The 1,088,357-nt window shown below is 42.5% G+C and overlaps 6 protein-coding genes and 3 long non-coding RNA genes across 24 annotated transcripts in view; 3 read left to right on the top strand and 6 right to left on the bottom strand.

The window, feature by feature from the left end:
* The window catches only part of SOX21 (SRY-box transcription factor 21), a 3,787-nt gene extending 176 nt beyond the window's left edge, over positions 1–3,611 (bottom strand). The window contains exon 1 of the mRNA XM_005305005.5: positions 1–3,611. This exon is cut by the window's left edge and continues 176 nt beyond it. Within this exon, the coding sequence (XP_005305062.1) occupies positions 1,327–2,157 (831 nt within the window). The 5' untranslated portion in view covers positions 2,158–3,611 and the 3' untranslated portion in view covers positions 1–1,326.
* LOC135980827 (uncharacterized) overlaps positions 1–4,824 on the bottom strand; it is a 34,454-nt gene extending 29,630 nt beyond the window's left edge. Inside the window, exon 1 of the long non-coding RNA XR_010597730.1 lies at positions 4,502–4,824. This is a non-coding gene — a long non-coding RNA (uncharacterized LOC135980827). The remainder of the gene's footprint in view (positions 1–4,501) is intronic.
* A 206,670-nt stretch (positions 4,825–211,494) lies between these two features.
* ABCC4 (ATP binding cassette subfamily C member 4 (PEL blood group)) lies at positions 211,495–437,148 on the bottom strand. Its single transcript, XM_005305004.4, is given in 32 exon segments — positions 211,495–211,805; positions 219,015–219,149; positions 244,502–244,607; positions 249,699–249,871; positions 250,306–250,395; positions 257,873–258,028; positions 266,198–266,389; positions 267,284–267,384; positions 268,776–268,886; positions 270,596–270,617; positions 270,619–270,716; positions 271,373–271,523; positions 286,051–286,130; positions 333,255–333,401; positions 336,586–336,686; positions 337,110–337,147; positions 339,017–339,157; positions 341,819–342,034; positions 343,227–343,323; positions 350,534–350,620; positions 350,747–350,841; positions 353,428–353,619; positions 354,273–354,362; positions 359,397–359,501; positions 366,849–367,098; positions 369,292–369,417; positions 380,063–380,226; positions 382,523–382,612; positions 387,832–388,056; positions 388,859–388,979; positions 394,711–394,821; positions 436,934–437,148. Coding segments are annotated over 32 exon segments (3,993 nt in total). The 5' UTR covers positions 437,008–437,148; the 3' UTR covers positions 211,495–211,697.
* LOC135980826 (uncharacterized) lies at positions 431,089–436,806 on the bottom strand. Its single transcript, XR_010597729.1, has 2 exons — positions 432,722–436,806; positions 431,089–431,662 (listed from the first exon to the last, which is right to left on the bottom strand). It is a non-coding gene; the product is annotated as an uncharacterized LOC135980826 (long non-coding RNA).
* Positions 437,149–483,047: 45,899 nt separating the features above from the next.
* CLDN10 (claudin 10) lies at positions 483,048–579,538 on the top strand. 2 transcript variants are annotated; one of them, XM_005305003.4, is made up of 5 exons: positions 483,048–483,418; positions 561,683–561,844; positions 562,014–562,095; positions 578,050–578,157; positions 579,150–579,538. In XM_005305003.4, exons 1-5 carry the CDS (start codon positions 483,205–483,207, stop codon positions 579,274–579,276), a joined length of 693 nt encoding a protein of 230 aa, XP_005305060.3. In that variant the 5' UTR covers positions 483,048–483,204; the 3' UTR covers positions 579,277–579,538. The 2 variants fall into 2 exon arrangements, with proteins under 2 accessions (XP_005305060.3, XP_005305059.2); XM_005305002.4 differs by lacking the exon at positions 483,048–483,418 and adding an exon at positions 546,348–546,893.
* A 2,930-nt stretch (positions 579,539–582,468) lies between these two features.
* Positions 582,469–659,413, bottom strand: DZIP1 (DAZ interacting zinc finger protein 1). 5 transcript variants are annotated; one of them, XM_042843675.2, is made up of 19 exons: positions 659,201–659,411; positions 651,548–652,163; positions 646,922–647,006; positions 644,518–644,645; positions 629,640–629,801; positions 628,755–628,892; positions 627,878–627,940; positions 624,220–624,360; positions 620,941–620,989; positions 618,905–618,961; positions 604,489–604,548; positions 600,477–600,622; positions 594,551–594,746; positions 594,015–594,144; positions 593,724–593,777; positions 592,553–592,749; positions 591,422–591,552; positions 584,089–584,266; positions 582,469–583,303 (listed from the first exon to the last, which is right to left on the bottom strand). In XM_042843675.2, the coding sequence occupies exons 2-19, from the start codon at positions 652,007–652,009 to the stop codon at positions 583,221–583,223; spliced, it is 2,460 nt and encodes an 819-aa protein (XP_042699609.2). In that variant the 5' UTR covers positions 652,010–652,163; positions 659,201–659,411; the 3' UTR covers positions 582,469–583,220. The 5 variants fall into 5 exon arrangements, with proteins under 5 accessions (XP_042699609.2, XP_042699610.2, XP_042699611.2 ...); XM_042843676.2 differs by having other exon boundaries at positions 644,518–644,642; positions 659,201–659,410; XM_042843677.2 differs by lacking the exon at positions 624,220–624,360 and having other exon boundaries at positions 659,201–659,413.
* Positions 658,855–740,695, top strand: DNAJC3 (DnaJ heat shock protein family (Hsp40) member C3). 7 transcript variants are annotated; one of them, XM_065581054.1, is made up of 14 exons: positions 658,855–659,101; positions 672,152–672,238; positions 675,135–675,224; positions 686,591–686,701; positions 691,119–691,243; positions 694,371–694,445; positions 714,300–714,452; positions 716,744–716,925; positions 719,535–719,654; positions 722,059–722,164; positions 722,252–722,372; positions 733,386–733,518; positions 734,504–734,652; positions 739,821–740,695. In XM_065581054.1, exons 3-14 carry the CDS (start codon positions 675,188–675,190, stop codon positions 739,973–739,975), a joined length of 1,467 nt encoding a protein of 488 aa, XP_065437126.1. In that variant the 5' UTR covers positions 658,855–659,101; positions 672,152–672,238; positions 675,135–675,187; the 3' UTR covers positions 739,976–740,695. The 7 variants fall into 7 exon arrangements, 6 of the variants coding, with proteins under 6 accessions (XP_065437126.1, XP_065437125.1, XP_042699607.1 ...); XR_010597728.1 differs by lacking the exon at positions 658,855–659,101 and adding an exon at positions 738,719–738,807 and having other exon boundaries at positions 672,085–672,238; positions 739,821–739,959; XM_065581053.1 differs by lacking the exon at positions 658,855–659,101 and having other exon boundaries at positions 672,085–672,238.
* A 13,938-nt stretch (positions 740,696–754,633) lies between these two features.
* On the bottom strand, positions 754,634–1,057,546 carry UGGT2 (UDP-glucose glycoprotein glucosyltransferase 2). Of its 5 annotated transcripts, XM_005304998.5 has the most exons (39): positions 1,057,268–1,057,545; positions 1,055,023–1,055,105; positions 1,036,883–1,037,013; positions 1,035,465–1,035,577; positions 1,032,628–1,032,802; positions 1,028,949–1,029,045; positions 1,025,720–1,025,792; positions 999,467–999,567; positions 966,574–966,673; positions 960,540–960,600; positions 951,354–951,445; positions 942,033–942,183; positions 936,289–936,408; positions 932,837–932,922; positions 928,274–928,409; positions 912,104–912,235; positions 910,054–910,218; positions 902,241–902,364; positions 902,062–902,160; positions 900,038–900,132; positions 893,057–893,263; positions 889,594–889,725; positions 867,703–867,830; positions 855,562–855,657; positions 853,062–853,164; positions 847,773–847,852; positions 828,666–828,855; positions 815,664–815,822; positions 811,364–811,449; positions 808,372–808,456; positions 805,752–805,837; positions 791,662–791,757; positions 788,292–788,376; positions 786,646–786,828; positions 785,052–785,212; positions 781,443–781,557; positions 766,559–766,675; positions 763,934–764,078; positions 754,634–756,438 (listed from the first exon to the last, which is right to left on the bottom strand). In XM_005304998.5, exons 1-39 carry the CDS (start codon positions 1,057,399–1,057,401, stop codon positions 756,416–756,418), a joined length of 4,545 nt encoding a protein of 1,514 aa, XP_005305055.1. In that variant the 5' UTR covers positions 1,057,402–1,057,545; the 3' UTR covers positions 754,634–756,415. The 5 variants fall into 5 exon arrangements, 3 of the variants coding, with proteins under 3 accessions (XP_005305055.1, XP_065437123.1, XP_065437122.1); XM_065581051.1 differs by lacking the exon at positions 1,055,023–1,055,105 and having other exon boundaries at positions 1,057,268–1,057,533; XR_010597726.1 differs by lacking the exons at positions 754,634–756,438; positions 763,934–764,078; positions 766,559–766,675 and adding exons at positions 782,523–782,620; positions 783,785–783,843 and having other exon boundaries at positions 1,057,268–1,057,546.
* Positions 917,498–922,687, top strand: LOC135980825 (uncharacterized). Its single transcript, XR_010597725.1, has 2 exons — positions 917,498–919,153; positions 919,564–922,687. It is a non-coding gene; the product is annotated as an uncharacterized LOC135980825 (long non-coding RNA).
* Positions 1,057,547–1,088,357: the final 30,811 nt, after the last annotated feature.

Below are 1,088,357 nucleotides of genomic sequence, written 5' to 3'. Positions count from 1 at the left end.
TAGAGCCAAAACGAAACTAAATACATGTTAGCCAGCTTCATTCACAAACATTAGTCAAAATATACACATTACAAAAGTAAAAAACGAAAACAAACAACAACAAAAAAAACCTCTAACTGATGAAGGTTTTTCTCTAAAATTTATTTTTTGTTTTTAAATCATTATTTGCAATTGAATTGCAGTTGCTCTAAAAATAACCTAAGCAGGTAGGAAGGGTACTCAAAAACACATTTAAACACTTCATGTTTGATAGGGAACGGTTCTTTGAACATGAGAATATTCTTCTGCTGTCAAAACAACCTCTGTTTCAGTTAAGCTAAATAATAAATATATAATTATCACTCAGACAAAAAGTCTGATTTAACCTTAGATAAAATTGCGATCCTTAAACGGTGACGCAATATTTGTATTTATTCTGAAAGGCGTTCATTTTTTTTTTTTTTGAGTCTAAAACTGACTCAAATGTGGGCAAAGGAAGCAACGTATTTTCAACCAAAGACCTAACGTTTCCACAGAAATTTACAAATTTACAGTCTTAAGGTGAGACCTAAGGATCGGGAAAAATAAGAGACACAGGCTGTAAATTAAGAATGAAATTTGTATGAGTGTCCCATAGAAGAGGACTTCAGGAAGTCGTGTGGGATATGTTAAGGGGAGCGGGGGGCTGGGGAGATCAGAGGGACAGTATTTCACTTTACAGTCTATTTCTTTTTGTGTTTCCTGCTCCCCTTCGCATAGGACTTGATATAAAACAAAGGAAACATTTCAGATCCAAACGCCAGATTTGTCCCTCCATTCTGGCAACAATTTGCTCCCTTTTTGGGGGTGGTGGTGGTGTTGCGGTGAGGACGTTTTGGATAAGTTCAAATAGCACAGATTTGGGGGGCGGGAGGGGAGACAGGCCAGGCAAAGGAAGATGCACTTAGGGAGAAATCAGTGAGAGAACAAGCCCTTTCAGCTCAGGTATCTGCAAAGGCTGCATGCAACATACACCAATTCTAAAAAAAAAAGGGGGGGGGGCAGATGGGGTAGCCACCTCTAGCTAGGGAGTTTCTTCTCAATGGTGTCTGTGGGCAACACGCAACAGGTCCGAGGAGGGCCAGCCAGGCACCACCTGCTGCTGGAGCAGCGAGAAGTTTGCAGCAGGAGCGCAGGGCAGAAACGCTCCCGTGTACACAGACACTCGCCCCCGTCCCGCCCTTGCACCTTCCCCGTCGGCGAGTCCGCAGCTGCTGGCGCCCATCCCTCTGCACCTGTCCCCAGGCGGCTCTCCCAGGAGCCGAGGCTGGGAGTCCGCCGCTCGGCTCTGTCCGTACGGCGCGGATGTCATAGCGCCGCCGCGTAGGCTGCCGGGTACGGGTCCAGCTGGGGCTTGCCCATGCCGGGCAGCAGGATGTAGGCGAGGGGCGGCTGGAGGCCCGGGCTGGGCCAGGCGCTGCAGTTGCAGGGGATCATGTAGCCCGGGTTGCCCGGGGACGGGTGCGAGTGAGTGTGCCCCCCGGCGGCGGCAGCGGCAGCGGCAGCTGCGGCGGCGGCCCCGTGGAAGGCGCCGGCTCCCGCGGAGCCTGGGTAGGCCAGGGAGGAGGCGTAGGGCAGCGCCGAGGCGGAGGAGGACGACGAGAGCTCTGCCATTTTGGAGCCCAGGTCCAGCAGCGAGTAGGGGCTGCTGGCGGCCGCGGCGGCAGCTGCGGCGGCGGCGGCGGCCGCCGACTGGGGGAAGAAGACCCGGGCGGCTGCTGCTGCGGCGGCGGCGGCCGCTTTCTCCGGGTTAGCCAGCAGGGAGTCGTGTACCAGGCCCCCGCCGGCCCCGCCGTGCAGCCCGGCCGCCTTCAGCCCGTGCGGGTGGTCGGGATCCGCCAGGCCGTAGGGCACCGGGAAGGCGAACTTGTCCTTCTTGAGCAGGGTCTTGGGCTTCCGGCGGGGCCGGTACTTGTAGTCGGGATGCTCCTTCATGTGCATGGCCCGCAGCCGCTTGGCCTCGTCGATGAAGGGCCGCTTCTCCGCCTCGGTGAGCAGCTTCCACTCGGCCCCCAGGCGCTTGCTGATCTCCGAGTTGTGCATCTTGGGGTTCTCCTGGGCCATCTTCCGGCGCTGCGCCCGGGACCACACCATGAAGGCGTTCATGGGCCTCTTGACATGATCCACCGGCTTGGACATGCTGGCCCCCGGCAAGCCCTGCAGCTGCTGCAGGCTGCAGCCCACCCCGCGCTGGCGGCCGCCTGCCCCGGTCACCTCTCCCCCGCCGCTCGCAGCCCGCAGAAAATCAATCTTTGCTCCGCAGCAGAACGAGTCCGGGAACTGCAGCACCAACTTCGGGCCGCTCCTCCCTCTGGGCCTCCCGGGAGGAAAAGTCCCGCACCTGGGGACTGCTGGGCTCCAGATGGCCCCAACCTCGGGCTCCTCTCCGCACCCTGAAAGCCGATGTCCCAAACGGCAGGTCCCCTGTGCACCGCTTTCCTCTCCGTCCAGAGCTGGCCCCCAGCCAGGAGACTGTCCCGGGCTCGGGTCTCTTCTTTCCGCCGGGAAGTTTCTTTCTTTTCTCAAGCAGGATTTTGAAACTCTCTCCAAATGCCGCTCGGGTTGGATGCTGGTGCCCCCAGAGTTCAAAGGGAACAACGGAAAAGTGCAAACATCCCCCCCTTCCCCTTCCACTAGCTCAACTCTTCTCGGGGACTTGTCATTTGACAGCGGCCGGGGGGAGCAGGGGAGACACGGCGGCTTCCTTCCGTGCAAGGCGAGCCGCGATCCAAGCAATGATCACAGAGTCCTACCCATGGCGAGCCTGCAAACAAACCGCGGGCCGGCGCTCTCCGGACGCAGGGCGTGTGGCAGGGGCAGCGGGAGCTGTCCGCTTTCCTCCCCGGGCCGCTTTAGCGCGAGGCTGGCGATTAGCCGGGTCCCTTCCGCTCACAGCCAGATAACTGCCCCCGGCGAGCCGTTGCGAGCCGCTTTCTCCTCGGACATACTCGCTTCTTCTCCTTCGCCTGCTGGGGGGAGGGGGGGAGCGGAGGATTGTCCCCCACTCTGGTCTGGGCTCCGCGACGCCTCCTGCTGCGGCCCCTAGCGCGCACGCGAGCCGTGCAGGGCAGGAACCAGCGGCCCCGCTCAGCGCCCAGTCCCGGGATCAGGTTCCAACTTGGAGCTCGGCGGCGGCTCCCAGAGCTTCCAACTAACTTCGCCAAGTTTCATGCGGGCTCCCGGGCAGCTCCACTCCGGCTCGCTCGCCCGCTGCCTGGCTCCTCCTCTGTTCGGGGCTCTCTGGGCTTGCCTAGCCAGAGAGTGACTTGGGGGCGGGCAGGGGAGGGAAGATAGGGCGAGGGGGTTTGTAATTAAAATGCTTGGCGATCTCAGCCAGGCAGAAGTGGAGCCGGTTATAAAGTCCCTTGTGTAGCTTGCAGCAGTCTCAGTCGCTCCCGCTTTTTGCCCCTCTGCAGCGGGAGCCAGAGACAGGCAGGTAAAGCTCTCTCTGCGTGTGCATGTGGGCTGGCTATGTGTTGCATGTACAGTGTGTGTGTGTGTATCTGTGTGCAGGGGAACGTGGGGCCCGGCGGGGCTAGTGAGAGGGAGGGACAGCGGGAGCGCCGGCTCCCACCCCCAGCCATTGATTAAACAGCATTCCCCTCCCTTTCACTTCACTGCAGGTTAGGGGGGTGGAGACACCAGAGCCTGCCCTGCCGGGCAGAAGCGGAGTCTGCGCAGCGCTCGCCAGCTAAGTTGGTGTCGAAACATAACCTCGGAGTATTACCCAACTCCGAAGAGCCGCCACGTCCGGCACCCGCAAATCGGCTGCTTCTCACTAGGCGGAGAGAGTTTATTCCGATAAATTGTTCATGATCCCCCTCCTCCCTCCCCCACTTATTGAGTTACACGGCCGGACAGTCCCCCTTTCTCCTTGGCTGATGATCCTGGAGATACTGCCTTCCCCAGACTACCTTTGCCACAGAGGAAATGTCCCAGGAAGGAGACTGACTCCAATTTAGGATCACCCGAGCAACTTGCTGTCCGGTGGCCAGTTGTTTTAAACAGCCCATTTTAAGTCGACAACAGGCACCGCTCGCTTATACGTTTGTGCTGCTTGTTGTTTTCAAAACCTTGTTAAAAGCATACTGCTAGTTTTCTCTTTATATACTAGGCTGGAGATAATTAAGCTTACCGATTGCACTCAGTACCTAGAGCAGCGTCAACATTACGGCTATACAAAGAAAACGGGTCTAAATCGCACTGATCCCAAGATTACGTATTTAAATATTGTTCGTTGTCAAGGTTTTGTTTACTTTTGCCCAATGAAACAAAGAATTCTCTCCCCGTTGAAAAAACCCACAACCCGTGCTTTTGGCAGCGACGTGAGCTCTTCGATTTGCATATTTTCTTTACTTCTTGATATGCTACTTCGCACTCACCCCAACCCGATCTGTCTGAATGTGTTGCTAACAAGTTGGCCTGTCAGTCAGGGTGAACTCGCTCGCCTTGTTTGTACTTCGGCAGATTGGTTTTGACTTACCTTTGTGGTATGTGGAAGTACGAACTCCAATACACCATTAACTCTTTCACACGTTAACATCAGGCCGAGGTGTATACCGACAGATCTCGGCTGTAAGCGCTAAAGTCAAGGCTGGATCTTGGGATGGCAGCCACAATCCCTTCACTCAGCGCGCAAGAGAACACCTCTGGTCATTCCCATGCTCTGTTTCAGTAATCACTGGAGGAAGGCATTTGGGGAAATGTATGGGGGAGATTTCTTTTGTTGCCACAGTAAAAGTAGCTCTGTGAAAAGTTCGTTTCACATCAAGTATGCGCTTGTGTTGGTGAAACGATGTGTTTGAGGGGCTCTCTTTGTAAGCACTTTCTTTCAAAAGTCGGCCAATGGGCGGAGGAACACAAACTTCAGCTATGGTTAATCAGCCGGGTCTATAGACAGAGCGGGCTATGATCATCCATGATCATAATGGATCATCATCTATTATGAAAAACTATAATCCTATCGTTTTTATGCTACTAAGACATTTTCAGAAGCTCTACCGCTGAAGTAAAGATATGAGATATTTTCTCTCCTCTCTCTCTGTATGTGTGGTGTGTTGCATATACATATGTCCAAACTGATAGCCAGCCCGAGCCGGTGAAAATCAGTAAGCTACATTGACTACACTGGACCTGTCTGTCTACACTAGTTGAAGATCTTACCAGTTAAAATGCCCTGAATAATTTACACATAAAATGTACCTACCCTGTCTTCATATTTAATGAATGAATTTAATTTAATCTCTTTACCACTCATTTATACATATTCCTCTCAATCTTCAAATCCACCTTGCCAACTTTTGACCCTCCACAATCCATTTAGCTGTGAAAAAGTTACAATCGGTTGTCAAAAGCAGGGAGATTAAGCTATCTACTCGCATTGACTGCCGTTTAGGCTTAGAATGGAAATCCTATTTCTTGAAGGTTGAAAAAGTGACCAAGAGTGGCTGTAGCCAGCGTAGGTATTACTGCTCTCCAGGTCACTTTTTCAATCCATCGCCAATAATTTCCCGCTCTGAAATGAAAAGTCAATATTTCAAATCATCTCATTTGTATTAACCAAGGAGCAATTTCATATTCCAAGCATTCGATGGCATACTTTATTGCGGAAAAATATTTAATCCCATAGCTCTTTTTTGCCTAGATCAGATGCCGGCACAATCAGTTCCTTCCTGTATTTCAGTGCAAGGGGAGGAAGGGAGAACATTATTTATAAGGCCCCGACCACCGTGAGAACCCATAAAAGCAGTGACAAAGAGTTAAAACAGAGAGAAGAGCCACCCTTTGGCTGCTATTGCCAATCAAATTCCAGACCCTTAGAAGAGTGTGGGATAGGCGCCCGATCCCTTACTCCTTATCCTGCCAAAAATCTCATTAACTCCATTAGAAAATTCGTATAAGGAGTACGGGATCCGCCTTCTGAATGATTAACAAGGATGTTTCATTTTCCTCTCTGCTCTCCTGTTTTAGATATTACTCCAATAGGTGATTATAACAAGGGGAATGGGACGTCCCTCCACGCCCTTAGATCCGAGTACTCTATATAGTGAAATGCAGTAGTCCATGTTATTCTACTGTCGAACAATTCGCCGAGAGCCGAGCTGTATCTGACAATGTGTGGCAGAAAAACGACAGTGGACAGAAGTACAAAGAAGAATGATTCAAAAATAAAAAGCACGCGTCTCTTCTTACGGGTTAGGTGTAGACTGGCCAATTTGATTGACGTGGACAGAGTGGCAACAGTTTTTAGTCCGTCCATGCGTTAATTTGTGGACTGTTGTGATGCTATTTGGAGCTTGTGGTTCACAAGGGACAACAGTGATTCTGTGGAGAAGTAATGAATGTACAAACATTTTAGCTTTTCACAGACACTGCACGTAAAGAAAGGCTCTCGCCGCTGACAGGAATGGCTGATAAACACAGGTTGGGGGGTGGGAAAGGGCTTCAGGAGATTTTCTAAGGTAAATGTTCATCATTGCCTCTAAAATTCCTCAGAGAGATCAGAACAATGAACACGTGCATCTTGATATACTCATGCCTCTGTGAAAGAATAAGAAAAATAAGCGTCTAGGTAATTGACAGCACAAGTATGCCCCATCTCACTGACTCCTCTCTTGAAAAAAAGTCACCATTTGCAAGTGTCTGACTTCACAAATATATGTTTCTGATTATTTGGTAGGATTCCAAAAAGTGAAAAACTAATAAAAATAAAAGATTTTATTGGTCATAAATTATTTGACATTCTTTCTCAGACTGATAAATTGCTATGATTTGGGTTGAGTAGCTTTTTCTAGTTTTAAATGAAACACTATATACAAAGATCTAGTTTCAAAAGTGCTTTTCTTTCCACGTAACGCTTGTGGTAACCACTGGCTGTTATAGAATACACATACGGTCCGTAGTTAAAGGTCTGTATTTCTATGGTAATTTGCTGTCAAGAGGTGTGAACGAGGTGATGTTGACTTCACTGGGAGTAAATTTGGACCTGCAGACTCCGATTAGGAGTGAATGTAGAGTTTAGGCTTTCACTCCATCCTTCACACACCCTATGGTGCCTAAGTATAAGAGGACAATGGGACTGATCCTGTTGGAGCAGGACAGGGCTCATGGTACCTAACATCACACACTATGTTAGAACCTTGACATTCCTAATCAAGAGTGGAAGATTTAACTGAATTTACTTATTTACTTACCTGGATTTATGTTAAACCTGTAACATTACCTTAGGTAGTTATGTATATGTTAATTACTCAGATGATGCAGTAGTATCAATATAATTTCTGAGAATAACAAGAAAATGATCCTGTGTAATGTAATTTACTTGCATTGGACTAGTCAATTCTAATATAATGCAAATTCAGATGCATACTTTTGCTTCCAATATAGCGAAATGAGTAGCTGCTGCATTACCATGCAAAGATAAAATAATAATACACTTTATCTGAAACTTTAATATTTTATTCTAGCAGTTTAAATTTTAGAATGTACAGTATCTTTTCAGTTCCCAGATATTAATTTTGGAAAGTTGAGTATGTTTAAATTAAACAACTACAATCCCCTCAATTCTATTAGCCTGTTTAAGTGATCAGTAATATTCCACTCTTGTGATTTGATAAATTATATTTCATCTTTGCTCTCCCTAAAGTTAGGTATAGTTTCAAGAGGCTGTTTTTATTTTCAAGCACAGCTTAGAGCAGCGATAGAGCAGGTAAACACCATAATTCTTCCTAATTTGTGTTATTTGAATTTAATAATCAGGTGGCAAGTCAGAGAGATAAAAAGTATTAGACTAATAATGGCTAGCCAGATAGCAATCTGCACCTAATCATTCCAAGGAAGTGAAAAGCTGACTCATAAGCTCAATAGACTTATCACTGCACTATATTTATAGAGCCACATTGTGATTTTACTGCTTTGTTTGTGCACTAAAGCTTTTCCATATACAAACTGGGAAGCTGACAGTTTTCTTTGTGCAGGTATCAGCCACCAATTCCACATTTACTTTCAGTTGTCAAAAGTTGGCAGACACTGTAGTATCTTAAACACACTTTTCTATGTGGTATAGTTCTTCAGATTTGTGAGTGTTGCTTATTATCTACCACCTCACCAGTACAAGCACACTAGTAGAAAGAAAACAAATTTTACATATATAGCATATACGCTAGATTCAGTTATATGCTTGCAAAGAGTGCTTCAAAATGTTCTATAGTATTATTTTTCAATAATAGTCAACTTTTTTTTTATTAGAGCACTGGTAGCACAACTTTAGTTAAATGTCTAGTAATGATTCCACCATGAAGCACTATTTTCTAGGTTTATATTTTATAATCTGGCTGTAAAAGTGTGATTCTGGTTGGAATTTGGCATACAAAAACTCAGCTGGAGAATAAACTTTTTATAATAAATATATTCGTTTATTGGGTTTGCTATTTTAAGTTAAAGATTTTACTAGGTTTGGAAGCTTTCAGTGCTTCTAAAATTAAAAAAAATAATAATTAAAAAATAAATCTAATGCTTTTGGTAAGGCTAGATATGTTCTTATAATTTATGTGGGACTGGTCCTAATACTACTCTATACACAGAACTCCTGCTGAAATCAAAGGAAACTCCATGGACAGGGCAGCTGCAGGGTCAAACTCAGAATGGGATCCCCACTAATGTGGACCATAAACAAGGAGTTTAAAATGTAGTCCTACTTTGAAAAGTGAGGCTGTAAAATTGGCATCTTCCTACTCAATTGATCTGCACCCCATTTGAAATCAGAGTCATATTAATTTACTTCAATGATTAAAATAAATTTCTGCTATTTTTTAATCCTGTTGGCCTTGCAGAAATTATAGCTTTGGGCGAGTTGGATTCCATTCTGGCTCATATGTAATCAGCATGATTGGTAACTAAGTTCTGGCTGCAGTATCTTTGCTGCTGGTGGTTCATAAGCCAGAAAGAAGTCACTTTGTTCTTAGATTCCAAGATGAATTTGCATCAGTGGCAATTTGAAAAAAACAAACAGCTTTTTACTTGTAAACTGAATACTGTATAGTTGAGCTGGAAATCACAGGGAGACAATTAACACTGACCCCACAATATCATTTTTAAAGAATCATTTTTCAGAATAGGGTCACAATGATTCCCCTACATTAAGGTCTTACAAACATTTATGTATATGCATAACTTTTTTCACATGAATAGCCTTTTGATTTCAATGGAACTATTCCTATGAGTAAAGTTCTGCCCATGAACAATGAGTCAAATTCTCTGTATTAATCAAGCAAAACTCCCACTAAAGTCAGAATTTGGGCTAATGTATTCACATAATATTATAGAGACTTCTACTCATCTGAGCAGTCTCTGTCTACTGAACCCATCACAACTTTCTTGTCCTAACTGAAGTTAAATTACCTTTCATACCAAGGGCTCAGTTATCTTAGCAACTGAGATCAGGAACATGCCATTCATGCTAAGTGGGGAAAAGGCTTTGAGATCTGAAGGGTTCCCCCAAATGAGTATATTAACAAATAATAAATTAAATGAGACCCTCTCTTCTTAGAATGTATTGTGAGGCTTTTGCCAAAGGGAAGATACTAGAGAGTTTTTTTAGGCATTTAGAGAGCAGTCTTTCATGGTGTTGCTTAAACCAGGCAAGGACCACCTTCTTTCCACTTCACAGTATTGACCAGAAGAGCAGGGAGGTTTTTGCCTGGCTGTGATGGGGTGCACCCACTGCGCACTAGACTGGAAAGGGTTATCTCTGCATTGTGGACTTAGGAAGCCACCCCCACCAAGCCCTACTGGGCATGCTCCAAGTGTAGCAATAGTTTAAAAGTGAGAAGTCCAGATCAGTCTGGGCTGACAGCTGAAGAGGAAGGATGTTTGCTGTAGGCTCCAGCCCAGGAAGTGCCAGAGGCTCCAACAGCAGAAGCCAGGAATGCTGAGACTCAGATGGCGATCCAGACACCAGTGGACATCCAGGAGAACCCAAGATTCACTGGGAGCCATCTGTGCCCACGAGTCTGGAGACCCCAGAGATGCCTGGACCATGACTACAAGGGACACGGTAGGAAGTAGCCCAGAGGCGATCCCACATGCAGGGCCGAGAACAGTCAGCGTGTTGTGATCAGATTACTGCTGACTCAGTGGTGGAGATCCTCGCCACTGACTGAGTCCTGGGCTGGGACTCGTAGAAGCAGGGAGGACCTGGGTCCCCCTACCCTGGCCACACCTAGGTGGCAGCCTGTTATCCTTGACTTTGATCAGTAGGCCTTACCACCCTGCGGATAAGGCCAATCAATTGACTCTGGCCACTAGGCCTTAACACCCTGACGATAAGGGCAACCCAATTGACTGTGGCCATTAGACCTTACCGTCCTGTGGATAAGTGTGATCCTATTGACTCTGGCCATTAGACTTTATAACTCTGGGACCTAGAACAGTGCAGTGAACCTATTTGTGGACTGGAAATTCCCCCTTTGCATGCAAGGAGGATGGGGTACCCCCACCACATCACATTGGCATAAATATATTTTGCTGACCAGTCTGAGTTTGTTCAGGGATGATACACAGCCATAAATCAGATAAAGTTGCTTTGTCTGTCAGGGATGGTAGGCAAGTCCCAAGAGCTATGAGCAGTTCAGTGTTGAGAATGTAAATTAGGCTCCTTTGAAAATCCCAGCCTAAGGGAATAAGGCCCCCCAAATCCCATTGAATTTCAATGGGATTTTGTGCCCTTACTCTTTTAGGCTCCTTTGAAAACCCCAGCTTTAGTAGTTGAATGGAGTGGACCTAAAACATGTTGATACTTTCAGGAAAGGACTAGATTATTAATCACATCAGCCACACCATCAGAGGCTCATTCACCTGCACATCTACCAATGTGATTTATGCCATCATGTGCCAGCAATGCCCCTCTGCCACATACATTGGCCAAACCAGACAGTCTCTATGCAAAAGAATAAATGGACACAAATCAGACGTCAAGAATTATAACATTCAAAAACCAGTTGGAGAATGCTTCAACCTCCCTGGTCACTCAATGACAGTCTTCAAAATCGCAATTCTCCAATAAAAAAACTTCAAAAACAGACTCCAATGAGAAACTGCAGAATTGGAATTAATTTGCAAACAGGACACCATTAAATTAGGCTTGAATAAAGACTGGGAGTGGATGGGTCATTACACAAAGTAAAAACTATTTCCCCATGCTAATTTTTCCCCTACTATTACTCCCACCTTCTTATCAATGGTTGGAAATGGGCCATCCTGATTTATCACTACAAAAGTTTTTTTTTTCTCCTGCTGATAACAGCCCACCTTAATTGATTAGTCATGTTATAGTTGGCATGGCAACACCCATTTTTTCATGTTCTCTGTGTTTATATATCTTCCTACTGTATTCTCCACTGCATGCATCTGATGAAGTGGGTTTTAGCCCACAAAAGCTTATGCCCAAATAAACTTGTTAGTCTCTAAGGTACCAAAAGTACTCCTCATTCTTTTTACTAGATTATAATATTGTTCTCTCGCTCAAAACAGGCTTCTCAATCCTGCCACTTTTCTGCAGCTAGGAAGAGCATTTAGAGCAAAGACTAAATAAAATTCAGTTAGTCTTTATTTGCATTTATCTGGACCTTTGACTTCGCTTTGCTCTCGGTACCTGCTGCTCTCAGTAACTAAGAGGCAAAGCTAAAAATGCAAACTGATTTTTGTCCTCGCCTTGGCACTACTTTAACCATCAGGCCTGCCCTGCAATATTTGAAACATATAGCATGGCAAGACCTGAGGCAAAAATCAGCTGCAAGATATACTCTCCCTACCCATCTACATTTCATTAAAGATGAAGTTTCTCTTTCCTGGCATATCTTAGCCCTTTGTTGGCATAGATAACTGCTCCATTTTTTTAAGAGAATACCTGTCTACCAGTTATAGTTGTACATTTGAGTATTGCAAACACTAGAATTAATGAGTGAACAATTTTCTGTATATCATGCTATAATCCAATTAGAGGAAGAGTGGTGCATGTGTGCATATTAGAAACACTAGTACTGTTGTGTTTAGCAGCAGCAGTAGCTCTAGCTGACAGATACAGTGCTGCATGTCTTCACGCTCAAATTGAAATCCTGGCCCCATTGAAGTCAGTGACAAAGTTCCCACTGACTACAATGAACCCAGGAGTTCACCCACTGTTTCTAATGTGAATATAGGGCCTGATCCAGAACCTACTGAGGTTAATTGAAAGGTTACCATCGACTTCAGTGAGCTTTGGATCAGATCCATAGTGAATTTTTTTCACAGACGGAAACCATTACTAGCAAACAAGAAGGGCCAAAATGTCCAAGAATGCTTTGTGTGAAATGAAATGTTACAATAACATTTGATTTGGCCTGGTATGAGAATATGACAAACACAATCAATGTTATTTGCCAGGTTTATTTTTGATTTCATGATGCATTAAATTGAAAGTTTAATGAAAACATGAAATTGATATAATTTCTCTCAGACACAACAGGGACAGGTGCAATGTGAGCTTCTTCACATAGACTTCAATTTGAGTAATATAAGCTCAAGGTCTCATTGCTGGTACTAAAACATTCTTGGAATTTCTAAATATTGCAGATGACAATTTCCTGATTCAAGAAGTGCTGCATTCAACATGGGGGAAATTCCATATTTAATCAGAAAAATGTGAATGATAATCATTTAAGAACACCTTACCAGATTCCCCCAAAGCCTCAATTGAGGAATTAGGCCATATTGGTTAAAAACACAACCTGATTTAGAGGGGAAATGAAGACAGCTTTAAAGAATGATATATAAAAACAGAATAAAAGGGAAGCTGACAGTAATGAATACAAATCAGAAACTAGGACCTGTATAACATTGATAAGGGAAACAAAAGGACACAAGGAGAAATCTATGGCCAGCAGCGTTAAGGACAAAATAAGTTTTTAAAGTATATTTTGGGAACAAAAAATAATCCCAAGAATAGTATTGGTCCATTACTCAAAGGAAATAGTAGGACTGTCAATCCAGAAAAGGCAGAAGTATACAATAAAAAAATCAGTTCTGTATTTGGGGGTGGGGGGAACAGATGATATCGTCATATCATATGATGATGATACTCTTTCCATTCCACTAGTATCTCAGGAGGATTTTAAACAACCACTACTAAAGTTAGATATTTTAAAGTCAGTAGGTCCAGATATCTTGCAACCAAGATTTAAAGATCTGGCTAGAGTTCAGAAGGGGTCAGTTAGCCTGCTGGCCACGCCTGAGGGGAATAAGGTTTGCTAAGCAACCCCTGATTGATGATGGAGCCCAGCTCTGTGGAGAAGGAACAGGCAGGGCTAGGGTGACCAGATGTTCTGATTTTATAGGGACAGTGCTGATTTTTGGGTCTTTTCATACATAGGCTCCTATTACCTCCTCACCCCCATCTTGGTTTTTCACACTTGCTGTCTGGTCACCCTAGGCAGGGCTAGTACAAAGGCAGGGAGTTGGCAGCAGAAAGGGACTGCAGTCACCCTCTGAGCATTAGAGAGGGAAAGGAGGAAACCCAGGGGGAGAGGAGAAGCCCTGGGATTCATGAGTTTACTAGAAGGGTGGTGGAGCTGAAGCCTGATAGAGGTGGAGTAGGAGAAGGCTCAGAGAAATGGCATCAAGGTTTGGGATGGAGCAGACCTTGGCCACTGATTAGAGGGTCCCCGAGCTGGAACGTGGAGTAAAGGGCAGGCCTGGGTTCCCCTATCAGCCACTGGGAGAAACGGCAGGGCTTTGACTTAGAGGACTGCTGAGAATGATACCCAGACAGGCAGGCTACTGAGACTTTGACATCCTGGAAGGGGAAAACACAGAGCGAACTGGCCGGAGGGCCAAGCCATGAAGAGGGAGCCATCCCCATTTACAGAGACAAAGCACTGCAACTTCTGGACAATGAGAGGGGTCGCAGTGCAAGCAAGAAGTCCAGAAGGGGTGTCAGACCAAGCAGAGCTAATCCCCAGATGAGCCCCCCTCCACCATGGTGAATAAAGAACCCGGTGATAGAGTCTCAGTTTGATATTGATCCTGGGCAAGATAATGGAGCAGCTGATGTATTCAATCAAGAATTAAAGGAGGGTAATATAATGAATGCCAATCAATATGGGTTTATGGAAAATACATCCTGTCAATTAACTTGATACATTTTTTTATGAGTTTACAAATATGGTTGGTAAAGGAGTTATGTAATATACTTAGTCTTGGCATAAAGCATTTGACTTGGTACCACATGACATTTTGATTTTAAAAAATAGAATCAGTACTAGGTTTCCAATGGCACCACGTGCAAACTCAGAAGTGGCCCCGGCGCCCGGACCATGGCTCCTCCCCCGGCTCTGCCCATGTGTCCCGAGGCCCCATCCCTGCTTGGCCTCTTCCCCCCTGAGGCCCTGCGCACGGTTCGCTCCTCTCTGCTCCTCCTTCCCTTGCTCCCAACTTTCTCCTCTGCTCTTTCCCCTCCTGTGCAAGTGGTGGGTGGGGCCTCAGGGGGAAGAGGCTGAGCGGGGGTGAGGCCTTGGGGGCAGAGCCTCATGGTGGAGTTTGAGCGGGGTGTTGCGGGGGAAGAGACTAAGCTCAGACAGAGCCTCTGGGAAGAGTGCAGGGGGCAAGGTCATGGTCTTGGGGCTGTGGCCTACAAAATATTAATGTGGCTTTGAATAGAATAATAAAATATTAACATGGACGTATTACATATGAACGGCCATACTGGGTCAGACCAATGGTCCATCTAGCCCAGTATCCTGTCTTCCAACAGTGGCTAATACCAGGTGCTTCAGAGGGAATGAACAGAACAGGTAATCATCAAGTCAATCCATCTAGCCCCTGTTGCCTATTCCAAGCTTCTGGCAAACAGAGGCTAGGGACACCATCCCTATGTATTAAAAGCTGTCTAACTGGTTGTTCTGTTTACAGTTGCATTGTAAAATCATCAAATGTCATATTGTGGCCAAAAGGGCTAATGTGATCCTTTGATGCATAAACAGATATCTTGAGTAGGAATAGAGAGGTTATTTTATCTATTGGATTACTGTGTCCAATTATGATGTCCACAATACATTGGAGAGGGCTCAGAGAAGAGCCGTGAGAATGGTGAAAGAGTTAGAAAACATGCCTTACAGTGACTGAGCTCCTTGAGTGTATTTCTTTAGCTTAACAAAGAGAAGGTTAAGGGGTGACTTGATTAGTCTTTAAGAACCTAAATGGAAAACAAATGTTTGATAATGGACTCTTCAAACTAGCAGAGAAAGGTATAACATGTTCCAGTAGATGGAAGCTGAAGCTAGACAAATTCAGACTAAAAATAAGGCTTACATTTTTAACAGTGAAGATAATTAACCATTGGAACAATTTACCATGAGTCATGGTATATTCTCCATGACTGGCAATTTTGAATCAAGATTGGATATTTTTCTAAAAGATATGCTCTCAAAATTATTTTTGGGGAAGTTCTGTGGCCTGTGTTTTAGAGGAGGTCATACTGGATGATCACATTGTCCCTTCTGGCTTTATAATCTATGAATTAAATCTCTCAGTGCGATCCTAGATTGTACCATCTTGGATAATCCAACACTGGGTGTTTCTTGAACAGACTCTTCCCTCCCCCCATTTTTGGTGATATGAAGAAGCAGGAGATCAAGGCAACAGGCAATTTAGAATTACCAAAGATAGGCAGACAAAGGATAGACAAGTATGCACTGTGCAGTGATAATGGTCTGATTCAAAACCCATTGACTTTAATGGGCTTTGGATCAGGCTCTAAATTAAAAGTGAAGCCAATTTTCTTATGACCTAGTTCACTCTTGAACTCCGGTCCCTGGAGATAAAAGGCCAGTTTATTAAACCACATTACCAGTCACCTATTTTTTATGATGGCTGTATCTGTTTAGTGGAAAGATAAACATATTGGGAGTCTATAGGCATGCAAGGACTTTAGGTATAGAACTCCTGTTAATGCTAGAGGCAATGAAGTCACATAAATCCTTTTCAGTAGTGGGAGAATGGAGGCCTTTGAGTGTGTCTCCTACATAGGTTAGAACTATCCTGTCACACAATAACATGTTTATAGATGTTTTTATATTTTAGAGACAGAGACAAGTTTTACATGAGATTTTTTTACCTCTCAGTGTCGATGCAGTTAGTTTATTTTGGCTCACAGCACACACAGATTTATGACAAAACAATAAATTAGAGTAGTCAGGTTTCCTTCAGGCACTCAGACTTTTTTTAATCAGAAGAAAGTTGTAACAATTGCAGAATATTAAATAAAAGTAAGCTAACGTGTGTGTATGTGATTACTTATGTAAGCGCTTAGCCATACAAATGCCTAAATACTAATGTCATTATTAAGAGTTACGGAGGTGATTCCAGCCAAATTAGTGAAAGATCATTGCAGTAACTATCTACGCAGGACTGAACATGATGGGGAATCTTGGATATTTCCCTGACAATACAAAGTACATTGAAATTTTATTTTTGTTGTGTCTGTGCAGACATAATTATTCTAACATCACATGAGATATCAGTTCAATAGACACCATATTTATGAAGATATTTGTGGCTAAACTTATCAACTTGTTTGTATTCTCCTAATTTTCTTTTTTCCACTTTAATCAAGTATGATTTGATTGCAGTTTTATATGCACATGGATATGAATATAAAGATTTAAATAGTATTTCATTTTAACTCTGCAGATATTATAGTCACCCATAAATAATTCCAGCAGATAGTGTGTGTTGGTAATAAACCCACTTTTGTACTGGCCAGGTCCCAGATTAATGCTAGTTTTGAATACTTACTTATTTAAAAAGAACAGGAGTACTTGTGGCACCTTAGAGACTAACACATTTATGTAAGGTAGAGTCAATCCATTTTTTCAGCAATCATTTTGTTGAAAAATGCCAATTTGTGAAATTGTAACTGTTCGTGAAGCTGGGTCAAGTTCAACAAGTTTCCTGACTTGACAAGAAAAGTTTAGAAAATGAAATCTTCAAAATGAAAAATTCTGCATTTGTTGTTGCTTAATGACTGTTTCAAAGTATAAGCTAATTAGACTAAAAAAAGTCAATAATCAAAACAAAATGTTTCAGTCGACCTAAAATGAAAAAATATTTTTTCAGATCAGATATTTGCAGGATTGATTTTTTGTTGTTGTTCTGATTTGAGATGAGAAATATTTTCAAACGCTCAGAATAGTTGCTGGATGGGAAAACTGTTGCCTACCCAGCTCTTGCTTAAAGTCCCCTCCTCCGCCCCAAACTCAGACTGTCATCATTCACTCCCATCTATTCTGTCCTTCCCCTCAGGAAAAGCCTTGCAGTATGACCAAAGGGTCAACAGATTTGGACTCTGGCAGTTAACAGAGAAGCAGATGTCAAAGCTGAGGACTTCTCACTGAAAATGCTTGCCTCAAACTACCAAACATTTATTCAAAGGTTTATTGGTTTAGTTACCGCATGATCTTATCTGGTATTGCACAAGGAGAGCAGCTGTCTCTGAGATAATCAGAAACCACCCCATTTAACACATCAGTTAAAATTAGCACCTTAAAACCGGAAACTAAGGCAGATCAAGGCACACAAGCGATCACTGTGAGAGGCACCACTAACAAAAGGGCAGCCATATTCTTCACTGGCTTAAGTTTCTGATCAATCTTAAATTTAGCCCCATGTGAAGCACACTGTAAATGGATGAACACAACGTTGTCTATACATTTCTTCAAAAAGGAAGATTAGAGAAGCTAATCAACAATAAGGGCTTGGCTACACTTGCGAGTTATAGCGCATTAAAGCAGCCCCAGGCACCCTAACTCATGACGCGTCCACACTGGCAAGGCACATAGAGTTGGTAATCCACCTCCACGAGAAGCATAATGCTTGCTGCACCCTGGCTGGAGCATCGCGGCGCCAGTGTGGATGCCCTGGTCTACACTACTCTACAGCCAAAATGCTTCTGAAATAAATGTAGTCAAACTTTACTAATTCTGGGTCACTGAGAACGAAAATGATGCTTAAAATTGTTGATTGGCTCTAGTTTTCAAGATATGCTATTGGGTCAGTATATAAGACCCTTGACTTGGGAATGGCGGAGGATAAGTGAGTTATAAAGGGAAGGGATCTCAATTTAAACCAGAAATGACTAAAATACATCTTTGACTGGATCTATGAATAAATCTATGACTGGGTTTGGACAAAGCAACAGAGGGTCCTGTGGCACCTTTGAGACTAACAGAAGTATTTGGAGCATGCTTGCATCTGAAGAAGTGAGGTTCTTACCCATGAAAGCTTATGCTCCCAATACTTCTGTTAGTCTCAAAGGTGCCACAGGACCCTCTGTTGCTTTTTACAGATTCAGACTAACACGGCTACCCCTCTGATACTTGGGTTTGGACAGTACTTGCTTTTTAGGCAAAACAATGAATGATTCAATCTGAAGCTGGTATTGCATCATACATGATATGAATTGCATCATGTTATTCCTAGAAGTCATGGATGATGCAATCATAACGAAGCTTACATCACTCTGCTGAACAAATTGCCCTATATCAGCTCTAGAAATCATACAGTGTCGTGCTCTCTTATTTGTCAGTGTTTGATTTTGCAAAGGGACACATTTCTGTTTAGCCAAAGTGAGCAGAGATGCCTCGTACTTGTGTGAACAGTGCAGATAACTTCTGCTATGTTTGTGGTGAAGTGACTTTTGCATCACAAAAGCGCAGTATAGCCACTATGGTTAAGAAAGCCTATCACCTTTATTTTGGCTGCAAAATTGGAGATCAGGACAAGAGGTGGGCCCCACACATATGCTGCAACACTTGTGCAACAAATCTTCGCCAGTGGTTGAACAGGAAAAGGAAATCTATGCCTTTTGCAGTGCCAATGATTTGGAGAGAGCCAACAGATCATACCAGCAATTGTTACTTCTGCATGGTGCCTCCAGTTGGGAAAGGTGTGTCAAAGAAGAAAAAGTGGACTGTGCATTATCCAAACATTCCATACACTATACGCCCAGTACCCCACGGAGAAGGACTGCCGGTTCCTGATGCACCAGAATCATTCTCACTTGAGTCAGACGAGGAAGAGGAAGAGGATGGAACTTCTGGTCCTGAACCATCAATGTCACAGGACCCACATTTTCTCCCATCCTCCTCCTCTGAACCACACCTCATAACACAAAGTGAACTGAATGACCTTGTCAGGGATTTGGAACTACCCAAGAGTAAGGCAGAGCTGTTGGGCTCCAGACTACAGCAGTGGAATCTCCTGGCAGGTGATGTTAGGGTTTCCATGTTCCATGACCGTCAAAAGGATCTTATCCCATTCTTCTTCATGGAAGGTGATCTTGTAGCCTGCAACAACATCAATGGTGTGATTGCAGCCCTCAACATCGTTCACGATCCAGATGAGTGGAGACTGTTCATTGATTCATCGAAGAAGAGTCTTAAAGCTGTTTTACTGCATAATGGCAATGTTTTGCCATCAATTCCAGTTGGTCATGCAGTCCATATGAAGGAAACCTATGACAACATGAAACAACTTTTGAGGTACATAAACTATGACCAACATCAGTGGCAGCTTTGTGGCAATTTGAAGGTTGTTGCTCTCTTGCTTAGTCTGCAGACTGGATACACAAAGTACTGCTGTTTTCTCTGCGAATGGGATAGTCATTCAAGAGATTCCCACTACATCAAGAAAGATTGGCCACTCCGACAGTCATTGGAGCCTGGGAGGAAAAGTGTTCAGCATCCACCACTTGTTGAATCAAGGAAGATTTTGTAACCACCCTTACACATCAAGCTGGATCTGATGAAGAACTTTGTCAAGGCCATTGACAAAACACAAGCAGCTTTCAAGGACCTCCGTGGAAAATTTCCAAGGTTAAGTGAAGCTAAGATAAAGGAAGGTGTCTTTGTTGGTCCTCAGATTCGTGAACTTCTTCGAGATGATGCATTTGACCATGCACTGCGTGGCAAGGAAAAGACGGCATGGAAAGCCTTCCAGTTAGTGGCAATAAATTTTCTCGGAAACAACAAGGCACACAACTACAGGTTGTTGGTGGAAAACCTCCTCAAGGCATACAAAAGCCTTGGTTGCAACATGTCACTAAAGATACATTTTTTGCACTCTCATCTAGATTTTTTTCCACCGAACTGCGGAGCAGTGAGCGACGAGCACGGCGAGCGATTTCACCAGGACATTGCAACAATGGAGAAACGCTATCAGGGCAAATGGAGCCCATCAATGCTTGCAGACTATTGCTGGACAGTGACAAGAGATGCTCCATTTAATGAATACAAGAGACAAGCCAAGAAGCGCTGAGTAGACACTGAATAGAACTAAACTATGTACAGAATAGTTTTTTGCCTTTTGTTTCATAATAAATTTTATTTATATAACCCTTTTGCTGATTTTTAAAGTGTTACATAAATAGGACAGGTGAAATATTATCATGTAAAGCAACCATAAACACATGAAAAGACCTAGGTTTACAATTTATGATTAAAACTCTACTATCTGCACAATATACATAGACATAAAATGTAAAAACTTAAATATCTTAGAAACAGTAGCCAATCAGTTGTTTTAATTGTCATATTTGAATTCAGCACATCAAAATACATAATAAATAGCACATTTTATCTCTGAAGCAGACGACGTCTCAAAAATTGTAGACCAATGTATTAATGCGTTCTGATCCGCCTCCAGAAGTGTCCCACAATGCCTGTTCTAGCCACTCTGGTCATCACTTTGAACTCTACTGCCCTGCCCTCAGGTGACCAACCGTCAGACCCACCCTTTAAATTCTCTGGGAATTTTGAAAATCCCCTTCCTGTTCGCTCAGCCAGGCATGGAGTGCTCTCAGCGAATCTTTCCAGGTGACCATGCCGCCACGTGCTAGGCGATCCCCAGGATGGAGCAATGGCGAGGTGCTGGACCTCATCATTGTTTGGGGGAGGAAGCTGTCCAGTCCCAGCTGCGCTCCAACCATAGAAATTACAATCCCTTGATATCAGCCCAAAGGTACATGATGGAAAGGGGCCATGACCAGGACGCACTGCAGTGTAGGGTTAAAGTGAAGGAGCTGTGGAATGCGTATTGCAAAGCGCGTGAGGCAAACCGCCACTCCGGTGCTGCCCCCACGACCTGCTGTTTCTACAAAGAGCTGGATGCAATACTTGGAGGCGACACCACCTCCACTCCAAAGACCACCATGGACACTTCAAAGCCCAGTTCAACAAGACAGGAGGAGGAGGAAAGCGGGAGCGAGGGTTCTGAGGAGGAGGGAGACAGCCCTGCATCCCTAGATGCATGCAGCCAGGAGGAACGTAGCCAGTCACAGCGGCTGTGCTTGGGAAAGGACAAACACCAGAGGAGGTGCCCGGTAAGTGGCTTTTATTTTGGGAAGGAAGTTGTTCGGTGTGGGCTCTTGGGGCGAGGAGGGTTAGGGCTGCATGCATGCCTAGATGCAGAATAGGGCATTGATGTGCTCTCGCACATCACGGTAATCGGCCTCAGTGATCTTTTCAAAGGTTTCATGCAGAAGTTGGGCAATCTGCTTGCGCAGGTTCCTTGGCAGAGCTACTGTGCTCCTTGTCCCAGTAAGGCTTACATGTCCGCGCCACTGTGCCATGAGGGGTGGGTGAACCATTGCTGCATACAGGCAAGCTGCATATGGGCCAGGGCGGAAGCTGCAGTAGAAGACCCTCCATTGCTTCCCAGGTCACCCTCAGCAGCAAGATAACTTCCAGGATTAACTCATCCTGTGGAAAATGTGGGGACAGTGTTCAGTATAGGGGCTCTCTGCAGTTGTTGGCTCTCTCCAAGGCACAGAACCCCAGAGGACAGTACAACCATGAAACAATCAGTCCCCCTTGTCCCTGTGCTTGCTTATCATTTTGGGGTTCCTGTGGGTTATGTGCGCTCGCTTTGGGATGGGCAATTTATGCCTGCATCTGTAACTTTCACTCTATGCATCCGAAGAAGTGAGGTTTTTATCCACGAAAGCTTATGCCCAAATAAATCTGTTAGTCTTTAAGGTGCCACCAGACTCCTTGTTGTTTTTGTATGCTACTGTGCTTGTCGTTAAGTACGGGGAATCATTGCTCTGTCTGCATTTTGGCTTTACAGATGCAACCTTGCGATCCCAACTGTCCTTGTTAGCACCGGCCGAAAGACTCCAAAGAATCAGGAAGCGGCTGCGTAGAAGCAAAGAGGACATGCTGCATGAAGTCATGCAGTAGTCCCTTAATGAAAATCAAAAAGCGCAGGAGTGATGGGAGAGTGAAAGGAGGGTCCGCCAGCAGAACGTGGATTGCCGGCACCAAAGCACAGAGCAGCTGCTAAGCATCCTGGAGCGCCAAGCAGACTTGATACAGGCACTCATAGCAATGCAGGCGAAGCACTTCTGTGTCCGCCCCCCCCCCCCCAGCCCTTGTCCCCAAACTCTTTCCCTTGTGCCCCCATGTCACCACCAACCCACTTTCCCCAACATCTGGGTTCTTATCGCTACCAGCTGCCTCCAACACATGTAGCTTCACCACCCAGCCCTGCAAACTACTACCCTTACCCACTGCACTCAACCCCATCACCATGCATTTTAGCCAGCCTGAAGTGCAGCACTCATTGCATGGCACTCCAGACAGGAAGGCTGAGTATAATAATAGGACATATGCAAATCTGTGATTGTTCTGTTCCCCACCCCACCCCCTTCCCTTGTCCAAAACAGCACAGATGTGTCATGCCCCTTCTGTTTCCCAAGCAGTTGTGTTTCTTTTCAATACATGAATGTTTTGGCTTTGAAAACATTCTTTATTATTGCATTAAGATACCATAGCCCAGAAAAGCAACAGGCACTGCAAGTCAGTGCATCATACGTAGCAAACAGAGATTCCTACTAACACTGGAACCACTGCACTTCACTCCCGTGCAGGGCACCAAACATTACTGGTGGCTTTCACCATCATATTGCTCCCTCAAGGCATCCCTAATCCTTGCAGCCCCGTGCTGGGCCCCTCTAATAGCCCTGCTCTCTGGCTGTTCAAATTCAGCCTTCAGGTGTTGAACCTCCGAGGTCCATGCCTGAGTGAATATTTCACCCTTCCCTTCACAAACGTTATGGAGGGTACAGCACGTGGATATAATCGTGGAGATGTTGTCATCAGCCAGGTCCAGCTTCCCATACGGACAATGCCAGCAGCCCTTTAAACGGCCAAAAGCACACTCCACAGTCATTCTGCACCAACTCAGCCTGTTGTTGAACCGCTCCTTGTTGCTTTCAAGGCTTCCCGGTGTAGGGTTTCATGAGCCACAGCATTAAAGGGCAAGCAGAGTCTCCAAGGATCACAATGGGACTTTCCCTAAGGTGATCTTCTGGTCTGGGAAGAAAGTCCCGGCTTGCAGCTTCCCAAACAGGCCTGTGTTCCGAAAGATGCGTGCGTCACACACCTTTCTGGATCAGCTTGCGTTAATGTCAATGAAACACTCATGGTGATCCACAAGCGCCTGGAGAACCATAGAGAAATACCCCTTCTGATTTATGTACTCTTTTCTGACCAGGGCAAGAGGGTATAGTCTGGGGGTGCAAGGCTGGGGACTTGGGAGAGTTGCTGATGCCTTTTTCTGTGTGATTCATGAGTGTCTCAGGGAGCACTCATGCAATTTAGCTGGATGTGGGGCTCCACATGATGTGCTGAGTGATAACAGCATCTGGAAGGGTTTGCAGCTTGGCACTAGCAAAGCATTGTGTGAGAGCCCAGGATGGAGAGTTAATGGGGCACAGCGGTACCCCAGTTCCAGGTTATATCTGGGGGATCCCATCACACCAATGCACTTTCCAGGGTGCCTTGTTGCATGGAAGGTCCTTTAAAGGGACAATGACTGTCCAAAAATCAGGAAATGAACCACTGACAATATCCTACCAGACCCAGAAAAGATTTCACCTGTTGCTTTGTAGTGGGACTAGGGATTCCACAGGGCCTTTACCTTGTCTATGAGAGGTTCAGTTTTTCCCATTTCCAAGAGTATATCCCAGATATTTTATCTCTGTGCAGCCAATCTGACATTTAGAAAAGCCCAGGAGACCTGCTGCCCTGAGGAATTGGAGCACTCTCTAGAGATGCTCTGACCAGGTAGCAGTGTAAACCACTACATCCTCAAGGTAGGCAGTTACATATGCTTTGGTAGGTAGAAGTGTCTTGTCCATTAGTCATTGAAAGGTCGCTGTGCCTGATGGAGGCTGAACAGAAGGATATGAAATTTGTAGAGACCATAAGGTGTGGCATATGAATTTATCTCCCTGGATTCTGCAGCCAAGGTGATCTGCCTTGGTAAGGTCTCTTATAGTTATGTAAAAGACCATCCCCAGCAATTCCATCATCTCATATATTTGCACATAGGGTATGCATCTAATTTAGACATCACGTTTACTTTACAGAAGTCAGTGCAAAACTGGACACTTCAATCTGGCTTTGGGACCTGCCCAATCGCACAACACCACTTGCTGTGAAATTCCTCAATTACCCCCAGTTGGAGCATGCTTTCAAGTTCTTTCTTAGCGGTTTCCTTTAACCATTCAGGGATCTTGAAGTGGCCCTCCTGGACTGAGCTCCCTGGCTTTAAGATGCATGTGGTGTTCTATCAAATAGTTTATCTCAAGGCACCTTTGTGCATGGCTCTGGGTCTGACATTTTAAGTCCTAAATCCTGTTTCTGCATCCTGAGGTGGACAAAATGAGCCTACAGGGTATTGCAGGATTTTATAGTAAATTGACATAGTATATTTTTGACCCCTGTTGCATCATGGCTACAAACTCTGACAGAGTAGGTCATGCTAGTGGGGGAGTGGCACTATAAATGAAAGAAAACAAAGTAAAATCTTAAATTAATCAAATTGCACCATATAATTTCTATGGATAGAAATTCCATGCTTGAATTACAAGAGTATAGCAGTAGAATTATACTACTGACCACCTGATCAGGATGGAGACAGCGACTGTGAAATGCTCAGGGAGATTAGAGAGGCTACAATAAACAAACAAACAAACAAAAAACCAATAATAATGGGGAATTTCAACTATCCCCATAATGACTGGGTACAAGTCACCTCAGGCAAAGATGCAGAGATAAAGTTTCTAGACACCATTAATGAATGCTTCTTGGAGCAACTAGTCCTGGAATCCACAGCTGGAGAGGTAATTCTTAATTTAGTCCTAAGTGAAGCATAGGATCTGGTCCCAGAGGTGAATCTAACTGAACTGCTCAGTTACAGTAGCCATCATGTAATTAAATTTAACATCCTTGTAAGGAGGAAAATACCAAAGAAACCCACCACAGAAGCATTTAACTTCAAAAAGGGGAATGGCACAAAAGTGAGGAAGCTAGTTAAATGGACATTAAAAGGAACAGTCACAAGCATGAAATGCCTGCAAGCTGCATGTACACTATTTAAAAACACCATAATAGCCATTCAAACTAAATGTATATCCCAAATAAAATAAAAAAGAAACAAACTCCAAAACAGTAAGAGAACCAGAAAAAAAAAAAAGCCACCATGGCCAAGCAACAGAGTAAAAGAGGTGTTTGTTAGAGACAAATAGAGATCCTTTAAAAATTGGAAGTCAAATCCTACTGAGGAAAATAGAAAGGAGCATAAACTCTGGCAAATCAAATGTAAAAGTATAATTAGGCAGGCCAAAGAAGAATGTGAAGAGACACAAAAGACACAAAGACAAAGACACAAAAAAACAACAGCAAAACACTTTTAAATACATCAGAGGCACAGAGCCTGAAAATCAATCAGTGGCATAGGCACGAACTCTGTGCCTGCTGCAGGGCTGGAGTGCCCATGGAAAAAAATTAGCAGGTGCTTAGCACCCACTGGCAGCCAAACTCCCCTCTTCCCCCCCAGCACCTCCTACCTGCCAGTGGCCCCACTGATCAACTCCTCCCCCTCCCCCGCAGGAGGCACTGGGAGGGAGAGGGAGGAGCAGGGTCAGGTGCACTCGGGGGCGGGGGTGTGAAGAGGCAGGGCAGGGGTGGGGCCTTGGGGGAAAGATGTGGAGTGGGGGTGAAGCTGAGGGTGGGAAGAGGCAGGGTGAAGGTGGGAGCTTGAATGAAGCAGTGGAGTGGGGGTGGGCCTGGGGTGGAGTGGCGGGGGGTGGGTCAAGCAGCCCCCAGGTAGAGAGGAAGTCAGTGCCAATGATCAGTGGGGCCACTGGACAATTGAGGTACTAAAAAGGAGCACTCAAGGAAGACAAGGCCATTGAGGAAAAACTAAATTAATTCTTTGCATCAGTCTTTACTGAGAGATGTGAGGGAGATTCCCACATCTGAGCCATTCTTTTTAGGTCATAAATCTAAGGAACTGTCCCAGATTGAGGTGTCATTAGAGAAGGTTTTGAAACAAATTGATAAATTAAACAGTAATAAATCACCAGGACCAGATGGTATTCAATCAAGAGTTCTGAAGGAACTCGGATATGAAAATGCAGAACTACTAACTCTGGTAAGTAATCTATCGCTTAAATCAGCCTCTATACCAGATGACTGGACGATAGCTAATATAATGCCAATTTTTAAAAAAAGGGATCCAAAGGCAATCCTGTCAAAAAACAGGCTGGTAAGCCTAATGCCAGTACCAGGCAAATTGGCTGAAACTATAGTAAAGAAGAGAATTACTAGACACATAGATGAATATTTTGGGAAAGCCAGTGTGTCTTTTGTAAAGGGAAATCATGCCTCACCAATCTATTACAATTCTTTGAGGGTGTCAACAAGCCTGTGGACAAGGGTAATCCAGTGAATATAGTGAACTTGCACTTTCAGAAAGCCTAAGACAAGGTCCCACACCAAAGGCTCTAAAGCAAAGTGGGCAGTCATGGGATAAGAGGGAAGGTCCTCTCATGCATCAGTAACTGGTTATAAGATAAGAAATACAAAGTAGGAGTAAATGGTCAGTTTTCCCAGTGGAGAGAAGTAAATAGTGGAGTCCTCCAAAGATCTATACTGGGACCAGTGCTGTTCAACATATTTATAAGTGATCTGGAAAAAGTGGTAAACAGCGAGGTGGAAAAATTTGCAGGCAATACAAAATTACTCAAAATAGGTAAATTCAAAGCTGATTGCAAAGAGTTACAAAGGGGTGTCACAAAACTGGGTGACTGGACAACAGAATGGCAAATGAAATTTGATGTTGATAAGTGCAAAGTAATGCACAGTGGAAAAAATAATCACAATTATACATATAAAATAATGGCGTCTAAATTAACTGTTACCACTCAAGGAAGAGACCTTGAATTCACTGTGAATAGTTCTCAGAAAACATTTGTGTGCAGCAGCAGTCAAAAAAGCTAACAGAATGTAAGGCACCATTAAGAAAGGGATAGAGAATAAGACAGAAAATATCATAATGCCACCGTATAAATCCATGGTATGCCCACACCTTGAATAATGAATGCAGTTCTGGTTGCCCCATCTCAAATAATAATAACAAAAAATATATAGAACTGGAAAAAGTACAAAGAAGGGCAACAAAAATTATTAGGGGTATGGAACAGCTTCCATATGAGGAGAAATTTAAAAGACTGGGACTGTTCAGCTTAGAAATAAAAGACAACAAAGGGGGATATGACAGAAATCTATACATTCATGTGGAGAAAAAGTATTATTTACCCTATCACATAACACAAGAACCAGGAGTCACCCAATGACAGGCAGCAGGTTTAAAGTAAGCAAAAGGAAGTATTTTTTCACACAACGCACAGTCAACCGGTGGAACTCATTGCCAGGGGATGTTGTGAAAGCCAAAACTATAACTGGGTTCCAAAAAGACAGGCCCATCAGTGGGTATTAGCCAAGATGGTCAGGGATGCAACCCCATGCTCTGGGGGTCCCTAAACCTTGGACTGCCAAAAGCGGGGACTGGATGACAGGGGGATGGATCACTTAATGATTGTTCTGGTCTGTTCATTCCCACTGAAGCAGTTATGTGCTCTATGTGAAGACTCCTCAGTACAGGAGCTCTGGAACCTGTGTGTATGACACCAGAACCATTACCCTGCCCCCTGCTCCTCCTTTTTCCCCTCTGAGGCCTCGCCCCCTGGCCAGGTCAAAAACCAGAGCCAGGCTGTAGTAAGAGCCACCCAGGGAGCCCGGGTCGCTGGTGGGAGCCCCAGAATCTCCACGTGCCCTGGGTGGGGCCAGGATGCCCAAGAGCAGCTTCCAGCTCATGTCCCCAGGGCAGGTGGAGCATCTGGGGTTTTCCACAGAGGCCTGGGCTCTCTGGACAGTTCTTACCATGGCCTGGCTCCAGCTTCCAGCCTGGTCAGGGCATCGGGGGGGGAGGGAGAGGAGAAGCAGGGGGCAGGGCCTGGTGGTGAAGGGGGACTAAGGCCCACATTAGCCCTCCACTGGGAAGAGGCTGGCATTGCTAGCAGGGGCTGTGCTTTGTGGCCGGGGAGGAGATCACCAGCTCCCACACTGTGACGTGCAGGCCTTGACACTGCCACTCTGCCTGCCCACAGCTGCTACGTCCATGTTAAAAAGTGGGGGGACCATGCCTCCCCCCCCCCGGTTCAAGTTGCATTCTTGTAAATGAGAAAAGAAACCACCTTCTTCCAAATTAGGTTGGGTATTAGTCAAGGATGCCTTACTGCCCCAAAATTCTTCAGTTTTGTCATAGACTATGTACTTGACCAGCCACTAAAAAAAAAAAAAAAAAAGCAGTTTAGGCATTCACCTTGATTTTAAGAACTTCACAGATATTGATTTTGCCAATGCCAGCACTGGTGGTTGAGTCAACGGATGACCTAGTTGCTATTCCTGGGAGAGGTGTGCCACCACCAAGTTCTCCTTGGCAAGGGTCCCTACCAGCTCTAATTGTTCCCTCAATTTAAGGAAACGTTGGACTAAGTTCTGGGTATTGGTGCCCTGTTCATATCAAAATTCTTGTAAAAAGAATCTAGTGTCTCTGATATAGTAATTCAAAACGTGAAGCTCATACAGGACTATGGGATTTCTCTAATTGCAAACATGTAAGGTAACATCTTGTTCTAAATCTGGTATTCAATAGCTATGGATTTTTGTAGCATTTCCTTCAGTGTACTATTAAATCGTTCTACCAGACTGTCTGTGGATGGTAAACAGAAGTTCTCATAGAGTGAACTCTCAGAAGATTCCCATACCTCTCCCATTAGCTGGGACATGAAGGCCATGCCCTGATCTGTCAGGATTATCCTCAGAATCCCTACCCTAGAGAACATTTTCATCAGCTCAGTAGTTATAGCCTGTACTGTTGCAGAGCACAAGGCCATGACCTCTGGGTACTGGGTGGCATAGTCTACAATCAATAGAATAAATTGGCACTTGCTTGATCTCAGTTCCAGGGGCCCTGCTAGGTCTACCCCAATCTGCTTAAATGGGATGCCGAGTAGTGGGAGAGGGACTAAGGGGACACTGTGGATAGGCCTGGGGACCACCAGCTGGCACTCTGGTTTGGATGCACAATAATCATTGGCATCAATAGACACCTAGTCAAAAGAATTTGGTTAGTATCTTCTCTTGAGATTACTCCACCTCCAAGTGGCTGGACTACGGTACATCATGGGGTAATTTTAACACTTGGTTCTGGTACAGTTTTGGAATCAGGATGGGCTTCAGTCTGTCTCTCTTGGATTACTTTCACCAAGAGGTCCCCTTCAAGTTCAAAATGGGGGTACTGGGAGTCCTGGGCAGGGTCAGCCAGTACCCCATTCATCCTAGCCAGTTGGCCATATAATGGGCTGAACCTGACGTTAGATACAACTGGGCCTCTGTCTAAGGACATCATGTCTTCAGGAGGCGGGCTAGGGGGACCAGGTTCTGGTGAGCATACCCCAGGGAAATCCAAATGACACTGCACCACAGTGCCTTTCCGTGATCTCTTCCTGGGGATCCCTTGAGACCTGAGCACCTCCCATTTGGCTCAACACCATTCCCAGTACAACTTCAGCCAGGGACCATAAACATCAGGTCAGAAAAGGGCCCCAAACTTGGCCCAGTGCCATCAGGTGCTGGGTTACAGCCACAGTAAATTCAACATAGTCAGTCTAACTTCAGTTGTACAGTAGGGCCAGATATCCCCATGAATGCAGCTCACATACACCCATTCTCTATCCTGTAGAGCCTCAGGATCTAGCAACCGCTCCTGTTTGAATGTCTGCTCTGAACTCAAATCCACTAAACCCAATAACTTGGCTCCATTAATTTTAACTAGGACAACGTATCCCTTCAGGCCAAGGTGCTCCCCTGGAGCTTCTGAGGCACAGGCATGGGCATATTCACACTCCACATGGAGGCAATCTTTGTACTCAGCGCCTTCTTGCCCATATGTAAATCAAATTAGGGAACTTCCTTCTTTTCTGCAGGGGATCCCTACCCTGATGGCCCTTTACTTATCATGCCCAACCCACCTCTAGGGTGTGTCCTGAGTCTTAATCTCTTGGGAGAACACAAATGTATCCCACACCCTAGTGAGACCCTTCCTGGAGGAAGTCTTGTAGACCAGGTCTACCCCCTCATGGATGCAAGGAGATTCTTAAATTCTTCTGTCAGCTCACAGTCTAATTCTGCTTCCTGAATGTTTTCCATGAGTCATAGAATCATAGAATATCAGGGTTGGAAGGGACCTCAGGAGGTCATCTAGTCCAACCCCCTGCTCAAAGCAGGATCAATTCCCAACTAAATCATCCCAGCCAGGGCTTTGTCAAGCTGGGCCTTAAAAACCTCATGCTGCCTCTTCCCAGATGAGTGACCTGGTGTTGACAGACCTACTTCTTGGGTCCCACCAGCAGGATCCAGCAGAATGGCTCGTAAGTTACCAGCTTGATGATTGCCATTGACAAGCATGTCTCAGGTTTTAACCAATGGGAGCAAAAGTTCCAGAGTTGGTGGGCTACTACTACAGGCCAGGAGTCTGGGGTAAATTGCTCCTGTCTGACTTGCATTGATACTCCTCTTTGCTAAGCCCCGGATGATAAAAGATGGCAGCTTTGAATACCTCTATCTTTTTCTGCTATTATGCCCGGAGTGCGGTACATTGGCTGGGATTCCCCAATTAGCGAGGGCCTACACATCCCTGGCCACTGGTAGGCCTGAGCCACCTGTCTGAAGATTTCTAAGAAGGCTTTAGGGTCATCTTCTGGCCCCATCTCCCTCTCCCCAACATAGGTAACTATGGTGCCACTCCAACCTGTGGGTCCTGGCCATCCCAGGTCAGTAGGTAAAGCAGAAATTGCTGCTGGTTTTCCTGGAACTGCTGCTGATGTTGTTGAATCATAGAAGATTAGGGTTGAAAGAGACTTCAGGAGGTCATCTAGTCCAATCCTTCCTCAAAGCAGGACCAATGCCAACTAAATCATCCCAGCCAGGGCTTTGTCAATCTGGGCCTTAAAAACCTCTGAGGATGGAGATTCCACCACGTCCCTAGGTAACCCATTCCAGTGCTTCACCACCCTCCTAGTGAAATAGTGTTTCCTAATATCCAACCTAAACCTCCCCCACTGCAACTTGAGACCATTGCTTCTTGTTCCGTCATCTGCCATCATGGAGAATAGCCTAGCGCCATCCTCCTTGGAACCCCCCGCTTCAGGTAGTTGAAGGCTGCTCTCAAATCCCCCCCGTCACTCTTCTCTTCTGCAGACTAAATAAGCCCAGTTCCCTCAGCCTCCCCTTGTAAGTCATGTACTCCAGCCCACTTATCATTTTCAATGCCCTCCGCTGGACTCTCTCCAATTTGTCCACATCCTTTCTGTAGTGGGTGCCCAAAACTGGACACAGTACTGCAGATGTGGCCTCACCAGTGCCGAATAGAGGGGAATAATCACTTCCCTCAAACTGCTGACAATGCTCCTACTAATGCAGCCCAATATGCCGTTAGCCTTCTTGACAAAAAGGGCACTCTGTTGACTCATATCCAGCTTCTCATCCACTGTAATCCCCAGATCCTTTTCTGCAGAACTGCCACTTAGCCAGTGAGCCCCCAGCCTGTAGTTGTACATGGGATTCTTCCTTCCTAAGTGCAGGACTCTGCACTTGTACTTGTTGAACCTCATCAGATTTCTTTTGGCCCAATCCTCCAATTTGTCTAGGTCAGTCTGGACCCTTTCCCTACCCTCTAACGTATCTACTGCTCCCCTCAGCTTAGTGTCATCTGCAAACTTGCTGAGGGTGCAATTCATCCCATCATCCAGATCATTAGTAAAGATGTTGAACAAATCTGGCCCCAGGACCGACTCCTGGGGCACTCCACTTGATACTGGCTGCCAATTAGACATTGAGGCATTGATCATGAGCCATTGAGCCTGACAATCTAGCCAGCTTTCTATCCACCTTATAGTCCATTCATCCAATCCATATTTGTTTAACTTGCTGCAAGAATACTGTGGGAGACCGTATAAAAAAAACTTTGCTAAAGTGAAGATATATCATGTCCACCACTTTCCCCATATCCACAGAACCAGTTACATCGAAGGCAATCAGGTTGGTCAGGCATGACTTGCCCTTGGTGAATCCATATTAACTGTTCTTGATCACCTTCTTCGCCTCCAAGTGCTTCAAAATGGATTCCTTGAGGACTTGCTCCATGAAATTTCCAGGGACTGAAGTGAGGCTGACCGGTTTGTAGTTCCTTCTTCCCTTTTTTAAAAATGGGCACTATATTTGCCCTTTTCCAATCATCTGGGACCTCCCCTGATTGCCACGAGTTTTCAAAGATAATGGCCAATGGCCATTGAAGCTGCTACTGCAACTTTTGCTGTGCCAGGATCTGCTGCAGCTGCTGGTATTAGTGTTGCTGTTGCTCTCCCGTCCATTTTAATAGTATTTCAGGATCCATGCCAGCCGTGACACTTGCTGCCTGCATTCTCCACCATGTGTAGGCTGGTGGACATGATCACTAGCCAAGGACAATCAATCCACCATGACCAGTTCAGTTTATAGCCCTTGCTTCAGGGCTCAGTTTATTATTCCACATAAAAGAAAGGAACCATGAAACAAGTAATAGTCCTGTTCCCCATCTATTTTGTGTGATCTTCTGGCCTTCAATAGGGGATGGGGGGGGGGGGAGTCTATGAGGCCTGTTTGCCTTCTTGCAGTCCTCTCCTGCAGATGCAGGAAAGCATGTTCACAGTGATCATGGAACTGGGACCCTCCTTTATATCCCCCAGTTAGTAATCATTGACCCCAATCACTTGATACTGTCCAGCTGGGTTGTCTGATTCCCAGTAACTGCCTGCTGAGCTTCTCTTCAGAATAAGTCTGACTGCTTCCTGGGACCCTTGGGCCTTAAAGGGGCAGACCACCTGTTACCATCCCCTAGAGACCGTTTTGTACCCATGGACACCAAAACCTTGGCATGAATCTAAGCAACCTTATCTACAAAGTAAAGTGAAAACTCCTCACAGAAGGAAACACTTAATTCTACTGAATATGGAATAGTTCTACTGCTCAGGATTTCACAGATGCCATGGTGGGAAATCCTTCCTCTACAGCCAGGGCACAGGATTTCAAAAATCAGTCAGATTTGGCATGGGATTTTTAGCCACTGGCATGCTAGCCAAGCTTCATCTGTTGCAGGCCATGTGTATACTAAAGTTACTTATGAGGATTACGTATTGGAGAAAGGTATTTGGGAGCCAATGGATCAATAAGCAGAAATGTAGTATCACTGGCAGAGTGGTCTAAAACATACTTCCTCAAACTAGGGGATCTGGCCTGGGGCATGGATGGTGTGTGAATGGGGCCTGAAACTCTTACCTTTTGGAAATAACAAAAAGATGAACAGGAGTGGGCCTAGCTGTTTGGCTGGCCAGAGCAGAAAATATTTTCAACCCCACCCCGCAGCAGCCAAACCAAGCCAAGCAGCACAGTTTCACCTGGAAGCTGGTGCCCAAGGTAAGTGCCCTGCTTGCTTGACTCTAGAACCAGCCTTGCAGCTGTATGGGGTTGTAACAGTGTGCACTCACCCCTCATGAGCGCCCCCCATGTCTAAGTGCATGTGCCTGCTCTCTCTCAGATTGTCACTGCTCTGGACTAGAGCAGCATCCTAGGGTTCCCTCCCTGGAGACAATGTCTTTGTCCTCTTGGGCTTCCTAGCTACAGCTCTCCAGCTGGGCCATTATAGTTCAGTTCTCCCTTTGGGGTTTCTCAATGTCCAGGCCACTTCCCCTCAGTGGCTAATGGGGACTGGGGAGACCCAGGCCCACCCACTACTCCCAGTCCCAGCCCCAGCCCAGGGACCCTGTAGAGAGCAGCCATTTGCTGTGTCCCTTTAACTATATTGCACAGCTTCTCTAATTCCCTGGGCCACTTCCCCATGGCCCCATGCTGACTTCACCCTTATCTCCAGGCCTTGTCCTACTGGAGTCCCAGCAACCAGCTCAGGGCTCCTTCTTGCTCTCCCCGGCTTCTGGCAGCACTGCCCTGTCCAGGGTTCTGGATCTCCATCGGCCAACCACACTCCTACAGCTCCAGCAAGGAACTGAACTCCCTCTGGCCCTGCAGCTCTACTTATAGTAGGCTGCTGGGTCCTGATTGGCTGTGTACCACACAGCCACTCTAGGCAGCTTGGAGAACCCTCTCCACTGCCCTTTTTTGGGGTGTGGCAGGGCCACGAGGCCTCCAGCAGTGGGCCTCAGAGGGTCTGGTATACCCCGTCACAGGGGTTTTTCTTTTAGATTCCCTATATGCCTGCCCTGGCTCTAACTACATTTCACTCACAGATCCAGCAGATTGCATGGAGCAAGAAAGATTCCTCCTGCAGTAAGTCCTGGCTCCTGGCCACCCAAGGTTGCACATGACACTAAGTGCAAAGATATTGTCTCTCCTCCTCTCCATGGTCCCCTTCTGCCAGCCAGCCAGCGTAGAGCCAGTACTGGTGTGGAGCTACAGGGCTTTTCCAGTTGGGAGATGTGAGGCACAGGAGCTCCAGGGACAGAGCTCAGGGGTGACACACAAGAGGAGACGGCTCTCAGAGTAAGAATGGGTGAGGGTGCTTTGGGATCATCCCCCAAACAATCCACCCATGCTCCACTGGTTCCCAACATCCCTGCACAGTGGGCTCATTCCACTACCTTTCTCCCCCTGGCATCTCTGTCACCCCAGGCTCCTCAAAATCCTGAACTGCTGCAGGCACCCCCAACCCTATTCTGCACCTTTTCAGGGCTGGACAAGTAGTATGCAAAGATACAAACTGATCTGAAATCTGTCAGGGTAAGGCTATTATACCTACATATATGCTATAGGATCCAGTATTTCGTTAACAGCTGGTATATATGAATACTGGGCCAGAGCCCCAGCTGGATGGCATAGTTCTGTAGATGCCGATGGCACTATACTGATTTATACTAGTTGAGGTTCTGGCCCATTGTTTCTAGCATGTGTGAAAGTGGGGGCCTGCGCTCCTCTGCCTTGGTTAAAGTGGGGCACAGTGCTAAACTGTTTGAGAACCACTGGTCTATAGGCTGCACTATAATCTTCCTCAGTGACATCTGAAACTGAACGGGTTCCATTAGCCTTCAAGGATAGACCAATCAAATAGGTTCTCACCCCAACAGAAGCAGTGTGCCCAAACAGCAGGGCTGGCTCCAGGTTTTTTGCCGCCCCAAGCAAAAAAAAAGCCGGAGTGCTGCCGCCGAAGCAAAAAAACAAAACAAAACGGAGTGCCGCCCCTTGAAAAGTGCCACCCCAAAGAGCCAGAATGCCACCCCTTTAGAAGTGCCGCCCCAAGCACATGCTTGGAACACTGGTGCCTAGAGCCGGCCCTGCCAAACAGCAAACCAACTAGGTCATAAGAGGTACTTGTGTGCATGCAAAATGCACTTGGATCCTGAATTTGACTCTTAAAAATAAAATAAAAAGATATGAAAGCTACTTCACTGAGAATGAATCCTTATAATAAATGGAGATATCCTATCTCCTAGAACTGGAAAGGTTATTGAGTTGAGTTGAGTCGAGTCCAGCCCCCTGCCAGCCCCCTGCCTTCACTAGCAGGACCAACTACTGATTTTGCCCCAGATCCCTAAGTGGCCCCTCTCAAGGATTGAGTTCATAACCCTGGGTTTAACAAGCCAATGCTCAAACCACTGAGATATCCCTCCCCCCTAAAGCCTTACTGAGGTTACAGCTATCTTTCCTATCTGGCTGGGTTGGCTCCTTTAGGTGTGACTGTGTGCATTGTCCCAGCTTTTTGTTCTTGCACAGGTGAAGGAGAGGTGAAGGGGAGACACTCCAAGGACATTTTTATGGATGATCTCCAAAACTCTAAGGCCATTCCTGTTAGCAAACCTTACTCTTTATTTACATTTAATATTTTTAGTTCTTCAAACTGGTTGTCATACATTATGTCAATTATGTAAAAATACTAGTTCTGCATCTTTTGCTCTTGAAATTCTCATTTATCTTTCACATCCCAGGCCAAATTCTGCACTTACATTCCAAGCATCCCCATTGACTTGAAATCAATGGAGTTGCACAAGATGTAAGTCAGGGCAGAATTTAACTCCCTGTGTTCAATATTCATTTTCTCCCTTCCTCTCCCCCCACACATAGAAAAAATAAAGGGCTAAGGGTAGCGGGGGAGGGAGAGAACCATTATAAACCTGATCCTTTGTCACATATATTCCATTCAAAATTAGCACTTGCTAATATTTACTTTTTTGATATAGTCTCTTTCTTAAAATTAAATAATAATGATAAATAATAATTCAAGGTTTTTAATTTGACCAAGGCTATAAAGGTCTGTCTATGGATTCTTGCGCTATTCATAAGCCAGTTTAGTTCTGCACTTGTGTTGTAGAAGGATTGAATTATAGCTTTGCAGTAGATTAGGTTTCTTTGTATTATTCTATTTATATATATCGTTGCTCTATTATGCATTTTCTTCATACTATCTTATAAACTGATGGGGACATTTCTCCTTTTCTATTGTATGCATAAGTGCCCACCACAGTATGGATTTAAAAGCAAAATGAAATACCCAATATCCCAGGTTTAGAAAATCATTGGTGCTCAGTTGCTGCATTGTAATTCGGCCTACAGTTCTACATCCCTACATTCATCTTATAAAGGAAATGCAATTAAAGACATGGATTGCTGAGAAATGGGAATTATATTCCACAAATAGTAATGAGTAAACTTTGCCCATTTCTGGCCCCATATGCCATCCTTGAGCTTTACTGAAGAAAGCTCTCAATATAATACACTATGTAATATCTGAGGGGTAGCCGTGTTAGTCTGAATCTGTAAAAAGCAACAGAGGGTCCTGTCACATAGCAGATTCAAGGACTCTTGCGTCTGATGAAGTGGGCATTCACCCACGAAAGCTTATGCTCCAATACTTCTGTTAGTCTTAAAGGTGCCACAGGACCCTCTGTTGCTTTTTATGTAATATCTAAGTATGTTCCCAGCTCAGTTGGCACCTTTGTTTCCTTTTTGGCTCTGTGCCTTTGTGTCCTAAAATTATAGAAACATAATCCTTGAATCTGCTATGTGACTTGAAACAACTAACATGCTATTATTTCCTGTGAGAGACCTAATAGCGAGGGAAAATATTGAGTATTTTACTAAGCAATAAAATGTTATTCAAGTGATAATGCATCTTAGCATAAAGCAGATTCTAATACTATTCTTTTCTTATATTGTATTTGTTGAATTTGATATTCATGGAAGTAGGGACTCATAAAACCAACTAAATCCAAGCATAATGTGGGCAGGTGCTATGCAAGTTTTCCCTCCCAGCTTTCAGTCCACTTTCCTCTCATTTTGCTGCTGTTTCAGTATTGAATATCTGCGGTGGGGCAGAAATGTGGTTCTTTTTGTTATGTAGACAAACATACTAAGATCGAGGATGAAACTGCTCTAGCTCTTTCACTTGACCTAAGCAGGATTTAAAAGGTGAAAGGTTAGTTCATTAATGCACCATATCACCTAATCATCACATATCCAATCCAATAAAGGGCTAGTGGAGATCAGATATAGTACAGAGATGTAACACTTGGTAAGGTTTTAGGATTGAAGAGGGTACAAGTTCCCTCTCCCAATATAACTTTTGGTTTATGGAACCATGTTGACTATAGAGGATGCTATAGGCCCCCCCTTTATGAATGTATGACTGCTGCAAGGAGGGTCGGAAATCCAAAGCTTTATGGGGGGGAAAGTATACCAGAAAGGGGGGTCCCAGCTAGGATGCCGGAAGAGGTGGTTGCCACCAAATATATATATATAAACACAATTATACAATGAGACCTGTGTCTCAAGGAGCTGCCAAAAATCAGTTGCTTACCAATGGTGGTCATCAAACAAAAGTTCAACAGAACTGTACTCAGGTGTGTTTGGTAGGGTTGCCACCTTTCTAATTCCCGGTAACCGGACTCCTGAGACTCTGCCCCCTGCCCTGACTCTTCTCCCCAAGGCCTAGTCCTGTCCCACCTCTTCCCCCAGGCCCCGCCCTGCTCCACCTCTTCCCCTGAGGCCCTGCCCCTGCTTCACCTCTTCCTCCCAAGGCCCAGGTCCCCTCACTTGCTCCTCTCCCCCCCTGCTCTGCCCCCATCACTCGCTGGATCGTCTCAAGGAGCCTGCCTGGAGGTAGGAGGCGCCCTGGCTGAGCAGGGGCTGGTGCATATTAATGACCCAGCACCTTCCCTTGCCCCATGGTAATTGGGCTTTTGGGGTGGGTGCCATTTAGGGTTGCCAGGTCCCCAAAACCTGAGCACTTGGCAACCTTAAATGACACCCAGACACAGAAGCCAAAAACTGGACTGACTAGGTAAAAAACAGATGGGTGGCAACCCTATTTGTTTGGGATATTTTGGGGTAGCCAGTTTAAATAAGGTAATCTCTTGTATAAGTCTAAATAAAAATTCAATGATCTCTAATCTCCTTTATCCCTGCTATGGTCCTCCATATGGGCTTTCAGACCAATTTTGTGTGTTTTGTATTCATTTATATACTTATAATAAAAATGTAAATTAAAGAATCAAAAACTGATGGCATTACTTCATAATACTTCCCTGGAAGCATACATGCACAGAGAAAACATTTGAAAAAAATATTAGAAGCTCTAGGAAGCATGGAGTGTTTAATATCCAGATTAAATATTGGTAGAGCTTGAGTTCTTTTTCTGTCAGTCTATCTCCTGCTGTTGTAAAAGACTCCTGTCACATATCTCCTGACCAATTATGTCTGCTGTAGCTTGGGAAGAATCGTCTGTATGGCTGCTCACTGTGCAATGGGTGATGAACAGTAGACTGCTCTGAATTATTGTCATGGTAAACCCTTTATGGGTTTTAGAAACAATTAACTTATCTATTTTCTACTAGTCCTAAAGCTTTCTGGGTAGCACAAATGTAAATGTATTTTAACCTCAAATCCAATGTATAATTTTTGTGAAACTGAAAGTAGGGAACCAGCGTGATTGGAAGATACATTTCAATTAATTCTTCCACCAACGCTTTATCTGTTCAGCATCAGAACCTTTTATAGTGTTAAAATTAACAATTATGCAGCTGATGGCTGGCTGAATCCACAAGGGGACCTGGAAAGGGCCTCAGATAACACAACATGTATAAATCATTCAGGAGAACAATTCATGAAAGAAAAGTTATCTGTGTTTTGGATGACATTGGAAGAACTAAATAGGAGTCAATTTGAAGAAGGGACATTTCGCTCCATTGTCCAGCATGGCTTTTGTGTGTGTGTGTGTTGTAATATACATTTTCAAAATTAATTAACCATTAACAACAAGATAAATGTCTCTTCTTGGGCTAAGGAAATATTGGACTCAGTGGTGAAAGATTATTTCACATGAGTAGCACTCTTAAAGAAAGCTGTTGCCAGATAAGGTGGCAACAGTACTTTGAAGAGGAACAATGAGAAGTGACAGACAAGCCCATGTTTACCAAACTGAATAGAGGACTTGCAGGTTTCCACTCACTGATCAGTTACATAAGCATAGTGAATCCAGTCTGGAGTGATGTTTCACCAACCCATATCAGTGACAAAGTGGTAACTACTTCAGAATATAATAACATGCCGTGAAATCTTACTCCAGGCACTAATGAATAACATTTTATATTTCAGTTTTATGAAACATTTTAAAATACATCATTGGAACTGGTCTTATGCTTAAACATTTGGCAACTGCAAAGTATTTTTGTTAAGTGGCATCTTCCAATGTTCAGGCTTTTGACTGCAGAGTGGCTGGGGTGGGGTGTGAATCTGCATGGCCCAAGCTTAAAATATTACTCCATTAACAGGGCCAGAAATGTGGCAATTGGAGGAAGATGTTCTTGTTCTACAACTAGCCTGGGGCTTAATCTGACATCTGCTCCCTGGGCGGAACTACATGGAGTTTCTTGTGTTGATTGGCCTCAGAACTGAGCCCCAAAAGAGATTAACATATTAATATAGGGAATATCATACCAGTCTATCTAGTTTAGTATTCACCACTGTAAATCAGATCAGAATCTTGCCAAGAATGTCCAAATACCTTTTCCTGAAATGTTGCCTTATGAAATACAATCAACTAGGAGAGCGAATATTTATACTGTAAGAAGGGTGAGATTGGCCTCACCATAAGAGTTGTGCAAATAATTGATTTTGTAGTTTTCTGGCTGTACGGAAACACTGACAATGTTTTGGGTCTACCTGAGACCAAAAAAATCATATTTTTCAGCAAACCAGAAAAAATTAAAAAATCATTTCAGGTCAAACAGAACGTTTTGTTTAGCTTTAGAAGGTTTTTTTAATCTTTTAAAAAAATAAATTGGAGTAAAAATAAAAATGTAATTTCAGATCACAAATCAAAATGTTTTATTTAAAAAATGTCAAAACAAAACATTTAAAGAAATCAGGAAAAAGTTACCACACTAATTTGGTGAATTAAACACAAGTATATATATACTTACAAGTAAATAGTCAACTAACTATAGGTAGATTAAGAATAGTGAAGAGGAGTTGATGTGTATTCTTGGTTTATTTATATTTTTAAAATTATATATATTATTAAATATATATTTGTTTTAAAATATATTTATATTAAAATATAAATAAACCAAGATTATTCTTATTCTACCCATAATTAGTTGACTATTTAGTTGTATTTTTCAAATGTATTATAATTCTTTGCCTTTCATTTATTTTCCTGTATGGCTATTTAAATGTACTCTTCTGGGTGGCTCTCACTGACTGTACAACATGTAAGATATTTTTATGTGACTTATTTTTATCTTTGATATTCATTAGCAGTAATATTAATTGGTCAAGGAGCCGCCATCTCCTCTAGTTTGCAGTACAAGAATGTTCACGTTTATGAATAAATTTAACGAGGACATATGAGCATCTTGCATATTTTTCCATTCAAATACAAACACTTCTAATTACAAACCTGATGGAACACTGGTGCAGAAAATACCTCGTTCAAATGATAAGTTTTCTTTAACTGTCAGAAAAATGTTTGCTAATGTACAGAAAAATGCTTTGTATTAACTTTGACACACTTTGCAGTACACTTCCTCCTAATGACACTCAACAGGCTTTGCTTTTTGTTGCATCTGCCAAGTAGTGGTGAGACACTAGAGAAGTAATAGAGTCCCCCAACCAATAACTTCTATGCACTCTGTTGGTCCTCCAAAAAAACCAAACCAAACCTAGCCAAGACCTGATCTATACCTTCATGGTGTATATTTAACAGGGATAAAATAATGCCATTCATTGGAAACTATTCACACAAAAAACACACATACCACAGAAAGCCTCTTTCTTTTGGTGGCTTATAATAGTTGAAGGCCCATATTCTGTTGTACCAGAAGGATAGGGGTCTGGGCAGTGGGATGTCTGGATCTCCGATTCACAGGGCAGAGCTGTACCCTGCTAACATCCAGCATGGGTTAGAGCAGCTTGGAAGCTTCTCTAATTTTACACCAGCTGTCTACAGTCCTTGTGGAACAGCACGCCAGCTGAACAGAGTATCCCACCCTGTGCCAGGGATAACAGGAGTGGCTCAGAGGCCAGGTAAGTTGGCTTGCACTAAGAACTCTTTCATGTCTGGGAAATTTTCAGCTGGCTAGGTCCAAGTGCTTTCCAGTTCCTTTGCAACACTCATGTACATGGGTCACTTTCATAGAGGAGATAAGTCAGTGGTCTAGACCAGTGGTTCTCAAAGTCAGTCCGCCACTTTTTCAGGGAAAGCACCCTGGCAGGCCGGGCCGGTTTGTTTACCTGCCGCGTCCGCAGGTTCAGCCGATCACGGCTCCCACTTGCCGCGGTTCGCCGTCCCAGGCCAATGGAGGCTGCGGGAAGCGGCGCGGGCCGAGGGATGAGCTGGCCGCCATTCCCGCAGCCCCCATTGGCCTGGAGTGGCGAACCGCGGCAAGTGGAAACCGCGATCGGCCGAACCTGCGGACACGGCAGGTAAACAAACCGGCCCAGCCTGCTAGGGGCTTTCCCTGCACAAGCGGCGGACTGGCTTTGAGAACCACTAGTCTAGGGTCAGGGTTACATTATAAACATATGTTGCTCAGGGGTGTGAATTTTCTAAACTCTTTTTATGATCTTCGGAGAGGAAGGATAGTCTTGTAGTTAAAGGTACTGGACTAAGACTCTGGGGCTCTCGGATTAATTCCCAGCTCTGCCACAGACTTCCTATGTGACTGTGGGCAAGTCACTTCAATACTCTGAACCTTAGTCACTAAGGCTGGGAATTATTATGGGGAAGTTCTATGGTCTGTGCTATACACAGGGGCAGCTCTATATATTTTGCCGCTCCAAGCATGGCTGTCAGGCAGCCTTTGGCGGCACGTCTGCGGGCGGTCTGCTGGTAACGCCACACGGATTCGGCGGCATGCCTGTGGGAGGTCCGCTGGTAATGCGGATTTGGTGGCATGCCTGCGGGAGGTCCGCCGGTCCCGCGCCTTCGGCGTACCCGCCGCCAAATTGCCGCCGAAGCAGCGGGACTGGCAGACCTCCTGCAGGCATGCCGCCAAAGGCAGCCTGACTGCTGCTCTCATGGCGACCAGCAGGCCGCCCCCTGTGGCTTGCCACCCCAGGCACGCACGTGGTGCACTGGTGCCTGGAGCTGTCCCTGGCTATACAGGAGGTCAGACTAGATGATCACAATGGATCCTTCTGGCCTTTGAATCTATTATATTGATTTCCTATCCAGTGAGTTTTCCAGATTTCAAACTTTTTTTCTCATCCCAAATTCTGACAAAAATGCAAAATCTCAAAAATGTTCACCAACCAATAACCTGAAAGAATTTCACATTGAGTCAATCAAAATGTTTTGGTTCAATAATTTTAAAATGTTTCATTTTTATTTTGGCCTTTAAAAAATTAACCCTTTTTAGTGTAAATAAACTAGCATTTCAATTTCAAACTGGAAAATGAAATTTTTTCATTTTGAAAATGCCAGAAAGGGATGTTGCATCATTTTTTGAACTGAGACATTTGTCAAAACCAACCATTTCAGCATTTTTTGACAAAAAACAATTTTGTTGGAAAATTCCCAACCAGGTCTATCAGTTACTCATCTGTAAAATGGGGTCATAATACTTCCTTTTGCTTCCACTTTGAGTATCTATTTAGACTGTAAGTTCTTCAGGGTACAGACTGTATCTTACTATACATAGTCACAGAGTCCATGTCACATGTGTGTTGTGGTGATCAACCCAATGAAGGAAGAAGAGCAGAAAAATCAGGAGTCTATTAAAATATTAATAATACACTAGTTCAATTTTAAGATCCCATAAGAAGTAATAGTTAAAATTATAACAACCAATTTATAAATTCACCTATAAAGGACCAAAAAAGTTCTAACTGCAACCCTTATCTTCATAAATGATGCATTTCAGTATGGGTATCTGACCTCTGCATATGGTGTCACGTATCATGACTGTATTTTAGTGCTAAGAGACTTTTGTTGACATATATCCTGCATTCTGTTATTTCTCTTTGGCACATCACACATTTCACTCCTCTTTCATCTCTGAAGAGCAGAAACATTCTGAGATCTAGGCTGGTGCCAGTTAAGGATAGAAGCCATCACTAAACTGACATATATTGCAATTGGCAGAGATGCAATTGGCAGAGATACAAATAAAAGTGGTATTTGTGTGTTAGGATGCTGGTGGGTGATTTGTGAGAAAAAATATTCTACTGGATGCTGACCACATCTTTCAGGTATGCCATTTAGTCCTATGGCTCCTCCTTACTCATTGTTTTCATGCTAGTCTTCTTCCTGATATTAAGAATATATGCGGTTGCTTGTGCAGCTATTGTATATACAAATATTTATGGTTAGAAAGAGGGATTCTTGCTATGTTCTTATTTAAAATGACATTGTCAGGGTTACAGTATATGATTTTTAAAATGATCCTTTGCACTCACTATTGACCATCCATTTGTGCAAGAGGTTTCTTCTCTGCAGATCCTACTGTCTGAAACAGCCTTCCAGTAGCTCTGCCCCTCTAGGGAAGTTCTTGACAGTCTCAGTTCCACAGATTTGGAATGTGATCCAATGCTCACTGAAGTCAATAGAAAGGCTCCCTTTTACTTCAGTGGTCATTGCACCAGGCCCTTGGAAAGAGCACGATAGGAAGGATTAGAGGGGATGGCCAAATTATGCTAGTTTCTAGCCTCATAGCCAATGTGCAGCTCAAATCAGTTCATTTTACTGCCGATGGAGTCTGCAGTGATGTAGGCTGCTCCCCCTCAGTGGGTTGAAGCATTCCCTGGAGTGGATTCTGGCGGTGAGGGTGCCCCTGTCAGCACATCTCCTATGGTTGTTAGTGGGAGCTGGTAAGCAGGTCTAAATATGGAGGCAAGGAATCTCACATGGATGTCCTTTGTCTCAAGAGGATCCCACAAGGGGTGGGCAAACTTTGTCAGCCTGATGGGAGAATTTAGAAGAAACTTCCAAGAGTTTCCCTACATATTTATTCTTGTGTGGAGAAGACTGGGGCACATAGGGTTTTTTACATTTATTATTTTATTTTATTACTTACATTAACTCTATAAAACAGTTTAAGATACACTAAACAACATTGTATTATATATGTGCAGTATATAATACTCAGAATCTTAAAGGGGAAATTTGTTGACTTCACTTGAAAGGTAACCATAACATTTTGCCTGTTGCCATTTCCTGCTCTATTCTTATTCTACCTGTACATCTAGAAACTGTATAATACAAGCTGTAAAGGAGAAAAATGAAAACCTGAAATGTTGTTCCATGTCAAAATTGACCTCCTCCGACCCTTAGGATGCCTGCATTAGATTGCAATTTTATTTAAGATGAAGAAAAATGTGAAAGCATCAAATGTGGAAACAATATGACACATGTAAAAATCATATGGACCTGAAAAATTATCACATTAAAAATGCCAGGTCAAACTTTGGTCTAACAACCTTTATGGAATTTCTTTAAATTTTACGGGAAAAACCTATGCTCACCAGAAATTCTCTTGGTCTCTTTTTATGGTTCCTTTTATTTATTGCCTCCATCCTTCAATTCTTGTGTCTGTGAAACTCCCTTTATCTTAATTGAGAATCACATACATAAGAGATGATGATTGGACCCTACAATAGATTATATTATGCAACCCTGAGGTAAGTCGGAAATTTTAACTAGCACCAGTCCAATTAAATAATTAGCTAACACTACAGCAATTTATTCCGCAAAATGCATTATAGTTTTAAATAATTTTACCTCTCAATTAAAATGAGACTTCTGCTTACACTTTGGCCATCATGCTGTGTGTGTGGAGGCCAGTAGTCTATTGACCAGAAATCATCTGTTGCAGTTGAGCACAATTTCAAAGAGGATTTTGATAGGCTGTGCAAATGTATTTATAATACTGTTAAAATCTAAGTTTAACTTTTTACAAGAACTTAAAACCATCCGTAATAGATGAGTAATTACTGTTGAACATCTCTCTAGCAGCTTTTGTTGCCAAAATCTTCTTATGGTTAACTCTCCCCTAATATTTAACCTAGATTTTCCTTGCTGAAGATTACTTTTTGTTCTGCCCTGTCCTGGAGGGGGAAAGTTAAAAACAAACCAATTAATGAAAAACCCAGAATCTTAAACTGACTTATCACTCTGCAGTAATTTTAAAAGAATGTCCTTTTCCTGGAGCAGGGTATTACAGCATCATACAGTGCTGGAACACGACACAGCGAAGAAAACCAGTGGGATGGGGTGCCAAATCCTAAACTTGGAAGAGCTGCTGTCTTTCTGTGTGGTGTGCTGTCTTCACCACCTCTGCAAATCCCTCCGTAAAGCTCACATCTTTCACGTAACCCTCCGTTGCTGAGATTTGCACTGCTTTTAATTGGTCCTGCTGGCGTCCTTGAGCCTTAGCTGCTTGTGTTGCACCTGCTTAGATTTGATGCTAAGAGTACAGTAACAGGGATATTGAGTCAGATTTACATCTTGCCTAACCCAGAGGCTTCAATCTGTAGCATGTAGGATGTAAGTTGAGGCAGAATCTAGCCCCTCGTTTTCCTAGTTGTTTAAATATCTAGCTGCACTTATCAGAAAGACAAGGTGGGTGTCTTTTATTGGACCAACTTCTGTTGGTGAGAGGAGCCATGTCTACACTACAAATGTATATAGACCTAAGTAACGTTGGCATACAGCTGTCGCAGTTATTACATTGTTTGTGTGGTTACACTTGGCTTCTTGTGTTGACGACGTACGTCCTCACTAGTAGTGCTTGTATTGATGCAGAGTGCAGAGCATCATGGGTAGGTATCACACTGTGCATCTGGCCACCATCCAGCGCAGGGTCTTTTGGGAAGTTTTTTGCAATGCCTGATGGGGCTGAAATGAGTCGCACAGGAGTGATTGGGAGCATGGAGTCAACTTCCCATAATGCAGTGTTCTCCATCCCATAATTTCATATGCAACCCATAATTTTCACACCTTTTTTTCAAAATCCCACAAACCTGTGCATGGAGCCTGGACAGCTCTGTCCTATCGTCATGAGCATTGCAAGCACAGGGACACAATCCTGCAATACTTGCAGAAACACAAGACGAGCTATGGGGACATGATGATTCCTTGGATACTAGATTGCTGTGCGCGATTCTAAATGTATAGAGCAATGGAACTGAATAGTGGCACCATTTTCCACAGGTGGTGGTGATTTTAGCTGACACCTCATTCCTGACAAAGGCCGAGGGAGCACAGCCTTTGACACAATGCCATCCGGGCCCATATGCTGCTAGCCTGTGTACTGCAATGGTGACTGCTGAAGTAATCATTGAGTGGCATTGGAAAGTGTCCTACTATAGCAGAAGAAATAAGGCAGCCCTCCCCAGAAACCTTCGGCAGAGGATTGCAGAGTACTTCCATGAAAGTTTCACTGAGATCTCTGTAGAGGATTCATGGGATACGTAAACATGTAGTGCGCGTAAATGAATTGCTCCGTGTGGCCCCCACTGCCTAACTCTTGAGGGGAATGAAAAGCAGATAGCAACTCTGCTTCTCTTGGTTGTTCCACTACCTCTCTAGCACAAGCAAAAATGAGTAAGTTAAAAGAGGTATCCTGCTACTTTGGGGGTGCCATTTCAAAGTAAACTGGGTACTTACCAGAGTTTCCTTCCCCTGAATCAGGCTTGCCTGTGCTCGACTGGCAGGATGGGCTGGACTGCAGTGGAGTCAAAAACAGGTCCTGGCTTGCTGCACAGCTGGATCCCCCAGTCACCTGTCCCCCATACTCCATCCCCTCTCCCTCTTCCACCTCCTCCTCTTCGCTGTTCACAGCAGGGGCCTATGAGTTGGGTTCCTCAGAAGTATCCACGGAGCTAGTGGGAAGGGGGGTCTCCGCCAAGGATGGCATGCAGCAATTGGTAAAAGCTCAGCATTGGATTGATTGTTGGCCTCCTTGGCCTTCTGGTATGCTTGCTTCAGCTCCATGGCTTTCACATGGCACTGCTGCTGGTCCATGTCATAGTCCAGGGGTAGGAAAACTTTGGCCCGCTGACCGCATTTGGCCCACCAGCCATTTTAATCTGGCCCTCAAGCTCCCACTGGGGAGCGGGGTTTGGGGCTTGCCCTGCTCCGGCGCTCCAGCCAGGAAGCAGAGTCGGGGGCCACTCCAGACGGGCTCCCAGAAGCAGCGGCATGTCTTCTCCATCCAACTCCTATGCATTGGAGCAGCCAGAGGGCTCCACACGCTGCCCCTGGCCCAAGTGCCGGAAGGGGGACATGCTGCTTCCGGGAACTGCTTGAGATAAGCACTGCCCGCAGCCTGCACCCCTGCCCGCGCCCAACACCCGTCCCAGCCCTGATCCCCCTCCCACCCTCCGACCCTTCGGTACCATCCCCAAGCCCCCTCCTGTATCCCAAATCCCTGATCCACAGCCCCACCCCAGAGCCTGCACCCCCAGCCAGAGCTCTGACCCCTCCCCCCGCATCCTCTCACGCCCCAGCCCAGAACCCCCTCCCACACCCTGAACTCTTCATTTCTGACCTCACCCCGGAGCCCGCACCCCCAGCTGGAGCCCTGATCCCCCTGTACTCCCTCCTGCCTCAGCCTGAAGCCCCCTCCTGCACCCTGAACTCTTCATTTCTGGCCCCCTCCAGAGCCCACACCCCCAGCCAGAGCCATCACCCCCTCCCGCATCCCAACCCCAATTTCGTGAGCATTCATGGCCCGCCATACAATTTCTATACCCAGATGTGGCCCTCGGGCCAAAAAGTTTCCCCACCCCTGTCATAGCCCTTCTCCTGCATTCCCCAAGCAGCCTGCTCATAGATGTCCAGATATCTATGGCTGGATCGGAGCTTTGCCAGCACAGTGTCTTCTCCCCACAGGCACAGGAGATCCAATGTCTCCTGTTTACTTCAGGCAGGAGTGTGTCTAGAGTGTGCAGATGGCATGGTCAGCTGGGCAGTTACACTCACCAGTGGAAAGCCGACAGGTGTGCTCGCCAAGCTGGACAACCAGGAAAAGGCATTTCAAAAATTTGTGGGGCTTTAAAGGGGAGTGGAGGCTTCCTGTCCACCTGGGCAGCGAAGCTCACGACAGTGACCTAAGTGATCAGAGTGGGGCATTGCGGGACAACTGCTGGAGGCCAGTAATGGTCAACATAAGTAACAGTATCTACACTCTCATAGCTACGTTGACCGCGACTCTACGCCACTCAGGAAGGTGGTGTTATTAAGTCAGTGTAGCAGGGAACTTATGATGGCGGGAGCCAAATTTAAGTGAAGACATATCCACAGCTGGGTCAACGTAAGCTTCCTTGCGTCAACCTAACCCTGTAGTGTAGACCAGGTCAGAGACAAGCTTTCAAGCAACACAGAAGTTGGTCCAGTAAAATATATTACCTCACCCACATTGTTTTGTTAATATCCTGGGACCAACATGGCTACAACACCTCTGCATCTCTACACTTATGACATGTAAATTATAGCAACATTTCAACTAGTTCTTTTAGTAATCTAAGGTGAATTTCACTGGGCTTTGTTTATCTGAATACATTCAAGTTATTGGGGCTGTATTCTTCAGTCTGTTCTTTCCTGATTCTGCCTGTTGACCTTGCCCTTTCCTCATTAATTATTGTATTGTGACCCATTGTTATTTTCCTTTTCAGTGAAGGGAGAAGCAAAATAGCCGTTTGTCAGCATTTGCCTGTTATTTGCTCTCTCACTCTCTCTGTGTTAAGTAACAGGCTTACACATTCCTTTGTCATTCTCTTGCTTCTTAAATAGTGAATAAAACATCCTTTGCTAATCGTCCTTCATTTTGTACCTTTGTCTTCCAACTTTGCCCTTGTATGTATGTATTACAAAGAACTTTCCCGTTTCCTGTAATTTCTCCTGTTTTGTGTGATTCTCTTTGCAGTTGCGGGTCCTTAAAAAGTTCTCTGTGCATCTATATCAGTCTTTTCCCTCTTTGCATTATTTTCTATTTCATGAAGATGAAGAATTGGTTTTTGAGCTGTGCGTTCAGTACCATCCCTTTTTAGAAAGTTCCAGCCATCTTTCAGTTTCCTGACAAAGTTCTTCATCTTTATACTGCTTCTCTCAGCTCTTCCTATTCTTAGCATTGTGAGGCGAGATGGATATGGAGGGAAGGGGATCAAACCAGAGACCTCAAGGTTACCTTTCTTTCCCCAGCTGAGATACACAGCTGAGCTAGTACTCAGTGCAAGTTCCTGCTCTCAAGGAAAAGTAGTGTATTTAGTCTAGGTTTTGTGTACAGTACTTGAAAAATACAAATGGGTATTTGAATTATATATGAGAGAAGATTTCTTGGGGACCAAATCTGGCTCACCTTGCTCATGCAGGGAGTCATGATGACTTGAGTTAGGTAGTTAAATGACATGGACTGTGCCTGCAAATGATCAGAAACACTAAGTAGGATGGTGGGCTAAGGCCAGACTCCCAATAACATCCTATGAACATATTTTTTATGTCATCAATGTGTGGAATGATTACATATTATTTTTCAGATTTGAGACATCGTTTTACTTTTTTTGTAATGTAAAGTGCTGCTGGACTAGATCGCTGTTACCAAATGCAATGGGTCAGATTTTTGACCCTGATTATGGTGCCTTTGGACCAATTGAGTGGCAGGAATCTGGCTGCAGCTGGCCAGCTGAGACCTTCCCTAGGCTGGGGAATGTTTCAGCTGGCATAAAGCTGGCAGAGCCAGTGCCTTTATCATTTGTCCCTCTTGCCCCAATGTAGGGGTGTGCTGGGGAAAGAAAGAGGCATGGAGAGGGCAGGATGGAATTCTGCCAGTTCATAGCTCGAGTTTGGTCCCTTGAGGGATCATAGCCAGCTGTTGGAAGTTAGAGCAGCTCCTGGACTTCTCTAACTAAGGGCTTGTCTATGATACAGATACTACAACAGCACAGCTGCAGATCTGCTCCTGTAGTGTAGACACTTGCTACAATGACAAAAGGGGCTTTTCTATTGCTCTAGTTAAACCACCTTTCCGAGAGGCAGTAGCTAGGTCAACAAAAGAAATCTGTCAGCCTAGCAGTGTCTACACGGGGGCTTAACTATGTCTCTCAGAGGTGTGTGAATTTTTCATACCCCTGAGCAGCATAGTTAGGTCAACTTAAGTTTTAGGTGTAGACCAGACCTTACATTAGGTCAAGGGCCACTTGAGAGTCAGGGAGCCATAGTGACTATTGGTGCAGAGTCTCTGGCCATATATTTAAAATAGTCCAGCCAAACACTAATGTATAAAGATTACAAGATGATGTAACATACTTTACCATCAAACAAATTAATTGAGATCAAATTTGTGAAAAGTTTATGCCATTTGGGAGCTAAAATATTTTGTGGGCCTACAATAATGAAATCTTGAGTGAAGTCTCCACCATCACCACTTCTTTGTATTTCAATGGTTTGAATTAATTTAGGGCTTGTGGAAGTGCCAAACTGACCTCCTTAGAGACCAAAGTCTTCTATTTAGCTCTAGAATATTTGCATTAAAGACAGCAATAGTACAAGCTTCTTGGTGCTACCTCAATACCAATATTCCCCAATAGTGACCTGCAGGCACTACCTCTGGGGGAGAGGATCATTCATTCAAGATCTGGCTTCTCTTCTGAGACAAAATAGTGGAAATTTGGATGGAAATTTTTGTGGAACTGGACTGAGACCATCAATTCATTTCTTGTAGACCACTGAAAAACTCTCAGATGAATTCTTGTCACTAGTTAGCTGAGCTGGATTTGCACTAGTGACAGAAGTGAAAGGCCATGTCTGCCATTACTGATACATCTCCCCCACTTTTACATGAGCAGGTAGTGACTGCCTCATATGGATAACTATAGCCAGCAGGAATATGAGAAACTGCTACTGTATTGCATGGTGCATGTAATGAATGCTCAGACTAAAGAACTGACTAGTGCTGGGTGAATTATTTGCAGTGAACAATTATTCATTAGATGTATGTTTTTTTCTCTATTCATGAATTGTCATCAAACAGATGATAATTTCTAGTATTACTTTGTTTTTCCAAAATTATTTTACAAATATTGTATATTCTCAGAGAGTCAAAGGAAGGTTGTACACCTCTACCCCGGTATAACATGAATTTGGATATAGCGTGGTAAAGCAGCACTCTGAAGGGGCGGGGCTGCACGCTCCGGCAGATCAAAGCAAGTTCGATATAACGCGGTTTCACCTATAATGCGGTAAGATTTTTTGGCTCCCGAGGACAGTGTTATATCGGGGTAGAGGTGTATGTAGCTGAGCTAAGAAGTTATGAAAAAGAGAACATATTTGTGTTTTGACTACTATACATTCAGCAAAATTGAAGAAACCACTGTCTTAACAATATAATACATTAAGAAACCATTGATATAGATTAAAAATAATATATGGGTGAATAAGTATTGCAAACACAATGCCATTTTATATGTTCATTTTTTGATTAATTGTAATTTATCAGGAAAGAATTTGCACATTTTAAATCAGTAGCCTCAGTGCAGCAAAACACATAAGCATGTACTTAACTTTAAACACGTGGTTGAGTCCCATTCTTTAAGCTGTTTCTTTGACCATATTTGCTGCTTCATTGACTGCTGCATGTTTTGCATCGTTTCTTGAAGGAAATTTGTGTTTCCTATCTGGTACCATATAAAGTTGGATGAAATCATAGCCCGTTTCTGCTCTTTGTATAGGATTTGATTAAATAAAAGATATACTTGTCTTTCTTTTCCAAATGTATTAATAAACTGAGAATCATTTCACTTTTCTTTTTTTTTTGTTGAACATGGAAAACTAGTAACTCATAAATGTAATGCTAATTACAAATAAATATCTATTTAGTTAAGTGACTGAGATACACCTATATATCTATTCATTTCTTACCCTAAAAAGGTTGCACTCTGACAGACATACATGTAGGACAATGTGTATACTGGACAATTTGAAGTTGGGGGATGCACTAGAAAACCTAGACTGATTTATTAGTCGGGGTATTGTTTGTATTTTTGCTTTTGCCATTTCTTGGTTTTGCTTTTATTGATAACTTCAGTGATTGTGTGCTTGGCAGGCCACTTGTCATGCTATTTAAATAAGGAGAATGTGCAGATTTTTGTTACAGAGAGGCAGTTTGAAATAACATAATTTTTATATATTTTAATTATTAATACTGTTTAATATTGATAGAGTACAATTGGAGTGCATAGTGCTTTACAGATAGATAGGTACCCTGCCTCCAAATCACTAACAATCTCCATTAAATAAGAAGAATGGACGGGAGTGCCCTATAAAAGATTAGTAGGTTCCTTGCTTCCTTATTGTCCACATTATGTTAATACCAATGATTACGATGGTGAAGAAAGGTGTGTCAGCACCGGAAAGACAGTTAAAAGAAGTGTCATTCAAAGAATGAAAAAAGTAAAAATGTTCATATAGGGATTAATGCTCCTCTGTGGTAGAAGAACCATGGAAGATGAAAGATGCTGAGAAAACTCAGCTAGGTTTATTCCAGGGAGTTACTGATGAAGTCTCCTTTTCGGGGGAGCAGTTCGTGGATGTGACCAGTGGTATGGCCTTCAATCCACACAAAGGCTAAGGCTTTGTGAGAAAATCGGATGGTTTGTCATTCTGTGTCGCTCTAAGCCACCATAGTTCCCTCTCTATGGCTGTGCACCAAGCCCTCCCTGTGCCTTAGAAAAGGAGTTAATAAAGAACAATTAGCAGCACTAACTTCTCAGTGGAATTCTACCTGGAAATCCACTAGGTAGACCAGGAAGTACGCCATAGAGTGCACCTGCTCCCTGGCTTCTTGCTTCTTTCCCATTCCAAAGACCCCCCACCCTCAAAACCTTCAGAGCACCCTCAAGCAGTTGAGCTTCTGCAGTATTGGGAGAATGGAGGCTGTCATGTGGCCACTGGGGGACAGGAAGCCTGACTAAGCATTTTGATCCCATTTTCCCTACTTTGCACTGGGCTGTAAATGGATGTACACAGGCCGTACAATTTTTCTTGGTTCTCAAACATATCACAGTTAAACTTCAAGTGTTGTGTTTATCTCAACAGGCAGGAAATCTTAAGTAATGTTGAATATTCATAATCACAAAGAAGGTTCATGTTTCCCTTTAGTTTTAATTTTCTCCAACTTGACAAATAGGAGACCCAAAGGGAAAGGAAGGAAAGCAATGTACATTAATAATTTCCCTTTGAGCTGTCCTTTGTAGGGTTGGAATTGGAAATAAAAAGCCACAGTGTATAAGCTAAATTTTCTGCTTTTGTGGGATGCTAAAAACTAATCCTTGACAAAGGTGTAGAGCAGAACCTGGAGAATTTGGAGGATGCTCCTGCAAGAAATCAGCATTAAAACAGCACACTGAAATAAAGTGACATTAACTTAAATGCAGCAGGAGAAGGAAGTAGATGGTAAACATGGCTGATGAGCTAAAATTGAAACTTCACCAAGATCCATTGCAAGAGAAGGAAGCAGCTATTCAAGTGGTCTTGGAGAAACATGAAAAAGAAATGGGATGAAATTCCAGGAACATAGAGCCAGGTAGAGAAGCACCTGTGGCAAAGTTGCATGCCTGCAGGAAATAACAAATCTCACAGCATTCAAAGCTACCCTAAAAGCAGAATGAGAGAAGCGCAAAATAGATAGAGCTGGTATTTACTGCTGCTCAAAAAAAAAAAAAAAAAAGGAAAGAAAAGAAAAATCACTTGAAAGGACATGAGAATGCTGAAAAAGCAGCAATAAATGCTGAACAGAAAGAGCTGGAAGAGGTGCATCTCACAAAAGAAATGGAGCAAAAGACAAAAGAATTAGCTATCTTTGTTAGAACTAAATTGACCAAAGCTCATTTGTGTGCCATGCAGCAAGCCCTAGGAAGGGGCAAGGAGCCTGAATTTTGGCTCCAAATCAGCCATAACATAATCCAAATAATGTTAAAGGGAGATAAAATATTTTAATCAGCATAATTACTTTACTGCAGGAGAAATGCTTGTGGAACATATCACCCATTCTGAGACCTTACAAAAGTGTCTGCAGCAAATCTCAAACAGAACCTGGTCCAAGGTAAGGTCTGCAGATGCTAAACACATATGCTTCTCTTCAAACTCCCAAATATCTTATGCAATACTGTGAGAGTCCCATATTTCTCTCTCAGTTACATTGCGTAGTTTGGTGAGGAAAATAGTAGAGTTCCTGATTTCTCTGCATATATTTCCCAGACAAAAGTTATTGTGTAACATCCAAACAGACAAATGCCATGAAGTTGAGTGTAAAGCCTTGCAAATTTAATTAATTTTAATTAATATTTATCCCATAGTATCTCTGTTAGCGTATGATGGATAATTAACAAAAACAACACACTAAAACCTACAGCTGTAATGTGAAGTACCCTAAGATGAAAAATTGTACCCACTTAAAACTTTAAATAATAATGTAATATTTTGGGGGATACTCTTATACACACACATACACATATACATATTCAGTGATGTTTAGATAAACCAAGAAAGTTTTTGTTTCTCATACAATCTAGGGTCCTATTTTCTACAGTTTTGCTGTAGTTGAGCAATGTATTCTATGTACATCTTCCTCATACTAATCATTTCAACCATTGTCAGCACATTCCAGCTCTTTATTTAGCAACCTACAGGTTGCTTTTCAAGGGTTAGATCCAAAATGAAACACTTCACATTCATTCATGTTGAAATGAATGAACTATTTCATAGACCACTCCCTAATGTACTTTAAACTTTTAAAATATGGTTCATGTCACTTGAGGTATTACCAATATTTCCAGTTTTGGTGTTGCCACTCTACAAGTCAGTTGTGGATTAGGTCATTTATCCCATTAGTGACTTCTCATCACTGGAACCCATTGTCATTTATAATGATTTTGGCTTCCTCCCATTAAGCCAATTTGCTATCCAATTTGCATATCTGCATTCCTTGCTTAAGTTGGCCAGTGTAGAATCAAATATTTTTGTGGTTCTTTATCTAAAGTATTACTAAGTAGTCGATATACAACATTGTAAGCATTTTTCTTCTTAACAGTCGCTGACTTCTTCAGAAAAAGAAATTAGGTTGTCAGGCATAACCTATTTTTGTTAAGACCATCTTTATTCCATTAAATTATATGTATAACTGACTCTGGAAATGTATTTGGGACTGATATTAGATTGGCTGGCATACAGTTATCTAGTTTACACCATTTTTTTCTTTAAAAAATGCTGTAACATGAGTATTACTTTCTGTTTATCTAGTACTGTGCCTGATACTAAGGGCAAATTGAACATATGAGCCTTTACAGGGTTGCCAGGTGGTCATAGTGTTCTATGAATGTTCTGAGATGCAAACCATCTTTGCCCATTGATTTACTTGCGTTAGTTTTGTGAGAACAATACTAGTGGTTATACTGTCAGCTTTGTTCCCAGCCACTGTTTCTAGACTTGGTTTATTTGGTTGGATAATTTATCAGTCGTTTAATGTAAATCTATTCTTCACTTTAGCACCTCTCACATCTTCAGTCAAGGTCTTCCTATTTCAGTTTTCATTGGACCTATAGTAACATATCCCCTGCTTCCCTATATATTGTTTGTCAATATATTTTCTGTATTCTGGAAAGAAGTGACTCCAGAAAGGATTTAGGAGTCATAGTGGACCAGCAGCTCGACATGAGCACCCAGTTTGACACCTGACAAAAAGCTATTGTGATCACGGGATGTATGAACAGGAGAGAAATGAGTTGGAGTAGAAAGGGGATTTTACCTGTTAGCAGCATTGATGAGATGGATACTGAGATACTGCCTACAGGTTTTGTGTCCACGTTTTAAAAATATGTTGAAAAATTGGAAAGGGTGCAACAAAGAGCCACAAATGATTTGCGGGATTGAGAAAATGACTTGAAGTGAGAGATTTAAACAGCTCAATCTGTTTAGCTTATCAAAAAGAGGATTGAGACATGACTTGATTACAGTGTTTGAGTACCTTCATGGGGAGAAAATACCAGGTACTAATGGGCTCCATAATCAACCAGAGAAAGGCATAACAAGAACCAATGTCTGGAAATTAAAACCAGACAAATTCAAATTAGAAATTAGGCCCACATTTTAACCAGTGAGGTTGTTTAGCCACTGGAACAAACTACCAAGGGAAGTGATAGATTCCCCATCTCTTGGTGTCTTCAAATCAAGACTGGAAGACATGCTTTAGCCCAACACAAGTTATTGGGTTCAACACTGGAGCAACTGTGTGAAATTGAATGGCCTGTGAGATAAGGTAGCCAGACTAGATGATGTAATGGTCTCTTCTGGCCTTTAACTCTATGAGTCTATGAATCTAGGTGCCTAAATGAGGATTTAAGTGCTTAACTTTAGGAACATATGTTAGACAGGTTTCGGCCAAAGTTTACAATTTCCTTAGAATTAACATTTATTTAGGAACATAGAATTTGCTATGCTAGATCATAGTGTTGGCCCATCAAATCCTTTATCTTGCCTCCAGCAGTGGCCCATACCTAAGGAATGGGTCCTCACACCATACTTATACCAAGTTCACAATATTTAGAATGTTATGCCTTCAGATCACTACAAAAACAGTTATCAAGTACTCCACACAACATCCCTATGAGGTAGATAAGGATTATCCCCATTTTATAGATAGAGAAAGAAACTAAGGCACAGAGATGTTCAGATTTTGAACTACATCAATGGTTTGGATACAGGGTTTTGAATAAGGCCTATGTCTAGCTTCTGTTAGTAGTTTAGATTCTTTTTGCCGGTATGAATTAACTTACATTTACCGAAGCTGAATTTCATCTGCTTAGCTTTCCCTCCCTCGCCCTCCTTATTGAAGACAGAGAGCTTTAAATTATACGATCTAAAATCTGGCAGTTACATATAACTAAAATGCTATACAGTTACATAATTAAGAGAACTGTTTACACCTTATATGGGAAAAAATTTAGCTATTGATTGATAAGCCATATGACAATCTGCAACAAATGCTGGTTCCCAACCAAATTTTCCAATTCAGAAGTACTGATCCACCAAACACTAACTGGGAATCACTTCAAAAGAGGTTTCCTGAATCAGAGAAGTCAAAATTTTTATTTTTGCCAGTTGATGAAACTTTGAAAAGAGACAAGAGTCCCAAACTTATTCATTGGACATGTTCCTGTTGCAGGGGTGCTTAAAGTGGCCTCCAAACGGGCTGCAAACTCCAGCTTCCAGCTGAAAAAGTGGGCTGTGCTCTCAGTCATTCTGAGCAGAGGTGATGATCAGGGAGCAAATTGAACAAGAGAAAAAAGGAAGTCTTAAGCTGAAGACTTGGCCAAAATCCATAGATGTACAAGTAGTCTGCCACTTATTTTTAAATATAAAAGTTTTTTTCAATAAGGGAATATGTGACCCTGGTACAGAGTTTCAGACTGGTCTTGATATACAGAGGAGAAAGGTCTTATATCATTGGTAAAGTAGAGCTATTATACACAACTGAATAGACATATAACTAATGTACTAGTGAACAATAAATAAATGTTGTGTGGTTATTAATTTCTATTAGTTGTGCTTAGAGGCCCCAGCTGAGATCAGGCCTCCCTTTGTACTTGGTACTGTGTAAATACATAACAAGAGACAGTCCTTGACCCAAAGAGTTTACAATCTGAACAGACAAGACACCAGAACATAGGAATTGCCTTACTAGATCACACAGATGGTCCATCTAATCCACTATCTTGTCTGTGACAGCAGTCAGCTGCAGATGTTTCAGAGGAAGGTCCAAGACCCCTGAAATTGGCAGATAAGGGATAATTCCCCTGATGAAATTCCCTCGGGGTACTTAAGAAACTAGCTGAAGCAATCTCGGAATCATTAGTGATTATTTTTGAGATCTCATGGAGGACAGGCGAGGTGCTAGAGGACTGGAGAAGAGCAAACATGTCTTTAAGAAGGGGAACAAAGAGGACCTGGGTAATTATAGACCAGTTAGCCAACTTTGTTACATGGAAAGATACTGGAGCAAATTATTAATCATTCAATTTATAAGCACCTAGAGGATAATAGAGTTATAAGAAATAGGCAGCATGGATTTATCAAGAACAAATCATGCCAAACCAACTTAATTTACTTCTTTGATAGGACTGCTGGCCTAGTAGATGGGGGAAAGCAGTAGACATGGTATAGTTAGATTTTAGTAAAACTTTTGACATACTGCCACATGACATTCTCATAAGCAAAGGAAATGTGATCTAGATGAAATTACTATATGGTGGGTGCATAACTTGTTAAAGACCATGCTCATGGAGTATGTCATAAATATAAAGAGAAGAGTAGCATAAAATCCCTCCTTGGCAGCTGTACTGAATCGCCTTACCTGTCAGGGGTTAATCAGCTCAAATAACTGGTTGGCACCTGACCAGAAGGACCAATGAGGAAAGAAGATACTTTCAGATCTGGGGGGAAGGTTTTGTTTGTGCTCTCTCTCTGTTGTTCCCTCTCCGGACGGAGAGAGAGACCGAGCAGTACAACATCTCCTAAAGATATACCTGGAATGATCCATCTAAAATTACAGAAATTGTAAGTAGGGCGAGGAAATGCATTAGGTTATCTTTTGTTTTGGCTTGTGAATTTTCCTAGGCTACAGAGGTAGTTTTATTCCTGTTTTTGTAACTGTGAAGCTGAGCCAGAAGGGAACCCTCTGTGTTTTAAATCTTTTTATTTACCCTGTAAAGTTACCTTCCATCCTGATTTTTCAGGTGTGATTCTTTTACTTTTTCTTTATAAATAAAGTTCTTCTTTTAAGAACCTGATTGATTTTCAGTGTCCTGAAGACAAAGGGTCTGGTCTGTACTCACATTGCTAACCAATTGGTTGGTATATTATTCTCAAGCCTCCCCAGGAAAGGGGGTGAAGTGACTTGGGGGGATATTTTGAGGGAATAGGGATTCCAAGTGACCCTTCCCTGAATTTTTGAGTAAATCATTGGTGGTGGCAGCAATACCGTCCAAGGACCAGGAAAGGAATTTGGGCCTTGGGGAAGTTTTAACCTAAGCCGGTAAAATATAAGCTTAGGGGGTCTTTCATGCGAGTCCCCACATGTGTACCCCAGAGTGCAGAGTGGGGAGGGAACCCTGACAGAGTAGTTATAAATGGTTCGCTGTCAAACTAGGAGGCCACATCTAGTGGGGTCCTGCAGGAATCAGCCCTGCATCTGGTACTATTCAGTATTTTCTTCAATAACTTGGATAATGGAGTGCAGAATATACTAATAACATTTGGATATGACACCAAGCTGGGAGGGATTTCAAGCACTTTGGAGGACGGATTAGAATTCAAAACTACTTTGACAAATTGGACAATTGGTTTGAATTCAACCAGATGAAATTCAATAAAGACAAGTGGAAAGTAATACATTTAGGAAGGAAAAATCAATCAGGCACAACTACAAAATGGGGAATAACTGGCTAGGTGGTGTACTGCTGGAAGGATCTGGGGGTTATAGTGGATCACAAATTGAATATGAGTCAATGTGATGCAATTGTGAAAAGGCTAATATTATTCTGGGGTGTATTAACAGGATTGTCATACGTAAGACATGGGAAGTAAATGTCCCTCACTTCTCAGCACTGGTGAGGCCTCAGCTGGAATATTATGTCCAGTTCTAGATGACACACTTTAGGAAAGATGTGGATAAATTAAAGAGAGTCCAGACAAGAGCAACAAAAATGATGACTGGTTTAGAAAACCTGATCTGTGAGGAAAGGTTAAAAAACTGGCCATGTTTAGTCTTGAGAAAAGAAGACTGAGGTGGCACCTGATATCAACTATGCTAAGGGCTGTTATAAGAAGGACAGTGATCAATTGTCCTCCATGTCCACTGAAGGTAGGACAAAAAGTAATGGACTTAATCTGCAGCAAGGGAGATTTAAACTAAATATTGGGAAAAAATTTCTAACGAGAAGGGTATGTAAATACTGGACTAGGCTTCCAAGGGAGGTTGTGTAATCCCCATCACTGGAGGTTTTTTAAGAACAGGTTGGACAAACACTTGTCAGGGATGTTCTAGGTTTACTCGGTCCTGCCTCAGCACAGAGGGCTGAACTAAATGACCTGTCAAGGTTTCTTCCAGCCCCACGTTTCTATTATCCTCATTTTACAGATGGGAAACTGAGGCACATAATTATTAAGTGACTTGTTCAAAGTCATACAGAAAGTCTATGGCAGAGGTGGGAATTTGAACCCAGATGTCTTGAGTCCTAGTCCAGGGCCTTAACTATGAGACTAAGGCCTTGTCTACACTGCCACAAAAACACCCCCCAGAGCGATGCAAGTTTTAGCACTGTAAAGTGCCAGTGTAGACAGTGACCCAGCACTGAGAGCCACACTCCCAGTGCTGGTAGCTATTCCCCTCACGGAAGTGGTTTTATTACAGTGCAGGGAGAGCCGCGGCTGCACTTTATCGTCGGCTGTATAGACATACCCTTACTTTCCATTGTGCAGATTACAATCAACCTTTTAATATTTTAAACATTATGAAAACCTCTAAGTCTTGCTCTCCAGCATAGGGCAAGTTTTTTGTAAAGCACTCGAGGCGTCATAAATTCCCATGCTGTTGTGGTTATGTGAATCCATTTCTAGCCATTCACTGATACACCTCTCTGGCTTGTGTTCATGCTGAACTATTTGAACCTTGTGTATTACAGATTCTAAGTGTTAATTGTGGAACTATAGTCATGTTGATTTCAGTTGAAGATATCAGCTCTTGAAAAAACAATAACATTATAGTAATTATTAAAACCAACTAATTTTCTTGGCAAAACACCCTCTCTATTTGAGAATTTCCTTCACAGGGGAATTCATGGCACGATCTCTTCAGCCATCAAACACCAGTCCTAAATTGTTCCTCTATTAGCCCATGCTTACTACTATCCATTAGATGACTTGTGCCTTTCTGACATTGTCTTCAGCTTAATTGGAAATTTGATTAAGTGAACTAATCACAGGTTGTGCAGCTAGAATGAGAATTTTTGTGGGAGAGCTGTTTTTTGTCATTAATCTCTGTCATGCCATTCTGTTTTGATGCACATTTGAATTAATGTCCTTACTGACAATGTCATCTCTGACCATCCTTAGTTATTATTAAGACTTCCACTGAAATCGCTGAGAAAATAATAAGGATCTTAAAGTTTCTTAAGGACAAGATCCACACACCCAGTATCAGCTCTGGGTGATCTCTAACCACATATCACTAGTAAGGATTTAGCCAACTGAATTGTTGTAGCTTAACTAAAATAGCTTCAGTGGAGTTGGAGGGTATATCAGCTTTCAAACAAGATATGAGATATCATTCAGAGATGTGGAGAGCAGCTCTTCTCATTGAGTCCTATCCTATCACTGTAGTGTAGAATCACCAGAAGGTTTTCACTCACATAGAAGAAACCTTTGAATGCAGCCAGTTGTCAAAGCCAATTAGAACAACAGAACAGTAGCTTTGCGTCAACACCCTTCTCTTAATGCTGTGCTGGACAGAAGCTCTTTGGGTTCACATAGTTACATTATTTGGGTTGTTGGCTGTATTCTCACTCTGTGGTTCTGAAACCAGATGCAGCTCTTCAGGCCCCCATAGGTTATTGTGCAGTTCATTTGTATGTGAGTTCGTACCTGTCAGATAACGCTGAACAAACAGACAAGAGACATCAGGACCGGCCCTTGTCTCCTCATGAGCCCAGAAAGTGAGGGAAAAGAGTGAGAGATGAGGGATGAGGGAAATATTCTCTTCCCTATCAGCAGCCAGAAAATAATGAGAAAAGAGTGATCACAACACAACATCAGGGCCCAAAAGTGATTATTGTGTGGCTGGCTGTAATGTCATTCAGTGGGGAAGTGGCTCTCCAATTTGGCAAAGTTCTAGGCAAAGTCATTGAAAAAGATTGTCTGCATTGTAATATGAGTACCTCTTCCTTGAGTGTGCAGCCTATCAGATCTCCAAATATATATAAGTATTTAATGGGAAAATGTTTTGATACTTCACTTCCATCAATTTCAGAGTGATTGTTTTATTAGTGAAGGGGAGAAACTAATCAGATTAAGTCTACTCACTACCAGTTTGCATAAAATGTATGAAGAAATGAAACATTTGGTGGTCTTAATGGCCTAGTTATTCTACATTTTACTATCAGTAGTTTTTCACCACTACTGTTGCTTGAAATACAGCCAAAACATTGAAATACTGTATTTCAGATTACAAAAACTAGTTACTTTTAAAAGGAGTATCCAGAATTTGATAAGATCCAATTTATTGTAACTCTGCTGAGTCAATATATAGAATTGTACTATTGTCTTCAAACTGCAATTGGTAAATGGGAAATCATACCAATAAACAGACTTGTGGTCGCATATGATTATGAACTTGTGTCAAAAGCCTGTTTCTGTCTAAAACCTTGTACTATAAATATAGAGATTTACTGATAGAGATAAGTGGCAGGCAAACTATTCGAGTGAGGGAATGAATGAATGTGAAAATTATACATATTTCTTCCTGCATTTTCCTGGTATATGCCTAGAAATCTGAGGAGTAAAAAGGAGATTGGTAGGGGGGAAAAAGACTGGAAAGTGATGGACTCAGTTTCAATAAGTTGCTGTAAGGAGGTACACAAGGAGATATGCATTTTATGGTTGAGATGCTAGATAATCAAAGAGTAGGAGTAGAAAAAGGGCCCAGACCTATTAATGAAGTCAAAATTCCCATTGAGTTAGGTGGCAAGTAAATCAGGTTCACAATGATGAAAAATTCACTGGTTTGTGCATTTTGGCCATCTGAATTAGAAGATGCTTTGGATTTTAATTTAGTTGTAGAAACCATGGTGGGTTTCTAACTTCAAGTATTTCATATGAAAAAAAAAAGATTGAAGTGGGATTGTTTTCAGTGGCAGGAGATAATTTATTGGTCCAAGAAAAACATGCCGAAGAAGAAAAAGGTATTCAGAATACTGAAGAAAATGTGATCAGCGATAATAGACATGTCATTAATTACACAGTTGTGTTTTCACTTCTAAGTGAAATAAAGTAAATTCTTGTCCCTCAGTCCTCTGTCCAGAATTCAGCTCTCTCATCTTTCTCTTACACCAATTCCCAGCTTCAGTTACAGTGTCCATATACCCCCTGCCTTTATATACAATAAATAAGTAGTTCATTCATGAATGCTGATCAATGATAATAAAGAGGTAGATGAATTAGACAGCTATTTTCTTGTAGGCATTCCAGAAGAAGTGGATCTTCAAGAGAGAGCTTTAAATGAGGATAATGTCGAAGCTTTGCAGATCAGCTCAGGGTAGTGTTCCAAGCATTGGGAGCAGCATGGGAATGAATGCAGAAATGGTTGTTGGTGAAGTGGACAAATGGAGTTATATAAAGTTGACGTCACAGGAAATTGAGGCAGGAGAGCAGGAGGAGTATAAACTGGTTGGCTCTCTCTCACCAGCTCAGGAAAGAACCAGTGTCATGTTCAAGTCTGTTTCAGGCCCTTGCTTCAGGGCACAATTTGTTGTTCAATCACAAGATAAAGCAATTCTTCTGACCAATGTAGGCTGCAGTCTGTAGCAGTTTTTCCTTTGTCTCTCAGCCTTTGAAAAGAGGAGATAGATAGTCCTTTCCCTTAAATCCCCTGTTTGGTCATGTAGACAGTCCTTAACCCTTTCCTGGCTATTTTTCCCTGTTACCGGGAGTCACTGGAGGACTTTCAAGAGAGAATGAGGTGGTCAAACTGACAGGCAAAGAATAAGATCTTTAGTGACTGTGGGTTTGTATGGGCAAGAGTTGGAAGCGTGATGTGCATGTCGGGGAGGCCAGTGAGGAGGAGATTACAGTGATCAAGACTGGAGATGATGGAATCTGAAAGATTTTTAGCGTGTGGAGAAAGGCTCTTAGAAATATGGAATAGGAAGAACTGGCATGATCTGGAGACTACATGAGAGCATGAGATAAGTCAAAGATAATTCCCAGGTTACAAGCCTGAGTGACAGGGAGAATAGTGGTGTGTTTATTAGTCATTATTATTCCAGTCTGTCTTTCTGTCTAAGTTTGTATAAGGTCACTCATCACTGTGGTACAGAGGTGCACTTTACATGGTTTAAAGTGAGAGAAAAGTCCAAATATTGGCCCCATCTTGCTCCCATTGGGCCTGATTCTCATTTATTCTAAGATTACTTTATATCTCTCTGGCACTGCAAAGGGTCCTTAAAGTGGGAGTAAATTATATTTCCCTTACACAAGTAGAGCAGTGTAAAATGGTGTTAGCATAAATAAGAATCAGGCTATTGGGTCAATGGCAAAACTCCATTATTTCAATGGGGGTAGGCACTGGCTGACTAGGATGACCTGAGAGTTCTTTTCCACCACGAACATCTGATTCTATGATATTTATCTATTTCCTTTTGGACCCATATTTTAAATGAAACAAAGCAAATTAGCCTCAACTTAAAGTTGGGGAGATTCATCTTAAATGCCCTCTGGACAATGGTCTATGCTGCAAAACCATGGCAATTAGCCTAGCATATTTAGCATTTTTTAACAAGATATTAAAGTATACACTGAATAGTAATGGCAAAAAGCAAGTAGATGCTTTGAATGCAAACTACCTTTCCTGGGAATTTCCTTACATTTTTAGTTATGAGATTTTCAGCCTATAAACAACTATTCAATTCTATTTAAAATCTATTTCTTATACTGCCCTCATCACTATAGTATGAGAGTGCTTTAGCCAAATTTTCCTTCAGGTCATGTCACTTTGGGCACTGAAGCAGATCAGGTTAAAAATTCTCTCTCTACAATTGGCTAGGAAATGTTTTTGTCAGTTTTCCCTCAACATAGCAATATGAGCAACTTTAGCATTTAAGTCTCCAAAACCCAGGCATTATATAAAATTCCCTTCTCTCATCCTTGGACCAGTGATATCTACCCCATATATCAACAATGATCCTTTATGGAATCTTTCTCTTCCCCAGCAAGGTACTGCCATTGATGCAACATCACACATATACCATGAACAAGCACTTTAAAAAAAAATATAGAGAGATATACTTATCTCATAGAGCTGGAAGGGACCTTGAAAGGTCATTGAGTTGAGTCCAGTTCCCTGCCTCCACAGCAGGACCAAGTACTATCCTTGACAGATTTTTGCCCCCATCCCTAAATAGCTCCCTCAAGGATTGAACTCACAACCCTGGGTTTAGCAGGCCAATGCACAAACCACTGAGCTATCCCTCCCCACCATTAGGTTGATAGACAGTAATCTGAGCAAGGCTGGATGTTAAAGGTCCTAAGGAGAAAAATAAAAATGAACTTTAAAGGAATAGTGTGTGGCTGACTATTCAGCTAAATATGAGGGGAAATTGTCAAAATTCTTTTAAACTCATCTTTAAGTGGCGGTTGTAGCGCTCACTCTCTCTCTCTCCCTTCCTCTCTCTCTCTCTCTCTCTCTCTCTCTCTCTCACACACACACACACACAAATCCAATGTCTCTGACACAAGTCAGAACTCCTAAGTGGAAGGAGTGTATCGGCATTATCCTTTTATTTGTGTTATTAATTGGAGTGGGGCAGTTGAGCTCTAAGGAAATACGCAAACACTACTCGGTCCCACACTAACTGAAAGCTGTAAAGTGTACCACTATTTATAGAAAAAGAACCAGGGTGAAAGTTGCAATAACAAGTTCTTGTTTTTTCCTCTCCTGTATTTTGCTCAGAAGCTGCAAAATGAAATCCTTGGTGAGAAAACAGAATTTTGGTTTACATGCAATGAATTTGTCTTTGGCCTGTCTTTTGCTTTAATCACAGTCTGACTGGGTAGTAACAAATGACATTTGTGTTCTTCTGAGGAAGAACTCAACAAGATATAATTACAAATACTTTAGTTGACCTTTCATAAAATATGATCCCCAACAACATTGTGCAGAATTGTATTAAAAAATGTATGTGCATCTTTTGTGGGTACAAAAAAGATTACAGGATACTTTTATTTTAGAATAATTACACAGTGACCTTCAGAGTTATTTGAAAAGGTCATATTCTCTTCACATACCCTTGATTTCCTTTCAGTTTTTCCTTTTGTCCCACCAGACATAAATTTAGCAAAGGAAGAAGAAAGAGAGAGAGTATTTTTTCTGTGGTTGAAAACTGAAGAAGATAGTTCAAAGTCCCCATAGGCACTCAGAGGACTGTGGGCTGATAGGCTATTTTCTACCATTTAGCTCCTGCATTATCACTACTCCTTTTTCTTCATTATTCTCCACTTATCACATGCAGCATCACTACAGAGCCCAAATAGAGAGTTGTAATTACCCAGCTGCCACCTGATAGTACCCCTTCTATCATCTTTATCTCACTAGGCCTTGCTGTTTCATCATTGGATAAAACTTGCCCATGGCAATGCCTGTGATAGTACATCTCAGAGATACATTTAAAGTTTACTCATTTATCGCAGAAAAATGCTGAACCCATGCAATTATTAGATACACTTGCCAATTTATGTGTTCAGTAAGGCTACTTTAACTCCTTTTTCTAGCAGCTATTTGTTCTGTTCTTGAAAACACTGAGGTCACTGTTGGGCACTGAGATGCAACAGAAAGATTTCAAAATGTCCAGAAACAAGGCTGCCAAGAGACACCTTTGATAAAACCACATATACACATTCACTAAAAGCCTGAAGTGAGGGACTTGCATTTTTGTGACATTCTTGCTTACATTGCTCTGTGATGCTAACATGTGGATCATTCAATTTAAGCATTCCGTGTTTTTCTGACCTAAACTTCATGTGTTGTGCAATAACTCTCAGGCCCAGTGTATCAAAATACCAGACAATCAAGATACACATTTGGGAAATAATTCCCCTGCTGATGAATGTACAAGATGAATGGGAAAAAATGAGTACGCTATATTAAACATATGAATGTGCAAACACTCAGTATCGGCTCTGACCCTTTTGACTGATCCCTTGATGTTTTAAATTGGTTACTTTGCTCTAGGATTGACGTAATTTTCCAGCTTGCGCTCAGAAAAATATTTTTTCAAAAGATAAATAAAAATTATTTATTAAAACTCCTAGGAAAAAAGGAAAATACAGAGTAGATTATAGTAATAAGAGATGCAGTTCTTGGTTTGAAATTAGGGCTTTCAAGTGATTAAAAAAATTAATCGTGATTATCACACATTTAATTGTACTGTTAAACAATAATAGAATACCATTTATTTAAATATTTTTGGATGTTTTCTACATTTTCAAATATATTGATTTCAATTACAACACAGAATACAAAGTGTACTGTACTCACTATATTTATTTTTTATTACAAATATTTGCACTGTAAAAAACAAAAGAAACAGTATTTTCAGTTCACCTTATATAAGTACTGTAGTGCAATCTCTTCATCATGAAAGTTGAACTTACAAATGTTGAATTATGTACAAAAATATAACTGCATTCAAAAATAAAACAATGTAAAACTTTAGAGCCTACAAGTCCACGCAGTCCTACTTCAGCCAATCGCTCAGACAAACAAGTTTGCTTACATTTACAGGAGATAGTGCTGCCCACTTCTTGTTTACAATGTCACCTGCTAGTGAGAACAGGCATTCACATGGCAGTGTTGTAACCGGCGTCACAAGATATTTACGTGCCAGATGCGCTAAAGATTCATATGTCCCTTCATGCTTCAACCACCATTCCAGAGGACATGCATCCATGCTGATGATGGGTTCTGCTCGATAACGATCCAAAGCAGTGCAGACTAACGCATGTTCATTTCATCATCTGAGTCAGATGCCACCAGCAGGTTGATTTTCTTTTCTTTTTTGGTGGTTCGGGTTCTGTAGTTTCCGCATCTGAGTGCTGCTCTTTTAAGACTTCTAAAAGCATTCTCCACACCTTGTCCCTCTCAGATTTTGGACAGCACTTCAGATGCTAAAACCTTGAGTTGAGTGATGTAGCTATTTTTAGAAATCTCACATTATACCTTGTTTGCATTTTGACAAATCTTCGGTGACAGTGTTCATAAATCAAACAACATGTGCTGGAACATCATCTGAGACTGCTATAACATTAAATATATGGCAGAATGCGGGTAAAACGGAACAGGGAACACAATTCTCCCCCAAGGAGTTCAGTCACAGATTTAATTAACGCACTATTTTTTCAATGAACATCATCAGCATGGAAGAATGTCGTCTGGAATGGTGGCTGAAGCATGAAGGGGCATACAAATGTTTAGCATCTCTGGCACGTAAATACTTTGCAACACCCACTACAAAAGTGCCATGTGAATGCCTGTTCTCACTTTCAGGTGACATTATAAATAAGAAACAGGCAGCATTATGTCCCGTAAATGTAAACAAACTTGTTTGTTTTAGTGATTGGCTGAATAAGAAGTAGGCCTGAGTGGACTTGTAGGCGCTAAAGTTTTACGCTGTTTTGTTTTTGAGTGCAGTTAGGGACAAAAAAAATCTACATTTGTAAGTTCAACTTTCACAATAGAGATTTCACTACAGAACTTGTATGAGGTGAATTGAAAAATACTATTTCTTTTCTTTATCAGTTTTACAGTGCAAATATTTGTAATAAAAATAATATAAAGTGAGCACTATACACTTTGTATTCTGAGTTGTAATAGAAATTAATATATTTGAAAATTTAGGAAAACATCCAAAAATATTTAATAAATTTCAATTGGTATTCTATTATTTAACAGTGCGATTAATTGCAATTTTTTTTTAATCGCAGTTAATTTTTTTGAGTTAATCGCATGAGTTAACTATGATTAATCGACAGCCCTATTTGAAATTGTTTGTATTATGGTATGATGTTTACTGGGGGTACCCAGGGTTGAAAGGCACCTCACTACTTCCTGCCCTTCTCATGAGGAAGCCTTTTTTGTACCTGTCATGGATCAGCTCCCGAACTCCACCGGCCACAAGTAACACAAGCACTCCCCTCTAGGCCTACGCAGACCCTGGGGTCACTCTGCAGGTTAGCAATTGACACCCTCCAAGCATCTCAGTGGAGTGTCCAGTCCGTGGTCCACTGGGCACTTGCAGTAGTCACAGATTTGCTGCTTCAAAAGAAGCACTACCCCACAGCTTGCTAGTTCTACCTCAGATCACCTTAATACACCGCACTTAGGCCTGGTCTGCACTGGGGGGAGGGAGGGGATCCATCTAAGTTACGCAACTTCAGCTATGTGAATAACGTAGCTGAAGTCGATGTACTTAGATCGACTTACCGTGGTGTCTTCGCTGCAGTGAGTTGACTGCTGCCACTCCCCCGTTGACTCTGCCTGCGCCTCTTGCAGCGGTGGCATACAGGAGTCGACGGGAGAGCGCTCGGGGATTGATTTATCGCGTCTAGACTAGATGCGATAAATCGACCACCGCTAGATCAATCGCTGCCTGCCGATCTGGCGGGTAGTGTAGACATAACCTTAGGTAGGTTTACAGTAAAATCAAGTATAAGCAGATTTAACAAAGCCTGGCCCTAGCAGTAACAAGTAAAAGTATTGGAAACAAATAGTTACAAATGAAATAAAATCAAACGCTCATTCCAGAGCCTAGACTAAATTAGATACTCTTACACCTTATAAAGTATTGCTCACCCAAAATCCTTGTAGTGCTTTACAGCCAGGTTGGATGTGACCCTCCTTTCATCAGACAGAAACACAGTCTGCTCATGTAACCTTTGGGTGGGCTTACACTTGCCCCATAGGTGAAGGATTCCATATGTGTTTCTTTGCTTCCCTCTCCCCCCCAAGATATACCACCTCCATCCTCTGTCTTTATTCATAAACAGGACATTCCCTGCTGTTTGTTCCATTTTATAGATTTCTTTTGTTGGAGATTTCACACTCTCATTTCACACCTGGCTCGGTATGCAACTAGGCATACAGTGTGAGGCATACAATGCACAATACACAAATGGGAGATAGGTGTCTGATACCTCCTGTCTGAAAGGTACACGTACTGGTGACCTGCTTTAACTCCAAGACCTTAAGAACATAATTTTCAGTATAGATACATATTTCTTTAAATATTATCCATACATATATTTCACAATGATTATGTCAACCAGTGGGCTCCTGGCTCTCAGTAGAGATCTCTCATGCCACATTTCAGTGAACTGTTATGCAGATATCCAACCTAGGGGATCCCGGTAAAACCCTATGCACACCAATTACACCTAGGAGTTCCTCAGTTACATACAGTAGCAGGTAGAGGTCTCTACTGTGCTAAATTCTGTACAAACGCTTATTCTGCCCCAAGGAATTTACAATCTAAGGGGGAGATTTTTAGATACACTCAACTCTCATTGAAAGTCAAAGCCCTACCTGCCCTTTGTAACTCCACCTCCCCCATCATAGGTGAGACACAAATTTTATTCAGATTCTTATGCCATTTCCAACCCTGTGGTATCTGAACAACAAATGATGGGAGAAAGGAAGATGCTTAGGGGGCTAGTTTGATAGGTTGGGATCTGAGGCACAGTGAGATAAAGTGACTTGCCAAAAGTCACACAGGTAGTCTATGGCAGAGCCAGAGATCTCCTGAGTTCCAGCTCAGTGCCTTAGCCACAGTACCACATCTTTCCTTGCCAAAGGTATAAATGCATGGGTGAAAAGATTACATTCTTCTTTGCTAATACATGTTAGCATAATTTATCATGACTGATGTTCTTTATAAGTTTGTCTGAGTGCTATATGAGGCAGTAGTACTTCATTGCTAATTCAGGAGTCAACAGTGAAAGGAAAGCTGACAGAAGCAATGGGATCCTGATAGCGTGGGCCATGTATAGCTTCCTAATTGTCTGCTGAATTAGTTAATGTTTGTAAAGTGCTTTGGAGACAAAATGTTTCAAGTATTAATATTACTACTATTGTAGAGAGATAGGTCCAGAGCTGCCTGCCCACCCCATTATTCATAGAGTGCATTCTGTGGGGGAAATATGTTTGCACACCCCCCATAGCTGCTCTCTGTTGAACTGCTTTTGTTGCTTTACCTGAGAAAGAGGTATTGATTAGGGGAGAAGCCAGGCAGGCCTTGCATTTAAAACTGCTCCAGTAAAGGTGCTATCATTTTTAAAAATCTTTAATACATTCTCCCCATATTCATTTCCTGGGCTTTGAGTCAAAATACTTGGGCTCTCTTCTCAGCTACACCAGAGATTTGCAGTGCAACCTTGGGCAAGTCACTTAGGGTAATATTTATAAGTGTTGCTGCCTAAATTAGTCATCTAAATCTATACTTAAGCACCAGAATAAAAGTATCCTGGTTTTCAGAATTACCCACAATCACTGGCTGAAGCCAATGGAAGCTGCAGATATTCGGCATGTCTGATAATCAGCCCACTTATTTGGGGGCCTGAATAAACATTTGGGTACCTAACTTTAAGAACCCATGTTTGAAATTTTTAGGTTTGACTTTATGCGCCTTAGTTTCCCCATTTGTAAACTGCAAGATTGTAACCCTTTCTTGCTTTTGTAAAGTGCTGAAAGATCTATGGATGCAAAGAGCTACCTGGTAGAAGTGTTAATTGCTTGTTATTATTGTGAACATTTATGTTAGCTTTGGCAACAAATGAGGTTTGAGAAGATTGTCTTGAGGTGATTGCCTGAGATATCCTTTGTGAGACAAATGTGAGAATCCCACTGGGCCTGTTATTCGGTTTCCAAACATTTCATGTTTACCACACCCTTAGGAGAAATTCAGATAGCATGAAAAGTAGAGCGTTCACCAGTTCAGGAGCAGGATGAAAAGGTTTCACAGACCTCCCACCCACTTGAAAAAAAAAAAAAAAGAGTGCCAGATAATTAGTTTGAATTGGCATGGAATATTGGCTCAAAAAGTGCAGTGGGGGTTTTTTTTTTCCCCACCAAAAACCTCTGAATGGTATTACGTGCATCCTGCCACAAAATGACATGCTGTGTCACGCATTTTTAACTAACATTTTACTGAGTCTGAATGGGTGTCATAAATTTTTACTACCTCTTAGCACTTCATATTGAAGTGTAGAGATTATTATGGCAGTTACTAAAAACTGAACCTACTGCTCTTTTAAAAGGAGTGCTTTTAATTAAGAAGTCAAAGCATGGTTGAAATAGTATGCCATGCAGTAAATGGCTGGGTGCAAGGTAGGGTAAATGCCGACGGCAAAGCTGAGCGGTTCGCCAGTACTGAACAGTCATTTACTGCAGGCATAGCACTCTCCTCACCACATGTTATTGCTAATATGCTGGATATAAATTATGTATTATAGTAGAGCAAAGTCCACTTCGAAGAACAACTGATCCAGTTACTGGTTTTCTGAAATGAGCCAAAACCAGCCCCTGAACTTTCCAATCTGGTTAACCACCCCATATTTCTCCCTCCCCCCAAGGAAGAAGAGGCCAGGTGATAGCACTTTTTTCTTCCTTCTCCTATGAGGCTGAACTTTTAGGGGGTTGGGCAGCTGCACATTCTTCTTTTTCTGCTGGTGAGTACTGCAAAGGAAAAACTGGGATGTTGTTAAGGGTGGCCCCGCTGCTACTGCACTTTATTGGTGTAAAGAAATCACAGGAGATAAATTGTCCTTGCCCCTTGTTCCCCTTTCAGTGACTCAGGGCTGTTTCTCCAGTGGAAGGAGGTGCATACCCAATACTCCCCCTTGCATGCAGAGAGATATGGGAGAGTGGACAGAGCTGTGGCTCCACCCTCTACGCACCAGCCACAGCTCTAGGTGCATGGGGAAGAGCAAACTGGTGAATGAAGAGAGATGAAGTAATTTACTGGCCTGCCCCATCCAGAGCAGGGGAGGAATTATCACTCTCTGAGCCACAATTTGTTCCCTGCTCCTGGAGCAGCATGTCCCGATCTTTACTCACAGCGCATTGTGAAGTTACAAACCAACCCAAAACATACATCATTTTCAATTGTAGAACTGCATGGCAAAAATATGACTGCTGTGAATTCTGGCCCTTTGCCACTCATTACAGAGGTCTTCATGTAGAGGAGATTAATATGCTGTGAGCTTTTGAACAGCTGCCCATTTCTACCCCAGAGGTGGTAACACCTCTGAGGAGTGAGTCCTGTTTGTATAGAGCCCTGTGCTCCCTTCCACTTATGCAATCAGAGTGCAGCATGAAACTGCAGATCCCAGCTGCTGGGTGTCGAAGTTGGGATCACCAGCTCCGCAGCACGCTGCCCCTCCCTGCTGTGGATGCCCCACAGGGAGGAGCAGTTGGGGCCTGCTGGGAGTTAGCCATAATCCATCCTATGCTCTGTTTGAAACCCATGGGGCAAACCAGCACAAATAATGCTGACTGAGCCAGCATTAATATGCATGGGGGTTCCCATTATGCAGTGTAAATTTCCATCATACCTCAAGAGTAGTTGAACCATAGGAACTGGAGGAGCCAGCCCTGCTGCCAAGGAGCTAATGGGGGTGTAAGGGCAGGGTCTCAGCCCAGATGACACAAGTCTTCAGTGGCTCCCCAAAAATCTACACAGATCTCATAGGAAGAGCCAGTTTTGGAGGTTCAACCTCCTGTCATTTCTTATCAGGATAATAATGAAAAGTAAATAATATCAAAGTATTATTTATTATTCTTATGTCAGTAACACCACGGGGCCCCAGTCATGGAACATGGCCTCATTAGGCACCATAAACATAAATAGTAATTAAAAGAGAGTGCCTGCCCTGAAGAGTTTACAATCTAAACATTCAGCAAATAACTAAGGCCTGGTCTACACTACAGGGTTAGGTTGAATTTAGCCGCATTAGGTCAATTTAAAAACGACTGCGTCCACACAACCAACCCCGTTCTGTTGACCTAAAGGGCTCTTAAAATTGACTTTTGTACTCCTCCCCGACGAGGAGTCGAGTTTGGGGTAGTGCGGACGCAAATCGACGGTATTGGCCTCCGGAAGCTATCCCAGAGTGCTCCATTGTGACCGCTCTGGACAGCACTTTGAACTCTGATGCACTAGCCAGGTACATAGGAAAAGCCCCGGGAACTTTTGAATTTCATTTCCTGTTTGGTCAGCATGGCGAACTCAGCAGCACAGGTGACCATGCAGTCCCCCCAGAATTGTAGAGCATAGAATGTTTCTATGCTCCCCCATCATCTCCGTCCCTGAGGTTATCGCAGATTAGAAGGTGAAAAAAACACACTCGCGATGACATGTTTTCCGAGCTCATGCAGTCCTCCCGCACTGATAGGGCACAGCTTAATGCATGGAGGCATTCAGTGGCAGAGGTCAGGAAAGAATTAAGTAAGGTGAAGAGCGGAGGCAGGACGCAATGCTGAGGCTAATGGGGGAGCAAAGGGACATGATGAAGCATCTGTTGGAGCTGCAAGAAAGCCAACAAGAGCACAGACCCTCGCTGCATCCACTGTATAACCACCTACCCTCCTCCCCATGTTCCATAGCCTCCTCACCCAGGTGCCCAAGAACATGGGGGGGAGGCTCCAGGCACCCAGCCACTCCACTCCAGAGGATGGCCCAAGCAACAGAAGGTTGTCATTCAAACAGTTTGATTTTTAGTGTGGCTACAATAAGCAATGTGGCCTTGTCCTTCCCTCCTCCCCCACCCCACCTGGGCTACCTTGTCCGTTATCTCATTTTTTTTTTAATTAATAAAGAAAGAATGCATGGTTTCAATACAATAGTTACTTTATTTTGAAGGGGGGAGGATGGCTGGCTTACAAGGAATTAAAATCAACAAAGGGGGGCGGGTTTGCATCAAGAAGAAACACACACAACTGTCACACCGAAGCCTGGCCAGTCATGAAACTGGTTTTCAAAGCCTCTCTGATGCGCAGTGCGCCTTGCTGTGCTCTTCTAATCACCCTGGTGTCTGGCTGCTCAAAATCAGATGCCAGGCGATTTGCCTCAACATCCCACCCCACCATAAACGTCTCCCCCTTACTCTCACAGATATTATGGAGCACACAGCAAGCAGCAATAACAATGGGAATGTTGGTTGCGCTGAGGTCTGACCAACAGCACCAGTGAGCTTTTAAATGTCCAAAGGCACATTCTACCACCACTTGCTCAGCCTGTAGTTGAACTGTCTAGGCTTCATGAACGGAACTGGCCCCCCCCCGACCAGGAGAGCAGAGTTGCAGCTGAAGGTTGCCCTGGAGGTTGCTAGGAGCCAGGCAGGGAAGACATTCCCAAACCCCCCGGCCAAGCTACATGTCCGAGGAGGACAGTTAGCAGTCCTATTGCACCGTCTGCTGCGAAGGCAAGGAGCTGCTGCTGTGTAGCAATGCCAGCTGCTGCAGGTGCTTCTGTGTCGAGTGCTTGGAGGTCCGGGTAGGGCAAGGTACCTCGGCCAAGACAAAAGAGCAAGAGCCCTAGAGCTGTTACCTGTGTCAACCACAGAAGTGCTATGGAGTGTTACAGCGCCGACCGGACTGGAAGGTACGGCTGCAAGACTTCTTCACCAGCAACAAAGGACAGGAATCTGATGCACCTAAAATCTAAAAAGGCCCGCACATTTCCCAGAGTCACTACCCTTGATAACAGAATGTCAATGATTGCATTAGCTACTTGGATCACAGCATCTCCCACAGTAGACTTGCCCACAATAGCAGCGGTGATGGTGAGCTGAGTGGGCTCCATGCTTGCCGTGGTATGGCGTCTGCACGGGTAACCCTGGAAAAAAGGCACGAAATGATTGTCTGCCTTGCTTTCACGGAGGGAAGGGCGACTGATGACATGTAACCAAAACCACCTGTGACAATGTTTTTGCCCCATCAGGCATTGGGAGTTTAACCCAGAATTCCAATGGGCGGCGGAGACTGCGGGAACTGTGGGATAGCTACCCACAGTGCACAGCTCCATAAGTCAATGCTAGCCACAGTAGTGGGGACGCACTCCCCCAACTTAATGCGCTTAGTGTGGACATACGCAATCGACTGTATAAAATCGATTTCTAAAAATCGACTTCTATAAAATCGACCTAATTTCATAGTGTAGACATACTCTAAGAAAAAATAATACACTTATGATGAAGATTTTTTAAACTTTTGGGACTTGCAAGTGTTTCCATGACCATGACCCCATAAATAACAGCAAATTGAGGGTGAATGATTTGGTTCTAAATATATCAGTTCATCCTTGTTCCTTATTTGACCAACTTCGCGTGTTAGAATTTAATCCTGCAAGGTGCTGAGCACTCACATCCCACTTCCACAGAACACTTAAGCATGCACATGTGTAAAGGAGACCAGCATGCACAGCAGCACCTTGTAGGACTGAATCCTAGCTCACTATTCGCAACACTGAAGTAAATGTAGATTTTGTGTTTGGTGGAGAAACCCTCATTCATAACCATGTATTTATATGTTTTTAACTGGGAATGGGGGAGGTATCTGTTACATATTTAACTTTTATCTATAGGTCCATGAAACTATTATATATGGAATATTAAGGCCTTTATTCAGAAAAATACTTAAACACATACTTAAGTCCATCCCTATACAATAAAGCACTTAAGCTCACGCTTAAATTTAAGCACTGGTACTAATTGTAGTTACAGACCTATCTTTCCATGTGACACTGGGACAACATATATCTGCATCTATAGCCATGTGTATATCCATGTGTATATATTCACAAACAAGGTACATATTGATACACGGGAGAATCAGTGGCCTAATTTTAAGTAAGATTATAGGCACACAAAGCAACTGACAACAAAAAAGGAAAATCCTGTGAGAACAGTAGACATAACCAAAGTATAATTCAGTGAGTGCAAGGTCTCAGAAGAAATGGATTAGCATTAGTATGTTCAGGCTGGATCAGGTATAGGTATGAGATGGATCAATAATTTAAGTTTATTAGGGATCTTTGTGATTGTTCCTTTGTTTGGCAGGCTTCAGCTACTGCTCCTAAATATGGTCAGGAAAGGAATCCAGATTGCCTTGAAGTTGCTTCAGAAAGAATAAATCAATCTTTCCATTTCCATCCTGTTCCTTGCATTTTTGAACTTAATCACAGAAAGGTTTCTGTACACATGTTTCCTGAAATACGTTTCCCAGCCAAAATAAAGAAGTTTCTAATCCAGTTACTTACTTATCTCACATTACTCTAATTTATTTATTTTTGTTATGACATTTTGGAACTGGAAGTACAGGTTTAGGGGTAATATGTAGAGATCTGCCTTGCTGTAAAGTTGTCTAATATAGATGCCTATTACTTCCCACCCCGTCCCGATTTTTCACACTTGCTATCTGGTCACCCTACTCAGAGTCTGAAATCAACGAGGAGTCCTTACAAGTGGAGAACCAGTGTTGACAAGAGTAAGGTAACTCTCTTCTCTTCACGTGCCAGTATATCTATGCCTGAATCGGTAACTTTCACTCCGTGCATCTGAAGAAGTGGGTTTTTTACCTACGAAAGCTTATGCACAAATAAATCAGTTAGTCTTTAAGGTGCCAACGGACTCGTTTTTGTGGATAGAGACTACCCCACTGATATTTGGCTGAAATTAGAATGTACACGAGCACACAAGAGGTGGAAGAAAAATAAAAAGCTAGCCAAACTTTTTGGAACTTCAAAAAAGACTCATTTTAGGCACTGGCAAGGTTTCCAGACAGCTAATAATCTGAGCATATTTGCCAGTCTCTTTTGATAAGCCACTCACCTGATTCAGTAGAAATACTACAGGGCCAGAGCCTCAATTTATGTAAATCTGAATAACTAAATTGGTTCAAACAACACTGCACCTAGTTTGCATCCTTGGTGTTCTCCACAACGAACCTTCTTCCCTGCTGAAAATTGGCCATTAAGCCCTATTCTTTGTTTTCTACCTTGAATTCAAAACACACCTTTACTTCTTACTCCATGACAATTTATTTCCTTAATTCCCTCTTGGCAGGGATTCTTTCAAAGACTTTTAGAACTTGCAAAGGATTTATATCAACAAGTTGTCTTTGTCCCCTCTTGTTTGACTCCCTCCAAGAGTCCCATTAGATTGGGGAGGCACAATTTTCCTTTACCAATTCAGTGCTGATTTGTCCCTGCCATAGCATACTAAGCAATATGTTTCATAATTCTGTCATTTCAACTAATTTACTTGGTAGTAATGTTCACTGCTCTGTAAATCCCAGGATCATCCACAGAACCTTTATTAAAGATACTTATAACATTGGATACCTTCCAGCCCTCTGGTATGGTAGCTGATTTTAATGCTAAATTACATATTTTAGTAAGCAGCTCAGTCACTCCATTCTTATGCTTCTTCAGAAACATTAGGTGAACCCCATTTAGTCCTGCTTTTAGACAATAAAAACCATTCTGTCAGGCTATGCCTTCACTAGAGTTTTAGCTGGGTTAGCCAGAATCATATAGTGGGGAAAGGAAAGGATGCTAGACAGAACCAACTGTATTATACAGACTATTTCTTGCTAGTTGAGTTTACCAGAACTATGAATGGGTCTAGTATGGGCCTATTTTATTTATTTGCCCAATTCACACCTATATATTTTAGCCAGGGACTATCACTTTTCAGCACGAACTGTTCCAGCTAGCATGGTTGAACCTGTAACATAGATAGCTGTAGTGACCTTATTCCTTCTCCTCTTCACAAGTCAGACTCTTATGACGGACATAAGTCTAAGATTATGAAATCCCAGTCTCAAGTCCTCCTCCTCATCTGCACATCCCTTTAGCTGTTCCAAATGCAACATTTTAAGGATTTTGTCCCCAAAGCAGAACTTTCAGAATTATTTCTGAAAGCATTTTTGTTTGCCACAGGTCTAAAGATGCCTTCAGTAATCTGGCAAATGGCAAACAGAACTCTTGGGCATACTCCCTTGATATTTCCACTGCTTTGAAAGACAAAGGCAAATTGACTGCCAGATGAGAGTTCTCCAGTACATAAAACCTTGTCGGCAAAGCCACAGAAACTTTGCACAATGCCTTTATCTTTCCTCTCTTTGACTGTGGTGATATAATGGGACACTGCGTTCAAACAGTGTTTTGCTGGAAAAACTGCAAACACTCCAAAAAATTAAACCTAGAACAATTGCATTCAAGCTAATGAAAGCGGGGAATGTTAGAGGTGACGCTCTCCATCTTCAAGAGGAGGGTGTATTATAGAACCTGTCATTCTTCAGTACTCCTTGCTGCCAATCTACTGTATGGAGTAGCACTAACAATACCCACTGCCTTGCAAACCGCAGGGTTTGTGTCACAAAAGGGCAGCAGGCTGACAAATAGGGTGGGGGTGTGTGTGGAGAGAGTGAAAGCACATGATGCCACTTGAACAGGGTCTCTCTGTCTTGGGGAGTTGATAACCACTTTAACAGCATCAGAGGGATAGCCGTGTTAGTCTGTATCCACAAAAACAACGAGGAGTCTGGTGGCACCTTAAAGACTAACAGATTTATTTGGGCATAAGCTTTTGTGGGTAAAAAACCCATCTGAAGAAGTGGGGTTTTTTACCCACGAAATCTTATGCCCAAATAAATCTGTTAGTCTTTAAGGTGCTACTGGACTCCTTGTTGCTTTAACAGTACGTCCTTATACAGGACAGTTGACACTTTGAAGACTGTAGCCCTCGCTAAAAGATAAACTGGCACTGGTGCCTTTGTCTATATATTGTCAAACTATTTTGCAACACTTATACAAACCATTTAACCACCTGGCTCTCTTCATATCGCTAACAGAGATTATCCAGACACATAGATTGTCTCTTTCCAAAATTCCTTCTGTAAGAACTGCATAATTGTATAAGTTGCTGTTTCATTTGTATTTATGTGGAAAAGTGGAGAAAACAAATCCACTTATAAAAGGAACTGTTCTATATAATAGAACTGTAATATTTACAGATATTCTGGGGGCTTCAGCATCTATAAAAAATTCACTTACTTGCTTAACGCTTGATTTTACAGTGTAAAGGTGTCCAGTGTCGGGTGTCAGAGTTCAGGAGGGTATCAGCTACAGCACACTGTTCAACACATCATTAATCTCCCAGAGAAACTCCATCTGCAAAGCACACCCCACACAGAGCACACTCACAGAACAAACAATGGCAAAGCTGTGCTGATATTTGGTGATGTTATATTAGAAAACTCTAGGACCAGATCAAGTAAAATTGAGCAGTCTCATGTTTGTTTAGATAACAATGGTTTAAACAATACTATGTGGTAAGATGCAGCATAATTCAGTTCATATTCAGAAGTATGCTGCAAGTACCTCTGAACTTAGGGAGCTACATTTATTTTTGTTTCATGTATCAGTGTGGCTACTAAGACTTTCTCTGATTTCAAGGGGCATTGGATTTGGTTATTTGGGGCAAAATTTTCAAAAGTGCTAAAGTGACTTAGGATCCAAAGTTCCATTTTCAAAAGTGATTCAGGGACTCTGCTCCTAATTTTTAAAGGTATTTAAGCATTGCTGTGTTCAGCATTGCAACACCTAACTGATTTAGGAGCTGACATCTCATTTTCAAAGGGGATTTAGACACTTGAATCTAACTCTAAATGCCATTAGCAGTCAATGGGCTCTAGACTTCTAGGTGCCTAAATCTCATTTGAAAAGGATACAGTATTTAGATTCCTAAATCAGTTAAGTGTTGCAGCACTGAGCTCAGCTATACCCAGATATCTTGAAAAATCTGGACCTTTGGCCCAAAAACTATCAATGGAAGTTAGGAGCCTAAATACCTTCAAGGATCTGGGCATAAGTGCCAGGTAACTTTTGGAAATAGGACTTGGGTGCTTTTGAAAATTTTACTGTTAATCTAAAATTAAGCCAGATTTAGAAATTAGATGGGTGATAATGCTGGTATGGTGTCTGGCAGGCAGCAACAGTTAGCAGCATGTTAGCTCCCCAAAATGATAGTTTCTAAAGATATACTGAAGTATGCTATAGCAGAGTTCCCATTTGCTGGGCACCTGCAGAAGCAAGAGGTCTTTTCACAGAGTCCTCCATCTGCTCCCTCTCTTCAGGGACCCTGGGGAGCCTTGCATAGTCTCTCTCAGGTCTGTCACCAGCCCTGCCTTGAAACAGGTTCAGCAGCCCAAAGTAATTCAAAATAGTCCTGTGTCACAAACACAAGGTCCACCAAAGTAACCCCAAAATTCAGAGCATCTCCAAAGTTCTTGTCATCCATGAAGACCTTATTCTGCTCAGCAGAAACCTAGCCTTCTGGCTCAGGCTTTCGTCCTCAATCCACATGCTCTCTGTTCTGAGAGGGCAGTGGCATATATACTACCTTATTTCTGAAAGCTTCCCCAGATTGACTGGGAGAGAGGGAAGCCCTGCCCCACCATACACTACAGGGCTCCTGATACCAGCATCTCCCCATCCCACTGCTAATTCCTGGGACTTCGCTTCTGGCTTTGGCTGGTTTGTAAGCCTGTGCTCACATCAACATCCCTGGAAAGGGGTCTTCTGGCCCTTAGGCTTAAAGGGCCAGTACACTCCATTACTTATACCAATGATTTTAGAATGCCCTTCACAGAAACTCAACAGAAAATATAGCCACTATTAGTGCAGATAAAGCACGATAGGTATTTTTTGTTTTTTTAAACTGAAAAAGCACTTTAAGCTCCAAGGGAAATACCATAGGGTACTGCTTTGTTTGCTCTTACCACTGAAAACAGTGGCACCCTGAATGCATAAGTTGGCTAAGGGTACGTCTACACTGCAATAAAACACCTGTGGTTGGCCTAGGTTAGCTGACTTGGTCTCACAGGGCTCAGGCTGGAGCCAAGGCTCTGGGATCCTGCAAGCAGGGAGGGTCCTAGAGCCCAGGCTCCAGCCTGGGCTCAGATGTTCACACTGCAGTTTTACAGCCCCTCAGTCCAAGCTCCACAAGCCCAAGTCAGCTGACCTGGGCCAGCCGTGGGTGTTTTATTGCAGTGTAGACGTACCCTAAGGGTCAGAGTTCCAATTATACATGTGCAACTATTTTATTAAAGCACAGAGCTTTTATTAAAGGCTCTCACAGAAGGGCCAGCTAGCTCAGCATCATGGTGGATTAATGATGAGGCAAGGAATACTTTTCATCTTGCTAGGCCAACAGCAGCCAACACTTGAGCTCCTGTATTTAAGAAGGAGGGTTCTTGATATCTGAATCAGTTTGCGGTACAAAAAGCCAGGGCCATCTAAAGGTGATGAATCTGCATGACAGTCCATGCACATGCACTTAATAAAGGGTTTGAAGGAGTTAAGGTACAGATGGCCTGGTGTTCAGTAATGAGCCTGTGCACATCTGTGTATTCTGCATGAGCAAAAGATCACAGATTTGCATGTGCACACGACTAGACAGGCTTCTCTTTAGCCACGTGCATGTGCAAAATAGGATTTTGTACATGTAGATGCAGTAGTGAGCACATAAAGTAGGTGCACAATTGTATGCCCACAGATGTATTTGCACCGTACCTACCGAAAATCAGTCACCCAGAGTCGCAGAGCAATTGGAATAGTCTCTCATAGGAATCAGGATATACAAAGTGGGTTATTTCCTTGTTGGAAGAGAAGGAGTACACACAGACTCAGGATTATTCTTTCCTAGCCTCTCTCATCTGCTCAGAAGATCATCAGAATGGCCATACTGGGTGAGACCAAACGTCCATCTAGCCTAGTATCCTGTCTTCCGACAGTAGCCAATGCCAGGTGCCCCAGAGGGAATGAACAGAACAGGTAATCATTAAGTGATCCATCCCCTGTCATCCACTCCCAGTTTCTGGCAGAGGCTAGGGATACCATCCCTGCCCATCCTGGCTAATAGCCATTGATGGACCTATCCTCCATGAATTTATCTAGTTCTTTTTTGAATCCTGTTATTGTCTTGGCCTTCACAACATCCTCTGGCAAGGAGTTCCACAGGTTGACTGCGTTGTGTGAAAAAATACTTCCTTTTGTTTGTTTTAAACCTGCTGCCTATTAATTTCATTTAGTGACCCCTAGTTCTTGTGTTATGAGGAGTAAATAACACTTCCTTATTTACTTTCTCCACACCAGTCATGATTTTATAGACCTCTATCATATCCCCCCACAGTCATCTCTTTTCCAAGCTGAAAAGTCCCAGTCTTATTAATCTCTCCTCATATGAAAGCTGTTCCATACCCCTAATCATTTTTGTTTCCCTTTTCTGAACCTTTTCCAATTCCAATATATCTGCGGGGGAAGGATAGCTCAGTGGTTTGAGCATTGGCCTGCTAAACCCAGGGTTGTGAGTTTAATCCTTGAGGGGGGCCACTTGAGGGATCTGGGGCAAAATCAGTACTTGGTCCTGCTAGTGAAGGCAGGGGGCTGGACTCAATGACCTTTCAAGGTCCCTTCCAGCTCTAGGAGATGGGATATCTCCATTTATTATTATTATTTATCTTTTTTGAGATGGGGGCAACCACATCTGCATGTAGTATTCAAGTTGTGGGCGTACCATGGATTTATACAGCAGCAATATGATATATTCTGTCTTATTATCTATCCCTTTCTTAACGATTTCCAACATTCGGTTTGCTTTTTTGACTGCCACTGCACATTGAGTGGATGTTTTCAGAGAACTATCCATAATGACTACAAGATCTCTTTCTTGAATGGTAACAGCTAATGTAGACCCCATCATTTTATATGTATAGTTGGGATTATGTTTTCCAGTGGGCATTACTTTGCATTCATCCCTTCATCTGTCATTTTGTTGCCCCATCACCCAGTTTGTGAGATCCTTTTGTAACTCTTCGCTGTCTGCTTGGGACTTAACTATCTTGAGTAGTTTTGCATAATCTGCAAGTTTTGCCACCTCACCATTTACCCCTTTTTCCAGATCATTTATGAATATGTTGAATAGGACTTGGCCCAGTACAGACTCCTGGGGGGACACCACTATTTACTGCTCTTCATTTTGAAAACTGACCATTTATTCCTACCCTTTGTTTCCTATCTTTAACCAGTTACCAATCCATGAGAGGATCTTCCCTCTTATCCCGTGACAGCTCCTCAGATAGAAGGAAGAGTGGGCTAGCCAGCTGCCTGGGAGAAGTCCCTGAAGACATCCGGAGAAGTCTGAGATGGAGGTCACTCTGATAAGGAGTGAGATTAAGGGCTTTTTGGGAGTAGAGGAAAACTCATCAGTTTTACTATAAAACTCAAGTTTCACTGAGTTGTTTGGAATTTCAGTTTTTGGAAGACCCTGAAAATCCAAGAGAAAATCTGATCAGAAAAGTTAACCCCTGGTTTGGTTTGGTTGAAATCAAGAGAGCTGAAACTGAGGGAAAGGAGTAAGATGGGTTTTACGCACAACTGTACTTGAATGATCCTTTCGAGGCCTCCAGCCTTTGCTTTCATCAGCCTAATTACATCAGCCTAATTCAGGAAATGAAAAGAACAGCAAAAAGTCTGCCACCTAGCCCAAATAAATAAATAACAAAACCTATATTCACCATCATTTCCATAGATACCACAAACATACCAACAATATCCTGAGACAGTGCTGATTCTCAGATAAAGAGAGTCACTAGGTACAGGTAATGGGCAAGAGTCTCTTCTCTGCCAGAACTCTGCTGGGGACAGGAGAGAGGGGAGGGCAGCTGGGACCTGATTATAGTTCCTTGATTGTCAGGACCAGCAGTGGCCCCAATGAAACATAAAGCTGCTGACAGTCATTTCTAAGATCTGCCAATGATACAGGATCCTTAATGGACCCTATGCCAGCAAAGGATAGGTGTGGTGGAACAGGGCTTTGCTACATCCCCTTCCCACATTTGACATGTCCCCTCCCTCCACCAACACATCCCCTGCACTGGGGTTGGAGGCAGGCAGAAGTGAACTGGAGCTGGCACACTTGCACCCAGCAGTGAGTTCCCTTACACTAGGCACATCTGCAGCCAGATTTATGCTATCTCCCTTTCTTAAAGGGAAAGGATATGGGGCACTGCCATCTATCCACCTCTAAACACTTTCCTTTCCCAAAGCCAAATGGACAAAGCCTGCAGCAGCCTAAAATACCATCATTTGGTCTGGACAAAGCCATAAATTGCTATATTCCCCCCAAATCTCCCCAAACAGGCAAACTTCCCCCAGCCTCCATGACTACAAAAGTAGCCAAGCTGAAAAGCAATGACTAGCCTCCCAAAGGCCTATAATGAATCACTAAACATAGCACTTAGGTAGAGGAAATCAGTGGAGGTGCCAAGGCCTCATGCATATGGTAAACAGTTTGGACACTTTTGAATGCAAGATTATGAACTAATGCTAATCAGCAGGTGGAGTATGCCAATTACTGCCCATTCTACTTATTCTTAATAGGCTCAGGACTGTAAATATTCTAGCTACACTCTGGCTACCAATTCAGTTTCTATGCATTTATTTTGATAGGTGTTCAAAATATTCATAACAAAATGCAAAACCATGTGACTATTGTTGGGTTTTGTGTTGTTGTGTCTTTTTTGGTTGGTTTGGGGTTTTTGTTTGTTTATTTGTGTTTTGTTTTTGTTACAAATACAAATGTGATCCCATTTTGGCAAACACACTTGCTTTGACAAATGAATTTTTTAAGCAGTGCAAAGGTAGTTTTGCATTGGACATATGGACATTTGCATAGTTTTTCTTTTTATTAATGTGAAAATAGTCATTTCATTGAAATTTTACAGGAAGCAAAACTTGGGAGTGAAATTGTGTGTAATGAAATGGTAATGTTTTCATGAAAAATTCTTCAGAACAGAAATATTGACTTTCTCACTGCTCTATTTTATGGATATACAGAAATGCAATTTAAAGAAATAAATGAAAGAAAAGATGCATAGTTCCTATCAGATAGTAATATCAAATATGGGGATAATCGTTCCTTGGGATAGAGAACATACTGGAAAGGGCCTATGATCATCCTTTCTTTATTTCCTGAAACAAGAGGTTCTTATTAGGAGTTTCCTTCACCCGCTAGTGTTTTTTGAGCTTACTGGTGATCATCTCATAATGGAATATGTACATATATGAGGGCAGAATTTGGCTCAAAGACTGTTCAGTCCCTCATTTATTGCAGCAATGGTTGGCCTGTAACTAAAACAGTTATATGTTCCTCTGGGTTTCTAAAACTGTTGCTCCACAAATATCTAATATGATGTTAGTCTATCTGAAGAGGTAAATGCCTTGCACATATTTCACAACTCTCTCTTCATTCTTAGACAAATGTTTCACATTTGCTTTTATTTGTCTGATAACCAAGAAGCTTTTCAGCTCTTGTACATCCAGTTAACTGGATAGAACTTTATGAAGAAGAGTGGGTTGTTTGCATACTCTTTTCACTATCCACGTGTAGTATTCTGAAATCTTATCACTCACCTTGCTGGCTCGAGCAAGTTATGTCTCCACTGCCAGAGCAAAAAGAAGAGTGAATAGAAGACAACCTTCATTTGAACGCCAAAGAATCTAGGGCCAGATTCTCATGTGGTGTAGATCAGCCTGGCTGCATTAATATGGTGCTACACCATTTATACCAGCTGAGGAGCCAGCCCACTATATTATTTACTTTCCTTGTTACATCTCAGAATGAAGTAAATACATTAAATGAATCTATCTTTCTGTCTACTGAGAGATTCCCCAAACTATTGAGTATCTATTTAGGTCACATTGACTCCCTGGTAGGAGAAAAATATTATAAACACAAATGTGTTACTTAAAGTAGCAAATGGTGCAGGATAGAAGTTATTCCAAAGGAACAATGATTGTCAGGTCCCCTATGGGGAAATGTCAGATCCACCTATGGACAGTATATACATCACTAAAAGAGCTTCAGCATTTCGCCTAAGTGTGCAGCTACTGCTTTGTCAGAATTATTTTCTACAGTTCTCTCCTGCATTCTTGAAACATAAACCATTAGCCAGAGAAGAAGAAAGCACCTGTGCAATTGCTTCTGTGATTCGTGAACAAAAGCGGCCATTAAGATAAGTGAAATTCCTGCTCTCTTTCTGCCTTATCCTCCTAGACCTCTTTGGTCTCCTGCCCCTCATCTAGATCTTTCCTACAGCAGAGACACAGGCATTTCCTCCTCTCATTTCCTCCTCTCCTGAGCTTATTAGCATGAGACACAGATAGAGCTGCTCCACTCAGTGTGACTGGCCTCAGCTTGATTTGATGTCTTTAATTCCTGCTCCAGGATACTTTGCAACCAAATCAAAAGCAAGAAATGGTGATGTGTAACATTGCTCTCTTCTGATGAGAAATTATGACTATTAGTAGCCATGTGAAAACCTCCAGCTGATGAAACTCACCCCAGTCTGGCTTTAGCTGACTGGTAAAGGTACAATACATTTGTTGCTGTTGGTAAATCTGGACATTCATAGGTTGTTAGCTCTCTTCCCCCATCAAATCAAACAGGGATTGGTAGAGCTTTGATGTAAATTGCAAACCTCCCTGAGTTATTTTCTTATCTTCCAGACAAGTTCAGGATAAGTAGATGTGGAGTGAAGATCACAAGAAAATTAAAATTGAGACTCTTTAAAAATCCTACTTTCTATAGTAGAGTGATTCTGGCTTTACTTCAGTGTCAACTAAATTGGAAGCCAGCCCAGTAGATTTATTAGAAGATTAAATAATAATAAAGTTTAACAGCTACATAACATTCAGTCTTCATAGAGATATACAAATATTATCTAGTGAGATTGTTTAAGGTCAGTAAGTAGCTGTATATTCATTGAACAAATGGAGAAACAGCAGCATTACGATGGGTTGACACTGGCTTTATCCCAGTGCAAATGAGATCAGAATCTGGCTAAATATACATAAGTTCTTTCTATATTTTTAAGATAATAAAACTGATCATCAAATGGCATTTTCAGATTGGCTGTTAATGTTGTGAAAGATATGTCTAGTTAATGTCATGTGGTCCAACAGACAGGGCATGGGACCAGGAGACCTGGGTTCTACATCTGGCTCAGATGCTGGCTGTTATGTAGCTTTGGGAAAGTCACTAAACTGCTTTTGCTTTTCTTTCCCTTCCCATTCGTTGTCTATTTATATTGTAAGGTCTTTGGGGCAGAGACCATCTCTTACTATGTGTACAGTGCCTAGCACAATGGGGCACTCATTCTGATTGGGACCACTAGATGTTACTGCAATACAAATAACTAATACAGAATTCTTTATTGCATTACATTTTTCCTATTTTTAAAAAAGGAAATGTCATTTAATAAGAGCAAGGACACAGTGCATTTCACTACAACTATTGTACATCTCAGGTGGTTAAAACCACTCAAGCATGTGGCCTCACTCCTCGCAATACTACATGAGATTAACCCTGTCTGTCATGTTTTATTGCCTAATTATAATATGGTGCTGGACACCGATTGCCCAAAGCCATATTCAGACTCATCAGTTGGGCAGTTTAAATGATGTCATAGGCATACATATGGAAATCAGCCTCTGTACCAGATGACTGGAGGATAGCTAATGTAACACCAATTTTTTTAAAAAGCTCCAGAGGTGATCCTGGTAATTACCGGTAAGCCTAACTTCATACCAGGCAAACTTGTTGAAACTATAATAAAGAACAGAATTATCAGACACATAGATGAACATGATATGTGGGGAAGAGTCAACACGGCTTTTGTAAAAGGAAAAGGAAATCATGCCCCACCAATCTTTTAGAATTCTTTGAGGATTTCAGCAAATGTGCACAAGGGTGATCTAGTGGATATAATGTACTTGGACTTTCAGAAAGCTTTCACAAGGTTCCTCACCAAAGACTCTGAAGCAAAGTAAGTTGTCATGGAATAAGAGGGAAGGTCCTCTCATGTATCAGTAACTGTCTAAAAGATAGGAAACAAAAGGTAGGAACAAATGGTTAGTTTTCACAATGGAGGGAAGCAAATAGCAGGGTTCCCTAAGGATCTTTACTGGGACCAGTATTGTTCAACATATTCATAAATGATGTGGAAAAAGAGGTAAAGAGTGAGGTGGCAAAATTTGTAGACAATACTTTACTTCCTTAAGTAATTTGTGTAAAATAAATGTAAAGTCCATAGTTGACTCTCAAGAGTTACAAAGGGATCTCACAAAACTGCGTGACTGGACAACAAAATGGCAGATGACATTCAATGTTGATAAATGCAAAGTAATGCACGTTGGAAAACATAATCCCAACTATACATATAAATTGATGGGGTCTAAATTAGCTGAAGAAAGAGATCTTGGAGTCATTGTGGATAGTTCTCTGAAAACATCCACTCAATGTGCAGTGGCAGTCAAAAAAGTGAACAGAATGTTGGGAATCATTAAGAAAGGGATAGATAATAAGACAGAAAATATATTGCCTTTATATAAATCCATGGTATGCCCACATCTTGAATGCTACATGCAGTTCTGGTCACTCAGAAAAAGATATATTCAAACTGGAAAAAGTACATAGTAGGGCTACAAAAATGATTAGGCTTACAGAACAGCTTCCATATGAGGAGACTAAAAAGACTAGGACTGTTCAGCTTAGAAAAGAGACAACTGATGGGGAATATGAGAGAGGTCTATAAAATCATGACTGGTGTGTAAAGCACGAATAGGGAAGTGTTATTTACCCATTAACATAACACTCAAACCAGGACTCACCTAATGAAATTAATAGGCAACAGGTTTTAAATCAACAAAAGCAAGTACTTCTTCACATAATGCACAGTCAACCTGTGGAATTTGTTGGCAGGTGATGTTGTGAAGGCCAAAAGTATAACTGGGTTCAAAAAAAGAATTAGATAAGTGCATGGAGGATAGGTCCATCAATGGCTATTGGCCAAGATGATCAGGAATGCAACCCATGCTCTGGGTGTCCCTAAACATCTGACTGCCAGAAGCTGCGACTGATGACAAAGAATGGATCACTGAATAACTGCCTTGTTCTGTTCATTCCCTCTGAAGCATCTGTCACTGGCCACTATCAGAAGCCAGGATACTGGGCTGGATAGACCATTGGGCTGACCCAGTATGGCCGTTCTTACGTGCTTATGAAATTATTTCATTTACCATCACATCATTTAATTTACACAATGCCGAGCTATACGCACATATGAAATGGAAGAATAAAAATCTTTTCACTTAATCAAATATGTTCACATACACTGCAAGCTTTGGTAATATTTGCAGCTAAATGCTGTAGATTCTTTCCTCTTCCCCGGTTGCTGTCACCTTTGAAATATTAGGGTTTATTCGGAAAAAGCACAACAGCTCCCAATTCGGCTTTTTATAACAGAAAGTCACCAGGGCCGGCGCTTCCATTAGGCGACCCTAGGCGTTCGCCTAGGGCGGCAGGATGTGGGGGGCGGCATTTTGCCGCTCTCTGCAGAATTTCGGCGGCGAGGGGCTTCTTCCGCTCTGGGTCGTTGGTGGAAATTCGGCGGCGGGTCCTTCACTCACTCCAGGACCCGCCGCCAAAGTGCCTCGAAGACCCGGAGCAGAAGGACCCCCGCTGCCGAGAACACAGCTTCAGAGGAGGAGCGCTGCCGCCTAGGGCCCTCGCGCAGTTCCTGAAAGTCACTAATGAAAGTTACCCAGACACCAAAAAGTGCGGCAGTCAGGGGAGAGTTTCAAAAGGGAATGTTAGTTTGCAGTCTTTTGATGTCACATCCCACTGCTATCTCCTTGTAAGCCAAGGCTACATTTTAACTTTTCCTTTCTCTTAGAATAGCTGCTTAAAAGCCATTTTAAAAGACTCCCAGGAAGTCCTAGTGTAGAAGTGGGCAGGAAGAAGTAGCCATTCAAAGGGCCCACTCCTCAGATGGTGTAAACTGGCATAGCTCCATAGACTTTGATGGAGCAATCCCAATTTACATCAGCTATGGATCTGGCTGTTAATCTCCTCTCCACAGATCAGCTCCCTTTTCTGCCATATCCTTTATCCCCCCAAGGCAACTGGGTTGCTTTCATGCGTATTTTGGTGTTAAAAGGGCTAAATCAAGAATATGATAGCTTCTGATTTAACCTTTTAAACAGAAAAGCAATTTTCAAAGCAGCCCAGCTGCCTGTGAGAATCTTCAGTACAATGGGAAGAATCAAACTACAAAGGGGCTGGAGAGAAAATTACTGTTTTGAAAACAGGTAAATTCTAATTTTACTGACACCTCTGGGAGATCTATCGCCTTTGTGCAGCCAGGGTTTTGTAAAAACACTGTTCAGTTGTGGTACACAATTTGTACACGGAACCAGATACAAATTTCAGATAAAATGGAGATTTGAGTATTCTGGGGCCACAAAAGTACCAACATGAAAATGCAGATCACCTACATTAAAGTAGTCATACTCATATTTGATACCCTGCTGTCCATCACCATCAAGTTTTCCATTTTTTTTGTCTTTCCCACAGCCCTGTCACCTTTCTACTTGCCTCTGATAGTTGTATAATTTGCTAATAGAAAATATGGAAGCTAAATTATATTGTAATATAATGCAAGGTGCCAGCTTGTGCTTTTAGGGTGAAATTCACCCTGGTGCAAAGGACCAGCAGAAGAATGATGCAAAATTGAAGTCCCATTGGCTTAAGTGAAATATAAATGGTTCATAAGCCTTGTGCCAGTCCTCTGCACAGGGGTGAATTTCACCCTAAATACACGAGTAAGGTGTAAAGTCTTTGCTGGAAAGCACCTTTTATTTGTATGACACACTTTACGTGTCATATAGGGCTGAACACAGTTACAACACTATGTAAATAAAATGAAAGAATAAAAGCAAATTAAAGCCTTTAAATGACTAAAATGATCCCCATGCACCAGTCAGGTTTTATGAAGTCCAAGATTTAAAAACTCTATCTGTTTAATTGCAATTTAGCAGGATCATGACAGAGATAGAAAAGACATATTAGATCAGCCAGAGTATTCCACAGCAAGAGCAGTAGCTCAATAGGCCATGTAAGATATTACATTGATCCCATCGCAGATCTCAGCCAAAATGCAAATCGATAAGATACAGTATTGCTGTTTGCCTTTATAAGAAAATTGTTGGTTTCTGCTTTATTCAGGCATTCAGTGTCACTGCGGTCATGGTAAAGAAGTTCTTTGGCTTTATTTTACCTGTCATCTGAATCTTGCAAGATTTATCAGAACACAGCATGACCATATTGTTATGGATGTAGTTAACTGCAGCATAAATCCTGGATTCCTGATGCAAATGAACTATGGAAAGTTAATATGGATCAGTCAGATATTTCCCATAGTACATGCAATGGTATTTTGTTCGAAGTTACAGGTTGCAGCTGGTCTATCTCTTACTGTGTGCTGCTAAGTGCTTAGACTGGCACTTTATTATCAGAATAGAACAAATCTAGGCTAATGTGCGTAGTATAAAGAGTCCCAGGGAGCCACAGCTCCTCATTCTCCAGCCATTCTTTCCAGTTTTTCTGCTGTTGCACTCCGGATAATTGCAGTTTAATTGGGTGACATGAAATGAAAACTGTGTCCACATTATCCAGGATTATCTCTTTTTCCTGAAGCCTGCCACCAATTGAAAGGAGCCCATTTATCAGTCCAAAGAGCTGTGCTCAGTTGCTTTTACGAGCTGGGAAGAGTGTGAGAACAGGCTAGAAATGGGAGAAAAGGACCTGACAGCTAAGAAAAATTATTTCAGTTGTTTATCAGGAGGAAAGTTTATCTGATCCTTTACTCTTGGCTCGATACTCTGAACCTCCATATCATTTTGTAATGAACATTGTCCAAGTTTCCTTCCTCAACTTGATGTGCTTCAGCTCTGCCTCCCTTTTGTGTGGGCACAGATCAACTTTAAAAGCTTCTTTCAGGCAGCATGAATGCACTTCATTTTACCAAAAAGAACTTTGTATTGATAGCTAGAAAAAAGGAAGGTTGTTTAAAAAGGAAGGGGAGACAATCAGGACAAAATGAAGAGCTTTCAGTTTCCATTATGAGCATGTCGCTCTATTCTTCTCAGCTGTTTATACATTCCCAGCACAATAATGCCTCTTTGCGGTAATATGTTTCCCCTTTTACACTATTCATATTGAAAAAAGCCCTCACATCATGACCACAGTAATAAATACTATAGAAATGTGGGTATAATGTCAATTTGCATTCTGTGAGAAGATCAAGGTAAACCTAAAGGCCAAAAGAATATTCCACTAATGTTCATTCATCATTGTGTAGTTCCAGGTAAAAGAAGGACCTTGTCACTACACTGCAAACCCTTTCAAATGCTAGCACGTTTGTGTGAATATTTTAGCCTAATGCACTGATTGTTAAATAGAAAGAGCAGCCTTTGAAATTGTCTATTGCACTCAAATCCCTCGCTGCACAAGGTCCAGGCAGCAGTGGTTTCTATTCAGAAAGAAATAGAAGGCTTTAGTTCAATAAGAACAGTGTGTATGAAGGTTACTAAGGATATTGTGTATTATTAAATGAAAGTTTTTCAAAGAAAAAAGCTTATAATCTATATATGCAGGGCCGGCTCCAGGCACCAGCTTGGCAAGCAGGTGCTTGAGGCGGCCACTCTGGAGAGGGGCGGCAGGTCCAGCTATTCGGCCGCAATTCGGCGGACGGTCCCTCACTCCCGCTCGGAGCGAAGGACCTTCCGCTGAATTGCTGACGCAGATCGCGAGCGCGGCTTTTTTTTTTTTTTTTTTTTTTGGCTGCTTGGGGCGGCCAAAACCCCAGAGCCGGCCCTGTATATATGACTACTGTAAATACAGAGAATATGCCTTGCATCCATGCATGATACTGTATGCATTCTCCAGTCTCATTTGGTTATGCATTTAATTGAAGGAAGGATTTTGTAGATGTGCACTTTGGGGAATTTCCCCTTTTCTATCATTTATGCATCCTAAAAAAAAATAATTATCAATTAAGAAATACATATTTTGCCCTCTCTCGCAGTCACACATGCACACAGAGTGTATATGACGGTCGATCTCTCATTTCCATTCTAGACATATCCTTGGCCTGTTCTCTGTATGTACAATGACATACAGCTCGATCCAAAGCCCACTGAAGGCAACAGGGACACTCTTCGATGGGCTTTAGTTGGACATTCATAAAAAGGATATAAAAAATATCCAGAATTATCGTAATTATAACAAAAACCTGGAGACGGTATTAAACCACATGATTACAGACCAGGATGAGACTTAATATGTGAGATAATCTCCCTCCCCGCCAACTGTAGGGTTTTTACACCTTCATCTGATGCTGCCACTATAAGAGACAGGATACACCTCCATAGCTTTTTGAGTCTGATCCAGTCTAGCAATTCCTATGTTTACCCAGGTTTCCTTCATTTCTGAAGGACTGAGGTTATAAGTGATGGTAACATGTAGGACGAGAAGGTTATTAATACCATTATTAATACTATTAGAAGGACAAAGTCAAGGTGTTCTTTATAAAATATTTTAAAATAATCGCTCACTGTTTTTAGTTTTAAGCTTCCAGCAGGTTATTACAATCAGTTGCTTTGCCAATTTTTTATTCTTCATCAGAAGCACATGCAGGTCTGGGAGGTTAGTTTCCCCTCTATGCCTCACAGGCCCTGCCACAGGTTAGTGATAGGCACACTCCAACCCTCGAACCCTCTGAGCATCATCCTGGAATGTCCAGTCCCAAGTCTATGGGGCACTGGCAGTATTCACAGATTCGCTGCTTCCAAAGAAGCAATTCACTCTAGTTTACCAGTTCCATCTCAGATCACCACTCCACTTAACACACAGCTTTTAGATATGTTTGTAGTGAAATCAGGTATAGGTTTATTTAACAAAGCCTATAGATTCAAGTAGTAGCAAGTAGAAGCACTGGAAACAAATGGTTACATAAAAAACAAAATTACACCACACATTCTAGAGCCTAGATTTAGTTAACAAGATACTCTCACGTCCTGTAGAATATTGCTCACCCAAAATTCTTGCAGCATTTTCCTCCTTTCATGAAACAGAGACAGTGTCTGCTTGCCTCCTAGGTGAAGAATTCCATGTGTTTCTTGCCCCCCTCTTCCCCTCCAAGATATACCAATTCCAACCTTTGTCTTTATTCATGAACAGGTCACCCGCTGCTGTTTGTGAAATCTACAAGATGAAAGAATCTTTTCTGTTGCCTTTGGCTCAGTATGCAAAGAGGCGTACAAACACAAGATACACAAATGGTCAGACAGGGAGATAGGTGTCTGTTACCTCCTGCCTGAAAGGAGTATCTCTGAGGAACGTCACCTCCTGGTGTCTGCCTTAACTCCAAGACCTTAAGAACATAATTTTCAGTATAAATACTGAATTCCTTAAATACTATTGGCACACACATTTCACAATGATGATATCAATGAATGGGCTACTGGCTCTTGGTAGAGAGCTTACATTTTACCCTTTGGTGAATTATTATGCAGATATCGGATCCAGGGGATCTCTCTACAACCCTATACACCCCCTGTGCCCTCTGCCATTTGGCATGAAGGGGTCCTCACACATAACGCATCCAATCCTTTTTAAATTTTGAATGTTCAATGTCTATATGGTGTGTTTCCTATTAAGACAGTTAGTTGTACCACTCTTTTTTGCTGAGCTGTTAAAACTTTGTCTTTTATCAGGGTTATTTATCCCTCTCACATTCAACATGCTGCTACTGAGAAGTAGTAAGATGACATACATACAGCATATCCTGGCATATAATAGTGTTCTTTAATGTCTGCTTTGACTGGACCAGATATCCATTTTCTGGCTATAAGTAATCAGTATTTTCAAGTTTACATGAAGGGCTAGCTAGGCCTTTAGCTGGTTACACTGATGTCACTCCATTGACATTTCTGAGCTATGCTGAATTATACCAGATGAAGCGCTGGCCCAATTCTTTTATATTTAATAATCTGAACTCAAAATACAGTGTGAGAAAAAACCTTTATAGTCCATGCAGAATACAGATATTTTCTGACCTTTTAAAGATATTAAATAAGATACTGTCTTTTCTACTGAGTTATTTTTACATCCACAAAGTAACCCAGTGAACTGTAAAAAGCGACAGAGTCCTTTGGCACCTTATAGACTAACCGACGTATTGGAGCATAAGCTTTCGTGTATAAGCTTTTCGTGAACTGTATAGTTTTATAAACATTTGAACAGAACATAGAGTAGACGTGGCTTCTACATTTCAAAATATTTTTCTGCTGCACTAATAGGCTGCCCCTCATTTCAATGGGGCCTGCTGGTTCGTACTGCACCTTCTTTCTACTTATTGTGGGTTCTCCATATGACCTTGGGTAATGGAGGCACAAAGGAGGAAGAAAGGAGACAAAAAGTAAACCACACAAAAAAAAAAAACCCCAAAAAAGCCACAAGGGAGTCATAAAGCCAAATCGTAAAGACTCCAACTTTAGCATAATGCCCCTTTGCACAGGAGTCTGTGACACTACATGTAAAGGGAGCCCTACTACAAAAATTAACCAAATACAAAAACTAACCAAGAAAAACATTTAAAAAACCCTCATACGTTATGCCAACAGGAACAGGGCGGAGTTTGTGTGTGTGCCAGGAACCAATGTCTCCTTTTCTTCCTGTCGGTTCTGAAATTATGGAATCTGATTATGACTGTGTAAACCCCAGCTGCAGTAGGGTTGGAAGGAAGGCCACTAATTCTGTGTAACCGTCCTATTTTAAATTCTCTATTCTTGTTAAAACCTGAAAGTGTCTACTATGCCATCTCAAAAACAGCCCAGTACCGCTCGCTCTGAAGTCAATGGCCTTAGTTCCATTAGGGAATATTGTGTTAGAACACACAGTGGAAATTTTGCCATTGAGTTCAAGAGGGCCAGCCTCTGTGCCACATTCATAAAATGAGGGTAGTGATACTGACCTCTTTTGTAAAGTACTTTGAGATTGACTGATGAAAAGCCTGGTATAGAGCTCAGTATTTTTAATGCTACAGGCTGCACATTTTTTCTGTAATGTCACATTTCCTTCTCCCACCTCTGTTGTGTCCAAGCTACTGACCATGACCCAGAGCTCTGGCAGAGCTATCTTATTAGTTAGGCCAAGAGTTGACAAGTCATTCAGTTAGCTTTTGTTGGAGTAATATTGCTTGCTTTGTTTTGCTCTTCAGGTCGTTCCCCTGGTTTATAATGGCTGTTCAATCAGTGCAGGGCATTGTAGGGACTTCTTTCTTCTGTTGTCTGTGACAGGGAGAAAAGTAGTCAACTCAGGAATTCTGGTGCCTTGTGCTGTTACGTAGTATTAGGGGATGGAAGGCAGTGGGCCACTCAAGAAGGCCCATCTCTGATGCTGAGGCCTCTTTGATATGTGAGGGCAAGTGACTGAACAGTAGTCTGCTATTGGGAGGTATAATCAGTTAGCCTAAATACCCACACAAGAAATGTAGTAATTTCAATTACAACACAGAATATGAAGTGTACAGTGTTCACTTTATATTTATATTTTATTACAAATATTTGCACTGTAACAAACATTATTTTTCAATTCACCTAATATAAGCACTGTAGTGTAATCTCTTTATCATGAAAGTTGAACTTACAAATGTAGAACTATGTAAAAAAACCCCTGCATTCAAAAATAAAACAATATAAAACTTTAGAGCCTACAAGTCCACTCAGCCCTACTTCTTGGTCAGCCAATCACTCTGACCAACAAGGTTGGTTACAATTTGCAAGAGATAATGCTGCCTGCTTCTTGTTTACAATGTCACCTTAAAGTGAGAACAGGCGTTCTCATGGCACTGTTGTAGCTGGCGTTGCAATATATTTACGTGCAAGATGCACTAAAGATTCACATGTCCCTTCATGCTTCAACCACCATTCCAGAGGATATGCATCCATGCTGATGATGGGTTCAGCTTGATAACGATCCAAAGCAGTGCGGACTGATGCATATTCATTTTCATCATCTGAGTCAGATGCCACCAGCAGGAGATTGATTTTCTTTTTTGGTGGTTTGGGTTGTGCAGTTTCCACATTGTAGTGTTGCTCTTTTAAGACTTCTAAAAGCATGCTCCACACCTCATCCCTCTCAGATTTTGGACAGCGCTTCAGATTCTTAAACCTTGGGTCGAGTGCTGTAGCTATTTTTAGAAATCTCATATCGGTACCTTCTTTGTGTTTTGTCAAATCTGCTGTGAAAGTGTTCTTAAAACAAACGTGCTGGGTCATCATCCGAGACTGCTATAACATGAAATATAGGCAGAATGCGGGTAAAACAGAGCAGGGGACTTACAATTCTTCCCCCAGTGAGTACAGTCACAAATTTAATTGACGCTTTTTTTTTTAAACGAGCATCACCAGCATGGAAGCATATCCTCTGGAATGGTGGCCAAAGCACAGAAGGGACATACAAATGTTTTGTACATCTGGTACGTAAATACCTTGCAACGCCAGCTATAAAAGTGCCATGCGAACGCCTGTTCAAACTTTCAGGTGACATTGTAAATAAGAAGCAGGCAGCAGTATCTCCAGTCAATGTAAACAAACTTGTTTGTCTTAGCGATTGGCTGAACAAGAAGGAGGACTGAGTGTACTTGTAGGCTCTAAAGTATTACATTGTTTTGTTTTTGAGTGCAGTTATGTAACCAAAAAAAAAATCTGCATTTGTAAGTTACACTTTCACAATAAAGAGATTGCACTTCAGTCCTTGTCTGAAGTGAATTGAAAAATACTATTTCTTTTATTTATCATTTTTACAGTGCATATGTTTGTAATCAGAAATAATAATATAAAGTGAGCACTGTGCACTTTATATTCGGTGTTGTAATTGAAATCAATATTGAAAATGTAGAAAAACATCCAAAAATATTTAATACATTTCAATTGGTATTCTATTGCTATAAGTGCAATTAATCACGATTGATTTTTAAAATTGTGATTATCTTTTTTTAGTTAACCGCGTGAGTTAACTACGATTAATTGACAGCCCTACTTATAATTATATTAAACTCTGTTATGAATTTCAAAATTTGAAAGACATATAAATTACAATTAATTTTGTATAGCAAAATCATATGAGTTAGAGATAGAAATGCACAACTCAGCCAAAAATCAGCCAGTTTCAATTTGGACTCTAATTTTTTCTGCCAAAATTTTGAATGTGCATTTGTTCCCTCATGCAGTTTACAAATACAATAACTGATCACCTAATTGTTGCATTTATGCATGTAATTGGTCTCCTCTCTTCTCCTTACACCTTAGGCCAGCGATTCTCAGACAGGGGTCCGGGGCTCTCTGGGGGGCCAGGAGCAGGTTTCAGGGGGTCCGCCAAAATAAACTAAAGAGCAGGGCTGGCATGAGACTCCCTGGGGCTCAGGCCAGAAAGCCAAAGCCCAAGTCAAGTGTGGCTGAAGCCAAAGACCAGGGTCCCCTGTGATGTGGGGCCACAGACAATTGCCCTGCTTGCTATCCCTTAATGCCGTCCCCTGGCTTTTAATCTACTGGATATGCAGAAACACAGTTATTGCGGCACAGGTGTGCTGTGCAGATTTTTGTAGTGGGGGGTGAGGGGGCTCAGAAAGAAAAAGGTTGAGATCCCCTACCTTAGACTCTGAGTAACTTGATCCATTACAAGGTGTGAAAGGGTTGACTCACCACAGGAGCACCTCCTCACAAGCTGGCATGGTGTAGCAGCTGTCTTTCACTCTGGTGACCCCTGCTGACTGTCTCACTTTTGCTATGTGGGTCTCGCTTCCATAACTCAGCCCTCCAGGCAGGTGACAATATTGTGTCTGCCCCTTTTGGGGGTAAGAAAGTTCAACAGACAAAAGTCCAACAAATAATTCCAAAGCCCTATGTCTAGTGAGTCCAGTGTCTAGCCCATGCCTCTGGGCTTAGTGGTCATTGCATAACAACAGACTCTGAATTATCCTTATCCCCTTATGTCAGGAGTTTAATGCCACCTTCACAGCTATTCGCGTAGCTGAATTTGCGTATCTTAAATGGAACCCCCCCCATAGTGAAGACCTGCCAGCATTGATATATCATTGTATATGGCTCACCAACAGCTCATAACTAACATGGACAAAACTGTGCTGCTTATTTTTTTACCTAAAACTTTTCCTCCATGACTGTTGAAAATGCCATTATCTCTGCCTTATTGTTCAGGCTCACCACATAAGAATGGCCATACTGGGTCAGACCAAAGGTCCATCAAGCCCAGTACCCTGTCCTTTGACAGTGGCCAATGGTAGGTACCCCAAAGGGAATGAACAGACAGATTATCATCAAGTGATCCATGCCCTGTCACCCAATCCTGGCTTCTGGCAAACAGAGGCTAGGGACACCATCCCTGCCCATCCTGGCTAATAGCCATTGATGGACCTATCTTCCACCATGGAGTCATCCTTGACTTCTCCATCTCCCAACATATCCAGGCTGTCACCAAGTCTTACTGCTTCTTCCTCCACAAAACATTGAAGATTCAATCCTTTTTTCTGGACAAACAACTACAATACTTGTCCACAACTTAACCCCCTCTCAGGCTGATTATGGTAACCTCCTCCTATACACAACAATCCCCCCCTTCCCCCCGGCCATCCAAAATGCAGCTATTACAATAATCTCTCTTACTTGGTGAGCACAACACTTCATTCCATTGTTCAAATCATTTGACAGCCCTACTTTTAAATATTGTAATGGCTTGGGCACTGCACGCCGACTGCTCAACAGGACTTTGGAACCACTAGAGAAATGACTGTTCCCAGACAATCCTTCCAGCATTGATATGTAGCCCAGTGCATTCTGGGACAGGAGTTTGGAAGTTAGTACTGTGTGACTATCCCTATAACACAGACACCAATAAAGCTCAGAGTTTATAAATGTCTGCCTTGGTTTAAGGATCTCCCCAGTAATTTGAAAGCTATCAAATATTAATTCTGTTTCTGTTCAGTCTATAACTACTATTCCCATATCACCCCTGCCTACCTCTTTCAGTCACTGCCCTCAGCAACTACCCTACTGGAGACCCTTAATAATACAAGACAAAAGAAAAAGCTACTCAGTTCTCTGTTTTTGCCTGCTCCTGTTATAATACTGCTGTGAGCTGCTCTCAGTGCTTGGCCGGCCAGCCTACCAGCAGTATCAGGCCTGGATGTTGCTTTGTGTGACACTGTGTTAAATGGTGTGCCTGATGTGCCTGATGGTCTGCACGATGTCTTCTCAGCGTCTGTGCTTATGCTGGTGTGCTTTTGCTGTTGCGCTGCCTGCCTCATAGTTGTAACCCGATGTCCATAGCAGTGTCTGTGTGATGAGGTTGCCAGCACCACACTATGGGTGCCTCGTTTTCTAGGCCTGGGCTGGGGTGTTAGGGAGCTTTTCATCCCCTTTATTGTCTCTCCTGGATCCTGGGGCCAACCAGGGGCTAGTCCAAACCCCAGGGCAACCTAGAGCAGCCTTACGCCTCACCGAGTTGCATCCAACTTCCCACTGCCCCATGATCTTTACCACCAACTGATGATCACCAAAACACTGCAGCACTCCAGCCACAACCCCTTTGCGTGTGCCTCCCCCCCTTACACTAGGGGCTATGAAGAGCGCTGGTACAAAACTGTCTTCACACTATCAAAGTGACACAAAGGGACAGTAGCAAAGGTCAGAATCTGACCCAGAGTATTTCTGTTCTAAAGGATTAACATCAAGCCATGCTGTGCTAAGGGTCTCTTATTTTGTCACCAGGTCATGTGACCTTATGCCTGCCATGATTATCTATGCAGTAGTTTTTGGCATCCAAAACTATCGGCCAGTTAGTAGGGAATGACTAGTGTTAAACTATAGCAAGTGACCCTCTCAGCCGATGGACTTTGACCCCTGAAGAGTGTAATACTTTCATACCCATATATTGCATAGCCTGTATATACATATGCATTCTTATTTTTGTAAAAAGCTCTGGAAATCTGTGACACTTACCAGGGCGCAATCCAGACCAGTGAGGGGCTGTCTCGCCCCTGTCTTGTAACCTTGTGTACCTTACAATTCCTTGCTGAAGTAGCTCCCACCTGGGCTGCTCCCAAGCAGCCTTCCAGCATGCAAGCCACACCCTGAGTGTACCTGCAGCCTGCCAGTTACACCTGGCTCTCACCAGCCTGGGTTATACTGCAGGGTGTCCCCAACACAGCCTAGTCCCAGATTTCCCTCCAGAAATGTATATTCTATACTGCCCAGCCCTCCCCTGCACAGGCCAAACATATTAAGCCTGTTATTCCTTTAAGGGAATAATATGCCAGCTTATTACCTTAATTCAAGTTACACAGACACTTCAGTTTAAACACACTGGATTAGATAAAAAAGGAAAACAAGTTTATTAAAAACAAAAAGAGAGCCTTTAAGTGAGTACAAGTAATGAGGCATCAAAGTTAGAAATGGTTACAAGAAAAACAAGATAAAACACTGACTAGTGCCTAATTTAACAAACTATATTAGATTCAAGCAAAATTTCTCACCACATGCTTCCAACAAGGTTATTGACAAAACTCTTCAGGCCAGGACCCTTTCCCCCAAAGTCCAACAGATGTTTTCCTTTGTCTTCTTAAATGTGATGCCAGAGACAGACAGGGAGAGAGAGGGGGGGTGTCTTCTGGCATTTGCCCGTTCTTTTTATAGTTTCAGTCTCCCTCTTGAAAAAAACATTTCCAGTTGGGAACTAGGGGACAAAGAGTCTGAGTGGAAGGATGCTCCCTGCTGTTTCTTTTTCACCTGTTTGAGCTACCTTCATTTTCCCTTGTTGCTTGATGACTCTGTTTACTGCTTAAATGCAAATCAAGGCAAAGATGTTCTCCTTTGTTCAAGACAGTTCTCTTTGACCAGTGTGGTGCTATGTGAGTTTTGAATATGAACTCAACATCAGACAGGGAAATTTATTAACTTCACAAACAATGTTGCCACGCATATTTTAGTAGATCAATACTAATTATGCATATTTCAAATGCTACCTTACAAGGCATACCTTGCACAAAGATTAGTACAATAGTGTGTAGGGTGTGAACACAGGGGTGTATTCTGTCACAATCTGGATCCAAATTGTCTTAAGTGAGAAGCAAAAATGAATTAGGCAGTGTGGCCTGGATCCACAAAGGGACTTAGGTGTTCAGTGCTCAGTGCTGCAACACACAATTTTTAAGCATCTAGAAAATCAGTGGAATGGGTGGAGGGAGGCAGCTATCTCTGCTTGGGACCTACAACTGGGAATCACTCTCCTAGAGTCAGGTGACTTAGGTGTCTAAACCATTTGTTGTGAACATGCACTAGGCAGCTGCCTGACTCAATAGAAAACAATGACAATGGTGGCAGCAGGAAAAGGCCTGAGATGTGAGGAACCCCTGTTCAAATTCCTCTCCCTCATCAGGTAGAGAGGGGAATTGATCCAGGGTCTCACACATTCTGAATGAGTACCCAAACCACCGGGCAAAAGGGTATAAAGGAGGCTGCCTCCTCCTCCTGCCATTTTGTGCTGAGTTAGGAATGCTCTGAGGTGCCTAATAGATCAGGCCCAGCATGGAAGATAGGCATTCCCCCCAGTTTGTGGATCATGCTGGGGCTTAGGTGTGAAATGGGCATCTGGATACCTAGAGTGAGGCAGCAGCACATACGCTCAGAGGCAGAGGCACTGACTTCCTAAGTTCCTGGGGCCGGGGGGGGGAGGTGCATGACCCCCGCTCTGCCTCAGGCCCCGCCCCTATTCCACCCCTTCCACCAAACCCCACCCACTCTGCCTCTTCCCGCCCCTGCTCCGCCCCTGCTCCGCCCCCCCACCTCTTCCTGCCCCCACTTCTCCCCCTTCTCCGCAGCACCGTCTGCATGCTGCTGAACAGTTGATCTCTGGCGGGTAGGAGACACTGGGAGTGAGGGAGAGGAGCTGATTGGGGGGTCCGCCGGCTGGGGGGGAGGAGCTGATCCATGGGGCTGCCAGTGGGTGTGGAGCTCTCCCTATTTATTTTCTGTGGGTGCTCCAACCCCAGAGCATCCATGGTGTCAGCGCCTATGCTCAGAAGCCATAACTTAGGCATATAGGGAACTTTTACAGTGACTATTTAGGCACTGAGTGAGTTTAGGTGCATACAGGCATAGGCAGCAGCCAAGCAGGGGTTTTAGGGAACACAGCGGTGCCTAAGACTGGGAACCAGATACCTAAGCCCTTTTGTGGATCTGGCCCTGTCAGCCTAGTGTTTTCACAGCAAAGGACTACTAAAAAAACCTACCACTCAACTGGCACCCTCCATTAAGAGAGGCCTACCCATGATGTGAATCATGGGGAATCAATGTTGCTGATGAGAAGACAACTGAAGCTTTTGAGATGTGGTGTTGCTGAAGACTCTCGTGTGTCTCCTGGATGGAAAAGAAGAATGCTTATATTAGAAATACTATTGGAGAGAAGCAGACCCTGCTGTCAGAAATTAACAGGCACAAACTTATGTAATTTGGTCACAACAGGCACAGAGATGGAAATAACCTCAAAAAAGTTATCATGGAAGGAATAGTGGCAGGTCTTCATAGCCGGAGATGATCATGAGGAGATAGAGAGATGGTGTGTGGCAGAGCGCTGGGAGGTGAGCTGCTGAGTGCTCAAAGCTGGCAAGGGATCAAGAAGGCTTCCAAAAACTCTGCTATGGTGTCACCAATATTCCAACATGAATAAATGGATTTTACTTACTTACCCAGGACTGCAATAGCATGGATTTTGTAGGCCAGGACTGAGCAAGCTAAACGTGTAAGTTTTTTTGCCTGTATACTTCACAAAAGTCAGGGCTATCATTCCATCATGTCCATTAGTAGCAGGTTTGCACACAAAAATGTAAGAGAGAAAAAACAAAATAGTGTAATTCACCACCAGCAGAATCCTACACAAAGTTTTGCTATAATCTTGCTGCAAGTGACTAGTGATTTTGTGTGCGTCAGCTTTTCAGGTGCCTGAGCTGAGATGCCTTAACCAGACTTGACTTTCAGAGGGTGGGAACTTAGTACTTTCTGAAAACCATGCCTCTTTTAGGTGTCTCAGTTCATGCAAAAATCGAGGCACCTGAAATTGCTAGTCACTTATGAAAACCTTGGCCTTGATATTTTTTGCTTCCAGTCATGGGTGATGCGTGCACCCCCTGCTCAGGGAGGCTAGCTCCCTGCCCCACCTCCTCCACCCTAGGCCCTGCCCCCTCCTCCCATCATGGCCCCACCCCCACTCTTCCCCTTCCAACCACTCCCACTCTCGCCAGCTGGCACCTGAGGTAGCCCCGAATCCCAGCTTGCCCACTGATGCCCACAGCAGTCTGGAGGAGCCCAGAGTCCTGGCCAGCCACCTGAGCATTAGTGGAGGTTTGGAGAGACTTAGCTTCCCCCAGCCTCCATTGTCCACTGCCCATGCTTCTAGTAGTTAAATTTCATAGAATCATAAAAATTAGAGCTGGAAGGGAACTCGAGAAGTCATTAAGTCCAGCCCTCTGCACTGTGGCAGGACCAAGTAAACCTAGACCATCCCTGACAGGTGTTTGTTCAACTTGTTTTGAAAAGCTTCCAATGATGGGGACTCCATAACCTTCCTTCCAAGCCTATTCCAGTGCTTAACTACTCTTATAGTTAGAAAGTTTTTCCTAATATCTAACCTAAGCCCATTATTTTTTGTCCTACTGTCAGTGGACATGGAGAACAATTGATCCCCGTCCTCTTTATAACAGCCCCTAACATATTGGAAGACTTGTCAGGTCACCCCTCAGTCTTCCTTTCTCAAGGCTAAACATGCCCAGCCCAGTTTTTTTTAGCCTTTCCACATAGGTCAGGTTTTCTAAAGCTTTTATCACGTTTATTGTTCTTCTCTGGACTCTTTCCTGTTTGTTCACATCCTTCCTAAATTGTGGGGCCCAGAACTGAACTGGACACAGTGCCTCTCTAAGTACAAAGTAAACTTCAAGTACTGTGGGTAAAGTAAATACAGTGATACAGTAACATTCAGGGGGGAGGGATAGCTCAGTGGTTTGAGCATTGGCCTGCTAAACCCAGGGTTATGAGCTCAATCCTTGAGAGGGCCACTTAGGGACTTGGGGCAAAAATCAGTACTTGGTCCTACTAGTGAAGGCAGGGGGCTGGACTTGATGACCTTTCAAGGTCCCTTCCAGTTCTAGGAGATAGGATATCTCCATTAAATAAATTAATGATGTTCACTGTACAAATAAATATTCTATTAGAGATATGTTTACACTGTATTACAAAATAGATAGTATTGTACTTGCTATCACTGCATTTCAAACCATTCATAGCTTGTTACACTGTACGTTCATTTCTAAGTGCTGTTGGCTGAAAAAAGGAATTGGGGAATTCAGTAAGAGTGGGAGCATGCCACTAATTTGCAGTGGAGCAGACCATTACTTTTTAACTCAGATCTAGTTTTCACATCAAGATAGTAATGGAGGAGGATGTGTTCTGGGTAAAGCGGTACCCTTTAAAGGACACAATGTTCATAGGCTTTGGAGATCCCAATTATATGTTTGGGTACAAAGTAGGGCCAGTCTTTTTCCTTAGTTAAGTCCCACTTCCAGAAAAATCCTTTCACCCTGAAAGATCCCATCTATACCATCTTCACAAGCCTAAGTTAAAAGAAAGATGCAGCACACCCACAGAATCCACAATTGCAGAATGCCCAGAGACAACCCTGCCTCCAGAACAGAAAAAAAAACAACAACCCTCATCTGGGAAAAATCCACCATGTCAGTCAGACTTTCTAAGCTACAGCAGACAAAAGAAGATTTTGTTTAGAATAAATGTTTATTTAAAACACAGAAAAACTATTGTTCCCAAATAAGAGCCATCCAACCCAAACAGCCAAGTTTAATAACTTCCCAGAGTAAGGGTCTGATTCTGAAGTCCTTTCTCTGGGAAAGATCCCACTGAAATTGGATTCCATTTTGCCTGAGTAAGGTCTTCAAGATCAGGGCCTTTGGAGATTTCTCACCTCCCCCTGCACAATTACATAATTCTCATTGACATTAGTACAAGTCATGTTCACAGATTGAAATTTTCAAAGCTGACCAAGAGATTTAGCCACACAGCACCCGTGGAATTAACTCAGTACTGCACATATATCATGGCAAAGAAATAACTATGGTCAAAATAACAGCCAATTTTACTAAACAAACAAACAAACAAACAAACAAAAAAGAGCATGAAAAGAACTGCAATAAAGGAACCAGCAAAAAGCATGTCTAGGGCCAACCCACCTAAAATTATCCTCAAGAGCCTGCTAGAATTATTTTTATTAAAATCTCCTTGAACTATGAGTACTTTTACTTCATGCAGACCCACATCGCTGTTCTGTGCACTGTAAGAGAAATATAATTGAGCACTGATATTGTTGTCTGGTACTGAAACACAAGTGTAGGGTCATCTTTATATCCAAATACTGGTTTTATTGTGTTACTCTACAGAGCAGCTCTATAAGCTCACCTTTTGCTTTTCAGATGCATTTCTTCTTGCCACTGGACTAGGTTCACAAAGCAATCTGGTACTCCAGTCCTAACTGCAGCACAGAATATATTGCTAAAGGAAACAAAAGAGGCCTTTGTTCACCCATTAGGTAGAAAGCTTTGGGAATCTAGGTGTAATTGTAACACAAATTTGCAGTCACAATCTTCCAGGTGATTTTCTTTTTGTAAAGATTCAAAAGCAAATATCACAGTTTTCTTTTGCAAACATGGCACAGGCAGAACTTGTTTCATTCATGAAGTGTTCGGCTGCATATTTGTTTTCAACCGCCTCTCTCTCAGGCTCTATAATACGGAGCTACCTTTATGAACTAAATGCTCACTACTGGTTCTTTGTATGTCTGCCAGCAGCATCCTCGCACTATCCACATGTAAATGAATTGTTGCCATAAAGCAAAACAATTAGGAGTTTTCTTAGAATGAATTTGTTGTGACATACTCTATAAGCCCTCCAACTGCTCTTGTGGAAAAGATGTGATTTTCCGCTTAAATGCTGTGCTACTTGGCTGTTCATTTAATCTGTTAATAAAACCTAAAAGATGCTCTCTTGGAAGCAACAAAAGGAAGTGCAAGCCTTGTGATTGCAGTGATAAGGCCTGATCCAATGCTTCCTGAAGTCAATGGAAGGATTCCCCCTGACTTCAGTGGGATTTGGTTTGAGCCCATACAGATAATAGACATGGCAGAACAAAATTTGCATCATTTACCACCGTTAACTGCCATCGGGTTGCAGGGATGTAAGTGAAGCCAGAATTCGGCCCACTGGGAGTCCATTCACTGAACAATCACTGCATTGCAAGTTCAAGAAAAACATGTTAAAGTTAAAGGCAATGGTTTTATTGCCCTGCTCTTTTACGACACTGGCTAATTCCAATGGAACTGTCAGTATAACACAAACATCTGCAAATGGAATATGTCAGACAAATCTCCATGTGGACTTTTGGAGGCCAAACCTGCCGTCTGTGCTGCGGCAAAACTCTTCACTAACAACACACTAGGAGTTTTGCCTGAGTGATGAATCAGTTGATCACTGTAACTAACCATTTGGACACATGGCTATTTTACAACAAAAGACTGTATGGAATATTAATATGCAAGGAATTTTGGAAGATACCTTCAAAGGGCATTTGCACTATAATGAGTAGTACATATTTCAAACAGTTTGAAAAATCTGTTCGAAAGACTATCAACCCATGTAGCAGTAACATTTTTCAGACTGTACAGATGCTTAGGAAAATGAGTATTTGAATGAGTGTGTGTGTGTGTGTGCACATGTGCACACAGTCTTTAAAGGGTTACAACTAAAATGTCTGCAGAAAATCAGCTTAAAAATGTTATACAATAAAACATGTTATTGCGGGTATTTGAGTCAGGCTTGATAATGAAGTTCAGGCTAAAATATTTCTTTGATTGTCACAGAAATATGTGGAGAGCCAAGTGTTTGCTTTCAGTGTTCAGAATATATTTGGTTGCATTTCATTACCACAGGCTAATTGTCTGAGAAACTGTTTGCTCGTCCAGAATTCCTGATATGGTGCAAAAAAAATGACTACTGGGAACCTAGAAGCTTTATGTTGCTGATTATTTAATAGTGAAAGGATTAGTAGTGGCAGTGGGTATTTAGGCACTTTTTGAAAGAAACGCAAGTTAGCTCTGTGATTGATGCTGCTGCCCATAAATCATAACTAACACTGAAGGTAAAGCACCACATGTATACTGACTGCTTGTTTATAAATACCTCAATAGCCTTTTTCAGTAAAATATGGAAATTCCTTCGTTCTGTAGCTGTTCTCTGTTAGATCATTAAGCATGTCAATACTGCTGAACAATCAAACAGGGGGGGAATGGTTTAATCTGCTTATGCTGGAGTACTTATTTATTATAATCATTCATCAACAAGACCCAGGGAAAAAGGGGGCTGATTATATCCGCTGGTTAAATACTGCACAGTACACAAATGTGGCAAACATAAGAAAAAGATGGGCACATTGCCTGATAAAGAATTACACTGGAAGTGAAAGGCTGACCTACAGTCAGCAAATGTTAATCATTTTTACACCAAAGTGAGTGTAACGTTTCTATAGGGAAATTACTTCAATCTGGTCAGTGCAAGGAGCAGTTTGTATAATCGGATTGCAAATAAGGTTTGATCACATTCCAGCTTAATCTACTCTCTGAGCACCATTTACAGCACTAAATCAAACACTGGGAAGCTGCAGGTGCTGCTTTACAGTCATTACACCCAAGGGGCAGAGACTTGATAATAAACAGCAAATAAATTGAAGCACTGACTTGCCTGCTACGGGGCATTTCTAATTATCCTCTAGTTTAGCTGGAAATTGTCATGCTCTCATCACAGCCTATTTTAACTGCTGCTGAATAAGTGTGATACTTTTAGACGGAATTAACTGAGAATATGAAGATATGCACATTCTCTTGCTCTCTCTTTTTTTATCAGAACTGGGTATAGACATACAAGTCCCAAGGAGGCCATTCTGTTTTCATATCCCCATGAGAAAAGCAAAAATGTAACAATTCTATGCCTCATTTATTTCAATTATGGGCTGAAGACCTACCAAAATGGACCCCACCTACCATGATAGCTTGCAAACACCACCAAATGGGCTGATAAAGTGTGGCTGCATTCTTCCATGCTGTAGTTAATGCAGGTTGCTGGCGGGGATGTTTACCAATATATACCAATGTAGCAAAGAATGAATTGGCGTCAACAAAAATAGACTATTGCAGTAATAAAGGGAATGAGTAAAGGGAGGCAGGGGAACAAGATTCCAGGTTGGAACTTCTTCACAGATAATCTCAATAATTAAAAACCACAAATATCTCAGCCATTTGTGATCCCCATAGTTCCTCCCACCCTAGTTTTATTCTAGAAACTTGTCAACACAAATAACATTCAGGAGGAATGCTGATAGAAATGGACATCTCTACTGGGAAGTATGGAGCCTTAGCAAGAAAGGGATGGAATATACCTTGGTGAGCAGTGATTTGGGAATCATTTCTAGTACATATGGTGTGATGTGAAAAAAGAGGCGTGATATGCATGTAGCCTAACAACTGCAGTCATGAAGCTGCTGAAGACTTCAAAGACAAGACTGCACTGTTGGTTTTCTTTGCAGGGGAAACTGCCTTTGAAGATAAAATGTATCTACTGCTATTTTTTTTTAACGTGTAATTGCATAACTTTCTAAGACATGTGGAAGTTAAAATTTGTGATCATATTTTCATGGGTGCTTCTATTAATATGTTATGAAATAAGATTTCTAACCTTTAGATGAATTGATCTCCATAATATCCCTAAAATACTGCTTAACAGGTAATAATTATAATGAAGGGATTCATTCGCCTTCACCATTAATGCTCATTTTCCACTTGCTAATACCAGAGACAATAGAATAACCACTGGGTTTGCATCTTTCAGGAATGCAAGCATTTAAAAGTTAAAATTGTTTTTTACAGGAAAAAAATGACTATTTTATAGGACTTGGTGGTTACATTTAGAACACTCACTTTACAGGGAGACTACAGGAGAAAATTCATGCAGAGTGCAATAGAGTTCCTATAGTTCAGCCTGCAAATAACCTCAGCTGGCTGACTTCAACTTCCAGAGACACCTGGCTTCGGTGAGAGATTTTCCTGAGTAAGGACTGTACAAGGACTGTCCCTAGAGTCCACAACATCCATTTTTTGGGAAACTGATCATTTCCACATGATAAACAGTCACAAACCTGAGTGATAGTGAAGCACAGATTACCCTATTGCTCAGTGAGATACTGTTGGTGTTTCCAAATCAAACAGAGGAGTCATGATGGAGCTTTCTAGGGGTGTATGCTTTGAGCTATCTTACACTCAATCCAGCCTGCAGATAAAAAAAAAAAAAAAAAAAAAAAGCTGTCTGTGATCTCCTGGGCTGTTGAGCCTAGTTGTTTTATAGTCACCAATTTGGCTTCAAAACGACATTATTTATTTTTAGATGCTATCACACAGGCATGAAATATTCTCCCATCCTAACCACCCTTCTTCCAAACAACAATAGGTATCCCCAATGACCAGTACCGGGATCATTCAACGTTAACATTACTGGCAACTTTTTTTTCCTTATGGAAATGCAAAGACTGTCCTTTTGTTCAATGTTGATTTGGTATGGTATCTGCATTTAAAGTGTCTCCATGTTGTAGATGAGCTATGCTGTTTCACATTATGTTCTTTCTTTTGGTTTTGAGGCAAATTAATTAACATGATACAGAAAAGGGAGAATACAAATGCTGAAGCCCTCACTTTAAGCCCTCATACTCTTTTGTTCTCCATTATTGCACCAAATTATTTAATTGGGTCTCTCTGATTGTGCACAGACACAGAAAAGAACATAGTCTATTGTGAGAAGCCCTACAACCATAATGCAGTATCAAATTCAATTCCCATCAAAAGTGCTTGCTGCTAAAAGCCTGTACTGTGGCTGCAGATTAATGAAGATCTGCATTGAGCAAAGTGGTGGTCATAGAGACATTATTTTTCTCCAATAGAAGGCCTATTCTTGAAGAACAATAAAAGCATAGAAAAGCGTTAGTCTGCTTATGGATGGAAATAAATCAAAATGAATAAGAGGGTTGATGGAAATAGTCTGAAAGCAGCAGAGTGGAATTCTGAAAATACTGTTTTTGTTTTGTGAGGATTTTTCCCCCTTTTCTTTTTCCTCTCAAAACTGCTGCTCAAGGGAGTCTCAAAAGCCCTGGAGTGAAGGACAAATTTGAAAAAATCAGAAAGACGTTGCCCACAATCACAAATGCATTTTTTTCCTGCAGAAATGTTGCATAGACTCAGTGCTCAAAATGAGAAGAAAATGTCAAATAAATAAATAAATAAATAAATAAAAGAGGAAAATCATGTAATGCTAAAGCACAGGTCTAAGCCAGGGAACAGGGAGCAATGCAGAAACTGCATCCAAACCCATCCTCACATTAACTCTTCTCTTCTTGCATTTTTTTTTGACATTTCTTTATTTTACATTTCAATTTTACGTCAGTTTTTGCAACACTCTTTTTGCTTGTCTGAGTGAAAGAGTGATGTCAATAGGAGGGCTGCCATTGATTTCAATAGGACCGGGATTCTACCATTGGAACAAGCCTATTTTATAAAAGGAGAAGTGCTATACTCATCTCCTGTTGGAAATACGGACCGGGGCTCTGCTCACAGAAGTGCCTTTCAGCGTTGAACAATGAATAGACGACTCAGTCAAGATAAGCACAGTGGGCCTGATTCTTCTCCCATTGAAGTTAATGATGCAGGGTCAAGACCATTGTTAACATAGAAAGAGAGATCTATTTTAAATACCCATGCCAAATCCTGCCCCTCATTACGGTCCAGCAAACCAGATGACAGCAATGGAGTAGCAGGGAGATAGTGGAGGACAGAATTGGGTACCCAGTGTACCTAGTGACTGTTGAATCAGGAAATTAAACCATCTCTACACTGGGGATACACTTTATTAATAACAAGTCAAAAATGGGGTTTGTTCCTTAAAGTATTTTCTATATAGTCACTGACTTGCAATAGGCTACTTTTTCATTTGGTCTTTCAGGCCTAACTAAATAGCTCACAGTACTGTACCTGATATTTAGTTAAGCCCTTCTTTGAGCAGAATGAACAAGTCTCACATGAGTCAGTGCGAAAGTCAGAGCAGTAACACAACCTTTTTACTGCAGTTAGAACAGCTGATGAAGAATTCTGTATATTGTACGGAATCAGCAGTGTACAGTGGCTTGTCCTCTAAGACAAATTACTCCATGTTGAATACTATTGGCCTGCTATTCAGTTAATTAAATAATACAGTATAAAATAGTACTAGTTGTAGCCATTGAATAATACCTTTGTGAATGTTCTTTTTTTTAATTGTATCCAAAAGCATATTCTTCACTTATCTTAGATTTAATTAAAATTCCAGCAATCAGCTAAGATTTTTACTTCTGCTTACTGGAAGTACAGTCAGAGAGGAAACAAAATGGAGATACCCTGGGAGTGGAGTAGGGCTGCCATGGAGTTAGGTTGGGCTTGGGAGCCACAGAGCTGCTGTAGGAATACAGGGATCTGTGGAATTCAGAGGCTGAACTGCTCTTGGATCACTGTGGGAGGCATCCTCCTCCTCCCCCCATTAGACCAGTTTGGGGAACAGTCATAGTTAGAACTGATCAAAAAATGGTAATTATTTGTTATGAAAAAAAATTTTTGGTGGTGGTTGGGGGGAAGTCTTTCTTTTATCCTGAATTGTATGTGAATATTTTTTTTTATTTTTCATCAAAAAAATAAAATCAACTGGCCCACCTCACCCAATGTTTCAGTTTTCAGAAACATTCCCTGGAGATGCTGAGGTATGTGTACATGTTTTTTGTTTTGGAAAGCAGCACCTGAGCAGAACACTTCGATCAATAGCCAAACGAAAAAATGAAAATTTGTACTTAAAAATGGTTTAGGTTTTGGGAGGTTTTTTCATTAAAAAAAGGCAGAAAATTCCCACCAAATGTACACAAAAAATTAATTTTGGTCAAAAAGACTATTTTTAATTAATTTTTTTAATGAGCTCTAATGAGACAGTTTCTTCCCTCTACTATAAATACCTAGATATGACTAGATTGGATTGACAGACAGAAGATCCATACATATTACTTTGGGTTTATTCTGCCCTTGTTTAAGAGATACACTGGGGCTCAAACTACTTATTAAACAATTTCAAAGTCAATTTAAAAATATCTATTATATTTTTAATCCCCTTTTCTTCTTATTTTGGTGAGCTGTGCTTTGTTTCTTTTAAATGGATGTGAAACCCTGGAATTTTATGTCAGAAAATGGTGGTGGCTCAAAATCAATGGAAACTTTCAAGTCACAGCTTTAGGTTCTGGGAGGGGCTGCAGATGGGGGTTGTGGCAAATGGAGCCATGTAGTTCATAAGCCCAATGATCATGGCCCTGCTCTTCCCTCCCAAACCTCCTCTGCAGTGCCATGAAGTGCTCAGTGACTGGCAGCCAGCACCAAGTCCTGCTGTATGGGGCATGGACCCAGTTTCCTGGCCTGGTCTGTGATCCCACTGCTTTGTGAATCTAGTAGAACTATTCAAGAAAAACAGAATTTGCCCCTTTAGCTTGTGTCACCTGACAGCCAGTGGTGCAAGTATGGTCCAGTATGCTGTACCAGTATTTATAGCCGGGTACTCCATACTGGAAAGACACAGGAGGAGCAAAACATGAGGCTGCCAGATGGCCCCACGCTGCCAGCTCCTCTGGCATGGCTGTACGGCCCCCATCCCCATCCCCTGTCCTTCCACACAGCTGCATCTCTTTTCTGGGGTCTGTACAGCAGCCCCACCAGAGGACAGGGCTGGGGGTGGGTCAGAGAGTGGTACAGCCACACCGGAGGAGCTGCCGGTGTGGGACTGCCTGGTGGCCCCACGTTCTGCTCCTTTTGCCGCTGTGGTTCCAGAGAGCCCTGCAGTTCAGAAGTTTTTGGCGCAACAGGAGGAGGACAGAGGCCATCCCGTGCCCCTCCCCCCCCCCCGGTAATGTGGGATGGATCATGGGGAGCGGACAGGGAGAGTTTGGGGGCCCTGGGCTGGGGGTGGGGCGGAGTCAAGTGGGGAGGTCACGTGCCCCCCCTTTAGCTGGTGCTCCCCCTTTGTGTCCCTCCCATGAGTGCAGTGTACCGGTAAGAAACAAATTTTACTTGCCCCACTGCTGACAGCAGACTTGTGTTTCAGGCTTCTTGTCTCCTTCCTCTACCCCTTCCCACCAAAGAAACACTTTTGTGGTGAAGTTCTTCCCTACCACTCCATCCCTTGTTTAGCCCTGATGGCTGTCAATGGGAAAATTCCTGCCTATCATAAGGTGTGCAAAGAGGCTGATTTGAACACATCACTTAGATAAGTTTCAAAAATGATTATGCATTATAGGCATTTTTTAAGTTCTGAGATTAACTGTTACCCAGATCCTCAGCTACTGTAAATTAATGTAGCTCCATTGAATTCAATGGATCTGTTCCATCATATTTATATAGGTGTAACGCTGCCTGCAGTGACTCGAGAGTATGAGTACCAACCTCAGGGCAGACTGTTAGGAACCAGGGCACAAACCTCAAATTGGTTGAGAGTTCTGTACTTAGATTTCACCAACCGGTAATCAGATGTAAGCTCCTCAGGCACTATAACAGCATTAACATGAAGTTACAGACAGTCCCCTTGGGTACTCCAATCCATCTCACCACCCAGGTGAGCATATCTTTGTGACACATGGTCTCTTATACCAAGAATCACAGCAATAGTCAAGTTACTCCCATTCCCAAAGGACCAGTCTCACCCCAGGTCAATTGCATATTAGATCTCACACCAAAGACAATGCTTGTAGCCAAGCCTATAATAAACTATATAAAGACGTATTAAGCAGGAAAAGAAAACAAGAGAGTTATTTACAAGGTTAAAGCAGGTAGACATATGCATAAATAAGTTACAATTCAAGTTTCAAGAAGTAATAGAAGTTTCTATAATATGCTCTATATGACCTTTGGGGCTAATCCAGGGTAAGCACTGGGGATCTCTTGCTTATGCCTAGTAATCCTTTCCTCCCAGAGTCCTAGCAGCATACAGATACAGTTTTTTCTCATTAGGGAGCTTTTATTCTCCTCCCTTGTGCTGTGAGCTGCAAGCTCACTTGCATGGCTCATCTTCACAGAAGGGGCGGGGGAGGACAAAATGACAAACATCTTTTTGTCCTCTTTATCATCCCGCAATAGTCCATCTGGTGTAGATGCACCTTTCCTGTTGGGCAGGACGGTAACACCTTCTGTTGGAGATCAGCACTTCACACTAGTTAATGTCGCGCTCCTGTCTGGTAATTTACACAGTCACAGTGTCTCACACTCCAAGTGCTTAAATATTACTTTACAATGCGAGCTACAGATACTACAAGTGAGATTAATGCATGCAGCTACTCACAAGCATTCCATAAAGTCTAAACCCTGAAGACATTTTTATTACCCATTTTAATAATACTAAAACACAGGTGAGTCAGACTGATTCCAGCTCTGTATTTGTCAGTATTCAATTGAGGCATGGTGACTGTGGCATGAGCTGGCACTTGGTCTGCCAGCATCACAGTCAGATCCTGCCCTGGTCCGTGTAATGAAGGAAAGCAGGGATGCTGTTGCGTGTGCCCTTTGGTGTAGGAATCCTGATAAGTAGGACAGGGCTCAAGAGAGTAGGCTTAGAGGATGCATGGCAAGACACACTTTGCTGCTGCTCAAAAGCACATGTGTTCCAGGCTAGCTCAAGACCACTCATGCAATGTATGGGGTACCTAGCTGTGGATTTGATAATGTCCCCTAACTAGCAGACCATACCCCTTGCATTGAGTCTGATGGAGGGTTTTTGGCTACTAGTGCTGTTGGAAGACATTCTACCTGAATGCTTGTTTTAGGGGAGACAGGGAGAGAGGAATGGAAGGAGGCACCCTGCATCCCCTTCACCATGGCACAGCAAGAAAACAGAGAGCAGGATTGAGTATATAGTATTGGGAGAGATCAAAAGGTATATTACCAAACTAATAATTACTACATAGGATGGTCTTCAAAGCCACTTGATCTGTGTTGCAGAAGACAGTTTGGGTCAAAACTGAACCTAAACCTGAGCTAAACTGAACCTAAGATTATAAATATCAATTATTAAAGAAAAACCCTTAAAAACACTGTAGTTTCCTCAAAGTTAAGGTACTACATAGCAAATAAAAATGCATTAGAAAGTAGAGTAATTAAATATTCAAGAATTGCTCTGTGACCGGGGTACCGGGGCACCAAGAGATCTTGCAAACAGCAGGGATGGATGCTGCTTTTCCTCAGCGTGGCATCACTCCCAGTTGTCTATTAACTATTTTATTGTAACAGTAACGGCCCCAAGTGAGATTAAAGTCCCATTGTGCTAGGTGCTGTACGAACACATAAGAGACAGTCCATGCCCCCTAGAGCTTGCAAGCTAAATTGAAAAGACAGACAAAGGATGGGAGATGGGAAATAAGTGGCATCATAACATTCCTTAGATTGAATCCTCTTCCCCATTGTGCCTTCCCCCCATTTCTAACTTGTCTCATCCTGGAAAGCATGCAGACTAGATTTATTTGGGGAGTACTCTCTAGGTAATTGGTGCCTTTCCTCTAAATAATTTCCTTTCCAAACATGTCTTCCCTACTCCCTGTCTCTCAGGTTGATTCCATACTTCTTCCACATAAGTCCCCGTTTGTTCACATCAGGTCACTGAGTTTATAAACTCCCCAACAGGGCCATCCAAAATGTATAAATACTGTGGAATACATAATGAATCCAGAAACCAGAACCACTTCTATTATCTAAATAATTCTGCTAATCCCCACCCCAAAACAAGCAAAAGACCAACAGACAAAGACTGGCATTCCTTGGTCAAACTAGATATGACAACCTAAAACAAAAAAGTAATAAATATGTTCAAACCTGAGTTATTTGAACCCTAATATATCTTTAAACATCTTCTCCAATTCACCTCAAACTTTCTAGAAAAAATTCTGCCATGACATATGAAGGTTCTTGTGGAAGTGAAGCTTCAACCTTCACTGCAGAGTGACTAGTATCTCTCCCCAACTAAGATGTGAATGTTATATTTCTGCTGTCAGGTTAATTTGCTATGAAATTGGGAATATTTTTCATAAACTATGGAATGTAAGGATTAATGACTATGGTTTCTCATCATGAAATACCTTCCCCAAGCAAAACCTCCATAATTAGATGTTTGGAGCATCTCATGACTGGACCTTCTTCAAACAACCTGGCTCTTTTTTTTGCAACAAAGGCACTTTAGCCACAGAGAGCTTTGTACTGTGTTATAATTTTCATATTACCCTTTGCACAGCCATTCTACTTTGGCTGCATAGTGTATATCATTCATTGCAAGTTTACTTCATTCCTCTGGATTCATAGCTGATGCTCTCTGGACCATAAAATTTCAGCTGCAAAACCAGAACATCTCATTATTTCTGAAATATCAAGCTTGTATCTCTTGATAAATAATTCCTACTAGTATAATGTATCAGACTAAAACATATTTTCTGAGGCCAGTGAGGTTAAAGCGGCAATCTCACCTTTTTTAATTTTTTTGCCCTGAAGACAGTGATTTCCATATATAGAGTGACCCCGGTTTGTGTTGAACATGGGGAATGAGGATGAAGCATGAAACGACACATATTGCTGTCAGAGATTTGAAATGAGGCCTGCTAACCTGTAGGCAGCCTTACAGGACTAATCAGTCCCCCACATTACCAATATATTCAGATTGCTGCATGCTGTAGCCGGCAATGGCCGGGGAAGTTTTCTTTTTTTTTATCACTGCCATTGACAAACATTACATTTTAATGTGATTTTCTCCTTCTATTCCCCTTCTAAAAAAATCTATTGACACCATATCTCTGAGACACTGGTCTCATCTGGTTTCCTTGATGCTTGAAGAGTAGGTGAGACTGTGTTGATTTGCTTTTGCATACACATAAGTCAGCACTGCTTAAATAGATGATAACATTTTTACTCTTGTAGATGACAACACAACTCTTTTGAATCCAACTGCTGCTTAAACTTTGCCTGTGAAGTTTTTAGGTGCCCAAGTCACCTCTGTTGAGTTTATTTTTAGATAGAGGAAGATGCACAGAACAGAAATGAAAACCATAAACTCTCTTTTTCTTATTATACTTTTTAAAAGCCTTCTGTCAATCAAAATATTAAAAAAGGAACCCTTAGAGTCAATGATGCTCCAGTCTTTTCCCATTCAGAACCCCGCACACTGCAGCAAAGACTGGGTTTGCCTTTGTAAAACAGAATTCTAAATTATATTTAAATATGTGTTTAAAGATATGTAAATGACTGATACATTGTGTGCCTATTTGCACTCACCAGTATTTCTCAAGCAGTCAGATCTTTGTGCTTTTATTAACTAAGAGCTCCTTCCCCTCTTCAGCGTTTTATGCAGGGGGAGTAACATAAAAAAGGGTGTGTGGCTGGACACCTCCTTCACCTAGTTGGCCCCTGTGATTCTCCCTCCAGTAATGGGGGTGGTGGGAGCGAGAGGGGGAGGAAACCAGTCCTACTCTGAAGGGGGTTTTATTCCTTGCTCTGGTTTATTTTTCGATATTTACAACGTGGACCTCAGGGTAGGCCCAAGCAGCACTCTTCGGCCAAACAAAAGGAAAACTCATAACACACAAGGGAATATCTTTCCCTGTTTCCTCTCTGGGGTGTTGCCTTGTTATGCTGGCTTCTGGGTGCCAGTCGTTCCTCAAACAGCAATTAGCTTGGTTGCTTCCCCTATAGGGAGGAGAGCAGCCTTCCACCCCGGAGAAGCCTTTTCTCCCTGCCATCATTAACTCTGCTACAGCTTGTCACTCCTCTTTCCTCCCTTCCCCCTCACCATAAAAGGGGGTTTTAAAGGACTCAGGTGTCTCTAGTTAACTTGAGGTAACCTTTCAGCTCATAGGGGAAAGGCCTTTACCATTCTAGGGCTGATCAACCTGCCACCCACCACTCTCTTATAGCTGTCATGTCTGACTTTGCCACAAGTGGAAAGGCCCAATAAAGATCCCAGTGAGCAGCAATGCAAGCAGGGAGGTCCGGTCCAGTATGCCGTACCAGCAAGATATTTATAGCTGGTATGGCATACCGGAAAGACACAGGAGGAGCAGAATGTGGGGCTGCTGGGCAGCCCCATGCCAGCAGCTCCTCCGGTGCAGCTGTACCACCCCCAGCCCTTCCACACAGGGTCTCCTCTATCTGTAAAGCAGCCCTGCTGGAGGACAGGGCTGGGGGCGATACAGCCGCACCAGAGGAGCTGCTGGTGTGGGGCCGCCCAGTGGCCCCATGTTCTGCTCCTTCAGGGCTCTCCTAGGAACCACAGTGGGGAAAGGAGCAGAATGTGGGGCCCACTGGGTGGCCCCACGCCGGTAACTCCAGTGCGGCTGTACCGCCCCCAGCCCTGTCCTCGGCGGGGCTGCTGTACAGATGCAGGAGACCCTGCGTGGAAGGGCTGGGGTGGTACAGTGGCCCCACATTCTGCTCCTTTTCCCGCTGTGGTTCCAAAGTCTCCGGCGCAGCAGGAGGAGGACAGAGCTCTCCCCTCCCCAGGTAAGGGAGATGGATCGTGGGGAAGGGATGGAGAGATTGTGGGGGCTTTGGGTGGGGGGTGGGGTGGGGAGGAGTTATGTGGAGGATCATGTACCCCCCGTTAGCTGCTGCCCATTCCCCTGTACCAGTAAGAAATGGATTCCACTTGCACCACTGTCAGTGAGTGGTGGCTACATGGAATGTGTCCCTATCTCTTTGGCACCCAATTAAGTCTCTCCAATGAACACTACACTGGTGGGGCTTTGTGGTTGCAGAATATCGTGGTGAGCTAGAATGGAGTCATGGGGAGGAGCCAGGGATCATCCTTCTCTGTCACATACTCCACTCAAAAACAAGTTGATTTCCAAGTAAAAACCCATATGGAAATTCATGTTGCTAGCCATAGCATTAACTCTCCCTCTCCATGGCTTCTAGCTCTCTTGCAGAGAGTAGTGCTCTACCGTTGGGGAAGTGCACTAGTACTGTTGGGGAACCAATGGCAGCATGACTCTTCAGCGAGCTGTGCTGCAAGATGCAGAGGGAGTGCAGAGCAACACAGAGGGCTGGCATATTGCATGTATGCCCAGGAGGATCTGTGGCATTGAACCTAATTTCTCAGTCAAGTCTCATACTCCATGAGGCTTTAGGGACAGGATCTTTGCTCCTGTGCAGCCACTAATTCTTGCCCCCGTGAGAACACGTGGGTGACTGTGCAGAGTTCTTCCTAGCACTTCTCCCTTAATTGGGATTTTCAGTAGGAAGAAAATATTTGGTCTTAAATCAAGAGTCTGAGCTTTGTTAAGTTTATTTTGAGGCCCAGTATCCTAGACAAGGGAAAAGAAAACTGAAAGGAGGAAGAAAACAATTTATACACCAAAGGTGCCATCCTGCTGAGCATCTCTGAAAGGTGCTGAGTACCCTCAACTGCCATTGCAGTCAATGGGGATTGTAGGTGCTCAGTACCCTTTTGGAGATACTGAGCATTCTATAGGATCAGGCCCTATCATTAACCACCTGTGAAAGGAAATAAAATAAACTGAAGAACAGGTGACAAAATAGCTCACCAGGGTCTATTTTTCTTTCATTTACTAGCCTCTAGCTGGATTTTGCTGAGGTAATCTGCAGTGCTCTGTGGCCAGCCACACACACAACAACATACAACACATTCATGATATCTTAATGTATCAACGGTTGACACTAATGGAACATAGGAACTGCTGTAATGGATCAGACCAGTAAACCATCTGGTTTGGTAGACTGTCTCTGACAGTGAACAGTATCAGATGATTCAGAGTTATGGTATGTATCGATAGGCGCTATATTCATCATCATCCATAAAATAGGCTGGACAGCTCCAGCAGCATAATAATTGGCAAGATTACTTGATTTAGCTTTACATTGCTAACAAAAATAACATTTTACAGACAAATAAAGGTGAAAGTAAAGGTAAAAGCAAGTCTATGCAGAATTTACGATGATGAGATGATTTCTCAGAATGTGAAGCACTTCCATCATATTTGTATTCCCCATTGTTTGTGATTTACAGCTTGTTTTGCTTTATGAAAGTATGGGCCTCATTCTGGTAAGGTGCTCAGCATCTTTAACTTTACGGATTTCTGTGGGAGTCAAGGACGCTCAGCACCTTAAGGACCTAATCCTGCACTGGGGCTTTTTGACCTGATTCAAAGGCCACTGAAGTCAACAGAAAGACTCCCACTGACTTCCATGAGTTTTGGAACACACGACTGGGCGCTGGTTCAGCAAGGTGCTTGTAAGCATGTGTCTAATTTTAAGCACATGAGACGTCCCTGTGAGTTAGGTGGGACTAGACACATGTTTAAGCACCTTGCTGAACTGAGGCCTAAGGGAGCAAGCATTAAAGGGGCCCAAGGGATAAAACAGTTACTCAGTATTGTCTTCAGATTAGTAGAATGTGTCACACCCAAGCATTTAATTCCTTGTAAAAAGGGTTGAGCTCGGGGTTCATTTTAATACAAAACCTAAATGCAGCTTTGGGGAAATGCCTATTTTTAATACAATAAAGAAGAAATTTTGTTTTTTAACACAGGTGTTTATTTTGCCCCTGTGTAATATATGCAATTGAACTCAAGAATTGTTTTAATCAAAAAAGCTTCAAAGGCAGTTTAAATAAATAATTAAGCCTGATGAAGTGATAGAGTTTTTCTGGAGGAGAGCTCACTGCAAATTCATTTTTTAAAAATCTTAAAACAACAACAACAACAACTGCCTCTGTTTTAAAAAAAAGATGTTTGAAGTCTTTGAATTTTCCCCTTGGTCCCATTGAAATCTAATTTCTAATCCCCTAGCCTCTGCAATCATATATGAAATCTTTATTTTTGTATTATAGTTTTTATTCTTGATTATATGCCACATATATACTGTATCATCATATATTTGCCATAGAGTTGTGATTGAAATGAATGTCCCCCCAAAATAAGTTGATTTCTATTTAAACAATTGGACTCAAGGGATTTCAAGGGTTAGAAAGGCGATAACGGATGTTAAATAGCTACAGTTACTCTTTAAAGTTATGTTTAATTTTAAATACCTGCCACAAATCACAAAATATTGAACCCCCTCCTCTTATGTTTTGTATCAGCAATTTTCACTCTGCTCTGTTCTCTCAGACACAGTGCTGTTAAACAAGTACAAAGAAAACTGCACCTACATGGAGCCCAATCCTGCAATCTTTACTCAGGCATAACTCAATGAAATTAAAGATGGGCATGAACCAAAACCCCTGATCTATCCTCTGGATCTAAATGTGAATCTCTCAGTTCTCTAATAGGCAAAAAATCAAACCCTGCAACTGAATGCTCCTAAACTTCAGGATTCCAACTCAGGCACCAAATAAAATCGTTCCTACTGGTTGAAGTGCTCAGCTTCAGTGTTTGGGTTCATCTTGTTACAAACAGATGTTCAAGGTGTAAACTCAGATTGACACCTGGATATGGGTTTGGTTGTGTGGCACTGATCCAGGCCCAAACAGGGCTAAAGTCAACGGAAGTTTTACTTCAATAAGGACACCAGAACTGGTCCCTGGAGAGTTCTGAAATTTTAAAAGCTGATACAAAATATTGTTAGTGCAGCTCTCACTTGGTTCGTACTGCAAGATGGGTTTTGATATATCTAGAATGTGTCTCTCTAAGCCACAGTAATAAGGCACTTCTTCTAGCTCGTGCCCTCAACAGATGATATATTATTATTACGTATTACAGCAGCATCTATAATGCACTCAATGCTGTTACAGACATACAGGATACATAGTTCCTAGTGTCAAGCGCTAACGATTTAAAAAGACAGACAAACAAAGTCCGTGGAAGGGGGACAGCATGCAAGTGAATGGTGATTGGTCACGTTTGCACATATTAGAAAATTGAACCTTGAGTTTACCCTTAAGGCCACACAGTAGGCCAGGATGAGGCTCCAGGAGAATCAACTGCAGTGCTGCACTTGGTCCACGTCTACCAACTGAATAGCTTTGAACTTGGAAATGAAGTTTTTATCTGACAGCAGTTGGAAAAGCAACAGACCACACCAGAAACACTATTCATAATCCCAGGTGCTGTTTTACAAGGACAACGCTGGAAAATTAGAAAAGGTATGTCGAGAGCAGCAAGGATAAGAAGGGGTCTCAGATGTTACAGCAACATAGAGAGGTTAGGAAAATTAGCTTTGAATTTGTTAGAAAAGAGGCGACTAAGGCCTGGTCTACACTAACCCCCCAATTCGAACTAAGGTATGCAACTTCAGCTATGTGAATAACATAGCTGAAGTCGACGTACCTTAGTTCGAACTTACCGCGGTCCAGACGCGGCAGGCAGGCTCCCCCGTCGACTCCGCGTACTCCTCGCGCCGAGCAGGATTACCGGAGTCGACGGGGAGCACTTCTGGGTTCGATTTATCGCGTCCAGACAAGACGCGATAAATCGAACCCAGAAGTTCGATTGCCTGCCCCCGAACCAGCGCGTAAGAATAGACAAGCCCTAAGAGAGAAAGGTTGTGTGTGCAATATATAACATTCTGAGCAGTATAGAAAAGCTGGATGCTAAGAAACATGTTTGAGGGTGATATGCTTGAGAACAATAAGGCACAAATTGAAGGGCAAGGTTTTTAAGGGCGTTTCTGCAATATTTCTTTATGCAAAGGGTAATTAGCATGACAAACAGAATTATACATTGTAGTCAGTTATAGTAGTTGCAGCCATGAATACGTCTACCAGACAGTGGGGCTGTGAAGGGCTTCTGGAAACCCCTTGTTAAGAGTCTCACACCAAATTGAGGGGAGGCTTGTGTGATTTCCCTGCTTTTGAATGGTACCTTCTGTATGGATGCTACTAAATCAACCCTGCCAGTCTTATACCTGGGGTTCATAGCAGGGGCGGCGAGTTATATGGACCCATGGGGCCCATGCGCCAGCAATATTCAGGGCCCGGAGACCCAGCTCCACCAATGTTCAGGGCCGGCTCTCGGCTCCAGCCCCACCTGCCACCCCCGCGTGCCTCTCCGAGCGTCCCTGCCTGCGCCCTGGGCAGCAGGTGGCTGTCATGCCACTCCGCACTGCGCTCCCTCACCAGCCACTGCTGGCTACAAAAGGGAGTGGTGCCTGCAGCAGGCTGAGGGGGCACACATATGATGGCAGCTCCCCCCCTCCCGCACCCACCACAGGGAAGGTGAGGGGGCTCCTGGACCTGAGAGAGGCCATAGGAGCACATGCAGTGACAGTGGTGCGGGGTGAGTGTGCTACCGGGGGGAGGAGGGGAATGGAGATGGGAGGGGGCCCTTCCCCAGAGCTCCCTGCTGCTGGCGGGAAGAGGCCTGGAGGGAGTCCTCCTCTCTGGCCCTAGTCCTGGGGCAGCCTGCCTGCACCCCAAACTCTTCATCCCTGGCCCCGCCCCACCCCACCACAGAGCCTGCACCTCCCACACCCCAACCCTCTGCCCCTGCCCTGAGCCCCCTCCTGCACCATGAACCCCTCATCCCCAGCCCCACCCCAGAGCCCTCACCCCCAGCCAGAGCCCTCATCCCCCCACGATATAGGGAAACTTTTAAATGCTTACTGTTTCCAGTCCATTTTTACATTATTTTAAAATATATATATTGGCTTACAGGGCAGGTGTGTGTGTGGGGGGGGGTTGGGGGGGTTGGGGGCAGGGGGGGGAGGGGAACAACAGACTTTGACCCATTCTGGGCACCACCAAAAATTATACAAACCTGCCCCCCCGGTTCATAGAAATAGTTCTGAAGAGCATTTTTACGACAGCAACAGATTGTACTTTAGAACAGGGCTGTTGAACATATTACACATATAAATTGGCTTCCTATTGTATTTGCTTTTTCCTTTGATTATGGTTATGAGAAAACATTATTGTTGCTTAAATGTGATACATTTGACTAGACTGATCAGTCTGTCCCAGCCCCTCTGCTACATACACATTTCTGGCACAGAGGGTTTATACGAGACTAAGGATGAACTCTTCTGTGAGCTCCCCTAGATGAAATAGCAGCAGCACATCTTTGTTATAAAAAAGAGCAAGACAAACACTAAGGGTCACAGCCAACCCACTGACTTCAATGAGAGTCTTTCCATTTATTTCAATGGGGGTTTGGATCAGGCCCTGAAAGGGAAAGTACACTCCAGTGCACAAACACTGTATGGATTGACTCAGCTGGCCTCCCTCGATCCTGCAGTGTTGTTGTGTCTCTCAGGGGATTTTACTCTCAACATTTCAAACAAGCTGGCCATTATTATATTTTTATTTTAAAAAGAAAACAAGATCAAACATTCTTTTCAAACATTTACTATTTGATTTTTTCCCCCCAATTCATTCTATAATGTTTAAAATGTAATTAATATAACATCCCTTTGGCTGTGATACACTCTACGTATGTCGTTGTAGGAAGACCCCCAAATAGATTTGAATACTGCTCACTTCCCACAGACTGTTCTTAACAAAGCCAGGGAGTTTCCCCCTGCATGTTCATTTTGGGAGCGCCATTTTCTTTGCCCCGCGTGGCCTCTCGGCATCCAATCTGTCATAGGATACTGCTATGACTAAAGAAGCACCTTTCCAACACCATGGAGCTCAGGGAAATGGCTGCCATAGGGATGCCAGTAGAGCAAAGCACTGAGAGCCATTACCACTCCCTCTGCTTCAGCATTCATCATACACATCACTCCCTGCTGCCCCACGAAGCAAGAGACCCAAAGCCATCCTCCTGTCTCCACACTGAATCTGGGTCTTCCTCATGGCAGCATTTTTCTCTATTCCCCGGCTAGAGGTCTGATCCGAGGCCAGTGGGAGCCTTGACACTGATTTCAAGGAGCTTTGAATGGAGCGCTAGGCCAGCAGGATGGGTTTAGTTTCAAATCACATAATAGTAACTTGTAACAGTGTAAGTGTGCCTTTTTGCTAGACCAACATCCCATGTGGGCTTCTCTTTTTCTGTGATCTTCTTGACCCTAACCATACTTTATCTTGTTTCCCAGATCCGACAGCATATTCTGATTAGATTTTTGGTTACTACTGCCTTAGTTAATTATCTGTCATAAACCACTAATTCCAGCAAATGCACATGTAGGTGGAGACAGTAAAATGTAACAAAATAAACCAGCCGCTCATGATCTCACTGGATGTTTTTGTTTTATTGGTTTTTCTTATAGATGGTTTGGCAACTGTAGACCTGTCAGATTGAGAGGTCACTCACCAACCTTGATCAGAGATTTAAAGGCAGTGCTAGGAAACTCCTCATGTCAATTTGACTCAATTTGCAAACTAATGAGCAAAGCCCTCCCAATGTGTTTAGGGTCAGCTCCGATCTATTTGGAAAATGTTTGACGATTAGCATTTAAAACCTCAGATGTGCCAAGCCCCATTTCCCCCCTCCCATTTCCCAGCCCTTTCCAGGTTGCTCCCTCCTTTAATTTCCCTGCAGGTTTTAGAAAGGATGCATTAAATTAAAATCACTAGCTGTTTTGTGAGCAGTCTTTTGTGACCAATAATGAATGTAATGAGTGAAAAGGGAAAGGGAAAACAGGATGATTAAACCATGCTGGGCTGCTTTTACTCAGCAGTTTGCAATGCAACACAAATGGACAATTGGGGCTTTTCTTCTTCCATTAATTTGTATCTGTGTTTTCATTTATCATATAAAAAGCAGACTATTTACTAAAACATGAGTTAGGTACCAGATGCTACCTTCCTTAAAATGAAGGATCTGAGCTTAATGTACCCTATATCTGATAGTACATTTGTACAACTTCACTTTGGCTATTCTCAGCTTTGGATACAAACCTGACCACTTTTACAGCTTAGATTTTGTTTCAATATTGGTCCATGAGGATAAATATTTTGTTTTGTGCTTGTTATTATTCAGTGGGAAAATATAGTGGTCCTGGCTACATGGTTAAGTTTGGTCTTGGTTGTTTTTTCCCCCACCAGTTATATTTCTGATTTTGAGAATACTGAGCATATATCTTAGACAGTAAGCATGTTTTCAAACTGCATATGCAGCCGGGACCATTTCTTTTTCAAGAGTTGTTTTGGTTTTGCTTGTGATATCCAGTGATCACTAATGAATCAACAGAGAGAGAGAGAAAGAGTATGTGTGTGTGTGTAAGAGAGAGAGAGAGAGAGAGAGAGAGCATACATACTTCTGTAAAAGGGGAGATACTGATGCTTATCTCCTTTGTAAAGTACCTGGAGTTCCACTGGTGAAAAGTACTATTAAGAGCTGGGTATTATTATTATATATTAAGCTATATAATATAGAGAGAAACAAAAATCCTGGCTCCGAAGCGCCCCAAACACTAGAGATGGCCATTGTACTTTTGCATGGTCCTGAAAAACAATTTTGGCTTCCTTCAACTGTAGCAGATTTCTGTTTACTGCGATCACCCTCCTATGCACAAAAGATGAAATGATTTCAATGGGTTTTGAATCCAGTTCATAATGCCTTGCAAGCATAACTAAATCATCATTCAATGATAGTGCATAAAGTTGAGCCTACAGAAATGGAGGCCAGATTTGGACAATGTGTCCCTAAATGTATTTATATGTCAGACATTTGTTACCTTGATGTATATAATGGGAATCTGACTACATCAAGCATTATTTTGGTCTGAAAGAGTCCACATTCAAGGTCAAACTATACAGTAGCTATGCCTCATGATCATTCTCAACAATAGTGCTCAATTCAGAGCTAATATAAATTATGGTGAAGCGGACCAGAGTGCAATGGTTTTGTAAAGTGGACTTGAGTCCAGCTCTTTTTAACTTTGTCCTTTACAGCTGCTGCTCCATATGAAATTATATGCCCTGCAGTTATGAAGGGGTTCTAACCAGAGTCATCACTGGCAAAGGCAAGTGCCAAATGCAGTGAGCCAGTATAGATGTAGCAAGCACAACTTTATCCTATTATTAAGTAAACTCTTCATCCAATTTCCATTTCAATTTTATAGCAAGTGCCGAAACAAGTAATTAAAATGCACACGCTCGCTACACAATTATTCAGTCAAATAACACATATTCTAACAAATACTTAAACTAGTAAAAAGTATTTTCTTCCTCGAACTTACAGTAACTGCAGCTGGTACTCCACAGAAATACTCTTTAAAAAGCACAGAAACAAAAAAGTGGCCTTGACATTCTGATTTTCTCCAGCTTAAATATGTTTTTGTTCACAGGATGAAAATGAACTCTCATGCAATGACAGTAAATACGTTTTGTTTTGTTTTTATTGAATGGGGAAAACAAACTTTAATTTGAATGATAAACCATCCAGAATATCTAGCTCAAAACATGTTTTTATTATTTACATTCTTGGGTTTGGCTTGTTATGCTCTTGGCATATCTATTCATATCTCGCAGTATTTTTTCATTTCATATATTAATATTTAATATTCTTTATACATTGTTCAACCTTAATGGTTGTCTAATTTCTGTTTTTCATCCACAGAGAAGCTATTAATTTATGAGCATATAGGGCAGTAAGTAATAATTTGCATGAATGCCTTGAGCAGATATGCTTCCATAGGCCTCCCATAACATAGACTCTGGAAAGGATGATACCATCTATTGGCCAAGGTTCAATGAACAGTGCTTTACAAGAAGAAGAAGAAAGTTGTTTTAATCCACAAAGAAGTCTACTAAGTGAAAAATCAACACAGATGACAGGAACTGGTTTCTTTCTAGGGATTTTATTTTATTTTAGTGTATTAAATATATCCCTGTGGAGAAAGCTTTATAAAATGGCAAGGAAACTGACGTCTTCTGTATATTCTAAGGATGTACAGTGCAAGTAAAATCACACCTAAAGCCTTGCTGATCTATTAAGGATGTCCTCACTCTTTTCTGCCATTGTTCTAATTGGAGCCTAAGATTAGTTTTCCCAAACTGTGGTAATATCAAGTCCTGGTTTGAGTACATATTTCTTCCTTCCTCCACACACATACACTGGTGTAGACTCCTTATAATTTTGTACCATATATTACTGTTCCTCAAAAATATAGACTGAGGCAATTAGAGCAATTCGTTTTACATCATATTGTGGTTGGGGCTACAATTGCCCACACTTAGGAGAAAGGCCGTTTTGTTCATTAAGTGCATTTTTTTCCATTGTACCATGCAACTCATGTGAAACTGGCTGCGCAACACACCCTTATGCATAGAGCTTGTTGAAAATTTTCTGACCGAACCATGTTCTAAAATGTTTCAATTTAGTTGACCCACCATTTTCTATGGTTTGAAACATTTTGCAATAATATATCAATTTTGTCAACATTTTTGGTGGAAAATTATCAGAAAGTTTCATTATGGTGAAAGTGCTTTCTTTTGACAATTCATTATTATATATAATTATGTAAAATATAATAGTCTAAATGATCAAAATCAAAACAATGCACTTTCACCTTATTGAAACAAAATGTTTCTATAAGATCATTTCAATATTTCCCAAACAATTTTTTTTTAGAAATTTCATTTTACCAAATTTCAAAATTTGGACTTTTCATTCTGATTTGAGACAAAAGGACATTTCAGAATGTTGGAATTTCCAAAGGAATGGAAATTGGAAGTTTTGATGAGCTCTGTATTTAATATCAGAGGGGTAGCCGTGTTAGTCTGGGTCTGTAAAAAGTGACAAAGAGTCCTGTGGCACCTTATAGACTAACAGACGTATTGGAGCATAAGCTTTCGTGGGTGAATACCCAGTGCGTCTGACGCATGTAGTGGAAATTTCCAGAGGCAGGTATAAATATAAATAAAATGTCGTCTGTATTTAATATAGACCAAGACACCAGGCAAGAGAGAGAAGGGGGAAGGAGGAAAATGCCCTTGCTTGTGAAAACCCAAGTCAGGGAGTGCAACTCCTCTGAATGTCACTGGGCCAGATTCAGTGTGGATGTACACAGTGATGCAAATTAATTAATTTACCACTTTTATCTGATGTTTATGGTATGTCACTGTTGAATTTAGTCCATTAGCTTCTGGGACAGCCACACAGTTTAAACACCACACAATTCTTTGAAAATGTACTCCTCCATATTACACACACACATTTTTATTTCAATACTAAAGATTTTCTATCCAATGCATTTCTTATTGTTTTGATTTTTGGGGGGTGGGGGGAAAGAGTACACAGTGGAAAATGTGGGTTGGGAAAAAAATCAAATGAGCATTTATCTTCATAGTTATTTTCTATTCAATTTCCATGGTTGAAGAACTAAAACTCTAATATTAAAGTTCTAAATTAAACTGTGTATATCAGTATACTAATAGTACTTGATAGCATGTATAATAATCTGTTACATTTGCTTTTCCAACTAATCATTAATGAATTAATGAAAGGTTTTCATCATTTTTGTACTGTGTAACATAATGAGATATACAGTATTTAAGGCTTTTAAAGATTTAGGGCTCTATTAATGAAAAATAATTATTATCCTATAGCAGTAATTAACTTTAATTTGCATGAAAGTAACATTTTCTTATCCATAAACATTAGCAATGTCAACAGTTCATCAAAGAGCTGTAGCTTTGGACTGCTAACCATTCTGTCGTGCTTTTACAAGGAAGTTGAATGGGCTAAATGTTGCAGAGGAGCTAGGTGGCTCAGCAAACTGGTGATGGGCTACAGACAGAAGTTCAGGGGCCAGATTTTAAAAGGATATTTAGGTGCCTAAAGATGCTGATAGATATCTAGTGCGATTTCCAAATGCATCTACACACCTTGAACCCCCTTTTGCATATGCATTATGATACACTCTAATTACATGAACATATACGATTGGTAACAAGAAAACATTGTACAAATACATTAAAAGCAAAAGGAAGACCAAGGACTGGGTAGACCTGTTACTCAATGGGGCGGGGGGGAGGGGGAGGGAACAATAACAGAAAACATGAAAATGACAGAAATGCTAAATGTCTTTTTTGTTTCAGTTTTCACCAAAAAGTTTAGTAGCAATTGGACAGCTAACATATTGAATGCCAATGAAAATGAGGTAGGATCTGAGGCTAAAATAGGGAAGGAACAAGTTACAAATTTCTTAGACAAGTTAGATGTCTTCAAGTCACCAGGGCTTGCTGAAATACATGCTAGAATACTTAAGGAACTGACTGAGGAGATATGAGCCATTAACGATTATCTTTGAAAACTCTTGGAAGACAGGAGATATTCCAGAGGACTGAAAGAGGGCAAATATAGTGCCAATCTATAAAAAGGGAAATAAGGACAACCCAGGTAATTAAAGGACACTCAGCTTAACTTCTGTATCCAGAAAGATAATGGAGCAAATAATCAAGCAATCAATTTGCAAACACCTAGAAGATAATAAGGTGATAAGTAACAGTCATCATGGATTTGTTAAGAACAAATTGTGTCAAACTAATCCAGTAGCTTTCTTTGACAAGGTAACAAGCCTTGTGGATGGTGGGAAGTGGCAGATGTGGTATATCTTGACTTTAGTAAGGCTTTTGATTCTGTCTCGCATGACCTTCTCATAAACAAACTATGGAAATACAATCTAGACAGAGCTACTATAAGGTGGGTGCATAACTGGTTGGAAAACTGTTCCCGGAGAGTAGTTATCAGTGGTTCACAGTCAAGCTGGAAGGGCATATCAAGTGGGGTCCTTCAGGGATCAATCCTGGGGCATAAGAACATAAGAATGGCCATAGTGGGTCAGACCAAAGGTCCAGCTAGCCCAGTATCCTGTCTTCTGACAGTGGCCAATGCCAGGTGCCCCAGAGGGAATGAACAGAACAGGTAATCACCAAGTGATCCATCCCCTGTTGCCCATTCTCAGCTTCTGGCAAACAGAGGCTAGGGACACCATCCCTGCCCATCCTGGCTAATAGCCATTGATGGACCTATCCTCTATGAACTTACCTAGTTCTTTTTTTAACCTTAACAGCTTGGCCTTCACAACATCCTCTGGCAAGGAGTTCCACAGGTTGACTCTGCGGTTGTGTTCAATAACTTCATCAATGATTTAGATAATGGCATAGAGCAGGAATCAGCAACCTCTGGCATGCGGCTTGCCAGGGTAAGCACCCTGGCAGGCTGGGCTGGCTTGTTTACCTGCCGTGTCTGCAGGTTTGGCTCCCACTGGTCGCGGTTCATCGCTCCAGGCCAACGGGGGCTGTGGGAAGTGGTGCGGGCCAAGGGATGTGCTGGCCACGGCTTCTCACAGCTCCCATTGGCCTGGAGCGGCGAACCGCGGCCAGTGGGAGCTGCAATCAGCTGAACCTGTGGACGTGGCAGGTAAACAAACTGGCCTGGCCCACCAGGGTGCTTATCCTGGCAGGCCATGTGCCAAAGGGTTGCCGATCTCTGGCATAGAGAGTACACTTATAAAGTGTGCGGATGATACCAAGCTTGGAGGGTTTACAAGTGCTTTGGAGGACAGGATTAAAATTCAAAATGATCTGGACAAACTGGAGAAATGGTTTGAAGTAAATAGGACAAAATTAAATAAGAACAAATGCAAAGTACTCCACTTCACTTAGAAAAGAACGATAAGTTGCATACATACAAAATGGGAAATGAGTACCTAGGAAGGAGTACTGCAGAAAAGCATCTGGGGGTTATAGTGGATCACAAGCTGAATATGAATCAACAGTGTAACACTGTTGCAAAAAAAAGCAAACATTCTGGGATGTATTAGCAGGAGTGTTGTAAGCAAGAGACAAGACATAATTCTTCCACTCCACATTGATAAGGCTTCAGCTGAAGTAGTGTGTCCAGTTCTAGGTACCACATTTCAGGAAAGATGTAGACAAACTGGAGAAAGTTCAGAGGAAAGCTACAAAATTATTAAAGTTCTAGAAAACATTACCTATAAAGAAAGATTGAAAAAAAATGGGCTTGTTTAACCCAGAGAAGAGAAGACCAAGGGGAGACATGATAACAGTTTTATGTATCACTTTACATAAAAGGTTGTCACAAGGAGGAGAGAGAAAAAATGTTTTAGTTAACCTCTGAGGATAGGACAAGAAGCAATGGGCTTACACTGCAGCAAGGGAAGTTTAGATTGGATATTGGGAAAAACCTAACTGTCAGGGTGGTTAAGCACTGGGAGGTAGTGTAATCTCCATCACTGGAGGTTTTTAAGAACAGGTTAGACAAACACTTGTCAGGAATGGTCTAGTTATTACGTAATCCTGCCTTGAATGCAGGAGACTGGACTAGATGACCTCTTGAGGTCCCTTCCGGTCCTACATTCTATGATTCTACAAGACCCCTGCCTCATTCAGTTCATAGGATAGTCAGCAAAGATGACAGATAATTGTAAACAAAAGAGGTTGTTTGTGTTTAAGGCCACAGACCAATAAGCTGGGTTCTATTCCGGGCCAACCCCAGATTTGTTGTTGGGCAAGGCTATATCATGAAGCAAATAAATAATGGAACTGAATTAAGATATCACGGGCAACCTTAACTCTGGCATTTCCTAACTTCTGTGCAGACATGGTAGCCATGTGATAAACTGAAAGAAATACATGCAAAGGTCAAAACAGTAAGTTACATGGAGATCATTGGAGACTGAGCCCTTGAATAAGGAAAGGGATTTTATAAATCTAGTGATATGATAATTTTAGGAGGCAACATTATGTTTGCTTGGTCAGTGATGGAGGGAGGGCCATGCGGCAGTTGGGAATTGGCTGGATCCCTTAACTGTTGATTTCCAGAATTTCTAATTCAAACTGAAGGGTTTGGGTTTTTTTTAAAGGTTTGTAAGGAAAGTGTCATGTTGGTTTTGAGTGTTAGCTGGGCTCCCTTCAAACACATTTTCAACTTCATTTTTTAATTAAGTTTTTGCTTACGAATTTCTCTGATTTCCTTTTAAATGAGCATCAGAGTGGGATGGCAGATAAGGTCTGCAGGAGAAGAGTCCTGCTCCAACAGCATCCAGATGTCAGCAAGTCCACTGGAGGTGTGTTTCGTGGTATGAATTATACTCCTGTGGCATAAGGGGGTAGTGAGTGGTGGAGGGGCATGAAGGAAGAGACAGGGAATATCCACACGGAATCCCTTCAGCACTGTTTTCCCCTCTCCTTTTTGCCTCCCCAGACTCCCTGCAGACAAACCCCAATTGGCTCCCCCAGTTCCTTACCTCCTCTCTTCTGCTCCATTTCATATCATCTACATACCCCACTTCTCTATACTCCTGGGACCCCCTACTTCCTTCACCCACACCCTTCCATGCCCTGCCAGTGTTATGCCCCTTTACCCTCCTCCCCCAGAGTGTCCAACTAGTCTGAGACCAGGAAGCACATCTCCATGCCATGCTCCACACACACTCATAATGCCCTACCTGCAAACCAAGTTCCTTCTGGTCCCCTGCCCATTTTTTTTGTTCCCCTCTAGATCCATTCCTGGACTCCTGCTTTGCCCCATTCCCCCTAGCTCCTACCCAACTTACCTCTGGCTCTGCCCAGAAGAATGTCAATTTATATGTATAAACATTTATACTATATATCTATACAGTTTTAAACAAAGCTTTTTGTAACTTTTCGGCCTATTCTCTCCCCCCACCCCCAGAAATACTAAAAGACACTTCTTCCTTGCAGGGTCAGCAAAACAAAACAAATATGAGCATCTAGGCCAAATCACTTTAGAGATAGGATGAGCCAAAATATCAGAGTATTTTTAAAATAAGATACAACTAAATTTTCAAAACACCATGGATGGGTGAAATTCTGGCTCCACTGAAGTCAATGGGAGTTTTGCCAGTGGTTTCAATGTAGCCAGGACTTCACCCTGTAACATTAAAAGTCTGATTTTTAACCAAACTGCCCAGAAAAATCTTTTTCCTGGATGAGATGCAGCATGCAAAATTTCAGGAAGATCAATTTATTTTAGGGAGATAAGAATTGGGGGTTGAAAACTGGGGTCATAGCAAGGAGCTGATTTCATTTTTAACTATCTACTGCCACCTCATAAGCTACCACTATCATATGACTTCAGACAATGGCTACCTCTGAATTACATAGCCCTTCTTAGAAAACCCACACCATATCAATATATTAGTTACATTAAACATTCTCATGTGGTGAAATCCTTATGTATTTAACTTAACATGACACAGTCAATTCATTTTTGTATTTACCTCTGTAAAATAAGATTCTAGGACTAATAAAAGAGATTGATTTCATCATTTCATTCTTGAGCCAAATTCTGCTTTCTTTTATTCTCATTGATGTACATTCAGAGTACCCGCATTACAGACAATGACGTTATTGTGGATTTATAGTGACGAAGATGACAACAAAATCTGACCACTTATGTTTACATTTTGACTCTCCTGGATGTAGAAACAGTCTGCAAACACATGAACACAGGCTCTGGCCAACGAATAGGATCAGGGATGATATTAATTGCTGCAGTCAGTTAATGCACTCTAATTGTTTCTCTCGAAAGCAGAGTTCAAATTCAATTTAGGTGACAAGTAAAAATGATGGTGGTTTTATTTTTATTCCAAATAGATATTTATCTACCTGCAAATGCCGTGGCATAATTAGCAATGTCTTGTGCAACTCCTTTGCTATTTCTCCTAAGATCAGGACTAAAGTACTTTGGGATTGCTGAATGATGAAGCTTGGCCAATATCTGCTTGTGTTATTCCTTACACTGGACCGTGCTGTTAGGCCCTTAGGAGCAGTACATTCCCGCATAATATCTTTTTTTTGGGGGGGGGGGACATTTGGGGAGGAAAAAGAATCTGCATTGAGGGCTTCCCCCTTAAAGTCAATGCAAATTCAGCCATTTACTTTAATAGAGAGACAAGGTGGGTGAGGTAATATCTTTTATTGAACCAACTTCTGTTGGTGGAAGAGACAAGCTTTTAAGCTTATACCGAGCTCTTCCTCAGGTCTGGAAAAGGTAACCAGAGTGCCACAGATAAATATAAGGTAGGACAGATTGTTAGGCATAAGAGACTTGAAGAGTTCTATGACTTTCAAAAGCTTGCCTCTTCCACCTACAGAAGTTGGTCCAATAAAAGATATTTATTACTTGCCCCATCTTGTCTCGCTCATATCCTGGGACCCGTATAGCTACAACACTGCAAAACAACAATTGACTTTAATATTGTCTGAATATCTATTAAAGTCTGTGGTTAAGCCAACATTTTCAAAAGCGTCACTAATTTTAAGTGCCTCAATGGGGGGATGTCTGATGTGAGGTATCTCTGTGCCTCAAGTTTGATACCCCATACTGAGGCACTGACACTTTTGAAAATGTTCACTTTAATGTCTATGCCCAGGAGTGTTAAAGTAAGCCCCTGTTTTCAGTATGGTCAACAGCTCATTTCCACATGTTGAATATTTTCTAAAACGGGAAGATTACAAGAATAAAAGATGCAGAAATCCAGACTGATCTTGGGCTCCAACAATTTTTGGTTCTTTAGGTAGATAAGAAAATATTCCTTCCTTTTTGACAGTTCCCAGTTATTCAAACTACAGCTAAAACCATTCTGGCAATAACTTTGTTAACACATGGTTTCAACGTTAGGTGGACAGAGCCTAACAGGTAAAGAGAGAAAATAGGTCTAATATAATTTCACATATTGAAGTGTGCCTATTAAAAAAAAAACATTCACTATTCCTAGGTGCAGAGACTTCCTAAGGAACCTTATCCTACATCATCAACAAAATGTAATCTTCAGCATTCAAAACTTCCTCCAAATTATGGACTATGTTATTTTAGAACGTAACAATATTAACAGGTATGAATTCATGGCTATAAATAAAAAGGACGTTTCTTACCTAGATGGTTTCAATATATAAGGGCTGGGCTTATTGATTCAGGAGGACCACCTTGACATTTAAACATATGTCACTCATTCCACAAATGTGTCTAGCCCTCCACTCTCGCCAGCCCCATGGCCGCTATGAAAAGGAAGCTGAGCCTTCTAAGGGCATCTGTCAAATGTCAGGCAGGCATGCATAATCTGCAGTGTGCTCCCAGGGTAACTGTTGTCTAGTTGCTGCTAAACCCCAGAGAAACAAAGGAAAGCACTAGACCTGTTGAAATGAAACACAATATAGGAAGAACTTTCTTAAAATGATTTGCTGCTATGAACGTACAGCTCTCCACTTTGAAGCTGGAGGTTTGTAGTCAGTCAGTCAGCAGCCGCAGCGGACTGCAGCAGCACACAGTCACCACAACGCTTGTTATAATTAATTTCTTGGCAATCATTGCTGGAAAAAGTTACAGAGAATTAAGCAAGCACAAAGTACCCTCCATCAGTACAGAAAACAAAGTTTAGTGATGTCTTTGGGGAGACCCAAATTAAGCTCGGCTCTACTATGCCTTGTAGTTTATTAACCTTAATTCCTTGAGAGAATGAGAATAGAATTTAAATGAAACAATTGCAAGACTTTCCTCTACTAAAAATGAGTGGTATTAATATGTATTATTACAGCAGGAAAATAACGGAGATGTCAAGAAACCCAGTTTTTCAAAGATAATAAAATAAACAGCAGAGGATGTTTTCTGTTGCTCATAATGATTTATAAGCTGAGCTAGGGGCCTTTTTAGCTATTATTCTTGGTAGCAAATCCTTTCCTACCTAAAGATGTGTTTATATATGCAACATATCTAGTAATATCAAGTCAGATCCTGAATGATTTATCTTTCAGTCTGCAAATTACATTAATGATATAATTAATAACGTATATAAAAACTGTGCGTGTCAGAGCAATATGTCATGTAATCAATGGCAACAAATCATTTTCTCTGGTATTTAATGATTCCTCCAAGAGGATGAATCTATAAAAACAGAAGAGTTAATCAATGAGGAGGGTGCATACATTGTCTCTCTTATCTGCAGACTCAAATACTCAGGTTGCCTTTATTGTTTAAATTTTAGCTATTGGAAATCAATTTAGGAACATTAAAAAAAAAGGTAAAAAGTATTAATGGCAAAAGAAGTTGGCATCCGTAGAGTCTAGTCAGAATTGTCCACTTCCAACTATTGCTAAGGGCTGGTCACTTGGAAATGTTTGTGAAAGCCTTACTGCTAGCACAAAACCAAACATGGGTAGTACATTGAAAAATTAACTTTTCAAAGGGTGTGCCATTTCTCCAAACTATAATGTACAGCTTGGAAAGGTTCTGCAAAATCAATGAGCTTTTCTGACAACTCTAGTTCATTTCCATGTCTCCTGGCAAAAGCCCTAGTCAAACCCCACCTTTCTCATGCTTTTGAGCAAAATAAGGCAACAACTTTGTTCAGGGCATGGGCTCTGTTTAATTGACATTGACAAAGTAACATTGCCTAGACGATTGTTTTAGATGAGCTTTTGATCGGCTCGTTTCCCTGTGAACATATTCACAAGGAAAAATCCTTACCTGCCAACTTCCCCAGCTCTTCAGGTTCATCCCCAGTTTTTAAACGAATGCAGTGTTACTTTTCCCACCTCATTCTAATGCAGAATTGACCCTCATTCAGGAGTAGGATCTATATTTCAGAAAATGTTTTTATGTTGCTATAGCAGTCGAGCATTCTTTTATTTTCAGCTCTGAGATTGAAAAGATTGTCTTCAATAATGTAAGCAGACTTTCAAATGTTTTGAAATAAATAATTAGTAAGGACTTTTTGTATGTTATTTTCATGCTGCCCATAGTAAGTGTTGGTGTCTAGGCACAATACCCAAGGAGACAGTAGAAAACATTCTGCTTTAGACAGGCACAGTTCCTTTTAGGGTTCCCCTTTTGTGTTGGCAAGAGAAGTAATTTTGCAATACCCCTTTATGATGCAGAGGACTGAAATATAGGTGCACCTGCTCCCTACCCGACCCTACCCTCCCACTTGCTTCCGGCAGTGGAGAATATTACTGCCTCTGTAGCAACTGAGTAAACATTATGTAAGGGCTTCAGAATTTGGCCCTTTCTTATCAGAACTTTTTCAGTGGCTGGTCTTGATATTGTTCAGGTGATTATCCCCTAAACCACAGTCGTTTGGGGATAAATCGCTTAATAAAAATGCACCAAATTCATTGTGACACATTTCAGTACAAACACATGGCACCACCTATCAATGTAAATCTTGTTCTATCAGATTTGATTCTTTGGATAAGAAACTCCACTCTTCCTAAGGTAAAAATATAAATATTAACTGTGCAGAAAAGTGAAAAAAAAAGATTTTAGATATCTAGTACAGGGAACCTCTGGTTAGACTAGAATAACCCATATTCACCAAAAGCTAGGGGACGACTAAGGATCAATTACACACTGAGTCTCTAATGATCTTCTTACATCAAAAGCCCTTTCAAGACACAGCAACATACCTGCCCTGCAAAGGCTCCTGAACTAAAGGATAATGTAATCATCGGTACAATATCCTCTCTCTTTTGTGAGTACTTTAGGCAAAGAAAAGAAGCAGCTCTCACTACAGTATTAAGTGTCATCTTGAACAATACCTAGAAACAATAATGTGCCCTTAGTTGTCAAAAGGACAGCATTTGCGACTGGAATCAGTACACCTGCGATCTTTGCTTCTAATATATTTTCAGTGATTTTTCATTGTTGGTGTGGTTGATCTGTTTGGAACGTGGGAGTTTTTGAATAATTTGCTAATCAGCTGAATTCATCTTATTTGTTTCATGAGGAGGTATTTAGATGAGCTTTATCTCCCTAAACCTCTTAATATAAAGAGTAAACTAGTTGGCCTGTGAATGTATTGACTGTGTTAAGAATGCTGGATTGTATTGCAAAGGAGTTCAGGCCTGTAATGTTATCACTCAGCAGGAATGGATCCCATCAGAAGGCACATGGTGTGCCATGACGTAGCCAGTCTTAAACCACAAAAGCAGACTTTTCTCTGTGAATTAGACAAACCACACAAAAGGCAACAATAGCTAGCATAAACACTATTTAATACTATTCACAGGCTATTGAAGAAATGGGCGTTGACTAAGAATTGCAGCAAAGCCAGGACATTGTTGTCAGATGAAAGGAAGGCTAATGAACAGGAAGCATCATTTGAGCAGGCTGACAGTAACCATATAACTGCAGGATTGTGGGACTGGCATTTACCCCATGGGTCTTTACAGTCAGAAAAATAAAGAGAAATTAAAGCATAAGGAATCCTTTTTTTGTGGGCACTTAAAGCCCATGAAGCAACACAAGGAAGTATACAATTGTCTTTTCAAGATTTGTCTCTGCTTTAGATAATTATGAAAAGGGAACATTTGGGGAGTGCTAACTATAGGTTCCATGTCATAAGACAGACACTTTAAAAAAATGAGATTTGGGTCTTCGCAAACTTTAATTCTTATTTTTAATATGAAGAACTATTTTTTTCTAATTATCTCAAAGTAGGTTCCTGTAACACATGACATTTTAATACCTGCCTCATAAAACAGACTAATTAAATAAAAGCCCATCGATTTTTCTACTTGATTTTATAATTTGTAAAATACAGAGAATATAATTAAATAGATCCACCTATGATGTACTTATCCAACAGTTCTGCCCTCATCCCAGTAATGGAACATGGAAAATACTGATTTTTTAAATCTTTTAAATTACACATTTATTACTCAATCTTGCCAGGTGCTGGATACTCCGGGGAGGTGCTGAGCGCCATCAACGCCCACTGACTTCACTGAAATTGAAGGTGCTTAGGTTCTCACAGGATAGAGCTCATTTTGGTGAATCTTGTCTATGGGAGTTTGCCTGAGCTGACACTGAGTGGGCCCTCTACACCACTTAGAGGAGGGTGTGACCTTCAGTGGATTGGCCATGCCCAGAGTGCTCTTATCCCCTGTGACTGAGGAGGAGGCTCCATGCTCCAAACAAGCCAGCATGGAAGGTGGAATTGGATATGGACCAGAGGAGGAGCTACTATATCCATGATTTCTCAGATCCAGTTGCCAATAAAGTTCCATGCAGGTGATGCAGACCTTTGTACACGGTATTTTGGCCCATATGCTGCAGAAGTGACGCAAAGGGGAAGGATTTCTTTTCATTTCAACCCTTGCACACTTTATCCATGTAAAGCCACAGACGAACATTCTAGCATTGATGCAATAACTAGGAGACAAGGCAAGTCAGCTGGGAAGTTTCAAGTAAAGGAGAATATCATGTATATTATTTAAATGCTTTCTCCACCAGCCACCTGTGCTATACAGTAAGTCTTCCAGGAAGTGTAGAGATGTCGCACCTCCTGTACACTCTAGAGGCAGTCCTTGGTTTCCTGTGATACTTCCTGTTGGGGCAGAAACAAAGAAGTCCAGGACAGGACAGTCACAGGCTGCAGCTATACAGAATAATAATAAGTTTGTTACCTCATTGCTGTACATAGTTCCTGTTGTGAAAGTAGAATGAATTATATTGTAAAAATAGAATGGATTAAAGAAATGCTGTATGTACCTTTAAGCAGAAATAAGGAATGTTGAAATACAGGTGTCAGGAAAAGGAACATTAAGGCATAAACAATGAGTCCACTTAAGCTAATGGTGGAACATTAGCCGGAGATCTGTAAAAGTTAGTAAGAAAATTGAATATGTATGTCTAGCCTCAGGTAAACTTGTCAGTTCTGCTTTCTTTGTCCTCTTGTTAAGTTCATGCCCTTTTTATCTGTGTAAAATAAGGTAGCGTGGGTCTTGCATGTGCTCACATTATCTGGGTGTATTAGCAGAACGCTGTGCTAATAAACAGAGTGGTCTAACAAATTATGAGTCCTGAATCTGACTTAGACACTGTTCATAGTAAAGAGTTTATCCTTACACTGGTCTGCTTGTCAGTAAGATATTACATGGTATCAGAAGTAAAAGGCAGTGCGCAAAAAGGCTCAGTGAGAGAGGCAACTTGCCACGGCTACCACAGAGCCTGTGCAACTGCAGGTTACTTCATCAGCCTGAGAATCAGGGAAATTTTTGAATATGCCAATGAAAAGGTTCAAACAGCAATATGAGCTGTATATGATAGCCACAGGTCCACATAAACTGGAGGATAAGCAAAAGATTGCTCTGCCCTTAACTCTAGCAGGCACAAAAGCCCTAGGTGTATACAATGCATTCCATAAAGGTGGCAGTGGGGAAAGAGGAAAGATTTGAAAGATAATGAAAATGATTGAGTATCATTGCACCCCTAGAAAAATATTACTTACGAGGGATATATGTTCAGGATCAGAAAAAAGACGGGGCAACAATAGAGGATCTTGTCACAGACAAAGCTAAATAGTCAGTCCTGTGAATACAGAATATTAAACACCAGATTGTTTTGGAGAGTAACAATGAAAGTCCATGAACTGTTACTAAGGAACTAGAAAGGGCAATATATATATGCCAAGCTGCAGAACAAACAGAAACACAAATAAAAAGCCTGGAGAAAGACACAAGGAACATGACAGTACTATAACTAGAACAGAAGTTAAGTTGGCCAAGGACAGAAACATGGGAAGTAGGAACAGTGTCAATGATGTGGCAAGCTGCATGAGTATAGGAAATGTCCAGCATTTGGGCAAATATGTAGAAACTGTAATAAACCTAATTACTGTGCTAAAATGTGTAGAGAAAGTAGGAAAGTACATATATTAAGTGTAGAAAGGGATTTCTCAAGAGAAGAGGAAGCGCTGTTTTTAAGCACAATAGTGGAGGAGGCTGAAAACTCAAAAGATGGCTAATTAAAATGTGCAAAAATGGCACCTATGTGACATACAAGACAGACACTGGGGAACAAATAAATATAATAGAAACTGAAATAGAGAGATGTAAGAAGAACATAAAAGTGGAAGAGTCAAAAGCGTCTTGGAAAGACAACAATGGTAGGCCTACACATGGGTGATGTGCTTGGTGTCGATATACCATACAGAGACAGAAAGACAACATAGAACCAGATATGGAAGTATTAATAGTATCACATGAAAATATATTAATAGGAAATGGGTGTCTTCCAGTAACATATAAGATATGGTTAAGAGAAGATGCAGAACCTATATTACATACTATACAAAATGTTCCACAAAACCTTAAGAAAGAGGCTAGGAGAAGTGCTGCAAAATATGACAGCAACTGGTATAATTTGGAGAACAGAAGAACCAACGGATTGGATTCCTTTGTAAATGCAGAGAAAAAAGGAAGGGGACTATAGCTGAGGTGACTACGAACCCCAAGGAGGTGAACAGAAAAATAAGATGAGAACACTTCCACTTACAAGAAGTGAACTGTTATGTGAAATGGCAGCAGCCAAATTCTTCAGCAAATTAGATGCAATGCCTTGATTTTTGGAGGAGCCTCTTGGACACTGAGAGCTTCAAGATCTGCTCTTGCAACACACTATTTGGAAGATAGAGCTTCCTAAGACTGCCGTTCAGAGTATGATTAGCTTCAGAAGTATTTCACCGTACAATGAGCCAGATGCTAGGAAGGTCCAGCTGGTATGAAAGTACATTGATGACATAATAATTTGGGGCAGTACGACCACTGAACTTCAGGAATGACTAAGGAGCGAACTGGAAATTGAAAGAGCTAATAACCTTAAACTGAATGAGGCCAAATGTCAATTTCAAACAATGGAAATAACATGCTTGGAAGAGAGACTGGCGTCCAAGGGAAATTTTGCCTGATGAATCAAAGATTCAAGCAACACTATTCATGCTGAGACATGAAGATAAAAAGGGAATTCAAAGGCTGCTAGGCACATTGCATTATGTCAGCAAATTCGTATCTAACTATACAGCTTGCACAACTCACCTAAGACCTCTCCTCCACAAGGTGACCAACTGGGCACGGGTGCCAGAGCATGAAAAAGAGTTCAATTATTTAAAGCACATTCTGACATGAGCTCCAGTGCTGCAATATTTTAACCCACTGAAAAATATCAAACCCTCCACAGATGTCTCAAAAAAAAAAAAGAGCTGATCAATTGCCAGTTTCATATGCATCTAGGGCTATGAGAGCAGCAAAGAATGTGTACGCACAAGTTTTAAAAAAAAAAAAGACACTAGGTCTGGTGTATGGATGTACACAATTTCACGACTTTCTCTGAGGTCGCAGCATCAAAGCAGAAACTGATCACAAACCACTGATTGCAATACACAAAAAGGGACTTGGCAAAGCTCTGAGGATACAGCAACTACTTCTGAAATATTACAGCAAAATACAGAAGTATGATGTGACTCCGGAGTTCTAACTTGGATGCCACTTAGTAAAGGCAGACACACACTCAAGAGCACATACTCCATCTGACAATACACAGCCTGATGATCTGGAACAAACAGTAAACATACATGTGAACATGATCAAAGTGTCATGTGCTATATCTCCAATAGTATGGGATGAATTGGATAGACAGAAACAGCAAAAGATGAAACACTGTGAGCAGTAATAAAAACTATAAGTAAAAGGAGGAAAACATCAACACTTCTCACTTGCATATTCCCCCTATAAAAATGAACTTTCAGTGATCTCAGGATTGCTCTTGAAGGGAACATGGACTGTGGTTTCCACAGCAACAAGAAGGAAAATACTGGAATGAACACAGGAAGGAAACCTGGGAATGACCAAAGCAAAAAGGAGAGCCAGGGAAGTTGTGTTCCAGTCACAGATGCATAATGACATCGAAGAAATGGTGAGCAAGTGTGGAGCATGACATAAGCACAGAGATTCACAGCAGAAATAATCAATGATATCACAGGAAAAACTCACTATTCTGTGGGACAAAGTTGGAACTGATATGGGAAGACCAATCACCTGATTATAATGGACAACTTTACCAATTTCCCAGAAGTAGTCACATTTGAAGATACCACAGCAGGACCTGTTGCTAGGCACATTAATCTGTATTTGCACATCATGGCATTGCAAGAACTGTAATAAACTGACAATGGACCACAGTTCAAGAATAGGGAATTCCTGAACTTCCCAGATATCCTCAGTCCAATGGATTAGCTGACTGTGGAGTACATATAGTGAAGAATTTACTCAAACAAAGCAATGAAATAAAGAGAAAATCCATATTTGGCAGTACTCAACTATAGAACTATTCCAATGTAGAAAGTCACCTGCTGTACTACTCTACAACAGACATATGAATATTCAGTTACCAGAGATAGGACAAAAACAAAAGGATGATTAAGGGGTCTGATAGCAAGGACAAGTCTGGGAAAGTATAATCAGACAAAATATTGCCATAAAGAAAGAAGACCTCTTCCACAGTTAAAAAACAAAGACTTGGTGAGAATTTGTCAAGATGGACACTGACCAATCAAAGCTACAGTGATCAACAAAAGTCATCTCGCTCATAATCTGTGATTACAAAGGCCAAATCTGATGACAGAATTGTAAGCATCAGCTCAGGATACCTGACATCTTGGACAAGACAAGTGAAGTGAGAGCAGACATAGAAGTTGAAAACAATTCACACACGTACCTGTTATGGATGATGAAACTAATCTGTCTGTTACAGACAAGGATTTGCCTAAAGAGGGTTTGCAATACAGGAGATTGGGAAGATTGGTGAAACACCCTAAAAGCCTGATTGAGACATGTTAGGGTTGTGTTTCAGCAACCTGAAGAGTTAAGACAGTTATAGTATTTATAATAGCTTAATTTAATAGTGTTTAGATTCAGTCAGCAAATTTAAAAGAGGGATTAAAAGAGGGAAGATGTGCTACAGAGTAAGTCTTCCAGGAAGTGTAGACTTCCTGAACACTCTAGAGGCAGTCCTTGGTTTCTGGTGACATTTCTTGATGGGGTAGAAACAAAGAAGCCAAGGACTGCAGCTACACAGAGTAATAGCACGTTTGTTACCTCACTGCTGTACATAGTTCCGTACTCAAGAGTTTATCTTGACCCCGGTCTTCATGAACAGTGTTCATGTTGACAAAGTGTTTCAATGGAGTGCAACTAAAACTGCCCCAAAATATTACACCAGCTTTACAAAAATTCTACCACATGACCATAATCCACACATTAAAAAGTCTGGGAATTAAGTTAAGGGATCCAGCCAGTTCTTCACTGCCATATAATCCCTCATCACTCACTATTGCTCCTGATTTACTTCACCCACCCAACCTTTTGATTTGTTCTGAATGAGACCATTGAATATATACTGTTTATTAAAAGGTGTAGGAAAGATATCAAAAGGAATATAGTTCCAGCATACAAGTAGTTGTGTCACTAGTCTTCTGTAAAACTTTCCCTAATGTAATGAGTTGAAGATTATTTTAATGATCACAGCTAAAATGAAAGCTCTGTCTGATGTTATGAAATGTGGTGTTTATACTGTGTTGTAAATGTAGACAAGCATATGTAAAGATTGCATGTTTGCATTTTTAACTATAGTATATAGCAATGAACATAGTGGTATGTAGTCTAAAATTAGACATGGATCCCTTGAACAGGAAATGGGATTTTATAACTTAGTAACTTGTTATTCTTACTTTTGCATATCGTATTCTAAATTTATGGGGGCAATGTTCAGAGTGGATGGGCAGTATAAACTGGGTAATATGTGAGTGAAGAAAATCAATCTTATATGATGAGAAGCTAGTTTAAGCCTTAACTAAGAAGTGGCTAGTGCAGTCCATAACAAATCTAAGGCTGGAGGAGCGCAACAACAACAAAAAGAGAAACAGAAAGTTTAATTAAAGCCATGGCTGCAGTAGAATACAAATCTTATAAATAGAGCTTAATTGGTTTAGCAGTGAGATCCAATGCCATAAATAACCATTCATAATCATATACAATTAACATATCAATAGTTCTGTTTGTTGTTATAGTTCATAAGCTAAGTAAGCTCTGTATTAAAGAAGGCTGACAAAACAGAGTTATTCATTAAAATCCTTTTCAGAATTTGGTCTGTTACATCTACCTGTCCTGCCATTTCAGACACCTGAAGTGTGGAACATATTAAAGGTGTCTCTCTTCATCAGAAGCAAAAGAGTGCTCAGATCTGCACAGGGAGGAAAACAGCATTGCCAAGTCTTCCCGAAAAAGATGCTTAAACGAAGTTGCAAATCCTGCAGTGCACTGCTGAGCCAAAGCATTACATTGGAGACTTCTGCTGCAGCAAATGCTCCAGTGATAATCTGAAAAAGTCTGTCTTTAAAGAGATCAGTCTTTGTTTCACAGTTTGTGTAATTTAGGTGATATTAATAAGGATAGCGTAAGTGTTCTGCTTTCCCGCAAATTAAATTCATTTTTCTCTTCCATATATTAACAACAATTCAATTCTGATCTCTAAATGACAAAAAGGGTTTCAGGACAATAAGGAACTTTCCTACTACCTGCAAACACTCAGAGCATTCTGAGTGCAGCACAAATTGAAGGGGAATTAAAAAAGCTTTAATCGCTCTCACAATGGATTCAAATTTTCACCTCAAAATTTCTTCAAATAAGGATGGCATTTGAAGTACCTGGAGTTCCTACTCTGCTTTGAAAAAAGGATACACATGCTGGATACGGTCCAACTTTATTCCCTTGCTGGGGTTTGCTTTTATTATTAACTTAAAAATCAAAACATAAACATCAACTCAAGCTTGACTGACTGTTCTTTGGATTTTTCTGCAGGACCTCCTCTGTCCTAGTTCCCTCTGACTCAGAAAGGCTTCAACCTCTCTTTAGCACCTGATTAACTCATGACTCAGCAAAAATATTTCATCTCTATGCAGGGCTCAAGCGCCTGATAACAGAATGACTAAGCAGAAGATCCTTATGTTGAGACATAGAATCTGCTACCCTGTTACAATTTTTCCCTGTTTCAAACCCCTATAATTTGAGGATGTTTTTAATAGTTTCAGTTTTTAGTGTACTAATGCATTATCTTTAATTAAAACTCCATTGAGGGCTTCAGTAAAACTAATTGTGTCAGTTTGTATTTTAGAACAAAGTTTTTAGCTCCACCATCCTACACTTCCCCCCTTTCCTCCAAATTAGTCAGACAAGGACCATAGAAACAATCTCAACTTTTGGATCCTTAATAATAATATGCAGTTTAATTAGTGAGACTATTTGTCCCAATAAGCTCAAGTCCCTTCCTGAGGATACTGGAACCCATGTCCATTACCCAGTCAAGATTTCTCAACACAAAGATAACAGTAAGGATGCTAAGTCCTTTCTTTGAGAATCCTCTCCCACCTGCGTCACATCAAGATTCAATATCAAGAATACTTCTCACAGAGCTGACTCCTGCTTGTCCATCATACTGTCCTTTATCACCATCATACCAACTTAAATACAAAGGGTCATTTTTTCCTGAACTATAGAAGTATTAATCCAGAGGAACTCCAAGGACAACTTCACCCAAAATGTATACAGTTGAAAAGCCCAGAGAAGTCAGCAGCCACCAGACTGATGGAGAACAAAGAACCCTTCAGAAAGAAATGCAGCAGCGTACAAAAGTCAGTTCCTGCACAATCATACTCACCCTTCCCTCAATTAGAATTTTCCTGATGTTAAAAATTAGTTAGAGCAGAAATCACTAAGATCTATAAAACATTCTTCTGGCCAATGTCTCATTCTAGAGCTCATGTCCGAACCAAAGAGAATAATGAATATTGAAGTGTCATAGTGCACCCTCTTTATTTTTGTTGCTGTAGATAACATCCGTGGGCTTTATTTTCAACATTTTGTTAATCATAGTGTAAAAGGACTAGGCAATTTGATTGATGGGATTACCTTTACAGTAAGCTAGTTGATTATTTCAGATTGGCCATCAAACAAAAAAGGTATCTATTTTACTTAAATCATTAGCTAATTGTAAAGCAGAGGGCATTTAAAATCATTAGATGTGTAGAACAGCTGTGCTAAAACTTGCTAATCTGATTCACTCACCTGAACTTTTGAAACCTAATTTTAAATCAAAACTCCCTAACTCCAACCCAAGATAGGCAAGTGTGGGAGAAATACCTGCTAATTGCCCACCAGAGTCCTCTGCTCAGAGGTCTATGAGAACATCCACTTGCTGTGATTTGCCGTGATTCCTCATTGTTTAATGTGATTTTAACCTTCAGAATTTGTAGTGGGATTCTACTATAAATTAATGGCAATTATGTATATGTAGCAGCTCGTGGCACTACAGGCAGAAAACTATAGGATAAGCAAGCAACCCATATTTTGAAAGGACCCAAATCTAAAGGTGGATAGACTGCGTATCTCTAGTTAAAAATACCTGTATTCATTGATATTAATCACATTATTTAGTACCATAAATATATGCGACACTTTACCAAACAGATAAGATGCATTTACAAAACAGGTCCCTTCCCTCAAAGAGTTTAGAAACTAATTCAAGCAGAAACCAAAATATAGTGTAATAGTTCAGTCATAGGAAGATGCATAGACAACATTGGTGAGGATATAAGTAGGTAGGATTTGTAAATTGGAATTTGGAGGAAAGCACAGAATGTGAGAAGATTGGGAGGTAATAAAAGCAGAAATACAGGGAGAGGTGAGATTATACAGGTTAGGACAAGAAGCTAGAATTTGATGTAGTGTAAAAGGAAGCTATTGGAAGGGTTTGAGATGAATGATATGTTTGGAGCAGTGGAAGTAGAAAATGGCTTTAGCAGTGGTAGGTTGGATGGACTATAGGAGGAAGAATTGCGATGTGGGAAGACTGGTAAGGAGGAGGTTAAGATAGTCTAGGTGAGATATGACTAAGGCATAGATAAAGAGTTTAAATGAGTAGAGATGATGGGGAAAGGTCAGATTTTGTTGAGTCAAAGAAAGAAGTGGCAGGATTTAGTGAAAGGCTGGATATGAGGAGAGAAGGAAAGAGGTGTCAAAGATGACACCAAAGTTGAGTCTGGAAGAGTGGAGGAGAGAAGAGTTATCAGTGATGATAGAGAAGGAAGATGGTAGAGAAGGATCATTAGGACAGATAAGAAGTTCAGTTTTGAACCTCCTGAGTGTGAAACGGTTGTGGATATCTCTGGAGATGTTAAAGTGGAGGTCAGGAGGTAAATTTGGGAGTCTTCAGCATAGAGGTGGCAGCTGAAACCATGGAAGCAGATGAGGACTAAAGAGAAAGCGTAGCAAGGATGATCTACTACCAAAGGGGTTGCCTGTCAGCTGACCAGGGCGAGGGCAGTCTAGCCTGGTGGTAGGGACGGATGTCAGGAATGAAGGACTAGGGTCAGAGCCAGAGTCGGTAATCAGAAGCCAGGGCCAAGGGTCGAACCACAGAGCAGGAACCGGAGGCCAGAGCCAAGGGTCAAGCTGGAGTTAGAAACCAAAGCCATGAGTCAAGCTGGCAGTCAGGAACTGGAGTGAGCAGGGTAGCAGGCAGGGAGGGGTTCAAGGCACGGGAAGAGCAACAAGGTAATGCAAGAGCAGGCACAGCGGTGGGCATGAGCCAGCTGAGCAGTCAGCAAGCTGCTGCTGGCTTAAGAGCCAGCCTGCTGGCCTCTGCAGCCAATCAAGTGGCATGGCCAATCAGGCAGCTTGCTGCAGGCCAGCTGTACTGATGAGACTGTCTGGAGACTAGCTCTGCTGCAGGCCCTGATCCCTGACAATGCTGAAGGAACTTTAGGAGGGAAATCAGGAAAGTTGAGAGTCATGAAAGCCCAGGGAAGAAATGGACTGGTCGATAGTATCAAAAGCATCAGACAGATCAAGAAGAGTAAGAACAATGAAGTGACCCTTCAAATTAGCACATAGCCGTGGTACGGATAGTGTCAGTGGAATGGAGAGGGAAGAAACCAGCTGGAGTTGTTAAGAAAGCAGACAACATACTGAAGAACTGTCAAGGGGAGAGGGAAATACACCTGTTAGGAGGGAAATTGAATGGAAGGAAGGGTCTTCAAGACTGAAGACTCAAGAGCTTGCTGCTAAATGAACCAGAGGTGAAAATGTGATTGAAAATAAGGTAAAGAATGAGGACCAGAGAAGAACCAGAAAGGAGAAGAAGCTGTAAAGGATAGCCCTAGGTGGCAGAAATGATAGGTGCAGAGTGTAAGAGACACTTCTGAGTTAGAGACTAGAGTGAAGGGAAAGAGGTTAGAATTAGAAGAGGGGAGGATAGAGGCAAATGGCGGTGTGAGTGGCACAATTCCTACCAGATAGTGTCAACACACCTTTTAAAATATTGGCAAAGGCTGGAAGAGTGAAGAGGAGGAGGGTGTCATAACATCTGAAAAAACATGACACTTTAAGTGACGTAGCATAAACATTAAAAAAACAACTGAGTGGATTAGTGAATGTCTGCCTCTTTCCAAAATACCTCCAACAAGCTTTTTATTTTGTAGGAACAAGATCTCCTCTAATCTGGTCACAGCTCTGTCTCTACTACATGCTACTCCAATATCCACAACCACTTACATGTCTAACTTGCATCCTTTCCTTGGCATGCACTTTGAATAAGCAATTCAACAGATTCAGTTGCCTGAATATATCCTAGAGAAGATGTAGTGTTGGCTTTGAGGATTTTTGTGTTTCTCCCCTGATTAAAGCAGAAAAGACTCAGCATATCTGTTAAGGGACATATGTACTGCTAGGCACATTTTTACTATGAACTCCAGTTTGTGGATAGGGCAGAGCTGGCAAAACTCAGAGTTTGTACTGGGATATTGTGCTTTCGCTTCTCTCAGTTTGTGGCCACACTGAGGCTTTATTTGCACTGCACCTGGCATGTGGGCAAAATAACAGACTCCTGCTTCTAGTCCCTTCACAATCAAGACTATTCACTGAAAACTCCTCAGCAGTCTAATACTCATTCTGGGATTGGCTATTTTGAAGCATTTCTGTTCAGACCTCTCTTATATGATACACTTTTTTCTTAACTTGTTTCTCTTATTTAGTTTTTCATAGTCTAGAAACTCCCTGCTCCTTGTGTTGCATGTTTGGAATCCTAACAAATAAAACCACAGGATGTAGGCTCAGATTTTGAATACAGACAATTAAACACTTCAACACTTGCTAAAATGAAAAGTCAGATTTACATTGACCTTAAAATCACTCCTTCTGTAAATGCATTTCTAAAAATATAATTACGCCTAAAATCATATTAAAAGTCCCCATTTTTCTGGAATGAAGTTTATCAATCTTCACCTGTACAAGGAATAGAGAGGAGTTTATAAACAGTAACAATTATAAGAGTCAAGTGAGCAAAAGAAACAGTGCCCACAGAAGAAGTCTAGTCACAGAGCTGGTTAGATGGAAAACTGCACTTTAGTATCTATTCAAATTGTCCATGGGAAACAGAAAGCTTTGCAAAGGGGAAGAGGTAACGTCCAGTGTTAGGGCCTCATTCAGAGTCCTGTTGACCTCAGTGGGCTTTGAACCAGGTCCTTAGTACAGTACTGTACTGAAGAGCTTTCAGATGGAGCCATTATAGAGAATCAGTGATCTTTTTACACCAAAAGAAGAGTAAACCTCCTAGATTAAATTTGACCTCACTAGCTCAGCTATATAGAAATTTTGCATTAAAGCTACCTGTTCTCATATGAATAATCTACAATATTCACGCTTCTAATACTGCTATTGTTTTTACCGTCTATAGCTACTGTTTTTCTTCATTTAACATACCCATGTTCACCAGTATTATTCCAGTAGTTCTTTGTTTCAGGTCTGGAAAATAAAAGACTTCTTGGTTATTTATAATCCTCTCAGCTATGAGGATGCTTCTTGCAACATAGGATTTTTGCTCACACCCACTTCATAAAATAAAACAGGAAACAAACAAAAGGAACCTTTTAAAATATCCAAATGGCAAGTTTACCACAGTGAATATGTGAAAAACAGATATAAATAAAATCTACTGATAGGAGAAAAACTGGTTTTATTACACAAGCAGAATCAGCAGTAAGAGACACTACACCAAAATAATCCAAGGTTGAGAATGAGGATGAGGCTCACTTATAAACATTCAGCCCCAGTTGGATATTTTGCAGGAGACTATTACCCACAAGTGGCAGCATTGTGACAACCTTCTCCAAGGGATCAGTTCACTGTAACCCCCCACCCCCCCACCACCCCACCACCACCACCACCTCTCCCCAAAAGCCTTTAAGAACAGGACAGATAACATCTATTCTAATTGTAAAGTGAATTTTTAGCAGCTCTCTTACACTTAAACCACCCGCAAAGCACAGATTCTGATAATTTTTTCCCCTGATCATCAGGGAATTTCATTACAATACTATGAGAACAAAAAAATAATAATTTTTGTTTGAATTTCTAGAGGGGAAAAATGTATTTGTTTTCTATTAAGTGAGAATGTAGTTAAGGATATTTGAGTTGCCAGTCTTTATAATTAGTGTGTTTGTGTTCTCTATTTCTCTGATCATCCCATTCCTCTTCGTTTAATGCAAATTGCTGTTGTGACGTGGGCGAAGGACAAGCAAGAACAGACAAAGCCTGATTCTAAGAAATTAACACACTCAAAAGTGTTACTGATCTTTGCCATCCTCCTTTTTACCCATTTACCCCAAAGGTCTGACTGACAAACATTACCCAGTGCCAACAGCATTGTAGCCCGGAAGCTCACTGCTCATGTTTCATGTGTTGAATTCTAACTAGAAAAACCACAGGACTCCCAGCTCAGCCTTCTCCGAAAAGATGGATAAACAGTACTACAGCATTTAATTTTCCAAGAATTTTTTTTTAACATCTCACTGTTCAGCATTTAAAAAGAAATGCTAGTACATCTTTAAAACCTCCTTTTGCCCCTGAATCTGTTAAAGTTACATCTTTACCCTGGAAATTGGTATGAAATACACATCGTCAGATACAAAGGCATGCAAATGAAGGATACACTGGGGCAGCACTAGGGATAGGGGCTGTTATGAATAGCAGAAAATATTTGAAGATACAATATTAGTACCATATGAGAAAAAGCAGTTTTACTCCACTCTCAAGCTAAGTAATAGAGAGGTAGCTGCTAAAAGGCCTTCTTCTCAGGATATCTGACTTCACTCCTACCTGGAAAATGCTCAAAATAAGAGAGATTTTCATGTCTCAGCTTGTACTAGCAGATGAGTGCTTTGTTGGCAAGATTTACTAAAATTGTCTAATTGATTCCTTCTTTGCTAATATCCACCCAAAGAACTCCGGCATTTTTGGTAAATGATTGACACTTCAGCAGAGCAAAACTAAGATGGTAAAATAACCAGTCACACCAAATGTTCTATTCTGTTTATGTTCTTAGACCGCACCCATCACCATGGTGATATTGGTGCCATCACAGACATTCTTGACACAGAGACAACCTATGTTCATGTCTCCTACGAGGCTGAGCTGTGTTAAGGGTGGGTAACAGCCACAGTGCCTCAGTGTCAGCAGGCATTACTGTATGCCTTAAAGCATAATGCCTCTTAGGTGTTTTGGGAGGGGGACATGTTATAGCACGGTCTCCTAGAGCAGTCGTCCTGGCACACAGAGGAGTGGAGCCTTGTCCACAAGTGGGGCCTTGTCCACAAGTGGGGCCAGAAATATCTCCTCTGGGGTCAGTTCTGTAGGCGGTATGAGCTGACCTGACTCCATTGCACTCCCCAGCAGTAGGGGAGATGGATTGTGCCTCTCCTGCCCCTTGTTCGAATGTGTTAGTCGGAGAAAAAGGGATCCCTGTATCCTCTCCCCACTCTAATGCACTTGGATGGAGAAGACATAATTTAGCGGTATGGTTTTTAGAAGGCAGCAAGTGCTTTTATAAGATTTGTGTGTGTGTGTGTGTACACAATTCCACAACAGTCTCATGAGCTACCTTATTCCTGAAGGTCCCAGTTGTGAGTCTTGCACCAAAACAAGATACAGACACAGGGGAGAAAGTAAAATGGAGCTCTTACCGGTAACAGGGCCAGCTCTGGCCCCCCTGAAAGGGGCGGGGTCTCAAGCAGAAGGGGAGGGGCTGGGGTCAGCCTCCCTCAGCTAGCCCATCTGCGTTGCCTGGCCTGCGCCACCCAGGGCTCCAGCAGCGATTTAAAGGGCCTGGGGCTCCGGCTGCTGCAGCAGCAGTGTCCGGAGTCCCAGGCCCTTTTAAATCATGGCCCCGGGGCAGCTACTTCTTTTGCCTCCCCCGTTGGTGGCCGAGGAGGGGGCAAAAGGGGCAACGACATTAAAGCTCCCTGCCCCTGTGGGGGGGGGAGGGGACACCCTACAGCTCCCCATCACTGCAGGCTGAAGTCATGGAGGTCGCTGAAAGTCACAGCTTCTGTGACCTCTGTGACTAAATTGTAGCCTTAGTTGTACCAGTATAACTAGACCTGTATAATATATACCAGTATAATTGGTAAGACTTTCCAAGACCTGAGTCTGGTAAAAATACACAAACTGCTACTGTGCAGAGGTTCAGAGCACCTACAACTCCTTTTAACTTCCACATTAGGTGTTGGTACTGATCACTTTCCAGGATCAGGACCTATGTCACTACTGCTCAAGATATTCAGTAGCTTAAGTGTTCTACTCTGTGAAAATAATTTTATTTTTAAAGGGGCACTCACCATCAAGATAGAAATTATAGACTTGATTCTGCAAGTAAGTCTTCTACATGCAGAATTCTGCTTCACTTCATTTGGAGCTTGATGCATGAAGAACATACAAGATGGACCCTATGTAAATCCTTTCTTTAATAAAGTTGTGATACAAAGATCTGTAAGAAACTTATCTTTATTTTGTGATCTGACCCCCATTATATGGCATGGTTCATCTTTACAAAAAGGCTATATTCCTCCCATATGATAGAAGTCAGTAACCACCTACTTCAGTTGCTACTGTTACATCTTCCTTTTTTTCTTTTCAAATCTATTTCAAATAAAACATAATATCAAATAAAAATAATGTTGTGGCAGGTGTCACCAGGCATCACTGTTACACACAGTGTTCCAAATTATATTTCTTAGCACTTGAACAAGTGTTTAGTCTTGGAAGAAATGCTTGTCTTGTTGTTAGTTTTTGATTATACAAACTTCTAGGTAGATAGAGCTGTTCAAACAGCTAGAGAGTTTGTTGTCTGCTACAGTCTCTGATTAAGATCAAGTAGAATTGCCTTGGGAACTGGGCATTGGTACTGGGCTGAGATTCTTGAAAGAAGGGTATTGCCTGTATGCTGTTTGACCACCTCTGTTCTAGGACTGGGGTATGTGTGTAAATAAAATAGGTTACAGTTAGGCTTAAGCTACACTTAAAAGTTGTATTGGCACAGTTTATGTCAGGCAAGGGCTTAAAAAAAAACCCACACCCCTGACCAACATAGCTATTTTGACCAAAAAACCCAGTTTAGAAGCAGCTATGTTGATGGAAGAGTGCATCTGTCAACATAGCTAATGTTATTAGGTGAGGTGGTGTTCCTATGCTGACAGAAAAACTCTGCCAGGGTACACTGCATCTACACTAGGGAGCTATGGCAACATAGCTGTGCCAACATATCTATACTGGCATAGGCACCATCATAATGTAGACATAACCCCAGAATATACCCACACTCTACATCACTGATTCCACTTCCACATGGGAGCTGTCCTGAAAGGCCCTGACATCTGCTAGTGCTTGGCAATGGGGCAACAATAACCACCATAGACTATTAATTGGACATCTGTTAGTAACTACTATTGCTAAACTTCATTGACTTTCTGATCACACGGCCACTTCTTGCTCTCACAACAGTTTCTTGCAAATATCTTGTTTGACCACTGAGATAGACACCTGGAGCCTGGATTTGCCTGGTATTTTTCATTTTCAGTGACTCAGCAGGTGTGTGTTACTTCAGACAGCAGCATTCTGGATATCCTCAAGAAACATTGGTTTTGTTTATATGTCTCTGCTTCTTTGCAGGACTGACTCCCAGGAGAGATTAAGGGATTTGACATTTATGCACTGGATATAGTTGTAACACTGCCAGTCATTTATTATTTATTATTATTATTAGATCTAACATTTTCTGCCACTTGCAATGGGGGTAACTGTCTGGCATTCTGGAGCGCTGGACTTGGTTGCTGCAAGTCATTTTTATATCAAGAGTGAAGCCACACAACAATACAGAGGCAGCGGCCCATACGCTTAGCAATACAGGTCACATGATACATCTCCCTGGCGTTCCACTGAACACCTCAGCCTCCCCACTGAATACATAGTCCAGTTTGAGGTATCTATTTCAATATTCAAACCCCTTCCTAGGTAATGTTTTAAAACAAGATATAGTTGTGTTGTGTGTTAATCAGTGCTTTAAAGCATATGCCTCTGAGTGATCATTTGGGACATCTGGGACATAATGCTTTGTATACCTCAGAGGCTGAGAAGAAGTTACTTAAACATGTATCAATTTAAAGGAGAATTGAAGATACAGATGTTTGCTCTTTCTGTAGCAAGTTAGAGCTGACAAGACCCTTGGGTTGAATCCAAAACTGAAAATACTCTTGCATTTTGGAGTGGAGATGTGACCTCAGCTTTTCTCATGGGGAGTATTCATGTTTGGTGGCCTTATTCATATAATTTGGAGCTACACATGTTCTTTAGTTGTTTGGCTTTATTACAGTGACCATTGTGTTGACCTAGTTAGCTGGCAGGGCCGGCTCCAGGGTTTTGGCCGCCCCAAGCAGCCAAAACAAACAGCCGCGTTCACAATCGCGATCTGCGGCGGCAATTCGGCGCAAGGTCTTTCGCTCCGAGCAGGAGTGAGGGACCGTCCGCCGAATTGCCGCCAAACAGCTGGATGTGCCGCCCCTCTCCGGAGTAGCCGCCCCAAGCACCTGCTTGCCAAGCTGGTGCCTGGAGCCAGCCCTGTTAGCTGGTGTTTATATTCACTCAGTAACATTTAATTTAATTTCAGCTTTTGCTTAGTTTCTCAGAGCTAATGAAACTTCATTTATTATAGCATGACCTCAGAGTCATCAACCAAAATCAGGGCCCCCTTGTGTCAAGCACTATACATAGGCTTAGCCCTGAAGCACTTCTGGGGTCTCATACACAAGCCCAAGGCGTCACTGTATTCCAACAATGTGTGTTATAGCAAAAAAACAACAACAATTCAGTGACATTTGTAATGAAAAGACACACCAATGAACAGTAAGTCAATCAGGGGTTGGAGGCTTTACATGAACACCTTCCCCTTCGATGTCTGAAGTGTGGACTTACTAGTCTGCCAGACAGTTGGTGGATTCAACCATGCCAAACGTCCCACATATGTAAGAGATATACAAACGCAATGGATTAGTGGTATTTATAGTTTACCCCTAACCTCCTGTGGGGTTCACACTTTCAGAAGAAGGTGACATCACTGTGAAACTTTACCCTGCTTTACCCTGCTTAAGCTCCGAGCAACATGTCTCCTTATTTAAAGATCAGATTATCCTTCCTCCATTGTTTTCCATTTGATTTTGTTTCTTTTCTCCATTTTGGGGAAGGGCAGCTCACTATTTTAAAAAGGTGATGGAGCATGTCAGGATTTACAGAGTGAAAGGAAAGAGATTGGTTTGGATTTTCTCCCCTTTCTTTATGGGTCCTAAAGCTCAATATACTTAAAGTGCTGACTGTAGGTACACGGGAGAAGAAAGCTTTTGTGTTCTTATAAACCCCAACTATAGAGGTAGTCAGAAGGCTGGAAAGAAGTTCAAACAGTTCTTTAACCACTTTCCATTTCAATGGGTATTTATCAGCAATATTCCAAGGTTTTAAAGATCAGCATTTTAAGTTCTGATAAAAAGTGTGAAGAACTTACAGATAACACAATTCAAGAGTTATAATGAATATAGATTAACCTGTTGTAAAGGATAGAGGGCTGTCTGCAGTTTACATCTGAGTTTATAATTTTTTTGAATGCTGAATAATTTGCAAAATGGCAATAAAATTGTGTGTTTATATGTGACAGTAACTGAAACTGTACTGATCCAACTGATGGATACTCTAGTTAATTTCTTATTTAAACTGTCCCTAACAAGCTTCTGAATTTCAGTAGAATTGTAATCCTCTATAATTGTGGAACATTCTTTTATTTTGATGTCATCTTTATCTAAGGTAATTCACAAAATAGGTAGAGTAGATCAAAATGTCATAAATCAAGGGTGTACCTCATGTCTACTTACGTTAATACTAATTTATTATATTTTATATTATTATTATATTAATGGGTATGAAAAATATAGTAATTTCAAGTGTAAACATTTTCAAAGATCTGACAAACCAAGTGTCTCAGTAGGATATTGGTGAATCTGAGGAGACCCTCATGCAGTCTTGACCACACAGATGTGCATTGTCTGAAGGTTAAATTAGTAAGAAAATCATGGAAAAAACTGACATGAAGAAGATATCTGTATAGTTCTAAAGACTGTACTTTCCATCAACAGAATTTGGTCAAATACAAGATATTACCTTATCTATCTTGTGTCTAAGAAAATTGTGCCATTTTAAAAGCCTGCTGAAAGCACAGGTTATAATTCTGCAGATATTTTGTTGCTGTATTCTTACTAAAGGTGGGTAAATACTGCAAAATCATTTCCTGAAAGTTTGGTCAGATTTTTAACTGGATTTACTTCAGTCATGCTCAAACCCCTTTCGTGTTCACTTTCCAAGCATTTTGGTGCATATGAGTTTGCAGAAACCAAATTTCAAGGCTGCATGCTCAAGTATTCATGGAAATAGTATTTCAAATTAGCATACATGAGTATTCATGTGAGAAATACTTGTACAATGCCTCTGCTTGAGCCAACAACAGATTTGAACCCAGAACCTTCAGTGCTAAAACACTAGTCTCTATTGCTGAGCTAAAAGACCAACTCTTTAGCTGGCAGCTGTATTACTTTAATATCTTCATATGTTGGACTGGCCCTTAAAAGGGAATGAAGACCCTCAGTGTGCTAGTGTAAATTATGACCCCAATCCTGCTCCTATTGAAGTCAATAGCAAAACTCTCATTGACTTTAGTGGTTCAGCATCAGGGCCTATGTTGGCACACTTATCCAGTCAGGGAATTGAACCATAACATGTGACTTACATGACCAACTACAATTAACCAACACAGCTCAAAGAGTGTATAATAAATAAATAAATGTAGAAACCCACTCATGATCAACCAATAGTTAAAACATTGCAATAATAGCTAGTTGAATTCTTTCAAATAACAAATAATTTCAAGTTAATGCAGGCTCACGGATAGTCCACGAGCAGAAAAGGATACTAGATTTATCAGATAAATCATTCATTGCGAATGATTTACTCAACTTTAATTTATACCGTTATATATGAAATTGCCATTGCCTGTTTGAGATGAGGTGCTTGGCTAGTATTATGTTGTAAGCCACCTTGTGCTATATTATAGTCTGTGGGGCCAAATTCTGAAATCCACACTGTCATGACTACTAAGTGAATGGAGATGCTCTGGGCTCACACGAGTGTGTATAACAGAGGGTAGAATTCAGCCCCATATCTGGTTAGGCTTTCTTTTGTTCCCCTTGAAGTTTGTAGCAGTGGGAGCAGACAGTGTACCTCTTTCCTGCTAATGTTTATTGCCACATACGCCCTTTATAAAAAATAAATTCCACTTCATAAACCTCAAAATCATATTGTAAATGTATTTTATACTTACAGATATTCCCTTTTCTTTTCTTGTTTAGACTACCTGTGTATAGGAAATATCTCTGGCCATTCAAGGGTGAAACATTCTTTTCAGCTTTCTTTATGAACCCCCAAAGCCGCTATGTTTGATCACTTGGACACACAGAGGATTGCTGTAGAAAGAGCAGGAGGTTAACTTACTCACCTTTCTGAGTCTTCATTCCTCTATATCAGGAAGTTGTTTGGAGTTGCTTTTGCTTGAGCATTCAAACAAGGTCCTGCTTCAGTGCTCCAGAGAGCAGAGAGGAACATAAAAATCAAGGAGAAAACAAAATATTACACGTTTGAAGAAAATACATCTGTTTCTAGTAGGGAAGCAGAGTGAGAGTCTTCTTAGCTGCTCCTATCAAAGAATGACTGAATAAGGCATAGCTGCACATTGTGTTATTATTCCAACTTGTAGAAATAATTACTGTGGGACAAAGTCCGAGCACAATGAAGATTTTGCTTGAATAAAGACTAAGGGCTGCAGGATTTGGTCCAGTGACTTAATCAGCTATCAGATATGCAGTATTTTTCCTCCTCGTTTTCATATCCATTTGTCAGTGTGTATGGGGAAGAGATTTGGAATTGTTTAAACTATCCAATACCAGAGGTGTACACACAAAATATAGGGCAGCATGCAAGAATGATATTCTGATGAGGCGGAATAGCCATATGAGGAAGGGTAATCTTCTGCTTAAGGCACAGGATTGGATTCAGGGGCTCTGGGTTCTATTCCTGAGTCTGCCATAGACGTCCTTGAGAAGATCACTCATGCCCACATTTTGAGTGCCTCCATTTTCGATACTGTATTTAGGCCCTGATTTTCAGAGGAGTTGGGCACTCACTGCTACTAATGACTTTAAGAGCAGCTGTGGGAGCTCAAGAGCTCTGGTTTTCCTGGTTTACTATAATATACCAGGCTCTGGTATATTATAGTAAAATAGGTAATAATACTTAATATCTCCTAGAGGTGTTGGAAGATTTAATATATTAAATGTTTTGGAAAATATTAAAGGATCCTCCAGTGGGAGGTGCTATAAATGAAAAGTCTAATTATTATTATAATATAAAGTGGAAACAGTATCATTTAGAGATGCTACTTCACTAGAGACAGTTGGTAGATGTCCCCTATAAACAAATTCCCAAGACTTGGCACATTCAGATTCAAACAATACATCCATTGTATAAAGACAGAGAGATAGAGATTATATAGATTACAAAGCTTCGCACATTGTTTTCTTGTAATCCTTACACATGAGAAACCACGCCTATGCTGGTAGGCCGATTGGCAGATTTTGCAGAATCAGGCCCTGATGATGAATTTAACATATAGATGGTTTTACTCTACTCAAGGTTTAACTGGCATATGGAGTGTTTATTTTAAGAAAAACACCGGAGATACTGTATTTATGAGATTTCATGGTATGTGGAATTAAATAACATTACAGTTATGTTTGTCAGGACAAGAACGCATAGTTATTATTCTCTGTGTTCCAGTTTTATTGGCTATGTTAATGTATTGTACTTTTTAAAAGTCGTGTTTTGTCCCCACATCACTCTGTAGTTGAACAATAACGTCTCTATCATTACATTTGCATTTTAAGAGAGTTTGGACAGTATTCTGACAATAGATTGGCTATTATTTACATTTCAGGTTTTCTTATATCTACAGCAACTAGCTTTGCTGGATCTCTGATCCAGTCATACTAGGACTTTCTATTACTCATCTACTTCTGCTATGAAGAACATTCATTTTACTTCCGAACTTTGCTAGACATGCTTATAATAACTCATGTCTTGCTATCACTTGCAAGTTTGTTGGTTCATTAATGTAATGATTACAGAGAGGGTGCACTACATATTGATCTAATAAAATGCTTTTGAATCAGGACAAAAATAATAATAGGATTAATTATTATAATTTGTGCTGCAGAAGTATATACATAAATAGGTAATTCCCCCCACGCTCCCCACCCGTATAGTCAGTAGAAAATGAATTTCAGACATTAGGACCTGAGAGACTGGAGAGCTACAGCTGCTGAGTTAGTGTCCCTCCCATAGTTCTGGCCAGCAGCTCTGACATCCCTGCACAAAGTAATCACAGATCACAGCATTTAATCACTGAAAACAAGCACTCCAGAGGACAGCAGTGTCAATATCCCACTCTCTCATTATCTGTTTGGATTGCACATCCGCACTGTCAGATAAACAGAGTGGAAAATTAAGATTAAAAATATGGTAATTTCATTTCAGGCAGCAGGCACCACTCACTGCCCCTATTATGCTATTGATTACCTCTGAATTCAATTTTTCTTTCAATGCAAACTTTAATCTGTTTGCTACCCAGCAATTCAACTCCCCAAGGGCTATTTGAGAGTAAGTAACCATTTAATCTGATGCTAACTGAAAAATCACCGTCCTTAATGAATTGTGTAAATCATTCAGCTCTAAAGCACCTTTGACTTCTATTTCATTTTTTATTTTCTACTCAATATAGGAAGGGATCGGCGTGTGAATAATTACAAAGTAGCAAGTATTTTTAAATAGAGCAAATATGATAAAAACCCTATTATAGTGGGGCATGTGTAATGAACAGTACTTTTTAATTTCAAAATAGCTATTCATTAAAAAAGAATGGAAGATTAAAAAGAGAGGCTCAAAGCTCAAGGTAAAAGTTGATAGACATTGTAATTACATGGTTAATTTCAAAGATTTATATGCTGTTATGATTTAAAAGGAATTTTTATGACCTGACATTTTCATTTGAGAAGATTTTTTATTTAAAATTAATCTTCTAGCTCCTATTCTTAATTATTTCTTGGCAAGCGATAAATGGGAATACAAAAAATGCCCTATATCAAATTTTAAGAGGAATAAATGCATGTGAATTTGTGAACAGCAATAAAGTGGCCCTACTTACCGTATTCGAATGCCTTTACATTGAACTCCCAGGCAAAATAAATTCGTTGTAGGAGATGGAAATTATTGACAAATTTAAGAAGGTGCTAAGGCTGCAGATTCATACCATTCTTTTTATTCTATTTTTAATAAGGATTTGAGATTTTGGCCATTATTTCAACTTAAATTCTCTTTCAAGTGTGTGATCCAGTTTTCAACAGGCGCTCTCTTCCTAAACTTTGACAGACTTTCCCCCAAAACCCCTTTACAAAAGGGCTTGCGGTGCAAGGAGGACATTGCTTAGCCCATTTTCCTAAAATTCGGCAATGGAAAGGAAATCAAGAGGTGATTCAGGTTAGAAAAATGCTCAAGTGGTTGTTTACAATTAGGGTTTCAAAGGCTGCTTCCCCAAATCACTATGTAGGGCAAGTGAAACAGAAGCAGCCTTGGCTGAGGGATCCTGTCCTGTTACAATGACATGCACGTGGAGGTGTGTGTGTGTGTTTTGTTTTTCTCTGAGAGGGTGCGAGGCTCTGTTATTTAGCCAAGTTTTTCACTTCAGAATGATGACATTGTCTTTTATTATGATTGAACTGAACAAAGAGTAGGCCTATTATTAAAGCAGCCCAGAACCTCTCTAATTATCTTTTAATAGGTACTTGAAGAGCACATACCACCAGCCAGGTCTGCTGCAGCCACCTCCTCCTCCCAAACAGGACTTGGGAGACTTTCTCCCTTGTAGCAGCAGCCACTCCAGCAGCAGCCAGGCGGTGTTTACTCAGCATGATGGAGTGGAGGCGGGAGAAGTACTCATTAGTGGTGGTGGGGCAGGACGAAACAACATGCCAGTGGGTTTCTCTCTCACAAACATGTTGTGTCTCCTTGGAGCCTCAGCAACAACTCCCAGCATGTCAGTATGCCTCTCCTGTTGCAGGTTAAGCCAAAGTTATGTTCCCAACATACAGACTGAGAAGTTAGCTAACTATATTCAATACTCTGGAAGGTTGCAGTGTAACAGTAGTTTATTTCTAAGAATCCAGGACACTAACACACAAGAAACAGAAACAGAGAGAGAAAAAGCAGGCTGCTCTCTAAGGCAGCGAGGCACAACTCACCCCATCTTGTTTTAGGAAGGTTCTTTCCACACCATCTCTGATTGCATGCTTCCCTACAGAGCCCCTTAATCTGCAAGCAGATGCAGGGAACCCCCCCCCCCCCCAAAACTCATACTGTGATAGCTTGCAATTCCAGCACAGTCCTCAATATACCACAGACAAGAATACTACTAGGGAGAAACTTTTCTGTACTAAACCTATTACCAGCTCCCACTGGGCACAAGCAACATGCCCTGGAGTTTCTGCAAACACTGTGGGCCATATCTCAGCAAGTGTAAATCAGCATTGCTGCGCTGACTTCAGCAGAAGTCAAATTGAAGTCAATGGAGCTTTGCCAATTTACACCAAATGAGGATGTGAGCCTGAGTTTTTTGAGACATTTGTTGGGCAAAGAAAAATGGCAGCTCAGGCATCAACTTCCCCCAGCTTAAATAACACAGAATATTGTGTATAGGCAGATTGTGAGCCTATGGGCTAGATTGTGAGCAGCCTTCAGTAGATGTAGAAGAGAGTGGTACAAGAAGCCTCTTCCTTGCTCCCAACCATGACCAACCCATTAGCGAGCACATGCACTGCTCCTTGTAGCACCAACAGCACCAAAGCGGAGGAATGAGTTGTGGCCTAGACCCTCCCTTTGCACAGCCTAGCAAAGATGAGCACCTGTCACAAAGGTGACAGAAGAGCCCAAGAAGAATTTTGTCCCCAGTATGCCTGTGTCTACAAAAGCCAGATCTAGCTATGAAATATATAACACGATATACAAGACACAGTCACTATGGCAATATATACTGTGTGCGCACACATTCTCCACATAGGTACAGCATGTGTGCGCACACATATATCTACATATAGACACATACATATTATGGGTTTTACATGCGCACACACTCATACATGGCATATGTGGGGATAGGCATGTGATAAATTACATTTTTATGCCCGCTAGACATAGTCACCTGCATTCTCAGCCCCACTTATCCTTCGCTGCCCTCATTACTTCTAACATTCCAAGACTCTGAGCAACTTCAAACAGCTGCCATTTATTTTTAAAAATCAACCTGTCAGATAAACATTTCCTTCTTTTCTGCTAGGGCCCTGATTTTACAGACATTTATATATGTGAATAATTTTATGCCCATTAACAGCCCCACATTGACTTCAGTGAGGGTTGCATCAGGCCCACTGAAGTCACGAGAGATACACCCATTTACTTTAATGGGCATTAGGTCAGGAATGGTGTATAAAGTTACTCCTATGCTTATGTGTTTACATGTTTGGGGCCTAAAACCCCAAATTCTCTCACTGCCCCAGAATTCAAGGCCCAAAATAGATTCTGAACTAGTGACAGCTTTAAGGTTTGCTATTACATATTTCATTAGGATTAGAAATGGTAGCTTTATACTGGTCAAGGAGAAAAATCCTGACTTTTCTGTAAAATACATGGTACTTGCTTGTAGCCTTGGAAAATGCAGAGGTTTTCCACCATAAAGTTGTATGATGTATGGAAAAGCTATTTTAGTTAATGTTTGAGAGGTTTTTAATACTGAGGAGTTACACTCTTTCTCTCTCCAAGTTCTGTAGAGTTGAAGTCAATGAGACTATTCACATGATAAAGTTACTCAAATGTGGAAATGTTTACAAGTCCCTAAGTCAACTGGCTTTATAGGCAGAAAGTTATACTGTCAATAACATTGTTAGATGGTCTCTAAAATATTTTCAGAACAGATTTTTCTATAAAATATGGCATATACAGAATACATTATGCTGGAGTATAATATAAAGGTTTCACTGGAACTTGTTTGGATGATAGGCATAACCGGTGATTTTGCCACTCATGAGCAATGCGTGTGATCCATATATATATGATATATATGTTGTGACGATCCCTGACAGATGTTTGTCCAACCCTAGGTTTACTTAATCCTGCCACAGTGCAGGAGGCTGGACTTGATGACTTTTTGAGGTCCCATTTGCTTTATATTTCTATGATTCTATGATTACACCACACCATAAGGTATATAGTATACACAGACACAATGAACATGTTTGTGTGGGTGTGTACTATGTACATATATTTTAATAATAGTTATTCTTTAATAGCCCTTTTTATCCACAGATCTCAAAGCATTTTACAAACTTTAGCAAATATCACAACATATATATCCTATACGAATATCAGAACTAAGCTGAATTTCAGATAATGTATTCATATTGAACCAAATTTGGCAAATTTCACTTATTTCACTCATCAAGTAGATCTAATATTAGTATTTCCACTAAAGACATAATTCAGATATACCAAAAATCCTGGCCAAGAGACAATGGGTAACATTTTAAAAAGTTTTTTAGGCACTTATGACCCATTTTTAAAGGGCATTTAGGGTATGTCTACTCTACAACAAAACAGCTGTGGCTGGCCCATGTCAGCTAACTAGGGTTCACGGGGCTCAGGCTGTGGGGTTATAAAATTGCAGTGTAGATGTCCAGGCTGGGCTGGGTGGCATGTAAGGGCATTGCCCCCCAATCTGTACAAAACTATGGGGCAAGCCAACCTGTTCCTGTAATTTCCAGGAACATCTGATATTTTTAGCCCTGTAGCATGAGCCCTGCGAACCCGAGTCAGTTGACCTGGGCTCTGAGGCTCCCTGCCACAGGATATTTTTACAGTGTTGACATAACCTGAAGCTCACTGACAGTCAGTGGGATTTAGCTTCCTAAGTCACTTTTCAAAATGGGACTTAAGCTACCAAGTCAACTAGGTGCTTTAAAAATTTTATCCAATCTTAATAACTAAAGTGATCCAAAACAAACCTCTGCCTCATTGTTCACACTATACAATATAAAATATGTGATCTCAGTGCTATTACAGAAAGACAAACATACATAGCTATATATAAAATTACAGTCTACATAGAAACACATATGAATGTATCTGCCTGTATATGCCTACACAGATACATTACACATACTGTACACTGGATATGTATCTCTTTACTGTGCCATAGATTTTTCTATCACACCTGTCATTGTGGTACATGACTATACACTAAATACACACATTAAATAGATTTTTACATATATACTGCACATTTATTAAAAACTGGAAGCAAATTCTGTAAATGGAAAATGAAGCTCATTACTTCAGGGGGTTTAATGCTATATGATATATTGAAAGGAGCCCCATTGTGAGGAAGGTTGGGGCTTTAGGGGCTTTAATTGGTTTTTGCTAGCCCACAAGGAGACCCATTTTGCTGGCAGGGGGAAACATGTTGCTGAACAGTCCCTGCAAGTTATTTCTTCTCTTCTGGATTTTGTGTGTGCTAAATGCTGCTTATGAAAAGCAGATCCTCCTTCCAGCAGGGTTTGTTTCTTTGTCACTTTGATTTCATGCCTCCTTCATCACCCCCTTTCTTACCTGTCCTGCTGCTGCTGCTACTTTTCTGAGTGTCCACAAATATTATTAGATCTGTGCTTTTCCTGTGTATCTATTCACCCATCTGACTTGTCAAAGCTTGTCTAGAAAAGAAACAGCCGAGATCCTCTGAGCAAAGCCTTTTGCAAACTGTGATGGCTCAGCAGCAGCAGCTTGCAATTTTGCATATTCTTTTTCTGTGCCCCCCACAGTATTAGCTAGCTGGCAAATTTTCCATAAAACTAAATATAACTAAAGCTCTTGAAGGCCACACATTTATTTCAGATGTATCATCACAGGGATTTTCACAGCAGTCTTTTGTTGTAACTTCCAGCAACTTAACAAAAATTGTGTACCCAACAAGCGCATTATTTTAGAGCCAAATTTTCAAAGTGTCATTTAAATTTTGCACATACAATTGGGATAACTGCAGAAGACACACAATTATGGATTTATGCATATTTAAATGAAATAGCTGCTAGATGTTCCAGGCACAAATTTTGAGGCTAGCTGAAAAATTTGTCCTTTGTACACACAAAACCCAATAAATTAAGGTTGAAATGCCTTCCTTAAACTACCCTCTGTCATGGCACATGATAGTGTTTAAAATCATCTCCTGTTCACAGACCCTGATGGAAGTCTGTCATCTGCAGTACCTGGGCACAAAGGTATGAAATAAGAATAGGTATATATAGGTCACTACTGTTACCATCTTATTCAGTGTAAATCGTATTTGTATAAATTGCAAACAGGAAACCTTTTTAACTCAGAACTTGCACACTGTAATTTATTTGTTAATCCAGAGAAGGTAAAAGGCATCACATTAACTACCATGTCCTTGCCTTATTTCAGTTTGTCAGACCATCACTATAACATGAAGTCATGTGTGTGTGTGTGTGTGTGCGTGTGTGTGTGTGGTTCCTTTTATTTTACCTATGTTTAAATTCTTTTATGGAAGTACAGGAGAGTCCAGATAGCATTTAAAATGGACCTGATATTCATTGAACATTATTAAGATCTCTTGTGTTTGGGGTGGAGGAGAATACATATTTTGACAATTTTCAATTGACTATTATTTACCTTATTGGTTGTGATAGGTGCCACAGAGCTGTTATGATCCATCATGTCAATGAGCACTTAGGGACTTTTAAATCCACAAATTACTCAGTTGCCATGCATATGCACTAGAGAGGATTATGCTCAGCTCGACGCGCTGCGCTTCAGCCACACAAATCCAAGTTCAGACTATACCTCTTAGCTGAAAATCTGTGAGATTGTTTTGTGGGGAGGTGGTTGAAAAAAAAAAAAGAGTGTGCATGTGCATAAAATGCATGTCTAAATGGAAAAGAAACCTAGGGTGCTTTTCATTACTTTCCTCAAAATATCTCAAGACCTTTGTGGACATTATTGTTTAATAGCTGGGACATGTTCAGTTTTAAAATTTGGAATCATAGGAGACCACAAAAAATTAAACAACTTCTAATAACGTAAAAATCCTTGAATGGCGTTTTGCAAAATTTAATTTGGAAAAAAAAACCCATTCCTGAGCAGTGACTTTGTAGTTTAACTTCTGCAGAATGAGCATCTTTTATGGCTGTTATAAGGCTCTAAAATTGTTATTTAAGATGGAAACACAGACCTTTAACAGTAATAGAAAAAACATCATGTTTAATGACTATAAAAACCATATTAAAATGTCTTTTTACAGGAGTTTAAACAAGCAAGTGAATTCAGATTCAAGCCCCCACTCTGTCCTTACTGCAACCAATTGGGTAAGTTTCATATGGTGGATGCTCTAATTGTACATACTGCACACAAGGGATAATGACAGCTTTATCTTCCAAGTTTCTTGCTTTTGTCAGGTTTAGATCGTTAATATTATTATAACCTGTTTTTCTTGTAACAGGAGTGCAATGCTCTTAAGCCGAGCAAATTCATCATGACTATCTAAGAACTATTTATGAGCTGGTGTTCTTCTATCATCACTTTAAAAATCTGTCTAACAATGAGATTAAATAGATGTCACCAAACTTTCCATCATTATCCAAGACTTAAAGGTTGGGAATAGAGGAGAAAAGGAATATTTTATAGTAATAGCTCAACAAAAGTTATTATTTGGGTGAGTTTGTTTCATTTCAGTTGAACGCAAGTCTCAGAGTCCCTCAATGGTAAAGAAGAATCTAAAGTTGGGCTGAAATTCTATCGGATGCAAGGATTAGGAGAGGTTAGGGGTGTGTGTCTGAAGAGTAGGGAAGAATTAGAATGACAAGGGTTCCTATGGGGGGATTTAGAACACATTGGGTAGCACAGCAGCAGGGGAGTGAGTTGCAAATTAGAGGTCCTTATAAAGAGGGAAGGGGAAAGCACGTCAGAAATATATGAAGTGGCAGAAAGAGCATGACACCATCCAGAATCTGTGCACAAAGGTGGGAAATTTCATAAATGGTCTTTGCCAGAGAGTGGGGTGGGAGCGAGGCAGGGGGAATGTTGTATTGGAATTTTCACTAGGGAAAACAAAGGGATTGTGCTCTCTATAGCCTGTACTCTTGAAAATTGGAAAGTAACATTATGTAAAGTTGGAGGTCTCTGCATGGAGGTAGGAGTGGAAAATCACTGGGTGAGGGCTCTGCGGAGGGGAGTGAAAATAGAGTGAAAGTACATCCTTTCCTCATACCCACCTGAAGACAGTACCACCCACAAGTCACTCACTAGTGGTGGGATTATTGGGGATAGTCTTTATATCTTGCATTGCAAAATAAACAAGAAATATACAGTGTGCTGTCAAAAGTTGGTATTTTCAGGACATGGTGAATCGCCAACTCATTGGAAAGCTCTGCTTGATGTGCAGCAACAGTAAAAAAATGTTAGGATGTTTCAAGAAAGGTATAGAAAATAATACTGGAAATGCCATTAAATAAGTCAATGGTAGACTCTCAGATGTAATATGGTGCTCAGCTCTGGTGCCCTTATTTCAAAACAAATATAGAAGAAGTTCTGACAAAAATGAGTAGAGGCATGGGAAAGACTTGTTTGGAGAGAGATTTAAAAATTAGGACTGTTTAATTTCCAGAGGAAACAAATAAGAGGGAATATGATGGAGGTAAAAAAATAATTAATGGTTTTAAGAAGAAAAACTATTTACCCTCTCTCATAATCTGAGAACAAGGGAAAATTGGATTAAATTGAAAACATCACATTTAAACTGTTAAAAGAAAATCTATATGTGACCGAGTACAACAGCAGCTGAGCCAGCACTCTGGTACCAGAACAGTTCTTTCAGGGCCTCTCCGGGAATCTACGAATGTGGTCAGGTGCAGCTGTGCTGTTGTAGTGTTTTAAGTGTAGACAAGCCCTTAGGATGAAAGGGAGGAAAGGAGACTCCCCCAGGAAATTGAGGGCAATGGGATCAGAGTTAAGGAAGGAGGGAGAGGGAAAACAAACAGCCCAAACTCCTTAGTAGAGGTCACGAGAACTGTGGAGTTCCCTGGTTCAGGTGTAAGGCCCTGGAGCTGCATGTGCTCTGTATTCCTGACACCCTAATGAGCCAGCTAGGCTGTTCGATGGACCGCCCTGCCAGATTGGCTGAGGAAGCCAGCAGGCCACTTCTTAACCATAGCAGCAGCTGTAGCTTGCTGGCTGTTCAATTCACACCCCCAACGGACTCTGCCTCCCTGTGCTCATCTCTCTCCAAGCTTTGTCCTGCTTTGCTCCTCTACAGCTCCACCCCAGATCCTGCCCTACATTCAGCCTTGTTCCATTCTGTCCCAGCACTGCTCCTGCCTTCCCAACTTTTCATAACCTGGCGCTAACACTCGGCTCGGATTCCTGACTCAACTGTGTCTTGGCCCTTGGCTCTGGCATTCACTCTGACTTCAGTTCCAACCTTTGGCTCTGATTCATGACGCGAACTCTGTCTCAACTCCTAGGTCTGACATTCAGACTATGACCACTAGTCGGACCGCCTATGACCCAGTCTCCTGACACCCACAATGCAGCCCCAAGGAGAAGAAGCCCAAGCACAATTTGGAGGGTTAGGAGAACCTGAGGCCCTGAGAAATCAGGGGGATAAAGGGAGAGACCTCAACCCACCACCAGATACAAAGGGGGAGAGTAAGGGGATCATGGTATGATGACTTGTGTGCCGTGATAGAGCTGTGGGGATAGCCCCCCCCTTCACCAAGTGAAATTTCTGTGGGTGGAGAATGAGGGCCCCCACAAGGGTGACCCAGATGATCATCTTAGGCCTGGTCCACACTAAGCCCCCAGTTCGAACTAAGATACGCAACTTCAGCTACTTGAATAACGTAGCTGAAGTCGAAGTATCTTAGTTCGAACTTAAAGGTACTTACCGCGGGTCCACAGGTGGCAGACAGGCTCCCCCGTCGACTCTGCCTACTCCTCTCGCAGAGCAGGATTACCGGCGTCGACGGCGAGCACTTCCGGGATCGATTTATCACGTCTAGACAAGATGCGATAAATCGATCCCAGAAGATTGATTGCTGGCCGCCGAACCAGCGGGTAAGTATAGACGTACCCTTAGGGACAGAGAGAGACCTCCACAGGGTGGCACCTTCAGTAAGTGAGGGAGAGAACGGGGAAAGAAAAATCTGGCCTGGTTATGCTATCATCTATAGGTGACCTACAAAGGAATTTACAATATGATTCTAGGGCATGTAAAACATTGGCTCTATAACCAGTCTTCCAAAAACAAACAAAACATTTCAATATGTTATCTTGGCTACCTAGAAATAGAGCACACTCGCCTTGAGTTCATAATAAATTCAGTGGGGAATCTCAGATTGGCACAAAATCATTACTGGAAAGCAGTGTGGACTTCTACATCACAACAAAAATTGGATAAATCCAACCTACTTATAAAACTACTACTAACATTAGTTGATTATACATATCGTTCAACCCATTCTAAATTATCCAGAAGGAAAGTCTGCAGCTCAATTTTCTCCCTGCAAATTCCCCGAATGGCTGATGAGTAGAGCTAGGATAATTACCCTCTTTCATTAATATGAAAAGAATACAATTTCTGGTGGTGCCTGAATCAAAGCAGCACATACTTCTTCCACCACAAAGCACTAGTAGACAAGAAACTAAAGACTAATAAAAAATAATTTTCTCCTACATAAAATTACTCCCAGTTTTCAGACCTCACCTAAAACCAAATGACATTCAAGACACTAGCTCAAGACTTAAAACAATAGGAGTCACTGCAAAAATATTAGAAAGCTGAACACGTTAGATTGCTGAACTTTCACAGAAACAGACTTTTTCACCATTGTGAAACCTAAAGTAGACCCTCAGCAAATAGAGAATCAATGACTGTAAACTAGAAGCGGAAATTGGAAGAGGCAAAGCACAGTGCAGAACCGGAGAGAAATTACTAAGCAACCAATGTGATAGAGAAGAAATTGAAATGGGAAGACACATCCTATTTCAATGCTCAAAATAGGAAATCTCTTTCTCACATTTGCACCCAAAATTTTTCAAAAATGATAAAAGATTTTCCATTAAAAAGTGAGGAAAAAAAATCATGCATGCCCCTAGCAAAGAAAAAGGCTATGATCATACTATGTAGGAACTTGCCACTGAATCAGAAATACTCCACAACGATAAATGGAAAGAGGTTATAACCTCAAATGCTACTTCTACTGTAATCTGGACAGATGTATTGTACCCACCTGTGGCAGAGACCTGAGCATGGTGAGGTCTTTTTTATACTTAATATTTTAGCAAAATTTGTATAGCTCATCATGTTTCTAAGCTATTTTAATGAAATTGAAATGTATCTATGTGGGACCAAATAGAATTTACATGCGGCAAATAAGCAAGTCCTGGCTTTGAAAAGGGAGGTTCAGGACTGAACAGGAGGTTACTGAGGAGGAATGTGAAAGCACATTGAAATTGTAATGTATTTTCTAAACGGTAAAATTTGGAATAAGAGTCAGACTCTTCAACTTCTGGAGATTATCAACCTTGCAGTATTACAGCAGCAACCAAATCCTAGTAGCCATTTTCAAGAAACAGATTCAACACGAACAGTAGTTGCGCTAGCCAATTACACTTATAAGCAGATTCACTATACGGATTAAACATGCTACCTAGTCTCTCCCTTAAAATTATGGGCCAGATCCTCATCAGGTGAAGTAAATAGAGCTCTACCTATTTATATATGGATCTGGCGCTTTATATTCCAAAATATCCCTCTGGGTGGCATTTGGATATTAATTTTAAAAATCTCCACTATGTCCAAAATTACGAAAAATTGGATCAAAATGCAGTTAATATATAAAATTAGAAGCTGTGTTGTCTGTGAGGTATAACAAAAATAAGTGCCCAACTCAGTAAAGACATCATAGGCCTTTGGCTTGTGATGTCATGTATTACAAGGTCAGACGGTGGTTGTAACCACGTCAGTCCCAGGATATTAAAGAGACAAGGTCACCCAGACCTGAAGAAGAGCTCTGGATAAAAGTGTCTCTCTCTCTCACCAAAAGAAGTTGGGCCAATAAAAAATATCAACTCACCATGTCTCTCTAAGGCCAGAAAGGACCATTGTGATAATCTGACCTCTGATATAACACAGGTCATAGAACTGCCCCAAAATAATTCCTTTTGAACTAGAGCAGATCTTTTAAAAAACATTCATTCTTGATTTAGAAATTGCCAGTGATGGAGAATCCACCACAAACCTTCATAAAGCGTATGGAGTTTTGAAACATTATAAAGAAATTCACCAACTTGTGTGGCACTGGTCTCTTCACTCCTATCATATTTACCATGATTTAAGACTGTGTAAAACTCTCAGCCAAATCATTCATTGCTTACATTAAATGTCTATTGCTAGTCATTACTGTGAACTTCTAGAATGCTTCAGAAACAGAGACTTGATGCTATTTTTTAATAGTTCTGAGGCACAAGTTCTGTCAAACAAGAGTAATGGCACCTACCTGCTTCAGGATGTATTTCCAAGTTGTATTTGCTTCCTTTGTACTTTTGGCAAAAATAAGTAATAAATAAAATATATTTCTTGGCAATGTTCTATTCATGTTAACACTGCAGAACCCATACAGCTCTGGGAGAAACATTTGAATTCCATTATGCCTCATGCATTATTAACAGAATTGCTAAGTTCCAATTTCAGAATCTTTATTACTGATGATGCACAAGTATGAAAGAGCCCAGCTTGACTTTCGGATCCCAAGCTGAGTTAGCAGAGCTGACAATTAGAAAAAAATCTTTGTAATCTGAGCAGATCTCACAGTGAGTCAGTGAGCAAAAATAAACCCAGAAGCCAACAATGTCATTTTTACAGTGTCACTTTCCAGAGTACAACCAGACATCAGAGTTTCAGGAGTCTGCTCAATCTTGGTTGATACAAAGAAGTCCTCCAGCCCTTTGGAATAATCATCCACAATTATTAGATATACAGTATAAATCTCGTAAATGAAGCTTCTAAGATCTTATGAGCACATTGCCTGGGAAGTGACAGACAAGGGTGTAGACATGGCTTGTATTAACTGGATAGCTGCTGCATGTTGACATGCTGAGTACCCACTGGAACATGTCTATTTGTTGGTCAACGCCTGGCCAGGCAACAACATTCATTTTCATGCTTAAAAGACCTTCTAGCACCCTAAATTGAAGATTGTTGAGTATTATATAACTCTTTTCACTGATAGATAGTGAGATCATCCTCTTGTGCATAGCACGGACTGAGATTTTTCTGTTTATTTGTTTCCAGCCACTGAGGGTAGCTATTCACTTGTGCTAATAAGGAATCTCTTTTGATTTCCCTCTGTATGACAGCACTTGTTGAAACAAGTCTTCAGATTGGGACTTATTGAACATATACAAGGATCTCGCTCTGTAGCATCTTAATGCCAATGGTCAGAATGAGGTGCCTTTATTGTCATAACTACAGGAAAAACTATGAAGAGAACCCAGATTGCAACTATGCAATGTCAGTATTGGAATAACTTTCTTGGCATTAAAATGGGAGTATTCCCATTTACTTTAATGGCCTTTGGGATCATACCCATATAGCTCAAAATAGCATGACAGGATTATAATTTGAGAAACTGAAGTTAATGGAGTTTGTCAATGACTTCAATAGGAGCAGGAACTGGCCCTCAGAGACTTGGATTCTAGCCATTTAGGAATCTTACCAAGACCCAGCAAACTGAATTACACCCCGATATAAGACCAGGAGAACAAGTTAGTAAACAAAGGCAATAGCTGAAAAAAATCTGGCTATTACAAGCAACGTGTTGAGACACAATACAGATAATGGATGGTAAATATGGAAGGTATAAGGCAATTTTGTTTTCATATAATTAACATGTTTTATCCTTTCTTGTGCATTCAGTATGGTCTGTTATTCCTTGTTCTATTAGGTGACTAATATTCCTGGGGGGCCGGGTTATTATTTTGCCAGTTTCTTTATAGTTGATTTTATGTATAAAAATAAATCTTTTCTCTTACCTTGCATTTGCTACCGGATATATTTTGTAATAAGTAGTCTGCCACCCTACCACCTTTGCTCTCTGCCTCGTTAAACAATACAAAGGAGACATCATTTTTCAACTCTGCCCTGAAAAGTTTCAAAACTAAAAGACTAGGTGTTAGCAGGGTAAATTATTGTGATAACCTGTTTAAGAACCAACCTCCTTGATGTGGACAGAATTTGCAATGGAGGTAATGTCCATTACAACCATAGGTCAGAACATGAGACATGGAAGCTTCTGTGTCATTTGGGGAAGATGCTCTCTTGATGAGTAAGGGAGCAGCACGGTGTGAACCAGAAACTCACGCATTTAGGTGTGTTGATACCCTGTCCTTGAATATTTGAGACACCTGGACAGGCAGCACATTCAGCCCTTGCTCAGTGGCTCTGGTGATGGTCAGTGAGGGGCATGAGGAATCGAATTTCAGCTCAGCTGAATTTTATTGAGCCATTGTGGCCTGAGAATGCCAGGCCTCCCTTCTCAATGACGTTCAGATACACAGAGCTCAGCCCCGCTTTTGCCAACTCCAGGGCTCACTCTCTTTAAGTCTCTAGTCATGTTGGTGTCTGCATCAGTTTGACACTTTATAAAGGATTTTTAATACTCCCAAAGTGAGATGACGGACAGCGCTGATCCTGTATCCAGCTTCATCTTCAGTCTCTCTCCGACTACCCAGGGTGTTAACCAGATTATATTTCTATCAATCTTGTGCAAAGCTGAATATTTCTAAATTGGCTGCCCCACTCTCAATGACTGCATCACTATCTGTATCCACAGCATGCATATTTTTATTTAGTTTCCTGTCCTTCAAGAGTGATTTTTCTTTACCCTTTCCTAAGCAGCAAACTCTTTGGGACGTGCCCATTTCTATTACACCTTCTCAAACACTCACCTTGAAATCTACGTGCAGCAGGGTTACAGAAAGCTCCCCTACAACAGTAACACGTTTCTGCCCGCTTAGAATTCTTCTACTTAACATTCGGTTCTGTGATTATGTTATGCTGCTTGCCTTCTGTCTTAACACGCGGCTGAAACTCGATTGCATCTCTTGCTGCAGTTTCTATAGACACAGCAGTTTCAATGGCATGGTGAAATTTGAGGTCTGCCACAGTCAAAATCCTTGTCTGTGAACTTCCAGGATACATTTCACATCCTAATCTATCTTTCAGTGCTTCATGCAAACCATCATGAAACTGGGAGTTTTCTGACAATTACTTTAATTCTGCTGCAGTGCAAGAAAGAAAAGCGATTTGCCCTCATGTTGATTTCATTTATGAAACCTGAACTTTTATAACTAGTGGTGTGGGTGATAAATGTTCTTGCAGAATATTTATAATTTTGTCATTATTTTAACAGCTGTGCTCTCTGGAACAGGCAAATGGAGCAGTAAACTATATGAGGTTTTTTTGACTCACATTAAATTTCATCAAGCTTGGACTCTTTTCTCTGGCTCTCTCTCATTAATTTAAAATTATTACTCCAGCCTTTCTATGTATGTTGGCCAGTCCCTTATAGAAGTATCAAAGGTATCATTTTTTCCCATGGGCACCTGCCATTCTTCCAGTGCAACCAAACAATGTATAATATTTGTGCTTGAGGCCTAGTTCTGTTGGGCTGGAAAACGAAGCATTTTCTGCTACGCAAAGGCATATTTTTGCCCCTTTCTCTCTGCAAGGTTAAACATTGCTAAGCACCAACCGTAGTGTCTTTATTAAGCAGGGAGTAGACACTGAAGTAAGCAAGAGCCATACAAACCCTGTGTGTGGAGGGGCCAGGGTGGGAAGAGCTTTTCTTTATTAAAGGAACAACTGAAATACAGCAGCAGATTCAAAGCAACCAGCGGCGGAGGTGACCCACATCAGTGATACCTATTACACCTTACAGCAGTGACACCAGCCAAAGTCTTCTCAGCGTTTTGCCAAAAGGTAGGGAGGGTGTGTGGTGGTTTTTATTTAATGGGAGAGTCTTTTGTTTAGATTGAACAGTGGAGGAGTGGCTTTGAGTTGGAGCATTTTGTGAATGAAAATTAAAGAAATACAATCAGATTCACTACTCAGTTTAATTCCGTGTTGGGTTGCTAATTTTGGTTGGACATATTCCTGGAGATTTCATCACATGACATAATCTTTAGGATCTTATTCAAGAGTCTCTACACAGGATCCAGCAGGTGGTAGAATTCTCTGGGCCTGAGCAGCCCATTTTGCAGAAATATCTGTTGGCAGAGTCTGGGATGGTTGGTGGAGAAAAGTTATCTGAAAATCTCCTGTGGAGTTTCCCCAAATTAACCCGTTGCACACTGGTGGAATGAGTTATGGTTTCTCCCTCAAAGTCAGCAGCTCATCAGGATCCCCAGTAAGCTCTGTGCCTCCACACAGGCTCCAGGAACCCTGCCTTCAGCCCAAGCAGCCCTTGGGTCATCTAACAGCAATGAGCTGTCCTTTTAGGGCTCACCCCAAGTGCCCTGGTCCTTAATCCCCCAGAGGAGGTTTCCTAAGCATGGAAGGACCATGGTAGGGTTAGATACATAAACTGTCTGCCTGGTTTTCTACAGAGCTCCAGGGACTTTGTTGCATATCCCTATAGACACCCCCCACCACCCCCACCATGAATTGCCACCCCCACATTGGCATCTCCTACAGAGTCCAGATAAGGAGGATTGATGCCACTGAGGTGACTGACCCACTTCCCACATCATGTGGCTAATGTTGATAAATGATCTGGCCCCTGGAGTCTATACAAGGAGGGGCAGGAGCCCATTGGATGTCTGTGATGGGTGGGAGAGAGAAAGGGAAATCTGTGTGGGGGTTGAGCAGAAACATATATGTATTCTTCCTAGGGGGTGTAGGATGCTGGCATCAGGATTCTCTTGGGATAGTGGGCATTTAGGGGTGCATCAGAGATAATGGACATATTGGGTCACTGTAGGGTATGGTACAAATGCGATTTTCTGCAAGAAGATGAGGGGAGCAAAAAGTCTCCGTGTTTTCCATGGCAAGCTGGGAATACACTATGCGCTATACACACAAGGCATTTAGATCAACAGGACAAAACATGAAGGCAGGATAATTTACTTCTATACGCTAGGAGTGTGAGTCTGATTTTACCTATCCTGATGTGCACCAGGATAACTCTGTTGTCTTCGGTGGGGTTATACTGTTGTGAAATACCTTAGTCCTGTGGGTTGAGTAGTATCACCTTTCAGCAAAAAGTACTCAGGTGAATAGAAGTGCCCAGGTTAATTGAACAGAGATATAAAGGACAGACGGGCATAAGTGGTCACACCTAAAAAGTCTCTTCAGGTTTGAAAGGTTCTATCATTTTAAGAAATATATTCCCTAGATATATCAAGATAGGAGATATCACTGGAGCTGACTCGCTCTCTCAAATTTGCAAGAAACTTTTATTATGGTGGTTGTGATTTTAAAACAAAAACAATTTTCTGTAGTGTTTTGGGGGAAGTGGTGGTGAATAGAAATTAAAAGAAAAGATGGACCAAACTCAAAGAGAAAAACAATGAAAAAACTCCATGTAGGAGCAGGAACGACAGTAACGTATTTTCACTGAAATCCTGTCTTGTGAACACATACAGCTTTGAAAGGCAATGGAATTAGTGTCGTTCTGCTGCAGAGCCCTGCTCTGGAGGACTCCATCCATGGTAGCTTAGGGAAATTTTGTGGAGTAAAGTAGGAAAAGGTGTGAAGGGACATAGATGGACCATCTAACTATACCCTGGCCAGAGGAACCAAAATCCTTTTACCTGTAAAGGGTTAAGAAGCTCAGGTAACCTGGCTGACACCTGACCCAAAGGACCAATAAGGGGACAAGATACTTTCAAATCTTGGGTGGGGGGAAGGCTTTTGTTTGTGCTCTTTGTTTTGGTGGGTGTTCGCTCTTGGGACTAAGAGGGACTGGACAGCAATACATGCTCTCCAAATCTTTCTGAACAAGCCTCTCATATTTCAAACTTGTAAGTAATAGCCAGGTAAGGCGTATTAGTTTATCTTTGTTTTTCTCAACTTGTGAATGTTCCCTTTTGCTAGAGGGAGGTATCCCTGTTTTGCTGTAACTTTGAAACTAAGGCTAGAGGGGGTATCTCTGGGCTCTTTGAATCTGATTACCCTGTTAAGTTATTTTCCATCCTGATTTTACAGAGATGATTTTTACCTTTTCTTTTTAATAAAATCCTTCTTTTAAGAACCTGACTGATTTTTCCATTGTCCAAAGACCCAGGGGTTTGGCTCTTTGATCACTTTGTAACCAATTGGTTAGGATATTACTCTCAAGCCTCCCCAGGAAAGGGGGTGTAAGGGCTTGGGGGGATATTTTGGGGGAAGAGGAACTCCAAGTGGTCCTTTCCCTGTTTCTTGTTAAATCACTTGGTGGTGGCAGCGTACCAGGTTTTAACCTAAGCTGGTAGAAATAATCTTAGGGGGCTTTCATGTGGGTCCCCACATCTGTACCCTAGAGTTCAGAGTGGGGAAAGAACCCTGACAGGCCGTTACACCACCCTCAGAGAGGTTATCACATGCTCTCCTCTCTGCACCCCACCAACTGGTGCAGGGTGGCAGAGTTTGTGGCACCCCACCCAATTCCAAAGGCTAGTGCCAGTGCAGCACTAGCATTGAGAATCGTTGTACACCTTGAAAGAAGGAGTCCCACTATATCCAGTCCCTTAGCTATGTAGGCAGATAGTTTATATATAAATAGTTCCCACAGGGGGTGGGGTGTCAGGAAGGGAGAGAAGCTGACTGGGGAAAGAATAAGAAAAATGCGAAGACAACTAAGTAACTTTTTCTGTTCAGTTTTCTGTTCCTCATCCTGCAATGGAAAAATCTTAAGAGACGTGGATGTAACATGCAATATGGATAAGGAAGAAGGCTTACCTTATAGGAGACTTTCAATTTTTAATCCTCTGCCCCAAGGAAACCACTGTCTAAGCAGCCAAGTCCTATCTGCAGTGCCTAATGGAAGCAGGAGGTGGAGAATAGACCCCATCGCAGCGGTACATATTTAGCTGGTGAATAAGCAGATGCCTTAGCCTTCTCTGCCCAGGAGGCTGAAATTCTGTTCATGAAGGGCCCTCTACCATAAATTGGAGAGACACTACCTGCCTTTTTATAAAACAAATTAATAATTTCCTTAATCCATCATTGGGAAATAAAAAGCTTTGATGCTTTAATTCCCTTTCTGTGACCATGGCAACAAGAAAAGGGGGGGCAAGGGGCTTAACTTTCCCTTCCATAGGAATTTAGATAAATAGAACGTTAACATTCTCTGGTTGTAAGTGAGTATCTCCTGGAGAGGAGTAGAGAGAGTCAGACAAAAGCCAGGTAGCACATTAGTGTGATTAAGGTGGAAACTGGAGTTGGGGATAAACTACACTATTTGGGGTGAGGTAGGGGGGGTTGTAGAGGGGATGGAGAAGGTGAAATACAATGATGGCTAACCTCAGTTCAGCCATCTTTTAGGGAGAAGAATCAGCTCTCAAAAAGTTACACTTTGAGGAAAAGTTGCAGGGAGACTTCCCATAAAAGCTCAGAAAAGGGAGCCCCTTAAAACCCATAGCACTAATCCTACATCTCATTGTGGAACAACATATCTGTTTCCAAAAAAACCCCACCCTTTTCACTACAGCATTATAAAAAAACCCAAAACAAAACAAAAAACCCCACACAGAATAAAAGGATGAAAGGACACAGCTCCTAATATAGTTACGTACAGAGTAATAGAATTAATCAAACCATATGTTGGATAGAAATGAAAGATATACCAACAACAGTAAGGTAAGTGCTCACTACATCAGAGTATTTGGAGCCCTGTCTGACTATTGGGGGTGCTATTCACTTTAGTGGGGCCAGGATTTCATCGCTGGAGTTCATCATTGTTCATGAAGGAAACTATTTATGGGGCTTCAGATATTTAGAGATGAGCTCATCATATTCTTTTTTGCAAGTCCAGAATCTCTAAGGGGCAGGTTCTGATCTCTTTATTCACAATGACTAGCACCTCACTCTACAAGGAGTCCTGTTGACTCAGGGGATTCATATTTCACTTCAGTGGGACTTGTTGAGGAGGAGCTGTCACTCAGCATGAGTAAGGGTCTCAGGCCCGTGTTCTAACCCTTATAAGCCAAAAAGTGGACTAAGCCCAGTATTCCAGCCTTAGCTGGGAGGACACCCATCAAAGATGAAGAATAAAATTGAATTGTAAATGTTCTTAGGGTGGTACTTGTTCACAAATCTGCTAGGTTGGCTGATTTGTTTAATAAGAGACATGCTTAATACCAGTTTAGTTTTTGTTATTTTATGTGTAAATTCTCTTACTTCCTAATTCATAGTGCTGGCACCTTCTCCTTCTTGCATTAAATGACAACTAGAAATACAGTAAATATTGCCCTAATACATTTCCCCATGGCCAGAGATTGCTTCGCAGGAACCCAGCCCCTATTAGCCTCTTCTTGCTGGCCCTTTAAAAATTCCATGCTATCTTTCACTTGGTTAACAGCTCCCCCACCTGGGACTGGCCTAAGAACAGAAATGATTCAAACAATCCTCAGGTTCCCAAAATAAAGTCCATAACCATAACACACCAATTAATACTCAGCCCTGGTTCTTGGGCCACACTCTTCCTTTGTCCTAATCCGCTCCACCTAAAGCCACCAATCCCAGCCCTTTCTGGCAGGAGTCCTGGCCCTGGCTTCCTTTTCTTGTCAACCGCAGCTTCCTGCTGCTCTTTATAAGGAATCCCCATATTCAACCCAGATGTGTCTCTTTAGTAATCAGGGTCAGCCTTAGGGTATGTCTACACTACGAAATTAGGTCGAATTAATAGAGGCCGGTTTTATAGAAATCGGTTGTATACAGCCGATTTTGTGTGTCCCCACATAAAATGCTCTAAGTGCTCTAGTCGGCGGACCGCGTCCACAGTACCGAGGATAGCGTTGACTTCCGGAGCATTGCACTATGGGTAGCTATCCCACAGTTCCCGCAGTCTCCGCTGCCCATTGGAATTCTGGGTTGAGATCCCAATGGCCGGATGATGCAAAACAGTGTCGTGGGAGGTTCTGGGTACATGTCATCAGGCCCCTCCCCCTCCGTCAGAGCAACGGCAGACAATAGATTCGCGCCTTTTTACCTGGGTTACCTGTGCAGACAACATACCACGGCAAGCATGGAGCCCGCTCAGCTCACCGTCACCATATGTCATCTGGGTGCCAGCAGACGTGGGACTGCATTGCTACACAGCAGCAGCTGCTAACTGCCTTTTGGCGGTAGACGGTGTAGCATGACTAATAGCCCTGGGGCTCGCAGCCGTAGGGCTGCATTGCACCAGCCCCTTGCCTTTTGGTAGAAGATGGTATATTATGACTGGTATCCGTCGTCGTCGTACTGCAGTGGCTGTCAATCATGGGCACCTGGGCAGACATGCTACTGTGTCGATGATGATGGCTATCAATCGTAGTATGCTATTTTCTGCCAATTGTCCAGTATTGTCTGCTAAACACCCAGAAGAGGCCGAGGGCGATCTGGGTGCTGGCAGACGTGGGGCTGGCAGACGTGGGGCTGCATTGCTACACAGCAGCAGCCCCTTGCCTTTTGGTAGAAGATGGTATATTATGACTGGTATCCATCGTCATCGTACTGCAGAGGCTATCAGTCATGCTGCACCGTCGGCTGCCAGCTTAAGATGTAAAAAATAGATTTGTTCTGTATTCATTTGCTTCCCCTCCCTCCGTGAAATCAACGGCCTGCTAAACCCAGGGTTTTCAGTTTAATCTTTGGGGGGACCATTCTGTGTGACAGTTGTTTGTGTTTCTCCCTGATGCACAGCCACCTTTCTTGATTTTAATTCCCTGTACCTGTACGCCATGTCGTCACTCGGCCCTCCCTCCCGCCCTCCCTCCTTCTCCTGGTCTGTCAGATACTAGTTTCGCGCCTTTTTTCAGACCAGGCGCCATAGCTAGCACTGGGATCATGGAGCCCGCTCAGATCACCGCGGCAATTATGAGCACTATGAACACCACGCGCATTGTCCTGGAGTATATGCAGAGCCAGGACATGCCAAGGCGAAACCCGGACCAGCCGAGGAGGCGATTGCAGCGCGGCGAAGAGAGTGATGAGGAAATTGACATGGACATAGACCTCTCACAAGGCACAGGCCCCAGCAATGTGGAAATCATGGTGTTACTGGGGCACGTTCATGGCGTGGAACGCCGATTCTGGGCCCGGGAAACAAGCACAGACTGGTGGGACTGCATCGTGCTGCAGGTGTGGGACGATTCCCAGTGGTTGCGAAACTTTCGCATGCGTAAGGGCACTTTCATGGAACTTTGTGACTTGCTTTCCCCTGCCCTGAAGCGCCAGAATACCAGGATGAGAGCAGCCCTCACAGTTGAGAAGCGAGTGGCGATAGCCCTGTGGAAGCTTGCAACGCCAGACAGCTACAGGTCAGTCGGGAATCAATTTGGAGTGGGCATATCTACTGTGGGGGCTGCTGTGATCCAAATTGCCAGGGCAATGAAAGACCTGGTGATATCAAGGGTAGTGACTCTGGGCAACGTGCAGGCAATAGTGGATGGTTTTGCTGAAATGGGATTCCCAAACTGTGGTGGGGCCATAGACGGAACCCATATCCCTATCTTGGCACCGGAGCACCAAGCCACCAAGTACATAAACCGCAAGGGGTACTTTTCAATGCTGCTGCAAGCCCTGGTGGATCACAAGGGACGTTTCACCAACATCAACGTGGGATGGCCGGGAAAGGTACATGATGCTCGCGTCTTCAGGCACTCTGGTCTGTTTCGAAAGCTGGAGGAAGGGACTTTCTTCCCAGACCAGAAAGTAACCATTGGGGATGTTGAAATGCCTATCGTGATCCTTGGGGACCCAGCCTACCCCTTAATGCCATGGCTCATGAAGCCGTACACAGGCAGCCTGGACAGGAGTCAGGACCTGTTCAACTATAGGCTGAGCAAGTGCCGAATGGTGGTGGAATGTGCATTTGGATGTTTAAAAGTGCGCTGGCGCAGCTTACTGACTCGCTCAGACCTCAGCGAAAAGAATATCCCCATTGTTATTGCTGCTTGCTGTGCGCTCCACAATATCTGTGAGAGTAAGGGGGAGACATTTATGGCGGGGTGGGAGGTTGAGGCGACTCGCCTGGCCGCTGATTACGCGCAGCCAGACACCAGGGCGGTTAGAGGAGCACAGCAGGGCGCGGTGCACATCAGAGAAGCTTTGAAAACGAGTTTTGTGACTGGCCAGGCTACGGTGTGAAACTTCTGTTTGTTTCTCCTTGATGAACCCTCCGCCCCTCCCCCCCCGTTCACTCTACTTCCCTGTAAACAAACCACCCCACCCTTCCCTTCCCGCTTCGAGCACCGCTTGCAAAGGCAATAAAGTCATTGTTACTTCTCATTCATGCATTCTTTATTAATTCATCACACAACTAGGGGGATAATTGCCAAGGTAGCACGGGATGGGTGGGGGAGGAGGGAAGAAAAAGGACACACTGCATTTTAAAACTTTAACTCTTATTGAAGGCCAGCCTTCTGATGCTTGGGCAATCATCTGGGGTGGAGTGACTGGGTGGCCGGAGGCCCCCCCACTGTGTTCTTGGGCGTCTGGGTGAGGAGGCTATGGAACTTGGGGAGGAGGGCTGTTGGTTACACAGGGGCTGTAGCGGCGGTCTCTGCTCCTGCTGCCTTTCCTGCAGCTCAACCATACACTGGAGCATATCAGTTTGATGCTCCAGCAGACGGAGCATTGACTCTTGCCTTCTGTCTGCAAGCTGACGCCACCTATCACCTTCAGCCCACCACTTGCTCTTTTCATCCCGCCATTCAGCCCGCCACCTCTCCTCTCGTTCATATTGTGCTTTTCTCATGTCTGACATTGACTGCCTCCACGCATTCTGCTGTGCTCTATCAGCGTGGGAGGACATCTGGAGCTCCGTGAACATATCGTCCCGCGTCCTCCGTTTTCTCTTTCTAATGTTCACTAGCCTCTGCGAAGGAGAAACATTTGCAGCTGGTGGAGGAGAAGGGAGAGGTGGTTAAAAAAGACACATTTTAGAGAACAATGGGTACACTCTTTCGTTACAAGGTCGCATTTTTCCTCTGCCTGCCGGTTTGGTATGAGAGATCACTCACGCAGTGCCAGGCAACAGATTTCGGCTTGCAGGCAGCCCTGGTAATCCACAGTCTTTTGGCTTTTTTAAGCTTCTTAACATGTGGGAATGGTTTCAAACAGCAGCGCATTTCCCATATCAAGGATGAATTGGGTTGGCCATTTAAAATGGGTTTTCAATGTAAAAGGAGGGGCTGTGTTTCCGGGTTAACATGCAGCACAAACCCAAGTAAACCACCCCCCCACACACACACACGATTCTCTGGGATGATCACTTCACCCCTCCCGCCACTGCGTGGTTAACAGCGGGGAACATTTCTGTTCAGAAGAGCAGGAACGGGCACCTCTGAATGTCCTCTTAATAAAATCACCCCATTTCAACCAGGTGACCGTGAATGATATCACTCTCCTGAGGATAACAAAGAGAGATAAGGAATGGATGTTGTCTGCATGCCAGCAAACACCGGGACCATACGCTGCCATGCTTTGTTATGCAATGATTCCAGACTACGTGCTACTGGCCTGGCGTGCTAAAGTGTCCTACCATGGCGGACGGGATAAGGCAGCCCTCCCCAGAAACCTTTTGCAAAGGCTTTGGGAGTACATGAAGGAGAGCTTTCTGGAGATGTCCCTGGAGGATTTCCGCTCCATCCCCATACACGTTAACAGACTTTTCCAGTAGCTGTACTGGCCGCGATTGCCAGGGCAAATTAATCATTAAACACGCTTGCTTTTAAACCATGTGTAATATTTACAAAGGTACACTCACCAGAGGTCTCCTGTGTGTCCTCAGGGGCTTGGGTGAGTTCAGGGATTGCTGTTTCCAGGTCCAGGGTGACAAACATATCCTGGCTATTGGGGAAACCGGTTTCTCCGCTTCCTTGCTGCTGTGAGCTACCTACATTACCTCCATCCTCATCTTCCTCGTTCCCCGAACCCTCTTCCCTGTGTGTTTCTCCATTGACGGAGTCATAGCACACGGTTGGGGTAGTGGTGGCTGCACCCCCTAGAATGGCATGCAGCTCCGCGTAGAAGTGGACCTTCCATTTGCTTCTCTGGCTTTGTGGTAGGCTTGCCGTAGCTCCTTAATTTTCACGCGGCACTGCTGTGTGTCCCTGTTATGGCCTCGGTCCTTCATGGCCTTGGAGACCTTTTCTAATACTTTGCCATTCTTTTACTGCTACGGAGTTCAGCTAGCACTTATTCATCTCCCCATATGGTGAGCAGATCCTGTACCTCCCGTTCGGTCCATGCTGGAGCTCTTTTGCGATCCTGGGACTCCATCATGGTTACCTGTGCTGATGAGCTCTGCGTGGTCACCTGTGCTCTCCACGCTGAGCAAACAGGAAATGAAATTCAAACGTTCGCGGGTCTTTTCCTGTCTACCTGGTCAGTGCATCTGAGTTGAGAGTGCTGTCCAGAGCGGTCACAATGAAGCACTGTGGGATAGCTCCTGGAGGCCAATAACGTCGAATTCCGTCCACACTACCCCAATTCCGACCCACAAAGGCCGATTGTATCGCTAATCCCCTCGTCGAAGGTGGTGTAAAGAAACCGGTTTAAAGGGCCCTTTAAGTCGAAAAAAAGGGCTTCGTCATGTGAACGTGTCCAGGCTTAATTCAATTTAACGCTGCTAAAGTCGACCTAAACCCGTAGTGTAGACCAGGCCTTAGGCCCTCCAGTCTTTAAGAGGTGAGACCCCGTTACAGCTAATAATTTCCATGTAACCAATAACTTTAGCTGCCACCAGGCTGTAATATGATCATAAGAACGGCCATACTGGGTCAGACCAAAGGTCCATCTAGCCCAGTATCCTGTCTTCCGACAGTGGCCAATGCCAGGTGCCCCAGAGGGAATGAATAGAACAGGTAATCATCAAGTGATCCATCCCGTCGCCCAGTCTCAGCTTCTGGCACCGGTAGGACAGATGTTTGCTATGAATGGGAAGAGAGGTATGCACAAGGCTACTCTATATTAAAACATGGCCTACACTCTGAAAAAGTCTGGGAACCTCTGGCTTAGGTAATGGCGAATTTTCTAGAACATGCCTGAGTGTTGTCTCCATTCTGTGGGGAGTAGGTCATGTCTGCTAAGACTTTCAGAGTCCCCATTTTCTCTTTCCCGTGTGTACATCTGAGATGCACAGCCTTCAAATGGAGAGTAGAACTACCACTGATAACAGGAGGCCACTCCAGGTATCACCTCCTGCACCACCTGTTGGCTCACCTAAGTGACTGCTGCCATGCCCTTGTATTTTACCAGAACATGAAAACCCGAGAAGAAGGCTTTGCTAATAGCAACGAGGCTCTAGGAAATAGATGCTGCAACCATATTTTTCCGGGGGCCAAAGAGAGGTTTCTAAAGGGGCTATCTCAGCTATCAAGAACCAAGTGTGTATAACAATGATTTGTACATATTCATCCACTAAAGGAAGAGTTGTACTGAAGGAATTATACCTAGGCCTCACTCCTTATAAATCCAAAACTTCAAAGGAACTAGAGAAGTGTCACAAAATGAAGACATTTGAAACAGATGTATCTGTTAGTGATTGGTTTGATAGCAGCTAACTCTAAGTAGTTCCATTACACCAGCACTGCAACCTGAACATTCCATAATGGAATAACAATTAACACATTTCACTGTCACCACATTGTTACTCTCAATTTCTTTTGCCATACACTATTACTTGTGGGAATATTCATTTACCAACAAGTTCAAAGATGGTTAACACTAGCTGATCTCCCATTAAAATTAGTATCTGTGTCTTTTACACTTCATTCCAGCCCCTAAATCAATATAATCCTTCATTAAAGACAGAAGGGTATTAGTATTTATCCCAAGATGATGTCATGCTCAAGCCCCCTTCATGGCTAAAGACTCTATCTCATAGTTGCTACAAGAATTAGGCGCACCTGTCTTTAGCATCTACAAGAAAAGTCATGGGGTCAGTGGGAAGAGTGGATTTTGAGTAGAGTGTCAAAAATACTCACCCACCTTTGAGTAGCTTTACCTTAATGTCTGTGGATCTATGCACCATAGGTTGACACTTACATCTCAGTGTTGCCTACAGTAGAACCAAGTATCAGTGTTATCTTGTTATGAACATCAGACACAGAATAAGGATGTCTGTAAGAACACATCATTAGAGCACTCTCTCTTTAGCCCAATGAGGCAGCCCATTTGCTCATATGAGTATGGGTGAATGTCTTAGATTTAGACAAAGGGTGTGTTCAAGAAGAATGACAGAAGTAAAGATGATGTGAAACCCAGTATTCTTTGTATATTATTAGGGAGATGAGTGTGTGTGTGTGTACTATTTGCAAAGAAGCCATGATGGAATGTAGGATGGGTCTCTTTTTCTACATCATATTGAAGTAACTCTCTTCTTTGCCAATGAAAATATACCCAAAGGCCAATTGAACTGTAGGAAAAGCCTGATGGGATTGATCCTTATCTTAAATAAACAAATACCATTAACCAGTTTTAAGAGTGTTGTAAATCTAAATGACTCACTGCAATATCCTCTTCCTTTTTGCCCCTCTGCTCAGCATCTCCTTGTGACACTAGGGCTGCGTCTAGCTGCAGATGCCACAGCGCAGTGAATGACAAAAACTGCTTCTTGTTGCAGCTGCTGAATATTAAGGAGGATCTCACCACTCATCTTTCTCCATGGGTCACCATCTCTCGACCTGGGGGTGGCCTGGAATTTTTCTACCAGCTCTCTCACATATCTGCTATCAGGACAGTCTCCTCTCCTTGTAAGTACCTGGATAGGAAGGATTTATATTTCAGTTCCATCATAGAAATGTAGAGCTGGAAGGAACCTTGAGAGGTCACCTAATCCATCCCTGCATGCTGAGACAAGATTAAACATACCTAGACCAAACCCAACAGGTTTTTATTTAACCTGTTCTTAAAAACTACCAATGACAGGGATTCCACAACCTGTGCCAGTGCTTAACTATCCTTATAGTTAGATAGTTTCCCCCTAATATCTAACCTGAATAATTCCTTGCTGTAAACTAAGCCCATTACTTCTTGTCCCATCCTCAGTGGACATGGAGAACAGTTGCTCACCATCCTCTTTATAACAAACTTTTACATAAACCGAAGGCTATCATTTTCCCTCTCAGCTCTCTCTTCTCAAGACTACACATCTTCAAGTCTTTCAACCTTTCCTCATAGGTCATGTTCTCTAAACCTAGTTCCTCTTCTTTGGACTCTCTCCAATTTATCCACACCTTTCCTAAAGTGTGGGGCCCAGAACTGGACACAGTACTCCAGCTGAGGCCTCACCAGTGCCAAGCAGAGCAGGACATTTACCTCCCACAACTTACAAATGACACTTCTGTTAGTACACCCCACCAACAGTAATTTTCATCCTACCCCACATCTTAGAGAGGGAAAGGGGGAAGGCAGACACTGATGGTTCCTCTCTCCCTGAAAGAGGTCACTGATGATGGTGGTACTGTCTCCACTCCCTAAAAGGAGAAATGGCAGTGACTGGAAATTGCTAAAGGAGGAAATGTGATGAAATGTACGGGGCCGAGACATGAGCCCCATTTATCCTGATACTTGCAGGCAATGATAGCTGCTTTAATGACTGGTGGCAATACAGAGGTGTTGGAAGGGATTTGATTCCAGTGGATCCTTCTCAGACTCCTAGGATTGAATCAGATCTGTTGGCAAGAGTGTATTGCTAAAGCAAGGTGGGTTGAGACAATTCCTTTGTTCATCCTTTATGCATCCGAAGAAGTGGGCTGTAGTCCACGAAAGCTTATGCTCTAATAAATGTGTTAGTCTCTAAGGTGCCACAAGTCCTCCTGTTCTTCTTTTTGTTCATCCTGGTTGCCTGATCTCCTTTGATTTACAGCATCTGCAGAATATTTTACCATTTGCTAAGCTTCTCCCTCTACAGCCCTGACAGCTTCTGCCTAAAATAGGAAGAGAAAATAGTAAATTTCAATAGATGGACCTTTTCAAATGGGTTAAATAAAATCTTTATGGGGAAAAATAAAACCAAAACTGATCTTGCATTTAACTTAGCCAGCCAAGGAATAAACGTAAACATTCATTTATGTTAATTCATTAATTAGTTGATTTATAGGCACACTGTCCATAGCAGCTGCAGGATATCCACACTTTAGGAGGTAATGGCCTCTTTTCCCTTGGTCAGGGGCTGAGTACATTTTGCCTGCCCAAATCTCACTGACCACAGCAACTGGGAATTCAGCTGCTTGGGCCTCTGTGTGGTGCTTCATGCAGCATCACAGACTTTTGAGAGTGACTGTTTGGGTTCTACTACATACAGCAAGTAGTAATGCAACTGGGACAACAGAAAGTGGTCTTCATTCCAAAGCCACAGGTGCAAGATGAAGCATTAGCCGACATATGCAAAGCAAGCAAGTAGATATGGGCTTGTCTACACTGGCAAGTTTTTTCGATGAAACTAATGTCGCCAAGGAAAAATCGACAAAAGCAAAGTCGCCAAAGCGTATCTACATTCGGGGCACCTTCGTTGACAGTGAGAGCAATGGATTGTGGGTATGTATCCCACAGTGCCTGGCGACACCATCCATCGCTAGGTGTTGTGGGAATGCAGAAATGGAGCACGGCGTATCCTTGGATGTGCAAAATATACCATCATGCACCACTTTGTGTCCCACCCCTCCAAAGGTCTCTGGTTTCCTTTTGCGCCATTTTCCCAATTGTCATTCTTTGGTAGTGCACACCAGCATCTTCAATGAGAGAGGATGGATCCCGCACTTCTCTCCTATGTGTTGTTAGCTGTCGTGAGGACATCGCGCATGGCAGCACAGTTACTCTCAGAGTTACTCACAAAGTTAGCAGAGGATGAATCACAGGCACCCGAGTGTGATATGGATGGCAGCAACTTATCAGTGCTTTGTGCATTCACAGAGCAGCTGCATACGGTAGACCGTCGCTTTTGGGCTAGGGAAACAAGCACTGATTGGTGGGATCGCATTTTCATGCAGGTGTGGGATGACGACCAGTGGGTACAGAACTTTAGGATGCGTAAAGCAACCTTCATGGAGCTATGTGATGAGCTGGCCCCCGATCTGCAGCACAAGGATGCCAGATTGAGAGCTGCTCTTTTGGTAGAGAAGCGTGTTGCAATCACTGTGTGGAAGCTGGCGAATCCAGACTGCTACCAGTCAGTCTCAAATCTGTTTGGAGTAGGAAAGTCCACTGTTGGGGCTGAATTACTCCAAGTGTGCAGGGCAATAAATTGCATCCTGCTGCACAGAACCATGACTCTGGGAAATGTGCATGAAATAGTGGATGCTTTGCAGAGATGGGTTTCCCTAACTGCGGCGGGGCGATTGATGGCACACACATTCCAATTTTAGCTCCAGACCACCTTGCCTCTGAATACATCAAGAGGAAGGGATACTTCTCCATGGTGTTGCAAGCACTTGTGGATCACCGGGGGTGTTTCACGGGCATCAATGCAGGCTGATCTGGAAAGGTGCATGATGCACACATCTTCAGGAACGGTGGCCTGTACAGAAAGCTGCAGGCAGGGAATTTCTTTCCAGGTCACAAGTTCACAGTGGGGGATGTGGAAATGCCCATAGTAATCCTGGGAGACCCGGCTTACCCCTTACAGTCCTGGCTTACATGGGGCACTTGGACAGCAGCAAAGAGCGTTTTAACAACAGGCTGAGCAGGTGCCGTGTGGTAGTTGAATGGGCCTTTGGCTGTTTGAAAGCTCACTGGAGGTGTTTAAATGGCAGGCTAGACCTTACCAATGATAATATTCCCATGGTCATAGCCATGTGCTGCTCTTTGCATAATCTGTGTGAATCTAAGGGTGAAATGTTTGCTCAGGTGTGGACAGTTTGAACAGCCAGATGCTAGGGCTGTCAGAGGAACCCAGAGGGCTGCTATTAACACCAGAGAGTCTTTGAGGAACCATTTGACAATGAGGGGCAGTAACACGTCTGCTTTGGAGTTGCTTCCCTGGTGCACCCACGTACAATTTTGGGGCCCAAGATCCGTGCAACACAATGCTTTAGAAGCCTGTTCCTGCAAGTGAATTGATTGCTATGCACTTTTGTAGAACACAGAATAAAAACGCTGTACCATTAAACACCTTAGGCTTTATTTATTGTTAAAAAGGTTAAAACCTCACAACTGTGTGTAGCTCCAGCTATCACTGTGCAAGCTGTGAGAGGGGGTGGAGTGATAGGGAAACTCAGGAGTGCTGTGAAGTGAAAAGGAATGTGTGGGCATAGAGGGGGGTGGGATTGACAAGGAATTGTGCATCTGCTGCAGTGGCGCTCGAACTCGGATCGGCTCAGTCTGCAGCTGTATCAGAGACTTGAGCATCTCTGTCTGATCCTCCATAATGTTTATCATCTGCTCTGTCGCTTGCCTAGTAAAAGCAGCACTCTCTTTTCTGTCCTGCCTTTCAGCTTCCCAGCACTCTCTGCCCCCTGGTCTGTCTCTCATCGCGCTGCAGCACCTCGCGGAACATGTCTTCTTTGCTGCACCCAGGTTTTTTTCTTATCTCCCACAGCCAGTCCGCGGGGGTGTGTGATGTGTTCTTCAAGGTCTGTGCTGAACAGAAGAGCGATTGTTACATTCCAGCAAACGACTGAAACATTTTAGTAAAAAGGACATTTTGCTAGTAGAAATCACTTTCTCTGTGAGACTCTAGGCAGGCACACAGCACCCCAATCATGGTGAATTTCGGGAGTGGGGGGAAGGCATTTGTGCATATGGACAAAAAGGTCACAGCTTGCAGGGCAGCTTTGCAGGGATCTCATTCTAAAATTATTCCACACTTTTTCACAGGCGGCCAACCTGCTGGCTGACATCTCGCTGCTGCGGGTGACCAGAGAACCCAGGGCTCAGCTGCTGAATGGTTGCGGCTTCCACCCCGGGCTATATGCAGCTCAGCTATGTGCCGCTTTGGTCCCAGCTCCAGTGATTGCTAAATGGCACAGTACAGTTTCCTACAATGGGGGAAACTAACAAGGCTGCAACCCTTGGAATCTGTGGCAGAAGATTAACAAGTACCTCTTGGAAACCTTCCAGAGCCTCTCTCTGGAGGATTCCCTGCAGGTTTCAATGTCCATTGACACTCTGCTTGGCCATGCAGATTAGCTACATAGGGCAATGTCCAGCTCACAGAAAACACTACCTGTCTCTCACTTTTCGATTCCCTAAACAAGCCACAGCCACTTACACGGAGTCTCATCTGCTTCCTGCTCCCTGTTGAGCACTTCTGGAGTGGAGAAAAGTTCCTGGCTGCCTGAACCACCAGGTGACCCTGCTGGGAGCACCACATCCTCTTCTAGCTTGTCGTCTTCATCCTCAATTTCAGCCTCCGGGTTACCCCCTTTTTCAGCTGCATGTGAAGTATCCACGGGGCAATTGGCAATGGAGGTGGGGTGACCACCGAGGATAGCATTCAGCTCCTTATAGAAGCAGCAGGTCTTAAATGCACCATCGGAGCTATGGTTCGCCTCTCTCAGCTCCTTTATCTTCGCTCTGCACTGCTGCATGATCCGATCATAGCCCTTTTCGCACAAGCCTCAAGAAATTTGCCCATATGTGTCCCGATTCCTACAGATCACTCACAATTGTGACTGATCAATCCTCTCCCCATATACTGATCAGATCCAACAACTCAGCAGTGGTTCAAGCAGGGGCACGTTTGATGCGATAGCCAGCCATGCTCACCTGAGAAGCCACCTGGGAAGCTCCTCTGTGAAGCCAACAATCAGGAAATGAGATTTAAAATTCTCAGGGCTTGCAAGAGGGAGGGGCGGGTTGGCTGCAGGGCAGCGGAGTTCAAACTGCTGACCAGAGCAGCAGCATGGGAATTGTGGGATACTTTCTGGAGGCCAATAAAATAAAAAAAACCAAACTGTGGTTTGTCGACAATAAAGGGAGGGGAAAAGACAAAAGTCTCTCGCAAAGGTGGAAGTTTTTTGTCGCCAAAACTAGGTGTGGGGTTTTTTTTTTTTCGAAAAAAGTGACCTTGCAGTGTGTACGCTATCGCTGTTGTCGTCGCTAAATGCCAGTTTTTGGCGACAAAACTTGCCAGTGTAGACAAGCCCTAAGTCGTCCAAAGCAAACATTTAATATCACTTGAGCAAACCGCTCCTGCTGAGTGTGAAACATTCATTCCAGATCATAAACATTAACAGGCAGGGATAGAAGTTTGCCTCAATAACAGCTCCAGGGAAAGGGTGACTGATACTTTCCCTCTTGGAACAAGAAGCTGGAGGGAAAAGCAACCTTTCCAGTGGATCCTTGGCAGCAGCAGCAGCAATTCCGACCAGTTTCTTATCAGTCATATTGTTGGCAACCCACAGAAGGCCCCTCCCAGGGGCCCACAAGTTTCTCTGTTAAACAATCAGTGGAGTCCAGCCAATAAGCATTCACATTCATTGGGTGTGTGTGGGGGGGGGGGGTGGGGGAATAGCGAAGGTTTCCCTATCAGTCAATTAACTAAACCATTAGGAAGTCTTTTTAACCATTGTCTGTTGTCAAATGTTCCTCACGGGGCACCCTGAAGCTTCACAACAGCTGGTCATTCCATACCCTCTGCTGAAGCGTCCCATCCCTCTCTTCAAATAGGAAAAATTGAACACTTGGTTTATGCCACAGGCGTCCTTGCAGGAGAATCTTCATGCTGTTCCTGCTGTCACACCCCCTATAAACAAGCAAACTCTCCCTGGGGAGGGGTTCTAACCTCTAGAAGGGTCATGAGAATGGGCCCCTCTCCCAAGGCCTTGAAGAAATGATTCTGAGATCTCTCTGCAGGGAGCAGACGGAGCCCTTGCTCTACCCGCAGTTCTCATGAGGATGAGACTGTAATCTTCCGGGAATGTGCTTGAATCCCTTCCCTTCCCTTGGGCTTCAAGAGGATGAACCTGTGATCTCTCTCCAGGGAGCATTTAGTCTTTCATTTTTTTGCTTTCAACAATTGTAACTGGTTCTGCAAAGCCTTAGTCTTTTGTTACAGCTTCTTGCAAACATACAAATACATTTACAATCTGTCCAATGAGAGAAAATGGTGTAGTGTAATCACCCCAAATTGAGTGCATTCAGAATAAATCACCTACCACAAAAGACTGTCCACAACAGACCACTAACAATCCACTCCACTCTAGGTTCATAGAAACTGACATTCAAAGTCACATGCCCAAGTTTTCACAGAAACTAAATTTTAAATTCACGAGTATTCACACCAATCAGGGACCAGAAACAATACCATGTGACTTCTCTGATAGGTCACAAATGACCGTCACAGCTCAAACATCAAGAGTCATTAAGCAAATACTCACAAACAGCTGTTTGCAATCAATACAAAGACGGAGTAATTTAAAGAATGAATGTGAGGAAATCACCGTCTGATTGTGCAAAGGGGAACCAAATTCATTGTTGTTATTAATCATGTTTATTACTGTAGGGCCTGAGGACCAACCAAGAATGGCACCACATTGTGCTCGGTGCTGTACAAACACAGAGTAGCAGACAGTCTCTGCCCCGAAAAACTTACAATCTAAATAGACAAGACAGACACAGGATGGGGGACAAGGTAGAACACACAAGCGGAGTGAGCCATGTGATGGCAGCAAATAGCGTGTTAGTTCTATAATGAGGATGATGATTTGAGGTTGGGGGTTACTTATGAGGGGATCAGCTAAATAGAAAGAAAGAAAAGGGAAGATTGGTGAGGACTGGGCAGCGGAGCAGAGGGTTAGGGGATAGATTGGAGTGTAGCTGGATAAGTGACTCTTTGTGAATTACTAGCTCAGCTCCATTTGCAGAAGTCACTTCTCCAAAAGCTCGCAGATGTTAAATCAACCAAACCACATCAGAGCCCATGTCTTGGGGGGCGGTCTGACCTTTCTGCAATGTGCTGCAAGCACAAAGTGATCATGGAGCTAACACTGCTGTTACTGGTAAGCCAATGTGATAGAATCACCCCATTAAAGGAGGATTCTCCAGGGATGTCAAGCCAGCAATGCCGCACTTATGCCAGTGTCTTCTTGGCTGGTAGTGTATGGAGCATTACCAAGGAAAAAGAGGTGAGACATGAACCTGCTTGAAACTTGCTGATTCTCAGCTACTATAATGGGCCGTTGAGACTCTTGACAGTCGATGTAACTTTAGAGCAAAGTTCAGGCAAATCTACCTCATGACATGGGACCAGCAGAGCCAGCTGTGGATGAGAAGAGCCCAAAGATGTCTTACAACCATGTTTCCGAACAGCCCTCCTGTGGTGCAGTGTGCGCACTCCTTGGCTGCAGCCCAGGATCTGGACCCACATCTCTGCCAGAAGATGCTCCAGGCGATGCCAAATGCAGCACCTTGGCAAAGCAAAGTGCAAGAACAGAACAGAGTTCGCACCAACCCAATCCCTTTGCCTGCACCCAACAATGCAATTCCTTTTCATTCTTTTTTTTTTTTTAAATGTTGTATTATTGGAGAAGATAACACTCTATCCTCACTACTGTTACTTTAAATTAGGGCTGTTGATTAAACGCAGTTAACTCACGCTATTACCTCAAAAAATTAACTGTGATTAAAAAACTTAATTGCGATTAATCGCACTGTTAAACAATAGAATACCAATTGAAATTTATTAAAATATTTTTGGATGTTTTTCTACATTTTCAAATATACTGATTTCTATTACAACACAGAATACAAAGTGTACAGTGCTCACTTTATATTATTTTTTATTACAAATATTTGCACTGTAAAAATGATAAACAAAAAAATAGTATTTTTCAATTCACCTCATACAAGTACTGTAGTGCAATCTCTATTGCAGTGGTTCCCAGTGGTGCAGACCGAGGGACGTACTGGCCGCTGCTTCCTGCAGCTCCCATTGGCCTGGAGCAGTGAACCATGGCCACTGGGAGCCGCGATCGGCCGAACTTGCGGACGCAGCAGGTACACAAACCGGCCCGGCCCACCAGTGGGTTTCCCTGCACAAGCGGCGGAACAAGTTTGGGAACCACTGCTTTATCGTGAAAGTGTAACTTACCAATGTAGATTTTTTTTTGTTACATAACTGCACTTAAAAACAAAACAATGTAAAATGTAAAACTTTAGAAACTACAAGTCCACTCAGTCCTACTTCTTGTTCAGTCAATTGCTAAGACAAACAAGTTTGTTTACATTTATGGAGATACTGCTGCCTGCTTTTTATTTACAATGTCACCTGAAAGTGAGAACAGGCATTCACATGGCACTTTTTTAACCAGCATTGCAAGGTGCCAGATATGCTAAACATTCGTATGCCCCTTCATGCTTCCGCCACCATTTGGGAGGACATGCTTCCATGCTGATGATGTTCGTTTAAAAAATAATGCATTAATTACATTTTTGACTGAACTCCTTGGGGGGAGAATTGTATGTCTCTGTTTTATCTGCATTCTGCCATATATTTCATGTTATAGCAGTCTCAGAGGATGACCCAGCACATGTTGTTTGATTTACGAACACTGTCACTGCAGATGTGACAAAATGCAAAGAAGGTACCAAAGCGAGATTTCTAAAATAACTACAGCACTCAACCCAAGGTTTAAGAATCTGAAGTGCTGTCCAAAATCTGAAAGGGATGAGGTGTGGAACGTGCTTTCAGAAGTCTTAAAAGAGCAACATTCAGATGCGGAAACTACAGAACCCAAACCACCAAAAAAGAAAATCAACCTTCTACTGGTGGCATCTGATTCAGATGATGAAAATGAACAGGCGTCGGTCTGCACTGCTTTGGATCGTTATCGAGCAGAACCCATCATCAGCATGGACACATGTCCTCTGGAATGGTGGTTGAAGCAGGAAGGGACATATGAATCTTTAGCGCATCTGGCACGTAAATATCTTGCAACGCCGGTTACAACAGTGCCATGCGAACACCTGTTCTCACTTTCAGGTGACACTGTAAACAAGAAGTGGGCAGCATTATCTCCTGCAAATGTAAACAAACTTGTTTGTCTGAATGATTGGCTGAAGTGGGACTGAGTGGACTTGTAAGCTCTAAAGTTTTACATTGTTTTATTTTTGAATGCAGTTTTTTTTTTACATAATTCGACATTTTTAAGTTCAACTTTCATGATAAAGAGATTGCACTACAGTACTTGTATTAGGTGAATTGAAAATACTATTTCTTTTGTTTTTTACAGTGCAAATATTTGTAATAAAAAATTAATATAAAGTGAGCACTGTACACTTTGTATTCTGTGTTGTATCTGAAATCAATATATTTGAAAATGTAGAAAACATCAAAAATATTTAAATAAATGGTATTCTATTATAGTTTAACAGTGTGATTAATCGCGACTAATTTTTTTAATCGTGCGATTAATTATTTTAATCACTTGACAGCCCTACTTTAAATCACACAGATCCTGTCTTTGGCCAGATGTAATAATTTGTTGCTTTGCACCATTCTTGATGCTGCTGCTTATTTATTAGTTGTATTACCATAGTCCCTAGGAGCCCTAGTCATAGACCAGGATCCCATTGTACTAGGTGCTGTTGTTAAACCAGTCACACTTGCCCCGCCTAAGTGTTTGCAGACTGGGACCGTAAACATGGTTGTCATAATAAAAATGCCTAACTTTAAAAAATTCAACTTTTACACTCTCTTTATTTTAGCTAATTCTAATTTCAGTGAACAAACCTTTACCATGAGCTAATTCATTCAAGGAGAGGCTGAAGCTCAGTGTTTCATCTCTAGTCCTTTCTTTTGAATCATGTATATTTATCCAATAAATGAATCAATGCCTCTTGGAGTCCTATGCACAGAGACTGCAAAATATAAATGAGGTAAAATAAAAATATATTTTAATTTCAAATAAAGCTCACAAACTTTCTACCTTAGATAATCCAAGAAATTAATGTCTGTTTCATTTATGGTGTGTGAAGCTGAATGCAGTTTAGGTTCAACAAGTGAAATTTCATTATATACCCTGTGCACGGCTCTGTCCATCGGCTGAGTTGCTTCCAGCCTTATTCGCCACATTCCCCTTTCTATTAGTGTCCTACAATAACAGCCCCTTCAGGGAACATTGGCCCTTTGATTCCAGTTCCATGGATCATGATACGTGTTCCCTATTTTACAAATATTAACAACAAATAATTGATGCTCAGCCCCCACACCCCGTGTCCTTTCTGCCAGAGTTTCTAGCACATAGCTGAGTTGGAATCTCATCTTTACCACAAACTCAGCAGGCTACAGACTCTTTGAGATAGCTTGGTCTCCTCAACAGTTAACCAATCCAGGAGTGATCTTTCTCTGTCTCCCTGTTACCTGTCTCCAAGTCTAGTGAGCTATCTTTCTGTGGAGTCTCAGAAAGACAGATGGTTCTCTGTCTTTCAGTTCTGTGATGATCCCTGCAAGCTCTCTGGCTGTTGTGTCTGTCCACTATCATGATACACTGTCCATTGCCATGAGGTGGGAAATCCATATCCACAGAGACAAACACTGAACCTCAGGCTTCTTGATCACGTAACCATAGTATCTGCATTAATTGTAGGGTGTGAACTCAGAGAGAAGAATTATGTAGCCCCATATCCTGTACACTATTCCACACGGGCAAACCTGCACAAAGCCCCAAAGGAGCACCTACCTGAAGCAACTTGCAGGGTTAGGGCCACAGATAGCAAAATTATTTAAGAGACAGTATGAATTATAGATCAAAGACCAAACAATACAGTACAATCCTTGGGCCATCAGCCCAACATTCTGGGTACATCATGGGAAAAGTTCTTGGTTCTTGTTCATCGTTGTTTTCTTTCCCCAACTAGAAACTATGAGGAAGATTTTTTAAATGGGTATGTACGATTAGGTTCCTAAGCCCACATATAGGCACTAGGTAATTGGGCTGACTTTCAACACTGCTCAATATCAACATTTAATTGATGTTCCCTTAGATGTGCAAGATTTACCAGTATTGAAAAGTGTGTGTAGGTGTTTCGGTGCCACATTATACCACTGACCCACTCCTATATTTTGACTATAAATTTTAAATCTTGCTGTTAAGTAGCCACTATTGAAAATCATATGCAGACAACCATGCAGTTTAGAGCTGCATAAAATACTTTCATGCTATTTTGAGACATCTAGGAAAAGGTACATTTCTATAGAAATCTGACCCCAGAGCTTTGGCCACTTACACTAGCTGACTGGGTCAGATCTAGTGTATTTTCTGAGCCTTCAAAATAAGTTGAACTTAACTTTTTTTAGACCACGTATATCCTTGGTGTTAGCTGGCAGAACAAATTACTTCAGTGGGGTTTGTGCCCATTTATGGAGGACTGAATTTGATCCTATATGTCATTGTTTCTCTTTAGCTGATACTGCACTCTTTGATGGTGTGGAAACATGGCTGAGGGCCAATTCCTACCCTCAGTGCAGACCACTAAACTCAAGTATGGCTACAACAAGTAATATCATTAATATAATCATAACAGCAATTTTCAGGCCCAGATCTCAGCAGGTATAAATTGGCATAGATCCACTGAATTCAACGGAGCTAAGCTGATTTATACCAGCAAAGGATCTGGCCTTCAGAGCCTTACAAAGATCTATAATAGTCCAAATTACAGGAAAATTATTCACTATTGTAGATATGTGGTTTTGACAAAGAAACTTTCCCATGTACACTTGAAGTGAGAAGCCCTGATGACAAGATTGCAGTTTGTGGAATACCTAATTGCTAAGAAATATTTTGTATAAATTCTTTGTATGACTATTCTGACTGTAGAGTGCCCAGACCTGAAGAAGAGCTCTGTGTAGCTCAAAAGCTTGTCTCTCTCACCAACAGAAGTTGGCCCAATAAAAGATATTAACTCACCCACCTTGTCTCTCTCATAAGATGTATGGCAGCAAGGACAGACGATCTCATCCCAGAGTCGAGGATTTCAGTCAAAGATGAAACAGAAAATATAAGATAGCAGCCTTTTCTCCTTTTTTCAGAAGCAGCATTAAAAAGTCTTTTTTTCATCTCCAAAATACTGTGTCCTAAAGCAACAATATAAATTTTTCAAATAAGTCAGCACATTTGAAATCCTATTTCTTATTTCCCCTACCTAGATTCCATAAGATCATGAATAAATTGAGAAAACTCAGAAGTCTTTCCATCTTAAACTTAAGCCCGAGTTATATATTATTTTTTTTAAAAAAAGGTGAAAATGCCATTCAGAGAATGGAAGAAAACATGGACTCCAGTTCTTCTAAAACAATAATGTCCCCTGTAAAGTACACTGAACTCCTCATGCAGGTAACTGATACTACAGACTGATAGTGACTACACACACATAAATTGTCCCACTTGTACAAGATGGGGATTGCTCAATTTGTGTGCTATACTAAAAAAATTTGATAAGAGAAAAATGCTGTACTATATATGCAGTGCGTTTCAGTGCAACTGGAAGTTAGACACTGACCTTAAAGAGCTAGCCTCACAACTAAATTTTATAACAAGCCTGCCCTACCTTTTAACAATTTATGTGTGGAATGAAAAAGTGAAAAGATGGAAATCTCTGGCAGAATAAACCCCTACAAGCCAGTATCAGTTACATATTTTGATTTAGAAGATATGTAATGAAAGAACAGTTACCAGTTTTCTAACACGACAGTTGTCCCATTCGAGATAGAGTGTAGATATTGTGGCGTGTAGCTTCACACCAGCTCTGAGTGAGGATGAAGGAGAGAGATTTCCTCCTCCATACCTCTTCTTGGGAATTCATTGGTTCTGCAGCTTTCTCATCCTGCTGGTCTATTCTGGCCTTTGTCTCCTTGGGCTCCTGCACACCCTACAAGAGAACTTGGGCGGTTCCTAGGTCCTGGTCTGGTACCCATTCTGCCCCTGGTTATCTTCACACAGCCAAGACGCCAGCTCTGACTTCTTAAGCTTTTAGATTTTAGCTTCCTTTCTTTGCATAACTCGACTCGCTGACCTTTCTTGAGCTGTTCACTTTTCCTGTCTGTCTCTTTACTCTCTTCCCAACAAAGGACAATATTTCTTTTGCCTTCTACAATAAAGAGTTTTGCTGCTGTACAGCCAGACCTTTTGGGGGATCAATAAGGGATTCTGTCACTGCCTGCCATGTAACTTGGGTGTGTTAGTGCTATGCTGTTCTTCTTCGTGGCTCTGCCCCCAGTAGCCAGCCTGCCAGTGTAAGGTTTCCACCAGCCTAGTTACTTCTTACTGGGTTACCTCAACAATCCTTGCTGGTCCCGAGTCCCCCCAAATCTTTCTCCCTGAGGTTGTAACTACCAGCCACTTGGACTTTTCCCATCCAGTTCATCACCACGAAGGGCATGAAACCTGCCCCCAGTTATCCATTCACTTTGGCGCTTATGCTCCCCACAGTCTGCACAACAGAGGCTTACTTGAGGCAGAAACAAACAAAAAGTTTGTTTAATAGAAAAAAAAACAACAACACATCACAGATTCCAAGCTGTAATAGTAAGGAAAGCCAAAACACATACAAGTCACACAGAACAGAAAGACAAAATCTGAGGCTTTACATTTCTCTCTGAGCTAAATTCCCTTGGTTAATACAACAAGTTACCTATTGCCTCTGAACAGTTTTCCAGCAGGCCCTCTGTCCTAGAGGGATCCAGTGCTTCATGGAAAGCACCCTGCTTAATTGCTGACCCTTCATTTGTGGATAGCCTTCACTTCCCTTGCCTTTTAACAGAGTTTGCAGGGTTTTCTTTCTTTTCCTCAGGACTATGGTAATTCATGATCACAGAACAGGGGTGGGGTTTCCCAGAATGGGGTTTTCTTTTCCGTTTCAAGTTGTTTCAGTGTTTTTCCCATTCATTTTAATGGTCCACCATTGTCTCCTCCTACCTGAACAATGCTAGGTGCTCAGAGTGTGAACACCTGCCTGGGAGGTGCCCTCCCAGCCTGTCTCTATGGGCACAATTACAATTTTCTACACATAAATACATGCATCAATTCAAAACCATAGCCTGTATACATATCTCCTAATGGCCATCAAGTTCAGGACATTACAAGTTTTCACAAAAGACCTTAGTTGGCATATTTTACATACAGAATAACAGTGTCTACAACCAGTTGATTCAATAGCTTATTTTGCAGGGTTCAGACCCCCCCATACTCCCCTTTGGGTGTCTGGACCTTGATTGTCACAACAGCCTTTTTCACAACTGCATCATATTGCTGGCTTATAATCAATTTGTGATCTACTAAACCTCCAGATGCTTTTCAGCAGTATTACTTCCTAGCCAGTTATTTCCCATGGTGTATTTGTGCTTTCAATTTTTTTCCCCCTTCCTAAGTATAGTACTTTGCACTTGTCTTTAATGAATTTCATCTTGCTGGTTTCAGACCAATTCACCAATTTGTCAAGGTCATTTTGAATTCATTCCTTTCTTCCTGCTTGTTTGCTTAAAGCCTGCTATTAAACTAAATCAATATATTAATATAGTAAACATCCCAACAACAAACAGGTGTAATGGTAGGCACTCACAGCTGGAGCAATCTCTGGCAGCCTGTGGCAGAACCAAGGTTGTGTCTCTGCTTTGGTTTCCCTTAGTGTGCTTTCAATAAGTTCAGTGAGGCTGATACATATTGAACCCCTTCAGGGGTCTAGTTTATTCATTCCCAAGGGGAACATGTTGCACAAATGAGCCTTCACACCAGCATCCTCAATGTCAGGAGTAGGGGGCAGCGTTAACCTCAGTCCATCATCCCTTCCATCCAGGCTCCTTATCACCAAGGCCCTCTTGACTCAGAACACTCTTCTGGAGTCAGGGCAGTGACAGATAGTGCAAATATCTGTTTCTCCTCCGACCCTTTGTCCATCTGGTCTGTTTAGGCTGTAAACCCTCTGGGGAAGGGACCGTTTCTTACCATGTGTTTTTATAGCATCGAATACAACTGTAAGGGGCCCTGATCTTGGTTGAGGCCTCTGGATAGTGCCACAATACAAATTATTTCAAGTGCAATACTGCATTTGTGTCTTTACATGATAATATGTGTGATCATTACAACAGGGTTACACATACTTTTGAGGATTTTATCATCCCACTTTTTTCACACAGCAATACGTCATACCATACAGTCAACTAAAAACCCTTCTATGGCCATAACAATCTAACAGTCATTACACAAATTCCAAGAAAAACTAAAGGGTATGTAGAAATCCACATTCTTCTGTTAAAATATCAGAAGTTCACCCTCATCAGAGGAAATATTTAGTCTTTTTAAAAAAAGAAGAGTGAAAACAAATATGAAAAGGTCAGATTTTTGTGGGGGAGAGAGACCAGGCAATCTGAAAAGCAATACTTTTCAGGGAGGTCTCTATACCATTTTTGGGAGTCCTAAGAATCTTCCATTTCCCCACAATTTTATCCATATGCATCATACCACTATTTTTCTAACCATAGGCTGGAAAGTTTACTGGAACCAGTCAACAATCACTCAGACAACCAGAAAAAACTGATCTTGATCAAAGAAAGTGATGGCCTCTTTCAAGGACTGGGCATGCTGGTTTTGCTGCACTTTAGCGTAGATCTACCTTAAGAGTGAGACCTTGGTGCAGGGAATTCAACAGAACATTGCCACAAGGTCCACCGGACCCAGGGACAAACATTATTTAAAAGAATTCTGTGCAATCTTCCTCCTGATGGTGTTTATTCTTCCACAATTTGTCTATTTTGTACAAACAGATGATATCAGATACGCCATGACTGTCATTTGTCAAAATTACAATTATTTAGATCGGAACCAGGGGTTGCTCTTAGTCTCCTTCCCAACAAGTAAACCTATGCACTGGTGACTTTCAGAGTTGTTGTATTTGAAATAGTCTATATTAGAATGAAGATTCTAGAGAATTTTAAGGCAGCTGATGGTGAAGAAGTTGTTTTAAAAGGCTTTAATAACTCAGAAGATGGAATTCATTTCCAAGAGATTCCTATTAAGGAATGTAGATCACAATGACCCAGCTTTGCTGCTTGTAAGTAAATTAAGAATATTTTCAAATGTGGATGTGAGAACTGTTCAGTTGAATTCTACCTGAAATGGATATGTAAAAGGCTTATCTGGAACAATACTATGTACATTTAACAGTCAAGAGACCCAACAAATGGAAGGCCAATTCCCTCCCACGCTTTACTTAAATGCTAAGCCGTAAATTTGATTGTTAACAATAAGGTGCACTGATACATTTTTACTCATCTGAAAATAAATGGACCAGCCAACGTTACCCTACATAATTGTTAAAACAAAACAGCAACAGATGTTAAGAAAAAAATTGAACAATGATTTATTGATTAAATCTAACCTGCATTATTTAGCTGAACTATTTTTTAAAAGAGTACAATGTGGATTTAATGGCAATGAGAGAAGTTACTAGAAATGAACATACCAGTTGTCCTGTTCAACAACTTACACAGGTTTTCAGTTTGATTTCTATGACACTGACATTTGAGACATATAGCCAGTATTGTCCTGTCAAAACACGTTATACAGCATAATCAGCATTCTCATAGATGCCTAACATTTTTGCGTGCATTCAAAAAGCTACAGTATCAAATTAATTCTAAGTAAAGTATACTAGTTGAGAGTCTGATACAGCAAGATCTGTCTAGCTTTCATGCCAGTGAGCCGGCAGAACCTAAAAACTTTGGATTCTTCTCTCAAATATAACATAGAAGTATTTTTGGCTGAAATGACCTAGAGCCACATTATACCCTTGATCCATGCACATGATTCTCCTGAATATTGATGGAAATAATGGGCACAGATTCACAATACAATATGGCCAGATGCCTGCACTTTTGTAGTATGTTTAAAAACTCCAGCATATCACACACAGTACGCATGACTCTCCTCTTATCTTGTTGTAAACCCAAGACATAAATCCATGCAAGGCCATAGAATTGCACCACTGTAAAACAGGGTTACGGGAGATTAGACTCAGCCCAATAAAAGGACCCGAATGTGAGACCCTTATGTTAAATAGCACCCTATCAAATGTCGCCCTATTGAATTTAATGGGAGTAATTGTGGAGGAAGGGTGTCAGAATCTGCTCAAGCAGAAAAGTATTTCACTTTGGAACTTCATGAGAACAATAAAAGAGTGTTACTAGGAGCCAGATGCCACACCTGTGTAGATGGGTAAATGCAAACAAACTGCAGCGGAAATGGATCATTTCTGCTGTGCAGGTGGCCCATACCACAAAGAACCCACATCCAGGGATGCTTGCAGCCCTTTGAATGTCACAGAGCAGAGATCTGTAGCAGCTGGTCTCTATTTTGAACCTTGGCATAAATGGGTGTGGCTGGCAGGACACATCCACAACAGTGTTACACGCTAAGTCCTTTACTGGATCAGGACCTAACTTATGAACACAGAATACAGATCTCTTTCCTTAAATTCTTCTCAATATCAGTAGGGGCACTCAAAATTACAAAAACAACGAGGAGTCCTTGTGGCACCTTAGAGACTAAAAAATTTGGGGGGGGGGATCAGTGCTAACAAGGCCAATTCAATTAAGGTGGAAGCGGCCTATTCTCAACAGTTGACAAGAAGGGGTGAATATCAAGGGAAGGAAAATTACTTACGTAGTGCTAACAAGGCCAATGCAATCAAGGTGGATGTCACCTATTTCCAACAGTTGACAAGAAGGTGTGAGTATCAGCAGAAGGAAAATTACTTTTTGTAGTGACCCATCCACTCCCAGTCTTTATTCAGGCCTAACTTGATGGTGTCCAGTTTCCAGCACTGACCTCCCACTTGGTAAGGCAACTCCCATCTGTTCATGTGTTGTAATATTTATACTGCTTACTGTATTTTTCACTCCATGCATCTGATGAAGTGGGTTTTAGCCCATGAAAGCTTATGCCCAAATACATTTGTTAGTCTCTAAGGTGCCACAAGGATTCCTTGTTGTTTTTGCTGATACAGACGAACACGGCTACCACTCTGAAACCTGTCAAAATTACAAGTGATACTTTTCTATCCATGAGAGCTGAAATGGCAACTTCACGAAGCTTCACTTAAACAGAATTCTTGATGCAAATTTTTTAAATGCATTAATTTAAAACAGTAAAATAAAAAAAGTATATTTAATGAATTTGCTGTGTACCCTGCAGGTGAAGATTTGGCCTGAATTGTATTAAGGCACAATAAATGCAAATAATGTATAAATTTTCACAATGTGTTTTGCAGAAGATAACTTTCCACTACATAGTGTTTACTGATGACAAGTCTTTCAATAAGTATTTCCTCTAGTTATTTTAATACTTTTTTCTTTGATTACCTGGATAAAAAGAGGAATGTATATTAAATTATTTAAATATTGGTGCACTGCAAAATATAAGCAAAATGCGACCATTTTTTTCTAAAATACAGTAGATTGATATTGATTTTCAGCATTTGGATCTCAGCAAAGGAAAACTGAAATTTTTATGTTAATTTCCACAGACCATACCTGTATTACATTTTAATTTAAAAATTTATATTTATAACAATATGTGAACTTATCTCTATAAAAATGTATTTTTGGTTGGTTCAGTTCTTTTTTCTGCCAGTTTGTAAAACTGCTTTAAAAAGATGGAGTATATAATAAGTACTGCATTAGAAAATGGTGTGTTCTATTATCAAAACTGCTGTAAGACAAATTTTAAAGTGACACTAAACAAATTGATTTTACATGCTTTCCAAATGGGAAAATAGAGAAACTCCAGGTTTTCTAATAACCTCTAAAACTGCACCCCAGAATTGTTAGATGCCCTGCATCTGTGATTTAAATATGAAAGTCTCTACCATGTAACTTTCAAAAAACAAAACAAAAAAAACAGGTCTGCCTAATTCCTTTAGCAATGGAAATTTATTTAGATGGAAATGATAAATGTATTGCACTAAAATTAAAGAAAGAGCTAGATGAAATATTTTTTTAATATGAAATATGATTGTTGTCTAGTGCAAAAAGCTCCACTCTAAACACTGTCAGTCATCCAGTTTAAATGATTTCCGGTTTGCATTCTATAGAAAGCTATCATGTCTACGCTGGATCACAGTGCAGTTTCACAAAAGATTAATCCTGAGGCAGCATCTATTGAAGAATGTGTGACAACTTGACCATTCTGAATAACTTCTGGGTAATTTTTACTGAAGTAGACCTAGAAAAAGAAAACATCCATACACTGATTAATTTTACCCATCATTGTTAAACATTTTTTAGTTTCAAAAGACATAGTTCTCCAGATTAATGCAATGTAAGCACAGAAATTAATTTCCTTAAGGAAACTGAACAGGAACTTTAATTTAAGAAAATTCAAGAAATAGCTCCTTACTCATTGAGGAATTAGTAAAATTACTCTCTGATCTTGCTCTCTGATCAGAATAAAGTGTAACTGAATCCTCACATGACCTGTAGATCCACTCAAGTTCTGATAATTCAGATCAATAGATATATTTTATCACTTTGCATTAAACAGATAAGTAAAATTATTTTACTGGCTCAAAACATGGAGATAAATTAAAAACAGGGTGACAAAGAGGCTGGGAAATCTAGAGTCTGCACAAGGGTTTCTCATTTTCACACATAAAATGAACACAATGGATTTGGATGTTAATATCAGGTTGTAATCCTTATATTTTACAAACTATGATTGACAACCATTGAAACTTCACAGTATATGTAAGAAATATCCCAGCGTTTAATTTGTGCTGCAGAGCAGTTATAGGGCCTATAGAAATGTGATCTCTGGATAGTGTACCACAATAATGAAAGGAGAAGCAAAAGCCTTAACAATGACTCAACCAAGCAACTTCTCTAAAATGTAAGATGATACCAAATAATAGGACAGTTCTTTGCCAAGCCTTTGAGTTCTTGAATTCTACCAATTTCTAGCTGAACTAGAAGAGATACAGGTTTCCTGATAAATGTATAATCAGAACATAAAGGAAATGAAATGCTGTCAAGTTTCACTGTTCCACAATCATCAGTTTTTAGAAGCTGTATCATATCTCTGTTCCTTGACAGATGCGCATAACAAAATGAAATAATGTCAAGACTTGTGTGCTCTTATCTGAAAATGTGTTTGGGTGAAAAAGGACTTCAAATGTAATTTTTTCAAAGAAGAATGTGAAAAGTTTTGTTTGAGTCTTTAAAAAACAGAAAATACGCTATCTTTCTGAGGCTGACGTGTCACAAGTTAGGTCTCATATTCAAACTGTCCTGAATATGGCTTGTGAAACATTTCTCCTATTTATATTTTGGGGGCACTGTCAACAAAGTTAGCTTTGCCTGATAATTATGTTCTTTTCATATATGAATAAATGTATAGGACATATGATATAAAAAAGAAATAGCTATATTATACGAACCCTCCTATATGTATGAATGTCTCCCTTTGTGGGCACACACGCTAATGCAGTGTATTTGTACAATTTTCAAAGAATATTAAGGTTATGATTTGAATCAACAAAAGGACTGGAAGTCAAGCGTTCTCCAGTAACCAGCCATAATGGGGTGCACTAGAAGAAAATTATTCTAGTTCCTGGCTTCATCTACATATTCGAGGTTAGAGCCTTAGTAGTGCATTTCCATCTTTTTACTGATTTAAGACATAATTTTAACATACTTTTACTGTAGCTTTTGACAGTGAATTTTCTTAAGGAAAGGTAATAGAAAACCTCAGCACATTACCGGGGGATACAATGAAGTGACAGTAGCTTTTCAACCATGTCACTGTAAGTGTATGGGAATCCTTCCCCTGGGCCTGATACTGCAAGATGCGGAATGCCCACAGTTCAAGTGTGGAAGGTGCATAAGGCCTCACATAAGGCAGGTCTTCCACTAACGTTAACAGGACCATAATGGCATTCAAACTTCTAAAAAGTAATGACTGTGCATGCACAATAGCTGATATTTAAATATATATTTGTAAGCAAAAATCTTACTTTTATCAATATATCCAAGGCTGTTAATACAGTAATTGCCCACTCCTGGTGCCACTGAAGTCAGCAGCAAAACGTCCCTTGACATCAGGATTGGAGTCCAAATGGTAAATTTTATTTATCTGAACAAATCATTGTTGAGTGTGCAGCAGTGGGGTAAACTAAACTAAACTCAATGAACACGTTATTCCGTCTGACAATTATTTCTCTTTTTCTTATGATGATCTCCTAACAGCTCCTTTTAAATTGAACATAGATAACAACAATGTTCACTTAGGGCTCAATCTTGCAGAGAGGCGTGGAGGTGGCTGAGCAGTGTCGCACAGCACTCAGACTGAGCATGCTCAGCAGGGTGGACTTTGAGCTGCATCATACTAAGCCAGGGTTGCTGCCTTTTAGATTTGCAGAAAAATAATAAGGACTGCTAAGTGGCTGAAATGGGCAGAATTGGAGGAGGGAGGTGTTAGAAGCTGACCCAAGATTTTCAAAAGCAACTACTAAACTTGAGTGCCTGCATCCTTGGATATCTAACTTGAAACACCTAAGGGGGGCACTTTCGGAAAATTAGGCCCCTTTAAATTATCTCAAGATGGACAGTCAAAATTAAAGACACTCCATCACTGGTGACTTATGAAAATCTTGGCCCCGATGCTAAAGTGTGCATTCCATGCATTTAAATTAGATGCACAGCTGCTCTATTGCTCCATAAAACTTACTGTAACCTGCAGCAACTTGTTGCCAGTGTATGCTCTGCTGCAGGATTCAAGCAAGGTCAATGCAAAACTCAGAATGCCTATCAGCAACAAAGCCACAGGCTGAACCATTTTGGTAAGGCAAACCATTGTCAAATAAGTATATGATTTGAAAAAGATTACAATCCAATTCTTACCATTATTTAAGGTGCAGCTGGTTTGGGGTATAAGAAAGCCTTAGGAACCACAGTAGGAACTTATGAGAACACAACAACAAACATATCACAACAGAAAGAGGAGCCATTATGATCAGCTCTTCTAACACATCCTGTGTTAGTGTGCAAGAAGCACAGGGGACACTAATAAAGGAATCCCCAAGTTAAGCTTCCTGCTACTTTCACAACTGTGCCATAATCTGTAGTTTTGAGCAGTTGCTGAGATTCTCTTTACTCCCATATTTTGGATGCGGAGCTAACAAGTACCATGCTCTGCTCCCTTAGCAGATACTTAAGCTTGTATCTACCCTCTAGCCCAGTAGTTATCAAACTGCTTCACAGCATGAACCACATAAGAGAGATTGGTTCATGGATCTCTTCCCCTCCTGTATACAATCACATAACACTCCTGTGTCAACAACAGGTGATTACATAGACAAGTACTATTAGGCAATTCTATTACATATTTTGAGCTGTCTTTGAATGCAGTTTTGCAACTGAAAACAAAAGGAGACATCACCATGTGGTCAAACTCTCTGCAGATGACAGTTTCAGAGCCTTGGCTCTAGCCTGTCCATTCTCTGCAGGATTGAGCCCTAATTTCCCATGAAGCTGGTTTTAGCTTTGTAGACACACACTGATTTAGAACTTTTAATTCTGTTTATATACATTTAATTGGTTCCTTTAAACATAATTTCTATAAATTCCAGATATATCAAATTTACTCTCTTTTTGGTTTTCTATATAATGACCATACAGAATATGATGAACCCTTTTCTCTATTAATGTATCAAAATATGATTCACCATGCAACATCCTGGGAAACATAGCACGCTCAGGAATACATTCTGGCTGGGATCATGAACAAAGAATTGTTTCCAGAGTTCTGAAATTGGCGCTACACAGGGGAGTTATAATGTAAGCTCTGCTTTGCTTTTGCCATTCAATAAACCTGTTAATTAGTACACATAATTATAAATAGGGCCTTGTGTACTCTGCAGCTGTAGAAGTCGCTGCAGAATACACCCCTGGCTGCTAAATTGTTTTCCAATTGACTCTCCCCTTTCTTTTTGTAAAAGTTAAAAAAAATTGTTCTAGGCATCACTGCTGTGAAGAAAACCCTGAAAGTGTGAACTTGTGCAGCGGTCTCTTCCTGCATCTACAGAAAGCCAGAAACAATAACCTTGAGGGGCATGATGTGCCCTGTTCATTGAAATCTGTGGACTCTAATGCCATCGCTCCATTTTTCCAAGATGTCAAAGGATTGCCTATTTTTACTACGCAATTCTCCACTTTGCTGCAGCCAGGCACCGGCCATTTTGTTTCCTGAATCTCAGCCATGCTGCCTACCCAGTGCTCTCCAGCCTTCCCCACAAATTGGATTCTAATGCACGCTCCTCATACTGTTCTATGAAGTTAGGCAGCAAGATCCAAGGGAGCCAGAGCTGGAGTTTAGTTTGCTGTCAGGGAATGGGGAAAGCCAGCAGCATAGTTTGGCAAGCCAGGCTGCCTTGATAAGAATGCAGCAACCATTGCGTTGAGTCACTGAAGCAAACTGCAAACTCCTTTCTTCACTGACACACATTTGGGGGGTAGTGGAAAGGAGGAAAGAGGTTCAGCTCTACTGAAGTAATCTAGCACAGGTCAGAAGCCAGGGCAGATGGGCTGCCTGGAGATCATAGCAAAGAGACTGTGAGAAAGATCAAGAGAGAATACTGGGATGTGGCGCTGAAGGGGTGGGGGACTGGGACAAGGACAGGCTGGAGGGGTCGGGGCAGAAGTGTCTGTCACTAAAGCTACTAAAGTCCCCTCAGAATCTGGAATAGAAACCATGATTCCAGAGTCAATATTCCTCTCTACTCAGCAAATAGCTGTATAACCAGCTGGCAAAATTTGTGCTGCATTTATCTCCAGTGGCTGGCCCACACAGAAGATGACAACGTACTACTGAGATGAGCTAAAGGAGTAGCTGAAGTACCAGAGGTCTGAGTGGTGGATCTAAAGATTCAGATTGAGCAGGGGGTCGGACTAGACCAGTGGTCCCCAACCTTTCTGTTGCAATAGCATATTCATGTTCCCAGAAGAGTGTGGTGGGTGTCGGACGACCAGCCGCCGAAATGCCGCCAAGAAGCGGCATCATCGAGAGCGTCACCGCCGAAATACCGCCAATGCTTCTTGGCGTTGCCGCTTCTTGGCGGCATTTTGGCGGCTAGTTGTCTGGCAGCCACGCTCTTTGGCGGCAGGTTGTCCAGCAGAAGCGCTCCCTTGTCAGTAGGCTGGTGCACATAAATGCCCCAGCGGGCGCCATGGCACCCGCGGGCACCGCCTTGGAGACCACTGGACCAGATGACTTCCTGAGGTCTCTTCCAACCCTAATCTTCTATGATTCTGGAACCGTCGGATTACTGTGTAGGAGACCATACAGTTCCATGTGATGGAATTTGATTTTTCAGGTTGCTTTTTTAAAAATCCAGGAAGTTACAGATAAAAAACTACCTTAATGTTAAAATTGCAAAGTCAAACAGTAAGAAATTAGGAAATATCACAATAAAGTTGCCTGTGCAATCTTAATTCTCCCCCTTCGTCATATGCATTATAGTACGCTCTTTAATACTGTTTGTTCATAGGACCCCTGCATCATTCAGTGCACAAGATGGGCCTGTTCTGAGAATAAAGCAGGGTTGTGTACTGAAGGAGGCTGTTGTCTGTAGGACTCCTGCCCTGTTTGTTGCAGAAGTTGGAAGGTGTATAGTGAATGAGGCAGGTACTGCAGAAAAAGAGGAGAGTCTCATGGTTAAGACAGTTGATTAACAATCTGGAGAATGGGATTCTATCTCTGCCTCTGCCACAGAGATCCTATGTCTGGCGTGAGCAAACATCCGGTCCTTCAGACATTTTAATCTGGCGCTCTGGCTGGGGAGCGGGGTCATGGGCTTGCCCTGCTCCATGAGTGTTGTGGCTCCGCGCGGCTCCTGAAAGCAGTGATATGTCCCCCCTCTGGCTCCTTCACGTAGGGGCAGCCAGGGAGCTCCGCACACTGCCCTCGCCCCAAGTGCTGCCTCCGCAGCTCCTATTGGCTGGGAACCATGGCCAATGGGAGCTGCAGGGGTGGCACCGGTAGACAGGGCAGCGCACAGAACTGCCTGGCCACACCTCCGTGTAGAAGCCAGAGGAGGGACCCACCGCTGCTTCCAGGAGCTGCTTGAGGTAAGTGCCACCCGGAGCCTGCACCCCTGATCCCCTCCCGTGCCCCAACACCCTGTCCCAGCCCTGATCCCCCTCACCCTCCAAACCCCTCAGTCCCAGGCCGGAGCACCTCCTGCACCCCCAACCCCTCATCCCCAGCCCCACCCAGAGCCCGCACCCCCAGCTGGAGCCGCACCCTCCTCCCCCTGCACTCCAACCTCCTGCCCCAGCCCAGAGCCTCAGCCCGCACCCTGAACTTCTCATTTCTGGCCCCAGCCCAGAGGCCACACTCCCAGCCAGAGCCCTCACCGCCTTCCACCCCCAACCCCCAATTTCGTGAGTATTCATGGCCTGCCATACAATTTCCATATCAGCTGTGGCCCTTGGGTCAAAAGGTTTGCCCACACCTGTCCTATGTGATGCTGAGCAAGTCACTTAATCAAACTTGTCAGAGGTGGTCATTAACTGTGTGTTCTCATCTCCTAGGTGAACAATTTGAGAGAACTGGAGTTTGATTTGTAGACATGCTATGCATTCACAGCTGCAACAGAAATCAGTGGGAGCTGTATTCAGAACAAAAAGTGCTATACAATGCAAAATTCTTTAAAAAAATCAGACTGCAGGCTTATCAAATTGGGCACCCCAAATTAACACACACTTGATCTTTATGTCTCTGTGTCTCAGCTCCCCATCTGTAAAGTAGGAATAATACTACCCCCTCATCTCAGAGGGGTGTTGTGGAAATAAATCAGTTAATGTTTGTGAAGCACTCAGATGCTGTAATGTTAAGCGTCATAGAAAAACTCACGAGGAAATTAATAATTCTTTATTCAGAGCTGGTTTGAATAGTGTGCAATAAATAAGGCCTGGAACCATACAATGAGCAATGAAGAGAAAGCAAAATATTGAACAGTCACTCATTCAATGAGCATCATTCATCTTGTGCACTGAGCAAGGAAAAGATAATAAGTGATCATATAACTAACAGCTGTGTCACAAGGGGGCCAAATTTAGGTCGCATGGGCAACCTTAATTTTGTCATTGTCTAACTCCTGAGTGCTTGACTTCACAACCTTAATGTTCTTTCAGGGTCACTTTTTTGTGAGTGATGTATGTCTATAACATACTCTGACACACACTATATTATTTATACATGAATATATGCACAAACACATACAGATGTAATAAAGCATAGAATATAAGGGTTTAGAACTGAAAAGCTGATAGACCTTAACTACAGGAGTGGATGGGGCCTGCTCTAATACGGAATGTGCTAACTTGGGAAAAATAAGACTATAGAGACAAACTTAATTACAACTTCTTTTAAAACTACCTGTTTTGCTGTTTCAATCAGAGCAGCAGCTTCAGCCTTGCCCACTTGTTGCACCATCTTGTAGAACAGGCTCTCTTTTTCTTGTAGCAAAATGTATGGCTCATTATATTCTTTTAGTCTTCCTGCATCTAAAACCTGTTAATCAGCAGCAACACACCTATTAACACATGAAATTCTGAAACAACATATTATAGGTAATTCACTACAATAGTAGGGATGGTAGGTGGGTTTTTTAGACTGTATTCTTTGATTTAATGTTATAATGCATTATATGGATTGAAGGTTGGATATTCTAATATCCTTTTAGTGGGAGCATGGTATATTTTCTGTTTCTAGACCAGGGAGTATGTTGGGAAGATACCTACCCTGAATCTATTCTTTACTCATAATAAAGATGAGGTACTATCAGAGACAGAGGTGTCAAAAGAAGAAATGCTAGAAAAAAATTCATAAATTAAAAAGCAACAAGTCGTTAGGCCAACAGTACACGCTCAAGAATTTTGAAAAAAATTAAGAGTAAAGTCGGTGAGCTGCTAGGAAAAATGTGCAGTCTCTCATTACAATCAGCCACTCTGCTAAAGAACTAGAAGGTAGCAAATATTGTACATATATATATATATATATTTAAAAGATACTGAAGGGGTGATCTGGGGAATTACAGACTACTTTCCTTGGTAATTTGATCAAAATGATAATTAAAAATAGAATTATAAAGTACTTAGTAAATCATGATAAATTAAGGATCTAGCCGCCTTGGCTTTTGCAAAGGAAAATTATGCCTCACAAATTTATTAGAATTCTTAAAATGCATCAATAACACAGTAGATAAAGGAGAACCGGTTGACAATTTATTTGGACTTTCAAAAGGCTATTGAAGGAACTAAGTACGCATGGTACTAGAGACAAAGAATGTTCAATGCTCAGGAAGGAAAGCACTAAGAGACAGAACACAAAGAGTAGAAATAAAGGGTCAATTTTTACCATGGCAAAAGCAGGATACCACGAAGTTCCATACAAAGACTGATGTTCAATATATTTATTTGTCGTCTGGAAAAGAGATGAGTAGTGGGGTGGCAAAACTTGCAGATGATACAAAATTATTCAGGTAAGTCTAGACCAGAGAAGACTGTCAACAACTTCAGAGGACCCTAACCAAACTAAATGAATGAGCACCACAATGGCAGATGAAAATCAATTCTGACAAATACAAAGTAATGCATATTGGATGGAACACTTAACGACTCATATACTCTACTGGGCTCTAAATTAATTATATGACTCAGGAAAAAGACTTGGATATCATGGTGTATAAACTATATCCAAGTACAGTAGCAGTCAAGATATCAAACAAAATATTAGGATGCAGAAGGGAATTGAATGGAAAATAATATAGAAAATATTTTTATTATATAAATCAATGATATGCACTCACCTGGAATACTGTACTCAGTTTTCAAAAAGGATACAGCAGGAAGACAGGGACAGATGATGAGAATGATTAGAGAGACAAAAACTCATATGGAGAGATGTTAAAGAAGTTGGGATTATTTACTTTAAAGAAGAGATGAATAAGAGGGAACATGATAAAAGTATTCAAAATAGAAAGTAGTATGGAGAAGGTACCTCAAAGACATGTTCTCCCTGTCTCATAACACAAGACAGCGGACACTCATTGAAATTGAATGGTGGCAAATTCAAAACGATGATGAGGAAACTGCTTCATAGAACGTCTAACCTGCCTATAGTGCTCATTGTGACAAGATATCATTGAGGCCAAGAGGTTAGGATGATTCAAGAATGGATTGGATGTTTATATGGATAACAAGAACATACAGAATTATAATAGTAAATACTAAAAAAAAAGGTAGGAAGCAATATAAACTGTCATATTTCAGATTGTAAGTCAAACTCTTACTCTTAGGGGTTAGGAGGAAATGGCCCATGAAATAGGTAATTCCAGAACTGTTGGGTTTCTCATAGTTTTCTCTAAAGCTGCTAGTACTGGTGACTGTCAGTGACAGAATACAGGACTAATTGGACCAATGGACTGATCCGTGTGGCAGTCCCATGTAAGAATTAGGCATTGTTGATTCTTTCTGCTAATGTGTTTTAAACATCTGGACCTAGCATTGGGAAATTCAAACTCCCAGCTCTAAGCTACCAGTTAAATTATAATATACCAGTTATTATACATTTAGAAGTATAATATGATACATTATATTTGAACATATGATAATCAAGATCATATGTAGCAATTATTACAAAAACAGTTTGCAGAGAAGTAGCCATAGACTTTTTTCCATTTAAAAAAGCTTCTATAGTAAAAAAAATGCAAAGTATATGCAATGAATTCCTCTAGAGAACAATATATATCCAGTACTGTTATGTGTATGGATGTACAAAGTGTTAATGGAAAACTTTTTCAAGCTCAAGTTATATTACACAGCTCATAAATCACTCTTACTCTATAATAAATGCTCAAAGTATGTCACCTAGGCAGGTATTAATTATACATGCAGATATTTCAATATTCTTACACCCATCATTATTAATTTACATATTTAAGGATAAATTAAAAACATAATTTTCATTGCAATCTTTCATTTACTACAGTAAATCATAGTTAAATGCAGCTTTCTTAAGCATTTAAGGATAATTGAATCTATCATATATACAGTACGTACATAATAATTAAGATGACCTATAATTTGGCATTCCAAGTTAGGTGCCTTGAATATGCACTTTATTATGTAACCTCTCCTTATGAAATCAAAGACAAAGCATGTTCTCTAAATATAGGACGCTTTCTCTCTCTCTCTCTCTCTCTCTCTCTCTCGTGAAGAACTATGTAGATAAAATGAAGCTATTTCCTATGTAAAATACTGTTTTATACTATTATGGAATACAGATTGTGCTAAAGCTACAAAGAACTTTGTGAACATTACAAAAAACAAACTACTGGATAAAATTGAAAGCTTTTGACCTATAAATGCCCTAAATGGCCTGGGAGCTACTTACTGCAAGACTGCATCTCTCCTGTGCCATATTATTGCCACAGCTGCATTCAAAGGGGACAGATGAGATGGAGCCCCCAGTATCAGAGGGCAGCAGCTGATGTGGCATTATCCATACACACTCTTCAGCTTTGGAATTCACTCTCTACTTTAGTTTAAAACAGCCTTAGTTTATCAATCTTTGGAGCAGCATGCGAGGCTAGCTGTGAGGAAACAGGAAGGCTGCGGTGGGAGTTCTTAATTTAAAATATGCTTTTCACTGCTGGATTATCATTAGTAGATATGAATACTGATTAATGGTTAAAGGAGAGGGGGGCTATAGGTATGGTCTATTGGGTGCTTATACATTTAAGAATAGTCCATGAATGCCTAGAGTAAAAGATAGGCACACTTCTTTAAGTAGCCAAATATAAAAATCAAAATAAATAAAATACTTTGGCCAAAAGTCACACTCAGAATGAGTAGTACTTTACTCCAAGAGTTAGACCTATTAAAATCAATATCATTATGCGCAAAATAAGCTGCTACTCAGTGTAAGAAATACAGAATCTGGCCCTTAACCACTGACACTTATCTTCTGATCAAATTACATCCAAAGTGTAACTCATATCACCGTGCAATATGGCTAAATTCAGCCCAGAATACTACTTTCCCAGGTAGTTGTACCTGTTGAATTTGGTCCAGAAAAGCCAGACAGACTCTCAGTTAGCAAGATCAGACAAGAGTAAAATAAGCATGGAGGCTCAGGCAGGTGTTGGTGTTAGACTGAAGTCAGATCTTGATTTGAGTGTAAGTGCTGACACAGATTTTATCTGACACCTAAGACAAATCACTTAATTTCTCAGTGCCTCAGTTTCACTATTTGTAGCCTCACAGGGATGTTGTAAGGATTATGAACTGCTTGTAAAGTTATTTGAGATCTTTGGATAAAAAAGCTTTATAAACCCAAAGTGGTGGTATATAAATTAGGGCCTGATTCTCCACTGCCTTGCACCTTGTGCATCATTAATTTATGACTGTGCAAAGTGAGTGTAAAAGCAACCATTTTGATTTGGCAGCATTTTACCCACTTTGCACTCATTCTGCCCCGGTATACATGACTACACAAGGAGCAAAGCTGAGGAAAGTCAGACCCTTATGTCTAATCTTGTCATTTACTTTCATGGGGCTATTCTCCTGAGTAAGAATAACTCACGTGAGTACGAGTTTACAAGATAGGATCTTGGTGATCACCCACAGGACTATATGAAAGGCAATCTTTAAAGTTAATGGAAGACATCGATCCACCTTAATATGCAAAGTGCATGTGATTATAATTTATTTCTGCCCAGAATGCCATTTGTACTCAGGCAGTATTGGCCTTACAGTTTTTACTTTAAAAATGTGTAAATGTGTCTCTTGGTTCTTGAATGGAGCCCCCTAGCCATTTCTGAATCACCGAATGTTTAATCTGAGTTGTGGAGTCTTCTTGGGGTGAATAGTTGTCATCTGCCCCATCACACACAACTTAGTGTGAGAGTTACCAAAAGGGAATAGTACCACATTGGATAGAAGGCACTACTAAAGTTTAGTTTGACAAGGAGAGAGAGATCAACAGAGAAAAGAGTGGGAAAGGATTTAACAAAATTAGAGGAAAGCAGCAATTTTACAGTGACTTGCAAAAGCAAATTTGGAAGTACAGTGTTATCCATACAAAAATATATCCTCCCCATGGCCTCTCTAGCCAGCCTCTGGGGGCTATTTGCTTTTGCCACAAAAATATTTGAGCTACTTTTTATATCAAGATTTTTTTTTTAATGCCACAAGCTTGTTGGCCATTTTTTCTCTGGTATCTATTGCAATAGTATGTTTTCTTCCCTTAACTGGTGCAATTTTTAAGGATTATTTTTTATAATTTCATTTTTATTTATTAACCTGGGCCCACTCTGTGCAATAGTAGATTTTTTCACTATCTGTGATCTCAAAGAATGATGCATTCTGAGTGTCCACAGCAAAGAAAACTGGCCAGCAGACTTCAGGAACATTACTTTTTGCTTAAGATTAGTTTAAATTTATTATGTATTGAACTCCCCTCACAGACTGATTATTTTGCACATTGAGCACATTCTGGTTGCTCGTTCTGTATTCATGCTTACTTTTGCAGCTCACTTAACAAATGTAGAAAAATATAAGCCAAAGTATAAAATACAGGATAAAGAAAAGTTATGTTAAATCTAGAGGTCTTTTTGACAAAGAGTAAAAGGGGTTTAAAAGACTTTGAAGACAAAGAAAGTACATACTATATAAAAACAAGATTGGATTTATGCATCGAAACGTAAGTGACAAAGCATGTGAACTATTTATGTTTCTTTGTATATCCCTGTATCTGTCCCACATTACTGAGTTATGCAGGACTTGGTGAATTCAAATGACATACATTCACCATACTCTATATAAATATTAATTTTGAAAGTGAATAATACTTTTCTTCTTACATGATCTGTGTTACCTGCATTACCTCATCAAGCTAATGTATCATAAGCTACAGATTAAGGTAAAGCATACAGCCTTTGAAAGTGGTCTAACAAATATTGTGTAACTGTGGCTATCCAACAGAGAGACAAAAGATAAACAGTTTTTTTTAAACTTTGTATATATTATTTTCTAACTTTCAACAATGAAAGCAGCCAAACAAATAGAATCACTACAGTTTTATAAAACATTCTGAGAAAAATAGATTACAAGGGAGTGGTGGTCTATTTCAATTATTAAAGAATGAATAATATTCACCATGTAGCCACAGGGAAAACTGGACATTCAAGAGTTGACCATAAATGTTTTTATTTCCTATTAAAAAGGAAACTAATTCAAGCAAATTTTCTCCCGGGGAATATATCTGAATTAATTTGGATTTAGGGAGAACATAACTAAACAAAATCATTATAAAGTTCAAAATCCTACTAGGGAAAAATACTTTAAACAGAGTTATCCTCAGAGGACACATCAAGCTGATCTTCAACAAAATGCTGGCAAGAGAGGAGTACTTAGGAGACACTTTTAATTGCATCATAATTATAAGAAATATATTTTATCCAAGACTCTAGATAATGCATAGCTTTGTGGGAAAGAATTCAGCAGCTTGTGTCCCAATTTGAATAAACTCAGATCTAAGTGTTAAGCCATTTCCTCCTCATCATGGTTTGCCTAGCCAGCTCAGAAACTTATACACATTTCTCATAAAAATCATTTTGTAGATCTCATCCTTCCTGGTACATGGTTGTGACCTGAGGATACAAAGAAGACTGCAAATACAGTTCAGGAATAATTTTCAAAGGTTTTACTCTCCACACATGATATAAATGTTCCTCACACCCTTCCTGAGATTTGGTACAACTACTCCACTGTTAAATAACAGAGGGGTAGCTGTGTTAGTCTGAATCTGTAAAAAGCAACAGAGGGTCCTGTGGCACCTTTAAGACTAACAGAAGTATTGGAGCATAAGCTTTCGTGGGTGAATGCCCACTTCATCAGACGCAAATGCCCACTTCATCAGACGCACACTTGCGTCTGATGAAGTGGGCATTCACCCACGAAAGCTTATGCTCCAATACTTCTGTTAGTCTTAAAGGTGCCACAGGACTCTCCACAGTTAAAGGCAGCTCAAATTTGGCACTGTTTTCACATACGGTACCACTTGCTGTATTTTCCCCCACCCCCGTACAGTGCTGAGCACAATGGCACCTTTAACTTCATTTGATTTGAACAGTTGTCTTTTCATGCTCCTAACCATTTCTCCAATGTCCAGATAGGACTATGGTGTGACAATGCCGCTGACCATTAGGATTCTGAATACTCTCTCTCCCCACTTTCTGGGGGAGAAGTAATGCTAAGTAGTCTTGTTCTAGCATCTGGATGGGTGGGACTGCTTAGTCTTAAATTATAGCTCACTGGAAGTTGACCATGCTACCATCCATTAGCAAATTGCTCTACCCCAACAAATTAAGGTATGAGTCACCTCCACTCTTGTCAACCTTTACTAGTAGGTGCCTAACAGTCTAGTCTTTTACTATTTGCCCATTTGATTGCAGACATCTGTAGCTAGCTATTATGGCATAACAAAAATCATAGCCATGTGCAAACTGCTGAAATCCCTACACTGGTGGCCATCGTCTGATACCAACACCTCATGTATTCTGTGTTGGGCAAAGATGTCTATGTGTACCAGCCACTGTGGAAGTTTTTGCATTCTTCAGTCTCTGCAACTCAAAACAACATCTATAATATACTACTAGATTCACATTGTTTTCACTATACAGTGTGCAAAGGTCAGCTACCACCTCCTGCCACGGGCAAGACAGTATGTTAAGGGATTACATGCTTCCAAGAGTTTCACTTGCAGGTTTCTCACAGCAGCACAAACTTTAGCACGTCTTCTATTTGTCCATTCTTAAGAGACCAAAGAGCAAAGCTTGAGCCATGCACTACTTTATCACAGTGTGTCTTGAAAGAATTATCCATATCCTTTCCAAGCTCAGTGACCATGAAACCACAAATATTTCACCTGGAGGAGTCAGATCATACATAACTACTAGCTACTCATAGAATGTCCAGAACTCCAACAACTGTGACAAACATTTTCTTATGACCAGCCAGCAATGATAGGTTTCTTCAGTGTAGATAAATGGAGACCTAGCTTGGTTGCGACCCTTAGTTCAGCCATTTTCATGCTTGACAATGAACTTGTGGCTCAAATGACTCTTGCAAATTGCCATGTTATGCCAGAAATGATCTGCTTAAGGTTTCAGTAACTGGTATGTCCTTTTCTGGTCGGTGTTTAACAATAATGTTGGGTTTCTGCAGAAGCAAAAAAAATCATTTTTTTTTAGTTTGGTGCTGCTGCTATCTGGGTTTTATTACCTGTGGTTGCCTCCAAAGGATCTGACTCCATTGTCCTTCCGCCCTTCTCCCCAAATTGTATTGATGGAAGTGCTCACAACGAACACAACTGCATGAATTTCTTTTTCAATCTGGACATAGATTATTTCTGTGGAGATGAGAGACTTGAATGCATGAAACAGTCTTCACTTCTTGCAGTAACTCAAATCCAAGTCTTCACTTCGATGCTTCCACATAAAGACACTGCTTTAGCCCAATGTGCTTGCATTAGCAATTAATTGTTTCATTTAGGTGATGGCAGAACCTTGCTGGGCGTCCTATTGAAACTTAGTCTGACTCTTTCTTTAGGAGATCTCTTAGTGATGCCAACTCATCTGAGAGGTGTGGTTTGAACTTGGCAAGGTAAATCAACAATTTTCTTTTCAAGCTCAGCAGGATTCTGACTGTCTCATTTCAGAGATTGCTGCTGAGTTTGCTGGGCCAGGTCTGATGCCTTCAGCTGAGGGAATGTGACTGACATACTTTATTTCAGTTGTTTTGATACATTTGTCCAGATATCTGGTGCATAGCACATGGCTCGGCATCGTTTTCCTCAGCACAAAGCACAAACATCAATATGTCCTCCTCAGCCCCACAAAGCACTGCAGAGCTTTAATCCAGGGTCTTTTGAAACACTTCGTGAGCTGAATGAGTACCAAACAGTAAGCAGGTAAATAAGTCTTTCCCTTGTGGGATAGTAAACATGGTTAGTAAACCTGGCTAAAGAATGGTAATTCCATTTTGTGGAGAATTTTGAGATTTCCAAATTTGGTTTTGTTCTAATTTTCAGCCCAGCTCTACTGGAAGTTCCAGCTCCAGGACAGCCCACCTGGTGGGCTGCCAAGGAGCAGGGAACCCAGAAATCCTGGGCTGCCAAGAACTCATGAGTCTGGTGGGTTGCGAAGTAGCTGGGAGCCTGGAAGCTCAGGCTCCTCAGAAGCATGCCAGGAAGACTGCCGAAGAGACAACCCGGCTGGAATCCTGCCTGGTTTCCAGCAGGATTTTGTCAGAACTGAACAGTTTCTGCAAAATGTTTTGATTTTGATGTATTGGCAAATTCTGATGACAGAACGTTTTGTCAAAATTTTTCCAACCAGCTCTAGCGATAAGTATTGAATTTCTTTTCCAGTTTTTCCAGCCTTGCCTTTCAGACACTGGAAAACTGGGTATCCCAAGAATGTACTTGTCACTTCATCAAACGTATGCCTCTGGTAATGGTCCCATTTGATTCCCTTGTTCAGGTGTCATGGACAGGGCCGGCTCCAGCCTTTTTGCCACCCCAAGCGGCTAAGAAAGAAAAAGAAAAACCCAATTGAAGTGTCGCCAAAGAGGAAGGGAGGGAGTGAAGGACCCGCTGCCAAAGTCTGAAGCGCAGGGATTGAGCTGCCGCCTAAGTGCTGCCGAAGACTGAAGCGGAGCAATAGAGTTGCCGCCGAAGAGGAAGAGAGGGACTGAAGGACCCGCTGCCCCAATAATGGGCGGAGTGCTGCCCCTTTCTATTGGCTTCCCCAGGCACCTGCTTCCTTCGCTGGTGCCTGGAGCCGGCCCTGGTCATGGAACTCAGCACAGCTGTAGCTCTCCTGTGTGCAGCTTCTCCTCTACCACTGCAGAATTCAATCACCTTCTCTGTAGGGTCATCTACTTTGACAATTACCTCTACATGTTCCAGTTTCAATATTTCATTACCTGACTGATTGATTTTTGTGTTGCAGTACAAGTGCGATTTTTCTTGGACCATGGTACATACTCTGAGACCTATTGGAATCTAGACCTTAATCTGGTGTTCTCTGGCCAATATTTTCAAAACTAGAAACCTAACCTTTATAGAAGCTGCTGATGCTTAGTACTTTTGAATAACAGGGTCATTGATTCAGGTGCCTAAATATGGATTTAGGAGCCTGACTTTAGGCTCGGAAGTTTGAAAATTTTGCCCCCAAATAACTGCTGTAACCCTCAAAAACATCTTTGTATTCTTTCAGTAGGTCATCTGTTTTGATTGAAAGTAACAGAGGGTCCTGTTTTGATTGGTGTCAATGGCACTAGAACTGTGATGTTTCCCACTGACCTTACCCAGTTGATCAATTCATGATCCAGGATCACTATAAGATCAGATGCTTCTTGGGTTTCTGTGCTTTTCTATAGAATATTGTATACATTTTATACCCTCATTGCAGTTCTCTCCACTTTTGGATTTCAAGCTGTGCATGCAAATGGAACAACTTCTGCTCCTCAGGATGTTTCATGGTTTCCCAGTTCATGCTGGGGTCCAGCAAACTCTACAGTCTTGGCTAGATGATCTATCTCAGCCAGCTTTTTGCACATGCAGGGCTTCTGTCTCATGGTAATGCTTGCAAGAGTCAGTATATCCTTTAGGCAGTAGCTCTTCACCAAATAAATGATTCTAGACAGCAACATTTGGGCAGAGAGAATCAACTTTCCTGGTGATATGCTCAGCTTCTACAAGAAACTGCATTGCAACTAACTTCACACTTTTCTACAAGATCAAACCGCCTATATGGTCAGCTTAAAAGAACTTGTAAGATTATCTATAATAATGACAGCCAATGATTTCCATTAACACAAAAAGCAAAAGATGAGCCTGTAAACCATTGTATTCAGAGTGGTGCTAACACAGCATTTATCCTATCTACCAGCTTCCCCCATTCAAACTGGTAAACTCATCCATACATGCAAGATACGCACAACAATATATAGGAACCTGGAATAAACTTTACCAAGGGCACAATACATTAAAAACAACAAAAAACATGGGGACAACTAGAATGAAAGAGATTCACTAGAGAGCTTAAGAAATTACTTTTATTGACAGAGAACATAACTCTAGTTTACACGAACAATAGATAAAAAAATCAGTTGTAAATTGGTTGAGTAATGAGAAATTTCAATGGTTTCCTCAATATAAACTGGCAAACGCTTTCAATTTAAAAAACAAAGAACAACTCTACACATGGATCCACCATTTTAAAGAGAATACACCAACACCACAGAATGTGTGTCATTCTTCGTTTCTCCTTCAAGAGTATCATTTCTTGTTTCTCATGCTTCTAAAAACGCCATGGCCTTTGTAGGATAAATGATGTTATATTTTGTTACCTCTGCTTGGTACTTACAGACAGACATAAGGCCAGATTGGTATAACAGCTGCTGATAAAATAGAGTGGATCAGACTGAGTCTAAGCATTTCCCAACAGAACAATGGATATTGGCTTATTGCTGTCTGAACTCTTGCGCTCTGGCTGTGAAGTACATTACAATACTTTCACATTGTCTGCCTGGATATTAGTCATTTCAGGATGTAATCAAAACATGTTTTCTGTACAACAAAGTAACACTCCCCATAAGTTTGAAATTCCCTTTTACCAGAATGGTGAACTACATTTTTTTACATTAGAAGATGAAGTATTGTTTGCACACACAGTTTCCATATCAAAGAAACATTCCACTGATATGAAAGTCTCCAGGAGGGAAACATCACTATAATTCAGAAATTTGGCAAATATTTCTCAGCACTTCAAAGATTCCTCAGAGAAAAGCACCATGATGTAGGGTTCACATCGGACAAAAGCATCAGGACTCGAGTATTTTTAGTTCTGCTGATGGCTCACTGTGACTTTGGGCATGTCCCTTAATCTCTGTGTCCCTCAATTTACCCATCTGTAACATGGGAAGATTATTATTATGGTATTATTATTACAGGAGATGGGTTAGATGATCTGACCTAACAAGTCTTTTCCAATTCTAGTTTCAATAACTCTGAATACTTCCCTACCTCGAGGGGTTGTTGAGGTTTAATTAATTAATGTTTGTACTGAGCTTTGAAATTTCCAGATGAAAGGTTCTGTATAAATGCAAAATGTTATTACTCATTGATGTGATTGTGTTGGAAAAGTATCATCTTACACAATACAACTCTTCTCTCAATGATTTCAAGTGTTTGAAGTTTTGATAAACATATTTGTAATTAAGAAAGATATAGTGGAGATCATCTTAAGGTGTGACCTGGATTATGAAACCAGAAATATGGCTTTAGGGATGGAACAGACTAGAATTAAAACAATTCCTAAGGCCAACTCTGTCTGTAGTTGGGTAAAAGGAATTCTGTTCTTCCTTTTTCTCTTTCAGTTAAGCTTCTTTCCTTTTCAAAAATAGAACAGATTATTATAGTGGGTGTGAATAGAAGATTTACCATTTTTTACACTAACCTAACTTTTATATTTGCTCATGACTTTCTCAAAAATGTCCTTGATCTAAAATTTTCCATGCTTGGACTCAGCCTAAACATGAATATTGTTGAAAGTTTTAGCCAACTCAATCTAGCCATTTAAATATTTGAGCATTAAACAAAAATCAGCAACAACTTGTCCCCCTATTCCAATTAGAAATGTGTTCTGGTTACTTTCACTATCCTTACCAAGTACTATCATTACTTATGAAGGAAATATCAAACTTGTTTTGTTTTGCAGATTGCATTTAGATATGTGGTTTAAGCCAGCTTTGTTTGTTTTAGTTAAGTATGATTTCACTCCAAACTGTAAAAATATCAATTGTAGGGGTCCACATTACCAGTGCCACTGATTTTAATGTCAAATTTGCTAAGGTTGCAAGTGACCATGTTGATACCAAATACCAGCCCACAAACTCATCCTTGGCTCTGACAGTTAGTCTTGCATCGCTATTAAAGTTTCTGCAGGACATATTAAGCCTTCAGCATGCATGCATCCCACTGTCTTCAGATTATGCCCCTTTTTTAGGCTAATGGGGTTGCACAGGTTTTTGCTGAGGGTAGAACTCCACTTTAAAGTCACCAGTTCAGCACTAGGGTCAGAATTTTCTACAATTTCTTTGTGCACAATGGTTTTGTTAGGATAGCTCATTCTCAGTGCATATACTGAATGCAAACGGTTGCACCTTGAAACTTATTAGCAGATTTTCTTTTAATTTAGCTTGGTTTTAGTAGAGCTGGTCAGGAATTTTTCAACAGAACAGTTTTTCATGAGATAATGTTGATTCACTGAAATCCAAACATTTTGCAGAAATGTGCCGGTTTTGATGAAATGTTAACCACAAAAGGTTTCTCAGGTCCAGGATGGAATTTCTGGTCTGACAGACCTCCCCCATTCTGTATAGCCCATTGGTTATGCCACTCACCTGGGGTGGGGGGACCTACATTCAAGACCCTGTTCTGCTGTTCTCCCACCTCTCAGCTGAGTGCCCTAACTACCAGACTGGAGAAGGAGAACAAAGGTAAAACAAAATTATGATGATCAACAGATGGCTCAGGCAGTGGTGGTATAAGGAGGGCTTTGGGATGTTCGACCACTGGGAGGCATTCATGGACAGAGGTTTGTTCTCATGGGATGGACTCCACCTGAGTAGGGAGGGATATAGACTTCTGGGATGGAAGTTGGCACAAGTGATTAAAAGAGCTTTAAACTAGGAACTCAGGTGAGATGGTTGGGAGATGCTCACGTAATGTCCATGCCTAATTCTAACATCGATCTGGAGGAAAATCAAGTAAGAGAGAATACAGCAACGGACAAAGAAATAATAGAGGGTAGGAGAATGGACATCAAGAGAAAAGATAGTGTCAATACCAATGAAGCTACCAGGTAGGCAATACTGGCAGTAGAATGACTGTACCTAATTGAATGAGGGATCTGGGTGAAGCCAAGCAGAAAAAACAGATGTTTATACACCAAAGCAAGGACCCTGGGTAACAAAATGGAGGAACTAGGACTACTGGTGCAGGAAGTGAAACCAGATATTATAGGGATAACAGAAACATGCTGGAATAGTAAAGATTGGAGTACAGGTATTGAAGGGTATGTGCTATTCAGGAAAGACAGAAATAAAGGTAAAAGTGATGGAGTAGTATAGTATATTAATGATGAGGTAGACTGTAAAGAAATTAGAAGTGATGGAATGGATAAAACAGAGTCTGTTTAGGCCCAAAATCACTTTGGGGAAGAAAGCTACCAGAGGGTCCCCTGGGTTAGTGCTTGCTACAGACCCTCAGGATCCAATTTGGAGAAGGATAGAGACTTTAATGTTTTTAATTAAATAAATACTACTGGGAATTGTGTGATTTAGAGAGACTAATTTCTCAGATATAGATTGGAGGACAAGTGATACTAATAATAGTAGGACCCATATTTTCCTAGATGTGATAGCTGACATATTTCTTCACCAGTCACCAAATCTACAAGATGTGATGCCATTTTAGAATTTTTATTGGTGAATAGTGAGGACCTCACAGAAAAACTGGTTGTAGGAGAGAACTTTTGTTCAAGTGATCATGAGCTAATTCATTTTAAACTAAATGGAAAGATAAACAAAAATAGATCTGCAATGAGGACCCTTGATTTCAAAAGGGCAAACTTAAAAAAATTAAGGGAATTAGGGAAGGGAACTGAAGAACTCAAAGACCTGAATGTGGAAGAGGCTTGGAATTACTTCAAGTCAAAGATGCAGAAACTATCTAAAGCCTGCATCCCAAGAAGAGGGAAATATTCATAGAGAAGGATTCTAGACCAAGCTGGTTGAACAAGAATCTCAAACAGGTGATTAAGAGAAAGCAGAAAGCTACAAGGAATGGAAGATGAGATCGATCAGCAAGGTAAGTGACCTTGGAGCTCAGAAAGTGTAGGGGAAAAGTGAGAACTGCCAAAAGCCAAGCAAAATTGGACCTTGCAAAAGAAATTATTAAAACCAATAGTAAAAGGTTCTATAGCCATATAAATAAAAAGAAAAGGAGGAAAGAAGCACTGAAGATGTGGTGGAGATTAAAGATAATCCAGGCATGGCCCAAACCTAAACAAATACCTTGCCTCAGTTTTTAATAAGGGTAATGAGGAATTTGGGAGTAGTGGCAGGGGGGCTAATAGAAATGAGGATATGAAGGAGAAATTACCACATCCGAGGGTGGAGGTCAAACTCAAACGTCTTAATGGGACTAAATCAGGGGGCCCAGATAATCTCCATCCAAGAATATTGAAGGAACTGGCACATGAAATTGCAAGTCCAATAGCAAGGATTTTTAATGAATTTGTAAACTCAGGGGCTGTACCCTATCACTGGAGGATTGCTAATGTAGTTCCTATTTTTAAGAAAGGGAAAAAATGTGACCCAGGAAGCCTGTTAGTTTAACCTCCATTGTATGCAAGGTCTTGGAACAAATTTTGAAAGAGAAAGTACTTAAGGACATAGAGATAAACAGTAATAGGGATAAAATACAACATGTTTTTACAAAAAGTAGATGGTGACAGACCAAATTGATCTTTTTCTTTGAGAAGATAACAGATTTTTTAGACAACGGAAATGCAGTAGATCTAATCTACCTATATTTCAGTGAGGCATTTAATACAGTTCTACATGGAAAATTATTAGTTAAATTGGAGAAGAATGGGATTAATATGAAAATTGAAAGGTGGATAAGGAACTGGATAAAGGGGAGACTACAACGGGTCATACTGACAGGTGATCTCTCAGGCTGGAGGGAGGTTACTAGTGGAGTTCCTCAGGGATTGGGGACCAACCTTATTTAACACGTTTATTAATGACCTTAGCACAAAAAGTGGGAGTGTGCTAATAAAATCTGCAGATGACACAAAGTTGGGAGGTATTGCCAATACGGAAGAGGATCAGAATATCATACAAGAAGATCCGGATGACCTTGAAGCTGGAGTAATACAAAAGAGATGAAATTTATTAGTGCAAGGTCATGCACTTACAGATGAATAACAAGAATTTTTGCTGTAAGCTGGGGACTTATCAGTTGGAAGCAACAGAGGAGAAGAAAGACCTGGGTGTATTGGTTGATCACAGGATGAGCTGCCAATGTGATGCAGCTGTGAAAAAAGCTAATGAAGTCCTAGGATGCATCAGTAGAGATTATACAAGGCACTGGTGAGACCTCATCTGGAACACTATGTGAAATTCTGGTCTCCCATGTTTAAGAAAGATTAATTCAAATTGGAACAGGTGCAGAGAAACCTACCTTAGGAGAGGAAACTCAAAGAGCTTGGCTTGCTTAGTCTAATGAAAAAAAGGCTGAGGGGAGATATGATTTCTCTCTTTAAATATATCAGAGTGATAAATACCAGGGAGAGGGAGGAGTTATTTAAGTTAAGCACCAACATTGACACAAGAGCAACGGGTGGGGCGGGGAGCAGGCAAAAAACCCCACTTGCTTCAAGACTGCGCTTGATAACTTTATGGAGGGGATGGTATGAGAAGACTGCCTACAATAGCATGTAGCCAATCTTCAACTGCTAGTGGCAAATACAGTAACTCCTCACTTAAAGTCGTCCCGGTTAACGTTGTTTCATTGTTACGTTGCTGATAAATTAGGGAACATGCTCGTTTAAAGCTGTGCAATGCTCCCTTCTAACGTCGTTTGGCAGCTGCCTGCTTTGTCCACTGCTTGCAGGAAGAGCAGCCTGTTGCAGCTAGCTGGTGGGGGCTTGGAACCAGGGTGGACCGGCAGTCCCCCATCAGCTCCCCGCTCCCTAAGATCCCTGTGCAGCAGCTGCCCAGCAGGCTAGCAATTGCAGCTGTCCCTCCCCCCACTACCATGTGCTGCTCCTGCTCTCTGCCTTGGAGCTGCTCCCCAAGACTCCTGCTTGATGTGCGGGGGGGGGAGGGGAGGAAGAGGGGGGCTAATGTCAGGGTGTCCCCCTCCCCCCCGCTCCTGCACCCTGCTTACCCCATCTTCCATAGAGCAGGGGGGACCCACGACAGGGCTCAGGACGGAGGGAGCTTGCTGTCAGCAGCTGCGGTTTCAGCAAGCTGATCTAATTAACAAAGCAGTGTACTTAAAGGGGAAATGCGCATCTCTCTTGCTCACACACACGGTGTGTGACTCTGTCTGCAATGTGGTCTCCCCTCCCTCCATTCCTGCTGCCTTGTAGAGTGTGAGAGTTAACCCTTGAGGGCTCAGCCAATTGCTAGTTCATCATTTAGCAGTAAGGTATTCCCTGGGAAATATCCCACCCTCAGACTCCTCCACCTCAACCAAGCTTCACAAGCATCATCACTGTGTATCAGTATTAAATTGTTTGTTTAAAACTTGTGTGTGTGTGTGTATATAATATAGTCTTTTGTCTGACGAAAAAAAATTTCCTGGAACCTAACCCCCTTATGGGGGAGTTGGATTCGCTTAACATCGTTTCGCTTAAAGTTGAATTTTTCAGGAACATAACTACAGCATTAAGTGAGGAGTTACTGTATCCCCAGTGGCCAGTGATGGGACACTAGATGGCAAGGGCTCTGAGTTACCAGAGAAAATTCTTTCCTCGTGTCTGGCTGGTGGATCCTGCCGAAATGCTCAACTGACTGCCATATATAGGGTTGGGAAGGAATTTTTTCCCCTGGTCAGATTGGCAGAGCCCCTGGGAGTTTTTTGCCTTCCTCTGCAGGATGGGGCATGCAGGTCACATGCAGGTTTAAACTAGTGTAAATGGTGGATTCTCTGTAACTTGAAGTCTTTAAATCATGATTTGAGGACTTCAATAACTGAGTCAGAGGTCATGGGTCTATTACAGGAGTGGGTGGGTGAGGTTCTATGGCCTGAAATGTGCAAGAGGTCAGAGCAAATGATCATGATGGTGTCTTCTGGCCTTAAAGTCTATGAGACTATTGGGTATTCTGGGTGATTCTCTCTCAGTGTCTTCTGTCAGAGCAGTTCCACTTTGTATATCTGAAGATGGGATTTGAACCTAGGTCTCCCACATCCTAGAGCAGTGCCCTAACCAGTGGGATATAAAATCAGTCTCTTTCTCTTGCTCTCTGTACTAATGAATATTTAATACAAAGTGGAACACCAATGGACTATTCTGGGTTGGTGTTACTCTCTCTCACCAAAATTTTAAAAAGGTCATGGTTCTATCTGGTATATAATTGGAAAATATTTGAAATTTTCACAGGGCAAGAAAACAGTTTCCTGCCTAGCTCTAGTTATTAGATTTTGGTGAGATTTATAAAACAAGCCCAGCTTGAAGAAAGTGAGTTCAGCAAGTCTAAAGTTATGTTTGAAGTCTGCACTTAAATCCTGATAAGTTATTGAAAGCCTATAATTTGAGACAGCATAAATTTGGGATGGCCTAGAATTGGAGGCAGTTTTCATCAGGAGCAGAAAAATATAAAAGGTGTAGAAAATTACAAGTCCTGGAAGATAAATAGCTCATTTCCATTTTTGTATTTTTACTCTTACCCCCTTCCTCCCCCGCACCCCTGCAATTTGTATCATGTTATTTTCAGGGTTATGACCCCTCAACAACACCGTGTTGGAGTGTTGACAGAGTTGTATGCTTATTCTGTGTCTGGTCACTTAAGTAGGGGCACTCAATAGCACTCCGAAGGGGCACTCAATAGCACTCAGCCCTCCGGCCAAGTTCCTTAGGATGCTTACCCCTTTTGAGATCCCAGGGAACAAACAACTTAGGAGTAGCAACATAAGTGAAGGAAAAGGGACTATATAGACAGTCCCAGACAGGCCATTGGCCTCTCCTCCTTCAGAGGGGCCTTGGATGGCTTACAATCCAGCTCCACGTCCACTGGTTCACCAACAATGGAAGGAATAAGATATAGCCTCCTTTGCCTCATGTGACTTGGGTCTTCTTTTCAGTGAGGGGGTAGGCTCTGCTGTCTGCCAGGCTTTTCCCTGGGAGCTAGGAAGTTGAACATTCAGTTCTCCTCCCAGAGCTCCTCCTCCTCCTCCATTCTTGACATGACTCACAAATGTGGACCACTCCAGCACAGAGCAGCTCCTTAACCCCTTCCTGCCTGGTGTGGGCTTTACATACCTTGTCACAGTTACACATCTGTATTTAAGAAATAACACATTGTAATATTGAGAGCCCATATCTGAAAATATACGCACAAAGGGAATACAGTTAAGGTTAATTATTTAGCCTTAACTTTTGAAATTCTCTGACTTTTAAGTAACACTGGTCTACAATATTTGAGAAGTCGTCTGCTTCAGAGATAAAATGTGCTATTTATTATGTATTTTGATGTGCTGAATTCAAATATGACAATTAAAACAACTGATTGGCTACTGTTTCTAAGATATTTAAGTTTTTACATTTTATGTCTATGTATATTGTGTAGATAGAGTTTTAATCATAAATTGTAAACCTAGGTCTTTTCATGTGTTTATGGTTGCTTTACATGATAATATTTCACCTGTCCTGTTCATGTAACACTTTAAAAATCAGCAAAAGGGTTATATAAATAAAATTTATTATGAAACAAAAGGCAAAAAACTATTCTGAACATAGTTTAGTCCTATTCAGTGTCTACTCGGCGCTTCTTGGCTTGTCTCTTGTATTCATTAAATGGAGCATCTCTTGTCACTGTCCAGCAATAGTCTGCAAGCATTGATGGGCTCCATTTGCCCTGATAGCGTTTCTTCATTGTTGCAATGTCCTGGTGAAATCGCTCGCCGTGCTCGTCGCTCACTGCTCCACAGTTCGGTGGAAAAAAATCTAGATGAGAGCGCAAAAAATGTATCTTTAGTGACATGTTGCAACCAAGGCTTTTGTATGCCTTGAGGAGGTTTTCCACCAACAACCTGTAGTTGTCTGCCTTGTTGTTTCTGAGAAAATGTATTGCCACTAACTGGAAGGCTTTCCATGCCGTCTTTTCCTTGCCACACAGTGCATGGTCAAATGCATCATCTCGAAGAAGTTCATGAATCTGAGGACCAACAAAGACACCTTCCTTTATCTTAGCTTCACTTAACCTTGGAAATTTTCCACGGAGGTACTTGAAAGCTGCTTGTGTTTTGTCAATGGCCTTGACAAAGTTCTTCATCAGACCCAGCTTGATGTGTAAGTGTAGTAACAAAATATTCCTTGATTCAACAAGTGGTGGATGCTGAACACTTTTCCTCCCAGGCTCCAATGACTGTCGGAGTGGCCAATCTTTCTTGATGTAGTGGGAATCTCTTGAACGACTAAAACAGCAGTACTTTGTGTATGCAGTCTGCAGACCAAGCAAGAGAGCAACAACCTTCAAATCGCCACAAAGCTGCCACTGATGTTGGTCATAGTTTATGCACCTCAAAAGTTGTTTCATGTTGTCATAGGTTTCCTTCATGTGGACTGCATGACCAACTGGAATTGATGGCAAAACATTGCCATTATGCAGTAAAACAGCTTTAAGACTCGTCTTCGATGAATCAATGAACAGTCTCCACTCATCTGGATCGTGAACGATGTTGAGGGCTGCCATCACACCATCGATGTTGTTGCAGGCTACAAGATCACCTTCCATGAAGAAGAATGGGATAAGATCCTTTTGACGGTCACGGAACATGGAAACCCTAACATCACCTGCCAGGAGATTCCACTGCTGTAGTCTGGAGCCCAACAGCTCTGCCTTACTCTTGGGTAGTTCCAAATCCCTGACAAGGTCATTCAGTTCACCTTGTGTTATGAGGTGTGGTTCAGAGGAGGAGGATGGGAGAAAATGTGGGTCCTGTGACATTGATGGTTCAAGACCAGAAGTTCCATCCTCTTCCTTGTCTGACTCAAGTGAGAATGATTCTGGTGCATCAGGAACCGGCAGTCCTTCTCCGTGGAGTACTGGGCGTATAGCGTATGGAATGTTTGGATAATGCACAGTCCACTTTTTCTTCTTTGACACACCTTTCCCAACTGGAGGCACCATGCAGAAGTAACAATTGCTGGTATGATCTGTTGGCTCTCTCCAAATCATTGGCACTGCAAAAGGCATAGATTTCCTTTTCCTGTCCAACCACTGGCGAAGATTTGTTGCACAAGTGTTGCAGCATATGTGTGGGGCCCACCTCTTGTCCTGATCTCCAATTTTGCAGCCAAAATAAAGGTGATAGGCTTTCTTAACCATAGTGGTTATACTGCGCTTTTGGGATGCAAAAGTCACTTCACCACAAACATAGCAGAAGTTATCTGCACTGTTCACACAAGTACGAGGCATCTCTGCTCACTTTGGCTAAACAGAAATGTGTCCCTTTGCAAAAATCAAACACTGAAAAATAAGAGCACGACACTGTATGATTTCTAGAGCTGATATAGGGCAATTTGTTCAGCAGAGTGATGTAAGCTTCGTTATGATTGCATCATCCATGACTTCTAGGAATAACATGATGCAATTCATACCATGTATGACGCAATACCAGCTTCAGATTGCATCATTCATTGTTTTGCCTAAAAAGCAAGTACTGTCCAAACCCAGTCATAGATTTATTCATAGATCCAGTCAAAGATGTATTTTAGTCATTTTTGGTTTAAATTGAGATCCCTTCCCTTTATAACTCACTTATCCTCCGCCATTCCCAAGTCAAGGGTCGTATACACTGACCCAATAGCATATCTTGAAAACTAGAGCCAATCAACAATTTTAAGCATCATTTTCATTCTCAGTGACCCAGAATTAGTAAAGTTTGACTACATTTATTTCAGAAGCATTTTGGCTGTAGAGCAGTGTAATTTGTTTATTAATCTGAATCATCCATGAAGGCTAGTTTGCATGCACAGAATATATTTATTTAGATGTGCTACTTCCACAATGAAGAACGGTCTCTTGCTGTTGTAAGAATACGGAACACTATTTTGGTTTTCTTTTGTTTTTTAGAATTCCAGAATCCTTCTAGCCTCTTTAATAGGTCACTTCCCATAAGGTACATGTATATATGAATGCAGATTTTTTTTTTAAGTATACTTTTGTTTAAAAGTATCTCTTCCATAGACACTGCCGTTTAGCCCCTGACTGCCAGAAGCTGGGAGTGGATTACTAGATGATTGCCTGTTCTGCCTCTCTAAAGCACCTGGCATTGGCCACTGTTGGAAGACAGAATTCTGAGCTAGATGCACCATTGGTTTGACCCAGTACAGTCGTTCTTATGTTCTTATTTTCAATGGCGTACAATGCTTCTGATCTTTTGGAGGCAGAGCCAATAGTTTCATGTTGGTGTCTTTCTTGCTGCTAGTGTAGTGAGAGAAGATTAAGTCTCACTCATAGCTACTGGAAACCAGCTGTAAGTGGCTCCAAGCCAGGAAAAGCTCTGTGTAGTGACTTGAAGAAAAGAGGTTTCTTAATGGCTCACAATAGGTATTAAATTTCTCATTCTTTCTGTATTATGTTTCTCCCCTCTGCAAATTCTTGCAGAATTCTCAAGCCAACAATGTGGACTAGTAAAGCTTGCTGAGCCTATGGGACACTCTGTAAATCTTCTCCTTAATACAATCTAGAAAGGACAGCAAAACCATTCCAAGAGAAGTCAGATAGGATTGTATGTGGACATAAAGGGTTTTTAAAGGAAAGGGGTCTGTAATATAAGCTAAAGGGAAACAATCAAACATCAGAAATAGCAAGCTAACTCTAGAGCTACAACAAAGGAACTATCTTTAGTCATAAGAGAGCGAGCAGTAGGGGAAGAAAGACTATTTTTAATTTGTCTACCTTTTAAGTAGCCATCATTATGACTGTACCATGGTTAATAACGTGAAAACATCTTTATATAATAGCATTCTGAATCTAACATGTTAATGGTGCCTAATAATCCAAAACAAGTGGAAATCCCTTTGGATAGCCAACATACAAACAAAGCTATTAATTAGGTTGCAGTTGTTTCTGAACAAGCGTTTTGTTCAACATAGTGGCAGTAAACAAAACCAGAACAGTCTTTGTGGGGAAGTAGTCACCAGTGAAGAAATACTTAATTATTACACCGTAAGCATTTGCAGTTACATGACTTATCAAGACAATATTTATGAAGTGACTACCCAGCAGTGAACTATAATCTGCCAATTCATAGCCTAATGTTTATGATGCTCCAGAACACCAATAGGCACAGATGCTTCATTTTTGTATACACCACACAACCATTACAATCCTTGACTATTGGTTTAAAATGCATTTATGGTGTCCAAGAGGAAAAAATAACTAGTGAGAATAAAAGCACTCCCTATTTCAGCTTTTATGAGAGAAAAAGTTTAATAAAGATGGTTCTATTAATATCACCCTCATCTAGGGGGGAGAGTGTACTTCAGTCTTCAGCTCTGTAAAATCTTGACCCTTCTGTTCAACCATAAGGGTGACCTCTAGTGTCATTTCTATTGTTGCTTTTTGTGATGTACGTGCCCACAAAAGCCCTCATCTTACAAGTAAAAGCACGTGGGTGGATGGCTGTGCCTATGCAGAGTTGCATTAACTTGACTGAGGCTCTGTGCAAGAGTAGCAGTCTGCTGTGAGCTACCAACTGCATAATTGGGACCTAAGAAATGAGATGACAGATCCACATCTAGTAAACCATTTCACAACTGGCAGTTGCTTTCATTGACTACTATCAAGCTCATTTCAAATCAATCAACAAGAGATTATAGGCTCCGTATCTTTTGGCCCAGATCAATCTCAAACCAAGATCTATTGACACAGTGCAGCCAAGAGGACATGAGCACCATCATTGCCAGGAGGTGTGGGAGATGGATTAACCACTTGCTTCAGATGGAAACTGATTCCATCACCAGAGTAGCAATAAGATGGACACCTGAAGGCAAGCGAAAATGAGGCCGCCCCAAAAAAACATGGCAAAAAACTGTGGAAGCCGAGTTGAAAGACCTGGGGCACAGCTGGGGAACCATTGAAAGACTTGCCAGAAACAGACAGGAGTGGAGGAGCTTTGTCACTGCCCTAAACACCAGAGGCGTAAAGGGAACATGCTGACGATGATGATGATGATGATGATGATGAGCCATTCCATTCTCTTAACATGCTGACCTCCATCTTGATGTACTATGTCTATATCCAGTTTTCAAGTTTCTTATAGTAAGACAGCACAGATGACTGAAGAAACTTGGGCAGTAAATAACAAACTGAGATATAATTTACATAGATATTCAATGGGAGGAAATAATCTGGAAAGCAGTACTTCTGATAGAAGGCTAGAAGACACAGAGTGGAACAAGGAATCAAATCAGACACAAGTTTGTAATACAATATGGGAGCAAAATAGGCCAATACAAATTTAGGCTGCTCAGACACAACAATGATGGAGCAGGAAAGCAACAGTCCTTCTCTATACATCTCTGAGACAACTGCACATGAAATGTTGTTTGCAGTTCTGTACACATCAGTGCCAGAAAGATCCTTACAAATTGGAGGAAGTTCAGAGAACAGAAACAACAGTGATTAATAATTAGGAATTTGGAGGGACTTACTTACAAGGAAAGACTTAAATGTCTCACTTGAGTATTCATAATTTGGTTTGGTGACTATAAAAGAGGACATACAAATATTTGAATGCTGCAGAAGACATCAAGGAGGGAAAGTTATATCAGGATGGTACAAGGAAGTATACATACTATAACGTGATGAAATTAAGAAAATATATAAAATATCAATACAACTCTTCTCATATTGCTATTGAATAATCTCTCAAGGGAAGTGGTGGAAACCCCACCACCGCATAGGACATTTATTTGGGGAAACACTAATTCATGTACCGTAGACAGGGCCATGTGTATGCAATGACTGTGGAATTCAATTTTTGTTACAAAATTAATCTCCAGAATCTGTTCCTGTATAAGACACATTATGTTATTAGCCCTTATGTTCGTGAAGATAACCTTGAAGAAGTTAACTGAGCATAAACCAATGCAGTAATACCGGCCTGACAGTGCAGACAACCTAAAACAATAATCCTAAGAGCTGTGAACTGTTTAATTCATCTCAATCAAGGTCCACAATTCTATAGACACGGAATTTGGCATGTTCCAAAATATTCAGCATTTTTGCTGAATAAGTCAGCATTTTACTAAAGCCAGGTGCTGGACATTTTCTTTTCTGTCTCCCTGGCCTACCAAACCCTTCCTGCAACCTTCCCCACTCAGGGTAGTTATTCCTTCAAGCCTGGGAGCCCAAAATGTCCAGTTTGCACCCAGGAAGTAAGATTGTGGGGGCTGGGGGCAGAGATAAAGGTGATGGAGGGAGATCAGGTACCAGAAGTATAGGCTGGGAAGCGGGGCTGTTTGGAGAACAGCAAAGCAACTGAGCACTGGGAAGCTGAAGAGAGGATCTGCTAAAGCTACCTACAAGCTCCCTCTTTCCCCTGGCACACAGGGGAGGAAGAATTTTATGACCCAGGCTAAACAACATTGCAGGAGCCAAGGCCCAGGGACTGCAGCCAGGTTGCCGGGAGACCACAGCAAAAATATCCCCTCCTGAAAAATAATCAACGGATTGCACTTCACTGAGTCTTTGTCAGGTATGAGCTAGGGGGAGCGAGAGATGGCAGTGAAAGATACTTAATACATTTATATGTCTGCAGAGTACATGGGACCCTGACTGTAGAGTACAATGCTGCATCAGCAGAGAGAGTGACTGGGTGATCTAATAGGTCTTTTTCCATCCTTAACTTCTATGAGCTGCTAGTCAAGGTAGTTTTACATAGATTTATAATTGCCAAAACCACCTTCTCTTCCTCCCTGGATCAGAATAAAAAAAAAACCCATGTCTATTCAATCTTATTTGAACCAATGCTGTTAACTTTCTTACCATAATCCTGTCACTGTCGATAATGGTGTTCAACCTGTGTGCAATGGTCAGCACAGTGCACTGGGCAAACTTTTCACGGATTGTCTTTTGAATCAACTCATCCGTTCTGAAACACAGAAAGAGCAGTGCAAATGGAAGTGAGAGAGCTACATGAACAATGATCTGACTGCAGAGAAGTTCTATGATTGTACTGTAAATAACTGTAACATCAGGAAATATTAATTTGCAGAGGTGCTGGAGTATGTCCTTCCTTCAATACGGTTTGGCACGTCATGAAAGAAACCCAAAGGGAGGATTCTGAAGGTTAAGGATGAAAATGTTTCTTTTTCAAAGAATTTCCAATATCATGTGCACCAAAGATCAGCGGTTCAAGCAAGATGGAACTGGGGGAGAGAATGGCTCAGTTTCTTCTCCCTGACTTGAGGAATCAGCACCTGCTCCCACTTTTCCTCAGCTAGTGCAGTAAGAGATCCCACTGCTTTAATCACCAAGCTAAATCACATCCATCCAAAGGTCTCACACTATACGCATCTTCCAAAATGTCAATCTAACTTTTTATTTCGAGTCTGAATCTACAATAAGCAAATATCCCCTATTGAAATTAACCCAGCAATATAAAAGTATCCATATATTACATAAAAGACATCTCTTTAGTAGTTCAGGACCCACAATCTCTCTCCAGCAAAGGGGACAGCCCTGTGAATATGTTTATTACCTAGAGATGCAAGACATAAAGATAGCAGAACATCAGCTCCCTGTGGAACCAGGACTTTGGGGGCACATGGTCCCAGTGTGGGCAGAGCCTTCCTTGGAGTTTCCTGAAGAAACTGCCTTTTAAGAAGGCCCCTGTCTTCTCCCAAAGGAGAAAAGTCAGGAGCAGTAGAACTGCCACTGAGGCAGGGTTACGGGGGACAGCTGAGCTTGCTCCTCACCCATCCCTCATCTCCCCTGGAGCCAGACTTTTCGAGCACTCTTGTTCCAGCAGCCCTGGACCACAGGCAAGCCCTTCTGGCACCTTCAGACCCCAAACCATGGTAGTATTAGAGCACTCAATCCATAACCAATAGGTTTTCTGCCCTCTTCTCAGGGACCAACCCCTGCTATTCTCTCCGCTGCTGTCAAAGGGGGAAAACCAGGGCCCTGACAATCTCTTAGTCACCTGGGAGACAGTAGTCCAGGGAAGAGAGAAGGCCCTACTATCTGAAGCAGTTGTGAGGATAGTTTATATACACCCCTCCTCTCCAATAATTCTAGACAGAGGGGTGGTTGGAGATGGTCTACATAGAAGAAAGGGAGAAACAATTTTTTAAAAAGGTCAGTAAGTTCAGAACCATTTTTACTGATGGGTCATTAGGGGAGCACAAGGAGTTATAGCTTAATAAAAAATCCTGAAAACAATTAAAAATAAAGTTTAAACAAGTTGTGCCCATTGCCAGCCTTTGTAGCCACACGAACTTACTATCATCCTTGTCCTTCCTTTCTTCCTATTGTTTGTTGCACTCTCTTGTTGCATCTTTTAATAGTAAGTTCTTCAGGGCAGATGCCATGTTTGCTTATATTTTGGACAGAATCTAACACAATGGGGCCTTGATCCCTAATAATAAACCAATGGCTGCGTGTATGTGCAGTTTCAAAAAGTTCTGAAAGTGAGACTGCCAAAAGAGTTAACCATATTAATTAGAAAAAAGTGGGGGCCCATACTTAAAACAGCACAGGTTACAAAATAATATAGAACCTATCATTGATAGGTACTGAGATAGATTCACCCCAAGATTTATGCAGATTTTGGAGGAGAGTAGGGAAGGGGAAAAGGGGGTTGTGGTTGTTGAAAGCAACTGCAACTTTACCTTCAACAAGGGAGGGAAGGAAGCAAGCCTCAAAAAAGGCCCCACCCAGATTTAGCTGGAAAATGGGTGTGGGCCAGAGGGCCTGGGCTGACTGAGTGCAAATGCCATTCCCAATGTGAATTACAGCTACCCACCCAGTGGAAAACTGAGGCAAAGTAGCAGTGGCTTTGCCATTCCTCAGGGTGAATTCGCACTGGGATCAGGCACCTCTGTGGACCAGCTTCACTAGAGCCGCGATCCTTCAGGTACGTTTGAAAACAAAAACCTGATCTGAACGTTAACCAAATAATGGTAGCTGACAAGGAAACCCAACCCTATTTTAATTAAACGTCATGCAAACAGATTTATCTGGGGATGAAAAAGGGATGTAAATTCTCCAGAAAGTTTCACAAGTCTCAATTACTGGAGATTTTCCAAGACATAACGCCAGAAATAAAGTGATTCATATCATTTCCAATTGTAATGCCGAGGGTTTCATGTGCAACTTTTAAGAATCATTTAACTACTACAGAATTATTTTATTCATGGAGATAAAATTTCCAACTTCATGTCCATGAAGAAAAGCTAAACTTGTGCTAAATTTCCATCAATCATCATGTGAAATACTTATACATTAAGACTTTACATAAGACCACCAGGCTTATGTAAACTTTCATATTTAGACCATTTTCTATTTGGCAATAGACTGCAGTATTTCCTGACGTGCATCCTATTAGGTTGCACTACTTAAAAATCCACCACCACAGCTACGCCCAAGATTTTAAGAAAAAGGTTTTGCAAACTGCAGTGCAAACCAACTCAAAGAAGAAACTCCAAGTTAAAGTTGATACCTCTTCAATCATTTGTATTGCAATGCTTATGGTTGCTATTAGTAAACATTTACTTTATTGCAGTATATCTGCAGCACATGTCAAGTAAGATAATTTAAATAGATAGTGCAAATAAAAAAAATAAAGATGTCAAAATGGGGAGGATGAATAAGAGGATATGAAATTTCCATTGGTCTGATTAAATCACAGATTATATCACTTTTTAGCCAAAAATAAGCTAGCAGCCCAAAATCTATGGAGAAGGAAAGGCACTTTCTTCTCTAAAGATTTTAGAAATGAAATCCATGCTTCACTGCAAAGCTTCTCTGGTGGCACCACTTCTCTCCCAGGAAGAGGTTACAAAAATGAGTCATGGGCAGATACCTCAGTGGAAGGATGAATTTGTGGTTCTGGACTCCATGGGAATCAGGAAGAAGTCTATTAATTGCTAATGCTAGTGTTTTTGTTTTTTTGTTTTTAATACAAGTGAAAATAAAATAGCCCGTTTCTTCTGTGGAAAGAGGAGTGCCACCTTGGCTATCGTCAGTGTAAGAACTGACAATGATACTTTGCTTCCAGAATTATAGACTTACTATAGGTAAACAAGGTACAGTTAACTGCAGTTGGGAGGGTTTCACTGGACACCGCCCTTAAATTTTTGAAGTTTGGCATTCTGATACAGAAGGGTAATTTCTCCCAGCACTGGACTATTGCACATCTTGCCAGTCTCTCACAAAGTACTAAAACAGTTTGGCAATATACAGCACTGCAGTGGTGGAAGTAACTGTGTATTGTGTACAGAATGACCGACTTCTTTGGGGAAATCAAGAATTTGTACTACCTCCTCAGAAATGGCCACAAAATCTGTAGGTTTTGCATGTGGCAATATGTTCACAACTCTTCAGTCAGCTTTTCTCTCTCTGCTAGCACCCAAATTTAATTTTCCTCAGGGAAACTACAACCAAAGTGACCTACAGTGAGCAAATCAAAAACCAAACAGGCCCCAATCCCGCAAGCTGATCCTCACAAGAGGTCCACCTGCACTGATCATCTTGCATGATTAATGCATTACTCTCCTTTGCCAGGATGCCTACAAAAAGCTTGACAACAGTTAGGCTGCTGGTGTGCAGAGAACTCTGCCTATCCTGCTGACCAAAACTTTCTCATTGTTTCTTTGAGCTCTGCCGTCTGTCTATATCCATCTGTTGTCTAATCTTATACACAGATTGTGAGCCGCTTGGAACAGGGACCGTCTCTGTTCTGTGCTTGTACACTGCTTAGCACAATGGGGTCCTGTTCCATAACCAGACCTCCCACATGCTGTGGTAATTCAAATAAATAATAATATTAAATATAGCACACTGGAATACTACAGGCAAGACTTCTCACTAATGCTGTTCAGATCCTTATTATATCTGGAATTGATTTTTGTAACTCCTTTTATATTTGAATATCAAAGCAACTCCACTGATTGCAGCTAGTGGAAAAAAGTGCACTGAATGACCAGTCATGAACAGAAGGCATAAATTCTTTGACCAGTGAGTGAACTACAATTTGCTTTGATGATAAAAATATTAAATGCATCTATTTGAGGGACTTGCTGTTTTATTGTCCTTGGATTTTCTCAAACCATAGTTTGGTGGAACTATCTGTTCAGCTCAAACTGATGCAGCATATTTGCAGTGTTTTCAAAAAATACGGTCTCTTTTACTTATTCCTACCAGTGTTCAAAGGAGCTTTAAAGACTACTTTATTTTTTAGTTCTATAATATTCGAAGATCTCTTCGGATTTTGAGTTCCTCTATTTAATGGGTTTTATCTGTAACCAACTGTATGTGCTGAAAACCATCCTGAGCATTTGGAAGGAATGAGATCTAATAAATATTATTTGTTATTTGTCACAGTCATTTTTCCTTACAAGGCTTTGTCACTATGTGCACAGGATACCCTTCCTGGATCAACAGACCCCAACGCTGTGTCTAACTTTTTCATCATGAGGTCCCTCATCTTTGTAGGATGGTGGTGGCCTTAGAATCTTTCCATTCTGTGAAGTCTGTCAAGAGATTATCTTTTGTTTGCAGTGTAGCTGTGCCGGTCCTAAGATATTAGAGAGACACCAACAGAAGTTGGTCCAATAAAAGATATTGCCTCATCCATTCTATCTCTCTAAGAGGTTATCTTGACAGTGCTGATCTGCATTTCCAAAAGGAGTCTTTTATCCATGGCTGCTGCAGGGTAAATAGCTTTGAATGTTAATTTACGCACAGAAATCAAGGATATTTTTCTCTTTCCGAGGACAAGCCTGTATCTATCCCCTCTCAGGATGCATTCAGGGGAGTTTTCGTGATCAAACCCCTTAAGACATGTACAGTGTTTGGTTTGCCTGCTCTGATTAGGCATTAGTGATGCCATCAGCGTTTCATGAAAACACAAACCCCAGCACAGGCTGCACAAGATATGAAGCTTTTCAGTTCACCTCTGTGTTACACCAACCGTGTACAAACAGGATAATTCATTTTACTATGGCCTTTGGTGTTTTACCTTGCGTCCACATTTGCTGTTGCTTCGTCAATAATCAGAATTTGATTTTTTTTGAGAATTGCCCTGGCAAGGCACACGAGCTGTCTCTGACCAGCGCTAAAATTAGATCCAGATTCTGCCAACTGTGTCTCCATTTTATCAGGAAGTTCTTCCACAGCCTCCTTCAGTTGCACCTGTAGGTATGCCAATGCACTGTAGGATGAGTAACTCATTTCTTAACAAAATATTGTTGTTGTGATTAGGTTGCCTATTTTTTGTTATGCTTTACACAACAATAAGCATGTAAGATTTACATGTCATACTCATATCCACACACTATATAATTCAATTCTACAGTTAAGTCTAAAACTGTTTAAAAATCTATTTTTAATTAATCAAAATATATCCGGCATGATAAAAAATATTAATGCAAGATCCAGCAGGTCAATGTTATATATAGAGACATTTATATACATTTACACACCCCACAATTGTTTTCCTTTCTTCTGTCAGCCATATCCTCACTGAATCCAACGAAACCAAATCAAACCTAGTATGTATAAACACTATGAATAATGTTATTTTATATGTGAACATTAGATACAAATGATTAGATATTTGGAATTACCTCTTCCAAGACATTCCACAGCTCTTCATCAGTGTATTCATTGAAAGGATCTAAGTTTTTTCTCATAGTTCCAGTGAACAGAACGGGCTCCTACAAACCAATGCAACATTACATTTTACTTTTTATATACTTAGTTTTCATACTGCAACACAGAATTTAAACACAGTAAAGCTGATTTGAAGCATGAATGGCACATATATGTAGTACAACAACAAATGATTCCTAGTACAATGCAAGGAAAAAAACAGTTGTGATTCTTTTTATATCACAGAAGTAATAAAAGAAAAGAAAACTCAGAGGTGTATTAGGGGCATGTTAAAGAAAAAATAAGATAAATGCATAACAAGCCTGCATGAAGATATTTAATAAAACAGATGAAACAAATACAGGTATTTTGACAAAATCAAAATATATGCAACAATTTATTCTGTCTGTACTTGAACTGGCATATCTGTGCTACTTTTGACACCACAACACTTTATAGTATATTTACAAGCGAGGCAATTAAATCCATCCACACTGTTAGCGGAAACAAGCAACAACAAGAAGATCAACTCAACACACTTACATTCCTAGGATACTTGGGTGCTTTTGAAACTCTGCTCCCTACCTATATAAGGCACAGACAGAGGAGAAGACTCAAGTGGCTCAAGAGGTAGAATACAAGGTGTTGGGATTTTTGTTTTATTTCAGTCTGGAGAAACCCTCCAAGTTTAACATTAAAGCATCTGAAAGATAAATAGATTTCACAACTTTTCTGCAACATTTATGTCTACATATGTATCTGTTAATGATGGTTAATACTAATACTTGTACTTCAGTAGCACCAAGAGAGAACTGGGGCACCTTTAGGCAAACACACGGCAAGGCATAATCACTGCCCCTTAGAGTTTACACTCTAATTTCAAACAAGACTTAACACATTGAGTGTGACAAACCGAAGGAGAGAACAGGATGGCAAGACAAGAGTGGCAAAGAAAACAACACACACTTACACAGGCTAGATACATGCCCAAGTTGATGGTTCCAAATCATCTGAATTTTCTTTTTAATCTAGCCATGACTGACTGATTTCTTGTAGGTGTCAGAGCAGAAAAGGAGCAGAAGTATAGATTAGTTCAGGGAGGGAATTCTATATTATGGACAATGTGGAAGAAAGTCTGGAGATATTTGTAGGAGAAGCAGACAAATGGGCATTAAAGGACAACATAATTGGCAGAGCACAGGGTATGGGGGTGACAAGAATGAGCAAATGACTAAGGAGGAAAGAGTTGTAAAGAGTCTTGAGGGGAGATTAAGAAGCTTGAACTTGATATAGTGAAATACAATGAGCCAGTGAAGGGAATCAAAGAGGGAGAAGGAGGAGGATGATTATGGCCTATTCTCCCAGCTGGGGCAGTAGGAATCCCCTCAGACCTGCTGCTGGCATCCTAATGCCCCCGGTGAAGACAGCCAGGATATACTATTAGTCCATTCTATGGAGGGACTAAACATACCCTGGGTTAGGGCTGCTACCACTTCACAGACCTCAGGCAGGAATGTGATGACATCCTTGGTTCCTGAATTTACTAAAATGTTGTAGCTTGTTTTCTAAAACATTTTGCCCATGTAAAAGGGCTCGTATTCCTTCCTTCATTACATAGGGAAAAGGCAGCCTCTGATCTGCAGTCTGAGGACTGATCAACTTTGGGGTTTTCTGCTCTTGGATTTCAGTTGTGGCCACCCCACTTTTCTGCCTATGGAGTTAGTGAGCAAATGGGGTTCAAACCACCCCCTCCCATCTTGTTTTGATTGTCATGTTCTAGCACCCCATACCAGTTAATGAGCTGGAACTGGAATCTGGTGAGGGGGTGCCATACCTGCTAGATTTTCATTCTTCCTTTTTTAGCCTCTGTGTGGGTGTGTAAAATCACTGTTAAGTCACTGGTGGGATAGGTGTGCTCTTTCATGCTCCTTGGGATAGAGACAGCCTTTGCAAAGAAGTTGTCACCCTCTGGATCCTCATCCAAGAGAAGAAATGCCTAGGGTATCCCTCTAAAATTCCCTGGCCTCATCTTGAGAGGAAGGGAAGCTGGAAAGGATGCCTGCCCCTTGCCTAACGAGAAGTGTCCTATTTAAAGACTTGTGGCAGGACTCATCTGGGTTGGACTTCTGCAGCAGGGGTGGGGTGCCTGGACTCCTCCTCCTGTGAGCCGATCAGATTATTCCTTCCTTTCTGTATTCTCTCTCTCAGTGTGGAATATATTGTGGCTTGATGGGAGGCAGACCCTCTCAAACTAGTCCAACTCAGAGCCTCTCCCCTTGGCAGAGCAAGGGTCCACAAACTGTGGACAGGCATGGTCAAGCTCTCCTGAGCTGCTAAACAGAACTGCCTTGTTAGATGAACACTGCTTGGTCTCTGGTTGGTGCCTTCTGGGCAGTTCTGCCATGAAGAGGAGAGGTAGAGGGACCTGTCAGGGAGGCACTACACTGGAAGACCCAGAGGGCAAAGACCTCCATGCTCTGAAGGGAAGAAGAAGTGTGAGAGAATGAAAAGACCAGGAAATAAGTTTGTTCCTACCCAAAGGCCCCGAAGGAAATCAAAAGGTTAAGGCAACAAAAGTGGGAGAGCGCTGAACCACTGAGCTTTAGCCCAATGCCACAAACTGATCTTCAAGTCAACAAAAGCAAGAGGAACATGATTTTACCCCAGAATTCTCTACTAACAGCCCGGAATGATATTCAAGCAGAGATGGCACAATCTGAGAATCATGGACTGGAGGAAATGTTAGGATGTCAGTAATTCTTGGTGTCATACACAAGGTAATCCAAGCCAAAAAAAAACATCATCATGCTGTTGAGGACTGTGAAATATCTGATTTGTTACCAGAGTTTCTTAAATCTACAATTTTTTTTTAAAAAGAGTAAACATTTGTTTATATGATATGATTTTTGTAAAGACATCACACATCTTAAAGGTTAAATCCTACCTGATGAAGACCCCATGTAACCCTACTGGTGTCCATGGACCAGCATGAGGATGAAGAAAATCTGGATAGAATTTGGACCTAAACCTTTTATGATGATGTGTTAATTTTTAAACCATTCCTGGAGTATTATTATGAAGGTATTGATGATGGCAGAATGTGGTACAAAAATGTAATAAGATCATGTGTTTTTTTTTTTTTTCTTGTAATGTGCAAGTACTTGAAAGTATTTGTTGCATCAGGAAACTTAAATAAAAACCTGTTGAATTAGCTAAGGGGTTTAATACAATGGTTGAGGAAACATTTTTCTTTAAAAAAACAACACTGCAAGTAATTTGTTTAACAATACACATTTTAATAAGTTATTTGAGATGTTTTGAAGGTATTATTAAGATAATTTTCCATTCAATCTATTTTTATAGGTTGGCAAAATACGAAATTGAATTTATAAAATGTTCATAACTATTATGTCATCCTAAAAGCAAACATGTATTGCAACAGCAGATAAGGATAATTTTTAATTATCATTTCTGACACAGACTAGTATTTAAAATAGCCTGCTTTATGGGAGGAAGTTAATAAGCCAAACCTGTAAATAATTGTTGTAAAAATGCTTCAGTCAGGGTAACAGATAATATTTACAGACAGACACAACCTTCAAACAGGTCCATCCAAGCAAACAATTAGAAACCTAAGCACATTTTTATTTCTGTGGGTAGATATTTAAATTCACATTTAAGAAAACTTCAGTCTTGTTTCTCACCACTCTCTGGAGAGTGACTCAGTTAGCATGCTACACGATATATTTTACTGAACGCCTACAGCTAGACTACATAGTTTTCCCAGAGAATGCTGAGGATTGCAGCTACAAACTGTTGCTCCATGTTATGTAGCTATTTTTATTACTTATACAAATATTAGTAATATAGTACAAAATGTTTATTATAATATAATTATTCCCCCACCCTTCAAAATGATTAAAGTCATTCCTTGGTCTTAGACCTTTGCATATACTTAGTAGAAAACAAACCTCTCTTTATCTGGAAGAGAAACCCTACCTGCTAATCTTCAGACACTTAAAACCCCTAGGGACTATGACAAAAACCTTCTATATAACTAGCAAGATAAAAATAATAAAATTTTACTTTATTAAAATAATTTTATGGTCAGGTCAGGAAACTTCTGCATGAATAACATATACAATTAATTATGAGTGCTCAAGGTGTGGAGACAGCATTTGATCAGCAGTTTTCCATCTCTAAAGTTATATTTTGTTCACCTGGGATCAGATATCCAAATGTGGAAATCACCTGAAATATTTGTAGTTAAAGTTCTCAAAACCCTGTAGCCCTTGAATGAACTGATCATCATCCATTTTCAGGAGAAAAGAACATTGTGCACAAACAAAAGAGAAAGAATTTAAGTCTATGTAAAGTCCTCTTTAAATAGAAAAAGGTCACTAACTCCACTGAGTAGCACCACTGTGCATTAATGAAGCCTCCAGTATGCAGAAACAAAAGACGGCCCACATTAGGCTGCAATCCAATTGTATTTCTTTGCTAGTAACAGCATACCTACCTCTTTTTGTTTGGCTTCTATTCTCAAGAAAGAAAAAAGAAAGCCAGGTGACGAAGAGAGGCATAAAAGAGCCATTGCTTGTTAACCTTCTTATTACATTCACAGTTATTTTTAAAAAGAGAGATAATAGAATATAAACATATAAAACAGTACATTAAGTGAGTGCTACCTTGATTTCTTCACCCTGCTGATGGACCCACAAACATTCAGACACCAATATGGTAAAAGGCTTCTGGATCCAACGTTATTAAACAAAACAGAATGGAAGCTGGAAATTAACAGTTAAAATGCTACTTGCCAAATAAATCCCACTGGTGTCTAACCAAGTGTTTCCTCCCGTCACCCAAACAAATAGGATGAGCTACCTGCAAAGCACATGCCTCCTAGGTCATGTGTTCATGAAAGGAATAGGGCACTGCAGAGGGAGCACCCTATAGTCATGGCTGCTAGAGCCATGTTCCCCCCTCAAAGGGGAATTATGGCCAGAGGATAGGTCAGAGTCCCCATGGAATCTGGTGACCTGCATAGGCCCAGCTATCCAAAGGCATGTGGGTCATACAAAATTCTTCTGCTGCAACAATGTCCAGCTTGCTCTTTCAGTCAGCTGTAGGGTAAAGGTGTGTGGCTGCTCTGATGAGGAAAAGGGCTACTTCCAGAACCACCACAAGTACTTTTCTTCCAATGCCCCTCATCAGGTCTAGGATGGCAGCTTTATGGCTTTGTAGCTGGTAGCATTATCCTCAGCCAGGACCTAACACATGGCTTGTGCCTCTTCTGTTAATAAATTGAAGGCCTAGAACAACTGCCCTAACTGAACAACATTGGTCACTACTCAGAGGTAGGCATCAGGGTCATCATCCAGTCCAATCTTGGACAGAGGAGGGCTGGTACTCACTGGCTGCTTAACTGGTGTCCTTGGATTACTGAACATAGGGAACATAGCTAGTGGATCACTGCTTGGGCTTGTTTCTCCTTTGTGATTTACAGTAAGAACGGCTGTTGTTGGGCTACAATTGGTTTTGCTGCTATTGTCCATCATCCAGTTTGTGATCTCTTCCATTACTCCCCCTTTTTGTACCTCTTTTGCAGATGTGGTTCAAAAGAAAACTTCCACCCAATACCACATGCAGAATGCTGTAGAGGTCAGCAACAAGACTCATCTTTTTGAGGAGAAGAGGCAAGACATTTTTGGGAGAAGGTTTTCAGCTCTGGAGTTTGATCCCTTCAGTAGTCCAAAGCCAGAATATGGTAATATTTAAGATGCAGTGCAAATAGCACAGGGGTCAGCAACCTTTCAAAAGTGGTGTGCCAAGTCTTCATTTATTCACTCTAATTTAAGGTTTTGCGTGTCAGTAATACATTTAAATGTTTTTAGAAGGTCTCTTTCTATAAGTCTATAATATAGAACTAAACTATTGTTGTATGTAAACTAAATAAGGTTTTTAAAATGTTTAAGAAGCTTGATTTAAAATTAAATTAAAATGCAGAGCCCCCCGGACCGATGGCCAGGACCCAGGCAGTGTGAGTGCCACTGAAAATTAGCTCGCGTGCCGCCTTTGGCATGCGTGCCATAGGTTGCCTATCCCTGAAATAGCACCTCTTCAGACTGGCATTTTAGCTGGTAGGAAATGTATGGTCAGTTCTGGAGGAAGGAGGAAAGTCATTTAGAAATTAGAAAGACTCTGTTGCTGGAGAGAGGAGCTGAGGGGGAAACAGATGTTTAGTTGTGAAGTCTTGTTTGGCCATTGATATTGTTTATTATTAATTTTTGTGCTTACACCCAAATAATATGATGATATGGATATAGCCAGTAAAATAAGAAAACATTACAAACATTCATGTCAATCAAGTGCCTAAAGCACCAATGCAAAAAAAAAAAAAGTGTGTTTAATTTTCACTCAGAATTTAATTCAAATACATGAAAAACCAAAAATCACATACTGACAAACAAATCTGGATTTCAGGAGCATGTATGTGTGTGGGAGAGGACAGCAGGGTTTCTTCCTTTGCTTTTTTTATTTTAAAAAAAGAGAACAATAATAAAACCCTACACACACACATTCTCTGCTGTACCACTTTCCATGTAGTCCAGTTGAGGGGTGAGAGATCAGGGAACCCATTGCAGATCTGTGATTCTCTGCCCAGCTCCTGCCCTGGGGCAGGTTGCACAGCTGGCAACAGCCCCCAAGGGATCATATGCCAGTTGGATGTTGCTGGAGTGCAACACACTCCTGCCATGCCCTCTCTGCATCTTTCTCCTGGTGGGGAAGGTGGCCTACTGCTTGCACTCCCCTACACTCCTGTCAGAGCAGCACGAAGAGGACAGAGAAGAGGAAAGAGTCAGACCCAAAGGGCTGATCCTATATGTTATGGAAGAGGCAGTCTGTAGGAAAGAATGTGATCTTATTCAAATTCTTTCAAATACATCAGTTTACAGAGAAGCACAATCTCAGTTATTGTCTCTTAGCATTTGTTGAAGAATTAGTCCACAAGAATGGACTGATTTAAATGATCAAAACATTTTGCCGTATTTTCAGACTGAATCATTTGGATACTAAATATATAGACTCTTGTTTTCAATTTAGTAATCCTTTGCAGAGATATTATGGAAAACAATAGCCACTCGTATTTTTAGGTTCTAGCAAATGTATTTTATGCTCTGTGTTGGCTCTTCAGCGGTAGTTAGCCAGCAAACTTAATTCAAACTGTTTCTAGAATTGTGCTGATATTGATTATCACTTATGCACACACAAAATAATTGGTTGACGTGACAGAAATCCATAGATAATGAAGTTATTAAAAAAGCCGTGATTATTTCAGCTCCATTCTAAGGTTACAGTGGGAGAACAGGGAAACTTATATTTACAAAATGGACAAGGATGAAATTCAGGGATCTAGGAGTAGTGCAAACAACAGAGAGGGGAAAAAGAAAAAATGATTATAAAAATGATCTTGACAGAGTTCTTTGAAATGTTACAGCCCTAAAATGAAAATGCATGTGGAGGACAAAGTCAGCTTCATACCTGAGGTATGATTGAAATTTTCTTCCGCAAGTCATGAAGTCCCAGTTCTGATGTTAAGTACTTATCAATCCAAATTCGTCCTTTGGGTTCAGCCAAACGAAAGAGGGCTGCTATCAAAGAGCTCTTTCCAGCTCCTGTTCTTCCCACAATTCCAACCTGCAAAACCAACCAAGCCAGTATGATTAACCCTAGTAGCTTCCAACAAAGTATTTGTAATACTCTTCCATTCATGTAAACTGAGATTTATTAAAAGGCAAGGCAACAAGTAAATTCCTTAAAAATGGTTGTTGTTTTTTAAAAGGAAAACTCTAAGAAGAACAACACCCTGGAGTCGGATGGGATTTGAAGCTTCAAGAATTTTCTAAATCATCTCATTTAAAGGTGAAATGAATGTTTTCTTAACAAAAGGCCTCCCTTAATATGAGCTGCTGAATGCCTAAATGAGAGGCAATGTGGCCAAGTGGATAGAGCACCGGACTGGTACTTAGGAGTCCTGCGTTTCATTTTCAGCTCTGCCATTAGCCTGTTGGGTGACCTTGCACTAGTCACGTCACCTCCCTGTGCCTCAATTTCTCCATCTGCAAAAAGGGAACAATGACACTAACACTTCTTTGTAAAGCACTTTGAGCTCCACCATTAATAGTATTAAACAAGCATTACTAACAACACTTGAGACAATTTTGAGTCAGATTCTGATGACCTTACTCAAGTTGAATAGTATCTAATTCAGAGGTCGGCAACCTTTCAGAAGTGGTGTGCCGAGTCTTCATTTATTCACTCTAATTTAAGGTTTCGCATGCCAGTAATACATTTTAATGTTTTTAGAAGGTCTCTTTCTATGTCTATAATATAGAACTAAACTATTGTTGTATGTAAAGTAAATAAGGTTTTTAAAATCTTTAAGAAGCTTAATTTAAAATTAAATTAAAATGCAGAGCCCCCCGGACCGGTGGCCAGGACCCAGGCAGTGTGAGTGCCACTGAAAATCAGCTCGCGTGCTGCCTTTGGCACACGTGCCATAGGTTGCTTACCCCTGATCAAACTCAATGAGGAGCCATAATAGAGTCAACAATAGGGCTACAAAAAGTATCTGAGCAAAGGGCATGGAGAGATGGTCCTAATGTTTGCCATAAGGAGCTGCAGTAAAGAAGAAACTAATATTGGCTGGGGCAGTGGATTCCTTTTATAGCCTAGCTTTGAAAGTTCAGATCCTTGCAGGGGACAGAGATGCTGCTTTTCTCAAAGCTCTGAATACCAGAGCCACATATCTCATAAGCAGGGATCTCGAAGAAGACATTTGAGGGAATTAAGAAATCTAGTTAAGCACAATAAGTGGAAGGAGGCTGACCAATTATAGAATATACTATAATGCACAACACAGTCTAAAAATCCTCTAAGAAAAGAGGAATTCACAAAAAGCAAATCCGCCAATATGGCTTCACAAGGAGCCGCTCAAAGAACAGAGGATTAAAAAACCATACTGGCAACAACAACAAAAATGGACAAGCAACCCAACTAATACATTCACAGAAAATGCAGGGAAAATGTAAAATAAGGAAATGCTAAGAAGCCTAATGGTATGGAATTAAAAAATCTTTTACAAATATATCAAATGAAAAAAAAACACACTTAGGGAGATTGTATGTCTATTAATAAATGAAGAAAGGGGCAAAATTAATGCTGACTAAATATGACTCAGATAGTGAACTCCTTTTTGCAAAAGCCTGTCTTCATCAAGAAGCAGGTAAGGATTACTTAGAAAAATGGAATGTACACCCAATCAACTGTCTCACAGAGTGCAGCTTGGGATAACTCTCTCTATAGATCTGCTCTGGCAGAACCTGTTACAATAGAACCTCAGCGTTATGAACACCAGTTACAAACTGACCAGTCAACACAAACCTCAATTGGAATCAGAAGTACACAATCAGGCAGCAGAGACCAAAAAAAAAAAAACCACGCAAATACAGTACAGTACAGTACTGTGCTAAACTAAATTACTTAAAACTACTTAAAAAAAAAAGGGAAAGTTTAAAAAAAAAGATTTGACAAAGCAAGGAAACTGTTTCTGTGCTTGTTTCATTTAAATTAAGATGTTTAAAAGCACCATTTTTTTCTGCATAGTAAAGTTTCAAAGCTATATTAAGTCAATGTTCAGTTGTAAACTTTTGAAAGAACAACCATAACATTTTCTTCAGAGTTACGAACAAGTCAGAGTTACAAACAACCTCACTTCTCAAAGTGTTCGCAACTCTGAGGTTCTAGGTATATATTACATTCAGTTCTAGGCACCACATTTCCAGAGAGATATTGGCAAACACTGGAGGGATTTCAGAGAGGAGCAAGAAAAATTACCATGGACTGGAGATACTGATTTATGAGGGAAGACAAAAGAGTTAAATTTGCACAGCAGTGGTTCTCAACCAGGGGTAAGGAGATGTCTTCCAGGGGGTAAATCAACTCATCTAGATATCTGCCTAGTTTTACAACAGGCTACATAAAAAGCACTAGCGAAGTCAGTACAAACTAAAATTTCATACAGATAATGGCTTGTTTATACTGCTCTATATACAGGATACACTGAAATGTAATTATAATATTTGTATCCCAATTGATTTATTTTATAATTATATGGTAAAAATGAGAAAGTAAGCAATTTTTCAGTAATAGTGGGCTGTGACACTTTTGTATTTTTATGTCTGATTTTGTAAGCAAGTCGTTTTTAAGTGAGGTGAAACTTGGGGTACACCCAAGACAAATCAGACTTGTAAAAGGGGTACAGTAGTCTGAAAAGGTTGAGAACCACTGATGTACACTATAGCATGGCTAAGTGATTAAGAAGGCACATGACAACAGAAGAATATTTGAAAAGTACAAACACCAAACAAAATTGGGCAATTATGTAGCGTGATACACAGAGATACTGAAATGATATTAAGGAAAGGAAAACTTAAGGTGAATATCAGGAAAAAATTTGTAACACAGAATTTAAGATATGGAATAGGCTCCCAAGCAAAGTGGCAGAACCTGCATTTAAAAAAAAAAAAAAACACCCTAGACTAAGCACAAGAAAATATACTGGAAGAAGCAACTTGGAAGACGGACTGGATAACCTAAAAGGTCTTTTCTACCTCTAACTTTTCCAATTCTACGATTTTACTGAATAACTGATTCACGTAGGTGTGTACAATCACTAAGTACACCTCTACCCCGATATAACACGAATTTGGATATAATGCGGTAAAGCAGTGCTCCGGGGGGGGGGGGGGGGGGCGGGGCTGCGCACTCCGGTGGATCAAAGCAAGTTTCACCTATATCGCGGTAAGATTTTTTGGCTCCCGAGGACAGCGTTATATCGGGGTAGAGGTGTACTATGTAAGTGCTAATAATTATTTTACTGTTACCTAAAATACAGCTTAGTTTTAGCAAATCTGTTTAAAGGAATGGTATAAAAGTAAAAGGAAAAAAATAATTGAAATAATGAGAAATATTTCTGAAGAAACTCTACTAAAGCTCCTCTTCCTTCAAAAAGATAAATCAGAAAGAAAAAGCTATATGGGGAACACACATAAAGTGTTTTAAAAAGAAAGAGTTCAAAAGCATTTCTTTTGAAAACCTTATTGATATACACTACTGTATTAACAACATGAAGAAAAACATTATCAAAAATAAAGTAACTCTTAAAATGAAAATGAAGCTGCTTGTATATTGTCAATATCTCTCTTTCAGGCAGGCATCAAATGAAAGCATTGCATTTTTCAGTGTTTGACCAAAAATACAAATGGATTTCTCTAAATTGACTACATGCTGCTAAAATCAGCATGAATTTGAACTGGCTCTCAGTAAACAGGATTTTATTCCCTGTTATAAATCATGTTATTCAAAAGGCACATTATTTTTCCATATACAGATCATAATCAAATCTATCCTGCAAAGCTGAAACCAGGCAGGCAGGCCCTTGTGCAGCCCTACTGAAGCCAATGGCTACCTCCATACACAAAAGGGTATATCAGCAGGATTGGGTCCCTGATTACTAAACACAACTCAGATTTAGGTCATCCAGACAAAGAAAATAATTTATGTTTAGCAAATGTATGAACCGACATGTGTTAATGTGTTTTTAAACACTACTTACCATCTAGCTTTGACAAAGACAGCTGTGTTGTGTTTAAAATCCACCACTATTTTTGGCCTGGTCTACTTTTAAAACGTATACCATAAAAACATAAAAACTTAAGAACGGCCATACTGGGTCAGACCAATGGTCCATCGAGCCCAGTATCCTGTCTTCTGAAAGTGGCCAATGCCAGGTACTTCAGAGCAATTAACAGAACAGGGCATCCATTCCTTATCATCCGGTCCCAGCTTCTGGAAGTCAAGAGACTTAGGAACATCCAGAGCATGGGGTTGTCTCCCTGACCATCTTGGATAACAGCCACTGATGGGTTTATCCTCTATGACGGGGTGGCCAAAGTTACTGACACTCAGATGCATATGATAATCTTCAGAAGTTCAAGAGCTAGGTGCAGCTGTCAAGGTTCGGGGCATCAGCCCCACAGCAGGGTGGTGGGGCTTGCCTGCCAGGACTCAGGGAACTTGCCAGGGCTTCAGCCCCATGGGAGGCACCTGCCAGGGCTCGGGGCTTCAGCCCCACTCCTGCTGAAGGATCTTGCAGGGATTTCACTTTTGGCACTGTACCTTTTAATTTTTGTTTAACTAACTTCCTCACTTTTGTCTAGTTCCCCTTTCTGAAATTAAATGCTACAATGGTGGACTGCTTTGGTGTTTTCCCCACAGCAGAGATGTTAAATTTTATTATGTTATGGTCAGTATTATTAATCGGTTCAGCTATATTCACCTCTTGGACCAGATCCTGTGCTCCACTTAGGACTAAATCAAGAATTGCCTCTCCTCTGGTGGGTTCCAGGACTAGCTGCGCCACGAAGCTTCCATAGTGTAGACGTAGTCTTCATCTACATTAGTTGCTATGTGTTGTTTGAGGCCTTAGAGGACAGTGAGAAAATACTTTGGCCTATTCTGTATTTAAACCTTAAGCCAGGTAGACTGAAAAATCCTGTGCATCGTAGCTATGTCAACCTAACCCCCATTGTAGAGGCAGCCAGATTGATGTTGATAGAAGAATGCTTTCATTGACCTAGCAACCATCGCTCAGGGAGATGGCATTCCTACAGTGACGGAAAAAACCCTTCCATCACTGTCATCTGCGTCTACACTATGGGATTGCAGTAACATAGCTTTGGTGCCATAGCTGTACCACAGTAACTCCTGTAGCATAGACAAGGCCTGAAATGTTAGCAACTTCTAGGTTTTCAAGAAATGTTTCCCTTTTACTAAAATCCAGGGAACCGGGGCAGATACCTGGAAACCTATTATTTTACACATTATAGTGGTGATGGCCTACTGTCATACCATGTGATACATTATCAAAAACAGTAGCTTCTAAAAAGGAAACCAATCTCTCTCCAGAGCTGCAAGAGTTTCAAACTGGGCAAACTTACTTTAGGATGACAAACCCACAGCACAATCACTCAGATCAAAAAAGCAACAAGCGTTTAGCCACTGTCTGGGTACCTCTCTTATTTCTGTTCTTTTATTTTATTTCTGTTTCTTGCCATGAAATTTAAATCTTCTTATTCACTATTACACTAGAGTGGCTTATTATAACTTCTACAGAGCTGCCCCAAAGGCAAGAAAAGTACAGAGAAGATAAACAGCTTTTTTACTACACTTTGTAAACTCCTTGCCCTCAACTCCCACTTACCTTTCTCCATGAAATTATCTTTGAACAGGATAGAAGGGCTGAATTCTTGTAACATGCTTGTTATTAAAATGATTCACTTGAGGAATGGCATGGTGGTTGGGGCTGAATGGAAGTGTGTGTTACAAATTAAGCCAGGGCAACGATTGTATAGAACTGAGCCAACCTCCCAGGGAAGATTTCTTAATCAAAAAACGTATATCTGCATTTGAAATGTGGCAAAACACGAATTAACACTGCAGGGCTCTAATTTCATTTGGTCTATGGGGGAAACTTGCCCTATCACACTCTTTCAATTGAGATGGTTTCAAAATTGGGATGATGGGGCAAAGGGAGAAGAGTCAAAAGTTTTCAGAGTGAGGGTTTTTATTTCTGTGTTTCTTTTGGCTAACAATCTCATTAATGCTGATAGTTAATTGGATAAGTTGCCAAAAGGAACTGAAGTAAAATCCCCACAATCCTAAAATTATGAAATTGACTTTTTTCCCCCTTATCTCTCCTTCTCCCCCATCCTGGGATTATGTGTGTGTGTGCGTGTGCACCCTCCTTTATTTTTTATTGTCACTGTCCACCTTTTGTGTTACCTCTCCCTGCCCCTTTTGTGTTTCCTTTAGTGGATCCTCAGTGTCCCTTTGTACAACTCTACTTATCTCCCCTCTTTCCCATCCATACTTAGCTTCCTAATAGTTTAGCTTCTCAAGACGAATGCTGATGGAAAAGGTATTAAACTTGTATCTAAACTGGGGGAAAGGTCACATGCAGTTAGCTTTAACTAACAAATTAGTTAAACTCAATCCATCCTTGACCTTTTTTCCCCTAATGGATACAAACTGTTGGAATCATTAGAGCAGCTTTGTCTTCTCAGTGGCAGAGACAGAAAATGCTCTCAAGCAAAGTGTGATGCTCCTATTTCTTTGTAGTTAATAAGAGTATTGCGTTCATAAGGTGGCTAACAGTTTAGCACAGTGGTTCTCAAACTTTTGTACTGGTGACCCCTTTCACATAGCAAGCCTCTGTGTGCGACCCCCCCCTTATAAATTAAAAACACTTTTTTACATATTTAACACCATTATAAATGCTGGAGGCAAAGCGGGGTTTGGGGTGGAGGCTGATAGCTCACGACACGCCATGTAATAACCTCATGATCCCCTGAAGAGTCCCAACCCCGAGTTTGAGAACCCCTGGTTTAGCATGCCCTTAATTATTCATTTCCTTGCTTTTAAATTCTGGGCTTTGTAAACGACGTCTGGCATGCATATTGTTTTCTCTTAGTGACCTTAGTTGCATTTTGAAATAAAAGCCATGATCATGCAATCAGATCTGTGCAAGAGGATCCATTCACCTGGGCTGAGTCCCACTGAAGTCACCAAGCCTCTGCACATGCACAAGGATTCAGATCTGCCCACATGGATCCAATCACAGGACCAAGGTCTGCGTTTGTTTTATTATAACTATTTGTATTCTGTAGCACCTAAAGGCCCGAGCCCTACTGGGATAGGCACTTTACAAACATATAACAAAGAGAAAGTCCCTGCCCTGAAGAGCATACAATCTAAGTGGTGTTTGTTCTTGGAGTTTATGCAATAGGCAATCACAAATTCCCTAGTTTCCCAAGTTCTTAAGTAGGTTATTTACTCGTAACCACGCATATTACCAAACATTACTGCATGACTTATAGTAAGTAAACATGCTTTATCCTTTAGTAAATATGAGTACTATAATTACTTTTTTTTTTTTTTTTTTTTTTAAATACAGGCCTCATTTTCTAAGGATAGTATATTTCAGGGGTGGCCAAACTTACTGACCCTTTGAGCTGCACACGACAATCTTCAGAAGTTCAAGAGCTGGGGCGCGCCTGCTGGAGCTCAGGGCTTCAGCCTGGCAGGGAGTGGGGTCTTGGGGCTTCAGCCCTGCGGGAAGTGCCTGCCAGGGCTCGGGGCCCCCTTCCTGCTGGCAGAAGCCACAGGCGATGCATGGGGGGGGGTCACATGGGGTCACGTGCCTCCCCCCCTGATTTTTGCTAGGGTTATCTGGCCTCCACTCGGTCAGTTCCTGGAGCCAGCAAGCTGGAAGTTGCAGCCATTCGGAGAGGCAGTGGCAAGCAGCAGGGAGCAGCAGGGAGAGCCGCTGCTTTTGCTGCTGCCTCTTCCTGCAGAGCTAACATGGGGGAGCTGCAGGAAGGGGCCACTGAGGGGGCATACCTGGGGGTGAGACTCAAACTGTTTAAACCTTTAAATTGTGCCCCCCACTCTCAGCAGGCACCAGTCGTCTCTGGCAGAAGCCCCTAGCCCTACCACCCCACTGCAGGGCAGACGCCCTGAGCGTTCCACCCCAGTCTGATAGGCAGAGAATGGAGGGGTATAGGGGACTCCACAAGCCGCATTTTAACTATAAAAGAGATGCATGCAGCTCACAAGCCACAGTTTGGCCACCCTGGTATATTTTATAGCACTGTATAGAGTTGAAAAAAAAAAAAAAAAAAGACCATAAGGTATTACCTCCTTAACGAAAATTGTGTCTATTTGAAGTAAGCATGCAATGCATACCTTTTCTTTTGATTTAATTAGAACAGACAAGTGCCTCAACGCCAAGGGTCCATCTAAGCTGTAAGTGAAGTTAACATTTTCAAAGGCTATCACTCCTTGGCTTGGCCATTCAGCTGGTGGACGTTTGTTGGACTCCCAAGGAGCTTCCTTTTCAAGTTCTGTGTATTCCATTACTCTTTCTACTGAGATCATCTAGAAAAAAGTCACACAAGCAATAAACTCAAACTCTTTTATATTTTGGGTAACATTCTGATTATAAAAAAAGCTACAAAATGACACCAGAAATTTTCTTTCAATCATATGGGGGGTGGGGGAGAGGACGAATCATGGTACTGTCCTATTTTTATTAAATAGAAATGCAAGTCTTACCTCCTAACATAAGTCCCGATCCAGCATAACATTTAAGCATGTACTTAATTTTAAAGCATGTTAATTGAGTCAATGTAAGCATTAATTTGAGGACAATGGGATTACTCACATCCTTTGCAGGACTGGAGCCTTATTTTCTACATGATAGGTTGTCTTTCTCCTGGGCATCTATGGGAGTAGTACTAGAGATCAGACTTACATCTGAGCTACAGGAAGACCCAGCCTATTAGTAATATCATTGATAAGTTTATCATTTTTGTGTGTATTGAGCCACCACCATCTCTGGGGTTTCACCAATGAGCTTGTCCCCTGCAGCTCTGGCTAAGGTTATTATGTGCTTGGAATGAATATCTGTAATTCATCAGCAGAGCCAAATCAGTATACTGGTTACTACAGTATTGGCTGGATAGCTAGCAGATTTTTTTTTCATATCCATGGACATACAAATATCAAAGAGACAGCAAGATTTATTGATAACTGAGATTTTACGGGATTCTAAATGGAAAAGACTAACTAACGGAACTAACCCCTCCCCAAATTTGAGACACTTGGGGGCTGCCTCTCTCTTCCTGCAAATATGGGAGGCAGTTCAGTTTTGGCAATGCGGTACAGGGTCTTTAAAATTCCATTAATGCAAAGATAACACTTCAAATGTATTTCATGTCACTTAACAGCAAAGAGATGTGAAAAATATGAAGTTGAGCAAATTAATATTACCAGATTTTCAACTTCAGCACTTTGCCTAACTCCCCACTGGAACATTCCCATGAGTGTGATTGCATAGGACAATGCCAAGCCAACCTGTCCTGCATCCAGAGCTGTAGGGCGAGGAGGAGAAAAATCACATCTATATAATTACACAAAACTCTACTTGTCTTTCAAACTAATATGCCATTGAAGTGGTAGAGCCAGATTGACTCTCAGTCACACCAGTTTAAATAGTAGCTCTGTGGAAAAGGTCTATCTAGTCACATTACTTTTGTAAGCTTTCTAAAACTATATTCGTGTTTGAAAATAAGGTCCTGGTTCTCCACTGCCAGGCACCTTGTCTTTAACAACAACAACAAAAAAGCCCAGAATCAACTAATCTCTTAAGCACAAGTTTAGGGTCATCGCTATTCAGTTAAGCAATTGAGAATCTTTCAATTAATTTCAAAGGGAGTTGGCTCAGGCTACTAAACCTGTGCACGGTGAGCATAAAATGCTACTAAAACACATTGCTAGCATTTACACAAACTATGTACTGGTATAAATGGGTGCAAAGCACTGTAAGAGCAGACAAGAAGTTTTTGAAGGGCAAACTTCTGCTCATGCTACTCACATGGACAGACTCATTACACTCAATGAGTCAGCTCTTGTGAATAAACTAAACAGGATTTGGTCCTAATATGGGACCCAATTCTCCTCTCACTATAGCCATTTTACATCAGCATAACTCCATTGACTTCACAAAAGCTACTCCTTATACTGATTGGAGAGACAAATCAAGCCCAGCGTTTTGATTTGTCTTCAAGTCTAGTAACTTGAAACCTATCTGGAAATCTTCTCTATAATGCAATGTATATAGGTCTATATATATTATCTTAAAGGAAAAATAAAGGAAACCAAGAACAGCAAATTAGCACCCAAATTTCATGTCCAAGATAATTACTTCCTTTGTATTTTAGAAGACTATCTAGTTTTAGAACATCTACCATAATTACGTTTTGGGATGATCATATAAAACAACAGCATGAGAATGACAATGAATATAAAGCTTTTTATAATGCAATCTCCCTTTCTGGGATTGGCCTCTCCCTGAACCCAAGACATTTGAGCTGCATCCCTGAATGTTCAGCCTGCTCTGTTTGGCCGAGTCTGCCGCGACAAGAAGGGAAACAAATGTTGTTGTCCCAAAGACAGCTTTAAAAGCTAGTATTTCAACAGTAAAGGCAAGATTGTAGAATTGCAAGCTTTTCTGCAACACTCGGGGGAGATAATTTGGAGGAAGGATGTTAGGTTCATGGCCAAGCCCTTGAGCCCAGAGAAGTCTGAACTGTCTCCAGTACTTACAGGAATGTCTTGGACTGAGGAACAGACCAGGAACTAGAAAGAAACATTTTACTTAATTGCAATCCTTAAACAATTAGAGAAAGTAAACTCTGAAAAAGAATACGGTGTTGCTATAAATTGTAATTATAGCATTAACATTCCTAGCACCTGTACTTACTGTTTGCGAGAAACAGGGAACCAAAGGCAACCACTATAACAAAGATGGCACAGATGGCATCCAGCCTCACAGCAAACCATCGGGAGGTAGTCAAAAACAGAAACCAAGCCTCTAAAAAGTTTTTTAAAAGTCATAATAAGAACAATAAGTTATTGGGAAAAAATAAGCTCTATATTGACTCCCATAAGACACAAAATCAGCATGGACTAATTCTATAAGCTGCAAAAATATCATTCTCTTGGAGAGAGTTTGCATGTGTTGATGATGCCCTATTTTCCTAGTTAGTGCTGGCCAGCTTTCAGGTTTTCACACTGTTTAACACAGCTGAGACTAGTATATCAAACAGGAGTCGAAACAGAAATAAAAGATGCTAGCCCCTGATTCACAGCCCACTGAAGCCAACAAAAAGAGTCTAATTGACTTCAATGGACTTTGGATCAGATGCCTAGTACGCTACGTAAAATACCGTTGCAATTTTCTTTCATATAACATTTAGATAAAGTATATCCCAATATGCTTCACAGAATTGAGTATTACTGGACAGTGGAGGTTACTTGATATAAATCACAGAAGAAAGCAGCATAGTCTGTATAATGAACATTAAAGTATTCAAATTTAGGGCCAATAACAGAAGTCAAATAGGCATAAGGTAGAATTCTGTTTTGCTTTGTAATCTGGACCTGTTCATATAAAATGTATTTCCATATAGCCAAATTCAAAGTTACATGTCTTGGAAAAAGGAATGCAGGCCATATCTACAGACTGGGGGCCTGTGTTCCGGAAAAACCGTGACTCTGAAAAGGATTTAGGTGTCATAGTGGTCAAGCAATTTAACATGAGCTTTCAGTGCAATGCTGTGGCACAAAGGGCTATGCGCTCCTTGGATGTATAAGCAGAGCAGTAGTAAGTAGAAACAGGGAGGCAATTTTACTTCTGTGTATAAGGCATTGGCAAGACTGATACTGAATACTATGTAAAGTTCAGGAGTCCACATTTTCAAAATATATTAAAAAACTGGAGGTGCAGAAAAAAGTCACAAATTATTTGGAGTTCTGGAGAAAATGCCTTGCAGCAAGAGACTATCAGCTCCCCACATTCCCCCTCTTAGGTTGTGGAAGCGCTCCCGTTGAGATACGCACCACCAACCCAAGGAGAGTAGTGTGGACATGCACCATGGCAGTACTTACTGCAGTGGCTGTACATAGGGCGATTTAATTTTTTAGTGTAGACACATCCTTAGTGTTCCACCTGAATAATATTAAATATTGCTAAATATAACTTGTTTTGCCTTAAATATTATGCAATATGGGAACTTGGTGGAAAATGATACTTTAAATATACTTATTGGGTATACACCTCTACCCCGATATAACGCGACCCGATACAACACGACCCGATATAACACGAATTCGGATATAACATGGTAAAGCAGTGCTCTGGGGGGGGGGGGGGGGGCTGCGCACTCTGATGGATCAAAGCAAGTTCGATATAACGCAGTTTCACCGCGGTAAGAGTTTTTGGCTCCCGAGGACAGCATTATATCAGGATAGAGGTGTACTTTAAAATGTTTATCTTAAATATTGTTATGATGCATGCTTGGATCTCTCAAATTATTCTAGAGTCCAAAGTGTATTCTACAAATCCAGAAAGAAAGAAGAAACATTATGAAATCTACTAATGGGGAGATTTTGCACTAAAGAGAGATGTATTAAAATCAGCATGAGCTGTGCATGTATGCTGATCACGTGTATCTGAGGGGAGAAAATTATTTCCTTTGAAAGAGCTACATACTTAGCTGTCCATGTCTATTCATGACAAACCTGAGTGAAGATCTTGGTGAGCAATCAAATAATTCTTGGAATCTTTGCTCTGCTTTGAAAGCACGAATCGTCCAAAGTCCCTGGAGAGACGTTGACAAGTGGGAGAATACTGGACTTCGTGCTGTAAAGTAAAAAAGACTAATTTATGGTAGCTGAAGGGCAGTGTTGGTAATTTTTTGCACTATGTTAATCTTTAATCCTACTTCTCTGTTTACTGAATCACATCTTTTAGGATAAACCTACTGTCCTGTTACTCAATTACACCCACTTGGATGGCAAAATGGATTAATATAATGAAAACTTTTTTTTGTGTCAAACAGTTATCATCATCCATGGCTTCTTCCTTTGTTTCTTTCACTAATCAGATAATGCACACCAACTTTTTTTTTTAAATTCAAGATGCTCAAGACTCAGACTCCGCTATTTAATACTATAGTCAATTTGAAATACAGAGATAATCATGAAGGTCATACTGGGTCAAAACCTACATTATTATGTGCAATTAGCCCAATAAGGCCAAGATCCAGCAAATCACTTAAATATGTCCATAACTTTAAATATATGAGTAGTCCATTTAATTTCAAAGACATTAATTGTGGGCTTAAGCCTGGGGTTAAGCAAGTGTTGAAGGATTTTGCTGGTTTGAGACCCAAGACAACAAGCAAATAATCTGTAAAACTAGAGCAAAAATTCCCGATTAATTAATTGATTGCAGAATTTTAGCATCTCATATAATTGTTGCTCAGACTTAAAATCAGCTCTATCCAAGCAACATACTTGTGGACTCCAGACGTTTAATATCTCTCGCTGTGTCTAAGAAATACCGTCGAAGAAAAATGAAAAGAATACAAAGTGGAACTAAAGGGATGAGTATCCAAGGAATCACTGCCACAGCCACAGCTACCACGCCAAAAATCTGTAGGAGAGTCTGCAACAACATAGGCAAGAGAAAACATTACTTCCTTACCCAGAAGGATTTCACTTAAAACAAGCTCAAAAACTATTTCACATCATTAAAAGGTTAAATATTCAGACATAAAGACGACACTCCAATTAAAAGGATAAACAACAACTTTCGTATAATAGCTAGATCACTATTATTTTCACATTACATTTATAAGATTTAATGTTTTTAATATTTCAGATTAATTGTAAAATTTACTCTATTTTCTGCATGATTTGTTCTGCCAGTCTAATGGAAGCTGCTACAACCAACTTGACCCAACATGAAACGCTTGCTTTCATGGTGTTGATCCATTTCCTGTGATCCTGCAAATAACTAACAGTGAACCTGATTTACAAAATGGACAAGTTCAAGATATGTGATAGTTAATTGCTCTGAAGCCATTCAGAGAACCATATAGATGTATCTGCTAGCTCAGGTGAAAGGTTGAATTGAGCTTTGACAGAAACTCAGGTGTTGTTCTTTGAACCACCTTACCCAGCATAAACTGAAGATCCAACTGCCTGACAGTATGTTAAAGTTTGAATTTTCTATGCCTATGTAATTAATCTGACAATAGGAAAAGTAACTTCTACAGTGAAGAACAACATGGAACACTGCCAAGAGAGGTTTCCAAAGAAACCAGTGTACCAGGTTAAGAATCCAGGAAGAAACAGGAGACTGAACAGCTGGGCTAAACCTGAAGCTTACCTATAGAAATCTGGAGATACTAGAGTGAGAAGGTTAATTGTCTAGGGTGTGGAAATCCTCAGGGCAGTTAGTGCTCCCATATGTACCCAATGGTAGGTAACATAAGCCTTTATGACATGCAGATAGCTGAAATTCCAGGTTTATGTTAAATTCCTGCACAGTGTTAATTATTACTTCTTGGAAATTACACTGTTAGAAAACTGTTCTCCATACGCCGTACTAGCTCCTAGATGTGTAATCCCTTTGGGTTTATCAACTTTTGTGTGTAACTAAATTCCAGCTGAATTCTACTGCTGCTTGATCTCCAGATGTCAATGGAAATGTGGGACTCCCTTTGGCCTTGAGAAAGCAAGACTTGTTGGCAGGAAAGCGTCAATCCTTATATTTTTAAAGGTATTTGGAAAAGTTTAATGAAATATCAGATATGGATGACCTAATGGATAAACTGAATTACCTGGATTTTCATAATATTTTCCATTAAGTTGCCTATGAAGCAGGAAGCATTCCCATCTTACTTCTAATAAAAGTCCACACATATTGAATAAAGTCAAACTTGCCCCCTCATGGTGGCTGTGTTATTTTTGAGTTACCAATAGAGTCAATCAGCATAAACCTCAGTGGAACCTCTCCCCTTACGCCTATATCTTCTTAGGGTTTCTTACAGGACCTTCCTGTCTGAACATTAATTTCCCCTATACTCATGTAAGGGTCCTACACACACATTTCTGTTGTATCTTGGTGGCACAATGAATCAACAGAATTTACTTATCAGCTTTATGCAAGATTCCAATTCCTCTTAACAGGATGGATCAACAAAAGAACCCTGCATCCCAATGCAAGATCATGCACTTTGCCACCCTGTTACAGTGCCTCATAAAAGACTAGTAAGAAAAATAACTAAAGGGTAAGAGATAAAGTTGTGCTTTGAACTATATACAGGTTCAACAATAGGAAACAGTTATTGTAGCCCACTATTCATCAGAGTTAAAATAAGTTAATAGGGGAATTCTCATTTCATTTTCACTGTGGCTCCTGGGCAAGTGGAAGGACCCATAAAGACTCCAGCTCCTCTAAAACCCCCTTCCAGATCACTGAAAATGAAAATATGAATTTCTCCAGTGTACCATTCCCTCCAGAGTCAGCTGTCCCTATCCTAGCCAGCTCTAAGGGCACCTCCTTGCCTACCTCTGCCCTCAACTGGAACCACAATGCCTAAAAGAAATCCTGTAACCTTGACTGCAAGCTGCCTCGGGGCCAAGTACTGGGAGATGTGGGTCTGTCCCAGGAGCAGGCATGGAGGGCAGAGCGCAGCAGGCAGGGAGGGTCGGGTTGGTCAGTCATCCCCCCCGTGCGAGAGAGTCGTACGGGAGTGTGTGTCACCTCTCCTTATGTGTGTCACTCCTCCCTGTGTAAACCCTAAAGCCTTAAAGATAAGAAGGTAAATAAAAATAATCCAACTACGCAGTATTTCTTTTTAACGGGTTTGTATGTTTTTGAATGTTTGTAGTGCATAGTTCTGATTGACTGCCATTGAACTTGCTTGAATATGAGTAATTTTACCAGGTGTCCCGTATTCAGCATAGGGAAATATGGTCACCCGAGTAGGTTCTAACTTCAATAATGCACAGGGAATCCAACTCCAGAGTGGGGATCTATTACTGTATTCTTGCCTTTGAGAAGTACAGATAATATCTGAATGGGTAATAAAAGAAACTACCTTAACAACACTGCAGATAAACTATCCTTTTAGAGTTTATTTTTGACAAATTGAGGACATATATACACACACACACACACACACACACACACACACACACACACACACACACACACACTTTCCACAGTTGATGGCAGATAACAAAACTGGAACCAAAAACCCAGCCCTCTACCTCTTGAGCTATGGAAAACTCTTTTAGCTATGAGTAAGTTATAGGCAGTTACAGTTATGGAAGCAGACATAAGGAAACAGTTACTAAGCCAGTGTATTTCTTATTGGTAGCCTAACATTTGTTATCAGCAATGAGGACCTAAAATAATCCATTTAACAGGACACAAATGACTTGCAAATAAAGAAAGGTCTATTTGTTTAAAGGACTGTGCTGTATTTCAAAGCCCACTAAAAAATAAAGAGTTGGGGAACAGAGGATGGAAGTGAACACAGTGGTATAGAATATTAGCTGTCCACAATAATGCAGGAATAGCTGTTGTCTAGAAAGTGAAAGTTCTTTTTTCCGCCCCTAATTTTCTCCTATTTTCAGAACTAGAGAAAATAATCCAAGTGAACTAAGTAAAAAGTGCTATTAAATGAATACCAAAAGATAGCCATGCTTCCCAAAGCAAGAAATGTATAACTTGGATAATTTTCTCACATCTTAGCTCATAGAGCTGAGAAGCAAGAAGTCCCTGAAAAGTGCCCTCCTCTTTCAATATACTAGATGACCCAAGCTGCAGCCATTATTTTAGGGCCAACTTAACAAAAACCTATTTCCATAGCCTTGGACAAACTGCACAAAGATGCTGCTATATTGCTGATGTTGTTAAAATGTGGAAAGCATGTCAAGAAACATTGAAGAAAGAAATACCCAACAACAAAGTTAAATTGCAGGCAGTAAAGAAGTAGATGGATCAGGCACTTACTCCACCTCATTTTCTTGCCAATATTCCCAACCCAAAGTACTGGGGTAGGGTAGATGATGTCTAACTGCTGAAGGAGATGATGCCACTATGACATGAGCATCTAATAATCACCCATTAATTATGCTAACTACAATGACTTTCAGGTTTGGAGGTGAACCATTCAAGCAGTACATGTTTACTGATGATCTTTTAAAGAAAGTCACTAGCTAAGCACCTGGAACCAGAGCCTGTTGAAGAGCTACAACTGCTTTTGACAACACTAGCCTCTTCTGCAGGCACAGAAAGAGTATTTTCTTCATTTGGACTAATACATTCAAAGTTGAGAAGTCAATTAGGAGTTGAAAAAGCAGGAAAACTTGTCTTGTCTCCTCCAGTCTATGAATAAAAACAAGGAGGGAGGGGATGAGATTCCCTAGTTTTAAAAGTTTGAAGGACAGTCTAAGTAACATAATAGACTGTCTCATTTTCAAGAGATTTGGGCCAGGTCTACATTATAAACTTACATTGGTATAACTACATCGCTCAGGGGTGTGAAAAATCCCCCCCCCCCCCCCCGAATGACACAGTTATACCGACCTAACCGCCGGTGTAGACATCTCTCTGTCAATGAGAGAATTTCTCCCATCAACATAGGCACCATCTCTGATGGTGGTGGATTAACTATGCCGATGGGAGAAGCTCTGCTGTTGGCATAGTAGCGTCTTCACTGAAGCACTACAGTGGCGCCACTGCAGTGTTTCAAGTGTAGACCCACTCTTAGGCAAGTAGAAACTTAAGCTCCAGTCATTTTCACTTGTACATATTTGAAAAATTTACCAAGTTGGGCTGAAATAATAGTTTTGTTTATTGACTACAGTTAATCCCTCTGTTTAAGAAATCATTTAGTTGTAAATGTGAAACATTTTGATAATTGAAATTTAGGTATCTAAAATATTTAAAGCATTAAAAAAATGGTATATGCTGCTTTAAGTGCTTCAATTCTAGTTCTCACTCTAATGCAGCTTGACACAAATCATGAAAAAAAAATCTTAATTATCTAGCAAATAAGCAATATATCATTCACCATTTTCTAACATAATAAAAAGGTGCAATTAATAATAATCTGAAAATATAAACTATATTAAATGTTAAATATTAAATAAATGTATATAGTTATAGTGGACCCTCCTAGGTAGCAAATCTAGTATAAAGGCTCTATATTTAGTTGTAAATCAACATGTTTTAATGGTTATATCAACCAATAAGAATGTAGTTAGAAAATAACTAAAGTACAAGTGGAAAACTTGATTAGAATTGATTATTTATAGCAAGGATTTCCACTTGGTGATTTAAATCAGCGATTTAAATTGCCTTTCTTTAAATCAATCCATAGATGATGTACTGTTTGTGGAGTCAATGCAACTCCTTAATCTGTTGGAGGATTCGCTGATCAGCAACTATATCAATTTCAGATTTTGTGAAAAGCAGGATAAAAGTTCTTAAGTACGGCATGATATGCACACATAACCCTAGCAGCACATTTCTATGGGATATATAATTTTTTGTTACAGATAATTTCTTGTCCTCATGTTTGTTTTCAGAATAAATATGCATAACGATCCAACACCCACACTAGTAAACATAGCTTAGTAATTCAAATTATGCTCAGTTTTTTTCCACAAATCAAAAGTAAAATCTACAGTCTTTTTGCCAAACAGTGAAATCCTACTTTGTTTGTAAGCACATAAGTCATATCTATAGTATATCAATAGTTTAAGGCAATCTAGAAGATTTGTACTTATCGCCATTTGGAACAGGATTGTTACACTCCATGATTGACAGTAGAATTAAAAGATTTCTAGCTGCTATGAAGTGTTAGAAATGTTAATGACCTTGATATGTCTTTTTTTCCCAATAATCAGGCTGTGCTACAAATGTGGAGGGTTATAAAAATGCTTTACAAATCATGTAAATAAATAATCAAAGGTTCCAACTCTGTGCCAAAAGCAAATTAAGTATTGCAACAAAGATAGATCAAAAATACAAACTGTAGAAAATATATTTGCTTAGCCTTTTGAATACCTCTTTGTGGCCTTTCCATAGTAAAATATACCAAACCCCACTTCTAAAAGACTTGAAGAGTATAGGATCAGCAGGATCTCTTGAAAGACATTTAGGAATTCTGGGTGAACTCAACTCCTCATTTGGCCTCTGGGTGGCCGAATCCTCAGCTGGTGTAAAGGCTGGTACACTTCAATGCAGCTAAGCTGATTTGCACCAGCTAAAGATCTGTCCCAAAGTAAGTTGGGAAGGAAAATCTGAGGGCTGACCTAAATCTTCATCCAAAACTAGAACTGAACCTTTGTTTGGTAGTTTTGTCGAGGAAAAAATGTCATTTAACTGTAAAGTAGTTTTGTGCACCTCAGCACCTTTTGGTTTCATCCAGAGGCACCAAAATACTTTGAGAAAAGCTGTCCTTGCTATATTCCCACTGTTTGCAACCAGTCTAAACCATGAATTACTAGAAATCTTGCCAAAAGACTGCATCACACAAGACTTCTAGGACTCTAGACCAAGAGAATTACAGAGAAAAGAGTTCATATATCACTAAATGAAAGCTAGTTTTATTTTTCAAGGAACTGAGAGGTACTATATTCAAAACGCTGCTTTTCCCCAATTCATTAAGAAAAATCGGAGAAATAACTTAGGTACAGTATGTTGCTGAAAGCTGAGAAGTACACAAAGAAAAAGACAAGAAAGTGAAAAGAAAATGAAGAAGAAAAGAGTTAGGGAAGAGAAACAGAGTCATCAAGGGCAAAAGATAAATGCAAAATAATTAAGAGGAATGTTTGTATACTGTCTTCGTCCACATATGAATAAAGAATTTATTTTATTCAAAAATAGAATGGATATGAAACAAGAACAAAATCCAGAAAATACTGAAATAGTTATGTGCATTATTTGATATTTTATATTAAATTTCTGTTTCACTATAGTAATAAAGCTTATTGCATATATAAGAGAGAGAGAGAGAGAGAGAGAGAGAATGAAACTTTACCTGTCACTAATAATGCTGAAAATAGTTATAGAGTATAAATAAAAACTGGAAACTGGAGACTACTCTGACCTCTGCATGGCTCTGGCCTAAATCTGGATGACCAGCATTTGATTGAAGTGCAAGAAATAATTTTTAAAATCATTGAAGAAAAATGGATGACTGTTACATTGTAAAGACACAGCAATGGCTTTAGCATATATTGGCATATATGCTGGTTATCATCAAGATTACTCCATCTGGCTCCTGAGATTTAATAGTTGGGACATTCAAAAGAGGAATGAGAGACCAAATAAAGGTCTTATCTAACACACCATGTTAACCTCCCACCTACAGCATTTTTGGTCTTCAAAGCAGAAATCCTCCCCTCCTGTTTTTCACATCAGTGTAAACAGTATATTTTTATTCTGAGTTAATCGCAACAATGAAAATGCAAAACCAGCCAAACAAACAAAAATCAAGGGACTTCAGAAAAAGTTATAGAATCACCTCTTTTTTTAAATGAACATTTCCACCTCACCATATTTCTATCTAAATGCCTGTGCCATCTTCTAGTAGCCCTGGTAAAAATCACCTTCTTATTTTCGCCCATCCCCCTGTCCCAATAAGTCTTAATTAGCCTCAAGTTAAATACTAACTGATCCATTGTGGCATGGATGCTGGAAAAGAGAAAGTGGAACAAGTAGATGCAAGCAGAAAAAGGTTCAGAGAGTCCCCCATGATTAACTGTCACCATGCTGCTATTTACTGTTCTCTTTTAGCTAAACTTCCTATAATGGCAAAATCACAGAATCTGTGCATCTAATATCACTAAAAAAATCAGAACGTAATAACACACACACAAAAGACACATGTTTGTACCACCTGCTTCACCAAAGAGAACAGACAGACATTTAACAAAGATCCCAGTCTCATTATTCTGATGTTTAAAAATATCATGAAAATTCAACCAAGTTGCATAATCTTTTAGCAGAGAAAGAACTTTTATTTAATTATCCAATGTACACATATCTTAAAATTATCTCACACATACAAAACCTGACTAAGTTGGGGGGAAAAAAACAAACTATAGGGATCACAAAATGACAAAGTCATTGTAAAGCTAAAAGATGCTGGAATTCCTTCTACACACTTTCCCTGACATTGCCAAACAATAAAATGCAAGGGTCAGTGGTACTGAAACAAGTAAAGGCAGTTCCACTCTTTTGCACCTATGAAAGCAAGTGACCCTAGCTTATTATTCCAGTCTTAGGCACTTTTTGTTCTTAATATCCAGATGCAGCAGCTATTTTTTTAAAGGAATGACTGAGGACACCTTCTTCACATTTTCCTTTTCTTCGGTATTTTCACTTCATAAAGCTGCAGTCAATGTGTTTTGTGTGTGGTGAGAAGGGAATGACACATTCAGCGGTGGTCTTAGCCAAAGCCTACATTGGTGGCTCAAGTAGTCTCAAGATTAGGTCTTTGTATGTGATGAAAGGATATGAAAAGTCAGTTATTTAAGCTCAGTCAAGCTGTTGATTTTGGGAGGAAAAAGGTTTTGCAATTCAGTTTTCCTCAATAAATCACTGCCCTTTACCAAGGGCAGCTGCTGATAGTTCACATGTTCACAATGTTCCACAGAAACAAAACAAATCTTGAATTTTTTAAAATCCAGCACAAGGTGAAATCAAAATGAGTTGGAAATACTGCTTTTAAATTATCTTCTTTAAATATGCTAGAAACTAAACCAGCAATTCATTTATCTAGATATGAATAATGAAATCATAGACGATTTACATTTTGTTATCAAAAAGACAATAAACTAAGACATCTATATTATGCTGACTTTAAATACCAACTAGTGGCTATTGTAGAAGAAAGGGAACATAAAAAGAGAAAGGGCATGAAAAGGTGAAGCTATTGGAAATGGAAGAATCCGTAGAGACCTTTATGAAGATGAGCATACTGGCCAACATTTTCAAGTGGCTACTAATTTTGCGAGCCCAACTTGAGACACTTAAAATGCTGATTTTCAAGGATGCTAAGCACCCACAAGTCCATTTGAACTTAATGAGATATGGACTCTCAGCATCTCTGTAAATAAGCCCCTAAAGTGTCAAGTTGAGCATGCAGAAATCGAGGCATCATAAACAGTGGCCACTTTTGAAAATATGGGCTATTGTATATAAAATGTTATTTAATATAATGTTATACTTACATTTTCTATTAAACTAAGAGTACTATAATATTCCATCACTGGATTTTTTTCTCCAATAAAAAAAAGCCAATATATGAATTTATTATGTTAAGTTGTATACAGATGTAATATTTTAACCACAGTGTATTTAAACAATAAGCCCCAGTCTGTCGATGAGCTCCACAAGGCTGGAACCTTGTGCCCCTGCCGTGCTAGAGATAGAGTCAGGAAATTTTGGCTAGGATAATAAGTGAGCTTAGAAGGGATTTTCAAAAGAGACTGAAAGAACTGAGTGCCCAAGTCCTATTCACTTTTAACAGAAATTGGGCACTGAACATCCTTAAGCCCATTTATTTATTTAAATCTGATCAGTTTTATCGTTCACTAAAGAAAGGATATTTGTTACTATTATTTATATTCTGGTAGCACCTTTAGACCCCACTCAGGACGAAAGTCCCATTGTGCCAGATACAGTACAACATATAAACAGGTATAGAGTAAAATATTCTGAAGCATCTAAGGAGATGTCTTTTGTGCAAAAAAAGGTGTTCGCTAACTCAGAAAAAAATAGTAGTAAAGACATCGCAACCCAGCTTTTAATCAAGTTAGCATTCAAGTGCAACCCCAGGCTCCCTTACAGGCTTTACCCTTGAGCTTCAAGCTCAAGATAATAGTTTTCCTATCCACACTGCTATTTTTAATCTGTTAGCTAACTTGAGAGATAGCGCAGTGGTTTGAGCATTGGCCTGCTAAACCCAAGGTTGTGAGTTCAATCCTTGAGGGACTACTTAGGGATCTGGGGCAAAATCAGTACTTGGTCCTGCTAGCGAAGGCAGGGGGCTGGACTTGATGACCTTCAGGGTCCCTTCCAGTTCTAGGAGATAGGATATCTCCATTTAAAAAAAAAAGAACTAACCCTTTACTGTATTTACAGTGTAGATGTACCCTAAGTAATTTTAGGTGTCTAAATCCCATTGAAAGTCAATGAGAATCAGTCACCTAAGTCATCAATGCACTTTTGAACATTTTATCCATGGTTCCTGCCTTGAAAAGCTTACAACTTAGTTCGGGGTAGACAACCTATGGCACGCGTGCCAAAGGCAGCACGGGAGCTGATTTTCAGTGGCACTCACACTGCGTGGGTCCTGGCCACCGGTCCGGGGGGCTCTGCATTTTAATTTAATTTTAAATCAAGCTTCTTAAACATTTTAAAAACCTTATTTACTTTACATACAACAATAGTTTACTTATATATTATAGACTTATAGAAAGAGACCTTCTAAAAATGTTAAGATATATTACTGGCATGCAAAACCTTAAATTAGAGTGAATAAATGAAGACTTAAAGGTGCCACAGGACTCTCTGTAAGACTGGACTCTCTGTTGCTTTTTACAGATCCAGACTAACACGGCTACCCCTCTGATAAATAAAGACTTGGCACACCACTTCTGAAAGGTTGCCAACCCCTGACTTAGTTGAAAAAAAGATGTCCCAAATGAATGTAACCAACAGCAGGAAAGGAAGGGGAAGGAAGAATGAGGGTAAGTGTTATAAGGTAACTCACTAACAAAGTATATGGGCTTACATCAACCAAACACTGTTACCTTCATTTTGCTTTTCAAGTTATTTCCACTCATGTACTAGTTTAAGTCACTAACTTTCTAAAAATCAGCTTGGACTATAACAAACATAGCAATAAATCTCATAGACTTTAAGGCCAGAAGGGACCAGGATGATCATCTAGTCTGACCACCTGCACTCCTGTAATAGACCCATAACCTCTGGCTGAGTTACTGACATCCTCACATCATGATTTAAAGACTTCAAGTTACAGAGATGCCACCATTTACACTAGTTTCAACCTACAAGTGACTCATGCCCCATGCTACAGAGGATGGTGAAAACCCCCCAGGGTCTCTGCCAATCTGACCCAGGGAAAAATTCCTTCCTGAACCCAAATATGGCACTCAGTTAGATCCTGAAATGTAAATGATCAGTTATGAATTTAATAAATATGACACATATTTTCAAAGAGACGAGCTGGCATGGAAACTTACTCCCACACAGAGTCCATCAGAGGCATAAGGGCCCACACCAAGTGCACCTATTTCTGGATACGGACCTTGAACACTAGCGGCCTGATCCAGAGCCTACTGAAGTTAATGAAAAGATTCTTATTTACTTTTATGAGTTTTGAATCAGGCTGTAAATGTAAAATTCAAAGAAACTCAGTTAAGTATAATAACCTACCCTCTGTCTGCACATACAGCTCCATCTGATATCAGTGTAGCAGCATATATCCTTAAATGTGTTTTCTGACAGATCATTCTAATTTTTATTTATAAAATGATGGAAGCAATTATTCCAACAGACAGTTATCAAGTGAACATGACCTTTCCTGTATGCGGTTAAAGATTTACAAAGTAGCAGGCAAAAAATAATTTCCTCATTCTCTAAGGCCAAAATCTTCTCTTTTGAATACCTTCATTCTCAAGTTGAGCAGACTTTGGGTGCCCTTTCAGATCCACAGTTCTGAAAATCATGGTCAGCAGTGGAACCCAAATATAGTAAGGCTTTATTTAAGCATTTTTGTGCTTGTTGCATGCCCCCCATTTCATTTTTTCTCTAACAACTCTTTATTACATGTCCAGAACATTTCTATTCTCTTTTAAAAATAAACAAACTCTTTCTTTCTGGTTTATTCAATAACAGACAAAATAAATGTAATTATTTCCATTTTAGGAATTATTTTTCATCCAGTATAGCTATCTAGACTAATCATGTTCATTAGAACTGTAGTGCAGTGTGGAAATCTTATTACAGGCTTATGGTAATACTGGGAATTTTTGGTATTCTCTTAAAATCTATATTCTTTTTAACTATGAAAATCTTGAAACTAGTAAAATTTTATTATTTATTTATAGATACGTCTACAGCACTCCTCATTGTAGTATCTGAGCCCAGCCAAGTTAAGTTTATTTGTTCAGAAATGAAATATACACTTGCTAATATAGTAACGGACTGGAAAGCTTCAAAACTACCCTAACGATAACTCACAATAAGGACCACTTCTTCAATGCAAATCCTCACAAGAAAAGCTTCTACACACAAAGTAAGATGAACCAGTTACTGCATTGTTTATTAAATTTCACTTGATTCCTCCTGACAACCATTTAAACAATGAATGTTGGGAAATGTCCCTCAAAGAATCAACAACAATAGTAGGGATCAGAGCTTTTATACTTAGCTAATACTGTTCTTAAAAAGAAGAAAATATTTCTTCCTGAAGGGATTATAGAAAGTCTTATAAAAGACACCTGCAGACAAAACAAGTGACAAAAGATCTTTATCATAATTGATAACAGTTATCCTCTCTAGAAATCTATGCTTCCTTAGAGAAATAAATAATGTAATATAACTTTGCTGTTAAATTCAAGATGTATTAACTAATAGGCACCACTGATGTTCAGCAGTGGCACATTTTAACAAAGAGAGGGAATGTTTTTCCTCTCATGCTCAGAAGTTTAATAGCTAAATGCAACAAACCTATAAGAAGATTTAACTAACTAAGGCTTCTTTTCTTATGCCCAACATAACAGGGAAGCACTGAAATTTATGTACAACAAAAATAATTTAAATAATTTTAGTAAAGATTCTGGACGTTTACAACCAGTGCACTTAAAAAAAATCCTTTTTTTCCCCACTTAAGTATACCATACCACACATCTCTTCCCAAAGCTTGTGTGTTTTCATGTACAGTGCAAACTTTAGAACACCTGTCTTTCAACTATTTAAATGCCCTATTTACAAGAGATGAACTAAGTAGCTAAGCACATGAGATTTCGGAAGGGAAACTTTTGCAAATTGCAGTTTTCACAATATGGATAAGAGGCTTGATAACAGTCAAAAGAACAAGAAATTCAAATTTACAATGAAATACTTTATTCTTTCATCCCAGATCAGTTTAGTTTGGGTGAACATACTATACACTGACTCTGCCCCCATTTGCCTGTAATATCTGAGCACTTACTAACTACAGTGGCAGGCACTTGAAAGATGCATGTAATAATATAAATTACCTGCACCAATTGGAAAGACCTATTTGTACCTCTCTACCTCCAGACACTCCACAATGAGACACAGACCCCCTCCCTATTCTCAAATGAGTGACAACATGGGACATGTTAACCCTAAATTGAGGAATACAATGCGGAACATCATTTCCCCTGCAACTGTCTGTTCACCTCTGTTCCCTTTCCCCTCCTCAATTTCTCAACACCTCCCCTTTCCTTTTGTCCCCTAAATTCTTTCCAGCTCTCTCCAGCTTTGGCAGCAGCCACGAGGCTTTGTGGAGGAGAGGAGTTTCATGCTAATTACAGGGGCAGCCAATCAAGTACCAGAAGTAGCAGCAAAGCCATGTCATTTCACTGTCTGCAGCCTGAATTTACCCAGGCCTGTTCACAGTGGGGAGAGCAGAAGCATACTATATGCAGGAGAGGAGGCTAGCAAATGGGCAGTATGCAGAAGAGTCTGGGCACGCAGCAGGATAGCAGGACACAAATGCATTGCCTAAACCAATTGAAACGAAGCAAGATGTCCTGTCTAATAAAAGATAGTTGATAAGTCTAAAGAAAGACAAAGTTTTGATTCCATATAATTGATAGAAATAAATGGCCAATACACACACACACTAGCGGATTGTTTACCTTCTGTGCATAGGACAGATCTCTTGTATACTTTGGAAACCAGGCAAATTCAAAAGCTTAACATTAAGAGTTAGGAAAACAGCAGCTAATGGTAAAAAGAGTTTACAATTTCTAATGGAGGTCCTACGAGCAGATTAAAAAAAAAAAAGCCATCCCATCTCCCTCCCAAAAGGGTCTACTGCACTGAACAGCTTTGAAAAGCAGGGCAAAAAGCTCTTCAACCATAAGGCCTTGCTTAGGCAAGAAAACAGGTGTTTTCTAAATGTGTTTTAGCAAAAAATGTCCTAAATTAGTTTTTCAGCACACTTCAAGAGTTTAATATTAACAATGTGCTGAAAGTAACTTTTACAAACATTTAATTTCAATATGAAAAAACAGGTGAAACCTCCATGGAGTCATCCATAAACAGACTGGATAAAGCACTAAGTAATAATGTTTTCACCCCTCAGCTCACTGTAGGAAACATTTCTGAATAGGTAACGTGATGAATCTACAGATGGCCTAATCAATCTTTTCCATCTCTAATTTCTGCAATTCTGAATTTTAAGGCTACAGGCATTAAGAATATTTTAGCATACAGCGGTTGGTTTTGTAAACATTTTGCTTTTGAAGTATTCATGAAAAGGACTAATTGGGATGCCAATCAAAATCACTGTAATGCCATAAATTTAATCCTTTCATTGTCACTAAAATCGTTTTTGTTTATAGACATTTTTCTATTTGCAGTAACTTCTTTCTCTTGTTCCCATTAAGACTATTATTTTCACCCTGTTATTACTAATCCTTTCTTTGTAAATAGCCACACCTATTTTAATCCAAAATGGTGCAGTAAGCATTTGCTTCTTTGTGGAAGTACACACATAATTAGGTTAATCTGTGCTATCTTGCCATGTGAATTGATTGCTTCTTTACTGTGGATATATTTCATAACACACTATGCTTGCCAGACTGCTTGGAGGCAAATCCAGAGCAATTTACCAAGCATGTAGCTACTATGAACTGAAATCTTGACATGATAGAAAGCTGTATAGCCACTCCTACCTGCCACTTATTGCTCATGATAGCTTTTCACTTGCACATTAAATTTTGACCACACCCTTCTTTCACAAAGAAGCTCTTTCATTACATTCACTCAACTAAAACTTTGGCAGATAAGTTATTGGGTTTTGTATGTCACCTGAGTATAGAAAACTGGAAATTCATAGTACAAGGTAAAATTCTCAAAACTGTAACATCTACATTACCTGTATGAAGTCCAAAATTGTCAGTGGAAGCAAATCATCCAGATGGCCAATATCTTTGGAGAAACGATTTAAGATTCTCCCTATAAAAACAGGATTCAAAAGAAATTGTGGTTTTTTTCTAAGACGATTTTTAAAAACTCACAAAAAATCAGAATAATATTTAAAAAAATACATTATAGTTTAGTTTTACAGACAATTTAAGAAAAGCAAGACGACAATGGCTGGCATCTGAAAATAAAAAAGATCTTCTGAAAACAAAACACAAAGGGAGATTTTTTACAGCTAGTGCAATATATTTTGCTAAAAAAGAATAAAAATGTTCATTTTGAATGAATGCTTCTTTAATACAGATGTAAATTGTTTATTTAACAGTTATAGTGTGTGGTCACCATCATTTGGGGAGGAATAGCTCAGTGGTTTGAGCATTGGCCTGGTAAACCCAGAGTTGGGAGTTCAATCTTTGAGGGGGTCACTTAGGGATCTGGGGCAAAAATCAATACTTGGTCCTGCTAGTGAAGGCAGGGGGCTGGACTCAATGACCTTTCAGGGTCCCTTCCAGTTCTATGAGATAGGTATATCTCCATATATTATTATTATATTATTTCAAATGTTTCATAACATTCTGAAACTAGTCATTTAGCTAGAACTGAAGACCCCGATCCTGCAAACCCTTACATACATGCATAACATTATCCACATAAGTAAGCAGTTATAGGACTAGATTCTTAATACCTACTTATATACATCAATCAATATGGGCCATAACCTGGCTGACTCTGGTACCTGCTTGCAAGTTCCACTGACATTTACCTGAGTTGTATTCATTTACTGCAAGGCCTAATATGGTCCTTTTGAGTAGTTCTGTGATTTTTAACCAACTTAGATTTCACAAAAGAAAAGAGTAAAGAAATCTTAGCATATTTAAATTTATGTTGCAGATGTTACTGAAATCAAATTTTAGTTAGGTTTGTGTTGATGCAGCATGTTTTTATGTTGATGCAGCATGTTTTTTATATTTATTCAAAACCTTGACAATGCTGATCTTTATTAAAACTAATAACATTTTTAATCTGTTATCACTGAAGCATTTATTCTCTTCTATTTTCCTAAGTTCTACTTGAGTGAAAAAAAATCAGTCATAGCAAGAGAGCTTTAATTATAAACATCACCATTCTGCCACCATTAGGTAGATTAGTACTTTACTCCACCATCTGATGCTTCTACTCAGGAAATAAGGTACCACTTAACCTAGGGATGAGAATCTTGCCTTTCATCAGGGGTTTATGCATGTGGACACATTCAAGTTTCTATCTATCTATCTATCTACCTCTATTATTTTAATGTATTTTGTGATGAGATTTGGTTTTTCTCTCTTTTGGAATTGTGGATCGTAAGGGGAAGGGATCAAGGAATGTCTTTTGTTTGCAGCAAAGTGACAAAAATCAGTGCTTTCCAAATCCTCCTCTGGTAGAGGGGCCAGAGCAGCTCCTCTGCTGAAAATTCTGTTGATCTTAAAAGTTTGGAATAAAGATGAACTGCACATTAAAAAATGAAAACAGAGTTAAACAGAGAATTTTGTGATGAACATCTGTCTCATTAGCCAGGATGAGGTGGGAGAGGATGATTCAGTTCACAAATGTTTCTTTAAACTAGCTTTCTCAACAGTCTCTCCTCTCTCTCTCTCCCTGAGATAGCCTCTTGGTATGTCTAGGTTTACTGAAGATATCTCACAGTGCATTATTCTGTGACATCACAAACACTATGTGACCAGGCTGTGCCCCTAAAATCCTCATGCAGATCTCACCACACAGTGGGAAAGGACAGCTACTTCTACAGAACTATCCCCACTTACCTAGTACCTCACAGAAGACTGTTCACAGGGTCAGGATTGATGCGCTGTGGGCTGGACAGGGACTGAGAAACCCCACATTAGGTGGGAGTGGGGTGAAGTGAGAAACACATAATCCTTCTTTCAACCTTGTAAAGAGTACTCGGGAAAATTAACTGATCCTGGCACAGTAACCTGTTCTGAGGTGCCCCTGAATCATGGGGAATCACATTTTAAGGGTAGTCAGTGGTCACCAGGAGGTGTCCCTGTTCATGCAGAGCAATTGTAGAGGGAGAGGAAGGGCACACTAGGGACATGGAGATAGCTCTGAGACACAGGGCCTCCGTGCAGATGGCGCAGAGATCCTGCAATTTCTGGGTATCTTCCAGATTTGCAAATGAGCCTCACCAGTTGTTTCATGTTGGAACAGAAAGCTCAGGGAAAACTCCACCAAGGGATGCCTCTTGGAGGCTTCTTTTCCCCTTGGTCCCCTCATGGGGGTTTTGACACAGGAGGGGTGACTCTGCCCACGAAATGCATGTGCTGCAGTGAGACTCCTGGTAGCTCTAACATCACATTCTGAGATATCTTCAAGGGAACCAAATAGTACCAAGAGGATTTCACAAGGGAAAAGATCATTTAAGAAAGTGTAAGGCTAATTCTCTTCAGACTGCCCCTGTGGCCTGCTTAGCAGGGACATACAGCACAGAAGCCTGAGCTTCTCTCTGTTTTAAATTTTGCTTTGGCATTCACCTTTAATCTGGTTTATTTGTAATAGTGATAAGAGATTGCAGCAGAATTATCTTGGTTATTCCTCAGAAGAAATTCCATAATACACAGCACTGCACAACAAAGCAAGTTCTTTCATACTGGCTACTTCCACACCAGTAGTACAGTGCAGGTCAGTATTAACAATGTCAGGAAACCTGGGATACCTTCGCCATGTCCCATGATTCAGTGAGTAGAATGCATATGCAAACTCCTTCCAGGAGCAGCATTACAGTTACTCTAACACCGTTGTGAAAACAGTTTAACTTTGTACTTTTTGTAGACGGGGCCCTAACGGGTAAAAGGCTGAAACAAATTAGTAATGAAATGCCCACAAACTATCACAAAGCAGTTTATCACTTTGAAGTTTCAATCCCAACAGTATCTGAAGTTTTGTTGTCCATTTTCTGACAGGTTTTTATTGCAATTTACAAGTGAAAGTTACCCAAGGAGTTTTTAAGAGGTTTGTTACTGGGTTAGTGACTACCCCTTTGCACTACCTCAAAAAGTTTCAAAGCTCTACTATAGCCGCTATAAAGAGATGGAGAAAGTTTTAAGTTGCAACAATAATAAAGTTCTGTTCTGGCTCTTTAAAACAAAATAAAACATATGCAACACAAAAATTGTATAAAATAATACCAAAACTCATTATGACTGCCAAGAACAAGTTCCAGAATATTCTTATTTACTATAACATCTCATTTGACTAAAGTTCTTTGATGCATACAGACCCACGCTAAAACCAAGCTGGGTGAACCATAAGAAAGATTCCTCTGGCATAACTATCTCCTCCTCTTATCCACAGTACAAACAAACTCCTACATAATTCTCATGGGTAATCAAATTGCTAATTAATACCAAAAATGTAATTTTGGTGATTGCCTTATAAAATTGTTATATGTTTTTAGAGAATGTTTTTGATACAGCAGCTAGTAGGAAAGTAGAAATTAATCTGTCATTATCAATAAAATGTGAAAAAATATTTTAATCTGCCTAATCTACATTCAAATGTAAATATAGTAATTCTGTAGAATGACAAGGACTAAAATATGAGTAAGAAAAACAGTTGGTGTATGAACATGACTGAACTTGAAAGCAATGGGCCCTCCTACAATTCACCCTATGAAAAGACAAGAAATGTAAATATCCTGGAGTTGGATCAACCAATTCCTAAATAGGATATTCAGGTCTATCTACAATTGCAAGATGTTAATATTTTGGAACCTTCAATAGTTATTGCACAAAGTTGTTTACTGTCTATTCAGTATTTATGCACAATCCTTTTGGTAAAGCATGACTGTGATCATTAAGCTCATGGCAGTGTTTGCCTCCTAAAGACTCATGTTTCCTTTTCCTATTGCTAATTAGTTATTCTAGTGCCCATTACTGTTGTATCTGGGTGCATCACAAATAAAAACAAAAAATTTCTAGCACAGAAGAAAGAAACAAACCAAGCAATGGGCCTTAATCCTGCTTTCACAATAGCTGATTTTACCCCAGTGTTACTCCACTGACTGTATGAGATCAGAATCAAGCACAGGGGACCCAGTTCACAGAAGGTATAACTGCTCTGAACAGTAGTAAACTCAGGCTATGACAGCTTACCAGAGAGAGCAAATTCCATCATCAGGGACCAGTCACAGAGAATAGTCTGCATCCAAATCTCAGTGCCCCATTCAGGGATTTGCCATTCTGATATTACATACGTAGAGACTGCATATTCACAGTATGGATATGTCTACACTGCAATTAGACATCCGTGGCTGGCCTGTGCAGCTGACTTGGGCTTGTGGGACTTGGGCTAAAGAATTGTTCAATTGCGGTGTAGACATTCAGGCTCGGGCTGGAGCCCGAGAACTGGGATGTCCCACCTTGCAGGGTCGTAGAGTCAGGGTTCCAGCCGGAGCCCTGGGACCTTGATGTTCAGGCTCCGGCTGGAACCCTGACTCTAGGACCCTGCAAGGTGAGAGGGTCCCAGAGGTCAGGCTGCTGCCTGAGCCTGAACACCTACACTGCAACTGAAGAGCCCCTTAGCTCAAGCCCCGCAAGCTTTAGTCAGCTGGCACAAGCCTGCCATGGGTTTCTAATTGCAGTGTAGACATTACCCTAAGTTTCTAATTCAAACTGAAGACTGTTTCACAAGATATGAAGAAACAAAAGTCTACTTCTCCTTTTTAAATAGCACATGGTTTAGTTGCTTAGGTATGCACTATTAACTGTGCAAGAGAAGAGATTCTAGATGTGAATTAGTCATTCTTGCAAAATTAGTCATTCTTGCAAAAATCCTCAAACTTTTCCCAAGAACACGATTACACATTTTCTGCCAGCATTAACACACACAATTTTCCCAGGGCTGCTCCCCAGATTCAAAGGATTGTTGCACCTAATATCTGCGACCTATAAAGCTGGCCTACTGAAAATATTTTCTCTAAATTCTCTGGGGCTCTCATACCCTATCACCATCTCTATGGGCTCCCTTACGCTTCCCCAAGTCCCTTAAATAAGCTGTAAGTGTTCTATGGATTATTTGGACTGGTATTTTCAGGACACTGAACGTGTAGTATGTATGTTCCCTCAAAAATCCTGCATTCGAATTAACCCACATTTTCAGCTTGAAAAATTATCAAACTCAACTACTGCATGCAACCTGAATTATTCAAATAGGAATCACATCTTCTTCACATAGCATTTTAAAAGAAGCAAAATTACTAAAAATATAGACATTGTATAGTAATGAGATGGATAACCTACACTGACCAAAAAAAATCTTCTCATAAATCAATTAATAAATCTTTTAAAGCGTCAGTGTTGCAAGAGTACTTGAATCTGCCAAAAGAACCTGCTATTTTTGGTACTGTGAAACTTCCAAACGCTTTGTGTAATTTCAGTAGCAAGCTGCAGTGGAGAACGTGCTCACTCCAGCAATTCCATGTATGTTATTACATTAAATAACTTAATCAAACCACACTCTGTTCTTAGATTTATTCTGAAGTAATTAAATAACTATTCAATGCCAATTAATCACAGTTAAATAAGGGTCTGTCAGCAAAGTGCTATGTACACATTTGAGACTATTTAACTGTCAAATACTTGGCAGTATCTAAGTTAAACAATGATTCATTAAACCTCCCTTACTACACAATGGTTAGGCTAAACTTGAAGTGAAAGAATCGAAACTCTTTTGTTCTGCATGAAAAGGACATCAAACCTCAGAGTGTGATATTCTTTTCTTACTAACTCTGTAAACTGCTTTAATTTCATGAATCAGAATGTGTTCAGGTGCTCTATATCCACTTTGGTTCTGCAGGTGTTTGTTGGTACTTTGGAGTAGATGTTCAAATCTTTTCATCCAAACAATGAAAATACTTAACAATTTACCACACCTATTTAAAATATTTATTCATACTAAACAATTAAAGGAATATAATCCAAACTGAATCAACATATATGATCTAAACACCAGACAATGAAAGAATTTTCTTCTACTAGTTATACGTTATTATCCTCCACATTAACCTTTACGTGCTACTATTAGCATTTAGCATTACACAATCCAAATTCCCAAAATCAAGCGATTAGTAATCTTTGTTTAATGAATTTTACTATCCTGCTTTACTTTCTGGCCCATGTATTAATCAAAACATTCCTTTACAACAGAATAAAATGGATGGATTGATTTTAAAGTCTTGCAAATAATTTATAAAGCCCTATACTCACTTGGGTCATCATACATTTCAGACCTACTCTGTTGTTGCTGGTCTGCTGACTCATTTATTTCGAACGAGGAAAAGTTTTAGAGTAAGACTGCTGGGGATAGAGCTTTAGAGATGCTTGTTTTTTGCCTAGAACGCTTTCCCTGTAGAGATTAGGCTAATCCTTATTATGGAGCATTTTGAACATACCACACATTTATTCAATGTACACTTTATTAATAAAATGTTGGTTTCCTTCGTAACCTGAACTATTACATGGGAATGGGCCTGAACACCAGGTTTAACGCTCAAGGACATCTGCTTTACTACAAACTACATGAGGGGTCATTACCACCCACTCCACTGCATGGGGAGATGGTAAGAAGCAAAAATGGTGCTCCACTGGCCACAAACAAGCTGAAGGAAGGGTAACAGAGCCAAACAGCATCATCCCTCACTGCCTCCAAGCCCTCATAAACCCCTCGGAAGCAACACAGAGTGCTTGGGGATCTGTACATTTAGGAACTGCCTCAGCAAGGTACTTACATACATACACATAATTTAAGATCAAGTAGTCCCATTTACTTCTTCAGTATGCTTAAAGTTATGCATTTGCTGAAGTACTTAGCTGAGTCAGGACTAGATATGGTCGGGAATTTTTTGACAAAATGAAAAGACAGAGACTGACTATATCTCGGCAGTTGGAGCAGCGAGTCACCTCTTGGAGGTAAATCAGATTTAAATCTGGGTCTCCCACATCCCAGGTTAGTGCCCCAACAGCTGGAAAACAGGCTCATGAGGCGTGTGCGCATGCCCGCCCACACACACACACACACACACACACACACACACACAAAACTGTTCAAAATCTTGCTAATTTTTGCGAAAGGAAAACAGTTTCTCACGTGCTTTCGACAGGACTTGAATGGGGGCAGCTACCACAGTAGAAAGCGTGCGATTGGCAGACATCTATTCTACTCAGCAAGATTAGGTGGAAATTCCCAGTGAAGTGTTATGCTGACATTGTGCTTCAGAAAGCTGTTCGAAGCATGGAAGTAAGGTGCAAGCAGAAAAGAGGAGTTAGTGTTGGTATGCTTCTAAGGGTTTTTCCATAACAGGGTGCATTACAGCTGCATATAAATAACAGATTTATATACATCAGATTGGCTATAAGGAGAGGAAATCACTAATTATACAAAAAGTCACACATGCATTAACCATCCCAAATCATAAATCATTTTAAAATGAGTTTATATATAGTTCAACAATATATACATAATGGGAGTGAAAGAAAATAGCTATGCAGAACTGAACTTTTACACAGAGATGTATATTCTGTACTACAAATATACCCAAATTTACCGATTAAATGTGTTTTTTCTATTCTGCTCTGCTAATGGTATAAATTGGTAACAATATGTGTCTTGGTCTGTTAAACTATGACATACACACGTTTTTTTCACCCACACTGAGTATATACACATAGTTTAATAAAATAAATTTTACTGCAACTATAAGAACTCTTCCAGTTTATCGAAGCAGAAAAAAAAGTGGATTTATCCATATCAAATGCTGGCAGGAAGCACACACTGCATCAACCTAGTAAAATACAACTTAATGCAATCATTCAATCAACAAAATAATTAAAAATGGACAGACTCTGAAAGTTAATGCAAGTTTAACAGATTTCTCCAACGAGAAATCTGAAAATACATCTCCTGTGTAAGTGACAATTACTGATTCATTCTGGCTTTTCTTACATGTTCCCACAAATAAATGTCTATAGGCCTCTTATCTTTTTTATATGGAGTTAGCACCACATGCCCATGTAAACTGCAACACAGCATTGCTGGCTTCCCTACGGGCATCCTATAAATACAAATGAATTCTGCCCCATATTTTTCTCAGAGGCCTGAAACTGACAGGAGTATTATCACTTTCTCAGATTCTTGCAAATGGGCACAGTGGTGCTGGGCAGAAATGTGCTGAGATCATAATATCCATTTATCTGAACTGCCAGCATGTAACAAATTCAGATGTGGTGCTTGCTACCCAAATTAATTTACTACTTGAAAAAGACTTGACTGTCAAAAGACTGTCAAAGAATGTCAAAAAGAAGAGAGGAAAAGAGTTAAGAAATTGCAAGAAAATCTGAACACAGTTTGTGTTTGTCTAATTTTCAAGTATAAGATTAAAAAGAAGAAGAAGAAAATGAGAGAAAATCAGCTACAAAGCGATATAGACTTTACAAACATTGGCTGATAGTTTTTATGCAAGTGTTGTCCTGTTACTACATATGGGCTGTATTTTGATAGTGTTATCACTCTTACTGGATGACAACAGATGAATACACTATCTGCTGCGATTTATTGTTCCCAAATATTACTGCTGTTTTTCCTGAGCTGCTTATTCCAACTAGTATCATTATTTGCATGAACTTTTGATTAAATCCACCTCTGTGCAGAAGACCAGCACAAGGCCCATGCGCCACTCAAGTAGCACTTAAACTCTATTTTGAGGTCTTAAGTGGGACTTAAGTGGTTCATCGAAAGGTCTTTCTACTTGCCTGTTTCAAATGTAGGGTTGCCAGGCATCCAGTTTGGGACCAGAACATCTGGTCGAAAAGGGACCCTGGGCCGGGCCGGTCGGCAGCGCAGCAGAGTTAAGGCAGGCTGCTTTGGGGAGTGGCACTGAGCCAGGGCAGGCAGGAAGCCTGCCTTAACCCCGCTGCACTGCCGACCGGAGCCACCTGAGGTAAGTGCCGCCCAGCCGGAGCTCACACCCCCACTTGCACCCCAACCCCCTGCCCCAGGTCAGAACCCTCTCATGCACCCTAAGTCCCTCCCAGAACCTGCACCACCACCTGCACCCTGACCCTCTGCACCAGTTCAGAACCCCCCTCCATACCCAAACACTCTCCCAGAGCCTGCACCCCTCACCCCCTCTCGCAACCCAACTCCCTGCCCCAGGTCAGAACCCCCTCCCGCACCCAAACTCCCTGCCCCGGGTCAGAACCTCCTCCTGCACTCCAGCCCCCTGCCTCAGCCCTGAGCCCCCTCCCATGCTCCAAACCCTTCGGTCCCAGCCCTGAGACCCCTCCTGCACCCCAAACCACTCTTCCCTGGCCCCACCCCAGAGCCCACCCCCCCAGCCCTCACCCCCTCTTACATCCCAACACCTCATCCCCAGCCCTGAGCCCCATCCCGCACTCCAAACCCCTCAGCCCCAGCCCAGAGTGCCCTCCTGTACCACACCCTCCTCAGCCCTTGCCCCACCACAGAGATTGCACCCCCAGCCAGAGCCCTCATCCCCTCTCGCATCCCAATCCCCTGCCCCAGGCCAGAGCCCCCTCCCACATCTCCAGCTTGAACCCCCCGCTGCACTCCAACCGCCTGCCCCAGCCCAGTGAAAACGAGTGAGGGTGAGGGAGAGTGAGCGACGGAAGGAGGGGAGCTGGAGTGAGGGTGGGGCCTCAGAGAAGGGTGGGCACAGGGGTGGGGCCTCACGGAAGGGGTGGCGCAAAGGTGTTTGGTTTTGTGCGATTAAAAAGTTGGCAACCCTATTCACGTGTATATGGTCAGGAAAACACATATGTTATTAACATTCAATATTTGATCTCCAGAGGTTAAAATTTCAGCACAGAACGTATGCAAATTCTTCATTAACAATAACTACATTTAAAAGTATCTTGATTCCCACTGCTGTACTACTTTTCTGCTCTCAAACTACCTTCACCTTAAGTGTCAGAACACTCAATTATAATACAGCATTACCAGTTAACCACTTTCTCTACAATTTCAGTCTTACCAGGATTCTCCATACAGAATAAGATTTAGTAGCTGCAATAAAATAAGCCCCTAAATAATCTCTTTTACAAAAGATTTTACCTTCTTTCATAGTATGTTCACAAGCAATTTTGAAATTATTGATCATTGAGCTCACTTACTGCCTCTCACTTCATATATCAATATTTTCCTAAATCACTGTGTTCCTTCACAGTACATAAAGAGATCAGAATCATTTAACAATTTTGAATAGCCTCTAGCTAAAAACCATAGCTTTATCCACCAAATACAAAACCACATCTTTTTTTCAGTTTATAATAAGATCTTTACTCATAATAATACAGCTTATTTATTCTCTCCTTTCCTTTTCAGAAATAGCTTTAAATCTTGTCCCTCTTATACTAACATCTAAAGGGGGGGGGGGGGAAGACAACCAAAAACACTGACTGCACTCAAGATTCTTGACTTGTTTTTTTCACTAGCTTTGCTGGGGAGGAGGGTATTTTAAGTATCAAATTTCCCTGCATTTGAGAAAAATTAAGTGCTGGATGTAATGCAATGCAAACAGGATGAATACAAAAGCAAGAAATAAAATATCCCACCTCTTTAAATGCATTGCGAATACATTTCAATATTAATTGTTTTTGTATACTTCTACTTTTATATGAGGAGCAAGAGCATTGTAATTCCAGTAGTCTAACAACCTATAAAATAAGCAGGTTTTTTTTATGACTGAACAGGTCCCAGTAATAAGAGGACATGGCATCATGCATTGCTAACATTGTGTGAAGTAAAAATATATATAAATGGCAACCATTCACACGTATTATGCACAAATGCTTCATCTACTCACATTTTTACAAAGCACCAACATAGCAAAAACTTGGAATAGGCCATATCAAATGTATGACTTGCTGGTTCTTTACCAGTCAGATCATTTACTGGACTCTCACTTGGATTTCTGTGTACCATGAAGACATTAACATCTGAAAGAGCATGTGTGATATAACTGTATGATGATGTATAAATCCTGATAGTATTCAGATTATTTCTCATTTCATTTTGTTCTCTTTTGGATCTCTTTCCAGGAAGTAATTTAAACGATATAGCTCAGAATGTGCTTACTGCTGTTGAATGCAGTGGGTCTTTGTCTGAGCACAAGGAAGAAAAGGGGTTATGGTGGCTTTGAGGGCCCCCACTGAGCAAGAGGTAAGCCATAAGTCCAGCTCAGGTGACAGCATCGACCTATCAGGCGCACGGGAGGGTGGGGGGGTATTTATACCCCATGCCCTCCATGTGGAATCCTCCACTGACCAGCAGCACTCACCCTCCCACTCATAGGATCAGAGTATAACTGGGTCTCTTCTGATCTGCTGTGGACATTGTGCTAGCTGACTTATTCTTTGGGGCTAAAGGAATTTTTCCCTCTGCCAGACTGGCCAAGGCGGGGTGGGTTTTTTCACCCTCCTCATAGCAGATCAGAGATCTGGTAGGGTAGGTAAGGAGGTTAGCTCAAGATGTCATAGCTCAGTAGGTACCAGATGTGGTAGGTCTCCAGTGCAGGTAATCATTCCAAAAGAGTTCCAGTTCCCTGATAAAGAGGAGATGGAAGGGAATTTAGGGAAGTGATCTCTTAAACAAGCTGGAGAAGGGGGCTGGTGCCCCTAACATCTGGCACCCCCTTTCTTTCCGGCCCCTCTTAACCCTCACACGAGGGAAGGGCTTCTCAACAATGGGTTACTTCCAGGTTGGGAAAAGGGAGGGCTGTTAGTCCCAATAGGTGGAGATGATTAAGGGAAGAATGATTACCTGCACAGTATGATTTATTGCCCGATATTCCCAGATAAGTTAATAAAGTTGCAGCCTAATTAAACCACATCCACTGCATATTGTTTTTCTTCCTATGAGGCTAGAACAATGGACTGAAATATCTAGAGACATATTTATGTTTCCTTTCAAAGCCATTTTTAGTTTGTTTATAGGAATCAAAGAAAAATATAGAAATGTGACTTTTTTTTGTAAGGATGCTCTCCAATAATATTAAAAAGCAATTGCTTGCTAATGTGGTATAATGCTAGAAGCTAGAATTTAAAACAGGCTTTGAACACAATGCACCATCAAACATTAACAGTGAACTTCTTAAACAATATAAAAAGAGTGTTGCCAACTCTCAAGATTTTAATTGCAAGTCTCACAATATTTGGTGATTTTCTTAAAGCCCCAGTTCTTGGACTCAGATGATTACCTGAGAATCATAAATTCCATTGTAAAAAAAAAAAAAAGACAATTTTTTAACGTTCATGGTGGCAGTGAAAAGACTGATCCTATTGCAATCTAAAGGCTCAAAAAGCAAAGGGCAAATAAAAAGATAATCTAAAGTTATTTTTAAAATCTTTTGATTTTTAAGAATCTCATGATTTTGCAGATCTGATTCATGTCTTTGTGCCTGGAGTTGGCAATATTATAAAAATATATAATTTATTACAAAACAATATAATCCCCACTAGCATGCATGGATAAAATTTACAATGCAGGATATTTTCCAGAGGCTAGCATGACCAAAAAAAAAAAAAAAAATGGGGTTTATAAAGAGTCAAAGACTGATCAAACAGGGATGTGTGTCCACAACAGAACTAAAAGAATGCTCAGATATGTCCAGAGAAAGACATGAGAACATTTCTAACTTTGCACACACAGAAGTTAGAACCTCCATTTGTACACAGGGATAGTAGCTACCTGACCAGATATCCTTTTGCCACTGTGTTGAGTGACGTGTTAACCACTTGGTGCTCAAACCAGCAAATTTTGATATGCATTCCATCAGGACTGGTGTGGCAAAATCCACAACTTTGGAGAGATTTGAGTCAGAGAGGGTCCAGGTGAATGGCAATGCAGATTCCAATGTTATATCATTCAGAGTCAGATTGGTATGATGACAACATAGAACATCACTGAATACACTAGGGTTACCATTCGTCCGGATTCCCCCGGACATGTCCGGCTTTTTGAGCTAAAAATAGCGTCCGGGGGGAATTTGTAAATGTCCGGACTTCCCCCCCCCCCCCCCCCCCCGCCATGCAGAGCACGCGCGGCTAACAGGGCAGCCGGACGGATGGTGCCACTTACATGGGGCTCCGACAGCCAGAGAGAGCCCTCCTCCGCTTCCCCTGCAGCAGAGATCTCTCCCTCCCTCCCTGCATTCGCAGATCACCTCTGGCAGTCTGGAGCTCCTCCCCTGCTCCTCCTCCCCTGCTGCCCAGCATGCCGTGACGAGCGGCTCCGGCTGTTCCTGAGCAAGTTCACAGAGACATTAGGCGAAGGCCAACAACAAGGGGGCCAGGGGGTCGGAGAAGGGGCGGGGAGGTTTTGGAGGGGGCAGTCAAGAGACGGGGGGGGGTCGGGAGTTCGGGGGGGGTTTGGGGGGGTATGGAGAAGGTTTTGGGCAGTCAATGTACAGGTAGGGGGTAGGGTCCTGGGGGGCAGTTAGGGTGGGGGGGTCTTAGGAGGGGGCAGTTAGGGGACAAGAGGCAGGGAGGCTTAGGTAGGGGGTGGGGTTCTGGAGGACAGTTAGGAGCAGGGGTCCCAGGAGGGGGCAGTCAGGGGACAAGGAGCGGGGGGGGTGTTTGGGAGTTCTGGGGGCGGGGCTGTCAGGGGACAGGAGTGGGGAGAGGGATCGGAGCAGTCAGGGGACAGGGAGCAGAGGGGTTTAGATGGGTCGGGAGTTCTGGGGGGGGCTGTCAGGGGGTGGGGAGTGGTTGGATGGGGTGTGGAAGTCCCAGGGGTCTGTCTGGGGGTGGGGGTGTGCATAAGGGTTGGGACAGTCAGGGTACAGGTAGGGGGTAGGGTCCTAGGAGGCCAGTTAGGATGGGGGGAGGGTCTCAAGAGGGGGCAGTCAGGGGACAAGGAGCGGGGGGAGGGTTGAGGGTTCTGAGGGGGACAGGAAGTGGGAGGGGCAGGGGTGGGGCTAGGGCAGGACAGGGGCGGGGCTAGGACAGGGCTCCTCCCATCCTCTTTTTTGCTTGCTGAAATATGGTAACCCTAGAATACACAACTCTTTCCTTTTGAAATGCTTATTTAGAAGGCCTTCCACCTGCCTGTGTCGTGGCTATGGTCAGAAAAGCACACGTTATTACCATCCTGTATAAGATCTCCAAAACTTTTAGCAGCTTTTATAATATCCTCTCTCATATTGGAGAAGATAATTAGTACTGTGCTGCTTCTAAAAAAATCCAGTAAATGTGACATTTCACACCCTCATCTGATTTTCTCGAGCCTCATCTTCCCTCTGTTATTTTTTGACGCAAGCCTCTATGAAGATTTGTACATCAATGTTTTCGTTGTTAATCTTTATATCTATTTTAGTCTTATCCAAACTGACATCTGTTTTTAACCAGTAAAGTGCCTAGCGAGGAGAGCTACAAAACTGATATTCATAGAAGGCCTATTCTACCATACAATTTAGCAGGCCCACATCTCATATGATTCCTAAGGCGCCTTTTCTTCTCCATTAGCTTGTACTGTCAAAGACGATACCATACTAGTGGTGTTTTTGCTACCCAAAGTTTGGAAAAGTTAGCACTGATTTTCCATGTCTTTTGCCCATCATATATGAAACACATGGAATGGCAGTGAGTAATGCTTTCTACCACCACTGATTGGCTAGGAAACTCCATCCCATCCTAGCTGATGAAGAGTTGACCTCAGTTATTCATGTCTTTGTCATCTCTTGGACGGATTACAGCAACGTGATATACCTGGGTATGAACCCTTCAGCATTTAGGAAACTCCAACTAATAGAAAATGCTGCAAGGCGTCTCCTCAGCAACACAGGCCACCACAGGTGCATCAAATCTATCCTCTGTTCTTTACACTGAATTTTGAATCACGTTCAAGATCTTGGTCCTCATCTTCAAAGAGCTTAATGACTTGGGCCCACTGTACCTAAAAGACCACTTAAAGCTCCAGGATGAACATCATGGTCGACAACTTCACTCCTCTGGCACAACGGAACTTTCAACAATAAGAGTGAAGCTTGTCTGTGTGTGGGAGACAGAACCTTCTCCTGGGCTGGTCCAAGACTGTGAAATGAACTCTCCCAGGAAGTAAAGACCATCACAAGCCTCACCACCTTCCATTCCAAGTGAAAGGCACATTTCTTTGACCTTCCCTTCTCTAATATATATATATATATATACACACAACAACAGGAATATTTAACAAAAATCAAACAGAAAAACCTTACCAAATAAGACACTCTACTCCATGCACTTCACCCTCTAAGGACAGGATAAGAGAACAAACATATGGCATAGATGTAGTGACACTGCTTGATGTACTACTAGAAGGCGCTCAGTTACTACAGTGATGAGCACGGTATAGAAATCTATATAGAATAGAATTGAAATCTTGGCCCCACTGAAACCAATGGGAGTTTTACTACTGACTTTAATGGGACCATCATTCTACCCATTGTGTTTAGGAGTGGCACAACAACACTGTAAGTGTGCTTATCCCACCATCAGGTTCAAAGAGCAACTTAAATTTTGCAGGATGTTGAGTTTGGCCTCTATCCAGCTGGAGTCAATCTGCAGCTAGTCTTTCGTCCTTTATTCCCAATCTTGGAATTGTAACAGAGGGGTTTTTTTAGAATGGGGGGGGGGGGGAATTTCTCCCTGACTAAAACTAAGTTATGGCTGAACAAAATTTCCTTCAATTTTCCTCCCTCCTTCCACAATGATAACCCAAACCGATGGACAGAGATTATGCATATGAATTTTTTTTGTATAACTTCCTTTGAGCAATCAGCTTCTGAAAAAAAGGGGTTATCATAAAAATAATTATACAGCCTTATCTATAGCTTTCACTAACAGCAAAGGCTGTTTGAATGTATGGGAAATCTTATACCCTATATTTCTAATTAGACAAACAAAGTTAACAATTTCTCCTTAAGCAATCCACAATGGCATATAAGATTAGATACAGTAAACAAAAAGAGAAAAATCCATATTATCTTAAGTAAGAATACTTGACAAAGGTAATATTATAATATACCCTCTCTACTGGTCATCTATTAGAAATTTACATTTCTTGAAGATGTAAACAATACCAGTCATTACAGTTAGACAAAGCAGTTAATATTAGAATACAGTGTCATGATTTATTCCAATTGGTTCTAGCGATAAATACAAGGGCAGTGATACATGAAACTAAATCCATGAAAGCAAACTTTACACCTTATGAATATTCTTCAGCATTCACCACAGTGATCACTCCTTATCATAGACAAGCATAATTTAATTGTATCACCTACATTCTTTGAGAGCTGAAAGATAGATTGTTTATATTAATAAAGTAGGTTACATTTGAGACATGCATGTATATTAAAAGCAAATTACTCTAAGGGGGAAAAAATCTCACGATCCTATAAATCTAACTTTTTTCATATCTCTGGAAATACGTTACACAATTACAAATAGACTTTTAAAAAGTATATTTTAAGCTTAGATTTACAATGGAAAAAGAAGTCAACAAGTGATTACAAAACAGAAACAAATTAAACAAAAGTGTAGTATTTAGGACTGTCACATGGTGGTGCTATTGTTAGTTATTTGAATTATGGTAGCACCCACAGGCCCAGTGAAACTCAAAGCCCCATTGTTGCTGCGTGTTGGACAAGCATGTAGTAAGAGACAGTCTCTACCCTGAAGGGCTCACAATTTAGATTAAGACAAAACACAAACACAAAAGGATTGCAGCAGATAACAAGGGAAATGGACAGGAAAAGGGCAAAGAGGGTAACAGCAATGGGGTCACAAGACCTGCTATGTGCTTTTAAGGAAAAAATAAAATTAAAAAAGAGAGAGCAGTTAGTGAATTTCTACAAGCCATTATCCATTGGTAGTTTAACTATGGGAATGATGGCAGAGATAGCTCTTGACAAAAGACTTCAAGAATAATAAAGTAGTAGATCTACTTTGTGGATAAGCTCAGGACAGTCTTTTGTGCACAGAGGGCATGAAGAACACATATATGACCTTGTGAGAGAAGCAGACACAGTGGTGATGGACGGGAGAAAAACTGCAGGGATGAACTAGCTACAGAGACTCCAGTGGATAGGAGGAGAAGCAAGCTCAGCACTGTGGGGCACGGATTAAAATGGGGTCCAGCAAGGGCTACTCCTCCCTGACTTATCCCCCTGGAGCCAGAATTGTGCAAGGGAGACACTCTAATCTGGGGGGCACGAGGATCTCCCCTCTGTCATGTAGCTTTCGGGAGAAATTGCAGAAAGGAATCAAACTCCAGCTGGTAAGAGCAGCTGCAGAAGTAGCCAAATCAGGGACCTTTGGACATTCAGAGAATGTTCTACAGTTCTTCTTGGACTTTCTCTGTCTGTGCTGAATGACTATTTCCTGCTTCCCCTTTCCTTGTTCCTTCACAGGCTCTTCATCTGAGCTTCACTCCACACCTGCCCCTCTTACTCTCGTCTCTCCATCCTATCCCTTCAGTCTCATTCCTTACAATGTCCCCCCCCCCCCTTTACTTTTCTTTTCATTTAGTAACTCTCTCTTGCCCCCACAACCCCAAAAAGGTTGTGGAACTGACATACTGTTTGCTGCTGTCACATTTTTCACTTGGCTTGTGTGTTTCAGACTTTCCCCCACCCTGTGACTTTCTTCTCTATTTAGATCATAAATTCTTCCAGGCACAGACTGTCTGCTACTCTGTGTGTGTAGAGCACCCAGCAGAATGGAGCCCCATTCATGGCTGGTCCTTAGGCACTACGCTAATAAACACAGAATCATAGAAATGTAGGGCTAGAAGGGACCTTGAGAAGTCATCAAGTCCAACCCCCTGCACTGTGGCAGGACCAAGTAAACCTAGACCAGGGGTCGGCAACCTTTGGCACAAGGCCCATCAGGGTAATCCACTGGCAGGCCGCGAGACATTTTGTTTACGTTGACCGTCCACAGGCATGGCCCTCCGCAGCTCCCAATGGCTGCGGTACGCCGTTCCCGGCCAATGGCGGATTACCCTGATGGGCCGCGTGCCGAAGGTTACCAACTCCTGACCTAGGCCTTCCCTGACAGGTGTCTGTCCTACTTGTTTTTAAATGCTTCCAATTATGGAGACTCCATGACCTCCCTTGGAAGCCTATTCCAGAGCTTTGCTACCATTATAGTTAGAAAGTTTTTCCTAATATCTAACCTAAATCTCCAGTGCTACAGATTACCTTTTCCTCATAGGTCAGGTTATCTAAACCTTTTATCATTTTTTGTTGCTTTCCTCTGGACTCTTTCCAAGTTGTCCACATCCTTCCTAAACTGTGGGGCCCTCATCTAGACACAGTATCCCGGCTAGGGCTTCACCAATGCCGAGTAAAGCAGGACAATTATCTCCTGTGTCTTACATACAACATTCCTATTAATATGCCCCAGAATCACACTAGCCTTTTTTTGAAGCTGCATCACATTGTTTACTCATATTCAGTATGTGGTCCACTATATCACCTAGCTAGTTATTCCCCATTTTGTAGTTGTGCATTTGATTTTTCCTTCCTAAGTGAAGTACATTGCATTGTCTTTACTGAATTTTATCATGCTGAATTCAGACCAATTCTCCACTTTGTCAAGGTCATTTTGAATTTTAAACCTGTCCTTTAAGGTGTTTGCACCCTTCCCAGCTTGGTGTCATCTGCAAATTTTATAAGCATATTCACCACTCCATTATCCAAGTCATTAATGAAAATATTGAATAGTACCATACCCAGGACTGACCCCTATGGGACCCCACTAGATAGACCCTCCCAATTTGACAGCAAACCATTGATAACTACTCTTTGAATATGGTCTTTCTACTAGTTGCACATCCAACTTATAGTAATTTTGCCTAGACCACATTTCCCTAGTTTGCTTATGATTATTAATAAATAATAATAATAGGTTGCCATCACTGGCTGAGCCAAAAAAATGGGTCCTGATAAGGTAAGACAGAAACTTGCTAAATATGAAGGGGCCAAGTGATAAAGGGTCTTCAAGAGAAGGACCAGATGTTTGTGTTTGATGTAATAAAGAAAGGAGAACCAGTGTTGACCCGATCAAAGCAATGGATCAGAAAGTTGATCTTAACAGAAACTTTTTTGTGAGACGAGGTAGATGTCAGAGAGGCCAAAGAGAAGGAAGCTGCAATAGTCAAAATGGGACATAAATGCTTGAATGAAGGTCTTGGGTTGTGGATATTGGAAATACTGTGAAGCAAGAAGAAGCAGGACTTAAATAGGACCTGGATGTGCAGGTCTAGAGAGCGAGGGCAAGGTCAAAAGGGACACCTGTGATAGAATGTATGCACCCCAACCACATGTGAACTACAGGCCAGAGGGGAAAGAAGCCACCCTGAAAGACTGGCTGCCCAAGCTGGCAGACCTGCAGACCAGAGCAGGCATCTGCAGCTTGTTACACTGTTGCTGCTCCGAGGAGATACACATGCCGTTTCTTTATCACCAGCCTGAGAATACAAAGTCAATAAAGTCTAAACAAAATTGTTTCCTGGTTTGTTTCTGTATGTTGCATTTTTTAACTTCTCTCTCTGAACACAACCACTACTTTAATCTAAGAGAAATAAAAAAACAACTAACAAATCAAATTAATATTAATGTAGCTATTTATTTGGACCTCGTGGGTTTATTCCTAGGGAACATCTATTCAAAATTAAAATCTAAAAGGTATGTCCAGGTACTCAAGACAAATCCATTTGTGGACGATATACGACAGCAAGTATTACATTATAACTAAGAGTAATGAGACAGGAAACTTTTAGGCTGTATAGCAGAAAATATTCCTTAACCAGCATAAATAATCAGACTATGGAACAGTCTCCAAAGGAAAGTGGTGGAAACCCCATTACTAGGGTTATTTAAAAACTAGATTATAAAATGTATTTAAAAATATACAGTTGGTAACAATCTGTCATCGACAAAGAGAAAGACAAGATGGCTTAAGTCTTTTCCTTGCACACTTTCTACAATACTTTGATATTAATGGTATGACAATAGCAGTGAAACAGTTAACAACGTTGGCATTTAAGTTGTCACATTGAGACATCAAAGTTCACTTTTTTTTTTTAAGACAAATGGTGGGACTGTTGCTTCATTTCTACTGTAAATGCCTGCAGACATAGTGGTGTATTGCTGTGGATCATAAATTCATGCTAGCAATCATATGCAAGAAGATATGGGCAGAGCAGTATGGTTTGTAACACAGGGAAGGTCCTGGTTTTTTTAAATACATTATAATAGTTCCGACTACTTGTTGCCTAAGAATTCAGAAGTTGGAGATGAAGTATCATGATAACTATCCATTTTTCTCTAAATCAATCAGTAATTAATCTGACCAGTTTCCTCAAAAAGAGTGATTTTGTTAGCAACCAAATGAACAGTTTGCTGTTAATATCAAGGAGACAAATCGTTTTATAGATTATCCCTAAAAGCAAGGCTAGTAATTTACCTTGAAAAAGTTTCCCATGTATACAACTATTTTTGGTCAAAACCATATATTCCTGGACTTTATTCCAGAGGGCATTATATATAGAGCAATAATGCAAAGCCCACTAAAGTCAAGGGGCCTTTCTGTTGGCTTCAATGAAATTTGGATCAGGCCCACTGTGAGGTTACATTTGATATTATTTATTATTGATTATTATTATTATTTGTGCAGGCCTGGAGATCTATGAACTCTTTTGTAAATTAAGGAACTGCGTCTGGTTCAGCTCACTCCACACTATACATTTATGTGTGGTCTAAAGCAGCAGTTGCCAGTGAAATAGCATCCTCTTATTCTCTTGTCTAAACTAAATGACTCCATTGGCCTCAAACTTATAAGAAAGTTAGACACAGCTCTAGTTCAATGTGCTAGGCTATGTGGATAATCCTACAAAGGGCCACTGTGCCCCTTGTAAACTGTGTCTATAAAAAGGCCGCCTAACTCTTGTCCCCAGTATAAATGCAGTTACACTACATATACCTTTCATGGAAATTACATGAAAATAAGTCTTACAAAAGGACAGTGCAATTCTTAACACATTTGCTACCAGGAATCAAATAATGGTTGTATTTCATATTGCTGATGGGGGGGTAATGAGAAAATAAAATTACAGAATGTCTGCCAGACAGTATTTTGCATCCTTATACCATAAAAGCAATGTACAGTAATTCTTCATTGTGAAGCAACCACAGTGATGCATAGATCAACAAGCTATGGAAAATTCACAAGCAGGATCTTCCTAATTGGGATTATATTATTGTATTTTAAATCTGCAAATATGAGAAGAATGTAGCTCGTATTACCCAAACCATTTGCAAAAGAAAAAGGTGGATCTTTACAGCTACTGTGGAAGACAAAAAGGAAGAGTATAGTCTCAACTAGGGCTTGTCTACATGAGGAAGTTAACCAGAAGAGCTTTTGCAGAATAGCTATTACTCTTTAAATTTACACTTTACCTTATTCAAGAATAACTTCCCCATGTAGACAAACCCTATCTTAGATGTTTAGTCTATATATATAATTTTGGGGTTTAATCCTGCTGGAGGCATTAAAAAAACAACTTAAAATATTTCTTTAAACTCTAATCTGAAGACAAGTTATGAACTGTAATTTAGTTATGTGTTGAGAAAAAGCCAGCAGCATAAAATGTAAAGAAAAGTACTAACCCATTACAGTCATGAAGGAAATATACAATATGTTCGTGTAGAGCCAGATCCTCAGCTGGCATAAATCACAGTAATTCTACCAGTAATATCAGCATAGCCCAACTGAAGGTCTGACCCAGAGCATATGGGATTTTTTTTGTGGCAAACAAAACTACACTTCAGGTGAAATTGAAGATCCTTAGTCAAGTCCAATTTTTTTTTAGTAAGAGTTCCGCACAATAAGACACTAAGCATCCTAACGATTATCTAGAAAGAGAACATCTCAATTTGCCCTAAATGACATTGCATTTAGGAAAGAAAGCTACCAACTAGTGAGGAAGTTAAAAGAACAGGAGTACTTGTGGCACCTTAGAGACTAACAAATTTGTTTGAGCATAAGCTTTCGTGGGCTACAGCCCACTTCTTCTTTGCATCCAAAGAAATGGGCTGTAGCCCACGAAATCTTATGCTCAAATAAATTTGTTAGTCTCTAAGGTGCCACAAGTACTCCTGTTCTTTTTGCGGATACCGACTAACACGGCTGCTACTCTGAAACCTGAGGAAGTTAAGGTATTCATGAGGTGATGTGGCATCAAAAACTTTAATTGATAAAGGAATTCCGTGCAATATTTTTCTCCTTGTTCCTTCAAGATGCACTTCTCTTTGAGTGTTTTAATCATTAACTTTTCACCTACCTATGTGGCAACTTTGTTTCTCTGCCAACCGCTTTTGCTCAGATGCTTTATTCATCACCAAGATGCTCTGCCTATCTACTATAAGATATCAAACACAGCAGGAAGAAAAGAAGTTCAGGGGATTACAAGAACTGGACAGGCAGAGGCGCAACATGAAGACTGTGAGAAAACCTGGATTTATCATGTGTCTATATTCCGTACAAAACTGTGCATCAGACACTGTAATGTGGCTGAATTGCAAGTTATACCACAGATTGCAGTAAAAAAAATAAATTGTTGTAAGTGTGCATTGGTTATAACATGAAAAGAGTTAATCTTAATGAGAAAGGCTAATATAAACATGCACTCTGAGGTTTTCTTGTCCTAAAACTATAGGATTTATACTAAATCTCTGAAAAAGCATGATTAAAATTGGAAGGGGAAAAGTGTATGTTTATGAAATTTTATTGCAAAAAACTCTGTGGACCACATTCTCCTCTAGGATGTGCTCAGACAATTTCCACTGCAGTTAACATATTTCTAAGGGAAATGTGCAGCCATGTGAATTAAAAATCTATCACTGCATAGACAAGACTGAGAATTTAATTTAGGTACCTTTATAGTGGGAGTTGGGCATGTAACTTTCCTTTGTGCCTTTGAAAATCTCCCTCATAAGATTTAGTGCAATTGGTCTGACTTACCACTGCAAGTTTGGAAGAGGGAATTCATAAAGTCTTGACATGGCTTCTATAAAACCTCTACAAAATATGTAAAAAGGTAGGGCTGTCAAGCGATTAAAAACATTAATTGTGCTCTTAAAAATAATAGAATACCATTTATTTAAGTATTTTTGATGTTTTCTACATTTTCAAATATATAATTACAACATAGAATACAAAGTGTACTGTGCTCACTTTATATTTATTTTTATTACAAATATTTGCACTGTAAAAAAAACAAAAGAAATAGTATTTTTCAATTCACCTAATACAAGTACTGTAGTGCAATCTCTTTATCATGAAATTTGAACTTACAAATGTAGAATTATGTACAAAAAAACCTGCATTCAAAAATAAAACAATGTAAAACTTTAGAGTCTACAAGTCCACTCAGTTCAGCCAATCGCTCAAACAAACACATTTGTTTACATTTGAAGGAGATAATGCTACCTGCTTCTTATTTACAATGTCACCTGAAAGTGAGAATAAGCATTCGTAGGCCATTGTTGTAGCCGGCGACGCAAGATATTTACATGCCAGATGCTCTAAAGATTAATTTATCCCTTCATGCTTCAACCACCATTACAGAGGACATACGTCCATACTGATGATGGGTTCTGCTCGATAACGATCCAAAGCAGTGCGGACTGATGCACGTTCATTTTCATCATCTGAGTCAGAGGCCACCAATAGAAGGTTGATTTTTTTTTGGGTAGTTCAGGTTCTATAGTATCCACATTGGAGTGTTGCTCTTTTAAGACTTCTGAAAGCATGCTCCACACCTCGTCCCTCTCAGATTTTGGAAGGCACTTCAGATTCTTAAACTTTGGGTCGAGTGCTGTAGCTATCATTAGAAATCTCACATTGGTACCTTCTTTGTGTTTTGTCAAATCTGCAGTGAAAGTGTTCTTAAAACAAACAACATGTGCTGGGTCATCATCCGAGACTGGCATAACATGAAATATATGGTAGAATGCGGGTAAAACAGAGCAAAAGACATACTATTCTCCCCCAAGAAGTTCAGTCACAAATTTAATCAATGCATTATTTTTTTAACAACTATCATAAGCATGTCCTCTGGAATCGTGGTCGAAGCATGAAGTGGCATGAATGTTTAGCATATCTGGCACGTAAATATCTTGCAACGCTGGCTACAAATGTCCCATGTGAGCACCTGTTCTCACTTTCATGTGACATTGTAAATAAGAAGCGGGCAGCATTATCTCCCATAAATGTAAACAAACTTGTTTGTTTTACCGATCGGCTGAACAAAAAATAGGACTGAGCGGACTTGTAAGCTCTAAAGTTTTACATTGTAGTTTTTTTGAGTTATGTAACAAAAAAAGTCTACATTTGTAAGTTTCACTTTCATGATAAAGAGATTGCACTACAGTACTTATATGAGAATTGAAAAATAGTATTTATTTTGTTTATCTTTTTACAGTGCAAATATTTGTAATCAAAAATAATATGACATGAGCACTGTATACTTTGTATTAGGTTGTAATTAAAATCAATATATTTGAAAATGTAGAAAAACATCCAAAATATTTAATAAATTTCAATTGGAATTCTATTGTTTAACAGTGCAATTAAAACTGTGATCAATCATTATTAATTTTTTTAATCGCAATTAATTTTTTGAGTTAATCACGTGAGTTAACTATGATTAATGAACAGCCCTAAGAAAATCATTCATTTCAAAAGAAAGATTTCAAAGTCTTCCTTATTCTAAATTCTTAGTACTAACAGCAAGAACAGAGTTCTTTTTTAGGGATCGTTTCATAAGTATATCATTGAAAACTCCATCTACGATACAGGTATGTACTCGGAGTGGCTAGTGCCTCCCATCGCATGTGCTGCTGTGGCTACACTTTATTTTTAGAATTATCAAGCTACTGTGGGTATGTCTCCTTGAGCTAGGATTTATACCTCCAGCTCGAAGTGTAGACATACCCAACGAAGGCATCATCTTAGTGGGCAAGGACACCAATAGGCCCAAACAAACAGGTTTGTTCTTTTTTCTATCAATATTGTGTTTTTTAAAAACTGTGAAGGTGTTCTGTCACATGAAATTGAATATTTTACAAATAAAACAATGTGCGCTGTTATTTCTGTTAATATTTTCAGACAAATATTTAATAGCAATTTAATACAGTGTCTGTTTAAGACAATATAATCTTTAATATTCAGAGAATAGCTGTTTGTGCTGTTAGCTTTAAAAAAGCATAGTATAGAATGTATGCATTTTCCAATAAGCTCATTTTTTCCATTGTAATTCAATTGTATTATGCGAGATACATATTAGCCTTCTAAATGTCTATTTAGACCATGACAGAAACCTGAAGGGACTGCTTGGATACCCCAAAAACATGCTACATTCCAAATAAGAAGGATCCATCATCTAATGTTTTCTCTGGTCAACTTCAAAATTTCCAAACCATCCATGCTTTTGGAAAGAGGTGAATACAAAACAAGTTACAGGATCTGGTCTATTCTACCAGTTATGCATGTGTGCACATCATTTAGGTTTTGTCCACTGTTTCATAATCAAATTATTTTCTGGTAAACTGCATGATTAATTAAACTTTGGTTACATGATCTATGCAGAGAAAATATGGCTCCACTATCACAACATAATCCATTCTGATGGACCCCTTCACTGGTACAGAGTCCAACGGACTTCAATGAGACCTCACAGAATCATAGAAGATTAAGGTAAGAAGAGACCTCAGAAGATCATCTAGTCCAACCCCCTGCTCAAAGCAGGACCAATCCCTAACTATATCATCCCAGCCAGGGCTTTGTTAAGCCTGATTTTAAAAACCTCTAAGGATGGAGATTCCACCACCTCCCTAGGTAACCCATTCCAGTGCTTCACCACCCTCCTAGTGAAATAGTTTTTCCTAATATCCAACCTAAACCTCTCCCACTGCAACTTGAGACCATTGCTTCTTGTTCGGTCATCTTCCACCACTGAGAACAGCCGAGCTCCATCCTCTTTGGAACCCCCCTTCAGGTAGTTGAAGGCTGCTATCAATTCCACCCTCACTCTTCTCTTCTGCAGACTAAATAAGCCTAGTTCCTCCAGCCTCTCATCATAAGTCATGTGCCCCAGCCCGCTAATCATTTTTGTTGCCCTCTGCTGGACTCTCTCCAATTTGTCCACATTCTTTCTGTAGTTGGGGGCCTAAAACTGGACACAATACTCCAGATGTGGCTTCACCAGTGCCGAATAGAGGGGAATAATCACTTCCCTCGATCTGCTGGCAATACTCCTGCTAATGCAGTCCAATATGCCATTAGCCTTCTTGGCAACAAGGGCACACTCTTGACTCATATCCAGCTTCTCATCCACTGTAATCCCCAGGTCCTTTTCCACAGAACTGCTGTGACACTCTGTACCTTGGGGGAACACCCTGCACCCCCATGTTCATCCTTATAATATGATTGTGTGGTATCCAATGCAAAGTTTGTCATGTCGGGTGTCTTCGGAAGACTCATGATGCACTGAGCATTGTTGTTATAGTAATGTTATAGGTTGTAATTTCATGTGTATAGTTATGAGGCTGAAAATGTGTCCTCATCGCTTAAAACAAGCCCAGGCAAAACTCTCCAAGAGCAGAGGGGCAATTCACACCTTATCAGGGCATCTATGAGACAAACCCAGCCCAGCCTCACAAGAACAAAGGACACTGGCCAAGGCAGCAACAAAGGATCTGTTGGACTCTCAAATGAGTCATCCCCCCTTACCTTGGTCAGTTTGGGTCTACGATGAGGTAATGCTCACCTGACTCTGAAGTGGTGGGGCAAAGCCAAGAGGGAAGAAAGAACATGATAAAAGGGAGAGATGTTTGCCATGCTCTCTCTCTTCCACCTCCATCTACAGACACCACCACCAAGCAAATGAAGTGCTGATCAAAGGGGAGAGCCTGGCTGACGGGCAACCAGCCATCCTGTGGTGAGAAGCATCTAAGTTTGTAAGGGCACTGAAAGTGTTAAGATCAGCTTAGAATGTGTTTTGCTTTTATTTCATTTGACCAAATCTGACATGTTGTACTTTGACTTATAATCACTTAAAATCTATCTTTTGTAGTGAATAAATTTGTTTGTTTATTCTACCTGAAGCAGTGTGTTTGGTTTGAAGCATGTCAGAGACTCCCCTTGGGATAACAAGCCTGGTACATATCAACTTCCTTGTTAAATTGACCAACTCATATAAGATTGCAGCGTCCAGCAGATATAAGTGGACACTGCAAGACGGAGGTTCCTAGGGTTGTGTCTGGGACCAGAGATATTGGCTAGTGTCATTTGGTTGCAAAATCCGAGCAGTTGCTAGCCAAAAGTGCTCACTCACGTAGCTGGGAGCAGCTTACATGCTAGAGGCTGTGTGTGAATAGCCTGGGAGTGGGGGTTCTCACAGCAGAGCAGGGTAAGGCTGGTTCCCAAAGTCAAGGATTGGAGTGACCTACCAGATCACCGGTCCAGATAATACCGGGGAACAACACAACTGCCTCTTAGCCAGTCGGTCTCCAGCCTGTAGCAGTGCATGGGATTCTTCCATCCTAAATGCAGGACTCTGCACTTGTCCTTGCTGAACCTCATCAGATTTCTTTTAGCCTAATCCTCCAATTTGTCTAGGTCACTCTGGACCCTATCCCTACCCTCCAGTGTATCTACCTCTCCCCCCAGCTTAGTGTCATCCACGAACTTGCTGAGGGTGCAATCCATCCCATCATTCAGATCATTAATGAAGATGTTGAACAAAACCAGCCGCAAGACAGAACCCTGGGGCACTCTGCTTGATACTGACTGCCAATTAGACATCGAGCCATTGATTACATTGAGCCCAACGATCTAACCAGCTTTCTATCCACCTTATAGTCCATTCATCCAATCCATACTTTTTTAACTTGCTGGCAAGAATACTGTGGGAGACCGTATCAAAAGCTTTGCTAAAGTCAAGATGTATCACGTCCACTGCCCTCCCCATATCCACAGAGCCAGTTATCTCATCATAGAAGGTAATCAGGGTGGTCAGGCATGACTTGCCCTTGGTGAAGGTAAGGGTGACCAGTCTGTAGTTCCCCAGATTCTCCTTCTTCCCTTTTTTAAAGATGGACATCTGCTCAGATGGATCATCTTGCAGGATGAGATCTTATATTATGTGCTTTAAAAGTGATTGAAAAATGGGGCCCTTAGTGTGGAAATCCAAATGAACATTAGTAACAAATTCTAGGTGTTTTCAAGTACTACAGAAATATTTTGAAGATAATGTTAATTAGTTGCTACTACACACACTCAATTCCTCTATTCTCCTCAGCAGAAACAGACAACCGAAGGACCACTTTTATGTTTAGAAAAGAGACACAGGAAGAACTGAAAGGTTCTGACATTTGAGAATTTAAACTAGATTTGAATCCTATTGAGGATGCATGACTCATTTCTTAGGTTTAAATTAGATTATCTGCTAAAAGAAGCAGCACTATAATCTATAATAAAGGGTGACTGCCTATAGGAAAATAAATTTTTGCCCCTAGTGGCAGATGCTTGAACTTTAAAGGATCTGAGACTAAGCTTTTTGTGTAAGCCTTCCTGACAGAAATCAAACAATTGAAATAATTTCTTTAGTAGGTCCAAACTTCACTCCACATACCACATGACAACAATATCTAAACTCTGTAAAAGAAAATATATTGTCACTTCTAAAGCAACTGAGATCAAACAATTTACAGAAACCAAGACTTATTTTGATGACAATTAAATCCATCACCAGGATTTGAGATTCAATGAAATATGACAATTGTGAAGAAACGGGCTTTGTTTTACTAAGTCTGGAGTACTTGGAAAACTCAACAGAAATTCTGTTGCACACTGAATTAGATAGAAGTATTAGATGGTCTTTGAGGATTGTCTAGAGTTCAGTAATTAAAATAAGTGCTTCTTTGCTCTGCTCTGTTTCCTTCCAGAATTGTGTTTGGAATTACAGCAGAAATAGAAAGACATACTGCAAGATGCAAACAGAGTTTGCAGAACAAGCATTATACCAGTCAGGTTTCCTTTCTTAAAGGAGTGGCATATTTTGGTATCTTCTTTATTATTTCAAGTCTATTGCAACAGAACCTCTATTAAAAACTAGAGCCAAAGATGTATGACTTACTTCTGTACAGCAAGCCCAAGAGCTTTTTAAGCAGTCCATCAATCTCTTTTTCATGTACCTAATGTGTTGTAGAGAGCCCTCATGTTTACCTCGCACCGTATTTTGGATACATCTGTTAGGATTAGTTTGCTACGTTTTCTCCCATAACAATTTAGGTCACACACTGATATAATCTCATTTCGCTTCTTTAACCATGGAGAGATTTGGGGTATTTTTGTTTTGTTTTTTAAGTGGAGATATTTTTCTGATTTCCCCAAAAAGTGTAGTGCTAGCTTACTCTCATTATGGGGCCATGCACCTTGAATTGTAAGAACTAACATGTGACACATCTATTCAAGACATACTAGTGTCTATAGTCCAATTGAAACAGGAGATTCAAAGAGCATTTGAATGTCTCAACCCAAAATACATTTTCTCCAAGTGACTGGGAAAAAGAGGCTTATTTTTTATTATTTGTTTTACCATAGCATCTAGGAGCCATGGAGCAGGAGCTCATTGTGCAAGGAACTGAACAAACACACAGAACAAAAAGATGGTCCCTGCCCAAGGAGCTTACAATCAGTAAGTATCAGACAAGCGATAACAGATGGATACAGATAGACAAGGAAATACTGAGACAACATTGGTGATAGTCAGTGGTCACACCACACTAGCAGCATAACTGTTGTCTCATTGACTTTAAGGCCAGAAGGCACCAGGATGATCATCTAGTCTGACCTCCTGCACTCCTATAATAGACCCATAACCTCTGGCTGAGTTACTGACGTCCTCACATCATGATTTAAAGACTTCAAGTTACAGAGATGTCACCATTTACACTAGTTTCAACCTACAAGTGACTCATGCCCCATGCTGCAAAGGATGGTGAAAACCCCCCAGGGTCTCTGCCAATCTGATCCAGGGAAAAATTCCTTCCTGAACCCAAATATGGCAATCCATTAGATCCTGAGCATGTGGGCAAGACTCACCAGCCAGACACCTGGGAAAGAACTGTAGTAACTTAGAGCCCTCCCAATCTAGTATCCCATCTCCAGCCTTGGAGATATTTGCAAGTAGGCATTGCAGATCGGTTACATCCCATTGTCGGCAGTCTCATCATACTATCCCCCACATAAACTTATCAAGCTGAGTCTTGAAGCCAGTTGGGTGTTTTGCCCCCACTACTCCCCATGTCAAATCTTTTGTAGGCAACACAGCACAAAGGGCTTTTGAGGAGGGATTTGAAAGTGGATAATGAGGCTTGCAGATGTTTATGGGGAGTCTTCAGGGACAGCATGGAAAAAGACATGGTGTTTATTTGAAAACTTAACAAGAGGAGATGGAGATTGGCACCATGGACCAATCAGAAGTGAGTGTCAACAATTCAATAGCAAATGAGAGATGATACGTAGGGTGGGGATTGACTATGAAGGGCCTTGAAAATGAAGACAAGTAACTGATATTTGATGCAACAGAGAATTGGGATCCAATGGAGGGGTGCAAAGAGAGCAGTGCCATGGTCAAAGTGACAAGCTAATGGCAAGAGCTCACAACACAACAAAAGCAGGCTCTATGGCTATTACGATGGAAATTGATCTCAGAGGGCTGTATCTCTGGCTGAAAAAATGACAGATTACTTTGAAAACATGATTTTTCTTTTTACAAATAATTTTTGTCCCTGCTAGCAATAGATTAAAGGTGTTGGTCAACGTATATATGTATTACTTACATCACAGTCATATGGATTAAATGTATGATATGGATATTGTATGTATAAATTTGGGCAGTTACGCCAACTGAATTGTACTGTTTTTCCCACAATGCTGTTAACTCTTGTTCACTGGAATATCCCACAATACCTGGGTACAGAACAACTCAGAATTTGGTATAAGGAGATAGGAAAACTGTCAAAAACAAAGTACATTAAGATTCCGCCCCAATACAAGATTGGGAGATACCTTCATGGATCAGTAACTGGAATGCTATTTTGCAAACAAAGATAAGCAAGGTACAAAACAATAAGTTAAGGAACTGGTACAAACTGGAGAGTTGAATTTTAGAGACATACAGAATGTTTTGTAACTTGTGAAACCACACCATAAATATAGCCAATTTAAATGCATATTTCCAAAGCACACCTTCTGTGTAACATGAACTGAACATACTGCAAGAGCCCACTTCCCCAGAAGTGGAAGATTGGACAAATGACCGGGAGGAGTATAAAAATGTTGCTAGAGCATGCAGGGGTGTAATCAGGAAGGCCAAGGCACAATTGGAGTTGCAACTAGCAAGGGATGTGAAGGGTAACAAGAAGTGTTTCTACAGGTATGTTAACAACAAGAAAGTGGTCAGGGAAAGTGTGGAACCCTTATTTAATGTAGGAGGCAACATAGTGACAGATGATGTGCAAAAAGCTGAAATACTCATTGCTTTTTTTGCCTCGGTCTTCACAGACAAGGTCAGCTCCCAGATTGCGGAACTGGGCAACACAGTATGGGGAGGAGGTGAGCAGCCCTCAATGGTGAAAGAATAGGTTAAGGACTATTTAGAAAAGCTGAACATGCACAAGTCCACGGGTCCAGCTCTAATGCATCCAAGGGTGCTGAGGGAGTTGGCTGATGTGATTGCAGAGCCATTGGCCATTAACTTTGAAAATTCGTGGTGATCGGGGGAGGTCCCGGACAATTGGAAAAAGTCAAACATAGTGCCAATCTTTAAAAAAGGGAAGAAAGAGAACCCAGGGAACTACAGACTGATCAGCCTCACTTCAGTCCCTGGCAAAATCATGGAACAGGTCCTCAAGGAATCCATTTTTAAGCACTTGGAGGAGAGGATATTAGGATCAGGAACAGTCAACATGGATTCACCAAGGGCAAGTCATGCCTGACCAACCTGATTGCCTTCTATGATGAGAAAACTGGCTCTGTGAATATGATATATCTTGACTTTAGCAAAGCTTTTGATACAGTCTCCCACAGTATTCTTGCCAGCAAGTTAAAGAAGTATGGATTGGATGAATGGACTATAAGGTGGACAGAAAGGTGGCTAGATTGTCGAGATCAACAGGTAGTGATCAATGGCTCGATGTCTAGTTGGCAGCCGATATCAAGCGGAGTGTCCCAGGGGTTGGTCCTGGGGTCGGTTTTGTTCAACAACTTTATTAATGATCTGGATGATGGGATGAATTGCACCCTCAGCAAGTTCGCAGATGACACTAAGCCAGGGGGAGAGGTAGATATGCTGGAGAGTAGGGATAGGGTCCAGAGTGACCTAGACAAATTGAAGGATTGCACCAAAAGAAATCTGATGAGGTTCAACAAGGACAATTGCAGAGTCCTGCACTTAGGAAGGAAGAATACCAGGCACCGCTACAGGCTGGGGACCGACTGGCTAAGCAGAAGTTCTGCAGAAAAGGACCTGGGGATTACAGTGGATGAGAAGCTGGATATGAGTCAAGAGTGTGCCCTTGTTGCCAACGGCATATTGTGCTATATTAGCAGGAGCATTGCCAGCAGACTGAGGGAAGTGATTATTCCCCTCTACTCGGCACTGGTGAAGCCACATCTGGAGTACTGTGTCCAGTTTTTGTCCCCCCACTACAGAAGGGATGTGGACAAATTGGAGAGAGTCCAGCGGAGGGCAACAAAAATGATTAGCGGGCTGGGGCACATGACTTACGAGGAGAGGCTGAGGGAACTGGGGTTATTTAGTCTGCAGAAGAGAAGAGTGGGGGGGGGGGGGGGAAATTTGACAGCAGCCTTCAACTACCTATAGGGTGGGGGGGGTCCAAAGAGAATGGAGCTAGGCTGTTCTCAGTGGTGGCAGATGACAAGAAGCAATGGTCTCAAGTTGCAATGGCCGAGGTCTAGGTTGGATATTAGGAAACACTATTTCACTAGGAGGGTGGTGAAGCACTGAGGTCTCTTCCAACCCTAATATTCTAGGATTGATGATGTATTAACTGTTTCTTTTGTGCACCATATTTCTTTGTCTATCGACAATAAATTGGCTGAGCTTGGTTATTTGGGTGTCTCAAACATTTTTAATATCCAGCCACAGGTGTAGTCAAAAATCAATTGGCTAAAAATATCAACACAGTGGAGCATTAGCTATTTCACTAACATTATTTTGACTGCATTACAAAAAGAAAAAAAGGAATCAATCCCTTTTTTCAACTATATTTATAATATTATAAGTGAATTTAGTGCTTGCTTGTGAAAGGTGACAGATAACAGACCAGGTCACACTCAAGTCCAGCCCACACATGGAATACTGCATTAATGCAAGCTTTCTGCCTTCTGCCCCATTCATGTGTCTGACACCTGTTTTAGAATGATCACCTGCAGAACAATTCCTCTGAGTCTCTACTACAGACTGAGCATCACATTACGAAAAAGCGGGGGTGGGGGGGTTGAGGGGTGTGTTTTGTTGTTGTTATTTTTTACACATACATATAAGCAGTGTTTGGTGAATGACTTTGAAGCCAATACTAAATTTCATTGTATGTGTCAATGCTGGAAACTAACTTACTTTATTACTAAAAAAGATGTACTGCCATCATTAGTAACATAGTTCAAAAACAAAGGTCTCCAATATACTTGTCAATGCTTCAGAAAGAAACCTCAAGTCAATATTCTCTCACAGGATGAATTTGCTTCTCTTTTGAAATTATTCCTTTGGATAAATTTCTCACTATTAGAACAAGTCTAAAATGACCACTTTTTTGATGAAAATGTTAGAAAGATTGTTACAATTTTTCTGCTCAATAGAATTGCAACAGAAAAGAAAAATGTTTTTGAAAAACTAACAAGAACATGATTACATAACTAATAACTTTCAACTTGCAATGTCCTATATTATTACCTTCCATCCTATCCAAGTACCAAGAAGTTCCTTCTGAATAGCAAAGATGTACAAGATGAATAAAGATGTCTACTATCATCTAAGGAATCTTCCAGAATTGCACTCTCTTTTAGTCGAGGAATACCAGAACTACTTTTGAAGAACTAATAATAGTAGCTTTTACTCAAAGTAAGACAAATTTTGTATGCATTTTTCCCCTCCCCAAATTTAAAAAAAAAAAACTACTAGCAATTTTAGAACATTGAGCTCTTTTGTCTGGACATTTCACAACATATATAGTCACCCTCAAACTGAGATTTTTTCCTGGCTGGGAAATAAAAGCTTCTGAAGATCCATTATGAGAAGTACTAACTTTGTATGCCAGTGCCACTTCAGCAGGATTTTGTATAAACGTTTACCCAGTCCATCTCTGGTCTTAACTGTTAAAAGAACAATTTATTTATGCTATAAATAGCTTTTCTAATTTTTCATAAAGGAATCTTCCCAACCATAAATTAGATGAATGACTATATATCACAAGTGTGGTTTAAACATAGGCCTCGGAATCTTAGCACCTAAATTAATCTTGATTTCTCCATTTGTAAATATTAAAGTACCTAGCTCACTGGGTGCTGCAATGATTGATCATTGTTTATAGATCATAATGAAAATAAAAGGCATAATTATATATATATACATATATATATATATACATATATATATATATATATATAGCAAATAGTCAGCACTATAGGTCACATGTTCCTTTCTGCCAAGTAGAGCAAGAAAGAGCAAACAAGCCCACTGACCCATAAATGAGGGCAATGCTTCTCTGACATGCTCCACACTGACTCTCATACTGCAGGAAGTCCTGCATACAAAAACCTCATGGTCAGGACTCCATCTATTCAGAAGAGCTAGCCTAAGAGAAGGGGTAACAGCCACTCCAGGATATTGTCTCCGAGGAAGACCACAGGGATCACACATAAAATAACTGCACTAGCACAGAGATGGAATGGATGTTCGAATTTTGGGGGTGGGAGTGACAGGGGTTGTGGGGGGGAGGTGTTTACAGCTGATGTGAAAAGGAAAAGATATATAGAGAAGGTCCTAAAAAAGGGATGGTGGCTGTTTTCCTACATAAATGAATCTGGAGTTTCCTCATCCTGTACCTGCGATGTTCCTGTGGAGGAAAAACTGTCCCTATATCATCATCTAGCAGCTTGACATTTGGAAGTCACACCTGTTTTCCCTGGCAACCGTCTTTAGAAAAATGCACCTTCAGTTTACTAGCCTGCAATAAAAATATTTTAATTAAGTGTCCTAACTTTGTTTTAATTAGGGAAAACAGTTTTAGTAATGAAGCTATGAGCCAAATAATGGCTGCTCCAGTGTAGGCTCTGTGGGAGCTAGAGAGAGGTTGCTAGCCTTGCCCTGCCAGCCATCCAGTGCTCCCATGCAAAGAATGTAATAGGGCTATGAGGTGCAGATGGATGCCCTGATTGTCAGAGCCCTGGGCGCCTGGGACCCCTGCAACGAGCGCGTGCTGTGGACCTGCGGGATCGGTCGATGCTACGCACGCCTCATGCGGCGCCTCATGGTCTCAGACGCCATCCGATGGTCCAGGGACATCTACATCAAGCACATCACCAGCCACCGACAGTACCAGGAGGCGTGAGCCAGAGTGACGTTGTTCTCCCACTACGAGAAAGAGACCAAGTGACCTTCTCCATTGGATCATATGAACTGGAACCATAAACTCCATGAACATTAAATCTCACCAAATGAGGGTCAATCCATCCTCATCATATCCACTCGTTATTATCCACACCCAAACATAGCCACTTTGTGAACTTCATACCCTCATATCTCAATGTCTGTACTTTGACCCATCAACCTTTTACCCCCAATCGGGGATATTGCAGATAAGGTGGCATGAGGAATACATAATCTTAAACCAAACTTTGCACCCTCGATAATCTGTATGTTATTCCCTGATAACCAGAAACTTCTATGCTCAAACTCTGTTCACTATTTTTTTTAACATCATCTTAATAATGTAGCTGCCTGCCCTTCTTGGAGCAAGGAGAGAGAAAAAAAAAAAAGAGAGATGCTGCCATCAGCTTTGATCAGCCCAGATATGTTGTAGCCATGCTTCCTCTGTATTAGAAGACCTTTGGAGAGGTCTGTTGTGGGCAATCCATGCTACATCTTTTCAATGGTTATACAAAAGAGTACTATGGAGTGGGCTTCTCCAGCATCACCGGAGGCATCATATATGCTCCTGTTCTGTATGCATAACGCCTCCCATTAGCACCACACTTCCTAGCCTTTCTCCACCGCACCCACACCATAGCTTTAACAGAAGGAGTCATAATTTGACTGTACATTTTAAATCTCTTGACTCGAAGACAGAAGTTTTATGCCATGGGCTGTTTTGCTGAATAAGTGTAATGAGTTATCAGAAAGAACATGCCGATGTTTGTTAGGATGATGCCATATGTATTTAATTGTATACTTCTTGGCCTTTATAAATAGCAATAATTGTATATTGCAGGATCAATATCTGATATTAAAAATAGCATAAATTTTGAGACCATCTTGGTCTAATCTCAATGCTGGTACAATATGCTTACATGTGGGGAACCCAGCTTTGGGATCTAAAGGTTGTCCTTATTTTATGGAGTGAGAATGCTGTGACCGAGGAGGAGAAAGTAGTTTGTGTTTGTTTTCTTGTGACCTTTCCAGTCAACTAAGGAACAATGTTAATGAGCTATTGAGGAAGCCATGACCAGGTGTCTTTGATGGAAAAAGATTCCCCACAATATGAGGCTTTAAGTTTGCTATTTCCTAATTAGCAGGGGTCTATATTTTATCTTATATGTATTAATACACAAAAAAATTCCCATGAAATAGTGTGCCTGACAAAACTGTGAAGTACTGTGCCTGACAAAGTGCCTGAAAAAAGCAAGGAAATGACAAGTTAAGCCACCTAACTGTACATACACTATCTTCTCCACCCACCAACACACTATCATTACCACAACTGCCATACACAAAAGACCATGCACCACAATCTTAACTATGGCCTTTTTTTTTTTTTTACCTTTCTGCATGCATCACTTCACCAGATTTTTTTTCCCCTCAACACTAGTAGTCGTTTAGTGTAGGGTTGTCTTGGGAGAAGGTAGCCTGGTAAAAAAGTATGTGCCGAGGGAAGTTTAAAGATGGTGATGGAAGGATGGCACTCCTAGATAGGCAAAGTAGAGATTGAGGTGTATTGTCTGAGGTACAGTAACTATGGCACTGGTAAGGCATGTAGTTGTGGATGGAAGAGTAAATAGTACAAATTGCTCAGTGGCTTAACTTTTCATTTCCTTACTTTTATGGGTTAGTGTTTGTCAGGATTCAGGGCTTGAAGCAAAGACAGTCTCCAAGTAACCTAACAAACTCAGCTGGACCAGCCCTGCCCCTCCAACATGGAGAAGAATCAAATGCCAGGCATTGGGCCTATGCCTATACTGTATGGGAACCAGGACACGTCCATCAAGCAGCCCTACCAAGGTCTGAGCTGCGGCCAAGTGGGAAACGCCAAGTTCCAGCCCCAATAGAGCCTTTCTCCTCTCCCTGAAGGCCAACATTTGTCTCACGGTATCCTGGTGATGGCCAATCAGCATCCAATACATCTCCAACTCTGGCACCCTGCCATACTTGACACCAACATAGAGGTGCTGCTGGATTCAAGTGCCTCAAGCAACTTCATGGATCTGGAGCACACAAGCTCCCCACCAGCACAAGGACAAGAAGATATTTTTTATGTATTTTACTCTTAAAATATAATAAATTAAACAAAGCCATACGTGATAAATGAAGGGGAGGTAGCTTCCTTTTATGCACACCCAGCCAGCCAGTTAGCTAGCTTTAAAATCCCTCTTGGTAGCTGTTCTCTACTTGCTTTAACTGTAAAGGGTTAAAAAGTCTGACTGCACGCATAGGTAAAAGGAAGTGAGTGGGCACCTGGCCAAAAGAGCAAATGGGAAGGCTAGAACTTTTTAAAATTGAAACAAGACTCCCCTTTTGTCTGTCTGTTGTTCTCCGGAGAGAGGAGACGCAGAGCAGGAACAGGGCTAAACTATGCCGTAGAAAGCTTTAAGCCAGGTATGAAAAACCATAAGATCATACCTAGAGACTACTTATCTGAAACCCCAGATATGTAAGTAAATCAGGGAATGTCTAGGAAGTGTGATTAGGGTTATTTCTTTTATTTCTTATTGGCTTGTGGACTCCTCTGTGCTAACCCCCAAAAGCTTTTGTTTTGCTTGTAACCTTTAAGCTGGACCTCAAGAAAGTTATTTTGATGCTTAATCCTTATAAGTGGTTCTTTTTAAATCTAGCAAAAAGTCTAAATTCCAAATGTATTTTCTTCTTTTTTGTTTTTAATAAAATTTACCTTTTTTAAGAAAAGGATTGAATTTTTGTGCATATGTTGTTTAATTCGTTGGTAACAACAGGGCCGGTGCAACCCATTAGACGACCTAGGCGGTCGCCTAGGGCACTAACATTTGGGGCGCAGCGACCGCGGCAGCCGGATCTTCGGCCGCCCCGGGCGGCGGCGGCATTTCGGGGGCGGGACCTTCCGCCGCCTCTGTCGGGGGCAGCATTTCAGGGGCGGGACCTTCCGCCGCCTAGGGCGGCAAAAAAGCTGGCGGCGCTCCTGGGTAGCAACAGCTGATTTCCTTTGTGTTTCTTTCTCAGCTCTTCCCCAGAGGGGTGTGTGAAAGGGCTTGAGGGTATCCTACAGGAAGCAGTTCCCAGGTGTGCCTTTCTGGGTTCTCAAAAGCAGGGTTTTTGCACTTGGGTGGTGGCAGCATCTACCCATCCAAGGTCAGAGTGAAGCTGTAACCTTGGGAGTTTAATACAAGCCTGGAGTGGCCAATATTAATTTTTAGAATCCTTGCAGGCCCCCGCCTTCTGCACTCAAAGTGCCAGAGTGGGAATCAGCCTTGACACCATACAAGGGCAATAATTTACTAATGCAAAAGCTATTTAAATATTGGTATCTGTCAACACACCTAGCCCATCAAGCTGTTGCTTCACCTACCCACCTAAATACTAAATCATATTATTTAGAATATGTTCATACAGTGGAAGATAATGTCACTAATACCCAAGTCTGGATTCCCTTTAGACTTCCTGCATTTCTACCCATATTAATGCATGATGTGCTGTGATTTAAAACAGCTGACAAAGCATCAACATACATCTTTTTCTAGAAAAAAAAAAAGGAAAAAAAACCAACACTAATTTATTCTGGATTGTTTCTAATGGTTTGGCAATTAATTCTAGCTGTTACCTTTCCATTTTCTAATTAAACATCAGAGTAGTGATCACTTAAATACTATTAAGTGCAGAAATCTCGCCACTCCCCCAGCTACTGATTTCTATAGTTCAGGTTTTAATCTGGATTTCTGGAGTAGGTAGACTCTCAGATATAGCGTCATCCCAATTTTCATTCATATCTTCTACTGAAATTTTTATTTTGGATTGTAAATCTGAGAAGTGTTTTTTCATCCCAGTCTTCTTCAGGAGTCTCACATGCAGAGAAACAATCTTCAACTGTTGCATAATCTGCTAGATGCTTACAGTCTGGTATGAGACTAATTAACTCATCCAGATGCTGCAGTGCAGATTACCCAGGATCATCTGGAAGAGAGAGTTCCATGCAGTACAAAACAGAAAAGCACGGTTAATGAAACATTTTTTAAATTGTAATGCTCTTCAGTTCATTCCAACTTGCAGCAGCTCAGTTCACAGCACCCAGCAGGTTGATGTCTCTGCAGGCAATGTTGTGCTTTAAATTGTATCCATTTTATCAATTAGAAATGACATTAAACACTGACAGAAGGTTTTTAGTAATTTGATTATCCCAACATACGACTTTAAACACAAGGTGCAGTTTCCTGGAAGCTTTTTGGTTTCATATTTCAAAGACTCATATAGCCGTGACCAAGGGCTCTGTCCATAAACAGCAAAACAGAATGACTTTTGCATGCTCTCTTTTGTTTCCAACTCACAACAATCTTAGAAGCGTCCCACAATTTTTAAGCAACTAGACTAATACTTTCTCCATCCCTCAGATCACTTATTACTAGTTTTTAAACCATACTTGTCTACCAATTTGTATATTTCCAAAGCCGTATTTTATGGTGGAGTCACACTAACTGGGCTAGTCTTCAGTATTACAGTTTTAAATCGCTCACACATTGTTTCACTAATATTATCACTCTCCATTTCTTTCCTTTTGAAAGTGCCTTGGACCATCAATGTTTCCTTCCCACCTGTGGTGAGTTGTTAAGATGTCCTGAATCTGTTTATAACCATGGCATATCTCGTCTTCCCCTTTTCTGCGTGCCACATTCATGAATGACTTTAATTCAGTCTTCTAAATTCAACACTTTTAATTATGTTCCTTTCCCTTTGTCAGCTCCTCTCCCTACTCCTTTACATCTGGTTGAGATGGAACGGCTGCCTTTCTGACTGCTTCAGCATAGAATTGCAGTATCAGGGCAGGTCAGCATATGGTCAGAAATGAGATTCACAGCAGGCCATTCTTTTGCAGGGGGTCTTACTGTGAGGAAGATGGAAAATCTCTGTGAAGGGACTTGAAATCTTGTGCCAGTAAAGCAGGACACTGCCAGTAAAGCAGGACACTGGAAGTGGCTGCAAGCACAAGCGTCACTCTATTTCTGTTTCAAATAATGTGCAGTATTCTCCTAAACAGCTTTTATAATATTTTAATTTTATTTCACACATTAGGGGTAAATAGAGTGAATGGCAACTTGACAAACTGCAAAGGTTTGTCTCATTATCAGCTTCTGACTGAGCTTCAGCCAATGGATTATTACAAAGAAAAATAAGCATAAAGATGAAATAGGTTATGATAATAGATAATAAATGTAACCAAAATTCTGGTGTAATATTTACTAACCTTAGACTACTCCTACAGTAATCCATTTTATAAAGGTTATTGGCAGAATCACAATAGTAATCAAATATACGTGAGTGTAAGGCTATTTAAATTCATAACAAAAGCTCTGAGACTATTATCAGTAAGTGAACAACTCCCATGTAATATCATTCAATATCACACCCTGATAAGACTAAGTACATATAACCATTGTTATATGAAAAAACATTAAACCTTTTTAAAAAAAACAAAGCATATGGCAATCAAACAGGTTTTAATTACCACACCTACTTTAAACTACACACAGTTCCATTCAAACACCCAAAAATAATATTTAGAGTGTTATGTGGTTGTTCAGGCTCTTTATGATTGATGGAATCTATTGTGTTGGCATTTTTATAATGACTCACATTTGTTGTTACTAACAAGGAAAAGGAGTGTGTTTTATTTTATAATAAAGGTTGTCTTACAGTGACTAACTCCTTCCTTTGAACATAAACTAACAAACCTGTGTACATGTGAATATGTTTTTAAAGTTGGCACACGGAAGAAAAAAAAACAAAGCCTGTGGAACTTGAGCGAATATGAAAAATATTCTACTTAAGAGAGCTGTCAAATAGCTATTATCCTTACTCACAGTTCCTTGAAGTTCATCTTGATCACAAGGAAACATCAAAAAACTATTTTAAAAACCCAGTATATAATATATCTTGTTATAAAAGGAAACCAATTGAGTAATTTCACTCATATAGGCATATAACCAATTTTCTGGCATTGCTACTGAATATTTTATCAGCAACGAACGATAACACTAACAAAATATTTTAACATGAAGCCTTGTAAACTGCCTGCCCCATATGTCAAAATATCACCTACCATAAATCATAGAATTTAAGACTAGTATTTGTTTAAGCATGCTACTTATTCAGCAGAATCACTTGTGTGAACAAGCATAGATTAAAGTACACTAACTTAAGCAGCTTTGCCATCCAACTGATAGAGCTATAATTTAACCCCATTATCAGTGCTGTAATTTTCAGACTGCTGAAATACCATGCTTGTTGAAAATATCATATGTTTAAATACTTTAACAGCATTGCCCATCTGAAGCTACTTTCAAAGAAAACAGACAAGCACTTGTGTATTGATGAACATGCTTTTCATCCTACAAAGGAACTTCCTCTGTCAAATTATAGGTGTTCATCAGTTGACCTATGAACACCAGAATTAAATAATCTATGCCATAGAAAAAAATAAACTGCATTATAAAACCAATTTCTTTTATATTTTTATCTCCCACATTTATAGTTGGGATTTACTTTTGCCTCATGGCTAGTAGCTTTCAGTTTAGTATATCATTTTTGGCTGTATTTCTTTCTATGATAATGATGCCTGAATCTCAAAAAGTTCGGCATGGAAGCACCCAAAAGACTGAATGCTTAGTCACAGCTTATCCAGCCCTCTTGCACAAATGGGCTGAAAATTTCACCAAAACCAGGACATTTCTTGCAAGACTTTCAGTACTTTCTGCTGCTGAGCAGGCCAGAAATGCTGTCAGGGCCGTAGTCCACAGTATTGCAGCTCCTCTTGTTCTAGTCCCAGCCCGAAACTAAGAGTGCTAAAAGTACTAAGCGTCTGTTTGTTTGTTTTGTTTATAAAAATTTAGAAAATTTTGTGTACATCTCAGTAGTGCTTCTGGTTCTAGACAGAGCTTTGCGGGGAAAACAGGTTCCTATTTTATCTGGACAAATTCATGCATATGTATCATTCCTATGGCACTTAACATGGCAGCAGCGGGTTTCAGTTTACTAAATTTAAACAGACAAATTATGCAGACCACCCACAAAAACTAAAAATTATTGCAAGCACTAGTATCCCTTCTCTAAAGGGGGGGTGGGGGAGGGAGGGAGAGAGAGAGAGAGAGAGAGAGAGAGAGAGAGATCTGCCCACAAGATCCAAGAAACAGAAAAAATAAACACCATTATTTAAAAGCTATGAAACTATATTTCAAAGTAGGAGCTCTCAATTAAACAATCACTCCTTTCTAACCCAGAGTTCTGTCAAATTTGATGACAAATGTTTCTTACAGACAAGTGGAAAAAGAAACCAACAGAAGTGTTGCTAGAGTCCTCCTTATATGAGTCAAATAGGTAAAATCCATAAAGTTACCTGCCTCCTTTGGTGACAAGACTACACAGTTTATGAACTCTAATCTCTTAGGCTTGGTCTACACTACCCCCCCTAATTCGAACTAAGGTACGCAACTTCAGCTACGTGAATAACGTAGCTGAAGTTCGAAGTACCTTATTTCGAATTAGTTCAAACTTACCTTGGTCCACACTCGGCAGGCAGGCTCCCCCGTCGACTCCGCGGTACTCCTCTCGGCGAGCTGGAGTACCGCAGTCGACGGCGAGCACTTCCGGGTTCGACTTATCGCGTCCAGACTAGACGCGATAAGTCGAACCCAGAAGTTCGATTTCCAGCCGTCGAACTTGCCGGTAAGTGTAGCCAAGGCCTTAGAAGGCAGGCAGAGAACTTACAGTGAGAATAATTAAGGGACAATATTATATGTGTATGTAATCAAGATAATACCACTGAACCATATTATTGCCCAATGTATAGATTGAAAAATTGAAAGTCCAATGCTGAAAGATTGCTTCTAAAAATAGACCAGATGAATCTTTGTTATTTTTCTAATAAACTGTTGTAATACTAGACCAGGATAAAATAGATCATGCTGCCCTCTTGTGCTAGACTTGCAAAAGAGAGCAAGCCTTTATTTGTGCTGGAGAACAGATGAAGTGGAACATATGAAGCATTCACTATGAAGTGGAAAATGTCCACAGTTTCCTCCTAAGAGCTAACCTGGAATGCATGTTCAGACTCCCAGACTGGTATCTGGATGGAGGAGCAGAGGAAAGTTTGAAGAGCAAAGGACAACTTGTATATTCCTTTAAAAGAATGTAAGTAAGTTTTATTAACCAATATAGACAAGCAATACATAATAAAGTCTGAAACCCAACAATGGGATATCACATATAAATCAAACATTATTATGATGACTCCATAATTAGGGGTCTGTCGAGATCCACAGCTAAAACTGAATTTCAGTGCCCTAATTTCCAATCACCACTTCTGCACATCGAGTAAAATTTTCAGAAATGTTTAAGTCATTTAGGCACTTCAGTCCCATTTGCAATGAGACTTAGGCTCCTAATGCTATGTCTACACTGCAAGTAAAAACCAACCTGGATGCTGGGACCCTCCAGGCTCCATCCTGAGCCCAAATGTCTACACCACAATTAAACATCCCCTTAGAACCACATGCCATGAACATGAGTCAGCTGGCATGGGCAAGCCGCGGACATCTGTTTGTAGTGTAGATATACCCTAAGTCACTTTGGAATATAGGATGTAGGTGCTTTCTAATAATGTTACCAATAAGTGACACACTTAAACAATCGATACTAATTGCGTTTTTACATGTGTCATATTACATAATGGTAGACTCTGCCTACTTAAAAACCTTTATTTTCATTATTAAAAATAATATTTTTAAAAAACACTACATATTTTTCTATTGTTTCTTTTATTTCCTAAAACATCACGACATCTAGATTTCCAAAATTATTCCAGATTACCTCAATCATTCCTAATTTATACCAAGACACCTTTACACACTTCTGTAACTGTCAAAGCAGCATAAATGGGTTTTCATGTAAAGGAGAATCAGGCCCCATATCTCAGTTGTAAGTTCATCAGTAAAATATTTTTAAAACGTTATTCCCATTAATCATCTTTACTGATTTGAGATACACCACTGGGAGCTGATGGACGTGTCATGATTCATCACCTATTTCCCTTTTCCAATGTCACTTGCCTAGCCCTGCTTACTAGCCCTAACAGGAACTATTAAGTGCTCAACACTTTTGCAAAATCAAACCACTTATTAGTTGTCTAATTGGATTTAGGAGCCTAATTTAGTCCACCATTTTTAAAATCTTGGCTCTTGTATTTAGTATTAGTGCTTATATTTTCAGTGATCATATAAAGAATGATCCTACTGTACTACAGAGAAGTAAAGAGATTGCTAAGATTGCTGTGGGGACGTTAACAATGAATTCCTTAACTTCTGCATTACTACAATCTCATCCTTATTGGTGCACATAACAGTGTAAATATAATATAAGAGCAACACAATACTTTCAAAATAAAGTTGTAGTTCTTTTATTTAATAAATAAATAATAATAATAATTAATAATAATACACTTCTTTTAATAAATGGAGACACCTTGGGCCCAGGCAAACTTTGCTCCAGTTCAAAAGCTACCTGCATAGGAATTGATAGCAAAATGGAATCCCTAAGGTGAAGATCTAAAATAAGATGCAAGGTTTTCCAGGCGACTGAAAGATGGTGCACATATGGTGCTCAGCACTAAATTGCAGAACTGCTGACTGCTGCAACTTTGAATACGAACAACCAGAGTTTCATATGAGAGAAAGAAGATGTGCAAAAGTAACTATACAAGAATATCTTTATATGCTACCACTAGCAAATGATGTAGGAGAAGGAATGACGTACACAAAAATTATTCCTAAATCATAGAATAACTACTGATAAAGGAAACATCCATGTAAAAGCCATAGAGAGATCTGGGTAATAATGGTGGATTTGTTCTGTGCATAGCTGTTAAAACACAAATAATGATCTTTTACATCACACTTTTTATCTATAGGTTTCAAAGTACGTTATAAAGCAGACTGGTAAGTAATGCAGACTGTAGGCAGCTACTTAATTCTATCCCATAGATATGACCTAGAGATTGTTATAATAAATTATGTTCATTGAGCTTACTACAAGATGATTACATCTCCCCTCAGATGGGGTTACTGTACCTTGTTAAACACTTCAAAAGGGGGAAATGCTGCATATCTGGTGATATCCCCCTTGGTTGGTCCTGCCATTCCTCATGACCAGCTCCAACAGGCATCACACAAACAGATATATCCTGCTCCACTGAGCACCAGCTCTCCACTCACCAGCCCCCTAGCTGAGCATACAGTTTCTCTTCGAGCCCTCCAGCCTAGACTGCCACATACCCATAATGTTGGCGCACAGACATAACATGCATTTACACATACATAGAGGTATGTTCAAAAAATGGTACCATGGCTATCTACTGCACTTATAATCTCACATCCACTGCTTTTTACTTCATATGAACATTTATACAAAGGAAAAATAATAATTCTCTCAATGAACAGCAACCTAGACTTGTTCTCACAATCCTGGAAGATGTTTTATAACAGAAAAACCTCTATAGGAACACATCACATCATCCTTCCATTTCTCAAAGACCAGTGATTCTCCTCTTGGTATTTTCTTTCCCCACTCCTCCTCACTCTGCTTCACTTTCGCTTCCTTTCACTTCTCCCCCTCCTCAAATCTTATAATCACATTACGAATTTATGAAGTGTACTTTGCATCCAAACACCTTTCCCTTTTCCATTTAAAGATACTGACCCAGATTATATCTTTTAAATTGCATAGTTTTGTTTTCTATCAATTCTGGGTGTGTGAGTGGGTTGTTTTTACAGTCACTGTCCAAACTGTTGTTTCTACACATTTTTGCACCGATAAAGCATAGTTTAAATAGATTTTTTAAAATAATCTTGGTACACATTTTTGCCAGCCACAAATAACATTTAGGGTCAATTTTCCAATGAAAGACACTACAGATTCCCTCACAAAAATGCACATATACTTGTTACACCCAGAAAAACTTAAACTCAGGTTCACAAATCAAGTAATTAGTAATGCAACTGGTAGATAAGTGTGCAATACCAACATAACAGTTTCTGTTTCCAACATATGCAAATGCAGGATTAGGTAGATATCCAGAATAAAATCAGTCAGTTACTAATATGCTTTAAAAAAATGTAACTCTAGCTTTCTAACTGATATGATGTAGTAGTAAATATGAAGATTTACTTTTTAAAAAGCAAAAATGTGTGAGTATCAGAAGACAATGTGGATTACCACACGTTTCATTTTTCTTACCATACTTAATGATGTATAGTATGTAATTTTTTAAAATGTTCGTCTTACCTATAGGGTTTCTGTCAAAGAACAACACTGGAGCTTTCAAAAGTGATTGAAACATTTTGTTGTGCAAAGTTTGACCAGCATTCACAAGAACTGTGAATACCAACAGACTTCTCACTATGCCAAACAGTACTGTAGTCACCGTCAAACCTAAAATTAAACAAATAAATACAGTCACAGTATATACACAGATCTATCTCTTTAATGATACAGTGCGAGAGCATTTTGGTTAAAACTACGTACATTTTGTTCAGAGCTGTGTTCAGACAGTTCACATGAAGCAAATCATAATCTTAAAGCTTAAGACTCAGGATGAATGCTCTCTCCAGTAAGAAGCATTATTATAAACTTGTTAATAGCTTAATTTATCCTAAAATTAACTGTCAATTTAAAGAGTTTATTTTTTATACCATTTACAAAGAGGCGTGACTTTATACCACCACAGGAAATTTCATTAACTATCTGACAGTCTGTATAATATCCTTTGCACATCCATTCTGTCACGTAATTCTTTATATAGTATTACACATAATTGTGGCTTATGTTGGTCACTATTGAAAAGTCAACATTTTCCAACAGTTACTAACCACATAGTAACCAGTTATTTCCTATTCTAAGGATAGGGGAAATTGGCTGCATTTCAGATCTCACTGTATAGCAACTGTGGGAAATGGTGAGTTTTTAAATGTCAACCACTTTATATAGTCTATCAATTGTACCATGCTATTTGCAGTAGCTTCTGCTGGCTTGGAGTTCTACGTCAGTAACATATCCTTTACTTTTCTGAATCTCTGTTTTATACAAAGGTTCAGAAGGAAATACTGTAGCATTTATTTCCCCCCACATCACGCAGGATCTGAAACAAAATATAGCCTTTTGCCAAATATTCAGAAATGATAACAATAGGTATAGATCACATTAGACTATTAGATATATCCTTTTGCATTTGGTTTTTAAGATTTTTTGGGGTGGGGTTTAAACTTGATTTCTGTAAAATGAACATTGTACCAACCTATTGCTTTCAATTAAAAACAAAAAACAAACAATTCTATCCTTGAGATATCTTAAAATTTCAATATCAAATGTATCTTTATTTTGTTAGCATACACAAATCTTGCCTTAAATCTGTATAATTACTTTATTATTTGTAAAATGATTTGATTGTACAATCATAAAATGCCAGATTCTGCCACCCTTACTCATATTGTGTAGCCCCGTGGAACTGTGTAACGCCAACCCTAGGACAGCTGGAGATTAGTGCTTGAGCCTCTACTGCAGAGGTGGGCAAACTACAGCCCGCGGGCCACATCTGGCCCGTGGGACGTTCCTACCTGGCCCCTGAGCTCCTGGCTCGGGAGGCTCGCCCCCGGCCTCTCCCCCGCTGTTCCCTCTCCCCTGCACCCTCAGCTCACTCCACTGCCGGCACAATGCTCTGGGCGACGGGGCTGTGAGCTCCTGGCGCAGTGCAGCTGCAGAGCCCGGCCTGACCCAATGCTCTGTGCTGCGTGGTGGTGTGGCTGGCTCCAGCCTGGCAGCACAGCTGCCTGTCCTAGTGCTCTGGGCGGTGCAGATGTAGAACCGCCAGCCACCGGTGCTCCAGGCAGCGCACTAAGGGGGCAGGGAGCAGGAAGGTTTGGAGAGAGGGCAGAGGAGTTCAGGGTGGTGGTCAGGGGGTGGGGGTGTGGATAGGGGTCGGGGTGGTCAGAAGACAGGGACTACAGGGGTTGAATGGGGGCAGGGATCCTGGGGGGGAGTCAGGAATGAGAGGAGGGGTTCGATGGAGTGGCGGGGGGCAATCAGGGGCAGGAGTTCTGGGACAGGGAGCGGGGGGGGGGGGGGGTGGTTGGGGCAGGAGTCCCAGGGGGGGCTGTCAGGGAACAGGGCAGGTTAGAGGGGGCAGGCATCCAGGGGAGGCCGTCAGGTGGCGAGAAGCAGAGGGGGTCGGATGGGGGCGGGGGACGGGCCATGCCTGGCTGTTTGGGAAGACACAGCCTCCCATAACCAGCCCTCCATACAATTTCCAAAACCTGATGCAGCCCTCAGGCCAAAAAGTTTGGCCGCCCCTGCTCTATTGCATGAGCACACACTAGAGGCTCATGCACTAAGCTCCAGAGGTCCCAGGTTTGATCCCACCCGCTGACAACCAGGGTCTGTCAGTGTTACAAGTGGGGGCTCATCCAGGATTTCAACTGGGAAATCTCTGATGCTCAGGACGCGCTTCCTCAGCTAGGGGAAGTATGTAACTCACACACCACCTGAGTGTGGTGTTGCTCTGTCCCATCTAGTGGCACCGAGACCACTTAGAGAGTAATTAATGAGTCTGCTCTATGCTCTGTAAGTAAGGGTGGTATCATCTGGCCCTTAAACTATAAGGTTATTAGGGCATGGATTTGCCTTCCCTGTGCTCTCTGTGAAAAGACTAGTATACATGGAGGAGTTATGAAAACAATCAATCTGTATCAGAACACACGCAGTGTGTGTTTGTTTCCCTGATGTCCCTCAGGACCACCACATAAATGAGTGCATGAAATTATTGTGGTTCATAAAAGTTTAAACAACTATATTAAACAAACTAAAAATAGTGATAACCAGTTAAAATTTGGGGGAAGCTTCTTATTATATATTTGACTTATTTTGAGGGTGGTATGTAAAAATCAAGTACTACTGGCCAGATTTTGAAAGGTATTTTAGATGCCTAAAGGTGCAGATAGGCACCCAGTTGGATTTTTAATAGCATCTCGGCATGCAACTCCCATTGATGGGAGTTAAGCACCTAAGCACTTTTGAAAATGCCACTAAGCTCCTATCTGCATCTTTAGGTATCTAAATGTCTTTAAAAATCTGGTCCTGTGTACCTATCAAAGATGCTTTATTTTGCTACGGAACTTCAGAAGGAACATACCCATCCTGACTTTTAAAAAGCCATCACTGTACATAAACAAAAACTGGAACAGAGAGTTGCAAAATGAGGATCAATTTCTAATCCCTCTTGCCCACACATATAATAACTGACGATTTAGCTGAAACAACCTATTAGTATAGACAATCACCACAAGTTTACAGTGACTGCCTTTTTGAATACTCAATTCCTGGTTTACCTTCCAAAATCCAGTACAGAGCAAATTAAGAGTCTGCATTCAATCTATTGCTTCGACGAGAGTTTTTTCTTTTTTAATTATTCCAATTAATTTAGTCAGGAAACAAGGCTCAGTCTGCTAATCTGCTCAGACATTACTGAATCACTGTTAGAAATCCTATTTTTCCACATTGCTACTTAAAGTGTTCCTTTCAAAACCCTCTATTATAATGGAGCAAATGATTAAAATATTTTTACCTGCATAAATTCCTAAATAGAAGCTGAGATCTAGATGTCTAGTCTCATTTATTCCATTATTTCCATGTGATGTGACATTCAGCTTTTCTTGCTGATTTGACCTACAGAAATGTATGCAAAAGATAAATAATAATCAATACAACAGAAAGATCACTTAAACAAGGCATTATCTAATCATTCTGAAACTGGAAAAACATACCTGAAGTTTGCCATATCCCTGTACATTTATCAAATTATTCACATGTACCTTCTATTACTGTTAAATTGAACTTCAATCAACATCTCCAATTCTAAATATCATCTGGGTTCATGCTGTCATGGATTATACATGGGTACAGGCTATTATGAGTCATACTTTTACTGCAAGAACTTTATTTTCTCCCACAAATAAAGTAAGAGGGGATTAGAAGGAAGGTTGAACAAACTCTGAATTTTCTTGGAACAGGCTTCCCCTCCTCCCCTATATATATTACTGTTTTTTATTAATTATACAGCCCTTTTCTGCAAGAAGTCAAATAACCTACCAGTATGAAAGCCACCAATCCTGAAGCACATAAGCAACCTTGAATAAATAAAAGCAAACATTTGCATTAATTTACAAAAAGTATATAGTACTAGAGAACTAAATTTCCTCAGCTATTCTTCTATGTCCCCTGGTAAAATCGATCATTAAAAAAATATGCTGCCCATCCCAAACCTGCCTCTCCCCTTCCCCCTCCCCCCATACTATACTGAGCTGGTGCATATATATTTAGGGCCCAACCTCATTCTTCAGTTAGTTGTACACCTCACTGCATATTTAGTAAAATCAAATACTAGGCATCCATATGAAAGTGGATGAGCTGATTTTTCCAAGACCAGCAGTGATTTGCAGAGCATATTAGGAGAGCTAGAACCCTCAGCCTCCATAAGGCAAGAAGTTACCTGGTTATGAGAACTGCATGATGGTGGAACAAGGGGAAAGCAAGGCATTCAACAAAAACCAGCCATAACAACCCTCTCTAACAGATGTTAATTCATATAGCAAAGGGCTGGGTCTTTCTGTTCCTAAACTCCCTATTGTAGACATCCCAAACTGCTTCTTTCTTAGTACATATGCTCACAGGCATAAGAGCCAACTCCTGACGTTATCAGTTCAGAAGTTTATTATGATGTCAAAAGGAAGGAAAAACTTAAAAGAACTCCCCAACCAGAGATGACTATGATCTTACAAGCTCTGTAACAGAGCTTAATTTATCTCAAAATCCACCTCTGTTCAATTCAATTAAAATACTGTAGGTCTACCCAGAGAGATCAGATCATATTCACCATCTTCCCAAACATAGATGGTCTCAATTCAAGGACCTTGTGCAAATTCTCTTATTTCCTCAAACTTATCTTTGAAGCCAAGACCAATCATTTCCACAAAATTCCTTTAAACCTTCTCACCACAACACAGTAACAAGTCCACATCATACCATCCTCAAAATAACTTCACTGGTTCCCCATTCACTTCAGGATACAGTTCAAAATTGTTCTCCTTGGTAAAAAATCCTTCACAAACTTGCTCCAGTTTGCTTCACACATATAGTCTTCCTCTATTCCCTGTTCCCTATTCCTTCTACTTGGTAAACAACAGCCTCTGATCTCTTTCCATAATCTTCTGTCTGATGGCAGGAGAGTCCACGAAAGCTTATGCTCTAATAAATTTGTTAGTCTCTAAGGTGCCACAAGTACTCCTGTTCTTTTTGCGGATACAGACTAACACGGCTGCTACTCTGAAATCTTTTCCTCTTAGCTCTTATGTCAGGAACAGCCTCTGTCACTCTGTCTTATTAGCCATACAGCATATTTCAATTCTGAACTGAAAACACATTTTCTCCCATAGCAATACCTCAAATGCAATCTATGGCTGCCATTATTTTTATTTAATTTAGTAATTACATTATGTATGTCTGAGAAGGGTAGTGGGATACAATTTGTATGACTGGCAATATAAAATAAATTATACAACACAAAAGTACTTTAAATTGATCAGTAGGACTTTGAACTGAGGATTATTACCTTAATGTCCCACTGGAGTACAAATTTAAACTACAGAAACAACATTCAGATATTATCAGATTTGATCAGGTATACTGCCAAGTATTAAAATGTATCAGAGGGATAGCCGTGTTAGTCTGGATCTGTAAAAGCAGCAAAGAATCCTGTGGCACCTTATAGAATAACAGACGTATTGGAGCATGAGCTTTCGTTGGTGAATACCCACTTCATCGGATTTATGCGACATGCATCCGACTATTGCTGTATTAAAATGATTATACATAAGAGCATCATGTATCAAAAGCTTTTCACTTAAACATCAGAACAACTGTTCAGTACACAATGTTAATGTAAACACAAAACATAAATCTATTTCTTTATTATTTGTGGCATCCATCAGATATCTTACCTGTGCCAAAATATTTAGAAGTAAAAGTATAAAAATTACGAAGTAGTTTGCTCCAGCAGCAAAATATTTCCTGTAAATCTTGAAGTTTATTTTTCCCTCAGACCGGCTCTCTTCTGGCAGTGCAGTCACCAAAGGTTCAGTCTATAAAAAATAAAATGGATAAGAAAACTAATGCTAAAATTCAAATTAAAGTCACGGTTCCAGAAAAAGTTACTGATAGATCATAGTTATGAATCAGCAATATAGTAAATAAGGAGATAAAATTATACTTATTAAAATATTTTTTAAATGTTAGAATTGTGACACAAAAGCAACAGAAGATAGGAAATTCAATCTAACAGCACAGTACTACTCTAAGAATTTGACTCTGAAAAACGGGATTCTGGGAGTTCCATCTTTGTCTCTCAGTGACTCCATGTTAAAAGCACTTATTTTACAAGTAACCAGATGTATGTTCTAACTGCCAGTGCTGCAAACTAAACCTCAACTGAGAGCCAAACTGAGTTTTTTCTCTCTTGTGTATCAAGATCAGTAATAAAGGTTCCAGAGACCAAGATCACAATGTGGAAAAGCATCCATACTCAGAAAGAACACTTAAGCGTGTATTTATATACTTCCCTGAATAGGAACAGTTTAAAACATGTGTGTTTCTGAATCAAGGCCCTAAAAAACAAAAATAAAAAAAACTATAGAAAAAAGCTACGCACCCTAGTCCTTTTAATGGATCAAACTCAACAGGAGCAACTCCCTTGAAACCGTTCAGATCGCAAGAGCCACAAAATTCCAGCCAATTTCTTGTAATAAATTCTCTGAAGAGTAAGTGCCCAGAAGGGAGCTTGTAGTGGGGAAAACAGAAGGAGAGGATGACAAATGGAGAAAATTAGATTGAGGAACGGGGAAAAAGAAAAGTTAATTACAGAGCACACTGAAAGAGCAAAGAGAAGGAGGAAGAGAGAGACACAGACATGAAAAAAGCAGTAAATGAACAAAAAAGGAAGAAACAAGAGAAAATTTGCTGAGAGTATAAGCAATTTTTTGTAATTGTATTATCAATATACAGAAAGACTGGTGTTAACATAATACAGTGAAATACACAATGTTTCATTTAGCTGTCCAAGGATATGATTGTGTAGGAACAGGGGGAATGACAGACCCCCGCATTGTGGATGGGAGAGGAGCAGAGGAACTCAGTATACACACACCTAGGAGAGAACAATAATCTGTTCTGGGTTTGCATGTTACTTCTGGCACTTTGCATGGTTTGGGCTGTGACGCTGGCAACCAGGTGCCAACTCTTCCCAAAGCTTTAGGCCTCAGCTGAGCACTGACAAATTCATTTCTGGAAACCAGTCTGTTTCACCTGCGTGTTAGTATGGTTAAGATGGGTACTGAACTTATAACAATATGTTTAGTGTTTAGACTTTATGAAATGCTTGTAAGTGAGATTAATGCATGCAGCAACTTACAATATCTTTATTAAATGCTATAAGGTAATATTTATGTTTTTGCTTTGTAACTGTAAAAACTGTTTGCTCTGAAACTCAGAACCTGTCAGGAGGGGATCATCTCCTCCTCATCAAGAAGGGCTATCATAACTAAATGAGCCACTGTGGGACATCACAATACAAAGACTTTGTTAATTGCCTTTCATAGCCATGAAGAGGCTACTTGCAAAAGGGCTCATCCCCTCAGCTTCTGAATTCTGGGAGAAGGAAATAAAAATAGTCGACAAGAAAATTTTTCATCTCTCTTTTGCTTTTTGGACTTTTACAGGGCCGGAGCTATGAAAGAGAAGCAGATACCACCAGGGTCAACCCTAAAAGACATTCATAGTTGATAGATTACTACAATTCTGCCACCTTTTGGAAACCTGTTTTTATCTTGTAATAATTCTCTCATTTCTTTTTCCTAGTTAATAAATCCTTAGTTAGTTTACTATAGGATTGGCTACAAGTGTTGTCTTTGGTGTGAGATCTAAGGTATAAATTGACCTGGGGTAAGTAACTGGTCTCTTGGGACTGGAAGCAACTTGCATATGTTGTGATCTTTGGTGTACTGCAACCAACTATCAGTAAGTCCAGCTAGCCTGGGTGGCCAGACAGCTTGGAATGCCCAAGGGGATGTCTGTGACTCCACGGTAAGTTGTTATAGTGAATTAGGAGCTCATATTTGTTACTGGGTTGGTGAAATCTAATTATAGAATTCACAACCAGTTTGGGGGTCTCTGCCCTGCTTCTTGACAGTCTGCCCTGAGGTTGGCACTCAGATAGCATGACATGGGCACATTTGATGAAAATATTGAGCCCACTGGCTTTAGTACCAGCTGGTGGGGAGGAAGTTTAAACAAACATAACTGATCACTGACAAATTACAGTAAAATATCAAGTTTTGTTGGCCTAAAATTACGATTCTGAACAGTCTTAAAATACAGAAAACAAAATGCAGAGAAGAACCCTTGCCCCTCCTTTTTATATGTATGTACATATTCTCTTTTTTAGAGAAGACTAAATAATGGTATTTATACGCACAGGGATGGAGAGCACATAGCCCTTATGTATTCACATATTTACAGTCCATCTCTCTGGCTCGGGGGGTTAGAGCAATGGTCTGGAAATGCAAGGGTCACAGATTAGTTACATGTGTGCCAGGGAAGTTGTCTTGGATTCAGAATCTCCTCACTGGTAGCTTGACTTCCTGCTTCAGTGGTCATCTCTCCTCAGTGTTAGCCTACCTTATCATAAGAATATCACAGTTTGAAAAAAATTAACAAGTAATATGTTAATTCATATTTTATGTACTCACAGGTGGCTGTTCTACTGCTCCATCTTTCTGTGACTGCACCAAGGAATCTTGTGACCAGACAGAGGACTGTGAAAAGGTACGGTTCCTTGCTGACGTCATAGTGGAGATTCCAGGAATTGGTGACTGTTCAACCTCTTCATTTTTTTTCAAAAGGGAAGCAAAATCGATTCCAGAACTCAGGAACTCTGAATAGGTCCCTTTCCCCACCATTTTACCCTACAGCAAAATATTTTTTAAAATGCTGTTCACATTGTGTGTGCATATTCTGTACAGGGTGAATTTAACAATCTGTTGCATACATCTTCATTACTGGAGCCCCATAGCTTTTGACACATGTACTGTCTGTAAATAAAAGCTCAAGAGATTTCTTAGAAACCCTCACCTCATAACACTGAAAGGTTAAATCTTTCCAATTATCCATTCTTTTTCTGTAGCAAGGATTTACAGGCAAGATCATTACCTCCCCAAACCAGCCCCTTCATGCCAGGTAAACGGGTCAGAGTGCTATAAAGGGACCCGGATCTGGACGGGGGAGTATTCCTTCATTGCAGGACCTGCAGAAGGTAGCCTTACAGCTTAGAGGCAGGCTTCCGTATCATAAACAGGTCTCTTAGCTTATGTGATCTGCCAGGAGTTGTGGAGGCCCCCAGAATTGGGAGGTCTTAAAGACACCTTAGCCCTCTACTCCCCATGCTCTTAAAGGAGCCACACAGAATTTCACCCCATGTGGTCCAGCCTAAAAAACCCCAATGCAATCCAATCTTTTGCACCTATGCCAGAGATTACTGTATCTTCAAAGTGATCTGACAAGGAAAAAAGATGTGTTGTAGCCTTTTTTTTTTTTTTGCAACTTTATGAAGTATAATGAAGGCCTAAAGGGTCCTGCTTCTCCCAATCTTAAAAAATAGGGGGACGATCCTGCATATATATATTTTTTTAATCTTGAGTAAGCTCTGCTTTTGCTGGAAGACTAGTTGGTCTCAGATACATATGGCCTTTTCTCAACCTTTAATTAAAAGGGAACTGAGGTGCAGAGTCTAATAAATACTGTTTCTCCTACTCTTCCCACTGCCCCACCTATTTATTAAGGCACTAAAATAAATCTTAACAATGAACAAAGTTTTAAATGCTCAATAAAAATCACTTCCCTACACACAGAATATACAATATGATAATATGCCAGTTCACATTTTTCAGGCAAGGTATTATAAGAAAACTCTTCTCAGCTTCTGGTGTTAATAACAGATACACTTAACAAATGTCTTTAGGAGACATAAAATATATTTATAAACGGTAATGATATTTTATAGAAAATCACTTTTCCTAACGCTTCACATTTTTATCTTCCGAATATGAATGAGTAGCAGCAACAGCTGAGTTTTAAAAGCTAGCCAGTGATATCAGTTACCTCTTTTAAAATCAAAATCTGGTTTACAGCATGGAGGTACTGCAACTGATGAGTCACTAAAATAGAGACCTTTTGGTGCAAGGCCTGATAAATACACCTGCAAACAGAAGGAAAGAAACTGACAGCACATTAATGTTCTAAAACATTTTTGTACATTACAGAAATATTTAAAAAACCACATATATTAATTACTTTGTCTTCAAGGAAGAAAAATACCACCACAGGACAAGCAGACACCCAAAATAATGTACTTGTCAAAATTATGTTAGCTTGGCATGTCTCTAATACACTGAACACTGCACTATGGGAATCTCTTATTTAAATACTGTATGCTTACAAAGTAGGTGAAATAAACCAAACTATGAATGAAAATTTCTGATTTAAGAGAAAAGAGATTACTAAGGAAATGTTAGAATTTTGCATTAAGCCTATTATTAATACACGTACATGTCTTAAAGTAAACAGGGCTATGAGCAGAACAGACCTATTTAATCAAAATGAAATTCACAGAAGTGAATGAAGTTAGGCAACATATTGTAGCATAGAAAATTATCCAAAAACAAGGGCAATGTGCAACTTCTGTGAGCTAAATTTCCAAAAGTTTGTGGAGTATGTAATTAATGCCAACAGGAGGAGTGAACATTATTATTGGCCTGGACCATATTGACTCCAATATGTGTATAGCAGGGGATCCTTCAAGCATAGCTCACCCTCTTCCATCCCACCTTCACAGAAAGGGGGCTCACCTGTCTCTGTGGTATCATCCCTCTCTCATGCCCCAGATGGAGGGGTGACCAGGCCATATTTCAGTGTGTGGCATTGCGACCTCACGAGGACACACTGCTCACTACCATTCTTAGATGTTGAAACTGAGAAATATTGCCCTGAAAATTTTGTGAATAGTAAGGTATGTTCTTTTAAAAGGTTTCCTAGCCTACGCACAGACAGCAGGATCAAAGGGCTGATTTATTCAAAGTAGAATCGCCTTTATTGAAATCAATGTATTAATGGCCCCAGTTCCATATAGATTACATTAGAAAGTCTCATTTTGTAAAGGGATGGAGGTGCTCCAAGTTTAAAAAAAAAAAAAAAAAAAAAAAAAAAGGTAAGGGGGAGCATGATTCAAAAAAAAGGTTGAGAACCCTGGTCTAACCTGTTCTTAAAAACCTCCAATAACAGGAAGTCTAGTTAGGTCCTATTCCAGTGGTTAACTATCCTTACAGTTAGCAAGTTTTTCCTAATATCTAATCTATCTCTCTCTTGTTGCAGATTTAGGGCTTGTCTACACAAACAATTAGATTGCAGCAAGATGGGATGTAAATCTACCATGCACTAGCCTGCTGTGGTCTACCTGTCCACATGCACCCTGCAAATGCACATTAACAGTTCGTCACAGTGCTTTGATCCAGACCTCTTTGAAATGGGACTAGCTCGAAGCATATTATCGAACAGTTAATGTGCATCAGAAGAATACACATGGACAGTTAGACTGTGGCAGGCTAATAAGGGGTAGATTCACACCCCACCTTCACACAATCTAATTATTCATGTAGACAAGCCCTAAACTGATTACTTTTTGTCCTATCTTTAGTGGACATGAAGAACAATTGATCACTGTCCTCTTTATAACAGCCCTTAGATTTTCTTCCCAGGGAACCTAACCTACCAGTTCTTTGTTAAAGTCTGCTTTTTTAAAACCCTTTGTTCTGCTGCTCTCACTCATTCCTTTCCTTAAAATCATATATCATTTCATGTTCATTTTAATCCAAATTGCTTTCCACCTCCAGATGTGCAATGAATTCCTCCACATTAGTCAGAAGCAAGTCTAAAACGTGGAATTTCCCTCCAAAATTACACAGTTCTGAAGTGCAGATTTGGCAATAGTCAAGTCTTGCACAATTGACATGTTTAAGGTCCAATATTTCACAAACTCGCCAAGCTAGGAATAGGAGCTTTGTCCCACTGGAAAAGAAGATTCTCAGATTTCCCTGGAAATGATACTTGCTTCTACCCCTGGAAGGACTCAGGATAATAATATCACTACAAATCTTAGACTCTAATTTTATAAATACACAATTTTAGTCATTTTGGAAGTTTTTTTTAAAGGGACACCAACTTCAAAGAAGCAACATTTCGGTCTAAATTTTTTTTACCTGCTATTGTTCCAAGTAGCACGTAAGATTACTACTATAACTGAAAGATTAGAATGGGAAAAAGTATCTCCATTTCTTTATTCTTTTCACTCTTTCCTATCCATAGTATCAGTTGAGTTTAGTCAATTTCAAAAATGACTTATTTAAATTGGTCGGTGTTATTACACTATTAGATATAACTGTGTTCTCTCCCTCCAAGTCCTATACACTTGCACTCGTGATAAGTAAGGCTGTGCCAACATTGCCCTTCACTTTGGACTATAGAGTCTGAATAGCAGCATGCAACAAAGCGCTGCATTTGTAACTCTCCTATGTGGACACTGATGGCATGAACTAAAAGGTTCCTCATTCTCACTAATGTAATCCAGTTTGAAGACTATTTTTAGTTTTATTTTAAAAAAACAACAACCCTGAGATAGATAGATATGTACACATTTTAAATTGTGTTTTTTCTCCCCGAGTGTTCTCTTTTTGGCACCTTATGCACATGCTTAACTGTACTCCTGTCAGTGCTATTGATTTCAATGGAAATACAGTTGTGAAGTTAAGCACATGCACAAATGTTTGCAGGATCAGGGCCTTTGTTATTGATTTATGTTTGGTTGGTTCATTCACTCTTATTTTCTTCTCTTTTTCCTGTCAAGTTTTAAGGGTTGGGAGAGTAAGATCCTCTAAGTATTTCTGCAAATTTCAGTGAACTTTATTTAAACTTAGGTTTTTAGAAACTAAGTAACAAAGTCTTTTACTAATGGAGGTCAAAATTCTCTACAACTTACTAAAGAACAAAGTATGTGGTATACCGTGAGGAGATGCTGAATGCACATAAACTTCTATGATGCCATTTCTCCTTTCACACTTATTTTGCTACATATATTCCCATTTCATGAGATGCTTCAGCATGCACTGTACTAGTGGTGTAGTTGAACTACAAGGAAGAGAACTAGCATAATCTGACCACCAAGCTCTCCACAAATCACAACTTTAGAGAATATTGTAGAGTTGTACTTGGGTTTGGGTTGACCAGATACATGCTATTTTTTTTATTTAGCATTAATATATTGAAATCTGTACTGGTAAAATCAAAAGGAAGAACAGGTTAGAGTGGGTGAAATAACATGCTCATTTAAAGTTCTCATTAAAAAGTTCTCCACTTCTCTCATCCCATCCATTGCTCTTTGCTTTGCTGTTCACACAATTGCTATCAGGACTTTGAAACATTCCACAGCCTGATATTCTACAAATACAAAAGATCATGCTCAGAGTTCAGTTCTATCTAGCATGGTTGGGAACCAGCAGACTTTAAAGCATATACCAAAATTTGTTACTCATTTCAGCTAGCTGCTGAACACCAATAAAATGTAGACCTTTCCCAAATCTACAGCTGTCAGGGAGGTATCAGAAGAAAACTTCTGCTTTCAAAGAGGTATCCCTGAAGACCATGGATGGAAAAAAATGGTTACTAACCTTTTTGTAACTGTAGTTCTTCAAGATGTGTTGCACATGTCCATTCCAACATAGCTGTGTGCGCGCCCCAAACACAGTCACCAGAAGTGATCCCCTCAGTGTACCCGTTGGGTCGGCTCTGGTGCTGCGCACTCTTAGCGCCAGTATAAAGGGCCTGGCCAACCCTGCACCCCCTGGGTTCCTTCTTTCCAGCAAACTCTGGTGTAGAGATGTAGGAGGGCGGGTCTTGGAATGGACATGTGCAACACATCTTGAAGAACAACAGTTACAGAAAGGTTAGTAAACATTTTTTTTTCTTTGAGTGATTCCACATGCCCATTCCACTGTAGGTGACTCCCAAGCAGTTGTATAGGAGGTGGGATCAGAGTTCATGGACATGGTGACTGTAAAACAGCTTGACCGAAACTGGCATAATGAGTAGAAAACGTATGCACAGACGACCAAGAAGCCATTCTGTAAATGTCCTGAATAGGCACCTGAGCCAGGAATGCTGATGATGAAGATGCTTGCACTCTTGGGGAGTGGGCAGTCAGGATACTGGTGGCGGAACACCCACCTGATCATAACACGTGAGAATGCATGACGTGATGCATGACGAAAGTCTCTGAGCAGAGACAGGGAGACCTTTGACCCTTAAAGCAATCACTATGAAGAGTTGGATGGATCTACAGAATGGTATGGTACCGACACAGGGGGGGAAGAGCGAATACCTCCCTTCCTGTTGAGGTAGAACATGGCTGCAGTGTTGCCTATAAGCACCTTCCCGAAATATGAGGCAAGACTGCTTGACAGACCAGGTGAATTGCCCAGAGATCTCTGACACTGATGTGTAGCAAGAGCTCTTATGGAGACCATAGGCCTTGAATTCCGAGTGGTCATAGGTGTGCTCCCCAGCCTAGCGCTGATGGGTCCAAGACCAGGGAAATTGTCGGACCGTGAGAAGGGAATGCCCGCGCAAATCACCCACGGGTCCAGCCACCAATTGAGGGAGGTGAGGACCAGAGAAGATATAGTGAGGACCAAGTCCAGATAATGGCGGTTAGGTGCATATGCTGAGGCCAGCCACGGCTGGAGGGACCTGAGGTGTAGTCATGCATGCTGCACCACAAACGTGCATGAGGGCATGTGGCCCAACAGCCTCAGACAAGAATAGGCTGTTATAACAGGATGGTCCCTGAGGAGTACTATCAGGGATACGATTATCTGAAACCAACCTTCTTGGAAGAAGGCTCTGGCCTGGGTGGAATCGAGCAACATTCCAAAAAACACTATCCTCTGTACTGGAGTGAGGGTAGACTTCTATGCATTTATTAGCATGCCTAAATCCTGGAATGTTGACTAAATGAGGTGGAGTCCATGATGGCCTCACTGAGAGGTAGGGCTACTCATGACAGGGGTCAGGATGTCAACCAAACTATAGGAGGACTCTGACTTCCTCCACCTATATGCCCAAATTTTGGACGATCCTTTTCAACAAGTCCTGGTGGGCCTTCTAGTCATTATGGGGAGGTGACGCACCTGCTCCTGACATGGTAATGTCAGGAGAGGAGGAAGAGGAGCCTCACGCTGGCTGAGGGCACTCCTCCTCACCTTCTGCGCTGATTGGATCTCAATGCACCTGCTCCTGGTACACGGCAATGGCCTTGGTACTGAAGTCTGGATTGGGTGCTGCCCAAAGGTGTGGGGGTGCCCTTCCTTCAGAGGTCAGCAAATAGGAACGCCTTGACTGGGGTTCCTGCATCGGGGGAAACGCCCACAGGTTCCAAAAAGGCCACTGCATGGTCACAGGCCAGTGACCAGGAGGCCAAGTACCCGATGGTATTCCATGGCCCAGGTGCACAGCCAGGTAGGGACGACTTGAGGAATGCCAGGACTGACTCCTTGGACGGGAGGAGTACAACCCCTTTCTGACTCTGATGACAAGGAGCCTCTGCCTGGCAGCCACGGCTCAGCGGTTCCCACCGATCCCGCCGAAGTCTGCATCATTGGAATGGACATGTGCAATCACAGAAAGAGTTGTTCTCCAAGTCTTCCTCCCACATAATAGATCTTGGTTTTACTCTAGAATTTGGAAAAGATGACTGAAAAGAACTTTTACTTCTTTTCTGAGTTTCTAAATATCTCATTCTACATGCCATTTAGCAGCAATGGGAGATCACATGCCATTGAACCAATGTCGTCTAGCCTCTTTATGGTGATTATTGGTAGGAAAACATTATTATTTGTACTGCGATAATGGCTAGTAGCCCCAGTCATGGACCTCACTGTGCTAGGCACTGTATGAACTCAGAGTTAATGGATCTGGAAATATCAGGCTAGAAGATTAACCCCTAAAGGGTACTTATGCCCTTTCCTTTTTTCTTTGTACTCTATTTAAGACATTAAAATTGGAAGTGGCAGTAGACACAACACATATTTAACAGCTGTTATAGCCCTCCCACAAGAAGCAGAAAAGGAAACAGCGTAGCTCAGACAGTGTACATGGGAATGCAGTGGAGAGAATCAGAATATATGAGCTTTATAAGTGATCATGGATGCACACCAATCATAGAAGGCAAAATTCTCCCCTGCACACAAGGCTAGCACAAAGCCTATATACCACTAAAGTCTTATTTAAGCCCTATAAAGCAGGTAGTGCTGGCTCACAAAAGTGTATTTCAGATACTGAAAGAAACAACAAAATCAGTCTGATGGAATGAGAATGTGAAAAAATACATATTTTGTGCCCAATTTTCAAATGGTCTGAAAATGCAGCTGCAAATTAGAGAACCACCTACACCAATAGGTATTCAGATGTATAATTATCTATCCTAAATGTTACTTTTCTGCATGGCTATGGAAGTGTGTGCAAGATTGAATTTGCATCCACTAAAGAAAATTACGACAATTGTAGATATGATCAAGAAAACAATCTTGTTTAGGGCCTCATCCAAAGCCAACTGAAGTCAATGGGAATCTTTCTTTAGACTTGCAACAGGCCTTGGATGAGACCTGTCAATAGAGATAGAAGCATTCCAGGTACATTGGCCTACTCAACTGTTCTTGAGTTATCTATCTGGGCTTGCAGAGCAGACCTCTGAAAGCAGATATGGGAGAAAATTAAAAAACCCACAGTAATTTATGAGAAAGGGACCTGATTCTCACAAAGAACAGTTCTATTTTCCTTGGGGATGAGGGAAGGGATAGATTCCCCTTTCTTCTATGGTAAATGTGTTTTCTCTTTCCTTTCTCCTCATATTGCTCTCAAGTGTCTAGTCAACAGGACATGACTCCTTATTTCATCTGCCTGAGATGGGTTAAACTATCAAGAATGAGGGAAGAGTAAAATAACTCAAGAATTTAAAAGAGAAGGGAGAAGCTTCTCCTAGCCACTTAGAACAAACAGTTGCAGTTAACAACATAAAGCTCTAACAAGGTAAAAAATGAATGAAAATTCTTTGTTTCTTCTTCAGGTATACTGAAACATTATAAACTAATGTTTGGTTGGTACTAGGGATTAAAACTTGCTTAACAAATGTAATATCGCCCTATGAAATTTGCCATTTTGCTCCAAGGAAAGTGGCACTTTTTTCCTTAAAATATAAGCTACAGAAGGAGAATTGTCTCTAAAAACAATATTTTTCTAAATTTCTCCATTTGGAATCAGTAAATCTAAATTAAAATTCAAAGAAAAACAAAATGGTAACATACTTTTCAAACAAGTGTCTGCTAACTTCTGCATCTACTGCACTCAGTGGATCATCCAAGAGGTAGATGTCTGCATCTTGATACACTGCTCTACAACATTTAAAGAAATGTTAGTCGAGTCAGTGCCAAATACATTCTTATAGTTAACTTGCTTATATTAGTCAGTAGTGTCTATGATGGTTACCAACAGATATTACGAGAAAAAACTATTTTTACCTGGCAAGATTTACACGGGCTTTCTGACCACCACTCAATGTAGCTCCACGATCTCCTATCACAGTTAGGTCACCATCTTCTAACAAATTCATGTCCTGTGAATATAGAGAACATATAGTGGTAAAAATTCTTTATAAAAGGAATATCTCCTACATCTGAATCAAAATTACTTTCCCGAAGTATTTAGTGGTTATTTAATTATTTTACCAAGATACTGAAGCTATTTTCTTTCATCAGTGTATTAAAAAAAGAGGGTATCAGATATACAAGATAAGATATTTGAACAATATAACATGACTGACCTCCAAGCAAGAAGCAGAGGGAGTGGAATTGGGACAGAAAAAAAATTGGGCCATAAATTGCCTAGTTCTATTGCTGGAGGGTGTATGGTTACTTTCATTGCCATATAGATAGCTTGCAGAGAATCTATGGCCCCATACACCTACTTGCTGGGCTCAGACTACCCCTTAAGTACACTAATCAGTATAAAATTTAATAAGCAATTAGTCTATATTATAGACTACTGATATTAATATTTTGAAATAAAAAATTTTTGAACCACAAAATCATTAAAACTGAAAAGTATCTACTACTCATATGAAGTAATTACTTTCCATCAACACTTTCCCTAAGAATTACACTAGTTTAATTATTCTGATGACATATACCAAGAGTATAGTACACCATACAGCAGAGGTGGGCAAACTACGGCCCATGGGCCACATCTGGCCCGCGGGACCCTTCTGCCCGGCCCCTGAGCTCCTGGCCCAGGAGGCTAGCCAGCCCTCGGCCCAATCCCTGCTGTTCCCCCTCCCCCACAGCACCAGCTCACTGCACCGCAGGCGCAATGCTCTGGACGGCGGGGCTGCGAGCTCTTGCCGGGCAGCACAGCTTCAGAGCCTGGGCCTGACCCAGTGCTCTGTTCTGCGCGGTGGCATGGCTGGCTCCAGCTGGGCGGCACATCAACCTGACCCGGTGCTCAGGGCAAAGCAGCTATAGCACCACCAGCCACCGGTGCTCCAGGTGGCGCGGTAAGGGGAAAGGGGGGGTTGGATAGAGGGCAGGGGAGTTTGGGGTGGCGGTCAGGGGGCGGGGGTGTGGATAGGGGTCAGGGCAGTCAGAGAGCAGAAAACAGGGGGGTTGAATGGGGGCAGGGGTCCCAGGGGGGCAGTCAGGAATGAGAGGAGGGGTTGGATGGGGTGGCGGGGGGCAGGCAGGAGCAGGGGTTCTGGGGGCAGTCAGGAAGAAGGGGTGGTTGGATGGGGCAGGGGTCCAGGGGGGGCAGTCAGTAATGAGAGGAGGGGTTGAATGGGGTGGCAGGGGGCGGTCAGGGGCGGGGGTTCCAGGGGCTGTCAGGGGACAGAGAACGGGGGGGGGGTTGGATGGGGCAGGAGTCCCGGGGGGGGGGGGCCCATCGGGGGGCGAGAAGCAGGAGAGGTTGGATAGGGGTCGGGGCCGGGCCACACCTGGCTGTTTGGGGAGAGACAGTCTTTACTAACCAGCCCTCCATACAATTCTGGAAACCCGATGCGGCCCTCAGGCCAAAAAGTTTGCCCACCCCTGCCATATAGCATTGCTTTATAATTTTATAGATATATTCTACTTCATTTCCTTCCTGAATAAAGCAGAGGTCTTATGCTGGTTCATGTAACATGTTCAATAAGTTCACCACATTTTAACGCTCCATAAGTCTGAGGAAAAACTCTAAAAATCAGATCTGCCAAAAGAAGAAAAGTCAGTTTTAAGCTTCAGGCACTTCAAAATGTTAATTTTTCAGAAATATGGTTTGTGCTCTGTATAAACTCACAAAACTTGAATTTTAGACAACAGTGAACTATAACAGCAGGAGAGATTAAGGAAGTTCTATCTACAGTGTGTAAAAACAACCTTGCAAAAAAGATTTTCCCTCACAGTAACAGTCTACTTTTCACCTGTATTACTGCTGATAGGAATATCATAACATGCTGCAGGATATGCAGCATAATAATACCCTTTAGCTTCCAAGCAAAATGTCTATTTCTTGACAAATAGGCTAAACCCTCTTCTGTATCACACATCACAAATTCTTTCTATACATACATACATAGACTGACAGAGAGACACACACACACACCTTTCAAAAACATTTTTCCACAAGGCTACAAGGGCTCAGCAGGTTCTCCAGTCTATAGTGTTAAGGAGCTATGAATATCACTTTGCAATATGCACATTGTACATCTTAAAGGGAGTATAGCATTGTGTACGGTTATTTGCAAAACAAAAGTGTCAAGTGGCATCAGTTATGAATGTTTGTGTTTCCACTTTGTTAGCTCATTTAAGCAGTTAGCTCCTCTAAGCAATTGTATCTACTATAAAAACATGGCTAAAACTCATTATGAAACAAAATATTTGGAACTACTGTAGCTTTTGCCTGTCAAATTTGTCCTAGCTTCTCAGAAAATCAATCTCCTTCTAGTGAATTTATTATGAATTACAAGAATTTGCTCTTATACCTAGATCTCACAAAACTACTACGTATGGTGTTAAATTATAGGATTCATCTATATCACAAGTAAATTGGTAACTAATTCTATAGATTACACACCACAACAGATACTAGCTATCATAGCAATAACATTAAAGTGAAAAACAGAGTTGGCTGCTGCTAAAACAGAATCAACATTCAAAAGAAAATCACTTACTTTTTTAAGAGCACAAACTTTTAGAACTTTTTCATACTTTTCCTTCTCATATTCTCTACCAAAGAGTATATTACTTCTCACGGTGCCAGGAAATACCCATGGCTGTTGAGAAACATAGGCTATTCTTCCTCTAACATCCATCAAACCTTTATCTTTAGGCAGTTCGCCGAGGACAGCACTTAAGAGAGATGACTGCAAGAGAGTTTATTGTTTGGTTGGTAGTTTAAAAAAAAAAAAGTTGTTAAACTTAGTTTTTGAACACTATAAAGAAAATGCAGAAAAGAAATGATAGATGCCCACACTACAGATTCAGAAACTAATTTTCCATTTTAATGTGTAAAAAAAACTTCGGATAAAATTTTCTAACACACCTAAGTGACTTCAGAACTTCAGTCCCATTGAGAGTCAATGAGACGTAAGCTCCAAAGTCACCTAATTCTCAATGGGACTGAAATTTGAAGTCACCTAGGTACTTTTGAAAATGTCATCTTTTAACTTAGTTGGTTATATCATTTTTACTTAGTTGGTTATATCATTTTTAAAATACATTGCCATTGTTATTGTATTAAAAGCTTCATTTTGTAAATTGTAAATAATGGGACAAAACTTAAAAGAATTCTAAAACCAACACACTATGAAGCATGGGGACGACAACAGGGTCTTAATTTTGAACCTCGAACCATATTCTTCACAGTAAGTGGCATTTCCCTAACTGCTCTGTATTCCAGCATGCACATCTAAATGTATTCTACAACACAACATAAGAAATTCATAAAACTTGAATGCATATGTCCAATAGAACTGTAGAAAAACAATGCAAAACAGAGCAACACATGATGACTTACTTTCCCAGCTCCTACAGGGCCAATCACAGCCAATAATTCACCTGGTCTGACAGTAAAAGAAAGTTGCTGAAGGGTTGGGATTTCCAAACTCTATGAATTTATGAAGGGAAAAACAAGTTAATTTGTCTCAATACTGAAAAATATATCAAAAATGTCTTTTAAAAAGTGGAATAGTGTACATAAACTAGCAGATAAATCTACACACTTAATAAACATGAAAATGTTAAAATACATGTTTATTTCTAGTTCAGTTTATTTCTTCAGTTGATACAGAGCATTTGTCCACATGCTTTAAATCTCTCCTTCCAACCTTTAATTGTAACATTTCAATTTCTAGCAAAATGGAGATTCATTTCTTTTCTAAATTGTAAACTCCTTATGGCCATGATTAATTAACGATAATAATTAATCCCCACAAGGTGGCAGCAACAGGACATTTTTATAGGTTGATTTCTCAATCAGGTATAAACAGTCTAGGATCTCTGCTGGTGTTTACTTCAACAGAGCGATGCCAGTTTACACCAGCTGGGGACCTGGAACGTATATGTTTATTTATTTAAGAAGTGATTCAGTAGAAATACATTATAACAGCTATAATGACCCATTTGTCAGTGTTTACCAGTTAGGTAGTGAATTATAACATTCCATGTTGAGTTGTTCTTTTAAAAGATTGTAAATACTACAAACAAACCATCTTTATTTTGCTTTCTCTGATTTCTTATTTGCTTTATGTCGACTAACAAAATTTATAAAGCCACAATAATTCCCCAGCTGTACTTCAGCTAAGAAACAAAGATCCAAAGAACCATGAGAAACTCAGTAAGGTAACTCGTTAAGTAAAATTATTTAACCAACAGGTTTTAAATTCATCAATACATAGATTCCAAGTCCAGAAGGAACCATTGTGATAATTTAATCTTACGTCCTGTATAACACAGGCCACAGAATTTCCCCAAATTAATTCCTAGAATACATCTTTTAGAAAAACATCCCATCTTGTTTTTAAAACTCTCAGTGATGGAGAATCCAGCACGACCCTGGGTAAGTTGGTTCCACTGGTTAGTTACCCACACTGCCAAACATTTACCTTATTTCAAGCCTGAATTTGTCTACCTTAAACTTCCAGTGATCAGATTGTTTTATACCTTTCTCTGCTAGATCAAAGAGCCCATTATCAAATATCTGTTCCTCATGTAAACAGATGCAAACTGCTCAATCACTATAAAACAGGTTTTCTAATCCCTTCATCATTCTCGTGGCTCTGAACCTTCTCCAATTTATCATATCTTTCTTGAATTGTGGACACCAGAACTGAACACCGTATTCCAGAAGCAGTCACACCAGTGCCAAATACAGAGGTAAAATAAACTCTCTACTCCAAAGCCAGTTTCCCTTGTTTATGATCCAAGCATTGCATTAGTTCCTTTGGCCACAGCATGGCACTGGAAGCTCATGTTCAGCTGACAGTCTCCTATGATTTCCAAATCTTCTGCAGAGTCACTCCTTCCAGGATAGAATCCCCCAGCTTATAAGTATGGCCTACATTCTTTGTTCCTAGATGTATACCTTTACATTTAGCCATACTAAAACACACATTGTTTGCTTGACCACAGCTTACCAAAAGATCCAGACCTCTCTGTATCAGTGACCTGTCCTCTTGATTATTTACCAGTAACTCCCCAATTTGTGTGTCATCTGCAAACTTTATCAGTGATTTTATGTTTTCTTCCAGATCATTAATAAAAATATTAAATAGCATAGGCCAAGAACTGATCCCTGTGGGATGCCACCTGAAACACACCCATTCAATGATGAGTCCCTTTTTACAAATCTATTTTGAGACCTATCAGATAGCCAGCCTATTAATTCATTTAATGTGTACCAGGTTAATTCTATATTGTTCTAGGCTTTTTAATCAAAATGTCATGGGGTACCAAGCCAAATGCCTTTCAGCAGCCAAAGCATATTACATTAATACTACTACCTTTATCAAACTTTATATATTGATGAAATTACAAGTGTTTTATAACTTGTCTTTCTCCAGGATCTTTTCAGCAAAACTCCCCTAATAAACTATTTTGTAACATTACTAAAAACTTAAGACAATTTTGTTCCAGATGAGTACTCTCACCTCCTTATTCTAATTAAAAATTAAAATAAAAACTGTAACTTGAGATTAATTTTAGCCAGCATATTAAGACTAATTCCAGTCATCATATTGGTTGGGCTTGAATGCTGAGCAACTCGACTGAAAATGTGCCAAAATTGTTTTACAAGAATATTTTGTAATCTTTTCCTCTGAATTATCATGGGTGGCACAAGTGTTGGTGGAAAAACCATCATCTGGGGAATACATTTCCCTTTCTATTAGAATATGACTACCACACAAAAAAAAAAACTCACATGCATTATGAATCTCACATCAGGAAATAAACAGTATAATTTATGTACTTAATACCCTAACTGTGATACAGGGCATGAGCAGGAGGCAGAGGAAATTGGTGCCATTTGGATAGTACACACTTAAGATCACGGTCCTGGTTGTTCAGAATAGTACCAGCTTGTAAAACACGGATCAAGCTTGATAAATAATAATGTGTTGAGAGCTATAAGCTCTCTTTGATGCTTGGCAGAGCCAAACTGTATTTTAACTTCTAAAAAATGCCAGGACAAAAAATAAATAAATACATAACAGGGCTAAATCCCCCCTATTACTAATCCCCCCCCCCCACCAGAAGGGTACAGTGCTTAAGAATGTATAACAATTGATATTTTGATCTTCCCTAGATTTCACACACACATGCACACAATACTTACAATATTTGTAACATGTTACTAGTGTCATTAAATAATCAACATGATTTCAACAGATGGTGTGTTGAAATACTCTACTTACTGAAAAAAAATATTTTAAAAAGTGTTTCCACTAACAAAAACAATATGTATTACTTATTAAGTGCCAACAGTATGATTGGCACTGTACAGGACACAAATTAAAAAGACACACATGAAAGCTATTTCCTATCACTAGGTGATTAATTTAACTGGGTTAAAAAAAAAAAAAAAAAAAAAGAATAAAATCTTTCCTTGTCTGTACATTGTCCAAAACTGGTGATTCATCATTGTACAATATGGGAAAAGTTACAGCAAAAAATGCAGAAGTTAATTTTAGTTCTAATAAAAAGGGAAGTTCAAGCCAGACATTCTTTTTAATGAACACTGTTTATTAGAAAAAATGTAAAATCATTATTATTAATAGTTGAAAGGCTATAAAGATAGCCAATCAGACACACAAAAAGAGCTAAATGCGTATACATTCATGGAAGAGTCTTGCTCAGCAGTCGTCAGACCACGACTATGTAAAACCCTAGAGGTCTTTTTTTTTCTCCCACAGAAATCATGTGACAAATCAGAAGTCAGTGACAAAACTTACAGACTTACATACAACTCACAGTAAACTAAATAGAGAAGGGGTTGTCTTAATATATTTTGAATTTGGCCCTAGTGTGTGACACAGATAGCACTGACCGGAACAATGCAGAGTTCAGGCAAATATTAGTATGTAAGATTCGCCCCATAGAGTTCTGGCAATGCACCTCAGTCTTGACCCCCCCGTCAGAATCCTGGACCTCTCTCAAGACAAACTAGGAAAAGACATATGGGAATAGTATTTTGTTACACTGAATCCAATCCAAAGCCCACAGAATTAAGTGGCAGGCTCTGTATGTAAGGGGGTGGTAATTCTTTTGATGTCAGCGGGCTTTGGATCAGGCCCATTATAAGAAATGTGAAGACTTTTCATCAAAAAACCAACAAAGAAAAGCTGAAAATGTCTGTGAGAGCACAGAATGAGATGGCAGAGACAGCATCATGCTACATTGTAATCTGTCATCAAGTCACAAATGGCCAGTATAGAGAAAAAGATAAAAAACAAAATACTAAATCACACTGTGAAGCCATGTTCAAGCAAAACATTTTCTGACACAGATTTGAAAGTTCCATCTATTTCTTTAAAGCCCATTAGTAACAAAAGCTTGTATACCTGCTCACATCAAAAATATTGTTAAACTGATTTTACTGAATAAAGACATCAACTAGGGACTAACGTTGAACTGCACAACTGAAATACTTTGTTTTTATATATGGTAATTTAACTTCTTTTGGGGGGGGCGGCGGGAGTGAAGTCAGACTGGGAGAGGCATGTGGCATGTCTTAGGGATATTAAATTTATATACAATATAATTTTTAGAACTTCAAGATTCCTTATAACTACAGATAGAAGTCACTGTGCACTGCCGGATGCAATCCATAAGAGAAACTATGAAAGTTTCAAAGTATACAATAGATTGTTGTTTGACACAGCATTACTAGTTTTAAAGTGAAAAAGGTACCTTAGCATCTTGTTTTTAAAAACCCAAATAGTCCATGTAATAGATTTATCACCTATGTAATACCTTTTTTTAACACTACTTTTGAGTTTATGAAGCTTTTTAGTCCTTTTTACATAAAAAATAATCTATAAATGAAAACTAGGGCTGCCATTTTAATTAAAAGACCATAATGCTTCAAGTTCTCCACAGTGAGCTCCTGCTCTCAACCCCAATATGCATGGCAGTGCATCATGCTGTTTCTAGACCAATGACTGATCTACAGTCAGTTGTTCTGAATCAGATGAAAGACTAAAACCTGATAATGTACAATAAAAAGGTGACCAGAAAGGAGCATTATACTCCATTTTACGTTTTGTGTCCTTGACAAGCAACAAATCAGCAGAGTTAGGGTTCAGAGTATCACAGTGACAGCAGAATGCTATTCAGTCAAGCTGAGAGAAATTGTCACATAGAACAGTAGCTTCTTATGTAACTGGTTTTAACATTTAGAGAGAGCTGTATTTTATAATTAATCTAATTTGATAGTGTTTCCATAGCTATTCTTTAGTTTTGACTTCACCCGCTAAATGGTTTCACACATATGTAAGAAGTTATATATGAAGTCTGTGTATTGAATGTATTGTACAATATACCACTTCCTTATTTAGACTCAAAATACTTGCAGCACCAAATTCGATAGGGTTTAAAAAAAAAAAAAACCTATATCGATGGGGTTTTGCAGAGGGAGCTTTACCTTATCCCAATAACAAGTCAAGTCTTGAACATGAAGTAGGACATTTTCGTTGCTATTCTCCAATTGCAGATTGAACTGTGAAACCTCATCAAGTATTAGAAAGTTCTGTAGTAAAAGAAAAAACAGGGATTGCTTAACAGGACCCAGAAAAGTGAATGAAAAATAAAAGTGTTTCTGGGTATACAGTACAAAAATGCAAATAATCTCTGACAAAACTACTCTGACCTAGGAATTATGTTTCCAAAGCAACGTACAAAGACTTCAAACGGTATCCCATAATTAACCAACCATATCTGTGCATTTACCTATTGTTCCAACAGCAATATTATCCAAAAGTGTACATTTCATGGAATAAAAATACTTCCAATGAGGTTTCAGGAATTTTTTTTGTTAAGAACTCGTATGAGAAAGTTGGTACCATAATCTGAACTTCAAAGTCATCTGAATTTTTGCTTTGAAATGTTGACAATATAACAATATGCATAAGGATCTCCACACTCTTTCTGCCCCATCTAGCACCTTTCCCCACCTGTCAGTACTTTTGACTCTATCTTTACTCATCACATAATTTGACAGGTTTCCACACCCCTTTCTGGGATATTGCACTAATGAGCACCCATTTTACACATCATCCCCCCCTTTTGTCATAAGCCCAGGCTTTCTAATTCAGTGGTTCTCAACCTTTTGGGGCTCAACCCCATTTGTAAATGTTTATGGCCTGTCGTGACCCAGTAAATAGTCTGGGAGTGGAGGCACCTGGGGTGCTTTTGGTCATGTCCTGTCCCCAAGGGGGGGGTTGGGGTCTGCCCAGCACTCACCCCACAATGGCGGCTTCTGCGGCTCCTGTGTTGTGGAGCTGTCTAGGCTTGGCTCTCTCCGGGGTTGCTGTGCCACTCAGGTTTGCCCCCCTCCCCCACTGACTGAACCAAATGTGTATGAATGAAGTTGTGGAACTGCAATACGACTCACTCAAATTTGGCCTACCCACACTCCCGTCATCATGACAGCTGGGCCAAATCTGAGTGGTGCTGGGACCTAGAGGTTGCAGTGCCTGGACCAGGGAAGCAAGCCCAGCCAGCCCTATGGGACAGGAGTCACTGGAGCTCTTTTGAAACATTCTGGAGACCCAATTTTGGGTCCCGACCTACGGAGTGAGAAACCTTGTTCTAACTGAATGTATGCTTAGAGTGGTCTATCTATAAAATAATACAGAAGTGGGCTTGAATATATACTTAACTGTTTTGGGAAGTAGGGCAGGGGAGGGTGCTTATGAGTGGTGTTCTGTGTTTGCATGTTGTATGTTTTGCTAAAAAAAAAATTTTTTTCAATATTTATCCATCCTTCAAAAATTTCACTAAAATGAAGAGCCCTCCAACACAGCTAAAGACAATACGTGCTAATTTCCAACGAATATTAAAAGTTGTGAAGAAATATCTTAATTTGAGTAAATGGAATAAGAGAAATTGGAGTGCAGGTTAGGCATGTATTCCCGTTATGGTCTATCAGCCTTTTTTAAAAGACAAATGCTAAAGGAATTGTGTGAAAGAGAGGAAATTTTATTCGTGTTCCAGAATTAAAAAACAAATAAGGCTAATTGCTAAATTTACATAGGTTTTGTAAAGAGTTTGATAAAAGTCTTTCTGCATATTCATTTTGCTTTTTTTGTTTGGTTGTTTTATCTCCTTTAGTTTATATATTAATATGATACAGTGAATAATCCCATAAAAAGCTGTGGGGTTAGAAAAACCTTCAGACTAGATCAGGAAAATGCAATGCAACTTGATATTGTATGATGTGTGTAAGCTTGGCTTGACATAAGTGAGGCCTCATTTCTTGAGAGATAGTATTAGGGAGGAAAACGGATCAGCAGGCTGGAAACAGAATGTCTATACTAGCTAAAATAAGGGGAAACACCCAGGGAATAATTTATCATGGGCAAGATAAGCCTAAAATGTAGGATGATGTAAATAGTAAATTGTGCATGGACAGTGCATGGACAGAATGTGCTGTTTAGGGATTGGCTCCTACAAAGTGCCCAAGCCAATCCCAGAACATGTGATGCAGTGAGAGAAAGAGAGAGAGAGAGAGAGAGAGAGAGAGAGAGACTGTGTGTGTAAAACGGAAGAGGTTTACTGTGTAACGCCTTATATGCATCTCCTATGCTTGTGTCTGTTCAACTCCATGTAGCTTTTCTGTATGCCAGATACAGGAACCTGAGTGACAAACTGGAGTCAGACTGGATTCTTGGGGAACTGAGTGGAAGATGTCTCAGGGGAATCCCAACAATGAGATTCTGCAAAAAGCTCACTCGTTAAAGAATACCTTCTGATAGGCTAGGCCAATGAGGTAGGATTTGTTGCAAGCTCTCAGAACAGGGGTTTCTGCCACATGCCTCATGACATGTCCGGGGGAGAGGGGCAAGTTTTTCACTTCTCTCTGCCTTTTTTCCTCTGTACTTTTTTAAAACTTTCTTGGTCACCTCTGAAAAGAGGCTGTAGAACAATTGTACCCTGCACAATGTAACTAACTCTACAGTTATATTTTGTCTCTTTGTCACTAATACTTTGCAACCTTTGTGCAATTTTATTTTTTTAGAAATGTACTAACTGCATATAAAGATATTTTTCTCTAAAAATGCATGTTAGCATGTAACTATGTATTAACACTGTATTCTGTCAATCCTAAAATTTTTGTAAAATATTTAATTACTTTATTTAGAAATGTATTGTGTTAAAATTATTTCTCTCTAAAAATTGTGTGTGCATATATATATTAACACTTCTCCTTTCTGGGTCATTAAGTCTTTGCATAATCGTTTAATGAATACTTAGAAATGTAGTATGTGCATATAAAAATATGTTCCTCTAAAAATGCATGATTTTACACACCTACTTTATTCCTCTGTTAGTAAGCCTTTCTACAACTACTTAGCAGATTTTATTTAGAAAGTACTCAATCCATAAAATACTTTTAGGTAAAAATGTGTTAACGATTCTTTATTCATCTGTCATTAAGACTTTGTACACCAGTTTATTACAAGACTTACTTCAGAATTGTATTACCTGCATGAAAGCATATTTTCTGCTAAAAATGCATGATTTTATATAATAATCCTTTATTCCTCTAACATTAAGGCTTTGATGACTATTTAGAAATGTACTAAATGCATACAAATATTTTCCTTTAAAAATAAGAAATGTGTGTGAGTGTGTATTGTGACAAAGTTCCTCCTCTGCCTTGGTGGGTTCTGTGCTTTCTGACGGATTTACTCACCTCAGAGGTTTTCGGCAGTCCTCAGTTTGACTCCTTTTGTTAGTGGCACAAACCTGCTGTTCACTCAGCTAACCGCATCACTGGCCAGCATGGGGAAAAGAGGAGAACAATCCCCCGCAGTCTCTGCTGGCCCACCTAATGGATCGGGGGACAGGCCAGAGACCTTCCCCTCTGGTGGGACCCATAGTCCAGATCAACTCCTCTAATATCAAATAGGGAGTTGGGGATATGGGGGGAACCCAGGCCCATCCTTTACTTCGGGTTCCAGCCCAGGGCCCTGTGGATTGCAGCTGTCTTTAGTGTCTCCTGTAACAGCTGCATGACAGCTACAACTCCCTGGGCTACTTCCCCATGGCCTCCTCCCAACACCTTCTTTGTCCTCACCACCGGACCTTCCTCCTGATGTCTGATAACGCTTGTACTTCTCAATCATCCAGCAATACGCCTACTCACTCTCAGCTTCTTGCACGCCCCTTGCTCCCAGCTCCTCGCACACCCTTCACTGACTGCAGTGAGGTCCTTTTTAACCAGGTGCCCTGATTAGCCTGACTGTCCTAATGGATTCTAGCAGCTTCTTAATTGGCTCCAGGTGCCCTAATTAGCCTGCCTGCCTTAATTGGTTCCAGCAAGTTCCTGATTGTTCTGGAACTGCCTCTGTTACCTTACCCAGGGAAAAGGAACCTGCTTAATCTGAGGCTAATATATCTGCCTTCCATATCACTCTCCTGTAGCCATCTGTGTATGTGTGTACATACACACACACACACACACACAAAATTCATATTTATGTATTAACATTTCTTTATTCTTCTGACATTAACGCTTTCATTTAAAAATACACTAACTACGTATAAAGATATCTCTCTCTAAAAATGTGAAAAATGCAGTTAACATAAATGTATGCATTAACATTGTATTCTGTCATTACTAAGATTCTTGTAATATATTTAATGACTTTCTTTAGGAATGTACTGTGTTAACATTATTTTCCTCTAAAATGAGAAAAATCCAGGTCTGTGTGTATACATATGTATGTACTAACACTTCTTTTTCTGGCAGTAAGCCTTTGCATAATTATTTAATACCTTTATTTGGAAAAGAACTAACTAGATTAAAAAATTATCTAAAATTGCATGGTAACACTTCTTTATCCTTCTGTCATTCAGAATTTGTGCACCTGTTTACTAGACTTTATTTAGTATTGCATTAAATGCATAAAACATATTTTCCTCTTAAAAGGAGGAAAAGGCATGAAAGCTGTAGCTATTCATTTATTTTTAATTTTTCAGTAAGCATAAATTAAATCAATTTTTTTAAAAAACTTTTTTTTCAAAATAGCTGATGGTGTCAAAAACGTACACGTAGCTAAACATGATATCTAAAGGACACAGAAAAGGAGAAAAGAGTAGGAGGGACTTCCAAAATCATACAGCCTGCTGACTGGACAAAAATGGGGCAAGACAAAAAGAGCAGCACAATGTGTGAAACAGGCTCTCATTGGCACATTAACATAGAAAAGGAGCACAGAAACCTGTCAAAAATTATGACAAGTAAAAATATAGAGTTAAAACTACTCCCCTCCTATGTGATGTATGAAGACCTCAGTGTGGGGTCCAGGACTGTGTGGATTTTTATAGGCAGGCTAGGGGTTGCACATTATCCCCCTTCCAGCCTAGGGAAACTTAAGCAAAAAAAGACAAGGCTTATGATTACATTATTTCTCTTACTAAATCCCTCAGCCACTATGGTCCTGGGGATACAAGGAAGTGAACACCATTCCATCTTGGCTCATGTTTCTTCAACGGAATTGTTAAGTTCCAGTCGCAGAATCTCTACCACATATTGTACACAGAAGCATACACCTCAATTGTATTGTAGCCTGCAACACACCTAAGACACCAGGCAACCATGGCTGATGTGCAATTCAGAAAGAACAGAAGTAGACTTTCAGATCCCAGAGGTAATTTTCAGGGTTAACAGTTACCAAAAGTATCTTTTATTTATAAAACAAACACATTTGATCTGCAGTTACTGAGACATAGTAAACTGGGAAACCCCAGAATGGCTGCTCTTAGATGGAAAATATTCTAAAAGGGAATCAGGCAGCTCTTGGAATAGTTGATTATGAAGCCAAGATTGGTTAGCAGATGTTGAATTCATAGTTAGGCGTCCAGAGGTAGACTGCAGAAAGTGGATGCTTGTTTAAGCAATCGCACAATTTTATACGTTACGGGCTTTCCTTATATTTTAACCAATAGTCCTTCAAAATATGCAGATAGGATTAGTATAGGAGGAGGAGATTTTTGCTGAGGGAGCACTACAGTAATAGTCCCCAGAATTCCAAGACATAGAACAGTGGACAGGGAGAAAGAAAAATGGAAGAGCTGGCTGGGTGGGGCTGAAGATGAGAGAGACACTGAGGATTCACTCCAGAAAAGGGAGAGAGAATAACTAGAGAGAAAGAGACAAAGACGACAAGGGAGACAAAAATCAGATAGGGGTATGTGAAAAAGACTTTTTGAACAAAAATCATGGAAAAAAAGAGGACAAGCTGTTTGACTAATTCTGAGGAATTTATAGGAAAAACACAATGGTAAAATATTCAAAAGTGTCTCACTGACTTTTGGTTTAAAGAACTCAGGGATCTCAAAATATTCCTCAGCACCTTCTGTCCTCAAGAATCTACCCTGCTGAAAGGAGTTAAGCTGCCAAAAGTCACCCATAGGAGTTTGAGAAGCAGACATTGCTTTAGAACAGGGCTTTTGATATTTTCCTTGAGAGGGATGTGACTATCTTCTGTATCTGGGATGACCTTTCATTATTTTCAAAACTGATTTTGGGACTTATAATAATTGTCTGAGCTCGTTTGCAAACACAGTATACTAAGTCAACTTCACATTATTTTGCAGTAGTATCACGTAGGATTAATTTAGGTTAAGTATAGAAACTGGAAGTTTATCTGTAAGCAGAGACTTTATCCTTACTTTATCTGTAAGCAGAGACTGAAGAATGAAATATTCTCCTCTGGAGAAATTCAGAGATAATTGACCTCTTTCAAAGAGTTCTTTTCCCCTTGTTTTCAATGGGACCGAGGCCAAAGGCTGCACAGCTAAGATGCCTTTTTTCAAAGTGGCCACTGCCTCACATTGTTCCCAACAGGAGTGAAGCCAAGCTGCCCCTAGAGAACATGGTGGCCCACTTTGTCATCAGGAAATAGAGAGGAGCCTGTGAGAAGCACAGGAGCAGTCACAGAGGCCTCAGTCCCATTGAGGAAAAATAAGAGATGGCAGCAATTTGGAAAAAGCAGGTTGTGGAATTCTGTCCAATAGAACATTCTCCCCCCTGCTGAGGAAGAAACTTTCAGTTATGAAGAATATTGGCAAAAAAAGACCCTTAATCCTAAAATTTTTCTTCAAGTTTAGCCAATGAACAAATTTTCAATGAATTATTATTTCATTACGAAGACCATTTGGGATCAAAAAAAGTCTGAGACAGGATGCTAAAATTTCCTTAAAGGACCCAGTATTTAATTAAATTTTAACACAAACTAATTAATAGCTTTCTGAATTCTCAAAAAGAATTTTTGAAGTGCAGAATTATTAAGTGCTGTAATTTTGAGGAGGATATGCTGGCACTGAGTCCCTGCTGCAATTGGTACCTCCACAATAAAGGGAAAATTTTAGCCACAAAAATATAGTTGCAGCTTTAAGAAAAATAAGGAATTTGCACTTAGCAGTAACTATTTAAATAAAATAACATTGTGTAACTCCTTATATCTCCAGAGAAAATTAATATATAAGTATTTGACACAGTGCGATATACAATATTACTCAAAGCAAAATCAAGAGACCTCGCTGTTGAATTTTAAAGCACGTACTTCTCTAGTATGAATTCTCTCCTGAAATATAACAGAAAGGAAGCTGTAACACCTCCCTCTAACCCCCAGAAACATAGGTCTATTGTACTTTAGAGTACTATAGTATAATTCAGATATTTTCCAAAGTACTGTATATAAATAAATGGAATATTCTATTTTGGAACAAGGTTATTCCATAGAAATCCAAAACGCTACAAATTACAACATAAAGTCAAACTTTGTTGAAGACACTATAATATTAATGGAATAGTATATATAGCCATTAAAATTAAATAAAAAAACTAAGCAGTTTCTCAGTGTACCTTGATTCGTCGTATGCTGATCATTGCCTCAGATGCTCTCTCAACAGCCGCAGGGAAGAAGAGTGTGACAGTCAGTCTCACTGCACCATACAGTGACACTGCCACAAACACCCGACTTGCAGAAATAACATTGCCAAGTAGTACATATGTCATGAAAGTCATAAAAACTGTTATTTTGCTTGCAACAAAGAATGATGCCAAGTTCAATCCTCGAAGATAGGAGCTTTTAAGAACCATGGAAATCTCCTTCCTAAAAACACAACACAAAATAGTTTCAAAGCTATCACTGTATTAGACCATTCACACAGGCTCACTCTCATCATGGACTTCTTTCAATAATAGGAAAACACCCAGTTTCAGCATTTTGTTGTTAACTGTTGGGATGTTTTAAATGTTGTTAAAAATAATGTACTCAAGAATGATTGCTAAAACAGTATTGGATTTGGCAAATAGTAATAAAATAAAACAATAACAGAGGAGCTTCTAAATAGGGCTTAGAATAATATTTAAATGCAAGGTTCTTCACCAATAGCTATAAGGAAAGGGAAGCTCCAAATACGACTACTTTTTATCCAAAGGAGAAAGAGCAAAATAAAGTGCTTTCTTTTATCTAATTTAATCAGAATACAAAGCATCACTTTGAGAAACTGTTATATATGTAAACAACTTTAATACATTCTTTACAATTGTTTAATATAATCAGAGCATCCGGAAGCTCTTTACTCTTAACATTCTCAGAGTCCAGTATTGTTTGGCCATGCAACCCCTACTACAATCAATAGATATTGCAGGTAAAAACTGATTCAACTCTGAAAAAAAATATGAGTTCAACTGTGGATTGCTGATCCAAACAAATTTGTGTAGCTAGGTGGTTGCCAATTCCTCTGGCAGAACCACAGGCCCCTCAATGTTCCCTGTTCTTGTTCCAGATCCTTCACTGGATTTGGGCCCTATTCCTAAACTTCTGCCTTTCTAGATCTAGTTCCTGACAGCCACAGCTGTGACCTCTGTACCAGCTATTCTGCCAACCATTACACTACCAACCTGGTGCTGGGTAGACTGATTCAGTTCAGAGGAATACAAGGCTGTTTACCTAATTCATCTCCCCATAGTGATCTCAGAGTTGCTGGAGCATATGTTTTCCAGACTAAAATTTATTTTCAAAATCTTCAATTTCCACTTATAAATTAGTCATTCAATCTGACCCACAGTTCATGGTCTGAAGCAATGCTTTTCTCTGAATAATAGGGCTACAGTAGTAACTCTGGACAGTACTGGTCACACTTTAGCCAAATATATGACAACTTCTCTCCTCTGTTTATTCTAATTATATCAACTTTCTGTTTGAATTTATCTAATGTAACTTCTATTAAACCTACTACTAATTTTGTTTTCAATCTTAGATCTTCTTCTAGTTCTCAAGTAAAGTAATGAACAGTTAGATTATTTTCTTTGGAAGTTGGATACCAGGGCTAGAATTTTACCTGTGCAATATTATCCTGTGTACTTGTGGCACCTTAGAGACTAACAAATTTATTAGAGCATAAGCTTTCGTGGGCTACTGAAGTGGGCAGTAGCCCACGAAAGCTTATGCTCTAATAAATTTGTTAGTCTCTAAGGTGCCACAAGTACTCCTTTTCTTTTTGCGGATACAGACTAACACGGCTGCTACTCTGAAACCTGTCATTATCCTGCGTGAAGGCATACAATTAAATCAAAGGAAGAGAGAAACTAATATGAAATTAAACATTAACAAAGATAAGGTGCTATCATAAGGAATGCCCAGGATCCTTGAGAAACCAGTGGAGAATATTCCCTACCTGGCTCTGTCCAGGCTGTGGTTTACTCTTCCAAAGACTAACCCTAGCATCCAAGGAGGATACTAAACCAGAGATCCAGCCCCAGACTAATTAAACTGCAGAGTTCCAGCCTTGAGAAAGGTGCATCAACAGGCCTGCCACCTGATGGCTGCACTTCAGATGGACACAAAAGGAGTCTAAGCATAGCCTCTATAGGATTCTAGATTTATAGCTAAGGTGAGAAAGGAAATCCCATGATATTCCTCAGAGAAAAGAATTTTGCAGGTTAAAGTCAGGAGAGCCAGTAAGTCGATTGTGAGGATGAAACTCTTTATAAATAGAGGACACTTGATGTATATAGGTTGTTAGGCAATAAACCAAATGTGGAAACAAGAAAAATGGTGATTCTGTATTCACACTTACAAGAAACCAATTTTAATAAATATCAAAGAACTTTTTTCTGCCCTCAAGGCAAACTCATACTGTCCTTATGCAGAGGTGAAGGAAAAAACAACAAAGCTATACAAGGGTTCTAGGAAATTCCTGGATTTCAAATTCAAAAATAAAGCATCTACTAACATATAAAAACATACATGAATTTAGATCAAATACCATGGCATAAATTTCAGTGAAACACTGATTACCTTCTTATACTGCTAACTAGTTCTGAAAATGATTTTTCCCAGGCATACATCTTTATTATCCTCATACCAGTTATGACTTCATTCATTGTCCTAATCCTGACATCTGTCAAGGCTGCAGTTCTACTCCTGTAATTAAAGAAAAGTTCTCAGATTCACAACAACAGTGACTGTTCAATCTGTACTGTTACACTTGTAGAGTAAACTTTGACATGTAAAAATTTGGGTTATGTGTTCTCATCTATGCAGTTTTCAGTGAAGAGCCTAGCATTTGTGTACACCAGGAATCTATGTACAGAGCATCACATGTACCAGTATATACAGACACTGTGATTATATGCCCTGTTTTAAAAAAAGAAAATGTATTTTTGCATGGTTAAAAATAACTGAAATATATTTTGGCCAGAGTAAGAATATTTGCCAATAACCCGATAAAGAAAATACCTCCCATCAAGTGTAACATACAATAAAATAGAGATTTTCCAAACATATTTAAAAGACAAGATAAAAAAAGGGAAGGAAAAATACAGGACATTCAAGAAGTAAATAATCTGAGTTGAAAATGCCAAAATATAAGCATTTCTCCAAGAAAGTATGTTGAAGCAACTGCTTTTTCTGCCAACAAAAAGTGGGGAAAGAGGCGCTTCTGAAGAGGTCAATAAATGGGATTGACCTGATCTTGGTTATTTCTGTGGCTAATTCTGCCTGAAGCACACAAAACCCATGATGTTGAGCATTAAAAGTAATTAGTTATAATTAGACCTGGTGAGAAAATTTTTATCAAGATTAAATTCTTTTGACAAATGAAGGATTTGTTTTCTGACCAGCTTCAAATACAGTAACTGCTCACTTTAAGTCGTCCCGGTTAACCTTGTTTCGTTGTTACGTTGCTGAGCAATTAGGGAACATGCTCATTTAAAGTTGTGCAATGCTCCACTCTTGTGTTGTTTGGCTGCCTGCTTTCTCCACAGCTGGCAGCCTCCCTACGCGCCCCCCTCCCCACAGCGCCACCCGTCCGCCAGCAGACCCCGCAGATCAGCGCCTTCCCCCTCCTCCCCCCACCCTGCCCGCGTCAGTCAGCTGGCTTGCAGCGTTTCGGGGGCAGGAGGAGGGGAGGAGCGAGGACTCAGCGTGGGAAATAAAGGGGGAGGAGGTGGGGCAGGAGAAGAGGCAGATCAAGGATGGGGGAAGGCGGGGAGTGGACGGGCTGAGGGTTGAGCCCCCTCCTGCCCCCCCCCCCGCCCCTGGTGCTTGCAGAGTAGGGGAAGCTGCCGCTGCTGGGCAATGTGGCTTCTCCTAGCCTAGAGCACCTTCAGCCTCCTTGCCTACCTCATCTCCAGTGCCAGTGGGCTGTGCCTGTGTAGGGTAAGGCAGGGACACCTCCCAACTATAGTACTGTACTGTATGTACAGTATGTTTGTAAACACACAGCACGTGCACACTACTCCCCACCCCGCCAGCGCAATATTAATTTGTTTGTTTAAAATTGTTTAATATGTATATAATGCCTTTTGTCTGGCAAAAAAAAAAATTCCCTGGAACCTATCTCCCCCCCTCCATTTACATTAATTCTTATGGGGAAATTGGATTTGCTTAACATCGTTTCACTTAAAGTCGCATTTTTCAGGAACATAACTACAACGTTAAGTGAGGAGTTACTGTATAATAATATTCTCCATCCAGAGGTATTAGTACCTCACAAGCAGGTAGTATAAACTTAGTCAACAACCACCAAAACCACCAGTTTCTTTGAGAACCAGTAGGACAATATGAGAGGGAAAGCAGACCACCTCTAATACATCTCTACCCAGATATAACGCTGTCCTCGGGAGCCAAAAAATCTAACCGCATTATAGGTGAAACCGCGTTATATCGAACTTGCTTTGATCCGCCGCGCAGATCCACCACAAGGACTCAACACTCAGCGCCCACCCACCCCCCAGAGCACTGCTTTACCGCGTTATATCCGAATTCGTGTTATATCGGGTCGCATTATATTGGGGTAGAGATGTACTACAGGAAAGGACACTGGGTATCTATTATAATTCCTACCTTCTGAAAGCTGGAATTATAAGAAAGAAATTTTCTTGTAAATACATATACTATATTTCCAGACTTTAAGATTTAAAAATCACCAGGGATATTTCCAAAAATAATATTTAAAAAATTGGTACAAAAGTGAAAGGAAGTGATAACAGGAAACAATGAGAAACAGTCACTATTTGTTGATAACTGTATAAAATATGACAGCAGGATTTGCTGTTTAGGTTGCATTAGGCATATCTATTCTAGCCCCATATTTCCTGTTGCTTGTAACCCGGGATCCTAGACATCCATTTGCCATGGAAAAACGTAGAATTTACATTTTTACAGAGAATCTTTAGTTTTTACGTTTTGTGAATAAAACCCTATACAGTAGAACCCCATTTATCCGAGGCTCCATTATCCGGCTCTCCGGATTAACCGAACCAGGACTGACAGCCCGAGCCCCAGGCGACGAGGCTCCTGCTGTCAGCCCTAGGCAGCGTGGCTCAGGTTTCAGCTGAAGTTGCAGCCCTCCCACCCAGGGTTTAGGATCTCCAGATTATTCAAATTATTGATTATCTGATCTGACCCCAGTCCCAATTAGACTAGATAGAAGGGGTTCCACTGTATCAACAAAATATTGTGTTCAGCTGATACCTATGTATATTGTGCCTAGGGAAACTAAACACAGACTGAGGTTCTTTTAATCAGAGAATTTTGGTTTCGTTTTTCTTGTTATCATGGAAAATTAGGATCTCTGCTTATAACGAAGGTCCTAGTTTATCATGGCAAACAAGTTTAAAAAACCCAGCTTCTTAATGGTAAAAAGTCACAATTTAAACTGGGGGGAAATTAACACATTTTTTCGTATGTATGAAATGGTTCCTTATTTTTAAAGTATACTAAAATCATATTGAATTCATTGATGTAGTAAAGAAAACATAGTAAACATAACATTGATAAATTCTTATTTATAGTAGGGTTTGTTTTGACACATCATGTGCTAAAATTTTCCACTGTTGCTACTACCAGCACAGCTCCACTAACAGCAGGAACTATTGGAGCACTAGTGTAGACAAGGCACTAGCACATCTGGTATAGACAGCACGTTCTATATTGGTGCTCCAGCCATTGCTACTACTGTTGGAATTGGAGAGAAATTTCAAAGAAAATAGGCTTGTGTATGCATAGCCAAAGAAGCCATTCTGCAACGCATTTTTCTTTCATATAAAAGTTGTGTTTAGAGATGATAGGATATCTGTAAAACCATGTCACTTAGGAATATAGCACATGATGTATCAAAATAAATCCTACTATAACTTTTATAAGAATTTATCAATATTTTATGTTTACTATGTTTTCCTAATGTAAACAAGTAGGATGACCAGATAGCAAGTGTGAAAAATTGGGACGGGGGTGGGGGATAATAGGTGCCTATATAAGAAAAACCTCCAAATATCAGGACTGTCCCTATAAAATCGGGACATCTGGTCTCCCTATAAACAAGGCTTGCTAGTAGAACACAGGAAGACAATATAGTATCAGTTACTCTTGTTTCATGTCAGGAAGGTTATCTTTACAACTATGACCAGCTGAGTGGCGAACAGCAGAGGCTAACAGCGGGAGTTTGCCTGGGAGTTCGCGTGGGGAGAGCGCACCGAGGCTTTCATCTGCAGGTTTCTCTGAGTAGTTCCTGCAACAGTTGAGGAAGCTCTTAAGAGGACGGTGACATGGAGGGTGAGCCATCAGCTGTTGTAACCTGCACAGGTTGTGCCATGTTTGTCTTTCTTCCACAGGACAGAAGCAACTTTGTCTGTACAAAGTGCAAGCTGGTCTCCATATTGGAAGAGAAGGTTCGAGGGCTGGAGAAACGAGTATCGACTCTGAGTTGCATAAGGGAAAATGAAGATTTCCTGGACAGACGTCAGGAGATGCTTCTACGGCCACAATGTTCTGAAGATTCAGAGCAGGCGCAGCAGGGACAGAAGGATTGTGAGGAGGTTTGGCAGCATGTGACCTCCAGAAGGAGAAAGAGGAGCGTCCATTCACCAGCAATGGAAATACAGGTGAGCAATCGTTTCCATGTTCTCTCTACAGGTACTAATGCGGAGAGTGGACTAGATGACCCATCTGAGGGAAGGGAGCAGAAGGCGACTCCACCGATTGGAAGGCAAAAGATGCACTGTCCTAGGGATGGGGGTTCCACGACCACCACTCCCAAGAGGAGGAGGAGGGTGGTGGTGGTCGGGGACTCCCTCCTCAGGGGGACTGAGTCATCTATCTGCCGCCCCGACCGGGAAAACCGAGAGGTCTGCTGCTTGCCAGGAGCTAGGATACACGATGTGACGGAGAGACTGCCGAGACTCATCAAGCCCTCGGATCGCTACCCCTTCCTGCTTCTCCACGTGGGCACCAATGATACTGCCAAGAATGACCTTGAGCGGATCACTGCAGACTACGTGGCTCTGGGAAGAAGGATAAAGGAGTTTGAGGCGCAAGTGGTGTTCTCGTCCATCCTCCCTGTGCAAGGAAAAGGCCGGGGTAGAGACCGTCGAATCGTGGAAGTCAACGAATGGCTACGCAGGTGGTGTCGGAGAGAAGGCTTTGGATTCTTCGACCATGGGATGGTGTTCCAAGAAGAAGGAGTGCTAGGCAGAGACGGGCTCCACCTAACTAAGAGAGGGAAGAGCATCTTCGCCAGCAGGCTGGCTAACCTAGTGAGGAGGGCTTTAAACTAGGTTCACCGGGGGAAGGAGACCAAAGCCCTGAGGTAAGTGGGGAAATGGGATCCTGGGAGGAAGCACAAGCAGGAGAGTGCAAGAGGGGAGGACTCCTATCTCATGCTGAGAAAGAGGGACGATCGATGAGTTATCTTAAGTGCCTATACACAAATGCAAGAAGCCTGGGAAACAAGCAGGGAGAACTGGAAGTCCTGGCACAGTCAGGGAACTATGATGTGATTGGAATAACAGAGACTTGGTGGGATAACTCACATGACTGGAGTACTGTCATGGATGAATATAAACTGTTCAGGAAGGACAGGCAGGGCAGAAAAGGTGGGGGAGTTGCGTTGTATGTAAGAGAGGAGTATGACTGCTCAGAGCTCCGGTATGAAACTGCAGAAAAACCTGAGAGTCTCTGGATACAGTTGAGAAGTGTGAGCAACAAGGGTGATGTCGTGGTTGGAGTCTGCTATAGACCACCAGACCAGGGGGATGAGGTGGACGAGGCTTTCTTCTGGCAACTAGCAGAAGTTGCTAGATCGCAGGCCCTGGTTCTCATGGGAGACTTTAATCACCCTGATATCTGCTGGGAGAGCAATACAGCGGTGCACAGGCAATCCAGGAAATTTTTGGATAGTGTAGGGGACAATTTCCTGGTGCAAGTGCTGGAGGAACCAACTAGGGGCAAAGCTTTTCTTGACCTGCTACTCACAAACAGAGAAGAACTAGTAGGGGAAGCAAAAGTGGATGGGAACCTGGGAGGCAGTGACCATGAGATGGTCGAGTTCAGGATCCTGACACAAGGAAGAAAGGAGAGCAGCAGAATACGGACCCTGGACTTCAGAAAAGCAGACTTTGACTCCCTCAGGGAACAGATGGGCAGGATCCCCTGGGAGAATAACATGAAGGGCAAAGGGGTCCAGGAGAGCTGGCTGTATTTTAAAGAATCCTTATTGAGGTTGCAGGAACAAACCATCCCGATGTGTAGAAAGAATAGTAAATATGGCAGGCGACCAGCTTGGCTAAACAGTGAAATCCTTGCTGATCTTAAACGCAAAAAAGAAGCTTACAAGAAGTGGAAGATTGGACAAATGACCAGGGAGGAGTATAAAAATATTGCTCAGGCGTGCAGGAGTGAAATCAGGAAGGCCAAATCACACTTGGAGTTGCAGTTAGCAAGAGATGTTAAGAGTAACAAGAAGGGTTTCTTCAGGTATGTTAGCAACAAGAAGAAAATCAAGGAAAGTGTGGGCCCCTTACTGAATGAGGGAGGCAACCTAGTGACCGAGGATGTGGAAAAAGCTAATGTACTCAATGATTTTTTTGCCTCTGTCTTCACGAACAAGGTCAGCTCCCAGACTGCTGCACTGGGCAGTACAGCATGGGGAGAAGGTGACCAACCCTCTGTGGAGAAAGAAGTGGTTCGGGACTATTTAGAAAAACTGGACGTGCACAAGTCCATGGGGCCGGATGCGCTGCATCCGAGGGTGCTAAAGGAGTTGGCGGGTGAGATTGCAGAGCCATTAGCCATTATTTTTGAAAACTCATGGCGATCGGGGGAGGTCCCAGATGACTGGAAAAAGGCTAATGTAGTGCCCATCTTTAAAAAAGGGAAGAAGGAGGATCCGGGGAACTACAGGCCAGTCAGCCTCACCTCAGTCCCTGGAAAAATTATGGAGCAGGTCCTCAAGGAATCAATTATGAAACATTTAGAGGAAAGGAAAGTGATCAGGAACAGTCAGCATGGATTCACGAAGGGGAAGTCGTGCCTGACTAACCTAATTGCCTTCTATGATGAGATAACTGGCTCTGTGGATGAGGGGAAAGCAGTGGATGTGTTATTCCTTGACTTTAGCAAAGCTTTTGATACGGTCTCCCACAGTATTCTTGCCGCCAAGTTAAAGAAGTATGGGCTGGATGAATGGACTGTAAGGTGGATAGAAAGCTGGCTAGATCGTCGGGCTCAACGGGTAGTGATCAATGGCTCCATGTCTAGTTGGCAGCCGGTTTCAAGCGGAGTGCCCCAAGGGTCGGTCCTGAGGCCGGTTTTGTTTAATATCTTTATTAATGATCTAGAGGATGGTGTGGACTGCACTCTCAGCAAGTTTGCAGATGACACTAAACTAGGAGGCGTGGTAGATACACTAGAGGGTAGGGATTGGATACAGAGGGACCTAGACAAATTAGAAGATTGGGCCGAAAAAAACCTGATGAGGTTCAACAAGGACAAGTGCAGAGTCCTGCACTTAGGACGGAAGAATCCCATGCACTGCTACAGACTAGGGACCGAATGGCTAGGTAGCAGTTCTGCAGAAAAGGACCTAGGGGTCACAGTGGACGAGAAGCTGGATATGAGTCAACAGTGTGCTCTTGTTGCCAAGAAGGCTAACGGCATTTTGGGCTGTATAAGTAGGGGCATTGCCAGCAGATCGAGGGACGTGATCGTTCCCCTTTATTCGACATTGGTGAGGCCTCATCTGGAATACTGTGTCCAGTTTTGGGCCCCACACTACAAGAAGGATGTGGAAAAATTGGAAAGAGTCCAGCGGAGGGCAACAAAAATGATTAGGGGTCTGGAGCACATGACTTATGAGGAGAGAACTGGGATTGTTTAGTCTCCAGAAGAGAAGAATGAGGGGGGATTTGATAGCAGCCTTCAACTACCTGAAGGGGGGTTCCAAAGAGGATGGAGCTCGGCTGTTCTCAGTGGTGGCAGACGACAGAACAAGGAGTAATGGTCTCAAGTTGCAGTGGGGGAGGTCCAGGCCCCAAGCAGCCAAAACAAAAACAAAACAAAACAAAAAAGCCACGATCGCAATCGCGATCTGCAGCAGCAATTCGGCGGGAGGTCCTTCGCTCCCAGGCGGAGTGAGGGACTGTCCGCCGAATTGCCTCCGAATATCTGGACGTGCCGCCCCTCTCCGGAGTGGCTGCCCCAAGCACCTGCTTGAAAATGCCGGCCCTGCCCATTGGGAAGTCATATTTGCACATGCACACTGGAGGCCAGATTCTCACTAGTGTAAATCAGAGTAGTTCATGGACTTCCATGGAGCTATGACAATTTATACCAACAGAAGACCTGGCCCCAGATTTTTAAAAAGGACAGATCTAAGCTCAGCACATGCACATGCTAGTTGTGCTACGCATGCACTCACACCAATTTTAGGTATGAAAAGGAAATGTACCAAAGATTTCCTACAGACTTCCTAATCTGTGCATGATAGTTTCCCTCATATAGTCCTCATAAACTCCCACTGGCTTTAATGGTAGCAGCCACAGTGCATGGGATAGTGCATACCAGTGGTGCCTAGCCCAATAGTGGAATGAATCTTTTCTAACTTTTTCTCTTTTAAATCACATAGAAAATTACATGTTTAAAGTACATTTAAAGAGAATGCTACCATTACATGGTTAAGCCCTGAAAAAGTCTGGAAATTATAATGCTGTAGTAGTGATGTGTAACTTGTTTGTACCTGTGTATAAGAATGTATCCCTGGGGTGGTGTCTTTGTCTGGCCACGGGGGCAGTGGAAAGTCCCGCCACTGAGCCGGGTCCTTGCCAAGAGGCACTTTCTCGTAGTATGCCCAGTAGACTAAGTAATCTACGGGGAACTGCAATTGTGTCCAAGGTCGCAATAAACCTAGTCAAGGTGACTTTGCATCTTACTAGATTCTGTGGTTATTGGGGGTTCTCTTCAGGTCTGCTGTGTCAGCTACTTGCGCAAAGCTGGGGCAGCACACAGAGGGAACAGACGCACGCAGCTGAGTGATATCAACATAGGAGAAAGCAGAGCACCACACCGGTAGCATCTGACAACAAATGCTAAGATTGCTCACATAATCTGAAGGTTGCTCCCATGCATATATTTACAATACAGTCTTCAATTTCATGATCACAAACTGTTTTTCATATAATACAGTATAATACATACATTTTGTATAAATGTTTATGTTTATGTGCGGCTAACAATAGTACCATATAATACAGTGTCCCAGAGACCATGAAGGTCATTTATATGACAAGTACACTAATTAGTCTTACTCAAGACATTACAGAATAAGGGTCCCATCCTGAAAAATAGGCATTGAAGTCAATGGTACTATTTGCATGAGCAAAGTTACTAACATGCATAGATATTTGCAAGACTGGGGCAGAAGGATAAAATGCATAATAATGAAAGTTAGCTTCTCATGCAGAGCCCACCTAAACTTGCAGCAGTGGCGCCAATCCTGCAATTAGCTCCATGCAGGTGGACCCCTGTGCCCATGCAGACCCCCAGTCACTTCAGTGCCCACACATAGCTCATTGCAGGATTGAAATCTACTTCAGCTTCATTCCCTGAACTGCAAATAAAGAGAGACTTACGCACATGTGCGCAGATAAGTATCTTCCTCATCAACGTATTCCTTCCCCTGTGCTGAGCCTAAGCAAGGATCTGCTGCTGGTTGAAAAACATTGAATATTACATGGCCACTGACTAATTATTAGAATACATACCTTAGAGAAGAGAATTTCTCATCTCGTTGTGTGACCCTGGGCAAGTCACTTAATCTCTCTGTGTCTCAGTTTTCCCATCTGTAAAATGGGGATAATAATGCTTACCACTTTGAAAAAGCACTTTGAGATCTATGGATGAAAAGCACTGTGTAAGTGCTAAGTATTATAATGATTGTTAATATAAAAAATGTTTAAGTCAATAAAGCTACATTGGATCATTACAACAATGAAAACAGTGCAAGTGTATAGAATGAAAAAGTTATTAAAACATGGTACATGTATGTATAACTAAAGTTGTGGGGGGAAAACTGTATTATTTTATTATTTGAGAAATAGTATGTGACCATGTAACTGAAGACTGTATCATAGTGAATAAGCACAAGGAACAGCGTTCTATAGGTAACTCTAATTTGGTAATTTCCAGACTTTTGAGTGCTTAGCCATGCAATAACAATGTCAGTTTGACTATTTTCACAATATTTTACCTTCAACCAATCTTCAAACAAATAAAAACATCAGTACCTAGCCATACAGTTTTTATTACATAAAGACAATGCAGGAAACTATTCACACTATAACAGGTTATGCCACAAAGAAGAGCCAGGCCAAGCTCGCAGACATCCACTCGTAACACATTTAAGAGCTTTAATAACATTCTCAGACAAAGCCACCAAATGCTTCGTTAAAACAGAATAAGTTTGTAAAATAAGTTACCTATTAATTTAACACATTACTAGAACTTTGCCATTATAAAAGTTTGAAAGTTAGGAAATCAGAATACTGTAGTCTAAGAAAAACTATCAGACTTTCCACAAGATGTAATTTTGGGGGGAGGAGGGAAGAAGCTGGTGGGGTGGGAGGAGGCCATAAGGTCTGAATCTGGTTGGAAAGATACTGCAGAGCCACTATACATAAAAACCCTTCCTGTTACAAATCTTGCACCGCTACTGAGGTCCTAAGGAGCCCATTTCTTCCTCTGCCCTCCCCCCGCCATGTTGTTTCCTCACAGCCTCTCCCCACTTTCAAGACCATGAATCACGGGTACCATTCTTGCAGATGAGGAGCCTTGCATAGGAATCTTTTTAGAGCTTCTGACTGCAACATCTTTATCATCCTCAGAGGTCAGACCTTGTGAAAAACCAAGGCACTCTCTTTTTCCTGTTGCAAGGAACAACAGCATTGTCCACAACAAACCCAGTCCCTAAATGCCCATGCAGCAAGACATCAAGGTCAAGATTTTTCAAAATATTAGACTTCCGAGTCCATATGTAGGCAAGCAAATAAGCAACCTGATTTTCAAAAGGACTGGGCACCCAAGCAGGTTCCAGTGACTTTAATGGGATTCGCTGGATGCTCAGCACTTTTGCAAATCACATCTCTTATTTTAGGTGCTACTTTTTGAAAATATTGGCAAACGGTTGGAAATTGAACAAAGGGCCTAGCCCATGGCAGTTTTGACATCAGGCCAGCCAAGCACATGCACTTTCAAAACCTGCACAGATAATGTGCACCACAAAAGTTTACCTTACCTTAGTGAAGAAAACAACCTCCCAATACAGGTTTGTAAAGGAAGTAGAATAATCAGAATTGCCATTCCTGCAAAGCATGATGGGCCTATTTCAATCCAGAGAAGTGCAGTTACTGCTATAGCTTGAAGTGGTCCAGCCCATAAAAAGTGTAAGAAAATCGTTACCTGCACAATCAGTTAAGATATAAAAACAGCTTTTAGCATTAATTGAAAAGATAAAAACCACCAACAATAAAACCCTTATCAGCAGGGAAATTGTATATATAAATATATATAAATTTTCAATTTTAAAATATAAATGTTTGCATGTTTTCTGCTTTCCACTCAAGGGAATATAAAGCTGAGGTGCCATTTTTGTTTCTGGTAGACATTCTGAAAAATAAGCTTGCAGAAAGATTATGGTAGGCAGTCAGTGGAAAGAGACAGAGAGATTCACAGCCCAGTTATTGAGAGAGAACTAAATAATGGTTTTAAAAATCAGCATCCTCAGCTAGTTAGAGTGCAGGCATTTGCATAAATGGGAAAACTGTACTATTATGCACCGGTAACTTTAGAGCATCCTGTATTCCAAGACAATTCCATGAGTATAACACGTGTCCTGTAATTTTCTTGCTTCATTTACAAAACTTACAATTATCTGCAGAGTGGTATCTCTCTCTGTCTGTGTACCCTGACTGGATACCATAATCTTTTCACTGACATTTTCCATGGTGGGGGTCTGACCCAAGCTGAATATTTTTGGAAAATTTCAGCCAAACCAGTTCAGTTATTTCCAGGGGTGAAAGTAACTTTAAGGACTTACCAGTATGCTGGAGTCCTGAGCGGGGGGAGGGGGGGCCTCAACTGGAAGAGGCCGGGCCTTTAAATCCCTGGGCCCTTTAAATCGAGATTTAAAGGGCCTGGGTCACCAGCTGTGGTAGCGGCGGCTAGGAGCCCCGGGCCCTTTAAATCACCGCAGGAGCAGTAGCTGTGGCAGCAGCTGGGCACCCTGGGGCTCCGGCGGCGATTTAAAGGGCCCGGGGCTCCCAGCAGCCGCTACTGTAGCCGGAGCCCCGGGCCCTTTAAATCACCGCCAGAGCCCCGCTGCCGGAACCCCGGGGCTCTGGTGGCGATTTAAAGGGCCTGGGGCTCCAGCTGCTGCCAGGAGCCCTGAGCCCTTTAAATCGCCGGCCTGGGGAAGCTGCCTGCTGCTGGTACAGTCAGCGGTGTACCGACTCTTGCCGATACGCCTTACCAGACTGTACCAGCTTACTTTCACCTCTGGCTATTTCTGAGAAGAAGGTTAGGGAAAAATATGTTTTGCCCATGTGTAAAATTCCACCAGCCTTTTCTTTGAGAAGCTCTAGCATCCCTTTTCTTTTGGAGCAGGGACTTGAAATGTGGCAAGGAGTGGCCTTTATTAGAAATGTGCCTTTTGCCATCTCCAGGAAAATCCACCCAAATTTGCTCAAGTAATAAACCCTTGAAAAAAATCACAGTTCACACACGCTTAGCAGAGACTTGTTAGAGTTTAAGGGCTAAATCTCTGAAGAGTCTGTCCTCACTGAGCATGCTCCAGCCTCCCACAGGTCCTAGTGCTGAACATATTGCACACGGACCATCACCACAGAGCCTATGAGGAAATGAATAATCTGTATTCAGGGCACAGTTTGAATAGTGCACAATAAATAAGACCTAGGGCCACAACTGAATGATGAGGATGAAACAAAATACTGACTGCTTGTTCATTCAGTGAGTTCCATCCTTCCTATGCACTGAAACTGATAGGGGTTGTGGAAAATATAGTATGTGCTGGTGTAATCAGAGATTGTAATGCATTTCCTAACTTTTGAATGCTTGACTTTGCAACTTTAATAATGTTCTTTTAATGTAGTTTTTTGTGGGGGTATTTTTTAATATTTTGTTTAAATTTAAAATATTCTAGTAAAACACACACAACATTAGGGTGAAGCCTATTAATTCAACAGCAACACTGCCTTGGGCTATCACTTCAGCCCAGGATACCTTATTATAAAGCATGGAAGTGTTTCCCAGTTATTACAATAATCCTGGTTGAATTGCAGTTTAAAAGCTAAAATGAAGAGTTTTAAATGTGTTTCAGTTCACTCAACACAACCTTTTAAAAACTAAAACGAAAAGCATCTCAAATAATTCAGTCAATTGCAGAGTTGCCTTTAATACACTTACATGCACCAGCACTATGCCGGGTTTATAAACAGAGCAGGAATATCTACACACAAAAAGAAAACGGATTTTTTTTCCAATTTCAAGAAGCTATTGCTATTAATATGTTTGGTAAAACCACTTTTAAAAATCAATACTAAATTATGAGCCTAAGTTGTCACTTTAAAAATGATTGTGAAGTAAAACCTCATATCCCATACCCCTCAAATATTGCAACTTGGACCCATCTCTCATCTCCTTACCAGAATTGTCTAAGAAGACCAATAATAAGTCTTACCTGATCAAATTTGTTCACATCATTTGATAAAAGATTTACTATTTGACCTGTGGTAGTTTTTCCCAGAGCTGTGTTACTGAGACGAAGTGCCTGAAATAGAAAAAAAAATCAAGCATTCTTAAATTATTTTAAATTAACTACCACATTGTATGGTATCAGAATAGCTGCATCATCTCTTCTAAAGCCTAGATGTACTATTGACAAATCTGGCATCAGAGCTATGAATTATGAGGTATTTTTAAGATGAAGACACATGAGAATTCTTGGAACTGCAGTTTAAAGGCCTTAGTTAAAACACTGGCTGGTGATCAAGATTTGGCTATGAAGTAGAAAACATATAGAATAATATCTGGGGGGGGAGGAGGAGCAGAATTGACATTAAAAATCTATTTCCCTCTGCATTTCCAGAAGTGACTCAGAACATAAAACTAATATGGCAAAATATTAAACCTGAACCAAAAACTCCGCACATTTCTTTCACGTGCATCCCTCTGTCAAGAACACTTGAGCAAAACTAGACTGGAAATCTCTATCCTAAAGACTCAGTTTGACCAGCTGAGTCTTTGCCCCAATCTTCCAATTATAAGAATAGAGAACACTGCAAATACCAAAATACAGGTACTGTAAATATGAAGATGCAGGGGAAAAATGCCAAGACTTTTAATGATGCCCATTGTATACTTGAAATATATCTTCAAGAGGCAGATCAAATAGTTATTGGAGTTGTTATTTATATTGCATCACTACTGAAAATATTGCTGGTGCTTTCCAAATAGTCTCTTTTGCAAAGAGCTTACAACTCAAAGCCTTGATCCTGCAAAGACATAAGCATGTGCTCAGCTTTAAGCAAAGTAGTCTCACTGATTTCAGGATCTGAACCTAAATAGGAAAGACCGACAAACCACCATTCAGCCAGTAAAATGTCTGAAGTGGTCTTAGGTACATGTCTTAGTAGTTATGTTTGTGTGTTATGTTTCACCAACTCTCCCTCCTTTTTCTAGGTACCCCAGTTAACCTACTTCACTAGTGCAGCCCCAACTTGCCCACCCTACAAAGATTCAGGCTGATATCCTCTGAGAAAGCAATCAGCCAGATATTTCCCGTATTAATAGTATAGTTTCTAAAGGCTGTCTAGGGGTTGGAGAAGGTGTACACAAGAGCACACCTACAGCAGTTCCTGCTGTTCACTCTATCATTCTCTGCCACTGTTATGGGTAGGGGAGAACCCTTCCTGTACTCATTGGCAACTCTTGCAGCTTAACTACTCTCAAATTATCATGCGTGTCATAAAAGAAATCTCAGAGAAACATTTACGTTTTCCTGACAAAAAGAACCAGCCTTGACCTAAGTCTAGGGAAGCAGCAATGTCAAACACCAAGCAATGGCCTTAAGCCTGTAACCAGGTTCCATCAAAAAAAACCCAAAACCCTATTTTAGCTCTCTCCCCATCCACTAAAATACTGACTGGCAATGCTAGTTTGGCCTGAAAATTGCCACATTTACTCTAAAGCAGGGGTCGGCAACGTTTGGCACGTGGCTCGCCAGGGTAAGCACCCTGGCAGGCCGGGCTAGTTTATTTACCTGCTGATGCGGCAGGTTTGGCCGATCGCGGCCCCCACTGGCCACGGTTCACCGTCCCGGGCCAATGGGGGCGGTGGGAAGCCGCGGCCAGCACATCCCTCGCCCGCGCCGCTTCCCGTGCCAAACGTTGCCGACCCCTGCTCTAAAGGCAAAAGAGAATTTCTGAAGGGATTGAAGAAAATTTACCAAGGTGTTTGTTTGTTTGTTTGTTTGTTTGAGTTACAGATCATTAAAAAGAAACCCTGATTTGAAATTTTTCTATTTGTCAAATATTTATCTCTTCTAGCACAAAAAACAGTTTGGTTAATATCCCTTTGAATTTTCCATATGGTCACAGTTCCTTGTAAACACTGTGGCTGGGCTATATTTGGAGGGGCGGGGGGGGGGGGAGAGAAACTAGGCTGTAATTACATAAAATCATTAATGATTGTTGTGGAGAAGTTAAGGTGAATCCTACTCCCGGAGCTGTCTTCTTCTGAAATGCCGCCTTCTTTCAGATATGAGCTCATTGGTCCCTTGTCCATTTCCCGTTACAGGCAGTTCTACTCTCCTCCCAATCAGAAATACCATCTAAATAATATTGACATCAATCCCTGGATTAGGATTTGTTTTAGTATCAGGTTAACTAATTCTGGTCTCCCTTCTTGGATCTTTGTTCTCTCCCTGTTCCAAATTGTTGGTTGCAAGTATAGAAAGATGGAGAGATATCACTGTAGAAAAGACCAGTTTATTTCCTCTGAAGGGCCCGTTGTCACGTTTTAGAGTAATTAGCCCACCCAGTCCCAACCAAAAAATCTCTGGGTTTCAGAACTTGAGCTGTTTTGTTCTTTTTATTTCTGCCAAACTGAAGAGAATCCTTAGAAAATGAAGCCTACTATTTTTAAGATAAGTACTGCATCGATGATCTTGGGGTCTCAGCATCAGACTGAGAATTAGTCATGAGAGATTCTAGTCCCATCTTTGCAACAGACTTCCTGAGTGTAGCATCTTATTACTAATGCTTTTTAGTATAGACAAAACATCTTTTTGGAGTTTTAATAACACAAATAGATAATGATTTGTTCTACAGATAAAATTAGTTTTCTATTACTTCATATGAAGGGAAAAGGAGTACAACAATTTAAGTAACTAGCATTTGAACTTCAGTACTAGGAATCTGTCATTTACTATGGTTAACAAAACTAGCACACATAGTGACAACACAGCCACCACTGACAGAAACTTAGCATTTAAAGTATATATTTACTACAGATATTAATTAATGCCAAAAAAAAGTATTGGGAAATTAGCATTCAGCTTTTCTTTCAAAACTGTATATGAAGGATTTATAAAAGGTATGACCTATCCATACACCTCAAATGAGGATAATTGACTGCAAAGTTTATTGGTCTTATACCATGACCTCAACCTTCACCCTTGGGAGTAAACATTTATGAGATGAAAGCAGATTAATATTCAATTTAATCATGCCCAGAAATAAAGTGAACAATGTGAACATTTTGCCTTTCCAAGCTTTCAGCCCTCCAAGTGAATATCAACGCTGCAACAAACAATGCTTGCTATACAAATATTTCATGAATTTCAAACAAAGTGTGTTATGATAATCAGTATAGTAAATTAATTCCTCAGAGATATGTTCATGTACAAGAAAGTAGTGTGCTATGTTAGAACTGAGTTCCCAGCGGATAATTTCCAAGGTATCAGAAGAGGGAGGAGGATAAACATGTGTATAAAAAACAATTCACCAGCCCAACATGGCCTGAGAAATATTCCCCACTTTTTTCTCTCTTACTTTACTATAAATTATGGAGTTCAGAGATGAGGATGGAGAGAGGAGTAATCTAAATGTTACCTTTAAGTGGGGGTAATTACATGTTTTAGAACAGAGGAAGGGTTGAGTGTTTTTCCCCTCTTAAAAAGAAAGATTACATTCAGATTGAATTTTAATCAATCTAAATGTCTAATCCCTGCCTAAATTTCATTTCTGGGACAAGGGTGAGGCGGGCACTGCTCCAAAAACTTGGAAGGCAGGTAATTTAAGTCATACCATCGGAGCCCCTAACTATATAGATAGGACATTCTCCCCTCTGCCACCTCCTGTATGATTCCTACATGCAGGGCTGATAAGAGGGAGAGAAAAGGAGGGACTATTGTACTGGGGCCCTGAGGTCAGGGGGTCCCCTCAAAGTGTTTTGTGTAAACAAAGTGAAATGGGAGGGAAGGCAGTGACCATGATGTGCTGGGGCCCCAAAATTTCTCTTGACAGGCTTGCCTACGTGGAGGTAAAAGTAGAGAGAGGCCTCGTGGCTTGAAGGCTGCCACCAGCCACAAAGAAGCTACTGACAGCTAGTAAGGCTGTCGCTTCTTAAGATCCACACTGGCAATGGACAAAAGCAGCTTTTCATCCTGTGAGCTGCCCAGCTACTTTCCCTGCCTGCTCTGGCCTGGTAGTTGCTACTTCTGCTTCTGTTCCACTGATCACCTGGCTCCTCTCCCTAGATGGTGACTGCTACAGGTTCATCAGCACATGTAGGTGAAAGAAATGCAGACACGGGGGTAAGTGATAGGCCACAACTTTAGTAACTTAACCATGGGGAGGAGTGCTATCTCCTCACCCCTGCTCACATACCAAGCATTTAATTGGGTCCAGAAGAGAATCACGGGACTCTCACTATAACCAATAACTCAGGGCAAACCCTCTTCAGCCTAAACCCTAGGACTCACCTCATTTCTGACTCCTCTCACCCTCCCCTCCACAGGGCAGATAAAGGGTACTAAGGGTGAATTCAGTCTGCAAAGACTTCAGGTCTCCCCTTCTTACAGCAACAGGTTCACTAGCCACATCCCAGGTCTCCTTTACCTGTGGGACCTGGCCCTTTGAGCCTTTATTCACACTGGACACCAGGCTCATGTTGCAATGGACTAACATTTCTGTATTCCTCCTAGTGTTAAATTCCCATCCTATTCTTACTCCTTTTAACCTGAAATATGTGAAAACCCTCTGGACCTGCCAAGAAAAAAAAATCCTTCCTCATCCCAGGAACTGGTGATCAGTCAGACTCATGGCATCCTGGAAAGACAGCTCAATATAGCTCAACTACAGGGAGGGTGGGGCAGCAATACTGCAAGTGACCCCTAGGGAGGCTTTAAATTGAGAGGCGGGAGCTGTGAGAGCCAATCAGCTCCCCTAATGCCCTCCCTGGCTGGTCAAAGGGAGGCAGAGAAGCCCCTCCCCCAAGTACAATCCCACATGCACTCTGAGGCATAAGGAGGGGCTTGGCTCCAGTCTGTCTGGACATGAACGCCTCCTTCCAGGAGCTGCTATTCCCCTACTGGTTTGATCAAACTTCCTCCCTTCTGAGACAGGAAGGCGGCGGGCCGGGGGGGAAGGGGCCCATTCTCTCCCAATGCATCTCTAGAGTGGAGGAGAACAAGCACACAACACTCAGCAGCTCCTTTTTCCCACATCCTCTGGACCCCAGGCAATAGCCTACAACATTATATAGGCATCCATATACCGTTGAGAGCAGTATAAAAAAAAAATCAATACACATATATGCTAACCCTGATTTTCATTAATACAGACTTATACCCTATTCCTTCAAATACCATGACTTCAGAACTATTGCAAGAGTGAAAAATAATTCAAATACTTAATTTTAAACTGATTGATTACGAGAATAGCTAACTTATATACACATACATTTGAAAAATGAAAGGTTGCTTACCTTCCGATAAATCATGTGACACATCGCTACTCTCAATTTCATGCCAGCCCGTTGTACATGATAAAAGTACAAGTGGTGGGTTATGGCTAAAATCAATGTACATACAGACAAAGCAGCTGCATAGCCGTAGGCAAAATTCAAAGCAGCAGTATCAAGAGGATCAAAAAATTCAAAATAATTAATAATTTTTCCCAAAAAGACGGGTTGAATTACTTTGAGTGTTTCCTAAAAGAAAGGCGGGGGGGGGGGGGGGGGGGAGAGAAACAAATAGAAATGATTTATTCTGTAATTTTCTATCCAAGTTTCTTCCAAGGCAAGTAAGAACTTTCTGGCACACCCTTCTTCCTTTATTATCTTGCTTTAAATACCCAGGCCAGTTTTTATTGCAATATAACCCAGAAGAAATGGACTTCTGTATTAACACATGTATTTTAATTGAATTAAAATTAAAATATTTAAAACTTTTCAAAAGTTCTCAAAACCACCAATAAAATCTTTCATGTTATCATAACAAGTTACATAAATACAGATCTCCTTTAATTTCTGAAAATCACATGGTACTTTTTTGTGACATAGTTACATTTAGCAAAAATATTTTTTTATGATTCATCCCACTAACCTATGGATACTGTAATGTATCAGCAGCATATATGAGTTCAGAAACAACTCCTTGAAGGGGCGGGGGGGGGGGGGGCTGACAATATCACAGAGATAATGTGCATTCAGTTATACCAGTGTAATCCCACTCTTATGCAGTTGTAACTGAAAGGAGACTCTAACCCAGTGTTTTCAACTTCTAGTAGTCAGTGTGGCCCTAATGTATTTTTATGAGAGCAAGAGAGAGAGAGATGCTTAAGGAGAGACATTCTAGTCTCTGAAAAACAAAAGTACAGAGTTTATGGGAAAGAGTTGGGTCCCAGAATGAAATCACCACCATTCATTACAAATGCCTATTGGACAAGATTTACATTGCTATTGGGTAAAAAGATATCCAAAAATACTTTGTATTGTATTTTCCATCTCTTACCTCGATCAATGTGAAAAATCCCAAAGCTAAATAGGATTTCCAATAACAAAGTAGGATTGCTTTTGTTAAATGGGGCGTTCTTGCTTCTTTTTTAGCTTTTTGCACCTCTTTATCCCAGTACCTAGAAAATAAAGTAAAATGAGACTGGTGGACAAGAAAAGTCTAACTTAAAAATCAACAGAAAGAGAACATCATTTGCTAAAGTTGTAAAACAGAGAGTTAGGTCTGCCAAGTTATCTGGTCAGTCACTCCACATCCTGCACAATCAAATACTTTCTCTTTAAGAACCTGACACCAAAATAATCTTTTTTATTTTATTTTATTTTATTTATTTATTTTTGCTGGCCCATGAAAGCCTGTGGTTAGCATTACAGGCTCATTTTGTTCCTCTGTGCTCAAGAACACACTGATAATATCAACAAACCTTGGACTAGCTGCTGATTTATAGAAATGTACAACAAAGGCAGAACTAGCAAGTCACAGTCCTTGGTTTGTTCTTAGCCTGGATCAGAGTGAGCCAGTTAAGCTAAGTTAAGGGCTAAGTCACAATAAGCCTTCCTGGCACTGGCCTGAACTGAGGCAGTGTGGACATGCTCCACCTCAGCAAAATCCCTCTTTAGCTCCAAGAAGAACAGAGCAGTGTGCACATCCACAGTTTGTTAGGTTGTGAAGCACGCTCTCTTATCTTCACCTGGTCATGTACTTAGGTGAAGGGGAAGTGGAATTTTTTTATTATTATTATTATTTGCATTATCATATTGCCTAGGAGCCCCAGTCATGAACCATGACGTTATTGTGCTAGGTGCTGTACAAACACAGAACAAATAGACAAGCTCATCAGTTAAGGGACTACACTCTAAAAGTGGACTCAAGATGGACTCAGGGTGGAGGAAGGAGGATAACACTCAAGCAGAAAGAACAATGTGATGGTGCACAACATCATCGGGTGGATTGCACCACTTGTGGTGCCCAGGCTTCCCCAGCATGTGCTCCTTCCTAAGGCAGGGACTGTGACTGTGCTTGACCTTTGCATTGTGGCAGGGCTGGGCACCTGCACATGAGCAAGGCTCAATCTGTTCAAATCCGAATCAAAAGACAGTAAGAACACAAGTGATCATTCTGTTCATATAACGTGATCAATAATACACCAGCAACACTCTACAATTGTTGAAGCACGGGATTTTCACATAAGGTGCCTCCCTCATTTCTGGAGGTTAAGTGCATTCTGCTGTGCACCGAGACCCTGTTGATCCGAAAACTGCGAATACACCAAGGTCTCAAACCTGTTAAAAGATGGCACGCTAACTTTGAGCGAGCGGAATAGCTGCCAGAAAGATATTATCTTAATTACTGAGATATTTTTTCTTATCCTCGGAGGACGGGGAGGGGAGGAGAATAGGGTAAAATGACAGACTCCACAGTGCAGTTTGTTGGATTTTGTGAAGTTTCTATAAGCCTTAGTCTCGCAGTAGTGAAGGCTGCTTGCTTAAGTAAAGTAGAACCAAAGGTTAAAATAGGAAAAGAACAAGTTAAAAATTACTTAGACAAATTAGATATCTCCAAGTCACAAGGGCCTGATTAAATACATCCTAGAATACACAAGAAGCTGACTGAGGAGATATCTGAGCTATTAGCGATTATCTTCGAACAGTCATGGAAGAGAGATTCCAGAGGACTGGAAAAGGGCAAATAAAGTGCCCATCTATGTAAAGGGAAATAAGGACAACCTGGGGATTTACAGACCAGTCAAATTAATTTCAGTACCCAGAAAGATAATGGAGCAAATAATTAAGAAATCACCTAGAAGATAATAAAGAGATAAGTAACAGTCAGCATGGATTTGTCAAGAACAAATCATGTCAAACCAACTCAATAGCTTTCTTTGACAGGGTAACAAGCCCTGTGGATATTGGGAAGTGGTAGATGTGGTATATCTTGACTTTAGTAAGGCTTTTCATACTGTCTTACACAACATTCTCATAAACAAACTAAGGAAATACAACCTCGATGGAGCTACTATATGGTGGGTACATAACTGGCTGGAAAACCTCTCCCAGAGAGTAATTATCGTGGTTCACAGTCAAGCTGGAAGGGCATATCGAGTGGGGTCCCGCAGGGATCAGTTCTGGGTCTGGGTCTGGATCTGTTCAATATCTTCATCAATGATTTAGATAATGGCATAGAGAGTATACTTATAAAGTTTGCGGATGATATCAAACTTGTAGGGGTTGCAAGTGCTTTGGAGCATAGGTTTAAAATTCAAAATAATCTGGACAAACTGGAGAAATGGTCTGAAGTAAATAGGATGAAATTCACTAAGGACAAATGCAAAGTACTCAATTTGGAAGGAGCAATCAGTTGCACACATGTATGGGAAATGATTGCCTAGGAAGGAATCCTGCAGAAAGGGATCTGGGAGTCATAGTGAATCACAAGCTAAATATGAGTCAACTGTGTAACACTGTTTGAAAAAAAGCAAACACCATTCTGGGATGTACTGTATTAGCAGGAGTGCTGTAAGCAAGTCACAAGTAATTCTTTCACTCTATTCTGGGTTGATTAGGTCTCAAATGGAGTGTTGTGTCCAGTTCTGGGTGTCACATTTCATGAAAGATGTGGATAAATAGGAGAAAGTCCAGAGAAGAGCAACAAAAATAATTAAAAATCTAGAAAACATGACCCATCAGGGAAGACTGAAAAAACTGGGCTTGTTTAGTCTGGAGAAGAGAAGACTGAGAGGGGACACAACAGTTTTCAAGCACATAAAAGGTTGTTACAAGGAGGAGGGAGAAAAATTGTTCTCCTTCACCTCTGAGGATAGGACAAGAAGCAATGGGCTTAAACTGTAGCAAGTGTGGTTTAGATTGGACATTAGGAGAAACTTCCTAACTGTCAGGGTGGTTAAGTGTTGTGTATTTGGTTGTAGTGGTAATATAATCTTGTTGTTGCTATGGCAATTGAGTTAGATTATTAGGGGATAGCCCAGCCAGTTTTGACTGGTTTTTGGTTAGTTCAGTGTGTGGCAATAAATGGCTGCTTTTAAGGTTTACAGCTCTCTGTGTCTCAAGTGATTTCTTCCCAAAACTGTTGCCTCCAAGGATATAACATTAAGCACTGCAATAAATTGCCTAGGGAGGTTGTGCAAGCTCCATCATTGGAGTTTTACAAGCAATTTAGACAAACAACGGTCAGGGATGGTCTAGATAATACTTAGTCCTGCCATGAGTGCAGGGGACTGAACTAGATGACCTCTCGAGGTCCCTTCCAGTCTGACAATTCTGTGATTCTGTGATTTACAAATGACTCTCCTTGTGTGTTGTCAAGTAGAATAGAAAGTGAAAATACACATATAGACCCATAGATTCTGCTAAATATCCCATTATGTCTATGCAAGCATTTTTCCTGACCACATGGGAAGGAAGTGCAATTACTGCAAGAGACACTGGAAAGACTTCACCCTCCTTTATAGTGAAAGCCCTGAACTCTTCAAGGCACGTCAGTGGATTTTCACTTTGATTATAATGAGAACTCGCTCAAATTGATATTCACTTCCACCATAATTAGGTTCTTCTATGCTAATACTCTTGGAATTCTGCAATGATCTGCTGAATAGATGTTAAATGCTGCATTCCAAGGGGATTATCAATTTAACTACTACTTCTGCTCTAGCTAACTCAGGTTCAAAGAAGTTGTCGCTACTCCTTGCTCCTTCTCCTTTACAGAGAAGTCCTTGCTCCCAATCTTAACTCCCAAGTTAAGAGTGACAATTAGATCTTTCAGAAGATTCCATCCACCTCCTCCATAGCTGCCTCTTCTCATGTAACAGCAGAAAGTTAAGAGGCCACGCCACCACTCCTCTGGTAGAGAGGAGAGAATCTTTCAGTAGGAAAGCCTTCTGCAGATATATTGAAACACTGCTTGTTTCAAGTTATTATGTAATAAAAACCTCTCTCCTGTAACAGAGGTACTGATGAGGTTCCTGTAGGAGCCTCAAGAAAGAAAATTACTTGCATGAACTGTTATTCTCTTAAAACATGTTATAATAAAGATACACTCTTGGTCCATGATCCCAGCACATGACTGGAACGGACTCTCTTAACCTTTAAGCCTGCCTTGAAAAAGGATATTTATACCTACCTTGAAAGGATTAGATTTTTATCAGTAAATGTCAGTAGACAATTTGTTTCACCCTACACACACAAGCCAACAAAAAATATTTGCATTGATAACAACAGAAATTTACAGATAGGCAGAGTAAGAAAAATGCTGTTTGAAAACTTAGAAGTTTGATTTAGGTATATTTACTGTGTATACTTAATAATAATAATTAATGGAGATATCCTATCTCCTAGAACTGGAAGGGACCTTGAAAGGTCATCAAGTCCAGCCCCCTGCCTTCACTAGTAGGACCAAGTACTGATTTTTTGCCCTAGACCCCTAAGTGGCCCCCTCAAGGATTGAACTCACAACCCTGGGTTTAGCAGGCCAATGCTTGAACCACTGAGCTATCCCTCCCCCCCATCACTTACACATGTGATGTTGATAATTTGTGTTTTAACAACTATAAAGCTTTAACTTTTTGAATCTCAGAGTCTGTCATTAAATAATTATTGTCTGACCCCTCCTATTGTCTGATCCTCCCAAAACTTCCCACAACTGTGAAAATTTCAAATCAATAAAACCTGGAAAAAGCTTAAAGCCCATAATTTTGCATGATTTTTATTTTTATCAGTTTAAATTTTCAAAGTATTTAAAAACAAACATTAATATTAACTATCAAGTTATAAAAAAAAATCAAGTTCTGCCAACCCTATTCATACCACTGGACCTATTCCAGTGCAAAAAAATCCTAGTGAAGATAAGCCCTTAGATGTCCTGTGCAGCTAAACCCTCTCTGTCAATCAGTGGCATATTTCACCTTTACTAAGGGAATGTTGTTGCCCCTACTTATTCAGTTTGTTCTGTTTTTCAAGCAAAAAGGTAGAAAGCACAAACTTGTTCCCCTGTCTCTGTAAAGAAAGTAAGTTGCAGAATATATCTGTACCACAGCATAGGATTGTTTTATTAAGATATAATTATTGGAATGTCAGAGTACAGAATCTTCAATTCCAGGCATTTTGTAGAGTGCCATTCAAATTAAGCAGCTTTGAAGAAAAGATGATAATGCAAATCCTTTTACAGTAGCTCCTCACTTAACGTCCTAGTTACGTTCTTGAAAAATGCAACTTTAAGCAAAATGATGTTAAGCGAATCCAATTTCCCCATAAGAATTAATGTAAATGGGGGGGGGGGGAGGAGTTAGGTTCCAGGGAAATTTTTTTCACCAGACAAAAGACATTTTATGCATACACAGTATAAGTTTTAAATAATTTTTAACAAACAATTTAATACGGTACTCACCAATGATGATTGTGAAGCTTGGTTGAGGCAGGGGCATAGCGGGGTTGGAGTGCGTGGGCTTGCCCTGTTCTGCCCGCCTAGTGTTCCAGCCAGGGAGCGTGGTCAGGGCGCGGGGGGGCGGGGATGGGGGTGGGGGGGGGGGAGGAAGGTGGAGAGGCTTGCCTGCACCCTGGCTGGAATGTCGGATGGGCAGAGCAGGGCAAGTCCCCGCGCCCCGACCCTACTTCCCGGCAAGAGCGCCAGGCGGGTGGAATGGGGGGAGCCAAACAACATTATGAGGGAACATTGCAGGACTTTAAAGGAGTATGTTCTCTAATAGATCAGCAACCTAATAGTGAAACAACATTAACTGGGAGGATGTTAAGTGAGGAGTTACTGTATATGTTTTCATCCCAGAGCACTCATCTTCACAGTGAAGACGTGACTACATGAAGTGTTGATTTTTTCCTTACCATTGCAACTCCTCTCCAACCCTCTCTGATGCATCTTCAGCCAGTACTTTATACATATCATCTTCTTCAAGCTTTCGTTTGTGACCAGTAACAAATAAAGGATTCAACCACCTATTTAAATATACAATACAAATTTTTATATTCAGGCAATGGAGCAGAAAGACTAATTTACTTATATATTACTTTGATTTCTCGGGTACTTACAAGCCTCCCCCACCCTATTACTGTGGTAACTGAGCACTTCACAGTCTTTACCATATTTATCCTCACAACCCCTGAGAGGTAAGAAGTCACCCTGATTTTACAGATAAGGAACTGAGACACAGAGAGACTCAAGGTATGTCTACACTGCAATTAGACAACCGCAGCTGGCCTATGTCAATGTAGAAGTTGGGGCTCGAGCTGCAGCCTGAGCTCTGGGACCCTCCCACCTCACTGGTCCTAGAACCTGGGTTCCAGCTTGAGCCTAAACATTTACACCGCAGCTAAACAGCCCTTTAGCTTGAGCCCCATGAGCCCCAATCAGCTGGCACAGGCTAGCCATGGGTGTCTAATTGCAGCGTAGATGTACCCAAGGTGACTTGCCCAACGTTACACAGGAAGTCTGTGGCAGAGCAGGGAATTGAACACTGGTCTCTCAAGTCCTCACCCCCTTCCTTCCTCTCCACTGTCCGGACACTGGGTATTGTATACTCTTACCAGCATAGAAAGCAGGAAATAAAGAATATTTTGACAATCAGTCCCTTTTAAAAGGAGTGGAATTCTGACTAAGTAGAAGAGCTTAAAATTTCCCATCAATAAAAAACAAGTCACAAAATTTATAGCAAGGAAATATACATTAGAAATGACACTTACGAAAATAAAGTCAGAAAATAAGATAAATTTGTATCGCTATGGGACACCCTATTATAATAATATTTTGGGACTAAAAAGAGATAGAAGTAATAACAATTCTTAAAATCTTTTAACAGTTTTATACAACAATTCTAGTGATATGTCCAATTAAATCTATAAACTCTATAAACTATAGCATGTAAACTAGACAAACCAAAATGTAAAACATTAAGGTAGAGACTGAAATCCCACACACATACTAAGGAATTGTCCACTATCAGACAAAACATCTAAATCTCAAAAAACAAAAGAACTATATACTTCATTATCATCTCCAACACAGTCTTCATGAATAACTTTGGGTAGTTAACTAAAGTGCTTTGGATAGAAATAGAACTGAAGGAATAACTGATTTTGCATTCAGTGGCAGAACTGAAAAATGCAGAAACAGAAAAAAAAAATCCTCATTTCGGGTTCAACCCCAAACCAGAATTTTTTTTCAGTTTCTCACAGAAATGAAGGGAAAAAACCCTGAAAAAGTTCAATTTGAGTTAAAACATTCTGCTTCTGAAATTAAATTTTTTGAGGGTGGGGTTGATTTAGAAGTATAAACATTTTATTTTGAAAATGTAAAGTAAAAAAAAAAAAACATTTTGACTTTTTCAAAAATTTTCTTCATTTTTTTGGCCAAATCTATTTGCCAGATTTGACCCAAATTCGCAAATAGTTTTGGTCAACTCAAAACTGTTGTTGGTGGTTTTTTCATCCCAAAAATTTCACCCAGCTCCAGATATAAAGATGATATTTTCTGGTACTCCAATATCGCCAAAGGCACTGCCCTGCTCAAATTCTGTCGATGTCCTATCCTGAATTATTTCTAGACCTGTATAAAATACTTCCTCTGCCAGAAATCCAAGGAAAATAAATAACCTTTAATTCCAAGCTCCGCCAATTGTGGGTCACTCAGGAGACACATCCGGTTGTGAGGGGACACAGACACCTTATTTTAATTATGCTAGGCGTGTAGAAAAACATGTAACCAGACATTTCAAAGCTGCTGAATCTTCATCAAAGAGTCAAGAGAAATCTTGCAATGCCTCATGGAGTTATAAATATATGTCACGAGAAAGTATACGGGGACACATTTCACAGCCTGAGAGCCATTCACTATATATATATGGAAAGAAAGAAGCTAACCTCAGCTAAGCAGAATATGGATGCAATACTAGCCAAAAGATTTACTCTGTCTGACCTGATTAGGCTTTTCAAGTTTAAAAATATAAGAGAAAACTGCTATTCAGCTAGCTCACTCACAAATATAAAACTTGATAATTAAAATGTTCAAATTGTGAAGTTTTAAATGTAGAATGATTGTTAAGGGAAGTGTTTTGCAAATACATTACAAAGTGTGCTATCAGTATTAATATTAATAAAAGACATAGTAAAAATGCAATTAGGAAGAAATGGACCGATTAACAAAGGGACATATTTTTCTAAGAGCTCAGCTCCCATTTAGACATCAAAATAAGTGGCCAGATTTTCAAAAAATTCAGTATATTAAAAAAGCTCTTCTGAAAATCTTGCCAGAAGTGTCATAGTGGGAGTTGCTGAGTACTGAGCACTGAGCACTGTAAAATATGGCCCCAATTATGGGCACTGAGTATTGATAACGTGGTCCACAATTTGTAAGTGATAGCAGAGAGAGTGGGGCCATGTCGACACTACAGAGTTAAGTGGACTTAAGTAATATCGATGATCATAAGTCATTTAATGCCATCGGTTGTGCATGTCCACACAATGCTCCTTGTGTTGGCGGAACACATCCACAGTCGTTGCTCTTGCAATGATAAAGAGGTTGCATTGTAGGTAGCTATCCCATTGTGCAACTCGCCACCCTCTGCCGCTGGAATCTCTGGGAACAGATCGTAGTGCATCATGGGAACATGCTCACTGTCCCGTGATGCAGTTCTTTCCGTCCCACCATTCCATGGGCTTCCTACTTCATTTTGTGCCATTTTTCTTACTCTGCCTATCTGTGCCGTTTTCCAAAAGTCCTTGTAAACTGTGTGCCCGCCATCTCTGCCTGACAACATGGATCCTGAGCTGCTGACCAGTCTGGTGATGAGCATTATGAACACAATGCAGCTGGTCCTGCAGTATTTCATGAGCAGAGATTCAAAACAGAGATTGACATGGAATGTATTGCTTATTAGCTTGGAACATGCATGGAGGGCAAATATATAAACATAAGCAAATGAGTTATTAGGCTTGCTATAACTGATGGCCTGTTGTATGCTAGAGGCTGTGATTCAGCTATATAGTGTAGGACTAAGGTGATATCTGATCTACAGTTATACAAGGCTGTGATTCAGCTATATTGTGTAGGACTAAGGTGATATCTGATCTACAGTTATTTTGCACTGTCATTCTCAGAAACAAATGAGTAACCACAAATGGTACCACACCACAGGATTGCAAGAAAGAAGCTAGGGGGGAGGGGAGCTTTAGCAATTAGGTTGCTATGCAGTATCTAAGCAGTTAGACTGAATGCCAATAAAAATGAGGTAGGATCAGAGGCTAAAATAGGGAAAGAACAAGTTAAAAATTACTTAGACGAGTTAGATGTCTTCAAGTCACCAGGGCCTGATTAAATACGTCCTAGAATACTCAAGGAGCTGACTGAGCAGATATCTGAGCCATTATCAATTATATTCGAAAAGTCATGGAAGAGAGATTCCAGAGGACTGGAAAAGGGCAAATATAGTGCCCATCAATAAAAAGGGAAATAAGGACAACATGGGGAATTACAGACCAGTCAGATTAACTTCAGAACCTGGAAAGATAATGGAGCACATAATTAAGCAATCACCTAGAAGATAATAAAGTGATAAGTAACAGTCAGCATGGAGCAGAACTGGATGGCACTCCATCCCCAGCCCCCATGGGGGCTGGCCCGGGCCCCAGCAGTGCCCCCCCCCCCCAAACATTCCTCCACATCCACCTGGGGTGGCAGCCCACAGTTTGAGGACCTTTGATTTAGATAATGGCATAGAGAGTATACCTATAAAGTTTGCAGACGATAACAAGCTGGGAGGGGTTGCAAGTGCTTTGGAGGATAGGATTAAAATTCAAAATAATCTGGACAAACTGGAGAAATGGTCTGATGACCAAACAGGATGAAATTCAATAAGGACAAATGCAAAGTACTCCACTTAGGAAGGAACAATCAGTTGCACACATACAAATTGGGAAATGACTGCCTAGGAAGGAGTCCTGCAGAAAGGGATCTGTGAGTCATAGTGGATCACAAGCTAAATATGAGTCAATAGTGTAACTGTTGCAAAAAAAAAAAAAAAAAAAAAAACCATCATTCTGGGATGTATTAGCAGGAGTGTTGTAAGCAAGACATGAGAAGTAATTCTTCCGCTCTACCCCATGCTGATTAGGCCTCAACTGGAGTACTATGTCCAGTTCTGGGTGCCACATTTCAGGAAAGATGTGGACAAATTGGAGAAAATCCAGAGAAGAGCAACAAAAATGATTAAAGATCTAGAAAACATGACCTATGAGGGAAGATTGAAAAAATTGAGTTTATTTAGTCTGGAAAAGAGAAGCCTGAGAGGAAACCTGATAACAGTTTTCAAGCACATAAAAGCTTGTTACAAGGAGGAGGGAGAAAAATTGTTCTCTTTACCTCTGAGGCTAGGACAAGAACCAATGGGCTTCAATTGCAATAAGGACGGTTTAGGTTGGACATTAGGAAAAACTTCCTAACTGTCAGGGTAGTTAAGCACAGGAACAAATTGCCTAGAGAGGTTGTGGAATCTTTGTCATTGGAGATTTTTAATGCAGGTTAGACAAACACCTGTCCAGGATGCTCAAGATAACACTTAGCCCTGCCATGAGTGCAGGGGACTGCACTAGATGATCTCCTGAGGTCCCTTCCAGTGCTACAACTCTATGATGCTACATATAGGAATTAAGAAATAAGTGATACAAATTATTACTATGAATGTTTGATGCTTAGTTATGGACATCCCAAAGACCACATATGGCACTCCACATATTGACCTTATAATCAGGGTAAAGGATCAAATATAGTATATATCCCTACTATTACCATAAGGAAGAGTACAAAATACCACACCCAGTTCCCATTTCTTCAGGTTCATCAGGTCCCCAAGACAGTGTAAGTTGAATCAGGACCTGCCTTCTAATGGGCTTATAGACTTTAAGGCCAGAAGGGACCATCATGATCATCTGCTCTGACCTCCTGCACATTGCAGGCCATGTAACCTCACCCACCCACTGCTGTAATGGACCCATGACCTCTGGCTGAATTACTGAAGTCCTTAAATCATGATTTAAAGACTTCAAATTACAGAGAATCCATCATTTACAGTAGTTGAAACCTGTAAGTGACCTGCGTGTCCCATGCTGCAGAGAAAGACAAAAAACTCCCAGGGTCTCTGCCAATCTGATGCAGGGGAAAATTCCTTCCCATCCCCATATATGGCAGTCAGTTGGATCCTGAGCATTTCAGCAAGACCCACCAGCCAGACACCAGGAATGAATTCTCTGTAGTGACTCTGAGCCCATCTAGTGTCCCATCACTGGCCATTGGGGATATTTGCTACTAGCAGTTGCAGATTAGCTACATGCCATCATATGATCCCCTCCACAAACTTATCAAGCTCAGTCTTGAAGTAAGTGAGTTTTTTGTGTCCTCCCATCCCCATTCTCCTGAGAAGGCTGTTACAGAACTTCACTCCTCTGATGGTTAGAAACCTTCATATAATCTCAAGCCTAAACTTGTTGATGGCCAGTTTATATCCATTTGCACTTGTGTCAACGTTGGTGCTTAACTTAAATAACTCCTCCCCGTCCCTGATATTTAGCCCTCTGATGCATTTAAAGAGAGTAATCATATCTCCCCTCAGCCTTCTTTTCGCTAGGCTAAACAAGCCAAGTTCTTTAAGTCTCCTCTCATAGGAGAGGTTTTCCGTTCCTCTGATCATTCTAGTAGCCCTTCTCTGCACCTATTCCGATTATAATTCATCTTTCTTGAACATGGGAGACCAGACCTGCACACAGTAGTCTAAATGAGGTCTCATCAGTGCCTTGTATAATGGTACTAACACTTCCCTGTCTCTACTGGAAATAGCTCACCTGATGCATCCTAGGACAGCATTAGCTTTTTTCAAGGCTGCACCACATTGGCAGCTCATCCCGTAATCAACCAATACACCCAGGTCTTTCTCCTTCTCTGTTGCTTCCAACTGATAAGTCTCATAGAGTTTAAGGTCAGAAGGGACCAGTATGATCATCTAGTCTGACCTCCTGCACAATGCAGGCCACAGAATCTCACCCACCCACTCCTGTAACAAACCCCTAACCTATGTCTGAGTTATTGAAGTCTTCAAATCGTGGTTTAAAGACCTCAAGGTGCAGAGAATCCTCCAGCAAGTGACCCAGGCCCCACGCTGCAGAGAAGGTGAAAAACCTCCAGGGCCTCTGCCAATCTGCCCTGGAGGAAAATTCCTTCCCAACCCCAAATATGGCAATCAGTTAAACCCTGCGCATGTGGGCAAGACTCACCAGCCAGCACCCAGGAAAGAATTCTCTGTAGTAACTCAGATCCCACCCCATCTAACATGCCATCACAGACCATTGGGCATATTTACCTGCTAATAATCAAAGATCAATTAATTGCCAAAATTAGGCTATCCCATCATACCATCAAGTCCCCAGTTTATAGCAAAAATTCTTGTTGTTAGTCCCCAAGGGCATGACCTTGCACTTTCCACTAATACATTTCATCTCATTTCTATTATTTCTGTTTTCAAGTTCGTCCAGATCTTCTTGTATGATATTCTGGTCCTCCTCCTTATTGGCAATACCTCCCAGCTTTGTCTCATCTGCAGATTTTATTAACACACTCCCACTTTTTGTGCTAAGGTCACAAAAAATGTCTAAAAAATAAAAATGGTCCCAAGACCGATCCCTGAGGAACTCCATTAATAACCTCCCTCCAGCCTAACAGATCACCTTTCAGTTCCTTTAACCCCTTTAACCAGTTCCTTATCAACCTTCCAATTCTCATATCAGCACATCCCTCAGGCCGCACCACTTCCTGCAGCCCCCATTGGCCTGGGACGGCGAACCGCAGCCAGTGGGGGCCGCGATCGGCTGAACCTGCAGACGCACCAGGTAAACAAACCGGCCCAGCCCACCAGGGTGCTTACCCTGGCAAGCCGCGTGCCAAAGGTTGCCGATCCCTGCATTAATTCTCGTGACAGATGCATCATATATAAACATCATTGCTGCCTGGGCTATGGTGGTGCTATTAAAATCACACTGGCTTTGTCCTGTCTTATCTTGTTTATCACTTTCTAAATAAGGGGAAATGTGGGACAAGCATACGGTAGACCATGGTCCCAGTGGATCAGAAAAGCATCCAATACTGATTTCTTGTCTCTGCCTGCCCTGGAACAATATCTCTGGCATTTCCTGTTGTTTGTGGATGCAAACAGGTCTATTATCAGGTTCCCCCATAAACTGAAGAGATGATTCACCACTTCGCCCAACAAGGACCATTTGTGCATCTGATCTGATGACCTGCTCAGATGGTACGCAAGGGTATTCTGTTCCCCAGCTAGGTGAATTGCTACTAGATGAATATTGTGTTGTATACAGTACTTCCAAAGACTCTTGGCATCCCTGCATAACTTCACAGAATGAGTCCCCCCATTGCTTGTTTTACTCCTGAGGGAATTCTGTGCCAAAAAATAAAAAATTATGTGTACAATATTTTAAAATTCTGCAAATTGTATTTGTCAATAAATAAATGTGGCTCCAGCATGACAGTGGGGAGCACAGGCCACTGGCTGCATTGAGGTGGGAGATCACCCTGAAGTCCCCACCTCCCCCAGTACAGGGATTCGGCAGTGAAGCTGCCCCTGACACAGTGCAAGGGCCCTGGGCCTGCCCAGAAACACCCAAGGCCCTTGCATTGACCCTGCCCCTCTGCAGCTGTGAGTGGGCAGGCTCAGCCCAGCAGGATCCAAGTGTGGAGGAGCTTAGTGTGGGGGGAGCCAGGTGTCAGGTGAGAGGTATCCGTGTGTGGTAATCTGTGTGTGGCCGGCTCAGTGGGAGGTCTGGACGCATATGGGCTCGTTGGGCGGTTCCGGGTGCAGGGGCAATGGGACTCTGCAGAGGATCCAGGTGAAGTGGTTGGGGCTCAGTGGGGGGGTCTGGGTGTGGGGAGATGGGACTTGGTGGGGGCTCTGGGTGTGGGGGCTTAGTGGGGGGGTCTCAGTGCTAGGGGAGTGGGGCATGATGGGGTGGGGGTTCATGTGCAGCTGGTTGGGGCTCAGTGGGGTGGGAGTCTGATGCGGTCTCATCGGAGGAGTCGAGGTGTTGGGGGATAAGGCTTGTCAGGGTGAGGGTTCGATGGGCCTGCTTAAACGGGAGAGCCCCAGCTGCTGCCGAGGAGACACCACATGCCGGGCTCCTGCTTCCCCCCAAAATTCCCCTATCCCTTTCTTCTCCATCCCCCTCCCCTCACGCCCACATTCCTCTCCCCTTCCCTATTCCACTCCCCCTTCCTTCCCCACTGCCTCTTCCCCTTCTCCTTACCCAGCCGCCTCCTCTCCGCCCCCGCCCTCGGCACTCACTGTTGTACAGAAAACAGGAAGGCTCCCAGCATACAGAAGGGGAGTACAACTGGCACTAGGACCCCGGAGGTGGCATTCAGCTGCAGAATCAGTGAAGCCCAGACACAGCCTCCTTCAGTGCTTGCAGAAATATGGGTGGGGGTGACAGTGGCACATAACCCCATGTGCCCTCTCATGCCTTGCCTTTGTTGGTGGGAGGGCAATCCCCCTCCAAAAAACTGCACACATAGTCGTCCCCCTGTGTGACTTTCCTCCCGTTTTCTGCAGGGAAGCACAGGAATTCTGCCGGGGGGTGGGGGAGAGGCATTTTCTGTGGCCATACAGTCCCGCAGAATCCCCCCAGGAGTATTGTTTAGATAATATAATGCTGCCATATTGTCTCTTACTACCTGAACTGCTTTGTTTTTGAGTTGAGGCAGAAAAGACCTTAGAGTTAGTCTGATTGCTCTCAGTTCTAAAATACTGTTGACCGGTGATCTCTGACCAACAACTGGTTGGTCAAATGGGCTCCCCATCCCAGAATAGATGCATCCATGGTCAGTAATACTGACATTGTAGGGGGATTGAAAAGTGTACCCTTCCTTGCATTTTGATTGTCTGTCCACCACCTTAATGAGATTAACACTTGTTGTGGAATGAACATTTTTAATGCATGACTTCTAAACTTGGTTTGTAATTCTTTGCTAACCAGAGCTGAACGTCTCATCTGAATATGAGCATAAGAAGTCACTGCTCTGGTTGATGCCACCAGACCCAGCAACTGATGGAAGAAAAGAATGGACTGTCTTGGTAACTGGTGGAGGAGATATATACATCTTTTTATTTTGATCTCTCTCCCCTCTGGGAGAAAAGCTATCCCCATAGTTGAATCCAACATGGCTCCTATAAAAGAATCTTTTGAGCAGGGTTTAGATACGACTTTTCCCAATGTCTCTGTAATCCTCGACTGACAAATAGTGAACATATTTGAAGTACATGTAGTAAGATCCCTTCCTTGTATTTTATTAACCAGTCATCTAGGTATGGGTATATATACATCCCCTGCCTCCTTAGGTATGCTACCACGACAGGCAGATACACTGGGTGTTGTGGACAACCCAAAAGGGAGGACCTTGTATTGAAAATGGTCCTTTCCAACAACAAAAAGCATAGATACTTTTGATGACATGGTCTTATAGGAGTGCGGAAGTATGAGTTAAGTCCTGAACTTCAAACCAATCCTAGAGGGAAAGAGAAGGTATTATAGAAATTAAAAACAACATGCAGAAGCAAAAATTATAAGTGTTTAATCTCCTTAAATCCAAAATACAGAGAAGGCTCTCCGTCTTTTTTGGAGATTAGAAAGTAACGTGAGTAAAACCCCTTCCCTCTATGATCTTGCAGAACTATCTCTATCACACCTAAGTGTAGCCTCCCTTTTCAACAAATCACGATGACTGTGATCTGTGCCAAGGTATGAAGCAGGTGGGTTGTTGGGGGAAAGGATTTGAATTGAATTGTGTAACCACATGAAATAAATAAATAAATAAATAATTCTAAAATCCACCAGTCCGATGTTATTAACTCCCACTGGTAATAAAAATGGGACAACCAGTCCCCAAACTGTGGATACAAAATCTCCAAGTGGACTGGCTTGAAATGCTGTGTCCTCATGTCAAATCTCATGTCTCAGAGGAACTGCAGAGGATGAAGACCATGAAACTTCCCCTTTATTATTGAAAGTTTTAAATTTCTCTCTCTGTTATAGCCAGTGTTGTGGTGTATAATTTTGAGGTTGGAAATGATATGCTCTTCTTTGATAATTATACTGAAGTGAATGTTGCCTTTAATACTTGTATAATGAGTTGAATATGGCCTCTTCCCTGTATTAAAGAAACTTAAAAGTCTAATAGTAGATCTTACATTTTTCATTTTCTCTAGTGGTTCATCAGTTTGAATATTAAACAGTCCTTTATCCTTCAAATAGAAGGCCCTCGAACCTCATTTTTGTCTCATGGGGAAGTCCCACTGATCTTAACCATGTGTGTCTCCTTAGTGAGATAACTGAAGCTACTGATCTTGCTAAAGTATCTTAAGAGTCAAAAGCCACTCTCAACTGTTGCTTAGTAACATTGTAATTCAGACAAAATGGCATTTGATAACTCTTTGTGTTCCCCTGGAAGTGCACTAAGAAAAGAGGACATTTTTCTCCAGAGATGATATTGGTACCTAGCCATGACAGCTTCAGAGGCAGATAGGTACATGTTTAATGTAGCTGAAGAAAGTATTTTTCTTCCTAACACATCCAGCCTCTTCCCTTTCTTATCCAATGGAGTAGAGTGATCTTGGGCACCTTTTGATCTGTGAAGTCCCACTTCAAACACCAACAAATGAGGAGGTGGATGAGTATGAAACATAGCAAGTCCTTTTTGAAGGAACTTATATATTTTGTCTGCCTTTTTACATAGAGACTGGATGGTTGAGAGAGTTTTACAGGCTGCCTTTGGTGGCTGAAGCAATCCCTCTAACAAGGGAAGTGAGGCTCATTGACTAGACGGTGTCCCAAAATATCAAAGATAGGATGTGATGATTCCCCCACAAAAACAGAAGGAATATCTTATCTCTTTGACATTCAAGATACTGACTCATGAAAGGCTATAGCATCTTCCAATGGTGATAATACTGAGATGTTCCCCACATTTTCATATGTTAATTCTGAGTCAGACTGACAGCTCCAGTTCAGATAATATTTCTATAGGTGGCTTGTTCTGAGTAAGCTGTGTTGGCTGGTCCATATCTGTTGGATCTGACAACTGAATGTCCTGCTGATACTTTCTTGCTGAAATCTGTCCCCATACATCGGTTTGTTCCAATAAGGTGCCAGAAATGGCCTGTGAGACCACTTTACCCAAAGAGGTACGTGCCATTCAGGCCAAAACCCCATTGATGGATCCCTCTGGAAATATCTTTGTGCCCAGAGATTCACTGGGGCTGCATTGAACTGATTATAATAAATTTTCTCTGGTTCTCATCTGTGATCTGCATCTCTATTCTGGCCCCAATCCATTTGTGGCTCAAATGGGACCGGAGACGACAACCTCCTTGAAAAAAAAAAGCAGAGAGATGTTCTTCTCTGGGGACCCCAAAGGGATCCATGGAAGAGGCAGCAGCAGAGAGCTCTTGACCCTTTCCTCTTCTTTGCTGACTCTCAGAGAAGTAGTCAGCCTGACTGGTTGTAGTAACATGCCTGGTGTGTCCTGAGATGCAGTATCTGGCTCAACTGTCAACAGAGACGGAGACGGATCTGCCCGATGAACTACTGCTATCACAGTAATACTGTATGGAGCTGACGAACTCTCATCAGTTCTCTTAATTGGATCTTTAGATCTCACTCTCAGGACAGTCTCCATAGAGGAGTGGCTCCTAACTCTGCTCTGACAACTTGAATCAGAGCCTGGCTCCATAATGAGATTCTGTCCCTGGAAGTCCTTCTCTCCCAGATTGGCTCTTTGTAATGGGGCCGACATCAAGGATGGCTGCACCTTTTTTTTCCCCCCCCCTCGGTATCACAATTGAGCCTTTGAAATGAGACAGCTCTGGAAAGAGTCTGTCACTCATTCAGATCTTTTCTTTTCTTTCTTTTTTCCCCCCATATCCTTAGCTTTTTAGGATCCCGCACCTGACATAGAAGCTGAATCTCGCTTCTTCCCTGCTGAATTGGCTGGAGGCAGAGCCAAAGCCAGTCCCTGAGAACATACAAACAGCCATATTGGGTCAGACCAAAGGTCCATCTAGCCCAGTATCCTGTCTTCCAACAGTGGCCAATGCCAGGTGTCCACAGGGAACGTACAGAACAGGTAATCATCAAGTGATCCATCCTATCACCCATTCCCAGCTTCTGGCAAACAGAGGTTAGGGACACCATCCCTGTCCATCCTGGCTAATAGCCACTTATGGACCTATCCTCCATGAGCTTATCTAGGTTTTTTTTTTTAACCCTCTTATAGTCTTGGCCTTCGCAACATCCTCTTGCAAGGAGTTCCACAGATTGACTGTGTGTTGTATGAAAAAATACTTCATGTTGTTTTAAATCAGCTTCCTATTAATTTCATTTGATGACCCCTAGTTCTTGTGTTATGAGAAGGAGTAAATAACACTTCCTTCTTTACTTTCTCCACACAAGTTATGATTTTATAAACCTCCATCATATCCCCCCTTAGTCATCTCTTTTCCAAGCTGAAAAGTCCCAGTCTTATTAATCTCTCCTCATATGGCAGCCGTTCCATACCCCTAATCATTTTTGTTGTCCTTTTCTGAACCTTTTCCAATTCGAATATATCTTTTTGAGATGGGGGTGACCACATCTGCATGCAGTATTCAAGATGTGGGTGTACCATGGATTTATATAGAGGCAATATAGTGTTTTCTGTCTTATTATCTATCCCTTTCTTAATGATTCCCAAAATTAATGTTCGCTTTTTTGACTCCCACTGCACATTGAGTGGACGTTTTCAGAGAACTATCCACAATGACTCCAAGATCTCTTTCTTGAGTGATAACAGCTAATTTAGACCCCATCATTTTATATGTATAGCTCGGATTACATTTTCCAATGTGCATTACTTTGCATTTATCAATATTGAATTTCATCTGCCATTTTGTTGCCAGGTCACCCAGTTTTGAGAGATCCTTTGGTAGCTCCTCACAGTCTGCCTGGGACTTAACTATCTTGAGTAGTTTTGTATCAAAACTCCAAAAATCCAATTAAGACAACTGCCTGCCACTGTCAGTGCTTCCTGCAATAAAGTTGCCTGGAGCCTGTTTTACCTCTTTCCTTGCCCTTGTGGTAAACGTTGAGCAGATCGGACATTTAGAGGAAGAATGCTCTTCCCCCAAGCATGCCAACTATCTGGTATGTGCATCTGATGCTGGGAAACCACCAGGCATGAGAAACACATCTTTCGAATTCAGGCTTCTTAGCCTTCTGATCCATCATGTTATCCTTTATCTCTAAATAAAACTAGGTAACCCCGTGTACTAATGTAAACCTATCTACTATGGATCCATATAGCAACAATGTAATGATCCAGCTGGTGATGGTTGCCCTAGAATATCCGGAGTTCAGTAATGAGGGCGGGGGGGGGGGGGGGAGGAGGAAGGGGCGGGGGGGGGAGGAAGGGGCGTGTGGCTGTTCCAACGGCTACTGCGAGTAGAATTTTATCGTTCAGGCTGCATCTATCACTGCATCCCATGAGTAGAAATATGCAGAGGGCACTCAAAGGAAGAACTACCCATATTTTACGTTTTGAACACTACTGAGTATACTGCTAACACTTAAACAGTAATAAGCAGTTTTGGATCTAAGAGAGACGTGGAATTCGACGCAAGATAAATCATAGCCAATATTGTGTTTTTTGGTTCTTCAATTTTTGTGTCAATTTCAATTAAAACTTCATCACCACCCCAAAGTCACATAATTCACAGGGGATTACAAATCTTGTTCTCACAGTTTACAGATCCTGGAATACAGATAAAGGACCAAAACAAACAAAAAAAAGGTTTAAACCAAACTGATTATCACTACTGACAGAGTCAAGTGAAACAGATTCAAATGTACAAAATAGGATTATATGTAGCTGAACATCTACCAGAAGTCAAATGTTCACAGTATCACAGCCCCATGGTACAACCTCATTTAAGATTATTAGATACCAGTGATATGTGCCTTACATTTGATTAGATCAGAGCTCTATCCCCCAATAAGGATCTTTAAAAGCTGTTGCTACAGATAATTTAAGAATTAAAAATCAGTTAAGAGACCAGAATATCTCTGATATTCTAGATTGTCCTTGTAAACCTTTATCATAACTCTCTAGATAAAGGAACTCACGTTTTAAGGCTTTTTTTAAAAAGTGAAGCTTTACAGCTAAAGAAAGGTTAGATGGGTGTTTTTCCTTTTAAGTGAATTTATTCCTTCAGAAAGGTTTTGGTTTGAGACATCCCAAGATTGAAGTCCCTTATTTGTCCACGGAACAGGATCAGCATAAGCAACAACAGTGCACGCTTCATTACCCCTTTAGTGTGTCTCAAACTTAACACTAGAATGACCACTTTTGGGGGCAAGAGTTCAGTTGTTATTCTTATTCAATCCCTAGACTATTTACTAAGAATACCAATAGGAATACCAACTGTGAATGTGAATTGTGTGGCATAGACATCTATCAATTTACAATTGAACTGAGACCATCTTATTTCCCACATGCTACTGCAGAACCATCAAAGAATAATTAATTGCAGTCACTGCCAACCTGGACTGGACTTGACCTGATAACCTAGAGGTTAGGTTTCTGTACTCCTATTAGCAAGACTCAGTCATCCAGATGATAAATCAGGAAATTCATCAGGAACTCAAGTCTTAAAAAGAGTAGGCTCCTCATATTTTTTTCCTTTCCTCACCTATGGGCTTTTTGTCATGCTACCTCTACTGCGTGGAATGATTCCACGCAGTAGAGGTAGCACTGGCCAACTACCATCTCATTCAAGTCCCCATTTAAAAACATACTACTTGTACAAAGCCTTTAAAAGTGTTCCTCCAGAGTAATTTGCATATATTAAAAAGGGGGATGTTATTGGAAGAGGCCCTGAGCATCCTCTGTTCAGGCTGAGACTACATCTCTTCTCTAATATAAGGGATTAGAGCAGTGGCTCTCAAACTTTTTTTACTGGTGACCCCTTTCACATAGGAAGCATCTGAGTGCGACCCCCTTATAAATTAAAAACACCTTTTAATATATTTAACACCATTATAAAAGCTGGAGCAAAGCGGGTTTGGGGTGGAGGTTGACAGCTCATGACCCCCCCCCCATAAAAACCTCGCGACCCCCTGAGGGGTCCCGACCCCCAGTTTGAGGGGTTTCTCCTTGTTTTAAGGATTAGAGGATTGTGAATGAGTGCAAAGGCACCACACTGATGAGGAAGTCACCAGAGAGGAGTTGTGAGCAGGCCTAGCGCCCGCCCCTCCAGCTCCTAAGAGGACTCTTTTACAAGGATCAAGGACAGCACTCTGGAAATAATCCAAGAAGTAATCTGTGTCTTTAAGGGGTAAAGACAGAGTCACTTGGCAACCTGACACAAGCTCATGAGATGTACTCCTTTATAGGAGTACAGCTCCTCAGAAACACTTACTCCTCTAAGACACCATCCAGAACATTGTGACTGGAAGAGGGGGTCATTATCTGGACCAACAGTTCTAAAATGAGACTATCCTACAAACATGGACTTGATGGACAAAACTACATTCATACTCCCCTTGGTATGTTACCACATGACATATCTTGGTCATCCTGAGTCTCATATAAAAAAGCTTCTCTGGGATTCTAAGATCACATACAAATAATCTGTGGCTTAATAGCTTCAAGGCTGTTCAGGGAAATGTTTGACTTCTTCCAGCTCCAATTACAGTGATTACGCTGACATTTTGACAGGCGGGGGAACCTCACTGTAGGTTATTAGTCTCTGAAGAAACAGTAACTATACATAAGTCATTGGAGGGGGAAGTAGGCCCTGAATGTTCTGGGGCCTTAGAGTTCTGGGGCCTGATTCTCCTCACACAACAGCATCACATCAATGTGACTCGTGGGCCGAATTCTGCCTGCACATGGGTGCAACTCCTATTAACTTGAATGGGACTTGCACCTGTGTGAGGACAGAAGTGGGCCCATTGACCTCAGTTGAGTTAATTTTCTATTACAGTAACTCCTCACTTAAAGTCATCCCGGTTAACGTTGTTACATTGCTGATCAATTAGGGAACATGCTTGTTTAAAGTTGTGCAATGCTCCCTTCTAACGTCATTTGGCAGCCGCCTGCTTTGTCTACTGCTTGCAGGAAGAGCATAGGATTACCATACGTCTAGATTTCCCCAGACATGTCCGGCTTTTTGGTGCTCAAATCCCCATCCGGGGGGAATTTCCAAAAAGCCGGACATGTCCGGGGAAATAGGGAGGCATAAGCCAGGGTCCGCCCGGCCCCAGCACGATCCACTGGGTCCGCAGCGCAGCCCAGCCATCCCGGCTACATTGTAGTGAGCTTGGGCTGCAGGGGCGGAGGGTGCAGGGGGGCGCAGGGGCAGGGCAGGCGGGGGGCGCAGGGGCTGCAGGGCAAGTGGGGAGCAGGGGTCTCAGAGGCTGCAGTGGGGCGCAGAGGCTGTAGGGGCGGGGGGTTGCAGGGGGGCACAAGGGTAGGGCAGGTGGGGGCGCAGAGGCTGCAGGGGCTGGGGGTGCAGGGCGAGTGGGGAGCAGGGGTTTCAGAGGCTGCAGGGGCGGGGGGGTGCAGAGGCTGCAGGGCTAGTGGGGAGCAGGGAAGCACTTAGCAACCCCCAACCAAAATCAGAGCGGGAGGGAGGAGGGGGAATGCAGGGTGCTCAGAGGAGGGGGCAGAGTTGGGGCAGGGACTTTGGGGAAGGGGCAGGGCCGGGGTGGGGTTGAGGTGGGGCCGGGGGGTGGGGAATGGGCAGAGTTGGGGCAGGGCCAGGGCCCCCGTGGAGTGTCCTCTTTTTTCAGTGCTGAAATATGGTAACCCTAGAAGAGCAGCCCGTTGCAGCTAGCTGGTGGGGGCTTGGAACCAGGGTGGACCGGCAGCCCCCTATCAGCTTCCCGCTCCCCTAAGTTCCCGGTGCAGCAGCTGCCTGCAGTTCAGCTGTGTCCCTACCCCCACTGCCATGTGCTGCTAGTGCCCTCTGCCTTGGAGGTGCTCCCCGAGACTCCTGCTTGCTGTGCGGGTGGGGAGGGACGGAGGGAAGAGGGGGGCTAATGTCAGGGTGTCCCCCTCCCCCCTGCTCCTGTCCCCCCTGCTCTATGGAAGATGGGGTAAGAGGGGTGCAGGAGCAGGGGGGAGGGGGACACCCTGACATTAGCCCCCCTCTTCCCTCCGTCCCTCCCCACCAGGACTCAGGACAGAGGGAGCTTGCAGCAGCTGCATCTCAGCAAGCTGATCTAATTAACAAGGCAGTGTACTTAAGGGAAATGCGCATATCTCCCTCCATTCCTGCTGCCTTGTGTAGAGAGAGTTCACCCTGGAGGGCTCAGCCAATTGCTCGTTTATCATTTAGCAGTAAGGGAAATATCCCACCCTCGGACTCCTCCACCTCAACCAAGCTGCACAATCATCGTCACTGTGTACCAGTATTAAATTGTTTGTTTAAAACTTTTATACAAACATATATATATATAGTCTTTTGTCTGGTGAAAAAAAATTTCCCTGGAACCTAACCCCCTCATTTACATGAATTCTTATGGGGAAATTGGATTCGCTTAACATTGTTTCGCTTAAAGTCGCATTTTTCAGAAACATAATTACATCATTAAGTGAGGAGTTACTGTACACAAGTGTAAGAGAGAAAAGAATTAGGTCCCTGCTATGTTTTTTGGAATCAACACTGTCAAGCCAGGTGTTTTCTACACAGAAGAATAGGATCCTATCTCCTAAATCACAAAGCCCTGCTATTCTGAGATTTGACAGTGTTCCAAAAGGCATTTCTTCCCTGACTGGAAAGAACTTATTACAGAGAGACTGAACTGGCAGTGAATCACTTGCATGGTCCCTCAGTCTAGGGATGGTGGATCACTACACCACTTCAACAGTGAGTATCTGTTATATTGAGCTCAACAACAGCTAGTATTTAAAAATGGTTTTCACTTTGTAGGAGAAGTCTGCAGAGTTTTCCAGAAATTGCATAAAGGATTTATATTATTACATGCATAATTAGCCTGTGGAATTCACTGCCACAAAACATCACTGAGATCAAGCATTTAGCAGGATTCAAAAGAATAGTAGATATTTATATGAATAATAAGGACATCCATCATTACATTAGGTAGTATAAAGAAAGAAGGATGTAAACTACTAACTGCCTGTGTTTAAGAAGAAATTCTTAGCAGATTATTCTATAACTGTCCACTACAAGGATTCTTGCACCTTCCTCTGAAACATCTGAGGTGAAATCCTGCTCCCACTGATTTCAGAAGGACCAGGATTTCACCCCTGGACTTTGTCACTAAGGCAGATACTAGACATGCTCAAGAGATTCTGATGCCCTAGGCAAAACTTCAGCATGCTGCCCTCCTCCTCACAGGCTTAGGGTGGCAGATTTGGCCTGGCTGCCCCTCAGTTATGACGAAGAAGTGGCTAGGCCGAATCTGCTATCCTATGCAACTGCTCAGTTTGCCTATAGCTAGTGCGCCCCCTGATATCAGACTAATCTGACCACTCTTCTGATCCAATATGGCAATTCTTCTGTTTCCATGCTCTTTATTTTCAAATTACATAGAAATGTTACTGCCTGTGGGGCTAAAATACCTAACAAAAGCCACATCCTGTATGTTTCCACAAACTTTAATTCCTCATGCAAATGGATTTGGAAACTACATTTTTCCAATTCTCCTTAAGCCCATTTGTAAATTACTTTACAGGAATCATCTGTTTATACTCAGTGTCCAGCTGTTTTTCAGGAGTTGTGCAGGAACAATTTTGTTTACCCAAATTTTTCCCTTGCACTCAGATTTTTTTTTCAAGTAGTTTCTTAAGGCACTGCCGTAAATACTGAGCTAAATATACAACATGCATTGGGTGCCCTTTAATTATCAGCTTTGTAATTTGATTACAAAAAGCAATAAAGTTTTCTGGCATTATTTCTTCTTTGTGTGGTTCTATTACCTTCTAATTTTAAGTGCCTGCATGCTTTCTCTTACTGACTATTCCCTTATTCATTTATTGAATCAATGCTCTGGCCCAGTTTGGAAAAATCTAGTGTTATTTACCATTTGGTTGTTTTTATCCCCAGAAGTATTGATAGAAACTACAACTTCATTGTTCTTACATACAATAGAATGTGTGAATTCTCAGTAAGTAAGCTGTAACATTCCTATTATTTTTTTTATTATTCCCTTCTAGTTTTCTTTAATAGGCTCACCTCTTCTCTTTCATAACTTTATTTTTTATCCCACATCCAAACCACAGAAACTATCGATAATTAACACAGTAAATGGAATGAGTTATGTCATTTGTTATAAAAACTCTTGTGGTTTGTAGTTTGGCTGCCACTTGTTCCTATTTACTGCACTCTGTTTAAAGAATCCCTTGGGGCTTGAAAAAGTGGATTTGCTTTTTGCTTGCACTACAAAAGAGGTTATTACATTCAGTGTAAAACTTTGTATTTTAAAGCCTTTGAGACTCAGCAATGCCCTTTGGACTTGCAGTTACAGAGCCAGGTTGAAATACCCCGGAAGCCTTAGAAACAATTATTTTGTCCATTGCTTTTCCACAATAGGGCCTGATCCTCCAATCTGCTGAGCACTATCACTTAGTGGCGTTGAGCAGAAGTAACACAGCCAGTGATTTCCATGTTACCCCCCAATTGTGAGGTACCATTACCCTGGCAACACACACACACCCCCCCGTATGCTCCACAATATCAAAATGGCTGCACATGCCGAGCGAAATGTTAGAAGAAGCCATTTCAACTGCCTTACCCTCCTCTCAGAAATCCAAAACCTTCAAGCCCCCCATAACATTCTGTCCCTTTTCCATGGGTCAAATTACGCCTTCTTGCAGCAGCTTGGCGACCTCAGTTTGTGTTCCTGAATCACAGCTTTCATTTAGGGGTGGGGTGGGAGTTCTCTAGCCCCTATGGTTGCTAAGAAAATCTTCAGAATGTGAGCAAGAGGTAAAACAATGCAGTGTTATTTGACTGAATCTACAAACTGCCTGAAATCATAACCCTGAGAGGTGCAGCCTGCCTCTATTCATTTCAGGGTATGCTGTTTTATATCTTTATCAATGATGTGGAAGAAAATATAAAATCATTGCTAGTAAAGTTTGTACATGGCACAAAAATTGGTGGAGTGGTAAATAATGATGGGGATAGGTCAGTTATCCCAAGCGTTCTAGACTGGTCTGTAAAGTGGTCTTATTTGAACAACATGGGTTTTAATTCAGCCAAATGCAAAGTCGGACATCTAGGAACAAAGAATATAGGTTATACAGATGGAGTAACCTGGAATGCAGTGACACTGAAAAGGACTTGGCAGTAACAGCAAATAACCAACTGAGCATGACTCCAAGTGCAATGCTGCAGTTAAGAGAGACAACACAACCCTTAGAACACAGGAATATTGAGTAGGGATGGAGTATTACCTCTATATGTGGTGTTATTGAGACCATTAACTGGAACATTGTGTCATGTTCCAGGATCCACACTTCAAAAAGGATGTTAAACAATATGAAAGGGTTCAGAAATGAGCTACAAGAATGATTTGCCGTCTAGAAAAATATACCTTACAATGAGATACCTAGGTGCAATATATTTAGTTTATCCAAGAGAAGGTTAAGAGGTTATTTCAGCACAGTCTACAAGTACCTACACGAGGAAGAGATTTCTAACAGTAGACAGCTCTTTAATCAAGAAGAAAAAGGCATAACAAGATCTAGTGGTTGCAAGCTGCAGCCAAAGTCAGACTAGAAATAAGATGCAAAATTTTCACAGTGAGGGTAATTACTGGAACAACTTAACAAAGGGACAAGGTGGATTCTTTAGCACCTGAATCAGGACTGAAAGTCTTTCTAAAAGATATGCTATAGCTCAGACAGAAGTATTGGGCTTGATGCGGGTAATACTGTGTGAAATTATATTTCCTGTGTTATGCTGGAAGTCAGACTAGATGATCATAATGATGCCATCTGGTCTTAATCTGTGAAAGGAGCTGTTGATGCTGAAGCCTAACAGTGGTAATTTAAATATTAATTATTTCATTGATAATTAAAGCATGCAGAAAAGAGACGGCCAACCATAATATGGAGATCTGTACAATCTACTGCAAATGGCATCACACTTTGTCTTAACTTTGCACTTTGCATCACACTTTGTCTTAACAAGTGACTGGAGGGTAGGTTGTGGACAGAATTAGAACATTCCCTCTGCCTAGGGTTACCATTCGTCCGGATTTACCCGGACATGTCCTCCTTTTGTGTGCTAAAAATAGCGTCCGGGGGGAATTTGTAAAGCACTCACAATGTCCGGGATTAGCAGAGCGAGTGGCTGGGAGGGCTGCAGGGAAGTCCCGGGCTGGACTCAGGAGCAGCTGTAGAGGAGCCGGATCCGCCCTGCATTCTGAGCCAGCAGCTCCCTTGCAGCCCAGTCCAGCAGCACTGTGCAGGGCCAGACCGGGTTTTGTTGTGCAGGGCCAGGGACCAGGTTTTGTTGTGCTGGGGAGCTCAGCCACGTGTCCGGCTCGGCTGCACAGAGCCCAACACTCTGTTCTGAGCAGCAGGGTAAGGAGGTCAGGGGGCAGGAAGGTTCTGGAGGTGGAGGTCAAGAAACGGGGGGGGCTTTTTGGGGGGAGTGGAGAAAGTTTTGGGCAGTCAGGGTACAGGTAGAGGGTAGGGTCCTGGGGGGCAGTTGGGGGGGGTCTTAGGAGGGGGCAGTTAGGGGACAAGGAACAGGGAGTCTTAGGTAGGGGGTGGGGTTCTGGAGGGCAGTTAGGAGCAGGGGTCCCAGGAGGGGGCAGTCAGGGGACAAGGAGCAGGGGGGGAGTGTTTGGGAGTTCTGGGGGGGGCTGTCAGGTGGCAGGGGTGGGGAGATGGATCGGAGCAGTCAGGGGACAGGGAGCAGAGGGGTTTAGATGGGTTGGGAGTTCTGGGGGGGGGCTGTCAGGGGGTGGGGAGTGGTTGGATGGGGCGTGGGAGTCCCAGGGGTCTGTCTGGGGGTGGGGGTGTGGATAAGGGTTGGGGCAGTCAGGGGACAAGAGGCAGGGAGGCTTAGATAGGGAGTGGAGTCCTGGGGGGCAGTTAGGGGCAGGGGTCCCAGGAGGGGGCAGTCAGGGGACAAGGAACGGGGGGAGGGTTGGGGGTTCTGGGGGGGCGGGAAGTGGGAGGGGCAGGGGCAGGGGCGGGGCTAGGGCGGGGCTCCTCCCGTCCTCTTTTTTTCTTGCTGAAATATGGTAACCCTACCTCTGCCACCCACCCACATTTGACTTTGTTCTCTCCCCTCTTTCTTTCCAGACATGCAGTGGGAATTTCTCAAAGTGGAGGAAGCAAAGGGGCAGAGGTATAATTTACAAACAGAATGACCAGGAACAGGCAGCACACTGTAGCCCTAGTTTTCAATTTTTGCGGAGATTTGGGGGTGGAATGGGATGAAGGATGTAATCTCTGAGAATTTTTTGGTTAGTCTGCGCCACCTGGGATACTTCAAAGGCAAAAAATCGTTCGCTTATTTGATTAGTTCTAAACTGTGCAAATGCATATGAGCCATATCCCCACAAAGGTTTTTGCCATACACAGAAAATGGGGGAAATGGAGCAGACCTAATGACAAAGGGGTGTGCTTGTAGACTGTAATGTTTATTTGGCAACCCTCTACCACACAAAACTGTATCACGAAAGAGACTAAGTTATTATAAAAGGACTATTCTTGTTTGCTAAGTACCTTGTAATAAATAGATTCAGAAAAAAATAACTTAATTACATTAAAATGAGCACAGTTTGTCATGTGATTGTTGAATGAATAAACTTTGAATGCAGCAGTGTTATATTTCTGGTAAACAAAGAGACAGGAGGTTGCTTTTTTATCTATTACAAAATGCCTGTTAGCTCAGCCTCCTTTTGATCTTAGAAAAAACTGCTTCTGTTTATGATGTACAAAGGCCCCAGTCCTGATATAGGCTCTATGCAGACAGCCTCACCCCTATTGAAGTGATTGGGACCTCAGTTATTTGAGCAACTATCCTCATCGCTCTCTCTCAATATTTGGGGCTTAAATGAATTTTTTTTTAAAACAGAATCCTTTCTTCATTACAAACTTGATAGCCCAACAATGGCTAATATTTTAATCTGACATTCTAAATCACAGCTTGACTTTGATAGCTCATACCCACGTTGCATTATATTATGCAGAGCCCCTCTTTGAGGAGTTCTGCAGATATTTCAACTTGAACCTCTAAACCTAATAAATGCTCATGTGTGATGGTAAATATTTAGAGACTATAGGCAACACATGCACAAAAGACCCTGATTCTCCATTGCCTCATACTGGCCCATTAGTCCGATATTTAACCCAGGCAAAATAATGGAAAAGCTGATCGGGGATTCAGCTGATAAACAATTAAAGGATAGGAATATAATTAATGCCAGTCAACACTGTTTTATGCAAAATAGACCTTGTCAAGCAAACCTGATTTAATTCTTTGAATAGATTAAAAGTTTGATTGTGTAGAGGCAAAAAAACTTCTGTAAGGCATTTGACTTTTACCACAAGCCAGACAAATTCAAATGAGAAATTACAAAAAAATTTAGCAGTAAGGGTTACTAACCAGTGGAACAAACTACCAAGAGAAGTGGTATATTCTCCACCTGTTTATATCTTCAAATCAAGACTACATGCCTTTCTGGAATACATGCTTTAGTCAAACACAACTTACTGGGCTCAGTTGGCAGGTAACTGTGTGAAATGTAATAGTCTGTTATATATAGGAGGTCAGACTAAATGGTCTAATTGTCCGGTCTGGACTTAAAATCTATGAAAAAATAGCATGTAGTTATCTAAACCTGTGCCAAATAGGTGTAAAACACTACAACCCTTACTTGCACAGGTGTAAATGACTACACGAGGTGCAATTAACTGGGGGGGGGGGAAAAAAGACCCAAAATGCCTGTCTGCCCCTAATCTAGTAGTGAGTCTTCTCCAGTGACATCTTGACTAAGACTACTGAAAAGGATTACTAAAATCTAGACGTGGATAGTCGCTCACCTTAAATGACTTCCTTGGTAAGCCAATAGCACTATTATCAGATCAAAAAGTGCTATACAAGAGCTGAATACATATCATTACTAAAGCTATGATTTAATCATGGCTATTTTTAGTAAAAATCACGAACAAGTCGCGAGCAATAACCAACAAGTCACGTGACTTTTACTAAAAATGCCCCTAACTAAATCTTAGGTGCTGAGTGGGGGTAGGGGGGCTGCTCCATAGGACGATGCTGCTCCTAGGGATGGGGGGCAGCCCGGGGCCCTGCTGCCACTCGGTGGGATGGCCCGGGACCTTGCCACCACCACTCCAGGCCGGGGCCCCGCCGCTGCTGCTCTTCCAGCCTGGGGGGCGAGCGGTGGCCCCGCCGACGCCGCTCCTCTGGGCCAAGGGAGGTAGCCGGGGACCACATCGCCACCACCGCTGCTGCGAGTGAGGAGCGGTCCAGGGCCCCACTGCCACTGTTCTGGGCGGGGGTGGCCCGGGCCCCTGCCGCCACTGCTCCGGGCAAAGAGCGGCCCGGGACCCCACCACCACTGCTGCTCCCGGACCACTGCTCTGGGTCAGTTCCCAGGACCAGATGCCTGGGGCCACCAGAGCAGCGGCCAATGAGGCTGGCCCTAGTGCTGCCCGAGCAGCTGGGGTGGCCCTGGAGCCAGCTGCACCAGCCACTGCAGCTGCCAAAGTCCTGGAGGTCCCACAAGGTCGTATTTCCCTAGTTTATTTACAAGTATGCCTTACTGAATCCATGATCTCCCTGAAAAACTTGCAGCCTTTATCATTACCAATCACAACTGGAAGGGACCTCAAGAGGTAATCTATCCATCCTTTCATGCTAAGGCAGGACCAAGTATACCTAGACTATCCCTGATTGGTGTTTGTCTAACCTGTTCTTAAATACCTGATGAGGATTCCACAGCCCCCCTTAGGAATCTATTCCAAAGCTTATCTACCCTCATAAATAGATTTTTTTCCTAACATCTAACCTAAATCTCCATTGCTGCAAACTAATCCCATTACATCTTGTCCTACCCTTGTTGGACTTGACAAACAATGATAACCATCCTCTTTATAACAACCTTTTACATCTTCGAAGACTTATGTTCGCACTCAGGCTTTTATCCTCTAGATCCGTGGTTCTCAAAGCTGGTCCGCCGCTTGTTCAGGGAAAGCCCCTGGCGGGCTGGGCCAGTTTGTTTACCTGCCACATCCGCAGGTTCGGCCGATGACGGCTCCCACTGGCCGCGGTTTGCCGCTCCAGGCCAATGGGGGCTGCAGGAACTACCCAGCACATCCCTTAGCCCGCGCCGCTTCCCGCAGCTCCCATTGGCCTGGGACGGCAAACCGCGGCCAGTGGGAGCCATCATCGTCCGAACCTGCGGATGTGGCAGGTAAACAAATCGTCCCGTCCCGCCGGGTCTTTCCCTGAACAAGCGGCGGACCAGCTTTGAGAACCACTGCTCTAGACTAAAACATGCCTAATTCTTTCATCCGTCCCTCATGAGTCATGTTTTCAAAGTATCTTATCATTGTTGTTACTCTCCTTTTGACTCTCTCTCTTTCTTAAATGGAGATGCCTAAAACTGGACAAAGTATTTTAGCTGAGGCCTCACAAGTGTGGAGTAGAACAGGACTATTACCTCCCATGTTTTACATATGGCTCTCCTGTTAATACATCCCAGAGTGACATGTGCCTTTTTCAAACAGCATTACACTGTTGAGTCATCCCCCAGATCCTTTTCTGCAGTACCACTGCCTACCCAGTTAAACCCTCTGTTGTATTTGTGCAGTTGCTTTTTCTTTCCTAAGTGCAGCACTTCACACTTGTCTTTACTGAATTTTTTCTTTTTAGTTTCAGACTAATTCTGCAATTTATCTGTCTTTCCAGAAGATAGCAACCCCTCCCAGTTTGGTATCATCTTTAAATTTTATAAGCATACTCTCCACTCCATCATCCAAGGCGTTAATGGAAAATAATGAATAATACCAGACCCGGGACAGACCTCTGCAGGACCTGACTTGATATGTATTCCCAGTTTGACAGTAAACCACTGATAACTACTCAAGTATGGTCTTTCAGCCAGTTATGTATCTACCTTATAGTAATGTCATCTCTAGACCATATTTCCCTATTTTGTTTACAAGTATGTCTTACTGAAGTCCACATGTCACATCTACTCCTTCTCCCACTATCCACTAGGCTGGTTACCCTATAAAAAAAAAGGAAGTTAAATTGGTTTGACATGATTTGTTCTCGACAAATCCACATTGGCTATTTCTTATCATCTTATCCTCCAAGTTGGAACAAATTAATAGTTTAATATTTGTTCCAGTATCTTTCCAGTCCTCTGGAACCTCACCTGTCCTCCATGAGTTCTCAAAGATTAGTGTCAAAGGTCCAAGAAATTGCTTTGGCTAGTTCCTTAAATACTCTAGAATGAAGTTCACCAGACCCTGCCAACTTGGATACATCTAACTTACCTAAATGGTCTTTCTTTATTCTGGCCTGAAATCCTTTCCTCATGTTATTAATATTGTGTTAAGAATGTGATCACAATTAACCTTTTTAGTGAAGACTGAAGCAAAGAAGGCACTAAACACCTAAGCCTTCTTTGCATTATCCAATATTGGCTCCCCTTCCTGTTAAGCAATGAACCTACACTTCCCTTCATCCTTTTTGATACCTTAAGAGCAGGGGTCGGCAACCGGCGGCACACGTGCCAAAGGCGGCACGCAACCTGATTTACTGTGGCACACTGCTGCCAGCCTGGGGCCCCCATCGCCAGCCCCGCTCAGCCTGCTGCCGGCCTGGATGGAAGGAATCCCGGGCCGGCAGCGGGCTGAGTCACTCAGCCCACTGCCAGCCTGGGGTCCCAGCTGCCAGTCCACTCAGCCCGCTGCCAGTCTGGGGTTCCATCTGCCGGTCCTTGTAAATGTAAAATGTATTACTAGCACGCAAAACCTTCAATTACCGTGAATAAATGAAGACTTGGCACACCACTTCTGAAAGGTTGCCGACCCCTGCCTTAGAGCAAGTTTCCAGCTCAGTGAGTAGGGAATCAGTCACATGTTTTAACATTATAGTAGGAATTGCCCTATGGTACAATATCAACAGATGATCCAGGAAGATATCCTGTCTATGGCCTTGAGTAACCTAATGCTCCAAAGGAATTAAAAACTCATAATGCTCATAATTCCACTCTCACATTTCTTACTGTGGATTCTGCTGATGCGCTGAATAACAAGGTGGATTTCCCCAATCAGTGTTCCAGCTTATGTCCAAAAAAGACTATCCAGTCTTTTAAAAATTCGGTTACATTGTGTACATCTTGATAATTTCCTGCATTAGTGAATTCCACACCTGGATCATATGCTGCATAAAAAGGAAGTTTTAATAGTCTAAAAATGTAGTTGTGTAGCTTAAATATCCCTGTGACAAATCCAAAGGTTGTAAGTTTTTCGGAGTGAATAAGAACTACACAGGATAGTAAGTATTTTCTAATCATTGAGGAAGTGTCTTCAAAAGAGGTGTGTTCTTACCTTGGGTTAGCCTAACCCAAGGTAAAATCCTAGTGAAGATAAGGCAGTTGTATTTTCCACGTTAGCAGGTTAAGGTAAACCCATAATCTTTAACTCAACCTGCTAACTTGTGTAAAAGCTGCAAACATGTCAGTTAACTCATGTTAGCTAACAAGTTAAGAATGCATCTTTTTACCTAGCAAAGAGAAGGCCTGAGAAGTGCCTATCTTAACTCTAGGCACTTGTACAACAAACATGTTAAAACCCAAACAATTTTCCAAAACAAAGTTACTGTCCAAACTGACAAACATTGAACTCAATTGTCCTCTAATTGTTAAGGAAAATCACTGAGACACTCAAATCAACCCTCAGAGTCCTAATTTTTCCCATCAAGATGATCCTGTAAATACAGCACTAGGGAAACAACAGCAAATAAACTATCGTATATACTTGTTCATTAGCCCATTCGGTCCAGACCAGGCGGCGCGGCCGCAGCATGTTTCATAGATTCATAGATTCTAGGACTGGAAGGGACCTCGAGAGGTCATCAAGTCCAGTCCTCTGCCTGCATGGCAGGACCAAATACTGTCTAGACCATCCCTGATAGACATTTATCTAACCTACTTTTAAATATCTCCAGAAATGGAGATTCCACAACCTCCCTAGGCAACTTATTCCAGTGTTTAACCGCCCTGACAGTTAGGAACTTTTTCCTAATGTCCAACCTAGACCTCCCTTGCTGCAGTTTAAGCCCATTGCTTCTTGTTCTATCCTTAGAGGCTAAGGTGAACAAGTTTTCTCCCTCCTCCTTATGACACCCTTTTAGATACCTGAAAACTGCTATCATGTCCCCTCTCAGTCTTCTCTTTTCCAAACTAAACAAACCCAATTCTTTCAGCCTTCCTTCATAGGTCATGTTCTCAAGACCTTTAATCATTCTTGTTGCTCTTCTCTGGACTCTCTCCAACTTCTCCACATCTTTCTTGAAATGCGATGCCCAGAACTGGACACAATACTGCAGCTGAGGCCTAACCAGAGCAGAATAGAGCAGAAGAATGACTTTTCATGTCTTGCTCACAACACACCTGTTAATACATCCCAGAATCATGTTTGCTTTTTTTGCAACAGCATCACACTGTTGACTCATATTTAGCTTGTGGTCCACTATAACCCCTAGATCCCTTCCTGCCGTACTCCTTCCTAGACAGTCTCTTCCCATTCTGTATGTGTGAAACTGATTTTTTCTTCCTAAGTGGAGCATTTTGCATTTGTCTTTGTTAAACTTCATCCTGTTTAACTCAGACCATTTCTCCAATTTGTCCAGATCATTTTGAATTATGACCCTGTCCTCCAAAGCAGTTGCAATCCCTCCCAGTTTAGTATCATCCGCAAACTTAATAAGCGTACTTTCTATGCCAATATCTAAGTCGTTAATGAAGATATTGAACAGAGCCGGTCCCAAAACAGACCCCTGCGGAACCCCACTCGTTATGCCTTTCCAGCAGGATTGGGAACTATTAACAACAACTCTCTGAGTACGGTTATCCAGCCAGTTATGCACCCACCTTATAGTAGCCCCATCTAAATTGTATTTGCCTAGTTTATCGATAAGAATATCATGTGAGACCGTATCAAATGCCTTACTAAAGTCTAGGTATACCACATCCACAGCTTCTTCCTTATCCACAAGACTCGTTATCCTATCAAAGAAAGCTATCAGATTGGTTTGACATGATTTGTTCTTTACAAATCCATGCTGGCTATTCCCTATCACCTTACCACCTTCCAAGTGTTTGCAGATGATTTCCTTAATTACTTACTCCATTATCTTCCCTGGCACAGAAGTTAAACTAACTGGTCTGTAGTTTCCTGGGTTGTTTTTATTTCCCTTTTTATAGATGGGCACTATATTTGCCCTTTTCCAGTCTTCTGGAATCTCTCCCGTCTCCCATGATTTTCCAAAGATAATAGCTAGAGGCTCAGATACCTCCTCTATTAGCTCCTTGAGTATTCTAGGATGAATTTCATCAGGCCCTGGTGACTTGCCAGCATATAACTTTTCTAAGTGATTTTTAACTTGTTCTTTTTTTATTTTATCTGCTAAACCTACCCCCTTCCCATTAGCATTCACTATGTTAGACATTCCTTCAGACTTCTCGGTGAAGACCGAAACAAAGAAGTCACTAAGCATCTCTGCCATTTCCAAGTTTCCTGTTACTGTTTCTCCCTCTTCACTAAGCAGTGGGCCGACCCTGTCTTTGGTCTTCCTCTTGCTTCTAATGTATTGATAAAAAGTCTTCTTGTTTCCCTTTATTCCTGTAGTGGGCTGGGCGGCACTGCCACAGCCTGCTCTGGGGGTGAGGCTGAGTGGCACAGCTGCAGCCTGCCAGCCCCGGAGCTGCAGCTGCTTCGGAGGCTGGGGGGAGAGCAGTGTGGCCAGAAGTGGAGAGACTCTGGCCCCGCCTCTTCCCTTCTGGCTCTGCTGGCTGTGCTGCCTTTCCTTGCTCCCTCTGTTGGGGGGAGGGGCCATGTCCCACCTCTCCCTCTCTGTACCCGTTCATAAGCCGACCCCCTTCTCTGGTGCTTCCCGTTTTTACTAAAAAAATTTGGCTTATGAACGAGTATATACGGTAATTCTTCCGCTCTGCTCCACGCTGATTAGGCCTCAACTGGAGTATTGTGTCCAGTTCTGGGTGCCACATAACAGGAAAGATGTGGACAAAGTAGAGAAAGGCCAGAGAAGAGTGACAAAAATGATTAAAGGTCTAGAAAACATGACCTATGAGGGAAGATTGAAAAAATTGGGTTGTTTAGTCTGCAAAAGAGAAGACTGAGAGGGGACATGATAACAGTTTTCAAGTACATAAAAAGTTGTAACAAGGAGAACTGGACACAATACTCCAGTTGAGGCCTAATCAACAGGGCTCTGCATGAATGCAGCAGTCTGTCTATCTGCATCACATTGAATAATAAGGGTCTATATTTTAGTCCTTTAAACAAAGTAAAAAATTACTCATTGTTTATTTATTCCACTTCTTAAGCTTGGGAAAACAACATAAAGATGTAAAATCCATACATTGCATTCTTCCTCCTCCACCTAAACATATGTAGGTGAACAAAATGAGACAGAAAAAGCCTTCACATCTACGGAACAGGGAACCCCTGCTTCTGTAGCTTGATCCACTGCCCACGTATATGAATGAGGCCCAGGATGGATAAAAATCAATGATTTAAAAAAATCATTTTTTTTATTTAAAATCGGATTTTTTTTAATAAAATGCCTTTTTAGTAAAAATACCATTTAAAAGATAGTTTTAATTAAGATACATTATAGTTCAAAGATATCTCATCATGGAATAGGGATTATAAATTCTAATTCTATAGTATGAGACAATATATTCATGTAATGTTTAAGAAAAGTTTTGTAAATGAATTCCAATAGTTCATGCATTAGGGACCCAATCTTATGGAGTTGCAGGGGCTTCTGTATTGACTATTTTGTTCAGGAGAATCCATCCTCAACATACAAGATTCTGAAGACTATGCACCTTCAAGATCACCATCATTTTTTATAGTTTCAGAGTTATCTGCCAATTATAGTGTTTCAGTCACATTATGTATGTAACATAACCACAGTATATCATCTGTAGCAAAAAGAAAAAAAATCTCCATCATCCAGAAACAACCATAGATAAATTTTTGATAAGAACCAGCAGATTACAAAAAGAGGTAATTGATGAAAAAATTGCCCAGTTTGTTTATGCAACAAACTCTCCTTTCCCTGTGATTGAGAACCCACAGTTCATTAACATGGTTCAGTCATTAAGACCAGGATACAGTCCACCCAACAGAGCAAATGTCGCAGGCAAATTGCTGGATAAAGTGTATGAAAGAGAAATTGAGCAGGGTGCAAAATGTCTAGAAGGTGATATTGTTAACCTGAGTCTTGATGGGTGGAGCAATGTCCACAATGATCCTGTTGTATGTGCTTGTGTGACAACAGAAGAAGGGAATGTCTTCCTTACAGAAAAAATTGATACAACAGGAAATGCACATATAGCAGAATACTTACAAGAAGTAGCAGTAAAAGCTATAACAAACTATGAAAAAAAATTCAAATGTCTAGTACGCAGCTTGGTCACAGACAATGCTGCAAATGTATCCAAGATGAGAAGAAATTTAGAAGAGAGTCCCAAGCTAATAACATACGGTTGCAGTGCTCATTTGATGCACCTCCTAGCCAAAGACTTCAGTGTTCCAGAAATAAAGGCTAATGTTATTGAAATTGCAAAATACTTCCATAACAACCACTTTGCAGCAGCTGCTTTGAAAAAAGTGGGAGGAAACAAGCTAACTCTCCCACAAGACGTGCGATGGAACTCAGGCCTTGGCTACACTCGCGGATTCACAGCACTGCCGCGGCAGCACTCTCCGAGGGGAATAGCTTGCAGCGCTGCGAGCGAGCATGCAGCGCTGCAGGCGCTGATTACACTGGCGCTTTACAGCGCTGCACTCGCTGCACTCGGGGGGGTGGGTGTTTTTTCACACCCCTGACCGCAGCAAGTGCAGCGCTGTGAATTGCCAGTGTAGCCAAGGCCTAAGCAGTGGACTGTTTTGAGCACTATATCAAGAACTGGCCTAATCTGATGACAGTTTGTGAACAAAACTGTGAAAAAATAGATAGCACTGTCACAGCCAAAGTTCTCAACATTGGGTTTCAGAGAAATGTTGAACACATGCGGAGTACCCTGAAACCTATTTCTGTAGTCTTGAACAAAATACAGGGAAATAGCTGTTTTATTGCTGACACTGTTGAAATTCAGAAGGAACTGAGTGAGATCTTAAAAAGAGAAATATGCGATGACAGAGTTAAATTATAAGCATTAAAAAAACAAATGGGACAAGCACTATTTCCAGCTCATTTTCTTGCAAATATCCTCAATACTCGGTATCAGGGTCAAACTTTAACGGCTGAAGAAGAGGAGTTGGCTATGACATTGACATCCAGCAATCATCCCTCCATAATGCCAACTATAATAAACTTCAGAGCTAAGGATGAACCATTCAAGAAATATATGTTTGCTGATGATGTTTTAAGAAAGTCACACCAGTGAACTGGTAGAAGTCACGTAAGCACTTGGATTCAGAGACTGTTGAAGAGACAATCTCACATTTAACAGCAGTAGCTTCTTCTGCCAGTGCAGAAAGAATATTTTCTTCCTTTAGACTAATTCATTCCAAATTGAGAAATCGTTTGGGACCCGAAAAAGCAGGAAAGCTTGTTTTTCTTTTCCAGATTATGAACGAACAGGAAACTGAAGGTGAAGATGACTGAGTTTGCTGCAGAAGCCAATATTTTAAGTTTCTCATGTTGACTTGGCTGACATAGTTGATTTAATTTTTTTTAATATTTCATTTAACTATTTTAGTTAAAAACAATTTTAACAAAAACAAACCTGATTTAAAAAAAAAACTGAATGTTTAACTAAATTCAAAAATTCATATGCTTGTTTTGTTAAAATATTATATGTTTGCTGTTGAAGAAAAAATCCAGAATACATAACGTTGTTTTAGTTAAATAAAACAATTTAACTGTCTGTCTGGTGATGTTCTCCTCCTAATACAGCATGACAAGAAAATCCTCCAAATATTAATGATTAACCAGTTGAATTGGAGATAGTTCACCTTCCAATGACTTCACAAATATCTGCTTCAATTACCTTTGGTAAATGAAATAACCAAACAATCATTCATTTTCTGATATAGCTGTAAAACTAATCTGACATTTTTTCAAAATAAATTACTTAAAAATGTTTAGTGTGTACTTTCTAAAAATGAAACCTACATCTATCTCTGAGTTGTGATGAATATGTATTAAGGTTATAACAACCAACAAGAATGCACTTTTATGTAGAAAACCATGATTAAATTGAGACTTCCTGACTAGTGATTTAAATCATGATTTAAATCAATTTGATCAATCAAATCCACCCTGATGAGGCCCAGGATATTGAGGCTCCAAGATCCTAAAGAGGCTTTAAGACAGGAGGAGCCAAGGAGTAAGCTAATGAATGCTGTATGCTTCCCTATGCAGAGTGAAGGATTTCCCTACTAGGGGAGCTTTTCTGGTGAAAGGAGCAGTATACCCCACTGCACCCGAGATTACTGCAGTATGCCTCCTTTCTATTCCACTTTCCCTAATCTCTCCCTATGAGTTCTAGTTCTGGAGCTGGGGTACATGTTTTACCCTCCCATGCATTACATAGAACAAACAACAAAAACATTTTTATAAATAATGTATTTTTTTAATTACTCCCAGTTTGAACAATGAAAACAAACAAGTCGATCACTAAAAACCATGGTCTCAGAGACTCTACGTTTATGGCTCATTTCAACAATTTGTAACATACTAATTCTCCTTTCTCCTATGACTGCAGAGATGTTACTTGCCTACTTCATTTGAAGTGGATTCTTGCAACATGTTAACTAACCCCTTATATTATGTCTCACTTTATATTTAGCTGACACACAGATTACCTTTCCCAGACCTGAAGAAGAGCTCTGTGAAGCTTGAAAACTTGTCTCTTCCACCCACAAAAGATGGTATAATAAACGATATAAGGACCTGAGAGCATCCCCTTAACAACTGAAATAATGTTAGGTAACACTGGATTGCCAATCAGCTCTGTGTTCTTGGGGAACCAGGGCACAGTACCCAGCCTCTCTGACTCACAAAAGACCTTCCCCGCCCCAGCCTCGGCTTGAACAAAAACCGATCAGAAGAAAGACTTAGGGTATGTCTACACTACGGGATTAATCCGAATTTATATAATTCGAATTTGGAAAACAGGTTGTATAAATTCGAATGTATGCAACCACACTAAGCACATTAATTCGGCGGTGTGCGTCCATGTACCGGAGCTAGCGTCGATTTCCGGAGCGTTGCACTGTGGGTAGCTATCCCATAGCTATCCCATAGTTCCCGCAGTCTCCTCCGCCCATTGGAATTCTGGGTTGAGATCCCAATGCCTGATGGGGCCAAAAACATTGTCGTGAGTGGTTCTGGGTATATCCTCCCCCCTCTCCAGGAAGCAACGGCAGACAACCGTTTCGTGCCTTTTTCCTGGGTGAACAGTGCAGACGCCATACCACGGCAAGCATGGAGCCCGCTCAGCTCAAGACAGCAGTCATGAACATTGTAAATACCTCGCGCCTTATCGTGCAGTTTATGCTGAACAAGAACCTGGAAAACCAGGTGGCAAGGAGCAGGCTACGGCAGCGCGGCGGCGAGAGTGATGAGGATATGGACATGGAATTCTATCGAACCGCGGGACCCGGTGCTTTGGAGATCATGCTGTTAATGGGGCAGGTTATAGCCGTGGAACGCCGATTCTGGGCCCGGGAAACAAGCACAGACTGGTGGGACCGCATAGTGTTGCGGGTGTGGGACGATTCCCAGTGGCTGCGAAACTTTTGCATGCGTAAGGGCACTTTCTTGGAACTTTGTGACTTGCTTTCCCCTGCCCTGAAGCGCCAGAATACCAAGATGAGAGCAGCCCTCACAGTTGAGAAGCGAGTGGCAATAGCCCTGTGGAAGCTTGCAACGCCAGACAGCTACCGGTCAGTCGGGAATCAATTTGGAGTGGGCAAATCTACTGTGGGGGCTGCTGTGATGCAAGTAGCCAAAACAATCACTGAGGTACTGCTACGAAAGCTAGTGACTCTTGGAGATGTGCAGGTCATAGTGGATGGCTTTGCTGCAATGGGATTCCCTAACTGTGGTGGGGCGATAGATGGAACCCACATCCCTATCTTGGCACCGGAGCACCAGGGTACCCAGTACATAAACCGCAAGGGGTACTTTTCAATGGTGCTGCAAGCACTTGTTGATCACAAAGGACGTTTCACCAACATCAACGTGGGCTGGCCAGGAAGGGTTCATGATGCTCGCGTCTTCAGGAACACTACTCTGTTTAAAGGGCTGCAGCAAGGGACTTACTTCCCGGATCAGAAAATAACCGTTGGGGATGTTGAAATGCCAACAGTTATTCTTGGGGACCCAGCCTACCCCTTAATGCCATGGCTCATGAAGCCATACACAGGCAGCCTGGACAGGAGTCAGGAGCTGTTTAACTACAGGCTGAGCAAGTGCAGAATGGTGGTAGAATGTGCATTTGGCCGTTTAAAAGGTCGCTGGCGATCGCTACTGACTCGCTCTGACCTCAGCCAAAGAAATCTCCCCATTGTTATTTCTGCTTGCTGTGTGCTCCACAATCTCTGTGAAAGTAAGGGGGAGACCTTTATGGCAGGGTGGGAGGCTGAGGCAAATCTCCTGGCTGCTGATTACGCGCAGCCAGACACCAGGGCGATTAGAAGAGCACACCAGGAAGCGATGTGCATCAGAGAGGCTTTGAAAACCAGTTTCATGACTGGCCAGGCTACAGTGTGAAATTTCTGTTTGTTTCTCCTTCATGAAAACCCGCCCCCTTTATTGACTCATTCATTCTCTGTAAGGAACCCACCTTCCCCGTTCCCCCAGCTTTCTTTCAAAGGAAATAAAGTCACTATCATTTAAAAACCATGTATACTTTATTAACTGATTATAAACATAGGGAGAGAACCAACAAGGTAATCTGGGTGAGGTTTGGGAGGAGGATAGGAGGGAAGTAAAAGGCCACTGAACAAATTCAATATAATGACAGCCTTTTGGTTGGGCTGTCCACTGGGGTGGAGTGGGAGGGTGCACAGAGCCTCCCCCCCCCCGCGTTCTTACACGTCTGGGTGAGGAGGATATGAAACATGGTGAGGGGGGAGGGAGGTTATACAGCGGCTGCAGCAGCACTCTGTCATCCTGCTGCCGTTCCTGAAGCTCCACCAGACGCCGGAGCATGTCCGTTTGCTCACGCAGCAGCCCCAGCGTTGCAGCCTGCCACCTCTCATCTCGAGCATCCCTCATGACCTCACGTTCACTGGCATCTTTCCTAAATTTAGATACAGTGTCCTTCCACTCATTCAAATGAGCTCTTTCATTGCGGGTGCATTCCATTATTTCCGCGAACATGTCATCTCGCGTTCTCTTTTTCCGACGCCTTATCTGAGATAGCCTTCGGGACGGAGGAGGGAGGCTTGAAAAATTTGCAGCTGCTGGAGGGAGGGTTGAAAAAAAGGAGAGAAGTTTTTAAAATGATACATTTTACAGAACAATGCTTATACTCTTTCATGGTGAAAAACACTATTCACATTACATAGCACATGTGATTTCAGTACAAGGTCGCATTTTCCATCTTAATATTGAGTGTCTGTGGCTTTGGTGTTAGCGATCACAGACGCAGGTCTGGGCAACAGAATTCAGCTTGCATGCAGCCATGGTAAGCCATTGTCTTTCGGCTTCTGCGCCCTCCTTTCCCACATACCAAGCAAAGCCCGTTGACTGCTGCGGTTTTCCTGTTAACCTTCAGCAGCAGAAAATAAACTAACCCCCCCCCCATCCAATTCTCTGGGATGATCGCTTTATCCCTCCCCCCACCGCGTGGCAGGTATCAGGGAAGATCCCTGCAGAAACCAAACTAACCCCCCCCACCCTCCCTCCCACCATGAATTCTCTGGGATGATCGCTGTACCCCTCCCCCCACCGCGTGGCTGGTAACAGGGAAGATCCCTGCTAGCCAAACGCGAAAAGCTCAGGGCCAATTCCCCCTCCTGCGCTTGGCTAACTGCAGGGAAGGATTTCTTTTCAGCCACAGGCAAACAGCCCAGTAGGAACGGCCACCTCTGTCCCCTTAATTAAGTTCCCGCATTTCAACCAGGTTACCATGAACGATATCACTCTCCTGAGGATTACACAGCAAGATAAAGAACGGATGTTGCTTGAATGCCAGCAAACACCGGGACCAAACGCTGCCAGGCTTTGTCAGGCAATGATACCAGATTACTTGCTGCAAGCATGGCGTGGTCAAGTGTCCTACCATGGAGGACGGAATAAGGCTGCACTGCCCAGAAACCTTGTGGCAAGGCTTTTGGAGTACCTCCAGGAGAGCTTCATGGAGATGTCCCTGGAGGATTTCCGCTCCATCCCCAGACACGTTAACAGACTTTTCCAGTAGCTGTACTGGCCGCAAATGCATCCCAAGTTCTCAGGGCAAAGTAATCATTAAAAAACGCTTGCTTTTAAAACAAGTTTTATATTTTAAAAGGTAAACTCACCTGAGGTCCCTTCCATGGGGTCATGGTCTTGGATACTGGCTTGGGAGGGTTGGGAGGGTACTTCAGTCAGGCTGAGAAAAAGATCCTGGCTGTTGGGGAGAACGGAGTGCTGGGTGCTCTCCGCAAGCTCGTCCTCCTCCTCCTCCTCTTCCCCATCCGCAGAATCCTCAGGTGTAGCTGATGAGACTATCCCCGACTCGGAATCCACGGTCACAGGTGGGGTAGTGGTGGCAGCCCCCCCTAGAATTGCATGCAGCTCGGCGTAGAAGCGGCATGTCCGCGGCTCTGACCTGGAGCGACCGTTTGCCTCCTTTGTTTTTTGATAGGCTTATCTGAGCTCCTTGACTTTCACGCGGCACTGATCTGAGTCCCTATTGTGACCTCTCTCCATCATGCCCTTGGAGATTTTTTCAAAAGTTTTGGCATTTCGTCTTTTAGAACGAAGTTCTGCTAGCACTGAATCCTCTCCGCATATAGCGATCAAATCCAGTACCTCCCGTACGGTCCATGCTGGTGCTCTTTTTCGATTATTGGCCTGCATGGTTACCTGTGCTGATGAGCTATCTGTGGTCACCTGTGTTCTCCACGCTGGGCAAACAGGAAATGAAATTCAAATGTTCGAGGGGCTTTTCCTGTCTACCTGGCCAGTGCATCCGAGTTCAGATTGCTGTCCAGAGCGGTCACAATGGTGCACTGTGGGATAGCTCCCGGAGGCCAATACCATCGAATTGCAGCCACACTAACCCTAATTCGAAATGATAAAATCGATTTTGGCGCTACTCCGCTCGTCGGGGTGGAGTACAGAAATCGATTTAAAGAGCCCTTTATTTCGAATTAAATGGCGTTGTTGTGTGGACGGGTGCAGGGTTAATTCAAATTAACGCTGCTAAATCCGAATTAAAGTCGTAGAGTAGACCAGGCCTTACAAAAAGCAATGAAAAGGCAGTGGGAGACACACTTAAACCCCTGGGACAAGGGTGACAGGATTAGGGAAACTCCCCTAGCCTCATTTACATCGAGGATGGGACAGGGAGGCATCCCCATTAGCATACAGACTGGAGAACAGAGATTCCAAGGCAAGAACCACATGGAACTCTGGGACCAGAAAAGCAGGGAAGCACTGCATGATGGGGTATCTCTGCTCCAGATTTAATGAACCCACACCTGCACACACCCAGCTCAGTAGTTATCAGACCAATTCTAGTAATAAATCCTTTATTGGTATCCAAAATAGTGAAGCTGCCTAATTGCATTGTGAGCTCCCTCCAAGGAACACTGCCCATAGCCAGGAATGATCAGTTCCTATTGTCTAGCTTGAACAAAACAACTTTGGTATACTCCCTTGGGCCATCAATTTACCCATAAACAAATCTAGTGTTCTCTCTTAAACCATTGTTTCCCTACAAAAAACCCCTACCCATGGTCAAGTAAGTGCTCTGATGCCTGGATCCAAAATCTGCATCAGTTCCATTGGGACTTTATCTTCTCCTGACTGATCATGCTGGGGGCTCTGCCTGTCTCCAGCACTCTGGACCCTCAAATACCACCACCACCTGGGAAACCCGATCGATTCAAGCTTCACAGAGTGGTGAGAACACATCTCTCTCTCTCTCTCTATCTCTCTAGGTATAGACTTCTGACCCTGACTTGTGTGATCAGTTACAGTTTTCTAAAAGTCTAAACCTGACTTTTATAATCTAATTTAAGTTAGATTTAATATTATACCTGTTTTGTTTGTTTGGCTCCCCTGTGGTTATTACTTGGCAATAAATAACTTTAATAGGTAAACTGGCTTATGGGGGGGGATGGGGTTGGCTTCCTCATTCACTCTGCAGCAACGCTCCTCGTACCTAAGCTAAAGATCCCTGCAGCATCCAAAAATCCTGTGGGGTTTGCTCATCAAGTGGGTTGCTACCAAAACAATTGTAATGTGAAAGTGGGAATAGGGACGTGCTGAACCTGGGACATATGAGAGTGGCATCTTGGAAGTGCTGCTCAACCCAGACTGCTCAGACGTACTACTCTATTCCGGTGCGGTGCCCAGGGCATATGAGGGGGACAGCTTGGAAATGCTGCTTGACCCAACCTACTGAGTAGAGGGACATATAAGGGGTCAGCTTGGGAGTGCTGATGAACGGTGTCTGTGTCTCCGTGTGTGTGTGCCTGTGTGTGTGTGTCGGTCAGTCTGATTCTGGGGCTGGAAGAACCCATCCCTGGGGAACCTAGATCCTGCAGGATAGCTCCATTGGGAGGGAATATACAGCAGGGAGAAGTAGAGCTCAGTATGAGAACACAAGTGCCCCAAGCAGTACATTGATAGAACTACAGAACACCTCGCCCCCCCCCCCAAGAATAACCCTAATAAATAAGCATACCCCAAAGTAACGGGCAAATCTGGTAACACCAGGTTTGTACATTTTTGTTTGTTCATCCCTCCATCCTCAAAAAAAGATTTCCGCTCAGAACTGTTTTCAGGATCAGGTTAAAGTTTGATTACTCAAACTCTTCCTGCGTTTCCAAGAGCTCCAAACAAAGAATCCAGCACTTCTCCGCTCACCGCACCCTCCTTCTCTACAAGTGAAGCTTGCATTGGGGGAAGTGTTGCTCTTCCCTTCTCCTAAAGGCCTTGGCTACACTTGCATCTGTACAGCGCTGTGAGGTGAACCTGTCTTCGTACAGCTGAGTAGGGAAAAGCGCTGCAGTCTGTCCACACTGCCAGCTGCCAGCGCAGTGGCATGGCCAGACTTGCAACATTTGCAGCTGTGTTGGGAGCGGTGCATTACAGGCAGCTATCCCAGGATTCATGTGGCTACAACGTGCTTTTCAAAACAGGGAGGGTGAGGTGGAGTGTGATCCTGATCGACAAAGTGAGAGAAGACAAATGGGAGGATAGACTGACACCTTTTCAAAGAAAAAAAAAAGTGTGCAGCAAACAACAGACTGATTCTCCACTGTCTTGCACCTTGAGTAATCGTATATCTGTGCAAAATAACTGTAAAATGCTACCAAATCAGAATGGTCAAATTTTACACTAGCTTTGCAAAGGAGCAAATGCAGTGGAGAATCTGGTCCCAAGTACATAGTAATTTCTATGGGTGCTTCTCCCCATCTCACCCCGCTGTGAAAACCTCTACCACCCCAAAAAGGATAGCCAGTACAGCCAATGGTCAGGAATGATACTGCAGGAAGCAGTCAGCTATTAATCTGGATGACTGTTGCCTTGGGAGATTCCCCAGAGTGCCACATACTACTTGAGGGATCTCATTTAAGAAAACAAGAGTTTGCTAGAGATAGGGCAGATTTCTTTAGAATGAACAATGCACGGCTGGTCTCTGATCCATTAAGTAAGAGGAAGAAATAGCATGATTTCAGTCAGCTTGCATCAGAATTGGTCTAAGCACAGGTGGCTCAGACAATGGTAAGTGTTGACACAAGTAGAAAAGATGGTTCCCCTTTCCCCAATTACCACATAAAATAAGAAAATGACATAGTGAATAGTGTAACGGGGCTTGAATCTGCCGTAAACCAGGAAATTCTCCGTAGTAACAAGCCACGCACGATACTCAAAAATGGGCACTACTCTAAGGCCCCTGACTACCTATGGAGAACAGAATCAGGCAAGGGAGCAATGGGGGGGGGGGGGTGTGTGTTGATCCCGCCGCAGCTCGACTTTACAGCCTGCTCCTGGCTGTGTGCGCTGTGGGGTGGGGGTCTTCTCAAACCAGCTGCTCCCTACAAGAGATTAGTAGAGGGCTGGCTGAAGAGCCCGGCGTAGCAGCCGCGCTGGAGCAGCAGGCAGCGCTAGGCGGGACAGGTCACCTCTCGAGCCCGGGTCTCAGATGACCGGACCTAGTCTTTGAGAAGCGGCTGCTCGCACCGAAAGACCCCCGGGATCTGTCAGTGATGACACTTGGCCCACGGCCAGCTCCTGCTCGCGGGTGCGCGGCTCTGACCGGGGCCCACAGCGGCATTCCCGGGAGCACCGACACTCAGCCTGAGCCCTCTCGGGAAGCGCGGGACGGGGCAGGCGCCGCCGGGCTGAACCTGGCCGCGGGGCAGCTCTCTCCTCCCCAGGCTCTGGGCTCGCTCCGACCCCCTTTCTGCACAGCCCGGCTCCGGGCTCCCGCGGCCCGAGCAGCCCTGCCGCACGGCGCTGCCCCGGGACGGGGAGCCGGTGCCAGCGCGGCCGGGGACGGCGCGGGGGGGACTCACCAGAAGAAGAGCCGGGAGCAGAAGTTGGCAGCCCGCAGGGGGTTGGGCTTCTCCTCCCGCCGCGGTGCCTCCATCCCCCTGCCCCGGCCGCTGCTCTATCACCTGCTGCTGCCGCTGGCTCGGCCGCTCTGTGCCCGGCCCGCGGCGTGCAACAGGTTTGGGGCTGCCGGGCAGCAGCTGCTTCCCCGGCTCAGCAACACAGTTCTGGAGCCGCTTCCGGGAAATCAGACACCCTCCCCGGCGCCTCCTGCCGGCCCGGAGCCCATGCAGAGCCCGTCCCGCGTGGCCGGAGCCGAGCCGGAGCCCGCAGGCAGCCGCGGGGCTAGCGAGCGCCTGGCCTGGGTCCCCACGCACAGCACAGCTGCTCCTCGCTGCCCTGTTCAAAGTTGCAAGAAATTAGAATGACCATTGCCGATCAGCCTGGAAATCCCGGCCGCCTCGCAGTCCGGGGATTTGTGCCGTGGCCTTTACTGGGGGCAGGACTTCACCCTCGATGTTTAAGCCCCCAGTCTTCAAACACATATGCACACCAGTCCTGGCACTGGCTTCAGCTGGTTAGCTCAGCTACACGAAGTTTCTGAGATGCCTAAATGTTTTCAGGGTTTGGGCCGTAGCAAAGTCAAAGGAAATCTGCAGGAGGCCAGCTCTATGGGGCAACTTGCAGGCACAGGACCTTAGATTAGTGCTTTTCAATCTTTTTTTCATTTGCAAACCCCCCAAAAATGGTGAATGGAGCTGGTGACCCCTTTGGAAATCTTAGACATAGTCTGCAGACCCACAGGGGTTGCTGGACCACAGATTGGAAACCACTTCCTTAGATTGGCAGCTTGTTAGGAGAGGGGCAGTTTTCCTACATGTTTGTACAGCACCTAGCCCCTTTTTGCACTACTGACATACAAATAAGCACTAATTAGATTTCAGTGGACAGCTGCAGGAGGAAAGCACCATCACACCTAAACTTAAAGGTATCCACAAGACTTTTAAAAGTTGGAATAAGACAAATATAACTGCTTAATACTTCAGAAGCATTTTGTTCAAGCTTTCCTCCAGATATTATCAGAAAATTTTATTTCCAAATCTCAGCTCCAAGTCCCAAGTTAATTGCTTTGATAAACTTTGTGTGGTTTGGTTGCTACATGAATGAAGACTTCATAGTCTGAATGTGCATGAGTAAAACACGGTCTCAAGTTCTTAGATATTAATGAAATTGATTGTCCTGCAAGTGAAAGTGTTCCAAATCCTTGTAAATGATTTCATGGTAGTAGAACAAAAATGTCTAGTTCGGTATATCAAGAAGAAGAAGAGCTTGTGCCAAACAGAACTTCTTGAAACAACTGTAAAGAGTGAGTTAAACTCATCCTCACCATGGCTTTTATAATCAATATATGGTATTTCTAGTGCCCTTAATTTTCAGTTTTTATTTTATTTAATTTTTCCCAGGAATTTATCAGTGTTTATTGCCACAACAACAAAAGCAGGTGAAAATCAGTGCAAAAATATTAATTTTTCAGGGTAAATATCGGGGTTTCTTTTGGTGGATGGAAAGACAGAGGGGAAAGGTATTCAATAGATGAATGCTTTGAATTCTGTTCATCAATGTGGTTTGCTGTGGAACTAAAACAGAACTCAAAATACAATGCCACCTATGAGTTTAAGAAAACAATATATCTCTAATCCACAAATAAAGCCTTTCATTTGAATAAACAGTTTACTGTTGCAGACTTAGAACTATTAGCTTATAAATATTTATATTTAATAATTGGGCCACACCATTTGCAGACATACATTCAACTTCATCCTTTTCTCCTGTTTTTGTTTTAATAAAACTTTTGAATACTCCCTTGTGTTCTGAAATGTATTCTAATACAGATTTTTCTTTTCTTCCCATTTTAGTGTGTCAAATCTTTAAACTATCATCTGCTAACAGCTTGAAATGTGTACGTGGTGCACGTGATATTCACCAGTACATTCAGATGTGCACCCACTTTAGAGCATGTGTGCCTGTTTGTTTATTGTATGTATCTTAATCTAAACTAATGCATAGCCTTACTTCAACAGGCAGCTTTGCATATACACACAGACTAACATATTATCATAATACATATATCTCATGCAATATATTGTATTTTCCTAATAAAACAAGTTATTTTTTATATATTTGAATGATACAAAAGTAGGGTGAATCAGAAACAAATGAACAATACTTTTTAAAATACCCAGGAATTTTTCAGTAAGAATCAGCTGAAACTGAAAATGAAGGGGCTTAGGTATATCTAATGCTTTGAGAGTTATTGTGGCCGGCCATGAGTGAGTGCTGCTGAGAAAAGTAGGTGTGATGCACTAACGGATACAAAGAGAGAAGTTGTTAGAAAACTACATTTTTTAAATTGATACAAATATGGGAAAGAAGTCTGAAAAGAATCTTAAGAATACTTATCTAAGTAAAAATAAATCTAAATAAAGCATAGGGCTTTTCCCAGATCTGATCTTTGCTAGGTCATATAGTGCACCCCTTAGTAGTCAGAGATTGTTTCCTATGCTATATTTTTTAGTGCTCTTCTAGAGTTAGATTGTTGCAGGGGAGGAGGAAGGAGACTGAGGCTAGGTCTACACAACCTGCCTGAATCGGCGGGTAGAAATCGACCTCTCGGGGATCGACGTTCTTACTCCACCAGCGGAGGTGGGAGTAAGCGTCGTCGACGGGAAGCCGCAGAGGTCGATTTTGCCGTCGTCCCTACAGCGGGGTAAGTCGGCTGCGATACGTCGAATTCAGCTACGCTCAGCTACGCTATTCGCGTAGCTGAATTTGCGTATCTTAAATCGACACCCCACCCCCCCCCCCCGTAGTGAAGACCTGCCCTGAGATGGTACTCTCTGCAAGTTCTGCCCTCCCATCCCATGATGTCTGACTTTTTCTGCTAGAATGATCAGCAATGAAATAGTTAGTAGGGCTGCCATTTAAACTATAGTTATAGCTTCCAGGTACCACATTGTTGAAATGAAAGAGGACAGTTCAGACCGTCTTTGTGGAGATTGAAGACACTACATCAATTCACATTTGAAAGGTTTCCAACTGTAAAGCTAACAAATCCTGTTTCCCCAAATGTAAGCTCACATTCAGTAGAAACTGATGGAGCTGAGCAAAGTGTTGGTCTAGTTTAGTGTACTGCTGTGTCCCAGCTCAGTCTGTCACCTGGGAACTTGGGAGGAATAGTATACTTCTTACTTGTTGGTTATAGAGGGCTGAAGTAATGAAAGGACTTTAAATTTCGATTTCAGAAAAATGTATAATAGGATTTAAATTATTTAAATCATCTCCCCAAACATTCAAAGCAAATTCTGCCCCCAATTAAATCGGTCAACCCACTGCTTTCAGAGGATCAAATTTGTCCGACTGTGTACTAATAGAAAAGTTAATGCTATGATAGGGGCCAATACAACGCCCATGGACTTCAATGCTATTTGAATTAGGCTCATGTGGCTAAGAAAAGAGTGGGATCACCAAAAGTGATATGTACATTTTAATCTTAACCTATATTCATAACCATCCTTTTCCTGGAGCAAAATAGCAAAATCTAGTTGCTTGTGAATTACAATTGTCACACCATTTTTCTTATTGTGGGTATGGTATTAAAAATATATTTTCTGGTTAATTTCAGTCATTCAGGAGTGCATGAGTCTTTGGCAACAATGCAACATCAGAAAGTGACTCATTTTTTTATTTATAAAAAAAACAAAAACACATGAAGTAGATTATTGTCATTCCACAGAATAATGATCTTTTCATAGGTTGGCAGCTGGCTTACAAAGGAAGCTGAGTAATGTGTCAGTCAGAGTTGAAATCAGAACCTTACACCTAAAGCACATCTTGAACTTGCATTTCTCTTGTATGTGGAGTGTTTGAGAGTTTCAAGATTTCAAACAATTTTGTAGTTTCTGTTCAAATCTTGACTGAATACTGGACACTGTGAAATCAGTTACTGTGAAGTAGAACTACTTATAAAATTATTTTGCTGAATGTGGATAAATGGGTTCACCTGTCCCTATTTTAATTTTCTTGGGAGTTTTTATCTTCTGGAAACTCAGGCATTCTGATTATCTCCAACTTTCCCAGTGTATTTGCTTCTAGAATAAGTTGTAGCTTTATCTGGTTGGATAGACTGAAGTGAATTAAATGTCATTTCATAAGAGATTGGTCGTTTGTTGCTCTTGCAGAGTTTTGGACAGATTGTATTTCATGTTTAGGAATTTTGGACCAGGAATATCTGGGTGATCTAGAGACAATTTAAAGATGTGTTTGAAAAGGCATCTTTGGGTAATGACTGGAGACTGTGTATGTAAGTATTCACCAAGGCCCTGCTGCAACATTCTGCCATCTTCTTAAATAGGCAGTAGGCACAGAATGTGAGCCCTGTTTGGGAGAGATGGATCTGCGACATACTTTTCACACCATGCTCAGTAAATAGGAACTGTCAGTCCAAGTGGATGGCATATCCCTCCTCTTTTGAGATTTAGTAGGTTTTACATTTTCATCCTATTCACTAAGAAATCCAGACCTTGCTTTTCCTGTATTAATTAGAACTGAAATATTTTTAGAAAAGTTTGGGAGTTTTGCACATATAAATTAGTCCAATAGCATATGAAGGCATAAATTCCCTCTTCTGACTCACAGCCCTGGGGGCTCTGCAGGATGCAAAGTTTCCTTTACATACATGTATATAAAAAAATTCTAGCTCTTTTAGAAGGTGCCACAAAGGGGACTTTTCTGTTTACCATCAGTGTGACACATTGCTTATGGGAATCGCACACTCATTGACAGAACTTTAGAAGTTTATTTTCTATCCTTTAGCTAGTATTTGTTCTTCCTTCCCATGCCATGCTCAGAGATCACTGATCAACTAAAAGGAAAACCCTCATAAACCCAGATTCTAAGATGCAAAACTTATAATATCAACCTCTTCTCTGATCCCATGGTCCTGTGAGCACAACAAATTACTCATCCATATGCCTTCTCCCACTTCTTTCTTTGTTTTCAGCCTCTCGGGGTTTTGTTCTGCACCATCAAGTTTTGCTCTCTCTCCTAACATTAGTGCCTTTTATTTCTTTTGTTTTAAAATATAATAAAAAGATGTCTATACAAGGCTCTCAGAGCCCTAACATAATTAATACTACAAAAAAACTCAAGCAGCATTAAAATAGTTATTTAAAAAGGAACTTTGCCACCTACAGGAAGTTCTTTACCATCCTTCCATCATTGTGAGAACCATATCATTGGCCCTCTCAAAAAGCCCTTTTGAACAGGCACCTTTTGCAGCATGCCCAGAAGGTCACCAGATTCAAAATATTTTGGACCAGGGGAGGAGCAAGTTTCAGAGTAAGTAAGGGCTTGTCTACATTACCCACTGAATCAACGGGCAGTGATCGATTCAGTTGGGGTTGATTTATCAAGACGCGATAAATTGACTGCCGAATGTTCTCCGGTCCACTCCGGTACTCCATGAGGGCGAGAGGCACAGGAGGAGTCGACGGGAGAATGTCAGCCGTCGACTTACCACAGTGAAGACACCGTGATAAGTAGATCTAAGTACGTCGACTTCAGCTATGTTATTCACGTAGCTGAAGTTGTGTAACTTAGATCGACACACTCCCTCACAGTGTAGACCAGGCCTCAGAGCCCTCACAGAGAAAGCCCTTCCAGCAGCCCCCTCTTTTATAATGTGGGGATCCAGCTCTGGCATCTGAGCTGACCATACCTTTAGCAGTACTGTACAGAGAGAGGCAATTCTTTAGGCCTTAAGAGATTTTAAAAAACAATTGGATGTAAAATAATTCATTGATTCTGCACTTGTGTTTATCTGTTTAGCTGGTGCAGAGATGACTGGCTGACTGGGACAGGCAGCAGAGAATCTAAGAATTTGAGAAATGTCTAGAAAATTGCAAATCTGATTTTCCTTCTTTCATTTCTCTTCTGTGGAGCTATCAATCATGTTTCTCTCCCTCTAGATCAAGTTTGCAGAACCAGAAAATTAGCTGAATCATTGACATGTTGGGTTCTTTAACCTGTCAAAATCATGGGAAAGAAATTTATGAGAGACTATTTGAGCAATAAAAAAAACCACCCTAGACTATGTCTAAAAGATTCACTCGAATTTTTCTATGAACCATGGTAGCCAAAAGAGCATGATAGGTTGACTCCCACTTGTGTTTGAAACAACAAGATAAGATGCTACATGCCAATGCCACATTGCAAGCACAGTTGTTACTGTTCTCAAAAGAGAATTTCCTGGAGACGGTGCACTCTTGGTAGTTCGTAGGAAGACATGCTCAGTTACACCAGTGGAAATGCAGAGCAACTCCACTAACTTTCAATATACTTGTGTAACTATGTATCAAGAATATATGTTTTATTCATTTTAATACAAAATAACAAAAACAAGCATCAGTGATAACCACCCCAAAGATATTAAAGAAAAATCTTTTGAATCAGAGATGGCATTGGTCTACCAATGTCCCCTTCTCTGGTGACTATATCCGGGTTTTACCAGAGTTTAACACCAGGATTTCCTTAAAGATAACATAAATAAAAAGCACAAACTTTTCCCAGGGAGGGAGTGAGTAAGGATTTTCTTTTTATAGACTGGTACTCCTTCCCTCATTCTGTTTTCCAAGCCTTGGTAAAAACTAAGGGTCACTTCAGCTCATGTAAATCAGTGATTTTAATGGCACTATGCTGATTTACACCAGTTGAGGATCTGTCCCAAAAAGTTATATGTATAGCTGAGAGGGTAGGATAAGCTGTACCAGAAAAAACATTCTTTTTTCAGTATCCACTTGACTTCTTCTTCCCTGTCCCCTCCAATCTGTAGCTGTCCCAATCATGTCTCTTCCCATTCCTAGTTCCTTGTCCATCCAGTCCCAGTCTCCACTCCTTCTCATTCCCAGACTCAGTCTCATTAACCTAGTCTCACCCTCCAAGTTTATCATCTGAGTCCCAATCTCTCCCCAAACCCAGTCTCCTTGCCCAGCCAATCCCACTTCCTGGCTCATCGTCCAATCTGTCTCTTCCCTCCTTCCCCATTAGCTCCCAGGATCCCTCCCTAGGCTCCTCATCCAATCTTAGGCCTGGTCTACACTGGGAGGTTATGTCGAATTTAGCAGCGTTAAATTGAATTAACTCTGCACCCGTCCACACAACAAAGCTATTTAGTTCGACATAGAGGTCTCTTAAATTCGACTTCTGTACTCCTCCCCAACAAGGGGAGTAGCGCTAAATTCGACATGGCCATGTCGAATTAGGGTAGGTGTGGATGGAAATCGATGCTAATAGCTCCGGGAGCTATCCCACAGTGCACCACTCTGTTGATGCTCTGGACAGCAGTCCGAGCTCGGATGCTCTGACCAGCCACACAGGAAAAGCCCCGGGAAAATCTGAATTCCTTTTCCTGTCTGGGCACTTTGAATCTCATTTCCTGTTTGGACATTGTGGCGAGCTCAGCAGCACTGGCAACGATGCAGAGCTCTCCAGCAGAGATGGCCATGCAATCTCAGAATAGAAAGAGGGCCCCAGCATGGACTGATCGGGAAGTCTTGAATCTGATCACTGTGTGGGGTGATGAGTCCATGCTTTCGAAGCTGCGATAGAAAAGACGGAATGCAAAGATCTACAAGAGATCTCAAAAGCCATGACAGAGAGAGGATACAGCCATGATGCAATTCAGTGCCGCGTGAAAATCAAGGAGCTGAGACAAGGGTACCAGAAGACCAAAGAGCAAACGGACGCTCCGGATCCCAGCCCCAGATATGCCGTTTCTACGAGGCACTGCATTCCATCCTCGGTGCGGCCGCCACCACTACCCCACCACTGACTTTGGACTCTGAGGATGGGATATTGTCGATGCCCGCTTCTTCGGAGATGTTAGCAGACGGGGAAGATGAGGAAGGAGATGAGGAGGAAGAGGCAGTCGACAGCACTTACAACGCTGATTTCCCAGACAGCCAGGATCTCTTCATCACCCTCACCGAGATCCCCTACCAACCGTCCCCAGGCGTTAACCCGGACCCAGAATCAGGGGAAGGATCAGTCAGTAAGTGTTATAAACATGTAAACATTTATTTTGAACAGAACATTAATATTAACAGTGGGATTTTCATGATTACTTTGCCCTAGGCGCTTAAAGTTTTAGTCTTTGGCAGTGCAACTACTGCCAAAAAATCTAACAATGTCTGGTTTATCATGATTGGTTTGCCCTAGGCGCTCTACTGTTTAGTCCTTGCCAGTGCAGCTACAGTAAAATTCGGTCTATATGTCCGGGGATAGAGCTGAAATCCTCATGGGACATCTCCATGGAGCTCTCCTGGAGGTAATTGGAAAGCCTTTGCATGAGGTTCCTTGGGAGAGCGGCCTTGTTGTGTCCTCCGTAGTAGGAAATGTTCCCGCGCCAGGCTAGCAGCAAGTACTCCGGGATCATTGCCTTGCAGAGCATGGCGGCATACGGCCCTGGTCTTTGCAGGCTTTCACGAAGCATGCATTCTTTGTCGCTCTCTGAAATCCTCATCAGAGTGATGTCGCTCATGGTGACCTGCTTTGAATTAGGGGAATGTTAGTATTGGGACTGCTTGCCTGTTCCTTTACAGAACTGTAACCGGCAGTTTACAGCCATGCGGTGGAGGTGGGAGAGGGGCAACATACAGGGATCTTTCCCGGGGACAGCCGCGAGGGGGTGGGACAGGGGCAGAGTTCATGCTTGCCAGATTGCTGGCAGCAGGAACTGGCCAACGCTAGGAGCATTGCTTTGAACGTCAAAGAAGGGCAGTGCTATTATTAAAGTTTTAAGCTGCCACAAGTCTACGGCTTACCATGTCAGCCTGCTACCCAAATTCCGCTGTCCGGCCGCGCTTGTCTGATCTGCACTGCAAGACCCCAGGCACTGAATGCAAAGGCCGAAAATTCGACCTTGTCCTGAGTGCGCATGTGATAGGTGCTGTGCATGGTCTTGTTCACAGAGAAAGACTATGTTCTTTGTTCACCAAAAAATTTATCTTTCTGAGGAATTCACTCCCTTTTTCCCATCCCACAGCTGTGACTGTCTCCCGACCTACCCTGGCATCACACTCCCAGAGGCTGGCGCAAGTTAGGCGTAGGAAGAAAAGGACACGGGACGACATGTTCTCAGAACTTATGGGCTGCTCCCGAGCTGAAGCAACCCAGCAGACCCAGTGGAGGGAGAACACGTCGCAATACCAGCGAGCACACAGCGAACGGGAGGAGAGGTGGCGGCAGGAAGACCAGCAGGCGACTCAAACGCTGCTTGGACTAATGAGGGAGCAAACGGACACGCTCCGGCGCCTTGTGGATGTTCTGCAGGACCGGAGGCAGGAGGACAGAGCCCTGCTGCAGTCTATCTGTAACCACCCTCCCCCGCCACAAAGTCCCATACCCCCCTCACCCAAAGTACCAAGAAGGAGGGGTGGCAGAGTCCGTGAAATCTGTCACTCCACCCCTGCAGACTGCTCACGTACCAGAAGGCTGTCATTCCCCAAAATTTGATAAGTCCTTTCCTTCCCGCCTCACCCAAGCCCCCATCCCAGTTTCATCCCCTAACTGTGTAGTTGCTAATAAAAAATACGTTTCTGTTAATTACTGTTTCCATCATGGTTTTTTAGAGGACAGTCTGTTTGAAGCGGGGGAAGGGGGTTGGCAATTGGACAGGACAGTCACCTTTACTAGGGTACAGACACGGGGGCAGGTTCAGCAGCAGGTCACACACACATTGCAGTCACTAGGCACCCTGGTCAGTCTGGGAGGTGGTTTTCATTTTCTGGGGGGGGAGGGGGAAGGGGAGGGCGGTTAGAGATCTTATGCAGCGGTCCTTATCCTGGATCACAGAGCCACGCAGCAGGGGATCTGTAACCGTCCTCCCACTGCCAGAAAGTCACATAGCCCCCACACACAGAGTCCCGAACAGGAGGGGTGGCAGGCTCCGTTGAAACAACCAGTCCACCTAGAAGCAGGAGCATGTCATTCCTTGAGTTTAGAAGCGTCCTTTGCATCAGTACACTACACCCGCTCCCCACCACAGTCTGCGTCCCAGTTTCAACACTTTACTGCGAAAACAGTAATAAAGAAAACGGTGTTCATTAACAAATTTTCAGTGATTTTATTTTTAAACGTATGTTGGAAGGGGGTGAACGGGGTATGAAACTGGAGTGGATAGTGAACATTCACTGGGTAAAGAAACGGGGGCAGGTTCAGCTTCTCTGTAAACAAACGTAATAGTCACAGGTTACCCTGCTCACTGAGGAACCTAGTTTTCAAAGCCTCCCGGATGCACAGCACGTCCCGCTGGGCTCTTCTAATCGCACGGCTGTCTGGCTGGGCGCCAGGCTATTTGCCTCAACCTCCCACCCCGCTATAAAGGTCTCCCCCTTGCTCTCAGAGATTGTGGAGCACACAGCAAGCTGCAATAACAATGGGGATATTGGTTTCGCTGAGATCAGAGCGAGTCAGTAAGCTTCTCCATCTCCCCTTCAGACGTCCAAAAGCACACTCCACCACTATTCTGCACTTGCTCAGACGGTAGTTGAAGCGTTCTTTTTCAGTGTCCAGGGCGCCTGTATAGGGCTTCATGAGCCAGGGCATTAGCGGGTAGGCTGGGTCCCCGAGGATCACTATAGGCATCTCCACATCCCCAACAGTTATTTTGTGGTCCGGGAAGTAAATACCTTCCTGCAGCCGTCTAAACAGACCAGAGTTCCTGAAAACACGAGCGTCATGAACCTTGCCCAGCCATCCGACGTTGATGTTTGTAAAACGTCCCCTATGTTAAACCAGTGCTTGCAGCACCATTGAAAAGTAGCCCTTTCGGTTAATGTACTGGCTGGCCTGGTGCCGGTCCCAGGATAGGGATGTGAGTTCCATATATATGAGCCCCACCGCAGTTTGGGAATCCCATTGCAGCGAAGCCATCTATGATGACCTCCACGTTTCCCAGGGTCACTACCTTTGACAGCAGTACCTCAACGATTGTGTTGGCTACTTGCATCACAACAACCCCCACGGTAGATTTGCCCGCGCCAAAGTGGTTCGCGACTGACCGGTAGCTGTCTGGCGTTGCAAGCTTCCAGAGGGCTATGGCCACTCGCTTCTGGACAGTCAGGGCTGCTCGCATCCGGGTGTCCTTGCGCTTCAGGGCAGGGGACAGCAACTCACAAAGTTCCAGGAAAGTTCCCTTCCACATGTGAAAGTTTTGCAGCCACTGGGATTCATCCCAGACCTGCAGCACTATGCGGTCCCACCAGTCCGTGCTTGTTTCCCGTGCCCAGAATCGCCGTTCCACAGCATCAACATGACCCATTGCCACCATGATGTCCACGGCGCAGGGTCCCGTGCTTTGTGACAGGTCTGTGCCACTCTCAGACTTCATGTCCTCACCGCGCTGCCGTAGCCTCCTCGCCCGATTTCTCAGTATCTGCCTCTGGAAAAGGTGGATGATAAGGTGCGAGGTGTTGACAACGGCCATAACTGCAGCGATGGTCGCAGCGGGCTCCATGCTCGCAGTGCTGTGGCGTCCGCGCTGTCACTCACCAGAAAAGTGCATGAACTGATTGCCCGCCGGCGCTTTCAGGGAGAGAGGGCGGGAGTGACGGTTGGATGACGACAGTTACCCAAAACCACCCTTGACACATTTTTTTCTCCAGCAGGCATTGGGGGCTCGACCCAGAATTCCAATGGGCAGTGGGGACTGTGGGAACTGTGGGATAGCTACCCACAGTGCACCGCTTCCAATGTCGACGCTTGCCCCGTTAGTGTGGACTCACACAGTTGAATTACTGTCCTTAGTGTGGATGCACACGTTCGACTTTGTAATATCGATTCCACATATTCGATTTAAGTAAAATCAAACTACTCTCGTAGTGTAGACATACCCTTAGTCTCCCTATCCACCCCATCCTCAACTCCTTGTCCTCCATCTTACTCCTTTCCAGTATACTCACGGATGCTGCTACATGAGGCAACCAGGAGCACTCCTACCTGTGGACTGAAAAGACTAATTGAGGGTGTGTACCTTTAACCATAGGAGACTACATCATGACTGCATTCTTCAAACTGCTTTCATCTCTCCACCAGCATAACTTCTGTCTTGCTTGGGTTCAGCTTCAACCAGCTGTTCTTCATCCATGAACTGATCTTGTCCAACTACGAATCTGTCGTGGTGATAATGGTATAGTTATATGTGGTGAAGGATAGAGCTGTGGGTCATCTCCATACTGCTAGTGCTTGGGTTTATGTCATCGTACTAGTTCATCTAGTGGCTGCATGTAAATGTTGAATGAGACTAGACATAGAATTGATCCTTGGAGGATTCCGCAGGTGAGGGTTTAGGGGCAGAGGTACCATTTACCAGCACTACCCTTCAGTTGAATGTGTGCATATGTGTTTGCAGGATCAAGGCCGTACGCAGTGAAGGCTAGCTGCCTGGATGGTTTCAGCTTGTTAATGCACAGCCATTTTTGAGTTTTGTGTGTGAAAAACATGCATCATCAGCCTGGAGGTTCTCGCACTTTCACATATCAACAATGAATGAATGAATGTATGTATTTATTTCAAACTTTGCAAAAAACAGCAAACAAAAGACAATTTCACTTTTGAGCTGAGACTAAGCATAGAATATTTCTGCTAAAAAGAAATTTTCAGACAGTTATGAGAATGTGAAAATGGTGGGTTATAAGACAAGGCTCAATATCACCCTAACTGCCTTTTTTGCTAGTAAACAAACATTATAAATAAGTTTTTTTCAAATTCAAGAGCATTAAACTTCTAAATATGGAAGAACATTTTCATCTTGCAGACTTTTGTTGTGCATGTCAAGAAATGGGCTTTTGAATGAGTCATTCAATCTTTCAATTCTCTGAAGAGATTTTCCTTTAGTAATCTTGAGAGCCTAATGTTTCCTTAGAGGAAGGTCATTCTCTGATCTAAGACCCACCCAGAGAAGGCAGCCTGTAGCCTTAATAGCTTTTCTTTCTGAACTCTTGTGAGGGGGTGAACTGGACAATGCTGTGTAGACTCTCTCAATCACACAGGAAGCCAGTTTAAACTATTTCTTACTCAGCAAGACTGACTTCTTGTTACACCCACTTGCTTTGTTCAGTTTGCCCCCACATAGATTAGTGATGGAGCCACTGTGTCTAAACTGGAATTTTGAACCACATCTGGCTTCTAAACTTCTGCACAGTTGATGTGCCTCCCCTTCTACAACTTTTTTGTGTATCGCCCCCCAAAAAACTTACCAGTCCCTTAGTAATCAGAGAAGTCACCCTCTCCGTTTGTTATACCACCTCTCTGGGTTAGTCCAAAGGTGGAATAGGACACTAGGGCATCCCTGCAGCTCTTAGCATTACTGAGAATGGATCAGATTGCTGAGATGCAGTGATAGTCACGAAAGAATATTTCTGGTGACAAAACTACCATCACTCATGGCTACACTGACAGAAGAATCCTTCCATCAGTGTAGGCTGTGTTTACACTACAGTGTTTTGCTGACATAGCCACGATGACCTTAAATACCTGATCCTTCAATTGCCTCCACACAGGCAAACCCCCGTATCTGCATGGAGGCAGTTGCCTTACAAGACTAGTGAAGTGTAACGGATGGAGGGAGGATACAATGCAATATATAGAATTTGTACATACTTATATGTTTGCAGTTTTAACAAGTTATAAAGTGCTAGCTATCCCCACCTATCCCTCAAACTAGCCAGTATAATCGATTAGCTGATTTAGACTCTTAGACTTTAAATTCAGAAGCGTTTATAATGATCTAGTCTGACCTCCTGCATATTGCAGGCCACAGAACCTCAGCCCCCGCCCCCCCCCCCCCCCCGCCCACTCCTGTAATATACCCATAATCTCTGGCTGAGTTACCAAGTCCTCAAATCATGGTTTAAAGACTTCAAGTTACAAAGAACCCACCATTTACAATAGTTTAAACCTGCAAGTGACCCCTGCCCATGTTGTAGAGCAGTGATTTTCAAACTTTTTTTCTGACGACTCAGTTGAAGAAAATTGTTGATGCCCGCGATCCAACAGAGCTGGGGATGAGGGGTTAGAGGTATGGGGGGCTCAGGGCTAGGGCAGGGGGTTGGGGTGCAGTGTTGGGGCGTGGGCTTACCTTGGGCAGCTCCAGATCAGCGACACAGCTGGGGTGCTAAGGCAGGCTTCCTGCCTGTCCTGGCACCGCAGACCATGCTGCACCCCAGAAATGGCCAGCAGCAGGTCCAGCTCCTAGGCAGAAGCAGGCAAGCAGCTCCTCGTGGCCCTTGCCCACAGGTACTGCCCCCCCAGCTCCCATTGGCTGGGAACTGGCCAATGGGAGTGCGGAGCCAGTGCATGGAATCCCATGCCATCCCAGAGCCGGACCTGCTGTTGGCTGCTTCTGGGGCGCAGCACGGTGTCAGAACAGGTAGGAACTAGCCTGCCTTAGCCAGGCAACACCGCCAATGAGACTTAACAGCCCAGCGGGTCATGCTGACCAGAGCCACCACAACCCAGTGCCTTACATTCCGTGACCCGGCACTGGGTCGCAACCCGCAATTTGAAAACCACTGCTGTAGAGGAAGGCAAAAACCCCCCAGGGTCTCTGCCAATCTGACCTGGGGGATAATTCCTTATTGACCTCAAATTTGGTGATCAGTTAGACCCTGAGCATGTGGGCAAGACCCACAAGCCTGACACCTGTGAAAGCATTCTCTGTAGAAACTCAGAGCCCTCCCCATCTAGATGTTTCTTATAGATGTCACAACAAATTTGGAAGTATTGCAAAAATTCTGCTTAAAAAAAAAATCTGTCCCAAACCAAACCTTTTTATATACACTAAATACATAAACACATTTTTTAAAAATGCATGCAAAATTGGTACATTGGTTTGACTAATTCTAAACACAACATTTTCCATTTTAACAAGGATTGGCTGTGTGAATTTTCCACCAAACTATTCTATCAAAGAGCTTCAGGCCATGTCTACACTACGAGAGTAGTTCGATTTTACTTAAATCGAATTTTTGGAATCGATATTGCAAAGTCGAACGTGTGTGTCCACACTAAGGACAGTAATTCGACTTTGTGAGTCCACACTAACGGGGAAAGCGTCGACATTCGAAGCGGTGCACTGTGGGCAGCTATCCCACAGTTCCCGCAGTCCCCGCTGCCCATTGGAATTCTGGGTGTAGCCGCAAAAGCCTTCTGGGTAAAAAAATGTGTCCAGGGTGCTTTTGGGTAACTGTCGTCATCCGTCCATCACTCCCGCCCTCCCTCCCTGAAAGCGCCGGTGGGAAATCAGTTCGCGCACTTTTCTAGTCAGTGACAGCGCGGACGCCACAGCACTGCGAGCATGGAGCACGCTGCGACCATCGCTGCAGTTGTGGCCGCTCTCAACGCCTCGCAGCTTATCATACACCTTTCCCTGAGGCAGATGCAGATAAGTCAGGCGAGGAGGCTACGGCACCGCGGTGAGGGCCTGAAGTCTGAGAGTAACACAGACCTCTCAGAAAGCACGGGACCCAGCGCCGAGGACATCACGGTGGCAATGGGTCATGTTGATGCTGTGGAACGGCGATTCTGGGCACGGGAAACAAGCACTGAGTGGTGGGACCGCATAGTGCTGCAGGTCTGGGATGAATCCCAGTGGCTGCGAAACTTTCGCATGCGGAAGGGAACTTTCCTGGAACTTTGTGAGTTGCTGTCCCCTGCCCTGAAGCGCAATGACACCCGGATGCGAGCAGCCCTGACTGTCCAGAAGCGAGTGGCGATAGCCCTCTGGAAGCTTGCAACGCCAGACAGCTACCGGTCAGTCGCGAACCAGTTTGGGGTGGGCAAATCTACCGTGGGGGTTGTTGTGATGCAAGTAGCCAAGGCAATCGTTGATGTACTGCTGCCAAAGACAGTGACCCTGGGAAATGTGGAGGCGATCATAGATGGCTTCGCAGCGATGGGATTCCCAAACTGCGGTGGGGCCATAGATGGAACTCACATCCCTATCCTGGCACCGGACCACCAGGCCAGCCAGTACATTAACAGAAAGGGCTACTTTTCCATGGTGCTGCAAGAACTGGTGGACCACAGGGGACGTTTTACCAACATCTACGTCGGATGGCCGGGCAAGGTTCATGACGCTCGTGTTTTCAGGAACTCTGGTCTGTTTAGACGGCTGCAGCAAGGTATTTACTTCCCGGACCACAAAATAACTGTTGGGGATGTGGAGATGCCTATAGTCATCCTCGGGGACCCAGCCTACCCGCTAATGCCCTGGCTCATGAAGCCCTATACTGGCGGCCTGGACAGTGAAAAAGAACTCTTCAACTACCGGCTGAGCAAGTGCAGAATGGTGGTGGAGTGTGCTTTTGGCCGTCTCAAGGGGAGATGGAGAAGCTTACTGACTCACTGTGATCTCAGCGAAACCAATATCCCCATTGTTATAGCAGCTTGCTGTGTGCTCCACAATCTCTGTGAGAGCAAGGGGGAGACATTTATAGCGGGGTGGGAGGTTGAGGCAAATAGCCTGGCTTCTGATTACGCACAGCCAGACAGCCGGGCGATTAGAAGAGACCAGCGGGACGCGCTGTGCATCCGGGAGGCTTTGAAAGCTAGGTTCCTGAGTGAGCAGGGTAACCTGTGACTTTTAAGTTTGTGTACAGAGAAGCTGAACCTGCCCCCGTGTCTTTACCCAGTTAATGTTGACTATCCTCTCCAGTTACATACCCCCTTCACCCCCTTCCAACACACGTTTCGAAATAAAATCAGTTCTACTTTGTTAATGAACACCGTTTTCTTTACTACTGTTTTCGCGGGAATGTTTTAAAACTGGGACGCAGACTGTGTTGGGGAGGGGGTGTAGTGTAGTGACGCTAATGAAGCTTCTAAACTCAAGGATTGACAGGCTCCGCTGTGGTGGGCTGCTTGTTTCAACGGAGCCTGTCACCCCTCCTGATCGGGACTGTGTCTATGGGGGGGCTATGTGACTTTGTGGCAGGGGGAGGACGGTTACAGATCTCCTGCTGCGTGGCTCTGTGATTCTGCATAAGATCCGCCGCTTACGATCTGTAACTGCCCTCCCCCGCCACAAAGTCACAGAGCAACCCACCCCCCACCACATAACACAAAAACCACCTCCCAGACTGACCAGGGTAACTAGTAACTGCACTGTGTATGTGCCCTGCTGCTGTACCTGCCCCTGCCTATGTACCCTGCCAAAGGTGACTGTCCTGTCCAATTACCAACCCCCTTTCCCCTCCTCCTCCAAAAGAACATGATGGAAACAGTAGTTAACAAAAACGTATTTTTTATTATCAACTACACATGGAACTGGGAGGTGAAACTTGGACGGGGGCTTGTGTCAGGCGGGAAGGAAAAAACTTTTCAAATTTTGGGGAATGAGAGCCTTCTGCTACTAGTGCTCTCTGCAGGGGTGGAGTGAGAGTTAGCACGGACTCTGCCGCCCCTCCTTCTTTGGACTTTGGGTGAGGTGGGTATGGGACTTGGTGGCGGGGGAGGGCGGTTAGAGATAGACTGCAGCGGGGCTCTGTCCTCCTGCCTCCGTTCCTGCAGAACATCCACAAGGCGCCGGAGCGTGTCCGTTTGCTCCCTCAGTAGTCCAAGCAGCGTTTGAGTCGCCTGCTGGTCTTCCTGCCGCCACCTCTCCTCCCGATCCATGTTTGCTTGGTGCATTTGGGACAAGTTCTCCCGCCACTGGGTCTGCTGTGCTGCCTGGGCTCGGGAGCAGGCCATAAGCTCCGAGAACATGTCCTCCCGTGTCCTCTTCTTCCTACGCCTAATCTGCGCTAGCCTCTGGGAGTGTGATGCCAGGCTAGGTTGTGAGACAGTCGCAGATGGGGCTGTGGGAATGGGAAAAAGGGAGTGAATTCCTCAGAAAGATAAATGTAGTTGTGAACAAAGAACATAGTCTTTCTCTGTGAACAAGACCATGCACAGCACCTATCACATGCGCACTCAGCACAAGGTCGAATTCTCGGCCTTCGCATTCAGTGCCTGGGGTCTTGCACAGCACATTTGAGAAGCGGGGCAGCACAACGGAATTTCTGTTGCAGGCAGACATGGTAAGCCGTAGACTTGTGGCAGCTTAAAACTTTTATATTAGCACTGGCCTCATTTCACATTGAAAGCAATGTCAGTCCCTGCTGCCAGCAATCCAACAAGCGGGAACTCTGCCCCTGTCCCACCCCCTCGCGGCTGTCCCCGGGAACGATCCCTGTAGGCTGCCCCTCTCCCGCCTCCACCGTGTGGCTGCAAACCAGCGGTTACAGTTCTGTTAAGGAACGGGAAAGCAGTCCCAACACTAACATTCCCCTACCTAATTCAAAGCAGGTCACCATGAGCGACATCACCCTGATGAGGATCTCTGACAGCGAGAAAGAGAGAATGCTCCGGGAAAGCCTCCAAAGACCAGGGCCGTATGCCGCCCTGCTGTGCAGAGCAATGATTCCCGAGTACTTGATTGTCTCGTGGCGCGGCAACGTGTCATACTACGGAGGACCCAATAAGGCCGCTCTCCCCAGGAACCTCATGCAACGGCTTTCCAATTACCTCCAGGAGAGCTTCATCGAGATGTCCCAGGAGGATTTCTGCTCTATCCCCGGACATATAGACCGCATTTTACTGTAGCTGCAGTAGCAGGGACTAAACAGTAGAGCGGCTTGGGCAGGACAATCACGCAAAACCGGACATTGCTAGATTTTTTTTCAAAACTTGCACTGCCCATGACTGAACCGTTAAGCGCCTAGGGCAAAGTAATCATGAACAACCCATTCTTTTAATTGTTAATATTCCTGTTCTGTTAAAAATAAATGTTTATATGTTTACAACACTTACTGGCTGATCCTTCCCCAGATTCTGTGTCCGGGGTAACGGCTGGGGACGGTTGGTAGGGGATCTCTGTAAGGGTGATGAAGAGATCCTGGCTGTCGGGGAAATCAGCGTTGTGAGCGCTGCCGACTGCCTCGTCCTCCTCATCTCCTTCCTCATCTTCCCCGTCCCCTAACATGTCCGAGGAACCGGCCGTGGACAATATCCCATCCTCAGAGTCCACGGTCAGTGGTGGGGTAGTGGTGGCGGCCGCACCGAGGATGGAATGCAGTGCCTCGTAGAAACGGGATGTCTGGGGATGGGATCTGGAGCGTCCGTTTGCCTCTTTGGTCTTCTGGTAGTCTTGTCTCAGCTCCTTGATTTTCACGCGGCACTGAGTTGCATCCCGGCTGTATCCTCTCTCTGACATGTCTTTAGAGATCTTCTCATAGATCTTTGCATTCCGTTTCTTGGAGCGCAGCTCGGAAAGCATGGACTCATCGCCCCACACAGCGATGAGATCCAAGACTTCCCGATCAGTCCATGCTGGGGCCCTCTTTCTATTCTGAGATTGCACGGCCATCACTGATGGAGAGCTCTGCATCGTTGCCAGTGCTGCTGAGCTCACCACGATGTCCAGACAGGAAATGAGATTCAAACTGGCCAGACAGGAAAAGGAATTCAAATTCAAATTTTCCCGGGGCTTTTCCTGTGTGGCTGGTCAGAGCATCCGAGCTCGTACTGCTGTCCAGAGCATCAACAGAGTGGTGCACTGTGGGATAGCTCCCGGAGCTATTAGCGTCGATTTCCATCCACACCTAGCCTAATTCGACATGGCCATGTCGAATTTAGCGTTACTCCCCTCGTCGGGGAGGAGTACAGAAGTCGAATTAAAGAGACCTCTATGTCGAACTAAATAGCATCGCAGTGTGGACGGGTGCAGGGTTAATTCGATGTAACGGCGCTAACTTCGACATAAACGCCTAGTGTAGACCAGGCCTCAGACTTGACCTTGAGGGACTGTAGAAGTTACCCGTCATTTAGGTTTTATTGGGTCTGCAGCAGAATGGTAGGATTTTTTCAATACCTCACTCTATAGGCAGGTGTAAATTGTGTCCAACTTTTTAGGATAGGTATGGCTCATTAGACTCCACTCTAGTATAAGGAAGTTGGGAGTAACCCTTAGGGAAAAGGAGGTAGGGGAAAGGACAGAGAGATCTGAAAAGGAAGGGACATTAGAAGTAGCCAAGCAAATGAAGTAGGTTTTGTCTTGAGAAGTAAAGGAGGACTTAGGAAAGAGCACAACAGCGGTAACAGTTAAAGTCATCATTTATCTACATGTTAGAAGAGGAAAATAAGTGATGGTATCTCAGATATGAATGAGTGGGAAGCATAAATACATATTGATTTTTTTTCAAGTAGTGACCATTATATATATGCTACCTGAGGGAATAAAATAAGTGGCCAGAGAGTATTGATAATATCCTCCCTGCCTTGTATAGGCTGAACTCCCAATCATGAATGAGTAAGAATTGTTAGTTGTCTAATTGGATATAAAATTTCTCCTTGATCTATAGCTTTTTTACTTCTATTTGGTAAGTTTTTGTGCTATTTAAGTTATTCATAATAATTGCTATGCATGTCTCTTTATATGATTTGGCATTTTCTTATCAATAAAAAGTGTTTTGTTTAAAGAAAACTGGTTGTAAATTAATACTATTTTGAGTAGCCTTAAACTTGCTATCAGCAAAAGTCTGTACCTCAGTGTGACAAAATATTATAGAGACCAAGTAGGTGAGGTAATATTTTTTACTGGACCAACTTCCGTAATAAAAGATAAATTACCTCCCCCACCTTGTCTCTCTAATATCCTGGGACCAATACGGCTACAACAACGCAGCATGTGACAAAATATAAACTTTTCAAAGGATGTCCAAGCATACAGGGACCATCTGTAAACTGCAGAGTGATGTATGCTCTCTCTCTGACTGGCAGGGGCTTGGAAAAATTCTTTGCGTATTCCATATGCCAGAATATATAGTTCTAGGTTCTGCCATGTGGGCAGTACAGTGGTCTGAATCAAACAACACAGTAATAAAATCCTGGCCTCACTGAAGCCAATTGCAAATCTCCCCCGACTTCAACAGGGGTAGGATTTCACCAGTGTCTACAGACGTATATATGATCTATGTATTCATAATTCTCTTGCTAAAATTTGTGTTCCCGCGGCCATCTTGAAAGCTCTTTACGGGCTTGACTAATTCAGTCAGGAAGTAGAATCAATACTATGTGACTATTTGCTGAGTCCAAATAGCTAAATGCAAATTAGTGAAAACTCAAAGCAATTGTTAGAGCAAATAGTTTGCTAATAATCCTTCGGCTGAAAAAAATATTTTCAAATCATTTGTTAAAGAATTTTGACTTTTCATTACTGTTTATTATATTGCAGGAGTTCCCAGAGGTCTAAAGGAGAATTGAGGCCACATTCTGCTTTCTTTACAAACAACTTAAGACATGGTCATGCCACAAATAAATATGTAAAACTGAAGTCTGTTAGCAGATAATTCCTGAACAGAAAAAGATGCTAAATTCATTACATAGTTTGCTGCAAATAGTTCATTCAGTTCTACTTCAGTGACATTAGTGAGTATGGACTGCAGAATTTGAGTGTATATTCTTTTTACTACGCATCTGTGACACAAATATGTCCACAATAAACCCATCTCTTATTTAATTTTGTTGCATTGCAATTAAGAGTTGTTATATTGAATTAGATTATGAAACATAGTTATTTACATTATTTATGCCTTGAATCTGCAAACACTTTTGTGCGAACTTTGGCCCAAAGCCACAAAAGGTATTTAGGCACCTAAATCACTGTTTTAGTCACCACTGCGAATCCAATCCACCTAATCCTGCTCAGTTTCCACATAATCCTGTAAATGCCTAGGTTTTCAGGGTAAATGTTCCCTAGGCATATGACTACATTCTCTAGGCACTCTGACTTTAGCCCAACCCCCTTCTGTCTACACACAACTCTCTCAAACTTAGGGTACTAGATCTGAGCCCAAAGTCAGACCCTACAGGGGTTAAGGGGTCAAACCCAACTCAAGCCGGGACGCTGGGTTCGAGCCCTGTTGCTTTGCAATGTACACACAGCACACACACACACACCCCGGCTCAGGTCCTGGGAGTCCACCAAAAATGTCCCACAATTCCATGGGCCAGCTTCTTTTGTCCTCCTCCTCCTCCAGCTATTTTGTGTGGAGTGAGGCAGGTGCCCCAATCTTTTTTACAAGAAACAATTTAGGTGCCTAAGCTGCCTGGCTCCAGGAGAGGGGTTCCTGGCTATGGATCCCTACTAGAGATAGGTGGCTCTCTGCAGTCCAGACTTAGGGCTGGTCTACACTAGAGGGGGGGAAATCAATCTAAGATACTTCGACTTCAGCTGCCTGAAGTTGTGTATCTAAGATCGAATTACCTGGGGTCCACATGGCACGGGATCGACGGCTGCGGCTCCCCCGTCAACTGCGCTACCGCCGCTCGCTCTGGTGGAGTTCCAGAGTCGACGGTGAGCGTGTTCGGGGATCGATATATCGCGTCTTAACGAGACACGATATATTGATCCCGGATAAATCGATTGCTACCCGCCGATATGGCGGGTAGTGAAGACGTACCCTTAGGCACTTATCTGTGTGAGAGGGGTGGGACTTAAGTCACACCCCTCTGGTCAGCATCTCCCATTGGCTGGATTAGGCTGCCTAGCATACTGGCTTTTGTGGATTGCATTCTAAAGTGCCTATCCCTCCCAATCATTGTATAGGGAGCCTAAGTGCCTAACTCAGGCTTTGCATTGTTCCATTGATTTTCTACACACCTAAAAGTTAGGTGTTACAATGCCTAACTTTCCTGTTGTGGATCTGGGCCACTGTGCATACAATTAGGCCCACTGAAATCAATGGGCCAACTCAGGCAAAGAGTTATTGGCAGGTGGAGGATTCCCAGGGTTGGGAAGGGATCCCAGGTCCTAGCCCTATGTCTCTTCAAAAACACCAGCCCCCACTCCTAGGGAGGTCACTATCAACCCCCTGGAAAAAGTACCTTATTTAACAATGGAACAACACTTTGATCTAATCCAGGCAAAGCCAGGACTAAACCCAGAGAAGGACATCTGACAGGGTTACACAGACTCCCTTGCCCCTTGTACAGCACAAGTCCCCCAGCGCTAGCTAGACATGCACAGACTCTATACCCCACATCAAGGCAACCCCCCTTGGGTCAGTCTAACCTGTATGCACACGCTGATACTGGCATGCACTGTGAGCTCAGAAAGGTGTGTACTGCTGCATGATTTCAGCTGTCCTGGTGACTCCAGACTGTGTGTCTGCAGGAGTCCACTTTGCAATCACCAGTGCAGCAGCTGGCTTTCCTACTAGCAGCTACTCCTTCAAACTCCACACCCCTGTGTGTTGGTGTCAGTCTACCCCTTGCTCACCGCCACTAGCGGTGGGATTGCTACTGCTTTGTTCTCTCTCCCCCAATCTGCTCATTGGCTCAAACCTTCACAGGAGCTCGGTAGCCAATTTTGTGTCCTGTTTTGGAGGGGCACACCCCACACCCAGCCAATCAGGTTATACTGTGGGCAAGTCTGCCATCTTCGCAAAATGGGATTACAGAGTATAAGGGGACAGGTGGGAAAGGCTCTAACCAATCCCACACACCTCACTGCTTAAATATACCTGCCCCCAGGTAGCGCTCAAGCTCGGTACTTAGGCCATCCTCAGCACAGCTGTATGAGCCAGGTGTGGGGGGACTCCTCTATTTGGGCTTTGAGACTGTCAGGCTGTTCCTGCCTCACTGCTCTGTTTTCCCCTTGTGTGGGTGCCTCCTCCCTGCCTGTTCCTACCTCTCTGCTCCTCGCCTCCCATGGAGCCAGGACTAGGGTCAGTTGTTTCCGGTGAGCCATCCCACTGGTGGGTGACCAGTGACTCCTTCTGGCCTGTCTCCTGGCTTCTAGGACTAGGCTCGTGATCCCCCTCCCCATTTTGTGGCTTGGGCTCAAAGTGGCAAGGCCGCAGCATGCTCCAGTGGACTATCGTCTCTGTTCTGTCTGCTGACACTGCTCATATCTTGTATGCTGGCCATCTGGGGTACAGAATCCCACAGACAATGTACAGTTCAGGGCCCCAGGCTGCATCCAGTTTGAAGCACCTCTGCTGCTTGAGTAGGATCTGGTCCCCGAGCACTAATGGCCTGATACCAGCATGTCTGCGGTAGCCCTGTTTCTGCTTGTCTAGAGCACAGTCCGTTAGTGGCCACAACCCAGTCTGCCTCACTGAGGCTCATGGACCCATTCTGGGGATCCTGTGTCCCTGGGGCTTCATGTTGGGCACTGTGACAGGGTGCTGAATGAGAAGCACTTAATCAGCCCCTGCCACTCCATCCCCAATCCATTCCTCCTGATTGGGGCTGGTTGGATAGCCCTGTGTGCCTGCCTGGTAATGAGCAGCACCTGCCAGCCTCATTAGCCAAGGCTATAAGGGCTAGGAGGAAGCCAGAAAGAAGGGAGGAAGAGAAAGGCCAGATGCAGAGGGAGCTGGGAGCCTTCTGGTCTGTTGCTGGCTAGGCCTGCACTTGGCAAAGTTGGCTGTGAAACCTGTACATAGGTGGAAAGTGGTGATGGGAAAACAACTGTAAATAAAGAACACTGGTGTCGCATCAAGCTGAGGCGTTCCTGACTGATTAGAGAGGGAAAACAGGGGCTGAAACCAGAGAGGCCCAGTGTGTGCCTTGCTACAGACACCCAGGGTCATGTCTATTGCAGCCGGCTAAACACTATTCACACCTGTAACTGCTTGCAGGATCAGAACCTTAGCTGTCATCCATCATAGGTGACTGCAAGATAATTTGCTGGGTGCACTGAACTGAGGTACTATTAAGTTATTCTCCCCACCCTTAATTGTAGCATATTTATTGCATATCTACTAGCCATTACTAGTTGTAGTTGTTTTACACTTTCACTTTTAATGCATTTTCCAATAACATCACTGTTACAGACTGTTTTTGGAAGGCGTTTTCAACTACTCCAGAAGATAATACTGATGACCACCCACAGTTTTTTCAGTGAAAAATACAAGTTATACTTAACGATCACTTCATCTCTCATTTAAATGCTACCTCTGAGGTAAAAACTACTATTTTTTTAAGACATCAATACTACTACATAACAGTTTAGGGGAGGCATTTAACATTGTATCCAACTGAAACTGCAAGGGAGGGCATTTTAAAAACCAGACATTACTTTCATGTCTGCTCCAAGTGTAATATTCTAATTATGGTGAAGTTAAACATTTTAGAAGATTTGAGCTTTTGATCTTTCTTGAGACTGATATAACTGAGGTGGATGGCACACCACAGTACAGAAGAATCAAGCTTCTCTCCAGAGGAAGGTAAAAGCTCTGATCCTATTCAAACTTTTCAGTAAACTGGTAGACCTGCTGTTCTTTGGAAGCAAAGAAAGCAGCTGCTGTGACTGAATCTAATTTCCAACTGTTCCAAAGGCTTTGCAGATGATCCCATCTTTAGCAATGCAGGAATTTTTAATTTGTAAAACTGGCCTAGTGACAATGCCTCCCCTAAGACCGCAGGAGAAAAAGTGGTTCCGGCAATGTGATCACACTATACTCACCTTTTGGGATCTAAAGGGTACAAAGTTACTGAAGCATTACCACAATAGAAAGAGCCCAAATCTGCATCCAGAAATTGAATTCTGCACAGGTTGCCTCTGCACCATGTGGCAGGAGATATTGCTTCAGTCTTGTGAAAATTATAAAGATGTACTATTGCTTTGTCCTTAAAATTGTCCTGAAGATCCTAACAAGTATTATAGCATGTAAAAAGGATTATACACACACACACCAAAAGCTGATGTTGATTACAACTGGAGGGCAAACCAGATGTGATGTTCTTTCTGCTTTAATGGTTTGGAGGGTTAGTGATAACAGTGTAAGTGTAAGGTCTCCCAATAATAACATAATTAGGTGGTAATAAGCATTAAAGGATATGCTAATCTTAATTTATAATAAATTCATACACAAGTATAACAATTTAGAAGATATTTTCATTCATCTAATAATGCTCAGAAAAAAAACTGGTGCAAGAGAGGTGAACAGAAACATGGCTGTCAGCCCCTCACCTGGGTAAGTAGTGATCTGTATACAGTCTCAGTGCAGCTGGGCTGTTTACAGGCTCATTATTAGCAGTGCCCAGTTAGACACCATATGTATCTGACTCTGTGTTGGAGGCTAGTTCAGGAGGGTGCTTGTTTTATGATAGGCCTGTAGTCAGTGCTTGTTGTCTGTAAAACTGATAGGGACAGGCTCTGAAAACAGACTCTATTTATTCATAAAAAACAAGGTTGTGTTGTTCATTCACATTAATTTAGGATGGGTTGGGACCATGGTGGAGAAAGGTCAGGGTTGGGTTTAGACAGGGGTGAAATAATATTAAACACTTACCGGTATGGGGGCCTGGCTCTGGGCCCCTGGAAGGGGTATGGCCTCGGTCGGGCTGGGCTGGGGGGCAGCCTCCCACAGCTAGCCCATCCATGCTGCCTGGCCTGCGCCGCCCAGGGCTCTGGCGGTGGCGATTTAAAAGGGCCCAGGGTTCCGGCCACTGCCGCAGTAGCGGTGGTGGTGGCCCTTTAAATTGCCGGCCCTGGGGCAGCTGCCCCTTTTGGCCCGCCCCATCATCGGCCCTGCTGATAGGGTCCATACCGGCAGGGCTGCCGATGGGGGGCAAAAAGGGCAGCAATTTTAAAGCGCTGCTGCAGCGCTTTAACGTTGGCTGCATACAGGCCGGTACTGGCATCTTACCCGCCATACTGACCCGTACCGGCCTACTTTCACCCCTAGGTTTAGGGTTTGGGGAAGGAGGGGAGGTAGAGGAGGGAGAGGTTGTTGACAAACTGTAGTAGCAGCCCTTGCAAAAAATATTATGGCCGGCTCGGCTTCTAATTTAAGAGTAGAAGCACCTACTGTTTAAGCTAAAGAAAAAATTGTTAGCTGTTGGTCATGTAGGGCCCATTATAAACAGATGAGCAGTTCCAATTCTCTCTAATAGAAGGTGATGGTGCATGTACACAATAGTCATCTCACTAAGATAGTTTGAAAAATGAACCCCCCTCCAAAAGTAAATATAGATTAAGCAGTTGACTTATTTGGAGTTAGAGTAGGGATGAATCTGAGCCATGTCATATAACATTTATTTATAAAGCTTGACATACTGCATTGATGGGGCTCTCAGTGTTCAAGCCCAGTCAATCATTCTGAGTTTGGACAACCCCAAGTTGTCCTCTCCTACTGGCCTGGGTGAGGCCAGACACCTACTAACAAATGACAGTTTCAACGCTGCACAAGCTAACTCTCCTGCAACCCAGGGATATACGCACAGAAAAAAAGCTAGAGTCCATGTCCTGAGAGGCCTAGTTATGTGAAAATATGTAGCTCTGACTGACTTCAAATCTCACTACCACAGCATGATCCCCACAGAGCATAGATGATCTTGATTCCTATTCAGTATATGACTAATACTAGTACAGCATGTATAATTCAAATTCAATACAATGGCACACCAGCATATTCTTCCCATCCTTGGTTAGGATGAAATTTAATCTTAATATATAAATTTAAGAGCATCTTTCTGTGGGTAGGACCATGCTTTGGGGATGAATCAGGGTTATGTATGAGACTGTCCTCTGTGGGACCCCTGCATTAGGTGTTACAGAAGTTGCAAGGTATGTACTATTTTCAGGGACTGGGATTGGAAAATATGTAGTGAACAAGGTAGAGGACTGCAGAAGGAGAGGGGATGGTCTCATGATTAAGGGAGCTAAATGTCACTCTGGCGAACTGGATTCCATCCTCACCTCTGTCAGAGTTCCTGTGTGATGCTGGACAAGTCACGTAAGCCAAATTTTTCACATGTGGTCACTAATTGTGTGTTCAACATTTTCTGGGGACTCAGCTTGAGACCCTGGGGTCCAATTTGCATAAATGCTGAGCACTGAGCTGCAACTGAAGTCAATGGGAGCTGTGGTTTGAACATATGAAGTGCTGTATAATGCTTTGTACTCTGATAAATCAGTGTTAGGTGTCTCATATCGGGCACCCAAAGTTAGTGGATACTTTTGACCTTAATGTCTCTGTGCTTCATTTCCCCAGTTGTCAATTGGGGATAATAATGCCATTTTACCTTTTAGTGGTGTCATGAATACATTAACATTTGTGAATCCCTCATATACTGTAGTGATGAGTGCCCCAGAAAAATCTCATGAGGAAATTAATACTTCTGTTTTCAGAATAGGGATGAATAGTGTCCAGTAAATAAGGCCTGGGACCACACATTGAACAATAAGGATAAAATAAAATATATTGAACAGCTGTTCATACAGTGAGTATTGTCTTTCTTGGGCACTGAATGAGGCAGGGGTTCTCTGGAAAGGATAGTATCTGATCATGTAATTAGAGACTATGGTAATGCCTGCACACTAAAGGGACTGAAATCAGGCATTTCCTAACTTTTGAAAGCTGGACTTCGCAATGTTAGCATTCTTTTAACAGTTATTTTGGTTGTGATTGCTGTATGTATAGTTCCCCCTTTCTTCCATAAAGATACAGGACCAGTTTCACACTACAATTTACTCTTTCATCCACTAAATGACAGACCCATGTTTTACCTGTAATGCAGCAGCTAGATAAATGGTTGGGTAAGGCATACACACAAGGTGGCACTTTTCTCATGGGCAGCCCGGGTCACCTAATCAGTATGCAAATTGTCAAATATTCCACATCAACTTCTACCTTACCAGTCTAGCCTCAATGGTAATGTTAACTAGGAATGTACAATATTAGTGGAATTGAGGGTTAGAGGATTATGGAGGCTGTTACTCCCTCTTTGTAAAGGCATGGGCCATCCCTGGGCGCCCCTTGCAGATGCATCCCACACTGATTTCCCCTGATGGAGGTGCCAATAGGTTCACTTTAACCGCCTAGGGCAAGGTAAAGCCAATGCACACAAACAAATTTGCACACTGTCTTTTAATAAGGTTTCTGCATGGGAGCAATTATAATAAACCATTCATAAGATCCTCATTTCAGACCCTGGTTCAGAGCTCCCCACTTAAAGTCCTCAAAACAAAGCCGCCAGTTCGGCTGGCCTCCTAGAGCCCAAAAAGAAAAAGCAACCACTACTTGCTGCAGCCTGCATTAGGGTTACCATATTTTGTGCCTCCAAAAGGAGGACACTCCACGGGGCCCTGGCCCCGCCCCCGCCCCCAGCCCCGCCCCCAGCCCCGCCCCAACTCCGCCCCCTCCCCAAAGTCTCCGCCCCCTCCCCTGCTTCCCGCGAACATTTAATTCGCGGGAAGCCTGGGCAGGTAAGGGGAGGTGTGGGGGGAGGAGGTGCGGCCCAGGCTGGCCCCCCCCTGCGGCTCCAGCCTGGGTCGGCTCGGGCCCTGGGGTGCCGGCCCTGGCCCTCGGCCGACCACCCCCGGCCCGCCCAGCACTGCCGGCCCCCGGCGGCCCAGCGCACCCCCCCCGGCTCCCGGCCCCGGCGGCCCAGCGCACCCCCCCGGCTCCCGGCCCCGGCGGCCCAGCGCACCCCCCGGATCCCGGCCCCGGCGGCCCAGCGCACCCTCCCGGCCCCGGCGGCCCAGCGCACCCCCCCGGCTCCCGGCCCCGGCGGCCCAGCGCACCCCCCGGCTCCCGGCCCCGGCGGCCCAGCGCACCCCCCCGGCTCCCGGCCCCGGCGGCCCAGCGCACCCCCCGGATCCCGGCCCCAGCGGCCCGACCCCGCGGCCCAGCGCACCCCCCCGGCAGCCCGACCTCCCGGCCCCCGGCCCGACCCCCCGGCTCCCGGCCCCGCGGCCCAGCGCACCCCCTCGGCGGCCCGACCCCGCGGTCCCGGCCCGGCCCAGCGCACCCCCCCCCGGCCCCGCGGCCCAGCGCACCCCCCCGGCGGCCCGGCCCCGCGGCCCCGGCCCGGCCCCGCACACCCCCCCCGGCGGCCCGGCTCCCGGCCCGACCTCCCGGCCCCGCAGCCCAGCGCACCCCCCCGGCTCCCGGCCCCGGCGGCCCAGCGCACCCCCCCCGGCGGCCCGGCCCCGCGGCCCCGGCCCGGCCCCGCACACCCCCCCGGCGGCCCGGCTCCCGGCCCGACCTCCCGGCCCCGCGGCCCAGCGCACCCCCCCGGCTCCCGGCCCCGGCGGCCCAGCGCACCCCCCCCGGCTCCCGGCCCCGGCGGCCCAGCGCACCCCCCGGATCCCGGCCCCGGCGGCCCAGCGCACCCTCCCGGCCCCGGCGGCCCAGCGCACCCCCCCGGCTCCCGGCCCCGGCGGCCCAGCGCACCCCCCAGATCCCGGCCCCAGCGGCCCGACCCCGCGGCCCAGCGCACCCCCCCCGGCGGCCCGACCTCCCGGCCCCCGGCCCGACCCCCCCGGCTCCCGGCCCCGCGGCCCAGCGCACCCCCTCGGCGGCCCGACCCCGCGGCCCCGGCCCGGCTCCCGGCCCGGCCCAGCGCACCCCCCCCGGCCCCGCGGCCCAGCGCACCCCCCCGGCGGCCCGGCCCCGCGGCCCCGGCCCGGCCCCGCACACCCCCCCGGCGGCCCGGCTCCCGGCCCGACCTCCCGGCCCCGCGGCCCAGCGCACCCCCCCGGCGGCCCGGCTCCCGGCCTGACCCCCCGGCCCAGCGAACCCTCTTGGCCCCCCGGCCCCGCGCACCCCCCCCGGCGGCCCGGCTCCCGGCCCGACCTCCCGGCCCCGCGGCCCAGCGCACTCCCCCGGCGGCCCGGCTCCCGGCCCGACCCCCCGGCTCCCGGCCCCGCGGCCCAGCGCACCCCCCTCGGCGGCCCGACCCCGTGGCCCCGGCCCGGCACTGCGCCCCTGGACCCCGGCCCGGCACCGCGCGCCCGGCCCCGCGCGCCCGGCCCCCGCGACCCCGGCCCAGCCCTCCCTCCCGATTTTCCCGGACATGCCCGGCTTTTGGGGATTTCCCCCCGGACGGGGATTTGAGCCCCCAAAAGCCAGACATGTCCGGGAAAATCCGGACGTATGGTAACCCTAGCCTGCATGGCTTCTACTCCTCCCCCCTGCTCAGCTTCCTGTTGCTCTTTAAATAGCTCAACGGCAGGGTGGGCTAGGGCCTCTCTGATTATCCCAGGCGGCAGGCTCCAGCCTGTCGCTTAAAGGGGTAGTACATTCCTCCACACACTTAGAGAACATTAATGAAGAGCTCAGGTAAGACCAGGCCTTTTTATCTAGTTGTTATTCCACATGACGGTATTCCTATCCAAAACAATATGAATTATTTTTGATCTAGGATTTAATAGGACACACTATAATATGTTTTACTAGGTCAATGTATTTCATTTACTTTATTCTCTTTTATCCACTCATTTTATGATTCTAGCAAAGGTAAGGAACCTTGTTGGTCGGGCAAAATTTTTTCTTTATAAACCTTCACTACTTAATGCTGCATGGGGCTTGGATCCCGCAAAGATTTATACACTGACCTTTAAGCACGGGCTTAAAGGTGGGTGCCTCAGTGGGATTATTTACATGCTTGCAAGTGCATCAGCACATACATTTGTTCAGGATCAGACCCCAAAAAATGTTCTCTTAATATTTCTGCCATTATTTTATTAGGAATAGCTGTTAGATTTACAGGACATTGATTGCCAGTATTACCTGAATTTCAATTAACAACTTTCAGTGGCTCAGCCAGGATCACTGCCAAAACAAAATTTTACAAGACAAAATAATCCCCATGCAAATTCAATCCAGAGCTCTCATCTCTTCTCCATTCATTTATCTAATAGTCTGATTGTCCCAAACCTTCAGATAAATTCTGCTTTAGTCTTCTGAAATGGCACATAGACAAATGACCAGAAAATTCCTTTTCAAGGCCACCTTTCTCCACATTAGGTCAGATTTAACAAAAACACCTCAAATCCCAATATACCAATCTCAACCTTTTACTTACTTTTTTCCTGTATGTAGATATCAAAAACACTCACCACTAAAACTTTTCTAGACTGTCTCCTTCTTCCCTGTGCTACCTACCTATCCACACTCAATTCACCTAAAAATAGCAAAACCTTTCAACATACTTTAACAGGCCCCTACACTATTCTGTGTTAAAATACAAAAGTGTCCATCATCCAATCCCATAGGAAATATCCAGAAGTAAACCTGGCACCCAGGTGACAAAAATCTTTGAAATAGCTCACAATGGACAGAGCTTGACTCCCTCTGAAGTCAGTCAGTTGCAGAACTCCCACTTAATTGACTGCAGGATCAGATCTTGTAAAGTTCTTTCTCAAAGAGGATTTCATCATGAAAGATGTTGAGCATCTTCAGCTCTTGCAGGAATTAGAACATAAGAACGGCCATACTGGGTCAGACCAAAGGTCCATCCAGCCCAGTATCCTGTCTCCCGACAGTGGACAATGCCAGGTGACCCAGAGGGAGTGAACCTAACAGGTAATGATCAAGTGATCTCTCTCCTGCCATCCATCACCCCCCTCTGACAAACAGGCTAGGGACACCATTCCTTACCCATCCTGGCTAATAGCCATTAATGGACTTAACCTCCATGAATTTATCTAGTTCTCTTTTAAACGCTGTTATAGTCCTAGCCTTCACAACCTCCTCAGGCAAGGAGTTCAATGTACACATCACGTTATAGGATCAGGATAAGATTTTGGAAATCCTTGTTTATAATCACACCTTAATCTTAATATTCCCAGGAAATAGCATTCCATAGCAAAGGTAATAATTCCAGATCTTTTTTTAAAGACCTTTTCTTACATAGGGGGAGTCTGGGGGCGCAAGGGAGGATGGTGCCCCCCCCCCCCCAAACTGCAAGCCTCAGGGGCAGGCAGCCGGAGTGCAATGCAATGAGTTCTGCAGAGGAGACAAGATGTACTGCTCCCAGTATGTGCCCTTGGGACAGGGAGTCAGAATTTTGTTTGTAAACAGAGTGATTAACAGTTGATTAAAATAAGAAGACTAAAGTTAAATGATCTGTTCCAAACTTGATGAGCTGCAAAAAGTAGCCTAAATGATAGAAAATAATTTTCTACAATTGTTTCAATTGTTGTATTCAAGAGCTGGTAACAAAGTTACTAATATCTTTCTTTGAGAAGATAACTGATTTTTCAGACAAAGGAAATGCAATAGATCTAATCTACCTGGATGTCAGTAAGGCATTTGATACAGATCCACATGTGAAGTTATTAGTTAAATTGGAAAAGATGGGGATTGTCAGACGCCATCAGGTGACATCTATCTAGAACACATCACTGGATATTGGCAATACCAGGAGATGAGCTGGAGTGCCGATGAGAAGCGGAATCAGAAAGTAACTGAAATACTTCTCTGATGGAGTATATTTACTAAGGGACAACCTATCCTAAATACTCAATTACTGAGGGACAATCTACACTCATTCCCATATTTGCTTTTTACAACTATCTGTTTAGCTTTTCATGAATGATGTACCCTAATAAACGGATTTTAATATCTAAACTGTACCATTAAATTTATTCACCTCAATTTGGGTTATTGCAGATTATGTACTATAAGTATCTCATGACTTTTTAACCAGATTTTTCACTTTTGGATCATCTAAGCACTGCACCGAGGTTTACAGACACTCTTTTTAAATCTGTGTATTATATAATTTTTTAACATTAGCTTTAATAAAATTTTTAAATCTAAGAACTGAAAGGTGGATAAGGAACTGGTTAAAGGGAAGACAACAGCAGGTCATACTGAAAAGTGATCTCTCAGGCTAGATTAGAGGAAGATTACTAGTGATTCCTCAGGGATCAGTCTTGGGACCAACCTTATTTAACATTTTTATTACTGACCATAGCACAAAAAGTGAGAGTGTGCTAATAAAATTTGCCCGTGACACAAAGTTGGGAAGTATTGCCAATATCGAGGAGGACTGGAATATCATACAAGAAGATCTGGTTGACCTTGTAAACTGGAGTAATAGAAATGGGATGATATTTAATAGTGCGAAGTGCAAGGTCATGTATTTAGGAATTAACAACAAGAATTTTTGCGATAAGCTGGGAACTTATCAGTTAGAAGTGACAGTGGAGGAGAAAGAGCTGGGGGTTTTGGTTGATCACAGGATGACTATGAGCCATCAATGTGATGCAGCTGTGAAAAGGCTAATGTGGTACTGGGTGCATCAGGCGAGGTATTTCTAGTAAAGACAGGGAAGTGTTAGTACCATTATACAAGGCTCTGGTGAGACTTCTTCTGGAATACTGTGTGCAATTCTGGTGTCCCATGTTTAAGAAAGATTAATTCAAACTGGAACAGGTGCAGAGAAGGGCTACTAGGATGATCTGGGGAATGGAAAGCCTATCTTATGAGAAGAGAACGAAGACCTTGGCTTGTTTACTCTAACCAATAGAAGGCTGAGGGGAGATATGAGTGCTCTGTATAAATACATCAGAGGGATAAATACCAGGGAGGGAGAGGAGTTATTTAAATTAAGCATCAATGTGGACCCCAGAACAAATACATATAAACTGGCCATCAACAAGTTTAGGCTTGAAATTAGATGAAGATTTCTAACCATCAGAGGAATGAAGTTTTGAAGCAGCCTCCCAAAGGGAGCAGTGGGGGTAAAAAACCCACCTGGTTTCAAGACTGAGCTTGATAAGTCTATGGAGGGGATGGTCTGACATGACCACCTACAATGGCATGTGGCCCATCAGAGTTGCCTGCAGCAAAAATCCCCAATGGCTGGAGACAGGACACTAGAGGGAGAAGGCTCCGAGTTACTATAGAGAATTCTTTCCCGGGTACCTGCCTGGTGGGTCTTGCCCACATGCTCAGGATCTAACTGATCACCACATTTGGGGTCAGGAGGGAATTTGCCCCAGGTCAGATTGGCAGAGACCATGGGGTTTTTTCACCTTCTTCTGCAGCATGGGGTCCCTTGCAGGTTTAAACTAGTGGTGAATTTTCTGTAACTTGAAGTCTTTAAACCATGATGTGAGGACTTCAGTAACTCAGCCAGAGGTTATGGGTCTATTACAGGAGTAAGTGGTGAGGTTCTATGGCCTGTGTGCAGGAGGTCAGACTAGATGATCATGATGGTCCCTTCTGACTTTAGTAAGAGTATCTGAGTAAGAATATACATTACAATTTTAAACCTAACCATTGTCCCATAAGTGACTGGCCACAAGATGTCAGAACATGTTAGTATTAGAGCTGAGTGGGTCTAAATATTTATTTAATTTTCTTTCTTGATATAGGAATTAGATACAGCGCTCCTGTCAAAAATGTCTAAGTTATCTGCAAAAACACTAGCATTTTCAGCTACCTAAGTAGCCACTGGAATCACGGTTAAAGTTCCCCTTCTCTCTCCAATCGGAAATGGCGCGCCTGTGGGCAGGCATGGAATTTGTCCCCCCTCCCCTCCGATCCCCACCCATGGCCCTGTTGGCCTGACTGGAACTGCTCCCCCAAATATAAAAGTCAAACTACACCTACACCTTATGTGCACAATTTTCGAGCATTTCCTGCCTGTTCTAAAGAAATAGCACTAGCATCAATCAGCCAGAGGTAATATTGCACTAGACAACCCAAAGAGGGGAAAAATAATAGGAAAATTGAAGCTTTGAGGAAAGTAAAGCCAGATAGCTTCAAAGACTTAAATGGAGCTGACACAACACTAGCTGAGGATCTATCCCCAAAGTTACAATATAGACTATGAGCCAGATTCACAATGGTTCTTAGGCACTTAAGGCCACCGTTTAGGCGCTACTTACATTCTCAAAACCTCAGCTGCCATCCAACCCAGCAGCACCTAAGTCCCCACTGGGGGGGCATGCACAAAGCTGTCTAAGTCCTGGTGTTACCCCCACAGCTAGTGACCTGCTTGGAGCCCTAGCACAAGCCAAAGTCTCAGCACAGGATTCTTAAACTTTATATCCCCCACCTATTTCATGGGTGGGGCCCAATCCTGTAGGCATTCTCACAGCACACGTAAGGATTGGGCCCTGCACAAAATACAGAGGTGGGACAGGAGTGTGTCTCAGAAGAGCCAATAGCCTGATAGGGCACTCAGCTGGGATGTGGGTTCAAGTCCTGCTCCAAAACAAGCAGAGCAGGATTTTTCACAAGAAGGGGCTGACCTGGCTTAGGTGCCTAACTCCAGGGCAGGATTTATGGCTGGGAATGTGTGCATGTCTGACCCATCAGTTAGATCCCTAAGCTCCAAACCAATGAAAGTTAGGCACCTAAATGCCATTGAGGATCTGCATTTTATTCCTGGCTATCTTAGGTAGCTCCCTGCTCAGCTTGCTGGCTTCTGAGAATCTCTTTTTTAGGCACTTGTGACGGAGTAGGGCGTAGGGAGTATTAACCTGGTAATGTTGCATGGGAGTTTTACTAATTTACTGTCTGCATTAATACTAGATGGTGATGGGAAATAAGAGTGTGACTTCACTGAGGGATGATACTGGACAGCCTGCATGTAAAGGATGGCGGCTGCCCTTCATAACCTGAGACCAGGAGGAGGTTGGGGCCAGGTGATACCTTCTGCCCAGGAAACTGGTCAAAGGCTGGAGGAGGAGCCAAGGTGTGTGGCTGGGTGAGACTGCTGGAGGGAGTTTCAGTTTGGATCAGGCTGGGGAGACAGGGGGAGGCCCAGAACCTGGGTCTGGGATCCCCACCCCCCAAGATGAAGCTGATTGAGGGGTACTGTATCCTGTACCTACAAGCTCTGTTTTGGACTGTGTTCCTGTCATCTAATAAACCTTCTGTTTTACTAGCTGGCTGAGAGTCACAGTGAATCTCAGGAAGTGGGGGGTGCAGGGCCCTGACTCGCCCACACTCTGTGACAGCGCCTAACTCTCCCCATGCATTGGATGGGGAAGCAGGGCATCTAACTCCAGACTGAGAATTCCACTAGGCAGCAGGGCACCTGGGGGGGTTGGCATTGCAACACCTACATTCTTTCATGAATCTGGATCTATGTACAGAGAGATTCCCAGAGCACACGTGTAACTTGGCTGAAAATGGTGGAAAGAAAAGCAAATCCACACTTTAAACAATGTGTTCCTCCTCCTGCCCCGACAGAGATTTTACAAATGCACTTAGCTGAGCAGGTGAGAATTCAGTATTGTTACTAATTTATCACACTAGCTATCCTTCACTGTAAACATGCATGTCCTACTTCCATTGCATCCAAGATATACTAGGAATTGAAGAAAATTATAAATCACGAAGTATGAATCAAATAGCTGGGAATCTGCCAGGGAAGAATATTTTCTTTTAAGAATGAACTAATTGACTTGAAGTATATGGGAACAATTACAAGTACCAGAAAGGATGTTCAGACCAAACACTACTTCTTTGCAAAGAGCATATCTTATGTATGTGTGATGGTTTTTGAACTGTGCCTACTATGGATATGAAAAAGGAGATTAAAATGACATCTGGTTATAGCTGTGTAAATTGAAAGGCCTCTTCCTTCAGTGCCCACTCTACATCAGTTTAAGCCACATTAGAGGAATACCAGAATGTGTGTGCAAAATAATAATGGCTTTAGTGCAGCATTATCTAGGGGGTTGTACAATAATCTATCTGGAAAATATTTTTACTTAGTCACTTTCTGATCTCTCTGATTTGGTGCCTGCACTGTATGCAGGGGAGCAGAAGATCAGGATTGTTAACAGTGTTCAGGCAATGCCAGAAAGCAAGTGATGGCTCACAGATCTGACAGTGCCAGGAGGATACAGAACTGTGGGAAGGATCCTTCCTGGCAGAAAGAACAAAAAGAAATAAGCTCTTTAATCGGTTTATAAAAATTATGAGTCATGCTCACTGTTTTGCTGCTGCTTTACACCTAAAAAGAACCATTTAGCAGAAGTGAAAATCCATGAGGTGTAGCTCTTTCTTAATTGTGAATTAAGAAACCAATATTACAGAGACATTAGGGCAATTAGTGTGTGAGACAAAACTGGGTATAGTAAGGGGGCATGGGCTGCAACATACCCACTATTGTTACTGCTTATGCCTCTGTGTCTATTACACCACATCCAGGGAATGGCTAAACTGATCAATGTCATCAAGAGCAGGGACTGGGATTTGGGTGAGATTGCACTGATTGCAACTCAATCCAGAAGAGACACATTAGGCTGGTAGGTTGTGGGAACCAAAAGGAAGAAAAGGCAGAGTTGTCATCTCCTTCTATTGAGGGAGTCTGACCACCTTTTGTTAATCAGGTTTGCAATCTGGAGATCCTGTTTTGGAGCCACAGTTACTTCAGGATGCTCAGGTAGGAACAGTGGCCACAATTTACACGTTGAGAAAGTTTAAGATTTTTCTTTTGTATACAGACCTTGCCCCAGTGCTCCTGGCCTTTGTCACCTTGAGATGAGACTGCTGCAATGCATTCTGCATGGGGCTGTTGCCTTTACTCACAACCTTTTCTGATGCAGAATGTGCCAGCCCATTTGTTACAGGGTGTTTTGCATAAACAGCATATGAAGCCTATACTTCGCAATCTGCCACCGTTTCTGATTCATTTCCAGGGGCAATTTAAGGTGTTGGTTTTATCCTACACTTTAAAGCCTTAAATGGTTTGAGGCCTGGGTCACCTCAGAGTCATTTCTCACTGTACCATAACCACAGTCATTAAGAGTCCTTGATCTAACAGCTCCCTGGCTTGAGGGAGCTGGACACGGAGCATTTTCAGTGAGGGTCCTCAGCGGAATACATTTTCTGCTTTCCCTGGTCCAAGTCTGATTTTATTGAATTTCACTTTATGCTGCAAGGTCCAGTTATTGTCTTCCCAGGCTTTTTCTAAAAGTGAAGGAAAGAAAAGGATGGGCATCAGTGGGAGAGTTCTGATTTTGGAGAGCACCAGAACATCTGAGAGGTTTCAGTTATTTAGACAATGATTGTATAATGTTGCACTTTTGTGTGCTTGTGCCCAGAGCATAATTTGGGTGGTATTTTAAAAAAACTTAAATAAATATAAAAAATTAAGTTAAATTCTGTCAAGAAACATGCATGTCCAACTCCACATGACATCAAGTATATTTAAACACTCTTATCTGAGAGATTGGTTTGGTCCTTGATGATTTTATTTGTGTGTTTAAAAGAACGTGAGTATGAATGCAAGCGAAAGAGAAATTCAAAGCAGAATGAAGATATAATCTATTTTTAAATGCGTACATAAGTCATGGTTTCCATGATTGGCCCAGTCAGTGAACACCTTTTTTGCACAATGAGTTGATTTAATCAGTATGTTCTCAGGCCCATTTCAAGTGTGCCTGGTGATATTTCTTAAGTTCTTTTTTTACTAACGTGAACAAGCATAGTTAAAAATAAACCTAAAGATAACCCTCAAGATAAAATTACCTGCTTGTTCTTTACCAGTCTGATTATCTGTGCCACACAGAATATTGTGTGGTACTAATAATCATTGGGGGTGTGAGCAGAAGTTTAACTTTGACCCCTTTGGGGGGGGGCATGCTCTTTCCCGCCCCATCCCGGCAGGAGCTCGCGCTTCCTTCCTCCCACCCTGGCCCAGCAGGAAGTCACTTGTCCTTCCCTTACCCGGCAGCTCCTGGGGCTGGGAGGAGTTCTGTGCCCCCGTTTATGTAGGGTCATGCCCCTGCTTACCCCACCTTGTGCACACCCTGCTTATCTAGTGCCATACATTTACAGAGCACTTCACAAACAAAAAAGTCATGATGGTAACAATAAAAGCATTGGTATCCAGCAAATGGTGGGAAAATGCATATGGGTTGTTTTTATTTTTTTATTAAACATAATACTCCAGGGAATAGTAATTGGTTATACAGGGGTTTTTAATATACTCCTTTAACAATCCTAATATAGTTAAGTTGATTTTATCATGTATAGACATGACCAGAGTAGTCAGTTTTATCTGAATTTAGCCATTTTTGCATGGAAATTGTTTTAATCCACCCTGGCAAACATTACTACAGCAGAAATGTCAGAATCAATAGTACTTTTTTATTGAACTCTTCGTTTTAGGTTGAAGAGATGAATTTATATCAATATACAAAATATAAAAGTCAGGCTATTACTTGCCCATATAAACTTTCATAGCTTTCTGCTAAACAACTTCAGTTGCCAAGTATATTTTAGGAATTGGCATTGGTATGCTTTTATAAGAGCATGCCTGTAGCAATAGCAGTATTTCATGTTGTTCACATGATTTTCAATTAAGTTCCATATGATTACATATTTCATGTGATTAATGATTTGTCTATTTGAAGTTTTAGATCAATAGTGTAATACAGATCAGGATCCATGCTGTGATGTTTCCTTCCCTTTTCGTTTGGAAATGCAATAAGCTATCAGGGCAAAGTTCTCGTCCAACAGTTATGTCTGTTCAGTTACAAAGAAGCCAAACATCAGCATTTTCCAATATGTTAACAGATTAATTTTTAACTCTGCCTTGAACTTCTTAAATGACTGATTAACTTTTTCCTCAGAGCTTAACTTCGGTAATGTTACCTGTCAGCTCTGTGTTCTTGGGGAACCAGTGTGCAGTACCCAGCCTGTCTGAGTCACAAAAGACCTCCCCCCCCCCGGCACTTCCCCGCCTCTGCTTGAACCAAAACCGATCAGAAGAAAGACTTACAAAAAGCAAAGAAAAGGCCGTGGGAGACACATCTAAACCCCTCCAGACAAGGGTGACAGGATTAAGGAAACTCCCATAGCCTCATTTGCATCAGAGATGGGACAGGGAGGCATCCCCATTAGCATACAGACTGGAGAACAGAGATTCCAAGTCAAGAACTGCACGGAACTCTGGGACCAGAAAAGCAGGGAAGCACTGCATGATGGGGGATCTCTGCTCCAGATTTAATGAACTCACGCCTGCACACATCCAGCTCAGTAGTTATCAGACCAATTCTAGTAATAAATCCTTTATTGGCATCCAAAATACTGAAGCTGCCTAATTGCATTGTGAGCTCCCTGGAAGGAACACTGCTCATAGCCAGGAATGAGCAGTTCCTATTGTCTAGCCTGAACAAAACAACTTTGGTACACTCCCTTGAGCCATCAGTTTACCCATAAACAAATCTAGTGTTCTCCCTTGAACCATAGTTTCCCCACAAAAACCCCTACCCATGCTCAAGTAAGTTCTCTGATGCCTGGATCCAAAATTTGCATCAATTCCATTGGAACTTCATCTTCTCCTGACTGATCATGCTGGGGGCTCTGCCTGTCTCCAGCACTCCGGACCCTCAGCTACCACCACCACCTGGGAACTCCAATAGATTCAAGTTTCACAGGGTGGTGAGAACCCAGCTCTTTCTCTCTCTCTAGGTACAGCCTTCTGACCCTGATTTGTGTGATCAGTTATAGTTTTCTAAACCTGGCTTTTATAATCAAATTTAAGTTAGATTTAATATTATACCGGTTTTGTTTGTTTGGCTCCCCTGTGGTTATTACCTTGCAATAAATAACTTTCATGATTAAGCTGGTTGCTTCTCTCTCTCCATCGTGGGTGAATCATAGAATATCAGGGTTGGAAGGGACCTCAGGAGAATAAAGCAGGACCAATCTCCAACTAAATCATCCCAGCCAGGACTTTGTCAAGCCTGACCTTAAAAACCTCTAAGGAAGGGGATTCCACCACCTCCCTAGGTAATCCATTGCAGTGCTTCACCACCCTCCTAGTGAAAAAGTTTTTCCTAATATCCAACCTAAACCTCTCCCACTGCAACTTGAGAGCATTACTCCTTGCTCTGTCATCTCTTATCACTGAGAACAGTCTAGATCCATCCTCTTTGGAACCCCCTTTCAGGTAGTTGAGAGCATCTATCAAATCCCCCCCTATTCTTCTCTTCGGCAGACTAAACAATCCCAGATCCCTCAGCCTCTCCTCATAAGTCATGTGCTCCAAACCCCTAATCATTTTTGTTGCCCTCCGCTGGACTCTTTCCAATTTTTCCATATCCTTCTTGTAGTGTGGAGCCCAAAACTGGACACAGTACTCCAGATGAGACCTCACCAATGCCAAATAGAGGGGAATGATCATGTCCTTCGATCTGCTGGCGATGCCCCTGCTTATACAGCCCAAAATGCCGTTAGCCTTCTTGGCAACTAGGGCACACTGTTGACTCATATCCAGCTTTTCGTCCACCATAACCCCTAGGTCCTTTTCTGAAGAACTGCTGCCTATCCTTTTGGTCCCTAGTCTGTAGTAGTGCATGGGATTCTTCCATCCTAAGTGCAGGACTCTGCACTTGTCCTTGTTGAACATCAGATTTCTTTTGGCCCAATCCTCTAATTTGTCTAGGTCCCTCTGTATCCTATCCCTACCCTCCAAAGTATCTACCACTCCTTCCAGTTTAGTGTCATCTGCAAACTTGCTGAGGGTGCAGTCCACACCATTCTCCAGATCATTAATGAAGATACTGAACAAAACTGGCCCCAGGACCGACCCTTGGGGCACTCCACTGGATACCGACTGCCAACTAGACATGGAGCCATTGATCACTACCTGTTGAGCCTGACGAGCTAGCCAGCTTTCTATCCACTTTATATTCCATTTATCCAGCCCATTCTTTAACTAGCCAGCAAGAATACTGTGGGAGACCATGTCAAAAGCTTTGCTAAAGTCAAGGAATAACACGTCCACTGCTTTCCCCTCATCCACAGAGCCAGTTATCTCGTTATAGAAAGCAATTAAGTTAGTCAGGCATGACTTGCTCTTGGTGAATCCATGCTGACTGTTCCTGATCACTTTCCTCTCCTCTAAGTGTTTTTTTGGCTTCCTCATTTGCTCTGCAGCAACGCTCCTCGTACCTAAACTAAAGATCCCTGCAGCGCCCCAAAATCCTGGGGTTTGCTCATCAAGTGGGTTACTACCAGAACAATTGTAACTGTAATTGTGAAAGTGGGGATAGGGATGTGCTGAACCTGGGACAAATGAGGGTGGCAGCTTGAAGTGCTGCTCGACCCAGCCTGCTTAGGGGTACTCTATTCTGGTGCGGTGCCCAGGGCATATGAGGGTGACAGCTTGGAAATAATGCTCGACCCAACCTACTGAGTCCAGGGACATTTAAGGGGTCAGCGGATTAACCCAGTCCTCTCTGACATGCTCTGTTAGTGTGTGTGTGTGTGTGTATGCGTGTGTGTGAGAGAGAGAGAGAGAGAGAGAGAGAGAGAGATTGAGATTGATTCTGGGGCTGGAAGAACCCAGCCCTGGGAAACCTAGGTCTTGCAGGATAGCTCCATGGGGAGGGAACCTGCAGAAGTAGAGCGCCGTATAAAAACACAAGTGACACAAGCAGTACATTGATAGAATTACAGACACACTCACCAAAAGTAACCCTAATAAATGAGTGTATCCAAATGTAATGGGCAAATCTGGTAACAAATGAAGGCACAAAATAGGATTGTTTATTTCTTACCACTTCCCACAAACACTTAATACAGGACACAGTGGCTCTTACCATGAACTCAGTGAAATTACTTACAACAAGGTAAAAATGACCACTAAATAGAGGATCAGCATCAAAGCTGATGAGCCAATTAAGTTCCATTTAAGCCCTTGGAATGCAGTTTGAGATTTAAATGGAACATAAGACTTGTACAGGCCTGCAGTGAATTTCATCAGTCAGTAAGCACTGCACTCAGCAGAAAGGGCTAGATCCACAAAGATTTATTTAGGTAACACCTAATCCCAAGGCACCCTGCCACCAAGAAGAATCCACAGCCCTGAATTAGGTACCCAGGATGCATGGGGAGAGTTAGGCACCTAAGGAAGGGTCCTCAGAAGCCAGTCAGCTGAGCAGGAAGTTTCCTACATTTGCCAGGAGTGAAGTACAGAGAAAAGCGTATTTAGGTATCTAGCTCCCACTGGTCTGGTCCTCTAGGCGCCTGACTGCCATGCCAAAGGGAGGCACTTCCCTCTGCTCAGGATTCCAGGAGAAGGTTCATGGCTGAGAGTTGGGCACCAAAGCCAGGTCAGCTGCTGAGATAGCCCATGCCCTAGCAGGCAAAACCCAGACCTCTCTCATGAAAAGCTAGAGAAAGTCCTAATTATAGCCAATAATCCAGTGGTCAGGACACTCCCCTGAAGGATGGGAGATGTGGTTTCAAGTCCCTGATCTGCCTGTTTTAGAGCAGAGACTTGAATTCACATCTCCCACCACCCAGGTGAGTGCCCACGCCACCAGGCTACTGGGTATTGTAGGGTAGGCAGTCTCTCTCCTGTTGGAGCTGTTCTACTTGATATAAATAATTAAATATTCATTAGGCCAGAGAGAGAGAGAGAAAAAATGACTCTAGTCCAGTGGTTGGGGTATTCACATGGGATGTGGGAGAGATTGAGAGAGACCTACCCCCAAAACACTCACTAGTCTAGTGGGTTAGGGCACTGATTGGGAGGTGAAAGATGTGGATAAAAGTGACTGCTCCAAATCAGGCAGGCAGGGATTTGAATTTGGGTGATCTACATTCATAGATTCCAAGGCCAGAAGGGGCCATTGTGATCTCCTGCTCTGACCTCCTGTATAAGACAGGTCATAGGACTTCCCCAAAATAATTCTTGTTTGAACTAGAGCAGATCTTTTAGAAAAACATCCAGTCTTGATTTAAAAATGGTCAGTGATGGAGAATCCACCACAACCCTTGGTAAATTGTTCTAATGGTTAAGTATCCTCACTGTTAAAAATCTTATTTCCAGTCTGAATTTGTCTAGCTTCAGCTTCTAGCCAGTGAATTGTGCTATACCTCTCTCTGCTAGATTGAAGAGCACATTATTAAATATTTGTTCTCCATGTAGATACCTATAGCTATGTCCTAGGTGAGTGCCTTACCCAGTAGGCCACCAATAGTTTATGAAGATATACCTATCTCATAGAGCTGGAAGGGACCCTGAAAGGTCAGTGAGTCCAGCCCCCTGCCTTCACTAGCAGGACCAAGTACTGATTTTGCCCCAGATCCCTAGGTGGCCCCTTCCAGGGCTGAACTCACACCCTGGGATTTAGCAGGATAATGCTGAAACCACTGAGCTATCCCTCCCCCCACCTACAGGACTGGGCTCTGGCTGTGAAAAGTGGTAGTAGGGCATTTCTAGTCGTTCAGCTTAGTTATAAACAGTAAATGCAACATCTCTTACTTATAATAACTGAGTAGTTAGATAAGTATGGAAACTAGTGAGGCAGCACCTGTGCCTTCAGCGTCTATACTGACTACTTCACTAAAGAATGGACAATCATTAATGTAGAATAGCTTGTTGCTTTGGGGAAAAAAGACCTCTCAGGTCCTGAAGATACATCTTCACTGGTTCTCTCAAGCCCCTGCATGGATCAATATAGTCCCTAAGAAAAGGGGAAAACCTAATAATTTTGTATGGCCTAGGCAGACCAGTAACATAAAATATTTATCCCTGGGGAATCTATTCAGTGATGACATATTTCTGACCTCTATTCTATTAGCATTCTAATGGAGAAGAATATGCATACTTTTTAAAGGTATACTTATCTTATGGCACATAGCCTATTTATGTATTATCTGACAGTGAGGAGGAATTGGATTCTTCCTGTCTAAATTTACTCATCCTCATTGTTAGAACAACCTGGTACAGGATGTCATTTTAGTGTTCAATGGCAATGCTGTCTGTCATCTCTTTAAAAGTAGGTATATTAATAAATATTTTCCATTTGTACTTGGAATCTGGCAGATGAATCTATTCATAAGTCAAGAAGGAATCCATTCTCAGAGTTTAATTCTGTCTACAGATTTTTTATCTTCCAAAATACAAAGGTGCAAACACAGTGCCTGTCCCTAAGACTTTACAGTCTTAAAGACAGAGCTACCAGTTCAACTATTGCTGACAAGTGAATTTATTTCAGACTCTTTTAAAATGTATTTTTCAAACAATATTTGATCCCTTTAAAAGTATTTTGCTACATCTGCTAATGGATGCTGAACAATTTGGACTCTGCACTTTTTTCTAGGGTTGTTAAGTTTCCAATTAACTAAAAATTAAGCATTAACTGGAATACCAGAAGAGAGACAAAATATGAAAAAATTAAGTTCATTTTTAAAATTAAAATTAATTTATTGATTTGTAGCATCTATCACTAATTATCTAAAAGAAAAAAAATCATACTTCTTGTTTCTTTCTGAATGTCTATGGTGCCTGGGTCTTTAAGTCAAGCAAGCATGAAAAATGTCTTGTCCCCATATTAACTTTCTGCAACACTTGTTCAAGTGTAATTTGCTTGTGTTGTACCTATTGCTTACCCAGATGACTGAAGTACTCTCCGCATACCACACAGTGACAGTGCTAATTGTCCAGCATACAGTGAAAGTCAAGAAGCATGTTAGGGATACAGATTTTAGCTTTTATATTTTGTTTTGGTGGAATAGGAGCTGTTATTGCTGCCACTGCATCAAATGAGTGGAAAGTAACTAGCAGAGCAACATCAGTTATCACTGCAACTTGGGTTTTCCAGGGTCTTTGGATGAACTGCGCAGGAAACGCACTGGGCGCTTTTCATTGCAGACCTCATTTTACCATCTTCAGACTAGAAGGTAAGTAAAGGTAATTTTACTAGAACTAAGACAGTGCATGAAGAACTACATCAGTACAGGGTGATTAAGTAACATTTACAAATAACTCTGAGAATTTCAAGATGTGAGCCTAAGGAGGAAGAGAATGATTTTGGTTTGTACAACAGGGTATAACCAGAAACAAGGGTATACATTTAATAAAAGGAAAATATAGAATGAATATTGGAAATAATTTCCTGACAGTAACATGCATTCATTTCCCAAGGAAAAAAGGGTAATTCCACTATGTAAGACATTAAAAAAAAAACACTCCATACAGGACAGAATACTGGCAAATATACTTTTGGTAACAAACTTCTGTTGGCAGAGGTGGACTAGACTACCTAATAGAAATTAGAGATGGAAGAGGTCTATGTGAAACTAAATATATTGCTGGCAGGAGGCGGTAAGTTATAATGACAGGATCTCTGACACTTATCAGAACTTCTTAAAATAATTAGGGACCTGGTCCAATGGAGCACTTGTGTATATTCTTCACTACAAGCATGAGTGTAAGGGAACTACTGACATGCTTAGAGCTAAGCACCTATGTATGTGTTTCCAGGATTGCAGCATGATATTGTAGAAGGTGAGTTAGAAAAAGAGAGAGAGAGGTATTGTACATCATCTATTGATTTGTAAAAAAGTAAATGTAGGCTGCTCAACTACTGAGTGAAGGTGGGTTTTTTTTTCTTCTTCTGTGTATAGAACAGCATATGGAGAAGCATTTGGTTTAAAATATTTGTAGTACTAGTTAAACTTTGAGGCACTAAACAATAAAGTCCTTTCTAGAATTCGCATAGTAGAACTACTCAGCTACCACCAATGATGCCCCTTCTTTCCCATGAGGACAAGGGCAAAGGAACTTGCTGAAACTGGGCTCTCCAGGATGACTGGGGCAAATGAACAAGGTGGAGTAGGTCCACCATAATCCAGTGTGTGGTGGGGGACGGTACTAAAAAAAGACCACCACTAGTAATTTCATGGAATCAGGGAAGAAATCCAGGGCAGAGGCAACCTTGCAAATTCCTCTTTGAGAGCTACAAGAAACACTAGTAGGTGGCATTCGTGGCCTGAGGGTCATACAGGCCAATTCCTGGTCCTATTGAAGTCAGAAATTTTGTTGTAGACCTCAGTGGAACCAAAATTTGGCCTATCATGAGTACCTATGACTTTATACATCTACTCTGCCTTCAGAGCATTTACCTGCTTTGAATAGTAGAAATCCATAAAAGGTAAAGTTGATTGGTCAAAATGACTGATGATGAGGATGATGAAGATGAAATTATGGGCTTGAAGTTGCAGCCCTGGTGTAGGCAAAGCTCCCAGTAAGATCAATGGAACATTTATATCTCTTTGTACATATTTTATCAGACAGTCCTCAGAACTGCAAAAAATCATGTACTAATTATCTGAATCAGTGAGAAACCTTTTACTCGTGTTACAATATAGCTAAAATTAATCAAAGACGGGAAAAAAGCGATAGAAACTCAAGTGCACTATTTAAAAATCTGTTTTATTTTTGAATAATTGTTCATGGATTGTAATGCTTATTTTTTCTTGAATTTTTTTTTAAAAAGAACACTTTCCTTTCAGTACTTCAGTGACTATAAACTTTCATTATTATAATAATTGCTAGGAAGGTTATTTTCAATATAATCAATCACATTAGTGACAAAATTTTACTGCTTTGAACCATTTAATCATTGACTGACTACAACTGGCATAATAAATATGATATGAATATGTATGACGTTTTTAAACAATGTATGTACAAATCCCAATAAACTTTTGCTTTTTAGTAGTTTATAATAATACAGATATGTAATTAACAGCTTTGAGCAACATGTTCTTATTAAAATGAGATGGCAGCAATCATTTGAACCAACATTTAGGACATCTAATTTTAATCAGCCAGGGTAAGCACCTTCAAGGTATCGTATTACATGCTGAGAAAAATAGATATGCAAAAATAATGAAGCATTTTGTTTTATAAAATTACTTGACATCATGATACTCTGAAGAAAACAAGAAATCTGCTGGAAGAGCTTTGCACATAGTGCTAGATTGTAAAATATGAATCCACCATTATTCCAAAAGGAACTAAAATTGCCAGTGTGTCTTCCAGAGCCTGGTGGTGCTGGCACAATTTTTTACAGTGGGGGTGCTAAAGGTGGAAACCATGTATTTGGGTTATACTACTTCAAGCCAGAGGGTGTGGCTGTACTCCTAGTTCCAGCACCTATGCCAGAGCCTCTATGTATCATCATCATTATTATTATTAACATAGTGAGTGTGGGCAGGGACAGAGAAATAGCTTTACTATTGCTCACTTATTTTATAGCATTTATTTGCAGTTTGTTATAGAATAAAATACTAAACCGGCTATGCAAGCTCTTTGGTTCTTTAGTAATCTTTAGACAGTTGGGTTGGGGACCAGGAAGAAACAATGAGTTCTAGTCTTAGCTCTTCCGCTTACTGGTATTAATAAACTTCATGGCCGTATCATTGAGCAAAGTGTCTTCTTTCTAAATTAGAAGACAGGCAAGTATCTTTCCCCCATTTAACAGATGATATAGCTGAGAAGTTCCAGAACTGGAAATTGAATCCTATCTGTAGCATAGCAGACCCAGTTCTCATTCACAGTTATACTGTCTTTCAGAATGGAATTGCCAAACTTATTTGTTTGGCAGCAATGTCTGTAACCATTATACTACTATCATCTCTGCAGCCAGGAATAGAACCCAGGAATCCTGACTCCCAGTGTTCCACTAGGGTCACCAAATGAAATTAATAGGTAACAGGTTTAAAACAAACAAAGGGAAGTATTTTTTTGCACAATACACAGTCAACCTGTGGAACTCCTTGCCAGAGGATGTTGTGAAGGCCAAGACTATAACAGGGTTCAAAAAAGAACTAGATACATTCATGGAGGATAGGTCCATCAATGGCTATTAGCCAGGATAAGGAGGGAGGATGCCAGAAGCTGGGAATGGGTGACAGGGGATGCATCACTTGATGATTATATGCTCTGTTCATTCCCTCCAGGCACTGGTACTGGCCACTTTCAGAAGACAGGATACTGGGCTAGATGGGCCTTTTGTCTCACCCAGTATGGCTGTTCTTATGTACTGGCTAGCAAATAGTTGTTTAAACCACTGGTATAGTGTGTCACATCTTCTTGTGACTGGTTTACCTAGAGGATAATAGCCTCCTACTACTACCAGGTACTCCATTAACTCAGTGGTAGAAGTCTGTGTAACTCATGTAAAGGTTCTGGGTTCATAACTTGAATTCATTTTGGTTTAAATATTAGTTATTCAAAAACATATGTTTAAAAAACATTAAGATTCCAAAGTCAAGCACACAAAACCTTAATTCAGCCCCATTATGTGTATGGGTTTGTCTAATTACACAATCACATGCTTTCTGGTCTACTGGACTCCTACTTCAGTCAGTGCACAAGATGGACAGTGAATGAGGCAGAGGGTTGCAAGAAGGACAGGGATGTTCTCTTGTGGCTAAGGCACTGGAATAGAACACAAGAGAGCTGGGTACTGTTCCTGGCTCTATCACATCTTTGCAGTGTATATGAGGTTGAGCAACACTCTCACACTCAAACATTAGAAAGTCTGGAACTTAACAGTGAAGGCCCTGATCCAGCAGAGCACTTAAGTACTGAAATAATTTCATGCAATTCTCACTCTACCGAACTTACACTGCTTGCCTAAATATATGTTTGCCTCTTAGCATATGCAATGGTCAAAATAACAAATCATTATGAGAGTACTAAGTACCATTTCCAATAATCGTCTAGTAACAAGTTAATTTTACTTCTGTGCCTATATTTTAAGTGTGTAGAATTTTTGTAAAGAAAATGTAATATTGGTCTGAGGTATTAGCCGGATACCACTGAAACATCCTTGCAGCTTTAATTTGTTTATAACAAAAATTTTGTTGTGTTTTTTGTGGGGGGAGGTGGTTGGTTTTCTTTTAATAGCAGGCTAAGCTGAACATTCTGTATTATTTATTCTTCTGCCGTGTTAAAGTCTCCTGATAAATCATTGCTTTTGTTCATCAGGGTGTACTATTTTATACCATAAAGTAGATCTATTATTTATATTATGTAGCAACATTTTCCATGAAGACCCATAAGGTCTTCTCTTGAAGTTTTAACTTCTAGCTCCTAATTTTTGAAAAGGTGAATCATGAAGATTTAGCTAGTTCAAACCAATGAATTTCAACAGCTAAATCCTCCCACACCTTATAGTTAAGTGCAGTTATTCTTCTCATCTGGAAGGCCTACTATGAGGTTTTCCCCACATGCTTCCAATTTTTTAAATATTCCATGTTGTTCTACAGAAATCAGTGACACCAACATGCATAACTGTTGATATTTTCATATTCAAAGGAAATCAACTAAAATGTGGTATCTTATTTAACATGAGGCTATTCTTCTACAGCTGACAATCAGATACAAGACATGTCTAAGATTTATATTCGGTTACACAGTGCATTTGTTCAAAGTGATGAATACTGATTCATATTTCCAAAGGAAATGTGAACTTAGGAATTCTGTATTTCCTTTCTCAGATGGAGCTGTTCCAAAATGCTCTCCTATTTGTAGACTGCTTTTCCTTTCTCCAAAAGTGACATTATAATAAGAGGTTTCAAAGTAGCAGCCGTGTTAGTCTGTATCCGCAAAAAGAAGAACAGGAGTACTTGTGGCACCTTAGAGACTAACAAATTTATTAGAGCATTATAATAAGACAGAATGAAAAATACTTCAACTAGCACAAATACCCTGTATACAGCAGAAATAGGAGAACAAGCCACACACCAAAAATAGTGAAAAGTGACTCACTGACCCCATTTTAACATGTTATTTAATTGACCTACCAGCTAGATTCATCCTTCACAGGGACATAAGCACCTTCTCAGCTAAAAAGCTGGCCAAAAAAACAAGCAAAACAAAGAGCTGTTTGGAGCCCAGCCTCCAGGGCAAGCCTTGCAATGCACAGGTCAGCTCTATTTTAAATTCCAGAAGTGGCATAAGGTGGGGGAAGAAACAGTATAATTAATTAAAAGAACAACACACACTACTACCACCACCAGGCTCTTATATAGTGCTTTTCATCCGGAGATCTCAAAGTACATTACAAAGGAAGTAACACCATTATTGACAGCAGGTTCAGAGGGAGACACAATTTATGGTCTGATTTTACCTTCTTCCAGCACCTTTGGGCTCCACAAAACATAAGGCCAGCCCTGCTCTATTGCTATGAAATAGCCTCTCATATCCTGGTTACATAATATTTTCTCTCATGCCTCAGTTGCTTGCATTTAATCTACCCAAAAATTAATGATTTTACAGTTAAGCTCCTCCTTTGTAATTTGACAACAATTAAAGGACTGTGTTCTGGATCTGTTAGCCATGCAACAGCAGTGTAACACACCTCCTCTGTAACAAAGTCTCTGCATTACTCACGGCCACAAGGATATGGTTACTCATGTACATGAAGGGGGTCTAACTGAAGGGTAAAAAGTAGTGGTATTCCAAACTCTGCCTACAAAATAAACTTCATCTATTCAAGAAGCCAAAATGAGACACCACTCCCACTAGATGGTGCAGATGTTCAAAATATGATACTGTGCACTCCACTGGGTAGACCTGGGCAAAAAAAGATTCAGCAAAAAGTAAATTCACACACCCCCTTCCCCTCCCCCCAAAAAACCCTGCATTTTTCTGTGAACAGTTTCAGCTGGAAAAAAACATTAAAAAAAGTTGAAAGTTTGTTTTAGCCATTTCAAAAGGAAATGTTTTGACTTCATTTTTGAAATGGCATTTGTTTTCAAAAGTTAGCTAAGAAGTGAAAGCCACTTGAAAACAACCTGAAACAAAGCACCAAAAGAGTTGTTTTGGGTCAAACAAAATGTTTCATTTGACCCAAAATGAATTTTTTTTTTTCATTTCAGCAAGAAAAAACAAAAAAATTCCATTTGGGTTTGGACAGAATAATCAATTATTTGTGCAGCTCTACTATTAGGCTCCTTGGGCGTGACCATTCCCCTCAGTGTGGCTTGGAGGACCGCAACTACACATGGCTGCCCTGTTGTCCTTCCACTGACTGCCTTCTTTTCTATCTGTGCAGCAGCAGCTTCAAAGGGCACGAAGAGGCAGCTAACACTGTCTGGAACACCGCTAACTCCCAATCAGCCACTCAGATATCTAGGTGGGCTGCAGGACAGCAGACTGGAAAGAGTAGATGCTCCCTTGTAGAGCCCTTCGTGGGACTATTTTTTTATCCTGCTCCACAATACCCACTCCCACCTGCTCCTGCATCGTTTCTTGCATTTTTATCCCGCTCCCACCTGCAAAACCTTAGATCCCACAAATCCTGCAAGAGAGACAAATTTCCCCATGCTACTAAAAACTAAAACCAAAAAAAACAGGTTGTTTAATATATTATAAACGGAATTCAGAATCAACTTTTACCAAGAAAAGAATAAAACAAATCTTGCTTAAACCATGTAAAAAAATACTTCAACTCCTGTTATAATAGACATGTAATCTTTCTATCCCTCACTATAATTTAAGTATTAAAAACGTTATTAAAAAAAAAAGAAAAACTTGCTTTACATTGCTGAAAATCTATTTATGACAAACTGATGAGAGATGTTGTGGTTTCCCACAAAATTACCACTTTTTTTTGCACACCCAATCCCGCCCAAAGAGGCGATGCCGGGGGCGGGGGCACGGGAAGGGTTGACCACCTGCCCTCCCCAGAAGCTTGCTCAGGGCACTTAATCCAGATGGGGAGAGGAAGGGGCGGGGTCAGAGCCGGAAGGGAAGAGGCGGGGCCAGAGCCTCTCTTCTTCCTAGGGTGACCAGATGTCCCGATTTTATAGGGATTGTCCTGATTATTGGGTCCTTTTTTTGGTATAGGCTCCTACTACCCCCCACCCCGTCCCAATTTTTCACATTTGCTGTCTGATCACCCTACCTCTTCCAGCCACACTGCCCGGTGCAGCGCAGCGGCTGCCCTGGGCTCAGCTTCTAAGGGATAGTGGCCAAGCAAGCTGGAGCCCACCCCGGCATGCTCAGAGTTGGCTCCCATCCCCAGAAGCTGAGCCTGGGCAAGGCAGGGAGTGGCAACAGCAACAGCCCTCTCCCTGCCCAGGCTCAGCTTCTGGGGTCAGGAGCATGCCAGGGAGGGCAGGGGGCTCCAGCTTGCTCGGCCACTGTCACCAGAAGCTGAGTCTGGGGGGGCGGGCGGCCTGCGGCTGCCACAGTCAGGCATCCTCCAGGTAGCTCCTGTGCTGCATCGGGCAGCATCCAGGAGTGGCTCCAGAGCCTGGCTGCCAGAAGAGCAGCCGAACAGCTCAGGGAGCTGGGCCGGCACAGCAGGAGGACAGAGCCCCCCGCCCAGGTAATGTGGAATGGGGAGGAGGGGACAGGGAGAGTGCAGGGGCCCTGGACTGGGGGCGGGGCAGGGAGGAGTCATGTGGGAGGTCACGCAGGAGGGGTCACGTGTACCCCCTTTAGCTGGTGCCCCCCTTTGTGTCCCTCCCACTAGTTGCCTCTGCTCACCCGTAACAAAGTATATTTTATCCATTCCCACTATTATGGCAGCGGATCCTGCAGGACTCACAGGATTCCAGTCCCACTGCAGGGCTCTACTCCCCTGCTCAGCTCTCTCCCTGGAGAATGACCTCTTATCCCCGCAATTGACTGAGGCTCATAAAATACTTCAAAAGCAGGGTGGGCAAACTACGGCTAGGGCCGCATTCGGCCCTTCAAACATTTTAATCTGGCCCTCGAGCTCCCACTGGGGAGCAGGGTCCAGAGCTTTCCCTACTCCAGCACGCTGGCTGGGGAGCAGGGTCATGGGCTTCCCCACTCCACTGCCCCCACCCCAAGTGTTGCCTCCGCAGCTGCTATTGACCGAGAACCACGGCCAATGGGAGCTGCAGGGGTGGCACCTGTGGACAGGGCTGCGCATAGAAGCCGGAGAGGGGACATGCCTTTGCTTCCGCGAGCTGCTTGAGGTAAGTACCACCCAGAGCCTGCACCCCTGACCCCCTCCAGTGCCCCAACCCCTGTCCCAGCCCTGATCCCCCTCCCACTCTCCAAACCTCTTGGTCCCAGCCCAGAGCACCCTCCTGTACCCCCAACCCCTCATCCCCAGCCCCACCCAGAGCCTGCACCCCAACCTCCTGCCCCAGCCCGGAGCCTCCTCCCACACCCTGAACTTCTCATTTCTGGCCCCAGCCCAGAGCCTGCACCCCCAACCAGAGCCCTCACCCCCTCCTGCACTCCAACCCCCAATTTCATGAGCATTCATGGCCGCCATGCAATTTCCATACCCAGATGTGGTTCAAAAAGTTTGCCCACCCCTGTTCTAAAGAGTAATTTTTTGCTTTCGGAATGCATCATATGGCAGGTATTTTCCAAAAAAACTTCCAGAGATCTTCACTCTCCTCCTCCACTTCAATCTGCGCAAGCTGAACTCTGTGTGCTATCATATCAGTACAGTCACTATAGTTTACAGGAACAAAGTATAAACATTTCCAGCAAATGTACTTAATACAAGTTTGTTTGCCAAGTGACTCTGTATCCTTCTTTGGTTATAGTTTGGAGAGGTTTTTGTTTAAATGAGAAACCAAGTGGAAAGGTTTCCTAGTCCCTCACCCTTCCTGTCTGCAAGTACATGCTTCCTTGGTACACAATCATTATAGGATATGGGAGAAAATCCTGTAAGCCTGTTGGTAAAATGCTGGCAGCACATCACTTGCTTATCATCCACATTCTTGTCTATTGTGTAGGTTAAAATAAGAAAATGTTCAACTATCGCTTTTAGGATCACGGATTCATATATCCCCTGCAGGATCATTGTGGAGACCCTTCCCCCCCTAAATGATCTTAAGAACCACAGTGGGGAGCAGGAGCAGGATGTAGGTCAGTTGCCTGGGTCAGCAGATGAGATTGACACCCATTCTAAGACCTTAAGGAGCTAGTATCGGTGATTTGCCTTAATGGAAGCAGAGCCAGGAAGAAGGTAGGATCAACTTCCCCCCTCTCCCCTATTTACCTGGAATTTAATAGGTCATGGTCTGGTGGAATATATGGCAACAGATAGTTCCAATGTGGAACCACTTGGGCAAGAAATCATGAGACTCAGCTAGCAGATAATGTACACAGCAGCAGCTACCTGAGAGCAAATTTGGCAGCCTTACAGCAGTGTGAAATTAAGAGACTGGGGAAATCAAAAGGCTGAGTCACATGGAGCCTGAGAAAAAAAGTCTAGCAACTTCAGGTGGAAAAAAAAAAAAAAGAAGAAGAAGCAGTGAGTAGAGCAGGCCCAGACAAGGCAGCTGCAGGTCTATGGATGGAATCAGAACTGGGACTCCATGATTAGAAAAGCTGTCCAAGCAGAGCAGTGGTAACTAGCATGGAGTCGGGGCAGAGGCAGCACTGGGAGGCAGGCAGGGTCCAGAGGAGTATTACCTCAGTAATGGATCCAGTCCGTGGTGCTATGTTCACAAATGTTTGTATTGGTAAAATGAAGTAGAGGAGATCTGGGAAGCAACTTATGTTTCAGTGATATGTATTAGTGTTATGGTGCACTCTAACCTCTGGGGTGCCCCTAAAACCGTTCCAGGGAACTTTGCCTCTTATGCCCTCTTTTGACCACTTCTTCAGCCCTGGAGTTTCCTGTCTCTCTCCAAGTCTTCCAGCCAGGTCATCTTTTAAGTGCCTTAAAGTGCCAGCCAGCCTGCGACAGCCATTTCAAATTGTGACTATTGTCTCAATGCTACTCCCACTGAAATCCTTTTTTTTTTTTTTTTTTTTTTGCCGCTAGGCTCACTCCTGTTCCTGTTGAAATCAAAGTTCTGTCTACAATCTTAGCAAAGGCTAAATATTAAAACAGCAAAAATTAGACCATTTAAAAGAATTTGGGGCATTTTTGTTAATGAAAAATGGAAAAGTCTAAAATAACCTAGAGAACATGGTATTTTCAATACTTCATCTTTATTTTTTAAACTTTATGTCCCCAGAGAGTTTGAAACAAAAATCTGTAGGAACAAAAAATGTAGCCCATACTTACACAATGGGGAGCTATCTGCAAATCAGTGACTCTGAAATGGGATTTGGGGTCATAACGAATCATCAGCTGACCAGGAGTTTCCAGTACTGAGATCACATAGGCTAATCTGACCTTTGGACATATAAACTGCAGAATCTCGAGTTGGAGTATGGATGTTAGATTACCTCTGTATTTGGCACTGGAACAATCACTACTGAAACACCATGTTTTGGTGTCCACAATTCAAGAAGGATGTTTATAAACTGGAGAGGGTTCAGAGAAGAGCCAGGAGAATGTGCAATATCAAAAAACATGCCTTATTGTGATGGAGTGAGCTCCTTGAGTTTATTTTCCTTAACAAAGAGAACATTAAGGGGTGACTTGATCAGTCTATAAGTACATATATGGGGAGCACAAATTTGATAACAGAGGTCTCTTCAACTTAGCAGAGAAAGGTATAACATGATCCAATGGCTGCAAGTTGATGGTAAGCAAATTCAAACTGGAAATAATGTGCACATTTTTAACAGTTAATCATTGGAACAATTTACCAAAGGTTGGGAAAATTTTAAAATCAAAATTGGATGTTTTTCTAAAAAAGACACTCTCATTAAAACAAGAATTAATTCAGGGAAGTTCTATGGCCTATGTTATACAGGAGATCAGACACGATTATCACAATGGTCCCTTCTGGCTTTATAATCTATGAATTTAGAACAACAGAACTCCATGTATGATGAACTTTCCATGAAGATGAAAAGTCTGTTTCTAACCAAGAATAGTTGTTGCTGTGCATGAGTCATAGAGAGTTACTTCCTGAGACACAGACTTTATTGGCAAACTTCACTTCTCTCCACTAAGGAAAAACAATAGTATTGTTCACCAAAAGAAAACAAAATATGCTCCTTTAGGTCTTAAGTGTTTTGGCTCTTGTTTGCTTTTATTTAAATTTTACCAATTAGCCAATTTTCTATATAGCTTTATATTTTTCTTTCATTTTCTTTGTTCTATGAAGCCATGCACTAGTCATTGTTAAGCAACTGTGTAATTTTACTATCCATGCCAAAAACCTCACAAGCTCCCCCCCAACATTTAACCTCCTTTTTCTAAGTAAGCCAGTCAAGAAGCCAGCAAAACCACCTTTCAGCACCGTCTGTCAGCATCATGGATTCTTTGAGGCAGGCTTCAGGCCAGGGCACGGTACAAAGACAGCACTTGTTGCTCTGGTGGGTGATCTCCTCCTGTCCAAAGACAAGGGAAGTACATCCATGTTCATCCTGCTGGACCTCTCTGTGCCATTTGATAATGCAATGCTGATCACTATATTCTCCTGACCCATCCCCAAGAAGCTACAGGAGCAAACAGAGGTACCCTGAAATGGTATTCTAGTTCAAACCCAGAAGGTCATTATGGGCAACTGTTCCTCCACTTCCAAAGAGCTCACCCTCAGCATCCCATAAGACACTGTCCTTTCCCTCACATAATCAGCATCTATATGAAGTCATTGGGAGAGCTGGTGAGACAGCGTGAGCAGAAGTGCCAGCGGACATCTTCTTTAAATCTAGGCTCAGAAGGTTTAGATTGGTTTCGGTAAACATTGATTCCACCATTCACACACACAAACCAATGAAAACAATATTTCCATTGATAACAATAGAAATCTACAGATAAGCAAAGTAAGAAAAAAATCTGCTTGAGAACTTAAGAGTTTGATTTAAGGCTAAAATTTTGACATATTATGTTAACAATTTGTTGTAACTGTTATAAAGCTTTAAGTTTTTGAATCTCAGCATCTGTTCTCATTAAATAATTATTGTCTCATACCCTCCCCATTGACTGACCCTCCATAATTTCCCACAACTGTAACATTTGTATAAATATATAAAAATTGGGGGAAAAAATGCTTAAAAACAAATATCAATATTATCTGTCAAAAATATAAATAGGTTTGGTAGAATTAGATTTTATCAACCATAAACAGCATCATCTCCCTGCTCTCTCAGGGTTTAAATAAAGTCAGCTCCTGGATGATGAGCAGCTGGTTAAACCTGAAGTCAGACATAATTAAAGTGATGCTGGTAAGAAGATGGAAGCACTTTGACAAGCTCTCCTCCCCTATAGCACCTATGACTGGCTAGAAGGTTGCATTCCTTCCTATCGGACACTGCTCTGGACACACATTCACAGAACCATACCCTACATGGTTGATTAATGCAGTTCATATTCAGGAATGAAGAGACACCAATGAAGCGCCAAGTGGGACAAAGCACAACAGCCTTTCTGCTTAGCAACATAGATCTCTTAGTACATCACCACAGGGCTCCCCTCTCTGCACTGAATAGAACTTGACCAGTCCCATGCTCAATAGTCAAAGCCTTCAAAATGATTGCCTCTCTGTCCATGGCAATGACTTCCCACAACAGCTGTGTTCCACTGCAACAAACTGACCAACCAAGAAGGGAAGACCCATGTGTGCAGGAAACAGACCTTTGATGGAAACTGAACATAGACTAGAGAATTCACTCCTGTAAGAGGCCACTGCCTGCTCCCAGAACTGAATGTGTAACTCATTTCTCTTACACAGCTTTTCTGCAGTACATTCACTACATACACAAACAAAAGCTCTATAAACGGATCACGTTTCTCCTACAGGTTAGGATGGAAGGAAATTGCTATTTTTATTTCTATTCTTGAAAGGTATTCCGATAATATGGGGATGGGACACACCACCATACAGCCACTGGATCCTCCTTACACTACCACGCATTCCAACAGCACACGCGGAGCAGGAAGAAGTAGTAGAAGGACAACGTTGTTATAATGCTGAAAGGTAGCCGTGTAGAGGCTCCAGCCTCCCCTCTTCTCTGCCAGTGCCTGCCTGCCTATTGAGCCCCAGCCTGGAGTTTGAAGTACTGTTACTGGGAGTGAGCCTGAAATCCTACTATCCCTTAAGCACCATCGTCCATGAGATACCCACTCCACAAGACCTCCTCCATCACCAAGGGCGAGCATCTGCAGTCTGGAAAGCTCCACCAATTCTACAAAAACCAAAGGGAGCCTGCTCTCTACTTGACCAATTCTCCCACAGCCAGAGGCCACAGGGAAACCCGTCTGACACCACTGCTGCCAGCCCCACCACTCCAATGCGGAGCTGACAAGTAGGGGAGATCCATGGCAAGGTCTCTGTGAGGTAGTGAGTAGGAGGAAGATTGAGTGATGAAGAGAGGCTGGGGATGAAAGAATGTATGGATTGGGGTGGGGAGTGTCACAGAATGTCACATGCTGACACAGAACGTTTTTGAAGGAGTCCATTGTTTAGATTTTGGCAGCATTTCACTGGTTAGCATCAAATACATTATTCATAGTAGCTATGATAATGATAACAAGATACACAGAATTTTTTGGTCAAGGCTGCAGCTAAATGATCAGCAAGCCTCATTTAAAATCCCTCAGTGTAACTGAGACATAATTAAATTTCTAATCTTACTGTGAGTGAGCAATTTAGTAGTACGTGATGAGTGAGTTACATTGTGGAAAGAAAAAGGGATTTCTGGGTGTGATTAACAATAATTTTTTGAATTCCTGGTTCCAAGAACCCAATGGCAAAACTCTAGAGACTCAGGCTACATCTACACTACAGGGGGGGGGGGGTCAATTTAAGATTCGCAAATTCAGCTACGCGAATAGCGTAGCTCAATTCGACGTATCACAGGCGACTTACCCCGCTGTAGGGACGGCGGCAAAATCGACCTCTGCGGCTTCCCGTCGACGGCGCTTACTCCCACCTCCGCTGGTGGAGTAAGAGCGTCGATTCAGGGATCGATTGTCGCGTCCCAACGGGACGCGATAAATCGATCCCCGAGAGGTCGATTTCTACCCGCCGATTCAGGCGGGTAGTGTAGACCCAGCCTCAGAGCCTGATCAATCACTGAATTACTCCAGTTTTATGCCAGGGAAACTCCACTGATTTTGATAGAGTCAAACCAGCCTACATTGGAAATAATGCACTGGAAAATCAGGCCCTCATAGGTGTGGGAAGTAGGAGTGCGAGGGTTGCTGCAGCACCCCCACGTTTTATGTGGGGTCCCGACTGCCGGCTGCACACATGGGGTTCCAGCTGCCGGCCCCACTCCTGGCCACATACATGGGGTCCCGTGCCGGCCCCACATGCAGGGTCCCGGCTGCTGGCTCTGCTCCCGGCCCCACACACCCCACTGACCCCACACCTGCCCCCAGCCTCAGCCCCATTATCCCTTCCCGTGGTCCCCCCACCCCGCCCTGGAGACATGGCCCTGCTCCTGGCCTCAGCTGCTGGGGAACGGGATGGGGGACGACAAGGTAAAACGTTTGGGGATAGTTTTGCTGGCTTTCAGCACCGCCACTATAAAAAGCGTTCCAGCCTCAGACTACAGAACTACTTAACTGCTCTTTGAAACAGTAGTGTTGCCAAATATTTTAGAAGAGGGGTTTGGGATCTGTTTATAGAAGAATAAACGTTCTTAACAAGGTGATCTAATCATACTCTTTCACTTAGGACAGACTGTCAGCAACTAGTCCCTGCTTGATTGCTTTATTCCAGTTACCAAATGTACTTCACAAAATAATCTACATTTCTAAATTAAAAATAACCTCAAACTACCTCTACCATTTTCCTAGCTTTGAAGTACAGAAAAAGAATACTAATTGCCATCTGATAATATGACACAGTATTTACTACTTCTTTCTGATTATCCCAGTCACAACCTATGTAAGTGATGAGTGTGTGGGGGGTGGGGTGGGAGTATTCTTTTAACATTACTTAAATCTACCCAATGTGACTATTATATTTCCCCGCACTTTGTGATAACTAGTGAATGGTCAAAGGGGGAGGTTCAAAGAAGAGAGTAGTAGAAGGGAATGTTGCCAAAGGGTGGAATGATCTGACCAAACTACCAAGCTGCAGTTCATAAGAGAAATACAGGAAACTTTTCTAGAGTTGAGCAAGTTATAAATGGTACTAGAAAACTTCATCCGTTAGTTATTTACTTCTCATAGCCAATAATCTACGGCCAACATTTTCAAGGCTGGGTGCTCACAGTCGGGCATCTAAATCCATATTTAGGCACCAGAACAAGTGGCCTGGTTTCTGGGGTGCTGAGCATTCATAGCTAACACTGTTGTTTGTGGGAGAGATCAGCACCTCTGAAATCAGGCTACTTTATACTGATGCTTAAATATGAATTCGGGGACCTGAATCACATTTAGACTGGGGCTATTTTAAGGCCCTTTTATGCTTCCAGAGCTGTGTAAATATACTTTATGCCCACATGAAGGCGCTTTGACACTGCCAGAGTGGTGTAAAGTCGCTTTAGCATAAATAAGAATCAAGTCCTCATTACATAATTTCAGGCACCCACGTTTTAAACTTTGGCCTAGGGTCTTGCTGTCTTGGCTGAATTGTGGCTTCTCTTGCATTGGCATATCCAGGGGGAGCAGCAAGCTTCGCCCATCCAATGAATCCACACAGGCCCAGGCAGAATGCAGATACCAATTCACCCTAGGCAGTGGAAGAGGCTGGTTAGCACACCCAGTGCTGGCAAAGAGCCATGTGGAGAGGGAGTGGAATCAGTGCCACCCTACACACCTTTTAGCGTATTTCTTATTGGAATAAAATTTGACAACAGGGATTAGGAAAGGGTTCACATTGAACTTTTCACCAGTACAGCATACCCCTGGTGCTCCCAGAGGTGTTCTGCGTGCCTCTGGCCTGCGCAGGTACAATGTTTTAAAGCACTTCCGATTGCTTGCTATTAACCCCCACATTGACCACAGTACATTCCAGGCCTTGCAGCTTCTGCAGAGATTGCAGCGATGGGAGTGTTAGTGTAGACGAAGTGCTTGCAGACATCTGCATTTTAACCTCCATCTCATCTAGATTTGCTCTAGGCAGAGTTAAATAATAAAGTGATTAAAACGTTGGCAACTCTTTGCATCCCTACTCACCAGAGCACTCGCACAATTGTTGCCACCAATAAAGATCCACTTGTAGTAACCAGGATGGTAAACTGTAAGGGGAAAGTCTGGTGTAGACTCAGCTGTACTGCATTCCTCATCCATACTGAAATCCAGTTGTGAATGAGCAACAAGTCTAGTTCCACTTACATCAATAGGACTACTGCTCACCACAGTCAGGCCTCAAATGTCTCTTCGCAAATGAGCTCTGAATTCTGACTGACTGGTGGAGGGGACGTTGGAAAACAAAAGCAAAATCTAGACTTTCAGGAAGCTGAGTTCCAATTACATCTTTTATTTCCCCAGCAGCCACAGGAAGAGAAAAAATATTTAGCAACAAACTGGTCAGAAGAACTGACAATAAATACCCCAAATTAATTAAATGTCAGGACATACTGGATGACAGCATTCTCCCTCAACAGAGTCACGCTTGCTGGCGAACCAACAACCTACCTGAAGACACTCATCCAAAATATTGAGAAATGTTAATGTACTAATTACTTTGTACAATCAGTAAACATTATGTTGTTAAAGTCTACCTGGACTTCAAATTTACTTAGCTCAGTGACTCTGTAAATGAAAGACAAGTAACTCTTAAAAAAAGCAGTAAGGCACGTGCCTTTGCAAAAATAGGAGTATAAAAGAGGTTGGTGATAGAGTATCCTTTCAGCTTAGAAAGCCACAGAGAATATGATTTTCATATTCAAATTTGGCAAGCTAGCCAACACACCCCTCAAATTACCATACCCACATACTTGGATTTGACTTGTGCACATACATCAGGCAGTTAGATGTCTATGCATTTTAGTTTTTTGTGTCAGTTTGTACTGATCATTGAAGGGGAGTTCCTGACTGATACAATAGCTATTATTTTTTAAGAGCGAGTGTGAGGGTTTAATCCCTGCGTCACAGGGCAGCACGGCCTAGTGGCCAGAGTCCAGGGAATTAGCCAGCATCACAGGGCAGCACGGCCTAGTGGCCAGAGTCCAGGGAATTAGCCCTCGTCACAGGGCAGTAGGACCTTGTTACTGACTCAGCGGGCTGGGGGTCCTACCGAAACACACTGAGGCTTACCGGGTCCGAGATACCAGTCCGTCACTCCCCCTGGGTCGCTTCCTACCAGCTCAGCCGTTGGGGTCTCCCACAGGTCCCCTGGTTCTCCACAAGTCTCAGGGTCTGTTGCCTCCTCTGGTTCCTCCCGCAGTGGGGCTTCGCACCAGCCTGGAGAGGCCTCGGTTCCTGGTAGCTTCAGGAGTGCGGGCTGGTCTTCTGCCGGAGCTCTCCCTATAGGTGCTTCTCCTGCGGCTGCCAGCCCAGACTGAGCTGAGTTCCCTCTTTTTATACTCCCTGAGCATTTAGAACATGTCCAGTATGAGTGGGGCGGGACTTCCGCCAACAGAGCTACTTGTCTGGCGCTGCCGGGGCTAGTGCGGGGCAGGGCTGCCCCGTCACAGCGAGATTAAGACTCCTCCTCACTTACACTGCTGAGCAGTTGCTCACATGAATTGTCCCACTGAAATCAAATGGGAGTTCTTATGTAACTAAGCAATGTGCGTAGGGCACCTCATAGCCTAAGAATAAGGGACAGATTCTGTGACCTACAGTACACTCATGTTGAGTGGTGCCTTACTCCCACAGGTAGTCCAGTGAAGTCATTAATAAGAGCACTAGAATCTAGCCCTAAATAAATATCCTTCTTGGAAAGTACAGGATGTGTAAGCTCCTATATATGTGGTCATGCAGACAGAGGTCTGGGTGAGACCATATTGAAAAACTGGCCAATAAAGTCCGAAAGTAAACTTCTATTACAAATCACTCCCGATGGTTTGTTATCTTCCCTTTTACAGTCTCCTGTATCTTCCATATATTTTCATTCCAGCACTAAGTGCCGGTATCCTTCCTGGAAGGGAGAGAGTCAACTTGAAATCCTATTTCCATATGAAAGTGTTGTGCAATACCTCATTATTACATGTAACCACTAAGATTTTGAAAAAGGTTAGAGGAAATATTTTTCTTATTTCAGTTTGTTTTCTTTGTGTATTTGGCATCATTTTGTGTAATTTTTTTCACTGTTCTGCAATGTGTCATAGGCTGGAAGGATGATGTTGTCATGCACTGCTCTGTAAGGGAACTGACATTCATGCTCTTCACCACATTCTGCAAGAGGGTATTTAACAGGAACTGCAGCAGTGAAGCTGAGACTGGCATGTCATTTATTATTTGTATTCCTGGAGCACGACCCCATTGTGCTAGGCACTATACAAACACAGAACAAAAAGTTAGTCCCTTCCCCCAGGTGCTTACAATCTAAGTAATAAACTTATGAAACGGCAGGCAGGCATATACATAGAGAATGGGGGAAAGGGAAGGAAGAGCAGGTCTGGTGATGTTGATCTAAATATCAGCAGAGAAGAGAAATCCTCTATTTTTTAAAAGTGTCAGGATATACTATTTAAAGATGCTCTAGCACGTTGACAGAATACCTTCCAATACTGCATGCAAGCTACTTCAGCCATCTTAAGGTCCCCTAAACCTACTTAGATCTCTGGGAAGCTGTTGCTTCAAACTTTTGGGATGTACTTCATCTGGCTCTACTGCTTCCCCCCCTCAACTTTTAATTATTTCTGTCAAGTATCTTCTTATGCAAATATAATACCTAGCCCTTCCTTTTTAAAGACATTTTACATTTCTTGGATAGCCTGTGCCTAGAGAAAATGAGTTCGAATGTCAAGTCAGGCTACAACCAAAAGCTAAGACGTAAAAGAGCTATTAGCAACATTCAGTACCATAGGCGCTGGCTTTTATTTTTCCATGGGGGTACTCCACCCCGAGAGCCCGCCCCCATTTCACCTCTTCCCCCAAGGTCCTGCCCTCGGTCTGCCTCTTCCCATCCATGCTCCACTCCCTCCCTAAGGCCCCATCCACTTCTCTCCGCCTCCCCCGAAGCCTCTCCCTGAGCCACCGATCAGCTCGCTGGCAGCGCCTCCAATCAGCTGATCGGTGGCAGCACTGAATAGCTGTAGCTGGTGGGTGCTGAGCACCCACTATTTTTTTTCCATGGGTGCTCCAGCCCTGCAGCACTCACGGAATCAGCACCTATGTTCAGACAGGAACTGCCAGATGGGAAACAGTATGTAAAATAGCAGAGTCCAGGGGCTTAACAATCAGTGCTCTGTAGCATCACCTGGGAGTTCAGGGTGTGCTCCCCAGGACTAGTCATTATAAGTCATTGGCCTGCGAAGGCTCTTGTAGTGTAGCGTTATCGGTTTAAACTGCCATGTAGAAAACCTGGATTTAATGCCAAGTCCTCTTCTTACTTAACTATGTGTTTCTACCTGGTGCACACAATCTTTCAGTAAGGCATTTCAGTAAGGGCCTTAACTGAGGCATAGATTTTGTCCTAGCCTTCTGTGCAGGGTTGAATTTTGCCCACATAGCCCATAGTCTTAAATGTTAGTATGAAGAATACACATCTTAATTTCCTTCACCTGATGACTTGCATGTGTAGTTATAAGGAACATTAGTTTGAGCAGGGACAGAAGCTCTTGATACAGCTGGTTGCACCTAAATGGATCAGAGATTGGCAACCTTTGGCACGCGGCCTGCCAGGCTAAGCACCCTGGTGGGCCGGGCTGGTTTGTTTACCAGCCGCATCCGCAGGTTTGGCCAATCGCGGCTCCCACTGGCCGCGGGTTGCTGTTCCAGGCCAATGGGGGCTGGGGGAACCAGCGTGAGCCGAGGGATGTGCTGGCTGCCACTTCCCGCCGCCCCCATTGGCCTGGAGCGGCGAACCGCAGCCAGTGGGAGCTGCGATCGGCCGAACCTGCGGATGCGACAGGTAAACAAACCATCCCGGCCCACCAGGGTACTTACCCTTGCAGGCCACGTGCCAAAGGTTGCCGATCCCTGGGATAGATAGTCTGCAGTGCTTCACCCAGATGAATTAGAGGTTTGCTTTGCTGGCAGAGTTACATTTGATTTTAGCCTCTAGAAGTAACCACCAATCAGTTAGGAGATGTCTGTATTACACAAAATAATACAGTTGATCCATGTCAGCAGGGCTGTGAGGCTATAAAATTGCAGTGTAGACTGGGCTTGGGCTGCAATTTTATAGCCCCCAGCCCTAGCCCCATAAGCTCACTTCAAGTGTCACAGTCCAGCCATGTTTGTTTTACTGCAATATAGATTTAACTCAGTGTCCCTACTTAATGTCCATTGTTCTTTTTTCTATTTGTGTCCACTGCTAGAAAAAGATCATTCAAAACAAACAACAGTGAACGGGGAAGTGAGGTGTCAGCAGAGAGGTGTTAGCAACATTCCAAACCCAATGTAATATAATGCTGTGTCATTTCTTATTCTTAGAGTAACCAAGATAAAAAGGCTAGAAGGTCTCTGAGACATTCAGCAGCTTATTGTTAAAGAAGAGTTCATTAATTCTGAGTCAGTGACAATGGTGGCTGTAGAGAAAAAATTAATTTGCATGAGATGTTGAGCCCAGTTTAAAACAAAAAAATCACTAACTAATTACAGAATGTCCCATCTCTTCAAACACTATTTCAAGATCAAAGATGATGCAAAGAACCCATTCTTATGTAATCCTGGAGAAGGGCATCTCATTCAAAATGTTTCTTGATAAATAGCAATTATTTTATAAAACGAACAGCCCTAAGGTAGAGCAAATTTAGAGCAACATGAATCAGTGAGCTATAAAGGCCAGATCTGCATTCTAAACAGACAACAGCCTTCACTTGTAAATAAGAGCAGAGTTAAAAAGGCTTTTAAAAAAAACCTGCATAATTACAATACCTGTTTTATAGACCTGTCAGCAACAAAGTAGTTTCTATTTGCTAGTTAGTTCTACAACCTGAAATGAATGACTTAAAATTGTTTAGAGAAATTCAAAGTGCCCTTGTAGATGCTAAAAAGAACAGGAGAGTGGAGATAACCCAGCGCTAGAAGAATAACTAACATATTCATTTGTGATATGCAGTGTAGTTGTAGCAGTGAAGAAGAGCTCAGCTCTTTATAAACACAAAAGCTTGTCTTTCTCACCAACAGAATATGACCTCTCCCACCTTGTCTCTCTAATGTTCATTTGTGATACAGTTGGGGCCTCCCTGTAACACAATGTCTATAATAACTGAGCTAAACACTCCGTAATAGCTTATATTTATGGTGTTTTCTATCCCAAAGGTACCCAGTGCCTTTGGAGCATTTAGGGATGATCCTACTATCTTTACTGCCACAGAATTCTCAATGAATTGGGAGTTTTCCATTGAATGAGAGTTTCTCATGAGAAATATTGCAGGATGAGGCCTTACAGATAGATTAGATAGAATAGATACACAAAGGAATCACTTCACCCACCGCTGAAATGCAGCTACCTTGGGAGTGGAGCACAGCAAACATTCACAGAGCAATTTAAACTGTTTTCTAATACTAGATAGAGAATACAGATTAACAGGTTTTTTCTACTATTTAAAATGCCAGCGGTTGTTCATTACAATCTTAATTTTTAAAAGCTTTTCACTTCCACTTAATGCACATTTGTGGCACTATACAAGTAGTAGCTATGGTGCTAGCTATCAAATCTCAGAGAGTCCACAAGGTTATTTTTTGAAGAATCATTACAGCAACAGATAACACACTATGCTAGCAGCAGCAAAAAGGAGTGTGCAAACTCCCATTTTGTCCACATCACTCTCATTTGCTCCATAACTTAAACCCCAACTCAGGAAACCACAAAAAAACATGTTTAACTTTCAGCATAAGCTTAAGTCTCATTGATTTTTATGGATTTAAGTGCATGCATGAAGTTAAGCACATGCTTAAGCGCTTTCTTGAATCAAGGCCTCACTGTCATCTTTCCTCCTTTTTCAATCCTCCCCTGTGTCTTTTAGCCCATTTTCCATATAAAGACCGTGAGAATGTATTTAATGGTCATGGCAGATGCACGAGGGCACTTGGCAAGCCAAAAGGTCTCTGGCTTTAATATTGCTCCTTGTGGTTTAGTTAAATTACCACATCAGATTAGGGGCCCTTTATGAAAGGTTGTCTCCCCTTTTTTCTGTTGCCCTCTGCAGTGTTGAGTGCTAGGAATGCTATTCCAACACTAATGCTACCAACAGGCCCAACCTGTTGCACTGTCATCAACCCTGGCTCATCTCTCCATATTACACACACACACACAAATATCAAATGCCCTCTGGAATTTGAGGCCTGCTTGGCTGATCTATTGGATCTGGTCTTAAACTATCACTCCCAATGTCCAATGCCAAAGGATTACTGACCTCCCAGTGGCAGTATTATGCATCCTTTGGGTTAAAGTTAGCCACTGTGGAATTAGGGTTATTTAATATGCGCTTACTGGTGCAACAATGTGGGGATAGAATAACAAATAACTTTTCTTGACTGTATGTGCACTTTTGGTGGGGGAAGGCTGTTTTGAAACCCTGGCAGCTCTAGAAATGCTCATCAGGCCATAATAGTAAGACATCCTGTCAGCTTTCCTAGTTAACTGAACTGGAGATTCCCACTTTGATTTCTGTTCACTTCCCCACCCCCACTAATGCATTACTGATAATAAGTGCTGACAGCACACTATGGCTCTGATTCAGCAAAGCACTTTAAGCATGTGCTTAAGCCAGTCCCTATTTTACAAAGCAATTGAGCATTGATTTAAATGGGTCCAAGCACATACTTTAGTGCTTTGCCAAATTGGGATGGACTTAACCACATGCAGCCTACATCAACTGGCAGTGGCACCCAAGGGACTATCTACCAGACAGCACCACTCTCCAATCACCCCCTCCTCCCCATTATAGAATATCAGGGTTGGAAGGGACCTCAGGAGGTCATCTAGTCCAACCCCCTGCTCAAAGCAGGACCAACCCCCTGCTCAAAGCAGGACCAACCCCCAAAAACAAAATATATGGAGATATACCTATCTCATAGAACTGGAAGGGACCCTGAAAGATCATTTAGTCCAGCCCCCTGCTTTTACTAGCAGGACCAAGTACTGATTTTTGCTCCAGCTCCCTAAGTGGCCCCCTCAAGGATTAAACTCACAACCCTGGAGTTAGCAGGCCAATGCTCAAACCACTCCTCCCTCCCCACCATATGTGTCCTTCCCTGATGTGTCCTTCCCTGCCCCATATACCTGGGTCTGCAGGGAGTGTGGTCTAGAAGCCCACTACCCTGGCTGTGTGCCTCTGGGGAGTTAGTCACTTTCCATACAGAGCAGGGCAGAGAATCTTGTGCAGGAGGTTTTTGCTGTGAGAACACAGGGAGAAACAGCAGTGATTTCAAACAACACAAACTAAATAAAAATAGTAAAATTCTTTGAACAACTTTATTTTGTGTGTTAGAATTAAAAATAAAAGTAAAAGCACTTGTTACTTTGGATAGTTATCCTGTATTCATACATTTTAAAATTGTTCTCCATCCTAGAAGACTGCTTCAAAAGATTATTTTCCATATGATTTTCTTCCAACTATGTAATATCTAAGAAGCTACCTTCCCAATGAGACTTGTGTGTTTGTGTCCAAGGAAAGAACCTGGCCCTAATCTTTCTATTTGCCTTTTAAAGACAGGACCAGATCATCCCCTTTACAGGTAAAAGTCATGCAGCAGGAGCCAGGAAGTTTCAACTCACAGATTTTCCTTCAAATTGTTCTATCTAAGGGCTTGTCTATACTTACGCGCTGGTTCGGCAATAGGCAATTGAACTTCTGGGTTCGATTTATCGCGTCCAGACAAGACGCGATAAATCGATCCTGGAAGTGCTCGCCGTCGACGCCGGTAATCCTGCTCGGCGCGAGGAGTATGCGGAGTCGACGGGGCAGCCTGCCTGCCGCATCTGGACCGCGGTAAGTTCGAACTAAAGAACGTCGACTTCAGCTACATTATTCACGTAGCTGAAGTTGCGTACCTTAGTTCGAATTGGGGGGTTAGTGTAGACCAGGCCTAAGCAGGGAGGGGGAATGTAGAGCCTGCGGATCTTAGAGTATCACCAGCTCCACTGCATCTTACCACCATATCAATCACACCTTCCTCCAAAGCCATGCTTCCATGGCTCTCTGCCACTCCAAAATCCTTCTTTTAGAGGGGTTTCTATCTGTGGAGGAAGAATTATTTTGGGCAAGTACTATGGCCTGTGTTATACAGGAAGTCAGACTAGATGATCACAACAGTCCCTTCTGGCCTTGGAATCTATGAATCCCTGAAAGATAATGCAGAAAGCTTTTCCTACACTGGCAACTTATGATAATTTGCTACTGACTTTTGTTGTGTGAGGGCTTTCATTCTAGAATAATGAAGAAGATGCTCATATTTGGACTGCTATGGTCCAAAATAGTGAAGGGGCAAGGAAGTCAGGTACTGTTCAGGAATTTGGTTGGTTGGTTGGTTTTTTAAGATCTTAAGTTCTCTTGACATAACATTCCTTCCATCTCCTACATACAGGCAGCCTTTGGATCTGCTTCCCCCTAATGGCCATGAAAGTTGCTATAATACATATGGCTACTATTAATAACATTCAGGTCTCAATAATAAACAAGTCAATATTTGTGTGCATTATTTGGATACTGGGGCGGGGTCTAAGAAATACAGAAGTATTTAAAGTTAGTCTTTTATAAGAAAAATTAAGGGAAAGGCTTGACATCAAGATCCAGATTTAAGTAGAGTTTAGAAGTGAGTAGCACTTTTTATCATGAAAATACTTCCAAAAAACATGATTTACTTAATTCACACTCCTTATGAAGCAGTATCCCTATTTTATAGAAAGGGAAACTGAGTCAAAAAGGTGACATATTTGTCCCAGGTGGAAGAAGTCATTAACATCACCAGACTTAAAATTAAGGTGTTCCTGATTCTAAGTCTTGTGCTCAAACCATTAGGTAATATCATTCTATATACTTTTCAATGTCTTCATAGTGTTTGGCTGGGAAGTACATAGCATTAACACTATTCCACTTTTTGTGTGTCATTTTAAGTAAGAAAGTTTTTTGTATAGAATTTTGGAGGAGTGTACCTGACCTCAGATGTCAGAAAAAGAAGGGGTTTCTGTCACAGAAGTTAAATAGAACAATACCCAGGACATTAAGTTAGGGCAAAAATATCAGAGACAGATGCAATAAGCTGAAAAACATTTCTCTACTGGAAAGTGACTGGCAACCAAGATACCTCACTATAATAATAGCATAATATAATGACATAGGGAAACTGATAAGTTATACCCCTATGAGGCCATCAATTATGGAGAAATATAAGATGGGATTTTCAAAAGCACCTAAGTCACTTAGTCACAAGCCACAGTTTGGCTACCCCCAGTCTATAAAATCATGAATGGTATGGGGAAAGTGAATAGGAAAATGTTATTTACCCCTTCATAGAACACAAGAACCAGGGGTCCCCAATGAAATTAATAGGCAGAAGATGTAAAACAAAGATAAGGAACTCATTGCCAGGGTCTGAAGTAAAGGCCAAAAGGATAACTGGGTTAAAAAAAGAATTAGATACAGAGATATCCAGATGGTCAGAGATGCAACCCCATGCTCTGGGTGTCCCTAAACCTCCGACAGCCAGAAGCTGGGCCTGGACTACGAGAGATGAATCATCCAATAATTGCCCTGTTCTGTTCATTCCCTCTGAAACATTTGGTACTGACCACTGTCAGAAGACAGGATACTGAGATAGACAGACCATTGGTCTTACTCAGTATGGCTGTCCTTATGTTATGTTCTTAGGCACTTCAAAGGAGCCATAGTGCACCAGAGGATCTTGCTGACTATTGTTATTGCCCAACAGCTTCAGTCTTCATCACCACCACCTCAAATCCCTGCCATACCTTACAGCACCAATACAGTGTAATGGTGAGGGCAAAAACACAAAGAGCCATGCTTTAAGCAGGAATTAGAAAACTCCCTAACCAGGATGTTCCTACATTTGTTAAGCTCTCCGCTGCAACACATCCTGGTCCTCTCTGATAACTGTGGAGGTCCAAGAATTCTATAACCACTCTACATCTCCCTTTCTTTGTAATAAAAGATTAAAACTTAAAGTATAAAGCAATGTACGTACACACATGAATTCAAAATAAAAACTTATAATTCCTTAAAGCTATTTACACTATGTACCCTTATCAAATCTATTTCCATAGTCCTGAGCAGTATTTTAAAGATCAGGTCTTTGAACGGCTCTGATCAATCTTCCAGAACATGAACGCACTTCTGTTGAGTTTGTGCATCAAGTTCCCTGTGGAGGGGGTTCCCTTCCTGATAGAGTACCTGCAAATCCCAGATCTTATCTTCATTGTATTTGGAAATATTGAAGATGAACCTGATTCCTCCAGAGAAGTCCTTTTAGAGTCTCCACCAGGTAGGATGTGGGAGTTTTACAAAGTTCCTAAGAGTTCCAGATGTCTGGGAACCTTTGAGCCAAACTTTGTCCCATGGTCTTAGCTCAGATAGTGCTTTTGTTCTGTGCCAAACAAAAGTTTTCTTGTTGCCGAATTTTTATTTCCCATTTTTGAAATTCCTTTGGGTCAGGTCACTTAGGTTTAAGCTGTATCAGTGCCACAGCTAAAGGAATCCTTCATTGTCTTCCCATCAGAAGTTCTGCTGGAGATAGTTCAGACACAAGCGATGTTGACTGATATGCCAGGAGGGCTTTATATTGATCCAATGATTTTTGCAGAAATCCCCAAGTCTGCACTGCTCTCTTTGCCTCCCTGTTGCTCTGAGGGTAACGTGGACTACTAGTACAATGTTTAAAATCAAAGTCCTGTGCAAATGCTAGAAATGTTACAGAGGTAAAATGAGGCCTATTATCAGATGGGTATATGTACACAGAAGTCTTCCTAAGTCAATAGATCTGGAGAAGTAATCAACTATAATAATGTATGTGTGTTCTTTCCAGAAAAATAAGTTTGTGGCTACCTGCTGCAAAGGTGTGTCAGGTAGCTTGGAGAGAGTAATGGTTGACAATTATTTTGGAGTTTTTCTCCCTTGTTACATAGCTTGCACCCCTTACTATGGTCTGAATTTGCCTACTCAGAACAGCCCACCATGTGGATTGTTGTGCTCATGCCACATTGTTTATACCCTCTCTTTTTGAAGTATCACAGAGATAAGAATGTGTTGTCCTTTCAGAAGCTGACCCTCAGCCATGTAAAGTTTATGTTGGTAGGTGGTCTGTTGGAAGTTCACTCCTTCAACCACACCCTTTTTTGGCAGAGCTGAGTCAGTTTCTGGCAAGTCTCATCTTTTAGTTGTTCATCTCTAATTTGCTGAAGTTGGCATATGCTGGAATTGATGCAAGAACAAGGTCAATGTAGACTTCGACATTTTTCTCTAAAGCTTTTTCTTCTTCCATTGGTGGATGCTCCACTGGGGCTCTAGACAGAGTGCTTTCCCGGTATGTGTTCAGTGTTGAAAGAAAATTACATCAGCCATAGTCAAAAATCTTTGAACCCTAGATGGAAGGTCATCCAGTGGTTTTCAACCATAATGTCAGAACCGTCCCTTGGGTACAGCAAATCAAGGCGACTGCCCTGGGCCTCACTCTTTGCAGGGCCCCATACTTTGATAAAATTGTGAGGAGGCAGGCAGGGAGGTGAGGCGGGAGGGCAGGGTAAAAAGGTGAACGGGAAATCAAGTGGCAGGCAGGGAGGGGGGTGAGGAAGAGCCCCCCTACCAGAACCACCCCCTACCCCCAGCACCTCCTGCCCACCGGTGGGCCTTGTCAATCAGCACCTCCCCCTCCCTCTCAGCACCTGATTGGCATCAGGAGGCGCTGGGGGGGAAGGGAGAGGAGCGAGGGCCCAGCGTGCTCGGTGAGTGGGGCAGAACTGGGCAGGGAAGAGGCAAGGCAGGGGTGAGGCTTTGGGGGAAGGGGTGGAGTGGGGGCATGGCCTGGGTGGAGCACCCCCCAGCAGATTAGAAACTCGGCACCTATGTCCCGGGCCCTTCACCCCTCTAGGGATGGTCCTGCATAATGCCATTAAGGGCTGGTGGTTGGTTTCTATGTCAAAATTCAAGCCGAATAGATATTCATTGAGCTGTTCACAGGCCCAAGTGACTGCTAGCATTTCCTCTTCTACTTGAGCATACCACTGCTTAGTTTCTGTAAGGCTTCTTGCTATAAATGCAAAAGATTCTGGTCTTGAGAAATCCCCTAGTTACCACCTGAGCTGGAACTAACAAGAACTGTACTAGGAGAAAGGATTGGGCCCAGACTACAAAGGAGTCTAGTCTGTGAAAGAAGCTATTGGAATATCACTGAGGGTGAGATTTACCTGTATTCAGTTTCTTAAATGTATTAGGCTTAGATTTGCATGTTTTGTTTTATTTTGCTTGGTAACTTACGTTGTTCTGTCGGTTATTACTTGAAATCACTTAAATCCTACTTTTTATACTTAATAAAATCACTTTTGTTTATTAGTAAACCCAGAGTAAGTGATTAATACCTGGGGGAGCAAATAGCTGTGCATATGCTATTATATGTTATAGAGGGCAGACAATTTATGAGTTTCCCATGTATAAGCTTTATACAGAGTAAAACGGATTTATTTGGGGTTTGGATCCCATTATGAGCTGGGTGTCTGGGTGCTAGAGATAGGTGACTTGCTCAGCAGTGTTTGGTTAAAGTCTGCAGCTCTGGGGGGCGTGGACGAGACCGAGATCTGTGTTTCAGCAGACTAGCATGTCTGGTTCGACAAGGCAGGGTTATGAAGTCCCAAGCCATCAGAGAAAATGGGCTCAGAGGTAATCTCAGCACATCAGGTGACAGTCCCCAGAGGGTCTCTGTGACCAAACCTGTCACAATGTCATTGATGGCACCAGTTTTATTTTATATTCCCCTAGTCACTTTCCTAGCCATGTGAAGACAACTCTTTAGTTTGCTTTTTGCCATTAACACATTCCAGTTTCTCTGCTATGTGTAGTCCTTCTATTGCTGGAACCTATAAGGGGAGTCATCAGTCCTTGCATTAGATATATTATTTGGTGAAGAACTTTCCCTCCTTTCTCCAGTTTCCCAAGGAACTGGCCACAAACATCCAAACCCCACCCTAGAATCTTATTTGGTCTTTGCAGATCTCCATCTCAGGAATAACTTATTTTTTTTAATTCTAGTAACTGCTGTCCCAGCATCACTTTTAAATTTAATGTTCTGACCATTTAGATTCATACTTGTGTATTAAGGTGTTCATAGAATCATAGAAGATTAGGGTTGGAAGAGACCTCAGGAGGTCATCTAGTCCAACCCCCTGCTCAAAGCCGGACCAACACCAACTAAATCATCCCAGCCTGTCTTTCTATTGAGAATATAGTCCCTAGAACTGTGGACTCATCTGATAACATGTCCTCTTGGATTGTTTTCACTATTCTTGGTGACCTGGCTGTTACTGTCACATTTTGGGACATCTCCTACATCCTGCCTCTTTAGCTGCACAACCTTACTAGCTGTGGCTGGGTGTCTTGCCACATCTACCACAGATTTTCCAATCTTCCCTCTTATTAAGTTTCTTTGGTCTCACACTTTCTAACTGAGCACTGCTCTTACATTGTAAGTTTGGTCTGACTGCTCCTTTCACATTTGTGATTTCTCTTTACTGATCAATATTGTCTGATTCATTTTCCCCTATGCTGCTATACGTCCTCTTTTTCCCGGACATGTCCGGCTTTTCGGCAGTCAAACCCCCGTCCGGGGGGAATTGCCAAAAAGCCGAACATGTCCGGGAAAATGGCGGCTCTGCTCCTCCCCGACTCTTCGGCTCTGTTTAAGAGCCGGGCTGCCCAAGCGCTACCGGCTTCGGGCAGCCCCCATGCCTCCGGACCCTGCGCCGCCGGAGCCCGGGAGGGGAAGTGCCCGGCTGGGGGCGCAGGGTCCGGAGGCATAGGGGCTGCCCAAAGCCCGAGCGCTACCGGCTTCACGGTTTGCCGGGCAGCCTCCAGACCCTGTGCCCCCGGCTGGGCGCTTCCCCTCCCGGGCTCCAGCTGCGCTGGGGAAGCGCCAGCCGGGGGTGCAGGGTCTGGGGGCTGCCCAGCAAACCCTGAAGCCGGTAGCGCTGGGGCAGGCCCTTCCCAGTGGCTGGGAGTGGGAGGGAGAGGGAGGAGGGGGCGGAGTTAGGGCGGGAAGGGGCGGAGTTAGGGGGGCTAGGTGTGGGGAAATGGGCGGGGCCAGGGCCCGTGGAGGGTCCTCTTTTTTTATTTATTAGATATGGTAACCCTACTAGCATGTAAGTCACAATGCCAACTTGTTATGGTTTCTTGCACTCCCACTTCTGCTATAGCTTTTGCTTGAGTGAAATCTGGGTCTAACTGAAGTGGTGATGATAAATTGGTGTGTGACATGGCAATACTCTCTTCCCATCCTCTGATGCCCCAAAAATTACTCAGACCCACTTTCTTTCAGTATTCAGTCTGAATTTTATTCCAAACCCTTTCATCCTTTATTCCAATAGTGGGCAACATCGCAGTTTTTAATCCCTATGTCTTTACCAGGGCCTCAGGGGAGAGATCACCCCGTTTTGGAAGCTGTTTTGGTCTGTGCTCAGATAGCCCTGTCCTCCCCCCTTGCAACACTTCCTTCCTGGCTTTTATCAGGTTAGCCAGCTGAGGACTAATTAGTTCCTTACCTCCCCAGTCTCTCCTGATGAGCTAATTGCTCCATCAGCTGTCACTGGAGAAACTAATTGAGGCTACAGTGATCAGAGATCTCACCTGTCAGGCCTCAGCACTCTGTCACACAGCATCTCTTATAACAGCTATCCTGTCTCTTATTCCTACTTCTTTTCACATTCCATGTTTGCAACATTCAGCAAGACTATGAACATCAGTAATAAGTCTCAGCTGTTTCCCCTTGTTCCCAGCATCTCCTTTTAAAGTTGACCCTTTCATATACAATATTCTGTCTGCCTATGAAATGGGTATCACAAGCCTCTTTCACTCTGGAGTATTCTCTCTTTTCCTCCTGATTGAGGGGGAAGGGCACATGGGAGGACAGCAGCAGCATTACCGATGGCAAATATTAGGGCATTTTCCTGGTATTCCTGTGCTTTCTTTGTTAAACCAGAAGCCATCTGGAATTGCTCAAATCTACAGATGCAGCAAAGCCAGCTACCTGAGTTGCAAAAGACAAACATCACACTTCTCTAACAAAGCCATTTGTGCTATGGGCAGGGCCGGCTCCAGGCACCAACGAAGGAAGCAGGTGCCTGGGGCGGCCAATAGAAAGGGGTAGCACGTCTGGGTCATCATCAGCAGCACTTCAGCAGCAGCTCAATCGGTCCGCTTCAGTCTTCGGCGGCAATTCGGCGGTGAGTCCTTCACTCCCCATCTTCCTCTTCAGTGGCACTTTGGCGGCAGCTCAATCGGGTCTTTTTTTTTTTGCCTCTTGGGGCAGCAAAAAAGCTGGAGCCGGCCCTGGATGTGGGTGCCATTGCTGCACTGAGACAGGGCTCTTCCTCCTTCAGGCTGCAGCTTTCACAGTTCTCCCCCCTCATTTTCTACTTTCCTCACTCAGTAACTGCTCTGGCAGTCTGGGGTGTGTCGTCTTTTCTTAACTCCTTTTTTTAGAGAGGGATTCACTCACTTCTGACTGTGTCATGTGAGGACAGACACAAAGAGCTGTGCTTTAAGCAGTGTCTAGAGAACTCCCTAACCAGGCAGTTCCCCCATCTATTAAACTCCCTGCTACAACAGGGTCCTCTCTGATAATTGTTACACACGGCTTGCCAGCTGCATTGCAACTTTCTGCACCGACTGCCACTATTACAGAGGATGTTGCTTCATGCACCTCACTTCTGGATCTAGCCCATAAATATAAAGCCTAAACAAGCAACAAAACATCACAAATATAGGAAGATTTTCCAGGATTAGTGAGACAGAATCTTTTGCCAAAGGTGTTTTGGAACAGCTACAAAACCTAAGACATAACCAGTTTTGCAAGAATTATGTCTAAGCTATTAACAGAGACGAATAGCCTCGTCACTGGTAAGAAGAGAACACAATGTTAAGTGAAGTGGGATATCCTTATTTAAAGTAAGTATTATTTTACAAAAAGCATTATGTGCTTTTGTGACGATGCTGCCCAGGGGAGCCAGCTGAGGTCACTCAATTAGGGTGAACTGCAAACAAAACGGGGAAGATAAACCCCAAACACTGGTGGATATTCCAATATTTAGATTTACCAAGCCAGCCCAAGACAGCCGCTATATTACCTCACTGTTTACTCAGAAGTCCAAACAATGTAGTTCCCTTAAAGTACCCAGCCATAAGCCTCCATCCAGACACACATGTCAAACATATGATGATAAATTTTGAAAATCTTATTTTATCATATAAAAGAAAAGGTTATTCCAATCCCGAAGGATCAGCCACACACCCAGGTCCAATTATAACTTTGATCAGGGATCGGCAACCTTTGGCCTGCGGCCCGCCAGGGTAAGCACCAAACTGCGTGCCAAAGGTTGCCGATCCCTGACTTAGATCTTACCCAAAATACATGCTTATCGCCAATTCTTCTTAACTAAACCAGGGATCGGCAACCTTTGGCACGCGGCTCACCAGGGTAAGCCCCCTGGTGGGCCGGGACGGTTTGTTTACCTGCCGCGTCCACAGGTTTGGCCGATCGCGGCTCCCACTGGCTGCGGTTTGCCGCTCCAAGCCATTGGGAGGTGAACCGCGGCCAGTGGGAGCCGTGATCGGCCGAACCTGTGGATGCGGCAGGTAAACAAACTGGCCTGGCCCACCAGGGGGCTTACCCTGGCGAGCCGCGTGCCAAAAGATTGCTGATCCCTGAACTAAACTAAAATTTATTTTAAAAGATCAATATACATACAGACTTGAGTTTAATTCCTTGCGGTCCAGTTACATAGCAGAGATGGTGAGTTTGTAGTTGACAAAAGTTCTTTTAGAAACAGTCCATAGGTTATAGTCCAATGTCCATATTCAGGGTGATTCCAGTCAATGACTGGGGATCTCAATTCTTATGGCTTAGGGTTTCCCCTTCTTGAAACCCAAAGCAAATCTAAGATGAAGAAGGATCGCGTCCCAGGATTTTTATACATTTCCAGCAGCCTCTTGCCCTGAGAAAACAATAGGCTTAACTTTGTCTCCCAACCATCATGGCAATTAGCACAGTATAATTTATCCATTAAACAGTTCAGATACAGGTTACCACAACCTTCCAAGACATATAGACAATAATACTATTCCACTCAAGTGTCTTCCTAAATATTAATACTCCTTTTTTTTAAATCTTTGAATCAAAGCTATAGCAATAGACAAGACCTGTTTCCTTACATCACAAGATCTGATCAAACATTTACCCTTCTATCTATAACAATGCAGGCTTGCCTTTCAAAGATCTATTCATTTACATAGCTTCCTAACAAGTCTTTAAAGTTCGGCCATGGGTCATGTCAGTCTGTGAGTTAATTAACTCTTTCTGGCCCTGTGTCACCTTTCAATGAGATTATATTATACTCATAACATCACAGCTTTCTGTATAAAATGAGTAAAATTTACATTAGAAGTGGGAACGTACAGATAAGATTCTTTTCCAAGAAGGAAAAGTAGTTCAAAGAAAACAACCCAACACAGAAACAAGAAAACATTGCCACTTATAGGTCCATATCTTGCCACTAATTTCTGTAGGAGCAAGATCCTGCATTGAAAAAGAAAATAAATAGTTTAGAAACTGGCTTATTTGAAACACTGTTTTTAACAAGAATTTTAGACTCTTTTCTCAAAGATGTATATGCACTAGATTTTATTCTGCTTACTAACAGTTAACTGTTCAGTGTTTTTCTTGTTTGAATGAATGTAAGTAAGTAGATTGCAACTAGATTTTTCCCTTCTGTTCCTCATCAGATAGGCCATTGTTCTGCAAATATGGAAGAGTGATTTATTTCTAAGTAAATTTTATATTTTTGGAAGGTACCAGATTGGTTGAAAAGCTGGCCTCTGTGTCTGTTTTGTGGATAAATAGGGAACTTCTGTCTTCTGGGGAGATAGTCATGCCACTGTGCTTCAATACTGCTCCGGCTAGACCACCTCTGGAAGGGAGAAGTTAGCTAAGTTTCCATGCCCAGCAAGATTGGTAGTGAGGTGCTGTGAATCTCAAACACAGGGCAGTGGGATTGTCAAGTAAGAGTCTTACCCTCTCCACCACAAGGTCAGACAAGGGAACTGCAGCTAATACTTCACAACCAGAGGCTACATCTGCTGATTCAGCGGGATCACATGACAATCAGCAGTTTGCTGATTGGACATCACTTAATAGAAAGTTTCCTTTTCCTGCCCCACCTCTTTTCTGAGCAACTTGTCTTTTGGCCTGTTGCTGCCCAGACCCTTTGAGACCAAAAACTGCTGCCACCCAAGCCAGTCTTTTGACTTGCCTTTACCCCATCCTGACCAGCCTGCCCCTGCATCTTGCCTGTACAGCCATCCTCCCATGACTGATATCCTGGCTGCTGAAGATGCCTACACCCTGGACTATGAAATCTGGTTCACCCTTCAAAACTACCACCCCTCCTTGATCTCTTGGCAAGGTCCAACAAATCCCTGACCAAGTGCATCAACAACACCCACCAGCCACACCACCTCATTCCCTGATCTTGAACCCCATGGTCCTGCTTGCTCGTAACAGGCCATGTCACCAGGATATCAATGAGTGCTATTTAGAGTGATGGTTAGGGATAGCTGGTCATGTGTGTTGTTGATCCAGTTCAAATAATTGCATATCTGATCTGAAAGGACTAATTCTACGGCCTAGATATTCTGCTCCCTTTCTGTGGTGTCATGAGAGTGGCTGGGTTGTTACATCTGGAGCATAGTTGGGACGAAGGAATTGGGATGCCTAATTTTTGTAAGCCTTTCCAGACAGTTAAGTGGCCTGACAGTCCATGGCAATATCTGACCATTTGACAAAGCTGAGGACAAAAGGGCACCTTGTTCTTCCCTAATCCTGGGGTCATCCTATACTAGGCCAGTTCCCCAGCACGTTAGAGTAATTTACACCATCTGCCAGTGGCCCCTGGCAACTCAGAACCGCTGGGGCAGAAGGGAGCCCTGGCCACAGAATCTTCCCCCAAGCATGGCTGCTCCTTGGCAGCTGGCATAGCGATAACAAGAAGAGTGTAATAAAAGTTGCTTCAGTAACTATCCCACTCCAGGACCCCCCTTCTGTGAGAGGGGGAGATTTGGGGCCACTTCACAGAATCATAAAATATCAGGGTTGGTAGGGACCTCAGGAGGTCATCTAGTCCAATCCCCTGCTCAAAGCAGGACCTAATCCCCAACTAAATCATCCCAGCCTGACCTTAAAAACCAATAAGGAAGGAGATTCCACCACCTCCCTAGGTACCCCATTCCAGTGCTTCACTCTCCTAGTGAAAAAGTTTTTCCTAATATCCAATTTAACCCTCCCCCACTGCAACTTGAGACCATTACTCCTTGTTCTGTCTTCTGCTACCACTGAGAACAGTTTAGATCCATCCTCTTTGGAACCTCCTTTCAGATAGTTGAAAGCAGCTATCAAATCCCCCCTCATTCTTCTCTTCTGCAGACTAAACAATCCCAGTTCCCTCAGCCTCTCCTCATAAGTCATGTGCTCCAGCCCCCTAATCATTTTTGTTGTCTTCCACTGGACTCTTTCCAATTTTTCCACATCATTCTTGTAGTGTGGGGCCCAAAACTGGACACAGTACTCCACATGAGGCCTCACCAATGCTGAATAGAGGGGAATGATCATGTCTCTCAATCTGCTGGCAGTCCTCCTACTTATACAGTTCAAAATGCCGTTAGCCACTTTGCAAAAGTGGAGTGGCAAAAAGTTCAGCGCAGTTCAGGAATGGGATGTTTTAACTCATATTGCTCTGCAGGTGTCTTTTGTACTTATCAGTGCCTATAAAGAACATAGATTTCAGAACTAAAGCATTGATTGGTCCATAGACAGCCATGGGGTGTTTGTTTATGGAGGCATGCTGGGGTGTCATTCTTAAAATCTAGTCTATTAGATATTTTAGGGCAGCTACCAGATGATACTTGATGACGTTTGGGAAGTGGGAGATATTGTGGCCATTGAGAGAGATGGGAGGGAAAAGATTAATCTGAAATTAATTTAAAAAGAGCTGCAAAAAAGTTTAGTAGCGCATTCCAAAGGACATATGGCTCAGATGTGTGAAAAAGGGGGATGGGATAATATAGTACAAGGGAAAGAAAATGTTTCCAAGTAGGAAATATTTTTGAATTGTGTTGATAGGCTAGAAAAAAAAACAACTACCACCAATACAGAAGTGCTGCTTGGAAGGTTGAACACTGGAGATCTAGAGTGGAGTTATATCCCTGCTTACAACATTAAGACTCATATAAGCTTCTAAAAAATAGCAAGAGAGTCAGACTAATTGTCTAGCTGGAAAAATTGGAGAGAGATAGGTGAAGTAATATCTTTTATTGGACCAACTTCTGTTGGTGAGAGAGACAAGCTTTTGAAGATACTCAGTGTCACAGCTAAATACAAGGTTTCTGTTTGAAGAAGAAGAGCTCTGCGTAAGCTTTTCTGTCTCAAAAACGAAAGTTGGTAATATCTTTTATTGGACCTCACCCACCTTGTCTGTTTAATATCCTGGGAGCGACACAGCTACAACACCACTGCATGGAAAAAATTGAGCAGATGTAACAGATTGGTAATATATTGTACAGAGACCCATGTTAAGCATTTCACCATGGTTGGAGACAACAAACTCAACCAGAGATTTTACCCCCAGAAGGGATGAGTGCCAGAGACTTATGGAGGTAGTCCACTAGGTAATTTGTTCTGGCTGTCAATTTTACATGGAGGTTTCTCAGATGCTACAGTGATGGGTGGCAGTATAAGAACTTAAGAAAACTAATCAAATAGCCATTTCAGGATAACAGCAGCTATGCTCATCAAAAGGAGACTGAATCTGCACCTCTAGCAAACTCTCAGATGCATTCTATTTGTTAGATGATTGTGAGACTGATGAAATCTCAGGGGTAGAAAACAATTTTCCTTGTAATAGACATTTGAAAAAATTGCAGTACAGTCAAAGAAAACTGGATGGTTTGGGGTAGAGAAACTGAATCAGAGAAAAAGTTTGAGATGGTGAAACCAAAGTTGGGCAAGCTAGTATTAAGAGGAGACCTGATACAGATCCTTGATTAAGGAATCAGTTTATACTAGGAGAGAATGATGTACTAAATACACAAAAAAAACAAAATGGCTTTGTCATGGGATGGGCCCCTGAAAGTCATTTCAGGCCTTAATCAGAGACCATAACCACTCCAGGTCTCTTTCACCACCACTGTGTTTTACTGTATTCTTCCAGCAGGCTACAGCCTTTAGTATTACTTACAGGCCATAGCCAGCTTCCCCACTTTCTTCTAGGGAAGGCAGGGCTGCCCGGGGGGGAGGGAAGGGGGCAAGTGGGGCAATTTGCCCCAGGCCCCACAGGGGCCCCCACAAGAATATAGTATTCTATAGTATTGCAACTTTTTTTATGGAAGGGGCCACCGAAATTGCTTTGCCCCAGGCCTCCTGAATCCTCTGGGCGGTCCTGAGGGAAGGCAACAGTACTAGCAGCAACCAGGCCAACTTACCTCTACCTCTACCTTTCTTCAAGCTCCCCACTCTTCCTCCTACACTTCCTTTCGGTCCACTTATATGGACCTAGCTGCTGGGGTTACTTCCACCAATTTAGACCCTCAGATGTATCCCCACTCCATTAACTGGCCTCCTGTGCCAATTGCCTGTCTTTCAGTCAGAGCTCAATTAGTGTGGACAGGTGGGAATTTGAGCGATAGGGTACTGAGTTAGCTTCTCAATCAGCACACCCTGGTGCAAGCCTACAAGAAGATAAAAAGTAGACTGGAAAGGAGCAAGAGATATCAGTTAGGAGATCAAACAGGTGAAATGCAGTGAGGAATCTTAAAGATATCCAGCAACCTAGTACCTACCAACCTCATAGAGATGCTGTGAGGCTTACTTAGTGAATGTTCATAAAGCGCAATGAGGTAACTTAATTGAAGAGCACTGTCTAGGCCTGATCAACAAAGGTGCACCATCCATTAACTTCATGGGACTCTCTACATAAATGAGAATAACTCACATGAGTAATGTTTGCAGGAACAGAACCTAGAAGTGAAAGAAATTCTTATTTTGTACAAGACTATATGCATTGGGACTTCCCCAATAGCTGCATGTCAGACAACAAATACACAAAATGGATGCTTCCATAAGTATAACTAAGTGCATTGAATAAGTCTGCTTTAGAAACTCTAGTATTTAATCCTGCTGTTTAAATGAGAAAGATATGGCAGTGTATTAATAAGTTGTGAGGGCAGGGGTGTCAAAGCTACAGTACAGTAATCTGATAATGGAGCTACTTCAGGTGTGAAGCTTAATGGGGTTTAATTACCTCCCAGCTCCCGGAGCACCTTTCATCATCCCCTTACCTCTCCACAAGGGTGGCAAGGAAGAGTTAGGAGAACCAGCCCCAAGAGCATGAGCCTCCCATTACCCCTCACTTAATGGGAGGAGAGCAGCTAGAGCTACACCAGATGGCAGGGGGGAGAGATGCCATGGTAAACATACTCAGATTGGTTTGCAACAGAGTGAAATTTAACCATTAGATGCACACTGTTCATTATTATCAAATATCATAGAGCATCATAGATTTGCCTGACACCTTACAAATATACAGTAAAACACATTCTTTGCCCCAGACAGCATGTGAGCCTCTCAGGAAACTGGAGAAGTAGTAGTAAAAAAAGACATATGCTCCTCAGCACTGACGTGCAATCTGTAGGATTTCTGCCTCAAAGGATAAAAGGATTATCCCTTGCTCCATGTGCCATCCGCATGGGACAAGGAAGATATGTAAAAGGCACGTGGTTTTGCAGAAAGCATATGTATGCCCAGCCCAGATAACTTTCATAAACCATGAGCAGTAAAGGGGATAGATTTTTTGTGTGTGTACACCTGTGCTTGTTCTATCTGTCCTGATGGCATGACTGATGCATTAAAACCAATCTAGCTCTGAAGTTCAGGGAGCTGTGGGTAGTACTGTGGAATGCCTTTGTGCCAAAATTACCAACAGCCATATCCTGCCATCCTTATTCAGGCTGAATAATACCTAACTCTGCAAGTAGTCCCATTGAGTTCAACAGCACTCCTTCTGGAGTAAAGTATTACTCAATGTGAATGAGATTGGCAGAACACGATCCTAAGGGTATGTCTATTCAGCAATTGGGAGGTGTGACTGTAGCATGTGTAGGCATATCAGAGCTAGCTTTCATCAAGCCAGCTGCTAAAAATAGTGTAATTGCAGTGGCACAGGCCAGTCATCAAAGTATGTAGCCTATACTGCTGCAGCTGCCCTGCTATTTTTAGTGAGCTGGCTTGATTAAAGCTAGCTCAGGTCCGATCTACCTATGCGACCATTGCAGTGTGGACATACCATAAGTGGGTGAGGTGTTTAGGCCTCTGGCACATATATCACAGGTTTCAGATCTTATGTCATGCATAGTTCTTTGCTACAAAATGACCAAGTATCTCATTTCCATTGTGCCTCCCTGGCTACCCACCATAAGAGGCAGAGGGGCTGCATGGACAGGAGCAGTCCCCAAACCTGTCAATTTGGCATCACACTATAAATAAAATAATAATATCACTAAATGAGAAAGATATGGCAGTGTATAATTGCTGGTGGTGACACAATATAGTGCAGCAAGAAGTGAACATACCAATATAAGAGTCACTAATCCTCTCTACATATGTATTGAAAACACCATCATTGCTACTAAACTACTCACTTACTGTCCTGCCCTCATGAGTGTCCCTGACACGAGTTATCTGCTGCAGCACAGTGCACAACTACTCTTGCTGCCCTTGTAAACACCCGGGCAGAGATCATCACTTCCTTTGTGCCTACTCCTATGTGTCATGTGTATGTTGTTTCTGCTGGTCCTTAATGCCAGCCCACACTGGTGTTGCACAGTAGAAAGCCACACGCTCAGCTTTCCCAATGGATCAATGCTTTCCCCCATTGCAATCTCTTTCCCCCAGGCCTCTTTTCACTCCGCACTGAATTCCCTCTCTCCCTATTAGAACCTCTGCACATACACACACACACACCTTCCATGCAGAACAATGAGTTATGAAAAAAATCCTAATTCGCATTCATTGCTAGATTGTAGCAGTGTTGCATTGGAAAGCCCTGCCCTGAGGATTCATTTCCCCATGAAAGTGTGCCTCTTGTCAATGGAAAGTCTGGCTACACCACTATAGAAAGCATGTGCTTGAAAGCCTAAAATAGTTTAATTAGCAAGCAAACCAAACAGACTTAGGGAAACCTGTCATACAGCACTAGGCCATTGATGCTTGCCATATCCAACTGATGAATTTCTCATTCAGATGCTTCAGAGTAAAGAATATGAACTTCCAAACTACATCATTAAAAATTCTATAATCTGGTAGAAAGAAAGAGGCAGACATGGAGACATAGGTACTGAACAAGTACAACAGGGACAGTTAACTTCACCAAATAGATCTCACTTGTTATTACCAGAAAAGTTTGTCTTTATACTGAAACTAAATTGATTGGAGTGGACTGATTATTTCAGCGACCTTTTTCAGGTCACTAGCCAAGATTTGGGCCAACATGTTAGTGTCAATGTTAATATATATTGTTGGCCTGTAAGAGGTACAAACAGTAGTTTGGCATCTCTGTTTTTTTCAAATACAATAAGGTCATTTGTTGACATATGTGGTTAGACAACATGTAGCATTTGAGTGATTAAACATAGTCAACAAGTGGCCAAGTAGCACAAGGGAAAACAAAAGACATTATAAAAACCTATATTAGATCATGTGAACCAAGAGCTCTGAGGACTAATTACTTCCTTGATTTTTTTTTTAACCGTGTAAATAAGGATGCTAACTAGCAACATCACATGATTATAATTCAGACAAGGTCAATTTTGAGAACAGGACTTAGACTACAGCCAGAGAGTCAAATTCACCTTTCTTGCACAAAAGTTTGGGGACTCAGAGGATGTATTAGGTGATTCTTAATGTAGCATACCTGGGGTACAAAGTGTTGTCCCATGTATCTGTTACGCACCTGTTGAAGTATGGGGCAGTTGTTGATGTTGGGACTGAAATAACATTGCTTCCTGCTGCAATAGTACAGAGTCTTCAATATGGAAAGGGTTAATTGCTTATTTATTGATAACTAGTTTTTTAAACATGTTTATAGCTGAAATTATCTCCATCTATTTGCCTGGCATTGCTTTACCGAAAGAGGCCCTGCCTGACAGATTTGAGACTGTTTCAGTGAAATAAATATGTGATGTGGCCCTAGCAGATGACAGTTCTTCCTACAACTGAATGAACAAACCAGTGCTTTTTTACTTGCTTGTCATTGCATATAGGCTGTGATTATGAACTCTGAACTATGTAATTCAAAACTAGGTCCATGGAAGCCAGCTGAATTATGCCACTGTAAAACTGACATAAGTGAGATCATATTCAAGCCCATCAGATCACTTGCTCTCTCAGCTAAGCAAGCAGGTGATGGTTCTTTTTTCTTCATTGTGCATTAATTGTCCCTAAGCTAATTCACTTCAGGGCCCCATTCATTGAGATCCTAGACAAATTATAAACATGATTAGCAGCTAACTCCCCAGATCTGGAACCACAAAATACTAGTATTCATAGAACATTAGAGTGCAGGAAATAAATTAGGGGTGGGATCCGTGAAGGTACTTAGGCATCAAAGTCTCAGGTTTAGCTGTCTAATTCCCAGTTTTGGCTCCACTGCAATCCACAAAACTCTTGCCAAACTCAGTAAGTGTCTGAACTCACTTGGTGCCTAATTTTTTCAAAGTAAAAGTTCCCTAGCTGCCTTTGTTCCTGATTCTGGGCATACACCCAGCTGCCTCACTCTAGGCACCCATGTGCCTAGCTCCCACCTAAGCCCCAGACCAAATCCCATGGCTGCTGCTGCTTCTGTCACCCATTCAATAATTTTTAGCCCTGTTGTTAGAGTACTTGCCTGGGATGTGGGAAAGCCGGGTTCAATTCCCCCCACTCTCTGCCTGAGGGGGGAAAAGCGAGACCCCTGTTCCAATCCTACCTCTCACAAAAGTTCTCTAACCACTGAACCATGGGATAGTTTCACAGGGGCCTTCCTCAACTTCCCTGTTGAACTCTGGATAAATAATGAAAGAGTGGTTAGAGCAGGGAGACTGGGTCTCACACGTGGGTGCCCTGCCCACTGAGCTACAGAGTCATCTCACTCTCTTTTGCCCAAGTATCTATCCACAGGGGAATAGTCATTGAGAGGGAGAGAATAAGTTAATTATTTCGATGTTCTAACTGATTTTTCCAGAAGAGGGCGCAAATTTCATATATATTAATATTAAATGTGTTGCTACTGGCAGATGCTTACATTTAGCAAACAGGAATAAGAATGGTTTGGGTTTGTTTTGTTTTTCAGCACTGGAGTGGCAGTGGAACATAGTGGGTCTCGTTGCCTTTTGTCAGATTCACCCCCATTTTATTTACTGCTGCTAAGGAGTAGTTTAATTGTGGTTAACCTAAGTATAGCTGAACAGTTACTATAATGTTAGGGTTGGATTTTCAAGAGTGCTCTCATTCAGGAATCTAAATGACATGCTCAGGGCACTTGGGTAAGCTGTTCTAAGAAGTCTGGCCACTTTCTTTAGGTACCTAAATAAGAGCTGAGCTCTTTTGAACATCTGGCCCCAACTGCAGATGCTGGCATTTATGATTTTATTGTTCTTTTACTGGAGAATCACTGTGATGAGACTATTTCTAAATTCAGCCTGTTTTGGTGTTCAAATCAAGGTACAAGATAATATTTTAGACTCCAGTGTAAAAGGATAATCTAGCATATATTGACATAATTGCCATGGCTGAGGCCTTACCTTCTGTGTCATTAGTAAGTCCAAGTTCCTACGCAAGGTTCATATTTCAGCTTATCCACATAGATACTGTTCTTTAAGGCAAAAATCTTTATGCCAGTGTCCAGCCTGAGTAGCTCTGCAGGGCAGTTGGCAAATGTTCTGGGAAGATGGAAGACAATGCCCCTTCCATACCACCTCATTGAAGCAACAGGGCCTCCTACACATACGCATGCCTTGTGCAGCAGAGATGGGAGCAGCATTTGCCCCTGGGTGTGTGGTATGCTGTGAGCAAAAAAGTAATAAACTTTTTGAATGTCCTAATTACTTCATGGTTATTAAAAGTGCCCAGAGGTCCTAGTCAGGATGAAGTGTCCCTTTGTGCTACACATTTTACAACAAGATACTAGGGATTGTAACAAACAATAGGAAGGGAAGGGGGAGGGGGTCTGAAAATAACACTGATTGGAATGTCCTGTGACATGATCTGCTATTAGGGTGACCAGATGTCCCGATTTTTGGGTCTTTTTCTTATATAGGCTCTTATTACCCGCCACCCCTGTCCCAATTTTTCACATTTGCTGTCTGGTCATCCTATCTGCTATTGCACAACCTGGTGGGTTCAAATCATTATCACACACACACACACACCCCATCCCATTGCCCCTTTACTTAGCCATTATCAGTAGGCACTTTCTTCTAGGCTTCACGGTACAAGTGGATTTTGAGGAAGGGTTTGACATTTGCATTCGATTCTCCTCCTAATTAGTGTTTCCTCATGATTATTCACAAAAGAATGATCATTCAAGGAGTGATTATTCAGAAGAGTGATGCATTTTCAAAGACGGGTATGTGCTGTGTCGAGAGTATCATCTCAGTTTCAGGCGATATAATCTTCAGCTCCTACAGTAGCTTTATGATTTATATGCGCACATGGCTTTCAACTTGAAGTTACAACCCTGACCTTTAAACAAATATACTGTATACCCTAAGAGGCTACACAATAGTCATCCACCAAAAATGCTGCTATAATGTGGCTCTCCCATGCAAGTTACACAAGACTGGTGTGCAGAATATGCTGCACATTTTTGGCCACATTCAAGTAAAATGAGCAGGTTGCATAGTTGTACTCTCCTTTTGCGATATCGGGGGGGCGGGGAAGGGAGGGGAGAAAATACTTTGCATTTCTATAGTGTCTCCCATCCAAAGTCATGAATGAGTTTGGCCTCAAAACACCCCTGGGAAATAAGCATTATCGGCAACTATTTAGTAATGGAGCTTTTAAAATCAAATTATAAACAATGAAGACTTCCTGGACATGTTTTTGTATATGTATGGAATTTCTGTATGTATATATGCAAATTCATCTCTAATTTTTCACAATTTATTGCTTCACTCAGAATACTGCTTGATGACAGTACAGACCGGCATTGGTATGGTTGGCAGGCAAAAAGTTGTCACAGAAGCATCTGCACTGAAATATCTGTTGATGCAGATTCACATGTGGGTTGGGATTGCCCTTCAAGGTGATTACTCACTGGCGTATGTTTCCAAAGCACTATACACCATCCCACTGGAACCATGCACAGATGTATAAAGAAATGCTGGTAATTAGTTTTGATAGTGAATGGTTTAATTAATAGGTTTATGGGCAGAAATCAAACAAGGTAGACCATCAATCACTGAAAGCCATATTACAGAAATCACTGTTAAAAACCACAATCTACACTTCAGAAGATGATAATAAAATTGGAAAATTATAAATCAAGTATGACATGAAGGCTGCTAAGGAGCTTCATATAGCAAATGTGATTTCAAGAGCACCAATACACAGTGAAAGTAAGGACTTGCAGAAAGGTTAATTTGAAGTTAATATGACTCAGGTAGTTCCCACAATATTGTCAATCTCATGTGCTCAAAAATCAAGGGTCTGGCACAAAAAAAAAATCACAAGATTTCAAAAATAATATATTTTGGATTCTTTTTATTTGCCTTCTGGTTTTTTTACTCTTTAGGATAAAACTTGGTCATATTTTTAAGTTTTTTCCCCCACAACCTTCTGGGCTAGAAACTTAGAAAGAAGGAAGAGAAAGATCATCATGCAATAACATGACTCCAGGAACTGAGGCTTTAAGAAAAACACTAGATATCATAAGATTCACAATAAAATCCCAAGAGTTGACAACACTATGACCACTTCTGAAACAATCTCTGACAACTTCAAATAAGAAACACAAAATGGCCTAACCTTACAAGAACATAAAAGATTAATTGTAGGTGGCTGACAGAAAAAGCTCAGACACCTCTAAGCATAAAAGGATATTGGGATGACAGTGATAAAAACAAAACAAAACAAAACACCCTACACACCCACTACATATGATGGGTTCTGTACACAGAACATTAGGTCATAGCATGAAGTCAGAAATGCAAAACATAATCCATATCTATCTAGGTGTTAAGAAGTGTGAGAACATTAAGATGTAGGTATTAACATTAAGAAGTCCTAGTCTAGCCTGGCACAAATGCTACCATTACAGAGAAACAATTCAAATCTAAATTCTGCAATCAACATTGGAAAGAATACAAGAGACTCACTGAAATCACATGAAATACCTCATTGACCAAAGGTCAGTTCGAAACAAATGGGGAGAAATACCTCTTATTAGTGGCCTATTACTCAATATTTTTTAAAATGGAGCTGTTGCAGAAGCTATCAAAGTAACAATATAAACAACACATTGTAAACTGCAGTTTCTTGCAACTCTTCTTCCACAGCCCTCCTCTCAGGGCTTCTGCAAGCAGGCTCCCACAGTGTTCCCCCCACACACACACACATGTCCTCTGTGCCTGCAAATCCTACCCCTGCTGGGCTACTTCTCAGAGGAACCATGTTCCAGAATCGACCCTCTTTTTCCTGGGCTCAGACTGCACCCATTGTTCTCCTCCTTCACCTAGAAACCTCTGTATGAGCCTTCTACTCAGCAGGGTTCCCTAGTCTGGCCAATTCCCTCCAACAGCTCTCATCAGTTCTCTCTTTACAGCATCTCTCTTTCACCACCATCTCCCAAGTACTGCAATCACAGGTCTCATGCAGCGCTCTAAAAACAACTCTCACCATTTCCTTCCTACTCACCTTTCTCAACTGCTGACTGGATCTTAATAGGGGCCAGATGGCCTCAATCTGGCCCCATCAGGAGGCAACTAACTAGTCACAGGTGAACTGAACCCATTCTGTCTTAAAGAGGCCATCTGTAACAGAGTCTTTCCATTGACTTCAGTGGGAGCCTGACAAAAGTGATGGAATAAAGTACTAGTGTACCACATTTTCCCCATATATACATTAAAAAGTAAACACTCTCCATGGTACAGCATAAATACCTTGCTGCGCTGTACATCCTAAGGAACACCTTTTTAAAAGAGCCTTCAATCCAAGCTCCACTTTAGCAGCCACCATTACTTGTGGGCACAAAAGTAATATTTCAATATCTAGCTAGTAATCACACTGGTCATCATGAAAATCATTTTTACCAACAGTTACCATACAGTGCTGTCAGACACCAAAGACAATCACTATGGCAAGCATAGTGGAAACAGTGGTATCTCAAATAGCTGTCGGCATTTTTTTGTCTTATTGTTATTGTTTAATCTATGGACCACGTTGCTGGTTCACCATGGGACTCCTGAAATACATTAATATATTGCCAGGATAATTTCTGATGCTACTGCCATGTGACACATATGATGGCCCAACTAAAAAGGATATGAAGAAATTTCTATTGTTGAGAAGAATTATTATTTTACTTTCTCATTCCTCTACACAATGCTACAATAATGCTCGCTGCAAAAACTGCATGGAAAGGTTTAAATTCAAACGAACAACTGTTATGATAAAAAAAAAAGAAAATGTACATTAGGTTTTGTAAAACTTTCCCTTCCATTTTTAAAAAACTGAAATTGAGCCAAATCTATTTGCGAATCTCCCTTTATGTGATTCATGGAAAATATTTTAAGTTTTAATTGGATTTAATGCAAAACCCTCTTCAAATGAGGGTCAGTCAATCTCACCTAAATTCAGAGTTAAATTCAATTAGGAAGCCAGAACTGATTCCAGAGTGATAATCCTCATTCAAAAGAATTTTCATCTGGGGAATGAAATGTGAATAATCAGGAATCAGAAAGAAAAGAGAAAAAAATACAGCATGATTCTGAAAACATATGGTCATTGGCAAAACTGTTTCTCTTTCTCATGGACAAAAGCAAAATGAAACTACTGTAATAATGGAGGAACATTATAAACAGTACATGAAAACCATACTGAAATTATAACTTTTTAAGTAAAGGTCAATTGGATTACTCACAATATGTAAATTAAGCATGTGTGGGTGTCCTTGCTGGATCAGAGCCCTAATGAAAACCAACATATGCCACAAAGTGTTAATGATTTAAATTACAATTATAGAGGGGCATATTCAAGAAGTTTGGATAAAGATTCTGAAGTGGAACTTTCCCTATCTTTGTGTGTTCCATTTCAAGGCTTCTCTTATAAATATAGGCCTATGTCATGAAGTTTGAACATTCACAAATACAGCATTTCATTAAAACGACTTCATAAACATCATCCAGAATTCATAAGTTGTACAGACAGATTCCTTACATTGTCACATATGTACACCTACTCCCTACTGTTTATATTTCTAATATGCCCATCACTGTAAAATCTAGGCACCAAACACAAGGATCAAAGGAAGTATTACTGCTGAAGGGTCAAACGTACACTAATTTTCAAATGAACCTTAGTTTGCCACATGTTTAAAAGGTCTGCATTGGACTCACACATTTAAACAATTGTTTTGCATAATTTCCATATTATCTCTTGTTTCCAAGCTGAGCATGTAGTTCTAAGTCAAATGTTAACTCTCCTTTGTCACTGTACTCAAGAGCATGAGTACCAACCTCAGGGCAGACTGTTAGGAACCAGGGCACAAACCCCAAATTGGTTGTGAGTTCTGTATGTAGATTTCACCAACCAATTATCAAGTGTAAACTCCTCAGGCCTAAATATGGAGTTACTGACAGTCCCCTTGGGTATTCTGCTCTATTTTGCCACCCAGCTGAGCATACTTTTGTGATAGATGGTCCCTTACACCAAGGATCACAACATTATTCAGGTTACTCCCAGTTCCAAAGGACCAATCACTTACCCCAGGTTAATTGCACCTTAGATCTCACACCAAAGACAATGCTTGTAGCCAGTCATATAATAAACTATATAAAGATTTATAAAATAGCAAAAGGAAATTAGAGAGTTATTTACAAGGTTAAAGCAGCCAAACATATATGCACAAATGAGTTACAAGCTTAAGTTTCAAAAAGTAATAGACGCTTCTATAGTAAGCAAGTTTTATTGTCCTTTAGGACTAACATAGGCTAAGACACTGGGGCTCTCTTGCTTATGCCTAGTAAACCTTGTCCATCAGAGTCCAAGCAGCATAGAGATACGGTTCCTTCTTGTCAGGGGTTTTTATCCCCGTCTTCCCTTGTGCTCTGATCATCAAATTCAGTTGATGGGAGGAATCCCCTTGCATGATTCAGCCTTATGGCGTGGGGAGGGAAAAACAACCAACATCTTTTGTCCTCTTTATCATCCCATAATAGTTCGTCCGGTGTCAGTGGACCTTTCCTGTTGGGCAGGACGGTAATACCTTCTGTTGGAGATCAGCACTTCACACTAGTTAATGTCTCTTTCCTGTCTGGTGATTTACACAGACACAGAGGCTCATAATACAATTGTTCAAATATTTCTTTACAATAAGGGATACAGATGTTATAAGTGAGATTAATGCATGCAGCAACTCAGAAACCTTCAATAAAGTCTAAACACATTCTTGTCATTCTAATACCCATTTTAACACACAAGTGAGCCAGACTAATTCCAGCTGTGTATTTGTCAGTGTTCAGTTGAGACATGGGGACCTTGGCATAAGCTGGCACCTGGTCTGCCGGCGACAGTCACCGTATCTATTTTGAGCCAAGCCAGGTCAAATTCAGATTAAGTCACTCTTCTCAAGGTTTTTGTTTTTAATGATCTGGAAGGATCATGTTCTATACCATTAACAGTGGCAGCTGGTGCCCAACATAAACAGTGGGGCTGAAGGTATCATCCTGCCTCCCCTGATAGATCCTTTTCAAAGTGAAAAATGGGGACATTATGGTTGTGAGGGTGGTGGGTGGGCGGTTACTTTGTTGGGCATATGGGAGGTACTACCCCCTCCCCTTTTCAGAATGAAAAACTGGACATATAGTAAAGGGCAGGTTGTGAGAAAACAATATTAATCTCTGCCATCCCTTCACCAGTCCCTCCTATTTCTTACCTCTCCCTTGTCAATCTAGCCTCTGCCCTAACATCCCCTCACCACACACCCCACCAATTAACCCACAACCTTATTCACTAATTGACATCATCCTCCCTTGAGCTCAACCCAAGCCATCTCCCTCCCAACTCAAAACCACCCCAAACCACCATGGCTCCCTCTAACTCAAGCAACAGTTGCTCAGAAACTCCCACTATCAATCTCACAAGGCTGAGAACCCTTCTCTCTACAGCTTGGATCCAACCCCTTCAGCTCTGAACCCTATCTCATCCAACATCCCTAGGCTCAGAACCACCCCCCACCATATAGACCCAACTCTCCAAGCTCAGAGCCTTTCCCACTCCTACCTGAGCCCCCACCCACTACCTCACTCAGAAGCCTCCTACTGTGCCATCCCGCCCCCCCCCCCCCCCCCCCCACAAACACACAGCACACAGGCCAGAAGCACTCTTGAGGTAGCCAGTTATATTACAGCCTCCAGGGCCTGAAGGAAGCATAGCCCTACCAGGAGCTCCCAGTGGCAGCAAGTGGTACTGCACCCTGCAGTACATTGGCCACTCTACACGCTTGTGACGCTAGCTTAACCAACTTAGCCCCTAATGGCCAGCCATGCCTGACCACACAGAATAAGGTCTAAAAAACGACGATTGATCCTTTAGTAACTACTTCAGAATTTGGTCCTATCTTTGCATTCCATTGGGAAGCTATTTGATTACATATGTTTCATTATAATTTTTTACACTGACTGCACTTAGATTTATTTTTAATTTCCTAGTTGTTCTGGAACTTTCTATGGTAGCATCCTCCAGAGTTTGGTCAAATATGTAGAAACCAGCCAAAAGAGGTGGAGGAGGGGATTCATAGGAAAAACAGTAATTACTTGAAGGTGCCTTTTAGAAATAGTTTTGTAGGCTAATAAACTGATACACCTCTACCCCGATATAACGCTGTCCTCGGGAGCCAAAAAATCTTAGCGCCTTATAGGTCAAAACGTGTTATATCGAACTTGCTTTGATCTGCTGGAGTCTGCAGCCCCCTTCCCCCCCTCTCCTCCCCCCATAGCACTGCTTTACCGCGTTATATCCGAATTCGTGTTATACCAGGTCGCGTTATATCGGGATAGAGGTGTATTTGATTTTGTTTAATCAACAGTCTTTTCCTGTTCTTCAAAGAAACAAAGCAACAGGTTATAAATCTGTGCAGCTTTCAACTAGCTTGAACCAGCATTTAGTGATTGTTCTTGCAATGTCATACAAATCTCTCATTATTTTCTAATGGTGCTCTGTTTCCTTTAGAAAACTAATATATTGATTAGATCTCTAGTGAAGAACATCTACAGTATAATCAGTTCAGTGGAGATTAGTTGAATAGCCTTATATTCTTAGAAAGGTTCCTGGGTTCAGGACTGCTAAGGGTGCGGTAACTAGCAACCTCAGGTAAAGCTATGCTTCTCACGCTTTGACTCTCCAGATCTCTTATTAATTCTCCATTGACACTAGGAACATTTACTTCTTAAATATATTACACTCAATTAACTTCCTAGGTTTCCCCTGTCCCACTGCTGCAATCCAGACTGTAGGACCCAATAGCATTAAATCCACCTGGAGAAGGGGAACAGTGCCATGAGCCCCCGTCTCCCCCGCCTCAGCACTGACAGTGGAGGGGACAACACAGGAAGAGTCAGGGCCAGGCCAATCAGGAAAAGTACTGAGTCAATCTCTTTCCCAGGCAGCCTATCTCAGCAGGATTCCTGTGGAGGCACAGACAGAAGGTGTGAAGCCTCCTCTGGAGCACATTCCACCTCCACACATTCATGGCTGAAAGAAGGCCATCCTTTTGATCCACTTTGTTGCTCACCTGAGACATTCAGAAACAGCTCCTTTGCTGGATAAAAGGCCTTTATGCTCCTGCCTCCTTTCATTTTTTTCACATATCAAAAAATACTGTCAAAAATGGTTGATCACAAAGAAACAAGGAATAGCTCCATGTTAGAAAACAAAATGATCCTTTTAAAACAATTATGAATTGGCATAAAATCAGCTATAAATAGAAACATTTTAAATATGGGTGAAATAGTTTGAAAACTGGGATTATCTTTTCCTATATGCAATCACGTCCAGTGTTTTGCAAAACAAGATTTTTACTGTTGTTATCATTAGTGCAAAGTGTGTTCAGTCTTAAAATAGAAATGCAAAAAGTTTCTAACATGCAGCTTGGAAATTAGAATGGCTACCTACCAAAGAAATTGTTCCTACCGTCATGTCCCTTTTTAAACTATGTTACAAGGTATAACAATGAGCAAACCAGATCTAAATTCAGACTTTGCCCTTAAATTTACTGTACTGTGGGATATTTGTAAGGATGAATACTTGTAACTGATGCAACCCCAGTTATTTTACTCTACTGCTCCATACAGGAGTTATTTATAAGAGGAGTTATTTGCAGAAACTTGGTTCTTAGCAAAGACACTTCGAATTCTCTGCCACCGAGTTGTGCCTGCAGTGACATTTGCCAGTTATTATCTTGTAAGTCATTTCTATTTCAAAGTCATTTCTGTTTTTAAAGTTAATGTAGTGCTCAGAAAGATACCAGATTGCTAGCCCTGCCCATTTATCTATGTGCTGCCATGGGAACTAGTTAGTAATTGCATACGAAACAACAGGCCTGGAGTTGGTGGCAGGGTATTTTCAGGAGAAGCTCCTCAACTCTGGAATTCAATTATCCCACTGATCAGCATCAAAATCAGTTGACCTTTAGGACACATTGTAAGGATCATCTCATGTTTCTGGAGGGTGGTTAGTCCATATGGGCAACTGTTTTCTTGCGGGAGTGATATACCTATTTTCTTGTATGAGGCATTTTGTACATGCATTCTAGCCCATATTAGATACGATGTATTTTATAAATCAGTCAGTTAATAGATAAAATATTTCATTGGGGCTTATAGGTTGTGATCTGCTTGTGTGTAGCAAGACCAAATTTTATGCTCAGAAAACTTCTGAAGCACTTAAAACTATACTTGTGTTGTTTGCCAGGTGGAATGCAGATCACGTAAAGCAAGAGATATATTTCCGCAGATTTCCTGTTCAGTTTGTTGAACAGGTTATCTATTTTTAAAAGCATTGTATTTAAAACTTTCAGGGAGAAACCCATGCTCTTTTGAACCAAATAAAGCAAGCTGTAAAAAAAAATTAATGCATTAATCCCAGTGAAAAGGACTGAAGTCTTTCACTTCAAAATAGACTGTACAGCACGCAAAATGGGATGGAGGGAACTTTAGCAACTTTTATGAAATCTCATTTGTAACTGTTTTTAAATCTTTTATGTTATCATTTTCTTTGAAGTTTAATCTTTGTTATGTAATATACGGACAATGTAACTTGTAATCATTCTTGTCCTAATAGTTTATAAAATAAGAATGTCTACTTTAACATATGTTTTAGGATAATTTATCTTCTGATAGTCTAAAAAACCAAATGAAGTGGCCCTATACAAACAAGAGTTGTTGATTGTTAACTGATGGTTAAAATTCTGAGCTATATTTCAGTTTGCTCCCACTATGCAGGATCTTTTCCAAGTCGCATAGCAAAGATTAAAATAGGAAAGTCACTAATTTTACAAGACTCCTTTAGAGAGCTCTGCTTACATCTTCCTTCATTTGGGGAAGGGGGGATGTTTTCACTTTACAGAATAGCTTCCACTGGAAAACCTGCATAGCAGAATAGAATTTCTGCATACACAGAACAGTCTCTAACCCAAGCTCCTGGACTGTTAAGGGTGGAATCTCCAGCTCCAAGACATCCTGTAGATCTTTCACTCTGACCTTAACCAGCTGGCTACACTAATGAGTCAGGTTTCATTTCCTGCATTTCTGATTTCGCTTTTCAATATTCAGTTCTTCAGTAACACTCCAGGATACAAGGAGGCTTACTCCCCAGTACTGCACAAATAATGTTTTCTGTTTTCTTTGATCAGGTGCTCCACATGCACCTTGAAAACCATGTCACAGGAAACGGTTTGAAGTGGCCCAGCCTAAAGACCATAAAACTAAAAGAAAAACTTATCTGGTACACAGGCATGACGACCTTAATCAGTTTATACTGGCTAAAGAACAAATAATGCTATCATCTACTATTTAATTTATGAGTCAATAATGGTTGCTTGTGATTTTACTCTGCAAAGGTTTAAATAATATACTGTAATTCAGACTTGGAAACAAATGTGTTTCTGACGTACTCCTCCATGCAAAGTAATATAATATACTTTTGTATATCATGCAAAACTATCAAACTGTTTCAGGCATTTGCAATCTATAACAATAATCAGATATTGTCTGACACCTTTAACAAGAAATCAATAACAATGCCTGATTATTTAAAAAGGAGACTGCACAACTGCATACGCAATATATGTGTAATCTATAGACACAGTTTTTACAACTGTGTACGTAAATGGAATAAATACATATGTAAATGACTAATTATGGAAATGTACTAATGCAATTTTTGTGGAAATGAGACACAAACTATATAGCTAACTTTTAAAAAAATTGGCCCATCATTTGTCATAGCAATTGCAATTTGCCCTCAAAACATTGACAATTTATCTACAATAGAAAGTTTTACCAGCAAAACTTCTGCCAGCATACTGCTACTGACATAGCTGTTCTGGAAGAGTGCATTCATGTTTGATTGCTTTTGCCACTGCAATGTGTCCACACAACACCAGGTGGTCTTGGCAGAAGATGTGCAGCACTGTATAGGCATGCCAGTGTCCCCCAGACCACCATCCAGCCCACAAGCTAATGACAAAGATTACCAACACTGTGGTGGTAAAGTCCTACAATTCCCTCTTTTCCATCCCATAATCTACTTTTTTTTTGCACTGGTTTTCAATCTCTCCACCATCTTGCCATCAAAAACACGGATGCTGAACAGATCAGCAGAGCTCTCTGGTCTGTTTCAGAGACATGGCAAGTGATGCTTTTGTATTTGTGGAACTGCAACAACTACCAAGGCCATGCAGCAGGAAACTGAGAATACTGAGGAGGAATGGATGATATGGACAGTGAATGAAATTGGCCAGCTGTGGCAGGCATTGCTGTACATTGGGGGTAGACAGTTCTGGGCTCATGAAATGAGCACTGTGTGGTGGGATTAGCTCATGATGCAAACCTGGGACAACCAGGAGTCCTGCAGAATTTTCAGATGTGGATGGCCAGTTTGCTGTAGTCAGATAGTGTGATGCTTTGTTTTACTGCAATATAGAGTAATTAGCTGGTGCATGAATTATTTCTTTGCTTAAGGGAGCTATTGATTTGTGGGGTTTGCATTTCTGCATTGTAAGACAAAGAGAATAAATCTTGGTTTTCACAAAATAGAATTTTATTATGCAAGAATAAACAACACATAAACTACTAAAAGAGAATGTGCAAGATGTTAACAGCTCAGGGGCACATCACAGATTAGAGTAGGTGTATTCACAACAGTTCTCCTTATTGTCCGCTGGGGCTGAGCGAAGGCATACTGCTTCAGGGAATGCTGGTGCTTTGAGGAGAAAGGTGTGGGTAGCTTTGGCCCCAGGAAGAAGGAATTGTTGTCCATGCAGTGTATTGGTTGCTGGAGTGTACACTGCGGGTGCTCTACTCCTAATGCTTTGGAGTGTCTGAATTTGTTATCTGAGGAACTGCACAATGTCTGGGTCTAGGTCCTCCTGTCCTTTCTCCGGCATTCAGTCCCAGCAGTCTCCTGGGCTCCAGTCTTAGCAGCCTTGAGCAGTCCTGAGAACATGTCTTCTCTTGTCTGTTTCTCTTTCCTCCCTATCATGGTGAGTCTCTCAGTGGGTGTAGAAGGGACAGCCCTCAAGGATTCCCCAACCGAGGTCACTGAAAAACTACCAGGCAGAGAACCACTGTTACATGTAAGGGGTAAGCAGGCAGCATAAGATAATTAGTGCAACTCCCTAATTTTTTTCTCATATAAAGCTGCATAAAAAGTATGTACAGGCCCACAGTCAATATCACTTAACAATACCCAGCATGGTGAGTACATGGGATCACTTTTCAAACCCTCTATGTGAGGAGTGGGCAGGACTTGGGGAACTTTAGGGACAGTGTAGTAAACATTAATAATAATATATGGAGATCTACCTATCTCATAGAACTAGAAGGGACTCTGAAAGGTCATTGAGTCCAGCCCCCTGCCTTCACTAGGCTGGATCAAGTACTGATTTTTGCCCCAGATCCCTAAATGGCCCCCTCCAGGATTGAACTCATCAATCCTGGGTTTAGTAGGCCAATGCTCAAACCACTGAGCTATCCCCCCAACAAGTTGATAAACTTATTACAGGCAATGGTGATGCTGGTGGATATATCACTCATGAGGATACCAAAGGCCCAGAGAAGGCAGCTGTTCAAAAGGATTTGGGGTTACCCGGAGCCATATGCTGCTGGCTTTTCCACAGCAATGGTCCCCCCAGAGCACCTTTGCAGAGTGGGATGGGAAGGTGTCCTATCATGTTGGCAGAAAGAAGGCTGCTCTGCTTAGGAATGTCTGGGCAAAGATCAAACACAACCTGCTCAAAAAGTTCAGAAATTGTCCCAGAGGACCAGAAAGCTGTTGAGACCAAGATAAACCAGCGGCTCCATATGCAGCAGAAGGTTATGACTGCTGAATAAAGTTGTGAATCTGTCCAAGCCAAGATCCTGCTGAACTAACTACACACTGTTTCTATCTCTTTCCTGAATCTAACCACAACATACAAATGATGAGTTTTGGACTTGAAAAACCACACGTTTAAACAGCGTGTGTAACATGCTTTACTCTTGAAAATCTGCACACTATAAGTTTACAGCAACAGAGGGTCCTGTGGCACCTTTAAGACTAACAGAAGTATTGGAGCATAAGCTTTCGTGGGTGAATGCCCACTTCATCAGACTCTTGTGTCTGATGAAGTGGGCATTCACCCACGAAAGCTTATGCTCCAATACTTCTGTTAGTCTCAAAGGTGCCACAGGACCCTCTGTTGCTTTTTACAGATTCAGACTAACACGGCTACCCTCTGATACTATAAGTTTACAGTGCATTTTCTGAAAAAGCATACAGTCAGAATGCCCAGTTACTACTATTTTCTATTTTTAGTGTATTTAATTGGCAAGCACTGTTTCCATATGTATTTGAATGCTCAGGTATTAGTTTGCACATAACTTACAATTGCTGGAAGCTTTTATTATTAATATTATTATTATTGCCTGTTTGTTATGTATTGAATTTTATTTGGTTACCTTGCCTGCAAAAGTATATACTTTGAAAGCAAAATTATTTGCCAGCTTTATGTATTTGTAAATGTTTTTGGCTGCTTTTTCCTGTTTTCTTTCTGTCGGTTTTGCCTAGTAAGGCCAGTGCATGCTCTTAAAATAAACCAGCTACTTTAAAGCAGAATTTCTTTGTTCCCTGTTCACACGTGGTCAGTTGCCATTTTGAGAGGGGAAGAGAAGTTTGGGAGGCCCCGGAGAAAGTAAAACAAATGGCATTCATTAATGAGGCCAGTGACTTATACCCATCTGAATTCCTTTCTCCTTCCTCAATGGAGTTCAGCTGGGTCTTGAGGAAGTCTTCGCTCTCCATCAGCTCTGCATCATCCACATCCCCCTCTTCAAAGAGTTTATCGTTCGTGTGCAGTTCAAGGGTGCCTTCTTCTGGATGTCATGAGATGTCCCCTGCCCAATATGGATAGATGGTGGGATCCCCTCTCGGTATGGCGTAGAGCTCTACATAATAGCAGAAGCTCTGGGAGACAGCACTCGATTTTTTGTTGCCCTCCTTTGTCTTTTGGTAGGATTGCCGCAGCTCATTTACCTTTGCCCACCACCGGAAATCATCCCTGTCATACCTCAGCTTCTGCAACCTCTATGCAATATCTGCATAAACATCTTTATTCCGGATTTCCGCAGCTGTGCCTGCACTGCTCCTCCCACAAGCCCAGGGCATTCAAGACTTTGTTTCTGGACCAGTCAGAAGCACGAGGCTTAGCTGGAGTTTTCCATGGAGCCGTACCTGTGTGCTCGCAAAGGTAGGCTAGCAGGAAAAGAGACATTGCCAAAACACTCTGGGGATTTTAAGTTGTGTGTGTGGGGTGGGGAGGGGGGAACATGGGTCATTGTGAACCTTTGGCAGCAAAAATTCAACCAGACCAGTCACTCGCATGGGTACAATGGCATTGTGAGCTTGTTGCTGGAGGACTGCTTGTACATCAGCGTCCACACAGATACTGTGCTGTCGAACACTACTGCTAGAGGCCTTATGTCACTTGGGGAACTGGTTTAACTTTCACTGGCAAGAATTCAGGGTTTTGTTGGTAGGACTGAAAATTCAGGGTGGATGCATGCCAGTAAAATTTTGCAATGCAAACCAGGCCTAAGAGTAGAAGCAGAGTAAATCCCAAAAATCCCATCCTCCATACAATAAATAGAGAGTCCCACAATAAATGTTAGTACTAATAAGGAAAGAAACATCTGAACCATGATGGAAGGATGACACAGGCAGATGTAGAGGAGAAAAGAATTCCAGCATTGTAGACCATTGATTCCAATCCATTCCACATTTTACCTAGGAACAACCAGGAGGGAAGGGATGAGCCAGTGCAATGTGGAAAGATTGAAGTTGGAAGATTTGTGATTTAAAAAGACCACAGCTGAGGAAGTTTTAGCAGCCCAGAGAAGAGGCAATGAAGAGGTGGTAAGGGGATAAAAATAAATGTATAAAGGAATCACCCCTTAAAAGAATAGGATGAATAGTATCATGAAACATTTAATATTTATATTAACCAAGAACTGTATGAAAAATGCAAACACCAATGGGAGGAATACCTGTTGCAACTGCCCCCCTCTTCCTCAGTTGGGGAGGGGGGGAACACAAAGGAGAACTGGTTGCTGTTAAGGAGTGGCCTGATGTTACTCTGGATTTACACCAGTGTAATTGAGATAGTCTCACCCATTGTCTCTATCTATATTTTTTAAAAAGACAAAAATAATAAAGTTCTTCTTAATGTTATCTCCAAAAAATTTTCAGAAGAAGAAATTTCTTGTGGAACAGAATATTCAGTAGAACAGAGGGAAATTGTTGCTTTCAAAGATCTGGGGGAAAATTAACTACCTATACCAAAGAATGCAAATTGCCTTTAATAATTGGCCTGCCACATTCTGGACTAGCTTCGGCTTCTGAAAGGGCTTAAATTGTAGCCACAAGTGGAGTGCATCACAGTAGTTTAATCTCAAGATACAAAGACATAGAAAAATGTCACCAGGTCCACATCTGAAACAAGATGTCCTGACAAAGTGCTGGACAACAACAACCGATTCAGCACTCTGATCACTGCAACTTCAATTAGTTTCCCTGTGCACACCTGAATATGGGAACTGTACCAAACTGATCAATTGGCAATAGGCTGAAAAGAGTAAAAAGCTAATCACCTCATTAACTCAGAAGGTACAAAGGCACAGGAATGAAGCACAAAAGGGAGAAAGAAAGTGAAAGAGCTGTAGTCTGGTAGAGCTAGGGGCACAGAAGGTCTCCGCCTTACAGCCCCAGGATACTATTAAAGCTGCTGCAAGATCTACAAAGGTGGCGGGAATGAACTTTGTAAATAAATAACTGGGTGTTTGATTTAAAGAAGGTCTCCGAATAATTTGCTTGTCTTGAAAGAGGCAAGAGTGGATCATGTCCCTACAACAAAGTTACACAACTTAGCAAGCAAAGATGGAAAAATGTGTTCTTCATGGCTGGTACCAGGGCACACAGTAGTAGCTTTGGGTCAAATAAGACCACTAAGTTGTGAAATTAATTCACAATCAATGGCTGCACAGTCATTTTGCCATGCTGATATAATTCTAGTCATTCTTCCATTGCTTTCCCAAACCTACTAATGTTATCTCAGCCTTATCCAGACTGATCCTCAACCAGCAGGTCCTCATTCAGGACCTAGTCTCCTGGTCATCCATTACCCTGCACCTGAGGAATCAACTGTAAGGAGAAATACAGCTGGGTAACATTCACCTAGTGCAGACATTGTAGCCCACAATCTCTTTACTAACCTTCCTAAGGGTCTAATACACATATTGAAAAAATGGGTGGGCAATACAGCAGAAACCTGCAGTTCCCAGCATGAGAGAGTCTTTGAGATGGATGAATAATCACTCTCTGATATTAAGAAGCAAAGCTACTTCAGAGCAGTTCCATCTATTTCTACTAAGGACCATGGCATTGTCATCAGCACCTCATGATCAACCACATCAAAGACAAGGGACAGAGCCAATAAAATCACCATGGACATTGTGGGCCTGGTTCTCATTTCACTGTCAGTGTAAAACAGACCTTAAAATATGGCTAATTTACATTTATACTCACTTTGAGGCCTATTTACTCTGCCACAGTGATGTAATGTGGCCTTAGTATACAGAAGAATCAGATCTATTATGTTCATCTATAAGTGGGAGATCATTGACCAGTGCCTGCAGTTTTTGTCCCATACCCAAGTCTAAATCCAGATTTAATAGCAACAAGAAAATCTCAATACTGGTAATATTGCCAGAGCTGCTTCATCACCATCTTCTTAATGATCAACCCCCCAAAATCAGGAGACTCAATACCAATAATGTGTTGGTGAGATCATCAGAAACATGAGTTGATTTCTTGAGTAAAAGCCTCACTGACGCATCTTTGAACACACCTAGCATCCAACCCTCACGCAACAAAGAAATGATCATTTCCACCAACAAAGGACCCACTCTCTCACTACTGGCCTTTACCAGCCTGGAGTGACATAGTTCCCAATGCACAGGAGGAGGCCCAAAGGACCCTGAACACTTCCACACCTTCAGTGAGAAACACTGACCAAAACACAGAGAATGATCTGCATTTGTCTCCTCCAGACGTTATCCTGCATCCATGAATTCAACAAGCTGCACCTACACCAACAATTTTATCAACACAGTAATCAGCAAATTCCTCACAACAAGAAAAAAGACTCGTGTGGGTAGATTGGATTAACCAATCTATCCACTACCCAAAACAATTCAAATGTGCATAACACTGCAGTACTACGATGGAGACAAAACTTACCCTCTCCTGCACAGCTTCCAAATAAGATTTTTTTAAATGATTTATGTCATATAGATCAGACTTAGTCTGGGACTTCGTCCACTGGTATTATAACCTTCTTCCCTCTCCTTTCATCCTCTGCAAGTCATCTGTGAACCACAGTGACCTGGAAGGGCAAAATCAGAGCAAGGGCATTCAGGAACAACTGTATCAGTAGCTGTGGACATAGATCTTGATAATATCCCGCTAGACCATCAATAGAGTGGGAAACTGGCAACAGAGTATACTCCCTCAGAGACTTTCTGAAACATGTCTGTCTACCTAACTGTTGCAGGCTTTTTAAACTGCTATATATCAATGAAGCAATTACGTTAATGTTAATAACCACTTGGTAAAAAGCAAAAGAACACTCAGTATAAAAGAAAGACGTAAAGGCTTGTTCTTCCCCTTCCCCCACTGCCTGTTTGGCAAAAACATAAAAGATAATGTAACAATTGTTTCAAAACAAATAAGAGAAAAGACAAATTAACTTGTGTTCTTTTCATGTTAACTCCAAAGGCATTGTTGAGCTTTCAAATGGGGAAAATAAATAACTATTGACCATAGGAGAAACCAGGATGTAGAATTATATTAATGCAAACTCTATCTTGTGGAATATCATTCTGTTAATTAAAAAAGTTGCAGGTAGAAAGTTACAAGTTCAACACATAATTAAAAAGTTGAGGTAACAATATTAAAATGTCTGGCATCTAAGCTCTCATTTTCAGAAAAATCAGTAACAGAAGGGAAACAATTAAAATTGGGGGCTATTTTTAAAATGTTTCTATGAGTTTATACATGTTGCTTTAGCACTGTCCTGGAAAACAAGTCATTCATTATGGTTGATAAACCCATATTTTTATGAGAAATGTTTGAAACCATATTTTATTCAAATGTACACTGGCAAGGATTTTTCTCTGTGTGTTGTGTATGAATATATGTAGAAATACATATCCATACATTTAATTAAAATATAGATTAGGTTGCTATATGGAGCATAGGAATGCTCTTGTTTCCCATAACCAATAAATAAGGCTTGCCAAAGGGCAAAAAACCTTTGGCACCAATTCAGATATTTCTTGTGGGGAGGGCAAATTCTGGTTCCCCCTCCTTCCCCTTGGCAGGGACCATAGTCCCCACTTGATTTCCCCCCTCCTTCAGGGACCCGAGGTATCTTTTGGCCAAGGAGTCTCCTGTCTCTATTAACCACACACAATGCATGAGCCAGGCCACCAGGAGCCAAATTCTCTTTGGATTCCCCTGTGCTCTACTGTACAGTACAGGAACAGTGTCTCCACATGCCAGGTCACAACACTGTTTGATCCAACTGCCCATCTGTACGGAAGGGCAGATGGTCAGATTTCTGTGGCATTGTGACCACCTATTTGGAGTGTCACTTCAGACTGCTCCGGCAGCAGCCACACTGACTTAGTACAGGACCTCTGCTCAACAGTGATTCTACAGCCAACGCAAGATATAAACACATCCCGTAAACAAGTTACTCTCCATAGGAGAGATGAGTGTATATACATTGCACAGTCACCAATCCTAGCGACTTCTCGCTATCTCTAGGCTAGCAGCTCAATACCACATTAGTGTTTCCCCTTACTAATCAAGGGAAGACCATAGCTCTGGCTAACCTATGTGGGCAGGCAGGCAGACAGAGAGCACAAGGTATAAGAAGCCCCAGAAGCTGGCGCAGACCATGATGCATCCTGATACAACAATATTCTGGTGCTTTGGGATCTGGATTACTTGGTAGACTAGCAGAAGCTGTTTATGAACTAAATTTTAGATGGTAAAAATGGAGGGTACAGTGGCCAACAAATATGCAGAGCCTCTAGGACATAGATGGCAAAGTAGAGTGCTGACCCCAGAATATGCTGGGTGCACGTTGTTTGGTGGAATAGTAGAGACAACCATTACTGGGTTTGTGGCCACGATTTGGCAGGATCCAGATGTCACATCCAAGTTTTTGCAGCACTGTTGCACTGGGGTGCAGCAGGGCCCAGATTTAAACATAGGCCAAACATGTTCTGTTCTCCATGTAGGCAGTGGGAATGGTGGGTTCCAACGGGCTGCATCAGCTCCAGCTGCCAGACCTGAGATTTTGCGGTGCTGTCATGCTGGGAGGTGTCATGGTCCAGTTTTTATTGGTGAAATCAGAGCGTCTACACCTGCCCTCTATTTAGACATTAGCATTTGGGGGGGTCTGGCTACAAACACTGGCAGGGATCCGGTGCGTTCGGGCTCTCAGCCTGGTCCCTTTGTGATTTAAAAGCAACACACACCTCACAGCCGCGGCTGCTAAGGAGAAAGGGAGCTCTGGAAATAAAGTTAGTGCGAGTGGCTACGAGGGAGGGAGGGAGGGAGAAAAGTAGCTGCGCCTCTGGGCTGGGGGAGGGCAGGGGCGCCGGCTCTCCCGGCGCCGCAGGAGGAAGTGGCTAATCTCCCCACGGGCTGCAGTCAGTCCCCCCGGCTAGGATTTCGCAGGCAGGGGGAGGATGCTCCGCGGGCTGCAGGGGTGGGGTCTCTGGGGCTGCAGCTCCCTCTGCTGATTCGGCTGCAAAGCGGGGCGGCTGCCGGGCCAGGTGCTCTGTGCAGTTCCTCCAGCGGGCGCCTGCTGCTTCGGGACCTCGTCCCTCCGCCTCCTCCTGCCGCCGGCGCCCCGGGCTCCGCTCGCTCAGCATCCCCCATGGCCAGCCTGGCTGCGGAGATCATCGCCTTCCTGCTGGCCATCTCGGGCTGGGTGCTGGTCTCCTCCACGCTGCCCACTGACTACTGGAAGGTCTCCTCCATCGACGGCACCGTCATCACCACCGCCACCTTCTGGGCCAACCTCTGGAAGACCTGCGTGACCGACTCCACCGGCGTGTCCAACTGCAAGGACTTCCCCTCCATGCTGGCACTGGACGGTCTGCACCAGCCCCTGCTGGGGCTTCTTATACCTCTTTGCTTCTCTGTCTGTCTGTCCGCCCGCCCGCCTGCCAGCCATTGGGCTGGGGTAGGCGCCCAGAGCCCTCTGGCTAGTAGGCAGCCCCCCTGAGCTGCTGGCCTCCAGCGAGAAAGGGCTAGGCTCATTGATGGAGCATTATATACACATACATCCCCAGAGCAACGGGCCTGCTGCAACACAGCTGGCAAGGCCTCCTAGAGAGGTTGCAGATGAGAAGAGCTGGCATTGGGGTGCCATCCTCTAGCCAGCCTTTCTAGTAATCTGCTACAGATCGGGAGGCAAGAGGTTAATTATTTGGTGGGAGAGATTATGAGGGTTTGTTTGCTGGGGTCGGGAGAATGCTCTTTATAACAATGAAAAAGACCAGAAGAAACCTTTTCAGAAATCATATTTTGGCCTCTTCAGCTTCTGAATGGGAGAGTTTGGAGGGATGACAGTAGCAGCCGTGGTTAATGGAGGGATTTGTCAAAATAGTCTCAGCAGTTTAATTTCTGTTTGGTGCACTTCAACTCTGGTTTTAGCCCTTCAACAAGTCTTACTTACCTGCCATAGGAAGCATTCTTTTGCTTGGTATATCAGCATAATCTGTATTTCAAATCAATGCATCAACATAATACCTATACAGAGAGAAACAATCCTTACCAATTTACGGTTGAATAAAATATGGTTTCAAACACTGCATGTAAAAATACCTGTTTATCAACCATAAAGAATGCGCTTGTTTCCCAGGGCAGTAGGGAAGCAAGTTTTATACACACATTGGAACATTTTTTAAATATCCCCCAGTATGAATTGTTTCCCTTCTATTATTATTTTGCTGAAAATCAGACCTTACATGCAAATTTTAAATATTACTTGATGAACTTATAACTTTCTTCAGGCAACTTTTTAAATTAACATAAAGATATTTCACTAGATACAGTTTACATTAATATAATTCTACATCCTGCTTTCTCCTATTATCAAGAATTATTTATTTTCCACTTGGAAGCTCAACAGTGCATCTGGAGTTGATAAGAAAAGAATGGAAGCTATTATTTCTATTCTTTCATTTGTTTTTAAGCTATTGCTATATTTTCCTTTATGTTTTTGCAGTGATTGGAGGGGAAGAATGTAATTCTTCTGTAATTAATGTTCTTTTCCTTTTTACTAAGTGGTTATTAACTCCAGATGTAATTACTTCATTGATATATAGTAATTTAAAAGCTTGCAACAGGTAGGTAGGCACAAATATGCATTGCTTAGTTTTGAAGGGATCATCAATACAGAATCAGAACTTTCAATTTTAATACAGTGTTTAAAGCTAAATATTATTTTATTGCTGCAAATATCTCCTTTTGTGTAATTTAAGAGGAATCATATACACTCTTTAGGCAGGAAGGATTTTTCTTAAAAAACCTTTACACCATTTTGAGTAAACTGTATAAACAATATGTTGGTTGCTACTTTACTTGTTTCAGTGCTTAATCTACTGCCTGTTATATTTAACCGTTGCTCAAATTTTTATTTGAAAGGTTGAAAATGATGAAGGAAATTTAGGCAGTTTCTGAAGTTCTGATGACATGATTATTATCACAGTGCAATGGTCCTACAATGTATCCCAACAACACTACAGATAACCTCTGAAATAACCTGCTGATATTCAAAATATATACCTAGGCAGACAGAAGGTGTTAAAACAGGCATAATCATTTCTGTAAAACAAATTAAGATCTACAGCATTTGGTATATTAGCACGCCCCCTTTTGTCATGTGGCTGTGAGAGAGGGCAATAATATTTCTGATGTGGAAACTGCCTTTTAAAAATGGTTGGGAGCTGAATGGCTATAGTGGATTAATAATGAGATATAAAACCTTTAACTTACCTCTCCTATAAAAGGTCCCTCTAGAGCTGATCAGAGATACAGTGCCAGGTTAATGTAGGTCACCTTGAACTACTCTTGCTTATGCTGTTCCTCATTTATGGACAAATAGAGGAGTTCACACCCGAATCCTGCCACTTGTTCCATGCGAGCAGACCACGGCACCTGCGTAGAGTCAGTGGGCCAGATCCTCAGATACTGTAATTTGTCTTGTCTCCATTGATTTAAATGATACCATGATAAATTACATCAGGTGAGGATCTGGCTCACTGACTCCAATAGGGCTTGGCATTGGTGCTGCGATCCTCCTCGTTGGAGTCAGTTGGAGAATCATATTCAAAGGCTGCAGCCATTCAAATGGTCATCTTTCAAAATTACTAGGGCTGTCAAGTGATTAAAAAAATTAATCGTGATTAATCGCACAATTAAAACATTAATCGCACTGTTAAACAATAATAGAATACCATTCATTTAAATATTTGTGGATGTTTTCTACATTTTCAAATATATTGATTTCAATTACAATACAGAATACAAGGTGTACAGTGCTCACTTTAGATTTATGTTTTATTACAACTATTTGCATCGTAAAAAAACAAACGAATTTCTTTTTTCAATTCACCTAATGCAAGTACTGTAGTGGAATCTCTTTATCATGAAAGTTGAACTTACAAATATAGAATTACAAAACTTACAAATATAGAATTACGTAAAAAAACTGCATTCAAAAATAAACAATGTAAAACTTTAGAGCAGGGGTCGGCAACCTTTCAGAAGTGGGGTGCCAAGTCTTCATTTATTCACTCTAATTTAAGGTTTTGCGTGCCAGTAATACATTTTAACGTTTTTAGAAGGTCTCTTTCTATAAGTCTATAATATATAACTAAACTATTGTTGTATGTAAAATAAATAAGGTTTTTAAAATGTTTAAGAAGCTTCATTTAAAATTAAATTAAAATGCAGAGACCCCCGGACCGGTGGCCAGGACCCGGGCAGTGTGAGTGCCACTGAAAATCAGCTAGCGTGCCGCCATCGGCACGTGTGCCATAGGTTGCCTACCCCTGCTTTAGAGCCTACAAGTCCACTCAGTCCTACCTCTTGTTCAGCCAATCGCTCAGACAAATAAGTTTGTTTACATTTGCAGGAGATAATGCTGCCCGCTTCTTGTTTACAATGTCACCTGAAAGTGAGAATTGGCATTCTCATGGCACTGTTGTAGCCAATGTTGCAAGATATTTACATGCCAGATGCACTAAAGATTCATATGTCCCTTCATGCTTCAACCACCATCCAGAGGATATGCGTCCATGCTGATGACGGATTAAAATAAATAAAATAAATAAAATTCTGCTCGATAACGATCCAACGAAGTATGGACCGACACATGTTTATTTTCATCATCTGAGTCAGATGCCAGCAGAAGAAGGTTGATTTTCTTTTTTGGTGGTTTGGGTTCTGTAGTTTCCGCATCAGAGTGTTGCTCTTTTAAGACTTCTGAAAACATGCTCCACACCTCGTCCCTCTCAGATTTTGAAAGGCATTTCAGATTCTTAAGCCTTGGGTTGAGTGCTGTAGCTATCTTTAAAAATCTCACATTGGTATCTGCTTTGCATTTTGTCAAATCTGCAGTGAAAGTGTTCTTAAAATGAACATGTGCTGGGTCATCATCCGAGATGGCTATAACATGAAATATATGGCAGAATGCATGTAAAACAGAACAGGAGACATACAATTCTCCCCGCAAGGAGTTCAGTCACAAATTTAATTAACGCATTATTTTTTTAACGAGCGTCATCAGCATGGAAGCATGTCCTCTGGAATGGTGGCCGAGGTACGAAGGGGCATGCAAATGGTTAGCACATCTGGTGTGTAAATACCTTGCAATGCCAGTTACAAAAGTGCCATGGGAACATCTGTTCTCACTTTCAGGTGACATTGTAAATAAGAAGTGGGCAGTATTATCTCCTGTAAATGTAAACAAACTTGCTTCTCTTAGTGACTGGCTGAACAAGTAATAGGACTGAGCAGATTGGTAGGCTCTAAAGGTTTCCATTGTTTTGTTTTTGAGTGCAGTTGGGTAACCAAAAAAAAAATCTACATTTGTAAATTGCACTTTCATGATAAAGAGATCGCACTTCAGTACTTGTATGCGGTGCATTGAAAAATACTATTTCTTTTTTTTATCATTTTTAAAGTGCAAGTATTTGTAATAAAACATAATAATAAAGTGAGCACTGTACACTTTGTTTTCTATGTTGTAATTGAAATCAATACATTTGAAAATGTAGAAAACATCCAAAAATATTTAATAAATTCCAATTGGTATTCTATTGTTTAATAGTGCGATTAAAACTCTGATTAATCATGATTCATTTTTAAAACCGCGATTAACTTTTTTCAGTTAATTGCGTGAGTTAACTGCAATTAATCGACAGCCCTAAAGATTACTAAATCTTCTTTTTAATTGGGTATTTAGTTCCATGCTTACTTTTTATTAAGATATGTAAAATCAACAATAAAACTTGTGGGATCAGGAATATTTGGTCAATCAGAATTCCAAAGAGAAGAAAAGATAGGACAGACAGAAAAATTTAAAATACAAGATCAAGAAGACATGGACTATCAGGTAATTTGCTTCACTCTCCCTAGTAAGTGCAGTTCAAGTTAACTGATCTGCAGCTGAACGTTTAGTTTTTATTATGTAGCTACAGCTCACTTGGGAACAAACTAGTTTGAAATGAAAATCTTACAGGGCCTGATCTGGTCGCCATGACAAAATTAATAACTTAGAGAGGAGCAGGAATGCGGTCAATAGCTCTAATAATAAACAACATAGGGCCAAATCCTGGTTCCAGGACACAACGTGAGTGAATGACAGGGAGTGTTAGGAATGGCATCGTCCATCAAAGCCAGGGCAGGATGTACAGCTACATCAGTCTGAGGTTTGGCAGGTGGATCTGAGTAGCAACGGATGCAGCAGCCAAACCTATGCCCACATTCCCCTTCTGTGTGGGGCTGGAGAATCTGCCAAGGATCTGTGTGCCATCATGGCAGGGGTATGTGTTTCCCCTCCCAACAAAGCAGAAGTGCACAGGCTGTACTGCACTTTGGATATCCCATGGGCCAGGAAGGTTTCTGCTTCAACATAAAGTCAAATTCTGCCTAGCTCTTAGGGTATGTATACACTGCACTGTAAGCACAGGGTTAGTAGAACTCGAGTTAGCAGACCTTGGGTTTATTAACCTAGGCCTTGAGTGTCTACACTTATTTGTAACCCCAGGTTAGGAATAGTTGAACCCTGGGTCCCACCCTTGGGCTCCAGAGTCTATACTGCATTATGCATGCCCGAGTCCAACCACACATATTCCAGACTTCCTAGTTTCCAAAATGTGGCCACTGAGACCTTATGTTCATGGTGCAGTGTGGAAACCAACCTGTAGACTTTCAAACCCTAAGTTAACAAACTTCTAATTCAAGTTCTACTAACCCTGGGCTTACATTGCAGCGTAGACAAACCCACAGAGTCAACAGCTTAGGCTAAAGATTTCCTAAACGTTATTTAATTTTAAGACTGTTTTGATAACTCAAATGATAGAAAGAACAGGAGTGTCCGTGGGAATGTGGAATACTTTTGGTGGATCCCAGAGCATGAGGCTGTGTCTATACTGCAAAGCCCTGGGTCCCGACTTGATTCAGGCTTGGGCCCTCCACCCCTGTGGGGTTCTGGGACCCAGGGTTTGAGCTGTGAGTGAGTGCAATTTGTGTGTAGATGGGAGGGGAGTTAGGCTTGAGCCTGAGTTCAAACCCTGGACTTCCATGGCAGTGTAGGCATACCGTTAGAGAGCTTTCCCCCTCTTCCCCTGCATGGCCTTCCTAGGACTAAGCTGAATTCCAGTTCCTATGATCAAGGCAATGTAGGAACTGCATCCTCCCTATCCCCCTGGGTAAGGAAGCATGAGGGAGTGAGGAAGAAAGGAGGTGGATCAATTGCTCCATCCCCATTGCCAGGCTCTAGCAAGCAAGGCTACCCAGTCCCATGCAGAGAGAATGTGCTGCACTCTCCATGAAGGTGGGTAGCAGTGTCCATGCTCCCCCTGCACTAACAGTATGTGTGTGTATGTGTGTAAAGAAGGGATTAGGGCTGTATAATGAGGTCCCTTTGGGACAATGCAGCTCCATAATGCCTCTTGCTAGGCCCTATGTATAATGGGCACAATATAGCCCATCGTGTTTAAGGCCCAGTCTGACACTTCTTACACAGGCAAAATCATCATGTGGGGTGGGGTGGAGGATTGCCTGAGTAAGGAAGGCACAAACAGGCTTTTAATTTACCACCCTTTTAATTATGAGTGCTGCTGATCACAGACATAAATAATAATAAAACAACCAAACAACATCAGCATATCATGTAGAGCATTCCACACCAGTGGATCAAATGACTCATTAAAATAACATAGCTGAACAAATATGTACTTATGAAATAAAAGGGGCATTATAGCTTAGAAACCCTGTATTGAACCACAAATGCTATGGGTGTGTGTTTGAAAAGGGAATCTGTGCAATATCTATAAAGCAATCTCACCGTTTCCCATGATGTAGTCTTAATGACAGCATAGTATTTATTTTATTTATTGAAAGCACCCATCCCAGAGCATTATACATTTTTCCGTGCATTATACTTAATAGATGTGTGAGCTCCACATAACTTTTTGTCACACATGACGACAATGAGACACTAAAGATCATTACCTAACCAGATTCTTTGGAATGTGAGACAAAACATATTTGTTAAAAAAAAACCTGAAATAGTTTTCTATCGGAATGTTGCTGAACATGCATAATGTGGTGAAAACACGTTAGATACTCCTAATAACTATTTTGTTCCTACTCTATTTAAAATGTGTCACTTTAAGTCTGTTTTGGCTGTTGTTTATTTGGATGCCCAACAGATGCATGTAATGATACACCAGTGCCAAATAATTAGTGGTGGCAATATGTGTGTGGAAATGGGGGATTTCTGGTCTTCATTAGAAGATACTGATAAAGTACACCTTGGCAATCCCCCCTTTGACTTGTTTGGCCTTTCTAAATTGTATTGAGCAATGTCATGTTCTTGTTAGCTAGTTTGTATCTAAGAAAAAATCAACAAAGCAAAAAATGTGTCACTGTTGTAACCAAACATATTCACATGCAATAAATTTAACTCTGGTCCAAGCAAGCAGAAGTTGGACTAGATAAAAAGATCATTACCCTGGTTCTCATTTCCAAGCCAATCTCTAACAAATCTTCTGCAGCTATCTACACGTTTTGCAGTTTTCTGTATTGCCTGGCACCATAGTAACTAGGTAACTCCCAGGTAAATTAGAGCTGTATAATGAGGTCCCTAGTGGAACTGATGGAATCTTCTCCCTGGCTCCCTTGTTTCATTTACATTGTCAACATTTTAATTTCTAAATTCTGCATTAAAAAACACCGTAATTGGATGATTTCTTTGGTGAGCTGCATTGAGCTAAGTCTAGTTGGCCTACAAAACTGAGAACTTTTGGGCAACAGATTCCAGTGATATTCCAAGTCATGGCATTTCTACTAATTGAAACTGTTTCCTGTTTGAGTGAGTTAATTATTTCTTGCAGTCTCACTATCCTCTATTATTTCCAAAGTGTGCTTTGACCTTTACAAAGGAATGAATCTCAACCATGTTGTTTTTTTGCATAGGCTAGTTATTTTTGGTAAATGTTTAATATTTCTCCTAGGAGATTTAGCCATAAATTAAGCTTTAGAGTACCTCTGGGTAAATAAATTCATGCTTCAGCACCTTAATGTGTTAATTAGCAACTAACAGTGGCAGTAAATTGGACCTGTCAAAAATAATAGCTTCCTTGGCCAGTTTTCATCTACTGCTTTACCTAAATGGTGTTACCACAAACACATTTCCAAAACAAGGAAAATAAGGTGATGAGAGGTTATGAATATTTATATTGCTACAGTTAAAAAAATGAAGCAGCTTATTAGCTACATATGTACATACTTATGTATTTTTTTAAAGGACCAAATTTTGAAGTTCCTGTTAAAACTTCACTCCTACTGACGTCATTGTCAGCTTTGCCTGAGGAAAGAGTGAATAAGAGTGCAGGATTTGGCATAAAAACGGGAGGTTCATTATCAGTGGAATAGGAATTGAAACAATTTTAGACTGTCATTCTCCTTTTCTCCTGGCAGTCTACTACTAATAAAATTTCACTCTATCCGAATCAAGTATATGTGACTTTTACTACATAAACCCTCCCACAAGTGGGCAAGCCTTTTACAATATGTGCCGGTGCAGTCTAGAAAATAATTCAAATTACTCAATGTTAGCCTACCCAATATTTTGGTTTGTTCTCAAAACTTTTAGTCACTAACTTCTTTCTGGGTTTTGGGAACAACCCTAAACATTTGGAGGTGCTCCTATGATCTATTCAATAGTGGTTTAGCACAGATCATATTGAAAGAATTTCTCCTCTAAGGCTCAATAGAACAGTGTGTGGGAATTTGATTGCATGCTTAGCTTTACCTACATTTTGCTGATGAACCCTATCAATACTAAACACCTTCCATAGTTACTTTGACCCAAATATGTGCATGTGGAGCAGATGGGAGAGATGAGAGGCAATGGCATTCTGACTCCTGAGTGAGCTGTGTTGCCAGGAGGGTGGGGCTGAGGAGCATAACAAAGGGGTAGAGCCCCGCGCGGATACAAAATGTGTATCTGCATCTGATCCGCAAAAATGGTCCATGGATAGCCACAGATTTGCAGGGCTCTACAGAGGGGCGCTCTCAGAACATCCTACAGGATCTGCAGAACTGGGACCTCAGGCTCTACAAGGTTTCAGGGAACATCTCTTGTCCTCTCTGGATGGCCATTAACTCTATCCGCAGAGGGGAATATCTCTTAGGTCTTCTGTCCAGTTTTTAGTGTCTGCTGCTTTTCTGCAGCTAAGCGAAAGGGGGGAATATAGACCTTACTTTAAAAAAAAACCTCTGCTCCATCTTAAAATGCAACATGTTCTGCATATAGTAATTCCAGAAGCAAACTAGAAAACTATATGTGAGTATCCAGAATACTTTTCCAGCTCACAGCTATTTTACAGTAATGTTAGTGTAACAACTTTGGTAGCAAGCTAAAATGTCTTGGGTATGGTTTTTTTATGCATTTTTTTCTACATTTACTTTGCCACATTTATACATGTGTATACATGACTTATATATTGGATGTTTGTAAATAGTTCACATTTATTCAGATTAATACTGTTTTCCTTCAGCAGACATTTGTCACAGGAGTGCTATATAAATAAGAGATAACTACATTATAGGCAGGGCTGGTAACACCATTTATTTGCCTGGCAATTCCCATTATAAAATTCTGTTTTCAGTTATAATTTTGCCAAACTTTAACTGTTTGAGTTAAAATCCATGCCAGGTGTCTACCTCAAGCTACCTTTTTTGGGGGGTGAAAGGGGCTAAAAGGGGGATAATTTCAGCCAGAACAATTCATATATTTCTTAGAATTAGGCTAAGGAAAAATACATTGTTTTGCAACATAAAGAAAAAATTCCCAGAATTTTTTTAAAGAAGTTTTAGCACTGCCATGCTTTGGAGCACGGACTTGAAAGGTGGCAGGGGAGTGGCCTTTGTTTCAGGGATGTGCATCTTGTTATCCCTGTAAAAACGAGCCCACACTGTGATTGAAAAAATCACAGTTCACACATGCTCAGTCGAGACTTCTTAGAGTTTAGTAAAGTAAAATTGCTGAAGACTCTTCCCTCACTGATCATGCTCCAGCATCTCACAGCTCCTAAGCTAGTGCTGACATGACTGCATGCATCAGTCCTACAGCGCAGGTTCCCTCCGTCCTAAGGCTACAGGGGCAAAGCCAGACTTTCCCTGCTTTTGGCTGCTCGGGGCCAGGCTTGGGCCAGATGCTAGAACTGAGAACAGGGAAATTCTCTCCTGTGCTCTCAGTGACCACCCTGTTGGTGCTCAGGCACACTGGAGGAGGAAGCCACCTGACTTGAATGCAGAAGGCATGGGCGCCGACTCCGTGGGTGCTCCAATAGTGGGCGCTCAACACCCATCGTCAGCCCCACGGATCAGTTCCTCCTCCTCCCCCCAGCTCTCCCACCTGCCAATGGGCCCTGCCGATCAACTCTTCCCCCTCCCTCCCAGTGCCTTCCACCCTCTGAGATCATCTGTTCAGCAGCATGCAGGAGATACTGGGGGGAGGAGGGGGCAGGAAGAGGTGGGGCAAGGGCAGAGTGGGGCCAGGAAGAGGTGGGGTGGGGGTGGGGACTTGGAGGAAAGAGTGGAGTGGGGGCAGGGACTGGGGTGGAGCAGGGTCGAGCACCCACCAGGAACTCAGGAGTCGGTGCCTCTGGCAGAGGGACAATAACTGGAGCTGGGGCCGGGGGTCATGCAGGAGGGCTGGTGGAGTAGATTGTGACGTTGAGCCTGGGGTGGGGATGGGGGTGAGGGAGAGACTGGGATTGGAGGCTGGCAGGGAAGGGAAAGAGGGAAACAGACTGGTGCTGTCTGGTCAAAGAGACAAGAAAATAGGGAGGCATTGTTACAGGAGAGACTGAGTTCAGAAGAGGAGCCAGGGAGGGAGACTGGGAGTAGCAGGGCAGGGTGTTTAAGACTGGGAATGGGGGTGGGGAGGAGAGAAGGAGTGATAGATATGAGGAGGAGACCAGGTGCAGGGGGGACAACTGGGCCTGACTGAGCAAAGAAACACAGGAGGCAAGAACTCTGAGACTGGATGAGAAGCACAGAATGTGAGACTGGGACTGAGAGCCAGTGGAGACAAGGAACATGGGCTGGTGTGACAGATTTTTGTTACCAATCTGCCTGGGGCATCAGGTGATCAGGCTGAGGCCGCAGGATTGTTAGGGGAGGAGATGAAGGCGCACACCAAGTGAGTAATTTTAAAGCTTTATTAATTAAATAACAGCGGTGAGTGCTGGGTTCTTCCCACGTCACTTTCAAAGGAAGGAAGAAAGTGCCCAAGCCCTTACCTGCTTTCATACTCACACACGCACAATCCAATGCTGGCCAAGTCCGGCTGTAACGTAAGAAGAAGAGGGGGAAGGGTGGACGAGAGTTCTGTTCTGTGCACAGGCCATTCCAGGTCTGCTGTTGATTCTCAACTTGCTTTAGCTTTTGGGAGGGCTTTAGGCCCTGGGTTTTTTGGGGGGCGTTTTGTCCCGGGACCCCAGGCCCCTGTGCTTTTTGTACCAGTCCCAATCGGCTTTTTGTGGCTTCCTCAACTTTCCCAAAACACACCGGCTTCAGGGACATGAGACTTGCTGACTTTTTCAGTTTTACTAGCTTTGCAGCTACTGCGGTTTGGTTCAGCTTAATTTTTTATTTTTTTTATGGCTGGTCGGGGTTGAGATACAAGCTTTTGGCTTTTTGGCATCAGAGACTCTGTTTGTGTGCATTGGCCTTGGGAGGCTGGAGTCAGCTTCTTATCTTTGGACCTAGCTGGAGCATTGAGTTAACCCGTTCCCTTCTCCCTTCTTCCCCTTCAGCCTCTCGCAACCTGCAAAGGAATTTTTCACTCCACACTCACACCTTCAACCCTTCCTGAAATCCTTTCCAGTGCGTCTCAAAGCATTAGCAATATACAATGCTGGTGCTTACCCAGGGGACCCCATGGGGGAGCAATTTTATTGTGACACTGGGATGGGGTAACTGGAGACTAGGTGGGGAGAGAAACAGAGAGATTGGGGGTGGGGAGGGAACTGGGACTGGCTGGGCAAGGAAACTGGGAACAAGGAATCAGAGGTGGAGTGTGGGAGGGATCAGGAATGGCTGGGCAAGGAGGCTGGGAGTAGGAGCAAATGGGGAGACTGAGGCTGGAGGAAGCAGACTGAGGTGGGGAATCCAGAGGAGTGAGACTAGGACCTGTTGGGCAAGGAGACTGGGACTGAGATCAGAAGCCTCAGGAGTGAAGATTGGGACTGGCTAGGTGAGGAGAATGGGATTGCAATGAGGAGTTGCTAGTACAGTAGACAGAACTGGGACACAGACAGGTTGGAGAGAAAGAGCAGAAGGTGCTAATCAATACTTGGGAGGAATGGGCAGAAGAGTCTGTGTCCACTAAAGCACACTCCCCTCCAAAGTCTGAAATGGAACCCAAGATTCTTGAATCTCACCCTTCCTCTGCTGTCAAGAAATAGATGTAAACCTACTGGCAAGGTATACCAGCCCTTTCTACTGCTGGGCCAATTAGAGAAGGACAACTCCCTACTGCTACTGTTCATGCCATTAACTCAAGAGGCAGAGATCTGTGCAGTTGATCTAAACCCTGATAATGATCCATGTACATGTCAATATGATACCACATGATGGAATTTGTTTTTTCAGTTTACTTTTTTTTTAATTGCCTTAAAACTACATTATTAAGATTGCAAAGTCAAGCACTCAAAAGATAGGAAATATCAGAAGTAAAGTTGTCTATGCAACCTCAACTTGGCCCCTTTGTGCATACGCATTACGATGTATGATTACATGATCTTTAATGACATGATCACATACTATTTTTTCTACCCTATTCTGGGGCTGAATCATAATAGTATATTGAAAGAGGCTGTTGTCTCGAGGACCCCAGCTCATTTGTTTCAGAAGTTGGAAAGTCGGTAGTGAGTTAGTCAGTGGACTTCAGAAAGAAAAAGGATGATGTCATAGTCAAGTAGGGTTGCCAATTTTGGTTGGATGTATTCCTAGAGGTTTTCTCAGATGACATAATCTTTAATTAAAGATTAATCTTTAATTCCTGGAGACTCCAGGACAATCCTGGAGGATTGTCAACCCTATCAAGGCAGTTGTGTTCTACTCTAGAGAATTGGAGTCTCTCTCTGACTCTGTCATTTAGTTCCTATGTAATGCTAAGTAAGTCATTAACCCAAACTTTTCACAGGTTGTTGCTAATTGTGTGTTCCTCATTTTCTTGGTGCCCAACACGAGTCTCTAGGGTCTGATTAGCAGAAGGGCTAAGGACTCACAGATGCAACTGAAGTCAATGGGAGCTATGCTTTGAACATACTGAGTGCTATATAAATGCTATGTACTCTGAAAAATCAGGGCCTACGTGTCTCAAATTTGGCACCAAAAATTAGTGGATATTTTTATTATTAATCTCACTGTGCCTCAGTTCCCCAGCAGTAAAATGGATTAATAATATCCCCTCATCTCACAGCGGTGTTGTGCAAGTAAATCCATTGTTTGTGAAGTGCTCAGATACTATAATGATGATCACCATAGAAAACCCTATGAAGGAAATTAATAATTCTGTTTTCAGAGAAGGATTTGAAAAGTGTGCAGTAAATAAGGCCAGGAGCTACACACTGAACAATGAGGAGAAAATAAAATATTTAATAGTTGTTCATTAAATGAGCATTGTCTCTCCTGTGCACCAAATGAGGCAGGGTCTTGTGAAAAAAATATGTGATCACATAATTAAAGACCGTGTCATAATCCATACACACAAGAAAGCCCAATTCAGGTTTCCCCGACAACTTAATTTCTGCCATTTCCTAACTTTTGAGTGTGTGACTTTGCAATCTTACTAATGTTCTTTTAATATAGTGTTTTCATGTGTAATATACATAAATAGTTAATAGATAAAATGCCATTAGCTGGTATTCAAGAATACATAGGATAGTTCCTGAGTTCTGTAGGATCAATAAAACTTGGTGTACACTGCAAATGGCTTCTTGTGTGTTACTTTTTACATGGAGCTCTAACCAATACTATTTTAAAATATTTTGATGAATGCACACTCCATTAATTATGTACTTTTACACAAGTTTCCTGTTTATTTGGTATCTATCATTAAGAAATCTATTAAGGCTGTGAGGGAATGGGTAAAGTATAGCATGTATTTCTGATTGTATAGTAATACAATCAGAAATGTTTTTCACACACACACATACACACACACACAGGTATCAAGATGAAATAAATAAATAAAACTAATGCAAGTATATATTCATTTTAAATGAAAGCCATAATATGTTATAAGGAATAATCTCTTAGTGATTATTTAATTGTACAATATTGCATTGCCCCACCCATAATTACAGTACTGTTTATCACAGTATTTCAACTATAATTACGGTGACCAGATGTCCCATGTTTATAAGGACAGTCCCGTTTTTTGGGACCTTTTCTTATATAGGCGCCTATTACCCCCCCACCACCCCCGGTCCCGTTTTTTCATAGTTGCTATCTGGTCACCCTAACTATAATTAATTTTCAGAAGGTAGAAAATAGTACTCAGTTTATCCTGTTTAAGGGCATTACCTCTCTGAGGTACTGGGTATCCTCAAGTGCCACTGAAGAAAGGCCCTCATTCAGCAAGGTACTTAAGCATATGCCTAACTTAAAGCATACAAGTAGTTCCACTGAAATCAATACTCGTGTGCATAAAGTTAGGCACGTACTTCAATATTTCGCTAAATCAGGGTCTTTGGCCCAGCTTCTCACAGGTAGGTAGGCTCCTAATTTCCAGTGAAATCAGTAGAAGTTAGGAACCTAAATACCTTTGTGGATCTGGGCTTTAGTGCCTAATCCAAAGCCCATTGCACTCAATGGGAGTATTTCCTTTAATTTCAATGGGATTTGGATCAAACTTTAATTAAGATGAAGGGACTGATCATCTTGCAGGTGGTATGCAGTAGTCTGTATGGCCATGCTCAAAAATGAGATTAAATCACAAGAAAAGACAGGCCATAATTCTGCTTACAGTTATTCCTGTGCAACCATGGGCAGAGTCAACCAAAGGTACTACAATGAAAACCATTAGTTAATGCTATTCTAATATCAGAATTACACATTGTGATTACAGGTTATATCCAGGCCTGCAGAGGACTCATGATTGCTGCTGTCAGCCTTGGATTCTTTGGCTCCATATTTGCACTGGTTGGGATGAAGTGTACGAAAGTTGGAGGCTCAGATCAGACTAAAGCTAAAGTCGCTTGTTTAGCTGGGATGATTTTCATACTTTCTGGTAAATATGCAATTCTAACTTTAAATATATATTTGAATTCACATCAGACCTCATCCTACTCCCACAGAAATCAGTGGCACAACTCCCAATGGCTTCACTGGCAGTAGGATCAGGCCCATAATTATTATACTGATTCCACTCAATGATTTATTCATCTGGTGCATTTTAGGGTTGTGCTCTATGACTGGTTGCTCCCTGTATGCGAACAGAATTACATCTGAATTCTTTGATCCTACTTTTATTGCACAAAAGTAAGTACTTTTTTATGCCCATGAATTTTTCAAACAAATCATGCCTTAGATTGTTTAAAACATATACCAAAGTATGTTTGTAAAGAAAGTAGATGTTCCCAGCCCCAGACACAGGAGAAATGTTGGGTCTGTAACTTTCTTTCCTCTTATTACTCAAATCAAAAATAGGAAATTGTACATAATAAACTTACTGGTGAATTTAATGAACTAACAAAAACAATTACTTATGTCAAGCCTTCCTATATCACTAATAAAGCAACCATATTTCTCTGCCTAAAGGCATAGTCATGTTCTACAGCAGATGCAGAGGAGTGATTCAATTTAGCTGAGCTGATTCTTATGTTTATATTTGTCACTAATTCAGAAGAAAAATTTCAGAAGATTTATCAGAAGACAGAGATACCCATTGGGCAAATAATTCAATATTCATCAACAGATGAAACAGAAATGCTCTCTTATGAACATTTCATAGAAAGTATGATTTTCACAAAGGGATAAAACCTTACCTTAAATTCTAAATCATCTTGCAAATATTTTCTAAAAGTATTCTTCAGGGAAAATTTTTTTTAATCATGAGTGCCTAAAATTTGGCTTATAAATCCTTATTTAGGCCATGATCCTATAATATATATTTAATAGGCCTGTTGATTAATCGCAGTTAACTCACGCGATTAACTAAAAAAAATTAATCACGATTAAAAAAATGAATCGCGACTAATTGCAGTTTTAATCGCACTGTTAAAAAATAGAATACCAATTGAAATGTATTAAATACTTTTGATGTTTTTCTACATTTTCATACATGTTTCATTCTGGGTTGTAATTGAAATCAAAGTGTATAGTATTTTTTTATTACAAATATTTCCACTGTAAAAATGATAAACAAAAGAAATAGTATTTTTCAATTCACTGCATACAAGTACTGTAGTGCAATCTCTTTGTTGTGAAAGTGCAACTTACAAGTGTATATTTGTTTTGTTACATAACTACATTCAAAAACAAAACAATGTAAAACTTCAGAGCCTACAAGTCCAGTCAGTCCTACTACTTGTTCAGCCAATCGCTAAGACAAACAAGTTTGTTTACATTTACAGCAGTTAATGCTGCCCTCTTCTTATTTATAATGTCACCAGAACGTGAGAACAGGTGTTCGAATGGCACTTTTGTAGCTGGCATTGCAAGGTATTTACGTGTCAGATATGCTAAACATTTGTATGCCCCATCATGCTTCAGCCACCATTCCAGAGGACATGCTTCCATGCTGGTAATGCTCGTTCAAAAATAATGTGTTAATTACATTTGTGACTGAATTTCTTGGGGGAGAATTGTATGTCTCCTGTTCTGTTTTACCCGCATTGTGCCATATATTTCATGTTATAGCAGTCTCAGATGATTACCCAGGACATGTTGTTCGTTTTAAGAACACTTTCACTGCAGATCTGACAAAACACAAAGAAGGTATCAATGTGAGATTTCTAAAGATAGCTACAGCACTCGATCCAAGGTTGAAGAATCTGAAGTGCCTTCCAAAATCTGAGAGGGACGAGGTGTGGAGCATGCTTTCAGAAGTCTTAAAAGAGCAACACTTCGATGCGGAAACTACAGAACCCAAATCACCAAAAAAGAAAATCAACCTTCTGCTGGTGGCATCTGACTCAGATAATGAAAATGAACATGCATCGATCCACACTGCTTTGGATTGTTATCAAGTAGAAACTGTCATCAGCATGTCCCCTGGAATGGTGGTTGAAGCATGAAGGGACATATGAATCTTTAGCGCATCTGGCACATAAATATCTCGTGAAGCCGGCTACAACAGTGCCATGAGTATGCCTGTTCTTACTTTCACGTGACATTGTAAATAAGAAGCAGGCAGCATTATCTCCTGAAAATATAAACAAGCTTGTCTGAGCGATTGGCTGAACAAGAATTAGAACTGAATGGACTTGAAGACTCTAAAATTTTACATTGTTTTATTTTTGAATGCAGTTGTTTTTGTACATAATTCTATGTTTGTAAGTTTAACTTTCATGATAAAGAGATTGCACTACAGTACTTGTATTAGGTAAATTGAAAAATACTATTTCTGTTTTTTTTACAGTGCAAATGCTTGTAATAAAAATAAATATAAAGTGAGCACTGTACAGTTTGTATTCTGTGTTGTAATTGAAATCAATATATTTGAAAATGTAGAAAACATCCAAAAATATTTAAATAAATGGTATTCTATTATTGTTTAACAGTGCAATTGCACACTTAATCACTATTCATTTTTTTAATCATGCGATTAATTGTGATTAATTTTTTTTAAATGCTTGACAGTCCTAATATTTAATTTTAAAACAATGGGACTATTTGTGGTCTTAAAGTTACACAAGTGTGTTTTTGTAGGACTGGGACATAAGGCACCTAAATATAAATGACCTGATTATCAGAAGTGATCTAAAAATTCCCATTTAAGACAGTCGGCACTGCATGTGCCTAGGACCTTTGAAAATCAGGCAATTTATATTTAGATATCTAAGTACGGATTAAGCGGCCACATTTTAGACATTCAGATTTGAAAAAATTGACCTTTAATTATGTCTTATAGATTTTTCATAAGTTTTATTTTCCTTTGTACTTTAACTTCATACTTAAAAACAAGAATTTCAAAAACCCTCTGCAGTGTTTCCAGTTTAGTTCCATGAGCAGTCACTGATTTTTCAAGCAACTCAACAGAAATCTTCCTAGTTCTCAGCCTAAATTCCATTTCACAAAAAGAATGCTGAACATTCTCTGTCTTCTTGGTAAATAGCTCTTCCTTATTTTAACTAACTTACTTAAGATCTTTAATGAGATCTGTGTCAGTGCTAGAATTTCCACTCATTGTTCTTTTTTTTCCTTGACGAGTTAATATTGGTACACCTCTAGCCCGCTATAACGCGACCCGATATAACACGAGTTTACGTATAGCGCAGTAGCAGCGGGGCTCCATTTTCAGTGACTAGGAACTCCTTTTTGCCAAGGCTGGAATCTCCAGCTAGACTGCCAGGCTTTCTGACTAGGATGACTAAAGACCATCTTTGTGACCGTCTCTCTTTATTAAGCACACCTGATTTGATCCAGCAATTGAATGAGTTCCTCTTTCTTATTAATGGCCTCCTGTTCATAACAAGCAGATGTGAATTCCTGTTTCCCCTTACGACCACCCAGAAAATCCTATTGGCAATAGCCTCTAAGGACTGATATCTTAATTTATGGAAAGTTTGGTAGGAATCATTTATGTTGTCTGGACATGCCTGTCAAGATAACTAACAGACATCTCTAGTTCTACTTGAAAGACCTACCACCAAGCTTTCCAAAAATTACACTGGGCCTTCTGTAGACTGTTCGTTGTTGGTATCCACTAGCCCATGTGATCAAAGACAGCTGAGGCTAAAACTTTGAAAAAGCTTAAAGCACATTTTGCTTCATGACCACTGGCAGCAGTTGCCTGGAAGATGAAAAGGCTGTGTTAAGTGAAGAGTCAGCACACAAATCATCACATGCAAAGGGGAAGGCAGAGGGATACCAGAATAAAGCCAGTAGGGATAGGTCAAGCAATGAACTTGTTTTGGAGTATGAGTGGTGTGTCAGTTGACTGCCCTCTCTCCCTCTGCAACAGGTTTTGGTATTCTTTCCTTAAAAATTCTTTCCTGTGTATATACTTGCATACCTTGGCCTCAGTAATTATTATTCTGCTGTTACAGGATGGCTGTGTGCCTTCCTCCTCTTCATTCCAGTGCCTATAGTCTATCCCATCAAAATCTGTCGTATCATGCTTATCTGTCTCCTAATGGACAGCTTTCAATCTATCAAGTTTTTATTTTTTGGTATTTATTGCTGTCCTATTATTTTTCTACCTTTAAAGTGGTTTTGTTTTTTATTCACCTTCTTAGCACGATGCACACCATAAACCATTAAAAATATATTTATCTGAATTTACTTGGCATATAAGCTTTTTCCATTTCTCTTTAAGCGTGTATTGGTTACTGGGCTAGAAAGGTTTAGTGATGTTGGACCACACTTTGAGGCTGTAAGAACCTGCAGGGGTGGAACCTAGGACCATAAAGACTCTGGGCTGCTGACATCTCTGCAGCACTAGTGGAGGCTTAGGCTTGGCTTCCACAGGAGGACCCTGTGAGGTTGGGCTCAGCAGGATGTACTGCCCAGCACGACCTGAGTGGTGGCCCTGCAGAGTCCACTGATTAGCCTGTGCCAATACTTAAACCAGGAAGCCAGGAAGGGGAGCTGTCTGAGCAGTAGCACAGATTGCCTGCTCCAGACCCTGTTTGTGATTAGAACCTAGACTCTGGCTTGTCCTTGACTTCGCTCTTTGATTGCTTTCTGTAACCTAGTGCCTGACCCCAAGCTCCTGGTAAACTGACCCTGCCTGCCTCCTGGTGCCTGCTCTGACCATTAGGTCTGACTGCCCATGTCCTGATTGTGTCAGATGCCTTGCTGATGTAAGCCGGGCCTGAATGAGCTTTCTCCTGACATCTAGCGATGAACTGGGGGAAAAGACTTCAGGAGCAGACCATGTTTACATAGACACACCTACTCTGCCTAGGTGCTCAACTTGATAGAGCTGCTTTGCCAAAATGATCACTTTTGGCTGGTGTTGGGTTTCAAATCACATTGGGGGTGGGTGGGTAATGAAATTTGTTATCCTTATGGTATGAGTAAAGGGCAGCAGAACTGTATTTGGCCTGTCCTGATTGAGGGGGGTCACCCTAAACTGAACCTCACTTGCTTCCCAGTGAAGGGGAGAAATGGCAGGGCCAGTTCCTATCTGGTACTGTGGGCTCTGCCTAAGGAGTCCTAGACAACATTTGACCCTCTCCTCTACACTGTTTAAAGACACAGTTTATTAGACTCAGTTGAGAGTCTTTGTTTTGTTCACTGATCACTAGAGCTGCAGTCACTGATAACCAGGTGCTGAGCCTTACATCTGGTGTGGGACAGTGTTGCAGTGAAAGAGACTGTACAACCTACACCAATAGTGAGGTTCCCCAGTGGCAGGGAGGTTTCTGCCAGCTGAAATCACTGAGAGCTTGGTGAAGTGGCAGAACCTCAGAAAGTGATGCTGCAGCAGAGAGACACCAGTAGCAAAGGGTGGCCGACAGAGCAGCAGGCAGTGGCAGCAGAGTGAATCCTGGTGGTGGCAGCGTGAACAGCGGCAGCAGTGGCAGAGTGAACAGCAGGAACTATGAGCCAGTTGTGGCGGTGCAGTAGCTGAGGTGTTGCTCGACACACCCCACCCCGGGGTGGGAGGTGAATGGGCCTCTGAACTCTGGGTCCTCACTGACCAAGGACAGCAACTGTGAATGGGGTGTAGTAGAGAGGGGGGGGGGAGTGGTGTGTTAAAGGAAAACTTGTTGGACAGACTTTCATGCCACAAGGTGAGAAACTGAGGCAAAGGCACTGCCCAATGTACTCTGGGGTGAGTGTTTGCTCTTCGTCATATGCTTGGGAATTCTGGTTGTGGTGTTTTCCCAAATTAATGCTAGCTTAATTTTCCCTTTTTATTAAAAGGTGTTTTTGGTTTGGGTTGGGTTGGCTTGGCTTTTTTTGCTATACACAGACTCAGTGTTTGTGAGAGGGGAAGTATTGCCTGTTAGAGGTGCCCGGGGTAGTGTTTAATTTTCCCAGATTACTGGGTGGGGGCTTGAGCTGGTTCTTTTTTCTATTGTTAAGAGGAACCCTAGAGATTGAACCCGCCCTTTGTTGCTGCTGACGCCACCTGCTTACACTGCTGACTCGTGGAAAATTGGCATTGGATCTCAGTTTAGACAGCATTTTCTATATTTCACTTCCATTCCTTTTTGATATTAGGGCTATTGCACACAAACAGGAAAAAATGGTTACTCACCTTCCCGTAACTGCTGTTCTTCGAGATGTGTTGTTCGTGTCCATTCCAATCAGGTGTGCACATGCCGAGTGCACGGCAGCTGGAAAACTTTCCCCTAGCAGTACCTGTCAGATCAGCCTGGGTGCCACCTGGAGTTGTCTCTTCATGGCGCTCAATAAAGAGCCCTCCTGCTGACCCGCCACCCCCTCAGTTCCTTCTTGCCGGCTACTCTGACAGAGGGGTAGGTGGGTGGGTATTGGAATGGACATGAGCAACACATCTCGAAGAACAATTATGAGAAGGTAAGTAACCGTTTTTTCTTCTTCGAGTGCTTGTTCATGTCAATTCCAATCAGGTGATTCCCAAACCTAAATTCTGGAGGCGGGGTCAGAGTTCAAATATCCACTGATTGGAGCACCGCTCTACCAAAGACTGCATTGTCTCTGGCCTGCTCGGTGATTGGGTAATGCGATGTGAAAGTATGTATGGAGAACCACATTGCCACTCTGCATATTTCCTGTGTCGGAACCTGCGCCAGGAACGCTGCTGACAATGCCTACGCCCTGATGGAGTGCACTGTGAGCAGAGGGGCAGGCACTTCTGCCAGGTTGTAGCACTCTCCAGGATGCAGGATGTGATCCACGACAAAATCCTTTCAGAAGAGGCTGGAAGCCCCTTCGTCCTGTCTGCCATGGCCACAAACAGTTAAATTGACTTCTGGAATGACTTCATTCTTTCAGTGTAAAAGGCTAATGTCTTGTGAATGTCCAATGAGTGAAGTCTCTGTTCCTTGCCACCTGAGTGCAGCTTAGAATAGAAAATTTGGAGGAAGATGTCCTGGTTGATGTGAAATTGGGAGACAACCTTAGGGAGGAAATCTGGATGTGCCCTGAGCTGAACCTTGTCCTTATAGAACTCAGTGTAAGGAGGCTCCGATGTTAAGGCCCTGAGTTCAGACACCCTTCTGGCTGAAGTTATTGCTACTAGAAACACCACCTTGTATGAGAGGTACAGCTGGGAGCATGTCACCAGCAGTTCGAAAGGTGATCCCGCTAGCCTGGAAAGGACCAGGTTGAGATTCCATGCCAGGACCGGCTGTCGGACGTGCAATATAGCCTGTCGAGCACCTGACCATAGGGTTGGCAAAGACTGACTGGGCCTCTGCATCTGGATGGAAGGCAGAAATGGCAGCCAAGTGAATCCTTACTGACGACATGGACAACCCCTGCTGCTAACGACGGTGGAGAAGATAGTCCACTATAAGGGGTATGGACAAAAGCATCGTAGATGGATGGTGTTGCGCCAACCAGACTGAAAATCTCTTCCATTTGACCAAGTAGGTAGCCCTGGTGGAGGGTTTCCTACTGCCCAGGAGGACTTTCCTGACCAGATCTGAACAAGCGAACTCCCTTGGGTTCAGCCATGGAGTTTCCATGCCATGAGATGCAGTGACTCGAGGTTCGGGTGCTGGAGACGGCCGTGATTCTGTGTTATCAAGTCTGAGAAGAACAGCAAGGTGATTGGGCTTCCACAGACATGTCGTTGACAGGGCCAGGCTGAAGCTATCAATATCACTGAGGCCTTGTCCCTCCGACCTTTGAGGGATGTGAACAAGAGGGATGGGAGGGAATGCGTACAAGAGGTGGCCCTCCCCAGGAAGGAGGAACACATCTGTGATGGAGCCCAGCCTGTGATTCAGGAAGGAACAAAACTGCTGGTACTTCCTGTTGTGCCATGTGGCAAACAAGTCTATCTGAGGAAACCCCCACTGTTGGAAGTTGAAGTTCGTGATGTCCGGGCTCAGGGACCACTCATGGCCATGGAACAACCTGCTGAGATAGTCCGCCAACTCGTTCTGTACTCCGGGGAGTTACAATCCTTCCAGGTGTATCGAATGAGCTACACAGAAGTCCCACAGCTAAAGGACTTCCTGGCAAAAGGGAGAATAGCATGCACCCCCCGTTCATTTATATAAAACATCGCTGTGGTGTTGTCTGTCATAACCGATACACATTTCCCTGCAAGCTGAACTTGGAAGGTCTGGCATGCCAGGCGTACCACTCTCAGCTCTCTGATGTTGATGTGGTGAATGCGCTCTGCCCGAGACCAAAGACCTTGTGTCCTGAGGTCTCCCAGATATGCACCCCACCCGAACTCTGAGGCGCCCGTCACCAACGAGAGGGATTGCTGAGGTCTGGCGAAGGGAACTCCTGCACACACCCACCACCACAGGAGGGAGTCGAGGGTCAGACGAGGCAGGGTGACGACCTTGTCCAGACTGTCCTGAACCGGACGATACACTGAGGCTAGCCACAATTGGAGCAGCCGGAGTGTGAGCTGACATGCTGTACCACATAGGTACAAGCGGCCATGTGTCCCAGAAGCTTCAGGCAATTCCTTGCAGTTGTGGTAGGGAACTGCCTGAGGGTTCAAATAATGTTGCCCAGGGCCTGGAACCACGATTCCGGGAGGCATGCCCTGGCCTGCGTCGAGTCTAGTACTGACAATAGAAATTATCCGCTGAACTGGGGATAAAGTTGATTTCTGCATGTTCAGGAGAAGGCCCAGTTCATTGAAGGTCGCTGCTATGAACCCGACTTACACCTCCACTTGCTCTCTGGAGCGGCCCTTGATCAGCCAGTCATCGAGGTACGGAAACTCCCGTACCTGTCACCTGCTCAGGAAAGGGGCCACGACCGCCATGCATTTGGTAAACACTTGAGGTGCCGCTGAGAGGCTGAACGGGAGGACTGTGAACTGGTAATGAATGTGGTTTACCACAAACTCCTGTGGGACGGAGTGATTGCAAAAATAAGCGTATTTTAGATCGAGGGTGGCATACCAGTCCCCTGGATCCAAGGAAGGGATGATGGAGGCCAAGGAGACTATGCAAAACTTCAGTTTCTTCATGAACTTGTTGAGATCTTGCAGGTCTAGGATAGGCCTGAGCCTGCTCTTGGCTTTCGGTATTAGGAAATATCGGGAATAGAAGCCCTTGCCCCTTAGCTCCTGAGGAACCTCTTCCACTGCCCCCAGTGATAAGAGCGAGTGCACCTCCTGTATGCGGAGTTGCTCGTGAGAAGAGTCCCTGAAGAGAGACAGGGAAGGGGGGTGGGAGGGATGAGAATTGGAGGGAGTATTCCCTTTTTACAGTGCCGAGCACCCAACGGTCCGATGTAATATGGGCCCATGCAGGGTAGAAAGGGGATGGTCGGCACAAGAAGGTAAGGTGGGGAGGATCCAGTGTTCGTACTGGTGCGCCATCCTCGAGCGCGCCTTCAAAAGACCTGGTTTTGGCCAGAGGATGGCTTCGACTGGCCAGAGCCCTGGCCTGAAGAAGGGTTAGGTCTCTTTCTGGAGTTTCTGTTCCTCTGCCAGGAGCCAAAACCACGGCGGAGGTTGTGGCCTAGCGGTCCTTGAGATGACTCTCTCCCAGACACTTCAAACACAAAGTGTGTGGGTCACTCTTGAGCATAGACTTGCCACAGTCCTCACAGGCTTTAAAACCTGGGGACCCAGGCATGCTCTGATGCCAGGAGAGAACGGGGGAGAGGAGGTACCCCGAACTAAACCTATAGACAACAAATTAATACTAACTGCTAACTATATGCAGAACAGGAAAAAGTTCACTGCTAAAAGTGGGGAAGCTTGCTGAAGCAAGAGAACGAATGTTCCAGCTAACCGTCACTGGCAGTAAGACAGAACTAAGGGGGTGGTGGGTCGGCAGGGCTTTTTATTGAGCGCCATGACAGCGCGACCCCATGAAGTGCCCAGGCCAACCCGACAGATACTGCTAGGGGAAAAGTTTTCTGGCTGCCATGCATGCAGCGCACACACACCCGATTGAAATTGACATGAGCAAGCACTCAAAGAAAAACTCTGTTGCTTAGGAATTCACCAACTCCTGCTACATATTCCTCCCCTGAAGTTGTAAGGTTCTGTTGGTGACAACACAGTTGGTGCTGTGGGGAGGACTGTGATACCATTAACTAAAAATAATGACACCAGGTGAGGAATAAGCAACATAATTTGAACTGGAAGAGTCTCACTCTATTCTTCTGCACTTCAGCAGAATAACAGCGTAGCAGGGTTCATAACAACTCCATACAGAGATGCAGGGACTGTGTTGACCCATCTTGATAGTAGGAAACAGAAATCTGCATAAAGCTGCCGGGTACCTTCTGCTGATTTATTGTGGCAGATACAGCTTGTTACTTCCAGCAGCATAGAGAGGTGGGAACAAATCTCTGGTCAGAGAGAATTAGTGGCAGAAACACGAAGGTCCTGCAGGAAACCCTAGGAACAGCCTTGCTTAGGGAGAAACCTCATGCTGAGTGTTATGTTCTGATCATGTGATTATTTGCATTACCAATGAAGTCAAACTCTAAAAGAGGGTAAAAGTCTGACCTTCTAGGGCACGTGTAGACTGTTTGGAGCAGAATGGGACAGCAACCTGCGCATGGGCAACGTTGATTGAACTTTTCCTAAGCCATCTCCAATAGATGGATCTCCCACTATATCTGTAATAATGATGTTTCCATAGCTGATTTTTCTAATGTTTACACCAAACAGTCCTTGCTGCAGTTTAAGTTCTATATCTTTAGCTATTCTTATTGACTAAGGAGAATAGCTTATCTGAATCCTCGGTACAACTTCACTTTTCATTTTTATAGAGTTGTCTCCCCTTAGCCGCCTTTTCTCTGTACTAATTATGCACCATATTCTTAACCTTTCCTCACAGGTCTTATTTTTCAAACCTTGTATCATGTTTGATGCTCTCCTCTGAGCTCTCTCCAATTTACCTATTTTTTTTAAAATGTGGTGCTCAGCTTCAATGCACTATTCCAAGAGTAAGTCAGTAATGAGTAAGCAGAATAATTAGCCTGATTGTTTTCACGTCGCTATTACAGCCCAGCGCAGCTTTTGCCTTTTTTCCAAAAGCATTGCTTTGTTGATTCTGTCAGTTTATACAATTCAGATCTTTCTTTTAAGTCCTACTGTTCCAAGAATCATTCCCCATTACATAGTTCTGAATTTAATTATTTCTTTCTGTACCAACCATATTTGCATTTGCCTTTAATTGAACCTTAGTTTATTAATTTGAATCTATTTCTCAATTTCTTTTTTAATTAAAATTATTTTATTAAAAAGGTGAAAGTATTATGTTCCTTCCCCTCCGCTTTTTTCTTTGAAACTGCTTAAGGCAAAGATAATAAAACATTAACCTACTACACCATACATTTATTATTTACTCACAACCAGATTAACATTCAAAGAACCTGGCTAAAGATTCTGGCTTGTTCACTGGGGAGCACGCCTCATCTGGGTACATTTTTCTTTGCTTAATTTAATCCTATATTACCTAGTCCTACCTTCTTGATTACATTAAATCTCTCTTGTTTAGTGTATCACATTTGAACACTTGTGGATGGTTTTCAGTTCATGACACAATTTACTGTAGTTGTTTAGCTCTACCTTTTTCATTCTTTTAGTTTTTCTGCAAAAAGTCAGTGCTTCCAGCCCCTTAAACACTTTATTGCACTTCTCTGAATTGTTCTTCACCAATTTCTCAGCAAACTGTATGAAGTTTATATGGTATTAGGGCCTGATCAAGCTCTCCTTGAAGTCACTTGAAAGACTGCCATTGATTTCAGTGGAAGTTGGATTGGGCCCTTACGAAGCCAGCTAGTTTAATTTCTAAAGAACAAAGATCCTATTTCATTTAAATATTCTTAACAACAAAACAAAAGGAAGGAAAACCAAAAATATTGAGACCTGTTTGTAAAGAAAGTGTTTTCAAAATTTTCAAGAGGCAACAAGGTATGTAATGGGTTTTAATATGGTACATAATGGAGTTCGGATGGCAAGCTTTGAGGTTGATTACTTAAGCACTGCAAAATTGGGATTAGATAAAATTAATTGTACTGTATAGAGGTTGATATGGTAGATTTTTCTTTTCCAACTAATTTCAAATAGGAGGAAGATAAATGACATTGAAAATTAGGCAGGAATGATTTAATACCGAATACTGGTGTAAGTCAAAAGAGCTCTTCTTTTGTAGAGACGTAGCGAAAGAATTTTGGGAAAATGCATTTTGTAACTAGAGATGAGGATTAAATAGAAATATCAGAGAACATTAGTGAGGAGACTAAAATCATTGGTATAAAGCCACATTGCACTATTGTGCCACCCCTTGGCCAGAAAAGAAACTATCTTTTTAGTTCAATGTGGGGGAGAAAAAGTTCTATTCTACTTTTGGGCAAAAGTGCAGGAAGATATCAATAAAAGAAATTACCACATACAGACAAACTATATGGATTGAAAAATCTTAGAGGAGAGCAGGAAAAGCAACTGCTCTATCCCTGAACTTAAAGTGATGCACAGTCATAATGTTATGGACTGGAATGTAGGCAGTCTTGCCAAGTAGTCAGGGCACGAGTCAGGTCTAGTGGGCGGAGCAGGCATCCAGGTTGAGGAATGAAGCTAAGGGTCAGCACCATAATCAACTGCTAGTTACCAGAGCCAGGGGTCAAGCCAGAGATCGAACCGGGAATCGAAGCTGAGGATCAGAGCAGAGGTCAGATGTCAAATACCAAAGCCAACGGTCAAGCCAGAGTCAGAGCCAGGACTCGTAACTGAGGCAGGAGGATAGGCAAGGATCAAGCACAGAGCAGAAGCACGGTGGAAACAGGGGCAAAGGCAGGAGCAGAGCGGGAATCAGGAACAGGGTTGGATGTAGGAAGCACGGTCCAATACAGCCACAATCAGAATCACAATCACCTTGTTGCAGCCTCAGACAAACTTCCTGTTCCTCCTTCTGGTTTAAATAGTGTAGTTGGACCAATCAGTGGAGCTGGACAATCCTCCAATCAGAGCTCCTGTGGGTGGTGCCTTATCGGGGCTATCATCCTGGTAGCTTCTTAGCCCAGATGCTTTCAGTAGCCACTGGGTAGAGGCCAGGATGGGACAACTGTCAAAACTTAGGACATCATTCATAAAACGTTTAGCATCTATCAGCTCTTTTAATGGTGATGAGACAGACCAAAGATATTAAACCCCCAAAGTGGTGGTGTCAGATTTATTAAAGCACATATTTCCAATTCTAGACCTGATATGTTGTTGGATTGTGGGGGTCTGTAGTCAGCATCTTAATTGTACAAAACAACTAAAGCAATATGTGTCTGAATTTTAAAGTACTGATTTAGTTTTGAACCCCATTTTAGATTTTCATTAAGGTTTTATCATTGTTTAGAAATATTTAAACAAGATATCAAGAAATGTATTTAACTATCTTGAAGTCTTGAATAAGTTTTCTCTTTTTACTGGATGGTTAATGATATGGATATTACAGAAAGTGTGTCTGGCATTCCTTTTTAATATGAGTGCTATAAGATGAGGAGTATAATTGTACTGGTGCATATTACATTGGTTTCGAGTGTCTTTTCCATCATACAGAATATTTTATCAAGTAAACGAGTTCTTACTATAGGTGTCAATTCTGGGTTGCACTGTTGCTGTTGAAATTTGGATATAATGTGACATTTCTACAATCAGCTTTATACTTAATGGGAGGAAGGAGAGAAGCAATAATACGAGGATGATGAAAGGGAGATATGGAAGGTCTAACCATTCCTTCATCCTCAGTCTTATCTGCTGATGGCCTGCTCTTGCCTCCCAGCTCTTCAAGGGAAGGTTGGCTCCTCTTCCACCATTTTTGCAGGGGGAAAGACAAGGAAGGACCACCATGCCGTGGTATTTCAGGGTCTGGATAACTTGTCTTTCCCAGTTCTCAATCTTCAGCACTGAAACTCAGAAATGTTTCTCTGGGTCCTGCGCTGGCCCCTTTAACTTTAAAGCATGCGGAGGTTCAGATGGCCTTGCGTGCACAGTGCTATTTACACATTTCCGTTCCAACACAAGGGAGACTTAAGAAAAACATCTTTACAAACAAGGGAAGGGATTACCAAATGCAGCAATAAAACCCACAAATATGAAACCAGCAAAGCATTAGACAATAACTTAATGAGGAACAATTACATGTGGTACAAAAAACAAACAAAAAGGTGGGTGAATTTAGATATGCCACCTGGCCACTTTCCATTTTGAACTACTACTGCTGTAGTTTTCTTTCGTAACAACTTACACGTTTCAATAAATCTGGTAAGAACATTAGTGCTGACATTCTTCTGTGTTATGGATCTGTGCTGTACCTTACATAATCTGAGTTTTGATTAGCATTCTTAGGTGCTACTGTAACACCAACAGACCCTGGTCATCAGCAGGTGGGATTGAACATGGCTCCTCTGGAGCTAAATGCATAAGCCTCTACTGCATGAGTGGAAAGCCACATGGCCCTTAGCTAAAGCTATAGCAGACTCATTAATCTCGAAGTGATCTCAATGCCACACCCAGGAGGTATGTGGGTTACACTATCATAATAATAACACATTTATGAAAACATTCAGGAGCTTCACAGAACAGTTTAAGGATATTTTCAGCAGTATGTTTCACTTCATATTAAAGTAGGCATTGTTGACATAGAAATAGTGTTCAGAATTAAAGCAAAAATCTTTTCTCTGCTTCACATCAAACAGGGGTTTCTATTGAACTGCCCTATTCATCAATGCAGATTGACTATAAGCTTCTCACACAGACTTCTTGAACATACAATCCGGATACCACAGCACTATTGGCGGGGGTGGGGAGGGAGGGTCCCTATTCCCTGTGCTGAGCTTTGAGGTTGGGATGTAGGTTTTAGGGCTTCCAATGGATGATTTAGAAGCTATAACGTTCACCCTGAGCCTGGTGGGGAAGCAGAAGTAACAGCTGGGAAGGGATGAGGAGACATCTGAGCCTGCAGCCTTTCTGAGCCAGATCATCTTAATGAAGAGGCCAGCCTTGGACTGAGAAATAGGGAAGGGGAGGACGAGCAGTAGATTAGAAGTGCTACCCCCAGTTCTGAGACTTCAGAGGTATAAATATAGTTATTCAGAACTACTAGAAGAGGGGAAAGATTCTCCTGTCTTCTTTTAGCTGTTCCTTTAAAACCCTCGGGCAACACTTCCTTGATCCAGGTTCCCTGCCTCTGGAGAGTCTGGGTCCTTCCCCTGATGACCTTCTTCTTCCCTGAATTTTACAATCTCCCTGAATTCCTCCAGATCCTGCTCCAGGATAGCTGGGTACATGAGGGTCTGTGAGACCACCAACCCCTACTATCCAGACACGCCCCCTTATCTCAAATTCTACGCCCCTCATGGGATACAGGCGCACATCACCCTGGATGTGGGGTAAATCATATCCACAACATCTCCCTTGCCTACCAGCTGTCTCCGACCATGGTCCAGCTGCACCTCGAGTCAATTAGCATTGTCATGGACACTCTATTGACCCACACCAGGATGGTCTATTTGGCAGTTCCTTTCTTCCTGACCTCACTGAAAGCCACATCCCACTATAGGAGGCAGGGCAGCAGCCTTCCTCACAGCAGGGGACAAATCCACATTAGTAGGGGAGGGATAGAAACTACCCTAGATATATGGGCCAAAGCTAGGGAAGCACGGAGCATCTGAAATCAGAGAGAAGCCTGGGCTTAGGGCTTACATTGGCGACTATGGTGTGGAGCAGAACTCTTGTCACTCAGACTCATGTAGTCTAAAGCAGTGTTTCTCAACCTTTTTGATACCAGGGACTGGCTTGCTGCTTTCCTAAACTGTGTCAGAAAGGTCTCAGGGACTGGCAACAGTCCATGGACTGGTCATTGAGCAATGCTGGTCTAGAGAGACCTACCTGGGCGAGGCGCTCTCAGGCTGGCTGTGCAGGCTGAAAAGTGTTGCAGAGAGACACATCTGAGCCTTAGGATCAGCATTCATTCACTGAGTAAAAGGAAAATACATGAGAAGAGAAATGGTATTTGTGGTTAGTTTGTTGTTCATTTTGCAATTATATCTGTGTTATGTATTGAAAGTTATTTAGCAAAATACGTTAATTTGTTTAGCTTGTTTGTATGTCACACACACACACTGTTAAATTCAGAACATATCCCAAGCAAACAATTTATTAACATATTTATGACTTTCCTGCAGGTATGAATTAGGAGCAGCTTTATTCATTGGATGGGCTGGAGCATCACTTTGCATAATTGGTGGCAGTATATTCTGCTTCTCAATAGCTGGAAACAGTAAATCCCCAAGGTACAGAACCTAAGTGATTGCACTTATTTTATTGAAATAAATCAATATACTAGCAAATTTGTGATTATTAAACATATAGAAAGGTAAGCTATACAGCTGGAGTTTGATTATGCTTCCAAAACAATTCTACAACCAGCTTTTGAAAAGAATTGTGTGAAAAAAAGAAAATAATAGAATTTAAAGTTAATGTTTTTCTTTTTAAGAAGTCATAACCAACATTCAGGAAAACCATTGTTTCAGATTGCATGTACTTATAAAGTTGCTACCATGTGTCAGAAACTGATAGAAAAGCAATCAGTTGCATAGTATAGCCAACATACCATATGGGTATTCTGAACAGATACATGTTGCCCCTTCATAATGGAAGTAACCTTAAATTACTTGACTGTTAGACAATGTACACCAGGGGTTGGCAACCTTCGGCACGCAGCCCATCAGGGTAATCTGCTGGCGGGCTGCAAGACATTTTCCGGACGTTGATTGTCTGCAGGCACGGGCCCCCCGCAGCTCTCACTGGCCACAGTTCGCTGTTCCTGGACAATGGGAGCTGCGGGAAGCGGTCCACCGTGCCTGCAGACAGTCAATGTCAGGAAAATGGCTCGCAGCCCGCAATCAGATTACCCTGATGGACCGCATGCCGAAGGTTGCCGACCCCTGATGTATACATTAATAGGGATGTAGACTGAAGAAGAGGAAGATGATGGAGGGGAACTATGAAAGGTAGTAGATTAGATGGAAACAGATGAGATTTAAGTTAGGGAGCAGGAGTCTCTGCTGCCCTAAACAGAATGTTTTAATGCATAGCCACTGAGGTGTTGGTCTTGATTGATCCTGTTCTACTGGTGAGAGGTGGCAAAGTGAAATTGATAATAGGTCTGGTTTTTGCTGGGAGAAAGCACATTTTTCCTAGTTTGAATATTTTTTACACACAAACATATAATTGTTACCTGTTCATAGAATGAGCTGTAAATGGATATTTTTTTGTCTTTCAGAATGGGGTACACATACAATGGAGCCACATCTGTGATGTCTTCTAGGACAAAGGTCCAAAATAGTGCAGCAGATTTTAAATCACCAAAAGGCCCTCCAAAGCACTTTGACAAGAATGCTTATGTTTAATTGTACTGTTCTAAGATACAAAGCCAGTTTTCAAATCAGTTTGTACAGTTCATTCACAGAGTGATTTCCAGATGAGTACCAGCATAATCACCACCAGGACAATGAATTTTTAAAATATTAACTTGCAGCATTTTACATATTGATGTAAATTTTCTTATACAATATTTTAAGATTTATGTTGGTGTTATATATAAATTATGTATCTGTAAATCACTTGCTGTTTTTGCTTTCTACAAAAAATAAATAGGATATTTACAGATAACAGTATGTCACCTACTTTATTTGTATGATATCAAATGCACAGTATCTAATGCAGTACACCACAGCAGCAGTATAGGAGCAGGTTCCAAAATAGGTTTAGTATTTGGAGGCAGAAGTCAAGTTTTGTGCAGCTCCCTATGTGAAATTTTTCACCAGTGAGAAACAGTCACTTAGAGCCTGATTTTCAGAAGTGCTAAGCACCTTGCAAGTCCAGTTGAAGTCAACAGGGGCTGAGGTGATCAGCAGCTCTGAAAATCAGGTCCTTATTTCTCCCTTAGGGTGCCAGTGAACAGAGGAACAGGTGTGGAGGGAGGCAAGAGCCAATTATTCACATCCCACAGAAGCAAGAGAGGGAAACAGTTAGGTAGAGCAAGAGTTTAGGGGCTGGGGGAACCAGGGCTGACTAGGGAGCCTAGAGAAGAGAGCTGTGTCCAGGATATTGGAGGGAGTCGGGGCAGACTGTGGGAGAGGGATGTGTTGAGTTTAAGGCAACTTGAAAGGAAATTTTGGGGGGCAGAGTGACAGCACCTGAGATCTTGGGGATTTGGGTGGAGGGCTGGGACAAGCGCCTCCATTCTGCTTTTCCCCACTTCAACTTGTATCCTCTGAGCCTGCCGCCATCCCGCCTCCAGCCTACCACTACCTCACCTGCCCCTCCCTCTGCTTGTCTCTGGTCCCCTTTTGTTCCTTATTGCAGCTGCTAGCAAGCCATTTGTTCTGCCAGTTGCTTACTCCTCCTGCAGACTGGCTAGGTTCCAGCAACCACCTGGCACCAGAATGGCCTCCAGCAGCCACTAGAAGTGATTACAGGAAAAATCTTGGCCAACGCCTGCCGACTACTTTGCAGGAGATTCCAGGATGGCAGTCGGAATGCGTGAGAGGGCCGCCGAATGCATGAATGTCACATGTAATTATTTGACGTGTGGCAGCCCTGCTGGATGATCTTGAATTAGTTAGGCAAACATTTTTAAGATCTCAGGTAACAGGGAGAGAGTGAGCAGCATTGTCTTTCTTTCCACTTGGAACGGTGACAATTTTCAAACAGTTATCTGTATGATGATTCAATAAGTCAGATTTATCTAATAAGAGATTATGAATGACCACAGCACACCTTTGGGACATATGCCCTATAATTAAAGCTCCATGTTTGTCATGGAGGTCACGGATTCCGTGACTTCTGCAGTTGGATGGTGCGCCTGGCCCGAGGGCCGCCTGAGCAGCTCAGGCAGCTCCCGGCCAGGTGCACCGGCTGCTGCTGGGGCAGTCTTGGGCCTTCCTACTACCCAGCAGCAGGAGTTTGGGTGTGTGTGTGGGGAGGGCTCAGGGGTGGGGCGCAGGGCAGTGCTTACCTGAGGGGGATCCCCAGAAAGGCAACAGGAACTTCCCTCCCTCAGCTCCTAGCTCCACGTGCTGCCTCTGTCCGCATGACCCACCCCTGCAGCTCCCATTGGCTGTGGTTCCCAACCAATGGGAGCTGCAGAACCAGGGCTTGGGGCAGAGCGGAGGCAGCATGTGAAGCTAGGGTCACCGCTTCCCAGGAGGCTGGTAGGGAGCCTGCCTCAGCCCCCCCCAAAGCCCTCCCAGACCATGACTCCCCCCCCCACGAACAGCCATGGCATCCCCCCTCCCCACACAGCACCTTCTGTGCCCCCAAGGCTGCACTTCCCCCCCAAGTTTTAGTCAGGGATATATAGTAAAAGTCATGGACAGGTCACGGGACATGAATTTTTGTTTACTGCCCGTGACTTTTACTAAAAATACCTGTGACTAAAACGTAGTCTTACCTATAATGAATTATAGTTTCTTCTTCAAAAATCAAACCCATACCTTTCTTGCGGTTTGGACAGGCAGAATGGCCATGGTCCAAATTCTAAATCTGATCTAAATCAGTTGGACCCATTTGTATTTTCCTTTTTTCTCCAAGGCTTTTTTTTCATATCAAAGTAGGTAGGCATTAGTTTCAGCTGTGCAGTTCACATTCAATCCACAATGATCTTATTTCATGTTAAGCTTACCTATAAGATGTTCTTCCTGACATCGGGGCCACTCCCGCAGTCCTTTATTCAGGTTAGGGCTTATTCTCGTTAAAAAGCTCTACTGAAGCAAATGGAACTGACATGACTACAGAGCACATGACTACAGACTCATAAGGAAGTGTCTGCAGTGTTAGGTGCACATTTAGAAGTGCCTTTAAATGATTATTCCAGCAATGGAGCCAAGTCTGTCCTGATTTTCTCCCTGTGCAACCCCAAGGAAGATGGAGCCCCAGCCTACTGCCACCGAAGTCAATAACAAAATTCCCATTGACTTAAATAGGAGCAGGACCGGGTGTAGGATAAATCACTCACTACTTAGTGCAGTGGTCTGCAAACTTTTCATATCGTGCCCCCTTGCCCCTGTCTGCGCCACCTCCTGGGAGCTGGTCTGCGACCTGGGGGAAGGGGGAAATGGGGGAAAGGGGACTGAGGCTGGGACCGGGCTGTGGGCAGAGCGGGACTGGGTGGTGCTCCCTCCCTGCCCTCCGTGGGAGCTGGCCCGGGCCCTGCTCCACCCCCTTGAACATTCCCCTGCGTCTCTTTAGGTGGCGCGCCCCACAGTTTGGGGACCACTGACTTATTGAGATGTATTGATTCTCAAAGATGAAGTCACCACCAACAACAAAAATTGAAGGCCCTCAGGGTTTCAGTGAACCAATTTTTGGGGGCAAGAGGATAAATATATACAATATATCCTCAATAATCCTAGTTTTTAAAAACTCAACATAATAGAAAAAGAGTAGCTTGTATTACATTGTAATTACATAAAAAAATAGGACACATCTAAAAATACAGGACTGATCACTCAAGCTTTTTAAATTTAGTGTTTTATTACTATTTAAATTCAAAAGCAGCTAAGTCTTTGTTTATGAAGGCAGCTACCTTGAGAAATGAATGCAACTGCAAGAGAAAAAGTTTATTGAATATAAAAACAAAAACAAAAAAAAAACAAATAAGTGTTCAATACTACATCTGTACCTTTCTTGTTCCCATTCAAGTTGTCTAGCTATATTTTTATAATTTGAAGTTTTATATGAATACACATTAAAACCTATTCTAATAAGTAAAGCAGAAACACTTTCCCAGTATTAAGTTTCAAGGCATACACCAACAAATTTGTAAACTATACCATTTTTCAGCCTCTGACACTTACTTTAAATCATGCTGGGAAATGTTAACATTTTAATACAAAGAAAAAGTTTATTTAAAATGTTCACATTTTTATATAAAATTCAGGATAAAATATAAAAAATATTATACATTTTTTTAAAAGGCTTTAAAAATACTGATAAGTAACATTCTGCAGGAAACGTCAATGCTTCTGGGCTTTTTTAGAAACTGGTTTCAGTCTTACAAAGAAACAACAGGGAGAAATCCTGGCCCCAGTGAAGTTCGTGGGAGTTTTGCCACTGACTTCAATTCGGCCAGGATTTCACCCCAAGTTTCTAAATACTGAGGGGCTAATTACATGTGTGTAAATACCCTTGTAAACTGCTCAAGGTCAAAAGACACAAGCGTTTTGTAAACAATCTTCCTTGTTATTAATGTACAATTGAAAAAAATGAATAGGAGTCAGAATCTTTTAGACAGGGTCTTTAACTCTGTATTATGATCTAACAGAAATGTCTGCCATTTTGAATTGAACAGTTATATATCTGAAGAGTCACTCCAATCAGTTACAGTGACTAAACTGCTTTTTAAGGTGCTTGTTGTATCAGCATCATGAAATCCTGTTAACAAAATAAATAAAAAAAATGAATTAGATGATAAAACTAAATTACAATCAATCATAATTCAGCATTATTTTCCTTCCAACTGACACACAGGGTGAAATAAGGCCCCACTGAAATCAATTACAAAACTTCTATTGACTTCAACGGGGCCAGGATTTCACCCACAGGAGGAAAATTATAAATAGCTATATATGAAGACTGCTTCCCTCATTACAGTAGGGACCATGATACTAGCTGTCAGTGCTAATACTGCAGGCCTTTCTGAAAATGATCTATGTATCTTTTCTACACATAAAAATGACAATTTTAAAGTCCAATATCTTGGAACTGTCCAGGGCTAGAAGTAATTGTTTGTATCCCCCACAGGAAAGATAAGAATCTCTCCTTTCCAGTGGTATAAAGCTCCCTTTTCAGCCTGAGTCACAAGATATAAATCTTAAACTGCCAGAGGTCAAAGACTTAATATTATTCTCAAACCAGGTAATTTAGGGGGGAAATTCCACGTTTGGGAGGGGAAGGAGATATATTTTTTCAGACAGGTTATTTTAAAAAAGGATGGCAGCAGCTTGAAGGTACTCAGAGTCTTGGAATATTAGAATAAATTTTGTATCTTTTTTTATATACTGATGACAAAATAACTTTTTAAAAAGTTATTTAGTTTCCATTGTAATTAGATATTGTGACTAAAACATTTTTATACTACACTTAAGTTTTTCTTTAACGATGGCAGGTGCTTAAATCCAATTTTCCCCTCAAATACTGTAAATGTTTGAATATGTTACCTTCCTCCTTAGGCATATTTGCCTTAGGAACACCCCAGGCATGTACCATTGATGCAGTATTTGATTCATTATTCTTTTGAACTGCAGTTCCCTTCCGCCCTCTCTCGTCTTTTGCTAATAAACAATTTTCTTCTTCTACAGATGATATATCCCAGTCATCATCATCAACTTCTGTGAACTAATAGGAAAAGAAAAAACATAAGGTTTTTTTCTGTTAAGGAAGGGTTGTTGTTTTTTTATTTTCTGGAGTTCTTCTAAAGGTAGAATTGTTCATAAATCTACTTATGAAGATTTAGGAGCAGATTAGGAAGGGGAACTGGAAATGTGTGGAAGTGAAACCCTTCTAAAAGGTCCCGTGGTGCACATGCATCAAGGGCTGTATAGTCCTGTGTCATAGCACCTTACTTTTATGTTCCATTTCTTTTTACACCTACATACATATACACACACACACTTTTAACCTATGAATATGCTGAATGCAGAAAGTTATGTTAATTCACTGTTAGAGTTGCACAATTAAAAATAATAAAAAGTGAAAAGAACTGAAAAAGTTAAAGGGCCAAATGCTAAACCAGTGGAAATCAGCACAGTTCTATTGTACCAAGCAAGACTGATTTACACCAGCTGAGGACCTAATGCAAAGATCACACTACAATGTTAGCTTGCACATCAAGTGTGTTTTATGGTATACCTGGCCTAACATAATGAATCTTGACTGGGATTCGTAGGCACTACCACAGTATAAATACTTCATTATTAATAAATAGCATGTTAATTTAAATATTAGATGATATTACTTATAAGAAAAACAAATGAACACATTATATGCTATACATGCAACTTGGCAGAGTTTAGATTGCTGCAAAAACTTATTTGCTTTTCTTGACTTGTTTTTCAATTATGCAACCTTAACAATGTATTAAGGGTTTTTTAACATTCAAATTCCTTTCTTTAAAGGGAAGTAAGGGGGAAGAGAGCGTTGAGAAAAAGGGGGGGGGGAAGGATTAAACATAACTGAGTTAAATATTCATAGGAGTTCTCTATATCTAAATTTTGGCATGGTGCCTATCTTTGTAGTATCTTCCCTCCCTAAGAATTAAAAACACACATAATATCAATCTCTCCCTTGCTTCCTAGTAGGTAGGTGTTAGCTTTTCTTTATTAGAATACTGGGCTTGACCAATAAGGAGGAATTGGTTGCGAATCTGAAGGTGGAAAGCAATTTGGGTGAAAGTGATCATGATATGATAGATTTAATGACTTTAAGGAAAGGGGAAAAAAGTGAGAGCTGCAGAATAAGGAGAATGACTTCAAAAAAGCAGACTTTAACAAACTCAGAAAACTGGTAGGTAAGGTCCCACAGGAAGAAAATTGAAGGGAAAAAGGAGTTCAGGAGACCTGGCAGTTTCTCAAGGAGACAATATCAAAGGCACAACTGCAAACTATCCCAGTGTGAAGGAAAAATAGGAAGAACAGTAAGGGGCCAATATGTCTCCATGAGGAACTCTTTAGTGACTTGAAAATCAAAAAGAAATCTATGAAAAGTGGAAACATGGACAAAATCAGAAAGGTTAAGGGACAAAATCAGTTAAACCCAGCAAGGGACATAAAAGGCAATAAGAAGAGGTTCTATAATACATTAGGAGCATCAAAAAGTCTTAAGGAAAATGTAGGTCCTCCATTTATCAGGGAAGGAGAGCTAATAACTAATGACATCAAGAAGGATGAGGTGTTTAATACCTATTTTGCTTCAGTCTTCACTAAAAAGGTTGATGGTGATCAGATATTGTTAATATTAATTATTTTGAGTAAGTCAAAATAGGGAAAGAACAGATTAAAGAATATTTAGATAAAAGTTAACTTAAGAACGGTCATACTGAGTCAGACCAAACGTCCAACTAGCCCAGTATCCTGAATACTGTCCAATGCCAGGTGCCCCAGAGATAATGAATGGAACAGGTAATCATCAAGTGATCCACTGCCCTGGCACCCATTCCCAGCTTCTGGCAAACAGAGGCTAGAGACACCATCCCTGCCCATCCTGGCTGATAGCCATTGATGGACCTATCCTCCATGAATTTATCTAGTTCTTTTTTGAACCATGTTATAGTCTTGGCCTTCACAATATCCTCTGGCAAAGACTTCCACAGGTTAACTGTGCGCTGTGTGAAGAAATAATTCCTTTTGTTTGTTTTAAACCTGCTACCTATTAAATTCATTTGGTGACCCCTAGTTCTTGTGTTATGAGAAGGAGTAAATAACACTTCCTTATTTAAGTTAGCTGTATTAAGTCAGCAGGGCCTGATGAAATTCATCATAGGGATGAATTTAAGAAATTAAGGAACTAGCTGAAGCAATCTCAGAACCATTAGTGATTATCTTTGAGAACTCCTGGAAGATAGGAAAGGTTCCACTGGACTGGAGAAGGGCAAACTTTAGAGTGTTTTAAATATTTGTTACAGGGATTATTTTTCTACATCCCTTTGCTTCTAAAGCCAAACTCCCCTAGGACTATGTCTAATGATACCGGGCTCTGTACAAGGACTTAAAAACCTTTAAATATACCCTAAACTAGCTTTTCAATACCCTGATTGTGACAATTTTATGCTCTGATATATTGGGCCCTTGCAGGACTAGCCCTAATAAATTGGAAACACACTTTGGAAATAACATTGGGCACTTTCTTCAACATTACCTCATCCAGACAGATGGTAGTGAAGGGGAATAGATGACAGATTGCAAATCCTCTAACCTACAGGCAGAGACAATTGAATAAAAGACCATCTTGATGGTCTCTCATAATAAGGGAACTAAGCATAAGGGTTTGGAATAAGGAGGTAAAGTTGCCTCAGTATCAATTTTAAATATTAGGAGAGAACCTCTTCTTGGTCCAGACCATCCATTTCCCTATCATCATGAAGAATCTACAGAATAAAGGAATGGGAACCTATAGACTGAAACTCAATTTTGTCCTGAATGGCTCAGAATGCTGAAGTCTGCCCTTTAGGGATACTCTAAGCCAATTCATTTTCTGCCCTACCCATCCAATTAATGTTAGGATCTGAGATGTCAGAAAGACATACACTTTTGAGAAGCACCATTTGGAGAACATCTTCCAGGAATGGTAGAAAAAATTGTTACTAACATTTCTCTAACTGTTGTTCTTTGAGATGTGTTGCACATGTCCACTCCAATGTAGGTGTGTACACACTCAGAGCACAGTTGCCGGCATTTTTTCCCTTAGTGGTATCTGTTGGGTCAGCTCTAGTGCCCCCTGGTGTTGTGAGATTATAGTGTTGGTATAAAGAGCCCTACTAACCCTGCTCCTCTTCAGTTTCTTCTTGCCGACGGTCTCCGAGAGAGGGGATGGACGGAGGGTTTTAGAACAGCCATGTGCAACACATCTCAAGAACAACAGTTACAGAAAGGTTAGTAGCAGTTTTTTCTTCTTCAAGTGCTTGCACATGTCCATTCCAATGTAGGGGACTCACAAGCAGCTGCACTGGAGGTGGGTTCGGAGATTAAGGACATGCCGACTGTAACAGCTCGACCAAAGCCAGTATCATCTCTGGCCTGTTGCGTAATGGCGTAGTGTGTCTTGAACATATGAACTGACAACCAAGTTGCCTCCCTGCAGATGTCTTGAATTGGAATTTGTGCCAAAAAAGCGATAGAGGAGGCTTGAGACCTTGTAGAATGTGCCATTAGGTTAGCCGGGGGCAGAATATACGCAAGCTTGTAACATGCTCTGATACACAAAGTAATTCACGACCAGAGTCTCTGTACAGAAATGGGGAGCTCTTTCATTCTTTCCGCTATCGCTATGAATAGCTGAGTAGATCTGCAGAATAGTTTGGTTCTTTGTATGTAAAAAGACATCATGGATCTGATGGCCAGGTGCCCAGTGGTACTGAAGAACTCAGTGCCAAGGTGGGGTAAGAACGGCCTGAGGAGCAGCTGGGTTGGCTGCGTCTATGGGGGGAATACGATCCCTCTTCTAAGTCCAATGATTATGAGCTGCGCTGCAGAGACCAGGGTGGTTCCATGCCACTCGGTGCCAGAGAGGGTTGCCGAAGAGATCATGCAGCTGTCAGTGAGGGTGATCCCTAGGAAAGCTGTCGCGGTACTAGGTGCGGAGCTGGTGGTGATTCCTTTACAACTGTGGGCACCAGAGGTGTTGGGGCCTGACTCTCTGGTGAGGGTTAGAAGGTCCCTTGTCGCAGTGAAGGCTTCGGGAGTCAATGGCACCATAAACTGGCTGGTGCGCTGACCCATAGTAAGTGTCACAGTGCTTTGGGTGTGGGTACCTGACAGTGAGGCTCCTGGGATGAAGAGTGGCCCCCCATGGGTCTCGCTCTCTCCCTAGTCCTTCGGCACCAGAAATCTGCTCTTCTCCTGGTGCTTGTGGTGTTTCTTCTTGGGCACCAACAAAAATGATCGGTGCCAGGAGACTCGGATTGATGGAGGAATACTCTGCACTGAGGCCGAGGTACTCGATGCCGATGCCAAGTCCAAGCGCAGCTCCAAGGCTAGTTTTAGGGCCGTCTCCATGAGGAAGACCTTCAATCAAGCAGCTTGGTCGTTCTGAATCTGGGGCTTAAACTCCTTGCAAATTTGGCAGTGGCCTTTCCTATGAGCTTCCCCTTAGCACTTGAGTCAGCTCAAGTGCAGGTCACTCAAAGGCATAGACTTACTGCACAAAGCGCAAGGTTTGAACTCCATGACCAAGGCATAACTCAGATTGGGACGGTGGACAACCCTGCAATCTAAGAGCGGAGGAGTCCAAACTATCTAGAAACTACTAAAAACAACAACTATTTACACTAAAAACTGAGAGGAAAACCACTAAGAGGAGGATTGCCTAGGCAATGAGGGTTCCAACAACTGTCACGGGCAGCAAGAAGGAACCGAAGGCGAAGGGGTCGGCAGGGCCCTTTATACCAACACTATGAATGCACGTCAGGGGGCACTACAGTTGACCCAACGGATACCACAAAGGGAAAAAATTCTGGCAACTATGCTTGGGGTGCACATACATCTACACTGGAATGGACATGTGCAAGCACTCAAAGAAGAACTTACCTTCACATTACTGACTTTCAATAAGTGAAAAGGATTTGGACTACCCTGGTCGTTAAGCTCAGGTGAGCTACAGAGACCCTTTCAAGAACCAGATTTTCAGGATGAGTTTTTGTGGGGCACTTAGAAGAAGCTGTAGGCAGGATTAAAGTTTGGAGGACTGGGAAACTTCTGATTTATTTTTATGAAAAGGTGTTACTCAGTTTTCCCTTTGTACTGTTAGCAACTGGGTATGAAGGGGTTAAGTTCTTTCAGGAAACAGAAGCAATTAATGACTTAGGAGGAAGTGTGGGTATCCTCAAGTAGGTCACAAAGGAGTCAGAGGTGCAATTACCTCAGGAACTGTGACAAGAAGGCCTGAATTTACGTGGTCTTTGGCTTAGCAAGGCCAGTGAATGGGAAGGAAGTCCAAAGACTCTGGATGGAAAATGCTTTCAATGCCCAGGCTGCCATCTCTGAATCTGTTGCAAAACTTCTGCTACTGAGTATTGCTCTTCATCTTGGCATATCTGATAAAACAATAATTTTTAATGACCACTCTCCTAGTTGCTTCTCCACTAAGTGTGATACCCACAAAGCTTGGATATGGGATTCTGCCCATAGCCTGAATTCTGATGACCCTTCAACTCCCCGGAACTTGTTGATATAAGCAACGTGTGCCATGCTGTCTGCTCGCATCAAGACAGAAAGAGTGCATATATAATCCCTTAAGGTGAAGGACCTTTAAGAGCTCCTGGGCAATGACATGGTACTGCTTGCCCTTCTTGGTCAAGGTCTCTTAAGCTGATTCTGATTGTATTGCTGTTACACAATAACTGCAACTAAAGCCAGAAGGAAAACATGTGGAACAAGAGTTCATTAACAGTAACCACTTCAGGAAATGGAATTCCCATTCATTTCAGGGAGGAGTGATACAGTGTCCAAAGAAAATGATGGATCTTAAACATTCTCCTTTCTGACTCCACTGAGCTAGGAAGGAAGTGTTACTAAGCTCCATGGCACTAGTTTAATGATGAATAACATGATCCCCTGCATATGTATCTCTGAAGGGACATGCCCACCCACTGGCCAGGAGGAGGCTAATGAGCTCCTCTGGGCCTGTGCTGCACTAATGAAGCCCAGCTGCACAGCTTGTTCCTCCTGGAGAAGGAGGAGGGGCTTAAAAGGGGAAGCTTACCATAGGAAAGGCCAGTGACCACGAAGAAGGCTGCTACACGCAGAGACTGATAGGAACAGAAGCAGGCCAGTCAAGGAGGAGACAGCCACGGAACACGCCAGAGCCACCTCAGCTGACAGCAAAGCAACACGCCCCAGGAAGAGGGGTAGGAGGTAAACCCTGCGAAGGGGCAATAGACTTTCAGAAACTGAGTCCGTAAAGCCCTATCCAATGGCTGTCTGAGAGACTGACCCCTGTTCCAGCCAGACTTTCCTCTCTTGAAGGGGAAGGGAGGAAGAAGAACCAGTCCTCTGCCAGGGAGCAACTGCCCCAGAGAACTCCCCACACGTGCAGCCACTGGGGGAGTAGATAGGGTAAATCTCCCTTGCCAAAGCTTAGAAAACACTGTGATTTGAGCTGCCAGAACTATTGTCTTGGTGTCTTCTCCAAGTTGATCACAAATCCCAAGCTTGAAATAAGTGACGTTCTAATATCTACTGCTGATTTTTTCCTTAGAGTAACTTGGGATCTCACAAAACAGTTGTTTGGATAAAGACCATTGTGTCTCAGAGCTTTCATTCCACTACAAAGCATGACTGGGAAGACATGGAACTGATGAAAGCCTGAAGGGCAAAGAGCAGCACTGATAATGATCTGGAGCTTGGACCAACTGCAGACACAGCACACTGATATCAGTGAGAGATCTGCTGGAGTTTGAGCACGGCCTGTAGTCCTAAATATCTATACCAACATATAGATAATAATTAGAAAAGGAATTCGGTACTCTTCAGAGACTGAGTTTGACACCTCTGTACCCGACCAAGTTCTAGAAACAAAAAGACTTTAGCCTATGACATAATCAAACAGGTCTTTCTGAGCCCTCATTTCTAAGAACAAATGTGACTATGTGGAAAAACAAGTAAAGAAAGAGACCCAACTTAGGTAAAACTCTGCAAGTGCGTTGGGAATGACATTTTTACTGCATCAGATTAATCTTACTTTTCCTAACATGGAAAACAAATAGTGGCAAAAATAACAACAACAACAACTGAAGCATGTGTTGGTATAGATAAATGTAATTAACAAATAATGTAATACCTTCAGTTCTTGTGCATCTTCTTTTTTAATAAATGCCTGTGTGACATTAATTCCTCCAGCTGGCTTATTCTTATTTCCATGGCTAGAAAGAGTCTTTTCAACTTGTTCAGTCAGTTTTTGGATAAGTGCACCTAAACAATCATTAAAAAAATTACAGGGATACTGTCAGTTTAAAAGTAGGGTATTTTAAAAGTATCTCCCCTTCTATGTCATTTACCAAATCTTAGATTAATGAATGAAAGATATTAAAAACATGAATTTACTTTTCACCATTTATTATTTTTGTTTTTTTAATTTCTACAGTACTGCAGATTTAAAACAAAAAACAAAAAAAAAACAGCAGTTCTATTCAGAAAGGTGACTAAAAATGGTAGTGAGGTTCCATGTTTATTGTTTCTCAATCATTAGGACATATAATATGCTCACTTTAAAAATAAAAATGTTTTCTACCTGCTGGCATGCAAATTCAGTCCAGGACATCTAAGTCAAGTTGGGTTCCTTCTTTCATGGAAGTAAAAACAAAAATTCTGCAAGCCAAATTATGCTCAGTGATACTGCTGTAATCTTATTGTTTTTAATTTGATTGCATAGGTGTAAATGATTGGTCCTGTAATTAAATGATTGCTTCTTTAACTGGAATTTAGTAAACAATTGTGTTGATGACACAAAAGTAGTAACACACACCAGCCCCCTCACCGATAGCCCTTCAGAGTTAATACAGCTAACAGGAGTAAAGCAGTAAAAATTCATTTTTGTCACTTCAACTTCCAGCCACTGGATTGTGTTGTGCCTTTTTCTGCTAGACTGAAGAGCCCATTATTATATTTGTTCTGCATGTAGATACCTATCAACAGTAATCAAGGTCACGCCTTAACCTTCTCAGCTGCGTTCATACAGTGCCCAGCACAGTTAGGGTCTGATCTCAATTGGGGTCTCTGAGTACTACAGTAATATTAATAAGAGTAAAAGAACAATATATTATGAACTTGCATAGAGAGGCATATACACGATAATGTATATTTTAGCTTTAGAGTGTTTTGTAACTCTGATTTTATCACCTATTAGGTATTTTAAAATCATTTATACTTTACCTTAAATTATTACTTATGTACACAAAAATAATGAAAAAACCTTTTGAAGGCTTGGAAGGTGTTTCAATCTCCTCCATTTCACTTTCTTCAGTCCAATCCATATCACTTTTGCCTGTAACCATCCCACAATTATTCATGCTGTTGCTGGATGCTTTTAGCTGCAATAATTCTGGTGATATATAAGAGTGCATAATATCATCATCATCCACTTCCTCTTCTGAGCTGAATGGTGGAGTGCTAAAACAAAAAAGCATATCAGATGAGGATTTAAATGGGTTTCAGTATTACACAGATTTGCGCAACTTTGAGCTTCCTGTGTTTTTTCCAATACATTTATGCATTTTTCTGTTTGAAAAAAATCATCTATAGTAACCTGGAGTGCATATACAACTATTTAAAAAATGTGAAGTTATTAAATAAACTGAAAACTCAAAATCATTCTAAAATGAATGTACTTATAACCCCAAATGCAAACATCATCACAAAAACAAAAGCCAGAGCATATAGTCAATCTTGCAAGATCAACAAATGTATGCTTTCATGAATCAACAGGGAAAACAAAGTTCAGGGTCAAAGATGTTCCACGAAGAAAATTCTGCTCCTGGTTCCTCCCAGTTAAAAAACATAGGGACTGTTAGCAGCAGCTTCCTAGTTTATCTCAATTGGTCAGCAGGCACCCACAGAAAAAGTGAATTCTGAGATAATGAGTACCCAATCGATTTAGGACTTTACAAATCAAGCTTAATATCTAGAATGCATCCAGAGACAAATTGGTAGCTTGAGCAATTTACAAAGTACAGGTGCAATATGCATGACATGAAAAGCACCTAGAATACTGTGTTCAATTTGTACATGCTAGAAAAATATTGACAAAACGGAACAAAAATATTAGCAACAAAGTCTTAAAAAATTAAGGTCTCAACAGACAAAGACATAATATGGGACAGACAAAAAAAGTGACATCACCTCATGATACTCTATGCTCTGCCTGCTCAATTATTAAGAATACACATGCTCAAATCAGAGCATGACCTCTGTTAGGGAGTATAACAATGGACTCAATAGGTATTAAATGTTAAGAAAAAAAACATATGATTAATACAGAGCTTTGATTTCAACTTAATGTTTTTTGTATTAGCAATTTCAATGTCCAGTCAAGGGCAGTTCACTAGAAAACAATTTCTTCAAGACCAGAAATGAGCAAAACTTACCCAATACTAGATGTTTTTCTGGAAACCCCCTCTCGAAAAACACGCTTCCTGGGTCTATAACAAACAAAACAAATTATTTCTAGAATCCGACTGCCAACTACATATACAGTGAAAAATCTATTCCTTCATATACAAAAATAATAATTTTGTGGCTAGTCCCCATTAAAAACTAGCCAGAAATGTTCACATCAACTCTCTTGTTCATGAAAGGAAGAATAAACCTATAACACTATTAGCAGAACACGAATGAGTTATTTATGGCATAAGTGCTAGGAAAGTGCTGTCTCTTACTTTGGTGTAGATGTATTCTCAGCAGAAGTTATTCTTTGTCCAACTGGGCATACAACTGTAGAAGTCCGCTTTGCTGGTTTTGGCTGCACTGTTGATAAGGAAGTTGCCATATGAACCATCTTTTGTTTATCTAGAAAATAAGTTATGTTATCAATCTGAATATTAAAAAGAAATATAGATGTTGTTGCTCATCAGAAATCTTAAGTGAACTTGTGGCTATAAAAAAAAAATCTTTGAATGCTGCTCAAAGCAGCCATTGATTTTCTCCATTATTAGAGAGAGAGAGAGAGAGAGAGAGAGAGAGAGAGAGAGAGAGAGAGAGAGAACGCTTCTGTAATCAAATAAAAAGTAGAGCGCTTTTTAAGAGGTGTAGTGTAGCTGGCAGCTATAACATAGCTATTTATGTAAAAGATTATAAACACAACCATAAATAAATGTACACACAAAACTTTTACTTTAGGGACTAAGTACACAAACAGAATTATTTAAAAAAACCTGGTACCAGTAAAATAAAATAATTCTGAAATTTGTCCAACCTTCTGAAGCAAGACGAGAGCTGGAAACAAGCCTATTACAAGACGAAGATCTCTCCTCAATCCTGAAGCTGACTTGGCGTTCAAGATGCTCTCGAATTAGTTGAATGTCAGGCACTTGTTTCTCTTTCTCTTCTCTAGCAGATTCGACAGAAACTAAGACTTTGTTTAAGTAGTCACTTGGGATACCACGAACACCCTGAAGAAATAATACAAGTTATTGTTTGATGGACAGTATCAGGGGGTAGCCGTGTTAGTCTGTATCTACAAAAACAACAAAGAGTCTGGTGGCACCTTAAAGACTAACAGATTTATTTGGGCATAAGCTTTCGTGAGTAAAAACCTCACTTCTTCTATGCATCCGAAGAAGTGAGGTTTTTACTCACGAAAGCTTATGCCCAAATAAATCTGTTAGTCTTTAAGGTGCCACCAGACTCTTTGTTGTTTTTGTTTGATGGACAGCATAACTAACATAAAAACATTTACATTTTATAAACCATTGGTTTAGCCTTTTTGACTGCATTTAGTTTAAACCTTTTGTCTTCGCACCTTCAAGGCGCTGTATAATTTTATCTCTCTTTTTCTCCTTCAGCTTTTACCATATCACCTTCTACACTCTTGCTCCATCAATGATGCCATCCTCAATGCCTATTTGTCAGCTTCTGATTACCTTTTACATACCAAACAGAAAACAATACTTTTCTAAATATATATATTGTAAAATACTTTTTGTAATGGCTTCACGGCTGTTTTATAAACAATGCATTACTAGGGCATATTCTGTTGTCATTCAGAACAGAATGCTACTGCATATGTGAACTCTGGGATATCTCACATCTCCTAAGTGGAAGACACAGAAACCTTTCAGAGAACGACATTTGACAATTGCTGAGACACAACAGATCTCATATATTGTACAGAGATGGAAGTCAAAAACAGTTATTGATTCCCCAGTCTAAAACCTAATGAACCTTATAGAAAGGACTGTCCCTACATGTGTATATTCCTATAACTACTTATTTACTGAATACCACAGTGTACTTGGTACTGTATGAACATATAACATGATACAGTCCATGATCCAAGGATTATCCACAATCCAATTCATACAAAGACAGTGGAATTTACAAGCATAAAATGCACTCGGTAACTGCTCAAACTGTAAGAGAATCAGATCCTGTTTAGAAAACACTGTTGAATGGTTTTGTAGAAGTGCATTTTAAGGAGGATTTGAAAGAAAAGAGGAACATCATTTAGCACGTGAGAAGAGTGAGGGAGTGCCAAAGGTAAGTTCCACCACAGAAGAAAATGAAAGACAAAGGTGAAAGGGGGATACAAAAGGGGTGCTAGGAAGAAGGGAGGTAAGGAGAATAAAGAACACAGGTGGAGGCAAAGCGACACAGAGCCTTTTATACAATACTGCCAACTCAAAGAATTAAAAACCATGAGTTGGACCCCACTATGAGTTTTTTCAAAATAATAAATTTTGAATTCTTTTTCTTTGCCTTCTAGTTTCTGTACTTTTCGGGTGCACTCATTTCACTTTTTCAAGCACTCTTCAGCAACCATTGGGGCTAGAAACTTTTTTTAATTAGATCATCACACAATTTCTTCATTCCAGCAGCTGCAGCTTTGACAGACACTCCAAATATCATGAGACTTGCCATAAAATCACAAGAGTTCAACTGGCCAAGAGGGCCAGATCCTTCACTGAGTAAACTGTTGTAGTTCCACTGAAGTCAATGGAGCTATGATGACTTACACCAGCTAGGGATCCATCCCAGGAATTACTAAATTGATTCTGAATGAGCAAGGAAGTCAGCAAAGGGATTAAAAGAAAGAAGGGGACCCTCTGTGAAGGGAGAGGTTCATTATTTCAGCAGCAGAATTTTGATAAGATTGGTTGGAGGAGGGATGAGATGAGATGTGGGACTGGTAGGAGGAGGTTGTGTTAGTTTAGCTTAGAGATAACCAAGGTACTTACCGTGGAATGGGTAGAGTACAAAGGACAGATTTCTGAGATACTACACAGAAGCAACATGGTTCGGCACCAACCTGGGTGCAAGGGAAGGTGGCAGGGGTGGAGAGAGAAACTGAATATATTGCTGAGGTTGAGAGTCTGGGTTATGGAAAGGATAGAATAATGGAGAAGGGAGGAAGAGGAGCTGACTTGGGAGAGAAATGAGTAGGGAATAAAATTAGGCTGACTTTAAGTTTGTTGTAGGATTTCAAGGATCATTCAGTTTAATTTCTCTTAAAAGGCCACCACAAGTGTCACACTTCCCAAGATGAAGAATCCAGTGCTCAGTGAGGGCTTTAGCTTGGCCCCAATCAGTGCTTGGTTAATCATTGGCGCTGGAAGGAGGCAGAAGATTCAGAGTTTCTTCTTCACTGTACTACAGTAAGCTCAAAGCCTTTGGGGGGGGGAAGGGGGAGAACGTCTTCAGAGCTCAGACAGTGCCTCTTTGTGACAGTGTGCAGCAGGACAAGGAAGGGCTCTACTCAGCTTAGTTCTTTGGCTGGTGAGAATGAGGATGAGGCCTGGGTTACACAGTTTTAGTATTGATATAACTATGATGGGGTGTGACTTTTTTTTAAACACTGATAGTTACTAGTGCAAACAGCTATACTGAAATAAAGATGCCTTATACTAGTATAGCTTATTCCCTTTTCTGTTCCAGAGCAAGCAATACTGGTATAAGCACATTTATAACTATACTGGTATAGTTAAAGTGGTACAATTTGTGTGTGTAGGAAAGGCCGAAGTGCTAGAAGATTGTGGGAAACTGAGAACCTGTTCTCCCTCAGGGGTGCTAGAGATAAGTCACTATCTAGCAATGAAGTGTGAGCTGGTTGAGATAAGCAGGGGAGCAACAAAGGGGAACCTACTCTAGGAATCAGATGAGCTCATTCTTGGTGGGGACCAGCAGGGGCAGCTTAAAAAAAAATGAGGTGAGGAGACACATCAAAATGCTGGGGACTCTGAAAAATCCCAGGATGGCAGAGGCATACAGGGGAAGAGAGAGAAGTTAATTGTCTGCAATTTAGATTGCTCTGGCAGCCACTGTAATCCTCAATCAACTAAACAATGTCGGCAGCCAAAAGAAAGTCAGAAATAAAACATCTTGCTTAAAATTTTTGAAACTCCTCCCACCCACACAAATTTTAAATCCAATCCCCTTTCCCAGGCAGAGACAAAAATGAAACTGAGGTTCCAAGACAAGAGAAAGATTTTGTACTTGAGGACAGCTGTTTGGTCCTTATACTTTCTGCTAAAGCATTCAGTGACAGAGGAACACAAGGAGAACAAAGTGGGTGTAAAGTAAGGGCTAATTCTCAAAGCAGCCCAAGGGACAAAAAGGAGCAAGACTAAGCCATATGTGAAATCTTCAATTCATAAGATCCAACTTGAAGAAAGGGGAGACCCTCAAATGTGAGGCACAACTAGGGTGACCAGATAGCAAGTGTGAAAATCAGGATATGTGTGTGTGTGTGTGTGTGTGTGTGTGTGTGTGTGTGAGAGTGAGTGAGAGAGAACAGGTCCTGTGGGAGAGGGGTAATAGGATCCTATATAAGACAAACCTCGTAATATCAGGACAGTCCCAAGAATAACGAAGGCATCTGGTCACCCTAGGCACAACTGCACCAAGGCAGCTCCAGATTGATCCTTGAAGGAATCTCAAATCCAAGCAGTCTCACTGCCCTGGATGTGGCTGCCTGAATTGTAGTCAAGGAGCACTTGCATAATGGCAAGTACTAGATCTAAGGTTTTATTTGAGAACCCCATCTCATTTAACCTTATGGTAATAAATAAGTTATTTATGAGTATTATAGTAATATTAGTGAAGTTTAGACAAGTGGAGAGAAGTTAGCTCTGGAATACACACATTAAACTCCCTAACTTCTTCATCGCAGGGGAAAAAGATAAAAAGCATTCTGACAGGGTGTACCGGGCCCTTTGAGGCCCCCTGCTGGAGGCCTTGCAGTCCTACCACACCTGCTCCAAGAAAGGAGCAATGAAGGACAATTGCTGGCTGGTACCAGAAGTCTAGAATGGTGAAGAAGGACTAGAAGGATATGAAACTCCACAAATAGCCACTGGGGAGAAACCCTGCATGGATAGGACTGTGAAGCTCTCCAGGCACAGAGGCCTGAGAAAGAGAGCCCTGACTAAAAGGGGACAGAGGCTGAGAATCTCTTCAGGCAAGGAGGCCTGGGAGTAGGGTTACCACCTGGCCAGTATTTCACTGACCAGGCCGGGTTTTTTTATGGATTTGCCAGTTGCCAGAAAAATAATTTAATCTGCCAGGTTTTTTTTATGGGGGTCTAAAGATTTGCATTATTTATTATCACAATACACTGCGATAGCTAATGTTAAAAGTTTCTCTGTCCAGCTAAAGATGCTGCAGTGTTCCCACTTCCACAATTTAAGCAATAACAAATCAAAACTGTTGAAAAATACAGCAGCTGTGTCCCACCAACATGCAAGCGCACTGTGCGTGTATGTGAGAGAGGGCTTGAGGCAGGTGAGAGTGAGGAGACTGGGGATGTTATCAATCTTATCTAAATGTGTTTTCTCTCTAGATACTGTAAGTGGTTGATGGGGGGGGAGTTTGCGGTTTGGGGTTGGGATTGTGGCAGGCTTGCCTTGGGGGGAGGGGGAGGGCTTTGCTGGGTTTTTTTGAATTTCAAAGGTGGTAACTCTACTTGGGAGATACCCTGCTTAAACAAGAAACAGACCAGAAGGTGATGGGACAGAGTGGAAAGCAGCCCAGAGAATAGCAGCAGCAACCAAGTAGAGGAAGTAGTACATGGCTGTTTTCTAGAGTCCCTTGGTTGGGACTTGGAGTAGTGGGCAGGCCCAGGTCTCCCCACTGGAGAAGTGGCCTAATCCCCAAGGAGGGGATAAGACTCTGCAATAAAAGCCCAAGAAACGGGCTGGGAATTTAAACAGGCCCAGGGATGGAGCTGAAGACACTGAAAAGGGCCAACCACTTGTTGAACTTTGTTACCCCAGAAGGGGCCTGAAGTTAAGGAGTAACCTGTCTGGAGAGTTGCGATACCATAGTACTGCTGAAGGCAGAGTCTCCAGGGAGAAAGCCCTGGGGGCACAGTTTTGAACAGGGCAGGGACAGACAAAGCTAGCCTAGAAGGGGCTGAGAACTAAACCCAGAGACAGGGTTGCAGACCAACAAGGTCATGGCAATAGTCTTTGTTGGACCTTTGTTGCCCCAGTAGGGGTTCATCCATTTTGACTATGTTGTCTTAGCCAGAGGCCTGAGGCACTAAAGACCTGTCTAATGAGGGAAACAGCTGACAGGGGGCGCCAGGGAGAGCAGAGAGTGCAGGGGGGAGGGATAGCTCAGTGGTTTGCGCATTGGCCTGCTAAACCCAGGGTTGTGAGTTCAATCCTTGAGGGGGCCACTTGGGGATCTGGGGCAAAATAAGTACTTGGTCCTGCTAGCGAAGGTAGGTGGCTGGACTCAATGACCTTTCAAGGTCCCTTCCAGTTCTAGGAGATGGGATATCTCCATTAATTATTATTATTAATTATAGGATCACACCTGGCCAATAGGAGGCATTTACAAGAGGTGAGTGCACCCTGTCATAAGCATTATTGTGGGGAGCACATATTAGAACAGCATAAAAACACCCACTATAACTTCCCTGTAGGAACTAAGGAAACATCCAACCTTAAATCAGTGGGCATTAAAGATAAAATACATGATCTTGAGGATGAGGGGACATTTCACAATGGTCTCTAGCAACCACCTTCGGCTGACAAGGTGTGTTCTTCCTCTCATGAGTGATATTCGGGCATAATGGTCATTGAGGGTTGTGGTAGGGAAGTGAAGGGGAAAGTGAAAAAAGGTGGAACAAAGGACCTTCTCACCACTTAATGAAAAATAATCATTTAAAATAACCTTACTGCTTTAATTCCCAAGGATTCCAACTTCTCCACCAGGGTCTGCTCCAAAACCATTCGTAATTCTTTAGTTAATGAAGGATTAGTCTTCAAAGCATTTATTAAATGTTGCTTACTTCTGCCTATTTTGTGTTCGTTTTTTTCTATTTCTGTAATATGATAGGAAAATTACATTCAAAAGGTATATTTTAAAAATGCAAAGTATCAATACACAGGACGAGACAAAAAGACAAAAATTAACCATGCATTTTTTATAACAATATACACATCTGTATGATATTTTCTTTGTGTAGTGGTATTTCGTCTGCTCAATGCTGCCTTTTTCTTTTAACAAAATCTGGAACTAATTTACAGAAACATAGATCTACTTAGAATCCACCACTTAAACAACCTTTAAGCATCCGAAGAAGTGAGGTTTTTACTCACGAAAGCTTATGCCCAAATAAATCTGTTAGTCTTTAAGGTGCCACCAGACTCCTTGTTGTTTTTGAACCTTTAAGCAGTCACTCTCCCTTGATTGACAATGCTTTTTCATACTATATCTATGTTGTAAAGATACATGCATGAATATGGAACTATGGAGAGTACAGTATGCACTTCTGGGAAAGGAAAATTATTTTGTGATAATTAAGTTCTCTAAAAGTAATATTTGAGGACAAAACCAAACTCTGTGTCATGTCTTCTGATTGGAAATATGACAAGCTAGTGATTTTTCTCATCTCCTTCGGAGCTCCCCGAACATTAAACATTCTCCAATAAGGTGTCAGGTAGTAGCTCTTTCTTAACCTTTCGGAAGTGAAAAGGTGAATTTAAATATTTTAGTAATTACAAAAATATGGTCTGAATTATCAAATTAACAGAACACACATGATAAATATTGCATGTCTTAAAATCCCCTAGACCTGAATACAGGATTTTTTTTCCTTTGAGGGCTGATGGCATCACACATACAAAGTAGGAAAGGTCAGCTGTATTCTTTATTCTTGCACTAGATGTCACTGAGACCAGCAACTCTTGGAGGAAAAATACAAACATCCTCAAATCAGACCCTGGCAGACAAGTAAAAGATTAAGGGCTAGATTATGCCCAGGTCCTACATGGCCACACAAAGGAGTTAAGGGAAGCAAAGCTCTCCCCACCTCCCAGACATGTAGAACCTGCCTGGATTGTGGCTTTGGCACAGCAGGAACATTACTGGATACCTCTGACTTTCCCTATGACCAAGTGGGAAGGGACTATGGCACCTATCTCCATCCTGCACTGGCCAACAATGCTGATAGGGCACTCGAGGGGAGCATATAGCACCCCAGAAAGGGATATAATAGCATAGCTATGTACTATCCCATACAAAGGACCATGCCTCAAGGAACAATTCAGCCCTCTCTGATTTTTCATGTTTTATTTTAAAATAGACTTGTCATTATGGTCATTTGTAAACCTTATTTCTTTAAAAAGTGATTCAATTTAACTTTCACATTTTCGCCTACTAATTTTTAAAAGTGCCATACAACTATCAGCAAACCTGTAAAATTACTATGTAACAATACAGTGCAAAGGAATCAATTTGTATTACAGACTAAATCTAAGATTTTCAAAGGTGAGCAGTGACTTTCGCTGCCCAACAAGAGACATCTTAAAGGGGCCTGGTTTTCAGGGGTGATTGCTGAGCACTTTCTGCAACTTGGGTTCCTTTAAGGTGGCTCAGGCTTGGCAATCAAAAGGTGAGGCACTTAAAATCACTAGTTACTTCTGAAAATCTTGACCTAAATGCATGTGAAACTGCAGCTAGTAGAAAATTAATTTACAAAAACCTACTTTTGATAATTTAGAGAACAGTATTTTATACTCACCTTCCTTGTTATTCGATCTTATATCTTATTTAATAATTTTATATTTGATCTTGTCCTCAATAATTTATTTGCAATCCCTTTGATTCTGTATTAAATATTGTTTCTTAAAAGAATTCATTAACTTGCTGTTTTTGTGGCTTAGAGCTATTAGTTCCTTTCTTATTCCAAAATGGAAACTGTTTTTTGTAAGCCATAAAAAACAAACATCTTTTAGGTACACTTCATAATCAGGGAATGGGAAACCACAAAAAGTCTGCAAGTTGTAAATTATTTCAAAACCTTGTTTAAACTTCTTGTTTGTTTTAATTTTCAGCTTTTCTGGTACTTTCTGTGGACTCATTGCCACAGGAACTTGCTGAAGCCAAGAACTCAGAAAGATTCAAAAAGAGACTGGATATTTATAGGGGTATCAAGAATATCCAGAATTGTTGTAATTAATTAAAATTTTGGAAGGGATAGTAAACCTCATGGTTAAACAATTAAATCAAATCTCTAACTGAAACCAGGATTATATTTATTGTGGATAGCAGATGATCCTACATCTTCCCACTGTGGGATTCTCACACCTTCCTCTGAAACATCTTGTGCCAACAACTGTCAGACAGGATACTGGACTAGATGAACCTCGGGTCTGATTCTGTCAGGCAATTTCTATGTTCCTCTCAAAAAGTAATCTTTATGCCCAGCAATTTTCATACTCTCCCTCACAGATGTCTGTGACTGAGAACAAGAACATATTGACCTTTCTGTCTTTTCAGACTGTCTTCTTTCTTTGTTAGTATTGCAATATGTGCTTTTGGGCAGATCAAAGGAATCAAGGATAATCAGTCAAGATAGAAGATCTTTTATTGGACCAACTTCTGTTCATGAGAGAGAAAAACTTCTGAGCTTTCACGGAAGTCCAGACCTGAAGAAGAGCTCGGTGTAAGCTTGAAAGCTTGTCTCTCTCACCAACAGAAATTGGTCCAATAAAAGATATTACTTCACCCACCTTGTCTCTCTAATATCCTGGGACTGACATGACTACAACAACACAGTATACAAGATAGAAAATAGCAGACAGGAGCAGCAGTTGGACTGGGGGAAGGAAGGAGAAAATGCAAGCGAGCTCTACTAAAAATGGGTGAGGGCAGCTGGTTGTTCCTTGGGAAATCTCTCACTGAAGCACTGTACAGAAGTATTAACATTTCTCACAACATATCTTTTCCTTCAGGATTTAAACTCAATGCTTGTGAGGGTCAAGAAGGATTTTTCCTTTAATGTACAGTTATGCATAACTGTCTGTGTATTAAATATGCATATCACATGAGAGAGAAGGTGTTGCCCTCCTCTGAAATATCAGGTACTGGCCACTGCCAGGGGCAGGATACCATACTAGGGGTTTATTCTAGCATGGTAAATCCTAGGGCCCTGATTCTCCACTTATCCAAGCTGCACTCAGGTGGAATGGAGGAGCTGCCACAGACAGTGGGGTTTGGTTTGCCGAGGCCTGGCTCGAGTTAGTGCTCCACAGGAGCAGCACTCACTTCATTAATTGCAAAAAGTTCCTGGGGTGTTAGGACAGCACCTCAGGGCTCAACTCCACCACGAATTCCCCCCTCCCCATCCTGCTCACTCCTCACCCCCCCCATCACCTTACGCGGAGGGTGGAAAAGTTATTAATATAGAAGGCAGCAGCACTGCCCTCACCAGATTTAAACCTCTGGAGAGTTCCCCTCCATGGACCATCTCTGGACACTTTAAGCTTATGCAAAGTGGCCTTAGCAAACCAGAGAACATTGCCTTATGATCTTTTGTTAATTAGTCTGATACTAGGTTATTTTGGTTAGTTAATATTGCTGTTTTACAAATATACAAAGAGCTTCATAAGAATGTATTCATTTGTGTAAAATTAAAACATCCAGATACCTAGAAAGATGTATGGAACACACTTATTGCATAATTTTTTAGATCCCCATCTGAATATACTGAAACTGGATAGAGAAATTATATTTTACAAGCATCAACAACAAATGGAATAGTCATACATCTTGCTCAAATTACATAAAGCATGTTCGAAACTACAGAAAAATATTGTAGGTATCAAACAATGTTATCCATTTTTATTTTCAAATAAAATGTTTACAAGTAATGCCCACTACATTTTTGACTGATCCCATCATTACCTTTTTCCTCTTCTGAAAGCTCCTCTATGGGCTCCAGCATATGCACCAAGAGTGCCTTTTCTAATAATGAGGAAAAATAGGAATAGCATACAAACAGGATAGAAAACAGTCAAGATCTAGGTCCAAAAGGGGAAAGTTATGCAAAAGAATATATGGAGATGTCATTTTTGCTTTTTTTTTTCCTGACTGCTGATAACCTAACTCACAGATTCAAAAACGGGGGCCCTATTCAATGTGACTGTTCATAGTAGCAAACATTACATTTGGTAGGATAGGGAACTAATACAATAATCATTTAATTTCTGATTGAGCTGCTTTTTAATGTAGATGTTACAATTGCCAAGTATAAAATGCACTACAACAATGTAACAAAGTTTATTTGCAGTTGATATGCTAGTAAGGGTTTACAAAAAGAAAACGTAAATAGCAGGATGCATTAGTCCAAACACAGAAGTCCTCAAAAACATAATGCAAAAATGTATAAATGAGTATAGTTAATTAAATTGGAGAAATATTAATTTGCCAATGTGTACATCCAAAGAGGGAAGAAGTTTTATAGACAAATGCAAAAAGACAAGGGTTGAAATCATGACCTCATTGAAATCAGTGACAAAACTCGCATTGACTTCTGTGTAGCCAGGATCTCACCCAGAGTCCCTGCCTCAAGGAGTTTATAAAGTGACCTCATTTCCTCTGCTGAACATGGAGCTCCCACAACACACTGAAGTGATTCTTCCAAAGATGGACAGATTTCACTTGCATCCTCCTGCCTATGAAAAGTTTTACACAAATTAGGCCAGGTCACAGGATTTTTTTTTAATATTATAGATTTAAAAAGGTTAAATTTTCTAATTTCATAAGAGAAGTAGGAAGGCACGGAAATATAGTCTATAGAATATGAGTATTCACACTGCATTAAGTTCTTATTTAAACAAAAATGAGAGAACCTCTGTTCTCCCATTCTTAATAGTCAAAAGATAAGATAAATACCTAATTACTCTTAACAGGTTTTGCTGCATTTGCTTATATTTTGGTATCAGTGCATGGAGTTTTTTTTTTAATAGGTATTCATTTAGGGGCAAAATCTGCCCCTGTCTCCACAAAAGGACTCCTGGCACCAGAACTGGTTGTTCCACTGCATAAGTGGGGGCAGTGGAGGAGGAGAGCTGCACTTTAAGGCAAATATCCCCATTCCCTCCTGGTTCCTGCGTATCAGGGAGCAGAGGGAGATATGCTAGGCCATAGGTGGGCAAGGGGAACGGTGTGACTCGGGTCCTAGGAGACACATCTATTACACACACCCTCCAAACCTCTCTCTGTGGAGGGGTTGGGTGAGGTGCTGTACAGGCTTCTGAAGATGCTTCAATAAGGTAGCTATTCTTCCCATGCTCCCTAACTCTAAGGATGTGTCCAGCCCCTGACCTGGTTACTCACACAGAGTACTAGATTTAAGATTTACCCTTTAATTTGGCTCCCATATAATCTGCAACAAATCACAAGCGCTGAGAAAGCTTACCTACTGTACTGCCACAGGATGAGAATGTGATTCCATAGACAGTATACTTCATAAGACCACTTAAAAGCAAAACTCTGCTGAGAGATTGCTTGGCCAGAAGCCTACTTTGCTGGCTAGCACTTCTTGGAATCTGCTACTGAGCTAGTTACTATGTAATTGGATTAAAATGTCTTCATAATGCCTATACTTTCCTTAAATGCAATCTGCTTAAGTGTTTCATGTCATCATGGCACAATGTCTTATTAGACAGTTAGACCGTAACAGGAAATCCCAATTCCCAGCATCCAGGGTTTAAAATAATCTGCCACTCCACCTTATGGCCACCTGTTTCTCCCTCTCAGTATACTAGAATAGCTTTGAAGTTAAAATCAACAATATATGCAATAGTTACAGTGGTGAAAGCCATAAACCTAACTGTGCTATCCATAGCATCTTTGATCATTCATTGCTGACACCAGAGATCAAACCCTGCATGGTGGTGGAGAGGGGGGTGGGGAGTGGAGGAAGAAACAAAAACACAACAAAAAAACCCAAAACAAACGAACAAGTATTTCTCCAAGTGAGATAAATTCTCCTTTGGACCCTGGTGTGCACACGTTTTAAGAAAAAAAAGCAAATTCTTTATTACATAAACATAGAATCCAATATAAGAAAACACAAGTTGATCTGCAACTTGCAGGGCTGGCTCTGGTTTTTTTGCCACCCCAGGCAAAAAAGCCTCCCACCGCCCCCCGGTGGGGAGTGCGGCAGGGGAGGGCGGCGAACCCGGCCATGGTCCCACTCTCCCCGACCGGCCGGAGCGCCGGGGGGAGGGCGGCGAACCCGGCCATGGTCCCGCTCTCCCCGACCGGCCGGAGCGCCGGGGGGAGGGCAGTGAACCCGGCCACGGTCCCACTCTCCCCGACCGGCCGGATCGCCGGGAAGAAGGCGGAGAGCCCGGCCGGGGCCCCGCTCTCCCAGACCGGCCGGAGCGCCAGGGGAGGGCGGCGAGCCCGCCGCGGCTCCGCTCTTCCCGGTGGCCGGAGCGCCAGGAGGAGGGCGGAGAGCCTGGCCGCGACCCCGCTCTCCCCGGCAGGCTAGAGCGCCGGGGGAGGGCAGCCCCGCTCTCCCCCTCTCCCCGGCCTGCCAGAGTGCCGGGGGAGGGCGGCCCCGCTCTCCTCGACCGGCCGGAGAGCTGGGAGGAGGGCGGAGAGCCCGGCCGCAGCCCCACTCTCCCCAGCCGGCCGGAGCTCCGGGAGGAGGGCGGAGAGCCTGGCCGCGGCCCTGCTCTCCCCGGGTGAGCGCCGCCCCCCTCCAGGTGCTGCCCCAAGCACATGCTTGCAGGGCTGGTGCCTGGAGCCGGCCCTGGCAACTTGGACTTCTAACAAATGGGTGTGGAGATCAGCCTGCTCACAAATGTTTCCTCTCTAATTACCAAAGAGAAACAAAGTTACCTTGGTCCCCTCTGAGTGCCTGATTGGGCCCCTCAGCTCCACATATTTACTCACCCAGACCCAGTACATCTATGTGAAATCTAAAGAAAGGGTTACCCGTATGATTGCTGGGAATAATGTAGTGTCTCTAAACCAGGTCTCACACCCTGGCACAAACTCTTCCCCTCAAAAATCATAAATATTTGTTGGAGAAGCATTTGAATTAATTCAGCATCCACCCCATCACAATAAATATGCCCCTTAATTAAATACAGTTTTGATTGTTATAAGTAAGGCATCTCTTGCTAAAACAACAAAAAATAACCTTTCCTACACAAAAATAAAATAATCAAACCCCACCGTATCACCTAGGAAAAAAGGAGGAGGATTTTGCAGTATTCCCTGAAGTGAAAAAAACTCAGCCTCTTTTGGAATCATGGGTAAAGCAAGATGCAGAGTCAAAGACCCTCCCCACCACTGAAAACGTCCTGTTGCTAGAACCCCACCCCTGATTTTAAATCTGTAGCCTATCAGGAAGAGCATTCCAAGATAACTTCAGTGCACAAGATGGAACATAGAGAGGCAGTCTCAGAGAACAAGAACTTACACTATGCTAAACTTTGCAGATCACCTTGAATTGCACCAGAAAACAAAACTGGAAGTCAGTTCAGTTGACAGAATATCAACATAATACGCTCCCGGAGAGAAGCACCTCTTCATTCAGCCATATCCTGCACTAGTTGAAGTTTCTGATTGGTCTCACAACTGAGTACATTTCAGTAATCCAAATGTGTGGATGTTGGTCACAAATGTATGGATAACTGCAGTGAGGTTTGCATCTAAAAATAAGATTATAATTTCTCCCAAGTAAAGAACATAAAAGGACTCTTGTCTGTTTCTTCTTGGAAATCCAGAAACCAGCTGGGACCCAACAGGGCTTCTACACTGCAAACTGTGTTAACATAACTTCCTCCACTGAGGGAGAAGAAAATCAAAGCTGAAAAATATAAGCAGCATAAAAAAGTATCCAATATGATTCTTTGAAAGATCTATACTTCACAGATTAGAATGAGCTTTCTGATTCAGCATCCAAAAATGCAGGTAAATCCCACAATGGACTTTTTTCTAAATAACACCTCAAGACACAGACCAAAATAAAATAAAATCAACCTTTAGGGATACAATTAGTTTAGAAAGAGGTGAACTGAACCTCTGGAAAATTCTGCCAGAAAAAAGAAAAAATAAAGCCCATTATTCTACTAAAGAAAAACTTAGAATATAAAATCAGATGGAAATTCTGAGTAGTTTGCTGAATAGGCAGTTATGGAAAACTGATCATTTCCAGAAGAAAATCAGATGTGGGAATGAAAAGTTAGCAGTCACAATTAAAATCCTAACTTTTGAAAATGTCTCTCTCTCTGGTTGAATGCAGAGCTAAAGACTCCTGCCTTTAGCACATATTGGTTTTGAAAATTTTTTGAAACTTTATACAGATTATCAAGGATTATTAGAAAAAAACCTGAAAGGTCTATTTTTAGACTCAAAGGATTCATCATATGAAGGACATTACAGTTTTGCACAAACTAACTGTAGCTCATAACGACTTGCACAAACTAACTATAATTGTAACTAATTGCAATTTGTACAAACTAACCTCCATAATAAGTGAGCACTATGATCAGTGGTAGATGGTCTTCTGTGATTATATCAAAATGCAAGAGTATACCTGCTCTTGATGACTTCTAGAACCATGTAACTGTATTCCTTTGTGTCCTCCCAACTGTTCTCCTTTGCAACTTTTTTTTAATTTCATTTCATTTTATTTTATTTTGCAGGAGTTACCAGATATGAAGGATACCTAAGTTTCTTCACTGGACAGTTACCATTAAAAGAAAAAAAATAGAAGCATGTTTTAGAAGAATAAATACCAGGGAGAGAGAGGAGTTATTTAAGTTGAGCACCAATGTGGACACAAACAAATGGATATAAACTGGTCATCAACAAGTTTAGGCTCGAAATTAGGCAAAGGTTTCTAACCATCAGAGGAGTGAAGTTCTGGAACAGCCTTGCAATAGGAGCAGTGTGGTGAAAAAACCCTCAAGACTCCTATGAATTCCAGCTGTTGCATGGGGTCAAAGTGAACTTTTGGGTATTTAGTTGTAGACCTAGTTGTAGGAAGAGATCTATAGTCTTTCATGTGTCTCTAAAGGTGTCGGTGAAGGTATGTGCTTAGAGCAAAATCATCTAGATACGGAAATAACATAATGCCTTGTTTGCGAAGGTGTGTCGTTAACACGAAAATGACCTTTGAGAACACCCTAGGTGCAAAGATAGACCGAATGGGAGCACTTTGTATTGGAAATTATCTTGACCCAGAGTGAACCTTAGGAACCTCCTGTGGGACGGGTAGATTGTGATATGAAAGTAATTGTCTTGTAGATCAAGGGCCAAGAACCTGTCCCCCTGGTCAAGAGACCCCCAGTCACTTCCAGTCCTTATCATATGCGTGTCATTTTAGCATGGTGCTGTCTGCCACGTTCATCAACAGTGTCAACAACCAGTAAATTTGGGGAAGGGTGAGAAAACAGTAAGTCTCTGTCTTTAGAGGGAACATAATATACTGTATTTGTCCACCTTTTTGCACATCGGGGGATATTGTGGTTGGTGTCTGCCATATAGTTTTTACCAGATCAAGCAGCACCTCGTTGATGGGGAGTGCAATCTTTGCTGATGACGACATCTGCAGGATGTCTAGCAATTTATGCTGTGACTCTTTGACTTCAAGTGGGATTTGCAGGGAATCTACTCCCTCTTAAAGAGATCTTGAAATTGCTTGAAGTTGTCTGCTATAGTTGGTGGGGGAGGCATGACTGTGTCATTAGGAGATGATGAAGAAATGTTGGTCACCGGAATATCTCCTCCTGTTCCTCAAAGGACTCCTCTTGAGGATCAGGAGATCTGGCTATTGAAGCTGAAGGAGATCGCCTTCCTTTATCCCTCTGGGTGATGCTAGAGTCCTCAAAAATTATTGTCTATATGCCACCCCAGCGTCCCAGTATGGCCACTGAGGTGGTGGAAAGGGCATGGGTGGGGGCATCGAAGGGTATCCATATTAACTGGGTGGGTGCCTCTTCTACTCTGGTGGTAGATTGAAGGTATCTGAGTTTCTACACGGCTAGCTCCCTGGTGTTTTAATGGAGAACTTGGGACAGAGAGTAAGTATAGGTGATCCCCATCATCCTCCTTGTAGCTGCCTGACAGGGTGGAAGAATCATGGACGGTGGAGTAGAATGTCTCAGTACTGCATGTAAGTCCAGGGATCTAGGTGTATTCATGTTGGTGCCTAGTAAGGGTGATTCAGGCATCTCCAAGACAATCAAGTCTTTGAGCAACCAAAATTCCTGTGGTACCAGAACAGTTGAAGTGGAGAGAGTCATCGGTACCGGTAGCCCTCTGCGTTCTGAAGAATGGCCAGCAAATGTCGCCATAGCCTTCCCCGGTGCAGATGTACTTGGTACCAATTGTTTACAAGACTCCATCAGTGCCATTCTAGAGGAGCTGGGTCTATCTTTGCCCCTCCTTTCCCCCAATGGTACCGATCTGCTTGAGCGTGTCTTCTTAGGGTTTTTGAGCTTACTGGTAGTACCTGCAGCCTCAGAGGTTCCTAGTCGTGGGTCAGTCGGTGCCGAGGTTATTGACCGTGCCGGGGACCTCTTTCTCTTGGCTGATTCCCTACTTGGGGAACTTGTGGCACGCTTTTTCGAGACTTCCTGAGATGAATCTAAGAATTTCCTCTTTGAAGTCACTGGACAGTATTGAGACTGATCCCATCAACATCATTGGATAGGTCTCAACGGGGAATGCTGTCCAGCGGAGGTCCCAGGCCCAGGGTTGGAGGCTGGTCAGAGTGAGCTTTCCATCATGAGCAGTCTTAATTTTAGCACATGGCTCTTTCTGCTTCTGGATTTTAATTTGAGACAAAACATGCACTTCTGAAGACACGTGTGCCTCTCTGAGACAGCAAATGCAGCAAGAATGGCCAGCACTGACAGAAATGGCTTCCCGACAGGAAAGGCAGCGTTTAAACCCAGGAGAGCCAGGCTTTCCTTTTTTTTTAGAGTTCACTTCCCAAACGAAAAGAACTAGGGGAAGCTAATTTACACTCAGGAGATTAAAAAAAAATTGCACGTAGAATAGTTAAGAAATGAAAAGAGAAGAAGGAATTATTAACATTAACTAACAGACATTTTATTATTACTATGGAAAATGAGTACAAAAAAACACTAAGAATCTCTGTCAATGGGCTCTGCTAAGGCTACGCACTTCAGGCCAGGGCAGTGGAGAAGGAACTGAGGGCGGTTTGTCCTCACAGTGCTATATAGCAGCAAAGCAGAGCATGAGACTGGGAGAGGGAATGTATGGGCCAAACGGACACTGCTACCAAAAAGCTCCGATCTGAGGCGCAGGGACCTGAAGACACCTAGAGTGGAGCAATCATAGGAACACTACTTGAAGAAGAACCAGGGAAAGCATAGTTAAGGTTGAATGGGCCTGGGCCTCTTTCAGCAATGCCCCAATATGTCCCGTTAGCACACATACCTTTACTATACCAATCCTACAGCTGTGGACATGAACAAGCTCTTCACATCCTTTTACAGTCCATTCACTCTCACCTACAAGACTCCATATAACACTATTAAATGATAAAAAATGGAAAAAAGGGTTACCCACACTACCTTCCCTATGTTCCCCTGGAGCGGCCAATAGCCAATGGTAATTATTTGGATATACTCCAGGTGGACTCAGGGTGTCAGGTGTACCTACACAAGTTGTTCTCAATCTATTTACTGTTATGGGCCACATATTCAGCTCTCTGTGTGTTATGTGGGCCACATCCACACAATATATATAGTATCAGAGGGGTAGCCCGTGTTAGTCTGGATCTGTAAAAAGCAACAGAGAGTCCTGTGGCACTTTTAAGACTAACAGATGTATTGGAGCATCTGTTAGTCTTAAAGGTGCCACAGCACTCTCTGTTGCTTTTTACAATATATATAGTACTTGTATAGTCCTGAGGATGTCACATGGGCCATGGGTGCTGATTGGGCCACAGGTTGAGAACCACTGACCTATACTAAATGTTGGAGGCAGTAGTTGGTAAAGGTGTGTTTGTGCTACGAGGATATATGTGGATTACTTTGAGGTGTGTGACAGAGCTGTGATTATAAAATAAGACCTGTTTAACATCCTTCTATATGAGCAAGCAAAGGAAAGAGCTGGATGTGTACCTTCAGGATGTTATGTAATTAGCAGGGCACAGGGGTTATACTACGAGGGTACTGTCAGTAGGAAGATGGGAAATGAGAGCAATCTAAGCATTTATTATCTTCAGGCACTTCAGGTAAAGAGAGTGTGGTCAGTGTCTGGTGTAGCTGTACTGAATGGTGAAGGAAGCAGTGAGCTCTGCTTGGTAGAGGTGTGTTTGTGAGATCTGTAGATTACTCTGAGGTATGTGACTAGAGTTGTCATTGTGATCGGAGGAGATCTGTTTTCCATCCTCTCGTGTGTAAGGAGAGGAAAGGGAACAGGTGCATGAGTACCTTTAAGATGCAGTATGCATCATTTCTGTGACAAATTGTGTAAGTTATATCTGTAGCAGGTCTTGGTGCTTTTATGACAAAAGGAGCAGTGAGGTGGAATATGAGAGGATTCTAATGCTTTAATGATGGTTACATGAAATTCTAGGTTCAGATATAAGATCCTGTATAAAATATACACCAGGAATAAGGCCCAGCTCATTTCTGCTCAAGTGCATTATTGCAATCTCTGGTAGATCACAACCAGTTAAGATACTGCAGAGTGGACAAAACATGATGCCAGTGCAGGCCACCTCTCTCCACTCAATCAGCCTGTGGCAGTAATCCCCACATCATGATGTATTCCTTGCTCCCTGCAAATTTCTGTAACTCTGTAACCCAGGAATCACCCAGAAACCACACACTGACAACCCTGGCAGCATATTTTCATGAGCAGTCAAGATACCTGCACTATCAGTTCCAAAACAGAGCACTACATGTTTGGAAACACCACATTAATCTGCCCTGAGATCAGGATGTAGCCACTTGTGGCCCGCCCCACCAGGGGCTAGTAAAATATATATTTTCCTCAAACAACCAGTCCAAGGCTTACCTACCATCCTTCCTTATTTCCTGCCCTCTCTGCAGCCACAACCCCTGTGCCGCTCCCCACGCCCCCCGCACAAAGTCTTCTGCCTTTGGTTCCTTCCCACCTAATATAACAAATATTTTGGGTAGACTGGCAGCTGACTATTTTGTTGAGTTCTCAGTAAACATCCTCATACAATAAAAACATATTACACCTCTACCTCGATATAACGCTGTCCTCAGGAGCCAAAAAATCTTACCGTGTTATAGGTGAAGCTGCGTTAGATTGAACTTGCTTTGATCCACCAGAGTGCGCAGTCCCCCCTCCCCCCCCGAAGCACTGCTTTACCGCGTTATATCCGAATTCGTGTTATATCTGGTCGCGTTATATCGAGGTAGAGGTGTATATTATAACAGAGACTACTTGTAGCAAGAAACATTAGTTATTAAATCTTTACTGCATAGCTGTACAAAGGTTTGGGAAAAAAACATCAATGAAGGGGTGTTCACCAGGGGCAATGGCATCAGCACATACACTTGAATACCCAGCCAGGCATAAAGTGGCTGTACAGAAGCCATCTCACTTTTTTTTTTTTCTTTGTTGAGGCATGCGCAGACTACACATCTATACAAGTCAAGAAGTGAATACATTCTTAAATACAATTCACAATTTGGGTGCCCCAAAGGCTCAGTGGGTGCCAGGCACTACTTTGGGAAAAATTGACAGATTGAGACCATTTCGACCCATATCACAGCTATAGAGAGATCTCCAGCTCTGTGCAAAAAAAAAAAAAAAAAAACCACTAGAAATTTTTTGAAAAATGTCTGTTTTTTGGAAGGAAGTAGGGGAGTCTTATATCTCCACAACCCCTAGCTCAAAGAACCCAAATTTGGGTGGCTAATCTTGCCCTGCACCTTCCTAAGGCACACCAAATTTCAAAGGAATCTGATTAAGCATGTTGAAATTAGAGGGCTTAAACAGGCCAACCTTTAACCAGAGTTGAAACACACCCTTAACTATAGTGGCACATGTAGTGGCAATGTAATTAAAAGACAGTCTTTGCCCTATGTTCTAGCCAAATTCAAAATGAAAAGAAAGTATAAAACCTGAAAAAACTTTTGTTGTAAACTGATACTGTTGGTGAATGTAATATATTCAAAACTCACTCCTTTACCCTTGTTCTGATGTGTACCTATGCTCTGACACATCACTCTTTTAGGGATCCCCTATAACATCTGATGTCAATAAGCAATCTGCCCAAGTCAGAGAATCATAAACTACCGATTAGGTAAATCAGTTTCGCTCCTTTCGAGGATTGTCATAACACCTCACCATTTATGCACAGTAAAATAAACACGTTTAATTATGTCTTCATTATTTCACACATACAAATCAAATTTCACAAAGGGGTGTCAGTTGCAGACTGTGATGCATGCATATTTTAAATAGATATACTGTATATCAATTCACTTCTCATGTGCAATATGTGATTTCTTAGAAGTCTGATTATATGCTTAAAATTTGATTACTTTTAAACCTAAATATGTCAAATGCACATGTTTTCAATGATTAAGTCCAAGTCAGAGTTACTTCATTTTAAGTTTTTAGTGTAACATCTAATGAACGCATTGGTAGAGAAAGAGAGAGACTCTACAGCCTAGTGGTTAGGGAACTCACCTGGGATTTGGGAGAACCAAATTCAAGTCCATGCTCAAAATGAATATTTAATTACTTATACAAAGTGAAACAGCTCCAGCAAGAGAGACTGAGAAAGGTCCACCCAAGAATACCCAATAGCCTGGTGGTTAGGGCACCCACCTGGGATATGGGCTCAAGTCCCTGCTCTGCTCATTACAATCCAGGAGCATGCACCAAGCTATTGGCTATAATTAGGGGTCTACTTAAATTGCAGAGAAATCACACATTTTTTGTGGGTTGGTCACGGCATAAACAGCAAATTCCACAGATGTGTTACACATGCGTGAAATTTGCTACTTATGCCATGACCAACCCGTGAAAAATGTGTGATTTCTCCACAGCATTTCTCAAACTGAGGGTCCTGACCCAAAAGTGGGCGGGAAGCCTATTGTACAGGAGTCGCCGTATTGACACCCTCACTTCTGCGTTACCTTCAGAGTTGGGCAGCCAGAAAGCAGCAGCTGCTGGCCAGTTGTCCAGCTCTGAAGGCAGCACCACCACCAGCAGCAACGGAGGAGCAAGGGTGGCAATACCAGACCATGCCACCCTTACTTTGGCGCTGCTGTTGGCGGCAGCGCTGCCTTCAGAGCTGGGCAGCAGGAAAGTGGCAGCTGCTGACTGGGTGCCCACCTCTGAAGGCACCAGGGGGAGCGGCGGCTGCTGGCCAGATGCCCAGCTCTGAAGGCAGAGCTGCTGCCAGCAGCATCAGAGAAGTAAGGATGGCATGGTATGGTATTGCCACCCTTACTGCTTTGCTGCTGCTGGCGGCGGCACTGCCTTCAGTGCTGGGTGCCCAGCCAATAGCTGCCACTCTCTGGCTACCCAGCTCTGAAGGCAGCACAGAAGTAAGGGTGGCAATACCATGACCCTCCTACAATAGGCTTGCGACCCCCTTGTGGGTTGGCGTCCCCAGTCTGAGAAACACTGTGCACTTTTGTATACTTTTACCCTATAATATAAGCAGATTTCACAGGGGAGACTAGATTTCATGGCCTGTGATGCAGTTTTCACGGCTGCAAATTTGGTAGACCCATAGCTATGATGGGATCTCTCCCTTTCTCTGGGTTTTGCATGCTAGGGGATAGGCTGACCTGCCTTATGTGCCTAACTCCAAGAAGTGGCTCATGACTCAAGTGGAGGGTAGCACCTCCTTCCAGCCTTTCAGACACTTAAGGCCCAGATCAATGGCAGTAAGGTGCCTAAACATCTTTGAGGATCTGGACCTAAGCCTCACCCCTTTCCTCTGCATTTCACTCCTATCTAATTTAGGTGGCTCCCCGCTCAGCTTGCTGGCTTTTGATGATCCCTTCCGCAGGCACCTAACTGTCCCCATGCATTGTATGGGGAGTCTGAGTGCCGTACTTGGGGCTAAGGATTCCACTAGGTGACGGGGCACCTAGGGCTTAGGTGTTGCAATACTGAGTGAAGTTCCTCTGTGGATTTAGCCCTAAATGCACAAGTCACTTTTGAAAATGAGGTTCTAAATGAGGTTTTGGCACTTTTGAAAGTTTTATCCAAGATTACACTTTTCAGAAGTAATTCTATCCAAAAAAACTAACAGTCTGGGTATTACAGATGTGGGCAACTGCTTTGATAGGAATATGATAGATCTTCGGATTTCAAAATGGCCTAATAAAAAAAAAGCAGTAGTATTTATTGAAATTGCTAGGAAACTCAGACATTTTCAGTAGCTCCATTACATCCTTTGGTTATATAGCTAGATCCCATGAAAATCCCATGAAAAGTTAGGGGAAGGCTCTAGTTTCCACTAGCCTTTATGAGCCGGAATTTGGAATGTTAATGATAAAAAAAACAAAATGCAGAAGGGAGGAAAGTAGGGGGAGAGACAGAGAGAGACCTGCAGAGATAAATAAAATAATTATCAGCAAAATCATGCAAAGTCAGCACTCTCATTGAGGTTTCATTAGTAAACAACATTGAACTTTCTGTATACTGACAAAGAGCAATCGTTTTCTATGTTGAGAAGTGTAAAATGCAACAGAATCTACAATAAGAGCAGAGAAATGAGGAGAATTTAATCATTGAAACTGCAGATGTAAATGAGCAAGTCAGAGAACTAAAAAAAATTTCTCCTACTGCAGATGAAAAAGGGAAAAAATGGAATAGTTAAAATAATGCTTTAAACTGTGAACACTGTGGAGCTATACCTGAAGAAGCACACCCTCTTGACAACACCAGATCCTTGAACTCTGATTCCATATCTAAATTACTTTATACTTGCCTTCCCCTTCCCATCTTGGTGTACAAGAAGTTGTTTGAGTATAAAAAGATAGAAAACGTATAAATATGTTTTTATTATTACTTTGCCATTCCATCTAAAAATATATATTTCCTTAATTATTGCCGACTATAGGTTAGTAATAAATGTAACTTTAATATTATTTGAACACCACTACTTTGTAATACATAAAGAGCCCTTTAAGGTTACTTAATTTGTTATTTCCAGTCACAACATATCTTTTCAAATCAATACATTAGTTTCAGTTTCTCATTCCTGATTAAGTTGTCTAAAGCTTCCATAACATGTGAAACCTTTTTTCCACTCTCTATTTTTGGATACCTCTGAACTTAAATTTTTATTGTAAAGCAAGAAAAATTATAGAAGCTTCTCTGAGAAGTATTAAATTTCCTCTCTCTGTGGTGTTTCTTACAAAGCTCTGTTTAGAAATAAAAGTTAATTTAACAATTTTAGATTTTTTTTCAAAATTCATTCACACTGCATGCATAGTAATATTTATAATACATAAAAACCTAACACAAAACCCACAACTCTATCACTTTACTATTTGAAATGTTATGCAGAAAAGAATCTTATTGATCACTGAAGATATCTAGCTACCACGGTAACAGTATTAGTCATTGTTTTGAAAGTTGAGACCCAATGGAAACTATTTTGATATTCTCAACAACAAAATATTGCTTTTGTTTAAAAAGAAAAAAATTAAAGCAATAAGACATGATACAGTACGATGATACAGTCTTAGACAATAGCACTGCACTCAAAGTAGGATATCTACATTGAATATAATGTCAATGTAGATATTTTTCTGTATTTAGACATCAGAATATTGTGGGCTAATAAACCAAAATATTAACCTACAGTACACAAAGACAATAATCCCAACAGGAGAGTTCTAGCTTCCTGATTATTTCTGTTGTATTTTCCCCTCTAACTAATGATTGAAACCACATACAAAAAATATATTTTTTCCAAGACTTACAACAAACAAACCACTTCACACGCACTCTTTAGGCAGACACCAGTTTGTTCACTGAAAGTCACAATTTTGCTTCCTCTCCACTGTTCGTTCTGATGATCAGTTGGAAAAACAAATTACATAGAATACACCAGGAAGGTAAAAATCATCACCTTGTGGGAATCACTCTCAAAGCAGTGTCAGTTTTTATACCTACCCACCTCTACAGTGTCCCTTTACATGTATTTTAAAACAATGTTTAATGTGAGAAATTAAAGCACAGTTAATTAAATTGTATTCTCCACTGAATTTAAGTATTGTCATAGAAATGATCCCACAGATAATAAATTGTGAAGACTGAGTATTAGATTTACATTTACTGAAACTGAGTCTATTACAGAACTTACCATGTGTGTCTTGTAGACTTGATTTAGGTTCTACAACATGCTGTGCTGGAGCATTCACTAAAACAGCACAAAAAAAAGAAGCTAACAACAAATGTCTTACAGTAAACAATAACAGATATATACATTCGAACATAGCAGATATTTACTTATACAGTAGAACCTCAGAGTTACAAACACCAGAGTTACGAACTGACCACTCAACCACACACCTCATTTGGAACCAGAAATATGCATTCAGGCAGCAGCAGAGACCAAAGGAAAATAAAAAAAGCAAATACAGTACAGTGCTGTGTTAAATGTAGACTACTAAAAAAAAAATAAAGGGAAAGCAGCATTTTTTTCTGTATAGTAAAGTGTCAAAGCTGTATTAACTCAATGTTCAGTTGTAAACTTTTGAAAGAACCACCATAATGTTTTGTTTAGTTACGAACATTTCAGCGTTACGAACAACCTACATGCCCAAGGTGTTTGTAACTCTGAGGTTCTACTGTAGCACATTTATAAATTAATTACGGAACATATTTCAAGGGAAAGACAACATTTTATACCAACAGAGTTTCTAAAACAGTAAAAGGTTGCTTTACTAAGGAATTGAAGTGACAGTATTATCTAGTTGCTGGAGATGGAAGAGGTAAGCCTGAAATCCTGCTCTGCAACTTAGTTGCAGGTGTAAACCTGGGCAAGTTACTTAACCTGTTTTTGTCTCTGTTTTCTAATCTGTGAAATGCTTCCTATAATAGCATAGTTTGTCCCTTGTGACAGCAGTGAGGGCCCAGGGCCAACTGATTCCAATGCATGGCTCCTTTAAGAACAAGTAGTTCCAGGAAAGCTCCCCAGACTAAGATGGGAATGGTGGCTAGAAGTCATGCCACTGAGTGTTATTAAAGCTCTTAGCTCAGTTAAAAGCAAGCCTGGAGTCAGGAGAAGATTGCAGGGAGGATCTCCTATGGTGAACCACCATGATGGTGGGCTATGAAACCCTACCAGGATTCAAGTACAACCCCAAGAAGGCTGGGCTGTGGAGACTCTGCCCTAAGGGAAGGAAGAATTTGAGTCCAGGGACCAGGGCTAGAAAAAGGCCTGGGGGGAGGGAGGGGGAGGAATGTCTCACAAGAGGGGCTCAGGGGCCACAGTGGGACTGGCAGAGCTTCTCAAGCAGAGATGGAACTGGGGATCCAAGAAAGAGCCGGAGTCAGAAGCCCTGAAACAGGGGTAAATTGGAAACCCTGAATAAGCAAGGGTAGAAGCCTGGACGGGCCAAAGGAATTGTGTTTATTTTGTGAGGATTCAATAAATCAGGCCCTAAGAGGGAGGAATGTTATGTTCTTGGAATTCCCTTGGAGACCTTTCCACTCAGCTTATCCACAACACCTCATCCAGTTCTGGAAGAACACTTCGTTCAGCTTTCCGGAATTCAAAAATCTCAGTTTAGCTCCAGCTCATCACTCAGGTTACTTTATTAGGCATGTAACAGCTCTTTGCCCACACTGGTCAGGCCCAGATGCAGGGGATTTGATACCATAATTTCAATTCATGTCACACATCACACTGTGTACATACATTCTAGCTACTAACATCTACACTTCTTACATGTGAGGTCCAATCACTATGCAGATAGCTTAAGGCAAGCTTATCAGTTCAGGCTGCTCCTGCCTAATTTGTTTACTATAAACATACCCACAATCATTAGTTTAAAATTATTAAATGCCATGCTTTCATATCTCCTCCCTTCAAGTGTTCAGCTTTGTGCCTTGTAAAACCTTAATGTTGCAAGTCTGTGCAGGTTTGACACACAACAGAAAAGAGGCAAAGAACCAGCAGCACTGACACAATATGAAGTACAGTTAAATTGCAAGTGCTGATTTGATTTTTAAAATAAAATTTGTGAAGTTCAAGTATCAATTTGTAATGTACTGTACCATATGTACTAAGATAATTGTATTTTAGCATTTTAAATTAGGATAACTGAACCAAAATGTTAGACTCAGAAGTAGAATCAACCTAATTTATAGCCTTTTCTTACAGCCTGCACTTACCATCATGTGGTTTGACGCTTACTAGTGATTTTGTGGACAATTCTTTTATCTGAAACAGAAAAATTTACCATAAGGTGAGGACACAGTTAGAAATGGATGCCACAAGACTGAATAAAATAATTGTCCTAAAATACAAAGCCTCAAATGAAAATTAAGTTAAATTATAAAGACTAACAAAATTTCCACTATTGCCAAAAAACAGGATGACAGGAATGATTATTTAAAATGCTACACATATGAAGAAATTTTGTTTTCATTGGACTCCGTCTCATTCAACACTCAAGCTGCATAGTGCTCAGTGAATGACGACCCGGCAATGTGGGAGGGTCTCAGAGCTCACACTCCAGCCCACCCCACAAATCTACACAGCAATGAAACTGCCCCATAGCCCGAGCCCCATGGGCCAGCCGGGATGTTTTCTCTGCTATGTACACATCTCTTGTATGCCATTCAACTATGCAATGAAATAGGCAGGGTTCCTAAGGGTGCCTGTATCATTTACTACATTATACTATCATTTACTACATGCTGTATTTCCAATTTCTGCAGTGGGGCTTGAAGTCCAGCCCCAATCCAACAAAGCACTTAAGCACATGCTTAATTTTAAGTGTGGGAAAAGTCCCACTGACTTCCTCTGGTCCCCAGCCATACTCACTACACAATTTAGCCTCAGTCGCCACCCAGCCTGTGCAATGAACAAAGACGGGGTTCTGCAGAAAAACATTTAGATAATCATTAAGGTTAAGATTCTGTCACGGGTATTTTAATAAAAGTCAAGGGAAGGTCGCAGGAAATAAACAACAATTCACAGAAGCCTGAGACCTGTCCCTGACTTTTACTAAAAAAATCCTGGTGTGGGGGGGACTAACAGTTGGAGCACTGCCAGGGGCTGAGCTTCGGAGCTGCTCCAGCATCACGACTGCTCCTGCAGCAGTGGCTGACTGCCACTGCTCCAGCCACAGAGGGCTGACCCAGCCCCAGCCGCTGCTTCAGCCCTGGGGCTGCTGCTCCGGAATCCCTGGGGCTGACTGCCGGCCCCTGCTCTGGCATCCCCAGGGCTGACAGTTGCTCCAGCCCTGCCCCTGCAGAAGCAGTTGTGGAGGTCCTGGAAAGTCACGGAATCTCTGACCTCCATGACAGAATCGTACCCTTAATAATCATATAATTAAAAAGGTGTCCTGGGCCCCAATTGAGCAAAGCACTTAAGCCTGTGTCATATTTAATGTATAAGCGACAGGGGACAGATCTAAATTTGCTCAGGTACATAAAGGTTGATCACATATAGCAAGAGTTCTTCAAGATGGTCTCTACAAATTCCCACTTTTGGGATGTGCTGACGGTGCTTGGTGCACCCCACGCACGGGAATGTGCAAAGACTGCTTGAAGAACCATAACGTTAGCATTTCTAGACTTTTGAGGCCTTCATTATGAAACTCTGAAGTTCTTGTAATACAGTTCTTTGCAAGGAACTTCTTAGGTTTCTAAAAGCAAAAAATAAATTAAAAACAATTATCATTTAGAGCTATTTGCTAGACAACTGTGGAACACGGCATCCTGCATAATTTTTTTACTCAATAAACCAGGGCTATAAATGAATGTTTCTGAAGTATGTCTTATGTCTATTTCTTTCTAGTCAGGTCTTATTTAATTTCATCATGAAGGTTAGTTATATTAATTTAAATTCATCATCACATTCCTTTATAAACCCATTCTGATTTTGATCAATCTGTATCTATAAAAGTGCTCTTATTTTGTTCCTCGTAAATTTCCTGGTAGAGAGTCAGACTTGAACTTTTAAACTTCTCAGTATTTTCCTTGATCCTTTAAAAATATTGGTATCATGTTCAGTTCTCTTTAGTCCCTCATCCTATTTCCAGTGATGATTTCCAAATTCTTAATGCTACTTTTTAATTCGCTTGATATCTTCCTGTAAAATATACTACAGTATTCATTTTCCTACTGACACATTCTTCCATCCTTGGTATGTCCAACCCATCAAAGGTCTCAACTCATAGTGCGTCACCTGAATGGTACCTCCTTTCATGATCTATCCAGTCTAGCTTCCAGTTTCTCTCAGCAATCTCATCTGCTGTTCAAGCCCTTCCACTTTGAGGACCTTCATAGTTGCCTTTCAAAAATGGAGCCTTGAGATCCTTTATGAGACATTTTATAAACCAGGTAATGCTGATTTTCTTTGGAGATGTCACTTTTCTTGTACGGAGTTTGTCTGAGCCTAAGTACTCTTCTACATCTCCTTCTCTGAATATACTATTTAATTGTATTTTATTTATTGCTCAATAGGTTTCTGACTCTCAGCTGTAATTTTTTGTTATGGAAGATGACTTAAGAGTTGCCACTTGCTAACCAGACACACAAATCTTGGCCCCAATTGTGCAAAGACTTATGCATGTGCTTAAAATTAACCACTTTCTGAAGTCTGCAAAATCAGACTCTTGTTGATAAGCACATACACTTTAACACATAGATACATTAATAGATTTTTAAAGCCAGAAGGGACCATTATGATGATCTAGACTGATCTCCTGCATAACATAGGCCATACAACCTCACCCAGTAATTTCTGCATCAAGCCCATAAACTGTTTGAACTATAGTATCTCTTTTAGAAATATATCTAGTCTTGATTTAAAGATGTGACGTGATGCAGAATCCATCACATTCCTAGGTTAGCTGTTTCAATGATTCATTATCCTCATGGTCAAAAAATTGTGCTTTATTTCTAGTCTGAATTTGTCTAGCTTCAGATTCTAGCCATTAGATCTCATTATGCCTTTTTCTCAGAAATTAGAGCAGTGTCTACTCTCAGAAATTTCTTCCCATGTAGATACTTGTAGACCATGACCAACTCCACTCTTAACCTTCTCTTGGATAAACTAAATAGACTGAGCTTGTTAAGTCTCTCAATGTGAAGTATGTTTTCCAAACCTCAAATCACTACCATTGATCTTTCCTGAGCACTTTCCAATTTGATAAATCTATGAATGGGATTATCTGATGGGGTTGACTGCAACAACAGGAGACTGAATTTGATGACCCAAGCAGATCCTTTTAGAAGTATGGCCACCAAAACTGGACACAGTATTCCAGTAATGATCACACCAATGCCACTTACGGAGGTAATACCACCAATTCAAATTTTAGAAGAATATTGATTTATGAAAATTGGAAATTCATCCACAGATTACAGTATTTAAAAAAAAAAAATCTCTTCTCACATGCCCAAGGTTTTAGATACCCAAGAATACTTTATAAAACAGACCTGCTGTTTTTGAGAAATAATCAGCTCGTTCTGTTCCTGAAGCCTCTGCCCTAGCTCCTCTATCCTTTTCTTATAGAAGATGTTACTTGCATTTAGGTCCTCTGTCATTGATGATTTAAGCTTCTCAATCTGTGACAGTAGCTAGAAAACAAACCATTGAAAAGTAACTAATTGTAAATATTACATAAAATTAGGGTTGTTGATTAATCACAGTTAACATGTGATTAACTGAAAATAATTAATCGTGATTTAATCGCACTGTTTTTAGTTTTAATCGCACTGTTAAACAGTAGAATACCAACTGAAATGAAATTACATATTTTGGATGTTTTTCTACATTTTCATATATATTGTATTCTGTGTTGTAATTAAATCAAAGTGTATAGTATTTTTGATTACAGATATTTGCACTGTAAAAATGATAAAAGAAATAGTATTTTTCAATTCACCTCATACAAGTACTGTAGTGCAATCTCTTTACTGTGAAAGTGCAACTTACAAGTGTGGATATTTTTTTGCTACGTAACTGCACTCAAAAACAAAACAATATAAAACTTCAGAGCCTACAAGTCCATTCAGCCAATCACTAAGACAAACAAGTTTGTTTACATTTACGAGAGATAATGCTGCCCTCTTCTTATTTACAATGTCACCAGAAAGTGAGAACAGGTATTTGCATTGCACTTTTGTAGCTAGCACTGCAAGGTATTTAGGTGCCAGATATGCTATGCCACATTCCAATGCCCCTTCATGTTTTGGCCTCCATTCCAGAGGTTGATGACGCTTGTTAAAAAATAATGTATTAATTAAATTTGTGACTGAACTCCTTGGGGAGAACTGTATGTCCCCTGCTGTTTTACCCGCATTCTGCCATATATTTCATGTTATAGCAGTCTCAGATGATGACCCAGCATATGTTGTTCATTTTAAAAACACTTTCACTGCAGATTTCACAAAATGCAAAGAAGATACTAATATGAGATTTCTAAAGATAACTACAGCACTTACCCAATGTTTAAGAATCTGAAGTGCCTTTCAAAATCTGAGAGAGACAAGGTGTGGGGCATGCTTTCAGAAGTCTTAAAAGAGCAACACTCAGATGTGGAAACTACAGAACCTGAACCACCTAAAAAGAAAATTAACTTTCTGCTGGTGGCATCTGACTCAGATAATGAAAATGAAGAGGCGTTGGTCCGCACTGTTTTAGATTGTTATCGAGCAGAACCCATCATCAACATGGACGCATGTCCCCTGGAATGGTGGTTGAAGCAGGAAGGGACATATGAATCTTTAGCTCATCTGGAACATAAATATTTTGCAATTCTGGCTACAACAGTGCCATGTGAATGTCTGTTCTTACTTTCAGGTGACATTGTAAACAAGAAGTGGGCAGCATTATCTCCTGCAACGTAAACAAACTTTTTTGTCTGAATGATTGTCTGAAGAAGAAGTAGGACTGAGTGGACTTGCAGGCTCTAAAATTTTACACTGTTATTTTTGAATGCATGTTTTTTTGTACATAATTCTACATTTGTAAGTTCAACTTTCATGATAAAGAGATTGCACTACAGTACTTGTATTAGGTGAACTGAAAAATACGTCTTCTTTTGTTTTTTTACAGTGCAAATTACTTGTAATCAAAAATAAATATAAAGTGAGCACTGTACCGTTTGTATTCTGTGTTGTAATTGTAATCAATATATTTGAAAATGTAAAAAACATCCAAAAATATTTAAATAAATAAATGGTATTCTATTACTGTTTAACAGTGCAATTAATCACAATTAATATTTTTAATCGTCCTACATAAAATATTTTATTATATAGTTTACACAAGCAAGGTTTTGGTTCAAATCCTTCTCTTTATGGCCCTGTGTAAACGAGTTTCTCTAGGGTGCCCCCTTCTACTCTAATATAGCCACTCCCTTCTCTGGACTTCCTCCCACTTGACTACAGCATCCTCTTTTTAAAGCTCCCCATTCCTATCACACAGGATTGGCAGGAGAGATGGGGTGGGGCTACTTTAGAACACACAGCCTCAATAGCCCTTTCCCTGTCAGTGCAGGGTTTGAGTCACACCCTAATTCAAGAAAGTACTTAAGCATGCGTGACTTCAATGGGGTTCATGCATGTGTTGTGGTGCTTTCCTGAATAGGAGATGCTTTTTCTGAATCAGGGCCTATATCATTTTTAATACTCTGTGTGTAAATGAAAAAACGCAGAACGCAGTAAGGGATGTGCATATACCTTATGGACATGGTCTGAAAGTAAGACCTACAGGGAAATGTATATGACTAGATAAAGAAAATTATTTACAGTTACCCATGGCAGCAAATAATGCTATTTTAGAAATAATAGTTGGGAATCTGGGCAATGAACACAATGGGCTTGATTCAGGATCAGCGCTGAGTACGGGGCAGCATGCAGTGACAAACCCCATAAGGAATACACACAATTTTCCCCCTCCCCTACTCTTGTACCCAGTGAATGTGTGTAAGAAATGTACTATATCCCTTTTCAGGGTGTTGCATGATGCTTCCCTGCTGCTTGCTTGCTGGGGGAGAAGTAGTAATAGCCATGCAGCCCCTGATCTTCCCATTTTTGATCTGGACAGTTCCAGATCATGGCTATGCAGCCGAATGAGACATGAAGGGAGGAGGAGGAAGGAAAAATAGAAACTTAGAGCAGGAATGAGAGAAAAAATAACTAGAAGAAAAAAAGATAAAGACTGAGGAAGAGACAAAGAAAAAGTAAAATATGAGAATTAATGCAAAAATCAAATTCCATTACAATGTTTTTCCTGGAACAAGAAAAGCTCAAAGGATTCAGGACTAGAGAGACACAATGGGGGAAAACAGGGGAGGATGGAGGGAGGAATTTGAGATTCACAGCTGGAAAAGGTTGGAGATCCCCCCCGTTGGCCCATCAGGATAAATGAGATACACATTGCCATTTTATTTTGCACATTATATTAACTACCTTGTATGCCAGGGGTCGGCAACATTGGCACACGGCTCGCCAGGGTGCCGGGCCGGGCCAGTTTTATTTACCTGCTGACGCGGCAGGTTCGGCCGATCGCGGCCCCCACTGGCCGCAGTTCGCCGTCCTGGGCCAATGGGGGCGGTGAGAAGCTGCGGCCAGCACATCGCTCGCCCGCGCCGCTTCTCGCCGCCCCCATTGGCCCGGGACAGCGAACCGCAGCCAGTGGGGGCCGCGATTGGCCGAACCTGCCGCATCAGCAGGTAAATAAAACTGGCCCGGCCCGCCAGGGTGCTTACCCTGGCGAGCCGCGTGCCAATGTTGCCAACCCCTGAAGTATGCAAACACACTATATAGTACATTCTGCACATAGCTGAAAAAAATGTTTAACTCTTCAGGGCATGGACTCAGTCTCTCTGTGTTTCCACAGGTTCTTTAACAGCAGGACCCTGATCCTGACTGCTATCTTTGGGCACTACCATAAAAGAAATAGAGAAATACTAAATAATGCTATATACTAAAAGAATGTATTTTGAACATATATTCTGAATATCTAGGATGTCTAATCTGCCAGATGTTGCAAATTGTATTAGTAGCATTGAGAGAGCGTGGTGTTCGCTTTTATTTCACTGGCTTAAAAATAGGTTGTTGGTATAAGCACATTGCTATGCAATCTTACCTGGCACCTTTCTTTTTCATGTTCTTGATGAAGGGCTTGTATTCTGGAAGTCCACTTACTTTCCTATAACGAAAGTAAATATTCATTTAAAGATTTTGTTTGTATTAAAAATTGGTTAATAATGAAGCTGAATTACATTATATCAGCATAAAAGATTATTAATACTGCAGCATTTCAGTAAACCCTTCCTTATGACAAACAATAATTGAAGTGTCTCGTAACTGAAATGTCTCATATGTTTGAGTGTAAGTGTTATTTATATGTTATTAATCAAACTGGAAATTATGTATTCATAGGACCCTGGACATACAAGTCCTGTCTCTCTCATTTGACAAAATATAAAGTTACAATGATATATTTCATTTTGCTAATAACAAACATATGAGTAGTTTTTTTTCTAAATAACAAATTCAAACACTGGTTAATGGATTTATAGTGACAATGAAATAAAACACCTTAACTTGTGAAAGATGGAGTATACTTCCCTTTGTGGGAAGAAATGAACAAATTCCACCATGAATTTTCTTCGACTAAAAGAAGGGGGGAGGGGAGGAGAACCCATCACTAAAATTTTCTAACATCTCAGAGTTTCTTATCATTTGTTCAATTTTTAAATGTATTTTTCCAAAGCAACACCAGGATCAAGAAGGCACAAATGATTCCTTCCGCCAGTGAACTCCACCCAGAACATATAGGGCATAGGTGAGAATCCCAGGCCAATGTGCAGTGAATCAGAAAAGAAAAAAAATTACTTTAGTAAATGAGAATTACAGAAAATTTACTCTGAATGTTACATTCTTATTTGTAGAAGTACAAACACAGAGACTAGCAGTAGTGATCACGATATTGTATATTCATCTTTACATCACAGTACTACCTGTTTTTCAAGAAGTTGCATCATATTCTGATAATCCTGATCATTCTGAGGTCTCTCGTCTGTAAATTCATGGCTGTCTTTTAAAGTGCCTAAATTGGATTTCAGTTGAATATTGGACTTCTGTAATTCTAACAATTGCTAAGAGGAAAAATATCTGTTAAAAACCCAGCATTTAGTCAAGAAATTATTATAACTGTTTAAAGAGTTGGTGTATGCATCAGACTCTCCCAACAAATGTTTCTAAGCAGTAAAAATTTATCAGTTTTACTGTGATTACAAGGATGCAGGTTAGGAACTAGTACCAACAAACTAAAAGCAGTTCTACTAAATTCAAGTGCCTGGACACTCACAGATTTATCCATCATCAGAACACTTGGAAATACAACTTTTGATCTTTGTGACATCATCCCATGCAGTTCTACTCTCTCAGGACCTTGCTACGGAGGCTGTTCCTCCTCTTCTATGTCACTCATAATCACCTAAACTTAGTAGGTGCCTCCAGACAGTAATGATAAAATACTAACCAATTGCAAAACAAGAACTCAGTGGTTCAGGATTAAGAAAAGAGTAACATGTAACTTGTAGGCAGGATTCCTTCATACAAATGAGTGCAATTCAGAAAATAACTGAAAACATTTTGGAATTAAGGAGACAATACCAGAATATAACCATTAATTAATTAACTAATATTTTTTAAGTTTTATATAAGAACAGCTCTTATAATGTTAACATCATGATACTGACCTCCTTTGTAAAGGACTTTGAGATCTGCTGATGAACAGCATTACATAAGAGCTAGGTATCTTATTATATGTTTCAAATAACAAACCAAGATCAGTTCATTACAGACAATATTAACAGAAATTCCATATTTAAATCACTTACATTTTCTAATGCAGTATTCTTTGTAGCTAATTCTTTAAACTCCTTCATAAACATCTCTTTTACTTTCTCTATTTCATCAGCCAATTTCTCTTTTTCTTCCTCTTTCCATTTATGAAAAGATTGCAGAATTTCTTCTTCTTTTGATCTTTGATGTTCATATTCCTGAAATTATTTTAAAATGTTACTCTAAGAATTCTCTCACTCTGTTCTCACATACAAAACAATGCAACATTAAAAATGGCAAAGGTAATAGCTAAGCTATATGAGCCAAATGGTAACTTCTGTAAAATACTGTGACATCAATTTTTAAGCAGAACTTCTGAGTGAAACCAATTATTTGAACCAGTATTTTTTCCCTTCTCTAAATAAACAATTGCAGCTCCTACAGGCACTTGTGTATATAAAGGAATTTTGCCTAAATATTGCATCACATTCCTCTCTTAACCTTCAACCTGTAAGCTTTTGTTTTGCATTTATCACTCATGCTGTCCTTAACTCTTGTCTGAATAAGTCAATGGGAAGTTCTGCTTAAAAACAAATGCCCATTTCCTTCAAATATACTGAAATTAATACTAGTTAATATATTTTAACCACAAAAGTTTAAGGCTACAAAGCCTGACCAATTTGCGTAATTTACAGACTAGAAAAAAAATATTCATATTACCTGTCTGGTTCTTGCTTACATGCTCAGAGTCTAACTGATCACGATACGTGGGGTTGGGAAGGAATTTTCCCCCAGCTCCGATTGGCAGGAACCTTGGGGGGTTTTCACCTTCCCCTGCAGCATGGAGTGCGAGTTACTTGCTGGTATTATGTGGGTATATCTCACTTGGTCAATTCCCTGCCACTGCATGGGCCTCTTGCACTGGTGCACCTTGGCTTCTCCTATTCTCTGCCCGTGGCACATAATAGTTTAGTCTCCCATGGTCTCTAATGAGTTGGTCTAATTTCAGTTGTTGGGGTTATTATATGGGTATTGGCTGATACTGGTGGCTTGTGATATACAAGAGGTCAGACTAGATAATTTGGTGGTCTCTTCTGACCTTAAAGTAAGCTAAATATAAGTCAACAAAGTAACATGGCTGCAAAAAAAGCAAACATCGTTCTGGGATGTATTAGTTGAAATGTTGAAAGCAAGATACGAGAAGGAATTCTTCCACTCCACTCTGGGCTGATTAGGCCTCAACTGGAGTACTGTGTCCAGTTCTGGGCACCACATTTCAGGAAAGATGTGAACAAATTGGAGAAAGTCCAGAGAAGAGCAACAAAAACGATTAAAGAGCTAGAAAACATGATCTATGAGGGAAGATTGAAAAAATTGGGTTTGTTTAGTCTGGAGAAGAGAAGACAGAGAGGACATGATAACAGTTTTCAAGTACATAAAAGGTTGTTACAAGGAGGAAGGAGAAAAATTGTTCTCCTTAACCTCTGAGGATAGGACAAGAAGCAATGGGCTTAAATTGCAGCAAGGGAGGTTTGGGTTGGACATTAGGAAAAACTTCCTAATTGTCAGGTTGGTTAAGCACTGGAATAAATTGCCTAGGGAGGCTATGGAATCTCCATCACTGGAGATTTTTAAGAGCAGGTTAGACAAACACCTGCCAGGGATGGTCTGTATAATACAGGGATCAGCAACCTTTGGCATGCAGCCCGTCAGGGAAATTCGCTGGTGGGCTGGGACGGTTTGTTTACCTGCAGCGTCCGCAGGTTCGGCCAATCGCAGCTCCCACTGGCCACGGTTCGCCGTTCCAGGCCAATGGGGGCTGCGGGACGCGGTGCAGGACAAGGGATGTGCTGGCCGCCACTTCCCTGCTGGCCTGGAACAGCAAACCATGGCCAGTGGGAGCTGTGATTGGTCGAACCTGCGGACACTGCAGGTAAACAAACCGTCCCAGCCCACCAGCGAATTTCCCTGATGGGCTGCATGCCAAAGGTTGACAATCCCTGATATAATACTTAGTCCTGCCATGAATGCAATGGACTGGACTAGATGACCTCTCAAGGTCCCTTCCAGAAAAAACGGTTACTCACCTTTGTAACTGTTGTTCTTCGAGATGTGTTGCTCATATCCATTCCAATTAGGTGTGCGCGCGCGCCGCGTGCACAATCGTCGGAGAATTTTCTACCCTAGCAACACCCGGTGGGTCGGCTGTGGAGCCCCCTGGATGGAGCCTTCATGGCGCCGGATATATACCCCAGCCGACCCAGAGCCCCCTCAGTTCCTTCTTGCTCGCTACTCCGACAGTGGGGAAGAGGGGCGGGTTTGGAATGTATATGAGCAACACATCTCGAAGAACAACAGTTACAAAGGTGAGTAACCGTTTTTTTCTTCTTCGAGTGCTTGCTCATATCGATTCCAATTAGGTTACTACCAAGCCTTACCTAGGCGGTGGGGTCGGAGTGAGACATTGCCGTGTGCAAAACCGCTGACCCGAATGCAGCATCGTCTCTAGACTGCTGTACCAGCGCATAGTGAGTGGCGAAGGTGTGGACCGATGACCAAACAGCCGTTCTACAAATGTCCTGGATCAGAACCTGAGCCAGGAAGGCAGCTGAGGAGGCTTGGGCCCTCATGGAGTGGGCGGTGAGGCGTGGCGTTGGGGCACCGGCCAGGTCGTAGCAAGCATGAATGCAGGACGTGATCTAAGAGGAGAGACCGGTAAACCTTTCATCCGGTCGGCCACTGCAACGAAGAGTTGCGTCGTCTTCCTAAACGGCTTCGTACGCTCAATATAGAAAGCGAGGGCCCTGCGTACGTCCAAGGAGTGCATACAGTGTGGGGGCAAAGCTGCACCTTGTCTTTGTGGAAGACTGTGTACGGAGGCTCAGACGTGAGCGCCCTGAGTTCAGAAACATGCCTTGCTGAAGTGATGGCTATAAGGAAAGCTGTCTTCCAAGATAGGTAAAGGAATGAGCAGGTAGCCAATGGCTCGAACGGGGGCCCTGTGAGCTTGGAGAGAACCAGGTTAAGATCCCACGCCGGAACGGGTTGGCGTTGCTGTGGGTATAACCGGTCTAAGCCCTTGAGGAATCTGATGACCATCGGGTTAGAGAAGATCGAGGAAGCGTGTTCTCCTGGGTGGAATGCCGATATAGCAGCCAGGTGAACCCTGACTGAAGATATTGCCAAGCCCTGCTGTTTCAGGGATAGGAGATATTCGAGTATAAGAGGAATAGACGCCTGCAACGGGGGACATGGCCCGCTGCTCGCACCAACAGGAGAACCGTTTCCACTTGGCTAAGTAAGTGGTCCATGTAGAGGGCTTTCTACTTCCCAGCAGAATCTGTTGCACGGGATGTGAGCATCTGTCCTATTCAGCAATGGAGCATCCACGCTGTGAGGTGGAGCGATTTCAGGTCGGGGTGACAGAGTCGGCCGTGGTCCTGAGAGATCAAGTCTGGGCACAAGGGAAACGTGATCGGAGTTTGCACCAATAGCTCCAGAAGCGTGGTGTACCAGTGCTGTCTTGGCCAAGCTGGAGCGACTAGAATCATACGTACCTTGTCTCTGCGTAGCTTGAGCAGTACCCTGTGGACCAGTGGGAATGGAGAGAAAGCGTAGAACAGCTGGTCTCCCCACGATAGGAGGAAAGCGTCCAACAGGGAGCCTGGAGATCGCCCTTGGAGGGAGCAGAACACGTGGCACTTCCTGTTGGCTCGTGAGGCGAACAGGTCGACCTGGGGAAATCCCCATCTCTGGAAGATGGAATGGATGATATTCGGGCGAATCGACCACTCGTGTGTCTGGAAGGATCTGCTGAGACGGTCCGCTAGAGTGTTCTGGACTCCAGGGAGGAATGATGCCATGAGATGTATCGAGTGGGCAATGCAGAACTCCCACAGGCGAATGGCCTCTTGGCATAGGAGAGACGACCGGGCTCCTCCTTGCTTGTTGATGCAGAACATGGCCGTGGTGTTGTCTGTGAGGACTGATACGTAACGGCCATGTAGGAGACCGAGAAATGCCTGACAGGCTAGGCACACTGCCATCAGCTCTCGAACATTGATGTGCAGAGCCAGTTGGGATGCGGTCTACAGGCCGTGGGTATGGTGTTCCCCGAGGTGAGCGCCCCAACCTAGAGATGAAGCATCTGTGACCAGGTGCAGGGAGGGTTGCGGGGCGTGGAATGGCACTCCTGCACAAATCGCCTTGTGATCCAGCCACCAGTTGAAAGAGGTCAAAACTGGGCTTGGAACTGTGACCACCATGCTCAGGTTGTCCCGATAAGGGCGGGACACCGATGATACCCAGGCCTGAAGTGGGCGAAGCCGAAGTCTGGCATGCCTGGTTACGTAAGTGCAAGAGGCCATGTGTCCCAACAGGCCAAGACACATCCTTATCGTGGTGATCGGGAAGATCTGGAGTCCGTGGATGATGTTTGTGATGGCGTGGAACCGAGTGTCTGGCAGAAGAGCTCTGGCGAGTGTGGAGTCTAAGATTGCCCCAATAAACTCTATTCTCTGGGTTGGCTCCAGAGTGGACTTTTCTTTGTTGAGTAGAATGCCTAAGTCGCGGAATGTTCATAGTATTATCTGAACGTGAACGTGAACCTGCTCTCTGGTGCGGCCGCGCACCAGCCAATCATCTAGATAGAGGAACACCTGTATCCTTTGACGACGAAGGTATGCTGCCACAACAGCCATACATATGGTGAAGACTCTCGGAGCCGCAGACAAGCCGAAGGGAAGGACGGCAAATTGGTAGTGCACCTTGTTTACTACAAACCGCAGGAAGCGCCTTTGCGGGGGGTAGATTGCTATATGAAAATATGTGTCCTTCATGTCGAGGGCGGCGTACCAGTCCCCAGGATCCAGGGAAGGGATGATGGTCCCCAAGGAGACCATGCGGAACTTCAACTTTACTATGAATTTGTTGAGTCCGCGTAAATTTAAAATGGGTCGCAGACCCCCTTTTGCTTTGGGGATCAGGAAGTAGCGGGAGTAAAACCCCCTGCCCCTTAACTCCGACGGAACCTCCTCTATGGCCCCCATAGAGAGGAGCCCAAAAACCTCCTGGATAAGGAGATGCTCATGAGAAGGGTCCCTGAAGAGGGACGGGGAGGAGGGGTTGGGGGGGGGGACGAAGAAAACTGGAGTGCGTATCCCCTTTCCACCGTGCAAAGGACCCAACTGTCCGAGGTTATAAGGGACCAAGCACGGTGGAAACGGGAGAGGCGATCCTGAAATAAAGGAAATGGATCCTGGGTAGTGGCTAGTATGCCGTCCTCAAGCGCACCTTCAAAAATTTTGCCTAGGGCCTAAAGGTGGTCTAGGAGGGCCTTGGTTCTGACCCAGTTGGGGGCCGGTCAACCTCCGTCTACCACCTCGTCCCCGCCTTCTGGGGAAGTCCTGTCTCGGACGAGGAGGAGGGTAGAACCTTTGTGGCTGGGGCCTAAAGGGCCTGCGCTGGGGTCCTGGGACATGCATCCCCAGGGAGCGCATGATGATTCTGGAGTCCTTGAAGTTCTGCAAACGAGAGTCTGTCTTGTCCGAGAACAATCCCTGTCCCTCGAATGGCAGATCCTGCAGGGTCTGCTGCAGTTCTGGCGGTAAACCCGAAACCTGGAGCCAGGAGACGGGTCTCATGGCTATCCCAGACGCTAGAGTCCTGGCGGCCGAGTCCACTATGTCCAGGGAGGCCTGCAAGGAGGTCCTAGCCACCTTTTTACCTTCCTCCACTAAGGCCTCGAACTCCTCTCTCGAGTCCTGGGGAACCAACTCTTTGAATTTACTCATGGAGTTCCATGAGTTGTAACTGTAGCTCAAGAGCGCCTTTTGGTTCGCGGCTCTGAGCTGCAGACCCCCCTGCTGAGTAAACTTTACGCCTGAACAAATCGAAGCGTTTGGCGTCCTTCGATTTGGGCGCTGCCGCCTGCTGACCATGGCGCTCTCTTGCGTTCACTGAGGACACGACTAGTGAACATGGTGGAGGGTGCATATATAGGTACTCATGGTCTTTGGAGGGGACAAAGTACTTCCTCTCTACACCTCTGGCAGTGGGTGGGATGGAGGCAGGGGTTTGCCATATGGTATTGGTGTTAGCTGAATCGTACGAATTAGTGGTATCGCCACCCGGGATGGGGCATCAGCCGACAGGATGCTGACCACCGGGTCCTGTACCTCCACTATCTCCTCTGCCTGCAGGTCCATGTTGCATGCCACCCTACGTAATAGGTCTTGGTGGGCAAGGAGATCTATTGGGGGTGGGCCAGAAGCTGTCCGGGGAAGATGAGGAGGATGCCTCTGGGGGTAAGGGATCCAAATGAGGGTCCGGCTCTAATGGTCCCTGATGTGAAGGATCTCCTGCCCCGGGGTCTGGGGCCTGTGCTGGTGTTGGCACAGGAGCCTCCATGCCCCCTGCGGGAGGACGGGAGATGGTGGCCTCCGGAACTCTGGGCTCAGATTGTGCCAAGAGAGAGGCCGCTGGTGGAGCCCCTTGCGCTTGGTGGTACGCCCATGGGGTCCAGAAAGACCAATGCGCAGGGTCCTGTGTAGGGTCCTCTGCCCCCTCCTGCCAATGACCCAAGTCGTCGGCAGCCTGACCCTGAGCAGGGTATGCCGATTGGGAAGCCCCGTCGGACGAGCGAGATGCCGATCTTGAGGGCCAGGGCGGTGCCGAGCGTGGTTGCATTGGCTTGGCCCGGTACGGTGCCGACCGGCGCCGGTCCACAGGCGAGCGGTCTCTGCGCGGTGCCGGTGAGCGGTACCGGGATCGAGAGCGGTGCCAATCGCCATGCCGGTACCGAGATCCGGATCTGGATGACAAAGACTGCCTGTAGCCTCGGTGCCAGGAGCGGCCTTTCGAACGGGAGCGGCGCTCGTACCGGTGCCGAGAACTGCGTCTGGACTCCGATCGGTACCCATGCTCAGGATGGTGCCAAGACGTAGACCGGCGCCGGGAAAAAGACCTAGGCCGCGAGTACGACCGGTGCCGAGATGAAGATCGGCGTCGGGACTGCGAGCGGCGTCGGGACCTGCTCCGAGACCGGGAGTGGTGCCGCGAGTCCAGGCTCGTAGATGGTGGCTGTACCAGGGCTGGCTTGCCCCTGGATTGCATGGTCCGAAGGGCAGGCGGTGCCACGGGCTGAGACGGCACCGGCTCCGTGAGGGCGATGGGGTCTTTTGCTGTTGCGAAGATCTCCGGAGTAGAAGGGAGACAGGGCTCCACCACAGAACGAGGCAGTGAGCCAGTCCGCACCGGACTCAACGGCCCTACCCCCAGTGCCGGAGTCAACAGTGTTGAGGATGTCTGCGCCCTCTGGCTTTCCAAAGGTGGACGCGGCTCTACCACTGGTGCTGGGGGAGCCGGTGCCTGTAGGACAGCGGTGTCCTGAGTCTTACGGGGTCTTTTATGTCCCGGAGACAGGGAACGGCGCCGAGGCGCTTGTGGCGGACGCGGTGCCGAGGGAGGACGGTGCCGTGAGGCCTTAACCACGTCTGCTCGAGCTGCAGTACCGGCGGATGCCGCTGGGGCACTGCGCACCGAGGCGCTCGGTGCTGGGACTTGGCGCGCCGAAGAAGGATCTGGGCTAAGTGCCGCCTCCATAAGGAGCTGCTTGAGTCTGAAGTCCCGCTCCGTTTTGGTCCTGGGTCTGAAAGCCTTACAGATTTTACACTTATCTGTCTGGTGAGACTCCCCTAAGCACTTCAGACAAGAGTCGTGAGGGTCTCCCACTGGCATAGGCTTAGCACAGGTCGCGCATGGCTTAAAGCCAGGAGCCTTGGGCATGAGCCCGGCTGTGCGCCGGGGGAAAAGGGGGGACAAATAGCCCCCTTAAGCCCCGCTAACTATTTACAACTATTTATACTAGTGAACAAACTATTAACAACAAATTACTAATCTAAAGAATATAACAAAAACTATCTAGAATAACTAACGAGTAAAGCTAGGGAGAGTGGAGAACAGCTATGACCGTCACGGGTGGTAAGAAGGAACTGAGGGGGCGCTGGGTCAGCAGGGGTATATATCCAGCGCCATGAAGGCGCCACTCCAGGGGGCTCCACAGCCGACCCGCCAGGTGTTGCTAGGGTAGAAAATTCTCCGACGATTGTGCACGTGGCGCACGCACATCTAATTGAAATAGATATGAGCAAGCACTCGAAGAAGAATTCTATGATTCTATGACTCTATGGGTTCAATTGTTACTATGTTATCAAGCAAATTATAACCCAATATTAATGAATCACATTACTAGAGAAAAACATGCAATCAATCCATCAGAACCAGCAAAATAAAAGCAAAAATAATGGCATTGGGTACTCATCATTCCCTTGATGTGGAGTCCTACGAAATCTACATTTTTACAGCAAAAGCTCGCGCAAGGTGCCCTCACAACTTTAAGTGAGAAAAATAATTTTAAAATAAATATACAAAAGAATTGGGCTAAACAAGGTAACTCTGGCTATCAGTAAATATAGCTGTCACTCATATATACAGATTGTAAGGAAGGGGGAACTTGAAATCTCAGGCTTGATAATGGCTTATACAGACTTTCAACTTAAAGTCATTGCTTTTAACAGAGTACTAGGAAAATAGTGACCAAAAAAGCAGTCGCAGTCTGGTAGCTTTTTCAGTGCTTACTGTATATGAAACAAACTGGTGGGCTCAGTGTTGTTAGTGGCCAAGTGTCCTCCAATACATGCTTGTAGGGGATATCAAGGCAATAACTGCAAGGATAGTAGAAATGGCAGAAACAGCTCATAATGAGAAAGGTTTGTTCTTCTGGTACTGTACATACCATGAAGTTCTCTGTTCTTCTATACTAACAAGGACAGTTTCAAGGCTGGTGCATTCACGTTGAGGCAGTTGTTAGATATGAATAATGTGGGGGAAGCCCTGAGAAGGACTGGAAGTCCCCTACCTCCATGATGCTGATATCCTGGAACTCCTCCTCAGAAATAAGGGTCTCTTCTTTCATAACATCTGGATCGTGCTGGGCAGACCCTCTCATTCCTCTGGTGTTAGTAGGGGGGCTACTGGAGTCGGATGTAGGCCCCTAGTTCAGAGTTACTTCTGTTCCCACTCAATATGGCTTGTCAGACCTCCATATGGAAGTGTGGGGAGGGGCAGCACACTCTGAGCAGAACAGCCTCACTATTAGGGCAGTACTGGAGCTGAGCAGGAAGGGGATTTCTTCCCTTTCCTCCATGGTATTTTTAGGCTTTCATATTGCTTCTTCTGTTCCACAGGAACTCTGGTGCCATCTAAGGCCCAGAAATTAAGATATCACTTCACAGAAAAGATGCCAGCTGCAGCTACCCAGCAGGGGCATGATACCTGGGCAAGTTCTTGTGAGCCTACAGATGGAATCAGGGATGGAGACAAAAATCTTCATTCTGGATTGATTGTCACCTGGCAGAGTGACAAAAGAGAGGACACACACCTGGCATACACAGGATCATGGAAACCATACTGCCACCTTCAGGGGATAAAGCTTATTTTAGCCCATTTCTATTGCTTTTTATTAAGTAGCTTCCTTCCACCAGAAAGTTTCTGGTTTTGTTAGTATAGTTGGGTGAATTTTACTGAGGTGGGTAAAATTATTCAACAAATAAGGATATGTTTTGTTATTCTACTCACTATCCTTGTGCCTTACATATCAAATGCAACTTTGCTTTCTCAGTATTACTCTGCCTAACCGTCCTTGTTTCAAAGGTATAAACAAACAGGGAACTGAATAGCTAACATTTTTGTGGATTTTCTAATGGTTAAGCTAAAATATTTATCTATAGAAATGATTTGTTATTAAATACATATTGGGAGCATCATTAAATTAAGGTCCCACATGCTTTGTAATAGGATTGACCTAATTATACAGAAAAAACACACAACTGTTGTGTCTGAAGTATTCTGATATGACAGACTGGAAATTTTGCTGCAGCTTCAAGTAATTTTTTTAAAATGGATTACTATTAATTTAAAATCAAAACAAATCATACTATCCAATCAGTATCATTGGTGCCATTTAATTTGGTATTAAAAAACGATGTATTTTATTGCTGCCCCTTACATTTTCAGTTTTTTTGTACACTGCAGAATTTTGTACCAAACATAGAAAATTACATTCTAGAAGTTCTCCGGGGAACCTGAATGCTTAAGTAAAAGACAGATGGGGCTTTTGGCCCTTGGGAAGGCATAGGAGATAGTTTGGGGTTGCAAGATAAGCACATTATAGCCGGAAATAGTTATCAACAATGACATTTTAAACTACTGCCATTGGATTTCAGAGCTAAATGGGGCAGTTCACGTGTCTGCAGAGCTATTGTTTCAGGCTGTCTGCAGACTCAGGCAGATATGCCTAACACAGTTACACAGTCCCATTTAAAAATTCTCATTGCAACCATAGGGCTAGAAATTTATTTTAAAAAAATGAATTTTAAATTCATGAGGAAATTATGTGGTAAATTCTGCATCTGCAAATTCATCCTGTATATGAGTACTATATTTAAAAAGTAATAAATTAATAAATTTAGTACCAACAATGTCAGAAATTATGCAATTGCAAAATATAAATATATAAATTAACAACTGGAAAATGGGTGATTCAGGGAATTAGTACGGAGTATGAAGCCACTTGCTTGACTCTGCAAACAGTAGTAATGACTAAAAGTTGTTAGTCTTTGGTGGACATTTGGCAACCTCTGCTGAAGGAGTCCAATTGCAAGTGGATAACAAAGGCAAAGACATAATCTGAATTAGTAGAATTGCTAGTCGTCTAGCAACATAAATTTATTTGGCCTCTATTTTCCTTCCACGCTGTTGTCAGTTTGTGAATAAACTGTAGGCTTCAATTTTTAGAAATATTAGCACAGTCCCCTTCACAGGAAAAAAAAACAGGCAATAGTAAGGATTTAAAGGGCCTAAGAAAAAATGTAAATTTCCCCCCCTTCATTCCATTTCTGAACACCAACAATGCCCCAAATTCCTCCCGTTTTCCCTCAGGCCTCATACCAGGCCTCTGATACAGGGGCTTATGTGTCTCAGGTTCTCTTCCTACTACAATAGGGACAGAGGGCAAGTGAGGCCAGCAGCAGGCTCCAAAGGTCTCCCCTTTTTGTTGTAAGGTTATTTAGTTCTGTAAGAAAATGGTGGTTCGTCTGGTAGGATAAGAAAGAGTTACCCCACTGAAGAGAGGGATATCTGGGGTCACAATGGAGGTCAGTCACAGTGGCAGGATGTACTCAGCCAGCCCCCTCCACACCCCTTTCTCTATACTTTCCCCCTCGGTCCTCCCATGACAGCTTGAATATTGTCAGGGGAAAGAGCTAGAGAGGGGCTTCCTGCCAGTGTAAGCATGAATTTCAGAACTTCTCAGTCAGCTCCCTAGCTAAGACTCCTGTAGCTTCAAAGGATGTGTTTTGGGTGCATCAAGATGTCTGTGATAGACTACTGGGATTGCTGTGTGTTCTGTGCCATAAAGGAAGAAAATGCTTTAGCTGCATGAGCCATCTATTCAAGCACTTGAACTATCAAATACGGACAGACCGGCTAGCATATCTAGCAAATGCCCATGTTAGTTCAGGTCCACTATGCTGACATGAGAAATTTTCTTCAGCAACCTAGGATCAAAGATTCACATTGAGGGAACCAGAACCATGTTACAATGCAAACTTTTCATAATGCTTTATTTATTTATTTAAAGATAAGAGGCTTTGAGTTACTTTACTACAGCTCCTCACAGTCATGCTGATGACTGCAAGACTGAGACACTGCCTCTCACTTCCAAGAGTATCTGACCTTACAGACCCAGTCTAGTACAGATAAGTTGTGTGGAGGTGATTCACATCAAAAGCTGGGCAGCAACTTCTATAAGGAAAAGTGCTTCACATCAAAGCTGCTTTAAAGCTGAATATTTTAAAACTTCACTCTAATAATGTGAGGGTAAGATAAAGACCAAATTTACTCTGATTTTTAAAGCTACATTTAAAAAGCCTCATTTACAATTTAACGTTACCTCTATTTGGTTCTCCTTGACATTTTTACTCATTGCAAGTAAACGAACCATTCTCTTTCCCCTTCTGATCACAATCTTGCGGTTTCCTATAAAGGAATCTGACTAAGGCCATGTCTATGCTTGAGAGCTTACAGCAGCACAGCTGTACCGATATAGCTGAGCTGCTGTAAGATTGCTCGTGTAGCGGCTCTATGCTGATGGGAGAGAGCTCTCCCGCCGACATAGCGCTGTTCACACCGGCGTTTCTGTTGGAGTAACTTATGTTGCTCTGGGGTGTTTTTTCACACCCCTGACCAACATAAGCTATACCGACAAAAGTGGTAGTGTAGACATGCCAAAGGGTATGTCTACTCAGCAGCTGAGAGGTTTAATTCCTGTTGGGATATGTATGGGTTAAGTAGAAACCTGGGAATCTGCTAATGTGCTGACATGGCATTAGAGGACAAAGGCATAAGAAGGCTGTAGTTCCTTGTTCAATAAATAAGTTGCCATATTTTGCCCTTCCCTGTTGCTTGTAAGAATTGATAAATGTTGCAGCTGCATAAGAAATGTGAGGATCTAAAGAATACCTTTTGGGTAAAGCAGTGTTATATCATCCTCCCTTCCTTTCCCAGCTACATAAACAAGCCCTGGATTATGCCCCCTTCCTACCTTCCCTGAGAATTGCTGACCAGGGAGATTTGTGGCACCAAATTTTTGCAAAGAAATATATTTTCAAGGTAAAATGCCTGTGTAATATGTTTAATGCTGTGCACAGATAAGGTGAGTTTACTAACAAAATGGGTGTTTTTATTATTTAATAAGGGTTTTTGGGGTGTTGTAACGGATGTAGGCGTGTACATATTAACAAACAAAAAGAATGTGCTGTAACTAATTCAGTGTTTACTGGACAAATGGGTCCAGGGGAACAAGTATCGCAATAAAGAAGCCTGTACTCATATCCGCCTCTGGGTCAACCTGCTCTTTCTTCTAACAATTCCCAGCTCAGTTAGATGTACATGTTAGCTCTGCTCAAGCTAGCACCTAAAAATAGCAGGGTGGTAGGAGTGAAACCGGCAGCAGCTTGGGATAGCAGCCTGAACACAATCCTGCCTAAAACCCAGGGTACATATTCGGCAGCTAGCCCGAGCTGCTGCAGCCACAATGCTATCTTTAGGCACTAGCTCAATTAGTTGTTGTACAAGCTGAGAATTACACCTCCCAGCTGTTGTGTAGATATACATACCTATTGCTACCGTACAGTAAAGGGGAAGGGATTCCTTGGAGTCAGAGAAAGAAGATTTGAAATAACCTACAACTATGCATAGACCCCCAACTTGCATAAGGAGTTGGGGAGCAAAACACCCAGGGCATCAGAGACTTGCAGCTGGTATGGCAAATAGGGAATGTAAACCAGTGTAAAGAAATCCACCTACACTGCATAAACTTCCAAGCACCTGCTCCACGGGTTCCTTTATGCTACTGCAGAGAGGAGAGGACAGGTAACTCACAGGTATATAACCATTTTCAGGGACAGAAGGCTCAGACATTGGGAACAATGCAGGAGACAACCAGTTAGCCGTGTCTTTCCACAGCTACTCACTCCCCAAGCCAGCTCTGGGTCTCTTGGAAACAGCTGGCAGCTGTTCTTTTTGACTCCATGAGAGACTCTCCCCTTGATTCTTCTATTGCATTAAACATTTTTCAGCATCAAGGGCTGCTTTCCCCTTGTTGCCTTTGCATAGCCTCTTGTAGGAAACAACAATGGTTTCTACTGTGAGGTCAGCAGTAGAAGTAAAGGGAACTTTATAACCATGCTATGCAGAAGAAAGTTACGAAAATATTAAGAAAAATGGGGCAATTTACAATGCAATTTTAAAATTCAATTACATTTATAACATTTAGATCAAGATTGTTTTTTAACTAAATCTGTCTTATTTAAAAACCAGCTCCACACTGCCCCTTATTTATAGAATGCACTCTTTAAAGTTATCTGTTAGGCCTGTATCCTCTCCTCCTTAAAATCCATCCTAAAAACTCATCTCTCTTGTGATATTGACAGGATACCTGATTTTATTTATTTGAAAAGAAACAAAAATTGCAAGATGATTTGGAATCAGAAATGATCAAGTTGTGCAGTAGCTTAACTATGTAACCACATTATCTTTTTATTTCTTTGTTACACCTATCCTCTCTTCCCCACTTATAGATGCTATTGCAATCCAAATTAATAACAGTAATAAAATAAAGCCTTTGCATGTAACTACCCACCAAAGCAATATTACTGCTTTTAATTTTTTTCACTTTTGCTTCATCTCTTGTCAACCCTCCACAATGGCTGAGGCTACCTACTGCTTCAAGGTTACTGAAAGCCCTTGGCTACTTACCTAGGGTTCAAAGGCTAACACACAAGTTGAAGTGATATTCCTTGCATTTTCTCCCCATTACCTTCTTCTCACTCTCCCTTTCTTAAACTGTTATCTCACGTCTTGCCTATGTTAGACTGAAGTTCTCGTGGCAAGGAATATTTTACTGTTTACAAACCATCATTTAACCTTGCAGAGCAGTATCTAGCAAGTACCAAATCACCATAGTGTCTAGGCACTATATAATATTATTTAAAATATCATAATATTCTGCATTCTATCTGCTCCAATAAGAGCTTTTTGCCATTCTGATGACTGGCAGGTGCTAATAGTAGCAGTGCCTTTCATATTGGTTCCAAAATATATACAAGAAGGGATAGTGGAAGATAACAAATAGGGCTTTTAAAATTGCAGGAGGGGCTGTACCTAATGTGGCACAGGAGCAATGCTGCTAAACAGAAAAATCTTATTTAAGTTTTCATTCAGTTCTATTCACCTCATTTGCGAGCTACATGGTCAGTGAATACAGTCCAAAATACTGATTCTTGTAGGGTGTTGTTAACACTTAATATATACTACCTTAGAAAATCTGGCCACGTGAGCTTGTTGTTCAGCTTCTAGGAGGGACTTGGTGAGCTGTAACTGCTCCTTCAATTTATCAATCTCATCCTGTAATTTATCTGTGTGTGCTTTCTTCTTTTGTTCTGCTTGAAAGAAATATACATTTTCAAAATGTTAATTATATTTTTGGGAAATGTGATTTTTCCCACAGATGTCTTTCTTCAATGCTTCTCCAACCTTTTCATTCTGTGAGCCACTACTCTCACAGATCATCTTTCCTCCCAATATTACAATTCCTTACAGATTGCTTCTCAAAATAATACATTCTCTGGACTACAGGTCAAGCGCCACAGGCCATAGATTGACAGCCATTGTCTTATTGAAAATATAGCATGTGAAATAAGCTTATGAAATATTTAATATTAAAAATGAACTAATCTGACATAGATAATATAATCTAATTTCAACATGTTTTATAGGAATATAAAGTGCAGAAGGTCAAAGAAGGAATGAAAGGCATGACTCCCAAATATATAATTCTGCAAGATTCATTAGAGGATCTTAATTAGTTAAAGTCACTTTCTTTATCAGTCCATATAGAGATACAACTTTGGATTTGTTTAGAATTAAATAGGTGAAACTTCTGTTCCCAGAATTTCATTTTAAGGGTCACTGTCAAAAAATTGTTTCAAATGTACACTCAAAAATGTATCCACTTTATCAATCTATCTAGGTTTTTATAAGTTTGCCCATCACTGCAGTATCTGAGTACATAGCAGAACAATGGGAATAACTGTGGATGTATCTACACAGCAATTAAAAACCCACGGCTGGCCTGTGCCAGCTGACTCTGGCTAAGGAGCTCAGTCTAAGGGGATGTTTAATTGCAGTGTAGATGTTCAGGCTTGGGCTGGAGACAGGACTCTAGGACCCTATGAGGTCAGAGGGTCCTAGAGCCCAGACTCCAGCCTGAACATCTATAGTACAATTAAACAGCCCCTTAGCCCGAGCCCCACAAGCCCAAGTCAGCTGGCATGGGCTAGCTGTGGGTGTCTTATTGCAGTGTAGACATACCCTAAGTGTTCAAAGAGTTGGAGCACTCCCCTCACACAGTAATTCTTCTTGCTAATACAGAATGAATCCAGCTCAATTGACTCTGCCATTCCTCCCATTACCCTCTCTTTCCAAGCACATAACAGCTGCTTTCCTCTACCAATTTACCAACATCTTCTTTCAGTTCCTTCAGTGCTACTGCTATTTTATTGGCCTCTCAGGCTACTGTTCAAACCCTGTCTCCATCCTCTCTCTCTTCCACTAGCCCATTTTTCTTGCTCCCAGCTGCTCTTCCTTCCTGACCACCTCTATCCAGCTGCTCCTGCTCCATTGCCAACCTGTCTCTCTGGTTCACCATCCCCCACTTTCTTCCCCTAACACCTTTCCCATTGCTAAAGAACATCATCTCCCAGCAACAATGAATCGCACACGCAGTGAGAAAAATATATTGGGGTAAAACAAGCAAAAATATGAAGAATGGCTTTCACACGATAAATATTTTTCAGTTGACACAAAGCAGAAGAGGCAGAGAAGAAAATCCCTAAATTCATCATTCATACTGACAATAAAAATGTAGCATTACTCTGTACATGTAAATGCCTCTGAAGCAACCTGGAAAAAAGTGCCTTTACCATACACCAATAACCATGTATACTGTATTGCTAACTTGTGCATATTTAATGTTGTGAGTCACAAGGCCAAAGGCCACGTGCCTTGAACAATTTGAAGTGCAGGTATCCTGATATAATTCCACTTCCTGATCTGAAGTACTGTTTCTAAGAACATCATTTTACAATAATCTACCAAATAGGGTAGTGTAACAATGATGATTATACTGGATTGCTGAGTTTGGCACCCTGGTTGAATAATCATAAGTTTCCCTATAACTATCACATTGTACTATCACTATAAATTTATTGTGGGCCTGATCCAATTCTTACTAACTTCACTGGAGGTGGAATGGATCCTATAATGATAACAATGCTTTTTTATAAAATTTCCTTTTCCATGGTACATCCTGTTCACTGGCAATGATACTCACATTTTCACAGCTTTCATATATTCAAAGGAAGCCATTGCTCTGAATTCTGCCACTGGCAAAGGTATTCAGCAGGAACTCAGTTTGAAAAATGATTCTAAACATGGCAGCATGCTATTCCACCTTTATAATCTTTCAGTGAAATGACTGCCATATCACATTTGGTCAGTTTACATGATCTGTGTAACTGTCAAATGTACAAACTCACTCTGGGCTTATAAGTCAAATGGCTTCTTTCTGGGTCACACAAAAACTTAAATTGCATATCCTGAATATATTTTACATATTTCTATATCTCCTTAACTTTCCTGATAGTGTGAAAGTACTCACCAGTGTGAGATTCTTCTTTATGGCGCCGTTGCATATGACTTTGTAGAAAGGAGTAGTTCATAAAAGCCTTATCACAAAACTGACACTACAAAATATAGTTAGATATTCGTTTTAGGTAACAACATTAAATGCTGGTCTTTTTAATTATGACAGTTAACATTTTTTGAATTAGCCTATTACATTTCTCCGTACAGTAGCCCATTCTTGTGCATGGCAACACTGTGATACTGATTTGAATTCCAACATTATTCAATTTAAATTACATAGCATGCTGGTGGTAACAGGTGAAATATTCAGGCTTGAGTAGTAATGTTAGGAATTATATCCTCTATAAGATGAAGCCACTAAAAAGTGATAAGATCACAGACACCTGAGAATGTCTGGCATTCTGTTCTAGAGAAGGTAATGGTTGACAATATTGTGAGAAAACCTAATTAATGCTATAATTAAAGTGGAAAACAAGTTTAAATTAAAAAAATTACCCCATTATCACTCACTCTTAACTGTAAAATAAAATCTCCATTTGGACTGAAATGCTCTATGTTTGGTTTTAAAAAACATGAAATATGAGGAATATCCATGCCACTATTTTGGATTTCAACAAACCGAAAAGAAAAATACATGTACTTTTCCCATTGTGAAATTGTATTGCCATACTCTCTCTCCTTCCTCCAACATATATAACTCAACAATAGCTGAACAGAGAAATTTGGCATTAAACAGTGCACACTTTGAACTATATCCATGTTGGGAGGGCGGGAGGTAGAATCATAGTGGCGTCTAGTTTTAAAAGTGCCAAGCAAGGGGGATTGCATCCCTACTTTTGATAAATTATATATGAATACCTAATTTTATTATGCTAAAATTCTTCTCTTCTGCATATTGTTATCGGGACACACCCCACCCCTTAATCTAGGGTTGCCAACTTTATAATATTTAAAAAACGGACACTCCAGCAAGAGTGCCAGAACATTCCCCACTCTTCCCTCTTCCCCCGCCCCAGACCCTACCCCTGGCCCCACCTCTTCACTCCCCCGAGACCCCACACCCAATTCACTTCTCTTCCCCTTTCCCCCCCGTCACTCACTGCTTTTCCCCCCTCTTTTCCTCTCCACAGGTCGGGAGGGACTCACCTGCGGAGCCAGGCTGGGAGTTGCAGTCGCCCAACGCAGGTAGGAGGCGGCCCCGACTCAATAGGGGCTGGCATGGGTAATGACCCAGCCTTCCTGCCTCCCCCGCCTGTAGTAACCGGAATTTCCAGTCGAAAATCGGACACCTGGCAACCCTACCTTAATCACCAGGCAGTCAAGGCATATCTCTATTATGGCTCTGATCCTGCATCAGGTTCCACTAATGAGGAGTCCCATTGACTTTAGCAGATTCTAATGCAGAATCAGGGCCCTAGTCTTTTCTCATAAATCAATCTCCCCAACCCTGACAGGTCTTCTGTAGCTCATCTGCACTCCTCTGAATTAATGAAATTCCCAGAAATTAAAGGCACATCCAGGTGTGATGGTGCCAGAGCTATGTAAAGATTTATTAGCGCCCATCCCAGGATGCAACGTTTGCAACCCAAAATTGCACTGACTTTTTGTTTCCTTCCCATATTACACTGAAAACTCTGATGAAATTTGCAGAAACCTACTATCCTTAGATTTTTTTTAGCATTACTGCTTTTCAGGACACTTAGAAAGGGAATGAGATAACAAAAAGTAGAGTTGTGGGGGAATCATGCTGGAGAAGTTAATAGGGAGGAGGAGCTGGAGCAAGAAAGGGTGACAATTGCAGATAAATAAAAGCACTGTTTAGTAGGATCCAAATTAATAACAAAATACAGCAGAAACCCACTGATTCATACAGCACAAACCTGCAAGAATTTGCCTCCCACCCAACCTTTCAGGAAAAATATAAAAGCAGAGGCTGTAGTAAGGTGCTGAGTTACATACTTCATTTTTTTATACAAAATGTACTACAGAACAGTTACACATTCTTTATGATTTGTCCTGCCTCTAATGGTGTGTATTTAACACACTCATTTACATTCATCTTTTATAAATGTAGAGATGTATTTTATCAAATTTTGATCCTACTGGTATATTTTTAAAGCTTTTTAATTCATCCTTAAAGTACATTTTGCCCATTTTCAGAGTGATAAACAGAAGACCTACTATAAAACATGAACAAAATATACAGCTGTTGAAACTGATTGACTATGTTGTGAATCAAAACCCCTCATTTCTTTCATAAGGTATGCTGGCTAACTATCCTTGACTATTGTATATGTTACAAATCTGCTTGAGGGAGCCACAACTGCACAATTAAGTCAGTCAGTCACACTGATGTGATATGAATGTAAAAGACAATTTCAAACTTGCTCAGCAGATTTAAAATCTGTTCATTATAGTCAAATTCCCAGGTCTCATCTAGAATTTGAAATTCCACTACTGCTGGCTAGTATGATATTAAATATAAATGTCTTGCAATCACCACTAACACCATTAATAATTAAGTTACATTTTGTTGGATACATGCAAGGAAGTACTGACATAAAACCTAGACAGAGAAGGTATAGTATGGTAGCAAAGCAAAAGAACCATCAGGGATTTTACACTGTAACAGATTGCGCATGATTTATGGTATTAAATTGGCTGTGAAATACTGTTATCCATTCAAGCACTAAACTCATGTAGTAGAAGCAAGCTCTTATTCAACAACTAGCAGATGGAATGTTTATACTATGTGCCTATTACTGGTGACAATATTCCTCAAACTATTTTTCATAGTATTAAATACAAAAAAGCTTTTATGGAACATTAAGATCTTGTGCAAATCATCAAAATATGAGAAATTCAAATATAGTAGAAAGCTGACATTCCATCATTAAGAAAGATATTATTTGAGTTTTTGAGCCTTAAAATTATCACACCTTAATAGCAATTCCATTTGACAGTTCTTATTTTTACAGTTTTCACTTGTTCTGGATGTGGATTAAAGACATTAAACTTAAAACTCAAAACTCAATTACTGTGCATCACATCGAAAATAAAGTGCACATGCATTAAGAAAGGCAAGTAACTGTTTACAGTCTTGCTCATAAAGGGGCCAAAGCTTTTATGGGCATGGAACCTGAATTACACTGAGCAAGACTAGCCAAAACCCCACTGTCTGGTACTCCAGGACAGCCAAATGCTTGATACGGACAAATGATATGTAATTGTTGCCTAATAGTCAATCTGCACTTACAAATACTAGAAATAGATAACTTGGAGTCCTCCATTCAAACCCAAAGTGCTCACTCCATTTTACAGATATTACTCAATATCAGTTTCTGAACTCATCCCTCACTAGATCTAATTCTTAGAGATAATAATTTATTCCAAGAAATAAAAGGGGGAGAAAGAGCTTTTTATTTTATATGACCTTAAATGGATAATGAGATAAATGCCGCTGAACAGAAGAAGGAAGATGAACTATACTCCAAGGCCAGTAGTTTGCTCGATTCTTCAGGCTCCACTCAGCCAGATATGGCCTAAATGCATTCTGAAGAGAATGCACGCACATATTTGTGCTCTCAAATACAATAAAGGGATTACTTGACATTCAGTTGAGTTTACAATTAAACTGATAAAGGGGCTCACTCAGTTTTCATTTTCAACCCAGGTCAGATACTCTGGTCGAACAAGACATCTAGACCTTTTGAAATGCAAATCACATCAGTAGCTTCTCCTTAAGGCCCTGATCCTGCAACTGAATCCACAAGGACCCCACATGGATACCATTACAAGACTGGGGCCTAAGTGAGGGAAATATACAATAAATAGCATAATTTACTTTTAAAAAATACAGAATTTTGGACAAAATATACATATCTTCCTACTGAACCACTGAACTTAAGATGGAAATTTTTCCTTAATCAAGACATTTTAAGAAAGAAAACCTTTTCCTAGCCCACTGACATGCTGATGTTCCCTCCAGTCGGGGTTGAAACATGTTGATGGCACAGCATGGGAAAGCTTGCATTGCTCCTACCTATGTTGTACCTATTATTTGGATAAACAGGACTTTGACCTTCAGGAGTGTCAGGTTAGAACATCTTTCATGAGAGTTAAATGAACTTTAAATACACACACGCAAACACACAAAGTTGGCCCGAGGCCATGTTTGCCAAGTTTCAGCCCAGTATAGTCTTTAAATTTCAGAACATTTTAAGGCAGTTATAAATTCCCAAAATACTTGTTGAAAAAAGAATGGGAAATTTGATAGACCCTTAAACTGTTAATCTTTCTAAGACTTAATGTGCCCTATTCTCTGTTGCCTGCCTTCCACCTTGCCTAATCATTCGCTTCATACACAGGATGGTGAAATGAATACAAGCCTGGAAAAAGCTCATCAGTGAATAGGATTAGCTGGAAATCAAACACCTCCTCTCTAAAGAGATATGAGATACTAGCCCCAAAGTGCTGGGAATGAAACTGCAGCCTCTGGGGTATTTTGATGGGGAAAGGATCTCATGAGGGGTAGGGGAGCATATCCCCAAGGTAAGAAAGTGTTTCCTGCCCGCCCGCCCACCCTGCGGTTGCACCATGGAGGGGTTGAGCGCTAGCAGCGACTGTAAGTGTGTCTCACCTGGTGATAGCTGGCTCTAGCCTCCAGCATCATCTGCTGGGTGCTGATCATCTTCTTCCGCCGCCTGCACTCCTCCTTCAGCAGCTTCATCTCCTGGGCGCGCCGGGCCGCCTCCTTGCCCGCCTCCTCCAGCTGGGCGTCGGCCGCCCGCAGCGCCTGCTCGCGGCCCTGCAGCTGGGCGCCCAGGTGCTCCTGGCAGTGCAGCAGGTACTCGATGGAGAGCTGCGCCAGGCGCACCAGCTTGAGCAGCAGCGGGTCGGCGGGGCCCCGGCAATGCGGGCAGAGGAGCCTCTCGGCGCTGCAGAAAGTGACGTGGCCGAGGTGCTCCTGCAGGGCCGCCACGTCCAGCTCGCCCGCCACCCGCTCCACGTCCACGGCGCTCAGCCGGCGCCAGTCCGGGCTCCCGTGCCGCGGCCGGAACTGGAAGGCGGGCAGGGGCCCCGCCGCGGCGGCGCTGCCCATCCCGGCCGGGCTGCAGCGGGAGAGGGAGGTACCGCTGGGCGCGGGGCTGCGCGTCCCGCCACCAGGCGGCCGGCCCCGGCCTCAGGCTCTGACCGTGAGCCGGGCCGCGGAGCCCAGAGCCCCCTCCTCGGCGTCTGCCGCGTTGCTATGGCAGCTGCGGGGAGAGAGCGAGAGTGAGAGCACTGGTACCTCCCCTGCCTCCTCCCTATATTACCCCCCACACACTTCCTCATCCCCCATCCCGAACACCTGTCCACCCCCATGGCCTCACCCCCCCTCCACATACACTTCACTTCCTCATCCCCCATCCCGAACACCTGCTCACCCCCCACACCCTTATCAACACCGCCTCACCCCCCAATCCACACACACTGCACCGCCTCACTCCCCTCATCCCCAAACACCTCACCACTTCACTCTTCCATCCCTAACCACCTCACCCTCATCCTCACCATCCCATCCCCAAACACCTTGTCCCACCCACACCCCACATCATCCTTCCTACCCCCCTAACACCTTGCCCCCCTGCATACACAACCCCTCCCATATACACCTCAGCTTCTCATCCTTCCAGTTACTTCCAAACACATCCCATATCACCCCCTCCGCAGGCATCCCTACACAACTCATATTGTATACACACCCCACTCTACCCCCTCCTCATCCCCACAGGCACCCCTATATCCTATACACATTCCACATAGCATTCACCCCACAAACACAGCCTACATTTCTTCCCCTCCAGCCACTTCCCATGAACATCACACAACCCCTTCTGGTACACCTCACCCACTAGTCATATGTTTCACATCTCCCATTTCCAATATACACTCCTGTATAATTCATCCCCATATAGCACATATACAACCCACATCGTCATGCAGAAGGACAGAGAGAGAACATGTGAGCACACAGGAGACTAGGGCCTTGTTTTTATTCAAAGTTGCACAGGTTTAATTAAAGGTGTAATTTTTTTAAACCAATTTGGGTAAACCAGATAGTTTATGTAAGCACTTCATTTGTTAAATCAATATTAAACCAAGTTTAGGAATATTCACACAGGGTTTGGGTTTAAATAAGGCCTGGTCTATGCTACAAAGTTAGATTGACGTAAGTTGCCTTGCATCAACCTATTCCTGCATGTATCTACACTCAAATTTGTATCCAGCCAACGTAAGCACCATGTTACAGCGATGCAGTAAAACCACCTCCCCAAACGGCATAGAGCAGGGGTGGGCAAACTTTTTGGCCCTAGGGCCACATCTGGAAATAGAAATTGTATGGCGAGCCATGAATGCTCACAAAATTGGGATTGTGGTGCGGGAGGGGGTGAGGGCTCTGGTTGGGGGTGCGGGCTCCAGGGTGGGGCTGGGGTTGAGGGGTTTGGGGTACAGGAGGGTGCTCCGGGCTGGGATCGAGGGGAACACAATAGTCTAGTACTGTGTTGCAGACCTGCCACTTCTACAAGGAACTGCCTGCCATACTGGGTGGAGATCCCAATAGCACCCAGCAGACCACTGTGGATACCTTGGAGGAGCCTGAGACAGAGACCTCTGCAGTGAACACCAAGGAAAACCACATCTTCACATACACAGACCTGTGAGAACCAGGGTTCATGTATGTGTAGCCACAACTGTCTACATTTGTGCACTGAAGTGGACATACATGTTTACTTCCTTTATAATATTAAATTTTCAGTCCAATAAGTTATGTTAAAAATGTGTATAGCATCACCTTTGGGGGTTTTTCCACACCGGTTTTCTGTGCTGTTTTTCCCCCCCATTCAATAAAGTTCTATTTTTGGAGAATCAAATCATCTTTATTGCATCACAACAAATATTGTAGAATGCATAGCGATACTCAAAGCAAACTACTTGTAAATGCACACCAAACATCACATAATTCGTAGCTTCAGGAAAACACCCAGTCATATTTATAAATGTACAGTAAGCATTACACAATTCTTAGCAACATCCAAAGCTCCAGGCACAGAGAACAGTCCACCAGAGAACGCTACTGTGGCTGACCATTAAAGTGCTCTTTCAAAGCCTCCCTCAACTGCGTAGCTCCATGTTGAGCTCTTGTAATAATTCTTGTGTTTGGATGTTCAGAGTCAGCAGACAGTCGCTCCACCTTCACCCTATATTTGGCATCAGCTTTTTCCCTTTGCCTCACCGATACGCAGGACAAAACAGGCAGCTATAACCATTGGGATATTTTTCTCACTGAGAATCAATCTAGTGACTAAGGCAAATACTGCCAGTGTCTCTTCAATCTGCCAATAGCACATTCAACAGTCATTCTGCATCTGCTGAGCTGTTAGCTGCACCTTGCCTTGGTGCTGTTGAGGTGGCCAATGTATAGCTTCATGAGCCAGGGAAGCAAAGTGTAGGCTGGGTCCTCTAGAATCAGTATGGGCATTTCAGTATAGCCAATGGTAATTCTTTGGTCAGGAAAGCCAGCGGGTTTCTGAACAGTCCCATGTTCTTAAAGAAATGAGCATCATGCACCTTCCCTGACTAGCCAATTTTCATATCAGTGAAGCATCCCCAGAGATCTGCCAACAGTTGTATAACCATGGAAAAGTAACCCTTTCTGCTGATGTACTCTGTGACAAGGTGGGTTGGTGTCAAAATATGGATATGTATGCCATCTATCATTCCATCAGTTCAGAAACCCCCCTGTTGCATATACATCCACTATTTCCTGCACATTGTCGAATGGCACTGTCCTATGTAGCAGGATACAATTAATGGATTTACACACTTGCACATCAGTCCTCATTATGGATTTTCCAAATCCAAAATTATTTCCCACTGACCAGTTGCAAGCTTCCAGAGTACAAACACCACATGCTTCTCCACTGGCAATGAAGCTTTCATTCTGGTGTCTATGTGCTGGAGGGTTGCTGCAAGCTTGGCACACTGTTCCAGGAATGTGGCCTTCTGCATCCAAAAGTTCTGCAGCCATTGCTCATTGTCCCACCTGCATTACGATGCAATACCAGCAGTCAGCTTTGGTTCTCAGGTCCACAAGCAGTGTTCCATGAATGTCACCAACAACCTTGAATTTTCACGATGTCCCTCAGCAAGGCCGGCTCTAGCGTTTTTGCCGCCCCAAGCAGGAAAAAAAAAAAAAAAGCCGCGATCGCGATCGGCGGCAACTGTAGTGCTGCTTCATTCTATGGCGGCAATTCGGCGGCTGGTCCTTCGCTCCGAGAGGGAGTGACGGCCCCGCCACCGAATTGCCAGACGTGCCGCCCCTCTCCATTGGCCGCCCCAAGCACCTGCTTGCTGGGCTGGTGCCTGGAGCTGGCCCTGTCCCTCAGCAAACTGTCCTCAAAGAAATCCTCATGTCCCCGGTTGTTGTGAGTCCTGAGAGTACAGGAAATTCAGGAGAATCTTGCATCCTGTACTTTCAATGTTCATGAGAATAGCGTGTAACCCAAGTGTCTAATAGGAAAATATCTCTTTAAGAGACCCATGTGACGGGTAGGAGAGAGTTGTGTCTGGGGCCTTCATTGTTGCTAGGCAGATTTAGCCCTTCACATCCAGAAACATCTGGATTTTGGGTGTGGTTGTGGTAGTTTGGGGTATGCTCCAATAGGTTCCCTGTTGCTGGGGTCAGACTCCATGAGGGCCAGCAGTCAGGGCAGCTGCTTTACCAAAGGCCATGTGCCCTGTATGAGTTGGGAGAAGCTGAGACCAAGAGCAGAAAGCAGGCTGTTTCCCCTAACCGTGAAGCATTTTGCAGCAGGTTAGTGATATTGTTAACCCTCTAACAGGGAAACATGGGTAATGATAATTATAGAAACAAGAAATTGGGAGGGAAAAATAATTTATTCTGTTTTAATTGTATACTTTGAATGTTTTTATTTTATTTTAGCCAAACTGTTTTAGTTAAATTGTCTCAACTAGTGTAATTCACCAACTTTTCTTTAAATGTAGTAATGGGGAAAGAGTAATTTATATTTTGCTATTCTCAGTTTTGTATTTTCTTGTAACAAGTTGGATTTTTTTTTAATGTGTACACTTAAGCGAGTGGTTGGTTAATCAGTTAGCTGACTGGCTAACAGTGGTTTTAGCAGAGGAAGAGTCAGCATGGATTCCATGAAGATTCCTACAAGCAAGTGGAGGGAAGATGTTATTTTAGATTCAGCAGACTGTATAGATTTGCTGATCAAAGACTCTGAGACTCAGGTGAATTCAGCCTAAGTTTTGGGAACCCTTCTTCTTCTCACTGTATTTCTGTGGGGACTGAACTGTTGAGATTGTAATTTGTTTTCTTTATTTATGTATAACTGTGAAGATAATCTATGTGGATTATAAAATGGCCATGTTATGTTGTACAAATTAAATTATTATTTGTTTCTTTATCATAAGATTTTATAAAGTTGTTATTTAATTAAATTCATTTCTTTAATTTCTTTGGGGATTTGAATGTGGGGAGGTTGACCCTGTGCAATCTTTGCTGAAAATCCTTAGAGATTGAATTCTGGGTCTCCAGCTACTTTTCTATGTGAATTCCTGTTTTTTTAGGCACTGGAGAAGGGCAATGAAGTGAACTCTAGCCCACCCAAAGGTTACAAGTGCACAGCTCTGCGGGTTCCATACTTCTGTCAGAGATGGCAGAGACCTCTAGCCCACCCAAAGGTTATAAGTGTACAGCTCTGGGGGCTCCATACTTATGGCAGAGACCAAAGAGTGCCATGCAGGTTTGTGGGATTATTTTAAAGAGGCACAAAAATTATGGATATGGACAACATTATGGGATGGAGAGAGTTGCATGCTGGAACTTGACCCATAGCTCCCAGAGATCCCTGGACAAATCAGTTCTATCCCACAAAACACTGCAAAAATGCCCCAAAAGGCATTGTGCAGGACGGCAGCAGTTGGCATACTGGGACATCTAACAGCGGTGCACTGCACTTTACATCGACACAAGTGCTCCTGGTGAGTAGTGGTGCAAGTAGAAATCTTTTCTTGCCGGTACTGCACTCATGGGAGGGACACAAGGGGGGGAACGTGACCCTCCATGTGACTCCTCCCCACTCTGCCCCCAGCCTGGGGCCCCCATGCTCTCCCCGTCCCCTCCAACACCCCCCTTACCTGTCTAAAATTTTACAACTGCATTTGTTAAACAGATACAGTTGTAAAATGATGCTTTGGGCCCCTGGTGCCACCTGTACTTCCAGGTGTCATTGAGGATCCAGCAGCACCCCAAATTGAAAACTTCTTAAATGAAAGAAGGACAGGAAGAACAATCACCCCACTTTCCCTTAATACACTATTAGTGCCTCCCTTATGTCCAAACTAAGTTTCTGCCAGCTTACCTTTATCTAAGGATATGTCTTCACTACCAACGTTAAAGCACGGCTGTGGCAGCGCTTTAACGTGGCTGTGTAGTCGCGGCACTAGTGCTGGGAGAGAGCTCTCCCAGCGCTGTAAAAAAACCATGCCCCACGAGGGGAGTAGCTCCCAGCGTTGGGAGCGCAGCTCCCAGCACTGGTGCATTATCTACACTGCCACTTTACAGCCCTGAAACTTGCATCGCTCAGGGGTGTGTTTTTTCACAACCCCAAGCGAGAAAGTTTCAGCGATGTAAAGTGTCAGTGTAGACAAGGCCTAAGTATTGCTCTCCGCCAGGCACTAGGAAAGCAAAGATGCTGTGCCATCTGGTTTTGATGGAAAAGAGGCATAGAGCTGTGTGTCCCATGTGCATCTTGATAGAACTACAGCCAAAATTGTTTTATTATTTTCCTCAGCATGACATACAGGAGGGGCAATCAAAATCAGCCTGTCAGAATGTGCATGAGAACTGTCTCTGGACAGATAAGCAATTGATCAAAATCACATTCTCTGATCTTTTGGGGCCAAATCCTGTTCCCATTGAAACCAAAAGAAATTTTGCTATTGAGTTCACTAGGAACAGGCTTTGACATTTGGAGAGGAAAGAACAAAACCACTCAAGCAAGGGCTATGTTGCTTATACCACAGGTATCAAAGGCTGCTGACTCATGAGAAAGTCAGCAGACATCTGATCTTTGTCTATTGCAAGGGAGAAATCAGCAATCAAATTAAGCTAGAACAGTCTTTGTACCATATGCAACTCCCCCAGCCTCCATTACACACCGCCCATGCCTGCACATGCACAAGTGATATACAAACTTTGGTGGCTGTATACTGACGTAACTTGCAACAGTGAACGTTTGTAGTGTAGACATGGCCTAAATCTGTTTTAACCAATTTAAAGCAGTGCAACTTTGAACACAGGCACTAAAGGAGACATTAGGAGTTGCTATGGGACCTCTCCAGGGTGCTTTCTTATACATGTTCAGCTAGAGGGGAGTTAGCAGCTGAAAGGAAACTGTTGGGAGGCAGACTCAATCAGAACTGGGGGGAAAGTCTGTTATTCTGTTACTAAGATCAGTGGAAGCAAATAAAAAAAGGGACACCGGGTGCTACATTTCTAAAAGGGCTAATTTTAAATTTATTTTAGTTCCTAAACAAATTATAACAGAGTTCCTTGTAAATGCTCCGAACATTGATTCCTGCACCCAAAGAATAATTTTGGAAGGATATAATGTATTTTTTAATCCACAATAAAGAGGTTGGAAACTTGCTTTAAGTGCAAAATTTAAACTTAACGGTAGCACTGACTGGTGCCTCAAATAATTTGTTTACATTGCAGTGGTACCCAAAGGCCCAATCCGGATTGGAGCCCCATGGTAGTGCCGCTGCTGCTCATTCCAAAATACTGCTTTAGGCTAAACGACCAAGACAACCCTGACAGTTACTCACAACCCGCCCCGCTAATCCGAGCCAAGCCAGCGTGAGGGAGGCGGCAGGGTGACTGGGGAGCGGAGGAGGAGGAGAGACGAGTCTAGCTGGGCCTGGCTGGAGAGGCTCCGGCAGGGAGCGCCCTCCATCAGCCAAGGCTGGGGCTCTGAGAAGCCCGATCTCGCCCTCCGCAATGTGGGGCCCCAGCGGAGCCGAGGCTGGAGCAGCCCCGCTGGCAGCGATGGGCGCCCGGCGGGACCGAGAGCTCCCAAACCAGCCCAGCGGGGGCGCCACGTGCGGGCCCGGCCCGAAGGTTGGTCACAGCTGGGGGCAGCAGACCCGTACTCGCGCGCGCGCAACAGGAGAGAGAAGACGGAGGGCGGCATCCCAGCCCCCGCCTGGCTGCTCTCACCTCAGGCGGCGGTAGCGGCCGCGACACAGCAGGGTCCCCGGGCAGCGCCTCCTCCGCCTCCGGCTCCGCTGTAGCTGCAGTCCGGCAGGGCAATTCCCGCTGCGCCAGGAGAGCGAAGGGGAAGGGGTCGCGGGGGTGACAGCGCTGCTGCTTCTCCCCGCCCGCCTCCAGCGGCCCCACAGCACCGCCTCCCCGCCCCCTCCGCGGCGGCTCCTGCTCCATGTCATAGAGGGGCTGGCAGCTCCCCCTCCCCCTCGCTCCCGTCTTCATTCCCGCCTATCCCCAGGCTCTCAAGCGCAGACACGCCTCCGCTCTCAGATGCCGGGAGAATGCGGAGATGGGCCGGAGCTAGGGGGGCAGAGGAGGCGGCCCCGGGAGCAAGCCCGCCCCGGGAGCGGGGCATCAGGAGCGCAGGCAGCCCTCGCCCGGCGATGGGGCGGGAATATCAACTTTGAGAAGGAGCGAAGACGTTGTGGCTCAGCCAGCCGCGGTCTCCCCCCACAACTCCACCTTCAGTCTCCAGATCCCTCAGTGCCCCAGCTCACTTCTTAGGGTGATGGTTGTGACCCCTGTTAAGATAACAGCAACAGAGGGTCCTGTGGCACCTTTGAGACTAACAGAAGTATTGGGAGCATAAGCTTTCGTGGGTAAGAACCTCACTTCTTCAGATGCAAGTGAAGAAGAAGTTTGCATCTGAAGAAGTGAGGTTCTTACCCACGAAAGCTTATGCTCCCAATACTTCTGTTAGTCTCAAAGGTGCCACAGGACCCTCTGTTGCTTTTTACAGATTCAGACTAACATGGCTACCCCTCTGATAGTTAAGATAACAGAGATTCCTCGCCAAACCCCTAATTTTCAGCGATACAGCGGTCTCACAGAGTTGTCTTTGGTTTCTGGTACTTAGCCCAAAGCTGACTGCTGATTTTCCTCAAACTCGAGAAAAAAAGGGGGGGCAGATCAAGGTTTTATGAATTAGGAGACACTATTAAAAAAAGTTGTAGTTTAAGACATTTTTCTTGCCATTCAGAAAATGACTATAAATGATTAATGGCATGGAGAGTCAACGTATAAAGTTTGTGGATGATTCCAAGCTGGGAGGGGTTGCAGCTGCTTTGGAATCCAGAATGATCTGCATGGGTGGTGGTTGTAAGACGCTAGGGGAGGCTAAGCCTCCATTTTGGAGGTGTGCCTGTGCAACCTTAAATTGGCCCTTGTTCAGCAATGCCCCAATATGCCCTGTTAACTGCCAACCCTATGGTGGCTGAAATTTACAAGTCCTTTATGTCCTTTCACAACTCATTCACTCTCACCCATAGGATTCCATCTAACACTATTAAAGGACAACAGGCAGGGGTAGGGGGGGAAGGTTGCCCATGCCTCTACCCTCTTTGACCAATGTCTTACTATGCACATACTCATGCTTGTCTTTTGCATTATAAGATTCAGGACAGACCAGCTTAAATTAGATCATTCTGTTGAGAGGGGAGTCAATGGTAGATGACTTTTAGCTCCTTTAATAACAAATGGATATTTGTATCTCTGCTATGATTCCACAATCCTTGATGCTTTGTTGGCTGAATAGTAAAGATTTTCTTTGCTGGTGGTAAAGTAGGGAGTAGTTAATCAGTAGTTGTTTCTAACACAAAACTTGAGGAAAGACACTAAAGAGCCCATATTCTCAAGGATATTTAGGTGCCTGACTCCCACTGAAATCAACAAGGATTTTATTTAAGGATCTGGGCCTAACTGCTCCTAAAGATGTTTATTAGATGCATAACTAAGCACCTCTCTCAGTAGTTTGGTGATTGGTCTTCCACATTACTTGAGTTCAGCATACCTTTGAATTTATTTTGACTCAAAGGAAGGCACACATAGAGATTTTTGTCTGAGCTGTCTGGCCAATTTAGTTTAGTTCATATTAAATTAACTCATAGAAGCTGCTGTATTCTCAAGGAAGCAAAGCAGGGAGTCTCAACTGACTTAGTAGCTTTTGTTTAGCTATTACATAATCAAGGGAATAAGTAAAAGTGGAGTTCATGTCTTACTCAGAGTCCTTATACTCTGTATTGTATTTATGCCAAACTGCGTATCTACTGTAGATCTTCAAATGCTTTGAGTTCAATTTCACTCTTTGGTCCTGGTGTTACCCTAAATTTTAGACACCAATTAAATTAGCCTACAGTAGCACTTCTAATTTAACAAAAGGGTAACAAGGTTGTGGCCTGCCCTAAAGGAATTGCCAGGGTGTTACCAGGGGGCTTGTCTCCAACCTGCAGAGGATTCCCCAGAGCAAGCTAGTCTTGCTAACCCCTGAAAGGACACGGATACAGTTGTATTCCCTCTAAGCTGCGTGGTCACCCAGGAGTGATTCAAGTGCTGCGCACTTGATTAGCAGAGCCGCACACATCCAGCAGCATGTGTTCAGATTCCTGTCCCCTCGCAGCTTTGCAGCCACGTTGCCCCTGCAGCTGCTCCCGGGACCCTCCTGCTGACTGTGCAGAGTGTGGGGGGAAAGGGATGCTGATGTCAGGGTGTCCCTCTCCCAGGGCCGGCTCCAGCTTTTTTGCCGCCCCAAGCGGCAAAGCGGGGAAAAAAAAATCCAATCAGCGGCAGCTCAATCACGCCGCTTCATTCTTCGGCGGCAGGTCCTTCGCTCCCTCTCTTCCTCTTTGGCGGCACTTCGGCGGCAGCTCAAAGAGGAAGAGAGGGACTGAGGGACCCGCTGCCGAAGACCTGGACCATGCCGCCCCTTTCCATTGGCCGCCCCAAACACCTGCTTCCTTTGCTGGTGCCTGAAGCCGGCCCCGCCCCCTCCCCCATTCCTGTATCCCATCTCCACAGAGCAGGGGAGAGGGGACAGGGCTCAGGACTTAGAGCAGAAGAGAGCCGCTGCCCTCTGAGGTCTGAACAAGCCTCCTGGGCAGTGAGTGAGTGCCTTAAAGAGACAGTGCACAGTATCTCAAAGACTTCCCCAGAAGCCAGCTCACACAATCTCTCTCTCTCTCACACACACACACACACTCTCTCTCCCCCTCCACCCTGCCCATGTACCCTATCTCTGCAGAGTGGGGGAGAGGAGGGGAAACAGGGCTCAGGAGCAGGAGAGCTTTCAATGAGTGCCTTAAAGAGACAGCATATGGCATCTCTCAGAAAATTCCCCAGCAGCCAGCACACACAATCTCTGTGTCACACAGTCTTTCACACTCACCTCCCAACACATACTTGTATTACGGTTGTTGGTACTTCTTGGTATTTCCTGCAATGCACATATATTCGCTGTAATTTTATTCTTTCAAAGTGTGTTATTTTAGTTTGACTGATCTATGCATTTCATAATTTTTATTTCTCTTACACTTAAATTTAATTCTTTGAATAGTGAGTTCTAAAATGCCTAACCTGTCCTGGCTGGAGTAATTATCCCTATGGTAACTTTTTAAAAATATATATTATATCTAGGTTTTTTGTTTCTACTGGTGCACATCCGCACATACCTTGGTGCACATAACAAAATTTATTCCACGCATGGATGGAAAAAATTAGCAGGAACATTGGGATACAGCCTTCTGCTTTAGGACTGACACACACAAGCAGAAATTCTTCGAAAACATATGCATTATTAATTTTAAAAATAAGTAATTGCAGTATTTTTAATAGAAGCAAGAAAGAATACATAAAATATATTAAAATACAATAGAATTATATCTAGGATTGAAGCGGCGCACCAAAATAAAAGACACGGACTACACAGGATATTTAGATCATATAACAGTCACAATGTAATAGATATATATATGCAGGTATGAGTCTCTATATACACTAAAAGAACAGGAGTACTTGTGGCACCTTAGAGACTAACAAATTTATTAGAGCATAAGCTTTCGTGGACTACAGCCCACTTCTTTGGATGCATAAGAATACAGAAGAATAGCTTATGCTCTAATAAATTTGTTAGTCTCTAAGGTGCCACAAGTACTCCTGTTCTTTTTGCGGATACAGACTAACACGGCTGCTACTCTGAAACCTGTCTATATACACTAAGGCTCTAGTCTAGATGTTGCTATTCAATAACATGCTTAATACAATGTAATATATCTTACCTTTATAAATCATTACAATATTATAGTTTTAGAGATAATTATTTAATGAATACTAACATTTAATAGTTAATCGTTTAATATATTAATATTTAAAATCTAACATTTAAACTTTTAACATCCTGTGAGCCAGACTAGCCAAGCGGTCGCAGGATGGGTAGGGGAGATTTCACTCAGAACACAGGCATCCAGCTTTATTTACAGACAGATCCCCCGCACTCCTTAACAATAGATGGAAATATCAGATTTACACTTGTATCCAATTCCCTCTGTTTCATCTTAATGGTCCTTCTGATCTGTCAGTAATGATGTTAAGGATGGTGACTGTCAAGGCCACATTTTCCTAACTGCTACCGCTGCTTCAGGCTGTGGGTGTAGTGTCATTTGCTGCTGACTGTTACTGCTGGCAGGGACTGCTGATTGTGCTGCTATGAAAGCTGTTGCCATGGTGACCTTTAAAGTTCTGCTGCTACTGATGCTTTTTCAGGTAGCTGCTTTTTGGAATTTTCTGTTCTTCTCAGGTAGCTTTGGTTCTTCCACAAAGCCTCAAACCCACTGCACTCAGCCTGTTAGCTGTTGACCTTATATGCTGGTAGATCTCTCAAGGTCTGCTCATTACATAAGAACGGCCCTAATGGGTCAGACCAAAGGTCCATCTAGCCCAGTATCCTGTCTTCCGACAGTGGTCAGTGCCAGGTGCCCCAGAGGGAATGAACAGAACAGGTAATCATCAAGTGATCCATCCCCTGTCGCTCATTCCCAGCCTCTGGCAAACAGAGGCTAGGGACACCATTCCTGCCCATCCTGGCTAATAGCCATTGATGGACCTATCCTCCATGAATTTATCTAGTTCTTTTTTGAACCCTGTTATGGTCTTGGCCTTCACAACATCCTCTGGCAAGGAGTTCCACAGGTTGACTGTGCATTGTGAAGAAATACTTCCTTTTATTTGTTTTAAACCTGCTGCCTATTAATTTCATTTTGTGACCCCTAGTTCTTGTGTTATGAGGAGTAAACAACACTTCCTTATCTACTCTACACCAGTCATGATTTTATAGACCTCAATCATATCTTCCCTTAGCCATCTCTTTTCCAATCTGAAAAGTCCCAGTTTTATTAATCTCTCCTCATACGGAAGCTGTTCCATAGCCCTAATAATTTTTGTTGCCCTGTTCTGAACCTTTTCCAGTTCTAATATATCTCTTTTGAGATGAGGCGATCACATCTGCACACAGTATTCAAGATGTAGGCGTACCATGGATTTATATAGAGGCAACATGATATTTTCTGTCCTATTATCTATCCCTTTCTTAATTATTCCCAGCATTCTGTTCACTTTTTTGACTGCCGCTGCACACTCAGTGGGTGTTTTCAGAGAACTATCCACAATGACTCCAAGATCTCTTTCTTGAGTGGTAACAGCTAATGTAGACCCCATCATTTTATATGTATAGTTGGGATTATGCTTTCCAATATGCATTACTTTGCATTTATCAACATTTTATTTCATCTGCCATTTTGTTGCCCAGTCACCCAGTTTTGAGAGATCCTTTTGTAGCTCTTCGCAGTCTGCCTGGGTCTGAATTATCTTTAGTAATTTTGTATCATCTGCAAATTTTGACACCTCATTATTTACCCCCTTTTCCAGATCATTTATGAATATGTTGAATAGGACTGGTCCCAGAACTGGTCTCATGGGGGACACCACTATTTTCCTCTCTCCATTCTGAAAACTGACCATTTATTAGCATAATTGCTATTTTTCTCTAGCTCCTCCTCATTATGTCATACTTATAGCTAAGCTCCTCCCCCTGGTGCCTTCTTGGGAGAAATGCTGAGTCAATTCCCCAATAGTTGCTGGAACTTTCCATACCCTAACCCTGTGTCTTTCATAGAGGATTATTGCATCCCTCATTTTGGATTTTTATCTTTAAAGTGTCACTAATTACTATTTATCTAAAGTCTTATTCTTAAAACTAACTGCTGTTTTATGCAAGTCAGAGTGTCCTGATACTGTCACCATCTTAATTATATCAATGGGGAGAGGTGACATTTTTACGATAATTAAACTCCTTTTTCAGTTTTTCTCTGCTGGTCTCTATCAAGGTGCTGCAAGGTTTTTCAAAACAGCTACAAGCAAAATCTCTCGTTACACTGGATTGATGTGAATACATCTAAACATTCAGAAGAACTTTCTTCTGGATCTGAGGAGAAATTACACTTCTCTCCCACAAGATGTGAAGAGGAGTATAGATGGGACTTACGGTGATATCAATTAAAACCAAGATTTTAGGCTAAAATAATGAAGACCTGATTCTGTATGGTGATGTATTCCTGGCAACAGATGTGGCGCTTTTTTTTTTTTTGAGTGCTTCACAGGCGCCAACTTTCCTTGTCGCCGGTGGGTGCTAAGGCCCCCTCCCTGCCCATATTGGACCCCTCCCCAAATCTCTGCCCCGACCCCGCCTCTTCCCCGAGCATGCCGCGTTCCTCCTCCTCCCTCTCTCTCCCAGTGCTTGCCGCGTGAAACAGCTGTTTCGCAGCTCAAGCGCTGGGAGGGAGGGGGGAGAAGCACGACATGGCGGCACGCTCCAGGGAGGAGGCAGTGGCGAGCTGGGATGGGGCGGGGAGCTGCCGGTGGGTGCAGAGCACTCACTAATTTTTCCCCTGGGTGCTCCAGCCCTGAAGCACCCATAGAGTTAGCACCTATGCCAGGCTTTTGAAAGCATGATCCCCTTTCCATTGATGGGGGTTCAGCTGCGAAACTTTCATATTACCTTTATAGCATGTGATACAGACATTACAAGTAAGATTATGCATGCAGCAATTTACAAGCGTTTTGTAGTCTAAACACATTCTTAGAAGTCTAACACTTATCTTGAACAATACTTATAGGTGAGCTGGTCTGGTTTCCAGCTATGAATTTGTCAATACTCAGCTGACACCTATAGCGTTGACAAGAGCTGGCACCTGGCCATCGGTGTCACTGTACCTATAAGGTTTCTTGAACTTAAAGAGCTACACCACTGTCAATCTTGCTTCTGCCCATAATCTATCTTCTCCTGCAACCCCAGAAACCAGAAATGCAATGCTTCCAAGCAAAGCTTCCAGGTCTTTCTAATTCTGCTCCAAAACTTGACCTAGCAATTCTATGCCCCCAGAGTCCAGAGTAGACCACGCCCTATGGTTCCAATCCTTCTGAGGCCTGGCCCCAACAATTCCTTACTCTCCCTACAGGCCTACCCCCTTTAATCACCAACCCTTTATACTTCCAGCTCCACCTTAACATAGATGCAGGAGAACTAGACTGGATGAGAAAAGTAGGCCGCCATCACTAATATTGGCTGTTTATAAAAAACGATACAAATGGTGAATCAATTTTCTGACCATTTCAAAAATTCCCACTAAGCTAGAGTCCTCACACTTGATGAACACAGTGATTATGCAGCACTGAGTACAGGAAAAGTCCCAAATGTTAACACTAACCTCTGCATCTGAGATCAACAAAATTTGAGTCTTATTTGATTTCAACCACTCAAATACCCCCTTTTGGACTAGCATAGTGAAATGTGTTCATTCATTAGGGTCTTTCACCATCTCTGCCTGGAAACCTCAGGTGCTGCTTAACAAGGGAGAAGGAATTTGTATGTCTTAAATTAAGGAGACAAATGGTATTTGAGAAGCTCTGGCAGAAAAAGTAGGGCACTAAAGGTTTCATGTCGGTCGGGGAGTTAACTGTAACAAGGTAGGAGCTCACAAGAAAAAAGGGGCATAGGAGAGTCCAGGAGGTCACAGTTCTGTTTTACAAGTTTTAGCCAAGAAACATGTGGCAGTGCACAATAGGAGCCAGTGTTCGTAACATCAACCCAAAGGACAAATAGTTGTCAATAACACAGTACACAGGGGATGCTGAAATTACTTTTGTAATGCTTCCGAGGAGTACCCAGGGTTGTGAGGCACCTCACCACTACCTACCCTTAGCATGAAGTAGTCTTGTCTGTGCCTATTGTGGATTAGCTCCCCGAAATCACCAGCCTGTGGCAACACTAGGGTTGCCAACTTTCTATTTGCAGAAAATCGAATACCTCTGCCCTGCTCACTCCATCCCCTCCCTCCATTGTTCGCTCTCCCCCACCCTTGCTCATTTTCACCTGGTTGGGGCAGGAGGTTGGGGTGCAGGAGGGGGTGAGGGCTCTGGGGTGGAGCCAGAGATGAGGGATTTGGGGTGCAGAAGAGGGCTGGGGGGCAAAGGGGATTGGGGTGCAGGAGAGGGCTGGAGGGTGGGGCTGACAGGTTTGGGGTGCGGGGGAGGGTTCAGGTGCAGGAGGGGGCTTGGGCAGGTAATTCAGGTGAGTGAGGGTTCTGGCTGCAGGTGTGGGCTCTGGGGTGGGACCAGGGATGAGAGGTTTGGGGTGAAAGGGGGGTCTCTGGGCTGGGACCGTGGGTTGGGTTGGGGTGTGGGCTTCAGGAGAGAGTTTGGATGCAGGGGGGCTCAGGAATGTTCAGGTTTGTTGTTCCTTTAAAAAGTCAACTTCCAAAAGTTTGTTACTTTAACTGGAGTTACCAAACAGTTCAGTTCAAACACAGCACTGGTCTGGTTCAGATTAAAAATAAAACAAGTTAATCTATCTCTCTGGAACTAAATAAAGAGAGTACAAGTATAAGGATCAAGGACAGAAATGGTTACAAAAATTAAAATAAAATACTTTCTAGTATCTAAACCTTGAACTAGATTAGATGCAAGGTAAAATCCTCACAATGTTTCTATCAAGATGGCTGGCCAAACCCTGGGGTCAAAATCTATATCTCAAAGTCAAAGGGCTGGTACCTTTGTCTTAGGTGAAATATACATAACTCATGGTTTCTTTGCCCCTTTTTTATGGTCAATGGTGCTGGAACAATTTTTATATTGGGGGTGCTGAAGGCAGAAACCATGTATTGGGGTTATTACTACTTCATGCTGGGTGTGTGGTAGTACCTATAACACATCTATGTTTATAGTCCAGTGACCATTGAAAATGAATTCTTCTGAGGGTTACGCCTGGATAAAGTTCATTCAAGCCATGAAGAAGATGACATGGAGTCTTCTGGTGAAGAAGTTTCCTGCTGGGGTTATCTGCTAAAATGCAAGTTACTTAGTTTCTGTCCCCTCTGGTGTAACTGCATGAATATTAAACAGGTGATTGTCAGTCTCCTCTTCCACCATAATGGTGTGAGGTTTACTTTGGCATTAACTCCCAGGTAAAAAAAAAAAAAAAAACTACATTCCTTGGTCCAGGGTGGAGCAACTCCTGCACAGGTGGCAAACACATTTTAAGAATTATAATTTCAGTTTATATTCATAATTTTGCATCAGTTGCTTGCACCTATATTACACGATAACCAGTGAGTCATGAGCTTTTCATTGACACCTTGAATGACACTTACCAGAAATATTTTATGACTGTAAAGAATTAGGGTACACATGAACTGGTTATAGCAGCTCCAGTTCATTACTAGCTATCTGGCTGCCCTTTGCCTTTGCCCTATTCTTAATGTCAAAGATTTCTTTGTAAAGTCAGTGAATTTGGAGAAAGTAACTATTCCACTTTCATTGGATATAATTTCTCACATCAGTAGTGTTTAGCAAAGTACTGAGAAGTCCAGTTTGTCACAAGGGGAGACAACACATTTCTACTAATTGCATAGGCAACAAGCTCACTCACTCCATTTAGGTTTCTTGCAATATTTTGGTTCACAATAGGCATGCTCAGAAGTTTAACAAAGACATTTGTTAACATGATGTCCTATCATTAGATAGTATTGGTATGAGCACACAACACATGGGCCAAGATTTTCAAAAGCGAGTAGAGATTTTTAGTGCTTCAATTTTGGGGTGCCCTATTTGATACACCTTGAAGGTGTCTAATTTTTAGGAAATGAGTGTTCTTAAGTTCCAATACACAGGTTCTCTCTCTAGTCACTTTTGAAATCTTGTCTCTGGTAGCTGAAATGTAGTATACAAAAGAAGAGCACCTGGGGGCAGGGATAAAGAAAAATGTGGGAGCACAGAGAATTCTGAAGATGGAATGCTCTTAATGTTACACCCTGCTCTTGGCCAACAGCAGGTAGCAAAATGGGGACGTCCAGGACTAAAAGCATAAACCTCCACAGTTTGTGTTAAAGAGTTAGGCTTTACAGGTGGGAGATGTAACAGACTCACATCCTTTGTGAATCAGGCTTAGAGGAGGATGCAAAACACTGACAACTGGTTTACATTAACAGTTGGAATAAATTACTTTCATTGAGAGACTATTCCTGTGGTGGAGCTGGCAGGGTCAGATACAACACCTAATGCTGTGATTTGGCCAAGTGGAGGCCTTTGCCTTCCAGAAAGCTTCTGTAAATAAGCCGTGACCACAGGTACATCAGATCTCTAGTTCTCAGCTCTGACCCCCAGGCTCTTCGTTCTTCTCATTTCCCAAACTCTGATATCCTTGTTCTTTTACTACTTTACAGAAGTGCATTTAAAATGTACTCTACCCATTAAGTGACATTAAAGTTCACCCCAGCACTACAGTTACATTCCTCAGTTTAGTTAGTGTGAAGTAATTTTAGAAAAAAAAAAAGTCATCACCACTACCTATCTGAGCTCATTAGATCATGTGGATTTGACTGTTTGCAGGGACCTCGAGTGGCAGTATAAAAGCATTACTAGTATGTTAAATTGTTTTGGGTTAGATGCTGTTGTAGGTTTTTCTACACTCTTTGAATATCTAGAAGTGTTGAACACTTGTACTATTTTAACAACAATAATGCAGAAGAGAGAAGTGGAGGAATTGATTGTGTGGTTGAGGGTAGGGAAGTTCGTTTTATCAGTGGAATAGTTGTGAGAAAAGCTATGAGCCTTGCGACTAAGAACTGAGGAAACAAATGTGTATTGAGCAAGACAATTTAGCTGCAGCAAGGTAAATCAGTGTGTTGCATGTATAAATTATTTATGAGGTTTATGAAGGATATTCTCAGCTGGTGAACAGTGTTGTGTGGGGTTTTGGGGGTGTGCGTGTGTGTAGACTGTGGGAGAATTTTTTAGGGCTTCGGGAATTTATCTTGCCAGTAGTGGGGGAGGGCATTTTTGTGCATTGAAAAGGCCTGAATAAAAGTTATTTGTACATTCTGTGGAAAAGAGGAGGATGTTATCTTATAAAAGATTATTTTTTTCTTACTTTAAATGGAGAACATTGAGTCATCTTGGGCTCTGTCTGCATTGAAAGTATAAAGTAAGCAAATTGAAAAATAGACAGTAGTCTTTCATTTACTATAATTTTAGGTGTGACTTGTAATAATAATTAACTCCTGTTGCAGGTCTGAGCCAGACATACAGCACAGATATATTAAAGAGTCCTGTCAGATTCTCAATTTGATTAATTCCCCTCCCCTTTTCAATTTTAACACCTTTAGTTACCAATATTTCATTCTTTCAGTCTCTCCCTCGCTTGCATTGAGAGAGAAACTACAGTATATTTTTTTCTACTTCAGGAAATTACTGCTACTCAGTTTATACTAGGAAAATTCTACTATGACTTAGTTTCTCAGGGCTCATACTGTTCACAAACAAGTGCAAAAAGCAAGACTTCGGTTTGAAGAGAAGATGCTAGTTCTACAGTCCCATTACTGGGAAAGAGGGGCGCAAGTGGATATTTTGAGGCCCTCTGGATGTCACTAGTAAGTAAACAAAACCTTCCAGGAGTCCAAGGGCTGGTTAAACCCTCAGAAAAATCCTGGATTTTAAGAATTTTTTTTTAAAGTAAAATTTGACTAATATGTCAGTATTTTGCTGTGATCTATAATCTATAGAAAGGATGAAGACTACACTGCTTAACATTGGATACCTTTGTACAATAATTTGAGAGGAAATGCCCCTTCCCCCCTCTCACCCCACATTGGGCCTGCTTTAGACCTCTCTGCAACTAAATCCTCTTTTTCTAAGGCCCAAGTGGCTTTTCAAGGCTTGTTTTTAGCTACAGTCAACTGACCTTACTGAGTCAACAATAAAGCTCAGCTGCTGGGCCTTCCCTCACTCTCAGACATGCCAGAGAGGGAGGCAATTTCCGTTTATTTTTCAGAAGTATTTTGCAGAAGACTTGAGAGTTTTGATTTGGGATTTCATACTAGATATTAGTGATGGATCCATAAACATAGCAATAGTAGTGTGGAAGCAGAGAAAGAACTGACAGGAAGGGGATTGCAATGCATGACAGTTTGTTAGCAAGAGTCAGGCTAACTGTAACCCTAATAATGTGAGATTTGTAGAAGCGAGGAATGTGTGAGGCGAGTGGGAAAGAACTGTGTGAGAAGTTGTTGCGACCTTGTGTAGATAATATGGAATGTAGACTAAGAGTCTACATTAGTGAGCAAAACAAGATATCAGAATGACCTATGTATAAACAAAATGCAGCTGTTGCTCATTATTGTCTGTAACAAAAGGTATAAATGCTTGCTGTAATTGTTTACCTGTTGAGAGACCTGTTTAGCTCTCTCCCTCTATGCAATTGATAGAGAGAAAATAAAGTATCTGACTTGCTGTACCCAAACAAAAAGTGAGAACCTCTGTTATTCTCCGACAGTAGCAATTTCCAGAAAACACCAGCCTTACATGGGACAGTCCCTGTGCCATAGCTGGTATTCTTCCTGACATCGGCAAGAACAACAGGAAGAGCAATACGAGTGAACCCCAGTGGGCTAATACTATTGATTCCTGAGATTTTTTTCTGTCTTGTTTCACCCTCCTATTAAATATCTGTTTCCAGACCCCCCCCCCATTCCATGTTTCATACTTTAAACTTTTACAGGTTGAATCTTCGTTATTTCACACTAGGGTTGCCAACCTCCCAGATTGGCTGGGAGTCTACTGGAATCGGCTGCAATCTCTTGGTGATTATAGAAAGCAGTCCAGGAGATTTTAGTAAGTACAGTACAATTGACATTACATCATGCTGGGGGAAAAAAATCTCTCGGTATAGTTTCAGTCAGAGTTGGCAACGCTAAGCATGAAGTCTAGAATAAGGCAGAAGAGGAAGGGTGAGTAACCCCCTGGAGGGAGAAGTCTAGATTATCAGTATTACTATAGTGCCTACGAGCCCTAGCTATGATGCGGATATAGAGCATGCTGGTAGAAAGAGTTAGTGACTGATCACAGAAGTGGCTTTTCTGTTTCTTCTTAACAAGAAGATCTAACTAGATCTTGATGTTTATATTCCTCTTGTTGAAGAAAATTGCAATGCACAAGATTCCCTGGTCCATACAGAGAATATACACATTCCTCTGTAGCTCAAAACTTGACATGTATTGTATTTGAAATATCTAGTCTTCCTGCTGTGGTACAGTACTAGTACTGGAACTAGTGTAAACCTTGGTGATGGTGGTGTTTTGTGTGGGCTTTAATATACCCCAGAAGGGGTGACGTTTTCAGTTTGGCAGAAGGCTGTTAGATGAAATGTACTGTTTCACTTAGCTATTAATAAGATGTTTTTAAAATACTGAAGTGAATCACTGACTTTAAAACTGAAATTCAAAATGGAGTACATGAACTCTAACTTTGAACTCCATCTTTGAGAAGGGACTTATTTTGCTACACAGACTCTAGCTTAAACCAGTCAGAACCGGTTTTTCCCGCCAAATCCAACCCTCAGCATTCCATCACCTCAGAAGCATTCCATCACCTCAGAACTCTTCCCGCCAAAAAGGCTTTATAAGGTCTTGTTCAGCGCCTGCGCGGGGCTGTCCATTCCAGCGACAGTTCGTACACGGTCGGGTCTTCGCAGAGCTCCAGAGCTGAGTTCGAAGAACAACATCTATCCCGTAGTGTGTTTGAGGAAGAGGAGTCCTGTTATCATCATTCTTATATCCTGCATCTCCTGGTGTCCATCATCCCAGAGGGTCTCCTCGCCAGCGACGAGAACCATCAGTCGTCTGGACTCCCCAGTGTTCCTCCTCAAGGACTCTAAATCAGTCCAAGAGTTGTAGGTCCTGGGCATCACGCCTGTACGTGACATCTGCTGCATCAGAGCAATAGGAGAAAGGTTTCCGTGTTGGGGTATTGTTTATTGTTTTTGTAAAATCCCACGGGAGGGTTTATGGGCCTGAGCTCCAAGCTCTCAGAGTCAGTCACTGATCCACTATTTTACTGATTTATGGTTTTGCTGTTTCACTGTGTTATTCTTGTATTTCTCCCCCCATTTTCCCTAGTTTTTCTGTACCTTTTATCCCTAATACACTTACCTTTATTTGCACCATATTATCTTGTCTTTTCTTTATTTTATTATATTTTATGGGTAGCTAAATCCACCGGTGACAGACACGGAAGGGAGCTGAGTCTGCAGCTTCTGAGAAAAGGAGCTTTCCCTGTTATATCTTCCCTCTACCATCTCTCTAGTATTTCCTTTGAAGCGTTACCTTCTTCCCCTTGAGGTAACAAGGCTAACAGAGAACAAGGGAGACTTCAGCAGCAGCTGAATCCCAACAGCAAGAGGTAAGAGACCCTCACCTGTGGTACTATAATAGGGATTGTCTTTTTCTCATCTGAGATATATTTGCCAATCAACTTTGAACAGCTCTCACTACTAAATGCAGATAATACTAAAAAGTGAACTATTGCAAATATCCATGAAGACAGAAAATTCAAAAACACCTCAGCAGAAATATGGTGTTGCCAGCTCTCACAACTTGCTAGCAAGCAACAGGATTTTAGCTGGGGCTGGAACCACTCTCTCCAGAAGTCCAGACCTCTCCCAAATTTCAGTCCTGCTGGGGAGGGGGGGGGGGAACCACCATCTGATTAGCTACTGTCCCAACTCACCTGCCTTCTAGGGAAAAACAGCCAATCAGAGCAGCTGCAGGAGGAAGGCAGAGCTCTCCCAACTCCCCTCAGGAGCTGTCACAAGCAAGACTAGTGGTCAAAGCTGGAGTCGGGAATCAGGCCAGATCACAAACCAGGGGGTCAGAGTCCAAGACAGGCGAGAGGGAAAACCAAGAGTCCACTGTCAGGAAGGTCAAATTACCAGGAGATCAGAGTCAGGAGACAAACTTGAGAGAAGAACCACAGATTGATAACCAGAGTCAGGAAGTCAAACCAGGGGAGTGAATGTAAAAAGCACACAGTCCACAGCAGTGTGGATACCAGTTGCACAAACAACTTCTTGTTCCTGTGCTGATTTATATAAGAGATGTGGACCAATCAGGACTCCCTGCATCCTGCCAGTCAGGTTCCAGGACTGAAGTCCACTATTGGGTTTCAGCTTTTATCCTAGCAACTGTTACCAGGTAACAGTTTGGTATTTATGAGCATCTAAGAATCCTGTAGACCCAAGTTCTAGACCTATGGTCCCTGACAGGAACCCAGATGCATTTTGGGGAGGGGCGAGGAGAGGAAGCAATTGACACCATTCTCACAGGAGGGGAGACACAGAGGGAACAGAAAAAGCTCCATTGTTACAAGAAGAAACTAGGGAAGGATATTTTAATAAGGATCCCTGCCTATAAAATAAGCCCGAGCCCCTGAATACAGGACTATCACCTATTAGTCGCAGCAGGAAATTAAACAACAACAAAAAACCACTCTTAAAGGGATGAACCAAGACGGATTTATTAACTGGGCAGGAAAAAGGATAGACAGGGTGGTAAATGCAAACAGAACAAAACAGCTCGGTAGTTTACACAATAAAAGCAGGCTTGAAGCCTAGACTCAACTAGAACCAAAATGGACTAAACAAAAAGTTTCAACGTTACTCAGTTCGTTGCTGTAAAGGGCTCTAGACAGGATAGAGTTAGCTCACGTTTCCTCTCTCTCGCTCTCATTCAAGGGAATCAGGATCGGGACCTCGAGGACCACATCACCAGGGATCAGGACCATTTGATGGGATGGAACAGATATGCCTTCACCGATGGAACAGGTAAGTGGTTTCCTCTCGACGATCATCCTACTGAACCAAGACTGCCTCCTGAGCAGATATCAGCTAGCATACCGTGCAAGTCCCTTGTATATATCTCCTGTTGCCAGACAGATTACCTCATGGTCCTGTGACTCTTTCTCACCCTTTTTCCTTCAAACTTTCCCACCTCTGCCTTGTTACCAGGCAGGATAGTTCAAGCCGTATTCAATTAAAGACAAGCACCTCCAAGAGGGTGCCAAACTATAATACAAGAAGGCAAACCAAATATAGAAGGTGAAAGACAACAACAAAAACAACAACCCAAAATGGCAAAAATCCGTAACACCACAACTCAGGGATGTGCAAAATGAGTCAGTGTGCTCCACTCCCTTCTCTATTGCTGCAGCTCCAGGCTCATGAAGGGGAGAAGAATCCCTGAGGCTTGAAAAGGGGGACCCTTTTGCAGCCGATTCTCTAGGTCTGGGATGTGTTACAAAATCCCTAGAGCTGCAAGAAGAGCAGAACTGAGGCTGGGGGGAAGTGCATAATTAATTGATTTGGTGATGGGAGGGCATAACTGATCTGGGGGGAGGCTGAGGGAGCAGAATTGATGAGGCCACAGGAGGTAAATAATTAATTAGTTTGGCTGCATAATTAATTGATGGGGTGGGGGATGGACAGATGGCAGATACAGAATTACTTAATTAGAGTTTGGGGATTTGGTGAGAAGTAGAAAGCTCTACACCATCAGACAGTGAGAGCTCCTGGAGCAGGGCCAAATCACCTGAATAAATTGGGAGAGTTTCCAAATGGCAACACTAATTCTCCCCCCACACACACACACACACTTTGGGAATGGGGTTCATAATCACAAGATAGACCAAAAAATACAATATATCTTTTATAAAAGAAAGTTGGAGGGTGTGTGTGTGTCTGGCTCATGATTTCTGAGTTTGGGGCTGGGAATACTGCCTTAGCTGGTCATGGCATACCCATGGCTCTCCATCCTGAGGACCGAAATCCCACAATCCTGTCCCCTCAAATGACTGTAGGATATGGTGGGTGCCTCAGGATGATTTTTTTCCTTTCTGTTGGTCCTGGTCCAAGAAAGACTGAGTACCACTGAGTTAAGGTTGTGGACCAAATTGAAGCTTTAATGAGTCATCCCTGTGTAGGGCTGCAAAGCATTGACACACTAATGCATAAACCTCTCGCTCCTGCCCCCCCACTTCCCCATTCATTCCGCCCACGTTTTGATCAACGAGGAACGAGCACGTTCTCTTGTCTGGTGAGGGCAAAGTGGCTCAACTGTGGCTCCTGCGCACGCTCTGGCCACCCCTGGCGCGCAAGCGCAGTATCGTCAGGGGAGCGGCGCCTGACACTAGTCCGCGGGCTCTCCACGTTTCCCTAGAAGAGGGCGGGGCAGACAGCGGCGCGGCCAATTGGAGGCGCCCACGACCCACCCCAGCAAACTTGGAAGTGGAGCCGCGCTGAGAGCCCTGCCTGAGGCGCGTGGCGGGGTCCGCAGTCGCGCGGGGGGTTAGGGCGCGCGCGGCGGTATCGCTATGGTGTCGGCCAGCGCGTGCGCCGGCCAGGTGGGCGCCGTGCTGCCTCTGCTGCTGGTGCTCTTCGACCTGCTCGGCGAGGGTGAGGGGCTGCGGGGCGAGCTCGCGCTGGTGCACGGCGCTGCACGCTGTCGGGGGAGAGGGGACAGGGCTGTTGCTGGCGGGGCAGTGCCAGCCTTCTGCCGGGGGAAGGTGCTGCCCAGCGTGCGGGGGGTGTTGTGGTGCTGGGACGAGGGGCTCGGAAGTGTGGGTGAGCTTGGGGGCGGTTGGCACCGTGGGGTGAGCACGGGGCGGAGCAGCGCCGGACTGCTGAGGGGACGAGGCAAGGGTTAGAGTTGGTGCCTTGGTTTGGTTTTTAGTGATATGTAATCAGATGCTCGCCACAGAGAATCCCGCACTTCCCTGAGCGCTGTCACGTATTACCACATCGCAGGGTTACCTACCACCACAACCACACCGTTGAGTGGTTTGAGTATTATGTATGCCCCTTAACCTACTGACGCTTTGATGAGTATCACAGTAGCAGCGCTGTGCTGGGCTCCAGTAGCATGATGCTACCTGGGAGGGAAAGCAAAGCAGATCTGTGCTGGGCTTGGGGGCAATGCCAGCCTGTGGGTATTGAAAGGAGGTAAATCTGTGATTGTCAAAGGTGCACTGTCATTAATTCTGGATACAACCAGAGAATTATGGCTGTAAAAAATAGAAAAGTTTGTAACTTTTCTAGTTGGGGGCTGTGGACAGTCACTTTGAAAAGAATAACTGTTTCTGAAAGTTCTAAATGCAAATAGATTTTAATTAAAAATATGATGACCAGAAATAAATGCAGCCATCAACATTAATCGTTGCTTTTAAAAATCCTAGTATTTAATTAATGGCTTATCTAGCTTTGTGTTGTAGCTTTGTTTTGGTGAAACTACAACAAGGTCAGTTTTATGTAGTTTGGTTTCTATTCTTAGTCCTTATTAACCTGTTTTCAAAAGAAACTAGGGAAATTGATAGGGTGCTAGGTACTGTACAATTTTTAAAAGTGTGGATCTAGCTTAAAGAATGGTCATGTGGAAATGGTATTATGGAGTTCCATACTCATTGTGTCTCACTGATTTCCATATCAGATTTGCTCAGTTTTCAAGTAAAAATACTTTTTTCTAACTTTTAGCTTTATAAGGTTGCTTTAGGCTCTGAAAATCAAGTTAGTTTTTTTTAATCATTCATCACTGCCAAGAATAGTGGTTCTGAAGAACAAATTATTCCCCCCAACTACACTTGTGCAACCCTTTCACTTTCAGATTGTGTCCTAAATAACATCTGTGTAATCATATGGAAAGCTAATGGGGTTGCACAGGTGTTTGTGAGGGCATAATTTGAAAGCAGGTTGTACAGATTTATCAGAAGACACAGTTTGGCCTGCAAAACTTGCATTATTGCTTGTAATGAACGAGATGGGAAAAAAACTTTCACTGTCACAGCTCAGTGAATTGGACCTCTCTGAGGCCTGTGGTCACTCTGGAGGTTAGAAATGCACTTCAAAATTGTATTAAATGAGAAGTCTAAAACCTGGAGTGTACTGGCTGAATGACAATTTAATATTGAATGTAATATGGCAAAGATACATTGTAGTGTATAAGTATATGCTGCAGGATTGTATTGGTTTTTCCCCAGCTACTTCTGCAGCAGTGTTAAAGGAAGAGTACTAACACCAGACGAATCAGTCTAAGCATTTGTACTTGTTTTTAAGCATCTTTAGATAATTCATCTTCCAAATAGATGCTAGGAGCATGAATGACCTTGGTGCTTTGTTGATTGTGGCCTTGGTAGTCACAAGTTTACTTTCTAATTTTGTATATATTTTCCTAAAAGCAAGCTTTAGTAGATCGTGAAATGTTCTCCGAGGGAAGGGTGTCATTTAAACCTAGACTGGACAAAGCACTCTAGATAGGAAACAATTCTACAGATACTTGGATGGCCAAAATATGATCTATTAGGTCTTTTTCATCTCTAATTTGTATGTCTTTAATATCTCTTATGAAGTAATATTTTATTTTGGTATATGAGTGGTTAATGTAATACATGACTCACATTTTCAATAGCTGTAGATCATTTTGTACATGTACATTGTACATTTTTAGTTTCTTCTTACTCTTGTCGTAGTGCTGAAAGAGTTAAATAGTGAAATGGAGATTTGTAAATGGGGATGGTGTATTACTGTGAGGTTTCTACCCTCCTAGAGGCTGTGTTAATCTCTTCTTCTCTCTTGGAAAAGACGGAGCATTTTAAGTCACAATTGTGATGGCTTGGATCACAGAAACCCCCTTGGGGCTGCCAACTGATGCGCTAAGACTACTTCTGCCCCCGCTTTCCCTGCCAGCTTGGGACTCCAGAGCCCTGCTTGGTTGCGCCAGACACGCTTGTTGGCCAGAAACACAGTCCCAGGTCTGAACCACGTCCCACAAACTGCAAGCTTAACTGAAAGCAGCTTAAGAAATGTTCCTGTCTTTAACACTCAGATGCCCAACTCCCAATGGGGTCCAAAACCCAAATAAATCTTTTACCCTGTATAAACTCCTAAATTGTTCGCCCTCTATAATACTGATAGAGAGAGATCCACAGCTGTTTGCCCCACCAAGTATTGATACATACTCTGGGTTAAATAATAAGTAAAAAGTGATTTTATTAAATACAGAAAGTAGGATATAAGTGGTTCCAAGTAGTAGCAGACAGAACAAAGTGAATTACCAAGCAAAATAAAATAAAACATGCAAGCCTATGCCTAATACAGTAAGAAAACTGAATACAGATAAAACCTCACCCTCCGAGGTGTTCCAGTAAGCTTCCTTTTACAGACTAGTCTCCTTCTAGTCTGGGTACAGCAATCACTCACACCCCCTGTAGTTACTGTCCATTGTTCCAGTTTCTTTCAGGTATCCTTTGGGGGTGGAGAGGCTATCTCTTGAGCCAGCTGAAGACAAAATGGAGGGGTCTCCCATGGGCCTTCTCTTGTGGGTGGAGACCCCCTCCTCTCTCCTATGCAAAGTCCAGCTCCAAGATGGAATTTTGGAGTCACATGGACAAGTCACATGTCCATCCATGACTCAGTTTTTACAGGCAGCAGCCATTGCCCACATGCTATCTTGACTGTCTCCAGGAAGACTTCTTATGTGGATTGGAGTCTTCCAAGATCCATTGTTCGTTAAGTGTTTCTTGATTGGGCACTTAATTTGCACATTCCTTTCTCAAGGAGCTGACCAAATGCTTTACTAAGACTACTTAAAAATCAAGCAAGTACACCGCAAATATTCATAACTTCAAATACAAAAATGATACATGCATACAAATAGGATGAATAGATTCAGTAGATCATAATGTTTACAGGGATATGTTACATGGCATATGTAGCATCAAACATATTCCAGTTATGTCATATATACATTCATAAGCATATTTCCATAAAGTCTTATGGGGTGACCATCACAACAATCTCCCTGATTTTAAGAGGAGTTTATGGGATTCTCTTGGAGAAGGGTACTTAGTTTGGGGAAAGAGATGATGCTGGAGTTTACTATTAGAACTGGTTAAAAAAAAATTACTATTTCACCAGCTCATCTTCCAAGGAAGTCAGTCAGTGCATGTGCCTCCAATTCACAAGTTTCTAATTTCACACCTAATACTTTTTGGTACCACCAGTCATTGAACTGTGACTTTTAAAAAGTTCCCTTTGCAACTTGTTAACTTGCTGTAGAAATTCATATTAGCTGTGTAAGAATCTGTAGGACAAAGGAGCATATTTTAACCTAAAGTCTGACATGGCTGCTGGTATTGTACCTCAGATGTCTATCTCAGGGTTAGGAAAAGGTTCCAGAACTTTTGGAGGTGAACTGCAGCTTGCACTGCCATTTCCCTAGTGTTCTGGTATCTGATTGAAAATGAGCCCCAGTCTTCCTTTGGAATTCTTCTGACTTAAGAACATAAGAACGGCCATACTGGGTCAAACCAAAGGTCCATCTAGCCTAGTATCCTGTCTTCCGACAGTGGCCAATGCCAGGTGCCCCAGAGGTAATGAATAGAACAGAATAGAATCATCAAGTGATCCATCCCCTGTTACCCATTCCCTGACTTCTCCAGCAGAGGGGCCTTGTGACAAATTAAAGCCTCTTGGATCAAAGATATTTGTCCACCCCAAGCTAGAGTTGGGAAGAGAGGACTAGATGGAAAAGCCCTGTTTCTCTTCTGTTCCTCCATCCAAGTAGCGAAGCAAATGGGTCATAAGGAGTGGGAGAAAAGATGGGCCAGCTCTACAGGCAGCTTAGCACTCAGAGCTGGCTTCACTCTGCGCTAAGCTTCTGGGAACTGCTTCTCCTTACCACCCTCCTTTTTCCTTCCCCTCTCACTAAATTTCTCTCACTGATCCCAGGGTGCTGCAGATTATGGAGGGGAAGGAACGTCACTGATGACTTTCTTTTGTCTCCTCCCCCCTCTCCCCCCATCACTTCCATTTTTGGGAGTGGAGGGGATTTCTCCTCCGTTGCTAGTATCCAAAGTTGCTCCATATTCTTAGTGAGTGGCACAGGTGTTCCTTTCTCAGTCTCCTCCCTTCCCAAACCTCCTTTGCCTAATTGCTTTTAGAAGCAGTACAGCTGCTGCTGCTGTAGCTAGCTGTGCCTTGCTGCTACTGAAAGGCAGACTTACTTGAGTAGGGGCAGGGCTCTGTGAAGGGGGGAGGGTTCCAGACCCTGGCTCAGGACCAAGCCCAGATATTTACACTGCGCAGTTGGTGAGCACCTTTGTGCCACTTTTGAAAGCTCCTTGTGGTGGGCACTCCTCTTCCTGCTCTATACACACTAGAGTTTCCCCTCAAAAAAACTTTCTGCAATATGTAGAAACATTAGAAAAAAATCAGCAGTTAATAGCAAAATGTCAGACTGTCACTTTAAACATCACACTTCCATGTAAAATTCTTTAAACCTTTTATAGTTCCATGTATCAACTTAGATTAGTGTTACTGAAGATGTATACGTATTTTCTTTATTTTTATGGCCTCTTACTTTGTGTACAGTCAACTTCACTGTTTCCTTTGTATAGTCACATAACTTCCCTTGTTGCTTGTTGTTTGCATGGGCCTTTCACATGCCACGGTGAAGAAAGGTACATTTTGGAAGAAGGAAAAAAAAAAAAAAGAAAGAAAAATGCTTTGGAAATATCACAAACTCAGCAGGGAGACTCAAACATGTGAAACTGTTTTTTAATTTTTTTTTAAACTGACTAGATTTCAACCTGAGTCCCTCTTAAGGTTATACATAGAGATTTAGGGGATTTTCAAGTTTGTATATTCTAAAGATTGTATATTGTACATCAGTCATTCTAACTCTGCTCCCAGGATATAACTACCAGGAAACCTAATATTTCATTTCTTGAGCTAAAACAGGTAGAAATAAACAGTACTGTCAGGGTTACAGGGCTAATTGCACCTCTGTTGCCTTCTGTATCTGAGTCCATCTCCTCAGTTATCAGGCCTGGTGCTTTTACCTCTCTTTGGGTGGAATTCTGCAATTCTCCCACTCTTACTTAGTTTGGCCTCAGCTACCCTATCAGCCATGCTTACGATGCAGGTGCAACTGGGTTTGGCACCTGCAGTCCTTCCCTTCAAGAGTCTGTGGCCAGTGCTGCATATAGTGACAAGACAGCCATCTTACAAATCAAAACATTGCTTTGTTCCACTGTTAAAATTAAACAATTAGAAAAAATGATTAAAAAACAGCAAATAGACAAGCTCATGAACTATCTTAAGTATAGGCTTACCATTCCCTGATGGTAGCCTAGTCACATCTAGCTTTTTCAGACACCCCAGAGGGTCCTGGATGTCATTCTGTTCCCCTCCAACATCTTACCAATTACTGCCTTACCCAGGGGGAGAGGAAGGGAGCAGGAGAGCGAGCGAGTGTGTGTGCGCGTCTGTCTGTCAGTCAGTCTTTATCCAGCCAGAATCTTAATTACTATCAGTTCCTGGGCTTTTGTCCATCTGGACCAAACCGGTGTAGTAAGCTCAGCAAGAGAGCGAATCGGACTCCTCAGAGCCAATAACTCTTCCACTGTCTCATAACAATCCTCCAGTTTTTACATTGGGTGGCTTGTCTTGGGCCATTGTTTCCTTACAGCACATTATTAAACGAAACCAATGTATACACACAGAAAACATCCCAGTAACCAAGTCAGCATATGGTATTCAAAAATTATTGTACAGCTGCTCCATATCTGTCACAGTAGGCACTAAGGGTTCCATTCTGTGTCCCCTTTCCCCACCCCCTTATGGAGCTGATTGCGCTATGATGCTTAGCTTCTTGCAGGTAGGGTTGCCAGGCGTCTGGTTTTCAACCGGAATGCTCAGTTGAATAGGGACCTTGGCAGCTCCCGTCAGCACAGCTGACCAGGCCACTAAAAGTCTGGTTGGCCGCAGTGGGGCAGGCAGGCTCCATGCCTGGTGGCTCTGCGTGGCTCCCGGGAAGCGGCAGTATGTCTCTCCGTCTCCTAGGTGGAGGGGCAGCCAGAGGGACTCTGTGTGCTGCCCCCGTCCACAGGTGCCGCCCCGAGCACTGGCTCCACAGCTACCATTGGCTGGGACCCAGAGGGACATGCTGCCGCTTCCCGGGAGCCACACAGACTTCCTCGTCCCTTGGAAATGCTGGGGCTGCCTGAGGTAAGCGCTGCCCAGAGCCCACACCCTGAACCCCCTCCCACGCCCCAACCCCATGCCCCAGCCCCGAGCCCCCTCCCACACTCCAAACTTCTTGGCTTCAGGCTTTGGGGACTTTACTTTGGGTGTGGCTGTCCCTGCTCAGAACTTTCATTTGCTTCTATTGTACTATTCTTGGTGTAATTCTCCATCACCACATCTCATATCTGTTCCTTTCAAAATCTTGACAGCATTGGTGTATGTGCTGCTTCTTTCAGTTTAACTCTGCTGAAATCCTTGTGCATGCCTTCATCTTCTTTATGCTGTATTACTGCATGTCTCTTCTTGATAGTCTCCCCAAGTTCCGCCAACTTCTGCATTTATGTAATGCTGCACGGTTTTTCTTAGGTATACAAAGAATGATCATATCAGCCCCATTCTCAAACAATTTCACTGACTTCCCATTTTAGAATCCAGTTCAGCATTGTCTCCTTTGATTTATAAAACACTCTGGATTTGCTTCTCCGTGTTTCACATCTTGTTTTTCCTCTCTCCCCATCGAAGTTCCTTCTGCTCATCTAGCACTGGGCTCCTCTGTCGCTTCTGACAGTATGGTTACTGTAGGGAACTGTCCTTCACATTTCCTGCATTTGGAACAGCCTTCTTATATTTCTCCTTGAATATATTTGTTTGCCCTTGTCTATTCCTTTTAATTTGCCTCTCCCTGCCATGATAGCTGGAATTGTATTATATAACTCTTCTTAAAATTATTTTGGGACACTTTATATGAAAGATACTACCCAGAACAAGTAAGTCTTATTTAATAAACTCTATTCTTGGAGCTGTACTGACATGATTGATGCTGAATTAGGAACAAGGAAGTGAAGAAAGCTGGTTCAGATTCAAGCACCATTCCAAAGAGACAGAGAAATCAATCTTTTCTAAATTAGAAAGGATAAATCTGGTAGAGAAATGTTGTGTTCCTCACGCAAACAAAATTGAAGTGTGAGGACAAGGGGCGGGAGGCCCTGAAAAGTGCTGTCTCCATTTAGAGCTGTGTTATTGTGAAGGATCCTATTTATTATGCAGTTGAATACCTGACCTGCTGCCAGTGTAGTTTTATTGTCAATGAATGTATGTTAATTTCAGTGCTGTTTGTTTGATTCTGCTGTGGTCCATAGCCAAAACTGTCTTTTGACCTCAGTTGAAATGAAATGTGATCCAGTAGAATATCTGACTTTTCAAAAAGGGCTTTCACACTAAAGCAAATTTGAAGTGGGACATTCTGTACAAGTGACTCACTCGCACTAATTGTCTCTGTACCATTTGCTGCTGCAGCAGGTATTTATAGTTTAAGAACCTTCTTCCAGTTGACCCAGCATCTGCTTGATACTGCAGTGACATCAGAACCCTGCCTTTGTTGACAGGCCCACCTGTCTGGAAGCCCCAGCTGAGTGTTGGACATACATGTAGTTTTCTTATCTAGTGATATGTTTGAGATGTCAGTTTTTTGAGGTAGTATTTCAGGCCAGTGAAGTTTTCTCAGTGACCAGATAGATAGAGACAGGAGATTTGTTGGTAGGAGGGGATCAGCTGGAAAGAGCCATGGAGTGGAGCTACTTCAGCAGCGTAATGAGGAAGCACAGCCCATATTCCCAGTTGATGATCTGGTTTGCAGAAAGTCAGTTTACAAAGAGGCCCAAATCTTGTTTTTTTTAAACAGAGTGGCTCTTCTCTCCAAGAGACTCCTCTCTCCTTTTCTCTGCTCCACATTTTGAGAGAACAGCCATCGTTCCACTTTAGAAATTGCCATACTGGCTCTGACCACTTGTTCATCCAGTGCTACATCCTGTCTCTGAAACTGACTAGTGTCGGATGTTCCAGAGGAGGGCACAAGAAATTGTGTGGCTAATAATTATGAAATAACCTGCTCAGAAGGGAAGTTTCTCCCCATTCTTGCCAGATATTCTTATGCCCTGAGACATTACTGTTTAATTTTCCTCATGTTCTAAAGCCTCTCTTATGTAGCTGTGGATACCATACATACATACAGATGTCTAAACCTTTTCTAAAGATAGAAGAATAAGGGACAGTCAATTAAATTAAAAGGAACCACATTTAAAAATGATGTAAGGAAATGCGTTTCACCACTACACATGCTAGGTTTGATCCCGCACCATGCAGTTGATTGGCGTTTCACCATTGATTTCAATGGAAGCAGGATTAGATGCAGAGTCTCTGCAGCAATAACAATTATAAACACAGATTATACTGTAATAATTATACTGCCTAGGTGATGGAAAGTGCTTGGCTTTGTTCACGTTTCATAAAACACTAGGGGCTGACATGTCTCTTGTACAACCTTGCTCTATAGGAGTTACTGTACTTGAATATTACATATGGAAAGTGTGACTCCTGGCAAACAGTTTGTCTTGGAATATGAAACACTATTCTCGTCAGTGTTTGTTTAAATTCCATTTATAATATCAAAATATGCATGAGAACCTGTATTTAGGACTTGAATTTGTAAAGATCCTTAAATAAAAGAGCATGAAATAAAGTTAAAGGGAACTTCAAAAATTTCTGTGTGGACACTCAGTGAAGAGAATACGAAGTTATCCCTCACGCTTTCATGATCAGGTTATTGAACTAAATTTAATATTAAAAAATAACTGCTCATGTTTATTCTGTTATGCACAGTATGTGATCCTTGTATTTAGGATTTTAATTACAACAGGAGAGGACAATGTATTTTGCTACCTTATTTGGATGTAGCGAATCTTGTATGTGCAAAAGCTAGGTAGAATGTAGTTAGTGATGCATATTCAACAACTGCTTTTAAAATGGTGGCTTACAGTATTTAGACTTTCTTCATTATAACTAGATCTTTGGGGTGGAGAGGCAGAAGAGTTAAGTCTGAAAGGAAGCTGAATGCTGTCTCAGTATTGAGAAATGTAGCATATTGTTTTCATGTGCTTCTGTATCAGCCATATATTTTTCGGGTAGGGAGCTCTTGCCTGGTAACAAACTATGAACTGTCCCTTATGATTTTTATGTATTATGGAGGGAGGGAGAGAGAACACTATCCATCCTTTTTTGGTAGTGTCAACTTTGCTAGACTCAAATTGTGATTAAAAATGTTGACCCTTCTATTTTAGGAGTCGAATGTGGAATAAATGCTGAAGTAGAAAAACAACTTGAAATGGGCAAGAAGTTATTGGCCGCTGGACAGCTAGCTGATGCCTTGTCTCACTTCCATGCTGCTATAGGTGTGTATCTGAAGATAAAATTATTTGACTGTGCTTGTGGTGCAGGATTTTTGTATTGAAATGCTCTATCCTTCACTCTTCCTCATAATTTGCTTAATTAATAAGCCCCCAATTCACAATGTGTGGGTGGACTGCCATGCCCATGTGGGACTACATGGAGCCCTACTGACCTCCTGGATGCAGCAAATGGGACCCCACATGGGTGTGGAAAATTCCAGGATCAGAGCTCCAACCTAGAACAGCCATAGAGTATGTGAACACCAAGCCTGGGAGGTGTTGCAAAGCATGAGGCAAACTAACTGCTTGTAACCACCTGGATTAGTATAATCCCATGGTGCCCAACTGTATTACATAGGAGGGCACATAAACCTAAGCACAATGTTGTGTAGGCCAAACAGATTTTACATATTCTAATAAGATTTACTCATCTGTATTGATTTATGTTTTAAGTGCAGCTTGTTTTGCATGTATTTAGATTGGCTGTTTCTAGGTACAGTACTGTCTGTTTACCCACTTGTATAAACATGATGACAAAATGCTAAAGAATCTGCTGTTAGTATATTGTTTTGAAGCAGGCTGTTGGCCTTGTATGGTCCATGGGCCTTAGGTTGGGCACCCTGGGTATAATCTGATAACATGTCCCTGCTATTGTCTTTTCAAGATTAGAAAAGAAAACCAAGTTAACAAAAAAAAAAGGGGGGGGGCTGTTTGGGAAGGTGGGGTGAGATGGGGAGGGACTTATCCCTGTTTTCTTCCTCTACCCTCCCCTCCAGCCCCATAAAAAAAATCAATTACATACCTTTTAAAAATACTACATATTCCTTGGGTGGGGTAATCTTCCTGATTTAAGAGAAACTGTAACTGTTTCTGGCTGGCTGTTGCAAGCTGCGATGGCTGGTGAGTGCAGGCAGGCACCAGCTGGTTACGTGTCATCTCTGCTGCTCACCCGTCAGCCTTTTACATGATCCCCCTCTTGCTGTCTTCTCCATGCTTTGCCCCTTTAAACCCCAGCCCCCCTGCTCCTCCATAGCTCCCCTGGCGGGGTGTGTCCTGCTCCCAGCACTGTGTGGAGAACCAGCCCCTGGTTGGAATGCTCAGCTCACCAATACCCTGGCCGGCAGGCTCCTTCCTTCCCCCATTAGCTCTGGCTGGGCCGGCGCCCCGGGAAAACTCAAGACCCTTTGGCCCGGGGCGCTGGCCAGGAGGAGCCGAGCCCTGCATGTGCCAAAGCCCCGCACAGCGCTGGCATGGGGGAGCCTCCCCACCCCTCAGCTAAGCTCTGGAGTGGCAGGGGAGAGGGAGGGAGTGGGGAAGCATTTCCCAGACTGTTCGTGCCCCGACCCGGCAGGTTCAACAGCAGCACCTGGGGGAGGGGCTTAGCACCCTCTTACCTGCACCCTGCCACCCTGGGTCATGCCCTCAGGAAGCGCGGGGCTGCTCCATCCCCTAGGCACCCTCCACTGCTGAGCCACCTCTCTGGCCAGGTTTGCTGAAGCCCCTGCAGTCAGGTTCCCTGGGCCCTGATGCACAATGCATCCTTAGGGCTTAATCCCTTCCTGCCTGTGCTGTAGACGGGGAGGCTGGGTTATGTCGGTGGCCAACAGCAGCCTGGAGGTGTTAGCTCTCCCCGTGTGGGGGGGGGGGGGGAGAGAGGGGATGGGTGTGTGTGAACCCTAAAGCCTTAAAGATAAGATAAATAAAAAGAATCCAACTAGGCAGTATTGCTTTTTAAGAGGTTCAGTCAACTTCATGTTAATTTGAATGTTTGTACTACATAGTTCTGATTGCTGTTGAACTTGCTTGAATACTAGTAATTTTACCAGGTGTCCCATATTCAGCATAGGGAAATATAGTCACCCTACTGTTAGTTCTGTTCTTCCCTGCTGCCAATGTCTGATTTTCATGTTATTCACACTATTGTATAGGATGAATACATACTACAGTTTTCCACTCAGACTTTTCCAAATGGAATTAATTACACAATATAACAAAATGTAGAATTTTGTGATTGTGAAAAGAATAAATATCCATGTGTGCACTTGCAGTAATATCAGACTTGAGATTTTAATTTTCATTCAGGACTACATGCAAGAGTGTGCAGACAGCATGTGTGTCTAAATATTGTTGGCTGTTAGTATTTGCTTTCAGTTTGGTTTGGATAAACTATCATTCATCAAAGTAGGAGAGTGGGGAAACTTTAATTCTAGATTATACCATCCAATTACACTTCATGGTTATAAGTGAATTTAAACTTTTATTGGGTTTGTTTTGAAATATGTAGTGACATTAATACTAATCTCTTCACTGTATGTGACTAGGGGTTAGTAATTCTTCATTGCTACTGGGGTAAAACTTGAATTTGTTGGCTGGAAAGGAAAACAAAACTCAAGTTTACATGTGTGAGATTAGTTGTCTAAAGCTTAGTGGGTTAACCTTCTGTGTTTCATATGATAAGAGTCCCATCAAAAAGGACTCAATGACTGTTTTGATAATTTTATCCCATTGGAGTAACTAATACAGGAGCAACCTTGAGCTTAGTTACCTAATCTTCACCTTCCAAATCTTTTATTGTGTGTACTTTTTGGATATTCAACTTTTCCGAAAAATTTTTCGGGGAAGTATAACTTACACGTTACTTAAGGTAACTTTGCCAGGTGCAGTAAGACTACCTGCATATTTTTTGTTAACAAGCAAAGAGCCTCTTATTTCTCCAAGCTTTTTGCTTGCTTTGGATGATAGGAATAAAATGTGGACAATAGCTTTTTTTTTTTTTTTTTTTTTTTTTTTTTTTTTTTTTTGTTCAGCCATTGCAATGTTCCTGTTGCAGACATCTAACATGGTAAAAAGCAAGCTGCTTCCTGCTTTACTCCATTCTGGATCTTAACATATCCTTCAGGCTGTGACTGATTATGTGTTCTCTCTATGGATATCCGAGCTATTCATTGCTGTACTGGGGACTCTGAGACAAAACCATCTTCTGCTGCCAGAAGTTTTGTATCTGGTCATGGAACAAAACTTGGTGGGGCAGCTCTCTCCTGCCTGGGTTGTTTTAACCTTTAATATTTTGTGTGTGTGAATAGTGTATTTTGCTAGGTGTAAGAATTATGTGTATAACTTAAGCTCTAGATTTTTTACATAATCTAATTTTGTAATGGGATATGTAGTCTGTGGTAACTGATGACTATTTTGTTTTGGATAATCAAAATAAATGTAGAAGTCCATAGCACCAGTGCAGAGAGTGGCCTTCATCATCAAGGTAGAAAGTAAGTAACCTTTAGACTGCTGTCATTTTTCCACTTTGGTAGACAAATGATTGTAGAAGGAAAAGGAGAAAATCTCTCCTTGGTATGACAGCATCTGGAATACTGCTGATAACAGGTAAGCTATGAAGCTCAATTGCATGCTTTGAAGTTTTACAACAGTGTTCTTAGATTCATTTGCTAAACTTTGCATTTTACCCTTAAGATCTACTAAGTGAGGGTCATACATATCTATTTTGTGCTTCAGCTTTTATTCTTGTATCCAAACCCTGGATTTGTTTTAATAATACATTAAAAAGTTTAGTGTCCTTTAGAAGTAGAAGATACAGTTTACTAGTGAGTAGACTGTGGTCCCATCACTATTATCCTCATCTCAGAGCTAAGGGCATCGCATTATTTTCCTGTATCCTTTCAGAGAAATGTCCCCAGAAGTTCCTCAAATGGGTTTCCAAAGCTGGTCAGCATGGTGGGATTCAAACAAGAGTGAACGTATGCTGAACAGCGTTGTCAAAGAACACTGGAATGGAGCCGCAGAGTCACGTAGTTCCATCACGGGCATCACCTTGATACTAGGCTAATATCTCTGTCTCCAGCCCCCTAAATGTCTGTCTTCCATTGGGATAGAAATAACAATTCAGTACATGTCTTAAAGTTAAATGGAAAAATGAAGTTGCTACTGTCTATATGTAAATTATAAAGTTATGAAAACATTGGACTATCTATAATGTTGGTCATTAGTGGAATGATGTGTATGGCTTCCTTATTTTGTGCATCCAGTATCAGATGTAGGGACCATGGCAAACAGTGAAAGCATTAAATACACGTCCAAAAGTAGGCCTGCAGTTTGAGATAAAAAGGTTTAGTATGTTTTAGCTTAACTCCACTGCAGAGCTGAAATATCCTTACACATTCACCTTCAAAACCCTTAGTAACATTGCTAATATATGTTCACATCCTCTCTATTTTCAATAATGTTAACATAAGCAAATTACATGAGATGTAAAATATTACTGTGTACAAATGTTACTTTTGCTAATTGTTAAATATACCTGATTTTAAGCAATTTGACAATTAATGCTGTTATTATTATGATTACAGCTTAGCTGTAATCAAATTACATTGAGGCGGTGTTCTGATTATTTATTCTTTGCTTGCAGAAGGAGACTCTGATAACTACATTGCCTATTATAGAAGAGCCACAGTGTATTTGGCCATGGGCAAATCTAAAGCTGCAATTCGTGATTTAAGTAAAGTGGTTGAACTAAAGCAGGATTTCACATCAGTAAGTAATGCTTTCTCAGGATTCCTTCAGGGTAAAAGAAAATGGTGTTCCTTTTTGTTTTCCTGTTTTGTTTATAAGGCAGTGTCTTTTTTAGCTGGTGGTATAATAAAAAAGAGAATTTAATACCCCATATTTCAGGAAGTTTAAAATTAGATACCACAAGATACTAGTGCATGTACTATATTGAACACTCTTACATTGGCTGAGAGAGAGACTAGTCTCGTCTCATTCTAACTTTTAACTTTATACCTGGCCTATAGTAAAATGCGCAAATCCTCTGCTAGCATATCTAAGGGTTTGTAATGAACTATGAGTAAGGCTAAGTTTTATTCACGGGTATTTTTAGTAAAAGTCACAGACAGGTCATGGGCAATAAACAAAAAGTCATGGCCTGTGACCTGTCCATGACTTTTACTAAAAATACCTGTGAATAAAACTTGGGGGGAGGGGCTTGTCCAGGGGCCCTGCAGGTGCTGGAGGGGGGAGGGCGTGGGGGCTGGCAAGCTCCCTACCTGGATCCACGCCTTCCTTTCCAGCAGCAGCAGCAGAGTTTGGGTGTGGGAGGGGACAGGGGGTTGGGGCACGGGACAGGTTGAGGCAGTCTCTGGGTGGCGCTTACCTGGGAGCTCCCCAGAAGCGACAACATCCCCCTCGCTCAGCTGCTAGACGGAAGCGTGGCCAGGCAGCTCTCTGCGCTGCCTCTGCCTCCAGGCACCACCCCCACATCTCCCATTGGCTGTGGTTCCCAGCCAATGAGAGCTGCAAAGCCAGTGCTCTGGGCAGAGGCAGCCCGCAGAACTGCGTGGCCACGCCTCTGCCAAGCAGCTGAGCGAGGGGGATGTTGTCGCTTCCGGGGAGCCCCCCAGGTAATCATTGCCCAGAGCCCGCCTTACCCTGTCCCATGCCCCAACCCCCTATCCTCTCCCCCACACAAACTCTGTTGCCTGGGGAGTGTGGGGGGCGCGGGTGCATGGTGGGCCGAGACTGCCCCAGCAGCGGCCGGTGCGCCTGGTGCAGGGGCTGCCTGAGTTGTCCCTGAGCCAGGCACATCGGCCACTGCAGAAGTCATGCAGGTCATGGAAAGTCACAGAATCCATGACTTCCATGACCTCCATGACAAACTCGCAGCCTTAACTATGAGTCATTTATAAGCAGTAAAATTGGTTGCCAAATCAAGAAATAAGTTACTTTTTAGGATTACCGCCTACTTTACCAAAGCTCTTAGAGGCTAGTTAGTGGGAGATTTCTGAAGTTGGAATTAGCCATTTGACCAGCCTCCCTACCTGCTACCCAATGTTTTGTTCTGAACTGCAGATTATCTCCTCAAATTTTAAAAATAACTATTTGGAAAGATTGAGTTGCACACAGTTTGAAAGGTAAAGATTGACTATCTATTTTTCTTAGCAAAAATGATAGTTTATATAATGTTTACGGTGTTGTTGTAGCCATGTTGGTCCCAGGATATTAAAGACACAAGATGTATGAGGTAATATATTTTATTGGACCGACTTCTGTTAGTGAAAGGGACAACTTTCGAGCTTTCTCAGACCTGAAGAGATCTATGTAAGTTACTCAGAGTGTCACACCTAAATACAAGATGGAACAGAGTATGTAGTTAAATGTTAGACCTTGTATTTAGCTCTCACACTCAGAGTACCTTTTCCTGACCTGAAGAAGAGCTCTGTGGAGCTTAAAAGCTTGTCTCTCTCACCACAGAAGTTGGTCCAATAAAAGATATTAAGTCCCCCACCTTGTTTGTTTTTATATATTTGTTACTATGACAAATTTGACACATTCTCTCCTTTAAGAGATTAAATATATACTCGTTCATTAACCCATTCGTTTATAAGCCGACCCCCCCCCCCCAATGGATAGGTAAAAATAGCAAAAAAACTGTATGACCCTTTCATAAGCCGACCCTATATTTCAGGGGTTGGAAAACTTTGGCTCCTGGCCCGTCAGGGTAAGCTGCTGGTGGGTCGGGACGTTTTGTTTACCTGGAGCGTCTGCAGGCATGGAGCCCCTCAGTTCCCTCTGGTCGTGTTTCGCTATTCCCAGCCAATGGGACTGCAGGACTTCCTGCAGCTCCCATTAGCTGGGAACAGTGAATCGCGGCAACAGGGAGCTGAGGGGCTCCATGCCTGCAGACGCTTCAGGTAAACAAAATGATAATGTATTAGATAGTCAATTCAATGATTCCATAGTTTAAAATCATCAAATTTTGGTGTAGACCCGTTTATAAGCAGACCCCCGCTCTTTGATGCGTCACTTTTTTACCAAAAATATTCGGCTTATGAACGAGTGTATATGGTAATTTTACAACAAAATGATGCCTTTTAAATGACCTTGTTCTAGTGAACAAATGGAAGGAGTTTCTCTCTTCCTCTCCTCCCCACCAGATTAAAACATTTGGTATAAGAACTATCTTTAAAGTCCCAGGACTAGTTTAACAATGTTACTGGCAATAAATTGTCTTGTAGTCATTAGATTTTTATTTAACTAACTTATTTAAGAAAGGGTGACTGCAAGTCTTAACATTAATAGCTCTTCTAAATTAACTTGCATGAAAACTTTCTTATCCTGAATAATCAAAATTTCAGTTAGGATCCTTCCAAAATAATCTGCACTGACTTTTACAGTGGCTTCTGCTAAAGAGTCCTCATTAAATTTTCAGGTTAATAGAAGTATTAACAATAAGGACTTCCCTACCCTTTGCTGCAATCTGTTGAAAAAGCTGTGAATTAAGAAAATCAAAACAGCGTAACAGTGTTGACTAGCTATCTTACAAGTTGACAGTTGTTTTTCTTGCTACAGTCCTCTGATGGAGGAGTTTGGGTGGTAACTGAAGCTACCCGTACATTTGCAATGATAGGTAATTACTGGTCTAAAACCCTGATGCAGAAAACCATAATCATTTTTGCTAAAGCTGCTCTTGTAAGAACACAATGTAGGAAAGGGATGGAGAGAGCAGACACCTTCATATCTCCTTTTGGTTCAGTTTGCTATATGTGGATCGGGGGTGAAATTTTCCATTTTATTAAATTTGGGGAGATTGGGTTTTAATTTTTCTTTTTGACTACAAATAAGAACAGAGTAAAGTACAAAAATGGTTACTGTTCCATTTCAGGCAAGATTACAGAGAGGCCATTTACTTCTTAAGCAAGGAAAATTTGATGAAGCAGAAGAAGATTTCAAAAATGTGGTAAGTAGGAAGCATAGAAAACTACACCGTTGGCTTTAAATTCAGATTATGAGCCAAGAGCATTTTCTCATAACCTAAATCCATTGTAGACCACGTACATATGTAGCTGAGTTGCAGACTGCATTTTTTTTTTAAAGATGTTGCAGCAGAGTTGAGCTATTTTGTATAAACAAACAATGGAAAAAGTACACCTCTACCTCGATATAATGCTGTCCTCGGGAGCCAAAAAATCTTATCGCATTATAGGTGAAACCGCGTTATATCAAACTTGCTTTGATCCACCAGAGTGGGCAACCGTCCGTCTCTCCCCCCCCCCCCCCCCGAGCATTGCTTTACCGCGTTATATCCGAATTCGTGTTATATTGGGATAGAAGTGTAGTAATAGAGTAATTGTGGATTAATCGTAGCACCTTTTTAATGAAGCTCACAATACTTTAATTTTTCTGTTATAAAGAAACAGTTCAGTTGCAAATGCCAATTCATATAAGATGTTTTCTAAACAATATAATGAAAGTAAGGCTGCATTTGTATGGTTAAGTAGATTTTGTTCTGTCCCATTTTCTGTGTCACTTCAGTTATTTGATATGATAACAATAGTGTAGTGTAGGATTTTGAAAAATCCTATCAGGTTTAAATGTGTTTACCACTTCATCATTCCTCCTTGACATCAACACTAGGGAAAAACGTGTGCCTTCAGAGAGGAAGGATAATACAGACTTTACGGTGCTAGCCTGGGACTTGGAAGATCTAGGTTCAGTTCCTTGTTCACAGACTTCCGGTGTGACCTTTGCCAAGTCACTCAGTGTTTCTGTGCCTCAGTTCTCCAACTATAAGATGACCTCCCTACCTCATGTGGGTTTTGTGAGGTGCTCAGATACTGCTGGAATGGGGGCCATACAAGTAGTGTAGAGGATTTTTTTCCCCTAAAAACACGTTTGGTTTATTTTTTAATCTGGTCAAGTAAAAGGTATTTATAAATCTTAAGTACATTTACAAAAAGTAAACTACTTAATCTCAAAATTAACTGAATTTTCATCCTGATATAACATACTAGCCTCTTCCTTCTCTTCTTGTCACATCAGGCAGGCTAGGTCTAGGCCACTGATCAAAATTCCAAAAGATATTGGAATAGGCTATGTTTGCTTTGCTTTTCTCTCCTATATAGGGTTGTGTATTTTAATGGTCAAGCACTTCATGCTTTAAGGGATAGGCAATTTTTTATAAGCCAAAGTAAAGAAACCCTATAAATGAGTGTAACTATATACCGTGGTTCCAGCTATGTTCATGGAACGTGTGGAAGTACAGAGATTTGATGTTTAATGGAGACCCTTCCCATGAGTGCTTAAGACAAAAAACCTGGTGGTCATACTCAACAACCCTTTAGTGGTATGGAAGAGAGGAGAGAGACTGGCCTTACTCTGGTTAGCTGAGTGTCTTGTCATTGTAATGGATTTTAATACTATCAGTGATTAATTACTGTTTTTGTGTGTATGTCTGTGTGTGAAATTAATGTTTCTCCAGACATTTGCTGCTAGCACCACATTTGGAAACTTTTTTTTTTTTTTTTTTTGCCACTAAATCAGCAAAACAGGTTTTTATTCCCAGCCAAGCTTCAGAGCTCTAGAAGAGCAGCAGAACACAAAGCTTAACTTTACTTTTCAAATCCTGGCTAATATAAAATAAAGTTGTTTGGCTTAAACCTATTGAGTATCCTTAATAAAACTAAATGACTAGCAATTACTGCTGATATGATAGAGTGGACCATTATGCTGGAAAAGTACAGTAGTATCAAGCCTATTACAAACTAGTTATGAATATCTGTAGAAACCCATTTCAGTTCACTAAAACATCAAATAATTATGAAAATATACACATTTGAAAATATTTGGGAAGCGTCAGACTCCTTTGGTCTCTACAAGGTAGTTGTATTTGTTCTATTTCTTTAATTCTATAAACACAACAGATTTGCTTATGTGCATCTAATCACTTTTACTGTTCTCTGTATTTTCTGTTAAAACCACAAACTTCAATTAAATATGGTACAGTATGTCCCTGGCTTTTTTTAACTTAACAAGCTCATAATTGTATAGGATAATTTAGAAGGGTTGGTTGAGTGAATTTTAAGTTGTTTTTAGCTGATGTTCCGTGTGTGTGGGAGGCTGGGAAAAGGAGGGAATTACCTAGCTCTCTGAAGCTAGGGGGTTTAGACCAACCTCGTGGTTCTGCCAAACATTCTGTGTAAACTATTTAGTCTTATTGTGTAGACATATATAAACTAAAGTTCTCAGAAGATGAGGGAACACACTTATTAATACTATACACTTTTTTTTTTCTGTTGGTTGGTTTGTTTAGGAGTTTGTATGGAATGTACTTGGATGGGATAGTCTTTCTGAATGACTTCCAAGACATGTGTATGGTAATCCCGCTTTATGACCAGGGGAATGGGGAATATTTGTTACATTCCTTATTAGAGGGCTGTGAACCGTTGCATTAAACCAGCTGCTGAGAAGCAGAAGAGTAACAAGTTGGACCTTGATGCTGCTGTCTGAAGGTGTTCTCTTGAATGTGGATTGGTGCAGTCCAAGAGAACACACAGGAGGACCTTGGGGTAACTTTTACAAAAGCATTTAAGTGACTTAGGAGCCGAGTGATTTGTGTTGGAAAATTTTACCACTGGTCTCATCTGTCCTTTTCTCCCCCTTCTTTCCCCCCATTTCCTCCTTGGAAACAACCATTGGTTCACCTTCTAAAGCAAGATCCTCCACCTTCCTTTAAACCTCATGGGGAAGACCCAAATTCCTCGGTCAGAATGTCCTCTACAAGGCCACAGTCGTCACAACTCGTGGCTCTGTGTCAGGAGTCATATACCACATGAAGGGCACCTTCTGACTTTCAGAAACAGTTGCTTTGGCTTCTTTGCCTCATTCAGAAGCTGTTCTGATGGTGGGAAAAGTTTGTGCTTATGCAAACAATGGTATTTTACGAGCAGGAGTATTGTATGGAGGAATAGGACTTTCTCCCCAGGAGGCCAGTTTCCCTAGCATCCTTGAACTGAGGGGGGATCTCTCCCGGCTGACGCAAACCATGGAAATCTGAGTGATGACTAGAATGTAGAACCCCTTTTGATTGCCTGTTCTTAAGGCTGTTTTCTCACTGTGAATCGAAGAAACCAGTCTTTCAATCCCTCCAGGTGAGGGTGGGGAGCTCAGGGGGAGAGTCCCTATCTAGGCTAGCGTAGTGATCTAACTGCTCCCTCCCCTTTACCCTCCTCAGAAACAACCATCCGCTTTTCTTGGGCAGCTTAGCTTCCTCTCTCAGGGACCTGTTGCTATACCTTTAAGGGGCGAGAGAGAGGAGCAGGAAGACCCTTTTAAATACTACAGTGACAGTAGGGGCTTCAGAGACATAAGGCCCAGCCTAAATTAATTCAGTTGGGGTTTGGATGTGCAGGGAAGACACTCTTCTTGTGGAGAAGCAACCTCATTTTCCCCCGCTCCCCTAAAAAAAAAACCCGAACAAAATAGCAATGCAGGCGGCTCATTCCTCCCTTCTCTCCTTATAAAACAACTTTTGGCTCCTCCTGGGCAGCTCAGACCTCTCCTTTGTAAACGCACTAGTGTGTCATCATTAAATATTATACCCATGTTGGCACCTGGTAAAGTCTATTTTCTTGTCTGAATGTGGGCAAGACAGAGCCACATGTTAACCAGAGGTCGCTAGTTAGCTCTAGAGAATTATTGTTCAGTGGAATGGCTATTCTGTCTCTTTGTACAGCTCCAAGGCGTTGAATAGTCAACAGGGTTTCTCAGATGCTTCATATCTAATATTTCTGTTGTTCTTGTTAGCAGCCACACAATCAAAGTCACTAGGAAGAGAGTTGGAGATAGGGTGACCAGACAGCAAGTGTGAAAAATCGGGACAGGGGGTGGGCAGTAATAGGAGCCTATATAAGAAAAAGACCCAAAAATTGGTCTATAAAATGGGGACATCTGGTCACCCTAGTTGGAGAAGAGGTCAGCATCCTCTTCTGGGCCCTGATCCAGCACTACACTTAGTCAAGCATGTGATTAATTGTATTGATATAAATGGGAATATTGATGTGTTAAGTGGTTTGCAGGATAAGGGACTCTCTGAAAAAAGGAGGCTTCATCAAGTCACATGGTACCTTTCTCTATGTGACTTCCAGCCTCCCCGGAAGAATACTCTAGCACTGGTGTGAAGAAAGTCTTTCCAAAAGCAGATGGGTGATAAGTGACAGATATCAAGTTTGCTGCACCTGAATCGTGCAAAAACCAAGAAACTACTGCAAAGGGCCTTGCTGACAGACTTGTTTAAACTGCTTCCAGTTGTGAACATTTGATTGTTAAGCACCAACTAGTATATGTAGACTACAGTGAATATGTTGTGAATAGAGATGTTCTGTCTCTCTTAGAGATGAATTTGTGTTTTTTTTGAGCATGGAGGAATTATAGATATTTAAAAGCCATAAATTGAAGATTCTTATAGTTTCACTAGGTGTCAGCAAAGACTAACCAACTTTGAACGTTGTGTACTTACAAATTATTTTTATATTTTCCTAATTTAGCACAGGCTTCAGTTACAAATATGTCACATTATTTATCCATGGTCTGTGTGTGTGTGTGTGTGTAGAAGGTCTATTTTAGTTGTGGGTGAAGCAAACCATCCTCTTCTAGTCCAATACAAACTAACACCATTATTTCAGGCAGCATGAGAGCAGAGATACCCAAAGTGCTATCTTCGGTTTCTCAGTCTCTGAGAGGTGCACCCCATGTTGATATTAGACTAGGCCCCCAAATTATTTACCCTGTAGTAACAGTGGTAGCAGCAAATAGAGAAGGCAATCTAATGTGCAGCTTTTTGGGGAGTGCCATTCTCCCCTCACTTTAGTAATCTAGCATTATTGTAAATATCGAAGATGAGAAATGGGGAAGGGAATTTAGTTAAGTTGTGTTTATTCCCCTGCCAGTGCAGGACTTTCCCGTAGAGGATATTCTAATGTGTTTCCTCTCCAATTTTTAGTAACTCAAACAATGGGGTTTCTGCAACTTTCCTTGAGACTGTTCCACAGCCTAACAGATCTCCCTGTTAGATGAGTTTTCCTTCCATCCCCCTGATATTCAGCCTGAATTTTTGTTTGCTCAATGTCATTCCATTATTCCTTGGACCTGTCAGAAACTGTTCCTCTCCCTATGCTTGGCAGCCTGTTGCTGCCTCTACGAGGCATACTGCAGTCTGTCTCTGTGCAGTTCTACAGTACAGAGGCCCTCCCACCCTGACTGTGCAGAGGTTTGGTGTGGTGGATCTAAAGGTTCCAGCCCTGCTAATGACCCATGTCAGTGTCAATATGAAACCACAGGACAAAATTAGGTGGGTTTTTTTTTTTCAGTTTGCTTTTTTTTTTTTTTTTTAAAAAGCTAGAAAATTACACCCAAAAACCTATGTTAAAAGAACATTATTAAAGTTGCAAAGTTAAGCACTTCAAAAGTTAGGAAATGCCAGAATTAAGCATGCCTTAAGTTGGAAGGTATATATTGAACAAGGCAGGGGATTGCAAGAAGACGGACGATCTCCGAGTTAAGGCAGTTGAATGATGCCCTGGAGAACTTGATTACTAAATAACACAATCCTGACCCAAAGAATTTACAATTCCAAGGAGCAAGTGGATTCTACACAGTGCAATAAATTGTTGAATTGGCTCCGAGTGACACATGATCACTTTAGGTTAACTAAGCGAGCCCAGTGCATAAAGTGTAAATGGTTCCCATGTAGTTTATTTCTAAAATCATTCTAGTTCATTTGTGCTGCTTCAGTTTTATGTCACTGCTAATATACTAATTAAGCTGTAATAAGTGATATCTTGATTACCTACATTATCCTATGACGGTAATAGAATCATGAAAATGTAGTGTTGGAAGGGACCTTGAGAGGTCAAGTCCAGGCCCCAGCACTGGAGGCAGGACCAAGTCAACCTAGACCATTCCTCACAGGTTTTTGTCCAAACTGTTCTTAAAAATCTCCAGTGATGGTTTGACACGGAAGCCCAGTGGTGGTTCACTACTCTGTCAGCAACTCTTGTCAGGCTTGAAATACTCATCACACCTAACACGCTTGTCATGAGATATGCCCAAAAGATGGCATGGAAAACTAATAACTTACTGATCTTTAATATTTTTGCATGATGTATGTGTGAGGTGTGTAGACCAAGTTATGGATTTGTGCTAGAATTTTATGTTCTTAAAATGTGTTTGGCACATTCATAAGCCCAGTCTGTCCTAGATAAAGGAATGTGTATTTGCTTGTCTGACCAGCCTGGTCATTAGGCAGAGAGAATGAAGGTACACTTACATGCAAGGTAAACAGAGCCATCAGGAGAGCAACCTGGGGGAAGATGACCACTTAAGTCTTCCCCCACTTAACAAATGGGGGATGGAGACTGCACTCCCAGGAAGTCTTCCTGCCTCTTGAAGCAGGGTCCATGCACTTTGGGAATTTATAAGGAGAGAGAAAATGCCATTTTGGCATCCTTCACCTGAAGAGACAAAGGAACTGAGCATTATGAGATCTGTGAAGGGTCCTGGCCAGAGACTCTGATCAGCCATAGTGGAAAAGACTTGATGAGAAACACTCCTTTAAACAAGACAATCTAATCCGTTAGGTTTTAGTCTTAGAAGCATATATTTATTCTTGTTTGCGTGTAACCCTTTCTATCCTTATACTCGGTATCACTTAATCCTATGTCCTTTTGTTAAATAAACTTGCGTTATTTTTCCTGTGTTCAGTGCACTGATTGAAGGGAAGAGTGAATTAATACCAGTTAAGCTAACAGGTTGCAGTGTATTGTCTCTTTAACGGAGCAACGAATTTAATTACTTTTGTGAGTGTTCAGTAAGAGGGCTGGATGGTGTTGAGAGATGTCTCTGGGGAACTTCAATTGGGATTCATTGTTCCTTACTGGCAAGGCAAGGTTTGAACTGGGAGTGTTCTAACGAGTTTGCTTGCAAGGCAGATAATCTGGCAAGTCATGGTGTTGTCACACATTTTAGCGGTAGTAAAACTTTCACCTGCTGACCCTGAGAGGGGCAATGCAGTAACTCACAATTTTGGGAGTTTGTGCCGATTTGTTGCAGATGGGGATTCCACAACCTCCCTTGGAAGCCTATTCCAGAGCTTAACTATCCTTATAGTTAGCAAGTTTTTCCTAATATCTAACCTTAGATATCCCTTGCTGCAGATTAAGCCCTTTACTACTTGTCCTACCTTCAGTAGACATGACAAGTGGCCCCTGTCCTCTTTTTAACAGCCCTTAACATATTTGAGGACTGTTATGAGTCTCTCCCCTCCCCGTCTTCTTTTCTCATGAGTAAACATGCCCAGTTTTTTTTAACCTTTCTTTATAGGCCAGATTTTTGAAAACTTTTATCATTTTTGTTGCTTTCCTCTGGACTGTCTCAACTTTGTCCCCATCTTTCCTTAAGTGTGGTACCCTGAATTGAACACAATACTCTAGCTGAGGCTTCACCAGTGCTGAGTAGAGTAGGACAGTTACCTTCCATGTCTTACATATACAACTCCTGTTGTTAAACCCCAGAATATTAGCCTTTCTCACAGCTGCATCATATTATTGACTTGTATTCAGTTTGAGCCACTGTAACCTACAGATTTTCTGAAGTACTGCCACCTAGCCACTTACTTCCTATTTTATGGTTGTGCAGTTAATTTTTTTCCTTCGTAAGTGAAGTACTTTGCACTTGTTTTTATTGAATTTCATCTTGTTGATTTCAGACCAGTTCTACAAAGGTCATTTTGAATTCTAATCCTGTCCTCTGAAGTGCTTGCACCCCTCCCAGCTTGGTGTTACCTGCATATTTTATAAGCATACTCTCCACTCTGTTATCCAAGTCATTAATGAAAATACTGAATAATACTGGATCCAGGACCGATCCCTGTGGGAGCCCTCTACATGTGCCAGCGAGCCATTGATAACTACTTCTTTGTTTTTCAATCAGTTGTACACCCATCTTACACTAATTCCATTTAGAGTGCATTTCTCTAGTTTGCTTATGAGAATATCAAGTGGGACTGTCAACAATCTTACTAAATAAAAATCAAGACATATCACGTCTACAACTCTAGCCCTATCTGCAGGGCCAGTAACCCAGTCAAAGGAGGAAATTAGGTTGGTTTTGCATGCTTTGTTCTTGACAAATCATGTTGGTGATTCCTTATTACACTATTATCCTCTAGATGCTTACTGATTGTTTAATAATTTGTTTCAGTATCTTTCCGTATATTGAAGTTAGGCTGACTGGTCTATAATTCCCCAAATCCTCTTTGTTCCCCTTTTTAATGTTAGGTACCGTGTTTGTCCTTCTGTAGTCCTCTAGTTACCTTTTTAGTGAAACTGAAGCAAAATAGTGATTAAACACCTTTGCCTTTTTCATGTTGTCCCCGCTAAGTAGGGGACCTATGCTTCACTTAGTCTTTCTCTTCCTCCTGTTGTATTTATAGAACCCTTTCTTGTTGCCTTTTATGTCCTTTACTAGGTGTAACTCATTTTGTGCCTTAGCCCTTCTGATTTTGTCCCTACATGCTTGTGCTATTCCTTTGTACTCCTCCTTAACAATTTGTCCATGTTTCCACTTGCCGTAGGACTCCTTTTTGTTTTTCATTAAAGAGCTCCTGGTTGGATCCATATTGGCCTCTTGCTATTCTTCCTTTCTTTTCTTTGCATTGGTATAGTTCGCAGTTGTGCCTTTAATAGGTCATTGCAGTATATTTTTATAGCTTGTACTGCTGCTGGAGTCATTTTTATGGCTAAAAAGCTTTGTGACAAACTTCAGATGTACAATTCAGGCATCATGGTAATATTTTTTTAAGTTGCTTCTTATAAAAGCATAAAATGTTTGGCTTATTAAAATCTTTTTTCCAAGCAAACAATTTTAAATATTGGCTCAACTAGTGGTATGTTGTTTTCCATCAGTAAATCACTATTGTGTTTGATAGCATCCTTCACACAATAACCACATAAACAATTTTCAAATTATGCAGAATGGTGGGAAGATAAGTTATTTATAGGTAGCCTAGTGGCAGGGCTCTGCAGTGCTGTAGCAGATTCCTGGGTCTGTTTCCTGGAGTCTGATTCCTGGTGTTTTCCAACAGGATTTAGGAGTCCAGGGATATAGCCAGTGAGGAGAATATGATAGATCTCACATCTCTCTATTGTTGCCTCCTCACTCAGTTAAGGAGCATCATAGATCAGCTCTGATAGATTCCTTTGCATGAAGGATGGTGGTCACAATGCAGAACTGTGAGAGTAGACAGGTAAACATCTGTCCTTGCATCCCTTGTTCTGACAGGGATGTGAATGTATTCCTTTCGTTCCCCAGCCCCATACCTCTTATCTCTTCCAAAGGAGGAATAGGTAGAGAGAACTGTCCATCATTCTTGGCTTGCTTGTTAGGTGGAGTGTGGAGGATGACTTCATTCTCCTAGTCTTCTCTTTACTTGGAGAACTTTTTTTTTTTTTTTTTCCCCCCAGGAGTTGAACTTCGAACATTACAAATAAATCCTGTCTAGTGCACCTAGTGGGGCATCCTTATGATGAAAAACATTGTTTCAGTAACCCCTAAATACTGCTTTTGTCTCATTGTGTACGAGGGGGAAGGAAATAGTCGTTACTTGGTAACCTGTGTCTGGTTGGGAGAAGTTATCGTTAAACATGGCTGTCACTTATCACCACAACTCCAGCTGCAGTGCTCTTGTGCCTGCACTGGATCAGCATCTGAACTGTGTAGCTATAACACTGATGCTTCAGATTTATTCACAGTTTCCTTTAGTATCAGCTATGTATGTCTCCAGGAATTTTGGTTTGCATTAAGTGCTCTGTAATAGTTCATAATGCAATAGGGTGGTCAGGGTCAAGGAACAATGCTATAACTGTTCATTAATTATAGTAAACAGCAACTTCTATAGTTAGAAATTCACTTAAACTCATTTAAAAAAATCACTAGTTAGGCAACATTAGCATCCAGGGCAACCTTGATTCACATGCCATGGGGGGATATTTTAGGGGAAGGAAAGAATGAGGCCCTAGAGGATGATAAGGTGAGGTGAATAGTGGGGAGGGCAAAAGCAGCAGGCAGCAGACGGATGGTCAGAGGTGGTAGAGAAACAAAGACCCAGAGGTGGGGAGTGGAGGGCACTGATGAGGGAAGCAGGCTCTTTTTGTATAGTACCAGGGGTTTATTGGCTTAACCTTTGTAATATAGACTGTGGAAGGAAAAGGGCCAGTGTGCATGTTTGTAGAACTTCCTAGCCAGGACTTGTAGGGTAGGAGAGGGAAGGGAGGTATAAGAGGGTCCTGGTGGGAGAGGAGTATTGAAATTCTGGGGTCAGGAGGGATGGGGGAGCAGGTTAAAGAATAATTGGAGGATAAAGGACAAAGCAGATCTGAGTGCAGGAGCTGGACAGTGTCTGTAACCCTCCGCAACCCCGTCTCTGGCCCCCTCCAGTTCTGTTATGCCTCCCCCACTCCCTACACTTTCTCTCCATCTATCAAATTGCTTCAGGCAGAGGCATTTCTCTGGTACCTTCTGCTGCTGCTAGCACATCGCTGGCAGAAGCTTCATATGCTGCTCTCTCATTCGGTGTGTGCTTGGCCTTCAGACCCTCTACTGTGCAACCCTCTAGTAACACCCACATGAATTTACAGGAACCTGCACTCAACAACAAACTCCTTTATATCTCCAGTATACAGCCACCCATGCCGAACACCTCCAGTTGTGCAAAAGCACTCGTTCAACCTCAGCTCTAACCACAGTATTTTGTAGGTAGTAATAATAGATTAGATTTTTGGAAATGAAAAAGTATTTCAGTGCATGAATATTTTGATGCTGCAGTTGTGACCTCTAGTGGCAGTAGAGGAATCAAAGACCATTGCATGTTATGGTAATCAGTATTTGACCTGGAAATATATAGAGAAGTTTCTAATATGTAGTGAAGCAAGTATGTGGCGGGGGAGAAGGATATATAAAGTTAAAATGAACACTATGAACCATACTCCTCTCGCACAAGTTCCTGAAGTTTACCTTTGTGTGTATTATATTTTTGTCAGATTTTGCTAAATCATGTGCTATGATTTTTGACTTCTGAAGTAGTTATGTAATCCTGAGAAGCTGAAATATGTTTCTAGTCCCAGCTTGAATTTTAAAGCCTATTGCTTCATTCATGCCTACTGGTAGAGAAGAGATTACCAGTGCCTGTTTTTTTCTTGATGTCTCATTCATAATGCATCAAAAAGGCATTGTTTATATACTTGGTAGGTTCTATTCCTTGCTAAAATAACCATAGAAAAGATGCAGGTTTTGTTAACCTGACAAGCAGTCTGCAAAAGGGAATATGTTGTAAAATGCTTTCCCTACATCTTCCCTTTCTCCAGCCCCATTCTGCACCCACCTTGAAGTCAGGCTCGTTTTGTTGGGTAATCCCAACACATATTAGGACTTGAAATAAAGTAAATGATTCAGTGCAGAAAAATACTGAATTGGGGTGTGTACGGTTTTGGAATGTCTGCATTGATAGAAACGTACTTGAGGATCATCCTGGGTTTTTAGCTGGTTGTATCCTATGATTTAATGTAGTCGGAGCCTTGCCAAAGCACATAGAAAACAATGGGATTTGGATCAGACCTTTAGTTTATATCACTAGAATTGACAACTCTTTCCCTACCTCACAATATGACGGTCAGTTCTTGTGATCTCTGAAGCTTTATCCTTCTCCCTACCCATCTGAACTCTGTCAGGGATTATTTGTGATTCCTCGCTTACTTGTCCCTGCATTCATTGGTAAAGGGAATGAGGAAGATGCATGGCTATTTCATTCTGCTGGCTGTAGAGGAATTTTCTAATCATGATATTTTTTTTTCAAACTGGAAGAATAAAAATATTCTTTATGACCACAAGCCCAGACTTGTTGAGACCTCAGAATGTTGGAAGCAAAAACAAAATAACAATGGCAAACAAGTTATATTTCTTCTTCGAGTGCTTGCTCATATCCATTCCATTAGGTGTGTGCGCGCCGCGTGCACGATCGTCGGAAGATTTTTACCCTAGCAACACCGGCGGGTCGGCTGTGGAGCCCCCTAGAGTGGCGCCTTCATGGCGCTGAATATATACCCCAGCCGACCCGGCGCCCCCTCAGTTCCTTCTTACCGCCCCTGACGGTCGTTGGAACTGTGGAGCGCTGCTTAGCTGTTCTCCACTCTCCCTAGCTTAGTTCGTTATTCGCAGTTATAGTTATAGTTATAGTCCTACTGTTTATAGTTAAATAGTTCAATAGTTTTAAGAGTTGTCTAGTTGTTATAATAGTTCAGGGGATTAAGGGGGTCGTCTCCCCCTTTCTCCCCCGGCCGCGGGGCCGGGCTCATGCCCAACGCTCCCGGCTTCAAGCTGTGCGCCTCCTGCGCTAAGCCTATGCCCACGAGCGACCCGCACGATTCCTGTCTGAAGTGCCTGGGAGAGTCCCATCAAACAGATAAGTGCAAGATCTGTAAGGCCTTCAGACCAAGGACCAAGAAGGAGCGGGACTTTCGGCTCCGGCAACTCCTGATGGAGGCGGCACTTAGTCCGGACGCTCCATCTACAAGTCAGGCCCCGGCACCTAGCGCCTCGGTGCGCAGTGCCCCGGCGGCACCGGCCATGACGACCACGCGAGTGGCGTCAGATGAGCCTTCCCGGCACCGGACCTCGTCGGCACCGAAAGCACAGCAAGTGCCTCGGCGCCGGTCATTATCCCCAGGGCATACGAAAGCCCATAAGACGGGGACCTCCGTGCCGAAGACGCTGGCTCCCCCAGTGCCGGGGGTAGAGCCGCGTACGCCGGTGGAGCACCGGAAACAGGTGCCTCCAGCACCGTCGACTCCGGCGCCGAGGCCGTTGAGTCCGGTGCAGACGACGTCTCCACCGAGGCAGGCGGTGATACAGTGCCTCCCGTCGACGCCAGAGACCTTCGCGGCGGCGAGAGACTTAATAGCTCTCACGGAGCCGGCACCGCCTCAACCACCGGCACCGACGGCACCGTTGCCTCGCCCGGTCCAGTCGAGGGGGAAACCTGCCTTGATGCGCCCTCCATCGCAAGGGCTGGAACCTCGGCACCGATCCAGGTCCCGAAGCAGGTCCCCACGCCGCTCGCAGTCCCGGCACCGAATATCACCTCGGCACCGGTCGTACTCGCGGCCAAGATCTTCTTCGCGGCACCGCTCTACGTCTCGGCACCGATACGATCGTCGGCACCGATCAACGTCGAGACGTAGTTCTCGGCACCGCTACGGTCGCCGCTCGACGTCGAGAGGCCGCTCCCGGTACCGGGCATACTCCAGGTCCTCGTCGAGGTCCAGATCCGACTCCCGGTACCGACGAGGTCATCGGCACCGGTCGCGGTCCCGGCACCGATCGCCGGCACCGCGTGGAGATAGATCATCTCCAGACCGGCACCGTGCGGCACCGCAGCCCACGGGAATCGTCTCGACGCTCTCGGCACCACCATGGCCATCGAGATCGGGGTCTCGCTCCTCGGAGGACCTCTCGAGATCGGCATACCCCCCTCAAGGGCAAGCCGAGGAACAGGACTTGGGCCATTGGCAGAACATAACAGAGGACCATTCTCATGGCCCATCTCACTGGTCGTTTTGGACCCTGTGGGCGTACCATCAGGCGCAAGGGGCTCCAGTTGCTTCGACCTCTCGCTCCGGTCACTCTGTTAGAAGGGCCCCGGAGTCCACCATCTCTCGGCCTCCGCCAGGGGGCATGGAGGCTTCCGTGTCCGCACCACCTGACGCCCTGGACTCAAGCGCAGGTGATGCTCCGGCCCAGGAGCAGGGAGCCCAGGACCCTCCCTTGGATCCTGTCCCACCGGAGGCATCTTCCTCTTCCTCTCCGGATGAGGCAGTGGCGGGCACATCGTGCACAGGTCCACCTCCAATAGATCTTCGGGCTCACCAAGATCTTCTGCGTCGGATGGCCCGTAATATGGACCTGCAGGCGGAGGAGATAGTGGAGGTGCACGACCCCATCGTGAATATCCTCGGGGCGGATGCCCCATCGAGGGTGGCGTTACCCCTGATCCGCACGATACAAGCCAATGTATCTACGATATGGCAGACTCCTGCCTCTATCCCACCCACAGCGAGAGGGGTGGAAAGGAAATACTTTCTACCGTCTAAAGACTACGGGTACTTGTATACCCACCCCCAGCCGTGTTCACTGGTGGTGGCATCAGTGAACGCAAGGGAGCGCCACGGTCAGCAGGCCACAGCGCCCAAATCGAAGGAGGCTAAGCGCCTCGATTTATTCGGCCGTAAAGTTTACTCAGCCGGAGGGTTGCAACTTAGAGCGGCTAATCAACAGGCGCTCTTGAGCCGCTATAGCTTTAACTCCTGGAACTCTATGGGGAAGTTCAAGGAGTTGGTTCCCCAAGAGTCCAGGGAGGAGTTTGGAGCCCTGGTGGAGGAGGGTAAGAAGGTGGCTCGGACCTCCTTACAGGCCTCCTTAGACATAGCGGACTCTGCTGCGAGAACCCTGGCCTCAGGTATCGCTATGCGGAGGATCTCCTGGCTCCAGGTTTCGGGTCTGCCTCAGGAACTGCAGCAAACCCTGCAGGATCTGCCCTTTGAAGGACAAGGGCTGTTTTCCGAAAAGACGGACTCTCGCCTGCAGAGCCTCAAGGACTCCAGGACGATCATGCGTTCCTTGGGGATGCATGTTGTGGGCCCTCAGCGCAGGCCATTTAGACCGCAGCCTCAGCGCTTCTACCCCCCCCCCCGCCTCGTCAGAGACAGGACTCGACCCGGAGGCGAGGGCGAGGTGGTAGAAGAAGGTGGACCGGCCCTCAACCTGGTCAGAACCAGGGGCCACCTAGACCACCTTCAGGCCCCAGGCAGAACTTTTGAAGGTGCGGTCGAGGACGGCGCCCCAGTCATCCCACAGGATCCAGCCCCATCCTTTCGGGATCGCCTTTCCCATTTCCACCGGACCTGGTCCCTTATAACTTCGGACCGTTGGGTCCTTCGCACGGTGGACAGGGGATATGCTATCCAGTTTTCTTCAATTCCCCCCTCCTCCCCCCCTTCCCCGTCCCTCTTCAGGGACCCTTCTCACGAGCAACTTCTTATACAGGAAGTTTCCACGCTCCTTGCTATGGGGGCCATAGAGGAGGTTCCGGTGGAGTTAAGGGGCAGGGGATTCTATTCCCGTTACTTCCTCATTCCCAAGTCCAAAGGAGGTCTGCGACCCATCTTGGACTTGCGCGGACTCAACAAATTCGTAGTAAAGTTGAAGTTCCGCATGGTCTCTTTGGGGGCCATTATCCCTTCCCTCGATCCTGGAGACTGGTTCGCCGCCCTCGACATGAAAGATGCATACTTTCACATAGCAATTTACCCGCCTCACAGACGCTTCCTGCGGTTCGTGGTAAGCAAGGTGCACTACCAATTTGCAGTCCTTCCCTTCGGCCTATCCTCGGCCCCAAGGGTGTTCACGAAATGTATGGCTGTCGTGGCAGCGTACCTTCGTCGGCAAGGGATACAGGTGTTCCCGTACCTAGACGACTGGCTGGTACGCGGTCGCACCAAAGAACAAGTTCGAGATCACGTCCACATAATAGTGCACACATTCAACAAGTTGGGTATCCTACTCAACAAGGACAAATCCACTCTAGAACCTACCCAGAGAATAGAATTCATCGGCGCGGTTCTAGACTCCAGACGTGCACAAGCCATCCTGCCAGACAATCGCTTTTGCACCATCACGAGCCTCATTCAAGGACTCAAGGCCTTCCCAACTACCACGGTGAGGTCGTGCCTCACCCTGCTGGGTCACATGGCTTCCTGCACGTACGTAACCAGGCATGCCAGACTTCGGCTTCGCCCACTCCAGACCTGGGTGTCATCAAGATACCGCCCACATCGGGACAGCCTGAACATGGTGGTCACGGTCCCGAACTCGGTCCTGACCTCCCTCACATGGTGGCTAGACCACAAGGTGGTTTGCGAGGGGATGCCGTTTCACGCCCCACAACCCTCTCTGCACCTGGTCACAGACGCTTCATCCCTGGGTTGGGGCGCCCATCTCAACGAACACCATACCCAGGGCCTGTGGACTGCACCCCAGATAGCCCTGCACATCAATGTTCGGGAACTGATGGCGGTGCGCCTGGCGTGCCAGGCATTTCTCAATCTCCTACGTGGCCGCTGTGTGTTAGTTCTCATCGACAACACCACCGCCATGTTTTACATCAACAAGCAAGGAGGAGCACGTTCGTCAATGCTATGCCAAGAGGCCATTCGCCTGTGGGACTTCTGCATCGCCCACTCAATCCATCTCACGGCATCGTTCCTCCCTGGAGTCCAGAACACTCTGGCGGACCGACTCAGCAGGTCCTTTCAAACGCACGAGTGGTCTATCCGTCCGGACATCATACATTCCGTTTTCCAGAAGTGGGGGTTTCCCCAGATAGACCTATTTGCATCTCGAGACAACAGGAAGTGCCACGTGTTCTGCTCCCTGCAAGGTCGAGCTCCCGGCTCCCTCTCGGATGCGTTTCTCCTTCCCTGGAAGGACCACCTGTTTTATGCCTTCCCTCCGTTTCCTCTGGTCCACAAGGTACTGCTCAAATTGCGCAGAGACCAGGCACAGGTGATTCTGATCGCCCCAGCGTGGCCGAGACAACATTGGTACACCACGCTGTTGGAACTCTCGGTTCGGACACCGATCCCGCTTCCATTATGTCCGGATCTCATCTCTCAGGACCACGGCCGGCTGCGTCACCCCGACCTGCAATCACTCCACCTCACGGCGTGGCTGCTCCATGGTTCACCCAGGCAGAGCAGCAGTGCTCGCACTCTGTCCAACAGATTCTGCTGAGCAGTAGGAAACCCTCAACACGGACCACATACTTGGCCAAGTGGAAGCGGTTCTCCTGTTGGTGCGAACAACGAGCCACGTCCCCGTTACAGGCACCTATCCCTCTCATTTTGGAATATCTCCTCTCCCTAAAACAGCAAGGGTTGGCGATATCTTCAATTAGAGTTCACCTGGCCGCTATATCGGCCTTTCACCCAGGGGAACTCGCGTCTTCGGTATTCTCTAACCCGATGGTCGTTAGATTCCTCAAGGGCTTAGACCGGATGTACCCACAGCAACGTCAGCCCGTTCCGACGTGGGACCTCAACCTGGTTCTTTCCAAGCTCACAGGTCATCCATTCGAGCCACTGGCCACCTGTTCACTTCTGTACCTATCCTGGAAGACAGCCTTCCTCGTAGCCATCACCTCAGCAAGGCGCGTTTCTGAACTCAGGGCGCTTACATCCGAGCCCCCTTACACGGTTTTCCATAAGGATAAAGTGCAGCTTCGTCCACATCCTGCCTTTCTCCCTAAGGTGGTTTCTCCTTTTCATATCAACCAGGATATATTTCTCCCGGTCTTTCATCCTAAACCACATGCTACTCGCCAGGATCAACGTTTGCATTCTCTGGACGTACGCAGGGCCCTGGCCTTCTATATTGACCGCACAAGGCACTTTAGAAAGACGACGCAACTCTTCGTTGCAGTGGCCGACCGAATGAAAGGCTCACCGGTCTCCTCACAACGCCTATCCTCCTGGATTACGTCTTGCATCCGGACTTGCTATGACCTGGCAGGTGTCTCAGCACCGCACCTCACCGCTCACTCCACGAGGGCCCAAGCTTCCTCGACTGCTTTCCTGGCGCAAGTTCCGATCCAGGACATCTGTAGAGCGGCGGTTTGGTCATCAGTCCACACGTTTACAGCTCACTATGCACTAGTGCAGCAGTCCAGGGACGATGCTGCCTTCGGATCAGCGGTTTTGCACACAGCAATGTCTCACTCCGACCCCACCACCTAAGTTGGGCTTGGGAGTCACCTAATGGAATGGATATGAGCAAGCACTCGAAGAAGAAAAGACGGTTACTCACCGTTGTAACTGTTGTTCTTCGAGATGTGTTGCTCATATCCATTCCAAACCCGCCCCCCGTCCCCACTGTCGGAGTAGCCGGCAAGAAGGAACTGAGGGGGCGCCGGGTCGGCTGGGGTATATATTCAGCGCCATGAAGGCGCCACTCTAGGGGGCTCCACAGCCGACCCGCCGGTGTTGCTAGGGTAAAAATCTTCCGACGATCGTGCACGCGGCGCGCACACACCTAATGGAATGGATATGAGCAACACATCTCGAAGAACAACAGTTACAACGGTGAGTAACCGTCTTTTTTCTAATTTGTTCCAAAAACCTGATAAATTGATGACTAACTCTACCACTAAATCTCATTGATGCATGACAATTATTTCTCCTCTTCAGAAAGCTTTTGGTTTTAGATACATTTCACTAACTGCACTACCTGAGCAAATCAGGGTGTCTCACTTTGAATGATTACTTACCTCAGAAAAATATTTTACTTTTCTGTGGACTCAAAATAGTAATTTGATTCAACTGTGTGCCCAGTTTAAACTACCTATAACTCTCCAAGTTGTTTCACTTGGATGGTGTTCTTTACTACCCTTTACAAATGCCTTTTGTTTAGTGTTCTGCATAGAATGTTTGCTTGCCTTTTTTCCAGTTACGTAATCTGTTTAGAGAAATGAAGATTTCCAGCTAACGTAGTTGGCCTGTTTTTGGCGGGTGAAGAGCCCAATCTCCTACTGAGATAAAAGAGAAGGATGTTGAGATTAGGGAAAGAAGAAATGGGTCCAAGAGAGTTTTGCCATTGATTTCAGTGGGGTCAGGATTTAACTCCTGGCCTCTCCCTTGGTGAATCTTTCCCAGGATTTAGGTAACAGAATAAAGAGGCCTCTTCTCCAGGGCAAAATGAAATGTGTCTGACATTGGGTTTGGATTCTTATCTACTTTGGAGTATGACCTATGTGACTTAATGGCAAATGAGATCACATCCACCTGACCTCATTGCGTAAAAATCTCTTTTGTCGTTGAGTGCTTGGGGACCACTCATAGTGATCCATCCCTCTCCAACTTGTTGTAGGCTATGATCTTCATTCCTGCCAAACGCAAAGCAACAGCCCCACATATGGACAGCTTCTTGGGATAAAAGGGGATAGCCAAAATCCACCTGTCTCTTCAAACAATAAATTGTCACAGTAGTGTCAGAGAATCTGTATTGGTGGTTGTCTGGTCAGAAGGAGAGCGTCTGGGGACCAAGGGCCTTCAGGCTTTGTCTAAAAGAAGATTTTTATGAAGTCTGACATTTTTTGGTTTCCAGAGTCCAGGAGTTCTCAACTGATTCATGTGAACCCTCCTTGGATTTAAAACATCTGTATCGATTGCTGTGGCCATCCTTTCTAAGGAGGTGTGACAATTGCATCTCTACAGTAACATTGAACTTGTCACAATAAATTCATTAGGTAAATATACCTGATTTGCAGTGAGGCTTCTAATACATCAGACAGGTAGATCTTCTACTAACCTTGAAGTACTGTATAAAAGAATCCTGTATTTTGTATCTGCCTAATGGGAGAGATGGATTAAGTAGAACACAGTTGAGGGGGTATACTACATAGGAAGGAAGTGTCAAAGTGATGAACTTTTAGTACAGAGCAAAAGGAACTGGATTTTTCTGGATTATAACAGTTTATGCAGTGGCAAAGAAATCTTTCATCCCAATTAGAAAAATTTCCAAGGGAGTTTTAAATGATTCAGTTCACTTCAGCAGCATCTTTGGTTTGTTCTCCATGGTACAAGATGGTTAATAGAACAAAATCAGACCTCCAGAAACCAGAGTTCAGTCTCTCTCTTTTTGTTCATGTTTACAGCTCAAATCTAATCCCAGTGATAATGAGGAAAAGGAAGCCCGGTCTCAGCTGATGAAATCTGATGAGTTGCAGCGCCTGCATTCACAGGCACAGTCTCTGTATCATCAGGAGGATTATATTACTGCTATAAGACTCCTTGATGAGATTCTAGAAGTAAGTTCTACATGAAATACAATTGAAGAGAAATAAGAATTTCTGTCTTTGGTAGATGTGTATGTTTCTTTTTAACATAGAACTTTAAAGTTTGCACTGATGCAAAAACATTAGTGTTGCTGGCTCTATCCTACCGAGCGCTGTCCACTTCCATTGGGGTCATTGGGAGCTGAGGGTGGTCAACATCGGGCAGGACAGAGCGCTAAAGAAAGGGAGATTGTGGATTTAGTGTTGGGGAATTGCTCCATTTTTAACCTAGCCTTCTGGTATAGATGACTTTTTGTTAATACTTTTTTTGTGTTTAAATTTCTTGTCCTTTTCCTCAGTCCAAAGTTCAGTATTCTTGGGACATGGTGGTTTGAATGGAATTTTACCAGTATGAAAAAGGTGTCGCATAATTTAAATTTTCTCAGTCATGCTTCAGTTATCCAAGAAACTCAAATGGGTTGAACTTAGTACTTAGTGTATATGTACATCCTCAGTGAGAACGGCGTACTTTCCTCACTTGGGGAGGTAGGGGAAACTGGTTAGAGAAAAGTAGTGAAGGATCAAACACAGTATGCAGCTAACATACACACTGGTATCCATACGCACATCCTTATCCTCAGATACTCGAATTGTAGTATCCCGTCTTGATGTTTGACTCTTCAGTCACTGATCACATATTCAGATGTGGGCAACTCAAAAGTGTACTAGCATGCTGTTTTTCAATTTTTCTAAAAAATGTAAGAAAATATTGTAAGAAACTCCTACCCCAGATTTTTAGACACATTCTGTTATGGTGAACAAAGCATCTATGATATGCATGTAATTTTAGAAATACACGAGACAAAATTAATGTTGCTGCGAGATCTATAACTTCAAATGTTTTCACTCTTGTTTGACATTTAATGATGATGGTAAAGTACAGATAATGCAGAATTGTCCGCCATTATCTGTACTCATTAAATTACACAAATTTGGAATAGAAACACTTACATTTACATAATTCTAACTTTTTTTGGTCCAGGATGTAAGTTAAATACATGCTTGCTTAATGATTAGTTCATTACTGTGCTTCTGAGAAGTGTCATTTATCTACAAAATAAATTACTCTTATTTGCCTTTATACTCAGTCTAGCTAGGACTGAAATTTTATAAATGAATCTTGTACAATTCCCTGAGGAAGAATTTTAATAAATAAAAATGTATATACTCAATTCCTAATTTAAAGTTTGATCTGGTAACCTAGTTGCATTTTGTAACTTAGTTGTATGTACTCTCTATTGCTTTATTAAACATTTTAAATACAGTCTTCTCATATGTCAAAATATGTACATTGCTTTTATGCAATGTTGAAGTTGCTTTGTATGGATATTGCAGACAAATCCTTCAAGCCGAAAACAGTAATAAAAGAATTAGTGGATTATTTGTTGAAGGTAAATGTAATTATATCTATATTACAATCATACTCTTATTTTTGTCATTATAACTATTCAGAGTAAGGTGCTATCTCTCTGAGTCCCCTCTGTTAGATGTAACAAAATGATATACTATTTGAGGGTATATCACATTAACTTCAATTATTTGTCAATTTTAGCATTTATTTCATAACTGTAAAAGAGTCAAAGTGTGAGAAGGGGTGGGATGCGGGGGGGAAGGGACTGTTGTAGGATTAAACCTAGCCATTTAAAACTGAGTTAAGAAAAACATGAAATGTTTTGGTTTTATGCCTTGTCATTTTTTAACAAACCCTCCCACATATTTATTTCAGAAGGAGAAACTCATTTTTATATCCAGGAAAAACATTAACAGTCGATTATTAGAGAGATTGGTTGTTGTCCCTCTCTAAACCTGTACTGCCAAAAGTAAGGACAGACCTGCACAGACCATGTTGATATAGAAACCTCCTTCAGATGTCTATTTGGACGGTAGACACCTCAGCCATCACAATTCTTCTCTTCCGTAGTAATGGGGGGAAGTTGTAATAATTTAGGATTTCGATTTCCCTCCTTCAGGCTCGCACTGTCCCAGTTCTTTCCAGCAGTGCTGAGAGTTCAAGCATGCCTCCCTGAGTAGGCTCATTGCAGGGTTACAAATTGCATTTCTAAATAACTTATTTTCTGGTATCTTTTGGAGGAACAGCTTTGAAATATCTCTGCTCTCTGGGAAGTGCATTGATGTTAAATTTCAAGCACTCTACATGAGTAGAACAGTGATCCATCACAAGAGGCAATATGAAATTAGGTAGGATTTAAAAACAAGTGAAATGCTTATAGATCAAAGTCTAGCTTTCATTTTGGTTTCTTAAGGTTTGCGTTTGGGATGCAGAGCTGCGGGAGCTTCGAGCTGAATGCTATATAAAGGAAGGAGAACCAGGCAAAGCCATTAGTGACTTAAAAGCTGCTACCAAACTGAAGAATGATAACACTGAAGCCTTCTATAAAATCAGCACAATATACTACCAGTTGGGGGACCATGAACTGTCACTCAGGTAACTTTACCATTGTTTGTAATAGCAAAAATGAAAACACAAAGCCCATGGCAAGGAAGTTGGGCCCATCTGCTATAATGAAAGGCAAAATGAGTGAGTGGTAGGATTAGTGCAGACACTTTTGTCAACATAGTCATTGTGTGGAAGTACTTATTGGCCTGTCTCTGTACAGTTCTTGTTTATCAGTGTTTTAGCACAAGATATGGTGCCTGGAACTCTGCATAAGATGAACACTAATAATTAAAATAACCTAATAAAGTATGGTGTGTGTTGCATCTCTATGGATAGAGACTGCAGCTCCTCTAGTGGCTCAGAAAAAGCCAGCTAGTCTGTCAAACAAAAGAAAATGGGCACAGTGAAAAAGGAGGAATTAGTGAAGAAGGGTGGCCAGATTGGTCAAGCATGAACTGATCCAAATACAGCTGAAAGGCCTTCCATGGAGAGCTCTTGCAAATGTATTTGGAGAATGTTTCATGGATAGTCTCTAAGTGGAAAAATCTACTCGCATATGGATACAGATGAGACTTGGGGATTGAGACTGGAGACAGTCCAGATGGTCTCAACTGCTTTGAAAAAGATATTGGTCATTGAAACACTTTGGGCTGAGGGATCAAGGACTCAGTATACTATCAGCAAATACTTTGCTTTTCAGTGCCATCTGTGTTGTCTTCTCTCTTCCAGTCCCCAGATCATTCAAACCCCATCTCACTTGTACTCAGATTGAAGTTCATTCAGACTAAGTCTGGCTACAGTTCAACCTCTGTGCTCTTGTACTTTGACAAGCTGTGATGAATTCAGGGCAGTGAGAAGGCAATGTCCATTGCTTTCACTCACATAATAAAAGCTGGATAGAGGGCATCATTAGAATCTTCTGGAAGAGAGTCTGCTCCCTGCTGTCTGTCACAGAGTACTTCTACTGAAAAGCAACTGCTGAGTCAGAGATGGGGGAAATTGAGACAACAGGGGATTGCAGCTTACTATCCTGAGTTGTTGTCTTTTTAGGTTTCTCTCCCTTCCTTGTTAGTAGAATGGATGTCAGAATGAATGAGGGCAGGGATTTTGGAAACCTCAAATGAGTGTGGTTCTCTACTTAAGCCTGGGTATTTATTTCATGCTAGCATGGATCCTCTTCCAGCAGGTATGTTATCTCTAAGGATGAAGATTGTATCCCCTCTCAACCCCCCACCTTTTTTGAGGTGACCTTGGATAGCTATACATCAGTGAACCCCATTTGTTGGGGTATGGATCAGCATTCACGTTGCACTCAGTCAGTGCCCGGGCTGGGGAGGCTAATGATCCAACCGGTGGACCAAATTCAGTGATGAATCCTGGTCATGGGCCACCTGAGGCATGTTGTTCATATGCTAAGAAGAAGACGACCCCACTTGTTCTCTCTTTTTTCAAGGATAGAGAGATTATTTTGTCTCCTAGGACATTCAGGCCACATCAATTTTCTTCCCATTCATGGGCCAAATCCAAGCTGTAAGTGCAGTTAAGCAAAACACTGTTTGAAACATACAGTGGAGAGAAGTTATCCGTAAAAGCAAAAAGAAGCATCTGCACTCACTCTTCTGGGATGTGAAAAACGAGCTAGAGTATGTTAGGAGATTTAGTTAGAAAGATAAAAGTTTTGTAGCTCTGGGACTTCATGAGGGAGGTTACTACTACTCCTCAGGCCCCCAACTTCATGTCTGTTCCTCTGATTGTCCCTTCCTTCTTAGGTTGTCTTGGCTTCATGCTATAAGGACTTTACTTTGCTCTTAGCAGAGACATATATCAGCATTTTCATTATCCTTTTGAGACATGACCTAAAACATGACAGGATGACAGCTGTACCAATCCAAGACTTTCCTTATTAGCACCCTTGCATTTTAGGAATTTCAAAGAACACTGGCCTATTTCAAAATATACTGCTCCTGCCACATGGGTTCTAGGCAAATAAGCATTCTCTGAAGAGGTTTTTAAAAATTAAACTGACATCTTTTGAGTCAAGTATCCGAGTCCCATCAGAGTGGTCTGTCCTGGTTTAGGAGGTGTACAATGTTTTTATGATAACATGGACTGTAATGGTATGTGTGGAGTAAGAATATACTGGAAAATAAGTCATCACAGATAGTTGTGTCAAATAACTATCAAATGCCGGACAAAACAGTTGGAAATATATACTAGAGAACAATACACCTCTACCCCGATATAACACTGTCCTCGGGAGCCAAAAAATCTTACCACGTTATAAGTGAAACCGCGTTATATCGAACTTGCTTTGATCCAGTGGAGTGCGCAGCCCCGCCCCCCCCGGAGTGCTGCTTTACCGCGTTATATCTGAATTTGTGTTATATCGGGTCGCGTTATATCTGGGTAGAGGTGTATATTGTAATATATAGTATAACTTTATGCCGAGTATAAATTTCTGGCAACATAAAGTACTGGGGGAAAAAAGCTGTAAACTCAGGAGGATGTTTCTCATTAAATATCACACATTAACATGCTCTTGAGTGAAAGAGAGAATGCAATGCAGAAAAATCTGTCACTCCAGACAGCTTTTTCAAAAATACTGTCCTCTACTTCGTTTTGAAATCCCTTAATGTTTCTTTTTCCTGCATGAAAAGTGAAGTCCGAGAGTGTCTGAAACTTGACCAGGACCATAAGCTGTGTTTTTCTCACTATAAACAAGTAAAGAAACTTAATAAGCAAATCGAATCAGCAGAGGAACTCATCAGGGAAGGCAGGTAAGAGCACTAGTCAGCATTTACTGAATGATACCAGTACTATGACTCGTCCTGAAGCAGTAAAACTTCAGATTTGGAGAAAGTTTGTTTTGTGTTTGACATGTGGGATGGAACACTGGGCACGGCCATGAGAATTTCAGTTTAAAAATAGACATCAACCCACGTGTACCATCAGTAGCATCTGTTCCTTCTTACTTGTCCTGTTTCCCTTCCTACTCTACTTGGCCTATTGCCATTTTATTTTGCTCTTTGCATGAAATAGATTATATGATCAAGCACGGACAGTGTTTGTATTCAGCTCTCAGGTGTCATAGCACCATATAACTAATAAATAAAGATTAATTCTACTACAAATTGTCCCTTGATAATAGACATGCCAAGCAAATGGGGCTCCCCACCCCAACCCTGAGATGTGATGAATAGTCTTTTTTTTAAATTTCTGCTACTTGCTTCTTCTCAGTTTTGTATGATTTATTGTCAAACGCATAACCACAGTTGTGCTAGGTGGTATGTAAAGTGATAGAGTGGAGGTAGCTTTTTCATCGTTTATCTGGATTTCAAATGTGGTGTGGTAGCAGATATGTTTTTTTAACTTTGAGGATGAAATCTGGAATACTTAAATTCTCAAATGTGCATTTCTTATATTTAGTAGTATGTGTGTAGGAAAACTAGTTTGCTTTACAGTACAGCAAAAATGACAAAGAAAGCAAAATTTTATCAGCAGAGTTGCTGCTAAATATTAAAAAAATCAATAAACTTTTTGAGTAATTTTATTGGTTTATTGTGTGGCCTCTCTGGAAAGCTTTATGTGGCTATTCATTTCAGCAGTAAATTCAAGTGTCAGTGCTGTTAATTTGTGTTAAATGTTGTCTCTTATTTAAAAGTGTATTTTAATGCATCAGTGTTTAAAAGTGGAGATCACAGCATATTTGCAAATAAAATATCACTGCAGCCTTTAAATACATTTTTCATGAGTTTGTCATGACTCAGGAAGCAAGAAAAGAATTATTGGAGCCTTGAAAGTTGCTATATATGTAATGTGCTCAGAACTTTTCTTCGGGATGCTAACACACACAACAAACAACATTAAAATAACTCTCTCTGATGGGATGCCAGCCTTAATCCATCCCAAATTTGTCTGAAGGGCTCTGAGACCAGCTCACAGTGAGGTGCATAGATAATGTATTGTTTGTGCTCCAAAATCTAGGCACTATGTGATTAGTTAGGGATGGAATGGAAACTTTAACCCCGCACTTCCGTTTGTGTTTCAGAAAAATCTTACATTTCAGACAAATGTTAGTTTCTGTGCATTTAAAAACAAACCTTGGTTCAGCTTTTTAGGCTGTTGGGAGTCACAGGAGCACAATAGTCAGTCTCTCTTTTGCCTCACTTGAATTGCTCATCAAATGGTGCTTTCATTCTGGAGCCTCCCTGCATATGAAAGTATGCAAAGTAGCATTGTCATGAACACTGCAGAAAGACAGACAAGCCACTGGAAATGTGATTTAACTGGTCATAACTTTATTAAGTAACACATCTGGGAACTATCCAGCAATAACTTGTCCAGTGCAGGTTGTTGTACCTGTGTAATCTGTTCCCCAACTAACCTGATCCCAGCCCATAGCTGGGACCCCACTGCCTTACCCTTATGTGAGGTTTAAGGGGGTTATCTCCTCACTATACTGGACATTAGGCACCCCAACTCCACCCCCACCTTCTTTAGGAGATGCCTTCTCCTAATCACGTCCAATTCCACTTTTTTAGGAACTAGATTCCCTATTGAACAAGTACCTGCACTGGGCACCTGTTAAGTTGCAACAGTGTGAATTTTACAGCCTAACTTAACCTACCACTGGGTCCCTGGGCTGCTGAAAGGAAGGCAAAAAAGTCATTCTGCCTGGCTAAGCTGGCAGTGAGGGAAAAATTCCTTACATGATACCCACAGCAAGGCCCTGAAACTCTGTCCTCCTGTAACCCCAAGGCAGGGAGGGAAGAACTTTCCTCGTGCAGAATGGTTCTTCCAGGCAGTGGGAGAGGACTTATAAGCCTTCCCCTTTCGGTGTGTGGGAGCTGATAGACTTCTGCATGCATCTGTCCAGCCAATCAACCAAAGATCCCCCTCCTCTTCCTCTTCTCAAACCCATGAAGGGGTGGGTGGGTGGGGGGGGTGCAGTTCTTAAAGGGGCTAAGAGTTTTCTTTCTCCTGCTGGCCCAGACACAGCCTCTGAGGCTGAGAGGGGCATTGCAAGAGATGCACATCATCCCAAACCAAACAAATTGCCCAGTGATAGTTTCCAAGTTACTTTGTATGAGTTGGTACGTTTAATGACCACTGAAGAATTGATACAGTTGCTTAGAAAATAATTGTGTTCCAAAATACTGTTTATTTTCGCAATTAAAATAGGTACACAGATGCCATCAGTAAATATGAATCTGTAATGAAAACGGAGCCAAAGGTCCCTATTTACACTACTCGTGCCAAAGAAAGGATCTGTCACTGCTTCTCAAAGGTAAAAAAGAACGTTTTTATCCTTGTGAGTAAATAATATTTCACAAGAAAAACAAACACAAACATTGTTTTCCCTTTCCCTTTTCAGAATGAGCAGTCTGCTGAAGCCATAAAAGTTTGCACAGAAGTTCTGCTGCTGGAACCAGCTAATGTGAATGCTTTAAAAGACAGAGCAGAAGCCTATTTATTAGAAGACCAATATGAGGAAGGTAAAACTTTTGACTTAAGATTTATGTTTTCAGTCTTTAAAGAATACTGCCAGAATAACTCCTCCAGACAACCTCTGCTGAAGCGTTTACTGGCAATCTTCACAAACGTTTGGATGCTACAATATGTTTTATGGCATGCAATCAGTGCTGATACTTCTGTTTTCTTTAACTGAATTGTTATTAAGACCGCAATACACGCCTATCTTTATCCTATGCAAAGTTGTCTTAAAAGCATACAGTGAGGTAAGGGCAATTAAGGGCTTGTCTACAAGACACAGCAAAGCATGCCAGAGGAGTATAATTTGTAAAGCACAATAACACGCTGCACTCTAACTGCCCCATGTAGGCCTTGCTGGCATGCTCTGAAAAATACCAGGACTACATTAATGAAAATTAGGTATCTTTTTGAGTGTACCAGCGGGGCCTAAACAAGGCAGTTAGAGCACTTTACAAATCATTCCCTACTACAGTGCTTTTGCTAGTGCTACGTAGACAAGTCCTTAGATCAGGGGTGGGCAAACTACGGCCCGGGGGGCCACATCCGGTCCTTCAGATGTTTTAATCCAGCCCTCGAACTCCTGCCGGGGAGCAGGGTCCGGGACTTGCCCCGCTCTGCACGTGCCGTGGCTCTGCAGCTTCTGGAAGCAGCAGCATGTCCTCCCTCTGTCTCCTACACGTAGGGGCAGCAAGGGGATGCTGCATGCTGCCCCCCGCCGGAAGTGCTGCCCCCACAGCTCCCAACTGCAACCAATGGGAGCTGCAGGGGCGGCACCTACAGACGGGGCAGCACGTAGAGCTGCCTGGCCATGCCTCCATGTAGGAGCTGGAGTGGGGACATGCTGTTGCTTCCAGGAGCTGCTTGAGGTAAGTACCGCCTGGAGCCTGCACCCCTGACCCCTTCCAGCGCCCCTGCCCCAGCCCGGAGCTCCCTCCCGCACCCTGAACTCCTCATTTCTGGCCCCACCCCAGAGCCCCCAATTTTGTGAGCATTCATGGCCCGCCATACAATTTCCTTATGCAGATGTGGCCCTCGGGTCAAAAAGTTTGCACACCCCGTCTTAGATGGTTAGAGGTTTGATGTGACATATTGGAGAGATTGCAAAGACTAGATTTATTAAGCCTTGAAAGAAGAATAAGAAGAGACTTAATTGGAGTATAGTATTCAAAATTGACAAAGGCACAGTGGAAGCTGATTACCCATTTCTTTCTTTTTATCCTGTCCCCAAATATGAATAAGGGATACATTATGAAATTAGATGGGAATATAGAACTAATAAAGAGAAATGATGTTTCATGCATCAGCCTATGGAATTCACTGCCACTGGAAATAGTTACTGATGATGGGTTTTTAAAATATATGGATAACTTTATAGCCATTAATAACACTTCAAGCTATGGTAAAAGGAGGTGGTAATAATAAAATTTCATGGCTTGGTAAGCTAATTTCCTTTAGTGGGTAGGAGGTCCCCATGCTGCCACTCCCTCAAATATAGCACAACATAACCTGCTACATATATTCTGAGATAGGACTAATCTTCTGAAGTGTTGCTCAGAGGAGGCCAGTGAATAGGGTTATAATGTCCAAGCAGCAGTGACTAGATTCAGTGCACTTGCCTAGAGAATAGTTGGGCAGAAAGCCTCCGGGAGGGGAGCATGCTTAGGGCTGATCTACACTGGGGGGCGGAAAATCGATCCAAGATATGCGAATAGCGTAGCTGAAGTCGAAGTATCTTGGATCAAATTACCTGGGGTCCACACGGCGTGGGATCGATGGCTGCGGCTCCCCCGTCAACTGCGCTACCGCCGCTCGCTCTGGTGAATTTCTGGAGTCGACGGTGAGCACGTTTGGGGATCTATATATCGCGTCTTAACGAGACATGATATATCGATCCCGGATAAACCCGTATCGGCGGGTAGTGAAGACGTATCCATCGAATTGACATTCACTTCATCTTTAAGAAGGAACAGTGTGTATTTTCTTCTGGTGCTAGGTTCACTGCACTCTGGTCATGCCAACTGTACTCCCGATCATGCCTCTCTTGAGGTGTGCAGCACTAATTGTTCCCATCCCTTCCACTCTTTCTTCACTAGAGAACTTGCATGCCTGTATTTTTACTATTTGCAACATCTAAAAATGTTAGTCACTTAAAAAAAAGTGTTACCAAGCTTTCTGCAACTGTTCTTCAAGATGTGTTGCATGTGTCCATTCCCATGTAGGTGTGTGCATGCCCTGAGTACAGTTGCCGGAATTTTTCCCCTAATGGTATCCATAGGGTCGGCTCCAGTGCCCTCTGGTGCTGCATGCTCATAGCGCCAGTATAAAGGGCCCTGCTGACCCTGCACTCCCTCAATTTCTTCTTACTGGCTGACTTCGATAAGGGGATGGAGGCTGGGTTTTGGAATGGACATATGCAACACATCTCAAACAACAACAGTTACAGAAATATTAGTAATTGTTCTTCAAATGCTTGCGCATATCCATTCCAATGTAGGTGACTTTCAAGCAGTTGCACAGGAGGTGGGCTCTTAGTTCAAGAACAAGCTGATTGCAAGCCTGCATGGCTGAAGTTGGCATCATCTCTGGCCTGCTGGGTGATGGCAAAGCATGTTGAGAACATGTGCACCGAAGACCAGGTTACTGCCCTGAATAGGAACTTGTCCTAGGAAAGCGGCCAAGGAGGCTTGCGATCTTGTGGAATGAGCAGTCAGGTTAGCCGGAGGAGGAACACCGGGCAGCTTGTAACGTGCACAAATGCATGATGTAATCCAGGATGCGATTCTCTGGGTGAAGATGGGAAGGCCTTTCAGCCTCTCAGTTCTCTCTATGAGCAGCTGGGTTGATCTGCGAAACGGCTTGTTTCTTTGTATATAGAATGCCAGGGCATGTTTAACATCTAAGGAGTGTAGACGTTGCTCCTCCCTGTTCACATGCGGCTTTGGGAAGAACACTGGTAGGAAGATTGCTTGATTGCAGTGGAATTGCTAAACCACTTTCAGGAGGAACGCTGGGTGCAGATGCAGCTGCACCTTATCCCCTAAAGAGGATTGTATATGAGGGCTCCAATGTGAGGACACAGATTTCCAAATCCCTTCTGGCTGAGTTGATGGCCACTAAGAAGGACACTTTCCAGGAGTGATGAACCAACGAGCACCTTGAAAGCAGCTCGAACTGGGGAGCTATAAGCTTTGATAAGACGAGGTATAGGTCCCAGAAAGGAATAGGCTGTCTTGCCTGGGCTATAACCTCTCCAGGCCTTTAAGAAAACTAATAACCATCTCATGCAAAAAGACAGACTGGTGGTTGACCCAGGGATGGAAGACTGATATCGCTGCTAGGTGGACCTTGACTGAAGAAATAGCCAGACTCTGTTGTTTGAGATGCAAAAGGTACTCTAACATAGTTGCAATGAGGACTGTGTGAGCGGAACTCTGCGTTGGGAGGACTAGATGGAGAATTGCTTCCATTTTGCAAGGTAAGTGGCTCTGGTGGAGGGTTTTCTATTGCCTAGCAGGACTCCATGGACTTACTCGGAGAAAGCTTGCTCCTCAGGATTCAGCCATGGAGCTTCTAGGCTGTCAGATGGAGAGCTGAGGTTTGGGTGGAGAAGCCGACTGGTCTCGGGAGATCAGGTCTGGGTGTAGCGAAAGCAGGAGTGGGCGTCTCCATCGAGAGGCCTAACAGCGTGGCGAACCAATGCTGCCTGGGCCATGCCGGTGCTATGAGAATTACCCAGGCCCAGTCCTACTTGATCTTCGTCAGAACCTTGCGTATCATCTGTATAGGGGGAAAGGCGTAATACAGGTGATCTATCCAGGATAGCAGGAAGGCATCCGTAAGAGACCTTGGGCTGTGGCCTTGCAGGGAACAGAACTGGTCGCATTTCCTGTTGTTGTAGGTAGCAAACAGGTCTATAAGGGGAGTCCCCCACCATTGGAAAATGCCCCCTGCGATGTCTGGCCAAAGGGACCATTCGTGTGAGAGAAGAAAGATCTGAAGAGGTAATCTACCAGCTGGTTCTGTTTTCCCAGTAGGTCTGATGCCTCAAGATGTATTGAATGCGTTATGCAGAACTCCCATAGCTGGATTGCTTCCTGGCATAAGGGGAAGGAGTAAGCTCTGCCCTGCCTGTTGATGTAGAACATGGCAGTCATGTTGTCCAGGAGAACTGAAATTACTTTGTTTGTAATGTGGGGCAGGAATGCTTGGCAGGCTAGATGGACTGTTCTGAGCTTTCTGACATTGATATGAAGAGAGAGCTCTTCTGGAGACCATAGGCCTTAAGTCTTGAGGGCCCCTAAGTGGGCTCCCCAATGCTGATGTGTCCAAGATTAGAGAGAGGGGCCACAAAAAGGGCACTCCTGCACAGACTATGCAGTTGTTCAGTCACCAAGTCAGTGAATCAAGGACTTGAGCCGGCATGGTGAGCTCTGAATCCAGGTGAATACACCCTGGCCAGTAACACTTGGAGAGGTCTGAGAGACAGCCTCACATAGAATATCAGGGTTGGAAGGGACCTCAGGAGGTCATCTAGTGCAACCCCCTGCTCAAAGCAGGACCAATCCCCAGTCAGATTTTTGCCCCAGATTCCCTAATTGGCCCTCTCAAGGATTGAACTCACAACTCTGGGTTTAGCAGGCCAATGCTCAAACCACTGAGCTATCCCTCCCCCCCGTACAATATAAGTGTATGATGTCATGTGGTTCAGAGGACTCAGACGTTTTTGAGCTGTTGTGACCGGGTGGGTCTGAAAGGACCTTATCAAAACTGTAATTGTCCAAAACCGGTCTTCCAGGAGCAAGGCTCTTGCCTGAATGGAGTTGAGAACTACACCAATGAACTCTCATCTCTCCACCAGGATGAGTGGATTTCTGTGTCTTTATCAGTAGGCCTAGGGCCCAGAAGGTTAATCGGCTGAGATGGATGTTGGATTCTACCTGAGTTCTTGACTGGCCTTTGACTAGCCAATTGTTGAGGTATGTGAAGACATTCACTCCATGCTTCCTGAGGAAAAGCTGCCCCCACTGCCATACATTTGGTAAAGACGCATGGAATGGCTGACAGGCCGAATGGAAGCACTGCAAACTGGTAATTTACTTGGTTCACAACAAATTTTAGGAACCTCTGTGGCCTTGGAAAATTGATATGTGGAAGTATATGTCCTTTAAATCGAGGGCAGTATACCAATCCCTCGGATCCAGAGAGGGAATGATGGAAGCTAGTACCAAAAGTTGCCTGTGAGAAGGGTCCCTGAAGAGGGACAGAGAGGGAGAGTGGGAAGTCGGGATAGACACAGACTGGAGGGTTTATACCACTTCTAGTGTGCTGAGTACCCAACGGTCTGAAGTAATGAAAGTCCGGGCTCTGAAGAAGTGGGACAAGCAGTTTGAAAACAGGTGTAATTGGATCCAATATTGCAGGGATTGAGAGGTCAACCTGAAGCATTTTGTCGAAAGGAGTGCTTCAAGCTGCCTGACTGTCTGGGGGTGGCCTGCATCAGCCCTGCTATGAAAGCCGGTGGCGGTTTACACCTGAACCTCCTGTTCTTCCTCCTGCAGGTCCCGTTTGGCTGGGCAAAGTAACGGCCAGTCTGTTGGGGCCTGTAATGCTTCCTGGATGCCGCTGGGGTATATAGCCCCAGGGATTTCAAAGTCACCTTAGAATCCTTAAGCCTGTAGAGCCTCGCATCAGTTTGCTCCAAAAAGAATGAGGGCCCTTCAAAGGGGAGGTCTTGGAGGGTTAATTGTATCTCCAGGGGGAAACCCAACTACTACAACCACGAGCTTCTGTGTGCTGTCGCTGCTGTGGCCATAGATCTGGCCACAGAATCAGCCACATCCAGGCCACCTGCTTTAGTAAGGCTTGGTAAGCCTTGTGGTCATCTTGCAGAGGCGACACACACACTGCTACCACAGCCTCATCTAGAGAAGGAGGAGGCTAGGACTAGCTGAAGGGTCACCACCCCACCCTTTGTATCAGCCAGGACCTGTGGGGCTGCTTCTTGAGGCTCAATGCCGGGCTCGGTACCGGAGGTGCTCTGCTTTATACCAGCGCTACAAGTGCACAGTCCCAGAGGATGTTGGAGCCAGCCTGACAGATACCACTAGGGGGAAAATATTCCAGCAATTGTGCTCAGGGCATGCTCATATCTACATTGGAATGGACATGTGCAAGCACTCGAAGAAGAAAATGTTTTACTTTAAACTGTTAGTTGATAGCAGTGTACTGTAGATGCACGTGGCATTCGGTAAAAATGAGCAATCTGTTACACCAAGTCTAATATGCATTTGTTAGAAATTAATGATGGGACATAACCTTTCATGTTCTGTGCAGCAAATTAATTACACTGGTGCTTAGCATTATGGGGCAATAAAGCAGTGTAATGGAGAAGTCCCTGCATTTTCATTACCCTCATCAGATGCAGTAGTGTATATATTATGGGCTGGTATAGCTTGCTGTGTTTTTAAGTGACTTGACAAAGTATTAAGCAGCAGGCAAAGTGCTTTGGTTCAAGTGACAAATCAGTGGGGCTAGCAGATGATCTAGCCATACAAGAATGAATAGCAATCTTATTTATGCTTTGTTTGTAAAAGATAGTGTGAATCACTAGGGCATCAGAAGTATTCTTTCTAGCTTTTGTTTTTGAATACCTTACTTGAAACAAAAATCTCACTCTTGTCAAGTGTCTAATATAAATTGGCTAGCACCTCCTGCTGTCTTGCACAGAAACAGCAAAAAGATAAATGTAACACCTGCTGAGAAATACCATCTGCTTGAAAATAATCTTGATGCAAAGACTTTTACTTAGGAGTCTTAGACTTATAATGAAACTCTCAAGATTATAACACAGTGAAGGGGAAAGTGCTTATTACACATAAAATGCAAATCAAGGCCTGTTGAAGAATATTAAAATTTGAAGTCTAAGTATTTCACTTATTACTTTATGGCAATAATTCAATTTTCTTATGAAGAAATGTTTTGTTCTTCTAAAAGAAGAAACCAAATCTAGAAAAACTACTTCTAATGCTCCAGTGATTCAACATGGTATCTCTTATGAACAAAGCACAAAACAAACTGCATACCTCTTCAAAATGCCTAGTCCCTTTGCACAGTCATTGCAGTATTTTGCTTGTTATGTATCTGATAAAGACTACATGCTGTTGAAATAGAAGCCGTATTCATCTGATGAAGTGAGAATTCCAAGTAGAAGCACATATTATGTATGGGATTTAAAAGCAAAATTTTATTTATATGCTATATTGTTTCTTCCTAAACAAATATAACCGTATGGTATGTATGTGTCTGCATAGATTTCAGATGATTAGCTGTTCTGTTGTCATCATAAACCCATGTAAAAGGGGGCCTTGTAGCATATGCTGCTTGGGCACCAAGGGCTGAAAACAAATGCACATTGAAGATAGGTCCTATATAATGAAACCTCCAACTGCGTTGAGTATTTAAGACTAGTGGTATAACTGCAGTGGCCTCTTTCCAGTGCTGATTGTTGCAACCTGCCTGCCAATTGCTGTAAACATCCTACCTGCAGAATGCTCTGATTATGCCCTTGCCTCTTCTATATTTCTCTTTAGTTGCTGTAGCATAGATTCCAAGGCCCTAGGACTATTGTGATAATCTAGTCTGACTGCCATAGGGCTATCTGAATTAATTCTTATTTAAATTACAGCATATCTTTTAGGCAGAATATCCAAACTTGATTTTAAAATTGCCAGTTAGGAGAAATCCACCATTACCCTTGGCAAATTGTTCCAATGGTTAATTATTCTCACTGTTCAAATTTTTTGCCTTATTTATTTCTTGTCTAAATTTCTCTAGCTTCACCTTCTAGCCATTGGATCTTGGTATACCTTTGTCTGCTAGATTGATAAAGGGTTTTTCAGAGTTTTGTTCCCCATGTAGGTATTTAAGGCCAGAGCTACAAGGGGACTAAGGTGCCGCTGAGATCCATAATCTCCTGCTTGGCAGCTGCCTAACCCCATAGGCATCTAAATTGGTGCCTAAATTTTTGCTGTAAAAGTCCCCAATGTATCTGGTGCTTTCTCACACTAGGCACCTGGACAAAGTCCCAGCCTGAGCCACAAATTAGATTAAAAACAGGCATTCTCCCACCTATCTTGCTGACAGGGCCCAATCTGCATGCTTAGAGGGCATTTTAAAATACAAGGAGGTGGAGGTTTGGTACTATAGTAATAACTGGGCCTACAGATTTACCCTAATTATAAGCTCAGCTGTAAAAAGTAAGTTCATAAAATGTCATCGTAACCTAGAACAATAAATGTTCATGGGGGAAAAAGTGCTAAAAAGGGGGACAAAAACCTAAATTAGTCCAAACAAAAAGGCCTATTAATATAACTCAAGGCCTGTGTTAAAATCATTCCTAATAAATAAGAGAAGTGTGGGACCAGAACTTGATGAACCCAAATTGGTATGCCAGAAATAAGGCCTAACTGGTAAACAAAATAATAAAAGGACAGTCTGTTCTGCCTGCTACTTCCGTTTGGAGACCTTACAAAGAGGCTTAAGGTGGAGGGAGGGAAGAAACTTTTTTACCATCACCACAGATGCAGTGGATGGATTTTGGGGTGACACCCAGACCTTAATACTCCACTGGGATGCTCAACCATTATCGCTGCACCAGTGAGGACCCCAGCCTAATATGTGTGAGATCCTACTCTTTCTTCTTCTCCTTTGTGTGTCGCTTTCTGTCCCCCACTGTCTTCCTCCTATCCACTCTCTCTGCTTTTTACCTGATCCTGAAATCAACTGCGCTGCATGGCACCCACACCAAAAGCTCTGCTCGGCCTGAGGACCAGTGAAGGAGCAGGACCTGCCAGACCAATCAGATGGTGTCTCTGCCTTGGCAGGTGACTTGGGGTACAGAGCAACAGCTGTTGTGGTGGACCTTGCAGCCTAAAGCATCTGTCCATGATTCACATGCCACCCCGTATCCTGAGAACATCAACAAAAGCCATATTTTCCCCATCTTTGCTATCCTCTCTCTTCTCTCCTGTGTCTCTCCGTTTTGTCAAAAGCAGGAAAGTGACTCATTTCAGACTCAGAGCTGAACCACAGAGCTAACCTTCCCCACTAAAAGGGATTGTTTAACAAAATAAGACTAGCCAATATTCATCCTCCTGAAAAAGACTTTAATACAGAGGTCCAAAAACTGTGGGGAGGAACGTTTGGGAGGGTGCAACTGGGGCCCAGGCCAGCCCCCACCGTGGGCCAGGAGGGAGCACCACCCAGCTCTGCTCCTGGCCCTGGCCCCATGCCCAGGGACCCAGCTGCCAGCCCCAGCCTCAGCTCCCTTGCCCCTCTCCGCGTCCCCACCTCCTCGAGCTGCGGCGCCGCTCCTGGTCCTGGCTCCGGGGAGGGCATGGACAGGGATGAGGGTGTGTGTGTGTGTGAGAAAATTTGGGGACCATTGCAATAGGTTTTGATTCACTTTGTTGTGCATTGTCACTGAGTTTTGCTTTTTGTCTTGTTTTAATCAAGGGGGGACCTCTAACCTGTGGCATGAATTTTCTGATGTGTTTGCCATGGTAGTGAGAATGCTGAGGTCTCTCTATACCAAACCTTGTTTATCACTGTCTAGTCTCATGTTAACACCTTTTACCTTCTGGCCCATATAGTCTATCTAAAGTCCCAACAGGGCCTCCCTGATAACTGTTCTCCCAGTGGTTAGAGCCCGTACTCCGGAAGTGGGAGCCCTGGGTTCAATTTCCCTCTTCTCTGCCTGACAGGGAGAAAAGCTTTGAACAGGAGTCTTCCCCCCTCTCAGGAGAGCACCCTAACCATTGGTGCGGGGCTCCCCCTCTCTCTCCTGTTGAAACTGTTCCACTGTGGAATACACCTCTGGTGTTTCTTGCAAGGCGCCTAAGCTGAGTGGATCACAGACAGAAGAGGCACCTCCTGCAACCTGGATTTAGGCACCAAGCTCTGTGGGAGGGGTGAGGCTTAGGACACCCCCCTTCCATTATTACCCATTGGTGAGTTTAGGCAGCTTCACAGCTAGCATGCTGGCTCTTGTGGAACATCTTTTCAGGTGCCTGCCTTTCCCTCTGCATTGCGTGGAGAGCCTAAGCTTTGTGGATTCCTGTGATTTTTATAAAAGTTGGGTGTTACAACACTGCGTGTAGCAACACCTCAGTCCTCTTACATACTGTGATCAACTCATCCTTTATCTTTCTCTTGTTTAAGCGAAACTGAGTCCCTGGAATCTGTCACTATAAGGCATGTTTCCCAATCTTTTTTTCAATGCACCCTACAAGGAAACTTTCTTCTGACCAACCACTAAGTCCCATTTCCTCCCTTCCCTACCCATTCAAAAAAGTGCTTGATCCTGACTTTCCTTAGATCCATTTAGGGTCCCACTTCAATCAAAGTCTAAAATTAAAGTCAGGATCCTCACATAATCCTTCTCCCCACAAGTACTTGGTCCTGAATTCCTTCTCTCCACCCTCTTTGCCCCATCCCAAACAAGACCTAGATCCAGACTTCCTTCTGATGCCTTGGGATGCTGCCAGTTTCCAGGTGTGCTCCATATTCGAAGGATTAAAAACTACAAGTTAATTTCCTTGCTTTGGTGAGTTAGGCCTTGCCTACGCTGGGTTAGCCAGGAGTGCAAACCCCCTAGTATAGACAAGATTTACCTTGGGGCATCACAATTTGTTTGAGCATCTGAGGGATTCCAAAGTGCATTAAGAAATGCATTCCAAAGTGCATAGGCAGATAAAACAATGAACTTCATTGAGTAAGAGTCAGAATATAGTTCTTGTCTGATACTTACAAATACCAAGGAAAATATGACCAAATTAAAAGACTTTTTCATAAAGTTTCAGCAATTAGTTTTGCTGCTTACAAATAATAGTGGCAAAACATCTGAGTTCTAGGGATAGGGTTAGTACTTAATCTAAACTGAGTGATTGTTTTTTTTTTCAAGTAAGGTTGATTTAGTGACGTGTATAATATGCTCTTACATTCATTTTTATGGGCAGCTATTCAAGATTATGAAACTGCTCAGGCCAACAGTGAAAATGACCAACAGATTCGTGAAGGCCTAGAGAGAGCCCAGAGGATGTTGAAGCAATCTCAGAAGAGAGATTATTACAAAATTTTAGGAATAAAAAGGTGAGATGAATGTCCAGAATATTTTTTACATAGTCTGTCGCTAATCAAATAGTCTAACGTTTGCCACTTGTATTTATGCTTTTTGGGGTATCTTTCCCTATTCTCTCTCCCTCCACTTTAAAATAGTTTAGATTTTACGTGGTCATAAGGTGGTTTTTTTTTTTTTTCCCCCAGCCTCTAAGTAGCATTTGCTCAGAAAGTCTCCTAATAAGGAATAAAGAAGTGCTAACTGGCAATAAACAGGGAAATAATCCCTCATTAGCAAAGAGTTCCAAATATAATGGAGCAAAAAGGTTGGCAACCAGTTTGGGAAACCAAAGAATGACAGAAGAGAATTATGGAAGGGAAGAAAAAGTTAAAATTCATTTCTGAGAGCACAGAGGCTTGGGACAGTTTAAGAAGACTTGCTGGAAAAAAGCTAGTAAATACCTCCTAAAAACTCATTTCTGTCATGGGCTTGATCGAAACAAACGTAATGATTTTTATTTAAAAAAAAATAAACAAAGAAACCATCCTGTTGTGCACATTCTTTACCAATCTTATTTTCGTGACCCTGCCTCCTTTCATCTTTCAATTTTGTTTTTGAATCAATTGTTATCTCCGAATCTATTGTACACTCTTCAGCTCAGAGACATAAAAAAAAAGTTAAGATATTGAACAACTAACATTCTCTTGAGTACTTAACAATAACAACAACAACAACAACAACAACAAATTATGAGCTTTCCGAGGAAAGTAAACTGAAAAATTGGGTTTGTTTTACTTAAAATTGCAACCTGTTTTCTACTACTCTTATTAGAGGAAGCCATTATTGTCAGAGAAATCTTGACTGCCAGCAGCAAAATGTTAACTAGTGAATATTTGGTTTTCTTGGTGCCTGTTAGTCTGTTGTATCACCATATTTATAACTACATCACAGGCTCATTTAATGTGGCACATGAAAAGTTGGAAACTTCATAAGTAACTTAATTTCCTTCCTCCCCAGAAATGCGAGAAAACAAGAAATCATAAAAGCATATAGAAAGCTAGCATCTCAGTGGCACCCTGATAACTTCCAGAATGAAGAGGAGAAGAAGAAGGCAGAGAAAAAGTTTATTGATATAGCAGCTGCTAAAGAAGTACTTACTGACCCAGGTATTGATTAAATTTACACAGGGGTTCTTTTCAGAATAATGGACGGAACTAACAACTGTGATGACCCATTATGACCTATTATGATTTAGTTGGTGTTGGTCCTGCTTTGAGCAGAGGATTTGACTAGATGACCTCTTGAGGTCTCTTCCAACCCTAATCTTCTGATTCTATTTTTGTCACGTTATCTGCCATGAAATGGCAATACAAGAATATCATACTGTTTTAATGACTTCAATAAGAACCCAAAACAGACTTCAAACACACACCTGAGTAGAATGGCTAGCTTCCCTATTTCCATTTATTAAACTACATATGATCACCTTGTATTTCCCTCTCTCCTCTAACCAAAATCCAAGTTCTCAAAAAATAAAACCAAACAATTGAATTTCAAAGATGGTATAAACTAGGATAGATTTTTTTTTTTTCTAGAAAGCTGAGGGAAGTTGGATAAAATTCATGTGGTCTTGTTCCATTGTAATGATAGTTTGGCTTAGAAACTCTGAACTTCTGTTTTGCCTCAGCAAAGACTGGTAGTTCTGTCTAGTTTGGCAAGGAGATTATTATTTACCTATAAATCACCTGCACAATACAGAATCCACTGAATTGCTAAATCCACACCACAGATTTTTCTATCTGTAAATTGCAACGTCTGCATTGGCCAAGATAGGGGAATAAAGAGGGTGAGCTACAAACGGGCTGTCGGGTCTGGGGGAGGGAGGAGTAGGCGCTGAAACCACTGAATGGCCTGAGGAGTGTAATGGAGCTGTTGAATTAGTCCTAGAGAGTTTACAACTTCTGTCTCAACTTGAATAGATCTAAGGACCCTGGTCACTATGAGAAGTTTTTAAAAGAGTTAATGAAAAACATAAGACAATGCCCCAACACCACCCCGGGTGATAAAGTAAGGGGGAGAAAGGAAAGTCTTCTAATAGTGTAGTAACAGTCCTGATATTTTTCATCTGAGAAGTAGTATAGAGGCGAGGCCCTGTAATTCCACCACAAATCAGTGGAACTATGGTTAGTAGCACAGGGCAGGAAAGACCTATTCAGACTTGCAATGTGTTTATAACAGGAAACTAAAATTCTGCCTCTGTTACTGGAACATGGCACAGAATAACGGGTTCATCTTAACTTTTATCCCGTCCTTTTGGCCAGGAAGGACATTAAAACTTCAAAATGGTTCTTACTCACGTCTCTTTAAATTGACTGTTAAGACATTCCTGGGTTGGTGTTTTATTTTCTGTTATACTTACCAAACGTGCACTGTAAGGCATAAGGTCACAAGCAGAATAACTTCAGCTATCCGTGGAATATATTAATGGACTAAAAACACACTGTAGAATACCTTAATGCTATTTTAATGACTTGCATTTAAAAACAGAAAAGTTATTTTTCAGAGTTCTCTTTCTGGGACTTCTTTTCCCACATGATAGTGGAGAAAATACTAAGGCACAATTTTTGCTCCCATCAAGTTTATGTCCAAAACCAAACATTTCTTGGAAAATACTCTCAGAGGATTCTAACATTTAATTTTGAAAGTGTCCATATTAAGTCCACACTCAGATGGAATTGGGCAGAGGCTAAATCAAAAGCTTCTTATATTCCTGTCTTCTGAAAAGCAAAACAAACCACAACCTAGTCCAGCTACCCATGAAAAACAGTTGGGACTGTGATATGGTCACTCTGTTGAAGTGATGTGAGACCTCCTCCCCACCCTCTAAGGAACTGCTCTTCAGCTTGGGATGGAAGGGGAAGGGGGGAGAGAATATAGCAACCAAAAATAGGAGGCAGTTTTTCCACTAATAGCTGCTGCTGGCCACTCCGTTTAGCAGCTCTTCCCTGTAGCTGAGCTGCTATCAATAAAAGTTTCTTTGAAAAATCTACATCAGGAACATTAATCAAGCCCAATTTATCATCAAAATAAACTCTGTTTTGAAGGCAGAAAAGCTTGCAGTGGTGCTAGTGAGTGGAGTGACAGGGGGGAGAAGTGGCTATAGCTTTTAGGTTGTCTCCCCTCCACCTCCCTATTTAATACCTTTAGTATGATGGGGGCTGAGAAATGGAATGACAAGTAAAAACAGTTTTATTTACTGTGACAAAGTTCCTCCTCTATCTTGGTGGGTCCTGCGCTTATTGGCGGATTTTCTTGCCTCAGATTCACCATGTGGGTTGGGGAACAGCCCAGAGACCTTCCCCTCTGGAAGAACCCACAGTCCAGGTCAATTGGGAGGTTTGGGGGGAACCCGGGCCCGCCCTCTACTCCAGGTTCCAGCCCAGGGCCCTGTGGACTGTAGCTGTCTATAGTGCCTCCTGTAACAGCCGCATGACAGCTACAACTCTCTGGGCTACTTCCCCATGGCCTCCTCCAAACACCTTCCTTATTCTCACCACAGGACCTTCCTCCTGGTGTTTGATAACGCTTGTACTCCTCAGTCCTCCAACAGCACCCCCTCTCCCTCCCAGCTCCTCACACTCACACCACAAACTGAAGTGAGTTCCTTTTTAAAACCCAGGTGCCCTGATTAGCCTGCCTTAATTGATTCTAGCAGCAGCTTCTTAATTGGCTCCAGGTGTCCTAATTAGGCTGCTTGCCTTAACTGGTTCTAGCAGGTTCCTGATTACTCTAGTGCAGCCCCTGCTCTGGTCACTCAGGGAACAGAAAACTACTCATCCAGTGACCAGTATATTTGCCCTCTACCAGACTCCTGTACCCCACTGGTCTGGGTCTGTCACATTACATACTGGGTGGCTGGGGTATTGATTAAACAAGTGCATGTCAGTTACAGAGTACAAATCACAGGTGTGACCTCACCAAGAAGACCTAACCAGCCAATTGGCACACTACTTTGCAGAGGTTCCAAATTTTGTCTAATACACACTCCTCCCCATCTTTTGTGCTGCTCTGGAAGGGCAGGAGACTTGCACTTTCAAAACAAGGCCTGGAGGGTGTTTATAAACCCTAGAACTAATTCAGTGACTACAGATCTTATGAGACACTAACACAAATTATTGTGAAGAGGCTTTCAAAAGGCTGTCTGGAATCGCAAACCTACCTGCCTGCCTACCTAAGACTCTGTGCAGAGCTAGCAGCAAGTAGATAAATTTTCTAGTTAATGATCAGTTGGATGATGTGTTAAGGGTTGACTAATTGGGTAGATCTTATGTGAAATTTAAGAGAATATTTTTTCATTTTTTATGTCTTTGCGGGGTTGGGGGGAGTTGGCATGTTGCTTTTGCAAGCCGTATTAAAGGCTCTCAAGCCCTCATACTAAACTACTTTAAGATTTTCAGAAGCAGCGTAAAGGGTTTAAATTAGGGCTGTCAAATGGTTTAAAAAAATCGCACTTAATCGTGATTAAAGAAGTCATGATTAATCGCAGTTTTAATTGCACTGTTAAACAATAATAGAATACCAATTTAAATTTATTGTAAATATTTTTGGACGGTTTCCTACATTTTAAAATATATTGATTTCAGTTACAACACAATACAAAGGGTACAGTGCTCTCTTTATATTTTTGATTACAAATATTTGCACTGTAAAAACAAACAAAAGAAACAGTATTTTTCAATTCACCTCACTTTATCGTGAAAGTGCAACTTACAAATGTAGAATTATTATTTTTATATAACTGCACTCAAACAAAACCATGTAAAACTTTAGAGCCTACAAGTCCACTCAGTCCTACTTCTTGTTCAGCCAATCCCTCAGACAAACAAGTTTTACATTTACAGGAGATAATGCTGCCCACTTCTTATTTACAATGTCACCTGAACGAGAGAACAGGTGGATTTTGCTTGATAGTGATCCAGAGCAGTGCAGAACAACGCACCTTCATTTTCATCATTGAAGTCGTATGTCACCAAGAGAAGGTTAGTTTTCTTCTGGTGATTCGGGTTCTGTAGTTTCCACGTCAGAGTGTTGATCTTTTAAGACTTCTGACAGTATGTTCCACACTTCATCCCGCTCAGCTTTTGGATGGCACTTCAGATTCTTAAACCTTGGGTCAAGTGCTGTAGCTATCTTTAGAAATCTCATATTGGTACCTTCTTTGTGTTTTGTCAGATCTGCAGTGATAGTGTTCTTAAATCGAACAACATATGCTGAGTCGTCATCCGAGACTGCCATAACACAAAATATATGGCAGAATGCAGGTAAAACCATGGAACAGGAGACATACAATTCTCCCCCCAAGGAGTTCAGTCACAAATTTAATGAACACACTTTTTTAACAAGCATCATCAGCATGGAAGCATGTCCTCTGGAATGGTGGTTAAAGCATGCAGGGGCATATGAATGTTTAGCATATCTGACACTTAAATACCCTTTCCAATGCTGGCTACAACAGTGCCATGCCAACGCCTGTTCTCACTTTCAGGTGATATTGTAAATAAGACGTGGGCAGCATTATCTCCCATAAACGTAAACAAACTTGTTTGAGGGATTGGCTGAACAAGAAGTAGGACTGAGTGGACTTGTAGGCTCTAAAGTTTTACATGGTTTTGTTTGAGTGCAGTTATATAAAAATAATAATTCTACATTTGTAAGTTGCACTTTCACGATAAAGTGAGGTGAATTGAAAAATACTGTTTCTTTTGTTTGTTTTTACAGTGCAAATATTTGTAATCAAAAATATAAAGAGCACTGTACCCTTTGTATTGTGTTGTAACTGAAATCAATATATTTTAAAATGTAGGAAACAGTCCAAAAATATTTACAATAAATTAAAATTGGTATTCTATTATTGTTTAACAGTGCAATTAAAACTGCAATTAATCACGACTATTTTTAATTTGGTTTGTGTTAGTCATTTGAGTTAACTGCGATTCACAGCCCTAGTTTAGGTACTTTTCATTAATATATCTAAATCCTCTAAAGTGCTTTGAAAACATCAACTGTTAAACATAAGTCAATCTATTATAATTTATCAGTAAAAGTATACTGGCAAATTAAACTGGCAGTTTCTGTGGTAATAAGATCCATAGACATGCCAGTAAATAAACCAAATTAATTATTGCATCTGTCTGGAGTTAGGGACACCTTTAAAACTACTTATCTCTTCCTCTTGTCCTGCTGGAAGTACCAAAATACTCTTGATTGGTAGACTGTTTCTGTAATAATGTGTGAAGTCTGTGTCTTTTTTTACCATGTATGTATATTTCCTTAGAAATGAGGAGGAAGTTTGATGCAGGAGAAGATCCACTGGATGCAGAAAGCCAACAGGGAGGAGGAAACCCTTTTCACAGAACCTGGAACACATGGCAAGGATTCAACCCTTTCAGCTCTGGAGGACCATTTAAATTTAAATTCCACTTTAATTAGAACCAAGACTATTTTTCTGTAACTGCCACTGATTTACTTAATACTTTTATTTAAAAACTCTGTCCAGGATTCAACAATTTAAATTTCATATATGTTGCCCTTAACTAAAGAGTTACTTTATTAGAAGGAAAGCTAGCTCTTTAATATTACAAAAAAATAAAAAGTTTTGCTGCAGTGTGAATTTAACAATCCTATAATGGTGAGTGGGTGGGCCAGGATTTTGTTAGCACTCATAAATTTGTAATGGTGCATGCAGAAATCCTGACTGCCTCTGAGGAAGAAACATTAAGACCTGGAAAACATATAAACACATGCTTAAATCCTATCAAATTCAATGACACTTAAGCATATGCTTAAAGTTAAGAATGTGCTTAAATGCTTTTTGGAACTAGAGCCTAATAGAGGTGTAAAAAGTTACTATGTATACCAAGCTTTATATTCACAAATGAAAATGAGAGTTAGTGTATGCAGGGTAATAATCCATCTTTCAGTATTCTTAAAAAGAAAGACTAATGACTTGACCAACTACTGTATTGTGTTTTTGTTACATTGATGCCGTACCTAGAGAGTGAAGAGTCCACTACAGATTTATTTTAAAAAGATTATTTAAAACCAGATTGTTACTATTTGTTTGAAAATGTCTACCTACTTATATTTGTTTGGTAATCTGAAATCGGTTGGAATGATTGGTCTCTATTATAGCGGCATCTGTCAAACATGTATACCATAAAAATCCCTCATTTTGAACATTTTGCTTCTGAATGATACTTAAGGAGCCAGAGTTTCTTGATTGGTTTTGTATTTTGTACTTTTTACACAAAACCTGCTTGAGATTTGAGCAGGACAATTTAATGTGACACTTCCCCAAATATGCAGCAACTTGCATCTGATTTTAATAAATACTTTAAAATAAGGAGAAATGTGTAAAAGGTAACTTCTGCTAGTGCCCAATTCAGGATCCATATAAGTTTAAAGTGACTGTGTAGTAGGTTATAGATCCAAAATGTACTAGAGCCTGGCATCTGTAAAGGAAAAGAGTCTGAAGCTAGGGTTGCACCTTATTAAAATCTCACTTCTCTTCTGGGTGACAGGCGGACAAAATAATGTGCGTCATGCCATGCAATTGCTCTAGAGGTCCTTGTGAAGCAGCCAGGGTATCATATCCGTTCCTTGCTTGTTTGGCCAAAATAAATCCGGTTTTATTTTAGGCCAGAACACGTGGACTGAGTTGTTTAAGCACAAATGGGATACAAATGTGACTTTGATGATTGGTGGTGGTGTGGCAACTGTAAACTATAACAGTCAGAATGGTTAATAACTGGTTTCAATAGACGCCACTCTTAGAATGGCTGAATTTTAAATCAAGAACATGTTAGTAAATTCCATTACTATATTTCGAACAACCTAGTTAAATATGAACCTTCTCTCAGTCCATCCCTCCAACTCATGTTTCACTGAAAGCATGGTGAGGAATTGACTTACTTTTGTTTTACTATCTTTGAAGAATTGAGCATGCTACTTGAAAGAGTAATTGTACCACTACAGAGGCAGGTGTTATCCAAGCATATGTCCTGTTTTCCTATATTATACCACATACTTCAGTGTTTGAATGTAATTCTGCAGTCACATGGCTCACTGAAATGCACTTTGACAAGTATTTAAAGTGAATGACCAGATCGCACCTTTCCGTGTGGGAGCATTGCCTGGTTGGCCGGGGGGGGGATGGGGAGGAATAGCACTTTATGGGTGGAGACTGGGAGAGGCTCAGAAGCTGCTGCAAAAGAGGGAGAGGGAGAGTGTGGCAATGTTGACTCATCCCCGGGGAGTGGAAGGGCTGGGGAGTTGAAAAGGGGCAAGCCAGGCAGGAGAAGCCCCTTTTTCCCTGGACCAGGCAGAGCAGCACCCACATTCCCTCCCCTTGAGGTGGCAAAACCCCAGGTGTGGTCAGGACCTGCTGTGGGCATTGTATTAGCTGCTTCTCTCTAGGGGACCAGGGGAGGACTTTTCCCCTCACCACCAGATTGGCCAAGGTGGAGTTGGGTTTTTTCTTCCTTCCCCACAGCAGCTTTGTGGCGGGGAGGGGCTTGTTATGGTGAGTAGGGAGAGGAGTTACATAATGAGTTGTTACATTATAGCTTAAGTGTGGGGTGGATGTCCAGTGCAGGTGCTCCATTGGGAAGGGAATACAGTGGCTGGATAAATGGCTTGGTAAAGGACTTAAAAAGGTGTTTAATAAAGGAGCCAAATGGGGTGGGGAATTGGGGCTCTTATGATTGGTATGGCAGTGAGCCAATCCCCTTTCTTATAGCCCACCTTAACCTTTGGGGGGAGGGGGATGGTAAGGTCCCAGCAATGGGTTGGCTGTGGGACCTGAATGGGAAAAAAGGGGAGCTGGTGTAAGTCCCCCGGGTGTATATTGAATGAACATGGAGTTACCTGTATTGTACACTTTCCTTTGCCAGATAGTCCCAGCCATCTAATAATAAAGTTGCTGCCTGATTAAACCCATATCAAATGTCTCCTGTCCTTTTTCCGATATAGCAGGACAATGTTATTTTCTTCCCCTTAAGTTCATGATTAAACTGAAAACATTGGTCCCTACTTTGTACAGTAAGTTTATCTTGTCAATAATATTTTGTAACACTGTGCCCCTGCCCCAGAACAAAGTGAAATGTCAGTCTGTATCTGAGCTAAATTATTTCTTATCTAGAACTTTGACTTATGTGTTTTAGATTTAATCTAATCCATTTGGCTTTCCTGCAAAACGTAAACAACTCAAAGCTTTTTTTATGCTGTTCTAAGATAGTTTGAATCATAGGTCCGTTACTGTGTGTAAACACAGCTGTTTACCTTATGTAGTGGGTAGGGGTCTAAGTAACTTTTATTTCAAGTCAATATTTAAAATAGTTGTGTGTCTACATAAGCTAATTTCAGTAAGCCCAACAAACAGCATTCCTCTGTGCGGTAGAGCACATGCAGCACAGAACTATAGCTGGATTACAGACCACTGCATATTTTCTTTCAAAAAACCCAAAACATTCATTTAATCTCTCTCCCCTTTCCACAGGCCATGACTGAGGGAAGAGAAAGTTACTCACCTTGTGCAGTAATGATGGTTCTTCGAGATGTGTGTTCCTATGGGGGCTCCACAACCCACCCTCCTCCTCTCTACTTCAGAGCCCTTGTCAATGACTCTACAGAAGAGAAGGAATTGAGGGGCGTTAACTTCATGGCGTGGCATGAGGAGAGACAGTGCATGTATTGGCCTAATACTGATACCAAAGTTCTCTGATCAGCAGCACAGGGAAACAAGCACACCTACAGTGGAGCACCCACAGGGGACACATGTCAAAGAATCATCATTACTGCACAAGGTAACTTTCTCTTTTTCTTCGAGTAGTGTCCCTATGGGTTCTCCACTGTAGGTGACTCCCAAGCAGTATCCTCACTGGAGGGCTGGGTCAGTTACAGATGACAATACTGTGGACTTGAAGATAGCATCGGAGGCGAAGTTCCCAGTAATCACAATGTTCCGTGAAGGTACGGACTGATGCCCATGTCGCCGCTCTACCTATTTCTGAGATATGGATATTATCAAGGAAGATGACAGATGAGGAGATTGAAATTGTGGAGTGGGTTGAGCTATAGGCCTAGTTATTTGAGCAAGTCTATTGCGGTTTTGGTAACCTGGCGAGCCTGGATGAAGGAGCAGGCTTGGAGGAGGCAATAATCAAGGTAGGGGTAGATTGTGATCCTCTGGGAGGGTAGGTGAGTGGCCACTACTGAGACAATCTTGATGAATACCCTCGAGCCGACAATAGTTCGAAGGGGAGTACTCTGTACTGGTAGTGGTCTTGTCCGAGGAATTGTCTGTGGGAGGATGGAATTTAAATATGGAAATAAGGGTCCTGAAGATTGGGGGGATGAAAACCAGTCTCCCTGTTCCAATTCTGGAATAATCATTGTTAGTGATCATCTTGAATTTTTGAGCTTTGATAAACTTGTTGAGTGTTATGAGGTCTAGTATGGGTCTCCAATCTCCCTTCCTCTTGGGTATTAGAAAATAGCAAGAGTAAAAACTTTTGCCTTGTAGATGTTGAGGTACTGGTTCTATGACTATTAACTGGAGGACGTGGTCTATTTCTTGTCATAGTAAACTCTCTTGAGACGGGTCCCTGAAGAGGGACAGGGAAGGATGTTGTGGAGTGGGGGACAGTAAAGTGGATGGAAGACCCATTGGTCCAATGTTGTGTGTTCCCAGGTGCTGCAGAACATGGTAAGATGATAGGCAAATGGATAGGATAGGTTGGTCAGTTGTAGGGGTTGAAGGGAGTCATCTGATACCTCGACCAACACATCAAAATTGATGTTTGGAGGCAGATTGTTGCGACGTGGAAGGTGGTGGATCTGATGGCTTGCATCTGGAGAACCTAGATTTCTTTCTTTTGAGATTCATAAAAAGTTGTCTGGTACTGAGATGTATGGGATTTATGTTGGGGCTGCAAACTAACTTTTCTCTTTTGTTTAGGCGTGTAGATACCTAATGAGCAGAGAGTGGCCCTGGAATCTTTAAGGGTATGGAGGACGCGTCAGTCTTCTCTGCAAATAGCTTGGTGCCTTCAAAGGGAAGGTCTTCAACAGTCATCTGCACCTCTTTAAGGAAGCCAAAAAGGTGTAACCACGATGCACATTGCATAACGACTACTGTGAAGATGGACCAGGCCACTGTATTGGCTGCATCAAAGGCTGACTGGAGCATTTTTTGGCTATCAGCTGCCCTTTCCGGACAATAGCTCATAATTGGTCATGCTGTGACCCTGGGAGCTGATCAAATAAAGCTGTGGAGTTTTGAATAGTTAACATAGTCATACTTTGCTGTTAAGGCTTGATAATTTGTGATTCAAAATTGCAATGTGGCCGAGGAGTAAGCTCTCCTCCCGAAGAGATCCAAGCGTTTCCAATCCCTATCATAGAGGGTGCATCTCATTTGGTGCTGACAGCTCTGGGAATTTACCGCATCCACAGCGATCAAGTTTGGGGAAGGACGGGAGGAAAAATTGATCTCCCTAGCCAGGACATACGTTTTTTATCAGCCCATTTACAAGTAGGCATCACTGAGGCTAGGGTTTGCCATATAGTTTTTGTGGGGTCCAAGAGAGCCTCATTGATAGGGATGGCTATTCTGGAGAACGACAAAGAGTGTAGGATGTTAAGGAGTTTGTGGTGAGTGTCCTGGAAGAGCTGGAAGTCATCAGCTAAGGATGGTGGAAGGGGCATGACTGCCTCATCTGCCCTGTTCCTCCACGATATCTTCTGGAGATTCTGAGGTTCTAGATGCCCTAGCCAAGAGAGAACATCTCAGGGTCTCAAGGGTGAGGCTCAAAGCCCGCATACTGTGGGGGTGATATGCCTCCAGGGATTCCAGCATGGTCACTGGGGCAGTGGAAAAGGTGGTGGCGCCCATGGCTGGCCATACCATGGCAGTCCTGGGGCAGGCTGAGGGTAAACCTGAGGAGCCTCTTGATAGCGGCTATCATAGGGAGCTTGGGAGGAGTGGTGAGAAACAACCTCTTCTGGCTCGCTGTCTGATTCACCACTAGAAAGTTGGAGGTGCATGGCAGGGTACCGGAGAAGACTGCTGTACTTGAAGAAGACTCAGTATCCAAACCCTGGTGCTGAGAAGAGGAGACTCTGGTATATCAGATACCCTGAGTTCTCTTGAGTGCTGGAATTCCAGCAGTGCAGACCAACCCGGTGCCATTGGCGGTATGGAGGGAGTCAGGTATCTTGTCCATACCGGACACCCCAATGCTGGGTGGGGCAGTGATGGTGCCAAAGGTACAGTGCAGACCAGCAGTCTTACTGGAGTGCTCCCAACCCCTATCTTTGTCAGTCAGTACTGTTGGCTAAGTGCCTATTCCCATTAGGGCCTTAGGTGTGTCAATGGTACCTGCCACTCCAGATCTTTGTGAGCCACGGGTATTGGGTTTGAATTGTCTCGGTACCGATGATACCCAGCGTGCTGGAGATCTTCTGTGGCTAGCTCGGGGCTCATTCTGGAGACTCACCACTTTCTTTTTTTGATCACTTACGAGAAGGGTCGGCAGCTGATTTCTTCAACCCACAGTTCCTGGATGTTGAGGGCTTTGGGGAAGACTCACGACTTCCAGGTGACTTCTGGCATGGATCCAGGGAAGGTTAGAGGGTTGCCTCCATGAAGATGATCTTCTGTTTCAACTCCCTGTCCTTTCAAGACCTGCGTCTGAGTTGTTCGCAGAGACCACACTCCTGGGGACCATGGCGTTCCCCGGGGCAGTGTATGCAGCAACAGTGTTTTGTCTGCCACAGGGATGGCCTCTTTGCAAGAGAGGCACTTCTTGAAGCCAGTGAGCTGGGCATACCCTGTTGGGGGAAGGGGTCCCTGACTAAAAATAAGGGTGGGGGGAAATCAAGGTTTTTTGTTTTGTTTTCAAAGAGAAAATAAAAAACTAAGACTGAGACTAAATACTAAAAATGCTAAATAAACGAATGATTGCAAACAGACTGCTAATGGCTCCCTCTACAGCCAGGGGCAGTTGAAAAGGAACTGAGGAGGGGTTAGCCCAGGTGCTGGTTAGCCTCGTGGCGGGACACAAGGAGAGACGGCACCTGTGTAGGCCTAAGGGATACTGCTACCACAGTGCTCTGATCAGCAGCACAGGGATGCAAGTGCACCCTACAGAAGAGCACCCAGAGGGACACTATTCAAAGAAGAATCCATTTTCCTAATTTGGTATTTTTTGCAACAGAAGCAAAAGAATTTTTTTTATCTGCATGTATATCATTAAATGAGGACGAGTGCTAAAATATAACTTCAAGGGTCAAAGTTTAACATCTCTTTAAGATGAATGGGTCAGTGCACATTTATTGATGCTATCTGGGGCACTCTGACTGGAAAATTCATAAAGATTATTCTGTGTTGACGTGCTGTGGAAACTGCAGCATGAAGGGATACATTTTTCTAACAACATACTTCATTTTGGGGGGCAAATAGAATAGGAAATTGTCTGACTTCCATTTCTGATTGTGAAGGAAGAGCCAAGAGCCTGGGCAGTAGAAAGAGGTAAATAGAATTCTCTGATTTTAATGCTGTTCATTAGTCTCCCTCATTGTCAGGGAGGAACTAGACTAGAAAAGGTTGAGTTGACCAAATGTGTGGATGTAAGAAATAGGTACTAAAAGGGAAAAATGTTTTAAAACTATTTAATGTTTTGGTAACAGGAAGTGTTAACTCCTCAGCCCTAGCAGTTAGGGATAAAGTAAAAATATTACCACTTATATTTGTTGAAGGGTTACTAGCCTTGCTGGCACATTAAAAGTTCATTTTAGGCCTCTCTTGAAAATACTAAGTGTATGATGTAAGATGGCTCCCCCTCAAACAAGTAACAAATTTCCTTCTCTAGTTTTTAAGAAGTGACGTGCTGTCTACTGGTGGCACAGGTATAGAAAGTTAATGGTATAAACCACACATACAAGCTGAATAAAAACTCCATAACAGATGTTTGTAGCACAATAGTGTTTGATTTAAAAAAAAACTGCTCAGCCCTACAGTTTGAAAATTAAAAAGTAATTTTGACCACTTCAACCCCTAAAAATTGACAGTTTCATTAACCTCACTGCTAGTGACTTTTTATAGTCTATTTTATTTTTAAATAAGTTTCCCAACTTTTTTTAAAAAATGGAAAATTGACATGTTAATGCTTAAGACAATATTAAAATGTGTAATACTGATTTATGGCAAATCCAATATTAAAACAGCCTTGCAATCAATTTATAAACTTGTAACAGAGCTCAAAATTGCCCATGTCACACATTGTCAAGAGCAGGAAAATACCAATTATAACTAGACTGCTTTCAAGTATGTCATAAGTGAAACAGAGTAACATTTTGCATCATTATCAGACGCCTTTTGAGGAAAGGGATTACAGTTTTCTATTTAAGGAGGTGATTAATAGGAGGTTTCACTGGCAATTAGCTAGTCTGGCAAAGCAAGTTGGTGATGTTTAAAACTAACTGCCTTAATGTGATAAGGAACTGTTCGTTCAGCTTTGCAAAATAGTTTTATCTAGAAGATTTTTTTTTAAACGAGTAACATCTTTATATAAATAGAAATGTACATTTACTTTCTTACATCTAAAGAAATAAGAATCACAAATGTTAAAACCAATATTGGTAAGCAGCAAGAAATATGTCCTTATTTCAAATGTAGATGTCTGTTTTCTTGCCAATGGACCATAAGTCTTTTTACAGAGTATCTTCTACTCACAAGTACTCATTTTAGCTAGTCAATAAGACTTTTTTGAATGAATCATGTGCTGTCAATCTACTATATTTTCATGAACTTTTAACCAATAATAAAGATAGGAGAAAGTAATTTGCTTGCCCAAAGTAGCAATTTTATGCTTTAAGAATGAGAAACCTTCAAGTCTAACTTTGCTTATCCAACATCTGAAATTGTAGAATTTTTTATATAAAATCAAAAGAAACCTAAAAATTTAAGAATTATTTTCTCATGTCTAGGAATTTAGGAACTATTTTTGTGGTACTATATTTTCACATTAACTAAATATATTTATGGTGACTGATTGTATTACTGTATTAATTTATTTTCAAGGTTGTAAGTTTCAAATTTGGTCATGAATGCAACAGAAGGCTATGAAAAGTTCAGGTTTCTCATTAAACCAAAATCTGAAAATAGGTAATAACAAAATTCACTAAGCTGTAAAGAACAGAATATGGGGTGATGTAGCAGCTGTACCAGATTTTATACTTGGGTTTGAATATGTAATCTCTGTGAATAATTTCTCTCTAGTCTGGTGGTGAATATCATTGGCTAAATTATATACAAAAAATTACTGAATCTCTCTTCAGCTTCATGAAGGGAGCACATTTATGGGTGGAGAAGAGGCACTAATATACAGTAGACCCTTCTAACAGGATAAGAACACTTTGGAATCCCAACACTGATGAACTCCCTCGAACAGGAGACTATTACATTGTCCTCTTTTGAAAAAACAAACCACTTGACTGTACTTATCCTACAATAACCATGGTTCTTTGAGAAATTGACAACATTTATTTCATTTCTGCAAATGCATCCCGTGCATGTGACAGTGGAATAATTTCCAGTAGCAGTGTCATTTGGGGCTATAGCTGTGCCCTAGATGCTCACCCACTCTACATAGTTGAGGGCATAAAGGACAGAGCAGCACCAACTGCCCTTCTGTTTCTTCAGTAAAACAGAACTGAGGGGATCAAGTACTCTATAGTAGGGGGAAAGGAGGGCAGGTCCTGGAATACAACACATCTAGAAGAACCACAGTTAATGTAAGGTAAGTAACAATCATTCTCTGTGATTGTCCCTGATTCCACTTCTGGTGCCTCCAGTAGAGAACTCAGGGCCAGGAGGTGGGTGTTTGGAATCGATTGGAAAAATGACTGTACAACAGCTCTGCCAAAAGGGTGACATTAATTTTGGAGCCCTCTACCACGGAGTAATGCTGGGTGAAAGTGTGAACTGAATTCCATGTAGCTGCTCTACAAATTTCTGAAATTGGAACACCCCATAGACAAGTTGCAGAGTCTCTTTTATATGTGGTGGAATGGCTGTAATAAGTGCAGCTGGGTCCAAGCAACCTATTGTGTCTTAATGCAGTCAGACACCCATTTAGATAAGGTTTGGATGGATATTGGCTGGTCCTTCATTCCAAGCCAAAAACTGACTAGAACTTGTGAATGATTTTGTCCTGCCCAGCTAATAGCAGCGAGTCCTGCCAACATCTAAAGTGTGAAGTTTAACTTGCCCCCTGGCTAGTGGGCAGCTAGATCAGTTGTATGAGGTGGTGCTTCCATGAGGATGTGGATCTGTTCTATTGTTTGAGCTGAGGTGAGAGACAGAAAGAAAGCTGTCTTCGCAGACAGGTGGTATAAAGAACAGGTTGCTAAGGGCTCACAGGGCAATCCATAAGCCTGGATAACTCAACAGTGAGGCCTGGAAGGGTGGAATCTGACTGGAGGAAAGACATGAATGAGGAACTTGGCAGCTGTTGGCTCTGAGAAGACCATTATGACTTTTGATAGGCGGAGGATGAGCAGAATTATCTGCTAAATGTACTCCGGTGGAGCTGATGGACAGTCCTGAATGCTTTAGGGCTAGTAAGTAATCTAGAATATCTATTGAGGTTTCTAATGCAGTAGGTGCTTTTGTGTTCCCACATAAAGAACCTCTTCCATTTCACTGCATAAGTCTTCCTAGCAGAATCCTTTCTGCTACCAGCCAAAATGTTCTGACTTCCATGGAGTAGGTTCTGTCCATGGCCATTAGCTAGCCAGCATCTAGGGTGTGAGGTGCAGCAGTGTTGGGTCTGGGTACAGGATCTGGCCCGTGCTCTGCATGAGCATGTCTGACAGCACCAGAAGTATGATTTGGGGGTGTGTCAACATTAATCAGAGCAGAATACCAGAATCCTCTGGGCTGTACTGAGGCTATCAGTATAATCAAGGCTGCATCATGCCTGAATGCCCTCAGAAATCCTCAATAGACCATTCATGACTGTTTTGAGTATTGTTTTTGGAGCTGATCTGCTACGGTATTTTGCAAGGATCCAGGCATGAAGTGACTAAAATAATTCAACCCTGTTGGAGGGGATTTGGTAACAACTATCTGCCACTTTAAGGCTGTGCCCGAGAAGTTGGGGTTTCCCACAGCTCCCCTAGCTAGTTCCAACAAGCCTTCATTTATTTGTATTGCCAATCTACTGGGGCCCAAGAAGCACAGGATATCTAGCAGTTCACCTGACTTCTTGTGTACTATTTCTGCTAGAGTTTTCAGGGTATCTGCCATGAGCTGGAGAAGCTCCAGGAAGGATCCAATAGATGGCACCCGGGGGGGGGGGGGGAGATAGTGAAGTAACAGCCTCATCACATAAAGATGAAGAAATCATCATAGCTAAGCTGGACCTCTTGTCTCTTTCAGATCATCCTGTTCAGCATAAATCACACCACCAAGTCTCTGGACCAATTGCCTTCCTGAGATCTGTGATGGGAAGGAGAGCGGGGTTTAGAGGCAGAAGCAATGCATGGATCTCTTCTGCCCGTTGTACCCTCATGGGGCCCAGAATGGCCATGATTACATAGGGTGTGGTGCTGCAGGCCATAGAGATTACTATGTTCCTCTCAAGACTTCCTGATGCCTGCTCTTGTAGACGTGTCCTCTGGAAATCTAACTATATTAATAACTATAACTAGAACAGTAAACTGACAGAGAAAATCAGGTGCTGCAGAGGTTCCATCTCACAGCCATAGGCAATAAGCAGGAACTGTAGGGTGGTTGCAGCTGCTTCACCCTTTGTTTTTGGCTACAGGATGCAGAAGGGCATCCAGGTGCATATGGGGCCTTAGACACGGCTCTTGAAAAATATTCTGATCTTTTATGCATGGGGCAGAAGAACTTAAGGTTTACTAGCTGTACAGGGGGGAGGAGGGATAGCTCAGTGGTTTGAGCATTGGCCTGCTGAACCCAGAGTTGTGAGCTCAATCCTTGAGGGGGCCACTTAGGGATCTGGGGCAAAATCAGTACTTGGTCCTGCTAGTGAAGGCAGGGGGCTGGACTCAATGACCTTTCAACGTCCCTTCTAGTTTTAGGAGATCGGATATCTCAAAAAAAAAAATTGCTCATTTTACACATGTACCTGTCAATATGGAAGAACTAGTGGAGGTTACTTCTACCCATCCAAATGAGAGGTCACTTAGCTGAGTATATTGCATCTGATTATCTTTCCCCTATAAAATTTCAAAAGAGCAAGAATATAAAGAGTGAATTAACAGTAAATTAGATGAGGGATCCTTTAATCTTGCTGGATTTGTATGCTATGCAAAGATCAATTCTCATCTGTTCTTACGTTGACATACTATGTTCAATGAGCCAATGCACAGCTTCACCACAGAGAGAGAGAGAAGATTAAAAGATGTCACAACATGAAGTTGTTCAATTGCTAACTGTTCTTCACTCATTCTTAATCCATTTGTGCCTAGTAGTGGCTTACACATGTCTGACATCCATTGTTGGTGATGGATTAAACTGAAAAGGTCAGCACTAAATTATTACTAACTTACTGCACTCATTCTCTGAAAGAAGGGTGAAAAATATCCAAATGAGTTGTTTTAAAGTTTTAATACCTTTAATGTAAAATAGCTGAAATAGACGTGCAGAAATTGCTAAGACTGAAAAAAGTGAAAATCAGCCTCTGATTTACAAACATTTAATAGACAAGGTTGATCTCAGTTACAGCAATATAAATCTAATTGTCTCTTGAAATCAATTTGTTAATTAAGTTTACACTATGTAAAAGATAAGAACTGATGAAAGGAAAGCAATGAGTTAAATTTTAGTGAAATTCAGCATATGTATTATTTATTCCACAATTTTGGGGCAGATATATTTTAGCTTATTATTGTCTACTTTTTGTTCAGAATCCTTTCAGCAGGCAGCTTTGGATTACAAAGGCTTTATTTCCTTTTCAATCCAATACAATGTGTGTGTTCTTGGCAACTCAAAGAAATACATTTACAAATCTAAATAGGTTTGGTAGAGTGTAGACAGCTGGAATTATCACTTAATATAGGAGGACATTCAGATGATTTTTGGTGCCAAACACGGGAACTGGAAGAAGCAAATTTATTTACATACCTTATCAAGACCACTCAGGTAATCTGTAAAAAACATATTTTAGCAAGACACGCTGACAGAACACTGTTCAAAGGCAACTGGGATTCAGATCAGTAATAACTTAGTCAACTTCAAAGCACCTTACAAATACTAACACACAAATTTGAGTATAAAATGAGCAACTTACCTTGTAATACGACAGTCTCTCAGTAGAAAATTTAGTGCATGGTATAGAGAAGGTAGATGAGAAGCTTCTGTCTCATAATACAAGAAAGGAATATTCAGTGAAACTGAAATGTGGCAAATTCAAACCTGATTAAAAGAAATATTTTAACATACTGTGTAATTAGACTCTGGAACTCACTGCCCCAGGAAGTAGCTGAGGTAAAGACCTTAGCAAGATTCAAACAGGGATTGGACACTTATATGAACAACAAGACTATCCAGAGTTATAACAATTAATACCACAAGAGTACTGGAAGAGGTATAAAACTGCAGGTGTTAAGCCAATCTAACTATTAGGGATTAGAATGAGATCCTCATGGGGCAGATTATCCCACATATGCCTATTGTGGGGTTTCTTGCACCTCACTCTGAAGCACCTGGGGCTGGCTCAATGGTGTAGTGGTTTAAAAAAAAAAAAAAAAAGTGGGTAACCTAAACTCCATATTCCCCAAATGAGACGTGGATAAACTCAGTTGACTGGAGTTTACGCTGGACTACATTACTGGGCTAGTCTCTATCAGAAACAGGATACTGGACTAGATCAGTGGTTCTCAAACTTTTGTACCGGTGATCCCTTTCACATAGCAAGCCTCTGAATGCGACCCTCCTTATGAATTTAAAACATTTTTTTTATATATTTAACACCATTACAAATGCTGGAGGCAAAGTGGGGCATAGGGTAAAAGCTGACAGCTCACGACCCCCTGAGGGGTCCTGACCCCCAGTTTGAGAACCCCTGGACTAGATGGAGTAAAGATCTGATGCAATATGGCAATTTCTATGTTCCTATGTATGTCAGCACCAGTTGGTTCACAGCTTCTGCTCCTGTGCTCTGAAATCTGAATCAAAGGATAAAATCATAATGACAAGCCAGGAAACAAATGAATGTTAGCATCTGTGGGTAGTTAGCAAAAAGCAAATTTCTTGCTCTAAAAGTGAGAACTATACTCAATTTAAAAAAACAGAACTGAAAAACATTTTTCAGTTGAACAGGCAACCCACATTTAAACAATATATTCTGAGCTATTCACTGGTTTCTTTATTTGCCTTTTTAACAACAAAGTTAAACAGTCATTTTAAATCTAATCTAATATGAGATGTAGACCCAGAAACAATATATGCACATACATATAACAGCCAACAGGTTATATAAATTCTTCATTTGAGCAGCCCACTGATAGACAACACCATTGCGTCTACTCCCCAGCCTTAACCACTCTTTTGTATTACCCCTTTCACATTGGGAAAGTAATGGAGAGCCAGTGTTTTATTTTAGTAGAGTATAGATATTTTAAGGTTGGTATGAGCCCTCTTCATTCACTCTAAGTTTTTATATCAGAGGGGTAGCCATGTTAGTCTCCATCCACAAAAACTACGAGGAGTCTGGTGGCACCTTTAAGACTAACAGATTTATTTGGGCATAAGCTTTCGTGGGTAAAAAAATCTGAAAAAGTGGGATTTTTACCCACGAAAGCTTATGCCCAAATAAATTTGTTAGTCTTTAAGGTGCCACCGGACTCCTCGTTTTTTAAGTTCTTACATTTTACCCTAGAGGCAATCCATTATTCTGCAAATATTGCTGTGTTGTCCCCACCTCCAGGGTTTTCAAATTAAAAAAAAAAAAAAAAAAACCTGAAGAATCATTGCAATTTTTCCTTTGGTTCTAGTAATTGGCATCTAAATTTATTGTTTAACACAAAATAATAGGGAAAAGAGAAATGCTGGAGGATCATACAATTATTTTGTTTTATTAGGCCAATTCAGTGGCATATTTAATATTTTGTATAACATATACAGCCTGTTTCTTGTATCATAAAATATAAAATGATATTCTATGATGATTGAAGGGCTGCTTTATTGAAGTCTTTGAGAAGTAGTGACTGTATTTATTGGAAACCTTTATTTTACAAGCAAAACAGCATTTCAAACTGAAGGTTTTATATTAGTGGGCCTTTTCTTGAAAATATGCTTCCATAAATAGAAAAAGAAAAAGTAAAGTTGTAAAATATCACCTATAAACATATGCAACATTGCATAAAATAAAAGGAATCTGTCCCACTAAATCTTTTAAATAGTTCCAACAAATTGTTTATTTTAGAAAATAGATATCATTTAAACACTCTCTCAAAAAAACTGATCTGTTTTCTTAACATTTAATCTTAATCCAATTAAATGGGATGTTGAGTAGAGGGTTTCATATAAAATGAACAAAAAAAATCTATATGCAAATTATAAACCTTTTATGGCTTTGTAAGAGAAATTTCCCAGCCAGCTAAGGAATAATGCTAACAGAGACAAAGAATTGCTTTAAAGGTGTAGGACTTTAGCTCTTTATTTAACAAAAGCTTCATAGTAGAGATCTGAAACTTGAAATTCCAAGAAAGAAATCATTGTGAAACATTAGTGCACAGGAATGCAAAAGGATAGAAGTAAAATCTCAAGAAAAACAGCAAGTTCTCTTACACATATTAAGTCAATGGGTAGAATCTGGCCTTATGCAAGACAGTTCTTTTATTGCTGTTTAATTTTTTTAAAAAATGCTGATAGATTCTGTTTTTCAAGCACACTGTTCCAATCTCTGAAATCTCTCCTAGTTCTCTGTTGGACGCATTCTGATCTTGTTTTCAGACAGAGTAATTATGGAACACCGTTACAATACTGTATTGCAGATACGATAAAGGAAGTGAACATAAAGAATAGACTGTACTGAAATTTTAAAATATCTTTTGTTACAGAGTTTGTTTTGGATTAATATGTAACAAAATAAATAATGAAGTGTGACTGGCTGTAAGTTGACTTTTTTAAACAGATAATGTAGCGCATCAAGCTTGCACAATAAATTAAAAATTACATCCTTGGTTTTATAAGTTTTGAAATTGATTTTAAATATTTTGAATTGGTCCAAAGCTCTAGATTTCAGTAATAAACTGTTTTACAACTGCCCCTTGCAATTCTGTGAATTTTTCTTGTGAAACACAGTAAATCTTATACGAGAAAAAACTGATGCATGTACATTATACTACAGAGTTTGAATATGTGTAGGATAATCAAAACAATGCAAACTATTTTCAAGTATCTCTTTAAATATCTGACAGTGCATAACATTCATTGACTACAACCAGCCAATCTCAAAAAAATCCCTATATAACTTAAATTTAAAGGGTCCAATTCAGCATTCCTTATAAACTGGGAGTGTTGGCTATGGGAGGGATGCAGGACCAGGTCCTATATATCAGCTGTCTTTGGGGGTAGAGGGGGAGAATTAACAAAACAGGAATACGCACCGACCCTGGTAAAAACAAAACTATAAAATCTTCATATACTGATCTTACATTATCTATTCTTCCCATTCTGTTTGAATGCTTTAAGCAACATATTAGTTATAAAATGTTTGACTTCATAGATTGATGAAATATTCAAAAATAGTGCTTCTGCAGTATGTACATCTTCCATTCCATCTCATGTAGAAGATTCAGTTGTGCCACCACAGCTACTTTTTGGAAATGATGCTAAAGTTCATCATGTTTAAAAACTGTAACCAAAAAATAAAAATGATATAGATTTGCTCATATTTAAGCAGCAGTGCTGTAATACATTCTAAAATGTTAAAAAGGCCCCAATATCTTCAGGAGGCTTTTTATTTATTCCCAGAGTCCTAAAAGTCAGGTCACATTTTTAAAAATTCACTGCATTTTTTAGACCCTGCTAAAAACTAACCATAAGCATTCACAAGTAATCAAAATGAACAAAGAAACTTAAGTATTATTTAGCAGCAGAGTACATTTATTTGCCTTCTAATTTTTGAGCCTTTAGAGTTCACATTTTCATGTTTTTCTCTGCAACTGGGGTGGAGGTGGTGGGGGCTAAAATATTTTTTAAATAAAAGTTGAAATTCTCACATAACTATCATAAAAGAAAAACAAACAAAACACTCCACCAAATATTGCAAGCCTCCTACTCATGAGAACTGTCAACAATGAGATTATACCAAGTTAAAGTTACATAAAGTAAATCAAATATGCATTTGTAATTTAAAGCCCAAATATGTTGTGACTTCATTTTTTGTTATAGGTGGGCTAGTAGCCCAATGCTTCTCATTGTAAGACTCCATTTCAATTGCCTATAACTTTGTCAAACTAACTGTTTGGGGAGAAATTTAACATGCTGGATTTCTGTCTCAGGCTGAACAATTTTGGAAAATTTCACCAAAATAATGCATCTGTTTCCAAGAATGAGCCTAGGGGAAGTACACTGTTTTGCCAATGTTCAAAATGTTGGCAACTTTTTTAGAGTTTTTATATTTTGGAGCAGGGACTTGAAACTTGGCAGGGTGTGGCCTTTGTGTCTGAGAGATGTCTCTTGACATCTTTGTGAAAATCCACCCAAATTTGGCCAGTTTATAAGCCTTTTAAAAAAACCCTGCAGTTTGCATATGCTCAGTAGAAACTTGCTCAACCATAGCTAAACTCCCCAAAGATTCCATCAGCACTGGGCATGCTTCAGACAAGGGATGACAAGGAACTGCCCTGCAATTGCAGAGCTGGACTGCTGTGGGCTGTCCTGGGCAATGGAACTGACAGAAGGGACATAGTCTCTGGTATGCTCTCAATGGCTCCAGGCAGCAACGAGGAAGCTGCCTGATGGGAATGCACAAAGGGATGGTGGGAGCAGCAGATTGGGATTATGAGCCTGAGGATGGAAACTGGGATTTGGAGGCTGGTCTGGGGACAAGGGGAGGGGAAATGGAGACTGTGATTGGGAGCTGGGTAAAGGGATACTGCACTGGCTGGGCAAGAAGACTGAGACTGGGAGCTGTGGAGGAGGAGGCTGGGAACAAGTGGGGTGGGGGGTAGGAGGTGTGGGGGAATGGATTCTTTGCTTCAGTCTTCATGGCTGAGGATGTTAGGAGATTCCCAAACCTGAGCTGGCTTTTGTAGGTGACAAATCTGAGGAATTGTCACGGATTGAAGTGTCACGAGAGGAGGTTTTGGAATTAATTGATAAACTTAACATTAACAAGTCACCGGGACCAGATGGCATTCACCCAAGAGTTCTGAAAGAACTCAAATGTGAAGTTGCGGAATTGTTAACTAAGGTTTGTAACCTGTCCTTTAAATCGGCTTCTGTACCCAATGACTGGAAGTTAGCTAATGTAACGCCAGTGTTTAAAAAGGGCTCTACAGGTGATCCCGGCACTTACAGACCAGTAAGTCTAACGTCAGTACCGGGCAAATTAGTCGAAACAATAGTTAAGAATAAAATTGTCCGACACATAGAAAAACAAACTGTTGAGCAATAGTCAACATGGTTTCTGTAAAGGGAAATCGTGTCTTACTAATCTATTAGAATTCTTTGAAGGGGTCAACAAACATGTGGACAAGGGGGATCCAGTGGACATAGTGTACTTAGATTTCCAGAAAGCCTTTGACAAGGTCCCTCACCAAAGGCTCTTATGTAAATTAAGCTGCCATGGGATAAAAGGGAAGGTCCTTTCATGGATTGAGAACTGGTTAAAAAGAGAGGGAACAAAGGGTAGGAATTAATGGTAAATTCTCAGAATGGAGAGGGGTAACTAGTGGTGTTCCCCAAGGGTCAGTCCTCGGACCGATCCTATTCAACTTATTCATAAATGATCTGGAGAAAGGGGTAAACAGTGAGGTGGAAAAGTTTGCAGATGATACTAAACTGCTCAAGATAGTTAAGTCCAAAGCAGACTGTAAAGAACTTCAAAAAGATCTCACAAAACTAAGTGATTGGGCAACAAAATGGCAACGAAATTTAATGTGGATAAATGTAAAGTAATGCACATTGGAAAAAATAACCCCAACTATACATACAATATGATGGGGGCTAATTTAGCTACAAGAAGTCAGGAAAAAGATCTTGGAGTCATCGTGGATAGTTCTCTGAAAATGTCCATGCAGTGTGCAGAGGCGGTCAAAAAAGCAAACAGGATGTTAGGAATCATTAAAAAGGGGATAGAGAATAAGACTAAAAATAAGAATAAGGCATTGGCCACTGTCAGTAGACAGGATACTGGGCTAGATGGACCTTTGGTCTGATCCGGTACGGCCTTTCTTATGTTCTTATGGAAGGACCAAGATGCAGATCTGACAGTGGATGGGCAAAAAAAGTGGGACCAATAACCAGGGGGTGGTGAGAATGAGATTGAACAAAGGGTCAGGGACAGGGGGCTGGAAGTCTGTGGACAGGAAACATGGTTGAAGGAAGGGCTCAAACTTGCGGGGGAAAAGGTGGAAGAAGTGTGCCCACTAGAGAACACACTCCTCTAGAGCCTGGAATGGAACCCAAGATTTCTGAGTCTCAGAATTCCTGTGATGTCAGCAAATATCTGTGAAAACCACTGGCAAAGCATGTGTCTCATCTCCCTGTAATGATGATCCATATGGAGGGTGATAACCAACTGCTGCTATCAGTTAGTCTCTTAGCTCAAGTGGCAGAGGTCTGCACAGTGATTTTAAAGAATCCAACCATGCCGATGAACCATGTGGGTGTCAATATGATGCCACACTCTGGAAAATGGTTACTTACATGTACAACATCTGTTGTTCTTTGAGTTGTGCTGTACATGTATACACTCCACTGCAGGTGTATGTGCACCCAATGCACTCGAGTTGGAAACTTTTGCCAGCCATACCAGCAGGTGGTGAGTGTGCCCCTGCTATACTCATGCGCCAAGTCGAGTGTTTAAAGGGGCGTGAATGCTGCCTCCCTCTCAGTTTCTTAGCACTGCCAGTAAGCTAAATCCAAAGTTGCAGGGAAGATGGTAGTAATGGTGCCAGTAGGGGTGTATGGTATTTATATGTGGACAGCTTATCTTGAAGTACAATAGTTACTGTACACGTAACTAACTGATTTCTCCTTGGAGTGATTGTGCAATTTACATTCCCAGGATCAGTTTCAGGAGCGGTTGCCTGAGCACCAACTTCAAGGGGATGCTGTCCCACCAGTCTTTTTTAAATTGTATTTTGCTTGGGGGGTGGGGAGTGGGGAAGAGGATAGGGAGGGTGAAAATGTTTTCTGCCCTGGCCAACAAAAGGGCTAGGGCTGCTCCTGTACATTCTGCTGTAGGTGGCTTTGGACTACTTGAAGAGAGACTCCAGCACTGACTTGATGAAGTTGGCATAGTCTCAGGAAGTCTCCAGTGTCTGGAGAAGGTTTGTACAGATAACCACATTGCTGCTTTGCAAATGTCCACTATAGAAATGTTGCTCAAAAAGGCAGATACAGTGGCATGCGCCTTCGTGGAGTGGGCTGATATTCTAGCTGGAAGAAAGATGTTTGCTGGACTTTAGCAAAGCTTGATGTACTCACAAATCCAATGTTAATTATGTTAAACCATAACAGGTTGCCCTTTAATCCTGCCTGTTTTGAAGCCACCAAAATCTAGTGAGAACGGCTTGCTGCAGACAAGTCTGGGATTGCATACATAAAGAAATACTTGGATTCTTTCTGCGGGACTTGGTATATGATATGGGTCTATCATGATCTGAATTCAAAAAGGAGGAAATATAACTATCCTCAGTAAATTGTGGAGCAGTCCCTGTAGGCATCGGAGGAGGTCTCAGCCCTGGGAACACCCAGTGATATCCCTTGAGTACCAAAAGTTGACAAAGGATCTAATGGTGCTGATGGATGAGGCAGTCCAAATGCAGACAGATGAGTCAATGGAACCAAAATAATATCCATCGACAAAGTGGACGGAACTACTGGAACTGTGGTGGTAAGTGAAGATGCCAGTGCCGGCAGTAATGGTAAAGTTGAGGCCATTGAGACTACAACTGCACAATGCAACAAAGTCTGGGAGAGGGAGAGACAGAAGGTCTTTTGCCATAAAGAATGCCTGTGGCACCAACAGCAGAAGTGCTTGAATGCTAACACTGGTGATACTGGAGTTGATGGTAGTGGGGTGAAGACATTAGTCTTGATGGTCCTGCTGGTGCTGCCTTGGACGGTACCAGTGAGCATCAGGGCTTATGACCAGACCTCAACTTGGCACTCAGAGCTTTCTTCTGAGAGGAAGAATGAGACGTGAAAAGTGTAGCAGTCTTTGAGAGTGAGAAGAGTTTTGTGCACTTTGAGAAGGCCATGGGAGAAGATGATGAGCAATGTTTCTCACCAGATTTTGGTTTATATGCTGAGGCAGTCAGGTGGGCACTCCTTGTGAATAAACTCAGTCTATCCTCTCATGGTCAGGGTTGGGCTCTGAAGAGTGATGCATCACCTTATAAGGAAGATGTACTTTAAGGCGGAAATCCCTCTTGTTCTTTTTGGGAAGGAGGTACAAATAGGATATTTGTTCTTCACATGTCCCTCGCCTAAGCAGATTAGGGAACTTTTGTTCCTGTTATTAACAGAGATCATAGGCCTGTATGTGGCACATTGTTTGAAATTTGGGAATTTCTGCACAGTAAAATCCCAGACAAATTCACTAACTTACTTACTACACTAAATTATTATTAAATTAAGCTACAAGAATAAACAAAAATGTCACCTAAAGGCTAGTTAACCAAAGCTCAAGCACATCAGGGAGTTCCAACTCTCCAACTGACAAGGAGGCTGCAGTCATGCCCCTTTATACTGTCATCTTGGCGAACAAGGACAGCAGAGGTCTACGTGCTGCCTGCTGGTACGGCTGGCAAAAATCTCCGACTCAAGTGCATTGGGTGCACCTACACCTACAGTGGAATGTGTATGTGCAGAATCACTCTAAGAATTATTTCTGGTTTTTTTTTTTCAGTTTGCTTTTTTAGAAAGCTAAGAAATTACATATAAAAACTATGTGAAAAGATTATTAAGGTTGCAAAGTCAAGAACTCAAAAGTTAGGAAAAAGCAATATTAAAGTTGCACACGTAACCTTATCCCGGTCCCCTTGTAGCATATGCATTATGATTAGGACTTCTGATTTTCAGTTTTAACTAATAAACACTGACAAAACAATCCCGACAACAAAAAAAGTGTTTATCCCATAAACACTGCAAAAACACCAGAAATGATTACTTGTATCTAAGGGCATGTCTACACGGAGCAATAATGCGGACTATGGGGTGTTGCTTCTAAAGTGTGGTAATGCATTGTGCATTAGTTGGTCAGTGTAGACCCCACTGGTATGCAGTAATGGTTCCTTAGTGAGCTTTAACATAGTGCTATTTTAAACAGTATTATGTTAAAGTGCATTAAGAACATGACAAAATAATATATAATGTAATGAGTTATGTATATAATATACATTATAATACATAAAAAAGCCCCTTCCCCACCCCGATTTTTTGGACCTCTACATAAAAAGCAAAAATTGCTAAAAATAACCCCCCAATGAAATAAAAAACCCTGAAAAACAGAAGCCCTATATTAATGATCACATACTGTTTTTTCCACATTCAGTGCACATGATGGGTATGAATCAGTGTTGTGGAGCAAAGATGACTGCTGTCTGTACAGCCCCTGCCTCATTTGTTGCAGAACTTGGAAGGTGTGTAGTGAATGAGGTAGGGAACTGCAGGAAGAGAAAAGATGGTGATGTGGTTCAGGCACCTGAATTCTGCCGAGGGGAACTAGATTCTATCCCTACCTCTGCTACAGAGTTTCTATGTGATGCAAGGTAAGTCACTTGAACCAAACTTTTCACAGGTTGTCACTAATTGTGTGTTCCTCATTTTCTAGGTACCCAACTTGAAACCCTAGGGTCTGACTTGCAGAGTGCTGACTACTCACAGCTGCAACTGCAGTCAATGGGAGCTGTACTTGAATGAATATATATATATATATATATATATATATTTTTTTTTTTTTAAATGGAGATATCCCATCTCCTAGAACTGGAAGAGACCTTGAAAGGTCATCAAGTCCAGCCCCCTGCCTTCACTAGCAGGACCAAGTACTGATTTTGCCCCAGATCCCTAAGTGGCCCCCTCAAGGATTGAACTCACAACCCTGAGTTTAGCAGGCCAATGCTCAAACCACTGAGCTATCCCTCCTCCCTCGATATATAGAGTCCTATATAATGCTAACTACTCTGAAAAACCTGATCCCAGGTCTCCCAAACTGGACATCCAAAATTAGCAGATACTTTTGAACTTAATTTCTCTGTGTCTCTGTTTCCCATCTATAAAATGGGGATAATAGCATCCCCTTACCCCACAAAGGAGTTGTGGAAAAAAAAGTATTAATATTTCTGAAGCACTCAGATATTACAGTAATGGACACCACAGAAAAGCCCAGGAGGAAATTAATAATGCTGTCTTCAGATCAGGGTTTGAATTATGTGCAGTGAATAAGACCTGGGTCCACATATTGAACAGTAAGGATAAAACAAAATATTAAACAGTTGCTAATAAGCAAGCACCAAGAAATCTGTTCACTGCATGAGGCGTGGGTAGTGTTGAAAAATACAAAATTATCATGTAATAAAAAAATACTAATGCATATAAACAATGGGGCCAAATTAAAATTGCACAAGCATGTCCTAACTTTTGACTGCTTGACTTTGCAACCTTAATTATTTTCTTTTAAATTTTTTGTGTGTAATTTGATCTCTCTCACTTCATAATACATTTACAAAGTTGACTCTGTTTATTAATCTGTATTTTGAGATACTATAGAATTTACACCAGAGATAGTATCAAGAAATGTTTTCTAGAGAATAAAACGAACAATCAAGTGATTATGAAGTAAATTTAAAACTGGGGAAACTGAGCTATCATTGCTGCCCAAATAAGTTTTAGTTTTGAGGACACCACAAAGTTAAACATTTTGGATGAAGTCCTATCCCTACTGAAGTCAAAGTAAATTTTGCCACTGACCTCAATAAGGCCGGGATTTTATCTTTTCAATGTAGTTTTTAGGCACAAAGGCATCATGTAACTAATACAATGTACACAACTTCCTCAAGAGTAGGGAGAATGACTCAAGGCACAGAATACATATGTATACTAGCCCCAATCTTTGCTTAAATTACTAGTGAGAAATAAGATAAACATGCATGTGAAAAATTTTATTCTCTTACCTTTTCGAGAAGACTGAGTCAAGTTTTTCTTCCCTTTTTCAATTTGCTTTATTAGCTTTCGTATTTCAGAGTCATACTGAACCCATTCTGGGACTATTCTCAATGCAGCCTTTAGTTTGGGTTCTTTGGTTTTGGGGTTATTGCACTGCAAGTATAAAATATATCACTCTTGAAAAAACACCAACCATTCTAAGTAAACACAGCTATTCTCTTCAGCATTAGTGATGGAAAAACAACAGGTCACTAAACAGAACACTGCTAAAAACTAGCTACAAATTTAAAGACTAGGACAACAATGAGTGTTTCACTATGTATCCCTTTTGAAATCAATGTGGACTATAAATTCACTGGGAAACAAACTATGCCAAAACAAATTTTGAAAGTTTTAAAGAAATTAAATAAACAATTATGCAAATTGGCAAAAAATCCACCTATTAATATTTTGCAGTACAGCAGAACACAATAGAACTATTATTTACCATACTTTCCAGTCACTACTCCTTTAATCATTCTAAACATCGGGGTAACATTCTTTATATTTGATAAACTGGACTATCTGTCACTAGCCCGTAGGAATGCCTTCAGTCTCCTATATAATCATTCATCTCTCTCAATTACCTTATGCCTAATTAGCTATTTTGTTAGCGTTACAAATCACTTAAAGGGCAACATACAGAATGAAATGGTCTATAAACCAAAACCTGATAGTTATTTAAACCATTTTTAATTGAAATACTTTTCATTTCTATTGGGATCCTCTTTGAAGAGATAATCAAATATTTTGTCAAGTGCCCAGGGGTACTTTGAGCTTGGCATGCTACTTCAGGAATTGCCAAGTATTAGAAATATACTGATAACTGAGATCTCTGTCTCTCTATCTAGGTCTATGAGACTCTTTTAGTGGAGCCTGCAAAAGACATTGATTAGCTGGGCAAAGGGATTTAGGAAGTAAAGGTAGATGGAAGTGATGATAAAAGGAAAAAGACCATACCGTCAGACTGGTAAATTAACTCAAACTGATTTAAAAAGAACTCTAATGCTTTAGATATATAGGCCAGAGCAACACAAGACTTTAAAAAAAAAATAAGTATTCCCCTGGCCACTTTGTGATCTTTGGATTGGAAAAAGCTGAAGAATAATGAACTGATACTTACATGATGGTACAAGGGAAGAAGGATCAGCAAAATAAACCCAAGGCGTTACTCATGTTGATTTAATTTATATAAGGTAAGGCATAAATAATCTCTCTCAAACAAAAACTCATCTATTCCCAGGAAGGTATGAACTAAGCATAGAGTTGTGTGGCATCTTTTTTACTTTCATAGTGTTAGGGAATAAACATTTGGTCACTTCTTGTGCATTTCTATTCTCTGAAATATTATGTCTGATAATTACAGATGGTCAAATAATGGAAAAAGTATTCACAACTTCTGCCTCTCCCTAATTCTTTGGCAAAATTTCATTGACAGAAATGTTCCATCCAGCTCTATAAGTAATCCTAGAAGTGGTTACAGCTGATTTCCAGGAGGTAGAAGAACCCACCAATCAATTCTCCTCACAATAGCTTACTCTAATAAAAGCAAAAATGCTAGGAAAGCTATAAAATATACACAATAAACCTTTGGTAACAGACACAGAATGATGATTATTCTTCAGAACAACTATGGCTGGCTCTATAATCTGAGATCACGGTGGGTCAAGACTGCTAAACATATGCCTTCAGAAATAAGTTACAGGTGAGGAACATTCTCTCCCTCCTCCAAGCCCTTCTCTACACACACTTTTCATAGTATGTTGTATACATGCACGCATACCGCCCCCATAAGTTAAAGTAATACTCATATGATAAATTATGAAATCATTCATATCTATCAAGTTCTTTTCATCATTTGACCTGCATTCTGCCCACCAATTCATCTCTCTAGAACTTAATCCAACATTCCAAATCCTTACATAGTTTCCAATAAATTGCTATTGTTTAAAATCAATGTTCCAGAAAAATATTTCTTTTCCTTCTCTTTTCCCCAATATGGAATATCTCCCTCAAATTATGCCTAACAAGTCTCTTCTTATCTCCCCAACCTATCTGTACTACTGAGGCTGACCGAGTATTAAAGGCTCACTGCCAATACTCCTCAAAAGGAGGCTGAGCCTTTCTCTGCTACAAAGGGAGTGTAATACTGGCACACAGGGACCAAGCACACTTACCAACCCTTCAAATACCTTAGCATAGTTCTATTGTTTGCTTGAGGATAGGGGAAGGAGAGGGAAACTATATAGGACAGTGGGGAAAAGAGCTTGCTATTATCCAGTACAGTCCAGCAACCTCCAAAGCTGAAACTGCAAATTAAGCAAAAAATTGGGAAAAGAGCTATTCCTGTAAGCTGCTCTGAGAGGAAAGGAGGCATATTACTGGGCTTCAGCCACTTATACAAGGGGAATTTGTGTTCCAGAACTTTCCAGCACACCTGCCTCCATGTCACTCAGCGGGTGATAGTAAAACCGGTAGCCATCAGAACTGACAGGGTCTTGTATATGAGTACAGAGCTAAATTTCATATCTTGTGAAAATTGAAGAAACTCAGGTTAATAAAATGACATTTTCATCAACTCTTAATTGACTTACCAAATCAATTGTTTTAGCCTTTTTCTTGGATTCATCATTACACCAGGTTTCACACCAGAGCCATTCTTGAGGGAGAGACTTAATGGCCAATTGATGAATCATATTATTGGGAAGATCCTGCACAAATTATGTAACAAAGCATATCAAAATTCAAGGTTACTAATTTTGTGATAATAACCAGTTACCAAAAACTGAATTATAGCACTACTACTTGAAGGAGACAGTAGAGAACACCTCTGTTTTTATTTCTGTGAGGTATTTTTACTTTCTAAGTTTCTCTCTCTGTGCTTGTCTATTTGTTTTTCAAATTGGTTAATAACTGCTAGTCTTTGGTATCCAGTCCCATCTCTTAATTACAATATGAGTACGGAGGTTTTCCTTGTATTGCCATAATGTGTGGTCTTCTCTTAGATTCAATTCATGTTCTGATATTTGATGCAAGTGATACTGCTTCTATCTGATATTTATGGGTCTGCTTCTGCAACCTTATTGACAGTAAGTGCTACTCAATACAAAGTTTGTAGAATTAGGTCCTGTGAAATTATCAAAGCATAACTGAATCACTTCCCATTCCCCAAACGTTCAAAACTATTTTTCTTAAATCCTTTCAAGAGCACAATGCTAATACTGCATTCTACAACCCATTTACTTTTTATTTTATTTTTAAAAGAAAGGCAGACTCCAAAGTGCTATTTTGAAAAGGGTAAAAGTAATAAAAATCTTTCCTATGCTCTTCTTCTAACTCAAATTTCCTTGTTTTTAACCCATCTTTACACAATGGGTTGCAGATGCCTATAGTTGATAAAGAACCAACGTATGATCGAGCAATTGACTGTACAGTTTATGAAATATACTTAAGAGACCAAATAACCAGTGTCAGTTAGGTGTATTGCTATAAACCAATAATAATAGCACAGGAAAAAGGTTCTATGTGATACCAGTCTCAGGGAAGCCGTCTCATGCAACATGGTAACATTCACCTTATATAGAAGGTGTGTTCCCAAAGTTACATCCCTAAAGCCACCTTTTTATACTCTACCTGTTTACAAGTAAATGGTACTGTATATGTCATGTGAAACTAGATTTAACCAATCAGCTTTTTATCTTTTTTTCTGGTACCATGGTGTACCCCTTATCTCTTTGTTCTTAACGCATGCATTCCAAGTAGCTAGGGGTGTGAAGTCAACTTCTTGGTTTGTACAAGGGTAGAACAATCACGTCTTGTCCTCTTCATTTGGAACACTGCAGTACTAGCCTGTGAGAATAAATCCCTAACTATTGCTATAGTAAAATAATATGTCCTGATACTGACAATTTTCCTATCTATTTAAGTCAAATCTTACTTCGACTAATGCAAGGTGTTACGGGGGCACTTAGCATAAGAGAACACGATTATAGTAAAGGTGTAGGCCAATTTAGGCTATATAACTGCTATAATATTTGTGCTTAGTGCGTACTACTATATATGTGATGCAGATAATGCATATAACTAATGATGTTAATGCCCATGGTTTGTTGTGTATAGGGAACAGGATCTAAGAATAAGTGTGATATCACCCAAAATTACAAAGCCAGCCTTGCACAATATATCTTCAGATATTCAGGTCCAAAGTTAAAAAAATACAGATGCAACTGTTGCATCTGCTGATAAGCAATTTTGCACATACCCACTGTGTTTATATGTGAAAAAGTAAAACTCAATATCCAAGCACTACTATACTCAAATCTTTTTATTTTCTTGACAATTCATAATGTATTATAAACAGGAGCGAATAAAATAACACATTTGTACTTGATTTGTAAAAGATCTCATGCATTTTAAAATATGTACACCGCTACCTCAATATAGCGCGACCCATTATAACATGAATTTGGATATAACGCGGTAAAGCAGTGCTCTGGGGGGGCGAGGCTGCGCACGCCGGTGGATCAAAGCAAGTTCAATATAACGTGGTTTCACCTATAACATGGTAAGATTTTTTGGCTCCCGAGGACAGCATTATATTGAGGTAGAGGTGTATCTAGATAATAACATGGAAAGATTATACTAAGTCTGCATCAAGTATCAAGATACTTAGTTACATATTAACTTAAATTTAATGTTTGCTATTTTGCAAAAAAAAGTTCCATGAACTTGGAGATCTAATCAGTGGACCGTTACCATCTCAAATTAAAGTGAAACCAGATTGTTCCTCTACTGCACCTCACTGACTTTCTAAATGGAATCAGAATTCTTGAGTGAAAAAAAGTTTGTGAATGTACAAATGGAGGGTGCCACAAGGTTATAAACGTTAGAAGGGTAGTGGCATACAGATAGCTATTCACCAGTTGCATGGTTTAAAACAGATTATTGAAGTTGGGTTATTAAACATAAAAGTCAATTCAAGTGGTTATCCTTTCAGAGATATCTATAAAAACTGCCTTAATACTTCTAGAAGGTCAAGTAAAAGAAAATACTCATGGCAAAGAGAAATAACTGTTGTAACAGCCAGGTTAATCATCTGAGTCAGTCAGATGCCACCAGCAGAAGGTTGATTTTCTTTTTTGGTGGTTCGGGTTCTGTAGTTTCTGCATCGGAGTGTTGCTCTTTTAAGACTTCTGAAAGCATGTACTCATCCCTCTCAGATTTTGGAAGGCACTTCAGATTCTTAAACCTTGGGTCAAGTGATGTAGCTATCTTTAGAAATCTCACATTGGTACCTCCTTTGCGTTTTGTCAAATCTGCCATGAAAGTGTTCTTACAACGAACAGCATGTCATCATCTGAGACTGCTATAACATGAAATATATGGCAGAATGTGGGTAAGACAGAACAGGAGACATTAAACTCCTTGTGGGAGAATTGTGTCATAAATTTAGTGCCAGATGCACTAAAGATTCATATGTCCCTTCATGCGTCAACCACCATTCGAGAAGACATGCATCCATGATGATAATGGGTTCTCCTCGATAACCATCCAAAACAGCTGACTCTCTGTAACAATAGACTGGAATTGCTCCCTGCAGTCATGTGACAGATCTTCATGAGCTTGTTGTAATTAGTAAAGTTATATTGGGCCATGGTCACCTGAAAGTTTGCAATCCAGAACTGCAAGGTGGTGGACAAGTACACTTTTGCCAAAAGAGATCCAGTAACTTCTGATCCTTGGCATAGCAGGGTAGCCCTCAATAATTGCTGCCAATCCCTCTCATTCACAGCATCCACTGCAAGACAGTTAGGTGGCTGGTGAGTCTTGCCCACATGCTCAGGGTTTAGCTGATCGCCATATTTGGGGTCAGGAAGGAATTTTCCTCCAGGGCAGATTGGCAGAGGCCATAGGGTTTTTTCGCCTTCCTCTGCAACGTGGGGCACGAGTCACTTGCTGGAGGATTCTCTGCACTTTGAAGTCTTTAAACCACAAGTTGAGGACTTCAATAGCTTAGACATAGGTCAGGGGTTTGTTACAGGAGTGGGTGGGTGAGATTCTGTGGTCTGCGTTGTGCAGGAGGTCAGACTAGAAGTTCATAATGGTCCCTTCTGACCTTAAAGTCTATGAGCTTCTGTACCAGATGACTGGAGGACAGCTAATGTGACATCAATTTTTAAAAAGGGGTCCAGAGGTGATCCAGGCAAGTACAGGCCAGTAAGCCTAACTTCAGTACCTAGCAAACTGGTTGAAACTATAGTAAAGAAAAGAATTATCAGACACATATATGAACACGATTTGTTGGGGAAGAGTCAACATGGTTTTTGTAATGGAAAATCATGCCTAATGATTCAGTTCTTCGAGGAGGACAACAAGCACGTGGACAAGGGGGATACAGTGGATATAGTGTACTCAGATTTTCAGAAAGCCTTTGACAAGGACTCTGGATCTTAAGCAAAGTTGGCTTATCACAGGATAAGAGGCAAGGCCTTCTCATGGATCAGTAACTGGTTAAAAGACAGGAAACAAAGGGTAAGAATAAATGGTCAGTTTTCAGAACAGACAGAGATAAATAGTGGTGTCCCCCAATGGTCTGTACTGAGACCAGTACTATTCAGCATATTCATAAATGATCTGGAAAAAGGGATAAACAGTGAGGAGGCAAAATTTGCAGATGATACAAAACTATTCAAAATCTTTAAGTCCAAATCAGACTGCAGAGAGTTACACAGGGCTCTCACTAGACGATGACTGAGCAACAAAATGGCAAATGAAATTCAATGTTAATAAATGGAAAATAATGCACATTGGAAAACATAATTCCAACAATACATCCAAAACAATGGGGTCTAGATTAGCTGTTACCATTCAAGAAAGAGATCTTGGAGTCATTGTGGATAGTTCTCTGAAAACATCCACTCAATGTGCAGCGGCAGTCAAAGAAGCTAACAGAATGATGGGAATCGTTAAGACATATCGGCTTGGAAAAGAAATGACTAAGGGGGGGAATATGATTGAGGTCTATAAAATCATGACTGGTGTGGAGAAAGTAAATATGAGGAGTAAATAACATTTCCCTAACAGCAGAACTAGGGGTCACCAGATGAAATAGGCAGCAGGTTTAAAACAATCAGAAGGAAGTATTTCTCCACACAATACAGTCAACCTGTGGAACTCTTTGCCAGAGGATGTTGTGAAGGCCAACACTATGTCAGGGTTCAAAAAAGAACTAGATAAGTTCCTGGAAGATAGGTCCATCAATGGCTATTAGCCAGAATGGACAGGGATGGTGTTCCTAGCCTCTGTTTGCCAGAAGCCGGGAATGGGCGACAGGGGATGGTTCACTTGCTTACCTGTTCTGTTCATTCCCTCTGGGCACCTGGCACTGACCACTGTCGTAAGACACGATAGTGGGTTAGATGGACATTTGGTCTGACCCAGTATGGCCGTTCTGATAGTCTGAGAATTCGGTGGAGAGTGAGGAAATAAAAATTCAGAGCCCTTGGTGGGGACATATTTTTTATCAGCCCATTTGCAAGTTGGTTTTACTATTGCTGGAGTCTGCTGAACAGTCTCTGCCAGATATGAAAGCACCTCTCTGATAGGTAGCACAATTTTGGTTGGTGTTGCTGACTGCAGAATGTCCAGTAACTTGTGTTCTTCTTTAAGTGCTTGCTTGTGTTGATTCCAGTTAGGTGTATGTGTGATGCGTGCACAGTCATCAGAAAGTTTTTCCCCTAGCAGCACCCATCGGGTTTGGCTGTGGCGCCTACATGGTGCTCAATATATGACCCTGCCGACCTGGCGCTTCCTCAGTTCCTTCTTACCGCCAGTGACGGTTGTTGGAACTGCAGTGGCTTGCTTTTGCCAGTACTTGGCTTATTCTTCTAGCTTTGTGTATAGTTGTTAATAGTTGTGGTTTTCATAATGACAAGTTTCAGAGTAGCAGCCGTGTTAGTCTGTATCCGCAAAAAGAACAGGAGTACTTAAATTTGTTAGTCTCTAAGGTGCCACAAGTACTCCAGTTTTCATAATGTCTGTAGTTTGTAGTTAAGTTAGTTAGTAGTTTAGGAGTGGGGGTTCTTCCCCCCCCCCCATCTTTCTATTCTCCCCTTGGGGCTCGGGGCATGCCTCAATCCAAAGGTTTCAAGCCCTGCAAGTCTTGCCACAAGCCCATGCCAACGGGCGACCCCCACGACTCTTGTCTCAAGTGTCTGGGGGAGGCGCACAAGACGGACTGGTGCAAGATTTGCAAAGACTTCCATCCCAGTATTAAAAAGGAGCAGGACTTTTGTTTAAAACAGCTCCTCATGGAGGCGGCACTGACACCGCAGCCTACATTGGGGCAGCAAGACCCAGGGCATGGTTCGTCAGTGTGGAGCGCTCCTGCCTCTGTTAGAGAAGCGGGGCCAAGGAAAAGGAAAGACTCTGGGCACAGAGACCCTCAGCACCGTCGCTCCCTGGCACCAAAGCCAGTAGAATCTACCCGGCACCAGTCTCACTCCCTGGAGCCACAGAAGCGTCACCGGAAGCAGGACAGGAGTCTATCTCCGGGACCAAGACTGCCTCTGCGGTGCATCCCGTGGAGGAGCACCAGGCATCAAAAGCTCAGGAGCCGGAACTGTCAACTTCGGCCCTGCAAAGGAGACCATTGAGTCCGGTGCTGTTGGACTTCCTGAGCCAGATGGTAGAGGTGGAGCTACCATCCACCACAGACACCTTCGAGGTCGCAAGGGACTTAATTGCCATGATGGCGCCACGGTCCCCAGTGCCCCAAGAGAAGCCTCCAGCGCTGTAGCGTGCGGCACCGTCTCAAAGCAAGCCCACAATGATGCATCCACCGGCATCTCCGAGGCCACCGGAGAGAAGACATTGCTCCGAGTCCCGGCGCTGCTCTGGCCCGCAACACCGGTTGGACTTGCATCAATGCTCCCACTCTCGGCACTGCTCCCCGTCACAGCACCGGTCCCTGACCACTCCCAACACCAGTCATCCAGCCACCGGTCCATAGGAGGCCTGACGTGGGTGCAGGGCAGAAGCAGGGACCAGCGCAGTGACCATTTTGGATCCTCTGGGTATACCACTAGGCCCAGGGCACCATATCTAAGGGCTCCTAGTCTGTGGTATCTGAGCCCAGGGTGCCGGTGGCTTTGGCCAGCTTCCCCACTCCTACGGGTGCTGAGTTAACACCAGCCACCCTACCTTCCCCGGAGCCGACTCTCGCTCCCACAGTGGATCCTGGGGTAGTCGACTCAGCACAGGAGGCAGGGCAGGATGCCCCAAGGGATCAGGAGGATCAGGACGAACCTGTGCCCCCACACCCTTTAGCCTCCTCATCGTACTCCCTGAACGAGGCAGTTGTGGGGACCTCCACCTCAGGGCTGCCCCCCCATAGACAACCATGCCCACCAGGACCTGCTGCACAGGGTGGCGCGTAATATGGGCCTGCAAGCTGAGGAGGTGGTAGAGCTGCAGGATCTGATGGTGAATATCCTGGCCCCGGAAGGTCCATCAAGGGTGGCTCTTCCCCTTATTAAGACCATTCAGGCCAACACCAAGACCTTGTGGCAGACCCCAGCCTCTATTCCTCTGACTGCGAAGGGCATTGAAAGGAAATACTTCATCCCCTCTAAGGGTTATGAGTACCTCTATATGCACCCGCAGCCCTGTTCATTGGTGGTGGTGGCGGTGAACGAATGAGAGAGGCAGGGGCAGCAAGGCCCTACCCCAAGTCCAGGACTCTAAAAGACTAGACCTTTTTGGCCGGAAGGTCTACTCTACCGAGGTTTGCAGCTCAGGATTGCTAACTAGCAAGCAATCCTGAGCAGGTACAGCTTTAACTCCTGGAACTCCATCCTGAAGTTCAGAGAGTTGGTACCTGCGGAGTCCAGAGAGGAGTTTGGGGCTATAGCTGAGGAGGGTAAGGCAGTGGCATGGACCTTGTTACAGGCCTCACTGGACGCTGTGGACTCAGCAGCATGCACCTTGTCCTCTGGTATCGCCATGAGGCATAACTCATGGCTGCAGGCCTCGGGGCTGCCACCTGAGGTGCATCAGACCCTCCAGGACCTGCCATTTGATGGGGCAGGCCAGTTTGCAGAGCAGACTGACTCTTGGCTACATAGCCTTAAAGACTTGAGGGCTATGCTGAAATAGCTGGGGTCCATACTCCGGCTACTCAGTGGAAACACTAAGCCGCAGCCCTCTCAATGCCCCTACCTGCCACGTCCTAGACAGGACTTCTCTAGGAAGCGCGGTAGGAACGATAGGCACAAGCAGTCCCAGCCCTCGTCCAACCAGGGCCAGATGCGCACTTCTTTGGTCTCTAATCAGGCCTTTTGAAGGTGTGCCCGGGACGACGTACCAGACTATGGACCGGATCCTCACCCATTTCGTGAACAGTCTACCCCATTTCTACCATGCTTGGTCCCAAAGAACATTGGACCGCTGGGTTCTTTGCATGGTAGAAGTGGGCTATTCTCTCCAATTCTACTCCTTCCCTTCCCCCCTTCCCCACGTCCCTGTCCCTCTTCAGTGACCCTTCTCATGAGCATTTCCTTGTGCAGGAGGTGCAGATGCTCCTCGCCGCAGGGGCGGTGGAGGAGGTACCTCAGGAGCTAAGGGGAGAGGGATTCTACCCCGGCTATTTCCTAATTCCGAAAGCCAAAGAAGGTCTCAGACCCATCCTCGATCTACGAGGCCTCAACAGATTCATGAAGAAGTTGAAGTTCTGCATGGTCTCCCTGAACTCAATTATTCTGTCTCTCGATCCAGGAGACTGATAGGCAGCCCTCGACCGCAAGGATGCTTACTTCCACATATCCATGGACCTTTCGGTGGACACTCTGATCATGTTGCCACTGTTCCTGGACCTAATCACCCAGGACGCCTTAGTTGCCCAGACCTCCAGTCTCTCCACTTTATGGCCTGGAAGCTTCATGGCTAAACCCCATGGAGCTCATGTGCTTGGAGTCGGTCAGGGAAGTTCTCCACGGTAGCAGGAAGCCCTCCACTAGGGCCACCTATCTGGCAAAGTGGAAAAGGTTTGGGACCTGGTGCACCCAGGGCTGTACTCCTCCATTGCAGGCCCCCATTGCTGTCATCCTGGAGTACCTGTTACAACTCAAGCAGCAAGGTCTGGCTGTTTGTTCCATCAATGTGCACCTGGCAGCTATCTCTGCATTCCAACCGGGAGCAGCCGGATGCTCCGTCTTCGCCAACCCCATGGTTGGCCGCTTCCTCGAGGGCCTGGAGCATCTGTACCCAGAGGTTCGGCAGCTGATCCCGGCGTGGGATCTCAACCTGGTTAGTTCCAAACTGATGGGACCTCCGTTTGAACCATTGGCAACCTGCTCGCTCCTGTATCTATCATGGAAGGTTGCCTTTCTAGTTGCCATTACTTGGGCAAGGAGGGTCTCAGAATTTAAGCCCCTCACCTCTGACCCTCCATACACGGTCTTCTTCAAGGACAAGGTGCAGCTTAGGCCTCCCCCGGCTTTTCTTCCAAAGGTTGTGTTCCAATTTCGCTCCAACCAGGATATTTTCCTGCCTGTGTTCTACCCTAAACCTCATGCGAGCAGCCAAGAGGAAAGGCGCCACTCTCAGGACATTTGAGAGGCATTCGCTTTTTACATCGAACACATGAAGCTGTTCCGGAAGTCAAAACAGTATTTGTGGCGGTGGCTGACCATATGAAAGGTCTCCCGGTCTTGCCACAGAGGATCTCATTGTGGATCACCTCCTGCATCCGCACCTGCTACGAATTAGCCAACGTTCCAGCTCTGGCTCTCACTGTCCATTCTAAGAGAGCACAAGCCTCATCGACAGCGTTCCTGGCCCAGGTGCCAATTCAAGAAATCTGCAGGGCGACAACATGATCCTCGGTGCACACATTTGCCGCTCACTACGCCATAACCCAGCACGCTAGAGACAATGCAGCCTTAGCAGAGCAGTACTCTAGTCTGTTGTTCCATAACTCCTACCCCACCTCCAAAGTAGGTCTTGGGAGATACCTAACTGGAATCGACATGAGCAAGCAGTCGAAGAAGAAAAAACGGTTACTCACCTTCTTGTAACTGTTGTTCTTTGAGATGTGTTGCTCACTTCTATTCCAGACCCACCTGCCTTCCCCTCTATTGGAGTAGCCGACAAGAAAGAACTGAGGAGGCGCTGGGTCGGCAGGGTCATATATTGAGCGCTATGGAAGTGCCACTCCAGGGGGCCCCAGAGTTGACCCGATGGGTGCTGCTAGGGGAAAAAACTTTCCGACAACTGTGCACGCAGCACGCACACACCTAACTGGGATGGATATGAGCAATACATCTCGAAGAACAACAGTTATGAGAAGGTGAGTAACCATTTTTTTGATTCCTTGACTTCTTTAAGTGGTATCTGCAGAGTGTCTGCCAACCATTTTATGAGGTCCTGAAATGGTGGGAAATCACTGGCCATAGGTAGGGGTGGAGGCATAACTGCCTCAATTTCTGATGACAAGGAATGGTAGTTTTTCCTCCTCTGCCCTAGCTTCCTGCTCCTAGAATGCTTCCTTCTGCTGAGGAATGGGCTGTGGTGGAGGGGACTGTATGTCTCTTATCCTGATGGGTTCTACTGTACAGTCTTGGACTTGCTTCTGAAGTTCATGCCCCCTTATGGTGATACTCCGTAGGAGTCACCTGAACTGGAGCAATCCTAAGGACACTACCCAAAGATGAGGAGGTTATTCACCGTGTGCAATAAACTGTGGATCTTCAAAAATGTGCATCGAGATGCCTTGGAAATTTTTTGTCAGTATGCCACCCAGGGGTCCCAGGTATTGCTATTGTGGGAGGGGTCGTACGGGGGATGGGGAGTATCATCCAAAGTTGTTCCCACCAGCGGTGATGTCTTCCCTGAAATGACTCTCGCCGTCTGTGGGTATCAAAGAACGGGTTCTCAAATGGCTGGGTAGGAAAGCCCTGCACCAAGAGAGAAGAGACTGAAGGGAAGTTTCCATTATCGTCCTCAACATCATCTAGTGGAGGTGCCCCAGGCGAAAAAGGCAGTGAATCGGGCAATACTGGGGACAGATGGGAGTCCAGTGACTGAGCAGGTCTCAGTACCAAGAGGCACTCTGTACCTATGAGCACCAGGAAGGCAGACATTCCTGACTGCTCTGAGTTCCAACAGGTTGATGTGGAGACTGGCTTCCTGAGGAGCCCATCTACCCTGAATTGCGAGGGTATTGAGGTGTTCTACCCACCCTAACAGTGATGTGTCTGTTTTCTCAGATATTGTTGGAGCTGGTCAGATGAAAGGGACACCCGCACAGACATTGAATGGATTTTTTCCACCAGTCTAGGGAATTCTTCATCTGGAGGGGAACTGTAACTGTTTGTCCACGTTATCTCTGGTGGAGGAATAGATCGTTGTGAACAAGCCCCGAAAGCAGCAGAGGTATAGACTTGCAAGCACAGTCACAAAGGTGAAAGCTGCCATATGACCCAGGAGCTGCAAACATTTCTTACTGTAGCATGGGAGGTTCCTTGAATTGTCCCAATCAGGTCTGCCAAAATTATGAATCTGTATGTGGAAAGGAAGGCCCTGGCTGCCAACAAATCCAAATATGCTACTGTGAATTGTATTCTCTGTCAGGGGTTAACATGGATTTTTTTACGTTTAGCTGGAGACCCAATTCCTGAAAGAGAGAGAGTTGTCTGGGTGGAAGTTAATACTGCAGCGTAAGATCAGTTCTTACTGTCGTCAAGATATGGGAAGACTAAAATTGCTTCTTGTTGAAGGCAAGCAGCTACTACTGATAGAACCTTTGAGAACATCACTGCAGCCAAAGAGAGGCTGAAAGGAAGTCTCTATATAGAAATAGGCATCCTGTAGGTTGAAGGCCAGAAACTAATCTCCTGTCTCTATTGAAGGGATTATAGCTGCCAGAGTCACCATCCTGTACTTATGAGACTTTACAAATTTGTTCAGTTGTCTTAGATCTAAGAACAGTCTTCATCGTCTCTCCTTTTGTGGCACGAGAAAATACTTTGAATAAAACCCTTTCCCCCTGTGAGGGGATGGGACCAATTTTACTGTTCCTAAACAAAGGAGAAAAGTGTACCTCTTGACTCAGTTCAGTCTCATGAGATGGATCCCTGAAGAGGAATGGGGAAATGGGGGTGGGAGGGATGAAGGGACGTAAAGTGGATGGTGTAGCCCAATGTTATAACCTCCATGGCCCACTTGTCTATTGTAAAATGCTGCCAGATCTTCTGAAAATGGGAAAGGAGGTCTCCAGAAGTGCAAAGATGGGCACAATGTTGCAGCTTGCAAACTAGAGGTGACAGAGGAGTTGAGCCCTCAACCAACCCATCAAAACTGTTGTTTTGATGATGACTGGGTACTTGCTGAAGGAGGGTGAGAAGCTCTTTTCCTCTGGAATTTTTGCCTCTTTCTAGAGGGTTCAGTGGTTCTGTGAAATCCAGAGAACTGGGTCAGGCATGATCTCCAAGCAGTTTGAGACCTGCTAAATCTCCTTTTGTTTGTTGTGTGTATACCCAGAGACATCAACATGGCCCTTGAATCCTTCAGAAAGTGTGAGGTCTCATCCACAGTCCCAGAGAAGAGCTTCGGACCATCAAATGGGAGGTCCTCGATAGTATTCTGTACCTCTTTTGAGAACCCTAACAGCTGGAGACATAACGTTCTGTGCATGACAACCATTGTGGAGATGGATCTAGTGGCAGCATTCAGGGCATTTAAAGATGTTTGGAGAGAAGTTCTGGCTAATAACTGACTCTCCTTACTGATGCCCTGGAAGTGCTCTCTATGCTCCTGTGGAAGATGTTCAATAAAGGTTGCAAACTTGTTGTAATTTATTAAGTCCTAGCTGGCCATGAATGCCTGACAGTTTGTCATCCAAAATTGGAGGGTCGTGGATGAGTACGCCTTTCGGCCAAAAAGGTCCTACCTCTTCTAGTCCTTATTGTAAGGGGTAGACCTGGAGAAATGTTGTTTATCCAGATTCGTTTACAGTATCCACTACCAGGGAATTAGGTGGGGGATGGGAAAACAAAAATTCTGAGTCCCTGGAAGGAACATAATATTTCTTATCCATCTGTTTATAAGTTGGTGGGATGGTGGCAGGAGTTTGCCACAGTCTTTGATGGATCCAGAAATTAATGGGAGCACAACTTGGGTGGGTGTTGCCAACTGCAGAATGTCCAGAAGCTTGTGTTGTGAGTCTTTAATTTCTAAAGAGGTACCTAAAGGGTGTCAGCCACCCTTTTCACAAGGTGCTGGAATTGGTGAAAATCATCAGCCATCGATGGTGGTGGTGGTGGTGACTGCCTCATCTGGAGATGAGTACAAAACAGGAGTTTGAGGGATGGCCTCTTTGTCTGCCCTAGCCTCCTGTTTTTCAAAGGTATCCTTGTGTTGGGGGTTTGGTGGAAGGAGACTGTGCAACCCTACTCTCCTGGCACAATAAAGCCCAAGGTCTGGCAAATTGCTGCCGTTATGCTGCCCAAGGATACCAGGATACCAGTATGGCCACTTGGGGCGGGGGGGAAGGGCCTCATACAGAAGTGGAGGTGGTACAGGACTGATTCCACCCTCCCTGACGTGGGTTCTTGCCAAAATATGGGTTCCTGTAATGATGTGGAGGGGAACCCCCCATTGATAAGGTGGAGACTGATTAAATGTCTCCTTCATTCTCCTCAATGTCCTCCAATTAGGGGAGGCAGTAGAAAAGGGCAGAGAATCCTGTGGCTCCAGGAAGCAATGGTAAATCCAGAGACTGGAGTCTTGGTTGTTTGGTACCCATAAACAGTGGGGACTCTGGCTCATCTAACACTGACAAGGCCCTAGAGTAGCACAATTCCTGCTGTACTGAGTCTGTTGGTATCAATGTAGCAGTTGAGGTTGACAGTACCATTGATATGGAGCACGTAGGTGCCAGGGCCTAAGATGCCTTGTGCTGCAATTTTGCCAGTAGTGATGGAGCTGAGTGAGAAAGCACCATTGGTAAGCCTGATGTAGATGATGCCATGCTAGAAGAGTGTATGTCTTGGGCCCCTGTGTCCTTCACAGATGGTAGTGTAGCCTGCTGGAGTCATGCTTCTCCTAAGTGCTCTGGGATCTCACAGCCCCATTGGTACCAGAAGAAGAGTCCTTCACCTCCATGGTTCCGAGTCGACAGGTTGAAGCCTCTGACACTGTAGACTTAGTGGGAGATCCAGGCGTTTGAGGAGCTGGCTCTTGGTAGTGGGAGACCAAGGTCCTCTTCTTTGGATCCTTCCTCTAAGTCAGTTTTCCTCAAACTTTGTCCACTGCGCCCCTTGTGGCCAGGTGTGTCTGCAGTCTTTAAACAGTTCCGGCCTTGGGTTTCCAGCTGGGTCACTAAGTAGTTCAGATCCCCTTTCTGGGGGTTTATTGCTCTCCAATTGTAGGCCATTTCCCCAGTGACCTATGGGTGGGACCCGGGCCTGCCCACTACTCCAGGTCCCAGCCCAGGGACCCTCAGAATAGCAGCCATGTGCTGCCGTGTCCCTTTATCTAAACTGTTTTCAGTTCCCTGGGCCACTTCCCCGAGGCGCCAGCCTTCAGCAGGGCTGTAGGGCTGAAGTCTTGTATTCAGTCCCAGCAGCAAACCAGAAGCTCCTTTTTGCTCTCCTGGTCCCTGCCAGCACTGATCTGTCCATAGTGCTGCAGTTCCCTCTGGCCAGCCGGAAGCACCAACTGGACTCCTCTGGCTCCAGCAAGGAACTGACGGTCTCTGCAGCTCCTTTTTATATGGCCCTCTGAGGCCCTGATTGGCTGCTCCCTGCAGCCTCTCTGATTGGTTAGAACTTTTTAGCCTCCCCCTGATTGGCTGCTTCCTGCGCAGGCTCTCTAGACTGCTTCGAGGACTTGTTCCTCTCCTGGGACAGGTGTGGCCGGAGGCCTCCCTGAGAGGGCATCTGGGCCTAGTCCACCCGTCACACAATCCCATGACTGCTGCAGTGTGCACCAACAATAAGAATTGGAATTTTTTGCACTAAAAAACTGACTGACAACAACAAAAATAAAAAATTAACCATTAGAACTCTCCTTGTATTTTGGTCTGTTTGTACTGACAGATGGTAGGTTGGATTCCATTGCATAGACTGCCAAAGAGAAGATTTACACACAGTAGATAGTAGGAGAGCTATAACCTGACATTCCATTTTCTAAAAATGTACATAATTTATGTGATAATAAATATAATAAAAATACCTACCCCTGGAAATTCTAGCTATACTTTAGTAACCAGATCACAACTTAAAAATGTTGTAATGTGACAGCAACACAGAAGCGCATTTGCAAAACCTTCTATGGAGAGCTCCTCCTATAATAGTAAGAAGTAATTAAGTCTACATGCAAACCACAAATAGTGAAAACATTAGAGAAAAACAGGAAGAATATTTTAAAGAAAAGAAAAAATGTCATTTATCTTCAGGCAGACATTAAACTCTTGCATACCTGATCTAAGTTTGATAGACTGTTTGGATCTTGACTGAGAGCCTGGTATTGGCCCCGAAGTCTGTCTCCTGCAGCAATCTTTCTGAACTTCTTAAGATCCACAACATATAAGGCACTACAAAAACAAAAATTAATTAAGTTTTGCATATTTTGACATACCTACTAGAAACAGGAAAAAACTTGATAACAAGGAGACAAATACTGTGTATGCAATAAAGGAATGTTATTTTAAGTAACTAGCTGAAGTCCAACACAAGAAGTGAACTCAACATCTGCTAATCAATCTACCACATGGATTTAGGGTGGATAAAAAAAATCAATTAAAAAAATCAGATTTTTTATTAATCAGATTTTTTTCATGTGTTATTTAAATTATAAGTTTTTCTTAAAAATAAACCTGTTTAAAATGAAATCTGAATTTAATACAAAAATGTTAAGCCTAAAATTATTATAATCTCTTAACATTTAAATAAAAATAAACATGCTGAATCCATAAGCCTCTATCAAAAACTTTGAGTTAAAGGCTGTTTTTCTATATAGAGAGAGAATCAGGGGGAAAACTAACTTTTGAGGTTAAGCTTTATAAATGTCACAATAAGTCATGTACAGGTCTGTCTCATCTTACGCGGGGGTTCCGTTCCGCGGTTAGCGCATAAAGCGAAAACCGCGTATAGTCAAAATTACATTGAGTTGAATGGCGGGCGAAATCGCCCGAACTACAAGTACAGTATTAAAATTGTTATTTTTCTCTTTTTTTGTTTTGTTTTTGCTGACCGCATAAAGCTGAAATTGCGCATGTTAAATGCACGTAAGATGCGGCAGACCTGAACCATATTGAGGGCTTGATCCTGTGGAGGACCCAGGGGCCGTGCTACTGGGTGCAAGAGACTAGCAAAGGCATCATAGGTGTTGGAACCCAGCCTCTGACACCAGGAGACACCATCATGTATCTCATCCAGATCATTCAATGAGTCCACCTGCGTGAGCTCATTCTCCTATTTTACAGCTTCTCTCTACCTGAACTCTGGCTCAGTTCTCAAATTATGAGTATCTATGACTTCACCCATCATGGAAACTTACTCTCCGGTTCATGGAAAAATACTGATCTGCCCAGTAACTACCAGCCTTTGCTTCTGGATGGTTCTCAGCACTTCAGGTAAATGGCCCTTCTCTGTGTCCTTGCATGTGTACATAGACAGAGATGCAAACAGAAATCCATTAATTTCTCAATTGCCTTCCTTTCTGTCTCTAAACAAATAAAATACTGAAGTCTAAAAGATATGTAGATTATACAAGCAGAATTTTTAGATTGTTGTGAGTTCATTTGTTTTACATACAGAGTTATGTAACAAGGCATAAGGAGCAGAGTGTGTAACCAGAAAGAAGCAACACTGGTGTCAAAGCAGGACGCTTTGGAAAGAAGGGACAAAATTCTTCACAATGCAGTCCTAGACATGGTTCACTCATTATGACCAGGCTACTTTTCCACCTGGCAGAAGAGAGAGTGCTAGAAGGTTACTGGATACTATGTACGAGAAGGAAATTGAACAGTGTGCCGAAAAATTGGAGGGAAATTTGTTAATCTGAGTCTTGATGGGTGGAGCAATGTACACAATGATCCAGTAATATGTGCTTGTGTGACAAGAGAATATGGAGTTGTCTATCTTGCAAAAACAACTGATACAGCGGAATATTTAAAAGAAGTAGCAATAGAAGTAGAAGTAAAAGCTATAACAAACTGAAGAAAAATTCAAGTGTGTAGCTTTGTCATAGGCAGTGTTACAAATGTAGCACAGATAGGAAGAAATCTAGAGAAAGATAATGAAGAGAACCTGAACCTTATAACATATAGATGCAGTATTCATTTGATGAATCTTTTAGCTTAATATTTAAGTACAACTCCAGAAATAAAGGAAAATGTTGTTGAAATAGCAAAATACTTCTGTAACAACCACTTTGCTTCGGCTTCACTGAAGAGAACAGGAGGACCCAAACTAATTCTCCCCCAAGATATACAGTGGAATTCAGTGGTTGACTGTTTTGAGCTATTTATTAAAAACTGAGCTATTCTGATGACAATTTGTGGAAAAAATTGTGACAAAATAGATGGGACTATCACAGACTAAGTAGTCAACAGCAGACTAAAGAGAAACATAGAAGATATGCTGAATAAACTGAAACCTATTTCCATAGCCGTGTCAAACTGCGGAAAGATTGCTGCTCTATTGCTGATGCTGTTGAAATTTGGAAAGATTTTTAAGAGACATTGAAGAAAGAAATAACCAACAACAAAGTTAAATTACAGGCAGTAAAAAAAAAAAATGGATGGAACAAGCACTTACTCCACCTAATTTTCTTGCCAATATTCTCAACCCAAAGTACCAGGATCGATGTCTGTCTGCTGAAGAAGAAGATGCTTCTATGATATGGACATCAATCATGCCAAACATAACAAAATTATATGGCTGGAGTGATCCATTTAAGTAATACATGTCTCCTGATTGATGTTTTAAAGAAAGTCACTGAACTTGTGAAAAGCAACAAAGAGTCCTGTGGCACCTTATAGACTAACAGATGTATTGGAGCATAAGCTTTCGTGGGTGAATATGTCTGACGAAGTGGGTATTCACCTGCGAAAGCTTATGCTCCAATACATCTGTTAGTCTATAAGGTGCCACAGGCTCTTTGTTGCTTTTTACAGATCCAGACTAACACAGCTACCCCTCTGACACTGAACTGGTGAAGTCACTAGCTAAGCACCGGAAACCAGAGTTGCTGAAGTGCTAAATCAGCTTTTGACAGCAGCAGGCTATTCCGCAGACACAAAACATATTTTCTTCATTTGGACAAATTCATTCAAAGCTGAGAAATCGACTGGGATTTGAAAAAGCAGGAAAACTGGTCTCTCTCTTCCAGTCTATGAATAAAAATGAGGATGGAGGGAATGAGAGCCACTAGTTTGAAAAGTCTGAAGGACAGTCTAACTTAGGAGACTCTCTCATTTTCAAGAGATTCAGGCGAGAAGGAACTTAAGCTTCACTCACTTTCAGTTAGGGATTGTTGAAATTTTTCCCAGGATAACCTGAAATAATCAGTTTAATTTACTGACTACAGTGAATCCCTCTGTTTAATAAATTATTTAGTTGTATATATGTAACGTGTTTTGATATATCATTCACCATTTTCTAACATACTAAAAATGTACAGTTAATAAGAATCTGAAAGTATTAAGCTATATAATTGCTTAAATAAATGCATTCCATCCTAAGTAGCAAAAGATGTACCAAATGTAGTGTAAAGGTTCTATTTAGCTGTAAATCAAAATGATTTAAGGGTTATATCTACCAATGACAATGCACCTTTCTTTAGAAAATAACTGAAGTACAAATGAAAAAGTTGATTAAAATTGATTATTTAAATCAAAGCTTTCCACTTAAGTGATTTAAATCATGATTTAAATCAATCCACCTTGCATGGATTTTATGCTTTATTTCTGTCTCTCTCCGGATATCTCAGGCTATTTGATTGTTATTGAATGCCTTACTGACAAAAGACCAAAATTTTCAACATTTCTACAAATAGTCCAAAAATATAAATTAATGTTCCTACCTTATGTGGTATTTCCTTCTTCCAAGATGTGATGCCCAATACCCTGATTTCCAGAAACGGTACCCATCCATTTCTGTGCGACTGTCACAAAAGGGGACATATCCATAGGGAGCTCCATTTAGATCTATATCTCTAAGTTCTTTGAGGTCACTTCTCACAATCTAAACAAGAGAAAAACAGGAAACACTTCTTTTTTGTAGTTTAATGTTGTTTTGTCCCCAAATATAGATATAGTCCAAATGCCAACTGTACTCCCACAGATTTTTGACAGAAATGAGTCTAGTCTGTTACTCTAATAGTCTGTTAGAACATGTTTATCTAGTTATTGCTTGGACAAAATGCATACTTTTTCTTTATTATTGTGGTAGGGTCAGCCTCTGCAGCACACCTCTGTGGCCTGCTTCCAAATTGGGTCTGATAACTGACCCCAACCACCTGATCCCCAGTCAATCAGGATCAGCTGGAGGCGGTTGGAGGAGATGAGCGATCACAGGCGAGGCTGAACCCTACCCTTCTTAAAGGGCCAGCCAGCCTGGGATAGGATATTATGTACAGCTTCAGTTGATCATATTTAGGCTTGGAAGGATTAGATTTTTATTGGTAAATGTCAGTAAACATCAATTTCACCATACACATACAAACTAATGAGAACATATTTCCATCGATAATAATTGAAACTTACAGATAGGAAAAATAAGAAAAATGCTACTTGAGAACTTAAGAGTTTGATTTAAAGATATTTACTTTATATATTTTGACCTGTGATATTGACAATGTGTTTAATAGTTGTAAAAAATTTAATTTTGAATCAGTGTTTACTGTCATTAAATAATTGTCTGACACACCCTACTAATTTCCTGCAACTTCAAAACTTTAAATCAACAAAAATTAAAAAATGCTTAAACCCCATAATTTTGCACAAATAGGCAAAAAGTTAAAACAAAAATATATAGATGCCAAAATTACAAAAATTGAATTCTGCCAAGCCTGATCATATTTAATACCTAAAAGAAATAAGTAAAAAGCATCATCTTCGATTTATAGACCAACATTTTTGGATGCCCAAGCTGACACTCCTCAAAGAGGCATGATTTCCAAAAAAGTGACAAGCACCTCCCTTCTGAAAATCAGGACCTGTTAGGTATGTCAGTTTCGCCACCCAAAAATTATGGCACCCAAATCATTAGTCACCTTTGCAAATCTAGCCCATATAATATCCTTACCTTTCAGAAAGGTTCTGAAGATGCTTTACATACACTATCTATTCAGCACCAAGACACTTACAAAAAATATCCTGGGATTTTTAATGACCACTTGATCAAAACTTCAGCATCACATCCATTTGAGACAGCACAATGGCTCCAAGTCTATGGTGTGAAGGTGTTACTTCATTAATGAGTAAAAAGGGCTGCATACTGAATTTTGGACACCACATCATGCAGCACCTTCAGTAATGCTTAGTGATGGCCAATCCAGTTATTGAGACCTGATGAGATCAATATCTGAGACAGGATATCTACAGGGATGGTAAGGGTTGACATGAACCAATGCAAAACCCTGCTTTCAGATGTATTTTTCTAAAATTGTTTCTTACCTGGTCGGCATCAACAAATATTATTTTGTACACAGCCAGTGGAAAAAGAACATCCAGAAAAAGAATTTTGTAACCCCAGATAATTCTTTGCTTTTCAGTCTGTTGATGAAGCCAGCGGGGCCACTTATACTGTACTAGTTCATACTGGAATCCATATTCTTTGGCCATGTGAGGAATAATCTCCTAGAAATGGAAAAAGAAAAAAAAACAAAACTTTATGCAGTGCAATATGCACAGAGGTTAAGTGACTTGTGCTAGGTCACACAGCAAAGCTGGCATTGTTGATACACAAACCCATAACTCCTAAGTCCCATTTCTATAAGTTAACCAACAGATAATGCTCTCTTAATTATAACCATTCTTGTTGTCTCTATCTTATATATATTCTCCCCCTCCCCCGCATTACATTCCCTTTTTTTAATGCCCCCAACTGATTTTTTTTTTTTATCTTTTAAGGTCAGGACATACTGATTAACACCACAATTATGCCCGAAAATGTTTTATACATTGAGTCTAATGCAAAATGAAATTAACTGCAATGACGGTGCACTTAACGTGTTTCAGCTGCTCTGACAATTTCCATAATTCTAGTGGTATTCCCAACTATATGTATTTTTCTTAAACTGATATAATCTGTAAGAATACAAGAAACTTTTAAAATGTACCCATTCTACCTTGGTTTCAGAAGAAAAAAAGATCTTATATAAAGGCTGCTTAAAAACTTTGATATTAATGTTTCCATAATGTAATTATTTTAATTAATTTCATGATTTTTAAAATCCATTCTAATTATAAAAAATATGATATTTAGTAAAAGCGACAATGCATTGCTATTCATTTTACTACTTGTGGCAGAGCTCTGACCTTGTCCCGGTGGGTCCTGCGCTTTTAGGCGGTATATGCTAGCCTCAGTGGCTCACTGTGACCTTCCACGTAGCCCTTCTCTCTCTAGGGCCAGGGTTACAGTCTACTGAGCCCTTTTCATCATAAGCCAGCAAGGAGGTTGGTGAGAGAACTCCCACAGTCTCTGTTGTCCCTAGGGGTTTGTTTTAGAACAGTTTAGCCTCCTGTTCTGACAGGGGCCTGACTTCCCCTCCCAGGAGGGGTTCCCTGTAGTGGTGGGTTGGGGGGAACCCGGGCCCGCCCTCTACTCCAGGTTCCCGCCCAGGGACCCTAATGGTAGCAGCTGTTGGCAGCCAACCTTTCATTGCCAGAGTTGCTACATTTCCCTGGGCCACTTCCCCACAGCTCTCCTGCTTCTCCCTTCTTCACCCTTACCTTAGGGCTCCCTTATCAATAACTTGAGGGTGTCTTCATTAACCAGCCTTTCAGCCGCACTTCCTCTCCCCTGGCTCTCCTCTGCCTGACTGGAGTGAGCCCTTTTTATAGTATCAGTGGGGCCTTAATTAGAGTCAGGTGGTCACATTAGCTTAATGGCCTCACCTGACTCTTTGCAGGTTAATTGGAGTCAGGTGTTCTCATTAGCCTGGAGCTGCCCCTGCTCTGATCAGTCAGGGAACAGAAAACTGTTAATCCAGTGGCCAGTATATCTGCCTTCTGCTATTCTGCTGTACCCAACTGGCCTGGGTCTATCACATACTCTTATTAACAATGCAAGCACAATGAAAGATGGACATTACACTTACCTTAAATGTAGGAGAAAGATAATTTTTCAGAAACCAAAATTTAACAGGTGTTTTGGTATGACGCAGAACAGAAAGCATCATAATTCTGTGGAACGAAAAGTCTATAATAAATAAATTAATATATTCATGAAATCACATTTCAACCATAACATCAAAAGGGATTTTATAGTTTTAAGACCCATTATATATTAGAAACAAAAACTTGTAGCAAACCTGATTCTATTTATGATTCTTGCTAACACAGTTTAAGCAAGGTTTGACTTCCATGATCATAAACTGCATACTGGCATAGATTTTTCTAGACCGCTTTTAGACAGCTAAGTATATACCACACTAGCCAAACTGTATTTAAACCACATTAGAAGGAACGGTGTTTAAATAAACATGGGTTTACTAACAGGTTCTACCCTAAGGTACATACATATGTGACTGAAATGGAGCTGCTCTGTAATAATTCATAAATACTGTATGTTAACTTGGTTATTGGGATGTTTACTGTACGACTGTATTGGTTTAGTTTAATAGGGACTGTAAGAAAAAATAAGCAGGAAGGAGACAGAATGGCTCAAGATAAGTCACTCTTCACCAAACATTGACAGTGTAAGGGACAGTGCCAGGGCAGAAAAAGGCCTAGCAAAGCAGGAAATCAAAAGAACGGTGGCAGGTTTAAAAATAATATTCTCAAGAGAGACAGAAGCGTTGCTTGGGGAAACAAGACTGAGGTACATGACAGCCTGCCAGAGGAGTCTGAAGAAATTGGTCCTGCCTAGGTTACTATCAGAGGATGGTATGCCTCTTGGTAAGAAAGACATGGGTATAAACAGTTTTCTCTAAATGCTTTGTCCCTCCTGCAAAAGAAATACTTTTATTTTAAGAAAGCTGTTTTGAATCATTGTAGTTCACTGGTTACAGATTTTGGGAGGGAAGAACTGCAGGTGTCCAAGCTCAGTCAGACCTGCTAGGTAAGAACAGTTGATCCACAAGGTACTGCAGCCCTGGGACTAGTCTGAGGGCTTGTGCACACCACTTACATCAGTATAACTTATGTTGCTCCAGGATGTGAATAAGCCACCCTCTTAAACAACGGAAGTTACACCAACTTAACTGCAGGTGTGGATAAAGCTATGTTGGCAGGAGAGCTTCTCCTGCTGACATAGCTACTGCCTCTTGTGGAGTTGGCTTTATTATGCTGACTGGAGAGCTCTCGGCATGAGCATTTTCACCATCAGACACACTACAGCAGTGCAGCTGCATTGGTGCAGCTGCGCTACTGTATTGCTTCTAGTGTCGACTAGCCCTAAGAGTGGGAGAATTACAGAATTCCATTCTGTAGGGATGCACTCAGAGAGAGGATACAGCATAGACAATGGCAATAATGGAGAATGGAGAGAGGTAAATAATGGTGTCCCCCAGAGATCTGTACTGGGCCCTATTTAACATATTCATAAACGATCTGGAAAAATGGGTAAACAGTGAGGTGGCAAAATTTGCAGATAATACAAAACTACTCAAGATAGTTAAGTCCCAGGCAGACTGTGACGAGCTACAAAAGGATCTCGCAAAACTGGGTGACTGGGCAACAAAATGGCAGATGTAATTTAATGTTGATAAATGCAAAGTAATGCACACTGGAAAACATAATCCTAACTATACATATACAATGATGGGGTCTAAATTAGTTGTTACCACTCAAGAAAGAGATCTTGGAGTCATTGTGGATAGTTCTCTGAAATTATCCACTAAATGTGCAGTGGCAGTCAAAAAAGCAAACAGAATGTTGGGAATCATCAAGAAAGGGATATATAATAAGACAGAATATATCATATTGGCTCTATATAAATCCATGGTACGCCCACACCTTGAATACTGCATGCAGATGTGGTCGCCCCATGTCAAAAAAGATATATTGGAATTGGAAAAGGTTCAGAAAAGGGCAACAAAAATGATTAGGGGAATAGAACAGCTTCCGTATGAGGAGAGAATAATAAGACTGGGACTTTTCAGCTTGGAAAAGAGCGACTAAGGGGGGATATGATAGAGGTCTATAAAATCATGAGTGGCAGGGCCTGCTCTAAGAAGTTCGGGGCCCGATTCAAATAGTTTCGACGTGGCCTCGGCAGGGATGACTCACCCGGTAGCACTCCGGGTCTTCGCTCTGGGTCTTCCGTGGCACGGTCGGACCTGCGGCCGAAATGCCACCGAAGATCCAGAGTGAGTGAAGGACCCGCCACTGAAATGCCGCCGAAGACCTGGAGCGCTGCCGGGTGAGTAAAAATTAAAAAGGCGTCTAAGTTAGGCGCTTTTCTTTAGGGAGCGGGGCCCTCTTAGGCGCGGGGCCCAATTCGGGAGAATCAGCCTAAAGCCGACCCTGATGAGTGGTTTAGAGAAAGTAAATAAGGAAGTGTTATTTACTCCTTCTCATAATACAAGAACAAGGGGCCACCAAATGAAATTAAGAGGTAGCAGGTTTAAAACAAACAAGAAAGTATTTTTTCACACAACACACTGTCAACCTCTGGAACTCCTTACCAGAGGGTGTTGTGAAGGCCAATACTATAACGGGGTTCAAAAGGGAGCTAGATAGATACATGGAAGATAGGTCCATCAATGGCTATTAGCCAGGATGAGCAGGAATGATGTCTCTAGCCTCTGTTTGCCAGAAGCTGGGATTGGGTGACAGGGGATGGAACACTTGATGATAACCTGTCTGTTCATTCCCTTTGTGGCACCTGCCATTGGCCACTGCCAGAGGACAGGATACTGGGCTTGATGGACCTTTGATCTGACCCAGAATGGCTATTCTTATGTTAATCTTGGTCAATTGTTTCAAAAAATCTGTGAACAAAACCAGACTAAGCAGTCTGACACAAAACACTATAATGATTCCCTTAAAACAATTATGATTTATCAGATCATTAACCTGTGGATACAGTAGTATTAGTATATATAGGGAATGGGCCATCACATGATAGTATGTAGATTTTGGGGCAAATTCAGCCACTATCTAAACAGATGTGACTCCAATGAAGTTGTGGAGTTACTTTGCATACACTAAGGCTGATTTTGGCCTTTTGGTGTTCATATTTATCACATACATTGATGCACGGCATTAAAAAAGGATTTTCTTTAAAAGAGAAAGATATAATATTCCTGAACACACATACATTGGATCAATTAGATCTCTAGTATAATTCAATCGTTGAACCAAAAATAAATTTGATCCTTCCTGTGTACATTTTTTCTATGCCATGTTATTATTCCTACTGTTTTCTTAAAAAGAATAGCCATACTTCCTAAAAACTTTAACTTGTTGATGAACTTTTAGAATATTCCCATTAAATTCCTAAATTTTCCTTTTTGCTTAAATTACCTTAAAAAGCGTTCATATAAATGGCCTGAAGCAACCGAAAAAATATTTAGAACATCATTTTTCTTCTCTTTTTCTTCTGTTTGAAGATCTGAAAAACTTAAAAATAAATATCTGTTATAGGCTCTGTAACTAGGGAGAAGGACAAAGACTATAAAAGCCACCCAAAAAACTACATTAATAGCAGGGTTATATATTGACAGAATCGTAAGTAACAGTTTCTATACAAGCTCAACTCTGCCCCCATCTTTTGCATATGCATCACAATACAGTCTTTAAAATTACATGACCACATTCTATTTTTCCAAAAGGCCCAATGAATTTTATATTCACTGCACAGTGAATGAGACAGAGTGAGTGTGAATGAGTAATATTTGTTTTATAATCATTGTTCAGTGAGTGTACCATAGCCGCATTCACTAACCATCATTCAACCAGTCTCCTGGAAGTTCAAATGTGCTCTCCGTTAAACCTTTTAAAATTTGTATGTATTGTCAAATTACAAGTGAAAATTGCAAACAGAACATTGCCAAGGATAAGATACAAATCTACAGGACCCCCATCTTAGTCTCTACACTACCATATCCACCATGCACCATATACTTGCACTCTGAATGATGAAGACAGGAGTGGGGATGTCCTGTAGAAAGTATAGGCTATGATCATATAATTAGTATTATAAGAGATGCTAACAAAAGGGTAAAATTAAGGTTCAAAGATTCACAGAGTTTAAGACCAGAAGGGACCAACAGATTGAGTCTGACCTCCTACATATTACAGGCAGTTACATTTCACTCAGTTGCCCACATAATAAGTGTAATAACTTATGTCTGACTAAAACATATCTTCCAGAAAGGCATCTAGTTTTGATTTGAAGACACAAAGAGATGGAGAATCCACCACTTCCCTTAGTAGTTTGTTCCAGGGGTTAATCACTCTGTCAAAAATTTCAAATATGAATTTGTCTGGCTTCAGCTTCCAGCTATTGGTTCTTGTTATACCTTTCTTCATTAGATTAAAGAGTTCTTTAGTACCTAGTATTTTCTCTGTATGAAAATACTTATACACTATAATCAAATCATCTTTCAATCTTTTTTTTTGATAAGCTAAGCAGGTTGAACTCTAAATCTCTCATTAAAAGGCATTTTCTCCAGCATTTGAATCATTTTTGTGGCTCTTTTCTGCACCGTCTCCGATTTGTGAAGTCTAGATGAAAATGTCTAAATAGAACTAAAAAGGAAAAAAAACAGTTATGGAAAAAATTATTCAGAATTTAGATCCACAATGAGCTTTCATCTAAGGAATATAACAGGGGAAATACCCATGACAATTTCCCTCTCAGATTTCTGCTGGGAGGAACTTAACCCAATTAACACAACAGAAGGACTCCTCATTTCCAGTTCCCAACTCCACCCCAGGCTGGAGCAGCTGACAGTAGTTATTACATGGAAATTCCTTCTGAGCCCTGTGATGTTATATAAATCAAATATAACCATGTAAATAATTGTTGCAACCACTGTTATACAATTGCAACAAATCTTATATGAAGTATGTCATGTAAGGTGTCAATGGAAAAATTATGATTGATTATCCTATTTGTATGCATGTATCATTTTTGTGTCGGAAGTTGTGAATATTGACTATATATCTATGTTTCATATGTGTTTGCTCCTGGGTAACACCCACAAAGGTAGTTTACATCTGATCTAGCCAGCACATTGTGAATGGACTATTCAAGTTGATGGCCCACTAATGAACACAATGAGCCCTGGAAGAAGCTTATCCCCACCTGATGGACATTCCTGTGGACGTTTTAGCCAGAATAATGGGTTCTGGCCCCAGCTATGACACTATGAAGCATGCAAGGGCATGTGACAAGCTCATGTGACGCTGGACTCCATCTTGTGCCTGTACTTTTCCACAAACTGTGCTGGGGACAATGAGTTTCCCTCCACATGGGAGAAGCTATAAAAGGCCCTCGAAACATCTCCATTTTGCCTCTTTCCTGCTCTGATCTCTGGACTATGGACTTTAACTAACAGGAGCATTACAACCAATGCACTGAGGACCTTACAATCTTTTGGATGTTACCAGAGACATTATAAGTCAGCAGTTTATGTCATCACTGCTTCAAACCTGACACAAGAACTCTGCAATTGTTGTACATACTTGATTCCTTTGACCATGTTAACTCTCTCCTCTTTCTTTTCTCTTACAAATAAATCTTTAGATATTAGATACTAAAAGATTGGCAAAAGCATGATTATTGGGTAAGATCTGAGTTATATATTGACCTGGGTATGTGGCTGGTCCTTCGGGATGAGAAGAACCCTTTGGTTGATAAAACTGGTTTTAAATAACCACTCATCATTAAGTCTAGCATGGCAAACGTCTCTCCCTTTTATCATGTCCTTTCTTCCCTCTTGGCTTTGCCCCCGCTTTAGCGTTAGGTGAGCATTACCTCATTGTAGTTCCAAACTGACCAAGGGAAGGGGGCAAGTATCAGAGGGGTAGCCGTGTTAGTCTGCATCTGTAAAAAGCAACAGAGTCCTGTGGCACCTTTAAGACTAACAGATGTATTGGAGCATAAGCTTTCGTGGGTGAATGCCCACTTTGTCAGATGCAAGGGAAGGGGGGTGAGAGTCCAACAGATCCTTTGTTGCTGCCTAGGCCAGTGTCCTTTGCTCCTGTGAAGCTGGGCTAGGTTTGTCCCATACATGCCCTGATGAGGTGTGAACTGCCCCTCTGCTCCTGGAGAGTTTTGCCTGGGCCTCTGCTCCTGGAGAGTTTTTGCCTGGGCTTGTTTTAAGCCACGAGGACACATTTTCAGCCTCATAACTATATATATACATGAAATTACAACCTATAATGTTACTATAATAACAATGCTCAGTGCATCATGACCCTTCCGAAGACACCCGACATGACAAACTTTGCATTGGATACACAATCATATTATAAGGATGAACATGGGGGTGCAGAATGTTCCCCCGAGGTACAGAGTGTCACAGTGTCCCTATGGGTTTTCCACTTGAGGTGACTCCGAAGCAATAGCAAAAAGAGGAGCAGCTTTGGAGCTGGAGCGAATACAGAAGGACTGTCAGGGCAACAGCAGCTTTTGATTTAGAGGCACATACCAGAATGCAGTGTTTGAAAAAAAATGCATTAATATCCAGGTTGCCGCTTTGCAAATTTCAGCAGTTGGCACATTTTTTTAATAGTGCCATGGAGTTAGTTTGGGATTTTGTAGAATGAGCTATTCAAGGGGGCTGAACATTAGCAGCCTGGTAACAAGCCAGAAATCCACTTTGAAAGTCTTTGTGTAGAGATCATGGATCCTTTAAATCTGGTCATAATTGAGATAAAGAGTCCAGAAGACTTTCTAAACAGTCCAAATAGAAGGCTAATGCCCTTCTAATATTGGTGTCGCATTGGGGGGAAAAAACACAGGAAGGTGGATAACATGGTTAATGTGGAAATCAGAGAATATTTTAGGTAAAAACTTGGGACATGGGAATAATGATACCTTATTCCTGAAGAGAACTGCAAATAGGTGAGGGGAACTCACCTATTAACGATCCTAGTTTCCTGACTACACAAGCAGAAAAGATGGCCACTGAGAATGCCGTTTTCATAGATAAGTGCAGCAGAGAAGACTTAACTAGTGGCTCAACATGGGATGAACAAAGACTGAGAATCCTAGCACAGGGGAATGAAAGGCTGTAATAGCTGTCAAATAAAAACTCTGACTGAACTCATGGAAAGATCTGATTTCTTTAAATCCAACAAGCAATCAATAACAGCAAAGAGGGAAGAGTACACCAGTTGTGAGATGTCTTCCAGCTTTGAAGATAAGTATTTTGTATAGACATCTTTCTGTGGTTTAGTAGGATCTCTTGTATCTCTGTCACACAGGAAACCTCTACCCCTGAGAACCACTGAAAACCCAAGCTCTGTGTTGGAGGATGGCCAAGTCCAGATAATGTTCAACTGTAATCCTGAGACAGCGGGTGGGAAATGGTCAATGCTGCAACACTGCAAATGAAGTGAGGTGAATCAGGTAAGGGTACCAGACTGCCTTGGACAAGCTGACGCAACTAGAATGACTCTAGCTTTGACTTATTTCGTTCAACATCCATTAGAATTAACAGTATCAAAGAATGTGCACAGAGAAAGTCCCTCATCCAAGAATGAGCAAGGTGTCTTCCAAGGACTGATGATCCAGATGCCCCATCAACCTGAATTTCTTGCACTGTCTGTTGGCAGTAGTTCCAAAGAGATCCATTTTCGGAAACCCACAAAGCCAGGAAAATCTGTTTGAGAATCTAAGGGTCCAATTCCCATTTGTAATCCTGGGAGAAACGTTTGGTCAGATCACCTGCCATGATGTTCTGCATGCCTGAGAGGTTAAGAGGCTGAAATGAGAATGTGATTGGCTATACACTACTTCCATAGTTTTATTGTTTCAGCACAAAGAGAGAGGAATCTTGCTTCTCCATGATGATTTACGTAGAACATGCAGGCTGTGTTATCTGGCATAACTTTGCTCAGTTAAGGGAAGAAAGTGGATACAGGTGTTCCTGACTGCTCTTAATTCTAGGAGGCTGATGTGTAAGAGAGACTCTTGAGGCAACCATTTGCCTTGGATGAAGCATCCCCCAAGGTGAGTGCCCCATCCCATAAGTGACGCATCTGAAGTTGTGATAATAGGAGGAGGAGGCTAGGTGAAAGGAAATCATGCATGCACTCTGGACAGGTCTTTCCACCAGCCACGTGAGTGTATCACCCGACAAGGGACAGATACCAACTTGTCTAGACTATGTTTATTTAGGATACAGACTGTTCTGAGACAACTCTGGAAGCAGCGAAGATACAGCCCGGTGTGTTGTGTTATGAAAGATGAAAGTACAAGCTGCCATATGACCCAGCAGTTGGAGGCAACTTCTTGCTGTTGTCTGGGGCCTTATTTGAATCTTGGCAATAAGGCTAGTCAGTGTTGTAAATCTGTCCACAGGGAGGTAAGCTCTACACGTGACAGCAGCATCCAGAGAAGATCCTATGAAGTCTATCTGTTCAACTGGAATCAAAATGGACTTTTTGATACTGAACTGAAGTTCTAAACTGCAGATAAGGACATGGCTGGCTGTATTGCAGAGAGGACTTTGATATACAACCAGCCCTTTAATAGCCAATTGTTGAGATAGAGGAAGATGATTATTCCCTGCCAACAAAGATAAGTGGCTACTACTACCAGGACTTTGGAAAATACTCCTGGGACAGATTAGAGGTCAAAAGAGAGTATTTGATACATGAAGTGGTGCCGGCCATCTTTGAAATTAAGAAACCTCTTGAGAGGTGTGATAGCCATACATGATCTGAAGATCGAGGATTGCAAACCAATCCACAGAATCTAATGATAGAATTATAGCTATGATCCTGAATATCTGATTTCACGAAGGTGTTTTGAAGTATGAGATCTAAAACTGATCTTCATCCACCATTCTTTTTTGGAACCAGAAAATACTTGGAATAAAATCCCTTCCCCTCTGTGCTGGATTGGAACTGATTCTACAGCCTCTATGCTTAGAAGAGGCAAATGTTTGTGAGAAGAGTCTCTGAGGAGGGATGGGGACAGGAGCGGGATGAGGTGATGGAGGTGAAATGGATGGAGTAGCTTGATATTATAATCTTCAAAACCCATTTGTCAGATGTACTTTATTCCCATGAAGCTCAAAAATGGAAGACACTGTCTCCAAAGGGAGGGAGGTGAGTAGTGTGGTATAGCTGAAGATTCCCAAGGTGGGGATGTTCTGGTCCTTTGACCACACCATCAAAATTGACATTTAGATGAGATGGGGGGGCTGGGTGATGGCAATGGTTGCAGTAGCAGGCCTTTTCTTTTGATATCTCGGTCTCTTAGGTTGTTCGGCCAGTCTATGAATGTCGGAGAACTGGAACAGATGGGATCTCTGTGTTGGGATCTACTCAATTTTTTATTTGCAGGTGTGTATATACTGACAGACCTGAGTGTGGCCTTCAAATCCTTTACAGTGTGCATGGATTAATCAGTGGACTCACTGAAAAGTTTCAGTCTGTCAAAAGAAGGTCTTGTATGGTATTTTGGACCTTCCTAGAAAATCTCAACTGCTTCAGCCAAGATGTTCGATGCAGGACAGCAGCAGAGATGGAAAGAGCTTCAGTGTCAGCTACCTCTACAGAGGCTCACAACCAAGTGCTTGCTAAGAGATGACTCAGTTATGAACTCAGCCTGGAACTATTCCTAATGTTCCAGGGGAAGATGATTAATAAAAGTGTTGAGTTTATTGTAGTTGGTGTGCCATCTTTGCCATCAGAGCTGATAATTCACTATTCTAAACTGGAGGGTTATGGAAGAGTAGTTTTTACATCCAGCAAGGTTGAAGGGCTTCTGGTCTTTATCATATGATATGAGTTAGTATGCTGTTAGTGTTGCCTACTATGCTTACTAACAGCCTCTACAACTACACAGTTGGGAGGAGGGTGTGAAAATAAAAACTTGTAATTTTTTCTGGAACATAGTACTTTGTATTTGCTTGCATACATTGTAGTTGTTTGTGTCAGACTCCAGCTAGTTTTGGCAGGATGCAGTGGAGCCTCATTTACTGGTAAAGCTACAGAACCAGAGGGTGTAGTGTGGAGGATGTCCAAGAACTTAAGTTGAGACACTTGCATCTTCTCCAGTGGGATCTGAAGCGAGTCAGCAATCTCTTTCATCAGCTCCTGAAACTGTTTAAAATCATCAGTGTAAGAGGGCAGAGACGGTATAACAGCCTCATCTGGTGGAGATTAGCTTGTGGTGTCACCTCCTTGTCCACTTTAGTCTATTGCTCCTCAAAAGACTCCTCTTCTGGTTGGGGCTCTTGAGGAGGGAGAGATGGAGCAGGAGACTGCCTTTCATGATGATCTTCAAGGAATAGCTAGGAGCCCTTGACATTTGCTGATGACAGGCTACCACCAGTAACAATATAGCCATTGTGGGGAAACATAAGGTAGTGCAGGAGGACTCCAGTGCTGCTCATACCAGTGAGAAGGGGCTAAAGATTGTCTTGCCCATGGGGCTTCTTTTCTCAGGTAAGATGTCTAGAAAAATGTCTCTATGGCGGTATGTAGGGAATCCCTGCACAGAGATCTAGGTATCCGAAGAAGAGTCTTCAGCATAGTCTAGAGAAGGAGCAGACACTGAAGGTAAGAATGGTTGTCCATATAGTGCTGATGGTATCAGAGAAAGGTAAGGTCTCTGAGACCCTGCAGATCTCATCATCAACAATTGTTTGATAACCATTAAAAAAAAGGAAACTATTGCACCTCAGACACTGACAAGTCCTTGGAGAATCTAAGCTCCTGCGATACCGGGTAAATCTCCACCAGGACTGGATGAGGCTCCAGATTAACTGGTGTCGGTACTGAGGATGTTGACAGTAGTATCTTGTGCAGCCAATGGTCCTGCTACTGAGGATGATGCCTTCAGAAATGCCAATGTTGCAGCCTGGGTCTGCAGAGGTGGTGATGAAAGTTACAGATTTTCTAGAGTGTTTAGAGTCTCTGCTGGAGCAGTCATGCTTGGAGGGTACCACAGACAACTTCAGTACTGAGGTTTGCATGGTATCACGGGTGCTTTGAGGACCTCAAGATCTTCAGAGAGCTCCTGGTACCAGAGAGAGCTTCCTGGAACCTGAAGTCGCCAAAACGGTCATTCTTGATGGTGACCAAACCTTTTTGAATTAGGCTCTCTATAAGGAGGTCCAGCACTCCCTCCCCATTGGATCTCTACCGGTACCTCTGTGTTCCTATTCCACAAAGATCTAGGTATGGAGGTTGAAGGGGCACTGTGCTCACTTGGAAGCCAATGTTCCAGGTCTGTGTCTGCGGGCTGTATTTGGGCCTCGATCTGAGGCTGGTCAGAGGGAACGCTCCATCATGAGGAGCCTAAATTTAATCTCTTGTTTTTTTTCAAAATCTGCTTTTAAAAGCTGAGTAGATCTTGCATTTGGCTGGAATGTGGGTGTTTCCCAGATAGTGGATACACCAAAAATGTCCGTCGCTCACTGGTATAGATTCTCAGGCAGCGCTCTAATCATGGGGATTCTGGCTTGCCAGGTTGATGACAACCCCCAAAGCAAACCCTTCAGAAAGGGGGGTTGATGGGGAAAGGGAATATAAATCAGAAAATCTCCAATTAACTAAAGAAGTACGATTATCGAAAGAATTAAATAAACTGAACTGGAACTAAGACCTTGAGACTAAGCTAGAGCAAAGCTGAAATGGCATGCTAGATGCTCCACCTCAGGCTGTCGAGCAGTTGAGGAGAAACCAGGTGAGGTTCACCTGCACAGTTCTTGGTACAGGGCATGAGGATAGCTAGAGCACATGCATGGGGCAAATGGGCACTGCTACCGAAAAATCTCTGATCAAAAGGTACAAGAGGCATATATGCACCTGTAATGGAGCTCCCATAGGGACATTACTCAAAGAAGAATTCTGAGTTACTTACATCCTTGTTTTTGGACTTTGCTCCATATCTTCCTAGTGATTTCCACTTTCAATTTGAGAAAAGCATAGATAATATTATTGAAAAATAATAGATTCCTCAGAGTAGATTAATACAATCACAATTGTATCTAAAACATCTAAAATGTATTTTAAAATATCTTAAATATATGCTCTGGAAATTATTTGGGGGAAGTTCTATGGCTTGAGTTATACAGGAGGTTAGACTAGATGATCACACTGGTCCATTCTGGCCTATGAATCACTATATAATAGTAAAACAAATCCAAATTATTTAAATTCAAGCTTTAATATATACCTGGATGAAAAAAATGTAGAAACACTCAGTTTTCACCAATTTTGTCTGCTAACAGACATATTATTGCCATATCATAGTCTGCTTTAGGAATTCAATTTGATACGAGTACCGTATTAACAGCTGATTTTTTAATTTCTTTTCCCTAACCCCCTGATTCTCATAATAAGATTGAGTCTATGCCATAAGGTGGTAGAATGCATATTGGTGGAGCAAACTGGCTGGAGCATCTGGAAAAGGGAATGAAGGGATGAACAAGGAAACAAAATAACTAACAAAATGTTTAACTAATATCGCCAAGAATATTTGTTTCTATGCTCATTTCTCTTGTCTATTTGAATGATAAACTCTTTGGGGGTATGGCCTGTCTTTTCTTATGTGTTTGTACAGTCCCTGTCACATTTTGGGAGCTACCACACTAAAAATAATAAACTAAAAGATGGTTACTCACCTTTGTAACTGTTGTTCTTCGAGATGTGTTGCTCATATCCATTCCAATTAGGTGTGTGCGCGCCGCGTGCACGATCGTCGGAGAAGTTTTCTACCCTAGCAACACCCGGTGGGTCGGCTGTGGAGCCCCCTGGAGTGGCGCCTTCATGGCGCTGAATATATACCACAGCCGACCCAGCGCCCCCTCAGTTCCTTCTTGCCGGCTACTCCGACAGTGGGGAAGGGGGGCGGGTTTGGAATGGATATGAGCAACACATCTCGAAGAACAACAGTTACAAAGGTGAGTAACCGTCTTTTCTTCTTCGAGTGCTTGCTCATATCGATTCCAATTAGGTGACTACCAAGCCTTACCTAGGCGGTGGGGTCGGAGTGAGACATTGCAGTGTGCAAAACCGCTGATCCGAATGCAACATCATCCCTGGATTGCTGTACAAGCGCATAGTGAGCGGCGAAGGTGTGGACTGATGACCAAACTGCAGCTCTACAAATGTCCTGGATCGGAACTTGAGCCAGGAAGGCAGTCGAGGAGGCCTGGGCCCTCGTGGAGTGAGCGGTGAGGCGCGGAGTCAGGACACCGGCCAAGTCGTAACAAGCACAAATGCAGGATGTGATCCAAGAGGAGAGACGTTGGGAGGAGACCGGTAGGCCCTTCATCCGGTCGGCTACTGCAACGAAAAGTTGCGTCGTCTTTCGGAATGGTTTCATACATTCAATATAGAAAGCAAGGGCCCTGCGCACATCAAACGAGTGCATACGCTGGTCTTGACGTGTGGCATGCGGCTTAGGATGGAAGACCGGGAGGAATATATCCTGGTTCACATGAAAAGCTGAAACCACCTTGGGAAGAAAGGCAGGGTGGGGGCGAAGCTGCACCTTGTCTTTATGGAAGACTGTATACGGAGGCTCAGACGTGAGCGCCCTGAGTTCAGAAACACGCCTTGCTGAAGTGATGGCTACGAGGAAGCCTGTCTTCCAAGATAGGTAAAGGAGCGAGCAGGTAGCCAATGGCTCGAACAGGGGCCCTGTGAGCTTGGAGAGAACCAGGTTAAGATCCCACGCCGGAACGGGTTGGCGCTGTTGTGGGTATAGCCGGTCTAAGCCCTTGAGGAATCTGACAACCATCGGGTTAGAGAAGACCGAGGAAGCATCGGGTGGAACGCCGATATAGCGGCCAGGTGAACTCTGACTGACGATATTGCCAAGCCCTGCTGTCTCAAGGACAGGAGATACTCGAGTATGAGGGGAATAGATGCCTCCAGAGGGGGCGTGGCCCGCTGTTCGCACTAACAGGAGAACCGCTTCCACTTGGCTAAGTAGGTGGTCCGCGTAGAGGGCTTTCTACTTCCCAGCAGAATCTGTTGCACGGGATGTGAGCATTGCAGTTCTGTCCGATTCAGCCATGGACCATCCACGCTGTAAGGTGGAGTGATTGCAGGTCGGGGTGACACAATCGACCGTGGTCCTGGGAGATCAAGTCTGGGCACAAAGGAAGAATGATTGGAGTCTGAATCGATAGCTCCAGAAGCGTGGTGTACCAGTGCTGTCTCGGCCAAGCTGGAGCGACTAGAATCATATGCGCCTGGTCTCTGCGTAGCTTCAGCAGTACCCTGTGGACCAGTGGGAACGGAGGGAAAGTGTAGAACAGCTGGCCCTTCCACGTTAGAAGGAAGGCGTTGGAGAGGGAGCCCGGAGATCGCCCTTGAAGGGAGCAGAACTCGTGGCACTCCCTGTTGGCTCAAGATGTGAACAGGTCGACCTGGGGAAATCCCCATCTCTGGAAGATGGAATAGATGATGTCCGGGCGAATCGACCACTCGTGCGTCTGGAAGGATCTGCTGAGACGGTCCGCAAGAGTGTTCTGGACTCCAGGGAGGAAGGATGCCATGAGATGTATCGAGTGGGTAATGCAGAACTCCCACAGGCGAATGGCCTCTTGGCATAGGGGAGACGACCGGGCTCCTCCTTGCTTGTTGATGTAGAACATGGCCGTGGTGTTGTCCGACCAACACGCAGCGGCCATGCAGGAGACCTAGAAATGCCTGACAGGCTAGGTGTACTGCCATGAGCTCCCGAACATTGATGTGTAGAGCTAGTTGGGATGCGCTCCACAGGCCTTGGGTATGGTGCTCCCCCCGAGGTGAGCCCCCCAACCTAGAGATGAGGCATCCGTGACTAGTTGCAGGGAGGGCTGTGGGGCGTGAAACGGTATTCCTGCACAAACCGCCTTGTGATCCAGCCACCAGGCGAGAGAGGTCAAGACCGAGCTCGGAATCTTGACTACCATGCTCAGGCTGTCCCGAGAAGGGCGGTACACTGACAAGACCCAGGCCTGAAGCTGACGAAGCCGAAGTCTGGCATGTCTGGTTACATAAGTGCAAGAGGCCATGTGACCCAACAGACCGAGACATGTCCTTACAGTGGTGATCGGGAAGGCCTGAAGTCCGCGGATGATGTTTGCGATGGCGTGAAACCAAGTGTCTGGCAGAAGAGCTCGGGCAAGTGTGGAGTCTAAGACTGCGCCGATAAACTCTATTCTCTGGGTTGGCTCCAGAGTGGACTTCTCTTCGTTGAGTAGAATGCCTAAGTCTTGGAATGTTTGTAGTATTATGCTGACGTGTGCCCGAACCTGTTCCCTGGTACGGCCGCGGACCAGCCAGTCGTCTAGATATGGGAACACCTGTATCCTTTGCTGACGAAGGTATGCTGCCACGACGGCCATACGTTTGGTGAACACTCTCGGAGCTGCGGACAGCCCGAAGGGAAGGACGGCAAATTGGTAGTGTACCTTGTTTACTACAAAACGAAGAAAGCGCCTGTGCGGGGGGTAGATCGCTATATGAAAATAAGCGTCCTTCATATCGAGGTCGGCGTACCAGTCTCCAGGGAAGGGATGATGGTCCCCAAGGAGTCCATGCGGAATTTCAACTTTACTATGAATTTGTTGAGTCCGCACAAGTCTAAGATGGGTCGCAGACCCCCTTTTGCTTTGGGGATCAGGAAGTAGCGGGAGTAAAACCCCTTGCCCCTTAACTCTGGGGGAACCTCCTCTATGGCCCCCATAGAGAGGAGCCCAGAAACCTCCTGTATAAGGAGATGCTCGTGAGAAGGGTTCCTGAAGAGGGACGGGGGGGGGGGGGAAGCAGGGGAAGAAGAAAATTGGAGAGTGTATCCCCTCTCCACCGTGCGAAGGACCCAACAGTCCGAAGTTATAAGGGACCAAGCACGGTGGAAACGGGAGAGGCAATCCCAAAAGGAAGGAAATGGATCCTGGGTGGTGGCTGGTACGCCGTCCTCGGGCGCAGCTTCAAAAGTTTTGCCTAGGGCCTGAAGGTGGCCTAGGTGGGCCCTGATTCTGACCCTGCTGAGGGCCCGTCAACCTCCATCTACCACCTCGTCCCCACCGTCTGGGGAAGTCCTGTCTCCGACTAGGAGGAGGAGGGTAGAACCTCTGTGGCTGTGGCCTAAATGGCCTGCATTGGGGTCCTGGGACATGCATCCCCAAGGAGCGCATCATGGTTCTCGAGTCCTTGAGGGTCTGTAACCTAGAGTCCGTCTTCTCTGAGAACAAGCCTTGGCCATCAAACGGCAGATCCTGCAGGGTCTGCTGAAGTTCTGGTGGCAACCCCGAAACCTGGAGCCAGGAGACACGTCGCATGGCTATCCCTGACGCTATTGTCCTGGCTGCCGAGTCCGCAATGTCTAGGGAGGCCTGTAAGGAGGTTCTAGCCACCTTTTTTCCCTCCTCCACCAGGGCCCCGAACTCCTCCCTTGAGTCCTGGGGGACCAACTCTTTAAATTTCCCCATGGAGTTCCATGAGTTATAGTTATATCTGCTTAAAAGCGCCTGTTGGTTTGCGGCCCTAAGCTGCAGACCCCCCGCCGAATAAACCTTGCGTCCAAACAAATCAAAGCGCTTGGTGTCCTTTGATTTGGGCGCTGCCGCCTGCTGGCCATGGCACTCTCTGGCGTTCACCGTGTTCACTGGTAGTCTCATCAGTGGAGGATGTGTGTAGAGGTACTCAGATTCTTTGGAAGGGACAAAGTACTTCCTCTCTACACCGTTGGCAGTGGGAGGGATGGAGGCCGGGGTTTGCCATATGGCCGTAGCGTTAGCCTTAATTGTTCTGATAATGGGTAATGCCACCCGTGTTGGGGCATCTGATGAAAGGATGCTCACCACCGGGTCCTGCACCTCCACTATCTCCTCGGCCTGTAAGTCCATATTTCGTGCCACCCTACGTAACAAATCCTGGTGGGCACGAAGATCTATAGGAGGTGGGCCTGCGGGTGTTGTACCCGCCACTGCTTCATCTGGGGAAGATGAGGACGACACCTCGGGGGGTAAAGGACCTGCGTGGGGGTCCAGTTCCACGGGACTCGGAGGTGCCGGATCCCCTGCACTAGGATCTGGCTCCTGCGTGGGCGTCGGGGCCAGGGCCTCCATACCCCTCGGGGGGGGGGGGGAAATGGTGGCCTCAGGAGCCCTGTGCTCAGAGTGAGCTAGGAGAGTGGAGGACAGCTATGCCGCGCTCCCCAGTTCCAACGACCGTCACGGGTGGTAAGAAGGAACTGAGGGGGCGCTGGGTCAGCTGCGGTATATATTCAGCGCCATGAAGGCGCCACTCCAGGGGGCTCCACAGCCGACCCACCGGGTGTTGCTAGGGTAGAAAACTTCTCCGACGATCGTGCACGCGGCGCGCACACACCTAATTGGAATCGATATGAGCAAGCAATCGAAGAAGAATAATTATTATAATCATGCTGTATTGGCACGATCCAAGTGGAAACAAACATCAGTTACCTTGTAATGGATTCCCATGATCCTTTTTCTTCTGTAACCTCAACAGTAAGGAGATCTTCACCAATTTTATCAGGTTTTTTTTGTACCTAGTCATTAAAAAAAGTAGCATTCATGTAATTTGGGAGGTTAGCTAGTAACAGTAGCTGTAAAATGGACCTCTTGGACAGATGAACTAGTGTCCTAGTTTTCTAATTCAGCAAGTTAATGCTTTAACTGTTTGAAATTACACTGTAACAACATCATTTCATACTATTCAAATGTAAGTATTTTGTACACAATGTAGACTTAATCAGTCCTGTCCACCTGGATCTTTAATTTTTTTTTCCATACTAGCATATATTCTACAATGTTATATATATACACATTTCTCTGATTCAGTGCTCTTCCTTTCTTAGATATAACAACAAGGAGTCCTCGTGGCACCTTAGAGACTAACAAATTTATTTGGGCATAAGCTTTCGTGGGCTATAACCCACTTCATCAGATGCATCAGTTTCAACGAGAAACTGCAGAACTGGAATTAATTTGCAAACTTGACACCATCAAATTAGGCCTGAATAAAGACTGGGAGTGGCTGGGTCACTACAAAAAATAATTTCCTCTCTGTTGATACTCACACCTTCTTGTCAACTGTTGGGAATAGGCCACATCCACTATGATTGAATTGGCCTGGTTAGCACTACAAATGTTTTTACTGATAGAGATTAACATGGCTACCCCTCTGAAACCTTTCTTAGATATGTGACCCGTCCTTTCCGTGTACTTCGTAAAATTTGCTCCAGGCATGCCAGAGAATAGTAACTGATTATGCAACAACTGATTATGCAAGATCATATGGGGATTCACATCCTCAAATCAAAGAGCAGGCTTAAGCACTCTGTGTTTGTATATGTAAAGAGTAACTAATAATACACAAAACTAGTGCCGCCTCCTTTCCATCTTTGCTCATAAAAGCTAGGCTATCAGTATGTGACACAGACCATAGTTAGGGGAAATATGCTGTTGCACTGCCCTTAGAGCAGCCCATGGGGGAGATTGTGATTCAGTGAATCACAAGCTCCCTCTTTGTCTCCCCACTGCTTTGGAGAAGGAGAAAACTGACAGATTTGTACCTGTCATAATGTATGCTCCTCAATGCTCCTTATACCCCCTCTATTCTCTTGTGCCAAAGTCCAAGATTGGCCATGCCATTCAATTGAATTTGCTGGATGGCCTCACTCTCTGAACTTATAGGCATAACATATCTGCAACCCACATAAGTTTTTCAAACACTAAAAGTGTTTGTATGTATGTAATTCTACCCAAACTAATTTAGATTTTTTTGTATTGTCAAGCTAATGTTATTAGCTTTGTATCAGTACTGAATCAGTAAAAACCTGCGTTTTTTTAGTTTCTTCACAGCAAGTTTCTCTGAAGATATATCCTAGGTCTGATTTATGATAGCCAAGACTGCAGCCTAATTTAAATTAGATACTATCTGTCACGTTTGATACAACTCTACTTATTTAAATTACTTGGTTACAACAGACAAGGGGACACTAACTTTCCAACTATATCATTTACCTAATTTTGACCCAGATTGTGTATGGAGGCTGAACATGTGGATCTCTCTGTATCTGCATGGTACAGGGTGGGGTCAGCTGCCTGTATGGCATTTTATCCCATTTCCCTCTGATCCTGGAAGCTTACATCCATGGGACTGGAGAGGAAACTCAGAGGAAACATGTATTGTTGCCTCTGCCCTGTAGCTCTGCACCTTTCTCAGACTCTGAAGGTCCAAAACTGGGACACACTGTATGAAGAAGACCCAAAAGGAGAAACTAAAAAAATAATAATGCCAGAAAGGTGGGATTCCTTACTCCTTTACAATAGGTAACTCTTTACATATCAGAAATAAAGAATAATGAAAGTGAAGTTGTAATTTGCAACTACAGAAGCAAAGGGACACCAAATTTTTATCAAATCCAGGTAATTCTGGGACTAAAATGAGTGATATCCTTCAAAATGATGGACAGTTGAAAGGCATGCCTGTGGGGAATGCAAAGTAAAATTAAAAGAGCCAGCATCAGAGATGGAAAAATACTGTAGCAGCTCCAACAGAGCAAAGATATTGGAAATGAGAAGGGGATTGGGGTGGAGGGGCGGCAGAGCTGGTGCAGGTGGCTCTGGTTTCCAGTTGACTATAAGGGATCTGTTGGTTGTGGGAGCTAAGCCCTCTTGTTTCATTCACCAGGGAGACCAGTCTTGCACCTTCAGAGATGAAAGAATTCATAGGAAATTACATAAGGGAAAACTCAATCTTTCCAGTCAGATACACAGGATTTTTCTGTGTAAGGGACAACTTGGGACTTAGTATTTATAATAAAATTATACTATTCAGTCTATTGAAAAAAATTACTCTTTCATAAAAGTACCATGATATGGTATATTTTATGGCAATGCAAAAAACAAGCAACAAATTAATTGATGGCATGAATCCATGCATCTGCGGATTTAGTTATCAAAAATCTGAATAGTATAGTCTGACTTTCATCTTGCTATTAAACATAGCCCAAGGCACCTGAGCATTATTAATATGTTTAAAGAAATGATACACACACAAAATTATCTGCTTACATACTTTGACTTTGAGAATTTTGCTCTTGAAGTTGTTTAATACCACAATAACATCTTCCAGGTGGACTGGAGAATCTGCTCCTTCATGGCTATGAGAAAAAACAACAACAGATATACAAAAGTATACACTCCTTAAAATGTTACATATATTGAGTTTTATTTTTATTTTAGAACTGTTTACATTTGCTGAAGCTAAAAATGTCTGTGTACAGTACGTCCTGCACTAGTTTTCTGATGTCGGAACCTTTCTCAATTTTTCTTCTTCATGGTGCTTAACAGGAATCTCCATACAGTTATAGTAAAATGAATGATAGGTTCTTTCACAATAACTGTGCATCATCACTGCATAACACAAGAGCGTCCTCATGACCACGTAAGACTTTGCATTTTCAAATACCAACATTTTCTTTGAAAAGAAGACTGTAAAATGACATATCTTGCCGAACTGAATACCTGAACGTTGACTTTTTATTCCCTTGACTACTATAGAAAAACCTACAAGTTACACTACTTGAAGATTCTTCAGTCATATGAGGATTTAAAACAAAACCTGTATTACATAAATGGGGATATTTATTGAGGTTTAAAGGAATTTCCAGTTTTATTAAGTACTAGGATTAAATATATGATGAAAAATATTAAAAATAATTTTTTGTTAGGTTAGGAACTAGTATCACTGCTTCTTATTAAATGTTGCTCAACACTTCCCTGTAATGGGGCGCACAAGAATTGGTTACTCACTCTGTGCAGTAATGGCAGTTCTTCAAGATGTGTCCCTCTATGGGTGCTCCACTATAGGTGCACTTGAGCCCTGTGCATCTTTGATGAGAGATTTTTCATAGTGATGTCCATTTGGCCCGCATATGCATGTTACTCCACCTCGTGCTCCATGCAGTTACTATATAGCACTATACAGACTAACCGTCCTCAGTTCCTTCTCTACCGCAAAGCACCATGACAGGGAACTCTGAAGCAGAGGGGAGGAGGGTGGGTAGTGGAGCACCCATAGGGACACATATCTTGAAGAACTTCAGTTACTGCACAGAGTGAGTAACCATTTCTTCTTCGAGTAGTGTTCTTATGTGACTACTGAGCAGTTTCCCTTTAAAGAGGAGGGGGCTTTGAGTCTAATCCAGTATGGAAGAAAGTACCAGCTGAGCCAAACACCGTATTGGAAGCAGAGTCACAGATTATTGCACAGTGTTCGGTGAATGTATGCTTAGAAGTCCAAGTTGCAACTTTGCCGAAACCCCCGCCCCACCCCGAGCGCTGGGCCGCTGAAACCCCCCACCCCGAGCGCTGGGCCAGGCCGCCCAAACCCCCGCTCCCCCCCGAGCGCTGCGCCGGGCCACCCAAACCCCCACCGCGCCGCTCAAACCCCCGCCCCCCCGCTGCACCGCGCCGCCCAAACCCTGAGCACCGTGCCGGGCCAACCTCCGCACCCCCCCCAGCGCCACGCCGCTGAAACAAAAACAAACAAACAAACAAAAAACCTCGAGTGCTGCCCCACCGAACCAAAAAAACAAAAAACCCCGAGCACCCCCCGCCATCCCAAGATTGGCCGCCCCTTCCCAGGTGCCGCCCCAAGCACGTGCTTGGTCGGCTGCTGCCTGGAGCCGGCCCTGATTCTGGTGGATAATGACCTGACCTCTATTCTTTATTATTGTGGTGCCTAGGAGTCCCAGTCCCTCATTGGACCAGGATCCCATTGTGCTAGGTGCTGTATAAACCCAGAACAAAAAGATAGTCTCTGCCCCCAATAATTTACATACATGCCTGTGTCACTTCTGGATTGGAAGACTACAGCAATGCAATACATTTGAGTATGAAGCTATCAACCCTTAAGAAATTCCACCTAAGACAAAATGCAGCAGTAAAATTCTCAGCAAAACAAACTACCACAAACACATCAAATCTATTATCTGCTCTCTGCACTGGACTCCCATGCATACCTGTTGGCTGGGTAAGCTCTTTTTTCTTAACAAAATCTCTTTTTAAACGATACTTGCAAAACTTTAAAAAAAAGAATTGTCAGCATTTCTGGTTTATGCTACTGCTCAGTTAAGTAAACAAAAACAGTCTCACACTTCAAATCACAGTACATCACATGTAGATTAGGCACCTAAGCATATTGCAAACAGTTACTGAAAATACAGAGGAGGATAAAGAAACTGAGCCAACTAGTAAAAACATGCTGAAAGAAATCAGCCTTCCAGACCAGGTAAACTATAAGCTTCAGTGACTCCACTGGATGAGATGTTAGAATGGATGATACAAGAAAAAAAATTTATGAATAGAACAAAACACCAAATCAGTCTGAAATGAAGGTACAAACTCTATCTTCATCCCTCAGTGTCTATCACTCCCGATTAAAAACTGGAGATGTAAGCAGATTTACTAAAAAATCAAACATGATATTGCAACATACATGTTTCTGGCATGCCAGCCAGGAAGAGAAAACTGGGACTTGTAGCATTTATGGAAAAGATATTATCCAAGTTGCTTAACATAAACAGAGATTTAGTGTAATGACACTGAAATATTATCATGGATACAAGAATGTGGGCTGGCTTCATTATCCTCAGTCCCTATTTTCTCACGACTAGTTCCCAATTAACTAATGAAATTCAGGCTCAGCCTAATGAGGATTTTAAGTCTTTGCAAAATGTTACCTCATCCTCCCCACTCTGTGTGGCTAAGCAGTAGAACCTTTAGGTAGTTTGCTCTACTTTTTGGAAAAACCATTTGCATGAAGAGAGACTCTCACTGATTCTCAACCTTTTAATTTCACCCATTCACACTTCTTTTTCTCCACTGCATTTGCTAATCAGTATTATCATCATTGCTAGCTTTTTGTTCTTATTTGTGTATTGGTTTTGCTTGTTTTCCTTCAGTAAATTCCGTATTTTTGCAAAGACTGTGATACATTTTTTTTTTTTACAAAATATGTTTGTAAGTTACAACTGTGTTTGCTCAAAAATTAGGTTACTACATACCCAAATATGTGATAGATGTCTTCCGATCTTCCTTTGCGTAATCTCAGTGTCCACGCACCTGGATTTGCTTTCAACTGAAAATATCCCTGTGAGCAAAAAGAAACAGTAGCACAGTCTGGTTTTATCAAAACTTTGGAAATGACAACCTTCACATGTAAACATTGATTCTCCAGCATTCACCACTGTCTGTCATCAAGGCTACTACACATTGTCAGCTGCAATTCTAGCCCTGAAATCAGTACTACGGCAATGCAGTCAAGTGCCTTCTCCTCTTTATGTTCACATCCACAAGCTCTTAGTGATAAAGAGATTTTTTCCTACCTGAATATGGAATTTATATAAAGAATCTTCTTTTTCCTTTATGCTGCTTTTCCTGGTGAGGGTCCTGGTGGCAGCAGAGAGAGTAGGCAGGACCAGACCTCTTTTTCCTCCGCAATAGGTTCCAGGTCCTCCTGGGGGATTCCCCGGCATTCTCAGGCCAGCCGGGAGATATAATACCTCCAGTGTGTCCTGGGTCGGCCTCAGGGCCTCCGCCCCATGGAACGTGCCCAGTAGAGTTCCAATGGGAAAGCCTTCCAGGGGACATCCTTATCAGGTGCCCGAACCACCATAACTGGCTCCTCTCGATCCGGAGGAGTAGCGACTCTATTCCGAGGCCCTCTCGAATAGCCAAGCTCCTCACCCTGTCTTGAAGAGTATGCCCAGCCATCCTGTGGAGAAACCTCATTTCCACTGTTTGTCCCCACGGTCTTGTCCTTTCGGTCATTACCCAAGGTTCATGACAATAGGTGTGGATGGGGACGTAGAGCAACTTGTAAACCTCGTCCAAGAATTCAGCTCCCACTTCACCACCACAGATCGGAACAGCCCCCACATCACCCCCACACCAATCCGCTGGTTGATCTCACGCTCCCACTTGCCATCACTCATGAACAAGACAAATAAGTACTTAAACTTGTCCACTAAGGACAGCTACTCCCCTCTCACCTGGCGAGAGCAGTCCACTTTCTTCCAAGAAAGGAACATGACCTCTGATTTGGAGGTGCTGATTCTCATCCCAGCCACTTCACACTCAGCAGCAAAACATTCAAGTGAGCATCGGAGATTTCAGTGTGAAGAAGCAAGAAGGACATCATCATCTGCAAACAGCTGAGATGCCACCTCCGAGTCCCCATACTGGATGCACTCCACAGCTCAGCTGCACCTTGATATCCTGTCCATGAAAATCACGAACAGGAGTGGGGACGAGACCCACCCTTGGGGGAGTTCAATGCCCACCTTGAACAAACTCAACTTAATACCAAGAATACGAATGCAACTCTCACTCCAAGAACAGAGAGACCAGATAGCATGAAAAAGCAGCACCGGCACCTCATACTCCCACGGCACTTCCCACAAGACATCTCAGGGAACGCAATCATATTCCTTCTCCAGGTCTACAAAATAAAGGTAAACCGGATTAACAAATTCCCACAACCACTTGAGTATCTACGAGAGAGCAAAGAGCTGATCTGTTGTTCCATGGCCAGGACGGAATCCACACTGTTCCTCCTGAATCTGAGGTTCTACTAATGGGTGTAACCTTCTCTCCAGCATAGGCTTGGTATAGGCTTTGCTGGGGAGGCTGAGGAGTGTGATCCCCCTATAGTTGGAACACACCCTTTGGTCTCCTTTCTTAAAGATTGGGACCACCACCCTGATTTGCCAGTCCAGAGGTACTGCACCCACCTTCCACGCAACATTGAAGAGGCGTGTTAACCATGACACTCCAACATGATACAGTGCTTTCAACATCTCTGGGCGAATCTTATCCACACTTGCTGCCTTACCTCTACGAAGGCACTTTACCGGTGTATCGATCTCAGCATCAGAAATAGATCCGATCTCACTGGAGGTTTCTGGCGCTGCCTCCTGGAAGGGGGACATGTCCATTGGGTTGAGGAGTTCCTCGAAGTGCTCCCTCCACCTCTTGACAATCTCCTCTGTTGAGGTAAGCATTTCACCACCCTTGCTGAGTATAGCCTGGGCAACGTCCCACTGATTCCTCCTAAAGCAACGAAGGGTTTGCCAGAACACCTTTGAGGCTGTCCAGTAGTCATTCTCCATGGTCTCTCCAAACTCCTCCCAAGCCTGGGCTTTTGCTTCAGCGACCGCCACAGCCGCAGTCCTCTTAACAGTTGGTACCTCTCAGCTGTATCAGGAGTCCGGTTCATGAGCATTGCTCAGAAGGCCTCCTTCTTCAACTTGACAACTTCCCTCACTACTGGAGTCCATCAACAGGTCCTAGGGTTGCCACCATGACAGGCACCAACTGCCTTCAGGCCACAGCTTTTTATGGCTGCCTCAACGATTGAGGCCCTGAATAATGGTCCACTCGGACTCAATGTCCAAGACCTCACCCAGAATGCAGGAGAAGTTCTTCTGGAGGTGGGATTTGAAGTCTTTCTGCACCTCCACCAGATATTCCCAGGTGACTTGCACTGATCATTTGGGCCTCCTGTGTCTATTTGGCCGGCATCCCATGTGTCGGATCCAACTCATCATCAAGTGGTGATCAGCTGCCAGCTCTGCCCTTCTCTTCACTCGAGTGTACAGAACATATGGCCTTAGGTCCAACGAGATGACTAATTTTTTCCGTTTCTTTCATTTGGGTAAAAAGTACATAAGATCCCTCATGCCCATCGACCTAAACCACTTTGAATGGTGGTAATCCTACTATATAAATCTAGTCCCAAATATTTGAGTGAATAATACCATGCCAATCAAACAAAATAAAAATTATTAGTGTTTAAGTGCTTCACTTTTTTTTCTAAATATTAAAAAAGAGTTAGGTTCCACACACCCAAAAACCCTCTTTGGTAGCAGGGAAAACAATAAGTAGCACCTTCTGATTATATTTTAATATTGACACACTGCTGGCTGCCACTAAACCTTAGACTTCTGCTAATAGTTAAGGAAACGTAGAAGACTATCCAGGTTACTTAACCATTAACTGGAATTCTTTGAATATATCACTTTCACAGATCCACATTACTGGGATTGAATATCAAGTCAAATGAACACAAAACTGTAAAAAGCAGTTAGTTCACAATGGAGAACCTTGCAGAGACTGCATCTATAAAAGGAGAAATGATGGTCCTATTCTTTAAATTCTGTTCAGAACCAGCACTCCAAAGACAAAAAGAGAGGGTAGTAGAGTTTGGATCTCAGAAGACAATATACTCCGAGAACTACAATTACTAGTAAGTAAGCAATCTAGTTTTCTCTCCTACAGAAATCGGTCCTACAAATACCCAGTCATGAGCCTTGTCTATACTAAAAAAAAAAAAAACACCACACAAAATTGTGGCTAATAATAATATATAATGCCACCATGTGGCCTGCACTTGCTCTGAGAAAATCCAAACACTACTCCATCATCACGTCAATGTGGACAGGTGCAGTGAGAGCTTAGACTGCAAGCACAGACATAATAGCAATAATGGTGCAACCAGTGTTCCCACTAGCATTATTCAGTACACCAGTCACATCTTGCTCTTTCTGTACTCTGCTGTCCTGGGGTTACATTTTTCAAAAGCTCTTCATCTGTACTTACTGGGTTAATACACACCCTTGTATTTCACTGCACACACTTTCTCACCAGGACTCACCTCTTTAAGGTCACTGTGCAACTGAGCTGCTTCTGGAGTATTTCTTAGAAGAACATCACAAGAGCATGTTGTCATGCTCATTGGCTCATACTGTCCATGAGAGCATTAAAGAACAAAGGGTAAAATTTTCAAAAGTGCCTAAGTCCCTTAAAAATATTACCTAAACACTTAGGAGCCTAAGTCTGGTATGATTAATAGAAGACAACATATGACTCCTAGGAGACTTAGGCTCTTAAGTGCTTAGGTCACTTTTGAAAATGGGATTTAGGCACTTTTGAAAATTTTACCCCCAAACAATGTATTGAAAAGACGCAAACATGAAATTGCTAATTGTGCTTCCCCTAAATACAAATATAACAACAAACACTAATTCTGGTGAGACCACAGCATTCCAAGTCCAAAGAAGCAGAAAATGAGCTGAGAGAGCAAGATCTATGTGTCACCCTTTATAGACATCACCTCAGTGTTATTCAGTATATACATCAAAGCATACAACTCTGAGGTACACTAACTACTTTTAGCAGTCCAGATTTTGCTTGTTAGAAAAGAATACTCGAAGAATGGGTATCTTGAAGAAATTTCATGAAGGAGAATGATTAAAAAACAAAAAACAAAAAACACACACAACTTTTTCCTTAGTTAATACCTACCAGATTGGCCATCACAGTGGTGTCAAACATAACAGGATTATTCTTCATGCCTAGAGTGAACTGTAATCCCCGAGGAGGTTGTCCAGTGGTCACATCAAAACAATGTCCTTCAAGTAATAGATATTCCAGTTCATATTCTGCTGTAACAATTCCTTCTATCTGTGGAAATCAACATTTTTATCACTAGAACATCTGATATTTTGATTTCTCATAACAAAGGAGCATATTACAATTTTGAAAATTTTGGTTTTTCGTAATATACCTTCAGTATGAATAGGTTACGTGGATTTAATTCTTTCTTTTTAACATTTTGGGTGAATTTAGTGATTGTGAAAGTTGATGCAGACTAAAGTCCTTTATTCATTCATTGGACCTAAAAGGAATGGGCGTGTGTGTGTGTGTGTGTGTGTGTGTGTGTGTGTGTGTGTGTGTGTGTGTGAGAGAGAGAGAGAGAGAGAGAGTGTAAGAGAGAGAATGAGCATGTATTAAGTGTGCGTGTGTGTATATAAATAAAACTTTATTTGGAAACACATTTTACAAATAATATACAGCAAAGCTTCTCACATGGAAGCTGTCCTAGAAGAGAGCTGAATCCCTATCACTTTGGAAGATAAGCTAAGCATAGTTAACAGTTCCTTTTCAACAGTCAGGCTGTCAGACGAAGTCCGTCTGGGTCCAGATGGAGAAATGGTCCTTGGTAAAAGGATGTCTGGCCTTGCCAGTAGCTGCAATGGTGGTTTCAGCTTTAGCTCTATCAGGTCTGAGAGCCATATTTTTGGATCACTTTCTCTATGAGAGGGAAGGGTGGAAACGTGTATACCAGGCCTTGACACCATCTGTGTGATAGAGCAGCTGTCCCCATAGACCTGAAGTCTGTTTCCCTGGTGAAGTATTTCAGCCACTTTGCATTCTTACAATTGGTGAACAGGTTGACTGAAGGGACACCAAATGTAGGATGAAGACTTCCTGGTTTAGGCACCATTCTGAGTTGTTGACATTGTGATGGCAAGCCAGTCTACCTTTGGTTCAGCTCCCCTTTTATGTGAATTGCCTTTAGGGAAGAGAGAGTCTTTTCTGCCGACTCCTTTATTTCAATTGTGTCTGCATGTAGAGTTATGCTCCTGTCCTGCCTACATATGCAACCATTGTCGTATTATTGGACTGGAATAGGGCATGGTTGCCCTCCAGCTGGCTTCAGAATCTCAGAGGAGCCAGCTTGAACACTCTTAGATCCAAGAGTCTAGTGCTGTGGTTCCTTTCCCCAGCGCTCCAGATGCCCTTCACTGTTCTGACGTGTTCCCCATCCATTCAGGCTGGAGTTTGTAGTAAGAACCTGAATGTAAGGAAGGCATATGGGGAGACCCTCTTGGACGTTGCCTAGGACCACCCACCATCTCAGCACATCAATGACCTGGTGTGGGACCAATATGTGATCTTCCATGTGCTCCAGGGAGTGGCCCCATACTTTCAGAAGAAAGGCCTGGAAGCGATCTTACCCAGGGAATGATTCCTATGCACAAGACTAGGAGGCCCAGCAGCTTAAGGCACTGAGCTATGGATGGGCTCTTGCACTTGACCAGCATGGATATCAGATCCTGAATCTTCTAGAATCTGTCAAGTGATGGGCAGATCTGCACTACTGATGTGTCTATCACCAAACCGAGTGAAAATCCTTGTCAAAGGAATCAAGGCACTTTTCCTAGTGTTTACAGGTGAGTCATATCATATGCGCATTTAATTTACGCAAATTCAACTATATGTGCTCGGCAAAAAAAAGAAAAACAACAAGATACCTGTTAATAGTGCGGGCGATTCCACCCAATAAGCATATGCCCCGGAGTGAGCGTGAGATGGGAGAAATGAACCTGCTGTTCCCTTAGTTGGTCTCAGTTCCCGCGTGCCTCTCATAGTGTGAGCATCCCGCCACGCTGAGTGTGATTCTAGTGTTTAAAGATACGTATTTTTCATACAACATGGCCCCTAAACGCAAGCCAACTACTTCATCTGGTGCTCAACTGAAGAAACAGCAATCTGTTCCAACGCTGGAGGAGAAACTGGCTAAGTTGAACTTATTGAGAGACAGTATGTCAGTCTCCACGTGGTGCGTAAATATCGCCACAACGAATCTAGCATTCGTGCCATCAAGATTCGAGAGAGAGAAATTCGTCAAGCCGTGGCATCAAGTGCTCCAATAACTGCTAAGGTGACGAGCCAGGTGCGTGATAAGACTATAGTGAAGACTGAAAAGGCATTAAACTTACGGCGGAAGACATGAAGACACCGTAAACATGTGCCTATTGATGGCAACACATTGCGAGAAAAGGCTCTTAGCCTCTACGCGCTGTTCAAACATCCCGCCAAAGAGGGACAATCTTCTGATGAGAAGGAATTCAAAGCCAGTCAACGTTGGCTTCACAGTTTTAGGAACCGCTTCAACCTCAAAAATGTGCAGACTACTGGTGAAGCTGCATCTGCCAATGAAAAGGCAGCAAAAGCCTACCCCGAACAATTAAAGAAAATCATACAAGAAAAGGGCTATCTTCCGGAACAAGTTTTTCATGCTGACGAGACTGGGCTCTTCTGGAAAAAAATGACCAACCGCACTTACATTTTGAAATCAGAAAGACAAGCCCCTGGCTTCAAAGCAGCTAAAGGCCACGTGACTGTGTTGTTTTGTGGCAATGCGGCTGGGCATTTAATAAAGCCAGGCTTGCTCTACAAGGCTGCAAATCCCCATGCCCTAAAAGGCAAGAACAAAAATCTCCTGCCTGTGTTCTGGCAATCAAATAAAAAGGCTTGGGTGATGGCAGCATTATTTCTAGATTGAAACACTTGTGGAATCACTCTGGAGGTCAAGCGGTACCTCGAAGAGAAAGGACTTGACTTTAAAGTGTTGCTGGACACTCTGCGGCACTCCAGTTTGCACAAAACGACGTTGAAGTCGTATTTCTCCCCCCCAATACCACCTCCATCCTCCAACCTCTTGACCAAGGCGCGATTCGCTGTTTCAAGGCCACGTACACGAGGCTTACATTCTCACGGATACGTAGCGCTATGGATGCTGATCCCAATCTTAATGTGATGGAGTGTTGGAAGTCCTTCAACATTGCCGATTGCATCACTTATATTAAACAGGCAATGGATGCAATCAAGCCTGAAAAATTAATGCATGTTGGCGAAACCTGCGGAAAGAATGTGTGAGTGATTTTAAGGGTTTCCCGACCATTGACAAAGAAGTGAAACACATTGTTCAGGTGGCCAGGCAAGTGGGTGGTGATGGCTTCGTCGACATCCTTGAGGAAGAAATTGGAGAATTAATTGAGAGCCACAGAGAAACATTGACTAATGAAGAGTTAGAGGAACTGATAAAATCATCTACAGAAGATGAAGATGATGACGACAACCAATAGGAAGAGCCAGCAAGTTGGAATCTTCATAAATTTGCTGAAGTGTTCCAAGCAGCAAAACACTTGAATGACTTAATTTCTGAATACGATCCCTCTATGGAACGAAGCCTCAAAATCACACGTAGTATTACGGACGATTTGAGACCGTATCAAGAAATGTTTGAGCAGCTCAAGAGACAACAGCAACAGTTGCCAATCACCATGTTTTTCAAGGAAAAATAACCAGCAGCAGATGAGCCTACACAATCAACTTCTTGAGCTGAACCAGAGCCAACCACTTCGTCTACGACTCGCTCTTCGTCACCCAAGCTCTCCGTCACCTCTGTCTCCTGGATCGACATCAAGCCCTGACAACCCCCTATAATTAAAAATACAGTACTGTAAAATTACATTTTGCATATGTACTCTATTATATACTGTACATTACTGTATACATTATACATATTACTGTATACGGTTGTATATACAAAACCATGTACAATATACTATACTATATGGGCAATTTAAGGGATTTTCAAGGGTAATTTTGACTATACGCAATTTTCGCCTTATGCGCTGACTTTAGAACCTAACCCCCGTGTAAGATGCGACTCCACTGTATTATGAATCAGTACACTTGCATGAGATTCAGAGTCTGGATCATGGCACCGTGAGCCATGGTCTGCGATGGGGCTCTGAATAAGATGTCATCCAGACAGGGATACAGACTAAATTTTCTCTTTTGAAGGGGCATATAGATCCTCAGTGACCAAGTGTGGCTCTGGAGTCTTTGAGTGTGTGGAGTGACACATCAGTCTTCTCAGCAAACAATGTAGAGCCTTTGAAGGGGAGGTCCTCAACAGCTTTTTGCACCTCTTTCAGGAAGCCTGAAAGATGCAATCACAAAGCTCATCGCATCACGACTGCTGTTGAGATGGACCAGGCTGCTGTATCAGCTGCATCAAGCACTGTCTGGAATACTGTTTTGGCCACTAGCTGCCCTTCATTGATAATGGTTCGAAATTGCTCCCGTTGTGATTCCAGGAGATGATCAATAAAGGTGTTAAGTTTGTTATAGTTCATGTAATCATACTCTGCTGTTAAGGCCTGGTAGTTTGCAATTCTGAATTGCAAAGTAGCAGAAGAGTAGGTCTTTCACCCAAATAAGTCAAGGCACTTTCAATCTATCATAAAGGGTGGACTTGGAATGATGTTGCCAGCCATGGGAGTTCATTGCATCTATCACAATGAAATTAGGCGGAGGGTGGGGAAAAAGAAATTCCATATCCCTGTTTATTGGCCTGACTGCATGTCGGTGTGGCTGATGCTGGCGTTCGCCATACAAGCTTAGCTGGGTCCAACAGCACCTCATTTATGAGGAGGGTTATCCTGGAGGAGGAGGATATATATAAAATATCCAGTAGCTTATGGTGAGTGTCTTTTACTTCCTTGAGAGGTACTTGTATGGTATCTACCACCCTCTTAGTCAGGTCTTGGAAGAGTTTAAAATCATCTGCCAGAGATGGTGGAGGGGGCATTACTGCCTCATCTGGAGAGGAGGAAGAGATTTTAGTTGTGACGGGATCCCTGGGACTGCTGTGCCCCCTTAACTCTCCAGCCTGGGCTGTCTCTCACAATGTTTTGCTAGTGATAAGCAGCAAACCCCTCCAGGCACCATTATCACTCAGCACAACTGCATATGGAGCCCCCCACACAGGTAGATTGTATGAATTCTCCCAGAGCCATTCATAAATCACACAGAGAAAGGCATCAACCAAATCCCCCCCAGCTCCCAGCCTTGTATCTCAGGAATATACTGTTTTGCACTGTTCAAGACGAGCAGTGCAAGTTTATTAATTGGCTCACCACTTCATCAATGGAAAGTGGATATATACCAGCCTTTGTAAACCTGAGCAGATTTACCAAACGCTTCAGGCAATCACACTGGTAAAGATAAACAGTAAAACACGTTTATTGACTACAAAACATAGATTTTAAGTGATTATAAGTGATAGGCAAAAAGTCAGTGGTTACCAAAATAAAATAAAATATAAACACACTGTCTAAACTCGCCACCCTATTAGACAGGACAACATCTAGATTAAGCAGTTTTTCTTATCCCACTCAATATTGCAGTTTATATTACACAGCTTTCACCCTTGAAACCAGGCCAGTCTCCTCTGTTGGAGTCTTCAGTCTTCTGAGTGTCCTTATTGCTTGCAGCATAGGTGGAGGGGAGGAGAAAAGGCCAAGCATGGGACCACTGTGTTCTGTTTTATAAACTTAGTCTATGTGCTTGGAGAACACAAGTCCAGGCATGTCTGGTGGGCACTGCTGAGTTACCAGGCAAGTTTGTGCCTGGTGTGGCCTTGTGCAAGTGGTTCATTGCATTGTAGCTCTCTTGCTGGACAATGGCTGGTGATGTCTGTTCAGCACTCACCTGGGCGTTGGTTAGCTCCCTTGTCATTGTCTCTAGAGAGCTAGTATCTGGGCGCTTCCCAAACCCACAGCATATTTTAGTGACAACCATACAACACAATTCTCATAACTTCGTATGCATTAATTATTTATTTATTTAGATGTAACAGTGGGTTTAAGCAGATCATAACTTTTCCCCTGATTCCTTACAATGTATGCTTTGTATGCAATATCACAATTATATACAAATGATAAATATAGGAGTTACAGGGTGCTCCCCCAAGGTACAAAATGTCACATTAGCATGTGGTGTAACCTCATCCTCTAGTCTCCTCACGAGGTTTTGAAGCTCTAGAGACTGTGGCTGTGGGGGAATGCCTTGCTGAGACCATAGTTGGTCATACGAGGGTTGAGGTCCAGACCTGGGGTATGCTTGAGTTGGTAGCAGTAGAAAGCATAGTGAGAGTGATGGGAGAGGACATCCTCCTTGTCACTATCCGACTATCCACTGGAAAATGGTGGAGCCGATATGGATACTGGAGGTGCACTGCTCAGTGCCAGTGGTGATTCCTGGGTTCAAGATGTGCCCGGTACCGATTAGAAGAGACTCTGGTACCTCAGATACCATGAGGTCCTTAGAGAATTTAAATTCCAACAGTGCCCAGTGCTGCAGTAATTGGTACTATCAGTGGTTACCGATATTGAGCTGGCGGTATCGAGCTAGCTGGTGATGTTGGTGGCACTGAGCAGTTCGATGATGGTTGCCTCACAGTCATTGGCACTGAGGGTGTCCGTACTGATGTTGTCTTCTGGGAGGCGGCACCATCTCCAATCTTGTCCCTGACTGACGCTACCGCTGCTTTGGTGCCTGTGCCCAATTTTGGAGACTTATAAAATTATTTTGTTTTGTCTATGTCAGGGGTACTCAAACTTCATTGCATCGCGATCCCCTTCTGACAAGAAAAATTACTATATGACCCCAGGAGAAGGGACTGAAGCCTGAGACTTCCCAAGCCTCACTGCACTGCATGGGGGTCAAAGCGAAAGCCCCACTGCCGAGGGTAGGGGGCCAAAGCAGAAGCCAAGGGCTTCAGCCCCTGGTGGGGGGGCCTGTAACATGAGCCCCACCATGTGGGGGAGGGGAGCTCGGACTTCGGCTTCGGCCCCAGCAACTCTAATGCCAACCTTGGCAACCCCATTAAAATGGGGTCGTAACCCACTTTGGAGTCCTGACCCACAGTTTGAGAACCGCTGATCTATGTTCTGCATACATCCAGGGTCTGTAGTCTGGACTGCCATCTATCTTCATGAGGTTTGGGGCAAAATGTTGGTAGGTAGATAGGTTGATTGAGATGAAATGATGAGGTGACTTTAGACAAAAACTTAGGATGTGGCCCCAGGAAAACTTTTTCTTTGAAAAAGATCGTGTATGGTGGGCCTGCCATGAGCGTGCCCAATTCTCCCACCTGTCTGGCAGATGTAATCGCCACAAGGAATACTACTTTCATAGAAAGATGCAATAAGGAGCATGTCGCTCTGGATTCAAATGGAGGGCCGGTGAGGATTCGAAGGACTAGGTTGGGGTCCCATGGAGGTGTAGGGTTTCTCACCTCAGGGTAAAGACTGTTGAGGGTTTGGAGGAACCTTTTGGTGAATGGGTGAGTGAATATGGATAATTCGTCTACTTTGTGGTGAAATGCTGTGATAGTGGAGAGATGCACCCTAATCAAGGTCATGGAAAGGCTTGATTTTTTAAGTTGTAATAAGTAGTCCAGTATTAGGAGTAAAGGGGGTAAGATTGCTGCAATTTGTTTTTGTTGGCTCTCTGCATCAAATTGTTTCCATTTGTGCAGGTAGATGGCATGAGTGTTTGTTCTGTGGCTATGTAGCAAAATGTTTTGTACTTCATTTGAACATGTTATTTCAGATCTCTTGAGCCATGGAGTAGCCACGCTTTGAGATGGAGTCTTTAAGAATCTGGATGAAGAATGTGACCGCAGTCCTGCGACAGAAGATGCAACAGCATACATGGTGGGCATACCGATAGCTTGAGAAGATAAGGGTACCAGGTTTGGTGAGGCCACATGGGGGCTATTAGAATTACCCTGGGGTTGTCCTGTCTGATTTTGTAGATCACCCGAGCTAGGAGAGGGGTGGGCGGGAGAGGAGCGCTCTACTTCACAAGAAAGGCATCGCCTAGAGAGTGGCAACCAAGTCCTGCCCTGGAGCAGAACTGTGGGCATTTGGTGTTTTGTGCCACTGCGAGCAAGTCTATCGTTGGGAATCCCCAATGCTTGAAAATGTTTCAAAGCATGTGGGTGTCCAATTCCTACTTGGGGTCCTGGGAGAAATTCCTGCTTAATTTATTTGCTGTGGTGTTCTGGCAGCCAGTTAGGTATTGTGCTGTAATGTGGATATTGTGTCTGATGCACCACTGCCACTGTCTCACGGCTTTTACGCATAGGGAGTTTGATCATGCTTCCCCTTGTTTGTTTATATAAAACATGCAAGCCACATTGTCTGCAAGGATCTGTATCATCTTGCCTTTTATGATCAGTAAGAAATGGGAACAAGCATTGCAAACAGCTCTTAGTTCTAAAAGATTTATGTGCAGAAGAGTTTCCGCAGGGGACCAGCGACCCTGGATAGAGTGTTGGCGTAGGTGTGCTCCCCAACCCAGAAGTGAAGCATCTGTTGTGATGGTCATCATTGGGAGAGTTTGCGTGAAAGGCACCCCTTCACAGATGTTGTCTAATTGTGTCCACCAGAGAAGGGAGTCTTTTATCTTGTTTGATATTGCAAAGCGCTTGTGGGACGTAAACTGAGAGGAGTCAGGCTTGTAGGCACCACATATGGAGTCTTGCATGCTGACAACATACTTCGTGGAGGCCATATGGCCTCGTAGTTGCAGGAACATCCTGGCGGTGACTTGTGAACTGATTTGTACTGTGGAAATCAGGTTGGTTAAGGTGAGGAATTGTCATGGAAGAGAGGCCCTCCCCTCAGGAGAATTGAGGTAGGCTCCAATAAATTCTATTTTTTGTACTGGTGTCAGTGTAGATTTTTGTGCATTTATTTGGAGGCCTAACCTCTTAAAGAGTGCAAGTGTCTGTTCTGTGGACTCTAGAGCCGCTTGTTTTGTCGGTGCTTTCAGCAGACAATTGTTTAAGTATGGAAATATCATAATTCCTTTTCTGCATAGGTAGGCAGCCACAACGGCAAGGACATTCGAAAAAATTCGAGGAGCACCGGATAGGCCAAAAGGTAGGACCTTGTATTGCAAATGGTCCTGTCCTATTGCTTATCGGAGAAATCGCCAATGCGAGGGAGAGATGATTATATGAAAATATGCATCTTGGAAGTTGCGGGCTGAGAACCAGTCCCCCCTTTCTAGCATTGGGATTATGGTGGTTAGTGTGACCATCTTGAAGTATTGTGTTTTTACGAACTCATTGAGACCTTGGAGATCGAGAATGGGTCTTCATCCTCCTGTTTTTTTCTGCATGAGAAAATAATGCAAGTAGAAGCCCTTCCCTCTGTATTTTGTGGGTAGCAGTTATACTGCTCCTAGATTTATGAAATGGGCTACCTCCTGTCACAGTAGATGTTTGTGAGAGGGGTCCCCTGAAGATGGACGGGGAGGGAGGGTGGACGAAAGTAAATGGGATGGAATATCCTATCTTGATTATCTCCAATACTCATCTGACTTTTGTGGTGGACTGCCCAACTGGGTAAAATGGGATAAGACGGTCTGAAAATGTCTGATAGATGGAAATGAGTTCCAGCATTGAAGGATGTGGCGTACTCGAGCCCTCGACCAATACATCAAACTTGCTGTCTGGAGGATGGTTGGTGGGACGTGGCAGCTTGAAGTGGAGGCTGTCATCTTCTTGAAGACCTCTTTTTATGTCCCTGAGGTTTGTACTGCCTGTTTGGTTGTGTATATGGTGTAGATCAGAACCTTTGTGGGTTGTAATATTTGCTGACTTCTCTTGTTCCTAGGGGTATAAATACCCAGGGATTTCAGTGTTGTCCTTGACAGTGAGTAGAGACTCATCAGCTTTGGCCACGAAGAGTTTGGGTCCATCAAACAGAAGATCTTGAACAGTCGATTGCACCTTTCTGGGAATGCCAGAGAGATGCAACCAAGAAGCTCTCCTCATGACTACTGCAGTAGCCTTAGAGCATGCTGCAGTGTCTGCAGAATCCAAGGCAGCCTGCAATGCTGTTCTGGCAATCAGTTGTCCCTCAGAGGCGAGTGATCTGAACTGTTCTTTTTTCTCCGCAGGGAGAAATTCAATAAAATCTGCTAATTTTACATAATTCATATGGTTGTATTTTGCAAGTAGTGCTTCATAGTTGTCCATTCGAAGATGGAGAGTCGCTGAAGAATAAGCCTTATATGGCCAAAGAGGTCAAGCCTCTTCCAGTCTTTGTCATATGATGTATTTTGGGGGAATTGCTGTCTGCCCCATTTGTGGACCGCATCAACAACCAAAGAATTTGGTGTGGGGTGGGAAGAGAGGAAATCTATGCCTCTTGATGGCACATAGTATTTTCTGTCAGACCTCTGACAAGTTGGTGGAATCATTGCAGGGGTCTGCCAAATCAACCTAACCGGTTCCATGATGGCATCATTCGTGGGTAGGGCGATTTCAGATGAAGTCAATGTCTGTAGTATGTCGAGAAGCTTGTGTTGTGCTTCTTGGACTTCTTCTAGGGAGATGTCCAAGGAACTTGCGACCCTCCTATAGAGGTCTTGAAATTGTTTAAAGTTGTCCCCAACATTGGGAGGAGGGGCATGATGGTGTCAACAGGAGAAGATGAAGAGAAGTGGATGGTAGGTTTAACTTCCTGGTCAGAGGGTTCTTTCTATTCTGCAGGGGACTGAGACAGTCCCAGTACCAACGGCGATGGTGATTCATGTGTGCTCTCCCTGGGTGGGCTGGGAGGTTTGCAGTGGTAACAGGGATGTGTCATCCATGGGGTCCAATATAGCCACTGTGGCAGATGACAAGGGTGTTATCCATTGATACCTGTACCATTGGCGTTCTTTGGCCTCAGTATGATAACTTCTGTGTGATGGGGCATGCCCAGCCAGATCGTGAATGGGAGAAGAGTGGTGAGAGGAATAAATCTCCCTGTCGTCATCATCATCCTCGTTGCTCGAAAGAGGGGAGGCTGAGCGAGGTGGAATGGGAAGGTGACTCAGAATTGATCAAGCTGAGGTGATGTCGGTGCCAAAAATAGGCAATTCAGGCATTGAGGAGACTGCCAAAACCTTTTGTAGCAAGAATTGACTCAGTATCGCCAGTGCCACTGAGGTCGTAGCAGACGGTGCTGCTGATCGTGAGGTCGATGTTGGTACAGGAGTGTGCGTAGGTTGCAGTAGTTCGCTGGTAGGTGGCAGCCTGGATTGCAGTTGCGGGGAGCTGCTGGGTGCTTGGTGTCTATTCAGCTCCGGCGGTGCCAAGGCATGGGGTTTCATTTTCCCCTTACTGCCTGTGTCAGAGCTGGCTCGTTTAGAGTCCTTAGCTCTCATGGTACCCATGTTACCGGGGGTGCTGCTACCTCAGTTGTAGAGATTGACGGTGTGGTCAGTACCGACTGAGAATGCCGGTATGGGGAACACCTTTTCTTGGCCATTTCCCATGTTGGTGAAGCCGCAGGATGCTTTTTAGTCACCTTTACAGTTGGATGGTCTGCTGTCTGAGCCTTAGAAGAAGAGCCTCTATCAGAGGCTGCCATAGGTGACTTCTATCCCAAGGGGGTTCTTGCTTCTGGCTCAGACACCAGCCTAAGGGATTTCTCCATTAAGAGTAATTTCAGTTTTAAGTCCCTGGCTTTTCTGGTCCTGGCTTTTAACTTATGACAGTGTGGACACTTTTGCGGAATGCGTGTCTCACCTAGGCTGGGGACACACAGAGTCTCTGTCAGACACTGGTATTGACATCCTATGAGTGAGGCAGCGTTTGAAGCCCAGGGAATCAGGCATGCTCCTGTGGAGAGAATTTTGTTCCCCCCTCGGTTCAATAAAAGCCTATTTCTAATCAAGAAAAAAAAAACAGATTTTTTTTTTTTAAGAATAGTTGGGGACAAACAAACGAAAAAGGATGATTATTAATAAAACTAGAACTAACTGGAGATATTCTTTGCTAAGTAAGCTTTGAGGCGCAGCTAAATGTTCCAACTTGTAGCCAAAGGCAGTAGAGAAGGAACTGGGGGGGAGGGGAAAGGGGGTTGGTCGCATAGCGCCAGATAACCACCTGAAGTGGCGCGAGATGGGACCGCACACATGCGACGCAACCGGGCACTGCTACCATACATCACTGATTACAAGTGCAGGGGCGCACGAACACCTAAAGTGGAGCACCCACAGGGACATCACTCAAGGAAGAATCTACAGTTTATTTTGAAAAAAAATTGTGGTGAATACTGCTAGACAATATAAAATGTGGTAGATGTTACTCTTCCAAATATGTTTACAAATGAATACTCAACACCTCAAGTTTCAAGCCAAGTTAAAAGGAAATGAGAAACAATTTAAATATTATGCATGTGCATTACTAAACTCTACAGATAATAGAGATTAAAGCAGTGATTTCATGGAACAGTGCAATTGGAAAGTTGGTAGCAGAGAGAGTGTGAATTAAACAGTCTCTATTAATGTGGGATATATGAAAACATCTTATAATCCACTGGTGAAACTGATAAAACTCAAATCCTGCAATAGTACACAATTATGAGAACAAAGAACAAAACATGGAAGATCCTGAATAGACTGGAAAATTCAAAACCCAGTTATTGCCAGATGATGAAGCTAAAATTCTCAATAAAAGGAAAGGAAAGGCTAACATATGGAATGCCTTCTTCACTGTTTCAATCCTAACTCAAGAAGATGTGCACTTTCATAAATACACTATTGTTTCAATGTATAAAAGTAACTGCCTGTATTGCTATTATACACTAATAATTTTGCTATTTTTGTATAATGTATTGCTTAATGCTTAGGGTTTTGTTTATTTTATAAAAAAAGAAGGCTGCTGAGAGATTTTGACAGGAGAAGATGGGATTTAAAAGGGGGGAAGATTAACAAAATAATTCACTCAAATATTAAGCATTTATGCAATATTATTATTGGGTTCTGCTTATATGATCCAGCTATAGTTTTCAGAGGTGTTCAGAAATTACTACTTACATCCTGTAAATAAATGTTATCGAGATCATAAGAACTGTTTACTGCTTCAACCAACCAGCTTTCAGGAATGATCATGTTCAGAGTCAAAAGTAGTGTTTCTGGCATTTCTAGGAACTTTGCCACAGGTCCAGAAGGAAAGAGATTATTAGCCCCAGAGGTCAGTTCTGGCTCCAGAACAAAACGATAAAAGCTGTTGAAAATAAGTACATCAAAAGATTACATATTATACAATATGCAGGCTGAGCTTTAAGTACAAGAAAGTTCTTGTAAAAAAACATGTTATAACATAGTGAACATTCTGAATCCATTTAATTTATGAACAATGCTTGAGGGTATGGCAGCTCCATGTACCTGTGAGATGTGTTCATGTAATACCTACCGTTTAACACATCAGCTAAAGAGTAAGCATGGGAGGAATACTTCTCCTCTCACTCATTCTGGCTTGTGAGAGAGAAGATCCCCCTCCTTCCACACTCTCAGTGGTTGGTAAAGTGATGACCCAAGACAGGGAATCTGAAGTGGGAGCAGCAGGAGTAGTCTGGCTGTGGAATTTCTTGGCCTCCCAGAATACCTGCCAGTAGGTGAAGCAGCAGCAGCACCTGACAGAAGAAGAGAATCTCCAAGGAAGACATCCTTGTCACTAGCTCCAACAGAAGAAGGGGTACAGACGAGAGGAGAGACATCTCCCATCCTATCAACTACAGTCCAGAAAAAACAGATCCCAGGAGCAACAAAATGGCCCTGTTGGCTTTCTTTCCCCTGCTGTTACTCCAGAAAAGGAGGATAACAGAGAAGAACAGAACAAGGAAATGGAAAAACTAGAGGTAGTGGACAAATTGGAGATTTCTATGGAGGAAGGGGGAAATTTTATTACTGGGAAAAGTAGAAAACGAAGAAAAAAAGGCAGACAGGCAGACTGGAAAAAGTAGTGTCATAAAGGAAGGAAAAGAAGTATGAGACACTTAGTAGGTCAAAGATATTTAAATTTTTGTATATAAAGTCTGGTGCCAAAATAATGCAATCAAATACTCATTAATGTTGGATTCAGTTGTCAGGATTGGGACAGGTGAAATGGAGCTTGGGAGGCCAGATTTGAGATGGAAGACAAACACAGGATACCAGGATTCTTATGAGTAGGAGAGGGGATAATGAGTTGTTGTTTGAGATGTTGGGGCCCTACCGATTTTGATGGCTTTGGTGCATTTTTAAAATATATATTTAATAGAACATAACTTGCCTCTACCAAATTACAATTACATATTTAGTAATTTTTTGGAAGGGGGGAAAGGGGAGAAGAAGAGGGCAAGCATAAACAATATATTTCCCAAACTATCTTAAAGTTTTCTAGAATGCCCTTCATCTCAGGCCACCAGAGGAGTTGTTCCAACTGTAGAAGCTCCCCAGTAACTGATTATTAGTATTAAGACAACAACTTGACATAATATATTGATTAGTCCCAAAACAATTATATGTCTGATTTTCCCTTTAGAGAAAAAAATCAATTTGTATTCTGGTCATTTACCAGATTATCAGGGTGGGTTGAAGGAGGGGAGAAGATATTAACAGAAAGAAAATTAACAGGTAAGAAATTTCTCATTCTGTTGCCCTGCTTATCTCCTCATTCATCTCTAGTGGGAAGTATCAAGCAGTGATAACACAAATTGCAAACTGTCATAAATATAAAGGGAAGGGTAACCACCTTCCTGTATACAGTACTATAAAATCCCTCCTGGCCAGAGGCACACAATCTTCTTACCTGTAAAGGGTTAAGAAGCTCAGTTAACCTGACTGACACCTGATCCAAAGGACCAATAAGGGGACAAGATACTTTCAAATCTGGGAGGGCGTGTGGGGGGGAGGGAGGGAAAGACTTTGTTCTGTCTGTTCCGTGTGGCTCTTGCCGGAGACAGATCAAGAAAACAAGCAATCCAACTCCTATAGAATTAGTAAGTACTAGCAAGTGAATGCATTAGCTTACTTTTATTTTGACTTGTGATTTTCTCTGTGCTGAGAGGAAGGTGTATTCCCGGTTTTCTTTTTGTAACTTTAAGGTTTTGTTCAGAGGAAAATCCTCTGTGTTTTGAATCTGATTGTCCTGTGAGATTATTTTCCATTCTAATTTTACAGAGGTGCTTCTTTTACCTTTTTTCTTTCTAATAAAATTCTGGGTTTTTTAAGAATCTGATTGGGTTTTTTAGTGTCCTAAAAAACCCAAGGTTGGTCTGTGCTCATCTTGTTTATTCTCAAGCCTCCCCAGGAAAGGGGGTGTAGGGCTTGGGGGGAGATAGGGCTCTAAGTGGCCCTCCCTAAATGTTTGTTTGAATCACTTGGTGGTGGCAGTGTTTACCTAATCCAAGGTACAAGGGCGAATTTGTGCCTTGGGGAAGTTTTAACCTAAGCTGGTAGAAATAAGCTTAGGGGGTCTTCATGCAGGTCCCCACATCTGTACCCTAAAGTTCAGAGTGGGGAGGGAACCCTGACACAAAAACTCCACAAAGAAACTGGCGATATACAGGTATCTTTTTAAATTATGCTATGGGGAAGCAAGCAGAGCATATCTTTAAATCCTTTGGCTTTACTGGAGACAGTCACAAAGCTGACTAGGAAAGGGTTCTGGCTATGTTTGATTAATATTTTATACCCCAGAGAAATACGGTTTATGAAAGAGCATGTTTTCACCAGAGAACTGAAGAACCAGGGGAGAACGCTGAACATTTTATAAGAGCTCTGTGTGCATTGGCTGAAACCATGATTTTGGGAACGCAAAACACGAAAGTATCAAAGACAGGCTGATTATTGGGTTAACTGATAAAAACCTTTCACAGCAGCTACAACTGAAGACAGATTTAATTCTAGCCACAGCTATACAGACAGCAAAAGCAGTCAGAATTAGTCAAACAGAACAAAAGGCAGGAGCACCTTGAAAAACCTGAAACTAGCTTAGAAGCTTGAGAAACTTGAGTAATAGACACTTGAGTATTAAAAGTCATTATCATAAAACCCTTAAGGAAAGGAGAGAGAACTCCCAGGCTTAGAGGGACAAATTCAGCCTACATGCACAAGGTATGGAAAAAGCCATATCCCAGGATATGATGAATCTCCAGCCAGAGGCACACGGTGTAATAAATCCATGAGATATGGAAATTTTGCAGTTGTTTGCCACACCAAACAGTAAGGGAGTTGGACTCATATTACAGACAAGCAGATCCTAGAAACAATGGCTCTTATCACTTATGATGATATAGAACCTGCCTAGAGAGTGAAAATGAATATTCATGGACAGACTATTGAGTTTAAAACTGACTCAGGAGTTGACATTACAGTCATCTCAAAAGGGACTTACAATCACCTTCAACCCCTCCCAGAGATGAAGTCATCTGACACAGCTAGTTTTGACTAGCTCTGGAGGTATTCTGAACTGCATGGGCCAGTTCAGAACTTACGAAGACAAAAGCTATGCATTCAGAGTGTGTGAGATCAGAGGACCAGAGACCAACAGCCCTTTCAGCTGTAGTGTAGCAGCCATGATGGACCTAGTAAGAAAGATGGAAGAACTTGATGGAATATTTGGTAATACTGAACTTTTGCAAGGAGATCCAATACAAATAATCTTAAAAGACAATGCTGAACCATGTACAGAAGAACCTCAGAGTTATAAACACCTCAGGAATGGAGGTTGTTCATAACGCTGAACAAAACGTTATGGTTATTCTTTCAAAAGTTTACAACTGAACATTGACTTAATACAGCTTTGAAACTTTACTATGCAGAAGAAAAATGCTGCTTTTAACATCTTAATTTAAATGAAACAAGCATAGAAACAGTTTCTCTACTTGTCAAATCTTTCTTTTTAAAATTTCCCTTTTTTTAGTAGTTTAACATGGTACTGAACTGTATTTGCTTTCTTTCTTTGTCTCTGCTGATGATGATTGCGTACTTCTGATTCCAAATGAGGTGTATGGTTGACTGATTTGTTCATAACTCTGACGTTCTATAATAGTGTACACATACATCTTGCATGATTCCTATCCCGTTACTTTACAAAGAGAATGGAGCATAATCGAGAAAATTACTGCGCCAACAGCAAGATGTGCCTCAATAGCACTAGTTATGAAGAAAAATGGAAAAATACATATCTGTGCAGGTCTTAAAAGATCTAAGAAAAATATATCCTCCCAATACTGGATGACTTCCTCCCAGTAGTGAAAGGAGCTACGGCACATGTGTCAAACTCAAGGCCCGCGGGCCACATCCGGCCCGCCATACAACTATATCCGGCCCGCGAAATCATTTTATATATCTGTTTTTAATGGCCCTGTGATATGACGCCCCAATAACACACACTACAAATCCCATGATGCAGTGCAATTGCCGCCAACGGCAAGCCGCGGTTCAAGTTCGCGGTCTGTTGATGTATACAACGCTAATATCAAATCAAAGCTAGACCCCAACAATGGCCAAGAGAAAACTTGATTCTGAAAACCGAGGCTTTCAAAGCCGGTGGGAGAATGAGTATATGTTTACTGAAATTGCAGGTAAACCAGTGTGTCTCCTTTGCGGGAGTAATATCGCTGTAATGAAGGAGTATAACCTAAGACGGCACTACAAGACGAAACATGAGAACAAATTCAAAAACCTGAGCGCAGGACAGAAGCTACAAAAAGTAGAGGAGTTGAAGAAGAATTTGACATCCCAGCAGACGTTTTTCACCAAAGCAAAATCACAAAGTGAAGCTGCTGTGAAAGCAAGTTTCATTGTGGCCGAAGAGATCGCCAAATCAGGACGGCCGTTTACCGAGGGGGAATTCGTAAAGAATTGTATGATGAAAGTGTGCGACGTCCTTTGTCCAGATAAAACGCGAGCGTTTGCAAATGTAAGCCTCAGCAGAAACACTGTTGCTAATCGGGTTTGTGAGATGGCGACTGATTTGAAAACACAGTTGATTGAAAGAGCAAAAGATTTTGTTGCATACTCCCTTGCCGTGGATGAAACTACTGACGCGACTGACACTGCACAGCTGGCGATATTTATCCGTGGTGTGGATTCCAATTTGTGCGTAACAGAGGAAATACTGGACATTAAATCGATGCACGGGACAACGAAAGGAGAAGACATCTTTGGAAATGTATTTCAAAGTGTAACCGACATGAAACTGCCGTGGGAAAAACTCGTTGGACTTACAACAGATGGCGCACCTGCTATGTGTGGTGAAAAAAATGGACTGGTGGGAAGGATGCGCTCAAAGATGCGGGAGGAGACCTGTGCCGGTGAGTTGACAGTGTATCACTGCATCATACACCAGGAATCGCTGAGTGCTAAAGTCCTAAAAATGGATCATGTGATGAACACTGTAACACAAACCGTCAACTTTATCAGAGCCCACGGTTTAAATCACCGCCAATTCCAATCTTTTCTGCGGGAAATAGATAGCGAGTTTGGCGATATGCCATATCATACGGAGGTCCGGTGGCTAAGTCGGGGAAAAGTTCTCAAAAGACACTTTGAGCTGCGAGAGGAAATCTGCCAGTTCATGGACAGTAAGGGGAAAGACTGCACAGTTCTGCGGGATGAAAAGTGGAAATGTGAGTTGGCGTTCCTGGCTGACATAACGTCGCATCTTAGCGCTTTAAACCTTCAACTCCAGGGACGGGAGCACATAATAACCGATATGCATGATGCAGTGAAGGCATTTCAAGTGAAGCTGCGCTTATGGGAGACACAAATGCACCAATGCAACTTGTCTCACTTTCCCTGTTGCCAAGTAATACGGAACCAAGAAAGTGCCACAGTTTTCCCAAATGCCACCTTTGCTGAAAAACTCAGCGCGCTGCGCACTGAGTTCGCACGGCGCTTCAGTGACTTTGAGGCACAGAAAAGTAACTTCGAGCTGCTTCGCAACCCATTTGCAGTCGATGTGGAAACCGCACCTGTAGAAATGCAGATGGAGCTGATAGAACTGCAATGTAACGGGACACTGAAGGCAAAGTACGACACTGCGGGGCCAGCACAGTTCACTCGCTTCATTCCTGAAGCAATGCCGCAGCTCCGCCAACATGCGGCTCGAATCCTGTCCATGTTTGGCAGCACATATCTGTGCGAGCAGCTGTTCTCTGTGATGAAAATTAACAAAACGTCACACAGGAGTCGCCTCACTGATGAACACCTGCAATCGATCCTGAGAATCTTCACAACACAGAACCTAACCCCAAACATAAACGAACTTGTTGCAAAGAAAAGACTCCAAGTATCAGGCTCTGACTAAATAGGACAAGAAAATGGAATGTTATGATTTGTTATGATTATACTTTTGCTTTAAATTCAATTTTTTATTTATATTTTCAGATTTTTTAATATTCCAGCATGTACAGATTTTGAATGTATTGTATTGACAGGATATTTTTTTATGAAGAGCAAAATATTTTAAGTTGAAATGTATTTATTTTGGAATGATATCCTGTATTTTGGTTCATATTAATGGTTAAAAAACATAAATATTTAGTCTGTTAAATAAATGGTTATACTGTTCGGCCCGCGAGTTTTGAGTTTTGGCCCCCTGTGCAATTGAGTTTGACACCCCTGAGCTACGGTATTCTCCAAGATAGATGCCTTAAGCAGATTCTCGCAAATTAAAGAAAATACTAAACTGACTACATTTATCACACCCTTTGGGAGATTTTGCTTTTGAAGATTACCAGTACACTTAAAATTTTCGAGAAAAAGATTACAGAACCATTAATGAACCCAAATGCAGTTGTTGGTAGGTAGGTATTCTGATATATAATTCTTCAATGGAAAAACACAACAAAACCCTCAACGAGTCCTAAACCCAGTCAGTCAGTCTGGACTGATGCTAAGCAAGGAAAATGTATTTTCTGCTTACCCCATATCAAGTTTTTGGGACAAATGATAAACAAAGACGGAATGAGTTCTAGTCCTGAGAAAGTAAAAATTTGAGAATTGAATGCATCAACTAATGTACCACAACTGGGACATATACTGGGGATGTAAATTACCTTGCTTGATACCTACAAGACCTTTCTACAGTGACAAATCACTGAAAGAATTGTTAAAGTCCAACAAATCTTGGCTCTGGGGGCAAAATTCAGAAAATGCTTTAAAAAAGGTAAAAGAAATCTCAACAGCTCCAGTTCTCAAGTACTACAATGGCCACAATGGTCAGTGTGGATGCAATCAGCTATGGCCTAGGTAGTGTATTGTTGCAACGGTATGGCTCATTTTATTCTCACACACTTACAGGAGCTGAAAAAATGATATGCACAGACTGAAAAGGAGTGCCTGGCAAGCATATGGGCATGTGAGCACTGTTACAGATGTTGGTGTGGACTGGATTCATTTACAGTGATACCAAACTGTCGGAGAAAAACAGAGTTCTCACTCTCTTTTTGGGTGCAGCAAGTCAGTCCCTGTCAGTTCTTGCTCTACTTCCACAAGATCATAAACCGCTTGTAAACCTCCTCAACGAAAAAGACCTGGATCAAGCACAACTGAGATGCCAATACCTGATGCTAAGGAAATTCTGGTAGTAGCAGATACACTGTCACAGAGCCCAGCATCACACTCAACTACCCGTGAGCTCAAAGATGACATAAAGGAGTATGTGGATGCTGTGGACACATACAGACCAATGTCAGAAAAGAGACTACTCCAGCTACAAAAAGTGACCTCAACAGACACACAACTTCAGGAAGTTGTAAGTTACATTCAAGGCGGCTCGCCCAAGTATCTAAAGGACACTAAAGAAGTGACCAGAGACTACTTTGCAGTGCCTGGACAATTAAGTCAAATTGATTCACGAATAAAGCCATTGAAATTCCAAATGAAATCAGAGAAGTCCTAAACCTCATTCGTGAAGGACATCAAAGATTAATTAAATGCCGAAAATGGGCCAACCAGTCACTGTGGCAGCTGGACATCAGCAAGGACAAAGAATAAAGTATCTGCATGTGAACATTACAGAATAAACAGACCAACATAAGACAAAGAACTTTTAATAACAACATAAAGAACGTTTAATAACAACACTTCTACCAGATAGACCTTGAAAGAGACTAGCTGCGGATTTATGTGAATTTGAAGGACATCGTTACCTGGTCATCGTGGACTATTTTCCCAGGTATATAGAAATAATGTACTTAAAAGACATAAATATGTTGCAGTGTTACTGAGAAACTGAAGTGCACTTCACTTCAGTATTTCAGGACAACTAGTGACAGACAACGGACCACAATTCACTGCAGCAGAATTTAAGTCATTCTAAATAAAATATAATTTTGATCATATTACTAGCAGCACACATTACCCACAAGTGACTGGAGAAGCTGGGAGAGCTGTACAGACAGCCAAGAAAATCCTGCAGAGGAAGATCCATGCCTTTGTCTTCTGAGTTACTGATGGTGGCTACTGGATACAGTCCAGCACAACTCCTGATGGGAAAACAACTCAGAAGTCCTGTTCCAGCTTTGGAAAAGAACGTATTTCCAAAGTGGCCAGACATGAAGAGAGTAGACAAATTGAATAAAAAGGCTAAAAGAGCTTATGAACACTTTTACAACAGACATCACGCAGAGAACTGTCAGGTGTAGAACCTAGTGACCATGTTCATACAAATTGGATAGAGAAAAAGGATGGACAACTCCAGCTATAGTAAAGAACAAAAATTCACTGCTGCATCATGTGTGATCGAGACCGACAGTGGAGACTTCAACAGAAACTGTCAACATCTACAGTTCCTCATAAACAAAGCAAACTCTACAGATGACAGATGTAGAACAAGAAGATGACTCAAGGATTCCAAAGCGACCACAGCCAGTCATTGGAACTAATGAAATCTAAATGACTAAGATGTTACACGTTCAGGTAGGATTCTGAAGATCAAATGGGAAGACAGGTGCACCAATATCAGTGTTCTGGAAGTGACAAAGACCACCAGTATCGAGGCAATGATCATCCGTCAGCAATTCCACTGGACTGGTCACGTTGTCCGGATGCCAGACCATCGTCTCCCAAAACAGGTCCTGTTCTCTCAGCTGAAAGAAGGGTACCGTAACATAGGTGGACAACGGAAGCATTATAAGGACTTGCTGAAGGACAACCTAAAAAAATGTAATATTGACATTGATAACTTGGGAGACACTTGCCCAGGACCGCTTAAAATGGAGTGAAGTCATACGTGATGGTCCCCTGCATTTTGAACTTGCTCGCTGACAAGCCGAAGACAACAAGAGGCACAGGAGGAAGGAAAGACTGGTTTCCAGTCATGGTCAACAGCCTCCTGCTGAGCCTGAAAACATCTGCCCTCATTGTAATACAACTTGTGGTTCAAGAATTGGCTTTATTAGCTACCTGAGGACCCATAACTTCCATGGAAGATGATTCTACTCGGTAACGAGTGATCGCCCTTCATACTAACATATTATGCTTTGATGGCTCAATCCATCAGAGAGCTAATATTTTAAGAAGACTAATAATTATATGGACTCATAAGTAGCCATTACTGAATTAATTTTGGTGAACTATGACTGAATTACAATGGAATTAGCCATGCTCCCTTGTCTAGAGTAGATAATTTTATTTTGGCAGAAAAAGGGCTGATTTCATTGCAAAACTTTATTTTTCCCCAGAACAAAAAAGTGTCATATTTGTGATGGTGTTTAATCTAAAATATTACTGGCTAACACTGCTACAGTTTTTGGTCATTTGGATACAGAGAAAATTATGATTACCATTGTTCAAATCAACACAAGAGATCATCATACAACACCAATCACAGAGATTTCCCTCAATTCTGATGAAATGTAACTGAAGGTTCTTCAAGACGTGTGATCCCTATCTGTATTCTACTGAGGGTTATGTGCATGTGCCATGAGCCCAGAGCTGGAGCTTTTCAAAGAAGTATTGCTCGGCTGTCCGCACATGCACCCTTGCATTGCCTCGTGGTTTCACCCGAGGCTATAAAGGGTGGGGCAGACTGTCCACGTTTCCACTTCCTTCTCCACCACAAACTTACAGAGGGGAAGGAGTGTGGGATTGGAATACAGATAGGGTCCACACATCTCGAAGAACCTCCAGTTACAGCTAAATAACCTCCTCTTTGAAAGAGAGATGGTCCCTCTTGTATTTCTCTGAGAGGGAGAGGAAGATGGCAGAACTGTAGAACGGAGACCGCTGAGCTGAATGAGGCATCTGTCACAGAATCATATACCAGAGCATAGTGAGAGGAACAGGTGTGTACTGAACTCCACATGGCCCCTTTACATGGCAGCAAGGGGCACATCATGGAGCGTGGCTGTTGTTGATGTTTACACTCTCATGGAATGGGCTTGTATCTCATCTGGTGGGGAGCACCCTGACAACTGATAGCAGCACGTAATGCACCCTGAGCCCCACTTAGTCTCTGGGTGGAAATGGCCTGTCCTTTAATTCTCTCCGCTATGGCAACAAATAGCCTGGGAAACTTCTGGAATGGCTTTGACTTTGTAGGTAAAAGGTCAGGGCCCTACGCACATCGAGGGAATGAAGCCGCCGTTCCTTGTTCAAAACGTGCGGTTTTGGAAAGAAGGTAGGCAGATGTATGGGTTGGTTGAGGTGGAATTGGGAAACCACCTTTGGCAGAAACTTGGGATGCAGTCATAGTGAGACCTTGTCCTTATGGAATGCGGTGAAACTGAGGTTTGCCATCATGGCTCCCAGCTCACCAACCCTCCTCGCTGAGGTAATAGCAACAAGGAAAGTGACCTTCATGGACAGGAGAGAGACAGGACAGAAGGCCAGCAATTTGCAGGGAGAGTTCATTAAAGAGGTAAGGATTCGTTTGAGGTCCCATTGGGGAGCCCTGGGCTGAATGGGCAGATATTTACATTAAAAGGGCCTTCCTGAATCGGGTGGTCAAGGGGTGGGTAAAAATTGAATGACCTTCCCACAGGAGGATGGAAAGCACTAATGGTGGCTGCATGCACTCTGATAGAGCTGAGAGTGAGTCCCAAGGTTTTCAGGTGGAGGAAATAGTCTAAGAGTATGGAGATCTTGTGACATTCCCCTGGTGTTATCTGGACCGGTGATCTGCTAGGTCACTCCAATCCTTGACTCTGGGAGCCAGCCTTACCCTGCTCTGCTGTAGGAACCCCCACTCCTGGGCTGTTCACGCACAGCCTCTGGCATGTAAGCTACTCCTTGGATTGTGCAACCGAATGACACTAGCCAACATCTCCGGTCCCAGAGGAACCCTAGGAACCTCCGTCTTGCAGTGTCCCGTTATGCCCCCTGGACACTGCAAGCTTATATGAGTTCGTCAATTTAACAAAGAAATTGATATGTACCAGGCTTGTTATCCCAAGGGGAGTCTCTGACATGCTTCAAACCAAACACACTACTTCAGGTAGAATAAACAAACAGATTTATTAACTACAAAGATAGATTTTCAGTGATTATAAGTGATAGGCAAAATGTCAGAGTGGTTACCAAAAGAAAAGAAAATATAAGCACGCAGTCTAAACTATCAACCCTATTAGACTGGGCAGCAACTAGATTAAGCAGTTTTTCTCACACAACTGGTTGTTGCAGTCCTTAATATACAGGTTTGTTCCTTAAACCTGGGCCAGTCTCCTGTGTTGGAATCTTGTCTTCTTCTCAGTGTCTTGGTTGCTTGTAGCATAGGTGGGGGGCAGGAGAAGGGCCAGTATGTGTCCACTTTGTCTATTTTATACCCTCAGTCCAGGTGCTTGGGGAGCACAAATCCAGGCATGTCTGGGAGGCATTGCTGAGTCTCTCCAAGCAAGGTTGAGCAATTCCCCTGGTGTGGCCTCATGCAGGTGAGTCATTGTATTGTAGCTCCCTTGCTGGACAATGGCTGTTGATAGGTTGTTTGATAGCCCGCATAGCCGTTGGTTACTTTCCTTGCTGTTGCCTCTGGGGAGCTAATATCTGGCTGATTCCCCAACTTACAGCAAGTTTTAGTGACAACCATACAACACAATTCTCATAACTTCATATGCATTAATGATACACATAAATGGATACAGAAATGACTTTTAGCAGATCATAACCTTTCCCCTGATACCTTACAAGGCATGCTTTATATGTAAGATCACAATTATATGAAAATGAGGAATATGGGGGTTACAGTATGCTCCCCCAAAGTATAGAATGTCACAGATTCAGGGGCAAGACCTTGCTGTAGGACCCAGGAGTGAAGCATGTCCATTTGGCCTGATAGGATCACCTTGTGGAGTCTTTTTGGCTACTGGAGAGGACATCTTGAACTGCCAATGAACATTCTTGTGCTAATAGAGGTGTCAATCCAAAAATCACGCTGTCCAGTGTAGCGTCCATGGATTGGAAGCCTAAGTCTGCTGTTGTATTGTGTCAGCCATTCCGGAAAGGTCTGTAGCGGGAGTGAACATTGTTTCAGCGTGCAGAGAAGAAGAGGGAACCAGAATTGGTGAGACCAGAACAGAACAATCAGAACGATCGTCACTCTCTCCCACCTGAGTTTGTGGAGGATAATGTGGGTGGGTGGCAGGAACCCGCGGCCAGCACATCCCTTGCCCACGCCACTTACCGCAGCCCCCATTGGCCTGGGACGGCGAACTGTGGCCAGTGGGAGCCACTATTGGCCAAACTGGCCGATGCGGCAGGTAAACAAACTGGCCCAGCCCGCCACGGTGCTTATCCTGGCGAGCCGCGTGCCAGAGGTTGCCGACCCCTGGTGTAGTTTGTCCGGTCTGACCAATTGAAAACTACAGTGTCACCCAGTAGTGGGCACAGAGTTCTCCCCGGAGCAATACTGGGTGCACTTGGTACCGGTGTGAGATGATTGGTATGCCTCAGCGACCAAAGATGTCAGTGATTATTCTGTTGTGCAACTCCCATTCGTGGTCAGTTGCAAAATTCTTGCTGAGAGAATCTGCAATCACATTCTGGGTGCCATGTAGGTAGGCTGCTGACAAAATAATATGGTGTTCGATGCACCATTCCCAAAGGGGAATCGCCTCCATACACAGTGCTGGGGACCTCACGCCCCCTTGTTTATGTATTATACTGTGGTGGTGCTGTCTGACATGACGAGGATGTGGCACTAGCAGATAGCTGGTAAGAACACGTTATGCTTTGCGTACAGCTCAAAGTTTGAGAATGTTTATGTGCATCCTGGCCTCTCGCATGGACCAGGTGCCTTGTGTCATGTGATTGCCAATGTGAGCACCCCAGCCTGAAAGTGACGTGTCTGTTATGACTGTCATTGTTGGTGAGGATGGGAGGAAGCACATCCCAAAGCAGTTTTGTATCTGGTCTGTCCACCACTGAAGAGAAGAGATGACCTCCGGTGGAACATTGAATATGGTGTCCATGGATTGGTGCATAGGGGAATAAACTCTTTGAAGCCATAGTTATAGACAGCGAAGATTCAGGCAGTTGAAGAGTGTGATGTATGTGCACTCTGCCAAGTGCCCTAGGATGGAGAGACAGGTCCTGGCTGAGACCAAAGGATTGGAGGTTATAAGGCTATTTGGTCCAGTAGGCTCAGGAATCTGTCCTGTGGCAGATAAGCTCATGTGCAGGCCAAATTGATATGCGTTCCTATGAATTCCATGGACCAAGGTACAAAGTTAATTTTTTGATATTGATGCTCACTCCTAGGGAGGAGAGGAGAAGAAGAAGATGAGGCATTGATGCTCGAGCTTCCTCTTTTGCCAGCAGCCAGTTGTCCAGGTATGGGAAAACAAGAATTCCATGACATTGTAGGTGAGCTGCTACCATAGAGAAAACACTTGTAAAAACTCAGAGCGGTGGTAAGTCCGAATGGGAGAACCCTGTATTGGAAGCAGTTGAAGAATGGCATCACTGATTGGTAAGGCCACCCTTGGCAGTGAAGAATGTCTAGTAACTGGTGCTGACTGTCTTGCACCTCTTCCAGTGGTATCACAAGAGCATTGGCTATTCTCTGTAGTTCTTGAAACTGACGATAGTCATCTGGCAGGGAGGAAGATGTCAAGGATACAGCAGTGTCTGGAGATGATGAAGTGACTCTCTCTGGATACGCTGGTACTGGATTGATTGGTGCATCATCTAACGCCATTTCTGAATGTCTACTGGATGAAGGGTGGGACGGTGAAACAGGGGAGTCCTCCTGAGTCGAACGAGACTGTTCCAAGAGTGACTATTGGGGCTATAAGCTCCAATATGGCCAACCTGGTTGATCCTGCTGTTGTTGTACTTGTGCCCAAGGAGCTGGTATACAGCTCCTTGGGTAAGGCAAGGGAGAAAACTGTCACAGAGCCATCGGAACCCTCTGGTAGTCATGTTCTGGAATGGACGTGACAGACTGTGCTGAACGTCTGGGTCCTCAGATTCAGAGGAGTCGGAGTCTTGCATGAATGGCAGTGCCAACGGAGCCACTAGAATGGGATGCATTGGAGAGGTATGGTCAGCAGGAGGTAGATGTAATGCAGGAGATGGTGCTCTCTGCAGAGTTGAGTGCCCTGGAACAGGCAGAGACCTCGCTCCTTCCAGAGTGAACAGTTCGTCAGGGCAGGAGTGCTTCTGATTCTCCCCAGAGTCTATGGGATTCTCCCCTGGTCTCTTGACAGGACTGGAACTGGTAAAAGTGCCTGTCTCGGAAACTAAAATTCATGGAATGCCGGCAGAGCCAAGGCAGGAGGGATACACGGGGATCCGGTGCCAGGCAAGCAGAGTGGCCTCTCATCACTCTAGTGTGTCTTGCAGTGTGTAGCTCCTCTGTGGCCGGAACAGCATCCTTCTTGGATTTAGAGGAAGACTTACTGCCATGCTTATGCACATGCTTCCATGGCTCATGGCTAGGCCCCAATGCGGGGTCCATAGCACTGGTATTGGCAGATCCTGATGGAGGCTCCACAGTAGGGGGAGCACTCTTGGATTGCTCAGGCTGATATATGGGGTGAGGGTTGTTCCCTGGCCAGGATCTGATTTCAGAGCCATGGCTACCTCCATGAGGTGCTTCTTGAGGCGGAGAGCTCGGCTTCCTGCATACAAGCAGGGAAGGAAAGGCAGATACTGCACCTGGAGGCAATGTGGGCTTCCCCCAAACAGTACAAACAGCATTGGTGTTTGCTGCTGATGGAAAATGAACAGGGGCAGAAAGCATAGACTTTGAATCCTGGCATCTTTAGCATAATCCACTACCTAGACACAGGAGCTGGGGTTGGGGAGGATGTTTGGCAGGAAAAACCGCTGAAGTGGAGTCCTAAGTTTTTAATTAAAAAAAAAACTGCTAGGAATTACCAAAGTACAACAAAAAACAATAAAATCCTAACTATGAACAAAAATAAGAACTGTTTTTGAAAATGTGTCACTAAGAACAAGAGGTCAGCAGAAGCTCCAACTCAGACCATGTGGCGGTGAGAAGGAACTGGAGCTGCAGAAGGTCCACCTCGCCCTTTATCACCTCAGGCGAAACCATAAGGCAATACAAGGACACATGCGTGGACAGCTGAGCAATGATACTTTGAAATGCTCTGGCTCCAGGTGCCTGTGCATAACCCTCGGTGGAATATAGTAGGGACCATCACTTGAAGGAGGAGGAAATAATTAAAATCACAATGAACCAAACTATGTTTCACACAGTGAATAAAACACTGTTAAATAAAAGTATTAATATCCTTTTGAGATTTTTACTCTCCCCTTCAAACACTTTGGACTCCCTAATAATCCACGGTAACTTAAATTTTTCAAAGATCCATGTTATTAATATCTGAAAGGACTAAGTGTGACAATATGTTTAAAGAAGAATCCCAGATGTCTTAAATATCAGACACAATTTTGGCATTCCTTATATTTGTTTCACTTTTTATATATTTAATATTTGTAGATACATTTTTGTTTGAACTTTGGTGATGGAGACTTTTCAGGCATCACAATTAAATCCTTACAAAAGCAGATGCTTGATTGTTAATTCAAACCAAAAGTATTACAAATTCATCACTTTTAGAACATATGTGTTAATGGGAAAGCCAAAAGAAGACAGGAGACTAGGTTGGAGGCAGAATATTCACCAGAAGAATGAGACCATTTTGTATATGTGAGCAAGTTCAAATTGGCCTAGCAATTATGAAGCCCTACAATTATTTATTTCCTGCAAAGAACCTATTTTATGCCTGAAAGAATGCACAAAAACAAGGGAATTCAAAATATTGTAACAAATGATTTAATTATTTTGGTAGTGACCCAGCTTCCTGATTACTATATAAAATTAAAGCAGAAAACAAAGAAGTGGACCTAATTATGGGTTACACAAGGTAGGTAAGGTAATATCTTTTATTGGAGAAACTTCTGTTGGTGAGAGACACAAGCTTTGGAGTACTTTAATGTTATCGTTTAGTTAAACAAAAGTACCAGAAACTCCATACCAATTAGTTATGCTAAGAGAACAACTGAGTCAAGAAGACTTAAATTGGCAATCTTGCACTTCAATTTAGGGAGGGTGAAGGAGAAGCTATTTCCAAAATGGATATTTTCCAAAGAAAACATTTTCCATATGAATGATTCCATACTCAAAGTATAAATTTCTGTAGGTCCACGTGTGAAGTCTTGCCAAGGATGCAAAGTCTATGCAGAATGCTAGCAGACCTAGAGCAGCAGAGACCAATGAACTGCTAGAGGCCTATATCTTTAGAGAAGACTCCAGCTATAATAAGGTCTTCTTTACCCCCCAAAGTGAGTTATCATTTGGAGTGGATGTAGACAGCTATTTTTCACTTTAATCTTTCATCAGGCAAGAATGAAGTGATGCTTATCAGAAGGGGGAAATGCATTTAAGAACTAGCTGAGACATTCCTTCTACCTTCCACTGTAGACCTAAAGCCACCATTTGTGAAAGTGGTGCCAACTCTTTGGGTCCTATCTGACTCCCCACTAAACATGGATGACCAGACAGCATCAGTATCTAAAAAAGTCTTTTTTCACCTCTGGCTCACTAGGAAACTTCCATCCCTTTCTCAGAGATGAAGACCTGGCCACACTGATCCATGAATCTGTCACCTCCAGGTTGGATTACTGTAATTCACTGTATCTGAAACTGAATGTGAAGACAATTCACATATTCCAGCAAGTACAGAATGTGGCTGCCCTCTTTTGCACGGCTTAGAGTACTGTGAGCAATCAGACCCATGCTTCAGCCCCTTAACTAACTACCAGTTAATTTCCACTGCAGTTTGAGGTTTTGGTCCTAATATTCAAAACGATTAATGGATCAAGCCTAGCTGCAATAAAGACTGAATTTTGAATTACAAACCACCACACCAACTGCGCTCCTCCAGGACAAGGTAGATCACAAAGGCCAGGACAAAGGTGCAGGAGACCTGGGGACAAAGCATTCTTAATCAAGGGGATCCTGTAAGGGATAAAGATAGATTCCCTGGTGTCTGAATCTAACAATCAGAACCATCTACATTTTCATGAAGTTTCTGGGGACTAAAGAGAGACTGTGGGCTTGTCTAGTCAGTGAGTTTGTGCACAACAAGCTCTGCTGTAAATCACTTAGATTTACTCTGCTTTGAAATGGGAGTAGATCAAAGTGCACTAGGGAACTCTTGCGATAGCAGAGTCCACACAGCCTGTTAGTGCACATCATACTAGTGCATTGTAGATTTATTCACCAGTTTCTATGCAGTAGCTCACCATCTAAACTAGCCCTAAATGAGAAAATCCAATACTGGAAGTGTAAACTCTCATATGCAAAACTTAGGGCTCTCCTGTGGCAGATGAAAGTATGTGACCACTTCAACCACAGACATCAGAAAGTCTCCTGCAGACAAAGAGCTTTTGCCGATACAGCTATACCAGTATAGCTATACCATCAGAGACTGTTAGTGGAGCTGCAGCTTATATCGGCATAAGAAGATTTTTTTGTCAGTATAGGTAAACTGCCTTCTCAAACAACATAAGCTATATTGGCAAAAGGACTCTTGCAGATATAGCTGCATCAACACAGTGGGGCTTGCCGGCATAACTATGTCGGTCAGGGTGCAGATTTTTTCACACCCCTGACCGAGATAGATATGCTGACAAATCTTTGTGATGTAAACCTGGCCACAGTCACTAGGGTTGTTGAAAGTCTTCACTCTCAGTGTACTTTTCTTTATCCATCTGTTCAGTCTTTTGAGATCTATCGATTCTTGTAATCCTCCCATTTTTTAAGAACAATGAAGATAGAGCACACACCAAAGGATCATTGTTCTGAGGAAACTGGCTTTAATATCCCTATATATAATAGGGATAATAAGAGAGGGAAAGAAGAACAGATGCAGGGGAGCATTGAATTCCAGGGAATAACAGTAGCAGAAAACTTCCAATACTATCTGTCAAAGATTGTGAGGGCTCAAGAATCTTGAAAGTGAGCCGTCCTGTCTTTTAGAAAGATGGCTGGTTGATGGCACATCCTAGAGCAGTCATGCTAAGATTTTACAGGTGCTTCTGACCTTTGTGTTGGTTCTACAGTTTCACGACTTTCCTTAGAATAAGAGTTACATTTCTTTCAAAATGTTTATTGAAGAAATAGTCTTGAGTTTTGCAAAAGGGACAAGCACAAGTACTTTTTCTAAGACTTTTCTAAGTGTTATTCTAAATGAGCACCTTCATGCAAAATTAAGTGAAACAATTTGATGGGTTACAGAAGAGAATAAAATGGAAATACTAAAGAACAAGGAGGAATTCCATAAATGCTTTAAAGAAAGAATGAGGGCCAGTAAATGAAGCTGATATTATGCATTTTAGTTAAAAGACCCCATGTGTAGCTCTCTCAACTCTTTTTGATGTTTGAGAGATTAACTGTTGCAGAAAAAACAATGGACAAGAAACTTTGAATCAGTGTTTTTAAATGTAAATATTTTTGTGATTTTAAATTGGAAAAATGTATTCTCATTAATTACTTTAATCTCACACAATATATCTTGTTATGTATAAACTACCACAGTACTATTCAATTTAATATTAATCCAGGAGCAGGAATCAGCCTCCCTGAACTATTACTGACTCTTGAGGAGATTGTATCACTGCAGCTTCTTTTAGTCATATTATATCACATATCTCAAAGAACAGCTACAGTTTCTTACTCACCTCTTCAAAGGTACTTCTGACAACTTAGATCTAGAGTTCATAAACAGCCTCAGTTTCATGTTGACAATATCTCCAAGTACCTAATAGAAAAGAGAATTTTTCCATATTAAAAAATGGGTTTGGGTAGTTAATCAAACTTCTTTGGCTTTGAAAACAAACTATTTTCTTGACAAATCTTTTTTCCCTCTGTGATGCGGTGTATTAACTCCACACTAGAACTGACGGGGTTAAGGAGCAGTTCTCAGCCCAGGTGACTCCATTCCCCTGAACCTGCAGACCATGCTCCAGCTAGAGCAAGGGCTTTAAATGGAGCCAGACAAATCAGATGGGGGTAGATGAGGGAACAGGGCAGATCTGCCCTGAAACCTCCTGACCAAAGCTGCTACAGAAGTCTCCACTGGGAAGGGAGGAACTACCTCAGCAACTCCCAAACTGTGGATCAGTAGATGGGGTCATGGATCCAAGGGGCAAGATTTCGCTTGTGAGACAATGATGGCCACAAACATGTCTGGGCCTACTCCACAAATGTCGCACCTCCTAGCCTGACATTTGTGGAGCAGATCCAGGCTGTGTGGAGGTGGCTGTGCGAGCGCCACTTGGCCATTAGCACCATCCAGCTGTTCAAGTATCCATGTGAGAGACTTGAATCCAGAAGACCCTTATTTGTGGGCAGCAAGCGTATCAACAGAGCATTCTCTCTGCTTGAGCTGGTAAGAGCCTATGCTACCAGCTCAGGGGGAGGGATAGCTCAGTGGTTTGAGCATTGGCCTGCTAAACCCGGGGTTGTGAGTTCAATCCTTGAGGGGGCCACTTGGGGATCTGGGGCAAAATCAGTACTTGGTCCTGCTAGTGAAGGCAGGGGGCTGGACTCGATGACCTTTCAAGGTCCCTTCCAGTTCTAGGAGATGGGATATCTCCATTTATTTCTATTTCTTACCCTTTTCTGAGATGGGAATCTGCAATGTCTTGTAAGCTCCTTAAGGCAGGGCTCATATCTTCCTTTATATGACCTTGAGTACCCTGTTGGCACTCAGTAAAGAACTGTTTTAAGTCGCTGTCTCTGTGCTGCAAACTCCTGGCTGACAATGAAATTATTTAGCCTCCCACACAAGTGATGACTGAGCATCTCAGCCAGATGAATCAACAGTTTGAAACCTTTTCCCCCTGATTTGGACATGTTAAAGTCTGACTGTGTGTGAAATCCCTTTCATTGCAAGCCTGATGCCATGGATCTGCCAGCAGCTCAAATCAAACAGCTCATCAAAATTTCCTGCAATCGAGCCTTGAGAGGAACCTAAGTCCAACTTTCTCTCCCAGAGTTCCGGTTCACTGTCAAGAATGACTATACTGCAATCTCAACACATGCCTTGAAACTGATGGTGCCATTTGCAAGTACATATATGTGTGACGCTGGATTCAGTGCGCTTGTGTCCATCAGGCCACAATATCCATTTACCATTGTAAATGGATGTCACATCAAAATGGATTGTAAATCCATTGTAAATGGATGTCACATCAAATATTAGATGTACAATTTCTAACATGCTGCCGGACTTTGAGAAGCTGTGTCACAACATGCAAGACCATGTCCCACATTAAAGAGCACTAATTAACATGCTGAATTCCTTGAATTGCTTGGTCACTGTATTGCCTGTGCTGACAGTAAGTCTCAAAATGGGGTCATGCAGGCAAAAAGTTTGGGAACCCAGGCTGAAGATTGTTACCCTCACTTTTTTCCCTTTTGCTATCTTAAGCTGGACGTTGAGACTGTGGTGGGGGGTGATGGTAGGAAATGGTCCAGGGAGGCAGTCTTGAGATATGCCCTGGTGCCTGACATTGGTTGTCTCTCATAGGGCCCTGGGTCAGAGTCTGGTGGAGTGGGAGGGCTTGGGGTTCCCTAACCAACACCCTTCCACCCCTCTCAGAAGTAAAGAGAAGAAAGAGACACTGGAAGTCTTGTGGCAAGGGCAAGCCACCTACAGGAGCTAGGAAACAGACTGAGGCTCCTTCCGTTTTAAGGACACAGGACCCTCTACAGTTCATTGGATACTGCTTCCGCTAAAAAGGGAGTTGAGCTAAATTGGGCTGAGCTGCCACCCACCAAAAGTCAAGCCATCCCAGTTCTGGAGGAGTTGCCAACAGGAGGCACCAGAGACCCAGGGGGAAATTGAGGGTCAACGACTTAAGCACTAGGTAATGCCACTGCTAAGCCCGGCCTCCTGTCAAACCCTTTCTAAAGCTTCAGTAACAATCAGTATACATCTTAAGAATTCTTTCAGTTCTAAGTATCTGCATTAAAGAAAGATTATTGTCAGTTAAGTTAGGTAAAATATAGACCTGCCCTAAAATTAGTTCTGATCCAGCATGGAATGTCCTCCATATTCTAAATTTTAATACGTTTTTCTCCAAAATATTAACAAATTTTTTTTTTAGAAACAGCTGTTGTCTTCATCTCCTTGCATTATGTATTAAAACTTCTTTTAATCTGTACCTCCCAGTTTAAAGATAATGTTTTCTCTCTTATGAAATCTATGTTGGTTCTGCAACAGCAAAGTAGCAAACATTCAAGAATTATGCTGATATTACCAATGATAGATTAAACTCTTCATCCCAGAATTTTTGAAGCATTTCCACCTACTCTCTTATTTCTTTCTATCTGTTTGTAGTCATTTCTAATGCACCCATCTCCATAGTATTGGTACATAGTTGCTATTTACAAAATGAGAATAAAACTTCTTGCTCACATTTCTTTTGTTCTGTGGACAACTCAATGTTTAATGCTGAATTCTCTGGTGATTATATAAAGGAAAGCAGATAAATATAACAGCAATTAAAACTGGAAGGTTAACACTGTTCAGAATCATAAGGCTGTTTTCTAGTATACTTAGGCTGCATTTGGTTCAAGGAATCTAGTTTGGCTTACTAAGTGTCATACTTTCTCAGACTAGTTTTTGAATTATCTGGAACTCCTAACTGTGACTTTGTAACCTAACAAAAGCCTGTTCATCTTCTTATAGTCTTAATACACGACAATTTAAATTTTCTCCAATACAGTATCATGAGACTAGTTTGAAGTGACTACCAAATGACACAAGGTACTATAAAAAGGAATACTTTCACCAGAGCACACAAATCGAATGATTTTGATTAAACTGCTCATAAATGATGGGGACACTAATCATTTACTGGTGGATGACTCCTTAATTTTTTTGTTGCACTACATAACATACAGGATTTATGCCACGGATAGTTACCATTATTATTATTTGTAGAACACCGGGAAAATGTTTGGTGCTTTACAAAACAATATATAAATATAAACCCAGCACAGAAGAGCTTATGGTCTTGATGCCAGACATATACAAGACAAGATACCCAGAGATGGCCGAACTTAAAATCTTTTTCCTTTAGGTTTTATATGTGTATGTGCTTATTTAAACAAACACACTCTTCTGGAGGAGGTGTAATGGTTTAATGTTTGTAGGGCATAATGAAATAGGCAGAGCTGAATAGTTTTTCAAGAGAAAATGTAGTTTCTGAATATTTTTATTTGGTTTGTTAAACTGACTCAAGATGTTTTGTTCTGACTCATTTCAACATTAAACTGCAACTCCTATCACTGCAAGTTGCCTCTTGGGAGATTAAGTTCAGGTCTCCATTCTCTCTCGGGCTGGGCTCCCTAGGTGGGTGGCATCTTTCATGATGCAAGGCAGCCTCCCCCTTTGACTAAGTGGCATTGTGCACCATGGAAGTTACACAGCTGCAGGTATATCATGGGAGATGTATTTGAGCCAGGGAGTCCAGTTCATAAAGGAGAACAGGAACATCAGACCTGAACTACAACTCTCAGGAGGCAATGTACCACAACAGGAAAATACAGTTTGTGCATCAATCCAAAACAAAAATATTTTGATTCAGAAACATAATGTTTCATTTTGATTGAAAATGCTGAAACTTAATATTTCATCACTTCTGAACTGAATTTTTCAGAACGATTTGTTCTCTGACAAATTGATATTTCAACCTTTTGTTCCAATTTGGGACAAAAACAAATGTTGAAATATCAGAATTTCCCATGAGATCAAAATTTTGCTTAGCTTCATCCTCAGGAGAGTTATGAGTGAGAAGCAAGTGGGAGTCCAGTGTACCGAGATTGGAAGGACATTCCATGCACAGGGAACATAATGGGAAAAGGCATGAAAATGGGAGTTGAAAAAAGAAACAACTTTGTGAGGCTTGCATCACTTTCAAGGGGAAGGAGGTAAAACAGACTGCAACAGGAATTAAGATATACTAGGGCAAAATTGTGGAGGGCCTTGAAGTCAAAGCAAGAAATTTAAATTTCACATGGGTAGTCTTAAAGGAATGGCATAATATGACTAATGAGAAAGGAAGGTAATTTTAGCAGCTTTGTATCCATGGTATTCTCAAGATCAGGGGTTCTCAACCTTTTTCTTTTTAAAGCCCGCCCATCCACAGCCCACCTGTGCCAGAACAATTGTTTTTCTGCACATCCAGTAGATTAAAAGCTATATTAAATTGAAAGTCATACAGTTAAACACACATACGCATAATATAAAAAAGAAATGGATAATATAAGTCCACAAATAAAAAACTGAAGATTAAGTTCAAATACTTATATGCCTGTATTTCCACACTGCGCGGGGCTGAAGCCCAAGCCCAAGTCATGCCGCAGGGGGCTCCCTATGGTGTGAGGCCCCAGGCAATTGCCCTGCTTGCTACCCCCTAATGACTGCCCTGCTGAAGCCAATAGGTTTCAGCATATCATGCAGGAAAATTAACATGCTCTCTGGTTAAGGGGGCGGGGGGAGCCAATGTGTCCAGACAGAGCAAGGGGAAACAACATTTATTTTCTGTATGCTCTCTGATTTATTTTAGCAGACCCTCTGAAAACTGCTCAAGGCCCCCCAGGGGGCCATGAAACCCCAGTTGAGAACCGCAGCTCTAGATAATCAACAGTTACACACAATAGAGGACTGTTCTTGCATATTCTTAATAGCACTAGCCACCCAAAGGAACATCCATTCAAGCACTGAAATGAGGTTAGATTTTATGGATATATCTTCTAATGAAGACATTCATTTTTTATATCGTTAAACATATATTTGACCATTTAAGTTAAACTAATCTGTCAGATAAATGTTAGGCTGTAATTTTTTTTTTTATATATTTCAGTACATACATGTAAAAATAAGAAAAACAAAAACATGCTTAGTACAAGATAAAGTACACAAAACTACAAATTAAAAGAAATTGCCATCATCTTACAATCAATAAATGTGCCATCTTCTGTGCTTCTCTTGTTAAAGGATCAACAATAGCAATAACATCATAGAATGGTTCATTCTGTTGAGGATCTATTTTTACTATGCTGTTAAAAAAGATGTAAAACGTAAGTGAAATGAAAAATTCTAAATTAAACTTGTGGAAATAACAATCATCAACGGTTTTCTTAGTTCTGAATTTATCATATTTTTAGCACTTTACATCACCTTTAAGAATTTTTCAATATAAGACATTGCTCCAAACATTTATCAGAGTCTCCTTGTGAAGTGTCCAGAAAAGCATAGTATGAACAGAAATACTTACCTTTCTGTTCATTATAAACTTTTCATGAAAGCAATATCAGCCAGAATCTTCCTCAGGTTTCCATCACCACAGTGTAGTGGTGTGGCCGCCTACCGAGCGTTCCTTTGGAGCTGACTTTGGGACTCCTCCCACTGTAGCTGGTTGGAAAACTGTACCTCCTGCTGCTTTTGCAAAAGTTGCAGGAGGAAGGTCTGGGTCTTTTGCTACTGATCAGCTCATAGACAATTTTCTCCATCCTTCCTATATCCATTTCGCTCCTTGGGGGGAGGGTCTTTGATCCTGCTGACTACACAAGTTTGTGGCTGCCTACTGAGCACCTCCTCATAGCCAGGGGTTGCTTTACAGACATCCTGCCCCTATTACCCGCTCAAATACTCCAGATAGTCTATTTTGTAACTCATAGTAGCCCTTTCTTGGGCTAGTTTAATGTCAAATAAAATTTACACAAACCTCAGAAACCTTAGTCATAAAATAATCCAAACAGTCTTTAATATAATGTCCAAAATCATAAGCCCAACCTGAAACCACCAGTCCCCAGCACCACTTTATCCCTTTCTCTAACCTGAATCATCAGATTTAGAAAGTATCATCAAGGGTCAACAGTGACAGAAATTTGATTTAAAACATTAATAAAAATGTTAAATACAATAGAATGGAGGAACTTGTTTGTCCCTCCTAGACAAGGATTTGTTTTGACAAACCAGATTAAAAGGAGATAATGTATTAATCAGAGGTCCTTGATTAGAGGAAGCTGGAGCCATAGGAATGAATAGTAGGCCCTCATTAAATGCATAAGATAATAAATCATGCATTGCAAATATGATTAGTGAATTCCCACTATTTTTCACTAAACAACGTATCAGTTAGGTGCTGCCAGGAGTGTAGCCAGTGCGAGTGATGTTTCACATCCTACAATCCCATGGGAGAGTACTATGTCACCTCAGGTTCTCAGTGTGTTTTGATCCAGGGCTAAGGTACTTGCAACTGGCTGCTGGTGCTGCTCTTCTTCCTCTCACTATACTACAAAGGCAGGGCCAGACTCAGTACGCCATGGCAGTTTTTCCAAATGAAACTGAACAGGAACTTGGGAGTGATGATTACAGGAGGATAAATGAGTCTTTAGGAAGGTTCTTCTGTTACTCTCTTCTTCGGACATGGTTCTAATGCTGCCCTTTCTGCCTTTAAAAACTCAACCAGTTTCTGCAACTAGTCATTGGAAGAAAGTAAAACTAAAGATGGCTACCATGAGCTTACCATTAATGAGAAGACAGGAGTCCCCCTCCTCTTGCCTCACACTTCTTGTCCTTCCAATAAAGATTTACAGATGTGAACCTTAGTATTTTCCAGTTTCATTTAGCAACAGAAAGATGCCAGTGGCATACTGACTTTCATTGGCTCCTCATGTTTCGGGTCAATGAGATGGGGTAGCAACAAACACAGACACTTAAACTCACTGCTTAAGGCTCCCAAACAAATGTAAATCTGCCTGCTGGCTTTTAATATATTCTTGTAGCAGCCAAAGCACAACAGTGAGAACCTACCCACTCCTATTGCAAATAGAGTTGGTGGTGAGAGCAGTACCATCATCCATCTGCAGGTGACATAGTCTTGTTTGAGGACAGTGCTGAGTGCCAGAAGTGTGAGCAGAGGTGACATGCTGCTAATCCCTGACTCCAGGAAATGAATAACATATATACTAACCTTGCAAACAATAATCAGTAATCCACAAAATTCAATAATCTCTACTGGGGCTTTCCACATCAGTGCAGATTAGTGAGGCTCTCTTGTAGCTGTAGTTTTCCTGTGATTTTGTTTAACTACTTTCAGGTTTTTAAATTAGTAAGTAAATATAATGTTCTGATTCATCTTCTCTCCCAGTACCCCCACTTCCACTCAATATAATTCTATTTGTCACTTTTTTCAGTGTTGATTAGAAATAGATAAAATGTGTCAATCTTTTGCCATTACTGACTAATATACGAGCAGTAAAATTAAGATGGACTGTGTTGCTCACTGGTTTCCTGAACTGTTTATACAATCACAAAATCAGTTTCTTCTTTTAAAACTACAAATGTTTACTGAAGTTCTGGAAGACTGGATACAGTACTTGAAGCATTAATAATGTTTAATATTAAGATGCAATAGCTATATATACATTATGATGAGAGACTGAACTTACCTGTATTGCTCTTTGAGAAATTCAACATTTTGTCTAATGACTGTTTTAGGCAATGAAGAGAGAAGGGCATCCACTTTCATAATCAAATCACTGCCACTAGTACAATAAAACAAACTTAGTTAATATGTGACTTTTCTAATAAAAAGGGAATAAAAGATTAATTTTCAATGTATATCTGTGTGCATAAAAGACTGCAAAAATATGTCAAGTAACAGAGGGGTAGCCGTGTTAGTCTGAATCTGTAAAAAGCAACAGAGGGTCCTGTGGCACCTTTAAGACTAACAGAAGTATTGGAGCATAAGCTTTCGTGGGTGAACGTCTGATGAAGTGGGCATTCACCCACGAAAGCTTATGCTCCAATACTTCTGTTAGTCTTAAAGGTGCCACGGGACCCTCTGTTGCTTTTTGCAAAAATATGATTCTTTAAGGACACCATAGTCACAAGATTTTTAATCTTGAGTCTCTAAGCCTTTAGAATGTGACTGACCAAGAACTACTAAATCTATAGTTCTGGAGAGATGTGCCCCTCTATACATTTACAAGATGGAATATGCAGTCCAGCAGTTTAAATGGTAAAATCCACTTGTATCCACAACTCTCTGTTTCTTTCTTTCTGTTGTTCACTGAAAAATTCCCTCTGACAACTCCCATGAGCAGCCACAGCTAATCAGTCCATCTTTTGGCTGCATCTTATTTATTCCTAGAGTTTCCGCGCCATTTTAAATGAATTTTTAACTGTTTTATCTCCATCATTAATTTTCTTCTGTCATTTAAAAAACAAACTACAGTTAGCTACCACTGATACTGATATGAGTGCAGTGCTTAGTCAGGATCATGAAACAAGGCTTCGACCAATAGCACATGCATGTAAAATCTTAAATGGAGTGGAGCAGGAATTTACCCCATGTGAGAAAGAAGTGTTAGCATTAATTTGGGCCCTACAACATTGGGAATATTCTATATTTGATAGGACTGTCCCCAGTGTTTCTTAAAACATCCCACTCTCTGGTAAAGTATGTGCTGACAGGAAAGACTAATGACGGTCATGTTTCTAGTGCCCAGATAGCTAAGTGGACATTAGCATTATTAAATAAAAATGTGAGCATGGAAAAGGTGCCAGTTCTAGCTCCAGTTTCATATGGTCTTATGGTAGAAGAGGAACAGCACGAGTGCCCCCTGCTTGGAATCCCGCCAGGGGAATCTTTATTGTTCCGAGGTGAAGCACTGTTAGGGGATAGCAGAAAAAGTGGATGTAATCTGGTTTGTGGATGGGTCTAGCTATTATAATGAAGGAAAACCATACACATGATATGCTGCAGTAAGCGTGTCAGATGGGATTGTTTCTAGGGAACAGTGTATACCTCACTCAGCACAAGCAACTGAAATTGTGGCAATAGCAATAGCACTGGGAAATACACCAATAGATAAGAGGGTAGCTATCTTCACAGATTTTGAGTGGGTACTAAGAATTGTAGTAGACTGAATGCCCCAGTGGAAGAAAAGAGGAATGAGATCAGCAGATAACAAGCCTATTGCACATGCTGGGAAACTGTCTTATCTTTGGCACTTAGCACAGCAGAGAACACAGCCACTAGAAATGGGAAAGATAAAGGCTTATAAGAAAGACACTAAGGAGGCTCAGTGAAATAACAGGACAAATGAGGAAGATAAGGCAGGAACCAAGAAGGGGACATTGTGGCAGCCACAACTCCAATTAGCGCCAATAGCAATAATAGGCGGGCATAAAACAGAACAAATAGATCTAATATTCCTACAGAAAAGAGATCCAGAAACAAAAAGGCTTGTAACTAAAGTGGAACATCAAGAATGGAAAATTTGGCAGCATGATACAGGATTGGTTCTAGTCACCAAAATGAGAGAGAACATGCCAATGTCGGTTGCCCCAACTGAAATAACTTCTGAGATGATTACCCTAGGCCATAATAATGTACACCTGGACACGGAGAAAACTCTCAGCAGAATGCAAGCAGCAGGGTGATGCCCAAATATGACACCTGATATAGAGCAGTATGTAAATAATTGCTTGCCTTGTGCTTCCAATAATGCAGATACTAGATTGGTAAAAGGACTCTTCGGTCACCAAAGAATGCAAATTGATATTAGCCCATTAGCTAAAACTGCAAAAGGGAATCTATATTGCCTAGTAGTAGTGGATGCATTTACAAAAAGGGTTGAAGCGATACCCACAAGAAACAATACTGAGCTAACTACAGCCCACATTGTAGTTGAGCAAATAATAACATGATGGGATGTTCCCCAAGAGACTGATTCTGATCAAGGACCACATTTTGTGGGAGAAACCACAAAGAGACTCTGCCAAGCATTTGGTATTAAGCAAAGATTACATAGAACAGGACACTGTCAAAGCTCAGGACAGGTAGAAAGAATGAACAGAACAATAAAAACAGCCCTGAGGAAGGCGGTATTTCAGCAAGGTAAGGATTGGGACCAGAAACTCCCATGAATCTTAATGGCAATTAGTGGAACTATAGCCGTAACTCCATTTAAAGCTATGACTGGGAGAGATATTCAGTTTACTGGACAATGGTGAGTAACCAGAGTGCACCCAGATGAGCTGCAGCCTAGAATGCAGACAGATCAATGGATGCAACTTCTGCTAAAATCTGTAGCAGATACTAACAGGCAAATGGCAGTAGCACTTAAAGCAAATGCAAGGCAAATGGACATGAGCGGCGGGTGGAGCCCCCCTTTGGGGAGGCTAGCCCCTGGCTCTGCCCCTTCTGCCCATGCTCCCCCCAGGACCGGAGCCCCGAACCCCCCCACACTGTGCAGCTGGAGCTCCTCCACCCCATGCAGCTGGAGCCCGGAAACCCTCTCTCCCCCCACAGCCAGAGCCCTGAGCCACTCCCCTGCCCGGAGGAGCCCCGAGTCTCCCTCCCTCCATGGCCAGAGGAGCTCTGGGCCAGCTGGAGCCTTGAGTCGCCTTGTTCCGCAGCCAGAGGAGCCCCAAGCCAGCTGGAGCCCTGAGCCTCCCCTATGGCCAGAGTAGCCCCGGGCCAGCCGGAGCCCCCCAGCTGCACAGGAAAGCTCGTCTCCCCAGATACCAAGCTGCCCCACTGGAAAGCTCTTGTCTCTTCTCTTCTGGAAGAAGAACCTGAGCTTTTGATATGCGCCATGCCGGTTCTGGGATGTCTGAGGAGGCAATATGTGTTACTCAGCTTCCTGGGTTCATCAGTAATCTCCCTGGAGTCCAAACTCCATAGCCTAAAAGATTCAAATGGAACCTTAAAGTCCCTGGAGCTGCATACTCCTGCTATCCCCAATCTCCCCAGTGTTTCTACCCTCCCCAGTCTAGGCAGGACTTCTCCAGGAAACGGGGCAGGAATAACAGATGCAGACCTCCCCAACTTCTGCCCAACCACTTCCCTCCCTCTCCCCCGCTCTTCTCCCTCCCCCCAGCATCTCCTGCATGCAGCCAAACAGCTGATCACGGTGGGTGGGAAGTGCTGGGGAGGAGCTGATCAGCCGGACCCATGGCTGGTGGGAGGTGGTGGGGAAGAGGGGGATGAGTGGCCCCCACTGGTGGGTGCTGAGCACCTACTATTTTTTCCCATGGGTGCTCCTGGGCTGGAGCACCCATGGAGTTGGCACTTATGGAGGAGGGATGCTAGGTCCAGATATAGGACTTGGCCCATACCATTGCATGATCACATCTTGGGTGTGCCAGCAGTATGATCTGGGACCATGGTGACAGGTTCATGAGGTCGGAACACTAAAATTTCCTGGGCCATGTTGGGGCTATCAACATTCGGGTCATGTCCTGTCTAATCTTCCTGAGGACTCTTAGTATGAAAGGAATTGGAAGACAGGTATACCTAGTACTCATGGAATTAGAAACCTGGTGCCCATGGAATTAGAAAAACGTCTGATAGAAAAACATCTGGCTCCCCCTCTAGAGCAGAATCTAAGTCACTTGTTCTGGTCAGAAGCAATCAGATCTAAACCCAGGCACCACCTCCCCTGCAAAAGATATCCCACAAAATGAAGCATTTGATTGACCCTTCATCGTTGTCCAAGCATTGATGACTGAGATGGTCTGCTAAAGTGTTCTGTAGTCTGGGACTGTGCAGGGCCACTGGTGTGATGCAGTGACTGATGCACCATTACCAAAGGGGGACTGCTTTCTAGCACAGCATGACAGGCAAGTTCCTCCATGTTTGCTGATAACAGTACTTTGCTGTGGTGTCCTGGAACACGTGTACTGTGGCACTTTGAAGTAATGGGAGGAAAGCTATACATGCGAAACAAATGGCTCTCAGTTCCAGGATGTTTATTTGAAGATTCATCTCCTGGGAAGACCAGAAAGTGGTCCAAATGGGCTTCCCATTCTGCTGTGGACACATCTGTCACAAGTGTCATGTTGTGGAGAGATGAGGAGAAGGATACTTCACTGCAGACGAGTAGAAGTTCCTTCTACCAATCTCAAGACAGGACTTTCTGGGGAATCATGACTGTATCTATGTGGTATCTGCCAGGTAGCTGCACTGATCTCAACCACTCTTGCATGAAGCACAAGTGAAATCTGGCAAATTGCATCATGCAGGAAGACATGTGACCCATGAGTTTTAGGCAGGTCGTGGCTGATATTCTCAGGTGGAGCTGCAGCTGGTTGATTAAATTTAGAAGGCAAGAAATCTGTCTTGTGACACATACGCTTTTGCCACTGAGGAGTTCAGCACTGTCCCTATGTACTCTGTGTTTCGAGCAGGCGTGAGAATGAAGTTGGCTTTGTTGACTCTGAGGCCTAGTTCAGTGAAAAGGTTGAAGATTATTTGGATCATATTGTTCACCGGTTGCAGTAACTGACCTTGGATAAGCCAGTCATCAAGGTATGGATAGACATTAATTCCTTGCTTACTCAGGAATGCTGCCACCATCACTAGACACGCTGTACGGGTAGCAAGATTTTCCTACATGAAACCAGAGTTATTTCTTGTGGACCAGGTGAATTGCAATATGAAAGTAGGCATCTTGCAAGTTGAGAGCTGCAAACCAGTCCTGAGGATTTAGAGTGGGAATTATGGATAATAGCGTCATCATCCTGAACTTGAAAAAATAGATGAAGTTGAGTCGTTGAGGTTCTAGGAAGGGGTGCCAACCTCTTTTCTTCTTTGGGACCAAGAAATAATTAAAACAGAACCCCCTGCCCTGTAATTCCATAGGCATATCTCCCATTGATCTGAGTTGCAGGAGGGAATCCACTTCCTTCCTGAGGAACATCTTGTGAGAAGCGTTCTTCTGGATTATTCTGAAAAGAAGTAGCAGACAGAGCACTTCTGTGGTATTTGCACTTCCCACAGACAGAAGAGGCACTAAGAGTATATATCATTGAAAGGGATTGCTCCCTCCCAAGAGGGTCAGGTCTTGGATCCAGGGGATTTGGACTCTGCCATGTCATGATGGGGGTGGGAGGGAAGAGGAAGGGAGTGGCACGTGGGCTCAAAACCCCTAAAATCTTTTTTTTTTTTCAATATGCCAAAGGGCTTAAAAGACTAAAACTAACAACTATAACTATCTAGCTGGAAAGATAAATTGTATCTTACAGAGACACAAACACTGCAGATGTTCTATCTTGTAGCCATAGTCACTAAGAAGGAACTGGATCTACAAGGTGCCAAAGGGCAAGCTGGGCACAGGCTACTCAGAAGATTCTAATCTTGCACACATAGGGCACACACACACACCAGAAGTGGAATTCATGTGGACAACTACTCGAAGAACTCATAGATAGACCTGAACTCGTCAAGGAGAAGAGGGAGTCTAGTATATCAAGAATCTGAGTGTCAACTTGAAATAAACAATGTTGTTAAACCCAGATAGTAAATCTCTTTCGCTTGACATAGTATGTATGCCCAATGGAGTCCATTCCATTATGTATGAGTATGTTCTGGACCTCTGAGGAGCAGGTTGTCTCTAATAGTATCAGCCGGCCTGCATCCACATTGTGAGGTGTAGGGAAGATGGATCCAGATGGAGATTTTGCCCATCACTTTCTAGTATTAACTCTAGCTGAAGAGATAATTTGGTTGGAGGCCAAATAAAGAGATTCAATAGGTCTGACAACCAGAATTACCTTGGCCAGGCCGGTGCCAACCTGACCATCTTGGCTGAGTTCTGTCTTAGTTTCCAGTTGGAAAAGTATTTGGAATTATTGGAATTGGACGGCATGCATATATTAGTCTTGAAGCCCAGGGGATAAGAAATGCCTCTGACAGAGAACCCAGGCACTGACCCTTTCTGGATCAGAATCTAAAACATTTCTTATTCTTTTTTGGTGTCTATGGAGGGTCAGCCCCTCTGGTGAATATGTCCTATATGATAGTGTCTTTCACTGTGCTCACTTGCAAATGGCCTGCTGAGATGATCTGCTAGAACATTCTGCAGGCCTAGTAAGTAATGGGTCATTGCAGTAATTTTCTATCAAATCCAGTACTTCTATAGATGCACAAATTATTGAGAAACGGGGGTGGCTCTTGCTCCCCCTTGCCTATTGATATACACCATAACAGTGGTGTTGTCTTACATAATCTGAATGGTTAAGCCTTTCAGAACTGGTAGGAATTTTGTGCAAGCCTGATGAATGGCCCTCAGCTTTAGGATATTGGTTGAGTTTTCTGAGTTGATCAGAGACCTTGAGTGTCCCTGAAGCCTGAGACAAACTCTTACTGATGACCGAGGTTAGGCTCATAACTGTTTGATCAGACCAGGGGTCAGCAACCTTTCAGAAGTGGTGTGCCAAGTCTTCATTTATGCACTCTAACCTAAGGTTTTGTGTGCCAGTAATACATTTTAACATTTTTAGAAGGTCTATCTCTATAATATATAACTAAACTATTGTTGTATGTAAAGTAAATAAGGTTTTTAAAATATTTAAGAAACTTCATTTAAAATTAAATTAAAATGCAGATCTTATCAGTGTAGTGTGATCCTTGCCCTTGCTTTTCCTTGCTGAGTTTTCCAATGTCTGGAACGTATTTGGATACTTTAAGCTGCACACAGGCTTCTGAATGATCAGTTGTTAACCGGCTCCAAGAGGGACAGAGGATAGATTTCATGTGTGAAAACGCCTGTTCACACAGGTACGTGGATCCAAATGCTGAAAGCACTGCAAATGCAATTTTCTTCAAACAGTTAAATTTTACTGGCAGGGATGTCCAGCAGGTCAGAAAGAGGCCCCATGATCTCTCTCAGTACTTTTAAGTGCACTCCGCAGATCTCCAAACTTTGATGCCCACAAATCTGAGCTTTTTAACTGAATGAGCTGCATTTCGAAATCTTCAACATCCATCCACTGAAATACAGACAAATCCAAGTTGCTTTCGTTGAACTTTTCAGGTTTTAATTAAAAAAGAAAGCATTGGGCCAAATTGCTGGAAATCTTGAAATCTGTCAGAAAATTCTGGTTCCAGTTCTTGCATGTACATTCCAATCTCATCAACACTGACGGTGCAACGTGTCGATAGCTCTTATGTGTTGGAAGTAGCGGAAACTCAAAGTTTGAATATCCCAAGAAAAAACTGCTAGTTTTACAACAAATGCCTTCCCCAATGCCCTACACCCTGGAGATGGAGGTTGAGTTCGTTTAGGTGAGCGGTGATGTCAGTTAGAAACAGAGCTTGCACAGCCATTTGTCATCATCCAATTTGGGGTAGTTTTGTCCTTTTTCCGACAAAAAGGCCTTGATTGCATCAAAACAGTTTACAAAGCGCACCAAAACGTTGCCATGACTTAGCCACTGAATGTTGCTGTGAAGTGGAATGTCATTATAAGCACTGTCCATCTCTTCTACCAGTGCTTGAAACGGTCTGTGAGTCAAAGCAGGTCAAGCAACAAGGACATTCACAATTTGCACCACTGCATTCATGACATTAAGCAGCTCTGAATTAGAGATTTTAGCACACAGGTTTTCTTGATGGACGATACAATGAAATTTGACTATCAGGCGGCCAATTTGATCTTCAAGTAACTTTACAAATCCCTTCTGTTTTCTGACCATGGCAGGAGCACCATCTGTTGTCACACAAAATATTTTTCTGATGTCAACTCCTCGTTCTTCAAAATGATATACAAAAGTTTCTGCTATATCTTCCCCCTTTGTTGTGCCATGCAGGGGTTTTAGGCAACAAAGTTCCTCTTGGATTTCATCGGAAGCACAATATCTTGCAACAACTGCCAAACGTCGAACGTTGTTTATATCTACACTCTCATCAACTGCAACGCTAAATACTGCTGTATCTTTTAATGCAGTCGTCTGCTTTCGTTAATGTTTTCTGCCATTTCGCTTACGCGTCTCTCAACTATTCTGGCAGAGACAGGCAGTTCTTTTATTCTAGATATGCATCTTTATTTGACAAATCATTGACCAAAACCTCCAAACTGCTGAGAAAAAGTTCTTTCATATATTCCCCAGTACACTGTTCCACCTGATGTGATAGTGATGTAAGCAGCAAATCAGGACTTAAAAATATCCCAGTACAGTGGCTCTGGAACAATTTTTAAGGTGGGGGTGCTGAGATGTGCCCCCTCTTGCCCCTGTCTGCACCCCTCATTGCCCCAGGCTGGGGCCAGTGGGCCACAGCTGGGGGGGCAGCTGCAGAGCCTGAGGCCGGCGGCCGGGACCCCAGAATGGCAGCAGAGCCCCCGGGACTGGCAGCGGGCTGAGCGGGGCTGGCAGACGGGATCCCGGGTGGCAGGGGGCTGGCATCAGGGACCCCAGGATGGAAGCAGAGCCCCCAGGACCGGTGGCCAGGACCCGGACACTGTGAGTACCACTCAAAATCATCTTGTGTGCTGCCTTTGACACACGTGCCAGAGGTTGCTGACCCCTGGATCAGACATACTATGGTGTCAAATCTTTCTTGAGTCAGATAAGCCTGTGCTGTGGTGAAGTCCAGTATTGCCCCTATAAATTGTATTGTTTGGATAGAAACTTAACACAAACTTTTCCTTGTTGACTCTCAGTCCTAAGGAGGTGAAAGGCACAGTACCTGACGAATGGCGTAGTTCAAATGCTAAGGAGATCTCCCCCAAATGAGCCAGTAGCCTGTGTAAGGAAAACTTGGATTCCTTGTTTTCTCTGGTATGCATCCACTACCGCCAGGCATTTGGTAAACACCAAATGGATCAAATGGCAGAACCCTGTACTGGTAGTGGGAACTGCCTACCTGCAACCTCAGGTATTTCCTGTGGGCAAGATGGATAGCTGTATCAAAGCATGCATCCTGAATTTTGAGAGCTGTTTTCTAATCCTGTGAATATAGATGGAATTACTGCAGCTAGTGTTACAATCCTGAACTTGAACTTCCAGATGAAGGTGTTCAGATGTCTCATGTCCCGAATTGGGTGCCAGCCTCCCTTTAGAAGTATCATAAAGTAATGGGAACAAACTTCATTCCTCCCCCCATAATCAAAGCATTGCTTCCACTGCTCTGAACTCCACTTCTTGATGGGGCATGCTCTCATGAAAGGGGTCTCTCATGACAGCAATCTCTGTATCTTTTTGGCTAATTCAGACTCTGATGTGAGAAGTATACCTGTTTCTGATAGGGTTGAGGCCTAAACTCTGGTGTAAACACTTCCAAAGATTTCACTGTTGCCCTAGAACCTTTCAAGGAATGCAGGGCCTGTTTTGGCCCTTAACAATTTACATCCCTCAAAGGCAGACTTTCTACAGTCAACTGCAATTTCTTAAGTATTCCCGATAACTGTAACCAAGAAGATATCCTCATGGTTATAGATGAAGCCTATGGCTTGGACTTGGATGTGCCTGTTGTCTTGTCCGTTCATGGGCTGCCATCACTGCCAGGCACAGGATGAGTGTAAAATGTATACCTCCACTTTGGATGCTTATACAGACACCAGGTGACTGTCAGAGTAATTTAGCTGGCTCTAGCAGACCTTCATTTATTGGTGTCACAAGTCGTCCAGGAACACAGGTGTGCAAAATGTCCAGAAGCTTATGTGATTTCTCCTGGACAACTTTCATGAGGATCTTGAGTGTATCAACCATGAGACACAGCAGCCCCTGAAAGGTTTTGTAGTCATCAAGCTGCATGTTAGTGGAAGAAGGAATCACAGCCTCATCAGGCAACAAAGAAGAGATGGGAGTTGGAATGTTGTGTTCCTGAGTCTGCAGATCCTCTTCCTCAGAGCCTTGGTCATGTGCATGCTCATCTGGAGGGATCACTGGTTGAGCCATCTGCATTGCTCCCTGCTGCTTTGATGGAGACAGATACCTCACTCTAGATTGAGCTGTTGGTGCTGCCTTCCATGCCAGTTATAAGACTGACAGTGCCCAGTAGGACCAAGGCTGCTGGTAGAAGTATGGAACAGAGGGCCAAGAGCTCTTAGGCCTAGGGTAGTTGTGCCCTATACTCCATTTCAAAAATATGGATCAAACTATCTAGACCCAGGGGAATATGTTGGTGACACCTCCCTCCGGCTATCTGAGTCTAAAGCAAAGAAAGAGTACTCCTCCTCTAAAGTTGAACCAGTACTAGCTCGAGTACATAGTAAGAGCTTAATGAGCCCGAACACATATCACAATGGGCTTGGTACTGAGCCTGAGATAGTTGTCCATATTACAAGTGGAAACTTTACCACAAATAACAGAGGTGACCACAGAAAGAGTTAAATCTCCTGAAGCTATAAAGCCTCCCACAGTACTGAGAAAATCAGTATCATAGGCAGATAAATAGAAGGCATTAGTACTGGAGCGCTTGTACCAATGACACCAATACTGGGAGCTTTGACAAAATTTCAGTATTAGGTGATGCATGAAGCTCCAAATGAACCAGGAATAGAGCAGTGTAACTGGTACTGGAGTGGGTGCCCAGAGGGACCCTTCTTGGGCCTTAAGATACCTTTTTCCGTGGAAGAGCAAAAGGATTTCTGCTTTTAGAGCTAGCACCCAGAGAGGGTGACCTAGATCTATGTCCCTGAGAGGAGCTATTCTCCTTCCTTCCCTTGACTTCAGAAGTTGTACTGGTTCAAGAGGACGATTTTTTAGAAACGTTACTCACAGAGCTGCAAACTGAGGAGCTGACAGGAGCACCTATTGAAGAGAATTGCTTAGGGATTTCAGTCCCATTCACTCCAGGATATGAAGAGGGGCGCATGGTCCCCTACAGCAAAAACAGCTTTATGCCAGTCTATCTTGTCTTTTGTGTTCTGTTTAAGAATGACTTGCAAATAGCAAACCTCTCAGGTATGTGTTCCTCATTAAGGCATAATAAACATCTGGCATGCCCTTCATTACAGGGCATTACTGCCTTGCAAGGAGGACAGTTTCAAGTCCTGCAGACTTTTGTTCCACCATAAGAGCTCAGCCTGGAACCAGGAAAGACTCACAGGAAAAAAAAAGTTTGTTTTGCTTTTCTTTTTTAAAAAGGAAACATTATGAAAAACCTAGAACTAAAGACTAACTAACCAAATAACTATCTAAAGTTATTTACAACTATTTACACAGGAACAGTGAGTGGGAAACTCGGGCTACGGCTACACTAGAAAGTTTACAGTGGCGGAGCTGCAGCAATGCAGCTGCACTGCTGTAAACTAATGTAACCGCTCTAAGCAGACAGGAGAGGTGTCTCCTGTCAGCTTAACTACTCCAGCCCCATGTGCAGCAGCAGCTATGTCAGCGGGAGAGCTGACATAGCACCGTCTACATTGGCTGTCTATACGAGTGCTTAGGTTGGTGTAACTTTTATTGCTCAAGGGGGTTGCTTTTTCACACCCCTGAGTGACATAAGTAATACCGCAGTAAGTGGTAATATAGTCATAGCCTGAGACACTGCCGATGTGCCTACCTGAAGCCACAGGCAGTAAGAAGGAACTAAGGGATACACTCCATGCTTTATGCCTTTGGATGGGAGGCATGAGGACACTTGGAGAACAAGGGAAGTCCCAACAGAAGATGCTGTCCAAAAGAATCCAAACTCGGGCACATGCACACCAAGAGTGGAATACGTATGGACAAACACTGAAAGAAGACCTAGATATCCTCTAGAAGAAAGTGAAATAATTAGTCACAGGTGATAAACTCAAATGAGTCTCACATGCACTTAGACAACAGATTCCCCAAACCCAAAAGTGTTTTACTCTTTAGAGCTGATCCCCATCTCTTTGACAACGCCTTTAATCTTCTCTGCTGATGTACTGAATGTTATCGTTTCCAACAAATGAAAATCTTCAGTATAGAACTCATTTTCATCCAAAGGACCCAGGACCTTAAGAGGAAAAACAAATGACACTATTTTACTAGAAGCTTAGGTTTTCAAAAATATTTCCTCTGAAAGCAAAAAATACACTCCATTTTTAATAAAGTAAAATTTTCAGTATTAAAAATTGCTCTCCTGCATACCACTAGATTTTACTATTTATACAGTATTCATGCTGTGAAAATTCCAGCATTTACAATTTTCTATTAATTAAATTGAACTACAGTATATTTTAAATATACATTCCTTTCAGGTGATAGCCCTAATAGTAAGTAGAAAAAATTCATCAGGCAAACAAGGGATGCATCTATTGTAAAAAACAGTTACAACAGGAACATCCACAAATACGTGTATAAGGCTATCATAGCATTTCCATTATACATGCCTATTTACAGAAATAATAATAATTAATGGAGATCTCCTATCTCCTAGAACTGGAAGGGACCTTGAAAGGTCATTGAGTCCAGCCCCCTGCCTTCACTAGCAGGACCAAGTACTGATTTTGCCCCAGATCCCTAAGAGGCCCCCTCAAGGAGTGAACTCACAACCCTGGGTTTAGCAGACCAATGCTCAAATCACTGAGGCTAGGTCTACACTAACCGCCTGAATCGGCGGGTAGAAATCGATCTCTCGGGGATCGAATTATCGCGTCTCGTCGGGACGCGACAATCGATCCCCGAATCGGCTCTCTTACTCCACCAGTGGAGGTGGGAGTAAGCGCCGTCAACGGGGAGCCACGGAGGTCGATTTTGCCGCCGTCCTCACAGCGGGGTAAGTCGGCTGCGATACGTCGAATTCAGCTACACTATTCGCGTAGCTGAATATGCGTATCTTAAATCGACCCCCCCCACCCCCGTAGTGAAGACCTGCCCTGAGCTCTCTCTCTCCCCCATTATTTGGCAACATACATTCCTTTTAAACAAAAGCTCAAAGAAAAAAAGTGCAAAATTTGAACACAAACCACCACGATCCTGCCTTGTGTTTAGTTGTTAAATCCTATAATACCTTCATTGTGTCCTACATCAGAACTATTTTAGTGTATTGGTGTGCAAAAAGTTGTTTAAAATTTTTTGGGAAATCAATACATTCCATCGTACACATGCCAAAACATATAAGAATATGAATACACACACACACTATTTTCAGTTGTCCAGTCTCAGTGGAAGCAGAAGTAAATGGACAGGTGATGTTTTCAGAAGATTAAGTAGCAATGAAGGGCCTAACCAAAGACACTGGAGGTCAGTGGGAGTCTCGCAGTTGATTTCAATGGGTTTTGGATTGAACTGTAAAATCATTATGGCAAGAGTACAACATTTTTCCATTTCGCTTTAGGAAACTGTTGAAAAGGCAATGGGAGTTGAAATTGGAGTTTTACCACGGACTTCTATGGGGACAGGATTTCATTCTAGGTCTTAGAAGGTCTTATTATTATTCTTAAATAAAACATCAATAACAATAATTGATTGAAAAAGAGAGAAATGTAAAGTGCCCTTTTGGTCAGGAAATTGATTCTGAAAAATTGCATGGTCTTATTCAATATATCTTATTGCTGTGTGCACTTAGGGTCATCTTTTGACATAAAGAAATTTTTCATTGTTTTTTATTCCTTCTAAAACTATAGAGCTGATGCAGCTAACAGAGTGGGTTTGTGATAGGGTGCCTGGCCCTTCTAGGGGTGATGAGGTAAGCCTTGCCTGTTAACTAGAAGTTAACCACTTGCAGATTGTGATCTGGACTCAATTACAATTAGTGATCACAATTGTGGAGGGGTCAGGGAGGACATCATATAGAGGGAAAAGAACTAAGTGAAGGAGGAGACCCTCGAGGGAAGAGTTTCCTCTTTCTGGAAAAGGACTGGCATGCTCGCGAGTATCACAGGGGGTAGGATAAGCTCCTGTGGGAGGCCCTGAGATAGGGCCTGTAAGAAGCAGGTCGGTCTCTGGGGGAAGCTGCCAGAGTCCCTGGAGAGGGGATGCAGTGGGGAAACCTGCTAGGAAGAAGGGTCTCTAGGGAGAAACGCCCAGGGAGGCACTGCTCATCCAAAGGACCAAAGAAGGAACTCTGTACTCCCCAGGAGCAGAGGTGAAGAGCAAGGAACTTCAGCATAATCTGAGGGGCAGAAGGATCTTGTATTTGGACGTTGTTTTGGATTTTTTAGTTGGACTGTTACCTCAGAAGGGGATAGACCATGAAAGAATTAGCCAGAGATAGGCCATCACAGGAGGGCATCACAGGAGGTGCTATAGACTAATACCCTTGCAACGCTATACTATGATGACAGGGAGCACTACAGCAGTTAGTCAAGCTGCTTGCAAGACTGCATTCTATTTTGACTTGTATCAACATAATTGTTTGCTAGGTTCCATTTCAGGACCAAAGTTTGCTCTCTGTTATACCTGTGCAACTTTTTTTACACAAGTTATGCCAATAAGGCAAAATATACTTACTTATGAAACATCTTGTTAATTACTGTTCAAAACCATTTACACAGTATGCAAACTTCTCCCTATTGTCTTAGAAAAAAAGTAAAGAGCTCAGAAATAGTCATGTTATTATCCTGAAAATTTAAATTTCTTTTAAAAATCTTTGTGGTTTTCTAGCAAAAATCCCAAGAAAATGACATAATGCTTTTCAAGTCAGGAACCAGTTTCTAAATGTGTTACAACTAGATCTAGAAGTGTTAAATAGTTGCATTAATTTCAAATAATCATTCATTAACTTTGAAGAACAATTCCACTGTGAAAAGTTATTGTAAAAATATATTAGTAAATCTAAAGTAGACATTTTCAATGCCCTCATCATATCTTGGTGATGTTGCACTGGTATAAATGAAGACTGATTTTGGCTTGCAAATTGTTTAGGCCAAATTTTGTCAATGGAAGTTGTATGTAATACTGGTTCATGCATGAGCCAGAGAGACCCTGGCATGATTTTCAGATTCCATGCTGAGTTTGCCGGGCTGGCAGATAGAAAAATAAAAGGTGTTTTTTCTTATTAACTGAGAAAGTTTGGTATTGAAGTCATTGAGGGATCCACATAGAACCTAACACCAACATTTTTAGTCATCTTTCTAAGAAAAACTGAACATCATTTGTTCATTGCATCAAGGTATGAGGGCAACTGTAGTGCAAGAAAACATAGAACCAAATGCCTTTGACATTAACACGGGGTGAAATGGGTGTGTCTTAGCTCCCATGCTTTCTAACATCTCCTTTTCATTCCTGCTGCTTCATGCATTTAAGGACAGCAATGATGGCATTTATTTTCGGACTAGATGGAGACTTATTCAACACTGCATGGTTCAGAGCGAAAAACAAGGTGAAAGAGCTGGTTCTGAGAGGTTTCCAGTTTGCAGATAATACAGCATTGGTTACCCACAGTGAATATTTCCTGCAAATCTCTTGGGTAGATTTTCTGCATCATGTAAGGGCTTCAGGTTGACAATTAGTTTCAATAAAACTGTAATCATATACCAAGGGGTGGAAGAACCAATGCCTGACATCACTCTGGAGGGTAAAATTTTTCAAGTTGTCAACAGTTTTTGCTACTTGGGTTCTATGATTAGCAGGAATCTTGACCTTCAGACTGAACTGACTAACTGAATTTGAAAAGCAGCTAAGAATTTCGGGCTATTACAGAAATGTGCATGAAATAACAGCAAACTATCAGCTGAGGTGAAGATGTAAATCTACGAGACTTGTGTGCTGTCATCCCCACTTCATGGTTCAGAAATGTGGACTACATATGCTAGGCTCATCAAGAGACTGAACAGCTTCCACATGAGATTTTTTTTTTTTTTTTTTTTTATTTTAATGGAGATATCCCATCGCCTAGAACTGGAAGGGACCTTGAAAGGTCATCGAGTCCAGCCCCCTGCCTTCACTAGCAGGACCAAGTACTGATTTTGCCCCAGATCCCCAAGTGGCCCCCTCAAGGATTGAACTCACAACCCTGGGTTTAGCAGGCCAATGCTCAAACCACTGAGCTATCCCTCCCCTGTGCAAGATCATGGAAATAAAGTGGGAAGACAAAATACCAAACACAGAGGTGCTGTAGCGCGCAGGACTGACACACTTAGAAACTAATATCAAGAAAAGGAGGTTGCAATGGCACAGTCATGTCAGGAGACTGGGAGGAGACTCTATTCCCAATAATATTTTGTACAACAAGATTCAAGATGGCTCTAGAAAGCAGGGCTGCTTTTTATGGCGGTATTACAATGTGTGCAAAAATAATATGAAGTCATTCAACATCAGTGTAGAAAGCTGAGAGGAGTGCGCAGAATCCCGCCCAATCTTGAGGGAATATCTGGCACTGAGTGCAGCTGTACACGAAGCGGCTTTTATCCAGCAAAGTGAGAAAGAAGAAAGCAGCATGCTGTAATCTTGGACTCCAACTCAGACAACACATGGAGCTGTGAAATTTGTAACAAGCCGTGTCGCTCTTTAATTGGGGCTTGTCAGCCATAAGCAGATTCATCAAGCACCCGACTAGACCTCTTACGTGTACACCATGATCCAGTGGATCGATGGTTGCCTAACCTAAGTAAAATTGCACATTAAATTAATGAATAACTATTGCCCCTGAGATCCAAGTATTTAAAGGGCAGGTCCTCTTTGGAAAGTGACTTAAAATGGCACCTTTTTAATTAAAGAACCAGTCTGTTATGTGTGGTCAGAGACATATCTGCTTACTTAGGTGATTAAGTTTCTAGTTATGCTCTGCTTTTTATTAGTGTTAGTATGGCAGAGCCAATACAGCTAAGAGAAAGCAAGTGTGATTCTACTATTTTTTGTGTAACTGCAATAGCAGCAACAAAACTGTTTACTCAGTTTTGGTTAGCTGGACCTGTACTCCTAGGAAGCCAGTGCGGATGGTCAAGTATAACTAAAGAGAATAATTTAAAAATAATAGGGTTGCAGACATGTAGTTGAAGGCCTGACACAGTCTGAAGAATATTTATTTCTAATGATGATGTATAAGGAAGAAAGAATGCGAACTTGACTCTAATATCTCAAGTTTAGCTTGCAGATAGACAGAACAAATTGTATTTGTAAACTGGGCACATTTGATATGAATGTCTGTGATGGGGTGTCTACCTCACACAGGACTGAGAGGGGTTAAGGTGGCCAGCTAAGCTGATTAACTGCCCAGGCTGCACCTGAAGGAGACAGGGAGCAGGCCACTGACAGGAAATAGGCTCAGCTGGGCAGGAACCGGAGGGCCCTGTATAAAGCCCAGGAGCTGTGAGCCCCAAGAGGCTGAAAGGATGTAATCAACAGCCACCCTATGGAGGAGAGAGCTTGGGCTGGCAAACTGAGCAAGAGGGGGAAGTCAGATAGGTAGAAAGAAGCACAGGGAAACAGCAGCAAGGGGTATGACTGTACAGAACTTGGCTGCTTGTTACAGGGTCCCTGGGCTGGAAGCCAGTGTAGAAGGAGGGCCTGGGTTCCCCTACCCTACCTGCCAGTGGCACTTTGGGGGGAGAAATAGCTCAGTGGTTTGAGCATTGGCCTACTAAATCCAGTGTTGTGAGTTCAATCCTTAAGGGGGCCATTTAGAGAACTGGGGTAAAAAAATCTGTCTGGTGATTGGTCCTGCTTTGAGTAGGGGGTTGGACTAGATGATCTCCTGAGGTCCCTTCCAACCCTGATATTCTATGATGCATAGGGCACTGGAGACGCCAGCTGGTCCAGAAGGACATTGATTTCCCTCGAAGGGGACAGCCTTATTGACCTGGCCAGAAGGCTGAGCCATGAACAGGAAGCTGCAGTTCTGGGAATGAGAAGGGCTGCAAGGTGAAAGAGACGAGGGTAGTGACAGTGCCAGAGGAGGACATTACCTGGCAAGAGTTAATCTCCAGAGTCGCCAGGAGGAGGTGAGTGGACCCTATGACAGATGTCACTGAGAGTCAAACATACAACCCTACAATGCAATTTTAAGGAGTACTTTTCAGGCTACAACCACACTTTAACAACTATTCTTGTTTCTGTAGTATAATGCCATACACTTGAGGTTTAGAAAACAGAAACAGTGATGTGGTATGTTTTTCAAGAACAGCATGATCATTTTTCAGGATAATAAAATTAAAGACAAAATATTTCTATAGCTATTTATTTCTTCTTCCTAAGATTACAGAGAAAAGCCTGAATGCAATACAAACCATGTCTTACCAGTCATTAGAAATCATATTTTCATTATATAGGTGTCACAGTTACAGAGCGAGCTGCACTTTAGACTGCTCTGAGAGCACTCTCAGGTGATAAGCCTGACTTTCTGTACCTCTCTTAAAGGATGGAACACCACCATTCAACCACTTTTGGACTGGATCTCTTGGTTGCAGCCCGTTTCCCAAATGTATTTAGGAGCTGTAAGCCCTATTTCTCCAGAAAACTGTAACCAGTAAACTGATAAAAGTGATTCAAAAGCAGCTGCCTCAAAACAAAGGATTATTTATTCACCCAAAGGTACAAAGCACACAAAGAATGAAAAATACAAATATTTCCCTCATTTTCCACAATATGTTACAGCTTGCTGACACTACCTGTATAAAAATGTGGACAGTATCAAGATAAGAATTTATTCTGAAGTATCAGTAGTAGTATTTCAAGCACTAAGCTATCTGTTTAAGAATAATAAATTAGCTCCTAAGGTCGCTGTGATCATTATGCTTAATAGTATTAATTTTTGCTAAGTGTTATAATCATCTGGTCCAAAGCACTGAATGCTAAATAACTTTTCTACTCATAATGCAGTTTAGTGGAACAAAGATGTTTTACGCATTATCCAGCCCCACAAAAAACAACAAACAGTCAAAGTTGTACACATATTCAATTTAAAAAAACTCTTCATTTCATAAACCATTTAAGGTTGCTAAATGACAATAATGTACTTAACTATTACATCACTTTCCTTAGATCAGGAAATGAATAGTTAGGGACATCCAAAATCTTATACTGCCCATACATTAAGCAAAAAATTATTATTCTTACAAAATGTAAAGAAATAAAGGTTACTTCTCAGTAGCTGTAGTTTGAGGGATGGCTCTGCCTATTCATACTTATGGGATTCAAGGTGCTTGAACTAGAGTGATCCAGAACTTTCTGGAAAGCTGTGCCAGATGGGATTGACACAAGGAAGACCTCACAGCACCAAATGTTTGGGGTCCAAGGCCATATATAGCCTCTCCTGGACTTCACAGGAGATCTCCAAGGAAGAGAGGAAGGTGGGTGAGGAATGTGAATATGCACAGATATTTATTAAAAAAAAAAACAAAAAAACCTCTCTTTCTTCTTTGGGGAAACCTCTGCACCTTTCTGTTCATGTGAGACTAGCATGCAGTACAGCCTAGATGGATGATGGATTGAATAATAACTATAAAACTGACTTGTCAAACCTGAAATCAAAATTGAGAAGCCAAGTAACTTCAAGTAAATGTGTGTACTGAACTCTAGCTATCCACCTTGCAAATCTTCCAAATATATATTTTCTCACACCATGCAGGCAGCCTTCCTTAAACCTGTTGAAGTAAACCAGCGGTCTCAAACTCAATTTACCTTAGGGCCAGTGCCAGTCCTCAAATCCTCCCAGCGCGCCAGTAATGTGACTGAAGATGTTCAGAAAAGAAAACATTTATATTGTATTTTTATTTCAAATGTCTTAGAAATAATAAAACTGTCATATAACTTTATACAATTCTTCGCCTGCCAAAGAGTTTTTAGTGTTTGCCAGACACCTGGCAACGCTTCAGTTCTTTCAGTTTGTTGATGTTTGGCCTCAGTGACTGAGCAGTTGAAACCTTCAGGATTGCAGCAATGTGTGCATCGGATAGTTGTGTTCGGTATTTTGACTTATTTATATTCATTGTGGAAAAAAGTTTCTCACAATGTAAGTACTGCCAAACAAGGACATGATTTTTCTGAAAGTGTTGCAAAGATTTGGGAAAGATGGTGGTAGCTGTCTGAAGAACTATGTGACATCCTTGGTTTCTCTGATTTTAGTCTTTAAAGATGTGTTGCAGTGCATATCAATGAGTTCCATTTGTAAATCACATGGTGCTGTTTCCACATCAACATAAAATGGATTAGCAAACATATTGAAGCTTTCTTTGTGCTTTCTGAAATCTGCAAACCGCTGATCAAATTCTTGCAAAAGCAGGTCAAGCTTAGTAGTGTATTGAGAACCACTGAACTGTATTTCAGAGCTGAGCTCTTCCACAAGTGACTTGCATGCTGGGAAATGAGTGAGATTCCCCTGAGAAATCTGATTTTTCCACAATTTTAGTTTAGTTGTGAATGCTCTCACATGATCATACACTGCTGTCACCAGCTGGCCTGGACTTGCAGCTTCAGGTTTAGGATATTCAGCTCTTGTGTTACGTCAACAAGGAAAGCAAGATCTGTCATCCATTTGTGATCTTCAAATTGTGGTACAGACATTTTAATTTCTTACATGAATCTTTTCACCTCTGTTTTCAATTCAAAGAATCTCTTTAATGTAGAACCCCTGCTTAGCCAGCGCACCTCAGTGAAGTAGAGCAAGTCACCGTATTTAGATTCAATTTCCTCCAAGAAAGCATGAAACTGTCTGTGCTGCAAGCCCCCTGAGTGAATATAATTCACACATTTCACAACTGACATGACGTCAGATTTCAAAGATTTACTGCACAGTGCTTGTTGGTGAATGATGCAGTGCAACGCTATTGGTTGCTCAGTTTTTTGCTCAGCCATCTTTCTTTGTACTAGTGCTACCAATCCATTTTTTTTTTTTTGGACCAATCATTGCTGGGGCCCCGTCAGTGGTTAAGCCTGCTAACAAGTGCCATGGCAGACCGTGTTGTTCCAGTGCTTCTGTGAGGCAGTGAAAAATTTCACTGTCCATTGTTCTACCACGCATTGACGACAAGCTTAGCAATTCTTCAGTTACTGCAAAGTTTTCATCAATGCCTCTCACAAATATGGCAAGCTGTGCACTGTCAACCAAATAGGTACTCTCATTGGTTGCAATTGAATATGCGCGGAAAGTTGTGCTTTTCTTGATAAGCTGCCCATCGATATCTTTAGAGAGCTCAAGAATACGCTCTGCTACTGTATTTGGAGATAGGAGAGATGTTTTCAGCAATATCAGCCTATCGGGACATATGATCTCACTGACTTTAATAAAGATTGCTTAATAAATTCACCATTAATAAATGGCTTACCACACTTAGCAACCACTTCACACCAAAACTGCTGACTCTGACTCTTTTCTCGCTTTCTGAAAAAGATGCTGCTGCTTCGCTATTTCTTTTTTCAATTGTAAGACCATCTTCTCTCTCTCTTCTCCCTGATATTTATCATATTACTGTACGTTTCGTTTTGTAATGTCGTTTGATATTGTAGTCTTTTAAAACAGCAACTTTGTCTTTGCAGATCAAGCATGAGGCAGTCTGTTTGTACTCAATGACAAAGTAATCAACAGTCCACTTATCTTGGAATTGGCGGTGTTAATCATCAATTTTCCTTTTTTTAGGTTGAGACAGCTTTCTATAAGGCTGTTAACAAGCAACGTGTGTGTGTGTGTGTGTGTGTGTGTGTCTGAGAGAGAGAGAGAGAGAGAGAGAGAGAGAGAGAGATGGGTTATTATTATCCCTACACAATGGGTTATTATTATCCCTGTGTGACAGCTGGGGAACTGAGGCCTTGCCCAAGGTCACACAGGACATCACTGGCAGAGGCAGCACCAAGAATAGAAACCTGGTCTCTCAGGGACCACCAAGCACTTTAACCAAGACCATCCTACCAGGAGGCAGTTCCTGCTCCACTTTCCCACATTCCATGCTCTGCTGACAGCAGGACCTTGCTGGGCTGGGCCTCCTTGGGCATGAAAGCGGCTGAGGAGGAGGCACAGTCATGTCTGCCCACTGGTCAAATGCAGGGGGTGAGGAGCATGGCTACTACCCTAAAGAGATGGGGCAGTTGGTGGTCCTAACTCTCCCTGTGTGTCTGGAATTATGCTCCCACCAGGTTCAGTGCCTCCTGATGCTCCTGCTGAGATGGCCCTCTCCTACAAAACCTACCAATATTACATGGGACAGTGGATAAAAAAGTAAATAAAGGGCCCCCTTTCATTACACAGACCTGCAGTGCTAACAGCTGGAAAGAAAAGACAGTTACCTGTTCTGTAACTGGTGTTCTTCGAGATGTGTTGCTCATGTCTGTTCCACAGTAGGTGTGCGTGCGCGCCACGTGCACCGGTGCCGGAAGTTTTTCCCTTAGCAGTACCCGTAGAGGGGAGCATTGCTGCGACCCCTGGAGTGGCGCCTCTATATCACGCTATAAGGGGAGCTGCACGCTCCCCCACCCTCGGTTCTTTCTTGCCGGACAACTCCAACAGAGGGGAAGGAGGGTGAGATGTGGAATAGACATGAGCAACACATCTCGAAGAACACCAGTTACAGAACAGGTAACTATCTTTTTCTTCTTCGAGTGATTGCTCATGTGTATTCCACAGTAGGTGATTCCAAGCTATATCTGTTGGAGGTGGGTAGGAATTCACGAGTTCCTGGGATGCAGTACTGCTCTTCTGAACCCGGCATCATCCCTAATTTGGGAGACGATCACATAATGCGCAGTGAACACGTGAACTGAAGACCAGGTGACAGCCCTACAGATGTCCTGGATAGGGACATGGGCTACATAGGCAGCCGACGAGGCCTCAGCTCTTGTTGAGTGCACCCTGACGATCGGTGGCAGGGAACCCCTGCCAGATCATAGCACGTGCGTATGCACAAGATGATCCAGCGAGAAAGGCACTGGGTGGAAATAGGCTGCCCTTTCATACACTCAGCCAAGGCAACGAAGAGTTGTGAGGATTTTCGGAACGGTTTAGTCCGATCTAGGTAGAAGGCCAGTGCCCTACGCACATCGAGTGTGTGAAGGCGGTGTTCCTCATTGGAGGGATGGGGCTTGGGACAGAACACAGGGAGAAAGATGTCCTGTTCCATATGGAAGGCGGAGACCACCTTTGGGAGGAATGCAGGGTGTGGGCAAAGTTGGACCTTATCCTTGTGGAAGACTGTATATAGAAGTTCTGAGGTCAAGGCCCTGAGCTCTGAGACACGTCGGGCTGACGTGATTGCTACAAGAAAAGCTACCTTCCATGAGAGGTGAAACAAGGAACATGTGGACAAAGGTTCAAAGGGAGGACCCACGAGGCGGGACAACACCAGGTTTAGGTCCCATTGTGGTACAGGGCATCTAGCATATGGGGAAATGGTCAAGGCCTCTTAGGAGGTCATAGTATGGGAGAAGACCAAGTGCCCTTGCACCGGCGGGTGGAAGGCCGATATGGCCGCCAAGTGTACCCTGACAGAGGCGGGTGCCAGCCCTTGGGTCCTAATGGATAGGAGGTACTCGAGGATAAGCTGGAGCGGGCAGACGATGGGGAGACTCCCCGAACCCCCGCCCACCTGGAAAATCGGGACCACTTCGCCAGGTACGTCCAGCGTGTGGACGGCTTCCTACTTTCCAGGAGGACCTGCCTGACTTCCTCAGAATACCTCCTCTCCTCCTCGTCTAGCCACTGAGCAGCCATGCTGTCAGGTGGAGAGCGGCCAGATTGGGATGAAGGAGGCGGCCCCCGTCCTGGGAGAGGAGGTCCGGGCGTAGCGGCAACCTCCTCGGAGGGGCCGCCAGTAGGTCCAGTAGGGTCCCATACCAGTGTTGACGGGGCCAGGCTGGTGCGATAAGGATGATAAGTGCTTTGACTGTTTTCACTTTTTCTACGACTTTGCCTATAAGGGGAAACGGTGGAAAAGCATAGAAACGCTGGTCCGACCACTGCAGGAAGAAGGCATCTGAGATCGAGTCCCTCTCCAACACCCCGCCCCCCGGAACAAAATTGGGGGCAACGCCGGTTCTGGTGGGTTGCGAACAGGTCCACGTGTGGAATTCCCTACTCTTGGAAGAGCTGGTGAGTGAACTCCGAGCGGAGCGTCCACTCGTAATGGGGGGAGAAAACACTGCTCAGGCGATCGGCATGTATATTGCGGGCGCCCGGTAGGTGGAAAGCCCTCAGGGAGATATCGTGGACTATACAGAATTCCCAAGGCTCAGGACTTCCTGGCAGAGGGCTGAGGACCGTGCCCCTCCTTGCCTGTTGATGTAGAACATCGCGGCGGTATTGTCCGCAAGGACTCTAACCACCTTGCCGCGAATCTTCGTGATGAAAGCTACACACGCCAACCGCATTGCCCTGAGCTCCCTGACATTTATATGGAGGGACAGGTCCGAGGTTGACCACATCCCTTGGGTTTGCATGTTCCCTATGTGGGCTCCCCAGCCCAAGTCCGACGCATTGGACACCGGATCTATTGACAGGGTTGCCTCCCGGAAAGGAAACCCTTGGAGCATGTTGCCCGGGGAGGACGACCATTGTAGGGAGGCAATTACCGGGGTTGGTACCGTGAGGACCTTGTCCAGGCCATCCCGGGCCTGGGAGAACTGGGAGGCTAGCCATAGCTGGACGGGCCTCATTCGGAGCCTGGTGTGGCGGACCACATACGTGCACACTGCCATGTGCCCTAGGATCTGAAGGCACGCCCTTGCTGTTGTCACCGGAAAAGTCGTGACTGAGGCGATGAGACCTTTGAGGGTTTCGAACCTGCCCACTGGGAGAGAGGCTGTGGCCCTTAAGGAGTCCAGTAGTGCCCCCTATGAATTCTATGCGCTGCACAGGAACTAGCGTTGATTTGGACTCGTTTACCAACAGGCCGAGATTGGCGCATGTGGACAGGAGCAGGTCCACATGGGTGCTCACCTGAGACCGTGAGTTGCCCTTGAGAAGCCAATCATCCAGATATGGGAACATCTGGACCTCTTCTCGTCTGAGATAGCCTGCTACCACCGCCATACATTTTGTGAATACCCTGGGCGCTATGGATAGGCCAAACAGGAGAACCATGAACTGGTAGTGGTTGGGCCCCACCAGGAAACGGAGGAAGCGCCTGTGCCCTTCGAAAATATGTATGTGGTCCAGGGCCGCGTACCAGTCCCCTGGGTCCAGGGAGGGGATAATAGAAGCCAGGGACACCACGCGGAACTTGGAGCGGACAATAAACCGATTGAGATTCTGTAGCTCTACGATGAGCCTGAGACCCCCTTTCACTTTTGGGATCAGGAAATATCGGGAGAAGCCCCTGCCCTGGAATTCTATTGGCACTCTCTCCGCTGCTTCCAGGTGTAGTAGTCGTTCCACCTCCTGACCTAGGAGGTGAACGTGCTCCGGGTCCCCCTAGCCCACCAGGGACCAGGGGTGGTTGGGCGGGGGTGAACTGAACTGCAACGTGTAGCCCTTGGAAATGGTGTTGAGGACCCAGCAGTCCGAGGTTATTTGTGACCATCCTCCACGGAAGGCAGACAAGCGGTTGCTGAACACAAACTTTATTAGTTCCACGGCAACTGCCTTGGTGCCCCCCTGCAAATAATCAAAACCGCCTCTTTCCCTGCCTCTTGCCCTTAGAGGGCCCAGGCTGTGAGGCAGAGTGGGTCTGTTGTTGAGGCCAGTGCTTCTGGTCTCTCGGCCTCTTGTAAGGGGGCTCATATCTGCTCTGTGCAGGGTGACCTGACGTCTGCGGTTTGGCCTTGTCCTTAGCCGGAGGGACGTAGAGGCCCACGGTCTGCAGGGTGGTACGAGAGCCTTTAATCCCATGCAGCCTGATGTCCGTCTGTTCAGTGAACAGGGCCTTCCCATTGAACGGCAGGTCCTGCATGAGGGACTGGGCCTCTGCCGAAAGCCCGGACGGGAGGAGCCACGATGCCCTGCGCATGGAGATCGCGGAGGCCATTGAGCGAGCTGCCGTATCCGCCGCTGCCTGCAGGGCTGCTTTGGCTGCTGTCGCCCCCTCGTCCACCAATGCCTTAAAGTCCTTCCTACCCCGCTCGGGGAGGAGTGGCTCGAACTTTGGTAGGGATTTCCATAAATTAAAATCATATCGGCTCAGTAAGGCCTGATGGTTGGCCACCCTGAGCTGGAAACTCGAAGAGAAGTAAAGTTTTCTACCAAAAGAGTCTAGTCTCCTGGTGTCTTTATTCTTCCATGTTAATTTCCCGGAAGATTGATCATGCCAATAATCAAGACATCTTTGGAAGACCCCAGGATGTATGGCACTTACCTCAAAAAAGGAAGTTTTTTCTATTGGTTTATATTATTATATAATATATATTGAATATTTATACACATATCCAGTTCTGGAATCCGTGATAGTAGGTGCTGTACATGAGCAGTCCAGACAGTAAGGGCCACCAAAAATGACTTCAAAGGACAAGTATCCAAAAAACTCTAGATTTTTTTCTGCAGAATGAACTATTCTTGATCAAAAAACAACAAGGAGTCCGGTGGCACGTTAAAGACTAACAGATTTATTTGGGCATAAGCTTTCATGGGTAAAAAACCTCACTTCTTCAGATGTTTCACTTGTTTTTGTTGATACAGACTAACACAGCTATCTCCTATTCTTGATCAACTTTGCATTTATCAACATTGAATTTCATCTGCCATTGGCTGCCCATTCACCCAGTCTTGTGAGACCCTTTGTAACTCTTCACAGTCTGCTTTGGACTTAACTATCTTGAGTAATTTTGTATTATCTGCAAATTTTGCCACCTCACTGTTTACCCCTTTTTCCAGATAATTTATGAATATGTGGAACAACACTGGTCCCAGTACAGACCCCTGGGGGACACCACTACTTACCTCTTTCCATTCTAAAAACTGATAACACTGCTCTACAGCCAAAATGCTTCTGAAATAAATGTAGTCAAACTTTACTAATTCTGGGTCACTGAGAACGAAAATGATGCTTAAAATTGTTGATTGGCTCTAGTTTTCAAGATATGCTATTGGGTCAGTATATACGACCCTTGACTTGGGAATGGCGGAGGATAAGTGAGTTATAAAGGGAAGGGATCTCAATTTAAACCAGAAATGACTAAAATACATCTTTGACTGGATCTATCAATAAATCTGACTGGGTTTGGACAGTACTTGCTTTTTAGGCAAAACAATGAATGATGCAATCTGAAGCTGGTATTGCGTCATACATGATCTGAATTACATCATGTTATTCCTAGAAGTCATGGATGATGCAATCATAACAAAGCTTACATCACTCTGCTGAACAGTGTCGTGCTCTCTTATTTGTCAGTGTTTGATTTTGCAAAAGGACACATTTCTGTTTAGCCAAAGTGAGCAGAGATGCCTCGTACTTGTGTGAACAGTGCAGATAATTTCTGCTAGGTTTGTGGTGAAGTGACTTTTGCATCACAAAAGCGCAGTATAACCACTATGGTTAAGAAAACCTATCACCTTTATTTTGGCTGCAAAATTGGAGATCAGGACAAGAGGTGGGCCCCACACATATGCTGCAACCCTTATGCAACAAATCTTCGCCAGTGGTTGAACAGGAAAAGGAAATCTATGCCTTTTGCAGTGCCAATGATTTGGAGAGAGCCAACAGATCATACCAGCTATTGTTACTTCTGCATGGTGCCTCCAGTTGGGAAAGGTGTGTCAAAGAAGAAAAAGTGGACTGTGCATTATCCAAACATTCCATCAGCTCTACGCCCAGTACCCCACGGAGAAGGACTGCCGGTTCCTGATGCACCAGAATCATTCTCACTTGAGACAGACGAGGAAGAGGATGAAACTTCTGGTCCTGAACCATCAATGTCACAGGACCCACATTTTCTCCCATCCCCCTCCTCTGAACCACACCTCATAACACAAGGTGAACTGAATGACCTTGTCAGGGATTTGGAACTACCCAAGAGTAAGGCAGAGCTGTTGGGCTCCAGACTACAGCAGTGGAATCTCCTGGCAGGTGATGTTAGGGTTTCCATGTTCCGTGACCATCAAAAGGATCTTGTCCCATTCTTCTTCATGGAAGGTGATCTTATAGCCTGCAACAACATCGATGGTGTGATGGCAGCCCTCAACATCGTTCACGATCCAGATGAGTGGAGACTGTTCATTGATTCATCGAAGACGAGTATTAAAGCTGTTTTACTGCATAATGGCAATGTTTTGCCATCAATTCCAGTTGGTCATGCCGTCCATATGACGGAAACCTATGACAACATGAAACAACTTTTGAGGTGCATAAACGATGACCAACATCAGTGGCAGCTTTGTGGCGATTTGAAGGTTGTTGCTCTCTTGCTTGGTCTGCAGACTGGATACACAAAGTACTGCTGTTTTCTCTGCGAATGGGATAGTCGTGCAAGAGATTCCCACTACATCAAGAAAGATTGGCCACTCCGACAGTCATTGGAGCCTGGGAGGAAAAGTGTTCAGCATCCACCACTTGTTGAATCAAGGAAGATTTTGTTACCACCCTTACACATCAAGCTGGGTCTGATGAAGAACTTTGTCCAGGCCATTGACAAAACACAAGCAGCTTTCAAGGACCTCCGTGGAAAATTTCCAAGGTCAAGTGAAGCTAAGATAAAGGAAGGTGTCTTTGTTGGTCCTCAGATTCGTGAACTTCTTCGAGATGATGCATTTGACCATGCACTGCGTGGCAAGGAAAAGACGGCATGGAAAGCCTTCCAGTTAGTGGCAATACATTTTCTCGGAAACAACAAGGCAGACAACTACAGGTTGTTGGTGGAAAACCTCCTCAAGGCATACAAAAGCCTTGGTTGTAACATGTCACTAAAGATACATTTTTTGCACTCTCATCTAGATTTTTTTCCACCGAACTGCGGAGCAGTGAGCGACGAGCACGGCGAGCGATTTCACCAGGACATTGCAACAATGGAGAAACGCTATCAGGGCAAATGGAGCCCATCAATGCTTGCAGACTATTGCTGGACAGTGACAAGAGAAGCAACAGAGGGTCCTGTGGCACCTTTGAGACTAACAGAAGTACTGGGAGCATAAGCTTTCGTGGGTAAGAACCTCACTTCTTCAGATGCAAGTAATGGAAATCTCCAGAGGCAGGTATATATCAGTGTGGAGATAACGAGGTTAGTTCAATCAGGGAGGGTGAGGTGCTCTGCTAGCAGTTGAGGTGTGAACACCAAGGGAGGAGAAACTGTTTCTGTAGTTGGATAGCCATTCACAGTCTACCCATGGGAACCTACCCATGCAACAAACCCCGATGCCAACTCTGCCCACATATCTACACCAGCAACACCATCACTGGACCTAACCAGATCAGCTACAACATCACCGGCTCATTCACCTGCACGTCCACCAATGTTATATATGCCATCATATGCCAGCAATGCCCCTCTGCTATGTACATTGGCCAAACTGGACAGTCACTACGCAAGAGGATAAATGGACACAAGTCAGATATCAGGAATGGCAATATACAAAAACCTGTAGGAGAACACTTCAACCTCCCTGGCCACACAATAGCAGATGTAAAGGTTGCCATCTTACAGCAAAAAAACTTCAGGACCAGACTCCAAAGAGAAACTGCTGAGCTCCAGTTCATTTGCAAATTTGACACCATCAGATCAGGATTAAACAAAGACTGTGAATGGCTATCCAACTACAGAAACAGTTTCTCCTCCCTTGGTGTTCACACCTCAACTGCTAGCAGAGCACCTCACCCTCCCTGATTGAACTAACCTCGTTATCTCCACACTGATATATACCTGCCTCTGGAGATTTCCATTACTTGCATCTGAAGAAGTGAGGTTCTTACCCACGAAAGCTTATGCTCCCAGTACTTCTGTTAGTCTCAAAGGTGCCACAGGACCCTCTGTTGCTTTTTACAGATTCAGACTAACACGGCTACCCCTCTGATACTTGACACCATGCAAGGCACTGCATTTAGCCGTATGGAATGGAAATCTATCAACCTCATGAAGAAACTTGCACAAATACAGACAGATATCATCTTCCTTTCCAAATGCAAACAGATGGACATCATACCAAATGGACTGAAGGTGAAAAATCCATTGCTATCTACATACTGCACAGACCACAGTGAGAGATTATGCCATACGTTATCAAAGAAACTGAGGAACCACCTGATCAGCATCCTATACAGCAAACAGAAAAACATCAAGAAAGAGCTCTCCAACCTGGAGACTCTCATTAATAACCAACCCTCCACACAAACGGACTTTATTAAAATAAGACAGGAGATCTACATTACACACTTCACCTCTCTACAAAGGAAAAAGGACCGTAAGCTGTCTAAAATCCTACCTGCCACATGGGGCCACAACAGGGGTACCCCTAACTCACCCAGCAATATCGTCAATTTATCCAGCTACACACTCAACCCAGCAGAAGAGTCTGTCCTATCTCGGGGACTCTCCTTTTGCCCCAGCACCCCCACGAACATGATACAGTTCTGTGGTGATCTGGAAGCCTACTTTCGCCGCCTCCGACTCAAAGAATACTTTCATGATAACACTGAACAGCGCACTGATACACAGATACCCTCCCACCAACAACACAGGAAGAAGAACTCCACATGGACTCCTCCTGAGGGTCGAAATGACAGTCTGGACCTATACATAGAATGCTTCCGCCGACGTGCACAGGCAGAAATTGTGGAAAAACAACATCGCTTGCCTCATAACCTAAGTCGTGCAGAACGCAATGCCATCCACAGCCTCAGAAACCACCCTGACATTATCATCAAAGAAGCTGATAAAGGAGGTGCTGTTGTCATCATGAACAGGTCTGACTACCAGAAGGAGGCTGCCAGACAACTCTCCAATACCCAATTCTACAGGCCGCTTTCCTCAGATCCCACTGAGGAATACACTAAGAAACTACACCATCTACTCAGGACACTCCCTACACTAACACAGGAACAAATCAACATACCCTTAGAGCCCCGACCGGGGTTATTCTATCTACTACCTAAGATCCACAAACCTGGAAATCCTGGACGCCCCATCATCTCGGGCATTGGCACTCTCACTGAAGGACTGTCTGGATATGTGGACTCCCTACTCAGACCCTACGCCACCAGCACTCCCAGCTACCTCCGTGACACCACAGATTTCCTGAGGAAACTACAATGCATTGGTGACCTCCCAGAAAACACCATCCTAGCCACCATGGATGTAGAGGCTCTCTACACAAACATCCCACATACAGATGGAATACAAGCTGTCAGGAACAGTATCCCTGATGATGACACAGCACAACTTATTGCTGAGCTCTGTGACTTTATCCTCACGCACAATTATTTCAAATTTGGTGACAATATATACCTCCAGACCAGTGGCACCGCTATGGGCACCCGCATGGCCCCACAATATGCCAACATTTTTATGGCTGACCTGGAACAACGCTTCCTCAGCTCCCGTCCACTCATGCCCCTTCTCTATCTACGCTATATTGATGACATCTTCATCATCTGGACCCATGGGAAGGAGGCCCTGGAAGAATTCCACCATGCTTTCAACAGCTTCCACCCCACCATCAACCTCAGCCTGGACCAATCTACACGGGAGGTCCACTTCCTGGACACCACCGTACAAATAAGCGATGGCCACATTAACACCACCCTATACCGAAAACCCACCGACCGCTATGCCTACCTTCATGCCTCCAGCTTCCACCCCGGTCACACCACACGATCCATCGTCTACAGCCAAGCACTGAGGTACAATCGCATCTGCTCCAACCCCTCAGACAGAGACCAACACCTACAAGATCTTCACCTAGCATTCTCAAAACTACGATACCCACACAACGAAATAAAGAAACAAATCAACAGAGCCAGACGTGTACCCAGAAGCCTCCTGCTACAAGACAGGCCCAGAAGAGAAACCAACAGAACTCCACTGGCCATCACCTACAGTCCTCAGCTTAAACCTCTCCAACGCATCATCAGTGATCTACAACCCATCCTGGACAATGATCCCTCACTTTCACAGACCTTGGGAGGCAGGCCAGTCCTCGCCCACAGACAACCTGCCAACCTTAAGCATATTCTCACCAGCAACCACGCACCGCACCATAACAACTCTAACTCAGGAACCAACCCATGCAACAAACCCCGATGCCAACTCTGCCCACATATCTACACCAGCAACACCATCACTGGACCTAACCAGATCAGCTACAACATCACCGGCTCATTCACCTGCACGTCCACCAATGTTATATATGCCATCATATGCCAGCAATGCCCCTCTGCTATGTACATTGGCCAAACTGGACAGTCACTACGCAAGAGGATAAATGGACACAAGTCAGATATCAGGAATGGCAATATACAAAAACCTGTAGGAGAACACTTCAACCTCCCTGGCCACACAATAGCAGATGTAAAGGTTGCCATCTTACAGCAAAAAAACTTCAGGACCAGACTCCAAAGAGAAACTGCTGAGCTCCAGTTCATTTGCAAATTTGACACCATCAGATCAGGATTAAACAAAGACTGTGAATGGCTATCCAACTACAGAAACAGTTTCTCCTCCCTTGGTGTTCACACCTCAACTGCTAGCAGAGCACCTCACCCTCCCTGATTGAACTAACCTCGTTATCTCCACACTGATATATACCTGCCTCTGGAGATTTCCATTACTTGCATCTGAAGAAGTGAGGTTCTTACCCACGAAAGCTTATGCTCCCAGTACTTCTGTTAGTCTCAAAGGTGCCACAGGACCCTCTGTTGCTTTTTACAGATTCAGACTAACACGGCTACCCCTCTGATAAGTGACAAGAGATGCTCCATTTAATGAATACAAGAGACAAGCCAAGAAGCGCCGAGTAGACACTGAATAGGACTAAACTATGTACATAATAGTTTTTTGTAAAGCAACCATAAACACATGAAAAGACCTAGGTTTACAATTTATGATTAAAACTCTACTATCTACACAATATACATAGATATAAAATGTAAAAACATAAATATCTTAAAAACAGTAGCCAATCAGTTGTTTTAATTGTCATATTTGAATTCAGCACATCAAAATACATAATAAATAGCACATTTTATCTCTGAAGCAGACGACTTCTCAAAAATTGTAGACCGGTGTAATTTATTCCTACCCTTTGTTTTCTGTCTTTTAACCAGTTACTGATCCATGAGAGGACCTTCCATTCTCACTCTCTGGATAGAGGGAAGCCACAGATCTAGCTGCTGCTTCAGAGGCAACTACCATCTAGCACTACTAATAAAATCTTTTTACAATAACAATTTGAAAGAAATGAAGGGTAAAAACAAGAAGCCCCGCAGGCACAGCAAAGACTCCAATTTACACACATACTCATGGTAAGAAAAATAAAAAAGAATGGCAGTGGTTAGGCCTGCATGGCCCTTTGATAACCTCCAGAATATTTAAAAACCTCAGACAGAACTGTTGAGCAAGTTATACAAATACACATTTTTATAAAAGAATTTTGGAAGGGATATAAACCCTCACACTATGGCATAAGACAACAATTACTGGAGTTAGGAGGAAATCTTCCCTGGAGGCAGGTGATCCCATAACTACTATTGCAGAGTTTCTCACATCTTCTTTTCACACATCTGGACACTGTCAGAAACAAGATACTAAACCAGATGGACCCCTGGTCAATTCCAGCATGGCATTTCTTATGTTCCTGAGTAGTTAATGACTGCAAATGAAATCCGCAATAAAGAACTACAGAAAAAATAAGGAAAAAGCGAGCCTACATTTTAGCCACACTGTGGAGAGTAAGAAAGTAATATAATGCATTGACCTTACAATTACATAAAAGTTCAAGGAGAGGAAAGAGAGCATACATGGAGAATAAGAAAATGAACTGTTTCTTTACTTACCCTCCCATTGCTGACAACAGCCATTTGCCCAGGAAGCAGTTTAAGAACTTCTTGACAGAACATTTGGTGAGTTTGAATTATATCCACTCCTAAAGTGTTGTATTTCTTCTCAAAAGTACTGTCATCCATTCCCTAAAGCAGAAGTAAGGTGTAAGATGGAGGCCAGATTCAGCAAAAACAAAATACAGTGATAGTCAGCCAGGGTTTTCTTCAAACTGTTTATAATGAAAATCTAAACAAGATAAAAGCAAGAGAGAACTCCTCCAGCCTTAGCTTCAGACCAGTCATATAACCCTGGGAGTGAAGCCCTGCATATCTACATTCCCCCGTGTCTCTCCCAAGCAGCTAATTTATACTTCTTTCTCCTTGAGCAACAGTACAACAGAAGAGCCAGGCTGAGCCTGAGTTTAAGCACTTTTTGACCAGTAAGTGCTCAGAATACTGTCACATAAAGAATCATGAATCTTACTACAATGAAGTCCACTATTCTGTTAATTTACCCTATCTTGCACTCTTAATCAGAAAAAATGGATTATGAAGGAGAAAAATAAAATTTCACATTCGTAAATATGACAGTAACTAACTTGTAACTGGAGTTCTTCGAACTGGACTCTACGTATTCACACTTGTAAGATGACCTGATCAGGTGTAGTTTAGATGGTGAAATTTTAATTAGCAGTGCCTGATGGAGAACTCACGCATCACTCCCACCCTTCCTCTGATGGTGAGACCTAAAAGGAGGCATGGCACTCCCGCCAACTCAGTTCCTTCCACATCTCCCTCAGGTCCTGTTTGGAAATCAGGACTCAGTGGAAGAGGGGCAAGGCGGGGCAGTATACATATGCAGAATCTGGTTACAGTTGAGTAATATTAATTTCTTCTTTGAGTAGCTTCTGCATATTCCCACTCCTGGGATAGTTTAGCTATCAGTAATCACATTACATGGATTTCCAATTAAAAAGTGATTGAAGAATTGGCCTGCCAAATCTACCACCTGATCATTAATACTTGTAGTTCACTCCCTCTTGTTGCTCAAGTAATAGCCATTATGAAAACTGTCTTAATAGACAACTAAAAAAAGAACATTCACTCATTGGCTCTTGAGTAAACAGTGATTTATCAATACCCAAATAAAATGCAGATCAGTGTAACCACATACAAGATAACAAAAGATAAACAGATTTAAGATATAGTAAGTAACCTAATATGGACTGAACTGGTGCCTTATGTGGAACATTATTATTATTATCGGCTCATAATAAAACCCTTTTTCATTTGCTAATATAACATGCATATGTAGACCCTTTCCTATTATTAGGTAAAAACCTTTGCACATCTACAGAACAAGTCCACCCTGTATCCATTAAAATTCTATCACCCACATTATGAGGTGGAGTGAACTCAAGCCCAGATGATAAACTTGCCCTTTCTGGCAGGGCTTTGGAGCTGTGCTCCGGCTCCGCTCCAGGCAAAAACCTGCAGCTCCACTGTTCCGGAGCTGCTCCGTGCTCCAGCTCTGGGCTCTGCTCCAAAGCCCTGCTTTCTCGGGTTGGGGGTGTAAGTCTGGAGAAGGGGGAAGGGGACACAAGACTCCTCTGAAGAGTTGAAGCAGGTTAGGAAAGAATGGTTACTTAAGTAACTGTGGTTCTTCAAAATGTAGTTTTTGTGGATCGCATTCTAGGTGGGCATAAGCCTCATAGGTTTTTTTTTTTTTTAATAGCAGTTTCCACTGGGACCATGCATGTGCCCTGTGTTTTCTCATGCTCCTGTACAAAGGCATCAAGGGCAGGACAACAAAGACCTTTCTTCAGTTCCCTCAAAATTTGAATCCCATATGGCTGAGCACCACAAAAGAAGGGATGGAGGTTGGGTCATGGTATCCACATTGACAATAACATCTCAAAGAACCACGGTTCTAATCTAAAAAAGGTACTGAAGACCAGACCCCAGCCAAATCATGGAGCTGTTCCTGGACATGGTAGAAAGGAACTGTGGTGGCCAGAGTGCCACACACCTTTATATAGCCTCACACTCAAAATGTCTGCTAATGCTGAGGGGAGGGTTGGAAGGGGGCATGAGCACTCCAACAGGCACTGCTAGTTGAAGTTCCACTGTCTAAGATGCACGCAATCAACGCATCCCATAAATGGAAATATACAGAGGCCACTTGAAGAACTTCTAAATATATTCTTGAGCAGCTTTCCTAATTAATAATATTGAAGTACATAGCTGTTTTTGAAACCAGCATTGTAGTCTGCTGCTGTTCCTTGGTGGCTGATATCTAAGTGACCTCTCACTCGGAATTGCTGACTGTGTTTCAAGTTAGCAATAATATAAGAAAACATATTTTAAACAAATTAACTTACTTTCTCTGCTCTAAGGTCAACAGACATAGAAAATGACTGCTGGAAGTTAAGTAATTGAAGCTCTTGTTAATTTCAGTTGCTCCAGTCATGAAGATTATCACCATCATTGCTAAGGATACGATTTAGTCATGGAAGTCACAGATTCCGTGATTTTACCAGACCTCCATGACTTCTTTGGCTTCAGCTGTCAGTGGCTGCAGCCAAGGCCGGGGCTGTGCACCCCCTTACCCTGCCCAAGTTGCGGCTGGAGCTGTGCACCCCCACCTGCAGCTATGGCTGGAACTGGGCTGTGTGCCACATCTTGCGGCTCTGGGTGGAGGCAGAACTGTGAGCTCTAGTCCCGTGACTTCGGCCGGGGCTGGAACCAGGGCTATGCCCCCCAACCGAATGACAGTGAGGCTTTGGCTGTCAGTCTCCCCACCCCTCGCTGTGGGGCTTGTGCTGTCAGTCGCCCCCACCATGGGGGTCCAGCTGTCATTTCTCTCCCTCTCCTTCCTCTCCCCCGACTCCCGTTATTTTTAGTAAAAGTCACAGACAGGTCACAGGCTCCTGTGAATGTTTGTTTATTGTCTGCGACATGTCCATGACTTTTACTAAAAATAACCATGAAAAAATCTTAACCTTAATCATTGCTCAATAAATTCAATACTCAATGTTTACAATAGGAGCAAGGTAACTTTTGGATTAAGCTGATAATTCTTTCCAGATAGGAGTTACAAATCTAGTGTTTAAAAAGTGCAAATCAAGAAATGGCTTTAAAAAAATCAGTGATGACTAGAGCTATTTGGCTCTCAATGACCTGATAGCCACATTGTTCAGTAAATTGTGTTTTATTATTTTTCATAATAGAAAAATCTTTCAAAATACAAACAACATACCCCAGTAACTGTACTTAAGAACAATTATTTTATGGTTAAAATCACTTCCTTTGACCTCATGCTTCATGACACCAGGCAATAGGAAGTTATTCTCAGCTAGAAATGTGCCACCTGCAATATAACTGAAGTAAAGTATCTATGAACAGAAAAAAAGAAATGGGCAATAGTTTATATAAAGACATCAAGTAACTATTATTTAATAAAATGTTGTTTACTGACCGGAACAAGCAATTTTTTAATTTTAGTTCCTGTAGCAAGGGCTTTTGCTGTCTCCTCCTTAGCTATCTTACTTAGGAAACTTTTTAAGCTGCTGTTTTTCTGTGTTAAAAAGGCGGTCAGAATTGCCCTTGCAACAGCTGTGTTATCTTCCGTTATTTTTGACATTGGGTTGTTCACAATCCCAAGTCGCGTATGACTGCTTGTTTTCTGCAAACAAAGAAAAATATATAATTATAATCTTATAATTTAATCTACTCACACATGATGTTTACATATTTATCATCTTAGTCATCTGTGCAGTGAAATATCCTTAGAACAATGGTTCTCAACCTTTCCAGATTACAGTACCCCTTTCAGGAATCTGATTTTTCTTGCGAATCCCAAGTTTCACCTCACTTAAAAACTACTTGCTTACAAAATCATAAAAAAAATACAAAAGTGTGACAGCCCTTGCTTCTTTCTCATTTTAATCATATAATTATAAAATAAATAGATTGGAATATAAATATTGTACTTACATTTCAGTGTGATACTTACCATATAATAGTATATACAGCAGTATAAACAATTCATTGTCTATATGAAATTTTAGTTTGTACTAACTTCGCTAGTTCTTTTTATGTAGCCTGTTGAAAAACTATGTAAATATCTAGATGAGTTGACATACCCCCTGGAAGATCTTTGCGTTTCCCTAGGGCAGGGGTTCCCAAATTTGGTTCACAGCTTATTCAGGGTAAGCCCCTGGTGGGCCACGAGACGCTTTGTTTACCCGCAGTTACAGCTGCTTGCAACTCCCAGTGGCCGCAGTTCACCGTTCCCAGCCAATGGGAGCTTACCCTGAACAAGCCGTGAACCAAGTTTGGGAACTCCTGCCCTAGGGGTACACCTACCCCAGGTTGAGAATGACTGCCTTAGAGTGTTTATTTTTGGCTATTAGTTTTAATGGAAAATATATGTGTGACTGCTAAGCATTGACTTTCAGTTAGCAATAGAAAAGGCAGCTAGTAGGCAGATATTTACCCTGTAACAAATATTTTAAATACAAGATATTCTTCGTGGAATGACTACTCTGACAGTTCAGTAGGGAGTACATTTTTAATTAGTGTTAATTATGTGCCATATTTCACTTGCATAACTTTCAAAAATGGCTCAATAGATTTTCTCAAGTTTCTCTAAAAGAGTCAACTTCAGCAGAGAATAAACTGGAGAAATTCACTTAATTATCCCCCAAATCTTGATCATACATCAGAAAGAAAATCTTGAATTCTTATTAAAGGCAGTGATGACACACAAGCCTATGGAGGAAAAGACTGACAAGAAATTATTCCTTGGATGAGTGAGTAAGGACAGTCTGATGAGGTGACTTTCTAGTCCTCTAAAATGAAGGAGAAGCAAATGAAATGTACTGCAGTAAAGGATTAAATCACTGGCATTCAAATTGTAGCCTCTTATTCTCTAAATTGCAGCTCTTGACTGTGTACCCTGAACTGTGCCCTGATTTCAAAAAGGAAATGCCCAAGTGGCCATACTCCAGCTAGGATAGGAGGAGAGCAACACATTCTGGTCACTCTCACTCCCGATCTCTGATGCCCCTTATGCCAGAGACTGTGAGGAGTGAGGTGTAGGAGCAGCTTATGCCACTCCACAGGCAGTGGTTCTCAAAGCCAGTCCGTCACTTGTTCAGGGAAAGCCCCTGTCAGGCTGGGCCAGTTTCTTTACCTGCCACGTCTGCAGGTTTGGCCGATCGCGGCTCCCACTTCGCCGCTCCGGGCCAATGGGGGCTGCAGGAAGGGTGGCCAGCACATTCCTCGGCCCGCGCCACTTCCCGCAGCCCCCATTGGCCTGGAGCGACGAACCGCGGCCAGTGGGAGCTGCGATCGGCCGAACCTGAGGACGCGGCAGGTAAACAAACCGGCCCGGCCCGCTACGGGCTTTCCCTGAACAAGTGGCGGACCAGCTTTCAGAACCACTGCTCTAAGGACTCCACTTGGTGGTGGTTTCCACTCCCTTTGTACATCCTGAATGGACTCAAAGGATTGGAACAGGGCTGAGAATCTACCCCAAAGTACTGACGCAGTTTCTTGACCTTTTGAAACAATATGTATGGCCCTCAAGCTGAAAATTTTGGACACCACTAGATTGAATGGTTCACACAGAAAAAGGGATTTATCCAGATCAGCCCCTCTCCTAGTCAACTAAAGCATCTCCCATGTGGATTTTTTTGTTAGTTTGTTTGGTATTTTTAATAATATTTCATGTATTTGAGTTGTGGGATGCAGCCCTATAAAGAACATTGTGCATCACTTGTTTTAAGTTGCTCTCATTTTTTTCTCACCTTCTTCTAGGATTTCTGCCTCTATGAGTTTTTTTTTCTGGTGCCAGGAAACCGATAGGCAGTTCTTACACATTTCTCTCATTCTCCATGGTAAATACCAATACAAGAAAAGCTCCATTTTCCCTCCTGGAGCTTACATGTACACTAGCCTGGACTCGTCAATGATTAGTAAATTAACTTTTATTAATTTCATTTTTTTCTTTACATCTTTTGCCATTCTCTTTCATTGGATCCTTATTTCCCTACTCACAACATTTGTTTTATCTCACCCCTACCTAACACAAGTCAAATTTTAATATTAAGGAAATGTAATTGTTTGTGAAAGGTGCTAGAATAAGAACCCTGAAGATTAAAGTCTCCAAAACAGACACAGATAGTTAGCTTCTTAATGCCGCCACACCAATCTGTTACCACCCTGGCTGACAGTAACTACCTTTACCAGATTTCAGAGTAGCAACCGTGTTAGTCTGTATCCGCAAAAAGAACAGGAGTACTTGCGGCACCTTAGAGACTAACAAATTTATTAGAGCATAAGCTTTCGTGGGCTACAGCCCACTTCTTCGGATGCATATAGAATGGAACATATATTGAGGAGATATATATACACACATACAGAGAGCATGAACAGGTGGGAGTCGTACAGACACAGACATCATCTTCCTTTCCAAATGCAAGCAGATGGACATCAAACCAAAAGGACTAAAGGTAAAAAATCCATTACAATCTACATATCACACAGACTATGCTGAGAGACTGTGTCACGCACTCTCAAAGAAACTGCGAAACCACCTGATCAGCATCCTATACAGCAAACAGGGAAAGATTAAGTATGAGCTCTCAAAACTGGATACTCTCAAAAAAAAAACAACCTTCCACACAAACTTCCTCATGGATAGACTTTACAAAAACTTGACAAGCTATTTACAACACAAACTTTGCCTCTCTACAAAGGAAAAAGGACACTAAAATATCTAAACTGCTACATGCCACAAGGAGCCACAACAGTAGTTCCCTTCACCCACCCAACAATATTGTTAATCTTTCCAGCTATACTCTTCGCCCAGCAGAAGAGTCTGTCCTATCTCGGGGCCTCTCCTTTTGTCCCTCCAGACCCATGAACATGATACAGTTCTGCGGTGACCTAGAATCCTACTTTCGACGTCTCCGACTCAAAGAATATTTCCAACATACCTCTGAACAGCATACTAACCCACAGAATCCCCCCTACCAGCACTACAAAAAAGAGGATTCTGCGTGGACTCCTCCGGACGGTCGAAACAACAGACTGGACTTCTACATAGATTGCTTCCGTCAACGTGCAAAGGCTGAAATTGTGGAAAAGCAACATCACTTGCCCCATAACCTCAGCCATGCTGAACACAACGCCATCTACAGCCTCAGAAACAACTCTGACATCATAATCAAAAAGACTGACAAAGGGGGTGCTGTCGTCATCATGAATAAATTGGAATATGACCAAGAGGCTGCTAGACAGCTCTCTAACACCACATTCTACAGGCCATTATCCTCTGATCCCACCGAGGATTACCTAAAGAAACTACACCATCTGCTAAAAAGAACTCCCTGACAAAGCACAGGAACAAATCTGTACAGGCACATGCCTAGAACCCCGACCAGGGGTATTCTATTTGCTACCCAAGATCCATAAACCTGGAAATCCTGGACGCCCCATCATCTCAGGCATTGGCACCCTAACATCAGGCTTGTCTGGTTATGTGGACTCTCTCCTCAGGCCCTACGCTACCAGCACTCCCAGCTATCTTCGAGACACCGCTGACTTCCTGAGGAAACTACAATCCATAGGTGATCTTCCAGAAAACACCATCCTAGCCACTATGGACGTAGAAGCCCTCTACACCAATATTCCAAACAAAGATGGACTACAAGCTATCAGGAACAGTATCCCCGATAATGTCACAGCTAACCTGGTGGCTGAACTTTGTGACTTTGTCCTCACCCACAACTATTTCACATTTGGGGACAATATATACCTTCAAGTCAGCGGCACTGCTATGGGTACCCGCATGGCCCCACAGTATGCCAACATTTTTATGGCTGACTTAGAACAACGCTTTCTTAGCTCTCGTCCCCTAACGCCCCTACTCTACTTGCGCTACATTGATGATATCTTCATCATCTGGACCCATGGAAAAGAAGCCCTTGAGGAATTTCACCATGATTTCAATAATTTCCATCCCACCATCAACCTCAGCCTAGATCAATCCACACAAGCGGTCCATCTCCTGGACACTACTGTGCTAATAAGCGATGGTCCCATAAATACCACCCTATACCGGAAACCTACTGACTGCTACACTTACCTACATGCCTCCAGCTTCCATCCAGGACACACCACACGTTCCATTGTCTACAGCCAAGCTCTAAGATATAACCGCATTTGCTCCAATCCCTCAGACAGAGACAAGCACCTACAAGATCTCTATCAAGCATTCTTAAAACTACAATACCCACCTGCTGAAGTGAAAAAACAGATTGACAGAGCCAGACGAGTACCCAGAAATCACCTCCTACAAGACAGGCCCAACAAAGAAAATAACAGAACACCACTAGCTGTCACCTTCAGCCCCCAACTAAAACCTCTCCAGTGCATCAGAGATCTACAACCTATCCTGAAAGATGATCCCTCACTCTCACAGATCTTGGGAGACAGACCTGTCCTCGCTTACAGACAACCCCCGAACCTAAAGCAAATGCTCACCCACCAGCAACCACACATCACTGAACAAAAACACTGACGCAGGAACCTATCCTTGTAACAAAGCCCGATGCCAACTCTGTCCACATATCTATTCAAGTGACATCATCATAGGACCTAATCACATCAGCCATACCATCAGGGGCTCATTCACCTGCACATCTACCAATGTGATGTATACCATCGTGTGCCAGCAATGCCCCTCTGCCATGTACATTGGCCAAACCGGACAGTCTCTACGCAAAAGAATTAATGGGCACAAATCTGACATCAGGAATCATAATACTCAAAAACCAGTGGGAGAACACTTTAACCAGTCTGGTCATTCAATGACAGACCTGCGGGTGGCTATTTTACCACAGAAAAACTTCAAAAACAGACTCCAACGAGAGACTGCTGAACTGGAATGGATATGCAAACTAGATACAATCAATTTAGGATTGAATAAGGACTGGGAATGGCTGAGCCATTACAAACATTGAATCTATCTCCCCTTGTAAGTATTCTCACACTTCTTATCAAACTGTCCGTACTGGGCTATCTTGATTATCACGTCAAAAGTTTTTTTTCCTCTTACTTAATTGGCCTTTCAAAGTTGGTAAGACAACTCCCACCTGTTCATGCTCTCTGTATGTGTGTATATATATCTCCTCAATATATGTTCCATTCTATATGCATCCGAAGAAGTGGGCTGTAGCCCACGAAAGCTTAAGCTCTAATAAATTTGTTAGTCTCTAAGGTGCCACAAGTACTCCTGTTCTTTTTACCTTTACCAGAGCTCAAGGAACTCATTCTCCATGCTCATTCAATCCTTGCTTCAATCTTCTCTGTGATTACCAATAATAGACTTAATCCATGAAGAAGTTACCAATTCATTTGACATAGGCTAGTCACCCCCTGGATGGCAATGACTACTGCTGATTACAAACATTGACCATATTTGAAACTACCAACCTACATTTGAAACAGTCTGTATCCCAGTTCTTCAATCCATCTAATTACTTCTCTGGGTAGCTACTCAACCAGGGATATGGGGAAATGAGAAGTAATAGAAGTAGTCCTGACATCTATACTGTATGCTACAATTTCTCCACTGATAATTAGGTGTGGCTATGTTTACATTATGAGCTAGGGGTACTACACATACACATACTCTCCCTATCAGATATTAATAATGGTGTAGCCACAGTAGCATGGCGAACAGCAACAGCAGAAGCACAGATTAGCTGTGACAAGCACAAATCTGCCCAAATTCCATGGGTACGTACATGGCATGGCTTAGCCATGCTGCCGCTTTCACAGCTACACTATTATTCATACTTACGCTAGCTCTTATCGACGTGGCATGAGTATATGTATGCAAGCTGTGAATCACCCCTCTAGCTCATAGTGCAGACATAGCCTTTGACTGCAAATTTTAGAGGTAAAGTATTAAAATTTGTGTTACAGTTTATTACACAAGTAAAACATTTTCTCCCCTCTTCTGAACAATCCAAAAAGAGTTTTGGAAAACAGACAGAGATCATCATTTAAGAAACTTCCAAGAGAAATGGATTGAGTAATTCTCTCTTCTATATGACCCAGAAAGTCCCTTTTGCTATTGGTGTTCATATGGCATTTACTTGCAGTCCTTTAAATCCTGTCGGAAATAGCACAGAACTAACAGAAATAAGCAATCTCAAATGCAGAAGACCCTTCACGTTTCCATGAAACTAATTATTAGTCTATTAAAATGTTATATTATTTTACTAAATTTGCCAATAAGTATTATAAATCTTTGTTTCTTAAATTAAGATTACTTTCATATCTGCTATGATTTAATAAACAGAGTTGTGGACATTATTCATATTCTCCATAATCGCAGATACTTAAAATCATTATTTTCCAATAGGAATTGTTAGAAACTCACCAGGTGTTTCAAAGCTTTAGAAAGCAGATGTCTCCCAGCTGGCTTGTCAAAATCAGCAATAATCCAGATAGTTACTGCATATATTACATCTTCATCTGAAAATAACAAATAACCCAGTAAAATAATTTTATTCTAAAAAGTTTAAGTAGATGAGAATATTGTCAAATAACAAAATCAAGGAAAAGCTCTCATCAATGTAACAATCAGATGATAAACATCAATGTTTATTTAATAAAGTTATTCTGTCCTGTGATGTGCTGCTACACATTACTTCTTATCTAGATCATCACTGGTCATGGTCTCTGCTCCTGCATGTTAGTGAGGTGGGAACTTACTTAAAATTCTAAATAGTATATTGCCAACCTCTAGTGTTTCAATCATCTGTTCCTTTCAAACTGAAGGTAAAAATATTCTAATATGCAAGAAAAAATATTCCTTTATGTTCAAAGTAATCGTTCCCCTTTATTCGACATTGGTGAGGCCTCATCTGGAATACTGTGTCCAGTTTTGGGCCCCACACTACAAGAAGGATGTGGAAAAATTGGAAAGAGTCCAGCGGAGGGCAACAAAAATGATTAGGGGTCTGGAGCACATGACTTATGAGGAGAGGCTGAGGGAACTGGGATTGTTTAGTCTCCAGAAGAGAAGAATGAGGGGGGATTTGATAGCAGCCTTCAACTACCTGAAGGGGGGTTCCAAAGAGGATGGAGCTCGGCTGTTCTCAGTGGTGGCAGACGACAGAACAAGGAGCAATGGTCTCAAGTTGCAGTGGGGGAGGTCCAGGTTGGATATCAGGAAAAACTATTTCACTAGGAGGGTGGTGAAGCACTGGAATGCGTTACCTAGGGAGGTGGTGGAGTCTCCTTCCTTGGAGGTTTTTAAGGCCCGGCTTGACAAAGCCCTGGCTGGGATGATTTAGCTGGGAATTGGTCCTGCTTTGAGCAGGGGGTTGGACTAGATGACCTCTTGAGGTCCCTTCCAACTCTGATATTCTATGATTCTAATATTTAAATTGCAGCGCCAAAAAAAATCCAAAGACAACAAAAAAACAAAAACCACCCAACAGCTACAGAAACCAACCCTTTTACTCAGAGAGCAAGCACGCAGGTGAGTGCTAATCCATCAAAACATATTCTTCAGGAAACTTCAAGTAAGTAATTTCCTCTGCCCCAAAGACAGAGTTATAATAAATGTAGAGACTAAGCACGGTAAACAGAGAAAAAAATGTAACAGAGTGATCTTTAAAACAGGCAAAAGGAATTGAAAAAGTCAACATGGCATGAACAGCAGCAATATACAAGTTGAGGGCTGGAGTACCTCCAGTAAATGTTAATATTAATAGATATGATAGAGCGGCTACTGCTTCTCCATAGATAATGTTCCAGATAAGTTTCTGTTTTAAACTAAAATTTGCACCCTCCCTAAAATCCTCAAGTCAAGTCATATCAGCCTGATAATTGGAGTTTGTGGAGAAAATCTGAAGTCATTTGAATAAGGAGTTTCCAAAACAAAGCACCCTAAATATTAAGCTGTTTTTGTAGGTTGAAAGCTTTCTAATACTTTTTGCCTACATCTATAGGAAAAAACGGGGCATTAGATATGTGAATAACATATGGTCAGATTCTTCTTTAGGAGTAATATTAAAGACAGATTTGCAAAATTAAGTAACAGCACTCTGTTACTTTTTTGGTTTCAAGTAATCAGATTACTTCTCATGATTACGTTTTGCTTTAAAATAATCTAATACAATTAGGCTACTGTTTTAACAATTTTGATGGTGACTTCAAACCCATCATCAAACAAGCTTACTATCCCAAGAGATTTTGGATGTTGCATAAAAAACAAAAATCAGGGCTCACACAGATCCTTCTTAGACCAGTCTTTGTATTTATATTCACCTCAACCAACACTAACATTTCTTTATTATTCTGAGTTTCCACATAATTACTCACTTGTGTGCATTACTGCCATAATTGTAGGCAAACAGTATTACATAGTTAAAAGATTGTACAAAATAAATTTACCCCTTTTTGTTAAATACTTCATGTTCTGTGAAATTACAGCACTCTTATCTTGTGAGTCCAAAAAGGAAAAAGTAGAGAAATCTTCCACGCCAACAGGAACTGCAAAGTTAAATATATAATTTGTTACAATTAGGAGTTGAAAAACACATGATAACTAAACAGGCAAGAAAAGTATTTACCTGACATGGATATGAAATTTATGTATCTTCTCTTAGTGTCAAGAATAGTGGGATTTATACGGGAAACTACATTACGCTGATCCATGAGGAAATCTACCGCATCCATATGATCGTTTAGCAAACCCTGTAATAGCAAAAATAAATCCCTCTTTTCCATAATTCCCATTTAATGTAACAATTTTAAGATAAACACAAGATGAGCATTTATCTATAAAATAAAATCCAGGATTGTCTCTCTGTGTGTCACTCTGAAGCCTAGAATGTCTGCGGTCTTAGTGTTGTCGGGGACTTTTAACCCAGACAGCACCGTTCGTTGTCTGACCGCAGAGAGAGAGACAGGCAACACCAGCAAGGTCCAATACAAGCTCTTTATTGAAGAGTGCACACAAGAGAGACAGAAACAGCTACAAGCATGGCTGAGAGTTCTTTTTGTCCAGAAGATCACCAGGTTCAATCATGAGTGGGATCTGAGGGCTGTTACTGTCCAATTTTTAAGTTCTCAAGTCACTTTGACTTTATGAATTACATGCATGTGACAGCAAGGCATGCATCTATTAAAACAATTTACCAAGGGTCATGGTGGATACTCCATTGCTGACAAATTTTAAATTAAGAGCGGATGTTTTTCAAAAAAAAAAAAAAAAAATGCTCTAGGGAAGTTCTACGTTCTGTATTATATAGGAGGTCAGATTAGATGATCACAATGGTCCCTCCTGGCCTTAGAATCTATGAACCTACACCATGCCAAGAGTCCAATACCACTGTAACATGTGAGGTAACTCAACCAAGCACCACCCTTACTCTACAGCTAATTTGCATGCAACAATTTCATTGGTTGTATGAGGGAGACTGCACAGATGGTGGATTACTTGGCCCAACTGCCACAGTTCTTCAAAACTACTCACACAACACAACTAGCATACAACAAATGAAGGTTATTTACTTGTAACCAGAGTATTTTGAGATGACTCTGCATATTCACTCTTATAGGTACTGCACTGCCTGGTGGTGCCTAATGGTAGAACCTTCTCCAAGTCATGCCTGCTGGAGCCCATGTGTGCTCCCTCATATCCCTATCTTCTCCAAATGTTCTGAGGATGAGGCCGTATAGCGTGGGGCTGTGCCCTCTACTGCCTCAACCCAGAAGACCATAATAGAACTCTGAAAAACAGGAGAAGCTGGGTGGGAAGTGTGAACATGCAGAATCATCTTGAAAAACTCGTTACCAGTAACCAGCCTTCATTTCCTCTTCATGTGGCTCTGCGTATTCCCACTTATGGATAGTTTAACAACCAGTGCTGGGAGATGGAAACACAATCCTAATTAAATAATGATTGAAGCACTGCTCTGCCACATTTGGCATCTGCTCTAGCAACTAGATCCACTGCATAACGTTTAGTTAATGTGAGCACTAACTTCCAAGTAGCAGCCTTGCAAACTTCCCTAATAGGAACATGTTTAAGACAAGAAAAAGATGCTGGTACAGCCCTAGTAGAATGAGACCATACAACCGGCAGCTCAGGAGTTTCAGCTTACTCATTACACTGCACGATGCATTGTTTAACCCCAGGGGTGGGGAATCTACGGCCCATGGGCCAGATCCTCACAGCTCCTGAAGGTAAGTTCAATGTGGCTATCAAATGATCCACAAGATCAGGGAACTGCAAAGCATCCTCAGAAGGGGAGGATGCTGAAGCCACACTCACATGCTTATCATGCAACTCTAGGTATGTACGCGCCCCACACACAATTGCCAGAACATTTTCCCTCGGTGGTATTCATCAGGGTGGCTCAAGCACCCTCTACTGCCATGTACCACTAGCACTAATATAAAGCGTCCAGCTGACCCTGTGCCCCCTCAGTTCCTTCTTTCCGGAAACTCCGATGTAGAGGGGTAGGAGGGCGGGTCATGGAATGGACATATGCAATACATCTCGAAGAACAACAATTATGACAGATTAGTAACCGTTTTCTTCTTTGAGCGGTTGCACATGTGCATTCCACTCTTGGTGACACCCAAGCAGTGATGTAGGCAGAGGGATCAGATTCACATATACACAGACTGTACCCAGCTCACCAAATTTGGCATTATTCCTAGAGTAATGGGTGATGACATAATGGGAGGAGAAAATGTGCACTGATGACCAGGTTGCTGCTTTACAAATGTCCTGGATAAAGATCTGTGCTAAGAATGCCACTAAGGATGTTTGTAATCTTGTGGAATGAGCAGTCAGGTACTTGGCGGCGAAATACCTGCCTGATTCGTAACAAGTGTGGATACACAGTTATCCAGAATGAAATTCTGTGTGAAGAGATTGGAGTCCTCTTATTTTGTCCGCTACAGCCATAAACAGTTAGGTGGACTTCCCTTTCTATGTAGAATGCTAGAGCCCATCTAACATCCAATGAGTGTGGTCATTGTTCATTCTTATTTACATAAGGCTCTTGGTACAAGACAAGTAGGTAAATTGCTTGATTTCTATGAAATTGGTAAACTACTTTTGGGAGGAAACTTAGGTGAGGATGTAAATACACCTTATCTTTAAAGAAGACTGGGTATAGTGGCTCTGATGTGAAGGCACATAGTTCAAAAACTCTTCTGGCAGACATGATGACAATTAAGAATACCATCTTCCAGGAAAGAAATAGGAAGGAGCACATTGCTAAAGACTCACATGGTGGACTCATAAGTTTTGACAAGACCAAGTTCACGTCCCCTGGGGGAACAGGCTTCCTTACTTCAGGGTACAACTTTTCTAGGCCTTTGAGGAATCTGACTGCGATGTCATTTGAAAAAACAGAATGGTTAACCAGCCGAGGATGGAAAGCTGATATTGCTGTCAGATGGACCTTGATAGAAGAAATTGCTAAACCTTTCAATTTCAGGTGCAACAAAGAGTCAAGTATATTTTGGATGAATGACTGCATCAGCGAGACTACAGTTTGGGAAGCCCAGACTGAGAACCGCTTCCATTTTTACAGGTAGGCGGGTCGTAGGGAAAACGACAGGGCATGAACCGCATCGCTTCGAGCACATCTTCTTTTTCTTTTGCAGTTCTGCCATAACACATGGAACCAACCTTACAAATGTATACACTATCCATACCAAAAACTATTTTCTGCTACAAATTATACTAAGAACAAACAACTGTAGTTATAAAGTTAACAAGGCAATAAACATGGAGAAAACCCTGGGTCCAAAGGACTGGAGTGGTTCACTTCTGGAAGGAATTGAGTTGCTAGGCAGAGCAGAGCCCCTGCTCTCAGGAACATTCAAAGGCATCTAGGGAAAGACTAGTAGTAGGCACACATGTGGTCCGGCAAGCACTGCTTGGAGAAGGTTCTACTGTTAGGCACCACCAGGCAGCACAGTACTCATAAGTGGGAATATGCAGAGCCACTCAAAGAAGAATCCCAAACACACACACAGCCCCTCATGTCCCTTATTTGACACCCACAGAACCCTCCCAGCACAACACAACTCCAACACAACAACACTACCAGCACACACAAAACAACCCCCAACACATATAGCCCCTCGGGGAAGCACATACCCCTCATTTGCCACTTGCACAAATCAACACAATTCTCCCAGTCTAATCCCCTAGACACAAATCAACACAACTGCCCACACAACATATATCCAGCACACACAGTAACCCCACTTGGAAGCCTAGAATATCTGTGGAGTCAGCATGAAGCATGGCTGAGATCTCTTTATGTTTAGAGTATCACCAGATTGAATAACCACTAGGATATTCACAATGTGTTACCATCCAATTTTTAAACTGTCAGCCATTTTTGACTTTTATAAATACATGGTTTACAAATTACACTCATATGACAGCACAGGCTGAATGAATGAATTGGTATGAATTTATGTTTCTGTTTAGTTTAGAGCTTTTATATATTGAATGCTAAGATAACGTAAGCAGAGTCAGGATAAGCTCTACCCTGACATCTGGTGGTGAATTATGGCGAGGGTGGAAAAGAACTTCAGGGGCTGATCTTGTTTGCATAGGCACACCCACCCGCCTAGCCTGGGACAACAACTGAAAGTGGTTACTTTGGCTGGTGTGGGATCCCCAGTTTCTCTGTTATTGGGGCAGGAAGAATAAAGTGTTGTTACCCTGATTCTATGAATCAAGGCCAGTGGAACTGTTGTATGACAGAGGGACTCACCAGTAACTACGTAGCACTCACTAGACAAGGGGCATGGGTTACAAAACCCAGTGAATTGAGAGAGGTTGGGGACAGGTATGTGTACCTGATGGTATGGGCCCCTTTTGAGGGACTGGAACACCAATTGCACTACCCCCTCTCGCCACTGCTGAATAGCAGAGCTAAGTTTGCTTCCATTAGGAGTCTAGCTAGAAGTTGCTGAACTGAATTCACTTTGGGCCAATGGTGCACCAGCACTGGGGCTCCCCTACTACAAGCTGAAATCACTAAGAGCTGAAATTGCTAAAATTGCTGAGCTGAGATCACTGAGTGCTGTGTTAACCAGTGGGGGAGCCTGAAGATATATTGCTAAGTAGCTGGCAGAGCTGAGCAGTGTGGGACGGTTGGAGCGTCCCATGGAACAGCGAGCGGAGCGGAGCCGTTTGCGAGGGCAGCTGGAGCAGTTCATGGCACGGCTGGTGGAGTGGAGCGGCTGGCAGAGCTGAGCAGTTTGTGGGACGGTTGGAGCGTCCCACGGAACAGCGAGCGGAGCGGAGCCGTTTGCGAGGGCAGCTGGAGCAGTTCATGGGACAGCTGGTGGAGTGGAGCGGCTGGCAGAGCTGAGCAGTTTGTGGGATGGTTGGAGCGGCCCACGGAACGGGGAGCAGAGCAGTTTGTGGGGACGGCTGGAGGAGCAGAGAGGCGTGGCGTGGCTGGTAAAGTGGAGTCTTTCGTGGTTAAGGCTGCAGCAGAACTCCACGGAGAGGTGGGGCAGTCGGCCTCGGACTGCGTAAGGTGCCCCTTAACATCCCGTGTGCCCCGCCCCATTTCCGCCCAGGCTGGGAGGGGTAAAACTCTGCAGATAAACTTTTGAACTCTGGGGCGGCACTGACCAGGGACAGAGACTTTGGGGTTGTTGGACTTTGGGGTGATTGGACTTAAGATCCTGAGGGGAAAAGGACACTTCCAAACTTACTTGGAGGTGGGTCTTTTGCTCATGGTTTGTGTTATTCATAGATTCATAGATTCTAGGACTGGAAGGGACCTCGAGAGGTCATCGAGTCCAGTCCCCTGCCTGCATGGCAGGACCAAATACTGTCTAGACCATCCCTGATAGACATTTATCTAACCTACTCTTAAATATCTCCAGAGATGGAGATTCCACAACCTCCCTAGGCAATTTATTCCAGTGTTTAACCACCCTGACAGTTAGGAACTTTTTCCTAATGTCCAACCTAGACCTCCCTTGCTGCAGTTTAAACCCATTGCTTCTGGTTCTATCCTTAGAGGCTAAGGTGAACAAGTTTTCTCCCTCCTCCTCATGACACCCTTTTAAATACCTGAAAACTGCTATCATGTCCCCTCTCAGTCTTCTCTTTTCCAAACTAAACAAACCCAATTCTTTCAGCCTTCCTTCATAGGTCATGTTCTCAAGACCTTTAATCATTCTTGTTGCTCTTCTCTGGACCCTTTCCAATTTCTCCACATCTTTTTTAAAATGCGGTGCCCAGAACTGGACACAATACTCCAGCTGAGGCCTAACCAGAGCAGAGTAGAGCGGAAGAATGACTTCTCGTGTCTTGCTCACAACACACCTGTTAATACATCCCAGAATCATGTTTGCTTTTTTTGCAACAGCATCACACTGTTGATTCATATTTAGCTTGTGGTCCACTATAACCCCTAGATCCCTTTCTGCCGTACTCCTTCCTAGACAGTCTCTTCCCATTCTGTATGTGTGACACTGATTTTTCCTTCCTAAGTGGAGCACTTTGCATTTGTCTTTGTTAAACTTCATTCTGTTTAACTCAGACCATTTCTCCAATTTGTCCAGATCACTCTGAATTATGACCCTGTCCTCCAAAGCAGTTGCAATCCCTCCCAGTTTGGTATCATCCGCAAATTTAATAAGTGTACTTTCTATGCCAATATCTAAGTCGTTGATGAAGATATTGAACAGCGCCGGTCCCAAAACAGACCCCTGCGGTACCTCACTCGTTATGCCTTTCCAGCAGGATTGGGAACCATTAATAACAACTCTCTGAGTACGGTTATCCAGCCAGTTATGCACCCACCTTATAGTAGCCCCATCTAAATTGTATTTGCCTAGTTTATCGATAAGAATATCATGCGAGACTGTATCAAATGCCTTACTAAAGTCTAGGTATACCACATCCACAGCTTCACCCTTATCCACAAGGCTCGTTATCCTATCAAAGAAAGCTATCAGATTGGTTTGACATGATTTGTTCTTCACAAATCCATGCTGGCTGTTCCCTATCACCTTACCACCTTCCAAGTGTTTGCAGATGATGTCCTTAATTACTTGCTCCATTATCTTTCCTGGCACAGAAATTAAACTAACTGGTCTGTAGTTTTCTGGGTTGTTTTTATTTCCCTTTTTATAGATGGGCACTATATTTGCCCTTTTCCAGTCTTCTGGAATCTCTCCCGTCTCCCATGACTTTCCAAAGATAATAGCTAGAGGTTCAGATACCTCCTCTATTAGCTCCTTGAGTTTTCTAGGATGCATTTCTTTAGGCCCGGGTGACTTGCAGGCATTTAACTTTTCTAAGTGATTTTTAACTTGTTCTTTTTTTATTTTATCTGCTAAACCTACCCCCTTCCCATTAGCATTCACTATGTTAGGCATTCCTTCAGACTTCTCGGTGAAGACCGAAACAAAGAAGTCATTAAGCATCTCTGCCATTTCCAAGTTTCCTGTTACTGTTTCTCCCTCTTCACTAAGCAGTGGGCCTACCCTGTCTTTGGTCTTCCTCTTGCTTCTAATGTATTGATAAAAAGTCTTCTTGTTTCCTTTTATTCCCGTAGCTAGTTTGAGCTCATTTTGTGCCTTTGCCTTTCTAATCTTGCCCCTGCATTCCTGTGTTGTTTGCCTATATTCCTCCTTTGTAATCTGTCCTAGTTTCCATTTTTTATATGACTCCTTTTTATTTTTTAGATCATGCAAGATCTCGTGGTTAAGCCAAGGTGGTCTTTTGCCACATTTTCTATCTTTCCTAACCAGCGGAATAGCTTGCTTTTGGGCCCTTATGAATCCTGTTTGTGGTGTTTCCCCAACATAATGCCGCATTGTTTCCCTCCTTTATTAAAAGGCTTTTGGCTACACTCAGACTCCGTGCTTGCGAGAGGGGAAGTAAGTATTGCCTTCTAGAGGCGCCTGGGGGGTGTGTGTGGTATGTAATTGTCCCAGGTCACTGGGTGGGGGCTCGAGCCAGTTTTGCATTGCGTTATTGAAACGGAACCCCTAGATACTGAACCCGGCACTTGTTGCTGCCAACTCAGAGGGGCAGAAGGGTTACAATAAGGACTGCTTAAACAGAAAAGACATATATAAATAACACACACAAGAGATTTTAACATCTGAGGTCCAAATTTTCTTATGAATACAATTTGTCTTCACTTCTTGGCTGAAAACATCTCAAAGGTTAATATGTACTTACTCAAACCTTAGAGCTTCAATAATCAACATGCATTAAGTTTCAAATTCATGAATGCAAATTAATGATGTCATTTCAGCTTTCATAAAAATAATTTCAAACTACCTCATTATAAAAAAATATAGGTTGTAACTGTAATAATCTACTGACAAGTATTTCACCTTACATTCTTTCATAAATGCTAAGCATACCATGAAAACTGCCCTTTGGAAGAACCCCATGGCATCAGTGATCCTCTGGAGAATAACTGTGTCTAACTCTGCAGCAGCCATCTCTTCACCATTAAATGGCACACCATTGAACAGAGCTTGAGGCAATGGACCCAGGCCGGTCTTTTTATAAAAGGTTGCTCCTGCCTATTCAAATCAGAAACATCACAGAGTTAAACAGAATGTGGCTGACTGTAGTAAGAAAGAAAACTAATATCAAGAGACAATGAACACTAATGTCCAAGCACTCTGTGCTGTGGCCTACTTTTATGAGTCATAAAGAGTAAATTGAATTCACAATTCTGTTAGGATTTTTCAGAAAGCAGCTTGGAAAAATTAATCTATTAAATAGTACATGAAGCACACATTTATCAAAAAGGAGGGGCAAAAACTCCTGTAAATTCATATAAAGACTTTTTTAAACCTTTGTTTTTATGCCACTCTGTGGCAGGCTTGCTAAGAGCTATTATTTATCATGCACTATTTAAAGAATATTAATCAAATAAAGCAGAGAATTTTACAGATCAGACATGGTTGAAGATATAAGGTTGAAAATAATGCTTGTATGGACTTCTGCAGAAAATTACCTACATTATTATAATAGAAAAAAATATTCCCTTCCAGTACTATGCATAAAATTCAGTGCTCTATTTCCTGTTTCCTTTAACTCTGCCACTCTGAACTTCACCAACAGGGAAGTACGGTGACTTTCCTCTACACACAGTGGTTGACCTTTATTTAATGGTATATTGGTATATTTTAAACACAGATCTTTGATTACAAATTACAGAATACTTTTTTTAAAGAAACATCTATTGATAATAGAAGAAGCAGCTATTCATAACAGAAAGTATAAGTTTCAAGATAGACATATTTGCTCCAATTGTCAGAGCAAGTATTTGCTTGGAAAAATGTTTCACATCTGAAAATTACAAGAATCCAAATTAACAGAAAAAACAACAGTTTCACTTTATGCCAACAATGAGGCTCTCTATAAAAGAACTCTACTCCAATTTACCAATAATCCTACAAACAAGAAGACCAATTCAGTAAGATTTCAGTATAGAAAAATTTGATAGGACACGTCCTACCCCTAATACCTCAGTAAGAACGCCCACCTCCATTGTATGTGATCTGGTGCTTAAATTAGCTACAGAATGGTTGCAACATTATACTTCAAATGATAAATCCTTGCTACATCAAACTAAAATTGTGAGAATCAATTGTAAAAATTTTAATTTTTTTATCTGAAAGATTTGCCTTTAGTCTCTCACTGAACATTCATATCAGCAAGAGGGCATGCATCTCCAAAGTTTTCTAGATAATCTTGAAACTCAAGACTTACATTCTAGTCTGGGGACTGCACAGACAATTCCCTATAGAAGGGAATTTACCAGTTTTCATTTACCAGTCAACTGTATGTGCATTTCAGCTTACCTCATCTGTAATCCTTAGAATTTATGATGTCATGATTGGAAGCAAAATGTTCACAGTACATTGTCACTTTCTACAGAACATGAACTTCATTTCACCTCAGAATCAGATGAGGGCTTGAAAAAGTTCCCTGGCAATCTCCCTGATTGGTCAGCATTACATGCACATACAAATGAATAATGTACGTTTGTGCCTTCGCTACCTCTCCAGTCTCTGACACTAGGAATCTTGTGATTCTGAGTCAGAATGGCCATACCCACCAGGCAGATTCTTTCCCAGGAAGATATGATTTGCCCAGAAGATAGAATTTCTTCCTTAGCCAGGCTGCTTGGGTAACCTACCACCTACAGCAAATGATACACATCTAATAAGCTTATCACTAGGTACCTTCCATGGTAGCAGATGTGTACAGTAGATAGGAATCAGCATTAAATATTATTCTTGAGGACAATAATCCAATGGACCCTTCCAACACTGCAATAGTCTGGAAAAAATTCCAACCCCATTGCATTTAAGTGTTTTAACTCTTAGAAACCATTAAATGCAAAACTAAGCTCTGTGCAGAGTACTATTTCTTGCAACTCTTCTCTTAACATACCTTCCTTTTCTCATCATATTCAGAGTCAACACCCAGTATACTCTGAATGTCAGCATGAGGGAACTCACTTCTAAGAACATTCCTCACATGGTTCACAGTGAAAATGTCTCCATCTTTCATTTTATGGTACATCTGTGAAAATTATAAAACAGATAAAAAACAAAGCTATTTTACCCTACATATTAATATTACTTTATCATTTATTATCAAAACAATATACATTGTTTTTAGGTAGAACATAGGATTTGCCATCAGATCACTGGTCTAATTAGTCTATTATCCTATCTTTGGCAGTGGTTAATATCTTATATTGCAGAGGAAAGTACATCCAATACTCCGGGTCAGCTAGCAATAGTTTTAGTGTTCCTTTCTACTCCCTGTTCAGTCTTAGCATGAACTTTAGAAACAAAAGACATCAACTAGAAGAGATGCTCCCCCACCCCTGACTCTTGAGCTCTGTCCCCCACCATGACAAGCAACCTTGTCATATAGTCCCACTTATACATCTGTCCAGCTCTCTCTTAAAACTAATTAAGCCTCTTACTGGGAGGCTGTTCCAGAACCTCACTCCTCCAATGGTTAAACACCTAATTTCTAGCCTCCATGTGTTCATAGCTACTTTATACTCATTTGTTCTTGTGCAAATATTGTCCTTTAGCTCTTCACCCTCCCTCATGTTTATTCCCCTAGTGTATTTAGAGAAAGCAAGCATAGCCCCTCTCTGCCCTCCTTTTGCTAGGCTAAACAAGCCAAACTCTTCCAGACTCCTCTCTTAAGATAGGCCCTCCATTCCCCTGCTCATCATAGTAACTCTTCGCTATACCTGTTCCAGTTTGAATTCATCTTTCTTGAACATGGGTGACTAGAATATACAGTATTCCAAATGAGGTCTTACTAGAGCCTTGTACAATGGTGTTAATACTTCTCTTTCTCTATTGGAAATGCCTCACCTGATACATCTTAGGATCACATTTGCTTTTTTCAGCGCCACATCATACTGGTGGTTTATAGTCACTCTGTGATCAACCCATACACCCAGGTCTTTCTCCTCTTCTATCATTTCCAACTGATAATCCCCCAGCTCGCGAAGATATTCTTATTATTAGACCCTAAGTGCATGACATTGTATTTGTACTACTGAATTTCATTCCATTTTTGTCACTCCAGTCTTCAAGGTCATCCAGATTTTCCAGATTAATATTCCAGTCCTCCTCTGCATTGACAATGCGTCCCAACTTTGTATCATGAGAAATTTTCACTAGCACACTCCCACTTTTTGTTCCAAGGTCATTAATAAAAATATTGAATAAGATTGGTCCCAAGACTGATCCCTGAGGAACTCCACTAGTAACCTCCCTCCAATTGGATAGTTCATCTTTCAGCTTAACCAGTTGCCTTCTCCCTTTTAACTAGTTCCTTACCCATGTCACAATCCAATGGCCCCCCTCTCCTTAGGAAGTCCCCTGGGACTTAAAGAAATTAATTAAAACCATAATTAAGGCCAGGGATCAATTAGCATGGGATTCTGTATGCTCACAGCTCCAACAATATTTAACCCAACAAGTCCGTAGTATACAGGAGAATGTGCTCCATGGAGTCTGGCCCGGGGAGATTCATCCCCACTCCGGAATCCCCCGAGGACAATGGCCTTTTCGCCATTTCTAAAAGCTTACTAATTGAAAGTGCACAGGCATAGCCTGCTCCCTCACGGCCTTCGGTCACATAAAAAAAATATAGGCCCCAGCTACAAAAATCCAACCAGGCCTTTGGGAAGGCTGCCTCTGGGACTGGGTAGTCCACTGCAACGTATGGGAGGTGGGTCCCCCAAATGACAGCTAAGCAGTATGTGCTGACTGCATCCCCAGACTATCAGCACATATAAATTGCAAAAGGCAACACCTGGCAACTCTGGCCTACAAAACCCCCTCAAATGGTGTGTAAAGAGAGGGCAGTGCCAGGCCGCTTTTATAAGGTGGGTCAACACATCTATTAAAAAGGGGAGGCATCGAAATATGCCCCCACCACAACACATCTGTTTACCAATACCTCGGTGTGTGTTTGGAAAACCACCGACCTCAAGGTGCCTCTTAATTTGCTGTTAAGGTCACAAACACAAAATTTTTCAGTGCATTGGCCCGCCGTTCTGCAACAAACTGTTAATGTTTCTAACTATGTTGTGTTTAATTTTTCATAAATAACACCCAATGTGTTTCTTCCGTTAGCACACACCCAAAACCAGCTTTCAGTATTCCAGACAAATGTTTCCTCCTTCACGGTATTACAACACGTTTAACCAGGAGAAAGCTGCGTTTGTCACCGCAATTCGAGAGGGGCATCTATGCCAACGGGGGGGGGGGGGGGGGAATGTATTATGCTATGTAATTAATTAATAAAGCCAAAGTCATTACTGGCTACTGTATGCAATTGTTGCTGTACTAATAATTTTATATATACTATTTTGCTGTTTATGTAAAAGGCCAATAGTAACCCTCACCACCAAACCAGAGGGAAAATGAAAACTTAAGTGGTGACCCCTCCCAACAAAATGTTGATTCGGGTCGGGGGGGGGGGGGATGTCACAATCCAATGGCCCCCTCCCATTAGGGAGTCCCCTGGGAAGGCAGATCAGCAATGTATATTGTTAACGCTGTTCCAAGCATCGCAAAGCATTTTGGGGAGAGTCAAAGGTGTGTGAGTGGAAAGTGGAAGTTTCCTTATAGAGTCTGAGAGGCCGAGGGGGGGAGGGGGAAGAAGAAGAACGGGTTAACTCAACACTGTAGCTAGCAAGCTCAGTCCGAAGATAAGAAGCTGACTCCCGCCCAAGGCCAGTTGCTACCTGCCAAGACAGAAGGGGGGGAAGTCCAACCCACCCACTCACCTCCGACCAGCTATGAGAAGAGAATGACACACAGAGTTGCAGAGATAACAACGAGAACAGTGAGCGCAACAGCAGAGGCCAACAGAAGGGAAAACAGTCTCTGGAGCCGGGATGTTTTGGGAAACAGGGAAGGCCACAGCAAGCCTGTTTGGACTGACACAAAAAGCACCAGGAACATAGGGCCCTGGATGAAAACGCCCCCAAAAGAACCCAGGACTTATAACCCTCCCAAAAGCTGAAGCAAGGGTGGAACACAGTGCACAGAGCCCTTACCTTCTCCCTCGCCCCAACCCCTGGCCCTGAGCCCCCTCCCACACACCCAAACTCCTGCTGCTGTTGCTGCGGGGGGAGGGAGGATGGTGGCCCGAGATTGCCCCAGCAGCGGCCGGTGTGGCTGGCGCACGGGATGCCTGAGCTGCTTAAGTGGCCCCCAGGCCAGCCGCACCAGCCAATGCAGAAGTCACAGAGGTCCTGGAAATTCACAGAATCCATGACTTCCGTGATCTCCATGACCAACTCGCAGCCTTAATTATATCCACTTTTCTATTTACCTCTATAAATTCAATAATTCTTTCCTTCACAATTTATTCCAAAGTTTTGCCTGTTACCGAACTTAGATGTACAGATCTGTAATTGTCCACATCACTTTTTTTTAGCCTTTCTTAAATGGAGGTACAATGTTAGCTATTCTCTAGTCATACAATGTTATCTCTGAACAGATAGATTTCTTAAAGTCCTAGCTACTGGACTAATAATCTCAGTATTCTGTTCTTTCAGTATTCTGGCATGAAAATTATCCAGTCCACCTGATGTGGTCATTTCTACTTCTATACACCCATTTCCAGCCGCCGTCCTGCCTTCATGCCCAGGTTCAATATTATAATATTTAATGAAAACCAAAGCAAAGATTTCATTTAGTTTTTGGGCCATATCTAGATTATTTATAATCTCCTCCCTCTCCATGGTACACAGCAGCCAAATCTTATCCTTTCTTATTCTCTTTTTATTTATATAACTAAAAAAAACCCAACCTTATTATTTCATTTCATTTAGCAAATCTTACTTAATTTCTTCCTTTTCTAAACTCCATGATGTAGCTTTCTTTGCTGGTAAATCCCTTCTTCTATTCCCTAAGAGCTCTCTATTTACTCCTAGTAATCTTTTTGAGATGGTTATTCATACATCTAGGTCTGGAGCCTTTCCCTATGCAATTTTCCCCCTTGCTTGGAATGTAAATTGCAGATAGTTTCTATATAGCTGATTCAAAGAAATTCCAAGTCTCGTCTACATTTAAATACTTGAGCTCTTCAATCCAGCCGACTTCTTTAACTAATTCTCTTCATTTCCCAAAGTCTGCTCTTTTGAAAGCAAAAACCATAGCTCTCTACCTGGTTTTGACTATCCTTTCATTTAATTTAAACTGAATCAGCTCGTGATCATTTGATCCAAGGTTAATTCCCATGACTGGCTCTTCTGTGATGTCCTCGCTACTTACAAAACTAACTCTCAAATTCCATCACTTCTCCTATTATGACACAATTCCCAGTAGTATTTCTCTCTCTAATAATATTAAATAAAGAAATCTCTATCCATATCTGAGTCTGGCCCCAAGAGTCTATGGCAGACCCCTAACACTATCCCAATAACACTATCTCTTTTATAATCCTTCCCAAAAGTGATTTTGACTCAAACAGATTCTGTTTCATCCGTGCCATCACTCCTTATTTCTTTACAGTTTATCCCAGAATTAATGTACAACACTGTCCCTCCATCTTTATTTCTCTCTCTCCTAAACAGCATATACTCTTTCATACAGCTAGTGAACAGGAGCAGCTAACAGGGGAGTTTGGCGAGGGAGTTTACAGGGGGAGTGCGAGCGGGGGCTAGATACACCTAATATTCTTTGCACTTAAAGGTCAAAACACCGCTTGATAAAAATAAAGCACCAACAAGGGAAAAAGTTTCGGGAGTAAAAAGAGAATGCAGGCAGAAGTCCAGCAACAGAGTGGGAGCTACCCAGTTTCTTGCATCCAATGCAGCATGTATGATTATCTGCCCTATAGGCTGGTGGCGTATGCATGCATTCAGTCCGAGGAGCTCCTGGCCCTCAGAGACCGTGTACGGACTTTGGAGACCAGGATGGCTGAGTTGGAGGAGCTAAGGGAGACACAGAGGTACATAGATGAGACTTTCCGGGACACATTGGAACAGTCCCACCCCGGGTCTGACAACCTCTGTGCTGTTGAGGAGGATGAAAGCCTCAGGGAAGGAGAACATCCAACTGGAGCAGAGGGAAACAATCTCATAGTTGGGACCGTCCTCCCAGATGATGATGTAATATCCTCTTGCACTGAGGATACTTCTCCGGGGGAGAGAACGCCTGTTATTATGAAGAGACCGGTATTTGTAATTAATGATTCGATCATTAGAAACATAGATGCCTGGGTTTTCGATGATCGGGAGAACTGCATGGTGACTTGCCTGACTGGGGTGAAGGTTGCATCTAGATAGTGAAAGTTACTAGTGACCCCCCCCTTAACAGAGCAGCCTTTATGTCAACCAGTGGCCATTAGGGGGAAGCAGACACTTCAAGTACACAGTAGCCTGAACTTTTCAACTGTCTTCCCTTCAAGGCCTTAAGGTAGTTGGAGCTGGTCCCAAGCCGGTTTTCACTGACCAGATAGCAAAAGCACGGGTCTGACAACCACCAATCAAGTGTTAACACTGCAAGGACCTTTGTCTGAATGTGTATAAAGGATCTGTAAAATGTGTGTAAGACAGAGTTTTTGTACTAAGGTGCAAAGCTCTCCTTTCTTCTGCAGAATAAAGCAACTCTTCCTTATCCCTGTCTGGCTGTTATTGGCTCTCAGCTAGGTGGACCCGATATTTCGGTAACAGTTTCTGGCGACTCCGCCGGGACTCTCCTAGCTCGGACACTGGACTCCGGACGGCTGCAGCGAATTGGGAATGGCGCCAACGGGGTGTTTCGCCTCTTTTCTCTGCTTCACCGCAGCCCCTGGGGTTCGTGCTCCGATAAGGTGAGTCCTAATAGGATAAGGAGACACTATCTGGTTCTGGTCTGGTTAACCGGTTAATGAATTTCTGTCTTATACAATTGGGCGTTAGGTGTGTGGACGGAACTGAGCCGCTCCTTCGTAATTCCTCAGAGTGGAAGCCATCGCGTGCGATGAAGCTCTGAGGTCGAATTGGGATCCTTCTGTCCCGTCCCCTGTAGCGGTCAGTATTAGTAGAAATTCCTGTAATAGGATCCTATTAGGCCATAATTCCCTCTGTTCTCTGTGTAATTCTCTGTTAGAGTGTCAGCAGGCAGATGGGTGGGTCTCTGGTAAAACCCTCTGAGGATAACCCTTTAGATTATATGTTAAGTAAATGGTCTTTACCCGGTGTTTTAAAAGAAATAGTTACACCTTGTGTAGAAATTGATGTGGCTAGTGTTGTAGAAATTGAATTGTGGATAGGATGTGCATTTTCCCCAGAACATGTGCAGTGTATATTGTAGCAGAGGTAAAAGAAATGCAAACCTACCGATATAGGTTGTGTTGTCTTTTTCAGATCACTGGGTGTTTGAAAGCAGGAGTTAGAAGTAAAAGGCAATCAAAAGTCTGGGAAAGTTAATTGTGTCCCTTTTTTTTAAGTAAGAATCTTTAAGCTGTGGATAGCTTTGGATCTGGAAACAAGCCAGAAAGCATCTGTATTAATGCAATTTTCTAACTAATAAGGTAGAAGCCACTGAAACCTGGGCTGCCTATGAAACAAATAAAGGAAATATGGGGTAATTCCTCTGTTTTGCCTAAAATCAACAAGAGTACGTGTATATAAAGGAAATATTTTAAGCAATGACTGACTGCCCAGAAGGGGTAGACCTCTGTTCTTTTGTCTTTCAGATCATCAGAGAAAACGGATGCCAGCTGAATAGCATTCAACGTACCATGCATTCACTGGCACAATAGGAATTATTTTTGTGTTCTATGGCCAAAATTGTTGTTAAAATTTGCATACCCCCAGTCTTTGGAAGCAAGGACATGGAAGGTTAACCCACTCCCCATATTGCCCATGGGATCCTTCTGGCTACCTCAGATTTCTAGCCAGAGGGCTGGGGAGGGAGGAAAGCTATTGGACACCAGAGGTTGTACCGAGTGGACTCCTCAAAGGTGGGTGTGCTTGTCCTGGTTTGTTGCTCCAAAGCTCTGTAATAAAGTTATTTTACTGGAAGGGTGTATATGGCATACATTGAGTAATAAGACTAATGTACTGTATAATGGCAATTGTGTATGTGTTCATTCTGGGAAAAGGTGTACGAGTGAAGAGTGGAAGTTTCCTTTGTAGGTTAAAAGTAGCCAAGAAGGGAAGCAGGAAAAAGAACAGAACGAGTTAACTGGAAAAAAAATAGCCAGCAAGCTCAGTCCAAAGATAAGATGCTGGCCCAATCCAAGGACACTGCCCACAGCTAAGACTTGGCTGACAGCCAAGAAAAGGGGGGGCTGAATGTGCCCAAGCAACTATGAGATCTGCAAAACACTGCCAGGCATTAATGAAATGTGTTAGGTTTCTTTTCTCATAGATAAAAGAAGTGCTACCCAAAGACCCTAGCAGCCCTGCCATTGATTGAAACAAGGAGACTGAGTTTATGTAAAGTTCATCAACGAAAGACTGCTTTGGCTCCCCACTGGAAAGGCCCTTTCCAAGTGCTGTTAACCACCAACACCGCTGTGAAGTGCCAAGGACTACCTGCCTGGACCCATGCTTCTCACTGTAAAAAGACCCCTCCACCTCGGGAGGACTCTCCGACTGATAAGCCTATTTCTCCTTCTAGCTCTGCTGTGCCTTCTGGACAGCAGGAAAAAGGAAAAAAGACAAGGTGAAGTGCTAGTAACCTCTCCCTTGTCCACTGACAGACCTACTGTGCCTCTGGATTTTTCTAGAAGAAGCAAAACCATTACAGGGTGATGTGCTAGTAACCTCTCCCCTGTATGATGCTAAACCACACTTTTTCAGGAAAAGAGAAGAAGGAACACTTGCTTCATTGGAACCACCAAAGTCCAGGGATTCCTGACTACAAGAGACATTAAGAACTGACCCTGGTGAAGAAACAAAGAATTATACACTGGCAGGAAGAAACTTGTGGGACCCATGCTTGGGAATGTGGTATAGTACTACACCAAAAAGAAATGTATTAGGATATCAACGAACTGTGATTAACACTACACTAGGGACTGTTAAATTTTCATTACCCTTATTCAGTTTCCAGATCACCTCTACATACCCAAATTGCTCACAGGGGGCTGCCATTAGATTAGCACAACAGAGGGCTTGGATTATTTCCTCTAGAAAGAAAAGTGACTTGACCGGATCCCTGTGGGATGGGGCCAATAGTGCAGCAGCAGTGTGGAATATTTTTAAGAACCAAGAACATGATGAGAAATTGGGGCAACTAGAGAAGGCCATTGGCCTTGTTTCTGGAGCACAACTAACCCAGGTACAGGCTGGAGTTGGTGAGTTACATGTTATCTCCGCCCTTAGTTCTATGACCCAGAAGTTGCTGACAGAGATGGTATTGAATATCACTGAGGCTGGGAAGGCATTGCAGTGGAATCTAGCATGTTCAGAAATTCAGGATTTCCTGAATGACCAGCTAATGGCCATTCGGAATGATCTAGAGCATCAGGCTTGGCCCACTGCCCTTACAGACACGTCAGGAGTACCATCTGATCTGTGGCCATGCAGACATACTTGGAGACTTTCTGGGTGGAAGTGCAGACATTCTCAGTGCTCCTTCCAAGCATATGGACCGGTTGGGGGGTGTGTGTGGGCTCCCACATACCGAATCCTGCCGGGTCCATGGGGAGGATGCATGTGGGATTGGGTAATTCACCGAGACATCTGGGAAATTAGACCTCCTGGTATGCCCAATCGATTTTTAGTCAGTGCTCCTGGGATTACATCTGACATTTGGATGGGGTTAGGGAGTCAATGGACATTTTGGTCATTAGAACCCCCACAGCTTCAGTGTATCCGTAAACTGAAGCCAGGAGACGTTGTTACTCTTCATGACTACGTTTGCTGGGAGGGTAGGGGACAAGGAACTATCCTGACAGGACACTTATTTTTTCAAGCTAATGATAGCTGTGTGTATGTTAATGACACCATATCACAAGACATACATTTTAATCTCACTACCACTGCAGGCAACCATATCATTTACTGGCCTGCAGACAGAGTTTTTCAAGTAGCCCTTAAGTTCCAGATGCCCTTTAATTGGACTAGTTTAGTATCTGATAGATTTCAGAATTTGTTTTCACTGTTACCAGAGATTCAGAAAATCTCCGAAGTACAAGGGCAAATTCACATGCTTCAAAATATATATCAAGTTGAAAAGTATGCCTTTCATACTGTTTATAGAGTATCTATTTTATGTACTAAGTATGATGTATTGTGCTTTATGACTAAGGCTGTACAGCAACCCCATTATAGTATTGCTATGGGAATGTTATTGCTTGTATTGTTATTAGTTATCTTAGGATTATGTTATTGTTGTAAAAGACGTAATAATAGTAATACCTTTCATGTCCATGCTCATCATGCATTGTCATTACAAGACAGTATTGACAGTATTTGGTCCTGCCATGCGGGCAGGGGACTGGACTCGATGACCTCTCGAGGTCCCTTCCAGTCCTATAATCTATGATTCTATGATTCTATGATTACATCCAATCAAAACCCTTTAGGTTGAAGCATCTGAAGTAAAATCTGAATTCCAAGACTGAATGCAAATAGAGATTTGAAAATGTTTGTTGTACTAGTATACAAAAGGGGGGGGGGGTTGTGGAAGCAGAGAAAGAACTGACAGGAAGGGGATGCAATGCATGACAGTTCATTAGCAAGAGTTAGGCTAACTGTAACCCTAATAATGCGAGATTTGTAGAAGCGAGGAATGTGTGAGGCGAGTGGGAAAGAACTGTGTGAGAAGTTGTTGCGACCTTGTGTAGATAATATGGAATGTAGACTAAGAGTCTACATTAGTGAGCAAAACAAGATATCAGAATGACCTATGTATAAACAGAATGCTGCTGTTGTTTTCCATGCTGTATCTCTTGATCACACCTTTAGTTTTGAGGACCTCCTTCCAGACCTTGGGTCATGGTTTACGGGGCTCTTTCAAACAATTGTTAAATGGATTCTTTTCTTTCTATGTGTTATTTGGACAATGATACAGTGTGCCAAATGCCTGTGTAATGCTATGATCAAAAGCTCTGCTGTCCATAAGAAAACCCAGTATCTGTCCCTCCAGCTTGATCGCAAATTGTGTAACGGGCCTGACAATTTTTGGGTTTTTGTCAGGCCCGAAGGGGGGACTGTGAAAGTTACTAGTGACCCCCCCTTAACAGAGCAGCCTTTATGTCAACCAGTGGCCATTAGGGGGAAGCAGACACTACAAGTACACAGTAGCCTGAACTTTTCAACTGTCTTCCCTTCAAGGCCTTAAGGTAGTTGGAGCTGGTCCCAAGCCGGTTTTCACTGACCAGATAGCAAAAGCACGGGTCTGACAACCACCAATCAAGTGTTAACACTGCAAGGACCTTTGTCTGAATGTGTATAAAGGATCTGTAAAATGTGTGTAAGACAGAGTTTTTGTACTAAGGTGCAAAGCTCTCCTTTCTTCTACAGAATAAAGCAACTCTTCCTTATCCCTGTCTGGCTGTTATTGGCTCTCAGCTAGGTGGACCCGATATTTCAGTAACAGGCTTATGTGTAGTGCTGGGGAGGAGCCGGTGGTTGTGGTACATGTAGGTACCAACGACATGGGGAAGGATAGGAGAAAGGTCCTGGATGACAAATTTAGGCTGCTAGGTAAGAGATTGAAGTCCAGAACCTCCATTGTAGCATTCTCTGAAATGCTTCCAGTTCCACGCGCAGGGCCAGTTAGACAGGCAGAACTGCAGGGTCTCAATGCATGGATGAGACAATGGTGTAAGGAGGAGGGGTTTAGATTTAATAGGAATTGGGGAAGCTTTTGGGAGGGGGGAGCCTATACAGGAAGGATGGGCTCCACCTAAACCAAAACGGAACCAGATTGCTGGCGCTTAAAATTAAAAAGGTTGTAGAACAGTTTTTAAACTAAGGGCTGGGGGAAAGCGGACAGGTGCGGAGGAGCATGTGGTTCGGACATCCCTTAGGAGAGGATCTATAAATGGAGATTCCCCATGTCCTAATAAGGAGGAGAGGATGGAAAATGATAAAATACAGGGAGGATCTGATGAGAAACAGTCAAATGAAAAAAAGTCCCATTCAATTACGTCCTGCAATAGGGGACGGCCAAAAAATGAAAAGTTTTAAAAATCCTTATATACCAATGCTAGAAGTCTAAATAATAAATTGGATGAACTACAGTGTCTAGTCTTAAATGAGGATATTGATATAATAGGCATCACAGAAACCTGGTGGAATGAGGATAGTCAATGGGACACAGTAATACCAGGGTACAAAATATATTGGAAGGACAGAACAGGTCGTGCTGGTGGGGGAGTGGCAATATATGTGAAAGAAGGCGTAGAATCAAATGAAGCAAAAATCTTAAATGAACTAAATTGTACCATAGAATCTCTATGGATAGTAATTCCATGCTTGAAAAATAAGAATATAGCAGTAGGGCTATATTACAGACCACCTGACCAGGATGGTGTCAGTGACTCTGAAATGCTCAGGGAGATTAGAGAGGCTATTAAAATAAAAAAACTCAATAATAATAATGAGGGATTTCAACTATCCCCATACTGACTGGGTACATGAGATAAAGTTGATGAGAAATGATGAGATAAAGTTTCTTGACACCTTAAATAACTGCTTCTTGGAGCAGCTAGGCCTGGAACCCACAAGAGGAGAGGCAATTCTTGATTTAGTCCTAAGTGGAAGTGGAGCACAGGATCAGGTCCAAGAGGTGACTATAGCTGGACTGCTTGGTAATAGTGACCATAATATAATTAAATTTAACATCCCTGTGGCGGGGAAAACACCACAGTGGCCCAACACTGTAGCATTTAATTTCAGAAAGGGGAACTACACAAAAATGAGGAGGTTAGTGAAACAGAAATTAAAAGGTACAGTACCAAAAGTAAAATCCCTGCAAGCTGTGTGGAAACTTTTTAAAGACACCATAATAGAGACTCAACTTAAATGTATACCCCAATTTAAAAAACATAGTAAGAGAACCAAAAAGAGCCACCGTGGTTAAACAATAAAGTAAAAAGCAGTTAGAGGCAAAAAGGCATCCTTTAAAAAGTGGAAGATAAATCCTAATGATGAAAATAGAAAAGAGCATAAACTCTGGCAAATGAAGTGTAAAAATATAATTAGAAAGACCAAAAAAGAATTTGAAGAACAACTAGCCAAAGACTCCAAAAGTAATAGAATTTTTTTTTTTAAATACATCAAAAGCAGAAAGCCTGCTAAACAACCGGTGGGGCCACTGGATGATCAAGATGCTAAAGGAGCACTCAAAGATGATAAGACCATTGTGGAGAAACTAAATGAATTCTTTGCATTGGTCTTCACTGTTGAGGATGTGAGGGAGATTCCCAAACCTGAGCCATTCTTTTTGGGTGACAGATCTGAGGAACTGTTCCAAATTGAGGTGTCATTAGAGAAGGTTTTGGAACAATGTTGATAAATGCGAAGTAATGCACATTGGAAAACATAATCCTAACTATACATATACAATGATGGGGTCTAAATTAGCTGTTACCACTCAAGAAAGGTATCTTGGAGTCATTGTGGATAGTTCTCTGAAATCATGTGCAGTGGCAGTCAAAAAATCAAACAGAATTTTGGGAATCATCAAGAAAGGGATATATAATAAGACAGAAAATATCATATTGCCTCTATATAAATCCATGGTATGCCCACACCTTGAACCTTACATGCAGATGTGGTCGCCCCATCTCAAAAAACATATATTGGAATTGGAAAAGGTTCAGAAAAGGGCAACAAAAATGATTAGGGGTATAGAACGGCTTCCATATGAGGAGAGATTAATAAGACTGGGACTTTTCAGCTTGGAAAAGAGGCAACTAAGGGGGGATACGATAGAGGTCTATAAAATCGTGAGTGGTATAGAGAAAGTAAATAAGAGGCTGCCGACCCCTGACCCAGATATTCAAGTGGAGTCCACCAGTCCGGAAGAGTCTTCTTTCTGTAAGGCCCCCCCAATGGTCAATCTTCCCAAAAGCTTCCTCATGGCACCAATTCTTGAGCCATCGGTTGATCTCATTATCTTGTTACACCTTTGCCCTTCTTCTGTCTAGTATTCCACTGAAGATCACCTGAGCTTCTGCTTCCTTTAAGCATCTTACTAAGCTCTTTTATTCTCTGGATCTGGTCTGATGACAGGCCTGTCAATTCTTCTTAGCATGGAGTCTCCAATCCCACAGATCTGTCTCTTCGTGGTATTGGTATGGATCTGTCTTATGTCCTCTCTCACAGTCCCCTGTACATCATCCTCAGTTTAACTTGGGCTCTAGTTCCTTGGTATCTTGACTGTCTCTTCTCTTATGCAGGGACTAGCTTCCTTTCTTTTTTTCCTCATCACCTAATCATCTGTCTGTTTCTCCTCCTCATTCCCCAATGTAGGAAACCTGTTACTCAATTCTGTTTAATCTTCACTAGCCGTTCTCTTCCTCTGCTTTGCCACATTTTTTCCACGGATTACACTCCTCTTTTGGCAGCCTGCTCTCCAGGTTTTAGTTCATCAGATGTCCACAACTCTTGAGTTATTTGTACCACCTCCTAAATTCTCTCCTCCATTATACTTTAAAATTCCCATCTGAATTCCATCATTATCTCCAGCTGTATCTTACTCTTAGAGCTCATGGCAGAGAAGATCCATCAGGTGACATTTCATGCATGAGTAGATTCCATCAGATACAGACTCCCAGATGATGAACATCCTACAGCTTCTGTACCCAACCCTTTTCTTTCTCTCCTCTCCTTCCTGGGTTACGTCTAGTGTTGCCTCAGTAACTCCTACTCCTAGAGAAAAAGAAGGGGGAAGATACCTCCCCCAAACTACCACCTACTAACTCACAGAGCAACTGCTGTTAGCTGCTTGACTGTTCACTATTGCCTGGCCTTTAAACCTAGCTAAAAACTAGGTCAGCATTGCTTCTTTGTTATGGGATATCAGCAAGCACTGAATCAAATCACACACCTGGAACAATCACTCAAAACTCAAGACTGCACCTCCAGAACACAAAATCAACAGTCTCTTCTCAGGCCACACTCCTAGAGAAACTCCACAATTGGCTGCTAGATGTTTATCTCTATGACCTCCTGTGGCTGTGAACACATCAAGTTTATAAGATGCATGAAGTAACATTTCCTTTTGTTGGTTCTACTTTTATTACTCTTTAATTATATCTAGTGTTTCCTTCTTTTCATATTACGGAACAAAACAGAGAGAAGAATTTCTCAGTTTTCACTATGCTCTTCATAAACTCTGGATATTTTGTGATCTGGTCACAGAAAAGAGTCTTGCAATGACTAACCTTGCATATACTCTATACCCTCCCTAACCTTTATGGACTCCTATTTCTCTCTTACAGTGGTCTTCCATTTTCTCCTCTCTGGTCCACTTCTTTCTTTCTTTCTTTCTTCCTTTCTTTCTTCCTTTCTTTCTATCTACCTATCTAAGGAATTTTTAATGCCTCCATCACCTTACGTTTCTGTGCCCCTACTCCTAAAGAAGAAATGATACAGGACAGTAAGAAAAAAAACCCCATACATTATACAGTAACTCCCCACTTAACATCCTCCCGCTTAACATTGTTTCAAAGTTACTTTGTTGCTCCATTAGGGAACATGCTCTTTTAAAGTTGTGCAATGCTCCCTTATAACGTTATTTGGCTGACTTTACAAAGGAGCATTGCACAAATTCCTCTTCTCTGCCTCCTCCCCCTCCCTCCCTGCGCTTCCCCAGCCTCCAAACAGCAGTTTGGCGGTGCTTACGACTTTCTGGGAGGGAGGGAGGGAAGGAGCGAGTGAGCGGGGAAGCTATCCCCCGCCATCGGCAGGGCCACCTGGAACGCAGGGGCATTAGGGACTGCAGGGCCGTGGGCTAAGGGGGTCCCGGGGCCCTGGCCTGCAGCTCTAAAGCCCCTTTCGGAATGCGGCCCTGCAAGCACGGGCCAGAGAACTCAGGAGGAGCAGGGGCAGCCACATGGCCAGCGGCCGGAGAGAAGCGTCGCTTTCCCCTTCAAAGCCGGCTGGAGAGAAGCGGCGCTTTGAAGGGGAAAGCGCAGCTTCTCTCCGGCCATTGGCTGCGTGGCTGCCCCTGCTCCTCCTGAGCCCTCCGGCCCGTGCTTGCAGGGCCGCATTCTGAAAGGGGTTTTAGAGCTGCAGGCCAGGGCCCTGGGGCCTCCTTAGCCCAGGACCCTGCAGCCCCTACGTTCCGGGTGGCCCTGCCTGCCGGGGCGGGTGGGGAAGAGGGCGTTCACAGAATTGCGGCCATGGGGGTAGTGCCGCATTGCACAGAGCCACCTGCACACCCCTGCACCAAACAGGAGCTGCCCCAGGTAAGTGCTCTGCACTGCCTGCCCCAGCCCTGAGCCTCCTCCCACACCCCCACCCTGAGCGCCCTCCTGCACCCTAACTCCCTCCCAGACTCCGCATCTCACCTTGAGCGCCCTCTCACACCCTAACTCCATCCCTTGTAAGTCCGTAAATGTTCCCTAAATTTCCCTTCTGAAGCCACCCACTCTAGCCGAGGATGTCAGACTTCTCTCTCAACCTCTGAGCCTGGAAGATTTCCATGTTCTTCCAAAGACATGAATAGAGTCAACCAGACTAGGCAAATACTTGTATAATGAAAATGTCTTACCCAGTCCCAGTCTGCCTCTAAATCATAAGGCATGACCTAAACAATTTTGGAATACCATTACTCCAATGTGTGCCAGAACACAGACATGAAGGCAGGCATGAAAAGGCCATATAAAGAGCCCAAAACTATGATTCCACATGAAAATACTGCCTGCTGAAAGGTATGTTTACCTTCTTTTAATCCTTGAAGAAAATTTGTAGATAGACAATATTACCAGAATGAATTTGTTTGAGGAGCAGGAAAATGTTTTCAGTAAGATATCCTGCAGCAACCTAACATCCACTTTTAGAACAATTGTTTCCAACTAAAGGCAGTCACAAGGAGAAGAAATTCTGAATTTATAGGAAAGCAAATAGTTTTAAAAAGTATTATGCATTATTTTTATCTATTTACTGGCACTAACATTTATCATGGAGATAAAAGCTTGAGAAGTATCAGATTCTTCTGCAATGTAGTTAAAAGCTCTCAAAAGAGCTACTCCAGCATCCTCATTCCCGTCGATTTCTTCATTCGTATTTAAGATGAAAACAAATCCAATTCTGTAGAGGGAAAAAATCCTCTGTAAATATTCATTATCTGTCTTTTTAAATCTTATTGAAAACAGACTGAAGATATTGCAATTTCTCGTGATTGTTCAGATACAAACAATGTGAGGATTTTCTACAAATATCCTACAAATTAATATCTGCAATATTCAATAGCATAAAACATACTTGGATAAATTAGGACTGTTTGTCCTGTTTCCTCCAAAGTTTACAGAGAGTGGGCTAAAAGTAAGAGAAAAAAAACTTTTGAAGTGATAATCAAGATAGCCCAGTACAGACAGTTTGATAAGAAGTGTGAGAATACTTTCTCTTACTTAATTGGCCTCTCAGAGTTGGTAAGACAACTCCCACCTGTTTATGCTCTCTGTATGTGTGTGTATATATATCTCCTCAATATTTATTCCACTCTATATGCATCCGAAGAAGTGGGCTGTAGTCCACGAAAGCTTATGCTCTAATAAATGTTAGTCTCTAAGGTGCCATAAATAAATCTGTAAGCAGATGTAACCTATGCTCCACTACAGTGGAATGGCAAGGAATGGCAAACAGAAGGGGAGTGTAATTTCTCTTTCACCGTCTTGTTGGTTAATAGTCTCGCTACAACCATGCCCTTCCCAACAGTCTCAGTATGTAAGTTATACCCATTTACACTGATATGTAACACTAGTATTTACATCATCTCTGAATCTGGTCCTTTATCTTAAACATTAAGATTTAGAGAAAGAAGGTGAGTGAGCTAATCTTTTATTGAACTAATTTCTGTTGATGAAAGAGAAAGCTTGTCACTGTCACCAATAGATGTTGGCCCAATAAAAAAATATACCTCTGTCACATTACACTCCATATTCTTCATAGAAATATTGTTATGATATTAATATGGCATAACTAAGATGTTTTATGCAAGATGGGTCTTGTGAGATATCATTGGAAAGGTTACGATTTACTGAATGTGATTATCCAATTTGTATTCATGTATCATTTCTGTATCTAAAGTTAGGACTATTGACTATGTAACAATTACAATTGTGTGTGTACTTGGGAAACACCCACCAGATAGCAGGCCATCAGCCTTGATGGGCCATTAGGAAGAAACAATAAGGCTTTGAAGATACTAATCTCTCTCTTTCCTGAGAAGCTGGGATGTTGCTTTGACACTACAAGATCAGGCGGTCATGTCACCTAGTACTACACACCATCTTGGACATCTAGTGATTTTCCACTAAAAGGAGAGGGAGGTCAAGACTGGAAAACAAAAGGTTCCCACCTTATGTAAATTTTGTTTAAGGCTGGGGAGTAAATTGATCTAGGTTCACTCTTCATTGCATCCCCACCCAGGATGACAGCTGGAAAGATCTGAGAAACAAAAACACGCGGGGGTGGGGAGGTGGAGGGGAAAGAGTTGAGCCCAGGCTGGAAAAGGGATCTGGTCTGTGAATATGGTGTCTGAAGATTTAAACTTCAAGCAGGATAGCTAACCTTCAAGAATTTCTGCATCCTGCCCAAAAGCAACATTTAGGGTGAGAAATTATTTCTTGAAACCAGTCTCTTTAAGATCTTAAACTTAGTATGCATGTTTTGTTTTATTTGCTTGTAATCTGCTTTGTTCTCTTTGCTATCCCTTATTATCACCTAAAGTCCGCCTTCTGTAGTTAATAAACTTGTTTTTGTTTATTATAAAACCCAGTTTGTGCAATATATAACTGGGGGGGGGGAGAAGTTGTGCATATCTTCCTTCACATTGAGGGAGGGGGCAAATTTATGGGTTTACATTGTATATATTTCTCAGCACAAGACAATATTATTTTGGGTGTATTTTCCACAGCTGCACTTGAGTGCTGGGCAATTTCCTAGTTGAGTCTTCCCATAGAGAGCTGCTGGCGACTCTGTGTGATTCTACAGCTGGTGCGCCCCTACTGGATTATCTGGCCCAAAATAGAGGCAAACTGTAAAACAACTATACTGAACAAAATGAGAAGTAATGCAGGAAGAGGAAAAGGAAGAGAACACTGTGATCATATTGGGAAAAAAACAGTAAATTAATCAACACCAAGGACTTACCATAAACATAATTACAAAACTGTATGGATTTGAATTAAAATTAGATCAAAATAATTAGATAGCTTTCTATCTTCAGCATTACAGATTGGTTCAACATCTTTAATAGAATATTGTCACAACCAATGAATAGACTGTTTGGCTGATTCAAATTCATCTCCTTGGAGGAAATAAAATGAGATTTTTACTATGCCATAATGATGCAGCAGAACGAAATTTAACTAAAAAACTTAACACTATATGAAAAATATATGCAATAGGTTTTCCAAAAAGATACAAATAATAATTAGCACACGGGGGAGTACCTTGTGCTACAATCAACAGCTTCTCCCACTCTTTCCACCAGACCTCCTGGTTAGAGGCTGTGATAGCCAAAACCAGAGTTGCCTACCAAAACATGAGCATGCCCAAGGTAATCAATTTGAAAGGTGGGATGTGATAGGACAGAGTTGATCATTTATCCATGCTAGTCACATACATTTGGAATGATCAATCTTTATCACAGGCAACTTCCAGGATGATTTTTGGAAAAAGTAATGTGGAGGAATTTATCCATTATCGTCTCCAAGAAAAAAATGCAGATCTTAAAAACTTCATTAAATAGGATTTGGAGATGACCAGACCATCATGTAAAGGTGCTGTTAGCTGTTCTGAGAGAAAAATCACACAATCAGTTTATTGGGTTACTTGCTTTTAGGCACACCTTGCTTTGAGATTTTAGACACCACTAGGAGGTGCAGAAAAGCTTAAGGAACAGCCATTTGATTAAAACCCTGTGAACTATGCAGTACATTAGACCAGAGCTATGTTACAAGGCCTCTAGGATTAAGCAGTGAGGTCAAGCTGTAGAGAAAAAAATCCATTTGAATCTGTGGCAGCAGGATAAAGAAAGAAGCAGTTTTATTCCTAGTGCTTCCTGTTATCAAGTCATTGAGCTGAGAAGAATTCAGGCAGTTTTTCCTGAAGAGAGGAGACTGGTTATGTGACTGCAGTCTTATAGGTATACATCCCAGTCACAGAAAGTATCCCATGTTTCTGAGAGAGATATAACACTAGCAATTCAGCTGTTGTTTTTTCGGCTGGGGTTCCACTTGTTTCCGGAAAGGGTTTAGGGGATGTTGCCACAATTTACACTGTTTACTAAATTATTGGGATTATTATCCTCTTTGACCTCACAATGAAAGTCAAGTACCACAAAGGAAGCCATGACACTGACAATTCCATAACATGGAAACTAGTGGATACTGTTAATGAAACAATACACCTCTACCCCGATATAACGCGACCCGATATAACACAAATTCAGATATAAAGCGGTAAAGCAGCGCTCCGGGGGGGGGGGGGGGGGGGGGCTGCGCACTCTGGTGGATCAAAGCAAGTTCGATATAACGCGGTTTCACCTATAATGCGGTAAGATTTTTTTGGCTCCCGAGGACAGTGTTATATAGGGGTAGAGGTGTATTTGGAGGACAAAAATTAAAATAGACTACTCTGACACAGTCCTCACACCCAAGTCAAATGTAAACTTTGAGGACTACCTGTACCACAGAATCAGATATACAGGCTGCAACAGGAGAGGCAAAATACAGTCTAAAAGGCATTCTCCCAATGGACTGAGGCAACATTCTTGAGAACATTTTACAATCATTTTCCTGGGAACCCTCAGGAAAAACAAACAGTGATAATGTCCATCCATGTAACACATGTTCAGATGGTATGCAACACCACTTGAAGCCATTACTTTTCTAAAATTCCATAAAAGAAAAAATCAAAGAAAATGGAGGGGAAAAAACAGGAGTATTAAAATCTTAAAGGAAATTTAGCACTAAAATAATCAACAAAAATGACACTAGGAAACTATGGGTGCTTGAAGTACTTGATTTAAAAGCTCCATTTAAAATATAGGCTCTATTTATTTATTTATAGTACACCAATAAAATTATGTAAAACAAAACCTCTATCCAAAGAACTGAATTCATCAACACACTCTATATCATTGTAAATCAACTGTGTGCATGATTGTTTAATGTTTTGCTTTAAATAGAAATCCCACATGGACATCCAATGGGATTATTTATGATGCTAATATCCAGGAAAATGTTATCTGGCCATTCTCCACATGTTGTTATAGGGTAACTGCAACCTACCAGCCTTTGGAAAACTATTTTCTCATGAAAACTAAGTGCTACAGTATGTTAAACACAACTAGGCCAACTAGTAAGCCTAGTTGGTAGTGTTTTACATAGCCATGTTGGACAATTGAGTTTGACTTCACATCTTTCTCTTTCAGACTGGGAAATGAAGAGAGAGAAGTAGTACTCATCAAAAAGCAGTTATCGTCAATTAACATTGCAATTTTACATTACCTAAGTGGTATATTGTGGTGATAGAATAATTCTGCTAGTTTCACAAAATCAGCTGCATGTTCCTGGACAGGATCAATAAACAATACCTAATAAGAGAAAAAGACATTATATAGTCAATATATAATCCCTTTAGTTCCTTTCAGACTTAAAATACAATGTAGTACAGGGATTCCAGAAGGAATTGTGCAGCCCTACATACAGTTCTCTATTGTCATCTCAGAAATTCATACAAGAAAATATTAGGAGTACATATAAAAACAACTTCAGAGTTTACGTATTGTACTAAAAGCTGAAAATTTTGAGATAACCACCAACTAAATTTCACCACTGCTGTACAATCACCACTCTTTTTGAAAGTTAGAGAGCTGTATCTTTTTCATAAACTCACACCTTGTTCTAAATTTGCTGTCACTTCCTAAATATACCTTGAAAAATGAGACCACCAATGGCTAAATAGATATATAAAGCCTAAGCAATCTATGCCATCTAACTTTGTCTGCAAAAATAAGAAATCTATTTTACTTTGAAAGAAAAACCTCCACCTTCCTCCCTGCTGCATTTTTGTTTTCAGTTTTTGTTGTTGCTGTTGTTGGATTTGTTTGTTTAGCTTGGAATGCAAAATCATCTCTTACTTGCAATCTTAGAAGCTGAAACTGCAACTAATCCACATGGGGGGGGTCTTGTGTCTATGTGGATCAGATTGCAGAACTGAGACCTTAGATATTCAGCCCTGCAATGCTATCCAGTTTAGTGTTTGTTATAATTTGTTCCTATTTAACATACACACTACATATAACAATATTTTATACAAATGTGCAAAAAAAACCTCCAAGCCCTATTCTTTGATTAAAAGACAATGAAGCCTTTTCTTATATTGTAAAGTTTCCATAACATAGAGTCTTATGTTCCAATACCAATATTTATGTGCGCACACACACACACTCTCTATTATGTATAGACACACATATGAGCGCACACACTTTTATTATTATAAACATACACATTTTTATTTTATATACTGTTGTGTTTGATTTTGAGCTTCTTCTTAAATATTTACTTAACTATTTTTAAAATGCCTAAACTAGTTAACATTATCTTCAATATTTTATGTATTAATATTTCACATGAATAACTTTGTTTTAAGACTGCATGGTTAAGAAAGTCAAAAATCACGGAACGCCAAAGTTAAAGTCTATCCCCTTGTGCATATGCATTGTGATACAGTGCTGCATTACAAGATCACATGCTAAAAATTATAAATGATGCAGGCAGTAACAATTACTTATGACTGCCTGACACTTTCCATTATAAGACCGTGTTTTCAGTTGTTTATAACTTTGTCAGACTTGGTCTAAACTTTTCTATGCCAGGCATCTGCCTCACTAAGCCTCAAAACAGTTTAGCTGTTTCTGAGAATTAGGTTAGGGAAGAATACATTGTTTTGCACATGTTAAAAATTTTTTTTACAGCCATTTCACTGAAAAGCTCTAGTGCCTTCTTCATGCATTGTAGCAGAGTACTGAAATTTAATAAGGGGATATTATTAAGGATGTGTCAGGGATGTATTTTTTGCCATCCTCATGAAAATCCATCCAAACATGGTCAATTTTTGAGCCTCTGAAAGCCTCAGTTTGCACCTATTCAGTAGAAAATTATTAGAATTTAGAGACTAAATTCTCCAAAGATTTTGTTTGTAATGAGCATGCTCCAACACTAGGGTGCATGGACTGAGCAGGACTTTCCCTGCAGTTGTTTCTACCCGCAGCCACAGTGCACTAGACACAAGATCTAAGAGCAGGGAGAGTGCACGGGCAGCCTTAATTGGGATTTCTTAACTTTTAAGTGCTTTACTTTGCAAACTTTACATTTTTTTAATGTGATTTCTATATGCAATATAATATATAAAATAGAATTTCCTACAAATGGGCACTCCCACTCAGTAGTTAGTTGTGCTCATTTCACCACAACGGAAGCAACTCAGGCTTCCCTCCACCTCCTCCCCTATCCACAACCGCATTCCTCCTTTGAGTTCAGACTCCTTCTGCTGGACTGTGGCAACGCTGCACTCTAACCCCGGTTTACTCTCCCTTCCATCCCAGAGAACAAAAAAAGGTTTTAGAGTGTGAAAATTTCATCTGACAAATCAGTGGAATTTCAAATGAACTGTTTTTTCAGTAAGTGGAACCAACTGATCTTCCTAAATTCCTGTGTGCTGAATCTACATTCCTTCTAGCTCCCACTGAATGTGTCTGTATAGCCTAGATTAGAATGCCACTGTCATACCTTCCACTGCCTTAATTCAGCAATGCAATCTAATTTGCCCACCAATGTCAGTAGTATACCATCTGCCCATAATATTGTGATGACACCTGGTAGCAACACCATAATTAGAGTTGTGTTCTAAAATGGGTATCAAATGAGGCATAAATTCCTGTTATTCTCTAAAAGCAGGTAGTATTAGTATTTATACCTTTGAACTTTAGTGATAATGGTTGCTCCTGCTCTGACCTTTATCTCTGTGAAAGATTTCATGGTGGCCTGTTGCTGTAAATCAGCATGGTACTGTACAATACAAGCAGTAACCTGATACGTATACTGAAGTTTAGCATCTAATATTCATGGAAATAGCCAAGGTGGGAATCAAAAAAAAGAGACAGGAGATTAAAGTATTCCCTAATATAACAGTGTTTGATTAAAAAAAACAAACGCTATTACCCGAATAGAAAGTCTGAGTTTTAAGCTCACAAAGGTTAACTGACCTGAGGAACCCACCAGTTGTGAATGCACAACTCCCTCTGATGTCAATGGTATTTGAACACACATCCCCACACACAACTAACATGATGACTGGGCCCAGGAAATCCAGAATTAAGCTTACTGTGTCAACTTTAACTCCACCCCTCAACTCCTGCACATTGAAAAGTATTTAATTGAGTAAGTAGCACTGGGCAATGCCAATATCTTTGCTTTTATTATTATTATTATTATTTTGTTACATGACAAACTACACTAGGCAATGTGACATTTATAGTGAAGAGTTACATGATTTTAATACATACAGATTAAAGAAATGTCTCTGTTATTAAGCAGTCTTTATTGTACCTTATACAATTTAACATTAATTGTAATTCTGATAAAATTTTTATTGAAATGTAATGCCTTTTGTAATAAATAGGTCTGATTTTCAGTAGAAACAAACACACAGAACACCATCTGGCAGCTGCAGAAATTTAGCAATTCTGAAAATCAGGCCTGATATTTATAGATTATTTAATGAACTAGAAAATTGTAGGTCAGATTTCAAGGTCCTAAATGAAAAATGTGAATTTCCAGCAAACCTAAAACTAAATGCAATTATTTCCTCATAAAACATAAGATTCATACATAGTTCTGTTCATACACTAGGCAGCAACACATTAATATTCACCTAACATAAGTAACTCGAAACTTACCAAATTATACAAATTGCGCCTAATCTGCTGTATAACTCCTGAAAATGTTTGCTTAAACAGTTCCTGGAAACTTGTGGGCCACTTCTTGTAGATGTGATCTTTTTCTATGTTATTGACCCACTAAAAAACAAAACAAAACACACGAGTCATTCAAAAAGGTTTACCACTGAATCACATATTTATTGCCAAAACCATGCTAACAAACACACTATTTTCTCACAACAGCTGGTGGAGCAAGTAAAAAGGACCAGCTTTTTTCTAAATGAGAGAATAATAGAAAATAGACTAAAATATAAAAATAGGAATCATAATTTGCTGTTATACGTAACACCTTAAATAGGTGCAATTATAAGGCCTGGTCTAACCTTAAAAGTTTTTCTGGTATAGCTACAGCGGCAAAACTTTGCTAGTGTAGATGCAGCTTATATCACCAAAAAAGTACCTAAACCAGTTGCGTGAATGAAATGTGCTATGCTGGCAAAAGCACTTTTATGCCAGCATAATGACAGCTACACTACGGATTTTGTCAGATATAAATGTTAACAAAAAGTAGATCCCTAACTGACAGCACTATACGAGCAAAAGCTTCTAGTGCACACCTGGCCTAAGAATAAACAGAAGTTGTCACCAAAGTACAAATCTTTTTTTGTTTAGTATCATTTAGATCCATGTTTAAACGTGTGCTTAAAACATTTTGACTTCAATTAAAAACTACTTGTGCTTAACTGCTCTGCCGGATCCAGGCAATACTGAGTATGCTACTGAAGTATATAAACATAGGTGAGTGGGACTTGTTTAAAAACATCAGAATTCTATTGCCTGTGGTAAAATATAATGGCACATAACTATTAAAAATTAAATGCAGGTGGCACATCAAATTTCCTGAAAATGCTCAGAAGAAATAATACTTTTAGTTTTTTTTCTTTAAATCAGATCCTTAGGGTTTTTGAATTAAGGTATGTAATGAAACATTGATCTAACAGAAACAAGGAAAAGGAAAAAAAAGAGATCTTTAATTAAGATTATCATTACCTAATCAGAGGAAAGATATAATTGTAATTCTGTGCTGCAGTATGACTAAAATCAATTTCAATTCTCTCAGAGCAGAAAAGTTATATCAAACAGGTAAAACAAATATTCTATCACCCACGGGAGTATGTAAATTGTGACACTAAGCACCCCCGCATTCACATCCTACATATAATCTTTATACAAAATATGCCTTATGAGGTATCATTTGAAAACTAATAACTCACTGATCATTAGTTTTCTTGTGTGATGTATGTATGTGATGGTTATTAAGAGTTATGAATATATACTGAAATTATAACTAAGGTGTGTGCAGACCAGGTATGTCAACAAAGGAAAGAGTGTTTACCTCAATTTACATGTAAATAGTAAACAGGTTCATCATGACATTAGGTGGAGGAGATGGCAGGGAACAGAACAATTTGCATTTCGGCAAACACAAGTGGGAGGGGAAAAAAGAGCACGGCGCCTCTTTCTCCAGCAGACTCCATGTTGCCTTCTGCACTCCTAGAATAAACTTTACTCTGAGGGGTAACCTTCAGAAGAATCTATTTAAAAGGTTTACTGGTCTATATAACAGGGGGCTGAACTTCAAGTGATAATCACTGAATCGAGTGATTGTATACAACATTACTGTATTATAAGAGTGAATAGAGTGAGGTCTTTTCTGAAGGTAATGACACACTGGTGATTAATATCACTGTGAAATGTATGTATTAACACTATGTAAGGAATCACGGATATTCATTGACATAAGGTACAGTCTGCCCAGACAGGATGGTATGTCATAGCTATCTACCTGTCTCCTGTGTAAATTAAGCATGGTGGAATCAAACAAGGGAAGCCCTATTTACATAGAAATCAAACAGCGGATTGGAAGCCCACAGAAAGAGAAGAACACTGTGAGGTCATCCTGCCTCTTGAGACAAGTTCATTGAAGCCATCTTTGACATCCATCACTGGACAGATTTAAGAAGCTAGAGTTCTTGCTAGCTGACAAAGATGGGTCCTTCAACCAAGAGGGGTCTGAAGTCTCTAGAACTGAATATAGGTGACAAACCTACCTAGGTAAAGATTTTTCACCTAAGACAACAAGGGAAGCCAGCATCTTGTACTTTTGTGGAAGGTCCTGACTAAGGAGAAAATCAGCTATGGCTAGGAAGAAAAGTGACTGGTGAGAGAAACCATACTGAACAAAGCCTGTATCTTGCTAGATTAAGTTTTAGACCTTTAGAAGCATATTTTGTTTTGTTTTACTTGTAACTTTCTATTTTCATTCTTTATACTTTAACTTACTTAATCCTATGTATATTTTGTTAATAAAATTATTAAGCATTACCATAAACCAACTCAGTGCTGTGTTTAAAGGGAAGGGTGTATTTACCCCCAGTTAATAAGCAGTGATGTGTTCTGTATCTTTAAAGGGACAAATGAACCATATTATCTCTCTAAATTGTCCAGAAGAGGGTTGGACATTGCAGAGCCCAGGTTTTGGGAAAATCTGTGACTGAGAATTTGTTTGGATCACCCTGAAAGTAGTAACCAAGGCTGATGGAAGCCAGAGTGAGAGTGTGCGGACGCAGACAGGCTTCTGCGGTAAAAGCTGCTGAGCCAGCGCTGTCTAGTACACAGACACTCAGGGTGTGACCTGCTTGCTGGCTGTGAGCAGCCAAGGTTGGAAGCTACAAAAGCAAAGCACTGTGAGGCACCCAAGGTTACAGGGCATGCCGTGACTCAACCCCTTACTTGTCTGGATTGAACCTACTAGACCTAAACCTAAAATTTGCTCAGTTATCATTAGTTTTCAATAAAGAGGCAATTTGGCATTCCATGAGGTTTTTTCCTTTTCAATTTCTTCCTCAATTAAAAGACATATATCATTTGTCATTGCAGACTATTCTTTAATTGTTTTTCATGGAAGCCTGTGTATAGTTAATAAATTAAAGAATGAAATATGGTGCCTTCAGATGAGGAATAATTAATATTTTTACTGCTTTTTCCATGAATACACAAGGCTGCTAGTCAAATCGTATCAAATTCTATGACACAGCTAAAAAGAGGGAGAGTGTGTTTAGTGAGTAGAACAGGGACCTGGGAGTAAAAATTTCTGAGTCCTCTTCCTGAATGTCACTGAGTTATTGAGTAACTATGGACAGACAATTAATCTCTGTGGCTCAGTTCTTTCATCTGTAAAATGGGTTTCACAGTCATCTACCACAGAAAGGTACTATGAGGCTAAATTCATATTTGGTACAAAGTTTAGATAGTCAGATGAAAGGTCCTAAGTAGATATTTAACACTTCCTCTTTTCCTTTTAACATCCTCAGAATTTGAAGTTTTCAATAGGACATAGGAAAATATTCATAATATATGGTAAAACATTATCCACAGAGGCCAGTGCCAGATGCTTCAGAGGGAATTAACAGAACAGGGACATTTATTGAGTGTTCCATCACTCGTCGTCCAGTCCCACCTTCTGTCTGTCAGAGGGTTAGGGACACCCAGAGCATGGGTTTGCATCCTTGAACATCTTGGCTAATAGCCATTGATGAACCTATCTCCATGAACTTTTCTTTTTTTAACCTAGTTATACTTTTGGCATTTACAACATCCTCTGGCAACGAGATACACAGGTTAACTGAATGTTGCGTTAAGAAGTACTTACTTATGTTTGTCTTAAACCTACTGCCTTTTAATTTCATTGGGTAATGTAGCATTCTGTTGGCTTTTAGACTACCACACTGCATATTGACAGATGTTTTCAGACAACTATCCATGATGATTCCAAGATCTCTTTCTTGAGTAGTAACAGCTAATTTAGACCCATCATTTTATTGGGATTATGTTTCCAATGTGCATTACTCTGCATTTACCAACATTGAATTTCATCTGCTATTTTGTTGCCCAGTCTCCCAGTTTCGAGAGATCCCTCTGTAACTCTTTGCAGTCAACTTTTGACTTACCTATCTTGAGTAATTTTATATCTGCAAACTTTGCCACTTCCTGATTACCCCTTTTTCCAGATCATTTATGAATATATTGAACAGCACAGGTCCAAGTACAAATCCTTAGAGGACCCTGCTGTTTACCTCTCTTCACTGTGAAAACGGACCATTTATTCCTATCCTTTGTTTCTTAACTTTTAACCAGACACTGATTCATGAGAGGACTTTCCCTCTTATCCCATGACTCCTTACTTTGCTTAAGAGCCTTTGGTGAGGAACCTTGTTAAAGGCTTTCTGAAGTCCAGGTACACTATATCCACTGGATCACCCTTGTTAACACATCTTTTGACCCCCTCAAAGAATTCTAATGGATTGGTGAGGCATGATTTCCCTTTACAAAAATCATGTTGACTCTTCTCCAGCAAATCATGTTCATCTATATGTCTGACAATTCTATTCTTTACTGTAGTTTCAACCAATTAGCCTGCTACTGAAGATAGGCTAACTGAGCTATAATTACCAAGACTGCCTTTGGAGCCCTTTTTTTTAAATCGACGTTACATTAGCTATCTTTCAGTCATCTGGAACAGAGGCTGATTGAAGCAATAACATACCACAGTTAGTAGTTCTGCAGTTTCATATTTGAGTTCCTTCAGAACTCTTCAGTGAATACTATCTGATCCTGGTGACTTACTATTGTTTAATTTATCAATTTGTTCCAAAACCTCCTCTAGTGACAACTGAATCGGGACAGTTCCTTAGATTTAACAACTAAAAAGAATAGCTCAGGTGTGGGAATCTTCCTCACATCCTCTGCAGTAAAGACTGATACAAAGAATTCATTTAGCTTTTCCGCAACAGCCTTATCTTATCAGTGCTCCTTTAGCACCTCCATTGTCCAATGGTCGCACTGACTGTTTTGCAGGCTTCCTGCTTCTGATGTACTTGGAAAAAATGCTGTTAGTTTTGGTAGTTGCTCTTCAAATTCTTTTGTGGCCTGTCTTATTGTACTTTTACACTTGACTTGTCAGAATTTATATTCCTTTCTATTTTCCTCAGTAGGATTTGACTTCTAATTTTAAAAAGATGTCTTTTTGTCTCTCATCATCACTTTTACTCTGTTGTTTAGCCATGGGTGCATTATTTTGGTCCAGTTACCGCTTCTGTGTTATTGTTTTTTTAATTTCAGGTAAACACAGTTTGAGCCTCTTTTATGGTGTTTTTAAAAAGTTCCCATGCAGCTTGCAGGCATTTCATTCTTTTGGCTTTTTAATTTCCATTTAACTAGCCTCCTAATTTTCATGTAGTTCTCCTTTATGAAGTTAAATGATTCTGTGGTGGGTTTCTTTGATATTTCCCCCCCTAGAAGGATGTTAAATTTAATTACATTATGATCTCTATTACCAAGTGGTTCACCTCTTGGACCAGATCCTGTGCACCAATTAGGACTAAATCAAGACTTGTCTCTCCCCTTGTGAGTTCCAGAACTAGCTGCTCGAAGAAGCAGTCATTAATGGTGCCTAGAAATATTATTTCTGCATTCCATCCTGAGGTAACATGTACATGTCTATGCTATATAGACAGATATCGTCCCTTACCCTGAAATTTTTTCCATTGTTTACTGACATTTAATGTTTTTGACTCGTAACTTCAATGCAATTGCCGACAGAACAGAAAATATGTAAGAAAAAGACACACAACTCAAAAATACAAACTAACAAATTTTGTCACCAGCAAAATTTAAAACTAAGTAGTTATTTGGCTACTCACTATTATCGAAGAGTGACGAATATCTAATGAACAACTGTCATCCACAGGATGGATCTGTAATCTCATAAATTTGCTGAAGGCCTTCTCTTTGATTCCAAGGTCATGAAGCCCATGAAGCATTTTTCCTTCCAGTTTAAGAGTTTCCAAAATACTTTGTATTAAAACAGAAAACAAGTTATACATATAAGTCTTTATAATGACATATTCAGGAAAACATTCCAAAAGTTTGAGGAAGAAAGGGATACTTTTAGTATTAAAAATGTTCCCCAAAATGCCTTCCTTCTGCAATGAAATGCTTGAAACTAAATTAAAAAATAAATAGCTATTATTTTAAACCCCTTTCCAAAAAGCATTAAGACACTATTGTAACTATGTTTATACATTTTTCTGCAGAGTAGCAATGGTTAAGGCAAGCTGTTTGTCACAGGAAACAAATGGAGAAGTAACAGTTTTGTCAATCATAAAATCCAAAATTTCCAATTTATCTGAAAAATAAGGTACAGCAAACTTTTTTCCAAATATATTAAAGTTTTTTTATATTAAAGAAAGTACTAAACACACATTACATTTATTCAACTAGGAAAAATCCATTAATCACATTGAATAATGATAATATGCTTTTAACAATTATACAAGGCCTGTTTTGAAAAAAAAAATGCTATATACTAAATGATAATCTAGTGACCATGAGGTTGGAAAAAAGGATCTCTCAATGGCTGGATAGCTGAGATCACTGCTAAATGGACTCTCGGGGAACTTAGAGAAAGACCCAAGGATTTGAGAAGGAACAGGTGCTCTAAAATGTTTTTAATCTTAGCTTCTGCTGGATGTATTCCCTGAAAAGTGGGCCAGACTGAAAAACATTTCTACTTAGCCAAATAAGTGGATCTAGTGAACTGCTTTCTCATATTAAGCAATATTTCCTGAACTGCCACTGAGCAGTCCTTCTCAACTTGATTTAATCAATCAACAGCCAAGCCATGAGTTGCAGACTGTTGGGTCCCAGATGCAGCTCCCATTCAGGTTGCTGGGACAGAAGATCTGGAAGGTGAGTCAAGAGCCTGAAGATCCAAGAACCAGCACTATCTCGACAAAACTGGCATTATAAGAATTAACTTGGTGTGCTCTTGTTTCAATCTGAGGATCACTTGTGGGGCGAGGATTAGGGGGTAAAGGCATCCATGAGACTCAATCCTCATCACAGAAGAAAGGTGTTGGTCAGTGAATCTGAACTGTGATCCATTCAGCAACAAAACTGACAGCATTTCTTGTCTTTTATTGCAAGCAGGTTGACTGACTGAATACCCCAGACTTGGAAGATGGACCTGAGCATGATATTCTTGAGGGACCATTTGTGATTCTGAGAATCTCCTGCTGAGATGATCAGCCAGCTGATCCTGGAAGCAAGTTAAGTGAACGGCAATAGAAGCAATGCCTTTCCTGATGTAAAAATCCCACAGATTCATGGCTTCTGACAAAACCGATCTGAGCATACCCCTCCCTGTCTGTTTAGGTAGTACATGGCGGTTGTATTGTCAGTCAATAGCTGAACCAATAAGCCCGTGATCTGAGGGAGAAAAGCATGGCAAGCGTTGTGAATTGCCCAGAGCTTGAGGACATATAATTATAGAACCACAGAATCATAGGGTTAGAAGGACCGCAAAGGTCATCTAGTACAGAAGTTTTCAACCTGTGGGTCTGCAGACCATGTCTAATAGGTTCATGAAAGGTTGTTGTTACATAAAACAATTGTTTTCAACCTGTGGTCTGCAGATCCCTGGGGTCCACGGATTATATCTAAGATTTCCAAAGGGGTCCACACCTTCATTTGAAAAAATTTAGGGGGCCGCAAATGAAAAAAGGTTGAAAACCACTGACCTAGTCTAACCCCCTAACAATATGCAGGATTTGTTGTGTCTAAACCATCCAAGACAGACAGCTATCCAGCCTCTTTTTGAAAATCTCCAGTAAAGGATCAGAGGGGTAGCCGTGTTAGTCTGAATCCGTAAAAAGCAACAGAGGGTCTGTGACGTTATTGATATAATCTGGGACCATATAGATCATTGTTGCAACCAAGGTCCTGTAGTGGCACGCAAATCTTGTATAAAGGGGATCAAATGGGGTGTCTAAGACAAGGTTCTGGTTTACTGGTTATGATTATGCTGTCTATATGTGTGTATCACTTTTGTAGTTGAAGTTATGAATATTGGCTCTATACTGTCTGTATTTCAAACTTATGCTATGCTGCTGGGTGACATCCCAGACAAACTGGTGTTAGCTCTGCCTAGCCTGCTTGATGGCCCATTAAGGACCATCAGCTATACAATGGACCCATTGAGAGAAGGCAGATACGCCTTGTAACTCAGCAAGGTATGCAGGGACTGGCCCATGTGACTCCAGACTCCATTTTGTTGTAATTTTCCACAGTAAGAACAAAGAGGTGTTCTTACACCTGGAAAAGACTATATAAGGCTGATGCCTCATCTCCATCTTGTCTTCAATCCTGCTTCATACCTCTGGAGGAACTTTGCTACAAGCTGAAGCTTTGAACAAAGGACTGAGGACCCATCCCAGCGGGGGATGTATTCCAGAGACTTGATTTGAACCTGCAGTTTATTCCATCGCTGCTGCAAGCCTGAACCAAGAACTTTGCCATTACTGTATGTAATTGATTCCATTTAACCAATTCTAACTCTCATCTCTATCTTTTTCCTTTTATGAATAAACCTTTAGATTTTAGATTCTAAAGGATTGGCAACAGCGTGATTTGTGGGTAAGATCTGATTTGTATATTGACCTGGGTCTGGGGCTTGGTCCTTTGGGATCAGGAGAACCTTTTTCTTTTACTGGGGTATTGGTTTTCATAACCATTTGTCCCCATAACGAGTGGTACTGGTGGTAATACTGGGAAACTGGAGTGTCTAAGGAGATTGCTTGTGAGACTTGCAGTTAGCCAGTGGGGTGAGACTGAAGTCCTCTTAGTCTGGCTGGTTTGGTTTGCCTTAGAGGTGGAAAAAACCCCAGCCTTGGGCTGTAACTGCCCTATTTGAGCAATTTGTCCTGAGTTGGCACTCTCAGTTGGGTTCCGCCAGAACCGCATTGTCACAGGGTCCTGTGACACCTTTAAGACTAACAGAAGTATTGGGAGCATAAGCTTTCGTGGGTAAGAACCTCACTTCTTCAGATGCAAGCTTTTTCCAGTAAAGGAGATTCCATGACTTCCCTAGGCAGTTTGTTTCATTGTCCTACTGTTATTACAGTTAGAAAGTTTTTCCTGAGATTTACTCTAAATCTGCAATGATGTAGTTTGAACCCATTGCCTGTTGTTCTTTCCTCTGTGGCAAGAGAGAACAAATTTTTACCCATCTTTTTTATGTCAAACTTTCAAGTATTTGAAGACCGCTATCATGTCCCTCCTTAATTTCCTCTTTTCCAAACTAAACATACCCAGTTCCTTCAGCCTTTGCTCAGATGGCTTGCATTCCAATTATTTGATCATCTTTATCACTCACCTCTGGATCCTTTCCAGCTTTTCTACATCCTTTCTATGCAGTGGTGACCAAAACTCGACACAGTACTCCAGCTGAGGCCTATTCAGTGCCAAGTAAAATGGTACTACCACCTCCCATGACTTGCATGCTATGCCTCTGTTAATGCAACCCAAAACTGCATTGCTTTTCTTGCAACAGCATCACATTGTTGACTCCTGTTGAGGTTGTGATTCACTACAACTCCTGGATTCTTCTCAGAAGTGCTGTTGCCAAGCCAGTTATCCCCCATTCTGTATTTGTCCATTTGGTTTTTCTTCCCTACATGTAGCACCTTACATTTGTCTTTGTTGAATTTTATTTTGTTGTTTATAACCCAGTTCTCCAATTTAACAAGATCTCTTTGAATGTTAGCTCTATCCTCCAAAGTGTTTGCACACCCCCAGCTTTGTGTCATCTGCAAATCTGATCAGTATGCTCTCTATTCATTCCTACATCCAAGTCATTAATAAAGATGTTAAATAACATCTGACCCAGAACAGATCACTGTGGAACTTCATTTAAGATCTCCTTCCTATTCAGCATCTTTCTATTAATAGTTACTCTTTGTTTGCAGTTGTTTAACCAATTATGTATTCACATAATTATAGTTCTGCTGAGCTCGCATTTTTCCAGTCACATATGAGAATGTCATGGGGGACTGTGTCAGAGCCTTAATAAAGTCCAGGAATATTATGTCAACCACATTCCCCAAGTCCACCAAACCAGTTACCTTTTCAAATAATAAAATCAAGCTGGTTTTGGTATGATTTGTTTTTAGTAAATCCATGCTAGCTGCTAGTGATCACCACTTCATACTCCAGGTATTTGCAAACTGAGTGCTTTATACATTGTTCTAGTAGCTTCCCAGGTATTGGGGACAGGCTGACTGGTCTATAGTTCCCTGATTCCTCCTTTTCCCTCTTTTTAAAAGATGGGCACTACATTAGCTCTTCTCCAGTTTTCTGGGACCTCTCCTGTCATCCATGAGTTTGCAAATATTATTGCCAGTGGCTCTGAGATTTCTTCATCTAATTCCTTCAGCATCCTGGAGTGAATAGCATCAGGCCCTACTGATTGAACTCATTCAAATTAGTCAGAAGATCTATGACTCATTCTTAACTTATCCTGATAGCACGCAAGTCATCCCTTCCCCTTTATTGTCTATGATAACTTCATTAGTCATCTGGTTACATGTTATGAAGCAAAGCAGGCATTGAGCAGCTCCGCTTTCTTATCTTCCATTACTAGCTCATCTTCTCCATTGAGCAGCAGACCCACACCATCCCTGATCTTTCTTTTTTGTCTGACATACTTGTAGAACCCCTACTTGTTGTCTCTTAGATTTCTAGCCAGTTGTAACTCATTCCTTGCCTTGGCTTTCCTGATTTTGTCCCTACATGTTTGTACTATTCTCATATATACTTCCTTAGTGATATGGCTCTCTTTCAATTTCCTGTACGTATCCCCATTGGTTTTCAGATAGCTAAAAACCTCCTTGTGCAACCAAATTGGCCTCCTATGGCTCTTCTTATCTTTCCACTGCCTTGGAACAGCTTGATGCTGAGCCTCTAATATTATATCTTTTAGGAACTGCCAGCCCCCTTCGACTCCTTTTCTTCCTAACTGGTGTTTCTATGGGACCTTGCCTACTATTTCTCTTAGTTGGTTGAAGTCCACCTTTTTGAAGTCAAGTGTCTTTGCTTTGTTGTTCTCATTTATATGAAGAGTCAATTCATGCTCTGTCCATAATGCTTGGAGGTCACAAATCACTGGGTAAGCATCTCACCCTATCAGAGAGACGTCGGTAATTATTATCTTGGAAGGAAGGGGGTGATAAAAAGGTACACCTCCAGATATGTTGTTCTGATCCATCCACCACTTTAGGGAACGTAGGACCGCAGGAGGAACCCAAACCAACTTGTCTGAGGGGTGTCCGCTTGGTCAGCTGACTGACTTCATCCACCTTTGAATGATGCACAGGTGCAGCCGGGCACACTGGGTCACTTAACTACATGGGGCCATGTGGCCTAGTAACTTTAGACATACTCAGACCACAGAAGTAGAGTATGACTAGCGAGAGTGAGATAATTGGTAAATGATCTGAAATCTGTCTTGAGGGAGAAAAAACATCATGTTCATAGACTCAAATAGGGCCTCAGTGAACTCAATTTTCTCTGTTGGGACTACTGTGGATTTTTCTTTGTGCAACAAGAGTCCCAGACAATCTAAGAGAAAGATGATAAACTAGACTTGGTGAAGAACCTGATGTTTGGATCTGCATCACACTAACCAATCATCTAGATATGGGACTACTTCTACTCCCTTTCTCCTCAAGTAGGCCACCACCACCATACAGTTAGTGAATACTGGTGGGGCCAAGGACAGGCCAAAGGGAAAGACTCTGTACTGATCATGTTGGCCTTGTACTACAAAACTCTGAAACCTCCTGGAACTCGTCTCTACTGCCACGTAGAAATAGGTCTCTGGAGATTAAGGACCACAAATCAGTCCTTGAGATCTAGGGAAGGAATGATCGATGCTAGAGAAATCCTGTGAAATCTTATATACTTGATCATCTTGTTGAGATTTTGACGGTCCAGTATGGGTCTCAGACCCCCCTTGGACTTGGAGATCAAGAATGTCTCGTGAGTAAAACCTCTTTCTACCATGTTGAATGGGAACTTCTTCTATGGCTCCTACACTGAGCAAAGTCCAAACTTCTTGAAGGAGCTATGACTCATGAGATGGGTCCATGAAAAGGGGCAGGATAGATGGGAGGGAAAAGGGGGTGGAGAGGTACTGGATAGAATATCCCAACCTTGTAGTGCTTAGGACCCATTTTTCTGACATTATGTCTTCCTAAGCACTGAGGAAATGGGATACTTTGTCCCCAAATGGGGATGTGAAATGGTGAGCAGGAAGATCACCAATGATGTATTGCTGTCCTCGAAGGAGAACTCACATGGGCTGCATACTCACAGTTGACGGAGAACAAGCTGGCAGTGTTGAGCAGAAAGGCCTCCTTCTCTGTGATTTGTGCTTTCTTCTTGAAAAATTATACTGCCTTGGTGGGTATAAAGTTCCTCTCTAGTACTGATGTTGATACTATAGCTGTAGGGGTCTGCATAGAATCCCAATGAACGAAGTGTAGTACAAGAGTCTTTAAATGAATGTAGTTTCATCAGTTGTGTACAAAAACAAAAACTGACCAACAAATGAGACGTCCTTCCTGGTTTGCTGGAGGTCCAAGGCTATGCCCAAGTTTTGTAACCGTGAGGCTGTCCTCATTGTTATCGCAGAGAACAACCTCTAAAAGAAGTTGCATCAAGCACAGACTGGAGCAATGTCGTGGCTACCATACAACCTTTTACCAGGAAAGCCTTATATTCCTTCCTGACGTTGCTTCCCAGTTTACAAAGTTGTATTTAGCTAACAGCACCTAATGGTTTGCTATCTGCATCTGCAGAGAGGAGTTGGAATATTTTCTTCTCCCAAACAAGAGTCTCTTTGGCTCTTTTTCTTTGAGGGTTTATTTAAATCTCCCCTGATGTGATCTCTCATTGGCAGACACAACTAGCAGGGAATTTGAGGCAGGATGGGAATAAAAACACTTGAAGTCTTGCAGTGGGCCACAATACTGTTACCTGTATGATTAGCTATAGGACCTGCGGAGGCTGGAATGTGTCATAAGGTCTTTGCCAGTTCTAGATGAGCCTCATTAATTGGGAGGGATACCCTCTTGAGGCAGCCACCTGGAAAATGTTCAAAAGCTTGTGAGTGCTCTCTTGCACAAGCTCAGATTGAATGCCTAAAGCCTCAGTCAGTCTCCTCAGCAGGACCTGATAAGACTTAAAATCCTCTGGAACCGGAGAATAGTGTGGGATCATTGAGTCGACAGGTGAGGAAGTCAGGTTAACAGTAGTCAATGGATCCTCCTGTGGTACAACTGGTTACTCCTGCATCACTGGCTGTTCGTGGGCAATAGTTTCTCTGTGTGCTTCCAATCTAGGTGGCTCTGGAAACTGCTTTGCCAAACATTCTGGCAACCTTCCCCTTGACTAAACCAGTGATCAAAACCTGGGGGCTCAGGAAACACCCCAGCAGTTCCAAAACAGCCACTGAACCCAACTGCGATGAGCTGTCAAAGTAGTCAGTTGGTATTAGGGGGTGCCAAACCAGATGAGGCCACTAACTGACTTGACTTATTTGTAGCCCATTGTGAAGATGCCAACATCGATTCTGAGTCAGGGATGGTAGACGGTACCACAAATGCATCCCAAGACATCGAGGGTATGGCGTTGTAAATTGATCCTCTATAGTAGTGATGTTGATAATGTAGCTGCGGAAAGACCTTGTAGTCATTGCCAAGGTATAAACTGTAATCAGTACCCACGACAACGAACATTCCAGTAGCAAGGCCACAAACACCGAGCCAGAGAGAACAACCAGTACTGAGGTCGAAGGCCATACTAGTGCTGACATTATGTGTGCTGGTGCTGAAGATGGTACTGGGGCCAAATCTGTGCCACATTAGTTAACTGGTACCGATACTGGCACCGCTAACAGTCTCTGCACCAGAACTGAGGAGCCAGACAGGCCCAGGACAGCGGAAGCCACTGCCACTGTGGTGGACTCCTGTACTACAGGAGAGTTTGAGATGGAAGTCAGAGTAAATTCCTTAGCTGCCTCATAAGCTTTTGCTGTTTCAGTACTAACAATGTTAATGCCAAAACACAGTTTGTTGGTACCAGAATTGACAGCACAGTACTGGTATTTCCCTGCTGCAGGAGAAGGCCCAGCTCTACCCTGAATACCTGAAGAGTCCTGATGATGTTCCAAGTCTTTTTGTGAAGAACAAGAGGAACCCTTCTTTGATTTCAAGTGGCTGTAGTCTATCTTATGGATCCTGATTCAGGGGAGACCCTGGAAAAGAAGACTGACTCCTCTTTCTCTGTGGAGAAGAATCTGAGTCTAGGCTTCTGTCTGAAACATCTGCGGGCAGGCAGCAGGGCATACAATTGAGGGTCCTGGGGCTGAGGCAGGCCTCACTGCCAGCTCTATGAGGTGTATGAGGAGCAGATTTCTGAAGATCTTCATTCTTTTCTTGAAATAATGACAGACACTGCACCTCTCCTTTGTATGTCCCTCATAAAGACACAAAAGGCAGCATTGGGTCACTATTTGGAACTATACTGACTGGAAAAAAATAATATTTGTGATGTTCAAAAAGGCTTATTTCAGACATCCAAAAAATGTTCAAAACACAATAAAATAAAAAATAAGCCTTACAATGCTTCTGTCAATGAAGCTTAATAAACAATAAGTGGTCCAATAAAAGATATTACCTCACCCACCGTATCTCTCTAAAGAAGCTTAATGTGATACAAAATGTCACTCCTAGCTGACTACCTTAACTTTCTAAAAATTATGACGAGGAGAAGGCATGTAATTTATCTTTAAAAAAAATAAACACTTTCTACACCTGTTTTACATATGCATACAGTATTCCTTCCATTCTCTATTTTCAGTTTACATAGCAAGTTGTCCCGTCTGTAAACAAGATCTTCCAAGAGAAAATACTATCATATATTACCATAAAATGTTCACATACAAAGCCATGTCACTTGTATTTCATATATACTCTACAAGAATCTGAATTGTAATACTGGAGTTATAAATTTGATACATCTCAAAGTATGGAACACAGGATATTATCTAACATTGTGAACACAAAAAAACCTGTTAATTCTAGAAACTGTAGAACTTATAAATTGAATAATGAAATTCTTACCTAAATGCATCATGAAAATCGAGGTCAATAGGAAGACCATTTAGAAATAAACGTGCTTCTCCAGGCTGAATTCCGAGTATTTCATGGAAATGCTTGAAAGGGAAAGTGGAAAAATTGCTAGTTTTCTAAGATAAATGCCAACAATAAAACAAAAACTTATTTAGAACTTAAAGTAAATCCTACTACAATACCTGCAAATTTTGTGGAATACATAGAAAATCTGATCTCCATAATTAAAAAAAAAAATCTTTTCACCAGAATTCTGGCAGAAAAAATAGACAAAATCCTGTTATAAACACAATTTTACATATTTTGAACGCTATAACAAATGAAAAAGCTATAGAAAACATAAAATGTGGTTTACACTGGTTTTATAATATATACATGATAAAATATTCTTAATGTTTCTTGTTAGAAAATTGATACTTCTCAGCAATATAGGAAAGTGGCACTTAATTCTTCAAAAACTATCCATGCCATTTTCTCACCAAACTAACAAAAGCAAACAAAACCCCACCTTTGTTGCATACTACTGAATCGCCACTCAGGAGTAGCATATAAACACTGAAGGGCAGCTTCTTCAGATGTTAGCCTCTATATTACAAAATGCAAAACACTGTGTTTTGCAACTTTTAAGAGACAAGGTCAAACTTAAAAACACACTTCTGTATAAAGAATTGTTACCTTCTAATATTACAGGTACCAGAAATCACTAAAACTGTAAAAAGTTAAAGAAAAACTATTTTTCCATGTTTCCCCCGATTTGTTTCCTTTATGCATTTGACAGCACTTACTATGAAGTTGCTGTGGTTAATAATCAGTTGCACTTCCTGTCTCATGAACTACACATGACATCACACTCTTGTGCTGCTCTGGAGGGAGCTCAGACATACATCCCTAGCTCTACAAGAGGGTATTTAACAGCAGCAGCAGCGAAGCTGCTCTGAGTTTTGTGTGATGTGGATAGCTCTTTTTTTCCCTGGGAAAATTACATGGAAATGGAGCAAGAGGAACCACCGGGCAAGAGAACATTTCTTCACTTCCAAAACTAGGCATGGGGTAGGGGAGCAATGGCATTCTGAAAAGGGGAGAAAGTGAGCTCCTCTATCACTGTCTAACGTCTACATATAGCTGGAGTGCTCCCTTACACTCCTCCTGGTGGACACCTGATACTAGTGAAGGCAATGCAACTCACCCACATGGGCCTAGATCACAAAGGGAGAAAATACTCCATACTGGACTGAGAAAAGAGACAAATTTAGCAACCAGAAAGGATAGTAGCAGCTGAATGGGGGCTACCACACATGCTTTCTAACTATGAATGAGAAAAATCTGCCTGATACTAGGCTGGAAGGGAGGGGACAAATAAGAGAAGGCATGCCCCTCAGCCTTTTCTCAGGACCAGCAAGATATTTGGGCTCTGAAAAGGGGACAGATGTCCTATTCCACAGCCTCTCTACAGTTGCTAGCAACAAGCTAGGGATAGGAAAATCAACAAGGACAAAAAAAGAGTCTTACCCCCAAGATGACAATCCCCACTCACAAAAATTCAGGACCAGACCAGGAAAGCATGAGGGTCAGCAGGGGTCTCTGAGATATGGCTCAGTCCCCACCAAAGGAGCAAGGAGAACCAAAATCAGGCATGTAAAGGGAGAAAAGCTGCTGCCTGTTGCTGGTGCATAAGAGGTGTGTCTGCATTTTAATAGAAAACCAATTGGAACCCTTTTCTATGCAAGTTACTCCATTTGTGTGATTCTTTCATACTGCAATAAAGAAGTAAAAAGTAGGAAAATTTGGTCAAAATGTATTCTGAAAATGTGCAGACGGGGCTCGGAAGCTAGTCAACTTACCCAAAATTAGCTAACCAAGTTACCTCATTTTAGTTATATTGACTAGTTTCAAGATGGCAGGGTCCTTTTGAGACAGCATAGTTATAACCACAGACTCAGGAAATGCAAAGTTAAGAGCTAGATTGTCAGCATTTAACAGAAGCCCTGAGTAGGAGACACACAATCCTTCTCCCAGCTCCATCATCTCTTGGAATAATACTGTTTCTTGGGTTAGCTAACACTTCCACCGATCCCGTGTACAGTGGAGACATGACATGGCATCTCCTAGAGGAACACAGAGGGGGTAGTCCCTGAGACAGGATAAAATTAAACTGTGCCATGCCTGAGTTTATCCCTAGTGCAGAGGGACTCCTTGTAAACATATGCAAGGCAATGTCCCTTAACCAGAAAAATAGTTTTAGAAACATATGCTATATATGTACAATACATTTGAGTTAAGATTATTGAAAAATTTACATTTCATGCCTTTGTGATTTTAACCATACAGACTTAACACTGCATTGAACAGATTTTCACATTTAATTTCTTTATTCATTTATAAAAGATTAAATTATAAATTGCTTGGGCATAGTAATATTACCATTTAAATGCTTGGACACTTACATGCCCTTGGGTGAATAGGCTGGAGGATGCTGAACTCCTTTTTTGACTCCTGTTATTGTTTACATTATAGTAACTGTATCTTCCCAACAAAGATAGAACTTGAAAATTATCATCAACTGCTGTAAAACTCATGGAGGATTCCCAAAAATATGGGATTTCATGTGTCTGCAATTTCCTCCCATGCTGATATTAAGCAACGGGGACAGCTTTGTTTTTCAATGGGGCACTTTCATAGTGTGCCACCTCTGCTGAATTACAATAGAGCTATATGTGCTGCCTCAGTTAGCCTTCTGAGGAAGACAATTATTTGAGGCACTCTTAACTGTTAATTCAATAATACCCTTCTTAGGGATGGTTTATTACAAAAACTCTTACAAAAAAGATTATAAAGAAAAGTCCCAAATAAAAAGTATTCTGGCTTTTAGGATTCCTCTGAAGTCTGCCCTCTATGCTCTGTACCCAGTTCCCTCAGAGGTCTCTCTAAAGGCTTGTCTACACTTCAGATGCTGCAGCTGCGCCACTTCAGTGAAGTGCTACCCACACCAACAGGAGGGATTCTCCCATCAGCATAGGTACTCTACCTCCCCAAGAGGCAGTAGCTAGGTCAGCGGGAGAATTCGCCCATCAGCCAAGAGCTGTCTACACTAGGTGTAGGTTGTTTTAACTGCGTCACTCCGGGGTGTGGATTCTTCACACCCGTGAGCAACATAGTAATACTGACCTAATTTCCTAGTGTAGACCAGGCCTTTGTCTTTAATCCTCTCCTCATGCCTGGAGCTGGGCGGCAATTCATCTCTCAGTTTATATCTTCTCCTTATGGCAGAATCCCCAGCTCTCCTCTGGAGCCAGATAATTCAAAAAATTATTATCCTTCAAGCAAATTATTTCAGTAGCCTTCTGAAAACCTAAATCCCTGGGCCTTTCCAAGCTGGTCAGTGAGAACATGTTCAATATCATATAGGCTAGAGCTTCATGATCCCTTTCTAAAAAAATATTAGCTCTTGGTTGGTGGAATTTTATCACGGATGTTACAAGCCACTTGGAGAACAGCGTTCACTGGAACGTCTTGTGGCATTCCCATGACATGTCCAAAAAGCATAAGGTGCTGTCTGAGGACAAGGGCCCCGGTAGTTTGTAGACCGGAGTGACCATAAACATCTGCATTACAAATGAAGTCATTCCACTTTATGCATTGGCATTTTGTGTGGAAAAGCCTCCAGCTTTGCCCAGTCTGAGCGGCATAGTGTCCAGGTTTTGCAGCTATACAACAGTATGGGGAGGATACAGCTTGAATAGATCCTGAACTTGGTTGTTGAGCTGAGATGATGTTGATTCCATATTCATTGTAAATGACCCATGGCAGATGCTGCGATGCCAATCCAATGGAGAACCTCTGTGTGAGAGTTGGAGGAACTGGTGAGTACAGAACCCAAATAGCAAAAGCTGGAGACTGCTGTTTCATTGTTCAAAGAGATTGGAGTCACTGGTGGACCTGGTTCTAGATTTTGCAGCTTTGTCTTTGACCACAAAACATAGAGGCCAATCTTAGCTAACCCCTCCTCCATTTGCTGGAGTGCCTTGTGAAACCTGTCGGGGGTCTATACCAAAAGAGCAATGTCATCAACATAGTCAAGGCCTTTCTCATTAAGAGATATCACCAGTCTTAATGCCTATGGACCTGACGGAATGCATGAAGTCCATTGCCCAACAAAAGAGGGCAGGGACCAAGATGTAGGCCTTCCTGACACCAGATACTGATTAAAAAGGTGCAGACACCCAATTCCCCAGAGGGCAGTGGTTCCATTATGCAGCTCTCTAATCAAGTCCACAGAGTGGAAGGGACACCTATGCCCTTTCAGGGCTTTAACTGGGGTTTGATACGAACACTACTAAAAGAAGAACGTCTAGTCGTATAGTTGGCAAATTACTACACTTGCAGATGTGTTGTATTTAACAGGTATTTTGAATCATTCACATACAGCAGTCCTTAGTACAGACTCTTACAGTTGGATGTCATTTTGACTACATTTAATCATCATATGGTTTTCAACCTTTAATATGTTTTAGTCATTTCCTCTCATTACATTTTCTATTCAACTTCCATTATCTGAGAAGGGAATCATTCAGTTATGCACAGCATGAGATCATATCTTCCCTGCTGCTAGATGGATGCACTGTAGCTCAAGAAGTTGCATGACAATTTAATGCACTGTAATGGTGATGTTTAGAAAGTTGCCTAACTTTTATTCATACAAAAGAATTTTTTTTATTATTATTTTAAAGTTATATGCTGTAGTATTGATGTTTTACTGGCCCTTCCTTTAAATTATCCTTGTCAGTTAATTCCAGATGGGAATTTTTTATTTGCTCGTATTTGGGGTTTTTTTTAATTCTTCTGTTTGGGGGAGGTGTTTTTATTTGATGGTTGGTTGCTTTTTGTTTGTTTTTGCATAACTAAAGCTAAACTAAAACCCCAAATTTATTTATTTTGCTGGCCTTGTTGAGAAATGGTGCCATTTACTACTTTTGGGTAAGAGAGAAAAGTGTTAGGGAAATTACAAATATATATTATAAACAATATGGATTCCATAATCTCTTTCAGTCAAACAAAGATGGTGTTAACTAGACGCTCATTAAATGAGGATTATAAAAAAAAAAAAGAGGCCAGAGAATGCAGAGGGAGGGCTAAACTGAAGGACTACATACTGCTTACATCCACATGAACACAGCTCTGTAAGAACAATACTTAAAATTATTTTTAAGTACTTCTAAGTATAAACTGACTAGATACTGAATTCAGTAACTAGTTATTTTGGCTTTTGCATATTTTTTGTAAGTTTTAAGGTACAATGTTAAGTTTGGATGAGCAGCTTAAGTCAGTTGTAATGAGAGTGTGATGATGGGGTATGTCTAGTAGGAAAGAGGCTGAATTGTTAGCTGTTAATTTCCAAACATGCCCAGGTTTGGGCTTTTAAAGGTGCAAACAGAATTTTTGTAAAGGAAATAATATTGTTTTGGAGTATTAGCTGAAATTCATTAAAACTTATTTTCAACCTTAGCTCTATTTTTATTGAGTTTGATTTTTTGTTTGTGAATCAGAATCAAGTCGGAAACTTTAGTCTTCAGTTCCAGGAAGTGGAGAAAGTTTGTATTCTCCAGGGAAATCATTACTCTTGTCCTCTTCTCATATGGAAATAGTTGCTGAAGAGTTATCAATCTCCTCAGTAGAGTTTCTCTCTGTGCTCATGTTCAGCAATTTTCCTTCTGATTCCCAAAAAAGTTTGTACGTAGCTGCATCAACATAGGTGGTAGAAGGGTCAGTGCAGGTAGAACAAGCATTGACATCAGCTGTGCTAATACTACTGTCACAGTAAGTTCCATTGGTAACTGGGATGGGATGTGCATCATGTGCTATGGTACAGGTCACAGATTTCATTGCTGATGTCACCAAAACATCCACAGTGCTGTGGATTCCAACTTACCCAATATGAGGATGTTGTTTTTTGGGATTAAGGCTGTTGAAAAAACACTCTAATGATAGAGGTCATTAGATTATGCAATAACTCTTGCTATAGCCTCTTAGAATCAAATATCACACAGTCACTGCTTAAAGAGATGGCTGTCAAGCCAAGAACAATGTCAGCTGGGAATCAGGTGACAACTGTTCCCCTCTTAGCACAAACTGAGCACACATTTTGGAGATGATGTCTTGTTTAACACTCAGAAGACAGTGCTGATGTGTCCCAGAGACACAAATGCAATCAGATCTTGCAGGACTCTATACACATGGGAATGCTGACGTTGGGTTTATCTTTTCACTGGACCTACACTAAATCAGGCTGACAGGAATTTGTAACAACCAGCTTTAAACATCAAGACTGGATGTTACTTTGAAGTAGAGAATGACTAGTCCTTTGAAAAAAAAGTAGTTTCAGTTCCCTTGTGCTAGAACAGGTGCAATTAAGAGGCAGGGCAGCACCTGGCTGGGGCTATAAACATCCAGGCTTTCAGTAAGAAAGGGGGATGATCAAGAAGGAAGAGCAACAGGAAGCGTCCTGGGAGTGGCTGCCAAAGTCCTCTGGGAGGGGAAGCAGTGGGAACCGGGAGAAGGAGAAGAGAAGGGCATCCAGGGAGAAAGTTCTGGGAGACCGTGCTCATTTAAAAGAGCACAGAAGAATCCTGCTAGAGGCCGTGAAGCAGAAGGGAGTGAAAGGAAAGGGGAAAATCTCCTGGGAGCTGTAGTCCAGGATGGGCTAAGGAACTGGGTTGTTGTTTTTGCTTATGTTTGGAAAATAAAATCGTTTACAATGAGATGTATGGCAGTGGGTCCTTTAAGGGCTGGGGACAAGCCAGCGCCTTAAAGAAGATTCTCAGGTACATTCTTTGAAAGACCTGAAAGTGCAGAGCGACATCTTACATTGCAGACACATATCTTACAGTGCAGACAACCATAATCTTTACTCAGGCAGAAGGCATTGTAATCATGTCTCTTCATTAGCAACACAAAGATTATATTTAGGCTACCTAAAGCAGCCCCAGGGTGTTTTTCATTCTCCATTGAAAGAGAAATGGTACTTAATACAATTTTTAAAATGAAGAAGTGTAAAGGTGCATCAAGAATTGAACTGCATCAATAAAATACCATAAACTGGGCATTCAAAATACTATGGTGATGGGTATGGTATAAAATTTATATAGAATAATGTACGGAACCAAAGTGTGGTACAAAGAAACTGAAGAGCTCAAAGCCTGCCTCTATTAACAATGAAAAGCACAGAAGGCCCAACCTCACACCAAAGCGCAAAAGCACCTGGAAAAAGTTAAGCAATGCCTATTGCTCCATCAACTCACCCAGCTACAGTGCTTTATGAGTAGATACAATGCTCCATGTCTGCAGTCCATCCTCAACTAGATACTCCAAAGTGAGAGGTAGCATAGGTGGGAGGACGGGAGGGAGGGAGTACCAAGAATGTCAATACTACCTACAGCATCATAGTTTGCCAACTAAGTCAGTGCCTTGATTGAAGACAATTTTTAAAACAAATAAGGAAACTCACAGAAGAAAATTCAAAATTGATATAAGGATCTGAAGGCAAGCTGTGTTCCCACAGCATGATCAAAGCTCAGATAAATGCTGCGGAGAACTGGTAACTCCTCCACCAAATATAGAATCATAAAAGATTAGGGTTGGAAGAGACCTCAGGAGGTCATCTAGTCCAACCCCCTGCTCAATGCAGGGCCAACACCAACTAAATCATCCCAGCCAGGGCTTTGTCAAGCTGGGCCTTAAAAACCTAAGGATAGAGATTCCACCACCTCCCTAGGTAACCCATTCCAGAGCTTCACCACCCTCCTAGTGAAATAGTGTTTCCTAATATCCAACCTAGACCTCCCCCACTGCAACTTGAGACTATTGCTCCTTGTTCTGTCATCTGCCACCACTGAGAACAGCTGAACTCCATCCTCTTTGGAACCCTCCCCACCCCCCCGTTCAAGTAGTTGAAGGCTGCTATCAAATCCCCCCTCACTCTTCTCTTCTGCAGACTAAACAAGCCCAGTTCTCCCAGCCTCTCCTCGTAAGTCATGTGCCCCAGCCCTCTGATCATTTTCGTTGTCCTCCGCTGGACTCTCTCCAATTTGTCCATGTCCTTTCTGTAGTGGGGGGCCCAAAACTAGACGCAATACTCCAGATGTGGCCTCACCAGTGCCAAATACAGGGGAATAATCACTTCCCTCAATCCTACTAATGCAGCCCAATATGCCGTTAGTCTTCTTGGCAATAAGGGCACACTGCTGACTCATATCCAGCTTCTTATCCACTGTAATCCTCAGGTCCTTTTCTGCAGAACTGCTGCTTAGCCAGTCAGTCCATATCTTGTAGTGGTGCATGGAATTCTTCCATCCTAAGTCCTGACTCTGCACTTGTCCTTGTTGAACCTCATCAGATTTCTTTTGGCCCAATCCTCCAATTTGTCTAGGTCACTCTGGATCCTATCCCTACCCTCCAGCGTATCTACCTCTCCACCCAGCTTAGTGTCATCTGCGAACTTGCTGAGGGTGCAATCCATCCCATCATCCAGATCATTAATAAAGATGTTGAACAAAACTGGCCCCAGGTTTTGCTCAATGTGCTCATAAAGGAAATGATGTTGGGATAATGAGTGAAGGGGTATTATGGAACATTTAGAATTAAGGGGGTTCTCACCTGATCACACTTTGAAAGCATGGACAAAAGACTAGAAATCCACCTAGATGGGAATTTTTGGACAACTGCATGTTATGTAGTACGTGCTTCATAAATTATGTGACCTTTTTGATAGAAAAATGTACACTGTACATATGCAATTAAATATTCTACTAATGTATGTTTGAAACAGTTTAATTAAGATTAAACCCCTCCCCATAAGGTTTACTTAAATATTAATGGCCTGATTTCCCAACAAGATGAGTATCTGCAGCTCCCATTCATTTCAATGGGAGTTGGGTTGCTTAGCAAACCTACAAACCAGCCTCATATCCTTTCATTAACTAAGGACAGAGCATAGTTATTGAAGCAAACACAAGAGAAGTGAAGAAAAAGAAATCAATTATTTAAATTTAGGAACAGAATACATTTTTAAATGATTTCCTCCTCTATTAGAAATCAGTTAAAAGTTGCTACATTAACACAAAAATGTCCCATAGCTGTAATTTGATTGTCACTTTATGTATAATTCAAGGAACACGGGCAAACCTTCTGATTTTTCTCTATTTCATTTCGCATTTGTTGGTTTACAGGAATTCTGGTTAAAGATCTGTAGGAATAAAATATTGGTATTATTCAGCCATTCTACACTTAAACATTCTTCCGCATCTAATATATGTTATTTTAAGGGGTACAGTGATCAGCCTTAAAAAAAAATCCCAAATCTAAACACATACGGTTACCTCAATATTTACAGTATTATTTCACCTTCTTTATATTAAATTTAGGGAATAGCTAGCATTTTGTACATACTGAAGTTACTTAAGTATCCAAGATATTATCTTACTTCAAAATTTCAAATCTGGATGTTAAAGTTATTTACCTCCATATCTAGGCAATTAAATCAAAGTGGTCTGAAGCTCTCAATTTTGACCTTAGGCTATTGGAAAGTGTTATGAACAACCACTTACAAAGGTAGTCTAGCCATTAGAGAACGTGTTTGGGGACTGAGCCACCTAGGTTCTGTTTCCAACTCAGCCAGTCACTATGTACACTAGGATAAATTACTTAACCTCTGTGCCTCAGTTTACTAATCTCAAAAATGGTAATAAAACACAAATGTATAGTATCTCATCAGCATATTGCAAGGCTTAATTAGCATTCAAATACACTTTGAAATCTCTGTAGGAGAGGCTCTATAGCAAGTTCAAAGTATTATTAATAGTGGATATCTTTACTTATTAACAAACTTTCTCCTATATCTACAGCAACCATAGTTTGGCTCCCTTCACCATTTAAAAAAGTTGTGGAAGGCTTTACCAACTTTATTTCCTGGATGTGAAAATATGCCGCTGAAAATATAATCCATCTTCAACAAAAACCACTGGAAAAAGTGCAGGAAGTATATCATGCTGCCTCAAGAGGCTGTCAGAGGCTTTTTAATTCTTTTGTTTGCAAGGACGAGCAAAGTTTTCTTTTTGAGATTTAGCTGCCAGAAACTCATTAACCCATTCTAACACTTCAGGGGAAGGATGGGTTCATTGGTGAAACATGAATATAGTGAAAGTCAGAGAAAACGATTACTTCTGAGATGGTGTGGGGAAAACCTCAGTTCCCACAAGTAAGCTTTACTTCCCTTTGAACATGCTAAGAAGTCTTGATTGCCTGTCACTTCCCCAGAAAGCATGTCAGTTACTGCCTTGCTCCTTATGGTAAAAATATTCTTCTCATAGTGAGAACAGAACAACTTAAAGCCTCAATATCTGCAAGAGGTACAGATGAGTTTTTTTATTTTCTTTGATTTAGCTTTCTCTTATTCCATGCTTTCAGATAATAAATTTCTAAAGAAAGAAAATGGTGGCAAGACAACACTAAGGCAGTCACTGGCCTATATAAGGCTGGAATAAAATTGGAAAAACAGAAGTAAGAGCTATAGAGGACAGAAAATTCCTAGATGGTAATTAGTTATCATTCTGCTTGTCAAAGGGAGTGAAGAGGAAAAACTCAGGGTCTATGATCTCACAGAGAAAGCTAGAAAAATACAGAATAGATTGTGTGTTATAAAGATGCTGATGTCAGTAATTGTTCGGGAAGATGTGAATACTCATTCATGCCTTCACATCTCATGAATAATAGAGTCATCCCAAATTCATCTTTATAAAACTTTTATAACCAACCAAACATGTTTATTCTCTATGCATATACAAACACACTAAATATCCTACTATCTGTGTCAACTGTTTTTTTTTAAGTATAACATTTTAATGCAGGAGAACAAGAATGGAAACGATATAGAATAATAATTTCTTTCAAAAATGAAAACGGATTTAAATGAAAAATTTATAATAAAGAAAATATAATCACAAGGATTGATAAGAACACCTCAAACTAGCTTAAAGATGCCAGCAAAACATCCAATTGAGAAATGAAGCACAAGGGGTAGGAAAAAAACACTATTAGGCTAAAAGCCTGAAAGCAATTGGCTTTGCAGCACAGAGTTTCGAGAGAGCCTGCTACCAGCAATAAGCATCATTTAGAAATATAGCTTATATAACATTTTCCCTCCATCAGAAAGTATTTCTGTAACTGATGGGAATTAATACTGAGAGTTAATTTAGCCAAAGGAATAATTTAGCCATTAAATAAGTAGGACAAATCACAAAGCTAAAAATTGAAGAGCGAAACGTGTAAACACCAACACAGTAAATACCATTCTGGCCCTGTATGAATACTTTCAAACAGTCTTGAAGTAGCTAGTCATTGTTTAAAAAAAGTAACTCAGTCCTATTTGAATCTGAGTACATTTGGCATAATTTGTAGCTCATTATTATTATTATTATTATTGTTATTGTATTATTAGTAGTAGTGGTAGTATAAAATTAGCTCCTAGAGGCCTCAAGCAGAATCAGTGCTCCATCATGTGGGGAACTGTCTAGATACAAATCAGAACACAGTCCCTGTCCAAGAAGTTTACAATCTAAATAGAGAAGACACAAAAAAGTAGAGGCAGAACACAATGGAAAGGGGAAAAGAGCAGACAAAGCTGTCATGACATTAACAGGAACCTAACATCACATGTGTTATCTTAAATGCTTCTAGGGTGGGTTTTTTTTGTTTTAAGACAAGTGAACAACAGATGATATTAATGAATCACTAACTGGCCCCGTGACTAGCCATTATCATTTGGCATGGTGTCATGTTTTTTGGGGAGGCAGGTTATGAAAAAATTTGAAGGGAGAGGACAGTTAATATTTTGAGCATATTAAAAGTTATACTTTAATAAGCATTTATCTCAGTGGTATATATTTACATTTCATCCAGATAAAAGAGAAAAAGATAAATATTTATCTCTGGTTATGCTATGTTATACAATGGTCAGACTTTTCAGTTTTAGTACTTTCCAGTTTCACTATTATAAACAACAAATTTAAAAATAATAAAATGAGCCCCAAACATAAAATTATCTAAAAGAATGGGTAAGAGAAGAGTATACAGTACAGCGATGCGCAAGTAGATATGTTTATTCAGAAAGCATCATTTTAACCAAACTGTAATTACTTATTTTGATGCACGTAAGTTAAATGTGTAAGGGGAGAACATTACGACACACAAAGCAGTACGTTGAGTTCAATGAACATCCCAGAACCCCATTTAAACCCTTAAATTAACCTCCATCTGCAGCTAAGTGGGTATTAATAAGACTACTACGTGATTTTGAGAAGGTTTTTGTAATATTTAAATGTTGCAGTGTTTGTCTTTATTACTCTTTTTCTCTTTTATCTGGATAAAATATAAATACATACCACTGAGATAAATGCTTATTAAAGTATAACTTTTAATATGCTCAAAATATTAACATTTGTAAATTATGCATGGATATCAGGAAACTCAGGGTATGTACTGGTACTGCCTATTGTTATAGGATTATGTACTAGCCAGATACTTACAAACTGGTAAATTGTATGTCAACTAACAAAAAATATGTTATATATATTTTTTTATCTTCCAAATATGTCACTTGTTTCACTGTCTGCATACTGTCAAATGAACTGGCCTCTCTTAAGTTAGAAGATGTTATTTCATAAATACTAACTCATGCTGACCTTTCTTCTAGGAAACAGAATGAGACATGAAAATGAAGCTCACCACTAGAAAGCCTGGGAAAAGGACACTTATAAAGTTTTAAACTTTTCTTTTAAATAAAAGGACCGTTTTTGGATACAAATGTTACTTTTTAATTTTAATTTGACAAATACAGTTTTGTGTTTTGATTTAAATATTTGTCTACAATATTTACAACTCAAATTTGCAGAATTGTGCTAGTTCATGATAGCCAGAAAATGAATACTCCACTTTCACTGTCCAAAATGAGTGATGTACAAAAAAATAAAAAGCATAAATAATGAAAAGTAAATTTTATTATTAAAATTATTTCAGTTGCACTATTAAAGTATCGTTGCTAATGCAAGTTAGGAAATGTAATTTATTTTGTTTAATGGGCCTGATTCTTCTCTGATTTACTCATTCAACTCCACTGACTTCAGCAGAATTACTCATTCATGACAGGTTATGTCAGTGGAGAATCAGAATACATGAATTCTTTTTACTTGATGAGTTTTTTCAATTTAAGACTGCTGTAAGCACACACCCATCAATTTAAAAATAATATTTTTTTCTGATTTTTAAACTTATAGTGTTAAAAGTAATGTCAAAGATTTGTATAACTAAAAAAAATTAGTGTGATAGAATCTATTTTTATTTCTTGTCCGTTTAGGTCTATTTTCATTATAGTCTATTTCCCCCGTCATACACAGCAAAAAGGAAGACACTGTATTTAAGAACACAAGAACGGCCATACTGGGTGAGACCAAAGGTCTATCTAGCCCAGGATCCTGTCTTCTGACAGTGGCCAATGCCAGGTGCCCCAGAGGGAATGAACAGAACAGGTAATCATCAAGTGATCCATCCCCGTCACCCATTCCCAGCTTCTGGCAAACAGAGTCCAGGGACACCATCGTTGCCCATCCTAGCTAATAGCCATTGATGGACCCATCTTCCATGAATTTATCTACCGTATATACTCGTTCATAAGCCGAATATTTTTAGTAAAAATGTGACGCATCAAAGAGCGGGAGTTGGCTTATAAACGGGTCTACACCAAAATTTGATGATTTTAAACTGTATGGAATCATTGAATTGAATATCTAATACATTGTCATTTTGTTTACCTGGAGCGTCTGAGGGGTTCCGTGCCTGTGAATGCTCCAGGTAAACAAAACGTCCCGACCTGCCAGCGGCTTACCCATACGGGCTGGGAGCCAAAGTTTTCCAACCCCTGAAATAGAGGGTTGGCTTATGAAAGAGTCATACAGTTTTTGCTATTTTTACTTATACATCTTGAGGGGTCGGATTATAAACGAACAGGCTAATGAACGAGTATATACGGTAGTTCTTTTTTGAACCCTGTTATTGTCCTTAAGAGAAAAAAACCAGGCAAATGTGGCTGCAGAAACACTAAAACTTGCAGGGGTCTGGGACTGGGGTAGTACCTGAAATTAGTTTTAATTCTTTTTTAAAACTTGATGATTTCAAGGTTTTTTAACTTGATGATTTTTAACTTGATGATAATGTCCCTTCCACTTAACCATTTTTTTAAAATAAGAATAGAATGAGCCTTACAACTTATGTACCTTTTCCCCTGCTTTATAATGATGAGGTGTATTTTTCTAAGTGTTCACTTATACCAAACTGGTTGCTTTATATTTCTTTGTAACTATATTTTGGCATTTAAAAAAAGTTATTTACTCTTCTTTGCAATTAGATATGATTGAAGTAGCTTTTATGTTACACTGCACTTTTTCTTTAACAGAAAAACAATGGGGACAATAAAACGAAAGGAGATCCTTAAATTAGGAGTTGTAATATGTTGTGAGACAGTCTCAAGCAGAGAACCCTATTTAGCATCATATTTAACTCAATAATTCACTTTAAAAAACTGTGGGACAAGCAGTGACATACCATATGTGACACAAAAAAATGTCTCAGTGACAAGGCATGACTGGCTCACAGAAAGAGCAACCTTTTGCATAAGCACAGCTATGGCAGTGCAACAAGACAATTGGTTTCTGTAATAGAGGAAGCCTGGAAAATCCACTCATCCCACTGAGATAAACAGGACCACAGCCATGAGCAAAGTTATTCACATATGTAAGTGTTTGAAGGATCAAGCCCTTAATATGTAAAGGTCTCCATGCACCAGACAGAAGATCACTAAGAGATTGATCCTCAGTCCTTCTAACAGTTACTCTGCTCTCACTAAAAAGAACAGGAGTACTTGTGGCACCTTAGAGACTAACAAATTTATTAGAGCATAAGCTTTCATGGACTACAGCCCACTTCTTCGGATGCATATAGAGTGAAACATATATTGAAGTCACTTGGACTCCTTCCAAGAGTAACTGTACAAGACCATGATTATATATTTGCAGGATTCGGCCAAAATCTCTAAAATATTCACTAAATTCAAACCGAAACATAAATCAATAATTAACCGATACTCAAAAAGTAAACAATTTTATCATACCTGGCCTTTATTGGGAAGTTCTGAGCAATGTCTTTCATCACCTTTAAGGCACTATAAACCGGGGTGGAGATAATTTGAGAAGCTGCTTGAAAACTTAGATCTGTAAGAAAAAAAAAATCACTAGAGAACACAACTATAAATCAACATAGCTTATATTTTGTAAAACTCTTAACATGCACACACAGAGAGTTGGAACTCTTTATATTTAAATTAGACAGAAAAAAACAGCATAATTAAGGTGTTAGAGACAAGGTGAGTGAGATAATATCTTTTATTGGACCAATTTCTGTTGGTGAGAGAGACAAGTTTTCAAGCCAAATAGAGCTTTTCTTCAGGTCTGGGAAAGGTCTGGCTTGAAAGATTGTCTCTCTCACCAACAGAATTTAATCCAATAAAAGACATTACCTCACTCACCTTGTCTCTCTAATATCCTGGAACCAACACAGCTACAAATACACTCCATACATTATTAAGGGTGGAAAGTCAAGCACACAGAAGTTCTGAAATGACAGAATTAGGGTTGCCTTGTGTAATTTCTTAGGTTTAAAAAAAGTAGACGGATAAAACAGAAGTTCCATCATATGGCCTCACATTGACACCCATGTGGCTTATCAGCAAGGTAACTTCAGATTCACTGCACAGTCCTCTGCCACCTGAGCTAATGAAGTAACTGATCGCAATATTAGTGTGTCATCCTCTTTATGGACCAGCACTAGAGGATGATGAAACACATAATTTACCAGACCCAGAACATTTCCAAATGGATAGAATATTTGGGGATTTTAGCTGCTGTGCTCTATCAACTCTCTATTGAGCATGTGCAAATTGTAACTTTTCAAAGGCTTATAACTTTATCACAGGGATGACAAAAGTTACGTTACTAGCACAAAGGCAATTCCCCTTACAAATTTCAAGTCCCTGCTCCAAACCATGAGAATGCTACAGAAAGGGCCTCAGAAATTGTTTAAATGGGTAAAATAATGTAATTTTTTTTTAACTATTTTAGGTTAGGCTGAAATTGTTAAAAAAAAGAGCCTGGGAGGTAGATACCTGGCATGGAAAATTTCAGACCAAATGGTTAAAGTTTGGCAAAGTTATAAACAACTGAAAATAGGGCCTTATAATGGGAAGTGTGAGGAAACCTTAATAATAGGTGGTGTTACGAGCTCCGCCTATAATAATATTTATTATTTCATCATGTGTTTTAAATTCTTAATTTCATATTTTCCGCTAGCAGTAATTATGCCTGACCTATCTAGAATTATTTAAAAAAATGAAAATGGAAAAACACCACTCATTACCTGTGCAAAATAAATGGCATACTAGGTTTCAGAATTCAATGAATATCTGTCATGTCTTATTGATCAATTCTGCACCCATAAAATATACAATTAATATTTTACTGTTGCGGTAGATGTGCAAATGTCAGTTACACAAAACAGACAGACAAACAGAAAAAGAAATGAAGTCACATCATCATTACCCATATGAATGAAGCACATGAAGCAGAGAAAACCCTTCATAATAACAAAGTTTAGCAGCATAAAGAAAATGTGCAAAATGATATGTTAAAAAACCACAAAGAATAACTAAAACAAAAGTTAAATCAGAAGTACTATTATTATTCTTGTTATTATTATTATTGTTTAGATGGTGGCAATATCCACCAGGTGCTAGGTACACAAAGAAGTTATTCACCTTGTGTAGTAATGATGATTCTTTAAGAAGTGTGTCCCTATGGGTGTTCCACTTAGGTGTGCTTGCATTGCTGTGCTGCTGATCGGAAAACTTCGGTAGTGTCCGTAGCCCGCACGTGCATTGTTTCTCCCCGTATCCCCTCCATGAGGCTAGCCAGTGCATGCAGGCTAACCCTCCTCAGTTCCTTCTCTACTGCAGAGAGACTGACAAGAACTCTGAAGCAGAAGGGAGGAGGGTGGGTTGAGGAGCACCAAGAGGGAGACAAATCTCAAAGAACCATCATTACTGCACAAGATGAGTAACTTCTTCTTTGAGTAGTGGCCCTATGGATGCTCCACTGTAGGTGATTTCCACCCAGTATCCCTATCAGAGGGCTGGGGCTTCGGAGTCACGTCAGTTACAGATGACAATACTGTGGAGCCGAAGAAGCATTGGAGGCAGAGTTCCCAGTGATCACACAATGTTCTGCGAAGATGTGGACTGACGCCCATGTCGCCACTCTACAGATTTCTGAGATAGAGACATTCTTGAAGAAGGCAACGAATGAGGAGTCGACCTCATGGAGTGTGCACAAATATTATTTGGCAGGGTCATATTGTGGATCTTATAACATTGTCTAATGCAGTTCGAGACCTGTTTGGAGAGTCTCTGGGATGATACTGATGAGCCCTTAGATCTTGTCACAATAGAGAGGAAAAGTTTAGGAGATTTCCTGAAAGACTTCGTCCTACCCAGGAAAAAGTCTAGGACTCTTCTGACATCTAGAGTGTCAATATAGCCTCCCTGTTGTTGCATGAGGCTTGAGGTAGAAAATTGGAAGGTGAATCAATTGGTTCATGTGAAATGGGGAGGTTACCTTAGGGAAGAATTTTGCATGTGGCCTGAACGTAAGCTTGTCCTGAAAAAATACTGGGGGGGGGGGGGGATGTGCCATCAGAAGTGCTATTTCTCTTATTTTCCTAGCTGAAGTGATTGCTGTCAGGAAGGCCAATTTCATTGAAAGGTATGTAAGTGAACAGATGACCGCAGGTTTGAAGGGAGGTCTAGTCAGGCCTTTCAATACCAGGTTTAGGTCCCGCACGGGGGTAAGATGTCGGGGTTGTGGGAAACGGTTTTCTCTACCCCAAGGAATCGTTTAGCTGTCGGGTGTGATAGCACTGAGTATCCGTCTACTAGACAGTGAAAGTCTGCTATAGATGCTAGGTGTACCTTGAGGGAACTGAGAGGTAGTCCCAAAGATTTTAGAGTTAGTACATAGTCTAGGATCTTTGGAAGAATTGCAGGTATCAGAGAGATTTGTTGGGAAATACACCAAATCCGAAACCAGGACCATTTTTCTAGGTAAGTCTGACATGTCAAGGACTTTCTACTGTGTAATTATACCTCTTGTACCTCCTTCGAGCAGGAGTTCTTTATGCACTGGAACCATGAAGGAGCCAAGCCTTGAGGCAAACTCCCCACGTTGGGATAGAGGGTGCATCCTTTGTTCTGCGAGACGAGGTAAGGAATGGACTGGAGAGAGATCAGCAGGCACCTTGCAAGTTGTGACAGGTAAGGGTTCCAAGTCAGTCTTGGCCAAGAAGGAGCAATCAATATAATGTGCCCTCCTTCTCTTTTTATTTTTAATAGGACTTTCGACGGTAGGGAAAATGGAGGAAAGGCATAGAGAAGGTCCCTGCCCTATGGGAGAAAAAAATATTACTAACCTTTCTGTAACTATAGTTCTTCGAGATGTGTTGCCCATGTCCATTCCAATGTAGGTATGTGCGCACCCGAAGCACAGCTGCTGGAATTTTTTTCTTTAGTGTTATCCACTGGGGTGGCTCCAGCGCCCTCCGGTGTCGGGCACTCATAACACCGGTATAAAGGGCCTTACTGGCCCCACTCCCCTTCGGTTTCTTCTTGTAGATTGCCTCCGAGAGCGGGGACAGAGGGTGGGTTTTTGAATGGACATGTGCAACACATCTCAAAGAACAAGAGTTACTGAAAGGTTAGTAACCATTTTTTCTTCTTCAAGTGCTTGCACATGTCGATTCCAATGTAGGTGACTCACAAGCAGTTGTACCGGAGGTGGGTTCAGAGATCAAGGATAGGCTGACTGTAAAAGCACATGGCTGAAGCCAGCATTGTTTCTAGACTGTTGTGTAATGGCATAGTGCATTGTGAAGGTGTGAACTGATGGCCATACTGCTGCCCTGCAGATATCCTGTATCGGAACTTAAGCTAAGAAAGCAGCGGAGGATGCTTGAGACCTTGTAGAGTGACCCATTAAGTCAACTGGTGGCGAGATATTTGCGAGATCATAACAGGCCCTGATGCACGAAGTAATCCAGGATGAGATTCTCTGTGCAGAAATGGGGAGACCTTTCATTCTTTCACCTATCGCTATGAATAGCTGAGTGAATCTGTAGAATGGTTTAGTCCTTTGTATGTAGAAAGCCAGAGCCTGCTGAATATCCAACAAACAGAGGGCACTGTTCCTCCCTAGTCACATGCAGTTTAGTGTAGAACACTGGCAGAAAGATCACTTGACTGCAATAGAATCAAGAGACAACTTTGGGAAGGAATGATGGGTGTGGACACAACTGAACTTTGTCCTTAAAAAAGAATGTATATGATGGTTCCAAAGTGAGGGCTTGGACCTCAAGTGATGGCCACCAGGAAGGCCACTTTCCAGGAAATGTGTAATAGCGGTGCTAGTGGTTCAAATGGGGGTCTTGTAAGTTTTGACAGAACAAGGTATAGATCCCATGGGTGGTGTGGGGGTAGAATCCCTAACCTGGGGGTACAGACCTCTCTAGGCCTTTGAGAAACCATATAACCATGTCATGTGGAAAGATAGAACAGTTGTCGATCTTGGGATGGAAGGCCGAGATGGCCGCTAGATGGACTTTGACTTAAGAGACGGCTAGACCTTGTTGTCTTTGCACTAGTAGGTAGTTTAGAAAGAATTGCAGTGATGATTGCAAAGGCAGAATTTGTTGCTGGGAACGCCAGACGGAGAACCACTTCAATTTTGCAAGGTATGTAGTTCTGGTGGATGGCTTTCTATTGCCCAGTAGGACCACATGGACTTGCTCAAAGCAAATTCGCTCCTCCAGATTCAGCCATGGAGCTTCCAGTTGTCAAGTGAAGAGAGGTGAGGTGCAGGTGCAGCAGCCGACCGTGATCCTGGGATATCAAGTCCAGGTGTAGCGGAATCTGCAGTGGTGTCTCCACAGACATGCCTAAGAGGATGGAGAACCAATGTTGCCTGAGCCACACCAGGACTATGAAGATGACATGCACTTGGTCCTCCTTGATCTTCTTCACCTTGTGAATCAGCAGGATAGAGGAAATGGTGTCTTTTTCATGTTAACAGAAATGCATCTGCCGCGGACCCCAGGCTGTAACCTCTCAGGGAGCAGAACTGATGGCATTTCCTGTTGGTTTGGGTGGCAAACAGGTCTACAAGTGGAGTCCCCCACCGTTTGGGGATGGCCCTCACAATGTCTGGTCAGAGAGACCATTTGTGGTGAGAGGAGAAAAACCTACTGAGGCAATCTGCTAGTTGGTTCTGAATCCTGGGAAGATACGATGCCTCTAGAAGGATGGAATGATCCATGTAGAGCTCCCACAGGCGGATTGCTTCCTGACATAGAGGGGAAGAATGTCTACCATCCTGTCTGTTTATGTAGAACATAGCCATCGTATTGTCTATGAAAACCAAAATGGATTTCTCCATCAGGTGAGGCAGAAAAGCCTGGCAGGCTAGATGTACAGCCCTGAGCTCTCTGACACTGATTTGCACAGAGAGCTCTTCTTGGGTCAAAAGCCCCTGAGATCCGAGGGAACCTAGATGGGCTCCCCAACTGAAGGCTGATGCATCACATACCAGAGACAAGGATGGCTGGCGTTTTGAAATGGGTACCCCCATGCATACAATGTGACTGTCCAGCCACCATGTCAGTGAGTTGAAGACCTGGACTGGAACTGTGAGCACTGAGTTCAGGTGATGGCAAGAGGCAGAGTAAACCATAGCTAGCTAGGCTTGAAGAGGTCTGAGTGGTAGCCTCGCATATTGCATTATGTATGTGCATGATGCCATGTGGCCCAGGAGGCTCAGGCACTTCCATTGAGTTATGATTGAATGAGCTTGGAAGGATCTTATCAGGGTCGTAATTGAGAGGAAACGGTTGTTCGGAAGTAGAGCTCTCACTTGCATGGAATTGAGTACTGCACTCATGAACTCTATCCTTTGGACTGGGATCAGGGTGGACTTCTGGAAATTTAACAGAAGGCCTAACGCATTGAAGGTCGATTGAATGAGATGGATGTCGGCTTCCACTTGATCTCTGGACCAGCCCTTAAGTAGCCAGTTGTTGAGGTAAGGAAATACATGGACTCCCCTTTTCCTGAGAAAAGCCACTATTACTGCAATGCACTTGGTAAAAACTCGCAGGGTGGCTAACAGTCCCTGGGACCCAGCAAGGAAATTATGTAAGCCAAGGAGACCACGTGGAACTTTAAGTTCTTGGGATATTAGTTGAGACAACGCAGGTCTAAAATGGATACGAGAGCTCCTTTGGCTTTTGGAATTAGGAACTAGCGAGAGTAGAACCCCTTTCCTCTCATGTGAAAAAGAACCTCTTCCACAGCTCCCACCTGAAGGAGGGACTGTACTTCTTGTTCCACCAGATGCTTGTGAGAAGGGTCCCTGAAGAGGGGAGGGGAGGGGATGGGAAGGGAGGTAGACAGAAATTGGATGGTGTAACCCAGTTATATTCTGCTGAGAACCCAGTGGTCTGAAGTGATCTGGGTCCAGGCATCCAGGAAATAGGAAAGGTGGTTGGAAAACAAGACGGTAGCTGAATCCATGTAGAGGGGATTGCGATGCTGACTTCGAGTGCTTCGAAGATACCAAGTAATTAGGTGAGGGCTATGCAGGTACGTTGTCTACTCTCACGCTGTCCCTGTTCAGGTGTCAGAGCCTGCTGCAGTACCAGTGTTGCAGGCACCTAATGATGCAGTGCCGGGGTGTCGCTTTCTCTCTGTCTCCTTTGGCCTTCGGTACTGGGGACTGGCTGTTTTCCTGGTGTTTGCAGTGTTTCTTCTTGGGCACCGGGGAGGATGATTAATGCCGAGAATCCCGGGTTATTGAGGAGCGCTCTGCAGTGAAACAGAGGTGTTTCCAAGTCCAAGCGCAGCTCCGAGGCTGATCTTAAGGCCGCTTCCATGAAGATGGCCTTCAAATGTGCAGCTCAGTCCTTCTCGGACCAGGGCTTGAAATGCCTGCAGATTAGGCAGTGGTCTTTCCTCTGAGCTAACCCCAATCACTTAAACCCCAACGACAGAGGCATGCCCCGGTACTATCCAAGTGCGGAGGTGTCCAAACTATCTAAGATCTATAAAGTACTAAAACTAAACTACAAGAACTATTAACATTACATTGGACGAAAAAACACTAAGAGAAGGATTGCCTAAGCAATGAGGGGTTCCAGCAACTGTTACGGGAGGTAAGAAGGAACTAAAGGGGAACAGGGTCCGGAGGGCCCTTTATTCCAGTGCTACGAGCACGCGACACCAGACAGCGTTGAAGCTGACCCAACAGATACCACTAAGGGAAAAAATTCCAGAAACTGTGCTCAGGGTGTGCACACAACTACACTGCAATGGACATGTGCAAGCACTCAAAGAAGAAGGTGAGTCTTGCCCAGTGAGTGCTGTCTCATCCCTGCTCTGGAGCAGTAGCGTGGATATTTCTTGTTCAGGTAAGTGGTGAACAAGTCCATGGTCGATGCCCCTCACTGCCTGAATAGGTCCTGAGGTACCACTGGGTTTATCTCCCACTAGTGGTCATGTAGGAATTTGTGACTGAGACTGTCCACTATCAAGTTTTGAGTGCCCAGAAGGTAAGCTGCTGATAGTGTGACATCATAGGTCATGCACCAGTTCCACAGTCTCATTGCCTCTACACAGAGGTAGGGTGATCTGGCTCCCCCTTGTCAATTTATATAGTATATACATGCTATGTGGTCTGTTAAGACTCTAGGGTGTGATCCCTCGATCAGTGGGAGGAAAGACAGGGGCATAAGGAGAGACAGCGCATGTGCGGGCCTAATGGACGCTGCTACCGAAGTTCTCCGATCAGCAGCAAAGGGACGCAACCACCCATAGGGATGCTACTCAAAGAAGAAAGACATTTCATAGCACAAAAATCATATATCAGGCAACAAAGACAAATGGATGTGGGGGAAAGGGATATAATATACAAGGAGAATAATAAGGGTGATGTTAGGCATATGTCTTATTAGTTAACTTTTGGTTTCTTAAAAAAAATAAGGCAAACATGTTAAATTCCTCTCTCCCCATCTTCCTCCCACAATTAAACAACCTCATGTTCCCTCCACAGCAATTCCCAGCTTCAGTTCTAATGGCAATAAACCCCATCCCTCACATAAAATATGTAGTTCACTCACAAGATAAATAAAGAAATAGACAAGTGGATAAATTTATCAACTCATTTCTTGCAGTCATGGGTGAAGTGAGGCTTCAGGAGTGATTTAAATTAAAAGAGGAGGGATAGTCAAGAAGAGTTGTGGATCAATTATGAAATATTAATGGACACTTTATAAAAGAAAAATATCTCTCTGGACAATGAGATTTTGAGAAAAAAACATTACTAACATTTTCATAACTCTTGTTTTTTGAGATGTGTTGCAAGTGTCCATATTCCACTGTAGATATTTGTGTGCACCAGTGCACAGGTGTTGAAGAGTTTTTACCATTAGTGGTACCTGTTTGGGCAGCCTGAGCGTTCTCTGCTGGCTCACGCACACTGCACATGCATTAAGGACTGAGCCACCCCTGAAGCCATTCAGTTCCTTCCTACCCCAATGGCTCCAATAGAGAGGAGAATGAGGCTGGGTCATGGGAGGGACATATGCAACACATCTAAGAACAACAGTTATGGAAAGGTTAACAACTGTTTTTTCTTCTTCAAGTGATTGCAAATGTTCATTCCACTTGTAGGTGACCCACAAATAGACCCATCTGAAGGTGGGTTTGGAGTCTATTTGAACAGGAACTTGTGGCCCACTCGTCCTAATTTAATATCATCTCTACACTGTTGAGAGACTGTGTAGTGAGAGTCAAACGTGTGACATGATGAACTGGTTGCCACTTTGCAAATGTTTAATATGGGCATCTGAGTCAGAAATGCCACAGAGGCTGCTCGGGATCTAGTTGAATGACCCAACATTCTATGTGCTGGCTTCATGTTAGCCAACTAGTAAACATAGGCAAATACAACCAGATATCCATGATGAAATCCTTTGCATGGAAACCAGACTACCCTTCATTCTGTCTAAAAATGCAATAAACAATGGAGACAAAGACTTAAAAGGATTAGTCCAATCCAGATAAAATGTTAACACTTTTCTAATGTCTACAATGTGCAGTGTCTCCTCTCCCTTATTACTGTCAAGCTTTTGGAAGAAGGTTGATAAGAAAACTGCTTAGACACATGAAAAGTGAAGACCACTTTCATAAGAAAACTTAGATGGGGATGAAGGTAGATTTTATCTGCTTAAAAAAAACGTATAGGGAAAATATAACACTAAACGCCATCAATTCCCTGACTGGCCTGGCCAATACAATCGCTTCTAAAAATGCTACCTTCACTGAAAGGTGATACAGAGTCCAGGTCACTAGAAGCTCAAAGTGGAAACCCATCAGCTTTGTTAAGACTAGATTCAGACTCCATGGTGGAACAGGGCTCTGTACGTGAGGAAACATTCTATCCAAACCCTTTAAAAACGTTATAGCCATCAGGTTGGGATAAGAAAAAGAGCAATTACCCACAGGCGAGTGAAATGCCAATATAGTTGCTAAATGAACCCTGATCGAGCTAATCACCAATCCTTGATGCTGTCAAATAAAAAAAGACAGTTCAGCACATGATGAATAAAAGCAAGAATAGGGGAGACCCCTTCTAACCAGATAGAAAACCTCTTCCACTTAGCCATGCCAGAGCGATGTGTATAAGATAGGCCTTATCCAATTTGACTTTGCACAGTTCTGGGCAGAAGAGGGATGGGGGGAGAAGCATACAGCAGAGCCTCTGAAAATGGCAGTAGAAAAGCATCCATCAATGAACCTGGGCTGTGTCCAGCTCTGAAGCAGAACCAGTGACATTTTGGGTTATCCTTTGTTGCAAACAGATCCACTTGGCAAGTTCCCCAGAGCTGGAAAATGGACCTTGTTATAACTGGGTGAATGGACCACTCGCGATCGATAAACAATCTCCTCGGGTGATCTGCCAGCATACTCTGAGCCCCTGGGAGGTGGGTCACTTTCTGAAGAATAAAGTTGCTGATGCAGAAGTCCCAGAGCAGGACTGCTTCATGGCAGAATAGAGAGAACCGGGCTCCTCCCTGCTTGTTTACATTGAATTGTTAGTCATCCCCAGTACACCCCTTCCCCTTATGCAAGGAAGGAATATCGTGCAAGCTAAATGAATTGTCTGCAGTTCCCTGATGTTGATGTGTAGATTGAGATCTTGGGAAGACCAGAAACTCTGCAGGGGTCCCAGGTGAGCCCCCATCCCTAGTCAGAGGCACCCATAACTAAAGTAAAAGATTGTGGAGGTGGGGCAAAAGGAACTCCTTTGCAGACATTAGTCAGGTCTATCCACCAATCTAGGGAGGATAAAATGTGATTTGGTATGTATACTAACATGTCTAGGTGGCGCCTTCTTGGAGAATACACCTCTGTCACCTAGCCCTGAAGGAGTCTGAGATGCAGTCTGGAATATTGGACCACATAAATGCATGCTGCCATGTGCCCTAGCAGCCATAAACAATTTCTCACCATGGTGAGAGGATACGCCTTTAAATCCAGAATGAAGATTCACATTGTATGAAACCTTGTCTGGGGTAGCAAGCCCTAGCCGCTGTTGTGACCAGGATCGACTTGTCTGAGTTGATCAACGGACCTAGCATGTCGAAGATGGATCGCATTATGCGAAGGCTGAACAGCACTTGGAATCTGGATTATCAACCAGTCATTCAGGAAAGGAAATATATGGACTGTAATCTCTGGAGAAATGCTGCTACTACCGCCAGTTCTGGGCACCGCATTTCAAGAAAGATGTGGAGAAATTGGAGAGGGTCCAGAGAAGAGCAACAAGAATGATTAAAGGTCTTGAGAACATGACCTATGAAGGAAGGCTGAAAGAATTGGGTTTGTTTAGTTTGGAAAAGAGAAGACTGAGAGGGGACATGATAGCAGTTTTCAGGTATCTAAAAGGGTGTCATAAAGAGGAGGGAGAAAACTTGTTCACCCTAGCCTCTAAGGATAGAACAAAAAGCAATGGGCTTAAACTGCAGCAAGGGAGGTCTAGGTTGGACATTAGGAAAAAGTTCCTAACTGTCAGGGTGGTTAAACACTGGAATAAATTGCCTAGGGAGGTTGTGGAATCTCCATCTCTGAATATTTAAGAGTAGGTTAGATAAATGTCTATCAGGGATGGTCTAGACAGTATTTGGTCCTGCCATGAGGGCAGGGGACTGGACTCGATGACCTCTCGAGGTCCCTTCCAGTCCTAGAATCTATGAGTCTGTGTGCTTTATAAAAACATGTGGGGCAGCTAAGACCAAAGGGGAGGCCTGTTAACTAATACTGGCGGACACTGACAGTGAATCTCAGAATTTTTCTCTGGCTTTGATGAGTTGCCAGGTGAAAGTAGGTGCCCTTTAAATACAGAGCAGCATATTAGTCCTCTGGCTCCAAGGAAGGAATAACGGAAACTAGAGTGACCATCAGGAATTTTGATTTTTTTCAGGAACTTGTTTTAGCACCTTAGATCTAAAATAGGCCTGAGACCCCGTTTTTGCCTTCAGGATCAGGAAGTACTGGGAGTAAAACCCTTTTCCACTGAACAAAGAAGAGACTGCCTCTATAACTCCTACAATAAGAAGTGATTGTATCTCTTGAAATAATACTGCCTCATGAAAGGGGTCCTGAAGAGTGTGAGGGAAGAGGCTGGGGGGGGAGACAGAAAAAAAATGAAGTGTATGTCCCACTTCTACCATGCTTAGAACACACTGATCTGCTGTGATGTGGGCCCAAGTATGACAGGAGTGGGACAGGTGGTTTGCAAAAATTGGAAAAGAAAAATATGGCATTCTTGAAACTGGTAGCCTCTGTCGACCTACCCATCAAAATGTGCTCTTGGAAGATGCCACCTTCCTCAATGAACCAATCACCTTATCTGGGAACTTGTTTTTGAACTTCAAAAGTGTATCCCACAGGGTGAAATCATAGTGTCCCAGCAAAGCTTGCTGGTATGCAATGCAAAGCTGTAATTCATCTGTGGAATAAGGCTTCCTCCCTGTAGTAGTTCCGGGGTGGGGCTCGTCCCTTCCTGGGGCACCTGAAAGCCAGGCCGCCCCGCTACAAAGCGAACAACAGTTAGGGCCCCGACCTTTGGGTAGGGGCTAAGCACGCAATTGGTAGTCCAGAGCTCAACCTTTGTGCAGGGACTGAGCACACAGTTAACAGTTCCGGACTCAGGCCCTTATGCAGGGACTGAGCACACAGTTAACAGTTCAGAACTCAGGCCCTTAGGCAGGGACTGAGCACACAGTTAACAGTTCAGAACTCAGGCCCTTAGGCAGGGGCTGAGCATACAATTAACAGCTCCGGCCCTGGGTCAGGGCGGGGCAGCAAACCAATAGTCAGTCAGTGGCCCAGGCCTTGTAGCAGGGGCTGGGTCAGTTTGGGTTAGCCCAGGCCCTAGGTCAGGGCGGGGCAGCCAACAGATAGTCTGTCAGGGGCCCAGGCCCCTTGGACAAGGAGGAGGAGAGACTGCCACCCGGCGCGGGGTGGCAGGGGGGAACACAGGCCCACCCACTCCACTGTGTTCCAGCCCGGGGCCCTATCCGCAGCAGTCCGTCTGCCGCGCAGTCAGTGGGGATCCTGACCGCAACACACTGACATGGGTTCGGGGTCTGCTATCCCCGGGCCACTTCCCATCTTCTCCTCCATGGGTACCTGCTCCTCCTGAGTTCCGTCTGCTGGGTTGCAGATCATGGGCTCCTCCGGGCCCCGAGCACCAGGTAGGTCTGTCGCTCCCTCTGGGCCCTCGGCGGGGGGAAGCTCAGGCCGCTCCTTGGGGTACCGGGCTCTCAGCAGGCTCGGCCAGTCCTTCTCAGGATACCGGGCTCTCGGCAGGCTCGGCCAGTCCTCCTCGGGATACCGGGCTCTCGGCAGGCTCAGGTCCGCGGGAGCTCGGGCGCCAGCGTCTGTCCTCTCCCGCTGCCGGCCAGCTACTGAGCGCTGTGGCCTGGCCTTTATACTTCCTGTCCCGCCCCTTGACTTCCGGGGGGCGGGGACAGGCCGCGGTGGCTCCGCCCACTCTGGCGGCTGTTCTGGCTCATCGCTTCCTGGGGCGCCTGGAAGCCAGGCCGCCCCGCTACACGGCCCCCCCTCAAGGCTGGCTCCCGGGTACCGGGGCCAGACCCTTCCATACCTCCTAGGCGGGAAAGGAAGTCGGCGTTGGCGTGGTCTCTCCCAGCCCGATGGCGAACGGTGAAGGCATAAGTTTGCAGCGCTAAGTACCACCGCTGCAGCCGCATATTATGGTCCTTCATGCGGGCCAACCACTGGAGAGCAGAGTGGTCGGTGACCAAGATGAAAGGGGCTCCCAGGAGATAGTACCGCAGGGCGTCACAAGCCCACTTCGCGGCTAGGGCTTCCTTTTCCACTACGGCATAGTTCCTTTCTCGGGGGAAGAGCTTCCGACTGATGTAAAGGACCGGGTGCTCTTCGCCGCCAACCTCTTGGGAGAGGACTGCCCCGAGACCCACCTCCGAAGCGTCGGTTTGCAGGATGAAGGCCTGCTTGAAATCGGGGCTATATAAGACTGGCTCTTGACAGAGGCTTGTCTTGAGGGCTTGAAAGGCTTCGTCACACTCACGGGTCCAGACCACTTGCCGGGGGCTTTCCTTCGTTAAGAGTCCCGTCAAGGGGGCTGCGATCGCCGCAAAGTGGGGAATGAAGCGTCGATAATACCCCGCTAGCCCCAGAAACTGGCGTACTTGCCGCTTCGTGGTGGGCGGGGGGCAGGTCGCAATGGCCTGCCCCTTGTCCACCAGTGATTTCACCTGGCCGTGCCCGATAGCGTACCCCAGATACTTAGTTTCTTGTCGGCCGATGCAACACTTCTTCGGGTTGGCCATTAACCCGGCGGCCCGCAAGGACCTCAGGACGGCGGCGACCTGTTCCAGATGGTTTTCCCACTGCGGGCTGTAAATGACTACGTCGTCCAAATAGGCCGCCGCGTAGTCTTGGTGGGGTTGGAGGAAGCGGTCCATCAGGCGCTGAAACGTGGCCGGGGCTCCGTGGAGGCCGAAGGGCATTCGAGTAAACTGGTATAGGCCCGTAGGGGTGGCGAACGCAGTTTTCTCCCTTGAAGTAGGATCCAGGGGGATTTGCCAATACCCCTTGCTGAGGTCCAGGGTCGTGATGTAACGAGCTCCTCCTAACCGAGCCAACAGCTCGTCTATCTGGGGCATGGGGTAGGCATCGAACTTGGAGATGGCGTTCACACACCTAAAGGCTTCAGTACCAACACGATGGGGCTTCGCCACTCGCTGTGCGATGGTTCAATCACGCCCAGGTCCAGCATCACCCGTACTTCCTCATCCACGGTGCCTCTCCGGTGATAAGGCAAGGGTCTGGTCGCGCCGCGAATCACCACCCCCGGCTCCGTTTGGATCCTATGGTACACCAGGGAGGTGGCTCCTGGTTGGGCAGTGAAGGTGTGACGGAATGCTCGTAGGAGGCACCGGGTTTGCTTGAGTTGTTCCTCCGTCAGGGTCTCCCCAAGTTGGGGTTCCTCAGGGTCCCGGGTATGGGCTACCTGGGGCCCTAGCTCGGGCTCTGGTGGGTAGGGGTTAATCAAAAGCCCTTCCCGTTCCCGCCAGGGCTTGAGCAGGTTGATGTGGTACTGCTGTATCCGCTTCTTCCGGTCGGGCTGGTCGATCTCATATGTAACCCGGCCCACTTTCCGGACCACCTCATATGGTCCTTGCCAGCGAGCCAGAACCTTCGACTCACTGGAGGGGAGAAGGAGTAATACCCGGTCTCCAGGTAAGAAGTCCCGTGCTTGGGCGTCCCGGTTGTAGGCCTGGGCTTGCGTCTCCTGGGCGGCTTTCAAATTCTCTTGGGCCCGGTCTCCAGCCTGCTTAAGACGCTCCTGGAGCTGGATCACGTACTTTAAGAGGCCCTGGGCCGGTGAGGGGGTTTGCTCCCAAGTTTCCCTCACTAGGTCCAATAGGCCTCGCGGTCGACGGCCGTAGAGCAGTTCGAATGGCAAGAATTTCGTCGACGACTGGGGGACCTCTCGGACCGCTAGGAGCAAGGGTGGGAGTAGCTGGTCCCATCAGCGAAGGTCCTCCGGGGGGAACTTACGGAGCATGTCTTTTAAGGTCCGGTTAAACCTCTCGACCAGCCCGTCCGTCTGGGGATGATAGACTGACGTTCGCAGTTGCTTGACCCCCAGAAGCTCACACACCTGGCGGAGCAACCGCGAAGTAAAGTTTGTCCCTTGATCCGTGAGGATCTCGCGGGGTAGGCCGACACGGGCAAAAATCTTCACTAGTTCATCAGCAATGGTGCGGGCTGTAATGTTCCGGAGGGGAATGTCCTCGGGGAACCGGGTAGCATAGTCTAACATCACCAAGATGTATTGAAACCCTGCACTGCTTTTGGGAAGGGGCCCCACCAGGTCCATGGCCACGCGCTCGAAGGGTGTCTCAATCAGGGGCATCGGGACCAACAGGGCCTTGGGAGTCCGGGCCGGGGCGGCCAACTGGCAGCGCGGGCAGGAATTACAGTAGTTCTTCACCTCCTGGTACACCCCTGGCCAGAAGAAGCGTCCCAAAATCCGGGCCAGGGTTTTCTCGTGACCGAGGTGCCCAGCCGCGGGGACGTCGTGGGCCAACTTCATGACGGACTGTCGATGATGCCGGGGAACGAGGAGTTGGGTTCGGGTCTCCCCCGTGTGGGGGTCCCGCTCGACCCGATACAGGCGGTCTTGCCGCAACTCAAACTGTGGCCACTGGGACGCTCGACCGGGGTCGAGGACAGTCCCATTCGCCATGGCCAATTGTTCGTATACTCGCTGAAGTGTGGGGTCGGCCTGTTGGTCCCGGCAGAAGTCCATGGTGGCCGAGGAATCTGTCGCCGCCCCTCGGGGAGCATCCTCTGGTTCTCCGGCCGAGCTGGTTGGCTCGGGGGTTTCCCTCTCCTCTCCTTCACTCTCGGGGGTCTCCCCTTCTAAGGCGGGCATGGCCCGCGGGTCGTCTCCTGCGTGCCGGCGGAGGATTGCTGGAAACTCCGGCCAGTCTCGGCCCAGGATCACGGGGTATGCCAGTCGTGGGGCCAGTCCCACCACCATTGATCGGGTGACCCCCTCGATCGTCAGTTGGGCCCGGGTACTCAGGTAGGGCCGTACGTCCCCATGGATGCACTGCAGGCGAATTTCACCCAATCGGGCATCAGCCGGGGGACCGAAGCGTTGGCGGACTAGCGTCTGTCCGCAGCCCGAGTCGAGGAGGGCCACCGTCGGGTATCCTTCAAGGACCACCGGCACGGTGATCTTAGCCGCCTGTGAAGGACGGGCCCGAGCCTCCCCTGCACAGACCTGGCCAAAGGTACACTCCAGCCCTGGGCAATCCCGCTGGAGATGGCCGTACTCCCCACAGGAGAAACAGGGCCCCAGGGTGGCCTGCCCCGTCCGGGGCCGGACGCCAGGGGGGGGTCCCGGCGGACTTCGGTGGTCTTTTTGCCCTATGGGGGTCGGGGTCCGAGCGGGTCGCCCGGGTGCCACCGGGGCCCGAGTCCAACCCTCTGCTCCCCGGGAAGAAATCCGTGAATCCACTCGAGCAGGTGTTCCTTTCTTCTCGGGGGTAGGGCGCTCCGCCCCGGGTGGGGGCCCTCTGAGTCCCGGGCCTATCGGCGTGTCAGCCGCGAGGAAGTCCTCCATTAGTGACACGGCGGCGGCCAGGGTCGCTGGTCGGTGCCGGAGGACCCAGGCCCGCCCCCGTGGTGGAAGAACATGGGTGAACTGCTCTAGCAGCACCTGTTCCATTACCTCCTCCGATGTTCGGTGCTCGGGTTGTAACCACCGCTTGCAGGTTTCCCGGAGTTCCTGGGCCACCTGCCGAGGTCGGGCCCCCGTGGGGTAGGTCAGACTCCTAAACCGCTGCCGGAAAGTCTCGGGGCTCACATCCAGGGCATCAAGAATGGCAGCCTTTACTTGGCTGTAGTCTTGGGCGGCTTCCACCCACAGGCCTCGGTAGATCATCTGCGCCGTCCCAGTCAGGTATGGGGCTAATATGGAAGCCCATAGCTCCGGGGCCCAACCGGCGACGACGGCCACCTGCTCGAAGGTGACGAGAAAGGCTTCGGGGTCATCGCCGGGCACCATTTTCGTCAGCCGGATCGGAGGGCTGGGCCGCGTAGTCCCGGCTGCGCCTCCAGGCTGTGCCTCTCCGGGTCGGGCCAGCGTCGCTGCGAGTTGCTGGAGACATTCCCGCTGGAACTCCTGCTGCTGGGTGACCAGGTCTTGCACGAGCTGGTTCTGTTGAGTTCCAAGCTGCTCCATGAGCTGCTGCTGCTGTTGCAGCTGTGCGGCCTGCTGCTCCCTTTGCTGTTGCAGCTGGGCCGCCTGCTGCCGCTCCTGGGTTTCTGTCACCAGGGCCAAGAGCTGGGACAGATCCATGTCTCGGGAGGGGGATCTTTCTCCCCCAGCCCCTCTCTCCCCGGAGTCGAGGGTTCGCGCCCACATCCTGGGCGGAACTCCTGCCTGGCTCGCCACGTGTAGTAGTTCCGGGGTGGGGCTCGTCCCTTCCTGGGGCGCCTGAAAGCCAGGCCGCCCCGCTACAAAGCGAATAACAGTTAGGGCCCCGACCTTTGGGTAGGGGCTAAGCACGCAATTGGTAGTCCAGAGCTCAACCTTTGTGCAGGGACTGAGCACACAAGTAACAGTTCCAGACTCAGGCCCTTGTGCAGGGACTGAGCACACAGTTAACAGTTCAGAACTCAGGCCCTTATGCAGGGACTGAGCACACAATTAACAGCTCCACCCCTGGGTCAGGGCGGGGCAGCAAACCAATAGTCAGTCAGTGGCCCAGGCCTTGTAGCAGGGGCTGGGTCAGTTTGGGTTAGCCCAGGCCCTAGGTCAGGGCGGGGCAGCCAACAGATAGTCTGTCAGGGGCCCTGGCCCCTTGGACAAGGAGGAGGAGAGACTGCCACCCGGTGCGGGGTGGCAGGGGGGAACACAGGCCCACCCACTCCACTGTGTTCCAGCTCGGGGCCCTATCCGCAGCAGTCCGTCTGCCGCGCAGTCAGTGGGGATCCTGACCGCAACACACTGACATGGGTTCGGGGTCTGCTATCCCCGGGCCACTTCCCATCTCCTCCTCCATGGGTACCTGCTCCTCCTGAGTTCCGTCTGCTGGGTTGCAGATCATGGGCTCCTCCGGGCCCCAAGCACCAGGTAGGTCTGTTGCTCCCTCTGGGCCCTCGGCGGGGGGAAGCTCAGGCCGCTCCTCGGGGTACCGGGCTCTCGGCAGGCTCGGCCAGTCCTCCTCGGGATACCGGGCTCTCGGCAGGCTCGGCCAGTCCTCCTCGGGATACCGGGCTCTCGGCAGGCTCAGGTCCGCGGGAGCTCGGGCGCCAGCGTCTGTCCTCTCCCGCTGCCGGCCAGCTACTGAGCGCTGTGGCCTGGCCTTTATACTTCCTGTCCCGCCCCTTGACTTCTGGGGGGCGGGGACAGGCCGCGGTGGCTCCGCCCACTCTGGCGGCTGTTCTGGCTCATCGCTTCCTGGGGCGCCTGGAAGCCAGGCCGCCCCGCTACACTCCCAAATAAGTCCAGCTTCTTATCCTCTGAATCTTTTGGGGTTGAATCCTAGTGCTCCTGCCTTTCTTTTTCATTGGATGCCGCCACACAAAGGGGCCTGGAGAAGGATGGTTATACAGGTGCTTGAACCCCTGGAAGGGAACATAGTAGCCTCTCTACACACTTTTTGCAGTTGAAGGCAGGGAAGCTGGGGTTTGCCAGAGGACCCTGGTACGCTCTGAGATACCCTCATTTATTGGGAGAGCTATCCTAGCTGGAGTCAGAATGACCACCAGCTTGTAGGATTTTTTCCTGGACCTTCTTCAGGTAGATATCTAGGGCCATAGCCATCCTCCTCAGCAACTCTGGATGCTTCTTAAAATCATCAGGAGGTGGAGAAATAGGTTCCACCACAATTGTCTCATCAGGGGATGAGGAAGAATGGTACCAGGGACTGATCCAGTTCCTGCTCCTCTTGCAACTGAGAGGGTTCCAGACTCTGCTCAATGCCGGGTTCAGTACCAATGCTATGGGGTTTGCAGTGTCGATGCTCCTGCTGCCAAGTAGTTGAAGCTGGGTGAGGTGGTTGTGCAGATAATCCTGATTGAGGAGGGAAGTCCCCTATGTTTCAAAAGGGCCACTGCTATGGCCCAGGCCACTGCTATGGCCCAGGCCCCAGCTATGCACAGCCCAAGGGTCTCTCCGATAAGTCCCATGCAGGTACTGAGACTGAAACTAGGGCTGGCAGGTGAAAAAGGGAAGAAGGAGAATCTGGGGAACTACAGACCGGTCAGCCTCACCTTTGTCCCCAGAACAAATATAAAGCTGGTCCTCAAGGAATCCATTCTGAAGCTCCTGGAGGAGAGGAAGGTGATCAGGAAATGTCAACATGGATTCACCAAGGGCAAGTCATGCCCGACCAACCTGATTGCCTTCTATGATGAGATAACTGTCTCTGTGGATATCGGGAAAGTGGTGGACATGATACAGCTTGACTTTAGCAAAGCTTTTGATAGGGTCTCCCACAGTATTCTTGCCAGCAAGTTAAAGAAGTATGGATTGGATGAATGGACTATAAGGTGAATAGAAAGCTGGCTAGATCGTCGGGCTCAATGGCTCCATGTCTATTTGGCAGCCAGTATCAAGCGGAGTTCCCCAGGGGTTGGTCCTGGGGCTGGTTTTGTTAAAAATCTTCATTAATGACCTGGATAATGAGATGGATTGCACCCTCAGCAAGTTCGTGGATGTCACTAAGCTGAGGGGAGAGGTAGATAAGCTGGAGGGTAGGGACAGGGTCCAGAGTGACCTAGACAAATTGGAGGATTGGGCCAAAAGAAATCTGATGAGGTTCCACAAGGACAAATGCAGAGTCCTGAATTCAGGACGGAAGAATCCCATGCACTGCTACAGGCTGGGGACCGACTGGCTAAGCAGCAGTTTTGCAGAAAAGGACCTGGGGAACTAGATATGAGTCAACAGTGTGCCCTTATTGCCAAGAAAGCTAGCAGCACATTGGGCTGCATTAGTAGAAGCATTGCCAGTAGATCGAGGGAAGTGATTATTTCCCTCTATTTGGCACTGGTGAGGCCACATCTGGATTACTGCGTCCAGTTTTGGGGCCCCCACTACAGAAAAGGTGTGAACAAATTGGAGAGAGTTCAGCGGAGGACAACAAAAATTATTAGGGAGCTGGGGCACATGGCTTATGAGGAGAGGTTGAGGGAACTGGGGTTATTTAGTCTGCAAAAGAGAAGAATGAGGGGGGGATGTGATAGCAGCCTTCAACTTCCTGAAGGGGGGTTCCAAAGAGGATGGGTAGTGGCAGATGACAGAAAAAGAAGCAATGGTCTCAAGTTGCAGTGGGGGAGGTCTAGGTTGAATATTAGGAAACACTATTTCACTAGGAGGGTGGTGAAGCTCTGGAATGGGTTACCTAGCGAAGTGGTGGAATCTCCATTCTTGGAGGCTTTTAAAGCCTGGTTTGACAAAGCCCTGGCAGGGATGATTTAGCTGGGATTGGTCCTGCTTTGAGCAGGGGGTTGGACTAGATGACCTCCTGAGGTCTCTTCCAACCCTAACCTTCTATGACATATCCCTCCTGATGAGACTGTTTAAATTGGGATACATAGGATCCCACTTCTGAGTTTGATGAAGAAAAAGGTACTTCCTGTGACCACGGCAGTACCATACCCATCGGTACCAGTGAAGAAGGCTCAGACCTTGAAGAAAGAGGAGCTAGGGAGATAATCTGTGACTTTCCCCTAGACAGTACTGCCTAATTAGAATCCTGATGGCTGAATTTGAGGGAGCTGCCTGATGAGGAGGTGTAGTTACTGAAGGAGGTATCTTGGGTGCTGGTGCCATCTGAGTCTCTTGAACTGCTGGTGATGGTAGCACGAATAGGTTTAACAACTCTCTCACAGCCTCAAACACCTCAGAGGTGGACAGTAATAGGAAGATCCATGATGTGAGGAGATGCCAACGGAGGTGTTTTGGAAAAAAGTCTTGAGAGGCCTGCACTGGGCTCTGGCGTCAACGAACTGTTTAGAGGTGTGGCCTGGGGAGTGCTTGCTCTTTGAACACCCTCCCAAGTCTTTAAAAGAGCTCAGTCTTTTCACATCATTCAATGATCCTGGTACCGAGTCCGATCTCTGGTGTCTCTTCTTCAGTACCAGTGACACCGAGCTGCCTCTCGATACTGGTAGTTCCAGAGATAAATGGTAGATTCTGGGATGCTCAGTACCCAGACTGAGGTAGACAGTTCAGATGGAAGACGTAGCACCGATTCCATCAGCAGATATTTTAATTTGGCTGCCCTGTCCTTTTTTTAGAATGGGGCTTAAAGCCTTGACAAATACCACACTTCTTGCTAACATGAGCCTCCCCCAAGCACCTAAGACAGCTGGGGTGAGGGTCACTATTAAGCATTGCCTTATCGCAAGAATGGCAGAAACTGAAACCCAAAGAGTGCAGCCTATCACCAGTCGTGGGGCCGATGCCCAAACTGGGTGCCAGAACGATACAAAACAACAAAAACCAATTTTTTTTACTAACCAAGTAACTAACAAATTCCTAGGTACTATTTACAGGTTTTGAGAAAATACTTGCAGAAACAAGGACAGGGGAGCTCCAACAACCATCATGGGCAATAGGAAGGGGAGATTAGGGGCAGCTTGGGTCTTTATGCATGTGCAGGAGACAGCAAAGGGCGCAGAGGCCGTCCTGATGGGTACTACTAAGGTTAAAAATTCTCAGACTACTATGCACTGGACAAACACATACAGTGGAAAGGACGTATGCAATCACTCAAAGAAAAACTTAGATTTCCACTGGGGCAGTAAAAAAAACAAAAACAAAAAATCCCCCGTTTCAGACCAATGAATGCTGAATGCACACCAAAGCTTTCATTAATTAGTACCTCTAGAATTCATTTCATACAGCACCATTAAAAATATTCACCTGTTTTGTGTACAAATTAATAGCCACAGATAATAAACCAGAAGAAATAAAACCATATGGAATTGGAAAGAATCTGAGTTACTGATTAGTGTTAAAAGCAACAGAGGGTCCTGTGGCACTAACAGAAGTATTGGGAGCATAAGCTTTCGTGGGTAAGAACCTCACTTCTTCAGATGCTTATGCTCCCAATACTTCTGTTAGTCTCAAAGGTGCCACAGGACCCTCTGTTGCTTTTTACAGATTCAGACTAACACGGCTACCCCCTGATACCTGATTAGTGTTACTAACTGTGAAAAATGGAGCATACATAATCAGATTTTGACATCCTTTAATGTTCCCACCAGACATCAAATGTCTCATTAAGTATGTATACATCCTGCATCAGACCAATGTTTTCCATATGGGATAGCGGAATAATAATAATTAGTCTTACATCATTCCCTCTTACCCAATTAGAAACAATCCACATGTCTCTTCTGGGAATCAGGACACAATATTTGAACTATGAGGGAAGACTAGACTCAGAGCTATGGGTCAGTTATTTTACAACAGAAACATTTTAGATTTAGATACTCAACAACCACTTTTAAACAACGTGGGGTTCCTCCTCTCTCTTATCTATAATTAAGGAATTATGCTCTTAACATCCAAGATGTGAAGAATTTCCAGAGATTACTGACAAGAAGGGAAAGCAAAATATCCTTCTTTTCAGTCTCTAAGGTTTCTAGGTTATTTCCAACAGTGTGGGCTGAGTAAATAAGAAACCATTTATTTTTCTTCAGTATGTTTCTTTAACACCACCTTCTGCTGCCCAATCTCTGAGCCTTAATGGAGAATCATAATTTGAAATACAATGGTCTAAATAGGACAGCTCTTTTATTAAGTAAGCACACTTCTCCACAATACTCTTTTCCTGAAACAACCCACAACAAATGTTCTACTTCCTATTAAGCTAACACGTAAATAAACTAAAACAATGTTTTCCTACTGTAAATGTATCCTGAATTGAACATATTATGGGAATCCTAACAAGTAATTGACGGGGCAAGTGCTATTAACGTGAAAACAGATAGATTTATTAATTTAAAATTCTCTCAGATTATAATGGCTAAGCAGGCATATGCCTAACTAATTCTTTGATGGGTGTTAAGATAATAGTGCTTGACGTTTAAGCTTTGTTGCTTCCCGGAAAGAACAATGTCTGCTCTTACTAATTTTCCATTCTTAAATAACTTTATTATGACAGATTTTATACAGCAGATGTGATGGATTTAGAGCTACTCTGTCATAATTTATTAATACTGTATGTTGGCCTGGTTATTGAGATATTTTCTGTATGAATATATTGGTTTAATACAACAGGAGTATGTCTGGGAAAACAGGCAGGAAGGGTGAGAATAACTTATGATAAGCCCCATCTCTCCACAAACATTTGAGAGTTATTAAGGAATAATGTCAGGACTATTAGCTTTGAAGAGTTTGCCTTGCCTCCAGCTAACCTAAAAGACTCTTTTGAGCAAGGACAGGTAAAGGCCTGTAAACACAAGGTATCAACAGAATCTTGGCTGACTAAAGAAAGAACATGCTTTCAAATGAGGAAGGTATCTGTTCAGGGGAACTAGACTGATGCCATGTCTACACTACAAAATTATGTTGACCTAACTTACTCATCAGCATACAGCCACCACAGTTATTTACTCACTTGTGGCTCCTTGTGTCAGTGGTGCATGTCCTCACCAGGAGCACTTGTATCAACTGTATTGTCAGTGCGGTGAATTGTGAGACAGCACCTGAAGGCCAGTAAGAATTGATGTAAGCAACAGAGCGTCTACACTGACACTGTGTCAACCTATGTACATTGACCAAGATTCTATGCTGCTCGGGGAGGTGGTGTTACTAAACTGGAATAGAGAGGCACTTACGTCGGCAGGAGCCAAATTTAAGTGAAGACACTTCCACTTCCAGGCAGCTTATGTCAATCTAAGCGTGTAGTATAGACCATGCCTCAGACACACAATACCTCAGGTGTATCTGAAGAAGTTAGTCTGAATAGGTGAGATAGACATGCATGTAGATTGCTTTAAAATCTTTTCTCTCTACTGTTAAAATAAACAATACTTTGGTTATAAGAAGGCTGCCTGATCACTATATATCATTGGTCACAGATTCACAAAGGGAAAAGTAGCAGGTACCCGAACTCAGTTGGACCTTCTGGATAAGAATGTTTGATACAAGGTACTGTAGCCCAGTGCCCAGTCCAGTAGAGAGAGAGGGAGAACTGCAAAATTCCACTCTAGGTTAGGTAAACACATGAGGCCTAACACCTGAAGAAATACGCTCAGAGAGATCATAAAGTGGACAGAAGGGCAGCTAGCCCTGTAACTATTACAACAGGATTTAATTCTTGCTTAGTAGCAATGCTCTGCAACTTTATATGAGAGACCTGGGTTTAATTCCTTCTCCTATTTGTTTGTTCCTCACTTCAGTTAAACAAGAATATTATCCTATCATCTAGCTGCTATGTGCTGCCATCTTGCAGAGCTAAAAAACAAAGCAGGGTTTGAGTTGGTCAATATGTGGATGGGTAACCTCCACGCTGGGAAAAAGGCTTTGGAGAGTAGAATATAAGCTAGCTGGGCCAGCTGGCCTTATCTTCACTGTGCTACAAAGTTTGAACCTGGAATGTAACCTTTTCAAAGCCTTTACCCACTCACAAAGATCAGCAAAATCCCTGTTTACCAAACGGCTTGAGACCTTTATCTGCCAAAACGTGATATCATTTATATTTAATATACTCCAATTTTATCAAGCAACTATAGTTCTCTACAGGGCTGTCATTCTAGCATTCACGGCAGTAAACACTAAAGTTCAGAGTAAAGAAATTATTTCCATTCAAAAACACTCCTTTCTCTTGCTCACTAATCCTCTCCCTTCCCCCACCCCATTTCCTTTTGGCCCAAATTTTACACAGTTAGAGACTGATATTACAGTTGAAGAAGATAAGCTTTTTGCATTTAGGGTGTTGTTTGTTTTAAATCTGGGCATATTTACAAACAATAAACAGTTAAACTTGTTATCACTGTAGTAAAAGATCATTTATCAGCTATTATATAAAGCATATTGTACACACACACACACACACACACACACCCCGTAACTTAAGAACAAATGGTGGACCGAGAAAGTACAAGAACGCCAACATCTCGCGGACATCCACAATAAATGTGGTTTCTTTAGTGCCACCAAGGCTGTTCATGGGCCAATTTGTCATGGTATGAATCCTCTTCACTCTAAGGACGGAACCACACTTCTGAAGGACAACAACGCCATCAATTCTCACTGGAAAGAACATTTTGAAGATCTCCTTAACCTTAATTCTATGGTTGTAGATGAAGTCCTTGAGCAAATCCCGCAAAGACCATTTAGGGACGAACTTGGAGACCCTCCCAATTTGTATGAGGTACACAGTGCCACCATGCAGATGAAGAACAACAAGGCAGCAGGTCTAGATGGGATCCCTGCTGAAATCTTTTAAAATGGTGGACCAGAGCTAATTCAGCAGCTTTACATGCTTATCCTTAAAATCTGGATACCTTTCAAAGTACACACAGGAGTCAAATAGGGCTGTATCATCGCTCCAACCATGTTTGTGGTTTTTATTGCCATTATTCTTTATCTAATTGCTGGGAAGTTTATAGCTGGCGTTGAAATCACTTACAGAATGGAAAGCTGTTCAGACTTAGCAGGGTGAAAGCCAAGAGATACCCAGTAAAATGAGGATGCCTTGATTGTCACCCTCTTCACGAAAGGGGATAAAGTGGATTGTGGAAATTATCGTGGTATCTCCCGCCTAGCCGTTGCAGGCAAAATTCTGGCGCGGATCCTTGCAACCCGCCTTCTGCCTGTCAGAAGAAATTTTACCGAAGTCAGAGAGTGGTTTCCGACCATGTTGTGGAACTGTGGATAAGATCTTCACAGCACGGCAGCTGCAAGAAAAGTGTCAGGAGCAAAATGGACTACTGTACCTGGCTTTTATTGATCTAACTAAGCCTTTGACTCAGAGAATCACCATGCCCTCTGGACTGTACTTTCTAAGATTGGATGTCCTGATAAATACATCAATGTCCTAAAATTGCTTCATGATAACATGAAAGTGACAGTTCTGAGCAGCACTGGCTCTCAGAGTGAACCTTTCAAAGTACACACAGGAGTCAAACAGGGCTGTATCATCGCTCCAACCATGTTTGTGGTTTTTATTGCCATCATTCTTTATCTAATTGCTGGGAAGTTTACAGCTGGCGTTGAAATCACTTACAGAATGGAAAGCTGTTCAGACTTAGCAGGGTGAAAGCCAAGAGTAAGATTTCCACAACATCTATTGTGGAACTTCAGTATGCTGATGACAACGCAATCTTTGCCGGCTCTGAGAAAGATCTTCAAACTATCTTGAATATGTTTGCTGATGCTTACGCATATCTTGGTCTCACTCTTAATATCAAGAAGACTAAAATGCTCAATCAACCCTCTCCAAATGAGGTATCTCATCTATGCCCCATCTATCAAAATCAATGGAGTGGCACTGGAGAATGTCGATCATTTCCTCTATCTTGGAAGTCATCTTTCATCCAAGGCAGATATTGATGCAGAAATTCAACATGGCCTGAGCTGTGCCAGTGTAGCTTTTTCTCGTTTACGGCACAGGGTCTTTGAAGATCATGACAATCGAACAGACACCAAGCTCCTTGTTTATCAAGCTGTTATTCTCCCAACACTGTTGTATGGGTCCAAAACTTGGACAACCTATAGACACCACTTGAAAGTCCTTCGAGAGGCACCATCAACGCTGCCTTTGTAAGATTCTGAAGATCAAATGGGAAGACAGGCGCACCATTTGTTCTGGAAGAGGCAAAGACCATCAGTATCGAGGCAATGATCATCTGTCAGCAATTCCGCTGGACTGGTCATGTTGTCCAGATGCCAGACCATCACCTCCCAAAACAGATCCTGTTCTCTCAGCTGAAAGATGGGTACATAACATGGGTGGACAACGGAAGCGTTATAAGGACTTGCTGAAGGAGAACCTAAAAAAAGGTAATATCGACATTGATACTTGGGAGACACTTGCCCAGGATCACTTAAAATGGAGTGAAGTCCTAAATGATGGTCCCCTGCATTTTGAACTTGCTCACTGACACGCTGAAGAGGACAAAAAGCGCAGGAGAAAGAAGAGACTGGTCTCCAGTCATGGTCAACAGCCTCCTGCTGAGTCTGAAAACATCTGCCCTCATTGTAATAGAACTTGTGGTTCAAGGATTGGTCTTATTAGCCACCTGAGAACCCATAACTCCCATGGAAGATGATCATACTCTGTCACGAGTGATCACCTATCATCATCACACACACACACACCCCTATTGTATAAACTTTACAATCATATGTAAAAAATTATTATCTTCTCTAAGCTTTACAGTCAACTTCTCACATTCTTAACATATGATAAGTGTGATAAAAGTAATAGATTATATGTTACAATGACACTACCTCTGACCTACTCCTGCTCAATATTATTAGAAACAGTAAGAGGGAAAACCACAGTTCTACAATGATTTATAATTCAATTCAAACTGCATTTCAGTAGGGTAGAACATTGTTAAATGGATACTATGGTTGATAAGAAAGTTCAGCACCACCTTCTGGATGAACTTTGGATGCAATTTCATGGATTCATAGATTCCAAGGCCAGAAGGGACCATCATGATCCTCACTCTGACCTCTTGCATAGCACAACTTCCTCAATAACTCCTGGAGCATATCTTTTAGCAAAGCTCCCAATCTTGATTTTAAAATGATCAATGTTGGAGAATGCACCACAACTCTAGATAAATTATTCCAATGGTTAATTACTCTCACTGTTAAAAATGCCTCATCTGTGTGGAAAACTGTATGGATCTACCATGAGCACCCCTAGCTCCCAACCCTTCCAGACAATGGTTTACAACCAAAACTGCTATCTTCATAGAAAGCTGTAGCAGAGATCAGGTTACCAGAAGCTAAAAGAGAGGCTTAGGTTCAAGTCCCAGGTTTTGGCAGAAAAGCTAAGACTCTTAATTATACACTTCGGGAAACAGGAAATGACTGGGTGAGAAAATACAGAGTTGGCGTCTACTGGCAGATGATGTGCTAATGGCCACCAGGTGTCCTTAGAGAACTAAGAGGCAGTCTCATGAATTTTAAGGATAATAGTTAGTCCAGCACATCCAGAATCTTTGACTGGTAAAAGGGAAATTCCTCATAGGTCACACCAAAACAAAAACCTTTTCTACTTTGTTGCGTAACCTTTCCTGGTAGAATTCTTTTTTCTTCTGCCTAGGATAGCCGAGAAATCAGCTGAGTAGGCCCTTTCTAATTCTGACATCCAGACAAATGTCATGCCCTCGGGCAAAGCATGGTTGGGTTAGGGTGGTAAGTCCTCCCCTTCTCCTGAGGTAAAAGCTGTTGCATCAAAGAGAGGCAAAGAGGAGATTGGGCTGATAGGTGCAATAACATAGAATACCAGAACTGTTAGGTTCAACTCACTGTTATGAAAATGATTTGCACCTTGTCCAGTCTGATTTTGCTCAGTATCCATGGTAATAAGGGAAGCAGGAGAATGCATATCTCAGGGCTCCCAACCATTGTATGAGAAAAGCTTTGCCCAAAGACCCTGGGCTACAGTCAACTCTGAAGCAGAACTCCTTGCACTTGTTATACACATGTGATGCAAAGAGTTCTGTGGATGGGAGACCCCATATCCGTAACACTTCCTGTAGAGTTGGGTCATGCAGCTCCCACTTGTGTTCTGTGGAGAAATGTCTGCTTAGAGAGTCTGCCAGGATGTTTTGGATTCCTAGCAGATGGATGGTAGTCAAAATAATCAGCATAGGTATGCATCAGTTCCAAAGGGCAATGGCCTCCACAAAGCTGTGAGAAGCATTCTCCTCGTTGCTTGTTGATGTAGACTTCCATCATGTTGTCCAATAATAACTGGACTGCAGATGTGGGAAAGGGATTGCTCACAGGCCAGCCTGACTGCTCTCAGTTCCAACATGTTGTGGAACACAGACTGCATTACCTGTCTCTCCATGTGGGCTCCCCAACTACAAGGGATGCATCCATGGCCACAGCACCCCCATGCTGGTGAAATCTGTCCTCCCAACAAATAAGGGAGATTAAGATCCTCTGGAGAACCATGACTAGCAAGTCAAGACTGTGCTTGCCCGTGGTGTACATGGTCCATAACCAAGTTCTCAGACATTTGAGATGAAGCTTTGAAAATGGGGACTCAAAGCTGCTTGCATCTATATAACCCAACAGTGTCAGGCAGGACCTTAAGGACGTCCTGGGGCTCATCAGGAAGTGCTGTATGAGTCCGATAATGGAGAGGAAGCGATTGTCTAGTAAGTATGTTCTGGCCGTCCAGCCTCACCCCAATAAATTCTATCGATTGTGTGATTTTCAGGGTGGACTTCTCCAGGTTCACTCTGAAACCCAGCCCCTTGAATAGGCCTACAAGCATGGTGGTTGCTCCTCATGTTTCCTGGTAAGATTGTTCCTTTTAGAGCCAAATGTCTAAGTAAGGGTATATACCATCGCCTCTTGTCAGCAACTGTGAGCTGCCACTACCAACAGTGGTAAATATTCTGAGCACTGTCAAGAGTCCCAAGGAGAGAATCCTGTAGTTGTAGCATTGTTCAACACAAACCTCAGGAATCTTAGGTGTGCCAAATGCATGTTCACATGAAAGTAGGTGTCTTTGAGATTGAGGGCCGTGAACCAATTTTCTGGATCTAAAGAAGGAATAATTGCATTCACGGTCACCATTCTGAAATTTAGGTAGTGGATGAACTTGTTTAGTTCCCTCAGGTTCAGAATGAGTCTTTTTGGGGATGAGGAAGTACCTTGAGTAGAATCCCTTTTACCTGAGGTACTAGTTCTACCACTCCTAGTTTAAGAAGTGACTCTACCGGCTGCAGTAAGATTCTCTTGTGAGTGGAGTCCCCAAAGGAGGATGGGGAGCAGGAGAGGGGCTTGGGAAGGAAAGAGAACTGGATGGCTTATCCCAAAGAAAGGCCATCTAGTATTCATCTGTCCATCGTGATTTCTGTCCAGGCAGATAGGTATTGGGAAAGTTGGCCTCCAAACAGAGGGGAAAGAGGAGAGGGGTTGTCTAGAGCTGTTGACACAGCTGATGTGCGTCTCTTGAATGTCCAATCAAAATGCCTATTTCGGAGGTGGCATTGGTTGGGAAGTGAAGGACGACTGCTATTCAGCACCCTTCCTATTCACCCTTAGATGCTTGTGTGGTGGTTCATACTGCCATTGGGAATAAAAAGCCAGTGGGACTGTCTCTGTCTAAACCGTGGTTTACTAGATTTTCTTTTAATTGCAGGTGTGTAAATACCCAGTGATCAATGCATGGCTTAGGAGTCTTTCAATGAATGGAGAGATTCATTCATCTTTGTGCTAAACAGTTTGGTGCACTAAAACAGAAGGTCCTCCACTGTTTGTACTTCCTTTGGGTTCCTGAAGAAGAGAGCCATGAAGAACATTTCATTGCCACCTCTGTGACCATGAGCCTTTCTGCCTGCAGGGCCAATCTAGCCAACAGCTTTCCCATGTCAATCAGGATCTGGGACTGGTCTCTAATGTCCTGGGACACCTTATAGGTGAAACCTGCTAATTTGTGTTAGATAGTAAAACCATATGATCTTCAACACTCGGCAGTTTGAGACCTGAAACTTCAGGGAGGCTAAGGAATATATCTTTCTCCCAACGAGGTCTAGCCTCTTCACTTATTTCTCAAGCAGCACAGACCTGGCCTGTCTCAGTCTGCTGTATTTGGTGGCCACTAACACTATCAAAGAGTTGGGAGGTGGCTAAGGGGGCTACTCTGACCCCTGCACAGATTTGAAATACCTCTTTCAGTCCACATGGATATTGGTGGAAAAGTGTCTTGGTGGTTTGAAGCATGGCCTTGTTAATCGAAGTGCCGAGCTATGCAAGATGTCCAGCAATCTGTGCAGGGCTTCCCCTCTTCCAGGGAGATCTGTAATGACTGTCACCCTTTTAAGTTTGGAAGGTCTGGCTCATCAGGGCATCACATGGAGAAGGGGAGGACAAGGTCACTGGTTAGGTATCCTTCTGTTCCTGTTGTTCCTCTTCCTCATGCTGCTATTGCTGTACCTCTTGAGGAAGCGAAGATGCTCTTCCCCATCTCTGGGAACCCTGGATCTCCTTGGGTCCCAAGTCCCACAACATGGGTACATTTGGCAGTATTCTGACGGATCTTCTGGGCCCCAGTACTACCACTGTGGAATCTCATAGCCTCTTAGTCCAGGGCAAGATATCAGCATGAGATCCTGGAGATTCCGGACAGTCTGACTGGGCTCAATAACCTCAAGGGATCCCTTGGAGCATATTCTGGGGACGGGTGTCTCCCACAGCCCTCTTCTTACTCAGAGGATTTGGATCCTTGGTTCAATGGGAGAGCTCTCGGTACTGGAATAGGCGGTGATGACTTGCCTCTACTCATCAACAGTACCAGTAACAGTCTGGTTCCCCCCTTACTGGAAGACCGAGATGGAGAGGGGTTCTGCACAGAGATTGGTACCAGGCACTATGCTCTAGAGAATACTGGTGCTCCAATTCCTGGAGCACCATGAGGTCATCTGGTGCCAAGACACAAGCCAGAATAGATGGGGTCATTTCCTTGACTCAAGCTGTTCAGTAGAGTGTGCCAGATCTGGCGGTGACCATGTGGTTGACTTGTGTGCCAAGGTATCAGTCCCAGTACTGGAGAGTGGTGGAGTTTTGCCCTTTGAAGAAGCCCTGGTTCAGTCCCTCCAAGTACCAGATGGTCCCGCTCCAGAACATGAAGTTCCCTGATGACCTGGTACAGGATGGGGACTTCTGCCTCTTCTTAGAGGGCTTGGAAGGGAATTTTCCATATTGTGCTAGTGGGAATGTTTATGTCTCCCTTCTTCCTGCCTGCCCTTGCTTTGCTCTCCTGAATCACTTGGAGCCGGGGGACGAGAGGTGGAAGTCTTAGAACTGCCCCGGACCAGAGAAGAGGAGCTACTCCTACCTTCTTCAGGCAAGGGCGCTTCTCAGCCACAGGTTTTTCCTGCCTTCATGAAGGAACCTTCAGAATCATAACCCACTCAGCTGCTTGGTTCTACTCCAGAATGACATGAACATCCTCCACCTAGAAGGAACATTAGTTTTCCCCAGGCAGTACACACGCATCCTGATAGTATGTGATCTGGAAGGGCTTGTGACCCTTGATACAACTTTTAAAGCTGGGGGTCATAGGCATACTCTCCCGCAAATGAACAGAACCAGGGTTGGGGTGATTGGGTGTGTGCACAAACATATACAGATACCACTCCCAACGCTGGATGGGTGGTTCCAAGAATTAGGGAACCAAACCCATATAACTATCTCATAACTAATTAACTATAAAATAATAAAACTATTTACAGAGAAATGCTACAAAGTCAGCATGAACCTTGAAGATCCCAAGAGCAGTAAGGAGGAACCTTATTGCAGACCAGCAGCTCCCTTCATTTCCCTGGTACAGAGCCTGAGGTGGCAGAGGTGTAGGCATGGACCAGATGGACACTGCTAGGGAAATATCTCCAGGTCCTGGAATGCATGTGCAACCTAAAGTCCATTACACATAGGGACAAGCACTTGAAGAATAAAAGTAGTTTTTGTTATAGTTTTTATAATCACCAATACAGCAAAGAAGAATTAAACAAAATGAGTATCAACTCACAAACAAACGAACATAGCATACTAAATATATACCTTGCAGCTCCCAGATCTTCAAAGGTTCCAAATTATTAGTACTTTCAATTAGGTGTTTTCTGAACTCCTTCAGATTATCTTTAAGGTCAGGATACATCTGTCTAGATCAAAACATTAAAAAAAAATCTAATTACCTCCCTCCATCACATACAAAACTGTTTATGGTTTTATCTTGCTTCTGTATTTAAGATAACAAACAAGAATTTAACACTTCTAGTTCACTTCTATAAGCAGAGATTAGGATTTATGAATGAGGCCACAATTTAAGGGCCTCATCTTGAAAATGCTAAACACCCACAGCTTCTATTCATGATTTCAAGGAGAACTGCAATTACTCAGTAATTCTCTAGAAGAGACCCTAAATAAATTGATAGATTATTTTAACCTAATTTAGGTTTCTAACAAATAGACAAATTGGTATTGTATATTAAATGAATTTTGCATTAAGTGTATTAAGAGTCTGGCAAAATGCTCACAAATTTAGAGGATTTAATGCAAACATGGGGCCATGTGCATCCATGAGTAACTCAACTGACTTCCATGGAGTTACATAAGGGTTGTATTTTGCACATGTTCTTAAACTATTTTCACCATAGTCATCTCCCAACATTTATTATATATTAGAAGGTCACACACTTTGTTGCTTCTGCAGCCTGATCTTATTTCATAGACCAGGGGTTCCTTGCATTCCTCCATTCATACTCAGAAGCTCCCTGAGTGACATCCTCCTATCGCCCTCTGTTTCAGGGACTCCCTGCAACTTCCCTCCCCATGACAGGGCCTCTGTGCATTCCCCATTCCTCCCCCCATTTTTCCCCATTCATGTTAGGGACTCTGTGTGCCTCCCATTCCCTCTTTCCCTCTGCATGCCATAGGCCATCCCCCTCAATTCCAGGACCACTGTGTTCCCCATATTTCTTCCTTCCCCACTATTCTCCTCTTCTCTCTACATGTCAGAGGCAGCTCTATGTGCCCCCTACTCCCCTGTATGGTAGGTTACCCAATTCCCACCCCTATCCGAGGGCCTATATGCTCTTGTATTCCACCTCATACCAGGTCCCCCATTTCCCCCTGCCAGGAGTTCTGTATGATACCCCTTCCCACATGCCAGCAGCTCTGTGGTGCCCCTCATTTTCTCTTTTTTAAAAAAACAAAATCAATAGGGTTCTACCCACTGATGTCTAGAACATTCCCTGAAATGCATGAATTGATTGGACAGGGGGTTCAAAAGTTATTACATTATATCCAAACAGAGAAATGCCATCAAGTTGAGTCTAAGCCCTCACAAATTCCACCAATTAAAGAGAAATTCTGTTCTCCAAACACATGTACACCCCTTTTACAGCACGTCACAATACTTATTGTATTTTTTGATCATTTTGGCAATGTTCAAACACAGCAATGATAAGCACATTATAAATATTTATGACTTGTCTACACAACAAGCTGGTGTGCTGTAGATTTACATTCTGGCTTGCAGCACAGTAACTTGCTGTGTAGACAAGCCTTTAGATAAAAGTAGATAGAGAGGAGGACAGAGAGACTGACACTAACTTTAGTGGAACCTGTTTCAAGTGTGAGAATAGCATTTGGCCCATTCTGTCAATGGAATTCCTAACTTTAAAAGTTGTTCAGCAATTAGTTCAGCTTTTTAATATCACAGCAAACAGAACCAAACTAATTATAAAATACTTACTGAAGTTGATGGATACTGACCCCAGTTACGTAACAAGGGTATTAACTTCTTGTAATCCTTACCATGTCACAAGATGGGAAATGAAATAAAAATTTTTATCAGTTCATTTCATCCTTCATTACATGATACCAGAAATAAACTAAATCTCCAACAATAATGGTGCAAATGAAGGCACCTGAATCCTTTAGTCTAGAAGGGAGCCTTGCAGAAAATTGATGAAGAAAGCTGCAGTATTTCCAAATTTTCCTGGACGCAAGAGACATTAAACATAGATCCAGGAAAGTGATCTCCTCCACACATCTGTCCTGAGGTACTTCCAATCTACAACTGATTCCAACAGGAGCATGAAGGAGAATATAGAGTACTAGATTACATCATTCAGAAATTTCAAGAATACTGTATCTTAGTTAAAAATGTCACTTGTGCAGGACATATTTTCTTTATAAGCTACCACAGGGAACCATTAATCATTAGAATAAAGTCCTACTTAATGAATCTAAGTCATGTGAATTTGAACAGTTAGCAGGTGCAATAATTATAGAGTAAATTACTGGTGGCATATTGACAGCCATGTCAAAACAAAATGATTACTAGAAATGGATTTGAGCTTGCAAAGAACAATGGATATTTGTAGGTCTAGTGAAAGGTGCCTCACAAATAAAAGTGATAGCAAGCAGCAAAAGGTACCAAGATATACAGACAAGATGAAAGGATAACTGCAGAGACTAAGTTTGTAATAAATGAGGCAATCAAAATGCGATGCAAGGGTGTCCAGCACATGTGATAAAGGGTAGATCCACACTTACGGCAGTGTGTACAGTACAGACACTGAATGCCAACTAGCACGGGCATAACAGCAGTATAGATGGTGAGGTACTGCTTAGCAGAGCAGAGTGCACTACACACCTGAAGCCTACAGTGTATATCCTATACAGGTCTCAACATACCTAAACAACGTCTCCCATGTCATATTGCTATCTTTGGAGGTGTAGTGTTCTGTTGCCTCCCACTGCTGGAGCTTTTTCTCGCTACAGTCAAAGACTTTGTCACCAGGGAAAGGCTCTGGCAGTGGGGAGTGTGACAGAGCGCTGGGCAACAGCAGCTGATCCAACACTCTGGTCACTGCAACTCTAATTAGTTGCTCTAGAGTATACCTGATTAAGGCCTGGTCTACACCACAAAGTTAGGTTGACATAAGGCATCTTAAGTTAACCTAACTCTGTAAGTGTCTACACTAAAGCTCCCACTGATGTAAGTCACCATTACATCAACTTACATTCATGTCCGCGAGTGGTCAATGTAGTTAGGGTAACGCAGTATCCATGTAGACACTGCATTACTTACATCACCTGTTGGCTGTCAGCCCCATGCAGGGCTCAGAGCTGGAGTCCCGCTGTCAGCCCTGTGTGAGGCTCACAACTAGAGCCCCCCGCACTGTGGCTGACAGTCCGAGCTGTCAGCCCCATTCAGAGCTCACAGCTGAAGCCCTCCAACCCCAGGGCTGACAGTTTCTTATTCAATCAAACAGTGCTCCTTGGTGGGGGAGTACAGGATAGTTCTATTTTTTAGTTCTCAATTGAGAGTGATAATCAGTTTCCTGCATTAGATAAAACTGACAAACACTGAATGGAGACAAGAGATAGGACAACAAAGGTGGTGGAAATATGACTTTTGTTGATGTTCTCATAATACAGGATGGCTGGTTAGAGACATCATCTGGTTGGTCTGATCAGGTCCCTCTCCTTCTTAAGCTGGACAGAGCTGGATGGACCAACTTATTTTATTGTACTGTCCCATACAATATAGTTGATTTCAGGATCGGGGGGGGGGGAAGGGGGGAGGATGGGGGGGAAGAGAGAGAGAGAGAATAGGGCAGAAAGGAGCACAGGAGGGAGGGGAAGACAGAGAAGAATCTCATATATATCAGGTTGGAGTTCTCGCTGGTGCAGCAATCATGGTCAAGTGTTCCCACTGGAGTATCAAGGTCTGATGTCACAGCAACATTCCTTCCACTGCAGTCACTCTGGTGGTAAAAATGCTCCTTCCGTTCTTTCCCAAAGTCTCTTTTAAGGACCCCAAAAGGGAGCAATACAGATCACTCTCATTATTTTGTCTACCAATTAGGCCTAATTTCTGACATACGAATTCTGGTTCTTTGATTTTCTGTTTTTTGGTCCGCTTATTTACCAGTCATAATTGTAACACAGTCCTTGAGTAATAAACCCTTTGTGCTTAAATTCATTTTTGTCAAATTACCTCTGCAAGTTCTCCTCTGCCTGTCCTCTCCTACTGGAGGCCAATTAAAAGATGGAAAGAGAAGGTGAAGATTAAACACTAGCCATGCTCTGTACGATAACAGACATGTCAGGTCTGGACTGCCAACGTTAAACATAACCAGAAAGCCATACAAGAAAAAAAAATCTCAAGGCAACTGACAGAACCCAATTACAGACTTAAAAGTGGCAATTCTTCAACAAAAAAACTTCAAAAACAGACTCCAATGAGAAACTGCAGAACTGGAATTAATTTGCAAACTGGACACCATCAAATTAGGCCTGAATAAAGACTGGGAGTGGATGGGTCATTACACAAACTAAGAACTATTTCCCCACGCTAATTTTCCCCCTACTGTTACTCACACCTTCTTGTCAACTGTTTGAAATGGGCCACCCCGATTACCACTACAAAAGTGATTTTTCCTCCCGCTGATAATATCCCACTTTAATTGAACTGTCTCGTTAGAATTGGTAAGGCGACCCCCATCTTTTCATGGGCTCTCTCTCTCTCTCTCTCTTTATATATATATATATCTTTCTACTGTATTTTCCACTCCATGCATCTGATGAAGTGGGTTTTAGCCCACGAAAGCTTATGCCCAAATAAATCTGTTAGTCTCTAAGGTGCCACAAGTACTCCTCGTTGTTTTTGCTGATACAGACTAACACGGCTACCACTCTGAAACCTGTCTCTTTGCAAGAGAAGCACTTCTTGAAGCCCATACCCTGTTGGGGAAAAGGAAACCTGACAAAAAAGGGGGGAAAAGTGAAGTTTGGGAGGGGGTAAGAGAAAATAAAGAGAAAAAACTACAACTAATACTACAGAGACTAACCATTAGAAATGCTAAAGAAGCTAACAATCACAAATAGATTGCTAATGGCTCAGTCTCTAGCCGGGGAAGCTGAGAAGGAACTGACAGGGCTTTGCCCATGCGCGCTGGCTAGCCTTATGGCAGGGCATGAGAAAGGACAGAGGATCTGGGGGCCTAACAGACACTGCTACCAAAGTTCTTCAATCACCATGCAGGGACGCAAGCACACCTACAGCGGAGCTCCTATTGGGACATTACTTGAAGAAGAACTTCCAGTTCAGCACAACATTTCAATCTATTGAAATCCCGAGACTTTTCTATATACAGATTTTGTACTACTGTATTGGCTTAGAAACTTTAAAATTCCTGTATATTTACAGAAATAAACTATACCAATGTAAAAATCCTCATATCAGTACAGCTGTGCCCACATGAAGGAGTAGTGCCACATTAACTATATTAGTTTCTAAAATGATACAAAAACTATGTGTATACTAGCCCTGAGTCAGGTTTTGTGTTCTTTAAGCTCTATATGAAGATCCCCTCTCACTATTATTGCACTGGCTGTCAACTGCAGTAGGTATGTCAGTACTGGTACAAAACTGCCACTACAGAGTCAGGACAGGTTGTCATACCTCTGCAATCTCTCCTCTGCCTGTTCTCTCCTACTGGAGGCCAGATGAAACACCAGCCATGCTCTGTACAATAACAGACATGTCAGGTCTGGACTGCCAATGTTAAACATAACCAGAAAGCCATACAAGAAAAAAAAAAATCTCAAGGCAACTGACAGAACCCAGATGGAAGAATGGTTAATTACCCCACACTAACTGTGGGTCTTCAAGATGTGTTGTTTACATGTATTCCACTTCTGGTGTGCATGTGCCTGATGGATTGAGATCAGAATCTTGTGAATAGCAGTGTCTGTTGGGGCCACACCAGAGCCCCACAGCGAAGGACACAAAGGGCTGGGCAGATACAACTGCTCTCCAGTTCCTTCACTAAAACAGAATCCAGATTGTCAAGGATTCCAAAGCGATGGGGAAGGAGAGCAGAATGTGGAATCCAAGTAGAAACCACTTCTCAAAGAACCACAATTACCATGGGGTAAGTAACCATTCTCTCTTCTCTGAGTGACTGCTCACATATATTCCCCTTCTGATGACTCACAAGAATTGAACTCAAGTCCTGGAGGTGAGTATTCTGAGTTTACTGAAGTAATGACTATGGGACAGATCCGATGAAGTAGGATTTGGATCTCTCTACCAAGGAGTGGTGCTGAGTGAAGGTGTGAACTGAGTTCCAGGTAGCTGCTTCAAAAATCTCTGAAACTGGGACACATCACAGTGAAGAAGTAGAGACTCCCTGAGATCTAGTGGAATTGGTCCTAACCTGCCCAAGTGGGGTTTAAATGTGTCACTGCCTAGCATGTTTTAATATAGTCTGTGACCCATTTAGACACTATCATTGAGTGGAGATCGAGAATGCTCGGAACAAGTTCAGAGAATTTCTCAAAGGCTCTGTTCTGTCTAGATAGTAAGGCTATGTCTACACAACCCTACAGTTTGGACTAAAAGTGTGAACTGCAGCATGTAGTAGCATGCTGCGCTGTAACTCCACCATGTGGATGCTGTTGGCACAAACTAAAACTCTTTAAATAGGTCTATGTTAACACAAACTAGGTAATCTTTTCGTTACCAAATGAGCAGTGGTGTAGACAAGCACTAAGACAGAGATCTGACAACATCCAGGGTGTGAAGTTTAGCTTCTCCCCAAGTAGTGTGAGGCAGATCACCTGATTAAGATTAAAATCAGAAACCACTTTAAATAAGAACCTTGGTGAGGTTCTAAAGTAATTTTGTTCCTGTGGAATACTACATAAGGTGGCCTCGCTGTAAGGGCTTGAATATTTTCTACCCTTCTGTCTGAGGTTATGGCCACTAACAAGATGGTTTTCATGGATAGGTGGTACAAAGAGCAGGTCACCAAATGCTCAAAAGGAGATCCTATTAAACTTGTTAAAACAACCTTGAGGTCTCAGGAAGGCAGAGGGTCTCTGACTGGTGGTAAGACATGAAGTAGACCCTTGAGAAATCTAGCCACCGTCAGATGACGGAAAACAATGTGGCCTTCCAGAAGGGAAGAGTGAGGAAAGATAGCCACTAAGTGCATTCTTAGGGAGCTTATGGAAAGGCCTAATCACTTAAAGTACTCCAGGATACTAGCCAGCAGTGCTTTCAAGGGAGACAGACAATTCTCCAATGCCTAGAGAGAGAACCTCTTCTATTTAACAGCTTAAGTAGGTCTGGTAGAGTCCTTTCTCCTGCAAGCTAGGATGTTTTCAATGCTAAGGAGCAGTATCCATCAGTGGATGTCAGCCAGCCAACACCCAATCTATGAAATGAAGAGATGTGTCCAGGTGTAGGACTTCTCCCTTCAATTGCATCATCACTTCTGGGTATGCTGGAAGCGTGATTAGGGGCCATGTTAACAGATGTTGTGGGGAAAAAAATGACCACGCGTTGTGTTTGGATCAGAATCGCCTGAGGCCCCTCTATTCTCGAGCATGCACAGGGGTACCAGCGAACTGTCAGTTTTCCCCATTAATACAGATTTTTGAATAGCTTATATAACAAAAAACCACAGTTAGTAATACATATTTTCTTATCAACATTATTGCCATATTTGGAATACATTTTCCATAAAAGGGAATATAGCATAGCAAGCTTTCCTGTTATTCTCAGTTTGCCCTTTGCGGTTATAAGCTTCCCTTAAAACTAACAGTGGGCAGTTATGAATCACACGCCTTGTGATTATAGATAGTTCTGCTTTTGTACTTTTCCTTCACCCTGCCTTCAAAAATCCCCTTTCTCCAAAACCCCCTTCTTCCAGTTAACTTGACTAATGATCAGGTCTGAACCAAAGTTCAGGCCCGAGCCAACCAAAGTTTAGGCCTTAGCAATTTTCCCACTACAATCCCCCCTTTGATGCCTATTCGGCATCATCTTGGCCTAAACTTCCATATTCACGAGCTCTGTAATTTCCTCCTCTTCCTTTTCCCTTTTCTCATCTCAACTTTTATCATAAATTTCATTAACAATAATTAATGCCACCGGCTCCCTTACATTGGGCCTAGCAGAAAAATTACAAGCACAGCAATATCCCTTACAACAGCAATAGCAGAGGCACAATCCTAAAGCAAGCAATCCTAATACAGCAGTCAATCCACCTATTGCAACAATATGGTGGGGTTCACGCATAATTTTAGTTACTGCACACAGCACATCTTGACTAGAACACAAAGAAGACAGTCTATAGGCTGTCTGAAAGGCACCTTTTCCTACCTGATATATGTTTTTAAGGATGTGAATTTGTCCCTGTAAATCAGAAAATTTTTGAACCTCTGGTAACAATGAAAGCAGATTGTGGAAGCGGTCAGGCACTAAGGTCGTCCAGTTAAAGGGCATTTGATACCTGAGGGTTGATTGCAACTTTTTATCCGCAGGCCAGTAGATAACATGGTTGCCTGCAGTTGTGAGGAGGTTAAAATTGGCATCATGTATGATATGGACCGAAACATATACACAACTGTTATTAGCCTGGAAGAGCATCTCTCCTTGTAGGAGAGTTCCTTGTCCCATGCCCTCCCAACACTCGTAGACAGTAACAATTTCCCCTGGTTTGAGTTTATGTACACATTGAAGCTGGGGGATTCCAGTGGCCAAAACGTCCATTGGTTTCCTATCTTGATCCAAATATTGGGTGTTATTTCAGGAGCACTGACTATAAATCAGCTAGGCATACCAGGTGACTTGATTTCCCAAATGTCTCGGTGAATCACCCAATCCCATATGCATCCTCCCCATGGACCTGGCAGGATTCAGTAACAGGTCCGTATGCTTGGAAAGAGCACTGTGACTGTACACACTGCCACCCAGAAAACCTCCAATATGTCTCCATGGCCACAGATTAGATGGTACTCCTGAGGTATCTGTAAGGGCAGTGGGCCAGGCCTGGTGCTCGAGATCATTCCAAATGGCCGTCAGCTGGTCATTCAAGAAATCCTGAACTTCTGAGCATGCCAAGTCCCACTGCAATGCCTTCCCAGCCTCAGTGACGTTCAGTACCACTTCTGTCAGCAACCTCTGAGTTATAGAGCTAAGGGCGGAAATGATATGCAATTCACCAACCCCAGCCTGAACCTGAGTTAGCTGTGCTCCTGTAATAAAACCAGTGGCCTTTTCCAATTGACCTAACTTTTCCTCATGTTGTTGATTTTTGTGGACATGACAAATTGCAGCTGCACTATTGGCCCCATCCCACAGATGTTGAGTTAAATCTCTTTTCTTTTTAGAAGAAACCCACGCCTTTTGTTGAGCTACTTTGAGGGCAGCCCCTTTTGAGCAATTTTAATATATAGCGGTGACCTGAAAACTAGATAAGGGCAACATGAACCTGATGGTCCCCAATGTGGCATTAATTATGGTCCATCAGTATCCTAACTCATCTCTTTTCAGGGGTGTTTTATTCCACATTTGCTGGTCTGTTACCTTTATATATTTTCATGAGGCATTGACATTAAGAGCATAGGAAGGGGCATATTGCAACAGGATACAGGTCACATTAGTGGTCACGGGGATTATTTGAGTACAGGTAAAATTCCTAGTGACAGAACAGAGTCTTTGGGTATATATTTGACCATCTACTAGTTGGGTGATTAAACAACAATAGAGACCCTTCCCAATTACTGTTTTACAAATTCCGGGAATGGTCATCATATCTACTCCTCTATAAAATCCAATAATTTTAAGTTCCGATTTCTGGGGCTCATTGGTAGTAATGTCAAACATTTCTATTTCCACCATTCCATCTGTTTTCCATTTGGTGGTTCGTTCATAAGACCTATTTTGAATGGAAAAAAATAAATTTCTTTAACAAAACTCTAACAGGTCACTGAGATGGGAGGGTCTTGGCCAGTGGATTTCGGTAGAATACACAGGCCTATTGGTGTTTGGGTAAACCACAGGGATGGGGGCAACAGTGGGAGGAATGCTTGAGGCAGTGAGGAGCTTTTGGTATTCATTAACTGGAAGCCAATTAGGGAGGGCAGTACATGCTGATGGTACTTGTCGAAAAACGCAGGGTGCAGCCTGGTTCAAGTATATTGGAGCCCTTGATAGGTGAAAGCAAACAAATACTGACTATCTTCATGTATAGGGATAGAAAAGAAAGCTGAACAAAGATCAACAACAGTAAAATAAGTGGCGGAAGAGGGAATACAGGAGATAATGGTCGCAGGATTAGGGACAATGGGGAAAACAGGGAGAACGGCTGCATTGACAGCACGGAGTTCTTGGACAAAGAGCCAAGTCTCCTTGCCCGATTTCTTGACCGGTAGAATGGGGGTGTTACATTCACTGGTTGTCGGTATCACAACCCTTGTTGAATCAAGGAGTCAATTACTGTCCGAATTCCTTCTTCGGCTTGCTTTGAAAGAGGATACTGCTGAACCCTGGGAAGAGACTTTGCTGGGTTTAGATGGATCTTAACAGGTTGGGCAGTCCCAATGCGCCCGACCTCGTTAGCGTGGTCTGACCACAATGAGGGGGGAAACTTTAGCCAGCAATTCCTGTTGCAACAAGGAATGGCAGGGGTCCAATCCCCCATTTGGAGTGTCTTTCTGTAAGACCGCCAGAACCTCATTGTGGCCCAGGTCAGGAACATCCAAATATACCCCATCTGGGGAGCAATAGATGGTACAGTTTAGTTTACACAGCAAATCCTTTCCCAAAAGGTTAACAGGCGAACAAGGACTGAGGAGGAAGGCATGATGGTCTGATAGAGGACCGACAGAGACAGACAGAGGTGAAGAGACAGGATAGGGAATGGGAGTGTTGCCTACCCCTACTGCATTTACAATTTCAGACGTTAGAGGGAGAGAGGGGAAGTCATTGGTGCGGAGAGTAGATCGCGAAGCGCCCATATCCACCAAGAAGAGGGTGGGCATACCATCTATAACACAAGTTACATATGGTCCAGATTGGTCCAAGGATACAAGTGAAGCAATGATGTTACTGGTCTTCTGGCTACCCTAGCACTTTTGAGGAAAGGGGGCTGGCGGTGGAGCAGCGGGGTAAACAGGTTGATTAATACGATTGGGGCATGCATTTTTCCAGTGTCCTTCCTGTTTACAATAGTGGCATGCTGTACTACTTAAGTTTTGGAAAGGAGTTCGGGTGGGACCTTGGTTAGATTTTCCTCCTCTTCCCCGCCGCTTACGGCCATTATAGGTTTCTTGTATATTGTGAATCTGGAGGACCATTAACTTGGTCTCAGTATCATCCTTCTTTTTCTCTAATTGGCGGTAATAATGTTGGGCTACTGCCAAAATCTCGGTCAGGGTCTTTCCCTCCCAGTCTACCGTGCTCACTTTTAGTTGGTCCCCTAAGTTTTGGAAGGAGTCCTTGAACAAAGGCAGCTACCATTGCTTGTTCGGCATTTTTTTCTGCATTCTTTATACCAGAATGCCTTTCAAACACTTCTTTGATATGCTGCATATAATCAGCAGAATTTTCCCCTTTATTCTGTTACAGCCATTAATTTTGGTCCAGTCTGGTTTTGGTGGGCATACAGTGAGGACCGCATTTATCAGATTGTTACGATGTGTATCTAAATCGGTTGGACTGAGATTCATGCCAACATCGGGATCTGTAGGCCAACCAGCCTCGTGGAAAAGGCGGTTTAATGTTTCTCTGGGTAATAAAGACATTGCTCTCAGGAGTTGCTTTATGTCTGCCCTGGTAGGATTAAAACACTGGATAACCATCTTTAGTTGCTCCTGAAATTTAACGGATCTTCTCTTATTTTGGGAAATTTATCGACTAGGTTATACAAATCCGAAGGAGCCCATGGTGCATGTACAATCACCGTAGTTCCTTCACCCTGGCGGCCTATCCCTGGGAGTTGGCGAAGGGGAAGAAGAAGGTTCTCCTCTGGGTTTTTTTAAAGCCTCCTGTATCCTCTTAAGGGTCCCCTGAAATCTAGTGTGTTTCGCTGGTGGCGAATTTTTAAACTCGGGGGACTTTACGAGTTCCTTTATAATTTCAAAATGGTCAGACAAGTCTCTTAACTCTGAATCTGAGCATTCAGTTAACTCTGCTATTAACCCTTCCGCCTGCCTAGACCAATCATCAATGGGGTCTGACCGAACCTCTGGGGAACCTGCAGTCAAGGAATAAGATGGGGAGGGTGTGGATGTTGACCCTTGGAATAGCCAGGTCTGCGTTGGGGCCGACACAGCTGAGGCTGTAGGAGAGGGCTGGGGTCAGGACCCCCGGGCAGCCTCAGGATCAGCTGGATAATCCGGGGGCCGTTCCCCTAGTCGGCCAGCCTCCTCTGCAGCCCTTTCAGCGGGTGGTGGAGGGAGAAGCCATTGTCGGCTTTCTACAGAAAGATCTATGAGATCCGCGGATGGGGCAGCCCTACAGGGTAGTTGGGGCATAGAAGGGTAGAGGGGGGCTTGCTGACCAGCAGGACCGTGGTCTATTGTCAATTTTTCTTGTGTCTCCTTTAATTGGGTTTTAAGTTTTTCTTGGGAGTCTCTAAGACTCCTCACCTGAGATTCATGGCGCTGTTTTTCAGTTTCCCCGTATCAATCGAAATAGGCATCGAACTGGCCTTGACGAACTTTATTAGCCACAAGTGCACCTCTCAGGTGCACAATCCTATCAAGGTCAAAGCTCCCCTCCAGGGGAAACTGTAGTTCTGGGTCATCCCCGGTATACCAATTCCATTTATTTAGGAACTTACAAGTAAAAGGACTATAACTGGTATACATATAGAACGCGGGTGTGCCTTTTGGTGGGATGATCATTCCCTTCGACCCACTGGCCCCCCTAACATATAGATAACATATACACAAACAGACAGACAGACAAAACAAAATGAACCAGAATCAGGTGTGCCCTTTTGGCGAGACAGTGATCCCAAACCACCCCCCTTGTTTACAGCTTTCCCAGTGAGACGAAGATCACTTTAGAGTATTCGGCCGTCCAGTATCCTGACTTTCCTGACAGGGTGGCGCTCCCGTTGAGCCCACCACCCCAGGACCCGACATGTTCACACAGGTCTTTCATACAAGAAAGGTTTGTTTAGGTGCATCTACAACTGCCTTCACCCCCGTCCAGCAAAGAGTGTCGGCTAATCTCAAAGAGAACAGCGGCCCTTGCTCTGTTGCTTTTGGTGGGGGGTTTTGGCCTAGTCAGTGGCTCTTCGGGCCGCCTTTTACTGGCGGAAGAGGGGAACCAGAGGGAAAGAGGGTGAGGAAGCAAGATCATTCACAGATGGTAAGGGATGGGGTCACACACTCCTAGACCTGCACAGGCCCCTCGCCAGTCATGCCATGCAGAAGGTCCTTATACTGGTCAGGGTCCTTTATGACCCACTAAGGTGGGCCGGAGGGCTTGCGTTCGAGGTACCTCTGGTCACGAGCCCCTCAGGACTTTGCAGAGGACTCGAGGCGTCTTCCTGCGACCTTCACTTTCACACTGGCACACAAAAACTGAGGTCTATCTGCAACCCACCTAGCGGCTCTTCCCGGGGAACCAGAACCAGAATCAGACAAAACAAAGTAAACAGAAAAAGACAAAACAGAAGGTCGTCAGGCGTGTCTGTCAGCAAAAGGTTCAGATCCAGCATACCACTCACCCAACCCTGAGCCTACAGGCAGATCCTCCACCAGAAACCCACGATAGAGATTTCAAAAGGTCTCTTACCTTTCAGATGGGCCCTGGGTCTGGTGGGAGATTGCCCACGGTCCTCCGGTCTGGGAGAGTCTACTGTGGATCCCAGACGAGCCCCCAAATTGTCGTGGGGAAAAAAAAGACCACGCGTTGTGTTTGGTTCAGAATCGCCTGAGGCCCCTCTATTCTCGAACATGAAACAGGGAGTACCAGTGAACTGGCAGTTTTCCCCGTGAATACAGATTTTTGAATAGCTTATATAGCAAAAAACCCACAATTAGTAATACATACTTTCTTATCAACATTATTGCCATATTTGGAATACATTTTCCATAAAAAGGAATATAGCATAGCAAGCTTTCCTGTTATTCTCAGTTTGCGCTTTGCGGTTATAAGCTTCCCCTAAAACTAACAGTGGGCAGTTATGAATCACAAGCCTTGTGATTATAGATAGTTCTGCTTTTGTACTTTTCCTTCACCCTGCCTTCAAAAATCCCCTTTCTCCAAAACCCCCTTCTTCCAGTTAACTTGATGAATGCTCAGGTCTGAACCAAAGTTCAGGCCTGAGCCAACCAAATTTAACCCTTAGCAATTTTTCCACTACACATGTTAAGAAGATCAGAGAACCAAACCAGCTTGGGCCATGATGAGGATATCATTATCATTAGGGCTGCATCTTGCCTGATCTTCCTGAGGATTCTCAGTTTCCAAGGCATTGGAGGGTAGACATACATGATTGCCGGTGACCATAGGGATCAGAAACGTGCCCAACAGAGAGCAGAATCTGTGGCATTTCTTGTTCTGGTTCGATACAACCAGGTCCGATCCAGGGTCTTGCACATGCACTGGTGTAACAATCTGACTACTGTGATAAAGTTCCTCCTCTATCTTGGTGGGTCCTGCACGTATTGGTGGATTTTCTTGCCTCAGAGATTCACCATGTGGGTTGGGGAACAGCCCAGAGACCTTCCCCTCTGGAAGAACCCACAGTCCAGGTCAATTGGGAGGTTTTGGGGGAACCCAGGCCCGCCCTCTACTCCGGGTTCCAGCCCAGGGCCCTGTGGACTGCAGCTGTCTATAGTGTCTCCTGTAACAGCTGCATGACAGCTACAACTCCCTGGGCTACTTCCCCATGGCCTCCTCCAAACACCTTCCTTATTCTCACCACAGAACCTTCCTCCTGGTGTCTGATAACGCTTGTGTTCCTCAGTCCTCCAGCAGTACACCCTCTCACTCTCAGCTCCTTGTGCCTCTTGCTCCCAGCTCCTCAAACTCGCACCACAAACTGAAGTGAGCTCCTTTTAAAACCAGGTGCCCTGATTAGCCTGCCTTAATTGATTCTAGCAGCTTCTTCTTAATTGGCTGCAGGTGTCCTAATTAGCCTGCCTGCCTTAACTGGTTCTAGCAGGTTCCTGATTACTCTAGTGCAGCCCCTGCTCTGGTCATTCAAACAACAGAAAACTACTCATCCAGTGACCAGTATATTTGCCCTCTACCAGACTCCTGTACCCCACTGGTCTGGGTCTGTCACATATCCCTCCCCCCGCTCAACGCCAAGGGGTTGGGCAGCTTGGGACACCAGACAATGCACACGTGACAAGCCATCGGCGTTGCCATGATGGCTCCCTGCTCTGTGTTGCACACGGAACTGGAAAGGTTGGAGGGATAAAAACCATCTGGTCACCCTTGGGTTCTTCTCCTTGTTCCGCTGCATCCACTGAAGAGGGGCATGGTCGGTCACGAGGACAAACCTGCACCCAAGCAGGTAATAGCGCAATGTTTCCATGGCCCATTTTACAGCGAGGCATTCTCTCTCCACCACTGCATATTTTTGTTCCCTTGCAAGGGGTTTCCGACTGAGGCATAGAATTGGGTGTTCCTCCTCCCCGACCATCTGTGATAGAACGGCCCCCAACCCTATTTCCAATGCATCCGTCTGCAGGATAAACTCCTTGGTGAAATCAGGGGCTATCAATACGGGGTTACTGCAGAGGGCAGTCAGTATGTCTGTGAATGCTTCCTCTGCTGCGTCAGACCATCTCACCAGATCAGGTCCATGGGCTTTCACTAGGTCTGTCAGGGGGCTTGCCCTTGTGGCAAAGTGGGGGATAAATCGTCGGTAATACCCCACCACACCTAGGAATGCCCGGACTTGTTTCTTGCAACTTGGTCAGGGCCAATTTTGGATGGCCTCTAACTTGTTCACTTGGGGTTTTACCAAACCTTTTCCCACAATGTAGCCAAGATATTTGGCCTCTGTAAACCCTACAGCGCTCTTGGCAGGGTTTGCTGTAAGGCCAGCTCGCCTGAAGGTATCGAGGATTGCTTCCACCTTCTCCAGGTGGGTTTCTCAGTCTGGGGTATGAATGACCACATCATACAAGTAGGCAGCAGCATAACTGTTATGCGGGCGTAATAGCTTGTCCATGAGGCGCTGAAAGGTAGCGGGGGCCCCATGTAGTCCAAAAGGGAGGACAGTATATTGAAAAAGATCTTCTGGTGTAGAGAACACAGTTTTTTCCTTTGCGTCTTCTGCAAGGGGAATCTGCCAGTACCCCTTTGTCAAGTCTAGGGTAGTTAAGTACCGGGCATTACCCAGACGGTCCACTAGCTCATCTATGCGAGATATGGGGTACGCGTCGAACCGGGATACTTTGTTTAGTCGCCGGAAGTCGTTGCAAAATCTTGTGGTGCATCAGGGTTGGGCACCAGCACGATTGGGCTGGACCACTGACTGTGGGATTCTTCAATGATCCCCAACTCCAGCATTTTTTTTACTTCTGCTTTTATTTCCTCCCTTTTTGCCGCTGGCACCCGATAGGGCCTCACTGTTACTCTGGCCCCGGGGTTCGTGACGATGTGGTGATATGTCTCGGTTGTTCGACCCGGTTTTGTCGAGAACACATCTTGGTTCTGGAAGATCATCTCAGACACCTCATTCTTCTGATCTGGTGTTAAATCGGGAGACACTCTCACCTGTTTGGAAGGCTTGTTTTCCTGGGTTAGGTCTTTTTGGACTGCTGTGCATGCCTTTTATGCATGCCAGGGTTTCAGAAGGTTAACGTGATAAATCTGTTCTTGTTTTCTGCGTCCTGGCTGCCGCACCTGGTTACTTCCCCCACGGGTTCAACCACCTCATAGGACCCCTGCCATTGGGCCAGAAGCTTGCTTTCTGCCGTGGGTACCAACACCATAACCCAATCCCCTGGTTGGAACTGTCGCACTTTTGCCTGGTGATTGTAATGGGTTCGCTGGGCCTCCTGTGCCTTCTTCAAATGTTCCCGTACAATAGGGGTAACCCGGGCTATCCGGTCTCGCATCTGCATTACATGCTCTATTATATTTCTCTCCTCATTGGGTTCCTCTTCCCAGATCTCTTTGGCGATATCTAGTATGCCAGGGGGATGATGCCCGTATAATAACTCGAAGGGGGAAAACCCAGTTGAGGCCTGAGGTACCTCCCGGATAGCGAACATAAGGTAGGGTAGTAGGGTGTCCCAATCCTTCCCGTCCCGACTTACCACCTTCCTTATCATAGCCTTGAGGGTTCAGTTAAATCTTTCTACCAACCCATCAGTCTGCGGATGGTAGACCGAAGTTCTCAGGGTATGTATATGGAGCAGCGTACAGAGGTCCTTCATTAGCTTCGACATAAATGGGGTTCCTTGGTCGGTTAATATCTCCTTCGGTAGCCCCATTCGGGCAAAGATCCCCACCAGCTCTTTGGCTATAGTTTTAGAGGCCGTGTTCCGCAGGGGGACGGCTTCTGGGTAGCGAGCAGCATAGTCCAAAACAACAAGAATATATTGGTGGCCCCGAGCCATCTTCTCCAGGGATCCCACTAGGTCCATGGCTATTTGCTCGAAGGGGACCTCTATGATGGGAAAGGGTACTAAAGGTGCCCTCAAGTGGGGACGGGGACTGTGCAGCTGACACTCTGGGCAGGAGGCACAGTACCTCCGCACTTCTTCATGTACTCCGGGCCAGAAGAACCATCGTAGGACTCGTGCCAGGGTCTTCTCTACCCCCAAATGCCCCCCAAAAAGAGGACTATGAGCAAGACTTAATACAGCGTTCTGGTGTTTTTGAGGTACTAGGATCTGCTGTACCTTCTGCCCCTGTACTGGTGCAACCCGGTATAAGAGATCCTTCTTCATTATGAAGTAGGGTCCTGGTCCCTGGGTTTTCCCTTCCACGGGGACCCCATCTATTTCAGTCATCTCCTTCCTAATGTTGTCATACCTTGGCTCTTCTGCCTGGTCCCGTCCAAAATTTCCTCTCCCGGGGCTAATCTGCCCAAGATCTAGGGGCCCAGTCTCTGTTGCCTCTACTGGTTCAGAAGCATTAGGGTGGGGATCAGACTCAGGTCCTTCTCCCTCCTGCGTGGCCTCCTGTTCAGCTGCACGGGTCCACCTACCTACAAAAGCGACCCTCTGGCTTTGGGTCAGTATTCGGGTTCCCAAGGCCTTAGCTGCCCTTCTTTCCCTTTTTGTCTTTCTACCCTGTCTGGGAGTGGAGAAAAAATCTGGGGATATTTCAGAGAAGATTGGGGGTTGACAGTCTGCTGTGGATGCCTCACCAATTTTAGGGTCCCCATCTTTCTCCAATCCCCCTACTGGGAGTAAATTTCCAAACCCTGGGAAGTCCCTCCCTATGAGTACCGGGTATGGGAGTTTAGGGACTACACCTGCTGCTACCTCAGTAGTGTTCCCTTGGATCTCGATTTTTACTGGGATGGTGGGGTAGTAACTAACTGTCCCATGGACACGTCATCCCCGTATGTTTAGCCTGCAGCAGCTGACTACGCTTCACTAGCGTCCCCGAGACAAGCGTGATAGCACTTCCCGAATCAACCAGTGCCGTGGTCCCTACCCCATTTAGTTTCACTGGTCTGGTATACATATGTGGGGTTAGTGAGACCCCCACAAGGTGGATTAGGGAGCATGGATCTGCCCAGTTCCCCCGGTTACACTGCATAGGCTCCTCAGCATTGGGACACTGTGCAGCTATGTGTCCCCACTCCCCGCAGGCATAACATCAGTATGGAGCCCTAGGCGTTCCCCGGTCCCTTGGTTTTGGCAGTCTAACATCACGATCCTCTTCTCCCTCAGTGCTCCGACTCTTTGTGGCCTCTGATGGGCCTTCAGCCTCTCTCTTTTTCCACCTGGGCCCTCCTGGTGGCCCAGTCACCCAAACTTTAGGGCTTGGAGCTGCTAGTTTAACCCGGGGTGCCTCTTCCTTAATTGGTCGGGTCAGCTCCCTCGCTGTCCTTCGCCTCTCTACCAGGGCGACAACCTCGTCATAGGTGGAGAGTTCATTCTGGCTTACGCAGGCACGAAGGTCTGGTGGTAGTCCCCTCATGTATCGGTTGATGACCAGAACCGCTAGTATCTCTTCCCAACTCCGGGACTCTGTTTGCAACCATTTTCGTGTGAGATGGATGAGGTCATACAATTGGGACCGCAGGGTTTTGTCTTCCTGGTACCTCCAACCGTGATACTGCTGGGCCCGCACTGCTATCGTTACCCCAGATCTGGCCAGGATCTCTGCTTTCAGCTGGGGGTAGTCTGCCGCAGCCTCTTCAGGCAGATCATGGTAGGCCCTCTGGGCCTCCCCACACAGGAATGGGGCAAGGATGCCAGATCACTGATCTCGAGGCCAGGCCTCCCGTAGGGCTGTCCTCTCAAAGGCCAGAAGGTATGCTTCTACATCATCCTCCCATGTAATTTTCTGCAGTCAACGGCTGGCCCGTATGAGCCGTGTCCCATCATGGCCACAATTCAGCTCTGTAAGTGACTTTACCTGGTTTACCAGTTCCCGCAACATAGCTCGGTCTTAAGCAGCCTAGTCCATCAGCAGGCGATTAGTCTCTTGCTGCAGCCGCACTGCCTCCTGTTGGGCGTCAGCCTGGACACAGGTAGCCTCCTGCTGAGCCGCCATAGCTTGTATCAGTGTCCGCACAACGTCATCCATTGTGGTGAAAAAAAATAAACCCTCTCCTTTTGTTTTTGTTTTTTGTTGTTGTTTTTTTTTTTTAAATCACGCTCCTTCTTCCACTGCGCTGTTCACCCCAAGATCCCACTCCTGACACCAGTGTGACAAAGTTCCTCCTCTATCTTGGTGGGTCCTGCACGTATTGGCGGATTTTCTTGCCTCAGAGATTCACCATGTGGGTTGGGGAACAGCCCAGAGACCTTCCCCTCTGGAAGAACCCACAGTCCAGGTCAATTGGGAGGTTTGGGGGGAACCCGGGCCCACCCTCTACTCCGGGTTCCAGCCCAGGGCCCTGTGGACTGCAGCTGTCTATAGTGTCTCCTGTAACAGCTGCATGACAGCTACAACTCCCTGGGCTACTTCCCCATGGCCTCCTCCAAACACCTTCCTTATTTTCACCACAGAACCTTCCTCCTGGTGTCTGATAACGCTTGTGCTCCTCAGTCCTCCAACAGCACACCCTCTCACTCTCAGCTCCTTGTGCCTCTTGCTCCCAGCTCCTCACCACAAACTGAAGTGATCTCCTTTTAAAAACCCAGGTGCCCTGATTAGCCTGCCTTAATTGATTCTAGCAGCTTCTTCTTAATTGGCTGCAGGTGTCCTAATTAGCCTGCCTGCCTTAACTGGTTCTAGCAGGTTCCTGATTACTCTAGTGCAGCCCCTTCTCTGGTCACTCAGCGAACAGAAAACTACTCATCCACTGACCAGTATATTTGCCCTCTACCAAACTCCTGTACCCCACTGGTCTGGGTCTGTCACACTACCCTGAGCAAGACAGCAAACCATGGGGCTCAGAACTCCATGGATGTAGACAACATCAGCAGCTCTGAACATTTATAAGATTCAGACCTCACTGAGAAATCATTATAAACAAGATTACACTTTGCTAAAAAAATAAATGAAGAATGACACTGGAGAACAAAAGAATACTATATAAGCAGAAGACAATGCCAAGATACACCACTGTCTTGAAGGCCACTCACCACTAAGGTGCCTCCTTGTGGCCGCATCTAGGGATTAGCTCTCCTCTCGTCTGTCACCCCTTTCTACTGCTCACTGCATACCCAGCCGCTGCTCTCTCTCTTACTCTCTGTGACTGAAGGTGCTGTATCTTTATGGCTGGGCCCTCCGGCCAGGTCACTGTGTGTTCTCCCCCATTCCGAGGTACCAAAGAGTCTCTTCTTAAAAGATGACAGTCTTTCCCCCACTCTCCAATCCATACCAGTTCCCCAGTGGCTGATGGGTAACCCGGGCCCACCCTCTACTCCGGGTTCCAGCTCAGGGGCCCTCTAACCAGCAGCCAAGGTCTGAACAATCTTAAATCTTGCCACCTTTTCCCTGAGCCTTTTCCTACACCCTCTCCACCTACTTTCTTTTTTCTTCTCTACTGTCCAGAAAGTGGCTACAGGCTCCCTCACTGCAGCCCCCCTTCTACTACCAGCTTCCTGGCTTTACCCTAGCCCCACCTATTCCTTCCTAATTGGATTCTATCATTATTCAGGATTTACTTATGTGAGCTAATTCGCCTCAGCTGTAGCCTATCTGGTTAACTGGCCTCTCCCTCAGCCTCGTTAACCCCTTCTACTGCTGGTGTGGGGTGAACACCCCCTCCATAATCACACAAAGCCAGAAGAAGCACTGCTGATTAGCACATCAGTGTTTCAGGGGAGTTTGCTGACCACATCAGCAAATGAATCGACCAATGGAGGATTATGGCAGCCCTAGTACAATAGCAGAGCAGGATAAGACTCCCTCAATCACTTACTGGGACCAACAGATTGCAACTTTGAGGTTTAAGAGTTTCTGCCAAGACTCAGCACAGATCCATTGACCTGAGAACAGGAATCTATTAAAATGGATATCTTCAGAGAAATACCAACTCTCAGTCCTCAAACATGAATGAATATCATCTACAGAATGGCTCATATGGCCATAACGTGCAGTTGGGCTATGCAATGCTGTTAACTTATATTTTCCCAAAATTTTACAGGGAGATGAAATGGGACAGAAGTTGGGAGTCTAGCAGTAGTTAACAAGTCAGGCCAAGAAGCGATTTGATCTTATATTTGTAATTCAAATTGAGAGAGATGTTTATGAGAAAAATAGAATAGAAACTAAAAAAAAATGTGGGGATAGGCATCACGGATGGGGGACACAAGCAGTCTGACCTAGTGGTCAGAGTGGGAGCCAGCCTAGTGGTTAGAGCCAATAAAAAGAACCAGGAGTCAGAGTCAAGGGTCAGAACCGGGAGACAAGTCAAGGATCAGAACTAGAGTCAGAAGCCAGGCAAGGGAGCAAGACTGGAGCAGACAGGAGATGGATGGGAACAAGGAAGGCGCAGGTGTGGAGCAAGTGTGGGAATGAGACAGGAGCAAGGCTAGGAATGATGCTGGGAACAAGGCAGGCACAGGAGAGATCACCGTTGCATAAGCATTGAGCAGCTGGCAACCTGCCACTGCTGCTGCTATTAAATGAAGAACTGTTGGCTCCTTGGCAACCAACTGGGCAGGCCAGCCAATCAGGTGATTCTGCCTCAGCCCAGCTAGGGTTATTAACCAGCCTGAAGACTGAGCTGGCTAGCTCCAGGCTTAGCTGAGGGAACTCAAGCCTGCAGTTCCTGAGAGTTACCCCCCCCCCTTTGCAGGGGCGCCTTCTAGGGACCCTCGGACTGGGCTTCTTGGGATGGGTGACCACCAAATGAATGTCGTACCGCACAGAAAAGTCCCAGAGGCGGAGAGTTTCCTGATAAAGGGCCGAAGACCTGGCTTCATTCTGCCTGTTGATGTAGTACATCGTGGCAGTATTGTCTGTCAGGACTTGCACCACCCTGCCTTTCAGGTGGGGCAAGAAAGCTTGGCATGCCCGGCAAACCGCTCTGAGCTCCCTGACATTGATTCGAAGGGCCTGGTCGTGTTGCAGCCAACGGCCCTGGGTGTTGAGCTCGCCCAGATGGGCTCCTCAGCCCAGGTCTGACGCGTCCGAGACCAAGGTGAGCGAGGGCGAGGGGCTTACGAAAGGGACTCCCTGCAGCAGCAACTTGGGATCCCGCCACCAGTCCAGAGACGAGAGGACTTGGCTTGGCACCATGAACGCTGGGTCCAAGGGTGCCTGCTGAGAATGTACACCGCGGCCAGTCACACTTGCAGGCCAGTCAGATAAAGCCGGGCATGGCTTACCACATAGATGCACGTGGCCATGCGGCCCAACAGTCGCAGGCAAGTGTGGGCCGTGGTGAGCGGTTGGTTTTTGATGTGGCTGATCAAGTCCGACATGGCTTGAAAGCGTGCTTCCGGCAGGAAGGCCCTAGCGCGCATGGAGTCAAGAACCACACCAGTGAACTCTATGCATTGAACCAGCGTTAACGTGGATTTTTCAGTGTTTATTATGAGACCCAGATCGCTGCAGGTGGAGCGCACCGGGTTGAGGCTCCTCTGGACGTGCTCCGGAGACTTGCCCTTGATGAGCCAATCGTCAAGATACGGGAAAATCTGAACCCCTCGACGCCTCAGGTAAGCCACCACCGGCGCCACGCACTTCGTGAATACCCTGGGGGCCTAGGACAGGCCAAAGGGCAGCGCTATAAACTGGAAGTGGCACCCTGCCATATAAAGCGCAGGAACTGTCTGTGCCCCAGGAAGATAGAGACATGAAAGTAAGCATCTTTTAAATCGAAAGCGGCGTACCAGCCCCCCAGATCCAGGGAAGAGATGGTGGAGGCCAGGGATACCATGCAGAACTTCAACTTCATGAGAGACTTCTTGAGGCCCCGCAGGTCCAGGATGGGTCTGAGCTCTTTTGCCCTCAGGATTAGGAAGTAGCGGGAATAGAATCCTCTTCCTTGCATATCCCGAGGAATCTCCTCCACGGTCCCCAGACGTAGGAGGTTCTCGACTTCCTGAACGAGGAGCTGCTTGTGAGAAGAGTCCCAGAAGAGGGACAGGGAAGTGGGGGGTGGAAAGGAGGGTGCAGGGTGTAGTCTCGAGCCACTATGTCCAGGACCCAACGGTCTAAGCTAACCCATGACCAGGCCAAACGATAAGGGAACAAGCAGTCGAGGAAGGGGCGGGACGGATCTGGGCAGTTGGCTGGTGCATCGCTCCCGAGCGCACCCTCAAAATGAACACTTCTGGTCCCTGTGGTGTTTCGCCGGGCCAGCCTGCGCAGGAGATCAGGACAACGAAGGGCTGCGGTGGTTAAACTCAGTGTCCCTTTTTCTCATAGGCCCCTGCCAAGGCTGCCACTGCCTAGGGGGCAAAGGAGGCCAGAACGGCTGCCTGGATGGCTGCGGTGTATGCATCCTCAAGGAGCAGAGGGTCACCCTCATATCCTTTAGACTGTTCAGACACACATCCATTCGGTCGGAGAACAGGCCGACCCTGTCAAACAGAAGGTCCTGAATCGAGGCCTGAATCTCCTGGGACAGACCAGGGGTCCCTTCGTCCACCAGGGTCATGAACTCCTGGGCCGTCTCCTGGGACATGGAGTCCTTAAACTTGCAGCGAGAGTTCCACAAGTTAAAATTATAGCAGCCAAGGAGGGCCTGGTGGTTCGCCACCCAAAACTGGAGGCAGGCCATAGAATAAATCTTTCGACTGAACAAATCCAGTCTCTTTGCCTCTTTGTTCTTAAAGGTAGAACTGTTAGGCCGGTTTGTCGGCCACCGACACAACCAACAAACCCGGTGGCACATAAGTGTATATGTATTTGAACTCTTTCGCGGGAACAAAGTACTTCTTTTCAACCCTTTTTGAGGTGGGGGGGATGGAGGACGGGATTTGCCAGATGGTTTTGGCAATGTTCAAGACCCTTTCATGTACTGGGAGAGTGACCTGGGTTGAGGCGGACGCAGAGAGCACATTAAATAATGGTTCCGTCTGTTCCTTCATTTCCTCAGGCTTGAGGCCCAAGTTAGTCGCCAGCATGTGCAACAATGCCTGATGCTCATGGAAATTGTCCAGTGGGCTAGCTCTAGAAGGCCCTGCCACTGCCTTATCTGGGGAGGAGGAGGATGCTTGGACAACCGGGGAAGGTTCAGAGGTGTACTCACCCACCGGGGAGGGCGGCCTTAGGATGGGTAACCGGATCCTCGCCGAAGGCGGTCTCTGGGACATCCTACACTGACGCGAGTGCCGCAGGTACCGGGGCGTCACTGGCAGTCTGTCTGTCACACGCCCTCCAGAACTCAATCTCATTATCTGGGCAAGGGGCTTAATTGTGCCTCCGAGCCTGAGAAGTTGTCCACCTCCGGCGGGGCTGTGGAGAATTGAGTCTGAGGGCTCACCATCACCGCCGGAGACTGGTGCCGGGAAGAGTCCGACCAGTGCTGGGGGTAGGGGAGGTGGCATCGAGCCAGGGAGCGCCCTTGAGGTCTTGGCAACGGCGACCGACGGTGGGATGAGGACCAGTGCTGGGGATATTGACGACACCTGGGCAAGCCTCAGCATGACAAGGGGGATCGGGAGCACGGTGCCAACGGCTTGTAATGACAAGCTGGAGACCTGGGCTGGCACGCAGACCAAGAACATGGCGACCTACGGCTCTGTCTTGGCTCCGGAGACCATTGGCGCTCTCCTAACTTGTGCGAGGCCTTGCCAGTGGGCTTGCCCTCACGGGAAGCCAAAGCTGGTTCCTTTGCCGCACGCGGTATCGGATGTGGTGGAGGTGCTTTCAGTTCTCTTGGCACCGGGCCCTCGGAGGGGGTGAGCTGAGACATTGGCCTAGGCCCCTTACCACTCCCTGGAGTCGGTGGGAGGTATTTATGGGGGGGAAGAACTCCCCACAGCTGAGCTCTTTAGCGGATACTTTAGTGGGCGTGAGGCCCGAGCAGGGTCCTTTGCCCAAAGCTCCTTGATCAGGCTTGGCCGATGCCGCCTTCTTAGTCCTTTTCTTCGGTACCGGCGGCGGGGATTGGTGCCGGGAGGACCCTGGTGCTGGAGGTGTGCTATGCACTGAAGTTGAACAGCTGGGTGCTGGATCGGGCTGCTCCATCTCTGGAGCTAGGCGCAAGGCAGCCTGCATCAGGAGTGCCCTGAGGCGCATGTTGCGCTCTCTGTGTCCCCGAGGATGAAAGTTCTGGATGACAACACTCCTTTATATGGGTTTCCCCGAGGCACTGAGACAACTCTCGTGCAGGTCACTAACAAGCACAGGCCTGTTACACGATGAGCAGGGCTTGAAACCCAGAGAGCGGGGCATGTCTTCCCGGGGGCAAAGTCCCTGCTAGGACACTATCAAACTAAACACTTAACGGGTACTTAACCACTAATTAACAACGATTTAAACTATTTACAGGTAAACCGCAAGGCTAAACTAGACAGAAAACTGCTGACCACTTGCAAAGCAAGGGACAGAGTCAATCCAACTGACCACCATGGGCGGTAAGAAGGAACTGAGAGGGCGCAGGGCCAGCAGCACCTGATATACCGTGCCATGAGCACGGCACTCCAGAGGGCACCACAGCTGGCCCTACGGGTATTGCTAAGGCAAAAGTCTCCACCAGTCGCTCATGTGGGCGTGTGCACACCTACAATGGAATCGACATGAGCAAGCACTCAAAGAATTACTGAAAAATACTGTTAAACAGTGAAGTACACAAACACACAAAAATTAGCCAATGTTGAGTCAACTCATTGCCACGACAGACTTTCATATCATATGTCTGAACTTTTGTTTTAAGCTCAAAAAACAGCTATTTTACAAACGAAGAAGTTTAATTGTAAATGAAGTCAACTCACTTTAATTTGCCAAAGAGAAATCCCTGGACTTCACCTTCCTCATCATCTTCCTCTTCCGTTGTGTCATTTGTGGCTGAACACATGGAACACACATAAAACACAAAACAAGAAAATTACTGTGACGTTGCACTCCATACGATTTTATGAAAATATGCTAATGAGTGTGAATATAATGTAACTGGAATATGCTTCATGCAAAAGGTCTCTTGTAAGGTATCATTACAAAGCTTATAATCTACTGAGTGTATTCATCCTATTTGTATAAATGTATCATTCTTATATCTGAAACTAGAAATATGAAATATAACTCATATACACACACACACACTGTGGGCCATTAATGGTGGTTTGGAATCTTGATGGCTCCCATCAACTAGGACAACTGGTTGTAAATGGCTCTGTTTACTTGCAAGCCTTCCTGGGAGTGAGGCCAGGAAGAATGAAGGAGGCTTGGGGTTTTACAGGACATGTGACCATGTCACTTGGTACTGGAATCCATCTTAAACCTGGTGCTTTTCCATTTAGAAGGAGAGGTGGGGACCCAGAGAGATAAAAGATTCCCACCTTGTGTCAAAGCTATATAAGGGGGTGGAACAGATCAAAGGAGGTTCCAGTCATGAGAAATCCCCTAGTTACCACCTGAGCTGGAGCTAACAAGAACTGTAGCAGGGGAAAGGATTGGGCCCATACTAGGAAGGAGTCCAGTCTGTGGAAGAAGCTTATTGTAACATCTCTGAGGGTGATATTTTATCTGTAATCAGTATCTTAATGTATTAGGCTTAGACTTGCGTGTTTTTATTTTGCTTGGTAACTTACTTTGTTCTGTCTGTTATTAATTGGAACCACTTAAATCCTACTTTTTATATTTAATAAAATCACTTTTGCTTATTAATTAATCAAGAGTAACTAATTGATAGCTGAGGGAGCAAACAGCTGTGCATATCTCTCTATCAGTGTCATAGAAGGCGGACAATTTATGAGTTTACCCTGTATAAGAGTAAAACAGATTTATTAGGGGTTTGGATCCCATTGGGAGCTGGGTGTCTGGGTGCTAGAGACAGGAGCACTTACTAAGTCATTTTCCATTAAGTCTGCAGTTTTGAGGATGTGGGTCAAACCCTAGGTCTGTGTTGAGCATTAGAAAAGTGTTTACTTTTTCAATTATTATATATATGTGTTAGATAGTACAACCAACAGCTTTGCTTCTTAAAATGGCTTTTCCTCAGTTTGATCAAATGGTAACCACTGTGGATAATCAAATAATACTGGGTTCTATTCTTTAAAAAAAAAAAAAAAGTGTGAATTTGAACCATGAACATAAGAGACTTATAGCATTGGTTTTAAACGAGGCACCATGCCAAATTCCACATACTAAATAATGCACCTTCATCCTCACCTCACTTGCAACACTTTTTTCCCTTCCCATCCTAAATTTTTCCAGATCAGAAGAGACAAATGCATGTAATTAAAGTAAGTAATTATTATTCTCTTTCACTGCCATTCTTAGGCCTTGTCTACTCTACAAAAGCTATCCAGTGTCAGGGCCAGGGCTTGGGCAGTCTGACCGACTGGACAGAGCTGGGTTCAGGAGCCGGGAGCCAGAGCCATGGACCAAAGCTGGAACCAGGAATTAAGCCAAGGGACAGAGCCAGGAGTCAATAATCAGAGCCAAGGGTCAGAGTCAGAAGCTGGGCAATGGAGCAGGGCTGGAACAGGGCTAGCGCAGACTCGAACTGGACAGGAACAAATCAGGAGCAAGGCTGGGTACAAGGCAGACACATGAGCCATCATAGTTAAGGCTACGTTTTAGTCATGGTTATATTTAGTAAAAGTCAGACAGGTCATAGGCAGTAAACAAAAATTCACGGCCATGACCTGTCCATGACATATTACTATATACCCCTGACTAAAAATTCGGAGGGGGGAGGGGCTGGGGGAGGGCAAACTGGATGCTGGGGGAGTGGGCAGCGGCAGGTGGCCTGGGATCCCGCTGCTGCTGGAGGAGGGGGTTGTCGGGGCCAGCAGTCTCCCTACCTGGCTCAGTGCCTCCCCCGCAGCAGCAACAGAGTTTGGGTGTGGGAGGGGGCAGGGGATTGGGGCACGGGATGTGGTGAGGCAGGCTCTGGGCAGCGCTTACCTGGGCGTCTCCCCAGAAGCAGCGACATCCCTCTCGCTCAGCTGCTAGGTAGAGGTGTGGCTAGGCAGCTCTGCGCGCTGCCTCTGCCTGCAGGCACTATCCCCACAGCTCCCATTGGCCGCGGGTCCCGGCGAATGAGAGCTGTGAAGCCAGTGCTCTGGGCGGAGGCAGCCAGATGTAGCTCAGTGGCACAAGGAGGAAGTCTCTCCAATAGTCCAAACCAAACAATGTTGGGCTTTAAAAGTAAATCAATCAATAGCCAGATGAGATCAGCAAGCACAGGTTTAAATAGTTTGCACAAAACCCTTAAACAGGCTGATGCATTCTGCTCTAGCTGCAATTTAAAGAAGTCACACCAGGAAGAACTCACTGCAGTAATCTAACTTCGAAAACAAAAGAATATGACCAAAAAAGTGTACAGAACCCTGAAGTCTGAGGAATAAAAAGGTGAAAGAGTGGTGGTCTGTTATGGGGACCACCCTTCAGAATAACTTATCTGTAATCGTAGTTTTCTGAAGGTATACATCGTAAATTGCCACTTTTGGCTTTTGTGCAACACTTGAGGGAACTCTCCAAGCCTAAAGTACTAAAGCCATTTGTTTCAGCAGTATATGTCTCATTTCAGTCCCTGAAAATCAAATGCGCTTCTACAGGCAAATCTTTTCCAACCAAGGAGATGAAGTTATTCTCATACATATAAAAACTGGTACCTAGTCACTGTTACTAGATACTTTAGAGATACCTTAACAGATAGAGATAGAATACTAAAATGACAAAGATTAAAGAACCCTCAACCTACTGGGGAAGAAGGAATATGGGCTATGTTATGATGTGTATCTTCAGAGAACAATAGCTACTAGTAAGTAATTCCTATCCCGTAAACATTTTTGTCTATAAAAACTTCCATGGATATAGATTTCTATGTTAATTCTCAATGCCTGAGACTACTTTTGACATATCCTGTACAAATAAACTATATATGTCAACAAAATTTAAACATATTCAGAGCATAACTATTTTCAAAATTCAAGATGGTGCTAAATATTTTGAAATAGTGTCTCCAATAACACAGTACAGAGAACAAAAATATACCTTTAATCTGAATGTCATCCACTGCTTTGTATTCTGTACTCTTTATTGCAAGTTCCACACCGTATCCAGACAAATACATTTTCCTGGAGCTTGGTTTCTGTTTGAACATATTTTAACAAGTGAAAAATATAACTTTAAAAAGTGCCCTTTATAGAAAATGTACATCGTCTAATGTAATCAAGTTCAAAATGTCATGAAACAGTTATTACTTATCAATCTGAAACTGGTATTTTCAATTATTGTTCACAATACAGTTTGTTCTATCAACCAGAAAAAAAGTTACAAACCTGTTCCATAACTGTTGTTCTTTGAGATGTGTTGCACATCTCTTCCACTCTTTGTGTCAATGCACCAGCACATGGCTGTCAAAAACTTCTTCCCTCAGCGGTACCCATTGAGGGACTCCCCCTGCTGCCACATGCCACTGCATGCAGTGAAAAGACCAGAACCATCCCTTGCCTTCCTCCTTCTTGCCATAACTCTGATGAATAGGGGAAGGACAGTGAGTTGTGGAGTAGACATGTGCAACACACTTCAAAGAACAGTTATGGAACCCATTTCTTCTTCTTCAAGTGATTGCACATATACAGTCCATTCTCAGTGACTCACAAGCCATAAGACATGAGGCAGGATCAGAGTCTATTTCAATAAATATTGGAGAATAACTCATTCCACCCTAGCATTGTCTCTGGAGTCTTGAGCCACAGCACAGAGAGGGAGGCAAATGTAGGAACAAGTTGCCACTCTACAAACATCTGCAGTTGGAACTTGTGCAAGAAAGGCTGCCAAGACTGATTGTGACCTCACTGAATGAGCTGTGACTCTGTCGGGTGGAGCAACATTAGCCACATTATAGTACATGAGTTTCCAGATGTGATCCAGGAAGAAATTCTCTGGCTGGAAAATGACTGACCTCTTACTCTGTCTGCCTCTGATACAACCAGCTAGGAGGATTTACAAAAGTGACTGGTTCTGTTCAGATAAAATGCCAAGACTCTTCTGATGTCCAAGGTATGCAAATGATCTTCCTCCCTAGTTTTATGTGGTTTTGGGTAGAATATAGGCAAAAAATTGGCAGTTGACTGGAAAGAGGAAACCACCTTTGGGATGAACTTTGGATAAAGACACAGATAAATGTTGGCCTTAAAACAAAGATCATGTATGGAGGTACCACCATGAATGCCCACAGCTCTTCTGGCCAAGGTAATGGCCACCAAAAATGCCACCTTCATTGACAGATGCAACAGTGAGCAGCTAGCAAATGGTTCAAAAAGGGGACCCATATGACTTGACAATACTAAGTTTAGAGCCCCTGGGGGAACAGGATCTTGAACTTGAGGATATAATTGACTAAGCCCTTTAAAAACCTTATGGGCATTTCACCAGAGAAAACAGAGCAATTAGGATGGAATGCTAAAATAGCAGCCAGATGTACTTTGATGGAACTAACCAACAAACCACGGTGTTTCAGGTAAAAGAAGTAGTCCAGAATATGCTGAACTGAAGAACTGGTCAGTGATACCCCATTCTGGTGAGACAAGATGGAGAAACACCTCCATTTAGCAAGGTAAGCAGCTCTTATAGAGGGCTTTTTACTATTTAGCAGGACCTCTTGAACATCTTTTGAGCAAGCTTGCTCTCTCTGTCTAGCTATGGAGCATTCATTCAGTTAAGTGAAGGAACCATAAGCTCAGGTGGACTAGGCGTCCATGATCCTGGAAGATTAGGTCCAAGTCTAGTGGAAGTGAGATTGACGTTTCACTGACAGCTCCAGGACTATAAGTATGGGGCTGTAAATATGACTCTGGCCTGTTCCTGTGTTGTTTAGCAATACTCTGTGAATGAGTGGGATTGGTGGAAAAGCGTAGAGGAGCCTGCTTGACCACGCCAGTAAAAAGGCTTCTGTTATGGACTCTGTGCTGTGAACCTGAAAAGAACAGAACTGCTGACACTTTCTATTGGACTTGGTTGCAAATAGGTCCACTTGGAGAAACCCCCACTGCTGGAAGACCTATCTGGCCACATCTGGGCACCACTTATGGTGACTCAAACGATCTGCTCAAGTGGTCTGCAAGCAGGTAAGATGCTTCTAGATTTTCTGAAATGGCAATATAGAGTTTCCTTCTGGACAGAGTGGAGAACAGTGGGCTCTCTCCTGCTTCTTGAGGTAAAACATTGCTGCCATGTTGTCTGTGAGAACTAGCAGGCTGCTTCCCCTAATCTGCAATAGAAATCCTTGGCACACCAATCTGACAGCTTTCAGTTCTTTGACATTGGTGTGTAAAGCTAAGTCCTCTGAGGACCATACAACCTGTATCTGTAGAAAACCCAAGTAGGCTCCTCATCCCAAAGCAGAAGCATCTGTCACTAGCGTGACAGCTGACTGTGGGAGAGCAAACAGAACACCTACACATCCATTGGCTGAATCGGTCTACCAATCTAGGGAGGTGAGGACATGGGAGGGCACTTTTACTACTGAGTATAAACTCAAGAGCCACTTATCCCAAGTAATTTGGGACCAAGCTCTGTGGAAGTGGGACAGACAGTTTGCGAAGGTGAGAGGGTCTGGCTCATCAAAATGCCTACTTTGTAGTTCCTGGATGCCTTAAGGGGCCCAGAGTCAGAGCAGTAGGAGAGGGAGGCCTACACCTATAACCCCCAGACCTTTTTTTTTTTGATAGATCCGGCCAAGGAGGAGGAGCAGAATATCACTGTGTCTGTTGTGGCTGATAGTGCTTCCTGACAGGAGCATGTGTATACAGACCTAACAACTTCACAGTGGCTCTAGAGTCAGTAAGTCCATGGAGCTTGCTGCCCGTCTGGTACGAGAATAGAGCAGGACCCTCAAATGGTAAGTCCTGGATAGTACTGTGGACTTCATAGGGAAGACCAGAAGACTGCAGCCAGGATGATCTATGGTTGGCCTCTGCAGAGATCCTGGGTTTAGTTGCCGAATTTGCTGCCTCCAGAACTGCAGTGGAGTTCTCATGACCAGTCTGCCCTCATTACCAGGTAAGAGAAATCCTGCCTAGCGTTCTCCGAAAGTAACTCCCTGAACTTTTCCACGGAACCCCAAAAATTAAAAAATTGTATCATCTCTACAGAGCTTGTTGGGTAGCAATATGGAGCTGCAAACCCCTGTCAAATAAATACATGTTTTTCCTCTTAAATAGGTCTAGCTGCACACCCATGTTTAATAAACCTCATCATTTAAATGAAACTAAATATTAAGCAGTTTATTCATCAGCCTGTAAATCTTGGGACTACCATTCTTAATAGTGTTATACTACTAAGTTCTTAGCAATTTTTGTGAACTGAAAGTAATTTTATCATATTGCACATTTTCAAATACTGCCTGCATATCTGCAAACAATTAATTTTGATTTTTACATTGTATTAATTTTTAAATCAAGAAAAATTATGGCAATGTTGGAATTAGTAAATATTTTACATAAACCTCAGTGGAAAACACCCGCAGCTAAGACAATGCAAAATGTTACTACTACTTTTCCACTTTCGAAGTCCATGTTAGGTGTTTCACTTCAAGTTTCAAAATTAGAGTACACAACGTGCATGAATTTGGCACAGTGCAAACTAAAGATATGCCCTATCAAAAACAACATAAATAAATTTTCAATAATAACAGTTTATTGTATTATTGTCAATTTGAGTTGCATACCTGAACATAATGCCGGAGAATATAAACAATTTCCTCCTTTTGCACTTTTTCAGACAAAACTGTGTGAAATTTAACAAAGTCTTTTGTACCAATTTCTGCATAAAGAATAACCACTGGAACATTTTCATTGAGTGTAGGGAATTTATGCTCCTTTTTAAACAGATATGGCCTGGGCCTGCGATTAAAAAAATAATAATTCCAGAATTAGATATTGAGTTGAAATGTTACAGTAAATAAAATATTACTTTTTCCCAACTTCCTGGCTATCAAATTATTACAGAAATAAAAGTAAAAGCACGCAAGAGTTAAAAAAAATGAAGTTATCATGCGTGATCACAAAAAGACATGACAAGACGTGAACTGGTTTTCAAACTAAAGTGTAATAAAGCTGAAAATTAGCATAAACTACTGATGATTTTATTACATGTTATCAAGTCACAGCTAAAACTACATTTTAATTACAGTAGAACCTCAGAGTCACGAACACCAGAGTTATGAACTGACCAGTCAACCACACATCTCATTTGGAACCGGAAATACACAATCAGACAGAACCTCAGACTTAAGGACACATCAAAACAGAGGTTGTTCATAACACTGAAATGTTCGTAACTCTGAACAAAATGTTATGCTTGTTCTTTCAGAACTTTACAACTGAACATTGACAGCTTTGAAACTTTACTATGCACAAGAAAAATGCTGCTTTTAACATTCTTAATTTAATGACAAGCACAGAAACAATTTCTTTATCTTGTCAGATTTTTTTTTTAAACTTTCCCTTTATTTTTTAGTAGTTTACACTTAACACAGTACTGTACTACACTTGCTTTTTATTTTTTTTGGTCTCTGATGCTGGCTGATTGTGTACTTCCGGTTCCAAATGAGGTTTGTGGTTGCCTGGTCAGTTCATAACTCTGGTGTTCATAACTCTGAGATTCTACTGTAATTTTCTTTTTTAACGTGGTCTCTGCATATTCCCACTTGTGAGACTCTAGCGAGCAATAAAAGGAGGTGGGTTGAGGAGTTCTCATTAAACAAATATTGCAGAACTGGCCTTCCACAGCAAACATCATAGCCTGATGCCAAATCAAAAGAGACCAAAAAAAATGTGTGAACAGCACTCCAGGTAGCAGCTCTTCAGATTTCTATAATAAAAGTGTCAGCGATGCCTTCAATGTGATACCTGTAAATCGAGCCCGGGGTTCTGTCATAATAGTGAACATGATTAGAACAGCATTTTAATACACAGTCTAATCCACTGACACTGCAAGGAAATGGCACTCCCTTTACACATATCCCCTAAAGCTAAAAGTCTAAACAACTTCCTAAATATCTTATTCATAGCCACATAAAACTTAAAGCACCTTTGACACCTAAGTTATTGCTTCCAGTTTTCCCCAAATAAGAACAAGATTACTGGGCCAAATTTGACTGGTGTTGAGACCACATGGGCCAGGTCCAATGCCAATCCAATTTGGCCCTCTGCCCCTCTGTCTCCATCTATGGAGGGGCAGGTATGCCAAACCAGAGTGGTATTGCAACCACATGGGTCAGGTCACAGCGCCTGGAACAACTATTCCTGGACCTGCTACTAACCACAAGAAGGATGGCCTCCAGCAATCGGGGACCACACTTCCCTTTTATAACCTATGCTCCGGTGTTGCCAGCTCACATTTTATCGCAAGCCTCCTGATATTTGCTGTTTCTCTTAAAGACCCAGCTTCTGGAACCCTCTGATTATGCAAGAATCACAAATTTCATTTAAAAAAGGCAAAAATAGGTCTCTAGCCCTCATAGGTGCAGAGGAAACCTTGCTCTTCTGACTTGAGCACACTCTAACCACCCCCAAATGAAAAGGAAAATAAAAAGTAAGAATATTTTAGGCATTTGTTTTTGTTTCTATTTCCTGATTTTTAAGTCAGTCTCATGAATTTTTGGGAGACACTTGGGCAGACTATCTGAGTATTTGGTCCCCTGATTTTCTAGAAGGCTCCTGAAGCTCATCAATGTTAGGAACACATCCACACAAACGGGAATATGCAAAAGCCACCTTGCAGTAGTAGTTAGAGTAATTCCCAAGAGTTTATTAAAAAGGCTGGGAGTGAGAGTCAAGGTCTTAAAATGCCCTAATGCTGGGCAAAATAATTTAACTTTGTTTTTTTTAAAGCTTCAATATTTTGATATATATTTTTTAATTTAAGAAGTTATAAGAAAGTTTTCAGGGCAGGAAATACACTAGAGTTGCCAAAAATAGTCTGATGCAACTTCCATACTGAAGTATTTAGGTGGAAATCATGGATATTCAACAAACAAGCAACTGACTTATTTACTGAGTTGTAATTCCAGGAAGAGGCTGTGGTCATAGAAAAAAACATGCAAGTAAAACTCAGGAGGTTTTTGTAATCAACAGAATCCAAAGAGATACATGGACTAGAATCTGACCTCTCAATGTCCCTTCCAGTCCTATGTTTCTATGATGATTTATAGGCCTATAATTAAAACTTTTTGTGATTTATATTTTATACATAGCAGAGTCCTGGATTTGTGCCTTGTGGGAGTGTCTTTCAGCTCCACTTACCTCTACAAAGAAGTTGAGGGTATCACCTGCACGGCTTCACAAAGTTATGATGGCAATGACCATTCCAGGAAAATAACCAGAACACTAAACATAGGTCTTGGAAGTCACATAAATTACTTTCCTTTTTCTCCATGTTATGAGTAATTTTCTTTGCTAGTTCTACACACGTATTTAGCAAATTATTTTGCCATATTATACAGATTTGACCTTACAGGCTAGATCTGGGGTCTAGACAGTTAAGACAATACATTATATTTACCTCTCAGCTGCCTTCTTCAGAAGTTTTTTAATTTCATTAGTCTTACAGGTGCGCTTTTCATGGATAACCACAAATGCACTGCAACCTTCTGGTGGAGGTTCATCAGCTGCAATCTTAATATTTCAACAATTACACACAACCAATCTGCTTTAATTGCACTACAACTTAAAATTAATGCACAACTCTTTGATTAAAATAACTCATCAGCTACTATTAAGTTGTGCTTCTAATTAGATAAATTCAAAATTGCGTATATGTTAGACAATAATTAAAAAGTTTAAAAGAATAAAATCATATAAACATATGTTTTCTCAACAGAATAACATTCTACCAAATTCATTTATATTTTAAAGAACATAAATATTCACATCTATTGTTTTATCTTTTTGGGGAGAGTAGGCGGGGAGATCTCTTTCACATACTTTGCATTGGTGGAATGTATTCAAAGAATACTTTGAGTTGTTGGCTGCCATGCTAATGACCAGTGATAGAAAAGTAGCCAAAAGAAAATTAAATACAATACTACCCTCAAAATTAAACAATTCACATCTGTTTTTCATTCTTCCCTGTCTTTTACACCTATTCCATAATTCTTCTTGGAGCTTTGTCCTCCAAGTCCCTGGATATTTTTTAATTACCTCCTACTTTGGGTCTCCTCCTACCTTCTCTCAGCTACAGCAATGGCTTTACTTTCACAAAGGAGAGCAAGAAAAAATGAAGAAAATGGCTTCCAAATTGACCCACCATCACTAGAGATTGAACTTGTTGCCAAAGAGTTAAACTAGGAGACAGCTGAGGATCCCATTCAGACTACTATATTTCTTTCCCTACCTTGAAAGCGGCATTGCTACACGAGAACAACAGGAGGAAGTATAGGCTTAAGCTGGTGGCATAAAATAGGAAATTAAGTACATACTCAGATCATTCATATCTTCCCCTTTCTCAGCAATGGAAGGAGGTAGAGATCTGACAGTGCTCTATCTGTCCTAAAAATGTCCAAAATATAGAGTGGGGATAGAAATGAGAACCTCACTAAGCAATGAATCCAGAATGCCAACCACAGGAAAGAGTTTCCTACTTGGGGAAAGCTTGAATTGTGAAGAGCAAAGAGTCTTTATTTCCATAGCAGTACAGAAATTAAGCCTGAGCTCTGAAGTAAAAACAGATTCAATAAAACTCTCCTTTTAAAAAAAAATAAAAAAGCTATCTATCCCATTAAACATGATTACTTTTCCCTCAAAACTTTATAAAACTCTTTTATAAAGTACATTATAACATAACCTATTTATAACATTCATCATGTTTGGTTCCAATTAATGTCTATTACATTCTACTGATGTAATAGACAACATGATTTACTTCAAAGTACAGCTATCAAACATATCAGAATACCAAATATATCAGCTAATTTTACACACCTGTTGAAACATCTGAACAGTTGGTGAGTATGCCCTTATGGAAAGAGCAAACTTCAAGAGATTGATCTGCAAATTGGATAAAAATTGTCCTGCTTTCTTCAAGATTAAGTTGTAATAAGAATGTTCTGAATCTGTTAAAAACAATACAGGAAAGATTTTAGTATTTGGCCTCATATAGTATGGTATGTCCATTGGCATTAGGCAACATGCAAATATTACACCAGCATTGATTACCAATGGAACACAAAATGATCTGAACAGTCTCACTTGGTGAATTCTTTTACTCAGCAAATCTAAAAGCCTCACATCAATGGGAAAAAAAAAAAGCTGCAAGTGTGAATTAAATAGCCTCATTTACCATCTCATTTAACATTTTCAGGAACTGAAAAATCCACTCAGGACAAGAAAGGCAATAATGCTTCCCTGTATAGCCTCACTTACTGCCTATAATTTATTCATTTATTTCATTTTTTTTCTGAATCTGAGCCTCTTTGTGCTTTGTGCTGTTCAAAAACATTTTATACAAGCTATAAGGTTACTCACCTGTAAAAGGAGTTCTTCCAGGTGGCCTCTGCACATTTGTTTTTGGGATGCACTATCAGTGCAGCTTGGACTAGTGGAACCTTAGACCAGCAACGCCCACTAAACTGCTCTCATGCCCCCAGCACCTCCCTTTGCAAACACCAAATGTTTGAAGAGCAAAACTATGAAAGGGGGTGTAGCATACCAACTATCTCAGGTTCTTTCCACTGCTCCTCAGGTTGAAAGTTCAAATTAGGACTCAAGGGAAGAGAGGAAGGTGGGTATGGAATGTGAATATGCAGAGGTCATCTCATGAACTCTGTTCACAGGAGAGTAACCTTCAGTTCTTCAAATGGCCTCTGCACAGTCCCATTCTAGGGAGTTTGGCAATCAGAACTCTTCCCTCCAGACAGTGGGTCCTATTTACATAGAGATTATAATACTTCTTTATCAAATTATTTATCTGGCTTATGCCAGACCTAAAGAATAACATTTTGTAAAAGTATGAATCAAGTTCCAAGTGCCAGCTCTACAAATTTCTAATATGAGAGTATGTCTAAGGAAGGCCATCAAAACAACCTTCACCCTAAACAAGAGTGCTCTAAAACCTCCTGAAATTGGAATAGTGGTGTGTTTACCACACTATTCAATACAATCTAATGGATTTAGGATGGCACTGGAATGCGATTGCCTAGTCTTTATTCTTTTCCCCACAAGAGACAAGCAGTCTAGGTGATTTTCTTGTATTCTTTAGACTATTCAAATATAAGGCTAATACTTTCTTAGCATCCATGGTAAACTGCTAACTTTCCCTTCAGTGAAAGTGAGACCTAGGAAAAATACTGACAAGTTTATGGACTGGTTGTGGTGACATGCTTTTACCACCTCTTAGAAAAAATTTCAGATGTGAATGGAAGACCACTTAATCTTTGTGAAAGGCTCTAAATGGGGGTTGCAATCATGAGAGCCTGAAGCTCACTCACTCTTCTAGCAGATGTAATATAAAGGCTTTGATAAAGCCTATCTTAATTGAAAGAGGAGGAAAAAACCAACAGAAAATGTGGAAATAGAAGAAATGCTAAATGACTTTATTTCAGTTTTCACCAAAATGTCAGTAGCATTGGATGTCTAACATAGTGAATGGAAGTGAAAATGACGCAAGATCAGAGGCTAAAATAAGGAAAGAACAAGTTAGAAATTACTTAGGCAAGTTAAATGTCTTCAAATTACCATGGCCAGATGAAATACATCCTAGAATACTCAAGGGGCTGACTGAAGAGATATCTGAGACAGGAGAGAAAAGAGCAAATGTAGTCTATAAAAAGGGAAATAAGGACAATGGGGAACTATAGACCAGTCATCTTAACTTCAGTACCCATAAAGATAATGGAGCAAATAATTAATCAATCAATTTGCAAACACCTAGAAGATAGTAAGGTGATAAGTAACAATCAGCATTGATTTGTCAAGAACAAATCATATCAAAACAACCTACTAGCTTTGTTTGATAGCCTCGTGGATAGGGCAGAAGCTATAGGTGTGGTATATCTTGACTTTGGTAAGGTTTTTAATACTGTCTTGCATGACCTTCTCGTAAATAAACTACGGAAATACAACCTAGCTGGAGCTACTATAAGATGGGTGCATAACTGGTCAGAAAACCATTCCCAGAGAGTAGTTATCAGTGGTTCAAAGTCAAGCTAGAAGGGCATATGTTTATGTAATACCTGTAGGCCACATTGTCCATCGTGACCTGTGTGTGTGTGTGTCTCTGATGTGTGCACACATTTCTGACCACTCTGAGTTCGAGCAGGTTGATGTGGAGGTATGTCTTGACCATTTATCCTGTATTGTGCAACCATTCAGATGCGAACTCCATTCTATTAGGGATGCATTAGAGATCAAGAATACAGATGTGGAAGACTGTACTGTCTCTATCCATAAGGAGAGACTGAGAAATATCTGATGTTGGAAGAGCGCCTCATCTGAATGGGGTCGAGGTCAGCTCCTATGAATTCTAGCCTCTGTACCAATGTTAAGGTTGAAATTTGTTCATTGATCTGTAGGCCCAGATTCAGAAACAGGTCCCACGTAGCCTGAGTGACTCATTGAGCCTCTGTGAAGGACTGTGCCCTGAGAAGGCAATCATCCAGGTAAGGATAAATCATGATGCCTTGAGAGCATAAGTGGGCCACCACTACTGAAAGGACCTTGGAAAATACCCTGGGGACCGATGAAAGTCCAAAAGGGAGAACTCTGTATTGGTAGTGGCCCTGCCCAGCATGAATCTGAGGTAACACCTGTGACTCAGTATGATGGAAATGTGGAAGTATGCATCTTGAAGGTTGAGGGCAAAGAACTAATCTCCTTCCGCTAATGCTGGAATGATCATTGATAGGATGACCATCATGAATTTCTGCACTTTGACGTATCTGTTGAGTGATCTGAGGTCCAGTATGGGTCTTCAACCTCCCTTTTTCTTTGATATCAGGAAGTAGTGAGAGTAGAAATCTTTGCCTCTGAGATGTATGGGCATAGATTCTATGGCTCCTACGCTGAGTAGATGGTTTACCTCTTGATGTAGTAGACTCTTGTGAGAAGGGTCCCTGAAGAGTGACTGGGAAGGGTGTTTGGGAGGAGGGAGGGAGGAGAAATGGATGGCATATCCATTCTGGATTATCTCCAGCGCCCACCTGTCGGAGATTATCTGTTCCCAGGTACTGCGGAATGGAGTAACATGGTCACCAAAAGGAAGGGTGAGGTCTTCCAGCATGAAGTGGCAAGGAGAGCGTTCTACAGATACCTCAACCAACCTGTCAAAACTGGCACTTCGAGGTGAAGGCCTGAGAAGAAGTTAGTTGAGGTTCCAACTGTTGGGGAACATCAGTTTCTTCCTCTGTGGCTCTGGTAAGCTCTTCGTGATGAGCACTGAGACATATATCGTGATGATCAGGACTTAACCAGTGGCTGAGGGCTATACTTCCTCTTGTAGGCCAGCATATATATCCCTAAGGATCAGTTACCCACAAATCCTTCAACATGTAAAGAGATGTGTCAGTCTTTTCAGCAAATAACTTCGTCCCCTCAAAAGGAAGGTCCTCCACTGTGGTTTGGACCTCTTTAGGGAAGCTGGACAAATGCAGTCACAAAGCCCATCATATAACAAAGGCCATGGAAATCAAGTGCGTTGCCATGTTGGCCACATCTAATGCAGACTGGAGGGACGTTTTAGCCACCAACTGGCCCTCACCGATTATGGCCTTGAGTTGATCTTTATGGGAGTCGGGAAGTTAATCAATAAAGGAACTGAATTTCGTATAGTTCTGGTAGTCCTATTTTGCCAGCTAAGCCTGGTAATTTGCTACACAGAACTGGAGGGTGGCTGATGAATATGCCTTTCTGCCAAACAGGTCCAGCCATTTCCCGTCTCAGTCATATGTGGAGGATTTAAACTGGTGCTGGCGGCCCCTAGAATTAACCGCATTCACAATGATGGAATTTGGAGGCGAGTAGGAAAAGAGAAATTCTGTGTCCTTTGCCAACATGTAATACATTTTGTCCACCCACTTGCATGTTGGCAGGACGGATACAGGGGTCTGCCATATGACTTTGGTGGGATCTAGGAGTGCCTCATTAACTGGGAGGGCCACATAAAAGAGTGTAAAATGTCCACCTATTTGTAGTGAGGCACAGTCACTTCCTGCAACTGTATTTGCAGGGCTTCTGCCACCCTCTGAGATGGGACCTGGAATGATTTAAAATCATCAGCCATGGATGGCGGAGGAGGCTTCATCACTTTTCTGAGGATGACCAGAAATGAGCTTGAGGAGCGTCTTCCTCTTCTGCCTCTGCCCCAACTTCCTTCCCCAGCTGCAGGTCCGAAGCCTTTGAAGCTGCAGCTGAAGGAGGATGCCGCTGGCCTGTTGGTACGGGCCTGGGAGGCCTGCTGGCTCTGAGTCTGCCAAGAGTCCCAGTACAGCCACTGAGTGTAGGGGACCCGTGGCGGGTACCACAGTTGGCCAAATCATGGAGGCTGAGGGTCAAGTGGACGATATAACTGGTGCCCATAGTGAAATAAGGTCCCATATGGCAGATAAGACCAGTGGGAACCCAAGTCCTGTTGCTCACTTTCCGACTCCGATGATGAGAAAGGTGGTGCGTGGCAGGGAGATGTCAGCAAGTCCAATGCTCTGGGAGAACTTAGTACAGGGGTGAGTCCGGTATCTAAGACACCAAGAGATCTGTCACACACCAGAAATCAGGCGGTGTGGATGGCATCGGTACCAGCGGTGTTTGTCGGTTCTGAGAAGCTTGTAAAGATGGAGTCAGAGATGCAAAACCTAGGGATATGGTCTGCTGGTGTCACGTGCACCAGGGTCAGTGCTGGTGCCAATGTCCATGCAAATGTACTCTTACCCGGGGTGGATCTTCCATGGCTTTCACACCTCTGAGATACCAGTACTTCTTTGCCCATACCCATCGGGTCTTTGGGCAGACCAACTTACTCTGTCGGCTTGGTACCACGTGTGTTCTGGGTACCAGCTTTAGGCAGCTTCAGTGCCTTCGGTACCGATACCGATACAGCTGGAGATCATTTCCAGCTCTATCGGGGCTCACTACGGAGACTCACAGACCCTTTTGTAGTGGTCTTGAGCAAGTGGCTTGTCTCCTTCGGATCATCTGCCTTTGAAGTAGAAGGCTGCGGTGAGAGTTCTTCCCAGGACTCTGAGGCATGAAGGGCTGACTCCATGAGCAGGAGTTTGAGCCTTAATTCTCTTTTTCCTGTACCTGGGTTTCAGTTGTTGGCATCAACCACACTTTTGTGGATTGTGTTTTTATCCCAAGCAGCGAGTGTCCGTCAGTCAATGGGATAGGTTCCTTGCAAATGAAGCACTTTTTGAAGCCTGGAGAGACAGAGTTGGTGGTAGGAAAACGTTTTCTTCTTTTCTTTTTTCTTCTTCTTCAAAAAACAAAGCTGTGAGCTTCAAAGGAAGGTCTGAAGGCTAGAAGCCTCTGGTAATTGGCTGAGCCTTAATCAGCGTGCGAGGCATTCACCCAGGCCAAGGCTTTATAAAGCAGCGCACAAGCGACCAGGGAGCTTTTGCAAACAGGGGCTGCTAACAGGGAGTTTCGAAGGGGAGCAGGAAGGGAGTGCGGGTCCATTGCCGGTTCTATCTTATACCCTTTATTCCCCTTAAAACCTATAAACCAAAACACATTCAAAACTTCTTGCTTTAAACAACCCCTTCATTAACTAGGAGACAATGCAGGCAGAAGCCCAGCTGCAGAGTGGGGGCTATCCAGTTTATTGCACTGAGTGTAGCATGTATGATTACCTGCCCTGTGGGCGGGTGGCATAGGTGTGCATTCGATGCAAGGAGCTCCTGGCCCTCAGAGACCACGTACAGACTTTGGAGGCAAGGGTGGCGGAACTGGAGGAACTAAGGGAGGCAGAGAGGTATGTTGATGAGGCTTTCCGGGACACTGTAGAATTGACCCACCTCCGGTCAGACAGCCCCTGCGCTGTTGAGGAGGATGAAAGGCCCAGGGTAGCAGAGCAGTCAACGGGAGCAGAGGGAAACCTTCCCATAGTTGGGACTCTCCTTCCAGACGGTACTTGGGTTGCCTCTCGCACTGAGGTTACCTCTCCGGGGAAGGGAACTCTAGATGCCAGGAAAAGCCAGGTATTAGTATTGGGAGATTCGATCATTAGAAACGTAGATAGCTGGGTTTGTGATGACCGGGAGAACCGTATGGTGACTTGCCTGCCTGGTGCGAAGGTTGCGGATCTCTCAAGGCATCTAAACAGACTTATGGGTAGTGCTGGGGAGGAGCCGGTGGTCGTGGTACATGTAGGCACTAATGACATAGGGAAGGGTAGGACAGATGTCCTGGAGGCCAAATTTAGGCTGCTAGGGAAGAGACTGAAATCCAGGAGCTCTATGATGGCATTCTCAGAAATGCTCCCAGTTCCATGCGCAGGGCCAGGTAGGCAGGCAGAGCTTCAGAGTCTCAATGCGTGGATGAGATGATGGTGTAGAGAGGAGGGGTTTACATTCATTAGGAACTGGGGAAACTTCTGGAATGGGGGGAGCTTATACAGGAAGGATGGGCTCCACCTAAACCAAAGTGGAACCAGACTGCTGGCACTAAACATTAAAAAGGTTGTAGAGCAGTTTTTAAACTAGGAGATGGGGGAAAGCTGACTGCTGCAGAGGAGCATGTGGTTCGGACAGAGACTTCTCTTAGGGGACAGTCTAATGATAGAGAATCTCCAGGTTATAGTGAGGAGCAGAGGATGGAAGAGGATAAAGTAGGGGCCAGATCAGATGATAAACATTAACATAAAAAAGAATCTGACATCAGAAAAGGGCAGACAAATAAACAGTGACAAGTTTTTAAAGTGCTTGTACACAAATGCTAGAAGTCTAAATAATAAGACTAGAGTGCCTTGTGATAAAGGAGGATATTGATATAATAGGCATCACAGAAACCTGGTGGACTGAGAGCAATCAATGGGACACAATCATTCTGGGGTACAAAATATATCAGAAGGACAGAACAGGTCGTGCAGGGGGGGAGTGGCACTATATGTGAAAGAAAATGTACAATCAAATGAAGTAAAAATCTTAAGCAAATCCGCATGTTCCATAGAATCGCTATGGATAGAAATTTCATGCTCTAATAAGAATATAACATTAGGGATCTATTATCGACCACCTGACCAGGACAGTGATAGTGATGATGAAATGCTAAGGGAAATTAGAGAGGCTATCAAAATTAAGAACTCAATAATAGTGGGGGATTTCAATTATCCCCATATTGACTGGGAACATGTCACCTCAGGACGAAATGCAGAGATAAAATTTCTCAATACTTTAAATAACTGCTTCATGGAGCAGCTGGTATGGGAATCCACAAGGAAAGAGGCAACTCTAGATTTAGTCCTGAGTGGAACACAGGAGCTGGTCCAAGAGGTAACTATAGCAGGACCGCTTGGAAATAGTGACCATAATACAACAGCATTCAACATCCCTGTGGTGGGAAGAACATCTCAACAGCCCAACACTGTGGCATTTAATTTCAAAAGGGGGAACTATGCAAAAATAAGGGGGTTAGTTAAACAGAAGTTAAAAGGTACAGTGACTAAAGTGAAATCCCTGCAAGCTGCGTGGACGCTTTTTAAAGACATCATAATAGAGGCCCAATTTCAATGTATACCCCAAATTAAGAAAAACAGTAAAAGAACTAAAAAAGAGCCACCATGGCTTAACAACCATGTAAAAGAAGCAGTGAGAGATAAAAATGCTTCCTTTAAAAAGTGGAAGTCAAATCCTAGTGAGGCAAATAGAAAGGAGCATAAACGCTGCCAAATTAAGTGCAAGAATGTAATAAGAAAAGCCAAAGAGGAGTTTGAAGAACGGCTAGCCAAAAACTCCAAAGGTAATAACAAAATGTTTTTTAAGTACATCAGAAGCAGGAAGCCTGCTAAACAACCAGTGGGGCCCCTTGATGATCGAGATACAAAAGGAGCACTTAAAGACGATAAAGTCATTGCGGAGAAACTAAACGGATTCTTTGCTTCAGTCTTCACGGCTGAGGATGTTAGGGAGATTCCCAAACCTGAGCTGGCTTTTGTAGGTGACAAATCTGAGGAACTGTCATGGATTGAAGTGTCACGAGGAGGTGGTTTTGGAATTAATTGATAAACTTAACATTAACAAGTCATCGGGACCAGATGGCATTCACCCTAGAGTACTGAAAGAACTCAAATGTGAAGTTGCAGAGCTGTTAACTAAGGTTTGTAACCTGTCCTTTAAAATCGGCTTCTGTACCCAATGACTGGAAGTTAGCTAATGGAACGCCAATATTTAAAAAGGGCTCTAGAGGTGATCCCGGCAATTACAGACAGGTAAGTCTAACGTCTGTACCAGGCAAATTAGTCAAAACAATAGTTAAGAATAAAATTGTCCGACACATAGAAAAACAAACTGTTGAGCAATAGTCAACATGGTTTCTGTAAAGGGAAATCGTGTCTTACTAATCTATTAGAATTCTTTGAAGGGGTCAACAAACATGTGGACAAGGGGGATCCAGTGGACATAGTGTACTTAGATTTCCAGAAAGCCTTTGACAAGGTCCCTCACCAAAGGCTCTTATGTAAATTAAGCTGCCATGGGATAAAAGGGAAGGTCCTTTCATGGATTGAGAACTGGTTAAAAGAGAGGGAACAAAGGGTAGGAATTAATGGTAAATTCTCAGAATAGAGAGGGGTAATTCCCAAGGGTCAGTCCTCGGACCGATCCTATTCAACTTATTCATAAATGATCTGGAGAAAGGGGTAAACAGTGAGGTGGCAAAGTTTGCAGATGATACTAAACTGCTCAAGATAGTTAAGTCCAAAGCAGACTGTGAAGAACTTCAAAAAGATCTCACAATGTGGATAAATGTAAAGTAATGCACATTGGAAAAAGTAACCCCAATTATACATACAATATGATGGGGGCTAATTTAGCTACAACAAGTCAGGAAAAAGATCTTGGAGTCATCGTGGATAGTTCTCTGAAAATGTCCATGCAGTGTGCAGAGGCGGTCAAAAAAGCAAACAGGATGTTAGGAATCATTAAAAAGGGGATAGAGAATATATTATTGCTCTTATATAAATCGATGGTACGCCCACATCTCGAATAATGCGTACAGATGTGGTCTCCTCATCTCAAAAAAGATATACTGGCACTAGAAAAGGTTCAGAAAAGGGCAACTAAAATGATTAAGGGTTTGGAATGGATCCCATATGAGAGAGATTAAAGAGGCTACGACTCTTCAGCTTGGAAAAGAGGAGACTAAGAGGGGATATGATAGAGGTATATAAAATCATGAGTGATGTGGAGAAAGTGGATAAGGAAAAGTTATTTACTTATTCGCATAATACAAGAACTAGGGGTCATCAAATGAAATTAATAGGCAGCAGGTTTAAAACAAATAAAAGGAAGTTCTTCTTCATGCAGCGCACAGTCAACTTGTGGAACTCCTTACCTGAGGAGGTTGTGAAGGCTAGGACTATAACAGAGTTTAAAAGAGAACTGGATAAATTCATGGTGGTTAAGTCCATTAATGGCTATTAGCCAGGACGGGTAAGGAATGGTGTCCCTAGCCTCTGTCTGTCAGAGGGTGGAGATTGACGGCAGGAGAGAGATCACTTGATCATTGCCTGTTAGGTTCACTCCCTCTGGGGCACCTGGCATTGGCCACTGTTGGTAGACAGGATACTGGGCTAGATGGACCTTTGGTCTGACCCGGTACGGCCTTTCTTATGTTCTTAAATGAGGTAACAAAGGAAAAGGCTTCAAGGGAAGATAAAATTTACAAAACTAAAGAGCGTTAACGATCTCTAGCCAGGAGCGGTTCAGAAGGAACTGAAGAGGGAATGCCTGTGCATGCTGGCAAGCCTTGTGGCAGGCGAGGAGCAGCGCATGTGCGAGTGGGACAGACTGCTACCGAAGTTTCCAATCAACAGTGCAGGGGTGCAGACACACCTACAGTGGAGCACTCATAGGGATACTACTCGAAGAAGAAGCTAATGTTGTGCCGATATTTAAATAGGGTAGACGGGATGACCAACGTGGCTATCGGCCTGCAGGTCTGACACGGATTCCAGGCAAGATAATGGAGCAGCTGATATGGGACTTGATTCATAAAGAATTAAAGGAGGGTAATATAATTGATGCCTATCAACATGGGGTTTATGGAAAATAGATTCTATCAAATGAATTTCATATCTGTTTGATGAGATTACTAGTTTAGTTGATGATAACAAGTGTTGATGTAATATACTTAGACTTCTGTAAGGCATTTGACTTGCTACCATACAACAGTTTGAAGAAAAAAAAAAAAGATATAACATTAACATGGCACACATTTAATGGATTAAAAGATGGCTAACAGATAGGCCTCAGAATGTCATTTTAAATGGGGAATTATCATCATGCAGGTTTGCTTTTAGTGGGGTCAGCAGGGATTGGTTCTTGGCCCTATGCTATTTAACATATTTATCAATGACCTGGAAGAAAACATAAAATCATCACTGATAAAGTTTGCAGATGACACAAAAACTTGGGGAGTGGTAAATAATGAAGAGGACAAGTCATGGACAGAGAGCAATCTGGATTACTTTCAGAATGGGGGACTCTATCCCGGGAAGCAGTGACTCTGAAAAAGATTTGGGAGTCATGGTGGATATTCAGTTGAACATGAGCTTCCAGTATGATGCTGTAACTAAAAGGGCTAAACAAGGGAATCTCGAGTGGGATAAACAAATTATTTTATCTCTGTATTTGGCACTACTGTGACTGCTGCTGAAATATTGTGTGTAGTCCTGGAACCCATAATTCAAGAAGGGTGTCGATAAACTGAATAGGGTTCTGAGAAGAGCCACAGGAATGATTACAGGATTAGAAAACATGCCTTATAGTGAAAAACTCAAGGAGCTCAATTTGTTTAGCTTTATTAAAAGAAGGTTGGGGGTGATGATTACAATCTAAGTATCTACATGAGGAACAAATATTTAATAATGGGCTCTTCAATCTAGCAGAAAAAGGTATAACACAATCCAATGGCTAGATTGTGTTATACCTTTCTCTGAATCTAGCCAAATAAGACTGGAAATGAGGCATACATTTTTAACAGTGAAGATAAATGACCATTGGAACAAGGTATATAGGTAACCAATATAACAAGGGTCATGGTGGATTCTCCATCACTGGCAATTTTTAAATCAAGACTGGATGTTTTTCTAAAAGGCATGCACTACAAATTATTTTGGGGAAGTTTTGTGGCCTGTATTACACAGGAGGTGAGACTGGATGATCACAATGGGCCTCTCTCGCCTCGGAATCTATGATTCTGCTTTAAAAATTGCCATCCCACACGGATTTAAACACATATTTTGCCAGCTCTAATGAATTATCTAGATCTGGTAAAATAGACTTACCACTGAAAGGTGAACCCAGAATATCAAAAAACAAGAGTGTGGTTTCTGCTAAGGTGACCAAAAGAAAGTTTAAGGTAGTAACTATCTTTTAATTTGAGCTCATGAAATTAGTGCATATCTTCTGGTGGGGAAGAAGAAGATGGTGCACCTACACTCTCATCAGGTGACGTTTGTACATCAAGATTCTTATTTATGTCCAGAGACTTTACAGGTCCAGGTTGCTCTTCTTCAGACAATGACTTCAGGACAAGTAAAGGTACTTAGTAGCACCAGTGAGAGTGATAGCTCTGGGCAGAACAGTTCATATACAAGACCTTTCCCTCAAACACTTCTGGGAGACCATTCTTTTTGTGGTTGCCTTTCTTCAGCATTTTTAAACACAAAGTAATACCTATGAGAAAGTTATTATGGCTACACTGCCCATGGTAGTGCCTCCCAGTATCAAGAAGGGAGTTCCCTATCATAATCCATAGGTTAAAGAGGGTGGGTTCACAATCTGAAAGGCTGGAACTGAGAATCCCAATAAAGCTTTCTGAGCTGTTCCCTGGGACAAGAAGGGCAAGTAAAGTCATCTAGTTGGTTATGGTTTGATTCTGGATTCAAGTGTGGATCCAAGGCCTGCTATGAGGAAGTTTCCAAGGGTGACAACAGTGGCTTAGTTAAGTGAAAAGCAGAAAGGGGTGAGACAAATTTCCTAGAGCACCATTAGGGATCAAAACGGGAAGCTCTGCAAGATATTTTGCATAGCTAAGGAAATGGGTTTAGCCTTGTAAGGCTTTTTTGTTTTGTTTTTGTTTTTATTTTCCCAGACAAAGAGAAGAAGAAATCAATCCCACTGCCTTACTCTTCTTCCTTTTATCTTTAAGTACCAAGGATAACAACCAACGCAACATAAGGGGCCCCCAATCCAAAGGCAAGTCCAAATGAAGGCATTCCAGGGGCTTAACTCAATGAACCTGAGCCACAGTAACTGTAGATCCAGGGATGCATCATGTGTCTTATCAGGCATCAAGTATGAAACTCATGATTTATAATCCTGTTTAGGGTGTAAATCCACATTACAGTGTTGGCTCTCAATATGACCCGTTGCTATTGCTATGACCTGAGCCACAGTGTAATGATTTGCACTTCAGTGCACAAAATAAGAAGTACCAGATCCTTATGGGGTATGCTCTTGAGGACTGCCTTTTTTAGCAGAGGCCAACACCTACGATGCCACGTGTGACAAAAGGTACCAGCACATTTGAAGCCCCCTCCTGGAGGCTTTGTGGTCCTGCCACAGCCCATTCCAGGAAAGAAGCAGTGAAGTTGGGTCCTCCATGGCTGCCTAGAAAGATTGCAGGAAAGGAGCCAATCAGAGCCCAGCAGGCTCAGTTAAAAGGAGCTGCATTCCTGGCTGGGACCAGAAGGGCAAGGAAGGGTTGGATGACTGTGACACTTTCCAGGCAAGGAGGCATGGGAGAGACCCTGCTCAAGCAGGAAACAGATGGAGAAAACCCAAGGACTGTAACCCTAAGGTAACAGATGATGGTGATGGGACCGAGTGGGACACATTCCAGGTGCTGTTTACAGGGTTCCTGGGTTGGGACCTGGAGTAGTGGGTAGACCTGGGGCCCTCAACCAGCCTGTGGGGAAGTGGCCTAAGACCGGAAGAGGAACAAGGCTCCTTACTAGAATCCAAAGAAAAGGGCTAGATTAAAGGGGCACAAGAGGGGCTGAAGAGAGAAGGCATTCTCAGGAAGGAGGGGCTGAATCCTGCTTGAGCCAGAGAATTGGAAGACTTTTGTTTGTGTTTGTTTTGGACTTGAGTACCTTAGAAGGGTTTCACTCATGCATATTGACTCTGTGTGACTTGGCTGGAGGCTACCTAGCCAGGTTGTCAGCTGACAGGGAATGCCAGGAGTGGAGGGAGAGTGCAGCATTCCACCCAGTTAGTAGGACGCACTCACAAGAGGTGAGTGTCTCTGTCACATCAAGTGTTTATGTTCAAGAGGATCCAATGTATGCAGAATCATTATGACTGGTCCCTGAAGTTTGGCTACAGAAAAGGAGACTGACAGCTGCACTGGGACTCTGATAAGCTTTTTAATCCAAGCAGGGGTTGGAGCTGGGCCTGCCCTCCCAGATATAGGTGCCGGCTCTGTGGGTGCTCTGGGACGGGAGTACCCACGGAAAAAAAATAGTGGATGCTCAACACCCACTGGCGGGCCCTGCCGTTCAGCACTTCCTGCCCCTTGCTATCAGCTGTTCAGTGGCATGCAGGAGGCACTACGGGGAGGAGGAGCGAGAGCAGAAAGAGGCAGGGAAGTGAGCAGAGCGGGTTGGGGCCTGGGGGCTTGGGAGAAAGGGTAGAGTTAGGGCAGGGCTTGGGGCACACTGGGGGGTTGAGCACCCCCCGGGAACTGAGGAAGCTTGCGCCTATGCTCCCAGAACTTATGGATCCTTGCACTTCAGTGCTGGAAGGTTTAGCTGGTAATGCTTCCTGCAACAGCATAGCTTGGAATAAATTCTGATGCTCCTTTCTGGACCTGGTAAAGGTGCTGATTATGGAGTAACAAGAGTGAGAGAGACGCCAAATACCACGAACATGCATCTAAAGCAATAAATCAGCAGGGCAGTAAGTGCATCTCTTGAAATACAGTTTCTTACTCTTTCGTTTCAATTTATCACATCTTCAACCCTCATCGTCAATACACCTCTGCCCAAATAGCCTCAAAAGATGTGGGGGCTTTTGCAATGTGCCTGGAAGATTAAGAAACCTGACTTTGACAACTAACAAAGTATCAGGCAACTCATCACAAAAGTCTCTCCTCTCTGTTTCCATCACCATCCCAAATCTGTCATTTACAGCAGTGATTCCCAAAATGTACATACGTGTGTGTGTGCGCGCACTGCTGGTGGTACATAAGCTTAATGTTTCATCAATTCTCACTCTTGCTCACTAGAAATAAAAAATAAATCAAGTATTCCAATTTTTTGGCATATTGGTTCTATTAAATTGCAGGAGCATAATATTCTGCCTTGAAGATGGAAGACTGACATCTGTGTATCAAGTGTATGTACTGTTTAGTAGTGAATAGGGCCACAATCCAGAAAAGCACTTAAGCACCCGCTTAACTCTGAAGACATAACCAGTCCCCTAACCCTAGTGAATAATTTTGGATGTTAGTGATTTGTTAACATATGTTGCAAATTTATTTCAGAGAAAAAGTGACTATCAGTTTTTATATTGCTCTATGTTAATTTTAAGATTTAAGTGGCAAAGTTTAAGACTGAAGGGGTGATGAAAAGTAGTTGGGATAAAAAGCAACTACTGCCATGTAACAGAGGGGAACTAACTGCATACCCAAAATGTGTACTCCCACACTCTTTTAGAGAGAGAGTTAAAAATATTTGTTTGGGTGTTAAATGTAGCAAGTTTTAACCCTTTCAATCTTGCATATCTTTAAGTTATTTTAATATATCTTTATGTCCTATGATATGATGACTCTATATGCAGCCCAAATCTGCATTACACAAAGTGCCAGATCTAACATTTACCCCTCTTTCCAGATCACGGAATGAAGGTGTCAAGATGCAGCAGACATGATAGGCAAAATATCTGCCTGCGCTGCCAGGATATTTTCCTCTGACTTAATACAATGCATTTTGTTTATTGTCCTTTGACCAGTTTTCCGTCCATGTAACATCACTCATGTCCAAGGAGCATAGAAATGTTTGCTGTGGAAAAACATGAAATTTGCATTTTTGCAGAGAATCTTTAGCTTTTATATTTTGTGAAAAAACAAAAACATTAACTATTTACTAAATTGTACATCAAGTACCAGTGTCACTTATTCTAGAGATTCTCAAACTGGGGGGCACAGAATGTATTCTGGGGGGGGGGGCTGAGAAACTGCTGGTGGTGGCGGCACAGAGAGTAGCAGCTGCTGGCTGGGCACCCAGTGCTGAAGGCAGCGCCACTGCCAGCAGCAGCGTAGAAATAAGGCATGGCATGGCATGGTATTGCCACCCTTACTCCTCCATTGCTGCTGACAGCGGTCTTGCCTTCAGAGCTGGACAGCAGGAGAGCAATTCTATTAATTTGATTATGATTGATGGCACTGGTAGGCTTTGAACTTGCTTAAAAATTGTAAATATCAATATAACATTGTGTTAAACTGACACCTATACGTATTTTGGCTAGGGAAAACTAAAGTTCAACATTTCATTTTAATGTGGAAAAAGATTTTACATTTTTTTCCAGAGAACTGTTTTTTTAAAATCACAGATAACTAGGATCCCTGCTCAAGCCCCAGCCATTTTGAACATTTATTGTATTCAAATGTGAGACAATGTATCACTCAAAGGTTTCACCAAATTCCATACATATTGCTCTGCCTGAATCCCTTTTTATCCACTAACTTTGTAATTAATTACATACAAAAATGATAAAGTTTCTCAGGCATTATTTTTAATTTGTGCCCAAATTCCTCACTGCTACTGATTCCATTACACTCATAATGATTTCTCTCTCAATACCGATTCTATCATCTTACCAAGTTTTAAAATTAGACTTACCAGATGACTATTAGGTATTTTTATCTTTTAAAAATAAAGCTTCCATGTTTGTGTTTTTTCCAACCCTGTAGTATCTTGCCTAGTTCTCCAACGCTCTTCATAAATACTTGCCAATAGGCTGGGATGCAAATTCACCAGCCATAATTTATATACCTACAGTTTTCTGTCTCTACATCCTCAGTCATACAACTGTTCTCTATATAACTTAAGTGATAAATATAGCTAAACATGTATTCAGATTTATGCTCAGATATCTACATTGTTAGTCACCCATGATTATTAATTATAGGGGCTTCAATTCCTGTAAATTAAGATCTTCGGTCTTCATCTCCTCTTCCAGGATGTAAAGGATGTAAAAAAAGAGTTGTGTAGCTTCTCTTGTTTTTCCATTTATTGTATCCTTACACACCACATTTCATGACTGATTTTGAAAATACTTCTGACAATACCTTTGTTTTTCCCAGCATCTGTCCTCCTCTCCCCATGACTTAATGCAGGGCCATCCTCAGGGGAGTGCGGGGCCTGGGACATAGGCACTAAGTTTCTGCCGAGGGGTGCTCCCCCTTGGTTCCACCCAGGCCCTCCTGCCTCTCCACCCCTTACCTCAAGGCCCCACCCCACCGCAAAACAGCTGATTGATAGTAGGTGCTGATCGGTGGGGTCTGCCAGCAGGCAGGAGACACTGAGGGGAGATTGGCAGGGGGGCTCGTTCCCCGTCCGCCTCACCTCCCTGCCCACCTCCTCACAAAGCATGGGACCCTCCAAAGCAGGTCATCTCGATTCACCGTACCCTAGGGATGGCTCTGGTAGGGGCTGCACCCCACTTTAGGGACCTCTGACTTAATGGGTAGTACGAACACTCAAGTTGTACAAGTCATTCTACTACCTCTAAATAAAGATGCAATTCAATCTTATTGTAATTAGCTAAAGAAAATCCTTTAACAGGAAATGGAAAATAGAGCTTTGTTACATCTGGTTTTTTTTGGATTATATTTAATAGAAGATACAGTGATGTTCTCAACCGACTTGGACTGTCAGTCACAAACTGTTCCTGTCTGGCTCCTGGGACAGTACAGCCCCTTACTCAGATTGGATCAGAGGGTTTTAATTCAACTCTAAATAAACATTAATATAACTACTTTTTAAATGGCTTGGGAATTCAACTAGCTGTAAATCTGCCCTTTATTTCTTTCCATATTATGCATAACTAGTATTTTTCTTTTAATTTTACTATTTTAATCAACATTGCAGTATTTATATACATGATAATCATTATGTTTTGTGGCCATGTGAGTTTAATTGGTTTATGATCGAGTACTTCAGAGTGTTAGGTTCATCAGAGACAGCCGATTGTCCAAGAAACCACTCATAACTCTTGCCAAGTGTAACAATTTTTTTCATAGAAATTAGTGTTTCTAGAGTAAATATTCACGTGCAACAACTAGCTTCACCACAGGCATCTGGGATCAGCAGAAACCCTTCTTAGGGCAGGTCTTCACTACGGGGGTGGGGGGGTCGATTTAAGATACGCAAATTCAGCTACGCGTCGATTCGGGGATCGACTGTCGCGTCCCGACGGGATGCGATAAATCGATCCCCGAGAGGTCGATTTCTACCCGCCGATTCAGGCGGGTAGTGTAGACCTAGCCTTAGTAAGACTCCCTTCTTGCACTCCTGTCCCTCTTGAATTCCCTGAATAAGCTCTATTTCAGAGCCCGCAGACAGGGTAGAAACCTCCTCAAAAGGAAAATATGCTGAGCATTCTCAATGATCTCAAGGCCACATCATACCATATATCAGACAGACAGGCTAGGCAATGTCAGACATTGTCTCTAGCAGCATTATGTACTCGGAGAGCTATATTTGAAGCCAAAACGAGGTTTAAGCAGTCATGTAAAGGGGATGCACCTGAACAAAATAAGATGTCACTGTGGAAAAAGAGCCTCTACCAAGGAGCAGCTGAAGACTGAGTCTTTGCATAACTAAAATTAATCTGTTAATGAGAAGATTACAATTATATTTAGTACAAGGTGGTAGTGTGATTAAAATATGCTTTTTAATTACTTACCTCTTTTCTTATAAATTGTTAATTCTTGTACAGTTTCCAAAAACTGCCAAAACTTCTCATTACCCTCTTCTGCAATAAATTCACTGTTTAAAAATAAATAAAATTAATTTGTCCATATGTGATTTTTGTTTAAGTGTACAGCACAGTAAAAATCTACACTATGCTACTTTGAAATTATATAGCAATATAGGAGTGCTAAGTATTAAACTGTAGTCTTGAAAGCATCTATGGTAAAATAAATGAATGCTGACCTAGTTGTATCTTTTTTTTTTTTCAGTTAAAGTAAGTCAGATCCAAATGCTTTCAGTGTGACTCAAGCTCAGCAATCAGATCTGCACAGTAAAATTAGATTAGTACCTTTTACAGGAATAGATGAAACTTAGTCTATTTTATTTTTGTTTCACATACATGTCAACATACAGAATATACATATGCAATTAAACACATACATTTTTTCCTATATTTGCTTTCCAAAAATGAAAATGCACATTTGATCAGTTGAGAATTTTTAAATTAGTTACAAAACTGTATCAGTGACAATAACCTAGCTGGAGATCCACGGGTGGTCTCCAACCTACACAGAGCCTTTAAAGATGGATAGTTTGTTGCTACCACAATAGTGGAGGACAATTATTGGTTTTATTGCAAAGAACTGAAGTCCTCTCAATTTAACCCATGTCACTCTTTCTAATCACACTTCTATTGTTAAAAGGACATCATCAACTGAAAATTAACTACTTTGTTTCCAATGTTTATAGATGAAAAGCTGTAAATGTACATAGCAGTCAATTCATCAGTTTCCCCTTTTTATGAGAGTCTTTCACACAGCAAGAGAGGAGATAAAAGTTATAAAAATGGGTAAGTACAATTGTAAATCCATATTTAGTGATAGAGGCTGTAAAGGGCATATATAGTACTGGAAACTATGTTTCTCATAGCTTGAAATCTCCTCAGTTTCAAAACAAGAGTATCACTTTAAGTGTGTTGGTTTGGTTTTAGTAATATTAAAACTACACACATTTATCCACCCTTTACTTGATATGCCTTTGCTGCATTTGGGAGAGGAAGTTATTTTACTAGGAAGATGGGGGTTTTCAGCTTTATATAGATTAGCTGATTGTTGCTCCTCAGTTTGACCTGTAAAACATGTGAGTAGGGGAAAATATAACAACTTTTATGTACTATACGTTAAAAATGATATAATTTGTTAACTCATACAACCATACCGCTATATAAATAGCCAACAGCATCCATGTATGCCCCTTAAAGATGTGAACTGCTATGCCAGTGGGAAATATTAGGTCAGATACATCTCAATTAAGAGACCACAGCCAACGTGTCAGGCCTTAATTCAATCATTAACTATTAGCGATTAGGAGATGCTTTTTCCAATGAGAAAAAAAGAGGCAAATAATCACATTTCGCACCTTCCTCTAAAACAGGGGTAGGCAACCTGTGGCACGTGAGCTGATTTTCAGTGGCACTCACGCTGCCCGGGTCCTGGCCACCAGTCCGGGGGGCCTCTGCATTTTAATTTAATTTTAAATGAAGCTTCTTACACATTTTAAAAACCTTATTTACTTTACATACAACAATAGTTTAGTTATATATTCTAGACTTATAGAAAGAGACCTTCTAAAAACATTAAAATGTATTACTGGCACACAAAACCTTAAATTAGCATGAACAAATGAAGACTCGGCACACCACTTCTGAAAGGTTGCTAACCCCTGCTCTAAAACATCCACCCATACTGGCATCTATCAAATAGAGGATACTTGACTGAACAGACCATAGGTCTGTCCCAGTAGGGCAATTCCCTCTTCTTCTTTTTTTTTTCTTCCCCACAATGACTACTAAATTAGGGGTTAGTACTTAGAGGCAGCAAGTATCAAAGAGGTAGCCACGTTAGTCTGGCTCTGTAAAAAGCGACAAAGAGTCCTGTGTATTTTATAGACTAACGTGTATTGGCGCATAAGCTTTCACGGGTGAATACCCACTTCGTCAGATGTGACGGCAGAGAGGTCTCAAAAGGGACACCCACACTTATTGGACAATCACAAAAACTTGCCACACCCGAGACAAAACTCCTATTATAGGGGGCCTCGTCCTCCCTCTCGAGGAGGAAGCGGCACCGGAGAGTGAGAGTCTCCGTCGCTGAAGCCAGGAATTCCCAATGCCCCACATGCCGCGTCCGCTCCCCGGCCCGGGCCCCGCGGCGGAGGAGCGTGTTACCCGCACGCACCTCGCCTCCAGCAGCAGGGAGGTCGCCGGCCACTTCGCCGCCAGACGGGTCGTCACGGCCTTGGGGGAGGCTGGGGCCCCGCACGGGAGCGACCACGCGCACAGCAGCAGCAGCAGCGCCGCGGCCGCCGCCATAGGGAATGAGGACTCGCTGCCGGAGAACGGGGGGAAGGGGGGGGGAGAGAAGCTGCCACGCAGAAGAGTAAAGCGGTGGAGAGACCAACCCGCACCAGCGCTACTCTTTTCTGACCTCTCGTCCCCTACCCCGCTGATTCATAAAGTAGCTCCGCCTACGAGCCCCGGCACCCTGCTCCCATTGGCCTGGAGATGCGCTCTCTCTCGCTATTGGTCACCCAGAAGACCAATCGGAGCAGCCAGCCTAAGGCCTAGCGTGGCTAACACAGGCGCCGGTTCGCGGCGCTAGCGAGAGGCGGGGCGGGGCTCACAGGCTGCATGAACTGTTAGGCGGGGACCGTTTAATTCTTCTTCGCCGTGCCCGCGCTAACTGCCTCCTCCAAGGGTAGGGCTTTGGGCCCCCCAGGGGAGTGGAGGGAGAATGCTGCTAACCAATAGGGCTAGCACCTCCCCCCCCATGGTCTAGCTACAGTGGGGGACCGCACCCCCCCCCCCCCCGCGTGTGCTGAACCTGAGGGGACCAATTATTTATATCAGCTGCAAAGGATCATTTAGGCTGAGTTGGTGGAAAGTCATTTGCACCAGGGGGTTGCAATCTGGGGGCTGCTCTCCCTTTCCCAAACGCGGCAAAAGGGAAGAGGGTCCCAGCTTCTTAGATAGGAGGTTCAGACTAGTGTTGCCAATTCTAATGATTTTTTTGTGTGTGTGTGCAAAACTCAGGATGAGGGGCGGGGGCAGGCTTCAGCTGTTGAGAGACAGTCTGAGAATCTCAGCTCTCATTTAAAAAAAAAAAAGTTTCTATCCCTCATGGTTGTTGAAGAAACTTGAAAATGTGAAGCAAATATGCCTAAGAGGCTCAGAAAAACAAAGGGGAAAATTAAAATGCATTACTTTAAAAGCTGGTCTCATGATTCTAAGGGTCTGACTCCAGGTTCTTGAATTCCTGATGCTGGCAATACTGTCCACAGTGTGGACAGAAGAGACAGGGGTCTGAAAAAAGTTGAGAGCTACTGATTTACACTAAATAAAGGAATTCCACATCCTTTTAACTGTATAGCATACGTTTTTGTGTCCCTCATTTTGGGTCTTAGTCGCACATTGTGTCCCATATTTGGGCTTTGGTAGGTTGAGAGGTATGTGCACAGCCAACATTGCCATGTAATCATCAATTTAATATCTCATAGGCACACTACCTTTTAAATCTATTTCAGCCACAATGTTGCATCCGAAGAAGTGGGCCGTAGCCCACGAAAGCTTATGTTCAAATAAATTTGTTAGTCTCTAAGGTGCCACAAGTACTTCTGTTCTTTTTGCAGATCCAGTCTAACACGGCTGCTACTCTGAAATCTGTCAATGTTTTTAGTGTGTGTTTTTCAGAGCTCATTTGTCTAATAGTCTGACAGTTTTGCCAACTCGTGAATTGTTTTGTTTGTTTTTTAAACCCCAACATTTGGAGTTATCTGATTATATGAGAATCTCACTTCTATTTAAAAAAAAAAAAGTTTCTGACCATCACGATTGTGGGGAAAACTGTATAAATACAAATCCTACAGATTCAAAAACCAGAAAGCAAATATAAAGAAACCAAAATATATTAGGTTTCAGAGTAGCACTGGAGAGAACCAGTGGGAGAACACTTCAACCTGTCTGGCCATTCAATGACAGACCTGCGGGTGGCTATCTTAAAACAGAAAAACTCCAAAAACAGACTCCAACGAGAGACTGCTGAGCTGGAATTCATATGCAAACTAGACACAATCAACTCAGGATTGAATAAGAACTGGGAATGGCTGAGCCATTACAAACATTGAATCTATCTCCCCTTGTAAGTATTCTCACACTTCTTATCAAACTGTCTGTACTGGGCTATCTTGATTATCACTTCAAAAGTTTTTTTCTCCTACTTAATTGGCCTCTCAGAGTTGGTAAGACAACACCCACCTGTTCATGCTCTCTGTATGTGTGTATATATATCTCCTCAATATATGTTTCACTCTATATGCATCGGAAGAAGTGGGCTGTAGTCCACGAAAGCTTATGCTCTAATAAATTTGTCAGTCTCTAAGGTGCCACAAGTACTCCTGTTCTTTTTGCAAAATATATTATTTGTTTTCAAGTCAATCTTGTGATTTTCTGGGGTCTAATTCATGATTTGTTAACACTTTGGGTTGGCAATAGTGCATCTGTGTGCAAGAATTAGTAGAAATTGTCTGTCTGGACTAAATTATCCCTATTTTTTTGTTATCTGTTTGATAGGTTTTAGTACTCACATAAAAACACTTAAATGCTGTCAAGCAGAAAAAGGTTTTGTATTTCTGTCTCAGCTGTCCTGGGGTGTGTCTCTATTATTTAATATTTATATTGCAGTAGCACCCAGAGGCCACAATCAAGATCAGACAACATTGTGAAGGATGCTGTACAAACAAATTCAAAGATGCAGTCTCTACCCCAAACTACCTACATGCTAGGGGCCCGATCCTGTGAACAATTATGCACACGCTTAGCTTTAAGTAGTCCATACTTCCCAACATTCTCAGAATGAAAGCCAATGGATTATAGATTTGCATATATCTGCATAAATTTACATTTATTTGGGTACATTTAATAGCTCCATACCAAAATACAGAGATGGTGGTTGGGGATGGAGTGGGAAGAGACAAAGAGACTCTAGCACTTCATTCTGTCCCCCTTTATACTCAGATCAGAACGGGGGATAAGTGGAAGACAGCCTTTAGAATTAGGTTTGCACACTTTGAATATTTGGTAATGCCCTTTGGACTCATCAGTGCCACTGCCACTTTCCAACACCTTGTCAAAGACATATTTGGAGATACCCTAGATCCAGTTGGTGGTGGCATATCTTAACAATATTTTAATCTACTCCAGTGATCAAGCAAGCCACAACCATCATGCCCTTGAAACTCTTACACAATTGCACAGCACAGATAGCATGCAAAACTGGAAAAGTGACAGATGATTGATCAGATATGCAAATGTTTGGGGTTCATCCTGTCATCTGATGGACTACAGATGAATTCTCAGAAAGCATCAGCAATTTGGGATTGGACAGAATCCAGAGCATTCGAGACATCCAAAAATTCATGGGATTTGCCAACTTTTACAGAAGATTTATTCCAAATTTCTCAGAGATTGCAGCCCCAATAACTGCCATCCTCTGTAAAGCTGCAAGATTTCACTGGCCTGCAGAGGCCCACCAAGACTTTGAATGTGTGAATATAGCTTTCATGTCTGCCCCAGTGATGGTCCACCTTAATCCTGACTAAGGCTTGGTCTACACTAGGAGTTTATGTCGAATTTAGCTGCGTTAAATTGAATTAACTCTGCACCCGTCCACACAACAAAGCTATTTAGTTAGACATAGAGGTCTCTTAAATTCGACTTCTGTACTCCTCCTCAATGAGGGGAGTAGCGCTAAATTCGACATGGCCAGGTCGAATTAGGGTAGGTGTGGATGGAAATCAACACTAATAGCTCGGGGAGCTATCCCACAGTGCACCACTCTGTTGACGCTCTGGACAGCCGTCTGAGCTCGGATGCTCTGACCAGCCACACAGGAAAAGCCCCGGGAAAATTTGAATTCCTTTTCCTGTCTAGGCAGTTTGAATCTCATTTCCTGTTTGGACATCGTGGCGAGCTCAGCAGCACTGGCAACGATGCAGAGCTCTCCAGCAGAGATGGCCATGCAATCTCAGAATAGAAAGAGGGCCCCAGGATGGACTGATTGGGAAGTCTTGGATCTGATCGCTGTGTGGGGCGATGAGTCCGCGCTTTTGGAGCTGCGATCGAAAAGACGGAATGCAAAGATCTATGAGAAGATCGCCAAAGCCATGACAGAGAGAGGATACAGCCGGGATGCAATTAGGGTGACCAGATGTCCCGATTTTATAGGGACAGTCCTGATTTTTGGGTCTTTTTCTTATATAGGCTCCTATTACCCCCCACCCCCTGTCCCGATTTTTCACACTTGCTGTCTGGTCACCCTAGATGCAATGCAGTGCCGCGTGAATATCAAGGAGCTGAGACAAGAGTACCAGAAGACCAAAGAGGCAAACGGACGCTCCGGATCCCAGCCCCAGACATGCTGTTTCTACGAGGCACTGCATTCCATCCTAGATGCGGCCGCCACCACTACCCCACCACTGACCGTGGACTCTGAGGATGGGATATTGTCGACGCCCGCTTCCTTGGAGATGGTAGTGGACGGGGAAGATGAGGAAGGAGATGAGGAGGATGAGGCAGTCGACAGCGCTTACAAAGCTGATTTCCCAGACAGCCAGGATCTCTTCATCACCCTCACAGAGATCCCCTACCAACCGTCCCCAGGCGTTAACCCGGACCCAGAATCAGGGGAAGGATCAGCTGGTAAGTGTTTTAAACATGTAAACATTTATTTAGAACAGAACATTAATATTAACTGTGGGTTTTTCATGATTAGATTGTCCTAGGCACTTAAAGTTTTAGTCTTTGGCAGTGCAACTGCTGCAAAAAAATCTAACAATGTCCGGTATATCTTGATTGGTTTGCCTTAGGTGCTCTACTGTTTAGTCCTTGCCAGTGCAGCTACAGTAAAATGCGGTCTATATGTCTGGGGATAGAGCATAAATCCTCATGGGACATCTCCATGAAGCTCTCCTGGAGGTAATTGGAAAGCCTTTGCATGAGGTTCCTTTGGAGAGCGGCCTTGTTGTGTCCTCCGTAGTATGAAACGTTTCCGCGCCAGGCTATCATCAAGTACTCCGGTATCATTGCCTTGCACAGCATGGCGGCATACGGCCCTGGTCTTTGCAGGCTTTCACGAAGCATGCGTTCTTTGTCGCTGTCTGAAATCCGCATCAGAGTGATGTCGCTCATGGTGACCTGCTTTGAATTAGGGGAATGTTAGTATGGGGACTGCTTGCCTGTTCCTTTACAGAACTGTCACTGGCGGTTTACAGCCATGCGGTGGAGGCGGGAGAGGGGCAGCATACAGGGATCTTTCCCGGGGACAGCCGTGAGGGGGTGGGACAGGGGCAGAGTTCATGCTTGCCGGATTGCTGGCAGCAGGAACTGGCCAACGCTAGGAGCATTGCTTTGAACGTCAAAGTAGGGCAGTGCTATTATTAAAGTTTTAAGGTGCCACAAGTCTACGGCTTACCATGTCAGCCTGCTACCCAAATTCCGCTGTCCTGTTCCGCTTCTGTGATCTGCACTGCAAGACCCCAGGGACTGAATGCAAAGGCCGAAAATTCGACCTTGTCCTGAGTGCGCATGTGATAGGTGCTGTGAATGGTCTTGTTCACAGAGAAAGACTATTTTCTTTGTTCACCAAAAAATTTATCTTTCTGAGGAATTCACTCCCTTTTTCCCATCCCACAGCTGTGACTGTCTCCCGACCTACCCGGTCATCAGACTCCCAGAGGCTGGCGCAGATTAGGCGTAGAAAGAAAAGGACACGGGACGACATGTTCTCAGAACTTATGGACTGCTCCCAAGCCGAGGCAACCCTGCAGACTCAGTGGAGGGAGAACATGTCCCAATACCAGCGAGCACACAGCGAACGGGAGGAGAGGTGGCGGCAGGAAGACCAGCAGGCGACTCAAACGCTGCTTGGACTAATGAGGGAGCAAACGGACACGCTCCGGCGCCTTGTGGATGTTCTGCAGGACCAGAGGCAGGAGGACAAAGCCCCGCTGCAGTCTATCTGTAACCACCGTCCCCCGCCACAAAGTCCCATACCCCCCTCACCCAAAGTACCAAGAAGGAGGAGCTGCAGAGTCCGTGAAAATTGTCACTCTACCCCTGCAGACTGCTCAAGTGGCAGAAGGCTGTCATTCCCCAAAATTTGATAAGTCCTTTCCTTCCCACCTCACCCAAGCCCCCATCCCAGTTTCATCCCCTAATTGTGTAGTTGCTAATAAAAAAGATGTTTCTGTTAATTACTGTTTCCATCATGTTTTTTTAGAGGACAGTCTGTTTGAAGTGGGGGAAGGGGGTTTCTACAGACACGGGGGCAGGTTCAGCAGCAGGTCACACACACAGTGCAGTCACTAGGCACCCTGGTCAGACTGGGAGGTGGTTTTCATTTTCTGTGTGGGGGGGGCTATGTGACTTTGTGGCGGGGGAGGGCGGTTAGAGATCTTATGCAGCGGTCCTTATCCTGGATCACAGAGCCACGGAGCAGCGGATCTGTAACCGTCTTCCCCCTGCTACAAAGTCACATAGCCCCCACACACAGATTCCCGAACAGGAGGGGTGGCAGGATCCGTCCAGTGCGGACCACTGTAGAAGCACCACCAGTGCGGACCACTGTAGAAGCAGGAGCCTGTCATTCCTCGAGTTTAGAAGCGTCCTTTGCATCACTACACTACACCCGCTCCCCACCACAGTCTGCGTCCCAGTTTCAACACTTTACCGCGAAAACAGTAATAAAGAAAACGTTCATTAACAAATTTTCAGTGATTTTATTTTTAAACGTGGGTTGGAAGGGGTATGAAACTGGAGAGGATAGTGAACATTCACTGGGTAAAGAAACGGGGACAGGTTCAGCTTCTCTGTAAACAAACTAAATAGTCACAGGTTACCCTGCTCACTCAGGAACCTAGCTTTCAAAGCCTCCCGGATGCACAGCGCGTCCCGCTGGGCTCTTCTAATCGCACGGCTGTCTGGCTGGGCGTAATCAGCAGCCAGGCGACTTGCCTCAACCTCCCACCCCGCCATAAAGGTCTCCCCCTTGCTCTCACAGAGATTGTGGAGCACACAGCAAGCTGCAATAACAATGGGGATATTGGTTTCGCTGAGATCAGAGCGAGTCAGTAAGCTTCTCCATCTCCCCATGAGACTCCAAAAGCACACTCCACCACCATTCTGCACTTGCTCAGATGGTAGTTGAAGAGTTCCTTTTCACTGTCCAGGGCGCCTTCATGAGCCAGGGCATTAGCGGGTAGGCTGGGTCCCCGAGGATCACTATAGGCATCTCCACATCCCCAACAGTTATTTTGTGGTCCGGGAAGTAAATACCTTCCTGCAGCCATCTAAACAGACCGGAGTTCCTGAAAACACGAGCGTCATGAACCTTGCCCGGCCATCCGACGTTGATGTTGGTAAAACGTCCCCTATGGTCCACCAGTGCTTGCAGCACCATTGAAAAGTAGCCCTTTCGGTTAATGTACGGGCTGGCCTGGTGGTCTGGTCCCAGGATAGGGATGTGAGTTCCATCTATAGCCCCACCGCAGTTTGGGAATCCCATTGCGGCGAAGCCATCTATGATGACCTCCACGTTTCCCAGGGTCACTACCTTTGACAGCAATACATCAACGATTGCGTTGGCTAGTTGCATCACAACAACCCCCATGGTAGATTTGCCCACGCCAAAGTGGTTCGCGACTGACCGGTAGCTGTCTGGCGTTGCAAGCTTCCAGAGGGCTATGGCCACTCGCTTCTGGACAGTCAGGGCTGCTCGCATCCGGGTGTCCTTGCGCTTCAGGGCAGGGGACAGCAACTCACAAAGTTCAAGGAAAGTTCCCTTCCGCATGCGAAAGTTTCTCAGCCACTGGGATTCATCCCAGACCTGCAGCACTATGCGGTCCCACCAGTCCGTGCTTGTTTCACGTGCCCAGAATCGCAGTTCCACGGCATCAACATGACCCAGTGCCACCACGATGTTCACGGGCGGGGTCCCGTGCTTTGTGACAGGTCTGTGCCACTCTCAAACTTCATGTCCTCATCGCGCTGCCGTAGCCTCCTCGCCCGATTTCTCAGCATCTGCCTCTGGAAAATGTGGCTGATAAGGTGCGAGGTGTTGACAACGGCCATAACTGCAGCGATGGTCACAGCGGGCTCCATGCTCGCAGTGCTGTGGCGTCCGCGCTGTCACTCAGCAGAAAAGTGCGCGAACTGATTGCCCGCCGGCGCTTTCAGGGAGGGAGAGCGGGAGTGACGGTTGGATGACGACAGTTACCCAAAACCACCCTCGACACATTTTTTCCCCCAGCAGGTATTGGGGGCTCGACCCAGAATTCCAATGGGCAGCGGGGACTGCGGGAACTGTGGGATAGCTGCCCACAGTGCACCGCTTCCAATGTCGACGCTTGCCCCGTTAGTGTGGACTCACACAGTCGAATTATTGTCCTTAGTGTGGATACACACGTTCGACTTTGTAATATCGATTCCACATATTCGATTTAAGTGAAATCAAACTACTCTCGTAGTGTAGACATACCCTAAGCCGTGATCCTGATGCCTCTGATGTTGCCATCATGGTACTACTACCCCAAAGAATGGGGCCCCGTGTGTGTATTTTTCACAAAAACTTACTCCAGCCGAACATAATTATGAAATAGCAAACAAGGAGTTACTTGCTATCAAGACTGGATTTGAGACAAGGTGACACTATGTTGAGAGGGCCAAACACCCCATCATAGTCTTAATAGACCATAAGAATCTAGAATACCTATGATCTGCCAAGGCACTAAACCAAGGTCAGTTATACTGGGTCCTATTCTTTTTAAGATTCAATTTCACACTCACATACCATCCATGCAACAAGAATAGCAAGACTGTTCATGGAAAGGGGAATATTATATCGAACCTGCTAAATCCTGAAGAATCGCCACCTGACATATTAAAACCACATCATTTCATTTATGGATTTGTAGCCCTAGACTTTCTTAGCATATGCCCAGCAGCCCTTCCAAAAATTTTTTGTAACTTGTAACGTCATCCAAGGAGGGTCTCCCAAGTACTACCTTACAGCACTATTTCTGGGTCAGTGACCACCTTCATGTCAACAGCCACCTACATGTCCCCAATGCTCCTCCAAGATGAGGTGCCGTGCATATATCATGACACCCCCTTGGCAGGTCACTTTGGACAATTCAAGACTTTGCATGCTGTGGCACACTTACTCTGGTGGCCACGAATGCGGGATGATGTCCAATCCTGCGGCAACTGTGCTAGAACAAAAACACTCCTGAGCAGACCTTGTGGCCTCCAAATGCCATCCAAGACCCTTTTCCAGCCCTGGTTGCACATAGCTCTCGACTTTATAGTGGAACTACCCAACTCTGAAGGCCACTCACCAAAATGGCCCATTTTATAAAAGGCACACATCTCCTGAGTGTGAAAACTACCACCCGCCTTCTCTTTGCACCTCTTCTGCCTCGATGCCCTTCCTGACCACCTTGCTAGAAATTGTGGCTCACAGGTCATATCCAGGTTCTGGAAGGAGGCGAGCTACCTCCTGGATATCCGGCACCATGCATCCACGTGCCCCCCCCACCCCACCGATAGATGGTCAATCAGAACATGTCAACCAGGTGCTCAAACAGTACCTGCAGCAGCAGATCTACTCTATCCATGACAAATTGCCAACAAAAATCCATTCACTCAGAATATAGTATATAGTTATTATTCAAAAACAAGAAGATCCCTCAAGTCATTAGTATAATAGCCTTAAAGATATGCCTCAAAACTATAGTGAATACAGCCCAATATAAAAAATCTAAGTCTTGTTGGTTTTGTTATAACAAATTTCCCATCTCTCATGGTGCATACAGAATTACCTAGGTCTTACAAAACACAGAGGGAGGACTGCAGGATCATGATCACAACCTTTGAAAATAAAAATGAGGGACACTTTACATCTTCAAATAAACTTGATTTTTCTTTTCAGTATTATTGTAATATCATTCTGTTCCCAATTTTCTAAGTGGTTCTCTCGTGCCACGTGCAAAGGGTAAAAGCAGAGAGAGTGATAAAGTGTAATTCCATCTCCAATCCCAATAAGAACTTGTCTACACTTAGAAATTGCACCAGTTTAACTTAAATTGGTTTAGTTAAACCAGTGCAATTTTTGTGTGTGGACTCCATTATATCAGTTTAAAACTGGTTATATGGGTTTATCATGTATCTGCACATGTACTGACATAAGATAAAACAATATACGCCAGGTTTAAACTGACATAAGAGTGTCTACTCACAAAATTGTGCTGGTTTAACTAAATTGGTGTAAAATCACACCTTTAGTTAAATTGGTACAACTCTGTATATAGACTAGACTTTACTGATGTCCAAAGGTTTCAATCAGGAACTCCTTTTACAACTATATTGTAGCTTTAACAATATGACTCAGAATTATCCTCTGTTGTAACCAAGACATTGTGTAACTCATGTAACAAAACAAACCACACCATTTTGCATCATGTGATCCACTGAAACCTGATCTACCATAACAGCTTTGCTCAGCCTTTACTCAGTCCTTCTTCCATCAAATTCTCATTGTGGTAATATTATTAGCAACTGATTAAGTAAGCAAGGCCTTTATGAGTTAAATATTTCCTCCTAAAAATTGTTAGGCACATTTCCTGAATTTGAAATAAAATACTTATTGCAGGGACTATCATTGGATAAATGGGCCTTTATTTATACTGAGTATAATTAAGGTCAACTTATAAGTATTTTTCATTAATGCAAATAATATATTAATAATGTATATCATTTTCAATTAATCTAGCTATATACAATTTTAATTATTTATGTTTTACACACTGCTAATTATAATCCATAGTGGAGACAGCTTTAAAAATCAATGTAAAAAATAACAGCTACACATGAATGAAAGAGCAAGAACGGGCAGCCACAAGCTATTACACATATAATGAAAATGGATTTATTGCTCCAGTCTCATATTTCCTTCTATTATTAAACCATTAAGAAGGTCCCTTAAGTTCAATCCAAATAGGGAAAGAGACACACTATCCAGTGCAAAAATATGTTAAAGGAATATTATGAAAATTAAACTCACAAAAGGTAAGGAAATTCAGTTATGATTCACATAGCTCATCCTATTCACACATATAGATGGTAGTATGGTGTATTAGTCTATAAGTTATAAAATGTCTGCCTTAATATATACATGAAATTTGGCAGAGTCATTGTCATTATGGTGATTATAATTTTCAAATTCCTGAGTTGTGCATAATATTGCATTTGCAGGATTTTTTGCATTTTGCATTTCCTTGTTTTAAATACAACCATAAACAAGCAAACAGGGAGTAAGTTCACATTTAAATAAAAGAACAGTGTAGTGCCCTGTATCAACGTGAGATGTAGGATTCAAATATGCATTTATTTGTAGCTTTGCACCTGTGTATTTAAGTGTCATATTTTCTAGGTGCACCATCATCTGACATTTTTATAAAACCCCTGCACAGGTGCACAGATCCAAGCTATAAGAAATGGCATGTGATTGGATTTTATCCCCTGATAATTATGATAAGTTGTTTTAATAAGATATGTTTGTAAAATAGATTTGTTCTACCCCAAACCATAGATCATACATTCTTTATATATTTTTTTCATTGTATATAATTATGGATTTATTTTTGCGGGTCCCCCCTTAGCCCGAGGCCCTGGGTTGTAGCCCCTAAAGCCCCTATGTTAATCCAGCCCTGCCTGAACTGTGTCTTCTGTTGGCGTGTGTGTGTGTGTGTTCTCTCCATATGCTGTCCCTGCCCTATGCAGATAGCTAGTTCAGCAGACCTCAGTAGTACTGCCCAGAAAGACCACAGGCTCAGCTCAGTGGCAAAAAGGCTCGGCCAGGTTTATTGTCTACAAAGCATGTTATCAGCATTCCCCACATTGCAAAGGTATGCTGCATGTATGGTCGTGACAATGGTACCAGCACATTCAATATAAATTTTTTTCCTAAGCCAGTACAAAGAATTAAGAGGTGGTACCTCAATATTTATTGGGTGAAACAAACAATTTACATGCCACCTTATGTGTTACATGACATCTGTTTGTGACCTCTCCTTGTACCTTGCTCCTGATGTCTCTGAAAAAACAAGCCTATTAATCACTTTGTCAAACCATCTTATCTTGTGCTAGGTTGCGGTGTACCTGTGTTAGCCTTCTGGAATGTTTTTGCATAAATATCCAGTGCCTAGTACTTCTTAGGACTTGCCAGTGTTTTAGCAGCACTAGCAGTACCATTGCCAAGTTCATGTATCAAACAGTGAACTTGTAAGGATCTGCTTTAATACGTCTTGACTTTGATTCAAAGTCTCTGGTTCAGACCTTAGGTCTTGCACCAGGCCCAGTGCTCCAGGCTCTCTCTCTACTACAACTTCCATCACTCCATAATTAAAATTGGATTCCTTTCTCACTCTCCAACTTTTAGGTAAATTTGGTTGAACTTTTGATTGTTTTAGAGATTTTGAAATATAACAATAAGCTGAGTAGGGAAATTTAGGAAATTAAGTATTACCATTCACAAACTTTATGACAGATAGAGACAAAATTATCTTGGTACTCCATGATGCTGGTGCAGAATGGCTGATCATATGTCTCTGGATTTTTGTGATTAACTCCTCATGCCAACAATTAGGACATTGACAAATAGTTTGATTTTTGTGACCATTTGGTAATTTTGTTTCGTGAAGGATGTGCACACATTTTGTGAATCTGTTTCAGAGACATAATACCACTAAAAAGCTGACACCCAGTGCAAAAGACATTCTAAGGGGATTTCTGTGGTTTTGGTTTACTTATCTGAATTATATAGAAAAATTCTGAGTAATCTGAAACCCTTACTCATGATGTGTAGTATTTATTCATATGCGTAGTTCCCTTAACTGAATAAGGTTTGTAGAATCTGTCCATAAGTATACAAATAACTTAAAACAGGAGTTTAAAAGGAGAGAAATTGTGAGTTATTATTCCTCTTGAACTAAAACGGAATAAATAGCTGAGGCACATGCAGAACTCAAAACATGCCAAGGCATGAGGTGGAGGATTCTCAGAAAAGACTGAGAGATGATGTGAAGGTAGAAATAAAAACTTGGATGTAGCAGCAGCTACAAAGTGCCTGGACAGATTTGGAAGTTTTAGACCATAAGGCTAGTTTGCTAGCTTGATATAATGCATAATGTGTTTTCTTTATAGGTCTGATTCATATTATTTTGTTATCATATCCTATTATTAGTGAATCATAATATTTTCTTGGGTTTTGTTTATATTGAATTCCAGTTTATGGTATTCATAAGAGTTATTCATGGTTATTCATAATAGTTGGCTGTAATGCAAGTAACCTACAGGCCTGTATCCTGTATGATTAGCTAGAGCAAGTCAGAATGAGTGTTTGTAACCTTTGGCATACATAAATGGCCTACCTGTTGCCCCTCTTAACTTTGGGGCACCGAACAAAGAACTGAATCTGTTTACCTTAGGTCTGGAGCAGACCGGTAACTGCAGGGCACACCACAGAACATGGAAGTCATGAGTTAGGCCAAGGGTAACTGTTTTGGGGATGAGATAATCGATATTAATACGTTTGAATATATGTCATAATATGTTAACCTATAGAGTAAGTGTAGCCGAAGATTTATGACGGTGAGGAAACAAGATTTGGGCATCGAAGGTTGGGCCTAGATTCCAGAAGCGGGCAGTACCGGGACCCTATAAGAGGGCAAACAACCATGCAGGGAGGTCACTTTTTCCTATCTTCTATCAAGCTATCAGCTCAGCTTCACCATACAGCCTAGCTAGTCAACACTTGAACCTAATCCCTACCAATTTGGGAAGTCTGGACCATCAGTTCCTCAGGCATGCCAGAGACGAGGCTGGCCCTGTGTCTCCTACTACCAGGTCTTCAGCGAAGGGTGTGAGTATGCTAGCTTAAGTAGTCTTTAGAATAGAGGTATTACCACCAGGGGTCATGGAATTGTATTACTTCTTTGTGACTCTATGTTCAATAGCATGTATTGTTCTTTCATTCATATTAATAAAGATCTTATCAATTTGGTATTGTCTTCAGTGCAAGTGTCCTTGCCACACACCCCAAGAGTCCTCTCATGATATTGAACTCTCTGTGTTCTCTAACCCTGTAGCAAGGCCCTCTCAGAGGTCCAGAGAGGCCCAGGCCACTTCCAGCTTTTGAGGCTCCTAGCCATAATAAACATAAAAAATGATGACACATGAAAACAAAATAAGGCACCAAAAAAAAAAAAAAGAGTGAGACATAATTTGAATTTTTTTTATTTAACAAATGCTTTTCTAGCCTTTTTCTGTCCAAATGCACTAATTATTGAGGAAAAATCTAGCTTTCGTGCAATGTCACAGTTGATATTAAGTGTGGTGAGCCAATTCAAATGCTCTTGTCCCCTATTTGAATGGTGATAGTTCTTTACCTGCTTCAACACATTGAAGGTGCGTTCCTCTGAAGCCACTGATGCTCGCAAACTGACAAAAATATGCAATGCATTGTGATATTAGGAAATACCCCAGAGAGTCCAAGTTCGAGTATTTCTTGAAGCAATTCCTTTGGCTTGCAATGGAATGTAAAGTTCATGGAATATATTCGTTTGAGGAAGATGACCTCATCACTGAGATCTTTTGAAATGCCTTTGTTGTACTGTTGCTGAAATTATTCAGCTGCAGAAAGTAGATCTTCATTATTCAGTCTGTTGAACTGCCAAAGAAACCCCAAAAGAGTACAAATTAGTCACAGTGACTCAAATCAATGTGTAAGGCCTGATTGAACAGCGTCAATGATGACAAGGAAGACATTGACCCTATAATGCTGCTTGGCATCAGATTCAGTAGGTATGTTGCGATTGGTGGAGAAGTCAGATGAAATGCCAATATTCTGTGCTACTAATTTAGACTCAGTCAGGATTGCATCACATTGTTCATTAATCTCATTGAATGTCATTGATAAGACTTTCAATGTTATCCCTCTCAACATCAACTGTTGCATTGCATGCTTCAATTACCAGATTAGTTTGGTGAATCATTGTAAGTAGCTTCATCCACAAAGATGACATCAGAATGCATTCAAATTTGGACATGTGCTTCTGAATAGACTGAAGTTCAGTTCGAGCCTGTGCAGTGAGATTGAGAGATTCAAACTCATTTAAAGCCTTTCACTGAAATCAAATGCTGCACAACTGGTTGAACACCATCAATCCATGAAGACGATCTAGTTTTGGACATCCCATGCAGTGAAACAGGAAGATATCATGATTATCAGCATCTTGTCGAATGTTACTTGGAATTTCAAAACAACTAATTTGAAGCATTGCTTTTGTCAATAATTCCAATGTCAATCACAGTCAAACCTGTAGTACTCATGAATTGCTCTTGCTGCGTAAGATCTACATCTTTCTGTTGCTGTTGAGTTTCTTGATCGTACACAGGATCTTCTGCTGCATCTGTTACTGTTGGCACTTCTTGACTACTGTCCTCATGTTTAGGTATTGGCATTGAAATATCACCTGTTGCAGTTGCTGAGTTTTCATTATCTGTAGCATTGTTTGTTGGGTAAGGTGTGTTTTCCAGTGGTTTGAGAAATGAAGTTATTGGCTTTGAGCTCTTAGCTGCTGCTTCACTCAGTTGTTTTCACCATCTCTTGTTTGCACCACTTTAAATTCTCCTCTTCATAGTGATCTATCTGATGTTTACACCTGAAATGTTCTAAAGCAAATATGTAGCCTATCCACACTTGAAATATTCTGCTGTAAATAAAGTATCTTATTTACATTGAAATCTTCTACTGTAAACATGTACATATATGCTAAATGGTACACAAATGCTGAAAAGACTTAAAACGAAAGAATACTAATTAAGAACATAAAATGAAACAGTCAGGTTATTATCCTTATCACTGAATCAAAACTCAAGCACGCAAGGCATAATATAACAGGCTGAGCTGAAGACAAAGGGATGACATATATATATATAGTAAACACAGACAAGGATCCAGACAGAGGGATAATGTCCAAAAATTTCAAACGTGTGTCCTCATGAAACTCACTGTACAAGATTGTCCTCACAAATTTTCACCTTGAATCTGGGCCTACAGACTACAAAAGCCTATGATGATGGCCAAGCTACCAAGTAGGGCTCAACCAACCAACCTGTCACCTCTTTTAGCTACCATCTGAGGATAATAATGAGGAATTCTCACACATAAATAATTTCCTTAGTCAACTAGTTGTAAAACTATTAAGACAGTAAAATGTAACAATTCTCTACCTGCCAACATGCACTTGATCCAGCACCAGCCACTAATAGTGGTTTGTTTATATAATCAGCTGATCTGAGAGGACACAGTCATCACAGTCCAATCTTGTGCCATCAAACCGATATATTTTTATTAATATTTATGAACATTTAAAACTCTTTAATATGACAAGTTTCAGTCATCTCAGGTGATAGATACAGATGGGGGAATAGATCTGTAGTGTGGGGGTTTGTGGTCAAATCTACAGCCCCCTGTGGAAATACCCAGTAGTGGGTTAACAAGAGTCCTGCAAATTAAGATAACTGAAAGGAAACAAAGGACACTTTGATAGAGAACTAGAGTCCTTCTGTGGAGCAGTACAGCAGAATTAAAAACAGCTGCTAATGAGGAAGGTGGACGCTGTCTTTCATGAGCCCTGTAAGTACAAACGTGTCCATTACGCATGATGGAAAAAGGAGTTTCTAACTCAGTCCATAACATTTTTGAACGAGTAAAAAAATTAAATTCAGTTTGTAAAATAATATAGATTGTCAATAATGCAAAAATAAGGGGAATGATTCAGTTGAATTCTGGTATTGTGAAAAGAGTGGCCACAAAAAGAAGGTGTGTGATAAATTCAAGCCAAGCCAGAACAAAGCATCACACTTACCTAGTAAAAGTTCACCCAGTTTTGGAAAAATCAGTGATATCAGGCTGAAAGGGCAATGCTTGTAGGTACAAGGAATAGCCCCCCAGCTTTTGTTTAGATCTGGGCAGATGAAAAGCTATAATGGAAACATGGCTATTGAATGTATGCTAGTGACTCCAAAGTGAAGAGGAATTGTAGACAGTGACTCAAATTTAACAGTTATTACACCAGTTACATTAAAAATGCTCAAGGGAAAAATGATCCAGAACTGAACAACTTATTTGGTCTCAAATGGAGACAGTGACTAGGGAACACACACCCATACTAAATGAGAAAACTTGGGTTTTAAAATTGGACCTCTAGAACTTGAGGAAGAGATCTGAATAGCTGAGATAGTGAATGAGCTAATATATACGTGGCACCCTGTATCTCAAAGTAGCACCCTGTAACCTCCATATTTCATCATTCATATATGGTTGTGATAGTTCATACAAATCATGCCATGTAAGATATCATATGAAAGGTCATGATCTGCTGAAATCCATTGTTCTGTCAAAATATGTGTATCATTAGTGTGTATGAAGTTAAGAGATTTTGCTGTATGGTTGTTATTGAAATATATTGTAAATTTGGAAGTCATCCACTGCTAGTTCTCCAGTGACCACAAAAGAGGTGATCCACACACAGGCGGGGGTTAACCAACCATTAATCATTGGTGGAGTTGTAAACAAGGGATTTACAATTTGTTGAGAGAAGCACTGGGTTAGTTTCTTTCCAGGGACATGGACTAAGAGTATAAAATAAGGGATAGTGGCATCATGAGGGCACCTTTCTCCTCCCCCATCTATGCTAGAAGCAACAAGAACTCTGAGAGGACACAGACTTGAACTGAGGAGACTGGTCCCCGGCTTAAAGGGAAAGCCTGTGTATTAAGGACTGTAATCGACCTGCAACATCCAGTGGGGTGAGAAAAACTGCTTGATCCAAATACTGCTTGATCTAATAAGGTTCAGTATTTAGACTGCGTGCTTACCTTTTATTTTCTTTGGTAACTATTTTTGATGTTTTGTGCCTACCACTTATACTCACTTAAAATCTCTCTTTCTGTATTAATAAAGCTGTTTTATATTTTACCTAAAACAGTGTGTTTTGGTTGAAGTGCTTGGGAAATCTCAGCTCAGTTTACAAAGGCGGACTGGGTAATGAATTTACACTGGTCTGGCTTCTGACCAGGGCAAGACTGTACCATTCTGGGGTGCAAGGCTGGGGGCTTGGGAGACTTGCTGGTGCCTTTCTCTGTTTGATTCGTGAGTGGCTCAGGAAGCATTCATGCAATTTAGGTGGGTGTGAGGCTCCACATGCTGTTGTACTGAGTGATAGCGCCCGGAGGGGTTTGCTTGTCACTAGCAATGCATTGTGAGAGATAGCCCAGGCTGGAGAGGTAAGGGGGCACAGCAGTACCCCAGTTTCAGGTTGTATCCCGGGGACCCTGTCACAATACAGGGTCTGGATTTTATTGTGGTTCATGCATGATAAATGCGAGGAAAGTATATTACTGAACTGGCCTACTCCCCAGATACTTACAGATATGCAGTGCTTTGTAGCAATCTGTTCATACAACAGACATTTTATTTGTAGATTTGCAAATATTGCAGGACTGCTGGTTGGGTTGAGTGAGACAATTTGTGTGGCTACTAGAGTATGATTGGTCATTTGCAGAGTTAAAAAAAATCACTTGTGACCACTCCTGTTTTAGCCTATCCATTTTTCAGAAATCTTTTCATATTAGACATAAATGCTATTGCTTATCAATTGGGGACAGTATTGGCACAAGAAACAGCACAAAATATTTTAAAGGGAATGGTGACTTGGGAAGTCCTGAAAGAAAGAACACTGTACACATGTAAATAGTTAAACCTTTATAATTAATTTATTTCTTTTCTGTTTGAGACTTATACTTTATTTTCAGATGTTTATCATGTCACCCATGCTGAAAACGATGGAACAATTCAAGAATGTTATGACAGGCATCACCAGGTGGCACTATTACATAGTCTTCAAGTTCTTGGTCTTAAACAAGAAAGTTTATCATTCTGGAAGAAATGTTTGTGTTGGCTGTTGTTTTTTGGTTATACAAGGTTCTGGATGGAGAAGGAACAGCAGCAGGAGAGTTTGCTGTCTGCCTTGGTCTCAGATTAGAGCCAATTCTTGAGGCAGAGTTTCAACCTGGGAACCAGGCATTGGTTGTGGGCTAAAATTCCACAAAGAAGGGACTGCATGCTGTTTGACCATCCCATTTCAGCATTCAGATATGTGTATAAAGAAAACAAGTTACACTTACAATAAGCCCAGACTTCACATCCCTGATTTCTCTTCCACTGGGAAGCTGATATGCAAGGCCCTGGTATATGCTACCAGTCAAAAGAGGGATGATGCTGTTGTCAGAAATGGGACACTGATATTGGAAGAAGGGGCAATATTACTTCTCTCTCTGTGCAGCCCTTTACTGTTCTCTCCTAGTCTTAGAATCTGCCACATCAATCTACCTATACCCTAACCTCCCTACCTTCCACACTACTGTCTGCCTACCTACCCCACGTCCCCAATTCAACTATGCCCTCATTCACCAATTGATTCCATTCACCTTTGCAGACAACCCAATCAATCCCCATTCCAGCTCAGAACCTCCCCAAGTCCCCTTAGCTCCCTCCAACCCAACCCCATTCTGATCAAAGGAGGGATGTAAATACCATTTAAAAAGTTAAACATTTAAATTATTACAAATATTTTGTTTAACCAGTTTACTGGCTGGGGCTGGAGCAGGGTGGCACGCCTGGGGCCACTCCGGCTCATGTGGGGCCACTGGGGCCAGCCAGCCAGCCCAGGGGTTAATGGTTAAGGTGGGTTAACTGGTAAGACTAATGCTTACGGTTAACCAGTTAACATTTTACATCCCTAGATCAAACCTGTAGACACACAACTCACCAGACTTATAAAACGAATCATCACCTTTTTACATGAGACAACTACCTGGCTCAGAAACCCTTATTTATATATATAAAATAAATAACTAGAAGAAAACCTGCAACTACAATAGAGAACTCCCTAAAATAAGTTATATTACTGTAGTTCATAATTTGTGGAAATCTTACTTGTATCTGGGTCTGGAAAAACAGAAGCAGAGGAAGCACAGAGCATGTGCCTCTGTTCTGAAATAACTCCACAGAAGCCAGTATTACCTACTCTGGTTTCTTTCTATACTGGCAGCTTATGTGCTGCAGAGATTCCAAGGGATGGAGGCTGCAAAGAGCATGTGCAGACAACCATATAGTTTTCCTGTGTGGTGCAGGATTTTAATAGATCCACATTAACCTGTTACTCCTGGGGGAATGCTGCACCAAAAAAATAAAAAATTCTGTGCATGATATTTCAAAATTCTGCAAAATTCTATATATTTGTCAAAATAGCACACTATAATCACCATTTGTCAAAATAACACTATAATTGTCTAACAATACAGACAACAAAAAAGATTCAGGAATTTTTTTTTTAACAAAGATTCCTTACAGAACTTTGAGTAATAATTCATATAAACTACAATACAGAAACGTATTTCTTGCACCCCTCCGAAGCAGTGCAAAGGTGTGGGGGAGTCAGGGGTAATGGAGGAGCTGAGGGACAAGGAAGCAATTGCTAGGAAGAAGCCTGGGAGCGAACCTGGAGGGTTGTTGGGTGTGGGTGGGAGAAATATTGATTTTTTTTTGGGGGGGGGGGATTGTTAGGGAGCTTTCCCCATGCAGACCCTGCTGATCCCTAGCCACATCTGCCCCATCTCCATGTGTCCTTTCACCCCCACTCAGCTCCTAGCTCAATGCTGTCACCCCCTAGCTCCTGTGCCCCCACCCCAGTCTGCTTCCCCCATTAGCCCTTCTGAACCCATCTATGTGACTGCCCAGCCCCATGTGCCCCACTCTGTCCATCCACCCCATATGCTGTGTATCCTCATCTGGCCCCACAGGCAAGGCATTGTGAGGAAGGCAGCCACTGCCCCTCCCTCTCTGCGGCTGGCTGCTCTGGGTCTGAGCCTACTGCCCTGTCTTCTGGCATCACAACAGCCCCTCTTAGGCAAAAGGTATAATTTCAGCCATCCCTCCCCCCACCCCCGGCAGAATTTGTTTTCTGCAGGGGAAAAAAATTCTGTGGGGCACATGAATTTGGCGCATAAGCAGTGGCACAGGATTCCCCCAGGAGTAACCTGTGTTCCCTGCTCTGTGCCTCTTCCCTGCAGTCTAGGTTTTGCAGGGATCCCAGGGGCTATAGGGAGCATGCTCTGCTAGCCCCACAGAGGTTTGCATTCCATGCTTTGTTTCTCCTCCCTCTGCTACCTACAGTCTGTGTGCTGCAAGGCTAGAACTCCTCAGTGGCAATCAGGTATCTTACAGCCTTTGATGGGGTTGCTTTAGCTCCTAAGAGTCCCTCCAACTGGCAGCAGATGGTACTATTACAGTTGTGATGTTATTGGTGTGGTTTGGCTCCCTCAGCCCTAATCAGCCACCCTTGCTCTCCAAACACAAATAACACTGGGATCTTCCCTATGTGGGCTCCACAGGTAGAGGTCTTGCTCAGTACCTAATAGAGCCTGGAGCTGTATCCTCTCCTCATCAGATACCCCACAGTGCTGAGAGCAGGGGAACAATGTGAGACACTCCATGTACAGATTCTCAGGCAGCCTTCTGTGGATACAGGGACTGAGTGGGATGGTGTAACAGGACAAAAGAGCCCCATTCTACATGATACAAGGGAGATCTTCCTATAAAAGGTCCCGTTCCTGAGATTAGTCTGTCTCAAAGATATCCAGAATATACTTGTTTCTTAATAAATGTAACTCAAAAAGATGTAATAATGCCTATCTGTGGGTACAATTTATGGTTTTAAACAAAAAAAAATGAATTTGCTTAGTTAATGATAGGTTTCACTTGTGCTATGACAGCATCTTGCACAGGCTATGAATATTCAAAGTAGAATACAGCGGCTTATTCTTCTGAAGAGAGAAATGAACATACTCCTGGGGAAATAATGCACCAAAAAAATTCTGCACACAATATTTTAAAATTCTGAAAAATTCTGCATATTTTATTTGTCAAAAATAATAGCACAACAGTTTCAATTATTTTGGTAATTTATTTCAAAATATCTGTCTGCAAGTATGTCTGTAACAGTACAGACCAAAAAAAAAGATTCTGGTAATTTTTTTTGACAAATAAAATTCTGTATTAATATGCCTAATAAGGAATCTAAGTAATTCATTTAAATTACAATAACAAACTGTATTTCTTGCACCCCTCAGAAGCAGTGCAAAGGCTTGGGGGAGTCAGGGGTAACAAAGGAGCTGAGGGAGAGGAAATGAAGCTGGAGTGAACCTGGAGGGTTGTTGGGTGTGGGTGAGACAAGTATGGAACGGGGGTTTTTGGGAGGGAGGGGCGGGATAGTTGGGGAGCCTCCCCCATGCAGACCTTGGCTGACCTCAAGTTTCTCCCATTCACTCAGGCACATCTGCCCCTGTCCCCATACCCCACAACCCCATGGGTCTCTGCTGCCCCCTCCCCATCTCCTATTCCTTGTCCCCATGTGGCCTTTCACCCCCACTACCTTCACCCCCTTGCTCAATGCTGTCACCACAGTAGCTTCTGAGCACATGCCCCCATCTGTCCCCTCCACTAGCCATTCTCAACCCCAGTCTGTGACACCCCCCACCAGCAACCCCACGTGCCCCACCCTGTCTGTCGTAACCTGGCTCCACGGGCAGGATGCTGTGATGAACTTCTACCCCTGGGGGGAATTCAGCGCCACTGCCGCACCTACAGAATTTTTTTCTCCCACAGAAAATACATTCTGCCTTAGATGTGCTGCAGTTCTGCCTTTGGGCCACCAGAGGCCATAGTGGCATCAGAACAGCCGGCTGCGTTCATTCTGCTGGCTATTCTGGCACCACAGTGGCCTTTAGTGCACAAAAGGCAAAACTGCAGCATTTCTTGGGCAGAATGTATTTTCTGCAGGAAAGAAAATCTGCAGGACACATGAATTCTGCATGTGCTCAGTGGTGCAGAATTCCTCCAGGAGTAGAACAAGAAGCAATGTGTAGGATAGCAAATAATAAATTGCAGAGGCCATCAGATACAGAGGCATATATGAAAAATAAGATTAATTTGGGAGCATAAAATATGACAGAGCAGATTAGCAGACATTTAAAAATAAATGGCCAAGAGATACCTATTTCAAACTCAGGACATTACATCCTGATAATTAGAGAATAGTATATTAACTCAAATCTACTGCAGTTGGGGTCAATTTTGGACATCATTGTGACTAAGACAATGTTTCCATAAATTTCCATTCTCTGATTAAAGGAGACAAGAAAGAAATTTGTTTGTATGTTTGTGACAAGTAAAAGATGTGGGATTTATACAATTAAAAGTTGGTTTATTGAAACTCAGACCTGGCTAGAAGTGTTGAAACTCACAAAGAACAATTTAAAGAAACCAGTGTGAGATCTACTTAACTTTAATTGTCAGAGCTAACAGAAGTAAACCTGGTCAAACAAATATGATTGCCAAATCAATAATCATATTTTTGTGTGTCTTCTTCATAGTATCCTTTGTTTAATAACACACTTTGTACAATTATTGATTTTGGCATTGATACTATGTCTCAAATGCCCACACTTCAGATGTCTCTGACTAACAAATATTACAGTTAATACTGGGATAGCCTTCTTCTCTGAGGTCAGAAGTTTTTGTTCTGTGCCTGAAGAACGTTTTGGCCTCTCAGGCTTTTAGGCACCATTGAAATATGTTAGTCCCGCTTCAGACCTCAGAAGAGAAGGATTCCAAATAGAACTTAAGATCCACTGATCTCTTTTAGGGAGTGCTTGTAACATTGTTGGAATCTAATTCAGAGATCTTCAAGCAGTTCAATAAGATATTCTTGGTATGTTCTATTCCCCACAGCATTACCATGTAATATGGAATTCCTTTATTTGATAAAAAATACATGCATTCCTGTCTCCTGTTTCTACCTCAAAATAAGGTATTATTGGGATTTCAATGGGAGTTAGGTACCTAAATATCTTTGAGGATCTGGGCTTTCCTGTTATTTGTGGAAGGACAGGGGAACTAAACTTTGATACAGTTCACATATGTCTTTCAGCTCACACGTGATCTCCTGGACACATGATTTGCCATCAACAAAGTCAGTAGAAAAACAGAATAATTTAATTTTACCAGAAAGCGGTCATTTCATAACAAAGTGTAGATAGATTTGGATTTATACAGGCATCTTGTGATATGTTCCTATCAGATCTTTCAAAATTTACTCTGAAGGCAAAGTAGAATGTTTTTGAAAAAAATTAAGAAAATGTTTGAGTTATAAGTCATTAAAAATTACACTGACTAAAAGATTTGGCGTTTGTTTAATATTTTGTCACCTTTTCTGCAATAGTTGAAATCTTGTTTGTTACTACTGCTTCAAACTTTCCATATAGTTACAACTCCTAGAAAACTATGAACAGGCTATATTTGAAGGAAAATAGGATCGTCATTAGGCACATTTATTAATGTTTGTAAGGATCATTTTGGGCCCAATCCTATTCCTGCTGATTTCAATGAGCATTATGGGCCCTATGTTTTTCCCACTGATGTCAATCAGGAGTTATAGAGTGCCTTCAATGATGGAAGGATTTTGAACTACTGGCCTGACTCTACAAGCTCTTGCAATTAATGTAGTGATTTGTACCTGTGGAAAGGGGATGTAAACAGGGCCGGCTCCAGGGTTTTGGCCGCCCCAAGCAGCCAAAAACCAAAACAAAACAAAAAAAAAAGCCGCAATCGTGATTGCGATCTGCGGCGGCAATTCGGCAGAAGGTCCTTTACTCTGAGCGGGAGTGAGGGACTGTTCGCCGAATTGCCGCCGAATAGCTGGACCTGCTGCCCCTCTCCGGAGTGGCTGCCCCAAGCACCAGCTTGCCAAGCTGGTGCCTGGAGCCGGCCCTGGATGTAAAATACTACCAGATAAATAATAGCATTTTACAGTCCCTTAGCACAAATATAACTGACTACACAAGGTGAATTTGGCCCTATGCATATGTATGAACCAGGCTCTGTTGAGTCGTTACATCTTTAAAAGAACACAAGGGGCTATCTACAGTTGCTGTTAACAGGAATCTTACAGAGATCAGTGGTAGAGGCCTGTGTTTTTGAGTTGCATGACCAGGATTTCTAGACGTGGCTTTACGGGAGTAAGTTGCTAGTTCCAGAGAGGTGGTAGCTTGTCAATAGTTATGATTGCAACCCAGGCCCCATCATGAGGTTTTCATCTCCCTTGTAAATCCCCTCCAAAGTGAAAAATTCTAATGTTTATTTTGCAAGCCTCAATATCTCCTCACACCATTATCATTAATATATCATTTTCACAATACCATTAATTATATATATGAAACTAATATTTCTAGCTACTTGGACATTTTACACTGTTACAAGCATTAATCATTTCCACTTTTTCAACTATTTACTGTATATGCGTGTGTAGTCTCTCTCAAGACTCTACAATCACTGAAACACAGTGTTAACAATCTCAAACTTTCTATTTTATATTGGTATTGAAAGAAAATGTTTAAAGATATTGGGTTTCTTACCAAAATATATTCTATCACAATAATGAATAAAAGTAAACATCTTACCTATTTTAGTCTGTTTTGATGAGTCTAACTTACGCTATCTTTTCCATAAATACAACTTCATAATTATTTTGAGTGTAGTTGTAGCTGTGTCTGTCCCAGGATATTAGAAAGACAAGATGGGTGAGGTAATCTCTTTATTGGACCAACTTCTGAAGAAACTTGTCTCTATCACCAAAAGGTCTTTCCCAGACCTGAAGAAAGCACTGTGTGGGTCAAAAGCTTGTCTCTCTCACCAACAGAAGTTGGTCCAATAAAAGATATTACCTCCTCCATATTGTCTCTCTATTTATTTTGAAACAGTCATAAAACACTCAGCAATTTTACTTTTTCCACTCACTGGTGTAAGCAGAGTCTGAATGAGCTCTCCCCTGACATCTAGTGGTGAGCTGTGGAAAAGGACTTCAGGAACAGACAACATTCCCATCCTGTTCTACAACTACAGGACACATAATAAACCAGATGCCAACATGTCCCCTTTTTGGAGTTTGGCTTTATTATAAAAGAAAATAACAAAAACATTAGTCCAGTATTCTCTACACTCCAAGTTTTCCATAAGCACAACTCAGTCTCCACTAGAACTTTTCTTCTCAGAGAAGTTTCTGTATCTCTTGTGGGAGTGGACGGCTCATTACACAAAGTAAAACTATTTCCCCATGCTTATTTTCCCCCCTACTGTTACTCACACCTTCTTGTCAACCGTTGGAAATGGGCCATCCTGATTATCACTACAAAAGTTTTTTTTCCCTCCTGCTGATAATAGCTCACCTTAACTGATCACTCTCGTTATAGTGTGTATGGCAACACCCATTTTTTCATGTTTTCTGGTATATATACACATCTTCCTACTTTATTTTCCACTGCATGCATCCAGTGAAGTGGGTTTTAGCCCACGAAAGCTTATGCTCAAATAAATTTGTTAGTCTCTAAGGTGCCACAAGTACTCCTCGTTCTTTCTTCTCAGAGAGGCACTCAGACCTCCCTTATATCCAGAAGGATGGAGCATCACCTCCCTCAGGGCGTCAATAGTACTCACTTCACCTTTGCACAGTCTGATTAACACATACTAACAGATGTGTTGCTTTATAAAGTATGACACTGAAAGGGGAGGTTCAGTAGCGACAAACACTGCAAATTAATATGATTAAAAAAATAAGAAAGGTTTATACTAGAAATCATAGGCGCTGACTCCATGGGTGCTCTGGGGCTGGAGCACCCATGAGGAAAAATTAGTGGGCGCTCTGCACCCACCAGCAGCCAAGCTCCCCTCACCCCCCGCCCCACCTCCTCCTCCTCCTGCCCTGAGTACGCGGCGTCCCGGCTCCTCCGCCTACCTCCCAGCGCTTCCTGCCTGGCCACCACCAAACTACTGTTTGGCAGAGTTAGCACGCTCTGGGAGGGAGCGGGAGGAGCGGGAACATGGCACGTTCAGGTGAGGAGGCGGGTAAGAGGCAGAATCGGGGCCAGGATTTGGGGAAGAAGTTGGAATAGTGGCAGGGAGGGGACGGAGTTGGGGTGGGAAATTTGGGGAAGAGGTTGGAATGGGGGCAGGGAAGAGGTGGGGCAGGAGCAGGGCCTCATTGACAGGGTGGAGTGGGGGCAGGGCTGGGGGCAGAGGGTGGGGTCGAGCACCCATGGAAAAGAGGGGAAGTTGGCACCTATGCTAGAAATGAGGAAAAAGAGATGACCAAAATTAGTATAGGATGTTTTAGGAAAACAATGCCAATTTACTACATTAACTTCTGGTACATTGATTTGTGACATTTGAAATAAATCTATTGTAGAACCTTACTTTGTAAATTTATTAAAACACCCAATAAAACTCTGGGTGACCTCCATTTCCATTGTCTTGAGTGGGGCCAAGATTTCACACTCTCTTTCTGCAGCATCATTAGAAATATTTCCTCTTGTTCTAGGCTCATAAATGTATTTTGGTTTTGTATTTCTTTGAAAGTTGTGCTGACAATGAAATGCTTTTAAAAATGATTTACAGTGGATGATACAGCAGCCGTTGTACTTGACAAACTTTGCATTGTATTCTGATTGTCTCATTTATTACAATCTTTGCTGTTTATTTACCTTAATATCCCGTTTTTATACGTTGGTATGCATTTGCAGTTTTGCTTCATCGTGGTTATTAAAAATAGCCACAAATAGTAAAACATTGCCACAAATAATATAGTCTCTAAATAGTGCATCTATTTACTAAAACAACAAGCACCTTAAAGACTAACAGATTTATTTGGGCATAAGCTTTCATGGGTAAAAACCCACTTCTTCAGATGCAATTCAGTTTTTTACCCATGAAAGCTTATGCCCAAATAAATCTGTTAGTCTTTAAGGTGCCACCGGACTCGTTGTTTTTGTGGATACAGACTATCACGGCTACCCCCTGATACTTGATATCTATTTACTGTTCAGCATTACATATATATAACAAAGGTCTATAATATGACCGTCAGTGGTCTCATCATAGGTCTCAACAGTGATGACTACATTAACAAGGCCAACTGACAAGTCTTCAACACCATCTACTTTAAAGAACTCTATAAAGACTCCACACCATAATTCACCCAGGGATTTAAGTATATCGCCAAATCCTTCCCCAAACAACTCCAAGAGAAACTCTATAACCTCACCCCAAGAACCCACACCAGTGACCTTCTACATGCTTCCAAGATACACAAACAAAGGAACGCAGGCAACCCATCAAATCTGGCCATGACACTATTTCCAAAGGAATATCAAGGCTCACAGAAACCAGGCTCAAACTATTCACCACACAAAGGTCCAGCTTCCTTCAGGACACAACTGACTTACTCCAGAAAAATCTACAACATTAACAACTTCCCTCAGAACACCATTCTTGCCACCATGGATGTCCCCTCCCTATACATCAACACCTCTCACAATGACAGCGTCTCTGCCTGCCTCAAATATCTACTAGACAATTTACATCACTGAGATATCCACCCCAAACACATTACCAAACTCATCCATTTCATTGTCACCCATAACAGTTTTATATTCAACAACAAACACTTACTCCAACTCTTAGGAACAGCCATAGATATTAGCCTGGCTTCCCAATATGCCAACATCTTCATGGGCAACCTCAAGGAAGAATTTCTGGATAAATGCATCACAAAGCCAATAATAAACCTGAGATACATTGATGATATTTTCATCCTCTGGACAGACAACCTAAACTACCTCAGATATTTCCACCACAACTTCAACAACCACCACCCATCCATCAAACTCTCTCTAGAACACTCTCACACTTGCATCAACTTCCTGGATACCATGATCAGCTTTGACAATGGAACCCTATAGACAACTATATACAAGAAACCCACGGATCACCACACTTACCTCCACAGATCCAATAACCACCACAAACAGACCAAGAAATCTGTAATCTACAGCCACTCATATACTACAGAATATGTTCTGAGGAGAAAGTCTGGGATACACAACTTAACATACTTTAAACCACCTCTACTAAACAGGGACACTCCACCAGGAAAGTATATCACATCATGGAACAGGCCACCCAAATATGTTTAGAGAACCTGCTTCAATACAGAAAAACCCCACTCTGACCACATTCCTCTAGTTGTCACCTACCACTCCACACTGGAACCCATATGGGATATCATCAAATAATTACAACCCATACTCAGTGTGGACCACATTCTGAAAGAAATTTTTCCAGAACCTCATCTTCTGACTTTCAAACAACCCCCCAACTTCACCAAGCTCATCTTCAAAAGCAAGGTCCCAACAGACCAAGACTCAACAAATCAAAGCAACACCAGACCCTGCCATAACAACAGATGCAAAACTGCAGACATATATCCACTGCTACAATTATCAGTACCTCCACAACACACCTTTTAAGATCCATGAGTCTTACACATGCCTATGACAACATGTGGTGTACCTCATCCAGTACACTAAATGCCCCAATAACAACATGGGTGAAACCAGACAATCATTACGCTCTTGAATGAACTCTCACAGAAAAATGATAAAAGACAAAACCACTGTATCATCCATGGGTAAACACTTTTCACAGAATAGTCACTCTATATCTGACCTCTCAGTCCTTATCCTCAAAGGAACCTGCACAACACTTTCAAAATATGAGCCTCAGAGCTTAAATTTATAACTTTGCTAGACATTAAAAATCATGATTTTAATAACAACACTGGATTTATGCTGTATTACTGTGACGTTATTGATATAATCTGAGACCATATAGATCATTGTTGCAACCAAGGTCCTGTAGTGGCACCCAAATCTTGTATAAAGGGGGTCAAATGGGGTGTCTAAGACAAGGCTATGGTTTACTGGTTATGATTATGCTGTCTATATGTGTGTATCAATTTTGTAGTTGAAGTTATGAATATTGGCTCTATACTGTCTGTATTTCAAACTTATGCTATGCTGCTGGGTGACATCCCAGACAAACTGGTGTTAGCTCTGCCTAGCCTGCTTGATGGCCCATTAAGGACCATCAGCTATACAATGGAACCATTGAGAGAAGGCAGATACGCCTTGGAACCCAGCAAAATATGCAGGGACTGGCCCATGTGACTCCAGACTCCATTTTGCTGTAATTTTCCACAGTAAGAACAAAGGTGTTCTTACACCTGGAAAAGACTATATAAGGCTGATGCCTCATCTCCATCTGGTCTTCAATCCTGCTTCATACCTCTGGAGGAACTTTGCTACAAGCTGAAGCATTGAACAAAGGACTGAGGACCCATCCCAGCGGGGGATGTATTCCAGAGACTTGATTTGAACCTGCAGTTTATTCTATCGCTGCTGCAAGCCTGAACCAAGAACTTTGCCATTACTGTATGCAATTGATTCCATTTAACCAATTCTAACTCTCATCTCTATCTTTTTCTTTTTATGAATAAACCTTTAGATTTTAGATTCTAAAGGATTGGCAACAGTGTGATCTGTGGGTAAGATCTAATTTGTATATTGACCTGGGTCTCGGGCTTGGTCCTTTGGGATCAGGAGAACCTTTTTCTGTTACTTGGGTATTGGTTTTCATAACCATTTGTCCCCATAACGAGTGGCACTGGTGGTGATACTGGGAAACTGGAGTGTCTAAGGAGATTGCTTGTGAGACTTGCGGTTAGCCAGTGGGGTGAGACCGAAGTCCTCTTAGTCTGGCTGGTTTGGTTTGCCTTAGAGGTGGAACAAACCCCAGCCTTGGGCTGTAACTGCCCTGTTTGAGCAATTTGTCCTGAGTTGGCACTCTCAGTTGGGTTCCGCCAGAACCGCATTGTCACAATTACAACAATCTATAACCCACTAACCCCCCTTTTTCGTTCTATGCCTTCAAAGGTGTTAAGAGGCACTTCACTTTTAATGGTCTCTTACTACACATATTAACTACTTATGCTAAACAATCTGTTCCACCTTGTATTTAGTTATGACACTCCAAGTAACTTTCCCAGACCTGAGGGAGAGCTCTGTGCAGCTAAAAAGCTTGTCTCTTTCACTAACAGAAGTTGATCTAATAAAAGATATTACATCAACCACCTTGTCTCTCC

The sequence above is a fragment of the Chrysemys picta genome, chromosome 1 (genome assembly GCF_011386835.1).
Source record: "Chrysemys picta bellii isolate R12L10 chromosome 1, ASM1138683v2, whole genome shotgun sequence".
Classification (NCBI taxonomy): domain Eukaryota; kingdom Metazoa; phylum Chordata; order Testudines; family Emydidae; genus Chrysemys; species Chrysemys picta.
This window is presented reverse-complemented; position numbering and strand designations above follow the sequence as displayed.

Excerpts from the sequence above, each read along its gene's own strand:
- DNAJC3 (XM_065581053.1), top strand. The coding sequence starts at position 672,100 with ATGTTTCATACTTTAAACTTTTACAGGTTGAATCTTCGTTATTTCACA. Across the intron at positions 716,926-719,534 it reads GACCATGAACTGTCACTCAG|TGAAGTCCGAGAGTGTCTGA; the intron begins GTAACTTTACCA and ends CTGCATGAAAAG. Across the intron at positions 719,655-722,058 it reads GAACTCATCAGGGAAGGCAG|GTACACAGATGCCATCAGTA; the intron begins GTAAGAGCACTA and ends CAATTAAAATAG.
- CLDN10 (XM_005305002.4), top strand. The coding sequence starts at position 546,674 with ATGGCCAGCCTGGCTGCGGAGATCATCGCCTTCCTGCTGGCCATCTCG. Across the intron at positions 561,845-562,013 it reads GATGATTTTCATACTTTCTG|GGTTGTGCTCTATGACTGGT; the intron begins GTAAATATGCAA and ends GGTGCATTTTAG. Across the intron at positions 578,158-579,149 it reads GGAAACAGTAAATCCCCAAG|AATGGGGTACACATACAATG; the intron begins GTACAGAACCTA and ends TTTGTCTTTCAG.
- DZIP1 (XM_042843675.2), bottom strand. The coding sequence starts at position 652,009 with ATGGGCAGCGCCGCCGCGGCGGGGCCCCTGCCCGCCTTCCAGTTCCGG. Across the intron at positions 593,778-594,014 it reads GAGAATACATCTACACCAAA|ACCCAGGAAGCGTGTTTTTC; the intron begins GTAAGAGACAGC and ends TGTTTGTTATAG. Across the intron at positions 584,267-591,421 it reads AAGATGCACAAGAACTGAAG|TTCACAGAAGTTGATGATGA; the intron begins GTATTACATTAT and ends TTTTCCTATTAG.
- UGGT2 (XM_005304998.5), bottom strand. The coding sequence starts at position 1,057,401 with ATGGCGGCGGCCGCGGCGCTGCTGCTGCTGCTGTGCGCGTGGTCGCTC. Across the intron at positions 912,236-928,273 it reads CTTTTATCTCCATGATAAAT|ATGTACCATAAAATGAAAGA; the intron begins GTTAGTGCCAGT and ends TAATTTTCACAG. Across the intron at positions 828,856-847,772 it reads TCAGAAGTACCTTTGAAGAG|CTTTTATCGTTTTGTTCTGG; the intron begins GTGAGTAAGAAA and ends TATTTTCAACAG.